The 960,594-nt window shown below is 47.1% G+C and overlaps 1 protein-coding gene across 1 annotated transcript; it reads right to left on the bottom strand.

The window, feature by feature from the left end:
• Positions 1-201,668: 201,668 nt before the first annotated feature.
• On the bottom strand, positions 201,669-860,354 carry SEC24D (SEC24 homolog D, COPII coat complex component). Its single transcript, XM_069630689.1, has 23 exons — positions 860,209-860,354; positions 782,300-782,493; positions 737,261-737,399; positions 685,415-685,557; positions 668,121-668,354; positions 655,961-656,085; positions 607,492-607,603; positions 580,319-580,446; positions 507,145-507,283; positions 468,493-468,608; positions 438,832-438,956; positions 390,858-391,049; positions 388,610-388,703; positions 363,170-363,286; positions 360,976-361,146; positions 332,832-332,928; positions 320,940-321,085; positions 261,346-261,484; positions 235,651-235,769; positions 232,036-232,215; positions 229,099-229,290; positions 217,844-217,933; positions 201,669-205,129 (listed from the first exon to the last, which is right to left on the bottom strand). Exons 2-23 carry the CDS (start codon positions 782,448-782,450, stop codon positions 204,989-204,991), a joined length of 3,090 nt encoding a protein of 1,029 aa, XP_069486790.1. The 5' UTR covers positions 782,451-782,493; positions 860,209-860,354; the 3' UTR covers positions 201,669-204,988.
• Between the last annotated feature and the right edge of the window lie 100,240 nt (positions 860,355-960,594).

The following is a 960,594-nucleotide window of genomic DNA, read 5'->3' as shown; positions in this document are numbered from 1 at the left end:
TCTGTTGAAGACGGAAGCAGTGCAAAGAGTACAGGAGGTGAATGATGAATGTCTGAAGTCTTGGGCCAAGTATTCCAAACTGCTGACATGGGTGGAAGATGAAGCAGGTCCAGTGTCTGTAGTCCCACTGATTAATGCGACAATGTGCTTCCACAGCAAAGAAAAGAACTATGTCAGACATAATAAAGGGTTCAAACCCATAATTGACGTTCCAGGAATGAGGAGAGGGATGGCTGTCCTAATGGATCAGTATTGGGCCTTCGGATCCAGCGCATATATGAAACTGCCCAGGAATTGGGGTGGAGTGTGTTCCTTGGTGTAAATCCATGTTCCAGCATTGGTGATTCCACAAAGCGACCTGAAGATTGAAGTATTTCCAAAGGTGGATGATCAGAAAAAGGTCAATAGAACCCACGGAAGATGAAGCGATCAAATTATTTCTCACAAAAATCACTAACGGCTTGTTAAACATTCCTGGCACGCACAAATTGTTCAGCAGAACTGCAGTGATGTTCACATCTATGTTCATTCCTTGAATCCAAACAGCAGTGAATGCCAAATGGCTACAGATCACCAGGTGGGAGCTGCTTCAAACAATCAATGCCACTATAAAAGGATTTACCACCATAAAAGAAGAGTTGAGGGTCATAAGGTTGCTGACCCTTCAGAATGGATATGTTCTTGACATGATTACAGCAATGGAAGGAGGTGTTTGCACCAAGATCGGGTCATCATCTTGCACATTCATACCATATCATGACGGTGAGAACGGGACCTTGACGCAGGCTATATCTATGTTGACAGATCTACATGAGAAAATGGTGGATGAGACAAAGGTCATCGCAGATGATAGTTGTTTCGCGCTCCTGTTCTCATGGATTATTGGATGGCAAACTTATTCAAGTTCCTTGGAGCAATATTGGTGATAATCATATTTGGATTCTGTATGATCAGAATAATAATTGCACAACGTAAGAAAACAACAAACAAAGCAATTGGAATGAAGATCTTGATTCATGCAAAGGATGAACCAGACGACAAGGTGCTGACCGATGATGCCATCAGAGGCTACATGAAGGCTAGTATTGTGGTACCTAAAGGAACGAAATTCTGGTATCCGAAGGATCATTAGATTTATGTGGGACGTTGGGTCTACGGTACCCCAAATGGACAATGTAGCTACATGACCTGGAGTGTGGATGAACACGTTAAAACAGCAGGCACCCTGAGGGGGTTGGCGAAGATATGGAAACCCAAGAAACAATTCATCAAGAGAAATACAAAGGAGCAGAAAAACTTGAGTAGGTGGTTGAGGACTCGACCAGATGGGGGAATTTAGAGGAGCAGCTGTATACATCTGCAGGAGATCCTGCCCCCTACCTTCCCTGTATTGGAGACATGAGACCATGCCTTGCCTGACACCAGCTATTGTGCCAATACCGCAGCGAGTCTTTGAAAGAAGATACCCATTGAGACAACCCTATCGAATGTACACTTGAAGTGACGACAACCTGTAGGAGGAACTCCCTGAAGGAATATGAGAAAGAGCTACGCAAATGACTGACAACATCATAAGAAAGTGTGCACATCGTCCTGAGATATTGATCAAAGACAATGTATGGATCCTAAAGAAATTAATGACGAAGTCAAGAACTGAGTGAACTCTCAACTGTAAAAGAAGAAGATTACATGTGCACAAAGTGGTGCAGAATACAAAAATTCAATTAATGTACAGATGCTGAAATGCAAGGTAGATCAAGTCTCTAGGCTGCATGCCCTCGTGGGCAATCTGTGATTGCACGTTCCCCTTGTTCTCCTTGAATTTGCGTGGCTCACTTGCCCCTTGGTTGCATCCCACCCAGCATATTCCGCGATCACGTGGCTTTCTCGCTATCCCTGATCGTGTGCACTCACTCTCCTACTAGGCTGCGTCTTCTCCTGGGCATCACTTGACCATGCGGTTCCCTCAATATCCATGATCGAGTACGCCGACTCTCTCCCTTGGCTGTGTGCACTCCCATGCTTCCCTAAGTCAAGTATTTCCCTCGCTCCTGATCACATGTGCTCAATCACCCTCTTGGCTGCATGCTCCTGCGCACCCTGTGATTGTGCAGTTCCCTCGTTTTCCTTGAATTCGCCTGGCTCGCTCTCCCCTTGTTGCGTGCATGCATTTGCATTCCTCGATCAATTGGCTCCCTCGCTATCCCTGATCACGTGCGTTCACTCACCTCCTAGGCTGCGTGTCCTCCAGCACACCCTGTGATTGTGAGGTTCCCTTGTTTTCCTTGAATTCGCTTGCCACGCTCGCCCCTTGTTGTGTGCACGCCCTCCCATTCCTCGAACACGTGGCTCCCACACTATCCCTGATTGCGTGCGCTCACTTGCCTCCTGGGCTGCGTGCACTCCCGCCCATCCCTTGATTGCGCGGTTCCCTCATTATCCTTGATCGCGTGCACTCGCTGGCCACCTAGGCTGCGTTCACTCCTGTGCATCATCAGTTATGTGGTTCTCTCACTTCCCCGCCCATAGGGTTGCTTGCATTCCAGCGCATCCCTTGATCGCGTGCACTCCCTTGCAATCCTACACCAGCCGCACATCCTTGCTTCCCTGCAGACCCTAACCCTTGCCTTCCCCTGCTCTGTCCCTCCCCCAGCTGTTTCTCTTTCCTTTTGTGTATTGCTCTGTGCTCTGTTGTGCTCTTCCTTCCTCTAGGGTTCTTTCATTGACTGCTCTGTTTTTGATGCCCTGTTATCTTGATTGTTGTTTACATCATACTGCCCTGTGTTCTGTTGTGCTTTTTTCTTCTTCTAGGTTTCCTTTTCTGTCAACTGCTCTCCTGATTAACAGTTCACATCGTATTGCTTGCATTCTTGTTGTTCTCACTCTTTCCTTTAGGTCCCCTCATGTAGTAGTTTGTTAATTTGGAGTCTACTTCTTGGGGGTCTCCTCACATTGTACTGCCCGCATCCATGTTCCGCACATCTTTCTTCTACGTTCCCTTGGTCATTTGCTCTGTTAGTTTGGTTTTGTTACTGATTGCTGTGTCCACTCCTCCATCTAGGTCCCACATGAACTTAATTGTCTATTATTTCTTCTGAGTTGTCATTGTTTGTCTGCTTGCTCCCCTCCTCCTTGTGTCCCAACCCTATTGTCCCCCCCACTCTCCACACCCCTCACCCTCTCTCTTGCATCCTCTATGATGCTCTCTGTCTCACCTATCTTCTCTAACTGCTTTACTATTGACTATCCTCTCCTTCTCACTAAGTCTGGGAGGAAGAAGTTCAAAAGGGTTTCCAACCCAGGCCTCCCTATCGATGATACCTACACCAGCGCTTCCTCCAGACAGACCCTCACTGACATCCTTTTTGTCGTTCCCTCTCCAGGCCTATGAACCCTCTATATGGTCTCTGTGTTCTCTCCTTTCTCCTCTTCACCCATTAATAGTGGCACCCAGTGGGTATCCCTCCCATCCCCCTTCCACTCCTCCAAGACCATCATAAATGTTTATCTAAATGGCACCGTCTTGGTCCAAGACCCTCAGGCCAACCTCCTCCTTTTCGATAGACGCTTCCCGTGTCTTATCAACTTCCTTTCTTCTCCCGCTGGCTCTTCTTTTTTTGTATCGCTCCTCTGCTTTCTCCATCCTCCGCCACGTCTTTGGCACCCTCTACTGCTTCTCTGGCCACCCTGTTGCCTCCCTCTTCTGCCACCTCTCTGGCCTCCTCCTCCTTCTCCTTGGCTACCTTGCCCTCCCCTCCTTCCTCCTCTGCCCATCCTCTGGCTCTTTCTACACTTCCTCAGGGCATACCCCAGACCGGTACCCCACCAGAGAAGTCTCACAAAGATGGCAACCTGCTCCCCATTGCAACTCTCAACTGTCGCCCAGCTGTCAAACACTCCTCTGACATCTTCCGTCTCCTCGAAGGACTCGACCTGGATGTTCTCGGTCTGACCGAGAAGTGGTTCATGGCCAGATCTGTCCCGAGTTTTGACACTCTCTGATGGCTACAAGATCTTCTCCGTGCCCAGAACCAACCGTCCCAGTGGGGGTGTAGCCTTGATCCTCCGAGAGTGGATCCCTGCCTCTATCATTTCTGTGCAGTAGTACTCCTCCTTTGAATGTCTGATCTGCAGGCTCTCTCTCTCTCCTGGCCTCTCTCACTGTGGCCACTATGTACCGGCCGCCTGGTCAGGTAACCACCTTCTTCTTCGAGTGGGCGGACCTCGCCTCCACCCTCCTTCCCTCTACCTCTCAACTTCTCCTTCTCGGAGACCTCAACATCCACCAGATAGAAGCAAAGAGGAAGGTCTTGAGATGCTTCCGGAACCAGAGACGGTTCTGCTCAAGTTTCAGAGAGGCAGGGAGGCTGTTCCAGAGGGATGCACCAGCTGAAGAAAGAGATCTGCCCCCAACTCATTGCTTGGAGAAGCAACTGACCCTTAAGGAGGTGGAGGAGCGAAGAGCTCAAATAGGTAGATAGTTCTGAAGAGAGAGTTGGAGGGTATTGTGGTCCCAGGCCTCAGAACGCCATGTGGACAATGCACAGCGTCTTGAACTTGATCCTTGCCACCACTGGGAGCCAGTGGAAAATGTTCAGGGCTGGAGAGATACAATCCCTGGGCTAGAGGCCAAGGAAAGAGTTGGAGCAGAGTGCAGCTATGCAATGGGCAACAGGTGCCAGGTATTGGTTGAACAACCAGGGGGAAAGATTAGGCCCCTGGGGTACACCACAGGTAGAGAGTAAGATAGAGGAGAGGAAGGACCCAAGTAGGACATGGGACGGTTGATCACTGAGAAAGGAGGTCAGCCAGGCCAGGGCCTGATCAGTAATATCCAGGTTATCTCGGAGACAGTTGAGCAAGATGGCATGGTTGACCGTCTCGAAAGCAGAGGAAAGATCGAGGAGAATGAGGGCAGAAGGAAGGTTAGAATTGAGGTTTGAGAGCAGGTCTTTGTGGATGCTCAGGAGAGCAGTTTCAGTGCTTCTGGCCACTCTGAAGCCAGACTGATGGTCATGGAGACAACCAACAGATTCAGTGCGAAGGTTAAACTGGGAGATGGCCAGCTTTTTGAGGAGTTTGCCCAGGAAAGGAGTAATGAAGATCGGGCAATAGTTGGCCGGACAGGAGGGATCAGCAGAAGGTTTCTTAAGAAGGGGATGCACAAGGGAGTTCTTCAGAGGGGAGGGGAAGGTTCCAGTGGTGAAAGAGTGATTGCAGAAATTGGCCAATGCTGGAGCTAGGGTGTCAATGTGGTCCTTGATGGTTTTGGAAGAACAGGGAAGAACCTGTTTTGATAAAGACTTTTATTGATCGGCCATGTCTAGAAACATCATCAGGGGTGAAAAAAGGAAAGTAGGAGTAGGGAGGAGGAGAGGCAGCCGCAGGAGAGCCAGGAGAGGAGGAGGGGGATACAGAGGAGGAGAGGGTGGACAGGATGTCCTGAGTTTTAGTGATGAAATGAGAAGCCAGGGCTGTGCAGAGGGCCTTGGAGGGGACAAAAGAAGTATAGACTGCAGCAGGATTGGCCAGCTCCTTACAGATTTTAAAGAGTTCAGCCGAGTTTTTAGATGCCACAGAGACGCAGGCTTGGATGTGTGCTCTCTTCTTAGCAAGGACAGAGAGTCTGTATTGCCTTTGGAGAAAGCGGCAGGCCAATTTGTTAGAGGGTGTACCTGTTGCCCTCCACTTCCTCTCAGCCACTCTACACTTGCGTTTAAAGGTGACGAGGTCTGAGTCGTCCCAAAAGTTGGACTTGGATTTGGGCTTCAGGCGGATCCTCATGACAGGGGCAAGTACATCAAGCGTGTCAGAGATAGAGCAGTAAAGGTTAGAAAGTATTGTGTCAGGGTGTGAGTCAGCCAAAGATGCAGAAGGAGGAGAGAAAGTGGCGGTGAAAGCCTCAACTAACACACGCTTCATGGGTCGGATGACCGAGAAGGTGGGTGGCAGAGCTGAAGTAGGCTTGACCTGAGGGATAGGGAGAGAGAGAGATGAGAGGAAAGGAGAAGGTGATCACTCCAGGAGAGAGGAGTGGTGAGATGGTTAGAGAGGGGGAGGTTTGAGTAGATCAGAACATTCAAGATGTGCCCTGCAGAATGAGTCGGGCCAGAGGGGTGAATATAGAGAGAGTGAGCATCACACAGGTTGCAAAAGAGTCCATAAGATCATAACGCCCCTTTAGCAAAGTTTTCTCAATGAATTTTAAAGGTTTTTATTAGTTCAACTTAACCATGTTTAAGTTGCACTAATAAAAACCTACGAAATAAAATGAAAAAACTTTTTTAAAGGGACGTTATGGTTACAAATAAAACCGAAAAACCTCGGAAATTCACCAGTTATGGTAAGCTAAGCAGCCATAGCTTGCACCAACACTATGCACTGCTAAGACTAACACCCAGGACATCAAAGATGACATCACATATGTAATTTATAACATCACTGATGACATCACATATCTGGGCCACTTGTTTTTGTTCACTGACATATCTAGGCCAGGTGGTTTTGTTCATTAACAGTCAGAATATTAAAATTCAAAAGGTACTATATATCTAGACGTTCACCTTGTCGTATGTTCTTAAAGTACTTTTCTTAGGGGTTGGTATCAGCAAATGGTGAACATACATGGGGAAATATGCAGGCCTCAAACACACAATTCATTTGAATAAATGAAGATAAACTTTCATGTTATTAACATTTTCTGATGATGCTGTTTCTTTCTTCCTTACTTTAGTTTCCCTGTATGTGCCTCTGATTTGTATGCATTTTGGGTCTTTATATGTATTGTTTGAACTAGCACAATTCTGAATAAGTCTTGCATTGTTAGCTAATTATTACGTGTTTAACCTTACTCAAAACTCTGATAAGGTAGCATTCATTATTGTACTATGCAAAATTACAAGATTAGAAATATTGTACTTCTATGGTGCATGCTGCAGCCGTTGCCTATGTTTATGTATGATTAGGTTCCTGTATTAACAACAATACTCCAATACAATGTTATTTAGATGAGTACATTCTTTATTAGATTAAGTAGCTCATGATAGTTCTCCCGATCACCCCTGACATTTTGTTACCAACATTATGAACACAACCCATTGTAGGGAATTTTCATCAAAATTAATTTAACATGTGATGTCATCAGTGATGTCATCAATGACATTTGTGATGTTATCTTTGATGCACGGTGGGATCGCGAGTTACGGTTGCTTAGCGTACCATAACTGGTGAATTTCTAAGGTTTTTCAGTTTACTTGTAACCATAATCTCCCTTTAACAACATTTTATTCATTGAATTTCATAGGTTTTTATTAGTGCAACTTAACCATAACGTCCCTTTAACACGGTTTTTTAGTGAATTTCATGGGTTTTTACTACTGCATGCTATTTTCCTACAATGTACTAATATCATACGTACCCCAATATAGCAATATTTCTTTCCAATTAACAAAGTTTCACCTTAAAACCCTGCCATTTCCCACCTTCTAGCATCATTTTTAACACTTCTGTACACTTTTGGCAACTTTTTCCACTGTTTTTGCATCCGTCGACGTCCGCAAACCTCTGACGTCATCGCGGACCTTCCGGACAGTGCCACGTGACCATGTGCTCCCGCTATAATATTAAACCTACTGTATTATATTCCAAACCCTGCTGCATTATGAAACCTAGGCCTTTGCCACACTATACAAGACTCTCAAATCTAGGTGTAGCCTCCATCTTCATATATGGCTAACATTCCATTAACCATTAACCTGCATCTCTTCTAGATAGGATTATGAATGTTAACTAGTACAACTGTGATAGAATTGTGAACATTAGCCTGCACCGTATCCATATTGAATTGTGAATGTTAACATTTAGATAAAATTGTGAACATAAGCATGCGCCGGATCCAGATAGAACTGTGAATGTTAGCAATTGCCACACTTAGTTAGAATTATGAACATTAGCCTGTGTCAGCGCTAAATAGGATTGTGAATGTTAACTAGTACCTCATTTGATAGAATTGTGAACATCAGCCTGCGCCAGACCCGGATAGAATTGTGAATGTTAGCAATTGCCACACTTACATAAAATTGTGAACATCAGACTGCTTCACTTCTAGATAGGATTGTGAAAACTAGCCTGCATAACATCCAGACAGGATGGTAATTGTCGGCAAGTGCCAGATTTAGATAGAAGAGCAAATATTATCATAAACATCAACCTTGAAATTGCCCCTACTGCATTGGTTCATAAATCCACGCAAACACTCTCATCCCATATCATTATGCCTACTCTCTACTCTACACCATCACATTATTAGAATGCAGCTATACCCCTCTATCAATTCGTCCTAGCTGTTCACATACAAATATTATCCCATGAACACCTCATCACTCTAATAAAATGCGGCTATACCCCATGACATGTTGGCCTATCTGTACACATAAGCGTCCCACAGGCATAACGCAGCCAGAACCCAGTCCTGGTGTCCACCCGCCAGACTGCACACATTCAACCGACATCAATACCACCACACCTAATGCTAGGATGCAGCTAATATCAGACAAATACAACAGCTGTACACATAACCGGTACACCGAAGCACCCTACAACACCCTACTCTCTCAACTGACCAGGACTACGGTCCCAGAGGGCGTTCAACCTACCAGCGCTTTGAGGTCATACCAATGATATATAGAGCGCTATATAAATGCCAAATAACATAACATAACATAACATAACATAACATTAACTAAAGGTTATTAATTGAATTTCAAAGGTTTTATTATTCCATAGCTTTTTCTGCACCACAGGCCATGGCCTTCGGCCGTGCCCACTGTATATCTTAGGACACTACTAGATCACTAGCCATGGCCTTCGGCATGGCCAGTGATCATGGTCTTCGGTCGTGCCCACTGTCCACTTTAAAATACTACCAGACCAACAGTCATGGCCTTCGGCCACGGCCAGTGGTGCCCACTCTATATTCCACTTGCATCTCATCAGTCAAAGACGTTCTTCTATCACAGACTGATTTTGACCTGTTTTGACAGTGGTATTGTTATGTATAAAACAGTGGCGTCACTCAAGTTGGTGACACCCAATGTAGTAACTCATGGTGTCACCCCCTGATGGTGACACCATGAGTTACCACATCGGGTGTCACACAGTGAAACATCCCCGCCCGGGTCGTGACCCTTGGTCACGGGCCAGGCGAGGTTGTTCACTTCACTCTGGGGAGGCGTACATGGCGCCCGTGGTGTCACCCGCTGTGAGGGGTGTCACCCGGTGCGGTCCGCACCCCCTGCACTCTGCTAGTGATGCCACTGGTATAAAAGATGGCAGTCTTTGAGAATGCAACTTTTTTTAGGCATTTCGCAGTGAGATTACATTATTTGCTAAGGATCATATGCTCTGGTTAAATAGCGTGCTATAAGCCCCTTGTTTTATGGCCGGTCTCTTGGTGACTGTTGTGATACATCGCACAACCCGAACTAACCGCATTTAAGCAGCACGGAAAAGGGAAAAAAATGACTGACTGCAAGAATAAGATATGCCCAGGTACTTTTGCCCCATAGTGAAAATAAAAAGCTGGCACCCATGAAAATATGCACAGTAAGTGAACATATATTTTAAAGTGAAATATACAAATGTAGTTCAATTGACCTTCCGCTTAGAAGACAGTATGCAGGGCAAAATAGCATTGGACCTTTAAAAAGAAATAAGGAACACCAGATATATAACTTGAGAGAAGAAATGTTTCAATAAATATGCTGGCAAAGTATAAAAGGTGGTCACCTTTTAAACTCAGCAATCCCTAGTGAAATATTCCCTGGAAAACAAAATCCCAATTCTGTTTGTGGTCTTGTGAGTACACATCTGCACTGGGAACATGACAACCTGAGTAAAATCCTGGTAGCCAAATACTTGAGGAAGCTTGCCAACCTCAAAATAACCAGAGGATTTGGTCAGCCCTCTGAGAAAAGGTATGCTGTCCACCCACATGTGTCCTATACTTGTGCCCTGAAAAGCAGCCACAATTAGGGGAAAATAACTGCACCAGTGTCCAGGATTGCAACCTCTCTTGCCACATCCTGGGCAAAAATTCATGACTTACTTGCCCTCTCCTCATTTGCCCTCCTCACCACCATGTCTGGCTTTCAACAATACTTTTCTTTATAAAGATAACTTGAAAAGTACACATACCATAGTGTCACTTAAATATATAAATCCCTATATAACTATGTTAGGCAAAAAGTGTACAATTGTGGCATTATTCCCCCCATCTTGACCAGGAGACTACAAATACCAGAATTCAATTCAGCAAAAGTCTAAAGAATTGTCTCTCAGAGCTCTTTAAACCATATTGGGCCATAACTAATGTGTATAATGAAAGAACTTTGTTAAGGCGACGTTATGGTTAAGTTGCATTTAAAAAAAACTTATGAAATTCAATGAAAAAACTTTGTTAAAGGGACGTTATGGTTACAAGTAAACCTAAATCCCCAGAAAATCGCCAGTTATGGTAAGCTAAGCAACTATAATTCGCACCACCACCGTGCACTGCTAAGACTAACATCCAGGACATCAAAGATGACATCGCAAATGTCATTGACTTTACCACAAAGCCAGTCGCAGGTGGACATGGCCACTTTAACCACATGTGTTGTCCCTCGTGGTCATTGCCAGTAGCCAGCTTGTCCGGATCATGACCATATTCCATGACCCGGACAATCTGGCCACTGCCCATGGCCACAGGCTATACCTCAGTCACCAAAAGTATACCACAGATTTTTGTACCTACATTATGACACTTGTCAAAAAATAAAACACAGGCACATTTACAAAACCATGCTTTCAGGTCCTTGCCAATGCTCCTTAGACAAGTTTGCTGGAAATCCACCCATGTTTTATTTTTTTCAAAAGTGTCAAATATATGCACATACAATAGTCATATAACGTAGCCCCCACTTGACAAAATCCGTTCAGACTTTATGAAAACATTTATAACTAGATCTATAATCTTTTTGCAAACCTTTGTGTAGATTTGTCAAATGGCACCACATTTATAAGCCTTTACATTATTTTGGAACCCCCCCTCTAATCTTGCCCGCCCTTGACAAAATCCCACCAAACTTTGCAAAAACATTTATATCTAGATCTATTATCAGTTTGCCAAATTAAGTGTAGATTTGTCAAATCTCACCTCATTTATAAGCTTTTACATTATTTTGGGACCCCCTTCTAATTTTGCCCCCTCTTGACAGAATCCCACCAAACTTTGCAAACTCTTTCGGAATTAGGTTAGGAAAGGAATATCATGCAGTTTCATTAAGTGACTGCCAAAGTTACAAGCCATCCAAGAACTGCTTTTCACCAACCCTGTAATGCAGAGGTGTCCGCGAACTTCACAGGACTGTTCGCGAACATCCGGACCGTTCGCTGACTTTTTCGGTGAAAACCACCAGTTTTTTTTGCTTCTTGCAGCGAAATATCCCATCCCATCCTCATCATCCCTCACCTCCCCAGAGATTATTTGATAAGTTTGGCAAATGCAATGTTGTGTTTTTTAATATGTTTTGCTGCAATGTCCACTGTCCGTGAATCCAAGATGGCGACATTTCCAAAAATCTGACGCACTTCACGGTTTTTACCATCCAATCATTGGGTGCGTCCGATGTCCGCGGACACCATGTTGTCTTCTAAGCCAATCAAAGTCCTGTCCGCGGTCCGAACAGGGAAGTGAGTCTGCGGACCAGACCCAGATATCACTAATTTCTTTGGACCTATTTTTTGGTCATTTTATAAAAGAAACTACTGGAGGGATTTCCAGCAAATTTACAAAAGCACGCTTTCGGGACCGAGTCGCTCCTCCTGCCGCAAATTTGGTGAAAATCTGTTCAGCGGTTTGGGCTGTAGGCATGAGCAAAGTTTTTCTCCATTCAGTCTATGGGAAAAAAAGAAATGTTGGAACCCCCCACTATAACCTTTCCCCCCCTTGGCGAAACTTCAGCAAACTTTGCAAAACATTTCAGAGCTGACCATATACTGCAAAGTTTGGTGAGGATTCGTCCAGGGGGAGCGAGGTTAATAGCAACTTAACCATTATTTATGGTTCAATTGCTCATCTCATAGGAAGAGCACTTTTTGGGTGACATAACTTTCCTCCCTCTGGACAAATCGTCACCAAACTTTGCAAAAAAGTATATGGCTCACTAAGATTTTTTTTTAAATGACCAAAAAGTAGGTCTAGAAAAATGTGTGATATCTATGTCTGCTGCGTGGACACACTTCCCTGTTCACTCCGAGGACAGGAAACCCATTGGCTTAGGGGTTTACGTCGTGTCCGGGGACATACAATGTGTTCTCTGATTGATTGGGGTGAAGCGTGAGTTGTGTTACATTCTCTCGATTCGCCCGCCATGTTGGATCCATGGTGTGGAACTGAGCATACATCCAATTTTGGGGAGTGTTGGTGTGTAGGAGTGGCTGGAGAGGATGGTGGAGTGAGGGATGGTTCAAGTGCTGTATTTGTTTAGGTGGAGAAGGCCATGATGTGACCGTGGTGTCCACAGTTTTCCACGGACATACTAAACACTGGGCACTCTTCTGGCTATTTTACTATACTATGATGTTGGTTTTGGGTAGTTAGTAGAGCATTGGGTGAAGAGGGTATGTATTGAAGAGTTTGTGCATTGGTTGTAATTATGTTTTAGAATGTTAATAGAAGTGGAAAGGTTTTGATGTGGTTGTGTTATGTTGTTGGGTTGTGGTCATTTGGCAGGTGTTTGCTTCCATGGGTGTGTTATGCTGCGGTGGTGGTGGCCAGGGCGCATAGTCTTGGGTGCATGCCCTGGCCACAAACACAGCAGCATAACACACCTATGCTAGCAAACATTTTGACTGTGGTATGTTGGCTGCTTAGGGGATATGTTTTCAAATGTTTGTGTACTGATTGGCAGTAGTGTAATAGGGTTTATTGGGTGGTGAGATGATGTGTGTTAGTTTGTTTGTTGGATTGTGTTCAGAATGTTGGTATTGAAGACTCTAGGCATTTTGGGTTATATTCATTGGTCAGGTGTTTGTTTGCATCGGTGTGTTATGGCGCAGTGCTTGTGAGTCTATTCATTATATCGTTACTGTTACCTTTGTTGAGGCTGTATGTAGAGTTTGGGTCAGGCCATGCAGTCAATATTGTAGGGTTTGGCAACAAGCACTGCAGCATAAGATACCCATGGAAGGAAACATTTTGGATTGTGGTTTATGGTCAGGTGTTTGCTTGAATGGGTGTGTTATGCTATGGTGTTTGTGAGTCCAATCATGATATACTTACTGTTTGACTTTTTGTGGTTCTATGCAGTTTTTTCATGACATGGGTAATTGGGGCAGATATTCTTTTTCAATCTCTGTGGTAAAAGAAAAGATCACATCTTAGTGTGGGTAGTTTATAATGAGTTATTGCATTGCATAGTAGACATTTCTGTATTTTGTCGACCCTCATAGTTAGTACTTTAGAAGTACTATAGTTCAAACCAGTGTACTGTGCAATTTGCTCAGTTCCTGTGTTTCTTCATTAAATCATTGGGTCTGTGGGAAAAAAATCCATGCTGGATTAAAAAAAACCTTTCTAAGTTATGGTACAATATATTTCTTTGGTTGATTTCAATAGGAGGAATTGAATAGGTGCATGGTTTTTGGTTTGGAAGTGGTGGTAGTATTGTTGCAATTAGATACCAGTTGGTGTATTCTAATTGTTTATTTCTTGTTCCATTTTAGTGGTATTCATTTATCTGTTTTCTTGTTGCAGATTTTTGGGGCAGTTAGATACCTGTTGGCGTATTCTAACTGTTTATTTCTTGTTTCATTTTAGTGGTATTCAATTATCTGTTTGCTTGTTGCAGAATGTAGGGACAGTTAGATACCTGTTGGCGTATTGTAACTGTTGATAGTTTTGAAGTTGAAGTTTTGTTGATGTTCATACTGAGATCAGTTATTCAATTTTGGTTTTAAGAATATTAAGTAAGCGTTTAAAAGATTTGCTGGTAATCTCTGTTTTAGAGTAATGGTAGTATCATTACATTCAAACCATCCACAATTCTTTTGTATCTATGCAGTGTAGTGACCTGCATTGGTTGTGGCTCCTGCGTGGTAGATTATACCTATTGTTGTGAAGGATTTCTCACCAAGTGATACTTGCCCATGTATGAAACCAGTCAGCTTGCAGTTGTTTTTGGTACCATCTGCATTGTAACGTAAAAGCATTACTATTACATATTTACTATTAGCATCATCACGGGTTTGGCGCTAACCCTTAAATGCAGCAGTAACGCTATTACTGCCGCATTTAAGGGTCCGCCAAATCACGATGTTGGTGGATTTCCCCCAGCTCTGAGCTGGGGTCAAATCCGCCGCAATTTTGCTGATTTTCGGCATTATTACCGCCGGTGGGAAGACCGCCAGCGGTAATACTGCGTAAATTCCCCATTGGGCCCGATGGGGGATGGGGAATTCCTGAATGAGCCCAATGGGGAATGGGAATTTACCGTTCCGCCAAACCTGTGATCCGGCGCTAATAGCGCCGTGGGGTTTGGCGATAGGGCTAATAGCCAGCACCCAACTCGTGATGTGTCCCTATGTGTCTGTATTTGTAAGGTGGAGCGATTATCTGAATTGAAGGTAGTACGGAATCTGCAATGGTTTGCATTTTGTACAAGTTGCTGAAATGGAATGGATTCACAGTTAGGTATGGATACATACACAAAGCGTTCATTAGGGACTTGTTCTTCTGCCACAGGGCTGCAAAGAGTGCATGTATGTTTCCACATGTATTAAATCTGAACGATTTCATTCATAGGTATGTTTTTGTTTTCCAGTACTTGTAATAAGTACATCAGACATTTTTGTGGATCTTCTTGTGTATTTACAGTGAATCTGACCATTCCAGCACAGTATTCCAATTCCTGCCTTATTCCCGAAACACTGTAAGTGTTGTCACGATTGTTGGTTGCATTTCTGTGATGGACTAACATTTGCAAACACAATTGGTCTGTCCCGTTAAAGTAAATGTTTTCAATAATTGGTGGCAATTGGAATAGAATATTGATTGGCACATTTGCATAGCAATTTACAGCAGTTGTATTTGAAAATTTGAATGGACCTGACAGTTCTGTGTCCAAGTCATTTGTTCGGAGTGCGCATTGTTTCTTTCAAGAGGTAATTGACTTGGTTTGTGAACTAGATCCTTCTTTGGTTGTGGTCCTTGATGAAGTATAAGCTTCGTTTAATTTCTTTGGAGGAATTGCTGTGAGATCCTGCATAATTTGAGTCTGAAGTAGTTTTCTTTTACTAACTTTTGCTTTTTGAGGAACAGGATAGGTTTTTTAGATGGGGGGCGTAGAGTGAACGCAGTCTATTGTAATCAAGAATACAAGGAATATCAGCGTTTACTTTACTTGCATCAAAGTTAATTAGAAATAGTCCATCAAGTGAACGTAAGCGTGATAGTGCTACATAGCTCATGCCTTCTTTAAACACTGTTCTATCAATATCTATCAATACTTTAGGGTAAGACGTTGTGATTTGTGAATGGTGACTGCGAATGCTAGAGTTAGAGAAAATTGTTCTCTGCGTACATACATGTCTTTGAAAAGAAGGAAGCGGGATGTTGAGCGTCCTATCCTTTTAACTTCTGATAGTTTGTCAAAGAGAATATTGACAAACTGAATTTTGTTTTCACATGGGTATGTTTCAAAGCCAACAACTGTACCAAGTGCTCCATTGACTAGTCATTGGTCCACGTCAAGGTGATCTTTAAGCATCATTCTACAGTTTAAAGATAATTTTAATATTTTCTTCAAACCAGCTGTGTTAGAGATAGAGTTTCCTAAGGTATTTTGCCTTGTTGTGGCTTGTTGATACATAGGTAGTGTCATACCATGCACGTCCAGTTTGTCTGTGGAGCAAATTTTAACTATTGGTTGCATTTCTTTTTTCAACATTGTTTCATTGAATTGTGAATAGCTTGCAAGAGTTGGCATCAAGGTCATACAGTTTACATTTTTGTGTGTTAATTTTTCCATGACATCTCTAGAACATGACTTATGGCCATAGAGTACATGGAAGTGCCTGGTTGTTAATATAGATTGTGCTTCTTGAGATAGTACACCAACTCTAATACTTTTAAAATGTTGCCGTATGTGAGGTCTGCAGACTGACGCATGTTTTCAGTTAATTCTTTGTATTGGAAATGTTGCCAAAGGTTGACATTTCATATGCTGCCAAGAGTTTTACGGCATAGTTTGTGCCCTAAGGTTTTAAAAATAGGTTCACCTTTAACTGGTGTTAATTGAAGAACATCTCTGAAAACTATAATGTGTTTTCCTCCAAAGAGTTCTTCATACCCTGTTTTCAGGACCTCTTGTAATCTGAGGTGGAAGGCTAACATTAGATTGGAAACCATGCATACCTCGTCTATTATCAGCATTTTCATTTGTTTGAAAACTCTGAGTAGTTCCATTGCCGCCTCTGGAGAAAGTTTGTATTAGTTTAATTTGGTTTGGTGTTCTACTGGAAGGAGAAGTAATCGGTGTAAAGTGACACTGCCTATGTTGTAGGCAGCTAAACCTGTGGGGGCAGTTACAACAGCTGGCAGTTGTTGTTTGTCAATTGTTGGAGGAACTTGCTGATGATTTTGATTAAGAATGTTTCGCCTGAACCAGCTTGACCACTCACGTATAGCAGTATAGGTTTTTAGTCTTGGCAGGTACAATTTTTTGTTTCATGCTGCACACCATGTTCAATTTATTTTGCTATTTCTAGGAAAATGCTACGCTGCTCATTGTTTATATTATGAGGTATAAGTAACCCGGAAAGAGACTGTGCCAAAACTTTGCAGAAAAATGTTTATTATTCAAAGGAAATGCCCTAAAAACGATGACACGTGTTTTGGTCCTCCAAGGACCTTTTTCAAATCAGGGCTAATAGTTTGTCTATAACACCATATATTCATAAAACGAATGAAAACATAACAAGATAATCACATTATGGACATGTGTATATATCGAAATTAAAATAGCAAAATAAGGTTAATTGTGCATCCAAAAGCAAAGTGTAAATACATGAAACAAATATATGCATGGATACCAAAAATAAAAGGACAGACAAAAATGGGGTGGGGAAAAGGGGGCGGAGAAAGCAGGGGTGATAAGTGGAGAGAGGTAGATGCAAAATAAATATTAATTGCGATATATTTTATATAAACACTATTATATTCATTCATATATGCTCATGTCAAAAGGTGTGTAAAAAGGTTTACCTTGGAATCATGTGAATGCCCCTGTCACACAATGTGAAAAACAAGCTTCCATATATTGAATGGGTTAATCCCTGTAAATTGTAAAATAATATCATATTCAAACTGCTGTCATACATGATAAGAGAATCTTGAAATTGAAAGTTTACACTTAGTACTTGGTTTCAGACTCAATTAAATCATAGTGCACGTTAAAATGTGCCAAATTACACGTATTCCTAAATTACATGGTCTAATAAGTGAAAATCGTGCGTTCGCATGCGCGAAAATACACGTGAAATTGGGTTTCCACGTCTAGCAAGTTGAAGTGCACTTTCGCGTATGTGGAGTACACATATTATTAGAATGAGCGGTTTGGTAAGTGACAAATGCACTTACACGTGCGCGAAATTGCACGTATTGGCGAGTTTACAGAATCTAAATGAGTGAAAGCAACTGGTAAGTATTTACGCACGTACGCGTGCGAGGAATTATATATATTAAAGGGTTTCCAGTCTAGTGAGTGAAAGCGCACCTTCGCTGTGCGCGAAATTGCACGTATTGGCGAGTTTACAGAATCTAAATGAGTGAAAGCAACTGGTAATCATTTACGCACGTACGCGTGCGAGAAATTATATATATTAAAGGGTTTCCAGTCTAGTGAGTGAAAGCACACCTTCGCGTGCGCGAGAAAACACGTATTAATAGTTTACACAGTTTAATGAGTGAAAACGCCTGTTCGCGTGCTCGAGAATTACGCATATTAGCGAGTTGCAGAAACTAAGAAAGTGACAGCGCACGTTCGCGTGTGCAAATTTACACGCATCTTTGAATGTGGCGAGCCTTGAATTGTCAGACGCTCTATTACCTGCTCATCCCAATACAAGCGTCCGATCGCAAAGTTGCTAAAAATATCGAGGGGGCGCCATTAGGCGTCCTCTCTGTGATTATATCTGTTGCTATGGTGATGAAAACCTTGGTCTGTCCTTCCTCCATGTCTAGTCGCGTGCTCACAGGCGGCCATATTGAAAGGGAGTAAGAGATAACTTGACAAGTGTAGTAATTTACGGTAAGTTAAGTAGTTAATCTGATTAAAGGTCTGCACGTAATTATGTTAATGCATTAAGCTTTTTCTGAGGAAAAACGAACGTGTGGTAATCTGTTTAGCGTAAAACTATCAAATAATGTCGTTCTTATTTATAAGGGAAAGGCCCCCAGTGCATCATATGAGTGAGATGGTAAACGTATTAACACAGCATAATTGTTAATCAAGTTTTTACAAAAAGGACACCATTTCATTGTCTGTGTTGAGGACAAACACTGTTGAATTAAATTTACAAATTATTTTTGCCTCTGTTTGTCTGAGTTTCTTTTCTCTGTCACCTCCACGTCTTCCGAGGGACACTTTTTGAAGACCAATAAACCGGATGTCTGCTTTATTATCCATTTGGTGTTTTTCTTGCCAGTGACAAGCAAGAGGTAGTCTAGGGTCCTGACTTCCAATTTTGGCAAGATGCTCACGTACCCATGTCCTGAGTTCCCTGATGGTGCTCCCAATGTAAACCAGATTACATACACATATAATTGCATATACCACATATTTCGTCCTGCAGTTTATGGGTTGTTTGATTTTCAGGGTTGTGTTACTGCCACTCGAGAAACAATCTGTTTTTGCATGTGCATATTTGCACATGGTGCAGGTCCCACATTTCCTAAACCCATTGTTGGATTATAACCATTTGGGTGTTTCCTCCGTAAGATCTGGTAGGTTCGAAGGGCTTAGTTTGTTCTTAAGTACTGTGCTCTCTTAAAAATAATTCTGGGTTTTTCGTCAACAAAGTTAGAAATGTGATCATCCAATTTCAGAAGGTGCCAGTGTTTGGCCAACATTTTTCTAACATATTTATGATTGTTGCCAAATTTTGTAATGAAACCAATGGTTGGTGACTCCAAAGTCTTGTTCTTTTTAGCCAGAGTTTGTTCCTGTGTTACTAGCAAACTTTTATCCAAGGCTTTGGTAACACATTTCTTTGAGTATCCTCTGGCTAGGAATCTTGATTGTAAAAGCTTACATTCTTTCTCAAAATGTTCTCTGGTCTGACAGATTCTTCTTGCTCTCAGAAATTCCCCCGATGGTATGTTGAGAATCGTTGGTCGGTGATGGCAACTGGTGGCATGTAAGGTGGCGTTGACCTCCGTAGGTTTACGAAAAGTGCATGTTCTGATCTGGTTCTGTTCAGTGTATATTGTGAGATCTAGAAAGTCTATACTCTTTGCATCGCAGACACCAGTGAATTGGATACCCATTTCGTTAACATTGATTCTGTTTAGGAAAGTTGTAAAGTCCCATTCTGTGCCTTTCCATAATATCACATCATCAATATACCTTGACCAATGTACAAGTTCCTTTTGATAAACTTTGTCCTGGTAGATAACTGTGTCCTCAAAAAGACCCATAAAGAGGTTCGCTAGGGCTGGGGCATATTTTGTGCCCATAGCAACACCTCTAGTTTTCCTAAAATATACATTGTTGAAGTTGAAGATATTACATTCTAAGGATAGTTCTAACATTTCCTTAATCATTGCAATTTGATGGTACATCGAGGCAGAGTCCTCCCTGAAGGTATGGTCAATAGTTTTCAAAGCCCATGAATGTTGAATCGATGTGTATAGAGCTTTCACATCCATGGTTGCTAAAAGACAGTCTTTCTCCCAGTTCCAAGATTGTAGCTTAATGATAACATCTGTTGTGTCCTTAAAATATGCCTTTAGTTTTGTGGCTCTGGGTCTCAAAATGTTATCCTAATATTGTGAGATGTTCTCAGTTGACCAACCTATCCCGCTAACAATAGGAGGGCCCTCTGGTATCAAGTCATATTCTTTGTGAACTTTAGGTAAGAAATACATTATTGGTATAGTTGGGTCTTTGATTATGAGAAACCTCTTTTCATTGTCTGAGATAAGACCTTTTCGATGCCATTCAAGAATTTTAAGTTCCAATTTCTGTACAATCTCCTTTGTAGGGTTAGCTGCCAGTTTTTCATAACAACCTGGGGTGTTGAGGTGTCTATTGGCCATTTCCAAATAGTTGTCCCGGTCCATAATAACGATGTTTCCTCCTTTATCCGCTTCTTTGATTATTACTGAGCGGTCGGTTTCCAATTGATGTAAAGCTTCTTGTTCTCTACGAGTAAAATTGGGTTTCGTCCTTGATTGCAAATGTCTCTAGTCCATTCTATAGAGATCTTGGGATACTGCCTTATAGAAGGTGTCAATAATGTTGTCAGCTGCTAATTGAGGAACAAATCTAGATGTTGGTTTCAATTCCTTGATTGATAACGTATCAGGTTGCACGTTAAGGTCTCTTTATACATTTGTGTTATCATAGTCCATTGGTTCTGCGATTGATCTAAGTAAATGAATGTCTTCTATCTCTTTAATGCTCAGTTCACTTGGGGTAACTTTTGGTTGATGTATGTACATGCCTGGTGCCTTGGTGGCAAAGAACTTTTTTAGTTTCAATTTCCGTACGAACTTGAAAAGATCAATATGCAAATATGTCTCGTTGTGGTTCGTTGAAGGTGCGAAAGAAAGTCCTTTGTTCAGAAGCCTACTCTCTTCCGATGATATAGGTCTGCATGATAAGTTAAGGATCAGGTTGGGCCCTATTTCACTCTGTTCGCTTCTTTTGAGGTTGCTCTTGTAAGCCTTTTGTTTGTGTTTTCTTGTGATTCTTGACTGATTCTCTAATCATGTATGACAGCAGTTTGAATATGATATTATTTTACAATTTACAGGGATTAACCCATTCAATATATGGAAGCTTGTTTTTCACATTGTGTGACAGGGGCATTCACATGATTCCAAGGTAAACCTTTTTACACACCTTTTGACATGAGCATATATGAATGAATATAATAGTGTTTATATAAATATATATCGCAATTAATATTTATTTTGAACAAAGGACTTTCTTTCGCACCTTCAACGAACCACAACGAGACAGATTTGCATATTGATCTTTTCAAGTTCGTACGGAAATTGAAACTAAAAAAGTTCTTTGCCACCGATGCACTGGGCATGTACATACATCAACCAAAAGTTACCCCAAGTGAACTGAGCATTAAAGAGATAGAAGACATTCATTTACTTAGATCAATCGCAGAACCAATGGACTATGATATCACAAATGTATTAAGAGACCTTAACGTGCAACCTGATACGTTATCAATCAAGGAATTGAAACCAACATCTAGATTTGTTCCTCAATTAGCAGCTAACAACATTATTGACACCTTCTATAAGGCAAGGCAGTATCCCAAGATCTCTATAGAATGGACCAGAGACATTTGCAATCAAGGACGAAACCCAATCTTACTCGTAGAGAACAAGAAGCTTTACATCAATTGGAAACCGACCGCTCAGTAATAATCAAAGAAGCGGATAAAGGAGGAAACATTGTTATTATGGACCGGGACAACTATTTGGAAATGGCCAATAGACACCTCAACACCCCAGGTTGTTATGAAAAACTGCCGGCTAACCCTACAAAGGAGATTGTACAGAAATTGGAACTTAAAATTCTTGAATGGCATCGAAAAGGTCTTATCTCAGACAATGAAAAGAGCTTTCTCATAATCAAAGACCCAACTATACCAATAATGTATTTCTTACCTAAAGTTCACAAAGAATATGACTTGATTTCAGAGGGCTGTCCTATTGTTAGCGGGATAGGTTGGTCAACTGAGAACATCTCACAATATTTGGATAACATTTTGAGACCCAGAGCCACAAAACTAAAGGCATATCTTAAGGGCACAACAGATGTTTCATTAAGCTACAATCTTGGAACTGGGAGAAAGACTGCCTTTTAGCAACCATGGATGTGAAAGCTCTATATACATCGATTCAACATTCATGGGCTTTGAAAACTATTGACCATACCTTCAGGGAGGACTCTGCCTCGATGTACCATCAAATTGCAATGATTAAGGAAATGTTAGAACTATCCTTAGAATGTAATATCTTCAACTTCAACACTGTATATTTTAGGCAAACTAGAGGTGTTGCTATGGGCACAAAATATGCCCCAGCCCTAGGGAACCTTTTTATGGGCCTTTTTGAGGGCACAGTTATCTACCAGGACAAAGCTTATCAGAAGGAACATGTACATTGGTCAAGGTATATTGATGATGTGTTGATATTATGGAAAGGCACAGAATGGGACTTTACAACTTTCCTAAACAGAATCAATGTTAACGAAATGGGTATCCAATTCACTGGTGTCTGCGATGCAAAGAGTATAGACTTTCTAGATCTCACAATAAATACTGAACAGTACCAGATCAGAACAGGCACTTTTCATAAACCTAGGGAGGTCAATACCACCTTACATGCCACCAGTTGCCATCACAGACCAACGATTCTCAACATACAATCGGGGGAATTTCTGAGAGCAAGAAGAAACTGTCAGACCAGAGAACATTTTGAGAAAGAATGTAAGCTTTTACAATCAAGATTCCTAGCCAGAGGATACTCAAAGAAATGCGTTACCAAAGCCTTGGATAAAAGTTTGCTAGCAACACAGGAACAAACTCTGGCTAAAAAGAACAAGACTTTGGAGTCACCAACCATTGGTTTCATTACAAAATTTGGCAAGAATCATAAATATGTTAGAAACATTTTGGCCAAACACTGGCACCTTCTGAAATTGGATGATCACAAATCTAACTTTGTTGACGAAAAACCCAGAATTATTTTTAAGAGAGCACAGACACTTAAGAACAAACTAAGCCCTTCGAACCTACCAGATCTTATGGAGGAAACACCCAACTGGTTAAAATCCACCAATGGATTTAGGAAATGCGGTACCTGCACCATGTGCAAATATGCATATGCAAAAACAGATTGTTTCTCGAGTGGCAGTAACACAACCCTGAAAATCAAACAACCCATAAACTGCAGGACGAAATATGTGGTATACGCAATTATATGTATATGTAATCTGGTTTACATTGGGAGCACCATCAGGGAACTCAGGACCAGGGTACGTGAGCATCTTGCCAAAATTGGAAGTCAGGACCCTAGACTACCTCTTGCTTGTCACTGGCAAGAAAAACACCAAATGGATAATAAAGCAGACATCCGGTTTATTGGTCTTCAAAAAGTGTCCCTCGGAAGATGTGGAGGTGACAGAGAAAAGAAACTCAGACAAACAGAGGCAAACATAATTTGTGAATTTAATTCAACAGTATTTGGCCTCAACACAGACAATGAAATGGTGTCCCTTTTGTAAAAACTTGATTAACAATTATGCTGTGTTTACTGTGACTTAAAATATGTTTACCATCTCACTCATTTGATGCACTGGGGGCCTTTCCCTTATAAATAAGAACGACATTATTTGATAGTTTTACACTAAATAGATTACCTCATGTTCGTTTTTCCTTAGAAAAAGCTTAATGTATTAACATAATTACGTGCAGACCTTTAAACAGATTAACGACTTAACTTACCGTAAATTACTACACTTTTCAAGTTATCTCTAACTCCCTTTCAATATGGCCGCCTGTGAGCACGCGACTAGACATGGAGGAAGGATAGACCAAGGTTTTCATCACCATAGCAACAGATATAATCACAGAGAGGACGCCTAATGGCGCCCCCTTGAGATTTTTAGCAACTTTGCGATCGGACGTTTGTATTGGGATGAGCAGGTAAGAGAGCGTCTGACAATTCAAGGCTCGCCACATTCAAAGATACGTGTAAATTCGCGCACGCGAACGTGCGCTGTCACTTTCTTAGTTTCTGCAACTCTCTAATATGCGTAATTCTCGAGCACGCGAACAGGCGTTTTCACTCAATAAACTGTGTAAACTATTAATACGCGTTTTCTCGCGCACGCGAAGGTGCGCTTTCACTCACTAAACGGGAAACCCTTTAATATATATAATTTCTCGCACGCGTACGTGCGTAAATAATTACCAGTTGCTTTCACTCATTTAGATTCTGTAAACTCGCCAATACGTGCAATTTCGCGCTGAGCGAAGGTGCGCTTTCACTCACTAGACTGGAAACCCTTTAATATATATAATTTCTCGCACGCCTACGTGCGTAAATACTTACCAGTTGCTTTCACTCATTTAGATTCTGTAAACTCGCCAATACGTGCAATTTCGTGCACGTGTAAGTGCATTTGTCACTTACGAAAGCGCTCATTCTAATAATACGTGTACTCCACATACGCGAAAGTGCACTTCAACTTGCTAGAAGTGGAAACCCAAATTCACGTGTATTTTCGCACACGCGAACGCGCAATTTTCACTTATTAGACCATGTAATTTAGGAATATGTGTAATTTGGCACATTTTAACGTGCACTATGATTTAATTGAGTCTGAAACCAAGTACTAAGTGTAAACTTTCATTTTCAAGATTCTCTAATCATGTATGACAGCAGTTTGAACATGATATTATTTTACAATTTACAGGGATTAACCCATTTAATATATGGAAGCTTGTTTTTCACATTGTGTGACAGGGGCATTCACATGATTCCAAGGTAAACCTTTTTACACACCTTTTGACATGAGCATATATGAATGAATATAATAGTGTTTATATAAAATATATCGCAATTAATATTTATTTTGCATCTATCTCTCTCCACTTATCAACCCTGCTTTCTCCGCCCACTTTTCCCCACCCCATTTTTGTCTGTCTTTTTATTTTTGGTATCCATGCATATATTTGTTTCATGTATTTACACTTTGCTTTTGGATGCACAATTAACCTTATTTTGCTATTTTAATTTCGATATATACACATGTCCATAATTTGATTATCTTGTTATGTTTTCATTCGTTTTATGAATATATGGTCTTATAGACAAAATATTAGCCCTGATTTGAAAAAGGTCCTTGGAGGACCGAAACACGTGTCATCGTTTTTAGGGCATTTCCTTTGAATAATAAACATTTTTCTGCAAAGATTTGGCGCAGTCTCTTTCCGGGTTACTTATACCTCATAATATCTTTCAAGGGGTCTTTCACTTGGCTAAACCCTGCACCTGGTGAGACGCGACTCCATGGATTTTATGTACTGATTAAAGCAACTTTGATTTTCTTTCATCACTATCAGATGTCGCCAAGTTAGACCAAACCTATTAAGCCAAGACTTTTTGATGAACTGCTCATTGTTTAGTTGTGATTGTAGTAGAGCAAAGTCTTCTGTAGATTGACCTGGTGTTTTTCTACTTGAGTCATGGCTAATTCTGCCTCATTTGCTATTAGTGGCTGTCCAAGTGGTTCTTGGCGTCCTGTTACACAAGGTTGACTGCTGTCAGGAGTTTCCACATCTAGTTGTGCCTGGAGTTCTTCTTATTGTTGCTGTTCATTCTGGAATATTGTTTTGTACTGTGTAAAGTTTACGTCTGCTATAGTGCTTTCATTTGCTTGGAAAGCGTCTTCATAGGACTCATTGGTATCTAGTAAATCTTCTTCTTTTCTCCATGGTTTAAAAAGTTGCAGCAGGGACATGTAATACAGTTCTTTATGTTGAGGAGTTTTAAATGACAATTCATATGACTAATTAAGCTTAGCTTGGTATGTTTCACTAAGCTGCTTTCACAATTTTCCACTCTGTATTTACCTTTCTTCTCACCTGGTTTAACATTATTTTTGTATGTGAAGTTTTGGGCTATGTGGTGTAGACACATGGTTTGCAAAGTGGTACTCCTGTTTGGGTAGTATGTGTGTAGTAAGTTGTTTTTCAAAATGTTTTGGCTGTTGAGATCATTTTTGGCTATTGTTTCTATGTCTTCATATGGTTTGAGAACTCTTTTTCTAGATTTAGCAGGACCAAGGCTTAGCCATATTATATTTTCAGATTTTCCGTACATGACAGTACCGGTTAAACGGTCTATAGCTTCATAGCAGCAACATTCTCTATGGGAGAGCATTTTTATGCCTAAGCTGTACAAATTCTGTGATAATGTTTTGTCAGATGATATGTCATCCCAGAGGTCTTTGAGCTCTGTTTTTTCTGCTTTGGTTAAGTAGGCTGTGACATATCATGAAACTGCAGTGGAATTGTCTGCAATGTACTGCACATCTATATTCACATTCCATAGTAGGGCAATGATTGCATTGTAATCATTGATATATTTTGATCCTTCTGTTCTTTTTATGTAATATGTGTTCTTAGGTGATTTACCTTTGACACTATGTCTAACTGAAGACATGAATTTGTTTACATGACCTGTTGTTGAAACTGGTCTAGGGAAACCAAAGCGTCATTTGGTGTAGTATTTTCCTTTCTGTTTATATTTGCGACGACAATACTTCCCACATTTAGCATAGCAATGAAGCGATGATGGAAATATTTTGATACATTTACAGGATCTAGAGAGCATAGTATCTATATTTGTTTTGTTTATGTTTGCTGTATGCCTAGGAAATCGTGTAAATCTTCCCATGCATATTCTGCACAACTTAATGTCACAAACCAAGTGGGTGGGCCAAGATTTCTTATCATACAACGTACATCTTCATGACTTCAGAACCAGTATTTTTTGTACCATGCATGTCTGCTAAAAGAATTGTAATGCCTGACTGTAAAACCTCATATTTTTCTTGCACTTTTTGTAGTAATTGCATAGCTCACATATTTTGAAATTTGGTACCTGATTTTAAGGTGTGTGCAACTCTGTATCATAGAGTTGCTAGTTCACTTTGAAGGAGAAGGTGGAATATGTATTACACGTTTTGTCTGAATCTGGGGTCTTCAGAACACATTCGTCTAGAGCGGTATTCTGATTCTGTTATTTGTGTGGGTCTTTCATCGCACCTGGCTCCTTTTCCAGAAGGAAAGAGTAGAGGAAAGGCTTGTGCTTCTATACTTTTTTCCCATATGCTGATTGGAGATCCTTTGGCTTGTCGCATTTGGTAAGTTTCCAGGGCATCATCTATGGTGTCTTTAAAGTGTAATGGGCGAATTGTATAATGGTCTAAAATATTGAATTCTGTAGTAGGATCTAGAAATTGAAATTGACCAGTTCCTGACGAGTCTTGAATAATTTCGGTGGTTTCCCTCAGGTTTTCCTCAATATTTATTTCTTTGTAGTATTCATTGTTGTCTTTTAGATATTGCAGGGCTTCTCTAACTTTATGTAAATTGATGAGTTGTTGCCAAATTATTTTGTCTTTTGTAGGTACTCCATTTAGTAAGATAATCAAAGATTGATCTATTGGATGTTGCACTCGCAGAGTGTTTACATTTTCTTTGAGATCCAATGGCAAATAAACTACTTTGCCACAAATGCCTTTCAGTAATTCAGAGGGAGGTAGTTTTGCTGTTTTTGGTTGATGGCGTATTATTGCTTGAAATGGGTGCACTGTTTGAATTATGATGCTTTCATACAAGTTAAGTTGTTGCAGTGGTTTTGGTAGTGGGAATAATTCCAAGTTATTTGTTATAGCACGTGAAGGTATTTGGTTGTTGTCAAGTTTTGCAGTGCAGTAACTGCAAAGTATTAAGTAGTTAATAATTTCGTATTTGTTTTCTGCTATTAGATAGAGAGCTAATTGGAACCACTTGCAATCTTCATTGTCTTCTATTTTGCACGTTATGTCTACAGTTTTTGTGCTATTCTTGCGGCAACACACACACACACACACACACACACATGGTTTGGTACTTCAGCAGATGTGCTTTTAAACTTTAGTATTTCTTTTTTGTATTTGTGTAGTAGAATGTTACCATCTGTAAAGTTGTTGCTAGTCTGTTGTAAAGCTGTTGGATTTTGTAAGTGACTTTCACTTCCAAAATATTTTCTCTGGATATGCTCTTTGGCTGTACTATGTAGATGATTGTTATTTAAATTGGCTAGTGCTAAAGCAGGACTTTTGGCATAGTGCAGTTATGAACCAGATTTCTTACAGTTGAATGGTGTGTTGATATCATTTTGATATGGTGGAAGGTGCTTTTGCAAATAGGTCCAGAAATGCAGGCTAATGAATGTCGTTGTAGTCCTGTGTATTTTAGCACTGGACAGGAGTCCATAATTTGTAATAGTTTTATTTTCAATATGTCTTTGCCTTTCACATGCTGATTGAGGAACTGGCGTAAAGATGTGAAAGATGTTTTGCTTATGTTACACATTGATGTGCATGGCCATTTGTAGACTGGGCGCATTCCTACAGTGGAATGCAGAGTTGATACTACGTTTTCTTGGGATATTTTTGTAAGCAGCGTTTCTTGTTCCATAATAGTATTATTACGTTTTTTATACCCTCGTCCACTGCTATGTATGGCAATTGTGTTTCTTTGCTTTTGTTTGTATGCTTCTTCATTGTAATATGGTTCTGTGCCGGTGGTGTGACTGCACTCACCTCCGCAGATGTTTGCAAAGCTATCTTTGTTGATATTCCATTTATTGAGAAGTCTTTTTTGTAGTTTAGTAGTTTGTTTTGTTAGTGGTTTCATTCTGTTTCAAACTAAAATAAAGAATTTCCTTTTGAGAAAGATTTCACTGCCTATGAGATCTTCCAAGATTAATTTTCTGGGGTAGGTTTTAAGGGTTGTGCATGATTTCTCTCTTGTTTTGATAAGGTTCTGAAGGACTCTGTGGTGGAATATTTTTTGTAAAATAATTGTTTTGGTATGCTTACTTATGGCTACATCGAGAGTTATAGGTGCAATGTTAGCACTAGTGGTAGCTGCAGTCTTTTTAATAACTTTCTGTTTAGTTTTACATTTCTGGAAGCTGCGTTTGTTTCGCTTAGTGAGTATCAGCTTTTTATTTTTTGAAGTTTTTGTATAAATTCTGCTAGAGGTGAATGCTTATTTTGGACACTTTTATTTTGATTTGCTATACTTCTGCGTTGCTTTCTACGGAGTTGCTTTTTGGTAGGCATTGTTTGGGGTCTGTTGGAGAAAAAAAGAAAGTGTGGGTTGGGACGTTGTGCAATGTGTGTGTGCATTGTGCATGAGTGTCTGAGTATGATGCTAGGCATGTATGTGGTGGTGTGTGATTGTGTAATGGTTTGTTACTTCAGGTTGGGAAGGCTATTCTCGTATTTGTGTGTTACTATACTGGTGTTCAGATGACAATACAAACAGGGTAATTCATAGCTTTTCGCACAAAAGTGGCGCACGCGGCTGGCGCACAGTGTCCCTGTGTGATACACTGCGCCAGCCGTGTGCGATAAAATCCTTTTCATCGCACAGCGTATTCATGGATTTTAGCCTCAAAAACCAGCCGTAGCGCAGAGTGGCGCAGCAACGCTGCAGCAGCGCCAGTTACGCCCCCAAGAACTCCCTCGCGCAAGGAAAAGCCTTCAAAATTCCCAAATCATCGCAAAGGGCTGCACTAACCCTGGACCAGTTCACAGGGCTGCCAAGCAGCAAACGCCAAGCGGGGAACGTGTATTTCAGTGGTTCGCGGGAAGTTTCACACACGATTGTCCTGGGTACGTGTACATCAGGGGTGCGCGGGAAGTAACACACGCGATTCCATCAGGGCACGTGTATTCCAGGGGTGCGCGGGAAGTATCACACGCAAAAACAGCAGGGTACGTGCATTTCAGGGGTGCGCGGGAAGTATCACACGCGATTCCATCAGGGTACCTGTATTTCAGTGGTGCGCGGGAAGTATCACATGCAAAAGCAGCAGTGTACGTGTATTTCAGGGGTGCGCGGGAAGTATCACACGCGATTCCATCAGGGTACGTGTATTTCAGTGGTGCGCGGGAAGTGTCACACGCAAAATCAGCAGGGTACGTGCATTTCGGGGTGCGCGGGAAGTATCACACGCGATTCCATCAGGGTACGTGTATTTCATGGGTGCGCGGGAAGTATCACACGCGATTCCATCAGGGCACGTGTATTTCAGGGGTGTGCGGGGAGCACTACACGTGAATTGCCCGTGTGGGTCCTCCCAGGTGTTCCCTCTACACCCTCCACGGCACCTGCAGGCGGCCCACACCACAGGTGACTACCCTGCACATGTCCCGCAGGCAGCCCATCCACCATGCCCCCCAGCCAACCCACATGTCCCCCTGCACCCCCACCCCCTAGAACATTGGTGCACCCTCCACCAGGCCCCCACTCATGTCCCCCTGCACCCCCAAACCCCAGCATCCAGGGGCACCCTCCAACAGGCCCCCAGTCATGTCCCCCTGCACCCCCAAACCCCAGCATCCAGGGGCACCCTCCAACAGGCCCCCACTCATGTCTCCCAGCACCCCCACTCCCCTGCATCCAGGGGCACCTTCCACCAGGCCCCCACTCATGTCTCCCAGCACCCCCACCCCACAGCACTGTGGGGCACCCTCCACCAGGCCCCCACTCATGTCTCCCTGCACCCCCAACATCCAGGGGCACCCTCCACCAGGCCCCCACTCATGTCTCCCAGCACCCCCACCCCCAGCACTATGGGGCACCCTCCACCAGGCCCCCACTCATGTCTCCCTGCACCCCACCCCCCAGCATCCAGGGGCACCCTCCACCAGGCCCCCACTCATGTCTCCCAGCACCCCCACCCCCCAGCATCCAGGGGCACCCTCCATCAGGCCCCCACTCATGTCTCCCAGCACCTCCACCCCCAGCATCCAGGGGCACCCTCCACCAGGCCCCCACTCATGTCTCCCAGCACCCCCACCCCCCAACATCCAGGGGCACCCTCCACCAGGCCCACACTCCTTCCTACAACCCTCCTCCCCACCCCCCAGCAGTGCAATTCGCCTGTGTACGTGTATATCAGGGTTGCGCGTGTAGTCTGACACGCGATATCAGCAGGGTACGTGTATTACGGGGTTTGCGGGAAGTTCCACACGCGATTTCCCTGGGTACGTGTATTTCGGGGTGCGCGGGAAGTTCCACATGCGATTTCAGCAGGGTACGTGTATTCCAAGGTGCGCAGGAAGTTCCACACGCGATTTCAGCAGGGTACGTGTATTCCAAGGTGCAAGTGAAATTCCACACGCAAATCCAGCAGCCTATGTGGATTCCGAGGATGCCGGCCAGTCCTACACGTGAATCCGCCGTGTGGGTCCTCCCAGCTGTTCAACCAACACCCTCCACGGCCCCTGCAGGCGGCCCACACCACAGGGGACTACCCTGCACATGTCCCGCAGGCAGCCCATCCACCATGCCCATGCCCCCCAGCCAACCCACATGTCACCTTGCACTACTGCCCACCAACGCATGTCTCCCAGCACCCCCACCCCCCAGCACTGTGGGGCAGCTGCCAGCAGGCCCCCACACATGTCCAACTCATGTCCCCCTGCACCCCCACCCAGCACTGTGGGGCACCCTCCACCAGGCCCACACTCATGTCTCCCTGCACCCCCACCCCCCTGCATCCAGGGGCACCCTCCACCAGGCCCCCACTCATGCCCCCTGCACCCCCACCACCCAGCAGTGCAGGGCACCCTCCACCAGGCCCCCACTCATGTCTCCCTGCACCCCCACCCCCCTGCATCCAGGGGCACCCTTCACCAGGCCCCCACTCATGTCCCCCTGCAACCCCACCACCCAGCATTGCAGGGCACCCTCCACCAGGCCCCCTCTCATCTCCCCCTGCACCCCCACCTCCCAGCACTGTGGGGCACCTGCCAGCAGGCCCCCACTCATGTCTCCCTGCACCCCCACCCCCAGCATCCAGGGGAACCCTCCACCAGGCCCCCACTCATGTCTCCTTGCACCCCCACCCCCCTGCATCCAGGGGCACACTCCACCAGGCCCCCACTCATGTCTCCCAGCACCCCCACCCCCCAGAATCCAGGGACACCCTCCACCAGGCCCCCACACATGTCCCCCAGCCACATGTCATCACAATCTAGATCCCTGGCCCTTATGGTCAGCCTCCTAATGCCAAACACCCACCCAAGTATTGCATCCACCCACTTAGAACATAACATGATAGAACCCCAATTGAAAGTTTGGAAATGAACACATGTCCCTCACATACACCCAATGGGTGTCAGTGAATGTCAAAACCCATATCATGATATGCATGAAACCAATGAGATGATACTACACATTGAAGTTGGAAGAAAAAATATGTATTAAAAGCAACATAAATTGAATCAAAAATAAACAAACAAAAATGGGAAAAAAAAACAGCATGTCCGTGAAATAATGCAAAACCACAAATCATAATCCAAAGGAAAGGTGTCCAAAGTCACAGTCCACAAAAGTAAATCCAATGGAAAATTAAAATCGAAAACCTTTGCTCCATGGGTAAATCATTAAAAAAAAATGAAAATCCAACAGTCAACTATATACAAATAAACAATCCAGGGTCCATGATCCCAACAGAAGAAATGAAACCTATCTAATAACACTACCTAATAAAAAAACTATATACAAAAATGTGGCCCATTGTCCAAAAGGTCCAAAAAAAATGCAAAACCAAAGGAAACCTAACACTAACTACAAAACTATTTGCAAGGGCAGCGGGCTAGTCCGACGGCTCACTTCGGGATGGTCCGGGCCAGGGCATCATCGAACTCCTGCTCAATGTCCCCGAGGCGGTCCTGCTCCATGGCCCGAGGGTCCGCAGGGCCGTCGACATGTTCACCTCCAACTCCCTGCGGATTGCCTCGAGGCACTCGGCCCGCCTCAGGGCCCTCCGCATGGAGTTGTCCGCCCTGACCATCGTGAGCCGTGCCTCTTCCGCCCACTGCCGCTCCGCATCTATGGCGTGGCCCAACTGCTGCCACATGGAAGACACTTCCCGTCCTGGGTCCTCCTGCCCTCCGGCCGATGCCTGCCCCTCCGATGTCGAAGGCCCCGAGCCATCATGGCTCCCACCTTGTTGCTGCTGCAGCTGTGCCTCTGCCCATGCACTGCCTCCTGCTGCCTGCACATCCTCCACTGGCTGGGGTGCAGTCGTTGATGTGGCCACCCCTGCTGGACGTCCGACTCCCGACTGTGTCTGGGATGCCTCCTCCACCAGCCTGGCCGCACCGTCACAGGCAGCTCCACAGGACACCCAGGTGACTAATGGGTGGGAAGATGGCACGGAGGACGACTGGCGCATAGGGGGTTCAGTTGAGGAGGGGGTCTGAGCAAGCTCCATCAAACGGAGGAATCCGGCCTGGGTGACCTGTCCCAGTAGGCCGACGCGGTCAACGAACCATTCGAGATGGCATGCAGTCTCCTCATGAAAAGACTGCAGGTCACCTCGCATGGCCCGTTGATGCAACGCCACACCAGTCAGGACAGGCTCAACCCGGACCCGGATAGCCACGTCCGCAAGCAGAGGAAGGCCAGTTGTTGTGAGCTCATCCCCTGCCTGAAAACGGGTCTGGACGTAGGCATCCCTACTGGTGCAAGATGATGCAGTGACAGGATCAGGGACAGGATTGCACACAGGCACCTCCGCGGCGGCCTGTGCTGCCTCCTATCCCTGGTCCTGCACTGCACCACTAGCACCAGTGGAATCCCCACCTCCAGACCCCGTCTCTGTTGCTTGCACGGCCTCCTCCTCCACCAAACCCCCCACCAACCTGGATGACTCCATGCCATCTTCCCCCGTTGGGCCCTGTGGGGTCCCAGCTGCCCCTTCTGCTGCTGAGGAGTCCAACTCTGACCTCCGCCTCTTGGACCACCCCCCAGCAGCTGCGGCCTGGGACACGGCACCGGACTCCTCACTCCCTGACGAGATTGCAACCTGGGAGGGGAGCCGGTGCCTTGTGTCTCCGGCTGGCGGTGCGATCCCCGCCACTGTGCTCCACAGCACCTTCTCCACCCTCTTCATCAGTTGACGCTGCAGACAGGGAGAAATAAAACACAGGCATCAGGGCACTGTACAATGGACACATACACACATGACAGTTGTACATGAGTGGCATTGGCAAACCTCAGACATGGCATCACAATCGCCAACACACATGTCATTTCAACTTGCACACATGAGCCATACCACAGCCATATCACAACTGCCAGCACCATCCATACACATACAACAGCATGAGCAGGCAAAGGTGAGCCAGACATCACATGCAACACAGGGAGTGCACTACACATGCACACATACCACCACACTTGCATGCATGTGTACACCTCTGCCAACTGTTGCACTGTTCAGATGGGCATCCATGTCACATCTGCCAATCAGGCTTCCACATCCCGCTGTCACATGCATCCATGTTGCATCACTGTTGCACCCTTGTCAAATACACACACATGCACATGTACACAGTGCTGATACATGCAGCTGAAAACAACATACATGTGTGACATCACGAACATGCCTACTTACATACACATTCATCCAAACATGTGTGCCCACACAACTGCATTTGGCATGCAAGCCTACACACACAAGCACCATCCATGTCTCACACACGACAGCCCTCGCATGTGTTAGCCTCACGGCCCTGTACACCCCCACCCATACTCAGCCCCATACAAACAGATGTGCAACCTGCACACTACTGGCACATCATCACACGCACAGCTTACAATCATGATGCATGTACACTTACCGCTCGACTCCAGACGGGTCTGCCTCTCAAGAACCTGGACGTGGAGCGCTGGGGATATGCGTTCCAGGACCCTCATCTGATCTTCCGACAAGTGGCCCCGGCGCCACTTAGCATCCGCTGCCTTCAAGAGGCGCCGGGCCTTGTTGAGGGTCCTGGACCTGAAGTCCTCCCAGCGCTTCTTGACATGTTGGAAGTCGCGGACTGCCACCCCCTCCGCGTTGATGGCAGTCACGATGTCCGTCCAGATCCGAGTCTGTCCTTCCTTGTCGGCACGCAAACTTCCGAAGAGGGCATCATACTGCCCCAGGACTTGCTCCACCAGGACACCAACTTCGGTGGCAGTGAAGCTGGTGCCCCTCTGCCTCTCTGGCCAGGGGTTGTCAGTGGTGCCAGATGTAGCAGTGCCCGACATGACAACCCAAGAGGCAGGAGTGGGTGGGCAACTGAGTCCTGGGGCTGGGCTGTGGAGCGATGGAATCCCAGTCGGGATTCTTCGGTTCCAGCAGGGGTGGTCACAGCAACAGCACCCCTGGCTGATGTGCAGGCAGCAAATGGCAGGGCACGTGGGCAGCAGGCAATCAGGCAGCAGCAGATGGCAGGTGGGAGCGTGCTCGGGGCTCTGGGGGGTAGTAATTCGGCCTTCTGGGCAGGAGCGTGGTCTTCGTGTGCTTACGCGTGGCCAGCTTGATACGGAGTGATTTGGCACGTGAAAATCCAGCACGTCTGCGTGTAATTCCAGGAAAGGGCCTTAGCGCATAAGCGCGTAAGCACAAGTACGTGAATTCATTGGCCCAAAGGCCAACAGCACGTATGCGCGTCTGTGACGTGCTGTCGGAATCTAAATAATATTATGCCTCCTATCGCAGTAATTGAATGTGTATTGGCCTACGTCAAGTTGTCTAAAATATCATGCGAATAGACTCCGTGGCAAGGTCTTGACCTTAACGAAAGTAATGTAAATCGCCATCTTGGGTTTAGCCGCCATTTTAGGTTCTCTTGTAATGTGGAAGTCACCCTGAACATCAAAATGGAGGCTGAATGACGCTCTGAGTAAGATTCTGGCCTTTGTGACCTCCGCACACACGAATAATTAATATGCCTGCAGGCCACTTGTCGGGGTCGCGAACTGAGACCTTGTCCTATTGCTGACCTATGTGTAAATGAACAACTATATCAGCGAAACTGATCAAAATGCATAAATTATAGGATTGACCTGGCAAGGAACCCTAGGCCCGATCCCAAGAATGGTTAACCCGCGAGAGGGTTGGCCAAGGGCTGGACAAATCATATAAAAGATCCAAGTATTCCAATGTACAGTCTCTCTACTAAGGCATCGAACCTCGTTGAAGTTCGTTACGTTACTCTGAGAGCCGAATAGCTATCCGTTTGTCAATTGACTTTGGTAACTGTTGTAGCTTTTAAATAAAGCACTTGTATGTCCTTTGTAACCGGTGTTGGTGTGTTTATTTGGGCTTCCCAGCCTCATATCAATTTTATGTTTTCACAGTTGCCGCCCGAATAGGGACCCTCAAGATTGATGCCGGATCATTGAAGGTTGACGCAGACTATCGAACCGGGATGGGACGGTGTGATACTGCGGGCCCGACCGAACGAGACGCGATACCTCGGCAGCGCTGCACGATCCGATCCTTGGACGATAGTCGTGTGGTCTGACACGGCATCTTGACGAGGGTCCATTTTTTTGAGGCGGGCAGATTTGTCGAAACCACCAAACACAAGGTAAAATTCGTTAGGTAAGTTCTTTGGTAAACCGTACGGTCCTCCTTAGGTTTGGTCAGGTGCAGTTGTGACCTGGCTCTTAATTTAACCCTGACAATTTGAATTTGGCGTATTGTATCTGCAGACACAATTATTAACCAGGTAACACCAATTTTTTGTGAAATGCATGGGAAATCGTCTAGCTGCTTTAGTGCTCTGTTCCGCAGCGATCGACAATCTTTGGAATTTAGCCGTCCGGCACCACAGGAGGGGTCGCCAGCATGTACTATGTACTGTAAGTATGGCATTGGTAGTGTAGTATTTAATGATATTTGGCACAGACAGACCAGACATGCCTCCGAATTTCAGTGGCCAATCAATGGCAGTTTTGAGATCCCCCGTATTGAATACCTAGAATCGGTCTTGCTAAAAAAGAAGGCTAGACCTGCAGCCTTTGATGTTTTGCAGAATTGGAAAAAAGAAGCATTGCAGCAGCTTAAAAGTAGGGATAAACATGCACGCTGTCATAAAACAAATGCTGAAAAAGCGTTGTTGTATGATAAGGAGAAACATTCAGAGTCAGTTAAAAATATGGATAGGGCTTTTTCACTCGGAATCCAGAAAATGTATCCCTCTAAAGATTTCCATGTTTCTGAAGAATTTATTAAAAAAATGTTAAACGAAGCAGGCCTGGTGCCTCTGCGCCACCTCCGTATGATCCTCTCCTGGGTGCTCTGCCCATTCCTGCTGTTGTTCCTGCTGTTATTCCTGTACCCCCTGTACAACCTATTGTTCCTATTCCTCTAGCTGTTGTTCCTCCACCTATCGCACCGCCCCTCCCCCCTGCGCCGATAGTTGCACCCTTATTAAATTTACCTGCACCTTCGCTCCCAAGTGGTCCCGTATTGACTGAAGTTGATCAAGGTGCGGGGTCAAAGATTGTCACTCGTAATACTGTTTCTGCAGATAAGAAACGGGAATTGGTTGCATGGGCTAAGCACTGTATGGAGAAAGGTGATCAAGTTAATGTTTTTTCCACATTATCTAATTTGAACAGTTTTCCCGAGAAAAATGTTTTTATCGAAGGTTTGGGGACTCATTTATGTGTGATGTGGGGTAGATTACAAAATTCAGATCTTCCTCAAGGGGTAACAGATCTAAATGCTTTGGCGCTTTCGAGGGACAAAGAGCAAAAAGTACATGGTCATGTTGAAAGATTGTTTGAGTATTTGAAGGACTTTGAAAAGTCACGAGATGAGGATGATGAAGACGATAGTATGTATGTACAGAAACGGTTCCTTCCGTGTCGTAGATCGGCACCTGAGGAAGTACGAATTTGTACCAAAGATGCGATTCGATGGATCTCGGATTCATCGATTCCGCCAGATGAAGTATATGATATGTATAGTCAGTATACAGTAGAAATGCAAAGGAAGGTAATTCAGGTAATGGTACAGTACCTGCAAGAAGAATGTGTAAGGAAGAAGGTTAATTGCCCTATAGAGTTGTTGGGAATTTGTAAAAGGGCTTTTTCGCCCGACACTTCTTCGGCTGCCTTAGCGCTCGACCTGGCTCTGTTGCTTAGTAAGCGGTCGGAGGTACCTATATCTCAGTTGCTTATGAGAGAGGTTCCTCCGACATTCGTCCCAAAGGTTGAGATTCCCGCTAATGCTGGGACTGGTGCACCCGCTGTGGATATCCCTGCGCATTATGTATCACAATTCGTTCCCGTCCCGTTTTCACGACAGGAAGTGAACACTATTAAACAATCAGTTCCCGATATCAGGAAAAACCCAACAGGGTTTTACAAAGAGATATAGTCCGTCTTGCAGTCCTCTGTGTTCACCTTAAGTGATATTGACTTGCTATTCCCTGTACTCCTACCCGTGGATATATGGAAGCAGGTTCGGACAATAGACGATGTGCCAGGGTTGGGAGATACGTGGGCTAATATGATTAGGGTTGATGGGGAAAGACCAGCTGGTGAGAAACCACCTCAGGTAATACTTACTTTACCTGAAAGAATTTTCGCAAAAATAAAAACAATAATTCCAGAGAAAATAATTATTTGGGACAAGCTTACAGCCTGTGTTCAAGGGAAAACTGAAGGCGCCACCAAATTCTTTAATAGATTCGAGCAGGTATTTTCTGACTTCAGTGGGCAGGACTTGGGTACAGAGTCTGGGAAAAGGTTGTTTGTGGACAAATTTGTACGTGGATTGTCGCCCGACATCCAGTCACAGATTATGTCCTCTGAGAGCGCTTGGCAGGCAAAATCTCAATCTGAAGTTTTGCACATGGCTCAGTATTATGAGAACCATGTTAATAATGAGAAGGAGAAAATAGAGAAGAGGAAAGGAGATTTGAAAACCAAAGTATTATTACAACAAATTGTTAGAAACCCCAGAGGAGGCGCGACACAGACCAGAGGTCAGTATGTCCCAAAAGGAAATGCTCCTTTGGGTTCTGTGAATATTAATCAATGTGCTTATTGCCGCCAGGAAGGTCATTGGCGAGCACAGTGCCCCGTCCTTCGACAAAGGTCAAACAGTGCGTTTGGGAGTATGGGTAGACGACCTAGAGGTCGCCCTGGAGCAGGGGGCCCTGATAGAGGTCAGTTTTTACAAGATCCTCAGCAACCTTTTTCACGGGAAAATCAGACCTCGAGTGTGGACTCGAGGAACATATTTGATCACCCTTCTGCTGCCTACCTTTCTGAAGAGCTTCCTTCCGATGATACTCTATTTCATTAGGACTGCCCGAAGCAGGGTTTGGAACCTTCACCTATTCCCGCTAATCAGAGAGGCCCCTATGTTGAATTATTAGTGGGGAATAGGAAACACCAGTTTTTGATAGACACTGGAGCACAGAAGTGCTCCATTGATCATTCCCAGGTTCCAAACATTTCACTGTCGGGGCAAACAAATGTTTCTGTAGGGTTTTCTCGTATACCAATTGTCTGTCCGGTTTCTTTGCCGGTGTCTGTTTCTTTGGGTCCCTTTACGGACCATTGCCCTTTTCTCCTGACTTCGAACTGTGGAGAGAATTTGCTGGGGTTAAATTTGTTAAAGAAATTGAATGCAGTAATTCATTGTTCCTCTGATGGAGTACGGCTGACGGTTTCACCACAGCAACTTCCTAATTCTCAGTTTCTGATTCGACCTTTGCCTCCTGAGTTTAGCATTGTCCCAGAATGTTTATGGGCGGTTGACGACAATGATGTCGGGGTACTACAGATTGAGCCCGTTAAAATAGTTTTGAAACATGGAGTTAAACTACCACGCATTCCGCAGTATAAAATATCAGTTGAGGGCGAGCGGGCTTTGAAATGCATTGTCTCCGATTTTGTGCATCGTGGGGTGATCGAGGAGATTGCAGGAAGTTTATGTAACAGTCCGATTTTGCTTGTATATAAGAAAGGCGACAATGCAATCCCATACCGGTTCATAATTGATCTTCGTGCTATTAACAGAGTTGTCGCCCCACAATTTCCAATTGTGCCTGATGTAACAACGATATTGACAATGATCCCTGCTACGGCTACGCACTTCAGCGTCGTGGATTTAAAAAATGCTTTCTTTAGCATTCCTATACATAAGGAGAGTAGATATTTGTTTGCGTTCACCTTGGGGGGACATTCATTTACATTTACTCGGGCACCTCAAGGGTATACTGAAAGTCCAAGCATTTATAGTAGAGCTTTGAAAGAGCAGCTTGACACCCTTGTATTGCCACCTACTTGTACACTACTTCAGTATGTCGATGATTTGCTTTTGGCTGCAGATTCTGAAAGTGCTTGTAAAGAAGGCACTGTACTGTTGCTTGTTCATCTAGCTAAAAATGGTCATAAAGCTTTGCTCAAAATATTTCAATATTGTTGTCAGGAGGTCGCCTATTTAGGCTACCTCCTGTCAAAGGAGGGGAGAAGATTGACACCTGAAAGAATAAAACACATTTCTGGCATGTCTGTTCCAAATACACAGAAGGAAGTCAGAGCCTTAATAGGTATGGCTTCTTACTGTAGGTTGTGGATCCCGAACTTTTCACTAGTGATAAAACCGATGTTGGCTTTGACGAAGAAGGGCATTTCTCTGCCACTGCCATGGAAATCGGAACATCAACGATCATTTGAGCTTCTTAAAACCGCGTTATGCTCTGCACCGGTTCTGGGTACTCCAAATTATGACAAGGCTTTTGTGTTGTTTGTGCATGAATGTGATGGATGTGCTTTGGCTGTGTTAACACAGGAACACGGAGGGAAGAATAGGCCGTACGGCTACTACTCCTCCACCCTTGATCCTGTTGCATGCGCTTTGCCAAGATGTTTGCGAGCTGTCGCTGCTGCTGCCGCTTCTGTAAAACAGAGTGAGGGAATGGTCCTAGGCCATGATTTGATTTTGATGGTACCTCACTCTGTAGATATCCTATTGAACAAAACCCAAACGCAACACCTCACCTCTGCACGGCTAACAAGGTATGAATTAATTCTGATTGCCCCTCACATTCAAATTAAGAGGTGTTGTGTTCTTAATCCGGCTGAACTCTTACCTTTCCCGCAAAACACTGTTTGTGGTGACGAAGAATTACATGACTGCCTGTATACCACCGAACAAGAAACGAAGGGCAGGATAGATTTTATAGATACTCCTTTGGACAATGCAGAAGGGGAGCTGTTTTGTGATGGCTCCTGCTTCAAACTTTCAGATGGTACATCTACAGCTGCTTACGCAGTTACTACGTTGAGTACAGTTGTTGAAACTAAGAGATTTTCGTATAACTCCGAGCAGGCCGCAGAGATTATAGCGTTGACCCGAGCTTGTGAACTCTCCGAAGGGCGTATAGTAAGTATATATACTGATAGCCAGTACGCCTTTGGGGTGGCTCACAACTTCGGGAGGCTCTGGTCGGAAAGAGGGTTCCTGACCTCACATGGGACCAAGATTCAGCATGGCCCCTTGATAGTGCAATTGCTCTCGGCACTCTTGCTCCCTAGGCAGTTAGCGATCATGAAAAGTGCAGCACATCGTAAGGTCATAGATGATGTGGGAAAAGGGAACGCTTTCGGGGACATGATAGCCAGGCAAACGGCCACAGACCTTAGCACGGACATGTATGCGCTAAGGGAAACAAAAGATGCCTATGTAATGGATGAAGGTATTGGGTCTGTGCGAGATATTCAAACTGATGCCACAATAGAAGAGTCTAAACGGTGGGCCGAAGGAATGGGGAAACTAGATGATGATGGGTGTTGGGTGGATACATCTGAAGGAAAATGGTTGCTCCCTGATTCATATGTACTGGCAATGGTTACGATGGCACATGGTCCTACACATGTGTGTGCTCAGCAGATCACGAAAATGTTAGAATAAGTTTGGGTGAATAACAAAATTTGGGAGACTGCACGACGTTATGTCCAAAGCTGTATGATTTGCTTACAGCACAATGTGGGGAAGGGGACAGTAGCTCCAAGGGGAAGTTTTGGGCCCCCTTCTGTTCCCTTCAAGGTCATTCACTTTGATTTTATTGAGATGGAAAGGTGTAACAATCTAAAATATGTTCTTGTAATTATTTGTGCTTTTAGTAAATGGGTCGAGGCTTTCCCCGTTAAAGATGCTACTGCCATGACCACTGCAAAGACTATGGTAAAAGAATTCTTTCCTCGATTTGGGCTCCCAAGGGTAATTTGGTCAGACATTGGCCCCCATTTTGTTGCAGCAGTAATTTTGCAGATAGGCACAGCGTTACATATTGAGAAACGATTTCACTCAGCCAGACACCCTCAAAGTGCTGGGTTGGTGGAAAGACATAATGGTATATTAAAGAATAAGCTTGCAAAAACATGTGCCGATACCAAACTGAAATGGCCAGATGCCTTACCTATTGTATTATTAGCTATGCGTACCACACCTCAAACTAAGACTGGGCTTTCTCCATTTGAGGTAGTGATGGGGAGACCTGCTAACATTTGGGGTCTCCCAAAGCCTAAAGCCCTGTGAGAGGTGGAAAATGTATTGCTTGTAGACTACTGCAACCAGTTAACTAAAAACCTGTATTTCATTTATCACCAGGTTTACTCAGCTTTACCTGTACGGTTCACGGGCCCAGGACACGATATTCAGCCTGGAAGTTGGGTCCTATTGAAGGCCTACGAAAGGTCTTCCTGTCTCGCTCCTCACTGGAAGGGACCCTACCAGGTGCTGTTGGTCACCCGGACAGCAGTGCGGGTGGCTGGGAAAAAACACTGGATCCATGCGACGCATGTCAAGAAACTTCCTCACCCGACATCACACGTTACAGAAGAAGCAGAACCCCTTGCTGATGCTACAATCTCTGATCCTGGAGTAGCAAACAGCACTGTGAGTGTGTCGGAGAATTTCTCTGAGCCCGTGGAGCTTCGGGAACAATCCAGTTCGTCTCCGCCCTCTTTTGAAAAATCACTTCCGGAAAACACTGTTTCAAGTTCTGTGACTTCTGTCGCCTCCGATACGCCGCTTCCCTCAGGTAGTGACGACACCTTATTTTCGGATCAAACAGTTCTGGGTACCACCAGGTACAACCTTCGACGAAGAAAATAAGAACTACGGCACAGGTCTTTCCGTGCATTTGGAAAGGAGAAGTGATTGAAAGTTTTCTTTTTGTTTAAGAAAGTTCCTTTCGAACAAAAGGAGCAAAGAAAAAAAAGGGATTCTGCTGGCTAGGGTTGGGAAGGACTAAGAAGTAACGCGACCGTAGTGTCGCCAGCAACGAACATTGGGGTCGTCGATTGAGAAACTGCAATGCCTGCCACCTCCACCGCTGCTCCCCGCACTGGACTTGTGAATAGGGGGGTGACCAACTCGGACAATGTGCCTGGGCCCCGAAAACGTATTGCTGTGTTTTGTTAATGATAATTGGTATTTGTGCGATTACTGCTGTAGGACTTTGGTACTTTGAAGAAATGTACCCTCTAAAACCTCTACTGCCAATTGAGATTGTACCTACTGCTTTGACCCCCTCTGTACACCTTCACACTCTGTCCCCTAGAGACTCCCAGCATAGACGAAAATATCAAATTTAACACTTTAATGATAGTAATGAATGCAACGCATGCCATTTTTAATAAGAGTAATTGTTGGATTTGCACTCATTTACCGCAACATGGGAAAAAGGGGCTAGGATGGTATATTCACCCTTTACCTTTAACCACTGCTTGCTATGCCTCTCTTAGAGCACTATTCTTTGGCCGTTGGAATGATAGCATCTCAGGGAACTTTGATGGAACTAATTTGAATGATTTTGAGAAACGTGAATTAACTCCCCTGGGATGCTCGCTTTTTGCAAATAGAAGTAAACCTAATGTCGCTTCTATTAGGCCGTCTGATAAACTATCTCTTCCCTTTCAAACTCTAATTTCCTTTAAAATGGCTCTGATAGGCAATAAGGACGCTGTCCCTCCTTCCTATTCTATAAATCATAGCCCTGATTCAGTCCCCTTTTGTGTACAAAGAAATGGCACTCGGCCAATGGGAGATTTTGAAGGTTGTATGAACATTGTAAATTTGACTGGAGAAAACAGGCCTCTGTATGTAGGGGGGCCTGTTTATTTTGTTTGTGGCAGTTTAGCATTTCCCTGGTTGCCCAAGGATTGGCAGGGAACCTGTTATTTAGGAATCCTGTTACCTGGGGTATTTGTAGCTAGTACATTGGAGGTTTCTAAGGCTCGCCCACGGCGGGACGAGAACGGAGATACCCCTGGGCAAGTATTGGGAGATATAGCAAAATCAGTTGTGCCCTTTTGGGGACAGATAACAAACTCTGAGAACATTAGGGGGTTAGCAATGGTACTGGAGAGAACGATTAACTGGACAACGGACATAGGGCCTCATTACAAACCAGGCGCAAAGCAAAAAAAGGTGGCGGTAAAGGATTACCGCCATCGTTTTCCGCTAGGTCCGATTAAGACCCGTGACCGTTAACTACGATGCCATTAGCGGCATCGTAGTTAACGCTGCCGCTAACTGCACCAAGGACGCGCGCACGCGACCCCCCACACCGTAATTACCGGCATGGCGGAAAGGTACGCGAATGCTGACCCAACCGGACATGCACCTAACGCCATCACCCAGCCCGTTAAGTACCTTACCGCCATGCCGGTAATTACGCCATTGCGAACCAACCGCAAAGGGCCTTGTGCAGTGAATCCAGCTGCCACAGGTGCACAGAATCAGCACAGGTGGAGGCAATACAGACTCAGGAAGTACAAAAGGAGCACACCCAACCCCTTCCCAGACCCAGTCACACTCCACAATGATACCAATAGGACTAGCAATGTTGGGGCTGGAGGACCTGATAGCAATGCAAGTGCTACAACTACAACTACAACAACAACAACAACAACAACAACAACAGGCTGCACAGAGAAGACGCAGGAGGAAAAGGAGGGCAAGGCAGGCCCAGCAAGGCCAACCAGCAAAGCCAGTACCACCACGCAGGCAGCCCACAATCCCACGCATCAGAGCCAGTCCATTCAACCTCACTGCTGAGCACATCCACACCCTGTACCGTTTGGACCAGGACACCATCACCGCCATCGTGGACATGACGCACAACGACATTGTCAGCAAGATAGAAACACCAACTGCCATCCCACCCCTACTGAAGGTAGTGTCTGTACTCCACTTCCTGGCCACAGGCACCTACCAGCACACAGTGGGGCACTTGCATGGTATTTCACAACCATTATTCTCACGTACACTGATCCAAGTGCTCGATGCCCTCCTCAAGCACACCGACGACCACATCTCATTACCACGGTCTGCCCAGGAGATTGCAAACACCAAAGTGGGTTTCCATGCACTAGCCGGCATACCTGGTTGCATTGGTGCCATCGACTGCACCCATGTGGAATTGGTGGTCCCACATGCCATGGAGGTACCGTACCGCAACCGTAAACAATTTCACTGAATCAACGTGCAGATGGTCTGTGACTCCAACAGGATCCTCACACATTGTTGTGCCCGATTCCCCGGATCAACCCATGATTCAATGGTCCTGAGGAACTCCACAATACCACGCTACATGGAGCGACATGCAGGCCCAAGATCCTGGCTACTCAGTGAGTCTCACGTCATGACCTTGGTATGGCAGAAAGGGGGGGGGAATGATGCATACTCCACCTGGCAGAAAGGGGGGGGATGATGCATACTCCACCTGGCAGAAAGGGGGGGATGATGCATACTCCACCTGGCAGAAAGGGGGGGGGGTGGATGATGCATACTCCACCTGGCAGAAAGGGGGGGGGTGATGCATACTCCACCTGGCAGAAAGGGGGGGATGATGCATACTCCACCTGGCAGAAAGGGGGGGTGTTGCATACTCCACCTGGCAGAAGGGGGGGGATGATGCATACTCCACCTGGCAGAAAGGGGGGGGATGATGCATACTCCACCTGGCAGAAGGGGGGGGTGATGCATACTCCACCTGGCAGAAAGGGGTGGGGATGATGCATACTCCACCTGGCAGAAAGGGGGGGGGATGATGCATACTCCACCTGGCTGTGACTAGCAGAGACGATCATACCCTAAAGCAGCACTAACGTAATCTCACACCTGTAGACATTATGCCTGACCGAAGCAGCCCCACCATGTCAAAGAAGGTGTGTTCCAACCATGACACAACCATCTGCAAGTGAATTGTACCAATTTGGACCATTGACTCCAACGAAATGCACCTACATGCACGTCACTATACACCATCTACTGAAAGGCGTGCCCCACATGACAGCGCACAAAGGAGGCACATGACAGACAGAAACACCACAACGCCACAGCACAGACAGCAAGGCCCACTAAATGTCCCTATCAACATCCGGATAGTTCACTGGGGTCATAATGATGCAGACAGCAATGTAGAAATCATGTGAGCATTGACATCACAGGACACGTGCCAGGTCACCTGAACACCTGGGCACTCACAAGTCACTCGACCACCCTGCATACATGGTTTGTTGGCATGCAAAACTGTCCATGAGAGCCATGGACATATACCGTTTGCATAGTGTGAATCCATCAGCGCAACTGAAAGTGGTCAAAAGTAACAGTTCAATGTGCATGTTGGCACGTCATGTTGGGAATTAGATGTAATGACTGACACATACATTGTTTCCTACATACAGGTGATGCTGGCTATCCCCTGAAGAGGTGGCTCCTTACACCAGTCTGGAACCCACAGAACCAGCATGAGGCGGACTTCAACCGTGCCCATGCACGTACCCGTGTGGTGATTGAGCAGGCATTTGGCCTACAGAAGGCACGGTTTTGCTGCCTCAGCAGGTCTGGCGGGGCACTCCTGTACTGCCATGAGAAGGTTGCAAAGATTGTCATGGCATGTGTGATGCTACACAATATGTGTGTCAGACGGAATGTTCCACTGCCCCCTGACGCAGAACTGCAACCACCTGACGATGAGGATGATGAGGGTGGGGATGGGGCAGCACCTCAAGGAGGCAGCGATGCACAGGAGGCCTGTGAAATGCATCAGAATATCATTGACCAATGCTTCTAGCACACACGGCTGGTGTGTGTAACATGGAGACGGCACTTGGGGCACTGTGTGTGTCTGGGACATGCACACTGTGGACTGTACACCAATAAAGCACACATACACAATGAGCAATGTCCACACATTTGATTTGTGCAAATCAAAAAAGTGTATTATCAATGTGCATAGGTCAGAAACACCCTATCCCCCCTCCCACTCCCCCCTGAACTCCCCAACACACCCTACCCCCCCCTGAAATCCCCAACACACCCTATCCCCCCTCCCCCTCCCCCCTGAACTCCCCAACACACCCTATCCCCCCTCCCCCTCCCCCCTGAACTCCCTGCAAAGGTGTGACGGTGACCATGGTGAAGGGCTGGGTAATGTTCCATTGGTGCACTGGACGGCCACTATTGGCAGCCCCCTCTCCCGGCACCTGGGGCCCCCCTGCCTGTGCTCCTCAGGTTCCTGGATGACCTGCGGACTGGGCTGGCTGGGGCAGAACTTGCTGCGGAGGAGGTACTGGCCTGCTTGCCACGCCGTGTGTCCATGATTGTCTGTATGAGTTCACTTATCATGTTCCGCACCGCGGCTAGTTCTGCACAAATGTCCTTGCTTGCTGATTGGATGGCTGCCTTGATGTTCTCAGCACATCTCTCCATGCCTGCACTTGCGCCTCCACAATCAGCAACATGCTGTGTCAGTAGTGAGGACAATTGTTGTTGCCTCGTTGATATTTCGTCCAGCGATTGCTGGAAATCAGGGGCAATGGAGGCTGCAATTGGCGGCCCAATTGCACTACTCCCCTCCTCCCCGACTCCCACTGTGCTGGGAGTGGCTGGCCATGTCTCTCCAAGGGCTAGCCCCTGTGTGTCGTCTCCATGCAGGCTACTTGGGGACAGGTGTGGGGAGTGAAGGTGGGCGTTGGGGGAACCTTCAGTGTCATCCTCCATATTCCCCACGTCGCTGTCGGAGCATGCAGCGACGGCAGCAGTCTCCCCAATGGTACTGCTCCCCGCAGACACATTGCCCTCAGTGGGCAGCAGTTGTTGTGTGTCTCCCGTGGGTGCTATCATGGCACTTTCGTCGGGGGTCATTGCTGCCCTGGGCTGTCTTTCGACAGGGATTTTGGCCTGGTGTGGTTTGGGCATGGGTCCAGCAGAGGTGGTGGGTTGTTGTGCTCTTCCCTCTGTCCTGGGCTTCTTGGCTGGGGTGGTGCCACTCTCGTCCCTGCCGGTGTCCGATTGTGAGCCTGTGGTGGAGCAGAGGAGGGAATGTGTTATTGATGGGTCAGCGAACATTGAGCAGGCATGAAGATTGCCATGGTTTTGAAGGATAGATGGTGGACTTTGTAGGCTGTGACATACAGGTTGTCTCCCTTTTGGGTGGGTTGAGCATGCAGAAATGTTTGTGTCTGCTGTGGAGTGTGCATGCTGCATGTGTGCAGGGTGTGGGTCTCCTGCTGATGTGTTGTGTTTCCCATATGGGGCGACATTGTGATTCCCATGTAAGTGTAATTCAGGGTGTTTTGCATGGCTGAATTGGAGGCACCTACCTGTGTCTCCTGATGTCGGGGCTCCTCTCTCCATTCCGCCAACGCCCTCAATGCACTCTATGCCAATCGTCGATGCACAAATCTCCTCCTATGGCTGCATCTTGATTGGGGAGTCTGCTCCCCCGCCAGTTGCCAGGCCAGGTTTCGATTGGCTGACAGTATGCTCCTTACTCGGAGCTGGAGGTCATCCCACCTTTTGCGGCACTGTTTGGAGGTGTGTGGGGTAGTACCTACGGCACTGACCCATTGTGCCACAAGTTCCCATATTTCCCTTTTGCGGGCTATGGCTGCTCTTGTCATTTCTGGCGAGAAGACGATGTCCGCCTTTTCCTGCAGCTTTTCATCGTTAGTTCTTCCTGACTGAAGCGGTCCTGCCGCTGCCGATCGCAGGCTTTCTTCAGAACTTTGGGCATGTTTAGGTGGGGAAATGGGTGGGTGATGGGTTTTACAAGGTCTATGGGTCAAATGTGGTGTGGTTGGGTAGGATGGCAATGGATTGTGTTTTCAAAGATGGCCGCCGTGCTCTTTCCCGTTCCGTCGCGATGACGCTACTTCCGGTTCTGCTTATTTACGTTGACCGCTAATTGCGGTCACCGCAATGATGGGTGGCGGTAGTGCACCTTGCGCGGCGTACGATGCCGGTAAGGGCCGTTTTGGGGTCATTTACGCCATGGCGTAGTTTACATTACCGGCATGGCGTAATGCTCGTGCACGATGGGTCGTAATATGCCGCACTTTACGGCATCGGACAAAGGCGTTAACGCTAATTACGCCATGCCGGTAATGTTGGATACTTACCGCCTGGGTTGTAATGAGGGCCATACTCTACAATATGACACTAGAATAAAAAGCGATAAGATTGGTAGCACTCCAAAATCAGATGGCATTAGATGTCATTCTGGCAGAACGAGGTGGAGTATGCAAATTGGTGGGGTCTGCTTGCTGTGTTTTCGTACCAGATTCCTCGCCGACAATTTTTAAAGCAATACAGAACTTGCATATTCTTAGTTCTGAAGTGCATATTCCTGTAGGAGATTGGAATATTAGCACCTGGTTTTGGGATTCTTTACGATCTTGGGGCTGGAAGGTGCTTTTTGTCATTCTGGTTATTTTGGGGATCCTGCTATTCCTTTGTTGCTCTTTTCAATGTCTACCGAGTATATGTGTAATGCTAGGGGGATGTTGTGCTCAAGCAGTGAGCACAGTAGGGCACAGAATGTATGCCCCAGATACAGCATCTAAAGAGTTCGTGTTACAAGAGGTTCTGATGAACGATCTAATGGCTATAGATATTACAGACAATGATTCGGGATGTATGGATGACAATGCATGGAGTTATTTGCAAAAGTATTAGAAATGATATTAGCACTTGGCATAGGCCAAAAGGAGGGTCTGTCGGAATCGAAATAATATTATGCCTCCTATCGCAGTAATTGAATGTGTATTGGCCTACGTCAAGTTGTCTAAAATATCATGCGAATAGACTCCGCTGCAAGGTCTTGACCTTAACGAAAGTAATGTAAATCGCCATCTTGGATTTAGCTGCCATTTTAGGTTCTCTTGTAATGTGGAAGTCACCTTGAACATCAAAATGGAGGCTGAATGACGCTCTGAGTAATATTCTGGCCTTTGTGACCTCCGCACACACAAATAATTAATATGCCTGAAGGCCACTTGTCGGGGTCGCGAACTGAGACCTTGTCCTATTGCTGACCTATGTGTAAATGAACAACTATATCAGCAAAACTGATCAAAATGCATAAATTATAGGATTGGCCTGGCAAAGAACCCTAGACCTGATCCCAAGAATGGGTAACCCGCGAGAGGGTTGGCCAAGGGCTGGACAAATCATATAAAAGATCCAAGTATTCCAATGTACGGTCTCTCTACTAATGCATCGAACCCTCGTTGAAGTTTGTTACGTTACTCTGAGAGTCGAATAGCTATCAGTTTGTCAATTGACTTTGGTAACTGTTGCAGCTTTTAAATAAAGCACTTGTATGTCCTTTGTAACCTGTGTTGGTGTGTTTCTTTGGGCTTCCCAGCCTCATATCAATTTTATGTTTTCACAGTGTGTGCATGGGCGTTTCCCTGTACTCGGGTGCATGTTACACGTCCAATGACTGCACATCAGAGTGTCAGCGCGTGTAATTGGAGGATGGGGCCTTAGCGCATACACGCGGAAGTGACGCTGGACGTGTGAGCATGTTTAAAAGGTACGTGTGGAACGCCATTTCCTTGTACGTGCTTTTCGTGGAGAGCGAGTGGGTGAAATCTGTACTTCTTGTCGGTTCACACGCGATTTACTTCACGGCCTTCCAAGTTCGCACTCCCTGTTACCTCTGACAGCTTTTTCTCTTCTTGTCTTTTTCCTGGGCCTGTTTCCTCAAACCATGTTCACTTCTCCTGTTGTCCTGTCTCCTCAGACAGCGTACAATTCTTCTTTTGGCGGGGGTGTTGCCAACGCGCACAAGCACGTATTTTACACGCGATTTTTCCTGGCAGACGGTGAGTTGCGCACGTATTTGACATCTGTGCTTGCCCCGTGTGTTTCCTACCCCTTCAGAGGTCATTCTAGGCTGCGTGTGACACGCATACGTTCATTTTTGTGTTTCTGGGTGCCACAGCGTAGTGCAGGTTTTTTTTTCCACGCACGTGGTCTAGGAGGGGTTGCGTGCACATTATCTACCTTTTTCGGGGTGCCTGTGCGTTGCGTGACCCGTCATCCTCCCCCAGGGGTCACATACAGCCTTGCTAGAGCACTAGAGTACGAATTCCATCTAGTACCCGACCCCTTTGATCCCCAATTGTCCAGGACAATAGTTTACTGCAACTCCCATACGTACAACAACATCAGTGCCATGGTTGGGAGGCGAGCACGTGGTAAGGGTGGCAAAGGTGGGCGAGCCACAAGAGGTGGCCGTGGTGGATACGGTAGGGGACGTGGCCAGGACTTGCAGGGTGCCCCTAGCCCCCCATGTGTGGGTGACCAGTCAGGGACACCCATGCCCCCCCCCGGTTGAGGGTAACGTGGCTGACACCATCCCAGCTCAGCCCTTGTTGGACCAGCTCATTGTGGCACCATACCTGGCACTGGGTGACTCCATGGCTGACTTCCAGGTCAGCAGGTCTAGGCCATGTGTGGTGGTGCACGTTGGTGTCACCAGCCCACGTGGATCAGGGGCAGCTATGTCATCTGCTGCCCCGAGTAGGCAGGGTGGGGAGGCTGCAGGGGCAGCTGCGGCTCAATCCACCCCAGCTCTGAGTGTCCCATCCAGGACAGTGTTGGTCCTAGTCCATCCTGCTGATGTTCCCCCTGACCACATCACACTTCAGCTAATGCCTGCACTAACTCCCATGGTGAGTGTTCATTCCCACACTCCTAGTCCACAGTCCACCGGGGCTCCTGCCCCTAGTGTCCAGAGCGGCATAGGACACTCAGCATCACCACCAACTTCCAAGCGGAAGAGGAAGAATGCTCGTCCAGTACAGGCTGATTCCCCAGACACGGATGGACAGTCCAGCCCACCTAGGAAGCCCTGCTTCAATCGGGTCGAACTTGATGCACTTGTGGAGTATGTGTCCGCACATGACAGCAAAATGGTGATTACTGCAGGATGCAAGACCACACCTGCACAACGTCAGGCACACTGGCAGACCATTGCGGAACTCATAAGTGCCCTTGGATTTGTGAGGCGCACATCTAATGATTGCTACAAGCGCTGGAATGACCTTAAGCGCAGGGCAAAGAAAAAGCTGGCCTCAAGTCATGCCGCAACTCTAGTGACTGGAGGTGGGTCTGCGGCAGAGGACATAGAACTCACTCCACATGAGTATGTTGCTGGGACCTACGTCACGGAGGAACAGATCCAAGGCGTGGGAGACCTGCCAGATTACGAGGCATTGTCCGGTGAGTGCACATGCATGTGTGTGTCATCCATGTGCATGGCGTGTGTGTGAGTGCTTCTGATTGAGTGCCAGGTGAGGGGGTGTGTGTCTGAGTGGTTTGGGTCACCCATGTGCTTCATCCAAAACATTCTGTGCACCAGGATTTGGGTGTTGCAGTATCCCTTCTGGCAACAGTAGACATTCAGCCCAACCTCACGCCAGTTGCCCTTGAATTGTCATCTTGCCACAACATAGTTGCATGTTATTCTGTGTTCATTCAGGCTGATTGTCTGCATTCCACCACTTTCACTAGGCATTTCTCAGTCCTATTGTCACATGTGTGACATGGTTAGGGTACATGCCATCTGTGTGATGGCATGTGTCATGTATGTGTATTGGACATGCCAATCACAGGCCAATGTGTGATGGCACTGCTAGGCAGCATGCAGCAAATTTGTTGGTCTTCCATCTTGCTGTCATCAATGTGTGCCATTTGCCTCCCCTTCATACGCAGTGACAGTGCATGCATGGGAGGGTTATATTCATGTGGGACATGTGTCAATGAAGTACTGTTTCTGTTGCTTCTCAGCCCTAATTTTGTTCCATGTTGCTAATGCCTGTTCCCATTTCTTTTCTTTCATGTCTTTGCAGGGGATGGCGCACTTGATAATGCTGGGGTTGTGGAGATGGTGCAGACCCAGGAGTGGGTCTCAGACCCGACCGGGCACCAGTGAGGGTTGTGGTGTGGTGGTGGGTGAGAACCCACACTTGCTGCAGGCCGTCATCTCAAGGGGTGTCTCTGGGTGCACCTCCCCCGAAATCTATTCAGGTGTCGATTCGGATGATGAGACCTATGTGCCGTCGCATGTAAGTGTCTCTGGGAGGGATTCTGTACTGTCCAGCCCACCTGCACCAGGGGTAGAACCCTCAATGGGGATGTCAGTGTTGGTAGGTCAGCCTTTGGTGGTTACGGATGCAGGGTCACACTCCGCTACATCTGATCCTGTTCCTGGGCCAGCAGATCAGAGGGGGAATGCAGTCCTGCAGCCTCAGGCAGTGCCGGCACAGCAAGGCGCAGTTCGCCTTGCCCCAGACAGGGGTGGTGCCCGCCGATGCGGTGGCCGTACGCCACCAGGCAATACTGCATGGGAGCAATCCATATACGGTATGGCAAACCAACAGGCAGCATCAACTGAGATGATGGCTCAGGCCTTGGATAGGGTGGCCACTTCCATTGTCCCCCAAGAAAGGCTAATTGAACAACTACAGCAGGCAACAGACTCCATTAGCCAGTCACACAGGGAGGATATGTTGGCGTCCAACAGGGACAGGCGGGCGGCACTGGAGACTCTGCGGGAAGCCATTTCCATTGAGTCCCAGAGCCACAGGGAAGCCCTGAGGGTGGAACTCCGTCAGCTCAGGGCAACTCTGGTTGAGCTTGAGGCTTCAGCTAACATGAGGACAGAACAGCAGCTGGAGCGGCTCACACGTACGCTCTCAGCTGAGATGCAGGCAACTAGGGCGGAGGTCCGGGCATCCCGTGAGTTGTTGCATGGGGACCTCCGCACAATTATCCTCCAGAACCAGACCTTCCACACCCGCATGCTTGCTGCCATGGAGGACCAGACTAGGGCTTTGCGTGGGCTGCCTCCCATAGTGCCACCACCTCCTGATGCAGCTGCAGAGGGTGAGGAGAGCGACAGCAGCGATTCTCCCACAATAGGGTAGCCGTGCAGGCCATGAGCCCATGGAGGTGTTTTTTTTCCGCAAGACCCACACAGGTGGGTTTTGGTGTGCACCCTGTCCTCGGACCTCCTGGGTGGCCTCCCCCACCCCCCTGGGCCCATTAATGGCCATTTTTTTTTATTTTATTTTATTTTTTTTTTGGACAGTGTGTTGCCTTGTGTGGCTCCCGTGGGCATATGCTGTATTGTGGCTGGGCACATGCAGGCTTGTCCTGAATTTGGGTGAGATGCTTGGGTTTGTGTGACACACACCCCTCCTGCTTCCCGTTTCCATGGGCTTGCAAAGGGTGTGCTCAAGTGACATTGACTTACACAGTGATGTTGGACTCCCATTTGATGTGTGGGCAGTCTGTAGTCAATACTGTGTATACATTCCTAGTGCATATTGTTGTTGTATTGTACACTGCATGGTGTACTGATATGTGCCTCTGCATCCATCTCATCCTCCTAATTTGCAGGTCCATTTCTCATGTCTTCACAAGGCGGTCTACTTTGGGACTGGATTCCATGTTGTAAGCAGTGCACCTGCACTCTTGCGTGGCGCTAACACTGTATACTTGGAAGTGTTCGAAGTGCTGCCATTATCAGGTAGTGAGGCTACCAATTTTTTAAGTCTATACTGTCATGTTTATGGTAGGTTGGAAGTTGTGTAGGTGATTGGTATTCTTGGTAAGTATTTGGTAATGTGTGTTGTTGGTCCTGCATTACTGTGAGCATTTCATGTGTGGCCAGTTTCCATTAGGGACACTGTAGTTGGTGACACTTGGGGCAGGTTGTGGGGATTCATTTGTTTGCTCTCACATTGCATGACATGCCATGGTGTGTTGTGTGGCCGTGCCGGGGAGGGGTTGGGTGACCTGGCACTGTTCTCATGTTGTATTTTGCAAGTGGGTATTCATTTTTGCTGCATGGAAGTGTGTCTTTTGATGACACTGCATTGGTGGTTTTTGTGTAGGTAGGGATGCACACATTGTGACACTTCCAGATGAACAATCTCAGGCTGCTATGGTTCTGACAGTTGACTGTCCCTTTGTTCATCATAATTGTCAGATTGAGTCATCATTGATTGTCAGATGGTATGTGCCAGGGCTGTGTGCACTCCACAGGGGTGTGCTTTCTATGTGAAGTAATTAGCCACCAGCTGCGTACGGGCTGCCTCACCCAGTGCCCTTTCCCCTCCCATGCGCAGCGGGCGTGCATGTGGTTGGGGATGTGGGGGCACCACCATGTCCACAGCCAGGCCCCGGCGTGTTGCAACATTGTGCAGGACACATGCTGCCACTATGATCCTGCACACTACTGGGGGAGCGTATAACAGCTGCCTGCCAGAATGGTCAAGGGAGCGAAAGCGTGACTTGAGCACTCCGAATGTGCGCTCCACTATGCCCCATCTTGCAATATGGGCTGTGTTGTATCTTACCTCGGGAGGCGTGATGGGGTTCCGAATTGGCGTCATCATGTATGTGCTCAGAGGGTAGGCACTGTCCCCTGGGGAGGTGGTGATGGGGATCATTAGAGGGGTATTGGCATTACTCTGTATCTGTCATGCATGCGTGTGCTGTGGCATTTCTACTCACCAAGCAGCCATGCATCGCCATGCCGCCCCGCTTCCATGTCCCGGTTTAGGGTTGACATCCTGTAAATGAAGCTATCGTTGGTGGACCCTGGATAGTTGTCTTATACTGAGGTGATGATTCCCTTGGCATCACATACTACCTGGACGTTGATGGAATGCCAGTGCTTGCGGTTTCTATAGATGTGCTCAGATGCCCTGGGGGGACGTAGAGCCACATGGGTGCAATCAATGGCACCTAGCACTTTGGGGAATTGTGCCACCCTGTAGAAATCCTGGCTGACAGCCTGCCTTTCTGCAGGTGTTCTGGGCAGGTATATGTGCCTGCGGACTGATGGGCGTGCAGTGATGATGGCCAACACCTGGTGCAGGCACCGTGACTGTGTGGCCTGTGACACCCCCCCCCCCACTATGGCACTTGTCTGCTGAAATGATCCGGTAGCCAAGAAGTGCAGTACATTGAAGACCTTCTCCAGGGGGCTGAGTGCTTGGGAGCACAGGGTGGGTGATGTGAGGTCATCCTCCCACTCACTGACCAGGTCGAGTATTATGTGTGGTGGAAACCTGTACCTCCCATACACCTGGTCATCTGGCATACCAAATAGGCTGGTTCTGGGTGTGAAGATTCTGGCCCTGACTATCCTTCTCCTCCTCCTGCGGTATCCCACGGCCACTGCTGCTAGGAACAGTATATTCATCCTGGCGTCTGAGCTTGTTTGTTGTTTGCGCACTCTTTTATGCTGCGCGGGATGTGCGCCTGCTTCATGCTGGCGTACGTGTTTCAGGATTGGTCCTTTTATTTTTTGGCACGTTGTAGGCGAGCGTGTAAATCTTCCCGCCCACCCCAGGAATACACGTTAAATGATCTCCCAGGTCCGGTCACGAGTAAATAATCCCGCCCACCACTGGAATACACGTACCCCACACTCACAGGCACAGTCGCGTGTGTAACTTCACGCGCACACACCGAAATTCACGTACCCTGCAAATTCACGTGTGAAACTTCCCGTGCACCCCGAAATACACGTACCCTGCTGAAATCGCGTGTGGAACTTCCTGCGAACCCCATAATACACGTACCCTGCTGATATCGCGTGTCAGACTACACGCGCAACCCTGATAAACACGTACACAGGTGAATCGCACTGCTGGGGGGTGGGGGGTTGGTAGGAAGGAGCGGGGGCCTGGTGGAGGGTGCCCCTGGATGAAGGGGGGTGGGGGTGCTGGGAGACATGAGTGGGGGTCTGGTGGAGGGTGCCCCACAGTGCTGGGGTGTGGGGGTGCAGGGAGACATGAGTGGGGGCCTGGTGGAGGGTGCCCCTGACTGGTGGGGGGTGGGGGTGCAGGGAGACATGAGTGGGGGGTGCCCCACAGTGCTGGGGGGTAGCGGTGCAGGGGGACATGAGTGGGGGCCTGGTGGAGGGTGTCCCTGGATGCAGGGGGGTGGGGGTGCTGGGAGACATGAGTGGGGGCCTGGTGGAGGGTGCCCCTGGATGCAGGGGGTGGGGGTGTAGGGAGACATGAGTGGGGGCCTGGTGGAGGGTGCCCCTGGATGCTGGGGGGTGGGGGTGCTGGGAGACATGAGTTGGACATGAGTGGGGGCCTGGTGGAGGGGGCCCCTGACTGGTGGGGGGTGGGGGTGCTGGGAGACATGAGTGGGGGCCTGGTGGAGGGTGCCCCTGACTGGTGGGGGTGGGGGTGCTGGGAGACATGAGTCGGGCCTGGTGGAGGGTGCCATTGGATGCTGGGTGGTGGGGATGCAAGGAGACATGAGTTGGACATGAGTGGGGGCCTGGTGGAGGGTGCCCCTGACTGGTGGGGGTGCAGGGAGACATGAGTGGGGGCCTGGTGGAGGGTGCCCCACAGTGCTGGGGGTGGGGGTGCAGGGGGACATGAGTGGGGGCCTGGGGAGGGTGCCCCTGACTGGTGGGGGGTGGGGGTGCTGGGAGACATGAGTGGGGGCCTGGTGGAAGGTGCCCCTGGATGCATGGGGGTGGGGGTGCAGGGAGACATGAGTGGGGGCCTGGTGGAGGGTGCCCATGGATGCTGGGGGGTGGGGGTGCAAGGAGACATGAGTTGGACATGAGTGGGGGCCTGGTGGAGGGTGCCCCTGACTGGTGGGGGGTGGGGGTGCTGGGAGACATGAGTGGGGGCCTGGTGGAGGTGCCCCTGGATGCTGGGGGTGGGGGTGCAAGGAGACATGAGTGGGGGCCTGGTGGAGGGTGCCCCTGGATGCAGGGGGTGGGGGTGCTGGGAGACATGAGTGGGGGCCTGATGGAGGGTGCCCCACAGTGCTGGGGGGTGGGGGTGCAGGGAGATATGAGTGGGGGCCTGGTGGAGGGTGCCCCTGACTGGTGGGGGTGGGGGTGCAGGGAGACATGACTGGGGGCCTGGTGGAGGGTGCCCCACAGTGCTGGGGGGTAGCGGTGCAGGGGGACATGAGTGGGGGCCTGGTGGAGGGTGTCCCTGGATGCAGGGGGGTGGGGGTGCTGGGAGACATGAGTGGGGGCCTGGTGGAGGGTGCCCCTGGATGCAGGGGGTGGGGGTGTAGGGAGACATGAGTGGGGGCCTGGTGGAGGGTGCCCCTGGATGCTGGGGGGTGGGGGTGCTGGGAGACATGAGTTGGACATGAGTGGGGGCCTGGTGGAGGGGGCCCCTGACTGGTGGGGGGTGGGGGTGCTGGGAGACATGAGTGGGGGCCTGGTGGAGGTGCCCCTGGATTCTGGGGGGTGGGGGTGCAAGGAGACATGAGTGGGGGCCTGGTGGAGGGTGCCCCTGGATGCAGGGGGGTGGGGGTGCTGGGAGACTTGAGTGGGGGCCTGATGGAGGGTGCCCCACAGTGCTGGGGGGTGGGGGTGCAGGGAGATATGAGTGGGGGCCTGGTGGAGGGTGCCCCTGACTGGTGGGGGTGGGGGTGCTGGGAGACATGAGTCAGGCCTGGTGGAGGGTGCCATTGGATGCTGGGTGGTGGGGATGCAAGGAGACATGAGTTGGACATGAGTGGGGGCCTGGTGGAGGGTGCCCCTGACTGGTGGGGGTGCAGGGAGACATGAGTGGGGGCCTGGTGGAGGGTGCCCCTGACTGGTGGGGGTGCAGGGAGACATGAGTGGGGGCCTGGTGGAGGGTGCCCCACAGTGCTGGGGGGTGGGGGTGCAGGGGGACATGAGTGGGGGCCTGGTGGAGGGTGCCCCTGACTGGTGGGGGGTGGGGGTGCTGGGAGACATGAGTGGGGGCCTGGTGGAGGGTGCCCCTGGATGCTGGGGGGTGGGGGTGCAAGGAGACATGAGTTGGACATGAGTGGGGGCCTGGTGGAGGGTGCCCTTGACTGGTGGGGGGTAGGGGTGCTGGGAGACATGAGTGGGGGCGTGGTGGAGGGTGCCCCTGGATGCTGGGGGGTGGGGGTGCAAGGAGACATGAGTTGGACATGAGTGGGGGCCTGGTGGAGGGTGCCCCTGGATGCAGGGCGGTGGGGGTGCTGGGAGACATGAGTGGGGGCCTGGTGGAGGGTGCCCCTGGATGCTGGGGGGTGGGGGTGCAAGGAGACATGAGTTGGACATGAGTGGGGGCCTGGTGGAGGGTGCCCTTGACTGGTGGGGGGTAGGGGTGCTGGGAGACATGAGTGGGGGCGTGGTGGAGGGTGCCCCTGGATGCTGGGGGGTGGGGGTGCAAGGAGACATGAGTTGGACATGAGTGGGGGCCTGGTGGAGGGTGCCCCTGGATGCAGGGCGGTGGGGGTGCTGGGAGACATGAGTGGGGGCCTGGTGGAGGGTGCCCCTGGATGCAGGGGGGTGGGGTGCTGGGAGACATGAGTGGGGGACCGGTGGAGGGTGCCCCACAGTGCTGGGGGGTGGGGGTATAGGGAGACATGAGTGGGGGCCTGGTGGAGGGTGCCCCTGGATGCTGGGGGGTGGGGGTGTAAGGAGACATGAGTTGGACATGAGTGGGGGCCTGGTGGAGGGTTCCCCTGACTGGTGGGGGTGCAGGGAGACCTGAGTGGGGGCCTGGTGGAGGGTGCCCCACAGTGCTGGGGGGTGGGGGTGCAGGGGGACATGAGTGGGGGCCTGGTGGAGGGTGCCCCTGACTGGTGGGGGGTGGGGGTGTTGGGAGACATGAGTGGGGGCCTGGTGGAGGGTGCCCCTGGATGCAGGGGGGGTGGTGCAGGGGGGCATATGTGGGGGCCTGGTGGAGGGTGCCCCTGGATGCTGGGGGTGGGGGTGCAAGGAGACATGAGTTGGACATGAGTGGGGGCCTGGTGGAGGGTGCCCCTGACTGATGGGGGGTGGGGGTGCTGGGAGACATGAATGGGGCCTGGTGGAGGGTGCCATTGGATGGTGGGGGTGCAAGGAGACATGAGTTGGACATGAGTGGGGGCCTGGTGGAGGGTGCCCCTGACTGGTGGGGGGTGGGAGTGCAGGGAGCCATGAGTGGGGGCCTGGTGGAGGGTGCCCCTGGATGCTGGGGGGTGGGGGTGCAAGGAGACATGAGTTGGACATGAGTGGGGGCATGGTGGAGGGTGCCCCTGACTGGTGGGGGGTTGGGGTGCAGGGAGACATGAGTGGGGGCCTGGTGGAGGGTGCCCCACAGTGCTGGGGGGTGGAGGTGCAGGGGGACATGAGAGGGAGCCTGGTGGAGTGTGCCCCTGGATGCAGGGGGTGGGGGTGCTGGGAGACATGAGTGGGGGCCTGGTGGAGGGTGCCCCTGGATGCTGGGGGGTGGGGGTGCAAGGAGACATGAGTTGGACATGAGTGGGGGCCTGGTGGAGGGTGCCCCTGACTGGTGGGGGGTGGGGGTGCTGGGAGACATGAGTGGGGGCCTGGTGGAGGGTGCCCCTGGATGCAGGGGGGTGGGGGTGCAGGGAGACATGAGTGGGGGCCTGGTGGAGGGTGCCCCTGGATTCCGGTGGATGGGGGTGCAAGGAGACATGAGTTGGACATGAGTGGGGGCCTGGTGGAGGGTGCCCCTGACTGGTGGGGGTGGGGGTGCTGGGAGACATGAGTGGGGGCCTGGTGGAGGGTGCCCCTGGATGCTGGGGGTGGGGGTGCAAGGAGACATGAGTTGGACATGAGGGGGGCCTGGTGGAGGGTGCTGGGAGACATGAGTGGGGGCCTGGTGGAGGGTGCCCCACAGTGCTGGGGGGTGGGGGTGCAGGGAGACATGAGTGGGGGCCTGGTGGAGGGTGCCCCTGACTGGTGGGGGGTGGGGGTGCTGGGAGAACTGAGTGGGGGCCTGGTGGAGGCAGCCCCTGGATGCAGGGGGGTGGGGGTGCAGGGAGACATGAGTGGGGGCCTGGTGGAGGGTGCCCCTGGATGCTGGGGGGTGGGGTGCAAGGAGACATGAGTTGGACATGAGTGGGGGCCTGGTGGAGGGTGCCCCTGACTGGTGGGGGGTTGGGGTGCAGGGAGACATGAGTGGGGGCCTGGTGGAGGGTGCCCCACAGTGCTGGGGGGTGGGGGTGCAGGGGGACATGAGTGGGGGCCTGGTGGAGTGTGCCCCTGGATGCAGGGGGTGGGGGTGCTGGGAGACATATGTGGGGGCCTGGTGGAGGGTGCCCCTGACTGGTGGGGGTGGGGGTGCTGGGAGACATGAGTGGGGGCCTGTTGGAGGGTGCCCCTGGATGCAGGGGGTTGGGGGTGGAGGGAGACATGAGTGGGGGGCTGGTGGAGGGTGACCCTGGATGCTGGGGGGTGGGGGTGCAAGGAGACATGAGTTGGACATGAGTGGTGGCCTGGTGGAGGGTGCCCCTGGATGCTGGAGGGTGGGGGTGCTGGGAGACATGAGTGGGGGCCTGGTGGAGGGTGCCCCTGGATGCTGGGGGGTGGGGGTGCAAGGAGACATGAGTTGGACATGAGTGGGGGCCTGGTGGAGGGTGCCCCTGGATGCAGGGCGGTGGGGGTGCTGGGAGACATGAGTGGGGGCCTGGTGGAGGGTGCCCCTGGATGCAGGGGGGTGGGGTGCTGGGAGACATGAGTGGGGGACCGGTGGAGGGTGCCCCACAGTGCTGGGGGGTGGGGGTGCAGGGAGACATGAGTGGGGGCCTGGTGGAGGGTGCCCCTGGATGCTGGGGGGTGGGGGTGTAAGGAGACATGAGTTGGACATGAGTGGGGGCCTGGTGGAGGGTTCCCCTGACTGGTGGGGGTGCAGGGAGACCTGAGTGGGGGCCTGGTGGAGGGTGCCCCACAGTGCTGGGGGGTGGGGGTGCAGGGGGACATGAGTGGGGGCCTGGTGGAGGGTGCCCCTGACTGGTGGAGGGTGGGGGTGTTGGGAGACATGAGTGGGGGCCTGGTGGAGGGTGCCCCTGGATGCAGGGGGGGGTGGTGCAGGGGGGCATATGTGGGGGCCTGGTGGAGGGTGCCCCTGGATGCTGGGGGTGGGGGTGCAAGGAGACATGAGTTGGACATGAGTGGGGGCCTGGTGGAGGGTGCCCCTGACTGATGGGGGGTGGGGGTGCTGGGAGACATGAATGGGGCCTGGTGGAGGGTGCCATTGGATGGTGGGGGTGCAAGGAGACATGAGTTGGACATGAGTGGGGGCCTGGTGGAGGGTGCCCCTGACTGGTGGGGGGTGGGAGTGCAGGGAGCCATGAGTGGGGGCCTGGTGGAGGGTGCCCCTGGATGCTGGGGGGTGGGGGTGCAAGGAGACATGAGTTGGACATGAGTGGGGGCATGGTGGAGGGTGCCCCTGACTGGTGGGGGGTTGGGGTGCAGGGAGACATGAGTGGGGGCCTGGTGGAGGGTGCCCCACAGTGCTGGGGGGTGGAGGTGCAGGGGGACATGAGAGGGAGCCTGGTGGAGTGTGCCCCTGGATGCAGGGGGTGGGGGTGCTGGGAGACATGAGTGGGGGCCTGGTGGAGGGTGCCCCTGGATGCTGGGGGGTGGGGGTGCAAGGAGACATGAGTTGGACATGAGTGGGGGCCTGGTGGAGGGTGCCCCTGACTGGTGGGGGGTGGGGGTGCTGGGAGACATGAGTGGGGGCCTGGTGGAGGGTGCCCCTGGATGCAGGGGGGTGGGGGTGCAGGGAGACATGAGTGGGGGCCTGGTGGAGGGTGCCCCTGGATTCCGGTGGATGGGGGTGCAAGGAGACATGAGTTGGACATGAGTGGGGGCCTGGTGGAGGGTGCCCCTGACTGGTGGGGGTGGGGGTGCTGGGAGACATGAGTGGGGGCCTGGTGGAGGGTGCCCCTGGATGCTGGGGGTGGGGGTGCAAGGAGACATGAGTTGGACATGAGGGGGGCCTGGTGGAGGGTGCTGGGAGACATGAGTGGGGGCCTGGTGGAGGGTGCCCCACAGTGCTGGGGGGTGGGGGTGCAGGGAGACATGAGTGGGGGCCTGGTGGAGGGTGCCCCTGACTGGTGGGGGGTGGGGGTGCTGGGAGAACTGAGTGGGGGCCTGGTGGAGGCAGCCCCTGGATGCAGGGGGGTGGGGGTGCAGGGAGACATGAGTGGGGGCCTGGTGGAGGGTGCCCCTGGATGCTGGGGGGTGGGGTGCAAGGAGACATGAGTTGGACATGAGTGGGGGCCTGGTGGAGGGTGCCCCTGACTGGTGGGGGGTTGGGGTGCAGGGAGACATGAGTGGGGGCCTGGTGGAGGGTGCCCCACAGTGCTGGGGGGTGGGGGTGCAGGGGGACATGAGTGGGGGCCTGGTGGAGTGTGCCCCTGGATGCAGGGGGTGGGGGTGCTGGGAGACATATGTGGGGGCCTGGTGGAGGGTGCCCCTGACTGGTGGGGGTGGGGGTGCTGGGAGACATGAGTGGGGGCCTAGTGGAGGGTGCCCCTGGATGCAGGGGGTTGGGGGTGGAGGGAGACATGAGTGGGGGGCTGGTGGAGGGTGACCCTGGATGCTGGGGGGTGGGGGTGCAAGGAGACATGAGTTGGACATGAGTGGTGGCCTGGTGGAGGGTGCCCCTGGATGCTGGAGGGTGGGGGTGCTGGGAGACATGAGTGGGGGCCTGGTGGAGGGTGCCCCTGGATGCTGGGGGGTGGGGTGCAAGGAGACATGAGTTGGACATGAGTGGGGGCCTGGTGGAGGGTGCCCCTGACTGGTGGGGGGTTGGGGTGCAGGGAGACATGAGTGGGGGCCTGGTGGAGGGTGCCCCACAGTGCTGGGGGGTGGGGGTGCAGGGGGACATGAGTGGGGGCCTGGTGGAGTGTGCCCCTGGATGCAGGGGGTGGGGGTGCTGGGAGACATATGTGGGGGCCTGGTGGAGGGTGCCCCTGACTGGTGGGGGTGGGGGTGCTGGGAGACATGAGTGGGGGCCTGTTGGAGGGTGCCCCTGGATGCAGGGGGTTGGGGGTGGAGGGAGACATGAGTGGGGGGCTGGTGGAGGGTGACCCTGGATGCTGGGGGGTGGGGGTGCAAGGAGACATGAGTTGGACATGAGTGGTGGCCTGGTGGAGGGTGCCCCTGGATGCTGGAGGGTGGGGGTGCTGGGAGACATGAGTGGGGGCCTGGTGGAGGGTGCCCCTGGATGCTGGGGGGTGGGGGTGCAAGGAGACATGAGTTGGACATGAGTGGGGGCCTGGTGGAGGGTGCCCCTGGATGCAGGGCGGTGGGGGTGCTGGGAGACATGAGTGGGGGCCTGGTGGAGGGTGCCCCTGGATGCAGGGGGGTGGGGTGCTGGGAGACATGAGTGGGGGACCGGTGGAGGGTGCCCCACAGTGCTGGGGGGTGGGGGTGCAGGGAGACATGAGTGGGGGCCTGGTGGAGGGTGCCCCTGGATGCTGGGGGGTGGGGGTGTAAGGAGACATGAGTTGGACATGAGTGGGGGCCTGGTGGAGGGTTCCCCTGACTGGTGGGGGTGCAGGGAGACCTGAGTGGGGGCCTGGTGGAGGGTGCCCCACAGTGCTGGGGGGTGGGGGTGCAGGGGGACATGAGTGGGGGCCTGGTGGAGGGTGCCCCTGACTGGTGGAGGGTGGGGGTGTTGGGAGACATGAGTGGGGGCCTGGTGGAGGGTGCCCCTGGATGCAGGGGGGGGTGGTGCAGGGGGGCATATGTGGGGGCCTGGTGGAGGGTGCCCCTGGATGCTGGGGGTGGGGGTGCAAGGAGACATGAGTTGGACATGAGTGGGGGCCTGGTGGAGGGTGCCCCTGACTGATGGGGGGTGGGGGTGCTGGGAGACATGAATGGGGCCTGGTGGAGGGTGCCATTGGATGGTGGGGGTGCAAGGAGACATGAGTTGGACATGAGTGGGGGCCTGGTGGAGGGTGCCCCTGACTGGTGGGGGGTGGGAGTGCAGGGAGCCATGAGTGGGGGCCTGGTGGAGGGTGCCCCTGGATGCTGGGGGGTGGGGGTGCAAGGAGACATGAGTTGGACATGAGTGGGGGCATGGTGGAGGGTGCCCCTGACTGGTGGGGGGTTGGGGTGCAGGGAGACATGAGTGGGGGCCTGGTGGAGGGTGCCCCACAGTGCTGGGGGGTGGAGGTGCAGGGGGACATGAGAGGGAGCCTGGTGGAGTGTGCCCCTGGATGCAGGGGGTGGGGGTGCTGGGAGACATGAGTGGGGGCCTGGTGGAGGGTGCCCCTGGATGCTGGGGGGTGGGGGTGCAAGGAGACATGAGTTGGACATGAGTGGGGGCCTGGTGGAGGGTGCCCCTGACTGGTGGGGGGTGGGGGTGCTGGGAGACATGAGTGGGGGCCTGGTGGAGGGTGCCCCTGGATGCAGGGGGGTGGGGGTGCAGGGAGACATGAGTGGGGGCCTGGTGGAGGGTGCCCCTGGATTCCGGTGGATGGGGGTGCAAGGAGACATGAGTTGGACATGAGTGGGGGCCTGGTGGAGGGTGCCCCTGACTGGTGGGGGTGGGGGTGCTGGGAGACATGAGTGGGGGCCTGGTGGAGGGTGCCCCTGGATGCTGGGGGTGGGGGTGCAAGGAGACATGAGTTGGACATGAGGGGGGCCTGGTGGAGGGTGCTGGGAGACATGAGTGGGGGCCTGGTGGAGGGTGCCCCACAGTGCTGGGGGGTGGGGGTGCAGGGAGACATGAGTGGGGGCCTGGTGGAGGGTGCCCCTGACTGGTGGGGGGTGGGGGTGCTGGGAGAACTGAGTGGGGGCCTGGTGGAGGCAGCCCCTGGATGCAGGGGGGTGGGGGTGCAGGGAGACATGAGTGGGGGCCTGGTGGAGGGTGCCCCTGGATGCTGGGGGGTGGGGTGCAAGGAGACATGAGTTGGACATGAGTGGGGGCCTGGTGGAGGGTGCCCCTGACTGGTGGGGGGTTGGGGTGCAGGGAGACATGAGTGGGGGCCTGGTGGAGGGTGCCCCACAGTGCTGGGGGGTGGGGGTGCAGGGGGACATGAGTGGGGGCCTGGTGGAGTGTGCCCCTGGATGCAGGGGGTGGGGGTGCTGGGAGACATATGTGGGGGCCTGGTGGAGGGTGCCCCTGACTGGTGGGGGTGGGGGTGCTGGGAGACATGAGTGGGGGCCTAGTGGAGGGTGCCCCTGGATGCAGGGGGTTGGGGGTGGAGGGAGACATGAGTGGGGGGCTGGTGGAGGGTGACCCTGGATGCTGGGGGGTGGGGGTGCAAGGAGACATGAGTTGGACATGAGTGGTGGCCTGGTGGAGGGTGCCCCTGGATGCTGGAGGGTGGGGGTGCTGGGAGACATGAGTGGGGGCCTGGTGGAGGGTGCCCCTGGATGCTGGGGAGTGGGGGTGCAAGGAGACATGAGTTGGACATGAGTGGGGGCCTGGTGGAGGGTGCTCCTGACTGGTGGGGGTGGGGGTGCTGGGAGACATGAGTGGGGGCCTGGTGGTGGGTGCCCCTGGATGCAGGGGGTGGGGGTGCAGGGAGACATGAGTGGGGGCTTGGTGGAGGGTGCCCCTGACTGGTGGGGGGTGGGGGTGTTGGGAGACATGAGTGGGGGCCTGGTGGAGGGTGCTCCTGGATGCTGGGGGTGGGGGTGCAAGGAGACATGAGTTGGACATGAGGGGGGGCCTGGTGGAGGGTGCTGGGAGACATGAGTGGGGGCCTGGTGGAGGGTGCCCCACAGTGCTGGGGGGGGTGGGGGTGCAGGGAGACATGAGTGGGGGCCTGGTGGAGGGTGCCCCTGGATGCAGGGGGTGGGGGTGCAGGGAGACATGAGTGGGGGCCTGGTGGAGGGTGCCCCTGGATGCTGGGGGGTGGGGTGCAAGGAGACATGAGTTGGACATGAGTGGGGCCTGGTGGAGGTTGCCCCTGACTGGTGGGGGGTGGGGGTGCTGGGAGACATGAGTGGGGGCCTGGTGGAGGGTGCCCCACAGTGCTGGGGGTCGGGGTGCAGGGAGACATGAGTGGGGGCCTGGTGGAGGGTGCCCCTGACTGGTGGGGGGTGCGGGTGCAGGGAGACATGAGTGGGGGCCTGGTGGAGGGTGCCCCACAGTGCTGGGGGTTGGGGGTTCAGAGGGACATGAGTGGGGGCCTGGTGGAGGGTGCCCCTGGATGCTGAGGGGTGGGGGTGCTGGGAGACGTGGGTGGAGGCCTGGTGGAGGGTGCCCCTGAATGCAGGGGGGTGGGGGTGCCGGGAGACATGAGTGGGGGCCTGGTGGAGGGTGCCCCTGGATGCTGGGGGGTGGGGGTGCAAGGAGACATGAATTGGACATGAGTGGGGGCCTGGTGGAGGGTGCCCCTGACTGGTGGGTGGTGGGGGTGCAGGGTCACATGAGTGGGGGCCTGGTGGAGGGTGCCCGACAGTGCTGGGGGGTGGGGGTGCAGCGGGACATGAGTGGGGGCCTGGTGGAGGGTGCCCCTGGATGCAGGGAGGTGGGGGTGCTGGGAGACATGAGTGGGGGCCTGGTGGAGGGTGCCCCTGGATGCTGGGGGATGGGGGTGCAGGGAGACATGAGTTGGACATGAGTGGGGGCCTGGTGGAGGGTGCCCCTGACTGGTGGGGGTGGGGGTGCTGGGAGACATGGGTGGGGGCCTGGTGGAGGGTGCCCCTGGTTGCTGGGGGGTGGGGGTGCAAGGAGACATGAGTTGGACATGAGGGGGGCCTGGTGGAGGGTGCTGGGAGACATGAGTGGGGGCCTGGTGGAGGGTGCCCCTGGATGCAGGGGGGTGGGGGTGCTGGGAGACTTGAGTGGGGGCCTGATGGAGGGTGCCCCACAGTGCTGGGGGGTGGGGGTGCAGGGAGATATGAGTGGGGGCCTGGTGGAGGGTGCCCCTGACTGGTGGGGGTGGGGGTGCTGGGAGACATGAGTCGGGCCTGGTGGAGGGTGCCATTGGATGCTGGGTGGTGGGGATGCAAGGAGACATGAGTTGGACATGAGTGGGGGCCTGGTGGAGGGTGCCCCTGACTGGTGGGGGTGCAGGGAGACATGAGTGGGGGCTTGGTGGAGGGTGCCCCACAGTGCTGGGGGGTGGGGGTGCAGGGGGACATGAGTGGGGGCCTGGTGGAGGGTGCCCCTGACTGGTGGGGGGTGGGGGTGCTGGGAGACATGAGTGGGGGCCTGGTGGAGGGTGCCCCTGGATGCATGGGGGTGGGGGTGCAGGGAGACATGAGTGGGGGCCTGGTGGAGGGTGCCCCTGGATGCTGGGGGGTGGGGGTGCAAGGAGACATGAGTTGGACATGCGTGGGGGCCTGGTGGAGAGTGCCCTTGACTGGTGGGGGGTAGGGGTGCTGGGAGACATGAGTGGGGGCCTGGTGGAGGGTGCCCCTGGATGCTGGGGGGTGGGGGTGCAAGGAGACATGAGTTGGACATGAGTGGGGGCCTGGTGGAGGGTGCCCATGGATGCAGGGCGGTGGGGGTGCTGGGAGACATGAGTGGGGGCCTGGTGGAGGGTGCCCCTGGATGCAGGGGGGTGGGGTGCTGGGAGACATGAGTGGGGGACCGGTGGAGGGTGCCCCACAGTGCTGGGGGGTGGGGGTGCAGGGAGACATGAGTGGGGGCCTGGTGGAGGGTGCCCCTGGATGCTGGGGGTGGGGGTGCAAGGAGACATGAGTTGGACATGAGTGGGGGCCTGGTGGAGGGTTCCCCTGACTGGTGGGGGGTGGGGGTGCAGGGAGACCTGAGTGGGGGCCTGGTGGAGGGTGCCCCACAGTGCTGGGGGGTGGGGGTGCAGGGGGACATGAGTGGGGGCCTGGTGGAGGGTGCCCCTGGATGCTGGGGGTGGGGGTGCAAGGAGACATGAGTTGGACATGAGTGGGGGCCTGGTGGAGGGTGCCCCTGACTGATGGGGGGTGGGGGTGCTGGGAGACATGAATGGGGCCTGGTGGAGGGTGCCATTGGATGGTGGGGGTGCAAGGAGACATGAGTTGGACATGAGTGGGGGCCTGGTGGAGGGTGCCCCTGCCTGGTGGGGGGTGGGAGTGCAGGGAGCCATGAGTGGGGGCCTGGTGGAGGGTGCCCCTGGATGCTGGGGGGTGGGGGTGCAAGGAGACATGAGTTGGACATGAGTGGGGGCATGGTGGAGGGTGCCCCTGACTGGTGGGGGGTTGGGGTGCAGGGAGACATGAGTGGGGGCCTGGTGGAGGGTGCCCCACAGTGCTGGGGGGTGGAGGTGCAGGGGGACATGAGAGGGAGCCTGGTGGAGTGTGCCCCTGGATGCAGGGGGTGGGGGTGCTGGGAGACATGAGTGGGGGCCTGATGGAGGGTGCCCCTGGATGCTGGGGGGTGGGGGTGCAAGGAGACATGAGTTGGACATGAGTGGGGGCCTGGTGGAGGGTGCCCCTGACTGGTGGGGGGTGGGGGTGCTGGGAGACATGAGTGGGGGCCTGGTGGAGGGTGCCCCTGGATGCAGGGGGGTGGGGGTTCAGGGAGACATGAGTGGGGGCCTGGTGGAGGGTGCCCCTGGATTCCGGTGGATGGGGGTGCAAGGAGACATGAGTTGGACATGAGTGGGGGCCTGGTGGAGGGTGCCCCTGACTGGTGGGGGTGGGGGTGCTGGGAGACATGAGTGGGGGCCTGGTGGAGGGTGCCCCTGGATGCTGGGGGTGGGGGTGCAAGGAGACATGAGTTGGACATGAGGGGGGCCTGGTGGAGGGTGCTGGGAGACATGAGTGGGGGCCTGGTGGAGGGTGCCCCACAGTGCTGGGGGGTGGGGGTGCAGGGAGACATGAGTGGGGGCCTGGTGGAGGGTGCCCCTGACTGGTGGGGGGTGGGGGTGCTGGGAGAACTGAGTGGGGGCCTGGTGGAGGCAGCCCCTGGATGCAGGGGGGTGGGGGTGCAGGGAGACATGAGTGGGGGCCTGGTGGAGGGTGCCCCTGGATGCTGGGGGGTGGGGTGCAAGGAGACATGAGTTGGACATGAGTGGGGGCCTGGTGGAGGGTGCCCCTGACTGGTGGGGGGTTGGGGTGCAGGGAGACATGAGTGGGGGCCTGGTGGAGGGTGCCCCACAGTGCTGGGGGGTGGTGGTGCAGGGGGACATGAGTGGGGGCCTGGTGGAGTGTGCCCCTGGATGCAGGGGGTGGGGGTGCTGGGAGACATAAGTGGGGGCCTGGTGGAGGGTGCCCCTGACTGGTGGGGGTGGGGTGCTGGGAGACATGAGTGGGGGCCTAGTGGAGGGTGCCCCTGGATGCAGGGGGTTGGGGGTGGAGGGAGACATGAGTGGGGGGCTGGTGGAGGGTGACCCTGGATGCTGGGGGGTGGGGGTGCAAGGAGACATGAGTTGGACATGAGTGGGGGCCTGGTGGAGGGTGCCCCTGGATGCTGGAGGGTGGGGGTGCTGGGAGACATGAGTGGGGGCCTGGTGGAGGGTGCCCCTGGATGCTGGGGGGTGGGGGTGCAAGGAGACATGAGTTGGACATGAGTGGGGGCCTGGTGGAGGGTGCTCCTGACTGGTGGGGGTGGGGGTGCTGGGAGACATGAGTGGGGGCCTGGTGGTGGGTGCCCCTGGATGCAGGGGGTGGGGGTGCAGGGAGACATGAGTGGGGGCTTGGTGGAGGGTGCCCCTGACTGGTGGGGGGTGGGGGTGTTGGGAGACATGAGTGGGGGCCTGGTGGAGGGTGCTCCTGGATGCTGGGGGTGGGGGTGCAAGGAGACATGAGTTGGACATGAGGGGGGGCCTGGTGGAGGGTGCTGGGAGACATGAGTGGGGGCCTGGTGGAGGGTGCCCCACAGTGCTGGGGGGGTGGGGGTGCAGGGAGACATGAGTGGGGGCCTGGTGGAGGGTGCCCCTGACTGGTGGGGAGTGGGGTTGCTGGGAGAACTGAGTGGGGGCCTGGTGGAGGGTGCCCCTGGATGCAGGGGGTGGGGGTGCAGGGAGACATGAGTGGGGGCCTGGTGGAGGGTGCCCCTGGATGCTGGGGGGTGGGGTGCAAGGAGACATGAGTTGGACATGAGTGGGGCCTGGTGGAGGTTGCCCCTGACTGGTGGGGGGTGGGGGTGCTGGGAGACATGAGTGGGGGCCTGGTGGAGGGTGCCCCACAGTGCTGGGGGTCGGGGTGCAGGGAGACATGAGTGGGGGCCTGGTGGAGGGTGCCCCTGACTGGTGGGGGGTTTGGGTGCAGGGAGACATGAGTGAGGGCCTTGTGGAGGGTGCCCCTGGATGCTGGGGGTGGGGGTGCAAGGAGACATGAGTTGGACATGAGTGGGGGCCTGGTGTAGGGTGCCCCTGACTGGTGGGGGGTGCGGGTGCAGGGAGACATGAGTGGGGGCCTGGTGGAGGGTGCCCCACAGTGCTGGGGGTTGGGGGTTCAGAGGGACATGAGTGGGGGCCTGGTGGAGGGTGCCCCTGGATGCTGAGGGGTGGGGGTGCTGGGAGACATGGGTGGAGGCCTGGTGGAGGGTGCCCCTGAATGCAGGGGGGTGGGGGTGCCGGGAGACATGAGTGGGGGCCTGGTGGAGGGTGCCCCTGGATGCTGGGGGGTGGGGGTGCACGGAGACATGAATTGGACATGAGTGGGGGCCTGGTGGAGGGTGCCCCTGACTGGTGGGGGGTGGGGGTGCAGGGTCACATGAGTGGGGGCCTGGTGGAGGGTGCCCCACAGTGCTGGGGGGTGGGGGTGCAGCGGGACATGAGTGGGGGCCTGGTGGAGGGTGCCCCTGGATGCAGGGAGGTGGGGGTGCTGGGAGACATGAGTGGGGGCCTGGTGGAGGGTGCCCCTGGATGCTGGGGGATGGGGGTGCAGGGAGACATGAGTTGGACATGAGTGGGGGCCTGGTGGAGGGTGCCCCTGACTGGTGGGGGTGGGGGTGCTGGGAGACATGAGTGGGGGCCTGGTGAAGGGTGCCCCTGGTTGCTGGGGGGTGGGGGTGCAAGGAGACATGAGTTGGACATGAGGGGGGCCTGGTGGAGGGTGCTGGGAGACATGAGTGGGGGCCTGGCGGAGGGTGCCCCAAAGTGCTGGGGTGTGGGGGTGCAGGGAGACATGAGTGGGGGCCTGGTGAAGGGTGCCCCTGACTGGTGGGTGGTGGGGGTGCTGGGAGACATGAGTTGGACATGAGTGGGGGCCTGGTGGAGGGTACCCCTGGATGCAGGGCTGTGGGGGTGCTGGGAGACATGAGTGGGGGCCTGGTGGAGGGTGCCCACAGTGCTGGGGGGTGGGGGTGCAGGGAGACATGAGTGGGGGCCTGGTGGAGGGTGCCCCTGACTGGGGGAGTGGGGGTGCTGGGAGACATGAGTGGGGGCCTGGTGGAGGGTGCCCCTGGATGCTGGGGGGTGGGGGTGCAAGGAGACATGAGTTGGACATGAGTGGGGGCCTGGTGGAGGGTGCCCCTGACTGGTTGGGGTGGGGGTGCAGGGAGACATGAGTGGGGGCCTGGTGGAGGGTGCCCCACAGTGCTGGGGGTCGGGGGTGAAGGGGGACATGAGTGGGGGCCTGGTGGAGGGTGCCCCTGGATGCTGGGGGGTGGGGGTGCTGGGAGACATGAGTGGGGGCCTGGTGGAGGGTGCCCCCGGATGCAGGGGGGTGGGGGTGCCGGGAGACATGAGTGGGGGTCTGGTGGAGGGTGCCCCTGGATGCTGGGGGGTGGGGGTGCAAGGAGACATGAGTTGGACATGAGTGGGGGCCTGGTGGAGGGTGCCCCTGACTGGTGGGGGGTGGGGGTGCTGGGAGACATGAGTGGGGGCCTGGTGGAGGGTGCGCCTGGATGCTGGGGGGTGGGGGTGCAAGGAGACATGAGTTGGACATGAGTGGGGGCCTGGTGGAGGGTGCCCCTGACTGGTGGGGGTGCAGGGAGACATGAGTGGGGGCCTGGTGGAGGGTGCCCCTGAATGCCGGGGGGTGGGGGTGCAAGGAGACATAAGTTGGACATGAGTGGGGGCCTGGTGGAGGGTGCCCCTGACTGGTGGGGGGTGGGGGTGCAGGGAGACATGAGTGGGGGCCTGGTGGAGGGTGCCCCACAGTGCTGGGGGGGTGGGGGTGCAGGGGGACATGAGTGGGGGCCTGGTGGAGGGTTCCCCTGGATGCATGGAGGTGGGGGTGCTGGGAGACATGAGTGGGGGCCTGGTGGAGGGTGCCCCTGACTGGTGGGGGGTGGGGGTGCTGGGAGACATGAGTGGGGGCATGGTGGAGGGTGCCCCTGGATGCTGGGGGGTGGGGGTGCAAGGAGACATGAGTTGGACATGAGTGGGGGCCTAGTGGAGGGTGCCCCTGGATGCTGGAGGGTGGGGGTGCAAGGAGACATGAGTTGGACATAGGTGGGGGCCTGGTGGAGGGTGCCCCTGACTGGTGGGGGGTGGGGGTGCTGGGAGACATGAGTGGGGGCCTGGTGGAGGGTGCCCCTGGATGCAGGGGGGTGGGGCTGCAGGGAGACATGAGTGGGGGCCTGGTGGAGGGTGCCCCTGGATGCTGTGGGGTGGGGGTACAAGGAGACATGAGTTGGAGATGAGTGGGGGCCTGGTGGAGGGTGCCCCTGGATGCAGGGGGGTGGGGGTGCTGGGAGACATGAGTCTCAGGTCACAGCAGCGCGAACCAGACCAGCGCCTCGTGGGAGTCAGGTGAGCGTTACAGTTTGCATGAGCTTTCGGTACTCCATCAAGGGGAGACATGAGTGGGGGCCTGGTGGAGGGTGCCCCACAGTGCTGGGGGGGTGGGGGTGCAGGGAGACTTGAGTGGGGGCATGGTGGAGGGTGCCCCTGGATGCAGGGGGGTGGGGGTGCATGGAGACATAAGTGGGGGCCTGGTGGAGGGTGACCCTGGATGCTGGGGGGTGGGGGTGCCAGGAGACATGAGTTGGACATGAGTGGGGGCCTGGTGGAGGGAGCCCCTGACTGGTGGGGGGTGGGGGTGCTGGGAGACATGAGTGGGGGCCTGGTGGAGGGTGCCCCTGGATGCTGTGGGGTGGGGGTACAAGGAGACATGAGTTGGAGATGAGTGGGGGCCTGGTGGAGGGAACCCCTGGATGCAGGGGGGTGGGGGTGCTGGGAGACATGAGTGGGGGCCTGGTGGAGGGTGCCCCACAGTGCTGGGGGGTGGGGGTGCAGGGAGACTTGAGTGGGGGCCTGGTGGAGGGTGCCCCTGACTGGTGGGGGGTGGGGTGCTGGGAGACATGAGTGGGGGCCTGGTGGAGGGTGCCCCTGGATGCTGGTGGGTGGGGGTGCAAGGTGACATGAGTTGGACATGAGTGGGGGCCTGGTGGAGGGTGCCCCACAGTGCTGTGGGGTGGGGGTGCAGGGGGACATGAGTGGGGGCCTGGTGGAGGGTGCCCCTGACTGGTGGCAGGTGGGGGTGCTGGGAGACATGAGTGGGGGGCTGGTGGATGGTACCCCTGGATGCAGGGTTGTGGGGGTGCAGGGAGACATGAGTGGGGGCCTGGTGAAGGGGGTGCCCCTGGATGCTGGGGGGTGGGGGTGCAAGGAGACATGAGTTGGACATGAGTGGGGGCCTGGTGGAGGGTGCACCTGACTGGTGGGGGGTGGGGTGCTGGGAGACATGAGTGGGGGCCTGGTGGACGGTGCCCCTGGATGCTGGGGGGTGGGGGTGCAAGGAGACATGAGTTGGACATGAGTGGGGGCCTGGTGGAAGGTGCCCCTGACTGGTGGGGGTGCAGGGAGACATGAGTGGGGGCCTGGTGGAGGGTGCCCCTGGATGCTGGGGGGTGGGGATGCAAGGAGACATAAGTTGGACATGAGTGGGGGCCTGGTGGAGGGTGCCCCTGACTGGTGGGGGTGGGGGTGCAGGGAGACATGAGTGGGGGCCTGGTGGAGGGTGCCCCACAGTGCTGGGGGGTGGGGGTACAGGGGGACATGAGTGGGGGCCTGCTGGAGGGTGTCCCTGGATGCAAGGGGTGGGGGTGCTGGGAGACTTGAGTGGGGGCCTGGTGGAGGGTGCCCCTGACTGGTGGGGTGGTGGGGGTGCAGGGAGACATGAGTGGGGGCCTGATGGAGGGTTCCCCTGGATACTGGGGGGTGGGGGTGCTGGGAGACATGCGTTGGTGGGCAGTAGTGCAAGGTGACATGTGCGTTGGCTGGGGGGCATGGCCATGGTGGATGGGCTGCCTGCAAGACATGTGCAGGGGTGCAGGGTAGTCCCCTGTGGTGTGGGCTGACTGCAGGGGCTGTGGAGGGTGTAGAGGGAACAGCTGGGAGGACCCACACGGCCAATTCACATGTGGGACTCCCCGGCACCCCAGAAATACACGTAGGCTGCTGGATTTGCGTGTGGAATTTGCCGCGCACCCGGAGTACACGTACCCTGCTGAAATTGCGTGTGGAATTTCACGCGCACACCGAAACACACGTACCCTGCTAATTCGCGCGTGAAACTTCCCCTGCACACCGAAATACACGTACCCTGCTAATTCGTGTGTGAAACTTCCTGCGCACCCCGAAATACACGGACCCAGGGCAATCGCGTGTGAACTTCCCGCGAACCCCGTAATACATGTACCCTGCAAATTCACGTGTGAAACTTCCCGCGCACCCCGGAATACACGTGCCCAGGCCAATCGCGTGTGGAACTTCCCGCGAACCCCGTAATACACGCACACGCTATTTTTCACACAGCGGGTGTCCGTGTTTGTCGGTACCCCTTTGCACCTCATTTGTCCTAGAGGGCCACTGTATGGACCATTCATCATAGCTGTATATGGGTGCTTTTTGTTAGCGCACATTTTGGCGCACATTTATTTCAGGCGCAGGGACACTACCGCCTGCTTTCTCGTGGCGTACTTGTTTGGCCCTGTGCACGTCTTTCACTGTGCGCTGGTTTGCGCTATTCGATTCCATGAATACGTGTTGTAGGCGAGCGTGTGGGTGTTCCACGCACTTGCCTCCTGTACTTATCCCGTGACGCACATATTTTCACGTGTTGTTCCCCATTCCGAGTGTTACGCCCCGTGTTCCGCCTACTTTTGTGATGTGTACCACGCTATGTGCGATTTCGCAGTGGCCGTGGCGCACGCCGTTGGATGACCTGTGCGCCGGCATGCGCCGCGCACTTTTTCAGCGCACATCCAATGTTTTTCTCACGCACGGACTTCCATGAATCGATGTGCGCTGGTTTCCCTGCGATTTTCGCAGTTGCACTGCGATTTTCGCACTTTTACTGCGAATCACACGTTTTGGCACTTCTGCGCGGGAATTTTCGGCGCACATTAATTCCATGAATCGACCAGAAAGTGTGCACCTGCTGAGGGGCCATCATTAATACTGAACGTAATGCTGCAGGGTTAATACAATTGGTTGTTCTACAATACTATAATTCTACAGAGTTTGGGTAACAGTTGTAACATTATGGCAGTATTACACTTACTTTTTTGGATGCAAAGAGTAGGTTTCTTCTGATTTCTGGTTTGTACTTCAGACGCTGCTGGTTTTCTGGAGAGTGGTCTTCACTGCAATTATGAAAGAAAGAAGTTAGTAAATATATGTGTTAATAGCACTGTTATTAATGTATGCATGTATTTGTTTGTTTTTGCAGTAGTAGTGCTTTCTGATAATTGTGCATAGCATGTAGATGCAGTTTCCTTTGTCTATGTGCATTCTGTATATTTTACTTAGAATCTGTCAGTTGGATTTACCTTAGAAATGATTACAATAGTAAGCACACATGCAGTGTTATTTGATGTTAGGAGATAGGAGAAATACCTGTATGCTTTTCTTGCTACTTATGCAGGGTAAATGGCAGGAACTCTGGTGAAAAGCATGCAATGTATGTATTTACAATGCAGGGTATCTTCTACTTACCCTGGATACGTAGTAATAATGTTGTGCTGGCATTTCTTTCATCTGCTATGATCAAGTGTCCCTTTAATGGTGTGTGTTTTACAAATTTTCATTTACCTATATAACAACACAGAACAGGAAACCATTCATTGCATGCATTGGAATATGTTTGTTGCCATTTACAATCATGCTGTTATTTCTCCCATCTTTTAACATGAAATGACACTTTGTTAGACAGCTGTGTGTGTTGTGTCTGATTACTATTGTAATCATCCCTAAAGGAAGTTCAAATGAAAGATTGTATGCCCAGAATGTATAGAAAGGAAATTGTATGTACATCCTATACACTATAATGCATGAAATGCTATTATGGTTGCAATGTGGATAAATAGATGGCAGTGGTTACACAAATGACAGAGTGAATGAAGAGAATAACAGTTTGCACATTACAATTAGTAATATGGGTAAATAAAAATGTGGAGAGCACACAGCTTTGCAAGTGACACTTGATCATAGCAGATGGGAGAAATGACAGTTAGCTTTTTTTTACAGGTTATACAGGGTAAGTGGCAGTTACCCTGTTTATATGCATGTATAAAAGAGCTGTACATGTACTGTGCAGAAAATATTCATACCTGTAGTTTGTGTTCATGCATGTGGATGTGCATGAATCTGCAAGCAAAAATCTTGGAGAGTTTTATAGTAGTTGTTGCTGTAGGGGCTTTGCAATCACAGCAGAATTATTCTTAGAGTAATCACAGTACATCTATGAACTGTGATGATGGAGTTAGATGTAAAGTTCTTGGCTGTGATTGGTGGATGGTTGTGTGACTGCTTAACAGTAGCCAAAGAGGGAATGGTGCAGAGAGTGGAAAGGGAAGAAGGGCTGCCCCAGTGTTACACGCTCTGTGGACACCGTGGCTGTTCGCGGACAGGGCGTGCCCCATCCGGGGCTTCTGAGCATGAAATGGGAGCGTATTTTGGGGATTAGCCAATCAGGTGTTCAGGTTCTGCTTTGTATTGAGAGAGGCTGTGTGTAGTGAAGATGGCAGAGATGGAGAAAGTCAGGGTGTTGCTGGTTGGAGATATATTTGTGAATGGATTGTAGAAGTATGCTAAATCTAGGAATGTGGCTAACAATTTGGATATAAAAGGAGTGGAGGTGGTGTGTTGCACTGTGCCTGGTTTTAATTTCCAGGGAGTGCTGGAAGTTTGTCAGGATATGGCTAGGTTAAATAGTCCAGATGTAGTTGTCCTGCACTGTGGTGCTGTGCATTTGGGCTATGTCAGTGCCCCTGCTTTGTTGAAAGATCTGCAAAACTTGGTTCAGACAGTCATGAAAGTCCTTCCAAATGCCAAGGTTATTTTTTCTGCTTTGTTACCTAGGGCTGTGTGGGACAATTGTCATGTTGTTTGTCCTCAGCAAAGTGGTGCTAGGTGTTTAGTTAACCAAAGCATGTTGGCTTTTATGATTAGAACTGGGATGTTCTTTTGCAATAATGACAACATTGAATCTGGTAATGTTGTTCACTTTAAAGCAGATGGCATGGTTTTATATTTCATGGGAAATGCCATGTGGTTTGGAATATAAGGATTGCTTTGAAGAAGCTAATGTGAAGATACTTGGAGGAAAATAAGAGAAAAAAAAAAAACGTATAAAATAAAAGTTGTTTCTGAAGCATATTTATTCAGAGCCAACCTCAAGGGGGAAGTGGGGCACACTATTTAAATTTTCATTCCCCACTTTCAGATTTTACGATTTGTCCGCAGACAGTGCATATTAAATACGGGATTTTGAGGCTGAGAGGCATTCAAATGAGACTGTGCAAGGTGAGGGATTGGTCAATAAGGTTTACTAGGTGTGATGTTTAAGGAGAGACTCAGGCAGAAAGTCTGTTTCTGAGAGGAGAGCAGATAGCTGTGTCTGGGACTTTTAGAAGGCAGATTGTCTGGATTTTGGGTGACTCGTGGATAAATTGGTTGGAGGTGCATGCAGTTCGCAGTGGAGTGGCTGCACATCTTGGATTCCCTCATGTGGATGTCCACTGGCATGGAGTACGTGGAATGAAGTGGCTGGATTTGGTTCCTCTTTGTGCTATGCTGGTGACACAGCGTCATCCAGACATTATCATTATTCATTGTGGAGGGAACAGTTTAGGACGTGTCTGGAATCTCCTTTCAATTTGCAATGAAAGAATGACTTGGAAAAGTCATGGACATGTTTCCAAACTGCTGAGTAATTTTTTCTCGTATTGCACAGAGACAAATGTGGCTGCGTTCTTCTTCATTTGGTCCACAAATGTAGAAAGTGAGGCGCAATGTTAAGAAGGTGGTTTGTGCCTTTTTGTGAGAGATGTTGGCATGTCCTCTTTCCACAATGAAAATATTATGTTTCGTAGTGCACACATTTTTCGCAGAGATGGAGTACATCTTACTTATGCTGGCAATCAGATTTTTCTACGAAATATACAAAATGCATTGCGCCCCTCTTTGGAATTATGGCAATCCTTTTTCCAGTCGGTGTTGACCATTTGAAGTTTTTGAAACACAAACAAAAAAACACCAAAAAAAGGCTCTTTTCAGAGACACCAATTCCTCCCAGAGAAGAGTGTTAGGGAGAATTCTCTGTTTAGGCTGAATTTCCTAACGTAGTGAGTCCCCCAGCAGCTTTGCTGGATTTCTGGAGTTTGTTTTTTTCCATCCTGCCAAGAGTGAGACTCTTTTCTCCCACTCTTGGACATGTATGTGTGTAATTCCTTTGAAATGTGAATGTGTTCGATGGGCTATGGGGTCTTTTACTCCATAGGGTCTCATATGTTTTTCTATGTGTGTTACACCGCACCCTACGTGTCTCCCCGGGCATGTAAAGTCACCATTGGCTTTACTAGACCTAAATTTACTAACAGAACTAGTACCAACCATCTTATTGTGGACGTACTACTAGGGGTAATTCGATTACTCCTGGATCTGTTACTCGAGGGGGCACTGTCCCGTCCCCCCTCGTCGAGTTTTGGCTGGTGGCAGTGGAAACTACTTGTTATGTTCGACCCCGAACATAACCCTATGGGATTCGTCCCATTGTTGGAGATTGATACTTTTTCTCATTAATCTCTGATGTACCACCGATCTACTTATCTTAAATAAGTTTATCGAGTGGTATTTTCTGCCAGAACTCGGTTTTAAAATGGCGTCTGTGTTCGTCTCTGTGACTCTTAAACCAAAGGTCGAGCCCTTTTTTCCACTTTTGGCAGGCTCTGTACAGAGACCCTCCAAAGTGGTGCCATTCTGTCTGGGTTACCACCAGGGTGTGGGAGGGGGTTTAGGCACCCTGGACCGAGTTGCCTTGCCAACTCCAGTCGCACTCTGGAGTGATTGGCCCAGGTGGTGAGCCTTCCCGCTCACCACTTAGCATGGGCTTTTGGGACTGGATCTTCAGAAGTCGCCACAGGACCTAAGAATCCGACGAGGGTAACGCTGAGCCGACCTGCAACGACGACACCTCCGGTGGAGCCCTGCTGAGCCGACTCACCACTTCCCGACGACAGAGGAGATCTCCCTGCCGGAGAGTCTCTTCCCCTGACTGGTGGGAACAACCAGTCCCCTTTGCTTTTTATTCGCCTCAGGACGCAGTGGTCGAGTTGCCCGTGCAGAGCACCTCGGCAACCGGATAGCCACTACCCCTGTACCGCGACCAAAAGGTGGTGCCTTGTGACGGAGCACTCCGCGGCTGGTCTCTTCCCTGGTGTTGCACCGGACTTCACTTTCCTTCGACAACGAGATCATCTCTACTCTTGGCCAAGAGCCGACGTGCATCCACCACCAGGAACAACTGCCCCCACCGGAGCTGCCCTCCACAACAAGGTACCGTGTCCGCCTGGCTTCCCTTTCGTTCGGTTTAAGTGAGGTGTCTTAATCCTCTCCGTTCCGCTGGGTCTCCTCCAAGCTTTGCTCATTCTTTGTTCTGAACTGGTTCAATCTGCCGATAACAATTTGCTATAAAGACTTGAATGCATCTCCACTAGAGACTTTTTGGAACATCGTGCCTTGCCTCTCTCCGAGTGGGCCTGGCCTCCGAACTTTATGATCTATTGTGATTCTTGCCTTGCATTTTATCCGCGTAGGATTGAACTGTGTTGATTTCATAACCTGCCTATCTTTTTCTCTCCCTTCCTAACTAATATTCGAGTGTCATCTAGGTTGAGGTATACACCTCTGTCTGAAAATAAGTGGTACCGGTAGAACCTAGAGTTGTCGATATTTTTCTAGGGGGATTGATCATTTTCTACCTCGTAGAGTAATTGTGTTTGATTTGTTTGCCGTGATTTGCTTTAGTGTTTTTCATAGATGTTCTGTTATAAAATAAATACCTTAATATCTTTACACTAAGCCTCGTTGCGTGTTTGCTTGTCTTGCTGTGAAGAATTGCCCTATTTTGTATACTCCACATACAGCTCAACTTTTCTTGAGAGAAGTCTGACTGCTCAGCCACAGCTACCAAGTGAATCTGTGTGGTACAGACTGCTACCAAGTGGGTTCACCGCCAACGCCTGTAGTCCTAAATCTTTTGCAGTGGTCCCAGAGGGAACTGCACAGGTTTCCGCCTAACACTGGTGTACAGCGGTGGGATTTGTATCGAGTATACAGTTTAGAGTGCTTTTCGACACTGTAGGATAACTAACCACAAAACTTTGCACAAAAAGCAACTTTCAAAAAACATGTCTACGATGGAAACTTACAGTCAAGAGTCTTTGTCAAGTGAAAATACTGAGAGTCTGCGAGCTCTCTGTAGGCAAGTGAATCTTTCTGTAAGAGGCAAGAAGTTAGAACTAATAGAGAGATTGCTGGCGAACCAAAGTCTGGGTACTGGTTCAGAGGAACCAATCTCCCCAGCGAATGTAGACGACAGTAATGGTGTTGATCTGAATCGTAATTCTGATGATAGCGATGAAGAGGCTGACGAGGACGGAGAGGCTAACAAAACTGTCTCCCCCGCTCCTCTACCTGCCTTACCAGCTGTGCCTATGGGGCCAATACCAGGTCCCACAGGTAACCCTGCTTATTTTGAACTTGAAAAAATGAAGCTCGAATTAGAATATAAACGGTTCTTGGCTCAATCTGAACGAAACCAAGAGTTCGAGTTCAGACGGATGAATGCCCAGGCTGAGCAGAAGCAAGCTGAGTTAAGACTCAGAGAAATAGAACTTAATCACGAGTTAGAGATGAAAAAGTTGTCTGTGGAAAATGATTCTCTCTCCTCTGGTTCCTCTAGGAGCTCCAGTCCCAAAAGACCCCGGATGCCGAAGGAATTAGTGGGTATGTATGAACCGAGATTTGATGTGTTGGATTGGTTGAAACTGTTTGAATACAATCATGGGCTCCAGGACATCACCGGGAATGCGTTGCTTCCCTGGTTGTTCTCTAGGCTCCCTCCTGTTGCGACTGATGTGGTAATGGAGTTGGGGGAGGCGGATGAGACGGATTACGAAAGTGTGAAACTAGCTTTGATAGCTAGATTCGGGAAGACCCCTTCCCAGTATCTTAAGAGGTTTAGAACCCTCAAAAAGCATGATGGTACCCCTTGGGCTACCTGGGTGAGTGAAGGGTTGAAAAACTTAGAGGGATGGATTAAGGGTTACAAAGTGAACACTTATGAGGGTATGAGAAATCTTTTTATGTTGGAGTCTATTTATGATGCCTGTTCTCCTGAGCTCAGACAGCACTTTGCTGATTTGAAGGAGTTGGATTCCAGGGCACTAGCTAAGGCTGCTGACTTGTGGGTTGCCAACAGGGCTACTCATAAGGATTCTGGGGCAACTCAGAAAAAGGATGAGGGAAAACAGCCTAAAAAAGACTCAAAAGAGAATTTGAATAACTCACATTCCAAAGAGGGCCCCAAACAAAACCAGAAGGGTAAGCCACCGGGAAAACCACAGCAGAATAGTGTGTCTTCTGGTGCCAAACCGGAAGGAGGTCAGAACAAGCCACCATTCCAGAAAGCATTCGGTAAATGCTTTGTTTGTGGCTCGACTGACCATGTGAAAGGAGATCCCAGATGTAAGGGTAAACCTTGAGGGGTCCAGCTTGTCTCCTTAGCCTTCGCTCCAGAGGAGGAAGTCCAAATGGCAAGTGGAAACTTTCTACTGCTAGCTGACGAACCCATTGGAGTCTCAGCCAGCGTTTCTTTAGTATCTCTGGGGTTGTGGGAACAACAGAATTTAGGTGTCTATAATTCTATCCCCGATAATACTAAAGAGTATTATAAGGACAGTGTCCAGGTGAATGGTCAGGAGACTCCTGCCATTAGGGACACTGGGGCCAGCATAACTGTGGTGGATAAATCGTTTTTTCAGGCTGAGGATGTTGCTAAGGCACCCAAATGCCTCACCAAGTTAGCTGGAGGGCCTGTGAAGATGCTTCCCCAATTACCAGTTCTCATCCAGTGTAACGACATGACTGTGAAGATACCTGTCAGCATGCAGAGTGAGGTACCAGGACGCGTACTGTTGGGTAACGATTTGAAAACTCTCGGAGTTGTATCGCATACTCCCAGACCTCCTAGTAAACGGTTACAGGAGCTAACCAGACCCGCACGAGAGAGGACCATGCGCGGTACTCTCCAGGAGATGATGAAGAAAGAAATCACTCCTGCTCCACTGGAATTGTCGGACGCTGTCTCCAAGAAATCAGAAGCGAAGGGGAAACCTAAGACTTCTATCCCGAAACCAGCCGCCAGCATTCCAGTGCAGCCGACACGAACTTCCCCGCGGTTGTCCAACGTCACACCCGTAACTCCACCTCCAGCCGAGGCTGAGAGGGAGGTACAACCCTGCGTGGTAGAATTAGACTCTGAGGAAGAGCTAATGGAAGGCCAGGAACTCATTGGAGATCTGGATCCTGTTGACCATCCTGAGCTGCAGTCTTTACTGGCAGAAGGTGGACCCAGCAGGGCAGACTTCAGTAAGGGACAGAGAGAATGTCCAACTCTGGAAGGTCTTCGCCATCAGGCAGAAGCTCAGGCTGAAGGGCAAGAGCCTGTGAAATACAGGTTGCACTGGGAAGATGGCCTCTTCTACAGTGAACCGACCGAGTCTGCACCTGAGACTACAAACGCCTTGTAGTACCCCAAGAGAACAGACCACAGTTCTTGCAGTTAGCCCACGAGATTCCTTTGGCTGGTCACTTGAGTTTCAAGAATACTAAGGAAAGGCTCTCGCTCTACTTCTATTGGCCAAAGATGGGGGCCGGAGTAGAAAAACACTGCAGGAGCTGCCACACCTGCCAGATCTCTGGTAAGGTTGGATCCAAGAACGTGGCACCGTTAGTGCCTCTCCCGGTTGTGGGAGTCCCATTTGAGAGAGTAGGGATTGACATTGTTGGTCCCCTTGATCCTCCAACCTCCTCAGGCAACAGGTTTATACGTGTTGTAGTAGACCATGCTACTAGGTATCCTGAGGCAATTCCTATGAGGACTGTTACAGCTCCGGCTGTGGCTAAGGCCCTCCTTGGTATTTTTACCAGGGTCGGGTTTCCTAAGGAAGTAATCTCTGACAGGGGGTCAAACTTTATGTCCCACTACATGAAAGCCATGTGGAAAACCTGCGGAGTAACTTACAAGTTCTCAACGGCTTACCACCCACAAACCAATGGGTTGGTAGAACGGTTCAACCGAACCATGAAGAGCATGATAGGTGCTCTAGAGGAACCCCTTAAGCGTAAGTGGGACCTTCTATTGCCATGCCTTCTCTTTGCTTATAGAGAAGTCCCTCAGGAGGGAGTAGGTTAATCTCCCTTCGAACTACTCTATGGTAATCCCGTCAGAGGTCCATTGGCCCTGATTAAGGAGGGGTTGGAGAGTGCTCCTTCCCGCAACCCAGTCAGAGTGACTGACTACGTGATAGGTCTCCGGAGGAGAATGTCGCACATGATGACGGAAGCAAGCGATAACTTGAAAGCTGGACAAGCATTGGTCAAGCACTGGCACGATCAAAAGGCTAACATGGTTGAGTTCGCTCAAGACCAGCTCGTTCCCGTTATGATCCCAACAAGGCAGAGGGCCTTGCAAGATAAGTGGATGGGACCCTACCGAGTAGTGGGTAAACTCAGAGTAACTATCTGGTGGACTTGGGCAATCCCAAGGAGGCTCCGACAGTCTTTCACACTAACCGACTTAAAGCTTATGTCTCGCGACCTGATGTAGGAGCGTTGCTTCTAGCATCATCGGAGGAAGAAGAAGAGAGTGAAGCTCTTCCGGATCTCCTCCGAGGCTTACCTTTAGATGAAAAAATTGAAGGAGTGAATCTCTCCTCCAATCTGACACCCGAGCAACAAGAAGAGTGCAAATCTATGTTGAATCAGTTTGCCTTTCTGTTCTCGCTTTCACCAGGCTTGACCCCTTGGGGCCAGCACGACATACTCACTGGTGACTGTCTGCCGGTCAAAAGCAGAGGATACCGCATGTCAGAAAACGTACAAACCCACATCAAAGGTGAGGTCAGCAAGATGCTTGATCTCGGGGTAATAGAGCCCTCTACTAGTCCATGGTCTAGCCCAGTTGTGTTAGTACCAAAGGCCGGATCTAAAGAACTTAGATTCTGCGTGGATTATCGAGCTCTTAATGCAGTCACCACGACTGATGTCCACCCTTTGCCAAGAACAGATGAGTTGGTGGATAAACTTGGCGCCGCCAAGTTCCTCAGCACATTTGACTTGACGTCAGGCTATTGGCAAATAGCCCTGACCGACCATGCCAAGGAGAAAACTGCATTTTCTACCCCCTTTGGCTTATACCAGTTTAAGGTAATGCCTTTCAGACTGAAGAATGCACCTGCTACGTTTCAACGGATGGTAAACCAGGTTCTGAATGGGATGGAGGACTTCTGCATGGCATACTTGGATGACATCGCAGTGTTCAGCAATTCCTGGGAAGAACATGTAATCCACCTGAGAGATGTTTTGCAGGCTCTTGGACGAGCCAATCTGACCATAAAGGCAAGTAAATGCCAAATTGGACAGAGTAAGGTAGTCTATCTTGGGCATGAGGTAGGCGGTGGAGAAATAAGGCCTTTGCTCAGTAAGATTGAAGCTGTGCAAAATTGGACAACACCGACTACTCAAACCCAGGTGAGAGCCTTCCTAGGCCTCACTGGGTATTACAGGAATTTCATAGAGAACTATGGGACCATAGCTTCTCCACTGAATGTCATCTCCTCACCCAAATTTCCTAAAAAGGTTAAATGGAACGAGGAGTGCAATCAGGCTTTTGAAAACCTGAAACAGGCTCTTTGCCAAGCCCCAGTACTCAGAGCTCCTGATTACCACCAACACTTCAGTGTGCAGACAGACGCTTCCAATGTAGGGATAGGTGCCGTACTCAGTCAACTGGATGAGAAAGGTAGGGAGCACCCCGTTTGCTTCATCAGCCGCAAGCTGAAGGATCCTGAAACAAGGTGGGCAACAATCGAAAAAGAGTGCTTTGCTATCGTGTGGGCTCTGAAGAAGTTTATGCCATACTTGTACGGTTCAACTTTTGTTATTCAGACTGACCACCAACCCTTGAGATGGTTAATGCAAATGAAAGGGGAGAACCCAAAACTATTGAGATGGTCGATCTGCCTGCAAGGGTTTGATTTCACCATTGAGCACAGGTCAGGGTGTCACCACCAAAATGCTGATGGTCTCTCTAGGATGTATGTCATCGACTAGAGGTATGAGATTCATCCAGGAGTGGATTAAATCCTCCTGTCCCTTAGTCTAGGGGGGGCGAGTGTCAGGGAGAATTCTCTGTTTAGGCTGAATTTCCTAACCTAGTGAGTCCCCCAGCAGCTTTGCTGGATTTCTGGAGTTTGTTTTTCTCCATCCTGCCAAGAGTGAGACTCTTTTCTCCCACTGTTGGACATGTATGTGTGTAATTCCTTTGAAATGTCAATGTGTTCGATGGGCTATGGGGTCTTTTACTCCATAGGGTCTCATATGTTTTTCTATGTGTGTTACACCGCACCCTACGTGTCGTAACACGGGGCACCCTAGCGGGTCCCCCACCATAGACTCCATACCCAGGGACTGACTACTGTCTCCCCGGGCATGTAAAGTCACCATTGGCTTTACTAGACCTAAATTTACTAACAGAACTAGTACCAACCATCTTATTGTGGACGTACTAGTAGGGGTAATTCGATTACTCCTGGATCTGTTACTCGAGGGGGCACTGTCCCGTCCCCCCTCGTCGAGTTATGGCTGGTGGCAGTGGAAACTACTTATTATGTTCGACCCCGAACATAACCCTATGGGATTCGTCCCATTGTTGGAGATTGATACTTTTTCTCATTAATCTCTGACGTACCACCGATCTACTTATCTTAAATAAGTTTATCGAGTGGTATTTTCTGCCAGAACTCGGTTTTAAAATGGCGTCTGTGTTCGTCTCTGTGACTCTTAAACCAAAGGTCGAGCCCTTTTTTCCACTTTTGGCGGGCTCTGTACAGAGACCCTCCAAAGTGGTGCCATTCTGTCTGGGTTACCACAGGGGTGTGGGAGGGTGTTTAGGTACCCTGGACCGAGTTGCCTTGCCAACTCCGGTCGCACTCTGGAGTGATTGGCCCAGGTGGTGAGCCTTCCCGCTCACCACTTAGCATGTGTTGATTGACAGCTAGGCTGAATGAATGGGGGTCTTCTGCATAAAAGCAGGGCTTTTGGGACTGGATCTTCAGAAGTCGCCACAGGACCTAAGAATCCGACGAGGGTAATGCTGAGCCGACCTGCAACGACGACACCTCTGGTGGAGCCCTGCTGAGCCGACTCACCACTTCCCGACGACAGAGGAGATCTCCCTGCCGGAAAGTCTCTTCCCCTGACTGGTGGGAACAACCAGTCCCCTTTGCTTTTTATTTGCCTCAGGACGCAGTGGTCGAATTGCCCGTGCAGAGCACCTCGGCAACCGGATAGCCACTACCCCTGTACCGCGACCAAAAGGTGGTTCCTTGTGACGGAGCACTCCGCGGCTGGTCTCTTCCCTGGTGGTGCACCGGACTTCACTTTCCTTCGACGACGAGATCATCTCTACTCTTGGCCAAGACCCGACGTGCATCCACCACCAGGAACAACTGCACCCGCCGGAGCTGCCCTCCACAACAAGGTACCGTGTCCACCTGGCTTCCCTTTCGTTCGGTTCGAGTGAGGTGCCTTAATCCTCTCCGTTCCGCTGGGTCGCCTCCAAGCTTTGCTCATTCTTTGTTCTGAACTGGTTCAATCTGCCGATAACAATTTGCTATAAAGACTTGAATGCATCTCCACTAGAGACTTTTTGGGACATCGTGCCTTGCCTCTCTCCGAGTGGGCCTGGCCTCCGAACTTTATGATCTATTGTGATTCTTGCCTTCCTGCCTTGCATTTTATCCGCGTAGGATTGAACTGTGTTGATTTCATAACCTGCCTATCTTTTTCTCTCCCTTCCTAACTAATATTCGAGTGTCATCTAGGTTGAGGTATACACCTCTGTCTGAAAATAAGTGGTACCGGTAGAACCTAGAGTTGTCGATATTTTGCTAGGGGGATTGATCGTTTTCTACCTCGTAGAGTAATTGTGTTTGATTTGTTTGCCGTGATTTGCTTTAGTGTTTTTCATAGATGTTCTGTTATAAAATAAATACCTTAATATCTTTACACTAAGCCTCGTTGCATGTTTGCTTGTCTTGCTGTGAAGAATTGCCCTATTTTGTATACTCCACATACTGCTCAACTTTTCTTGAGAGAAGTCTGACTGCTCAGCCACAGCTACCAAGTGAATCTGTGTGGTACAGACTGCTACTAAGTGGGTTCACCGCCAACGCCTGTAGTCCTAAATCTTTTGCAGTGGTCCCAGAGGGAACTGCACAGGTTCCCGCCTAACAAAGAGTGGAATGGTTTTGATAGCGCAGTACCCCAAAAATGTACATGTAAAATGCACAGGGCCCTGCAGCATTTCATTGGCACTTCTATTTTTAAATTGTGAAAGGCGGCTCTGAAAAGAGCTTTTTTGGGGGGAGGAGGTTTGTTGTTTTGTATATATTTTTTTTTAAACAAGACACAAAAGGAAAGGAAGGGAAGGGAGGGTAAGGAAGGGGCACCAACCACGGGGATAAGAAAGAGTCGGGTGTAGAGAGGATGATGTAGGGGGGGCTCTTATCAGGTAGTGGGCAGCCCTTCTCATGCTCCCGAACTGCAGCCTCAAAAGCACTTCAAAGGGTCTTCCCCCTGCAGAGTACTGCATTGCAGTACATACACAATACTGTGACCCTCGAAAGGTAAGGGTCTACTGTGTCGCACATGGCCTGCAAGGCAGCTGGAGGGATGCGCTGGCCCACAGGAGTGCCTCTTATGGTGGCAGGAGCAGAATCAGAGGATGCTGCAGAGGAACTCAACCTACTACATTTTTCGTAGGGTACAACCCTACGAACAGCCCCATCATGGAACGACCTTAGGTGTTGCTGCATTGAGGTAGTACCATAACTGTACAAACCTGGTTTTCCACGACTGAGCAACAACTGGCACTCAGTGCAGCACACCTTGTTTGTGTCATGATGCCCGCTCCCGGGGAGCCGGTTCAAGCCCTGCGTCCCCGAAAGCGGACATCCAGTCCCCAAGGAAGGACCCAGCAACCCCATATAGGGGCCCTTTGGACAGTGTCCTGGCGCCTATGGCGCCAGGCTCATAAAAGACATCAGTCCTGGCGCAATAGGCACCAGGATCATTATGGGAGTGCTTGGGTGCACTTACCTGATGCAGACCATGCTGCAGGATCCCGGCCTCCTTGAGGCCTGAAAGGAACTACTTTACCTGTGGGACTAGTTTACCATCCGGGCGTGGTCGGGGAAGGATACATACCTGATTGGAGGAAGGATACATACCTGGAACTTCTTCCAAGGCTATTTAAACCCCACCCGAACAGCCACACGTGCTTCGCGTTGTTCTGCATCTAGCAGCTGGACGCTCACCGTGTCTGCTCCTGCATCCTGACTTCTGCCACGCCTGCCAGCATCCTGGATCACTTGCAAAGGAAGAGAAGAAGAGAACAGAAGAAGGAAAAGTCCTTACCTGCTAAATCCGCATTCCGGAGACATCTCGCCGACAATCCTGAAAAGGAAGACTTTTATTTAAAAGCTCATCGCGTCGATCGCTGCAGCGCCGCATTCCACTCACCTTTACAGGGCGCCTCCATGTTCAGTAGCGATCATCCGGATTCGCAGTCACCCCAGCGCCTAGGGAGAATAAAGACAAGAACAAAAGGTGAGAGAGAGAAGGGAATAAGGAAAGCTAAATCTCCATGTTAAGACTTACCTGTTGATTCATTCCCTCTTCATTTCGGGTCCGCGCCGCATCCTGGCATTTCCGGACCCCGGCCCCTAAGGGGAAAAAGAGACATTAGCGTTAATGAGCGAATGAAAAGACATTACCAAAAAACGCTCATTAAAGACTTACCTGATTTCTACAAGGATTTCACCTCTCATCTCGGGTCGGTGCCTGTTCCCCGGCATTCCGTACCCCGGCCCCTATGGGGAAAAAGACACTAGCATTAGTACATTAATGCTTGAACACAAGGGGAACCTCTTATCAAAAAAACTTACCTGGAAGCCAAGCAAGTTTGGTTCTCACCAATCCGAAAATCCAGTGAAGTAACTGGATACCAACGCGCCCCTGCATCAGAAGCAGGATGGATAGCTCGTCCTTCCAAATCCTAAGGTGAGACGCTACGGGGAATCACAGAAAGGTTTCGAGGAGGGTGAGAGGGGAAAGTGGGAGGCCGATTGCATTACCCCGCAGACAGTTAATCCCCTATTTTCACCTACAGAAGGATACTTCTGTGAGCCAGACAAGCCAGATTTGGGGGCCCGGTCCAGTCCATCTTCTGAACTCTGCGCATCACCTTAGAAGAGGTCACAGCAGCGCGAACCAGACCAGCGCCTCGTGGGAGTCAGGTGAGCGTTACAGTTTGCATGAGCTTTCGGTACTCCATCAAGAGTGGCAAACAACCTCCACACCCAAGATTCACGGTAGCTGCTAGTAGTAGGGACTTCCACAACCTCATCTTCATCATCCTCCTCTGCATCCTCAAGCCTGTTCCCCTCTCCAGGCCCTTGGGAAGATTTTGGTGGTGGAGGGGTTGGGGGTTTCGCTGAAGCTGAGGCAGTAATAGCAGGAGCAGCTTGGGATACCATCAGGAAGGTTATGGAAGTCAGCAACCGAGGATCAGGAACAGCAGGAACCTGCACCAATAGACAGCAATGACAGCGAATGTCAATATATGCGAAAGAGGCAGTGCTCTGTCTTGGAAATCCAAAAGCAGAATAAGGAGGACCTCTGGGGTGTGGCCTTTTATATGGGTGCAGGTGCATGCTTTGCAGAGAGTCGCGCTGTCCGCGAACACTTCGAGCACCAAAAAGGGTTAAAAAAGTTCCAAAAAGTATACAGATTGCTAGGGACATGGTCTGGGACATGTGCAAGGGTGGAGTTTCACTGGAAAATACTTTGCATTGCTCAAAAAAGTACTTTTTGTGTGTCTAGGGGCCCGGACTGTGTTCGTGAACAAGGACCCATGCTTAGCGGGGGTCGGGTCACATGAGGACATCACGGACACTTTCGCAAATGGGATGGGGTAGGTTGTACGCATGGTTCCGGGTGTTCTACGGACAGTGTTCATGTCCCCGAACTAATTAAAATTGCGACACACATGCGGCAGACAGTTACGGACATGCGCAATGTTCGTAGGACCCGTGGGTGTAATACACATGTGTGCGGGTGTTCTACGGACAGTGTTCAGGTCCCCAAACTAATTAAATGTGTGTCACAACTTTGCGGACAAGCGGACAGGCTATGTGTTCTATGGACATATTCACTCTGATTGCGGACAATGCGAACAGGGGGTGTTCTTAGGACACATTATTTTGAATAATAGCAGACATGCAGACAAATTTTGTGTCCATTTTGATTGCGAACAGCGCAGAAAGGTATAGTGTCCTTAGGACACCCCCCATTTTGGTTAATTGCAGACATCCCAGACACCCGTGCTGTCCACGGACACCGTAACAGCCTACCCAGAGGAATATAGTAACAGCATACATAATATTTTATTATTGTATAAAAATATAGAAATTATGAAAGATAGGGGGAAGCAGAAATTGAAACAAATACAGGGGAATTAGGGTTTTCTACATGTTGGATGGTAGGGGAGGAAGGGATTGAAGTCTCATCATAACGTTTTTGGTATGGGGATTTTTTGGGGATGGTTGGCTGGGATATGGAGAAGGGGTACAGGTACATGTTATGTTATGTTATTTGGCATTTATATAGTGCTTTATGTATCATTGGTATGACCTCAAAGTGCTGGTAGGATGAACGCCCTCGGGAACCGTAGTTCAGGTCAGTAGAGAGAGAGAGTGTCATATGGTGCATGGGTGCACCGGATATGTGTGCAGCTGGTGTAGTTGATGCATGATAGCTGCTTCTTAGCCGTAGCTGTGGTGCTGAGGAAATCAGTTCTATGTGTTCAGTCAGGAGGGTGGACATCCAGACTGAGATTTGGCTGCATTAGGTCTGAGGAGATGCCTAAGCTAGCGGTATGTGCTCAGCTAGCTGTGTTTTATTAGGATGATGGGTTTGTGGGGTTATGTTAGTATGAGAACAGGTATACCGAATGTGTCATAGTATAGCTGCATACTAGTTGAGTGGTGGTGTGAAATGGTGGTTATAGTGGTTTCCATCCATCCTTTCCATCCATTCATCCTTCCCACCCACTGCAATCATTCCATTCATCCCATCCATTCTTTCGACTGCATCCATTCTATCTGTTTCATTCACTCCATCTTTTCCATCCATTCCTTCTTTTCCATCCACTCCATCTTTTCCATCCACTCCATCTTTTCCAACCGCTCCCTCCTTTGCATCTGTTCTATCCATTCCATCCATTCCATCCACTCCAAACGTTCCATAGGTTCTATCCGTTCCATTTGATTCATCCTTTCAGTCCTATCTATTGATTCCATCCTTTCCGTCATTTCCTTTCTTATTCCAACTTTTCCATCCAGTCTATAGAATTCCGTCCACTCTATCATTCATCCACTCTATCTTTTCCATCCACTCCATACGCTCAAATCTGTTCCATTCATCTTTTCTATCCACTTTGTCCCTTCTTTCCACTTCATCCATTCCTTCCACTTCATTCATTCCTTCACTTTCATCCGTTCCATCCACTTCATCTGCTCCATCCACTTCATCCGTTCCAACCACATTCATCCATTCTATCCACTTCATTCGTTCCATCGACTGCATCCGCTGTATTCGCTACATCCGCTGCATCCACTACATCTGTTCCATCCAGTCTGTCCACTCCATCCACTCAATCCGTGCCATCGGTCTTGTCTGCTCCGTCCGTTCTATCCATTCTATTGGTTCTATCGACTCTGTCCGTTCCATCTACTCGATCCATCCACTCCATCACTCCATCATTTCCATCCTTTTACATCTGTTCTATTCTCTCATTCGTTCCGTCTACTTCATCCGTTCCATCCGCTTCATAAGTTCCATCTGCTTCATCCATTTCAACTGTTCCATTCCACTTTTCCGTTCCATCCACTTCATCAGTTTCAACTACTTCATCCTTTCCATCCTCTTCATACGTTCCATCTACTTTATCCATTCCATCCAGTTTATCAGTCCCATTTTCTTCATCCGTTCCATTCTCTTTATCTATTCCATCCACTCCATCCATTCTGTCTATTCTGACCTTTCTGTCCACTCTAACCTTTCTCTCTACCATAACAGTTCCTTCCATTCTTACCGTTCCGTCCACTCTATCTGTTCCATCCACTATATCAGTTTCATCCGCTCTATCCGTTCCATCCACTCTATCCGTTCCATCCACTTGATCGTTCCATCCACTCGATCCAATCCAACTACTCCATCTATTCCGTCAACTTCGTCCGCTTCATCAGTTCCGTCCATTCCATCCACTCCACCCGTCTACTCAATCCTTTCCATCCTATTCACCTGTTCTATCCACCTCGTCTGTTCCTTCCAATTTGTCTGTTTTATTTACTTCCATCCACTTCATCTGTTCCGTCCATTCCTTCCACTCCATCCATCTACTCCATCCTTTCCATCCTATTCATCCGTTCTATCCACCTCATCCGTTCCATCCACTTCATCTGTTTTATTTACTTCATCTGTTCCATTTTCTTCATCCGTTCTATTCTCTTCATCAGTTCCATTCTCTTAAACCATTCCATCTACTTCAATTGTTCCATCGACTCTATCTGTTTCATCTACTCTACCCATTCCATCCACATTATCAGTTCGATCGACTCTAATCGCTCTATCACTCTATCTGTTCTATCCCATTCCATCGGTTCCATCCACTCTGTCGGTTCTATCTAGTCTATCTGTTTCATCCACTCTATCTGTTCCATTTTTATATCTGTTCCTTCTACTCTATCCGTTCCATCTACTCTATCTGTTCCATACACCCCAATCATTCTATCATTCTATCAGTTCTGTCCACTTCATCCGTTCCGTCCACTTCATCCGTTCCATCCGCTTCATCCGTTCCGTCCACTTAATCCGTTCCATCCATTTCGTCCGTTCCATCCACTCCATCCACTCATCCATTCCGTTCACTCATCCCTTCCATACACTCGATCCATTCGGTCTATTCTATCTACCTACTCCATCCTTCCCATCCGTTTTGTCCATGTTCCATCTGCTCCATTCGCTCCATCCGTTCCATCCGTTCCATCCGCTTCATCTGCTCCATCCGCTCCATCCGTTCCATCTGCTCCATCTGCTCCATCCGCTTCATCCATTCCATCCACTTCATCCTCTTCATCCGTTCCATCCACTTCATCCGCTTCATCCGTTCCATCCGCTTCATCTGTTCCATCCACTTCATCCGTTCCATCCACTTCATCCGTTCCATCCTCTTCATCTGTTCCATCCGCTTAATCCGTTCCAACCACTTCATCCGTTCCACCCTCTTCATCCGTTCCATCCTCTTCATCCGTTTCATCCATTTCATCCGTTTCATCCGCTTCATCCGTTTCATCCATTTCATCCGCTTCATCCGCTTCATCCGTTCCATCCGCTTCATCCGTTCCATCCTCTTCATCCGTTCCATCCGCTTCATCAGTTCCATCCATTTCATCTACTTCGTCCGCTCCATCCACTTCATCCGTTCCATCCACTTCATTCATTCCATCCAGTCTATCCGTTATAATTACATTATCCATTTTAGTCTTACTATCTGTTCGATCAACTCCCTTTGCTCTTTTGTTTTATTTTGTTCAACAACCTTGGTTTTCTGTTTATGTGGCTATTATCCATTTGTTCTAAGTGTCAATTTCTTTAAGGGAAGAGCCATGTTTTCAGTAATTTGCGGAAAGACATGTAGTGTTCGGAGTGTCGAATGTGGGGTGGAAGCGAGTTCCACAGAGTGGGGGCCAAGGCTGAGAATGATGATCCTCCTAAACTGATTGAGTTGGTATTTGGTATCACTAGGAGGTGGGCAGAGCTTGATCTTAGAGTGCACGCTGGGTGGAAGCGTTTTAGCTTGTCCTGTAGGTAAAGAGGTCCGGTTTTATGCATTGCTCGGTGGGAGATGCATAAGGGTTTGAAAGTCACCCTTTGTCCAACCGGGAGCCAGTGGAGAGTTCTGAGAGCTGGAGAGGTGTGATTTCTTGGGCCAAGTGCTAGAAGCAGTTTGGCTGCAGCGTTTTGTGCTCTTTGTAATTTAATGAGATGGTATGCTTGGACAGCGAGGTAGAGCGAGTTGGCATAGTGCAGTCTTGACATTACAATAGATTGGACAGCGGCGAGTCTGTTGGGAAAGGAGAGGTACGGAAATATGCATCTAAGAATTTTGAGGTGGTAATGGCAGGACTTAGAGACGTTGTTGATTTGTCGAGAGAGGGTTAGGTCAGAGTCAAGAGTGCAACCAAGGTTTTTTACTGTGGTTGAGGTGGTCGGTGGATTGCCCATGGATGATGGCCAGGTTAGAGGGTGTGGGAGAAGCTTGGTGTTGCCGCACACCATGATTTCAGTTTTAGTGGGGTTTAAGAGGAGGTGGTTTCTGGTCATCCAGCAATCGATGTCGAGGAGGCAGGCAGTGAGGTCGGGTTGATAGTTGGGGTTTGAGTTGAGGAGTTTTAGGATTAATTGGGTGTCATTTGCATAGTTATAGCACAGGAAATTGTGTGAGCGGATTATTCCTGGGAGGGTGGACATATAGAGGTTGAACAGGAGGGTTAATAGGCACGCTCCTTGTGGAACTCCGGTATTGATTGGTCAGGCGGCGGAAGCAAAGGAGGAGAGGAGGGTTATTTGGTTCCTATTTATGAGGAAGGATGCTATCCACTTTAGTGCATTTCCACGGATTCCTAGGGAGTACAGGCGATCGAGGAGGATTGAGTGGTTGATTGTGTCAAAGCCGGTGGATAGGTCTAGAAGTATTAGTGCAGCGCATCCCGCTTAGTCTGCAGTGTTCTTAAGGTCATCCCAGATTGAGGTCAGAGTGGTTTTGGTTCCGTGCTGAGGTCTGAAACCTGACCGTGCATGGTCTAGAAGATTGTTGGCTTCGACAAAGGCCTTTAGTTGGGAATATGCGGTTCGATCTATGAGTTTAGCAAGGAACCTGGTGTTTGAGATGGGGCAGTCATTTTTGGGATTGAGAGGGTCGAGTGAAGGTTTTTTTTCGAAGAGGCTTGACATGGGCAGTTTTGAAGGTGTCGGGGAAGATCCCTGAGGAGAGGGAGTCATTTATGATGGTTCTTGCGTACTCTCCAGAGCAGGTAGATGCAAATATTTCTTTGAGAGTTGAGGAAGGGCAAGGGTCTAGGGGGGAGCCGGATGGTTTTCGGGCAGAGAGAAGTTTGAGAAATTGGTCTGTTGATATTGGTGTGAACGGGTCGAAGGTGGGTAGGGATTTGGATGCTGTGGCAGGTGGGGGGATGGGTAAGGAGGGTTGGTTGCGTGGCAGGGACATGAGGGCCAGTTTGTTATTTAGATAATTAGTTCTTTCTTTTGAGAGCGGTGGTGAAGAAGTGGAGAGAGAGTGAGTCGCAGAGGGATTGCGATGGGGTCGATTGGGTGGTGGTACAGGGTGGTTTGGTAAATTCAGAGATGATTTTGTGGCAGGATGGATCTACTCAGGTTGGTTTTATCTTTCCGCCATTTGCATACAAGGGATTTATACAGTTGTTTTGCAGTCTTCTGGGAAAAGTGGGACAGTGATATTTAATTCTTTCCATGATATGGTTTTCAACAAAGATTTTCAAAATAATGAAATTGGTTATTATTTGATCCATTTTTTGCTCTAAACGCTGCAGATGATTTCCCAAAGTGTCTAGTTCAGTATTATTCTTATTTTCTGTATGTTCTGTTAAAAAGAAAAATGTGTTAAGTACACGTAAAATAATGTTCATTAATTGGCTTATTTACAAAAGTGCTGTGTCTACCATTAGTATCAATGTTTTCACTCATTTCGTCCTGAGGAAAATGTTCTTCTAGCCATTCCAAAGTACTAGACATTTCTGTATAAAAAAAAAGAAAATTATTGTTTAATGTATCCTACTACAGAAAGTTTATAAATATAGGAATTAATGTAGTGTACTTACCAGTTTGTTTTTTAGTTTTCCTGTTACTGCTATGTAGGTGTGCTGTTGATAGTTGTTCTGAAGTTTCTGTATAAAGCATCAGTGAGGTAATTCTGTTGCAGGCATTTGTTATTTTTTTAGTATGTCCCATTATGTTTCATATGCTATGTAATTGGACTGATGGTGTCTTACAAATACAGTTTTCATTTCTTATTTATTTGTTAATGTGATTTAAGTATATGCTGCTCTTTGAACATGTTCAGTGTGTTTATTGCATGATACAACAATGTAAGATACCCCCTGAGTTTTTGGATAGTGTTGATGTTGGCCGAGTCCTTCCGCGGACATGCGCACGGTCCGCGGACATCAAAACCACTAGTGTAGGACAGGGGGTTCAATATGTTGTATGGTACATGTATATAAACTAAGGGAATCCTACTAAAAACCTATCACATTCATGATATCTATATCTTTATTCAGTGAAAAAATCTTTGTTAAGAGGATGTTATGGTTGTTATGGTTAAGTTGCGCTACTAAAAACCTATGAACTTCAGTGAAAAAACTTTGTTAAAGGGACGTTATGGTTTTAAGTAAAACAGAAAAAGCCTAGAAATTCACCAGTTATGGTAAGCTAAGCAACTATAACTCGCGCCACCACCGTGCACTGCTAAGACTAACACCCAGGACATCAAAGATGACATCACTGATGAAATCACATGTGAAATTAATTTTGATGAAAAGTCCCTACAAGGGGTTGTGTTTATAATGTTGGTAACAAGATGTCAGGGGTGATCAGAGACCTATCGTGAACTACTTAATTGATTAAAGAATGTACTCATCAACACAACAGTGTATTTGAGTGTTGTTAATACAGGACCTAATCATATATAAACATAGACAATGGCTGCAGCATGCATCATAGAAGTACAATATTTAAAATCTTGTAATTATGGAAAGTACAATAATGAATGCTACCTTATGCGAGTTTTGAGTAATGCTAAACATGTAATAACTAGCTAACAATTCAAGACTTACTACACTTTTGCTAATACAAACAATACATATGAAGAACCACAATGCATACAAATTAAATGCACATACAGCGAAACTAAAGTAAGGAAGAAAGAAACAGCATCATCAGAAAATGTTAATAACATTAAAGTTTATCTGAATGTATACAAATGAAATGTGTGTTTTGAGGCCTGCTTATTTCCCCATGTATGTGCACCATCAACTGAGACTAAACCATATGGGCCGTACTTTAAGAACACATGACAAGGTTAACGTCTAGAGACAAAACCACCCGGCCTAGATATGTCCGTGAACAAAAACAAGTGGCCCAGATATATGATTTCATCAGTGATGTCATCAATGATATTTGTGATGTCATCTTGATGTCCTGGGTGTTAGTCTTAGCAGTGCACAGTAGTGGCGCGAGTTATGGTTGCTTAGCTTACCATAACAGGGTTTTTCCTTTTTACTTAAAACCATAATGCCCCTTTAACAAAGTTTTTTCACTGAATTTCATAGGTTTTTAGTAGCGCAACTTAACCATAACGTCCCTTTAACAAAATTTTTTCACTGAATATATATATATAATAAAGGAGTTTTTGGATGGCTTACAACTTTGGCACCACTCAATGAAACTGCATGGAATTATGCAGAATCCTTTTAGACATGACCCTGAATGGTTATGCAATGTCTGGTGCTGTTTCACCAAGAGGGAGCAAAGTTTGGCTAGAGCGGGCTGTGATGTGCGTCAGAATGTGTGAATGCGCCTGACATCTTGGATCCGAAGACAGCGCGGTAGCTACCAGAGGCGAAATGCCATTTCGGAAAGTGTTTTGCTCTGCTACAGTGCGTTGGGAGGATTATAGAGTAAGAGATGGGTTAAATACTGTACCTGTTTGGGCGATAGGTGTTAATGATGTGTTCGCCATGCGAAATGGTGTTTGGGAAATTATTTTGATCTCCTATAGTGATTGGGGAGGTTCAGAGAGTAAGAGATGGACGAAATATTCTGCTTGTTTGGGGGGGAACTGTTAATGATGTATTCTCAATTGCTGCCTTGTTCAGGATATTTTTACATCCAGAAAATGAGGGGTGTAATAAGGGTAGTATTTCAGTACGTGCTGTGTGCAGGCACCTTGAAAATGATCAAAGGACATGCGTGGTGTTAGTGACCATTGAAATTGAGTACATGTCGTTATTATATTACATTTTCATATGGGTCTCTTATTAATTAGTACGCCACCATGGTTGTGACATGCTGCGGTGGTTGTGGGCAGGTTCTAGAGTTTTGGATGCATGTCCGTAGGCCGTGGGCCAAAGGCCATACTTCCAAAACTGCAGGCCCTGGCCACAACCACTGCAGCATTTCAAAACCATAGATACACCTGTACTATTGATTATGGATTACATGGTTGTGGGGAGTGTGTGCTGTGTTGGGTGCTTGAAGCCAGTGCACACCAACACATTGTAATATCTATGGACATACAGCTAGGCATGCAGACTCTGACAAGATCAAGTGAAGCATACCACTCCTATCAATACACCCCTTCCACTGCACATCACTGATTTGGTTGTGGGCAGGATGTAGAGTTTTGGCTGCATGGCTGCAGGCTGTAGCCCATATACAATACTTCTAAAACCCTAGGCCCTTTCCAGAACCACCACATCATATTATAGCAATGCATACACCCGTAGTATAGGTTAGCATGTTAGTTGGTTTTGGGGATGGTGTACAGTGTTGGATGCATGGTCGAAGGCCATGCACCCAGAAACAACCTTATCAGCAGTGCAGTTATAAGGCAATGTATACGTATACATTCAAATGTTTGTGCGCACATATCCAAATGTCTAGGTCCAGCCCACAAGCACTGCAGCATATTAGACAGGCACGTTAGTGGCTGTGTTGTTATGGTGCAGTTGCTATTTCCATAGGAAGAACACTTTTTGGCAGCCTTATACCTGTGGTACCCTTGGACGGTTCATTACCAAAGTTTGCAACAACAAAACAATCTAAGACACTGACTTTCTTTGGAAAGTTTGGTGATGTTTGGGGAAGGGGGCGAAAGTTATAAGGGGCAGGGGTTCTCAAAACTTCTCTTTTCCCCTTAGATTGAATGGGGGAAAAAGTTTGTGCCCGCAAACATGTGGCTCTTTCCCTGATTGGTTGTAGAACAGTGTGAAATACGTCAGCTTTCTTTTGTGGCTCCCCTATCTTTTATTCATATTTTACTGTACACGCATATCGCCATAAACTCATCCAAAAGAAGACAGTATTGGACTTGTCACACTCATATAATAGTATTTCAGAAGGTGACCTTTGAGGGGGGCATAATGGGATGTGCAAGTACAAACTGAAAAAGTGGACTTTTCTTGTCACCAAAGTGATACGTTTAAGTGGAAGTTTCTGCTCACTGTACCACGATTAATTACGACTTGTGAGTTACAATGTTTTTGAAATTAACTTGCGGTCAGACTGACGTCGTAAGTTTACAAAACTAAGGTCACCATCTGCAGTGTTTGCTGGAAACAGAGCTTCTGGAGGTGTATGGGAGTAGCAATTCTCATAATTGGATTGCAATATGTTGCTTCAAAGAAATAATGTATTTGGTTTCTCAGTGAAGGCCATATGAGTTGCTTTTTCAGTTGACCGCTCAATACGCCCGCGCATCCGAGTGAATGTGTAAGGGGCAATTGTTTTTTGATCTTGACCGAAAGGGAAAGTTAGTAGCAATTCACGAATGAAAGGGTCGAAAAAAATAGCAATTGATAAGGTTATATTTTTAAAAGTTTGCAAGGGACTTGCAATATCAGTATATGAAAATTCTTCCATGCAAATACATTGGCGTGTGACTTGCACAAACAGAATGGAGGCAGTAGAGTGGGCAAAAATAAACTTTTTGCCCACTCTACAGCCACCCGCGCTTAATTGTACCATTCCCGCACATCTAATTGAACTAATATAATTGCTGTATTATCTTTATGCAATGTTACATTTTTCCTGTAACGTTGCAGAGTGACCAGGTTGTACGTTTGTAGTTTATGTGTGCACTCATACTTTTTTAGCATTACTATTTTTTATTTGAAACGGTAACTTTGTCCTCATAGCTTTGGGTATAACTGTGTACGTTTTTTTGGTATTCTTTGAAATGAGGAGACGTAATTTTATCCTCTTCCTGTGTAGTTGGTATTTTTTTTAACTCTTACGGCTAGGGTGGCCAACTGTCCCCGATTTCAGGGGATTGTCCCGCAATTAGGTGCTCCGTCCTGTGGTTTGCAGAGTGGCTGTGGGGGACGCAGGTTGTCTCGAGTTGCATCAGAAGAACCTGCCTCCAGCACAGCCACTCTGCAAACTGAAGGGGTCATGTACACAGCACAGCGCTGCCGCCTGCTGCTTTTTTTGTCCGCCGGCTCTGCAACCCTGGCTCCTTTTGAGTCTACAGTTGGAACTGTAATGCTCTGACACCTGGCTTCATTGAAATGCTAATGCTTTGTTCCTGGGGTCGTGATGGGCATGTTTGCAGTTAAAAAACGTGACCATCCCCTCCCAAGGACACACCATTTGCATTTCAATTAAGCCAGGAATTAACAGCCATTGAAAAAAAATTACATTTACAAAGGGGCGGGCCAAGTGAATGACATGACGTCATGACCGCCTTGTGGGCAAGTGTCCCGTGACAGACTATCAAAGAGTTGGCGACCCTACTTACGGCGCATGCAAAATGTCGTCATTTGTAGCCTGCTACTATAGGTTCACATGGAAATTAGTAACATTTTACTAACATGTCATGTTTGAACATGTACATTTGTGTTGTACTTTGCACATTTTCTGTGTCTTTTTTGAAATTCTTTGGTTGAGGTTGGTTATTGACACGTACTTTCTGTAACTTTTCCCGCCTAGGTATATCATGCCATACTGTGTATGCCATGGTTTTCAAATGCCGAGGGAGGGCTTCTTCGGACGGCAAATACAACTGCTGGTGAGTGGTTGCCTGTCCATAATAATTATGTGGAATGAGACTGTAAGCACGATTTGTCCATACGCTGACCTCGCTATTCAGAGCAACGTCACTTTATTTATGGTGCTGTAGGCTCCAGGTCATGACAACTTCTGGGAAATAACTGTGGAAACAAAGCGACTGCTTCAACGAAGAGTTAAAAAAAATGTTGTATGGCAAAATAAAAACGTGCCCCTCTTCTTCACCATTTCCTATGCCGCCCTTACAAGCATTATCATCGTATTGAAAATGGAATACTCCGATGGACTCTGCCAGTATGTTGTTAAATAAACCTACTTTGCAAACTGTATATTGTTCACATTTTCTTTTACCTTCCACTGTATTATTTCCAAATGTAATTTATTAGGTTGTACGTCGCTGTATGTTTATTTACAAGTGTTGTGGCACATCACGTACTTGTGCTTTGAGCAGCCTACCATGGAAAGGGAAGAGGGCGTATATATAAAATAACTGCCTTCCCTTTGTATGGCATCCATCTTGAAAGAGGATTTTGTTTTGTAATCCAAACTGCCAAAGACGCCCCGGATTACAACAAGTAGGCGTACTTTTCAGTTGGACACGTTACTGCTTTCCTAATTTAGACTATTACTGGCAAAGATAATGTAGCCTATGTACTTTACTGAGAAATATGCAGTACTTGGAGTGTATGCCATTTTTTTCCCTTACACTGTGAAAGGCCATTATTAACGCATTAATTCCTTTGTTTACGGGCGCCTTTCTTTTTTGGCATGGCAGGCAATAAGTCAATTTGCGAACGGCAATGAGCAAAAGGGCAACAAATGCTAATATGGGTCGGTAGATGTACAGTGACAAATTTTATCCGTTTGTTATGTGCAAGGTAGCGCCACTGTTTCTTATGCTTTCATATTACACCACTGCTGCTGTTTCTTAGGGAGGAAGAATGCCTTTAGCTGATGTCTTTTTCAGATAACTACAACTTTTGCTACCGACATATAATGTGTAGTGCATTGCTAATCGCTGCATACCAATACATGTTGGCGTTGTGTACGGCAAATGTTGGAGGTGGACATGATTATAAAATGTATTTCCACACTGCCCACGAGGCATAGATTATACAGTTAAGTGTGTACTGATTCCGGGACATGTCACGGTGTAGTATGCCAGCATACCTTCATGTGACATTTTTCGCAAGGTGTATACTGTATACCAAACGACCCTTGCAAAAGGGATGTTATGATTACGTTGCTCTCCTGAAAATCTGTGACATGCAGTACACAATCCTTTTCTTAACAAAACCTTATTCTTAGATTGTCCTACTAAAGACCCGTACAATTCACACAAAAAAAATGTGTTAAGGGGACGTTATGGTTAAGTTGCGCTACTGAAAACCTGTGAAATTCACTAAACAAACTTTACAAACGTGCCATAATACAAACGTGCCATTATGGTTCCAAGTAAAACCAAAAAGTGCAAAGTCTGAATGGATATTGTCAAGTGGGGGCTACTCTTCCTCAGTGTCCTCTGCTCCACAAGCTATTTTAAGAAAAATGCAGCTTTTATTGTGGTCTTGGAATTATGAATCCATTTTAACTATATATTAACATGTTTGTTATTGATTTAATTTATGCCAACTATTTTTATATGGTTTCGATACATCAGATTTAGCTGATTGTATTACTCCTATTATTTGTTTTGTGTTCCTTTAGAGTTTTCTAATGGAAAAAAGAAAAGCGAGCACACAATCGAATCATATGGCTAGTAAAAAAGAGTGTGAATCAGTGATCTGTGTTGTCCCAGAAACACTCGTTAGATGCTTATCTAACACATGACAGGGAAACTAGATGAAAAAAAATTAAAAGCTGAAAAGTACTGGCAATGCAACAGGTAATCCTATCATAAACTCAGAAATCATTATACCCTCGACATGCTCAGATATGGAACCTTTATCTGCTGATAATTAAAATGTTTAGCTATCTTCTAATAAGGTTCAGGGGAGTCGAATCTGGCATCTTGTCGAACAACTTTACACTATTTGATTAGATCACCTATTGCTGAAGATGACTATCATCCAGAGCCATTCAAGGGGGGATAAGTATATATATATATATATATATATATATATATATATATATATATATATATATATATATATATGTTTATATATATATATATATTCAGTGAAAAAACCTTGTTAAAGTGCTGTTATGGTTACAAGTAAAACCGATACCCCCCCCAAGAAATTCACCAGTTATGGTAAGCTAAGCAAGCATAACTTGCACCACCACCGTGCACTGTGAAGACTAACACTCAGGACATCAAAGATGACATCGCAAATACCATTGATGACATCACTGATGACATCATATATTAAATTAATGTTGATGAAAGGTCCTTATAAGGGGTTGTGTTTATAATGTTGGTAACAAGATGTCAGGGGTGATGGTGTGCAACATCCAGATCCAACAACTTCTGTAAAACATTTATCATGGAAAATTGACAGACATAGAGGAAGGCTTAATAATGTTGAGGTAATCGCCATACTGTAAAATGATGATATACTTTAATACAAGGGACCTGGGTGAATGTTGGGCAACTTCTTGACAGCTTTTGCTCCTTTCAAATGATGGCCTCTAAGAAGGTACAAGAAAGATATATAGGAGGTCTGGCCATTTTTATTAGGATCACATTAGCTATAAACATCACAATCGTCCCTACTGACTCCTTGAATGTGCAATTTGTATTGCTATTGAATTTTATATTTAGTCAATTGTTGGAGTTAAAGTGCAGGAAGGAGGAATTGATGGAGGAATTCATAGACCCTATAGAGGAGTCATCTTGTTGGTTCATTATTGAGTCAACTTAAATTTGTAAATTGGTAATGGACCCACCCAAATTAGTTTGATGATACTGATTACCTGGCACTAAATATTCCCTCCCTGAGATGCTTGACTACAGAATGTATCCGAATAGCTTAAAATTATAAACATAGTATATGGAGATGGGGCATAAGGACGGTAAATGACAGGCATCTCAGTGATAGGCCAGGCACATTTACCTTTGAAGGACATCAGGGTAAAACATTTATAGATTATTTCCTTATCCCAGCTTCAAGGTGGGATTTAATCCAAGATTTTAAAGTGTTGTCTAACCTATGTAGTGATCACTTTGCAATCATTTTGGAAATGGAATGGCCATCTCAATCAACACCGTACCTGACATTAACTCATACCATTAATGTGTTTTTATCGACTTCCAAAAAACAAATTTGTTGGAACAAGCTGTGTACCTCTGTTGTCCAAGAGGATATGATTAGCTCTAGTTACACCTGTGAGAACTTAAAGGGTGTCTCACCTACTAGTCCTCAGGAATTGCTCTCTCAGGTGGCCAGGGCACGGCCATTGCCTTTGAATCCAGGCCCTGGAGGTGTACCAGTGTGGGAAGATCACCTGTGTGAGGGGTCTTCGGGGTGTGAGGCAACCGATGGTGAGAACACAGTATTCCCCCCTTTCCCGTACCCATGCCTGATCCTATTTTATAGGATTCTCCAATGTCCCAACTCCCCCCCCCCCTTGCACTAACACTGGGCCAAGGAAGAGGGCAACTGAGAGTAAAGAGGCTAACCCTTACATATCTCATTGGCCATGCCCTGCTAATCTGGTCAGGAAAAGTCAGGTAATTGACTTTAAATCACATACATCTGATACCCACACAAATAAAAGGCAGAACATAGAGACACACTCTGAGCAAGGTGGAACACGAGAAGGAGCAAATCTTCCCGGGAGAAGGTGAACCTACTGGAGCCGGATGACCGATTGAGGGACTAAAGCAAAGGGTAGAGAAACCCTGAAGTTCTCTGCAGGAGGTTGTTGACTCCAGGCAGCCGGGAAGAAGTCGTGGAGAAAGCCAAATCGCAGACAAGAAGATACCTGCATTGTGTTTCAAGGATGCCAGCGACCCTCCTGGGTGAACGACAGAGTTTGGGAGGCGAGGCCAAGCCTGTGGTATTAACCTTGACTCATGAATTAAAGCCGCAGAGACAAGAAAGGAACATGCACAACTGGTGAGTTAGTGAAAGGCATGAAAGGTCGGTTTGTGTCAAGGAAAGATTGAACCGCAACAGTGTATCTCACAAGTGAAGGTTGCTCACATGCTGATGAGACGCGAATGAAAGCTAACCACTGATGAACTTTTAAGTGGCTGATAACTGTAAAGCCAGTGATACAGAGTGCAGAGTGGTCTGGCGAAAGGAAGTAGCCCACTCAAAAGTGCCAGCAAAATGTAAAATGTTTTGTTATAAAGCACCAAAGTGAATAAACTGTGAAATGCGTAATGGTCAAGATTAACGCCGGCAAAAGAGGAAGTGAAAAGGTGAATGCTTAAGAGAAAGATTTCTTTGAACATTCTGTGCTTACAGTACTGAACTACCAAGACAAAGAGACACTGGGTCAAACAACGAGAGTGTGAACTGAAGAGAAAGTCGAAGTGGTCCTGTAGAGGTCTATAGTAAAAGCCTTGCACATTCGAAAGTCTTCGACATCTGAGAAAGGTCTGAGCCTGATTGAGGGAGACCAGAAGGGTGATAAGTTAGGGGAAGAGAACCCCTGACAAATGGGAATTAAGCTTGGGGAAGGGACCCCCTGTGAGTGCTGTGATGGAGAGGTCGAGTCTGGCTGAGGGAGACCTATGTGAACAGTTAAAGCTTTGAGAGATCCGAACTTGATGGAGGGAGACCTACATGAACTTTTTGTTGAACTGTGAAAGAACTTTTGGAATGATGAAAAAAGTGACTTTAACGTGGAAGGCCAGGTGGGCCTCGATCCACATTTGGAACTGCCTTTGTTTTGAGAACCTTAGTCAGAGTGCATCCTCCTGTTTACTTGGGCAGCCTTACTCCGTGCTGTCCAACACGGGGAGGAGAGCTGACTCAGTCACTTTGATCCTTTACGTTATAACACTGATTTTCCTTTGCATGCATATTCCCCTTTACACACGTTTTGTATTAAGAGATGGGGCAGGCATTAGGTATTGTTAGTATAGGCCATTCTGATTTAACAGAGCCTGACTAGGACTGTGCTTTCTTTGTTTTTTTATGGTAGAGCCTACTCCCATTATAGCTATAGGGCAAAGAAGGAGTTTTTTAAAACCCCAAAAATTGAAAAACAGTTTTGAAACTTGTTTCTCTTCTGTCAGTGTCATACTTGTGATACCATGCCTCCCTTCCATACCCAAATACAAGTCTTATTAGTGACCATAACTGAACCTAAGTCAGCTATAAAGGCCTATTCTGATTTCATTACTTATTTATCGGCTAGCTTTTTTCAGAATGAGGAGTGGGATGAAAAGCCATCCAAAGTATGGCGGTATGATTCAACCTGTAGAGCTGCAAAAACAAACTTATTAGCGTTATTGATATCACCACTGAGTGACACAGCAGAAATAAGAGTATAAAAAGTCAATTGCTGCAGGAAGAAACGCACGGGACGATGAGGCTTGGGAAGAATTGTCAGTGGTAGCTGACTCCACCAATTAAATATCATTCTGGGAGTTGATTAATTATGGGCCCAGATATCTGTCACATTAAAATCAACTAAAATCTAATGTACAAGATTCTGCTTTGACCCACCACTTTTTAACATTGCATAAGGCTAAGAATGGTTGTGCAATGCGGAATAAAGAGCTCCCTCTTGATTTAAATGTGAAAAGACCTGTGCTCCAGGATTCCATCATAGAAGCTGTGACTGCATTACCCAGGCATGGGAAGGGGCCATGAACTTGATTGGATACCAGCGTATTTATTCAGACGTTTGGAAGATTTCTGGGGTCCTTTGTTAACAAAAATCTTTTAACATTTTGTATTGAACATAGTTTTTTCACAAAACTTTAGCACCAAGTCATTAATTATCTATCCCATTTATAAAAAGCGACCAAGGAACTTACTGGGTTCATAGCAACCTATTTCCCTTCTGGACTATGAATTTAAGATTTTTGGCAGGCTAATACTTGCTACACTACAAACATGGATGAACAACAGAAATATATCTTCTAACTTTAAACCTGGGATTAGAGAAGGTTTAGGTACTCATGAGCAGGCCCAATTATATATTTAATTATTTAAAATTACTTTTAGATAAAGAGGCAAAGGATCTATCTAGCTTTTAAGGATTTGAGCACTGCTTTCAACACTGTGAATAGGAAAACCGGTGGCAGTGCCCTAAGGAGGGAGTTGGCACGATGATCTATCAAACATATGAATATCTGTTCATCAAGATTCTAAAGCTTGTGCTTGTTCTGCTAGGGATGGTCACTGTACATCGTGGTTCCCTGTGGAAACTGGGATCAGACAGGGCTGTCTATAAGCCCCGCACCTTCTTATTTCTTTATGCATAAATGAGCTGACAGTCCAGACTTTGGGACTGTATGAATACCGGTCGTGGCCTATGCCAACGACATGGTCTAACTAGCCAGAACTCCCCAAGCACTCTAATTGCTCATTCATACTTACACAGAGTTTATGAATACATTGGATCTAGTTATCAATGTGTCAAAAATTGCTGTGATATTGTGTCAAGCCGGCACTATGATAAAGCAAGATTAATTGTTTACTTTTTTGTTAAGGGTGGGATTATACGGATGACAGACCCTTACAATTACCTTGATTTGACTTACTCATCTTTTTCAAATAGGGATAAACACTGTGACAAGCGATAGAATAAATTGATACAGGCCATTGGCGGGGATTTGCTAAACTAATTAAAACCTAGCCAATTCAAATGATGCTGACAGTTCATACACTCAAAACCAAAGCAATTGCAAAATATGGTGCTGGGATATTGAAAAGTAGCTGCACTACAAGTGCAGAAGAACTAATTTTTCAAGGTGTTTGAGGGCCTCCCTATCTCGTCTCTGAATTATGCAGTGCATACGGAATAAGGCGCTCCATTTTCTGAAGACGAGTTAGTAATGAAACCTGTGTTACTCTGGTTTAGAATATGGCGCAACGTTAATGCGACTCTGATAGGCTCTATTCTGACCCATGCAATGTCTTCAGAGGAAAATTACTAATCAATCCCGCGGCTGCCTCATATCAAATGCTTTTCCCTTCAGGTAAATGCTAGTAATCTTTTCAATGATCCAACCTATATTTGCATTTAACTGTTTATGTTTAAGGAAATGTTGTGAGAGGTAATATCTTCTGATAGGGAAAATAGGGACATTAGTAAACTCTTCAACTTTTCTTGTGTGAGTCTAATAACTAATTCCCTTCAAAACTATTTAACATGGTCTAGATCTACGTATAACTTTCCTTCATGACCAGAGCCCGTTTTAATGTCATGCCTCGGAATAATTATGGTTAAACTAGCTGTTCCTGTCATAACATACGCTGTTCTAGCATACCTTAACTGTCAATATTATTCAGAAATTCATAGGGTATCTTCTGTCACTTTTCTTAAATATCAGAATTACCTGTGACTTATTAATGGACATTGAAAAGGCTAAATGTACGGGAAACTGTCTTCTTTTGAATTTGAAAGGCATATTTGTATCAGATGGAATGAGAGGTATGCATGGTATAAGAACAGTATATTAGTTCACACAGGCCTCTATGATGTGTCTTTGCAGACGCGCAATTGTCAACCTCGTTCAATTGCAGAGTCCAGATGATGGCATGAGATTGCGTTGTAGCATAATTACAGCACCTACTTTCAGTTTTAGCTCATGAGGAGACATTCGTCCAAAAGCATTTCGCTCTTTAGAGACTGAAACATTGAGCCAGTGATTAACTGTTCATTGACACTGAAACCACTGGGCCGTGTGCGAAGAGAAGTGAGGTTGGAAAGAAGTAACTTGCAATTATTCAGAATGTTTGCGATAGTAGAAGGTGACCGTGTAGAACTGTGCTCATTCTGTTTGTTGAAATGATAGCCGTGCTGAAGTGGAAGGGCAGACAGAGGTGCACCTAACACTGATACATTGCACTGTTTGTTCAAATGATAGATGTGCCATTTGGACAGCAGAGGGCAACCTAACACTGATAAATTGCATCAGCTGTTTGTTCAAATGATAGCTGTTGTTGAAGTGGAAGGGCACAAAGAGGTGCACTGTGCCATTGGAACAACAGAGAGCAGCCTAACACTGATAAATTACATCAACTGAGTACTGAAACATACCTAAGCATATTATATATACAGATAGATGGTCTACCTCATTATTTCTTGATTCAAAATGCTTTTTGTATAATGCTGCATTTGAAGATTTATTGCACTTTCAGTTTTTTTTCCCAGCCTATGCTGAGATTCGCAAGCACATTTTAATCCCACTTTTGAGGAATTTGAATTTTGTTCAGTGCAGACCTGCAATCTATTATATTTCACTCGCTGATCTTTTGCATGGAATTTTGTCTGTCCTATTTAAGGGCAGCTTTAAGAATCAGAAATAATTTGCTAAAATAATTGAAGTCTTTTTCCTTGTAGCTTTGATGTGTTTTATTCTTTTAACTCTAATGTACGTTTTAGAGATTTCTATTCCAAAATAAACCTTTATGACTGACTGACTGATTATACAGGTCATGATGCAAAAAAAACTTAGCCGGGCAGAGCCTATACTCTAGGATTGGTCCATAGGGAGCAGGAGGATGTGGTGCAGATGATAGTTGAGAGACAGCAGGAGGGACAGGAAACCATGATTGGGTGGGGGAACAGGGAGGTGGAAAGACTAGTGAGGGATTTTGTGATTATATAAATTACTCATAGGGCTTAGTAGAATTAAGGGGTGGTAACTGAATATGATTATGCCAGAGGAATAACAGGTCTTAAAGGGCTTTCCTGAAGTGGAGATAGTCTTCTAGGTGGCAGATGTTAATTGGAAGAGAGCTCCAGATTGTAGGAACGTGTAACAAGAAGGATGAACCACCACTTGGAGAGAATTTGGTAACATGAATTTTGAGTAGGAGTGTGGAGACAGATCTGAGGGTTTTGGTAGGCCTGCAGTGAGTTATCTTCTGTTGCTTTAATTCGGGCCCATTTCGGTGCAAGAAATGGTGAGTGATGCACATAGATTTGAAAGTAGCTCCTCATGTAATCAGGAGCCAGTGGACTACTTGAAGGGAAACGGAGATGTACACTTTTGGAACAAGGTGTAAGAGCAGACTTGCTGCAGTGTTCTGGATTTGCTGATTTTTTGTCACTTGAGATGAGGGAGCTCCAAGGAAAAGAATGTTGGCATAGTCTAAATGAGAGAGGAGGATTACAATTATTGACGGCACTCTGTGGGGGAAGGTAAGGAAAGGGAAAATACACCATAGAGGGTGGATGTGATGGGAACAACTTTTTACCACTGAGTTGATATGAGGTGTCAGGGACAATTTGAAGTCTATAAGACAACTGGGGCTTTTTACTGTCTTAGAGGGGAGAAGTAGGAGCCCCAGCGAGAGAGGTTAAGTGGTGGGTTGAGGGAAGAGAGCAATCTTCCAACAAAGCATGATTTTTATTTGGCCTCAGTTGAGCTGGAGTTGATTAGATGCCACCCAGTGGTTAGTCTCGGAGAGGCGAGATCATGAGTGAGGGAGAAAGGATTGTGAGGGATTTTGAAAATGTATTGATTGTCAGCATAGTTCCAACAATATAGTGTGACTGTATTACTGCTAGCAGGGAACTGAGGTAGAGGTTAAAGAAGAGACAAGAGTGAGTCTCCTTGAGGCACCTCTTGGCGAACAGGGCAAGTAATGGATGACAAACATGTAAAGAATGTAACTTGTGTTATGTTTGAGAGGAAAGATGGGGGCGTATTCCATTATGGATATCTCCTTTTTTGGTTGTTCTTCCTATTCTTCCCGCAGTTGGTCCAGCAGGTGGTCCAGAAAGGTTGGTCTTTCTCCCAAACAGGAGCTCAAATCAAGCAAAACTCATGGAGGACTGCAGGGTGTTCCTTAAGGTCATCAGAATCAAGGGTATCTGTCTACCCCAATCGCGACTCTCCGGGTCTAGGGTTTTGTGAAACATCTGCTTGATTGTCTGTCTTGTTGTAGCGCTCCACCAAACCATTGGTTTGGGGGTGATATACTGTCCAGATGGACAATATGTAGAGCTTGGCATACTTGTTGGATTATCTTGGAGGTAAGGTTGGTGCCTTGGTTGGTAACTATTTCTTTTGGTATTCTGACTCGTTCCATGAATGGTATCAGTGAATAACAAAACTGTGTAGCGGTTATCCCCTTTAGGTGGAAGTCATCTGGGTAGCTGGTGGCATAATCCATGATCACCAGGAGATATTTGTGACCTCTGCTGGATGAGTCCAGGGGCCCCACAATGTCCATTCCTATGTGGTGGAAGGGTTCTTGGATCAGGGGAATTATTTGAATGGGGGCTTGGGTATGTTGGTTCAGTTATTTAATTGGCAATTTGGGAATCATCTACAAAAAAGGGCTATTTCCCCACACAGTCCAGGCCAGTAGGCCCTTTGTAGAATCTTTTTGATGGCCTTGTCTGTTCCCTGATGGCCTTCCCCTACTTGGTTATGGGCTACTTCCATCACAATTTGTCAGAATTTCGCCATGACCAGAAGTTGGCTCAGGGGTTCTCGATCTGTTCGGACTACCACTCTTTAGAGGAGCCCTTTGTTCTGCCAGTAATGGGTCCAGATGGTCTGGGCCATTGGGACCTTGTGGTTTCTCTCCCCTGATGAAGGATATGGTCTAGTTCTTGGGCCATTCTACAGCTATTTCCCTGTTTGTCTATTCTCCAATTGATGGCCACAGGGCATATGTTTTTGGCATACCAGATGTGCTTCTCTCTTCTCTTTGCCTTGTATGACTTTCTCTCCTTATTCACTGCGGGTTTGATTGCATCTTGTGAAAACGGGTCCTCACTCCACCACCCCTCCTCTATCTCTTAATTGATCTCTTTGAATCCTGGGGCATCAGATCCTAACAATAGGGGTTCAGGGAGTAAAGGTAGGACAACCACTCTTAAGCACATTTCCCTTCCCTTTATCTTTACCTGGATTCCTTTCAGGGGATAAAGTTTTACGTCTCTGTGTATACACCATACATCTACCCCTGGTGCGTCGTGGTCTGTAGGCTACCTGAGTCTAGCATGGCCCGTGTGGGGTGTCTCTCCACTTAAACATCACAAACATACAGGTATTTATTCCCCCCCTATGTACTGCTTGTCCACTGTTCCTTTGTACAGTCCGAAATCCATTGGCACTGCCTTCACCCTTTTTACACAGTTCTGGGATATATGGCACCATTCCCCACACTCGTAACACTGCAGAGCCCTTGGTGTAGGTCCAATGGTGAACCGGTATGGGGTCTTCTAAGTTCTTGCACTCCCCCCTCATTTTACAATCTCCAGTTGGGGTTCAGTGTACCGCGGCCCATCCAGGGTTTCAGAGAGTTCGACAGGGCAGGTCTATTTGTCTGCCCCATTGTTATGGTCATCAAGTGACCCATTCTGGCATTCTGGTATAAGTAGGTTATGTTGATGGCCCCACGAGGTTCAGCCGATGAGGCTGTTTCACCCACCGTTGTATGGGTGGGGGTGTCTCTATGTAGTGTTCCAGGATAATTTGGTCGGTCATCTTGGCTAGGCTGGAGGCGACTGGCTGTAGCCACATATATGCTAGGGTCTTTGATACAATAGAAAAGTTGTTGGTGAGTCTCCTCGTTATTTAGTTTAGTCCCTCAGAACTTGAATCGGTAAGTCTCTTCATCGTGACCCATGCATTCTAGGATGAATTTCTTTATTTTGAGTAAAGGGGGTATCTCCTGAGGGGCTGGCGGCCTGGTAGGTGCTTTGCATCTCCCTGGTCATGATGGGGGTGATATATTGTTCCCATATTTCCTGTGGCCAGCCAGCGTTGCGGGCCATCCCTTCAAAATTTACAAAGAAATGGGCAGGGTCTTCTCTTGAAGACCACAGTGTGTTTCTGTAGGACAGATGAGGGGACCTGAGAGTTTGCCATAGGGTGGACACGTCCACCATCTGTGCTTGCTGTATTTGCAATGTCTGCTGGAAGGCCTGGAGGTCGGCTGGAGCCTGTTGGCCTTGCAGGTGAAGAGCCTGTTGCTGACCCTCGGTTGATGTCTTCAGAAGGCTTTCCATGGTATTCGTCAAGGACATCCCACCATTCCCACCACTTGTGATACTTTGGGCACAATCAGCATGTACTACTTGGCAAGTGTTCAAAAACCTTTTTATTATAGGGGCATGTCTGTCGGCCCAATTAGGGACAGTGCAGGTTTCCTCCCAGGAGCATGTCTGTCCTTCTCATTCCGTTGTTCCTCCCTGCCCCTTCTCTTCTCCCTTGAGGCCTGTTTCGCGGAGCGGAGTGGAGTGAGTAAGAGTGGTGTCTGGGTGTGAAGGGTGTAAGTGGAGGGGTAGGGGAGATGGTATTTACTATGGGGAGGCTGCGTGTGGGATAAGGGAGAAAGGAATGTAGTAGGGTCTGTGGGTGGGGATGAGATGGAGTGCAGGGACAGGAAAAGGTGGTTGTGGGTGAGGTGTTGAAAAGAGTTTGGCAATGGAGGGAGAGGACATTGAGGGTTTTAGAGGTGAGTTGGAGGGGTACAATGCTGCTAGAAAGAATGTCAGGCTCAAAGAAAAAGAAAGGCATGGAAGGCAGTTGACGGGTGATTGAGCAGAGTGAATGGGTATCTAGACAAGAGCGCAAAGGGGGACTGGGAGTATAACCAGTAACAGGAGTATAACCAGTAACAGGAGGGTGAGAGGAAGAGTAGAGATAGTATAAGGGGTTTGAAAGGAGAGAGGGAGATGGGAGTATCTACACACATTCTACATTCCAGTATGCAAGCGAGTTGGAATGCTACACATCTCCTTTCCTCATAATGAATTTTACAATAACCTAAAATGTAATCCTTCAACATCTCCTAACTATGCAATAATTAACTAAGAACACAGAAAGAAAACTAACAACATAGTGTATGCTCACCCTAGGCGGTGGTATACTTGCACACTTCATAACTACATACAAGAGAATTACCACCAACACACCACCTACGATGTATGCACATCAGATAACACCCTCGCTAGTCACCTTAACTCTCAATTTACATACTCGCGCAGATACTTTGGTTTGTAACATTGTCTTTTGGGTCTGTCCTTTAAAGGCTCACTGTCCTTACATTCCTCTTGTGGCCTCTTCTCACTCTCTCTCTGCAACCTCTATCCACACAAGAATGTATGCACACCTTATCCGAGTTCCACACTCTCCCGTCAGACGTCTTGACTGCACCATGCAAACCTTCAATACCTTAATCAGTTCAGACCAGTTCTGTCCTGCCTCTTTTTTCCCCAGAGGAAGTTTAACATGCAGCCACTCACCCTCTTCAATTTTATTCTCTTTAGTCGCCTCTCGCATATCAATTCACACTTGGTTTGATTCCTGCCTTTCTTTTATTCTTCTTCACACCACATCCATATATATCTTACTCCAACCAGCTCTACCAACATAGGGAAGACATATCCTAGTATTGGGATTTCTCCCTCTGAGCATCTCGAAGGGTGACACACCAGTGCTGGTATGAGGCATAAAGCTATGCGCTACGAAAGTCTCTTCCACCGCGCTCTTTTAATCCCAACCATTGGATATTTCTCCACGAATACTGTGCTTGATTACACGATTGAACCTTTCCAGTATACCATTAGTTTCTGGGTGTTATATGGAACTAGTGCGGTGTTCTATACCATTCCTAGTCAGGAATTGTTCCATTTCTTTGGACACTAATTGCACTCCATTGTCTGTTATTATTGAAGACGGATATCCTTCTCTCTGAAAAACGGTTTCTAAGAATGTAATAATGTCCCTGATGCATATATTCTGAACCCACTCTATTTCTACCCATTTGGACAACATATCTACCAAGACAATACAATATTGCAATGCTCCTTGAATTCTCAAGGCACTTACTATATCCAACCCCACCCTTTGCCAGGGTATAGTGCGAATAGTCATTAGAGTAACTGGTTGAGTCCTACTGACACACCCCTTTCCCGAATGCACACATACACTGCACTCTCTAATCATCCTCTCAACATGCACATCAATGCCCAGCCACCAATATTGTTGTCTCACTAACCGCTTTGTCTTGGACATCCTTGGATGCCCTTTATGTGCCACTTCCAAACATGTACTCCTCACACCTTCAGTGGGAACAATCTTGTCTCCTTTAAACACTAGTCTGTTTTTTACATGCAACTCATCGCAAACCATCTTAAATATCTCACATATTTTTTTCTTCGAAGTGTTTCACTACTCATTCCACTTTCCAACCTTTCCTTCATGCTCATCAACGTAACATCAGGCATCATGGCTACAGTCCACTCCTCTTTGTATACTATTCCTTGATTGACACTCAGCACCCGCTCATCATTCTCATCCGCTTCCTCAACTAAATTGGTCATACCCGAGATACAATCAGCAGCCTTATTTCTAACACCAGGCACATATTTTACATCATAAGTGTATTCTTGCAATACTCTGCCCCACTTTCTTATTCTGAGGGATAATTTGTCTAATCCTTTAGTAGTCAGTAGCTCCTTAAATGGCTTATGATCAGAACAAAGCATGAATTTCATCCGCCACACAAATGGTCTGAACTTTTCAATTGTCCATTTTACTGTCAGTAATTGTAATGGTGGAGTAATTGCACTGTGCTACCTTAAGCTATGGTACATTTTCTCCAATTCTCTTCGCTCAGCGATAACACTGCTCCCACCCCATGATTACTGGCATCTGTGGTTACAATGTTCATCTTTGTAACATCAAATTTGCTTAAAGCAGGGGCTCTGGACAATGCTAATTTGATTTCTTGAAATTTTGTTTCAAACTTCGAGTCCTAGTGAAAGTTAACTCTGTTCTTAATATTATGGGTCTTGATAGCAAACCCCACAACAAATTTAAAGTAATACTCTTCCATCCCAAAAAACAAGGCCATTTGTTCCTTGTTTATAGGACTAAGATAACTCACTATACTGTTCACCAAGTACGTTTTAGGTTGTGTCCCTTTTATTTTTTTAAATCACATGTCCTAGGTATTGAATACTTTTCCTTCAGAAACGTACATCTCTCTTTACTCGGAGTCTTCCAGAAGACTTTCATATGTCTAAAAGCCTCCTCAACCTCGTGTCATGCTCAAACACATCCTTCCCACATATCAGCGCATCATCTTGGAAAGATAGAACACCCTTCTCATCATGGAACAGTTGATACATAATGCACTGCCAAACTGTGGCTGCATAAACTGCCCCAAATGGCATTCTAACTCATTGAAATAAGCCCTCAGGTGTTATGAACGTGGTTAGATGTTTTGAAGAGGGATGTAGTCTGATCTGGTGATATGCAGATTTCAAGTCTAAAGTGGAGAAACCATCCCCTTCACTTATAGTTGCTAACATCTTGTCGATGTTTGGTAGGGGATGTCTATTTGGCACTATACATCTTATCAAAGATCTCAGGTACATACATAGGGCTTCATCACGAGTCTGGTGGTAACCCTTAAATGTGGCGGTAGCGCTATTACCGCCGCATTTAAGGGTCCGCCATATCATGGGCTTGGTGGATTTCCCCCCAGCTCTGAGCTGGGGCGAAATCTGCTACAAATTTGCCGATTTTCGGCGCTATTACCGCCGGCGGGAAATCCGCTAGCGGTAATCACGCAAATTTTCACCATTGGGCCCAATGGGGAATGAGGAATTCCCGAATGAGCCCAATGGGGAATGGGCACTAACCGTTCCACCAAACCCATGATCCGGCGCTAATAGCGCCGGAGGGTTTGGCGGTAGGGCTAATAGCGCTGGCGGTAATAGCAACGACATTACCGCCCAACTCGTGATGAGGCCCATAGTCTCAACTTCCCATTTGGCTTACACACTACCAGTAATTGTGACACCCGTTATAATGATTCCACTCATTGTATCACCCCTTGTCTCTCCATATTTTAGTGTGGCCTTCATGTCATCCCTTCATGCACCCTATTACATCTTTAAATACTTCATGCCGTATCTCTACTTCATCATTGCCTTTATTAGTTTGTACATCACATGAGTAGATTGCCTCATCAGTGTTGGGATCCAATTTTATACTTAAATCTCTTTTGATGGGACCAGCCGAAAAGCAGATAGGACCCTTTAGCGCACACATAACCTTTCCCTTTGTATTTGTATGCTTAAACTGCATTGTGGTCCAAAACCATCAATACGTTCTATTGTTTTTCCTCCATAAGCTATTGGACTGGTGTCATTCTCATTCAGTAGTACTTTATCACTAATCTATGAGTAACCTAAATTGTATGATAATCAGTATGCAAATTGTCAATGGATTTTACTGGTTTTATATGGAATTTTATCTTTGTTGATGTGTATGTTTGTAATTTTATGTTGTATATACAAAGTAGCTGGCTAAAAGTATATTACTAATAAATAAATAAATGTATCACAGACTTGATTTTCAAAAGTCTTGTTGGGCATCAATGTATTCTTTGCCCATGAGTCTATCACCATATCAGTCTCTTTACCTTCTATTTTAATTATGGCCATCAGTTTTTCTGCATCAGCATCTTCGTCCTCAATAGCTTTTATTGTGTCATAGAAGTCTTCAACCACACTTGTAGATTCCTCCATCTCCTTACACAGTTCATCAATTACTCTGTCTTGTCCACCGTACTCCTGCAACAATTCGAGAAATGCCCTCTCCTATCAAATTTTTTGCACAAGACCTTCAACCCGGGACACTCGTCACTGTTGCAAAGTGAAAAGAACTGTCACAGAGGAAGGATTTCTACCTCGTTTCCCCTTCCACCTTGCCCTTGTGTTTTTCTTTTTTTTCACTTTTTTTTTGCTTTGGACAGCCAGTACTTCTGAAGTGGTGGCAATATCCAATTAATTGACATCAGACTCAACTCTTTTCTCTATCTCTTTGACACACTTATGTGTGTGTTTGACTTCTTTGCCACCAGAATTACTCTTCTAATGAAGGGCTGCTTTTAGCCCACAATGCCTCTCTCACTTTTCCATCATGACATTCCAACATGAATTGTTCACGTATTCTTTCATCTTTGTTGTTCCCTAACTCACAGGTTGATGCCAGACCTCTGAGAGCCGTCAAGTGTTTTTCTAAAGTTTCCTTTGGTTCCTGTTTTCTTTTATCAAAATGGTATCACTCTAATATAATGCTAACCTTCCTTTAATTTCACAGTGTTTGTCAAGCATTCGGATACATTTCACAATCTCCATCATGTTTGCAGATTCCTCTTCCGTAAGAGTGGGTCCGTTCTCAAATTGGTCTTGCCCATAATTTCACAAATGTATAAGAAGGCGCTTTTTCCTTTCACTCGAATAGTTGGGGGCCATGAACCGCTTGCACATAAGAATGAAATCTTCTGTTCCACCTTTTACATGGAATGAGTGGTTAACCTTGCGTTTCCAGGAAGAAATTGGGCGGGTGTACACCCCGCATTGCTCCTCTCCCACTAAGAGAAACTGTTCCTTAGTTGTGGAGGTACGTACGTGATACTGTATTGCTTCCTTGCACCTTCTTGTATGTGTGTATTTCTTCCAATGTGCTTCCCCCCCCCTTTTTTTTTAATAATCTAGAGATGAGGAAGAACACAGTGGATACTCCTGACGTTATTCACGAAATGACCTAGACGAATAAGATGGTCACGGATGCTCGTGAGTCGTGACATTGTCCAAATGCAATTCAGACGAGGAAGAATCTAGTGGATGCATGCGTCGTTATTCCGACGTACACACTGACATAGCTAAGCAACCAGCGTGGGAAACGACAGCACACGTGATCATAGGTCCTTTTCTCTGGAGTGTGCGTCAATGTACACGGAACGTATGAACGGTGCCCATCCTCCTTGCATGCTACCATAACGGCATTGTTCGAAAACAAAAATCCATGTCTGCTTGGGTTCATCAATATAAAAAGCCCAAAATGATGTGGTTGAAGACGGCACCTTCTTGTCTCTGATGTGGCCACTCTGCCGAGAGGCTTTGCCTCCTCTGACCTTGGAGCAAAAAGGCAGGTCCACTCACACCCAGCGCCGACACGTGTGGGTGATCACAGGTGGCTACTCTGTTTGGCCACTGTGCGTGCTGCTCGTCGCCATTGAAAAAGAGTCCACTTTTGTATTAGCACCAGTCTTATGCCCCACCAGCTCTAAGCTCTTCTTGTCCGTCGTGGTTTACCCCAGCATTCCAACTCTACCCATTGAACATTCCAGTATGCAAGAGAGTTGCAATGCTACCGTGTGCCTTTGTGAACAGAAATCAAATAACAAAGCAGCATTAGCACCAGTGCATAAAAGGGTTAGCCAAGTGCTCTGGACAAGAATTGTAGTGATCCAGGGAAGTCTGTCGATAGCTAGGGGTGCATACCACATGAATGGCGCTTAGTAAGCCAATTGATTTGTAAAAAAAAAAAGTAGGAAATATAACTGAGCCTTATTGTTAGTAGCAGTAATCAGTTGAGAATTAATATATGGAAGACACTGGGTACAAGTAGAAACAATGAAAGGCGAGTAGGAATAAACCTCTGCTATGATCGTTCAAGCCCCCTTGCAGTTTCCTTAATTGACCACTAGATGTCGCTGTGGGCTAACCTATGATGTGCAGTTTCATAAACTGACAGCCCGTGTGAGAGAGAGGAGCAGTCATTGCCCGAATAGAATAAACGGTCCAAAGTAACACAGTCAAACGTCAAAAATTCCTCCCCGTGGAAAATATATAGTTGAGAGTAATGGGACGTATCGGTTGTGTCATGGTAGGTGGGGATGTAGCTCGGTGATTGTTGACCCTTAATTAGACTACCCGTAAATTCTTAAACTGGACTTAAAGTGTCCCATCCAGTTGGAAACTTCTTCTTATATGTGGAGGTATAGTCAGCTTTGCCACGTTGAGTGCAGACACTGACACGATGGCCTCCCACCTGATGAAGGGCAGGCATGTCTCTAGTACGCCTAGTGTGTACAGTAGCCTTGCGGTTGGCATTCCTGAGCAAGAAATGGTGGAACCGCCTTCCCTGTTGTGGTGCTGCCCCTTTAAAGGAAGGGCATGCGGCGGCATGATGTTGCATGCTGCCGCGTGAACTATAAATAAAGGGGGCGTTCCCGGCCGCGTCAGTGCGACCGGGGAGCCCGAACTGTGCAGACGTCTCTTCATGAGTCTGTGGGGTTGGGGGCTCATGGGCATCGACATCAGGGTCACTGAGAGACCCCCAACAGTGGCGACGAGGCCGGTATGTTGCCCAGGCCTGCCGGTGAACCTTGGAACAATGTTTGGTAAGGAGCGGATGACAATTCTTGTTCGTTCCATACCGCAAGCCGGGTAAATGCCATGCGGCAGGCGGCCATTTTGGAACCTTGGCAGGGGAAACTCACAGTGCTTCGGTAGGGCCCGTGTGTGACATCCAAGCCTAATTTTTGGACAATATGATAGCGGGCAGCTACATCTGCCCAGACATGCCCAGATTTTTAATTTTTTTTTATTTTTTATTTTTGTGGAGGCCCTAAAGTCAAAAAGCAGATGGGAACCAAGGTGCGTGGTTGCGGTGAACAAGTCCCTCGTCCCGGTGCTGGTGGACATGGGTGCATCTGTCAATGTGATGGCCCGTGGACACTATGATGCGATGGACACACCACCGAAACTGGTCAGCCCCAGAGCTCACATGTTCACATTCGGAGGGTCGGAGCCGATCCCGTTGGACGGCGCTTTTGTGGCAAAAGTGGAACACGCTGGGTGAAAAATCATGGCGAGGTTGTATGTAACACCAGTGAGCACAAATACACTACTAAGCTGCACCGCGGCAGAGGCCCTGGGCATTGTAAGCTTCTCTTATTCTGTATACATGGAAGAAATACATGACCTATTGGACAAATACTCTGCCCTGTTCCAAGGAATCGGACAAATGGCCAGCGATCCAGTTAGGTTGCACATAGATGAGTCTGTGCAGCCCATTGCTTTGAAACTTTGGAGAGTGCTTTTTTCATCTGAGGGAACTGGTGGACAAAGAGCTGGACAATTTAGTGAACTTGGACATTATTGAAAAGGTCGAGGGTCCCACACCATGGGTGTCACCGATAGTGGTGGCAAGGAAACCGACACAACCCAACTCAGTAAGTATATGCGTCAACATGAGGCTCCCCAACAAGGCCATCAGGAGGGAAAGACACTTGACGGCAACCATTGATGACATCATTGTGGAATTTTCTGTCATGGGTATTAGGCAGGTAGTTGGGGCAAGCTGGGTGGAGGCTTGGCAGGCCTGGCATAGGCACACAAAGAACCCATAACAAATCCCTCCTTTCATTCCTTCCTAGTGTTTGTAGTAACTTCCTGCTTACCACTTCCTGTTGCCAAACAGGAAGTGCATGATAACTCATGGGCTCTCTAGTGTTTGGGTGTGGCTGGCTATATAAGCCACACCCAAGATTCTTCCAGTGATTCGTGTTGCTTACTGTGAGCTGTATCAGAAACACACTTGCCGTGCTCTGGATCAGCCAGCATCTGCTTAACTGCTCTGCATCATCTTTCTTCTGCTTACCTGCTCCAGATCATCCTGTTTCTGCTTATCTGCTCTGCATCATCCTGCTTCTGCTTACCTGCTCAAGATCATCCTGCTTCTGCTTACCTGCTCCGGATCATTCAGCTTCAGCTTACCTGGTTCTTACTCCACGCCGCAGCTATCTCCGGTCAAGGGAGGACTTCTACACTGGCACCTGTAAGAACAGCGTTAACACACGCACAACAGTAAAGCTGCGCATACTCACCAAATCTTCCCACGACGCTGGAATCCAGGTTAGATGCATGAGCGCACAAACCCCTGTAAGAAAGAAGAGACATTATTCATTGCGCTGGCTCCAATAACGTGGACACTTATTTCACTGCGCTCTCTCTCTCTCTATGCGGTGCATACTTACTAAAAGCATCTGTGCAAACTTACCTAACCACCAAGTCTCCAGTAGCGCTGAAGCCGGACTCGAGGTGCTAATACCACATAATTTCTCCTGCAAGGGAAAGGGAGAAACATTACCAGGCACGCTCGAATTGAAGGTGCTGCACAAACCTACCAGCAGCTAGCTTCTACACACAGCGCTACTCACCCACAAAAATATCGGCAAACAAAGACAATACAGACAATTTTGGACACTCAACATTCTCTGTGCAGTGTTCACTTGTGGGAAGGACTTTCTGGCCAGTGAAGAAACTGGCACCTTGAACTCTCGGCCTCGCAGTGAAGGCATAAAACAGCGTTTGGCATCTGAATTCAGCCTGCAATCATTGGCGGCGGTCGTGTGGGTGAGTCGCGCCCCTGCAGGTGCGGGATGGAGTGCACACCCTACTAAAGATCAAGGTATTCCTCCGGGTGAAACGGGAAGAGAAGACTCGGGTCAAGGGAAGCTTGTCCATCGCTCCTGCAGTGACACAGGTGAGTGTGACAGAACACGAAGCCTCCTCAATATTTCTGCCCGAGCGATGGAATCCTCCGAAGTAGACCAGCTTTCCCTATTGTTAGGTGAACTATGGGCCGAGGTGCTTGCAGCCCGCTCAGAGACAAATGCTTAAGGCGCAAACTGGTAGTCAACAGGGACAAAACAGACGACTTGGCAAGACAGATCCTACAGACCCAAGCTAGTCCAGCACCCCTACCAAGTGGAGTTCCACAGGGGCAGCCTAGCGTGGCACCTGTAGCCACACCCGTTCAGGTATTGCTTCCAGACAACATCTCTTTAGCACCCCCGGAACGCTTCTCTGGGGACCCCAAAAAAATTTGGAGCGTTCATGAATCAATGCTGGCTACATTTCATATGCAAACCAGACACCTTTCTGAACGACCAAGCTAAAAGTAGCTTTTGTCCTCTCCGATTTACGAGGGCACGCGGCAGACTGGTCTGTCTCGTTAGTGCTTAGGGACGACCTTTTACTGAGAAATTACCGAGGTTTTCAGCGTGAACTGGAAAAACTATTTGCCCATTGGACTCGAGGTCAGGCCCTGGATGATGAGCTACTCTCTATCTGCGACAGGGTGGTCAGGATCTTATCTCATATGTCTCCACATTCAGTCGCTTAATAGCTGAATCAGGTTGGCAAGAGGAGAAATTAATAACGTTATTTTATCGAGGACTGAGAGGAGAGTTAAAAGATGTCTTGGCACAAGTAGTTAATCCTCCCAAAGATTGCAGTGAATACGTCAACCTAACTATGCAACTAGACCACCGGTTACAGGATCGCAAGGCCGACTGAACCAGATCAGAGCATAGACCTGTGTATGTCCGACCAAAGGAATCGTCCCATCGACAGGCCTCAGAAATACACTCAGAGCCCATGCAATTGGGTGTTCTCAGGGGACCACTCACCAAGGCAGAGAGAGAATGGAGGCGTCAAGAAACACTTTGCTTATATTGCGGCCAATCTGGTCACTTCCTCCAGAACCGCATGATTAAATCCCCTCGGAAGACAATGGGGGTACTAGATAACACAGGGGAAGACACAGGTGCGGTAGCGGAAAACTCCAATGCCCGGCAGATGTGGAGGTTGGTCTGTCGAGCAAGGAACGGAGCACTCAGATCTCACATTTCAGTATTCCTGTGGTTTTGGTAGACCCTTCACAGTACACCCGAATGCATGCCCTCAAGGCTTTCATAGACAATGGGGCTATTGGGAACTACCTGGACATAAACACTGCAAAGACCTTGGGATTAGCATTCCACCGTAAGGACACTGCAGAAAGCGTGACAGCTGTGGATGGACACAACTCCTTTGGGGACCAGTAACACAGTGTACTTCCACCATCACCTTAATCTGACAAGATGGCCACAGAGAAAGTATTAGATTCGACCTTATCTCTGCACCCCAATTCCAGCTGATTGTTGGGATACCGTGGCTAGAGATGCACAACCCAAAGATAGATTGGCAAGCTCGAACCTTACTCTTTTCCATGGAATGCGCCTCTTGTTACGACATCAAAGCGATGAAAGGAAGCCCATTGTTAGCTTCAAAGGAAAAGATAGCAGGTTTAGGCTTGGTGGGCACTTTACCAGAGGAATACCAGGAGTTCCAGGATGTGTTTGCAAAGGAGCAAGCTAATACACTACCACCACACCGAGTTTACGACTGCCAGATCGACCTGCAACCAGGGGCACAAGTACCGTGCAGCCGCATTTGCGCATTAACCGAGGAAGAAAACACTCATCTACGGACCTACTTGGATCAATACCTGGCCAATGGCTTCATTAGACCATCTAAGTCACCAGCCGCCTCCCTACTCTTCTTCGTACCGAAGAAAGAGGGGGACTTAAGAATGTTTATTGATTACCGGGCCCTAAATCAAGTCACCATAAAAAATAAGTACCCATTACCTCTCATACCAGTATTCATAGACCAGGTGAGACAAGCAAAGATTTTCACCAAGCTAGACAATCAAAGATTTTCACCAAGCTAGACTTACGCAGCGCATATCACCTGGTACACATGAAGAAAGGGGACGAGTGGAATACTGCGTTCCGTACCCGCTATGGTTTGTAGGAATACCAGGTCATGCCCTTTGGGCTTTGCAATGCCCCGGCTGTGTTCCAGCATTTTATGAATGATGTGTTACGGGAACTCCTCGATGTCTGCGCAGTCACCTACATCGATGACATTCTGATCTACTCCACCACTCCCCAAGAGCACGTAACCCACGTGCGAACTGTACTCCGCAAACTGCGTGAAAAACAACTGTACGCAAAGCTAGAAAAATGCTCCTTCCATGTCACCGATGTGGTGTTTCTGAGATATGTACTGACACCGCAGGGGATCAAGAGGGACAATAGAAAAGTGGAGGCAATCCTCACTTGGTCCTCACCCACGTCTGTAAAGAGAGTACAGAGTTTCCTAGGGTTTGCAAACTTTTATCGACACTTCATACCAGGCTTCTCACATAGTGTACATCCAATAACATCCTTGCTGCTTAAAAAACCGAATGTTCGAATGGACACCAGTGGCGGAAGAAGCTTTCCGAGCTCTCAAGGAAAAATTCACCTCAGCCCCAATTCTGCAACACCCAGAGCCCGATTTACCGTACATCGTGGAAACAGACGCTTCAAGCATTGCCATGGGGGCCGTATTGTCTCAACAAAATCCTGAAACTGGATGCCTTCACCCCATTGCCTTTTGGTCATGGAAATTTTCCCCAGCAGAATGAAACTATGCAATTTCTGAGAAAGAACTCCTAGCAATCAAAAGCGCACTGTGTGAATGGCGACATTACTTACTAGAAGCAAAACACACCATCACAATACTAACAGATCATCGGAACTTGCCATACTTACGCTCAGCAAAAGCTCAGTCTTCTAGGCAGCTCCGTTGGGCCCTATCCTTAATGGAATATGACTTTGTAATCACCTACCTCCCCAGAGTTAAGAACCGGAAAGCGAATGTGTTAGCACGCATTGGCACAGGAGAGAAAGTCTACAATGCCCCTAACCCGGTGGAGATCACACCCAGCCATAAAATTCTCAGCCTCTGCATCGACCCATCTCCATTAAATAATCTACAGGAAACAATAAAAGAAAATATGTCTGAAGAAGAACTACTGGCTTGGGACATGAAGGGAGATCAGTTCACCATTCAAGACAAACTACCATACTACCAAAAAACGCCTCTACATTCCAACTAAGGATCTGCAACAAGCAATCATATCAGACTACCATGACTCGCTGTTAGAATCCATCCGGGTATAGTCAAAACCATGAAGAAAGTAAGCAAATCTTATTGGTGGCTAACTTGGCGAGAAGATGTTGCCACCTACATAGGCACCTGTGAAGTGTGTGCACAATACAAAACATCCAGGCAAAAACCAGTCGGCCTCCTTCAGCCAATCACCATTCTGCCAGCCCCCTGGCACACAGTATCAATGGACTTCGTCACAGATCTACCTCCTAACTCAGGTTATAATACCATCCTCGTAGTAGTGGACCTCTTCTCCAAAATGGCCCATTTAATAGCTCTAAAAGGTATTCCCTCAGCTCAGACCCTGGCACAGGTTTTTCTAGACCGAATCGTCAAGTTACATGGATTCCCTAGCATAATCATTTCTGACAGAGGCAGCTAATTTGTATCTCACTTTTGGAAAAAATGTTTTGCCCTGGCAAGACTAGAAGTCTGTCTGTCTTCTAGTCACCACCCTGAAATGGACGGCCATACAGAGCGCACGAACCAGACCATGGAACAGTATTTGCGCTGTCTATTACACCAAACAAGCCAAAGCTGGACAGAAATTCTATGGATGGCAGAGTATGCCTACAACTCAACATATTCATCAACCCAAGCAACACCCTTCTTTACTATGTATGGTTGAAACCCCAGAACATCAGTCTACGATCCGCCAGAAAAGATTTAAATGCCCGCAGTAAAGAATCTACATGCCAGCATCATGAAAGCAGCCAGAGAAGCCAGCAGGAACATACAGCAAGCCATAGAAACACAGAAAAGAAATGCTGATCGCCAACAACGAAAATCCCCATATTATCAAGTGGGAGACTCAGTCTGGTAGGCAACTAGACACATTGCTTTGAAGGGTCCAGAGAAATTTCAGCCTAGATACTTCGGTCAGTATACAATAGAAAAAGAAATGAATCCAGCAGCCATGAGACTGGTGTTACCTCAACATATGCGTATACATCCCGTATTTCACATGTCACTATTAAAACCAGCACACCCAGGGACCCGAACTTCCACACCTCCCACACCCATATAAGTGGGTGAAGAAGCACCAGAATATGAAGTAAAGAACATATTAGATTCCAAACAAGTACGAAAGACCCTGTATTATTTGACTGACTAGAAGGGGTACGGACTCCAGGAAAGATCATGGGAAACCAGCACGCACGTGCATGCCCCCCGATTGGCGCAGAAATTCCATCGGGACCATCCTGAGAAACCAAAGCCCTCATACACACCATTGGGGGGCACCTTGAGGGGGAACACTGTCATGGGTATCAGGCAGGTAGTTGGGGCAAGCTGGGTGGAGGCTTGGCAGGCCTGGCATAGGCACACAGAGAACCCATAACAAATCTCTCCTTTCATTCCTTCCTAGTGTTTGTAGTAACTTCCTGGTTATCACTTCCTGTTGCCAAACAGGAAGTGCATGATAACTCATGAGCTCTCTAGTGTTTGGGTGTGGCTGGCTATATAAGCCACACCCAAGATTCTTCCAGTGCTTCGTGTTGCTTACTGAGAGCTGTATCAGCACACACGTGCCGTGCTCTGGATCAGCCAGCATCTGCTTACCTGCTCCGGATCATCCTGTTTCTGCTTACCTGCTCCGGATCATCCATCTTTTGCTTACCTGCTCTGGATCATCCTTTTTCTGCTTACCTGCCCTGGATCATCCTGTTTCTGCTTACCTGCTCCGGATCATCCTGCTTCTGCTTACCTGCTCCAGATCATTCAGCTTCAGCTTACCTGGTTCTTACTCCACGCAGCAGCTATCTCCAGTCAAGAGGGGACTTCTACACCGGCACCTGTAAGAACAAAGAAGAACAGCGTTAACACGCGCACATCAGTAATGCTGCGCATACTCACTGAATCTTCCCGCAACGCTGGAATCCAGGTTAGATGCACGAGTGCACAAACCCCTGTAAGAAAGAAGAGACATTATTCATTGCGCTGGCTCCAATAACGTGGACACTTATTTCACTGCGTTCTCTCTACGCGGTGCATACTTACCAAAAGCCTCCGTGCAAACTTACCTAACCACCAAGTCTCTAGTAGTGCTGAACCCGGACTCGAGGCGCTAATACCACATAATTTCTCCTGTAAGCGAAAGGGAGAGACATTACCAGGTGCGCTCGAATTGAAGGCGCTACGCAAACCTACCAGCAGCTAGCTTCTACACGCAGCACTACTCGCCCACAAAAATACTGGCAAACAAAGACAATACGGACAATTTTGGATACTCAACATTCTCTGCGCGGCGTTCACTTGTGGGAAGGACTTTCTGGCCAGTGAAGAAACTGGCGCCTTGAACTCTCGGCCTCGCTGTGAAGGCATAAAACAGCGTTTGGCATCTGAACTCAGCCTGCAGACATTGGCGCCGGTTGCGTGGGTGGGTCACGCACCTGCGGGTGCGGGATGGCGTGCACACCCTACTAAAGATCAAGGTATTCCTCCGGGTGAAACAGGGGAAGTGAAGACTCAGGGTCAAGGGAGGCTTGCCAATTGATCCTGCAGAGACACAGGTGAGTGTGACAGTTTCTTTTCGAAACTAGACCTCAGGGCCGGATACCACCAGGTCGCCCTGCATCCGGAGTCGAGGTACATAATGACCTTCACCACACACAGAGGCCTGTATAGGTACAAAAGACTCCATTTTGGGGTGTCATCGGCAGCCAAGGGATTTCAAAATATCAACAGAGGTGCCCTGGCTGACCTGGATGGAGTCTTGAATATCAGTGACGACATCCTGGTGTTTGCCAAGACTGAGGTGGACCACTTACACAAGCTGGCCAGGACTTTCGAGAGGCTGCAGTCACTGGGCCTCATGCTCCACAGCTAAAAGTGTGAATTCTTGGGGCCGAACATCAATTTCTTGGATTCATGTTCAAGGAAGGGGGTGTGTCACCAGACCCCAGGAAGGTAAAAGACATTAAAGAGGCCTGACCACCAGAGAATGTTTTGGAGGTGAGTAGTTGTCTTGGAATGGTTACGTACTGTGGTCGGTTCATCAAGAACTTAGCATCCAGGTCGGAGCCCTTGAGAGCCCTCACTAAGAAAGAAACAGTGTGGCAATGGGGCCCTCTCGAGCAGGCAGCATTTGAAGATATCAAAGGCGCCCTCACGGCCGAAGACACCATGCCCTTCTTCGACCCAACACTCCGGTCTGAGATAATTGTGGATGCCAGCCCATTCGGCTTGGGGGCCGTACTGACGCAAATCGGCCTGGATGACAGGGTTCGCCCAGTAGCATATGCCAGCAAGGCGCTGTCTGACACCGAGCAGCGTTACTCCCAGATCGAGCGGGAGGCCCTCGCCGTCCTCTGGGGGTGCAGGCATCTCAGGCTGTACATCCTGGGCTGGCCGGTGACGGTTGTGACTGACCACAAGCCGCTGCTTCCCATCCTGGCAGGATCCTCGTCCAAATCACTGGCGAGAATTGAACGATGGATGCTTGCACTCCTCGAGTACAGGGCCTCCCTAGTGTATAGACCCGGCACCAACAATGCGGTGGACTACCCCTCCCGTCACCTGGGGAATGGCAGTGAAGAGGCACCGGACGCATGTGCAGAGAAGGCGGATGAGCACGTGCAGATGGTGTTGGAAGCGGCCACCCCGAATGCCATGCCCATAGAGGAACTGGAGGCAGCAGCTGCCCGGGATGAATGCTTTAACATCCTGAAGACCGCGATGCAGCAGGGATCATGGAGAACCGTGCTTGAATCCATAGCCAGACGCACCCAAGAATCAAAAGTGGTGCTGGAACAACTGTGGAAGGTGAGGGAGGAACTGTCATTCTCAGCCACAGGCATCCTACTGAGGGGTGACCGGATCATCATGCCCCAAGCTAAGATCCAGGAGGTGATAAGTCTGGCCCACCAGGGACACCAAGGGGCCACGAAGACAAATGCCCAACTACGCCTCAAGGTGTGGTTCCCGGAGTTGGAGCTCGATGAACATGTGGCCGCATGCATCTGGTGCCAGGCGGGTCCCCCATACGAGAGCCTGCCATTAAGACCATGCCCAGAGGGATGCACCCCTGGGAGGTGATGCATGCAGACTTTGGGTCCACCACACAAGGCACCCACTTCCTGGTGGTGGTGGATGAGTACTCCCGATACCCTGAGGTTGAGTTTGTGGACTTGGTGGCTTTTGAACATGTGGTTGTGGCCCTCGAGAAAGTCTTCGCCTCTCATGGTTTTCCTCATACCCTGTGCTCGGACAACGTGGCGCCTTTTCAGGGTGAGCGCTTCGTGGAACTGATGGACGGGTATGGGGTCCAACACCGGAAGATCACCCTGCTCTGGCCAAGAGCCAACAGTGAGGCGGAATGCCTGGTGCGGACTCTGAATAAGACATTCTGGATAGCGCAGGGCCAAGGACGATGTCTGCGAAGAGCGCTGTATCAGTTTCTGAGAGTCTACCGGGCCACTCCCCATGCATCGACGGGGGTGGCACCGGCCGAGGCCCTGTTCAAACGGTGCCCCTGGGGGCTGTTGCCTGAGGTTAGTGAGAAGGAGCCGGGGGTGATCGATGACCAGCAGGTGGAGCTCGATCGCCGACTGCGGATGGTGCAGGAGAATGCGAGGAGAGGGCTCCGCCCACAACACCTAGAACCTGGGGATGAGGTGCTGATACGAAATAGGCACCCCCGCAGGAAGCTGTCCCTCCGGTATGAACCGGAACCGCTGGACGTGGTAGCCGTCAAGGGATCCATGGTGACGGCATCAGAAGGTAAATCGTCAGTCACCAGGAACGTGAGTTTCTTTAAGAGACTAGGTGACACAAGAACTGACTCACCCCAGGAGCAGGACAGTATGGAGGTACCCGACAAGGGTGTAGGCGCTGCCCCCTTCCCTTTGTCTCCAGCAGAGGGACCGCCGCCTGAGGGATCGCCCGTGCTGGAGGCCAACAGGAGGTACCCCCTGAGGACAGGGTGAGGGAAACCTGCTCGCCTCACCGACTACTAGGACAAGTGTGCTGAGTGACCCGTGTGTCGGAGTAGTTGTTATAGGGACGTAGGCCAGCTGTGATTAAAGGGGTGCCGCGGAAGGAGTTTGGTTATTTGCACTGTTTGATGTGTGGTTATTAGTGTTGCAATTGTTGATGCACATTTGTTTGTCCTCAGGAAAAAGGAGGAGTGTGGTGCTGCTCCTTTAAGGGAAGCGCACGCCGCGTCAGTGCGACCAGGGAGCTCGAACTGTGCAGACTTCTCCGGCTGAGTCTGTGGGGTTGGGGGCTCATGGGCATCGCCATCAGGGTCACTGGGAGACCCACTACACCTGTGATCAATAAAGAAATACTGTGTCTATATATCTGTATTTTGCGGATCCCAGGTCAGGACTCCAAAAATGAATGCCCCAGGACAGAGCCCAAGGATGCAAGCCCTGTTGTACCTGATGCACACACTGTATAGTAGGCACATACTGTAGTCTTAAAAGTTGCTGTTTGCAACCTGTGACTCTTGGACTACAACTACAATGATCCCTCACCATTAACCATGCTGGCTCTGGCAGATGGGATCTGTAGTCCAAAACATCTGGCGAGCCAAAACTTGCACATCCCAGATCTAAGTCAAGTGACAAAGCTTGACCTCTGCAGTCAGCGGTGAGTGTCTGAGGCTTGACCTCTGCAGCCATTACTACTACAGAGAGCGATGGGTGTCTGAGACTTGACCTCTGCAGCCATGCCTGCCACAGAGAGCAGTGAGTGTCTGAGGCTTGACCGCTGCAGCCATGGCTGCTACAGAGAGCGATTGGTGTCTGAGGCTTGACCTCTGCAGCCATGGCTGCTACAGAGAGTGGTGGGGGTCTGAGGCTTGACCTCTGCAGCCATGGCTGCTACAGAGAGCGATTGGTGTCTGAGGCTTGACCTCTGCAGCCATTACTGCTACAGAGAGTGATGGGTGTCTGAGACTTGACCTCTGCAGCCATGCCTACTACAGAGAGCAGTGAGTGTCTGATGCTTGGCCTCTGCAGCTATGGCTGCTACAGAGAGCGATCAGTGTCTAAGGCTTGACCTCTGCAGTCAGTGGTGAGTGTCTGAGGCTTGACCTCTGCAGCCATTACTGCTACAGAGAGTGATGGGTGTCTGAGACTTGACCTCTGCAGCCATGCCTACTACAGAGAGCAGTGAGTGTCTGATGCTTGACCTCTGCAGCTATGGCTGCTACAGAGAGCGATCAGTGTCTAAGGCTTGACCTCTACAGTCATGGCTACTACAGAGAGCGGTGAGTGTCTGCAGAGTGATGAGTGTCTGAGGCTTGACCTTTGCACTCATGGCTGCTACAGAGAGCGTTGGGTGTCTGAGGCTTGACCTCTGCAGCCATAGCTGCTACAGAGAATGGCGAGTGTATGAGGCTTGACCTCTGCACTCAATGCTGCTACAGAGAGCGATGGGTGTCTGAGGCTTGACCTCTGCAGCCATGGCTGCTACAGAGAGCGATGGATGTTTGAGGCTTGACCTCTGCAGTCAGCAGTGAGTGTCTGAGGCTTGACCTCTGCAGTCATGGCTGTTATGGAGAGTGGTTGGTGTCTGAGGCTTGACCTCTGCAGCCACGGCTGCTACAGAGAGTGGTGGGAGTGAGTGTCTTAGGCTTGACCTCTGCAGCCATGGCTGCTACAGAGAGCAGTGTGTGTCTGAGGCTTGACCTCTTCAGCCATGGCTGCTACAGAGAACGATGGGTGTCTGAGGCTTGACCTATGAAGTCATGGCTGCTACAGAGAGCAGGGAGTGTCTGAGGCTTGACCTCTGCAGTCATGCCTGCTACAGAGAGCGATGGGTGTCTGAGGCTTGACCTCTGCAGCCATAGCTGCTACAGGGAGTGGTGGGTGTCTGAGGCTTGACCTCTGCACTCATGGCTGCTACAGAGAACGATGGGTGTCTGAGGCTTGACCTCTGTAGCCATAGCTGCTACAGAGAGTGGTGGGTGCCTCAGGCTTGACCTCGTCAGCCATGGCTGCTACAGAAAGCGATGGGTGTCTGAGGCTTGACTTCTGCAGCTATGGCTGCTACAGAGAGCGGTGGGTGTCTGAGGCTTGACCTCTGCAGCCATGGCTGCTACAGAGAGCGATGGGTGTCTGAGGCTTCACCTCTACAGCCATGGCTACTACAGAGAGCGATGGGTGTCTGAGGCTTGACCTCTGCAGCCATGCCTGCTACAGAGAGCGATGGGTGTCTGAGGCTTGACCTCTGCAGCCATAGCTGCTGCAGAAAGTGGTAGGTGTCTGAGGCTTGACCTCTGCAGCCATGGCTGCTACAGAGAGCAGTGTGTGTCTGAGGCTTGACCTCTTCAGCCATGGCTGCTACAGAAAGTGGTGGGTGTCTGAGGCTTGACCTCTGCACTCATGGCTGCTTCAGAGAGCGATGGGTATCTGAGGCTTGACCTCTGCAGCCATAGCTGCTACAGAGAGTGGTGGGTGTCTGAGGCTTGACCTCTGCAGCCATAGCTGCTACAGAGAGCGGTGGGTGTCTGAGGCTTGACCTCTGCAGCCATGCCTGCTACAGAGAGCGGTGAGTGTCTGAGGCTTGACCTCTGCAGTCAGCGGTGAGTGTCTGAGGCTTGACCTCTGCAGCCATTACTGCTACAGAGAGTGATGGGTGTCTGAGACTTGACCTCTGCAGCCATGCCTACTACGGAGAGCAGTGAGTGTCTGATGCTTGACCTCTGCAGCCATGGCTGCTACAGAGAGCGATCGGTGTCTTAGGCTTGACCTCTGCAGTCATGGCTAATACAGAGAGCGATGGGTGTCTGAGGCTTGACCTCTGCAGTCATGGCTGCTACAGAGAGTGGTGGGTGTTTGAGACTTGACCTCTACAGCCATGCCTGCTACAGAGAGCACGGAGTGTCTGAGGCTTGACCTCTGCAGTCATGCCTGCTACAGAGAGCGATGGGTGTCTGAGGCTTGACCTCTGTAGCCATAGCTGCTACAGAAAGTGGTGGGTGTCTGAGGCTTGACCTCTGCACTCATGGCTGCTACAGAGAACGATGGGTGTCTGAGGCCTGACCTCTGTAGCCATAGTTGCTACAGAGAGTGGTGGGTGTCTGAGGCTTGACCTCTGCAGCCATGGCTGCTACAGAGAGCGATGGGTGTCTGAGGCTTGACCTCTACAGCCATGGCTGCTACAGAGAGCGATGGGTGTCTGAGGCTTGACCTCTGCAGCCATAGCTGCTACAGAAAGTGGTGGGTGTCTGAGGCTTGACCTCTGCAGCCATGGCTGCTACAGAGAGTGGTGGGTGTCTGAGGCTTGACCTCTGCAGCCATGCCTGCTACAGAGAGCGATGGGTGTCTGAGGCTTGACCTCTGCAGCCATAGCTGCTGCGGAAAGTGGTGGGTGTCTGAGGCTTGACCTCTGCACTCATGGCTGCTACAGAGAGCGATGGGCATCTGAGGCTTGACCTCTGCAGCCATAGCTGCTACAGAGAGTGGTGGGTGTCTGAGGCTTGACCTCTGCAGCCATGGCTGGTACAGAGAGCGGTGGGTGTCTGAGGCTTGACCTCTGCAGCCATGCCTGCTACAGAGAGCGGTGAGTGTCTGAGACTTGACCTCTGAAGCCATGGCTGCTACGGAGATCGGTGGGTGTCTGAGGCTTGACCTCTACAGTCAGCGGTGAGTGTCTGAGGCTTGACCTCTGCAGCCATTACTGCTACAGAGAGCGATGGGTGTCTGAGGCTTGACCTCTGCAGCCATGCCTACTACGGAGAGCAGTGAGTGTCTGATGCTTGACCTCTGCAGCCATGGCTGCTACAGAGAGCGATCGGTGTCTTAGGCTTGACCTCTGCAGTCATGGCTACTACAGAGAGCGATGGGTGTCTGAGTCTTGACCTCTGCAGTCATGGCTGCTACAGAGAGCAGTGAGTGTCTGCAGAGTGGTGAGTGTCTGAGGCTTGACCTCTGCACTCATGGCTGCTACAGAGAGCGATGGATGTCAGAGGCTTGACCTCTGCAGCCATAGCTGCTACAGAGAGTGGTGAGTGTCTGAGGCTTGACCTCTGCACTCAATGCTGCTACAGAGAGCGATGGGTTTCTGAGGCTTGACCTCTGCAGCCATAGCTGCTACAGAGAGTGGTGGGTGTCTGAGGCTTGACCTCTGCAGCCATGGCTGCTACAGAGAGCAATGGGTGTCTGAGGCTTGACCTCTGCAACCATGCCTGCTACAGAGAGCGGTGAGTGTCTGAGGCTTGACCTCGGCAGCTATGGCTGCTACAGAGAGCAATAGGTGTCTGAGGCTTGACCTCTGCAGTCATGTCTACTACAGAGAGCCATGGGTGTCTGAGGCTTGAACTCTGCAGTCAGCGCTGAGTGTCTGAGGCTTGACCTCTGCAGCCATTACTGCTACAGAGAGCGATGGGTGTCTAAGGCTTGACCTCTGCAGTCAGCAATGAGTGTCTGAGGCTTGACCTATGCAGTCATGGCTGCTACAAAGAGCGGTGAGTGTCTGCAGAGTGGCGAGTGTCTGAGGCTTGACCTCTGCAGCCATTGGCTGCCACAGAGAGCGGTGGGTGTCTGAGGCTTGACCTCTGCAGCTATGGGTGCCATGGAGAGCGGTGGGTGTCTGAGGCTTGACCTCTGCAGTCATGGCTGCTACAGAGAGCAATGGGTGTCTGAGGCTTGACCTCTGCAGCCATTGCTGATACAGAGAGCGATGGATGTCTGAGGCTTGACCTCTGCAGTCAGCTTTGAGTGTCTGAGGCTTGAACCCTGCAGTCATGGCCAGTACAGAGAGCGGTGGGTGTCTGAGGCTTGACCTCTGCAGCCATGGCTGCTACAGAGAGCGATGGGTGTCTGAGGCCTGACCTCTGCAGTCAGCAGTGAGTGTCTGAGGCATGACCTCTGCAGTCATGGCTGCTACAGAGAGCGGTGAGTGTCTGCAGAGTGGTGAGTGTCTGAGGCTTGACCTCTGCAGCCATGGCTGCTACAGAGAGCAATGGGTGTGTGAGGCATGACCGCTGCAGCCATGGCTGCTACAGAGAGCGGTGGGTGTCTAAGGCTTGACCTCTGCAGTCAGCAATGAGTGTCTGAGGCTTGACCTCTGCAGCTATGGGTGCCACGGAGAGCGGTGGGTGTCTGAGGCTTGACCTCTGCAGTCATGTCTGCTACAGAGAGCAATGGGTGTCTGAGGCTTGACCTCTGCAGTCAGCTGTGAGTGTCTGAGGCTTGACCTCTGCAGCCATGGCTGCTACAGAGAGCAATGGGTGTCTGAGGCCTGACCTCTGTAGTCAGCAGTGAGTGTCTGAGGCATGACCTCTGCAGTCATGGCTGCTACAGAGAGCGGTGAGTGTCTGCAGAGTGGTGAGTTTCTGAGGCTTGACCTCTGCAGCCATGGCTGCTACAGAGAGTGATGGGTGTCTGAGGCTTGACCTCTGCAGTCAGCGCTGAGTGTTTGAGGCTTGACCTCTGCAGTCATGACCACTACGGAGAGAAGTGAGTGTCTGAGGCTTGACCTCTGCAGCCATGCCTGCTACAGAGAGCAGTGAGCGTATTAGGCTTGATCTCTGCAGCCAGGGCTGCTACAGACAGCGATTGGTGTCTGAGGCTTGACCTCAGCAGTCATGGCTGCTACAGAGAGTGATGGGTGTCTAAGGCTTGACCTCTGCAGTCATGGCTGCTACAGAGAGGGATGGGTGTCTGAGCCTTGACCTCTGCAGCCATGGCTGCTACAGAGAGCGATGGATGTCTGAGTATTGACCTCTGGAGCTATGGCTACTACAGCAAGTAGAGGGTGTCCGATGCTTGACCTCTGCAGCCATGGCTGCTACAGAGAGCAGTGTGTGTCTGAGGCTTGACCTCTTCAGCCATGGCTGCTACAGAAAGTGGTGGGTGTCTGAGGCTTGACCTCTGCACTCATGGCTGCTACAGAGAGCGATGGGTATCTGAGGCTTGACCTCTGCAGCCATAGCTGCTACAGAGAGTGGTGGGTGTCTGAGGCTTGACCTCTGCAGCCATGGCTGGTACAGAGAGCGGTGGGTGTCTGAGGCTTGACCTCTGCAGCCATGCCTGCTACAGAGAGCGGTGAGTGTCTGAGGCTTGACCTCTGAAGCCATGGCTGCTACGGAGAGCGGTGGGTGTCTGAGGCTTGACCTCTACAGTCAGCAGTGAGTGTCTGAGGCTTGACCTCTGCAGCCATTACTGCTACAGAGAGCGATGGGTGTCTGAGACTTGACCTCTGCAGCCATGCCTACTACGGAGAGCAGTGAGTGTCTGATGCTTGACCTCTGCAGCCATGGCTGCTACAGAGAGCGATCGGTGTCTTAGGCTTGACCTCTGCAGTCATGGCGACTACAGAGAGCGATGGGTGTCTGAGGCTTGACCTCTGCAGTCATGGCTGCTACAGAGAGCAGTGAGTGTCTGCAGAGTGGTGAGTGTCTGAGGCTTGACCTCTGCACTCATGGCTGCTACAGAGAGCGATGGATGTCAGAGGCTTGGCCTCTGCAGCCATAGCTGCTACAGAGAGTGGTGAGTGTCTGAGGCTTGACCTCTGCACTCAATGCTGCTACAGAGAGCGATGGGTTTCTGAGGCTTGACCTCTGCAGCCATAGCTGCTACAGAGAGTGGTGGGTGTCTGAGGCTTGACCTCTGCAGCCATGGCTGCTACAGAGAGCAATGGGTGTCTGAGGCTTGACCTCTGCAACCATGCCTGCTACAGAGAGCGGTGAGTGTCTGAGGCTTGACCTAGGCAGCTATGGCTGCTACAGAGAGCAATAGGTGTCTGAGGCTTGACCTCTGCAGTCATGTCTACTACAGAGAGCCATGGGTGTCTGAGGCTTGAACTCTGCAGTCAGCGCTGAGTGTCTGAGGCTTGACCTCTGCAGCCATTGGCTGCCACAGAGAGCGGTGGGTGTCTGAGGCTTGACCTCTGCAGCTATGGGTGCCATGGAGAGCGGTGGGTGTCTGAGGCTTGACCTCTGCAGTCATGGCTGCTACAGAGAGCAATGGGTGTCTGAGGCTTGACCTCTGCAGCCATTGCTGATACAGAGAGCGATGGATGTCTGAGGCTTGACCTCTGCAGTCAGCTTTGAGTGTCTGAGGCTTGAAGCCTGCAGTCATGGCCAGTACAGAGAGCGGTGATTGTCTGTGGCTTGACCTCTGCAGCCATGGCTGCTACAGAGAGCGGTGTGTGTCTGAGGCTTGACCTCTGCAGCCATGGCTGCTACAGAGAGCGATGGGTGTCTGAGGCCTGACCTCTGCAGTCAGCAGTGAGTGTCTGAGGCATGACCTCTGCAGTCATGGCTGCTACAGAGAGCGGTGAGTGTCTGCAGAGTGGTGAGTGTCTGAGGCTTGACCTCTGCAGCCATGGCTGCTACAGAGAGCAATGGGTGTCTGAGGCATGACCGCTGCAGCCATGGCTGCTACAGAGAGCGGTGGGTGTCTAAGGCTTGACCTCTGCAGTCAGCAATGAGTGTCTGAGGCTTGACCTCTGCAGCTATGGGTGCCACGGAGAGCGGTGGGTGTCTGAGGCTTGACCTCTGCAGTCATGTCTGCTACAGAGAGCAATGGGTGTCTGAGGCTTGACCTCTGCAGTCAGCTGTGAGTGTCTGAGGCTTGACCTCTGCAGCCATGGCTGCTACAGAGAGCGATGGGTGTCTGAGGCCTGACCTCTGCAGTCAGCAGTGAGTGTCTGAGGCATGACCTCTGCAGTCATGCCTGCTACAGAGAGCGATGGGTGTCTGAGGCTTGACCTCTGCAGCCATAGCTGCTACAGGGAGTGGTGGGTGTCTGAGGCTTGACCTCTGCACTCATGGCTGCTACAGAGAACGATGGGTGTCTGAGGCTTGACCTCTGTAGCCATAGCTGCTACAGAGAGTGGTGGGTGCCTCAGGCTTGACCTCTTCAGCCATGGCTGCTACAGAAAGCGATGGGTGTCTGAGGCTTGACTTCTGCAGCCATGGCTGCTACAGAGAGCGGTGGGTGTCTGAGGCTTGACCTCTGCAGCCATGGCTGCTACAGAGAGCGATGGGTGTCTGAGGCTTCACCTCTACAGCCATGGCTACTACAGAGAGCGATGGGTGTCTGAGGCTTGACCTCTGCAGCCATGCCTGCTACAGAGAGCGATGGGTGTCTGAGGCTTGACCTCTGCAGCCATAGCTGCTGCAGAAAGTGGTGGGTGTCTGAGGCTTGACCTCTGCAGCCATGGCTGCTACAGAGAGCAGTGTGTGTCTGAGGCTTGACCTCTTCAGCCATGGCTGCTACAGAAAGTGGTGGGTGTCTGAGGCTTGACCTCTGCACTCATGGCTGCTACAGAGAGCGATGGGTATCTGAGGCTTGACCTCTGCAGCCATAGCTGCTACAGAGAGTGGTGGGTGTCTGAGGCTTGACCTCTGCAGCCATAGCTGCTACAGAGAGCGGTGGGTGTCTGAGGCTTGACCTCTGCAGTCATGGCTAATACAGAGAGCGATGGGTGTCTGAGGCTTGACATCTGCAGTCATGGCTGCTACAGAGAGTGGTGGGTGTTTGAGACTTGACCTCTACAGCCATGCCTGCTACAGAGAGCACGGAGTGTCTGAGGCTTGACCTCTGCAGTCATGCCTGCTACAGAGAGCGATGGGTTTCTGAGGCTTGACCTCTGCAGCCATAGCTGCTACAGAGAGTGGTGGGTGTCTGAGGCTTGACCTCTGCAGCCATGGCTGCTACAGAGAGCAATGGGTGTCTGAGGCTTGACCTCTGCAACCATGCCTGCTACAGAGAGTGGTGGGTGTCTGAGGCTTGACCGCTGCAGCCATGGCTGCTACAGAGAGCGATGGGTGTCTGAGGCTTGACCTCTACAGCCATGGCTGCTACAGAGAGCGATGGGTGTCTGAGGCTTGACCTCTGCAGCCATAGCTGCTACAGAAAGTGGTGGGTGTCTGAGGCTTGACCTCTGCAGCCATGGCTGCTACAGAGAGTGGTGGGTGTCTGAGGCTTGACCTCTGCAGCCATGCCTGCTACAGAGAGCGATGGGTGTCTGAGGCTTGACCTCTGCAGCCATAGCTGCTGCAGAAAGTGGTGGGTGTCTGAGGCTTGACCTCTGCAGCCATGGCTGCTACAGAGAGCAGTGTGTGTCTGAGGCTTGACCTCTTCAGCCATGGCTGCTACAGAAAGTGGTGGGTGTCTGAGGCTTGACCTCTGCACTCATGGCTGCTACAGAGAGCGATGGGTATCTGAGGCTTGACCTCTGCAGCCATAGCTGCTACAGAGAGTGGTGGGTGTCTGAGGCTTGACCTCTGCAGTCAGCGGTGAGTGTCTGAGGCATGACCTCTGCAGCCATTACTGCTACAGAGAGCGATGGGTGTCTGAGACTTGACCTCTGCAGCCATGCCTACTACGGAGAGCAGTGAGTGTCTGATGCTTGACCTCTGCAGCCATGGCTGCTACAGAGAGCGATCGGTGTCTTAGGCTTGACCTCTGCAGTCATGGCTACTACAGAGAGCGATGGGTGTCTGAGGCTTGACCTCTGCAGTCATGGCTGCTACAGAGAGCAGTGAGTGTCTGCAGAGTGGTGAGTGTCTGAGGCTTGACCTCTGCACTCATGGCTGCTACAGAGAGCGATGGATGTCAGAGGCTTGACCTCTGCAGCCATAGCTGCTACAGAGAGTGGTGAGTGTCTGAGGCTTGACCTCTGCACTCAATGCTGCTACAGAGAGCGATGGGTTTCTGAGGCTTGACCTCTGCAGCCATAGCTGCTACAGAGAGTGGTGGGTGTCTGAGGCTTGACCTCTGCAGCCATGGCTGCTACAGAGAGCAATGGGTGTCTGAGGCTTGACCTCTGCAACCATGCCTGCTACAGAGAGCGGTGAGTGTCTGAGGCTTGACCTCGGCAGCTATGGCTGCTACAGAGAGCAATAGGTGTCTGAGGCTTGACCTCTGCAGTCATGTCTACTACAGAGAGCCATGGGTGTCTGAGGCTTGAACTCTGCAGTCAGCGCTGAGTGTCTGAGGCTTGACCTCTGCAGCCATTACTGCTACAGAGAGCGATGGGTGTCTAAGGCTTGACCTCTGCAGTCAGCAATGAGTGTCTGAGGCTTGACCTATGCAGTCATGGCTGCTACAAAGAGCGGTGAGTGTCTGCAGAGTGCTGAGTGTCTGAGGCTTGACCTCTGCAGCCATTGGCTGCCACAGAGAGCGGTGGGTGTCTGAGGCTTGACCTCTGCAGCTATGGGTGCCATGGAGAGCGGTGGGTGTCTGAGGCTTGACCTCTGCAGTCAGCTTTGAGTGTCTGAGGCTTGAACCCTGCAGTCATGGCCAGTACAGAGAGCGGTGATTGTCTGTGGCTTGACCTCTGCAGCCATGGCTGCTACAGAGAGCGGTGGGTGTCTGAGGCTTGACCTCTGCAGCCATGGCTGCTACAGAGAGCGATGGGTGTCTGAGGCCTGACCTCTGCAGTCAGCAGTGAGTGTCTGAGGCATGACCTCTGCAGTCATGGCTGCTACAGAGAGCGGTGAGTGTCTGCAGAGTGGTGAGTGTCTGAGGCTTGACCTCTGCAGCCATGGCTGCTACAGAGAGCAATGGGTGCCTGAGGCATGACCGCTACAGAGAGCGGTGGGTGTCTAAGGCTTGACCTCTGCAGTCAGCAATGAGTGTCTGAGGCTTGACCTCTGCAGCTATGGGTGCCACGGAGAGCGGTGGGTGTCTGAGGCTTGACCTCTGCAGTCATGTCTGCTACAGAGAGCAATGGGTGTCTGAGGCTTGACCTCTGCAGTCAGCTGTGAGTGTCTGAGGCTTGACCTCTGCAGCCATGGCTGCTACAGAGAGCGATGGGTGTCTGAGGCCTGACCTCTGCAGTCAGCAGTGAGTGTCTGAGGCATGACCTCTGCAGTCATGGCTGCTACAGAGAGCGGTGAGTGTCTGCAGAGTGGTGAGTGTCTGAGGCTTGACCTCTGCAGCCATGGCTGCTACAGAGAGTGATGGGTGTCTGAGGCTTGACCTCTGCAGTCAGCGCTGAGTGTTTGAGGCTTGACCTCTGCAGTCATGACCACTACGGAGAGAAGTGAGTGTCTGAGGCTTGACCTCTGCAGCCATGCCTGCTACAGAGAGCAGTGAGCGTATTAGGCTTGATCTCTGCAGCCAGGGCTGCTACAGACAGCGATTGGTGTCTGAGGCTTGACCTCAGCAGTCATGGCTGCTACAGAGAGTGATGGGTGTCTAAGGCTTGACCTCTGCAGTCATGGCTGCTACAGAGAGGGATGGGTGTCTGAGCCTTGACCTCTGCAGCCATGGCTGCTACAGAGAGCGATGGATGTCTGAGGCTTGACCTCTGGAGCTATGGCTGCTACAGCAAGTAGAGGGTGTCTGATGCTTGACCTCTGCAGCCATGGCTGCTACAGAGAGCAGTGTGTGTCTGAGGCTTGACCTCTTCAGCCATGGCTGCTACAGAAAGTGGTGGGTGTCTGAGGCTTGACCTCTGCACTCATGGCTGCTACAGAGAGCGATGGGTATCTGAGGCTTGACCTCTGCAGCCATAGCTGCTACAGAGAGTGGTGGGTGTCTGAGGCTTGACCTCTGCAGCCATGGCTGGTACAGAGAGCGGTGGGTGTCTGAGGCTTGACCTCTGCAGCCATGCCTGCTACAGAGAGCGGTGAGTGTCTGAGGCTTGACCTCTGAAGCCATGGCTGCTACGGAGAGCGGTGGGTGTCTGAGGCTTGACCTCTACAGTCAGCGGTGAGTGTCTGAGGCTTGACCTCTGCAGCCATTACTGCTACAGAGAGCGATGGGTGTCTGAGACTTGACCTCTGCAGCCATGCCTACTACGGAGAGCAGTGAGTGTCTGATGCTTGACCTCTGCAGCCATGGCTGCTACAGAGAGCGATCGGTGTCTTAGGCTTGACCTCTGCAGTCATGGCTACTACAGAGAGCGATGGGTGTCTGAGGCTTGACCTCTGCAGTCATGGCTGCTACAGAGAGCAGTGAGTGTCTGCAGAGTGGTGAGTGTCTGAGGCTTGACCTCTGAAGCCATGGCTGCTACGGAGAGCGGTGGGTGTCTGAGGCTTGACCTCTACAGTCAGCGGTGAGTGTCTGAGGCTTGACCTCTGCAGCCATTACTGCTACAGAGAGCGATGGGTGTCTGAGACTTGACCTCTGCAGCCATGCCTACTACGGAGAGCAGTGAGTGTCTGATGCTTGACCTCTGCAGCCATGGCTGCTACAGAGAGCGATCGGTGTCTTAGGCTTGACCTCTGCAGTCATGGCTACTACAGAGAGCGATGGGTATCTGAGGCTTGACCTCTGCACTCATGGCTGCTACAGAGAGCGATGGATGTCAGAGGCTTGACCTCTGCAGCCATAGCTGCTACAGAGAGTGGTGAGTGTCTGAGGCTTGACCTCTGCACTCAATGCTGCTACAGAGAGCGATGGGTTTCTGAGGCTTGACCTCTGCAGCCATAGCTGCTACAGAGAGTGGTGGGTGTCTGAGGCTTGACCTCTGCAGCCATGGCTGCTACAGAGAGCAATGGGTGTCTGAGGCTTGACCTCTGCAACCATGCCTGCTACAGAGAGCGGTGAGTGTCTGAGGCTTGACCTCGGCAGCTATGGCTGCTACAGAGAGCAATAGGTGTCTGAGGCTTGACCTCTGCAGTCATGTCTACTACAGAGAGCCATGGGTGTCTAAGGCTTGACCTCTGCAGTCAGCAATGAGTGTCTGAGGCTTGACCTCTGCATCCATTACTGCTACAGAGAGCGATGGGTGTCTAAGGCTTGACCTCTGCAGTCAGCAATGAGTGTCTGAGGCTTGACCTATGCAGTCATGGCTGCTACAAAGAGCGGTGAGTGTCTGCAGAGTGGTGAGTGTCTGAGGCTTGACCTCTGCAGCCATTGGCTGCCACAGAGAGCGGTGGGTGTCTGAGGCTTGACCTCTGCAGCTATGGGTGCCATGGAGAGCGGTGGGTGTCTGAGGCTTGACCTCTGCAGTCATGGCTGCTACAGAGAGCAATGGGTGTCTGAGGCTTGACCTCTGCAGCCGTTGCTGATACAGAGAGCGATGGATGTCTGAGGCTTGACCTCTGCAGTCAGCTTTGAGTGTCTGAGGCTTGAACCCTGCAGTCATGGCCAGTACAGAGAGCGGTGATTGTCTGTGGCTTGACCTCTGCAGCCATGGCTGCTACAGAGAGCGGTGGGTGTCTGAGGCTTGACCTCTGCAGCCATGGCTGCTACAGAGAGCGATGGGTGTCTGAGGCCTGACCTCTGCAGTCAGCAGTGAGTGTCTGAGGCATGACCTCTGCAGTCATGGCTGCTACAGAGAGCGGTGAGTGTCTGCAGAGTGGTGAGTGTCTGAGGCTTGACCTCTGCAGCCATGGCTGCTACAGAGAGCAATGGGTGTCTGAGGCATGACCGCTGCAGCCATGGCTGCTACAGAGAGCGGTGGGTGTCTAAGGCTTGACCTCTGCAGTCAGCAATGAGTGTCTGAGGCTTGACCTCTGCAGCTATGGGTGCCACGGAGAGCGGTGGGTGTCTGAGGCTTGACCTCTGCAGTCATGTCTGCTACAGAGAGCAATGGGTGTCTGAGGCTTGACCTCTGCAGTCAGCTGTGAGTGTCTGAGGCTTGACCTCTGCAGCCATGGCTGCTACAGAGAGCGATGGGTGTCTGAGGCCTGACCTCTGCAGTCAGCAGTGAGTGTCTGAGGCATGACCTCTGCAGTCATGGCTGCTACAGAGAGCGGTGAGTGTCTGCAGAGTGATGAGTGTCTGAGGCTTGACCTCTGCAGTCAGCGCTGAGTGTTTGAGGCTTGACCTCTGCAGTCATGACCACTACGGAGAGAAGTGAGTGTCTGAGGCTTGACCTCTGCAGCCATGCCTGCTACAGAGAGCAGTGAGTGTATTAGGCTTGATCTCTGCAGCCAGGGCTGCTACAGACAGCGATTGGTGTCTGAGGCTTCACCTCAGCAGTCATGGCTGCTACAGAGAGTGATGGGTGTCTAAGGCTTGACCTCTGCAGTCATGGCTGCTACAGAGAGGGATGGGTGTCTGAGCCTTGACCTCTGCAGCCATGGCTGCTACGGAGAGCGACGGATGTCTGAGGCTTGACCTCTGCAGTCAACAGTGAGTGGCTGAGGCTTGACCTCTGCAGTCATGGCTGCTACAGAGAGTGGTGAGTATCTGAGACTTGACCTCTGCAACCATGGCTGCAACAGAGAGCGGTGGGTGTCTGAGGCTTGACCTCTGCAGCCAAGGCTGCTACATAGAGCGGTGGGTGTCTGAGGCTTGACCTCTGCAGCCATGGCTGCTACAGAGAGCGATGGGTGTCTGAGGCTTCACCTCTACAGCCATGGCTACTACAGAGAGCGATGGGTGTCTGAGGCTTGACCTCTGCAGCCATGCCTGCTACAGAGAGCGATGGGTGTCTGAGGCTTGACCTCTGCAGCCATAGCTGCTGCAGAAAGTGGTAGGTGTCTGAGGCTTGACCTCTGCAGCCATGGCTGCTACAGAGAGCAGTGTGTGTCTGAGGCTTGACCTCTTCAGCCATGGCTGCTACAGAAAGTGGTGGGTGTCTGAGGCTTGACCTCTGCACTCATGGCTGCTTCAGAGAGCGATGGGTATCTGAGGCTTGACCTCTGCAGCCATAGCTGCTACAGAGAGTGGTGGGTGTCTGAGGCTTGACCTCTGCAGCCATAGCTGCTACAGAGAGCGGTGGGTGTCTGAGGCTTGACCTCTGCAGCCATGCCTGCTACAGAGAGCGGTGAGTGTCTGAGGCTTGACCTCTGCAGTCAGCGGTGAGTGTCTGAGGCTTGACCTCTGCAGCCATTACTGCTACAGAGAGTGATGGGTGTCTGAGACTTGACCTCTGCAGCCATGCCTACTACGGAGAGCAGTGAGTGTCTGATGCTTGACCTCTGCAGCCATGGCTGCTACAGAGAGCGATCGTTGTCTTAGGCTTGACCTCTGCAGTCATGGCTAATACAGAGAGCGATGGGTGTCTGAGGCTTGACCTCTGCAGTCATGGCTGCTACAGAGAGTGGTGGGTGTTTGAGACTTGACCTCTACAGCCATGCCTGCTACAGAGAGCACGGAGTGTCTGAGGCTTGACCTCTGCAGTCATGCCTGCTACAGAGAGCGATGGGTGTCTGAGGCTTGACCTCTGTAGCCATAGCTGCTACAGAAAGTGGTGGGTGTCTGAGGCTTGACCTCTGCACTCATGGCTGCTACAGAGAACGATGGGTGTCTGAGGCCTGACCTCTGTAGCCATAGTTGCTACAGAGAGTGGTGGGTGTCTGAGGCTTGACCTCTGCAGCCATGGCTGCTACAGAGAGCGATGGGTGTCTGAGGCTTGACCTCTACAGCCATGGCTGCTACAGAGAGCGATGGGTGTCTGAGGCTTGACCTCTGCAGCCATAGCTGCTACAGAAAGTGGTGGGTGTCTGAGGCTTGACCTCTGCAGCCATGGCTGCTACAGAGAGTGGTGGGTGTCTGAGGCTTGACCTCTGCAGCCATGCCTGCTACAGAGAGCGATGGGTGTCTGAGGCTTGACCTCTGCAGCCATAGCTGCTGCGGAAAGTGGTGGGTGTCTGAGGCTTGACCTCTGCACTCATGGCTGCTACAGAGAGCGATGGGCATCTGAGGCTTGACCTCTGCAGCCATAGCTGCTACAGAGAGTGGTGGGTGTCTGAGGCTTGACCTCTGCAGCCATGGCTGGTACAGAGAGCGGTGGGTGTCTGAGGCTTGACCTCTGCAGCCATGCCTGCTACAGAGAGCGGTGAGTGTCTGAGACTTGACCTCTGAAGCCATGGCTGCTACGGAGAGCGGTGGGTGTCTGAGGCTTGACCTCTACAGTCAGCGGTGAGTGTCTGAGGCTTGACCTCTGCAGCCATTACTGCTACAGAGAGCGATGGGTGTCTGAGGCTTGACCTCTGCAGCCATGCCTACTACGGAGAGCAGTGAGTGTCTGATGCTTGACCTCTGCAGCCATGGCTGCTACAGAGAGCGATCGGTGTCTTAGGCTTGACCTCTGCAGTCATGGCTACTACAGAGAGCGATGGGTGTCTGAGTCTTGACCTCTGCAGTCATGGCTGCTACAGAGAGCAGTGAGTGTCTGCAGAGTGGTGAGTGTCTGAGGCTTGACCTCTGCACTCATGGCTGCTACAGAGAGCGATGGATGTCAGAGGCTTGACCTCTGCAGCCATAGCTGCTACAGAGAGTGGTGAGTGTCTGAGGCTTGACCTCTGCACTCAATGCTGCTACAGAGAGCGATGGGTTTCTGAGGCTTGACCTCTGCAGCCATAGCTGCTACAGAGAGTGGTGGGTGTCTGAGGCTTGACCTCTGCAGCCATGGCTGCTACAGAGAGCAATGGGTGTCTGAGGCTTGACCTCTGCAACCATGCCTGCTACAGAGAGCGGTGAGTGTCTGAGGCTTGACCTCGGCAGCTATGGCTGCTACAGAGAGCAATAGGTGTCTGAGGCTTGACCTCTGCAGTCATGTCTACTACAGAGAGCCATGGGTGTCTGAGGCTTGAACTCTGCAGTCAGCGCTGAGTGTCTGAGGCTTGACCTCTGCAGCCATTACTGCTACAGAGAGCGATGGGTGTCTAAGGCTTGACCTCTGCAGTCAGCAATGAGTGTCTGAGGCTTGACCTATGCAGTCATGGCTGCTACAAAGACCGGTGAGTGTCTGCAGAGTGGCGAGTGTCTGAGGCTTGACCTCTGCAGCCATTGGCTGCCACAGAGAGCGGTGGGTGTCTGAGGCTTGACCTCTGCAGCTATGGGTGCCATGGAGAGCGGTGGGTGTCTGAGGCTTGACCTCTGCAGTCATGGCTGCTACAGAGAGCAATGGGTGTCTGAGGCTTGACCTCTGCAGCCATTGCTGATACAGAGAGCGATGGATGTCTGAGGCTTGACCTCTGCAGTCAGCTTTGAGTGTCTGAGGCTTGAACCCTGCAGTCATGGCCAGTACAGAGAGCGGTGGGTGTCTGAGGCTTGACCTCTGCAGCCATGGCTGCTACAGAGAGCGATGGGTGTCTGAGGCCTGACCTCTGCAGTCAGCAGTGAGTGTCTGAGGCATGACCTCTGCAGTCATGGCTGCTACAGAGAGCGGTGAGTGTCTGCAGAGTGGTGAGTGTCTGAGGCTTGACCTCTGCAGCCATGGCTGCTACAGAGAGCAATGGGTGTGTGAGGCATGATCGCTGCAGCCATGGCTGCTACAGAGAGCGGTGGGTGTCTAAGGCTTGACCTCTGCAGTCAGCAATGAGTGTCTGAGGCTTGACCTCTGCAGCTATGGGTGCCACGGAGAGCGGTGGGTGTCTGAGGCTTGACCTCTGCAGTCATGTCTGCTACAGAGAGCAATGGGTGTCTGAGGCTTGACCTCTGCAGTCAGCTGTGAGTGTCTGAGGCTTGACCTCTGCAGCCATGGCTGCTACAGAGAGCAATGGGTGTCTGAGGCCTGACCTCTGTAGTCAGCAGTGAGTGTCTGAGGCATGACCTCTGCAGTCATGGCTGCTACAGAGAGCGGTGAGTGTCTGCAGAGTGGTGAGTTTCTGAGGCTTGACCTCTGCAGCCATGGCTGCTACAGAGAGTGATGGGTGTCTGAGGCTTGACCTCTGCAGTCAGCGCTGAGTGTTTGAGGCTTGACCTCTGCAGTCATGACCACTACGGAGAGAAGTGAGTGTCTGAGGCTTGACCTCTGCAGCCATGCCTGCTACAGAGAGCAGTGAGCGTATTAGGCTTGATCTCTGCAGCCAGGGCTGCTACAGACAGCGATTGGTGTCTGAGGCTTGACCTCAGCAGTCATGGCTGCTACAGAGAGTGATGGGTGTCTAAGGCTTGACCTCTGCAGTCATGGCTGCTACAGAGAGGGATGGGTGTCTGAGCCTTGACCTCTGCAGCCATGGCTGCTACAGAGAGCGATGGATGTCTGAGGATTGACCTCTGGAGCTATGGCTACTACAGCAAGTAGAGGGTGTCCGATGCTTGACCTCTGCAGCCATGGCTGCTACAGAGAGCAGTGTGTGTCTGAGGCTTGACCTCTTCAGCCATGGCTGCTACAGAAAGTGGTGGGTGTCTGAGGCTTGACCTCTGCACTCATGGCTGCTACAGAGAGCGATGGGTATCTGAGGCTTGACCTCTGCAGCCATAGCTGCTACAGAGAGTGGTGGGTGTCTGAGGCTTGACCTCTGCAGCCATGGCTGGTACAGAGAGCGGTGGGTGTCTGAGGCTTGACCTCTGCAGCCATGCCTGCTACAGAGAGCGGTGAGTGTCTGAGGCTTGACCTCTGAAGCCATGGCTGCTACGGAGAGCGGTGGGTGTCTGAGGCTTGACCTCTACAGTCAGCGGTGAGTGTCTGAGGCTTGACCTCTGCAGCCATTACTGCTACAGAGAGCGATGGGTGTCTGAGACTTGACCTCTGCAGCCATGCCTACTACGGAGAGCAGTGAGTGTCTGATGCTTGACCTCTGCAGCCATGGCTGCTACAGAGAGCGATCGGTGTCTTAGGCTTGACCTCTGCAGTCATGGCTACTACAGAGAGCGATGGGTGTCTGAGGCTTGACCTCTGCAGTCATGGCTGCTACAGAGAGCAGTGAGTGTCTGCAAAGTGGTGAGTGTCTGAGGCTTGACCTCTGCACTCATGGCTGCTACAGAGAGCGATGGATGTCAGAGGCTTGACCTCTGCAGCCATAGCTGCTACAGAGAGTGGTGAGTGTCTGAGGCTTGACCTCTGCACTCAATGCTGCTACAGAGAGCGATGGGTTTCTGAGGCTTGACCTCTGCAGCCATAGCTGCTACAGAGAGTGGTGGGTGTCTGAGGCTTGACCTCTGCAGCCATGGCTGCTACAGAGAGCAATGGGTGTCTGAGGCTTGACCTCTGCAACCATGCCTGCTACAGAGAGCGGTGAGTGTCTGAGGCTTGACCTAGGCAGCTATGGCTGCTACAGAGAGCAATAGGTGTCTGAGGCTTGACCTCTGCAGTCATGTCTACTACAGAGAGCCATGGGTGTCTGAGGCTTGAACTCTGCAGTCAGCGCTGAGTGTCTGAGGCTTGACCTCTGCAGCCATTGGCTGCCACAGAGAGCGGTGGGTGTCTGAGGCTTGACCTCTGCAGCTATGGGTGCCATGGAGAGCGGTGGGTGTCTGAGGCTTGACCTCTGCAGTCATGGCTGCTACAGAGAGCAATGGGTGTCTGAGGCTTGACCTCTGCAGCCATTGCTGATACAGAGAGCGATGGATGTCTGAGGCTTGACCTCTGCAGTCAGCTTTGAGTGTCTGAGGCTTGAACCCTGCAGTCATGGCCAGTACAGAGAGCGGTGATTGTCTGTGGCTTGACCTCTGCAGCCATGGCTGCTACAGAGAGCGGTGTGTGTCTGAGGCTTGACCTCTGCAGCCATGGCTGCTACAGAGAGCGATGGGTGTCTGAGGCCTGACCTCTGCAGTCAGCAGTGAGTGTCTGAGGCATGACCTCTGCAGTCATGGCTGCTACAGAGAGCGGTGAGTGTCTGCAGAGTGGTGAGTGTCTGAGGCTTGACCTCTGCAGCCATGGCTGCTACAGAGAGCAATGGGTGTCTGAGGCATGACCGCTGCAGCCATGGCTGCTACAGAGAGCGGTGGGTGTCTAAGGCTTGACCTCTGCAGTCAGCAATGAGTGTCTGAGGCTTGACCTCTGCAGCTATGGGTGCCACGGAGAGCGGTGGGTGTCTGAGGCTTGACCTCTGCAGTCATGTCTGCTACAGAGAGCAATGGGTGTCTGAGGCTTGACCTCTGCAGTCAGCTGTGAGTGTCTGAGGCTTGACCTCTGCAGCCATGGCTGCTACAGAGAGCGATGGGTGTCTGAGGCCTGACCTCTGCAGTCAGCAGTGAGTGTCTGAGGCATGACCTCTGCAGTCATGCCTGCTACAGAGAGCGATGGGTGTCTGAGGCTTGACCTCTGCAGCCATAGCTGCTACAGGGAGTGGTGGGTGTCTGAGGCTTGACCTCTGCACTCATGGCTGCTACAGAGAACGATGGGTGTCTGAGGCTTGACCTCTGTAGCCATAGCTGCTACAGAGAGTGGTGGGTGCCTCAGGCTTGACCTCTTCAGCCATGGCTGCTACAGAAAGCGATGGGTGTCTGAGGCTTGACTTCTGCAGCCATGGCTGCTACAGAGAGCGGTGGGTGTCTGAGGCTTGACCTCTGCAGCCATGGCTGCTACAGAGAGCGATGGGTGTCTGAGGCTTCACCTCTACAGCCATGGCTACTACAGAGAGCGATGGGTGTCTGAGGCTTGACCTCTGCAGCCATGCCTGCTACAGAGAGCGATGGGTGTCTGAGGCTTGACCTCTGCAGCCATAGCTGCTGCAGAAAGTGGTGGGTGTCTGAGGCTTGACCTCTGCAGCCATGGCTGCTACAGAGAGCAGTGTGTGTCTGAGGCTTGACCTCTTCAGCCATGGCTGCTACAGAAAGTGGTGGGTGTCTGAGGCTTGACCTCTGCACTCATGGCTGCTACAGAGAGCGATGGGTATCTGAGGCTTGACCTCTGCAGCCATAGCTGCTACAGAGAGTGGTGGGTGTCTGAGGCTTGACCTCTGCAGCCATAGCTGCTACAGAGAGCGGTGGGTGTCTGAGGCTTGACCTCTGCAGTCATGGCTAATACAGAGAGCGATGGGTGTCTGAGGCTTGACATCTGCAGTCATGGCTGCTACAGAGAGTGGTGGGTGTTTGAGACTTGACCTCTACAGCCATGCCTGCTACAGAGAGCACGGAGTGTCTGAGGCTTGACCTCTGCAGTCATGCCTGCTACAGAGAGCGATGGGTTTCTGAGGCTTGACCTCTGCAGCCATAGCTGCTACAGAGAGTGGTGGGTGTCTGAGGCTTGACCTCTGCAGCCATGGCTGCTACAGAGAGCAATGGGTGTCTGAGGCTTGACCTCTGCAACCATGCCTGCTACAGAGAGCGGTGGGTGTCTGAGGCTTGACCGCTGCAGCCATGGCTGCTACAGAGAGCGATGGGTGTCTGAGGCTTGACCTCTACAGCCATGGCTGCTACAGAGAGCGATGGGTGTCTGAGGCTTGACCTCTGCAGCCATAGCTGCTACAGAAAGTGGTGGGTGTCTGAGGCTTGACCTCTGCAGCCATGGCTGCTACAGAGAGTGGTGGGTGTCTGAGGCTTGACCTCTGCAGCCATGCCTGCTACAGAGAGCGATGGGTGTCTGAGGCTTGACCTCTGCAGCCATAGCTGCTGCAGAAAGTGGTGGGTGTCTGAGGCTTGACCTCTGCAGCCATGGCTGCTACAGAGAGCAGTGTGTGTCTGAGGCTTGACCTCTTCAGCCATGGCTGCTACAGAAAGTGGTGGGTGTCTGAGGCTTGACCTCTGCACTCATGGCTGCTACAGAGAGCGATGGGTATCTGAGGCTTGACCTCTGCAGCCATAGCTGCTACAGAGAGTGGTGGGTGTCTGAGGCTTGACCTCTGCAGCCATGGCTGGTACAGAGAGCGGTGGGTGTCTGAGGCTTGACCTCTGCAGCCATGCCTGCTACAGAGAGCGGTGAGTGTCTGAGGCTTGACCTCTGAAGCCATGGCTGCTACGGAGAGCGGTGGGTGTCTGAGGCTTGACCTCTACAGTCAGCGGTGAGTGTCTGAGGCATGACCTCTGCAGCCATTACTGCTACAGAGAGCGATGGGTGTCTGAGACTTGACCTCTGCAGCCATGCCTACTACGGAGAGCAGTGAGTGTCTGATGCTTGACCTCTGCAGCCATGGCTGCTACAGAGAGCGATCGGTGTCTTAGGCTTGACCTCTGCAGTCATGGCTACTACAGAGAGCGATGGGTGTCTGAGGCTTGACCTCTGCAGTCATGGCTGCTACAGAGAGCAGTGAGTGTCTGCAGAGTGGTGAGTGTCTGAGGCTTGACCTCTGCAGCCATGGCTGCTACAGAGAGCAATGGGTGTCTGAGGCTTGACCTCTGCAACCATGCCTGCTACAGAGAGCGGTGAGTGTCTGAGGCTTGACCTCGGCAGCTATGACTGCTACAGAGAGCAATAGGTGTCTGAGGCTTGACCTCTGCAGTCATGTCTACTACAGAGAGCCATGGGTGTCTGAGGCTTGAACTCTGCAGTCAGCGCTGAGTGTCTGAGGCTTGACCTCTGCAGCCATTACTGCTACAGAGAGCGATGGGTGTCTAAGGCTTGACCTCTGCAGTCAGCAATGAGTGTCTGAGGCTTGACCTATGCAGTCATGGCTGCTACAAAGAGCGGTGAGTGTCTGCAGAGTGGTGAGTGTCTGAGGCTTGACCTCTGCAGCCATTGGCTGCCACAGAGAGCGGTGGGTGTCTGAGGCTTGACCTCTGCAGCTATGGGTGCCATGGAGAGCGGTGGGTGTCTGAGGCTTGACCTCTGCAGTCAGCTTTGAGTGTCTGAGGCTTGAACCCTGCAGTCATGGCCAGTACAGAGAGCGGTGATTGTCTGTGGCTTGACCTCTGCAGCCATGGCTGCTACAGAGAGCGGTGGGTGTCTGAGGCTTGACCTCTGCAGCCATGGCTGCTACAGAGAGCGATGGGTGTCTGAGGCCTGACCTCTGCAGTCAGCAGTGAGTGTCTGAGGCATGACCTCTGCAGTCATGGCTGCTACAGAGAGCGGTGAGTGTCTGCAGAGTGGTGAGTGTCTGAGGCTTGACCTCTGCAGCCATGGCTGCTACAGAGAGCAATGGGTGCCTGAGGCATGACCGCTACAGAGAGCGGTGGGTGTCTAAGGCTTGACCTCTGCAGTCAGCAATGAGTGTCTGAGGCTTGACCTCTGCAGCTATGGGTGCCACGGAGAGCGGTGGGTGTCTGAGGCTTGACCTCTGCAGTCATGTCTGCTACAGAGAGCAATGGGTGTCTGAGGCTTGACCTCTGCAGTCAGCTGTGAGTGTCTGAGGCTTGACCTCTGCAGCCATGGCTGCTACAGAGAGCGATGGGTGTCTGAGGCCTGACCTCTGCAGTCAGCAGTGAGTGTCTGAGGCATGACCTCTGCAGTCATGGCTGCTACAGAGAGCGGTGAGTGTCTGCAGAGTGGTGAGTGTCTGAGGCTTGACCTCTGCAGCCATGGCTGCTACAGAGAGTGATGGGTGTCTGAGGCTTGACCTCTGCAGTCAGCGCTGAGTGTTTGAGGCTTGACCTCTGCAGTCATGACCACTACGGAGAGAAGTGAGTGTCTGAGGCTTGACCTCTGCAGCCATGCCTGCTACAGAGAGCAGTGAGCGTATTAGGCTTGATCTCTGCAGCCAGGGCTGCTACAGACAGCGATTGGTGTCTGAGGCTTGACCTCAGCAGTCATGGCTGCTACAGAGAGTGATGGGTGTCTAAGGCTTGACCTCTGCAGTCATGGCTGCTACAGAGAGGGATGGGTGCCTGAGCCTTGACCTCTGCAGCCATGGCTGCTACAGAGAGCGATGGATGTCTGAGGCTTGACCTCTGGAGCTATGGCTGCTACAGCAAGTAGAGGGTGTCTGATGCTTGACCTCTGCAGCCATGGCTGCTACAGAGAGCAGTGTGTGTCTGAGGCTTGACCTCTTCAGCCATGGCTGCTACAGAAAGTGGTGGGTGTCTGAGGCTTGACCTCTGCACTCATGGCTGCTACAGAGAGCGATGGGTATCTGAGGCTTGACCTCTGCAGCCATAGCTGCTACAGAGAGTGGTGGGTGTCTGAGGCTTGACCTCTGCAGCCATGGCTGGTACAGAGAGCGGTGGGTGTCTGAGGCTTGACCTCTGCAGCCATGCCTGCTACAGAGAGCGGTGAGTGTCTGAGGCTTGACCTCTGAAGCCATGGCTGCTACGGAGAGCGGTGGGTGTCTGAGGCTTGACCTCTACAGTCAGCGGTGAGTGTCTGAGGCTTGACCTCTGCAGCCATTACTGCTACAGAGAGCGATGGGTGTCTGAGACTTGACCTCTGCAGCCATGCCTACTACGGAGAGCAGTGAGTGTCTGATGCTTGACCTCTGCAGCCATGGCTGCTACAGAGAGCGATCGGTGTCTTAGGCTTGACCTCTGCAGTCATGGCTACTACAGAGAGCGATGGGTGTCTGAGGCTTGACCTCTGCAGTCATGGCTGCTACAGAGAGCAGTGAGTGTCTGCAGAGTGGTGAGTGTCTGAGGCTTGACCTCTGAAGCCATGGCTGCTACGGAGAGCGGTGGGTGTCTGAGGCTTGACCTCTACAGTCAGCGGTGAGTGTCTGAGGCTTGACCTCTGCAGCCATTACTGCTACAGAGAGCGATGGGTGTCTGAGACTTGACCTCTGCAGCCATGCCTACTACGGAGAGCAGTGAGTGTCTGATCCTTGACCTCTGCAGCCATGGCTGCTACAGAGAGCGATCGGTGTCTTAGGCTTGACCTCTGCAGTCATGGCTACTACAGAGAGCGATGGGTGTCTGAGGCTTGACCTCTGCACTCATGGCTGCTACAGAGAGCGATGGATGTCAGAGGCTTGACCTCTGCAGCCATAGCTGCTACAGAGAGTGGTGAGTGTCTGAGGCTTGACCTCTGCACTCAATGCTGCTACAGAGAGCGATGGGTTTCTGAGGCTTGACCTCTGCAGCCATAGCTGCTACAGAGAGTGGTGGGTGTCTGAGGCTTGACCTCTGCAGCCATGGCTGCTACAGAGAGCAATGGGTGTCTGAGGCTTGACCTCTGCAACCATGCCTGCTACAGAGAGCGGTGAGTGTCTGAGGCTTGACCTCGGCAGCTATGGCTGCTACAGAGAGCAATAGGTGTCTGAGGCTTGACCTCTGCAGTCATGTCTACTACAGAGAGCCATGGGTGTCTAAGGCTTGACCTCTGCAGTCAGCAATGAGTGTCTGAGGCTTGACCTCTGCATCCATTACTGCTACAGAGAGCGATGGGTGTCTAAGGCTTGACCTCTGCAGTCAGCAATGAGTGTCTGAGGCTTGACCTATGCAGTCATGGCTGCTACAAAGAGCGGTGAGTGTCTGCAGAGTGGTGAGTGTCTGAGGCTTGACCTCTGCAGCCATTGGCTGCCACAGAGAGCGGTGGGTGTCTGAGGCTTGACCTCTGCAGCCATGGCTGCTACAGAGAGCGATGGGTGTCTGAGGCCTGACCTCTGCAGTCAGCAGTGAGTGTCTGAGGCATGACCTCTGCAGTCATGGCTGCTACAGAGAGCGGTGAGTGTCTGCAGAGTGGTGAGTGTCTGAGGCTTGACCTCTGCAGCCATGGCTGCTACAGAGAGCAATGGGTGTCTGAGGCATGACCGCTGCAGCCATGGCTGCTACAGAGAGCGGTGGGTGTCTAAGGCTTGACCTCTGCAGTCAGCAATGAGTGTCTGAGGCTTGACCTCTGCAGCTATGGGTGCCACGGAGAGCGGTGGGTGTCTGAGGCTTGACCTCTGCAGTCATGTCTGCTACAGAGAGCAATGGGTGTCTGAGGCTTGACCTCTGCAGTCAGCTGTGAGTGTCTGAGGCTTGACCTCTGCAGCCATGGCTGCTACAGAGAGCGATGGGTGTCTGAGGCCTGACCTCTGCAGTCAGCAGTGAGTGTCTGAGGCATGACCTCTGCAGTCATGGCTGCTACAGAGAGCGGTGAGTGTCTGCAGAGTGATGAGTGTCTGAGGCTTGACCTCTGCAGTCAGCGCTGAGTGTTTGAGGCTTGACCTCTGCAGTCATGACCACTACGGAGAGAAGTGAGTGTCTGAGGCTTGACCTCTGCAGCCATGCCTGCTACAGAGAGCAGTGAGTGTATTAGGCTTGATCTCTGCAGCCAGGGCTGCTACAGACAGCGATTGGTGTCTGAGGCTTCACCTCAGCAGTCATGGCTGCTACAGAGAGTGATGGGTGTCTAAGGCTTGACCTCTGCAGTCATGGCTGCTACAGAGAGGGATGGGTGTCTGAGCCTTGACCTCTGCAGCCATGGCTGCTACAGAGAGCGACGGATGTCTGAGGCTTGACCTCTGCAGTCAACAGTGAGTGGCTGAGGCTTGACCTCTGCAGTCATGGCTGCTACAGAGAGTGGTGAGTATCTGAGACTTGACCTCTGCAACCATGGCTGCAACAGAGAGCGGTGGGTGTCTGAGGCTTGACCTCTGCAGCCAAGGCTGCTACATAGAGCGGTGGGTGTCTGAGGCTTGACCTCTGTAGCCATGCCTGGTACGGAGAGCAGGTAGTGTCTGTGGCTTGACCTCTGCAGCCATGGAGAGCGATGGGTGTCTGAGTCTTGACCTCTGCAGCCATGGCAGCTACAGAGAGTGGTGAGTGTCTGAGGCTTGCTTCTGCAGCCATGTCTGCTACAGAGAGCAGTGAGTGTCTGAGGCTTGACCTCTGCAGCCATGGCTGCTACAGAGGGCGGTGTGTCTGAGGCTTGACCTCTGCATCCATGGCTGCTACAGAGAACGATGGGTGTCTGAGGCTTGACCTATGAAGTCATGGCTGCTACAGAGAGCGGTGGGTGCTGAGGCTTGACCTCTGCAGCCAAGGCTGCTACGGAGAGCAGTGAGTGTCTGAGGCTTGACCTCTGCAGTCATGGCTGCTGCAGAGAGCGATCAGTGTCTGAGGCTTGACCTTTGCAGCCAGGGCTGCTACAGAGAGTGATGGGTGTCTGAGGCTTGACCTCTGCAGTCATGGCTGCTTCAGAGAGCGGTTGGTGTCTGAGGCTTGACCTCTGCAGCCATGGCTGCTACAGAGAGCGGTGGGTGCTGAGGCTTGACCTCTGCAGCCAAGGCTGCTACGGAGAGTGGTGAGTGTCTGAGGCTTGACCTCTGCAGCCATGCCTACTACAGAGAGCAGTGATTGTCTGAGGCTTGACCTCTGCAGCCATGGCTGCTACAGAGAGCGATGGGTGTCTGAGGCTTGTCCTCTGCAGCCATGGCTGCTACAGAGAGCGTGGGGTGTCTCTGGCTTGACCTCTGCAGCCATGGCTGCTACCGAGATGACCTCGCTGCTACAGAGAGCGGTGAGTGTCTGAATGCCTTTGTGCTTGAAGAGATGCCTCTGTCAGACTCTCCTCCCACTCACAGTCTGGATGCGGCCAGAGTGAAGGTCTGACCCTGCAGGTGCCTCCACTCCCGTTGGATGGCAAGGAGTCACCTCGTAGTAAAATGATAAACAATGGCTTGAAAGGCTTTGCACGGCCAGTATCAAAGATGCATTTGGGCCAAACCAGCATCAAGATCTGTGGACAATGCGACTCATTGGCCTGATAAAAAGAGATATGTGTACATTCTCCTGACAGGTACTGTCGATTTATCAGGTTACCGGATTTCAAACAAACTAGAGATTACATTGTGGGGCTCTTTTATGGAGCAGAAACGCTCCCTATATAGTACAATGTCCAGGGTTCCCAACTGGCACCAACAGCACAGAGGTTTACCCACAATAAGACCAGCGTGGGACTGACTGAAGACAATGGTCATCACAGTAAGAGAAGCAAAGGTTCAGGAGACTTAAAAAGTAACAAAAATAGGGACTGTCTACCTTACAGCTGTCACAACCAAGGGGGTCAACAGAGGACTCAAACCCAAGTCAAAATTCATAATAGAGCTTATTTTTCCCACCAATACAATATATCCAGTTAGTGTACATCTGCGTTGGAGGCGCCTCCCAGTCTCCTGGGTACACAAGTCCTTAGTCTTTCCCTTTTACTTCCTGGAAACATTTTCACCTTCTTGGCAGCAAACAGTCCCTTACAGTTTCCGGGCTTCATGGCGCTGCACAATTCTTTCTTGGCTTCCCGTGTGACCTCTCTTAGTGCCCCAGACTTATTTCTCAGGTAGTCTTAGGTCTGTCAGGATGCAAGGAAATCCTGGTGAAACCACCGCCTATGGTGCCTGGGGTCATCTAGATGGAGGTCAAGCATAAGAATCTTGGTTCAGTGTTGGCCACCAGGTTTAACCTGCTTCTCCTCCTTTTCCTTTTAATGATGGTCTTGGATTCACTGGTCATGACCTGGTAACGCTTCACCACTGTCTAATTCCTCCCAAGACAGATGTTTCGGGATTGCTCTCTCTACCCCTTCTGCTCTTGTCATCACATATCTCCAACTCTGCCTCTCTGTTTTCTTTACTTCTCTTTTTCTTCTCTGCCTTCCTTTTCTCATTCCTCCTCACCTCTCTCCACGCTGCATCTGGATTTCTGTGGTCCTTCCCTCCTCTCCACTCTCTGACCTCCTCATCGCTCCTCCACACTTCCCGTTCCTTCTCTTTAACCTTTTCTCTCCTGGCTGTCTCCTCTGATCTCCTCTGCCGTACTTTCTCCACTACATGCTACTCCTCCACTCGTGTGTACTCCTCCCCCTTCTGCTCCCTACTCTCGCTCACTTATGCTCTTATTTCTCTCGCCTTCAACTCCAATCTGTCCTAAACTAGCTCCACTCTTTTCTATCAACTTGCACTACTCTCTCTTTCGTCTCCACTCTTCTCTCTCCAACTTCCTGCCCCTCTTTCTCCTCCACTCTTCTCTATCCTCTTCCACTCCTCTCTCTTCCTACTCCACTCTTCTCTCTCCAACTTCCTGCCCCTCTTTCTCCTCCACTCTTCTCTATCCTCTTCCACTCCTCTCTCTTCCTACTCCACTCTTCTCTCTCCAACTTCCCGCCCCTCTATCCTTCTCCTCCACTCTTCTCTATCCTCTTCCACTCTTATCTCTCCAACGTCATGGCCCTTTGTCTTTCTCCTCCACTCTTCTCTACCCCCTTCCACTCCTCTCTCTTTCTCCTCCTCTCTTCTCTCTCCAACCTCCTGCCCATCTCTCTTTCTCCTCCACTCTTCTCTATCCTCTTCCACTACTCTCTCTTTCTCCTCCACTCTTCTCTGTCCTATTCCACTCCTCTCTCTTTCTCCTCCTCTCGTCTGTCTCAAACCTCCTGGCCCTCTATCGTCCTCCTCCACTCTTCTCTATCCTCTTCCACTCCTATCTTCCTCCTCCACTCTACTCTCTCCAACTTCCTGCCCCTCTCTCTTCTTCCTCCACTCTTCTCTGTCCTCTTCCTGCCCCTCTCTCTTTCTTCTCCACTCTTCTCCATCCCCTTCCACTCCTCTCTCTTTTTCCTCCACTCTTCTATTAATCACCCTTTCCTCCTCGCTGCTCCGCCATGTTCTAACCTAACTGTTGGTACTCCTGACTCCCACACTAGCTTCTGATCTCCGCCCACATGTATGCCTGCATGGGATAGACCTCAGGGCACATGATGGTACACATACTGGCAGCTGTGATTAGGGTGTGCGCGTGTCTTCTGGTTGGGTGCTGGACTTAGGTACTACAGATTCTAAAGATGTCCCAAATTGGCTGGTGGAGCATGCTGTGGATCCACTACCTGCATTACTTCATCTCTGTGACGTCCATCATCTAGCATTCATTCCACCAACGCTGGATGTCACCCCTGCCTGTGAGAGGCAGCATCTACATGGGACCATGCAGCATGATCGGACTGGGAAAACACTGTGTGGACACAACACACAAACCAATGGTCCTCATTGTTATTGCATGATCAGCTGACACTTGCAGTGGCAGCTCAGTGCGCAGGCGTTTCCCAATTCTCCCTCAGGTTCTCATGAGGCAACTTCATTCCAGGTGGTCATGGGATCTCGGTGATGATTGGGGGGTTTACATACAAGGCTGGGGATGAGGAGGGGGACAGGGGTGGGGATTGGGGAGACCAGTGGCCTGCAAAAAGAAGCATGCACCGGTCTGTGTTCAACAAACCTGCCTTCAACCGCTGACCCCACTCTCATTACTGCTACAACACGTATATTCATTCCCTCAACCTTAGCCTCTACTGGTTGAAAATATCATAGCAATCTTGGTGTCACCCCGTTATTTCTTGGGGCGTACATATAGTGTCAACACATCTAAATGCAATATAAAAAAAGATGTAAAACAATGCGTTTCCTCTGCTTGAAACTATGAGCGCTGCGGGCCAGACCTGTGGGAAAACAACAAAAAAATTCACATCACGGTACATTTGATGCGACCATCAAAGTCACTTGACATACGGTAGTGTTGATCGGATGCGTTTAGAGGCGCGCCCTTTGCATATGCCTTGGTACAGACAGTAAAATACTGCATGGCTGTAGCAGCCTCTGATCCCAGACTCACACTGCTCTGGCGTCCCTAATTTAGCCCCCTCCACCACCCCCCCCGGACCCCCAACACTAATGCCATCCCTACAAAGTAAGGGCAATGTTGATCATAATGAGAACAGCTCATGGACGGATCAGCGTCCATCCAATACAATAAGGAATAAAGTGTCCCCCATTGGAAGCTGTTCAAGAAACCCCCCGTGTTCTACACCCCAACGACAGACAGGTGGTCATATGCTGCAGAAAAGGCAGTACGGGTATGGAAAAAGAAAAAGCTTCATCAGAGTTCACTACAAGGGAGAAAGAAAGAAAGAAAGAAAGAAAGAAAGAAAGAAAGAAAGAAAGAAAGAAAGAAAGAAAGAAAGAAAGAAAGAAAGAAAGAAAGAAAGAAAGAAAGAAAGAAAGAAAGAAAGAAAGAAAGAAAGATAGATTATGAAATCTCACACAGTATATATTATGGGAGAATTGCTGTAGCATGAATGCTTTTACAAAACTCATGCAATTTCATCCAACAATTGTGACAGAGTACATTTGTACCATAGTACAGTGTTTATGTTATATCGGATAGAATGTGGATCGTCTACAGTATGATCCAAAGCAGCGAAGTACATATCTTAAAACAAAAGCAAATGTGATCGCACCAGACAATACAGCACTTTCATTGACTGAAGATTTTGTATATGCAAGCGTCTACAACGCGAAACACAATTTAGAAATCGATAATTTAGTGAATCAACAATGTTACTATGCGTTTATTTTACTCATCACCTGTGCCATCAAAGCATGGTGCCATTGTGGTTACATGCTCTTGGGTAACCGCAGCACTGCTTTTATTGAGTGCTGTGTGTAGGAGATTGATAGTTGAAAGGAGTGCCATGTCCCATATCACGCCCTTGCCTTCTTATGCATCCTCTGACCATTACTGCACCATACTGTGAGTGCAGATGTATAGCTTCACGAACACCCCACAACATTAAATGAATGCATTATTTGCTGGGAAAAGGATGCCCTTTGAAGGGACAGGATAGGGGAGGGTGGCAGCTCTGTGCAGTGGATCCAGTGTGACTAGACACTGCTCGTGTGTACCCTCCTCACAAACTAAGGACTGCTCACTGTCAGACCACTCAGCTGTATGCTTAATTATCGTCTTCTGTGGGTTGGCCTTCCCCCGGAGTAGTACTAGGTAGCAGTTTGCTCCCAGAAAGGTTTGAGCATTCAAAGGCATTGCTGGATTTCTTTAATGGTGTACTCGTGCCATAAAGCTCCTCCACCATTGAGCTCATCCATAACCCAATCATTTTAGTTATTGTGTAGACCAGAAAACTAGAGAGTGCCGCAGCTATATTTAGTTCATGCTACGCAAAGCACAAAGAAAGTAAGTGGTCCACAAAAAGGCTCTTTAAAGACCCAGTGTTGGGGTGGGGGGCACACACTCGAAGGTCTGGCGTTGAGCTGGGCACAGGGTTTAGCAAAGCAATCGAGGCACCTAGGAAATCAGGGCTACTCGGGTTTTACAACCTGGGTAGGCGGAAACCATCCATCAGAAAACTGCCCATCCACGCCTTGCAAGAGGCAAGGCACCGGAAGCCACACAATCCCAAAGCAGCACGAGATCTACACAGGATTGCATAACAGCGGGAAGCCCCCTTACAATTAAAGGCTACCATTTCCTGAGACACAATATCATTCTGACCAATCATGCACAACAAAGAGTGAGACCGTATCAATAAAAAATAAAGAAACAGACCGAAAAGGGTTGTACCCAGCAGTTACATTATGAAATAGATTTACAGTAGTACATTTGTACGCTGCACATGCCAGGAATAAAAAAGAAATGTTAAATAAAAAGGTAGAGCGTTGGTCGCAGGGTTGGAAGGCTGCTTTGAAGGCTGCTCCCTTTTTTGCAAATGTCTGATCCTCTATACCACAAGGGCTCTGGTTGGGAAGCGTGTATAATCCTATATAAGCTTAAACACAGCACATCATGCCACAATGTGCCGGGTGCCATTTTAGGGATTGTATTCAGAGCTTACAGTATAGGACTGTACATAAAGCAATCTGTTGGGGGGAGCGTCTGAACCTCACCCATGGGTAGTAGAATTTGGATTCCATTGTTCTTATAATACCTGCCGCGCTACAGGCTGTCATAACAACACAGTAGAGCCTTCGCTATAGATCGGGCCTAGTGAGAATCCTGCTTGCTCCCACCACAGTGATATGTCCCTCCACTGCAATCCTATAATGTTTTTCTCTTTGTACCCTTTGATCCTTTGGCATTTCCTGTATCTCTTCCCTCATGGTATTCACAGATTGTCTTGTGTCTTGTTTGACTATCATTATGACCTGTTTGAAGTCTGTTAATATGTTCGGTTGTGTTCCCTGTATCGTTTCTTCAGCCCCTGAGATCCATGACAGTGACACCCACCTAAGTATGTCTGCTACCAGGTCCACATTAGAATCCTGAAGAAAGAAGCACCCATCTGGCATGTCTTTGGTTGGCACACTTCACGGTTCTTCAATAAAACGTCTAAATTCTTGTGATCCGTTCAAACTAAAATGGCCCGACTGAGCCACCCAAATAATGCTGCCAGTGTTTGAAAGCGGTCATTATGGGCATGAATAGTGCAATTCTGTTGCATATTAATCAATGACCCATATACCGCTGGGATAATATCTCCTAAAAGCTGTAGCAGAGGCATCGGTCGCTACTACAAACATTTGTGCTACATCTGGATGTCAAAGGACCGGGTCTGAGGTACATGCCATCTTAAGGAGGTTGAAAGTTCACTCCTGTTCATGTCCCCATTTGAATGCCACCTTCTTCTTAGTTAAGTTATTAATAGGCAAGATGATTGCCGAACAATTCTATATGACTCTCCTATAAATTGTTACAAATCCTAGAAACCTCAGACTTTCCGTGATTGTGTTGTGTTTGGGCCAATTCACCCTAGCTACAACCCTGGATATGTCCATAGTAATACCGTCTGCAGAGACACATGAAACTCCCCAAAAAACTGCAGTGTTAGTTTCAGAAAAACAATTATCTAATTTTGCAAAGAAAGTGTAATCCTGTCACCTCCACAATACTTCACTGAAATGTTCCTGATGTATTTCAAGAGACGTGAAAATATATCAGGATGTGATACAGCACACTGCAGTAGGTCCTGAAAAATATCACTGATTAGGTGCTGGACAGCTGCTGAGGCTTGCAGAGACCAAACAGCATGACAAAATATTCAGGGCCACTCCTGATCCCGTTTTCCCCTTCCCCCTTCAGCGATTGGCTTAGCACTGACTTTCCGCAGGTACGAAGTGGATGTTAGTTCACTGCCTTTTTTGATAGCTTCCTTTGCAGAGAATACACATCAAATGTCCTTTGTCACACTCAGATTAAACTGATGATCTGTTTCTCTTTTGTAAGCACCTAGGAAATGTAATTGTGCATGCTCGCCACTGATTGTTTAATGTTGCTGCTAAACCTGTCTATTTGTTACAACAGTTACAATATTAATAAATATTTATAATTAACAAAAAAATAGAACATTTCAAATGCACTTTGTCCTCCGGTCCCTCCAAGGTCTGCTAAAAGCCAGCAACCGTGACACAATAACTTCGCCCTGTACAGATAATCAGGCTAATTAGGAGTATGGTGGTGCAGTCAAAATCGGCGGTAATGGAGTGGTAACTCTGTTACTGCTGCATTACCGCACCGCCGTACTACAAGTTAGGTGATGAAGTGGATGATTCACCTCCAGCTGTTTTAGCTGGAGGCAAAATCATCATGGTATCAGCGAAAATCAGCAAAATTAGCGGAATTACCGTCAGCGGAATTACCACTAGCAGTAATTACGTTAAAATCCTCATGGAGTCTAAATGGGGACTGATGCTGCCTAGCACCACTTGTAATCTGGCTGTAAATCGGCCGGATGAAGTGGCAGTAATGGAAATTCCATTTGGTGGTATTCCGATGGATTTACTGCCCGAACACCACCAAACGTGTAATGAGGCTGAAGGTGCCCTGAGTGTAATGGTGACATTCCTGCAAGACGCACACAATGACAATGTATGTCCACAAATACCAGCCCGGTCCCCACTTTGGGGGTGCCTCTGTCATTGCTGCTCTTATTATAATTAAACCATAAAAAAACACATCACCTCCCACTAAGACATCTGTGTTTTTCCTCTGGTTGCACTGCTGTCAGCAACGACTCTGGTCGCTCTAGCAAATGTGTGCGCGACAAAGCAACTCTTTCCCACAGAGAGACAGGGACATAAAGAGAGACAGAGGGGGAAAGAGGGAGAGAGACAGGGAAAACGCATTACATTTGGTATGCAGTGATGTTAACGAATTGACAATAACGAATGACTCTTATAACGAGTTATAAATGATGAAATAATATTTAATTTTCTGTTAAAAGTATATATGGGGTGGGGTATGATATTAAAACAGATGGGGAGGGTGATGGGGTGGAGTAACAAAGCTAGGGCAAAGGGGTGTTTGGGGGGAGCCCCCCAAATTTAAAAACAAAAATTAATTTGATATTTGTTCTTTTTAATTCGTTATAAACGTTTTAATTATTAATTGATTCGTTAAGATCACATGGAACCTAAACATTTGCATATGGTACCGGCGGCACAGCTTGTTTCAATGAAAAACACTCTGCGCTTAGGTGCACGTGCTGTATATTGCTGTGCAGAATACATATGCTGCACATTGCGCTAAATGCATTTTATACTGCACTGGATGTACTGCATTTTCAGATGCGAACATTGTATTGAAATGTAGTTGCCGTACCCTGAGATGCAGCCACAGTACGCTGAGATGCAGCCACAGTACCCTGAGATGCAGCCACAGTACGCTGAGATGCAGCCACAGTACCCTGAGATGCAGCCACAGTACCCTGAGATGCAGCCACAGTACGCTGAGATGCAGCCACAGTACCGTGAGATGCAGCCACAGTACGCTGAGATGCAGCCACAGTACGCTGAGATGCAGCCACAGTACCCTGAGATGCAGCCACAGTACGCTGAGATGTAAATGCTGTATACCGAGACCCTTACCTCATATAGAGAAATACATATGTCGCACACTGAGATCCATTTATTGTGTGCCGAGGGGTACATGCAGTATTTTTGTATGCCTAGATTATATACTGAACTACATATAGTGCTGGTTGCCATACAAACAGCGCATACAAAACTAGGCATATTATACAGTGACATTTGCAGGGTACATTCTGATTTATCATATGGAGTATGCAGAGTTGCATCCATGATCTAAAGAGAACTGGCATATTCCCTAATTTAAATATACTTAGTACCTGTGGAAACAGATACATTTTTGGACATAAAAATCCGGCCCACAGCACAGTGTATACATAACATCATACAGTTCAAAGTGTGTTGTCTGCAAGTAATAGCAATCCAGTGTTTATTGAAATGAGTGTTTCATATTATTTTATAGCCCATAAGGAATAAGTTACTTCTCTGTAACTCCTCTTGTCCAGCCTAGGTATCTTTCATACATTTATGTTGTTTGAATATTTTCAGTGGTCAGGCTGGGAATCCTCAGTAACAATGAAGCAGTTTCATTAGAAAGAACGAACTGCAATTAGTTTAATGTTCTCTCAGTATTGTTTTCGGTCATTTACCTCCTCAGCCAATACGAAGTACCTCCCATAGCTCCTCCCATGGAGGCCATCTTCAGATTGGATAACGCACATGAATGTGCCCAAAACGAGTCACGATGTGCCACTGCAGCGTAGGCAGGACAGTTGCATTTGAATGTATGAAAGACACCAATTCTGGAGAACAGGAGTTACAGGTAAACAACGTATTCCTTCTCCAGCATTGGATATTTCCGCGATTCACATGCTGTTTAAATGTATCATGCAGCAGTATGCACAACCATGAATACAATGCTAAAAAAGGCTCAACTTTGGGGGAAAAACTCCCCTTAGGAGAACCGATGGTGAAGGATAGCTGTCCAACTCTGGACTCCTCCATTGAGTCTCTGTCGATACAGTAGAACCTGGTTGAAGGTGTGAATAGACATTCACGTCACCACCCTGCAGATGTCTCCATATGGAACACCATTGAGGAAGGCAGTAGTAGATGAAATAGCCATCGTAGAATGTGCCTCAGGCCGACTTGGAAGTAGCCTGTTGGCTAGTTGATGGCAAAAATAAATGCAAGCTGAAAGCTATCGGGAGATGGAGGAATTGGACAGCCCATTCCTGATGGCCACAGGCCCAAACGCCACAAACAGCTGTGAAGGCTTTTGGAATGCCTTGGTACATGCAACATAGTACTTCAGCACTCACATGACATCCAGAGAGTGGAGGAAGAGCTCAGTAGGCATGGAAGGAGAGCCGATGAAAACTGGCAGTACTAAAAGCTCATTGAGGTGAAAGGACAAGGGTACCTTAGGCATGAAGGTGGGGTTATTTTGCAACAGGACCTTAGACTTGTGGAAGACCAGATAAGGTAGCTTAACAGAGAGAGCCTGGATTTCACCAGCCCTACAGCATGAGGTGACTGCAACCAAGAAAGCTGTCTTCCATGACAGGAACTTGATGTCCGCCTTATGTAAAGGCTGAAGAGGATAACCAATGGGTTTGGAGAGCACAACGTTGAGTTCCCCAGCTGGTGCTGGAGCATGCACTCGATGAAAAGTACACAATGGGCCACACAGAAATTCCTTGATAATGCAATGAGACCACAACAAAGGCGCAGAGGGAGTATATAAGTGAAGTGGGAAATGGAAGCCAAAGGAACTTTGATATAGGCATGGGCCTGGGTGCTTCATGCCAAGGAGAGTAGATTAGGAAGGATTTGTTGTGGTTTGAGGTGCAAGGTTCCACTCCGTGAGCCACACACCAAGTTGTTGTTTTTTTTTTTACTTCCTGTTGTAACAGGATATGGTGGTGGGTGCCTGGGTCTTTGCCCAGTGTCCCTGCAATGTTGGCACATGTGTACACGGCCAATATCTAGTGAAGCAGGAGCCAGGCCATCAGGTTGAGCAAAGCATGGCCATGATGAAGGACCGTTCCCTTGCTCCTGGATAGGAGGTCATGCATTGTAGATGCGTGATGTGCAGTGCAATTAAAGAGCAAGGAGATCTGAGTACAAAAACTCTCTTGGCTACTCTGGGGCCACTAGAATCAGCTTGCACCACCAGAAGTTTGAAAGCAGACAAGACCCTCAGCCTGAGATGGATCGGGGGAAAGGTGGACAGAAACTTGACAGTCAACGGGAGCGCAAAGGCGTCTCCCAGGCTGCCTGGTTGCAGAAATCTGCTTGCGTTTGCAAGGCCTTTTGAGTTGCCCCTGTCTGGAACTAGGTCAAAGTCTAGCTCCCCCCACATCTGTAAGATGTGTAGTGCCTGACTGTGGAGGAGATCTCACTCAAGGCAGGAACAAGGTTCCCTGCTGATGGAATCAGCTATGGGGTTGTAGATTCCTGGCAGGTGGAACAGAGACAAGGACATTCAGTGAGAAAGAGCCCATTGCCAGAGGGATTGTTCTTGTGCGTAAGGAACAGGAGACCCGGTGCCGCCTTGCTTCCAGATATAAAACATGGTGTTCATGTTGTTGGTGAACACACAGATCACCTTCCCTTGCAGGTGGAGGTGAAAGGATGTCCAAGCTCAGAATGCTGCCCTCAACTCCAGGACATTGATATTCTGACCAGAGACCTCTGGCATGAAGGTCGCTGGAGTGGGCTACCCAGCCCTCCAAAGATGCGTCAGTGATTATTGTGAAATGATGACTGGGTGTTAAGAATGGAGATCCCTGCATGAGGTTGGTGCATACCAACGAAAGGCGTCATGGAAAGGATACATGAGGAACAACTTGGCGTCTCAATGGCAGGTGAATTGTTGCCATTGGGCATCTACAAACCTTGGACAGGCCTCATGAGAAGCATGCAGTGCTGTATTTGGGGAATACAAGAAGACATCATCCCCAGGAGGGATTTCAGCATCCAGACTGAGGTGACTTGCTGATGTGACAGTGAGTGTGTCTTGGATAGAATGGCTTTGGCTTTGTTGGTGGATGGGGTAGCTGTGCAAGTCACTGTGTGCAACTGCTCAACCCCCGGAATAGCATCTGCTTGGAGGGAGTCAAAAAGGACTTATTGCAGTTGAAGGAGAACCCCAATGAGGAGAGGCTGGTCACAGTGGACTTCTTGTGTTTGTGAGCTAGGGGGAGACCGGGAACCCTGACCAACCAGTCATTGAGGTACAGGTAAACATGTAAGTATGTATCTTCTAAGTCCAGGGATGATAAGAAACCCTTTGCTTTACATTGACTGTGTATGTGTTGCAGTGTGAGCATCTGAAAGCTTTGAGACCAAATTAAGTTGTTAAGAAAACGTTTTCTTCACAAGAAAGTAGTGGGAGTAAAAACCCTGACACCATTGGTCAAGCGGAACTTGTTCTATCACTCTTTTATAAGTAGAGCGTGAACTCTGCTTTTGTGGAAGCCAGAGTGGTGGGTATTTTTCCTGTAAACTCCAGATTATGGCCATGTTGTACTAGTGAGATCACCCATTTGTCTGTGGTAATCCATTATCATTGATGGTGAAAGTGGAAAAGGCTTCTTCTCATGGGAGTGCGGAAGTGGAGGGGCGGTTCCGTGTCACGGTCAGGTCTGCTGGGTAGATTGGTTTCTCGCCCGACAGGAGCCGCACCATCATTGGTTGACTCTATAGCAGTGGCCTTCAAACTTTTTAGGCCTGGGCCCCCACCTGAGCAAAATGTGGGCAGCCGGGCCCACCAAAAATGCCAAATGGACAGTAAGTTCAAATGGCTATCAACTACTGAGCGCCATCACCGCACCCTACTCCCAGTATAGTTCCTGGGCTCCCCCACTTGCTTCCATCACAGTCTCTGTACTCCCTCATCCCACTCCTAGCACTGCCCCTGTGCTCTCACCACCCATAACACAGACCCTGGGCCCTCCAAACCCTGCTCCCACCACTTGGTGTTGGACATTTTGGTGTTTGCTGCGTCTGAAACTGAGCATATGGAGAGGCTAGAGAAGACATCAGAGAGGGTCTAGTCGCAGGGACTAACTCTCACAAGGAAAATGTGAGTTTTTCAAGGAGAAAATGTAATTCTTTCGCTTTGTATTTCAGCAAGGGAGAGTATCACCAGACCCCAAGAAAGTTAAGGACATCAAGGAAGCCATACCACCAGAGTCAGTTACGCAGGTGAGAAGTTTCCTTGGTATGGTGACATACTGCGGACGCTTCATTCGGAATCTAGTGACGCTGTCAGAGCCCCTGCAAAACATGACTAAGAAAGAGTGTACATGGCAGTGGGGCCCACTGGAACAGAATGCATTTGAAGATATCAAGTCAGCCCTGTCGACTGAGAGCACCATGGCAATCTTCAACCCAGCCGTTGCATCAGAGATCGTAGTTGATGCAAGCCCTTTTGGACTTGGAGTGGAGCTGACCCAGCAGACCTCAAAGGGGGATGTCCTGCCAGTAGCATTTGGAAGAAGAGCGCTGACAGACACGGAACAGCAGTACTCCCAATTTGAGCGGGAAGCACTGGCTGTGCTCTGGGGGTGCACACACTTCAGGCTATATCTACTGGAGAGGCCGGTGACAGTGATTACCGATCATAAACTGTTGTTGCCAATCCTTGCAGGGTCATCATCGAAGCCCCCAGCACGAATCGAGCGGTGGATGCTAGCTTTACTAGAATATGATGTCCGCTTGGTGTATCAGCCAGGGGTGAACAACGCTGCAGACTATCTGCCCAGAAATCCTGGGAAGTCTGAAGCAGAGTCTTAGAATGGAGAGATGGACATTGAGGAGTTTGTCTGGCTGGTGGTGGAGTCCAGCATTCTGAATTCCATGTCCGTACAGGAGATGGCAGACAACTCCGCTGGAGACGAGTATTTCTGCTTACTACGGGAAGCCCTCAACAAAGGAGACTGGAAGTGGGTCCTGATGGGGCTGGACAAATGCACACAGGAGGCGAAGACCTTGCTAGAGCAGCTGTAGAAGGTGAGGAATGAGCTGTCCTTCACAGAGTCGGGGCTGCTGTTAAGGGGCCAGCAGATAGTCGTATCATTGGCACTGGTTGCCAAGTCATATCACTGGCACATCACGGGCATCAGGGGTCAGCCAAAACCAAGTCCCGACTGAGGATGAAGGTGTGGTTCCCCAATCTGGAACTGCTGGTGGATGAGTTTATGAGGAATTGTGTGTGGTGTCAGGCTGCAGCCCCCGTGCAGAGAACCCCAAACCGAGTTGATTCCAGAGGGGACCAAGCAGTGGGTAGTGGACATGGGGCCTCACTACAATTATGCGGTAAGGCAACAACGGTGCCGGTAGCGCTACAGGCACCGTTGCTACCGTACCGCCATACTACGAGTTCTGCTCACGGGTGCCTTTGCAGCCACCAGGTATGACCTGGTGGCTGAACCGGCACCCGCGAGAAGAACAGGACTGTAGCACCGGTACCGTTATTAACGGTATCAGTGCTACCACCTTCCCCTTTCCCATTGAGCCCTATAGGACTCAAATGGGAATGGGGAAGAATTTTTTCCGGTGCCCAGAAAAGGGCAATTACCGGGTCCAGCAAGGTCATAATGACCCGGTAATTGCCCTTTTCTGGGCACTGGAAAAAAATAAATACCGGCGGCAGCCGTGCCTGTGCTACAGGCACGGCTACCGCCAGCCTCGTAATGAGGCCCATGGACTTTGACTCGATAGGGAGAGATGTGTATTTCCTGGTGGCTATTGATGAATGGAGCAGATATCTGGAGGTGGAGTTCATTGAGTTGAAATCATTACCAGTAGTTCAAAAGATGTTTGCTTCTCATAGTTATTATTATTATTATCTTTATTGTTTTTGTTTTTTTTACAAACCTTTACAAAAACTTTTTTCTTTTTCATAAGAATCCATCATTTACAAGTTACTAAAACACAACTTTCAAATCAATACAAGACCAACCTTAAATCTACTTTTAGGATATAATAGTATACTAAAAACTATACCACATTTAAAACCTTAAGCATCTAATCATTTCATTTTTTCTTTTTATACTTTTAAAACCTTTTTAGATGGCAACATTTGTCATGATATCTAACTATACTCAGCTATTTATGAAATTATTACGATAGTCTAGATTGAACTCAGGTTTCAGGAAACATCGCATACTATTCTCAGAAATTCACTGATGCGTATTTTCAGTATCGTTGAGTTTCCATGCATCATCTCATACCATAGATTTTCCCTGTTAGCATTCGAAGTATCATTTACAAACTTGGAATACTATTCTATTCGTGGTTTCAATAAACTAGGGCATATCAGTAACAGGTGTATTAGCGTTTCTTTCGTTCCTGATATTTTACAGTGTCTACAAGTTTTAAGAGTCACATCTTTATTCGTTCTGATACTCTGTATTTCGTAGGTGTTCAGAACATTGAATCTAAATCTCATTTTGGAATTGCGGAAAGATCTAGAGGGATATTTCATTAAGTATTTTTCCGGAACTGCATACCATTTCCAAAAGGAAATCACTTGATGATATAGTGTAGAGCTTAATAATACCACGTTGTTCTCTAGCCAGTCATAAGCTTTTATTAATTCTTTTACCTTCTGGGGATTTGTCAGTAGGGTCTCGTTTGTAAGGCCTAGATCCCGTAGTTTCGAATCACATATTTCTTTTAGTTCTTTCATGAAGACACCCTCTAGATCATTTCCTAAGCATTGATACATTGTATTATTTTTACCAATGATATATTTACGCAATAATAACAACTTTTTCCTATATACAATACTTTTCAGTGACGTTAGGCCCAATTCATATCTTATTGCTTCTATTGGTAGACATTTTGGTAGATGTCTTAAAACTTTACGCCATATACAAGCTCCAACTGTTTTCAAATGTGGTATCAGATTATTTGAACAAAGTGCAAGACCATAAATCAGTCTTGGAATGGCTTTAGTGCGATAAAAAAGAATACATGCGCTTAATGTGAACTTGCCATAGTGTCCCGGAGGAGGTATGCACATTTATTTTTCCTGATCCTGGTGGCATTAATATTTACAGGAAGAAAGGAAGAAGTATTACAATAGTATACCATAGTGCTTTCATATTGTTTCTCAGCATATGGATTTCATATATTTAAGGGCAAAAGGGTTAGAGAGGTCCATCACAGAACGGGAGTCCTTGTCCCCATGAGGGGAGTCTCTCCCTGTGACATCCCGCTTTACGCCACCCTTAGGGGGAATGTTGAGTAGTGGGCTCACCGCCCTAGCCTCACAGGGAAGGGCTCCCCCCTGGGGAGAAGTGACGTGATCCCACAAATCATTTCAATGGCTACAGGATGTGGCGGATTTTGAATGGATTGGATTTTTAAAGATGGCTGCCACTGAGTTTCCCCTTTGCGAAATGATGCTATTTCTACTCAGCTGTAATTCCGTTTTGTTATTCCACCAATTTTCCGGCTGTAATGTTATTTGGAGGAATTATCATTTAGAGTTTATTTTCGGCAGTAATTCCACCAAACAGATTTACTTTTACTGCTGATGGTTTGTGCACAGTCCCATTAACCTGTAATCTGGTGGTAATTCTGCTGGAGAACAAGGCTGTAACAGCAATTCTGAATTACTGCCGAACTTTGCAGCCAACTTGTGATGAGGCTCATAGTTCTCTCCTTGTCTTCATTAGTTATTTTGGATGCTTTCTACATTCTCTTCTTGTAGCTGGTGTCACATGGCTTGATTGGCCTCAAGTCCTGCCTTCCGGGGACTTGACTTATGTGATCAGCCCAGTTCAAAATGTTTCCCATAATGTCAACTGGGTAGGCTCCTGAAAAACTAAGTGGGCCTCATTACGGTTTTGGCAGTAGCTGTGCCCTTATTAAGGGCACGCCTACTGCCAAAATCGCTACCGGCCCGGCACCCGCGAATGCGCCAGTACTGGCCCATTACGAGATGAATGGGCTGGTAATTGCCCATTTGCGGGTGCCAGTATGGCCGGCCTCCCGATCCCCATTCTGCCCCATAGGGCAGAATGGGGGTCAGGAGCATGGTTGCGCTAGCACTGTTAATAAGGAAGGTACACATTATCGGCTGAAAATTTGCCAGAGTCTGAAGGATAGAACTGAATTAGAACAGCCCCATTGGGGTGGGAAGCCCTTCTTTTTTGGATCTACTGGTGCTGACAAGATCTGATATCCTTTTGTTAGTTGAAGGTGTCGGGGGGAAATTCTGCCGGGGTCGGCCGGGCCGTCCGCGGACCTCCAGGCAGGGAGGCCCCAACTCCTCCCGTGTATATCCCAGATGAGATGAGATAGAGTATGAGACGCACACAAGGAGCAAGGTGACTCTGCTGTTTATTAGACAAAACGGCAGGGATGGGTCAAGGAGCGTACGCGTTCGTCCTGACACACACACAATCGTGGGGCTCGCAGGCCCTTTTTACTGTATTATGACGCGCTACTTGCGTCACTTCAGAAAGTTAACAAAAAACCTATCGCCACTCTTAATTGGGTGTTCGAGTGGTAGGGTTAGTATAGCACACATATAGAGAAAGATATTAGTGGACAAGGTGTAGTCAGGTGGTATATCTGGGTTGTCCCTACAATTAGATACATGAGAATTGTTACATGAAGACTCCTGAGGATTGGCTAAATTTGCTGGCGTCAGTGATAAGAGCCCCATGTTCTGATTGGTGCGCCCGTGAGCTTCCCAGCCTGGGACCACCGTCGTTCCCAGCTCTCGGTGTACCTGTACGTTGCAACAATGTTTCACTATGGGTACATGCAGACAATGTGAGGACTTATTCATAGCTGGACGGGGGACCGCTCCCACTGTTGCAGATGTCCATTGAGCCTTTCAAGTGTATCTGCCAGTGTCTCGTAGCGAGGGATCCAGACGCCTCTGTTCTCCTGGGTTTGGCATCTCGTCAGGTTCGGCTTGGTCACGTGGGGAGGGACCGTGAAAGAGGCAGAATTCTGCACAATTAATATTGTTTTTCTACTGCGCGTCTGGTTTAATTTGTCGGTGTGACTTTAACGTTGGTGCGCGGAGTACGAGGTTGCAACATCGTGCCTTTGATGATTTGCTCTTGGAACGTGGGTTTGCAACATTGCGACCTTGGCTGGTTGCTTCGCCGAGCTCATTCTGCAGGATCAGCAACTGACTCTTGCCTTGTTGATGTCCACGGGAGCTCTTGTTTGAGGCCTACTTGGGCCTGGTGCATAAGTTGTCCGTTTGGTGCACAGGTGCTTTAGGTTATAGGAGCATATAATTTCATGACCAGTATTGTCTTCATTATACTTCTCATGGCGGTAACTGGTTTCAAGAGAAGCGTGAGCAAGCTAGTAGAAGAGTTCATGACGCGTCTTGCGTTTCTGCATTCTGAAAGCCTATGTAAAAATAATAAAGATGCACGTCCGTGAATATGCCTGTCGCCTACGTCATAGCACTGAGTATATTCTTCGTGTAGGTTGGTGTGAGAATGTCCAGTGTGTACATTTGTACAGATGTGCTTCCCGTTGTCTAGGTCGTCATGGCATCTCTAACGACGTGTAGATTTTAGTCTAGTTGATCCGTGCTGCAGGTGTCGGCATGGCCAGTGCGGGCTGCTGGGCAGGCAGATGGACACATCCGTATGTTCCTGTACCAGGGTATCTGGTCGTCTGGTAAATGGACAAACTCGTCTCGTGGCGGGTGTTTGGGTCGTGACCCTCTAGGCCAAGCGCGAGAGGCGAAGGACGGGAGCCTGGTCTTCCATTCTCCCACTTCAGTCCCCCCTCTGGTCGACTTGTCGACCACAAACATATCCTTCTCGTTATCTCCTCTTACTCGCCATATCTTAGTTATTCCTCCGAGATGTCCATAGTGGTTTACATGATCATCAAAGGACCAATACATATATTCACAGGTACCTCCAGGAGTACAGTATACCCATCTTCCTATGTAGCTCCTGGGGTTTCTTGGGTTCTCGATCTTCACTGATGGTGGGTCTAGATGGTTGGTAATTATTTGGGTGCGCAGCTTCTCCCTCTCCTGTATTATTACACCTGTATGCTGGCCGTCATCTGCTGGCATCAAGGGGTGCATTCCCACCATTTCCAGCAACTCGTCAGTAGTGCGTGCCTTCCGTGCCTTCCAAAATCTAATTATGATCAGGGTAGCTCCAGCCAATATAGTACAGCCCACTATTATTTTCAGTCCATCTGACAGCCAGGATGGCATCCATGACCATAATAGTGAAAACCAGCTCTTATCCTTGTTCACACTGTTGCTTTCATCCATCATTTTGGAGTGCATCTGGGCCAATTGCGAAACTGCTTCTGTCAGTGTACCATTGTCAGCATCATTGGCAGGTATTGAACGTGCAGCATGATTGTCCTATCTTTGCACAAACTCCTCCTTCCATTGCTGTGAGAAGGTCCAATACATATCTGTTCTGGAGTGCTACCATCCTTACAGCTCGCAGCTCCTCTTTTATTGCGTTGAACCCATTTACTGTAGAATTGATGGTCATCATTAGTTCCCATCTAGTTATTTGGAGCCATTTTGCGTTTGCGTAAGCCTGTAGTCCCGGGTGTATTATTGAGGAGAAGAACATTGCTGCTCTGCTAAATAGTCTGTGTTCTGGCGGTATTGATGTTAGTGCCGTTTCCGACCTTCCCCACAGGTAATTTCCTGTCAGCGGCTCTCCTTGTCTTTTTCTTCTATTTAGGACAGTGTCATTGCTGTTGGTCCTGTTCCCTTGCTCCTCCTGAAGTGGTGCAGATCTCTTTCTTCTCTTATCCCCTTCATCCATTCTAGGAAATTTCGCCACATTGACGTGCTTCTTAGGTACTACTAGTGATGGTACATTGACGTGTACCATTGTGCACACACCATTCCACAGGGGAGGCAGTGTATGGTATGCCTTTTCTCCACAGGCCCAATAATGGTCCATTATTACTGCTGTTCCCGCTCCCCCCTCAGGTAACTCCGTCACACTTGCACAATTGGTGTTATATCCTACATCCACCTCTCCTTTATGCTGGTAGCATACCTTGGGCGCAGTCAACGGTAGTATCGTTATTGGGTCTTCATCTTCTTCTACCCACGTGAGCATTGGTACATACTTGATCCACGTCGTCCAACATCGGTGATTGTGTGTCTCGATGGTTGAGATAGTTTCTTTTGTTACCATGTTGCTGCCAATCACTCCTATCTCCCAGCTGTTGTCCAGATACACCTTTCCTGTTATCGTCAGTAGCGGCCTCTCCCAGCATCCTTGTTTACCCGGAACTTCAGTGGCGTACCAATCACATGGTAGATACTGCAGTGTTACTTTCTGTGTTTCTCCTTTTGCAGGGCCACTTGTTATATATTTGAATGCTTCAGCATGTAAACTGGTCTTGTGGTAACTCAAGTAGGTCTTGAGGAAGTTGTTTTCATATGGGTATGAGTCTCGTGTTTTCCATGTCATGTGCACTACAGTTCCTTGGAATCTTCCTTTCGTCTGGAACAGTGCCAAGTATATTATGCACTGCGCTATCTTCTCATTTATTTCTGTGGCAACAAATGTTCGTGAAGCACTCATGGCGTATGGTATTAATGAGCAGACGTAGCAGCTATCCTCAGTTGTCTGCTTACCAATGCGGGTCATGTGTTGGTACCATATGTTGTTTGTGACGTGTGCTGAATCTTGTACATAATTATCAATACCTTTATTGTCTGAGTATGTGCTGCGTTTAACTCTATTTTGCTTGGGTGCAATGTTACTACTACCACCTGACGTAACACCTGTTGCAGCAAGGAACGGGGGTATATTAGGTTTGGGTGCAGCAATAAAATTGATAGCACAGCTGTACTGCCAGACAGAGGCAGCCAAAAATCCGGTGATCATCAAAATCCCTATTATTTTTATTACAACTGCTAATCTCACCGGCATTTTGCTCTTACCTTGCTGCAGTCCTGGCAGCGTATTCTTGCGACGTTAAAGTTGCCCGCCTAAAAATTCTCAGAAATGCTCGTTTTTAGATGTTAGTTTTGTTTTATTTAAGCTCTCCCTATCAAATAGTCATTCAGTGCCCAGGCGAAGAGCTGCTCCCACGCTACTCTAAGTGATTGGCCTCTTAGGACCGGCAAGTATGGGCGGAGGTGGGGCATGTAATATTCTATGGCCAGGAGGAAGGCTGTGTAGTAGACACGTACCCTTCTTCTTTTTAGGTATGTTGGCCTTTTTATTTCGTATACAAATTGGTGTGACAATTCTTCTGGGTAATTATCGTCTGGGAGTACCATCTACGCCTGGACAGTGGACTTGTTAATTAGCTCTCTACTTAACAATACAATAATACGCAGTTCCTGTATGTGCGAGAGAAAAAAGAGAACATTCACGTGTTTACATGTGTATTTGTGCGAGAGAACATTCAGTTTAAGTTGCAATTATACAATAATACGCAGTTCCTGTATGTGCGAGAGAAAAAGAGAACATTCACGTGTTTACATGTGTATTTGTGCGGCCAGTGGCTTTCAGTTTAAGTTACAACTGTCCTTGGGAGTCAATGGGCGGGGGGGGTTTTTTGCGCTCAGATGGCGGAAGTATTTTTACTCTTTGAACGTGTGACCATGGGGTGGGCAGTGTAGGGATCACCCCTTTCTTCGTCAGTTGTTGTCTCTGGGGTAGCTGGGTAGTGACACGGTAAGGGAACAATTGGGTCGTTGTCTGTGGTAGAACTTCCTTCCACTGTCGGGGATGTTGTTGCTGTTCTTCCAATGGACCTGTCGTTGGCGCTGGGGCGGGTCTGCAGTTTGTATATCTTTACATCATGTAGGTGGTTCCAGGCACGCTTGTCCTTTAGTTTTACTGCTCTTGGTGATACGTCTTCTACCAGATGTGGGCCGGTGAACCTTTTGTCGTTCCAATTTCTATTGAAATTGCGAAGTAGCACGTGGTCACCTTTGGCAAGTTTGCACAAGTTCTCTTTTTCTAATTCTGTACTGGCGCCTTCTTCTTGATTTCTGGTGGACCCGCCCCGCGTGCGCTCGAGCTGTTGAGACACAAACACAACACTAGTAATCAAAGACGACACATATTGATACATTTCATCACCTAGTACACTCGCTGAACTTTCGTGGTCAGTGAATTCCCTTGACGTTGGCGTTAGGGGAAGGCGCATTTGACGTCCAGTAACCACCTCGTGTGGGGTGAGGTGGTGGTCGGACCCTGGCCTGTTCCTTAGTTCGAATAGGGCTAACGGAAGGCAATACAACCAACTTTTCTTTGTTGTTTGTTGTATCTTTGCAATTGCCTCCTTCAATAAGCCATTTAGGCGTTCACATACACCGTTAGCCTGTGGGTGATATGCACATGCAAATTTGTGCTTTATGCTCAGCAGGGCTGTGATATGTTGGAACATTTCGTTTGCGAAATGTGGGCCATTGTCTGATCTTAACACCTCGCACACTCCCCACCTGGGGAAGACCTCCCTTACTATGAATTTGGCTGCTCTAAATGCATCTGGGTGTGAACAGGGCCCTGCTTCAATCCACCTAGAAAATGGGCATACTACTACAATCATGTACCTATTACCTTGACATATGTTGATCATATCAACATAGTCAATGTGAAGGTGCCGAAAAGGTCCTTCTGGCCGGGGTATGGTACCTCTTATCACTTTTAGGGTATGACCGGCCGTAAACTGTTGGCATGTGAGACAATTGCTGATAAAATTTGACACATGAGAATTTAACTCGGGACAGAACCAATCTTCTCTAATTCGTGCTGCAATTATTTCCTTGCCTGTATGGGCTGGGTGATGTAATTGGCTCAGGGCGGTATTTAAAAGTGCCAACGGTATTACAACTTTCCCAGTACCACTCTGGCGCCATAGTGCGTCGGTTGGTGACATTGTACATCCTCTTTTTACCCATATTTCCTTTTCGGCCATTGGTGCAGCTGCTTGTAATTCCATAATCTGTGTGGCTGGGAGATGGGTGTACCCTTCTCTTATTAACATCTCCCTAGCCATTCCCCTCCCTCTCCCTCTCTGTGAGTCTGTGGGGTTCCATATCTCACCAAAGTATGCAGCATATTTCGCATGTGCGTCTGCTGCTGCATTCCCTTTTGAGACGTGGTCTTCACCATTGGTGTGTGCGGTGCATTTTACTAGGGCTAGCTCTTGGGGGTCGTTTATTACTTCAATTAATTCAGCCAACAAGAGGGCATGTTGCACTGGAATGCCATCAGCTCTTCTAAACCCTCTTCTTCTCCATTTTGATAGCCCTGAGTGGACAGTGGATGTAACATATGCACTGTCGGAATATATTGTTACACGTTTGTTAAAACCTTCCTTTAATGCCAATATTAGTGCAACTAGTTCAGCGGCTTGAGCAGAGTAATGCTGTGGTAACTGTACACACTTCATAGCCACACACATCGGCGCCTCCATCATTTTTACCACTGCTGCCCCAGTCCTCCGTATCCCATCTCCTTGATCAATAGTTGATGACCCATCAATAAACAAAAGCTCACCTCCCTCTAGTGCATTTTCTTCAACTTTTCTAGTGCATGAATATATTTCATTTAGTTGGGTGCAGTCGTGGGCGTAATCTCCCTCCTCAATTATTTCTGCTAGAAATCTTGCAGGGTTAACAGTGCTACATCTAACAATCGCTAGTTCAGCCCTAGACAAAATGATCTCATAACCTGATGCCCTTTGTGTCGTTAGTGTGGACTTGGGTTTATTCAATATTGCAAATAGTGCATGTTCCACAAACAGTGTAGTTGGACACCCCATGGTTATTGCTGATGCCTTTTCTACTGCAAAAGCAGCTGCAGCGAGACCTTGTTCGCAAGGGAAGTGGCCTAACATCACGGGGTCTAAGTGACCGCTGTAAAATGCTACTGGTTTATAGCCCATGCTTGTTTTTTGTGCCAATACTGCTTTCATTACTGCTGAGTCGCAATGTGAAAATATAAAAAAGCGTCGCTCATAGTCTGGGGATGCCAGTACTGGAGCTGTTGATATCGCGTCCTTCAATTCGTCAAATGCCTCCCTCATTGCCATAGTCCACCCCAACTTTTTCTCCCCTTTATTTGCTTCCTTCAAACCCTCAAGCAGGGGTCCTATGTATGAACTGTAATCAAATACCCATGCTCTACAGTAGTTGCACAGCCCCAGAAATTGCTGCAGTTCTCTCACAGTCTGTGGCATGGGAGTGCTTGAGATGGCCTGTGCTCTTTGTGGTGAAATCTTTCTTCCATGTTGGGATATCAGTTGGCCAATGTAAAGTACCTGTTCCTGACAGTATTGTATTTTTTCCATGTCTACCTTATACCCCTTTTCAGCCAATATAGTCAACATTTTTAAGGAGTCCTCTCTGCATTTACTTTCGTTTATACTGCAAATTATTATGTCATCCACATACTGTAACACTGTGCTTTCCACCTCAACGTTACCCAAATCCATCTGTATTACTCTATTGAAAATTGAGGGTGATTCACAATACCCCTGTGGTAACCTGGTATGTTTCCATTTTGTATTTCGGTAAGTGAAACTTGTCAAATCTTGTGAGTCGGGGTGTAATGGTATTGAGAAAAATGCATTTTTAAGGTCTATTACTGTAAATCGTGATGCTTCTGCTGGGATGCCACACAATATTGTGGCCGGGTTTGCTGTTACTGGATATTCTGCTTCTCCTATGTTGTTCAAGGGCCTGAGGTCCTGTATGAAGCGCCAAGACCCCCCTTTAGCCTTGCGCACTGGGTACACAGCCGTGTTACATGGTGATTCTGAGGGGACCAATATGCCATTGTTTATAAGGGCCGTTATAGTTTCATATATGCCCTCATCTGCCTCTTTTGACAATGGGTACTGCTTTACTCTTGGTAGTATGGCACCTTTTTTCAATTTTATCCGTACACCCCCTATGCTTTTTATGCATCCTACGTCATAAGGGCTAATGGTCCATAATGATTTGGGCACCTTTGACATATCCTCCTTAAAGAAAGGGACTGGGGTGCATGCAGGTGCCTCAAGTGCCATCGCAATTTTCTGCGCTATTTGTTTGTGAGCCACTCTTAACCATATTTCTACACTCATCATGAACACCATTTCCCCCTCCTCCTTTTCTTCTGAGAACAGCTCCTCATCTGACACCTGGGTCAACCTACATCCTTCTGCTAGTGCTATCACTGCCCTCCATGCTCTTCCTTCTTTGTCTTGGGCGTGCACAGCAATATACTCAGCTGTTGCAATAATGCTCTCAATGTCTATTACAAACACCTTTCCTTCTTGTTCATTAACAGGTGTTTCTGGTCGGAACAGATAAGCTGCTGGCCTCCTCCATATTTTCCCTTCTATCCCTGGCATCCATGCAAATGCCATGTCTGTTCCATACTGGAATAGCTCGCCATCTACTGGTTCCGCCCTAATCGCTGTCTGCCCGCAGTATGCTTGCATAATCTGTCGTGCTGCTAGCATGTTAATCCCTGGAGTAGAGCAAATTATACCATCCTCTGTAAAGGAGATTGTCATATTTAACCTATTCATTATGTCCCTCCCCAGTATATTTACTGGGGAGGCACTATAATACAAAAGTGGAACTGACAGATCATAATCTCCGATAGATAAGGGAACGTTATCAGTAAAAGGAACCAACCCTTTAGCCCCAGAAAATCCTTGGGTGTTCATGGCTTCGCCTGACATCTTAAATTTACCTTCCCTTATGCAAGACCGGGTTGCCCCGGTGTCAACAAGGAATGATAATTTTTTGTCACCTATCGTTACCTCTATGCGTGGCTCCTCCGCACTATTAGGTGTTACTGACAGGATGGGACACACCAAGGCCGTCTGTGGGCTGTCCTTTTGGGGGTACAATGATTGGCCATTCCCTGTGTAAGGGTTGTGTCCCAAGACCGTCACCCTACCCAATTGCGTTTGTTCAGTTTGGGGTTGTTGTGTTAGCGCTACTTGTTGTTGTGTCAGTGGCTGTTGTTGTGTTATTTGTTGTTGTGGCAGTGAATATGTTTGTGGCTGTTGTTGCGTTATTTGTTGTTGTTGTATGCCCTGCTGTTCTTGTGATGGCCTAGGTTGTGCCTGTTCATTCCATGCTGGTGTTCCTGGCCTGACCCTACACGTACGTGACATGTGTCCTAGTAATCCACAACTCCAACACACGGGTGGTTCCCTGCTCTGCCATGGGAAGCTCCCTGTGTTGTCCTGGTATACCGGTTGCCCTGTGGGGTAGGAATTTCCAAGTCTCCCCACCTGCTGTTGGGTATTATATCCGTATCCTCTCCCTCTCATAAATCCTCCTCTCCCCCTGTTATAACTATAATACCCAGCTCCTTGCATTGGGTACCCTCCTCCCACGTTTGGTGCGTGTAATTGCAGTGGCGGCACTTGCTGTATTATACTTTGTGGAGGTGCTATTTGAGCTGGATCTTGTGCAGCCACTACTTGTGTGGGGCTTTGGGCCATTGGTGTGGGCGTAGATATTAGTGCCCCTTCCATTGTGTATTTAGTAAGTTTTTTCTGTACTAGTTTGGCCTCTTCTGTTTTCCTGTCCTCTTCCTTTTGTTTCATTTTTCCTTGCCATATCCTGCAGTGATGTACTATAGTCAGCTGTATTTCTGGCCATGGTTTTGCTTCCATTCCCACTACTTTCTTTAGTTGTTTCTGAACTCCTTCTGGGAGCCCTTGTACTAGTATATGATAAAATATGGCTGGTGTTTTATCCCATTGTTCTCTAGTTTCCATGCGCCACTTCTCTTGAATATCCTGGATATAATCAACAGGATCCTCATTCTCACGCATCTTACGGGAAGTAATTGCTCCTATGTCTGATGTGTCTGGGTACTGTACTCTCAGTGCCTGCCATAGCGCATGTCTGCAGTTTGCAAATGGCTCCCCATCATGCGATGTGTTCGTTATTGTTACCCCATGGAATCCCGCTCTCTTCCAGATGTCGTCCGCTCTATCCCCTAATATTGATATTAACAGGCCCTTCACATCTCCTACTGCTAGTTTCTGTCCTGCGGTGTGTTTTTCCATTTCATATATCCACTTACCCGCACCTCCACTTAGTGATGGGAGCCTACATTTTATATTTTCTTTATCCGTATGCTTCCAAGGTACATACTGCGGTCTAACCCCTCCTCTCTCCAACAGTGGCATTAAGTTGTGTCTTGTGTCACCCTTTACGCTCCATAATATTGAGTCCTCACACCCCTCCTCTTCCCCCGTTTCCTTTACCACTTCAAATTCTTCCTTACTACCCCTACTCCTACCTCCCTCTCCGTCCTTTCCCCTTTTTTCGTCATTTCCTGTGTTTAATATGGGTATGTTTATTTGTCTGTCTTGCCTGCGGCTAGGGAGGTCTCTAAGCCGACATGCATAGGGAGTCAATTCGTCCATGAAGGGCGCAAGCTTTATTGTGCGCAGCGAGCGTGTGGCGGTTGAGCATGTAGGGTGCGATGGGGGAGGGCGTGATGGAGATGGTGTGGCTTCATGGGTTTGTTTTTCCACTAGTTGTTGCACCCTCTCCTCACTTCGTTCCAGCTCCTCCCTTCTCTTACTGATCCATGGCGAGTCTATGTTTGTTCTAGTGAGGTACAGCTTATCTAAGCTTTCCCTTTCACTCTTTCTTCCTACCCTCTCTACTCCTTCTTCCTCCTCACTGCAAAAATCAGTCATAAATGGTATCCCCCACTCTGCCTTTTTCCCTTTTACTGTTTCTAAGTCTATTAGCTCCATTTCTCCTCTTCCTTTGTTACCAAATGTTCCCCCTGGTGTTGATGTTGTTGCTACTTCTCTACTTCTATATACATCCCCCCATTTTTCACTCTCCCTATTACTCCCTCCTCTTTCCCATTCACTCCTCTCCTCCATCCCCCTACTATTTTCCTCCCTTTTCCTTTTTAGTTCCTCCATCACTTCGTTGCTCATCTGTTCCAATATTCTTTCATCCTCTTTCTTCCTTTCCCATTTCAACCTTTCTCTTTCTATTGCTTTCCCCTCTTCATATTTCTTAGCTGCCTCTGATACTACCCTCCTCCTCCATATTTCCATTTCCCTTTCTTTATCTTCTTCTTCCTTCTTTTTTTCTCTCAACACTACTCTTGACACCCTTTCTGCTGCTGCTTTTACCCTTTCAGCTTCTATCCTTTGCTCCTCATTTCGTTCCCTTAATTTGTCCAATTCGTCTTTACCCTCTTTCCTTTTCCTCACTCTCTCTTTTTCCTCCTTCTCAAGCTGTTTTATTAATTCATTCTGCTCATCCCTTAGCTTTGCCAATTTTTCCTCCAAAATCTCTTCTCTTTGTCGTAATAGCTCCTCCCCTTCATCTCACTCTCCCTTGTACTATCCTCGTCTGTTCTCTTTACTGCCTCCCTCTCTTCTCCCGTTAGTGAACCCCGTAATTTTAATAATATCTGTGCAGCTACCCACTCATGTCCTATCTCTACAATCTGCTCTTCTCCAATCCTCCCCTCCCCCACTGTCATCTTCCTATGAGCCACATATGGTGGAGGGCTGTATGCCGGGTTTGAGTATCCTTCAGCCGCCCTTAACTGTCCTTCTATTTCTCCTAATTCTCTTAAAGGGTACAACCCTTCTCCCTCTGTTTTCACTCCCGGTGTTATTGGTATCTCGTTGCTCGGTTCCTTTTTTATGTTGTCTAATTTATCAATCTTTTCTCCTCACTCTCCTTCATTCCCCGTATTCTTTGTCCTTTCACACCCCTTTTCCCCATCCGTTCCTTCTTTCTTAATCTCCTTTACTTCCGGTGTTTCTCCCATAGAGAACATTCCATTTGGTCCTGGTCGGGACCCCTGGAACATCATCCATAAGTTAAACACCTCCACATGACTCGCCAACTTCTTCCCCTTGTATGTATTGTGCAGATGGTTTAGCAGTGAATGTTGGGCATATGGATCGAAACTACCATTAGGCGGCCATGGTGTTAACATTTTGTTATCCGTCCCCTGGGTCCACTCTATGCTGTACTTAATTAATTTCTCCCTATGGGGTGGCAGTGTGGTGCATATGTGTTGTAGTGGGGTAGTGAGGGTGTTCCCCCACCCTCCCGACCCTGTCCCGTATGACATAGTGGTGCCCCACTTGTTACTCTTCCCTTCACTATCAGTTTGCAATTTACAACCTTATATTGTTTACCTGGCCCCGTAAGTGTGGGGACTTACGACAATCCTTTGACAAATTATGCAATAGTAATAATTAAAAAAAAAAAAAATAATAATAAAACACAAATATATATATATGTATAATTTTATATTGTATATTCATTCCCCTACGGCCCCCTGCGGCCGAGGCGCACGCAGCCCCCTGTGGCTGCGTACCCCTTACGACGATCTTATACAGTCGTCCTGATTCCTCGTTCTCCTCCCCCTTTTACACTTGCCGTGACCGGCGTTCTCCGTGCGCAGCCACGCCCCTCTCCCCTTCTCCTCTTCCGATCCACTCGTTTATCGTTTATTTCCGTATCCGCTCCCTTATCATGTTTCTCTTCCCCACCACTCTCAAACCCAAGGTTCCTTGTGCTCGCGATATCCTATTAAATCCCTACTGGTGACGTCACCGATGTCTTTACGCTACTGGTAAATTCTCATTATTAATTTCAAAATACACTTGCAATCTACCCCCGCTAACCCTAAAGCTGTCTTCCTGTCTCTCCTGGAACAAGGTAATCTCATCAATAATATAATCGGACTGGGCACGCTGCGTCGCCTCGCGTGTGATACGCCCCTCAACAGGAGGGCTTAACCAGCCAATTATCTTCCGTATTGGGCAACTATGCAACTAGCTACCGCCTACAGGGAAACATCATCTACCTATCGAGTTTCTTGCTCGAACAATAGGGAACCTCGTCATCTACCTATCGAGTTTCTTGCTCGAACAATAGGGAACCTCATCTACTCATTGATCAATAAATATCAAATCGTAGGAAACCACACACACCCACCCCTACACGTTAGTCGCGATTTAGGCCAATCAGTGTCTACGAGCGGCCACACGTGATGTTTTCGTGCTCCGCCCCCCTCTTTCGCGTGACGTAGCCGACTGCTCTCGCACTCGTCTCGCCACCATTCATTCCATTAGCAACACTCAGTTGTTAAACCTTCGCCGCGCATCTGTACAATACCTCCCTCCTCCCTTATTTACTTCCTCCCCCTCCCTCACAATTTCGCATTGCTCGTTGTGCGTGTCATGCTCACCAAGTTCTCTCGATGCAGGGCCGCTCGACTGCGTGCACCCCTCCAAGCGGCTCGCCACCTCCCCTCGTATGGACCACGTCTGGACACTCGCCAACCGCGGGCGGGATACTTCTCAACCGGCTCCCGAGGGCCAATATCCGGATTGCGCTGTCCGGTCTTCTCGCAGCTCCGCGATGGTCCTGTAGTCCTCAGAAGGGGGCAACGGCAGAGGGGGCCGCGCCGCCGGGCCTCCTCGCAACGGGAGTGCCTGGAAAAAGTAAAAATAAAAAGTCGATCTTAAACAGATCTCAGCAGTGCCTCCAACTTGTCGGGGGGAAATTCTGCCGGGGTCGGCCGGGCCGTCCGCGGACCTCCAGGCAGGGAGGCCCCAACTCCTCCCGTGTATATCCCAGATGAGATGAGATAGAGTATGAGACGCACACAAGGAGCAAGGTGACTCCGCTGTTTATTAGACAAAACGGCAGGGATGGGTCAAGGAGCGTACGCGTTCGTCCTGACACACACACAATCGTGGGGCTCGCAGGCCCTTTTTACTGTATTATGACGCGCTACTTGCGTCACTTCAGAAAGTTAACAAAAAACCTATCGCCACTCTTAATTGGGTGTTCGAGTGGTAGGGTTAGTATAGCACACATATAGAGAAAGATATTAGTGGACAAGGTGTAGTCAGGTGGTATATCTGGGTTGTCCCTACAATTAGATACATGAGAATTGTTACATGAAGACTCCTGAGGATTGGCTAAATTTGCTGGCGTCAGTGATAAGAGCCCCATGTTCTGATTGGTGCGCCCGTGAGCTTCCCAGCCTGGGACCACCGTCGTTCCCAGCTCTCGGTGTACCTGTAAGTTGCAACAATGTTTCACTATGGGTACATGCAGACAATGTGAGGACTTACTCATAGCTGGACGGGGGACCGCTCCCACTGTTGCAGATGTCCATTGAGCCTTTCAAGTGTATCTGCCAGTGTCTCGTAGCGAGGGATCCAGACGCCTCTGTTCTCCTGGGTTTGGCATCTCGTCAGGTTCGGCTTGGTCACGTGGGGAGGGACCGTGAAAGAGGCAGAATTCTGCACAATTAATATTGTTTTTCTACTGCGCGTCTGGTTTAATTTGTCGGTGTGACTTTAACGTTGGTGCGCGGAGTACGAGGTTGCAACATCGTGCCTTTGATGATTTGCTCTTTGAACGTGGGTTTGCAACATTGCGACCTTGGCTGGTTGCTTCGCCGAGCTCATTCTGCAGGATCAGCAACTGACTCTTGCCTTGTTGATGTCCACGGGAGCTCTTGTTTGAGGCCTACTTGGGCCTGGTGCATAAGTTGTCCGTTTGGTGCACAGGTGCTTTAGGTTATAGGAGCATATAATTTCATGACCAGTATTGTCTTCATTATACTTCTCATGGCGGTAACTGGTTTCAAGAGAAGCGTGAGCAAGCTAGTAGAAGAGTTCATGACGCGTCTTGCGTTTCTGCATTCTGAAAGCCTATGTAAAAATAATAAAGATGCACGTCCGTGAATATGCCTGTCGCCTACGTCATAGCACTGAGTATATTCTTCGTGTAGGTTGGTGTGGGAATGTCCAGTGTGCACATTTGTACAGATGTGCTTCCCGTTGTCTAGGTCGTCATGGCATCTCTAACGACGTGTAGATTTTAGTCTAGTTGATCCGTGCCGCAGGTGTCGGCATGGCCAGTGCGGGCTGCTGGGCAGGCAGATGGACACATCCGTATGTTCCTGTACCAGGGTATCTGGTCGTCTGGTAAATGGACAAACTCGTCTCGTGGCGGGTGTTTGGGTCGTGACCCTCTAGGCCAAGCGCGAGAGGCGAAGGACGGGAGCCTGGTCTTCCATTCTCCCACTTCAAAGGGTTGAGATGTATTTTGCTGCACTAATCATTCCAATCATCTATATTATTCTTGGCATGGGGTAGATGTTAAAGCAAGAGATTGTATTCACCTTTTTGAAGTCTATGCAAAACTGCCAACTTCCATCAGGCATAAGCCAGAGGACCAATGGCTCTGTGAAGGCTCAATGACCTTAAGTTGCAGCATCATGTTTACTGTATCCTTCTACACCTGCTGACAGGGCTAAGGAAGTTGATAGACGCTGAGCTTGTTGGATTGTTTAGACATGGGTCTCTATTCAGTGTAGAAACTGGTGGTCTCAGCAAGGCGGTTCAACCAATATGTCTGCACGCTACTGTAGAAAGTCCTGTAAATCTTGGATCTAGTTTGGAGTCAGGTCTTTCGGGGTCAATCTGGTTAGTGGTGCAGAGATTTCTTCCCTCTCCCATCTATAGGTGCATGGAATTTGATTCTTTAGCTTTCCTCCAGGTCATACGCCAGATTACCTGATTCACTTGAGAGGGGTGTTTATGATGATCCTGCTGCACCTGGTAGAGATCATGGAGTACCTATGTGACTCGGTAGGATCTGTGCCACGTGGCTTTCAATTGGTCCTCGAAGTCAGAAGTAAAAACAGCACAAGATTTCTGATCTTAGCCCTCCCCAATGTGGCTTCTCTGTCAAATAAGTGCTTCTGTGTGCCCCGATTGGTCTGCAGCTGTTGCTGATCTAGGATATGTATCTATAAGAATCTTTTTTGTGTGCTTGGTACAAACACCAGAGTCACTGCTTCTGGGTCTTCTTGGCCGTCTTATCCCTCCATTAGGATATTTAGGCAATCTCAGGATTCTCTCCCATAAATCAGTTTGAACAGTGAGAATCCAATAGCATCTTGGGGTGCTTGCTATGCCACGAAAAGTGCCTGGGGCAGTAGCTCATGCCATTTTCTCACTTCACCTGGGACAAATAACTTGAGAAGTTTCTTTAGGGTCTGATTAAAGTGCTCCACCAGCCCGTCTGTCCAGGGATGAAGTTTGCAGGGTTTCTTTTTGCAACCTGTTTTTTTTCTTTTTTAGCTTATTACATTTGTAAATATAAAACAAGAGCAAAGTCATTAACAGGAGAGGGTCCAGCACCACATATAGGCCACAACACACTGACATTTCTAAAGTATGCTGGGAGCGATCTGGAGTCCTCTTAATCATAGGGTGGCTTTAGTGTTGGTAGCAAAAGTCTTGTCAGGTGAGAGTGATTCTACATTTAAAGGTTAGTAGTAAACAATCAAAGGAAATAGCACTTTGGAGAATTAAGAACACAAAGCATTCCCCCCCTCAACATTGTACACATACATCAAGGTTAGAACCATCCTATCCCCTTCCAACTGGAGGCCAAATCTTGTGGCAGTCAGATCTTTGTTAGAAAGTGTAGTAATCTGGACTACAGATTAGCTGTGAGTGTGAGGTCATCTGTAGTGGAATGTTTGTGTGGAGGTGCTCTGCTGGTGACGGTTAGAGAGGAGAGTGAAGCTGTGAGCTGAGAAGATGGGTGTGGGGGTGAGCCTGGTGTTTCCTGTGTCATCTTCTGTCCCCTACCATCCCTGTGTCTTGTGGAGGAGTTCAGGACATAGACAATAAAGAACCCGAGAACTTACCTTGATGTACTGCTCCGAGGGGCAGCTCTGAGACTTTGGGGTGGCAGACCGAAGTGGAAGGTGATTTGTGCTAAGGTGGGTATGTTGGTTAGGTTGTAGTTGTGTTGGCTAACAATAGTTTGGCTAGGGGTGGCAGCCCTAGGTCCTGGGGGGCAGCTCGGGACAGGCGTAAGTGCTTTGTTTGTTATTTTGAGGCCTCGAAGTGTGGACCGAGGCAGTGGTGAGTTGTTTTTAGGTTCCATGCCGTTGACGTTTTCTACTTGGTCCGAGGATGTCCTGCAAATGTTTTCCTTTTGTGTGGTTTCCATTATTGGTGTTACCAGGGCTTCTGTACATAGGCGGCCGCTGTGTTGCGGAATTTCTGGTAGTGTGTTGTGTTGGGGTGTAAAGGTCTTGTGCTGGGCACATTACCTTGTCATTCTTTTGTTTTCCCATGGAGGGAGTGGTGTAGTAACTGGCTTTGTGTTTCTAAGGGGAGGAGAAGTGTAGTAATCTGGCCTACAGATTAGCTGTGAGTGTGAGGTCATCTGTAGTGGAATGTTTGTGTGGAATGTTTGTGTGGAGGTGTTCTGCTGGTGACGGTTAGAGAGGAGAGTGAAGCTGTGAGCTGAGAAGATGGGTGTGGGGGTGGGCCCGGTGTTTCCGTTGTCACCTTGTGTCCCCTACCATCCCTGTGTCTTGTGGAGGAGTTCAGGACATGGACAATAAAGAACCAGAGAACTTACCTTGATGTACTTGCGGTCCATCATTGTTAAAGGATCCTCACAAACTCGACTATATAAATATTTAGAAAGCCTGAATGACTAAAATGTGTAGATAGATGTGTCCCTAAACTAGCTATCACTTACAATCAAGAGCAAAAACGTGAACTCATAGCTCCATATTATTGCAGTATAGACCTTAGGCGACCCAATAGACCTGGTGGCTCAATCAACCGCACCCTGAAGTCATCCTTCAATGCATGTAAATCACCCATGAGCTTGCATATGATTCTAATAGAAATGAACTACTTACCAGCATCTACAAAGCTGCCAACTAGGAACAGAATGTATTAACAAATTAACTAATCTTCCTGGCTCTCTGTTGCACTTACAAATGCTGACAATGACCCTTATCTTTATCATCAATGGCAGCCTCGGGGACAGCCCTTAGTAGTTCCTCAGCCCTTTGTGTCCCAGGAAATGTATTCATTATCAATCAAAATCACTCCTAGCTTGGCTGGTTGTAGCATTCCTGTATTTACCCTCACACAATGGATTTCTTGAGTGTGTTTTGTTGCCTTCTCTTTTCAGTCACAGGCAAGAGGTCTGGGAAGAGGAGAATCCTATGTTGTTGGTGTTCCAAATCTCCCTCCTTGTTTGCTGCTTTTAGGATTCTCGAGCATCTGATACTTTAATGATAAGTGTTGTTCGATGTGCCCATATGCAATTGACCGGAGGTACGCATAAGATTTTCTACTTGGAAGCAAAGGAGGCCAATTACCCTGAATTGCTTCACCTGCACCACAGTCTATAATAATTCGAGCCTATTTTCCATAGCCCTATTTCCTTAGACTACTGTTTCGATTTATTCCCATCTCCTTCAGCATTGGAAACGGCTGAGGGCATTGATGGTCCAACTCATTGGTTTTCTGCTCTATGGTTGATGTTCTGGATTCCAGCAGAGACACTTTCTCATTTAATTTGTCAAATTGACCCTGTTAGGGAGACATTGAGCCTCATTACAACTGTGCCGGTCCGGAAATAATGGTGCCGGTAAGCCTACCGGCACCGTTGTTTCTGGACTGGCACAGTACAACTCTGCAGGTCGGCTGCCGTCCCGTCCGCCAGGGTCAAACCTGAAGTGCGGGAGGGCACCCGCCCACAGAGTTCTCACGGAAACACCAGCACCTCTGTTAACGGTGCCTGTGCTCCCGTGTCCCCATTACCGACTCCATGTAAATGGGGACTAAGAAAATGACCGGCGCCTGACTTTCCAGCCACCGGACTCAGAATAGCCTGTGGGCACCGGGGAGTCAGGTGCAGGTAATTATTTTCAGGTCTGGCGGCAACCAGTCGGTTTTATTGTCAGGGTTGCCGCCAGACCCATAATGAGCCCCTTGTCATGTTCTGTTCGGCAGATCCATTTCCCGGGAGGCACTTCAACATGGCCGCCGTGTCTGGCGATTATAGCACACGCAGCAGTCTAGATGTTCTTTCCCAGAACACATTGCAGCGCTCTGATGTCACATCCTCCCAAGCAGCTTATCAACAGGATCCTCCAGGAGTCCAGTGCGTTGCTACTCTCTTAGGAGTATACAAACGCTTCGTGAGTCAGTTTGTTAGTTTACCTCTGTGTTTCCTTATTTCTTATTCCTGACTTCGGCTGACACTCTCTCATCTCGTTACTTTTCCCTTTTTCTCTTGACTTCCAGACCGCTACAAAAACACGGGAAAATACTTGTCAGACTTTGGACGACTTTAACCACGCCCCTTTGGAGCGCGGTTCCAGCTCAGTTTCTCTTTGGTTCAGGAATACAGATCCTCGCCCTCCACGAGGTATTCCATACATCTTATATTCTTTCTTCTTTCATTAGCAGTCTAGGGAATCTAGTTATCGTTTTATTTTTCCTCTTCACGTTGTCATTTTAGCACGGATACCTACCGCAACATCCCAGGTCCACTGCCGAACTTCTTTGAGCAGTCTCCAGGAGACTACCTTTGTTTACGAACTGGTAGGCTTTATATTTTATGGTTGTTTCTACTATTGGTCGTGATCATTAGCTATTTCTCTCTCTCTACCCGTCCTCTTTTATTCTGCTATTTTCCTTAGCCCAGCAATTCAGTACTTCTGGGAACTCCAGGCTATCTCGCCCTTCCTCCACATCGATTTCTCCCTTTCTACTAATTGGGGGTAAGAATAAGAACTAAAGTTTCTAAGGGGATCTGACCTCTGATATACAAAGGAAATTATATTCTAATCTACTTTGTATTCCTCATTAGAACTTAATATCAATCGCTAAGGAGCTCCCAAACTCTGAAGGTGAAGTTTCAGCCCGCGTTGGAACATCCCGATGATACAACGCTCTCAAGCAGCTCTCCACAGGGTTTTTTCCCCCGTGAGGGTTTCCCTGGGCACCTCTCGGGGATCAAGCCTTTGAGCAGGACTCCGGAGGGGTTTTTCAGGGGAATTCCTAATATCTTCAGGGAGAGTCAGCGAGATCCATTCCAGGTACCCACCGGGCCATAGGACATTTCTCTTCGTCCATTCTGACCAGGTGGGTGATTTTCTGTTTTCCTTCTCTATTTACCTGGAGCAATTGATATGTATATCTAACATTGTATATTTGCTGACACCCCTATTGACTTTTCAATACATTCCAATGAGCGAGCAGTGGGCTACAGGGGGCGAGGAAGGCTAGTTGTTCATTGTCGGGCCAAATGTTGCTTGTTTTCTGTGCTACGAGGTGTAAAAAAGTCTGGGCCTGTACTTCTATCTGTTTTTCTGGTCTTGCCCGTTTCCATTCTGATGCTTACTTCCCGTTCTTGGTCACCTAGTCTGGTGTGATAAGGGACGGTGAAGCCCAACCTTTGGGGTACAAAGCCAATGGGAGTTTGCCTCTAAGTGTAGGGAGTACAGTGTGTCCTGATCTTTGAATGAGCTAGATCATCAGATCAAAGCTCTTGTGAGACTTTAGTATTTCACTGGTTCATTGTTCCAAAATGCATTGAACAATTCACTGGACTGGACTAGTTCCAAGGGCAATTGTCAGCATGGCATCATGGCCTGCAATTGCAGAACCGCCCTTACCACTAAAGATGTTCAAATCCACAAGCAGACACTTTCACGGGTTTTACATGCTCAACTGAATCATTTGACAAATTTAAGAGAACAATGATTATTCACCTTCATGGTTGTTCATTTATTTTCTTGTGGAATCTAAGCTCTTGCGGGTTATGCATTCTTGCCCCTCAGTATGATGGCCACTCGCAGGTCACGCCCCATCTGTAGTATACCCCACATCAAATATGGCTGCAGAGTCAGTGCCATCGAGACAGAAGTACCATTATACATTTCTTCTCACATCCAATATCATGAGACTTTGCACTACTTGCTGTCCTCAGTTCAATCGACTCAGTCACTCAATGTGGTGTCACCCTCTAACATGAGGCTCTTTCAGCTGCTGGCGTATTAAAGGCTCACTTTTTTCAGGAAGAGCCAAGGGCAAGCACTGTCTGGCACAGCCCATAGTAACTTGGGCCATGTGTTGCTGCCAGAAAGTTTATATCCTCCAATCATGTGATTCGATTGCATGACAAGTGAAGGACCCGTGTCTGACAGTTGTACTAGCTGGAATTGCCTTCTGCCCAACATGTGGATAGGCCCTGATGCAGAGAGAGAATTCTTCAATACAATGGCGTCCACAGTGATAGCTATGATCCCCTCTCCTCGTTCAGATCATGTAGGGGAGTTCACCGCACCAGGCCTCAGATTTCTCAGCAATACACCCCTTTCCAGAGGGTCCAACTAGGGATTAACTCTCCCTCCTCTTCAGATCTCTAAAAGAGTGTGTCAACTTGGTAATGCCAAGCCCAGAGGTCGAAGTGGGCAGGAGCGGTGCTCCTATACTTGTTATTTTTAAGTTTCACTGTTCATATACTTTTATTTGAAAAAGAAACCGTTCTGGAATGGCTTAGTTTTAAAATAAAAGTGTAGAAAGAAGGTGAAGCTTGTACTTCAGTGCACTGCACTGAACATTCTCTCAAATAGCAGGTGTGCTTGTTTGGGGGGGTTTGGATTGTGTGTGGGAAGGGGCGCAGCGAAGGGGTTTGTAGAGAGCTGGGCAGACCAGCAGGGAACATAGTTCCACTACTTCCTTTCGTACACTTCGACCACTGGCCAAGCCACACCACTAGCAAAAAGCTTTAAACATGATAGTCTCCTTTTCTTTTCAGTAATGATTTCCTTAAGATATGCCACCTGTGCGAAAAAAGGTACAAGAAGTTTCAATGTGTTTTATGTCTTGCTGGACCTCAGAGGGGGACTCCGGATAATGGGTGGCATCAGCCATTATGACTAGATTATAGCAATTCCTTCCTTCTGAAGGAGTATGTGGCCTCATGATGTCCCTCTCAATCCTAGAGGAGGAATGTCAAGGACAGAGGTTGCATTGGAGGCTTACCCACATCTTGCATGAGGGTATTTTGGCAAATGGGGCACACTAGGCAGTATGGGTGATTTTCTGATAGATCCCGTGGGCAATATAACCTTTTAGAGGTCCTGTTCCTGCAGATAAATGGAAGTGGGCTTAAGCAATAACAACCTTTGTAAAAGGCGGCGTCATTGATACCTGGTCTGCCAGTTTTCATTTACATTGTTCATAGCTCAATATAACAATGCAGTCACAGGAGGATATCTGAGGGGCAACGTGCTCGTCTTGGAAGCAAGATTGATGCGGAGCAACAAAGGTTTGATCCCCGGGTCCGCGCTTAGAAACCTCTGGGTATTAAGCGCATTTTAAATAACCCATTACAATAACAACAAAGACCTCCTTTGTAGTAGCACCTTGACAGTCATCTTCCCTCATCAGCAGCTGTAACAGGATCAATAGCAGATAGCAAGAAGGGATTGTTTCTCTGTTCAATGTCAAACTCATTTGCTAAAGTGGTCTACCCGGCTGCCCCTAGGTCCAGTCTCTGTACTCCTAAAGGCTCGGATTGGTCATGCTCTAAACTCTGAGGTGGGATTTCTGATCAATCCTGTTGACCCCCTTTCTGTCATCTCCAGTTCCTTGACTTTCTATGGCTGGTGGGATAGTATACTTTGCAAACCAACTGAGCTATAGGGCCTCCACTTGAGCTACGAGGATTTTAAAGCTGTGGTTAAAAAGTAGCATCTTCACTAATCCATGGTAGTCTCCTATCCGGCCCACACATCAACTCCATATTTTCCTGTTAGGTTCTATCTTGGAGCTGTCCTTCAATAGTTCCCTTAAGGCACCATAACTCAGAGGCATGTGGAAATTAGACCTCTGTCCCCAGTGATATGTCGACCACATTCACACTATATAGATTAATCAGCAGGGTGTGGCCTTTGGGTGTACCTGTATCATTCGGGAGATTCTAACCCGGATTCCAGGGACTGGAAGTCTTGGGCATGTTTCCAAAACACAGCTCTGTGGATCATACTTCTGAATCCATTTGAAAGGGTGGTAAGTGGGGTCCACAAAAAGACTTAACACAAACAATTGGAAAAATGGAAAACATATTTTTTAGTAACACAGAAAGTCTTCTCAGAAAACAAACTCCGAATTTGAAATTGCTTTCTCCTTCACAGTCCACTCTCAAGGTCTTTCAATATAGTTCACAAGGTTTGAGGAACTTCGCCTGTGGTCCTTACAGTCTGACAGTATCAGTTCTTGTCCGGAGGCATTTTTTAGTAGTAGAATTGATCCTCAATTCCCAGAGCCAGGCTTAAGGGTTTCCCACACCCTTCTTCAGTTGTCCTTTCAGCTTCCTCTCCTGGGATGGTTCCGGGTTTATGGGTGTGAGACTCTGGAGATCTCAACCATGGGTTCAAAAGAACAGGGACTCCCCCTCTTGCTCTGAATGAATTTCTCCAGCAAGGTACTCAGTGCTCCAAATTCCAACAAATCTCAAAGTCAAGTGCAAATCAAAAGGACAATGTTCTCTCAGTGATCCAAAGCTAATCAAGTGTCCACAAAACATTCCCTCCTCAAGGAGAGCTTCTCTGCCCCTCTTGAGGATTTTGAGGGAAAGATTGTCCAGTCCTTTGAGAAAAAGCTCTAACGTACAGATATATTTATTATTATTTAGTAATATAAGCATATTAGTTATTTGTATTAAGGAGTGACGTCAGGGGAATACTGGAAACAAATCTTTAAAAGACCTGATACTGGCAAATCTAGAGATTGTAACACCACAGTAAATATCATTAGACACCCTGATAAAGGACCTGCTGCTGCAGAGACATTGGGGGTCATTACAAGGTTGGGGGTAACCATGGTGCAATTTGCGGCATGGGTACCCCCTTACCGGGTACTGGGTCCGGGATCCTTAAATGAGGAATTACCGGGCCATTCCAACCTTGGTGGACCCGGTAATTCCTCATTTGAGGGACCTGGACCCAGTACATCCCCATTAGGGCTCAATGGGAATGGGGAGGGAGCTAACAACCGGCCCGTTAATAACGGGCCCGTTGTTAGCTCCCTGGTCTGCTAGCGGGACCCGCTAAGGGCGCCTGGTTTTACCAGGCGCCCTTTGCGGGTCCCACGAGCAGACCACGTAATGTGGCGGTAGGGGTTTAACGGGGCCGGCAACTCTACCGGCCCTGTTAAACCCCTACCGCCAACCCCGTAACTACCCCCATTATACCTGTTGCAGGGTTTGAAGTGAGAGAAACCATGATCTTTGAATGCGTCTTGATAATTGTGCTCTAAAGAAGGTGAAACGCTAGTTCACGGCTATGCCACTCTTTCTCTTCTTGGGGTTTTTGGAGGCAAAAGTACAAGACAGTTTAAAGGGTTTTGCTCATTGGCTTTCTCAAGGTACAAGGTTTCCTAAAAACATGCTTTGCCCAATCAATACTAGGAAAAAGCACTACTGATACAGCAACCGTGATGTGTATCCGTCTACTTCATGTGCACTGGTAACAAAGAAAGAAAGAGAAAGCTTAGAAAGGTGTCCAACTAATGACTTACCATAGTCGCTTGTGGGACTTCGCTGCCCAAGCTATAAAAGTGTATTTGGAGAGAATTAAACCTCAGATACCAGGAGATGAAGGATAAGAAATTGCTTGAATAAGCTCTTGGCAAACCCAGACTAAATCATTATTTAGATTTAAAATATCCAATAGGACAGGAACAATATCTTGATAGGATCTACAACATTAAATGAGGACTCTTTACATTACATTTCGTATAGGCTTCCTTCTTTTAGGTGCAGCCGTAGGTAGGTGGAATCCAAGTGATTCCAGTGATTGTCTCTGTGCTTTTGGTACCTCGATGGACATGATTATCGTCAGGTATATCGCTTACCTGCTGCTGGTCATCCAGCTGAGATAAGGAAGGAATGCGTTGCCTACTGCTGGAGCGGGTATCGTGCAGATAAGGGCAGTCCGCTTTGGATGTCACTCTGCCCATGAAGGGAACACGAGTTGGGTGAAGTCCGGAGAGAATCCCCGAGAGGGAAACAGGGAAAAACTCTGGAGGAAAAAACCCTTAAATCCTGCAATGGCTGCTGTAATTCGAATCCAGGATTTAGACACAATAATTAATGCAGGAGCAAAAACAGCCAAGCAGGTAGACAACCAAGGGAAGAAAGGAGAGTATAAGAAGGAAGGTGAGTGAGGAGGAGGAAGAAAGAAGGAGTGCTGCGCTAAGAACTAACCTTAGCATTGAGACGTGCCGATACATGGACACAAGGAATAGCCCTTCAGTGCAAAGGCGGAAGTGATGTAATGGTGTCGAGTCTGACCTAAGTGTCGTCATCTTGTTTGTGGCAGAATGGACACAGGCGGGTGCAAAAAGGCAGCCATCATGGAGGGGGCGATCACGCTACTGGGAGAAATGGAGAAACCAAGATTTGCCGATATTTGCCATCGGCGCCACAATAAGCAGCGGTAAGTCCAGGGAACCGTGACAATTATTCACACTATGGGCCTAATTCACAGAACGTTTTCCAATGAGGGTGTTGCCATTATAAAACGTTTCTGTGAATTAGGCCCAATGTTTTCATGCCCATTGTATTCCATATTAATGAGTACATTATTGAACCCTCTACATAAGGATGCTGGTAAAAAGCATCTGTAAGAGGCTTTGGAGTGGGCCATCAGCACTGCCAGTAATGATGTAGTGTTTGTGGTAGCCCATTATTTAGGGGGAGTAGGGCTTATAGGTCCCTTAAGGGTGTGGGGAAGTGAGGGTTTCTGACTTCTGAAAAAATGTTTTATAATTGTATTCTTTTAAACAGTTGTATTCTTTTGAAGTTTTGTGTTACTTGTTTGTAAATGCATGATTGCTGATCAAATACATTTTTACTTGACTATGTGGCTTGACTTACGATAGTCAAACTAGTACTGAGAGGGAGCCTGGAAGAAACTATGCCAACCCAGTGACCTCTTCATCACTTCTCATTAGTACTGGCAGCCCTTACCAGTACTGGAGACCTCAGAAGAGCATCTCAATCTTACAGAAGTTCAGAATAAATTGAGTGAATACATTATTTTCTACCAAGGAGATTGTCTTGCAAGTCCCAATATACTAACACAATCCCCCAAATCCCTGGTCGAAGGACCAGATGCAGGGGGCAAACCTTCTGACCGCAACCGCTATCTTTTGCTGACCTTGGTACTGTGAGAGTTTCTGGGCTCCTCCAACCTTGGATGGGTCTGTGCTCTTTTAAAGTGAAGTCTAGCATCTTCAGCACCAAGGTTTCAAAGGTGCAAAGCAAACAAAAAGGTTACCAAGTTACACAAAATCTGCAGGAATGCAGATGCTCTAAAGACCACAACTGAAGCGCAGACAGTCTTAAAAAGAAGAAAGGTCTTCATGAAAAGAAGGTTCTTATGAGATAGGTGAGTGCGGATTGTTCTCTGTTCAGGATCAAAGCACATACTATGGATTCCATGGGCCAATATTTTGGAAATTGTGAAAATACAGTTTCCTACCTTACAACAGGGTAAGGTTACCATGCGTTCCAAAGACAATGATCACAGGCCTATGAGTAAGTGTCCTTATTGTCCACTGAAAACACATTTTACTGATGTACCATAAACACAATGCAATTGAGGATCCATTCTAGGAAAAATAAGTTAGCATTTTAATTGGCTGGTTAACTTGAAATCAGATGAGAAAAACTTTTTCATTTTCGCAGTTATGTCTGATGAACAAATAACATTTAATTGACAATAACCTGAATGGTTAACTATAGTAAGAAACACAAAGATGTTTATGATGACTCTTAATTTATTCTCTTTTTTATTTACATTACACACATATTGCTGGTTTCATTTATGACCATATATGATACATTTCCCTTTGCCTTGTGTCTATCTCTAATTAACATATCCATTTGAATGACATTATGTAAAAGAGCACACAGGAACACAGAAGGAAGGAGTCGGGAGTCATCATATTTAATAGAATGTTTTAAACAGGTAACAAAAAAACCTGTTGATATCAGAAAAACTTGTATCTACTGTGGTTATATTAATTTTAAAATGGACTTTTAGGAGGGAACACAATCCTTTTTTGGCACTTCATTCCTTTTTCGCATCATTGTTTTCATAGCCCACCCAAATCTCTGACGTACAGGAGCCATACAGGCTAATTTAGATGTGAGTGGGAGGCAGCAAATTATCTGCGTAGAGCTTTGGTACATGAAGTCTGCATCCACCCCCCCCCACCCACAGCTCCCCGGCCAGCCGCTCTGCGCAGATAATGTACATGACTCCCCACCGACATTGGTATTAATGTGGGTGGGGAGGCTAAAATCCGCGTGCACCTGCAAAAACCAGGCAGAATTACCTGGGATTCATGTAAATACCATGTGCAAAGAGCAAAGACTTCAGGAAACATTTACAACTGTTTTCATATGGTCTGGGTATTCTGCACAGAAACTCAGCTCGCCCAGTTTCCAGAATTCAATGAAGAATTAACAACCATTTGTGAAAAAAATCATAGTTGCACAGAGAGAACTGCTTACACGTAAGTGTACACGTGAGCAGCCCTCTCAGTGCAATTTACAGGCACAATCGAAATGAGCACCATAGAAGTGTAATGTCAAAATTCAGAAGTTTAAAGTGCAAATGTAATTTTGCCTGTCTTTGTCTCTTTACTGTTCCACTACTTGTTGTAAAAGTGAGACCATTTAACGGAGGGGATATTTTGCACTTATGTGCAACAAGGAAGAGGTTGCCTCTTGGCAATTCACGTTGACAAAGAAAATTACCACTGTGCATGTCTATAATCACCTCAAATCCAAAATCCTTTGGTGCACTGAACAGAGAAGGCGTAGCATGCTGAGTGTCAGTAGCCTCCATCGATGCCCTGGAGGTGCACTCCTCACAGCTGTTAAAATCGGTGTGCATTGTTGAGTCAGATATTGGTATTTTATTAAGGTTTTCATAGCTTGCGTGTTCCGTATTCTATTACCTACTGGTGATGCTAAACGCAACATCATTTCTTTTCGTATTGCTGGCCCGATAGCCGCCAGGGCCAAACTCAGTCCTTCCCAAGTTGATAAATGAGTACCACACACCATGGGTAATAATAAGCAGCGCTCAGATGGCGTTCGTAGCGCTATATAAATGCTAAATTATTATTATGTTGTTTTCTGACTATGTATTTGTTACCCCATTTCCAAAGTAACCATGGTTGGTACAGGTTACAACACATACTTGATTAAACCATCTGCTTTTAAGTTCTCACCACAACGGAAAAGAAATTATTATATGAAAATTATTAATTGAAGCCTAAATCTAACACTCTTACTGGTTCAACTTGAAACTGCAGAATGCTAGGTTGAAAGGTTTAGGACTAGAGCTGTGGAGGCAAGTGTCTAATGAGAAGATCCTGTTTTGGCACTGACAAATCTGACATTGCAAACTTTTCTTCACCATGAAAGATACATTGCCTATTTTTATGTCGCTTAGATCAGATTCTTAGAACATAACTGTACAAAAACAATTACTTACAAAAATCATCAATGCAATTCTAGTGGTAAGGGTGTAGTCTGACAAGTAACACGTACTTCCCCTTGAGTTCACAAGTTGCCTTCTTTTTAAACTCACTAAATAACAAGCTCTGACATTACGTGACATTTCATCAAACCAATACATTTAACCACACGGCGGGAGAAGGACAGAAATGATATTTGGATATAAATAAAAGAATGGCTGTCAGAATTATAATCATGATCTGAGGGTGCAGGCTGTCAAGAAAAAGAGGAACACACAATATCCCCTGTCCGAAGTTAGGGGACACACATATTGCACTCAGAAGTACAGCAGTTGCAACATCTGAAGTGGACATTTGCCAATGCTGTTGTCTGACCGGAAGTCAGAGTTAAAAGGCCTCCGTAAGACACCATTGAACAGACTGTATGGGGCTGGGGACAGTACCTTAAACAAGAAGGTTGTTCTATCCTTACCCAACGGTGGAGACCTCCTGCAGGGGAACAGCAGCTGTCTGGGAATAGTTTCCTGTATCTGCTTTGAAAATGCAAGGCCATAAGCAGCAGATTTTCTACTTGGATCCAGAAACTGCACATCCGATATTAATCACATCATTACAATTCTTATAAAGTGAGTGTGAGAGAGAGAGAGAGAGAGAGAGAGAGAGAGAGAGAGAGAAAACACTGCCAGGTATCTAAGCAATAACTTGGCTGAATGATGTCTGTGATTGCTACTTCATTCTTCACTCTTTCCCTTTGACTCAGCACCACTGCCCCATTACACCTCCTAGAGGCCTTACCTATCCGTTCACTAGAAACCTGCAAAAAAACATCAGCTTCTTATCAAAACGTACACATATTTACTAGAATGCCATGTAAGAGATATCTAATCATTACAAATCTCTCTATTAAACTTAATGTGCAAACCTATTTATAGTGATTTTCATTGAAATTTCATAATGCCTGATATTTAAAATATATTTCAATATATCAACATTGAGCACTCCCAATGCATCAAAAGAGAAACACTTGGCCGTAATTGGTATTAATGACAAGCGTTTTATAAGAAAAAATACTAATGTACATTTTTGTTACTTGTATTTTCCTGGATCAGATTTAAAAATGTAGGTTTTAAGGTGTATTTAAAATAAGGTAGAATATAAAACTATATTCTTTCTCAGATTGATAAAGAGAAAATAGGGACACTTAACTGCTAGCGATAGCATGCACAATCTGATTCAGAAAGAGTTGTCAGCGGAAGAAGAGCTCTGTAAACTTTGTGATTGTATATACACGGAATGTATGTGTATTGCATATAAAATCTGAGAGTGAACAAATACTGCTATACAGCATAACAAAAACAGACGCCTCATCCTAACCTGTAAGATTTGTACCTGAGCGTATTATTTTGCACATAGCAATGAGTTAAATAAATGTTCTTGGAGTAAATGGTAAGGCATAGAAAGTAAGAAACTGCAAAGAGGCACATGATTGTACAGAAAGTCTCTGATGACAACGCCCTGTAGGTGAATGCACCACCATGAGGGTCCCTTTTCGATGTGAGAAAACGCGTAAAATGGCTTCCGGTCCCCATCTAGGTGAGCAGCTGGCGGATCTCTTTATGCACACAGCACAGGAAATCCATGTATGAAGCCCCTCCATACAAGCCTTTGTCCTCCACCAGAAACTGTCGGAATATCATCTCTGGCTTGTCCCTTTGCTTCACGATGAGCAGCTGAAAGAGAGATGTTTGAGGTTACTGTTGCATGCTAGAGATTTAAAGCAAATAGTGTTAGTCATATTTAAAAGGTCACGTAATAAAAAGAGAAAGGGAACAGGACGCTGGAGGACCCATTAGGTTAATACACCTTTTACCCTCTCATTAAATCAATTGTCTCCCATAGAATTGAATGGTATCAGACTCCCAATAAAGCTTCAGCACACGCCCAAAAATTACATCTCCATTGACTTCAAAAGGATTGTTCCAAATACATCTCACTTTGCACTCCTTGGAGAACTGATAAGTTCAAAGATATGACAATACCTACAGAAAAAAGACATTGCAATCTCCTGATAATGCAGTGCATGAGATTATTTTTAACAGGGCATTCTTAACTTTACTGAAGCAATAGAGCCCTCAACAGAAGGCTCTATTGAATTGCAGAGGACCGCCACCCAAATAAGGGAACCCGAGCAGAAGGGTGAAGGTCACCAGGCACAGAATAGAGTCCAATGGTAAGGGCTCTAATGCTATTAGAGATTGGATGGGGGAGAACAAGGGCAGCTTCACCTGGGGCTTCCTGTGACACAGCTCGTCCATGTCTTCTGGACCAGTGACCATTGTGTGCCCATCACAAAGGGAAGCATGGAATGCAGCCTTTACTATTGGGTACAGACACCATTACAAGCATGCTGATTGGCTACAGGACTGAAGGCTGTAAGAAGAACAGAGGTCAAGCCTTGAATGCAGGTGTCTACTGTGGTTAGAGCCTGGATTACACACTGTCAACTAGTGAGGGCAATTGCTGTCATCTATTACATCTATTACACAGTCTGCTCAGACATCACAAGAAGACTCAGCAGCCCCCTCCAGCTAGAAAGATAGGATTGCAATTCAGATCATATATCCCCAAGGATATGCCTGGGATTTGATTTGATATATGATATGATATATGGCATTTATAACGCCCATGTACACAAGTGTTGCTAGGCGCGACAAGACAAGGAGGGGGAGACAAAGGGAGGACAAACCAACGATCTTACTAGGCCATGTCTCATTCAGATTGCACACGTGCGAGGAAGAGGGAGGGGAGAAGTGGCACGGGGGAGGCGGAAGGGAGAAGTGCAGGTAACTGAATAAGTGCAGCCAGCGGGTCAGTCAAAAGTGCTGTGAGAAGGGACTGTAGGGTTGCAGATACAGACCTTTAAATGCTGGGGAGCTCAGAGGCAGTACGAGGGCAACTGTACATGCAGAAGCCTGGGCCCGAGTTCACAGTGTAGCCAGGAGACGAGTGCGTGGAGCAGTCAGGGACATCAGTAGGGGAGAGGAAGAGAGAAAGCGGAAGTGAAAAGGAAGTTCTTGAGTTGCTTCCGGAACCGGAGATGGTTCTGCTCAACTTTGAGAGAGGCAGGGCGGCTGTTGCAGAGGGAGGCCCCAGCCGAGGAGAAAGATCTGCGCCCCCCACTCTCTGCTTGGAGAAGTGTCTGACCCTCAGAGAGTTGGAGGTGGATGAGGTTGGAGGTGGATGAGCGGAGAGCTTGAGAAGGAAGAGGTTTAGGAAGAGAAAGTTGGAGGTAGTGCGGTCCCAGGCACCAGAAATCCTTGTGGATGATGCAAAGGTTCTTGCACTTGATCCTTGCAGCCACAGGGAGACAGTGAAGAGATTTCAGAGCTGGAGAGATACAATCCCTGGGCTTGAGGCCAAGGACAAGTCTTGTAGCCTTGTTCTGGCTAAGTTGTAAAGGTCAGAGAGTAGAGACAGGCAGATTTAGACAGAGGCTGTTGCAGTAGTCCAGCCTAGAGAGGACCAGGACTCTGGAGACAGTGAGCTTCTGGGGGAAAGTGAGAAAAGGAAGAATACCTCTGAGGAGGTGCAGCTGATAGTTTGACTTCTTAGTGACTTCAGAGAAGTGAGGAGAGAAGGAGAGGGTGGAGACGAAGATGACAACAAGGTTCTTAGCCTTACATTAAGGAGCAGGAAGAGGGCCCAGAGTGGGCGGCCAGAGAGAGAGGAAAGGAGGGAGCAGGTGTCCCGATTAGTACGATCTCATCTCACTGGCATTAAGGCAGAGATAATGGGCGGCACATACTTCCCGAATTGCGGCCAGACATTCTGGTATGAGAGAAGGAGCAGAGGTGGCTGAGGGGAGCCTGAAAGAGTCCAGCGGTATATGTTAAACCGTCACATTTACCGTTCTGCCAAATTATGAGTCAGCAGTAAAACCGTCAGTGGAAAAAGAGTCACCAAAAATTACAAAGCTGTGTTACTGTGTTATTACAGGTCTGGACATGGTGGTAATACAGCCAAATTTCGGCGGTAATTCTGCTGAAAACAAGGGGCAGTTACCTCCACCTTTTAGGTGGAGGTAAATGCATACAGGTGCCACAAATGAAGTCACAGATGCACCCAATCCACCCAAGAGGGCTACATATGGTACACGCCTTCCCCAAACACACATTCCAACACCATGCTGCCATTAGACATTGCGACTTGGGATAAGCAGCTGCTTATGCTGGCCTGGAACTACAGAGGCAGGAAAACCAGCCCATGGCACAGAGTGCAGAGATGAGGAGGAGGAGGAGGAGAGGAGGAAGGATGAGGAGACGCCATGTAAGGCGAGCGCCCATACCCAGGATGTACCCCTGGACCATAACAAACATCCAGCTGGTAACCCTGTACGGGCTCAAAAGGGAGAACATAAGTAAACTGCTCAACATAATCCAGGGGGACATTGAGAGCAGGATTAATATCAGGACAGCTGTGTCCCTGCTGCTAAAGCGAGTGTCCGTTCTGAAATTCCTGGGAAGTGGCACCTTTCAGCACTCTGTTGCCATGCTGCACGGCATGTCACAGTCAACATATTCTATCATGCTCGGACAGGTGCTGGAAGCCCTCCTGTGCCATGTGTCACGGTATATCTCTCTGCCCACCATGCTGGCACAGGAGCGTGCCATGAAGGTACGATGTCATTCAGTGGCACACATGCCAAATGTCATTGCAGCCCTGGACTTCCCCCATGAGGTGTTGGTGGCCCCCCAGGCATATGAAGCTGTGTACTGCAACAGGAAGTACTACCACTCACTGAACATCCAGATGAACTGCGATCCAGACCTCTACATCACACACTGCTGTGCCCGCTTCCCTGGTTCCACCCACAATGCCATGGTCCTATGCAATAGTACATTGCCTGGATACATGGAGAGGCGCAGAGGACAACAGACGTGGATAGTGGGTAAGTACAAGTGCCATCACACAATATCAATGTGCTGCACTGCAGGAAAGTATATTGGGGGAAGGGGGTGCATGGGCATAACAGCAACATGCATGCCCTGACAAGGCCATGTGCATGCAGGACCTGCCCTCTCAATGAATAAATGACAGCCTACAACCCAAAAGACTAGTACATGATGGACAATGTTATTCGAATACACATATGCACATTGTCACAGCGGCCTACCACTACACACACACACACACATACCACAATGCAACATGATACATCCCTAACCATTGTATCACAAAGTGTGAGACAGCACCACAGAACAGTAACACTGCCAGTTTTCAGCCAAGTACTAAGGTCCATGACGCCATCATGCAAGAGACGCTGATACCAGAATCCTGCTCAGGTGTAACTAACCAACTATCAGGGCGCATGCATGAGAGCAACATACAGGCCCAAAACAGGCACTGTGGCATCTTGCCATAACAATCAGACCCTGAAAATGACACCTACTGCCAGTGAGATGGGAACATGGGGTAACAACAATGCAAATACTGCTGGATTCCACATGCACATACGGTGATAGCAAGACATGTGGTGCAATGAAGCCCTTAATGCATGCACAGAATGTCCATTAACATGCTGTCGTAAATGGCAACACATACACAATTCACTGTGACTGACATATTTGACCTTTCTCCTTGCAGGTGACTCTGGACACCCCCAGCTCCCGTGGCTCATGACACCTGTGCAGTATCCACAGATGGCCATGGAGGTGGCATACAATGATGCAAAAAGAAGGACCAGGCTCTGTATTGAGTGGACCTTTGGCCTCCTGAAGCCCCTTTTCCGCAGCCTGGACCATACCGGAGGGGCACTTATGTTTAGGCCTGAAAAGATAGGCAAAATTGTGCTGGTATGTGCCATGCTGCACAATATTTGTCTCAGGAGGAATGTCCCTCTATCCCCTGATGTGGACATGCCACCCCCTGAGGAGGCGGATACAATGCCTGTGGATGAAGCAGTTGCACACAGTGGGCGGGATGAGGTCAGAGCAGGACGAATGTTTTGTCAGGAAATTATGGACAATGTTTTCTGATCACATTTCTTTCTACATGCCATGCACCACTGTATATATTGTCACATTAGTGAATGAACACATGTACAAAAAAAGGAATGTCCTGGCATTGCTTCATGTGAACTAAGGTTTAATGTGAAAATAGTCACACCCCTATCTCCCTTCCCCACAACACCATCCCCATCACACCCTACCCCAACCCACAACACCATGCCCAACACACCCTTGCGCCTATCACCAAGTTCTACGTCACTTGATTGGCCTCTTCCCTTACTGGTGTCCCCCAGCACACTTGGGGCCAGAGTGCACCCAGAATGGCACCTTGGCGTGCTCAGCGATGAACCCTTCATTGGGGTCACGGAACTGGATTGTTCTGATCCTGGCCCCTGGATGTGCTGCATTGTGAGCTCCATGTTCTGCTGAATGGCCTTGGTAAAGGCTAAGATGCCTTCAGTCAGCTCATGTACCCTTTGCCCGCAGACATTCAAGGCAGATGTTGTAGTAGCTGGCTGATCCCAGTCACGCTCCATGGCCTGCACAATCTAGTGTGTGGCACCTTGGATGCAGTCCCGGATGACCTGGAGTTGGAGGGCCTGTGTGTCGGCAATTGCCGCCAGGTGCACCTCATTGCCTCAAGCCTCCACATGAGCGCATTGTTCGGTGTGGCCTGGGGAATTGATTGAAAGCTATGGGAAGGCCTGGGGCTGAAACAATGGGAGACATAGGACTGGATGTCCGACTCACACTCAGGTGACTGACCCTGATGCTCAGGATGAAAGTTTGCTGTCCAGGTGATGTGGGGGCTTCGTGGGTCTGTCATGTGGATGGAACCACGGTGGCTCCAGCATGCCTGCCAGCAGCTGGGTCACCTGTCATGACCACTTTTGTCGTCTGTTGGGGAGCAGTTGGAGTTGCCATGTCTGCATCAGGTGTAACAGGTCCAGTGCTGTGCTGGCACTGGCAGGTGTGGTGATGCTGGACCCTGGTGTCTCATGGTGTCCCTTACGCCTGCCCTTCCCCTTGGTTGGCCCTTCAGGGATGGTGGTTGATGACGTTGCTCTGGAGGCCCAGCCATGGGACGTCGATTGGCATTCACTACCCTTCCACCGCCTCACCCTGAGTCAGCTGCAGCCCTGCTGTCAATCATCGTGCATTCCTGTATGTTGCCTTGCTAGTCACACCTGCTAATTGTTTGAGGGACATCCCATACATGAAGGCAGAAGGGTATGGTTGTTCATGGGCCATTGCATGTGACCACAGCAAGGTGGATATGTCACTGCTGTGTCCACCAGATGGGCAGTTGCTCTTTGCCCCTTATGCTGCCAAGGCGGACTGTCTAAACAGTTGGTCTGAGGGTCCACGTTTGGAATTTGCCCTTCACAGCACACATGGGTGCTGCAATTGCAGTTTCATGCTGCTGTGCAAGGTTACATGCACAGTTTAAACACCACTCATGCATGCAGTCACAGCGTTGGCCCGGCAGCACACAGGGAATTATTTTTTTCTGCACCCCCCCCTTGCCTGTTTGTGGGGCTGATGTGGCACCCCGGGCAACTGGCTGGATCACCCATGCCTGAAACTGGCTCTGTATGGACATGCGTCAGGTGGTGTATACATATGGCCATGTGCTGGCATCTAACCCTGTCCATTGGGCCCATCTGAACTAAGAGACACGTTTTTGGTTGGTCATTTGCCCTGTGAATTGGCAGAGGGAGGGGGAACAAACTCAACTCTTCCCTCTTGGCTGCTGACACAAGCCTCCATTCTACCAACTCCCTCAATTCTCTCTGTGTCGAGGATGGTGCTCGCCTTCTCCTCCCACAAGGTCCGGGCAAGGGGCTCTGTCGTGCAACCACCTTCGCCCAGTGCCTCCAGTCTGTGTTGGGAGAGGAGGCTGTGCGCCCTGACCCGGCGGTCATTCCAACTTTTACAGTAGTCCTCCCCATCCCGGGGGACAATGCCTACGGGCGTCACCTTCTGGCTGATGGATGTACAGATTGCGGACTTCCGCTGCTCAGATGTTTTCCTCTGGTGAGTGCCATACAGTTCCTCACAATGGGCAACCACCTCAACAGTGAGCACCTGAAGCTCTCCCTCACTGAATTTTGGCTTACGAAGCCAAAGTTCAGGCACCTTTTCTCCTGGCTTCTCTTGGGACATGTTTTCTGTGACTTGTGGGTCCGGATGGCTACAGGAAGTGGGGGATTCAGGGTGATTGAGTTTTTCTAAATCTCTGCGACCGCGCTTCCCGTTCCGGCGAGGCCGCTATTCACGCTACAGTTAGTCTGCGGGCAGAATTAGCGCTGATTGACCGGTGGTAACGGTAATTCCACCGAATATCGACGTATTTACAATCAGGGTGCCCTGTTTTGGCAGTAATTCCGCTGGGTGGAACTACCATTACCGTGGAAGGTGTGTGCATGCTGCACACCATTGCAGTACTGCTGTATTACCGCAAACTCATAATGAACCCCCCATGTCTTTTATGTCATTGAGGTATGCCAAAGTGTGCAACCATGCCTTATCTAAGGGAGAGCCTTTTTCATTGCAAATGGTGAGAATCAATTCAACCGATTTCCACAGTCAGGCAGGTTGATTTTAATCAAACATAGCAAGCAGGTTTTAAAAGAAGAGTTAATTTCAAGTGAACCATTGTGAATAACCTCTCATTCATCAACCAGAACCTTGCAAATCCAGAACAGTTGCAGAAACCGTGGGTCACGAATTCTACGTCAGTGACCTGCACTAGATTTCTCATGGTTGAATACTGAAATAAGTCCAAAAGTTCTGCAGGAGCGTTTAAGGATCTGGAATGGTTAAGCTTACTTCAGGAAGTAGGAGAATGCTATATTTTATTGCCTGTCATCTGCTTGCTATGTTTCCGTGTATTAGTCGCTCCTCCTTCCCTGAAAACGCTGATGCCCTGTAGATGCAACTATCTAAAATGGACTCTAATGCTACTGTGACAAATCCCATGATGTCATCACTGATTCCGAAGGGGAACCCCCTTCACATGAGGCCAGGGTGGTGAGGCTGCTACCCAATAGTCCCCCTGAGGGACCACAGCTGTGGGCGGATCTCATGGGAGGGGAGACCCCCTTTGGGACCAGTGATGACCACATAGGTAGAATGTGGTACTCCCACCCAAAACATGACCCTAGGGCCCCTTTCAAGAATTGCCCCACCTGTCCTTCCTCCTATCAGTCCTCTTCACACTTACAGTCACATGCCATATATTTTGCTATGACCACTCGAATAGAGAGAACTGGGATGAAGAAGAGGACTAGTGAGTTGTCATCTCAATACTCACCTGGGACTGAGACGAAGAGAGAGTGCAGAAAAATGCAGTCTGCGTTGAAACCACTTTGAGCATTCTAGTGGTTCACAGTCTGTGATTGGCAGGAGAGTGAACCAAGCCTACAGAAATTGAGAATGTCGCCAGAAAGGCGAGTCTGGGACTCGCACCTAAATCCTACATGGAACTATACTAAGGCCTGGCAGGAGAGTAAACCAAGTCCGCAGAAACTGAGAATACAATACCCAATAGTACATGGACTTGTGCTAAAGCTTGGTAGGAGAGTAAACCAAGCCTACAGAAAATGAGAATAACACTGGAGAAGCGAGTCTGGGACTCAAACCCAAATCGTACATGGAACTGCACTAAGGTTTGGCAGTAGAGTGAACCAGGTCTACAGCTTGGAGAGAGCATCCAGGCAACACTTTCAAAGTGCATCAGTGGTAAAAGGGAACCAGCTCTGCACCCAAGGGTCAGGGACCCATACAGCTTGGAGAGAACATCCAGGCAATGCTTGTGCAGTGCACCACTTGGTGCAAAGGAATCCGGTCTGCACCCAAGGGTTAGGGACCTGCTAGGAGAGAGCATCCAGACAAGGCTTCTTAGCACAGTAGCTTGCAAGAGCAGGCCAAGGCTACCAACCAGGGACTGGGATCCCAAAGAAAAGGATTTGTTAGCCTGAGGAAGGCTGAGGAAAGACAGATATTTCTCTGACAGCAAATGCGTGGCTGCAGTTAGATGAAGAGAATCTGACAAGGAGAAGGGAGTCACCCCTCTGAAACAAGAAGACACTTTCGTTTTGTTAGCTTAGTGTGTAAGAGACAGAGTTATTATTTTGACACTGGACAGTGGGACTTTTACTTTGGACGTTCTGAAACTAGTTATTTCCGTTGGGGCAGGGAAACCCCTCTTAGAGTTAGGGCAAGTTAGAGTTTTCTTTTCCTTTTACACCTTTGGATAAAGGTTCATAGCCAATACCATGACCCCTATGTGTCAGAGCCTGACTTCTGCACCCTTACACTACTCTCACATATTGTTTAAAGCTAGTATGGCTGTAGTTGGTGAACCCCAAATCCACATTTCTAGTTCAGATACGTTTTCTATCATATGACTTTTGAGTACACTTTTCCAGACATTTACACCTAGTCATAGAATCCTCAGAAATATATATATATCATGGGGTGATGGTCGTCACCATGTAGTTAAGGTTAATCCAACGAGACATTGGATTTGCAAACTTCTAGGGTTAATAACTGTGTCCAACTTGATGCACCAGCATGGAATTGTCAGAGAAAATCGGTTGGCATAGGCTCTCCAAAACAACAGGAAAGTTTTGGGAAATCCGTCAAAAGATATAGGGCCTCATTACGAGTCAACCAGTATGGAAATAACGGTGGCGGTAAACCCGCTGCCACCGTTGTTTCCATACTGGGTAATCTCGAGTTCTGCAGGCGGGAGGTGTTGTTCCTGCCAGGCAGACGTGGAAACACCGGCACCATCACGAGATGGTGCCGGTGTTTCCACTTCCCCATTCCCATTGAGTCCTATAGGACTCAATGGGAATGGGGATTTACCAAATTCCGCCTCCGGAATTCCCGGGTTACCGGGGTCGTAATGCGCCGGTAATTGCTGGAATCACGGAGTGGGAATGGTAATACGAGTCCGGCGGTAACCTGCCGGAAGTTCAGGCACGGTTGCTGCCAGACTCGTAATGAGGCCCATAGTGTGAAAAAGGTGTGTTTTTGACATTTGGAATTGGGTTTTCCATAGGGAGAATTCTCAAGTTTTAGCAGCCACCCTGTCAAAACCCTGGAAAGGACGAGGGGGTTGCCCAGAGGGGTGCGTTCCATCACGGGGGGCACAGGACGTGGCAACAGGCCATGCCCAATGGCCACACCATGTGGTGTGGGTGTGCTTGGGGAATAACCGAAGAGCATGTCATTGGCCATATTGGGTGCTCCAGATTGTCCGAGGGCATGGAGAAAGGCCATGCCTCAGCCAAATTGGTTAAAGGGCATGGTGGCAGACCATGCACAGTGGCTACATTGGGTGCCTTAGGGTCTGTCAACTATGTGTTTGGACACATTGGGTGACTTGGATGGGCCCTCGTGCAGAGGCGCAGTGTCTACTGCATGTTCACCCAGGCCATATCCAGAGAATAAAATGGTGGCTTGGTGGTGCGTGGGACAATGTAGGCATGTTTAGATATATCATTAAAATAATATTAGGGAAAACATGTGCTTTAAGGAGCGTTATGGTTGGAGCACACACTAAAACTCCCAAATTTCGCTAGTTATGGTTGCTAAAGTAGCCAGAGCCATGCACTATTTTGCACACCTGGTTCTTTCTTTCTAGTTTAGTTTATTACAGCATCACTCTCTCTTGGTTACACATTTCTCCAACCCACAAAATCAGGAGGTTTTATGCCTGTGCCGATAGATTTATTGAAATACTGAGCAATCCGATTTGCAAGTATGTTTTCCCCATTTGCTCTATGCATCCTGATAGTCCCAAGCTCAAAAGTTCCAGCATCTCCACGTTAGGATAAGTAGGGATTTGTGGGCCTTTGCAGGTATTGTATCTTTCTAATCAATGAGCATTGGCCCGTGCCACAGTATAAATACCTGTTTTTCAATTTTGAAATCAGGTGGCCTGAACATGACATCCGACATACCTCCACCGCTGGTTTCCCTGTGAGCCACCTTCCTTTCTCTGTGTATCGCTTTGCAGAGCGTGAGTGTTTACAGGTCAAAAATTCAAGACCCACCCGGCCACCCCTCTTCAGTCCTACATGGAATGGATGGTCCTTCACACGGCTTGGGTTCCAGGTGTGGCCCCCCATTGCCCCACCATGAGGAGACACCAATTAGAGTGGGATATTGTTACATGGTGCAATTATCCAAGGTAGCAAGCTTGGAAATACCCTTTCCAAGATAGCCATTGGGGCAACCTCTCTGACATAAATTGTTACCACTCTGGTGGAGTACTTCAAGGCATACATTAGTTTTCAAAAAGTGATTAGCACAGTTTCCTAATTAAAATGTTCTTGATTAGCAAACACACCCATTTGATTAGCAATGTTGTACTAATATTTCTAATGTTACCAGAAGTTATTTGGATCCAAAACATAAAATGAGCATCAATACAGCATTTTTGAGTACCGCTGAAGTAAGATATTAGTGAGACGAACCAGGCCTTGAACATTTTTAAAAATTCCACTAGACCTGCAGGTTAAGTAATTTACTTCACCTACTCAACATAAAAGAAATACACTCAACCCATAGCAACAGGAGACACAAAAATGTAAATACACTTTCTGTAAAATGGTACATGTCATCACAAACCCCATGTATTTTTGGCACACTGCTGCCACCTAGAAGCCAGCTATGCACAGTGAAACCTATCTGACATTTACTGCAGCAAATGTTACATACAAGTTTCAAGCAAATGGTACTTGCCCATCATACAATCTACCGGACTATGCAAATGGGTTAGTGGACTCTGCCAAATTTAAAGGTTAGCTGCATGAATGGACACAAATACATAGATATGATTAAAAAGGGTCTGAAAACAGTTTGGCCAGCACCCTCCCATGGGTGCTAATATATAATGCAATCATAATCAGAGCAAAGTGAGCTCTGGAGGCTAACTACAGTGTGTCTTATTGCAGTAGATGTGTCGATGTACAGTCTGGACGGGGCTATTGATCATTCTTTTGCGTAACATCTAGATAGCCTTGTGTATGCATTATGCAAGAGGAAAGCAAGTAAGAGACTAAACAGAGTAGATGGTGTAGCAGGCAGAGATCTAGTAAAACTAGGTGGAATACTGTAGTTTGCTCCCATCCCACTTTCTAACTGGTATAAAACCGCTCCTACATTGAGCACCAGTTGCAAAGATAAATTCAACCAGCCGGTCACAGAACTAGATTTGTTATTAAGAGCAGTTGGCCGTGTACATTTTCAAAAGTGTTCACTCTTCAATGTGAGCAATCTTCCCCAACCCCCAAAGAAATCTAGTTGACACTATGAGCAGGGACGTCATTTGGGGGTCACCAGAGGTCGCAACTGCGACCTCTGTGGTCTCCCTTGCGACCTCTGTAAAAAAAAAAAAAAAAAACATTTTTTTTTCATTTTTTGTAATGCAAGATCCTGGAGTGGCTGGCATTCATGTTCAGGCCCTTTAAAAAAAAAAATAAGAAGAGGAGTGCCACAAGTCTAACACGTTCAGCACTGACCATAAATAAGAAAGAATAGGAAACCAAATAATGTGTCTTACTGGAATTCTGTACAATAATTGCTAGACTCATTAAGGGTTTATTTCGGGCACACTTCAGGGGGTGAGTCACTGATTTAGTCTGTTCTTAAACGCCTTAACTCAGCCTTTCATCCTTCTGAGGTCGATAAATGAGTACCGACACAGGTTGGATGATATCGGGTGTATATTTTTTCTATATAAAGCGCTTAAGCGTAAGTGCTATATAATAACACATCATTATCATTTGGTCATGGACGTCTGCTTGCATTCACAGTAATTTGATAATATGGGCCTATACACACTGATCTTAACGCTACATAAGGCATCCATTCTTGCATGAAATGTACATCACATTATAGTGATATCGTAACCATATTTTTCATAGTGTACAATACTATGTGATGTCACTTCATGTTTTGTCAACAGGTGAAAGGTCATGTTTCATCGCTTCCCGGAATATCACTTCAGGGTGGGGTTAAATGACATCACTTCCTGTGATGTCATCAGGGGGGGGGGTCAAGGGTCGTGTGATGTCACTTCCGCTACCCCTGGCATTTTGGTGAAATGACGTCCCTGACTATGAGATTTAGTTACACTAACATAAAAAGGACTTTAAACCATGGAGACAGTGCATTTTTTTTTTTACAGAAGCAATACTATAGTTATGCATTATGCAACAACTTAAATGGGTAGGAATGCAATTGCATGACTGTTTGTAATAAAGTTACATATGCTGGTCTTTGGCAGCTGTTCTTAGTATTTACAAAATATTTTGGACATTCTGAAACAATAGTGAAAGGGAATAAGATTAATTATGGATATAAACTGCAGGCCACTTCCCACTTTTTCATGTGCTCCCGTCTTTTGTTTTTTCCTACCTTCATGGAATACGGCCGCTTTCTCTGGATGTGCTCCACTATTGATCTGAGCTTCTTAGAATAAGGACTGTCCACATCAGGGAGAGAAGCCTGCAACATTTAAAAACAGACACAAATCGAGATATCAGGATAACATTTACTTTAGGGCTTGGCATGGGCAAGTATTAACACAGTGGTTTTGCCAACCTGCTGCTCTACAGGTGTTTTGGACTACAACTCCTATGACCCCTCTTCTTTGACTATGCTGGCTATGGTTTATGGGAGTTGTAATCCGGGTCCATCTGGAGAGCCAAAGATTCCAAAACCCTGCGCTAATATATGGAGAACACTTTAAATGGAAAAATATAACACAATAAATTGCTTTCAGAGTACTTAAAATAAGCACATGATGATGGTGATGAGCGGAATCGGGCAGATGAAGAATGCGCGTCGCAATCCAGGAACTCAAAACTGCTTTGCAGATTATATACTCGCTCTCTGAGATGGTGCATAGAGCTGGAGAATATGTGTACACATGATTTCATTCACATACACTTTTTACTGCTCTTCAATTGACTTTACAAGTAGACATTACTTGGTTCACTTAGATGGAGTGTCTTGAAATCTATCGCATGGGACATCTGAGCATGTCATGACCAGGGACGAACATCAATGAACGCAGAACACAGATGGGTCCCTTTTTGTTCTAACAAGATTGGCCAAGATGGGCCCATTTTTGTCCTATTTCTATTTGGAAAATGGTTTTACAGTATACATGAGGTCAAAGAGCAGACGCACCACATAACCTCCCATTACTCTGTGACTTTCAATTGAGAAAAACGTTATGATACGGGAGGCCATCTCACAGTATTGTGAGACAGACATTTTCATGTGAAAGACAAAAGGGTGTGTGTAGCACGTAAGTATGGAATGCAGCATCTCCAGGTCCCTTAGCCATTGGAGAGACTTCAAGGAAAGCAAAAGCTATTACTCAAGAGTGCTATAAAAATGATAGACTAAAAAAAGGACAAGACTGCTAAAAATCACCCTTCAAGCACATTGTAATAAGCTACATTCCATGCATTTCAATTATTCATGGTATGGCACTGTTGGGTAAAAACAGAATTCAAGTGTCATGTAATGTTGTAAAAGCACAGATATTTGAGTTAAAGAGAATAGTCCTGATACCATTTAGGCCAATGCTTTGTAATGAAGGAAACTAGAAAGTAAATAATTATATAAGTAAACTGGTTTGGCCAAAAAGTGGCGCTCTCCCTCATTTAGTGGCTGGTGCTGGGGAAACGAACTTAGCCAAATTCGTTAAACACTGAAAATCACATGCCCCTGTGCTGTTGTAACACTACAAAAAACCACCCAGTAGGCAAGTACAAAAGCACCCCAGCACACAAGACCTAGCTATTTAAAATATCATCTTTATTATTGCAAAGTACAGCACATCATTAAAACAGAGGTAAAGTCATTCCCCTGTGACAGACATAAGGTGTACAAAAAGCACTCACCCCAGGGGTGGAAAAAGTCACGCGTTCCGCCTGAATGCTCAGGCTTCCTCAGACTATTATTATCCAAATGCATGGTTTACATCATAGCATTTAAAAGGGAAGTGCAATTCCAGAGCGTCCCCACTCGTACCGCATCACGTGAAAAAGCGGTCATGTGACCGCATCTATCATGATGATGGAAAACCTCTCGTACGTAATTACCTCCATATTGGAATGGTCATATGCCTATAGAAACGGTATATCCTATAGGTAAATAGTCCCGTATAACGTATACAGTTCCACTATACAATACTGGTGGTTACCGCGATGCTCGAACAATCTTGGAGATGCTCGAAAATAACACTTTTAAAATGATTCCTTAAAATCAATCATTGTATATCACAGACGCACCAATGTGCCTGCATGTCATAAACTGACTAAGAGCAGCTGAAATGGCCGCTATTAGCCATACGCCCCCTCTAAAGGCAAGCACTTCTAAGCCTAGTGTGACGAGCAGAAAACAGCAGCCATGTTCTAAATGGGCAAATGCCCAATCGCTACCAAACCTCTAAAATGCACGTAATCTATCAGATGGCCAGTGCCATGTTAACTCAGCAGTGTTAATGTATAGATTACAATTGTCTAGACTCTAACATGTAGGGTGTATAAACAGTCACAGTCAGAATCAAAAGTGAACCAATTCATATTAATAGACAAATCCTGTTGGCGTGCAAATAGCAATTCCTATGTCAAAAATGCAATATCAGAAAGTGCAATATCAAAAAGTAGCAGCATAGTTCATCAAGAAATACTTCACTTAATACGGCACAGTATATAAGAAATGTATAAATTGATCCAAAAAGAGGTGCAATGCACAAGGTGCAAATAGCAATTCCTATGTCAAACATACAATAGCAAAAAGTAGCAGCATAATTCAACCGTTAACTCATTTTTGTAAAAATACATACATTTCAGCATCAATGGTTAAACCATTCGGTTTCAAGGTATCAAATTTGCATATGAGTGTGGCTTCCAGTTGCCTCAACCTCAATTCACGGTTGACTAATCTTTTGATAGATGGTATATGGGCCAACCCTGTAAAAGATAGGAATCTAACATCGCCATTATGTACCTCTTGGAAATGGCTAGGGGGAGGATAGGTTAAATCTCAATTTTTAATGGCTCTATAATGCTGGAGAATCCGCATCTTAAGGGGTCCTATCGTCGAGCCTATATAATGAAGGCCACAAGCACATGTAATAGCATATACTACATATTTTGTGATGCAGGAAATTCTATGTTTGTATTTCCAACACTGGCCATTCACACTCCGAAAAGGGACCTTAGACACATGATTACACAGTTTGCAGTGGGCACATTTGTAGAAGCCAACTCTATTCATATTAGTCATCCTCATATTCTCAGCTGGTTTAGTGACCACCATACTGGGGGACAACATAGTTTTGAGGGTCGGGGCCTTACGATAAGTGATATTAGCAACATCAGCCAAAACTACTTTAAAATGAGGATCAGTGAGCAGAACCTTCCAATGTTTATTCATAATCCCTTTGATTTGTTTGGCTTGATGGTTAAACCCTGTGATTAACCTGATTTTCTTGTCATTCACTTTCAATTTTCTGGACAAAAGGGATTCTCTAGTAGGCATTTCTGCTTTCATGTAGCTTTTAGAGATAACATGTTTCCCATACCCACGTCTGATAAATTTCTGGCTAATATTTTTAGCCTCTCTCTCGTAATCACTGTTGTTGCTGCATGCTCTTTTAGCTCTCAGAAATACTCCATAGGGAATGGAGTCTATTAGAGCTCTGGGATGATGACTCTTGGCGTGGAGAGTCTAATTGGAACTTGTTGGTTTCCTATATAATTTAGATGTAAGGGTTTCATTAACTACCTTGAATTGGACATCTAAAAATACCAAACATTGCTTACTAATGACTGCTGTTAGTTCTAGATTGAGCACATTATCATTGAGTATACCAACATATTCCATAAACTCTGATTCAGTTCCATCCCATATAATAAACAGATCATCTATGAACCGATACCAAATTTTCACATGTTGGGTCCATTTTTCCAATTCTTCTGTCTACGCCTGATGTTTCTCCCACCATCCCATATACAGCTTGGCGTATGTAGGGGCCATACATGACCCCATAGCTGTCCCTCGTAGCTGCCTGTATAGTTGGTCCATGGGGTGAGTGCTTTTTGTACACCTTATGTCTGTCACAGGGGAATGACTTTACCTCTGTTTTAATGATGTGCTGTACTTTGCATTAATAAAGATGATATTTTGAATAGCTAGGTCTTGTGTGCTGGGGTGCTTTTGTACTTGCCTACTGGGTGGTTTTTTGTAGTGTTACAACCGCGCAGGGGCACGTGTTTTTTCAATATATATATATATATATATATATATATATATATATATATATATATATATATATATGATACATTACTCACCGTAATCGTATTTCTGATGCTTGTATCTGCTTAGATTCACATGCTGGGCATAGGCCGACATCTAGTGGAAGCTGCGGAGTATTACAGTTTGTTTTTCGAAAGTCGAAAATGGGCGTCGACACAGGCGTGCCAGTAATACTATCCCTAGTGTGACGTCCACTGTACCCAAGATCCCTCACGCGTGTAGGATCCTCAGATTGTATTTTTTCTGACATGAGGAAGCATGAGGAGTAGCGTGAGTACAGATAATCCAAGCAGATAGACAGAAAGGTAAGACTACAAGTAATCATGCGCCTTCTCTCGGAGGGGAGGAAGGGTGGGTCGCATGTGAATCTAAGCAGATACAAGCATCAGAAATACGATTACGGTGAGTAATGTATCCCTTCTGAGGCTTGTGGAATCTGCTTAGATCACATGCTGTGCATAGATTAGCGAGCAGTACCAGAAGAAGGAGGTGGGATGTGAGAAGGGTCATGAGCAAACAGGTGTCTTAGAACCGCTTGTCCCACTTGTGTATCTGTCTTGGAATGAGTGTCAATGCAGTAATGCTGAGTAAAAGTGTGAATAGAGCTCCAAGTAGCTGCTTTGCAAATGGTGTCGAGGGGAACATTTGCAATGAAAGCCAGAGTGGCACCAATGCCTCTAGTAGAGTGGGCCCTTGGCGTAAAAGGCAGAGTCTTTTCAGAAAGAGAGTAACACAGCTGTATACAGTTGATAATCCACTTTGAGATAGCGCCCTTAGAGACGCGATCCCCCTCTCTGCCTGTAGCTACGGAGACAAACAGTTGATCTGTTTTCCTTAGCGGTCTGGTTTTATTTACATAGTATAGGACCGCCCTACGCACATCTAGGGTGTGTAGTTTCACCTCAGCCGAGCTTTGCGGGTTTTGGAAGAAAGCCGGAAGCTCGATGGACTGGTTTACATGGAACTTGGATATGAATTTAGGTGAGAACCTAGGGTGTGTGCGTAAAACCAGTTTGTCCTTGTGGATAGTAAAGAAAGGATCCTGCACTGACAGAGCCTGAATTTCACTGACCCTTCTTATGGAGGTAATGGCTACTAAGAAGGCCGTTTTATAAGTCAGGTGTTTGAGACTACTTTTATGCATGGGTTCGAATGGGGGTCCCATGAGCTTAGCTAGCACCACGTTGAGGTCCCATCCTGGCGGTGGGTTCGAAATAGGAGGGTGAAGTCTCTTTACTCCTTCCATGAAGGCTTTAACCACTGGTACTTTCCACCACGAGACCTTGTTATGGGATGTGGTGTAAGCCGAGAGGGCTGCCAGGTGTACTTTCAGCGAGTTAAAAACCAACCCTGCATCCAGCAGGTGGAGCATGTATGTCACAACGTTGGAAGGAGTGCAATCAACCGGGTTGATTTGTTTATTCTGGCACCAGATAACGAATCTTTTCCACTTATCAAAGTAACAGTGCCTTGTATTTGGTTTCCTGGACTCCTTTAGAATGTCCATACACCTCTGTGGTAATTTGAGATGTCCAAACTCTATGACTTCAGGAGCCATGCTGCTAGGTTCATAGAGTTGGGTTCCTGATGCACTGTTTGACCCTGTTGCTGGGACAGTAGGTTGTACCAGGCTGGGAGTCTGATGGGCTCGCACACCGCCATCCTGCGTAGGTGTGGAAACCATGGTTGTCTCGCCCACATGGGAGCAACTAGGATGAGCGTCATCGATTCCTTGTTCATCTTGTACACCACCTTCCTGATGAGAGGAGTTGGTGGAAAAGCGTACGCAAACATCCCTGACCAGTTCATCCACAGGGCATTCCCTTGGGAGTCCGGCTGGGGGAACCTGGATGCAAATCCTGGGCATTGTTTGTTTTTGCTTGTGGCGAATAGGTCTATAGTGGGGAAACCCCACTGAGAGAAGAGATCTTCTACTACGTCTCTGTGAAGGACCCATTCGTGTTCTTCTGGGAGGGAGTCTCTGCTTAGAGCATCCGCTAGGGAATTGAGCTCCCCTGGAACATGTTGTGATGACAGGAAGATGTTCCGTCTGAGTGCCCATATCCATATTTTCTGGGCAAGCTTGGACAGATTTGGCGAACGAGTACCCCCTTGCTTGTTCAGATAGAACATGGCTGTCGTGCTGTCCGTCCTGATCTGCACCGACAAGTTCAGTAGATGGGGCTCGAACGTCTTTAGCGCTGGGAAAACTGCCAGAAGCTCTAGCAGATTGATGTGGTTCTTGGCTACTGAGTGAGACCAGAGACCCTGAGCTGTGTGGTGGAGATGGTGAGCTCCCCACCCAGTCAGGCATGCATCTGTAGTCACCACGGCTTGTACTTCGGGATCGTAAAAGGGTTTCCCCTTTGCGAGATTCTCTCTTGTCCACCAGTGTAGGCTCTGTACGAGTGTTGGCGAAACGACCACTAGATCGTCCCAATGACCACTTGCCTGAGACCACTGTTTCGCCAACCATTCCTGCATGGGACGCATGCGCAGACGCGCGTGGGGGACCAGGTAAATGCATGACGCCATCATGCCCAGTAACCGCATAGCTTTGCGTACTGTTATCTGTTGACCTGACTGATAATGCGGAATTTGCAGAAGTATATTCCGAATTCTCTCTTCCGAAGGGAAGGTCAATCCTTTCTGAGTATCTAGGATAGCTCCTAGAAACTGTTTTGAGGTGCTTGGCACCAGACTTGACTTTTTCTCGTTGATAGAGAAGCCTAATTCGTGGAGGAGGTCGATAGTCCTCTGAATGTTTGACCTGCAAATTCCTGGGGTTTCCCCCGTTATGAGCCAGTCGTCCAGATAAGGGTACACCGGGATTGCCTCCCTGCGTAGGTGTGCAGCCGCCACCGCCAGTACCTTGGTGAATACCCTTGGTGCTGAAGCTATCCCGAAGGGCAGTACCTTGAATTGGTAGTGGCGACTGTCGACCTTGAAGCGCAAGTACTTTCTGTGCGCTGGGAGCATGGAAATATGAAAATAAGCATCTTTCATATCCAAGGTTGCCATGTAATCCCCCTTTTTTAGGAGGGGGATTACCTCTTGTAGCGTGGTCATACGGAATTTTTGGGGCTTGACATACTTGTTGGCAGGCCGTAAGTCCAATACTGGGCGCATTGTCAAATCTTTCTTTGGCACAAGGAAGTAAGTTGAATAGATACCCTTGTTTACCTGGTGTCCTGGGACGAGTTCTATCGCGTCCTTTTCTAGCAGAATGGCGATCTCCTCGAGAAGGATCCTTTGATGCTCTAGGGAGTGCACTCTTTGTCGTGGAGGATTGTTCCGGGGACGCTGCAGTAGTTCTATACAATATCCTGCGGATACTGTTGACAGCACCCATCTGTCTGAGGTGATCCCTTCCCAAGCCTGGGTGAAGGTGGAAATGCGTCCCCCTACTGGGGTTGCGTGACAAGGGACCCTGAACTGAGCGTCACTGTTTTGGTGGAGGCGTGCCACCTCCCTTGTTGGGGCTGCCTCTGCCTCTTCCACGACCTCTCTTGTTACCCCTGCCGTAACTCTGGGTAGACTGCTGGTTGTTATTCCATTGTGTACCCTGTCCCTGGGCATAGTTGCCTCTTTGTGAATTTTGGCCGCGTGGGCGACGAAAATTACTGTTCCCCCTCTGGTTAGGGGGTTTGTTGGTAAGCTGGCCAAGGGATTTGAGAGTCTCATATTCATCTTTGGCATTTTTAAGTGCGTCTTCGACCGCTTTCCCAAACAATAGGTCGGGTTCCACTGGCTTGTCTATTAAAGAAGCCTGGGTTTCTGTCTTGAATCCCGACTGCCGTAACCACGCATGTCTCTTGATAACAGTACCTTCTGCTATCAATCTCCCTGCGTTGTCAGCGGCGTCGAAAGTTGCTTTTAAAATGCAACCAGACACGGCTCTCCCCTCTGCCGAGATCCGAGCCAGCTGGCCCTTTAACGGTTCTGGAGCAGAGGCAATGAGCGCCGCGACTTCTTCCCATTGATGGCAATTGTAACTAGCCAACAGGGTGGTGGAATTCGCAATCCTTGCTTGGTAGGCGGACGTTGAGGCTACCTTCCTGCCAAACCCGTAAAGTTTTTTGCTCTCCTTGTCGGGAGGAGCTTCTGATGAAGATAAGGGCGTGCCAGCCCTTTTTCTAGTGTTGGTAACCACTAGGGAATCTGGTTTAAGATGTCCCCTTATATACAGAGGGTCAGACTGGGCTGCCCGGAAAATCTTTTCAATTCTGGGGTTGACAGCTCTGGTGAGGTTAGGATTCACCAGGGAAGGATCTATTCTTCGTTGGATGGATTTGAGGATAGGGATGGTCTGAGCGACCGGTCTCCTTTCTCCTACAAACTCCTCCGCGAAGTCCCTTTCCTCCTGTACACCGTGGGTGTCGATGTGGAAATGTTCCGCTGCTCGAGCGAGAACCTCGTTAAGGAGGGGCTGGTTATCGACTGGAGAGTCGGTAACTGGGGCTTCGCTTTGTACTGGGGAATCTACTCTGTAAATTTCCTGCTCATTTTCTCCCTCCTCCAGGTCCTCATCCTCTGCGTAGTAATCTGTCCCGGTTTGTTCTTCCATAATTTCAAACTCCTGGTCCTCTTCAGGGAAAACTTGTCCCTGGTAACTGGGGAGTGGAGTAGAATATGGAGTGGAGTAAGGCTGAACCTCGAAGGGTTCAGGTCTTTCGAACCGGGGCTTTTTACTTAGCGGGATAGGATCGGAGGAGCCTGAGGGTGTGGCCCCTTGAGGGTTATATGAAAGAAAATGTTCTGGGTTCTTATCATAAAAATCAGCCAAGGAAGACATCCTAGACATAACCCTGTCTATGTCTTCACTGGACCATTCCCTGGAACAGGGTATTACTTTAGTAGGTGATGATTTATGGGACTTTTCAAGGGTAGACTTGTGTTTGCTTGTCTGCCTAGGGTGAGAGGATGGCTTTACAGGAGTGGAAGGCTGTGCCTTCCGCTGTTTCCCCCCCTCCCCGTGCGTGGAAAAATGTTTTCCCTGTCCCTTGGAGGCCCCAGAGACTTTCGACGCCTGGCGCCGAGGGTCTGGAGAGGTATCTGTGTGCTTTCGTGGGGCCTCACTGGTGTTAACCGCGGTCTCGGTATCTTGGAGCGCGGCCTGGGGGTGGAAGTCGTCTTCGTCTCCCGACGATCGAACTTCCGTTAATATGTGTAGCGAGGCACTCTTGGCAAGAGTGGATGATTGCCTTGCGTCGTGAGGTGATCTCGATCGAGAGCGCCCAGAGGACACCGAGTCGGACCGTTCTTTTTGTGCCTCTTTCCGGGAAGTCGACGTCGTCGAGGTCCGGTTGGTCTTAGTGTGTTTAGTGTGTGTTAGGTGTGTAGCGCTTGCGTCGCCGGGGGTCTTCCCCATAGCCGCCCTGCCGGACGACCTTCCGAGGTCGGGGACCTGCGCTCGCCGGCTGTCTTTCGACGCCGTAATGCCCTCGCCGTCCGAAAGTACGGCGTCGCTGCCATCGCTGAAGGCGCCCTCCGCTGCCATGGCCTCCTGCCTGGCGTGGTGGGCCCAACGCTTTGTCGAACGGTCCTTAAGTGTCTTAGGTTTAAACCTACTACACGCTCTGCAGTTCGCTTCGGGGTGATCCCTCGGCAAGCAGAGATTGCACGTGGCGTGCCTGTCGACCCAAGGGTATTTGCGATTGCACTTGGGGCAGAATTGAAAAGGGGTACCCTCCATACGCACCTTAAGGCAGCGGGCTGCTAAGTGTAGGAATATATAAAATGTAACTATATATCAAGAGTGAAGAGTATGTACCACCCCCCACTCTCCCTACTTGTAAGGGCCGAGGCCAGCGGCCTACTAGGCCCGGGCCGAGGCCAGCGGCCTTCCGAGGCCCAGATCCGTCGTGCAGCAGTCGACGGTTGATGACTTCTCCAGCCGTCGTCGAGGTTGAGGGTCGACGTTGGGGTGGGGAAGGGAATGAATAAGAATTATAATTATAATAACAGCAAAAGTATGGCTAAGGCCAGGGAACTCCGCAAGATGCTTCCGACCAGTATGGCGGAAAAAAACAATCTGAGGATCCTACACGCGTGAGGGATCTTGGGTACAGTGGACGTCACACTAGGGATAGTATTACTGGCACGCCTGTGTCGACGCCCATTTTCGACTTTCGAAAAACAAACTGTAATACTCCGCAGCTTCCACTAGATGTCGGCCTATGCCCAGCATGTGATCTAAGCAGATTCCACAAGCCTCAGAAATATATATATATATATATATATACAGCCTTTTGGACGTGTGAATTTGCTGAGTTAGCAATAAGTACTAAGGTAGAATACTTTCACATGAGAATCCATAGGGAGTGCATACTCCTTTCCTTGCTGGCTGCAATGCCTGCTTCAAAGCACAATAATATGCTGCATTAATCGTAAACAAACCATCACAGATGCGAACTTATCTGTCCGCTTACAAAGCCTAGGACCTTTATTGTTGAAGTAGAGCTAAGGACAATGAACTAATTGAAATGTAACATTTTCACCGGCACGGACTCAATGATGTCATAGAATGTTCCAGTATATTCGACTGAAAACATATACAAGTTTGTTGAATGTGGGCGGTGGTCCCTTCAGATGTTTCAGAGGAAGCTCTCCCTGTTCGGGATCTGTCTCTCATGGCACTGTCACTATTGAAATAAAGGTACTCTAAGATAACCTAACCCAAATTGGAGGTTCTGTGTGCTTTGACACAACAGAACTGCGTCTCAAACTTTATTTGACAAAGAAAACAGTGTGCCCACTAACATTGTAAGCGTTGAGTGTATATGGCATCGTAGCACTTTAAACATAATGAAAACAAACAGCTTTTCATCTTAGTCCTCTTTTTACAGCTCTTTGGAACAGGGACAGCTGTTATAGTCCTCCTACACTTGTTTAATACTCTTTCTCATTGAGGGACTTGTGAGTATAAAGGCTGTGCACCCTCAGTGGTCAAGCATGGTATAATGAAGGGATTGTAATTCATTCAACAGGTGACCACAGAAAGGCCACTGCAATACTATAGATTTGCTGACAGGATGATTACTGTAGAACGAAAGTCTTCTTCTGGAAATTAGGAAGGTACTTGTTTTTCTTCTTCATCCCTAGCAAGGCAAAAGGCCCGCTTAAACAATGTCCTTCTTCTGTGTCTTCATTATCATATTAGTCATCCCCCCCCACCTCCCCAAGCCTCGAGGGTGACTCAGGGTGTGGAAGAACATTTGTAAAAATAAAAAAGACACAAATCGACTCCTTCACATGGGACCTAATGCATGCGCAATACAAACCTGGGAATAGCTCTCTTCCAGAACTCTATTAACATCATACCAATTACTCACCGCCTCAGGGCTGATGTGTGCAAAGGATGGCACGTTAAAAATCCCTTGGATCACTTCAGGAGGCGAGTTCACACCCAACCACAGGAACATATTCAGACCATTAGCCAATAGGAATACTCCTCCTTCAGAGAGACGCTCTTCCGAGCAGCGGACGGCCGAAGGCATTGCTTCACTTTTCACATCCATATTGTGCTGGATAGAAAATAGCCGGACATGTTTCTGGTCAGTTTGCGCTCTGGTTTACTTGTTTCGTTATAGCTTTTCTTTTACAGTTATATCTTCCTACAACAGTGATATTTGGGACTAAACACAGAACAATTTGCATTTGCTCCTGAGGCTTTTACCATTATATCCTTATGCTAGGTCTGCCTTTATGCAGAGCTGTAAAGAATAGGTCAGGAAATCCTCTTTGTTCTCATGCCTGGGTTGGGAATGCATGCTGCTCTCGCTCGCTCTACTACATTTCACTAGGCATTGCTCCTCTGCTCCCAACCCCTGGCCGGCATGGCTCTAGATTCAGGGTCTCTGTAAAAACACGCCCAATGGCATTCCCGTTTCCCGAGTTACACTGGAGGATAAGGGATAGGTGTATGGTAGGCTGATAGAAGTGTAAGGTGTTGCAGGGGGGAACCACCATGTAAAAAAAAGAAAACGGAAATGCCGCCAATACTATATTTACCACCAGCATTCAATGTCCATGGTCTCCTTGAGTGTTTCCAAGACATTCTGGCTACCTTGGCCCTACAGTTCCTCTTGCTCGCCCTCTTAGGTGATTTCTACATATGGCCTGCTTCTCAAACAGACCCTTTAGCATGAGTGCTCCTCTCCTGCCCAGGATGCATTGGACTGATGTAAGTGGGCAGGTCACTGTGCACTATGAAGGAGACACACCAGATGCTATCTGAACCACTAGCCCTGACAGTCATGGACAGACTAACACCTCCTACAATTTAAGATTATAGACCCAAAGTGTTGGAAACCTATCACCTGCCTTTGATTTCATATCCCTAAGAAGGGCAAGCCATTTACCTCGGGAACTGTAGTTTTAGGCAGTACCCAGACTATGCTGCTCTCACAGACTTCCATTGCTTCATGTTCTCCTTGTGACTCCCCTTTTCACAAATGACTCTCTTACTTTGCGCTGCTGCTAGAGGATAAGCCCCCCAGACTCTCTCGTATCCAGACCAACTCAGCCTCCACCTGAAAGATGAAGCAAGCTATAACTCATAGGGACACACAAACCAAAGGGAGTAATTGCCGCTGCTCTGAGGGCAATGACGCCTAAAAGGCTCTGCTGAGAACAGACTCAAGGGCTGTTACAAGAGGAAAAGAATCGGTATGGGCAGACTCAAATTAAATGTCCTACAAATGAGTGTCTGGTATGATCATGTTTGCTCACTGATTTTCAACAAATGCACCGTCCCAGATTCTGACATTTTAAATACATTCTTCACTAAAAATACACAAAATAAGATGAAGCCACACATTTCTGCTTTTGCTAAGCTCACTGGCTGCTGGTTCTGGCAGTGTTGGTCATGGGCAGCATATCGGTAGTAGTGGCAAGTATTGCCAGCCAATGTTTCACCATGTTGGGAAAAACACTTTTAGGACTGCATGCATCCCTTGCAAACATATGGCCACGTGGTACACAAATGTATGTGAAAATGTGCTGCTTGACCCTATAAATGTGGCAAGGCATTGTAGCTAAAACCTTTGCTAGGTATTTATTCACTAGCTTGAAAATGCCTACCAAAATGCCAGTGTGGAGTAAATACATGGTTGGACAAGGAAGGTTATACAGCAATGAAGGCAATGTTTCTGAGATATGCTTCTAAATTATATTTCGAAAAGTAGTACTGTGGCTCTTTTGAAGAATGCGTCCCTATTTCACTTTGCAAAATGATGTTGAAGCTGCGGAAAACACTCAAAACATTTACACAAAAAATGCATTCAGGGCACAGGATAATGAAACCATGGATGCGTCAAAGAATGCAATGCATGGCCTGGGCAAGATGCTTTTTCAAACAGCCTGGTGGCATTTAATGACTTGAGGATACATTGTCACCCCTACAATAATTCAAGGGCTCTGCAGCAAAGCTGTGCTCAGTGAGCTATCATCCAATTCTCTGGGGAACATGTGGTTGTGACATCCTTTGGTGCACACTGGCTATAATAGGAAAGACAACTTTCTCAATGCTCTGCTCTTCAACATCGTGATACAGTACAACAAAAAAATCTCAAAGCATCTTTTTCCACCCTACACAACTGAGGTGCCTGCACAATCTCAACAAATCCATAGCACCCTTATTAGCTTGAATCGAACTGAAAAGGGGAGCACCCTCTGAGGCCCTCCTGTGCTTGCTGGATGGCACGTCTGCTAGGGTGTGGTGGTAGTGGTGGTGAGCCGTTCTGTGCTTAGCTGTCTTACTTACAGAAGTACTGAGGGTGGGCTGTGCATGGAGGAGTGTGTGTTAAGGTGAACACATAGGGTTTGTGAGTCTTGTGAAGCAGTGAGTAGTCTGTGTGCATACCATAAAAGAGCAGTAGGCACAGGATGAGTGCAGTAGCACAACACAATATTGTTTAGTTGCCGCTGAGCTGACAGCCGTGAGACCACATACAACGTCCAATATGATCAATTCAATTTCTGTGTTTAAGGGAGAGTTTTTACAGATCATGTGTGTAATATGGTATGGCTTTCAAACATAAATGCCTGACTACAATGTTATAGTTCTCTGTACAACATCTAAGGCCCTCCACCACATTAAGCCTATTGTAAGAATGCAAATCTATCACACACACACACACACACACACACACACACACACACGCACGCGCACACGCACACGCACACCACAACACACCGGCAGTTAGCATTCCCATATCAGATAGAACCTAATCAGGGCTATAAATAGGAACTGCTGAATAAATACTTACTATTGGTATGAACTGTGGGTAGAAAAATAGTTGTGTGTCTGCGACATCCATAGACATGACTAACTGCCTCTGGAAGGTTCTTTCATCCGTTGAAATGTCCGAGCTCCCCACCAACACATAGTTTTTCAGTAAACAGTTCATGTACACTGGCAGCACCTTCATGGAGTCAGGCAGGATGAGCTGTATAAAACAGGCCGTTAGAAAGAGGCTACCGCACAGGAATACAATCACAGCTTTTAACATATACAGCAAAGAACCCAAACACAGATGAACAGTGAGGTCATAGTCATAATTTCAGGCTCCAGTCAAATACTAAATCGTCATAGTCATAATTTCAGGCTCCAGTCAAATACTAAATCTTCCGCTGCTGCCATCTGTCACTTTGAGAGATGAAATATGCTATGAAGGAGATTAACTCAGCTACAGTAATCCCAAGCAAAAAAGGAATAGTAAAATATTAAGGAAAGGAAAGAATATTAAGTACCAGGATCAATATTTTATTTGCACTGCTAGCATGCTATTTATGTGTTCATCATTCTTGCCAGCATTGACCGTTAACTGGCTGTCAGTGAATTAGTAGCTGTCAGCGCCCACACATCGTGCATCAGGGGGACCGAACCACAGAGTTAACCGTTAAGAGGTTTCTGCTTCATTGCGTGTCACCAATGGGGGTCCCTGGGCGCACTCATCACTAAGCCAGGCTTGTATCACTCCAAAGCTCCTCGGCCCGTCTTTGTATGAAAACGTGGCTAACCCTTCACTGACTTTACCACAACACCTCTGTGTTGAACAATGAAGTTCTGGGATAAAATATCTGGGAACAAATAAACCACATAATTTTCGGCAACAGACCTTAGAGACTAGACAATCCTGTAGCAAGTAAAGGCCATCCCAGTAGCCGCTGTGGAATTAAGGGGCAAGATAGTAAAACATGGCTTCCTACTACATCGACAGCCATTAAATACCATCCGCGAGCCATGTGCAGGAAGAAAGTTCATAACTGCCCTTCTGGCTTGAGAAGCTTGGTTTTCCAACACATGTAAGGAAACGTGATTACAAACTCGAGAAGACATCTTGGAGAGTCCACACTATGGATTACCGAACTGCTTGCCCTGCACCCGAACCTGGATTCATGCCAATGTAGGCCCCTGCCCCAGACCGGCCTTTAGCCCTGATTACAGGGAGCATGTGTGCCATCTAGACAAAGGACTCTCATGCTTGTAGAAGACTGCTGCAGCAAAGGTTCAAATGATTGGGCATGCTACTGAAGTGCTTTCCCTCTGTAAGAATGGTCACAGAACCTGTTGAGGGGATGCTGATTGGATAGCTGATGTTTTGGAAAACTGTGACCTTTTCGAGGAGGTCTTCGAAGGAAGTCAATCACAATTCTTCTGTTGTACTGTCTCGTTTTCACAGGCCTCCGAGATAATCACCAATCTATATGGATAGATTGCCTCAGACTGAGAACCAGCCTGGCACATGTGGTGGATAATTGTCTTTGATCCATGAACTGAGAACAGATTTCTGCTTTTTCCATGTTGGATAGGTCTATAGCCTTAGACAAATGTGCAGTGGTGCTGCTCCAACTTTTCCGTAACCCATGAGTCTAGGAGGAACTGCCTGTGTGGCTATGGTAGCAATTGATTGAAGCCAAATCATGCCAGAAAGCATAATAGGGTGGTGGGATTCTGCCTAAGAGCGATGTTAAGCAAAACAAAAGAAGTGATGGCTGGAAGGGTTAGAATTAATCTTAAACCACTGCAATTGCTCTGGGCAACCCTGCAGACCATCGTTCTTCATCTTGCCAAGCCAAATACAAAAAGGGGAAAGGCCTTATGCAAATCAGGCTTAGTCCCGCTCCAAAAGGGGCAGTCCTGGTCAAAACCACATGCAAACCCTAAACATGTTTCGGCCTCACTGGGCATCATCAGTGACCCTGGCATACCCGTCCCACTCACAGTGACTAACCCAAAATCAAAGCGGTGATAGCTTGAAAGTTTAGAATTAGGCTTAACCTCAGTCATTTGCCCTGGGCAACCCCCCATCCATAATACACCTCAATATATCCTGGCCTGACGTCATGTCCGGCGCAGGGCATTTAGAGGTGTTGGGTGGGGCCAAAGTGAAGCCACGCTGCACCCCCTGGTGGTGAAAAAGTTTCCGAAGATCAGCTGCGCTGCAGAAAGGAATATCATAAGTGGAATAAGCTCTAGCACAATATCATTTTGTTTGTAAGGTGCAGTCTAGGAACCTTGGTTAAACTGAATAGAACACATACAGTTCTTCAGGAATAAAGACGAGAAAGCAATTAGGCTTCCAATCAGACCACAGGTGTGGGTATCCACGACCACTCTCCTCACCAAAAAGATTCAGAAATAGATTGCAGCGGTAGACTCTCACTTAGTCTTGTTCAGAAAAAGATTGGAAGACTGGGATTGGGATGGGATTGGAGATGGGATGGGATTGGAGATGGTCTGACAGAGTGGTTGCTATCATTCTCAATCACCTATGTCTGCCAGCTCTATGTTATTAAGTTCAGCTGAGCAAAGAACCTGCCAAGCATTTTGAAGTGAAAAAACCCTCCCTCATGCCATCTGCAAACTGTACTGGCATTGTGGTGGCCAGGGGAAAGTGAGTGTAGAGGTTGGAGAAACACAAGCAATGAAGCAATACAGCAAACCTTGAGGTTCTATCTCAGGCTCCATGTGGAGCATTTGCATGTTTTAGCCCTCAATGCTAGAGGGCGTTCTCATGATCCAGTATAATTTCTCATATTTGATAGCTACTAATGTGATCGAGATGGATACCCTCAGCATTGACAGGAGTGGACAGAGAGTGCACACGAGACAGAGAGTGAAGGAGAGCAAAATAGATGAAGTTAATTGTTCAAAGATCCTCCAAGCTTTTAGGCATACACTCAAGCACCCATCCACACCATTTTGACAAAGGATCCTGGAGGTTTTAAGTCTCAAAACTGGTAATCCTGTCACCCATGTGCCCATTAATTAAAAGACAGGAAATGTGGAAACAGAGAGACATACACAAGGACACTAGAAAATAAACACATTTTGGGTCAGGAAATCAGTGGCAGCATTATCAGTGATTGACAACTTACATGACAGAGTCAAATAAACAAATATGATTACAAAGGGAGGGACATTGAGTTTAGTTTAGTTTATTTTCTGATATAGCGCACCTAACCCAAAGGTATCTGGGTGCTTAGATGTGAGGAAATCATTTCCACATCAACAGTTCCCATCAGAGAAGGAAGTATTCAGGAAGTATTCAGCAGGTTAAGAGTGGCAGTCATAGGAAACATTCCACTGGACCAAACAAGAGAGACTCACTTGTGTGAAGAAAGACATTGACTCACAGAGTTGGGTCTTGACCAGCTATAGACTGAGAGCTGACATTTGAGCTTACAAAATAACACTGTTATTTTCTACAGTGCACAAAAGATGATCATGGGAAGGATATGGTAGAACAAGTAATTTCCAACACACAATCATTTTACCGAGCCCTTGTAATGTATTTTCACTCACACCATCAGTGCATAAATGTACATTTTGGATCAATGATGTTTTGCTCTTGCTACTTTGATAATCTGCTACTCACCTGACTTACTGCCGAAGGGCTTGCACAGTGCTTCCTGTAACATGCCAAAATATGCGCAGTCTGATTCACCAGGATGTCTCTCACAGTCTTCAGTGGGTGACTGAGGATAGCCTTGTACGCTATGAATAATGAAAGAGGACAAAGTTGCAAACTCACAAAAAAAAAGAGTACAATTTCCTGTCTCAAACAGAAACTATCACAACCATGGGATGAGATATGTTTATTCTTTACTTTAGAAACAAGCAAACTCAAAGGTTTTACATCAAGCTTATTTCTTTCAAATTGGTTTTTAAGTGCTCTCAGTAAATTCAATGACCTGACAACATTAAGGCACATACAGATAGGTGTCGATTTGATTTAGCTGTGGTACAACGGCGGCTGCACATTCAACTATGGTTGTTCCACCGCTCTGTATGCTGCCGTCTCTATCGTTCACCCACTGACTGTATTTGAAACACAGCAGATGTGTCCACGCCACCTGTGTTTTTTGCTGCTCATCCTTACTTCCTGTGGCGCGGGGGTCAAGAGAGCGAACCTTTAAGGAGACAGCAGTATACCAACCCGCACATTCGCCCGGAGTAACACAAGTATAAAAGGACACTTCCAAAGATATCACAAGTTTCAAATAACTGCTTTTTCTCTCTGCAACTTTTTAAAGGAAAGCTAATTTAAAATAATTATATGAGGTCAGGTAATTTAAGAACATGATATGATGTCAGGGTCCCTGTGAAAAGTACTATCCTGTGGTAAGAAACACAAATAGATGTTACTGTGTTAATCACATATATGCGGCATTACCCCTGAAGCCCTCTTACTCATGCCATGTTATGCAGGTGCTTACAGGTAAGGATGCTTCAACCTTCAAGATGGAAATATATCCTTTTGCTTTATAAAGGCCAGAGTGTGGCATGCCAGGTTTCACCTCATCCTCCATTTGTGTGGGAAGGAAAGCGCTTTGCTTGAGGGTTGTTTTACATTACTTTGAGATAGCTTCCTCTTGGCTGATATAGAATTCCTCTTAGGACGGATGAGAGCTTCTTCAGATCCTCCTTAGAGACATGGCAAGTTGGGCGTTACCTCATCGGGATGAGCGCCTGGAGTTTAACATGATGCCCAGGTTAAAGGACGTTGATTTCAGAGGTGAACTGAAGAAGACTCCAAATGGATTTGGGCAACTATTTTCCTAGCTTACTCATTGGTCCCGGTTCTTCTTCCTGCATTAATTCAGGTAATTTAGACTAAGGGAATGGTGATTTTCTCAGCAGAGTTGGAGGGGTTTACGTCATCAGAGATTAGCATTGCACAAGCTTTTGTTTAATAGCACAATTTCCTATTTCCTTTTATTGATTTTGGTATTTTGGTTTTTGCAAAACTTTCACACAATATTGAAAGACAGATAATTTAATTTCAGTACAATACAATACTAAAAATACAATGTACATCTCAATCAGTTACAAAAGTACATAACATTTCATTTTCATTAAATGACCATTAAAGTGCTGAAATGTCACAAGCAATTACGGGAATCAAATATTTGAGTACAATGGTACGGAATATGTTTCTGTTGTGGTTGATCTTGTAGTTTGCAAATCATTCTGTCTAAGGCTAGGATCAACCAAATTTTGTGAAAAGATAGGAAACAATTCCATAATAATTCGAGCAATAAATACAACAATTCATGAATGCTTTTCTTTTAAATCAATTATATCCACGCAGGCCATTAGCAAATGTTTCAAGAAATCAATCATCTCCATGTCACAAAACCTACATGTTCTCTTGTCTTTGGGAACATTTCATTGCAGGCCCATTACACCTGGGGTGGGAATCAGGTTTAAACGAAACCTAAAATAGATACTTCTGAAAAAATTAAAGGGCAATATCGAAATATATATTGGAAGAGCATCACACCCGGGATGGAGCTTAGCATATTCCTTATGCTGGGAATAAGTTGCTATTGATCTTTTATTAGCACGTCCATCCCAATCAAATGGTCACATGGCTGCATCAACAAGGTTTCTTCATTCACATATATGTCTTCAAGGATGGAATTAATTTGGTTTAAATATTTTACTATCTCTGGCACGATTTATTAAGAAAAGTTACCTTGTTGTCCTTGGATAAAGCATTTTCTGGAGGAGATACTTTTTCTGATAATAATTAATGTTTTCTCCATCTCCTTGCTGTTTCCAAGGAGACTAGCCTAAGCTCCATCTTTATCAGTGCCATTGGTATTGATTTTCGCACAGCCAAGAGGTTCTTCCAAACATATCCTTCTAATGTATGCCTCCCAAAGTGATAAAATTACATAAATCTATACCGTAGATAAGGGATGGAATTATTTTTACTGTTTAAAAATTAGAGATAAATATGAGAATGTGCAAAACGTCTGTGAAATAATTTTCATTTGGCCTCTTAATGGTTTAGCTCCCAGAATATCCCAAAATATTGTTTTTATTTGTTTTTCTTGGTAAGAAGGAATCACAAATAAGTATTTGACGTGTTCTAGCTGTACTCCTATATTCAAAACGTATTTTAAGGATTTGGTCCTATTGGTAGAAATCAGGATTTTTGACTTTATTGCATTAATATGTAGGTTATGCTTAGGAGCATATTTTTGAAATGCTGATAATGTCTGCTGGAGCCCAATTGGAGTAGCAACAAAGAAAGGAGATTATAGGCATACACCAACCAACATAGTCTGATGTGTCCTAGTTTTATCCTATATGAATCTATTTTTTTTAAGATCTCATCTAAATCAGAAAGATATATATTGAATGCATAGCGGAGTAATGTGCCCCATTAGCGCAAACCCTGAGAAGTAGGAATTTGTCTGGACAAATCACCAGTTCAATCAGACATTTATTGCTGAGCTATTGTTTAGCATTTTGAACGTTTTTAGAATCTCTTCACAGATTCCCCGCAATCTCAATTTTTGCCATAGTAGAGGGCTTATTACCGAGTTGAAGGCTGCACCGAGGTCCAGACAGGCTATGTGTACAGGTTGGTTTCATTTGCCCAATGCTTTCTTACGCACAAGAGACAGCATTAAACCGTTTAGCGTTGTCCCTATCCCATTTTGAAATCCCATCTGTTGTTTATTCACCCTTCCTGTTGAAATTGCCCAATCTTGTAGATCCTTTAAATTAAGGGATACAAAGATCTTACTAGCCATATTTAGGAATGTTATGTGTCTGTAATTCACAGAATCCTTCAGTTCTCGCTTCTTATAGATTGGTATGATGTGATTGGTGCGCCATATATCAGGCATGCAACCTCTCCATATGATATTCCCAAGTAGGATACATAATATATCAGCCCACATAATGGCGCTCGCTTTTAGTGATAAATTCGGCAAACTGTCTCGGACTCATGTTCTTGAGTTTTTTGCATGCTTAATTAGGTATTCTGTATATTCCCTCGTGAACTCCCCTTTTAAAGCCTTCAATATTGCACAGTCATAAGATTCACATTGCATACTTTCTTCAGAGTATATTTTAGTGTAAAAGTTATGACAAGTTGCTTCAGATATAGGGTTAATTGGTGTGTTACTTTTTGTGCTTGACGCAAAAATTAACAAGCTTCCAAAACATACTAGCCTTCTTCAACCTGAATGTAGTTAACAGCATCTGACTATCCTTCACTAATGTTAAGGCCTTATGTGACAATCAAATTTTCATAATTTTAAAGCAGTTTATTTTTCTCAAGATTAAGTGAGGTTACATTATAGCCAACTGTCTTGTGGAGATATCTAATTTTTGCCTTTAAAGAAAACGTGTTCCCATTATTACTTTATCATACGTATGTTTGTGTCACAGACCTTTGCCTTTGGTCGCATACCCTTGGCTGTGAGTTCCATGTAAAGGGAGTTCATAATGATCGAAGAATTCAGCATGTTGAAAAGTGTTAATAACGTTTTGTTCATTATACATTTTAGCAAGGTTCCTAGAAAACATATCTGTGTGTTTAGGGGACCACAAAGGCCTATTTCTGGCTACATTTACAGACAAGTCTGCCAGATAAAGAGCATACTGTAATTGTGCACAAGCTAAAGTTAGTGTGAGCATGAGGCATGAATAGTCACTTAGCTCTGAAAATGTTATCTCTGCAAAATTGAAACAGCACTTCTGATGTATAAATACAATACTTGAGTATACGGTGCCACTGCGAAAGGTCTTTGCTCCCAGGATATCCCCAATAATGTTACAGTTGATCTTATACAAATTCCAGACATTCAAAAATGTCGCCGTTAAGCTCCCTTTGTCATAGAAGTTTGCTATGTCTGAATCGAAAATCAGGTCATGGGATTGTTTAACAGGATTGGAGATATCTGTACAGCAGCAACTGAAATCTCCATCGCGTATAATATTATTCCCCTGTATTTCCCTTATGTTCCAGTACCCACCTGGTAAAATATAATTAAATTAGTCGAATACATCATTAACGGCATACCTTTCTGGGTTATAATTTATAGAATTGTACATTTATAACGCGCCAACGAGTCGTTTATAAGCGCAGGATCAGGATTCAAACCTGTTTTGCGCTGCGTTGTTTTGCTTCCAAGACAAACGTGTTGCCCCTGAGCTATCCTTCCTCCCCAACAATAAAGATTAACTAACAGCCCAGAACCTTAAAACACCAATGCTCCTATGTCAAAGTTGTGGCCAGGAAGCAATTTCTTTGTAGTAAGATCCGTTGTCGAAATTCCTCATGAAGATGCAACAGTTGTAACCAAACCTCCATTAGGGCATCCTCTGGGGCCTTGCAAATCTGGTTTATACGATACAGTACAACCATCCATTGCTGCAGGATTCACTAGCCAAGTGTCTTGTAGAAATGTTATGTTGAATTGTGTGATACAAGCAAAAATATAGCTACAGAAGCCAGAGTCATCGGTAACCAAGATTAGACAAAAATAGAATTGTTATCAGAAGTTTTCTGATTGGCTACATCCATTGATCTTTGGCCAGCATTGCCAAAGTGACATTCAATTTAGGATCCGCTCTCTGGTTTACCAAACAAGTTTTGCTATGTCAAACCGGCCACTGGTTCTCTGTAAATTAACGAATCAAAGGCCCTTGGCAAAAAAGCACCGGTTTCCCTCAGCATGAATTAAATATGAGATTGGAATTCTAATGTACAACCAACCACCAGATCTATTCTTTTGGTTGTGGACTCCACTTGTGGTAGATCCGTTGATCCTATTAGTTGTAAGGCTGCAATAGATTTTAAAATGTCCAGCGATTTAGAACGGTTTAAAGGCATTGCATTCCGATTATTAAAAAAATGCACATGTACCCATGTGGCAGTCAATTGTCCATGAGAGCTTGTGCAATCTGAACAGGTGTAATTAAAGATGACAGTATGGGTTGTCTGGGACCAAGCCTAGTATTCTGAGCCACTAGTATGCATGGCCCAGGTGAATTGAGCGGGTCAATACCTAATTCAATCACAGCCTCCTGCTCAGTCTCAAGTGGACAATCATAGTCTTGGCTGGTCACTGTTCACATTCCTTGTGAGATTTTAGTTTTTCATAAAACCATATATGAAGCAATATCCTTTTCTGCTGCTTTCTTTTAGCTTGATTTTGATTTCTTCTTTTTCTTTGGTAATGATACATCCGAAAGCCAGGGTTCCACCTGCAATGAGTGTAAAAATGTCCACAATTATCGTTTTGTGTTTTTAGGTGTACTTTGCAGATTTTTCTTCTTCATTGCCATAGGCACTTTTGTTATTCAGAAAATGTGCTGTCACAGGTGATGATTGTGTTGATACATGCTGCAATTTAGGGAAAACACTTTAGGGAGTTACACTTAACCTAACTTCTTAAACACTCCTAGTGACGAAAGAAAGATTGGGTGGAGTGTTACTTATGAAGTTTGGGCCAACAATTTCACTGCAGGCTGCTAGCCTGCAGAACCATGTCTGTGGGGCCAAATAGCTAATTTTAACGTGGCAACTTTGATTTTTATGGGTATCAGAAAAGCAGAAGGAAGACTAACTTCTTTCTTGATATTATCGTACAGCCTCGCCACCGACTGTAGTACTAAATTGAGTGCTGCCACTGAAGAAGTTCTCAAAGTGAAGCCTGACGGACGTGTTATTGGCGAGTGGTCAAGAGCAGCAAATAACATAAAGGTATCCTTAATTTCTTGTTAGTCCTCTGGTCTATTTTGCTGTCATTCTGTAACTGTACTACTCCTTTGAAAAAGTTAGTTATACTCGTCCCCTGTTGGTCCTAGTAGGAGTTTACTGTGTCATGGCCCAGGAGCAGACTATTACACATCCTAACAATCGAAGGATCCAACGAGGAGTTGCCCTCTTCTAGTGAAGTATGCAAATTATTTAAGAATTGATTTTCTCACTCCCCCACCCCCATGGCTTTGCGGGGACAAGGCATGTCTCTTTGTTTGGGAAGGTATGCAGTGATTTGGTTATGTACTGTGCCCTTGGATGAGTTCCGTACTGTTAGAAGGACCTTGTTAGATTGCGAGCTTGGTTTGTGGCATAATTACTTTAATATCAATGCTCTCACTAATACCAAGAGAAGAGTGTACCGAAATAGCAAGACAGCCTTAGTCTCCCTAATGGCGGGCTTAGTGTTCGTTACTCCATTTAGCGGTTTACGTCTTAAGTTGTATGGTACAGCTCAGCATTCAACATTACCAATGAAATTGTGCTTCCTGTTCTTAGAATAAAATACTGCTGCTGCCCACACTCCCCTGCATACCACTGCATTTACCTGCACTTCTCTGCACAGCTCTCCATGTCGCAACAGGGGCTTATGTGCACTTCAGAGTCCTTCCTCAGAAGTGATTCCTTAATGTGGAGTAACTCACAAGCTCCTGAACACGTTCCATTGCTTCCAACAAACAGGTAAATTGCAGCCAACTGTACTTGACCACATATCTCTCTGTGGTGCTCTGTGCCAAAGCCAGGGTATACATGCTCTTCAGGGTCCCTTCCTCAGAAGTTATTCCTCAGTGTGGCGTATATCAGAAGCTGCCAAACAGAGTCCAATGCTTCCAGAAAACCGGTAAACTTTAATTGACTGAACTTCTACGTGCCTCTGCAGAATTTTGACCCCTTTTATTTGATGGAGCAGTTGGATTATAGATGTGGTCCAAGTGTCCTCCCTCTTCAAGGAGTAGTGCTCCAGCTAGTCCCACCACAAATGGAGTTTTAGAACAGCACCAAGAAGTGGTTACGTCTCCAGTTTGCGCTATACAAATGATGCCTCTCTCGCTCAGAGTCCCTCAGGATCCGGGAAAACAATGGCCCTCATTACGACCCTGGCGGAAATCGAAAAACGATGGCGGAAATGCAATACCGCCATCGAATAGCGCTCGGTGCGATTATGACCCGTCACCGTAAAGTACGATGCCATTAGCGACACCGTAGTGAACGCCAACGCTAACTGCACCAAGTACGCGCACGCGCGCCATGCCAAACCGTAATTACCACCATGGCGCAACGGTACGCGAATTCTGACCCTAGCGGACATATACCTAACGCCATCAAGCATGGCGGAAAGTACCATTCCGCCATGGTGAGAAGTACGGCATCGCGAACCAACCGTAAAAGGCCCTACTGAGTGCCTGTACACCACTCCCTGGCCACATTGCACAACTCCTCGTAGGTGCAATGAAGTCACAATGCAACCAGTGAAATGTACAAGTCACCCATGCATGCCAACGAACAAATGAATCTAGGGGCTCCAAGTGCCTTGTGAGTGGCCATCCATATTTGCCATGGCACCATTGCCGTACTGATGCAGCACAGGCATGTGAAGGTTCAAGTACAGCAACATGAACTGAAATATGAGACAAACAAAAACAGGCCCCCCATCGCTTGACACCAGTGTAAGGCAACATTCAAAGCAGTATCCTGAGGGAGACTGCACCAGCCCTGTACTCCTGCCAGTAAACAAACCAACCATCAGCATAAGCATGTACCACACAAGTTGGCAGAGTGACTGAGCAGCCAGGCCATCTCAAGAGGGGCCAATGGGAGCTGCAGGGCACAGATGGCACGAATACAGAAGCCATTCCAATGGACATGACCTCAGTCTCCCTCCAAGAAACGCACGCAAACACAGGCACCTGTGACCAGCCATATTCTGATAATCACATCATTCCACCAATCCACCTGGCTGACCGGCATCTGTTACACAAAAGCTAATCCCCCGCCCCTGAGCATGACATCATTAAAACAGTCATAATGGCAGCCCCTATCCCTGACCTCACTGGGCTTCGTAGGCAAACGCGCCCAGTACAGTACCACGCAACTATACTCAGAAGCCGGAACCCAATGCAGATCTTCTCACAATACATCGCTCCACAAATAGGAATATGCTACATTACTTGCAAAGAATAACGCTACACGGTCAATATCAGAATCAAAATTTAATGCACAACAAAATCACCAAGCCCATACAGCTATTAGGTCATGAACTCCAAAATATATTTCATTATTGTGGGCTGCATCCGCAATAAATGACCAGCTTCTTCTTGTGTGACGCCCTGTTCCTTCATGGTACACAGGGGCTACATTCACGTTCAAAAAGGCAACATGGAAGCGCCTAGAACCGCAGGGCCGTCCCATTAGGTAGGCACTAGTCCAGCTGAAAGGTCGATATGTTGCTCATAGCCACTAGTACTGCGTAAGGGCATGTGGGCCATTGGCGATCATCCCATAAGATCGTAATGGTGCTCCACTGATTAACACGAAGCAGCAGGTGTCGGGAGTAAAAGCCATCTGCAGGAGTGGCATACAGATGGCAGCGGCAAAAGGGGAGGAGATACCTGTCACCCAAATGAAATGAAAAAGAATAGTATGGGCATCAGAACTTCATTTGAATTACTCACTTTAATGATCACACTAAATCCACAGCCATATGCATGCTAGCCCACTCAAAAGGATTATTTCCACCCAAAAATCACTTGCGAATCATAACTATAAAAATCGAGGTGAAAACACTATTACAAACGAGTGTTTGTGTGCATGCGTCTGTCAAAACAGAATCCATTAGATGGGATTAGTAACGTGCATAGACACAAGTGTTTGAAGGCGCGTCGAGACAGGGAGGGTTCAACAAGGGCAGATAGACGATGGTCCCACTATGGCAGCCCTGCATCACATAGCGCAGGGGAGGTGGATAGATTCCAAAAAGCCCTGTACATGGCAAACTCTCCATTAAATCATCTGTCCATGCATCCATACATCATTCCCTCATCCCGGAATGAAAACGCCTGATTATTTACTCACATAACATGTGAAATTTCCATTGAGTCTGTGCGTAATGCAGTCTGCAAAATCCACTGTGCTCCAGGCCGGAATTGCAGTGTTGTGAAGTAACATGTATTTGGGAACGTCCTGCCTTATCGTCCACTACGCTATTGCGCATCCCATACTATTCATATCAATCATTGCATTCTCGCCATGGCCCCTGTCCCAAGGACATTAAACAATAGAACGTTATATTTGCAGTCAGACCTGTGGGCGTCTCCTCGCCGCTAGCTGAAAACCGAAAGCGCTGTCCTTCGAATTCCTCATTTGCAACATCACGTCGAAAAGGCATCTGTGACCGCTTGAAATCACAAATTCATCCATGTAGTGCGGCAGTGTGTGAAAATGGCAACTGGCTTCACTCACAAATGGGACGCCCCGCCCGTCGGTGAACCTCGGTACAGTGCTCGCCCAAAGGGGATTGCAGCTGGCACAGGTGGAATGAATAACCACAGGTGGAGGCTATACAGCCTGAAAACACATAAATTGCACACCCAACCCCCTCCCACAACCACACCCACTCCAAAATGCTACCGGCAGGACTAGCGATGTTGGCCCTGGGGGACCTGATAGCACTGCAAGTACTCCAACTTCAAGAAGAAGACGAACACCAACTACTACAACAACCGGCCGCACAGAGGAGACGCAGGAGGAGGAGGAGGGCAAGGCAGGGCCAGCAAGGCCCACCAGCACAGCCACTACCACCACGCAGGCAGCCCGCAATCCCACGCCTCCGAGCTCATCCGTTCAACCTCACTGCTGAGCAGATCCACACCCTCTACCGTTTGGACCGGGACACCATAACCGCCATTGTGGACATGACACAGGCTGACCTTGTCAGCATGATAGATAGCCCAACCGCCATCCCACCCCTACTGAAGGTGGTGTCTGTACTCCACTTCCTGGCCACAGGCACCTACCAGCACACAGTCGGACAGTTGCATGGCATTTCACAGCCACTGTTCTCACGGACACTATTGCAAGTGCTCGATGCCCTCCTGAAGCACGCAGACGACTACATCTCTCTACCACGCTCGGAGCAGGAAATTACGAACACAAAAGTGGGATTCCATGCCCTTGGCGGCATACCGGGTTGCATTGGTGCCATCGACTGCACCCATGTGGAATTGGTCGTCCCACATGCCATGGAGGCCCAGTACCGCAACCGAAAACAATTTCATTCTCTTAATGTACAAATGGTGTGTGACTCCCACAGGATCATTACACATTGTTGTGCCCGATTTCCTGGATCAACCCATGATTCTATGGTCTTGAGGAACTCTACAATACCACGCTACATGGAGCGACACGCAGGGAACAGATCCTGGCTACTCGGTGAGTCTCATTTCATGCATGATAATGTGGGGTATGTGATGCGGCAATGACCTGGCAGGAAGGGGGGGGCGTGCGTACGTAGCAATGTCATTCCAAAACATCCTTTATTGTCCACATACAGGTGATGCCGGGTATCCACTGAAGAGATGGCTCCTTACACCACTCCGGAACCCACAGAACCAGCATGAGGAGGACTACAACCATGCCCACTCACGTACCCGTGTAGTCATAGAACAGGCATTCGGCCTACTGAAGACTCGTTTCCGCTGCCTCAGCAGGTCTGGCGGGGCACTCCTGTACCGCCATGAGAAGGTTGCAAAGATGGTCATGGCATGTGTCATGCTACACAACATGTGCGTACGTAGAAATGTGCCCATGCTCCCTGACGCAGAACTGCAAGCACCTGAAGATGGTCATGATGAGGGTGGGGATGTGGCAGCACCTCAAGGAGTCCGCGAGGCACAGGAGGGCCGTGACATTCGTCAGATTCTCATAGATTCATGCTTCTAGCACTCACGCCTGGTGGCTGATACATGGACACGGGACTTGTGGCACTGTGTGTGTCTGGAACATGCACAATATGGACTGTACGCCTATGAAGGCCTCGTACACAAAGATCAATGTCCACACATCTCATTGGATGATTGTGCAATGTTTATGGCATATGTGAAATTATGTTACACACCCCATCGACCCGCCACCCAAGTGAGCCCAAAACACCCCCTCCACCCTCCTACCTCCCCCCCGAACACCAGTGTCCAAAGATGCTCATTGTCAGTGGGCAGACGCTATTGCAAGCCCCCTCTCCGGGTATCAGGGGCACCCCTGCCTGTGGAGCGCAGGTTCCTCCCAGATCTACGTTGGGGGCTGCCCTGGACGGAACTTGCAACGGATGATGTCTCTGCCTGCTCACGTCCATGCATGTCCCTAAGGGTTTGTGAGAGCTCAGTGAGCACACGGCGCACAGCGGCAAGTTCAGCACATACGTCTTTGGACGTCGCATGCAGTTCCCCCCTCAGGCTCTCGGTGCTTCTCTCCATTTGGACTCTCAGGCTCTCGGGGCTTCTCTCCATTTGTGCCCTTAGTGTCTCTGTACTTCTCTCCATTTCTGCCCTAAGTGTCTCAGTTGATGTTTCTATGGCTGCCTTAGTACCCCCACATTCATCAGCATGGTCCTTGAGGAGCGTGGCCAGTTGCTGCTGTTGCACGATCACCTGGTCGAGGGACTGTTGCCTCTGCTGTGCCATGGCCATTTGCGGTGGTGTCACAGAGGGGCTGATCACCTCATGTTGCCTTGCCACAGGGCTTGTGGGGGATGGCCAGTTGTCGTCTTGTGGGTGCCCCTGCGTGGTATCCTCATGGTGTACGGGATGAAACAAACAGGGGGATTGAGACAGGTCATGGATGGATCCTACATCGACATCACCGTTTTCTGTGTCGGAGCATGCTGCCATTAATGCAGTGTCACCTATGGTGCTGCTGCCACCAGAAGCAGTGCCTTCTGTGGCATCCATTGGGGGGACCTGTGGTGGTGCTGTTGTGGGCATGCTGGCTGCTGGGGTGCCTGTTGAAGTCCCCTCCTGTGTGCTGCCACTTGATTTGTGCTGCTGCCGTGTCTTGATCCGTGCAGCTGAGGTGGAGGGTCTTTGGCCGTTGGTCTTGGCCCTCTTTGCAGGTGTGCTGGTAGGGGTGTCCTGGAGCTCGTCGTTTGAATCGGACCCTGTGGTGGAGTAAAGGAGGGCGAGCGTTATTAATGGGTCTGTGGAAATTGGAATGGCAATGTATCACATGCATTGGGGTGGTACCTGAGGGTGATTTGGGTCAGGGCCTTGGAGGTGGTTTCATTTTTGTGTGGAATGAGGATGCAGTTGTTTTGCAGCCTGCAGTTAGGGTGTGCCTGCTGCACGTGTAGAGGGTGTTTTTAGGATTTTTAATTATTTATGTATTTAATGTGACTTTTAAAGTGCGCTATCAGGCCAATGTATGTGGACGTTCTCCTGGCCATGTGTTTCTGTTGCACTATGTGGACACATGGTACTTCACATGATTGGACATTGTGGATTTCGCATTGTTTTATTTGGGCCACCTACCTGATTCTTCGGATGTCTGCACTCCTTTCTCCATCCCTCCGACTCCCTCTATACTCTCCATTCCAATGGTGGAGGCACAGATTTCTTCCCAGGGGGTCAACTTGATGGGTGATTCCGATCCTCCCCCGGTAGCTGTGGCAATGTTACGGTTGGCGGATAGTATGCTCCGTACGCGTATCCGCAAGTCGGCCCATCGCTTTCTGCATTGCTGTGGGTTGCGGGGTGCGGTCCCCACCGCACTTACCCGCTGTGCCACCAGGGCCCATATGGCCTTCTTGTTCGCAAGTGCCGTCCTGGTCATTTGCGTCGAGAAGACGACGGCAGCATTCTCCTGGAGGGTCTCTGTGAGCACGGTGAGTTCCTCACGGGAGAAGTGGACCTGCCGCTTGCGGTCGCACGCTTTTTTCGCTACTTTTCCCATTTTTATTGCTTTCACTAGGGTGGATGACGGGTTGGGATGTGTCTCAGGGTAGTATTTTTAATGGTTGTGTGGGAATTCTGATTTTATAGGTGTACGGCGTGCTGTTTCCCGTTCCGGGCCCATGTTTTTACTTCCGTTTCCGTATATTTACGGTCACCGTACTTTCCGATTGCCGCTCATTACGGTGACCGCTATGATGGGTGGCGGAATTGCACCTAGGGCACCGTACGACGGCGGTGAGGGGCGTTTTGGGGACATTTCCGCCATCGCGGACTTTGCACTTCCGCCATGGCGTAGTGCTCGTGCCCGATGGGTCGGAATTAGCCGCACTTTGCTCCGTCGTGCAATGGCGGAAACGCTATTTACGCTATGGCGGTCAGGTCAGTTACTTTCCGCCAGGGTCGTAATGAGGGCCAATGTATTTTATGTTTTGCAATAAGAGATGGGCTTTGCAGTAGGTATTGTTGGTTTTTCATGAGATTTCCTTCCCGAAAACAAGTTTGCTTTGTTATTCCTCTTTTGTAAGGACTATGATGATGCAGAGCCCGGATCGTGACCTTTGAATTGGTTCTTTTCACTTCATTCTAGTGCCGTTATTTTACTGCATTCTCCATTTATTTTCAGTGATTTCATTTAAGTAAACGTTATTTTCACTGAGGAATATTTTTTGTGTTCATCTGTGTACCAGTTAAATGCTATGCATTCCAAACCAAATGAAAATCATAGGAGTGCAGCTTTAAGGTACTTTTTAAGAATAATGCAGCAGTTGTGTTAAAGACAAGGAAAATGTGAAAGTTCCAAGATAAAACCTTTGACCACACTTCTCGAATGTTTTTAATTTTCACTACAAACTCAATATCAAGAAGATAACCTGAGTAGTGAGTAAAACAAGGACTTAAGAGAAAATTAAGCAAGGGCATTAAGCAAATAGGCAAAAAGAAAATGGCTAAGCCTACCTGCATTTTTGTACAAATAGTTAAGTCACATGTATGATCTTCAATAGAAGTTGTTCAGAACATGACAAAAACTCAGAATGTAATGACAATTGTTCAGCTCTATACATTATTGCATGCACACAAAATGATCTCCCCTACCCGCCTAATGCTGTCGACAGATATTACTGTGTTAATACATTGGTAGTTATATTGGTGAGCGATATCAAGCCGACATCCCAAACCATGATCAGAAGGCACTGGTAACAGAAGTAGAAATACAAAACTTTTACAAAATCCTTGGAAAAATCTACATCAACTTGTAACTACAAAAATCACAGGATCTGGCAATCAGTATCTTTCTGGGAACGATAAAAGTTAACTTACTGGTGAATCTTCTATTTCTATTGATGTCAACTTGAGGGAGGCTGGCGTCCTAGTGGCAGGACAAGTAACTGCTTCAAAGTAATGAAAGCATTGCACTATCCTAATCTGACAATGCACTTGCACAAGAGATATTCAATACACTCCTGTGAAAGTCTCTTTTCTATTTCTAACTTGCTAAATATTTTCAGAGCATTACATAAAAGAGAGCATAAAGGATTCATAAAGACGGGTTTGCTAAATCGAAAATCACGCCAGAAAAGGGCGATTCTGGGAGTTCTGTACTTTCCTCTGAGCAAATATCTCCTGGATTTACAAACTGGCTTGGGATCCTGGAGACGAATTAAGCCAAAGTAAAGGCATGGCTGAACTTGAAAGATTGGAATGTAAGTGGCAACTGAAAAGACTTTGGTTTAGCCAGGAGTACAGGAGTTTGCTGGGGAAACTCCTGTTTCACACAGATGAAATACACCACCAGTGGACGGATCACATTTCTTTTGCAATTTACAGGGTAATTCATGGATTATTTGCGCTGAAAAAAACAGGATTTGTGAGCCATTCTGCCCGCAAATCCCTGTGTAACAAATGGGGATTTGCGGGCAGAATGGCGCACAAATCCCGTTTTTTTCGGCACAAATAATCCATGCATTACCCCCTAAATGTTTGATCATTAAATATTATCTTGAACCTCTTGCTGAGGATAAAGTACCAAAAGGCAGCCTTATGGTCAAAAAGAAATGTCCACAGAGCAGTGGATCGGAGAGGTCTAAAAGGCCTTTTCTCCTCTTTAGTTTCTGTTCTCTCACCACTTTTATCTATGAAAGCATATATGTTAGCTCCACCCAATGTCGTATGAGAATCAGGTTCCTTATATATAATGTGCATACACTTATTTATTGGGTATTGATAAAGCGCCTACACAGCAAATGGTGTTTCAAGGTGCATCAAGACAAAGGGGCGGTGGGGGAAACAGGGATGAAGAAAAACAAAAACGGTCCTACTAGGTCTTGTGTCATTCGGATCGTGCAAGTGCAGTAACAATACGTTCGGGGGGTCGGGAGAGGGGTTGCCAGTCATAGCTGAATGTGTCAGTGCTAAGGTGGGAAGGTAAGTGCAAGTTGGAGTGGAGAGCGTGCAAGTGATGGGGGTAGGAAGGGAGTCAGGGGGAGGAGGGGCGAGGCGGGCCCCTGGGCTATGTCAGTGCTAGGGGAGGTCAGGAGGACAAGTACCAGGGGAATGCAGGGCGTGCAGTGAAAGAATGTCCACATGCTAAGTGAGAGGACAGCGCTGGACTGGGCTCAGTAGGGGTGCAGGCCCCACCAGGCAAGTACAGGGGGAGGGAGCCCGGAAGGGCAAGTGCAGAAATGGGGCGTGGGATTGCAGCAGGGGAGACCAAGGTGATGGGGTAGACTGGGCGAGGAGAGCCTGGTGTCCTGTATGACTCAGAAGGAACCAGGCAGCTAGTCAAAGTGTGGCAGAGGGGGACATTAGCAGGGGAGGGGGAGAGGGAAGGAAGAAGAGAAAAGGAGGGTCTTGAGAAGCTTCCGGAATTTAAGGAGGGAGGCCATTCCAGAGGGAGGTTTCTGTGGGAGAGATCTACCCCCACTTTCTGCTTGAAAAAGCATCTGATCTACAGAGAGTTGGATCTAGAAAACCGAAGGGCTCAAGCAGGGACCTATTTAGGGAAAGATAGCTGGATGTAGTGGCGTCTCAGACCCCAGAAAGCCTTGTGTATGATGCAGAGGGTCTTACACTTGATCCTCGTAGCCACCAGGAGCCAGTGTAGCGATTTCAGGGCTGGAGAAATACGGTCCCTGGGCTTGAGGCCAAGAATAAGTCTTGCAGTCCTGTTCTGGATTAGTTGAAGAGGGTGGTGAGTAGAGGTATGCAGCTTCAGAAATAGGCTGTTGCAGTAGTCCAGCCTAGAGAGAACCAGAGCTCTGGAGACAGTGAGCTTCTGGGGGAAAGTGAGAAAAGCTGAGGAGCTGCAGCTGGTAGTGGGCCTTCGTGGCAAGGTCTGTGATGTGAGGAGAGAAGGAGAGAGTGGAGTCGAAGATGACACTCAGGTTTTTTGCCTCACAGATAGGTGAAGAAAGAGGGCCCAAGGAGGACAGCCAGAGTGAGAGAGGGAAAGCAGGAGCAGGGGTCCCAATGAGAAGGATCTCAGTCTTGATGGCATTAAGGCAGAGATTGTTGGAGGCGCACCAATCCTGAATCGGAATCGCAGATAGACGGTCAGGAATGAGCGAGAGAGTAGAGGAGGCTGAGGGGAGCCTGAAACACTGAAACACATCTGCATACCACTGAAAGTTAGAGGAGAAGGTAGAGATCAGGTGGGCCAAAGGGGCCAAGAAGACATTGAAGAGCCAGGGTGAGAAGGTAAAGCCCTGGGGAACACCACGTGTGGAGAGAGAGGTAGTGGAGAGAAAGGACCCAGGTTGGACCTGGGAGGGTCGGTCAAGAAGGAAGGAGGTAAACCACTACAGGGCCTGATCCGTGATGCACATGTTCTCGTGAAGGCAATTGATCAGCATGGCGTGATTGACCGTGTCAAAAGCAGAGGAAAGGTCAAGGAGGATGTGGACAGAAGGAAGGCTGGAGTCAAGATTAGAGAGCAGATCTTCACAGGTGTTCAGGAGAGCAGTTTCCGTGCCTCTGGCTGCTCTGAAGCGTGGTCGTGGAGGCAACCAACAGATTTGGTGTGGAGAGTAAGCTGGGAGAAAGCCAGATTTTCAAGGGGTTTACCTAGGAAAGGAGTGATAGAGATTGGGCGGTAGTTTGCTGGGCAGGTAGGATCAGCCGAAGGCTTTTTAAGGAGGGGGTACACAAAGGAGTGCTTGAAGAGAGAGGGGAAAGATCCAGTGGTGAACGAGTAAATGCAGAAATCGTCCAAGGCTGGAGCGAGGGTGTCGATGTGGTCCTGGATGGTTCTGGAGGAGCAGGGGAGCACCTGTTTGAACAACACTTTCATAGATCAGACTTGTCTAGAAACGTTGTCAGGTGTTGTCGGAGAGAAAAAGGAGAAAGGAGGAGTAGAGGGAGAGAGGGCCAGAGGGGGGCCGAGAGAGCGGTAAAGGGAGAGGACGAGGAGAGAGAGGACAGGATGTCCTGAGTTTTAGTGGTGAAGTGAGAAGCCAGAGCAGTACAGAGCGGCTGGGAGGGAACAGGAGAGCTGGAGATTGCAGAAGGATTGGCAAGCTCCTTGCAGATCTTAAAGAGTTTTGCCAAGTTGTTAGAGGCCGCAGAGACGCAGGCTTGGATGTGGACTCTCTTCTTCGAAAGGACAGAGAGTCTGTATTACCTTTGGAGCAGTCAGCATGCCAGTTTGTCAGAGGATGCGCCCGAAGTCCTCCACTTCCTCTTAGCCACCCTGCACTTGTGTTTCAGGGAAGCAAGGTTGGAGTCATACCAAGAGTTGCACTTGGATGTCGGCTTCAGATGAATTCTCATGGCAGGGGCAAGGATGTTCAGAGTGTTGGAGATAGCAAGATGCAGGTTAGAGAGGGCTGTGTCAGAGTGTGAGTCAGCCGCAGGAGGAGGAGAGAAAGAAGAGACACAGGCATCCACTGACACACGCTTCATGGGCCCAATGACAAGAAGGTAGGTGGCAGTGCTGGGGTGGGCTTAGCCTGAGGGACAGAGAGTTTCAGATGAGATGACAGCCGGCAGTGGTCAGTCCAATAGAGAGGAGTGGTGAGAGGGTTAGAGAGGGGGATGTCTGAGGAGATGAGTACATCCAAGGTGTGTCCGGCAGAGTGTGTGGGACGAGAGGGCAAAATGGAGAGAGAGAGAGAGTGTTGCAGAGGTTGCGGAAGAGCCCAGAGGAGGGATTAGAAGCATCCAGGTGGTTCATTCAAATGCTTGCCATATTAAAGTGTATGTTATTTACAAATGAGTAACTCATGACAAATGTTTCGAGAATTCCATGGAGTTTGCCGCACACATGTACAAAATCAAATTTAACTGCTTTGTATGTTCTAGAAGTGCGCTGAGCACTATGTGGCAGCGAGGAGCTATTCATATATCACTTTTCCTTCAATGGCAATAAATAAGACACATTTGGGGACATTATAGCTTACCAGTATCGCACCGGTAATTCCGGCGGATACCTGCAAATCTAACTACTGTTTCCACGCGCGTGATATCCTGGCATTAACGGGATATTACAGGAGGAAGGAAAGGGCGGTAAATCCATGGAGGGGATTAAAGGAATTACTGGTGCCAGTCATTCCTGCATTTTTTTGCTGGTGTGGGCCTGATTTACCTCCAGCTCTTATCTCCAGCTCGATGCAGTAAAAGTGCTGGTGATGGATTTACCAGCACTTGTAATGCCATTTTTACTGCACTTTGGAAAAAAAAGTGTAATGACCCCCATTCCCATTTTACCCAACAATGTGGTCCCACATGACAGAAGACTTAACAAGTAACACAACTGTCTCACCAATGAAAACACAAACTAAAAAGAGGCCCAGAGCTCAGACGCTTGCGTAGCACATGTCTTCTTTACTAGTGTCCTGACCCTATTGGAAGAATGTACTCCACCAAATATAGAAAAACCTCAGCAATTCACCCTTATTTGAATTGAATTCCAAAGTCTTTAATATCAATTATTTTCTGGTATGTTTTCATGTCTTGCCTTTGTGGGGCTTTACCGTGCTACCTTTGCTATGCATCTCTTTCCATCCCTCTACGCCCTTTCATGTTGCACAGTCACTTCAAAAGGCAGAGGATCGCTCTCCCTGCTCCTCTGTTTGCCTGGAAAAGGGGGTCTCTCAGTTTTACTACTCTACCTTGCTCCCATCACCACCACCCTTCCCCTTACCTTGGAGGCTGCTCCATAGTTCTTCGTTCTCTGCCCCTTTCTGTGCGTCTCTTCCCCAGGATGGTCCTCTTAGTTTGCTGGTCTCTCAATCAGTCCCTCTCCACTATACCCCTTTCCTCCACCTCTCACACCTCCCCTTCCGCCCCCACCTTAATGCGTAGTTACTTCACGCTAAGCAAGTGCAGCGCTGTAAATACCGCTGTGCAATTGCTTCACGAGAAAGGCATGCCATCCATGGCATATGTTCTCTATGCTAGAATACTGAATTTGCTGGTCTGGCATCCAAAAGTGGGTGATGCAATCGTGGGTGGACATCAGGCCGAGGTCTACTTAGTAAGCATAAATCAGGTTCTTTCGGGAGAGCCTTGCCATTTATCGCCCCAATTACTGCAACCTACTCTTCCTATTACTGCTTAAGGCTGGGAAATCACCAACAAATACAGATAAAGTTGCCCAGTTCTCCACAACCATGCCAACAGAGACTGAATTATCTCTTGTTTATGTGCTGCAGCCTGCTAGGGAACAAGCAGTAAATGTATATCATTGTTCACATCCGTCCCATGTCATTGTGTGCTGTGGCCAAGACCCTGCTACCTCAAGACACATTTTACCTTTTCTTAATGTGTATCAGAAGGTAGAAGTAACTAGAGTCATTGTGCTTGTAAACGTCGACTACTGTAACAGTACCCGGGCCTCACAAAATATCTGATCTATTAACTCCAGCAAATCCAGAATAAGGCGGCAAGACTCACCCTGAAGCTCAAACCCAATGACCATAAAACCCCAGCCTTGAGAATGCTGCACTGGTTACTGACAAAGAGACAAACAGGTTTCAGTATCTTTGGTATCATGCACCAATCACAACTAGGGTGTTAACCCATATAATGTAGCAACTACATCATATTGATAGTGGGAGTTCTGCCCTTTGTTGAGAAATGAAGAAAAACAACCCAAAATCAGAAGACAACTTAAAATGAATTTCTTCATGCAAGCCTTTGTATTGTACTCCCCGGCTTGGACCCTCTAGTGCTTTGGGCTGCTTGACCCCTTTCAAGAGCCAGCAGTAATGGACTGCGTCCCCCATTCGAACCCTAATGAAACACGCCCTTTCACCCCTTGAATTATTGTCTCTAAAACAGTGCAAACTGCTGCACATCTTTACAGCACCGGCCATACTGAGGGCCTCAATCTGCTGCCCTTCTCAATCCTCTGCGGTCTAAACTAACTCCCTTCTGCACTCACCCCTTCCTACACCACACTGACCCGATTTACTGTAAATCCTCCCTACTGTAATGACCTTAACCCCCCTTTGAGTCCCACATAGCATTAATCCTTGAAGATGGTGCCATACACACATCAACAATAAATAAACAGCGCCTTGCACATTTTCTCATCCCATTCTTCTCCCAAATCTTTATGTCAGGATTTCGCGACTGGGTCAGTTGTTCATGAATCAACCTGAATAGCGCAGCGCAACCCTAACATTTGAAATCTAGGTAGCCAGACCCCCCTCCCATCTCCCCACCTCTGGCCTAGGATGCACAGCTTTGGACATTCTGGGGGCACAGCCATGCCATATGAAATATATGTCCGTTTGAAGGTGGGAAAAGGATTATCAGGGACAGGTGTGGCCAAGGCCTGAAAACAATATAAGTAAGATTTGTGCAGAATATTAATTTTGCTGGAGGCCATCCTGCCGAAGGATAAAATGGATAGGTTCTGCTATGAGTTTAGGTCCACCTTAATAGGTCTCAGCAGTTCACATTTCTTTGAAAACACTTGCCCTTACTCACAAATGCCTGGCCAACAAGGCCCTCCCTTACCAATCCAACCGTCTCTCTCTTTACACTTCCACCCGACCACAAAGAATTGCTCAGATACACAGTCTAGCGTTGCCTAGATTTAAACTTCAAAAAGCTTGTGGTGTGAGCTTCCCTGTCTTGGCATCCAAGCTCTGGAATTCTCTCCCTAATACAATTAGATCTGAGGTTTCTTTTAATTCCTTCAAACAGAAATAGAAATCATGGCTCTTTGATCAAATCTGACTTACTCCTTGATCTCAGCTATTGCCTCATAGTTAGTTTGTCTCAGCTATCGCTTCATAGTTAGGTTGTCATCTGCCATAGCGCTCTGGCTAACTTATTATAAATTATGCCTTGCCTAACATATGATGCTTGTATGATAACCTGCTTAGGATCGCTCTGTTGGTGTAACGCTTTGATGCTAGTTCACCCATCACTGTATGGACTTGTAACTGCTTATAGCGTGACACATGATCATGTCTATTGTTTATTTATGTAATTTGCCTGTAAGCTTTAGCGCGCCATGATGCCTCTGGGCCTGGTGTGCGCTACAAATAAATAAAATACAAGACTGTGGAACACAGAAGGAAGAGGTATTCCTCACTTTTGCCGATTATTTTCACCACCAATCTTTTATAACCACCTTTTTATCGATGACTAGTGGTGACCGAAGAATTGTAAATTAGACGATGCTGAGAGTATTTAGAGGGAAATGAAATGCAGAAACCTAACGAAGCACAGACAAGGTGAAGTGCTCCATCTAAGACTTGTTGACGGATGGAACGCATTTGGTATGTTTGTAAGGAGCTGACTAGTTGAGAAGTGACTGTCCCATGAGAAGACGAAGCATCATTAGTGCTGCAGGATTGGGAACCGACTACTGTTATTTAGAGCTACAGACCCAACACTATACATTGATGGTATCAGAAGGTTTTACGGACTGTAAATGAGTGCTCACCCGTTTGTGTAATAGATTAGACATACAAGCCCCTAAAGAAGTTCCTGTGATTCATCATTCAGCCATTCTGGAACGAAACATGTTGGGCAGGCTGACATTGGACTTATTATGATGTGTATGTACGTTTAAATAAAAAGGTATAGAATAATGTGATGATCCTTATTGGTGAATGACCATGAGAAAAGGGTGTCACCAATAGGATATAGGTGTGTTCGTAATATTACATGACTACAAGAAATGACATGAGATGTTTGCACTTAGCACTTTATGAATGAATGTGAGTGAATGAAGTGAAGAACTGAGAGTTTGTATTTTTTAGATTGTTTTTGATATGTTTGTATTGCATTGTATTTAACCAACACAATAAGTGTGTGAATACGAGAGTAGCTTTGTTTACATAATTGTTATTTGCTCTACTGATGAATTCAAGGTTTTGTGAGAAGGTAACCTGAATCTTTGACATTCCTTTGTACGCAGTACCTGCCTTGTACTCTATCATTGTACTTTTGATTTAGCACTAGTAGTCATTGGTGCTCACCGGTTGTTACGTTGTTCATTGGAGATAGATCCTCCACTTTAAAGCAAAAAAATGGCAGAATCACATCACCAAACATACTGCTCGTAGAAATTCCACCGAACACCCCATGGAGTCCTATGGACTCCAAAAGTGAGGATTAACACCGACCTACCACCACTTGTAATTCTGTGGTAAACTCACGGGACCAAGTGGCGGTAACGGTTAACGATTTTGCCCGTGATTTGGCTAAGCAACTACCGAATTACCGCCAAAACTATAAATGAGGGCCCATGTGTCTATAGAGTTCAATTTTAAAGATAGCTGAATTTCTACTTATATACAGCTAAACAGAGTGTGTTTTCTGGTGGTGTTATTACATTTTCTCATGAGAAAGTTATAACACCACAATGTGTCTTTAGAATTCACTGCTCTGACATGGGTAAACAAACACAAGCTGCCTCTATCTAAAGACGGCCTGCAAGAATTCTGGAGCCGGCTGGTGTTTGATTATTGCTGCCAGAGCATCAAACAAACACATACACATAGTACACAATAGATGCCTGCAAGATTTTAAAAAACAGGGCTTTGGAGCACAATAAAATGCGCATTCTACATATCAGAATTACTTGTATCGAGTTGTATGTTTTTTTAGGTGCAGCCACAATTTACGCATACAAATATAGATTGCACCCCTCCTTTAAGATGTATTTTTTTTTAAATGCCATGTATTTTATGAGGTTTAGGTTTTTACCTATTTTTCCATTTTATTGGGTTGTTTAACCCATTAGAATTTAATTGCACAATTTCCAAACAACCTTCGATGTTTTAGACTAGCCTGGAATAAATGCACCAGAATGGGGCAGTGGAAAAATTATTAAAAGAATGTGCAACACATACTCTGATTGACACCAATATGAGGTAAGGACAAAACTGTAAAGTAAACATACATTCACATTCTCAAAATAAGTAATACTGCATTATTCCAAAACTTTAAATTAGGTATTTGTTCAAGTAAAGCAACGATTTGCATTTAGACAACCTAACTTACAAAACTGAAAAAATAATGTATTAATTTGTAACGATATTTAAAGTTCACGAATAATTTGGAAGATACATTTAGGCCTCAAAGGTATCAAAATGTGGACTTGGCACTGGAAATTGGTTAGTGACAATTGACTCTTGCTGAGTGTGAAATTGTGAGTGTGTGTATGTGGAAAACTAAGGGCCAAGTAACTTTTCATGCCTTGCTAGTAACTTGAAATGTTTTCCCCGGCTCTATGTGTAACATAACAACCTACCGAGGCATTGTGTTTGGAGGTTAGGTAATGAGAATGCTAATGGAAGAACTAAACGATCCAGAGAGAGCCCGTCTTCAAAATTGGAACTGGGGTATCAAGAAGACAGCAAAGCTTACTTGTGGTTAGTGACACTGTAAACATCGATAACGGGACCACTCACTAAATGAGTCCTGCTTTACTACTGAGCCAAACAGTAACAATCAATCTTGCAATCATGCAGGTACTGAGATGACCTCTAACGCTCAGTGACAAACACAAGTCTGCTCAAAAGTCATAGAACACTGTGTATGATTCATGCAACACACATTTACTGTATGCGTTCCGCATATAAAATAGTTAGATAACCACATATTCAGTAGTTTCCTGTGCTACGCTTAGCGTGTGGTGCATAACATTGCTCGCACTCAACAGAGCTAAGCAAGTTACCAGATAGATGCATATCTCCACACAAATTCTAAGATGCTAAATGTATCCCATTGAAATAATGTCTACATAAATAGCTTAATATCTATCTATGCTTTAATCATTTGTGACCTATATCACCGATTGTCTCGACTGCACAGGTGGACCAAATTGCTCAAACTCAGTTGCACCACACCTGATAGGGCATTCTGGTTTTTAAAGCACAAATCAACCAGGGATGTTGCAGCAATAATACCTTGAGTAGGCGCTAGTTTTCATGACCACATTGATCTCTTCTGCAGGCAGACATAGGGTAATACAGGAAAGGACCTCTGTGCCCTTGAAACCTAGCAGACAATTAATTACTAACACACACACACACACACACACACACCCACCCCCACCCCCACCTCCCCTCACCCCCCACCTTCCTGGAGGCTCATGCATAATACTTAGTGCATTCACACGGTATCTGATCATTGCATCTAATGCCATTCCATCACATTTTTTCCATCTAAATAATGTGCATCAAATGCATGTTTTGGGGGGGGTAAAGGGTTAATTTGTGTTCAGGAGGATGTTAAAGTCTAAAAAACAGGGGTTTTGGGAGCCCCCCTAAAAAAATAAAAAGAAAAAAAATAAACGCATTTGATGCAATTTGTTTAGATGGAAAACATTTGCTGCAAATGCATTGAGATGCAAGGAATTCGATGCAATGACCATAAACCCATTCAAAAACTCATTTAAATAGGACGTGATTTTGCATTGACAACTGCTAAGAATGTACTGTTCATAACTAGGAATCCTTTAACAAGTCCTCGCCTTTCCTGTACATTGATATAGCACATGAACTCACTATGCATGCTCTGTACAAAACACATACATCAAATAAACAATTCAATCCAGTATGCTAAAGTAATCAATTGAATTTGCTGAAACTTTTGATGTTATATAAAATACTTAGAACATGTAATAGAAGAGCCCACATCCTCCCATAAGTCACTTTAGATCCACATCGTGTCTATTTAGCCCAAGGAGGCAGATTTCCCACAGTCCAATGAATCTCTTAGCCATTTCCCTACTGAGATCTTCCCTCTAAGATGCCTTGAGCCTCATTACACAAAGGTGATGTGTTGCCAAACATTGCCTGCACTGTTAGGCACAGGCTCCCGCCAGCGGGGGGGGGGGGGGGGTGGGGGGAAGCCTGATAGTGTGCCAGTCATTATGCCTCGCTTTTACGTCGTGATTTACCTACTCTGCCACATTTAAAATGTGTCTGAGTGACTCACTTGGTGGATGGTGATTCTTCTTTGAGTGCCCTTATGTCCTTTGTTAAAATGGATCCATCTATGTTAGTGTAATTTCCAACAGGCCTACTTTGGATACAACCTAATGTTAATATAATGGGGCAGCTAAACGCTTCCTATTATTTTTAAGAAAAAAGTGTACCTGATTTAGCAAAGAAGTTCATCAGCGCATCTGTCTCACAGCTCTTGTAAACATCAGCAAGTTGGGAGCTGCAGTTCAGACCAATGTTGTGAATAAGAAGGCGTCTTTTGCCCCCAACTGTTGTGTAAAGCACAGCACACTGAAAGAAGAAAACAAAGATTGAAAATGGTAAATGATTTCATGGAACCTAACTTCATTTAACGTCTAAAATAGCCATCATTAGAACATTTCAGAGGAAAGAATTGATGTCAGCAACTTTGGGGAGTGCGACCAGTATTCCTTTAAGTCACCATAGAAAGAGGATCAGGCTATGGAACACTGGTGCACTGTGAACCGTGTCTTAAAGCCTTACATAGGAAGCAGAGGTGCTAGTCCAGATGTTGCCTGACTCCTACTGCCACACTGTGCTCCAGACCACACTTCCACACTATTGAAATGCATGGTGAATGTGGAGAAGCTGCATGTCTCCGATAATAGAAACAGTGCTGATGTAAAGGTCTAGATTTCAAATGAAACACTTCAATGACTGGTGACAATATCCATACTTCTAAAAACCCGCGTCGACTAGCAGCATATTGGCATGCTTACTGAGAGGCAGAGAAAGGCTATCCGCTAGTGTCTCCGAGATGTTAATTTTAGGTCAAATATAAATGTATCCACCACATATAAACTTACTGGCACTACACGCTACAAATTGTTGTCCCACATATAAACATAAATACTCTTTATACACAGTGTGTCATTTTGTACTCAACCAACAGGTGTTTAGCAGCTTTTTAAAATATGCGCTGAATAAAGGACATTCCTTTTAAACCTTGCTGTGAATAAAAGCACACATCTTAGACAACTGAAAATCTAAAACTAAGGCACCAAAAAACTTACACAAACCACAGGATTGTGGTCCACTGGAATCCAGACTGACATAAGAAAAGTGCTTAGAGTTTAGACATCTCTAAGCGTTGCTCATTAGACATGGCGTTGCATGTTTGCGGAAATATTCTCACAAGACCCCCGGAGATGAAAGACAACTTCCAGAAAATGCAGTTTTTGAATGCACAATGAAGCTATTTTAATGCTGCTTTTGATCCTCATACACGTGTAGATAACGTTGCAGAGATTGTATAGGCTTCTGCTTTCATGAAATAATTGCTTCCTCAGAGGAAACCTTTAAGATTGAAGGTAAAAAGTGGTGTTAAAATGAACATGACTCTTTCTGCAAAGTCAATCCGAACACAATGTTTACTGGAGTTCCTGGGAAATAGGCTTCTCTATTGTTCTCAATTGTGCCCCACATGCTGAGGATTGCAGGAAGATTAGGCAAGACAGCCATTTTCTAGCCTGCCCACTTGGTCCTGTTGGCCACTTGAATGCTGTTTGAGGTGGAATTTTGAAAGTCAATTATTTCTATTCGAGATTTAATGGTGTTGTGTATCTTTAAAGTAGATTTGCTTGCAGACAATGTCACTTTCCTTTGCATTTGTTTACAGCTTCTTATGCAGGTTTGCATTTCTGATTCAGGGAAAAGAATCCTGTGGAGATGAAAATCCACTTGAGAAGAAAACATTTCATGCCCCACGACTAATGGATTAAATAAGTGCAGAAGCAAGGATGCAGGCCCAGTTTGATGATATTGGAAGCACATATGTCAGTGGGTGGTACAAAGGCTTGAGAGGATCAAAGCTGTTGGTTGTAAGTGATTAGATACCTATGTACATTTCAAGATGGTGGTAGAGTGCAGCGAGGTGAAAACTATTGCAGGTTGTTGGAAATCATCAACTTGGGGGATGCTTATTCATAGGGAGCATTGTCTGACCAGTAGCAAACACTGTGATCATTAAAGAGCTTTTTGGGAGGCGGTTCCAATTCCTTAGAATGGGCAGAAGCATGTGAGTTTTAGGTAAGCGCTGAAACGTTTTTTAAAATAGTTTTCTGCTGCGGAAATAAGTGGATGGAAAAAGATCTTCTTCGTGCAAGATTTAACCCACTCTCTATTAATGGCCATGCTCTTCCGCTTTAAAAGGCAAAAGCCACCTGGAAACCATTTATTAAAAAAGGAATGGCTGTTTTAGCTTTCCTTTTTTGAGGGAGCCTCTTTGTCAAGTGCAGCGGTGTGTGCTGAATTTATCTTTGCCAGGAGCTGTCCATAAAAGGGAGGACATCTGCCTGGATAGTGCTCAGATTTCAATGCCAAGATAGCTAAGTGTTGGCAAAGTGTAAAGAGGCATATGTCCTGAGTTCCATGGCATGGTCAATTGGAGCATGCCATTGTCAGACCAGAAGAGAGGCTGTTATTCCTTTTCCCTTTTGTAATTTCTATGCAGGTGAAGAACGATGGTCTGGAGTGTTGCCCAGAGCAATGCCATAGGTTAGGATTAATTTGAAACCTTCCAGCCATCATCTCTTTTATTTTGCTTTAGTGCTTTGATAATTTGGCTATGCTTCACAACATTCAGCAGCAGGCTCAAGTTGTGTACTCATACCTCAGGGTGGGTGTTTCTATTTGACTTGGTTGTACTATACCTGTTCCCTCTTAGGTTTGTTCCTGGACATTTATCATTGCTGCCTTCTCTGACGCCTGATGGCATACCAATCGCCTATTCAGATATCAGTGGGGTTTCCCCAGCTCTTACAGGACCTCTCACCAACCTCATGGTGGCGACTGCTGTGTCCCTTATTCACCTGGCAACACTGCCTCCTGGATTCTCTGCCGTCTTGAACAATCTTTCACCTATGCCCAACAGAACCACGATCAGACAGTATTCTGCTCTCAGCACTCACTGGGTCATCTCCCCTCCAGGCTTCATGAGCTAACACTTCCATGTCGCAAATTCAAGGCTTCCTCACCTTCCCCCCTCTGCTGTGTCTCTACTCTTCTTATCCCTCCCTTCTTTTCATACCATTGTCAGGGAGTCTTGTGATCGGTTTTTGTTCTCATTGGTTTACTGGTCTTTGGCACCTCTGCTTTCTCAAATATCCTCGGATTCCGAAGTCTAGTCACATGGCCTAGGGAAGGGAGGCTATACAACCTTAGGCCACCATCTTGGATTTCATGTTCATTTCTTTCTGGAGCTCTTTAGTTAGAGATCAGTGTTTTATGTTCTCCTGGTGCATCACAGGTACAAAGCTGAGTTTTGGCTTGCACCAGTATAACAGTTGCAACAGTAAGACCCTTTTTATTTGCATTTGTGACAGTAGATGGATTGACACGTGTCACGCAGCTCAGTGCACCCAATTAAGTTTAGTGAGCATAGCGCACATTCAAGCCTTTACCCACCCAACTCTTTCTTCAAGATGGATAGACTACACCAAAGTTATCTATGTCTTCCATCTGACATTGAGCTAGATGCCGTTGGAGGAGGTCATCGGCCCAGAATTTAAAGTCATAGAGATGAGAGTTTAGAGATAGGGAGCATATGTTCTGCTAGTTTAAGGACATAACATTGCAGGGTTTGAACCACATGTTAGGAAAGTTGTATACAACGTTGCATAAGAAAGAGGAGGCTGGATCCGTGACACACTCTGCTAGCATACGTTTAAAGGAATCATATGAACAGGAATAAGGGATTACTTGAATAGAAATCTCTGAGTATGAAAATTAATTTCATAATCCATTACGAAATTGGCCACAAAAAAGACACACAGGGTAAAGTGGAAAGGGCAAATTGGAGTGGGGGGCATCAGTGCTAATGGGCATTGGGTGTGAATGGGAAACTCCCCAAAAGGCAAGGGGAGGTGGCTCTAAAAATGCAAATTAACAAAGCACAATTTTAATAAATAGGGTCTGTACTAATCATATAGAACCACATGAAAGGCACATTAGCTCTTTAAAAGAGAGGAGTTCCCAAAGATGAATGTCACTTCTTCCAATCATCTAGAGGTTTTGTTTCTGAGGAAGATGTTACAGTTGCATGGCAGGGGCAGGAAGGCATTGAAGAAGTCATTGAAGATTCTGTGAGCCAGATATATCAATGGCCAGCAAATGACATTTGTGATGTCATCTTTGATGCCCTGGGTGTTAGTCTTAGCAATGCACGGTGGTGGGGCGCGAGTAATGGTTGCTTAGCTTACCATAACTGGCGAATTTCAGGGGTTTTTTGGTTTTACTTAGAACCATAACGTCCCTTTAACAAGGTTTTTTCATTGAATTTCATAGGTTTTTATTAGTGCAACTTTACCATAACGTCCTTTTCAATAGATGAAGACCACTAGCATCCTAGGTCCTCAAAGTGGGAACCCCGGGTGGTATCAAAAAGATTTTTCTTCCCAAACCGGTACGCCTGCGGCGTCCCAGTGTAGGAAGGAACATCTTTTACAAGATGGCCACCATGGAAAGGGAAGGCAGGGTGAATAAAGAGAACACAACAGGGCATCAGCGGGGGGTGGAGGGGAACAAGAGGTCAACAAGGGGCATCATAGGAGGGGGGGACAAGAGGAAGACACGGGGCATGATCGGGGAGTGGGGGAAAAGGAAAGACACGGGGCATGAGCGGGGGTGGAGGGAACTGGGGAGACACGGGGCATGAGTGGGGGGAACGGGAGGTAGACAAGGGACACGGGGCATGAGCGGGGGTTGGGGAGGGAACAGGGGAGACAAGGGGCATGAGCGGGGGGTGGGGGGAACAGGGTAGACACGGGGCATGAGCGGGTGGTGGGGGGACAGGGGAGAGACGGGCATGAGCGGGGGTGGGGGAACATGGGAGACACGGGGCATGAGCGGGTGGTGGGGGGGACAGGGGAGACATGGGGCATGAGCGGGGGATGGGGGTACAGGGGAGACACGGGGCATGAGAGGGGCTGGGGGGAACAGGGGAGATACAGGGCATGAGCGGGAGGTTTGGGGGAACGGGAGGGAGACACGGGGCATGAACGGGGGGTGGGGGGTAACAGGGGAGACACGGGGCATGAGCGGGGGGTGGGGGGGTACACGAGGGAGACACGGGGCATGAGCGGGGGTGGGGGGTACACGAGGGAGACACGGGGCATGAGCGGGGGGGGGAAAGGAAAGACACGGGGCATGAGCGGGGGTGGGGGAAACAGGGGAGACACGGGGCATGAGTGGGGGGAACGGGAGGTAGACAAGGGACACGGGGCATGAGCGGGGGGTGGGGAGGGAACAGGGGAGACAAGGGGCATGAGCGGGGGGTGGGAGGGAACAGGGGAGACACGGGGCATGAGCGGGTGGTGGGGGGACAGGGGAGGGACGGGGCATGAGCAGGGGTGGGGGGAACAGGGGAGAAACGGGGCATGAGCGGGTGGTGTGGGGGGACAGGGGAGACACAGGGGCATGAGCGGGGGGTGGGGGAGAACAGGGGAGACACGGGGCATGAGCGGGGGGGTGCGGGGAACAGGGGAGACACGGGGCATGAGCAGGGGGTGGGGGGGAACGGGAGGGAGACACGGGGCATGAACAGGGGGTGGGGGAACAGGGGAGACACGGGGCATGAGCGGGGGTGGGGGGGTACACGAGGGAGACACGGGGCATGAGCGGGGGGTGGGGGGAATGGGAGGTAGACACGGGGCATGAGCGGGGGGTGGGGGAGAACGGGAGGGAGACACTGGGCATGAGCGGGGGGTGGGGGGGTACAGGAGGGAGATACGGGGCATGAGCGGGGGGTGGGGGGGTACAGGAGGGAGACACAGGGCATGGGGCATGAGCGGGGGTTGGGGGGGAACAGGAGGGAGACACGGGGCATGAGCAGGGGGTGGGGGGGTACAGGGGAGACACGGGATATGAGCGGGGGTGGGGGTGAACGGGAGGGAGACATGGGGCATGAGCGGGGGGGAACAGAGGAGACACGCGGCATGAGTGGGGATGGGAGACACGGGGCATGAGCAGCGAGGGGAACGTCAGGTAGACACGGGGCATGAGCGGGGGTTGGGAGGGAGACAAGGGGCATGAGCAGGGGGTGGGGGGAACTGGGGAGACACGGGGCATGAGCGGGGGGTGGGGGGGAAAAGGAGGGATCACGGGGCATGAGCGGGGGGTGGGGGGGAAAATGAGGGAGACACGGGGCATGAGCGGGGTTTGGGGGGAACGTCAGGTAGACACAGGGCATGAGCGGGGGTGGGGGGAACAGGGGAGACACGGGGCATGAGCGGGGGGTGGGGGAAAAGGAGGGAGACACGGGGCATGAGTGGGGGGTAGGGATGAACAGGGGAGACACGGGATATGAGCGGGGGGTGGGGGGAACGGGAGGTAGACACGGGACACAGGGCATGAGCGGGGGATGGGGAGGGAACAGGGGAAACACGGGGCATGAGCGGGGGTGGGGGGGAACAGGGGAGACACGGGGCATGAGCGGGTGGTGGGGGGAACAGGGGAGACACGGGGCATGAGCGGGTGGTGGGGGGAACAGGGGAGACACGGGGCATGAGCGGGGGGTGGGGGGAACAGGGGAGACACGGGGCATGAGCAGGGGGTGGGGGGAACGGGAGGGAGACACGGGGCATGAGCAGGGGGGGGGAACAGGGGGGACATGGGGCATGAACGGGGGTTGGGGGAACAGGAGGGGGACACGGGGTATGAGCGGGGAGTGGGGGGTACAGGAGGGAGACACGGGGCATGAGCGGGGGGTGGGGGAATGGGAGGTAGACACGGGGCATGAGTGGGGGGTGGGGGAGAACGCGAGGGAGACACTGGGCATGAGCGGGGGGTGGGGGGTACAGGAGGGAGACACGGGGCATGAGCGGGGGGTGGGAGGAATGGGAGGTAGACACGGGGCATGAGCGGGGGGTGGGGTGTACAGGAGGGAGACACGGGGCATGAGCGGGGGGTGGGGGGAATGGGAGGTAGACACGGGGCATGAGCGGGGGGTGGGGGAGAACGGGAGGGAGACACTGGGCATGAGCGGGGGGTGGGGGGGTACAGGAGGGAGACACGGGGCATGAGCGGGGGGTGGGGGAGTACAGGAGGGAGACACAGGGCATGGGGCATGAGCGGGGGTTGGGGGGGAACAGGAGGGAGACACGGGGCATGAGCAGGGGGTGGGAGGGTACAGGGGAGACACGGGATATGAGCGGGGGTGGGGGTGAATGGGAGGGAGACATGGGGCATGAGCGGGGGGGAACAGGGGAGACACGCGGCATGAGTGGGGGTGGGAGACACGGGGCATGAGCAGCGAGGGGAACGTCAGGTAGACACGGGGCATGAGCGGGGGTTGGGAGGGGGACAAGGGGCATGAGCAGGGGGTGGGGGGAACTGGGGAGACACGGGGCATGAGCGGGGGGTGGGGGGAAAAGGAGGGATCACGGGGCATGAGCGGGGGGTGGGGGGGAAAAGGAGGGAGACACGGGGCATGAGCGGGGTTTGGGGGGAACGTCAGGTAGACACAGGGCATGAGCGGGGGTGGGGGGAACAGGGGAGACACGGGGCATGAGCGGGGGGTGGGGGAAAAGGAGGGAGACACGGGGCATGAGTGGGGGGTAGGGATGAACAGGGGAGACACGGGATATGAGCGGGGGGTGGGGGGAACGGGAGGTAGACACGGGACACAGGGCATGAGCGGGGGATGGGGAGAACGGAAGGCAGACACGGGGCATGAGCGGGGGGTGGGGAGGGAACAGGGGAAACACGGGGCATGAGCGGGGGTGGGGGGGAACAGGGGAGACACGGGGCATGAGCGGGTGGTGGGGGGAACAGGGGAGACACGGGGCATGAGCGGGGGGGTGGGGGAGAACAGGGGAGACATGGGGCATGAGCGGGGGCTGGGGGAACAGGGGAGACACGGGGCATGAGCAGGGGGTGGGGGAACGGGAGGGAGACACGGGGCATGAACGCAGGGTGGGGGAACAGGGGGGACATGGGGCATGAACGGGTGTTGGGGGAACAGGAGGGGGACACGGGGTATGAGCGGGGGGTGGGGGGGTACAGGAGGGAGACACGGGGCATGAGCGGGGGGTGGGGGAATGGGAGGTAGACACGGGGCATGAGTGGGGGGTGGGGGAGAACGCGAGGGAGACACTGGGCATGAGCGGGGGGTGGGGGGTACAGGAGGGAGACACGGGGCATGAGCGGGGGTTGGGGGGTACAGGAGGGAGACACGGGGCATGAGCGCGGGGGGTGGGGGGAACAGGAGGGAGACACGGGGCATGAGCGGGGGGTGGGGGGAACAGGAGGGAGACACGGGGCATGAGCAGGGGGTGGGGGGGAACAGGGGAGACAGGACATGAGCAGGGGGTGGGGGTGAATGGGAGGGAGACATGGGGCATGAGCGGGGGGGAACAGGGGAGACACGCGGCATGAGCGGGCGTGGGGGGAACGGGAGGGAGACACGGGGCATGAGCGGGGATACGGGGAACGAGAGGGAGACACGGGCCATGAGCAGGGAGGGGAACGTCAGGTAGACATGGGGCATGAGCAGGGGGTGGGGGGGACGGGAGGGAGACACGGGGCATGAGCAGGGGGTGGGGGGAAAAGGAGGGAGACACGGGGCATGAGCGGGGGTAGGGGTGAACAGGGGAGACACGGGGTATGAGCAGGGGGTGGGGGGAACGGGAGGTAGACACGGGACAGAGGGCATGAGCGGAGGATGGGGGAACAGGGGAGACACGGGGCATGAGCGGGTGGTGTGGGGGGGAACAGGGGAGACACGGGGCATGAGCGGGGGGGTGGGGGAATAGGGGAGACACGGGGCATGAGCAGGGGGTGGGGGGAAGGGGAGGGAGACACGGGGCATGAATGGGGGGTGGGGGAACAGGGGAGACACGGGGCATGAGCGGGGGTGGGGGGGACAGGAGGGTGACACGGGGCATGAGCGGGGGGGGAATGGGAGGTAGACACGGGGCATGAGCGGGGGGTGGGGGAGAACGCGAGGGAGACACTGGGCATGAGCGGGGGGTGGGGGGGTACAGGAGGGAGACACGGGGCATGAGCGGGGGTGGGCGGGAACAGGAGGGAGACACGGGCCATGAGCAGGGGGTGGGGGGGAACAGGGGAGACACAGGACATGATCGGGGGTGGGGGTGAACGGGAGGGAGACATGGGGCATGAGCGGGGGGGAACAGGGGAGACACGCGGCACGAGCGGGGGTGGGGGGAACGGGAGGGAGACACGGGGCATGAGCGGAGGTTGGGGGGAACAAGAGGGAGACACGGGCCATGAGCAGGGAGGGGAATGTCAGGTAGACACGGGGCATGAGCGGAGGGTGGGGGGAATGGGAGGGAGACACAGGGCATGAGCGGGGGGTGGGGGGAACTGGGGAGACACGGGGCATGAGGGGGGGGTGGGGGGGAAAAGGAGGGAGACACGGGGCAAGAGCAGGGGGTGGGGGTAGAGGAGGGAGACAAGGGGCATGAGCGGGGGGTAGGGGGAAAAGGAGGGAGACATGGCGCAAGAGCAGGGGGTGGGGGGAACAGGGGAGACACGGGGCATGAGCGGGGGGTGGGGGGGAAAAGGAGGGAGACACGGGGCATGAGCGGGGGGTGGGGGGTAAGGAGGGAGACACGGGGGTGGGGGGGAAAAGGAGGGAGACACGGGGCATGAGCAGGGGGTGGGGGAATGTCAGGTAGACAAAGGGGCATGAGCGGGGGGTGGGGGAAAGGAGGGAGATGCAGGGGTTGGGGGGAAAAGGGAGGGAGACACGGGGCATGAGCGGGGGTGGGGGGAACAGGGGAGACACGGGGCATGAGCGGGGGTGGGGGGGAAAAGGAGGGAGACACGGGGCATGAGCAGGGGTAGGGGTGAAGAGGGTAGACACGGGGTATGAGCAGGGGGTGGGGGAACGGGAGGTAGACACGGGACACAGGGCATGAGCGGGGGTGGGGGGAACGGGAGGTAGACACGGGGCATGAGCAGGGGGTGGGGGGAACAGGGGTGACACTGGGCATGAGAGGGTGTGGGGGGAACAGGGGAGACACTGGGCATGAGCGGGGGCGAACAGGGGAGACAGGGGGCATGAGCGGGGGATGGGGGGAACAGGGGAGACATGGGGCATGAGAGGGGGTGGGGGGAACAGGGGAGACAAGGGGGATGAGCAGGGGTTGGGGGAACAGGAGGGAGACACGGGGCATAAACGGGGGGTGGGGGGAACAGGAGGGAGACACAGGGCATGAGCGGGGGGTGGGGGGAACGGGAGGTAGACACAGGGCATGAGCGGGGGTGGGGGAGAACGGGAGGGTGACACGGCATGAGCGGGGGTCGGGGGGTACAGGAGGGAGACACGGGGCATGAGCGGGGGTGAGGGGGAACGTGAGGGAGACACAGGGCATGAGCGGGGGTGAGGGGGGACGCGAGGAAGACACGGGGCATGAGCGGGGGGTGGGGGGGAAAAGGAGGGAGACACGGGGCATGAGCAGGGGGTGGGGGGAAAAGGAGGGAGACACGGGGCATGAGGGGGGTAGGGGGGGAAAAGGAGGGAGACACGGGGCATGAGGGGGGTAGGGGGGGAAAAGAAGGGAGAAACAGAGCATGAGCGGGGGTGGGGGAACAGGGGAGACACGGGGCATGAGCAGGGGGTGGGGGGGAAAAGGAGGGAGACACGGGGCATGAGCGGTGGGAGGGGGGGAAAGGAGGGAGACGCGGGGGTGGGGGGAACAGGGGAGACACGGGGCATGAGCGGTGGTGGGGGAAAAGGAGGGAAGCACGGGGCATGAGCGGGGGTGGGGGGAAAAAGGAGGGAGACAGGGGGCATGAGCAGGGGTGGAGGGAACGTCAGGTAGACACAGGGCATGAGCAGGGGGTGGGGGGAACAGGGGAGATACGGGGCATGAGCGGGGGTGGAGGGGAAAAGGAGGGAGACACGGGGCATGAGCGGGGGGTGGGGGAACAGAGGAGACATGGGGCATGAGCGGGGGGCGGGGGGCATCGGGAGGGAGACACTGGACATGAGCGGGGGTGGGGGGTAACAGGGAAGACACGGGGTATGAGCGGGGGTGGGGGGAAAAAGAGGGAGACACGGGGCATGAGTGGGGGTGGGGGCGAAAGGAGGGAGACACGGGGCATAAGCGGGGGGGAACAGGGGCGACACGGGGCATGAGCAGGGGGTGGGGGAACAGGGGAGACACGGGGCATGAGCAGGGGGTGGGGGGAAAAGGAGGGCGACAGGGCATGAGCGGGGGTGGGGGGAACAGGGGAGACACGGGGCATGAGCGGGAGGTGGGGGAAACAGGGGAGACACGGGGCATGAGCGGGGGGTGGGAGTTAATGGGAGGGAGACACGGGGCATGAGCGCGGGTGGGGGGAACAGGGGAGACACGGGGCATGAGCGGGGTGGAGGGAACAGGGGAGACACGGGGCATGAGCGGGGGGTGGGGGGAACGGGAGGGAGACACTGGGCATGAGTGGGGGTTAGGGGGTAACAGGGGAGAACGGGCATGAGCGGGGTGTGGGGGGAAAAGGAGGGAGACACGGGGCATGAGCGGGGGGTAGGGGGGACAGGGGAGACACAGGGCATAAGCGGGGGGTGGGAGGGAACCGGGGAGACACGGGGCATGAGCGGGGTGGGGGGAACAGGAGGGAGACACAGGGCTTGACTGGGGAGTGGGGGTACAGGAGGGAAACACGGGGCATGAGCACGGGTGGGGGGGAACAGGGGAGACAAGGGGCATGAGCGGGGCGTGGGGGGGAATGGGAGGGAGACACTAGGCATGGGTGGGGGGTAACAGGGGAGACACGGGGCATGAGCGGGGGTGGGGGAAACGGGAGGGCAACACAGGGCATAAGCAGGGGGTGGGGGGCACAGGGGAGTCACGGGGCATGAGCGGGGGGTGGAGGGAAACAGGGGAGACACGGGACATGAGCGGGGGTGAACAGGAGGGAGACATGGGGCATGAGCGGGGGGAACAGGGGAGACACGCGGCATGTGCGAGGGGTGGGGGGAACAGGAGGGAGACACGGGGCATGAGCGGGGAGTGGGGGGGAACAGGGAAGACACGGGACATGAGCGGGCAGTGGGGGGGAAAGGAGGGAGACACGGGGCATGAGCGGGGGTTGGGGGGAACAGGGGAGACACGGGGCAAGAGCGGGGGGTGGGAGGGAACCGGGGAGACACGGGGCATGAGCGGGGAGGGGAATGTCAGGTAGACACGGGGCATGAGCGGGGGGTGGGGGGGAACGGGAGGGAGACACGGGGCATGAGCGGGGGGGTGGGGAGAAAAGGAGGGAGACATGGGGCATGAGCGGGGGTGGGGGGGTACAGGAGGGAGACACGGGGCATGAGCGGGGGTGAGGGGGAATGGGAGGGAGACACTGGGCATGAGCGGGGGTGGGGGTAACAGGGGAGACACGGGGCATGAGCAGGGGGTGGATGAAACAGGGGGGACATGGGGCAGGGGTGGGGGGTAATAGGGGAGACATGGGGTATGATCGGGGGGTGGGGGAAAAGCAGGGAGAGACGGGGCATGAGCAGGGGGTGGGGGGCAAAGGAGGGAGACACAGGGCTTGAGGTGGGGGGAACAGGGGAGACACGGGGCAGGAGCGGGGGGTGAGGGGAACAGGGGAGACACGGGGCATGAGCGGGGGAGAACAGGGGAGACACGGGGCATGAGCGGGGGGAAAAGGAGGGAGACACGGGGCATGAGCGGGGGGTGGGGGGAACAGGGGAGACACGGGGCATGAGTGGGGGTGGGGGGAAAAGGAGGGAGACACGGAGCATGAGTTGGGGGGTGGGGGGAACGTCAGGTAGACACGAGGCATGAGCGGGGAGTGGGGGAACAGCAGAGACACGGGGCATGAGCGGGGGGTGGGGGGAACGGGAGGGAGACACTGGGCATGAGTGGGGGTTGGGGGGTAACAGGGGAGACACAGGGCATGAGCTGGTAGTGGGGGAAAGGGGGGAGACATGGGGCATGAGTGGGGGGTGGGGGGAAAGGAGGGAGACACGGGGCATGAGCGGAGGGTAGGGGGGACAGGGGAGACACAGGGCATAAGCGGGGGGTGGGAGGGAACCGGGGAGACACAGGGCATGAGCGGGGTGTGGGGGAACAGGAGGGAGACACGGGGCTTGACCGGGGAGTGGGGGGTACAGGAGGGAAACACGGGGCATGAGCGGGGGTGGGGGGGAACAGGGGAGACAAGGGGCATGAGCAGGTGGTGGGGGGAACAGGGGAGACACGGGGCATGAGCAGGGGTGGTGGAAACGGGAGGGCAACACGGGGCATGAGCAGGGGGTGGGGGGCACAGGGGAGACACGGGGCATGAGCGGGGGGTGGGGGAAACAGGGGAGACACGGGACATGAGCGGGGGTGAACGGGAGGGAGACATGGGGCATGAGCGGGGGGAACAGGGGAGACACGCGGCATGAGCGGGGGGTGGGGGGAACAGGAGGGAGACACGGGGCATGAGCGGGGAGTGGGGGGGAATGGGAGGAAGACACGGGGCATGAGCGGGGGTGGGGAGGAACAGGGGAGACATGGGGCATGAGCGAGGGTGGGGGGAACGGGAGGGAGACACTGGGCATGAGCGGGGGTGAGGGGTAACAGGGGAGACACGGGGCATGAGCAGGGGGTGGGGGAAACAGGGGGGAAACGGGGCATGAGCGGGGGTGGGGGGTAATAGGGGAGACATGGGGTATGAGCGGGGGGTGGGGAAAAAGCAGGGAGACACAGGGCATGAGCAGGGGGTGGGGGGCAAAGGAGGGAGACACAGGGCTTGAGCAGGGGGTGGGGGAACAGGAGAGACACGGGGCATGAGTGGGGGGTGAGGGGAACAGGGGAGACACTGGGCATGAGCGGGGGAGGGGGGAATGGGAGGGAGACACGGGGCATGAGCGGGGGTGGGGGGAACAGGGGAGACACGGGGCATGAGCGGGGGGAAAAGGAGGGAGACACGGGGCATGAGCGGGGGGTTTGGGGAACAGGGGAGACACGGGGCATGAGTGGGGGTGGGGGGAAAAGGAGGGAGACACGGAGCATGAGTTGGGGGGTGGGGGAACGTCAGGTAGACACGGGGCATGAGCGGGGGGTGGGGGAACAGCAGAGACACGGGGCATGAGCGGGGGGTGGGGGGAACGGGAGGGAGACACTGGGCATGAGTGGGGGTTGGGGGTAACAGGGGAGACACGGGGCATGAGCGGGTAGTGGGGGGTAAAAAGGGGGGAGACATGGGGCATGAGCGGGGGGTGGGGGGAAAGGAGGGAGACACGGGGCATGAGCGGGGGGTAGGGGGGACACAGGGCATAAGCGGGGGGTGGGAGGGAACCGGGGAGACACGGGGCATGAGCGGGGTGGGAAGGAACAGGAGGGAGACACGGGGCTTGACCGGGGAGTGGGGGGTACAGGAGGGAAACACGGGGCATGTGCGGGGGTGGGGGGAACAGGGGTGACAAGGGGCATGAGCAGGTGGTGGGGGAACAGGGGAGACACAGGGCATGAGCAGGGGTGGTGGAAACGGGAGGGCAACACAGGGCATGAGCAAGGGGTGGGGGGCACAGGGGAGACACGGGGCATGAGCGGAGGGTGGGGGAAACAGGGGAGACACGGGACATGAGCTGGGGTGAACGGGAGGGAGACATGGGGCATTAGCGGGGGGAACAGGGGAGACACGCGGCATGAGCGGGGGGTGGGGGGAACAGGAGGGAGACACGGGGCATGAGCGGGGAGTGGGGGGGGACAGGGAAGACACGGGACATGAGCGGGCAGTGGGGGGGAAAAGGAGGGAGACATGGGGCATGAGCGAGGGGTGGGGGGAAAAGGAGGGAGACACGGGGCATGAGCGGGGGGTGGGGGAACAGGGGAGACACGGGGCATGAGCGGGGGGGTGGGAGGAAACCGGGGAGTCACGGGGCATGAGCGGGGAGGGGAATGTCAGGTAGACACGGGGCATGAGCGGGGGGTGGGGGGGAACGGGAGGGAGACACGGGGCATGAGCGGGGGTCAGGGGAACAGGGGAGACACGGGGCATGAGCGGGGAGTGGGGAGAAAAGGAGGGAGACATGGGGCATGAGTGGGGGTACAGGAGGGAGACACGGGGCATGAGCCGGGGTGAGGGGGAATGGGAGGGAGACACGGGGCATGAGCGGGGGGTGGGGAGGAACAGGGGAGACACGGGGCATGACCGAGGGTGGGGGGAACGGGAGGGAGACACTGGGCATGAGTGGGGGGTGGGGGGTTACAGGGGAGACACGGGGCATGAGCAGGGGGTGGGGGGAACAGGGGGGACACGGGGCATGAGCAGGGGTGGGGGGAACAGGAGGGAGACACGTGGCTTGACCGGGGAGTGGGGGGTACAGGAGGGAAACAAGGGGCATGAGCGGGGGTGGGGGGGAACAGGGGAGACAAGGGGCATGAGCAGGTGGTGGGGGGAACAGGGGAGACACAGGGCATGAGCGGGGGTGGGGGAAATGGGAGGGCAACACGGGGCATGAGCAGGGGGTGGGGGGGCACAGGGGAGACACGGGGCATGAGCGGGGGGTGGGGGAAACAGGGGAGACACGGGACATGAGCGGGGGTGAACGGGAGGGAGACATGGGGCATGAGCGGGGGGGAACAGGGGAGACACGCGGCATGAGCGGGGAGTGGGGGGGAACAGGGAAGACACGGGACATGAGCGGGCAGTGGGGGGGAAAAGGAGGGAGACATGGGGCATGAGCAGGGGGTGGGGGGAAAAGGAGGGAGACAGGGGGCATGAGCGGGGGGTGGGGGGAACAGGGGAGACACGGGGCATGAGCGGGGGGGTGGGAGGGAACCGGGGAGTCACGGGGCATGAGCGCGGTGGGGATTTGTCAGGTAGACACGGGGCATGAGCGGGGGGTGGGGGGAACGGGAGGGAGACACGGGGCATGAGCAGGGGTCCGGGGAACAGGGGAGACACGGGGCATGTGCGGGAAGTGGGGAGAAAAGGAGGGAGACATGGGGCATGAGCGGGGGTGGGGGGTACAGGAGGGAGACACGGGGCATGAGCGTGGGTGAGGGGGAATGGGAGGGAGACACGGGGCATGAACGGGGGGTGGGGAGGAACAGGGGAGACACGGGGCATGAGCGAGGGTGGGGGGAACGGGAGGGAGACATTGGGCATGAGCGGGGGGTGGGGAGTAACAGGGGAGACACGGGCATGAGCAGGGGGTGGGGGGAACAGGGGGACACGGGGCATGAGCGGGGGTGGGGGGTAACACGGGAGATACGGGGTATGAGCGGGGGTGGGGGAAAAGCAGGGAGACACGGGGCATGAGCAGGGGGTGGGGGGAAAGGAGGGAGACACAGGGCTTGAGCAGGGGGTCGGGGGGGAACAGGGGAGACACGGGGCATGAGCGGAGGGTGGGGGGAACAGGGGAGACACGGGCATGAGCGGGGGAGGGGGGAACGGGAGGGAGACACGGGGCATGAGCGGGGGTGGGGGGGGAACAGGGGAGACACGGGGCATGAGCGGGGGGAAAAGGAGGGAGACAAGGGGCATGAGCGGGGGGTGGGGGGAACAGGGGAGACACGGGGCATGAGTGGGGGGTGGGGGGAAAAGGAGGGAGACACGGAGCATGAGTTGGGGGGTCGGAGGGAACCGGGGAGACACGGGGCATGAGCGGGGAGGGGAACGTCAGGTAGACACGGGGCATGAGCGGGGGGTAGAGGGGAACGGGAGGGAGACACAGGGCATGAGCGGGGGGTGGGGAGAAAAGGAGGGAGACACGGGGCATGAGCGGGGGTGAGGGGGAATGGGAGGGAGACACGGGGCATGAGCGGGGGGTGGGGGGAACAGGGGAGACACGGGGCATGAGCGGGGGTGGGGGGTAACAGGGGAGACACGGGGTATGAGCGGGGGGTGGGGGAAAAGGAGGGAGACACGGGGCATGAGCAGGGGATGGGGGAAAGGAGGGAGACACAGGGCTTGAGCATGGGGTGGGGGGGAACAGGGGAGACACACGGGGCATGAGCGGGGGGTGGGGGGAACAGGGGAGACACGGGGCATGAGCGGGGGAGGGGGGAACGGGAGGGAAAAATGGGGCATGAGCGGGGGTGGGGGGGAACAGGGGAGACACGGGGCATGAGCGGGGGGAAAAGGAGGGAGACACGGGGCATGAGCGGGGGTGTGGGGGGAACAGGGGAGACACGGGGCATGAGCTGGGGGGTGGGAGGAAAAGGAGGGAGACACGGAGCATGAGATGGGGGGTGGAGGGAACGTCAGGTAGACACGGGGCATGAGCGGGGGTGGGGGGGAACAGGGGAGACACGGGGCATGAGCGGGGGGAAAAGGAGGAAGACACGGGGCATGAGCAGGGGGTGGGGGGAACGGGAGGAGACACTGGGCATGAGGGAGGGTTGGGGGGTAACAGGGGAGACACGGGGCATGAGCGGGGGGTGGGAGGGAACAGGGGAGACATGGGGCATGAGCGGGGGTGGGGGGAACAGGAGGGAGACACGGAGCATGAGATGGGGGTGGAGGGAACGGCAGGTAGACACGGGGCATGAGCGGGGGTGGGGGGGAACAGGGGAGACACGGGGCATGAGCGGGGGGAAAAGGAGGGAGACACGGGGCATGAGCGGGGGGTGGGGGGAACGGGAGGAGACACGGGGCATGAGCGGGGGGTGGGGGGAACGGGAGGGAGACACTGGGCATGGGCGGGGGTGGGGGGTACAGGAGGGAGACACGGGGCATGAGCGGGGGGTGGGAGGGGTCGGGAGGGAGACACTGGGCATGAGCTGGGGGGTGGGGGGGAACGTCAGGTAGACACGGGGCATGAGCGGGGGTGGGGGGGAACAGGGGAGACATGGGGCATGAGCGGGGGGGAAAAGGAGGAAGACACAGGGCATAAGCGGGGGGTGGGGGGAACAGGGGAGACACGGGGCATGAGCGGGGGGTGGGGAGAAAAGGAGGGAGACCCAGGGCATGAGCGGGGGTGAGGGGGAATGGGAGGGAGACACGGGGCAAGAGCAGGGGGAGGGGGAGAACAGGGGAGGCACGGGGCATGAGCGGGGGTGGGGGGTAACAGGGGAGACACGGGGTATGAGCGGGGGGTGGGGGAAAAGGAGGGAGACACGGGGCATGAGCAGGGGATGGGGGAAAGGAGGGAGACACAGGGCTTGAGCAGGGGGTGGGTGGGAACAGGGGAGACACGGGGCATGAGCGGGGGGTGGGGGGAACAGGGGAGACACGGGGCATGAGCGGGGGAGGGGGGAACGGGAGGGAGACACGGGGCATGAGCGGGGGTGGGGGGAACAGGGGAGACACGGGGCATGAGCGGGGGAAAGGAGGGAGACACGGGGCATGAGCGGGGGGTGGGGGGAACAGGGGAGACACGGGGCATGAGCTGGGGGGTGGGAGGAAAAGGAGGGAGACACGGAGCATGAGATGGGGGGTGGAGGGAACGTCAGGTAGACACGGGGCATGAGCGGGGGTGGTGGGGAACAGGGGAGACACGGGGCATGAGCGGGGGGAAAAGGAGGAAGACACGGGGCATGAGCGGGGGGTGGGGGGAACGGGAGGAGACACTGGGCATGAGGGGGGTTTGGGGGGTTACAGGGGAGACATGGGGCATGAGCGGGGGGTGGGAGGGAACAGGGGAGACATGGGGCATGAGCGGGGGTGGGGGGAACAGGAGGGAGACACGGAGCATGAGATGGGGGTGGAGGGAACGGCAGGTAGACACGGGGCATGAGCGGGGGTGGGGCGAACAGGGGAGACACGGGGCATGAGCGGGGGAAAAGGAGGGAGACACGTGCATGAGCGGGGGGTGGGGGGAACGGGAGGAGACACTGGGCATGAGCGGGGGTTGGGGGGTAACAGAGGAGACACGGGGCATGAGCGGGGGGTGGGAGGGAACAGGGGAGACATGGGGCATGAGCGGGGGTGGGGGGAACAGGAGGGAGACACGGGGCTTGACCCGGGGGTGGGGGTACAGGAGGGAAACACAGGGCATGAGCGGGGGTGGGGGAGAACGGGAGGGAGACACTGGGCATGAGCGGGGGTGGGGGGTACAGGAGGGAGACACGAGGCATGAGCGGGGGTGAGGGGGAACGGGAGGGAGACACGAGGCATGAGCGGGGGGTGGGGGGAACAGGGGAGACACAGGGCATGAGCGGGGGGTGGGGGGACGGGAGGGAGACACTGGGCATGAGCTGGGGGTTGGGGGGAACGTCAGGTAGACACGGGGCATGAGCGGGGGTGGGGGGGAACAGGGGAGACACGGGGCATGAGCGGGGGGGAAAAGGAGGAAGACACGGGGCATGAGCGGGGGGTGGGGGGAACTGGGGAGACACAGGGCATGAGCGGGGGTGGGGGGAACGGGAGGGAGACACTGGGCATGAGCGGGGGTTGGGGGTAACAGGGGAGACACGGGGCATGAGCGGGCGGTGGGGGGCAAAGGAGGGAGACACGGGACATGAGCGGGGGTGGGGGGGAACAGGGGAGACATGGGGCATGAGCGGGAGGTGGGAGGGAACAGGGGAGACATGGGGCATGAGCGGGGGTGGGGGGAACAGGAGGGAGACACGGGGCTTGACCGGGGGATGGGGGGTACAGGAGGGAAACAGGGCATGAGCGGGGGTGGGGGGGAACAGGGGAGAGACAGGGCATGAGCGGGGGGTGGGGGGAACGGGAGGGAGACACTGGGCATGAGCGGGGGTGGGGGGGTACAGGAGGGAGACACGGGGCATGAGCGGGAGTGAGGGGGAACGGGAGGGAGACACGGGGCATGAGCAGGGGGTGGGGGGAACAGGGGAGACATGGGGCATGAGCAGGGGGTGGGGGGTAACAGGGGAGACATGGGGCATGAGGAGGGGGTGGGGGGAACAGGGGAGACACGGGGCATGAGCGGGGGGTGGGGGAACAGGGGAGACACGGGGCATGAGCGGGGGAGGGGGGAACGGGAGGGAGACACGGGGCATGAGCGGGGGTGGGGGGAACAGGGGAGACACGGGGCATGAGCGGGGGGAAAGGAGGGAGACACGGGGCATGAGCGGGGGGTGGGGGGAACAGGGGAGACACGGGGCATGAGCTGGGGGTGGGAGGAAAAGGAGGGAGACACGGAGCATGAGATGGGGGGTGGAGGGAACGTCAGGTAGAAACGGGGCATGAGCGGGGGTGGTGGGGAACAGGGGAGACACGGGGCATGAGCGGGGGGTGGGGGGAACGGGAGGAGACACTGGGCATGAGGGGGGTTTGGGGGGTAACAGGAGAGACACAGGGCATGAGCGGGGGGTGGGAGGGAACAGGGGAGACATGGGGCATGAGCGGGGGTGGGGGGAACAGGAGGGAGACACGGAGCATGAGATGGGGGTTGGAGGGAACGTCAGGTAGACACGGGGCATGAGCGGGGGTGGGGGGGAACAGGGGAGACACAGGGCATGAGCGGGGGGAAAAGGAGGGAGGCACGGGGCATGAGCGGGGGGTGGGGGGAACGGTTCTGAGACACTGGGCATGAGCGGGGGTTGGGGGGTAACAGGGGAGACACGGGGCATGAGCGGGGGGTGGGAGGGAACAGGGGAGACATGGGGCATGAGCGGGGGTGGGGGGAACAGGAGGGAGACACGGGGCTTGACCCGGGGGTGGGGGTACAGGAGGGAAACACAGGGCATGAGCGGGGGTGGGGGGGAACGGGAGGGAGACACTGGGCATGAGCGGGGGTGGGGGGTACAGGAGGGAGACACGGGGCATGAGCGGGGGTGGGGGGACGGGAGGGAGACACTGGGCATGAGCTGGGGGGTGGGGGGAACGTCAGGTAGACACGGGGCATGAGCGGGGGTGGGGGGGAACAGGGGAGACACGGGGCATGAGCGGGGGGGAAAAGGAGGAAGACACGGGGCATGAGCGGGGGGTGGGGGGAACTGGGGAGACACAGGGCATGAGCGGGGGTGGGGGGAACGGGAGGGAGACACTGGGCATGAGCGGGGGTTGGGAGGTAACAGGGGAGACACGGGGTATGAGCGGGCGGTGGGGGGCAAAGGAGGGAGACACGGGACATGAGCGGGGGTGGGGGGAACAGGGGAGACATGGGGCATGAGTGGGAGGTGGGAGGGAACAGGGGAGACATGGGGCATGAGCGGGGGTGGGGGGAACAGGAGGGAGACACGGGGCTTGACCGGGGGATGGGGGGTACAGGAGGGAAACACAGGGCATGAGCGAGGGTGGGGGGGAACAGGGGACAGACAGGGCATGAGCGGGGGGTGGGGGGGAACGGGAGGGAGACACTGGGCATGAGCGGGGGTGGGGGGGTACAGGAGGGAGACACGGGGCATGAGCGGGGGTGAGGGGGAACGGGAGGGAGACACGGGGCATGAGCAGGGGGTGGGGGGGAACAGGGGAGACATGGGGCATGAGCAGGGGGTGGGGGGTAACAGGGGAGACATGGGGCATGAGCAGGGGGTGGGGGGGAACAGGGGAGACACGGGGCATGAGCGGGGATGGGGGAACCCGAGGGCGACACGGGGCATGAGCGGGGGGTGGGGGGAACAGGAGGGAAACACAGGGCATGAGCAGGGGGGAACAGGGGAGACACGCGGCATGAGCGGGGGTGTGGGTGAACGGGATGGAGATACAGGACATGAGCGGGGGTGTGGGTGAACGGGAGGGAGACATGGGGTATGAGCGGGGGGGAACAGGGGAGACACGTGGCATGAGCGGGAGTGGAGGGAACGGGAGGGAGACACAGGCCATGAGCAGGGAGGGGAATGTCAGGTAGACACGGGGCATGAGCGGGGGTGGGGGGGAACGGGAGGGAGACACGGAGCATGAGCGGGGCGTGGGGGGAACAGGGGAGATACGGGGCATGAGCGGGGGGTGGGGGGAAAGGAGGGAGACATGGGCATAAGCGGGCGGTGGGGGGTACAGGAGGGAGACATGGGGCATGAGCGGGAGGTGGGGGGAAAAAGAGGGAGACATGGCGCATGAGCGGGGTGAGGGGGAACAGGGGAGACATGGGGCATGAGTGGGGGGTGGGAGAAAAAAGAGGGAGACACGGGGAATGAGCGGGTGTGGGGGGGAAAAGGACGGAGATGCGGGGGTGGGGGGGAAAAGGAGGGAGATACGGGGCATGAGCGGGGTTTGGGGGAACAGGGGAGACACGGGGCATGAGCGGGGGGTGGGGGGGAAAGGAGGGAGACACGAGCATGAGCAGAGAGTTGGGGAACATCAGGTAGACACGGGGCATGAGCGGGGTGGGGGGGAACAGGGGAGACACGGGCATGAGCGGGGGGTGGGGGAAATGGAGGGAGACACGGGGCATGAGCGGGGGATGGGGGGGAAAGGAGGGAGACACGGGGCATGAGCGAGGGGTGGGGGGAAATGGAGGAAGACACGGGGTGGGGGGAAAAGGAGGGAGATACGGGGCATGAGCGGGGGTCAGGGGAACAGGGGAGACACGGGGCATGAGCGGGGGGGATGGGGGGGAAAAGGAGGGAGACACGGGGCATGAGCAGAGAGTTGGGGAACATCAGGTAGACACGGGGCATGAGCGGGGTGGGGGGGAACAGGGGAGACACGGGCATGAGCGGGGGGTGGGGGAAATGGAGGGAGACACGGGGCATGAGCGGGGGGTGGGGGGGAAAGGAGGGAGACACGGGGCATGAGCAGGGGGTGGGGGGAAATGGAGTAAGACACGGGGGTGGGGGGAAAAGGGGGGAGATATGGGGCATGAGCGGGGGTCAGGGGAACAGGGGAGACACAGGGCATGAGCGGGGGGGTGGGGGGGAAAAGGAGGGAGACACGGGGCATGAGCAGAGAGTTGGGGAACATTAGGTAGACACGGGGCATGAGCGGGGTGGGGGGAACAGGGGAGACACGGGGCATGAGCGGGGGGTGGGGGAAATGGAGGGAGACACGGGGCATGAGCGGGGGGTGGGGGGAACAGGGGAGACACGGGGCATGAACAGGGTGTGGGGGGTAACAGGGGAGACACGGGGCATGAGCAGGGGTGGGGGGGAAAAGGAGGGAGACACGGGGCATGAGCGGGGGGGTGGGGGGAAAAGGAGGGAGACAGGGCATGAGCGGGGGGTGGGGGAACAGGGGAGACACGGGGCATGAGCAGGGGGTGGGGGGAACGGGAGGGAGACACGGGGCATGAGCGGGGGGTTGGGGGGAACAGGGGAGACACGGGGCATGAGCGGGGGGTGGGGGGAAGGAGGGAGACACGGGGCATGAGCGGGGGGTGGGGGGAACGTCAGGTAGACACGGGGCATGAGTGCGGGAGTGTGGGGGAGAACAGGGGAGACACGGGGCATGAGTGGGGGTGGGAGGGGAAAGGAGGGAGACACGGGGCTTGAGCGGGGGTGGGGGGAACAGGGGAGACACGGGGCATGAGCGGGTGGTGGGGGAGAACTGGAGGGAGACACTGGGCATGAGCGGGGGTTGGGGGGTAACAGGGGAGACACGGGGCATGAGCGGGCAGTGGGGGGGAAAAGGGGGGAGACACGGGGCATGAGCGGGGGTGAGGGCGAAAGGAGGGAGACACGGGACATGAGCGGTGGGTGGGGGGAACAGGGGAGGCACGGGGCAGGAGCGGGGGTGGGGGGAACAGGGGAGACACGGGGCATGAGCGGGGGGTGTGGGGGAACAGGAGGGAGACATGGGGCATGAGCGGGGGGTGGGAGGTACAGGAGGGAAACACGGGGCATGAGCGGGGGTGGGGGGGAATAGGGGAGACACAGGGCATGAGCAGGCGGTGGGGGGAAAGGAGGGAGACACGGGGCATGAGTGGGGGGAGGGGGGAACAAGGGAGACACGGGGCATGAGCGGGGGTACAGGAGGGAGACACGGGGCATGAGCGGGGGCTGGGGGAATGGGAGGAAGGCACGGGCATGAGCGGGTTGGGGGAACGGGAGGAAGACACGGGGGATGAGCGGGGTGGGGGAATGGGAGGAAGACACGCGGCATGAGCTTACTATGCAGGCGGTAGATCACGCTCCTCGGCTCTCATGCAAACGATAAACAAAGATGGCAGGTGTCTTTCAAAATAAGACGCACTGCACGCTTCACCGCAGCCAATGGAGAGCACGTCACATGTCCGCGGACATCATGCAAGCCGCTTGCCCAATCCCTGTCCTGTCTGCGAAGATTTTTTTTATGTATATTTTTGACATTTTTAAAAAAAACTACTGGACGGATTTACACCAAATAAAAAAAGCACGCTTTCGGGACCAAGCCGCCGCTCCTGCCGCAAGTTGGGTGTAAATCCGTCCAGCGGTTTGGGCTGTAGGCGTGAGCAAAGTTTTTTCCCATTATGTCTATAGGAAAAAAAGAAGTTTTGGGACCCCCCCTATAACTTTGCCCCCCCTGGACCAAACCTCACCAAACTTTGCAACAAAAATTATATATACTTTTTTTGCAAAGTTTGGTGAGGATTCATCCAGGGGGAGCGAAGTTATAAGCCGCCCAAAAAGTGCTCTTCCTATGGAAACAGCAACTTAACCATAACTACATGGCCACTACTGTGGCCGTGTAATATATATATATTCAGTGATTTTAATGGTTGGCTAAATCCTAAATCTGATAAAGTTGCTTACACGCTTGTCTCGCCCCTAAACAACATTGACCTTACTGTAGCTAATAGTGAGACAACTTGACTGGGTAGTGGCTAAAAATCTTGACGTGCATTTGGATAGCACCATCCCTTGGATACGGTCGGATCATTATGCCATTACTTTTCAGATCCAGTTGCATTATCTTCCTCCCAAGGTCAAAAACCCATTAATGATAGTCGTTAGTTGAAATTTAAAGAAAATTCACCTCACGGATCTGCAGATTTCCAGTAACCAAGTAATGCTTTCCTCCAATGACTTTGATTCCCCAGCCAGTTTAGTCATGCTAAATGCTTGACAAAATGGCAGCTTTTAAACCTAAATTAATTAGAGAGAACTTTAAAATTGCTGCTAAAGCACTTAGCACTTTACATTGCTGCTAAAGCACTAAGCACTTTATATTGTCTCAAGACTGTATTATTAAGTTCGATTTGTATTACACCTTGCATATGTATGCGAAAACTTAGACTTACATGACTATATATCTTTGTTTATTCGAGACTACCGTTGGACACTTAGAATGGCTATATTTTGTCTAGTGAACACATCATGTTGTGGGGCTGCTTGGACACGTTGAGGTAATGGCTGTTTCAGACGTTATAACGTGGACAGACCTACAAGGCAGGGCTCGTCATTTTTGGCGGTTGCCCTAGAATGGCATTATTTTTTTACTTTATTTTATCTCAGGTACTAGCCTTCGTTGACAGATATACCATTGGAAAACACACGTTTATTTTGAACGATGTGTATTTATATATATTTATATTTTCTTTTTTTATATATATTTTTCCATTGACACTCGGTATGTACCTGAGGCTTTCTTTTCTTTTTGCCATTTTCCTCCACAGTCCTCGCAGCCAGCACATCTGTGCAATTGTTGCTATATTCTTCATCATATAACATTTGGTTGATGTATTGACACTTACAATGTGTTTTTATTTTACTTAATTCACTGCATGTTGAAGTGCCTTAAATGTTCTAAGATGGCTGCCATGTGTTCATCATTTTGTACCACCTCGTGAATGGGGACATTCTATGCACTTGTATCATAGAGGTTTTTAAAGCATATATAAGAAGTCCTTTTTCCATGAAACACCCTACCTACGTGAACAAGCGGTCAGTGTACCACGAAACGCGTCGTTTTGTAACCAGGCTTTCCCTTTTTGCTGCACCTTTTTATTAATAAAGAAACATTTGTGCTGCCTGAATTTGCTGTCATGACTTTTCCTTGCTGAGACTGGATTTCGTTTCTCAGCTGCTCTTGGGAGTGCAACCCATCGAATTTTGCCCTGTCCTAGGGCATTTTTTTCCTTTTTTGAAAATATTAACACGCCGTGGGATTCACGACGCTGGACTTTGCACCCATACATTATATTTGCAGCGCACAACCCGTTTCCCTCTGGAATCCTGTGAAGGGCTTATTTGTTGCGCTCCGGACTGTCCATTTCGACTTCGTGTGTCGAGGCTGCGGAGTTACAGAGCACCACTACATCCTGCCTGTGTCTGAGACGGGTATCTCGCTGCATCGGAGGACGCGGTAAAGTGCCGGCTGCTCAGATAGGACCACGTGGATGTTTTGTCTCTGCCTGTTTCTACTTGTGCCTAGCGCCCATTGGGCTATCCGCACGGATATATTAGCACGTGTACTGCATTTGCGTTCGTGCTAAAAGAGCTAACACTGTTTAAAGTTGAAGGGGCTTTTTACGCATCCAGGCGGCTCAGTGCATACTAATCATGGCATCACAACAAGAAAGGGAAAACCTGAGAAAAACGCAAGCAGCTTCACTTTTTTTGTGAGAAGCAACCTGCCAATAAACCTACACTACCAGTCCCTACCCTGGATTTACCATCTAATAATGAAATTAGATTGCTTAAAAAACTAGAAAAATGTAGGCGTCGCGAGATCAGCAGGTGGTGGGAGGAACATTCCCTACAGAACTATATTGATGTTGGTCGCATTCCGAGAGGCCTGCGCATCCTTACCACACTGTCTTTTCAAGAACAGGATCCTGCTATGCTACAGGAATGGGGCGAATCCAGTAATACCTGCTCAGTCACATTTTTGAACATTTTGATCAAATATGCCCGTACGGATCGTCACAAGTTATTGGCTAAGATCCAGGACATTGAGGAGGAACTGGAAAAGCTTGATCCAAGTGAGGAGGGTAAGACCCTTCGTATTAGCATTGAAAATGGATACAAAGCATACGAGGAGGACATAAAACTACGTAAACAAAGGAAATTCATCAGGGATAAACAAGACTATGAACAAGGAAGAGTACTGACCTTTGCAAAACGGTTTGATACTTTACGTCAGAAGCTCCCTAAACAAACAGCTAATACCACTGATGATATTCCTACTGATATATCCTCCTCTGATGTTGAAACTACTGAAAGTGAAGGTGAACAGCCCTGTAGAAAGCTTAATTTTTTAGAGGAGATGAGACTGTTGGGTATGGAGGGAAGTTTAAACAGCGGCAAGAAAACCAGAGGCCGAGGAAGAGGAAAAGCCTCTGGTCTAAGAGGCCGAAAAAAACAAGGCGGGGAAGGCGCAGCATCAACATCGAGCGCGGACAAAACAGGGCGACTAACACGCTCTGGAGTAAAGAAATAACCAATATGATAATGGATCAACCGGATATGTCTATTATTAACTTGTCCACCCACCATTTTACCGCTGATGAAACCAATGTATTGCAAATGGGCCTCAACTTTTGCCCTACGACCAGATATGACTATGCTGAAACTCGGATTGACTTCGACAAATACATGCGTAAAGTTAGATTGAAAAAATTCTTTACCATGTATCCACCTAAATCTAAATCAAAATCTAATCTCCAGGGGGGCACGGATGTTTCTATTCACGATGCATTTACTTTAAGAGATTTGGAAGATCTAGAAACCGATGGGGATCGAGACATGGATGTTTGGGACCAAGAATCTGCCTCCATGTATGTTGACACAGCTTGGCCTGGCAAGACACAACTCAAAGCTAAATCACGCTTCAACCCGGCATTTAATCCAGGGGGACATGTTGAGGCCTTTCAGGATTTGGTTGTTCAGGATCTAAAAAAAATCAGGAAGAAACGGGTGCCTCATAAAACTAATCTTACTTCATCACAAAAATGCACTATTGAACGTTTGAGTGCCATGACGGACTGCATTATCAAACCATCAGATAAGGGCATGAATATCGTCCTCATGAATCGTGATGATTATATCAAAGAGGCCCATAGACAACTACTGAACAAGGACTGTTATGCTAAGTTACTAAATGATCCATCTGGAACCATGAGTGATAAATTAGAGCACCTCTTACAGACATGGAAAGAGAAAGACCTGTTGGATGAGGACATTTGTTCTTATCTACATCCGAAGTTCCCAGTTATTCCGACTATTTACTTTCTGCCTAAAGTACACAAGAGCCTTATAAGGCCTCCTGGCAGACCAATAGTCACTCTATGTGGTGCTTTGTTAGAAAACACTTCGAGATTTATTGATGAGGCTTTGATGTCCTTTGTTACCACCTTGCCTTCTTATCTTCGTGACACCAAAGATTTTCTCAGTCGTATAGAAGGTATACCATGGGAATCTACTTTTCTATTAACAACACTTGATGTAGTCTCTCTCTACATGTCAATTAGACATACAGATGGTCTTAAAGCATGTAAACATTTCTTGCATACCAGATCTTTGAATTACCTCCAACATTCTCAAATGATATTGGAAATGATTTCGCTTTGTTTAACCAATAATTGTTTTCTTTTCAACAAGCAGTTCTTCAGGCAATTACAAGGTACTGCTATAGGTTCTACATTTGCCCCCTCCTATGCTAATTTGTTGATGGGCTGGTGGGAGAAATTTGTTGTATGGGATCCTAGAAACTGTTACCACACATCTAAGATTGCCCTATGGCTTAGATACATAGATGATTTGTTTATCATTTGGGAAGGAACTAGTGCAGAATGGTTGGATTTTGTCACAGTACTCAATATCAATGATCTTAATCTGCAATTCACGGAGAGCCACAGCAAGACTGCTATCACATACTTGGATATTCTTGTTACTGTGGCTCAAGGTGAATTGACCACTTGTCTGTTTAGAAAACCTACTAGTTCTAATATACCTCTTCACGCCAAGAGTAATCACGCTACAGCTTTAAAATGGAGTATCCCCTATGGGGAGTTCATTCGCGTACGCAGAAATTGTTCTAAGATCGAAACTTTTGATTGCGAATGTACCCTCATGGCTAACAAATTTAAGCAACGGGGTTACCCCAAAAAAGTGTTGGAGAGAGCCTTCCATAAAGCTAGAGCGAATGATCGCTCTCAACTTTTGTCAGCTGACATCCCTGAACACAGAACCACAGACACCAGTGAGACACGTCTTATCTTGACTTATGGTGAGGGTGCCCACAAGATTCGACAAGTCATGCAACGTCATTGGCATATCCTTAAATCAGATGAGCATTTAAATACTATTTTGGGAGATCGCATTATTATTACTTTTCGCAGATCTACCTCATTTACGGGATACTTTAGTTCCCAGCTTTATGAGGCCTATTGACAATGCATTGACTGATGGTTGGTTAAACACAAAACCACGAGGCTTTCATAAGTGTTCCAAATGCAAAGCCTGCACTTATGCAGTCAACAAGACGTGTTATATACATCCCATCCTGGGTAATAATGTACAAATCGCATCCAGAATCACTTGCGATACAGAATTTGTGGTCTATGTTTTGAATTGCCCTTGCAATATGTGGTATGTGGGCAGCACAAAGGGTAAATTGAAACTGAGAATGCTGCAACACATAAGAGCCATAAGAAATGTTGATCCCAACTATCCAATGGCTCTGCATTTTCAGTCTCAACATGAAGGTAAATTGGAGGGCTTTTCCTTCTTCGGTATTCGGACAGTGCCTAAATCACCCAGACAACTGGAAACTAGGTCCATTCTCGATCTTGAAACAAAAAAACCCAGGGGCCACAATCTTGATGAAGAGTTATATACATTTTTAGGTACCAATTAAGTATACTTCGTGAATTTTCTTGCACTTTTTTGCAATACTAGGTACCTGCAATGTTCAAGAGTGACCCCTTGTGTGTTTAATATTTGAATACTTTTTCATTCCGGTCAACATTCCTATGTATTAATGTACATTAACTCTTCTTTCTTCTTTTTTATTGATGCATCTTACAGGTTCTTTCTCCAAATGATTGTGAAGCATATCTTGCATATGTTTGTTTTTAACAAGATTCTTAGGAGGGTATTTTCTATTGATATTTATCACTTTGATCAATATTTTTGTATAGCTGGGTTTTAGGCTTCTTAATTGCTTTTTTACTCTGTTCCCTAATCTCGTTTTTTTAGTCTCGCATTGTTTCGTTGTCGATTGATTATTTGTAGCTTGGTACGTAGTCTTTTTAAGGTAATAATTTCCCAATTATGTTATCTTCCTTGCTGGGCTCATCGAGCGGAAAGGGTCGAGGATTTTTTTATAGGGAATAGTTTACCATTCATGGTAGGCAATTTTAAGTAAAGTTTTTTGCACTTGCACTTTATTGGGGAAACATTTGTTGTCTACTTTACAGCCGTCCATGGATGCACGTTTTTTTGTTCCAGTGACATTGTTATTTTATCTATTTGTGAGATATATATATTTATTGACTTTCATTCTTTTATCTATTTGACTGTCAAATTGTATTATGTTATTTAGTATATGCACCACACATTTAGGAACATATTTGTGCATCCATGGACCTAGAGCATTGTGCATTTTATCATTGCTGTTGTCTGGACATTTTTCTCCTTTAAACCTTTTCCCTACCTTGCTGCTAAATATTATGCATTTTAACAACTGCTGCTATTGCACTAAGCACTTTAAAATTGCTGCTAAAGCACTTAACACTTTACATTGCTGCTAAAGCACTAAGCACTTTATATTGTCTCAAGACTGCATTATTAAGTTCGATTTGTATTACACCTCGCATACGTATGCGAAAACTTAGACTTACATGACTATATATCTTTGTTTATTCGAGACTAACGTTGGACACTTAGAATGGCTATATTTTGTCTAGTGAACACATCATGTTGTGGGGCTGCTTGGACAGCGTTGAGGTAATGGCTGTTTCAGACGTTATAACGTGGACAGACCTACAAGGCAGGGCTCGTCATTTTTGGCAGTTGCCCTAGAATGGCATTATTTTCTTACTTTATTTTATCTCAGGTACTAGCCTTTGTTGACAGATATACCATTGGAAAACACATGTTTATTTTGAACGATGTGTATTTATATATATTTATATTTTCTTTTTTTATATATATTTTTCCATTGACACTCGTTATGTACCTGAGGCTTTCTTTTCTTTTTGCCATTTTCCTCCACAGTCCTCGCAGCCAGCACATCTGTGCAATTGTTGGTATATTCTTCATCATATAACATTTGGTTGATGTATTGACACTTACAATGTGTTTTTATTTTACTTAATACACTGCATGTTGAAGTGCCTTAAATGTTCTAAAATGGCTGCCATGTGTTCATCATTTTGTACCACCTCGTGAATGGGGACATTCTATGCACTTGTATCATAGAGGTTTTTAAAGCATATATAAGAAGTCCTTTTTCCATGAAACACCCTACCTACGTGAACAAGCGGTCAGTGTACCGCGAAACGCGTCATTTTGTAACCAGACTTTCCCTTTTTGCTGCACCTTTTTATTAATAAAGAAACATTTGTGCTGCCTGGATTTGCTGTCATGCCTTTTCCTTGCTGAGACTGGATTTCGTTTCTCAGCTGCTCTTGGGAGTGCAACCCATCGAATTTTGTTTGCCCTGTCCTAGGGCATTTTTTTCCTTTTTTGAAAAAAAAAAAAAAAAAAAATATATATATATATATATATATATATAATATACACTACTCAGTGATTTTAATGGCTGGCTAAATCCTAAATCTGATAAAGACGCTTACACGCTTGTCTCGCCCCTAAACAACATTGACCTTACTGTAGCTAATAGTGAGACAACTTGACTGGGTAGTGGCTAAAAATCTTGACGTGCATTTGGATAGCACCATCCCTTGGATACGGTCGGATCATTATGCCATTACTTTTCAGATCCAGTGGCATTATCTTCCTCCCAAGGTCAAAAAACCATTAATGACAGTCGTTAGTTGAAATTTACACCTCACGGATCTGCAGATTTCCAGTAACCAAGTAATGCTTTCCTCCAATGACTTTGATTCCCCAGCCAGTTTAGTCATGCTAAATGCTTGACAAAATGGCAGCTTTTAAACCTAAATTAATTAGAGAGAACCCATGTCATCAAAAATGGTTCACGCAAGATCTCCATAAAATGAAAAAAGATAAAAGAAGAGTTGAGGGTAAATGGTTGAAAGATCCCATTGATGTGAATAAGACTAATGGGAAGACCCTGGAAGAAAAAAAAACAATCGATCGAACTACCATGCAACAAATAAAAAGGAATGTCCTTAATAAACAGATAGATGAAGCAAAAAACAATTAAAAAAACTCTTTGAGGTCTTAAAAAATGTGGTGAAGCCCTAAACCGCAAGCGACAACTGTCACATTTACTGATTTAGGTTGTACCAAAGTTCAGCTTGCCTTTGATATCAAGATATTGAAAGCCTTGATTAAATGAAAGATTTTCAATTGAAACACAAGCCATAGTCACCTACCGCTGTGTGCATGGTAGAGTCTTTATAACAAATGAAAAAATAATGACAGTATTTTCGATATTTTCATTATTTTATTTAATTGCACTATCCAACACATTCCCCAATATTCTAGGACTGGAATTAGTATATCAAATTACACAAGTCCTAAAATATGTTGTGATGAGTGTTTTGTGCATTTAAATAAAATAATGAAAATATCAAAAACACTTGTTTTTTTTCATTCGTAGCAAACACATGGAACCATGTGCCCTTGTGAGACAGGGCAGCAACGCTTTGAATTCCATCCTGTATGAACTGCTGACATGAACAAAGTCTTGTCTACAATGCATCCGTCCTCCTGGCCTGAAAATGTGATTCCACCAAAACTGATACTTGAAAACAAGGAGATTGTATGCCTCTTTTCTTGTTGGATTAGTTAATTAATCTTTTCATTACAAATTGGTGCCAGATGACATTAAGGTGGTTACAGTTACCCCTTTACTGGAAAAATAGGCTTGGACCACATGGAAGCCAGCGATTCAAGGCCAATTACTAACTGTACATTTCTATTGAAGAGCTTAGACAAAATTACTACATTACAACTTCAGTCATTCGTGGAATCCGTAGGTATCCTGCACCCCAGGCAGTCAGGGTTTAGACCCCGTCACAGCACAGAGACAGCCTTATTAGATTTTCAAACAAATATGTTGGGGATCATTGATAAGGGCCACACAGGTCTTCTGATCCTTTTAGATATATCTGCAGCCTTCCATTTATTAGATCACAAACGCCTGCTACACACACTAAAAGATGTGGGTTTATGTGGTCAGGATTCTATTGATTGGGTGTACTCCTTCTTGTCACATCGGATGTCCAGAGTGTGCTGTGGAGAGGCAACTTCCTCTCAGGCCCCCATCTCTCCTGGTGTTCCTCAGGAAGCCTGAATGTCTCCCATACTTTTCAACCTTTACATCAGGCCCTTGTGTATCCTACTGGAAGGCATGGGTGTCTACTTTACAAACAATGCCGACAACACCCAATTGGTGTTGGAACTATCAGGTGATTGCTCTCTAGACTTGAATCACTTAGGTTACATTTATGCTTCAATTGAGTCTTGGATGAATACTAACTGGATGTGCCTTAATGGCAACAAAACTGAGTTATTGATCTTTGGCTTACCTCAAACTTAAGCTAAATTGGACTCTAAATATCAATCCTTTCACCTTGATGATTGTTATATCTCGGTTGTAGAAAGGGTTAAAACGCTTGGCACATATTTGAATTCATCCCTTACTGCCGACGTTCATGTAAATCAAGTGTCTAAAAACTGCTCCTACTATCTCCAAATGCTGAGGAAGACCCAACCTTTTCTATCTGAGGAAAAACTGTGGCTCTATTGCTCGGGCTATAATCCTGTCCAGACTTGATTATTGTAACTCACTGCTGATTGGAGCTAATAAGAAATGCCTGTCTAAACTTCAAATTTCCCAGAATGATGCAATAAGAATTTTAAAAAGCAAATTGAAGCGGGACCATATTTCTAAGAGTAAGGAAGAACTTCACTGGCTCCCCATTGCCGCTCGTATATCTTTTAAAGCAGTGGTACTGGTGCAAAATTGTCTCCATGATTCTTCCTTATGTCCCGACTAGATACCTTCGCTCTTCCCAGATGGGGCTAGTGAGATCTTTATGCTTCAATCAGATCAATGGCCTAGGTAAATCTTTTCAAGTGTGGCAGCCAAAATCTGGAACTCTCTTCCTCTTACTTTCAGACTTGAGGAAAATCTTCTCAGTTTTCATGGGAAGTTTGAATAAATCATTTCTGGACCTATTACTCTGTTAGATTACTCATGTCCCATCTGCTTTGTGTATGCTCACTTGTGTTTATGTTGGTGCGCCCTGATGCCTGTGGGCTCTGGCGCCTTATAAATAAATAAATACAAATAAAAATGTTCCCCTAACCAATTCATCTGTCAGATAGGTTTTATTATTTGCCACACAGGTGGACGTCATAGCTAAAGCATATCACAAGATAAAGCCTTTGTGTAACTGAAAAATAACAAGAGAGAGTGGACTACAATCTATTGTTTGCCAGATTTCCCTACTTTATTGAGCTGATAATAAATTAGTATTGTGCCATATTCTTTGAGTCTGGCTGGTTATTTGGGTCCAAGATGATTTGTTATGGTAATTCCATTCTGCGCATAGACACGCTCAAAAAGTGCTACTGCACAGTTTCGCTATATTTTGGGACAAACATCATGGAATCCCTAGACGATGAATACAAAGCAAACTTCCGACCACTGTGTAAAGCGAGTCAATGGACATATCATGATGGTCTAAGCTATCCCTATTGTGGATGGGGAGATTGGCCTCATTAAAGAGGAACATACTTGCAAGATTATTATTTTTTTTTCAAGTGTTGCTGGTTAGAGTTCCACTGGGCATTTTTCTGAATCACAAGAAGAGCAACATTTGAATTTCTGTGGGATGGAAAGGAGGGAACAAGTTACTTACCTGTAACTCCTGTTCTCCAGCATGGGTATCTTTCATAGATTCACATGCTCATCAATATTTACCATTGTCAGGCTGGGAATCCTCAGTATTGTTGAAGCAGTTTAGCTTTAAAGCTTAAAAAAACTGCATGTCACTTATATAGCCTATTGCTGTCACTGTGGGTCACACTGTTACAGCCAATGGCATCAGTATTCCTTAGCTCCACCCCTGGTGGCCATCTTCAGATTGGGAAGCGCATGGAATGTGGCAGTAAGAACTAATAAGAGCCATAGAGGGGTAGGAGGGAGGGTCTCAAGTGAATCCATGAAAGATACCCATGCTGGAGAACAGGCGTTACAGGTAAGTAACTTGATCCTTCTCCAGTATGGGATATTTCATGCATTCACATGCTCATGAATATAATACACAGCAGAACATACACCACAACGAATGGGAGGCAATGGCACTCACCCTTAGAACATTCCCCTCAAGCAAACAGGTTGCAAAGCACTGCTTGACCGACACATGAGTCCTTCGTGGAATCCCTGGAATCAATGTAGCAACGTAGCAGCCTTGCAGATGGCGAGCAAGGGAACACCAGACAGGAACACCATAGTAGAGCCCACGGCCCTGCTGGAATATGCTTTGGGTCTACCTGGCAGAGGCATGTTTGCGAGCCGATGAAAATGGGAAATGCAGACAGATAGCCACTTGGAAATGGAAGCCTTTGACAGGGCTTTCCCTTTATCAACACATCCAACTGTCCCAAAGAGTTGCGACGTCTTGCGAAAATTCTTAATGCACTCTATGTAGAACTTCAATGCACGGGCAATGTCTAGATAATGTAAAGCTCTCTCTGCCAGAGAGGTTGGAGAGCCAAAGAACGCAGGAAGGATCAGAGGTTCGTTGAGATGAAATGTTGACGATACCTTGGGCATAAATGAGGGTTGAGTCTGCACCACCACCCTAGATGGATGGAACTTTAAATACAGTGGCTTGCGGGAAAGAGCTTGTAACTCCCTGACATGTCTGGCAGAAGTAATAGCCACTAGAAAGGCAGTCTTCCATAACAGGAAGTTCAGAGGAGCCCAGTGCAAAGGCTTGAAGGGTGGGCCCATCAACTTGGAAAGGACAACATCCAGCTCTTTACTGGAGGAAAAGCTTGAAACAGGACCTTGAAGAATTCTTTAACTAGTCGATGAGACCAAAGAGAAGGCTTTCCCTGTCGTGCAAGTGTAATGCGAGATAGCAGCCAAGTGATGGATGCGTGTGCTAAGCTTGCCTTTGCTAACCATAGCTGATAAGTCAGAATCTGAGAAGGCTTGATTCAAAGCCTTGCATCACTGTATTCACAGTTGAGGTTAACTATGGTGTTTTTCTCCCCTCGCAGGATTCTCAAACTTAGGTGGCCCGGTACCTAATACGCTCTACTGTTTTTGCTCTGAACTGTGGTAAACTAGGGTGTTTTCTCCCCTCGCAGGATTCTCAAACTTAGGTGGCCCGGTACCTAATACGCTCTACTGTTTTTTCTCTGAACTGTGGTAAACTAGGGTGTTTTTCTCCCCTCGCAGGATTCTCAAACTTAGGTGGCCCGGTACCTAATACGCTCTACTGTTTTTGCTCTGAACTGTGGTTAAACTAGGGTGTTTTTCTCCCCTCGCAGGATTCTCAAACTTAGGTGGCCCGGTACCTAATACGCTCTACTGTTTTTGCTCTGAACTGTGGTAAACTAGGGTGTTTTTCTCCCCTCGCAGGATTCTCAAACTTAGGTGGCCCGGTACCTAATACGCTCTACTGTTTGTTTGCTCTAATTGTGGTAACTTGTGCTTGCCGCTCACTTCCTGTCTGCGTGCTCTCGTTTCATCTGTCTCCCCCCCCCCTCCCTCCTACTCCATGGTGCTCTCTGTCTCGCCTATCTTCTCCAACTGCTTCTCCATTGACTATCCTGCTCTCCTCACTAAATCTGGTAGGAAAAAGTTTAAAAAGGACATCCTGGTCTCCAACCCAGGCCTCCCCATCGCTGACACCTACACTAGTGCCTGCTCTAAGGAAACTCTCACTGACATCCTCTTTTTCGTGCCTTCGCCTGACCTATGGACCCTTCATATGGTCTCTGTGCTCTCTCCTTTCTCCTCCTCTCCCATTAATGGTGGCACCCGTTGGGATGTCCTCTTGGCCCCCTTCCGCTACTCTAAGGCCATCATTAATGTCTACGCTAATGGGACCATCTTGGTCCAAGGCCCTCAGGCCAACCTTCTCCTCTTTGATAGACGCTTCCCACACCTCATCAACTTCCTCTCCTCTCCTGCTGTCCCCCCTCCTCTATCCTTGGCTACCTTGCCTCTACCCTCCCTCCCTGCACCCTCTCGTGCTCCTTCTTCACCTCCTTCTTCAACACCTCCGCAGGGCGTACCTCTGATCTGTACCCCTCACCGGAAGCTCTTCAAGGAGGGCAACCTTCTCCACATTGCCACTCTAAATTCTCGCTCTGCCATCAAACACTCCTCTGATATCTGTCACCTTCTTGAGGAACTGGACCTCGACGTCCTCTGTCTCACTGAGACATGGTTCACAGCCAGCTCTGCCACCAGCTTTGACACACTCCTACCTGACAGTTACAAGATCCTCTCCATGCCCAGGCCTAACTGTGCAGGGGGTGGTGTTGCCCTTATCTTCCCTGAGTGGATTCCTGCCACTGTCACTCCTATGCAGACCTACTCCTCTTTTGAATGTCTTGTCTGCCGACTCTCTCTCTCTCCTAGCCATTCCCTTATCGTGGCTACTATCTATCGGCCACCTGGTCAAATTTCCTCCTTCCACTCTGAGTGGGCTGACCTCTCCTCCTCACTCCTGTCCTCAACCACTCAACTCCTCTTTCTTGGCGACTTCAACATCCACCTTGATGCCTCCAGTCCCTCCACTGCTCTCTTTCGTGACCTCTGCGACTCTCTCTCACTCTCTATTCTCCCGTCTGGGCCTACTCACTCTGCTGGGCACACTCTTGATGCTCTGATCTCTTCTGACCTTCCCCTCTCCGTCCCTCTCTCCACTCCTCTCTCCTGGAGTGATCACTTTCTCCTATCCTCCCACCTCACCCTCCCTACCCCACAGGCAAAGCCACCCTCTTCACTGCCACCCACCTTCTCGGTCATCCGACCCATGAAGCGTGTGTCAGTTGAGGCTTTCGCTGCTACCTTCTCGCCCCCCCGCCCCTTCGGCTGACTCCCACCCTGACACAGCCCTCTCTATGCTCCACTCTGCTATATCTGCTACTCTTGATATCCTTGCCCCCGTCATGAGAATCCGCCTGAAGCCCAAAGCCAAATGTAACTCCTGGTATGACTCCGATCTCGCCACCCTAAAACGCAAGTGCCGGGTTGCAGAGAGGAAATGGCGTGCTTCATGTTCATCCCCTGACAAACTGGCCTGCCGCCTGCTCCAAAGGCAGTATCGGCTCTCCGTTCTCACCAAGAAGAGAGCCCTTATTCAAGCCCGCATCTCTGCGGCATCTAACAACTCTGCCGAACTCTTTAAAATCTGCAAGGAGCTGGCCAACCCTGTTGCAGTCTCTACCTCTCCTGTCCCCTCCCAGGCCCTCTGCACTGCATTGGCCTCTCACTTCATCTCTAAAACTCAGGACATCCTGTCCTCGCTCTCCTCCTTTCACCTCCCTCGCTCCCTTCCCGGCTCTTCCTCTGGCCCTTCTGCAGTCACCCCTCCTCCCTCTTTCTCTGCCTTTCCACTTTTCTCTGTTGACGAGGTTTCCAGACAAGTCCGATCTATGAAAGTCTCGTCTAAACAGGTTCACCCCTGTTCCTCCAAAACTATCAAGGACCACATCGACTCCCTGGCTCCTGCCCTGGCTGACTTTTGCAACCACTCCTTCGCCTCTGGAGTCTTCCCTTCCCCCCTCAAGCACTCCCTTGTGCACCCTCTTCTCAAGAAACCCTCTTCCGACCCCTCCTGCCCGGCTAACTATCGCCCTATCTCCATCACTCCCTTCCTGGGCAAGCTCCTGGAGAAACTGGCCATCTCCCAGCTAAACCTCCATGCTGAATCTGTTGGTAGTCTTCATGACCATCAATCTGGTTTCAGAGCTGCCAGAAGCACGGAAACTGCTCTCCTGAACATCCGTGAAGACCTGCTCTTGAACCTCGATTCCAACACTCCGTGTGTTCTCATTCTGCTCGATCTCTCCTCTGCCTTTGACACTGTCAACCATGCCATCCTGCTCAACCGTCTCCGTGAAAACCTGGGTATCACTGGTCAGGCTCTGGCGTGGCTGACCTCTTTCCTTTCAAATCGACCCTCCCAGGTCCAACTGGGGTCCTTCCTCTCCGACATCTTTTTCTCCACCTGTGGTGTCCCCCAGGGATCAAATCTCTCTCCCTGGCTGTTCAACCAGTATATGGCACTCCTTGCCCACCGCATCGCCGCTCTCTGCCCTAATTTCCAGTGCTATGCGGACAATACCCAGCTCATTTTCAGGCTACCCTCAGCGTCCCCCTCTCCTTCCCTCATCTCTGACTGTCTGTCTGCTATCCAGGAATGGTGTGCCGCAAATGACCTCTGCCTTAATGCCAGTAAGACTGAGATCCTACTCATCGGTACACCCACTCCCTCCTTCCCTGCAGCTCTCTGGCCTGCCTCCCTTGGCCCCCTCCCTGCTCCTACCTGCAATGCAAAAAACCTTGGGGTCATCTTCGACTCCACACTCTCCTTCTCTCCTCATATTTCTGACGTCGCTAAGAAGTCACACTACCAGCTGCACCTCCTCAGAGGTATTCTTCCCTTCCTCTCCTTCCCCCAGAAGCTCACTGTCTCCCGAGCCCTGGTTCTCTCGAAGCTGGATTACTGTAACAGCCTCTACCTTAATCTGCCTGCCTCCACTCTCCGCCCTCTGCAACTCATACAGAACAGAACTGCGAGACTTGTCCTTGGCCTCAAGCCCAGGGACCGTATCTCTCCAGGACTGAAATCTCTACACTGGCTCCCAGTGGCTGCGAGGATAAAGTTCAAAACCCTCTGCATTGTCCACAAGGCCTTCTGGGGCCTTGGTCCTATATACCTTCAACTCTCTCTTCCCAAATATCTTCCTTCCCGAGCCCTTCGCTCATCCGCCTCCAACTCCCTCAGGGTCAGCCGCTTCTCGAAGCAACGAGCTGGGGGTAGATCTCTCTCCGCGGCAGGGGCCTCCCTCTGGAACAGCCTTCCTGCCTCCCTGAAGCTTGAGGAGAACCATCTCCGGTTCCGAAAGCACCTCAAAACCTTCCTCTTTGCCTCTGCTTTCTCTCTCCCTCTCCCCTGCTGAACAGCCAATTATTCCTCACTGATACTGCACTGATTCTGCAACTGGACCACTCTTAACGGCCTCGGTCCTGGGCCCAGCCACTCTCCACTTGCACTGATGCCCTGGAACCCCTCTGCACTGCGGGACTGTCTCTGTATCCCTACAGCCCCCCCCCCCTTTATCAGCACTTGTTCTTGACTTACCTTGCACTTGCCACCAGTTGGCCCTATTTATTTATTACTTTACGCCACTTACCTTTACTGCACTTCCCCCCCTCCCCTTCCCCTTGCACTTTTCCCCCTCCCCCACCCTTGCACTTGCGCGATCTGAATGACACCTGGCCTAGTGGGATCGCTGTCTGTTTCCCCTTGTTTCCTCCCCTCCCTGCCTCGTCGCGCCTTGAAACACCTGTGTATAGGCGCGTTACAAATGCCATATCATATCATATCATATCATATCATATCAAAGAGGGTCAAGCTGTTGCGAATGACACCATATAGTGAAATGCCTCGAAGTGTGGCTATAGCATGATAGAGTAGATGAGCCCTAGCCTTCACCAGAATGGCACAGCAGTCCAAAAGCAGTGGGAAATGTCCAAACTCTAGGGCTGCAGGAGCAAAGCCATCAATTTGATGGACGCTGGTACGTGGTGCAGCACCAATCCTCCTTCTCTTGAGAGCAGGTCTGGAGTAGGAGTCAGGTTGATGCAAGGCGATAGTGACAGATGAAGATGTGGCCACACCAGAGCAATTAGAATCATCCTGCACTGGTTCTGTTTGAGTGCTATGATCACTCGTAGGAGGATCAGGATTGGAAGGAATGCGTAGATGAACAGGCCTTCCCATGCAATGGAGAAGGCCTCCCCCAGACTGCTCACCTGATGGTACCTGTTGGCAAACTGGGAGCACTTCGAGTTGGCCGCTGTGGCAAACAGGTCCATCTGCAGCCAGCCCCATGTTGAGAAAAGACAAAGAACCTAGTCTTGATGGAGTTCCCATTCATGGCAGGATCACAGTTCCCTGCTGAGGGAATCCACAATGGTGCTGTGGACCCCGGCCAGATGAAACGGAATGAGGAACATATTGTACAAGATCGCCCAGTTCAACAGCATTAGCAATTCATTGGAGAGAATGGGAGAGTGAGACCCCCTGCTTCCTGATGTAGAACATGGTGGTTGTGTTGTCAGTGAAGATGCGAACCACCTTGCCTTGTAGCCCCAACACATTTATATGAAACAACTTGTCCTCCAGCTGCCAGAGGCCTCTGGTATGGCGGTTTCCTGTGTGCACTCCCCAACCCTCCAGGGAGGCATTGGTTCTCACCATGGCTTGATGCACCGGTGGGTGAAATGAAGCACCCTGTGTGAGGTATTGTCGATGATCTTACCGTTACAGGAGCTTAACACCTATTTCCACTTGGCCTCCAGGATCTCCTGAAGAGTCCTCCTATGCAAACTGCAGTGAGGTACAAGAGGGATGTAGGAAGACATCATCCCCAGTAACGACTTGATGGAGTGAACCGTTAGCTGGAGAGAGGAGAGCTGCTGGATCTTGTGGAGAATGGCATGGACTCTCTCCTCTGAGAGAGTCGCCAGACATTGCAGTGTGTCCAGTTGTGAGCCCAGGAACAGAGCGTTCTGAAATAGCGATATGCATGACTTTGGAAAGTTGATGGAGAATCCCAGAGAAGTCAGGCATCGGATGGTTTCTTCAGTGTGCTGCAGGGCTAGCGTCTGTGAGGGGCCACGTATTAGCCAGTCGTCTAGGTAGGTGTAGACGTAAATGCCTGCGTGGCTGAGATGAGCAGATACTGGAGCTAGGCATTGTGTGAAAACTATTGGAGCCAATTTTAGGCTGAAGAGTAGGACTTTGAACCGATAATGCTTGCCTTGCACTATGAAACGAAGGAAGCATCTGAACTTGTGGTGTATGGGAATGTGGAAATAGGCATCTTTGAAGTCCAGAGAGGAGAGGAAGTCTCACTGTTCCAGCTGGCCGAGAACATGTTGTAGCGCAACGATATGGAACGTGTGCGATTTTAGGAACTTGTTGACCTACCCGAGGTCGAGAATGGGTCTCCACCCACCGGACTTCTTTCTCACCAGGAAGTATCTGGAGTACACTCTGGAGCCCCTCAGGTGTGATGGTTTATTTAATTATTTATTTTCAAGAATACCACAACATAGAAATAATATGTACACAAAATTACATCATAAAGTAATGACAACAAAGCAAACAAAACTATATACCGCTGAAAAACCCCCTCCCCCCCAGGAGTCACAAAACAATCAATGTACTGGTCTAATATAATAGCAGATATTTACCCCAAATCTTGTTAAATAATGTAGTTTTCTTCTCTCTCTGATATAACACTCTCTCCATATCCGCTAGAGAATGCATTTCTGAAATGGTGTGATGGTAAGGCTTCCATAGCCCCTTTTTATTAACAGCGACCAAACTTCCTGTTCAGAGGAGGGGCAGATGCTGTTCCATTTTGTGTATTGGTGGAATGGAAGGGCATCTGTCCAGAAATTCGAGGGTGCAACCCTGTTGAACAATGTTGAGCACCCACTTGTCGGTGGAGATATTGAGCCACTGTTTGACAAATTGCGATAACCGGCCACCCACTGTGGTGTTGAAGTGGGGACCCAGAACCTGCCGCTGGTCAGGCTTGCTTGGGCGTTTGAGCATGGGAGGAGGATCTGTGCTGTCTTTGAGTACCCCTGTACCATTGTACGCCTGTGATCTCTCTTGGTATGCCTCTTGTGCGGTGGTACAAGATGGTTGGCAATATGATGGCCGATAATCTCTGGTGCTTCTTGAAAATCTTCCCTTCTCAGAATGAAAGGGCTGTCTCCCCTGTTACAGGGTGCCAAAGGAGTGGGCAGTGTCAGTGTCCGTCTTGATCACCTGAAGCGTCTTGTCGACCTTTCTACCAAAGAGGTTGCCAACAAAGGGCATGTTTATGACCTTAGACTACAAGTCAGAGTGGAAATTGGTGGCCTACAATCACCCCTGGGGCCTCAGAATGGCCCCATTTCCCATCTGGTGGAACCCTGTATCCGCAATATCCAAGGTCACACTGATGGTGTAATTAGATGCTCTTTTAACCTCATTTAGCAAGACCAAAGCCTCAGCCCTCTTGTCATCAGGTAGGAAATCCAAGATGGGACCCATCTTAAGCACAATTCTCGGTCGTACTGGGAGAGAATGGCCAAGAAATGTGCAGCCTTTATCGTAGTAGCAGCCGTGGTAATCACCATTTTCTGAAATCCTCCAATTGCTTTCCCTCCTTGTCAGGTGGAACCATAGATGGCGAGGGTCGGTTAGCGGATCTCTTCCTCGCTGTACCCCAGACCACAGAGTCTGTAGATGGCTGAGCGCAAAGACACTTGGGCGCAATGTCTGGAACTTTATATTTCTTTTCCAGACAATCCTTCTTTGGTGACACCGAAAAGGGTTTTCTCATGACCAATAAACCATCATCGCAGATGTCATCTAGCACATTGATAGCCAACACTGATTTTCTGCAGGCTTCCTGCCTCTGGAAGAGGAAATCTTCCCTTTTCTGCTCTTCCGGGACGGGGTTGAATAGTTTCACTGCTCATGTCAACAGTACATGGTAGGAACCTATTTAGTCTGGTGGAGAACTTGTAGAGGGTACTTCAGGAGGTTCCCTATCTGCTGGCACCAGGTCATCATAATCATCAGTAGTATGCGTACTATGGGACGTGTCCATGTCTGGACCGGTATCCATGTCTGTGAGAGCAACCACTGGCCCTAGCAAGCAAGACGCTGGTTGAGGAGACAGAGCTGGAGGGCTCCTACCAGGGGGACCGTAAGGGGCCGGAGGAGGGAAGCAGTGTTGTAGTTCCGTCACCAAGGTTTGCAAAGTGGACTGGATGTCGAACAACAAATTTCTAGGTGTCAATGGTGTTGCCACAGGAACTGTAGGCACAGCAGCGGGTGCAGAAAGTGGACGTGGTGGATTCACCGGTTGATGAGGTGCCGCAGGAGGCAATGATTGCTGTGGTGCTGGTAGAATAGGGTCAGGTTCCTCTTCTATCTCCTCCTGATCCAAAAATAAAGCCTCCAGAGGCTCCTCTTCTGATATGCTACCCTCCTGTAGCATTTGGACAGGTGGTGTCGCAGTGGCAATAGGCACCAGAAAAAACACTGGCTTTGCCTTTGATGTTCGAGACAAAAATGAATGCTGGCAGCTCTAACTGGAAATGTTTTGATCGCTTATCATATGCTACTTGGAGGAATAATATATGCTACATTCACAGAATAGAAAAGGGTTGTGCCATTTTTCTATTTGATGTGCATAAATATAATCAAAAGTGGAGTCCACTTATCGAACATCGTAATGCCTCCTCGTAAGATTCTTTTTATTGCTTCAGTTTCGTTTGATCTTCCCTCTCCTCTTGTGTCTTGTTTTGTCCTGTCTGTTTTGTTCTTTGTTTGTGTTCTGTAGTCCATTTAGGTTTATATTTCTCATATATTCTTTCAATGTTTTCTAATGTTAATATTTTGATGATTACATTTTAGAGAATTTCTACACTTTTTGTAACCTTGATACACTACGTTGATGTCTTTTAATTGTTAACTTACATTTTTCTCTTGGATTATTTGATTGGCAAGTCTTACAATGATTGTTAACTATTGTTTATTATATTCCGTATTTATTAATTAGAAAAACGTAATAAAAATTACTTCACAGAAAAAAAGAGAGTGCTCCACAGTAGCACTCTTAGCAAAAGAGGTGATCACAGGAGCTTGTGTTGTCTTTGAGGGCGCCTTCCTGGGAGACAACGACCACTTTAACACAATTTGCCACACACATTAATTCTTAGCCTATATTGATTCCTCTAAGCTATATATTATCCTGATTGTTGATGGATGCTGCAGGACTTTGGAATTTGGTTGACAACTGGGCTTCCTGGCATTTGTGGGGGGCGCTCTACCCAGCTCTTGAGGGAGGCAGGTGCACAACACCTCTTGCCGTGTAGGGCCCGGGGATCCACCAGTCTGCATCATGCATCTCAACATTTCTTTACCTCTCTTCTTTACTGTTAGCCTTTATGGCTACTGTATCACACTCTGACACACACTCGACATTCCCATCCAATATATATTTAGCTTGCCCCTTTTTATCTTTTCTTTATTCACTGAGCATTTAGGATCCTAGATGAGGACCATTTGATAGTCCCTTCAAAAGACATGTTCCTCGATCTTTATTTGAGGCTTTGCAGTTCCTCTCTTTCTGATGTACATTATTGCAATGATGGCGGCGCACACAATTCCAAGATGGTAGACCCCTGTGGATACAATAAACCGGTGCCTGATGTGGGATGTAAATCACACTTCCAGTCTAAATGATGGTTGCTCATATTTAGCCTGTCCCTTATCTTTTCTTTATTCACTGAGCATTTAGGATCCTAGATGAGGACTTTTTGATATTCCCCTCAAAAGACATGTTCATCGACCCACATTTGAGGCTGTCCATCTCCTCTCTTTCCTATGTACATTATTGAAATAATGGCGGCACACACAATTCCAAGATGGTGGACCTGCATGCATATAATAATCTGTCTGATGCCGGATGTTAACCTCACTTCTAGTACAAATGATTGAAACAGCTGGTGAACGAAGCCCCAGCTAAACTGATCATAGTGAAAGGCCGATTGTCACTGTGCTCGTTATGGAAGGCATTAGTTCATTGCTTCCCTTGTTTAAGAGACACTTTTGTTCTTCACATTTAATTCGATCTGACTCAAAACGTAGTTTCCACCCTGAATGACTCTTTGCTTTTCCTATTTTCTTTATTTACATTGTGAAATTTATGGCTACAGGATTACGGATATACTGCCTATACCGACACCTCCATTTGATCTCGAACTGATCTTCCAGTTAGCAGGTAATTTTGTCTGTATTTCTAGCACTTGTGGTGCGGTGAAGGGCTATATCTTGAACATACATCTTTATTATGGTTTTGCTTATTTTATAGGCTACCGGGCAGGTCTTGAACTACTAGAGGTCCCTCCAACTACATAAAAGGGTGCTCTGTGTACAGAGGAACACGGCTAAGGTTGAGAACCTTTTCACTCTCTTTAACTGATGTATTATTTTTGTTCATTGTTGATCTTGAATTGTCACATTTATATATATGCTAATATTCTATCATTTTCTTTATGAATTATAGATTAATAGAGGGTGCTTCCCTGATGATGGGGCATTGAGGCCCGGAAATGCGTAGGACTTAAAACTTAACTGCCCTCATTGTTTGTTGAATGTTGTTGAACTTAAAAACCATGTTTGCCCTTACTTTTGTTGAATCTTTGTTTAGATTGATCATCTTGCAGCTACAAGCTATTTTTTGTGTATATGTATCATTGTCATCATTGTTCAAGCTTTCATTTCTCTTTTTTTGTGAATGTGAAGTTGTTTTTGGCTACAGGTTAAGACTCTGATTAGTTTTTGTTATATTATTATTAAAAAATGCATATTTTTGAAACATACATTTTTTCTGTTGCTTTATTTAAGGTGTTTTACATTAAGCTTATGGTTTCGTGCCATATGATGTCATAAAAGTAGATGCTTTAACTTACTGGATACATTTGGTACAAACCTTTAAAAGAGTGAGTTTGCATTCTGAGTAGGTTCTGCCCAGACATCTCTTTTTAGGCAACACAACCCTGGACACGATGATATCCGTGGATGAGGTGGTCGACGATTCAATCAAAGACGTTGCAGTTGCAGTGGAATGGGACCTACAACTTGTCAATGATGCCCTCAACTGGGTCTTCGAAGAGTGTCGTTGATGAAGAAGATGGTGTAGATGATTTTTGATTGTGGTTCGTTGACGGGTGACTCGTCAATGGTTTTGTCATAGTCGATGTGGCTGTTGACAGATGCTGTTTTCTGGAGGATGACTAACCCGTCTGGGCTGTAGTGATCATGGGCGCTGGTATCATGGACGAAGCCGTCAACGACATGAACAAAGGGGTCGCTGATGGAGTTTTTTCAGTAGATCTTCCGACTCTGACAGAGGCATGACTTTGCATGGAGGCAGGGTCAGATACCCTGGCACCCTCCTCCAGCCAAGTCACCAACCTTCTATAGTGATCCTTTTGTGTCTGCGTGAAGAAGACTGGCAAATGGAGCAGGCGTCCACATCGTGGTCCAGCTGCAGACAATATACACATTTTTTTCGTGTGCATCGTCCACTAAAATGTTCTCGAAGCAACACTTTGAGCAGGGCCTGAAAAGGCCCTTCTTCCTGGCATGCGCCATGGCCACGTGGAGGAGGCCTCAAAGTCGAGTAGAAGGCCTTCCGCAGCTTGAAGATCTTCCGATGTCCAGATCTTCACCGGCAGCAGATCTTTGATGAAAATGCCAATATTTCGAAGAGCAAAACACTAGGACTCCCAACATATAACGTCTAGTAATAAATGTGAAGATGGCAACCAGGGGTGGAGCGAAGGAGATCTGCTGCCATTGGGTGGGGCAGTATGACCCAAAGTGACAGTATAAGGCTACATGAGTGTCAAGCAGTTTTTAAAGATTTAAAGCTAAACTGCTTTAATATTACAGAGGATTCCCATCCTGACGACTGGGAATATTCATGAGCATGTGAATCCATGAAAGGTCCCATGCTGGAGAACTTAGGATTGCATACACCATGCAGTTCTGGCCCCAGTAACGTCAGGGGATTGGTTATAGGTCCCAGGAAAGTTATTGAATAAAATTGAATCAAATTTCCTCCCGTTCTCTCAGTTTGGGGGGAATTTTGGAGGTACAGAGGAGACAATGTGGCTATTATCATGGCCGCCCCCACCTGAGCAATATCGGGGCTCTTCCTGTATGGGACTTAATTCAGGAGCCTATATAGTTATAATCATGGTCTGAGGCAAGCCTTGACAAAGTGAGGCAGATGCGGGAGTGATTAAGCATTTTAAGCCTTTCTATATTAGAATGATTGCTAAATGTGGGACCCCCTCAACATTTTTATATCTGTAGCTAAAACGGGTATGGACGGGCGGACACTGGGGTAATAACCTTGGGAGGAGGGATCCCACCCTATATGAGAAGCTTCTTATATCTGAAAGAGAAGGTCAAGAGTTTATAACCAATATTCATCAGGTAATGTTGTTGGCTGAAGGTAGAGAACCCATGAGACACTGGGAGAAGCATATGGGGAAATCACAGATCACTAGCATTTGCTATGTAGGAAAACATTTCCAGTTCCAATGTCATCCCAGTATAGAATGCATGGACTGAAGTTGCTCCTCTGATGGCAGTATTCACAGGAGAAGTTATCAAAAATATTTCCCGAGGTTAGCTCCTATATTGGAGGGGTGTGCAGGCAGCAGGGCACCCACTGGCATGCCTCATGTTCTGTAAGCTTGTGGAAACATTCTTATTGAGGATTATAGACTTGGATGATATATCATATCCACTTGATGCCTTTCTAGTGCTTTTCAGGCTGCCCGGTTTGGATGATGAAGGAGTGACCCTCACCTCACTGACTCATAACTTTCTATTCTCCACTAGGGCATATTTGGTAGTAGTATTGAAAAGGGACATGTCCTCATCCAAGAGGAATTAGGTTGGCTAAAGCTGGGGAAATAGGGGATGGAAATCCTGACATATCGGTTATCCGACTCCCTTAGACATGTAGAAGAGCTGTGGCTTCCATTTTTGGAAGAATACTGGAACTAAGCCAAGCTAGTTTAGTAATCAGGACAAACTGGAAGTTTCAGGAGAACATTATTCAAACCTGCAACAAACTGAGTCTTTTGTGCATACCTTTTGGAGGAAAACTTAGAGGAGGTATTTTTTTGTATTATTATGTTGTCGAGATTAACAAGTTTGTTTTATGTTGTTCTCCTCCCTTTGAAAGTTTAGAACTTAATTTTAGATGTAAGAATGACACAGGCTTTGAATTTGATTTAGGTTATGTATTTGTTGAAAAGGGAGAGGGAATTAGGTTTACATTTTATTGTGTGGTTTCTTTTTCTCTCAAATGCTGTAGTGATTGTTCTTTCTTTTAGACATGAAAATGTATGTATTATGGGAAGCGCAGATGGGACACCTGGAACTGCCAATATAGCAATTATTTTTAATTTTCTTCTTCTAATTATAAGTTTGTATTCCTATTGTGAGGAAATGCCATGTGGTAAGAGTCTAAAAGCCTGAAATAATAAAATTATGCAAGTAATTGCATTTCAGGCGAGGTGGCCTGCTAACGAGACCCTGCTTTCGTTGAACTCCATGCCAAAAAGCATAATGTATACCTGTTCCCTCCTGCATCAGTATCCTGATCTGCTGCCGCTGTTCCCAAGTGGCAGAGAGCAGGTTCAGAGGTCACAGGTGCCCTGTTTGACATCTGCTGTGACAGCCAAGTTACTACAGTACAGAGGTTGCATTTAAGTTTACACCTCTGTTCCAAAACCACCATAATTATGATAAAATACCCAACTGGTGGCAGGATAATCTGGAAATATAAGCAATAGCTTTTTTGATATGGTGGTTGCTAGTTCACATAATTATTAAAGGTACAGCTAATTTCTAGCATACCAGTGTCATCCCTGTGAGCTCAGATAGCTATGGGTGGCTATGTGGATTTCAGGCACCTGCCTGTCTGCATTGCAGTGAATGAGACAAAGGGGCAGGAATGATGCCTCTATTGACTCTCTCGGAGGAAAGGTAATACCACCTCCCTTGCCAGGCCTGGGAGACGCCCTGTGAGCCTGGCTCCAAAGAGCAAGGTTCATAACAATCGCCTGCCTCACACTAGGGGGCCGCACGCCAGAAAGCCTTTGGAGCTGCAGGCTGGGAACAGGGTGGAATTAGGATAGTCAGAGAGCACAAGTGGGTTTGCGGAAGGGTTCCTTCATCTTACGTTTCTGTGGGCTTTTCTATCCTTCCTGTCCCCCTTCAACAAGGTACTCTGGCTATGACATCAGAAGGAAATGCACACTTGTCACAAGGACGGGGATTATGTCCCTTAAAGCAGGCTTGCTTTCCTCCAATCCGGTGCAGCATTCTGCCTATAAAAGAGGGAGTCTACCAGTCATTCTTTGAGTGACTTTGGGGCCTTAAAGAACAAAAGAAAGAATTCATTTGGACCTTTTTTGCGAGAGTTGATCTTTCCAATGCCCTCCGCCATTGAGGTGAAGAAGGAGTGCTCTAAGGCTGAGGCAGGCTCTGCCTGGGCATATTGTGGGTGACTTTTCCTGAGGACCGAGGCCTGCCACTCTGCTCACAAATGTCCAGAGGATTGGAGAGCAGGGACTAAAAATACTCACCTTGTCCTTGAGCCCAATGCAGTGGGTGTTGCAGGATCCCTGCTTTTATCGATTCAGACTGATCGGACTGCATTCGAACCATGTTCTAACCAGGACCCACGAGTGCTGCCTATGGCACTCACGTGAACTCCAAACCAGTGCAGCTCATATCATTGAATCGGCTCGATGCTGCATCGCCCCAACAGAAACTCGCCACCTGTCCGGCTCGAGCACCAGTGCACCATTGAGACGACTTTGAACAGCCACCTCGAACCAAGAAGCTACCCAGTAGGACTACGCAACAAAGCTGCACTTGAACTGCTGGATCATTCTGTCACTTGTCGAATCACACCAGCGGTACTCATTGTTTTGAACCACCCTTGATCGTCAAACCGCTCCTAGTGATCCATTCGACCTGCATTGCCCGACACCGACCTCGAACAACACGGAGCAACCACTCAAACATTGCTCAGCTCGCAAGCATAGCAGTCTGAAGCCTGGTTTGACACTGTCGAATAACCTCACATTGGAATTGGGTACTTTCATGTGAACCTGTACCTCTGGTCCACCTTTTGGGGCTCTAGATACTTATTGGGCCTCATTACACGGATGGCGGTAAGGATTTACCGGTACCGGTAAAATACCGGTACCGGTAAATCCTTACCGCCTTAATACGAGGTCCCTTTGCGGGTTGGGGGATTTAACGCCTGCTTTTTGCAGGTGTTAAAAACCAACCCGCAAAGGGACCCAGGGAGCTAATTACGGTACCGCAATTTGCGGTACCGTAATTAGCGCCTTCCCCATTCCCATTATACCCTATGGGGCAAAAATGGGAATGGGGAAGGGCAATGGTGGAAGGGGGAATTACCGCCCCGCCAACCTTGGAATGGGGCGGTAATTCCCCTTTCCGCCAAGGCGGTGCCGGTATTTTACCGGCATGAACCATGGCGCTAATAGCGCCATGGTTCTCCGCCATCCGTGTAATGAGGCCCATTATGTGCGTTTTGCACCTTTTTCCGTCAAGACATCCTTTTGAACAACATTACTGCATTTTGTGAATGTTTTCATGCCTGACAAAATATCCAGAGTGTTTATACATTTTGGTCCTGCATCTATCTTCTGTCTTCTTTTACAGGGGTGGGTTTTTCAGAGTGTTTTTAATAGTTGTATAATTGATTTGTTTAGTTATAGTGTATGTATATATTGTTACAGAACCTTGATTGGGCATTCTTTTATTTTAGAACAGTGCACTATTGCTGTTTGGGTTGCTACTGCACACATTTACATCCCTTCTTAGAGCATAGCCTTTCTTCAGCCCACGTTACCATAAAAGGCAAAAGAGGTATATCTCCCAACTGTGCTTGTTTCACCTTTGTGATTGGGATCACTGTTTATTTGAAAAAATGTGGGGGTTCAAGAGGCAGTTTAGCCACTACTCATCCTTGCACATCTGCAGAGAATTCTAACCAGAACCCATGAGTGCTGCCTTTGGCACTCACGCGAACCTCAAATTACCACTGCTCTTATAATCAAACTGGTTCGACGCTGCATCAACGACTTTAAACTGCAACATCGAACTAAGCATCTAATCACCAGGACTATTCAACGAAGCTGGACTGGAACTGCTGGACCATTGTGTCACACATCGACTTGAACTAGCGGTACTCATCATTTCGAACCATGCTTGATCGTCAAACCGCTCCTGGTGATCCATTCAACCTGCATTGCTGGACACTGACCTTGAACCACACGGAGCAACCACTCAAATCTGACTCAACGCTGACTCGCTGCTGTTAAGACGGATTTCTGAACTCTGTCCTGGTGGCGCAGAAGTTCAGAAGGCCAACCTAATTACTTGGAACAGGGTAACCTCTGGATGAGCCAGACCAATCAAGGTAGCGATCGCGGCGGTCAAGACTAGGTCTCAAGAGGGGTGAGGGTGACTGAAAGCCCGCAATGAGCACACAAAGCAAGATCACTTACAAACTACTCCAAACAGTTGTTATATTAAAAATATATACACATTTATTTCAAGGCCTTTAAAACAATGACCGTAGCGAGAAAATCACAATATAACGATAGTAAACCAACACATACCATATCAACACAATATATATACAAATACAACAAGTCTCAAGCGTTATATGCACGAAATGTGTAGTCCACCTAAAAGGGAGGGAAAACAGGCAGTGCGCAATAATGCTTAGACCCAGTTCGCCTTCAGAGGCACCTAACTAGATGGAAGTCCGAGCCCTGCGAAGAGTGGAGCCTTGTGCTCAAAAGTACCTGCACGCGCTGGTGCCAACGGGCAAAAGGAGAAGCTCTTCGAGGGAAATCAGGCAGTTCAGTTTAGTGCACAAAAGAAGAAGAACAAGTTCCGCGACTCAAGCGTAGCCTCCACAGTGGGCAGAAGCAGAGCGCGAGTACGGAAAAGGGTGCTGTTTGACACAGCGGGGAAAAGCAATGGGCTCCTGCAGGAGGGCGACCAGATCCTAGCTATGCTACTCACCGGTCCCCGATGCAAGCAGACCCAGGCTTCTCCGCGTCAGTTTCAGCAGCTGGCAGGTTCAGAAGAGCAGGGAACGCCTCGTTGTCGTGTTGAGTAAAAAGACGTCCCAATCGAAGAAACCCGCACAGTTTGTTAGCACAGCAGGGCAACGGAGCGGCCGTGTGTATCTGAGCCAAATGTACACTACTCACTTCAGACCTGGGAACGCCAAGTGTACGAAGAGTGTGAGAGTGACAAGGACTCGAAATACTACACAACCTGCCGGCGGTTACAGAGCAAGACTCCCGTGTAAGCTGGTTAGTCAGCTGGATGGCCCAGAGACGCTTCCGAAGGCTTACTGGCAGGAGATGGTGAAGATGCCGAGAATAGCTGTTCCCGCTATTCCAAGGGTCGAAGTACCAGTACAGGCCTTCTGGTTTGATCAAAGGTGAAAAGGGTTTCACAAGGCAACAGCAGTGCAGAGGAGAAGTACTTCAGAGGGTCAGCAGCGATTCCTCGGTCCAGCCTCTTGGTTGCAGGATACTTGGCTCCTGTATTCCTTCGTTCGTGAGAACTCAGGAGATCGACATGGTAGTGGTGTTTCCAGCCCCCTCTTATCCACGGTTCCCTTCGCGCCAAAACGGAGGGGACCCAATGGGAGATCCGCTCGTCAGCACTCACACCATTCGTGGACCAATCACGGACCACGGTGGTCCCAGGCATTCACACCACCCTAGACTCTCTGGCACCCAGGATGTGTATTGGGACCAGACATCCCAGCCCACATCCTGGAGGCACACACAAGACATGTAGAAGCCCGCGAAAGCATCCGTGTTTCGCGGGAAAGTACATGCCCAAATAAGGAAGGCCCCGGGTCGGCTCGACCTGGGGAAGGTGAAGGGAGCAAGACGGTCAGCGGACAGGACAAAGGAGCCTTGTGGTCTGGCCATTTTGGGAGCCAGGCCTCCATTTTGGGTTAAGCGCGAGAAACGCGCTTAGAACGCCAAAAGGAGCTCAAAACACAAGAAACGATCGCTGCCACCATTCCCGTCCCTGAATCTCTTGCACCGATCAGATACAATCCTAAACGAGTATCTAGGGCCTGTAGAAGGCTAGAGACCCAAGAGAGCTGTAACTTAGCTTACAGTGCCCTCTTGTGTCATGTTGCACGAAAGCCGCAACATGATAAAAGAAACTACGGGAAACAGCGTTCCCCGGTACTGACTGTCTTAAGGGCATGTCAGTTTCCCCGTAAGAAAGGAGCGAAAGCCCAGAGGAGTGCGGCCGAAGGCTGCAATTCTCTGGCAAAGTGAAGAACAAGGTGAAAAACAACAGCAAAAAGTTTAGGGGTTGCCACATGGAAGGAAAATTACCTACAATTACGAAATCTTTCCTAACAGCTGCCTGCGACCAACGCGACTGGTAATGTTCAAACATAGCACAAAGCACAACAGTGTGAAGCCTGGTTTCACACTGTCGAATCACCTAACATTGGAATCAGGTACTTTCAAGAGACCCTGTCCCCCGGTCCATCTTTCGGGACCCAAGAGACTTATTATGCGCTTTTTGCACCTTTTCCAATTAAGACATATTCTTTTGAACAACATTGGTGCATTTCATGCATGTTTTCCTCCCTGACAAAACATCCTAAATTCTTATACATTTCTGTTATGCGTCTTCTGCCTTCTTTGACAGGCGTGAGTTTCTTACTAGTTATTTGAATACCTGATTTGTTTAATTAAAGTATATATATTTTTATAGAATCATTATTGGGCATTTGGTGTTCTATTGCTGTTTGGGTTGCTACAGTTTCACATTAACACCCCTTCTGAAAGGATAGTCATCCCTCTGCCCTGGTTACCACAAAAAGGGAACGAGGTGGATCCCTCAGCTGTGCCTGTTTCACCTTTATGATTGGGATCAATATTGGTTTGAAAAGGTGTGTGCGTCGAGGAGGCAGTTTGGGCACCACTCATCCTTGTACACTAGTCATTTGGTCACAGATGTTTAAATATGCCATGTATTGAAAGTATAAAACCTCGAACCCAGTGCTATCTATTTCTTTTATTGCTGAAAGTATACAAAAAATATGTATTCTGCAGGAGGTATTTTTCATCACCAGCAGTAATTACCAATGCGCGCTAGATTGCACAATTGGAGAAGCGCCAGGTTTCTCAGCTAGCAGCCTGCTATTGGCTAGATGGTAATTTACCAATTGTTGCATTCTTTAGGTAAGGGGGTCGCTCCCGGGACATTCTTGAGCTGTGCATTGAATATTCTGCACATTGCTTGTTCTCGTCAAGTCAACACGCTGCCATGTGCCCCCCCTTCCTTTGCTCCGTCTGTGTCTAGATATCATCTAAGCCGATACATCATGTACCCGGGTCTGTGGCACTGGCGGTGTACGAACCATGGGAACTGTAGGGCGGTGGTGAGTGCCCATGCACTGCCCACACCATTTGGTTGGGATGTGGTGATAACGCCGGCACAGAGATGTACAAATTAGGAAAAGTCAATCTCGCGCACATGCATCACAAACACCCGCTCGGGATAGTGCTATTTTGGGAGCATTCTGTAATGAAGGCTGTGAACATTCCTCGCGATTGGAGGGCCATTTCTCAGACAGGGGTGCTTTTGTTTGAGTGCCAGCGGAGGGCGCTTGGCGGAAGATACAATGAATATCCTATTGCTTCCCGCGTCAGCCTTTCTCTGAAGTCTGTGAGGAATCTTTCATTGACATTTTAAAATAGGGAATTATTATAAAATAAATGAGGCAAATGACGGACAAATGTAGATAATTACGTTGGCGTACTATGGCTCATGAAATCAAGCTTCAGTAACTGTGAAAAAGCAGCACGTTTGGTCCAAATGCAGCCATGTGATGAAGCTGGAATGGCATTGCACCTCCTGTGATTTTAGTACAAGCGATAAGAATTGGAAGGGTCGCGGTGCCGGTGGTAGTCTCTTATTTTGCGTGTCTGGCCCGTGTATAATCTTTCTAATGGAACTAGATGCATATAGGCTAATGGTCTAATAGTGCACGTCAAGGAACTGCCTGTCTCCCTTTTCCGGAAAAAATAACAAAAGTTACTTTTTCCGAATAAGACAGCCTAGGCCACCAACATAAAAAAGGACAATTGGCGGGCGGAGCGTGCGTAAGTGCACACGTTGGTGGCATCACACTCAAATTTGATTACTTTCAACTCGTCAATATTTGCAGGCTAAAGTAAAGCAAACCATCGTATAATAGTAATGTATTGCATATATTATATTTAGAACCCACACCCCATTCTGGCATTATGTATCATATGGGCTGAAATCCTGTAGGTAACAGTGCCAAACACCTGGCTCCTTCTGTGAAGGGTAGTGGTGTATTTACCTGAAAATTGTGATGCTTGACCAACCTCCCACCTCTAGCACAGGCAGGAAGGGTTTAAAGGCTGTGATAAAGGCAGCATGCAAATAACCAGGCTCACACTCGTGTACGGTATCAGTGTGTCACCATCACCGCCCCGTTTCCGGCGCGTGTGCTTCCTTTATTCCTCTCCTACTCCCCTTCCTCTCATCACGTGGGGTGGGCTCCCGCTCCCATCACGTGATGCTAGAAGGGCGTAACACCACAGAAACGTTGGGGACCGGGTTTAGTGTTTGATGAGGCATAGCTGCAGCATCGAGAGCCAGGGTGATAGTCTGAGCTGAGATGGAGCGATCATGCCACGTCAAACACCGGAAGATCCTTGGTAATGGAGCTGGCGTTTCAGCTGCAGCTGCAGAACCAGCGCAGCTAGTAAGTGCTCAGCGGACTCCGCTGTATGATGATGCAGTGGGTCCTGCAATCCTCTGCTGTGCAAGAAGCAGAGAGGAGGGCATAGTCCCGTTAAAGTCCGGCTGGAGTTTAAAATGCACATGGAATTGAAACGCACTGGAGCAGCAGCATTTTTGAAGCTGGGATTCATCTTGGGGATCCCGGCAGGCCAATCTCGCCCGGTTGGCGTACTATGGCCCATGAAATCAAGCTTCAGTAACTGTGAAAAAGCAGCACGTTTGCCCGGTGATGCCAGGACCACTAGCGAGAAGCATGGAGGGCACTGCAGAAGACATTGTGAGCATGCGCACAGCCTCTAAATCAAGCGATCATGCTAATCTTTTCAGTTGGAAGGGCCCCCCGAGATTTGGGGGGGGGGGCCTAGCATCTACCTTCATTTTGGCAGTGGGCAGTCTTATTACATGGCACAATATTCCTTTCATTCGGGGCTTTAAATGTGTGCTTTGCAGTGAATAGTACACAGTGCATTTGCTGGAGCCCTTCAGGCTGTCTCCTCCCTCAGGGTATACAGAAGTCTCATCACCTGGTTGCCTTTTTACTCCTGTTTCACTACATCAGCCTCTTGCTGACAAAGAAGAATTAATAGCTTTTCAGTGGACGTTTAGTGTTTCGCTGGGCGTCTCGCAATAATCTGCTGGCTATTCATCCCCTGGCACGTTTTCTTTGTCCCTGTTATAGTGCATGAAGCTCATGGGTGCCTCAGACAGGTTTTCTCCACTCTAGGCAAGGGGGACCCCAAACATCATGTTCAAATGGCCTCTCCACGAGCCGAGGCACATCTTTAGCTGGCCTTTTCTGTCCCCCACTCATGCAAGGAGAAGGGAAAATGGAAGGGGGTGAACAGGTCATGGCCTTGGTGCATTCATGGTGAATTAAAGGCAAAGGGGAGCATAGGAAGAAAGGTTGGCAGCTTGCCGCAGGTCAGTGGTGTCACGTTTCCTGGGTGAACAAAGAATACAGTCGATTGAGTAGCCATGGGATGGCCGAAGTAGGAGGGACATGGCAGGAAGGAAGACATGAGCTGCATGGGTAAGGACACAAAGCGTCTAATAAGGTAGAAGCAGGACATTGGTTTACCTGCATCATGTGAAAGGAATTTGGGAAAAGGGACAGACAGAAAATCATCACAGAACCCATATGAATGTCCTGCCCCGAAATGACTGAGGGTTTGAGGCAGAGAAGGGCATTTCTCCACTGTAGAGGTTGCATGTCACTCTATGGTGTTTAACGGCCCCTAGGAAAGCCAGTCTGTGATTGGGTTGCAAACATGTTAATGTTATCAAAGGGCTAACTGCATAGTGTAAAACAGGACGCAAAAACCTCAAAGACAGAAACTACAGAGAGAATAGGGTGTGTCTAGAGAAGGAACACCTAACATCCCTAATTGAAAGCACTGAATGGCTATAAATAAAACCAAAGAATATGATTCAAGTCGGTATCTACTCTGCAAAGTATTCCGGGGCCTGGTCATGGTTTTAAGTGGGGCAGAGAGCCATGGCAGTCTCCAAAATGTGCTTCTGAGTCGGATCTCTTCTAGGCTCCCCCTGACTAGCCCTCGATGCGCCAACCCCCTCAGGCAGCCCTTTCACTCCACAGAGTCGTAAGGTTAAAGGGCGGCCTGCTGTGGTTGGTGCTTCTGATAATAAAAAGGACAGACTGGAACACCAAAAGTATGATAACATTGCCTCTGCATATCCTTTTATTTCTTAATCAGAGGCGCCAACCCCACAGACAGCTCTTTAACCACCCAGCTACGTGGAGCTAAAGGGCTGCCTGAGAGGGTTGGTGCCTCTCCAGAAGAAACAAGAGTAGAGACTGGGTGCACTGTTATCATTGCTTTTGTTGCACACCCCTCTCCTTTAGTTTCTTAATCACATGCTCGTACCCCAGCAAGCAGCCTGTTAGCGGGTGTCGTAGCCTGTGATTAAGAAACCAAAGGTGAGGGGCGCCACAAAAGGAATGATAGTAGCTAAGCAATCTCGCCCCTCCCATACAAAAGCCACACACCATTAAGTGAGCTCCCACTTAAAGCACTGGGCATAGGTATCTATGACCTGCAAAAACCTGCCACCTACACTGTCCCAGCTCAAAACTTGGTCTTTAGCCTCCCTTTCCTGATCAGCAGGAAGAGGGTCAAAAGAGCCATCCCTGATTTGAGAAGAACAAGCCTTCAACTGTTAAAATAGCATGGCAGGACTCCCTCGGCCTTATAGCATGGTGCTGTGTGCAATTAATTACTCTGCTCCTGCACTTTATCGTGCCCACCCTACAAGCCATTCCCAAAGATTCTACATGGAGGCGTGGGACCCAAAAGCCACTGAATGCATACTGCACTGCACACACATCTCTTAAAAAATAATTAACGTTGTTCCCTGTCAATTTAGAGAAATTAAATGAAGACCATGAGGCATTAAGCACAGGGAAAGTATCTGCCTTGAAATTAGATATTAAACCGTTGCAGGGAACATTCTGAAGTGCTTGAAACACGGATTAGACTAACATTCTATAGGTGACATAGGGTTTCCTACCAAAAAGGTCTATGCATTCAAATGCATTTCCTTGTGATGAAGAATGTGAAGGGTTGAAAGCCACAGTGTGTATGGTATACAGCCCCCAATGAATATCCTGGGAGTTATGGATGGCCTTGTAAACAGCATGCTATTTTGATTTGTTTTATCAATGGGTGTAAATCTAACATGGACATTTGGGTGGAGTAAGACTTCCCTAACACAGAAATCTGTTCGGACCCAGGCTAATGTCATCTGCCATGTCCTTGCATGTGGGGTGGAATTTACATGGATTCCCATGGAGTCTGCCTATTTTTTGTAGGTGCAAAAACCGTGGAGATTCCAGAGGAATCCAGACATCTCCGTCTGCATCAAAAAAGGTGGGTCGGGCGGAGATGCTGTCAGATTTGAACGATGGAGTGGATGGGATTGTGCATTCAGTAATCTCGATAGGTGCCATCGCTCCTAGTCACAAATTCATGGAAATCTCAGAGTGAATAAAAACGAGTGTTAATGGTTTAAAGCCTGTTTTTACACACCATGCGTAAAGGCTGCAGCCTGGAAATTTGCCCCAGTGTTTTACTCTAGTTGACAAATCTTGATTTACATTATTGTCTACATGAATCTAGTGTTTTATAATACCTGGATTAAAGCCCCGCTATCTTCACTAAGTTTGTCGTCGTGCTTGAATTCAACAGTCACGGCCTTGTTGCAGTCCACAGCGGCCATTTCAACATCCGTTGTATTGCTCATGTAAATAGCACCAAAGAAGTCTGTTGCACGGAAACCTAGAATCCAAACCACAGAAAGACATTTCACTTTATAATCTGTTTTTCCATTTTATTGTGCTAAACATTTATTCACGTGATAGTAAGATTGTAATGTTCTACTGCCAAGAGACCGCTACAAACCACATTTCGCAATGTTCTTAACAAAGGTTGTGCCAGTACATGAAAGAGTTTTCAAACATTGAAGTAAGTGGAGAAACAGATGTTTTTCTTTTCAAGAATTTTCTTCTTACACCTTTGCCAACTGGTAAAATTCCCATCCTTCTTCAGCATTGGATCTTTCATGGATTCACATGCTTTGAATATTCCCCGTTGTCAGGCTGGAAATCCTCGGTAACCTCAGAATTACACTATATAATACAACCTTTAAACTCACTTTCGTAACGCATTACCCTTCTGGGTGTATTGTGGCCCCAGTCAATGGGACACCGGGTATTTAGCCCTGCCCAAGAGGCCATCTTCAGATTTTAACTGCACATCATGCCGAGGAGTCCTCTGAACCATTTCTCCTGAGAGAAACTTTCACTTGATAAAGACAGCATTCTACAGAAGTAAGTTCTTCAATCAAGCTGTTATTCCTACACAGATACAAGGGGTGTCAATTCATTATAGAAGAAAAGGCAAAGAAATCCCCTTTAAAGGATGCCAGTCATGTGGTATCAAAAACGTTTATGAGGGGGGTAAGCACAAAGAAAGCATTTATTGTCTGTACCCTAACCACATACAGGACGGTTGTGAAATGTGTTCTACTTTTAGCATGAAAACACTTACAAGATAGACATAGGCGCCTAGTATGTTGGTTAAATGAGGGTAAATACCCCCCTTCTGCAACTGAGTATTCAAAAACTGTGGCAGCTGCCAAGATTAACAAACCCCAAGCCTCTAAAAGGGCCAGGTCTGAGGAGAGACTATCATCTTTCTCTAAGAAGAAAAAGGGGGAAAAATCCAGCCAGCATCGCCATAAAATCCATCCGGCCATTGTTAACGGCATCCTGGACGGGCTCGTCCCCGGAGAAAACACTGTCTGCGGGCCACATAAAACAAAAAGAGGCAAACCCCCATCAAAGACTGTTACTGACGGGCCAGTCGGTTGCAGGAGCCGCGTCAAAGCAGGCAGTACTGTCCACGACAACTTCGTTGACGATGATGGGGAAAACGTTGTGGACAAACAACAACCTTGTCGACGACGATGGGGAAAACCTTAACTTCAATGCAGACAGCATCTCCAAGTGAAGCATATTCTGGAAGACAGGACACAATCCAGCAACATCTAGTACAAAGCAGGCCTGCTGCTACAGAGGATCCCATAGTAATAAAGATCTGTCTAACAGCTTTACAAGAGCCTGTGAAGGAGCACCAGCCTGTTAAGGACCAAAGGCAAGTCAGGGAACAACAACCTTTCAAGGAACAATAGCAAGTCAGGGTAACAACCCTGACAATTATCAGGGAATCACCCTCCATTTCACCAGTCTCATCAGTGCTACTGGAATAAATCCTTGAGCACCAGACAGACTCTGAATTTGAACAGGGTTATTTTCTCAGAATTCTCAGAGGATGATTATTCAGACCACAGACCTCTGTCACCACAAACGAAGCCAATACACTCACCAGCACCATGTTTGCCAACACTGCAGGCCCTGCCACCACTTCCATAGCCACCCGCTATCAATCCACAGTCGTTTCTGACCCTTCAGGTCTTAACCTCACTGCAGTTGCTAGTGGAACAACTAGATAAGAGATTACCATCAATGCAGGAGCAAAGCGGTCAGGATATCTCATACATATCTTCCAGGTCCCTCAGGGAGTCACCGGATGTCCTATCATGGGAAAGAGAAGGTGTCACAAAGAGAAGAAATTGGAATGTAGCAGTGCCCATTCTCCAAGGTACATCTCCTCACAGGGAGCCACCTCTGAGGCCATTTGCTCCACGGTACAGGGCTGCATCAAGGAGCCTGTTGAGAGAACCAAGAAGTTCCCCAGGATTTTCACTGCAGAGACTGGCCTGAAAGGGTACAGATAAACACACAAGTATCAACTTCAGCCCCCAGTACTCACCAGTACCAAGCAGGTGAGAAGCGATACAGGCTGAAACAGCCTTACTCCATTCCAAAAATATAAAGGTGAAGAGAAAACATGCACTGAAGCAGAATCCATAACGTATTACATTTAAATAGGTAATGCATATGTAACTGCCATAATAAAATAGTTAGCTTAAATGACATTAGTGTAGGAACTAAACTACATAAATCACTAAATAGAGCACAGTGCGTTGACGCTAGGATAGGGGGGAGCTAGGTTCGAGCATACAAAAGAGAGGGACTCACTAATAAAGGAAAGATTTAAATGTCTGCAGGGATAGATGCAGCATACATCTACAGGGAAAATCAACGTATGGCAGAAAAATGCATTCGATTCCAGTAAATACAGCATTAAATGTCAGCATTAAGAGTAGACCTGATACAGCCATTACCATCTTTAAACATTGCAAATGAACAGCAAGACTGGATTTACAAATCGAGCTATGCCTCAAATGGATCATGAAGCAAATAAATCTCAGAAACCTGCAGAGCGCACAGCCGCTCATCAGAATGGAATGTCAAGGTTACAGGAAGGAAAAGGGAGTGTTGCACAGGAACGGCAAAGACGGAAAACTGATCGCAGGCTGACAAGTGTTTGACCATTACATTTAATTAGCTGCAGTGCAAGGCAGACAGCCTTTTGATGTCCGGGTGCACACATGAGCAAGTAAAAAATCACCCTGCAATAATGGATGCCTCAAGTGGTTAGCCAGGCGAGCAGAGATAGCTAAAATCTGAATAAATGCAGTGTTTCAAAGGCTGAAACATGGTCTGGTAGCACGTGGTTCAAATAGCCATTATTCACAGGGTGCCAAGAATGAGATAATGCACCTACAAGGGGGTGCCTCACAAAGAAATTTCCATGGACAGCCTTAGATCTGCGCAGACATGGCACTGGGATAAGGAGAGCTGTTGTTTAATTGGAAATAAAAGTGGTACACTGATCTCTCTACTCCCCATTATGAAATCCATATTTTATCACACCATGTCAATGCCCAAGGTTGGTCATACTGCTTGCCAACCAATAGACGTCCATGCTTACCCAGATTAGTGCCAACCAATGAAACTTATAAATGGTGATGTAGCACATGTGTTATCTGAAGTGGGTGGCATCCTGGGTGGAGCTTTTAGATAGGGGCCCTCCAATCACGACTAGTGCACTTATATGAAATATATGTAGCCTAATAGTGTGAACCAATGAATGTTAAGAGATAGGTTTTTGTAACTTGCTCGTCATCATGACATCAGCGGTGAGAAATCAGCACTTCACAAACTGTTGTCATCTATGAACTTGCCTGTTAATCGTGTTTCCCCCCAGCTTTTTGTGTGTCAGGATTAAAGGAATGGTTCGCCCAAAAATTTTTATTGGCCAAAAAGATGGGCAATAATAAAAAAAAAATATTCACACTTTTTTTTAAAGTTCCTTTGTAAAGTTTTGAGCAAATGAAGCTCAAACTTTAGAAAATGAAGCGCATGGGGCATCCATTTTATGAAATGGATGCCCGCCTGTGCTTGTTTTTGCGGCACTAATGAAGGAAAAGCCAGCCAGCTGTAGTAAACAAAAGCTACCACTGGGTGGCTTTTCCTTCATTGGTGCCGGGACTCGGAGGACGGAGACCGGTGACTACAGGCAGAAAAGCTGCAGCTGCATCTCGGTAAGTGCTATTTTTTTTTAAAAAAAAATAAACACTAGCTGCGGTTTTTTTCTAAGTTTTCTGGGCGGGAGGAGCCCGGAAAACTTAGAAATAAAACCGCAGCTTTAAAAACGTTGTATTTATGTTTGCGGTAGCTTTTCAAGATACCGCAAACATAAATACAACGTTATTGTGTTTGAAAATGCTGCAGTTTTTCTTTCTAAGTTTTTCAGGCTCCTCCGAGCCAGAGGAGCCTGAGAAACTTAGAAAGAAAAACCGCAGCGTTTTTGAAACACAACCGCGTTGTGTTTCTGCCTGACGTGGCTATCACTTTGGGTCTCCGGTGCTTCCCCAACATGCAGGAGCACCAGAGGCTTTCGATCTAGCAGGCTGCTGTCCAAATGTTCTGAGGGAAGGATACCCTGCTTTGCCAGTCAGCATACTTTTATTCTATATACAAAATCTTCATATTAATAGATTACATACATCCATGTGAAAATAAAAAGAAATAGAGGGTATATTACAATCGATAAAATTCATATATAAGCTGTATTTCCAAATTAAACACTGGATAAAAAGTTAGTAAGGACATTTTCCCATAAACAATTCATAATCATAAAAATCAATAAAAAGCTATTTTTCTCAAACCAAACAGTAACAGAGATCACAGAGGAGAGCCTTGCTCACAGCCTCTTACATATTTCACAAAAAAAGGTTACACTCCTTTATCGGTTGAATTCAACCGCTTCTTCCTTAGCAACCAGTATCGATGGCTAAATCGAGCCGTTGCAAAAATAACATTGGTGTGCAAACTCTGCCGTAGGAACTTCATGGCTGATCTGGTATCCCTAATTCCTACAACGTTCAAAATTAGCTTCCAATACCTACTACTCAAGTGCTTTGTTTTAACACAAATTAGCATAAAATGCAACATTGATTCTCTTGCCGCCCCACACATAACGCATTGGTCCGATACGGATCCATTCAAAGATTGCGTGAGGGCAGCTACAAGGGGTATGCCCATTCTGACTTGAATATATAGAGATTTTTCATCTGGAGGTGTAATAAAATCTATTTAGGGCTTTCCGCCTAATGAGAAGAGTTCTATATATGCAGGCCCTTGTTTCAGTTTCATAGCACCACTCATCAACCGATCCCTTGATCCCTTGCCTTTTGGATCATTCCAATAGTACTAGATTTCCTACTTCCCTTCGGCTGGTTTGGGGGGGTATCCCAAAGGTCACCTTCCCTAGCACCTTGGAGAGTCTTTTTAACATGGATGAGCCGGTCAATTGATTTTCCTCCATCCATCAACATCAGGTGACATAGTGCATCTCTATATTTTTCTAGCCCTGCTTGGCTCCATAGCCTCAGCCAGAATAGCACAGGGCGAAGTGACCCGATAACCCCCACCCGGGTTATCTCTAATTCTAAGGCTACCATTGCAGAAGGTGCACTCTTTGGTAACAAGAGCAGTTTTTTTCACGAACTTATGCTCACCGGTTGTTAATTGTGAAAGGTTGGTGTACCCCCATATTTCAGCACAATATAAGACTGCGGGACAGCCTGTTTTCCAAATAAGTCTAAGACAGGAGAGATAGCCCCATGACCATATCTTGCGTGAAAGGCTTGGATGGATTCCCCACGTTTTTCTAGTGTGGAGCCCGATCGGCTAACCTGATCAACCCAGCGTCCAGTCTCTTGAAAACGAACACCTAAATAATCAACATGTTTAACTTTTTCTAATTGTGCTCCATCCACCTTCCGCACTATAGGACTGGTTTTTGCAAACCGTGGTTTAAACACCATCACCTTTGATTTTTCTACATACAATTTCAAATTCAGCTCGTTACTTTTCGCCACAAAGATTGCCAATGAATTTTCTAATCCTTTTGCGGTTGTTGACAATGAAACAGCATAATCTGCATAAAAAAATACGGGATGCTTGTCCACGCCCCCTTTTTTGGGCAATCCGCGCAGCCTGCTAGAAACGCGCTAATACTCTTTTGCATTTATAGATTAAAAAGGAGGGGGGCAAGGGCGCAGCCCTGCCTCACCCCCTTCGTGACTGCAAATGGGTCCGTGTTTTCACCTCTCAGGCCATATCGTACAGATGCGGTATTACCGGTGTAAAGGAGGCTAATTATCCAGGTCAAGTGGACTGGGGAGCTATGAGAAATTAATGGATTTGATAGGGTCTCCCTTGATACTGAATCAAACGCTGTTCTTAGGTCAAGGAATATGGCGTATAGTTTAATGCATTTCAAAACTGTGTATTTTCGTATCAGCAGGTAAAGCATGAAGCAATGGTGCAGGGTGCCTCTGTTCTTACGGAACCAGCCTGAAGATAGCTTATGAGGTTGTTACTATCAGCCCAGTTTTGTAGGAATTTTAGAATGATTTTTCCAAACAATTTGCCTGCGCTATCCAGGAGGGATATTGCGTGATAATTTGCCAGAAGGTTCCTCCCCCCTTTTTTGTCAGGGGGATTATCGTGGCCTTACGCTATGAGTCTGGGATTGCGCCTTGCCTTAAAATTGCATTAAACACCTTGCACAAGACAGGTGCCCAGATTTACACTTCATTTTTAAACAAATCTCTCGGGATGAGGTTAGGTCCTGCTGCCTTTCCGCCCTTCTTTGTTTTTATAGCTTCCTCTACATCAGCTAATGTAATAAGCACATAATCGACACTCAGTGGCTAAACGCCGATGCTACCTGTGGACAGAACTACTACGTCCCTCATACCTCTGTACAAGCTTTCAAATGTTGTTGCCACTCTTCCGCGCCTATGCAGCAATTGATTGTTTGATCACCCTTCAGTCCCTGTCGTTACCAATTGTCAAAATAGTACGTTATTTTTACTTTCAAAGGGTTCAAACATGGATCTCCACTTTGCTTGGACAAATTCATTCTTTTTAATATGTACTATTTTCTTATATTCTGCGTGGGCCCATCACAGCTTAGTTTTATGTACTCCCTCTTTAGCACTTACACAAACCATAATTTCTCATTTTGCTTCCTAACACATTAGAAAGTGTAGTTAAGATAAATGGTAACACATTTTCACAAAGGTTTTCGTATGTTTTCAATATTGACTTTTCAGTGGTCTCCGGGTCACAGATGGCTACTAGGTTGTGGATTATGCCTGAGTATAAGTCTGGTTTGTTATCTCGGTCAATCACTTTGACCCATTTAACAGATTTATGCGCATGGCCTTCAAATGTCAGCATTTGGCCTTGTGCTTGGTCTTGATATTCTGTATTCGTACACCCGTTAACACTGAATTGCACTTTTAAGGGGTAATGGTTGCTCCTAGGTCTTATCTTAATCTCAATGTCGTCCACCCTGGCCGAACCAACTCTGGCAACAAGGATATAATGTATAAGGGACGACCCACTGTGACCATGGAAAGTCATTTTAGCAGGCGGATCTTTTGGGAAGCGGCCATTGCAGGCTCTTAGACTTAAGTTACACAATAGACAAGCAGTTTCTAATGCCAGGTGGTGTGTTCTCACTGGAGAGTCTGCGATCAAATCCAGGATATCCCAGGCGTAGTGCCGGTCCTCCCAAAGGCCTTCCAATGTTCCTGGTGGTTCTATGTGAGGGTTAAAGTCTCCTGCGATCATTGTTAGATTATTTGATTTTCCTTCTCTAGAGGCTGAGTTAATGTTCGCTTTGAGACAAGTTAGCGTTGCCATTCCTAATTGGCATGAGGGCCTGTTATATATGTTATACAGGTCTATTTGTTCTCCTTCCCTTGTCAGGATAGACGGGCGTTGTAGATCTTCAGAACCTTAGTCTTTTCTACCACCCTCCTTCTCAGACTAAAATCTACCCAGACTATCAAACCACCAGTGAGCCTTCCCTTTAACCCTTTTTTTCGCAGGGACCTGAAAGGTTTAATACCCTTGAAAGTGAGCAGCTTTGGTGGCCCACATTTCTTGGAGGCCGATAACATTGAAGTCCCTCACAAAAGCACAACAATTCGTATCATCCATGAATCTATTCAGTCCAGCTATGTTCCAGGATAGCATAGAGTATCACACATCCCCCCGCGCCTTGGTGGCCAATCCCATATCCCAGTCAATCTACATCCTATGTGCTGCCATATTGATCATATCGTGGCCCGGTTGCTTCTACTGCCCTTAGTTTTGTGCCTTCAATGGGTACATTATTAGTGCTGTTCACAGGGTTGCCCTCTCCTTTATCATGGATAGAAATTCTGGTGATTTTAGGGATACATTCGTTTTATTTAATGGGAAGCCCCTGCGATCTATACCCAGAAGTCCTTCTACTTGGGCCCATGATCGTAGAAACACCTGGATGTAGTCATATTGGGAGTTGGGGATGTCGCCCCTGTGACAGGATATTATGTTTCCTCTTACTATCGAAAGGCAAGCTTTGGTGTGCCGTATCAATGGGGACATTTATTTATGAGGCTCTCTTGGTCCTCAAACAGTCCTTTATTCAGGCATGGGATATTAGTCATTACTATGGATGGGAGCAGATCCTTAAAATCTTATTCATGACATCCCCTATGGACGGTTATGCACTGCTATGGTATTCGGGCTCATTAGTGGAGGTTCTTTATTTACTTTTGTTGGCAGGTTTTTATATGCTGGGTCTATACTCCATTGGTCCCTTATGTCGGCATGAGGCCGTCCTTGAAATTTTTTATCAGATAGGCCCATAATCCTGGCCCCCCCATAGTAGTGAAGGGTCGCCCGCTTCATGGGTTGGACTCTGCCCATCTCTTGTTTGATAAGATACTTGGAAATCGAGTCTGCTGTACATGTATTTTCCATCTGGAATATTTGTATTGCTAGCTGTATTGCACATACAGCTGGCTTTTTCTCCCTTCGTAGGACCCATGTCTGCCACTTTACTTTTCATTTCCTTAATTTCCCCAACTACCTCCTTCACCCATTTTTCTATTTTGGAAACAAACATTTACTCTATATCTGCTATTATTTCTTTGGCCATCGATTTCATGTTACAGGACTCTGTTGTTCCCAAGGCTCCACTAGGTTTGCTTATGCTTGCTGTTGGGGTTCCTACGGTTTGTGTCCCAGTCTTGCACAGGTTTGTCAGATTACCGAGTGGGGTCGATTTCCCTTTCCCCTTGTGAGCAGTTTTCCTTTTGCCAACTATCCCCTGCTTGTGGGCCATCTCGCCACTCCCTCTGCTGTTAGGCGGAGTGGGTAAATTCCTCAAGGCGTCGAGTCCTGTAGAGGCCTGTAGCGATCGTACAGCGCTATTGCTGGTGCTACTCGAGGGACACTGGGTCCTCCACCTGGCTCTCCCCGGATCTCCCCCTGTATCCCACACAAAGCCTCAACTCGGTCACTTCACAATTGACTGGGATTACTTACGTTTAATTGATGAATCTACTATATTGACATCTCGCTCTCCCAGTGTCATTGTATTGTTAATTGCCCCCCCCCTCTTCTTGGCCCACTGTTTGTACTACTTCAAAAGGCGCTAACCTATCCTCATTTGTGATTCGCCTTACCCCCCCCCTAATTGGGGGCTTAGTTTGCAACAGTGGTTCAGGATCACAAAAGTCTATTAGGTACAGGTCGGCAACTGCACAATTCTGGTACATCATTTTGTGTAATTCTTTAACTCCCTTAGTTCCTTCACGCTTTTCCTTTCTAGTTCTCTCCCCTCCTTTCCTTTGTTGTCGATACACTCTATATCATCTATTTCATGTAATAGACCCTTGATCTCCGAGATCAGGAGGATTACATCTTTAATTGGTTGGAGAATCCTAGAGATTTTGTTTTGAGCTGCACTGGGAGCGTCAGACCCCTCAGCCTACCTTTAAACCATTTTATTTAGAGGCTTTGCAAATAAGCAAAGATATAGCCTGTGCAAAAATGCCTATGAGCAAATAGCAAAGGTATGGATATCCTACTATGTGCAAATAAGCCTGTGCGAATGAGCCTGTGTGCAAATAGCAAAGGTATGGATATCCTACTATATGTCACTACCCTCTGCAAAACCACTGTACAGAATGTGCAAAAATGCTAAACAGTTCAATTCAACTACTACAATACAATATTTTATGGATGCATGCATGTATTCAGGTCACCAGTTAAAGAATGTAAAAATGTATCTGCTGGAAGAAATTGTCGGGATTGCTTTATGAATAATCCCTTCTACAAATGCCTTATACACATTACAAAAATTACTCAAAAACCTAACGCCACCACAGCTCAGTCTTCACCCGCTTCGCCACTGATTTTACCGCTCTCAGGAGCGAAGCACGCCCGAGTGGCTCAATGGGCACCCAGAGTCCCACTCGCTCCCTGAGACTCAAGCAAGGGAATACCCTGCTCTAGGGGGAGTTCACCTCTTTACTCCTCCTGCAGCAGTTCCGAGGGTTGCAGTGAGATATTGGTTTGGGCGTTTCAAATTGCAATAGTCCTAGGTGTCTCTCCCGCTTCGCCGCTGCTTTTACCGCTCTCAGGAGCGAGGAACGCCCGACTGACTGGTGGGGCACCCAGAGTCCAAATCCCCCCTCGCTCCCTGAGATTGGTGGAAAGTACACTACTCCTTATTAGAGTTTAGCCTCACTGCACCTCTCATAGTAATTCCAAGGACGTGATGCAGATTGGTTACAGTTTGTGAACTCAGTTCCTGGTATGACGCGTTTCCTTTATACTTCTTTATGCGGTGCTATTGGCAGTATTTTTGGCAGCTTTTGCAATAATATAGTGCAACTATCGGCATAATTAAAAAAAATGTGTTTAAAGGGTGATAGTCGTGGCATTGCGATATAAGAAGTGGCAGTTCTTGCCCCTTCCTCACCGCGGGCTTCACCGCTCCGGGTCGCAGCACAGCGTTTTCAAGGCGGGGGGCGTGGCTAAAGACAGTGAAAGCAAGGACATCCTCATGCAGCCCTCACCTGCGGCGCCAGCACTACGCCTGCCTCACCGAATGGCAAGGCCAAAATCAAAAAACAGTTCTCTAAAAATGGAAGGGCTACACAGAATCAAAGACATTTGCCGCCAGAGAGGTCCCGAAGCCCCCTTTATTGCTTTCACTCGCAATAAAGGGTATCTCGCCAGGATCCAGGGAAACCTGTACACCAGTTACCACCCTATGCTCTTGATGGTTGGGAAGCACCTGGGCAGAGTGGGGGCAAGGCAACAGCCATGTGCCACTGGCAGTCATCCAGTGCCCATGAAATGTAAAGGGACCGTCAGGATGTGGCAAATGCACACATGTCCGGCCATCAACTCATCTGATTCCAGATGCACGCCTACTCTTAAGCAGTGAAGCACAGCTCGTTTCACTGTTTTAACTCTGCCTTCTAAGCGCTGGATCCCGGCCATACATGTGCCAGCAGGAAGCGGTATCCATGAGACAATGCCCATGACACACGCTAGCCTTCTCTAAGAGTTCTGCGGATTGCTGGACCCGTTTTACCAGTACCCTATAACTCATTATGAGTCCCCAGAGTAAGTTCACATGATGCGCCTTAACAGTTTACACACCTTCCAGAAGAACGAACGTTTCAAACATGACCCCACGGTGCTCTGGATCAAGGGGGCATTCAGGCACTGGTGGCGTGTGCCCTGCAGCATGCGGGATAGTGTATTTGGGGCACCCAGACTTTATGATGGGGTTTCGGGGTGGGGAGTCCTGCGCTACGGCTGGAAACACTACGCGGATTGGAGATGAGTGGGTGACCTCGTGTGGAGTCTGGAGAGGTAAACAAACGGGCAACTTTCCCAGCTGGACTTTCCAAACATGACAGCTACAGTGTGAGAGGCGGCAAGGAACAATTGCTCTCTACCAAAACAAGCTATGCTACTCAAAGGTTTTTTTTAAAAAAGAATAGATGTATATGTTGGACACTTTGTGATAGTTACAATGATACCACCTCATATTTTCACAATTTACAGCAAAATTTACAAAATTGGAACAACATTTAGTGAAATGATTATTCGTGTGGTAAAGCAGTGAAAGACTTTGTGCAAACACAAATCCACCTTTGAGTTCTCAGGACAGAGATCATCGTTACCTGTGCTCGTGCGAACCCTCATGATGGCATCGAAGCCTATTCTCTTTTCTATATCCATCCGGAGGTCGAGAAGAAATTGCTGGCTGTCGGAATGGATCTACAAATTCATAAGAAAATATAGGTTGATTATACCTGGCTACGACCAATAGGTGGCAGCAACATCGCAGAAATAAAACTCTCGGATCCAACCCCCAAATTCTTTTAGGTTTGGGCTATTATATTAGGTGTCAAAAAGACTGAACGATTGCATTAGATCACAGATAGGGAGATATGGCATATGAGCAGGGGAGCAAACAGCATTACAAGAGCGTTTAGGCCCGATTCATGGAATATTTGCCCCGTTGAAAGTGAATTTGCACTGCTGAAATGTGACTTTGCACTGCCGACACAAACCCTGATTCATAGAACTGTGCAAAGTGTATTTGAAAATGTTAACCATTAGCCACTCGATTTATAACCATGAGGCCTGCTCTTCACTGAAGTCGTGTTAAAATATTCATTGGCAAAGCACCAGTGTTGGCTTGTGTATAAATATTAGGCATTCACCAGGCACTGCTATTAGATGACCAGGTATTCACACCATTTTGCAGCTAATACCATCAATAGCCAGTTAATAGTAAAATGGCTGTGGTTGGCAACTTTCCCGTGCATACACAAAAGCCCAAACTGTTAGCATTGCCATTGCTTCTTTCTGTACTGTTAAACACTATTTTGAAAAACAAGTATAGTTTGCACACTCAGAGTAAACAACGAACGAATGTCTGTTTTTCAAAGCTTTATTGGCATATAATAATACAAGCATAATCAATAGCATTATTAAAACCACTCAGATGCCCAAAAAGAATATACATGGTAAATTGTCAAAATTACCAAAGAAACCTGGCAAAAAGAGTACTTAAAAGTCAAATAAAGGAGCTAACCACATCTGACTATTGACTTGTTACAAAACAAAGGACCACAGAATGTCTTTTAGCAAAGGCTGCAATACAAATAAAATATCAATACCGTGGTGCGGTTCCTCTGGGAATTTTATTTTTAAACCGAAAGCTATTCCAGATTTAAACCTTTCTGGTGCACAGCTCATACTGAAGCCACAGAACTATACCCGCTCCGCTAGACGTTCTTAAGGCCTTCTACGAGCTCTATAGGGATGGTGACGGTGATGTGAAGGGTTGAGTTCCCCTTGGGCTCAGACCGGGCTCTTCGGGGAGTTATTCTGCATAATCCAGCCTTGTCTACCCTCTTCAACCTGGGCTGCAGTTACCTAGTCCTGTTAGTGGAGGGCAGCAGGGCAATCAGAGGTACAGAGTGTGGGATGTATTGACCCACTTATGCTCTGCTATGCTGCATCACTGTTATGGTGGTGCCAGAAACAGCAAAATGGCCGCAAAACCCTTGTGCGTGCCAAAACCCCTGGAAATCGCACTTTTCAACGCACAAAAAGATGGTTGCCCAATCTGCCACGCATGTTGTCAGTGGTGACACAGAGCTCTCACTACTAAATTGTGTCACTGGGCTCCACAACATTTGAAAGCGGAGTACAGAAGGAAAAAGCAGTACTTTGCTAAATAAAACTTCAAATATTGCTTTAAATCACCTTTTCTTTGCTGCCGAAACTTCAGACCGCTGGTACATAACCCCTTTAAATATTCAAAATTCTCGCTGGGTGCTACAATTCATTTAGTTTAAGGAATCACTGTGAACTTACAAGGTCCTGAAAGGCTAAGAGCAAAAAGAGATCTCCACAACAAAAGTGGCCTGCCTGTGGCTCTGTCAAAGAATCTCTGTGCAGCAGAGGGCTACCTGTGATGACAGCTGTCAGGAGCCTTCCTGATTAAACTTTAAAATGTTGTAACTGAAAGTCAAATGTTTGCAATATAAGAGGCCTGCTACTGATAGCAACACATATTGTAGTTGTTTCTGATCCCATAGGTTTAAAATCTTGAATGAAAATTCTGTTATTTGATGAACAAGTTTGTTTTGTGCTAAACTAAAGCCAAAATAATTTAACAATTAAATTAAGCCTGGCTGTGGGATGTAATTCTATCCAGAGGGAGGGCATTCCTCTCAGCAGATGCTGGCTGAACTGTGCTAATTACAGGCTAGGCCAGACTATTGTCTCCAGCCCAGGACTAAACAATGGACATCCTCCAACCCAGGATATTGAAGGTGTGAAAGGTCGTAAAACTGCTGCAGCCCAGGAAACTCCTGGCTGACAGAAGAAAATTCCAAAGGAGGGGGCTACCACATGCTTCAAGGAGTGACACATACTGACCGTTTGGTGTTAACAGGATATGTAATGGACATTTTTAGAAGGTGTATAACTTATTATCAGAAGGGGTGCAAAATCTGAAAATGGCAGATTAATTAACCTAATTTTTAGCACTACCTTTGAAAATTTAGTACAACCGTGTAGCTTATTCTGAACAGGAATGGCAATAAATGTGGGTTTATGCGGACTGCATTTCAGCTACAATTGTGAAACTTTATACACACATTCCCATGATAAACATGCATATTTGTGGAAATTTACAGAAATGTTGCAACATGTTCTCATTACAAAATTGACAGAATTCTGCAAAAAGTTGAAACAAAGTCTCAGAGCTGTGGGATTTTGAGGAGCAGATACTCCATAAAATATGCTGTCTGTGTATGTGATTTTTATAGAGGTTGCACATGTGTAAATATGTATTTTGCCAAAATTAGACTTTGTGTTCCAGTGGCTAAGGGTGGATTCTCAGCATCATAACATTATACCATAACAATGACACTCTGTTTCTCTCCTCCTATCAAGGCAGAGAGTAGACTCTGACCCAATCACCTTTCACAGGGGCAAGCTTAGCTAAGCCGGCCCAATACTCCCCTTTCGTGATGTCATTAGGCATGATATATAGGGACAGCTGACAACACATTTGATCTTCTGCAACTTTTCTAGCTCCTGACTGCTGGCGGAGCGCTCTGCTGCTGAAATCTACATCTTTCTTGTTCCAGACTCCAGAAACTTAGCAAAGCAAAGGCCTATGCATAGCTGAACCATTCTCAGCTAGGCCACACATTCTAGAAAGGAATCCCAAAAGCATAGGGGAAGCATCATAATACAGCCGGGCGTGCTGTTAATGCCTGTCTGCTAAAATTAAATATCCTCAGAACCAAGAAGGGCAGAACCCGTGCAGTCCTGTGCCATGCTGTGACCATAGCGCAGTGGTCATCAAAATTATTTTGGCCTAGGTCCCCCCCCCTGAGCAAAGTTTGGGCAGCCCGGGCCCCCCAAAAGTGCCAGATGGACAGTATGTAGAAATCGCTATGAACTTTTGCGTGCCGTCACCGCACCCTACTCCCAGTACAGATCCTGGGCTCTCCCCACCCTACTCCCACCACTATTCTAGTGCTGCCGCCAATCCTGCTCCCACCACAGTCCCATAACACAAGCATACACACATCCATACACATTTAAATAAAAAATAAATCACCATAAACGTACCTTCTGCAGGGGCCTGCGCGTGGTTGCTAAAATGCCCCGCTCCAGGTTGCTCTGCCCGTATGTGCGAGGAGGCGCAAGAGCACCCCCTCACACATACATACATGCAGTGCCCCAGCCAGCATTTCCAATGAGCTATGCAAGGCTGGCGAAGCAAAACACCCCCAGCGTTGCATGACTCAGTGATCATGTGCAGCTGGGGAAATGAACTGTCAAAGGCAAACAGTGTTTCACTTTGACAGTTCAGCCAGCCCAAGAGCACTCCCTCAGCTGGAAAAAGCAGCTGAGGGAGAGCTCAGTGTTTCACTGGGCTGGCTCCTTGGCTTCTCCATAATGGGTGAGGTGGCCAGTGGATGGACGCCCCCTCACTCATTATGGATGAGCCGGCAGGCTTGGACTGGCCTATAGGGCAATAGGGCGATGACCGTACCAAAAATGGAAAATGATAGTGTAGGCCAGTCAAAATGGGCCACTTTTTTGGCCAATGTGGATCAGTTTGAGGAGTTACTTCACTATGCAGCTAGTAGTTTTGACCATTGTTGCTGAATAAATATTCTTTAAATATCATCATTTGTTTACATTTGAAGAAAAAACACTCTTGGGTACTATTCAAACAGTCTGTGACTAAAGGACTGAATATCCATTTGCAACTGCTGGCCACTTTTTCATTGGTGCCCAAGACCGTTTTGGTCCAGTCTGACCATGTGAGCTGCCCATTCCCATTTCCTCCAATCTACAAAAAAAACAAGATTTAATTTTTTTTTTTTACATTTCATGTTGGGCTCTGGCGCCCCCCCAGGGATGCGGCCGTGCACCCCTGGGGGGCGGGGGGTGCCCCACAGTTTGAAGACCTCTGCCACAGAGCCTTGCTGACCCTGTCCAGTCAGATGTGCCCAGCTGTCAGTCCCTGATAGATCCGATTCAATGGTCCCGAATCCTGATGGTCCAAATTCTTAAATCCATTTGTTTTGTGAGTATTAACAGGAAGCTAGAAACTGTTGATTACCGTGCATTATCTTGTCCCCTCCTAACCTCTGAACTATCCTTACTTCCATAATCAGTAACAACGTCTAAATCCGTAGTGAAATCTATTTCTGTCCATCTGTAAAAGCATCCTTTTCCTAGTCATTTTGTCAACTTTGATCTATTAATTTCATTCGAGCGACCACCCTAGCGCTCCGAGGTGGACATCGAGGAACCAGGATTGAGTCGTGAATCACTCCTGACTCTTATGTTGTGCCGTCCTGGTGGTTTAGCTTGGATGCTCTAGTTCATAGTCAATATTTCTCTGATTTTAAAACTGAAGCCTCTGTCCAAACTTGCGCCTATTTTACAAAAACAACCTTTACTAAAACCTCTATAACTCCCTCAGTTTTTGTGATAGAAACGAAAGTTCAACTCCCACTTGTACCTAACACCCACAGCTATCCATAGAACTGCATATCAGTGTGATTCTCCCGTTATAGCGAAAATCGCGCAAGGAAAAGTTTGCCGCAATTTTAAAAATCTGAAAGGTTTACACGTGTAAAATAGATTTAATTTGTTTCCACCTTGGACTTTAAGATTTCAAATGTTTTCTTTGGACTAAATCATTGTTGGTGATTGTGTGAAACTGTTCAAAGCGGCTTCCATAGGAATTTCCCACAATTTAAGTATTTTTGACCATATTTGGTGTTTTTGCCCAGTCAATTCTAATGACAATTTTGAAAGCCAGTCTGACAGCTGAAAAATCAATTCTGTTTTTCTCTTGTGTTTGATGGGGGAAGGGGGCATTGATATTCTGTTTGATTTGTGCCATTCCTGAATACCTCCTCCCATCTCTTTACATTGCCTATTGAGGGTTGAGGGGTGTTGAAGGGGGAACCTCTAACCATAGTGCTATCTGATCTGAACCAACACAAAAGTATTATTTCTGTGCTGCATTTGTTTTGCTCATTACTTAATCCTAATGTATTTAAGGTAATATTCTGTGTTCTGTCACCCCATTGGTGATTGTTGTTTATCTATTAAAACATATTGTGATTACATTTTTAAATACATGAATAAATAATTACCTTTGCAAACCCGCCTGATTCCTGGTTCAGTGTGACCGGGGGGGGTTCCAGGAGAAGGGTGTGATATGAGTGTTATATCGTTCAGAATATTGAACTTATTGACAAAAATAAATAAGGGTTTCAGTTGTGCACTACATGCTGGGCTTTGACTTGGGTGTGTGCCGGATTGAAATCACTCACAAGAGGGATTGTAGATTCTGCGTACCCGCCTATATTTGCAGGTCTACATTGGGAGTTGGGGCCTTTTTCCAGAGTGCTGTTAGCGTGTATTAGTCAATTATTTGGCTGTTTGTGCCGTGCTACATGTAATCCTCTGCAGCGTCACAGTCCTTGTCAGCTTTGTACAAAGCGACCTGACATTGCAAATATGACATAACGTGACGTATCATAACGTGATAGTGTAATAAAACCGCCACTATGCCCCAAAATTGAAGGTGGGCGAATAATGAAAAATGAGCAAAACTCCCCTAAAAACGAAAAAAATTGTCTTGTGTAACAAAATCAAATGTTGTAAAGAAGAATAAATATAAAACAAAAGGATGGAAAGTAGTGGAAATCCAAGAAGATTTGTTTATGTGTTTGTGGGCGGTGGGCATCAGGGACAGGGGAGATGCTCACCAAGGCAGAAAGAAGGGGGACATTAAAAAGAACAGCATCATGTGAACATTTCTGGCAAGATGCATGGGAACAAAACATACAGGGAAATAAATAGAAACAAGTTGTACTTAGTGTAGGCCTCTTCCTTGTTACTATCAAATGCCGCCAAAGAAGGTCAGCAAAGGCAAGCATGGGTATTGGTTTGCAATGTAGCCTTGTGATCTTGCGCAAATAGCATACATTATGAGCTTTTGCCTGTTTAGTGCATTAGCTGGCATTTTAAAAAAATTATCATTCTAACTTCATAATGATCTACCTGGCACACTCTACCACATTCTACATTCTCTGCATTATTTTCGAAGCTGACCATTTGTTCTCAGCACGCCCAGCGTTGTAAGAACCTGACTGTGATGCACACGTATGTTTCAAACATTGGCACCCTGTAGGGGGCAGCCAGCCAATCCATTGATAAACGCCCGCATTACGAGGGAGCTGTAGGCTGGTGCCCCATGCGCAGGTCTCTGCTTTCCTCCTGCTTCAGCCACCATCTCAGCTCTGCCACCCAACACTCTCTGCTCCCGCTTGAACACCCAGCACCAACACCTTTACTCAACTGACATGGCACCCCTCCTGACTTCCATGCCGCTCCTCCTCAGCCATGCCACCATCAAAAGTGAGAAGGGACTTACACTCGGGCGCTTCTACACAGGGTCGGACCGGGCCATGAAATTGTCTCCTGCACCAATGAAAAAGTGGCCCACAGAAGACTGTTTGAATAGTACCCTGGGAGGAGTTTTTGGATAAAATGTGATGCAAATTGTGCAATTTACTGACTATTTTTCAGAAATAATGGTCAAAACTGCTAGCCGCATAGTTAAGTAACTCATCAAACTGACCCACATTGGCAAAAAAAGTGTCTCACTTTGACCAAAAGACTGGCCCACACCAGAATTTTGCTTTTTTGTTCAGGCCAGGCCGAGCCTGCTTCTTTCTTGTTTCCGTGGTGGCCTAATTCCTTTGGTTCATCTTCCCTTTGATTAAAGGATAGGCAATTGAACAAGTCCTTCTCTCAAAGGGTATCCATTTTTTAAGGTCCACGATCGCATTCAGCACCCTGGGCATGATGCTGGGGTGCTACCAGCATTAATGCACGCAGCCTGAAATGGCCATAGGCCCACGTGCAGACCCTGATGCACTAGAGCCTGGTAGTTTGTCCTTTTGGGGCGTTACCCGCTTTGTACTCCCACCTCAGTGCTGCAATAACAACATGGGGGCCTATTGTGCAAATGCAGACTTGGAATTTTGCAAAGATTTAGAAGCAAGTACTATCCTGTTCTATTGTACTTCATTTATTGGCCTTCGAAAATGAACAACTGATAGAACATTTAAAACTAGGACTTTTCTGTGCTGATCGCCGTGAGGTACCCATGTCGCTTGAACATAGGAGAAGGTAAGTTGCCTTGGGTTAGGTGTAGACTGAGAATAAATGATGTCATCACTCTCCCCTCTCACTGTTTCCTACTAGATCTACTCATATTTTGTAGAATAGAAGGGAGTGGCTCACAGGGGTGCTGGCGATTCTATGTATCTGTGATAGGGGTTGCACTTTCCTATTAAGATGGTGGAAAGGTTAGAAGCAGGTGTGATGTACTGGAGCAGAGGTTTTCCCCAGCAAACAACATGGCTGATGGTTTGCATTTCTGGGGGAGGCTCAAGTGCAGCAGGATCTCTTCGAGAAGCTCCTCTGGTGAAAGGCCCCAGTCGGCAAGGAACGTTGAAGGCACAGTCTTTCCAATGGTAGCATTCATTATGTGGATTTTTAAAACAAAATTTCAAGTTAAAAAGCATCTAAGAGACACAATGGAGGTAGTGCTATTTAGTAGCGCAGTATGAGACAGACACAAGCAGTCTGCCCCCAAAACGACCAAGCAGAGGTCCTGGACAGGGCGACGTGTGGACATGAAAGCAGGCCTTTTAGAAAGAAATAGAAATTAAGATGTATAAAACGTGTAGGTAGGTCACTGTTTCACACTTTCTCTCAAGCAAATGTTACTCTGCTTATTTAATGTGCCCCTTTTGTGTTAATCTCACCCACGCCCCATCACCCTCAAACCATCACAGCTTCATCAAGCAACGTTGGTTTAATTAAAGCTGCCCTGATTAACGCAAGATCCCTAGCAGCGCACGCTCTGGACATTGCTGATCTTATCAAAACTCAGGAACTCGACTTCATCGCCATCTCCGAGACCTGGCTGCACGCGGCTTCCGGCCCGGCACTCTCATTGGCCATCCCCACTTATTACTCCATCATCAGATGTGATCGCACCTCGAGAGGTGGAGGAATTGCTTTCATCGCTAGAAACTCATTAGGACTTAGAACCATCCCAAGCACTAAGGTGGAAACTGCAGAGTTACTCTCTGTCAAGCTCGGACTCTCAGCTAACCAAACAGCTACCATCCACCTAATATACAGACCCCCTGGCACACCCACATCTTTTGTGGATGATATCTCTACGTTAGTACTCAACAATGCTAAATCCAACTCCCAAACCATCATTCTTGGCGACCTCAATCTAGGACACCAAGACCCTAATGATCCTGCGGCCCTCGACCTAGCTAATACCTTAACAGATTTAGGTTTCACTCACCACATACAGGAACCCACCCACATTAAAGGGCGGTCCCTTGACTGGCTTAGTGACACCAATTGCAATATTAGAGTAATCTCCAACGCCCCTTGCTTGTGGTCTGACCACCATGTCATCACTTTCAGCATCGAAGCAGCCCCACCACCCAGGCCTTTGGTCGCCCCAGCCACCCTCACTAGAAATAAAAAGAACATTACGACAGAAAAACTACTCTCCCTTATCCTTCCCACACTAAATAACACTCCTGACACTTGCTCAGACCCCACCAACCTAGCCGACATGTATAACCAGTCACTGCTTGCAGCCATCAACTCTATCGCCCCGCTCAAACTGAGGAAACCCAAACAACGAGCATGCCTTAACTCGTGGTTTACTCCCCAGCTTAGAGTGTTACGCAAAGAGAAACGCACAGCAGAGTCAAACTGGAGAAGTCACCACTCCGACGCCCACAAGGACAGTCTTCTGCTAGCCACCCTTAACTATAAAGAAGCTGTACTCCAGGCAAAAAAAGATTCTTATAATAACCGCATTATGTCAGCCGAGTCCAATACTAAGGAACTCTTTAATATCCTTAAGGAAGTCGAGACACCTGCGGCCCCCCCTGACTCTTGCTCCAAAGACAACACTTGGTGCACCAATATTCAGTCAGCACTCCTGGGTAAAATTGCTACCCTCCAATCTAAAATCAGGGACAAACAGAAATCCCTACAGCTTGACCAACCACCGACCACACCTACACTTAATACACATTTAACCTATCCGCATAAACCTTTATCCTTCTCCCCACTCACTACTCTCGAAGTAGAAAACATCATAAACAATTTAAAACCTTCCAATTGCCAAGGCGACCCCTGCCCAGCACCTATTATCAAGGAAGCATCTCATGAGCTAGCCCTGTTCATTACAGCATTCATAAATGCTTCTTTCAAGACGGGTATTGTCCCCGACAACCTAAAGGATGCATGGGTTGTCCCACTCCTCAAAAAACCCTCCCTTGACCCTAATATCCCAACTAACTTCAGACCTATCACTACAGTCCCATTCCTGCTCAAGATCCTGGACCGCACAGCCTACCTGCAGATTTAGGATTACCTCGAACTAAACAATCTCCTGGGCTTAAGACAATCAGGGTTCCGCCCTAAACATGGCACGGAGTCAGCTCTGATCGACTTGAAAACTCAGATGGAGTCACTGAAGGACAATGGGAAGCTAGCTCTTCTCCTCGATCTCTCCACGGCTTTTGATCTGGTCAACCACCAAATACTCTGCCAGCATCTCAAATCCGCAGCCCACTTCTCTGACTCTGCCAATGCCTGGATCCACTCATTCATGAGAAATAGATCCATAAGAGTCTTCTCACTGCTGGCATTAGCGGATCCCTCCCCTATTCACTCTGGCGTTCTTCAAGGCTCCTGTGTATCCCCTACGTTGTATAACGTATTCACCAAGCCCCTCTTCGATGTGCTTGACTATCTGGGTGTCTCCTACACTAACTACGCGGACAACACCCAGATACTCATCCCTATCACAGGAGACTACACAGGACTACACAGCTGACACCAAAGCCCTTAACGATGTTTACTCGGTCATCCAGGCCTGGATGGCACAGCACGAACTTTGCCTTAACGATGATAAGACTGAGCTCTTACTTTTAGGATCAAATCATCGGCTCAACAAACTAGACCAAACCTACAAGTCCTTCATTATTGACGGCAATGACATTAAAGTCTCCAAAGATACTAAGACGCTAGGGGTCTATCTCGACTCTTCGCTTTCTCTGAACAGACAAATAAATGCAGTTAGGTCAGCAAACTTATCACTGCCTGTAGACCCTTTCTAAACTCCACCAACTGTATCACACTCGCCAGAACTCTTGTTATGGCCAAAATCGACTACTGTAGTGCTCTCTACCTAGGGGCCAGTCAGTCTAACCTTAATAAATTGCAAACTGTACAAAATAATGCCTTAAGGCAGCCTTAAACATCCCGAGACGCTCTCATATCTCCTCCGTCAGATCGGACTTACGCTGGCCCCCGGTAAAACAGAGAATTGCCCTGAAAACCCTAGCTTTGACTCACAAATGTCTGAGCAACAACGCCCCACCTTACCTGTCCGCTCGCTTCTCACGCCACACCTCCACTCGACCTACCAGAGCAGCCCAAACTCACAGCCTCATCGTGCCTAGATGCAAACTCCAAAAAGCTGGTGGGGTGAGCTTCCCCGACCTGGCCTCCAAACTCTGGAACACCTTGCCCACACCTATCAGAATTGAACCATCATTCCATTCCTTCAAGAACAATGCTAAAACATGGCTGCTCTCCCACGACTCATGAGACCTTGACAAAGTCCAGACTCCATGTGGGGTACAGGACTGAATATACATTTTCTCTCTGTTCTGTCCCTGTATTATACGCTGTTAATGGTACTCTTCGGTACATGTATATATGCTGTATATTTTTGTAACTCACTGTAACTACTGCTTTCTGTAACATGTTCAAGAGTATGCGTTCGGTTGCCCCTGGGCCTGGATTTTTGCGCTTTATAAATAAAATCAAATCAAATCTTAAAACACTGTGGCTTCATTTTATATGATACACCAGAGGAATGTCTAGGACTCTACCTTTCTAACAGTATTTTGCTATGAGTAGTTTCACATTTAATGTGTAGCCTGCACCACAAACTAGTACATTGGAGTAATTGCTCCATATTGTCTGCAGAGAGGGGTGAGGCCTATCAGAGCTCTGACTTATGTCGCCCCTTCAAGACCTGTGCCCCTACTGAGATAACTCGTGCAGCAGACAGCTGGTCTGCTGACATGGAGCTTCAGTGCCACCAATGTTCCCTACGGCTGTCTGTCTGTCCTGACAAATATAAGGCAGCTTTAGTTGGACTCCATCACAAACAAACCACAGTGGATTGGCTCCTGGGCTATGACTGGCATGGGGAGAAGACACCGTGATTGTGCTGCCCCCTTGCTCATCCTGATCTGCTATGCTGTAAATGCCATGGGGCCAGTCACAAGAGACCACCATCCTTGCTCGTCCCTCCGCCCCGGGTCTTGCTAATGCTGCCAATCTGAGCTATGAAGCGGCAGTGGCACCTGTTGATCCTTCACTCCAACCCAACACACTTAAGGGCCCTGAGGGAGGGGAAGAGCACAGTCATGGCTTTGTCTGTAGGTGCAGATGGTGAGCCATGACGGAAATGTTCTAACCACTGTACACCGACTCGCAGGCATAGGTACTATTCACCGGGCTAGGGCTCCTAATCTAAAACCACATCCTGCATACACCGTCCACACAACAGTAGTGCTGGTTTTATTTGCTAATTTTCAGAGAGTTGCATGGGGAATGTGTTTTCGATTCAGTCTGAATGCGGAATTCTCCTTCTACCTGGTTGGCTGGCTCCAAAAAACAGCACAACCTTTCACTTATGTTAATGTGGCCGAGGAAGGGGTCAGTGTGGGGATGGCGAGGATCAAATGTCATACCATCTTTTGTGCTATCTGGAAAAGAATATGCTCATTGTGAGTGGGAGACAATGCAGATATTTCCAAAAGATGAGTGAGACTGGGTTCTGGTTCCTTGAATTCCTGTCTAGAGATGTCTATTAAAGTCTACTCGGAGGGCCTTATTATGTGTTTTTTCACAGGCCACCGTTTTTTAACGCGCACACCATTACAACCCATGAGTTATTTACCAGGTGCAGAATTCCTGAGGAATATCACAGGCAGTAGATATTGCATGATTCTGAGGTCAAGCCTTACATTGATATTAAATCTGATATATATTACTTTTCCTCAGCTGGGCAAATCCACCACTTTTTAAATACATTTTGTGATTGCAAAAATCTAAATCAACAATTTTCAAATGTGGAGCAAAGTTGAAAACGATGGCACTAATGAAGTACACAAATGTGGATTTGACTTAGCTGGCACTCACTTTGATTGGGCAAGATGACACATGAATGTCAATTTTGAATGTCTTATGTCCACTGCGCTAGAGTCTGCATGACACATTTATTATTTAAATGAAGCAAACCCCTTTGGGTGATCTCGTCATCTGAGCATTATGAACATATTAGCTCTGTAATTCTGTACGCTTTCTGTCCATAATCAAACGAACACCTGCTGCAAACTGTGCAGTTATGTGCTGCAATGTTTCAGTTGTTTTGCTGCAAAATATTAAATTCAGTGATACTATGTCCTGGGAGAGAAGTGGATTTGGTTGAGTGACAGAATATGCTCCATACAGCTCCATGCAGCGACTCTACTGTAACATCACCACACTCATTTGGCGATAGTGGATGTGGGTGCAGGCTTAATGGGCTTGTAATGAATGCTCTGCCACCTGAAGTAATGGACTTAACGAAGCGAGGGCGATGGCAGAGGCATCATTAGTATGCTAGGAAAAGGACCAGGCTGTTACCCGGCCTTACCAAAAAGTATTTAGTTGGGGCAAAGCTGCACGCGGTGAAGCGGCATTACATCAAAGCAATGTGTTCCCAACTCAAGATTGCTGCCATGGAATCTGTGAACATGAGCTCTGCACGGAGCCCCTTTTCACTTTCTATGCAGCCAGTGCCAGAAGGGCAGAGAGAGCAGGAGCTTATGGGGCAGCTTGCATGCTGATTCATCCAATGAACAGAGAATGCTGGCTTGTATCGCTGAAAATAACCGTCTTTCTCTCACTCCTGATTGGCTCAACACTCGGCCCAGGTTGCTAATACGCGACAATGTATCTCTGCTCTTTTCAAATTTAATCACTTGAATTCTTTCGTGTTTGGCGCCGACACCAAGTGAATTTTAGGTTATCTGGTGTGTGTCCTTTGGGCCGAAGAAAATGAAAAGGATAATAATTCAGAGTGCTGGCTGGTGGATTTTTAAAGTGATTTGGCGTTAATGTTGACATCCAAATTAGTGCAAGGGAGCGAAACGAAAACCACTTAGGAGGATTGTTGGAATTCACGCCACATAATTGTTTATTTAAAAAGTTGCTATTGTGCATTTAAAAGCCAAATATCAGGAAAACTGGATGACAACTGGATAAAAAGTCATAGGATTTACAAACGTGTATGTAGATGATCACACTAAATATCCCATTATATCAGGCGCCATATCACCAAGAGTGACAGGATATGACAAGCAGTACATGTTTTTTAGTGATGGTTTGACACAAACATTAATTCTAAGCAAGTAAAGGATGTGTCAATCAGAAAACTGTGAGCTCCACAGAAATGATGGATACACAGTGCACACATATATTTTGTGTCACACCATCACTGTAAAGGCATCTGCTAGAGGTGCTACGATGACACTGGGGAAAAACGCTGGTTTCTAAATTATAAGCTTATAGGAATTATATACATTTAAAATACCGAAGGGTTTGGAACAGTTGTATATAAAACTGCAGTCTTCACTTAATGTTGTGCTGTGTAATTACAATTTGAGTTTTTCATACACGGTAAACTCCTTAAGCATCTTTTTGGAGTAGGGGGCACAATTGCACTGCACCTCAACGTTGAGGTAGACTCCGGAAGGAAGGTGAGCTGTAGTTTAATAAAACCGTAGATTCATCTGTTTTTCACAAAACGAACAGGTTTCAGATGGGGCTTCCCAGTAAAGAATATCCCAAGCAGCAGCGATGCTTTATATAACATTTTTGTGTATTTGTTGAGCTAAGAATAACTACATTCTTTATATATGAATGTGGAAAATTCGTTCAGTGAGGTTGAAAAAACAATCTGATTTGTGCTTAAAGGAAAAATAACAGATTAATGAGAAGCAAAACCCACTGGACTGATTTACACCAAATCTGCTAGAAATGGGTTAGGGAGGTTTTGCCGCGGGAGAATTCATCAAATTCTTTTCAATGAATTTCGCACCAAATCTATGTCGGGGAGTGGGGTTAGGGTAATAACTACTGTGGGGATGCTATGGGGAGGGGCTGCAGCGGGTCTCGCCCGCATATATTTGCCACAAAATCTACCAAGAAAAAGATGTGTTGTAGTCGAATACGCTGGATTTTTTTTCGAGTAAATCACTTAGAACCGCAGAAATGGTAGGGCCTGCTCTCATTTGCAATCTTCACTTGGACCGGTAAAATATGGCCTGCGGTTTGCTTTTTTTTTTTAAAACCTAAAAGTGGCAAAAATCCCATATTGTGATATTTCGAGCTTGCAGACGAATTCACAAACTTAGAGGGATTTTCTATGGATCCTGATTGGCCTACTACGATCAGCAGACTATTCAGTAAGGTCCAATCTAAATCATTATTTCAGAGCCATGAAATGTCCAAATGGATACTATTTTGGCCCATTGAAACTTGCTGTAAAAATCCAGAAACAATGCGTTTACAGCCTTCTAGGGCTCGATTTTGGGTCTCGGGAGGTTAGCTCAGGGGCAAAGTGCTTGCCTTGGAAGCAAGAAGACGAGAAGCAATACAGGTTTGATCCCTGCGCCTGCGCTTAGAAACCTCTGGGTATTAAGCGTGTTATAAATAACCTATCATATCATATAATTTAACCTCTTACATAACCCTCGAAAGGATACAAACGCAGGTTACACTACTAGACTCACGGATAGGACTCCCTCCCCTCCCACAGCCCATGGATCTGAAGCTGGATATGTAGGAGAGTGTAATGCACATTAACCAAAACATTTTAACCATGCAAACCACAGGTGTGTTGACTGGTGTTCGACATGGAAGTGATAAAGATAATAAAGAAGTTACATTTAGTAGTTAAAAGTAGTTAAAAGTCACATTTAGTAGTTGTGCACCACTGGCCTATGCGTATAGGCCAGTGGTGCACAACATGCAGTCCATGAGCCAAATGTGGCCCTTTCGGACATTCATTATGGCCCTCCAATTAATATGAAGTTAACGATGAAGTGTTGCCTGGTCTAAAGTCACTAAGTCTTCATATCAGGTGTGTGAAGCCTCTGTTGTCCAGTTTTTGTTTTTCCATCATGATATGTGCAGTTTTAAAAGAGCTATGTACAATCTCTTACAGTAAATAAATAAATAAAAATGACCCCATAAAAAATGTTTTTAAATCTCAAATTCGTGAGCCGATGCTCCTACCATCTGCACATTCTCATTGATACTTCGGCCCACTGTATGGGACTTGTGTGGTACATTCAGCCATCCAACGAGAATCGTTGTGCACCCCTGGTACAGGCGGAGCTGCATTGTCACCATTACAGTGCCGCATAGCAGTGTGAACTCAAGGGGCTAGCTTAAAGTGCAAATTCATTTGTTTCTACGCAACACTGGGAGACTCATCTTTGACTAATGGGATACCTGGTACAAATACGTGTATGAGCAGAGTGTAAACAAATGAGCAGAATGCATCAGTAGTAGAAAAAAGCCTTTGGATGCACACTGGTATGATGGTGACAGGGCAAAAGAATGCGAGGAAGTGCTTGCCTGCGGCTGGCTGTTTGGGGGTGTGCCAGGCATTCACCTATTCAAGACCAAGCCCAGTCCAGGGTGGGTATATGTCCCGTGACAGTGGTGACAGTGAAGAAACGCCTTGCTGTGTGCATCACGCCGCTCAAATACAAAGGGGCGTAAAGGGGAGGCAGTTGCTTCTCCAATAGCGTATATGGTCCAGGAAAGGGCTATGGTTAAGGTTAAGGCAGTGTACTGGGCACCAAACCCATGCATTGCACCTGCTAACTAGCCATGCAAACAGCACGGGAAGACTGGCAAGTGCCATCGCTGGAAACGCAAAAGGAGAGGCGGCGACCGATCTGCACTTATAGGAAGGAAATTAAAAATGGATGTTTCTGCCTAGTTCTGACTTGATGGAAACTGGCGGCCGCAGATAACGTTACATTTTTGTTTTTTTTTAAATGTGTTTTTATTAACATTTTCTTATTTTCAACACAGGACATTTTCAATACTTGTTACATTCACAGTACTCTTCAGCAATGTTGTCATGGTACAATCATATTATAAAAGAAAGAAGAAATACAGAGCTTTATTCAACTCAGGTCCTGTGTTACGATCCCTCACCCCCCCCCTCAAACACCCCTCACCCCCCTCCCTTCACTCATCACATTCCTTTTGGCTAGGATTCAGAATACCTGTGCAAGTCCTCAATCAGCGTACATACTTAGATCTTGCGCTGATCACCATTAGTACTTTTCCTATTTCCTCATCACAAGTTACAATACCCAAGTGCAATTCAAATCTTGGGATAAACAATGGACAGACAGTGCGGAGCGCCGCTCCTGAATCTATTTGTTGGCTATAGTGATAATTGATACCTTTTAGTCAGTGGACTCCCAATGTGTGGTATAGTATTCTAGGAAGGGGAACCAAATCGCATCAACATTTCTGCGCAATTCGTTTACGGCAGCCGTGAGGCTCTCCATTTCGTATATGGCGCGTGCCTTCATTAGCCATTCCCTTTTTGAGGGGAGAGCGGCTGATTTCCATTTGATGGTAAGGCACACTCTAGCTGCTAGTAAGAGGTTGCGTGGCAAATATGTCAGAGATTCGTGTGTTTCCTCATCATCCGATTCCACTCCGAATAACACTAGTATGGGTGTCGGGTCCCTGTGGACCCCATCTATTGCTCGGATCCACCCCAGCGCCTCCCTCCAATACACCTGGACCTTGTCGCACTTCCACCATTGATGCCAGTAATCACATTGTTCTTCGCATCCCCCCCAACAGTAGGGGGATGTCCCGGGGAACATTTTAGATAGCTTAAGGGGTGTGTAATGCCATCTCATCAGCAATCGTACGTTGTGCATCTTGTATTGCATGGAGACTGATGATGACCACACCGCTCTATATATGCTCTTCCATAATTCTGGTTGGGTGCCTGTGGCTAAGTCTAAATCAGCCTCCCACTTTGCTTCTGATGGCAGGCGTTGTTTGAGACCCCTTGTAATTAGTGATTTGTACATCCTCGATATGAGGCCTCTCGACACCTGGGGGGTACTTAAGATGTGCTCAAACGGTGTAAGGGGTCGCCTTAAGAAGTCACCCCATCTAGCATTGTGTAGGACACTTCTTAATTGGAGAAGAAGCATGGGGGAATGTCTACACCTTGTAGGTCGTTCTGCAATCTCTCTCTGGTGGTAAACACTTCTTTCCATAGTTGTCCCGCCCGGCTAAGACCTGCCTCACACCATGGCTGAAATCGCTGGACATTACACAGCAAATTTTTGATGGGGGGAGCCCAGATGCAACTCAGGGGGGAGGGCCAAGTGGTAACTCCTTTCATGGCTCGAGATGGTCGCCAGAGAGACCACAGCACTTTAAGAGTGGGGTGTTCCTTGATCCTCTGTGTCATAGCCGGCATTGGGACCCATAGCCATTCCCCCAATGTGACTGGTGCGAAGATATCATTTTCTATCGCAACCCACTGTTTTTCGGGGTTCTCCCACAGGTGATCCGGGAGGACCCGGAGTTGTGTTGCCCTGTAGTATTCCCCCAGGTCTGGAAAACCCGTACCTCCTTCTTTGGGTAGGATTAATGTGGAGTATGGTATCCTTGCTCTTTTATCAGCCCATAAAAATCTTAATAATATGCGCTTCACCTCTGCCAGGAAGGGTTCCGGGACCAGAACAGGGAGAGATTGGAATAAGAATAAGAATCGTGGGAGAATATTCATCTTAATGGCTATAAAGCGTGCTGCCCATGACATGGGAAGTTTACCCAACCTTGAGAGGTCATTTTGTATGGTAATCCATAGTGGGGTGTAATTGGCCTTAAAGAGGTCGGACAGGGAGACAGTTATATTCACTCCCAAGTATCGGACAGAGTCTGTGTGGACCTGGAAGTTCCAATTTGCCTTTAAATGCCGTGCCAGATCAGTGTTATTCCTTAGGGGGACAGCTACGGTCTTTTGTATGCTTACACGAAAACCCGACAGGGCCCCATATCGTGATAGTTCTTGCAGGAGGGCAGGGATGGAATCAGATGGTTCGGTGAGATATCATCAGCAAACATTGCTAGCTTATACTCCTTACCCCCCCGTGGGATTCCTCTAATCCTGGGGTTGGACCGAATAGCCTGGGTGAAGGGCTCCACCACAAGGGCGTAGATAAGAAGGGAGAGCGGGCAGCCCTGTCTTGTACCCCTAGTAAGGGTGAAGGGGTGCGATGAGACTCCATTGATCGAAACCTTGGCTTGGGCCGACCGGTATAATGCCTCTGCTCCCTGTATCCACGCAGCTCCCAGCCCAGCCCAGTTCAGCACAGCTCTTAAAAATGGCCACTCTACCCGGTCAAATGCCTTTTCGGCGTCTACTGATAAGAGGAATGGGTCTTCCCCTGCTTCTCGGAGCGTCGCCATTAAGTCAAGGGTCTTCCTTACGTTGTCCGCCCCTTGGCGGCCTCTTACATACCCCACTTGGTCAGAGTGGACTTGTTGGGGGAGGACCTCGGCGAGGCGGGAGGCTAGTATGCTAGAGTAGATTTTAGCATCAACATTTATCAGGGAGATCGGTCGATATGATGCGCATTCTGTGTGGTCCCTACCCTCTTTGGGGATCACAATAATGATAGATTCAGTGAAGGATTTGGGGGCTTGTCCAGATTCTAAAATGGAGGTAAATAATTTAGCAAGAAAGGGGGCGAGTGTGTTGGAGTTTCTTTTTATAAAAGGCTGGCGTGAATCCATCCTGTCCTGGAGCGGAGCCTGCCTTGAGTGCTGAGATCGCTCCCTGCACCTCTATTGCAGTGATAGGGGCATTGAGCATTTCTAGGTGTTCTTCGGTTATGGGAGGGCGTGGCAGAGTGGCTAAGTATTCCTTAGTGTCCGAACAGGTGTCGTTATTCTCAGTGGTGTATAGCAATGAGTAGTATTCAGAGAAGCGTTCCACTATATCTTGGGGATTCATGAGTGAGGTCCCCAATGCATCTTTAACTTTATAGACTGCTATGTCGGCTCTCTGTTTGCGAAGTTTGTTCGCTAGCATCGTGTGAGCCTTGTCACCTTTTTCAAAGAATCTTTGTTTAAGGTATTTAAGCTGAGCGATGGCCCTACCATTCCATATATCCTTCAGCTCTTCCCTCATCATTCTTATTTTCAGGATGGTGTCGTCACTCACGGGTTGCTCCCTTAGGGAGCGTTCCAAGAGAATGATGTCCCTTTTTAGTTCCCTCTCTTTGAGCAACCTGAGCCTTTTTTTGGCCGCCCCCTCTGATATCAAGATTCCCCTTATCGTAGACTTCCCTGCTTCCCAGACCGTGTTCAACAGCATGCCATCTGTGTCGTTGATTTCAAAGTATTCCGAAATGGCTTCAGAGAGGGATTCTCTAAACAGTGGGTCTCTGCACAGCAGGTCATTACATTGCCACCGGCGATCAGGGGCGGGGAGTGGGACCAGGTCTTATTCCAGGGTACATAGGTTGTGGTCTGACCAGGCCACTATCAGGATGGATGTTCCCAGGATGTCGCTTTCATTTTCAGCCCCTAACAACAGGTAGTCATTTCTGGAAAAAGTATGATGTGGAGGGGAAAAGAAGGTAAAAGATTTTTCTCCCGGGTGAGTTACCCGCCAGGTATCTATCAAATGGTGTTCTCTTAGCTGACTCGAGAATCTGTCACCCTGGAGGCCGCTTGGGGGTAGGGTGTTTTGTCGAGCTGAGTGCCAATCGCACTTGTGGCCAATGGCTACATTAAAATCCCCCCCACAAATCAATATACCCTCCCTCCATGTTTCAAGAAAGTCGAGCAGGGGACCAGTAAAGCTTGATTGCCCTTGGTTGGGGGCGTAAGCGGCACACAGTGTGACAGAGCGCGTCCTTAATCTGCCTTTAAGTGCAACAAATCTCCCATGCATATCTCTATGTATGCGGTCTACCTGCATTCCCAGGGACTTGCGTAATAGAATGCCCACACCACCCTTCTTCTGTGGGCCGGATGCCCAGATTGTGTCTCCTATGTCTTTTCCAAAAACCCTTCTCTCTTCGCCCCAAACATACTTTGATTCCTGGATGAAGAGGACATCCAATTTGGACTGTGCGAACTGTCTTGCTAACACCGACCTCTTCTGCGGGGAATTCAGACCTTTGACGTTAAGGGAGCCAAAGACTATGCCATCTGAGCTAGCCATACTCCGAGGTGAGAGTAGCAATCACTGCATCATCCATTGTCCGTCCTCTTTGCCCTGTGATGAAGCTGAGTTTCAATTGCCATGTTGTATAGTATGTGTGAAGAATCCTTATGTGTTGAGGGCTTGATGCCTTGAGTGAGTAAGTGAGTCCCTCCCCCACCCCCTCCCTCTCTCCTCGCGTGATATGTTGATGGGATCATTCCCACTCAAGGAAAAAAGGAACAAAAGGAACAAAAAGATCAAAAACAAAAGAAAAGAAAAAAAAAGAAAGAGAAAACCCAATAAAAACAGTGGAAATGAGACGCCCTTAATCAAGAAGGGCCACTTCGGGTGGACCCCTCTCCGGGCCAGGATTATAGTGCTACTTCGTTGCCCGAAAAAGAGATACAACTAAAAACCCTTGATTGCTAAGAGATGGAACCTTGTGCTATCGGACGTGCATAACTTTCTGGAACTTTTCAAAATGATTTTATGAACACCTCGTTCGGAGAAATTATTACTCTTATGATTTAAACCAATCAAATTCTCAACAGTAAATACTTGGGAGAAATCGCAAAGAGAGACCCTAAGGGGGTATTTAAACGTTTATATTTCCACTTCTGCTGTGACGTCCCTCGTCTCGAAGGTGCATTCCCTGTGTCTTTGCGGTGGCCCGATGGCTCTCTGCGACCCATCTCGTTTGGACCCACCGCTGATTTTTGAAGGTAATGATGGGCCCGCTCAGCTTTATCAATGGAGGTAATTCTGAATTCTTCCCCATTGTATGTGAATGTGAGGGAGAAGGGGTGACCCCACCGATATCGCGTTGCTTTATCTTGTAACCAGCCTGTTAGAGGGCGACAACCCCTCCTCTTTGCTAATGTTAATGCGGATAAGTCTTGATAGAGTCGAATCTGCGAGCCCTGAAATTCTATCGTGTCTTTGACGCTGGCCTTCTGTAGAATGTCCTGTTTTTGGGCATAGTGGTGGCACTTAGCTAGTACCGAGCGAGGGCCTCCTGGCGGACCTCCCGCCCTATGCACCCTGTTAAATTCAAGCACTGGGGGTATTGCATCATCATAGAGGGATGAAATAAGAGCTGCGACCTTACTCTCCAAACTGGAGTGAGTTTCTCCCTTTTCCTCCGCCAGCCCCATTATGCGGATGTTTGAACGCCTTTCACGATTCTCCAAATCGTCGAGCTTAGACTCCACATCCCGTTCCTTCTGCTCTAAATCCACTAGTCTGGCTTCATATTGCATAGAGGATACATCCACTGATTGCTGGTTGTTCTCAACCGCCTCTAGACGATCCTCAACCTTTGCCATCTTTGCCTGCAGGTCAGAGACCGTTTCAGTCAGACTGTTTTTTATCTACCTGATCTCCCCCAGGAGTAGGCGGATGTCCGATTTGGTCGCACTGTCGCCATCGTTACCCGGAATGCCAGAAGAGCTCTGAACTTCCTCTACCTCCATGGGTGTATTTGTACGACTGAACTTTCGCAGTGCTGCTAGAGTGCGTGGGTCCAGCTCTGGGTTAGTTGGGGGACCCAGGCTCGACTTGCTGCTTCGCAAGCTGATGGCCAGAGGGCCAGAGGGCCAGAGCTTCTCACACTCAGTGTCACTCGGTTCACCAGAACACGATTCTTCCCAATGATGCACCTGCCTCAGAGGTTATATTCGTCCACTTTTCCACTTCTCTATATTATGAGTACACTGATGCCGTCACGTACTCCGGGGGGTGGGGATCTCTTGCTAGGCAGTGGGGCCAGTCACGTGATGAGTGGCTCTCTTTCCCAGGAAAGCAGAAGGTTAAGAGTGCAGGCCCTGTGGCTGTAGGGACATCAACCAGCGGTATCAGGAAGGTCCCAGGTTAAGTGCCCCCTTAGTTGGTTAGAGTGTGAGGTTAGAGGGGGAGGTTGGGGATCAGATTACCCCTGCGCTTCTCCACGAAGGGAGAGGATAGTGATTTCAAGTTCGTGGCTTGGTAGACAGGTTGTCTGGTTTGGTATGGCTGAGTCAAAGTAACCGGATGGTGTGTATGGTGCTAGTTACTGCAGGGCGAGTGTCCGGGGGATTGCCCTCAAGACAGCGTTTACCGGAGCTGCAATGCGGACTGAGAAGCACCCCCCACGTGCATTCAGGCGTTAAAGCGGCGCGGGGTAATGCTTGTTGCTGAAGTGCATCCGCTCCTCAGAACTGGGCTATCCAGCTGCAGCCTGTTCGACTCAGTCTTTCGGCACAGGGCACCCCGGGGCCTCTGGTTTCTCCGTGCGGACTCTCGAGGAGGAGGAGGGGGGGATGCAGGCGCAAAGCAGAGCGCTCGCACCCGACTTACTTGGGGGAGCAGGGTTCCCGCTGCACTGCCTCCTCCGATGTCTCGCCCCGCGTCAGCGGCGGTGGAGCTGCTTCTACTGCGACCCGCAGCGGTGGGGGCTCATCTGGGTTACGTTGTGGAATCCGCACACCATGAGGTCTCCGGGTGTGCAGCGGCAACTCAGCGTCGGGCGATGCCTCTGCTACGCTTCTCCTCGGTGTGACTGCCTGCAGCACTACAGTAACAGTGCAGAGGGAGCGGGCGCCATTTTCCTCCACATCTCGATCTCGGGTGGGCGCAGGGGGCCGCCTGGCAGAGTCAAATTATGGCGTTTCTGCCGTGTCGTTTCGGAGGTGGGGCGGTCCTGAGCTGCTAGGACGGTTCCTCTTAGTCATGAGCACTTTTTAGAGCAGGTTTCTTAACTCCTTCGGGCATTCATCTCAGAGTTTTACGGTCCCGGAGAGGGAGACAGGGGTTTAAGCGTCCATCACGTCTGCGCCCCCACGTGGTCTCCCCAACGTTACATTTTTTGAAGTGCTAGCCGTGTTCGAATAGTAAAATGTATATGAAATGCATACAATAATACAGAGAGAGGAGTGATGCCAGGGGAAGATTTTCAAAGAAGGGGAGGAACATGGAAACATGTTTTGTCAGTTTTCTTCGGGCTGGGTTTTCTTGGATGGCAGAAACGAAGAGATGGCGAGGCAGATGGCAGCTTAAACATGGCGTCCAGAGAAAGGATCAGGCCCTCCCTCTATTTCGATTCCAGGGTGCTCTTCATGTGCCCCGAGATACTTTCATAATCTGGATGAAGTGAGCATCCGTCCATATGAATTAAAACATACAATAGTTTCTAATGTAGATTAATTGGGAGCTGTGTGAAAATATCGCATCTGTTTCTGCAAATGCGAAAATGTAGACTTTTTTCTTTTATCCCATTTCACCGTATATACCCCTGCAAGCACCCATTCCAAGCATCCACCTTTATTATTAACTTAACCCATCGCCCCACATATATATTCGGTAAAATGGGGCTTTTAAAATTCGGAATTTACGAAATCGCAGTGATGGTCTGCAATATTTTGTAGTAATATTGTTGTGGACCATTGGTAAAAAACTAAATGGGGTTTTGTAAAATATAAATGAGAAAACAGTTCTTTTCAGAGGGACTAGCATTACGCCATTGAGAATTGATATACAGCGCTTTGATGCCCTTGGGCTGCAGTGTGCTTTACAAATACAAAAAGAAAAAGAAAAAAATATATACTTTGAGTGAATTTCTCAAATTGTTATAAATAAAATGTTCACGTATTTTGAAAGCTGTGCGGTTTTTGACAAGAACTGCATTGGTGATAAAGGACTGATCTTGTGTGTTATGCACCGGATGAACTACACATGTTTGCCATGAGCCACGCATACACGAATATGTGTGAGACAGTTCATGGGATAAATGCTTCTAAAAATACTGGTTTGATTTATGTGTACATGGCATGTAAGACAAAATGATCTTGCGTGCCTTCTGCTATCACATTGTTTCATAGTGAAATTGTGGCGGGCGGTGTGCACTACTCAACATGCATTGTGTTAGGGGTTTTTCCTGAGGTCCACTTGAAGTAAGACTTCATAAAACTCTCCCAATGGTATTCAGGTCCCCAACTCTTAGTGTCAGTCTGACAGATGACAGAGCAGTCAGGCTTATCATAAGAGGAAGATGTGGGCTGTAAGTAAGTACACTGAACCCTGTTAGTAAAGCAGATTGAACAAACACTTGTACTAAAAAATGTATATAAAATATAGATGTATTATATTTACACAAGAAATGTCTTAAAATACTTATTTCATTAAACCAGTATACATAGGAATATTTTTAGATACTTTTCAAAGGCTGCTGCTTAGTTTGTACACTTATGGCAGTTCTACCGTAATCGGTAATACTGCGCACTCGCGCACAAAGATATACAGTAATTTTATTTAGTTAGCAAAACCACATAAGATAATGGCCTTCATTACGGGTCCGGTGGTGACCGTGCCAGTAAAACCGGCAGGTAGCCATCGGACCGGTAAAGATTTACCAGCGCCTGACTTGCCGGAAACATTGGGGAATTACAACCCCGGCGGTCCGGTAAGTCAGGCGCTGGTAAAATATTGATCCCCATTCCCATATCTATGGGAGTGGGGACCACGAAGCACCGGCACCGTTAATAATGGTGCCGGTGTGTCCTTGAAAGTCTGCGGGCGGGTGCCGTTCCCCCCCGGCAAGTCAGATCTGCTGGGCGGGAGGGCACCCGCCCTGCAGACTTGTACTTTGCCGATCTGGAAACAACGGTGCTGGGAAGCTTACCGGCAATGTTGTAATGAGCCCCAATGTCTTTTGGAAGGAAAACAGTTGATTAGTCAAACAGTAGCAGAGCTTAAGTTTCTAGAGGCAGTTTTAGCGGAAGTTGACACTTTTAAAGTCTGATGCCTAACTATATGGAAAAGTCAGTTTGGAGAGGGCTCAAAGTCTCACGAAGCAACAGAAAAGCAAAGGTTCCTGTGGATACTTTCAGTTTCTATTTCAAGATGCTAGAAGAATTAACAAAAAGTTGGAGACCCGGTTACAGGACTTGATAACGGGACACAAGCTGATAGCTTGGGTGTGAGATAAGAGTGGACACCCTGGGCACTTCTACGTGCACTCCAACGCTCTGGAGCGACTTCCCGTTTTAAGGTAAGCAATACATTTTCACCCAACAGCACAATAGGTTAGAAGACATGTTCGTAGCTGGATTCTCCTCGATGTTGCAGCTCTGGATCCGACCTCCGGATTCCTTGGTCTGGTGATGAAAGGCAGGACAATGGGTGGGATCTCTCAGCAGCAGTCTCTAGGGAGGACCTCTGCCATGGATTATTTCAGATTCTCTTGTCAGTCTGTGGTTTTGGCGCCTTTTCAGCAGCACCAACAAAGGACACGATTTGCCCGGTCAATCTTCTTCAATTCCTGGAGTCCTGTACTATGGTGAGGGGACTTGGCTGAGTTGGATTGTGTCTCTGGATGTTCACATGGAGCTCAGGAAAGACTTGGATGGATTCGGCCTTGGCACGACAATGCAATACGATTGGGTCGGAGGTCTCCTGATATTTGCGGTCTGCAGCTCTGGAAAGCCACATCACCTCTGGAGATGGCTCAGATTGTAGTTTGTCTCAGGAACGGTCGGTCCCACCAGTCAAAGGGAAGGAGTCCTCCTGTTCGGAGTTTCTCTGTTGCATAGACAATGGGGTCAGGACAGCAGTGGTCGCTTTACAGTGTTACAAAGTGTCTGCAGGTGTCTCTGGTCGTCTTCTTCGGTTACTTCAGTTTCCAGTGGTCGACTTGCCTTTCACCTCAGGAACCTCACCTTTTATTCAGTTGCAGCACACACTCCCCTGCAACCTCTCTCAGCATTTTACAGAAAGAGGCAGGTGGCTGTCCAATCAGGACAGCCAGAACCCCAGTGGGAGCCGGTTCCATTCAGGCACTCGGGCAGACACACTGGAGCCTAAGCAGGGACACCTAAGGGTTCCCACCAAAGTCAAAACACACACACACACACAGACCTCCCCCTCCCAGAATGGTAGAAGGGCTAACAAAGAACAACCATGATGGAAATGGCAATAAAAGAAAGGAGCCATGAAATTAGTACTTAGGTCACCCTAGTGCACAAATGAGACTGTGAATACAGTTTGTGGTAAACAAAATAACACAAAAGTTGGTAGAACACGTCCAATGCCACCAGCCATAGTTAGAAGGCTATGCGACTAAAAAGTGACAGGAGCAGAGAAAAGGGGGATCCTAGGCATCCCCTTAACACTCCACATAAGGTGGTGTGTGCTAATCTCTCATAGCATAACGCTTTAGGATGGGTGCCAAGTATCCGTCTATCATTAAGAACTGTAGTTACTTGAGAATAAAGAAAGTATCTCAAAGGAGAACCCAAAGGGTTCCCAGCAACACTGCCCATAAGGAGGTGTGTGCTGCAAAAGTAAAACCTTAAAAGGGATATGGAGGAAAGTAGACTCCATAGTAAAGGTAAAACACAGAACAGAGTTCCAAAAGAGAGATCCCATAAGAATCAATGAGTGGAAAAAGGCTCCACTCATTCAGGTTAGAAGGAAAATGGCCCAGAAGTCCAGCAAAAAGTGCTGGGGTTCTCACTAGGAGAGGGGATACCATAACAATGATACATCTCCCTAACACACTGTGACATATAAAAGACTAGTTAATTTGCCGGCTCACATATTGCTTGCAAGATTATGTGTAAAATAAGGGATTGCCGGTTTATAAACAACTTTAACATACGGAACAAACAAGAGGGGGGAAGTGGGTAGTAAATCGAACCCTTCCTTTCCAGCTACATCTCGAAATTCATGGACCGGCTCATGGCTCATGAGCCTGGTATATGCTGGGTCTGTTGTGGGCTGTGGACCTGTAATGGGGCCCTGAGACAGGTCTGTCAAGGGTTTGTGTTGGTCTACAGATCTGGCTCAGCACACACAGGCCCTGAGCCTAGTCTATGTGTAGTCCACAGACCCAGCTTGGGGCAGGCAAACTCAGTGCTGGGTCTAAAATGGGTATGAGGCATGGCTAAAGTCCATGCTCTGAGCTCAATATCCACAAAGGGTGGCTATTAAGCCATCACCTTTCAAAAGAAACAACAATGACATCCCCTTAAAAGCACAGAGCTAGCGCAAAGAGAACACAGGAGGTTGTTTAGTGGGTGGGATTGTCCATAGGGATTAGCATGGCAATGAGTGTGTAAAAACTCCAACCCCTCCCCACACACATTGTGTACCGCTCCTCACATCCCAGCTCCCACCTATCTGTACTCCTATGATGATAGGACTGGCTTATAAAATTAAAAAGGGAGCCATCATATTGTTTTTAATCGGTACAAAACCTCTTTTAAGGCACAACGTATTTGGATATACACATGTTAAAAAACAGTGATTAAATGAGAATTGATAAAGTGTTTTACCTGGAAATTGTTGTATTTATACAGAGTTCCTCCAGTCAACATTGAGACGAGACCCATAGAGGCGACATCCACATACTGGTTTGGAAAAAGGAAGAGATCAACGCAGCATCCACTAGCCACGCATTCCTTGGCCAAACTCTCATAAACATTTGCCTGAGGCTGGAAAAGTGTCTACAGAGGATGAAAAGTAACATAGGTATCAAAATATGAACATACTCCCCTCCTTGGAAATGATTGCACACAGGAAATAGAGCTGTTAACATCCCACAAAACAAATTATAACTTAAACTAGTATTGAAAAAAGGGAAGGCATCAGGGCCGTTCAATTCTCTCTATTTTATTGGGCCCTGGAGGCCCCTAGCAGCTGCCCTGTGCTGGCAGTCTTATGATACAGAAGAAAACTCTTGATGAGTGCATGTTACCGGCTGCCTTTGCAGGTGCCCTCAGGCCGTCACCCCCTCCCCGTCTCGCAGTCTCCAGCAACGTTGTTAGCACCTTTTGCTTTTTTAAATTCAGAATTGCCCAACATAAGCCCGCTGCTGTCAAAGAGCAATTAATAAATAGTTTTTCAGGGTGCATTTAAGAGCTAATTTTGAGCCCTGCGGTAATGGGGCGTGACGGGAATCTACAGCAAAAAAGCCTTACGTAAGGCTTTTACGCTGTAGATTACCATTGTGGTGCATTTTCATGGATTAGTATGACGTAGAGTCGGGGCAGAACATGACTTATTTTTCCGCCACTCCCTTCCTCTCTGCCATACAAATACTCCAGGATTTGCACCGGCATGGATTTTCATGGCGGTGTAAATGCTAGGGATTTCTACTGAGACTACCTGCTTTTGGCACCAGCAAAAAGCAGGTGGACTCCATAGGAATACATTGTAAACGCTGCCTGCCATGAGTACATGGGAGGCAGCGTTTACTCAATTTGCACAGCAGAGTGCAAAATGGAAGGGCAAACCGAGTATGTCGCCTTCTGCCTTCCCCTTTTGCACTCCACCATACAAATGTTAAAAATGCGGCTGCGGGACTCGTGTACATGAAGGTGCACACGTAACCGGTCCCTACGGTCAAATACTGGGGAACTCGAAAATTAGCCCCTTTGCGTTTCATTCCCCTGCTGGCTGCTTGTCCCTTAAATCTCTGCTGCTATTCACCACCTTGCTGCATTCTTTTGTTTTTGAACCCAATGGGCACATCTTCAGCCAATCCTGATTGCAAAGATAATGATAGGCAGGAACTACATGTACATTTCAGCAAAGGCAGTGGAGGGTCATTAATTGAGTCTCTGAAGCAAAAGGTTAACATTAAAGAAACCAAGACATCACATTAAATTTAAGTCATCTAAGAAATATGGCACGGAAACACATACTTGTGAAAGGATTGTGCTATTTCATGTCATCTCAAGCCAGTTCTACAGAAAGACAATACAAGGAGGCTACCCATGATGACGTCAGCAGGGAGTGGTATATTGCCCATACCAAAATCAAATGTCCCATTTCAGCAATAAATGACAGCGTCGAGAGTTGCATTATGTTCCATAAATCAGTTCACTCTGATTTCGTTAACTAATAACCCTGTCAAATAGTAAAACACCCCATTTTAGGATATCATCATTTCTCTGCCTCGTCCCTGCTTATCACCTCTGTAATCCTCCTCATTGGTCATTTTCCATGACCCCTAGGTTCGAGCTTCCCCGTCCCAATCCTAACTTGGCTGCCCCCTTCCTCCAAATCCTTTTTTAACCCTTAAAAAATCATATTGGTTGTGTTTCTTTTTCCCTCCGTTCACTCTCATGTGGTTGATTGTTATGAAATTGTATCCTGCTTGAAATTCAATAAAAAAATAAATATATATATATATAGATATACATATAGATATGTATGCTAGAGAGCCACGCCCTTACTTCCCGGGGGTGACAAGATGGCCGCCCCTCCTTCTGCTTCCAGAGTGAACCCCAAGGAGATGGGGCAATCTGTCAAGCAGGGAGATGCGAGGTGCAGAGGAGGGATGTCAGGGCTGTCACGAGGATGAGCAGGGCTACGTGTAATGATGTTTTCTGGTAAGTAATCCAGGCATTCTTATTTGGAAGAAGCGAGGAGGGGTGATTTTGGGAACAAACATGAAAAGTGAGGTGTCAGGAGACTGATGGGTTACAAGGATGTCCCAAAATGGATGCCACCCCCAAGAAATACCTTTTCTTTATCTGTATTGAGCAGTTTTTTGTCGTCTCTGTTCTTGAGTTTTCCCGGTGCTTCGGCAGTTGGTAGAGATGAGTGGAAGATAAACAGCTTCCCGGCACATTCTGCTGCCTGTTAAAAAAATAATAATAACAGAAATGACCTTTAATCTGGGGGCCCGATAATGAATGCGGCATATTAGGCGAGCGTGCTGCTGTCCACTGAAATGTCAAGAGCCATTCCTATAAAGCAGGCGCGCACAGCCCTTTCACGCAGATGGAGGCGAGCTGGGCAATTATGAAACACACACACACACACATGAAATGCCTTAGCCACTTCATCTATTACAGTCGCATTCACAGAGACGTGCTTTATTTCACGTGTCATAACATCAGAGAGCTGAGCTGCAAAGGGAAGCGACCGCCGCTGCGGCAAGTAAAAGACAAAAACAAATCTTTGTATTAACATACTGTGAAATATGTGACCTCGCGATAAAGCCGTCCTGTAATCACAGGCGCCTTATTATTCTCTGCCATGGCTACTACAATCCTATCGAATTCTAACTATTTCCCCTTTATTGCCTTCACGAGGAGCCAGTTTCACCATCTGAAGAAAAAATCGGGATATGAACTCTGAGAACGATTTGGCAGAAGCGGGTTACGTTTCTCCAGTGGGAGAGTTTGTGATATGGAATGTTTAGATTTGTGTACAGAATAAAACAAAAAAAGGGACACCCTGACTTTTAGGGAGAATTCTCTGTTTAGGCTGAATTTCCTAACCTAGTGAGTCCCCCAGCAACTTTGCTGGATTTCTGGAGTTTGTTTTTTTCTCCTGCCAAGAGTGGGACTCTTTTCTTCCCACTCTTGGACATGCTTTATGGTGTTCCTTTGAATGTTAATGTGTTTCATGGGCTATGGGGTCTTTTACTCCATAGGGTCTCATATGTTTTTTTTATGTGTGTTACACAGCACCCTCCGTGCAGTAACACAGGGGTGTCATAGTGACCCCCCACCATAGACTCCATACCCTGGGACTGACTACTGTCTCCCAGGGCATGTAAAGTCACCATTGGCTTTACTAGTCCCAAATTACTAACAGAACCAGTACAAACCATCATATTGTGGACGCACTGGTAGGGGCAATTCGATTGCCCCTGGGTCTGTTATTCGAGGGGGCACTGTCCCGTCCCCCCTCGTCGAGTTTTGACTGGTGGTAGTGGATACTACTTTTTATATTCAACCGCGAATATATCTCTATGGGATTTTCCCATTGTTCGAGGCTAATACTTTTGAACATAGCCTCTAACATACCGCCGGTTTATTTAATTAATATTAATTCACCGGTTGGTATTTTCTGCCAGAACTCGGTTTTAAAATGGTGTTTGTGTTTGCCTCTGTAACTCCAAACCAAAGGTCGAGCCCGTTGTTCCACTTTTTGGTGGGCTTCTCCACAGAAGCCTCCAAAAGTGGTGCCACTCTGTCTGGGTACCACAGGGGGTGTGGGAGGGGATTTAGGCACCCTCGCACTCGTGTGTGATTGGCCCAAGTGGTGAGCCGGCCGGCTCACCACTTAGCATGTTTGATAGACAGCTAGGCTGAGCGAATGGGGGTGTGCTGCATAAAAGCAGGGCTTTTGGGACTGGAACTTCAGAAGTTGCCACAGGACCTGAAAATCCGACGAGGGAGAAGCTGAGCTGACCTGCTACGACGAAACCACCGGTGGAGCCCTGCTGAACCGACTCACCACTTCCCAAGGACAGAGGAGATCTCCCTGCTGGAGAGTCTTCTTCCCCTGACTGGTGGGCACAACCAGTTTACCTTCTTTTCTCGCATCCCAGGACGTCTTGTGGTCGAATTGCCGTGCCAAGCACCCCGGCAACCGGATAGCCACTCAGCACTGGACCGCGAATAAAAGGACCGCTCCTTTTAATTGAGAACTCCGCGGCTGGTTTCTTCCCTGGCAGTGCAACGGACTCCTGCTTTCCTCCCCGACGAGATCCTCTCTTCCCCCGGACGAAGCACCGACTTGCACCCGCTGCCAGGAACAACTGCCCCCGCTGGAGCGTTCTCACCATTTTAAGGTACTGTGTCCGCCAGGCCTCCCTTTCTAAAGATTGCTACAAGGCAACAATAAACCCTTAACCTTCTGGACTGGGCTGGCCGCCTTGACCATCTAACTGGTCCCTTTCTGTTGATCCAACTCCTGAACTATTGCAAGACTTTTGGGCACTTTTAACCATGTGACCTTGGACACATTTCGACCGGAGCCTCTAAAAGTGGGTCCGGCCTTGTTAACTTTGACTTTACAGTTTTAACCTGCCTTTTTCTCCTACTGTGTTCTTCTGAAAGTGTTGGGATCTGTTTCTATCTTTGCTCTGCCTTTTTCTCCCTTTTAACCGATTGATTAGAGTGCCATCTTCGTTAAATGCTCACCGCTGTCTGAAAGTGAGTGTTGCCTTACTTAAGACTTGTCTAATAATCGTTGAAGGGAGTGTATATCTATTAGTGACCGTGTTTTTGAACTGCTTGATATTAGTGCCAGTGTGTTTAACTAGATGTGTTTCTTTTAAATAAATAATTATATCTCTTTTACACCAAGTTCTGGTCAGTGTTTGCTTGTTCTACTGTGTTCTTTTGACCTATTGTGAATACTCTGTATACTGCCTAACTCTTCTTGAGAGAAGTCTGACTGTTCAGCCACAGCTACCAGGTAAATCTGGGTGGTACAGACTGCTACCAATTGGGTTTACTGCCAACCACCTGTAGTCTTAAATCTTTTGCAGTGGTCCCAGAGGGAACTGCACAGGTTTCTGCCTAACACTGACACTGGTACAGGAGCTGGTGCTTTTGTTTTTATGAGACCATATGGAGATGGGCAGCTTGCTCACAGAGAAGGCATCGTGTGATTACATGCATGCTGCTGTTTTGTCCCATCTCGTTCAAAGTGCCTGATTTTCAGGGAAAATCAAATTACTGTTGCAAATTTTATTTGAGGCATGGCACAGTTCCCTTTACGCGTCATTCTTTTCACTTATTGATCGCAGCAGGAAAACAAACTACAACTTCCAGGAGCCACTGTTACTAATGTGAGGACATCTATCTTTATTCCCGCCAATTAGCGCACAAAGGAGATCATTCACAAACACAGTCCTCTTTCCTTGATGCTCTCATGAACACACAATAAGTATTGTGCCTTTCAAGTAGCCTCCATGCTGTGAATTGTAGTCGGGGCTTAAAGTGGGCCGAGGCTAGCTGGCGCCTAGCCCCAGCAGTCTCCCAAAGCTTTGCTCGAGCCTCCCTCCCCACCAGCAATGCATACCACTTTTTTGTTTTTAATTGCCATAGCCTGGGGGTTCGAACCAGGGTCCAGCTGCTATCAACACAGTGTCACATCCACTGTGATATTTCAGAGCTGCTGGAATCTCTTTTGTTGTATTCAATAGACTGCTTGATGTGACAGGCTTCATGTCTTGGGAGGATAGCTCAGGGGCAAGGTGCTCGCTTTGGAAGCAAGACGACACGGAGCAAAACAGGTTTGATCCTTGGGTCCGTGCTTAGAAGCCTCTGGGGATTAAGTGCATTATGAATAACCAATCATATAATGTTTCAAAAAGTCTAATGAATTAAACAAGATTCCAACACCTACGAAATAGCACAGTACCATTTTGTAGGTGCTGGATATCTTTTGTTTAAGATTGCTTGACGCATGAAGCCCGTAATGGGATTTATGTGTCAAACAGTCCATTGAATTAAACAAAAGCAATTTAGTACCCATGAAATAGCACAGTACAATGCGATACTTGCTTATCAGCAGGAGGGCTCAGGTTTCAATTCCAGCACGGGACAATAAAAAAAGGGGAGAAAATATTTTTTTTTGTAACCGTCCCATGCCGAGGATTCAAACCCAAGCCCTGCCAATGACAAGCCAGTGTCACATCACACTGTGCTATTTGGGAGATGAAGGATTATGTTTCTATCATTGAATACACTGCCTGACATATAAAGCCTGTGTCAAGCAGGCTATTCAATTAAACAGGGCTCAGGTTTGAATCTTCAGCACTGGATAATACAAATAAAAATGACAATGAGGAAAGCCATTTTTTTATTAATTGTCCCGTGTTGGGGACACTTCAGGCCACGCCCATTATTTAGGCGACACCCATCATTTAGACCACACACCCTGGTTACAGCCGCCCCTTGATTTCACACCCCACTCAAAGCACTGATTGTAGTGAAGAGAGGGTCCCTGGAATGCCCCTCTTGACCCCCATAAGCATGACAGCCCAAAGAGCCAGAAATGCAAGATGCCAGTCACTGTTTGGACAGCCTCCAAGAGGGTCAGTGACATCCACATAAGCGAACAGATATTCTCTCAGACAACCATTCAAACCTTATACAGCTCACATCTTCCTAGATACAGGTGAATCATTCGCCATGGACCTGATCGACTAATGGCAAATATATAACTGTGTTGACATCGTTAGACATCGTTAGAGACACCACGACATAGTAACGCTAGCCATGAAGCAAACTCGCATCCATGCACGAAGCTACACGGACACACACATGCACACACGAAGAACATGTTTACACAGTTCTGTAAATAGAGGACAGATACATATACATACTGTCAAAAGCCTTATTATTTTCTCTCATTAGCCAAACGTGGAAATGCAAGGAAACAAGAGATGCAGAGCAAGCTTGCAGCCGCTTATTGCAACTAACTATATGGAACTACAGGTTCGTATAAGGGACTTGGAAGAGCCAAAATGCTACAAACCTATAAGAAAAATAGCACCAGATAGACATATAGGAATTATAGAATAACTATAGTAGAATTACATGAAGCCACAGTCCTCAGAACGAGAGGTGAAGAAAAGCAGAATTAGGCTGCATGAATCACCAGGCCAAGGCTCGCAGCCAAGCTCAGAGAGGAGCAGAACATTCCTAAGCCTCAGAGACAAGGAGCCACCTGCGTATGGAAAAGGGCGGAAAACAATATGCACAGCCCCAGTGTTAGGGATCCAAGACTATCACATTGAATCTTTCTTATTCTCACACTCCAATGGAGTGGTTATGACTGCAGTAGTGACACAAAAAACAAGCATAGGGCACAAACCTCTAGCCTATTACAGAGGGAAATTAGATCCGGTAAGCCGTCACATTCGCAGTAGACAAATCAGCGAGTATTACCATGGGATGAAGCACCACTCTTTATCTGGAGCATGCTCTCTTTGCAATACTGGAAAGACCGAAAAGTATATTGGAAAAAACAGAGAGCTTCAGGGTACGAGGTGTTACTGTCAAACTGAGGTAGTGAGATGCAGACTTGTCAACCTGGCGACTTTCATTGCCAACCCCATAAAGGAGGATGACTATGTGCACAACTGCACAGCCAATATAGAAGAATTCAGTGACACTAGAAAAGTACAGGAGAACGCACTTGAGGGAGGAGACTGGGGGAGACATGCTGTATATTGACGGGTCATCAACAATTGACCAAACTACTGGTGAAAGACATACTGGGACAGCAGTAGTGAGATTGAGAGAGGGCGGGATGAGAGAGGTGGTGACAAATGCACATCTACCGTCACATTTATCAGCACAAGCAGCAGAATTAGTAGCTTTAGTAGCACTACAGTACCCACTGCGCCTGACAGTGGCAAAGAGCCAAGCACACACGGGGGGAAAGGGGGTTGAGAACCCCATCTCTAGAGGTAATGAGGAAGCAGACACAAAAGCAAAACACGCTGCCTCTTTTGGGGACATTTTAGAAATGGGTGCTTCGTCCCCAGCGCACAATTATGCACGAACAATGATACTAAAGGAAGGATATAAAACGTTACCAGTGACACAGATCATGGAATTGCAGGGAGCTGCACCCAGGGGAGAAATAGAGTTATGGATTAAGAGGGGATGTAAAGTGTCTCCGACAGACGCCCTATGGCAGCAAAATAACACAGGAAAAGTGGTAATGCCATTTTCATTATTGCACACTGCACTGGCACAATTACACCATCCTACCCATACAGGGAAGGAGGTGCTTGCTGCTCATATTGGAGAGGACTGGTTCTGTCCCTATTTGGCAGAACACTTGTGTCAAGGATAGCACTCTGTCAAGAGTGGCACCGGGCACCCAGGTAGGTTTTGGGTGGCTGTGCTGATGGAAGGTGACAGATAAGCACACACAGCAGGAAGCTCAACAAGAAAGAATAGGTAACAGTAGCTGCGAACAAAAAAGGGGCACGGAATACAAAGGTACAAACAAACTGGATTCCCTCTTGGGGTGTATGCAGAAATGGGAAAGAGTTTTCCACAGACCTTTGGAAACTCCAGCCTTCTGCACAGATTGCTATTACAGAAGCCCACTCTGTATGCTCATGGCTGGGAACAACAGCTGTGGGTGTCTGTACAGAAACAGTATAACTGAAATGGATAACCTAAGGGGAGGACAAAAGACTCAAAGAAGAGAAGGACAAGGATCAAGAACCGGGGTTGCAAACGAGGAAGAGAGCAAGGGAGCAGTAACCAGGAAACAGGGGGGCTGCAAACAAGGAAGCAGGGCTGGAGTAACGGATGGCACAAGGTGAAGGCAAACTGTTGAGGACTGCAGAGGACTGTAGTAGGCTGCAAGGCAGGTAGTCCAGAGGAGCAGGACAGAGAGCTGTAGTAGGCTGCGGACAGAGAGCCCAGAGGAGCAGGGCAGCAAGGAGCGAGCCCAGAGGAGCAGGGCAGCGAGGCAGGGAGCCCAGAGGAGCAGGGCAGAGAGCTGCAGTAGGCTGCAGACAGAGCCCAGAGGAGCAAGGCAGCAAGGAGCGAGCTCAGAGGAGCAGGGCAGCGAGGCAGGGAGCCCAGAGGAGCAGGACAGAGAGCTGTAGTAGGCTGCAGGCAGAGAGCCCAGAGGAGCAGGGCAACAAGGCGCGAGCCCAGAGGAGCAGGGCAGCGAGGCAGGGAGCCGAGAGGACCAGGACTTTAGGCAGAGGAGTGTAGCAGGCTGCAAGGCAGGGAGCCCAGAGGAGCAGGGCAGCGAGGCAGGAAGCCAAGATGAGCCGGCAAAGGGCACTGGATCAAAAGCAGGATAATACGGCAACAGGAACAGCATACAATTTGTGGCTCAAGGCAAAAAGGTGCTGGGAGAACTCTTAATGCAAGAGACTGAGCTCCTGCAGGCAGCTGCTTAAATACAGCCCTGCCCTGTACTTAGGCAGCCTAATTGGCAGCACCTGGAGCAGCACAAATATGCCTCCTCCCTCTCTGGTCCTGAGAAGGTGGAAGCAGCACTGATCGCTAGGGCTTCTGGGGATTGTGGTTCCAACACTGATGAATGGGAATAGCCAGGAATTGATAACTGTAGCAAGGTGCATTATGGTACATGTAGTTAGCTGAATTAAATAAGAAAGTACCAAAGTCGTTCAAATGGAAATTAAGGACCAAAGTGTGAATAGGGGTTGTTCAAAGAGTATTATGAAGATAAATGAGTTCCAAATAGTCCATGATAGTTGCCAATGTGTGCGCCAGTGGCACAGGCATGACAGTATGCCCCCTCTCCATGTCCCCTGAAGACTGACCAACAAGAAGAGCAAGTCCAAGCCCTGTCACACGTGAGAGAGTCTTATACTAAAAAGGCACATCATGAAGATCCAAAAACTGTTTAAGGCTGCAAGGTGAGAGTTTTTAAAGGAGGAAACTTTACCATTGTTCAGAACCTTTGGGAGTGAATCCAGAAAAGACAAAGTCTTAGGGGCACAAAACACAACAGTGCGTTCATGAACCGAGGAACTGTGAGGATCTGCTGCAGGCTCCATGGCATATATTGCTTTGAAAGTAGTGGTCTTCCTTAGGGCTGGCAATGGTACAGTGCTGAAAGGTGGAACAAGAGATACAGCTGAATTGGTTGCTCTAGGAAGGTCTTCCAAATCTTCAGATGTATTGGTAGTCGGCGTGATCTTTATATTTGAAGACAAATCAGGCAAGACAGGACTTTCATTGCAAAGTGTAAACAGGGGTGTCTCTTTGTTCACAAATGGATCTTCAACGGTATTCAGACACCTGGACTGTTTCTTGAAAGGAACGGTATCCTCTAAGCACTTGGTTGTCTCATTATATATGATAGAAACTATCACCACTACAGGATAGTTTGAGGGATGTAGATCAGGAAGAGAAGGTGCTGTGGGATCAGGTTGTGTAGCAGAAGTTGAGGATTCAGCCGCAGCGAGCATAGCTGCGGAGGAAGCAGAATTCGGGGCATCAAGAGCATCAGAAGTAGCTTTAACTTCAGGAAACACAGCGGCAGGTTCTTCAGAAGCAGCAAAGGCAACATCAAGATTTGCAGCAGGGACTTCAGGAGTCACAAATGTTTCAGGGACACCATGAGTTCCAGGGAGTTCAGAGGTCACAGCAGCTGGGAGATCAAGAATAGCAGTAGGAAGTTCAGGTCCTGTAGCAGCTGGGAGTATAGGTGCCACAGGAGCACCAGCGGGCAGGGACGCAACTGTGGCTGATGGAGTACAGTCTGGTAGTTTAGGTGCTGCAGAGGCACCAGCAGGAACAACCGGAGCTGTAGCCTTAATAGGAGAACTTTTAACTGACTTTGCAACAGGTACTGTCCTTGCAGGCAGAGAGGAAGGGGGTGCTTCTACTGCAGTAAGAGTGATTGAAGATGCTGCATCAGTAGCAGATTCAGGAGTACTAGCAGGAGGAGCATCAGAGATTGGGCTTGCAGATTCTGTAACAAGTAGCATGGCTGATGTAGGATCGGGAAAGGGTAGGCTTTCTGATGGCTGGCCTTCAAAGTCTTGTGTGCTCAAGTTGATAGATGGGTCTGGTAAATTGTGTCCCTTTGCTAGATTCTTACAATGCAAATAGACAAATTCATCATAGAGGTCTTTGGTTTGTCTTTTAAGGCGCAAGAGCTGTTCTTGTAACTGGAATGTTCTATTTGCCAGTTCTACAACTTCAGAATCTGGTGTAGCAGAAAAGCCAGGTGTTGCAATGTGAAGACTGACCTTGGTGTTATCGTGGTTAGTAGTTACTGGGGGAGTATTAAGACAACCGATGGTCAGTATTGGTCTTTTGTACCCAGGACCAGCTGCACTAACCTCAGGATACTGAATGCTTGTCCTGTTAAATGAGTGTTATCAGCAGTCTGGCGAGGTTGTGTAGCTTGCCAGGCTGAGCTTGAGCATATCACTTTGGCAACAGCGTACTCTGGTTGAGAGCCTGCCACAATGAGTGCAATATCTTTGGCTGTAGCACTGTTAAGACATTGGTCCTGAGACAGGGCAGTCTGGAATAAAGGAATACAAGGTTTGTGCACAGGCTGAATGTCGAATGCAGTGTCAGAAAAAATGCCAGTAAGCGCATGAGTGTTTTCCACTGTTTGGGCTAACACAATCTGCAAGAATTCATTATCTTGCTGTAGTTCTTCTACAGATAGGGACTGCGGATCATAGTTACAAATGTCATAGTACTTTAACCTAGAAGGTTCAGAGAGCCAGTGAGTGTAGTACTGTGCTTGCAAACCTTTGTTTACTAGGGCTAGTCTGTCTTTTAAACTAGGGTTTTTGTTTGCTGTCCTTAGGAAAACTTTAGATTTCTGCAGAGGTTTCCTGAAACGAAAGGAAAGCATCTTTGGTCTGTGTGTGCCTTTCCTGCCTACGGAACAAGAATTTATTTGCTCTTGCATTCTGTCAAGGATGGCACTCTGTCAAGAGTGGCACCGGGCACCCAGGTAGGTTTTGGGTGGCTGTGCTGATGGAAGGTGACAGATAAGCACACACAGCAGGAAGCTCAACAAGAAAGAATAGGTAACAGTAGCTGCGAACAAAAAAGGGGCAGGGAATACAAAGGTACAAACAAACTGGATTCCCTCTTGGGGTGTATGCAGAAATGGGAAAGAGTTTTCCACAGACCTTTGGAAACTCCAGCCTTCTGCACAGATTGCTATTACAGGAGCCCACTCTGTATGCTCATGGCTGGGAACAACAGCTGTGGGTGTCTGTACAGAAACAGTATAACTGAAATGGATAACCTAAGGGGAGGACAGAAGACTCAAGGAAGAGAAGGACAGGGATCAAGAACAGGGGTTGCAAACAAGAAAGAGAGCAATGGAGCAGTAACCAGGGGGGCTGCAAACAAGGAAGCAGGGCTGGAGTAACGGATGGCACAAGGTGCAGGAAACTGTTGAGGACTGCAGAGGACTGTAGGACAGAGAGCCTAGAGGAGCAGGGCATCAAGGAGCGAGCCCAGAGGAGCAGGGCAGCGAGCCCAGAGGAGCAGGACAGAGAGCTGTAGTAGGCTGCAGACAGAGAGCCCAGAGGAGCAGGGCAGCAAGGAGCGAGCCCAGAGGAGCAGGGCAGCGAGGCACGGAGCCTAGAGGACCAGGGCTGCAGGCAGAGAAGTGTAGCAGGCTGCAAGGCAGGGAGCCCAGAGGAGCAGGGCAGCGAGGCAGGGAGCCCAGCGGACCAGGGCTGCAGACAGAGAAGTGTACCAGGCTGCAAGGCAGGGGGCCCAGAGGAGCAGGGCAGCGAGGCAGGAGGCCCAGATGAGCCGGCAAAGGGCACTGGATCAAAAGCAGGATAATACGGCAACAGGAACAGCATACAATTCGTGGCTCAAGGCAAAAAGGTGCTGGGAGAACTCTTTATGCAAGAGACTGAGCTCCTGCAGGCAGCTGCTTAAATACAGTGCTGCCCTGTACTTAGGCAGGCTAATTGGCAGCACCTGGAGCAGCACACCAGAAGGTAATCTGCCTCCTCCCTCTCTGGTCCTGAGAAGGTGGAAGCAGCACTGATTGCTAGGGCTTCTGGGGATTGTGGTTCCAGTACTGATGAATGGGAATATCCAGGAATTGATAACTGTAGCAAGGTGCATTATGGTACATGTAGTTAGCTGAATTAAATAAGAAAGTACCAAAGTCGTGCAAATGGAAATTAAGGACCAAAGTGTGAATAGGGGTTAGTCAAAGAGTATTATGAAGATAAATGAGTTCCAAATAGTCCATGATGATTGCCAATGTGTGCGCCAGTGGCACAGGCATGACAACGTGGCTGAATTCATGACTAATTGTGTTTATAAACAATTTACTGCAGGTCATACATTAAGGGTAGTGAGAGGGGCCATACCTTACCCAATGGGTCCATTCCAATACCTGCATGTCGACTATGTTGACATGCTCCAAGTATGCCAAGGCAACCACTACATGATATTGTTTGTGTGCCCGTTTTCCTGATGGATAAAGCCGGCACTTGTTCCCATCCTGAGCCCTTAGAGCAGCAAAATTCCTGGTTCGAGACACATTTGCACAATGAGATGTTCCAACACATCACAACCTGCCTACCACCCCCAAGCAAACGGACTGTGTGAGTGTCTCAACGGGTTGCTCAAATACGGCATCGCCAAGATTAAAAAGACCCTCAATAAGAGCTGGCTGTACTGTCTCCATTAGCATTATTTGAGTTTGCCCAATAAACCAGGGTTCAACCACCATTTAACCCCACATGAAGTGGTGACAGGACGGAGCATGCAACTTCCCCTTGCTCCTCCCAATAGGGCACTGGAAGATGCAGAAAGAATGTCTGATGTATTGGGTCCGGAAATGTAAGAATACAGCGCAACCTTGATGGCTAGTGCCTCTTATTTCTCGTCAAGTGCAGGGACAATGGGAGAGGCCTGAAGCAAGAGAAGAAAACAACAACACAGGACCTTTTAAAGCAGCGACAGTTGTATCCTGGTGACCAAGTTCTGCTAAGAAACACACGAAAGTGGGACAAGCCACATTTTACAGGACCGTACCCAGTCGTGCTGGTCAATGAGCGAGCAGTGAAATTGGAAGGGAAGAATACTTGGAATCACCTGGGGGACATCAAACCCTACAAAGCGATGAACTCTCCTAGCACCAACAACGAAGGGGCCAACGATTCACAAGCAGAAGAAGAAAACAATACCCTGGAAGCATCACAACCCAGCAGAGGCCAACCTATGATTATTCGCTCCAGAGCAAGAGAGATAGGGAAAGGACTTCCTACACATCCAGAGTAGGAGCACACTGTGTTTATTATTTATCTTTCCGCACACTGACAGCATGACAGCATTCATCGTGAAAGTGTGACTGTTATTATTGCATTGTTAGTATTGTATTGTTTCATGCTGGAAACTTTCCAAGGCCGATTGGAAACCCATCTGTACTTTCAGTACTCTTTGACGCTAGACAAAGGGTTGTGTTGGAAACATTATTTTTCCTTGCAATAACCCAACACCCAGTTTGCGGTGCGCGAATTAATAAAATATTAACACAATAATGCTTGTTTTGCGCATTTCTGGGAGACAACTGGTATCTCCAAACTACACAAGGGTCCAGGAGGTGTAAGTGATTGAGGGCATTATTAAAAGAATGCTTATTGTGTACTGTTTCTTATTCTCATGTAGTATTTTTGCCCCATCATACCGCTGTGACCTCTACTAACACAACCCCAACTCCAGCAGGTGGAACAACCATGTCAGGTGGAAAGGTAAGTACAGTAAAGAGAGGTAGACGAGTACTGATCCAGGCATGGGGGGCGGATCTCTATCTCACTGATACTGCTCGAGTATCTAATAACATGTGGAACCAGCACATGACTAAGGTAGGTAAACAAACCACAGGGGAGAGCTGCTATGTATGCTCGCTGATCCCCTATGCCATGAGTGCCTCCAGAATGTTTGTAGCAACTGAAATACCAGCAGCAATAGCACAATGCCTTATGTACCTGTCCATGTTTACAACCCGAAGGAGATTCCAAGGGAGAACAGCAACATTGAGATGGATGTCCAAAGCAGCATTCCCCTATGAAGATAGTTATATAAAGACACTTGACATGGTGGACGAGTACTGGAAAAAAGAGCAGGCTATACAATACATAACTGACAGCACTTAGAAAGGAGAGACAAAAACAATAACACTGAAAAAAAATGGCCATGTCCTAAGAAGAGGCCCAAGGAAATAGGAGGAGCACCAGGATGTTTGGAACGACCAACGATGCCTGTGTATGGCCAAGTGTACACAGCCGAAGGATGGAAGGAGGGAGTTATAGGCAGCAAAGCACACAGACTCCTACAAGCTCCAGTAAACACAGTACAAGCGGAAAATGATAAATGCCTGAAAGAATGGGATGCAAGTACAAAGTTACTGACCTGGGTGGACAATGAAGCTGGACCAATACCTTTAATACAATTTAAGAGAGCAGCATTGTGTTTCCAGAATTATGGTGCAGTAAAGGTTGGAGAAAACAAAGTGTACAAGTACACAGAAAAGCATCCAGCAATGAAGGTTGGAACAGCAGTATTAATGGATCATTATTGGGCGTGCGGATCTAAGGCGTATGCTGTATTCCACAGGAGAGAAAGTTGGTATCAAGCCGCTTATGTCTTCCTTGCTATGTTCTGTAAGATTCTGGAATGACAATGTAAAATACTTGCTCCTGGCGAAGGGTGGGATCCCGAAACGCATAGAGCTATAATCTTGACCCCTGATAATATTAGATTGATTACAATTATTTTGCATTTCGGAAACATTTTGTCTCTCACAACTTATAATTTTTTTTTTTTTAACTTTGTTTTTATTGACATCATACATATAAGGTAGGGTGCGTGGGCAATCCCTGCCAGCAATACATTGAACAAGCATAGATGGCAGTTTACATTTTTTTTTTTATTTAATCCAACTCCTCCCCACCCCCCCCACCCAACTTTTTTTAACATACCAGGTCCAGAGGTTTCGCGGGTTATAGAAGCTGCAGAGAGAGCATTCGGAAATCAATATGTTATTAGACATTCAATTTGACATAATGGGGTCAGATTAGTTCACAGCGAGTAAGGGGCCCAAGCTGGGTCCCTGGGGTTGGTGGAGAGACGTGTGAAATGGGGGCGTTGAAGGATGTACTTTACAGACGCATAGAGATGCAATCGTCATTAAGAAGCACTGCAGTCCATTCCTGTATAAAATCCGACATGGTGTCATTTGTTATCGCAGAGAGTTTTTCATAGGTGAAGATTGACCTAAGTTTACAAAGCCATTCTTCCTTGGATGGAGCTAGGACATTTTTCCAATTTTGAGCTAGTGCTAGCCTCCCTGCCCTCAACATGGCCCCAATGACCCTTGGGAATGCGGACTGTTCCGTCTCCGGCATAGGAGTACCAGGAGGAATTCCAGTGGCTGTAAGGTCGGGGAGTACCCTTCTATGCCCTTGATTCCAGCTGAGCAGTTCCGACCAGTGCACCTGGATGACCGGGCATCCCCACCACATGTGAAACCAAGTGCCCCGTTGTTGACATGTCCTAGGGCAAAAGGGTGACACCTCTTTAAACATTTTGGACAGGGTGGCTGGAGGGCGATGCCATGAGTGGAGTATCTTAAAGCTATGTTCCATGGCAGCGGTGTACAGTGAACCCGTGAATATAGCTTTAAAGATTGCCGACCATGTGTGGTCGTCCAGCGTCATGCCAAGCCTTTCTTCCCATATTCGTTTGAAGGGCTGCCTACCCTCCAGATTAGCTGTCATCAATGTGCCATAAAACTTAGATAGGGAGCCTTTCCGGGAGGTGCTTTTAGCTAGGACAGTTTCAAAAGGCGTGAGGGGGCGTTTGAGGTCGGCGGCCCACCGAGGGTGGGTCAGGATCCCTTTCAGGCGCAAATATTCAAAGACTGAGGGCGGGTTGTCGCCCAATGCCTCGGTCAGCTGATCATATTCTATGAAACCCTCCTCCCGAGAGAGTTGAGAAACCCTCTCCAGGCCCGAGTCCGACCATGCCTGTGTGTCTCTAAAGCCCTTGGTGTCTAGATCGATGGGGGAACCCCACAGCGATGTTAAAGGAGACGGCCAGGATGACAGCAGCTTGTTGTCCTTGTTCGGTTTCCAGACTGCCCAGAGGGCCGCTAAGGTTGGGTGCGTTCTGAGGTGGGGGGGAGGGTATTAGGGGGGGGCCATAGCAGGTCCCTGACTTTTTTCGGTTGGGTGTGGACATCCTCAATGAAAGTCCAGTATGTCCCCAGGTCGTCCCTCATGTGCTCCAACATCACCCGGAGTTGAGCTGCTTTGTAGTAAAGTCTAAAGTCCGGGAGGCCAAATCCACCATGAGACTTGGGGAGAGTTAAGGTAGAAACTTTGACCCTTCATCTTTTGCCGGCCCAGATGAACTGAAGGACTCGGGACTGTAGTGTCTCAAAGAAGGCCTTCGGGATCACCACGGGGAGGGCCGCAAAGAGGTAGAGCAAGCGGGGCAGGATATTCATTTTAACCGTGACCATACGCCCAAACCAGGAAAGTGTGAGAGGTGCCCATCGTTTGAGATCACTACTAATCTTGGCCAAGATCCCCGGGAAGTTACATTGATAGAGTTGTGACAGATGCCTGGGAATGGTGGTGCCCAAGTACCTGGTGGAAGTCTGCTCTATTCTTACTCCCAGGATTTCGGAGTTACCCCCGATGTCATGGTCCCCGGGACCCATGGGCATAATGCTAGACTTGGACGTGTTCACCTTGAGCCCCAAAAAGGTGCCATAGTAGTCTATAAGTCCAAATAATCGGGGTAGAGAGTCCTGAAGGTTAGTCAGGTATCCCAGGATGTCGTCTGCGAACAGGGAGAGTTTAAAGTCACAATTGTCACATCTAATCCCTGTGATTTCCTGGTCAGCTCTGATCGCTATAGCCAGGGGCTCCATTGCCAAGGCGTAGAGAAGGGGAGACAAGGGGCAGCCCTGACAGGTGCCTCTAGACAGGGCCAGCGGGTCTGAGGTGCCACCATTGACCAAGACTCTTGCCGATTGGCCGTTGTAAAGAGCTGAAACCCAACCACAGAAGTTGTCTCCCAGACCCATTTTCCGGAGGACTCTACCCATATAAGACCACTTGCCGCAGTCGAAGGCCTTTTCCGAATCTAGTGAGAGGAGATAGCCTTCCACCCCCTGCCTTGAAGCCTCATGCATGAGATCCAGGGTCTTCCGTATGTTATCAGATCCCTGACGACCCGGGATAAAGCCCACTTGATCTCTAGGGAACTAGGGAAGGGAGGAGTCTCGCCAGTCTGTTTGCTAAAAGTTTGGCCAGTATCTTTACGTCGGCGTTGAGGAGGGATATAGGGCGGTATGATTGGCACTGAGAGGGGTCCTTCCCTTCTTTGGGGAGCACTACTATCAAGGCGGACATCATCGTGGGTGGGAGGGAGCCCAGTTCCAGTGCCGAATTGAACATTCTGGCCATGAACGGGGCCAACGTAGACCAGTAGGTCTTGTAAACTTAACAGTGAACCCATCATCCTCCGGGGCTGTACCACTCTTCAAAGAGGATATGGTGTCTATTATTTCTTGTGGGGTTATGGGAAGTTCTAGTGTTTCTGTCTTGTCGGGAGAGAGGCCCGGGATCGGAAGGGAGTCCAGGAAGCCATCTATTTGAGTCCTGTCCCCTGCATACTCCGAGCGATACAGCCGTTCATAATATTGTCTGAATTGCTCAGCTATCTTGCTGTCTCTCACTGTCGAGTCCCCTTCCGGGGTGCCAATGGAGTTCACCCTCCTACCATTTCTGAGCTCGCGGAGCCTCCAAGCTAGTATCTTATCCGCTTTTTCCCCCTTTTCCATGTATTTCTGTTTCAAGAAGGACAGCTTCCTTTCCGTTTGTCCCACCTAGAGGTCCGCCAGCCCAGAACGCAATCTTTGTAGCTCTTCCCATTGTCCGGGGAACATCTGCGTTTTCAGTTTCCCCCCCGGTTGGATAGCATCTATCTTTTCCCTCAATAGCTTCTCCCCATGGCCCCTCTCCCTCTTTTTTCTCGAACCTATCTCTAGAAGGACGCCCCTAATGGTTGCCTTGAATGCCTCCCAGACACCCATGACACCAACCTCCCCATTGTCATTGGTAGAGAAGTAATCTTTTATGGCTTCTAAAAGGGTTTGGCGTACTTCCTTATCGTGCAGGTGGAGGTCGTTGCACCGCCACAGGGATCCGGATGCGGGGGCTGGGGGAATGCCCAATTTTACTCCAACCAGATCGTGATCAGACCAAGGGACAATCTCCACCCCGAGTCCGTAACATCACCCCGGAGCGTGGCGTCAACCAGAATGTAATCGATACGGGAGAATGTGTCATGAGACTTTGAGTAGAAGGTGATGTCGGGGTCTTGGCCTTGCTTAATGGGGTGCGTATCACTCAGGCCCAATTCTCCATTGACTTCTTGGAAAACTTCTGCCAACTTTTTGTGGTAACGCGAGTTTGGACATGGGGACTTCCTATCCCTCTAGGGGCAAAGAACCATGTTAAAGTCCCCACCTACCAATAGGGTGCCCTCGGAGAAAGCCATAATTTTCTCTTTCATCCCTTCCCAAAAGATATCCTGTGCCTCGTTTGGAGGATAAATACAAACCAAGGTGAACAGCCGGCCCCTCACCTCCCCCTTGACCATAATATATCGTCCTTCCAGGTCCGACTTCTGAACTTTGGCCACGAAGTGGGCCCCGGGAGAAACCAGGAGGGCCACTCCGCGTTTTTTAGCCCGGAAGGACGCCACATACACCTGATCAATGTTCTTGGCCCTTAGCTTAGGTTCCTTGCCCCGCACCCAGTGAGTTTCTTGTACAAACAGAAATGAAGGCGGAGCCTTGAAAATTCTCTCACTACCAGCAACCTCTTTGTAGGTGAGTTAAGCCCACGTACGTTTAACGACCCCTCTGTCAAGAATTGAAGCGAATCATCCATCAAAACGATGATAAAAGCTCATGGCTCCCTCTGAGGAGCGCAAAATGACAATGCTCCCGCAGAACTTCCGCACCCTGCTGGTGCCCAGAAACACTTCTATAAATGCAAAGTAGACCTGAAAACCTGGTGTGACCCAACAAAATCCCCAATAAACGAGCCCCAATTTATCCCTCCCCCCCCCCTGAACGCCTGGTTGATTAGCGGCTTCATCCTGTCGCCAGTCCAGGCCACCATTGTCTCCTCCCTCCAGGTTCCCAAACTCTTCAAAAACAACAACTCGAGCGCCCCCACCCCCTTGTCCTTATCTGTCCATAAACAGATGCGTCGCCTCCCCACTCACAGAATCGGGTACACGCTTGATCGTCGGGCTCCCGGGGGCTCTTCAAGTGTTGGCCAGCTCCGGGGATGCCGGCGCCACTCTTCTGAATTTCCTGTGGCCTCGGACCTTATGCCTTTCCTGTGGAGCCCTCGTCCGCCCGGGGCCAGCTGGGGCTCTCTCGCGTTCTTGCTCGCGCACTTCCATATTTGGGTCATCCAGGAGTTCCCCCGACACCCTGCGAATATCATCCTCCGTGACCAGGGCGTACTTGTAGCCGTCTAGCTCAAAGGTTAGTGAGAAAGGGTATCCCCACCTATATCGGACCCCTTTGGTCTGAAGCATTTTCGTCAGCGGGGAGCAGAGCCGTCGTCTCGCCAGGGTGAAGGCAGAGAGATCCCGATACACCGAGATCTGGGCCCCCTCCCAGTCCACCGGGCCTTTCTTGCGGGCCAGTTCAAGAATTTTGCTTTTCTCCACAAAGTAGTGGAATCGTACTAGAATGGACCTGGGGCCTCTGTTGGCTGCACCTGCTCTATGGGCTCTATCAATAGATGGTTCGTTCGTGTTAGCCCCTTCAAAGAGTGATCGTACCACCGCGTTAACAGCTTTTATAATGTCTGCTTGAGTTTCGCCCTCATGCTTCGGGAAGCCTAAAAAGCGCAGGTTACAGCGACGTTCCCTGTTCTCCAGATCGTCAAGTTTTAGGGAACATTTCTCTTCCCTCCTCTCGAGCTCCGCCAGGCGCATGTCAAATTGCGTCTCAAAGATGTCGTTCGAAGCAGTATTGTTTTCTAGCGCTTGAACCCTGTCGTCTATATTGTCCACTTTTTTGTCCAAAGTGTCCAGACGTAGCGTTATATCCACCCTGAAGCCTCTGATCTCCTCGAGGAGGGCGGCCATACCCTTGGTGACCGTGCTAGTGTCTGCTAGTTCCTGATGTGTCGAGGCTGCCATCCCGGGGCGAGTCGGGGAGCTAGGGTCCAAACGTCGGAATTTCTGCAGTGAATCTTTCCAGTTCATAGGCCTCCCCCGGCTCCTCACCTCCCCACGGGGTCCACCCCTAGGAGCCCCAAGTCCAATGGGCACCGCCGCCGGGCCACAATACGCCTCTGAGGAGGTCCTGCCTGCTCGTCGTCCAGGCCCCGCGCCCACTGTTGGGGATGGGGTTGTTTGGGCCTATTCTCCGGTTCTGGGTCAATGGCCGGCCCTCTTTGCCCCCAATATAATGCAGCGCTTTAGGGCAGCCTCTCACCTCGTGGGGGCTCCGATGCCCCCTCGGCACGTCACACGATCCACCGTCAGGTCAAGGGAGGGCCCGAAGCGAGGGGGGATGGGTGGGCTGCTCGCTCTTCCATGTCGCCGGCGGGGGGTTCCGCTCTTGCCGGACTCCGATGAGGGGGTCGGGGAGGTCAAGGGGGCAAATCAGCTCTCCAATGGGCCCTCCTCGGCCAAGTCCACTGAGCGCTGGGGCCCTGGGCCGCAGCGCAGGCCTCCGCGCGATGCGCTGCTCCGGTGTGCGGCCCCAGTGGCGGAAAGTCGTCCAAAGTGCCGCGTTGCCCTGCCTGGGCTCTGTGGGGCACGGGAGACCGCTGCAGTTAAGTTTGAGGGGGGGGCTGCTCTCCCCACGCTGTCCGATGAAGTTGCAGGCCTCACCTTATCCGCGGCTCTCCGTTGTTTTCGTGCGGAGCCACGGCGCCGGGGGAGGCGGGGCACTCCCTCCCTTCAATCTTCGCGGGCTCACTGCGCAGCGAAGGCGCCACGTCGGGAGACCGGAGTTGGGGTATTCAGGTGCCCCACGATGTTAGAAGGCTGCGGTGGGGGTCGGCATTTCACTCCAGGGGGTTCTGGGAGGGCTCAAGTCCCAAAAATGGCACCCTTCGGAGGAGACGAGATGCGTCAGTGCATCTCTGCGCCCCCTGGTGGTTCCCCCACAACTTATTTTTAAAGAAATATGTACATTATATATGATTAACTGTTGATTCAGTAGAGGGGTGTGCAGGGGACACAAGGGTTCTTAAGTAAGGGACTCTTTTTTTCCTTATTGATTAAGTTGACCTTGTGCCAGGGTTGTGCCACTCCCTCCCCCGCATCCCGAGCCGAAGTAACAAAGATTAGTTTTCTGTATACAAGAACATTTTCTACACAAGTGTGCATTTTCAGTTAATATTTTATCTCTTACCATACACAATTAGGCTACATGCGGGATATGGCTGACTAAAGCAAAAGGGCTAAAAGCAAGGTGAGGCTACCTGCACAATTAGGCTAAATGCAGGATATGGCTCACTAACTCAAATAGGCTAAAAGCAAATTGAGGCTAGCTACACAGTTAGGCTAAATGCGGGACATGGCTGACTAACGCAAATTGACTTAACACAGGGTAAGGCTAACATACAAAATTAGGCTTACTGCAAAATATGGCTGACTAACACAAGAGGGTTAAAAGCAAGGTAAGTCTAACATACACAATTAGGCTAAATGCTAAATATGGCTGACTAACACGAGAGGGCTAAAAGTAAGGCAAGGCTACCTTACACAAATGGGCTAAATGCAGAATGAGGCTATCTTACACAAATGGGCTAAATGCAGAATGAGGGTAACTTACACAAATGGGCTAAATGCAAGCAGCTATTTGATATAAGGTAATAAGAGTGGAGGGTTTTACTGGAGTACAGTAATGGCTGTATTCACCACCCACACCACACCTACCTTATCCATCACTGCTGGTTTACGTCCCAGGTGAACATGGGCAAACACAGAGTGGAGCTGCCCTTTGCCTCTGGCCCTTCGCCAATGGCTGCCTGGACAAGGCTGCCCAGAAATCCTTCATTAAGAAGGAGGGAATCCTCAATCATGGGCCTGGGAGGAGGGTGGTGGGCAGGCTGGGCACACGGGTGGGGAACTGGTCCTGCTCGGACGCTGGTGCAGGTAAGGCTGGTGAGTGAACAGAAAAGACCAAAAACCAGTGGTAGATTTCTTGATGGAGTGCGGTACGGGTGTGCTGGGCAGAGGGTTAATACAGTGCTTGATGGCTTTGAGGAGACTTCTGCTTTAATTGTTGACCTTGGCTATGGTGTTTTGGTAGTAGTTCACCTTGGCAGTGGTGATTAGTCGACTGCATGTAGCACAGAGTTCCTTGAGCAGGGTGAAGTTGGATGCACTGCAGGATTCTCGCCACCGCTCAGCGTGTCAGTGTTATAGCATTGATGTGCTATGTATATGTGTATAAAGAAAGGTAAGAACATATTTTAAACAGTGAATGTGGGAATTTTTAGTACAGGTAAAGCTAAAAAGAATGTGGCTGACTTACGTAAATGGGCTAAAAGCAAGGACAGGCTAACACAAACTGCAAAATATGGCTGACTAACATGAGAGGGCTCAAAGCAAGGTAAGGCTACCTTCCACAAATAGGCGAAATGGAGAATGAGGCTAATTTACACAAATGGGCTAAATGCAGAATGAGGCTAACTTACACAAATGGGCATGTAGCTATTTGATAAGAGGTAATAAATTGGAGGGGTTTTACTGGAGTACAGTAATGGCTGTATTCACCACCCACATATGGATGGAGGTAGATTTCTCGGAGTGCGGTATGGGTGGGTCAGGCAGAGGGTTGATGCAGTGCTTGATGGCTTTGAAGAAGCCTCTGCTTCAATTGTTGACCATGGCTATTGTGTTTTGGGAGTAGTTGGTTTGGCAGTGGTGATCAGTCATCTGTGTGTAGTACAGAGTTCCTTGAGCAGGGTGAAGTCGGATGTAATGCAGGATTTTCACCATGGCTCTGTGTGGTAGTGTTATAGCATTGATGTGCTATGTGTATGTGCATAAAGAAAGGTAATAACACTTTTTAAACAGTAAATGTGGGAATTTTGAGTACAGGTAAAGCTAAAAAAAAGTTAAGATATTCAAAATATTGACAAATTGATTTCCTCGGCAGTGAGGTAAAGATCGACTGCACCGCATTTCTAAAAGTTCGAAATTTGGGAGGATTTAGAGAGGGTCCACACATGTAAATTTGTGAGTACTTATTGCACCAGAAATCATTGGAACAATGAGCAATAAAGCAAAATGCATAAAGCAGCAGCGTCAATGTTTCAAGGCACGATCTAATTTCCACATGGGTTTTCCCAGTGACATGCACATTCTTCCCCATGGCATTAATAACTATATCCTTACATGCCAAAGTACTTGGCACAACAATAGCCATGTGTCTTGTCACATAGCGATTCTTGCTGGATTCCACTATAAAAGCAGGTGTTATTACTGTCCAATTTTATGGGACACAATTGATGGGAACTTGCAAGATTAGGGCTGAGCCTGAGCAGCCAAGGGTTTCAAACTTGCAAAGTGCAAGCTGGCCCATGTCTGAGGCACGTGCTTAACTCGTGAGCTATCCTCCCAGATAAACGGTATCCGCATAGGGACTGCATTTTACTAAATATTCTTGTTTTGGGCTGTCTTGGATAAGGATATGTATGACAGGATATCCACCATGTGCCGGTGACAGTCCAGATTGTAGCTGTGGCTTTTTCACAGGGGCACACTCGGATACACTAGCAAACCGACTTCACCATGACCCTAGAAAGCAGAGCGCAGAATGCATGTTCTTGATTTACATTTCAAGAAATATTAAATGTGGGGGCTAGAATGGATATCTAGGCAAAGATTAACTAGCAGCATATATCGTGGGCGCCAATACAGCCTGCAAGGATGCTAAACGTTTAAGTTGTTTATGTTGTTTAAGATCTTACGTTTTCACGTATGCTTTTCTTTAATTGCTAAATTATTACTTATGGTTGGGCTCTAAGTGTTCGCCTCTTAGGTAACTACCTTTAGGAGGACAAAGGACTGCTGGTCATGCAGGCAGCACAGGGTACATCCATCTATGGAACAGTGCTTAGAAAATGCTGCTCTCCCCTATGCTTCATTCAGGAATGGTTTTAGTTTTAGCTCAGGACGGATCCTTAGCACCACTGGTGTGTGTCAAAGTTAACTGCATAGCATGTCGGAGGGGATACATATCCGCTGATTAATTCCATGCCGTTGCCCTCTCCACACTCATGCCAGGCAGGCATTGATGACCCACTTGATCATAGGTCGTTGGAAACACTTGAAATTGATTATTTTATGATGCCAAAATCTGAATGCACTTTGAGGCCAGCATGACTATGGCTGCTGTCGAAATGCCTGCATTTTCCTATAACAAACAGGGCAAACTGCCCACACTAAAGATGGCCTCTGACGGCCCTGGGCTTCCGGGGCAGGAAGTGGACTAATAGCTTATAGTACTTTATGGACTAGGATAGCGGGTATTGCTACAAGTGAAGGGCTATGCAGCGGTGCCATCTACAGATAGGTAAATTCATGCTAATCGTGGTTGGGGACTTGGTACAACGGGAGCTGCAGTGCTGTTTCCAGATAGTGCCCTGGAAGGATGTAAGAGCCCTTACCCCAGCTAATCTAGTTTACGGATGCACCGCTGCACGCCCCATCTGAAGTGGCACACTCACACACCGCACTAAGGTGTTTTCACAGCTCAGCTCTGCTGGGACACTCGAGCCTCGCCTCGGCAATGCCTGTGCTTGAGGGGGTGTCCCTGGGTGAACTGAGTTCTGCCCTGCCTCCCGCCCATTCCTCTCTCTAATGTATCACCACTTCATGCATTCGCTGTCATGCTCTGTACACTTGAGCCCATCCCTCCTGAGATTTAGTGCTCGAGCCACCTTCTCCACGCTCAGCCCCACGGGCACTGGCGGCCCCACTGCCTGATGGGTCTGCTGTGTGTGGCCAGCATGCCAGAGGCACTTTACCCCATTTCAGGCACTTCTGTTCTCACATAGTGCCCCCTTCAGATGGAGGTCAAATCAGGCAATGGAAATATATTAAAGGGGACGCTTTGGAGCGCAGCTTTTTCTGGAACGTAAGATTCGACTGTGATTTAAATGTTAAAAAGGATCTATGTGATTATTGCGACGGCCGAAAATGCTGATTTTTTTTAACCCTTTACACCACATATATATGCGGGGGAGACCCCCGCAATCCCCCCATATTAATAGTATACTCTAACCCCCCCCCCACATATATATGTGGTGTAAGGTGGGGGGTTGGCATTTTCGCCCGTCGCAATTCCCAGGTCGACATTTTTGCACGTTTCCGTTCAAAACTGTTTTTGTATCTGATTATTCACGCATTTCACACTGACTGGTTTTGCTTACATATAATATTATGCAGATCAGGCAGAGCTTGATCCACATAATATTATAAGCAATATTAAGCATAAGTGCAAGGCCATTGAAAACAAGCCATAAATACTTTCGCAATTTGTGAACATTTAATTCTCCAGAAGCTATTATACCATTTGAAGATACCTCGAGATTGACAATGATACAGCATTTTCTTATAAGTGTAGATAATATACTGCCACTATAGAATAGCATGAAGATTGTGTACAGATGGCACACAATACTAACATCACTCATATGAAATATTTTTGTTTATGTTGAACATTATGATTTTCTGAGCCCTGAAGAAGAGAAGCATTTCTCGAAACCCGTGTCGGCTCATTGTACCTTAGGCTCAATAGATTCTAGTTTGCAATATTATTAAATATTGGTATTGTGCATATATCTTTTGTGTTTGAATTTTTCTCATTTTCACCCAACTATTAATATAGAAGGTTGAGCGCATCAGAAACTTTAACCCACAGTGACTATTTCTTTCAATATGGAACGCTCGGGAAGCGTCCCGTACCCCACTCAAGTTTCATGCAACATGAGTAAAGACTGCATATTGGTTTTCATGTGCATAGATCTGGATAGGTTATCCCTAACCTGCTGTTTTTCACTGTAGACAATATTTGTAGTGTGGTAAATGGGCAGCAGAGAACCTAATTTTCTTATGCAATAGGCAAAACAGTTGCTTATTTCCAAAACTTTCTGATTTAACATGGTCGGAGAGGTCCAGAGAGAATAGAAAAGGGAGCATGAAAGAGAGAAACTAAAACACGGAGCGGGTCAGCGATGAGCGAGAAAGGAAAGTGGGAAAGAGAAATGAGAGAAAGCTAAGACAGACAGAGTGAGAGAGAGTGGAAGGCGAGATACGGACTGTGATGGGAAAGAGGGAGAGGGAGTGGCATGAAATGGGAGGTGACCAGAGACAGCCTGGGTGGGTGTGATGGACAGAGAGTAGGAAGAGAGCCAGACAGCCAGAGAGAAGGGGAGATAGAGAGAGCTGTCTCTGTGTGCACAGGCTGTGCTCCTGGTAAATTCGTTCACATTAATGATGTTTAGCATCTGTACAGGGTAGGAGCAGGGAGTGCTTTGCCTCCTGGAAGATAACTACCGCTTTTCAGTTCTTTGTTTCAGATATTTTCAAGGAACCCATGAAGCCCCGCAGGCTGCAGTTCCATTCTCACCTTCAGGGCTTCCATGCCAGCCTGGATCACAGGGCCGAAGACGCTCTCGCTCTCGTTACTGTCTGCGAACATCTCAGGAATCTGGTCCAGCAAGCTGCGGAAAGGGATCCTTGTTGGAATGGTTTCAAAATACATGACACAGCACACACACACCCGAATTCCGTGAACTGAGAGAGCATGGTCAAATAACACAAAGCAATTGCACAGAAGAAATACAATAAAATGAACTATCCAGCCTGTCTGTTAAGTGGAAGTGGTGCTCATCACCAGCAGGTTCCTCAGAATATCTGGCAGTTGTCAGGGGGTGTTTCAAAACTTGGCAAGGTTTATTGAAAATTGTTAGGCTGGAAGGGAAGGAGTGCCCCACAGCCTCAATCAGTTTTCTGTAAAACTCGCCAGCTTTGATGAAACACTATAAATGCTCTGTTTAGCCCTGGTTGCACATACAGCCGGTTAATAATGTGGGGTTAATCCCCCGTTCCAAGGGTTGGAATGGGGGTAATGGCCTGGAAGCCCAAGTTAACGGCCCGAGCAAAGCGAGTGTCATTAACGAGGGCTCCAGGCTCTTACCCCCCCCATTCTAGCACTTGGAACGGGGGCTTAAGGCCATAAGCACCCCGGACTACCAAAGCAGTAACCGAGGGTGCTAAAATAAACGTGTGCGTCATGTTCAATGACTGAAAATACTGTCTTAAGATGGCCGCCATGGGAAGGGAAGGCAGGGCTACGTATCGAGCCCCTCTTCCCTTTCCATGTTGCTTTGCGGAAGCCAAGGGGAAGGTGGTGGCGGCACTTGCAGCTGCCGAAATAAGTTAAGTGCGGGGGGGGGGAGGTTGCGTGGGGGGGGTGGAGAAATGAAAAAAAAGGGGACAGAGGGTGGGGGGAAGATGGCAGCAGAGGGGAGCCGGCTCTCAGGTGGCATGCAACGCAGGTTTTCATCGCCGATTCAAGCCTGCGTTGCTAGCCATCTGATTGGCTGGCTCCCCCTGAAAGGGTTCTAATGTTTATACACACTTTAGTTACAATGCCAACAATACTCGTTTCTTTGTCCCCCCTCTCTTTCTCACCCCTGTATCTCGAGTACCCTTTTCTCTCCCCATCTGTGTCTCCATCTTTCGTCTTATTTTAGACGCCACATTACCACAGACCAGCCACTGTACAATAACCAATCGTACACGAATGACATTAATAGACTATTACTCCCAATGAAAAGAACAGTATAAAAAGATCCCAGACTTGCAAATCTCTTTTAAATGTTGTAAATGGATAATGACAGTATAATACTACAGGGCAGCATCGCTCAAATGCATTTCCATTCAGTAGACACGCAGGACACTGCTCACTCACTGGCTGGCAAAGCGCTGCTAGGGATTATCATTAAATTGAGTGAATATTACACTCAATATTACAGCGTCTAGACGGGGAACTTGGGGGCATGCACTGCTGTGTAAACTCATGATATTTGTATTCTCTTTTCTAAACACCTGTATTTTCTTTAAAAATATGTAGCCTTGTCAGAGGGCCTTCTTGAGTCTGGTGCATGTTTCTTTAGCAGCCTATAAAAGTTCACCAGCCACCATGTGCTAGTTCTTGGGGTGCAGACACCCAAAAAGCAGGAAACTGTGCTGGGCTCCGTTAAACCACGATTGTCTTATTCCCACACACTTATGACTTTATCCGTTTTCAGCCATTTCTCCACTCTCGGCCACATGACGGATACTTTGACCACCAGCTAAGAACATGCACACACTCCCTGCCAGGGAGACTTCTGCCATTCCACTTGACTGTGCCTTCTCCTCAGAACATACAGCATTTACCCACAGCCTCCATTCCCGAATCCCTTAGGGTAGTCTTACATTTAGCACGGGGTCAAAGGTTCTACTTAAGTCCCAGCTAATCCCATCTGATCACCAGCAGTGGTCTACATCTCTAGTGTGCCAACCAAAAGAACTGGATCCAGTTTCTGCTTTCAATGTCCAGGTTATCTGGCCTTGCATACATTTCAAAGTAGAATGTTAGAATAGTATATCTAAGTTTGGACCCTTCATTGGTGGAGGCAGTAAAAAGAGGCAAATATACCAACCTAGCACACCTATCGTCATTAATCACTAACAGCAAGACTACAACTCGGAAAAGTGCATGACTTGCACAGCTTCTCACCCCATTGCCAATGGTCCAGTATTCCCACCTGCGGCCCCTGTGTTTCCACTCATACATGTTTTGACCGCCCCCCTCACTCCCCACTTACTTGTTGATCACAGATCGGGATTCCTGAAAATTCACGAGGAATCCGTCCATTAGAGGAACAAAGACCTCCCCAACATCCGACACCACCATCATCTGGGGCTGCGCCAAATTACTCTTCACGTTGTAGAAATGGAGGATTTTGTTATAGGTGACAAATCCAACTCGAATCGGCGAGGTTTCCCCCGACTCGTCCCTGCAAGGCAAAAACAAAAGGCGATTTCAGAAGAGCGTCCCTAGCCTGATGAAAAGGCCACAGACCCATCGGATACAACATAGGAGAACGCGCGCGCCCAGAGCCCGGAGCTTGGAGTCCATGTACACACTACGGCTGCTCTATGATTTCACTCATGTTACCTTCACACGTGCTCCTTCAGGTGCATATTTTGTTAAAAAAAGAAAGTTGAAACTAAAGCAGCTTAGCAGACCCTGGATGGCCTGGAATTGCTCCTTTTTGAATTTAAGCCTCTGGAAGCTAGCATGTAAGGCGTAAGCAGAGCTTAATTTGTGCAGGCGTTTTCTAGGGTTGAGCCGAGGACATATTTTTGAGCACCAGCACTTATTTGTGGGGCTGGACCATCTTCACCATGGTATTATGGCCTGCACGATTGCTCCTAAGGCATCCCTGTCGTTAATAAAAAAGGAAAAACCTAGATGAGCCTGGCTGACACTCTCGTGAGTGGTGCTGGCCCAGCCCATCCACATTTCACTTTGAGCTGCGGGTAGTGGTGACAATGGCTGCAGGCAGGCCGCTGCCAGGCATCCATGCTGCCTTGTATGACTGTTCTGCTGTCAGTGATAGACACAGTCCGGCATGTGCACGCACACAGCACCATGTTGTGGGTGCCCACAACTAGGCTGCATGGCCAGCACTGTGCTTGTGTGCCATGCAGGTCAGATGTGGCTGCACACCCACACGTGCTAACAGAGGTAATATGTGTAACTCCTGGTATGACTCGGATCTCGTCACCCTTAAACGCAAGTGCAGGGTGGCAGAGAGGAAATGGCGTGCTTCATGTTCATCCTCTGACAAACTGGCCTGCCGCCTGCTCCAAAGGCAATACCGGCTCTCCGTTCTCACTAAGAAGAGAGCCCTTATCCAAGCTCACATCTCTGCGGCATCTAACAATTCGGCCGAACTTTTTAAAATCTGCAAGGAGCTGGCCAACCCTGCTACAGTCTCCACCTCTCCTGTCCCCTCCCAGGCCCTCTGCACGGCACTGGCCTCTCACTTCATTTCAAAAACTCAGGACATCCTGTCCTCACTCTCCTCCTATCACCTCCCCTCCTCTTTTCCCTGCTCTCCCTCTGGCCCTTCTGCAGCCACCCCTCCTCCCTCCTTCTCTGCCTTTCCCCTTTTTTCTGCTGACGAGGTTTCGAGACAAGGCCGATCTATGAAAGTCTCGTCAAAACAGGTCCACCCCTGTTCCTCCAAAACTATCAAGGGCCACATCGACTCCCTGGCGCCTGCCCTGGTTGACTTCTGCAATCACTCCTTCACCTCTGGAGTCTTCCCATCCCCCCTCAAGCACTCCCTTGTGCACCCCCTTCTTAACTCTTCCGACCCCTCCTGCCCAGCTAACTATCGCCCTATCTCTATCACTCCCTTCCTGGGAAAGCTCCTGGAAAAACTGGCCATCTCCCAGCTTAATCTCCATGCTGAATCTGTTGGTAGTCTTCATGACCATCAGTCTGGCTTCAGAGCTGCCAGAAGCACGGAAACTGCTCTCCTGAACATCCGCGAGGACCTGCTCTCAAACCTTGACTCTAACACCCCTTGTGTTCTCATTTTGCTCGACCTCTCTTCTGCCTTTGACACTGTCAACCACACCATCCTGCTCAACGGTCTCCGTGATAACCTGGGTATCACTGGTCAGGCTTTGCCGTGGCTGACCTCCTTCCTCTCCAATCGTCCCTCCCAGGTCCAACAGGGTTCCTTCCTCTCGGACATCTTTTTCTCTACCTGTGGTGTCCCCCAGGGATCTAACCTCTCCCCCTGGCTGTTCAACCAGTACCTGGCACTTCTTGCTCACCGCATCGCCGCTCTCTGTCCCAACTTTCAGTGCTATGCGGATGATACCCAACACATTTTCAGTCTACCCTCGGCCTCCTCTTCCCCTTCCCTCATCTCTGACTGTCTTTCTGCTATCCAGGAATGGTGTGCCGCCAACGACCTCTGCCTTAATGCCAGTAAGACTGAGATTCTACTTATCGGCACACCCACTCCCTCCTTCCCTGCAGCTCTCTGGCCGGCCTCCCTTGGCCCTCTTCCTGCTCCTACCTGCAAGGCAAAAAACCTCGGGGTCATCTTCGACTCCACACTCTCTTTCTCTCCTCACATATCTGACGTCTCTAAGAAGTCACACTACCAGCTACACCTCCTCAGAGGTATCCTTCCTTTCCTCTCCTTCCCCCAGAAGCTCACTGTCTCCAGAGCCCTGGTTCTCTCGAAGCTTGACTACTGTAACAGCCTCTATCTAAATCTTCCTGCCTCTACTCTCCGCCCTTTGCAACTCATCCGGAACAGGACTGCGAGACTTGTCCTTGGCCTCAAGCCCAGGGCCCATATCGCTCCAGGACTGAAATCGCTACACTGGCTCCCAGTGGCTGCGAGGATTAAGTTCAAAACCCTCTGCATTGTCCACAAGGCCTTCTGGGGCCTTGGGCCAAAATACCTTCAACTCTCTCTTCCTAAATATCTTCCTTCTCGAGCTCTTCGCTCATCCACCTCCAACTACCTCAGGGTCAGCCGCTTCTCCAAGCAACGAGCTGGGGGTAGATCTCTCTCTGCAGCAGGGGCCTCCCTCTGGAACAGCCTTCCTGCCTCCCTGAAACTTGAGGAGAACCATCTCCGGTTCCGGAAGCACCTCAAAACCTTCCTCTTTGCCCCTGCTTTCTCTCCCTCTCTCCCCTGCTAAAATCACTGAACCTGCACTGAATCTGCAACTGGGCCACTCACCGATCTCGGTCCTTGGCCCAGCCACTCTTCCCTGCACTGCCTACCTGCACTACAGGACTGTCTCTGTATCCTACAGCCCCTTCTCCCGGCACTTACCTTGCACTTGCCACCAGCTGGCCCTATTTATCTTGTATTCTACTAACCATGTACTGCACTTCCCCACTCCCCTTCCCCTTGCACTTTTCTCAGTCCCCCTACCCTTGCACGATCTGAATGACACCTGGCCTAGTAGGATCGTTGTCTGTTTTCCCCTTTTTTCCCCCCATGCCTCATAGCGCCTTGAAACACTTGTGTATAGGCGCGTTACAAATGCCATATCATATCATAAGGGTCCACCGTCTGCACGACCAAGTTGCTTATGCTCAAGATTATGACAAAGATTGGCATGTGCCAATCTGTCAGAAGTGCATTTGCCCAGTGAGAACAGGTGAGCTTTGGTACACAAGACATGCAGCACTGCATTAGCAGTGCAACTAAGGGAGCCTGAGCGGTCGTAGAAGCAGGTGACAAAAAAGGGGTGGGGGACAGGATGGACGAACTTACTGGACCTAGTACATTCAGGTAATGTATGGGTACAGACGAAGTTAAGGAAGGTGGGATTGGGTGGGGGTGGGGGGAAGAGAACAAACATGTCCAGTCCAGCAGGGCCCTTGGTTAAGTGCAGAGAGAGGTTGCCCCTTTCATGGAGTGTGAACTGAAAGTGCAGTAATGCTGAACATAGTGCAGCGGCCCGGAGGACTGGCAAAAGACTGGCGGCGGAGCCTGGGACCTGTAAGACTCAGGAGGTGAACCAGGCAACCAGACAGCAAAAACTGAACAGAGTTAGAGAAAAGAAGGAGGAAGGAGGGTGGAGAGAAAAGACGAAGGTCTTGAGGAGTTTCCAGAACTTATGCTGCTCCAGCTCAAGGCAGAAAAAGGCAGAGAGGCTATTCCAGAGGGAGGCGCTTGCAGAGGATAAGGATCTACCCACAAATCTCTGTTTGTGGAAGCAGCTCACCCGCAGAGAGTTAGAGGAGGACGAGCAGAGGACTCTAGATGGAGAGTATTTAGGAAGAGAGCGTTGTAGATAGTGTGGGCTCTGGCCCGGGAAAGCCTTGTGGATTATGCAGGCGGTCTTGAACTTGATCCTTGCAGCCACTGGGAGCCAGTGGAGGGATTTCAGCGCCAGAGAGATGCGGTCCCAGGGCTTGAGACCAAGGATAAGTCTTGCGGTTCTGTTCTGGATGAGTTGCAGAGGACAGAGAGTAGAAGTAGGAAGATTGAGAAAGAGGATGTTGAAGTAGTCCATCCTAGAGAGAACTAGGGCTCTCGAGGTGGGGAGCCTCTGGGGGAAAGTGAGAAAAAGGTAGAATATCTCTCAGGAGGTGCAGTTGGTAGTGGGACTTTTTGGAGATGTCTGAGATGTGAGAAGAGAAGGAGAGAGTGGAGTTGAAGATGACCCCTAGATTTGTTGCTTCAGTGGTAGGTGAGGGCGCAGGGCCAACGGAGGCCGGCCAGTGTGAAAGTGGGGAAGCTGGAGCAGGGGTTCCAATGAGGATGATCTCTGTCTTACTGCCATTCAGGCAGAGATCGTTAGCTGCACACCAAGAATGAATTGCGGATAGACAGTCGGGATGGGCGAGGAGGAGGAGGCCAAGGGTAGCCTGAAAGAGAGCTGCGTGTCATCCGTATAACATTAAAAGTTAGAGATAAAGGTAGAGATCCTGTGGGCCAAGGGGCCCATGTAACTATTGAAGAACCAGGGGGATAGGTTAGATCCCTGGGGGACACCACAAGTAGAGAGTGATAGAGGAGAGAAAGGACCCAAATTCCATCTGGGAAGGCCGGTCAGAGAGAAAGGAGGCGAGCCACGCCAGGACCTGATCTGTGATGCCCAGGGTATCATGGAGACAGTAGATCAGGATGTTGTGGTTTACCGTATCGAAAGCAGAAGAGAGGTGAAGAACAATGAGGCCAGGGGGACAGTTACAGTCAAGATTTGAGAGCAGGTCTCCACAGGTGTTCAGAAGAGCTGTTTCCATGCCTCTGGATGCACTAAAGCCAGACTGATGGTCATGGAGACAACCAACAGATTCAGTGTGGAGGGTCAGTTGAGTGATAGCCAGCTTCTCCAGGAGTTTTCCCAGGAAAGGGGTGATAGAGATTGGGCGATAGTAGCCCGGAAAAGAAAGGCTGGCAGATGTGTTTTTTAGCAGAGGGTGCACAAGAGAGAGCTTGAGAGGAGAGGGAAAAACTTCAGTGGCGAAAGAGAGGTTGCAGGGGTCTGCCAAGGCTTCAGCGAGAGTGTCAATATTGTCCTCGATGGTTTTGGAGGGGCAGTGGCCTTCCTGTTTGGAAGAGGCTTAAATAGACCAGACTTGTCTAGAGACCTCATCAGGTGTGACGGGGGAGAGGGAGTATAGAAGAGGGGGAGGGATGCGGCAGCTGAGGGGGGGGGGCATAAGATGTTGGTCCTGTGTTTTGGGGGTGAATTGTGCGGTCAGGGATGAGCAAAGGGCCTGGGTGGGTGCAGTGGAGGATGCGGCTGCAGTAAGGTTGGACAGTTCCTTGCAGACTTTGAAAAGTTTGGCTGCGTTGTTAGATGCTGTGGAGATGCAGGATTGAATGTCGACTGCTTTCCTGGAGCGGATGCAGAGTCTATATTGCCTTTGAAGAAGGCGGCAGGTCAGTTTGTCAGAGGGTGCACCTGAAGATCCCCATTTCCGTTCCGCTGCTCTGCACTTGCGTTTAAGGGCAGCCAGATCAGAGTCGTACCAAGAGTTGTATTTTTTGGCAGGCTTCAGACAGATCCTCATGACATGGGCAAGAATGTCAAGAGTGTTGGAGATGTAACATTGAAAGTTAGAGAGGGCTGCATCAGGGTGGGAGTCAGCATCAGGAGTAGAAGGAGGAGAGTAGGTGGAGGCAAAGGCAGCCACTGACACTGTTTTCATGGGTCGGGTGACCTTGAAGGCAGGTTGTGGTGTAGGGTGTGCCATTGCTAAAGGAGAAGAGTAAGTGAGAAGAGAGAATAGAATGATCAGACCATGAGAGCGAGGTAGTGAGAGGAATAGAGAGTGGGATGTCTGTGGAGATGAGAGCATCCAAGGTGTGGCCAGCATTGTGCGTTGGACCAGAGGGTAGAATGGCAAGCGAAAGGGAGTCACAGAGGTTGCGGAAAGGTTCTCAAGAGTGCAGCGAGTCAAGATAGATGTTAAGATCCCCCAACAGGAGGAATTGCGAAGAGGGGGAGTTAAGGTCAGCCCATTCCGAGAGGAAGAGGGTGGACCGCCCAGGCGGCCAATAGAAGGTGGCCAGAGTAAGAAAGGTGACAGGCGAGAGAGAGAGCCTGCACACCAGGCATTCAAAGGAGGAGTAGACCTGAGTGGGAATAATGGAAACAGGGATCCACTCAGGAAAGATCAAGGCTTCTCCACCTCCTGGCCTGTTGGGCCTGGGCACAGAGAGGATCTATTAGCCTTTGGGGAGAAGTGTGTCAAAACTCATGACAGAGCTGTCCTTAAACCATGTCTCAGTAAGAGCAAGAACATCAAGGTCCAGGAGTTCAAGGAGGTGGCAGATGTCAGAGGAGTGCTTGACAGCAGAGCAATAGTTTAGCGTGGCAACATGGAGCAGGTTGCCACTTTTGAAGGATTTACGGGGGGGGGATCAGAGACAGAGGTCCCTCCTGGAATTGGCAAGAGTGCCTGAGAGATAGAGGTAGGAGGTGGCAAGGATGAGAGGGGAGTCAGTGAGGAGGGTGCAGGCAAGGGAGCCGGGATGGTGGTAGATGGCAAGGGAGCAAGTCTGGGGGTCAGGGGTTGGGCACAGATGGTAAGTAAGCTCCAGATGCGGCGGCAGTGGGTAGCCAGGCCAGCAGGGTGGAAGAGGCTGACAAGGTTGTCAGTATAGTGAGAGTAGGCAGAGGAGCCTGTACAGTGGAAAGTGACAAGGGGGGAGTTGTGAATGAGGTGGTGAGGTTGGTGGGAGGTAAGTTAGCCAAGGTGGGCATAGTTGGCAAGGGAGCCTGAGCGGTTGTACAAGCACGTGGCAAGGGAGCCAGTGAGGAAGAAAGAGGAAAGTTGATAATGCAAGGAAGGAGCCTATCAAAAAGAGGTTGGGTTGAGGCCCTTGTACCAGGATGTTACCATTTCGATAGACATTTATGATGGCCCTGGAGGTAGAAAGGAGGCAAGAAAGGCCACCCAGTGGGTGCCACCATATATGCGTGAAGAATAGGGAGGAGAGAGCAGAGCAGCCATAGGAACGACACAGAGGATGTTGGTGAGAGTTTCTCTGGCGGAAGCACTGACGTAGGTGTCAGCGATAGGAAGGCCTGGGTTGGAGGTCAGTATGTCCTTCTTGAGTTTCCTCCTGCCAGTCTTAGTGAGAGGTGAAGGATAGGAGATGGAGAAGCAGTTAGAGAAGATGGGAGAGATAGAAAGCTCCATAGCGAGGAGCAACGAGTGTGGTACACTTAAACTAGGCAGAGCAGTTGAGGTATGTGGGAGGAGGTAGGCAAGGAGGGAGCAAGCCCCCAGGGAGACACAAACAGGATAGGGACGAAACAATGGGGAATGAAGAGGGTGAGGGAACAGATAACAGACCAGAAACAAAGGGCAGAGGGGATAACCAGTCAGCACATTCCCATGAAAAGTAGGATGTGCACACACCTAGATTCGATTTCTTTGTAAAAAAGATCAACATGATCCACCAACACATACACACAAATGCCACAACTGACAGCACACTACACATCCCATTTCGCAAAAACCACAACTACCTCGACAACTACTCTGGAAGACCTCACTGCCACCTAGAATCCCTGAAGGCCACATCGTATGCAGACAAAATCCTCCCTGCCTCTGTATTCAAGACCCTTCCGAATGAAGCACTCCTCCTTTACCTGACAATCATTAACAGCTCGCTAACTTAAGGGAACTTCCCCTCGACTTCAAGACCCGACAAATCCTTCTGCTTCCTAAGATAACAACACTACACCCTAACGACCTCAGCAACTACCGCCCCATCACCCATCTTCTCTTCCTAGGTAAGATCCTTGAGAAAGCAGTAGCCACACAATTCCTCCAAGACATTGAAGCCAATAACCTCTTTCAGTATTACCACTCTGGCTTCAGAACAAGATGCAGCACAGAAATGACTACCATCAAGGTGTTGAGGGGGTCTCTACCCCAACCCCCCGCAGCATACACCAAAGATGACGGATGCCACCCACTGAAGCAGCCCAACAGACAATAACCGGGTGACATCACCAAAGTAACCATGAAGAGGCGAAATGGCTGAATACACTCAGAGACATTAACCAGATGCAAAGACAACACACCTGAACGGCTTGCTGACACCTAAAGCAATTGCCATGGACAGCCATGAAGGTAAAATGGAAGCCACAGCTGCATTGAAATTAATTGGGAAGGCTTAAAACAAAGGGCTGATGCCTGGCACACCGAGTGTCCTGAGAAATGCAAAACAGATCTGGCAGCATGTCCACCCCTGCCAAGGACACTGGGAGAGAATGTTCGAGTTATCAGAAAAGATACAGCTCCTGCAAGGACAAAAGGCTGAAATCCCTCATAAATGGCAGCAGAGAAAAACATTTTTATGGTGCCTGAACACGTGACCTGGAGCTGGGGAACAAGGCCCATTCAGACAGATAATTTTGTTCCCATCAAACTGAAGACAGAAGATGGCGAAAAATGTCCTTGCTCTGCGGTTGAGAAGTTAGAAGTGGCAACATTGATGGGAGACAGGCAGTGCTCTGAGATCATCTTCCCCACCCATCATTTTTTGCTCACATGCAGGTAAATTTCCTAAACTGACAAGGCTTGCAATGACCTCCTGGTGGTGGTGCCAGGTGGCACTACCAGATCTGGCCAGACCAATCAGATTTGTCCCCTCTACACTGCAATTAAGCCTATATTGTTCACTCAATCCAAATCTCGCTTAGATCCCAGGAATGTAACTTTTGGTTGTGATGTCAGACCTGTTTAAAACCTCACTGCCTGCCTGTAATGAGCTGAGAGTGTATTTGGAGGTGTAGAATCCATGTGCGCACCCCTGCTTGGATTAATAACGCAGTCATTTTCAAATTTCAGGACAACTCCTTTTTTTGGGCATGAGGAGATTTCCCTCAAGCCAAACTCTGTTTTTTTAATTAGACTTCTTAGGTGATTGACGATGCCCTTAAAATTCTCGATGATGGCCATCCTTTCCTAGTTCTCCTTGGCCTCTTAGCAGCATTAGAGACAGCAGACCACCAGACCCTCATGGACAATCTACATCACTGCATGGGGATCAGCGAGATTGTCCTCAGATGGTTCAAATCCTACCTAGCGATTTGCCAACAGTTTGCACAAATGGATTCCTCCAGGTCACCAACTCTATCCTTCACATGTGCAGTCCCATCCTGTCCCGGTGAGCTTCAATCTTTACATGGAACCGCTCAGAACCCTCCTCGATCCACACAACATCCACATTCACCAATATGCAGATGACACACAGATTTACCTCCAGATATCCTCCAATTAAGACATCCACATGCGCAAGGCCTGTCTCACAGTGATCCCATCATGGATTTCCAGTGCTTACCTGAAGCTCAACCCCTTCAAGACTGAAGTCTTACTGCTGACCAACAACTCTGAATACCCTGACATCCAGACCTGGCTCTCTGCTATAAACTCAAGGGATAAACACCCCAGCTGGCCACCTGTCCCAGGTCGCTTGGGTTCAACATCGACAGACACCTCAGGTTCAAACTGCACACAGTGAGGAAGGCATAAATGGCCTGGTACCAACATTATCTCCTGTGGAAAATAAAACCCTTCATCCCAGAAAACAAATTCAGAGCCAATGTCCAAGTCTTGTTCCTCTCCCAACTGGATGGTGGCAATGATCTTTTGGAAGGCCTTGCAGCGACTACCCTGGCCTACCCTGGCTCATTAAAGGACTCTGCAAATGCAACCCCATCACCCAACACCCATCGAACTGCACTGGCTCCCTCTCCAAGCCTGTATCATCTTCAAATCCTGCTGCATCATCTACAAGGCTGTCATCCTGAAGTCCCCAGGCTACCTCACTGAGAAACTCAGCATCTCCAGAGACCTGCTACCCACCAAAAGTAAGGAAATGTGAAGACTTGAATAACAACGGTGCAGGAAGGAAAAAGCCAGAAGACAGGCCTTCTCTCTCTACGCTCCAAGATTCTGGAGCCCCCTCCTCGTCAAGGCCAGACTTGCCCCATCACTTCTACAGTTCAGTAAATAGCTCAAGACCTGCCTCTTCAAGGAAAGACTCCTCCTCCTTAACACCTAGGTCCACACACCCTGCACTCCCCCACCTTAACTGAGACTAGGTGATGTGCTCTCCACTGTCTCCTCCAGATTGCCTGTAGAACACTTGCTGCCAATTGCCCACCCTCGCCCTACCCTGTTAGCTCCCTACTTCTTTTTTCTATGCTTCCCGCACTGTGTTCTTTCCCCTATGATTGTAAAGCGCTCTGTTGCTTCCCGAAGCTAGGTCTGCGCTCAATGTTTACCCTAATAATGATAATAATAATAATTAAGACGCATGGGGCTTTTTTGGAGGGTAAAAATTGGTCCAGTGCACATGACAGTGATACTTTCTTTTGAGTGTAAATCCAAACCCTCCTCAGAAAGATCCAGTCTTCATCGACTGGAAAGAGTGGTATTTGCAGCACCGAATATGGTGGCATTGTGGGCGGCGGCAGTAGTGGATGCACCGACTCCGAGTGTGACCCCACACGCCTGAGGCAGGTTTTTTTTTTTTTTTTTTACAAGTCAAGCACTGGGCATAAGGTTTTCCTATAGTACTGAGCAGAACAACCTCAAGTGGCCATGGACAACATTCATTTTTTTACTTTTAAACATGGTTTGGGGCACCCCTTAATGCAATATTCCTCAACAGCACCATTTTTGGTGTCATAATCTCACGAGTTAAAAATAAAACCTTTGCAAAGAGCTGAAAAGGAAGTGTCCTTTGCTATCGTCCAAAGAAGGGGTCACACACCTGTTGGATGATGATAATATGTTTCTGTGTGAGCTTCAATCATATTCATGTTGGTCACTTAAATGGAAATAGATCCAGGAAAATGGAAATGTTACCAAAGTTATAATTTTTACTACTTTCCTTCTTAATATTTATTGCGTGCACACACCCAGCTTCGGGAAAAAACAGAGCCCTGCACACCATCAGGCCTTAGAGGCCCGCATTAGCCGGGCAAAGACAGAGCTCCATGTAAGATTTTGAAATCAGAATATTTTACTCGCTATTTGGGAGTTAAATGATCTGTTTAGGGAGAAAAAAAAGTAATTCCAGTGCATTCTTTCGGTGATTAAAAATATTTTTGAACTGTAAAAGATACCTTTTGTAATCTCCACTTCATTGCACCTAGTAATTTATGCAAATGAAACATCATTTTGTTCTGCCTTAAAGTGCCTCTTGAGATCAGGCAGTGATAGTAGCGGTCCTTTGTGTGCCACTGCTCTGCTGGGAGACAGGGAGCAGGGCTCCTGTGTGTCAGCTGTTTCCTATTTTACATTGGGAGTATGTCCAAGTGCGCGCTTGTTTATTGAAGTAAAAGGGACTAATATACCGCTTGTGTTTGTGGCTGGTTACAAGGGAGAACAGTCCTTACAGCAGAGGGTTTATTACACGCACACAGTTCAGGGAGTAAAAGGAAAAGTCAACGCCAACAGTAAGCGTGCAACATGTAACAGCGCTGAAAGTGGGGTTGAGGATGGGGTGCAATGAGTGATCGTCAGAAATGATAATGGGCTGGCTGGTTTTGGGCTGTGTATACTATAGGGTGTAAAGTAGGTGCTCTCGGAAAAGCAGGGCCCTTTTACTAATTTCAGGAGTTTTGGAGTGAGTCTAATGTTGACGGGTCTGAGGTTCCACAATAGGGGGACATAGACCAGGAAAACCGGTTTGTTCTTAATTGTATTTCTACTGCTCCAGTCTGGCCAGGTCCTGTCATCTGGGGATGTGCTGACTGTCAGATACTAGTGACATTGGGCCTCATCACGAGTTTGGCGGTAACCCTTAAATGCGGCGGTAGTGCTATTACCGCCGCAATAAGGGTCCGCCAAATCACGGGTTTGGCAGATTTCCCCCCAGCTCTGAGCTGAGGGGAAATCCGCCGAAATTCTGCACTCTTACCGCCGGCGGGAAATTTAAAAATTTACATATGAGGCAAGTAAAACTGCAGCGACGTTTCTTGATCTAAAGATCACTAAGACAGGCCATATTTTTGAGACCACGGTTTTTCAAAAACCCACTGACAGAAATTCCCTCTTGGATTACAACAGTTTCCATCAGAGGTCTCTGAAGGAGAACTTACCCTTCGGACAGTTCCTCCGATTTAGGAGAAACTGCACCACGAGAGTTGAATATGACATACAAGCAACAAGGCTTTCCAACAACCTTCTAGAGAGAAATTACCCGCACAAAATGATCAAACAAGCAAAGAAGAGGGCAAGAAATATACCGAGAGAAATAACTCTCAACCAACACGGAAGAAGAAAGAGAGATGACAACACCATTACAGCAGTATTTAGTCACTCGCCCATAATCAATCGCTTGAAAAAAGAAATTCGGAAGGCCTGGCATATACTCAACATTGAAGAAAAACCACTGCCGGAACCTCTCTTTGCAATAAGGAGGAAGAACCTCAGAGATACACTCGTGCACACTTACAAAGAAACATCCACCACCGCTGGTACCAATACTCTCTGGAACACACCTAGACCCCAGGGCCATACACCATGTGGAGCATGGACAGTATGTAAATACACACGACGCACTACAGCCATAGATATAGGCTGGAAGTACCCTTGGGAACAGAGGAGTTTAACTAATTGTAATACTACCAATGTAGTATACCTTATACAATGCCCCTGCAACAAGAAATACAACGGCATGACAACGAGGGCCATCAAGATACGTATAGGGGAACACCGTTCTAACATCAGGACACAAAAAAGAACGGCCCCTGTGGTAGTACACTACATTGACAAACATCATACTGAAGATGACCTCACATGGACCATAATAGAGAAAGTAAAAGTACCAAAAAGAGGGGGTAACATCACAGCCCCCCTTTTAAAAAGAGAACAACAGTGGATATATAGGACCCGTAGCCACCTGGTAGGCCTCAATGAGGAGATTTGCTGGCAAACTTTGGCAGTTCTTTAATGTGTAACTTTGTAACTTTATAATTCGTCAATGTATATATGAGTAAACAACGCTACCATACCACCTGTGATTTGTCCTTTCTCCTGCACATATATGGTCCCACTCTCTGGCCACGGAACCTCTCTGGCCCCGAGATGAAAACCGAACTACAATTCCCAAGCACCCTCTTGGCCGGCTCTGAATCGCATTGATGTACAGACGCAGCCAGAATGTTGGCAGTTGGTATTCATGCATCCTGCACTATAGAGGCATGGATTCGTCGGAATTATAAGTCGTCGATTCACTCGAACGAGCCATGGCGGTTTGTTTTTTGTTTTTAAGACGCGATCGCACAATCATGTGATATGGCGTTCACGTACTACATCACCCACAGTCCTTTGGGCTTTGTTCTCCGGCACACTGTTGCACAAGCGCAGACATGGCCAGAGGCCTTACACAGTCCAGGAGCCCGAAGTAGAGTAACAGCAGCCGGTAATTTAAACGCAATACCAATCACGTGACACGGCACCTATGATCACGTGCCTGTTACGTACACAATATAACAAACCTCGGGAACAATATGGCGCGGTTCCGGAACAGATGATCGCAGGCAGATTTATTCAGCCCATAGATGTAAGCACTAACATCCATGCCCGGTCCGGAGATATGGTATATGGCTTATGTTATAGACCTACCCACAGAGGAGTTTCGCTCAGAGTGGAGCTATACATCACTGCCCACAGAGATACCCAGTTCTACACGGATCTAGAAACGGAACACAGATTGCTCTCCCCCTTGGGAGAGACATCTTATGAAATGCCATAGACAAGCAAAATGAGAATACCACACAGTTAGATATGGTCAGTTTATATAAAAAATCCTGTTTAAGGAGAAAAACCCAATATGTACTAACAAGCTTGATGTGGACATGAAGATAACACATACTCTTGGGTATACAAATGTCCCGTTTTTGAATTACAGGGTCTTAAAGCAAGGAGAGAAAACAAGACGCAATTAAGACCTTTAGACGCAGTGAGAACCACCATACTCTTGAGCATACAGAGCTTTTCTCTATCTCCAGGACTCTTCCACAGAGGTAAGGAGAGTCTTTTTATCACTCCGAGACAGAATCACTAGTGAAATATGTGTTTCTAACAGGCTTTTAATGATAGTACTTGAGACTGACAGCAGCCCCCATTGTCTCTCTTGTCTTTGTCCATATAGGATCAGGAATCGCCTCTTGCTATCAAATTGTGGACCCTAGAAGACAACCTCTAATTCTTCACAGTGTTGAAGATATTGTTGAGAACTTAAGAATACAAGAATTTACAAAAAGTATTCGTCCTGAAGAAAGCAGCTAATTGGGAATCCCACAGAAACCGGTTGACTGTTTAATTGGTCTGGTTGATAACCCAGACTCCAATACCCTTGTAAAGAAAATAGAGGGCTTGTGTACAAAAGAAATGGAAAGCGTTATCCACACGTATCCTTTCTCACAATTGTTGGATGGAAGAATTTCCCTTTTTCTTTTGAAAAAAAATCGTTTCTATTGACTACTGGACATAGAAATAGTTATTTTGTTTTTAATGATAAGACACACACCATGGAGGCGACAGATTAAAATATAACATATCGACCTCTACTTCTGTGTGCACCTACTAGACACCAGGAAAGTGTTTTAGAGAGAACAGGGACAGGATCTCGACACCATTTGTAGTCGGCCCAGCAGCTCCAACTAGGGCCCACACCCATTTGGTACGAGATCACTCACAGCTAGGGTCGTTTAAGTGTTTGGCTAGAGACTCAGCCATAGGAATATCTTTATAATTACTTAGCCTTCTGTTTTCCAAGTGTTACAATAATTGGGCATTAACGGAGGGATTTGCCTTTTAACTCTCTTTTGTGGTTACTCTAGTATGATAGCAACCTTGTTTGTCCCCTCCCTTACTTGTTTCTCCCCCTCCAACCACGAGCACTATCTGATATGTCGTCAGGCCTACTGCGTTTGTGGCTTGTTTTGTTCCTCCCTTCCCTTTCTGTACTCCCCTCCCTCACCTTTTGTTAATCTCCGGCTCTACCAGAAATGTTGGCAGGTCTAGTACGGTAGTCGCCTGTCTGTGGAATTGAATTGAATTGATATTTTATTTATATCGCGTTCATACACAAGTGTTTCAGGGGAGAACAAAATAACAATCTTACTAGGCCCAGTGACATCGCTAATGTGCAAGTGCATGTGCATGGGGGAGGGGAGGGGAAAAGTGCAAGGAGGGGGGGGAGATGGCAACTGCGGAGCAAAAGGAGAACAGAATAATTTATAATAAATCAAATAAATAATAAAAAACAACAAAAGTGGTGGTGCTGCCAGAAAGTGGCAAGTGCTGAGTTTAAGACAGTAGACGGGGTAGGTCAGATAAGTGCAGGAAGAGAAAAAAGGGGGGGGGGCTGTATGGGCACAGATACAGACCCCAATGCAAGGGGTGGCCCAAAGGCAGTGCGGGAGGGTGGCAGGGTGAGCAGGAACCTGGGCACGAAGGACAGAGGGTGGCCAGGTGCATGGTGCCATGAGAGAACAGATCAGCAGAGGAGAGGGGGGACGAAGGCAGAAGCAAAGAGGAAGGTCTTGAGGTGCTTTCGGAACCGGAGATGGTTCTCCTCAAGTTTAGAGTGGCAGGGAGGCTGTTCCAGAGGAAGGCCCCAGCCGAAGACAGAGATCTACCCCCAGCTCGTTTCTTTGAAAAACAACTGACCCTGAGGGAGTTAGAGGTTGAGGAGTGAAGAGCTCGAGAGGGGGGTATTTGCGGAGGGATAGCTGAAGGTATTTTGGACGCAGGCCCCAGAAAGCCTTGTGGACAATGCAAATGGTTTTGAATTTAATCCTTGCATCCACTGGGAGCCAATGTAGAGATTTCAGAGCTGGAGAGATAGGATCCCAGGGCTTGAGGCCAAGGACAAGTCTGGCAGTCCTGTTCTGGATTAGTTGCAGAGGGCGGATAGTAGAGGCAGGTAGGTTAAGAAAGAGGCTGTTACAATAGTCCAACCTAGAGAGAACCAGAGCTTGTGAGACAGTGAGCTTTGGGGGGGGGAAGGAGAGAAAGGGCAGAGTACCTCTGAGGAGGTGGAGTAGGAAGTTAGACTTTTTAGAGACATCAGAGATGTGGGCGGAGAAGGAAAGTGTGGAATCAAAGATGACCCCGAGGTTCTTAGCCTCGCAGGTGGGGGTAGGAGGAGGGCTAAGGGAGGCCGGCCAGAGAGTGAGGGGAAAGGATGGTGAAGGTGTGCCGATGAAGAGGATCTTAGTCTTGCTGGCATTCAGACAAAGATCATTGGCAGAACACCAGTCTTGAATGGCAGTAAGGCAATCAGAGATGAGAGAGGGGGGGGGGAGGTGGGCGAGGGCAGCCTGAGAATGTTCCCATTTCCTTCCCACTCTCCCCCTCCCTTCCTTGTCCATGTCTTAGCTCTTGCACTATATGAAATGTCACAATGCCAAGTATGATAGTTAATTTCACATCCATATTGTTCATGGCCTGCAAGAATGTCATTGTATTTTCCCTTGTTCCCTCCCTTGCCTTGAAGCGCTTTGAAACACATTGTGTATAGGCGCTATATAAATAAACCATCATATATCATATCATGCTTCAGTCCATGTTCAAGTGATGGCACTCAGGTCCTCTCAAATATCCATTCGCACTACTGCAGAGTTCTATGCGGCATGACATACTTAAATGCTATTATTTTTGATGCAATTCTGAAAACTAGAGTCCTTTCTATTCTAACCACTAGGGCTATACCTGGTGCAAACCCGGATGCAGGGGCAAAGAGTACTGTTCTGTTTTTACAATTTGCATGTTGTAGTGGGAGCACTTATAATGTCATAATGCTACTTGTAGTTTTTATCAAGCTTTGACTGGCATCAGTGATTGTAAGGAATTATTTAAATTAAAGGAGAGTTGGTACTACTGTGATTAGTTGAAAGTGGCACCTATCGCCTTGACCGAAGTCACATGACTCTGTCAATCCATTTTGGAAGCCATAACTGTATGGTCTTGAGGTGCCATTTTTGACCTATCTGTACATTTTAAACAAGAAGATCCTACTCCCTTCTCTGGGGCTCTTTCATAAACACCTTCAACGAAATCGTGCCCTCTGGAAAATGGCAAACTCTGATGGGGAAAATCTAAAAAAAGCATAGCCGTTGGTGTTGCTCTTGCAGGGACTCCAAAGTATTAATTAGCAGAGTGAAAGGTAATCTAGACATAATATTCCTGCCAGATGAGCAGGAAACCAAGTAGGTGAATTTACCTGTATTTACCTGGATTTGATTACCTGCTTCAAAACCAATGAACAGCTGTGTAATATTCAGAGGCAAATAAGCACCTTCACATGTGCCTGTGGATCCCTGAGGCCGACAAGAGCATGGCCCGATCTTATCTCTTTTTATCTTAGAGAAGTTTCATAACGCTAGAACATGCCACCCACTAGCACAAATGAATATTGTAATTGTTAGTACTTCTTCAGGGCATTTAAATACATGCTGTTTTATTGGCCTCACACAAGCCTCTATAAGGTCGAAACTGAGTGGTGTGACTAGATAACTTCAGTCAGTTATGTTCTTGTTTTCTTGGAGTTAACTTAATTCTCTGTTATAGGTGCAATGTTGCCACTTTATGTCGTGATCGATTCCTATGTCATAAACAGATAACACAGTTATAGTTATGAACTGTCTCAGTATGTTATAATGCCTCTATTCTTAATATATAAGGTAATTAAATTAGCTTACCACCATGTCTTGGATGTGTGTGGATAGCAATAGAATCGCTGCACGAAGATGTCATTCACCTCCAGGATAACTTGCGGTGTTCAATCAGTGAATGGAAGAATTTGTCTCCACTATTGAAGACCTGGGGAACAGTCACAGAAGGGAGAACTATAGAATGCATGGCCTGGAAGAGAACACTGAGGGGACAGGCCCGAGGGCATGGTTCCTCTGCTTCTTTAAAGATAAATTTCCTGAGATCGAAGAGGAGCATATCATCCTTGATCGTGTACACAGAGTGGGTCCATTGCGGAAGAGGCCCCGTGAACAGCCCAGAGACATTCTCATGAAATTTAATGACTTCAAGGAGAAACTTCTTAAGGCCTCTAAATCGAAGGGAGAAATTACCCATGGCAACCAGACGCTTCTCATATTTCAGGACCTCGCTGCCCTGACACTATAGAAAGACTAGCGTTTCACCTAGTTATGGGAAAGCCGCGTCAGGAACAGATTCCATATCGATGGACATTCCCATTTGGCCTGCTCTTTTCTTGGGAGGGGAAGCAATGGAGATGTACTGCTCCGGAAAAGAGGCTAACAAGGATCTAGGACCGAGCAAAGAGGACGATAGCGATAGAGGATGGAAAAGAGTCCACGGTAGGGGGATAAAAGAGGTAAATGGGGAAGTGCAGGGTCCTTCGGGATGAGCCTGGCATAAGGCAAGGTGGCGGGTTACCAATTAGACGTGACAAAATGGCCCTCATTACGACCCTGGCGGATTTTTTCCGCCATCGACGGACTTTCCGGCCATGGCGTAAAGTCCGTTTACGCCATGGCGGATGGTGGACTTACCGCCCCATTCCGAGGTCGGCGGGGCGGTAAGTCCCCATTGACCCATTTACCCTTCCCCATTCCCATTTCGGCCCCATTGGGTATAATGGGAGTGGGGAAGGAGTTAATTACGCAAAAAGCGGGCGAAAAATGACCATGGCGCTATGGGAACTCGTAGTTGGCGGTAAGGGGTCGGCGCAGCTAACGCTGGCGCAAACCCCTTACCGCCAGGGTCGTAATGAGGGCCAATGTATCTTGCGGATTAGTAGGGTTCCGGGAGGAGGGTGAGTGGCCAAGGAAACACGTCCAGGGTGTGGGAAAGCAGGCCTCTAGTGAGGGATTTCACTACCTCGTATGGACATAGCCGTTTTTACATACCCATTGTGAAGATTTCTTCTTGATAGGTTTGTTGGTGTTGGTTGCACTATGTTTTGGTTGAGGGAAGCATTTTTTGGCATCATTTTCCGAGGTGCTGATGATGGAGGAGGCTCTAGCTTTGCACCCCCGCAAGGGGTGGGGGCAGACACTATGCATTTCTCATCATTCTTTGGAGGTATGGAATTGCAAAATATGACTTATAATGTGAGGGGCCTTAACTCCTTCTGGAAGCGTAATATCTTGCTCAGTAGGATGAAGCTCCAGCAGACAGATATTGCGCTCTTTCAAGAGACGCATCTGAGAAGGGTGGTGAATGAGCACTATAGCATTTCGCAACAATTCTAATCCATGCACCGCCTGAAAAAAAGGGGAGAGGGTATTCTGATAGGGCGAAAAATCCCCTTCCAGGTAGGACTGGTGGAGCCTGATAAGGAAGGACGTTTCCTCTTTGTCTCAGGTTGGATGGGGGGAGGGGCACAGGTGACCCTAACATCAATATATTGCCCGAACACTGGGCAAAATGACTTCCACTATGTAGTACTGGGGGAGCTTCTAGCGTTTGCGCCAGGCTACATAATACTGGGAGGAGATTTTAATTTGCCCCTGGACTCCCAACTGGGATGAATCTAAAGGGGATTACTGGGGCATAGTGAGGCTCTCTGGAGACCTCATCAAGCAGATTGCAGAATAAAACCTGTGGAATACATGGCAATATGCCCATCCCACGGTGAGGCACTATATTTCTTTCACAAATACCCACCCCATATATTCTAGAATAGACCATTCCTGGGTAGGAGAGGACTTAATCTCTATGGTGAATAAGGTCGATATTGGTACTATCGACTTTTTGGCTCAAGCTCCAGTACTGGGGGGCATTACTGTTCACCCCAGAGAACATGGGTATAGCTGTTGGAAACTCAATCAATCCCTGCTGAGAGACATGAGGAGATTTCTGAGGCAATAAAGTACTTCTTCCAGTCCAACCCGGTTTGACAGGTCACGGATGTAGTGCGGTGGGACGCCCTTATGGCATAGGGCTTTATGATTTTAAAAGCAGCAACACATAAAATCCGAAGAGAGCAGAGCATACCAGTTTACTCACCCAGGAAGTCATGAGTAGGGAGGCCGAGTACAGGGCTACAGGTTCACGTAAGTCCTCAGTGCCGTACAGGCGGCACAGAGGCAAATCAATATGTTGGAGACATCCAGGGGAGAGTTCAACATTATTCACTCAAAGCAAAGGTTTTTCGAGGAGTGTAATAAGGCAGGAAACATCCTGGTCTGGAAACTTAAACAAAGAATTCGCTCAGGGCGAATAATGGGAGTTAAGATATGCAATGGTGATATGACACAGGGTGACATGGGAATTTTAGTGGAGTTTGACAAGATCTATAGGACCCTGTACACGTCCAACCAACCTGATCTCAACCAGATAAGGGAGTTCCAAGATGGATGCCACATGCCTCAGCTCACAGTGGAGTAACAAGAATATCTTAATCGGGAAGTCACAAAGGAGGAAATCCTAAAACCAATCTTTTCGTTGAAGGCGGGGAAGGGCAAGGGCCTTGACGGCTTCACGGCTTCTTTCTTTAGGCAGTTCTCTGGTGCTTTGCCGACTCCTTTTCATAACCTGTTTAATACAATGTTTTTGTAAGGCATTTTGGCATGTACCATGGAGGATGCCAAAATATCATTAATCGCAAAACCGGGTAAGGACCCCACTCTCTGTGCCCCATATAGGCCTATAGCAGTCCTGAACACGGAAAATATACGCTAATATTGTAGCTTCTAGCCTCGACAAAGTCCTTCCAACTCTGGTAGTCAGTGACCAGGTGGGCTTTGTGCAGGGGCATCAGGGTCTGATAATGTCCGGAAGATCATAAATCTCATCGATATAGTGCACAGAACATGCACTGTTGGGGTTCTCTGCTGTTGGAGTTGGAACAAGTTACTTACCTGTAACTGTTGTTCTCCAGCATGGGTCTGGCATGGATTCACATGCTCATGAATATTCCGTCGTCAGGCTGGGAATCCTCAGTAAAGAAAAATCAGTATCAGATTCGTTTCTGATCTGTCTTTCGTAGTAGTAACCAATCACTGATCTCTGCGTCATACTTACCACAGCCAATGACTGTCATCTCCCTAAACCCCGCCTCTGGCAGCCATCTTCAGATTTGGTAGCACGTGAAGTGGCAGTATGACCAAGTGAAGAGCCGCAGAGGGGTAGGCGGGAGGGTTCGCATGTGAATCCATGCCAGACCCATGCTGGAGAACAACAGTTACAGGTAAGTAACTTGTTCCTTCTCCAGCATGGGGTCTGGCATGGATTCACATGCTCATGAATAAAAGAATACATAGCAGTACACACATGCACAACCACGGGAGGTGGCAAAGGCTCAACATTAAGCATTACATCCAAAACTCAACATTAAGCAATTCTTACCTCCTCACCAGGCTCACCTTAGGCGAACAGGTTGCGCAGCACTGCTTGGCCGACCCTGGACTCCTCCCTGGAATCCCGATCGACGCAGTAGAATTTCGTGAAGGTGTGCGTCGACCTCCACGAAGCAGCCCTGCAGATGTCCAGCAAGGGCAAACCAGATAGGAACGCCGTGGTAGCTGTGATCGCTCTGGTGGAATGGGCTCTCCGACGGCCAGGCAGCGGTCGGTTTGCCAACCGATGACAGTACATGATACAGCCGGAGAGCCATCTGGAAATGGAAGCCTTCGAGAGAGCCTTCCCCTGATTGACAGGTCCAAAGTTCACAAAAAGTTGTGACGTCTTCTGAAAACTCTTCGTGCGGTCCACGTAGAACTTCAGCGCTCTAGCCACATCCAGCGAGTGCAAAGTCCTTTCAGCCGGCGACGAAGGCGACGGGAAGAAAACAGGCAACACCAAGGGTGCGTTGAGGTGGAAGTCCGACGGCACCTTGGGCATGAAGGAGGGGTGCGTCCTGAGCACTACCCTCGTGTCGTGAAAAGTGAAGTACGGGGGCTTGCAGGAAAGGGCCTGGATCTCTCCCACCCATCGTGCGGAGGTGATGGCCACAAGAAACGCTGTTTTCCACGACAAGAACTTCAACGGAGCTGAGTGCAGAGGCTCGAACGGAGGTCCCATGAGCTTGGTCAGCACCACGTTGAGCTCCCAGGCCGGGGCCGGGGCCTTCACCGGCGGGAACGATCTGAACAGTCCCTTCATGAATTCTTTCACCAGACGATGAGACCACAAAGACGTCCGTCCCGTGGTTCTGGTGTATCGGGAGATCGCAGCAAGATGAATCTTGATGGAAGCGTGCGCCAGTCCAGCCTTGGCCAGCGTCAGCAGGTACGGCAGTACTTGAGGAGCCGTAATCCGTAGAGGGTTAATCTTCTGTGCGTGGCACCAGACAGAGAACTTCTTCCATTTGTGTCCATAGCATTTAAGTGTTGAGGACGCCCTGGCCTTTGCAAGAACCTCTCTGCAGTCAGCCGGTATGCCGTAACCTCCAAACTCCAACGCTGCAGGAGCCAGGCCTGCAAGTTCAGCGACTTCGGGTCGTGATGGAGGATGGCGCCTCCTTCCCTGGAGAGAAGATCCGCGTCCACTGGCAGCTTGATTGACGGGGACGCTGACAAGTCCAGAAGGTCCGGGAACCATATCTGCCTCGGCCACGCAGGTGCGACGAGGATCATCCTGCACCGTGACCTCTTGAGCTGGTTGATGAGCCGGATCAGCAGCGGCAATGGAGGGAACGCATATAGGAACAGGCCCTCCGAGGGGAACGAGAAAGCATCGCCCATGCTCCTCGGCTGGGTAAACCTGCTGGCGAACCTCCGGCACTTGGAGTTCGTCGCCGTCGCGAACAGATCGATCTGGGTTGTGCCCCACCGTCGGAAGAGGCGGTCCACTAGATCCTGTCGTAGTTCCCACTCGTGGCACGAGCGCAGCTCTCTGCTGAGCGAGTCAGCGATGGTGTTTTTTATCCCTGCCAGATGAAACGGCACCAGAAACATCCCTTGGGCGACGGCCCAATGCCACAGATCCTGAGCCTCCTTGGACAGGGCTGGGGATCTGGTACTGCCCTGCTTCCTGATGTAGAACATGGTGGTGGTGTTGTCGGTGAAGATCCTCACCACCTTGCCCTTGAGGGACGGAAGAAAGGACCTGAGGGCCCAAAACACTGCACGGAGTTCCAGTATTTTGTAATGGAGGGTCTTCTCCGTCGGCAGCCAAAGGCCCCTCGCGTGCAGATTTTCGGTGTGCGCTCCCCACCCTTCCAGGGAGGCATCCGTGGTCACTGTCTTCTGGTGGCCCGGGGTCTGGAAGGCCATGCCCGCCATCAGATGCGCGGGGGTGCCCCACCACCGGATCGCTCGTTGGAAGCTCTCGTCGAGTGTGATCCTGTCCTCGAAGCTGCCCATCGTCTGGATCCAGCAAGCGTCCAGGAACTCCTGTAACGGGCGCATCCGAAGCCTGCACAGGCGGATGAGCTAAATGCAAGAAGACATCATTCCGAGGAGGGACTTGATGGACCTCACCCTGGCCGCGTCCGCAACCAGCATCCGCTGCACCTTGCCCAAGATGGCCCTCGTCCTTTCCTCCGACGGAGAGGCCAGAAGCGCCACTGTGTCGAGCTTCGCTCCCAGAAACAGTGCGTCTTGAGCGGGCACCAGGTGGGACTTGGCGTATTTTATGGAGAATCCCAGGTCCGTGAGTAGTTGGACGGTCCTCGCCGTGTGCTCCGCGGCGAGCTCCTTTGTCTTTGCTCGGATGAGCCAGTTGTCCAGGTAGGGGTAGACGTGGATCCCCTCCAGGCGCAGCCGCGCCACCACCGGTGCGAGGCACTTGGTGAACACCCTGGGTGCCGACCTCAATCTAAAGGGAAGGGCTCTGAACTGGTAGCGACGCCCTTGGACCACGAATCTGAGAAACTTTCGCTGTCCCTTTAGGATGGGGATATGGAAGTAGGCATCCTCCAAATCCAACGATGACAGGAAATCGCCCTCCTCCAGTTGACCCAGGACGTGCTGGAGGGTGACCATCCGGAACTTCTGTGCCTTGATGAATTTGTTCAGTCGTCGTAGGTCCAGGATTGGACGCCATCCTCCCGTCTTCTTCTTCACGAGAAGTATCTTGAGTAAACTCCGGAGCCCCGAAGCCTCTTTGGAACGAGCTTGATGGCGCCTTTCTTGAGCATCGCCTTTACCTCCAAGAGAAGTTGAGGGACGTGATGTTCCTTCCTGGCCACGTGGGGACGCGCGGGCACTTCTTTAGAAACTCGAGCGCGTGACCCTGGGCCAGGGCGTCCAGCACCCAACGTTCGGTGGAGATGGACTCCCACACGCTGACGAAGCTCGCCAGCCGGCCTCCCACCGGGGTGCTTCGGTCGGGGCCCGACCCCACGGCCGGTTCAGTCCTGCTTCGACGAGGCTTTGCCGCCTTGTCCTCCTTGGCGACGACGGCGGGGTCCGCCCGACTTGCCTCATCCCCTGTAGGCTTCCTGTGACGACGAACGGGCCGCTTGACGATAGGTGGAAAATCCGCCGCCGGAACCTTTGGAGGCACCCTGCTTGCCTCCGCCGCTCCGAAAGGGCGGCCGTCGTTGCTGGAGAACACCAAGAGCCCGGGCCGTCTCTGTGTCCGTCTTGATGGCTTGTAGGGAATCGTCCACTGTTTTCCCAAACAGGTTGCTCCCGTCGAAGGGCATGTCCAAGACTCTGGTCTGCACGTCCTGACGGAAGTCAGTTGCCTTGAGCCATCCACGCCGTCTAAGGCACACGCCGTTGCCCAACTGGCGAAATCCAGTGTCAGCGATGTCCGTCGCTATCGTAATGGCGTGGTCCGATGCCACTTCTCCTTCCTGCAAGACCTCTAGGGCCTCTGCCCTCTTGTCGTCTGGTAAGAAGTCCAGCAGGGGGGCGATCTTGTACCACAACTCCCTGTCGTAGTGGGCTACGATAGCCAAGGCGTTAGCAGCCTTAATCGTCGTCGCTGCCGATGAGATGACTCTGCGTCCCATCGTGTCCAATTTCTTTCCCTCGCCGTCCGGCGGGAAGGTTGACATAGAGGCCGAGGCCCCCCCACTTTCTTCCTGGCCGCCGCAGAGACGACCGAGTCCGGGGTCGGCTGTGCCCGAAGGCACAAGGGGGCCGCGTCCGGGACCCGGTACTTCTTCTCGTACCGATCCCTTCTCGCAGGCGTTGTGGATGGGTTCTTGAGGAGGGCGAGACCCTCATCCCAGATATCGTCCAGTAGAGGTACAGCGAGGACCGTCTTCCTCTTGGTCTCGCGCTGTTCATAAAGGAAACCTTCCTTCTTCTTCTCTTCCGGGCAGAGCTGGAAAAGCTCGGATGCCCTGGCGATCATGGCATGAAACGATCCAATCTCGTCGGGCGGGGAAGCCCGGGGAGGAGGTGACGACGGGAGATCCTCGTCGTAAACCTCGTTGTCTGTGCCCGTCGCGGCCGTGTCAGTCCCTGTATCATCCCCACGGGTCATGGACGGGGAGGAGGGCTGAGCAGGGTGCGATGGTTGAAAAGGAGGTGGAGGATGAATCCTTCTTCTCTTAGGAGGAGGGCTCCAGAAGGGCCTGGCTCCGGGTCCCCCGTCGGGAGAGGTTCCTCCGTTGGTGGTAACGGCAATCTCGTCCTTATCTCCGAGCATAAGGACTGTATAGCCAACAAAATGGCCGCCGAGTTGTCTTGCGGCACTGGTTGAGGGGAGTCCGACGGGCGGTCAGGAGCCCCGTCGGCACCCTCGACGTTCTCGTCGTCTCCTATGTCGGGGTCCCTCCCTACGGGCTGGTCTTCTTCCACGCCAACGCCGTGGCTTAAGACTTCGATCAGCTCCTCCTTAGAGGTTGAGGCCGAATCCACGACGTCCTCCTGCCCCCCCTTTTTCTTCTCCGTCGGAGGTTTCACGGGGCTCCTGTCGATGGGCATGAAAGAGGACTCCTTCCGCGGTGGCAGGGAGACTCTGGGCCCCGAGGTCGCCACCGCTGGTGTAGCCTCCACAGGCTGAGCCAGGGCCGCCGCGACTGTCTCGATAGAGGCCTTGGCCGGGTGGATTAAGGCTTTCACCACCTTAGGTGCGCTCACCGCCTTCTCCTTGGGGGGAGGGTCACCGCCTCGCTCCCCCTCCGATGGGGCCTTCGAGCTCGACCGGGGTCTCTCCAGGAGCTTCGCCGGGTGCTCGGCCTTCCTCTTACCCGAGCCAGAGTGTTGGTTCGTGGTTGATGGCGCTGGCGAGGATGCGCCCTGCCTGGCGCTCGTAGAGCCCGACCGTTCGGCGCTCCCGGTGCCAGCGGACTCGTGGTGCTTGGCCTTCTGTTGGACCCCCGTCGCCGGGGCGCCCTCAAAGGTCTTAGAAGACCGCTCGGACTTCTTCTTCTTCTTCTCGCCTGACAGGCTCTTCCCTTCCAGCCAGTTGGCGAGACGCAGATGGCGGTCCTTCATGGTCCGCTCCGACATATTGCCGCAAAACGCACAGTTCTTCTCCACGTGCGTCTTGTCCTCATGCAGGCAGTAGAGACAAAGGGAGTGTTCGTCCTCCTTAAAGACATTCTGAAGCTGGCATCCAGGGCAGACCCTGAACAGCTTTCCGGGCGTCGAGCTTCCCTTCTCCTGGACCATGATCGAGATGGGCCTGAGAAACTTCTGGAGTCCTCCAAAAGTGTGGCTCGACGAAATCTTCACCCTTGAGGGGCGTAGAAGATTCCGACACGGGTCCCCGTTGATCGGACAAAGAAACGGTGGAGCTTGAGGCTCTTTTGACCGAAAAAGAGAACATTTTCCTAAGAAAAAGCGCGAAAAAAGCACTAAAGCTCGAGAGCAATAGCACGAGGATCCCAACACTTGAACGTGCGGTAAAAATCTGAAGATGGCTGCCAGAGGCGGGGCTTAGGGAGATGGCAGTCATTGGCTGTGGTCAGTAGGACGCAGAGATCAGTGATTGGTTACTACTACGAAAGACAGATCAGAAACGAAACTGATACTGATTTTTCTTTACCGAGGATTCCCAGCCTGACGATGGGGAATATTCATGAGCATGTGAATCCATGCCAGACCCCATGCTGGAGAAGGATGCCGATCGGGTTCAATGGCCTTTTCGCAAGGAAGTCCTTCTCAGGTTTAATAAGGGGGAAGGGTTTGTTAGGGCTGTTTTCTCCTTATATTCATGTACAGTTGCTAGGTTGGTCATTAATGGGGTCTTAGTGGAAGGATTCACACTCTATAGTTGTACCAGGCAGGGTTGCCCCATCTCACTGCTATTGTTTGCTCACACAGTGAGAATTAGGGCCGAAGAAGGGACAAAAGGCATTCCATACCGAGGAAATGCCCATGGAATTGCGCAGTTTGCAGACAATGTGATCTTGACCCCGACAGAAGCGGAAACCTCGATCCCTCGACTGTTGGGAATTTTGTAATCTTTTTGCAGGGTCCCAGGGTGTAAGGTAAACCTAGACAAGAGTGAGTCACTTAACATCAACAGTAGTGCAGAGACTCTAGACTATCTACTGAGGACAGCTCCCTTCAATTGGGCCAGGGGGAAGCTAAGGGGGGTCATTACAAGTTGGACAGTAACCTGGAGGTAAGTCTGCTGGGATACCACCCAATGCAATTAGCGTTACCACAACTTGGTCTGGTGCTATTAGCGCCTGATCACAAGTTGCGGTGGCAGGGTAAATCCCCATTTCTTTGGAGTCCATGGGACTTAATGGGGCATTTTCAGCGCAGTTGCCACAGCGGTAATTGTGCTGCGGTAATTGCACCACAAATGGGCAGAAAGTAGGGACATTCACCTCCAGCTTGAAGCTGGAGGTAAACCATCCGAGATTCCCCCAAACTCGGGATTGGGCGGAGCAGCAATGTGGTGGATATAGCATTACCGGCACATTTTTACTGCTCCGCAATTAGCGTTACAGCAACTTGGTCCGGTGCTATTAGCGCCTGATCACAAGTTGTGGTGGCAGGGTAAATCCCCATTTTTTCTGAGTCCATGGAACTCAATGGGTCATTTTCGGCGTAATTACCACAGTGGTAATTGCGCTGTGGTAATTACGCCAAAAACAGGCAGGAAGTCTGCGCATTCACCTCCAGCTGGAAGCTGGAGGTGAATGCTCCAAGGTTCCCCAAACTCGGGATTGGGCGGAGCGGCAATCTGGTGGTAATAGCGTTACTGCCACATTTTTACCGCTCCGCCCAACCCCTGATGAGGCTCAAAGTATCTAGGTGTCCATATAACTCCACAATGCTAAGTCTTGTACATGGGCATTTACCCAGAGTTATTTGAAGCCATCAGAACAGACCTGCGATCCTGGAGGTTGCTGGAAATCTCGTTGTTCGGTAGGGTTGCCACAGTGAAGATGAATATTCGACCTCGTTTTCTATCATTCTTGCAGGCTCTCCCTGTGTCTATCTCCGCTAATACATTAAAAAAAGGTTCAACAGTACATCCTAGAGTATGTGTGGAAAAGTGAGAAAGCTAGGATTGCCAGGGCTGCCCTATTCATACCTAGAGAGGGGTGTGGTATGGTGTTGCCGAACTTATGGCGGTACTACCAGGCGGCGCAATTGAGAATTACACATGACTGGGTTAATCAATTAACGGCCAACGGTTGGTGTCACATTGAGGAGGATGTCTCGGGCAAACCGCTTCGGTATATCCCATGGACAACAATTTTGGAAAATGTACGATGGTTCTGTTAAGGGAATTTTACATTACAAAAGGTCATAACACGTTTAACCTATGGAATCGAACTATTTACTAATGAACTACATACATATTTGACCATTATTGAAGGAAAAATCTGGAGAGCTGTGTTATGGTTTCTACCTAAATGCATACCTCTAGCTTTAATAAGATACGAACTGGGTCTGCACTCACTTTGTTCTTATGCAGTCTGGAAGAGACTATGCCTTTGGAAAAAATGTAAAACTAGTAAGGACGAAACATTGTATAAATGTGCTTATTGTGAACCATTGAATCCTTTCATGAATGCACTAAAAGTTGAAAGTGAGACCTGTCTGAAAGAGCTAGGTTTATCTATGATCTCACTATGCAACAAGCCGGGCAAAGTGAAATTCAGTATAATGGGCTTTGATTGGCAAACAAAGAAAACCACAATTCTAGATTCAAAATTGTACAAATCTGCCTGTTCTACCTGGAAATGGCAAGCTGATATGGAAGGTTATCTGATTAAATACCCGAGCAAGAGGTTGCGTAGTGACTTCATGCGCTTTCGCTTTAATGTCTTGTCTACTAAACAAGTACAATGCATTAGAAATCGTACAATTGAAGGTGATCCATGGTGCAGGTACTGCAAGACTGTTGATGTTGTTGAAACTCTCCAGCACATTTTATTGGTTTGCCCCTGTTTAAAGACTCAGGGGATAAAGTACTTCTCAAAATTTGTAGTTTCTATACATGAAGTGCAAAGAGACTTCATATGGTACAGAATGCTGCACGATAATTGCATAAGTTTAAAAATATCAGTGACAACTTTTTTGAGAAATGTTTGTGACTTGAGTTAACCTGGGTAAAAGATTTTATTTGTTTTGATTTACGCAGATCTGGATCTGAAGAAAATGTTCGCATCCGTGTTTTTCTTTTATTCTGAAAATATAATGTAAGTTTACTACGACACGAAAAATTTTGATACAAAAAGGATTAACTTGTATTCAAAGTTTGGTACTTTTATGCATTCTTTTTAAACTTTTTTCTGTACAATCAATGTTTGATAAATCTTGTGATATTGTATATTGTATTTTGTGATATTGTAAAGGTTTGTAAATAAACCAAAGCAATAAATTAAAAAAATAATAATAATATCCCATGGTTGCTTATACGAGATAGGCCATGAAGTGTGTATGAATTGTCAACTACGTGGGTAACCTTGAAGGTTTGGGATTCGATGGTCACAAGTTTGGGTCTCTCTTCTTTCCCCTCCCCAATCACTCCTATTCACTATAATCCCAGCTTTAGGCCATTTTATGAGGGGGCCATCGTTTGTTAACTGGAGAGGGGGCGGTTGCAAATTTCTTGCACACTGGTTTAGCAATGGCCAAATCCAGTCCTTTGACTGCTGTAAGGGTACTTTTAGGGTTGGGGAGAAAGCAGGTATCAGTACTGACAAGTTAGGCAATGGCCAATGCAACATCTATACAGGGAGGTGGCCACCACAGCACTGTTGGAGTTGGAGAAAATGATTCTGTCGCGAAGCGTCTTCACAAGGCTCATATCTCGCTTATTTATCTGCCTAGGCAATAAGGGGGTTGATGCTATGCCGCAGTATGTACAAGCCTGGTACCACTATCTGGGGGTTGAACTCCCACTGAAGTCTTGGGGAGAAGCCCGGAGAGGACTAAACTGATCTACTAGGAGTGTCCAATATGCTGAAAGACGTTTTAAATTCTTAGCTAGGGGATACATAAATCCCGACAGATTAAGTGACATAAGCAGAGGGAAGGAGGATGGTCTATGTTGGAAATGATGTGGGGGGACTGGAACGTATATACATATCTGGTGGCGATGCCCAAAGCTTACACGATACAGGACAGGGAAACTAAACGCACTTAATAATAAAGCTTGGGCATCGTTACCATTGGATTGAATTGTCTGCCTCTTAGGCATCTTTGGAAGTGATAAGGGTGTTAAACACTGTACATACATACCTCTACTGAGAACTATGCTCCTGGAAGCAAAAGTCACAATAAATGTCTTCTGGTAGACACTGAGAATGCCTTCAGTGGAGGACTGGTGGGTGCTGGTGGCAGCCGAGAAGGTTGTCTACTTCTCGGAGGATGAAGTAGAGGCATTCTTTGCGAGGTGGGGAAGTTTTCTGTCTTACACACAAATACATAATAGGGATTTTACCTGTCCCACTAAGCTGAAGATAATGGGTCTACTGGAATGCCCCTAGTAATATGCATAGCCTTCATATGGTTATTGTTTGAGATGGAGTAATGTATACCATGGTTCTACGAAATGGACTCCGAAACGCCAATGCTTCCATGGTATTCTTCTGTTTTTTTAAAAAATGTGTAATGTGCTGTGACCTTACACTTTTAAGTGAGAGTACTGTACCAGATTAGCCGTGGACTAAGTACTGTTTGTTTTGTGTTATAATGAAATGCCAATAAAAAGATTTCAATAAAAAATAAATGGATATCAGCTGTGCACCTATTGAAAAGCAAGCCCCGTGCCATAAAGAGATGGGCAAGTGGTCGAAGGCACCGCTCCATTTAAAAAAAAGACATTGTTAAAGGGAATGTCAGTGGAAAAACGTATGCCATTTATTCCATTTCGACCCAAAGAGCCCCACACAGCAGAAATCTATGCGGGAGCCTCCCTTGCACCAGTGTGAAGGTGGTTCTACACACAACTCGATGCATAAACTCAAAGTAAACAATAGAATGAGTCACTTATTTCATCTATTGCCTAGAAAATGAGCTGGTGTCCTGATTTGCCACTGCTTTCATAAGTGAATCAATTTGCAACTACTAAAAGAAAGGCACAGGGCCCGCTACATCAAGGTTACCTTCGGCCACATATATTTAGTATCGCCACAACCCCCACCATCATATTTGCCCAAAGACCAGCTGGACAACCGAACCAAATACCCCCTTGAGAGCATATCAACAGCCCTACCCGATATCTCCTTCGTAATACAATATTTTGTAACCCAGACATTGTTGTTGAACTGACCTTTGCAGCAGGATACAACTGGACACATTGCATGGGCCGTGGGCCTGCCCACAATAGGCAGATTAAGGACTTAAAATAGCAAATGAAACTGATCACTACAGTCTTAGTATATATACTTATTGGATAACATTTAAAACTGATTGGCAAAATAATAGTATGGTATTTGTAAATGCCAAATAAACATCTCAAGGACACCGGCAAATAAGGTGTGAATCAACTCACTAAAGTAGCAGGTTTCGTGCACTTCATACCTAAGCACCTGTCTTAGTGGTCAGGATGAACAAAATATATATGATGGATAGACTGCCACTGGTTACCACTTACACTATTCCGAAATCTCCTTCCATTAGTTCAAATGAAGAATGTCCCGCCTGGCAGATTACCACTGAATATCCAATTAAGTGAAATCATTTACATATGGGACAAATACGTGTCCCGGGTTGCTGATGCTACTATTGCTCAGAGAACTGCCAGGCAATTCGGTACTAGAGGCTCGATGTTGGCAGAACCAGGCTGATAATTGATATTTTTCCTCGGCTAGCGCGCTGAGAACTAAAACGTGATTGCTTACCCTCCTGAGTGGGCGCCATACCACGGAGCTGGTTATTTGGCATTGCATCTTCTCAGTAGAGGGGGAGGGGGGCTCAATTTATTTTGCAAATTTCGGAATCAAATATCTCCTCAGGTTAAGAAGAATGACCAATTAGAGCTTGGGTGGTGGGGGGAGGGAAGAATGCCCTGCAGCTTACAAGAAAGGCTAACATCGCCTGACAGTGTGCCTCTTCAATAAAACCAGCGGTATGACATTTTTAGAAATAGCTCCTGAAACAAGGTGCAAAAGCTTGTATGGCGTGTGTAGTGCATAATTAGGGAATGTAACAGGTATCTAGGAGAAGTGTATGATAACTTATTTTTCGGTAAACTAGTAATGTAGACCTAATCCATGTGTTGGGCAATAATGTAGACAAAATGTAAAATATCTATGGATAAAAAAATAGAAAGTGATCAGGTAGGAGCATTCACCCTGAAGTTGTTCACTGTTTCATTGCTACATTGTCTCCCAGAGCAAATGCCTGAAAAAGTTTCTAAAAGGTCTTCTTTTAAAAATGTTACAGGCACAGATATCATACTAAGTACTAACTTGTATTCATCTGGTGTTGAAGGAAACCCCACCCGATTTACACCAAATTACAGTGCAATTCACTACTGCCGGATCTGCGTGAAATGACCGAATGCTAAAGTCCGACTAACAAAAGTCTGACCTTTTTATTTATTTTTCATTTTTCCGCAAATATAAATGTGGGGGGAGACACCCCACAGCTCCCACACCTTACCCCAATACATTTTTATTAACTTTACCCCCCCACATATATATCTGTGGAAAAATGGGGGTCGGACTTTTGGGGGTCGGACTTTTTGCCCTTGGTCATTTTGTCCTATTCCACTGCTGCCATCTTGAGTAACGGTGTAAATCACTGCTGCTGTCTTGAACTGCTTCAAACTGTGAAGACTTTGGGCCGGATTTACAAAAACGTTTTCAATGGGACTTTCCCATACGTAAAACATTTTTGTAAATCAGTCTCATTTTATAAATCATAGGAGACTAACTTGATGTTTGCCTCAATTCATGCCTTATCAGTCCTAATTTTATCATCGGCAATAGCAAATCACAAACGGAAACAGCAGTGTGAGCATGTCATATGGGAATAGTTAACACAGCAAATATATATATTTATGGCAGATAGGTAATCATTAGTTGTAGTTTGCATCTCCGCTTAAGCCAGAATCTTAACAGTCTGGTTTGTCTGAAAACCCTTTTCTATGCAACTTCATTTGCCTCCTCTTAAGTAATATGTAATGTAAGTAGTCCTATATAGCAGCCATCTGCCACTGTTGGTGGCATCACTGGACTTGGCTGTGTAAGAGAAGAGTGGGCTGGGGTTCATTAGCGGGATAGTGGGAAAGGCAGATGCAAAACATGTGGTGTCGATGGGTGCAGGTAAAAAGTACCCGGTCCCTTTGTGCTAATCTGCTTTCTATGTGTTTGGCTGAAGAAACCTGGGAATATGTTATCCATAGGGGGCGCTTCTGGGTCTGGTATAACATTAGAATTCCTTTCCTGTTTGAAACATAAGCACGAAAAGGTTTTTTATGTAAGAACAAGAAGTAATGCTTGACATCACTGTACCTAGTTACATTATATTCACAAGGATGGAGGAGTATCTCAAGAATCCTAAAAAATATCATGTGCAAATCAGTCCCATTAAAATGAGAAACGTGTTCAGACAAAAAAAACCCAGAAAACTGTGAAATGCAGTAATTAATGTACATATGCAGAGCTGCCAACTGGCGCAGGGCAATCAGGGGCACCTTTGCTCTGTGCTAACTTTTTAGCCAGAAGCACTCTACATGTTAGGACATGCTGGAACTTAAAAAAAGAGTTGTGTCCTGTGCCCACCACCTACCGCTAACTCTATGAAACGTGACCCCCACATCTTCCAGCACAGCCATCTCTCCAAAATCCCCTGTCGTCCAGTCACACAAGCAGCCTATCGCCAAGGCTTTTGGATATGGAGCCTATTGCTTCCTTTGAACCCTGACATCCACAACCGCTCAGAACCCGGCTATCTAGTTAAACGGAAAGTTGTGCACCTGCAGCGTCCACAACCGTTCACCTTTACCCCTTACTTCCCCAACGTGTAGATGCGCCCATCATGGAGAGGGTCAAGAAACAGGGGGGACCTATCTGCAAGCAACGCGTGGAAAGAGGGAGAGAAATGAAAGACGGAGACCTCTCTGTCCTAGAGCCTTTCTCATTTTGCTAACTAATCTCTAGCTCACTGTTAAACCATGTTTATTTTCACTGTGAACCCATGGGTTCTTTTCCAAACTTAGCCTTTCTTTTACTGCTCCATTTCACTCTCCTATTCCCCCTTGTCTGAATCCTCCTCCTCTAAGGTGCCTTGAAGCATACACAAAGCAGCAATTAAGGACCGGATTCATAGAAAAAGTACAAAGTCTCTGCAAAGTACTCTGCACGTAAAACAACATTATGCCTACCTGCACGCAAAAGTATGTTTTGCACATTCCACATATTCATGGAATTATAACTGCAAAGTAAGCCTATGCGCAGAGAAAATAGAGAAGGGCGCGGAATGCCCACGACACGCCCACACGCAAACCAAAACCAGCGACATTTACCAACCTTTGCGGCTACCGTATATGCACCATCCAGCACCCCAGCAATACTGCAAGCTGTCCCCCCGCAACCAAAGCAGCACCCCGGCGAACCTGCATACGAACCCCTGTAACCCAAAACTGCACCCTGATAATCCGCGTTCCATTTCGCATAACTCAAGACAGCGGCCGCTAAACCTGCTTTCGAACCCCCCTTAATTCAAGTCAGTCAAGTCATTCAAGTCAGCATATTGCTAATCTGTGTATGATAATCCCTAAATCCAAACGGTACCTCAACTATGTGCCGTCACCCCTAAATTGCTATGTATAGGTTACCTTTGCACATTGGATCCTATGCGCATAGTGCTTTGTGTTTCCTATCATGTGGCGGTGAGTTCACAAGGTTTGCATGTAACTTCAACCCAAAGTGAAGTTGCGTGTTGAAGTCCATGACTGCGGTTGGGCTTGCGCTTGACTGGGCGTGCTATTTCTTTGCGTGCCTCGTCCCACAACACGCCCAAGTACTTCCTCATTTTGCCAGCAGAATGGGGAATATGCATGTTCTGCCCCTGAATTATTTTGTTGCGTAGGCCCCCTTGTGACTGTCTTTTTTTTAATATAATGGTTTCTGTGACGGACCCGCACAGATTCCACGAAAAACACACAAAGTCTGATCCATGAATAGGGGAAAAGGAGTTTTGCACGTTGAAAAGTGCAGAAAAAAATGCCATCAGGCCCAAAGGCTCCACCACAACGCTGCTTGCGTGCATATAAAGGAAAAAACAGATCTACAAGACTGAGCATACAAACCTCTGTTGGCATAAAATCCAGGAGTGGATAACGGTGCTCCTGACGACATGAGAGATGTTGATAACTGAGAATATGCTGGGAAAATCACAAAGCACGAACTGCGGTCCATGTGAGCAGGCTCTGTGATCTTCTGCCAGCCTTTAGCTGCAGTGGGCACTTGCAGATGATGCTATCTGTGAATGCAGGACTTGAGTGCGGATAGCCTGCTGATGAGTCAGAAAAACAGCGTTTAACTTCTGACCACTTCAGAGAAGCAGACACGCTGTTCCCATCGGAGGCTCATTTGACAGGGTCTATCAGTGCGGTGTAATTACTGCAAACTGGAATACGAAAAAAATGAAACCCTGGCACTATTACACTACACTCGAATGACCTTCTGAAATAATCCCCAAATGCTTGGAAAGAAAGCTGAAGGCTGGAGTGAATAGCCAAATAACATTCTTGCTGAGAGGACCCTGGGTGGAGACTCTTCCGCCACAAAAGACTGATAGTCCCCCACACCCACCGCCTGCACTGTACTATAATTTTCTCGATAAAGCACTCCGTTTATTTATATATTTAACCAAGTGTTTCTTAAAAGCATGTCACAAAATAGGTCTTTGCTAGGCGTTGAGATTTCTTCTCAATTTCGCTTCAGGTGTTGTTTATATAAGCGCCAACAATGGAATGAATCTGGCACAGACCTGGCTCTCCTTTCCTAGTGGCCAGTTCTGCCAGATCATTTGGAGCATGACCCCCTGTATTTGCACGATACCAGTCCAGCGTAGGCTTGGGGAAATGAGCTGGGCGACGGAGTATGTGGGCAGAGTTTGTCAATGCAAAGATTTTTCTCTGCCTTCAGCAGTTGGAGGGACAGGAGGGATTGAGAGATTGCTTAGACTACAGCACAGACACATGTGCATTTGATGACTTACCGAAGTTGAAGCTTCTGCGAAGAGGTTGAGAATGGCTTTGTAATTTGTCAACTACGCTAACCAAGCACACCTCCCAACATGAGCATGAATGAAATGAGCTCCCTGCATGTAATTCATAGTGTCCATACATTGTATGGAGAGGTTGTGGCCTCGGCTCATGCATGTGATTTACAGTTACCATTACTGGCATGGATAGGTTCTGGCCACAGCTTCATGCATGTGGTTTACAGTGACAATTACTGACATCGATAGGTTGTGGTTGCAGTTTCGTGCTTGTGTTTTACAGTGACCATTACTAGCAGAGATATGCTGTGGTTGCTGCCTCAGTTACAGTGATCATTACTGGCATAGTTAGATTGTTGGCTCTGACTCGTGCAGGTGATTTATGGTGAAAAATACTGGCATAGATTGATTGGGGCCACAGCCTCATGAAAATGATGTAAAACGCTGCCGTGTACTGTTAGTGGCATGGCATTTACTGGATATTTTCATGTTACCCTAGAGAATAAATGGTACATTGTATTGGGGTTTATCTAATCTTTCTCAGAAATGGTGCTTTTAAAATGACAAAAATGACATAAAAGGGACTGAACAATATTACTCCATCATTAAGTTATAGAACCACATATTCAATATAAAAAAAATCTATTTAATGATATTGAATATGTGGTTCTAGAACTTAATGATGGAGTAATATTGTTCAGTACCTTTTATGTGATTTCATTTTTAGCTTTCCTTTCCCTAGAAGTATATTGAGTATTCATAAGATAGGAAGGGTTAATTCCCCTAGGTGGGGCAGCCATAATTTCTGTTCTTTGCTTTTAAAATAAACCATTTGAACACATTATTTTAAACATTTTGTTGGGGGGGACCTCTCTCCACACCCCGCTCAAACCACTCTTAAGTTTTTTGGGGCCCCTTCGCTAGGCTCAGTCACTTGCACTAATTTGGCAAACTATATTAAGCCCCTCCACTGAAGACTGGCCCTGAATCAGGAATTTTTCGGTTGTTACTTTAGAAAACCAGTCCTAAACTATATGGCTTTTGATCCTATTTTGTCTAAAAAAATGTGCTTCAAAATTCAACACTTCAACACATGTATTTAAAACATTTCACAGAGGAAGAACCCCCTCGAGCAACCCTTAATTATGTTGTGCTCCATCGCTTCTCTCACGCTAATATGGGGAAGTATTTCACTAATTCCAATGGAAGCGTTCACCAATTTTGAGGGCTGACCCATGAATCATTCAGAATTCTGGTGCCTCCTGAGGAGCCTTCTGTTCCCCTGTGCACGAAAAGCTGCCTCCACCACTGCAAGGAGGAGATAAGAGACAGGCAGAGAGTGGTGGTAAGGAGGAGAGAGGCAAGAGTAGGAGGGTGGAGAAAGAGATTTGTGGAGGTAGAGAAATGAAAACACTTGGAGGAAGGAGACCAGGAAAGGATGGAATGGTAACAGAGAAAGCACAGTGTGCAGGAGGATGGATGAAAATGAGAGGCAGAAAGTGGAAAAGAAAAGAGTACCTGAGTGAATGGAGTAGGTGAAAGGAAAGGGAGGGGTGGCAGAAGGGAAAGAATTCACAGAAAGGAAGGAGAGAAAAAATGTACGCTCCGGATCCTCAACATAATGTACTAATGGGGATGATGTTGGAGTCCAGATTGGTTCAGAGGTTGTGGAGCAAGTTACGGTCGTGGTGGCAAAACAAAACCAACCACAGGGGTTGAGGGGGATAAACTCCAGACCAGCACTAATACTTGACAGCGGAGCTGGAAGCATTGTAGCAGAGTGAAACGCAGTAGTGTCATGGTTGTCATCCATCCAGCATAAAGCGTGTGATGCCTGACCCCGATTAGTAAATCTTGGGGCACAAGGTTGTTGCCAGATAGTAGTGCATCCAGCAGGACAAAAGTGACATGGTGATCCACATGTCGTTTGCCAAGAAAGACCACCAACAACAGGCAATAATTAAGTATTTTGGAGAAGGTTTAATCACAAGAGAATCCAAGTGACTGCCTGATCTACACAGAGCGATAATACCCAGACCCAGAGCTAGGGAAGGACTCGGGACCTGAGCGTGTAGCTGCTCAGTCCTCACAATTAGTGCATATCCTTTACTTTAATACTGCTTTTGTTTAAACAACCCTGAAGAGGGAGACCTGAGTGTGGCCATCGTGACCCCCATCCGACTTACACCTCGAAGGCAGAGAAATGCGCATCATTCGTAGGCCCTTCCTCGCCATTGTTGATGTATCTCAGATGTGAGAAAAGCTATTGGCTCAGGCGGCCATTCAAACGGTACCCGACTGACAATATGGAGGAGATACCATTGTCATCGATTGAACAAGTTGACTGAATATAACCTTGAAGAAGCAGATGATGTCGCTACTGACATTATGACATAGATGCATAAGACATGAAGCATATAGGCATCCATGCATGAAGCTACACAAATACAATAGTTTATTGCAGATAGACACAAAACAAATGCTTATGGCTCATATAGATAGAGGACTGATGCATACACAAATATATCCTTTGCTAAGCGGAACCAGGAAGACGCCAAGAATACGTACAACTGGCTTGCTCATGCTTAATTGCGACAAATATACTAATATGGGCGGCCATAAGAACAAAGATGGAAGCCATAGATGCATTGAAGTGAATGGGAAAAGGCTGATAGACTGATCCAGTTAAAGCAGACAGACAAGAGCTTCCAGCGCAGATACGGTGCACAGCATCACCAAAGACGAGCAGAGACGGAAAGTTTCCAGTTAGCCAGGGCGATGAGGCACCTGCGAGTGATACAGCATACAATCCTCATAATTACAAGCAGAAGAGCTCCATTTCGTGGTCCCTGAACATGTGACCTGAAAGCATGGGACAGAGCCTATTAATTTGAGGTGGCCGTGGAAAGCTGTTCCCATCGAACCAGAGGTGGGAAAGGTACAATTACTATTTTTTTTTTAAATGTATTTTATTCGTATTTAAATATAGGTAACATTTAACAAAAAATAAGGTATTAAACAAACAAACAAAACAGTCTTCATTAGATGTTGTGATATCTTCAGTGTCTATACAGGGGCAGAGGTAGGTGAATTTGTGAGCTTGGGTGCCGAGGTTGGGCCAAGTCGGGCGTCTTTGGAAGTTTAGGTAAACCTCTTCCTGGCATTATGTTGTTTCTAGGGTTCCCTTCAGGGGGGTTTGTGGTCTGCAGTAAAGGGCACATCTCTTAGGAGGGCCTTCCATGATTCGAGGGTGTTGTTTGCTTCGTCTGTTCCATAGTTGGCCCCTTCCTGCCATGCTCTGGTCTCTGCCTCGGACCACCTTTCTAGTTCCTTAATCCAGCGTTCATACCTCGGGCCCCCTGGGGACTTCCAGGCCATAGCTATGGTTCTTTTCGCAAGGATGCAAGATAGGTCCATCAGTTTGACTAAATGTCTGTATTTGCTTATTTTGGGGTGAGCTCCTAATAAGCAGACTTTCGGGTCCCACTCATATCTGGTTATGCCAGCAGTTGTGCAAGTCTGCCTAACTCTGGACCAGAGTTTCTTTGCCTTATTGCAGGTCCAAAACATGTGGATCATGTCGGCTGTGTCGTTGCCACACCAGGGGCAATTCGGTGAGGTTTTCTTGTTGAATTTAGCCACCCGCTGTGGGGTCATGTACGTCCTGTAGAGGGTATTCAATTGTATCTGCCTGAATCTGGTGTTGCGGGACACCTCTTTTGGGTAAAATAAAATTCTTTCCCATTCTTTGTCGGTTAGTATGATGCCCAGGTCCACTTCCCATCTTCTCCTTGAGTGCTATGCCTTTGGGGTTAGGTTTGTCCATCAGTCGGCTGTAGAGCCGGGTCACCGGTTTCCATCCATCTGCTAGCTCGTACATCTCCTGTAGTAACGGATCTGGGGTGGGTTCCTAGGGCCAGCTGTCCCATTTGATTCTGGCGATCTGTTTGAGTCGATGATACCATAGAAATTGGCTGCTGGAGAGTCCCTCAACCTCCTGCATCGATTCAAAGTCTCTGAATTTGTCCTCTTGGAACATGTCCCCCCATACATAGATCCCGGCACTCTCCCAACTTCTTGCTACCTTCAGGTCCGTCGTGGTTTTGCATGCATCCGCTAGAATGGGAGAGTTGAGTGAATATGGATGGCTCAATTGTAGGATGGAGCGAGTTCTGATCCAGATCTGTCTGCCTAATTTCGCAATCATGGGGAAATTCTGTGTCTACTTGAGTGGGTTCCAGAGTACTTCCTTGGGTAAGAGATTGGAGGGTATTTGCCTTAGTAGCGCAGATTCGTTGTTCTGTTCGTCTTGAAGCCACCTTGTCACGTGGCTGAGCTGTGCAGCTAAGTAGTACATCTGAAAGTCGGGGAGTTGTATTCCGCCTTCTTTGTGTCGCAGCGTGAGAATTGAGAGGGGTAGTTTGTGTCTGGACGGGCCCCATAGGAAGTCCCGGATTAATATTTTTAGTGTCTTGAAGAAGGTGGGGTGAATATAGTAACAAATGTTCGTGAAGAAGTATAAGAAGGGGGGAGAATTATCATTTTTGTAATGGCCGCCCGACCCATCATTGCATGTGGCAGTTTTGACCAGAATTTCATAGAGTTGCGGAGTCCTTTCAGCGCCATTTCAGTGTTGTGGCCGTGTGTGAGCTCTGGGGTGTGATGGATGTTTATTCCAAGGTATCGGAATGCTTCGGGTTGCCATTTTATCCCCACTACTGGTAAATCAATTTTTGCCAGGCCTCTGAGTCGTGGCAGCGGGAATGCACAGGATTTCAATCTGCTAAACTTGATTCCTTAGTAAAGTGCGTAGTTGTCGAGGACGTCTAGTATGACTTGTGCGTTTATTTGTGGGTCTTTCACATACAAGAGTACATCGTCGGCGTATAGGGATATTATGGATTGTTGGTTGCCCAGTTTGATGCCTGCGTCGAAGAACTGTTGTCTAAAATAGATGGCAATTGGTTCCAAGCCTAAGATGTATAGCATCGGTGGTAGCGGGCATCCTTGCCTAGTGCCTTTCTGACTCTCCCAGGGCTTCGAGATCATCCCTCCAGTTTTCACTCTTGCCATTGGTGAGTTGTAGAGCACCTTGATCCATCTCACAAAACCCTCTCCAAATCCAAACTCCCTCCGCACCTCGACCAGCCATTCCCAGAATATGGAGTCGAAGGCCTTGACGGCTTCGAGTGAGTACCGCAAGATCCTCGTCTCTCGTGGTGGTTTCCGCCATAGTGTGTTGAAGTCTTCTTAGGTTGGCCGTGGTGTTGCGTCCCGGGACGAAGCCATTTTGGTCGTCGTGAATCAGGGTTCCCACCACCTTTGCAAGTCTGTTGGCTAGGATAGGGGTTAGGGTCTTACTGTCGTAGTTTAGCATTGCTAATGGGCGGTATGAATCGCAGTCCGTGGGTGGTTTGTTGGGCTTAAGCATGGGGATTATGATTGTTTCTTTCATAGTGTTAGGGAGTATCCCTACTTCGTATGCCTCCGTGTAGACCTCATGCAGTATCGGAGTGATGATATCTTCGTAAACTTTGTAAAATTCGGGCGGAAGGCCGTCACTGCCAGGAGTCTTACAGGTGGCCAGCGACCTGATAGCTTCCTTAACATCTTCTGTAGTGATCTCCATTTCCAAAGCTTCTCTCTGTTCCTCGGATAGTCTCGGTAACCCAATCTCTTCCAGGGTGTTCTTGATTTCTTCTCTGGATATTTGCCTGTTGTGGGAGTGTAGTTTACAGTAGAACTCTGCAAAGGCGTTGTTACTATCCTGTTGGGTCCTGCATGTTGTCCCGTTCTCGGTTATGATCTCTGTAGGAGTGTGTCTTGGTTGTTCGCGTTTGCATAACCAGGCTAGTAGCCTGCCCGGTTCATCGGCTTCTTTTTGGGTCTTGGCGGTGTTTGTTGTGAAGTCAAATTTGGCTAGCCTGTCCCAGGTTGTGCGACATTCTTCGCAAATTTCTTGTAAGGTCTCTTCCATTTCCGGGGTGGCGACAGTGCATGCCTCGAGGCGTGTTATTTCAGCTTCTCGTTCTTCTAGCGCTGCCGTCAGGTGTTTCCGGACGCCTCCAGCCCCCGATATCACCTCTCCTCTTATCACTACCTTCATCGCTTCCCAGAGCGTGCTCCAGGTTGATACAGATCCTTTATTATTGTCTATGTAGTCCTCAAGTTTGTTACCGGGGGCTTCCCTGAATTCTTGATCCGTAAGGGCTGCGATGGGCATTTTCCATGTCGGGATCAGTGGTCTGGATCCCCTTTATTTCCATTCCATAATTAATGGTGAATGATCAGAGATCGATCTGCCTAGGTATGCTGTTGCGTCTACCATTGAGGTTTGCTCTCTGTTGATAAACAGATAATCGATCCTTGTGTGGATCTTGTGAGGGGCCGAGTAATATGAGTAGCTTCTTTCAGTGGGGTGTTGTTCCCTCCAAATGTCAACCAAGTTGAGGTGATCCAGCGCATCGTTGAGTGCTTGAGTGGCGGCGTTTCTCGGTTGTTGGGGGGGTGTGGATCTATCCATGTTTGCGTTTGTGTAGCAGTTGAAGTCACCAGCCCATATGAAGGTCCCTTCCCTGTGATGCGCCATTTTGGCACAGAGCGTTTTGAGGTGTGAGGGAATTCTGTGTTGTGGAAAGTAGGAGTTCACTATACAGACCGCCGTATGTTCAATGGTTCCCCATATTATTAGATACCTGCCTTCAGGGTCTGCCTCCGAGCCCAGTAGGCAGAATGGCACGTTCGGGTTCACCCACGTGAAAACTCCTCGAGCATAGCTAGAGTAGGGTGCTCCTTTCGTGCTGCCTCCCCATCGCTCCACTAACTTGGACGAAGACTCCTTCGACAGGTGGGTCTCTTGGAGTAGGGCAATGGATACCTTCTTTATGCGGAGATAGGATTGGATCCGATTCCTTCTCAAGTATGATCCCATACCACGTACATTCCACATTATCACTTTCAATTGTGTCGCCATTGGGATGGAGTGTTGGATTCTGTGCGTCTGCCCTTTTTTGTGTTTCTCAGCGGTTGTTGATTATCCTCAGTGGTTCCCAGATCTTGGTTCTTGGTTCTGGTTTTGCTTATGATCTGTGGTGGTTTTGCCCTCTGCCTTGTTGGTTGCGCTAGTGTGAAGACTGTGTAACTAGAGTAACATTTAACAAAACTGGAACTGGTGCGCCCAGCGACTGCGTTTTTCTCGCAGTGCTCAGGCGCTCTTGCGCCGTCAGGTCCCATCCGGGTATCAGGCTCGAACGGGGTCGGGCAGGCAAATGGCCTGTCCTGGTCTGTTTGTGGGGGCTAGGTCCTGTGCCTGGTGTGAGGCCAAGCAAGGGCCGCATCTATTTGGTAAATAGTGGTGTAGGTTACCTCCTTGGTTGTAAGTTGCTCATGGTTGTTGCAGGGTTGTGGTGCGGTATGCGCTTATGTGTCAAGTGCGTGGATTTCCTCATTTACCCTTGGGATAGGTGTCCCCGTCTTCTGCGAGGTTGTTGTCTTCCATCCACATATTGGCGGCTGCTGGGGACTCTAGGAAGATCGCACGGCCCTTGTAGATGACCTTTAGTCTCGATGGATAGAGTAATATATATTTTAGGTTCAGTTGCCGGAGTCTGGCCTTGATAGGCACGAATGAGTTTCTCTCCCTTTGCACCTCTGGAGTATAGTCTGGGTAGACAGAAATGTTGGCGTTGCCACGTTCTATGGGGCCCTCTTCACTGGAGTGCCTCAAGATGGTTTCTCGGTCTTGGAAATTAAGTATTTTGGCGATTATCGGGCGAGGGTGGGGTCCTGGGGGGGTTTCTTCTGGAGGGACCTGTGTGCCCTTTCAACTGCAAAGCCTTGTGTAAGTTTTCCTGCGCCTATTACAATTACTATACAGGTTCAAAGCTGAATGTTCGGTCTCAGATCTTAGGCGATCAGACATGGCAGCTTGCTGGGGACAGGCAGCACCTTCGGGATTGTTCCCAACCTTGTAGAGTTTCACTTGTCCTGGTAGCTGTCCAAGGTCCCAAGGCTGAGAAGACCTGCTCTGCCCAATCCCGAACTGCCTTTCACGTTAAGCACACTACATTGCGTGAGCCAGTTACCCTTAGGGTAACCTGCAACTTTGTATTCCTGACACTTAGAGGTGGTCCTAGTAGGAGCTACCAGATATGGCGATCCAAAAAACAGTCTTACCCCTATAGATTACATATATAGTTATCTGTGATTAACCAATCCCATTCTCTGATAAGTGTTCTGGGATGAAACTTGTTTTTGTGACGTCCCTAGCAGTTAAAATGGTGTGATACACGTTTGAAGAATGAGAACTATGTGAACGGCATGCTGTTCTAGTGTGATCCTTGTCATTTTGATTTATATTAAACACAGTAATCTTTGCCCTATGGTTGAGTCTTAGGTTCTTGCAGTGGAGATTTTTATGGGGCCCACACACTCTCTTGCTGGTAATTGGGGTAGCTGCTAAGAGTGCCCTTGTCGCTCCTTTACAAACCCTCTGCTTATCTCTCTCCCAGAGAGATCCCCATAGGCCTCATTAATCACCATTCCTGTTATAAATACCACAAGAGGAAGAAAGTCAAATAAAGATCTGTGTTTTCAAGATTAGGGTTCTGGAAAGAGATCCTCACAGATCAAGTTTCTACCTTAATGGCGGAGCGTCTGGAAGAAATTAAAGCACTGTTTCATATTAAGACCCTCTGAACCTCCATTTAAAGCACTCAGACAATGATTTGGTGAAGTTTTTAATCAAACCCTAAAGAACCCCTTATTTTTCAAATAGGGTTAACTATTTCTCTTTTACACTGTTATTTATTTTAATATCTAGCCTTAACCGTCTTACATATTCATATGTTGTACTATTTATTTATTGTCCTCTGATTAACAATGTGTTGAACAGCACTCTGTAAGCCTTTATGAGAAGCCCTATTTTAAAATACCCATGAATAAAAATAATACAATTCTGTGGAATGTGGTAGACATGGACAGCAAGAATTGGAACAATCTAATAGCATAGGCCTTGTTTGCTGGCCAGAAGACCAGGCAAGCCCTGATAGGGTTTTCTCGGTTTGTGCTCATGAAAGGATGGGAAATCCAGGAACATTCAACCCTGAGCTCCGTGTAGTTTGTTCAGCAAACTCATAAATAAATGGTCCGGGTCTGTGAATTGGTGAACCGGTACATAACACTGGTTTAGGACATACAAAAACGTTTTTTTTTCCTACAGCCAGGACCATCTCAGATGATCCAAAGTTAGCTCAAGGTTCTTACTTCTGAGAATAAATTGCTTGCTTGATTGCACTGCCCGTACCTCATAACAGACGTGATTATTGATCTCCTTTATCACATTCAACAGCCAGACCGCAGGAAACAATCCCTGAGCTAGCACGTGAATTGGTTAAGGAATGGAAGGATCAAGGAATGGAAAGATCAATATACGACTACTCTCTATGTGTATACTCTCCTCAGCTGTATCATGCGCAACATCACCCCATCACCCTAAAGCACTCTTCCCTGTATTCAGTCCTTGGGCCCTACCATTAGGATAACATACGCCCAAATGACTACGTCAACCCCATGGAAGAATACTGACACACAGGAACCAGGCACTAACTACTGCCTCCATCAACACCATAGGTTTCACATCTAGCTTTCCCTCTAACCACTGTCTTTCTTTTAGAGAGCCACACACAGCGAGGTAAACAAGAAAGGCAGCAGGTGCTATGAAAGACCACAGTATTGTTATTATTACTATTTTTGTAAGATGGCGGCTGTATATGAAAGCAGCTAAGGTCTTCTGTGACTGTGGAAGTAGAGTCCACACAGCCAGCAAGTTTTCATAGTGATATGATAGGTTATTTATAACGCGCTTAATACCCAGAGGTTGCTGAGCGCAGCCCCGGGGATCGAACCTCTGTAGCTCCATGTCGCCTTGCTTCCAAGGCGAGCACGTTGCCGCTGAGCTATCCTCCCGAGACAAAGTGGGGGCACATATCGGAATATGAACTCAAGAAAGCTTACGTGTCATTTGTACTTTTGGCTTGGACTTCATTACTCTACAACCCAAAAGACAGCAAAAATCTCCCCGAGAAATGTCAGCTATTTATTTCAAACAGCAAACGCGTTTCTACTCCGAGGATTCTAAAATATTTAGAATGGATAGATTCCCCATGGAAGTCCTGTGCCTTTTAGCTTCATGACTTGGTGTCTCTTGTACCAAACTGTGGCCCCCAAAGTCTGTGCTGATGCTGCCGTCGGTAAAGGGCTGCCCACAAACACTGAATCTTCCAACGCTCAAAATCCACACATTAACTCACTGCATCAAGGCGATGCTTCATGGCGTTCCAAATCCCTACGAAGGCCTTTTGAATAATGTAAGGGTCTGATACAAGTTACCATCATGCTGTGTATGTACGTTTTAAATGTGAATCATTGGCAGGACGATTAATGAGATAACATTTTACATGGTATGTATTACAGTGTTTGGAACACACCTGTTTTCAATAGTTTTACAGTCTGGCCGAATAAAGGCCATGGAAGGGACACTTTACCTATTAGAAACTTTTCATATTTAAAAACTAGACCGCTTAATTATTCAATATGCAATCCGTTCGCATAAGCTTTACCCGATCCTAGCATTCATTCTTGAGCCTGCATCAACTGGAATATGTATTACCATGCTACCCAACGACATGCATTTTAGGAATATACATGTTTAATGTACTTTAAAAACATTTTGATTCACTGAACTGTTTTTGGCCATCGCAAACGGTCCCTGACAAATCCCTTGCACTCATATCCTTTACAATTATTAAATATTATATTCCAACAAAAGGCACGAATTACCATCATTTCAAACACTGCAACAGCCTCTAATAAAATGTTAAGGACATTTAGGAAAAATCTATATACCTCTGGAGTTCCTCTACAATAAGCTTACCCTGGAGAATGTTTGTAGCTTGTCAAGTAGCTCAGTGAACTGAGCGCTTGCTGTGGAGGTGAAGTGTCAATCATAAAGGTCAGAGTGCTAGCGGAGAGAACTTAGTCTTTAATCCTTCCAAGGTCAACCCCTATTCCACATGTAAATCCAGGCTCTGCAGATCCCGTCCTTTATCCGTCAATGTATTGAATAACAATACATTGAACAACAGTGACGCCTAGTATGTACAGCTGAACGAAACAGTAGCACCAAAACAACCTATACAAATATTAAGCGCGCTCGTGTGTGTGTACGTACGCGCGTGTGCGTGTGTCTGTCTGGTGGCGCCACAATGCTTTGATTACCTTGGAAGTCTGTCCAGCAGAGTTTTCAGCTCTTCGCATATCAGCCGGACAAGGCCACTCTTGATGTTACTGTAGGACACGTCTATCATGAAGATGAAGGCTGGCGGATTTGGAAGTGTGTTTTTCTGCAGAAAAATGTAAAAAATATTAGATGAACAAGTGACAGCGGGAGTAAACCTTAACAAAATAGAAACACAAACGTGTGTTTCGAACAAGCTTTCTAGCATGGAAACTGTTCCTCTGCATCTAGTGCAGCACTGCTTACATACAATTAATACACCAGGGATCAAAACCATGTCAAAAGCGCCTGCCAGCATCATGTGCCAACATCACCCACTAACGCCTTAACCTGCGCGTCAGTGGAGAGAGAGGGATCAGCATTGCTTGCAGTCATAATCAACTGGGCAGTGATCGACGCCACAGCAATCAAGTATGTCCCCGAACTTATCAAAACTGGCAAGGGACAAGCAGGGCCTAGCGTGTGCACTATGGTACCATCGGCAGACTACGGCAACATGCAGAATCTGGTGGGCATTCAAAAAATACACGAGGAGAAAACATCCTTCCCTGCTACTTCTTAATTTAAAATCCAAAATAAATTAATTAAACAATTCACAGCCCACACATTACACTTGCCATACTGTACAAACACTGTGACACTTTCCCTTTGATCATCAAGAAAAATACACTTTGGAGTGTGGAGGACAACAGAGAATAGAATGTAGAATATTGTGCGATGTGTCATAGGGTGCACAGGAGGTAAAATCAAGTGTCTTATCTATAAGACACTTGCGTGCCCCGCACAACAATATAATGAGAAACAGTCAACACTTTGTGAAATTGTTTAAGATACGTAGTTTCAAAGTCATCCAATGGAAATTAATTAAACAGAAGCACTTCTGACATAGGAAATTACCTCTAATACAAAATGAATGAAAGAAAATACAACGTTCAATTAGGACCACAATAATGAAGCTCAAAGCATTTCAGCATTAGCCCTTCATCAGGAGCAGAAAAACCTCACATGTTATATAATATTTAGACACATAGCGAATGTTAGGATAAAAAAATAATCATATTTTATGAAATTGAAACAGAAGGGAAGCATTAATTTAATTCACCCAATGATGATACCCAAAAGTAAGGTATCTTTAAAAGAAAACGTCCACACGAAATTTCAACCAAGACTCTTCCCAATGATCTTGCAAGAAGACGTAAAGGAATAGCATAGCGGAGTCATTTTACATTGACATAAAAGTAATAACAGATTATAGGGACTACCTGATTAAGGCTGAAAGGGTGAATCAGAAGAAACAGACCTCTTCTCAAAACAAAAGAAGGGGCACATTTCCATGCCTTCGTTGCAACACTTTAATCAGAGGCGATAACAGAGGACACCCGATTCAGGACGTAAGATTACACTTCATTGTTTTGCAACATGGGATACACGCTCAGTGATTTATGGACTCTGCTATCCGTGCAGTATCTTTTACGACGAGCAGACTTCCAGAAGTGTCCAGGATAGGTGGAACGAGCACAAGAGCCATATTAGGATTAATAACCCCAAGTCACCAGTAGCCAGAAAATTCATGCAATACAGACCTATAGTGACACAAATGAGAGGTACCATTTTAGAGGTGGTACATAAATCCCATAGGGGTCTAGACTTGTCCAAGAGCCTCTCACAGCGTGAACTCTATTGGATTCACACACTAGATGCACTTCATCCACATGGTCTGAATGAAGAGGTCTACTTAGGTGCATATAAGTACTAGTAATATCAATGGATACCTCTTATCTGGTAGCCACGTATTGAACCACCCCATAATATGTATAATACAGAAAATAGCAGAGTAACAGCAGTGGGTTGGCATGTGCAACATTGTATGGCATGCAGCTATATAACCACTCATGATTGGTTGGCATACTCTCTCAACTTTGGACATTCGGTGCGTTAGCAGCACATAAGCAAAACGAAACCCAGGCGGAGTGAACGTCAGACCACTGCCCACATTGGTCAATTAGCCTACCATCTCTCATCAGTTAGACCACGAGCCAAGGCTTCTCCTTTGTAGTTGACCTTGGTGACTGTTTTCTTGACGGAGGCTTTTAAAGGAGTCAGGGTATCTTCATCTGAGGCTTAAGGAATAGACCTTTTTTTCGAGTCTTGCCTGTGTCAGTGGACCACAAATCTGTCCATATCGACCTGTTATTTACTGCTTTATGATTTAATTATACTCAGTGCTATTATTCCTCTTGGCCTCTGGAGACTTGGTTGCTCTATTTTACATGTGATTTCTTCACGCTTAATTGTTCAATACTTGGCACTTGCAGATGTTTTCGCTTCTGCTTAATCTAAAAGAAATGTGGCCTTCATTCATAGCTTATCCTGGTTAACTCCCTTTGTGCTTTCCAACTAAGTTTTGCTTGTAATCCTTAGTCTCAGAAAACAGATATTCTTTGTCTCTTGCATGAAGTTGTTTTCTGCAGCGTTTCTGTTATGTGGCAGAGGTTTGTATCTGAGGTAGTTTTGACACGATCCGACGTCCATCGTCTCATCATGGCCGCTTTACTCATGTTGTAGTTTCTACTGTAGTAAGCTTCTATGTAACTCATCTACCTTGATGAGTTTCTGTATATATATATATATTCACTACTCAGATAGTTACTTATCTGTGTGATATTTATGGTTTCTTGGTTTCTGCATACATGTTTCTCTTGTTACTTCCGTTACATTATCATTCCTTAAGTATTCGCATATCGTTTCAGTACATCTTAGTATTTTCTCTTCATGATGTCACTTTACTCTCGTCTGACTTTATTTACAGCTCTTCTATGTCCAATGGTGTGTGCCGCATTCGATACGGTTTTCTGAGTGCATACCGTCTCTCATATCTTCGGTGCAGTATTGGGATTATACCTAGTGCCATGCACACAGTCTTCCTGCTTTGCTTCCAGTATGACAGAGGGTTGAGGCCGGGCACTAGAGATGACATCATCTGCTCCTCTACTAAGTGTTCACTGTTTCTAAGTATATTGGTGTGCGGGGGACGAGAGTGTGTTAAAGATTAAGACACTTTCTCTTCTAACTTTCTTATATTGGACCAATTCAAGTTATCATTGAATGTTACAGATATTCAGTATATAAAACAAATATATTACTTTAATAAGATGGCACCAGATGTAGTCTAACCCATGTTTTCTGGAGATACATTATATAAAAACCCAATGTAGACTCAGAGCACATATTGAACAATGTACAGAGGCATTTGCCAGTGTATACATCCACTCCACCCCTTTGTGATAAGATTAACACTGTCAGATTAGGAAGATGAGTGGAATTCTGACATGGTCTATCTGATACACTGGGGTTTGCTCTTTGTAGTGCCAGGTGCTCCCAGAACAACAATCCATCCCTGACCATTTACAACCACTCAAAGAAAGAACTACTACCCTATGCTTCAGCCGTCTGCAAGTTGGGACAAGAGCTACATTTCCCCAGTGTTTTCAGAATATCCACACAAAATACATTTTAATACAGTGTCATGGGGCGGCCCACAATGCATTAACCAAAGAACATGGGAGATCCGACTCATTCTGGTCGGCCTCCCTGTGATCCTTAAATGTACGCAGAAGTGCAACCCTCATCACCAATAATCCAATGTGTTTTAAAAAAAATTTAAAGAGAAAGGATTGGATTCGAACTATTTCGGAGATGAGATCTAAAAAGCTGTCACAGTCCCTCTCAATGCACGACAAGCTGCTTGGATACTTACCTGGCGTTTTCCAAGTGCCAGATGTCGAACTGACTTCCTGAGATTTCTGCTTAACATACTACCCATGAGGGAGATCCTTTTTTCCAGGCATAAGGATTTATACAGCAACAATTTGTGCCAATGTTGCAACCATCCATGTGCAGAGATAGTGAGAGACGTCTGATGGACTGCATAGGCACTCACGCTGAGAGGGTGAAAAAGTTCACGAGATTTGTGGACAAGGATTGGTGGCTGGACACACAATCATTCTGGAACCGACTGTGTTCAGGTCACGAAAGCCTCTTAACTTGTAAGTAGTAGCATTTCTTGGCAAATTGGCACTTCTGAAGTGATGGGATTGACTGAAGTGTACTCTCATCTGTTTTTCTTTCTGCTTTCTCTTCCACTTTTCTTTATTATATATGTATTTTAACGTCTACTTTTTTAAAACAAACAATGTTGATTGTGTAAAGTCAATTTTTTAAAAACTATAATACAATAAATACACACAAAAAAATAGCACTCACCTTGTTGGCACCTCTGAAAGGATACCGGCCTAACAGGGTTCGTCTAGAAGACCACAATTTAAGAGAAGCATCTAAACGACATTCCACTACTCTGAGATTTTTCCGATATATACTAATAATTTCACACATTCCTGAAGGTACACTGCCCTTAAGGTGGAAAGTAAGTAAGCACAGTGAAGCGTGGTGCTTTCGCCGCTCTTACAGAGGGCAGTGTCTATGGGCCTGATTCACAGAAGTGTTTTATAATGGCACAGTCCCTTTGGAAAACGCTCCGTGAATCCGGCCCTTTGTATGGCCAGAATCTCCTTTGCAAGTGATTGAATTGGTATTGTATTGAATATTGTCAGCTGTGCTTTCAGAGAGGTTTAAAATAACTAAACATTCAGCCTTAGAAGAGCCGATCTGCTTGTATGTGTGTAAAGAACATTCTAAAGTCAAATGTATAAAGCTGCTGCCTAGCAACTGTGCTGGAGAATCAAAAAACACTAAGAAAAGTGGGACTATGGTGTTATAGCAGTGATATGCGCAGCACAGATAGTTCTGCCATTACTGTCTGTGCATTATGCAACGGTTTGCTTCACGGGAAGAGCGATTATCGTCCATGCCACGGTGGCACATGCTCAATACTGACATGTTTATACATGGCTGTAGTATAACACTTGATTTGTCCGCCAAGCTGTTCCACAGAGGGAAGATGGCGCCCACGAACATAGGTCCTGCACAATGTGCGCCCTGAGTGCACATCTACACGTTGCAAAAATGAATGCCCAGATGTGAACTCAGGCTGTTGTGAATTAGCCCCGCTATTATATAATGTAAACACAGCATGTCAACTAAGCACATTCATTATTCCTTCAACAGGCTCATCCTGAATAATGCCTAAAAAGCATGCAAGATTAAATCACAAGGGCAGCTGTGATTGCTAATCCATAGATGTGTTTGCAATTAAAGGAATTTAGGAGGCGGTCGGCCTCAGAGCTGGGTGCCTCCAACTCATGCAGGAATGAGCTGCCATTAAGCAACCCGATGGGCACCAATCAACAGCAGGCGATCTAACCCGTGCACGTACATTCACAAAGCACACACAGTTAATTTCGGACACCTTTGAGTCCTAACCGCTCATTACCCTACCCTACCCAGCACTTGGTCTCCCCTGACCCCCCCTTTCTTTCATCCTGCACTTACCCTCTCAGGACCCTCCCCTGCACTAGCCTGCTTGAGCCTGTTCCTATGAAGCCTGTCCAGCCCCTTACCTCACACTTAGCTCGTGGACCCCCCTTTCCCTGCACTCGCTGCTTTCCCCCGGCTCTGTCCATCTGGCCTCCTTGGTCCACCAGGCCTCCCTCTGGCACTCACCCTCTCACGGGCCCTTCCTCCCTGACTTGCACTTCGCCCCCTCTGCACTTTTCGTTACTGCACTTGCACAATCTAAATTTCACAAGGCCTAGTAAGATCGTTATTCTTTTTCCTCCTTGTTCCCCCACCCCCTTGTCTTGTTGCGCCTCAAAGCACTTGTGTATAGGCACATTATAAATAACCAATAAATAAATAAAATAAATTGTACCACCGCCACAATGCAGACCAAACTGGCTGCTAGATGGAGTCCTACTTGCTCCTTACATTTATTATTTCTCCTCTTAATCTGAACTCCTAATGCAGCGCCTTACACATTGTTGGCAACAACAAATACCTACCACATTTGTTGTTGCATTTTGACATTGACAACTTGACAACTGCAAATCACGAGCTGTAGGTTGGACCAGAGTTTTGTCATCTGAAAGGTGCAATCTGGCCATGACCTTGCGGATGCCTGTGCAGGTGGGGGGCATCAGGAGTGATACATTAAGAATGGAGAAAAGGGGCCCCTCAAGATTTAGTAGGGCTATTTAAGTTGAAGAGAGCAACATTCCTGGCTACCTATCCTCACAATCTTTTTTTTTTCTTTGGAGTACAATTTCAGAAAAAAAGGTTCCCCTGTTTCCAGGAGTAAAAATAGGAGGATCTTTTCCACCAATATTAAAACAGAATTGAAAGCGTTTCTTATACTGATCCCCGACCTTTGAACAGCTGTTCACATAGGGCCAGGGGATGAATGCTGGAGGGGGCACTCTGTGGGCATCCATCTACCCGTTCACAGGGTGGAAAGGATTCCCGGCCTTAGGAAGCGTCCATGTAAGCCAGTCTATTTGGAGGTTGAGGATGAAGAGAAACGTTCAGGTTATGGAGGTGGGACGGTGGTGTGTGAAGGAAGATACCAGGTCTGTGCTAGTCATAAACATATGGAGGCACTTTAAGTGGCAACAGATTGGTCAAGCTGGCAATACAACTGTTGTTCTTTGGCAAAGGCGATACCGCATATACACCACAAGATAACACTATTCAGAATGCGCCAGCAAACTCAACTGGTTATTGTAAATCATTGGGGACTAATGTTAGAAACCAAAAGTAATAATTAAAATGTTAAGAACTCTACTCAAAGGTGCCACAAAAACTGAACAAGTTAAAAATTGAACACAAATGAGTAAAAATACAAAGATACCACATGAACATCAATTGAGGAAAGCAAAGAAGAAGTTGGTTTTGCAGGCTGCCAGAGCAGGGCAGCACTATTGTGGTTCATTATGTTAGGAGAAGGGCAACCCATACCACACGTACTGCATGCACTTGAGGGAGCCCATATCGGCCGAAAATTGTGCGAACATCGCCAGGGCTATTATGGGTTCCAGGCTGGGCCACCGTAATGCTCTGGCAATGTTATTCAATGACGCCAGGCCCTGGAGTATTCGGCTGCTCACATATTTATTTATTTGCATGTTTAAAGCGTCCACACAGCCCGCGGGCATCAAGGCGCTGTTACAGGAATTGTTTGTTTTATAGTTGAATATTTTTTTTTTTGTCTTTTGGTTTCTAAGCGCGGACCCGGGGTTCGAACCTGTGTTGCTTCGTGTCGTCATGCTTCCAAGGCGAACACGTTGCTGCTGAGCTATCCTCCCAGGACATAGTTACCGCTACCTCTAGATGGGTACATGTCAACCCTATACTGAGGAATCATCGCTGACTCCATATCAAAGGCAGGATTCCATGGAAGTGGGTGGGACAAAGACTAATATGCAAATGGATATTTCTCCTCTACGAAAAGTACAGTGAGCTAGATCGTGGTTCCAGACCCTCCCTAATGGGCACCTTCCCAAAGAACAAGTTATTTGGAGGGTTCCTTCTCGGTAGAGGGGCTCCCAGATCTCTTTCCATTGAAAATGCTCACTACTGCACACAAGGCCTTATATAGCAACGCACCACTTTATCTTAAAAGCAGTTTGAATAATTGTTAATGCACGTGGCCAGGGAGAGCCGTGAATAGAATTAAGGTCCATATACCCTGTTTCAACCTAATGAGAGCTTCAGGTAGATCCACGGGCAGAGCTTCACGGCCATCCCTTACATCATTCAAAAAGTCCTGCTAACCAAAGAATGCACACCAACAAGCTTTCTTCACCCTCTCATAGGCCAGATAAACACAGTGGGGGGGGGCAGGGGGCAGTTTCCCTATGCAAACTTTGGCGCACTATACATATATAAATAAATAGATAAAAGATATGCAGGCTTTTCTTGGCCACTTGGCTGAGAGGCAGCACATTGTGGCACTTGCTGGGGAAGGTGTTGAGGCTTCACTGAAATCAGAAAATGTGTCTGATGCTCAACATTATTTCAAAATCCAGGGGAAGCAAACATCCACATTCTCCGCGGCTCCCCTATAAATATAATTCAATGGCTACAGCAGAGCAAAGATGGGGTTTGCACAGTCGCTTAAAGTACACTTAATGCCATGTTTTTGTTTTATGCTTCTGCCTGTCATGAAGCATTTTGCTGGTTGGTAGTCCAACTTCAAAATATTTTATTAGGTGTTCCAAGCTGTATCGCGTATTGTATTTGATCTTTGCCGATTATAAAAAAATATAATCAGTCATTTGCATTTGACAACAGGGCAAATGCACAACCTATAATAGTCGGCTATGCTTTTTTTAGTACAAAATCCCAAGTTGTTAGAGAACTCAGATGGCACTTATTTAGGAGTTTTTGTATTGGTTTGACCTTGTGAAAATAATTGTCTCCCACAACTCAGGGAAGACTGCTGCTTATTCAGACAACGTATTAAACAATAGTGCATAAAAACCATGAAACCTGAAAGGGCTGGGTGGATAGCTCAGGGGCTACGCGTTTGTTTTGGAAGCAAGACAACACAGAGCAACACAGAGACAAATCCCAGTGCTGCATTTCGAAACTCCTCCCTGACATTAAGCTCGTAATAAAAGATGAAACCTGTAGGGAAACAGTCGCCACACATATTCACTGTGATATATACTGCTTACCTGTAACTAATTCGCCACAGTTAGTATCTTTCATAGACTCGCAAGCTTCGAATACTCCGCATCATTAGCAAACTCGGAATCTTGGGTCATCATTTAGCCGCAGTTGACATTTTTAGAAAATACATTGCATGGTACAGTCTATGCACCACTTTTTGAGCCTTTTACTCCTCAGCAAATGAGGCGGTGTGACAATTTCAGTCTGCGAGCTTCGTCCAAAATTCACACGGGTTTTCTGCATCCCAGGAGAGCCAGCCTACCAGGGCCAGCTAGCCAGAGCCCTGAGCTGCCTGGAAGTGGTGCAGGGTGGGAGCTGCAGAAACCCCCTCCATGTTTATTAAAGCCGTGCCCTGATTTAAGTGACGTGGCTTCTCATTCACAGGAAAGGTTTACCTGTGCGGTATAGCCAATACGCCATCAAAAGCTCCTACAAGCTGAAGCAGGAAAGTAATGGGCACTGCAATAAAGCCATGCCTTGCAGCCTGGACAATGGAGGTGTCATGGGAAAGCCATGGCCCAGCCAGTGTTGGAGTGTCTAGAGTGAAAAGCAAAACTAACACTGCCCAACTGTGTGATGGAAGGCAACAACCAGCAGGGTGGTGTATTTTGAGTGGGTCCCCACTGGATAAAGGAACACCAGCACTCAGTGCATAAAGCACCTGGCGGGAAGAAATAAGCAATGCGTTACACACACAGGGGTCACACCCGCGAGCCAGTAAACCTACGCAAGATCCATTCAAGGAAATGAAGGCGCAAGCAAGAAGACCCTGCAAAAGTGACTAAGACTTGGGAAGCCAAATCCATCACTTGCAGTCAGTGCACGAGAAACAAGTGAACGGGCAGGACTTCCCCTGACTCACACATGACAGCCCAGCCCTTTATATCTTTTGAAAGCAGCAGACACTTAATCATAATATTTATTGTGATATAGTTTACATTATAAACTTTACACAAACTTTTATAAAACTATGAAAATACAAATACATATTATAATTAGAAACAAGAGAATACCATATAAAACCATAAACATATAATTACATATCCCACTTTCTGGTAACAATACAATAACACATTTCTTAATCAACTTCTTATAACGTTATACCCTAACTAACTTCCACTCTCAGCCAGATGTTATACAAAGCTGTCAACAGACTCATACTATTGGAATTAACACAGTGGAGCCAGAAAGGTTCCTCCTTAATATGCTCGTGATCATGGACATATCTATCCAGGAGGAAATTGATTGTACTAGCAGCAGACACTTAGCAGGAGTGGAAACACAAATGATCAGGTTGCTTAACTAATATCAAATCTGCAATCAGGCTAACATCACAGCGGGCCAACAATACAGCACCAAATACCCTTTAGAGAAGCCTATGTGATGACACGGGAGTGAGGAGAAAGAGGTGGGAATTGCTGCAGTGGCAGACCAGTTTGAAGGAGTAACAGATGCCAGGAGAATCCAAGAACACTTAAGAAGAAGCAGAAGGGGCCTTGATCCTTAAACCAGCCACTGGACAGGAGAGGCTGCAAAGAAATCTGGAAAGGGTTTGAAGATGCTGGAGCAAAAGGATAGAACTTGGGAAGGTCCCAGGAGCTTGACCCCTTTGAGAATCCGAACCAGGACTACAAGGGTTGCCAAGGTGAAGAGGTTTTGACTCCCTTGTTAGAAGTGGGAAGGGCACTTTATCCCTTAAGGGTGAGAATGCCACTATTTCCCATAGTACTGCAAAGGACTATGTGCCTTAAAGAGAACTCGGGCACTAAAGCCCATGCTCAGGAAGGAGTGGGAAAGGCACTAGCCTCCTGGAGTGGATTACAAATAGCAAGTATGCACTACATCCCGTGAAGAGGACCTCTGGCAAAGAAGTGACTGGGTGCTGTATTCCAGTGGCTGTGACCTAAGGCAAAGAAGTGACTGGGTGCTGTATTCCATTGGCTGTGACCTAAGGCAAAGAAGTGACTGGGTGCTGTATTCCCGTGGCTGTGACCCAAGGCAAAGAAGTGACTGGGTGCTGTATTCCCGTGGCTGTGACCCAAGGCAAAGAAGTGACTGGGTGCTGTATTCTGGTAACTGTGACCCAAGGCAAAGAAGTGACTGGGTGCTGTATTCCGGTAACTGTGACCCAAGGCAAAGAAGTGACTGGGTGCTGTATTCCGGTAACTGTGACCCAAGGCAAAGAAGTGACTGGGTGCTGTATTCCGGTAACTGTGACCCAAGGCAAAGAAGTGACTGGGTGCTGTATTCCCATGGCTGTGACCCAAGGCACAGAAGTGACTGGGTGCTGTATTCCGGTGGCTGTGACTCAAGGCAAAGAAGTGGTTGAGAGCTATATTCCTGCAAATGTGAGTTTGAGCCCCGAAGAGGCTGAGTAACATACCCCTGACACTGTGCTGTGCTTAGTGGAGATGGAAAGATATATTCCTGTGACAAATATTGACCCAGAACAGCCCCAAAGAGGGAATGCCCATTCCATTGTAGATACACCTGACATCCCTATAGGCTTTTAGCCACTCCCATATACCTGCAACTATGTTGTGTTTAGAGATCCTGGGGGAACAGTATCCCCACAACACGAACAACCCTGACACCTTATTATTTGTTCACCCCTGACACTGTTAATTTAGGCTAGTCTGAAGGCAGGAATCCCTGTTCTGTTCCAGATGAAACCCCTAGTCCATATGGGTGTTTAGCTCAACCATTCCCTACTTGTAAATAAACTTATGTTTGAACCTTTATTTTGTAATCATATATTTAGTCGGTCTGTCGCAGTGGGGGAGGTCCTAAGGTTTGCCACCGGAAGACATCTTCACATTTTCTAAGAAGAACGTGCCTGTGTTTATCACTAAGCTTCAATAGTGGAGAAGATTCAACGGTGGGAGAGCGTAGATCTCATGCGAATCTAGGAAGGATACCAATGCTGGAGAACTAGAGTTGCACGTAAGTAACTGGTTTATTCTATACCTCTGGATCTTTCACAAATTGACATACATTGAATACATTCTAAAGCAGTATGTGTACAGGTATGTACAGCATATGTATAAGAAGGGCATATAGGATGCTGAAGCGCTCTTTATTTGAAAATGTTGTGTAGCACTGATTGTCCAGCTCTCAGATATCTTTGTATTTGAAAGGCCTGGTGAAGGCATCTAGTGCTGCCAGTCAAATGTCTTGTAGTGGGATTCCCAACATCATTGAAGATATAGAAGATAATGCTCTTGCTGAACAAGGTTGAACAGTCTCTCCCAGAGGCCTATGGCTTCCTGTTACAAAAGGTGATGGCTGTTGTGACCCACTTCACCAGATCTCTTTTGAAAATGGAGGTACCACGGTTTGCTGCTTTAAAGGCCACAAACAACTGTGGGGCCTTTCTAAAGTTTTTGGTTATGTCGATGCAATATTTCAGGGTGCAGTTGACATCGAATGTGTGAAACCCCCTTTCATTTCATTTAATGACTTGTTCAAAGAAATAGGAAGCATCACTGCTTAAATCAAGGGTAAGCCAAGGGCACCTTCAGTAAAAACCTGGGATTTGTTTTCAAGACCATCTTACATTTTAAAAGAATTAGGTATGGCTCATCGAAAACAATTCTGGATCTTGCCAATGTACTTTGTAGATGTGAAAGACAAGGATACTTCCCAAGAGACACATTTACATATTTTGCCTATACATGGGATCAAAAGGCTGATCCATTAGCTTCCAAAAGACAATATTCAGTTCCCAAGAACGAGGACTCATGTATTGGTTGGAAAGTGTGGAAGGGGCTGCTCTAAAATTCTTTCTGGGAAAAGGATGTATGGCTGAGTGTGCTAGTGTATCTGGATATGGGCAATATGTTGACTTAGATGCGTGGCTGAGGCCCCACATGCCCAGAAGCGAAATGTAGAGACGACTCCGGTGCAGGAGAATCAAGAATGGCTACAGGTCATATTTCTTGCACCACATACAGAATTTGTCCCATTTCAATATTTGCTCTTTTTAATGGAAGAAGCCCTAGACACGTTGAGAAAATCAGTCCAGAGGGATATCTTTATGTCCAAACGCTGTGAACCTGGAAGCCACGACTTCCGGCTCTATGTAGTGGAGTCATGGTGATAAATATTCCTGTTGGCTCATGTGCAGAAAATCGAGCCAGGGCTAATTTTTGGATCGGTGCAGAAGGTCCAGCAGATCAATAGCCTGGCCAATGCCATTGCAATCAGGATTCAGCTGTTGGCACAAGTTCATCATAACACTCAAGGCCAGGAATGATGGTAGAAAGGCATAGGCAAACATCTTTTACCAGCCAATCAAAAATGGCTCATCCAGTGAGCCCTGTTCCTCAAACCTGCTCTTGCAGGATCAGCATTTACAGCTCTGTGCCATGGCAAAGGGCATCTTCAAGTGGGTTCCACACTACGTGACAATGCAATCAAGTTTCATCTGGTTCAACTTCCAATCATGGCATCTGGTGACAGTCCTGAATAAGGAGTCCGCAGTGACATTCTGAATGCTTGGGAGATTCTCCAAGGAGAGAAACATGTGGTGGAGCAGAGGGTATTCCCACAGCAGTGGTCCACCTTATAAAGAGCTGTGATTGGGTACTTCCCGATGTAGAACATTGTAGTGATGTTGTCTGTGAGAACCGTGACCACTTTTCCCTAGGCCAAGGAGAGGGCAGAGTATAATACTCAGCTCATTGCTCACAGCTCCAGTATGTTGATGCGTACCTGGAACTCTGCTGCATCCCAATAGCCCTTTTTCTTGATTGCTGTTGAGTCATTTGCCCAAGCTGTCAATTGAGGCATCTGTAATGACTGCTATGTTAAATTGTGGATCTTGAAGTGGGGCTCTTCGCTTGTGATTCGCTTGATCCTTCCGTTAGACTACAAACTTCTTGAAACAGTCCTCTAGGTGGATCTTGCCTTCCTGTTTCCCTGTTGTTTGTTTCCAACATGAACTGTGATGCTCACGGAGGGGTGGCATTCTCTACTTACCCTTGGGAATTTACCCAATTGATGAGAAGGGGGTTCACAGAAACATACTGGAGGTCAGGACCGTCACAGTTTAGGGTAGGGGGGGTCATGGAACGAGCCAGTAACCGGATTAAGTTTGCCCTTTCTTGAGAGACATGGACAAGTGCAGTTTTGGCATTGATGTATGTTCCCACAAACAGTCATTCCTGCAATGGCCTCAGTTACGATTTGGCCGAGTTAATTTAAACAAACCAATGACGTCAATACTGACATTGCTTTTTGCGGGATGCTTGGGTCTGTTGTCTGGAAGAGTCCCTTGCCTCATTTCCTGTGCTTTTGGTGAATGGGTGTGTTGAAGTATGCATCCTCCAAGTTACGGATGCCAGGTAATCTGCCTCTTGCCACAGTGGAATGATGCCCTGCAGTGTGACCACCTTGAAAGGCTGTGACTTAAAAACATTCTAGTTCAAGTACCTTAGGTCCAGGGTGGGCCTGTAAATTCTGTTTTTCTTTTTGACAAGGAAGTATCAAAAGTACACTTCCAGATTCACTCCACTGAATATACTGTTTCAAAGCCCCGTTGGTGAGAAGAAGCACCCGCTTTTGCAACCGCTGACAGATGATGTTGGGGTTCTGGTTGAGGCTGTGTGACTTGGAGCTTCTTCATGAACTGTAAAGTATGTCCTTGGTGTATAGCAATAGTATTCATATTTCTGTAATGTGTGCCCACTGGTCATGCATGTCCTTTGGATTGGGTTACAGGACGTCACAAAGTAGATGGCATGCCGCCCTTTCTCTTCCTGTTACAGTTTTGTTGGTATCCTTGATCGTTATATGCCCACAAACATTTCTCTGTGGTGGATTTTTCCTTGGCTTTGCGAAACGGTGGAGAAGCCCTTTCTTACAGTATATGAAAGTCAACAAGTGTAGGGTTTTGAGAATCAGAGTGATATGATGGGTTTGGCCAATTTGACCGTAAATATTTAACCGTATGGCCTAGTTGACCGAATTTAGGATGTATGAAATGATCATGCAGCCAAAAATTCAGTCAACTAGGCCATACGGTTCCATTATAGCGAACAAGGGGAACAGGGGTTGTTGGGCTGTCTCCCGCTTCCCTTGCTCACTATAATGGGAACGGGAAGTATGCGGGTGTCCCCCGCTTCCGGTGACATTGGAAGCAGGGGACTTAAAAAAATAAAAACAGAGAAAGGGTCCCTGCAGCGTCAGTTCTGACCTGCATTGCGTGGAAGGAGCTGACGCCGCAGGGTCAGAATGAAGGCAGCCACTGAAAGGTAAGTGGGGGCAGGGTGGGGATGTATTGGGGAGGTATTAGGGCGACATTGATTAGTTGATTTTGGCCACGGCAAAATTGGGTTGGCGGCAAAATTGACTGCGGTCAATTCCGCAACAAACAATTATGCCGCAATCAAATCATACCAATCCAAATGATCATATTAATTTGCACCAATAGGCAGTCGGGCAGTACTGTGGAAAGTTGAATTTAGAGGTCGGAGTATACCTTTTGAGATGCCAATAAGCAGAGCATTACCTCCACCAATATGGAATAACACCAGTGGTTGGACAACTCAACAATAAAGATGAGAACAAACATATGATCTAGGTTGGCGCAATAAAGTAATATGCTAATGTGCAGTGTAAACCTTTTTTCCTCTAATGAACTTGCATTGACAATTTACTATCAAGCCAAAAACCTAGCGAGTGGGCAGAAGAACAAAAAACATCTTTACCTAAGATGGAGAGCCAACTATAAATCTCATTTGGATTCCAGGGTGAACACAAAAGATGATCAGACTTTGCCATATCAAATTTCAAATTTGCCACTGACATCCAAGAATCAATAGTGCTCAGACATCACGTCAGGTGGGAAACATTGTTGCTAGTTGTTCATTGTAGGTATAAGTGAGTATCATTGGTGTAATGATGAATATAAATGCCATGTTCTAGACCTCGAAGCGGCTTGTTTACAGATTAAAAAGAATATTTGAATGGCTGGATCCATGGGGCACCTGTCAACGCAGAGGCAGATGAATGAATGGAATGGGCTCATCAGGATACTCTGTGAGCGACCAGATAGGTAGGATTGAAGCAGGCGCGCATCTCCATCAGCAGTTGCCCCAAGGATGTTCACCACCTGAAGGGTGGCTGTCTTTGTGCTATAGCAAGCGTGAAATCCAGATCGATATAAGCAGAGAACTTGCTGATTCTCTATATGAGCCTGACGTTACGGTAAAATGGCTCGCTCAAGTATCTTCCTGGGAAATGGAAGGCTGACAATAGGTTTACAATTACTTAAGATATGCAGTCTATTTAAGTACAGGTGAAATTAAACCTTACTTTAATTGGGCCAGGAAAGATACCTTGTGCCAAAGAAGACTTAAGAATCTTCAGAAGACTGCCATAGCCGAAGGAGCAGGAGCTCCTGTCCCACTGCAGGAGCAGTACCCAGGCTCGGATGGGCCCCCAGCACCACGGTAAGCCCCTGGGCTTCACTCCAACCCCCTTAAGCCTGATGGGCTAAATTCCGAAAAATCGGAATTACTGCATTATTTTTTGCCACTATTTGCGCAGTAAATCCATATCCACGTGCAACGCTGCACTGTGAAATTTGCCCCCATCTTTACCACAAACTGCATTAAATGCAGTAATTTACCCACGAGGTCCGACCCTCAAAGATGGCCGCTCAACTACAGTAGTGGGCTTGTATCTACTGCTGCCCTGCAGGGCCCCATAGGATTGGCTGGAGCCTCCTATTTACCTTCACCCCATTCGCCGGCACGCCCTCTAAGGCAGGACATCGAAGGCTCTCTGCTTCCTGTCCTGAGCCCAGCACAGAAGACTGCCATAGCCGAAGGAGCAGGAGCTCCTGTCCCACTGCAGGAGCAGTACCCAGGCTCGGATGGGCCCCCAGCACCACGGTAAGCCCCTGGGCTTCACTCCAACCCCCTTAAGCCTGATGGGCTAAATTCCGAAAAATCGGAATTACTGCATTATTTTTTGCCACTATTTGCGCAGTAAATCCATATCCACGTGCAACGCTGCACTGTGAAATTTGCCCCCATCTTTACCACAAACTGCATTAAATGCAGTAATTTACCCACGAGGTCCGACCCTCAAAGATGGCCGCTCAACTACAGTAGTGGGCTTGTATCTACTGCTGCCCTGCAGGGCCCCATAGGATTGGCTGGAGCCTCCTATTTACCTTCACCCCATTCGCCGGCAGGCGAGAAGCCGGCACGCCCTCTAAGGCAGGACATCGAAGGCTCTCTGCTTCCTGTCCTGAGCCCAGCACAGAAGACTGCCATAGCCGAAGGAGCAGGAGCTCCTGTCCCACTGCAGGAGCAGTACCCAGGTTCGGATGGGCCCCCAGCACCACGGTAAGCCCCTGGGCTTCACTCCAACCCCCTTAAGCCTGATGGGCTAAATTCCGAAAAATCGGAATTACTGCATTATTTTTTGCCACTATTTGCGCAGTAAATCCATATCCACGTGCAACGCTGCACTGTGAAATTTGCCCCCATCTTTACCACAAGCTGCATTAAATGCAGTAATTTACCCACGAGGTCCGACCCTCAAAGATGGCCGCTCAACTACAGTAGTGGGCTTGTATCTACTGCTGCCCTGCAGGGCCCCATAGGATTGGCTGGAGCCTCCTATTTACCTTCACCCCATTCGCCGGCAGGCGAGAAGCCGGCACGCCCTCTAAGGCAGGACATCGAAGGCTCTCTGCTTCCTGTCCTGAGCCTGTCACGAGCCGGACAGAGCCCAGGGCAATACTCCATGCTAGTCTCACACCCATCAGGAACCACATCCCCTCCCTCCACTGACCAGTTTGTGACCTGGTAAGACTTCCAGGCTCTGTGCTATTGGACTCTAAATACAGCGCTTGCATCACCCCCAGCTCATTGTAACCTGTAATGTTTATTAAAGTGCACATTGTATTCCAGTATTGCATACCTGCATAGTGTATCGTATATCCAGCCTGCCTGGGCATTGGTTACTGCGTTGCCTTGGAGACTGCCATACTGTAAATTCATACTCCTTACACCACGGACCCCCTGCTACACTAATCTCACCACTGTATAGCTAGCTTACAGTCCAGACGCGAATGTCATCTTTGTCTATATATGCTATTAGTGCATATTAATGCATATTTAATTGTCAGCTCTGCCTTGCGCCCATATTGAACTGTGCTCACCTCACATCTAGACTGTACGAAGTGCCTCCTGCTTTTTCCCACTAAATGACACTTGGGTGCCTGCATATGAGACCCAAGGTATTGCACCTAGTTTACACTGTTACACTGTGATTTTTGAATTTAGGTAAACCCCTACTGTTGAAACGACACCTATTTGCTTGCACACTGCAACTTTAGCCCTGAATAGGATTGTCAAATATAGGTGCCCTGCTGTAGCACGTATGCACTTTAGTCCTGAATAGGATTGTCAAATCTAGATGCCACGCTGTAGCATGTATGCATTTTAGTCCTGAATAGGATTGTCAAATCTAGATGCCACGCTGTAGCATGTATGCATTTTAGTCCTGAATAGGATTGTCAAATCTAGATGCCACGCTGTAGCATGTATGCATTTTAGTCCTGAATAGGATTGTCAAATCTAGATGCCACGCTGTAGCATGTAGGCATTTTAGTCCTGAATAGGATTGTCAAATCTAGATGCCACGCTGTAGCATGTATGCATTTTAGCCCTGAATAGGATTGTCAAATCTAGATGCCACGCTGTAGCATGTATGCACTTTAGTCCTGAATAGGCTTGTCAAATATAGGTGCCCTGCTGTAGCAAGTATGCACTTTAGTCCTGAATAGGATTGTCAAATATAGGTGCCCTGCTGTAGCATGTATGCATTTTAGTCCTGAATAGGATTGTCAAATATAGGTGCCCCGCTGTAGCACGTATGCATTCTAGTCCTGAATAGGATTTGTCAAATATAGGTGCCCTGCTGTAGCATGTATGCATTCTAGTCTTGAAAAAGATTGTCAAATCTAGGTGCCACCCTGCTATTGTCGCCCAACATGCGTACATTGTGATGCCCTAGCCATTATACAACCGTTGTGCTGCCATTACCCAGCCATTGTGTAGCCACCGTGTTGCCCACACCTAGCCAGTGTGCTGCCTATACCTAGCCATTGTGTAGCCACCGTGTTGCCCACACCTAGCCAGTGTGCTGCCTATACCTAGCCATTGTGTTACCACTGCCCATACCTAGCCACTGTGTTGACAGCCATTGTATGCTCTATAGAATGACCCCCATCTTCATCCTCCTGGTCACCCTTTGCTCCACAATGACAACAGCAAACCACCCACTGCAGTCTATGCCTACTGCAACATCAAACTCTGATGACGAGCCCCGACCGACCAGCACCCCAGACACTAACCCACAAACTATAGAGATAAAGATTCCTAAGACCCACCACCCCATAACAAATATCCCATGCGATACCTTAAGTAGAAATGCAAAGCTACGATCAAGACTACCCAAAATCTATGAACCCCCAGCCAGACTAGCCACCAAACCTAGCAATACAAGAGACCACCAACGCAATGCCCCCAAACTAGATACCTCCTCCACCAAAAGAGATTCCCACGCTAACAGTCCCATTAACAACCACCGCAAATCAAGCAACAGACCCACCAAAAAGAAAAGCCATGTCACCCCTGCGACACCCAAACCAAACATACCGCTGAAGGGTGCCCTCATTAATGCTAGATCATTAATAGCACATGCCACCGAAATTGCCGATCTCATCCAAATAGGCGATTATGACCTTCTAGCCATAACGGAAACCTGGCTTCACCAAGCAGCAGGACCCGCTTTGATGCTCGCCCTGCCCCCTAACTACAACATTCTCAGAGAGGACAGAACCAACTCTCGAGGAGGCGGCCTAGCCATCATCGCTAAAAACAACCTCGCCATAACAATAGAAATGCCCTCAATCACCAAATCCTGTGAATCCTTAACTGCCAAACTCTCAACATCACCCTCTCAATCTATCAACATACACCTCATCTATAGGCCTCCAGGTCCCATTGGAACCTTTGAGGAGGACATCTCTATGATCCTCTCAAACAATCTAAAAAACTCATCGCAAGCCATCCTCCTGGGAGACATGAATTTAGGTTTCAACGACCACAAAGACTTGCAAGCGACTAACATCGCCAATGTCATCACAGAACTGGGATTTACCCAAAGAATCTCACAACCCACCCACGAAAAAGGTCGAACACTCGACTGGGTAGCCAATCACAATTGTAATGTAACAATTACCGATGTCTGCCCACAAATCTGGACAGATCATGCTCTAATAACCTTCCTCATAAATGAAAACACCACCCAACCCAAGGAAATTGCATTGGCCCCCCCCCTACCAACCAGAAATAAAAAAAACATAACTGCAGACAAACTGCTACCACTTATCCTCCCAACTCTAAATTCCTTATCCGAATCACTAAACCCAACAGCCCTAGTGAACGAATTCAACTCAACCATGGCCACAGCCTTGGACACTATCGCCCCGCTGAAAATGAGAAAAAGCAAGCCCAGAGCACACTTAAATACTTGGTTCACCCCTCACCTCAAATCCCTAAGAATTGAAAAACGCAAATGCGAATCCGCCTGGCGACTAACTCCATCAGAGACTAACAAAATAGCTCTCATCAGTGCCTCTAAGATCTACAAAAATGAAATAAGGAAGGCCAAAAAAGAAAACTTTAACAACAGAATATTACAGGCTAAATCTGGAACCAAAGAGCTATTTCTTATACTAAAGGAACTGGAAAACCCTATCCCTGCTCCAGACAACTGCGACAAAAATAAAACGTGGTGTTCTAACATCCAAAAGGCTCTAAACAACAAAATTGCCACACTCCAAACCAAAATTGAGAAAAAGAAACGAAATATACCCACTTCAACCAATGAAAGTGGCAAACCACCCACCTCAGCCAAGCCAGAACACAAATTCAACTTCACTAAAGTAACAATCCTGGAGATTGAAAAAATAATACTCTCACTCAAACCAACCAACTGTCGAGGCGACATATGCCCAGCCCAACTGATAAAAGACGCAGCCAGAGACCTATCCCCATTTATCTCCAAACTCATTAATGCTTCCTTTGCATCAGGCACTATACCAGACAATCTTAAGCAATCATGGGTCCTCCCCCTCCTTAAAAAGCAAACCCTGGACCCCGCCATCCCGACTAACTACAGGCCAATCACTACGGTACCATTTCTGCTAAAAATCCTAGACAGAGTGGCCTACCTACAGATCCAAAAATATTTAGAGATGCACCAACTATTAGGTACCAGACAGTCAGGCTTCAGGCCTCAACATGGTACCGAAACTGCGCTTATCGATCTCAAAACCCAAGTCGATGAGCTGAGAGATCTTGGAAAAACTGCCCTACTCCTCCTACTGGACCTCTCAGCGGCATTTGACTTGGTGGATCATGATGTTCTCTGCACCCACTTGGAAACCGCGGCCCACTTCTCCACACATGCCATTGCATGGATCAGGTCGTTCCTAAGCGGCAGAACCATGAGGGTTTTCTCCACCTCCGCAGCGGCTGACCCAGTACCTATCACATGTGGCGTCCCCCAGGGATCCTGTGTCTCTCCGACTATGTATAACATCTTCACGAAGCCCCTGTTCGATGATCTAGACCTTCTGGGTGTCACCTACACAAACTATGCAGATGACACTCAGATTCTCATCCCACTTTCGGGGGATTATGAGCAGGATTTGGCCTTGGTGAACAGAATATACCTCATCATCCAGGCATGGATGGCCCGACATGGTCTATGCCTGAATGATGACAAAACGGAACTCATCATACTGGGGAACACACAAAATATCAAAAGACTGAACAATGACTACTCATCATTTGTCATAGATGGCAACACCATTAAAGTAGCGAAAGAAGTAAAAACACTAGGTTTTTACCTCGACTCTTGCCTCTCTCTAACAAAGCAGGTGAATGCGATGGCCTCTAGCACCGCTTACACCTGTAAGCTGATTAGAGCAGCTAAACCATATCTATCCACCGCCAGCTGCCTCACCCTATCAAGAGCCCTGGTATTATCCAAATTGGACTATTGCAATGCTCTATACATAGGGTCCAATAAACACACACTGCAAAAAATCCAAACCCTGCAGAACAACGCCCTTCGAGCCGCCCTAGGAATCCCAAGAAGAGAGCATATCTCAGACGTCAGAAGACAATCTAACTGGCTATCCACAGCTGACAAAATTAAACTCAAAACAGCATCATTGACTTTCAAAAGTATTAATGACCTAGCCCCCAAATACCTAACAGAAAGATTCAAAAGAAGAACTTCTAACAGACCTACCAGAGAAGCATACACCAACCAACTAGCTGTGCCCCCATTTAAGTTGAGCACAGCCGGAGGCACCAGCTTCCCTGTCAAAGCGGCCCAGCTATGGAACTCCCTCCCATCATCCCTAAGGTCTGACCAATCTTACCCACACTTCAGACTTAACTGCACTAAATGGCTCAAAGAAAACGACCTATAACTGACTAGACTAGGACTTCTCACATCTGACCCACCTTTTAATCTGCAGCTGAACCTACCTTGCTCCTCGACATTCAATGTATACTGAGTACACACCCCTGTGTACATTCACCTGTGTACGTAACCATGTATATTGTCATCATTTACTTTCAATGCACCCTGTAACCTTCCTGAAATGTGTAACTGTAACATGTAAGCTTAAAGTATTCTTGAACACGCGCCCGGATACCCCCCGGTCTGGCGCGCGCTATAAATAAATAAACAAACAAACAAACAAACAAACATAAAAGAGCTTCTGAACGCAGATACTTCGGAAAGTTAGCGAGCCCACGATGGAGACAAAACCAGTCATAAATACTTGAGATAAATCACCACAGCAAAATCCCTCTGCTCCTGCTACCCACAATAACTACTTCAGAATTGGAAGCCATCCTCAAGGGTGGGTCCCTCCATCCAATCCCTGCACTAGCTGAGGAGACACCTGAGTTATCTTACCCCAGAGAGAGGCTGGAAGGCAGAGCCAGGGTATTGTATTTATTGAAGAACAGGGTTTCAATATAAACAGAAACAATGTACCAAGTAGGGAATGACAGAGAACAGAGGCAGTTCTAGGAAATGGTGCTTTTACATATGAGCATTGTTTGACTGAGTGACGTATACCAGGTGGTGAAAGGGTAAGAGTGGGAACATATACCAGGGGCTGGAGGACATAACAACGGTTCCTAGTGATAGTTTTGAATGCCATAGTTTCGAATGGCAAAGTTTTGAATAAAAATGTGTCGAAAAAAGGCATTTTAAAAAAAAAGAATTTAATGGGGGTACCCCCCCAAACCCTGTTTTTTTACCCCCTAACTCCCATTTTAGTAAAAAAAAAGTTACCTACAAAAACAAATGCATTTTTTCGATGCATTTTTTTTGTCATTCGAAACTATATTTTCGAAACAATGCCTGGATACCCATAACAACATTATTTAGCTTATTAGGCCTGTAAGCCATCCCTGGGGGTGAAGCCTGGCGGCCAATGCCCCTCCCATCTAACACACCTGAGTGAGCATTCACAAAGGAGAGAGAGAGGCTGGAAGGCAGAACCAAAGGCCTTTAAAAGGCAGGGCCTGTGCTAGAAGGCTGGCAGAGTTAGGAGGAAAAGCTCATTTGGAGCTGTATGGAGAGGTAAACAGAAGGAGTTGGAGAAGTAGATAGTGATACGTTGGAGCTGAAAGCAGGTGGCCAGAGTGAAGACCCAAGGACATGGGATTAGCAGGAGGCAGGAGGTCAGAACAGAAACCTAGGAGGCTGGAGTAAGAAGGTGCTAGACGCCTGGAGGAGAGATCCAAGGAACTGGAGAGGAATAGTGCAGGAAGACTGGGAGGAAGTAGATGCACAGGACTGTGAGGAAGTAGACCTGCAGGTTGGGGAAACAAGACTCAAGAGGTTGGGGGTGAAGAAGGCCCAGAAGGTGGGAAGGTGAAGGATCCGTACAGTTGGCGGCAAGAGAGTGGGCCTAACATGGGTTAGAAAAGGACAAAGAGATTTGAGTCGAAAAAGGCCAAGAGAATTGGAAAGCGAGAGTCACAATGACTGGTTAGAGAACCCCACAGGCGACAGGCTGAACAGCGAGTCAACGGGCTTGGAGCCGAGAACACAAGGAGGCTAGAGGAGTGAGGAGCCCAGAAGGCTCAGCAAGGAGAGATTGGGTAGGAGGAAGACGAGAGGTGCAGAATGAAGGAGAGGGAGATTAAGAGAAGGGAGACCGAGTTTATCAAGATATTACTGAAGGAGGCTGGGGAGATAAGGAGGTGTGTGTCATGATGTGGCGAAGTTGGAAGTAGAGGAGTTTGGAGAGAAGTGGCAACAAAGAGGAGAACATTGGGGGGAGACAAGAAATGATGATTAGGCAGGTGGAGGAATGAACATTTGGCTTATTGGGAGAAGGAGAGAAAGCTGGGCATTAGAAAGTCAGAGACCCAAACCTGAGGGAGAGAAGCTATGAGAGCCATGAAGAGACCCAGATACAATATAGGGCAGCCTCCTATATTCCTGTGACCCCTGGCATGGGTCAGATCAGCTCCAAGCCACCCCACCTAATGAGCAAACACCAGGTTCCGATGCAGTTTTAAAACCAGGGAGGAAGAGGCCTCCCTACCATCCTCATGCTAAACAAGACCAAAACCACAAACATTACAAACAGGTAAAACTGAGACTTTGTTGAGACCAACAGGAGAGAGACCCCAAGATGCCACGAGGGGAGCCATTATTATTTTGGAATTCATTTTATGCTTGCTTCAATTGAACTGCATATTCCATGCTTATGTTGTCATCAAATTAGGCTGCGGGAAGGGACCAGTCGGGCTTTAGAAGAACAGAGAGAACCTTTATTTGGACACTTTTTTAAAGGCCACCAGGGCACTGACCACATCTTTGGAAAGAACCATCCTGCCAATTTTAGTTTACTCCAGTTCCCCAGTTGGTTATTTTGGCCCAGTTTGTCCACAGTCCCTTATAAACATTTTGTTATGCACCTCCTTTTTTTTGGCCTTTTGTGTGTCGGTCAACCCCATAACAGGCCCCACATTGTACTTGTATGTGAAATGTGTACCAATTACTCTTTTTTTACTGCAAAATCGGCTGCCTCACTGACACATTTCTCCATTATTTTGGGTCCACTTTATCTCCATTACACACCTTTTGAGATGCTGTTTATAATTTCACCAGTAAGTAACTCCTTGTCATTAATTATGGTAGCTCCACTTGCAGATTCATGGTGCTGGTCCTGGTTACAAACTTGCTGCAAAGAGAAGGACTGTGGTTTAGGCGTCATTTCAAACACCTAGGTGTTCAGACACTTGTTTCTCTCTGTAACATGGATGGCTGTGGAGTTGAGCACCTACCAGATGTACACATGATAGATTAGGGACCAGGGTTCAAAACCTGGCGTGAGCCTCAATAACAGGGCCAATAACGTGGGGAGGGGAGCTGGTTCAACCACATTATCAATTGAACACTGATTTGTTCCCTTTTGCATACATGTCTCCTTTTTACACCTTTTTGTCCAAGAGATAAGGCAGGCATTTGGTTTTGTTAGCATAGACCAATTTGATTTGACACTAGTACTGCATTATTTATTATTTGATGTCCGAGACTACTCCCATCTTAGTTATAGGGCAAAGTAGGAGTTTCTACAGCCCAAAAATGTTCAATAAGGTTTGTAGAAATTGTACACATTGTGTCAGTGTCATGCTTGTGATAGCATGCCTTCAATACATATGGTGTCAGGAGTGGGAATCTGACTCCATTGATAAAAGTTGAGAACCCATGCTAGTAATTGTCATCCCACCAGAAGAGGAGAATAGGATTAATGAAGTCCTTGATTCTGAATATCCACCATTAAGGAGACTTTATTCTCCGAACTTCAAATCCCAGTTAGCAAACAGGATTTGTTTTTCAAAACCCAGGTGACACCCTACCGATAGCACATTATCAAATAAAACAGTGGGACCGAATAGTCTTAAAAATAAGACCCTCCCATATATTCATTTGACCTAGCGCCTTAAAACCACCTTTCCCTGAACCTTTTTTTTTCGGGACCAAACCCGCCTTTATCAAAATCCAGCTTAGAGTGGTCAGACGACTTTGAAACCCTCTATGAATAGGTTGAGACCCTTTTCTTCTCTGAGTCCTAAAACCCAACGATATTGAAACAGCCATGGCTAAACTGGCCACCCATCAGATGCAGGCCCAAGCCCGGCTTCAAGAAAATCTAACGAAATTGGTTGAATTACAAACCAGAGCCCTATTCCTTCAAGGGATATTGCAACCCTACCATGAAGGAGAAGACCTAGGGTATTTTTTTCTCAATTTTGAGCGATTAGCTGAACAGCTGGGATGGCGTTCTGAGACTGGGAGGAGACTGAAACACCCATTGTGTCATTGTCATACTTGTTATACCATGCCTTCCCTACACCATCCAGAATGGATTACCTACACAAACACTGCTGCATTGTTTCATTGAATCTTTTTTTACCAGTACAACCATACTCACATAAGGCTACCATATGTTATCAACAGAATGGGCATTTTAAATCTTGACACCAGTATTTATAATTTTCACAACTCCCCATTAAACACGTGCCCCAGCAAAGCTATGTATTGCTTGCAATATTAATTATACTTATACTTATTTAAACTTATTGAAACATGCTCCAGTAACTTATTGAAACAAGCTGCAGAAACTAAAGTATAAACATGGAGCATTGCAGTATTATAAAAAATCCCCCATCATCACATGTAAGCTCTGGAGCACTTGTTAAATGAAAATACACAAAATTGCAGCAATTTAAACTCTAAACCCCTTCCAAATGGGTACGAAGTCCTTTCATCGCAGTATTTTTTACCGCTAATTTTTTGCCGGAAAAACTTAGCGAATTTTTAGGGCGGGGGGGGGGGGCTTAGAAAAATATATAAATTGGGTGAGGGCGTTCGGGAATATATAAAAAATTAAAGGGGGTGGGGAGATCCCCCAAAAAATAAAAAATGGGATGTGTTTTTGCATAAAAAAATCTGCGGTTAAAAACCCTGCAAAAAAAATCCCACGATTAAATGACATGCAAATGCTCTCATGCGCTGATAATATAGAGTTCACACCAAACTGTGAACAGAAAGGCAGTTTACCAGGGTCCTCAAACTCAGACCTCTCCTCCTCTTCGTAAATGTCAGCCAGAGGGAGGTAAAACCCAGGTCTGGTGACAGAAGAGGGCCTGGAGGCCACAACCGGCCAGACAGACTTCGACGTAGCCTTCCTGGGAGGCTACATGATGTCCATGAACTCCAAAGACACACTCTGAGAAAAAATCCCCGACGGCGCTGTGTGCTGGTATGATGGCAAAGCATAGACGTCCGAGTCGGACGGACACAGCGCCGACTGAGTCGACGCCGGCATTGAGCCCTCCATAGGTAGCCGCGGTCTCGCTGGGGACGAGGACCGAGACCTAGAGACACGTCTCTTGTGGCCTTTCGATTCCTTGTCCATACAGGACCTCAACGGCTCCCGATTTGTGTCGCGTCACGAACCCAAGCCCGAAGGTGTGCGAGCCACGGAACGAGACCGATCCTGGCCGGCTTCGTCAGAAAAATTGAAAATCGCCATCATGGATTTCTTAAATGCTGCCCATTCCTCCGGAGTCGAGGACTTCGTAGGGCATGTAACCTTCCTCGAGGCACCATTCTCAGAGGAGGACAGGGAAGGCGACCAGTGACGGTGCTTCCTCGAGTGCCGGGACGAGGAAGACAAGTCGCGGGAACCACTCTGGGACCGAGATCCCCGCGATACCTTCCGATGCAAAGAGTCGCCCCTCGAGTCGTCGGTGGAAACCCCCTTGGATTTAGAAGCACAGGACTTAACAGGCTTCGAGCCCCTACCTACCTGGAGCTTCCCCTTCCGCTCCCACAAGGCCTTGGCAGTCAGCGACTGGCATTTCGAGCAGTTGTCGGTGTCATGCGACTCGCCCAGGCACCACAAATACGGTGGGGGACGGTGAGCGACATCTTCCACTTGCAGTCCCGGCAGGTCTTAAAGCCAGACCGCGGAGTCAGAGGGGTCAAAGAGAAAGACATCTTCTACGAAGAAAACACGCAAGGCGCACCGAATCTCACGAAGTTAACACGTTCGCAGAAGAAATGGAACTGAGGCTGCGGGCGCCGTGCGTACTATTTATAACCTCCTGTGACGTCGCCCTCGACGGCCGGCCGTCGAGGGACATGGACTCAACGCCATCGACGCAGGACGCCCTCTGCCGAAAAAGTTTCCGAAGTGCACAGCTGTGGACATTACATGTCAAAGATGTGGAATGCTTTGGAGGACACAATCCATTCGAAATAGACTTTTGACAATTGGTCTTCGATAAGACTGATTATGTAAAAGGTTTAAACTTTCCAATGTCTTTGAATCTTGCTCAAATATAGGTAAAGAACTAGTTATGTAGGGCAATTTACTGTGCAAAGAAAACAATTCAGAGACACTAAAAATCCCAAAAAATAATCTTCATTAGGGGAATGGCTATGTGGCTTATCTCCCCTACCAGCCAAGAAAAGGTTTCTATTTTATCCTAGGGGGTGTGAAGAAGACTATGACCCTATGTGGTCAATGTGTACGGCCTACAATGCTGAATTTCGCCGATTTCAGTTAGCTGTTGCTATTTCCCTAAAGATTATCTGTTTTGTTCCGTCACCCCTTTGATGCTTTCCCTATGTTTGTACTGTACCGGTAATTTACTTACTGTTTCGAAAGGTGTAATGAAGTTGCCCTGTTGCTAATTTACATGATTGTTATACTATTTTACCTATTAGACATGAATGGTAACATCTGGTTTTGCCTTGTCAATTGCGTCACTGTCATGTTTTGAAATTGATCAAATCGGAATAAAAACACAGTTTAGAGACACAAAGGGAATACGTTAAGGTACAAAACACATTTTCCTTCTGCTGCAGGACTCTGCATTTCGAATTCCAACACCTCTTCCTTCCTTACAGATTACAATCAGGACACATGTGTTAAGAGTATAAACACTGATATCTTGTCTGGACCAGAACAGCAGTGTCATTTAGATGTACTATGTGATAACATTGATTACAAAAACTAGACTATATAAATAAATGGCAACTTCAAACGAGAGTACAATAATGTCTGCTGCCTACATTTAATATTGTGAATGTCCAGAAAGTTGTAACCTATGTTGGCCACTTTATGATTAAACAAAATAACTCGAACCGCTGCATACGATGTGTGGTCTGTGTCGCAAACAATCCTTAAACCAACTCCCAAATAATTCAGACCACATCTTTCTTTTTCCAGGGAATGGACCCTGTGCACATCCAAGGTTACTAAAGCTGCCCTTCCCACCACATCCATGATGAGTGGGCACCCCCTGTATTGCTGGAACAGTGCCTCACAACACATTAGACCCAACAATGTAGAGTCAACATGGTAGCAAATATTTTTGAATTCAACATATAATTTGAAAGACATTTCAATACATAAAGGCTATGCCTACTAGTGCGCTGAAGAGGCTAAGTGACAGCAAGGGACCTACATGCTTAAAACATACCCTAATAAGGGGAGGGGTTTCCTTGTTTATACATTAAACATGTGCTTGATACATTCTCATTTCTATTGCTTTACATTTAATAGTCTCAAGCTCCCACGATAAAGTATTACCTGTGCTACAGCCTATAGCAAGAGTCTGCAACCTGCGGCTCTCCAGATGTTATTGACTAAGAGTCCCATGATTCCTTACCATTGACCATGCAGGGTAGAGTTGATGGGAGTTCTAGTCCAAAACAGCAGGAGAGCCAAATGTTAATATACTTCTGTCCTAGGGTACAAATTACTTTACAGTAGTCACAGATATTCCCTCTTACCTTAGATTTCCCACAATCACATAATATTGTGACTACATAAACATACATTGTTGAGGGTGATCCTAAATACTTACTCTGCAATAATCCAAAGTGGCACTGAACTCATAAGATCCCAGCGACAGCTCTGGCCTTTCATAGTAATCAACTCTTCGCCCAATATGGTCCAGATGTTGAAAATAAAATGGAGGGACTATTGGAGGTAAAACAGAAGGCAATATTCAACATTGTTTTTCTTTTGTAACACAAACAAATTAACTAAACATGTTTCATGATAAAGTGGGAGATTGTTAACTGCATTTTGATGCAAAGCATTTATTTATAGGTTTTACCTTAATTCCTACACCACCTGTATGATAAGTACTATTTTGGAAAGAAAGCTTACGTACGTACGCTTGGAGCAACATTTAGCATCATGGCTTAGTTTGCCACACGTGTTCTGGGCACTGATTTGCTAAGAAGATGGTTTTCAGATTGTGGGCCCGATTCATTGATGTTTTTGCACGGTTCAAAGTGAATTTGCACTGCTGATACAAACCCTGATACATGGAACCGTGCAAAGAGTATTTTCTGCAGTGCAAAGTCAGTGCATAGTCATTTTTGCAGTACAAAATGACTTCGCACGGGCTTTACACTGCAAAAATACACTTTGCACAGTTCCATGAATCAGGGTTTGTGTCGGCAGTGCAAAGTCACTTTTAAGGAGTGCAAAGCCACTTTGCACCCTGCAAAAAATTCCATGAATCGGGCCCTGGGTCTCATACAGTGAGATACCCAGGGATAGTTTGTAATATTCCTTTCAGTGAGCTTACTCCTCGAAGCTCATCAATGCCCGTAGACCCTTCCTATCACCCGACAGCTGTATTACGCTGGTCAGAGCCCTTATACTGTCTACATTAGACTACTGCAATGCCCTCTATAGGGGCGCTAATAGCCGCAACATCGAAAAATGACAGGTGAGCCAAAATAATGCATTAAGAGCAGCCCTGAACATCCCTAAAAAACACACATATCACTATGATAAAACAGAACGTCCACTAGTTACCGGTCCAAGAGCGAATACTATTCAAAACCCTATGACGTACATAGATGTCTGTCCAACTCAGCTCCCAAGTACCTATCTAAGAAATGTGCCCCCTACCAATCTAACAGACCCACGCGTTCATCCTACTCCCACTTACTCTCTATTCCCAGATTCAAATTATAGAAAGCTGGGGGCAGGAGCTTCCCAGTGCTAGCTGCCAAACATTGGAACATTCTGCCATCATCATCAAGATTGTAATCCTCATTTTGGTCATTCCGCAAAAGTTTGAAAACTTGGCTCTTCACACAAAGGGGGTCATTACGAGCTAGGAGGTAACCATGCCGTAATTTGCGACATGGTTACCTCCTTACCAGGTACCTCAAATGGGGACTTACCGGGCCATTCCCACCATGGAGGACCCGGTAATTCCTCATTCAAGGAACCCGGACCCGGTACAACCCCATTCCCATTCGAGCCCCCATAGGGCTCAATGGGAATGCAGAGGGAGCTAACAACGGGCCCATTAACAACGGGCCCGCTGTTAGCTCCCTGGTTTGCTAGCGGGACCCACTAAGGGCACCTGGCTTTACCAGGCGCCCTTTGCGGGTCCCGCAAACAGACTCATAATAGGGCAGCAAGGGGTTAACGGCGCCAGCACCATTACCGGCGCCGTTAACCCCTTACCGCCCAGCTCGTAATGACCCCCAAGGTCTGCTAAAGTAATTCCCTATCATAGCAACTTCAACTGTATGCATGACTCTGATTCTAAAACTGTAACCTAATATGCAGGTCATTGGGCTGTGTTCGTGCTGGTAGAGAGATTCCCAGACCCCCCTTTGTTTGCATACATTAACTTTGGGTTTCACCCTAAGTTAACAGGGCAATCCAGACGTGAACCCCTTGCTCACTGTTCTTAGAGAGGCAACAGTTTCACCTCACTGATGATGCCCAACAAGGCTGAAACACGTGTATGGGGTTACTGATGGTACTCTTGTTCAGAGGAGAATTGCCTAGCATTTCGGCGCTGGACTGCCCCTGGGCAGGACAAAGGCTGATATGCGGGGACATTTCTTCTCTGTGAAAAGGACAGTGAGCTAAAGACTTGGTAGAGTCTCTCCCAGGGGTTATTAACCCAAGAACAGGTCATTGGGCTGTGTTCGTGCTGGTAGAGAGATTCCCAGACCCCCCTTTGTTTGCTAATATGCATGATGTATTGTCCGTTTCCATGAATATATGTACTTTTCTATACTGTTAAGAACCAGCGCCAAGATGCCTCAGGGTTTGGTGCGCTTTACAAGTGTCAAAATAAATAAATAGCACAGGCTTGGAATTGCTTGAGCGCCAACACGGTTGGCTTTTGAGTAAACTAATAATGAATTGAAATAGTGTTTTGTTATTGTGGGTTCAATGTCATTTCATCGCGCGATGTTTTAGGTTTTTTACTGCAAATTGTTTAACGAAAAAACCCATCACACTTTTTTTTAAATTATTTTGAGGGGGGTTCCCCCACAAACTCCACATTCCCTTTAATTTTTTTCTATTCCCAAACACCCACATCCCATATATATATATAATTTTCTAACCCTCAAAAAAATTTGATGGATTTTTTTCATTAAAAAATTCACAGTAAAAAACCCTGCGTAAAAACGTCCCGCGATGAAAGGATGTTGTATCGTTATTGTGACCTCTTCAGTGAAATGTGTGCTTCAGTATGGGATGCCTTTTTTCATTTCTTACCTTTGTCACAGTTTGTATCAAAATGTTGGGTTTTGATGGCTGTTTTTTTAGCAATGCTATCTCCTGCAGAGTGCCATGTCTCATCTGAATACCATCTGTCTTCGTGACTTGCACCTTTTCATATAGTACACAGTTGCTTTCATGTGTGAATTGCTGGGGTGGGTGAGGTGAGCAAGGGAACGGCAACTTCAGCACTTACATTCTTTTTAAAGGCATCCCCCCAACATCAGGCCACCTTTTTAAGTGTTGGAATAAAAGGGGAAATAGTTGTGGCAGTGAACTGCGTGGCATATGACGTGATTCGAATATATGTTTAGGTAAACATAGTGGATTGATTCATATTTTTTATGTACTTTAAACAACATGTTATTTCGTTTTTCCCTTTCAACGAAAAATATGCTCTGCAAAATGCACACCAGACTTGTAAGCTTGGCATGGTGCTCTCATGTACATGTACCATTCAGAAACAATATGCACACATAGTTGAAACTGTGTGTCAGAGATAGATGTCATTTAAATTGGGAATTAGGTGCAAGTGTAAAGGCTATTTTCTGCAGGATTCAGGGACTGTGATTTCTCCTCACATAAAACAAGCTTCGGGACCTCCCCTTTGCTGTCCTTAAGACAGGCCTCCGGTGTCATCATCAATCACAACCATTTCTTAAAAATACAAGCCTAAATACAAGAAATAATATGCTCTTAGATGGGAATTGCAGTGAAAGACTAGATAAGGCAGGTCTGCTCTGCAATACTGGTGACCTGCAGCTCACAAGTCTCATAAAAAGTGCATTAGCTTAGTCATTAGCCCTTGGAGGGGCAGGCTAATCTAAACACAGACCCTTCTCTTTACGTCCCATGCCTGAACAGGAGAGTGAAACTTAAAAAAGGTGGGGGTCTAGGAAAATGAGTAATGAAGCTGCACATTGTTTTTAGATGGGAGAAATGCATTTTATTGTGTAAAATTGACAATATACATCACAGAACAGTCACTCCATGCTTTTATGAAAGGTGACCGTTAACCTCTTCTAACCATGCTAAAAAGATTTTTGTGTGATAAACATAACTGAAGCTCTTCATGAAAATGTGATGTGCACAAAGGAAGAGAAGAACAAGTTACTTCTTACCTTGTAACGTTCTTTCGACGGGATGTTCCTCCGACTTATTCCTTCTCTTTGATAATACGTTTCCAGCTTGCTGGCCTCGGAAATTTTTTCTGTAGAGGGCGCTGCTCGTCGACGTCCGCCGAGTCGATGTCCCTCGACAGCCACCGCATCGGCGCCGACGTCACCATGCCCATAAATAGCCACGCGCTGCGTATGTTGCTCAGTTCCGTTTTGTAGCATAAGAAAAGTCATGCCTGAATTGGTTATTGACCTGGAAGGAGCGTAAGCTACAACCACAAGGGAAGTATTACTGCGGGGATAGATGGGAGGGGCGATAAGGAACACGTCGGAGGAACATCCCGTCGAAAGAACGTTACAAGGTAAGAAGTAACTTGTTCTTCGAAGGGATCGTGTCCTCCGACATATTCCTTTTCTTTGATAGACTCCCATAGCAGTGGCATGTAATTGGAGGTGGGAGTAAGAATGTTATGTATCCCTTTAGGGATGGACTGAATGTAATACGACCTTGCCAAATCTGGTCTCTTGACTAGTGGAGGAATCCAGGTTGTAAAATTGTGAATGTATGTGCGGACGACCATGTGGCAGCCGCACATATGTCTCTGACCAGTACCCTTCTTTGGAGAGCCAAAGAGGCTGCGATACCCCTGGTTGAATGAGCCCTAAGATTTTGGGGTGGCTCTTTCCCTACCAGTTTGTAACATTCCAGAATGGCCAAAATAATCCACCTGGAAATGGTTTGATTTGTTATGGGTAGTCCCAACTTGTGACCTGAGTATCCTACAAACAGTTGGTCTACTTGCCTGATCCTAGCCATTCTGCTGATGTAAAAGTTGAGAGCTCGCCTTGGGTCCAGCCTATGAAGCCTTTCTTCCTCTTTCCCTGGATGGTGAGGAGGGTAGAACGAAGGTAAGGTAATTTTATGAGTAATATGAAATTCAGAAACCACCTTTGGGAGGAAATTAGGCTTCACCTGTAGGACAACTTTGTCCTTGTGGAAAATTGTATGTGGGGGTTTACAGCAGAGAGCTTGTAGCTCGTTCACCCTCCTAACAGATGTTAGTGCTACCAATAGGACAGTTTTAAGCGTGAGAAATCTCAGCGAACAAGAGTGAAGTGGTTTGAATGGAGTGCCCATTAGGAAGTTTAAGACTAAATTTAAGTCCCATAAGGGAACCTGGAATGGTTTTGGAGGATAAACATTAGTTAATCCCTTGAGAAATTGTATCACTAGAGGTAGTTTGAAATACGATGGTTCCTCCACAGTGCGCTTGAAGATAGAAAGCGCTGCGAGATAGCCTTTTACAGTGCCAACTTGAAGGCCTGAGTTTGCCAAGTAGAGTAGAAACGATAACACCGTTGGTGTACCACATGAAAAAGGGTCGATATTCTCTTCCCTATATCAGCTGCAAAATTTGTTCCAACGGCAGCGGTATAAAGACTTTGTTGCTGGCCTTCTGGCCGAAAGCAACACCTCCATGACGTCATCAGGGAGATCCCAATCCTTGTACCTCACCCTTTCATAAGCCAAGCGTGAAGGTTGAGGGTTCTGGTGTCTGGATGGAGAACCTGACCTCCCTTCTGCGAGAGAAGATTCTCTTTGAGTGGAAGACGGATTGGAGGGCAGATGGACATATCTAGAAGACCCGGGTACCACGTTCTCCTGGCCCAATCCGGGGCAATTAGGATCATGGTTTTCCGGAATCTTCTCAACCTCCTGATCATTTGAGGAATAACAGGGACTGGTGGGAACGCGTAAAGGAGTGGAAACTCCCAGTCCACTACGAACGCGTCTCCTAGAGCTCCTCTCGGGGGAAATGCCCTTGAACAGAACAGATCGCACTTCCTGTTGGTGCTTGTGGCGAACAGATCCACCTGAGGGGTTCCCCAAAGGGCAAAGATCTCTTGAAGGACTTCCTGAGCTAGCTCCCACTCGTGGGAGACTGTGCTCTGCCTGCTCAGAGCGTCCGCTGTCAAGTTCTTCTCTCCGGCTAGGTGGACTGCCGATAGAGAGATTCCTTCCCGAATTGCCCAAAACCAAAGCTGCATTGCCTCTCTGCACAGTGGCAGTGATCCTACGCCTCCTCTTTTGTTGAGGTAGTGCATGGCCACCGTGTTGTCCGTCATTATCAGGACATTTCTCCCCTGTACTGATGGCAGGAAAGCTTTCAGCGCTAGTCTGATCACTCTCAGCTCCAATAGGTTGATGTGTAGTCTGGACTCCGATGGAGACCAACGACCGCTGATGGGCAAGTCGTTGGCATGGGCTCCCCAGCCCGTGAGTGAGGCGACTATGACTACTGTTATCTCCGGCCATGGTTGCCAAAACAGTTCTCCTTTCAAGATGTTCTCTGGATAGGCCCACCATTGAAGGTCGCGGGCTACTTTGTCCGGAATCCGTAGGAGATCTGTCATTCTCCCTGAGAATTGCGACCACTGAGTTCTCAGTGCCCACTGAAGGGATCTCATTCTCAGGCGAGCCTCTGGCACAAGGAAGATGCAGGATGCCATGAGGCCTAGCAACCTCAAAAAGACGAAGGCTGGGAGACGTTGGGCATTTTGAAACTTGTTGACCATCTGCAGAATATCTTGAGCCCTCACCTCTGGTGGCGAGGCTTTTCCCAGGGAAGTGTCCAGGACCGCTCCGATGAATTGGAGTCTCTGTGATGGTATCATCTGTGACTTCTTTAAATTGAGGGAGAAGCCCAGTTTGTGAAGGAAGTGGCAGACATAATCTAGCTGGATCTGAGCTTGTTCCGAAGATACAGCCCTGATCAGCCAATCGGGATAGACGTGGATCCCTTCCCTCCTTAGACTCGCAGCCACTACCGACATTAGCTTGGTGAAGACCCTCGGGGCGGAGGTCAGCCCAAATGGCAGAATTCGAAATTGATAATGAGAGTCGCCAATTGCGAACCTCAGGTATTTCCTGTGTTTGAGATGGATAGGCACATGGAAATAAGCATCCTGAAGGTCCAGGGATACCAGCCAGTCCTGGAGCTGGAGGGCCTGAAGGATCTGAGAGAGAGTTACCATCTTGAACTTGTCCTTCCTGAGGAACTTGTTCAATTCTCGTAATTCCAGGATGGGTCTCAGTCCTCCGTCCTTCTTTGGTATGAGAAAGTAGGGGGAGTACCAGCCCTTGTTCCTGTCCGCTACAGGTACCGGTTCTATGGCACCTTTCTCTAGCAGGTCTATAATTTCCTGCAAGAGGAGCGGATCTGGAACTTTTAGAGAGCTGTGCCCGGGTGGATGACTCTGAGGGATGTGTAGAAAGGGCAGGCAGTAACCCTGGGCAACTGTCTCCAATGCCCAAGCATCTGACGTTATAGCCTGCCATTCCGTCAGATGGTGAGTTAACCTGCCCCCTACAGGTGTCTTGTGCGGAAAGACCTCAGAGTGGTTTGGGGGCGGCTGATGCAGATGCCGAGGGTAAAGAGGCACCTGCTGCTGCCGCGGCCTTAGTACCTTTGACCCGTCCACCTCGGGTGGATCTCCTTTGGCCTCTTTGAGCCGGCTGTCCTCTGCCTTTCCCGAATGCGGAATAATAGCGAAAGGACTTTCCTCTTCCAGAAGTTCCTGAGGAGCGAAAAGGAGTTTGGCGGATTGCAGCTCCTAACGATTTTGCTGCTGCTTTAGATGTTTGCAACTTTTCCAGACTGTCATCAGCCTTCTTTCCGAATAATGAAGAGCCGTCAAAGGGCATATTCAAAAGTCTGGCCTGTACATCTGGAGCAAAGCCAGACTTTCACAACCACACATGCCTGCGGATTGTTGTACTTGCAGCCATGGCCCTGCTGATACTGTCAGCGGAATCGATGCCAGTTTGAAGTGACTCGCACATGGCATCCTTGCCATCTTTAATAATGTTAAGGAAGGCTTCCTTTTCCTCTCCTTCGGGTATGCAGTCAGCCGCTGATGAAGCACACTCCCACAGTGTGTGACTGAACCTGGCGAGCGTACAGGTGGCGTTGATGGACTTCAACGCCATACTGCAAGCAGAGAAGACTTTCTTCGCCATAGAATCGTACCTCTTGTCATCTCTATCCTGTGGGACAGTAGGGCAAGCGGTCCTACTGCTAGATGAAGTTGCCGCTTGGACCACCAGGCTCTCTGGAGTCGGGTGTTTTGATAAGTATTCAGGGTCAGCAGCCGCTACCCTATACTTGGCTGACAATCTTTTATTGACCGCAGGGATAACTTCAGGAGTTTCCCAATTAGATGTAATTTTCCTTTGTAAAGCTGCATGGAAGGGGACCACAGGATCCTCCTGTGGACCTTTGTCTAATATGTCTGTCAGGTCATCCTGTTGAAAAACAGGCGAAGGCGCAGACCAACCCATAAATTCAATAATTCTTGCCATAAGGGTTCTATAGGGTGTTTCGGCATGTTCCCCTGGGTCTGGCTTAACAAATTCCACTTCTGGGGAAGTGTCCAGCCCACTTGCCTCATGTAGTGACTCCTGTAGGTCCTTCAACCTTCTTTCCTCAGAGGTGAAATCCTCTGAAACAGGCAGTGTGGTCCTCTGCAACCCAAAGGTTTCCTGGTCAGAATCTTCCCCCTCTTCATAAATTGAAGATAGTCCAGGGTACTCTGACCTCTGAAATGGTGTAAAACCCATCTCTAAGGCAGAAGGAGCCAAACTCATCATTATTGGGTGAGAAACCGTCGATGTCGTCGACGCCGATGTGACAGGCTTCGAAGGCGCCGAGAACGGTGTCGAGAAATCTGGAAGAGGTCTCGAAGAACTCGAGAGGATCGGGAAACCTACTCAAGGATGTCGACGACGGTCTCGGCGTCGTGCCGGAGGCCCTTGGAATCACTGTTGGCATAGCCTTGGTCTTTTCTTTCATCGGCGTCGATGTCGGCGTCGATGATGGCATCGAGTCAATCGACCGATGCGTTGAAGAACCCTTCTACAATGGCGTCGATGGCGCCGATCCATGCGTCGAAGGAATCTTCGACGACGGCGTCGAAGACGGTGCCTTCTTACCTGATGGCCCGTGGCGCTCTCGGGTGGAATGTTTCGCCGGGTGCTGCGACTCGCGGCGTTTTGATTTTTTGAGTTTTTCACCCAGGGTATCACCCTCAGCTGTCTTCGAGGGGGTCGGGCCGCTTTCTCGAAGACGCTTAACATTTTCCTTCTGAATTCCTCCCACTCAGCCTGAGAGCTGTGTTTTGTGGGACAGGAGACCCTTTCTGGGGAAACAGAAGACGATGAGGAAGGGGATCTTCGATGTCTCTTCTTTGAGTGTCTTGATCTCGATGAATGGTGGGAGCTACTTCGAGATCTAGAATGGGAATGTTTTCGACGGCGAGGAGATGAATGCCTCGACTCAGCCGAAGAAACCTTCGAGGAGGTTTTGACTGACTTACCTCTCTCGAGCTTCCCCATGCGCTCCTTCAAGGCTTTCACCGTCATGGATATGCAGTCCTCACACTTCGAACAATGGTGCTCTGCTCCCAAGCACCACAAGCAGATCCTGTGTGGATCTGTTATCGACATTTTTTTTACCGCAGTCTCGACATTTCTTGAAGCCGGATCGCGGCGTCGTCGGTTCCGATGAAGATGCCATCGAGAACGAGTTGGTATTTATTCGAGTAGATATAGAGGGTTATCCTGACTGAACTGAGCAACGACGTTCCGAGGCCCCACGAAGCGCGGAAAAACGGAACTGAGCAACGGACGCAGCGCGTGGCTATTTATGGGCATGGTGACGTCGGCGCCGATACGGTGGCCGTCGAGGGACATCGACTCGGCGGACGTCGACGCGCAGCGCCCTCTACAGAAAAAATTTCCAAGGCCAGCAAGCTGGAAACGTATTATCAAAGATAAGGAATACGTCGGAGGACACAATCCCTTCGAAACTGTATATCTGCACAAGAATGACATGCAGATCTCAAACTATTCTCATTTGCACCTTAAAATGTAGTGCTCAAAAATGTATTTGTACACCTCAAACTGTGGAGATTATTATTAGGATTTGCAGAGTGTGACCTATGGTCCGAAGGCATCTAGGCGCTAGGCAGCAGAGAGCAGTTTTACTGAAACAGAGCCTCAAGACTAAAAGACAGAAGGAGAGCTCAAAATATGAGTCTCAAGTACTTTCCTAAAAGGAAAGTATTCAGTCTCAACTCTCAGGTGTAGCAGAAGAGCATTCCACAGACTGGCGGCCAGTACCGAAAACGAGCGGCCACCTAGCCGCTTACAGCAAAACTTGGGATTCTTCAGAAGAGCCTATGATTCAGAGCGAAGACATCTTGCTGGACAATACCTAGCCAGTTTCTTCCTCAGGTACCTACGACCAGCATTGTAGAGAGCACAGTGTGCTATACAGAAAATCTTAAACTCGATCCGTGCTCCCACCGGAAGCCAGTGCAGCCGGTGAAGAAGAGCAGCTGAAGGAGTCAATCGATGAACTTTAAGCACTAAACACGTTGCTGTTTTCTGGAGTACCTGCAGTCGCTGAATCTGATACTTCGGTTGTCCCAGATAGAAACCATTACAGTAATCTAACGACCCCATTATCGAGAATGACACCAATGTGGTACGCTTTTCCGGAGGGCAAGGGAAGAATTTTTCTCAAAGCTTTCAGTTTCCCGAAGCCATCCAGCATATGTCAGAAATCTGGGCTTCTCGTGAGCCATTGGGGACAATGTTCACACCCAGGCTCTTAACTGAAGCGCAAGGAGAAGGGCAAAGGCCAAGGGATTCAGGCCAGTATTGTGAATTCCAGAGATTATTCCTTCCCTGTGGTCCAACCACTAATACCTATGTTTTATTCCTGTTTAGTTAGAGCCAATTGGCCGCCATCCAGGAACCCACTTTCTGCAGGCAGTCATGCAACTGACTCAGGGATGCAGTTTGAGGAGAGTCCAGCCTAAAAATCAGCTGTGTATCATCCGCGTAAGAATAGAAGAGTACACCACACTCTGTAATGAGGTCGGCCAGCATGCAAAGATACAAGTTAAATAGAAGAGGAGATAAGGCTGACCCCTGCGGGACTCCACAATACAGTTCTACAAGAGAAGAAAAACACGCTTGAAAAGAGACCGTCTGCGATCGGCCCTCTAAGAAGGACGTACACCAGGCCAGGAGAGATCCAGTAACACCAACATGTTCCCAATGTATCAAAGGCTGCAGAGAGATCCAGGAGAATAAGAGCTCCGGTCTCTCCGCGGTTCTGAAGCCGCGCAAGATCATCCAGCAGAGATCATTACGGACTCCGTCCAAGGGCACTTGCCATGTAGTGAGATTTCTATAGCCCTGAAGCAGACCGAGCCCACCTGTCGAAGTGAGATGATGAAGTTCTCTCCTCCCCTCGTTATCCCAAAGCACTCCCATATTCCCTTGTCCTATCAGCACACAGGTGGGAGTGGGGTAGTGACACTCCACCAATCCCTTTCACGAGAATTATGACAAGTTAGTGATGTCATCTGCCCTATAACTAAGCCAGCCTGCCTCAAAGCTGGACTTTTCCCACTAATTCCAAGTGGCAGTGTACCCTCACACTCCCTGATGCCCAGTCCAGAACTCTCCTGTAAGTAGAAATACCCCAAGTCATAGATTGTGTATGCCCTATATTTTCAGCATTGTTTTAGTATAGTCCCATTGAAAAATCCCCCATTTGCCTGTGTATCCTTAGCATATTGATCCAAGTAAACCAATCGCATTCCCGGGATCTGTATTGGTGGCATTCGAAACCAACAATATTTTCCCAGTGAGTTGTGAGCCGGTATAGTCAAAAAGATTTGCCAAAAGAATTAATTTAAAAAAAACCTCATTCCATGTGTGTTCCCATTGTAAGGTGCAAAACATAATTGTCCCTGTGTTCCCATTGTAAGGTGCAAAACAAAATTGCTTCCATGTGTGTTCCCATTGTAAGGTGAAAAACGAAATTGTTCCTATGTTCCCATTGTAAGGTGCAAAACGAAATTGTCCTGGTGTTCCCATTGTGAGCTAAAAACGAATTATCATTTTCATTTTCTTTCTCACATTGCAATTGTGCTAAACATCCCAAAATCGATTTTCCCATTCTGTTCTGACCATAATCTTAAAGCCCCGCGTGTTATTCTCAGGTGCAGCAAAACAAATTTTCCCCTTTTCTTTCTTACTGTCATAGTGTTCCTGTGACTCAGACCCCAAAATCCGATTTTTCCATTGTGTTCCCACTCCCTGCCACTGCCTTCCATACAAAAGAGTCCAGCCTAGTGGATTTTTGGAGTGTGAGGGTTGCTGGGACCAAAGTATAACCCTGTTTGCAGTCATTTTCATTGTGCAGTTTGAACTTTGCTTGTAGTGGGGGATGAAGTAAACGGTAGCTATTGTAACTGCATATTCTAGTGTCATCTCTTTGTTGGTACTTTACCAAAAAGAATATTTTGTCTTTGTGTTGCCACAACATTGGTGGCTGATGTAATCGGTTTGTTCTAATTTGACTTTAATAAATACATTTATAAATGTATTATTAATACACACCGGCCTGGTTCCTAGTCCATTATGGCACCAGGTATCTGTTGGGGTTGTGTGCGAGACGGGTTGGAGGCTTTATAAAAAAGGACCTGAATGATAGAAATAAAAGCGTTTTTATTGTGTGCCACATTCATTGTAGGGGAAGGAGATCCCTGACTTGCGTGCGACGGTATAATAAACCGCGACATACCAGTCTGTTTATTTGAATTCAGTAGTTCTGTAACAAATAACAATTAAAAAACAATGCCAATTCAAACAAGGCATTGGCAGAGGTAGTATTCAAACCCAGTTTGCATAGCTGCTCCTCATTTGGAGGGCCATGTCATCTATCTACTCGCCAAACCAACAGTTGAGTGAAGCCCACTAGGCACAGGTGAACTTTAACACAACCCCACATGTCAATGTGCACCTAGCTTGGGCAAAACCAAGCACAAAGGTTTTGAAATGTCCTTCTTGCGCCACACCATGGAGAGAGTGGAGAGGTGCAGTTACTTTCTCATTTTATGTATGTCAGCAACAATAATAAAGAAATCAATAAAAGAATACGCCACTTGAAGAGACAACATATCTTTCATTGGGGCAACTGAGCATTTCATGTTAGCCGATATTACAACTTTCCTGGCAGGTACTGTACTCCTCTCCAGACTTGTAATTTAGCGTTAGGTGACTTCCCACATACAGGGCACAGGTGGCTTGACAGAACTGTGGATGAGTTCAGACATCCTCAGAATACATATGAACGTGACAAGCGTTTCAAGCTTCCTATTGTGGCTCATTCGCTGCTGACGTCTACATATAATACATACCACTACGAGCGTAGAATCAAAAGCTGTGTGACTACAACGGCCTTCTTCCTATGCTTTACTTCTGTGTCGTCTCAGAAACAAAAGAAATTAAAGATGCTTGGCATCGGCCTTGGAGGGTTCATGTTTCAGAGTTGCAAAGATTACTGTATTAGGCAAGAACAATGGCCTCCTGATCCAGGGGAAGAAATCCAAGTAGATTTAAGTGTCTACGAGGACTAGTTCTGGCACACACACTGGGATCCATCCAAAAGCACAAGAGTGTTTACTTTATGAGTCACGTACAGCACACTTGAACAAATATGGCATGGTATCTCCTGTGAAAAGAGCCGCTGTCACTGGAAGATTAATGGAAGGGCGAGCCATTAGAGGAGCTGTCGCAGACTCATTTCGGTTACAGCTGCAGCAGGGTGCACCGAGAACGAGTGCCCTCCTGGAAACATTTAAACATCTGTAGGAAATGCTGCGGACTTTGGCAACTATTTTGCACTGGCATTTGTAACTATGTTTTAAAAAACACATGCCGGGGTAGGAAGAGGTAAAAAATGCTGCAGGATCATGTGACTTGCAACTTTTTCAGAGCATCAGGATCGTGAAGGTGTGTCCCTCATGTGCATTCCTTGGCCATTGCCATGCCTACAGACACATCAATGTTTCATATGCAAAGTGTATATTAATGGGTGTACACTCCGCTGTGGACAATTAAGTTGGAAATTAGCATGGGCACAAATTACAAGCACACCTGGTACAATCTGCACAGACGCATGATGCACGCGCACCCAATAAAAAAATGCTGAAATCCACTGTTTGTAAATAGGGCGCATTTTGCATCAGCAGCAACTTTGGAATTTTCGGCAAAAACGCTTTGTGACTTGGCCTTACATTGGCTTACACACCATATACATTTGAGCATAACCGCAATGCGCCCGCGCACAGACAGACACACACACACACACACAAGGCATGAACTATTTGTGAAATGAGCTTGATTAATATGGGTCGCTTTTTGCCTCGATTTACGAAACATTTCCATAAATAAGTGACACACACCTAAGCTTGGACAAATAAGTAACAAACCTATCATAAACTGTGCGTGATTCCTAAATGTAACTTGAATAATAATGTAAGATTCTAAAGGAATCTTACATGAGTAGCTAAGGACATGGAGAAAGACATCTGCACCCATAAAGTAGTACCGTTTTGGTACTTGCAAAGGTTTGGAAAATCACTTTAATACGGAAACATCAAAAATGAATGCTGTAGCATTTTGTTCGACTATTGTGGTGTTTTGTGGTGTATTTTTATCTTCCTTTTTTACCTATATTGCGTCATTGTATGTGCTGATTTATGAATAGATGTTTTCTATCCGTAATAAACATTGAATTGAAAAAGCACAGCTAAGTTGACATGTTGTAAGGTGTGGAATAAAGTGCATCATAGTCAAAATGCCATATGTCACACAATATGTTACGTTGTTTCTCTTTTATACTTCACACATCACCACTGTAGTGGTCTTAAAGTGCTGAGCCCTGTCCGTGAAGAAGTGAACTGTGACCCCGTCTAGGGTGGAAGCCAGAATGCGGTTTATGAGATGAAAAGAAACGGGGCCAAGAAGAGCGGGGAAGAGTAGGACAAGTCAGAGAGATAAAAACGTACACCTTGACTCAAAACATGCAGGGAAATAAAAACATACGTGTGAGTGAAAGAATTGTTTATAGGGTGGAATCTAGAGCGCAGCATATGAAGTAATGGAAACAATACCCGGGAGTGCAAATAACTGGCTAATATGGCACCTTTTTCTAAAATTGAAAAGGGTGTGAAGCAGTTTGTTGTGTCTATGCAGTATTATTTAGGGAAGGCACAATCATTAAAATGTGGTCCTTACGAGCCCGGTCGTGAAAGCGCCCACAGAAACCACATGCTATTCAAAGCTAGAAAATACTTCAAAGCTAGAAAAGACAGTCTGAAAGTCATGGTAGACGACACTGGAGTGGAGTCAAGCAAAGGGCAGTTCCTCAAGGCCCGTCTGGTGGCTAGTTTGGAGAGGAAGACCGTGCCACATCATGGAACCCAGAGCACAGATGCCTCCTCTACAAAACAACAGTGTGTTTATCAGGGCTGACCTAGGATCTCTGCACTCTAAAATAGCCCGGCACTCAAGAAGTGAATGCACATTGTCATTAAAACAAGTTTATTTCACAACGACTGCTGGGGAGAGGCTAGACAACTCCTTGGAGATTTAACTAATCTGAGTCTCCCTGAACCACAAAACAGATACAGTATATATACATTTCCAGAACAGTTAACACACTCCCACATTTCCCTCATGTTCCCTTACAAATAGTTTAGCCCTATACAAGGAAATCTAGTCCCCAGAATCTCATTGGCTGCCTTCACTGTGGCACTGTCCCCTTAGACAAAATGTAAAGATGTTGCAAATACAAGTCCAATCCTCTTCCTGTGTTCCTTCCTGCAGGACATACAACCCTAACAAACCCTAACATGGGCATAAAATACAGTTTTAGTACTGATTCCACTTGGTCACAAACCTGCAACACTTAATCTGACACTCGTGGTTTATGCATGGGTACTTCACTTTACGAGGCTATAGAGAGGCTATAGAGAGCTTGATCGGGCACTAATTCTTCATTTCTCCAAACACGCTGACGCCGTGGATATTTATTCTTGGTGTCCTCTCGTGCCCTTTCATTATGCGACCACCATTTCAATCTGTCTGGCCCCTGGTCCCATCATACTCTTTTTCTTGCTAATCTATTTGACCCTTTCATGACCCTTTCATAGTCCTGGGGGCTTCCTTCTACAGTTTTAGCCACTAACACCAGATTAACCCTGCCGGGAGGCAGATGCTTCTTTGGCCTCTAGAACAACAATTTGCAAGCTCAAAAACCCTGGGCCCATCGCTCTTCATTCTATTTCTCTAAATATTCACCCCCATGTTGTTGTGGTGGTCCCTCTGCCAATCGATAGCTTCCCCCTTTATCCAGTCAGTCTTCCGAACAAGCTAGAATACTGTTTCACAAACTCAGGCCTCAGCCTACACAGCCCAACTCTGTGGCATCCAATCTCCCTGTGTATTTCCCATGTGTGCATGTTTATATTTATGTACGTGTGTTCAAAACTACTGAATCCCCCCATAATGGGTTTTCTATTCAAGAGCCTTTTCCCACTTAGTATGAAGCTCTGTGCTTTAAAACTCATCGAGCGAATTTGCACAATGTGCTCCCATATTATGTTGCTACGTGTATGCAAATCTAAATGTATCATCCTAGACACAAAGTAACACTAAAAGTAACTTTTAACAAACCTCAATTAACTATTCTAGATACATGCAAAAATGCAACATTGTAACAATATTGCAACCATTCTTGTCCAATCATAATAATAATATGATGCATGCAATGTGAACCTCTCTTTTCTATTGGGATATAATCCATCTACCCCAACAGGTATATGAGCTGCAGGGGTGTTATTTGTACTCCTGTAAGATCTCCTGAGCATAGTGCTGAGGATGTGGAGCAGCAGATGACTTGGTCATGCAAATACATTGGCATCTGTCTGTGAAGGTAGGTGAGGCAACCCAGTTTAACAAGATTGTTCCAATCATTGCATGACTGATGCAAAACCTTCATTAAACCTGTGATCACAATTGACAACTTCCTATGTCATCCTAAAGGTAGCAAACTGCTGCATTCTGAGCAAACATCTTGTCGGTGTTGCCGGCCAATACCTAGGCCAGTGTAAAGGCCACAATGTCCTTATATTGTGCCAAGCCAAATGTAAAGAAAAGTTGGAAAATTAGTATGAACCAAAAATGGATGTGGGCTGCCCATAGACTTTGTCCATATTTAAAAGTAATATTTTGTGATGTTAGAGAAATACATATAAATCAAACATCAGCAAGCCTAAGGTTAGTTATAAAGGCTTTAAAAAAAAAAAACCTTCACCCGAAATATGAAAATGGAATTAGGTACTTCAGCTAAGTCACCACATAGCAGCCATCATTGGAAGTTCACCTCCAGTTCTAAGGTACATCAGCAAATGCATTGAAGGTATGCAAAGTAGCTAAAATGCCAACCCATGCTCCAGGAAAATGTCGTTGTCTATAAGCAATTATCTTCCCAATCATTTAAAAAACAGGTCTTCTATGCCTGCTTTCTAATCTGCTCTTAAACTGTACCTCCTCACCCTGGAAGTGGCCCTGCTGTAACACAACACATCAACCACTTGGGGGTTATTGTGCTGGCTATTCTGTACATCTGCATGTTACTGTATGAAATGTATATTAGTTAGTCTATGTTGACTCCAGTGAATGTTACGAATTGCATATTCCCCCTCCACCACCTAGATCATTATAGGCTCACCTATCACATTGATATTTGTTAAACACAGATCAAAGCGGGTGCTCCACTCTCTTTTATTGTACTTATGTGCAGTGGTTCTGATAGAAGTGCTTTCCTTATTCAATAGACACAGTAAATAAAATCACAAATACATTCATGACACCACACATGGCATTGTATTAAAGGTGCTAATTCAGCGCCAGACAGCGGGACACACCTAGCAACTGCGAGAGTAAAGAAGGATGGTGGGGGGCAGGCTATATGGGAAATGACCCAGGTATTTTAAGCCACAGACGCCCCGTACAAAGGGATTTACTGGGAACGGTAGGGGATAACAAGGCATTGGGTGTACACACAGTCCAAGAAACTGCCCTATGATTAGCTAAAGAAGGGGAAGGATAAAAATAGCACCATCATAAACACACGTAATAGGAAATCCCTGAGGCGGGCTGGACCTAGGAAACCACAATCTGAAACGCGTGACCAGTACGACAGGGATCTGCAAAAGTGGGGTGGGGCTTAAACTACTCCTCACGAGAAATACAACATAACTAGAACAAGGCGATGTAATTACAGGGCGGTCAGCCTAACGAGCCGCTCAGTACGGCAGAGGGGAAAAATGGCTCTGTACCAGTGTGCCGGTCACATGACCGCCAATGCCCATCGGCAGGTGCCTGTGGGAGTGGAACACTGGACAGAGTGGCGTTCCTGGGGCAACCAATCAGACGGTAAGTTCTTGAGCTCTGCTGAGGTGGCCAGCTTCCAAAGTATCTACCACAGAGTTCGTGAAGGTCATCATTCAACAGGTATTGTGTGAATGTGCCCTTTCCCACCAGCTGCAGGGTATCTCGTGTTCCGTTCTCAATGGTGCAAACCAATGGCAGTGCATTAAAGATCCGGCGGTCAGCACAAGCGTTACTTCAGTAATAACAATTTGTTCTAGGGTGTGGTGTGGTGTGAATAAATGTGGTACCACTTGCGGAGACATTGTAATGGGAAACTGTTAACCTGCTTGTTTCCATTAGGCAATACTAATCAAATTAAACTTCGAGGAGGTGATGTCCACAAATCAATGAAATTCCTGGGAAACATAGAAAAAGGGAATTATCCATCTTGCAAGTGTTTCTATTGATTTCTGACTATTGTATATCTTGGTATAAAACTACTGTTCGTATTCCATTCAGATGTCAGCCTTTCTATCAGAGGCTGTACACTGTTCTGTTTGATTTGTGTTCACCCAGCTGAAGAGAGGGTCCCTGGAATGGCCCTCATGACCCCTATGCGAATGTCGACACGCAGGATCAAGAATGAAAGGTGTAACTCAATGTTTGGCCAGTCACCGACTGCACCAATGTATAAAAGATATGACAAGAGATATTCTCTCAGACAGCCACTCAAACCATATCCAGTTGATGGGTTCGAGGAGACAGAGGTGTCATCAATGGACTGACAATAAAGTCAGGTATCGATGATGTCATTAGTGACATCACAGCATAGCTGCGCTAACCATGAAGCAAATATGCATCCAGGCATGAAGTTACACAGACATGCACTAGACTGACATGAAAAACATGCTTATAACTCCTGTATGTAGAGGATGGATACATTTACATAATGCTAAGGACCCTGTTTCTTTCTTTCCTTCTTTCCTTCTTTCTTTCTTTCTTTCTTTCTTGCAAAAACGCAAGTTGCAGAATATACATGGACCAAGCTTGCATATGCTTTATTGCAACTAACTACAAGAAGCCATGAAAACACATAGGGAACCTATAGAGTGACTGAAGTGAATCAGGTAGGAAAAGCCAGGCCTCAAGTACATGGAAGAGGAGAGATGATCCCTGCAGCACGAGGCACAGAGCTGGTGTTCACAGCCAAGGACAAGGGTGAGTGGAAATTTCCTGGTTCCTGAGGCAGCAAGCCACCTGCAAGAATTCAGAATAAAACCCTCATAATTGCAGACAGAAGGGCTTCACTTTGCGGTCCGCTCACACATGATCCAGCAGGACAGAACAATGCCCATTTATTCGTGGTGGGAAGAGAAGCTGTTCCTAGAGAGACGGAGTGGAATGATACAAGTGTTGTCCACCAAAACTGCAACCTGCAGGCACTCTACCAGGCTAGGTGTTAATACCAGTAGCAACAATTGGGACACACAGCACTCCATGCCCCTTCCCATCAACTTGAAAAGGTACACCGAGCACTGTAACCAGAAAGGGTCCCAGGCCTGAAAGGACCCACCTTAGTCAATCCAGAAGCTCGATTTGTGAGGTGGTGTAAAATGTTGCATGGGCCAATGGTCTTCCTGCGACACTGCAACAGTATACTTTGCCACAGTTAGAGGAAGTCTCAGGTGGAGCGACCTGATATACAAAGCCAGTAGAATCACTAAGCTATATAGATCCTATATGTAGTTAGTCTAAGATGACCAATGAGGACACCCCATAGGTTTTTGGGGTGGACCTGATTTTTGTGACGTCACTCGTGAACAAAAACGTGTGACAGGTTCAGGAGCTGAGATTGCTGCAGATTTGTTTTCCTGTATGACCCCTCTCTGTATTGGATAATAAAAGACAGTATACTTGCTGAGTCTTCCGTTTTTTCATTGGGGAGTCTTTGATGGGCCCAAGATTCTCTGCTTACGTGGGACATTGTTATTGCGAATCTCCAATTCCCCTGGTTCACAACACAGCTGTAATAAACAGCATTGCTTCTTGCCCGGTACTTTCTCAACTTTTTGAGTACGTGGTTTTTATTATGCTCTAATTGGTGGACCCCCGACTACATTACTGGAGGCACCAGCTAGATCTCTTTGTCCTGCGTATCACTGAGGAGGCTCTGCAGATGCAGAGTTCACAAAGGTCTGCCAGGTCCCGAGCTCAGTGGACGGGTGAGCCTGCGGTGGAGGATCAGTGCAGAAGGGACTCGATAGTATTCAGGACATGAGTATAACGGTGCAAGAAGACACTGCATAATAGTGCATGCCTACGGCGGGGGAGGGATAGATTCTTTTTACGATGTATAGGACGCATCCTCAGAGAAGGGAGGACGATCAGCTGTAGTCATGTAGATATTAGAGCATACCACCAGATAGGGAGTGGGCGCTGGTGTAAGCATGCCTGCGGTAGAGCAGGAGAGGTGCATAGTGTGTGGCAAACTCCGTTAGACAGGAGTGGCGCATAGTGCATGTGATTGTATAGTTGCGTCATTGGGGGTATTAGTTGTGTTGTTTTTTTGTAGATAGGGACACGTGTGTGGTAGTTAGAGTCACTCAATGGTTAGGGCTTGTGGGGGACAAGTCAGCACCAAGAGGTATCTTGTGTAAAATAGCAGACTTTTTTGGCATTTTAAAAGCAGGAGTGTGCCGGTGATGCATGGTCACATACTGGACACTCTTGCACTAACATAGGAAACGGTGAGCCTGCAGACAGGACTGTCAAGTACTAACATTGAGTGAGTGGTCGGGCCTGTGGAGAGGGCAATTGCGAATGAGTGGAGTGCCTGGTGGGGCCTGTGGAGGGGGCCAAAGTGAACGTTGAGAGGTGTGCTTGGGAATAATAAAAAGGGGAAGAGTTGGGAAAACAAGAGGATGGGGGACACAGAGTAGTAGAATACAAATAAAGGATATAATGGCTTAGGTGGACAGCCCCTTAGACCACATGTCCCGCAAAAGGCCCCAGTATCATGAAAAACTATTCCAATATAAATTTCAGTGGGCCGGGGAGCCTGCAATGCAGTGTTTCTATGCATGTCCAGGGGAAGAGACATTTGACAGCAAGATAACAGAGAATATGTACCCGTACCTATTAACGAAATCTAACAACTGTAAGCTAAAAAGCAGGCAACACATATTGGGTCTCTGGATATTATATGAGACCAAAGGGGAAAAATGAAGAAGGAAGAAGAGACAGTGGGAGGGGGCGGACCAAGCTCAATGCCCCCACCCAATGGGTTATATCCCACCTTGCAACCAGACGCAGGGTATGGAACAAGTTACTTACCTGTAACTGTTGTTCTCCAGCATGGGTCTGGCATGGATTCACATGCTCATGAATATTCCCCGTCGTCAGGCTGGGAATCCTCGGTAAAGAAAAAACCAGTATCAGTTTCGTTTCTGATCTGTCTTTCGTAGTAATAACCAATCACTGGTCTCTGCGTCATACTGACCACAGCCAATGACTGCCCTCTACCTAAGCACCGCCTCTGGCAGCCATCTTCAGATTTGGAAGCACGTGAAGTGGCAGTATGACCAAGTGAAGAGCCGCAGAGGGGTAGGCGGGAGGGTTCGCATGTGAATCCATGCCAGACCCATGCTGGAGAACAACAGTTACAGGTAAGTAACTTGTTCCTTCTCCAGCATGGGGTCTGGCATGGATTCACATGCTCATGAATAAAGAATACATAGCAGTACACACATGCACAACCACGGGAGGTGGCAAAGGCTCAACATTAAGCATAGCATCAAACTCAACATTAAGCATCTTACCTCCTCACCAGGCTCACCTCAGGCGAACAGGTTGCGCAGCACTGCTTGGCCGACCCTGGACTCCTCCCTGGAATCCCGATCGACGCAGTAGAACTTCGTGAAGGTGTGCGTCGACCTCCACGTAGCAGCCCTGCATATGTCCAGCAGGGGCACACCAGAAAGGAACGGCGTGGTAGCTGCGATCGCTCTGGTGGAATGGGCTCTCGGACGGCCGGCCAGAGGTCGGTTTGCCAACCGATGACAGTACATGATACAGCCGGAGAGCCATCTGGAAATGGAAGCCTTCGAGAGAGCCTTCCCCTGATTGACAGGTCCAAAGTTCACAAAGAGTTGTGACGTCTTCCGAAAACACTTCGTGCGGTCCACGTAGAACTTCAGCGCTCTAGCTACATCCAGCGAGTGCAAAGTCCTCTCAGCCGGCGACGAAGGCGACGGGAAGAATACAGGCAACACCAAGGGTTCGTTGAGATGGAAGTCCGACGGTACCTTGGGCATGAAGGAGGGGTGCGTCCTGAGCACTACCCTCGTGTCGTGGAAAGTCAAGTACGGAGCCTTGCAGGAAAGGGCCTGGATCTCTCCCACTCGTCGTGCGGAGGTGATGGCCACAAGAAAAGCAGTTTTCCACGATAGAAACTTCAACGGAGCCGAGTGCAGAGGCTCGAACGGAGATCCCATGAGCTTGGTCAGCACCACGTTGAGCTCCCACGCCGGGGCCGGAGCCTTCACCGGCGGGAACGATCTGAACAGTCCCTTCATGAACTCTTTCACCAGGCGATGAGACCACAAGGATGTCCGCCCCGTGGTTCTGGTGTATCGGGAGATCGCAGCAAGATGAATCTTGATGGACGCGTGTGCCAGGCCAGCTTTGGCCAGCGTCAGCAGGTACGGCAGTACTTGGGGAGCCGTAATCCGTAGAGGGTTAATCTTCTGTGCGTGGCACCAGACAGAGAACCTCTTCCATTTGTGTCCGTAGCATTTAAGAGTCGAGGACGCCCTGGCCTTTGCAAGAACCTCTCTGCAGTCGGCCGGTATGTCGTATCCTCCAAACTCTAGCGCTGCAGGAGCCAGGCCTGCAAGTTCAGCGACTTCGGGTCGTGGTGGAGGATGGCGCCTCCTTCCCCGGAGAGTAGATCCGCGTCCGCCGGCAGCTTGATCGGCGGGGACGCTGACAAGTCCAGAAGGTCCGGGAACCATATCTGCCTCGGCCACGAGGGTGCGACGAGGATCATCCTGCACCGTGACCTCTTGAGCAGGTTGACTAGCCGGATTAGCAGAGGCAAGGGAGGGAACGCGTAGAGGAACAGGCCCTCCCAGGGGAACGAGAAAGCATCGCCCATGCTCCTCGTCTGAGGAAACCTGCTGGCGAACCTCCGGCACTTGGTGTTCGTCGCCGTCGCGAACAGGTCGATCTGGGGTGTGCCCCACCGTCGGAAGAGGCGATCCACCAGATCCTGCCGTAGTTCCCACTCGTGGCACGAGCGCAGCTCCCTGCTGAGTGAGTCGGCGATGGTGTTTTTTATCCCTGCCAGATGAAACGGCACCAGAAAAATCCTTTGGGCGACGGCCCAATGCCACAGGTCCTGCGCCTCCTTGGACAGCGCTGGGGACCTGGTTCCGCCCTGTTTCCTGATGTAAAACATGGTGGTGGTGTTGTCGGTGAAGATCCTCACCACCTTGCCCTTGAGGGACGGAAGGAAAGACCTGAGGGCCCAAAACACTGCACGGAGCTCCAGGACGTTGATATGCAGGGACTTCTCCGTCGGGAGCCAGAGTCCCTTTGCGTGCAGATTTTCGGTGTGCGCTCCCCACCCTTCCAGGGAGGCATCCGTTGTCACAGCCTCCTGGTGGGCTGGGGTCTGGAAGTCCATGCCCGCCGTCAGATGCGCGCGGGTGCCCCACCACCGTATCGCTCGTCGGAAGTTCTCGTCGAGCTTGATCCTTTCCTCGAAGCTGCCCGTCGTCTGGATCCAGCGCGCATCCAGGAATTCTTGCAACGGGCGCATCCGGAGCCTGCACATGGGAATGAGGTAGATGCAGGAAGACATCATCCCGAGGAGGGACTTGATGGACCTCACTTTGGCCGCGTCGGCCACCAACATCCGTTGCACCTTGCCCAAGATGGTCCTGGTCCTCTCCTCCGACGGGGAGGCCAGAAGGGACACTGTGTCGAGCCTCGCTCCCAGAAACAGTGCGACTTGCGCGGGCACCAGGTGGGATTTGGCGTAGTTCACGAAGAATCCCAGATCCGTGAGGAGTTGGACGGTCCTTGCCGTGTGAACCACGGCGAGCTCCCTCGTCTTGGCGCGGATGAACTTGTTCAGACGTCGGAGGTCTAGGATGGGGCGCCATCCTCCCGTCTTCTTCTTCACGAGGAAGTATCTCGAGTAAACTCCGGAGCCCCGAAGCCTCTTTGGGACGATTTCGATGGCGCCCTTCCTGAGCATCGCCTTTACCTCCAGGAGAAGTTGAGGGACGTGAAGTTCTTTCCTGGCCACGGGGGGGACGCGCGGGCACCTTCTTTGAAACTCGAGCGCGTGGCCCCGGGCCAGGGCGTCCAGCACCCAACGGTCGGTGGAGATGGACTCCCACACGCTGACGAAGCCCGCCAGCCGGCCTCCCACCGGGGTGCTCCGGTGGGGGCCCGACCCCACAGCCGGTTCAATCCTGCTTGGACGCGGCCTTGCCGCCTTGACCTCCTGGGCGACGACGGCGGGGTCCGCTAGACTTGCCTCGTCCTCTGTAGGCCTCTTGCGACGACGAGCGGGCCGCTTGACGGTAGGAAGCGAAACCGCCGCCGGAACCTCTGGAGGCGCCCTTGCCTCCGCTGCTCCGAAATGGCGTCCGACGTTGCTGCAGAACTCCGAGGGCCCGGGCCGTCTCAGTATCCGCCTTGATGGCCTGAAGGGAATCGTCCACTGTCTTCCCAAACAGGTTGTTCCCGTCGAAGGGCATGTCCAGGACTCTGGTCTGGACGTCCTGCCGGAAGTCCGTAGCTTTGAGCCATCCACGACGTCGAAGGCAAACGCCGTTGCCCAGCTGGCGGAACCCAGTGTCGGCGATGTCCGTCGCCACGGTGATGGCGTGGTCCGAGGCCACCTCACCTTCCTGCAGGATCTCCAGGGCCTCCGCCCTCTTGTCGTCCGGCAGAAAATCCAGCAGGGGAGCTATCTTGTACCAGAGCTCCCTGTCGTAGCGAGCCACGATAGCCAAGGCGTTGGCCGCTTTAATCGTCGTCGCTGCCGACGAGATGACTCTACGTCCCATAGCATCCAATTTCTTTCCCTCGCCGTCCGGCGGGGAAGTCGATGTGGAGGCCGCACCCCCACCCGCTTTCTTCCTGGCTGCCGCGGAGACGACGGAATCCGGGGTAGGCTGCGCCCGGAGGCACAGGGGGGCCGTGTCCGGGACCCGGTACTTTTTCTCGTACCGGTCTCTTCTAGCTGGCGTCGTGGAAGGGTTCTTGAGGAGGGAAAGGCCCTCATCCCAAATGTCGTCCAACAGAGGCACTGCGAGGACCGTCTTCCTCTTGGCCTCGCGCCGCTGATAAAGGAAGCCTTCCTTTTTCTTCTCCTCAGGGCAGAGTTGGAAAAGCTCGGAAGCCCTGGAGATCATGGAGTGGAAAGATCCGATCTCGTCGGGCGGAGAAGCCCTGGCGGGAGGCGACGACGGAATATCCTCGTCGTATGCCTCGTCGTCCGTACCCGTAGCTGCCGTGTCAGTCCCCGTATCATCCCCTCGGGTGGACGGGGAGGAGGGCTGGACGGGGCGCGACGGTTGAAAAGGAGGTGGTGGATGGATCCTTCTTTTCTTGGTAGGGGGAACACCAGAAGGTCCCGGTTCTGGATCCCCCGACGGGAGAGGTTCCTCCGTCGGTAACGGTAGTCTCGTCCTTATCTCGGAGCATAAGGACTGTATGGCCAACAAAATGGCCGCCGAGTTGTCTTGCGGCGCTGGCAGAGGGGAATCCGACGGGCGAGCAGGGGCCCCGTCGGTATCCTCGACGATGTCGTCGTCGTCGTCACCTGCGTCGGGGTCCATTCCGACGGGCTGGCCTTCTTCCACGCCTAGGCCGTGGCTTAAGACCTCGATCAGCTCCTCTTCTGAGGTTGAGGCCGAATCTACGACGACGCCCTGCCCCCCCTTCTTCTTCCCCACGGAGGGTTTCACGGGGGTCCTATCGATGGGCACAAAAGAAGACTCCCTCCGAGGAGGCAGGGAGATTCTGGGCCCCGAGGTCGCCACCACTGGCGCAGCCTCCACAGGCTGAGCCAGGGCCGCCGCGACCGTTTCGATAGAGGGCTTGGTCGGATGGATCAAGGCCTTCACCACCTTAGGTGCGCTCACCGCCTTATCCTTGAGGGAGGGGGCACTGCCACGCTCCTCCTCTGCCTTAGAGCTCGACCGGGGCCTCTCCAGGAGTTTCGCCGGGTGCTCGGCCTTCCTCTTACCCGACCCAGAGCGTTGGCTCGTGGTTGATGGTGCCGGGGAGGGTGCGCCCTGCCTGGCGCCCGTAGAGCCCGACCGTTCGGCGCTCCCGGTGCCAGCGGACTCGCGGTGCTTAGCCTTATGTTGGGCCCCCGTCGCCGGGGCGCCCTCAAAGGTCTTAGAAGACCGCTCGGATTTCTTCTTCTTCTCGCCAGACGGGCTCTTACCCTCCAGCCAGTTGGCGAGACGTTGATGGCGGTCCTTCATGGTCCGTTCCGACATGTTGCCGCAAAACGCACAGTCCTTCTCCACGTGCGTCTTGTCCTCATGAAGGCAGTAAAGGTAGAAAGAGTGTTCGTCCTCCTTAAAGACGTTCTGCAGCTGGCATCCAGGGCAGACCCTGAACAGCTTTCCGGGCGTCGAGCTTCCCTTCTCCTGGGCCATCTCCGAGACCGGGCCTGAGAAGCTTCTGGAGTCCTCCGAAGTGTAGCTCGACGAAATCTTCACCCTTGAGGGGCGCAGACGAATCCGACACGGGTCCCCGTTGATCGGATGTAGGATCGGTGGAGCTTGAGGCTCTTTTGACCGAAAGAATCGAGTTTTTGTGAAAAAACGCGAAAAAATAGCACTAACGCTCGAGAGCCCTCTCCAGGAGTGCACGAGGATCCCAACACATGAACGTGCGGTAAAAATCTGAAGATGGCTGCCAGAGGCGGTGCTTAGGTAGAGGGCAGTCATTGGCTGTGGTCAGTATGACGCAGAGACCAGTGATTGGTTATTACTACGAAAGACAGATCAGAAACGAAACTGATACTGGTTTTTTCTTTACCGAGGATTCCCAGCCTGACGACGGGGAATATTCATGAGCATGTGAATCCATGCCAGACCCCATGCTGGAGAAACTAACCCTCGGCGGGAAACCCCAAAGGGCGATCATGGGAAAATATTAGGGAGGAAGAGAAAGAAGCACAAAGAGAAGAAGTGCACATGCAGGGCGAAAGAAAATATTTAGCAGATATCAAAAGAATACACGCCAACAGGTGGATGCGTTATTTAGTGAAGCAGAACGGGTGATAGGAGATGAGGTGGAAGAGCAGGGGCATAAGGGAGAAGGGCTGACGAGAAGAATAAAATGTAAATTAGATGGGGAGGATGAAAAGAAACAAAGAAAACCGATGAAGGGGATGAGGAAGACGCAGCCTCAGATGAAGGGTTATTAGGAGACGGTGACAGTGACGAATGGACACCCGACAAACTTAGGAGAAGAGGTCACGCTGGCCATAGGGGATATGAAAAGTTTGTTTGCTGCAATTATAGAACAGATAGATGAAATTTAGAACTATGTTGGCTATAAAGGAGTGAAATTGAGCACAATGCTCATGACGGAGCGCCATTTAACAATTGTCGAGTACATGTCTGTGAGGTTCTAAGAAGCATGTTTCCAGACGGTACAAGGTCCTTTCATTGACACCCATTTTTACGACGCATGTTTTACCGTGGTATTTTTGGGGGTGTCGGGAATACAAAAAAATAGGTCAATGATGGGCGGCTTGTGGGGGCAACCCCCAAAAATAAAAATAAACATTTTTTCGGCAAAAAAGTCTGCGGAAAAACACCTGTTGTAAAAACAGGTGTCGATGAAATGACATGGAACCATCCAGACAGCTATTAGCTGGGGACAGTGATGGCATATAAAATGAAAGGTGATGATGACCCCGCTGAATATATAAAGTGATAGGAAGGATTTATGGACCCAAGAGACACAAAGGTCCTGGGACGAATGCATACCATTGTTCTATCACATACTAGTAAAAGGACCGCCAACAGAAGTATAGGCTTCCTTGGATATGATACTGGGTATAGAAGCTAAGGGCTGGTCAAGCAACATATAGTAAATTACTGTAAGAGGAAGCAGAAGAGCGAGAGGCAGGCACCCGAGAATTCAGCGAAGGCAGAAAACAAATGAGTACAAAAGAAACTGGGCAAATGCACTATGGAAGGAGCACTGTTAGAGCCAGACGCTGCCGCCGTTGTGCCAGCACCACAGGGAGGGTTTCCTGTAGGACAAACACCACAACAAGGAGGGTACATGCAGACTCATTACAGACCACAATGGGGCACACCACCACAGGGGAATTACATGCATGGGTAATACTTTCCGATCAGAAGAGGGGTTTCACAAAGAGGAAGAGGGAGATATCGAGGAACTGGACATAGGGTTTTCAGACCATGCTACATATGTCAGAACAGGGGACACGTGGCACGCACCTGTTCATTTATGCAACAGGCACAGGCAATCCAAGTAGCGCAATAACAGGGGATCCAGTTGAACAGATTCAGTGTCCTCCAGGGCAGGTACAACCAGCGCAGGTGCCAGCACAGCACGGAGGACTGCAGGCCCAAGGAAGGACAACCGACAGCGGGATAACGGTCCCAGCGATGGTTGAGCTACCCGCAGTAGCAGGCGGAACCACAGTGGCGCTAGGGCAAAACGTGGTGCCTCATTACACAGGAGTCAGTGTGGTAGGAGGGAACCCTTTCCCCTTCCCGCCAAATAACAGAGCAATAGGGGGACCGGGGAAGGTCTGAGCGTGTCAGGGCCTAGCAGTAACTGACGACCCTGAAGAGGAACCCGAGGAGGCAGTGAAAATAGGACCAAGAGAGTTCTCGTTTCTCATAGATACAGGAGCAACCAAATCCTGCGTCAGGGAGGGGGATACTCGTTATCTAACAAAGAGATGGATATGCAGGGCTATTCTGGGATGGTGGTCGCGGTTCCAGTAACAAAAGATTTACCATTAACCATAGGGACACATCACCTCGTAGCTCCCTTACATAACTCCAAAGACACACCCATCAATATATTGGGGAGAGACCTGCTCAGCAAACTAAATGCAACTATATCATTCACAGAGAAAGGGATAGTGTGCTCTACGCCCAGCAATTACTAGGCCGGGTAGCAGCTCTTCTCTTGACAGCTCATGCACAAAGCACCTTGCGAGCACAGCCACTATACCAGAGCATGTTCCTGTATGAGGTCGAAGTTCTGCTAGGATGGGTCCCAGGAATACAGATGAAGGTGCTCCGGCTGGTTTAGGAGTTTCTATTCAGACCACAGCGACAGAAGGATGACTTAAAGGGGAAAACAATGGTGTTACAGCTGGAAGAAGCAGTAATACGCAAAACCATGGTGATTCTGTGTGGAACAGACGATGACAACATGGAGTGGTGAACAGTGCTATGCATTGACCCCAATTTGACCATTACAGGAGTATCGGATGAACAGTGAAATGAGGATAGCACAGGGACAACGCGTTGGCCTTGGAAGAAAAACCATGCAGAGCAAGAGAGGTTCGAATCCCGGATCCGCGCTTAGAAACCGAACTCAGGTATAGTATTAGACGCATTATAAATAAACAATTAAATAGGCAAAAATAAATAAGTACAGTTGTTTGCCGATGAGGAGGAGGAAGGGAAGATGGTGTTCCAGACACAGATACCTTGCCTACTTCATATATTGGAAAAAATGGTGCCCATTTTGACACAATTGGTGAAGAAGGAAAATAAACACACAGAGGGCGACCTTAAAAGGGTACTGGATGAATTGTGGACCAAGGGCCCACACGATGTGGGGGTACTGAAAGGGAATGGGGCAGTAAAAATAAAACTGAAACAAGCGGCCCTGCTGCCCCAGGGCAAAACAATACCCATTGCCAGAGAAGCAGATGAAGGGATATATTCCACTCTGCACGCATTATGGCAGCAAGGGATAATTCAGACATCTACATCAACCTGTAACAAGGCGATCTATCCGATAAAGAAATCAAAGGGCGGGTAATGGTGTTTCATCCAGGAATTGCACCCCACAAATAAAGTGGTGACAGCAGAATTACCTGTGGTTCCAAACCCCGCCCCACTATTGTGCAATATCCCAGCGAAGGCAAAATGCTTCATGGTCATTGACTTGAAAAATGCCTTCTTCTCTATACATTTGAACCCAGACTCAAGTTATCTGTCCTCCTTCACATATCGCGGAACTAGAACACAATCGTTTGCCCTATGGGTACTGTGAATTGCCCAGCATTTTCAATAGGATAATACAAATGGATCTATGCAATGTGCAAACATCAAGCACTGTGATTCAGTATGTTTAAGATCTGCTTATATGCAGTGAGACAGAAGAAGAGTGTAGAACAGACTCAGTACACATTTTGTCACTACTTGCAGAGAAAGGGTATAAGGTGAATAAGGCAAAATTACAGTATTGCCTAGAAGATGTTGTAGTAGCTGGGGCAAACAACATTAATTGAAGGGTGTAGAATAACACCCGAAAGGACGCAGGCTATTCATTCCACTACCTGCCCACGAGCAGTGAAAGAGATGTAGATGTTTCTAGATCTATGCAATTACTGCAGAGCATGGGTATTTGATTATGCCACATTCACGAAAACCCTACTGCAGAGCCTTAAGGAAGCACACAAAGAAAAGAGGGACATAACATGGACATCTGAAATGAATGAAAGTTTCACAGAACTAAAAGACACACTGGCACATGCACCAGGTGACAGCAGATGAGGGAGGACCCAGTTATGCAAAGACACTTCCCTTGCGAGCAATCACTTGCGGCTGCAGCGTTTGCAACTGAGAAGGCATCAACGAATACCATGGGGTGTAGTATTGTAGATGGACACTCGTTATTCGCCATTCTTGAGAAATCAAAAAGTACACTAACTACCCAAAGAGCATTGGGATATGAGGTCATATTAATCAACCCAGCCATAGAGGTGGTAAGGTGCCGGAGTGTAAACACAGCAATCTACGTAGCAGAATCAATAGAGGATGATTACATACATGATTGTGCAGCACACATGGACAGGATGGAAGGAAATGTAGAGGTATAAGAGGAAGATATAGCAGGAGCAGACATGGTCTATATTGACTGGTCATCAAGTATTGATCCAGAGGCACGAAGGAGACATACTGGTGCAGCAGAAGTGCGCTGCATAAACAGGGAATATGTAATAGCATCTCAGCAGCAACTACCTGTGCATTATTCAGCACATGCAGCAGAATTAGTGGCGATGATAAGAGCACTAGAAACTGCCTATGTCACGTCGACTATCCATTAAGGACTGGCTTGTTAGAAAATGAGGGGATTCAAAAGAAGTGACGTATCCCCCGTACAACATGTAGTACTTCTAAAAGAATTAATTGAGGCCCTAAAGTTCCAGTAGTGGTGGCGATAATAAAATGCGCCGCACACACAGGGAAAACAAGACGGGATATCAATGGGGAACGAAATGGCCGATAGAGCAGCAAAAGCAGCAGCATATTTACCTGAGGTAAGGAGGGTTCAGAGATACCCCGGAGAAAGGGAAAAGGTGCCACTCATCACAGAAGAAAGGAAGAAGAGTGGGTGGATGAAAGGGATGAAAACATTAACACAATCCCCATAGTACATATAATTGAATTGCATGGAGAGGCGCCAAAATAACTGTGGATAAAAAGAGGATGTACACTGTAACCAACAGACCTGATTTGGAAGCAGAATAGCACAGGGAAGCCTGTAATGCGCAGAAAATTATTAAACGTAGCTTTAGAACAGCTACATTTCCCCACCCTTGCATCCGAGGAAGGCATAGCTTCAGAACTAAGTGAAGGATGCGACATTGCAAACATGCATGAGTGAGTAAATGAGTTCATGGGAAATTATATGGTTTGCAAACAATTTCTGTCTGGCCATACTTGAAAATCTTTACGGGGAACAATAACACAGCTGGAAGGGCCCTTCCGCCACTTGCATATCAATAATGCTGACATGCAAGAAAGATGTGCATCCTACAGGTACCTAATCGTAGTGGTCTGTCCATTTTCATGCTGGCTTGAGGTGGGGCCCTGTGCAAAGAATTATGCAAAATCTGCAGCGAAGTTACTAGTGAGGGAAGTATTCCCAAGATGGGGTGTAGGTGAGGAGATAAGGTCAGATAATGACCAACATTTCACAAACGATCTCTTTGAGGAGATAACACATCTCTTAGGGATCAAACACAAACTTTACACAGTTTACCGGCAATAGGCAAATGGGATTGTAGTGAGAATGAATGGATTACTAAAAGGCTAAGCTAACAACTTACTCTGCATGAAATTGTAATGGGAAGGAGAATGTCATGAACCGCCGAATTCGTCCATTCTGGACTTCATGGTCCATGATGCACCGCAGTGTGAACTCCGCGGTTCTACCAACATGGCCGACGGTTCCGAAACGCTGCACACCAGCCTTTCCACGCTACGTTCGGCTTCCTAGAAAAGGGCCACGCCTTGCGGCGCAGCGCTTCTCAACGCTACTGCTTGGTGTAGTTAGACGTGCGTGTCCGAAGTTCGCTTTGCGCTTCTTTTTGATTCCTTGTTTCCTTCCTTTCTGGTACTCCTTCGTTCCCGTTCCCTTTCCCTTTCCCTTTCTTTTCGTGGTTCTATTCCTGGAATTATCTCATGCTCGGTCGGAGTCGGCGCTTCGGCTCCTTCCGAGCCGGCTCATCTTCTTCCTGGTTCCTCGTCCTGCATACTGAACGCTTCCTAGTGGAAAACAACAGACCTCACGCTGGACTACGAAGACCCGCATCCACGCCTATACAAGTCCCGGACAGTAAGAAAGAAGGAAGCCACTTCCAAGAAGGTCACAAGTAAGGAGAAACAGGTGACAATGGGAGAGACTTGTGACAGAGAATGCATGCGGCAGTACCTCCTTCACATTCAATTTCAGATGCTAACCTTAGCTCAGAAATCCTTAGCAATGAAATGAAAGACTGCTTAATTGAGATGACCAATGTGCTTCGCTACATCTCCCGCCAGGTCCTGCAATCTACAAGTGAGCGAACAAACATTGAAAAGTGTGCACAAGCCCGCCAAACATTTCTACAAACACAGCCTTTTTATCCAGGGGACAAAGTACTTATTCGAAACACAGTGAGATAGTGGAAGGAGCCTAGGTTTTGTGGTCTTTTTTAAGTGGTTTTTTTCAACACCCACGGCAGTGAAAATAAAAGAACGACATGCATGGATTCACCACTCAAACGTTCGTTGCGATATCAGCAGCACATGGGGAAAAGGAGGAATGAGTTGATGCGGAGCATTAGCCAAATTACATTAACATGTTGTACTATAATAAGGTGTTACAGAAGACCTACAAAAGAAATGGAGGACGGACAAGGAAAAAGATGAGGGGGTGGGATTGTTCTGCATCTTTGTTTTCTGTCTCCTCCTTCTTTTCTGGCATTTAGCACATACGGATAACTTGGCCCATCAGCTGGTGGTGATAGGGGGACACACACTTAGCAAAGCATAACTAGCGCAATAGAATTCTACAACATTGTCGGGGAAGGAGTGCACCAATGGTACATGTTATGTGTGCTCACTCATCTGAAACCTCACAGGAACGCCAAAGCAATTCTTGTCACAAAAGGTGACAGCAGATGAGGGAGCATGTCTGTGCATATGGGCTTGTGCACGACTAGGGGTATGTTGCATGGGCATACAGTGGAAGTAAAGTGGGTTGATGGGGGGGGGGAGTGTACAAGGACAACTTTATACAGCTGGAAATATGGCCCAGGGGGAGAAGGGTAAGCATCTGGTTCTGGAATATGTAACAGAGGGGCCACAGAAATGAAAACAGGTGCCCACAGTCCATAAAAGAATATACTGTAAGAACTCAACGGGGTACAATGTGCCATGGTGCCACACCAGACCCTTGTTGCAAATCCAGGGTTCAGTGCTGCACAGTGGAAAGTGGGAAATGGGAATGGCACAGTTCCGCGCATAAGGACTGGTGGGCTTCGAAGAAAGGGTGGTTAAGAAAATAAATACAGGATGTCAGAAACTTTGGAACAGTTATTTACATGCATTAACATGGATAAACGAAAACTCACATCCAGAAAACTTAAAGTATTCTTTGTGTCTCAGAGCAAATGGAACAATAATGCTGGGGATGAATACCAGTTGTAGGAGGAAGATTGACATTGCAGCATTGCAAAAGGGGACTGCAGCTGTGATGGACACCTAGTCGGCGTGTGGAACGAGAGCATATGCCCAGCTATCACCAGACATGAAGAGGGTTTCAGCACTGGTAACTCCATAATCTTACCTTAGTTGTGTCCCGTGCAGACTTGGTACCACTCAATGAGGAGTTGTTTGTGTATAAACAGAAAGTGCCAGCAGAAATACAAACAAACAAACACAAAGTAACAAGAAAGAAAAGGTCCAGCAGCTACTACCATCTTGGCGTAATCCAGCAAGCACGTACAGAACATTCCACCACATCGGAAATTTTTCAGCTCAGCATCTGTCTTTTTTACATCTCTCCTGCTTCCTGGGGTACAGGCGGCAGCCAATGCAAAGTGGTTGCAATTCATTACAAACTGCTTCAACTGGCAAATGCAAATAAAAAGGGACTCTGTGGGCCCTATGTTTAATATAGCCATTGAGGTAGCGAAACAGGCTTTTTTCACTTGAAAATTTCTTAATCAGCCCCATAAACTTTTCCCGATAGTCAAATCTTTGTCCTCTACTGCTAATCTCACTCCTATAGTTGCCCCTATTCAACTACGCTGTGCTTCATTGACCACATTTTTCATTACAAAAATGGAAACTATTTGCTCTAAGATTAGAATGGAAGATCAAGGTAATAACTCTGTGGAGGCTGATTAGGTTGCACTGGCCCCATCTGTTAAATGGTCAGCTTTTCCCATATTTACCACTGAAATTGTGAGTAAAGCTGCTATGCCGCTTAAATCAACTGCTCGTGCTGAGCCGGTACCATTGGATGTTCGTAAACGCATCATGCCAGGTATGACCACCTGGGTAGCCCAAGTCATTAACCTTTCTTGTCAATCTGGTTTGATTCCAATTGAACTTAAGATAGCTATTGCTATCCCGCTCTTCAAGAAGCTGTCTTTTCTAACTATCAACTTATTTCTTTTCTACCCTTCTTTATGAATCTGCTGGAAGCTTTGGTGTCCCCTCTTCTTTTTTCTTTTCTGGAATCCTCTCAGTTTCTTGACCCCTTTCAGTCAGGGTTTCCAACCAGGGCATGGTACGGAGAGTGTCCTGGTATCTGTGGTGGATGACATGGATAGGCTGGTTGATGGCGGAATTGTGGGTGCCCTGATTTTATTAGATCCGTCAGTGGCTTTTGACACTGTTGACCCCTCTATTCTACTGCCCCGCCTGGCATTGGCAGGCCTCTATGGGACCATCCTGGTCTGGTTTGCTTCTTTCCTGACTGATATGGGCAAATCCCTTTGTCTTCCTCCTTTTCTTTCTCCTTCTCATTCATTGACCAGGGCTCTGCGCTGTCCCTGTTGCTTTTTAACATGTACATCCAGCCTCTTGTCTGTCTTGTCTGCACCTTCGGCCTCCGGTGCTATTCGTATGCCGATGACACCCAGATCCTGGTTCGACTTGATCTTGCCGGGACTGAGGTGTCCTCGTGTTTATGTCGGTGCCTGGCGGCTGTGGATGGGTGGATGAACAGCAACTGGCTGAAGTTAAACAGGGACAAAACAGAGATTCTGGTGGTGGGCTCCCCCTGTAATCCCATTCTTTGGACTCCTTCTTTCTGGCCTTCTGCACTTGGTGAATTTCCTATTCCAGTGAAGGCGGTAAAAATAATAGGGGTAATTCTATCTCCTACTTTTTGTATTACCGCCCAAGTTGACCCAATCTGAACGGTGGTCACTTCCATTTGAGGGTTTTTTTACATAAGACTACCTTTTTTGCCTAATAATTCACTAGTCCTTAGCAGATTGAACTACTGCAACACCCTGTATGCATCATCTACAGGTGTTGCAGAAATTAGCTGTGCGGGTGGCCACCAACTCACCCTATGAGTTTCATATCTCTCTGGTGCTGCGATCTCTTCACTGGTTCCCGGTGCAGAAACAAGTGGAATTTAAGGCCCTATGCCTGGCTCACTGGGCATACTATCAACAATGGGCAGACTATATGTGTGGCCCTTCGTTCTAGAGATGCGTACTTAGTTGTAGTTCTGAGGTTTCACCTCGCAAGAATAGGAGGCTGTGCTTTTTCGATCTCAGCTGCCAAGTTGTGGAACGGGCTGCCACATGCAGGGATGGGTGTGCCATAAGATAGGGAGCATGTGCTGTACCGCAATTCCTGCTAAAGATGATGCAAATGGCACAATAACAGTAGAGGAAATAAGAACAATACGCAGGAGAATGGAAAGGAAATGCAAGACATTTCATCAGCAACATGGCTGGATTCATTATTCACCTGGGCACTCAACTTGCTTGTAGCAGCATTTAAGATAACAGTCCCTGTGCTTGTTGCGATCCTCATCACTGCATGCATTGGTCGTCTGATTATTCATTGGTGTAAATGCAACCGGCATAAGAACGGTTATATAATGGCATTACAGACAATTCACGTTGAGGCGGTATTAGATGAGGAACACCACAGTATGAATGAAAGAGAGAATGAATTAAAATGAATTTTCACAGCACCCCCACCAGACTTGGAAACATATGAAGCATTATGGTAAGGGTGTTCACCTGATGGGACAAACATACTGATTTTTGGGGAAAATTTGGATGGATACAAGGAGAAAGGGGACATGACCAGGGTAACAAAGGTGTGGGTGCGCAAGGAATAAAGAGAAGGGATGAGAGGAATAGTAATGTCGATTGAAAGATCAAACAAAGGGGGAAATGTACTAAAAGTGCTAATTCAGCGCCAGACAGGGTGACGCATCTATCAACTGCAAGAGTAAAGACGGACGGTGGGGGACAGGCTATATGGGAAATGAACCAGGTATTCTAAGCCACAGACGCCCCATACAAACGGCTTTACCAAACACGGTAGGGGGTAATAATGCATTGGTTGTACACACAGTCCAAGACACTGCCTTATGATTAGCTAAAGAATGGGAAGGGTAAACATAGTTCCATCATAAACATGCATACTGGGAAATCCCTCGGGCGGGCTGGACCTTGGAAACCATGATCTGAAACACGTAACCAGTACTACAGGGATCTGCAAAAGGGGGTTGGGGCTTAAGCTACTCCTTACGAGAAATACAACATAACTAGAACAAGTTGATGTAATTACAGGGCAGTCAGCCAAACTAGCGGCCCAGTACGACAGCAGGGAAAAATGGCTCTGTACCAGTGTGCCGGTCACATGACCGCCGATGCCCATCGGCAGGCAGCAGTGGGAGAGAAACACTGGACAGAGTGGCATTCCTGGGAGAACTAAACAGACGGTAAATTCTTGAGCTCTGGGGAGGTGGCCAGCTTCCAAAGTATCTACCACAGAGTTTGCGAAGGTCATCATTCAACAGGTATCGTGTGAATGTCCCCTTTGCCACCAGCTGCAGGGTGTCTTGTGTTGCGTTCTCAATGGTGCTGACCAATGGCAGTGTATTAACGTTCTGGCGATCAACACAAATGTTACTTCAGCAATAACAAGTTGTTCTGGGGTGGGGTGTGAATAAATCTGGTACCACATGGGGAGGCATTGTAATGGGAAACTGTTAAACTGTTTGCTTCGATTATGCATCACTAATCAGTGTTAACTCTGAGGAGGCGATGTCCACGAACCAATGAAATCCCTGGGAAACATAGAAAAAGTGAATTCTCCAACGTGCAAGTGTTTCTATTGATCTCCAACCATTATATTTCTTGGTATAAAACTACTGTTGGTATCCCGTTCAGATGTCAGCCTTTCAATCACAGCCTATCAACTGTTCTACTTGATTTGTGCTCACTCAGCTGTAATAAGCAGCGTTGTTTCTTGCCGGTGTTGGCTCTACTCTTTGAGTACATGGTTTTTATTATGCTCTAATTGGTGGACCCCTAACTACAACATAATCGGTTGCATTACTGATGACATTCTCAATTACATGATGGAGTATATCACTAATCGCAAGACTCATGAAATCACTGGCAAGGTATCTACTGATATCAGTAAGTACACAGTGTGGGATGAGACTTTTCCTCACGCAGGTGGACATTTAACCCTACTCCGCCATCCAAGATTCAGCCCTGTCCCCATTCTTCCTTGCCTATGTGTTCAAACCACAACACACCCATGTTTTTTGTTCCACATGCCCTTCAGCTTGGGGATCTTAGTTTAACACATTGCCAGAATGTGCTTCCTGGAAAGTGGATGGATTGGAAGCTGGAACGTTTGGTTGAAAGTCAGATGTGGTGGGATTCATATGCAGGCAGGAAATGGTGACACAAACTAACAGTGGGCTTCGCACTAACAGTAACTATGAGGATGTTGCTTACCTTCATTGACACAGTTGCAAAACCCGCACTGATACCTCCGTCCACCTTCAATAAACTGCATGAAAGGACACATGTATGCTTTGCACCGGTTGCATCTGAGCGGCCCAGTCTCACCGTGATCCACAAGAAATAGAGGCGTCTAAATAGAAAATGCAAGAATTAATCTTCCGGATGCAGTAAGGAACTCTGCAAAGCAGTTGAGACAGTTTGATGAGAGAGGAAGGGTTTTTAAGTAGCAACATTGCATTTCTTCAGCAGTCTATCTGTGTGTTCCTTGCCCATGTTAGAATTATTACAAATTTCAACATGATGGGACACATTGCATGCAAAAACCCCTGGTGTTATGTCGGGCTGGTCAAGGAAGGTGCCCTTCATTATGAGGAATTCATATTGCGCACATCATATTGATGACGGGGTATGGCAGCAAATTGGGGTAATGTTGGAAATCCATATGAATCGAATGGAGTTAATTATATGTTACTTTTAGTGTTACAATAATTTAGAATGTATACATATTAGATCTTCACGCACGTAGAAAGTTACAACATTAAAACTGCAAATGCAACACAAACACAAATCCACACAATGGGGTGCTTTGCTCCATGGTTAGCTGTTACATATGCATTCTAACTAGCAGGGATATTCTTGACAGAAAAGAGAATGAGTTACCTAGTAAGAAGGTCAGCGTACGAACAGGGCAAGGTTTATAGTCCCTGCAGATGTGCAGATGTTATCTCACCCTTAGTATTAAAATCTTTAGAGGAGGGTTAGTCATTTGTTTGATAGTAATAAACATGAAGCTCGAGGCTAGAGTCCGACGGTTAAGTGTTTTTCCAAGTCATAAGAGGCTGTACGTGGCCACATAAACTAGAAGGTTTTGTTGAGGTGCCAGGAGTCTGTGGAATGGAGATCACAGTCTGTAGTTCAAGGAAAATCCTGTTTATGTAGACCTTCCTCTATTTGCTAGAATCGGTCAGCAGGACCATGTGCAATCATATTAAAAGTTAAAGGCCTTAGGCCAGTTATTGCTAGCAATGAATTATGTTTTCAATACCAATGTTTAACCATGTACTGACGTCATTACCTACTACAACGAATCCCAGTAAGAGGTGAGTTTTGAATATGATCTGAAGATGCTAATGAAGATAAGCCTGGCCAATGAAAATGGAAGAATTGGGAAAAGATGGGTTTTCTTTGAAGAGGTTTTGTTCAATCATATTTGGGGGTGGATGGTAATAAAGTATCTGGGAGTGTTTTAAATTGTTGCAAAAGGTATATAAGCTGTCAACTGATGTTGTATTGTTGAGACTTGGGTTAGTTTGGTCCTGCAACACCATCTAACCTCTCCCCAGAGCTTTTGTACAATAAACTTGCTTTATGTTCAACTGTGTACTCGCTTCTTTAGTGGTGGGCCTGTTTTGGGTTAAGGTTATTAAAGGCCCATGCCCACAGTTAAATAAATGCTTCACTGAGATTACGTCTCGGTCTACTGGTAAATTCAGCAGTGTTGATATTTCTTGCTCTAGGTGGAGGAAAAGGAGTTCCACCGGTGGAAAATGTGGCTAGGGTAATAAACACCGGCTGTAAACATTGAAATGGCTGAAGATATATTTTGATGCATTTCCAGCAGCTAATGGCATGCATTCACTGGTAGAAATCTGAACTGTTAATGATACAAATAAAAAATACAAAAGCATAATAAATGTGAAACTGTGTGGGGAAACTATAGCTCCTGTGGACCAGCTCTCTCCTACTGCATTAGTTACTTGAGTGTTTACTGACCACACATAAAACACGCTGTGAAATGTATAGGTTGACCCAATTCACAGCTAATCATTCATTAGCCAGTGTTTTGTAGTCTTTTCAGGTGATATGCCTTTTTTCAACATGTATTAGTGATGATATTTCAATTACCAACAGTGCTTATTTTACCCCAGTGGTAACCCAGGGGAGTATACTCAGGAGGTAAGCACACTGCTCTTCTCGTGGTACATCCTGACATATAAACAGTGCTCCTGGAAAGGGACTTTTCTCTTCAAACTGTAAACCAGCATGTGTAGTCATTCACATGTTCTGAGTAATAGTTTTCAGATAACATATATACAAAAAAATAACATCATATTGAACCGGAAAACATTTGTGCTCTCGCCTAAGTGTTGCACTGCTGTCAGGATCCCGTCATTTCTAATTGCATTATCCACAACCACAGTAAATTGTTTGGTGTTCTGATTTCGTGTGGTCACATACATACCACACAGGGTAAGAGTACTAGAAGAGCTGGATTACAGCAGCTCAGCCTGACAATGTAAGCGAACGACTAAACTCTGTGGTTGATTTGAAAACCCAACACCAGGCCAAGTATGTTGCAGCACATACGACACAGAGCATGATACAAAATCGTGTTTCTTATGAAAGTGTAGTGCTGCATTAAATAATATAAGAAGGGACACTGCACAAGACAGATATTGCACTGAGCAGCGGCATACAAACAGGTTACCCCAAGCATTCAGGAAAATAGAAACAGAGGGCAAAACCATTGTTTTACCTGCCAGTCACTGAATTCACGTTGAGGAATAAGGGGTGCTGTTTCATTTAATTTTAACGACAAAGCAACTACCAGCGAAATCACACCAGTTATGGTGTTCAGGGGAGGGTCATTTCTCTACATTGAATCATGTGTACATCTCTATGGACTTTGCATTATCTCTAACAGTGTGGAGAACAATCTGCCAACCTTTGCAACTGTGGCTGGATGGAAGGCAATGAAGAATCACACTTTTGAAAAGAACGCAGTCTCGCAAAACCCATGTGACCGACATTTTAAAATTACACAATTGTATTTAACAGGTCAGTTTAGTAAATGTATCTAAAAGGATGACAAGAAATGTCACTGTGCTGGTATAAAAAATGAAATGGATACAGGGTGCAAGGATGTGTTAACATAAGTGAAAGAGATGTGTGAACAGTGAATCATATTAAATCATCTTTACATATATGTCAAATTTAGGGAGGTGTGCTACTGCCAGTTTGTGGTCAGCAAATCTATATTAAAACACAGAAGTCTTCAAACTAAGTGTATGCAAACATGGTCACCACTTCAAGAGGAAACTGGTTACACCCAAGTCCTCAATAACTACCTGGATAAACTCCACTATGGGTTGTATAACAAATGTGGAAACTGCATTCCTGATATTAGTATGCACACTATTTTCTGTCACAGTACTGTGATAAGTCATCATTAAGCGCAGCTTTTTTCATATTCCAGGAATGTTATCACCAATTATTTTCTGAATAGTTAAAAACAATTCTTGAACCTACTTGTGTGCTGTATGCTTAGCAGCTTCTCCTCTTTGTAATGGCAGATTGGGAGATCACACTCGACATAGGGAGTTCCTTCCCCCCCTTGAGAGAGCCCACAATGTACCCTTAATTCAGGATCCAAATGTGCGCCTGCCTCTGACTCAAATATATTCCAGTGGATCCCTACCCATGCGCCAACAATGAGTCATGAACCAGGCCTGTGTACAGAAAGAAAGTATATTTATTTAAAGTATAAGTACGATAAATCTTGCTCTACACTGGGACACCCAATTAAACTTCTTTTTACATAAATGGATAACATGGGTTGTTTTGGAGAACACAAATCACAATCCTTTAACCCCTCAACCTGTGTCTTCAAAAACACTTTGCCTGGGATTTACTTTTTCATAACATGTATCCCATCAGAACCTGGCAACATGACATGATATGATAAGTCATTTATAACGCGCCTGTATACAAGTGTTTCTAGGCGTGACAAAACAAGGTGCAGGCTTTACTGTATGCAGATTACAATTTGAATAATAATCATCACTGGTCGATGAGCAAAATCAATTGACATATGCAGTGTTGTGCATTTTTAAATTTCCTGAGTTCCTAAAAAGGCTAGCAGTTTAGTTCAACTTGATCACATGTAAAAATGAATTTCGACTGGCGCTGCGCTCTCAGCAATGCTGCACAGTTCTTACTTTAATACAATTTTAGTGTACAGGGTGCTTTTCTAATCAGCGGCTTTATACAATTTAACCTTGAGAAAACACTTGTTCTGCCCCAAACCCAAAACCAGACAGTCACTTACAGCACCCCTGAATTGAACTGCAAGGGTTAAAAATGGGGACAGTTATTAATTTTTCAGATCCCACTTCACTTAAAGGCTCGTGTTTGGGAATGTGGACAGTTATGAATTTCATTTTGGGGCCAAGGGTACCACTTTGTTAAATACAAGGTTTAAAGAGTGATGACAATTGGGAATTTTGTTTTTATGGCAAGAACACCTTTCTGTTTTAAAGGCCAGGGTTGGGAATGGGTGAAAATATAATAAATGTAAATGCAAGGATAACTCTACCTTTTGTTTAAAAACAGGTTTTGAAAATAGTGACAATTATCACATTAATTTTGTGGTAAGGACACCCAATTACTTTAGGCGGCTATAACATTATTCCCGCTAAGATGAAAGATTTGAATTCTTCCAAGCTCCTTCCGTGTCAATCTATTTGGGAGTTAATTAAGTTAATGTACAGTCAAATATGCTAAGGGTGCACACAATTCCCCCCCTGCCCCCACTAATGGAAGGGAACCCTCTAATGGAAGGGAATAGGTTAATAAAATAGATCCCCATGCTGAAATTGTGTTTGGCCAATCTACTTCCCTTTGGAAATCTCTGGGCTTGGCACTTATGGAACCTGAGCAGGGCTTCGCTTTTGGGGAAAAACAGGATTCTGGCCAGCACTTCAGTCAATGGGATCCCACAGCAATCATCCCATTATGGCTCCAGAAAGGTATCACAGCCTCTGTTTTCTGGCCTCCCCAGCAATGGGAATCTCCCGCCCTCTTCCAATATTTCCACCCATACGATTTTTCAGCAGATCTCCTTTGGGGATTTGTTCAGGCTCCTGTCCCTCTTCCCTAGTGCAGGACCTTTTTACTCTCTAAGCCCCTCCCATGGAAAATTAATGTTAAGAGGTGCTAACTTATGTTCTCGCAACCAGGATTGGACATTTACATTTCTCTCCACCACCCAAGTCCAGCCCCTCCGTGCAATAGCTCCAGGGAGTTCCCTGATGGGAGTGAGGCAAAGAGGTACCCCCTACTATCAATTACACACTTTTATATGTCAGTTGTTGCACTGAAAAAGTCACAACATCGCATCAACCCAGTTTTATCAAATAAACATAATAACATATATATATTTCAATACAGTTAATTATGGTACATTTTTAGAGGTTACTCCTGTGTTCACACGGTATGGCATGGGCAGTTTACAAAAAAGCTAGAATATATAAATATACAATTCTCGACACAACTATCTAATTACATAAGCCACCAGTTCTCCAAATGCCAGCTTCTGTATCCTTTTGGGGAAGCTAGAAACAGAATTCAGGTGACAACATGATTTCCAAAAATCACATGTGGATCAAATTTACATCAAAGTTACCAGCTCGTTACTAGCCTTCAAATGTCATATGAACAGACTCACTGTGACTTATCGTTGCTGAGAAAATAACAATTATGATAGTCCATTTAAACTAATTGAAACGTTCAAACATGTTATGCAAACCCAAACCCCCATTTCTCCACGTAAGTTTAATTTCTCTGAAGACATGGGGTCCAGATCCTATGCAGCCTCATTGTTAGTTCAGACTGCAATACAATGATCAATCTTTCCCTTTTAAGACTGCAGGCTGAAAATATTGTATCTCTCGATCCAGATGGTCTCTTGACATTAATGACACATCAAAGGCAGGCCATCCCCCATTGAAACCAAGACTAAGTCCACAACATTTCTTCAATTTGGGGTATATTTCAGGGTTCAGCTTCCCTTGATTTCAGCCCCTCAATAAATTCCTGTTATGCTCTGGCTAGGCCATATGCCTTTCAACGAAATGAGCTTTCAGAGAGAACAGGGCCTCACAGAGGGCCTCACAGATCTGGCAATGGGGGAAGTTAATTTTGAATTTTGAATCTCCATGTGGAAGTTAGCCCTGCTGACCAGAATACTGTACTGTGCATGTCACAATATCTTGCTTGAGGCCTGAAGCCTTCCTTATAATCTGTTAATTTTGGCAGCTGACCACTTTTCTCCACATGTTCATTTACAGTTGCAAACTACACACATTTAAGGACATTTCAGTTTCAGTCCCTTAATTTGCACATATCAATTTGTATTAATGTTGCAAGCTTTAAGTGAAGGGCTGCTGCAGTTCATTTTGGTCGCTCGTAATGTGCATTTCCATTTAACACAATATGAGCTTCTGTGTTGGAAGATGAGTCCCTTTAAGTGAAAAATATTACTTGGCTTTAGCTTTCACATGCAAAGCCCATTTTCCCTTAATTAACGGGGTACAAAGCATTTCGATATGTGTCAGTTTCAATGAAAACTGCTGCTTTAATCTCTCAGGTATAACTGTGATGTGCCTTTTCAATTTGAAATCTGATTGTACTTTCTAGCCTACTTTTACCTGCAGAAAGACTCACACTTTTCTTAATACAATGTTCCTTGTGTCATCTTTGCAAGACCCATATATTAATTTACCAGGCCTTACACAGTGTTAAGGGTTTAGGCCTGTCATTTTTTTAGTGTGCTTTGCCATTAGATCAAGGTAGTTTGCAGTGAGGCCTAACCTGGCCTTCCACTTATATCAGTTGAGGCTGTCATTTAACCCGACAAACATAGTGGCACTCTATAAGATAGGCGCAAGCACATTAGTGAGTTTTAAAAATAGCAGTCGGTATGGCCGTGTTAAGGATGATACCCAGCGCTTTAAGTGGGTCGGGCCGAGCCCCGGCAGTCTACAGAAAGGGCTCCCGAGCCAGGGCCCTGCCATGGGCCACCCCCGACTAGCCCCAGCCATGCCGACATCTCAGGCAGCCTGTATAGCTGAAGAGCTGCACGGCTACACAGACTGCCTGCAGGTGTCAGCACTTCGGATTAGAAAAAAGAAAAGGCAGCACCTTTTTTTCTAAACCGAAGTACTGACACCTGCAGGAAGCCTGTGTAAGCATGGCTTCAGCTACACAGGCTGCCTGATGACTCAGGCTCTCCTATTGTTTCTGTGTAAAGAGTCAACAGAGAGAATGAAAACCTTTTAACCGCACGGTTAAAGGGCTTTCATGCTGCCTGACTCTTTACTCAGAAACAATAGGAGAGCCGGGCCCTCCACCCCTCCTCCTGTTTCTGAGTACATAATCATCACGCAGCAGACAGACCTTTCCCTCAAGGAGCCTTTGGTTTTCTAACACGGCGGCTCCTTGATTGAAAAGGCTGCCTGCTGTATCTGAGAGCTGGGGCACACTTTAGTCACACCTTTGGTGCGCCCAGCCCCTCCTTTTGTTTAAAAAAAGGGACGGCCTGGGTGCACCAAAGGTAATAATGCCAGTGCGCCCTAGCTCCCCTGCTTTCACGAGCCACCCCTTAGGCGAGGGGGGGCTCTTGTTTGGGGCGATGCCCGGCCACGCATCCTAACGAGAGCCCCCCTCAATTTAGAATCTCACTTAAAGTACTGATGATACCCCCTTATCTTACTGTGCGGGGAGAGTGCACATGAATTAACAGTGAAAACAACACGAACCCGGCTTTCACGAGGAATGGACATGAACGGAGAACACAGGAAAGTAAGATAGGCGTGCTGTGTTATGTTAAGCGCTTTGTAACAGCAGGCGACCATCTTAAGTAGGACTCGGAGGCACTGATTAGATAGGCCTCTCTGTCAACTACCTGTCAGCAGATGCACCTGACGGAAAGGAACGATCATCACCAGCACACAAAGCAGGGCTGAGGTCCCTTTGCGCTTTGGTGCACTGTTATACTGCCCCGGGGGCCCCCAAAGCCTAGGAGAAAATCTTAATAGGCGGTAGGCCCTTATAAATAGATACTGCATCGTGACTTGCATGTGTGTGCCAAGACTCTGCAGACTCTTAGTAAAGACGGTGTGTGGACCTGCCCTAAGTTAGCTTTTCAGCCTCACACTGTTCAGAGCCTTAAATCGAACACACGTTGGCAGCTTTTTTCAGCTTGTGCGGTACGTATGTTGCTAAGCCACGCGCTTGTTTGTTTCATTTATTGGCTAGTCTCAAGGAGTCTCACGAGGACTGGAGACTTGCCATAGTGTCCATCCGTGCTTTAAAGAGTGGTAGCAATAAGCAAGGTCTGGCTTTATCTATACACGACTGGAAAACATCCTGCTTATTCCGTATGGAAAAACCGCTGAGTGCCGAAAATCACTCAACCAACACCAATGTATGAACATGGTTAAGAATTTAAAAAAGCGCAATCGAGTTCCCGAGAGCAGAAAAAAAAGTACTTTGTGTATAGATGTCTGATTTCATAACCACTCTATAAAAATGCATTATAAAACTCGACGTCTCCTTGTTTGGACTTTACCCTCAGCCTTTACTTTAATGGCATTTTACAGAAGATGCCTATTGAGGCAATTGCTATTTTGATGCTCTTGAGTCAGTGAGCTACATTACTGCTCCTTACATGAATCCCTAGGAACAAACCTGCCCCGGTGCACTGCATCCAGAGCACGCACCTAAAGATCACACCCTGCACAAGCCCGCGCCAACCAAGCGCGCACTCCAAGTAAAAGGCTCTTGCCCACTCAGCTGGTTTACCCCGAGCAGAGAGTTTCTGAGGATGGAGCCAAATTGCGCTAAACCAAGTGGCAGCTAGGAAATTAGCACATTGATTGGAAAATAAGAGAAACAAATTAATAATTGGTATGGTGAACAATATGGGGTACAGAAAATAAAATAAAGATCAAACAAAGGCCACTGGACTAGCCGCTGACTACTTGAGAATAGCGCAGGACACCTAGATCAATGCATGTATTTGACAACAAATAGAAGAGATTCTAGGAACCCATTTCCAGAAATAGGGGCCTCGCCGCAGTGAAAGTCTCTTCATCCGACCATGATAATATCTTTCAATAAGCTTTAATTTAATTTATTTATTTTTTATAAAGCGCCACATGCCCATGGGCCTCAGATCGCACACAGAACATAACAGACACACAACAGATAGCAAGGTTCAGGAGAGTCAGGTCATGGGGCGGGGCTTAGTCTGTAGAGTTAAGATGAGAGTACTATATAGATGAGTGCAACAGAGAGGAAGACACTTAAGGAGAGCGTTTCCCTGGGATAGTGCACTGTTGGGACACTGATCTGGCAGTCCCTAACCAATCAATGTACCCGCCCATGATTTGCACCTCAAGCAAAAAAAAGACAAAGGGATGTGAGAAAGTCAACCCAGCAATAACAACCCAAAAATGTGCGACCATGCATCTGTACAAAAATAGAAAGAGTCATCAAACATATTGCGACAATAAACACACAGGAGATTACATTTCCCGTGTCAGAACATCACAGTGCTGTCAGGCTGCTGTGGTAAGGAAAGAATCGTGAGAAAGCAACGAACTGGTGAGACCGAGAAACCACGTTAGAAATTAAATATATACTGACACGTGAGGCCCAATAACCAGTTGGACAGGGGAGAGAGGAACAGCTTTGTCGGTAGCTAGGTTAGTCTAGGAGATATTTAATTGTAGAAGGGGGCTAGGAGATATTTGTGGGGTCTAAATATTTGCTGGAGTCTCTTCTCCATAATTTGCAGCTTAATACACACTAGCAAAACATATTACATTTTTATTATTCTTTTATAATGCGCTTAATACCGGAGATTGGTTTCTAAGCGCGGGATCGGGATTCAAACCTGTGCTGGTCTGCGTTGTCTTGCTTCCGAGACAAAAGCTTTCCCCCAGAGATATCCCCCCTCACCTATCAAGATGTATAAAACAAACAAGTGGATTCACAGGGAAATACACCAAAATGTCGACCCCCCTTACACCATATATGTGTGGGAGGGGGGTATGGGATATAATACAAGTATCGAGGGGCTGCAGGGGGTCTCCTCCTGCATTTGTATGTGGTGTAAAGAGGGTTGGAAAAAAAAGAAAAAAGTCGGCATTTTCGCCCGTCGGGGGTCACAGTAATCACATAGATCCGATTCACAGAACAAGGGCCTAGAAACCAGGTCAGTCGTGCACTTCCTTGCCATGAGAATGGAGAACAAACAACCCCATAGGATTGATGTGTCAAAGGGCATTTATGTTAAAGCAGACTGTTAGGAAAGATGTGATGTGATGAATGCACAGAATATGTTATGTTGAATTATACCATGCACCACTACCATTTGCATGGTCTCCAGGCGCTCACATGGCTCTGCAAGGAAATGGGTGAGGGCAGGCTAGTGAGGGAAGAGGGATAGCTAGGGTTAAAGTCTGGAGTATTATTAGGGTCCTTGACTCCCAGATAGGTGCCACCATGTTTTTGTCATCTAAATATCTGTTGGAGGATCAGGTCAGGATTGGAAGATTGCAGTGTATGTTAGGATGTAATGAACTACCAGTTTCAGTAGATATCTCTTGCTTCTGCACATGCCTGCCTTCTGCTCTAGTATCTTGAATTGAATGCTAGACTCCACCAATGCTAGTGGGTGACAGGCAGGTTTCATGGGGTCTCGTTTCTAACATTTTATGGGCAATCTTGCTACTTAATTATAAATTCTAAGCAGTTTTTCAATGCCTTCCTTAGGAAGACCAGTGTAGACTATATTGCAAAAGTACAAGCGCAGCAAAACCCGGGCTCTGCTCTGCTCCATCCGGTAGTTGGATTGATGTGATATGATATGGCATTTATAATGAGCCTATACACAAGTGTTTCAAGCCACGATGCGGCAAGGGAGAGGGAACAGAGGGAAGACAGAGACAGTGATACTACTAGGCCAAGTGTCATTCAGATCACGAAGAAGTAGACAGATTTTATGGCACATGGAAAGCTGGACTTGAAAGCATCGACAACAGAATTCATCTGGACACAGAGTGAAGGTCTGTGCTAAAGGTGAAGGCCATATTTCTGAAATTCTGTGGCAGTGGGAGCTTCCACTGTACCATGGAGGAAACCTGGGGAGCTGCAAATGGAACCCTGCTTGATGATAACCCTATTCTAAGGCTGTTCTACACACCTCTGTCCCCCTCCTTCATCCTCCCCTGGATTCTGAGATGTTCCACTGTGTTACAAGCTGCCGATGGGCCAAAGACTATCAGAGCAACCTGCTGGCCTTCATCCGGATTGATGGCTACTTCCTATATGCGGTCTCTGATGTCTATATAGTGTATTTTCTGTCGATTGTTAATCGTGGGGGAGATTTTGTCCCCCATACTCTGTCAGCTCCTTAGAAACCTCCATAAACATGTGAACAGGAAGATGAGTAAAATAGGTCTTCGACTCTAGTATCGTCATTGTGACCATGCTGTCTCTTAAGTTAAGAACACTATAGAGGAGAGGTACCATGCAAAGATGGCTGTCGATAGTGAGGCATAGAAAATACAGAGACTGACTGTATGCAGTGATCTAATGATAAAGGCGCTCTTTCTGATGGATTACTTTTTGCCATGCGCTCCAAATCACAATGCCGGAGTCACCGTAATGAGATTCTGAATGACTAAACTCTATTTAGACAAGGTTGCATTGCAATCGGAGGGGAAGCCGCACCACAACTGTCAATTCTTTTGTGCCACTGCTTCTACCAAGATACTTTTTCAATTGTCTCTGTATTGCCCGCTGCATGGTATTTGCATTTTAATTATTACACACCTCCACCAAAATCAAAAGGCTCTATACAGTGTCACCCAACATTGATGCAACTTATGAAGGATTATTTGTGCCTTAAGATCAGATGCAGATCCTTTTACTTAGCTTTGATAAGACGCTGAATTATCTCACTCCAGAAGGTGTTAAGAGTGAGGAAGACTGTGGAAGGGTGCGGCTGACTGACATGAACAGACAAAGTCACCTGATCATTTATTTGTTTATTAGGATTTAATAAGGCACGGACTTTGAGCACAGTCGCTTTGAAGTGAACTTTAGCACAAAGCGGCCAATATTACTTTGTCTTGTGTTCCTTTGGAAGGATATCATTTTATGACATGTCTATGTTATCATGCACCTTATGTGTTCATATGCCTTCATGGTTAGATTTATACCGGGTCGACAATTTTCTTTCCATGGTTGTATTGGGTATAGTAGGTTGGAGGACAGCTTATACTTTGCCAAGATTAGTAGGCCTGCCCTGACAAGAGCGGCATGATGAGGGAATGTTTCACACGACTGGAGACGCTCCCTTTTATAATTAATGGGTCCACCAGCCTTGTGATTTCAGATATGACTAAAGAGATTAATGTCTTTCTGCAGACATCCAAGCACGGTTCAATCACTGCAGATCATTTCTAAAGCACAAATATATGTTTTTCAAAAGAACAATGTCTCAGACTACTCTTGGCTCCACTCTGTCCATTTGGGCGGTCCTGGGTCATTCCACTTTCGCAGGCTGTGCACCCAGCCCAAAATCCGTGTTTTCTAGGGTAAATAACCTCATTGCAGTTATTTTTGGCTGGTGTACAGAACTTCGACCAAGTGGCACACGTGTTGACGTGGCTAGCATGTGTTCTTGCATGCTGAGCATTGCTTCCTCGCTCACTTGTGAGCCCCACCAATGTGTTCACATGCAGAGATATAAGGCTACGGAAGGCATCCTCTGGCTATTGTCTCACTGTTGTCTCCAACAATCATGCACACGTCCTGCAGCTTATGGTCTTTATTGGTAATGTGAAAGACCTGCCTATTTGCTTCATGTCCCTCGTCTGTCAGTGAGCGCTTCAGTACAGTACATATCATCAGCTGCATTCAACTGAACTATGTCTCTTTTTCATATTATCAGGATTTCCCAGAGCTCACAAACTGGGTAATGTAAGCCCCTCATTTTACTCGCCACTTTCAAAAACATACTAATAGAAATTACTATTTTAAATTCTCACCAGCATTCAGAACCAAAAACTCTGCTACGTGCGGTGCCCTGAACTTCAAGGATTAGTTATGTAACTACATTCTTTCGTCAAGCCTGCTAACAATTTTGTTAAATTGCACATCAGAATAATATTCTCCAGTTGTATAGAAAAATTATATTTTCTGCCAAAAAGTAATAAGTTCCACCGGATTTTGGAAACCTTTTTTGTCTCCTCACTTTCTGTACAGGCTTTGAATTCTGAACCACAGACAAAACTCAGGGTGCGCAAAGCAGAGATGTGTTTTGCAGCGTGCTTTCAATACAACTTCAGACTTTCCACTAGCATATATCCACATGCACATTTGGGACAACATGGCTGCCACTATGAATGTGGGGTGCACATTTGTCTGGTTAATTTATGTTTATGTGCTTTATTAGCAGAGTGCACCACATTATCCTTGTGTCAGTGGCAATGTAGCGAGACCTTCCTGTACCACAACCATTCCGTTTACAAAATGTAATCATTCCATGCTTCTGCCCCTAAATTTAGTAGGTCAGTGAGAAAGATACTGTTAAGATGGGCACAATTTGCCACAACGGCATAAACACAATACTCAATAATGGAGTACTCAAAGTGCACAGTAAAACCCAGCTTTATCAAAAAACACAGAATAACGGCCAAGACAGCAAACAAGTAGCTCTCGTATTACAATGGGTGTGAGTGGGTTTTATATCAAAAACACGTCATCAATGACATTATATTACAATATCGATTACAAAACCTATGAGGGGTTTTAATTGGTTAATATCCCAAGCTACATATAGATTACATAAGTGTTAGTTTCCCCATTGGGTTAGATGGCTCCTCCTGAGCACAGCCCACCATAGATACTGGTTTCACTACATCACTACATAAATAAATAAAAAATAAACCCCTAATTGGCTGGCATCATTCATCATGGGCGGTGTGGCAAGAGGGATTTCAATTTGTTGGCATCTTACTGACCAACCATGGACACTTTGACAAGACGTTCAGATATAATGGAGACATATGGTGGGAGTGGAGAAGTCTGTGGTCTGCAATAATTTCAATTAAAAGTAATCCTCATCATTCCCGGGCCATGTGCCCTATCTGTTCCTTTGTATTTGCTCATGTGCAACGTCGTGTGTCTGCGTGCGCTCTAGGGAGTTCAGCAGGTGCCTTATCTGTGTTTGGGCCATAATGAGTAGCTGGTGTTTTTCCATGTCTTGATCACGTGTTAGGGGACCATGTTGGAGAGTGAATGTCTTCTTATTTGGTGGGTTTTTAGCTAATTCGAACATGCATGTTGTATTCCTTGTGGCCTCTTAGGACATCCTTCACCTATTCTCAATGGAGTCTTTTGGCATACTATTCTTGTGCACCTAGACATCAATGGCTGTCTGTGCACCTATTAATTCAAATAACTTGGAAGGTTCCCACTTCATCTTCTTTGAACTGTTATCTTGTCTCTGAGTTCTACACGCCCACTACTCTCTTCCTTGGGGATCTATATTAGTCTCTATTCATTTTATATTCACTTTGTACATCTGCCATATGTTGGGTTCCCTGCCCATGTATTCTGCATCTACCCCTGCCTATATTTCCATCTGTCCTGTCGGTGTAGTGAGTCCCTCTCTTGGTACCCTGGAATCCTCCTCCCTTCCATGTGATACACAGCACACAGCACACTGCTTGTGCTCTGCTATCTAACGATATTCCTTACTTGTGTCACCCAACCTAACTAATGTCTTTATGGCAGAAGTGTATACACAGATTGTTCAAAGTATTGATTCTTGGAACCTGCCTTAGCTTGTCTAGTCTTTTATCCCTGTATTCATGGGGCGATATGGCTGCCTCAACTGATATCGTTTCCCACTTGTGCTATACTGGTGAGGTAGAGGGGGGAGTACTTGGTACTTGCATATTCATCTGAGTTGGGGCAGTTAGTAAAACCTGCATATTCATTTGCCCCATTACAATGCATAGGGAGGTTTTAAGGAAAACTGAGAAAATCCATCATAATGTGAACACTACAGAGAACATGTGTCACAGGAAAGTGACTGCCCGTTCTTGTAAATGCGAACTTGTTTTGTTTACCGAATTGTTTGAATCGAATTGAACAAAAAAAAATGCATTTTAATATGGCTGTACCGAACAGTTTGCCAAGTATTCGGTGGAGCCAAATATGAATACAAATAGTTAATTTATTTAATAAACTATATGTACCCAACCTATCATATGCTGATCTATCTCTTCTCTCCCTCTCTTTCTCTTTCTGTCGGCATTCTTTTTCTCTCTGCTTCTGCCTCCCTCTCTCTTTGTCTTATTATGTCTCTGTCTCTCTACGCAAATGTCTTGTTGAAAGATGCGTGTTGGCTAAAACCACCCTGCCTTTACTGATGCAGATATCTTGAAGGGGAAGGCTGTGCTGTGTTTCTTATGGTTAAAAGTAGAATGAGAACAGCAGCAACAGAGGCCTCCATCAAGGCGGGTCCTGGCCTGGTATTTGGAGACATACATTGTCATGGTGCGCGTCCTGCAGGAACAATGTTATCACAATGAAAATGTATTGTTCATAAGGGGGATGTGAGTGTGCTTCTCCTTCGTTAAAAATCTCTAAGAATCATTGAGCATCCATGTTTATTTTGACAGCCATTAGGGTTTGTTGATTACAACTTAGAGATCCACAGATCATTTCTTCTATTGAATCAGATACTATGGAAGCAGGCAGAATGTTTCCCTGAAGATGGACAATCGTCCAAAATGCAGTGGACCAGTTGCAGCATGTTCTGCCTGTATTTTGATTAAACAATTCCAATAATGCGCAATATATAAAATGATTTTACATATTGTAATGATCTGGGTCTATTTTTTGGGGGGGATTTCTCATAAAAACCTTTTGAAAATACATATATGATTTATTCATAAAAGGTCTTTGTAAATTCCAGACAGGTTGGCAGGGCAACATATTTGTATTAGTTGGCCTCCAGTGAAAAGGAGGCTTATTTGGTCACTAGGGGTGTTGTGGTATTAGTTTTATGATGGTACAATAACCTTCTTGCCAAATGACGGTATATCATGGTTATCGCGGTACAGCAGGTGGAGTTAACTACTCGTAACAAATGTTTTCTAAAAGGTCATAAATTGTCAGATTTATCATCACAAACAAAACCAGGCACCCAGGGCCAGAACTGGGCTTTTCAACATACTTGCCACTGAAATGCCACCCCTTGCTTCCACCAAACACACACGTGTGGAGAGTAGGAGGGGGGGGGGGGAGTCCTGCTGCGATTGGTAAAGCAAACTGAATAGCTTCTCTTAAGTGGTCATTTAGGCTTTTAGCTCCCCTACTGGCTACTGGTGAAGATGAACATGTTGGCATCTTGATAACCTGCATGCCACAGATCAATGGAGTCTGATGGTAGTATACGCTTGTGCGCATACACACACACACATACACACGCACTCTCTCTTTACGTTACAGCCTTTAGTTTAATTGCGGGCCAAAAGGTGTTCAGTAATCACAGACATGTTACCTTTTGGTATGGCAGCAGGGAATACCCACAGAGATGAGTACATTTCGCAGTGTTATTATATGTAAATTCAATGATAGAACCAGGGAAATCCCCCATTGTCATAGGTTTAGAAAACAATATCCATTGTAAATATATAAACCCCAAAGCCGCCAACCCAAAGTAAACCCCTTTTGCTTCTTGGCACTGTATTTATTCTTCCTATTGCTGATATATTGATTTTGTGTCAGGCACGTGTGGTTTATGGAATGGCATTAAAAACTGCTCCAAATGAAACTACTTGGCAGACGGCACATCCAACAGTGCAAGACCAAGACTGCACAGCACTTGCTTACTGCAGCCTTTCCAAATCAGATTGAAAAGCACACTTAACGGTATGAACGGTATACCGGTATAAACAATGTGACGGTTATTATTGTTCAATTAAGTGGTTCACGGTATCTTTAACGGTATACCGTAATACCGTTACATCCCTATTGGTCACAGGACCATACAACGGAGAGAACATGTGTAACCTACAGTAATTAACTGTGGTTCCCATTCACTATATGTAATTCTTCATGTTTCCCCATAAATCCCACTGATCTCTCACTCATCCTCACCACTCCTTCTCTCCAAAACACAAACACATGCACTCAAATCTGATACATAACCAAGACTGTTTTCAATGTTTAATTCCCTGCATGTTTGCAATTTGCACTCTATCTTTGTTTCTAGTTGTTCCAATGGATTCAAATGAGCATTGAAAGTATTAGGCTGTAGCCAAACAGCTTCATTTCAGCCACCATTTTGCCGAATATAACTGGAAGCAGAAGCTTGATGCACCAGTATAATTTAGGTGTTTGCTGACTGGAAGACATCAAGGAAGGCGGTTTCAGACAGAACACAGACTGAAAGAACTAAATGCATGAGAGAGCGAGGGACTACAGCAAACAGGAGGCATGCCAAGTACCTCAAGTAATAACTCCACAGATGTACAGAGACAATTGATCTTGTTGGACCAAAGACAGACATAGTATAGGCCAGGGGTCTGCACCCTTTGGCTCTCCAGATGCTTTGAAGCACTACACCTATGATCCCCTTACATTGACTATTCTGACCATGGCTGATTGAAGTTGTAGTCGAAATCATCTGGAGAGCTGATGGTTGCAGCCCCTTGTATAGGCTGAGACTATGTTCGAGCACACTTGAAACATAGTGTTTGACAATGTATTTTGAAAAAGATAGTCCAATCTGATGTGTAGAAGTGGATACCTGAGCTGGAGAGACATGAGGCTCTTGGGAATGGTGATTATTTTACAGAAACCAATGAAGGACAAGGCAAAGCTGCCTCATCCGAAGCCTTACATTATCAAGCGAGACTGTGAATAGCAGAGTGCTCTGGTGAGTGACTAAGTCGGCTCTGAATTGGTGCATTGCAGAGATACTTAATACTCCACTGAATAGGAAACACTAATCCTGTTATTCAAATTGTTCGTTGACCAAGAGATACGATAATTGTAGGTGAGGCGGTGGCGACTTTGGGGCCTAAAGTTAACTGTTTATCATATCATTCTAATTTGTGTTCCTCTAAACAATATATTTTGCTCAATGCCATTCAAGGGGATGAGTAAGAGTCTGTCTCTGCCTCTGTATAAACATGTCCCACCTTTGAACTCACAATAGCGAGAGTCCTGCTACTTACATATTCTAAGAAACTTGAGGTAAAGAAAACACGCTTATCAGTGGTCTGTCACGATAAAGGCATTCAGTGGTGAACAAGATGGGTGCTGCCAAAGCTAAGACCATCACATGCTTCTGGAATGTACCCAAAAAGTAACACTGGCAAGATATTGAATGGGCATATGTGATTTCCTATCTCAAACTATAGGATTCCTGTTGAAGCTAAGATAATGCATTTTGGAGTTAAGGGGCAGATCATTCTGAGAATTACTACACACATCACAGCCACCAGCCTGACCCCACAAACTACTGCACTCATTTAAAAAATAAAATCACATTTTTAATCATGTACACGTTCGTGGTGGATCAACTACAAATACAGAATCTGGGCGAGTTAACATTTGTGAGTCATGGATAAAGGGATATTTTTCTGTGTAGAGATACAAGTTGATGAAACCGTTGTCTCTAAAGGCAATCAGCAAAGCAAATAGCACATGGCTTCATTTTCAATGCATGTCATAGCAATAGACCCCCCCTAGGTAGCACACAACTAAATGTAATGGGCCTCACTACGAATTTGGCGGCGAGGTAAAAAAGTGGCCATAATTCCATTACCACCAAGGAATTACCATGATTTTTACTGCACTTCTGAATTCCGGGTTTGGAGGTTAAGTGGAGGATTTACATCCAGGAAAAAGCTGGAGGTGAATCCTCCACTTTAACTACAGACATCGGTAGCATTACCGCAGCAGAATTATCACTGGCAGTAATTATGCAAAAATCCCCATGGAGTCATATGGCCTCCAAAAATGGGATTTAAACCTTCGTACCACCACTCGTAATCTCGTGGTAAGCCCCAGGACAGAGTGGTGGTGATGGTAAATGAGTTTGGCTATAATTCAGTGGATTTATGGCCAAATTACCACCAAACGCATAATGAGGCTCAATTGCGCCCAATCAACAGCCCACTTTTGCCAAAAAGATTGCACACTATCCACAAGGGGCATCTAAATGTGCAAATTACAGATGCACAAATTAGAGTGCGGACACTGAGTGAAATCAGCTACACAGTGATTTGGAGCAGAGAGCCTGTGTTTTTGAAGGATGGTTATTTGGACAACCCCTCTTTAAAAGCTGGTTCACTGACTGTAGCGTGGCGCATGGTGTGCGGACACTGAATGCAGTCTGCTGCGAGAGCTGCGAGCGTTCATTGAGGGAATCCTCCTGAACTCAGGGACGTTGGTGAGTTACTGCTATTAGTTCAGCTTGGCTTGGTGACTGTAATTTTTACGAAGCATGAAACCTGCTTATGCACTTTGCAGTTAATCTGCTAGCGACGCTGGGATACCTTCGGTCACTCTTGCCAAAAACTATAAGTCATTTTGATTGTAACATCGTAGCGCCGATTCAGCACTAGGAAGTGCTTCAACACTGAAAACGGGTGGCTGAAATGATAATGAAAACATTTGTAAAAGAGGTTAGCGTCTCTATTGCCTCTGGCCGGTGCTCAAGATTAAGCTGCGATAACAAAAATTACAGTGTTTTTCCGGAATAAGAGTACCATCCCTCCACGTTGTTTGCCTTTGGTGGGCCATCTGCCACCTCAATGCGAGATAGCAAGGAGTCTATGCAACGAATTGTCCCATATTGAAGTTTCACACATACAACATACAGCAAGAGGAAGTCATACATTCGGTAAATATGGGAAGTGGAGCAAGAGAGAGACAGAATTCTATTAATACACAACAGCTTGTAAATTTGCTGAATCGTGTACTTGAATAGAAAAGCAGCTCTTATGATTCTGAGGATTCTCGCTGTTCCTTATTTTCACCTGCAGCTCAGGAAAATCCTGCAAAGTTGCTGACAGGAGCCACTATTACAGTTCTTGACTTTGTGTTAAAATCTCTTGTCAAGTTATATACAAACCTAAATGAGAACATTATTGATCAAAGGAACTTGCTAATCCAAACAATGTAGAGGGTGCCAAAGCCGTATCACCTCCTGAGAATTGTCTCCTAGCAGAGCAAGGGTGGATAAGGCATGCCAACCCTCTTTCTTGAGAACATTAGGGAGGCTTCCGTTGAAGCCATTCCAGAGAACAAGGGGATTCATGATGCCCTGCAATCCCCAGATCAAAAGCCTGTGGAAGAAGACATTATTGAAGCTAAAAAAGATCCTAAGGAAACCTATTTAATTCTTTCTAATTGAAAGAAAAAATGTGCTTCAAAAGACTTACGAGAGGGCCCTAAAAAGAAAACCAAAAATAAAAAGGCAAGGAGTCTTAAAAACAACAGAAGCTCTCGTAAGATCATCAGTCATTTCGTTCTACCGGATCCTGCAACTGCTCCTGTGGCCGATGCTTCTAAGCAGCAAAAGAAAAAGTATAATAAAACTAATCGAAAGAAAAATAATGCACCTCGGGGAGAATCAACTAATGACCCTGAATGGCAACATGATCAGCACTTGGACAATAATGCTACTGACCTTGAGTATAATGAAGGTAAGGAAAATGTTAATTAATCAATTGACTGACTACTGCAGAATGTATCAATATACTAGGTGGAAACTAATTTTGTAGAATGTCTGCAATTCTCCTAAAGGCACTGTCACCTGGATCCTTTAATAAAAACAGGGACAAATTGCTTCGGAATCCATCTACATAGGTAGAGAAGCAGTGGGATCCTGGTATTACAGGAAAGAATTAACATTTCATGACTATGGAACAGCGTTGGCTCGCTTTAATCGGAAAAACAATGAAACAACCGCTTGGCAGTTTTTCAAAAAATTCTTCAGTGCCTTCAGAAAATTCTTGTTTAGTACTAGAGAAACCTCCAATTGTTAAAGAACAAATAACTTTTTTTTTTTACTGCGACATAGTCAAATAGAACTTAAATAAAATGTGACTTTTCACAAAACATCATAAAAATTACACAAAGCGACATATACCAGAGAAAACAAACATATACCAGAGTCAGCTAAACAAACTTTTCATAATTCAGACATTCCTTATTATTAGACATTTTCCTTTTAAAAGAATCAGTACAAAACCACAGAGACCAAGAGAACCGAAATGGAATAAAAAATACACGAAAACCAGTAAAACAAAATGACTCCACCAAGAAATTAAATTATTAATAAAACAGGATTCTTACATATCATATAAAAAAATGAGTGTCTATTTTTTCAGGAGTGTTAATAAATTCCACTCTCTCAGAAGTTTTCCTACTTCAACCATTAAGAAGACTTCATTGCCCGAGGCCAATCTATGCCCAAAGCAATCAGTGATCAACCACCATTTCTGAGGAGCCAATCTTGCCAGCCTTAGGATCCTCAACTCTAAGGTCCCGGGGCAATCAATCAGCAAAATGCCTCAGAGACTTGAACTAATTACGTTTAACAGAGCAAATGCATTGTCCTTATTGCGATCAGTGCCCCGGTTGTGTGATATTGAATAAGCTGATATAGAATTGGTTGGGTTTTGGGATGACTCCATGTTACATAAGATAATAGTACATATATTGTCAAGAGTCGTGTCTAATATGCTTTTACCTTCTGCTGAACAGCTTTTACCTCAAGGTTATGATTTATTCTTATACAAAGATGAGGCAATGAAAGGAGACATTAACCCTATGGAAGGGGTATTGGTGGAGTGCCCAAGTAAACCTGTATTGGATGCAGCTTTAAGAATAACCTGGTAGGGGAACAATTTCAAATCCCGAGTAGTTACTTGTTATGAAGTCAGTACCAGTAAATCTATGTAGAGATGATAACTGGCAGTGGTTGGAAAAGGCTTTCAATACAAAAGTTGTTACTAACCATTAACTATCTTCGTTGCCAACCGAGAATAGTATTCGAATCCTGGTTTGAAACACAAGGGGTCACTCCCATCTGTTCTGGGAATGTTGACTTCACACTGGCTGACATTTTCTTATTGCAGGAAACTTGGATGCTCCAAAAAACCATATTAAATGGGTTCTCGCCTTTTCTCAATCAGGTTTGCCATAATAATAGAGGTTGCCCATCTGCAGGATTATTGATGGGGGTTTGTAACGGGATGGGCATCACCACTGCTTAACTCGAAGCCCCTAATGCCTTTATTCAACCTATTAAATTAGAATGGGCTAAGAATATTTATATATTTTTTTTTTTACCGACCCTTGCTATTTACACTTACTGGAATCCTCTGCTATTAGTCTGCCAGAAAAGATATGTGCAATTGAAAACATTATAGAAAATAATAATTACTTATATGAGGGTTTGGAGTTGATAGTGAGTGGTGATTTTAATAGTTACTGTTTGGAGAACATAAACTTGGCTGAACTTATATCTGGGCACACCGAGTCTTCTCTTGTACAGGGGAGGGTTTGGAATGATTCTTTGAGTGATTGGGGTCTGATAGCCATTAATTGTAATTTAGCAGGCGATGTGCCAGGCAAACCTACTTGGAGTAATGGTATTATTTCGTTTATTATTGATTATATATTTGTCTGTGACTCTGTTTTCCACAATTGTGAATCACTGTCAGTGCAAGAATCGGTTGTTAGTGATCATGCTTGCCTGTGGTTAGTGTGGAAGGTTTGAACATGGGAATACTACAAAGAGTATTTTAAATTAGATGTTTGCTGTAATAGCGCAAGAAATCATATAACTTGGAATGCAAATTCTATGATAAAGTTTAACAACCATCTTGCTACAGACATACGGGATAACAACATGAATAGGATCTTGGAAAGTCGCTCATATAAGGACTTTATATTGCACACCGTTCTCCAACAACCAAAATCTAAACGTTCTAGATACCAGACTATGAGGTGGTGTTTCAGAGAGAGTGTTAAGAAGGGAACTCCACCTGCTCAGTCGATGTTTGGATACGCTTAGTAAAAGCGCTAAACACAGAGCAAGGTATAATTATAATAACTGGTTGAGACAGCACAAACATATCTTAGCCCAGCGTGATGCAGAGACCATGTTACTCTCCATGAGAGACCGTACCGTGAGTCAATTTTGGCGGATTATTAATAAGAACTTAAACCCTTGCAAATAAATCCAATTCCTGAGACTTACTGCATTGTTTTCTATTCCAAGATCTATGGCAGAGAAGTGGTACCCTCTTCCAAAGAAGTTATCCTTAGAAATATCGAATGGAACCAACCATTTACTGAAGACCCGCTCTTTAACCTGATTACTAAGAGCAAAAATTCAAGAATTCTTGGGGTTGGAGGGCCTTTCTAATAGAACTTTGAAGGGAAACCCGAGCATTTGGCCGCTGATTTTGATAATAACTTTCAGAAGGATCCTATCCTGAAAACAAATCCCAATGTCATGGAAATCTTCGATCATTGAGACAATCCATAAAAAAGGAGATAAAACTAATCCCGCTAATTACAGACCGATTGGTCTGTTAGATGTCCCTGTGAAGATCTTTTGCTCCTTCGTAGAATCACATATCAGGAGCTGGGCTTCTGAAGCAGGAATTTTGGATCCCTTCCAAACAGGCATGGTAGAAGGAATTGATACTTCTTAATAGGCTATTGATTAATCTGCTGAAATCTAAAATTATTTTAAAAGATGTTGCTTTGCCATATATATGTTTTATTGATTTGAGTATGGATTTCGATAGCATAAATCGTGCTCTCCTGTAGCTAAAACTCTCTAGTTGGGGTTGTCTGGCCTATTTGATAGCTATTATTCGCAAACTAAAGGAAGGAACCTCCATTAGGGTTAGGTTGAGTATCAAGGGTTTTCTATCAACACTGATTACTACATCTCGAGGGCCAAAACAAGAATGCATCCTTAATCATATTTTGTTCAATTGATATTGGAAAATTGCTAGAGCAGGTTCATGCATTCCCCCCCATGTTAGGTTTGCTTACAGTAAACTGACTGGTGTACGTGGACACCTCGTTCTGTTAGACTGAACGGCCATTGGGATTCAGCAGCAGATAACAGCAGTCAACCAATATGCCTTTGATAATGGCTTAAGAGTGAATATAAGAAATACTAAGGTGATGGTAATGAAGCCCCGCAAGAACAACCGTGTTCGACTTTGTAAATGGTCATTAAAGAAATAAATATTGAAAGTAGTCCCAGAATTTACGTATTTGGGATTTCTTTTGATAGACACCATGGATTTACATTGCCAGATATTTTTTCTGAAGAATAAGATCAATGTTCTGACTACAGAGGCCAAATTAATAAATCGGTGCTTCGGACGGGGTTCTCCCTAATCCGTGCACTATACTTTTATAAATCTAAAGACGTCCCAATATTAACATATGGCTCTGAGATACCTATAAATTGGGAGAGGATGGATTGGGAGTTTCTAGAGGGCATGTATAGGAAACAGGTTTTATGTCTTCCTATCAGAAAACACCTATCTCTTTGATTCGATTTGAGCTTGGTCTTCACTCGGTAAGAGCAATGATCATATGGAAGTACCTATCGTGCGTGAGGAAAATTATTACTACCAAGGAGCAATCATTGTATTCTCACATTCAGCAACTCCTAAAAGGCAGAATTATTTTAATTTTAAATAGTTGGGAGAATGCGTGTAGGGAGATATGGACAAAATTAGAGACGCATATAGAGCTTTTATCTGCAAACCCTGTATAGGTGAAAAAAAGATTGTGGCAATGGGATTGGCTACCGACAATTGAAATCTATACATCTTATACTTTCTATCACTATAAAGATTTGGATGCGAAGGCCCTGCATAATCTTCCCGACTATTTGATCAAATTCCCTGATGCATGATGGAGAATGTACTTCTTAAAAGTAGGGCTGAATTCCCTAAGTACAAATGAAATTCTGGCAGCTAGAGCAAAAAATCCCCAGAGAGAATCGAACCTGTCGCTTCTGTAATTCTCATGATATAGAACCTCTGCGGCACATAGTACTTGAATGTGGTCATTTTAAAGTATCCAGAGAGAAGTATTTTGGAAATTGCATAAATTAGTTTAGATTAAGTACTGTTGAGGCCCTGTGGCATATGATATTAAATGGCCCTCAAGTGCTTTTAAAAATAAATGTTATAAGATTTTTAAAAGATTGAATGTGTGAATAGAGAATTGATTCTTATTTCTTTCTCTTTTAATCTCAATATGAATTGGAATTTGATACGATTGTGAAATTTTGTAATTTATTGTAATACATTTTATTGTTTTGTAATCTGTGTTTTATTATGTATGTTTGTGAAAAGTTCAACATTGAACTATAACACACTAAAAAAAAAGATGAACAAATTCAGATGACACCCCTCACCCCCACCCACTGTTCGTTATTATGCAAAGCAGGGGGTAGAATGGGGCATTTCTATGTTTTTTTAACTTGCATTATTTTTTGGAGAGTCGGCCGCAGTGTTTTGATGATTATGTTCACAGAGCTCTTTTATTGCAAATATCGATGTTTTGTGGACGGCTCACCATAAAGACTTAGAAGGGTAAATAAAAACGTCAGCGCATCATCACCCGAAGTGCAGGTCTCAAATCGAGGGACCACACCGGTGGATGTTGACTGCTCACTTTTTCAGGGGGTGATTGCCGCCCCCTGTGTGTTTTCAATGAATTCATTTTTTTAATCGAAACGTGCTACTTCCACTTGATCGTGTTGAGGATTCAAAACTGGGGCGTGGGGCCTTGAGGCGAGACCACAAGATCTCTGAACAAATTAACATGAATCACTCATATCGACTTTCTGCAATACAGGACACACTTTTTTGGTGCGGGAAGGACTGGGCCCAATCGAGATGAGTGTGCTCCCCCACCGTGGAAAGGATGGACACAGACAGGTTACAACGTAACTGGGTCCCCGTGCTGACTGATGTGTACAGCACAGGCGGCCCCTTTTATTAACTCCCATCATGTGACGCCTATGTCACACTTCTAAAAGGGGCACACACCACACTCCTCCTTTTTCATCATTAACAAAACAAAGCCCGCAATACTCACACAGGGCAATAACATGGTAAACGCATAACAACTGCACCAACATTGCAATACATCTGGAAAAGGTCTGGCGGCCGTGCCGTCTGTCGTTTAAGGAGTGCTGGTCACTAAGTCCTTCAGATATTCCAGGGGTCTGTGTTGAACCCACCTTGCGTAGCACCTATTCGCCTCGCCTAAGTCGTAATCTGGAGACATTCCTCCTCCTTGGTCAGCTGGGCCGTTTGCTTCATCACTAGGCACAGATACCTCTGCATCTGACTCTTCACTCTCAAACCCCTGCCATCATAGCGATGGAGCAGTCCACCTTTCCCCGTTCCCGTGATATTCCGAATGCCCCACCCTGCGGAAGAAACTGGCAGTCCTTGTCACCGTTGCCATTCGTCAGAGGCTGTGACCATAGTACCTTTCTTGTCCACCATCTCCATCAGATTGGGTTCAATGGGCAGATCCAGCTTCCCTCTCGGGTGTCTGGTCCATACCAGAATCTAGTTGCCGACTTCCAAACAGTGATCCTGCACTCCTCTCCTGACACTCTCTTGCTAGTTGGATTTCCTCCTTTGTTCGACCAATCGCTCCTCATAGATAACACCCGGGATGCGGCTTGAATGTCCTGCTATTAGTCCTCTCGGGCATCGTTGGAATAGGGCTTTGGCTGGGAAAACCCCGGTCGAGCAGTGGGGCATGGTGCGGTATTCAGCCTAAAACTGGTATAGCTCGCATTTCTCACACTCCCCTTGTAAATGTGCAATGCGGAACACTTTGTTGAGGGTTCTCATCTTTCTCTCTGCGTCTCCATTCGCACAAGGCCAGGCTGGCATTATCTTCTAATGAAGAATCTGCAACCCCATGAGATATTCAGAGAATCCTCTGGCCTGGAATGGTGGGCCATTGTCCGTACATACCTCTTCCGGAAGCCCATGAGTGGCGAAGATCATTTCCAGGACTGAGATAAAGTCCTCCAGCGGGGTACATTCCATAAACTCCACCTCTGGGTTTCTCAACCATTGATCTATCAGCACGATAAAATGGTTCTCACGGCAGGTGTACCCGAAGTCCATGTATACTGTGCCCCAGGGGATGCAGTTTCGTCCCATGGACTCTATGGGTGGATATCTTTGATGGGGTAGTGCTGGTTGACACCACACACAACTGCATATGAACTCCTCTATGTTATCTTCGAGGCTGGGGAACCATACTTTCGTCCGGAGTTGGGCCTTTGTTTTTGCCATGTCTTGGTGTCCTTTGTGGGCTAGCTCCAGCATCCGAGGTAATAGACTGGAGGGGATAACCAGCCTTGATCGTCTTAGTACCGCTCCGTTCTCTTGGAATGTCAGTTCCAGGGTTCTCCTTGTCTCTTGCGTATGTTCCTTCAGTTTGTCAAGTACTCGGTTCCACCGGTCGCTGGTTCCGGCTGCTCGCATTAGGCAAAGGCAATGGTCCTCGTCTGACGCCTTCTGAATCTCCGTGATGGACATGGAAGTTGCAGCTGCAGCCGACGATACTTTGAGTAGGAACTCTTCCACCTTGCTTTCCGCATCCACCTCCACCTCATTTCTTGATGCTCGGGGGTGTCGGGAAAGGTAGTCTCCGGCATTGCATTGCCTGGGCGATAAGTCAGTTTGATGTAATATTCTTGCAGGTCAAGCAGACACTTTTCAATTCTCGCCCGTGGTTTTGAGGACGACCCCACCATTATGGGAATCAACGGCTTTTGGTCGGTGACCACAGTGGCAGATTTACAATACACGTAAAGGTGAAAGTGCCTGCAGCCCCAAAGCACCGCTAGCGATTCACGATTGATTTGTGAGTATTGCTGCTCTGTGCTTGAATGCGCCTTGCTGGCAAAGGCAACAGGGCGAGCACGCCATTCCCTGTCTGTCTGCGACAGTACCGCTCCTAGACCAAAAGGACTGGCATCGACTATGATTTCTGCGGGCCTGTTGGGGTCGGAAATTGCCATTGTGTCTTTCGCTGTCAAGGCACTCCTTATCTCATCGAAAGCATTCTGCTCTAACATAGTCCACTTACAGAAACCCCTTTTCTTAGTGAGAGGGGTTCCGAGAGTGTGACCAAATTCTGGATGAATCTCCCACAGTAAGTGGCAATACCCAAAAAGCTGCGCACCTCCGAGGCATTTGATGGTGGCCCCGCTGTTTGAATGTCTCTCAGTTTTTCAGGGTCTGGGGAGATACTGTCTTTTTAGAAGACAAATACAAAACACACGATCTTTTTCTGCAGGAATGCACACTTGTCCTTATGCAATGTAAGCCTGAGTTGTTGAGCTCGCCGTAGCACTTTACCCAGTCATTCAGGATGTTCTTGTTCGGTGCTGGAGTACATCATAATGTCATCACTTATGTTAATGGCCCCCTTTAGGCCAGCCAAGGTACTTCGGATTGTATTATGAAATACCTCTGCAGCGGGGGATATGCCGAAGTTAAGTCGCTTGTATCGGTAGAGCCCCTTGTGGGTGGTGAAAGTCGTGATGTAACAGGACGCTGGGGCCAGTGTCAGCTGGTGGTACCCTGATCCCAGGTCCAACTTTGAAAAAAACGTAGTCCCTGGAAGGTCCGCTAGGAGGTTGTCAAGTGTTGGCGTGATGTGCCTCTCCCTCTTTATGGCCCTGTTTGGAAGCTGCATATCAACACAGATGCGTATGGCGTCGGGTTGTTTCGGCTTGCTGGAAACTACAATCTTCGATGATATCCAGGTTGACCAGGTCGTCCAGTTCTTTCTCAACTTTTTCCCGAAGATGGGACGGCACTCGCCTGTGCTTGAGCGATATGGGCTGAATTGTAGGATCCATATGCAGGCGAACTGGGTCTCCTGTGAACTTGCCAATGCCAGAGAACACCCTGGTAAACTTGATGAGTAGGGTTTGGATGTCATGTACATAGACCCCAGAAGCAAAGTTGACAATGTGCAGAGTCTCGGCACGTCCTAGTAGCGTGACCTTGCTCATCCTGGTAATGAAGAATCTTGCTTTGATTGTGGTCTCCTTATGGCACACTGGTGCGTGAAAACACCTTCCAGTGGTAGAGGCACTTCTGCGCCAAAAGTGTAAATCCGTACTTGAGTCTCCTTCAAGGGGGGGCGCGTTGGATAGGTTACGGTAGTGGTCGTTCGCCATAACACTAACGGATGCTCCTGTGTCCACAGAGCAGGTGTAACGCTCACCTGATTCCCGCAGAGGCGCCGATCTTGACTGGGTGAATGCCGTATCTTCAAAGGTGATGTGTAACACACGGTTGGCTCTTTGGGCTGGACCTCTGTACACTGTATGTCTGACTCGAAGAGTAAGATGTCTGCAGATAGAAAATATGGGATTAATGAACTGGGGTTATTGGGTGCCTCTCTCCTCTTCCCTTTCTCTTCTCCTGTAGAACCCCAAAGGTTAACGCCCTCACCTTAGGTAAGTGAACGCCGAGCTCTCCATCTGCCTCGGGGCAGGGTGCCGTAACCAGTTTCTTCACTGGATAAGGGTGCAGGCCTCTTGACCTCAGAGGACTGCTGTCCGTCGTTAACTGCACGAACGGTAAGTTCTGGGCACTTCAAATGTCTTAAAAGTCTTTTGTAATGATATCTCTTGTTTTGCAGGGTTCCGGCGATGGCGGATGGCGGGCTGATGAGAGTTGAGGATCGAACCCGCGTGAGGAATAGAAGCGCCTGGAAGCACGTAAGTAAGCGCTTGTAGCCTGCTTCACGATGCGCACTAACTGTCCCTTTTATCTTGCAGGTACAAGTTCGGAGCTTTAGAGAAGCTGAAGGGTACTGGAATACCCACTGGATACGGCGTGGGAAGGAGTAATGGCACGTGAGTAATAAAGTTGCCCAATGTCTTTAAACGCACCTTCTTTTGTCTTTCAGATGCGGGATGCAGCGCCGAAGGCCTCCGGAGCGTGCGAAGAGCTGGTAAGCTTTTGTCTTTCAGATGCCGGAATGCAGTGCGAAGACCTCCGGAGCATGCGAAGAGTAGGTAAGCCTTTGTCTTTCAGATGCTGGAATGCAGCGCGAGGCTTTGGTGACAGCCGATGGACCAGGTAAGAGATGCGCTGCCACTGAAGACCGTAGTGCTAACCTGTTCTTTCTTTGTCTTTACAGGTGCTGCTGAAGACTGGATTCCAGGATGGTAAGCCTTTGTTCCCTTAGGCCCAGGATCAGAAGCAGAAGACACGATGAGCGTTCTGCTGCAGAGAATGCAGAATAACACAAAGCAAGATTCATCCATCGGGTGTGGTTTAAATAGCCTCCTGTAGTGCTTAGGTGTCTCCTTCCACAGCCACGCCTAGGTAAGAAAAGAGTTCCTGCTTTCCAGAAGAGTTCCAGTGTTCTGAACCTAGGGAGTGGCTCCTGCCCCACCCAACAGGAAAAGTAGTCCCAAACAGAAGAGGATCAGGGGTTCAACTGGCAGGTAAGTAAGCAGCATGGTCTGCTGCAGGTAAGTCCACCCAAGCATTATGAGCCCGGCGCTTCCAGCGCTGGGACTGGGCATCTTTATGAGCCTGGTGCCACTGGCGCCAGGACAGGGTCCAAAAGGTCCCAATTGGGACTGGCTGGCACTCGGAACCGGGGTTATGGGTCTGCTTCCAAGGGAGTCGGGCAGGTCCTGATCTTTTGGAAGCAGAGATCATGACAGCACCCCCCCTCAAGGCCCCTCCCAAACCGGGCTTCTCCGGGGGTTTGGGCTTGTTAGGAAATGTTCGATGAAATCTTTTGATTAGACGAGGCGCGTGGACATATTCTGCAGGTTCCCGGGATCTTTCTTGGGGACCGTAGCCTTTCCAGTCAATCAGGTAAAATAGTTTAGATTTGGAGATCTTGGAATCCAGGATGCTTTTGACTTCAAACTCGAGTTCTCCATCAACTAGAATAGGTTTTGGAGATGTAGTTAGTCGGGTTTGAGGTTGCACGGGTTTTAATAGAGAGACGTGGAAGACCGGATGTATCTTCATGTGAGGGGGCAAGTCCAACTTGACCGCTACTGGATTTACTATGGTAGTGATGGAATAGGGACCAAGGTATCTTGGGTTGAATGTGCGTGGTCCTTTTAGAGGTAGATATTTGGTGGATAACCAGACTTGATCTCCTACTTGATATTGGGGGGCTTCCTTCCGATGTTGGTCTGCTCCTTTCTTGTATTGTTCTTTAGCCCTTTGAAGGTGAGAAACGGCTTCCTTAAAGGCTTGGGTGATTGTAGAATGCAGGTGGTCTACTGCTGGTGTTCCAAGATCTTGGAGTGGATCCAACTCCGAGGTTCGAGGGTGACTACCATATAAAAGAAAAAACGGGGTCTTCCCAGTTCCCGAGTGGACAGAGTTATTGTAGGCATATTCGGCTATCCAAAGGATATCTTTCCAAGTTTTTTCAGTTTGTTGTAGCATGCAGCGCAAATACTGTTCCAGAGTTTGATTGGTCCTCTCGGTTTGTCCGTCGGTTTGAGGGTGGTGGCTGGTCGAAAGTCTCACATCAATTTGAGCCGACCGACAGCAACTTCGCCAAAAATGAGAAATAAATTGACTACCTCGATCCGAAATTAGAACTGAAGGAAAACCGTGCAGTCGGACGATGTTTTCGAGAAATTCTCGGGCCAGAGTTGCTGCTGTTGGTAAGCCTTTGAGTGGAATGAAATGCGCCATCTTGGAGAATAGGTCCACGATTACTAGGATCGTATTGTATCCGGAGCATGGAGGTAGATCGGTGATGAAGTCCATAGAAAGTGTATGCCAAGGGCGAGGCGGGATGTCAATAGGGCGTAAGAGGCCGGCTGGTTTTTCCTTTTGACTCTTGTTTTGGGCGCATACTCCACAGGACATTATAAAGTCTCTGATATCTTTTTTCCAAGACAGCCACCAGAAGTAGCGCTTGATCTTTTCCGAGGTCTTGGTCATACCGGGATGTCCTTCCATTAAAGAATCGTGATAACAAGAGATTACCTTTTTCTGTAAATCTGTGCTGGGCAGGTATAACCGTTCTTGGAAATATAATAGGTTGTCCTTCACCGTAAAGTCCTTTCCCTGCAGATGCCAATTCTGTATGTCTGCTGGAGTTACCAGTAGCCTGGCTTTATCCTTAACTTCCTCTATGGATTGTGTGGCGATTACACCTAGAATTCTTTGTTCGGGAATGATAGGTACAGGTTTAGGATTGATCAAATGTTCTTCCACTCCCATCCGAGAAAGGGCATCAGCTTTACCGTTTTTTGTACCAGGTCGATAAGTAATTATGAAGTCAAACTCGGCAAAGAATAGTGCCCAACGGAGTTGCCTAGAGGATTGAGCTTTTGCGGTTTTCAAATATTGCAGGTTTCGGTGATCTGTAATCACAGTAACGGTGTGTCGGGCCCCCAGAAGATAATGCCGCCAAGCCTTAAAGGCGGACTTGATAGCTAGAAGTTCCTTATCAGTAATAGTGCAATTGATTTCAGGAGGCGAGAATTTGCGGGACCAAAATGCCACGGGATGCAACTGATTGGTTACTGGGTCCTTTTGTGATAGAACTGCCCCCATGGCAAGGCTCGAAGCATCAGTTTCAACGATGTAGGGGAGTTCTGGGCGAGGATGTTTTAAGATCGGTGCAGAGATAAATCTAGTCTTCAAATTCTGGAAAGCTTGTTCCGCCTCGGTAGACCATTCAAAACGTTTGTTTTTCTTTAACAAGGCGGTGATGGGCTGGACTATTCGAGAGAATTCGGGGATAAACCTGCGGTAAAAGTTAGCGAAGCCTAACATGCTTTGAACACCTTTTACGGAGGATGGCGATGGCCATTTGAGAATTGCATCGACCTTCTTTGAATCCATACGCACTCCGCTAGGTGATAATATGAATCCCAAGAATTCAACTTCAGTCACGTTGAAAACACATTTTTCCAACTTAGCGAAAAGTTTGTGTTGACGCAATCTCTCGAGGACCATTTTCACGTGTTTCCGATGTTCAGTTTCCGATGAAGAATAAACGAGGATGTCGTCAATGTAAACAACAACACACACATCTATGAGCTCTCTGAGGACATCGTTCATAAAATATTGAAAGGCGGCCGGGGCATTGCAAAGTCCGAAGGGCATGACCTGATATTCAAATAGCCCATACTTGGTGCGGAAGGCCGTCTTCCATTCATCGCCCTCTTTTACTCGTACCAAGTGGTAGGCTCCTCTAAGATCCAGCTTTGTATATATGCATGCTTTTCTGACTTGGTCCAGGAGTTCAGGGATCAAAGGTAACGGATATCTATTCTTAACGGTGATCTGGTTCAGGGCGCGATAATCTATACAAGTTCTAAGGTCCCCTTCTTTTTTTGGAACGAAGAACAAAGCTGAGGAAGCATGGGACTTGGAAGGACGAATAAACCCATTCGCTAGGTATTGATCCAGGTATTGTCGGAGGTGAAGATTCTCAGGCTCGGTGAGGGCATAAATTCTACTACAAGGAGGAGTAGATCCAGGTATCAGGTCTATCTGGCAGTCATAAGACCTATGAGGAGGTAGAGAGTTAGCCTGATCCTTCCGGAAAACATCTTGGAATTCTAGGTATTCAGGAGGTAACTGGGGAGCCTCCGAGGAAATTGCTGCCAGTGCAACACCAGGTCGAGGGTGACAAGTAGAGACACATTCTGGAAACTGAACCGTTCTTGCTCGCCAATCGATCTGAGGATTGTGCTTCTCTAACCAAGGAATTCCTAGAATAATCTGGAACTGAGGGGCCTTGATCACATCGAACACGATCTTCTCATGGTGTCCATCTTGACTTACTAGCGTCACTTCTTGGGTGGTATGCGTTACGGGTCCGGAGGCTATCTCCGTACCATCCACCGTAGTAATGACGTCCTTTACAGCCTTTGGACAAAGAGTCAGATTCATCCTCAAAACCATTTCATGATCCACATAATTGCCGATGGCACCGCTGTCGACGTAAGCTTCAATCGCATGTAATCGATCCGGATGTTCAGGGCTAATGAGGACCATAGGTATCACGAAATGCGAGGTCACTGAACTGGTTTTAACGCTCGGCAAGAGGACCTCTATTCTTGTCGGGCGAGGTTGTTTCCCTGCTCAGAGTTTGTGACCCTGGTAACTGCAGCTCCTACTGCCTTCTTGGCTGGTTTCACCAGACAGTCTCGAAGAAAGTGCCCCGAGTTTCCGCAATAGAGGCATAATTGCAGCTGTTTTCTCCTTTCCCGCTCCTTTTGTGTTAGTGGTCCTTTCAGGCCCCCTATTTGCATGGGTTCCCCGGAGTCTACTCCTTTGGTAGGAGTTGGTGGTTTGGAAAATACTCGAGCATCAAACTTGGAACGATCGGCCTTCCTGTTCTGCAGTCTGTGGTCAATTTGAACGACTAAGTCAATATAGTCCGAACAGTCTTGCGGGGGATTCACTACTTGGGCTAACACATCTTTGAGCTCTCCACGTAGACCTCTATAAAACAGCGTAATCCTTTTGTCCTCAGGCCATCGAGTTTCCACTATCAGTCTGTTGAAAGACGCAATATAAGCCAAAAGGTCTTCATTACCCTGTCGCAATGAAAGGAGCTCATTGTCCAAGGCCTGCCCCTGTGAATGTCTTGCAAACAGTTTTTCCATACTGAGCTGAAAAGCTTGAAAATCATGGAGAACCGGATCATCTTGATTAACTAGAGGGATCGACCAGTCTGCCGCATTGCCACTAAGGTACGAAAGCACGAAAGCTACCTTAGCTTGATCAGTTGGAAAGGCTGCTGGCCGGCATAAGAAGTGCAACCGGCACTGATTAATAAATACTGCAAACCTCTTTGGGTCACCAGAAAATCGTTCGGGCGGAGCCAGAGGTGCATTCCCAGGTAGGTTGATCTGCACTGGGTTCGTAGAGGATGTTGAAGGAAGATTTGCCCCTGATGCGGGTAACGGAGTTTGTCCGGCTTGTGACTGTAGCAATTGTCTAGCGAGATCGTCTGTTCGCTCCTTGGAAATAATCAGTTCCCTTCTTAGAGCATTCGTTTCCTGACGGGCTGCATGCACTTCTGCTCTTAGTTCCCCAAGTAACTGGGCTAGCTGGTCGGTATCCGAGGTTTCCATAGCGCCTGGGTGGGAGTTTTGCGGTAGGCTTTGTGTTCTGTAACGCTCACCTGATTCCCGCAGAGGCGCCGGTCTTGACTGGGTGAATGCCGTATCTTCAAAGGTGATGTGTAACACACGGTTGGCTCTTTGGGCTGGACCTCTGTACACTGTATGTCTGACTCGAAGAGTAAGATGTCTGCAGATAGAAAATATGGGATTAATGAACTGGGGTTATTGGGTGCCTCTCTCCTCTTCCCTTTCTCTTCTCCTGTAGAACCCCAAAGGTTAACGCCCTCACCTTAGGTAAGTGAACGCCGAGCTCTCCATCTGCCTCGGGGCAGGGTGCCGTAACCAGTTTCTTCACTGGATAAGGGTGCAGGCCTCTTGACCTCAGAGGACTGCTGTCTGTCGTTAACTGCACGAACAGTAAGTTCTGGGCACTTCAAATGTCTTAAAAGTCTTTTGTAATGATATCTCTTGTTTTGCAGGGTTCCGGCGATGGCGGATGGCGGGCTGATGAGAGTTGAGGATCGAACCCGCGTGAGGAATAGAAGCGCCTGGAAGCACGTAAGTAAGCGCTTGTAGCCTGCTTCACGATGCGCACTAACTGTCCCTTTTATCTTGCAGGTACAAGTTCGGAGCTTTAGAGAAGCTGAAGGGTACTGGAATACCCACTGGATACGGCGTGGGAAGGAGTAATGGCACGTGAGTAATAAAGTTGCCCAATGTCTTTAAACGCACCTTCTTTTGTCTTTCAGATGCGGGATGCAGCGCCGAAGGCCTCCGGAGCGTGCGAAGAGCTGGTAAGCTTTTGTCTTTCAGATGCCGGAATGCAGTGCGAAGACCTCCGGAGCATGCGAAGAGTAGGTAAGCCTTTGTCTTTCAGATGCCGGAATGCAGCGCGAGGCTTTGGTGACAGCCGATGGACCAGGTAAGAGATGCGCTGCCACTGAAGACCGTAGTGCTAACCTGTTCTTTCTTTGTCTTTACAGGTGCTGCTGAAGACTGGATTCCAGGATGGTAAGCCTTTGTTCCCTTAGGCCCAGGATCAGAAGCAGAAGACACGATGAGCGTTCTGCTGCAGAGAATGCAGAATAACACAAAGCAAGATTCATCCATCGGGTGTGGTTTAAATAGCCTCCTGTAGTGCTTAGGTGTCTCCTTCCACAGCCACGCCTAGGTAAGAAAAGAGTTCCTGCTTTCCAGAAGAGTTCCAGTGTTCTGAACCTAGGGAGTGGCTCCTGCCCCACCCAACAGGAAAAGTAGTCCCAAACAGAAGAGGATCAGGGGTTCAACTGGCAGGTAAGTAAGCAGCATGGTCTGCTGCAGGTAAGTCCACCCAAGCATTATGAGCCCGGCGCTTCCAGCGCTGGGACTGGGCATCTTTATGAGCCTGGTGCCACTGGCGCCAGGACAGGGTCCAAAAGGTCCCAATTGGGACTGGCTGGCACTCGGAACCGGGGTTATGGGTCTGCTTCCAAGGGAGTCGGGCAGGTCCTGATCTTTTGGAAGCAGAGATCATGACAGCAGGGATTTGAGACCCACATACATCAATGGTGCACTTCGGCTGTCAACGTCTGAGGCTTTCATCACCGACACACTAGATATGAAAAACACTTCTTCCTCGTCGGTTTCTTCCTCCGTCGGTTGAGCTTCATTGGTCGGTTATTGATCCGCCATGGCCACTTTCCGCGCCTGTCTCAGGGGAAATTGTCTGGATGATCCCACCAACACTCGCGCATGAGTGGACGGCACTGGCGCCCGGAAGACTCTCGCAAAGTGGTTCGCCATCCCGCATTTCAAGCAAGTGTGGCCTTTGTCTGGACAGTCGGCAGAGTGAGGCAGATCGTAGACACAGTTGGGACATGGCGTGACTACTGTCCCATGTGGCTCCTTCTTGCTTCATTGCTGACATCTCTTTGCTCTGCGGAATTGTTTGCTCATGGCACCGACTTCCATCGGCTGCTTCCCAATGGCACAGGAATCCTCCACTTTCCCGAATTTCATTGCAGCACACATTTTGTCTGATCTCATGTCCGAGCTCCAGGATACGAGGTAGCGTGATGCCGGGCTCTCTCAGGATTTGTTGCTGCAGCTTGACTGACGAGCATCTATTAATCAACTGCTGTCGCATTTCGTGTTCCTCATCCAGCCACACACGTGATCGCCATCCGTCACAGCCGGCAATGGTATGTGTCCAGGAATTTGCCTTCCTTCTGTACAGCGTGTCTCATTAATGACCTCTCATAGTCAAGGTTTGCCATCGGAGCAAAGTACTCCTGGAGTGTAGTCTTGGCTACGGCAAACGTCAGGTCCGCAGGACAGAGTGTCTCAAACACGTTCCATTTGGCCGACCACCTGGGACCCAGGGCTAAGGGAGTCCCAGAAATGTCACTGAGAGCAGGTGGTCGGTGGACTCCCTGATGTGTCCACAGCAACAGGGCAGCAAGGATAGGTACATGGGAGCGCACGTGCGTACGCTTTCCTTCCTCTGCTTCTTTAAGTAATTTTGATAGATTTTTTTTCCTTTAAAGGAAGGGCTCGCTGCCCAAACCAACGTGCGATGTGGCAGCGGGCAGTCCTTTGATCCCTCGTCGGCACTACGACACCGACGAGGAGAAGGAAAAAGAAAAAAAAAGTCAGTCACAATCACGGCTTGTGGTGCCCAATGCGTGCAGGGCTCCTGAAACGCTCCACCGGTGCCACGGGTGAGGGCGCTCAGCATGGCGACTCTGAAGTGGGTCCTTAGGCGCTGTGTACCAACGGGGCAGACCTCCTCATCGCCAATGTGGTGGGGGAAGGACTGGACTCAGTCTTCATCGGGGCGCTTCCCCACCGGTGAAAAGGATGGACACAGAGACAGGTTACAAGGTAACTGGGTCCCTGCGCTGACTGACGTGTACAGTACAGGCAGCCCCTTTCATTAACTTCCATCATGTGACACCTACGTCACACTTCTAAAAGGGGCACACACCGCAGCTTTTTTTACACATTTATAGATATAAAAGGTGCACACCTTTTCTATTTAGCAAGACATTTTTAGGAAATCATGTTATTTTGGGAAATGCTTATTTGTCCTGTGGGCTTTCTTGAGTTGGGAAAGACATCTTAAAATGAAATATGTGCAAATATCTTTCAAATTACGTTGACTGCCTGTGAAGCCACTCCCGACTGCATATGCCAGAGTCCCCCACTTTTTTTTATAGGACTCGAGCCCTGCTGCCTAAGTCTGACACTCCAAGCAAAGCAACTCACCTTTATCATCATAACATGTTTTGTTTCATAATTTGGTGATTCTTCACAGAGAGATGTCTCAGAAAAAGGAACCAGGTTTCTGTGGTAGTTTAGCAATTGTTAGAGGTACACGTGACGTCTAGAGTTCTCACTGAAACAAATCCAGGCAACATCCCTGCAATTATATTGTTGCCACCTGAAAAGAAATGAAAACCCTTCAAGAGCTCTTGTCAGTCTTAGACAGGTCCTGTGTTTGTTTCAGTTGTGGGCTTGTTGCCAAGGGGATATGGACTTTCCAGATCAGAGAGCTGCCAAGCCTTGTCTACTGATTGCTAAAGGGACCTTCCAGGCTAACGCTAGCCTGAAAGAATACCTCAGTGGACCCTTGAGAGAGGCAACTTCTAGGAATTAGGCAAGACAGAATAAGGTCTGGAAAATATGTTTCTCTAATGGTCACAGTAATCTTAATCAAGCGCTGGCCAAACAGGGGTGCAGAAGCCTCAGTCCTTTTGCATAGCGCCATTGTTACTAATATCTTCCACATGGAGAAGGCTCTGCCAGAGTGAACTGAATAATAGGGAATTGCCTGACCTCTTCCACAGCCATGGAGTGGGCTAGCCTAAAAAAGATGTCCTGTGCTTATGCTCCACACCGATTGTGAATCTCGACAGTTTGTGGTTACATCCGGAAATAATAATATTACACTGTTTATAGAACTTGTTGTCTATACAATTATTACCCAAACGAAGTTTGTACTGGTTTTTCGATCTCAGAAGGGTGAAAGGCAGTGTTGGCCTTGCTCGGATTCAAACCTGCGACGTGCAGATCACACAGTGATCTACGCAGACAGTGCTCCAACCACTGAGCTATCTTACTGGCTTCCCTGAACTACCATACCGATATGAAGTCCCTGAAAAGGCACACTACCGAGGGTCAAAGCATGTTTGGAGAGAAATTCTCATATCCTGCATGCTGAGCATGCCTGCGTAAAGCAGAGAGAAAAAAATGGCTTATGCTATGCAGTTCACTGATGCGCAGGTTCCCGGCACCGTGTGCATGGCTCTCCACCCCACTCTGCTGAAATGACCATTTGTGAGGCTGAATATTTCCTCACAAATGTTCATTCTAGTGAATTGTGCAGGGTAACAAAAGCAGTCCCAGGTATCTGTTGTATGCGGATATGCATGCAGTGTGCCAGTACACATGGAGCACTGTGCAAATACTGCATGCAAACGCTACTCACCCTGGGATGTTGGCATTTTAAAAGAAAACCATTTGTTTCCACATTTTTCCCTGCATCCACCAACCCGAGAATGAGACTGCAAGCTGTAAAACAATGAATGGCCAGTGACAGGACCCTGTGGTGTATACTATTAGTATGCGACTGTAACTGCTATTTTTCACAACTAGGCACACCTGGACTGCTGTTCGAATAAGAGAATCTATGACATCCTCCATGGCTCCAAATCTTTTTGCCAAACTTAGCTGAAACCTTAGTCAACCATTTTTTGCTCCTGTGACCCATTATTATACCATAGGCCAGCTCCCTTCTCTATAGGTGGTACACTTATAGTCTACATAAGTGAAACACAAGCACTGTAAAAAGCAAAACATGTCAGAATGTACACTAAAACTAATACTATGAAGGCGCAAAATAACGCTGCATTGCGTTCCGAACAATTGGTTGGGGGTTGGGGGGAGTAACGAAGGATACTAAGTGGCTGTTCTTCTTTTATTGATACCATGTTGCCATTGCCACTGTAGCTTCTTTATTTAGTATAGGAAATACATGTTATTAAAGATAACAAAAAAGACAACATTACATAAAAAATAAAAGAAAAAATAGATGTCATCTAAAAATAATTAAGTTTTATAACGTCAACAAAAAGCAAATACAGCAAAGAATCTAACCATAATTAGATTAATAATAATAGCGGCCTTAAATGCACAACGTTTCTCTGTGTATCTGAAATGGAGGTGAACTTTCAGAGAGGGCTAGGAGGTGGTTCTGGGACACGCGTGGGTTGGTAAATGAAGTGGCCTGTTTTACTCTTAACCAAAACACACCATCAAGTCAGAGCAGCAAGGTGCCATATTTTTTTCAATAACTACTATTATAATTTCATTTTGGTAGTAGCTTGTCTGGTTTATTCTTGATTCAAGCTTTCAAAAAAACCTGACCTGCAAATAAGTTCTTAAAGTCGTCTTTTTATGAGTAAGTGAAGAATAAGTAATGCATAACTTGTTTGTGTTCAGTTTTTTCAAATTCCAGTCAACTGTAAATTGAGATGAGACTCCAACTTTCCAATCCACGCATTCAACATTGATCTACCAAAAACCTGTAGTGAGTACTCCGTTGTCCAAAGCATACACTCCACTCATAAAGTATGGGTTTTCCATTAAAAGGATGTTGGTGCACTGTACTCACTGTATGTCATCTAAATGTTTAATATGTACTGTAGATTTCTGGAGAGGCCACATATAGGTGCCCCAAATAAAATTATGGTTGCATTAGATTAATGGGCAAGTTAATACAGAATCCTGCATCAAACAATGAAAGGGCGTCAATTCCCGGGAGGATAGCTCAGCAGCAACATGCTCACCTTGGAAGCAAGACGACACAAAGCAACACAGGTTCGATCCCCAGGACCGCGCTTAGAAGCCGCTGGGTGTTTAAGCACATTATAATTACGCAACTAAGACAAACAACTATGCAACTAAAACAAACAATTCCTGTAACAGGGCCTCGATGCCCGCGGGCTGTGAGAGCGCTTTAAAAATGCAAATAAATGAAATTCAAAGCCAGTTCCGATGTTGGTATGGAGAAAGCACACGTGGGCACTGATGGATACGGTTTCTGTTGATTCTTCATAAGCAGTGGGCACAAAGCATGAGCTTATTTCTCGGCAGATGTCTTTGATGAAGCACCTGTATTTTATTAGCTGTGGTTGATGTCAGCGAAGTCAACTCATTCGGAGCAGTGGTGATCTTCACTACTGCCAGTGTTTGCCTTTTTTTGGGAGGGATTACATGATGCTGAAATCATCAATTTAGAAGAAACCAAGGATAACTTGGTTGGATGCAGCCATACAGATAAGAGGTGTAGCACACACCTTTACTCCCTAAAAACAAGTAATTAATGCTAACAAAAAAACAGGAAACAATGGACACATAGAATGCTGCTTCCTGTTTTCATGCACACATCCCCACAGATCTGTTCGGATCAGAGGTACCTGCAGAACAAGGATACACGAAGGAGCTCTACTATTATCACTGCCTAATCTGAAGAGGAACTTTAAGGTCAAAATGTATCTTTTAGTTTGCATGAATCACAAAAGAAGTACATATTACAAAAATAGATCTTTTTAAGGGTTAAAAAATGACAAACTTTTTTTAACCAGAAATAGCCCTTCTGGAACGTGTACTGTTTGCAGTCTCGTGCTAAGCACAGTCTCTTATCTAGTGTTTGGATCGGAGTATTACAAGTTAATTACTTCCAAAGGCAAAAATAGGTATCAATGGGACATTTCTGTCGTACTATCTATCCCTCAAGTACATGCAGCTAGAGCCGTACCAGCCACCTTTACTCTGGAAAACAGGCAAATACTCCCAACAAAATATAGGAAAAAACAGATACATAGAAGACTGCTGCTGATTCCACCCACACAGCTCCATGGTTATGATGAAAGTGGCACTAGCAGAGCAGTGCCACAGGAAGGAGCTCTAACATTATTACTGCCTCATCTGAAGAGGAACTGTAACCTTAAAAATACAAAGCATTTTATAATTGCATGAAGTAACGAGTGCAAATAAGTGTGACTTACAAAAAGGCATGTGTTTGAGGGTTAAAATATGTTGTTTTTTCTCAGCTAAAAATCCCCTCATCGAGTGGGGTAATTACTGTGTTGCTCCCTAAAAAATATTTTACTCCCGACTTCTAAAAATAGGGAGTCAAGTTCTACCAGTTCAAAGTCTTGTCTGGATCCTTAACAATGTGTACAGGTACCCACAATGCTACTAAAGTCAATGCCCTGAGACTGATTGTTTTCTGTGAGATATTAACCTTCTTTCATGGGGAGTATTGCAAGCCTAATACCTACATAATTGCTTACTTAAAACACAAAAACAAAAGATGTGATGGCTGGAAGGTTTAGAATTAATCTTAACATCTTGCATCGCTCTGTGCAACCCTCCAGACCATCGTTCTTCAGCCAATCAAACCATTACAGAAAGAGAAAAGGTACTGCATGCAAATCAGGCTTGCTGCCAATCCGAAAGTGGCAGCCTAGCCCTAACTGCTTGGTCACATCCATTCTGCACAAGACCACAATCAACCCCAGACATGTTTCGGCCTCATTGGGCATGGTCAGAAAGGCGTAGCTTGGGTATCTAGGGCAAAAAGGGTCGAGACCCAAGTGTTTCCATAATCACCCCACTTGGGGCACTGTGGCAAAACAAAAGAGGTGATGGTTGGAAGGTTTAGAATGAATCGTAACCACTAGCATCACCTCGGGCAACCAAAATACATCTGCAGATATTATAACTAAACGTACAGCGATGGACATCAAATATATAGTTTTCTTTCTTGTGTGCTGAGCAGTATTGACGCTGGGTGGGTTTAAGTGATTCTAAGCCAATTGAAGCTCCAGAAAGGCTATTACTGGTTAAGTAATATTTGTCTGCTGAGACTGGGCAATATCTTGGGATTCACATGCTACCCACAGCAAGCACATTGTCGATGTGGAGGTGGGTGTGTAGATGGTATAGTTGAAAATAAATGTTGCAGCACTGCTTGACACACTTGTGAATCTGCTCTGGTTTGTGTAATTAGGAAGTAGTGTTTTTTGAAGGAGTGATTGAACTCCTCATTGTTGCCTTTCATATTGAGTCCAGGAGAACGTTATCTAGGAATGTGACTAAAGAAACTGTTCCCCGTGTGGAATGGGCCCTTGGGGTAATGAACAAAGTATTTTGTGCAAAACTGTAGCATTCTTGAATGCAGCATACAATACACTGTGCAATGTTTGATTTGCTTAGGTGGTAGGCACTTTTCTTATCCAGGGGCAAATGATACAAACAACATTCTTGGTGTGTGCAGTTTCTTGGTGTTATCCTTGTAGAACATGGCGGATTCTCTTATGTCTAACTTATTAAAAAGCTTTGCATGTAATTTATGAAAAAAGGCAGGTAACTGTTTGATTTGTTTGGTTTAATTGAAACATTAAAAACATTGTTGAGAATATGCTAAGGTGGGGAAGAAATAAAATGTTCTCTTTGTGTATAGCTACAAAGGGCTTATCTACTGACAAAACCTGAAGTTCGTGGAGCCTTCGTATGGAGATGCTTGGTACTAAAAAGTGGCCTATGTAGATTCGTGGGTAGGTCCAAACGGTGGTCCTATCAACCTATGTGTTACACCAGGCTTAAATCCCAACCAGTTGTCGGGTTAGCAACTGCTGGGTATATACATTTAACTCCTTCAGTGAAGGTTGTCACCAAAGGAATCTTCCACCATTAAACTTTATGTTGTGACATAGTGCAAGTGGCTAGCACCACTAAATTAACTTTTAGAGAATTGTACACTAGGCCTGAGTCTAACAGGTAAAGCCGGTAGCTAACCATGTCAAATGATGGGCACTGAATAGGGTTAATTGTGTTACTTACACCCGATGACAAACCTCTGTGACTTATTTTAGTAGCATGTGTGTGTGTGCTTGAGTTAGGTTTGCGTGCTTCTTTATGGGTTTCAGTGCATTATAGTCATAGCTGCAAATGAACAAACTATGACTTCAGGAGATTGGATGCCACATTTAGGGACTGTGGATTTGGGTTTCTGAACGGCTGTTTTTGCTGTGTTTTTAGATTCTGGGCTTAATGCAGTTTGATTGATGGTTCCACTGCAAGGTGAAGCAGATGCAGGTATCAAACTTGTCATCCAGAGTGCATTACCTGGCAAAGCGGTTTCTGAGTACCTGGATGAGAAACTGTGTCATTTTACATTCATATTTGTGGCAACAAGTCTATGTTGGGAGCACTGCAGCTCCTGAAAATGTGTTTGAGTTAATCTGTGTTCAGTTTCCACTTCTGTTCATGGAGAACATGTCAGCTGAGACTGTATGCAAGGCAATTGTTCAATCCTGGCATGTCCTGTGCTTGTACATATATTTTTGTGGATATGCATTGGTGCAAGAGCAGATGTGCTGTTTGAAATAGTGTCTGGGCAGGACAGCCTTTGTTTGTTCATGTAGAACTTTGCTGTGGTGCTGTCTTTTTGTCTTTTTTTATTAGAACACTTTTCCCTTGAATTTGTGTTAGGAAGCTGTGTATTGCTATGCAAACTGCCTTGATCCAAGACATTCATATGTAACTGTGCCTTGTTAGCAGTTCACTCGCTCTGTTCCTTGAAGGACTTGAGGTGGGCTGCACATCTGTCACAGAAGCATTAGTTTTGATGGCCCCTTGTGCAGTGGGATTTTGAAATGGGCGTCCCTTTAAACTATTTAGTGTATTCCACCACTGTAGAGACTTACTGGCTTTTTGTGTTACCAACACTAGATACTCCCAATCCCCTGTTGCTTTTGACCTTTGTGTGGTGAGGCATTCTTAAAAAGGTCTCCTTTATAGTCTGGCAAATGTAAAAGGACAGATACAAGCCACCATCAACTGTACTGGCTTCATAAACGTGTGCACTGTGTCAGCATGTGTGGGCTGATAAAGGGTTAGTTATCACCAGGAAATCATGCACCCTTCACTGTGATGGGAAGGCTAGAGCCTGCACTGTGTCCATATCTGCTCTTAGGAAATGTTTGGATTTTGTGGGTTTTAGGCTTTACTTTGTGTGGGGAATCCTGCAGATCCCTTACCAAAACCCTGCCTAAAAAGTCTCCCAGTTGTCCAGGAGAGGGCAGCTGCTTCCTGATCCCAATCCTGGGGGTGGTGTACTGCAGGAGGATCACCTGTGTGGAGACAGGACCCAGGGTAGTGAGGGGACTCTGTAGGATGAGACACAGTATTTTTCCTCTGAGAGGGATACTCCTACCACCATGTCAGAGGAGGTTAGGGTTTATTGTCATTTTAACATCTCTCAACCTCCTAGTAAAACTAAAATGGTAAATGCTAAAGTTGGAATCCTGCAACATATTACATAAAAAAACATCTTGTGTATCCCTAAAAATAAACATCTTCCTCAATACTAAAGGTACACCACAAGTAATGGTGGCAATGGGCCTTTTCTATACCATCTGTCTCTAATAAGATTGAAACCCACAATCCCTCTTCTAAAAATACTAAGGGAATTAAAACTACCCTTAAAAGTATAAAAGAAGTGGAAACCCCAAATTTCACTAAAGTGAATTTGTCCCAGAACACCACAGGAACTGAGACAAAGAAGGGGGCTGAGGAGGCATGTAGAAGTAAAGGACAGGCAAGTAGGCTTAACAGCCTTTGCCAGGGTCAGGCAATTAACATTAAGGGCCTGCACCTGAAATCAATTGCCCCACCTGAGAGGCATACAAGGGTGTAGCAGTAAGGAGCTGGAGGAATGGGCTGGAGCAGGAGCTGGAGGGCTGGCAGTAGAATCAGAAGGAGAAGAGCACGGGGCTGGCAGTTAAAGAGGAAGTGTGATAAATTAAGGGACGCCGGGACGAGAGAAGAGTGGGTTTCACCTGCAGGTTCTGAGTTGGCCCTGTGTTCACAAACCCTGCTGTGCCGTGGCTGCACTGGGAGAGACGTGCCAGATTGAAGGTCTTCACAGGTGCGCCTTGTGGGTGGCTGTAATTGCAGAGCCATGATTGGGCTGCAACTCAATGCCTGTGTGCAGAAGCAAGCTGAGGGACAGAGGAGTGAAGGAGACTCCTGTGGTCGAGGCCGAGCCGGAGACACCCGTACTGCAGAGCAGTGTGGGTCCCAAGAGTGCCTAAAGTAGTAGTAGAAGGAAGAAAAGTTGGCATGTGGAAGCAGCCCACAACCGCAGTGTTCTTGGAGCCGGTGAGAGAATCTCTGTATTCAGATTCACTGAAAAACCCTTGCCGGTAACTGTTACTGGTTCAATTTTAACTCGCATAAGAGTGGTAGCGAGTAGAAGTTGTTCATTGTGGTGAAAAGTCCTAATAACAAAGCAAATTTATCACACGCACATCTAATGCAAGTTGGAGTGCTTGCGTAAACAAAAAGCTTTCTATTTCCCACTGTTGAACTGTAAACTTTACCGAAGTGGCCGCGTGTCTCCAACTAAAAGGGGAACGTTTTGCTAACTCACTTGAAAAGTTAACGCTGACTTTCACAAACTGTTACAAGGAATATTATATCAAAGAAGGTCACGTGCGGACAATTGTGATTCCCGAAGTATCACTCCTTCTTAATTAAAGGGAACGCAAGTCCTTACAGTTCGTTAAAGATAAAAACCTCCATCAAAGAGTGGTCGCCTGTACCTAAATCTGTTTCTGGTGTGAAGTTTGAACATTGTAATATCCAGAACAAGTATTCTATAAATGTAGAAGTTGCTGCATTAAAGAGTACAAACATTACCCAAGCCAGAAGGTGAATCCTTTCTATAGTGAAACCACCCTATTGAAATCAAACCACCTGTATTTTGAAGTTGGTAAAGTTCTTAAAAGTCCAGTGTCCTCTGATACAAGTGTGACAAGGTTATCCAAAGCTGGAAGAGAGGCAATACAGCTTTGGAGTAGCTACTGGAACCAAGAAGGTGTGAATAAAGATGGAGAAGGCAGCTGGGTGCTTGTAAGAAGATCAACCCCTTTTCCCTGCATCTGTGCCTTATTAAGCACCTTTGGCCCTCGGCCCCCTGCAGCTGATACCGCAGGTTCCCTAGTGCTCCTTTTAACCTTTAGCCCGACGACATCGGACGCACGCTGCCTAAAATAACCGGTCTATATTGTTGTTGCCATGCTGCCTAGCAACAGCAGCATACTTTATTCAGGCACATCCGCCGGCAGGCGGAAGCCGGTGCATGCAAGAGAAGCGCCATAGAGAAAAGTGTCTGTTTTGCTCCTGTCCTGCCACTACAGCAAGACCCTCGGAGCGGGCAGGAGCCCCCTCCCCAGATGTCCCCCACCGCGCATTGGGAACACAGCATCCAGCATCCAGATCAGTAACACGAGGAGCCAAAGAGGTGAGCACGATGCTCGTGCTAAAACCCCTTTTCCCTGCATCCGTGCCTTATTAAGCACCTTTGGCCCTCGGCCCCCTGCAGCTGATACCGCAGGCTTCCTTGTGCTCCTTGTAACCTTTAGGCCGACGAAATCGGACGCACGCTGCCTAAAATGGCCGCTCTATATTGTTGTTGCCATGCTGCCTAGCAACAGCAGCATACTTTATTCCGGCACATCCGCCGGCAGCCGGAAGCCGGAAGCCGGTGCCTGCAAGAGAAGCGCCGTAGAGAAAAGCGTCGGTTTTGCTCCTGTTTGCGCACTGTGGCGCTTGTGGGGCCAGATCCCTTTCCTTGCCGCATCGGAAGGTTAGATCACTGCGACTACCTATATGATTGAGCTCACTACCGTCTTATCTGCACCCTCGAACTTCCTGTACAATTAGCCCAAGTGTAACTTATACATGGTCTTGTATTGTATCAGATTCGCATTGATGCGTGTATTCACATCGGACCCTGACCAAATTGAAAGGTCTGTTGTTGTTGTTTGTTTGGCCATTTGTATAGCGCTGCGAACCCTCAGGTATCTGAGCGCTGCTTATTTCCTACGGTGTGTGGTGTTCATCCATCGACTGTATAGTATGATTGCTGTACTTTATATCTATGTTGCATCTAATATTTGCCTTGCCATTTGATAATCACATTTAGCACCTAGCTACTGTGCCATTCGATATTTTTGCATTTTTGCTGTACCCAGCTGCCCTGCCACTTGATTGCTGTACTTAACTTCTATGCTGCATTTAGCATTTGCCTTGCCGTTTGATAATCGCATTTAGCACCTAGCTACTGTGCCACTCGAAATTTTTGCATATTTGCTGTACCCAGCTGCCCTGCCACTTGATTGCTGTATTTAACTTCTACGCTGCATTTAGCATTTGCCTTGCCGTTTGATAATTGCATTTAGCACCTAGCTACTGTGCCATTTGATAATTTTGCATATTTGCTGTACTCAGCTGCCCTGCCACTTGACTGTTGTATTCTACATCTATGTTGCACCTAGTATTTGCCCTGCCATTTGATTGTCGCATTTAGCACCCAGCTACCTTGCCACCTGATAGCTGCATTTAGTATCTAGCTGCACTGCCTTCTGATTGCTCGCAGTATTTAGCATCCATGCTGCACCCAGCTCATATTCGCCCTCCCACTTGATTTGATAGATCGCACCTCACCTCACCCTACAAAATGTACCTACCAGGCATCTACTGAGCATTGCTGAGAGTAATTCTCCACCTCATCCACTCATCCAGCTACACAAGCTTTACCACTAGCTCTGCCCCCATAGGCACCATTCCCCCCTCCGTTATGCCTTATGTCTACCCTCCACCGCCTACACACACACCCATGCTGCCCCACCTCTCCACGCCATGCAGTCCATCCGCTAGAAATGCCAGATTATGAGCCAGATTACCTAAACTATATGAGCCTCGCACCAGGGACTCTACCCAATCTAAATTGACTAACCGGTCCCCACCTATGCACACAGGCTCTCCTACCAACCGTCCCATGGACAGACCCAAGCATAGCCTAACTAATATCACAACCAAGCATAAGGTCCACAATACAGCCACCATAACTAACCCCCCGCCCATAAGAGGCGCCTTAATTAATGCGCGATCTGTAGTAGCCCATGCCACAGACATAGCAGATCTCATTGTAACAGATAAACTAGACTTTCTAGCCATCACCGTGTCCTCGCTCCATGCAGCCGCTGGCCCAGCTCTCCCGCTAGCTATCCCTGACGACTATACTATCCTACGAGCAGACAGAACAGAATCCAGAGGCGGAAGACTCGTCATAATCGCAAAAACACACCTCAACATTACACTTGACACCACAAACAACCTCCCATCATGCCCATCATGCAAATCACTCACAGCTAAGTTGCCCACTGCCAATTCCCAAACAATCACCTATTCTTCTATAGACCTCCTGGACCATTAGGCTCTTTCGAGGAAGACTTCAATACCATTAAAACCAATAACCTAAAAAATACCTCCCAGAGTCTCATTTTAGGAGACTTTAACCTAGGCCTCAAAGACCCTAAAGACCCCCAGGCCACCCTGATTAACAATACCGTGTCAGAATTAGGCTTTACCCAAAGAGTGTCCAACCCTACCCAAAACAAAGGGAGAACCCTTGATTGGGTAGCGGACCATAACTGTGAGGCCCACATCACCGCCAACTCACCTCAACTATGGTCCGGCCACCATCTCCTTAACTTCACCCTCGAAGCTTCAAGCCCCATCACCAATAACTTACTCACCACAGCTATCCCTACGAGAAACAAAAAAGACATCACAATGGAAAAACTCATCCCCCTCATTCTCCCGACTTTGCACCAACTCTCAGCTACCGCTAATCCACACCATCTCGTAGAAGGCTACAACAAAATCATGCACTCAGCCTTAGATTCTATTACACCACTAAAACTGAGAAAAAGCAAAATGAAAAAACACTTGAACACTTCTTTCTCTACACACTTAAAAGCCCTTAGATTAGAGAAACGCAAAAAGGAACAAGCCTGGAGACAAGCTCCCACAGACAATAACAAGTTGATCCTCAATAAAATAGCCTCCACATGCAAAAAAGAAATCATACTCGCTAAACAAGAATCTCATAACCTGAGAATATCTGAAGCCAAATCCAGTACTAAGGAATTGTTTACCATCATCAAAGAGCTGGAAACACCTGTCCCAATCATAGACACATGTGTGAAAGACAAACAATGGTGCACTAGTGTCCAAAATGCCCTCTCCAACAAAGTTGCAGGCCTACAAATCAAAATCAACAACAAGAAAGCATCCCTAACTCTCCCCCCCACACCCTACACCCCAGTGCCCTATACCTAACCCACTCACACGCTTCAGCTTCTCCAAAGTCTCCACGTTAGAAGTAGAAAAAATCATCCTCAGCCTCAAACCGTCAAATTGCCAGGGCGACCCTTGCCCCTCACAAATCATTAAAGATGCGGCAAGAGACCTCTCACCATTCATCACTAAACTCATTAACGCCTCCTTCTCTTCTGGCATCATCCCCAACAATCTCAATGAGTCCTGGGTTCTCCCTCTACTCAAAAAACCTTCCCTAGACCACTCTATACCCACTAACTACGGACCCATCACCACTGTCCCCTTCCTGCTAAAAATCTTAGATAAGACAGCTTATCTTCAAATACAAAAATACCTCGAACTAAACCATCTCCTGGGAATCCGGCAATCAGGCTTTAGACCCCAACATGGGACAGAAACTGCTCTCATTGATCTTAAGGCTCAAATCGACATCTTGAGAGATAATGGGAATACTGCCCTACTGCTCCTACTAGACCTCTCTGCAGCATTTGATTTAGTAGATCATAAAATTCTATGTAACCACCTGGACTCGGCTGCCCATTTTGCTCAAGAAGCCATCGGTTGGATTGAGTCGTTCCTGAGTAACAGATCCATGCGCGTCTTCTCTTCAGCATCTGCTGACCCCATCCCTATCACCTGCGTTGTCCCTCAGGGATCATGCGTCTCCCCCACACTGTACAACGTGTTCACGAAGCCCTTGTTTGATGATCATGATGGTCTGGGTATCACCTACACCAATTACGCCGATGATACCCAGATCCTCATCCCGTTGACGTGAGATTACAACAAGGATTTGGCCTTGGTGAACAGGGTGTACCTCATCATCCAGGCATGGATGGCCTCCCACAGTCTATGCCTGAATGATGACAAGACCGAACTCATCCTCGGATCCACCCCAAACTTAAACATACTGGATCATAACTACACCAGCTTCATCATAGATGGCAACTCTATGAAGGTAGCCAAGGAAGTGAAAACCTTAGGAATCTTCCTAGACTCTTCCCTCTCCTTCCACAAACAAGTTAGTTCCATGGCCTCCTCTACAGCTTACACATGTAAACTAATAAGAGCCACTAAACCCTTCCTATCCACCCAGAGCCGCATTACCCTAGCCAGAGCCCTTGTACTATCAAAACTGGACTACTGTAACGCTCTTTACGTAGGAGCCAACAAATATGTTACAAAGAAAATCCAGATCTTGCAAAACAATGCTCTCAGAGCAGCGCTTAGCATCCCTAAGAGAGAACACATTTCCAACGTCAGGAGAGCCCATAACTGGCTCACTACCACTGACAAAATCCTGCTCAAAGTAGCTTCCTTAACACACAAATGCCTCAACAACACAGCCCCCGCTACTTAGCCGACAGAATAAAAAGATACACCCCTAACAGGCCCACCAGAACTGCTAATGCCAACCTGCTCACAGTTCCCAGGTTCAAACGAATCAAAACGGGCGGTAACAGTTTCCAGGTGAAAGCAGCCCAACACTGGAACTCCCTGCCATCCTCCTTAAGGACACCCCAAACCTACTCCCACTTTAGACACAAGGTCGAGGTGGTCGTTTTGTCTTTGAACTGTAACAATACCATCCTGGAAGGAGGATATCCAGGATTACCATTGGTGCTGTTTTCTTTGCTGGAATTGGAAGGGGAACTTTTCAACAGAAAGGTGAAGAACTGTAACCAGTTGATTTTTGTTTGGGTGAACCTTTGTTTCTTTTGGAACTCTCAAGAACTGATTCAAGACTTTACTTTTCTTAAGGAACACTTGGGAGAGAGTGACTTTGGACAATTCTGGGAAAGGGATCTACCCAGGACAGGTGCAGGTTATCCAAGCCACTGGTTGTTTGATAATCACTTATTTATGTTGTTTATGATTTACTTTGAATGTTTTTTTGTTTAGTGTGAGAGCCAGTTTTGTGTATGCTAGGAGAATTTCCCTTAGAACTCAGACTAGGTAGGGACTCCCTGGTAGAGGAGAAACAGTAAGGTTTATGTCTGCGCCTTTTGTTATTAATAAAATGGCTAACAGTGAGAAAAGCACAAGCAGTTGTCTGCCTCGCATTACTGACCCCTCACATTATAAAATACTGTTATTGTTGTTTTACGCTTGCTGCACTGATTGGCGCTGTTCCCCAATATGAGCCATTTGTCCAGATATGGTTTAACTTAAGCTCTTTGCCTGTGCAAGTGAGATGTGACCACAGGTGGCACCTTTGTGAATACATGTGGTTCTGATGTTATCCCCAATGGAATCACTGTGAATTGGTAGTGTGAGGCATCTACCTTGAACCCGAGGTATCCTTTGGAATTCTGGAAACATAGAAACGTGAAGGTATTCATCTTTTATGTTCAGTGTACCAATGCTGTTTCCTTGGTTCAGAAGTGCAATCACTTCCTGTAGTGTGGTAATTCTGAATCTTAGCAGCTTTGCAAACTTGTTTGCTGGTCTTAATTTGAGCATGTGCCACAGTGCCTTGTTCTTCTTAAGGACTAGAAAATATGTTGAGCAGATTCACTTGCCGAAGTAATTCCTCTAGAGCCTTCTTTTGTAGGAACACTGTAACCTGTTTGTAGTAGATGAGGTGCTCTGGTTTTCTGTGGGATTAGCACCGGCGGCATAAGAAACTCTGCACAGTACTCCTACTTTATTTCATGTGGTGTCCACTGGTCGGTGGTTATTGCCTCAAATGCATAGGCAAATTGTTGTTGTGTTTCTCCCATTGTGGCATTGGAGGGCACTCTGTGAATGGAGTCCTTGTTTAGAGTTTGTTCTGTCTCTTGCAGGGGCATCACATCCACGTCCTCTTGCTCGCCAGCCACCAATACTGGCCTTGACTAAACTTGGTATGTGAGAACCCTATTGCTCTTGAGGCCTGCTGCTCTCAGTTGCTGATATACCATGGTAAGGCTTTTGGTAGGAAGGGGGATGTTTAGATCGATAAAGTCGTGTGGTGCTAGCAGAACTTCACCAAAAGGTGCAGCCAGATAACAGACCTAGTGATTCAATGGTTTCCTTTTCTTTCTTTGTTTTCTCGAAAGCTTCATCTACTTACGTCCCAAAACGGTATTCGCAATCGAGCTGCCTATTAATGAACATTGCCTGCTTCTCTGGTCGAAAATCTGTTAGGCACAGCCGTGTGGGACTGTAGGACCCCTGCATTTTCTGCCTTGTGTCCTGCAGTCTCATCTGCATCAATGCCTTTCGTGGCTGCATTAGCAGCCAAATGGCCCTCCTTACTGATGGCTTGTGGCTGTGTTCTATGAAATAGGATGTGATTCACTGCTTGTAATGGGAACAGTGTGACATTATTTTAGACAGATGTGGTATTTGAAAAAACGTGTTATACAACATTGGACAGATGATCATATTCTATTCACAAACGTCATATGTGCCATAATCCTGTTACAATGATTATATATTTGTATTGAATTGTACGTGTTTACTAATTTAATCAACAATATGCACGGTAAATACATTTTTCGCATGTGATGTACAATAATGTTTTGTCCCATTATATGAATAAGTTTGTTGGAAAATAAATGCAGATTTTATGCTTTAATTCAATTATAATTACTAGCAGTGAATCACATTATATTTCACACATTAAACCATTGAACCATGGTTAACTGTATATGGGGCCTACCCTTCTGCATGATCAGACCTGCTGATAGTGATGCCAATATTATAGGCTGCAGTAACAGACATGTGTTTACCTATAGTGTAGATACATTTGCTCTCTTGAGCGTCAGCATTTGATTTTCCTATGCCACTGCTATGTTCAAAGCTTGCGAATGTCTTCTCTGCTGGTCTGTGTTACCAATGGTCTTTGTCCCAGCATATTTTAAGATAGATTTAAAAGTAGACATAAAAGTTGATTCTTTCCTCGCTCGTTTTCGGAACAGCTTGTTTCCCGACTAGTTTGGTGTCTTTTGGTGAATGTGTTAGTGTTTATTTGGGTGCTTTCTCTTTGGTGAGCGCATCTCTAACATGGTACCTCAGCATTCAGTCCCATGTTTGGATGCACTGGTTATTGTATGTGTACCAATGCTGTGTGTGTGCCCTTCTTTGATGTGGTACACTCCCCCCCTTCTTATGGGCCTTTCTATGAGAGGCCCCTGTGCTTGTTTGGCTTTGCACTGACTCCCTGGCATGTTTTAGACAGTGACTAGGGTGTTGCTACCTCCCTTTTCCCCCAGCCCTATGCACACCATATGGTGGCTCTTGGGCTGCCAATGCAGGGAGCTTTTGGGAAATGGGGGGCAACTGACTCGAAACGCACAGCATTCCTTTCTCGTGTAGAGGGTCAGTGGACTCTGTCTCTGTTAGGCAAAGTTTGTATGCAGTACCCTCAGGGAACACTACACACAACTATGACTTCAGGTGTAAGCAAACCAACCTTTGGTATAAGTCTGTACTACACAGTTTTGGTAGCGGAGCTGAGCAGCCGGGCTTATCTCAAGAGGGGAATTGTGAGCAGTAATGATGTTACACAGAGGTCTACAATCACAGGTGTTCAAATAGACTCTTACACTCAAGGTTTCTTTGATAAATACCTATTAATTTATGTATCTGTCAGTTATAAAACATTCATTAGAAGGAGGCAATTATATAATGACACACAAATATATTGCAATACTATTTCAGAATACTTTTCAAGAGGAGTAAAAGGCAAAGATTATTAGAACATGAAAGGTTACAATTATTCTTAGACAGGGCAAATACTTTGAGTTCACCAGAAGAGTCAATTCAATTCAATAGGCTAGGCCAAAGTCAATGGGCTAAAGTCTTGGATAGGATAAAGCGGTTTGGGTAAGTAAACGGTAAAGTCTCTGCACAAGTTCTTGGAACTCGTTTGTAAAAAGGAGAATCATATGTTGGGTCACAAGATGATTAGGCCTGCGAGTTGCAACGTTTCAAGCACTTTCACCGCGAGAGGCAAGTACTCTCAGTCTTGTTTCACAGTACCTTACAATGAGGAAAAAGAGGCAACTGATGACTTCTGTTCCTGACAGTTCTTGCAGATCTCGCTGTTTCTGTGCCTCAGTCGTGGGGACAAGAGGGAGGACGTCGGGGGACTCCTGCACTGCACTTGAACTGGTCAAAAAGCTTGCAACTGGCAAACTTCAATACCGGTGGCTGTAAGTAACGCACAGAAGCTGGTGTTCCTCTCCCTGGTCCTACGGTTTCCTGCAGCAAATCTGGGGAAATTCAACCAGCTCCGAGATGGGTATCCAGGTGGCTTACTTTGGAGTTGATTGGTCCCACCAACTCAAAGGGAGAAGTTGTCCTTTGCAGGGCTTCTCTGTCGATGCGAACTTGGCGATTTGGGCCTGCAGCAGGGCTTCACTGGGCAAACCAACAGTCCAGGAGTTGCAGCAGACGTCCTCTTCAAGCTCTTCTTCGGTTCCTTCGTCCAGTGTTCGACTCTGCCTACCAAGCCAAGAGACTCACCTTTTATTTAGTTCTCTCCCATTCATTCCAGCCTAGCTGTCACTCACCCAGCAGGGTGGCTGTCCTTGCCGGACAGTCAGCATGCCAATCACCACAGGGTGCATTTGGGTCTCCTAGGAGACTAAGCACAGGAGGTTTCGGGCACCTGCCTCACTTCCTGCCCACCCCAGGCACTCGGGCGCCAGAGGCGGGTTTCACTCCTGATGCCTGCCAAAGGCGAATGAACAGAGAGACCAAACCTGCTTTAGCGCGCAGAGAAAAACTCTAGAAGGACCTTTCCACAAAGAGATGGCGAAAAAAGAAGACCGGGACCTGTTTAAACAAGGAGGCTCAGACGCCATCTTGAAAAACATGGCTCACGCGATTTAACGTTACCGGAGCTACAAATAGATCGTGGTCGGGAAGAATCATGGTAGTTTGTTGTAAAACCACTGCCACCAGCCATTCTGAGAGGAAAGGGTAGCATTTGACTGCTACATGAGTATCTAGATACAGGGGATACTAAGTAACCCCTCCAGCACTCTATTGTAAGATAGGGTGTGCTGGGTCTAGGAATTTAAAAGACTAGTAAAGTCAATTTCACTTTACTAACTCTGGGAAACAGTAGTTTATCCCAGAGAAGGTAGTTAAACCATGGGAAAGCCTCAAAGGCTTCCCTGTGTCACTGCACTGAGGAGGGTGCTGTGTGACACAATTGAAAACGATGATGCCTATGTACTTGGTTAGACTCCATAACCAAAGAAAACACAGAAACCAATAAGAAATAAAAGTACAAAGTCCCAAAGTTCAGCAAAAGGTGGGGTCTCTAAGGTAGAGAGAAACTAGCACATTCTTGAGAATTCTCTATAACAGTCTCTTCGGAGTCCGATGGTTCCCGTTCGCCAGGCGATTTGAGTTGCTACCCTGCGTTGCTTAACAGTCTTTGGTTTGAACATTTTACAGGCTTCATACGCTTCCTCTGTGTTGCCAGTTTCTAGACGATTGCACGTCTTATGGCTGTCATGCCACAGAAACCTAGTATTGCATTTACAGCAGAACCAGAGTTTTCTCCATTGGGGATATCGGAGTCATGGATTTGAGGCCACAATGTTAAAAACACAACCATATTTTTTTTGACCTGAACCTGGTGCTGTATTTTGGAGGTCAGATCGATGTCGTTTTCAGGGGCGGATCACCGTCGCTTTCAGCACTGGATGACTGTCAGCGTTGAAGCCTTGGCTCTCCTCTGGCATTTAGCAGTTTGGTGATCAATTCTTCCACACCTCGCCACAACGACCAGACCGATTGCAGAACAAAACAAGCATTGGCAATGCCAATAGTTTGGGATTTTGTGTAGGCATGGGAAACAGTGGTATTAACTGGCCATTGATTGTAGCAGGTGCAACATGGTGCGAGTACCAGGGCATCTAATAGCAGTGCCTGGCAAATCCCTAATAATTACACACAAGTCAAAACTGTTGCTTTGCCAATGCTTGTCTTCAACAGAACTTCAGTGAAGGACACGCAGAGTGCTTATAAATGGAGTGGCTGAAAGCAGACCTGGCAAGACAATAGCTGGTTTACAACTCCAATTAAGTCATTAACTCTTAGAAGACGGCTATGAAACAAGACTGGCAGGCACTCCAAGTGCAAAGTTTGATGGTAAGGCTTGATGAAAGCGAGCGCAAAGAGTTCCTATGAGGAGGTGTTTTTGGCGGGAAGGGGGAGGATCTGGGTAGAAATGGCCATAGGGATTATTACAGCCATGTTCAGTCAATGGGTGGGAAAATAACCAAACAACACCTACAAGCTGTGCGTCCCTCCTGATATGCAATTTCTCCCTATCTGTACACTAATGCAATAGTTTCGGCTTGTAGGTGTCGCAAGCGCCACCTAATAGCCTGAACTAATCAGTTTGATGGTCTTAACTTAAAGGAGCACTGTGGGTACCTGCACAGGGAGTATAGGAGTAGTATGTTGCCACCTATCTTTTACTTAGGAAGTAAAAAACATGACATTGGAATCTTGACAGGTTCACAATCCCCAGACATATTTTGCTTGGCTAAGAAGTACTCCCATTGGGAATGGACATACATGTTTTACTCCCCAAAAATAATCCTACTCCTAACTACATGAAATAGAGAGTTAATGACTCCTCCTTTAGAGCCATGGTTGGATGGCACCCTCTTGTGTGCCAGCCCCCATTACCTGAAGGCCAAGTGATATCCAGGTCAATAACAAACGGTATATTACCAAAAACCCGACAGCACTGTTCTAACTCACTGGACATTCCGGTCACTTAAAAAACTAAACTCCTGATGCAGCCATTGAAGTCATCAACAGGGTTTATGTCTGGAATATGATCAATTAGGGATTATGAAATTGGAGAAAACTCCACTTTGTGTTAGATTTGTTTCAACATGTGTAGAGCACACCCCAAAGGGGCTGTTCTCTTATGGAGCAAATAAAGCAGTTTTCTTTGCCTCTTTGTTTTAAGGCATTCCAACAAGTTGAGGACATCATAGGCCAGATTACAGAAACTTTGCACCGGTGCAAGTGCAATGTTGCACAGTATTAGCACTAGGGAAGACTGCCTTAGTTTTAAAAACACTGGGACATATTAGAAAATCATGCACCATGACAAGTGCAGTTTGGCGTGGTATAAGCACCAGCACAAACATTGCCCTAGTGTGAAAAAGATACATTCTTAATGCCTTTTTGCACAATGGCAACATTTGCCCTAGTGCTAATACCACTACGTATTAGCACTAGGGCACATTTTGCCCTGATGCAAAAATGCTGCGAAAATAAATGTATCTTTTTTTGCAATAGAGCAATTTTTGCTGTGGTGCTTATACCATGCCAAACGGCACTTGTCATGGTGCAATGGTTTTCTAGTATGTGCTAAACTTTGCCCTAGTGCTAACACCGTGCAACTTTGAACTTGAACCAGTGCAACATTTCTGTAATCTGGCCACAGGAAGCCACAGATATGTGTAATTTTACAAGATGGGCCTTTAAACTGAAACGTTTTAAACAAATGGCAAGAAAGTGGCAACTGTGGTAGTATTTCAGTTTGCTGTAGAGATTCCTGGCTGTCTCCAAAACAAACTTGAGGAGCTCTGTGTTTCTGGCTTCTGTTGTCAAAGTCAGGAATATTTTTAGAGTTCGTTGCTAAAGCAGTCCATTCTGATAATACATCCTGTCAAAGGCAACGTCTTCTGGTTATGTTTAAGAACTCCATAGATCACTGAGATCAGTTTCTTATGCGCCAACGCTCAGTGAAAACATTACTCTCACACTGCGACATCACAGCCAGACACTGACCAATTTTTGATAATGTTGCGCAATTCACCTTAAAGATTTACCAATTTTGAATCCGCAACTCATTAATGACGTTTTTTGGCTCTAACACATTTATTTTCCATGTGCCAAGTCCCGGACAATGCTAAATAAGATATACGATAGGCAGCAAGTGAAGACCCCACACATATGGCAAGTTTAAATATGATCCCCGGCAGGATCGGAAGGCACATTCTTAAGTTCATACCACCGTTTATTTTGTATAAAATTGCGCAATAAAATATTTTTTATGAACAGCGAGAGTAAGATTATATAGGGTAAAAGTATGGTTCTCGCTGCTCCTTACAGAATATAAATGTATCAAAATAAGAAGACCATTGTGATATCTGGATAACTTCTTCAAACCTGTACTCCACCAGTTCTGTTCATTGATTCAGATCAATAATGTAATAATTCATTTAAAGTGGATCTTGACTGAGCATACTGTTCTGAAAGAAGCAACAAATACACAGGAGCCTGTTTGTGTGGTGTCCGAATAAACACACACAATAAGATGACAAATGTATAATGTTGTGGCATGGACATGAGCTTAAAATCCGTGATAGGATGATACAGGCATTTGCAGAGTCCGATATCAATGTTAAGTTACCAGGTCGTGGTAGAGTTCAACATCTCCTTAGTGATCAGCACTGACCTGTGACTTGTCCAATGATATTTTTATTGGCTTCTAGTTTGCATCACTTTCTTGGCATTAATAAGGGATTGGTGGGGGCATATGGGCAGTATAAAGGTTATCTCTATATAAATAGTTTTAACCTTTGATACACTTCGCAAAGATAGAACACGCCACAATTCACGGTCCCAGTGCAATTAACAATAGAACACCCTACCCCAGGAAATGCAGCAGAAGCTATCTGATGATTTATGTTTCCCAACCAACGTCATGCTTTAGATACCTTTCTACACTACAGGGTCTTATCTAATCAGCACAGTCTGGAATACTGGTGGGTTCAGTGTACCAAAACCTTAGTATGTAGTTTGATGCACACAATACTTGTCCTCTTCTTAGGAGCACCTTAGTCCTGCATTAATTAGCAAGGAATTTGAAGACAGACGGGAGGAGGTGAGAGGTGGAGGAGGCGGAAGATGAAAGGTGAAAGGAAGAGATAAGATGGAGGAGTAGGATGATCAAAGTGAGGAGCTGGAGTGGACAGGGACAAGAAAGAAGAGGGGAGGAGAGAACATAAGATACATGAGTAGAACAGAGAAGAGAATTAGAAACAGAATTGGTGAGAGGAGTAGGATTATGGCAACTAGAGGGGGAATGGGGAAATGGGATTAAAAAGTCAAAGAAGAGGAAGGAAACCGGGACGAATGGGGGGAGACAGGAAGTCAGGAAAGGAGCACGAGGGAAACAGAGAAAGAAGAGAGGAAGGATGAAGGGTATAAGTGGATGGGTGAAATATGTGGAAGGAACAGTGCAAGGGGAGGAGGATGGAAGGGAAAGGATGAAGAGAGGAGTATGCAAGGAAGAGTAGAAGGTGAACTGGGAAAGATAGCGTAAGGGGATGGGGAGGGATGAAAGAAAGGTGAACGGTAAAGACGCTGGAGTTGGCAGGAGGTGGCAGAGGAAGAAGATAACAAATCGAGGAAAAATAGGGATAGGTGCTGAAGAGAGGAGGTTCAAGCAGAGGAGGATGATGATGGTAGAGGAGGGGTAGAGTGAGTAGGATATGTTGTAATAGAGAGAAAGAGAGGTGTGTGGGGAAGGGGGTCATAGACAGATACAGAGGTGGTGAAAGAAGGCAAAGGTAAGATAATCTGGGGGGAGAGGATGAGTCAGAGCAAGATGGAAAGTGGCTGAAGAAATGGATATGGTTAGAGCAGAAAGAGGCAACATAGGTTATTCGGAATGAAGAAAGGAAAGATATGAGAAAGATCAGCTAGCGTGGAAAAGGGAGTCATGAGTTGCATAAATGTATGCACTAACAGATGATGAAGAAAAGCATTAGGGTAGGATAATGGGGATAAGTGTGGGTTAGGAGTAAAGGGGAAAGGGGAGGTAGAGGTAAGAGGGGGTGAGGAGACAATAGAAAGCAGAGGAGGAGGATGCACAGGCAAATAGACGAGGAAAGGGGTGAGGTGCTGAGTGGAGGAAGAAGATGAGAAGTTGAAAGAAGGATTCATGTGAAAAAGGAGAGATGATGATGGTATCTCAGTAGAGGATGAGGGAGATGAAGAAGGAGAGAGGAGCTGGATGATGTGGTAGTAAGAGAAAGAGGGGGGAAATGAAGGAGATTGTGATGAAAAGTAATAGGAAGATGAGGGCGATACAAGAGGTGAGTGCTAAGAGCATGAGAGAGAAAGGGGTAGTGGAGGAAGGAAAATAGGAGTGTGATGGAGAGGGAGGTAGGATGATTCAGAGGTTTGGCGAAGAGAAGGAGGATAGGGCATTAATTAGATGGGAATGAGGCTAAATTATGAATACCTTGAAGAAAATGGAAATGATATGAGGGTGGGAGGACAGGAGGGAAGGACTATCGTGGAGGGGAGTTGTTTAGGGGAGCATGAGGGACAGTTGGTTAGCATCTTTGGCTGAGAGATGTAACTGGCCAGCATTTGGTCCTATGGCTTTGAGAGGCCAATGGACAATGCCTCAGTGCTGTGGGAAACTGTTAGACACTGTTGCCCCCGCCCCCACCTCCTCACAGCCCTCAGGTATTTCTACCAATCTTTACACCGACATACCAACACACCCATCCACTGCACACACTTCCCAGTCCACCAATCAGACACTGAGATTGTTGGAATGGGATGTCTTTGAGGTGTTTGGAGTCACTTCTGGGCCCTTTCTGCACTTTAGAGTGTGGTGCTGCAAAGCAGATTCTCATTAGGTGAGTGGCATGCTCTCTACTGTTGCCACCCATATGTATTACAAGGAGGAGCATTAGTGGAAGGCGAAAGGTCTCACCGATATTATAAGAAGGCCCTCACAGAGATGATGGGTGCAACAGTTTACAATTAGGTGTACCCCGACATCATCATTTTCAACTATAACCTCCACAGAGAAGTCCAGAAATACCCAATTTCCCAATTGTTGATTTAGCATTGAAATACAACATTGTTTTTTTCAGTATCAAGTAAAGCCCTTAAAACATTTACAATGGTTACCTCTGGGTAGTCCCAAAGCTAATAGCTCCCAATCCTTATACTTTCACAGCTTTTTGCCACTTTCACAAATTTTGCCATAACAGTTTTGAAGGCAATTTTGTAAGAATGTAAACTGTACCACAAAACACCTCCTAACACCTAAGGTTCACTGGAAAATTACCACAAACCTTAGTAAACTATCAACCCAACAAAAGTGTTAGAATTATTCTTGTCTGTAGGACAACCACCCATCAAAGCAGCTTCGACCAAACTATTCTTAGGTTGTATCAGTCCTCTAAATTTGATAATCTTTAAATTTCAGTTGACAATTGTAATGGTAATGAAATTTCTATGGAAATTCGACCTGTGGGTTTCTCAGCACATGAGCCAAAAACCAAGAAGAAAGTGGGTCAGTGGAAAGAGAAAGCTCTTGATTTTCTTTATAAAGGCAAGGAAGGAAGTAGCTCTGGCAGCATATTCTACTGCTTATGGGCTGAAACGTAGAGACATACCATAGGCCATGATATTGAAAATGAGGTATAACAACAGTGTTTTGTGCTTGCTGTGAACAAGAGGTTTTATACCATTGAAAATTGTTTTCAAACATCTCGGGGCATGACCATTAAGAGACTTGTGCATCACAGTAAACAGCTTATAGGCAACCCTGGCACCCACAGGAAGCCAGTGCAATTTTAATAGAAGAGGAGATATGCTATTATGCCTGCCAGGCTGTGTAACTATTCTGGCAGCCATATTCTGTAAAGCCTGGAGGTGGTCGTAGAAGTGCATATTGATTCATTCCTGCATAGAGAGACTTGGAATAATGGTGCAACGGATTAATGCACAGAGAACTTCAGATAACAATGTTCTGTGTTGTCTTAAAATCATAAGATAATACTGCACAGACATTGTGAGGTTATAAACTTTAGAATCCATGGACGGAACCGAATCAAAAATCATGCCTAGCGTTTTCACTTTTTGATGCAGAGCGATTTTGAGTACTGACAAAATGAAATTAAGAAATGCCTCTAAGCTCTAGGTAGTGCCTGAGTGGCTGGAACCACCAAGATTTTAGTCTTTTCCTGGTTCAGACCCCGTCGGATCTCTGTCATCCAAATCTACCTGAAATAAGATCTTGAGAGTAGTGATATCTTGGTCTCAAATTCACCTTCCAAACAAACGGGAGCTCATTTTGCTCTATTTCGTAATTTGGCAGCAGGAGACGTTCCATGTAGACATACACGAACACTCCGCTGCCACATTTTGGTCATTTTCGTGGCGAAGCGCAAATGTGCAGGGCAAAAGGTGGCGCACACATGTGTACGCCACCTTTTGCCCTGCACATTTGCACTCCGTCCTGCAAATGAGTAAAACGCTGGCTGTCATACGAGCCTGGTCAGAAGTGTTTACACTGGATCCCTAAGGAGTCTGCCTGCTTTATGCGGGTGCATAAAGCATGTGGGCTCCATAAGGATCTTCTGCATTTGCGTCGGCATGCAAATGCATGATGGTGTAAATGCTGGGGCATTTGTATGGCAAAGAGGAAAGGAAGATGCGTTTCTCCCCTCCTCTCCGACAAATGTATGAAAATGTGGCGTGACTTTAACGAAAGGCGTAAAAGCTTTACACAAGGCTATTACACCTTTCATTCATTTTACTCCGCTAATTACAATGAGCTCTTGGGTGAGCTGTGTGTGGTCAGTATAGTTCTTAAAAAACACCCTGGACAGGTTTTGGCTTTTGCAGTATGACCTGGTTACCACATATATACAGCATGCAAGAAGTCTTTCAACAATGTATCTTCACTTTTCTTTAAATCACTAATCACTATGGACTTGTGATTACTCTCACTACAACCAACAATTTGTTTTTCATTCTTGACTTAATGTGCATTTCTTACTTTGTCATTATTACACGTTCACACATTCCTCTGCAGGTTTTACTGTGATATATAAGCGTGTTCGAAGTTCGGACCCTTTACCAACCATATTCCTTGTTTCACCTTAACACAGGTAACCTTTTGCCAGAAATCTTAGACTAATCCCACACGTATGACACACCCCTCCCTGCAATATGAACTTTGCGGCTTTCCATAGTCCTCACGTTACCTTTCTCCCCTTAATATCGGCGTGTTTCTTGCATGATTAATCTACACCAGGGCTTAGAAGTAGCAGAAAGGCGACAAATGTGTCTTTTAAAAAAAAAACCTAGATAAATAAGTAAGCTAATTTCTCATGAATGCCCCTGAAAAAGCATTAAAGACAAATGTTTTGCCAACGCTCTAAGAGTCTAATGATTGCCTGTTACCGTAGCCCTTTCCATCACTGTATAAAACTTGCGAAAGTAAAATGGTTAACATTATTTTGACTGCATTTTTGTAACCTCAAAATGCTGTGGGAGTCCCCCATTTTTTCCAGTGTACCACACATGCTTCTGCTCGTCACATGACTTGCCTCTGTAAATAGTGAACATTATTGTGATGTCGCTTTGCTACCTGACTCTTGCTAGGACAAAGCACAACTGACCACTTGCATTCAATTGCCCTGTCTAAATTAGCATCCATATCTGAACTTGTTGGCATAGACGTATTGATAACGGCCGACTATGCCCAGGCCTGGGGCAGCAGATTGCCAGAGGAGCTGCATTTTATGTCAGTTTATTTTCAAATTACTGGTTGTCATTTTTTAAAACGTAAAGTCAATTTAGTTCATCCAAGTCTGTCTGATTCACAACATTGCAAATACGTTTGAGCTGTTAGCAGTCATTCCACTCTGACAGCTAAAGTGTTTGATGGCCAAACTTGTATATATTTATTTTTATTTTTATTTAAAATGTTTGCACATTTTTGTGCAAAAATTCTTACATCCTTCATTTGAGTAAGTTCCTGAAAAAAGTTCCAAAAAAAAGGGAGAGAGGAAGAAAAAAAAATGGATGAAAACGAACTGTTTCTAAGGTTTCGTAAGGTCAATGTTCTGCAGAAATTGGGTCACTGCGATGGTCTCAGGCGTTCTCTCTCCCTCGATCTCATGTCCTGGCCCAGCCACTCTTCCTTGCACTGCCTACATGCACTACGGGACTGTCTCTGTATCCTACAGCCCCTTCTCCCGGCACTTACCTTTGCACTTGCCACCAGCTGGCCCTATTATTTATCTTGTATTCTATTAACCATGTACCGCACTTTCCTTGCACTTGCCACCAGCTGGCCCTATTATTTATCTCGTATTCTATTAACCATGTACCGCACTTTCCTTGCACTTGCCACCAGCTGGCCCTATTATTTATCTTGTATTCTACTAACCATGTACTGCACTTCCCCTCTTCCCTTCCCCTGCACTTTTCCCAGTCCCCCTACCCTTGCACTTGCGCGATCTGAATGACACCTGGCCTACTAGGATCATTGTCTGTCTCCCTTTGTTCCCCCCCCCGCCTCGTCGCGCCTTGAAACACTTGTGTATAGGCGCATTACAAATGCCATATCATATCATATCATTATGCGGTTCCACCAGGTCTCCTCGTCGTAATAAGCTAAGTCCTTAAACAGATGTATCATATGGGTCGTTCTCTCTTTCTCCAGACCTTTACAATTTAACAGGAGATGCCTGATGGTTTCCTTTTGGTCCGTCATCTCACAGAAACGATATCATTTAGAGGTCGAAATCCCTATGATTGCTCTAATTTCATTTGTTGCGATGATATTCAAACGAGCTCTCATGAGAGTTTGTCGGGACTGACGGTTTGGAAGTTTCCTCAAATATGGTCTTGTATCGTTCACTTCTCTGCTTACTAGTAAAAGGTGCGTTACTGATTTATACGCTGAGGCTGAGTCTGGGTTCTAATCCAATCCCACGTTTCTAATTTTGTGATCACTTTAGTTGGGTTATTTATAAGGTCAAGTTCCGTTGATCCTATATCAGTGAGGGTATAGGTAGCTTTCTGTGCCCATGGTTTCAAGAGGCTTGAATTCAAGTCATACAGTTCATCATGGATGATATTGAAGATTTTTGGACGTTTAGGGATAATCACCTTTCTAAAGAGCATTAGTTGGTTTCTGTCTAAAATGGCACTTAAATTCTTCCACCGTCTGGATTTTCTTTCCCTCCAAAAGCCAAGTAAAGTTAGCGTTTGATTTTACTGCTTTTTGAAATATCATTATCTGTGTTCTAGACATATTGATTTCTAGATTGTTACTTCTATATATGCACTCAAGTTGTCAAGCTGCCTCTGGAGGCCAATTGGTATTTGATCTAAGATGATTAGATCGTCTGCATATAGAAGACGCAAAATCCTAATCCCACCCAGTTTAGGCGGGAAAGATCTTACCTGCGACTCTGAGTCTTTGAAATCCCATAGATAGGCACTAAACAGGGTAGGCACCAAAGGGCAACCCTGCTTAACACCTCTAGATGTTCGAATGGGTTTGGAGATCGTTCCCGGTTGATCCAGTATAACAGATATTGATGTTTCTGTATGAAGGGCTTGAATTTGTTCCAAGATGTTATCTGGACATTCATTTTTTATTTTTAGCTTTTTCCAGAGAAGCTCCCGGTTGACCTGGTCGAACGCCTGGACCAGGTCAACGAAGGCCACGTAAATCGGGGGACCTCCTTCTTTGGTTTTCCTTTTTAAGGTGTTAATTAGAAGGATGTTCGCCAGGGTTCCGACATTTTTAACGAAACCCGCCTGAAAAGGGTCAGTGACCTTTGTATCGACGGCCCAGATTTGAAAAAGGTCCAATAGCGTAGATCCATAAAGCTTACCAATGACATCAAGCAATGCTATTGGTCTGTAATTCTTGGGGTTATCTCTTGGACCGGCCTTATAGATTGGCACTATAGTTGCTTTTTTCTAGGATAAGGGTATTGTTTTTGTTCCTGTATCAAAGACAGCCCTAGTAAACACAGCCCATTTCTCCGGAGCTTGTTTCAAGTGTACGTTTGTTAAATCGTCCGGCCCCGGTGCTCTAGAGTTTTTCAGTTTTGGGATTTTCATTGCAATAGATGCCACATCAATGGGTAAAGTCCACTCCACTTCAGATTTAATATGAGGATGTTGATTCCCTAAATTTGGATTTTTGAAGAGTTCTGTGAAGTGGGTCATCCAATTCTGTTCACCGACGTAATTATGCAATCTATTTGCTGTGCCGTTTGTTGATGATTTTATTGTTTTCCAGAAGTCCCTCGAATGGCACCCATTTAACAGCCGTAGAAATGTTTCGACGTCTGCTTGGTACATTTTTTTGGTGCTCTTAGCCAGTTTTTATAGGCCTTCTTCGCTAAAGCTGCTGTCTGTATGTCCTTTATGAACTTAGTTTTCTTTGACAGAATGAGTGCTTTCCTCAGTTTCTTCCTCTCTTCGACCAGAACCTTGTCATATCTGTGGCTAAAGCCAGTCAGATTCGATTTTGAGTTCTTAGCTGTGTATCGGTACAAGTTTAGATGTTGTGCAAAATCCGGAGCAGTTTGTATCTTATTTGTGACGCCCTTGGTATATTTTTCAATCAGGTCTCCCACGTCTCCTGCATTGACTTTAAGTTTTATTCTTCCACCGGATTCTTCAATAGAAGACAGCATCCAACTTATTTTCTCCTGAAGTGATGTCCACGTGAATTCTAGCATGTTATGGTCACTATTTTTGGTGGGTAGAGTTCGAAATTTGGAGATATGGGAGAGAAATTCTCGTGTGACAAAAATATGATCTAATGTTGCTGTCGAGGCGCCTTTTTCCCCAGGTTGGCACGGTATCCTCATTACTTCCTCTCAGGAAGTAGAAATTAAACATGTCATATAACTTCATTATTTTTGCCCATTTGGTTCCTCTTTTAATAGCCAAAATGTTGGGGCGGCACGTTGTGTTTCCTCGTATTACATCTGGGTATGATAAGTTTAAATCACCACATATTATCAGGTGAGACAGGTCGTATTCAGAGGAGATTTTCTGAAGAATGAGGTTTGCTTTATGAAGAAACTGTTCATCGCTTTGGGCCATGGGTTCCAATAGGAGTTAATTATTATTATCTCCTCGACACTGGAACGAGTCGAATGGTGATGGCTCCCTTCCCACTTCAATTGGAGGACCTGAAAGAATAGAGATGATTCAATCACCTTTATGATTCGTAGTTCATTATATGACCTTAAGGCCTGAAGACGGGCGGCCAAAAAGTCCCTTTGCCGCAGGTGACAAATAAGTTTCAAATCCGTCCATATATACGGTTGGTTCCTTAGCCAGGTCTCTTGGAGACATAATATGTCATAGTCCTCCAAGTGAACATCAGAGGGTCTCAATAAATGTTCAAAACCTCTTGTGTTCCAGGAACCGAATTTCAGGAGAGTCCCCTTTGTATGATCAGCCTCAATTTAATCTTCTGTAGGGAGCCCTTCCTGGGGTGGCTAACTTCGATTTCCTGCCTCTAGGGCTCTAGAAATCCAGGTTCATTGCTTCCCTTCCTTCGTTATATATGCTTGAGAGTTGCAAAAGCTTTAATGTTAGGGTGACTTCTGTTTACATAAAAAATAAAATGCGTACCAAACCCAGCATGCTTTAGGTATTTAATGATTCAGTCATACAACTCACACAGACATATATGACAGATATAAAGCTCTTTGGTCATTCTCATCTTCCCAAAATGTTCTTTAATATGCAAAACTGCCAAAACCTCATTGGTTTTATTGGTGCCACTTCACATTATCTCTGGAGTTCTTTAAAATCAATACACACATAGACTGTGTTAAGCAATTAATTTTATATACAAATACATGACATGCATTTTTAAACCGTTGCAAAAATGAGGCTTTTCCCTTCAGAAAAGTAAAGGTTAAAAATGATGCATCATTTTACAATATTAAAAGCATGCTTATGCTTAAGTCAAGCACAGAGTTCCCACCGGTGGCACTAAAATGATGTTCAAAAGCAATCACCAATTTCCCTCGCCAGCCCCACATTTCAGAGGTCTGTGGCCGCCCAAAAGGTGCAAGCATGAAATAGATCCTAGAGAAGTTAAAAAGGCGCAGAGTAAATCTGAATGCACAATTGCATTAAGAGACCTGTATAAGGATACCCAAAGCATTTGAAGGGTGAGAACAAAAACAGTGTGGCAAAGGTACACACTGTTTCACAGCTGTAAAGCTGTCCCGTAAAGAAATCCATTCAGCCATCTTTACAGAAGCTGCTCAGTGCTAAGCCGGCAAATGGCACTCCTGCTGGGTTTGTCATGTGTATTTGATGACATTCTGCTGCACGCTCAGTACCACCAGGAGAAACAACTGCAAAGTATGTCACACAATGCATAACTATGCACAATGCTTATAAATAATCTTTACATTAATTATATTTTAAATACAAGGTAGGACTTTTACTGTGACACAGTACTTCAAATGACAGCAGGACATCTATATCTATACTCACATATCTCAAAATGTTTATGTTACAGTCCAACCAACCGTACAGAGCTACATATTTTAATTTACCTTAAATGCAAGCTGGCAAGACCCATAGCCTAAACCACACCCACAAAAGTAACATTGTGCTGGAATGCCCAATCCATTGCTCAATTTTACTCTTGGAGTGTTGGGTGTTTTTAACAATTGCACAAACAGCAATGATGTAAACAGTATGTACCACTTCATTTGTTATAAAAGGTGCCTGTATTGTGCAGCTATGAGGAATGCTGTTGCTGCTCATACATGAATGTTCAGGGTCGCCCTTACCCTTTACTCCAACGTGAAAAAGCACAGCCAAAGATTCCAAGAACCTACTCCAACAGTCTTAACTCTACTGATGTGTTAATGTCCAAGAAGAATTTACAAATTTCACTTGTGATTTTGCCATATTTTAATGGTGTTCCAACCCAAGGGATTGGAGTTACACCAGCTGCAGCAGGTAACATGCCTTATCTCCATTTTACCCTCTGCTAACACCAGAGCTGTAACCACGAGAAAGGGGTTGAGTTATTTGTAGTCAACATTTTTATAAGATGTTCCTGTGCAACTTGCATCTATTTCATATGTGAACCTTACCATTTGACAAGACCAGATGTAGGCATTTAGTTATGTTGCATTAATATTACAGGGCAGTCTTGGTGCTTCTCATAGAGTGACAGCCGGCAATTTGTGAGAGAAACCAGACATTAACATTGAAACCAAAATTCCTCATTCCAACCTTCTCTCACTTGTGTTCATTTTGCAGGCAGCTTTTGTTCTTATCACTTCCTCTAAAAGATTATTTTCGAACCTAACCGAAAATAGACAATTAGTGGTAACAATTACCTCTAGTGCACCCAACTGTATATCACACTGCCTTCTCCAAATCTTGGACAGCAGAGATCTGAAAACACCCCTTCAACTAACATAACATAGGAGATGACAAGACAGGCTTGAATTAATAGAGAGAAAGCAATACCTTTTTGATCCCTGCAACCTTAAAAATGTCCTTATAATGTTATGGAGCCAAAATGGGGGACAGGATGGGGGTCAAGGGGCATGGTTTGAACAACGCGGACAGAGTTTGTTGAAGGGGTGGAATCTGGTGAAGGTGTAGAGTCTGGCAGAGGTGGAGTAAAGTTGGGGGGGCATGCACTTATTTGGGCCTAGGGCAGCAGAAAGCCTAAATACGTCACTGTCTGCTGCTTAAGTTTGCTCTGTGAATCTGCATTTGCAACTTTGCCATTACCCTTTTTTCAATGTAAACATAGCAGGGACTCATTGACAAACCGCACTCATGTGACAAGATCATGTGGGCGCGTCACAATACGAACTCTGACTCAGTAGGTATATCACGTTTGTGTGCATTAGGCAAAATCATGACACATGCAGTCTCTTGTGCCATATAGCCTTCAAAAGTGGCATGCTTGCAGTTCCACTGTTGCACTATAAAAGCATACAAGCATGCTCTAATTGCACTATAAAAGCATACAAGCATTTTCTGATACAGAAATTCATGTGAACACAGACCAATCGCCACCACCAGAGAAGCCACATCCTCACTGGATTCACCACACTTAAGCTCTCTCCAGTTATCATGGTCGAATGTGTCATCAACAGACTCCTGATGTTCTGTTCATTCCTCACACTTTACTAGATTAGGTGTGGGAACTCCAACCATCAATTTCCACATCCCTTAGGAACAAACTCACACAACATGGCTCTGTGCCACATTTTCTAAATCTGTGGGATCCTACTCCCTCCACACTATAAGAGGTGTGCCAATGGAGGTTTTACAGTAAATAATTAACAACAAGTTGACACAAACAGCAGCAGACCCAGTGGGATGAACTTCTAAGTTCCAGTCCTATAGTAAATGCACAAAGGCCACCCCGGTTCTACTTTCCCCAACATTCAAATGTGAGCCTCACTTTTAAATATATTTACAATTCACTGCTCCATACATATCGACAATCTACAAAATCTACAAAACAATGTAAGAGTACAGCATAACAAAAATAGCCCTACGCAGTATTTCTATCTATGATGTGCACTGTATCCATCACTGTGGGCGTCAGTGGTGGCTATTGTATAATTTAAGTAGTCACTGGCTCTGGCCCCACCTAACCCCCAGAGCAGCCACTGGCCAGGCACAATGGCTACTCTGCCCCCATTGTGCAGCCATGGGCCCCCGGGCTTGGCCCTGCTGCATCCCAAGGACACACTAATGTGGCAAAGTGAGTCAGACCTGAAATGTCCACCAACCAGAATGGCTCTGGCAGATAGACAATCTGGTTGTTCCCTTACTAAGTTCACAGACCCACCTTTGGGTCCTCGGGAAGAGAGTCCACAGACTATAACCAGTTTATCAGGTAGCTGAATAGTTATATCTAGGTCCATAGACCATACCAGGTGGACCAATATATAGCTAATCTTTTTTTTTACCTACTTATTAATTTGTAAAGGAAACCACTGTACAAACTACAAAAGGACAGACCAGATGCAAGGTCCTTGCAGAGGTTTGACATTATGCGCCCAGAGGTTTGGGTTGTAAGTGTGACCAAACATTCAACTTGGGAGAATGAATGGGAAAATGTACATTTAAGGACTCCTTCTATAACTTTGCCACCCCACCAGCGGATGAAAAATATACTACGAAATGCACAAAAAAATGTGTAGCGCACACACACACACATGCACACACGCACACACACACACGTCAAAATCCTTCCACCCATGATCTACACACCGCATATATGTAGATCATTCACAAAATATTATGCAGACAACAAAACAGCTTGCTGAATATCATTAAATAAATATGCACATACTTTAAACCTTGCCATGCCAAACAAGTATACCAACATAACAACAATAGTGCTGGAGAAATAGCTCACCCTAAGAAATAACGTGTCAAAAAGCAACATCAGCACATTTCTATATCTTTACAGCATACACCAAACAGTACATTCTGCAATTACAATTTAAAAAACAGCCATCATTTACACATTCAATTACCATCTTACACGAAGAACTATCTTACAAAAACACATAATCTTATTGCTAACTTCATACTTTATTTCACACCAAATAATAACTAACACTCACATGATAAGTGCAAATACGCACACGCACAACAATTTACAAACAAAACACTTTTGACATATTAACAACAATCCAAAACAAAAAGGTGACTGAAGGGTCCAGTAGGGTTGTTTTTTTCAGCATGCTTGCTTTTAATAAGTCAAATCTTAAAGTCGGTATTCCCACCGTTTGCTGACTTAAACTTTTTATACGTAGTAACCGTCACTCTAAAAGAAATACCTTTCCCACTGATATTTATGTCAATGGACAGATATGGATTGAAAATAAGTTGTCCATGTGTCTTATACTGTTACCGCACAATAGAACACAAACACTTTAACAGTTGCACAGTACTCTTTGTTATTTTGCTTATAGGCTAAAGTATTGACTTGCTCTGCATGTTGCGAAATCAATTAAGAGTAGCATGCAATGCATTCGTAGACATCATTGCTTGGTGGGCCGTTGTCCTTCTTACCTCATTTGGTGGAACCGTGGCAAACGGCTTGATGATGGCAGCCAATGGGATCTGGGATTGCTTTGCCATATCGGCTGTACTTGGGAAGCAGTATGCTGTGCATCGAATGTACCGAGGGCTTGCATTACCTGGAAAGGTGATATAACTTTATTAAAACTAATAGAGACAATAAGCTCTTCAAATCATTCATTTAAAAAATAGCTCAGCTGACAGCTTCAATTGATAATACTAATATGTCAAAGTTTGTACAGTTTTCTGGCATCATCCGGTGGTCATATGACTATTAAATTTCGATAGCACAACCAGCAAGATCCGATATTTGTGCCAATTGCGTATAAGGAACAACTCACTTACCTGTAACACTTGTTCTCCAGCATCTGGCTTGCATGGATTCACATGGCGATGAATAATCTCCTTCGTTAGGCTGGGAATCCTTGGTAAATTTAAGGTAGTTTAGCTTTAAGCTAAAAACTGTTTGTCTCCTCTATAGCATATCATTGTCACTTTGGGTCATACTGCCCCAGCCAATGACACTCTTCCTCCCAAGCTCCACCCCTGGTGGTCATCTTCAGATTTAGTAGCACAGGTAAAGTAGGAGTATGAACCAGAAAGGGCCAAAGAGGAGAAGGAGGTTGGGTTTGCATGTGAATGCATGCAATACCCATGCTGGAGAACAAGAGTTAGAGGTAAGTAACTTGTTCCTTCTCCAGCATTGGGTCTTGCATGGATTCACATGCTCATGAATATAATTACATAGCAGTACATATACACAACCACAGGAGGTGGCAAGGCTGACAGAAGCAATACACTTACCCCTGGAACAGACTCACCTCAAACTAACAGGTTGCGCAGCACTGCTTGGCCGACCTGGACACCTCCCTGGAATTCCTGTTGACGCACTAGAATCTTGTGAATGAGTGGGTAGACCTCCAAGTACCAGCCCTGCAGATGTCGGGCAGGAGGACACGAGAGAGAAACGCAGTCGTTGCTGCAATGGCTCTGGTGGAATGGGCTCTCAGCTGGCCCGGAAGCGGTCTGTTGGCCAGACGATGGCAATGCATGCTACAGTCGGAGAGCCACCTGGAGATGGAAGCCTTAGACAGGGGCCTCCTATGTCCCACAGGTCCAAAATTGATAGTTGAGATGTCTTTCGAGAGTCCTTTGTTTGTGCAACATACAAACTTCAGTGCACTCGCAACATCCAATAAATGCAACACGCATTCAGCAGGCGAAGAAGGATTCACAAAGAAAACTGGTAAAATCAAAGGCTTTTTTAGATAAAAGTCTGATGGTGCCTTTAGCATAAAGGAGGTATGAGTCAGCAGAAACACCTTAGCTGAGTGGAAGGACAAATATGGAGGTTTACAGGAGAGAGCCTGCATTTCCCTGACTAGCCTGGCAGAGGTGACTGCCACCAGGAAGGCGATCTTCTGGGACAGAAACTTCAAAGTAGCTTGATGACTTGGTTCAAAACGGAGGCCCCATCAGTCTGGACAGTACGAAGTTCAGCTTCCACACCGGGGTAGGCGCCTTCATCGGAGGGAATGTTCTGAAGAGGCCCTTGACGAACTCCTTAACGATCCTGTGCGACTGCAAGGCAATCTTGCTGGAGTCCGTGTGTACCGGAATATGGCGGTTAGGTGTACCCTGATAGATGCGTGGACAAGGCCAGCCTTGGCCAGCGAGAGCAAGTACGGGAAAGCTGCAGTGCTGTTACGTGCAGCTGAGAAATCTTCCGCTGTCAGCAACACACTGTAAATCGCTTCTACTTGTGACTGGCCTTTTTGCATTCCAAAGGCAGCGAGTAGTGTCCAAATTCTAGGGTTGCAGGAGCCAGGCCATGAGGCTCAGAGACACTGGGTCATAGTGCAGTATTGACCCTCCTTCTCTGGTGAGGAGGTACAGATGTGGAGGCAGTTTAGTGGCTGGAGCCACCAACAGATGGAAAAGGTCTAAATACCAGATCTGCCTGGGCCACGCCAGTGCAATGAGGATTATCTTGCAGTGGCAACGTCTGAGTGTGTTGATCACATATAGCAACAGTGGAATCAGTGGGAAAGAGTCCAGGAAGAGGCCCTCACAAGGGAACGAGAACGCGTCCCCCAGTCTCCTTGGCTGAGGGTACCTGCTGGCAAACCTCTGACACTTGGCATTGATAGATGTAGCAAAAAAGGCCGATTTCAGGGTGACCCCACTCGTTGAACAGATGAGACACTTGCCTTGCTGAAGCTCCTAATTGTGGCAGGACCGCTACTCCCTGCTGAGAGTTTTCTGCAATGGTGTTTTTGACACCTTCCCGGTGAAATGGGTTGAGGAACATGCGTTGAGCAATGGTTCAGCGTCACAGATTCAGTGCCTCCAGGGAAAGCGCTGGGGAGCGCGTCCCGCCCGGGTTCCTGATGTAGAACATGGTAATGGTGTTGTCCGTGAAGACTCGCACCACCTTCCCCTGGAGCTGAGGATGAAAAGCTTGAGGGCCCACAAGACTGCCGTAATTCCAGGACATTGATGTGTAACTCCTTCTCTTCCAGAATATCCTGTGTAGGACCACTAACCTCCGAGGGAGGCGTTGGTCCTGACTGTCACCTGATGAGCAGGGATCTGAAAGGGAGCCCCCAGCGAGAGATGCAGGCAAACTGATCACCATTGCAGTGCCTGATTGAGGGAAATCTTGTCAGTTCATGTGATGGTTACTTGCTGCCATCTGCCATCCAAAAACTCCTGAAAGGGTCTCATCTGCAGTCTGCAAAAGAGGACCAGATGAATGCAGGAGGACATCATCCCCAGCAGGGACATGATGGACCGGACTGCAGTAACGGACGCTGTCGACAGCTGCTGAACCTTTCCCAGGATGGTCTTCACCCTCTCTTCTGAGGGAGTCACCAGACACAAGACTGTTTTGAGGCAGGCACCCATGAGTAGTGCGTTCCGAGATGGTACTACGCGGGACTTCCGATCGTTTATCGAGAATCCCATTGAAGTCAGGGTCTGGATGGTTTCCGCAGTGTGCCGAATTGCCAGCGTGTCAGAGCGGGATCGGATGAGCCAATCGTCCAGGTAAGGGTAGGCGTGGATTCCCTTGCGGTGCAGGTGCATTGTCACTAAGGCCAAGCACTTGGTGAACACCGTTGGGCTGATTTGAGGCTGAAGGACAGGGCCTTGAACTGGTAAAAGCGCGCTTGAACTACGAAACACAGGAACTTCCGGTGTTTCCATTGTATGGGAATGTGGAAGTATGCATCCTCCGGGTCGAGTGTCGCCAGCTAATCCCCTTCCTCCAGTTAATTGAGCACATGCTGTAACATGACCATCCTGAACTTCTGGGATTTGAGGAACTTGTTGAATCGTCGCATGTCTAGAATGGGTCTCCACCCTCTAGACTTCTTTCTTACCAGAAAGTATCTTGAGCACACTTGGGAGCCCCGGAGGCGCTGAGAGACTGGTTCTATTGCCCCTTTGCTTAGCATGGCTTGAACCTCCTTTAGCAGCTGTGCCACGTGCAGTTCTTGTCACGGAACAGGAGAAATGTGAGGGCATCGGTCCTAGAATTTGTGCCCCTGCTGAAGGACATTGAACACCCATTTGTCTGTGAATCTTTTGCCACTGGTTGACAAATTGCAATAACCGGTCTCCCACTGGGGTGCTGCAGTGGTGGCACCGGTCCTGGGCTGGTTCAGGCTTGCTTTGGAGTCTGTGGCCTTGCTGGGGGTGGCAATAAAGCTAGCTGTCATGCCATAGGCCTGGGAGCGTACCATATAAGCCTCCTGGGTGGTAGAGTCAGAGGGCTGAAGATAAGGGGGCTAGAACCCTTTGATGACCTGGAGAAACTCCCCTTAGAGGATCAAAAGTATGGCCTCCTCTGCTGAAGGGTGCCCAAAGAACGCACTGTCTCAATGTTCGACTTTATGGCCTTCAGAGTCTCATCGACCGCCTTCCCAAACTGGTTGTCGCCATCGAACAGCATGTCGATAACCTTGGTCTGCACATCTGTGCAGAAGTTGGTGGCCTTGAGCCAATCCTTGTGGTGGAGGGCCACACCATTGCCCATCTGGCGAAGGCCAGAGTCCGCAAGGGTGATCATGATCACGTGGTCGGAAGCCACCTCCTCTTCCGGCAACTGGGCTAAGGATTTGGCCTTCTTATCATCAGGGAGGAAGTCGAGGATGGGCCCCAACTTGTACCACAACGATCTGTCGTAACTTGACAGGATGGCGAAGGCGTTGGCAGACTTGATTGTTGATGCTGCGTTGTGATAATGTGTTTTTCTGCTGCATCCAGACATTTACCGCCTTGGTCCATAGGAAACATAGACAAAGAAGAAGAGTTGGAAGACCTCTTGCTAGAGGCGGCCATGACCACTGAGTCTGGAGAGGGCTGTGACCAGAGGCATCTAGGGGCCGGGTCTGGAACCCGGTACTATTTCTCCAACTGGTCACGCTTATCAGGAGTGTTATTAGGGGCCTTCATGACCACTAAGCCATCCTCTGATATGTCATCCAACAGGGGAAGGAGATGATGGTCTTCTTGGAGGACTCGCGTCGTTCGAAAAGGAAACCTTACATTTCTTCCGGTACCAGGTTGAATAGCTTGGAAGCTTAGATATCATAGAGTGGAATGGACCAATTTTATCTGGCGGAGAGGCCCTGGCCGGTGCATTGACATCTGGGGGTTCCCCATCCGCGGGAATGTAGTCATTAAACTCATTCATGTGTGTACCGGTTGTGGCAGTGTCTGTTTGAGCTGTTTCCTCTACCACAGGGAGCAGCGCCATCGGCATTGGTCAAGGGGTAAAAGGGGCCTTATGAGGTGGTGGCTGGGCCCGAGAAGGCCTCAGAAGGCTCCTTGCCGGAACAGGGGTGGGAGCAGTAGGCAAACGCTGTTGGATTTCAGCCACCAGTGTGCGTAAGGTGGTCAAGATGTCCAAGGACCTGTCCCTCAGAGCAGGCGCAGAGACTGGGCCTTAGCCCCATGGAGGGCAAATGGCTGCGAGGCCGGCAGGCCGGTGACCCCGGATGAGGCATAGGCAGAAAGGGGTTGGGTTCTCCTTAGCCCGCTTCCTGATCTGAGTAAAACCCCCCTGGCAGGTTTCTTCAGAACTGGTGTATGTATTTATTTATTTATTACATTTTAGAAATGCCCAGACCCGGAGGTAGCACAGCATTGGTAAAATAAAGTTGCAAGGAGTACATAGGAAAGAAGATACAGAGAGTAGAAAACAGAAAAAGCAGCCTGGAATACAGGCCGGAGGCAGCAAGTTATTTGTATTTGTCAAATAACCAAGTCTTGACAAGTTTTTTAAAAGTAGAGTATGATTACTCGTTTCTGATAGATGGTGGGAGGGAGTTCCAGACTGCAGGTGCTGTAACACGAAAACTCACTCCACCTGCTTTTTTGGTTTTATAGCGGGGAGCATGCACGGAAATGCTGCAGCTGGATCTTAGAGCACGTCTGTGAGCAGATTTGGGGATCCAACTATTGAGGTGGTTGAGGGAAAGGGTTTTAAACTCGACCCGTGCTTTCATAGGGAGTCAATGTACAACACATCTAGTATGGAGTCAGAATTGTGATCACCACAGAGAAGGATAAGGATATGCATATCATCAGCAAAATGAGTGTAGATGATATCTCTGGCATCAAGGAGATCAAAAAGGGGTTTAGTATAGGTGTTATGAAGGGTAGGAGAGAGGCAAGAGCCATGAGGGACACTGAGCGGGGCAGGGATAGCATCTGCTGCTTAGTCTCCTATGAAAACTTGTGTAGTGTGGCTGCTAAGAAATGAGTTGATCCAACACTTCCTCAGAGAAATGGAAGTGTTATAGGAGGTGTTGGCTTAGGATGTTGTGATTGACCAGGTCATAGGCCGCTGAGAGATCTAACAAGAACAGGATTAGTAGTTTTCCAGCGTCATGAATGGCATCCATTTGGTAGCTGGAGACCTCCTCAGGGATCCCAGATTCCTTATGGAAAGAGCCGACGACTGGAGCCTGAGGAGCAGGAAAAGGCACCGTTGTTGACGGGACAGTCGTCAGAACTGCTGACGGAGGTCTTGGCGGCAAGAAAACCCTGGGCGTGGTAATCGTTGCAGTGGTAAAGGTGATGATCGTGGGCGAGCACTTTGGTGCTGCAGCAGTCGAAGGTAGGACAGGCTTCGTAGATGTGGCGGTCATCGACGGAATGACGGTCTTGGTGGATCAAGCCATCGACGAGGCTCATGTCGACGACGGAGTCGGCGATGGGTCATACGAAGACCTGTGTTTGGCCACTGATGCCAGCGACCTTCTCACAGACAGAGGCAGCCCGCCTGCTGGTAGGCTAACCGTTGACAGAGCTGATTATGGCGAATGGCCTACCTCCGAAGTGGGCCCAGAGCTGTGGTGACCACTGACGAGGAAGGCGATGGAGCGTGTGATTTTACCTTCTTTTGGATCTTTGCCAAGGAACGATCCTCAAAGGACCTCGACCTCTTTGTACCAAATGGAGCATGTTCTTTGGACCTGCTGGCCCTGGAAGAGGCATGTGTCAGAGGCCTTCCCTTCTTCGATCCATGCCAGCAACCTCCGATGGGGGTCCTTTTCTGTCTTCGAGGAAAAGGATTGGCGAATTGGACATCCGTCCACATCGTGATCGGGATGAAGACAATAAATGCAGCCGATGTGCCGATCCTTGATGAAGATATTCTTCAGGCCACCGTTTTCACAGGACCTGAAAAGACTTTTCTTCGTGGCATCCATTATGGTGTTGGGTTAAAGGCCCAAGCCTGGGCTTGTGGCGCCACAAGCTGGAGATCCAACGATGGACTGAGGATCTCCTCTGTCAACGCGTCTCTGCCGCCGGTAGTCACAACGTGATCGTAGACGATGAAGAGATGAAGAATCTTTGCAAAATGAGGTAAAAAAGAGCTAAAAGCTAACAGATTTCAAGGCGAGAAGCATGAGGACTCCCAAAACGAGAAAACGTGTGGTAATAATCTGAAGATGGCCACCAGGGATAACCAGGGATAGAGCTTAGGTGGAAGAATGTCCTTGGCTGGGACAGTATGACCCAAAGTGACACTGATAGGCTGTAGAGGAGGTAAGCAGTTTTTAGCTTAAAGCTAAACTGCTTTATATTTATAGAGGATTCCTAGCCTGATGACAGAGAATATTCATGAGCATGCGAATCCATGCAAGATCCCATGCTGAAGAAACACAATTCATTGACAGGGTTTTGTTAATTATGAAACATGCAGAATCTTTATGCCATGACAAATGAGTGGAGCTTATTTTATATGTGAAACCTTTTGGATCACCATCAAAACAGCAACGTAAGGTATGGATTTTAAAGAGAGAAACACATTGACTAACATGACGAGTATGGCAGCATTATGCACTACCAAACTCATTTGCCATTACTGCAGCTCAGTTTGTTGGCAAATCTTCCAAGTATTAGTGCAGGGCTGGAGGAGTTAGTCTCCATTTTGGAGTCCAATAGGACTCCATTAGGTTTGAAGTATTTACTGTAAATCCGCAATTATTTCCTTCAGGAAAACCTCTAGCCAAATGCTAGTCCTCTCCAACCTCAGAGTATGCCAGGACTGTAAAAGTGGCAATAATTTCGCTATTGCAACTTTTTTCCTGCAACTTCACACTGGAAAGAGAGCCATCTATCTAGTGATATGAAACAATGGTGGCAGAATGATCTCAACCAAAATCCTTCGGGTTGAACAAAGGGAATTTCATTCTCAACAGCGAACAGATTAACTGACTTCCATAACGCCTACGAATGGTCACTAATCACTCTCCTTATTGCAATGCTTTCTGCCTCATTTTGATGGCCATGCATAATTGGAAGAAACTGTTGGTCTCTTTCCTCTGATTCTAATCCATCTCCAGTCAAGACGGAGATGAAACAGGAATTCAATGCATGCAAGAAGAGAAAGTAACGGGAACCCCGGATCAGTTGAAGCTGTTTTATCTGGAAGAGTGACAATATCAGCCAATCGCATGAGGAACACACACACACAAACATTAATCAACCTGTTTCAAACAACAACAATGTACCTGTAACAACTTGCTCCTGTTCCAAACCTTGATCTTTCCCAAACCCCTTGTTAGGACAATACTAGTGCTACCCTCTCCCCTTCCCAATTGAGAGAGTCTAAAGCTCTCCCTGAACAAACCCAAAGCACTAGTACACAAAACGAAAGCTTTCCCTTTAAGGGAAACAGTCTCTCTGTCCCGACAATGGTAGCATGTGTTTGGTTATTTCATGAAGGTAATGGGACCCGCTATGAACTCTGTGGGTCTTCAGATAAAATGTTACCAGTTTGTTACTACACAAACACTGAGAGTTTTGAGAAGGAGGCATAGTTTCAGAAGCTTTGTTACCCATAAAAGGATTCTCACACCAGGGATATATTGTTTCTATTTTCCTGCTTACTCAGTGAAACAACTGTTTTGCACACTTTCCCAGAGTCTTTCCAGCCTCTAAAACACAAGCCGGGGAAAACGGAAACGCACAGCACCACACATGCAGCACCTGGGAGCATCAGGGGATACAGATTAAAAACAAAGATGGCGGAAAAGCAAATTATAGGTTTGACCAAGCAACCCCTATCCAATTACAAGACCTGCACTAGAATATCCATGCAGGGGGAGGAGAGAACACAGTATAAAAGCACATAGCCCCACTTGCTCATGGAGGTTGCAGAAGCATGAGGCCCGTGGTTGGAGAGGGCTGAACACTGGAGAGCAATAGAAGAAGCAGAAACGGAAATCACGGAGGAGTGCCGTGGTGGCAGCAGTGGAGAGCAGGAGCCGGTGGGGAGTTTTATGGGAGTAACAGAGACACTGATTTCACAGTAGGCGATAACATCAGGACATGGAAGTGGAAGTCATGAGACGGTGGTTGGAACGAAGGTGAAGGTGGAGGGGGTGAGACCCAAGGAGAAGGAGGACCCAGAAGGGCCTTATAGAGTGTCCTCCCAACACGACCATATACGAATTTCAGCAATTTACTACGCAGTGGCGTCAGGGGAAAAGGCGAGAATAATGCTACCCGGCTCTTACCCCAGCTGCAAGAAAGAGAGGGATCAACAACATAGCCAGAAAATCATAAACAATACACCCTCATAGCCCTTTTCCATTGTCTTTCTGCAAACATGTAAAACCTGTTTGGAGTTGTCAACACACAGATACACCTAGGAGTCATACCAAGTAGGAAGGAACTTCACTTTCAGTCCAAGGATCAGGTCAGAGAATAAGCGTCATAGTTCACCATTTGAAAAGATACAATTCAGAAACAATCCAAGTTGCAGGCTGTGGTCAGAGTCCAAAACATTTCAGAATTCCAAGACACAACAGAAATCAATCTGTGAGGCAGCCAAGGGACCGAATCCAAACGTAATTCACTGGTCCCAAAAAGCAATTAACACAAAACTAGAACTCTAGAGGTAAGGAGTCGTGTGAGACTGCCAATAAAAGCTGGGGCAAGGTGAGAAACAGGTCAAAATCTGGAGCCAAGTGTGAAATAATTCAGGAATAGTGAGAAGTGACAGCTTGCACAATGCTTAAATCTGATTGAGAAGTGCTGTGCAACATAGAAACCTTTAATGCTGCGTTACCTCCTGCCGGATTGAGCACCCTGCACCATTGGTGAAGAGTGCGCTGAAAGTTATGATGCGTTTGGACCCTGAGGCAGCAAGGAAATGTAGTGACAGTTTGAAAGGCCCACACTTTCAAAGTAGTGACAGGCCATTCATTCATGAATGCCAATATCCTCCCACCCGCCTGGCACCCGTTTCTAAATTGTTGTCATGGTGGGCACAGCAGATCCTTAGGACTTTTCCGAGCCCTCAACCTTTACCTGGTTGGGTGAAACACACCTGGGTGCTTTTCACGCTGCAACATGGATATTCCCACGATGGGTGAAGAACGAGAACTGACTAAACAAGTAACCCCACCAAAACACAAAGTGGTTGAGTAAAAAGAAAGTGTTGCAAATGTTGCACCACTAGCCGCAGTGACTTTGCCACTTACTTGGATGCTTTCAAAGATTCCTCTGTTCTCGCCCCAAGCTGCACACCATCAAAGCGCAGATCAACCTCCTCCTTGAGTACCTCTGGACCACTCATACTGTCCCCATGGCCTGGGAGACACAGTCCACCATATCCAGACTAATCTGGAGAGCCCGGCATGCTGCCTCTTTGCCATGTGGCAAGACATCATCAAAACCATCTCTTACCTCCCCCTCCGGAAGGTCATCCGCTGCCTCTGAAACCACCTTCTAAAAGACATTGGTGTATTTGGCTAAGGTCCAAGAAATATCTGTGGGTTGCAGAGCACACTGCCTGCCCCAAAAATCACGTTGCCAAAGGCATCACGTTTCTTGCTCTCTCAGTCTGGGGGAAGTGAAGGGAAAGTAGATTTAATTTCTTCCACAGCGGCCTGCGTGACCAAGATTTGGTGGTGGCATGTTGGATGAAGCGGGTCCGATGGGCTGGTCTATATATTTTGCTAGTTATTTGTTCACTAAAACCCAGTAAAATCTGGTTAGCAATCCCTGCGAGCCTGATTCTATGGTACCTGCGATGCCCCAAGGCCAAAGGAAACTGAATCTTTTTCATCATCTGTAATGATGTAGGAGGCGAATTTATTTATTTATTTGTATAGCGCACTTACAGCCCAAGGGCATCGAGGCGCTGTTACATGAATTTTGTAGGAGATTTTGATTAAGTGGATACAGGTGACCGACACGGTCTTTTAGGTACAGGTGCAATAAAGGTAGGTGACTTCATACAAGACAGTTAGGTAATTTCATACATGAAAAGTGAGCCAGCAATCAATATTATAGCAGAGATAATCAGAGCATATAAAAGCTAGATAGGCAGTTAGACAAAGAGCTTGGTTTTGATGGTTTTGCGGAATGCTTGGTGGGACTCGATCATTCTTAGGTGGGAAGGAAGAGCGTTCCAGTGTGAGGCGGCCATCGTGGGGAAGCTTCAGCCCCCAGCGCAGACTTTCAGTGTCTTGGGAATGATGATCATGTTAGAATACCCCTTTCTGAGAGGTCTTGTGGATGTGTGTTTAACGATTCTTTGGGCAAGGTAGGGTGGGACCAGGTCATGAAGGCATTTATGGGTCAGTGAGAGTGTCTTGAAGACGATTCTCTCTTTGACTGGGAGCCAGTGAGCCTGCCTCCTCACCTCAGAGATGTGGTCTTTCCCCGATGTGCCTGTGGCAGCCCTAAGGGTGTTGTTTTCCACCAGTTGGAGCTTGGCCAGGTTTTTATAGGAGGTCCCTACGAGGAGGGCATTGCAGTAATTAAGCCTTGATCCAATTATTGCCCTAGTGATGGTAAGGCAATTCTGGCGGGATAAGAAGGGTCTGGCCGCGTTAAGAACTTTTGGAGTAGTAATGGCGTTAACCTGTCTGTCCATGGTCAGATCCGAATCTAGGTAGACTCCAAGCGTCTTGACATTGTTGGACACCTTGATGGGAAAGTTGTCAATAGTGAAGGACAAGTACTGCTGGTCCAGATTATCCAAGGCAGTGGGTGAGCCTATTCTGAGGATTTCCGTTTTCTCACTATTAAGGCACAGCCAATTATCCGCCATCCAGGACTGGATCGTGGAGCATATGGTGGTGAGGGTGATCATGTACTCTTTGTAATTGCCGGTGAGTGGGATAAGCACCTGTGTGTCAACCGCATAGTTAGTATACGAGATGCACAAGGAGTCGAGGATACTGAACAGAGGCCTCGTCAAGAGGTTGTATAGAGTAGGCGCAATGCAGGAGCCTTGAGGGACTCCGCATTTGATGTGGCTGGAGGTGGCACAGGCTGAGTCAGAGAAGACTTTCATAGCCCTCTCTTGGAGAAAGGATGTGATCCGGGCACAACCTTTGGGGGAAAAGTTGGCTGCAGTTGCGAGGTGGCAGCAGAGAGTGCTGTGCTCCACCAAATCAAAGGCCACCGGCAAATCAAGGAGCAATAGGAGCGCAGGTTTGCCCGAGTCTGTAAGATTGTCCATTTGATTCTTTAGGTCAAGCAGGGCCATTTCAGTACCATGTCGTGGGCGGAAACCAGACTGCCGCAAGCCAAGGAGACGGTTATCTTCCAGAAATTTCTGGACTTGCAGGTAGGCTTTGTCCAAGATGTTTAGGAGGAAAGGGACGGTGGTGATGGGCCTATAGTTCCCTGGAACCGTTGGGTCGAGGGAAGGTTTTTTAAGGAGCGGGCGAACCCAAGCTTCCTTGAGATCCTTAGGGACGTGGCCAGACTTGAAGGAGGTGTTAATAAAGGCAGTTATGAAAGGGGCGAGGAGGTTTGCTGAGTCTTTAATCAGTTGGGCCGGGCAGGCATCACCCTTACAATTAGAAGGTTTGATGGATTTTAGCAAAGCAATGACTTCAAGTTCCGTCATTTCTTTGAAGTCAAAAGGGGTGGAGGAGTTGGACTTGGTGACCGCAGGAGAATAGCCATGCATGTTGGCTATGAGAAGGCTAAGGGCTTTTTGATGGTCCCGGATTTTGGTTTGGAGAGTATTCAGTTTGTCTAGCATAGCCGACTGAATGCTATTACACCAGATTTCGTCCTTAAGGAGAGTGGGCAGGGGGGTTGGACGGCTTTTCCAGCTCTCTAAAGATGGTGAAGATTTCTTCGGACCCTGATTTAGCATAATTAATCCTTGAGTTAAATGATGCAGCTTTGGCTTGGATGATGTTAGCTTTGTAAGTTTTAGAAATGGCTTTGAAGGCACTCCTGGTAGCATCCGAAGGGTTGGCTTTCTAGGCAGAGAGTGCTAACCTTTTTTTGGTGCGTTCATCAAGCAGTTCCTTAGAGAACCGGGCATTGGAATGTTTGACTTTTTTAGCTTTCTTAAGGGAGAGAGGGGCTATAGCATCAACAGCTTGGGTGATGATGTCTTTGAAGGTCTGGCTAGAATTTCAGGGTTTTCAGAGAAGGGGGCCTGCAATGTGGGCACCGTTAGAAAAGGTGCAATGGTTTCTGCAGTGAGCTGATGTGAGCTTCTTGCGAGGGCCGCTGGACAGGGCGTAGTTGGTTTAGAGGAGCCTCTTTTGGATAGGAGGTTGAATTGAATATAGTGGTGGTGAGACCATGGGATAGGCGTGTTGGCAGTTATTTGGACGGTGCAGTTATGCTGACTAATCCAATCCGAGGTGCGTCCTTTAATGTGGGTTGGTTCACAGATGGTTTGGGAGAAACCCAGGGTGGTAAGGGCTTTGTTCAGGGTATTGGCATGGGAGTCCTTAGGGTAGTTAAGGCCTAAATTCAGATCGCCCAGAAGCAAAACTTTTTGATGTTGTCAGACAGGGAGAGGATGAGGTTTTCCTGGAAGTCGGCGATGGGACCTGGGGGACGATATACGATGTGCATGGTAGTGGTGCAATTGTCGGAGATGTTAATTTTGAGTCGGAGGTAGTCAAGTTGTGACTATGTTGACCTTCAGCCTCCCTAATAGCAAGGGTTTCCCTGGCGATGAGGGCAACGCCCCCACCTCTCTGGTGAGTTCGGTCTTTTCTAAATATTGTGTACCTTGTAGGGATGGCAAGTGAAAGAGCAGGACCAGAACCTTCATTGAGCCATGTTTCTGCGATTATTAAAAGGTCGAGGTTATCTTTGATAATGAGGTCACTAATGTCAAGGGCATGAGCTGGTAATGAACGTGCATTAATGAGTGCATAATTTAGGGTGTTGGTGGGAGAAGGAGTGGGGGTAGGCAGTGGCATGGGCTGAACTTGGGGTGCATGCATGGCTGGGCTGGAATTAGTAGCATGTGCGGGTAGTAGCAGGGGCACAGGCATAGGTACTTCATAGTGCACAGGCATGGTAAGGCTAGTAACAGAGGAGAATGGTGGCATGGTTTTGGTTATAGACTTTTATTTCTTAGGTAGAAAACCTCACTGTCCCTATTTCTATGAGGGGTTTTGCTGCCTCAAACTAACACTAGAGGAACTGTCAAAATGTCTGTCAGATCAAAGTTCCACCATCCTATTCTAACCCTCACACTATAACTAAAGAATAAACTAACAAACAGTTCTTCCTTCAGGAGAACGATTCCCTTCTCCTGGTTCTTCAACAGTGTCCTACAGTTGTTCTTCCTCACTAGAAAATACCAGGGGGAATGACTCCCTTCCCCTGGAACACAGGTTTCACCCAGTGTTTTATCCAATGCCCAGGAGAATGACTACCTCTCATGGGATGCACTTTGGTACTCTCCAATAGGACCAGAGGGAATAACTCCCTTTCCCTGGTGTTACTTTATCCAATTCAACACAAGATCAAGGGGAATGGCTCCCTTGCCCTGGCTCATGGGTTTCACACAGCCTTTTATCAAATGTCCAAGGGATTGACTCCCTTCTACTGGTTTGCACTTCTGTAGTTTCCAATAGGACCAAGCAGAATAACTCCCTTCCCCATGTGTGACTTTATATAATGCAATACAAGGCCGGGAGAAGGACTCCCTTCCCATGGCTTCACTTTAGGGTCCCAGGCCCTTCTCTGGTGATCAGTGGTCTCCTCACTGACAAGGAGGAGTGTTCCCTCTTAAGTTTGCTTCGCTGAACTTCGCAGGTTCCCACACACTTATAAGCTTCGTAATGGTTTCACTGTGCTGAGCCCACCTCAGATGCATGCAGTAGTTTTGATGGGGTCCCAGACCCTCCTTATCCCCTCTCTGGGCCTGAGCTCAGAGTTCTCTGAAGGTTGTACAGGGTCCCAGACCCACCTTCGCCCCTCCCTAGGTGTTACGACCCTCACAGTGTGCTTTGGCAACTGTCCTTGACTCCACTTGTCCCTGCCGGCCGCCCTTCTTTAGTTTTTAAACTCTGCCAATGTCCATTCCTTTGTGAAAGGCTAGAAGGCTGTTCCCAGCTACATTTATCCATCTTCATGCCTCTGCACATCCTCCTCGTGTTAGTACTTGAGTGAAAAGTATTCTTCATGTTCTTTATCATCTTCTTCTTCCCAGCATTTTCAAAAGTGTCTATCTTGGAGGTATTGCTATAGCATATAGTTTTATGCTCAATAGGAGGTTGTGGGGTGTTCTGAGAAGTGTGGTAACTGTGTGACTGGACACTGGGGTTGTGACTATAGGGCCAGTACCCTTGGTGGTCAACCTTATCCCCAAGGATGGTAGTTCCTCCCCATGAGGTCCTCCCACATTATACCACCCCTGGGGGGACTATTGGGTAGCAGCCACACCTACCTAGCCTCATGAGAAAGGGGCTACCCCTGGGGAGAAGTGGCAACACCTAGTGATTCATCACACATCCTATATATATATCTGGAATGAGCGTTTGAAAAAAAGGAACTGAGGTTCCAGGCCATGGTGCACCATACATGTAAGCTGGATGCCGTTACTTCTAGAGCAAAGGAGGTGTCCATTAAAGAGGGTTGACGTTGAAGTACACCTCGCCCCTTGCTAGTGAACATTTTTCAGTACCACCTGTTGCTGTCTATGAAGTATCTAAGATGAGAAATCTGTGGGAAGACACTACCTATTAGAAAGGCTTAATTCACAAGGGTGGATTTGGGTTTCCTGACAAAAGAGGTTACCATCATTCCTTCACCTGGCAATAATGCCACTTTTGATTTGCGCATTACAAGGGACAGTGTTCGGGGAAGGTTGACGTAGAAAAGCGATGTATGTTCATGTAAGTGTGATTTTTGCACAACCTTCTGGTGAGGGCTGTGTAACCCTCTAATCTAATGGTAGAAGAGTTGGGTGCCACCCCCAAAAGGAAAGACCAAACTTTCTTAAGGCAATCCTAGCAGAGCAATCAGGCTTAACTTCTGGAGGGACGAGGGCTAGCCGGGAGGTAAAATTATTCACAATAGTCACCACAAAAGAACAAGCCCGACAGGAATACTGAAGATTATACACTTGTATTACAAGGTCACACATGATATAATATATAGGCTAAGGAAAATAAGTACTCAGGTAAAACATAACACACAGTAGTGTATAGTATAAATATATATAAAAAAGTGCATAGCCAGTTATTGTCTAAATCACTCTTTACCATTAATGCAAGCTACATACCTGATGGCAAAATCTCCTCGCCCACTCGCATAGTCGAGGAGATTTCGTGAGGGACATTTGTATGGTACTTAACTTTGCTGGTGAGTGCAGGGATGTTTGAAAGTTTTATTTGACATTTACTACAAACAAACTTTCACTGTGCGTGGCTGGCCTCTGGGTGGCAGAATTGCATCTGATATGAATTGTGCTTATAGTGACATTTAAAAGAAAGCACTGGTAACACGTTCGAAGGGGCAAATGCATTTTGCTTTGGTTGCGTAGGTAAATATAGGAATTTGTCCTGCAGAGCTAGTTTGAGTTTTAAGAATTTACGAGGCCTGTATAAACATAGGGCTCATTTGCACATTGCTTTCTCCACATTCTTGGGAGAGCACTCAGTTTTACGCATGCATTACATTTTCATGCAAGGGTTAAACCAAAGGATTCCAATGGAATACACTTTGGATTAGCACCTGCTAAAGACAAGGCAGATTCAACTGGAATCTATTATAAAATGCCCCCGACAAAGCCTACTTTGCAGGCAGCATTTTATCTCTCATAAAGCAGAGAGTAAAGACATTTCGCCTTCATTTACTCTTCACAATTACACTCTGCTTTCTGAGTGCAGAAAAATGCGTAAGTGCGAATGTTGATGTTCCTCTGCATGAAATTAGGATTTTTTACAAAATGACCCACTCCAGACTTTCATATCAGAGTAAAGAGTAGACCCCTAGGCAATACACCCCAGCATCATGATTAGGATCTAAGGAGCCACACAGAGCTTGGTCAGATATTTCCTGCTACACTCTAAATAAAAGCCCAGCTCATAGTAATACTTGAACCTAAGAAGTAAGGAAACACAATGTCCAACACACCCAGGAGGACTAACAAAGGCCATGATCTTAGGAGGGCAAGAGTGACAGCACACATCAATAAACTTTAAATCCTGAGGCAGAGGGTGCAGTACATTGATGTATATATCCCTTATTAAGCAGGGCTAGTCTCTAAAACATCCAGAAATCAGAGAAGTATTCAGCCCCCAGTGTAAAGCAGTGGAGAACCGTGGTTAGTGGGACCTGTAGAAGAACCAGGTGACCACAGAACATCAGCACCCTGGGGGTGAGTGTCTTCAATAATCCGGCCACTCAAAGTCCAAAGTTAGGTACTTATGGTGTTTGCTTCCAGAAAGTTGGTCCCAGAAGATATAACAACCCAGTAGCTTTGAATCCTCTTTTGCAGGGTGGGATGAAGGATCCTGTCACCCAGGTACTACAACCCTGATCCAGCGACAACCCCAATGCCCCGAAATAAGAACAAACATCCTTCGCAGATGTGGGATTCACTATCCGGAATCGAAATCCGTGACAGAGATGGATCCAGGAGAGTGGAGGAAACTGCACATGGCAGACTCCAGCCACACAGCAGGCACATGTGGATGGTGCATAAGTAAAATGGCCCCTGCAGCAGGGTAACAGCGTTAGTGACCCATGAAGGGCTAGAGAAGCAAATCTGCTGGGGCGTTGGTGTCCCAACAATCATCCAGGCAGTATCAGCTTCCAGCACCAAGACTTGAGACCCTGGTAGTAAAAGTCAGGAAACAGCAGTTAAACAGACCGGAAAATAGGCCCAGAATGGAAGGCCTGCTGAAGCAGATGAGGAAGGACAAGCAGCAGGATGAGGAAGACCCAGGAAGTAAGCCTAGCACACGGCCATGCAAACCAGAGCACATGCAATGAGTTGGGGTCCCATAAAATGACACAACAGAACATGCAAAAACTGAATTCTGCGCTAACAGCTCCCAGACTGCCAGAACACATAGCGCTGCTGAAACATGAATGCACAAAACAAAAAAGTGGCATTTTCAGAGCAAGTATGCTTGTCAATATGAAATGTATGCAACCCGTAAAATGTGACATGAAGGCACTGAACCGTGTATCATTATGGGTGCAATGCAGTATAAAGAACCACCAACCACTACTATTCCGGTGTATCTAGCTTGAAAGGGGGTGCCTTTGTAATTCTGCCCCAACCACCAGAGAAGCATTACATTTGACCCTATATACATAGAATTCCCTAAGGATGTCCGTTTAGCAGCTTCTCCTCTCAACTCCATCAAATCTAAAATGCTAGCTAAATTGGTACCTCAGACCATAATGGAGTGATGGTTGTCACAGCCACTTTACCTAAACATCCAAATTCCGAGGCTGGCCAATATGGCTCAGGCTTCAAATACTTTAATGTAAGGATGAGTGTTGCAAAAAATGAAATAACCACCAATCCAGTGAGCATTAATTACTTACTGAAGTAAGCATACAACCATTTTATCACAGGATGTCTATAAAATACAAAAATGTCTGTGCTCTCGTCCTTATGTACCCAAAGTGCTTTTCGATTTTCTGCAAAGCAGTCGGGCGCCCTCTTTACTGCTGTATGTCCCCTTTCCCTTCAGCAATTTTAGGACCACAATATGGGTTACGTGTCTGTCCATCTTGGAATGATAACCTTTAGGAAACCAAATTAAATGGATATTCTAGGCTTTCATAATGTACTTTGCTCAGTCGATCAAGTGAAAAGTACCTCAGATACAGCTAGTTCTATATTAAACGAAGGACTGGCAGGCTGGATCTGAACCATACAGCATCAAGAGAAGACATGAACACTGACGTGAACATAGACTATGCGTTTCATAACTAGTTCTTACAGCACGACATGTTGACAAAGAGTGGATATACAGTGCCAGAATCCCATGAGCATTGCCATCATCTTTTGAAGTTTCTCCTTTGACTCTGGCATAGCCATGGATACTAGCGAATGGAGAGTAGTGAGCTTCAAAGTCAGTGTTCCTTACATCACGTGTAACCTTAAACATGGTATCATGAATCAAACATCATCATGCTTTCAAGAGTGGTCTTGTCCCTAAGAGGCAATGCCTCCTGTGAGTAAGACAGACTGATAGGCTCGATGTCAGGAAGGCCACTCTGGTCTCTCGAGCCTGCTTCCTATCCAAGGTGTTACATGCTCTTAACTTCTTCCAGAGCATCGAAAATCTGGACTAAATAAAAATCCTCCATGCTTTGATGGTTTCTGAGCTTTAGTGAGAGGGTCCCTCTATCACTATGTCCAACTTAATGCCTTGAGGCACCTTCGTCAACTTTAGCAAGAAGAACTCTAGAAAGTGCTGCATGCCATCACCCTTCATTCCTTTCAGAACAACAAATGTTTCTATGTTCTAGCTCTTGGGTTTATCATGCCAGCATTCCACCTCAGATTTAAGTTTCTTGATTTCCTTCCACTAAGTCACCAAAGTGAACAACTTTCTACTTCCTGCAAAAGTTAGTCATTGTCGGTCATGTGTATTATTTGATTGAGTTCACTAGGAAACTGTTAAGGCACTGACTTAAATCTTTAAGCAAAGTACACAGTCATTGAAGCTTTCTCGGGACATCTCACATCGTTGGCTTGACAGAGTACCTATAGACAATGGAACAAAATGCTATCCTATGTGATGCTGGAGAGCAGTCTACCTGCCAGTGGGAAGTGTTGGGGTGAAGACAAACAGTTATTTTTTTTAAAAACATTTCTATTGATTTCCTGTGATACAGTAGTACAAGATAAAAATTCATTGGAATACAAATTCATTAAAACGATACATCTAGGGATTCAATTCTGAATACATCTGTCAATCAAGAAGACAACCAAATAGAACAAATCATTGTATTACATACCGAGAACCCTCGCACTTAACACACTTTTGCCTTATAATTGAAAGTGCAAAATAGACCCTGTGCACCTTATTTATACCAGCCTGCTCACAAATATTTATCCGCTCACAGAGGTTATCCAACTAACAACTATTGATCAGTGTACAGATAGAAGTTGGGGGGTCGGAGAGAGGAGGAAAGCAAAGCGGGGCAGACAACACCTCCATTTCCCTGTGCGTTCTTACTATACTCGTCTAGCCATAGCCTCACTCTACTGTGCACCCAGCTCCCCCATCTACCCTCCCCATCCCCCAGCACCAAGTGTCCCTGTCCCAACAATCTTCCTTTCATGGGAATAAATTATCCAATGAAGCATCAACAATGCAAAGCTTTGTGCCATAATAGCAATAACCCTGGCCCGTACCTGACATATCAATAGCCATCACCAATGATCAGTCCAATAAACCAAACAGATAACACATTACTTGCAGGACCAGACGAGACAGGATAGGATGCACACTGATACAGGGTAAGGGGGACCGAAAAGGATACAGGGGATTAGGAGGGAGGTGTTGTGGAGCACATACACACTAAGCAGTGGCCCCGTGGTCTCTCTGAGCGTCTGTAGGTAGAGAGATCTCTTTAGGGGGATAGAGGGAGCAGGGATAGAGCCATGCGTCCATACCATCCCACCACTTGTCACCTGGTATTTAGACTCTGCTCTAGATGTTGCCTGGGGGACAGACTCATTTAGTCACTTGGGGATTTTCTGATCAACAATGTTTCCATACGGTGAGTGTATGCAATCAGGTTCCACCAATGCATTTCAGACAACGTGGACAGTTTCTTCCAATTCGACGTTATGCATTTGAAAGGCAATGAGGGCATCCAATAACTTCCCTTCGGTTTGCCAACAGCAAAACGATAGAGGCAGACTTCCCATGAGTACGGCCGCTGTGGAAAATGGTACCCCAATGTTGCAAAAGCGGGGGATCCACAGCCAGACATCTGCCCAAAAACCCCTTGAGAATTTGGACCAGAACAGCATGTGCGGCAGTGGGCCCCTCTCATCTTGGCACGACCAGCAAAGAGATCTGTCCCCACGCTTCCCCACTTTGACCATGCGCTGGTGTGAAAAGAGCTTTATTATAAATCATGTAAAGCGCCAGGGTCATGGAGGCCGTAAGTGAGGTGTGCCACGGGTTCTCTGGAATTGAAACTCCAATTGAGCATCCCATGCATGTGGAGTATTCCTATTGGGGTTTGTCTCCCTCCCCTAATAAGAGCTACATATATACCCGACGCTTTACTCGGTGGATTCTTCAAAGCCCTCCAACTCCCTACGTATCCCACATCTGCCTCCGCTATACATCTAGCAAGGCGAGTATAATGTAAGAATTTGCCGGCCTGCAGACCAAAAGCCTCCTGGAGCAGATAAGGGACAAATGCCAGAGGGCGACCATACCTGCTGTAAGTATAATATACCACTCCTCTTCCAATCAGCGCAGCTGACAAATGTATACATTAGCCCCATCTTCGAATTGTGCCAGAGTGGCCACTCACCAAGAGGGATTGGCTCACCATCCAAATGCGCACCCCACACTTGCAATGCATCACATGAGAAACGTATTGGGCCAACCCCTTGTAGGGACGATTTGGCCGTATTCGTGGAATGTCACAAATCCTAAAGGGATAAGCAAGGATGTGTCTTGGTGAAGCCAAGCCGGCGCTGCTCCCAATCCAAATCTGCATACTACCCCACACCCTGGTTAATTCCAAATGCCATCAGATATTTCCTAAAATGTGGAACTTTCACTTCCCCTTGGGAGGGTGTAAATGAAGTCTGTTAGAGGCTATCCTATCCCTTTTCCCCTTCCATGAGAACTTAAACAATGCCCTGTATATATCTTCAAAGAAGGAAGAAGGCCAGTGGAGGGGTAACATCACAAGACTGTACACCCTCACCGGAGAGATAGACATCATGATTGTCTCAAGGCATCCCCACAAGGTGAGCAGTTTTGGGGACCATTTGCATAGTAAGCCCTTAGTTTTAATCCTTTCACAGTTTAGCCTTTGGGAGTCCGCAAGATGGTTAGAGAATACAATACCCAGATATTTTATGGTATCCTTCTTCCACTAAAGACTAAAACCTTCGATATACGAACTGAAACATAACTTGTTTAGGGGCATCAACTCCATTTTGTCTAGGTTAAGTTTAAAACCGGATACCCTGGAATAAGTTTCTCTCTTGCAAGAAAGGGGGGTGAGATGATTCGGGATCCTCTAGATAACCCAGGATAACATCAGTGTACACTAATACTTTAACTTTACAGCTCGGGGAACCCACCCCCTTGATAGCATTATTCTCACGGATGCGCTGTAGCAGATGTTCCAAGGCTAGGACAAAGACCAGTGGGGAAAGGGAGCACCCTGTCTGTGTGCCTAAACAAGGGGAAGTAATGAGAGAAAGCCCCATTCACATAGACTGTGGTCTTAGGATGTTTATAAAGCATCATGACCATTGAAATTACCCTGGGCCCGAAACCATGCCATTGTAACACCCTCTTTAAGAACTCCCTGCCCCACCCTATCAAAAGCTTTCTCAGTGTCTAAGGTGGCCGCAACCAATGGCCTAGCTGCCTTTTCACCCAATTGCATTTTATTGTAGAGAAGGCAGGTGTTTGATTCTGCAAGCCTGCCCTTAACAAAACCCATATGATCCTTGTGGATTAAACTGGGAATGATGGGGTCCAACCTCATGGCCAGTCCTTTTGCATAAATATTTGCCTCCTTGCTAATCAACGATATAGGCCTATAATTCTTCACCTCCTGACTATCTTTCCCGGGTATGGGGATAACACGAATCATGTCCTCGCCAAACATCCCAATAGGAGTGCCATCTCCCCCATAAAATGCAAAAAGGGACTGCAACCTGGGTGCTTGAACTTCTCTGAACGCACAATAGAAATAAAATGGCAGGCCATCAGGGCCCGGCACTCTACCCTCCTTCAACTTAAATATGGCTTTGGTAATTTCAGCTAAGGATATACCCCTTTCCAGCGCCTCATAAATCTATGGCGCAATTTGTTCTCTCCCGGGTCGGGGGTTTTCATCATTTAAAGCACCCACTGGGTTGAATTCTGGGCCACACAGAGATTCGTAGAAATTGGCAAAAGTTCTGGCAATCTCTTTATTGCTACACGCCAGGCTACCCTCCACTGTCACAGCTGCCACTTTATTATTTTGGCTATGAGCCGTGTGATATTTGCTAGCAAGGATCCAGGTTTGTTTGCGCCCCCCAAAAATGTGAAATTGTACCTCAGAAATAGACCAGAGGCCTGTCAGAACTACCTTTATTAAAGTGGCACTTTACTTTTATCAATTGTCACAGCACATGATCTGAGGGATCTTTCGCATATTGAAGATCCAACTTCTTGATCTCCTCAAACTTCTCTCACATGGCCAGGGACGCCTCCATGCTTTTCCCCGCCACGTAACCTAGTCTGCTTCCCCTTAGCAAGGCCTTGTATGCGTCCCATACTTCATGAGGGCTTATGCCTCCTACATCGTTGATCAGGAAAAAATCCCTTGTGAATTGGCAGACCATGCCTCTAAACCCAGGAGAACACAATAGATCAGTGTTAAGACACGACTTCCCACTCTTCGTCAAGATACTCTCCCAATCTAGGGTCATGGTTACCGGAAACATGGTCCGATATCACTATGGGTGACGTCTTCTCTGACCACTGTCTTCTCCAAACCTCTACTTAGGAAGGAGTAATCTATCCTCGAGTACGATTTTTGCATAGGTGAGTGAAACGTGTACTACAGCGCTGTGAGATTGCACATATCCACTAGATTGTTGTCCTGTATGCACTGTCAGAATGCCTTGAGCATATTTGAGGGCTTAAAACTGCATTGCGACTTCCTGTCCAAAATTGGGTCATACAGCAGATTACAGTCGCCTCCTATTATTAAATCTGGTACATTTAGGGATTGGCCCAAGGCGTTCACATTAAGCCAAAATTGCAGATCTATCTGATTAAAGGCATGGTCTAGTAAAAAATGTTATTTAAAAAATAGATAGGCAACATAAAAAAAAAATACTAGCATTCTCTTTTTTAAAACTTCCTATGTAAAATTATGAGCTATTCAAGCTCAAAATTCGCAAAAGCAAGCACATGGGCGCATCCATTTTGTGAAATGGATGCCCTCCTGTGCTGGCTTTTGCTTTTGCGGCACTAATGAAGGAAAAGCCAGCCAGCTGTAGTAAACAAAAGCTACCGCTGGGTGGCTTTCCCTTCATTAGTGCTGTACGCGGAGGACGGGGACCGGAGACCAGAGCAGGAAAGCTGCAGCTGAATCTCGGTAAGTGCTATTTATTTAAAAAAAATAAAATAAGCACTAGCTGCGGTTTTTTTTCTAAGTTTTCCGGGCTGGAGGAGGCCGGAAAACTTAGAAATAAAACCGCTGCTTTAAAAACGTTGTATTTATGTTTGCGGTCGCTTTTGAAGCGACCGCAAACATAAATACAACGTTATTGTTTTGGAAAAGGCTGCGGTTTCTCTTTCCAAGTTTCTCAGGCTCCTCCGGCTCGGAGTCCAGCCTAGAGAGATCCAGGGCTCTGGAGACGGTAAGCTTCTGGGGGAAGGAGAGGAAAGGAAGAATACCTCTGAGGAGGTGCAGCTGGTAGTGTGACTTTTTAGAGACGTCAGAGATGTGAGGAGAGAAGGAGAGTGTGGAGTCAAAGATGACCCCGAGGTTTTTAGCCTTGCAGGTGGGAGCAGGAAGAGAGCCAAGAGATGCCGGCCAGAGAGCTGCAGGGAAGGAGGGAGTGGGTGTGCCGATGAGTAGAATCTCAGTCTTACTGGCATTAAGGCAGAGGTCATTGGCGGCACACCACTCTTGGATAGCAAACAGACAGTCAGAGGCAGCCAGATTTAGATAGAGGCTGTTACAGCTTCTGGCGGAAGGAGAGGAAAGGAAGAATACCTCCGAGGAGGTGCAGCTGGCAGTGCCTCCACCCAACCTCACCACCCTCCGCTGCGTGGGGCAAAACGCAAACACATATCAAACACAACCCCATAATACTGAGGGCAAGTACGCCCCAGCAACAGAGGTGCCCAGGGGCGTGGGGCGAATGCACTGCAAGAGCTGCAGCGTCCCTGTGCCACTACAACAGAACAAAAAGATCATAACCAGAAGAGGCGCTAATGTCCCGCAGTCAGGAGCCTCCCCGCCGTAGAGGCCAAATCAACTCAAAGAGACCTCTCTTAACTGGATGAGGGCTCCTGCTCTGTCTCCATAGCGGTATTCAGAGGTGACCTGGATTTAACACAAGCTTCCTGATCACGCATCTGCGAGGTTGCAGATCCTAGTCCTCCAGGGTCAGGCCTTCTCATGGGACCCTTGTGGTGTCTGTAATGAGCCTAGCCTCCACCTCACGGTAAGGACCTTTAGTACTCTCCACAGCAGATGGACAGGCCCCACCTTGCTCGGAGGATGCAGGTGGTGCAATGTCCATGGGCCACACAGACGTCTCCTCCAAATCTCTCCACAGAGGCCGTGGATCCTCAAAGAACTTAGATGCACCTGCCTCCGTAGACAGCACCATTTCCGCTGGGTCCAAAAGACCATACCTCAACTCTCTTTGACGTAATTCAGGGCGGATTACGAGGAACTGTTTCCTTGTGGTTACCGTGCGCTTCGAGAAATCTTGAACGGTGTACACTTGATGACCCTCATAAACCAACTTGCCTGGTGTTTTTCTCAATGCCTCCACTATCTGAATCACCTGCGTGTGATGAACTAGGCACGCTATTAATGGTCTTGGTCTCTTACCACGAATATTCACTGACGTGACCACCCTATGGGCTCTTTGAATATCTAAGCGAGGTGTAAAAGTGAGACGAAGAAATTTGGGTAGCCACATCTCCAGCTGCTAGGGTCAGCACCTTCAGCCTTTTTCTGATATTGTTCCGCTGGTTCCTATCTTCCAGCTGCAAGCCCACTAACTCCTCGCACACTCTAACCTGGATGTGTTCTAAACCTTCCAACCTGTCCTCCACTGCAGATATTCTTTCTTCAGCATGCTCCATGTGTCCCACAAATGCCCCATGTCTCTTCCAATCGATTTCATTTAATCCTGGACGTCCTTGTTCTTTTGTCAGTTGAGGCGACTGTTTTCTGTATGGATGCCAGCTCCGCCATAATTATACTCAATTCTCCCTACAACGGCTCCATTGACAGTTTATGGGACCCTCTGACTTGGGGGGTATTAGGCTGCAATTTATTGCTGGTGTCAAACTTCAAGGACCTCTTGGAGGCCATACCGTCAGTTGTTTACTCAAAACCTTGGTGGGCATCACAACACTAGATTTAGCCTCCTTCCTCTGACATTTGTGCCCCACTGCTGGAAATACCGCTAAGCTCCTCCACTGATTCACAGGATACTTCAAATCAAGTACACGAGTTTTGAATCATTCATGCTCCATAGATGACAAGCAACTCCAAGATGGCTGTTTGCATTACTTGTGTGCACTCCAGCATAAACAGAGAGAAGGGACTTGGCAAACCTGTCCTCTGTCTGCCAACCGTCTCCTGAGGGGATCTCCATGAGCGCTATGGGGCCAGGCACTCACTGCCACAGAGAAATAACAGTGTGCCAGCTCCCACAACTCCCTCTTCATGTGCCGCCACGGCGGAAGTCAGCGGAGTTGTACGCCATTGTCCAGAGACTGCCCCTGCAACAACGAAGCATCCGCCCGCCTTACGGTGGAACGCTGTGGCCCTCTGGAGCAGCATCCCAGGTGACCCCTTGCCCAGCCCGAACCATAGTACTTTCAGGCCAGCGCGATCACCGTCGACTCAGAGCACCCGCAGCAATGATCCGGTGAGTCGGCATGCGGAACAGCTGCACTTTTGAAATTTAAAGTGGACACGGGACATGTAGCAATTTGTTTACGCAGCCGTCTTGTGGCCAGTCAGCCACACACCCACACCCCCACAGACTAAAAGTTCTGACTTATACTGAATCAGGCAAAGATGTAGCCTCATAAGTGGCAGGAATCTGTTGAGAGACACAACTGCTGTTTTATGTGAACACAATGTTTACATATATACACAAGAGGACACAAACTTGCTAGTTGGATGCTCTCCTACCACAATATGGCTTTTATTGAATCTTTTATATCTGTACTTTTCCAGAGACCAATCATAATTGAAAGTATGCTGTACACCAAAATAATTCTGACTAAAGCATTAATTCCATACTACTTTGTGCCATATTTATCATTGAAATCGACAATAATACCCTCAAAACCAAAAATACAATTTACTTTTTGAACCTGCTGTTGTTTGCCCCTGATGTAGGCAATAAAAAAAACAAATTATGTTCATTTTGATTAACAAACAGGGTGTACAGGAAACATTTATTCCAAGCGGCTAGTTACCTTGATCTTGGATTACACAATCTGTGGTTACTAGAGGAGGAACCTGGCCCCTCAGGTGTGTTGTGTAGACTTGCCCTCCTCTGCATGTTTTATCATTTTCGATAACTTGAATCTAAAACAAGAGCAATGAAAGACAATTAAACACTTTTGTCAAATTACCTTATAGTAAATGTCCCCATGACAATATTGTCTGTTTTTAATCTTTTCTTTTAAAGACCCTTCCTTTACACTCAGCCCAAACTCTCTTCTACCTGCAACACAGAGGGGGGTATTTTACAATCCACAGAAAACAAAAAGGGTAATTAAAACCAGGCATAAAAGTGATGTTGATTTCCGCCTTCCTTCAGCTCTGCCTGCCTTTTATTTATTTATTTATTTATTGAGCATTTGTTAGGCGCCAATACAACAGAACTGTGTTTCCAGGTGCAACAAGACAAATGGGGAGGGAACAGGGCACTAAATAACAATGGTAAAACAATAAATATACATCATTGGTCCTACTAGGCCTTGTGACATTCGGATGTGCAAGTGTGCAGTGGAAAGTGCAGAAGTTAGGGATGAGAGGGGGGAGCAAGGTCTGGATAAGTGCAGGTGGGAGTCCGGGAAGGAAGTGCAAATGGAGCACGGTAGGAGGCTACTGGCTAAGTTCTATGGCGGAGGAATCCCAGGCAGGATGCACTACCGCAAGGCAGGTGGCCCACAGGGGCAGTGTTGAGGGGAGTGGTGGGGGCTGCTGGTATTGACTGGGTAAGGGCCTGGAAACCTGTGGGATTCATAAAGGTCCAGGCCACCAGTCTCAGCGGCAGTGGGCCGATTAGCAGGGAAGGGAAAGAGAGAAAGAAGTAGAGAAAAGCAAGGTTTTGAGAAGTTTCCAGAATTTAAGGAGGTCCTGCTCAAGTCTGAGAGAGGCAGGGAGGCTGTTCCAGAGAGAGGCACCAGCCGAAGAGAGAGATCTGCCCCCCAGTCTCTGCTTAGAGAAGTGGTTAACAAGCAGAGAGTTGGATTTAGAGGAGAAGAGAGTTCTAGCAGGGAGGGATTTAGGGAGGGAAAGTTGGTGATAGCGTGGTCCCAGGCACCAGAAAGTCTTGTGAGTGATGCAGAGGATCTTGAATTTGATCTTCGCAGTCCCCGGGAGCCAGTGTAGAGATTTTAGGGCTGGAGAGATACCGTCCCTGGGCTTTAGGCCAAGGATAGATCTTGCAGCTCTGTTCTGGATCAGCTGAAGGGCGCAAAGGGGAAAAGGGGGAGATTGAGGAAGAGACTGTTGCAGTTGTCCAGCCTGCAGAGGACCAGAGCTCTGGAGACATTGAGCTTCTGGAGAAAGGTGAGCAAAGGGAGAATGCCTCTGAGGAGGTGCAGCTGGAAGTGGGCCTTCTTGGCAAGGGATGAAGGAGAGAGCAGAGTCAAAGATGACCCCAAGATTTTTGGCCTCACAGTATGATGAGAGTAGGAAGGAAACAGGGTGCAGGTGTCCCAATGAGAAGGATCTCAGTCTTACTGGCATTAAGGCAGAGATCGTTAGTCGCACACCATGCCTGGATGGCGGTCAGACAATTGGGGATGAGAGAAGAGAAAGAGGAGGTAGTTGAGGGAAGTTTGAAGGAGAGTTGAGTGTCATCAGCGTAACACTAGAAATGAGGAGAGAAGGATGAGTTGAGATGAGCAAGAGGGGCGAGATAGATATTAAAGAGCCGTGGCGAAAGGATACAGTACTGGGGGACACTGCAGGTCGAGAGTGAGGTGGAGGAGGGGAAAGGGCCCCGTTGCAACTGGGAAGGCGGTTAGTGAGGAAAGAGGTCAGCCAATCCAGTGCCTGACCTGGGATGCCGAAGCTATCACACAGCTGTTTCATGAGGATACAATGGTTTACCATGTCAAAGGCAGAGGATAGATCGAGGAGAATGAGAACAACAGGAGAGTTAGAGTCTAGATTTGCAAGCATGTCTTTACAGGTGTTCAGGAAAGCAGTTTCCATGCCTCTGGAGGCTCGGAATCCAGGTTGATGGTTATGGAGGCAACCAACAAGTTCAGTATGAAGGCTCAATTGGGGGAGGACCAACTTCTCCAAGAGTTTACCCAAGAAGCGGGTGGTGGAGAAGGAGCGATAGTTAGCCGGGCAGGAAGGGTCAGCAGACGGCTATCTTAGGAGAGCGTGCACAAGGGAGTGCTCGAGGGACAGGGGGAAAGAGCCAGTGGCGAAGGAGTGGTTACAGAAGTCGGCAAGAGCTGGGGCGAGAGAGATGTTGTCCTTAATGGTTCTAGACGAGCAGGGGAGCATCTGTTTGCATGAGACCTTCATAGAGCGGACCACTTTGGAGATCTCATCAGGTGCTACGGGTACGAAGGAGGAGAGTGCAGGGGTGAAAGGAGGGGGAGCCAAGGGAGGCAGGGGAGCAGGAGTGGAGATGGGGGTGGTGGAGAGTGAGGACAGGATGTCCCGAGTTTTAGAAATGGGAAGCCAAAGCGGTACAGAGTGCCTGGGAAGGAAGGAGAGAGGTGGAGACTGCAGTTGGATTGGCGAGTTACTTGCAGATTTTGAAAAGTTCACTCGTGTTATTATTGGCTCCAGAGAAGCGGGAGCTGACATGGGCCCTCTTCTTGAAGCGGATAGAAGAGCAATATTGCCTTTGGAGCAGGCGGCAGGCCCGTTTGTCGGAGGATGAACTAGATGTAACCACAAGTCTTTGATATGGTTATACGCTCAATATCTCAACATTCCTCTTTTCCGTACGTATATTTAATATTTCTTCTGGTTTGTGCACTGATGGGTTTGAAATGGTGGCACTTTTATTTCATGTTATTGGTGATACATATTTACTTATTTATATGTGGGATAAATGCTCTGGTAATGTGGTATTCATTGACTGCTATGTTTTGCACCTGTGTGCATACTTGACAACTTTGACTATGGACTTGATATTGCTTGTTTTAATTATTTTTTTTTGGTATTACTGTGACTTTAACTTGTGTAACTTATGACTATATACAGGCCCTGATGAAGGATTTAGTCCGAAATGCATTGGCCTATCCCAGAAAGCATTTGCATTAAGAGGAGATATTAATTGACAACAATTGCTTTTTTGTTCGAATAAATCGTATATATATAACACAAGCATTCTGCATCAGATTGTGTGTACCAGTGAGATTGATTTTCTGACTCACTTGAAATAAGCCACTTCTAAGTGGATATAGGAGTGCAGCCCGCACCGCTGGCCTCACGGCCAAGGTCTTTGAACATTGTCATTTTCAGTGCTACTCCACAGAGGCACTATTTACAGCGGGTTTGCACCCTGAACTTCAAGAATTTTTACTGAAATATTAAAGAAGATATCACGAAAGATTGGTCGTGCGTACTCACTTCAATCACCCAATATTGCATTCCTCATCCGTGGAATCCTTTTGAGTTACAGCACACCATAGTGAACATGTCATATGAAGACATTGAACACCTAACAGATAAAAGAGCGAAAACATTAGGCTTTACAGCCGATGAAGCAGATGCTATTCTGGGACTAATCAAGGACACCACACATACCAAGACAACTAATGACACAACAAGCAAAATTAAACAACTTGAATACTCAATACGAAAACTAATCAATAGAAAGCTAAATGCGATTACATTAGGCAGATACTACAAAGTACAACGGATCCCGAGAGGACTAAGAATTCCTTTACGCCCCACGTTATGTAAAGAGAGTAAGGAATTTGTGGATAAATGGGAACAGATACTCAATAAGTGTTCCCTCGACTTAATTTTGCTCACCATCAAAGAATTATCAGGTAATATCGAACTACTTGAAAGTGAGATTGAGAAATTGTCACAAGAGATCACCGAAGTAACTAATAGTGAATCTTTCGCAGAAATTCTGGCGGACATTAACACCAAATTGAAAAGTTATGAGCAAGATTTAGAAGCCAGGAAAGTGAGAAAATTCCGAAGAGATACGTACGATTATTTGAATAATGAAGTATATACTTGGGCAGATAAATACATGCAGCAAAATATAAGAACACAGTCACAATAGCAGCTCAGAATCAGACACCACTGAACAGAGACCACAACAAAGCACTGAGAACGAGACAGCAAGTGGGTCAGGAAGAGATAGAAGACCATCACAACCCACAAACCAAACCCCTGGGGGTTTTTTAGACCAAAGAGGAAGAGGACAAGGCGAGGGAAGAGGAAAAAGATACCAAGGAGTGCAGACCAGGCAACAAATGAGTCGAAACTAGTGGTCAATCTGTCCGGATGGATCTTATCCAATCAAGAAGTTCGAACATTAGAGAAAGGCTTGAAATTTGTATGATATGATATGATATGATATGGTATTTGTAACGCGCCTATACACAAGTGTTTCAAGGCGCGACGAGGCAGGGAGGGGGGAAACAAGGGGAAGACAGACAAACGATCCTACTAGGCCAGGTGTCATTCAGATCGCGCAAGTGCAGAGGTAAGGGGAAAAGGAGAAAGTGCAGGGGGAGGAGGTGGGGGGGAAAGTGCAGTACAAGGTAAGTAGCGTAATAAAATAATAAATAATAATAAAAGGGCCAGCTGGTGGCAAGTGCGAGGTAAGTGCAGAGCAAGTGCTGGGAAGGGGGCTGTAGGGATGCAGTGACAGTCCCACAGTGCAGGGGGAGCCAGGGAGGCAGTGCAAGTGGAGAGTGGCTGGGCCCTGGACCGAGGTCACAGAGTGGCCCAGATGCAGGTTTAGTGCAAACTTCAGTGGGGAGTTTAGCAGGTTTAGCAGGGGAGAGGGAGAGAGAAGGCAGAAGCGAAGAGGAAGGTTTTGAGGTGCTTCCGGAACCGGAGATGGTTCTCCTCAAGTTTCAGGGAGGCAGGAAGGCTGTTCCAGAGGGAGGCCCCTGCTGCGGAGAGAGATCTACCCCCAGCTCGTTGCTTCGAGAAGCGGCTGACCATGAGGGAGTTGGAGACGGATGAGCGAAGGGCTCGTGAAGGCAGATATTTAGGAAGAGAGAGTTGAAGGTATTGTGGCCCCAGGCCCCAGAAGGCCTTGTGGACAATGCAGAGGGTTTTGAACTTAATCCTCGCAGCCACTGGGAGCCAGTGAAGAGATTTCAGTCCTGGAGAGATACGGTCCCTGGGCTTGAGGCCAAGGACAAGTCTCGCAGTTCTGTTCTGGATAAGTTGCAGAGGGCGGAGAGTGGAGGCAGGCAGATTAAGATAGAGGCTGTTACAGTAGTCCAGCCTTGAGAGAACCAGGGCTCGGGAGACAGTGAGCTTCTGGGGGAAGGAGAGGAAGGGAAGAATACCTCTGAGGAGGTGCAGCTGGTAGTGTGACTTCTTAGAGACGTCAGAAATATGAGGAGAGAAGGAGAGTGTGGAGTCGAAGATGACCCCGAGGTTTTTAGCTTTGCAGGTAGGGGCAGGAAGAGGGCCAAGGGAGGCCGGCCAGAGAGCTGCAGGAAAGGAGGGAGTGGGTGTGCCGATGAGTAGAATCTCAGTCTTACTGGCGTTAAGGCAGAGGTCATTGGCGGCACACCATTCCTGGATAGCAGACAGACAGTCGGAGATGAGGGAAGGAGAGGAGGAGGCCGAGGGTAGCCTGAAAATGAGCTGGGTATCGTCCGCATAGCACTGAAAGTGGGGGCAGAGAGCGGCGATGCGGTGGGCAAGGAGTGCCAGATACTGATTGAAAAGCCAGGGAGAGAGGTTGGATCCCTGGGGGACACCACAGGTGGAGAAAAAGATGTCAGAGAGGAAGGAGCCCATTTGGACCTGGGAGGGTCGACCGGAAAGGAAAGAGGTCAGCCATGCCAGAGCCTGACCAGTGATACCCAGGTTATCACGGAGACGGTTGAGCAGGATGGCATGGTTGACAGTGTCAAAGGCAGAGGAGAGATCGAGCAGAATGAGAACACAGGGAGTGTTGGAATCGAGGTTCAGGAGCAGGTCCTCACGGATGTTCAGGAGAGCAGTTTCCGTGCTTCTGGCCGCTCTGAAGCCGGATTGATGGTCATGAAGATTACCAACATATTCAGCATGGAGGTTAAGCTGGGAGATGGCCAGTTTCTCCAGGAGCTTGCCCAGGAAGGGAGTAATGGAGATTGGGCGATAGTTGGCCGGGCAGGAGGGGTCGGAAGAGGGTTTCTTGAGGAGGGGGTGCACAAGGGAGTGCTTGAGGGGGGATGGGAAGACTCCAGAGGCGAATGAGTGGTTGCAAAAGTCAGCTAGGGCAGGAGCCAGGGAGTCGATGTGGTCCTTGATGGTTTTGGAGGAACAGGGGTGAACCTGTTTAGACGAGGTTTTCATAGATCGGACTTGTCTGGAAACCTCATCAGCAGAAAAAGGTGGAAAAGCAGAGAAGGAGGGCGGAGGGGCGGCTGCAAGAGAGCAAGAGGAAGAGCAGGGAAGAGAGGGAGTACCTACTCATAGCACCACAAAATTTCAGACAAAAGTGGAATTGTATAAACTTATACGTAAATTGAAATTAAAATCCTTTTTTTCCGAAACGGCTAATGCACCGATTCCTGAACTAGAAAGTGAGTACTTAGAGTTCAAACCTAAGAGTACATTTTGTGCGCCGGTCCATATACCGGCCATAGATATTTTTGAAAAAATGGTGTTGAAAGACCTATCCCAGATCCAATTCAAAAATCCCAACAGATACAACTTGAGTCGAGGAGAGTTATCCCAAATCAAAAGTTTGTTTACCGACGACTCCATTACAATTAGGCCAGCGGACAAGGGTGGCGCTATAGTAATACAAAACACTGGAGACTACCATAATGAATGCCTCAGACAACTAGCGGATGTAAATACATATGAAGTATTGTTACACGATCCTACTTTGGAAATAAGAAATGGACTCAAATTACTCCTAGATGAGGCTTTGGAGAACCAATGGATCACAGAAAAAACTAAATCATATTTATTCACAGCTCACCCCAAAATGCTGCATCTATACACCTTGCCAAAGATACATAAAGGAATGGAAAAACCCCCGGGAAGACCAATCGTGGCAGCAACAGAGAGTATCTTACAGCCCCTTGGCACGTATATAGACTATTTCTTGCAACCCATCATACAAAATACTCCTACTTATGTTAAAGACACCACTCATTTCTTACAGATACTTAACCAGATAAAATTGGAAGAAAAGGATATCCTTTTTACGATCGATGTGGTCAGTTTGTATACCAGTATACCTCATGATCAAGGCCAAGAAGCAGTCCAGAATCTTCTACTTCAAACAGGAGATATCGGAGCAAACAAGGAGTTCCTGATGATCTTACTACACATTCTTGTTTTCAGTATGATCACAAATACTATAGACAGATATCCGGAACAGCTATGGGGGCAACCATGGCGCCAGCTTATGCCAACAGTTTCATGTATGCATTTGAAAGCCAGAATATTCTTGAAAACGAAAGATGGAAACCGTACTTGAAAACTTGGATTCGATATATCGATGACATTTTTGGAATATGGTCAGGCAAAAGAGAAGATTTGGATAGTTTCTTAGGATACCTTAACAGCATAGATACACGTTTACAATTCACACTTGAAATTGGTGATCCTAACATACACTATCTAGACGTACAAACAGTGATCAACGGGAACAGGATCGACACCACGCTTTACACAAAAAAGACTGATCGCAACAATCTCCTTCACCGTATGAGTTTCCACCCTCCGAACATGTTACGCAATTTACCTTTTGACCAAATGCTAAGAATAAAAAGGATTGTTAGCAATCCAGAAGATTACGAGAGACAATTGGAACATCTTAAAGAAAGATTAAAAGAAAGAGGTTACCCTGAAGTAGATCTGCAAGCAGCAACTGTTAAGACAGGAACAATGACTAGAGAAGAAAAGACTAAACCGGAACTTGTCTTTGTTACGACATATGCTATACAAAGTAACAAAATAAAGGACATAATTCGGAACAGGTGGAATGTCTTGACGAGTGACTCCCGAATTAAGGATCTGTTCCCACAACCACCCATTTTTGCCTACAAAAGAAGCAACAATTTACGGAATATGCTGGTGAACACAAGAGGCAAAGACTCTAACAGAAAACCAGATAAGCACCCCGGTACTTATCCCTGTATGAGTTGCAGCAATTGTAACAATGTGATGAAGGGAAATACAATAATGCACCCTAAAACTGGCGCAAAAATTAAGTTGAGGTACCATGCAACTTGTTTGTCAGAGAATGTTGTCTATGCCATTAGATGCCCTTGTGGCATCTATTATGTAGGAGAAACAGCACGTAAAATAAGGATAAGAATAAATGAACATAAATCATGCATCCGCAATAATAACATGACTTCGGCTGTGGCTAGACATTTTAAAGCAAATGGACATTCTCTTACACAATTGAGATATGCAGTACTGGAGGTGTTATCCACGAAAAGACATAACAAAGATATGAAGAAATGGAGGGCACAACAAGAAGCCTTTTGGATAGACAAATTGGATGCTCTTGCTCCTGATGGAATTAACGAGGAGTTGGATTTGAGTTGCTTTCTATGAGAATGTTTTCTTTTTGAGATGTTATAACTATGTGTTAGAATTCATTGAAGGTCCATGCTAGCACACAGGATGACAGACTCTCCACATTAATGTATTATCCAACTAGGATCGGGGTTTTTGAGAGATGAGACTCAATTTTGTAGTATGAATGGATTTGGTCTCTAAAGTTGGTCCAGAGTTACCACTGCTATTTTTGTTGACATTCACAGTGGTTTACTATGTGATTTTATTGATTGACATTCTATTATTCTGGATGATTCCAATGTTTTCCTAAACATGCTACACTAAGTAAAAGGGTTGTGCTGTGGGGTGAAATTTGGCACTCGGTAACGTAATATGAATTACTGCAGATAACAAGAAGGGAGTTTTTTTTCTGAGTTTTAGCTACTGAGCGGCTCTCATAGTTATCCTACCCACTTTCTTTGAATATAGAGGTGCACTCGCCGCCATTCATGAGGGTCCCAGACAGCAGTTTACTATACTTTATTCTTTATTTTTCATTCCTTATTTTACCACTCTTTTCTCTATTACACTACACGTACGTGACAAGCGAGTAGTCATTCTTCTTTTTCTTTTCCTTTTCTCTTTTTTCGCTCGTACACGTGTCCACGTAAGATATACTTTTGAAGTATATTAGCTCACAGTAACATGTGTGTCTTCGCTATTTACTTTTGTTTATAATACACTTTCTCTGATACATTCTTTAATAATTAGGCACTAGCACTGCCACACTTGAGGATTTCAGACAGCAGTGATTCCAGATACCGTTGTTTAGCAATGTCTTTTCCATCGTACCACACGGACGTGACACGTTGATACACCAGTTTCCTTTTCCTTATCCCGTTTTACCTCCGCTCCTTCCCGTGCCCACGATAGACAGACACAACATAAGCATTAGGTTTTGTACACTGAAGACTCTTTATTATATCAGTCTGGTTAAGTATAGTTCTTCTTCTATGTAATAGGATTTTTCTTAATTTTTATTTTTTCATCTATATTCCAGAATTAGGACGCACAGGCTTAGGTGTCAATCCTAAATTAGAGGATTTATGTATTGTTGTGATGTACACTCGAATTTCCACTAAGATTCATTTGAGATAGGCAGCGAATACACCACTCCAATATGGCCGCCATTTTTGGTTGGCCTAGCAAAGGCATTAGCACCATGGGGGTTCCATGGTAATCTTCAAACAACAGTAGACATTCAGTGAAACGCGAGTTTCTGCGTCTTCACCGTGTATTGAGACGAGTGTATACACAGCATCAGGTAAGCTCGTGTCTCCAGCAGTATGGATGATAAGAAGAGTAGACCCTATATGAGTAATACCTAATGGATACATATATTTATAGATTGTTGTTTTGAAAATCGTTCGTGCCAGAGGAAATACTGCGATCTCTGCTAGTGAACGCACAGCCATTTTTGAAGGCTTCATTTATTTACAGGGAGACCAGGTTAGTGTAAATATCAGTTCCCTAGCATTATGCCTAAGCGATGTGACCGTGGGTAATGACTAAATGACATTTCTGTCTTCTCTCCTTTGGTATGGTTATACGCTCAATATCTCAACATTCCTCTTTTCCGTACGTATATTTAATATTTCTTCTGGTTTGTGCACTGATGGGTTTGAAATGGTGGCACTTTTATTTCATGTTATTGGTGATACATATTTACTTATTTATATGTGGGATAAACGCTCTGGTAATGTGGTATTCATTGACTGCTATGTTTTGCACCTGTGTGCATACTTGACAACTTTGACTATGGACTTGATATTGCTTGTTTTAATTATTTTTTTGGTATTACTGTGACTTTAACTTGTGTAACTTATGACTATATACAGGCCCTGATTAAGGATTTAGTCCGAAATGCATTGGCCTATCCCAGAAAGCATTTGCATTAAGAGGAGATATTAATTGACAACAATTGCTTTTTTGTTCGAATAAATCGTATATATATAACACAAGCATTCTGCATCAGATTGTGTGTACCAGTGAGATTGATTTTCTGACTCACTTGAAATAAGCCACTTCTAAGTGGATATAGGAGTGCAGCCCGCACCGCTGGCCTCACGGCCAAGGTCTTTGAACATTGTAACCACAAGTCTGCCACTTCCGTTAAGTGACTCTGCACTTATGTTTCAGGGAGGCTAGATCAGAGTCGTACCATCGGTTGCACTTGGAGGCAGGCTTCAGGCGGATCCTCACAACAGGGGCAAGGATGTCAAGGGTGTTAGAGATGGTGAGGTGAAAGTAAGCGAGGACAGAGTCAGAGGGACAGTCAGGGAGAATTCTCCCTGAGAATAAGGCTGATTTCCCAAACCTAGTGAGTCCCCCAGCAGCTTTGCTGGATTTTTGGGGTTTGTTTTTTTCTCCTAAGAGTGAGACTCTTTTCCTCCCACTCTTAGGCATGATTTGAGATATGTCTTTGACTTTTTGTGTGCTTATGGGCTATGGGGTCTTTTTACTCCATAGGGTATCATCTGTTTTAGTGTATGTGTTACACAGCACCCTCAGTGCAGTAACACAGGGGTGTCATAGTGACCCCCAAACATAGAGTCCATACCCTGGGACTGACTACTGTCTCCCAGGGCATGTAAAGTCACCATTGACTTTACTAGTCCAAAATTGTGAACAGAACCAGTACAAACCATTATATTGTGGAAGTACTGAAAGGGGTTAAATAGATTGCCCCTGGGTATGTTTCCAAGGGGGCACTGTCCAGTCCCCCCTTGTCGAGTTTCTGGCTGGTGGCAGTGGTTACCATGCAAAATATTCCACCGGAATATTTCCTATCGGATTTTCCCATTGATTTTAAACGCATCACTTTTTGGTGCAATGTTAAAGATACCGCTGGTTTATTTATTTAATATAAAATCACCGGTTGGGTCTTTTCGCCAGAACTCTTTTCTAAAATGGTGTTCGTGTCCGTCTCTGTAACTCCAACCAAGGTCGGGCCCTTTGTTCCACTTTTTGGCGGGCTTCTCGACAGAAGCCCTCCAACTGGTGCCTCTCTGTCTGGGTTCCACAGGATGTGTGGGTGGGGGAATTGGCACCCTGGACTGCGTTGTCTTAGCAACCCAAGTCGCACTCTGTTCTGATTGGCCCAGTGGTGAGCCGCCCGGCTCACCACTTAGCATGTATGAGTGACAGCTAGGCTGTTGAATGGGGGGTTTTCTGCATAAAAGCAGGGCTTTTGGGACTGGAACTTCAGAAGTCGCCACAGGACCTAAGAAATCCGAAGAGGGGAGAAGCTGAGCCATCTGCAACGACGACACCACCGGTGGAGCCCTGCTGCAACAACCTCACCACTTTCCCGATGACAAGAGAAGATCTTCTGCTGAAAGAGTCTTCTTCCTTTGAGCTGGTGGGATCAACCAGTTCGCCATTTCGCCTTCCAGAACGTTTCTTGGTCGAATATCCCGTGCCAAGCACCCCGGCGGCCGGATAGCCAAGCTTCACCACTGTGACCGCGAATAACAGGAACGCACCTTTTCCACCGAACAAACTCTGCGGCTGGTCTCTTCCCTGGGCAGTGCAACAACTCCAAGTTTCCTCCTCGACGAGATCTTCTCTTCCCCTGGTTGAAACCACGAACTGCACCCGCTTCCTCAACTTTAAAGGTACTGTGTTCCACCTGGCCTCCCTTTCTACGGTTTGCTAAAGGTGACCCTTAAATCCTTGGCTTTCTAACTGGGTTGGCCCCCAGACCTTCTAACTTTACCTTCTGAATAAACCCAACCTCTTTTGTACATTTTTACAAACACTTGAATGCATTTCTCAACTGTGTGATCTTGGGCACATTTCACCTTGCTCCATTTAAAGTGAGCCTGGCCTATGAATTTTGGCTCTACAGTATACTCTGCCTTCACTAACTTGTTTTGGTCTTAGAAAAGTGTTGGGAACTATTTTATTTCCATGACCTGCCTTTTTCTCTCCCTTTAACCTAATTATTGGAGTGCCATCTAAGTTACGCGCGTGCATCTGTTTTTACAAATAGTGGTGTTTTGACTGCGACTTGTCTAATAATTCTTAAGGGAGGTGTGTATACTTTTCTGATTGTGTTTGAACTTGCTTTGATTTATTGTGCTAGTGTATTTCCTTAAGTGGGTGTTAAATAAATAATTATATACTTTTGATACCAAGCTCTGGTCAGTGTTTGCTTGCTCCACTGTGTTTTGGCCCTATTGTGTATCCTCTGTATACTGCCCTACTCTTCTTGAGAGAAGTCTGACTGCTCAGCCACAGCTACCAGATAAATCTGGGTGGTACAGACTGCTACCAATTGGGTTTACTGCTTACTCCTGTAATCTTAATCTTCTTGCAGTGGTCCCCAAGGGAACTACACAGGATTCTGCCTAACAGTCAGAAGCAGGGGTCGGAGGGGGGGGAAAGTGGAGGCAAAGGCAGTGACTGACAGTCGCTTCATCGGCCGAATGACGGTGAAGGAGGCTGGCAATGCAGGTGGCGGCTTGGACAGAGGGGCCCAGGGGCTTAAGTTGGAGGAGAGGAGAGAGTGGTCAGACCAGAAGAGGGGGGTGGTGACTGGTTAGAGATAGGGATGTCGCCAGAGATGAAGGCATCCAAAGTGTGTCCGTCTGAGTGGGCCGGCCCAGAAAGAAGAATGGTAAGAGAGAGGGTGTCACAGAGGTCACGGAACTGTGAGGTGGCTGGTTCAGAGGAGCCAAGGTGGATATTAAAGTCACCTAGGAGGAGGAGTTGGGAAGTGGAGGCCAGGAGGGAGGAGGAGAGGTCGGCCCATTCAGAGAGGAAGAGAGGGATAGGCCCACAGGGCCTGTAGATGGTAGCAAGCGAGTGAGAGAGTAGGTGAGACCCCAAGCCTACAGACGAGGCATTCAAAAGAGGTGTAGGATTGAGTAGGTAGGATAGAAGCAGGGACCAACGCAGGAAAATCAGGGCCACTCCACCCCCAGGCCGGTTGAGCTTGGGTTTGTAGAGGGGTTTGTAGCCATCAGGAAGGAGAGTGTCAAGAGCAGTGACAGAGCTGGCATTGATCCACGTCTCGGTAAGGGCGAGGACGTTGAGGTCAACGTCTACAAGAAGGAGACAGATGTCAGAGGAGTGTTTGACAGCAGAACGAGTATTCGAAGTAGCTGAAGCGGATTACCACCTTTGAAAGTTTTCTGAGGGGGGGGGGATACAGAGATTTGGTACACCCGTCGGTGGTAGTGGAGAGGTAAGCGAGGAGGAAGGGGGAGTAGCAGGAGAAGGGAGGAAGTTAATGATAGAGGGCAGGCACATGTCAAGGAGGAGAAGGGTAGGTTGAGAGCCTTGGGCCATGATAGTGCCACTGTGATAGACATTAATGATTCACCAAGAGGATGAGAAGTATACCAAGAGTACTTCCCATCTAGTGCCACCATTAATGAGTGAAGTGGAGAAAGGGGAGGGAGTGGAGACCAAGTGGGGAGTCCATAGGTCTGGGGGAGGGGACTGAAAAGAGGATGCCAGAATGAGTCTGCCTGGATGTAGCATTGACGTAAGTGTCAGCAATAGACAGGCCTGGTTTAGTGGCCAGGAAAGCTCTTTTAAGCTTTTATCGTCAAGGTTTCGTGAGAGGGATAGAATAGGTGATAGAGTATCAGTTTGAGTAGATAGGGGAGATAGAGAGTGCCATGTGGGTGGTGGGGAAGCGTGGGGGGAGAAGATTGACAGGGGAGCTGCACAGAGCACAAATAAATATATGAGGTTCACAGGTGGGGAGGTAACTGCAAATTAGGTGAGGGCGGTGCAAGGAGGCAACAAGATGGTTAGGGCAAGATCATTTGAAGCAAGGGCACTGCAGAGGGTACAGTTTGGCTAAGCAAGCCCGTTGTGAGATGCCCAAATTCGAATTTCTGGGATGAAAAGAAAAGCAACCCACATTTGAATACACAGGCAGAATTAGAAATGCCTAGGTTCAATTTGCAGAGAAAAGACTATGCAGGCACACCTGCTTGACTTTACAGTGAAGCATTTATACATTTTGCAGTTTACAGGATTTAAGAGAATACAAGACCATGGAGGGAACTAAGGGATGACTTGGAAACGAAAGCAGGCATAGCATGACAGCAGGAGATGCAAGGCTACAGTGAAAATAATAAATAGGACACGTGGGAGGAGGGGAGAGTCAGATAAAGAATTGCAGAGCAGAAGTTGTAGGGGGGTTTATGAGCAGATTTACAGTTTAGTAAGGCTGCACTTGACAAACAGAGAATCTGCTGTTACCAGCACTGTCTGAGGCCTGGGTGCCAGTGTCACAGGAGCCATAGTGTCATGGTAGCATGGCAGCGCAGAGTACAGAGTCAGGGAGTCCAGAGGGCTAGCGTGGTCCTATGACCACACGGGCCAGACAGGGCGTAAAGGGCCTTATGAGTGGGCCTTGCGGAGGGGCCGGCTAAGCCTGCCGGCTCACTGTATTGGCTTGAAATGAAGAGCATCAGCCAATGGGAGGTTGTGGCAGGCACCAGACTCGAAAGAAGACTGCAAGAGGAATTCATCGTAAAGGCGGTGGACATGTAGAATGTTGCAGGACATGCACACGTACACTGAGGCCGAACTAGGCCATAGCCATGGATTCACACAATGTACACTTTTTCAGCACACAGGCAGCATCAAATAAAACAAAAACTCAAGTGGCCTACGTGGATGTAAGTAGGGCCGTTTTTTCCTGTTTTTTTTTTTAAATGTGCAGGAATTATGCATGAAGGTACCCAGAGTGCCATGGATGTGGGAGGATGTGTAACCTCAGTTCTACAGTTTAAGCGAAGGGTTTTCCACCAGCATGTGATTTTCCTGCTGTTGTAAAACCAGTGAATTCCTGTGAAATCTGCCAGCCTTTAGCTCCATGTTAAATGCCTCTTGTCAAATTAATTAATTCATCTTTTGTAACGCGCTTAATATCGGGAACCAGTCTCAAAGCGTGGGACCAGGAGTCATACCTGTGCTGCTCTGCATTGTCTTGCTTCCAAGACAAACGCATTGCCCCTGAGCTATCCTCCGAGACCCACAAGTACATAGTAAGGGACTACAAAGTGCAAAAATGCATGTAAACACGATTTCGTCAGGTTAACACGCATTTTCTGCACTTCGAAGGAAAACCCGAAATTTGAATGGAAGGGAATTCAATTCACGTAAGTGCAATTGTTGGCAGCCCCCTGAGTGCAATGAAGGTGCTTTTTTTTAATTGACCCTCTCAGTACTTTGTGTTAAGCATTTCTATCGCTCAATTAGTTCTCAAGGCATCTGTTAGTTTTGCTACTCAGCCTATCAGTTTACTCAGATCACGGGTTGAGTCTGACTATAATGGCCTGCCTCCTCAATGCCTCTCACTTCCTACCCACCATTTCCTCTCAGCCACTTGGCCCCAACTCCCCCGTTCATCAAACTAAACCAACATCACAGAAACTTAATCTTGGGACACTCTGCAAAACTCCTTCATCTCCGAGTACCTTAGAAAGTGAAATCGGGGCAGTCTTGTGTTTTCATGGCAGCCATATTTTCTCAGGCATCCCTTCCCTTTCAGAAAAAGTTAGGCACATACGACACATTACATGAAAGGAACACTTTGCACCCGCGAAAAGTCACTTTGCACGCTTCAAAAAATTCCATGAATCGGGTCCATAATGTCTTCGCACCCCAGAAGTGATGCTGGGTGCTAATATAATTAATGGCCGGTGCCGGGGTGGGTGTTGTGTACGTGGTACACGAAGCGCGCATGCGCGGCCCAGCGGGCCGGCGCATGCGCGCCAGTTAATAAAGGCGGTGCCCGGGGCAGTTCGCGCGGAGCGCCGGAACAGGCAGACGTCTCCGGTGTGTGTTCTTGCGCGCCGCATACGCGCGCTGGTGCCCCGACCCAGGGGGGCCCATACACCACCACAGGGCCTCCCCCAGGGTACAACACTGGCGACGAGGAGGTACGGTCTGCTTCCGTGCCCCGACTACCTCGGAGAGACGGAAGTCTGCCGTATTACGGACCCGCGGAGCGCCGGTGGCCATCTTCTTTTCACTCGCTCCCCCTTCACACGTGGCGGCAGTGGTTGCGGCCCGAAAGGGTGCTCGTGCGCCACTCGCCAGCGGTGTTGGAGAACACTAAAAAAAAAAATTGGAAAGCCCACAGTCCTGCAGGCGCAGGGCTGTGGCAATTAAGAAGAAAGAAGTGGGTTTTTACACCCCAACCCTACCACGAGACCAGGACAAGCCGCCCTTCTCTCAAGACAGACAACTGTGAGTACGTGGCGCAGAGATGGGGGAAGAAGCTGATGATGAGGGTGCCGCCGCCCCAATCCCCCGCAGAGCTCGTAACTCCCTAGCCCCCATGCCGGAATTCGATACTACTGGCCCCCCTTCCAAGCTGGGCCCGAAGTGGCTATTGTGGGTCAAAAGACTAGATATGTTCTTCAGGGCATCTGGGGTGGACGATGACGACACCAAAATCGCGACCATGGTCTACTCGGCAGGCGCAGAAGTCCACAAGATCTACGACTCCCTCGTCATCCCTGTGGTCACGTATGACGCAGTCAAGCAGGCACTCAAAGACCATTTTCTCCCCATGGCTAACGTGGATTTTGATAGGTTTGTCATGGGCGCTGAAAGACAATTGAACGACGAGCCCCTAGACAAATTTTGCGCCCGCATGAGACACCTGGCGACCTCCTGCAGATGGGTCAATGAGGAAGAAATGGTCCGCAACCAATTACTGCAGGGGTGCAGCTCCGGAAAACTTCGGAGGCAGGTATTGAGAGAGCCTGGCCTGACCCTCCAGCAAATTTTGGACCTGGGTAGAGCACATGAGCTGGAAGAAGCCAGAGGTGCGAAAATGGACGCTGCCACGCGACCAAGGAATGACGAGGATGCATTTGCAGTGGGACGGTCAGCAGCGGGACGGTCAAGATGGGCGCCAAGAAGGCCCGATACCACGCCCACACCAGGCAACGCCCCATCGTGCTCATACTGTGGGTATGACCTCCCCCACAGTGGAGACTGCCCGGCAAAGTCGAGAACATGCGCCCGGTGTGGCACACCGGGGCATTATGCCAGGATGTGCCGAGCTGCTTCCCCCGTTGCAGCAGGAAGGGGACCGGAAAGAGTTGGACGAGGAGGCGCTCGCAGAGTGAGAGGCGTCTCTTCGATCGATCAGGGCCTGCAGGACCTGGATATCGCGGAAGAAGAAGAGGAGGAGGAAGAGGTTTTCTTCATCTCCGGCATCGCAAAAGGTCCTGGCACGAGGCCCAACCCACATGCACTGTCAACATCGATGACGTTCCCACCCCCATTCTCATCGACACTGGGGCTTCGGTCTGCGTGCTAGCCACCAAACATTATGAGGCCCTGCCAGGCCCACCGGAACTGTCAGCGTCCACGGCACGAATATATGCATTCGGGGGGGAAACGCCCTTACCCATCCAAGGCGTGTTCGTTGCCCCAGTCTCTCATGGACAAAACACCATCAAAGCAAGGTTCTTCGTCACCAACGTCAGCCCACATTCCTTGTTGAGCTGTGCGGCGTCAGAAGCGCTCGACATTGTCCATTTCAGGTTTGGGGTATACCACGCCGATCTGAAAAGCATGCTACACAGGTTTGAGACTCTCTTTAAGGGCATTGGCAAACTGAACGCAGAGCCCATTCGCCTGCACATCGACAAGTCCGTGAGGCCGACAGCCCTCAAACACCGCCGGATTCCTTTTCACTTAAGGGCCCAAGTGGAGGAGGAGCTGCAGCAGTTAGTCGACAGGGACATCATTGAAAGAGTGGAAGGCCCCACCCCTTGGGTTTCGCCCATCGTAGTAGCCCCAAAGCCGAAACAGCCGGGGGCAGTACGCATCTGCGTGGACATGAGGCTCCCAAATGCCGCCATCAAAAGGGAGCGTCGGGGGGCGTGGCCAGCGAGCAGCCGATGTAGACGTGTGCCCGCTGAGCTCCTGGTGCCGCCAAATATCCTGTTAAATCCTGGGGGAATCTGACTCGCAGCACCCCTGCAAAACTACGAAAAGTTGGCGGAAAGACAGCAGAACGCATCGCTGCTACTCCAAAACAAAAACGGAGACCGAAAGCGGAGATAACTGCGGCGGAAGGTGAGAGAGTGTGACGGCCGCCGAACACGATCCAAGATGGCCGACGGCGACTTGGAATAACTCGCCATTCACATCCAGAACGAAGAACAGCGGCCTACGGGAGGTACAAACACCTAACGGGAAGGCCGCGACCCCGCCTCGAGACGTGAGGACACTGGCACTGTGCGGGCGGCCCCGGCGCACTGCCCCCTGACGACTCCATACACAAGATCGCCGGCGTCGTCCCCGTCCCCAGGCGTGCCGTCCAGCCGCGGGCGCTCCGCTCCACTCCGCGTTGAGCGCCTGCCACTCCAGAGCAACAGGAATCCGGCAACGGCGGGAGGGACGGCGAAGCCAGATACGCAAAACGGTGAGAAGAAAGGTGGGCGGGAGGCGGTGGTTGCGACCGGTCCCTTCCCGCTCCCGGCCTTCCCGCCCGCCCGCTCCCAGTAAATCCCCCCCGATCATTGCGGTGCACGAAATCACCGCTGCAGCCTTAAGTCCCTCGCTGGGAGTGCGGCAAAACACAGAGGTAATCCCACATGGCAAGTCTTGGGAAACCATCCAGATACACAGAATCAAGCTGAAGGGGACTAGCATTACTCTGCATACAGGGAGGCGCGGGAAACCCGGAGTGTGGGTGGACGGGAGGTAGGGGTCGGAGAGGGGGAGCCGCCCCACCCGCCCACCCCCTCTCAACAACCCAACACTCTGAATGCAAATAGCCCCTTTCCTCGACCAACAGCCCAAGTGTTCAATCCGTGTCTCATGTACAACACTTTTAGGATCAGGAAACCCCTGAAAGTGGAAGAGGGTATGGGTAAAGATAAGGGCAGAAGAGGCACGACACAAAGCAAAATGGAGCAATACGCAGTGCCCACACTGGCCTTGGAGCCGACACAGGCAGCTCCTGAAGATGAGGAACCCGAACCCTCTCTCAAAGACATTATGAATGCCATAGCCAATTCCAGAACGGCTATGGAGATTAAAATGGATGGCATCAGCACAGAAGTGTCCCTCCTACGCCATGATTTGCAGAAACTCACGTCTCGCACGGGAGAGGCGGAAACCCGCATATCCAACACGGAAGATGGCCTCCGTAACATGAGTCAACAGATGACCAGAGTAATGCAACGTGTTAAAACTCTGGAGGAACGAGTGGAGGAGGGGGAGGGACGCTCTAGGCGAAATAATATACGAATCCTGGGACTACCTGAGAAAAGTGAAGGCCCCTCCATGGAACTATTCCTGAAACAACTGCTCATGGATCTATATGCCCCAAAGAAATTCTCAAAACTCTTCTCTATTGAACGTGCACATCGAGTCCCAACAGGCAGACCAACGCCTGGGGCCCCACCCCGCACAGTGATCGCCAAAATCCTAAATTACAGGGACCGAGACACGGTACTGCAGATGGCTAGATCCAAAGGTTCCATGACCTATAACGGCGCCAAAATCGCCTTCTTCCCGGACTTCACCAGGGAAGTACAAAGAGCACGCCAATCCTTTGACCAGCTCAAGAAAAAGCTACAAACCCAGAACGTCAAATATGGCCTCCTGTTCCCGGCACAGTTGAAAATTTACCATAATGGCACAACAGTGCACTTTAATGATCCAAAAGATGCATGGAACTGGGCAGAAAACAACCTGGAGGGAGATTGGGGCCCTACAAATAGAAGGGAACGTGAACGAAATAGACCGCGCCCAGACAGACCCCCGAATGCACAGCTACTGCAAGATCAGGATGAACTACCGCCAAGAGGAGCCGACTGAGGCGGGCACGCACAGATTGACACCAACAAACCGCCAACATCTGCAAGGGACTTCAAGTTGAGATGCCCGTTGGCAACGCACCGTCAGACCTCCCCCGCAGAATAAAGAAATGGCGGCCCAAGTGGGGCCCCCCCCCTGACAGAGGTGAAAGAACTAGTGTCAAGTAACAGCGAGAGACACACAAACTAGTTATACCAAATGTACTGATTAACTTTTCAGTCCGAGCAGACCCCAGTCAAGCTCGGCCTAATGTTCGGGCGACAGATACTTCTAGTTGGGGTGGAGTATAGGGAGGGGGCAAGGGAGTTTGTTTTCATGACAGAGTTTGTTTGTCTAGTTTACTGTTTTAGAATCAATGCGCGCAATGGGCTGGAACCTGGCTCCCGTGGGGTGGACAGGGGTTACAATCCGAGGACACACACAGCATTACCCGGTATGCCCAACTCCCGACCACCATGACAGAACACGCCATTGTAAGCAAGACCAGGTCCATTAAGATAATGACCTGGAACGTGAACGGGCTGGGCACCAGTATCAAGAGGCGCCTTGTACTACAATATCTGAACAGTCATGCGCCCGATGTGGTTTTCCTAACCGAAACGCACCTGGCGGGTACGAACTGTAACCTCTTTAAGCGAACCAATTACCGCATTGCGTTACACTCGGGTTTCTCCATGGGAGCCAGGGGAGTACTGATCCTGGTACACAAGCGACTACCATTGAATCTCCTATCTGTCACACAGGACACGGGAGGTAGATTTGTTTACATAACCGCGACTCTTTGGGAGCGGTCCATATCCATGCTAGCTGTATACGCACCACCAACCTTACTCACCGCACTAATTAACGATATAAAGCCTATGTTAGCGGCGGATTCCTCGAACTTGGTAGTAGTGGGGGGAGATTTTAACGAAGTCATGAACCTGGAACTCGACCGTACGCACATCCGTTCTAGAAACCCAGCTGCGCATACTAAATTAGCCACATTCGTCGACGCAATGGGCCTGAAAGATGTGTGGAGACACTTACACCCTGCACAAGAGAATACTCGTTTCTCTCCGGTGCACACGCCTCACTATCCAGACTTGATTACTTTTTTGTCCCGACTTCCGAATTACATCTAGCAACCGATGCACACCTCCTACCCAGAGGCATATCGGACCATTCACCGCTCGTACTAGAGCTTAATACCCACAGGCCGGTCCCCCCACCCGCATGGAGGTTAAATAATTATTATCTAGGCTTCCCCGACTTGGTGGAGCATATTAAAAATGCGACAGAATCATACTTTGAATTGAACAGAACCTCCGTGGATAGCCCTGTAACACTGTGGGAGGCATACAAGCCAGTACTGAGGGGGGGAACTCATATCCCAGATCGCAGCCCACAAGAGAAAACAGGTAGCAGCGATCCGGGCGGCCGAAGTGCGCGTGCAGGAGGCAGAGGTGGCTCATCTATCCCAGGACCTCCCAGAATCTCATCGCGAGTTACAATTAGCACAAAAACAATTCCAAAACGTAGCCCTGGACAATGCCAGACAGGCACACGCAGCGATGCGTGCCAGAGTATACGAAACCGGGGATAAGGCAGGCAAAATATTGGCATGGCTGGAGAAGCGAGACGAGGGGCTCCGACATGTTAGAGCAATTAGATCACAGGGGAATACACTAACAACAGCGGACCGCGACATAGCGGAAGGGTTCGCAGCCTATTATAAGGAGCTTTATGGAGCACCAACCTCCCCCATTGACACCACGGCCATCTCTGGAATCACCCTTCCCTCCTTGACGCCCGAACAAAGAGCCCTGCTAGAAACCGATATAACAGAGGATGAACTGTCTGCAGCCATAGCGAACCTCCAACCCGGGAAAACCCCGGGACCCAACGGCTTTCCCGTTGAGGTGTGGAAGAAAATGGGCACAAGCTTAATCACACCACACTTACTGAAAATGTATGAAACCTCCCGCAGCAGAGGGTCCCTCCCACAGGACCTGAGACAGGCCACTATAGTGGTCATACCTAAGGCGGATAAACCCCCAGACTGCTGCAGCTCGTATAGACCGATTTCCCTCATCAATACTGAAACCAAAATCCTAGCGAAAACATTAGCCAATAGACTCCAGCAAGTCATACCCTCCTTGATCCACCCGGATCAGTGTGGTTTTATGCCGCAAAGATCCACGCGGATGAATATACACCGATTATTCACTGCAATGGAAAATGCGACCACTATCCGAGGCCCTCTGGCCCTGCTGGCAGTAGACTTCGAGAAGGCCTTTGATTCTATTAGATGGGATGCGATCTGGGAAATAATGCATAGAATGGGATTTGGGCCCCAGTTCATGAGTTGGGTTAAATTACTGTATAATTCTCCATTAGCTGTCACGAAAGTGAATGGTCAAGTATCAGACCCCTTTGAAATTGGCACAGGGACCAGACAAGGATGCCCTTTGTCGGCCATGATATTTGCAATAGCAATTGAACCGCTCGCAATACTGTTAAGAACTAACGAAACATGGAAGGGATTCCGATGGTCTGAAGCCTGGGAGGACAAAGTGTCCCTATATGCAGACGACCTGTTGGTATACTTACAGGACCCGGTCAGATCCTGCCCCATAGTGACTGATCTACTCCAGAAATACGGCTCTTTTAGTGGCCTGAGAGTAAACTGGGCCAAATCTACCCTGTTCCCGCTTAGACAAGAGGAAGAATCAATCCCGCCCCAATGTCCCTACCAGGTAGAAAGGGAACAATTCAAATACTTAGGTATATTAATAACGAATAATCTGACTGATTATGTTCCCAGAAATTTGTACCCAGTCATGACAAGATTTGCAGAGGACACCCGTCACTGGTCATCCCTTCCTCTGACATTACTGGGTAGAGCTGCGCTCTTTAAAATGATGACCTTGCCTCGACTCCTGTACATATTACAGAACGCCCCCCTATACATTCCTCCAAACATATTCAAGAAAATAGATCAGACACTTCGTAGACTACTATGGAATGATGGCCACCCACGTATAGCTCTCGCCACACTCCAAAGATCCATATGGGAGGGTGGAATAGGACTACCCCGAATGCAAACGTATTATTGGGCCAGTCAATTGATGAAAGTGAATGACCAACTACACGGCGACACCGGCGCACCACATAACAGATCTCTAGAACCCGACACTCCCGGGAAACCCATTATGCTATATCTCTACAAGAAAAGAGACCGCGCGGCCACCCCCAACATGCGAGCACAGATAACACAAATCTGGATAGATGCACACAAATTTGTGGGATGGGGCGACAAACTATCACAGGCGCAACCTCTGTGGAATAATAGGAACCTCCCCAGTGCACACACGCTCCCCAGATGGCCGAACTGGTCTCGGCATGGATCACTCACACTGGGAGACCTTGTGAAAGATAACACCATGGTTGCTTTTGCGGAGTTGGCGCTCCGATTTGGACTTCCCCAAACTGAACACTACCACTATGCCCAACTACAACACGCACTACAGAACATCCTCCCCGAAGTGATCTCTCTACCAGACTTCACCCCCATTGAAAGAAACTTATTCCCGGAACAAATCACTCATAAAGTGACATCGGTTCTGTACAGTGCCATAAATTCCTTTGGCACACCAGATCTGCTGTCACTGCGGACCAAATGGGAGTCGGATGTGGGGGCCATACTACCGGAGGAATGGGTCATAGCATTGATGTTCCCTAGGGAGATAGCAATATCATCGAGGCTTAGATTGATCCAGTTAAAGATACTACACAGAGTATACTATCCTAGGGTAGCCCTATATAAATGGGGAAAGATCAATGACCCGAGCTGCCTGCGATGCAAAACAGAAGAGGGCACCTTCTTCCACATCCTGTGGGAATGCACGCACATCCAACCACTTTGGGAGGATTGTTGTGTGGAACTCTCCAGAGTTATGGGGAAAACGATTCCCAGAAACCCTAAGCTATTACTGTTGGGGATCGATGATGAAATTGACTTATCTAGATATGAAAAATTGCTTTTGTTCACCACTACTGCACTTTTGAAAAGGAACATTGCTCAGAAATGGGGCTCGGACCAAATACCGAGCTACGAACAATGGAGGACCGATGTGAATATTTGCATCGCAATGGAATACAGAGTATACGCAGCCAGAGGATGCCCGGCTAAAGCCCCGAAAGTGTGGCAGAGATGGGAAGAAGCCCAATGAGGGCTAACACAGGCAAATTGGCCATTGGGACACATCGAAAGGCACCCCCCCCCTGACGCCCATGGTGCCCGCAGGATAATGCAGCTAGGCGCTGCCCCGTGTTCGGACAAAATTGACCCATTTGTTCTTTGTTCTTTCTTGAAACATTATGTGTACACCAATCGGAGACAGACAGTGACCTATACCAGCAATGCGCATGTATTGATTGTTTGTTTGTTTACTTGTCTTTTTTTTTTTTTTTTTTCTTTCTTTTTTTCTTTTTAAAAAACACCAATAAAATATGTTATCAAAAAAAAAAAAAAAAAGGGAGCGTCACCTCACACCCACTCTAGATGACATCGTCGGAGAACTTCAAGGCGCCAAAGTCTTCTCCAAACTGGACCTCAGGTCTGGGTACCACCAGTTGGAACTGCACCCCGAGTCGAGGTACATTACGACGTTCACTACTCACGAGGGGTTATACCAGTACAAGAGACTTAACTTTGGAATCTCGTCCGCGGCTGAGGTCTTCCAGAATGCCATCAGAGGAGCCTTGTCCGGTCTGAAGGGTGTCATTAACATGTCCGACGACATCTTGGTCTTCGCCAGGTCGGAAAGTGAACACCTTAAACGGCTAGAGTGCACGTTTGAGAGACTACAGGCGGTAGGCCTAACCCTGCACCAAGAAAAGTGCGAATTCCTCAAAGACCGGCTGGAATTCTTCGGGTTCACCTTCCATGCAGGAGGCATATCCCCGGACCCTGGAAAAGTGAAGGACATAAGAGATGCGCCTCCACCCACATCACCGGCGGAGGTTCGGAGCTTCTTGGGGATGGTCAACTACTGCGGCCGCTTCATCAAATACCTGGCCTCTCTGTCAGAACCACTGAGGGCACTTACGAGAAATGACGTGGCTTGGCAGTGGACTGAGATTGAACATCGATCCTTCAATGCCATCAAGGAAGCCCTGTCAGAGCAGGAGACAATGGCCTACTTCAACCCCAGCCGGGAATCAGAGATTGTGGTCGATGCCAGCCCGGTGGGACTGGGGGCAGTCCTCATGCAGGCAGACGAACTAGGGGCCATGAGACCCATAGCATATGCCAGCAAAGCCCTCACCGACACGGAAAGGCGGTATTCCCACATAGAAAGGGAGGCCCTTGCCATCTTGTGGGGGTGCAAACACTTTAGAATCTACATCCTCGGCAAACCCGTCGTCGTGGTTACGGATCATAAACCCCTGATTCCTATCCTGTCTGGAACGTCTTCCAAGCCGCCTCCCCGCATCGAGAGATGGATGCTGTCCCTCATCGAATACGGCGTCAAGCTAGTATACCGCCCAGGCACTCATAACCCCGCCGACTACCTTTCTCGCCACCCAGGCACGGGGAACGCCCAGAGTCCCGTAGAGATGACAGACGCTGGGGACGCTGTGCATCTCGTCATTGAATCAGCCCTGCCAGTAGCCTTGTCGAGAGAGGACATTGCGGACGACTCGAACTCTGACGAGGCGTTCCTAAGAGTGAAAAGGGCGGTGGCCACAGGGGAGTGGCGGGACGTCCTCCTAAACAATGCCAGAAGGAACCCAGAGGTACAAAGGGACCTACAACTGCTGTGGAAAGTTCGACACGAGCTCTCGGTGTCCACGGACGGCCTGTTGCTGCGAGGGGACCAGATCGTGATCCCCAGGTCGCTGGTCATGAGAGTCCTCCAGTTGGCCCACACAGGGCACCAAGGCATGGCGAGGATGAAGGCGCGCCTCAGGCTGAAGGTCTGGTTCCCCGATCTGGAACACAGGGTGGCCGAATTCGTGAGGACCTGCATCCCCTGCCAGGCCACGAGTCCTGCGGAAAGGGGTCCACCCATTCAGGCCATGGAACGGAGCGACGTGCCATGGGGAACGGTGCACGCAGATTTCGGCTCGACCGGAAGAGGTCTATATTTCTTGGTAGTCACAGACCAGTGGTCGAGGTACCCGGAAGTGGAACTCGTGGAATCCACCGCCAGCGATCACACCATCCTGGCCTTGGACAAAATCTTCGCCACCCATGGTTTCCCACTGGAGATCTGCTCAGACAATGGAGCGCCGTTCCAAGGGCAGCGGTTTGCCAGATACTGCGCGGAACGAGGCATCAAGCACCGGAAGGTGACCCCGCTGTGGCCAAGGGCCAATGGAGAGGTTGAGCGTTTCATGTGGACGCTTAACAAAATCTTTCGTATTTCTGTCAATGGAGGGGAGGACCTGCGACACAACTTAATCGACTTTCTCCGTGAGTACCGGTCCACCCCACATCGGTCCACCGGAATCGCACCCGCCGAGGCGCTGTTCAGGCGAATACCCAGAGGGCTGATACCTGAAGCGGGAGACCGACGCCCAGGAATGATCGATAGCGCACAGGTGACAGCGGACAGAGCCGCGAGAAACGAGAGCGAGACAACAAGGCGGAGGCTGCCGGGGAAAGAGATAGCAGTAGGAGACACCGTCCTTGTCCGGAACAGGAAACCGGAAGGAAAACTCTCGATGACGTACGAAACCCAACCAATGGGAGTAACTCATGTCAAAGGCTCCATGGTCACAGCTGCGAACGCGCGAGCGACGGTGACCAGAAACGTGTCCTTCTTCAAGCGCATAGGACCCGTGGCAGCGGGGGAAGAAACCGATCCTGACCAAGGACAAGCGGCAGAGGCGCCGCAGGAAGGTGGCGAACCGCCCGAAGATCCTGGGGGGCCAGAGAACCTCGAGAGAGGCTCGCCCAGGTACCCGCGCAGGGAAGGGCGCCGCCCCCCGCAAAGGTTCCAAGATTTCATCATGGACTCGGCAGCCTGAGTAACTAAGTCTGTTAAGTATAGTTGTTTTGAGCCACGTTGGCTCCCCATGTTTAATGTGTTTGTTGTTTGAGGGGGAAAAGGAGGGATGTTGTGTACGTGGTACACGAAGCGCGCATGCGCGGCCCAGCGGGCCGGCGCATGCGCGCCAGTTAATAAAGGCGGTGCCCGGGGCAGTTCGCGCCGGAGCACCGGAACAGGCAGACGTCTCCGGTGTGTGTTCTTGCGCGCCGCATACACGCGCTGGTGCCCCGACCCAGGGGGGCCCATACACCACCACAGGGCCTCCCCCAGGGTACAACAGTGGGGAGGAACGTATCTTGGTGGTAAGCCCATGGTTAAATTGGCGCGAACCTTAGGCTAGATGGACATTACTAACCAGTTGTCACGCACTCAGCAACACACCGGGACACTTCTGACCCACACTCAGCACACCCGGGTACCTCTTCTTTCCAACGTCTTACCCAGCAGCAGCATGGTAGTCAAGTGACACATCGCTGCGGTCTCCCCTCATCAAGAGGAGCTCTGTTCCTTCATTTGCGGCGTTCGTGGCCTCTCTGGTCACGTTGGCATTGGCGGTTGCCATGGAGTTTGAGGAAAACACACACAGCGGGTCGGGCTGCTCACGGGACCCGGGCCCATTCACGTTATCAAGCGGCAGCAACGACGTGATCCCGCTCACATGATCAAGCTGTTACAACAACAGGATAAAAGAACACTGGTACTGCTTCACAGTGCTTCTCAGCTGTTTTCTTACCCAGCTAGTGGCGCACTTCGATTTCAAGTATTGCTTCCTGGTATTCCGACCTCGTTTTGTCTTCCGGACCTTTTCTCGCCTTACCCCTTGGCTACGACGATTTTGGCTGCCTGATCACACAGACTTCTGCAACTCGGTAACAACTGCTCGGACTGCCTCCTTCCTAACGTTTGGTCACAGTGCGCTTCTGTTTTGATATTTCAGACTTTTCGACCTCGGACTCTGCACCCGGATTGTTTTTGGCTTCTCCTTTCATGTGCTACGTTTGGCTCTGACCAAGTTATCATAGGGGCTCTTCTCAGTCAAGTTCCAGACTGGCAATCAATCAAGTACTAGTTGGGACCTCACAGCTACTAGTCCCTTCTCGCCTTCAACCTTGTGCTAACTTGTAGCTGCTGGATAGGTCTTACCTACCGCCATGGGGGGTGGGGTGAACAAGCAGGGATCCTGTTTCACCTCCTCCCTTACACCATCTCCCCAGCTGATCCATTGGTAGGTGCCCTGTTTATGTACACATCTTACTGGTTGCTGGTTTCTTTTGTACTATCCTGGGTTTAACACTTTGCTTGCCTGTTTCCATTGCAGCTACCTGGGGTTCCAGTGCCCTTTTTCCAGCCACCAGTGGCCCCAATAACTGGTCAGCGAGTGGTTTTCTTCCTCTCTGACCGGTGCTTGGGGACAGAGGTATACATAGTCTACGCGGAGCTGTATTCTTGACACCAGTTAAGTCTCTCTGCGCAGACATTAACACTAAAGTATTTTCTTTGTTGTAGGCTGGTCGACTCTGGAACTGTCATTCTCTCATTTCTGCTTTTTTCCGATTGTTTGAGATCATCTTTTTTTAAATATGTATTTATGAATATTTAATTCCATTCAAAATCTTCATGTGCATACAATCAAACAATATTAAGCGATAAGGGTGGCATTTGGAAACCATACTGAATAACGAAAGGAGCTTCACATCCACCCCCTTGCCCCTCACCATTTGGCATTCAATGGAAAAGAAACACATATGGCCCTCTATAAACACAACTGCCTGGACTGGGACTTGAACGATGCCCAAAGTATGCTATCTACCTATCCAGTCGCTTATAGAATAGTTCTTCATAGTCTAAAAGCAATATCCAATCACTTATGGCCAGGTTTTTCCTGCTCTTAAGTATTTGCTTATTTGAAATTATGGCTCTATAAATACAGTCTTGCATGCCCTCAAGTCATGAGAGCATCACCATCAAACCAGCGAAAAAGCACAGAGCTAGGACTTGTGATGATGCTCCGTGATTGCGACCTTGAATCGAGTTTGAAGTTTGAAGTTTAGTTTATTTATAAAGCACAGCCAGGCCCAAGGGCAACCGGGCGCATATTCTTAGATGTGGGTTGGGTGGAAATGGGTGCTGCCACCTGCTCGGTGATGCTGGGGGCTGGGAAGAATTGCAGGGGATCCTGGGGCTTAATCCACCATACCCCAGACTTTTGGTAGGGATCAAACAGGCTCGGTTGCGATCAGACAATAAATCCCTACATCTATTACAATTCAAAAAATCCTATGCAACAGGTTGCCTTTCACTCTGAACTCACTCATAACAGGATTCCAATGAGACATAGCAAAATGATTGTGTGTCTCACATTTAGATGGGCCTTGCATGTACCCAGTCTCTGCAAGACATTAAGGGGCCGATTCATGGAACAAACGTGCGCCGAAAATCTTCGCGCAAGCAGGCGCAAGCAGGCGCAAGCGGAAAAAAACAGGCGCACGCGCACGCGTGCGATTCATGGAAGTCCCTGCGCGTGTTTACCACGGGATGTGCGTCAAACCCGTGCATGGCGCACACGTCACTGCAACATCCCAAAAGACGTGCGCGATGCGCACAGTGAAAGCGCACAACCTCAGCGCATACACCAGAAAGTGGGCGGAACACGGGGCGTAACGCGCGGAATGGGGCACAACTTGCGAAAACAAGGGCGTAACTGGGGATGTACTGCAGGGAAGCAGACGGAACGCCCACATGCACCCGAACCACACGTATTCATGGAATCGAATAGGGCAAAGCCACGCACAGCGAAAGAGACGCACAAGCCGATACACGTCCGCCACACAAAGGCAGGCGGTAGCGTCCCTGCGCATTACAAAAGTGGCAACATACAGCAATTGTGCGAGCGGGGCACGTGTATTTCGGGGTGAGAAGTTACACACGCGATCGGGCCTGGGGGAGCGGGCTACGTGTATTTCAGGGGTTCGCGTGAAGTTCCTCACGCGATCGGGCCTGGGGGAGCAGGGTACGTGTATTTCAGGGGTTCGCGTGAACTTTCTCACGCGATCGGACCTGGGGGAGCGGGCTACGTGTATTTCAGGGGTTCGCGTGAAGTTCCTCACGCGATCGGGCCTGGGGGAGCGGGGTACGTGTATTTCAGGGGTTCGCGTGAAGTTCCTCACGCGATCGGGCCTGGGGGAGCTGGGTACGTGTATTTCAGGGGTTCGCGTGAAGTTCCTCACGCGATCGGGCCTGGGGGAGCTGGGTACGTGTATTTCAGGGGTTCGCGTGAACTTTCTCACGCGATCGGGCCTGGGGGAGCGGGCTACGTGTATTTCAGGGGTTCGCGTGAAGTTCCTCACGCGATCGGGCCTGGGGGAGCTGGGTACGTGTATTTCAGGGGTTCGCGTGAACTTTCTCACGCGATCGAGCCTGGGGGAGCGGGCTACGTGTATTTCAGGGGTTCGCGTGAAGTTCCTCACGCGATCGGGCCTGGGGGAGCTGGGTACGTGTATTTCAGGGGTTCGCGTGAAGTTTCTCACGCGATCGGGCCTGGGGGAGCGGGGTACGTGTATTTCAGGGGTTCGCGTGAAGTTCCTCACGCGATCGGGCCTGGGGGAGCGGGGTACCACTCACCGTCTGCCTTGCGTGTAGTAGAACGCGTAGCCAACACCCGCTGTGAAGTAATAGCGTGTGAACCCCAACGGATGGAAAACACACGCACCGCACGAAAAGCACGTAAAGAACATAAAGGCACGCGGGATCTCCAAGCCCTGCCAGGGCAACGCCCGTGCGCAAAACGTCACAGACGCGCTTACGCTGTAAGGGCCTTTGGTCCAATGAAATCGCATACGCGTGCTGACGCGCTTACGCGCTAAGGGCCTTTCCTCGAATTACACGCTGACGTGCAGATTTTTCACGTGCCAAATCACTCCGTATCAAGCTGGCCACGGGAAAACACACGGAAGACCACGCTCCTGCCCAGAAGGCCGAATCACTGCCCCCCAGTGCCCCGAGCAGCCTCCCACGTGCCATCTGCTGCTGCCTGCCTGCCTGCCTGCCTGCTGCCACCGTGCCCTGCCATTTGGTGCCTGCACATCAGCCATCTGCAGGGGTCCAGTTGCTGTGTCCACCCCTGCTGGTACAGAAGACTCCCGACTCGAATAACATCGCTCCACAGCCCAGCCCCAGGACCCAGTTGCCCACCCACTCCTGCCCCTGGGGTTGCCATGTCGGGCACATCCACATCTGACCCCAGTGGCAACCCCCGGCCAGAGGGGCAGAGGGGCACCAGCTTCACTGCCACCGAAGTTGGTGTCCTGGTGGAGCAAGTCCTGGGGCAGTATGATGCCCTCTTCGGATCGTCCCGCGCCAACAGGGAAGGACGGGATAGGATCTGGGCCGACTGTGTGGTTGCCATCAACGCGGAGGGGGTGGCAACCCGCACCATCCAGAAGGTCAAGAAGCGCTGGGAGGACTTGAGGTCCAGGACCCTCATGAAGGCCCGGCGCCTCGTGGAGGGGGGCCGGGGCCGCATGAGTTCCATCCAGTTGAGGGTCCTGGAACGCGCACACCCAGCGCTCCACGCCCAGGTCCTTGAGAGGGAGACCCGTCTGGAGTTGAGCGGTAAGTGGCCAAGCATTGCTGTGTGAGACAGGGCATGTTGCAGTGTGCTGGTTGTCTGATACTTGCCTGCATGTGTGACATAGGCCATGTACGCATGTATGTGTGCAGGGACATCATGGGAATGCATGTGCGACCTGTAATGTGTGAACCGCACGGTTGTTGCATGTGTTTGAATGCGACATGGGGAGCCCTGTGCAGATTGCACACATGAGAGCATGGCAGTCTCTGTTCCTGGACATGGGTGGGGGCGAGGGATGGGTGCTGATGCCAGATACATATGTGGTATCCATGTCTGTGTGCCTGACCTGCGTGTCTGTGTCTTGTAAGTGCCATGGATGCATGACACATGTCTGTGACAATGTACAGATTCACTGATGCAGCCTAGTCATCCTTGTATGCACTGTGATTGGGGTGTACGGGGGCAGATGGATGTGACTGAGGTGAAGTGTGTGCATGTGATAGGCATGACCCATGATGCATGTGAGTCCCATTACATTGTATGATTCGACAGTCCATTGGACATGCATTGAAATGTCCATGGCACGCACCATGACTGTCACTGTGTGTGCTTTGCCTGGACTGACACATGTGTTGTGGTGTGACATGATGGAAGTGTACTTTGACAGTGGCACTCATCTGCTATTGCTTCCTGTCTAGGGGACCATTGTACAGTACCCTGATGCTTGTGTTCTAGGTCTCCCTCTACGCAGCGGCTAGTGAAGGAGAGGGCGGAGACGGCGCTGTGGAGCAAGGCGGCGGGGATGCCCCCACGGCTGCAGCGGAAGGGGTGGGTGAGCCCCCACAGGGGCCTGCTACGGCGGTAGACGGCGAGGAGCCATCCAGGTTGGTGGTTTCCACAGAGGAGGAGGAGGCCGCCACTGAGGCGCACATGGGGCCTGGTGGGGGCATCCCTGCTGGTGCAAGTGGTGCAGTCCAGGGGCAGGGGCAGGAGGCAGCACAGGTCACCGTGGAGGGGCCTGTGCATGTCGCTGTCCCTGAACCTGTGGGTGCACCACCTTGCACCAGCAGGGATGCCCCGTCCCAGGCCCGTCCGCAGGTAGAGGGGATGTCCATGTCATCTGACTCCCCTCCACCTGCGGACGAGGGGACCCCTGGCCGTGTGGAGAAGGTCCTGATTGGGGTCGCGATGCGCACGGCTGTGATTCGTGATGCCGTGCGTGCTTCCCAGGAGCACGCACGTCATCACGAAGAGCACCGTGCCGACGTGGCCCAATTGGGATCGGCCATGTTCGGGGGTTTCCTGCATGTGTCGGCCAATCTGGCGGCCCTCTCCTCCTCTGTGGAGACTATACACCAGTCGTTCTCCTTGCCGTCTTCCGGCCCAGATGCCACCAGGGCCCCCTGTGGACCTGCCCTGACCAATGCAGCCAGCTCGGTGGGGATCCCATCCCTGCCACAGTCGGGAGTCAGAGGTCCAGCAGGGGTGGACAACACAGCAACTGGACCCCAGCAGATGGAGGATGTGACGGCATCATCGGGCAGGGCACGTGCACGACGGCGTCGGTGGTTTCCATCATCCTGGATGCCGTCGTGCTGGCAGAGGCAGTGGCGTCGGAGGCAGCAGCAGGCTCGACGTGGGAGGCATCATGGCTCGGGGCCATCAAGATCAGAGGGGCAGGCATCGGCCGGAGGGCAGGAGAACCCTGGGATGGTAGTGTCTTCCGTGTGGGAGAAGTTGGTCCAGCGGATAGGTGCAGAGCGGCAGCGGGCGGAAGAGGGGCGGCTCACCATGGTCAGGGCGGAGTTCTCCATGCGTCGGGCGTTGAGGCGGGCTGAGTGCCTCGAGGAAGCTCGCAGGGAGTTTGAGGTGAACATGGGGTTATCCCTGCGAGACCTCGGGGCCAGGACAGAGTCCCGCCTCCAGGACATCGACATGGAGTTCGATGATGCCCTGGCCGGCAACATCACAGAGTGAGCCGCAGGACTTGCCCGCTGCCATTGTATATAGTTATATAGTTAGTGGTAGGTTTCCTTTGAATTATTTTTTTTTTATTTGGTTGCGATTGGACAATGCGCCACTTTTTTGTATATAGTTCAGTTTTTAGTTAGTTGACATAGTTAGGTTTCATTTGGTTGGGCTCATGGTCCCGGGATTGTATTGTAAATAGTTCTTCTATGGATTTTTTGATTTTTTGGATTTTTTTCATGGACATTCATCTTCTTTTTGTTGTTTTGCTTTGTGGTTTTTCTAATTTCATTTCCATTCTAGTTGATTTTCAATACATTTTTATTTTCATCCTTCAATGGGCCTCATTAGGACCCAGGCGGTAAGGGGGTTACGGCAGCGTAAACAGCGCCGACCCTTACCGCCTGAGTACGAGGTCCCTTAGCGCCATGGAGCTTTTAACACCTGCTTTTAGCAGGTGTTAAAATCCATGGCGCTAAGGGACCATGGAGTTAATTACGCCACCGTAATTTACGGTGGCGTAATTAACGCCTTCCCCACTCCCATTATGCCCTATGGGGCAAAAATGGGGAAGGGTAAATGGGGATTGGGGACTTACCGCCCCGCCAAGGTCGGAATGGGGCGGTAAGTCCGCCAACCACCATGGCGGAATTGCAACCTTAGCGGCATGGACCATGGTGCTAATAGCACCATGGTCCTCCGCCAAGGTCGTAATGAGGGCCAATGTGTCGTATCATCTCATTACTTTCATGCATGTCATGTTGGGTGTTTTAACATTCACTTGCAGCCATTGTGTGTGACAGACATGTGTTCATTTGCATTATTTACATTGGGTGTGTAACATGTAATTGCCTTTGATATGTGGGTGGATGTGATAGTTGGTTGGGCCTTTTGGCAGGGGAGGATGGCCATTACGGACATGATTGGGGATTGTTGGGACCCAGGTGCAGGGGGGCATGGATGGGACATGGGCGAGGGCCTGGTGGAGGGTGCCCCGCAATGCTGGGGGGTGGGGGTGGTGGGGGACATGAGTTGGACATGGGTGGGGGCCTGCTGGCAGGTGCCCCACAGTGCTGGGGGGTGGGGGTGGTGGGGGACATGAGTTGGACATGGGTGGGGGCCTGCTGGCAGGTGCCCCACAGTGCTGGGGGGTGGGGGTGGTGGGGGACATAAGTTGGACATGGGTGGGGGCCTGCTGGCAGGTGCCCCACAGTGCTGGGGGGTGGGGGTGGTGGGGGACATGAGTTGGACATGGGTGGGGGCCTGCTGGCAGGTGCCCCACAGTGCTGGGGGGTGGGGGTGGTGGGGGACATGAGTTGGACATGGGTGGGGGCCTGCTGGCAGGTGCCCCACAGTGCTGGGGGGTGGGGGTGGTGGGGGACATGAGTTGGACATGGGTGGGGGCCTGCTGGCAGGTGCCCCACAGTGCTGGGGGGTGGGGGTGGTGGGGGACATGAGTTGGTGTTCATTAGTTCAAGGAGACATGTGCCTTTGCTGGGGGGCATGCCCATGTTGGGTGGGCTGCCTGCGGGACATGACCAGGGATGCAGGGTAGTCCCCTGTGGTGTGGGCTGCCTGCAGGGGCCGTGGAGGGTGTACAGGGAACACCTGGGAGGACCCACACTGTCAAATCACATGTAGGACTCCCCGGCACCCCTGAAATGCACGCGCCCAGGCTATTCGCGTGTGGAACTTCCCGCGCACCCCTGAAATACACGTACCCTGCTGAAATCGCGTGTAAAACTTCCCGCTCACCCATGAAATACACGCGCCCAGGCTATTCGCGTGTGGAACTTCCCGCGCACCCCTGAAATACACGCGCCCAGGCTATTCGCGTGTGGAACTTCCCGCGCACCCCTGAAATACACGTACCCTGCTGCAATCGCGTGTAAAACTTCCCGCGCACCCCTGAAATACACGCGCCCAGGCTATTCGTGTGTAAAACTTCCCGCGCACCCCTGAAATACACGCGCCCGGGCTATTCGCGTGTGGAACTTCCCGCGCACCCCTGAAATACACGCGCCCAGGCTATTCGCGTGTGGAACTTCCCGCGCACCCCTGAAATACACGCGCCCAGGCTATTCGCGTGTAAAACTTCCCGCGCACCCCTGAAATACACGCGCCCAGGCTATTCGCGTGTGGAACTTCCCGCGCACCCCTGAAATACACGTACCCTGCTGCAATCGCGTGTAAAACTTCCCGCGCACCCCTGAAATACACGCGCCCAGGCTATTCGCGTGTAAAACTTCCCGCGCACCCCTGAAATACACGCACCCAGGCTATTCGCGTGTAAAACTTCCCGCGCACCCCTGAAATACACGCGCCCAGGCTATTCGCGTGCGGTACTTCCCGCGCACCCCTAAAATACACGTAGCCCGCTCCCCCAGGCCCGATCGCGTGAGAAACTTCACGCAAACCCCTGAAATACACGTAGCCCGCTCCCCCAGGCCCGATCGCGTGAGAAACTTCACGTGAACCCCTGAAATACACGTAGCCCGCTTGCCGTGCTGGTACAGGGTTAGCGCAGCCCTTTGCGCTGGATTGGGGATTTTGATGGCTTTTCCCTGCGCGGAAGGCGTTCTTGGGGGCGTAACTGGCGCTGCTGCAAGGTCGCTGCGCCACTGTGCGCCACGGCTGGTTTTGGTGGCTGGAATCCATGAATACGCTGTGCGCGGAAATGGGTTTTGGCGCACACGGCTGGCTCAGGGATTCGCACGCGCACACTGTGCGCCAGCCGCGTGCGCCACTTGTGCGCTGAATTCTATGAATTACCCCCTAAGTTATATATCATGATTAAACTCCTCACCTCATTTGAATCCCAATTATTCACAGCGATTAAAATACTTATCCCATTCCAGGGTCGGACTGGGAAAAGAAATAGGCTCTGTCATCCCAGAAAAAGTGGCCCTCATTCGAGAATTACAGAAAACGCTACTTATGATGGGTTAATGGTGGTTGTTTTGTTTAAACTCTTGAGAAAATGAGTGATAACATACAAACATTCAATTATTATCCCAACCGAAGTTGGTACTCATGTATAGACCTCGGAAGGATGAAAGGCATAGTTGGCCTTGCCAGGATTCAAACCTGAGATCTGCAAATCACAGCAGCGAGCCCTCAACCTGCTGAGCTATCTTACCATAGTAATATAGGAAAAAGTAGTTCCTTAATTATTTCCTTCCATCCTTCTGTGAACCTTCTGTTTTTCCTTGCATTCGTGATCCTTCTCTTTTCGTCCTTCCATCCCTCCTTTCTTCTTTCCTTCCTCTTGGTTTTCTTTTTTCCTTAATACCTCACCCTCTTCCCTTTTTTCCTGCTTCCACTTCCATCCTCTCCACTTTCTTTCCGTGGGTGCCTTCCTCCTCTCCTTTCTCTCCCATTGCTTCCTTCCTGTCTCTCTTCCATCTTTCCTCTAAACTTTCGTTCCCCATCCGTCTACCCTCACTCTTTTTCCCCTTTCCTACCGTTCCTCATTCCTTTCCTTCCTCGCTCTGACGCTTTTGTTTCTTAACGGTATTGCAAAACTCGTTTGTGCTAACTGCTGAGACTTAAAAGTACCCACTCACTAGTCTCAACATCCTCTTCCATCCTCACTCTGCACTGCTTCTGCCAGACAGTGGTGCCAGGCCAGCCCGGCCACCACAAAGAAGAAAAGTCCTAGTCCTTCTAAGCATTGGTGAGTGATAGCGAGGAGATACCAACAGGTGTTGTACATGAAAACTGGGCCGATTTGAAACAGAATGTTATTTGAAGGCAAACATGGAAGATCGGTGCTGGGATTTTAAAATTTAATTAATTTCAAGTAAAGTATTCACCATGAAAATGGAATGCAGTAGTACTTTCAAATTACATCTCCTTAACGTTCCATTGATTATTATTCAAACCCTAATTTCTGCAAGTGCTTTTAGTTCTTTTTGATTCAGTTCTGAAGTCACCCTTACAGAATGCCAAAATTCCCTGCTGTTAGCCTCACACACTTAATTTCTGTCTCAACCACACTTAATTTCTATCATTAGTGGCATACTGCCTTACACAGGGCTGCTGCTGCAATAAAAGTGAGGGGCTGCCAAGAGACGAACGGAAGGAAGGCAGGCCGCAGGTACTGCGTGCTGCTGCAAAATGTGACAAGACGTCACTGAGAGGAATCTTGCCAAGGAACAAAAAGAAAAAAGAAGCTAAGTAAACAAGAAAAAGTAAAGATTTCAAAAACACAAGAACTCAGCCTCAGCACATTATCTTTAATGGTGGCGGGGTCCAGTCAATGACTCATTTTCAGGCTGTGAAATAGGCGAGACTGGCTGCTAACAAAAATTCACACATATATTGTTGGGTTTGAAGTGAATCTTTAATTTGGTTTAGGTACATTGTAATTCCATTGCTTTACAGACAAAACCTATTACAAAGATTACAATTGGGATATTCCTATTTGAAGGAGTTAATATATTTTTAAACATCTCAAACATTCGAACCGGCACGCCGGAGAGGGTATGCATGCTATTAGCATCCCGGGTTGCTAAGCCGGTAACCCGTGGTGCTGAGAGCATTGTATTTTGATTCAATGAACAGAACACCATTAGTCGAAGAGAAGACTGGGTTGAGGAGCCTGGGCCAAGACAGTGCCATTGTGATAGACTTTAATGATGCACTTAAAGGATGAGAAGTATGCCAAGAGTATTTCCCCATCTAGTGCCAGCATTAATAGGTGAAGAGGAAAAAGGGGAGAGGGTAAAGATTAGATGGGAGGTCCATAGGTCAGGAGAGGAGACAGAGAAGATGATATCAGTTATAGTCTGTCTGGAAGTAGCACTAATGTAGGTGTCAGAAATAGGTAGGCCAGGATTAGAGGCCAAGAGATCTTATGTGAGTTTTTTTCTTCCAGACTTCGTGAGAGAGGAGGGATAGGTGATAGAGTAACAGTTAGAATCGATGGGGTAGATGGAGAGTGCCATAGAGGTGGAGGAAAAGTGGGACTGCACAATGCATTGGCAAACTCACCAGGTGGCCTAGCAGCCGAGGGAGGCAAGAAGGATACAGCACAGATGAGAAAATACACCTAAATTCAAATTCACCAGAAGCACACAATGCTGTACAAAATGGAAGATGCACAGATGAGAAAACCACTCTGCCTTTTCAATATTAAAGGTCATGGGACCCCATCCCTTGCACCTTACATAATCAAGATATGTAGCCTTTCACAATTGTTCTGAAGCAAATTGCTTGTGTAAGTACATCCATTTTAGGATTGGTGAGTGCTGCAAAACCAGGTCCAGTTCCTTGGCCAGAGAGCAGAGGGTGTGCATGTCTGGGACACGGGGGGGGGGTGCGTGCTTCCAGTTGCCTCTGGTACAACACTGCAAAGCCACATTCTCCTTGCTTACAGGATGTAAACTATAGTGACTGAGACCCTGGGTGCTTGGGTGACAGCTACTATAGACACTGTGCCCATGTCCTGCTGCCTCAGTGACCACCACATTCAGGCCTTTTAGTATCTGTAGCTACGTACTACCCCTACCCAAACAATGCTTTGCTTCATGAGCGGAGTCACATATACTGCAATTTCACAATCTTAAACACACATCCCAGGCACATAATGAGTTTTTAAGAGGTAATTATGAGTTTATTTTAAAGATAGCAGCCAAGTTAGTCTGCGCTTCTTCGAGTTTCTTAGCTGCATACAGACATTTTTCTTGCCACTGAGCCTATTGGACCGGGAGCTACACATTTCCCCCGGGTGCAGACTCAGGATGCTCCTGTGACCGTATTTAGAATAATAAATCTTATGCTGCTGTGTTATGTATGCAACACCACATGATATTCCAGGACAAATAATGCACCACTATAATTGCTGATCCCCTTGTGGCAAATATTGTATTTTGGTGTACCAGGGGTAGAAGTGTATCTGGTCCTGTATGTAGATTTTACGGAGAATATGTGGTACTTTGAATTGAGATAGAAAGTTGTATGTCAGGGTGCAAAGTAACAAGAAAGAACTACTAGACATTTGCAACATGTCACGAATGAATGTGTGTGTGCAGTGGACACAATTGTGCTAAAAAAACATCCACTATATTACGATTCTATGTCGTTCCTCTAATGGTAAGACCGTTGGTAGGCGTTGTCAAAGATGTATTTAATATAATTAGATTCCCCTACTCATACTGCTTGAGGATGCTGATATGTTTGGTATCCGCAGAAAAATGTTAAGGAAAATAACGTGGCAGAAAATGCGGTAACGGGATATATTATGGTAGGGGGATTGTTGGGGGGGGCTGCAAGGGGTGTCCTTCCGCATTTCAAGTCGAAAATGTGAATAAAAACAATTCAGCATCAGTATTTTCTATTCGATCTTTTCATGGACAACCCTATGCTGTTATGTTATGCAAAAATTATTCACACCTTAGTTAAAAATAAAAATGATGCCTGTATGAAGCACAGTGTAATTAACTGGCCAGGACAAGAACACTGGAAAGTTTTTTTTTATGGTAAACCAAAATGGATAGGAGGCAAGGCACTGTGTGTCATGCTCAGTAGCCCAGGACACAAATTGAACAAAGATGTGGGCTTTGCAGTGATCAGAATGCAAGGGTCAGTTTCTGTTTTGTCTCCTACACTGTTCAGTATCGCTTGCTTCAAACTTTCATTTAGTTCACCCAATAGTTATGTCTAGTGTCCCTATCTGGCCAGGCTAAGATTCAAGGACCGCAAGTAGACATAAATACCGATATCTCACTGGAATATTCACAAACCAAAAATAGCACTGATGAAATAAAGCGGGTCACCAAATGAGTGTGTGGAAAAGCATACAGTGGGGGACTTTGGAGGGTTAGGGTTAATTGAGAAGTTCAAATTGCTTCTTTTTACCGCTCCAAATGATGTGGCAACATACTACATGGTAAGGGAATAATTGCAGGGAATAAATAAAACAATAAATAATAAAAATCAAAAGACACTGAACTCCTTCACCAGTGTCCGTTTTTATTTTCCCACCCCAAAAAGGAAAATTGGATTAGATAAGACACCCCCAAAAAGAAGGGGGACATATTGAAACAAAAACTAATAAATATATGGGAACAAAATAAAGGAAATTCAATGCTGCCCATAGTACGGTATTGTTTATTTTGTCCCATTGACAGTACACACATGCCTAGGTAGCGATCAGACAAGAAAAGAAAATGTATCTCATAAAAACAAGAAAGAATAACATCTATGGGCTTTTCTGTCTAATTACAATTCCTGGCAACAAGAAGGCATGTCATCAATACAGAGGAAAGCAGTCCAAACCCAGACTCCAGTTGCACACATGTACACACTGCGCATAATACCATGAACATGCCCGTTCATCTGTGTAAATACAGTCTCATTTCTCTTTTCCTATTTGAGATCACTGCAAATACTGACCATCAACAGAGACATGAGCATTCTTGGTCGGATGAACAGTAATGTCAACAATAGGCATTTGTGCCTGGGGTTACTGCCTCCACCCATAGGCATGAGTGTGCAAACATCACAGGATGCAGCAAACTACACAAGCGCAGCACACCTACAACCCCCAGGAAGATGAATTTACAGAGCGTGAGTGATTGAGAGAGTAGGCAAACCAGTGATTGAGTGAATAGTACCCTTTATATACTGTAGCACATATTACAACAGTAACAGCTCTAGTATGCAACAACGGTACATTATGTATTAACGGTTGGTAATCAGTCACTATCAGGTTGTTCAGTTCCTGCACCTACTGCACCAACCTGTTTTTCCATAGTACTATGTACCAAGGAAAGCCCTCCGATAAACAAAAGTCAAATCAAATCATATGTGCATTTGAATTAATGATCACCTTTCTGATATGTCTTGTTAATTACATGTGCGTTCAACCATTGCTGCCACAGACCCTGATCGTAAAGGAAAAAGCCAGGACTAAAATATGTAATTGCTAATTCTTTATTTAGGGGATCATATAGAAGTGTGGGCTGACTGAAATGTGAAAATGAGGGAACGCCTCACAAGAAATAATAAACAAACAAAAATCAGGATGCTCTGTTGCAAAGAAATGTCTCCCTCTCGCCATGTATGAGCAATCAGCTCTCCCTGCCTTTGCACCAAAGACATTAGTCTCTACAATCTAGAGGAAGTTGCCTCACTTTCTCTCCTCTTGCGGGTTTATAGGGTTCCTAAACTCTCTCCTTTTGTCTAATTTAGGCACAGGCTTTCTGGGGTCCCCTACCCCTTGTCAGCTGTTCTTGTCAGCATACTGACAGTTGGTCGAAGACAGCAGGGAGAGCTAGAGAGGCATCCTAGGGGAAGGCTGAGCACCCCCAAGAGTTCTTCCTGTTCCACTCTCATGTTAAGAAAGGAAGAAGGCAATGAATATGGCAAGGGAAATGTGCACAGAATCACACAGTGAACAACTTTGAATCTAACAACGTGCATACAATACCCAAGACTCGTGTATACTAAAACCCAGGAGTGCCAATAGAGTGAAACAATAATACCAATATATGAAAAGGGATGTGGGGTAAGCACTTAGAACCTCCTTATGACCGAAAGGAAAGTCAGCAAACTCCTTACCCACTATGCTATTACAGATACTGACAGCGCTAAGCCCACATAGAGGGCAAGCAAGGACAGGATCTGTGAGCTGACACTCTGGATGATACTGAATAAGGAACTTAGAAACAGTACTCACGAGGACCGGGAAGACCACTTGAATGTCATTAAACCCACGAACTCAGTTGATCAAACAGGGACCCTGAAGGCTATAACAGCAATGGGTGGAGGAAACTAAATACATAAGACCCTAGTCAAGGTGCAAGTAGGAATAGTGATTAAAGAATAGTGAGGAAAACAAAGGGCATTCACACTGGGACTAGTTACAACAGCACCCCACACCTAATAATCAATGGGAAATAAATGCAGAAGTGCAATGGAAAACATGGAATGGATCCCAATAGAAAGTAAAGATAAGGAGCAGGGAAAATGATATCACAAAAGGAAACCTTTCCCACCCATCCAAGGAGAAAAGGCAGGAAGCTAAATCTATAAAGGGAAAGACTAATGCATCAAGTTTTTCAGTAACAAAGGACAGCTTCAAAGAAACCGAGAACACAGGCAAATTGGGCAGCATCAAAGGGTAAAGCACAGAGAAAGGCTGCCTGCAGACAGAGGAAGACAGAAAGGGAAATCCAGAAAGCAGAAATCAATTAAGCACAAAAATTCGAAATCCAGGGCACAGTAACAAGAAACAGGAACTAGGAACCAGGCACAAAAACTAGGAACCAAGAACAAGGGACCAGTCACAACAGGAACACTGCAACAATGACCAGCGCTGGACTGAAGTAAACTGAGGCTTTTAAAGCTCCTTAACGAGCACAGCCCTCAGGTGTGCCGCCTGCTGCACCTGCAGCCACAGGTGTTGCCTATCCTCCACCCAACCTTGTCCTGCACGGGAGGAGGTGAGGCAGTGAGCCAGGCATTCTGGGAAGCATAGTCATTAGATTAACGTAGCATGCTGGCTGCCAAAAACCTGGAATGGATCCGGAAGGGAAGTAACTTGGAAAATAAGGTTTTAGCGCTCCCAATTCATCACAGCACTGTAGCATAAGGTTCGGAGGAAATATCCAGTAGGGAAAAAACCCCAAAACATGCCCCCAAGTGACGGGAACGGGAGCGAAGGGAGCAAGCCGTGACATCTCAGTCCTTCCCCAAGCATCTGGTGCTGCTTTGGGCCACCTGTGCCACAGGCGACCCTTCCTATTTCCATTAAATAGGCTGTGGGTTTCTTGGTCTTTCTTGCCTTCTTGCCACCTGCTTCATACTACACACTTCCTCTGGTGATAATGTCTAATTCTTACTCCCGGATCCTGATGTCCAAATCCTTCTCATGATCCAGGGGTCTACTGCTTTGCCCTGTACCTTCTCTCCAACCATCTGTTTCCTATGTCTCAGTCAGTTCATATTCCCGCCATCTCATAGAGACATCCTTCTGAATTCACCTCCTTCTCTGGTCTGATCTTATGGCACAACGTCCTTCCGACAACTGATCCTGCCGACTCACGACTTCAGATGTTACAAATTGCTTTACTACCAACATCTGCTTCTGTACACTTCTGTCTTTTGAGATGGCCACGTCATTTACTATCATCCCTAACATCTGAGTACTCTTCCTTCCTGAGGCTGCCACCTCTGCCTTGTTTTCCTTCAGTACCACCTCCTCCTTCTGTCCACTCTCCACTGCAGATGTCAATACTTCCCCCTTACTCTCCTGTTCTGTTGCCACAGCCCCCGGTCTCCTTCATCACTACCCCTCCCTTCTCTTTTGTCACTTGTCTAGATGTTACCAGCTCTTCCTCAACTTTCTACACTACCACAATGTCTTGCTGTGTACTCTCCCCTCCATTTATTACCACCTCCTCCTTAACTTTCTACACAACCTCCTGCTGGGTACTCTCACCCCAGTACTGCTGTCCAAAACTTCAACTTCTCCAGTCTCCTGTGTCTCTCTAGCTTCTGCTGCTTCCACTTCTCGCCTGTCTCTAGCCTTCTGGGCAGCCTGACGTATGGAGAAAGCTCCTCTCCCGCTCGGTAGGACTCTGGTTGAGGGCCTGCACCTGTGGTTCTAGGCTAATACCACTAGCACAATCCAACCGTCCACTGCATACCTTAACACAGGCTTCAAATTCAACAAAGTATCCATCCGTGAGGTACAAAAAATCATAGTGTCACTGAAACCATCCAACTGCAAAGGCGACAGTTGCCCAGCTCAGATCATAAAAGATGCAGCCAGAGATCTATCCCCTTTTACCACCAAACTAATAAACTCCTTATTCGCCAACAACTCAGTCCCTAGCAACCTAGAACAATCATGGGTTCTCTCATTACTCAAGAAACAAACATTAGATCCTTCCATACCCACCAACTATAAACCAATAACTACTGTTCCTTTCCTACTGAAAATTTTAGATAGAGTAGCATATTTGCAAATTCAAGACTATCTAGAGACAAACCAACTACTAGGAACCCGGCAATTTGGCTTTAGACCTCAACATGGCACAGAAAATGTCCTTGTTGACCTCAAAAGCCAGATCGACGAACTAAAAGACAAAGGTAAATTCACCATCCTACTCCTCTTAGATTTATCAGCCGCCTTTATTCTGGTTGACCATAATATCCTATGCAACCACCTGTCATCGGCCACACATTTCTCTAACCCTGCCATCATGTGGATTCAATCCTTCCTCGCGAACAGAACTATGTGTGTGTTTTCACCTACAGCTGCGGCCGACCCGATCCCCATTACATGCGGAGTTCCACAAGGTTCCTGCATATCGCCCACTTTGTACAATATCTTTACAAAGCCCCTATTCGACAAACTGTACCGTCTAGGTGTCACCTACACAAACTATGAAGATGACACCCAAATACTCCTAACACTATCCGGCACCTACGACACAGATGTCGACCGGATCAACAAAGTCTACACCATCATTCAGGTATGGATGGCCACACATGGCCTCCGTCTGAATGATGACAAGAATGAGTTGCTCCTAGTCGGCTCAACCAACAACCTTCTGAAACTCAGTCCCTGCTATAGAAGTATCCTTATCGATGGCAACAACATACCTATTGCCAAAAATGTAAAAACTCTGGGTTTCTATCTAGATGCCAATTCCAATCTAATCAAGCAGGTAAACATGACTGCATAAACCACTGCCTACACCGGTAAGCTGATTAAGGCATGCCGACCCCTGCTGTCCACCAACAGCTGCCTGACACTGGCCAGAGCACTCATACAATCCAAATTGGAATACTGCAATGGACTTTACCTAGTTGCTAACAAATCTATGATAGAAAAAACTGCAGATTCAGCAAAATAATGTGCTTAGAGCTGTACTAAACATACCGAGAAGAGAGCACATCACGGCGACCAGAAAACTTTGTAAATGGCGTCCATACAAGAAAGAATTGACCTAAAAAGCATCTGCCTCACCCAAAAAGCCTTGAACCACCGAGCCCCACCATACCTCACAGACAAATTCACAATGATATTGTCATCCAGAATCACAAGATCTTCCAACACTTCTTGCCTGGTGGTGCCCAGGTACAACCTAAAAAAAAGCTGGCTGTACCAGTTTCCCAGTACTAGCCGCCCAATTATGGAACACACTTCCACAGGATATTAAATCTATTCAAACATTCGACAAATTTAGAAGCCACGTCATCACATGGCTACTTAACAAAAACTAACATCTTTCAACCAGACTTTCTTAACTTCTCTATGCTCCACTCGCTCCTTCTCGTACCTCTACCTTATGCATGTAATTTTATCCTTTCGCCCCTCTATGTATTACCCACCACTTTTTGCTTCCAACTACCATGCCTATAATGTACAACTTGTATGTATGATCTGTATTCTCCTTGTATAACTGTATCATGTAACCATTATCTCCACCTCAAGCACCCAGATATCCCTGGGTCAGGCGTGCTATATAAATAAAATAAACAAACAAACAAATAAGGTGTTGTGTTATTGGTTCAGCTCCCTGGTACCACACGTGTTACAAGACAGGGTATGGGGGGAAAACTAAAACGGTATCAACCATGGCGATCATCTTGTATTACATAGGTATGTACGGGTGGGCTGGGAGTGCAGTCTCTTGGAGGAATACGCCTGCATGTGTGTGTCCAGTTTGGTAGGGTTAGAGGTATTTTTTAGTGTTATTTTCATGTTCTCTTTAATGTTTGTGTTTATATTGCATATTCACATACTTTACAAGCAGGTCCGAAAAACCTTGTGGGACAGGTGAAAAGTAGGACACCAGTTTTCTGGGGCTGCAGAGCCATGCCAAGCATCCCCTTGGAGGTTCTAGGAGTGTGGGAGGGGTTTTAAGGACTTTGGCTTGAGGAAGGGCCTGGAAGGGGACTGCCTGTCTTGGAGTGGATCCGATCGCCTGAGGATGGCTGACCCTCCCCATTCTGCTGCCGGCCCATCAAATACTGGCTTGGGGAGGTACCTGGCTCCTGACTCACTCTCCCTTCAACTACAGAGATAGACAGAGGACCTTGTCACAGAGCCTGATAACCAACCATAAATTCATGTGTTGAACACTTCCTCAACGCTGAGGGGAAGGTTTGTGGTGGTACATTGGTAAAAAAGAGCAAAGACATGTGGAGAGTGTCCAAAGAACAGGTAAATGACATGATATGTGCGCCATCTTTTAAGTCCTTTTAAGTTTGGACTATTACTTACTTACATAACAAGTCCAGAAACCGTTAAACATGAAAGATAAAAGCAAATATATTGTCCTTATCAATCGGTGAACCATGTATTAAGGGACAAAATGAAAACAAAACATTCAAGTTGTCTGATGTTAAGGTAGAATCAAGAAAAGTATATAGCTGGGTGGTCTCAGGTGTGAAAATAGCATCATCTCAAAGATCTATCCAGAGAGAAATGATGTCATGTATCCATTCTCCAATGTGTGGATACCTGGCATACTTGGAGTAAGAACCGAGAAAATCAAGAAAAAAAAGCAGCTGAGCGGCATTTACGTGGTGCATTGACTTGAGGGCTGTAGCCAGGCTCTCTTGTGGCCCTACATGACTTGAAGACCTAATGGCTGAAAAGTTAGTGAGAAGAAAACTGCTGGATGTACTGTGAGGCCACTAAGAGAAGATGTGCTTTCAACCGACCCGAGGGCATGATTGATGGGGTGTTCCCATGGACCTGAACCTGTGAGAGTGATGAAGGAAATATTGTCCAGGGAGCTATTAAGATTGGTTGAATACTTACAGAGAGAGAGGCAGATATATTGCACACGCTGGCGTCCCTGCAAGTCTTTGTATACAGAGTAAAAGAGAGGCTAGCAGTAATAGGAGTAAAAGGAGGGCACACGTTAAGGACACTTTTGAAAGAGAGCTAGGGGAAAGGTGTGGGTATTCAAATGTCTGGGTTCCTAAAATACATGGAAAACCCCATACTATTTGTGACTCTCAGGTGCTGGTAACATTTACCATAAGCAAGATTGTTGGGAGTCTTCTCACGCCATGGCAAAGAGATCCATGACTGTGCATTACGAGATGTGGGAAAAGGTTCAAAAGGCAACCCTGGGATGCAGAGAAGGACTGAGCAAGAGACAAACACAGTAGGCAGTCCTTTGGAAACAGAGAGCAAAAATAAGCGAGCACCATGCGTTTACACACATCTCCTGGCCAATACATCTGCTAGCGGGTCCAAGAGATATTCTGACATTTCTAGACGTGATATCTTTAATTTGGGTGATCTTTCCAATAGCCCCATTCTACCTGCTTTCCCTTCTAGCTCTCTGTCTTGATCTAGGCAGAGTTCTACAGAACCGGTCCTGACCAAGGGATTTATAGTAGGATATGATGCCGATACTGTCAAGAGGTCACATGTATGGGCTGTCTATGTGGATCAATGCACCTACCTACTCCATAACTAAATGAAAAGGTTGAAACAAAAAAGGCTTCATTTAAAAAATGCAAAAAATCAGAATTATGAATAGTTGCAATGTAAATTTGCTCCACTGTGTGAATATGATCATTACTTACAGGACTTGGAATAGAGTCAGGATCAAGTTTCTTTTGCGGTGGACCAGAAAGCTGCGATTGATTTCCTTGAAAGGAGTCTGGGTAGGAAAGACGAGGTCCTGCCATCTGAGAGCCATAATTTGTTGCTGCAAAATAGAATAGAAAATACAGAGTGGAATCATTTCTATGAGGAAAATCAAGCAGTAACAACTTGACATTGATGCAGCAATATATGACTTTCTGCCTGTGAGTCTGCCCATTATCATACGATAACTGCCCCCCAAAGTAATAACCGTTGCCACTCTTTGTATTACCCACGTGCATGATGTGAGGTCCTGTGATGGTACTGATTTGGATGGGAGTTGCAAGTGTCTTTGTGTGTGTCTGTACCTCTCTCAGTATCTGTGTAAGATAAATATATCTTCCACATGAAGTATGTGTGGCTACTCAAAATACGATGGAGCACCAACTGAGGGGTCTAAATAGTTCAGGTAGACCTAATTTTAATTATTTTGTTTTGAAAGGGTTTTCAAAGGGTTTCACTACTATCATAAAAACAATCAACCTTTATAGTTGTTGATCCAGCACACATGTTGTATTTTGCAGTGAACTAATGTCCTTTTGACTAAAAAGAAGGAAGCTTTTATTATGGTTCAATGAAAGAATTTTGTTGTGGGCAGCAGGGAGTCACTCTGGCTTTAAGGCAGAAGGATGTTTTTAGGCGCAGTGAAAATTTGTTCGACTATGGAGATGCTCAAGTATCCTGTGAGGGGGTGCGTTAGCAATATAAAGTTATACTAGCCAATCTAACCCAAGATCACGTAGAAAAACGCCACCTGCTGGACCAAGCTCAAATCGGTTTCAGACCAGCGAGAGGAACGGAAACAGCACTACTATCCATCTGGGACGACCTCAAAACTAACGCAGACTCTAACACTACTTCAGCCCTTATTCTGCTCAACCTCTCCGCAGCCTTCGACACAGCTAACCACGACACCCTGACCAAAAGACTAGAAAACATAGGCATAACAGACACAGCACTATGCTGGACCAAATCATTCCTAGCAGACAGGACAGAAACCGTTTGGATCAAACCTTTCAAATCCACTCCACGAGTTAACGATTGTGGAGTACCACAAGGATCATCACTATCTCCACTATATTTCAACATCTACCAGACTCCGGTCATCAGAATCTTCAAAAAATACAACATCACATATTACAACTACGCAGATGACACTCAGATCATCTACAAAATCAAAGACACTGATGCCGACCATTCAACCCTTACCGACTGTCTAAAAGAAGTCTTCGACTGGATGGATGCCAACAACCTGAAAATCAACCCAGGAAAGACAGAAATCATGATCGTATCCAAAGACCAAGAGAACGAAACCACCATCCCGTGGCCTAGGGAAATGGGAAACGCACCAACACCATCGAAGGTAGTAAAAAATCTGGGAGTCCTAATGGACAACAACCTAACCCTGGAGCCACAAATAAATGCAACAGTGAAGAAATGCTTTTTCCTCCTCCGAACGGCAAGAAGAATTCTACCTTTCCTCTCCTTCGCGCACAAAACACTCACTATCGCCGCCCTAATCATGTCTAAAGTAGACTATGCAAACAGTCTCTACCTCGGAATACCTGAATACCTCCTGAAGAAACTACAACGGATCCAAAATGCAGCAGCAAGACTACTCCTCAAACTATCCAGAAGAGATCGCATCACTCCAGCCCTAAAAACCCTACACTGGCTCCCAATCAAACATCGCATCACCTTCAAAACAATGTGCATAACGCAAAGGGCAATCAGCGGACAAGGAGCAGAATTCCTACAAAAGAAAATAACAGTCTACAAACCAACGAGACCCCTCCGATCGAGCAACGAAATCCGCCTGCAACTCAAACCATACCTCAAGAAAAAACTTGGAGGCACCTCGTTCTACCACTTAGCCGCAAAAACTTAGAACAGCATCCCAAAGGAAATAAGAAACACTGAAGATCACCTAAAATTCAGGAAATCACTAAAAACCTGGCTCTACAACACCACAGACTAAACCTGGAAAACTAAACTGGTAAAAAGGACAACTAAACCGAAAAGACACGGACACCCCTGACCGGGGAGAGCAAAGCCCACGGTAGCTGGACGGGTGATATCAGATAGGAACACAGGCGGCACTCACGGAGACTGAGTCAACTAACACAGACAACCCCACCAACACCTTCGCCTACCCTTAATTTAATTACCGCCAGGTACCACATTGGTGTGGAATTACCAAGACACTGGCAATCTCCCCCACTACCTGAGAGGTTGTCATTGGCAAGCCCACTAGAGTCTAAATGGAGGATAAGGGGAACTATCAGAGAGCATATTAGAGGCCGGGGCTAGAGGAGTATGGAACCTGCATGCCAGTCATACCCAGATCAGGACAGAGCCGCAACAGAGGAGACTACGCAAGCCCAGCGCTCCAATTCAGGATAGAGACGCAAACTAACCAACCCTACTAACAATTTCCCTTTTCTGCATACACCTCTCAAACTCCAAACCAAACACAACCAAAACCTACAGCACAACAAACCACACAAACTTCACTACATGGCAACAACAAAACAAAAACACACATAGCCTTGCACAACAGTACACGACGACTACCGGCCGCAAACACCCCAGGCCCAGCCAACGGACCCACCGGGGCTGAGGCCGCCAACAGCACATCACTGCTCTCTTGCACTTTTCCTGCTTCCTCCCACTAACCCATCCTCCCCTCCTCTTTCAGAGCCGCCAGAGCGCCAAGGGACCACTACGCTGGTGATAGTGCGCGGTACAAATGTCCTTTAACATTAACATACGCTGTTCTAGCATATCTTAAGGGTCAATATCGGTCAGTAATTCATAGGGTCACGTCTGTCCCACTTCTTAAATATGGTAATTACCACTGATCGCTTCAGGAAGGGGGCATAGGTCCCTGTGACATATTAATGCTCCTTGAAAAGGCTAAACGTAAAAGTAACTGTCTTCTTTTTAATTTGAAAGGCATATTTGTATCGGATGGAACGAGGGGTATGCACGGTATAAGAACAGTATCTATGTTGCATTGATTACACAGGCCTTTATGATGTGTCTTTGTAGATGCGTAATTGTCAACCTTGTTCCATTGCAGAGTCCCCGTGATGGCATTAGATTACGCAGTAGCAGAATTACAGCACCAACTTTAAGTTTTAGCTTGTGAGGAGACATTCGTCCTACAACGTTTCACTCTTTAGAGACTGAAAGGTTGAGCTGGTAATTAACTGTTCATTGACACGGGAACCACCATGCCCTGGGTGAAGAGAAGTGGGGGTGGAAAGAAGTAACTTGAAATTATTCTGACTGTTTTCGATAGTGAAGGTGAATGTGACCATGTAGAACCATGCTCCTTCTGTTTCTTAGAATGATAGCTGTTGTTGAAGCGGAAGGGCACACAGAGGTGCACTTTGCCATTTGGACAGCAGAGGGAAACATAAAAATGATAAATTGCATCAGCTGAGTATGGAAACATACCTAAGCATTTTATATACATACATAGATAGATTAGAGAGCCTTGTGAAACAAAGGTGTGAGGAGCTATGCCATTTTCCAGTTTCCTTTTGTGTTGTTGATTCCCAAAAGAAAGAAATAGTAATTTGACGATGGCTGCAGAATCATGTTCTACTAAGGGTGACTGATTGACTTAATAGGAGAGTCTGATTTCAGAGTTTTGCCTGATCCGACACCCACTGTTTGTCTTTTTCAAAAAATGCCAACAACAATTCTGTGCCCAACCACGTGATAGAAGGATGAAGCATAAACATGGGTCAAAAACAGATGATACAAGATTAGATACATTCATACATTTGTGGTCCTTTATGGAATGCCGAATACATTCTCCACATACAAAATAAGACACCTACTTATTCACTTCCCTGACCATTTAATGAGTTTAGGATTTTAAACTATCAAATATCAAAGAAATGTGTATGCTTTGTATTATGTTAAGGATGGTTCTAGTTTGTTGGCTTTAAGTAAGTACAAGTGGGCTCATAATAGGAAGTCACTCTTGTAAGTTTTGCTAAGGTACTGTTTGAACTGTCTCTTCTTTATAATACCGGACCCAACAAACTATAAAACACAGTTCATCACCAAAGACTGGCGAGAGAGCAGGATTCAATAGTACAAATGCACAAATACCCACAAAGACAACATCGACTCGAAGTGCAACCTACTCAAACTACTTGACAAAGAAATAGAAACAACGAAGGTCCACTCCACAACCCACACACCAAAAGCATACCACAGAATCAAAAGAAAAAAGAACCAATCTCATATCAACCTATGGACAGAAATGTCAAAGGACAAATAAACCTCCGAAAACAAAAGGATTCACTGTATTCTGTTCAACATCAGATCAATGTCAAACAGCACAGAGATTGACGACAACCTCAGCGAAGGTGAAACTGACACCTTATTCCTAACAGAAACCTGGCTTCAAGGTAGTTGCACATGGATCCCTCCCAAACAATTTTGAGGCACGCCAATAGGGAAGGAAAAAGAGGTTGGGGCATTGCAGTCACATACAAAGACCACCTAAAAATCACAAAAGCGATGTCACCAAACATGCCAAACTGTGTATAGCTCTTCTTTGACCTAGGCTCATACCCACCAAAGAAATCTTTCATTCCTCCTCATGTACAGACCACCCACAAACACATTGGGCTTCATTACGAGTTTGGAGGTGGCCATGCCGTCATTACCGGCATGGCTACCTACAAACTCGGGTCCGGGTCCCGCAAAAGGGGACTTACCGGGCCATTCCGACCTTGGTGGGCCTGGTAATTCCCTTTCGCCGGACCCGGTATGTCCCCATTCCCATTTGAGCCCCAGAGGGCTCAAATGGGAATGAGGAGGATGCTAACAACGGGCCTGTTAAAAAGGGGCCGTTGTTAGCATTCTGGTCTGCTAGCGGGTCGCTCTGCACATCTGGTCTGACCAGGCGTACAGAGCGAGACCCGCTGGAGAACTCGTAATGTGGCAGACCGGTATAAACAGTGCTGGTCCCTTACCGGCACCGTTCATTCCGTGGCTGCCACAGTCGTAATGAGGCCCATTGTCTTTCACAAAAGCATTTGTAGACACTGTTACCAATACAGTTATAAAAATCACATCCACATGATCATATTAGGAAATTTCAATATCTGGTTTGAAAAAGAAAATAGCAATTTTGCCAAATCATTGACCTCACAACTAGCAATGATGCATCTAAATCAATTATTGAAAGGAGCAACCTACTCAGCAGGGCACACCCTTGATGCAATTTTCGGAAACAGGAACATAGTGACAACAGCGCTCCCTTTGCACATTCTCTGGAGGGACCACATAATGATACCCTGTGTGACCCACACTCCTACCCGAACAAAGCGACACCACCAAAATATAACTCCAATTCAGAAAAGAAACGGGAAATCCATCAACACCATGGATCTCAAAACCAAAACGGAATCTACAAAACCAGCAGAGAAGCTCCTGTGCACACTCCAAACAGAAGAAAGAACCGAGACACTCCAAAAATGGATCACAGAAGCACTAGATGCTGTCGCCCTGAAGAAACCTTTCACCCCCTCACAAAAGAAAATGGCTGCCAGATGAACCCCACCCCAGAGCCATGAACAAATAGAAAACTGGAAAAGGCATGGAGGAAAGATTACCATCAGCAGGACATAATTGCATCCCAGAAACAGACATAACTCTATAGCAGCTTGCAACAACACACCGGTCCCCTTACAGAAACTAGACAATGACCTTGTAATGCACTTCAAAAGCAAAGTCACAAACATCCAACAATTCATCAACACTGCCCAAGGACAGAAGCAACAACTTTGAAGTGGCCTGACCCAAGAATCAACCCCACGACTTAAAGACTACACACCAATCTCGATGGAAGACTTCATTTACCTTGTGAAGGAAAGCAACAAAGCTTGATCGCCAGCAGGCTCCTATCCACCAGACATCTGCAAGACCACCCTCACCTGGGGAATATTTCTGAATCCTGGTGAACCACTACCTGGCATAGGCACCATACCAAAGAGCTTTAAAGCCACACACAGTAAACCACTTCTCAAAGATCCCTTGGGAAACATAAACAGTCCAACAAACTGCTGGCCTCCTCACACATCCCTTACCCGGCAAAACTGCTAGAAATCTATGTATATGGACAAATCCTTGCACATGTGGAAACCAACCACATACTAGACCAGGCACAAGTTGACTTTAGACCTATGAGAGGAATGGAATTAGCACTACTCTCCATCTGGGACGACCTAAAAAATAACTCAAACTCCAACAAAGCTTCAGCTTTAATACCACTTGATTTTTCAGCAGCCTTTGATACAGTCAACCACCCATTTATGAAGAAAATGCAAGAAATAGGGATTAGCAACAATGCACTATGATGGATAAAGTCCATCCTGACAGAAAGAACAGAATCCACCTGGCTACCTGCCTTCAGCACAGCAGCTCGCACACCAACCTGCTGGGTTCCACAAGGCTTGCCACTCTTGCCATTAGTCTTCAAGATGTATATGGCCCCACTCATCATAGAACTCATCAAAAGACAATGACTCACTTGCACAACTACGCACATGACACAGAACATCATTAACAAAATCAATACCACCTGAGATAGATCAAACCCTTGCCAACTGCCTCACACAAATAAACAGGTGGATTAGCAGCAATATCCTTAAACTCACCCAGATAAAACAGAAATCATGATCATGCCCCTCTAGTCAACAGCACACATTTTGTGGCCCTCCAAAATGGGAAACAGACTGGAAACTTCAAAAATATTGAACATTCTGGGAATCTTAATGGACAAGGATCTAGCACTGGAAGTCCTTAAACTTGCTTAGAGAGAACACATCACACAAGCACAAATACCCCTACATTGTCCAAAGAAAGGATTTACTGCAAAACACAATGCATAACCCACAGAGCAATCAATGGCCAAGAAAGAATCTTCATCCATGGACCGAAATGAAACTTGAGAGCCAGCAATAAGATATGGCCCAAAACCAAGCAATATTCGAAAATAAAATATGGTGGATCAGTCTTCTCATAACTCTCAACCCAAGGAAATACGCACAACAGAAGAATATCTAACCTTCAGGAAATTGCTAAAAAGCTGCCTCTTCAATTTACAAACCTAAAAGCCAAGACATGGCCTAAGGGAAACTCACAACCTCTATCCTCTATACAAAGGAAGCACATCAAGAATAATGGTGAAGGCATGTTTGACCTCCCAGATAACGTGAACAAAACGAGAAAGAAAACAGAACAGCGCACAAGACATCTCAGTATAAAACAAACAAGTTCGGTCTAAGGGTCCCCCTCCTACCACTAACCCTACTAAAAACGTTCCATAAAATGCCATCAAATCTGACACCAAAATGCAAACAACCTCCAAGAACTCCCTCAACCCTAACACACTCAAATTCCATAACAACCCTGCAGCATCACAATGCAACCTTTACAGACCCACATGCAACAACACCCACGAACCCACACTACCTACAAGCAAACCCAATACACAGTGACTGGTTTTTCCGAACTAAAACTACCAACAGAACCGCTTATGAACTCTTGCGCTATCCCTCTCCCCCGACTAACAAAGCTTGCCCTCCTCCTCTTTCTTTTCTGATCCGCCAGAGCACCTAGAGACCATGAAAATGACAGCGGAACACAGTACAAATCACATTAGCACAACTTAACATATTGATGTTGCAGGTCACTAACTGGCAACACAGCATATTTCCGTTCTGTATCTGCATTATGCAAGAAATTTTCTCTCGAAGAATCATTTTGAAGCAGTCATTTGACACAAGTATCACTAATTTATCTTTATTCTCTTAAGAATACTGACTGAAAGAGTTATCTATTCACACACTTGCACATGAAACATTTTATCAAAGGGCACGTTCCAAAATAATAAGAGTGGTAAAGGCAGCAGGAGTGCGAAATCGGAGAACCTTAGACTGTCCTTCAGTTTACAGTGAGAATTGGAGAAAAGCACAGGCTATCCTGACGACTGTTCTTCTTCAAGCATTTCCTCAACTGGCCTTTTAATCCTGTGCACAGTATCAGCAATCATAAGAGATATTGTAGAGTTGCCAATGTGACAGAAATTTGCACACAAGGATCTGTTAATTGCTTTATGAAGAGCTCAGCCTAAGGGACACATTTTACATTTGTGCACTTTGTCAGCATTTACTGTAAAAAGCAGATATTTATATAAACAATAATATAATTGGATAAGTGACATTTCCATGATTTTCCATGATTGCTGTAAGGAGAGCCAGATACATAGAACGAATGACCCACTACGTTGAGACAAACAAGGAGCAAAATGGAGCCACTTCTTGAATGGACTTGGATCCGGGAGTTGTACCATCTATTCCAAGGAATGATTACCCATTTTTTCTTTGACGATATTGCCATTAAACTGAGCACATTAATGGTTTATTTCCTGATGCTTTAATTAAACTTCTAATTAAACACTTTTCAGATACATATTTATCTTCCGGTGTCATAAAGAAAAGGAACTTGGTATCCCTTTGTACAGAGGTGTGTTTCTTTTGTGGTGGCTCCACTACAGTATCACAGTCTACTAGTCCACAGTAGGCAAGGGTGCACAGTATGCATCTGAACACTGAGGCGCTAATTTTCTTTGAGCCCATAATTTGATGACAAGCAGCCATTGCATTAACACTTCAACGTAAACAGCTCCCCGTTGCCAGATTTTCAGCATTTGCATGGTGGGGTGCAAAAGGGGAAGGCAAAAGGCAGCATACAAGCGTGTATGCCGCCTTTTGCCCTTCCCCTTTGCACTCTGCTGTGCAAATAGAGGAACCGTCACCTACCATGTCCGCATGGCAAACAGTGTTTACCATGGATCCCTATGAAGACCGCCTGCTCTTTCCTGGTGAAAAAAGCTGGCATACTCCATAAGGATCTCCAGAATTTGCACGGACATAAAAATGCATGCTGGCGCATCCTGTCCTCACTCTCCTCTTCACCCCTCCCTTCTCCCTCACCCACTCTCAGGCCTCCCTTGGCCCCCCTCTACCCTTCCCTCCTACTCTCCTCTTTCTTTCCCATACCATCGGATGAGATCCCTAGACAAGTCCTCTCGATGAAAGTCTCCTCCAAACAGGTGCTCCCCTGCTCCTCCAGAACTATCCAAGACCACATTGCATCCCTTTCTCCAGCCTTGGATAATTTTTGCAATCAGTCCTTTGCCACTGGCTCCTTCCCGCTACCCCTCAAGCACTCCTTTGTTCAGCCTCTCTTCAAAAAGCCTCCTTCCGACCTCTCCTGCCCGGCTAACTACCGCCCTATCTCCATTACTCCCTTCCTGGGCAAATTCTTGGAGAAGCTGGTCATCTCCCAGCTGATCCACCACTCTGATTCTGTTGCTTGTCTCCAGAACCACCATTCTGGCTTCAGAGAAGCCAGAGTCACAGAAACTGCACTCCTGAACACCCGTGAAGACTTGCTCTCAAATCTCGATGCCAACTCTCCTTCCGTTCTCATCCTTCTTGACCTCTCCTCTGCCTTTGATACGGTCAATCATGTCACCCTTATAAATCGGATCTGTGATAGTTTTGGCATCACGGACCTAGCACTCGACTGGTTGACCTAATTCCTATCTGAGCGACCTTCTCAGGTTTCACTGTGCCCTTTTTTCTCCCCCAGCACACTCTCCACCTGTGGCGTCGCAAGGGCTCTATCCTCTCACCGTGGCTCTTCAACATCTACCTTGCCCCTCTAGCCCATTTGATCTCCACCTTCTCTCCTCCCTTCCATTGTTATGCAGATGACACACAGCTTTCCTTCAAGCTTCCCTCCACTTCCTCCTCTTCTTCCACACTCATTAAGACTGTCTGACTGCTATTCAGGCATGGTGTGATGCTAACAATCTCTGCCTTAATGCCAGTAAGATTGAGATCCTGCTCATTGGGACCCCTGCACCCTTCTCCCCTCCCACACTCTGGCCACTATCCATGGGCTCCCCCCTCACCCTCTTGTGAGGCAGAAAACCTTGGTGTCAACTTCGACTTCTTTTTCTCCTCACATCGCGGACCTTGCCAAGAAGGCCCACTTTCAGCTGGACATCCTCAGAGGTCTTCTCCCTTTCCTCACCTTCCCCCAGAAATTCATTGTCTCCAGAGCTCTGGTCCTTTCTAGGCTGGACAACTGCAACAGCCTCTTCCTCAATCTGCCTAAATCTTCCCTACGCTCCCTTCAACAAATCCAGAACAGGAATGTAAGACTTATTCTTGGCCTCAAGCCCAGAGACTGCATCTCTCCAGCGCTAAAATCTCTCCACAGGCTCCCGGTTGTTGCAAGGATCAAGTTCAAGACCCTCTGCATCATCCACAAGACTTTCTGGGGCCTGGGGCCCTGCTACCTCCAACTCTCTCTCCCTAAATACCTCCCTGCTAGAGCCCTTCGGTCTTCTTGCTCCAACTCTCTGCAGATCAGACGTTTTTCCAAGCAGAGTGCGGGGTAGATCTCTCTCTTCCGCAGGAGCCTGCCTCTGGAATGGCCTCCCTGCCCCTCTCAGGCTTAAGCCAGATCTCCTTAAGTTCCAGAAGCTTCTCAAGACCCTGCTTTTCTCTTCTGCCTTCCCTGCCCCTCTCCCCTGTTAATGTCCCCCTCTGCCACTTTTGACTGGCAGCTTGGTTCTTTCTGAGTCATACAAGGCACCAGGCCATCCTTGCCCAGTCTACCCCAGCACTTTGTTCTACCCCGAGCTCCCCACCCATACCTGCACTTGCCCTCCTGAGTCCCCCTCCCCTGTACTAGCCTTGTGGGGCTTATATCCCCACTGAGCCCAATTCAGCCCCGTCCTTGCACTTAGCATGTCGACCCTCATTCCCTGCTTTCCCGACACTTGTCTGTCTGTCATCCCGAAGCACTCACCAAGCCCAAGGGCCCTCTTCCCTCCCTTCCCTCCCACCCAGTACTTGCATGCTCTCCCCTCTTCCATTCCCACCTTAGCATGACCGCTTTCCGCTGTGACCGGCATAACCCCCCCCCACCTCTCACTCCCCTGTTTTTCTGGTTATTGCACTTGCATGAACCGAATAACACAAGGCCTAGTAAGACAGTTTTTTTTGGTTATTCCTCTTCCCTGCCCCCCCCCACTACCACCTTTTGTTTTGTGGTGCCTTGAAACACCATTTGCTGTGTAGACACATTATACATACCCAATGAATAAATGAAATAGATGCTGGGGGATTCTCTGCTATAAAAATGAATGAAAATGAGTCGTGAAAAAGCCTTACACAAGGTTTTTACACCATCTATTTACATTACATGCTCACGAAAATGAGCTCCAAAGAGTAAAACTAGTTTCTCTGATTTGGCCATTATATTTTTAGGCAGCAGACAACCCGCACAGAAGGGTTGGATTATTCTGCATCACAACCCATTTTGGAAATTAACATTTAATCATTACTGCATTAATTTTTCTTCCTGTACAAATAGCAAGTGAAACATTCAGATGGCTGGGCATGACTATTACGCTTCCCTTGAATTACAATGAAAAAGAAAAACTATACTTCTTAAGGCCAAAGGGTCATCTAACTCTTACATTCCACTGGAGGGCATCATGTCCATTTGCACTCAGCGGCCCCCTCGATGCAATTTTGCTAATATCCAAAACTGAGTAGAAATGCAAAGAGTAAATTACAAGCGGAATTACCTTTTCGCTTCACTTTTCCAATCCGTTTTGGAAGAAGTGTCAATCCCGCCTGCAAATTAATATTTGGAGGTGGCATTTACTATGTATTCCTATTGAATCTGCATGCTTTTAACAGGTGTTAAAGTCAGTCTGATTCCACAGGAATCCATAGGCTTTCCACAAGCATGTGAATCATGGTGCTATTTCAAGGCAGAGCGGGAATGCACAATGAACAGGCATATCCGGTTCTGTGCGCCGCCCCCACTCTTGTCTCTCCTTCCGTGGGCTTTTCTCTTGAGCCTTGCATGCATCCCACCCTTTTCACACCCCTTCCCTCCTGCACCTCTTCAGAGTTTTTGCATTTTTAATCTGCTTGAATGCTGTTTTTTCTCGAAAAAATGTGAAAGACCTTTCCATACCTTGCTGATGAGGGTATCCGTGGCCTGGAGGCTGACCCTGATGTCCATCTTGCATGCTCATTGGTGGTAAGGAAGGCGGTGCACAGAAGCCGTTTACACTGTTGGACTGTGGGGAAGGCATCTGATTCCCATGCGGTGAGGATGGGTTTGGCATTTGCTGTGGTGGTAGTCCATGGTAAGAACTTGGAAGAGGGGGACCAGGAGGCATCTGTGGATTGTGTGTGACACCAGGACCTGTAAAACAACTCTTGCAGTTATTTACGGACACAGGAACACATTACAATTCCATAAACATTGAAGGTTATTTTAATCCACAACCTTTATTTGTTTTCCACACAGGCACTTGGTCACATTTTCAGTTTGTTATGCTGTGCTCTGGGAACCCTCTCTCTGTGGTGGTCGTGGACCGGTTGGTGGGGGGTGAGGGGCTGAGGGGCGTGGCCTCAGGCCAGGTCATGCAACACAGTATCTCTACATGGATCCCTTGCCTTATGATTTGCATAAATGCAAAGAGCATTTGTTCCGCCCCATGTCCTACACTGACGCTCTGCAGTATTTATAAAGCACTCTTGCCACTTTTGTAATAGATAACGAAAAGTTATTTGCAGAATCACTTCAGTACTCCTCTCTGAAACTTTCAGCCATTGAGCAATGCTACCGCCTGGTGATTAGTCTCAAAACGGCTTGTTACAAACAATGCATAGCGGATGCAATGCAAAGACATCCCTGCCAGCTAAGCCAGGGCATGTCCTTCTCAAGAGCATGCTCTGTGATCACATTCTTTCCTATCGTTTAAACGTGCAGAGATCTAGAAAATTAGCTAAAGCTGTCCTTGAAGTGCTGCATGGGTGATGACAGTAGGGGAACGCCTACAGACAAGCAGTACTGTGCAGAACATTTTTGGTTATCATTAGGCCCTCTCCAATGCACAACCACTAGAAGCAGACATAGAAACAAAGTTGATTTGGACGGGTGAAAACAACATAAGCTCACAGGTTCAAACTAACGGGATTTAGAGAAGTGGATTGTAAAAATAGAAGCACCTAGTGTGATATACAAAGAATACATGTGTACTAGCCGTATGAGGGCAGTATCATGTTTGGTACTGGCCTCTTGAAATACAAGGTTCTAGCGGGCTCTAAATGGTATGTGGAAAATATTAAATATGCTTGTGAAGCTTTGTAAGAATCCTTGACTGGGTTGTTCCCACTTTAGAAATCAAACACCTGAATAACTGGAGTCTTTTGTTCTCTTTAGGTAAAAACTGAGAGCTAAGATAAATATGTTAAATGGGTTCAAAATTAATCTGTGATCAGTTTTGATAAAAACATAAAATTACAGGAACAGTTGCATGGATTAAGAATCTTCAATCTCTTGAGGTCTTCCGGGGGTCCCTCCCGCTCCTCAGGAATAAAGGGGAATGCAGCTGTGGCAAGGGCCAGAAGTTAAAAAATCAGAATTGTCAAACACAACTGTGAATGACAGCATTTGAGAGCTATGTTGACTGCTCCTGAAAGCCTGCATATCTAGGTGGCATGAGTGGGGAAAGGCAGAGGGGATGGAGACGGGGAGCATCTCCCAGAAAGGTATCTACTTGAAAGCTCACACAATTCCCTGTCCAATATTATCATTTCCCCCACCTCCTCTCATTGCACATAGGGGAGAGGAAATGGGAATGGGCCAAGTAAGTGATCTATGGATTGACCTCCTGTTTGTGATGGACACAATGAGGTCTACTCAGCCCATATGGCTGCACATCCTTCCCCTTTGTGATGTGAACTTAGAGAAGGAGGACGGTGTGCTCCAGAGCCCTTTTCCTCAATTGCTGCATCAACTGGACCAATTATTGGGCTCCACCCAGCTTTCTCAACTAGAATATGTTTGTATCATTATTCGTAAACATCAGAGGTGCTTCCCCAGGTGGACAAACCACAAAGAAAGATGCCCAGGCCAGAAAATAGACATAATTTGGATGAAATTGTTAATGCAACAGCTTGTTCACCCCTTTCTAAAGCTCACACAGTCAACTTGACACAAGTTCTCTTTTCAGCTCAACATTAGGATTCACAGTGATGGGTTTTTGGGGGTCCTGAATATGGAAAGGAATACTGAAGGTAGGGTGGGAATTCAGTTTCACCAAGGAAGAGCACAAGAAAGTCGAGAATTAAGTTATTACACCCGAGCTGGAGGAATATCCCGGGTGGTAATGGCTCAGTAGCAAAATTAAAGACCAAAGTCATGCAAATGCTCTTTAAACATGTTAAAAGTGCCACTATCTTGCATAATAAAGCCAGACAGTGTGGGTGTTATCACTTCTCCTCCAACCTCCCAACATTCTCTGTCTCTAGAAAGTATTGAGTCTCTTCCAACTTCTTCATAACTCTCTCTCTCTTTCTGGTTCACCTGTTCCCTTCTCCAACAACTCTTCTCTTTTTGATGATGCCTCTCGCTTCCGCCAAACTTCTCTCAACTCGCTTCCCTTCACTTGTGGTCTACCTCCTCCACCAACCAAAACATCTTCTTCCCTCTGAAGACACTTTTTCTTTCGCCAAACTCTGAGACTCTCCCTCCAAACCCCAGCTCCCTCATCTGGCTCTCCCCTTTGTACTCCCCTCTCTCACCACTTTCCACCAAACTCCTTATTCCAGCTCCTACATGAACTCTCCACACTGCCAGACTGAATTGGCTGCTACTTACAGCAGAGTTCCTCCTCCCCTTTGGTGGTGCTTGAGGATATTGGGAACACCAGTGTATTGAGGGTTGTACTCTCTTTTGATTGCAACATGTGCTGTTGGTCTGGAAGGTGGCTACACTAAGGTTAAAAGTGACCCTATGGCAATCTCATAATTTAGTGAGTGCATTGACATATTTGGGGTCCCCCCCCGTTGGATCACTGCTGCTCATGCCTGTGTCAGTCTCGGCTCCCGGTGCTGTCAGTGCGTGTGTGCTTGAAGTCAGCGAACCCTTTGATAAGTCAAGGAAGCTGCCTATTTCCTTACATCCCAATCACTGGGAACTGCTGTTGTGTGTTTCTCCTAACACCAGTGATGTTCAGAGAATGGGATATATTGAGTTTCTCACTCATGGCATGCTTGCAAACCACTTCTTCTTTATTCATGCAAAACTCTGTACTCGCAGCGGTTCCTCAAACTGCAATGTTTTTCCCAGCCCTCATGCCAGGAAGGAGAATGTACTTCTTTCTTCTTTGGATGGTCCCTGGCATGAGTAGGATAGTGGTGTTTGAACGCCCAAGTGTTTACTCTCTTGGTGGTCTTGTGCATCAATAGGAGAGGTAGAGGGGTGAGAATCCCTTTGTGCTTCAATGTCAAGAATGGAGGCTCCCATTATGCTTCTCTGTCTTTATTTTAAAATCATAGAGAAAGCTCAGCAGCAAGATTCATGCACCAGAGTTAGTAATATTACATAAATAACGTGAAAAGAGGTGCAGAAATCCCATGAAACAAAACCATTTAACATATTAAACAACTCTAGTCCATGAAACAAAGTCACTGGGAAGAAAACTCAGTTTCCCAGAAAGGCTTAGCCAAGTCCATAACTGGTCACACAACATGTGACTGAAGTATCCAATAAGGTGTAGGTAGTCCCTCCAAATAGGAGCTAGCACTGAACCACTTTCTCTTTCTTTGCTGCTCACAGCAACAGATAAGCGGGAATTTTCTTACACGTTATCATATTGCCTATTGTAATTTGTATACAGAGCTAGTGCTTTAAAAATGTTAATTTCTTGTCTACAGTCACTCGACTGTACTGTTGTGGCTTAGTTACTTCAGTAACAGCTTTTTCTGTTTGGTGCCACAATAGCGAACGCAGCTTATTTTTTCCTTTCCCTCCGACACCAGCTGATCTCCTCAGCGGGTGTCAGAGGACTCAGATTGTAATACATAGGCTCGCCTTTTTCACACGAAGCCTCCGGTGACTGTTTTTATGCTTCGGCGTGATTATCTGGCTCCCCTTTTGTCTCGCGCTCCTCCTCCCACACCTTCCTACCTTCGTGTGTAGCAGGAGGCCGGGCAAATCATTCCGCATTGAGCCGGCCCTCTCTGGCATTCACAACACACCAGCAGAGGAATCCTGTACATGTATCGGTCCTTTCCTCTATTCTCCGGCGCTCGCTGACACATTTCCTTTGAATTCAAAGGATTTAACGTGCAGCGAGCGCCGGAGACACGGATTACAGATCATTTACCTAATTTCTTATCAGGAATTAAGATTTTATTTTTATTTTTTAAAGTGGGAAAGAAGGAGAAGGCTACATTATTTTACCCACTGATAATCATTAAAAAGAAAAGAAAAAAAAAGATAAATGGCAGGTCAATACTCTCCCCAGGCTGATCAGGAATTGTCAAGGAGGAGGAGGAGGAGGAGGTATATGATGAAGATGGCGTGGCTATGGCAGACAGCTTTAAGAGAGTGCTGGGCTCCTCAGTGGAGCCTACTATCAAGAAAGCTATGTCAGACATGCTGATGCCTATCCAACAGTGCTTGAATAACATGGAAGCCCATATGAAGGCAGCACCCCCACAAGGGAGAAAGAGAACTCAGAAGAGAAAAAACACTTTTGGAGGGGGAAGTACACCGGCTCGCAAGAGTAAAGATGACTCTTTGAGCCCCCCGAGCCAGCCAGAACCAGCCACGACCACCATCACAGATGTCTTCTCCAGGCTCAAGAAAGCCTTTTTGACCAGGAAGGAGCTCCCTTCCGATCATTTACCCTCTCACGTGGAGGAGGATAATGAGGGTGCTACACCCTCTCACCCGGAGAATATAATCAGGGCACGGATGACGAATATGAGAATAAAAGTAAGGATCACAATGATGATCAGACTCCCCAATCCTCAGAAGAGGATGAACAAGACGCAGGGTCAAGACCCAGCACATCTGGGAATGCGGCAGCCCCCATTCCCATAACAGCCAACCGGCAGACATTCTGCTCTTGAGGGAATGTTTGTTCCGGAGGATCTGATTCACCCCAGGTCATCTGACTAGTCGCCGTCATACAGGGCTATGGAATAAATTAAAGCAAGGCTCCATCCCCCCCTGGTCAGGGCCAAGCTTAAAGCTGAATGTCCTCGCCCAGAGATTCCAGGAAAGATAGCCCTGACACCCAAGCTGGATGCTAAGATGATTACATTCCTGGGGAAAAACAGCAAGGACCCCAAGAAGGGCATAGACAGAACATGGAGGTCCTGCCAGGACAAGGTACTAAATTTCACAGGGCCCCTAGCAAAAATAATGTACTTGGCTGAGAAGGCTATAAACACAGGGAAACCAATCGACCCATCCATCCTATCAGGATTGTCCCAAAGAGCACTCTGCTTGCTCGGCAACGCCAACTGCGCCATTTCAACAAAGCACAGGAAGGGTTTTCTCGTGAAGATTGATCCTAAACTTAGAGAACTCGACAACAGCGAATCTGGCATGGCCGCACAGAGACTGCTGTACGGTGACCCTTTTGTGAAGGAAATGTCCATATTTGAAGGCACATTTACCACCTTAGATAAGGCACAAGCATCGAATAAAAGGGTTTTCGCTACTAACGTTTACCTCGTACTACCGGATGCTACTCGTCCGGTAGTACGAGGTAGGAACCCCTACCTCGTACTACCGGACGAGGTAGGGGTCGCTCTTCTGGCCATTACTCCTTCGACAGAAGACCCCAGCAATCAAGGGACCAGCATTCCTTCTGGCAAGACCAAACAGATACCTTTTTCCCTTCCAGAGGAGGAGGCAGGGGCAGCGGCTGGCGAAGAGTGGCAAGATACCTAACTCAACAAGCTTCAGGTCAGTGTAAGCATGACAGCGCCAGCGCCGCAAACACCCATAGGAGGGAGGAAAGCTCTCTTTGTGCAAGCTTGGGACTCCTTATCATAAGATACCTGGATCAGAGACATCTCAAGGAGGGTTCGACTAGAATTCTTTGCCCAACTCTTTCAAGTGCATCGTCCAGAACAGACAATAATGTCACTTGCAGACGCCTAAAACACGCTATACACCCTTACTCAACTCAGGGCGGATTCTTCAGCCCGATATTTCTGGTCCGCAGGAAGCAAAAGGTTTGACCGGTAATAAACCTCAGAGCCTTGAACGACTTCATTGTTTACTGCCATTTCAAAAAGGAGGGAATTCAGATGTTCAGAGACATCCTAAAACCGGGCGAATGGCTCATTCGCCTGGACCTGAAAGACGCATATCTAGTGTGCCCATCCATCAAGCTCATGCGAGTTACCTAAAGTTCACATGGAGGAGTCAGGATTGGGGGTGCACAAGCTTGCCCTTCGGGCTATCCTCAGCACCCCGGGCATTTACCATACTCCTAAGGCCGGTCGTACCACAGCTCAGGGAGAAAGGCGTCAGGCTTATCATATACCTGGACGACATAATTCTCATGGCTCAGTCTGAGGACCTGGCAAAGCAGCAAGCCCGGCTCGCCATAGACCTATTTCACAACCTAGGCTTCCTCATCAACTGGGAGAAGTCAATTCTCTCACCCTCCAGGAGCCTGGAATTTCTGGGTTTCATAGTAGACACTTAGAACTTGCAGCTTCACCTGCCGGCTCTCAAAATACATTCCACACGTCGAGAGATCTGCAGGCTTCTACAGAGGAACGCCATCTCACTCGGGGAGTTAGCAAGAGTAATAGATCTCCTGTCATCATCCATTCAAGCAATATTTCCCGGCCCGCTTCACTTCCGCGAATTACAGAAACTAAAAGGTCAGCATCTGAGGCACAACCTCTCTTTCTCACAGTGTCTCGCCCTCTCGCCCCAAGCAAGAACGGAGCTCATCGGGTGGCTCACACATATCGAGGACTGAAGCATCAGAGCGATCTTCGGTTCAATTCCCGACATAGTGATAGAGCCAGCTGTTCAGGTTGGGGAGCAAGATGCGGCCCGTGGCCATGGGGGGGACTTGGTCTCCCCAGGAGCTAGAGATGCACATAAACTGCCTGGAACTTCTAGCATGTTCATTCGCAGTGCAATCTTTCGCCAGAGGCAGAGTGAGTTGTTGTATCTTACTCAAGATAGACAACGTCTCTGCTGTGAGATACATCCATCATCTGGGTGGCACCAGATTGAAGCCTCTAGCAGAGCTAGCCAAGGATTTTTGGGATTTCTGCCTGGAACACCAGATATCCATTACAGAGGAATATCTCCCATGGCTAAGAAATGAGGTAGCGGACTGGTACTCTCGCCACTCCGACTGGAGACTCGCCAGAGAGACCGTCACTCGTCTCCAGCAAATATGGGGCCCCTTTTCCAGGGACCTGTTTGCTTCTCGCCTCAACACCCAACTTCCAGAATTTTACAGCTGGAGGCCGGACCCAGCGGCCTTGGCGACAGACTCCTTTCTACAACAATGGACCAGGGGAATCGCTTACGCCTTTCCCCTGTTCACCATGATAGCGAGGACCCTGGCGAAGGACCGTCAGGAACAAACAGAGCTATTTCTCATAGCCCCGGTTTGGACCTCTCAGACTTGGTATCCAGTTCTTCTGGAACTTTCATCAGATTTTCCAATCCTACTATCCCAATCTCTGAATCTGCTGTTGGGTCCGACAGGTCAATGCCAACCCCTTCTCCTGAGCGGGTCGTTGACCTTAGCAGCCTGGAGGGTTCCGGACATTTCAAACAAGGCAGTCAGCCTTCTTGAGGAGAGATGGGCCCTTGTAACCTCTAAGGGGTACTCTAACTCCTGCAGCGCCTGGACACACTGGTGCCTGGAACGGGAACTCCATCCAGTTTCAGCACCAGTAGAGGAGATTTTAAACTTCCTAGCTCCTTTGGTAGAGCTTGGTCTAGCTTATAGGACAGTGAACGCCTACCATTCCGCAATCTCAGCCGGGCCCGATCTGGTCGAGGGCTGCCCAGTAGGGGAACACCACCTTGTATGCAGGCTACTTAAATGTATTCGCCTAATGGAACCACCTCCTGCCGGCTCCAACAAACTTTGGGACGTAAACAGAATACTTAACCTTTTTATCTCCTGGCCGTAATGAGGAACTATCTCGTACAGCCCTTTCCGGCAAACTCACTACTTTACTATGCTTAGTCTCCTGCAGAAGAGTCTCGGACGTCAGAGCTCTCGATTTAGCAGGCAGGACGTTCTCTGCAGACAGAATAGTCTTTCACATATTCAGAAGAACCAGGTGCAACTCAAGAGTGATATCCTATCCAGCCTTTACTGAGCAACCTAAATTATGTCTAGTAACGTGCCTAAAGGTCTACGAAGAGGTGACTGCGCCTCTCAGGACCAATACCACCGGGTAGCTATTGATAGCACTCCGCAAACCACATAAAGCAGTTTCTGCCCCTACGCTAGCTCACTGGGTACGCTGGACTCTCGCTCAAGCAAGAATTGATACCAATCACTTTGGCGCACACTCAGTAAGAGGTGCCATGGCTTCCAAAGCTTTCCAAGTAGGAGTCCGGTTAGAGGACATTATGAGAATGGCCGACTGGGCAGGCAAGTCAGTTTTCAAACAATTCTACCTAAAACCGGTAGAACAACCCGCAAGTGTAGTGGTAAGTAAGCTTTAAACTAGCATAATGGGAGCCTCCGGTCTTGATATAGAATAAAGATTGGACCATATGATGCAAATTGCATTTGGAACGCGGGGAAAAGCATCTACGGACAATATTGTGTTGACCCCCGCCTCCTAGTTACCCAGAATTCTACATAAACAAGGGTGCATGCGCTTTTTGCGAGCACAGTTTTAGAAGTAGCTTTTTAAGTAGCAATGTTTGCTGCCTGGCTGCCTGAACGGTATGCTGCAAATTGCATTTGGAACGTGAAGTAAAGCATCTATGGTACGGACTGCTGAGGATTGAAAGGAGACTAAAGACTTGATGACATTCTGCCTATGGATATACTAGGAATTTACATAGGCTAATCTAATATTTATGCATTTGTTTCTGTTCTAGAACAATATTGTGTGGAGCCCCGCCTCCTAGTTACCCAGAATTCTACATAAACAAGGGTGCGAGATACATTACGAGTGCAGCGGCGGGAGTATCCGAAACTGTACTCATTTGCATTGTACTTGTGTGTATTTGATTGGAACTTCTTTGGATGGCTGTCTCAGGCAACAGCTACATAAATACACTCTTCTCTGTGCCCTGGTTTATCCAGAGTGCTAGTGTATCTAATACATGGAATTGAGATCTGCCAATAGTCTCAAACCGCTTAACATGTCAGAAGGCAGCCCTTTTCTGTTGAGACATGATGTAGGTATACACCCCTCTGTTTACCCAGCCCGCGCTAGCCGAGCATGCAAACGGAAAATTATCACTCAGCCAGATTTACTATCTGATGGAAAACTAGCAAAGATGACAACTTTCTTTAGCAAAATAGAAAGCACTACATGTGTGGCCCCGATTCAAATAACTGATATTGAAGAAGTAAACAGCTTACTTGAAATAGCTGAAGAAATGAGCCAAACTCTTCCGTGTATTGGCGACAAGCTGTTCTCCCAGGTACTGCAGAGACGCAATGTAAACTCATTACACACTCAAAAATATGCTCTTTTTGGTAGAAAAGAACCTTCTGAAGGTTATGGAAGTAATGAGAAAAGTTTTTCTAACCAAATTAATGCTGAACCGGTTTTGTTAACTGAGGTAGGCTCTTGTCCATCTAAACCCTCTGTAACTATCTTCGACCTTGCGAATACTAGTACAACAAAGTATGTATGGTAGTGTCTGCAGAAGATATATCTGATGTGCAGCTACCACAAGATATTTTAGATACACAATCATTCAACACACGGCTGCCTTTGTCTGTTGAAATAGCTGAGAAAAACAATACCAATGACAGATATGAGGGTGAACCCTCTACAGGGTAGATAATCCATAAAGAGATGCTAATTGCTCAAAACACGGTTTCACCTGTGATGAATAAGACTAATCTGGAGCAGAGTGTACCTCATGTTAGTGTTTCTGATGCCTCTAATGATTTAAGCTTTGTTAGCATGAATTCTGGGGAATTGTTTGAAGCTTTAGAAAATCTGTTAACTACCCTTGTTGATAAGTGTGACAACATTCAGCGGAAACTTGATGTCTACTCGCTGCTGCTGTACAAATGTATCAACAGGGGTAGGAAAACTCTCAGAGATAACAGCACCAACACAGATTTGTTGGAATTTAAGAATGCAACACCTGAAAATTGCGGGAAAAAGAAGCACTCCGTGTCTGTTATACCCCCTATAGAAATAAATGATGAATAAAATATAGCTGAGCGTAGTACCAATTCCAACAATGTTAATAACATATTTGAAACTCAAAATAGATTGAGTAAACAATATAATAAGAAAAGATCACTCTCTACAAAGAAGAAAGGTACTCTCATCTGTGATTTATGGTAGTAGGCCACTGTGACCTACTTACAATGGATGCATTAGAAGTGAAAATATGACCTCTAATATCGATAGAGATAATATGAATCAGCATTTGGCTGACCTTAAGAAGACCCAAAATTAGCCCACTCCACTCTCTCTCTTGAGCCAAATTGTGATGGTGAACACAAGGTGGCGATACATGCTAATCCTGAGAAATATATTCCTAAAAGAATAAAAAATACACTGCACATGCCAGATATTAGATCTTTCATGGCAAGTTCCACACAAAAGTAAATGTCTAAATCAACTGAAGGATGGTTAGACACACCTAAAATAATGAGTAAGAGAAAAAAGAAAGCTAAATAAGACCAAGTGATTGCTGATACTGTTCTATTAGATATGCATAATATATTTGAGAGCGGAAATAAAAATGAATGTGATGGTAATGCTGGTTCTGAGCCTGTGAAGTTGATTGATGACACTATGAAACCTGAATCTAAATCGGTCAGGTTTGAAGAAATTTTTGAACCACAGAAAAGGAGTTCAGATGTTGCGTACATGGAAGATTCTTCTAATTATGTACGCACTCTACAAATTCAGGCTATAGACTCTTTAAAAAAAAAAACTGGCTGTACTAAATAGACAGCATGTACTTGACCTATGTGCCTCTATTGTGCCCCTACGTATGATATCATCAAAAGATTTTAAATTAGTTGACCAATTAGTGACACCCATGAAGGTGACCACTAATATTTGGTGTGCTGAAACTATAATGCATTAGTACATTCTTTGAAAAATTGGGTAAGGAAGCATCCATGTGTAAACCAAAACATTTGAATAGCTCTTTGCCTACTACTGATGATAGAAATAAAAAGACAAAAGCAAATGTTAACTCTGAGAAAAACAAGTTTGTGCCATTAAAAGAGCCTGTTAGTATAGACATCAATTAGTGCCAAAGTATGAAAGAACAAGATCAAGGTAGAGCAACACCAGAAGGTTACTGGCAATGGCTAGCCATGGCATTTAAAATACACTTTGAAAACCGCCCGCAATGACACCGATGTGGTGATGTCGTGGAACACGCAGGGAAATTCACACTATATTAGTAACAATGGATTGCTGGCAAATATTCATTTGTTTTGTATAGTTGCACTACAGGAAACGTGGCTTTACAAGTACAATATGTGTGGTACATTGGAAATATTGGGAGCAAAACTTAGCATTGATAAGCAGCAAAGACTATGTAGACTTTGTGGGACAGTAGCTATGGAATCTGCAAAACACATTATTTGTCATTGTGAAAGTCTTGACTCTTTGAGAAGAAAATATTTTCTGGCATATGATAATTCAATTAACAATGTATCCCTGGTATATGGAAATGACACGAATTTGATTTTTCACATGATAACATTTTATGAGCTCATTTTATCTATTTGTATTAATTGTCAACTGGTACACTGTTTTAGTAGTAATTGATTTTTATGAAGGTTCTTAAAGTTGTTAAGTTTGTTTAATTGGAATGTTTTAGTGCTGTTTTTCTATATGTAAAGCCTTTGTTGGCTATGTACATATTAATCAATAAATAAGTAAATAAATAAAGGTTTCCCAGAATAACGTTTAAGAAAGTCTTGATTCTATTAAAGACACAGAGGTGAGCATTACCCCACCCGATTTAAGAAATGAAACAGCAAAATAACGAGTGGGTGCACAGTTATTCAATCTGTTATTTGAAAAGCTTACGATTATTGCTTTATCGTGTACAATGAAATGTTATATAGTAACTCGACTAATGCCTTCCCTCCCATACAAATCTAATAGGGTTATATACACATAAGGTAACTCTCTGATGTTTTTCTCTCATTTCCAATAGGGACTTCGGACAAGCCCTCTTGACCGGAGCGAGGTTCAACAGGATGTGCTCAGCTACATAACTCCGTCAACATCTGTTTTCCTTTGCCATGGTTTGCAGTGTCGAAAGAGGAAGTGGTTCAGTGCTAGCTCCAATTTGGAGGGACTACCTACACCTTATTGGATAATTCAGTCACATGTTCTGTCACCAGTTATGGACTTGGCTAAGCCTTCTGGGAAACTGAGTTTTCTTCCCAGTGACTTTGTTTCATGGACTACAGTTGTTTAATATATTAAATGGTGTTGTGTCATGGGATTTCTGTACCTCTTTTCATGTTATTTATGTAATATTACTAACTCTGGTGCACAAATCCTGCTGCTGAGCTTTCTCTATGATTTTAAAATAAAGAAAGAGAAGCTTAATGCTCGCCTCTGTGTCTTTAATAGAATCAAGACTTAAAAGTTATTCTGGAAAATCTTTATTCTGCTTATTAACATGATGGTGGCGAAAGGGGTGAATGCCCCTGCAACTATCCTCTTTGGATTCATCCATAGCACTCGGAGTGGTGTGGGTGTGAAAGCTTTTGTCACTATCTCCGAGGTGGCCATAGGCAGCTGCAGGGATGGTTAGCTTGCAAAATTCCCATGTGTTTGTAGGATTAGGAAGGATGCATGTGCTTCTTTGATTTCCCCTTCCTTAGTGAAAGGACCCAGTTGGTGTGGTCTTGGCATCCCCTGTATACTTCCTCAGGTCCAGCATCCACTAGGTTGGTTAGGTAGCATACCCATTTGACCACCCCAATGTAAGTCTCCAAGGTTAGGCAGGATACTTTGTCACAGACCGTCATTGAGGGCACCCAGAATGGAGGGTATCCTTGGGTGTGCTCCAACCTTTCTTGTATATTAGTGTTGCAACTGTGTTGCACTCAGACCATGTTCCTAGGTGTTTCTGGGTGAAGAGATTGCCAATATATTTATAGGATGGCAAATAATGTGAGGTGCTATCTTTGGGACAATATTACCTTCTCGATATCATTAGAGCACGTCAGTGGTAGTAACAGCAATACAAAGTTAAGTTATACATTCTGAGGCATTTGTACAATGCCTATTTGCCATTGGAATGAACTTTTAGTGTTGTGGGATGCTTTGGTCTGAGTTGCTGCAAAGTTCTGGGTTCCAGAAGACCATAGCCTGTTAATTGCCCAGCAAATAAAAGCACATACATGCATTTCAGGTATGTACTAATGGCATTAAGTAAAACATTATGGAATTATTGATTAATATTACGTCACCATTAAATAATAGTGTGTGGACATATATAAGGGAAACAGAGGTAGCATTTAGACACTCTTCTATGGAAATAATAATTCACGTGTTTACCTCCATGAGTACTGTCTCCTAACTGGCACCCAACACAATAGTAATGCCATGGATTAGGATGTGAACTGTTACAGAGAGGTGTGTGATCGGCCACGTTACACTAGAAGCAGAGCCATACTACTCTCCCTAAAGACAGAAAACAGCAGAACAGATACATGGGGGAGCTCTACTAGACGGACCATCAAGTATTCACCATGCGTTGTTGTTTGAGTAAGAACAGGGTTAGTGCAAAGCTAAGTAAAGGCAAGGATTTTTAATTTTAGGAAAGGCAACTCGACAACGAAGGAAAGCAACACCAGTAGGTGCTAATGAGTGCAGAATAGCTGGCTGGAGTGGAGGGTCCCATACATGTTGCACTGTGTCATTAAACAACATCTGAGAGTTTTGGATTCATACAAGCGCCTGATTGAGATTTGGATTGAATCATGGGCCTCATTACCAGCTTGCCGGTAAACCACTGGCACTACCGGCGGCTTACCGGCAACCTCGGCTTACCATTTCTGCCACCCGATATCCTGGTATTACCGGAATATTACGGGCGGTGGCGGAACAGTAATTTCCCATTCCAATGCCATGGGAAGAAAACCACTGAAGCACTGAAGCAACGGCACTGTTGTTAACGGTGCCAGTGCTTCAGTGATTTATCTGACGGTAGGGGCCTGAACTACCGGCAGATCAGGCCTGCCGGTTGTTCACAGTCCCCACCGGCAAACGCAGAGTGAGCCGGTCCAGGAAATGGTATCGGTAAGGTTGTTACCGGCACCATATTTCCATTCTGGCTCACTTGTAATGATCAATTTTCAGACTTGCTAAACTTCAAGATTGTTCATATGCATGCCCTGACTTTTGCTGTGAACATAAAAGAAGGACTGCGTACCTTCTGCTATGTCTACGGCATATAGATACCTTTTGGTAGCTATATTCTATAGGCATAACAGAAGATAATGTGTAACCCCATAGCATGCATGGTGGGGTAGATGGTTAAAATACAGAGCAATGCCCTGCAGTGGCCTGCTTTAGTGGCACGAATTCAAATGTCTGTTTTAAAATGCCACAATGCCTAGTTGGAACCTTGCTTCCCTGGCAGTTTTTTCAAAAGATTTGTTTTAAAAGTGAAAAATTAGGAGAAGGGCCAAAACACACCATATGTTCTTGGAGGGTTGGGTACTAAATTGGTCCGCAAATTTTGAGGAGACACATCCGAAATGTATTAGTCTGACATGAGACATTACTGGACCCATTTCACATTTTGTAATATTCTGTAGCAATGACGGCAATGTCCCCACAGACATTGCCGTCATTGCCAAGCTTCTTATCTCTCATTTTCTAGCTGTGATGTAGAGGAGAGTGGGGGGGAATGAGGGGAGGGGCAGGAAAGGCTTGAAGAAAGATTGTAAGGTACTGGGATATTTTATCCACCCTGATCATTTTTGCCATCCTTTACCAGCCCTAACGGGGAGGAAAAATTAATAATGGGAAGGGCTAAGTGGAATAAACACAAGACGTTATCTCACATCATAATCCTACCGTTTGTGGATAGGGATGTAGGGTAAAGAGGAAAGGGGGGATAGTAGAGCTCTGCTAGATCCTCCATATTTCCTCTCTCCTCACACTCCCCACTGTAAGTGTCAGGAGACTGTGGGGAGTCAAACCGAAGCTGGAAATTGATTGAAAGAGGGAGGAGAGAAAGGAAAGAGGGAGTGAAGGAGGGGGTTGAGAGAGGAACAGGCGGAGCAAGGCGTATGGAAGGAGGCAGTAAGGAACAGGGAAAGAGAGTGAAAAAAGATAGAAAGTATGAAATGACATGAGAAAGAGAGCCCCCAGAGGCTCAAATACCACAAAGTCAAAGAGAGAGACCTGAGTGAACAAGAAAGATTGAGAACTGAGTGATAAAAAGACATGGGAAGGGCAGAGAGGGAGAGAGAGAGAAAGAGAGAGGGAGAGAGAGAGAGAGAGAAAGAGAGAGAGAGAGAGAGAGAGAGAGAAAGAGAGAGAGAGAGAGAGAGAGAGAGAGAGAGATTCTTTAGAAATACCCAGATAATTAATAAAGCAGATAGCAGACATCTGTGAGCAACCTCTGGAGCAAGGCTACGACTAGGAAAAGGATATGAGAGAACAAAGGGGAGACTATGGTTGCAGTGGGAAGTAGAGCATGTATTGTAGTCAGAGTCACAAGGAAAGGATCATGTTCATTGAGAGGATAATGGAGAACGGTGGTCAGCAGGTAAAGAAAAGAGAATAGAGGTTGAAGAAAAATAGATTCAGGAACAGAAGTACACGCAATGACAAACAGTGAGCCTAACGGAAAGTAGTATACGGATTAAGGACACTGCAGGGAAGAGGGCTCAGGACCCTTAGTACAGGCAGAATCAGCATTACAAAAGGGAGATATGGAAAAATTAGGAACAGAGCAGGAATCAGCGAAAGGTTTTGCGCACAAAGATGACACAGTCCACCCAACACAAACCACAAAAAATGAAAATTGAAGGGCAATAAATCCAAGCCCACACAGGCATTGGCATATTTTCTATGTGTGTGCATGTATACATAGGATATATATAATGCAAACTTACTTAGAAACTATGCCGTAGTACAAAAATGGTGGAAAATACAAAAAAGGTTAGCGGGAGCAGATGGTGGCAAACGCAATGGGTCAACATACAACAAGGCGTTCCTTGATGGGCAGGATCTTTAATTCCTTGATTCTGGGTGTGTAGCAAGACAGGTTCTTTCTTCTATTGGGTAAGGTACATATAAATTAGCTGCCCTTTGGCCATAGCCACATGAACAGACACATGCCCACCCCCACCCCCGAAATGATGTAAATGCACGCTTACATACAAGGATATCTGTGTATTTGCGTGAAAGCGTAGGCACATTTGCATGAGTTTATGTTTCCATATGATCTTGGGGTTATTGCCTGCCACCACCAAAGGAGGCAGAGCCCAATCAAAGAGACCTTGTTCTTGTCTTGAATACATTTCTGTTTGTGTGTACACTTAGAACATTAAGGTAAATAAATATCCTCCTCTGTGACATTTTTCCTGCACAGCTGAGGTAGAGGAGCAATGCACGAATTTAGGTAACTTGATTTCATGCAAATACATCAAAAAGAAAACGTCTGAAAGATCACCTGACCAGCCAGAGAAGAGTGAAGTCTGCTACCAAAAGGTTGCATCGAGTCCTAAGAATCCAAAAATGGCTTGGGTGTTGTTCATTTCAGGTCTAGTATTAATATCTCTGGTGACCGTTAGTGAATGATTCTTTCATAATTTACTGATATATGTGAATACTTCCTTGGCATGGCTTTTGACTACGCCGAATATAAACACCAACCCAAGCTAGTTAGTGACATCTTGAGGACTTTCGAAGGAAGACTAGTGTCTCTCTAGCATTACTAGAATTATCTTTAACCCAAAAACACAAACGCTTGAGAAATGTTGGCAAAGAAAACATTTTCAAATGTATGCACAGTTTGACCCATTAAATAGCCTTTGTTGGCCTGGATACACTAATGTGGGGGGGGCGGTATTACATACGAAGAATGCAATGGTGAAATGTTAAAATAACTCTGGCACTTGGGTGGACACACATAGTCTTAACAGAATAGTGCATTTTGAGGCCCTCTTGTAAAATATGTTGTTACATAGAGCATATTAATATATAAGCTAACAAATAAGCAACAAAATAAAACATTAAATATGTTTACTATACCATAGCCGCTTATCTGCATGTTGCCAAGCTGATTGGCCACTTGCTGGGCTGTGGGAGGCGGGGCAGCATTTGCATATGACAGCGGAGGATTATATGGTGCATAGGAGGGTGATGCATTATTGAGATGATTCGGGGGTGCAAACCTAGGGAAAGAATAATTCTTAATTAGGGTTTAATCAACATGGTCAAAAAGGATTTTACAAAACATTTAAATTCAATACACAAGGTTATGGCGAGAGAATATTGCCAAAAGAGGCTTTTTAAATGTAAATATAAGATAGGCAGTTGAACTTTACCTCACTTTGACTCTACAGTACTGATTCACAAAATAACTTGGGCCAAAAAAGCACAACGTGAACTGGCCAATCCAAATTTAAACAAAGTGTACAGGTGTAGTATAGCATTTTTACAAAAACCTAAAATCTGACCCAGGCTTGTCAATTCACTGTGATAGAGGAGGACATGCTCCTAACCACTTAGTTTACCATATTACTGGATAGAGACAACCATGGCTTGATGGAGGTCTGGCAGGGGTTCCTGCCTGGAACATATTTTATGTTGTTCTCCTAAGCTGGAAATATCATCATGTAGCTATCACTATCAGCAGTATCCAGTCCATACAGGAGACATTCCCCCATTGCCTCCTTCCCGTCTTTGACTATATTCAGGAAGCCTTCCCTTTCCTCGCCTTCTGGAATATGATCAGCCGCCGCCGAAATACAGTCCCACAGGGTATGGGTAAACCTGGCCAGGGTATAGGTGACATTTGTCGATTTAAGGGCCATACTGCCGGACGTGAAAACTTTACGTGCCCAGGCATCAACTTTTTTATCCTCTCTATCTGGAGGGATAGTGGGATATGCAGTTTGCTTTGATGTGGATGCTGCCTGAATGACTAGACTTTCTTGAGTCGGATGCTTGTTTAAGTATTCGGGATCCGTACCAGCTGGTCTGTATTTCTTGGGAAAATTACTATCTGCAGCAGCAATGCTCTCAGGCTTTTCCCAGTTTTTCTCCACCGTCCTCTGAAGAACCCTGTGAAAGGGGAGAACTGGATCTTTTTGAGGACCTCTGACAATTATATCCGTCATGTCATCCTGTTCAAAAACGGGTGAAGTGTTACCCCAACCCATATACTCAATTACTCTGGTCATAAGACTCCTGTACCCAGCGTCTGCATGCTCTGCAGTATCAGGTCTGGCAAACTCTAATTCTGGGGAGGTGCCAATCCCACTGGCAGAATGTAGAGTGTCACTCAGGTCTCTCATTTTAGATTCTTGATCAATGAGTTCCTCAGGAACTTGCTTTGTGCCATATGAAACTCCAAAAGGAGTAACTTCGTCTTCCTCTGAGCTAGATTCCTCATAAATTGAGGACATGGACTTAAAAAAATCTGATCTGGGCAACTGAGTGAATCTTCTTTCTTCCTCTACCATACGCGTTGAAGGAATAGAGAAATCCTTCGAAGTTGTCAAAGGAATCTTCGATGACTTCGAAGAGGACTTCGACATGGGCGTCGAGGTTGTTTTTGGTTTCGATGCCGAAACGGTCGACGCCGATGGCGTCGATGAAATCGTCAAAGCCTTCGACGACTTATGTTTTTTATATGGCACTGGAGACTCTCGAAGAGTCGTCGACGACTTGGCGTTGACTCGAGTTTTTCGAGTATCCTCGACACTACCCATTTTTACCATGGTAGTCTTGGACTTCCCTTTGTCATCCAATGGAGCGACTTTAGGGGTATGGCTTTTCCGAGGTTCATTCGAGGGGGTCGGGGCCGCATTCTCGAATACCTCCATCATCTTTTTACGAAATTCTTCCCATTTTCTAGGAGAATCTGATTTTGTCAGACATCGAATTTCTTCGGTCGACTCTGAAGATGAGGGAGATCTACGTCTCCTCTTCATTTTTATGGACGAGGTAGAAGAGTGTCTCAATCTACTCCTGGATCAAGATCTCTTGGAGTGCCTATGGCGAACCGATTCCTTCGAATCAGTCGCTTTGTGATGTTTTTTGGACTTAGCCTTCTTAGAGGCTTCCCTCCCCACCAACAGTTTACCTCTCCTCTCACGAAGAGCTTTCTCGGTCATGGATTGGCAGGAACCACAGTCGTCGGTCCGGTGACTGGAACCGAGACACCAGAGACAAACCTGGTGAGGATCCGTGATCGACATTTTTGATCCACAATCTACGCACTTCTTGAACCCAGTCTTGGGTGTCGAAGGAGTCGAAGATGACGACATTTTCTTCACAGAAAATCTCAAGCGCGCCGTTCTCGATAGCGAAGCGATCAGCAAAACGGAACTGAAGCAACGGGCGCGGCTCGAGCTATTTATACCATCGATGACGTCGACAGAGTCCGTTGAGGGACAATCGACGCCACAACCTCGAGCACAGCGCCCTCTGCTGAGAGAAAAATGTTTTCCGAAGCAGCAAAGCTGGAGATAACGAATTATCATAAGATGAGGAATATGTGGGAGGACACAATCCATTCGAAAGTGTCTTCTTATCTCAGGCTTTGGGTCCACGAGATTTCCAGCCTCAGCTGTTTTGGAAATTACATTGTGGCACACATCTGGAGGATGGTTTAGCTCATTTTAGACACCTTTGATTTAAACAAATGTTCCCCATCTTGACAAGTGTATTAAAATAGCCTTGACCATATCACACGGAGTCACAGCATCTGTAAGATGCACCCTGTTTGCCTAAAACATGTAGTTAGGGATTGTCAAGGAAAAGGAGAAATAGGTCCTTACACAATCTCTTGAAGAACACTGCAGTCCATTCAGACTCCCAATAGTCGCACCTAGAAACACTTGTGTGCAGGCGCATTATAAATGACATATCATATGATATCAATAGTACATATTCTGTTTAAAGCTTGTCCTGCTTCGGGAAGATCTGAGCACTTGGCAAAGTTGTTAATTGTGTCAGTAGTTGTTGTAAATTTGGGATAGACACAGTGCCAGACACATAGCATATGATTTCAAACAAGCCATTGCCCATGCAGAGCAAAGGAAACTGTAAGCTAAGGACTAGAATCTGAGAACCAGAGGTTTGAGTGTGGGAGCCAGCATGACTTGAATGAACGGTTTAAGAAAACGTTGTTGTAATAATCTCCATTAAACTCGTATCTCTGCAGAGGAGTAAGATGTAGTCATGCTGTAATGGATCTCTATACTGGGGAGCAATGCTGGCCGTCGACCTGACAAAACTGAGGAAATGTAAGCTAAGGTCACCCTTACGCTGTTCCAGATGACGGTGATCTGTCCAGACATTTGAGTCATGAGAGGTTCCATGAAACCCTACACTCTGCTTCAGGAGAAGAACAGGAACGTTTTTACAGGATTTCGATATTAAGTCAGATACCTCAGCCTCTACAGGAGACAAACCATGTGGTAGGTCTGAATAGCACAGCAGGAACAGCAATCTGGGGCAGAGGAATCAGGAACAAGGAAGGGAAGTAACAGGAGATTCTCTGGAGCTCAGTTCGCTATAGGATTCCAGAACAGTTCTAAAGTACCGGATTCTGTTCTGCTATGTTAATATACTGCTTCAACAGTAAGATGCCACAGCACATATCCCAGCAAACAGTATAACTTTCATCAGTGAAAACAAGGAACTATCGCCAGCTCTGTGTGCAGTGTACTGCAGGAAGCTAGAGGTAAAACTATTGATGTGCCATCTATTCATATTCCACCAATTGAACATTTTGGGATCACATGCGATTGTATTACGAAAACATGATGTGACATGGCACAGGAACAAATGCCTTTGTTTATTATGGATGTCCAAAAATGTGGCAAGTAATAACACTGTCTTTTTCGAACCAAAAAGGAAATTGGTACCCCGGAAGGGGAAGCTTTACAGTGAATCAATTTAGTCTGATTCACTTAAGTGGTATAAAACCCATGGTTACATGTCTTTATATCGAAATATTGTATATTGAATGCACATATCTGGAATATTTTATATTAAAACCTTTTATAGTGAATTTATTTTGGGGGGGTCCCCCTCAAACCCACTTTTCCAACCCCCAAACCCCCCACCCCGACCGTTTCCCCAAAACATTTAACCCTTTACTGCACCGCTAAATGCATTCACTATAAAGGGTTACAATATAAACAATTCAGTCTATGGGCATTCAATATAAAAAATTCGATATAAACACTGTATACCAAAACCCACTATCACAGGAGGCTCTTATAATGTCTAAACTTCTCGAGTTTTAAGTTAGCCACATATATTGGGTGTAGACACTTATACATTCTTTCAAAACTATTTATTAGCACTTGTACATCGTTTACAAATGATTTCATCAAGAGCATTCCAATAATTTCAATCCCATTCACAATAAATTGCTAAATGCACAAGGAAAACAGTATCACCCCCAAAATATCGTGCAGGAGAATCTTGCGGCCGAAAATGGTAAATGTCGAAATGTGCATCTCAACGCATTTATATGTGGAAGGTGGCTTAGGGTAATAAATATTGTACGGGGAGTATGAGGCGATTACGGGGGTCTCCGCCCGCATATAGGTGTGTTGAAATGTGCAGCAAAAAATATTAAAATCAGTATTTTCGACCGCAGGATTTTTTTGACAAAAAATATCATGTAGATCCAGACAAACTATAGAAACAGTAAGAAGCATTAGAATGCCATACCCCTATCAACGCGACTGCTCCCCGGAGCAGCTGAATTACTCAACAGTGTTTTGCAGTTTTAATTCATGAACGTGCCTTAAATACATTCAACACTAACACACCGATGATCTATTTAACAACCCACGGATCCATGCAAATAATGAATATGCCCTGAAATTTCAACACAGCACAGAAGCTTTCAAAAATGAACATGACATTCTGGAAGAATCATCAACGAATTCAACATATGTTTGTGAGGGATATTGCATCCTGATGAAGATCCATATGATTTGTTTTTTTAAAAGGTGATGAAACATGTATGCTGATGCATATGGGTTTATTGATAATGCAGGAATTGTCTATGGCTAAGACTACGGTATGACAGCACATTTATTATAACAATATGACTTTTATTTGATATACTTTCAGAAGAGAATGGGCCTCATCATGAGGTCGGCAGTAACTCGCCGGTGCCACCGGGGGGTTGCTGCCGACCATTTTCGGCACCTGACTTCCCGGTGCCACTGGGACATTACAAGACCCAGCAGGAAGTCAGGCATCAGATTTGGTAAGTCCCCATTCACGTGGAGTCCCATAGGACTCCATGCAGACTGGGAGACGGAAGCACTGGCACCGTTGCTAACGGTGCCAGTGCTTCCATGGCAACTCTGCCTACCGGGCCGTTGCGCCCAGCAGGATCAAGCCTCCCAGGCACATTGGCCCCTGCAGGCAGACTTGTAGTGTGGCGGCCCGGAAACAAGGACCACCAGACTTGTAATGAAGCCCAATTTATCAATTAAGGGTTCACCATATCAACTATCCACACCATCAATTGAGTAGTACATAATATCAGAATTCATTTAAAAAATATAGAAAATCATAAGAATAACCTAAATCATTTCAACAATATGGCCACCGCAAACATGGACCTGCCGTGATTACGTCATAAACATTACAACGTGTCTACAAAGGTGCGAGCAGAAAAGTTATGACATCACATGAATATAAATATCTGCTGCCATTTTGGCCATGCAACCCAATAACACACAGACACAGAGCAGGATGGAACCTACTAGTTCCTAGAAGTAACTAAATTGTATATTTAATGAACTAAGTTAATATTAGAATATAAACAGGCATTTAAGTCTAAGGAATGTTATTTTATAATGAACTATCTCATTATTAGTATAAAGACCATTTAAGTCCTAGGAGGTGTATTTCTCTAACACATATAAGAAGCACAGGGATGCATTTGTCAAATTGACTAGCCATTTATTTTCCATTTTAAATAGATTTAGCATAGCTGAAATTACATTCACAACTTCCTTATTTTCAAAAGTATATAAACACAAGTCTCTTAACCCATATGTTAGTTCTGTTAGATTTTAGACATTCTCTACAATGTACGGTTTTATTCGGACTCATAGGTTGTATACTTATAGTAACAATATGGACATAGTAGGAGAAGGGCACTGAGACTATGGGGATCACTAAAAACACTAACCATCTAATACAGAAACTGGACTAACTAAGGTAGGTGGAATCTTTGTAGTTATACACATTGCAATAACCAAACTTGTGTTGAATACCTATATAGTTACACTCTGAATGATCATTTCCACTATAATGATATACTGATTTGCATGTTTCTAATAAGTGTCTACTCCAAACGATTTAATTGCTCACAATTTATCTACACAGTATTTTTCTTTTTTCTACTCTCCCCCATTTCGATGTTTCTGTGTTCTTCTTTTTTCTGCTTTTGTTTTTATTTTTTTCATTTCATGTGTTTATTTTATTTCAGATTTGTAAAAACAATCCATAGAACAACAGCATCAAAGAACGACAGCAGTCGAATCCCGAGTACAGATATAAAATCACAGAGCACTGATCATAAAATAATGATTTTTCATCAAGACATTTGGCTAGGCACCTTGTCCACACAGTATCTTAGAATATGTCTGTTGATACATTGATAAACATGCATATATACAAAAGCAGAAAAACACGTTTTGGCCTATCTGGAATGTATATTGCTCGAATGGAAGCATAAGCGTAGTTAGAAAGAGAGGAATCTGTATATGTTATTATGGAGTAATAATGATGTAAAATCATAATTGTGAAGTTTGAAATCAATATTCAAATTCAATGAACGGATGTCTCTCATCCATCTTGCATAGTCTCTACTAGTCGCACAATTTTCAATAGAAGTATAAAGATTTGCCCGATTCGCACATGGATGTAGTAGCATTATGATTTTAATGAATTAACAGAGGATTTTGTTGTCTGATGTTTGTGTGTTATTCTATTCCTACTGTGTCTATGGTTTTTCTTGTGCATGTAGGAAGTAATGGTTTAGGTACAGCACTTCACTCTTTGACACATATCTTCCTTTCGCCATGAATTTGATTTAAATGATTGGAATACTCTTGATGGAAAAAGTTGTATACATATAAACAAATGGCAATACATTGTTTTGAAAGACTTTCTGAAAGTCTACACCCAATACATTTGGTCCATTTAAGTGGTGTCCGTGTCACTACTGTGAAACTCGAACATCAAGGGACACTCTTTCGGGATTAACTGGGATTCAGAATTCATCACTATAATCTTCCCTGGACAATACCCATTCATGCTTCTGACTTTGCATTCCCTTTGCAATATTTGGAAATAATGCACCTTTTGGTAGTTCTCGAAACCTGACTATTCCAATGTCGTCTGAGAACTACAAACCATAGGAGCCTTATAGGTCAGTGTTGCTTTCACTTTTCCAGGTGCAGAGTGGGAGGAGGCAGCTTGCCATCAGGTGTGCTGCTCCAAGTGCTGCTAACAAGTCTGCTTCAGCAAAGGTTGTGTCAGTATTTAAGGAGCTGCCGGTAGGAGCACAGGGTTCATGCATTGAGTTTACAACCTGCCTCTTGCTCTGAATTGTGGCTTCCCGTGGTGTCATGTTGCTACTGTTTCCAGACCATGTTCCTGTTCCAATCCTCTCCTATCTGCCTGCAGTCCTTTGCTCTCTCTCTGCACCACTGTTCGCTGTGCCGTGCAATCCTGCCTGCAGCGCCTGTCCTCCCCTGACTCCAGCACCCTGTTCTCTGCCTGCCTGTAGTCTGATTCATCTTTCAGCAGTTTCTTTGATTCAAGTGTAGAGTTCCCTTATGAGTCTGCAGTTTATTCTTTGTTTTTCCAGTCTAGAGTTTCACTTCCTAGTTACTAGTCTGCAGTACAGCCCTTGTTATTCTAAACTAGAATTCCTATCCAGAGTTTTTTTTTCTGATCGATAGTTCAGTACGCTGTTGCTTGATTCCAATCCAGTGTTTCCATTCTGCAGTTCTAGTGCACAGTACTTCCTGCTTGTTCCCTTGATATTTATGTGAAGGATTCTATTACTGTTCTTGTCCTCACTTATGTTTATGTAATTCCTTCGTCCAGAGTTTGGCTGCTGAGTATTTGAGCAGGCAATCTCCATCCCTTTCCCTTTCCCTTTTCGCGTCTTAGTATTTGTAACGCTCACCTGATTACCACGGAGGCGCAGGTCTGGCTTTGAGTGCTGATGCTTCTTCAATGGTGAAGTGCAGGACTCTGAAGATGGACAGGAAGGGCCCTCTACTCTGGCTTCTCCGGCTCGCAGGAATATTCCCCTGTGCGTGAAAAGGGAGTATTACCTACTGACTGAGTTATGCTCAAGCCTCCCACTCTCTTCCAACCCTCCACGATACCCTTCCACGATTCCCCGTGAAGTCTCACCTTAGGGTCTGAAAGGACGAGCTCTCCATCCTGCTTCTGACGCAGGGGCGCGTTGAACCCAGTTACTTCACTGGATTGAGGTTGGATGGGAGTTCAGGTAAGCTTGATTATACTGGTAAGGCGCAGTAAAAGTTCTGTTGCAAGTTCAAAAGTTCAAGCTTTAAATAATAATGTTCATTGTCTTTTTTCAGGTGATGAATGAAGATTCCTTTGGAGACTTCTTGCAACAAAGCGCTGATGTTGATGTCTTTTCCCCATAGGGGCCGGGGTTGGGAATGCCGGAGATATGGCGCCGACCCGAAGTGAAACGTGCAGTTCCAGTAAAGATCTGGTAAGTCCTAGATGAGCGCTCAGGTAATGTTTCTGCATTCGCTCATCTAATGTCTTTGTCTTTTTTCTCCATAGGGGCCGGGGTCCTGCTTGGAAGCAGCAAGACCCGAAATGAAATGGGAATGACCCAACAGGTAAGTCTTAGAAGGAAACTGAGCTTTTCCTATTCCCTTCCTTCTCTCACCTCTTATTCTTGTCTTTTTCTCTAGGCTCTGGGAAGTGGCTGTGTATCCGGATGATCACTGCTGAAGATGGAGGAACCCAGGAAAGGTGAGTGAAATGCAGCGCTGCAGCGATCGTAACGAAATGCTTTTAAAAATGATGTCTTCCCTTTCAGGATCGTCGGTGATGTCTCTGTGGTGCAGATTAGCTGGTAGGTCTCTTGTCTCCCTTTGCAGGTGACCCAGGATGCTGACAGGCGTGGCTGAAGTCCAGATGTAGGAGCTGACACGGTGAGCGTCCAGCTGCGAGGAGCAGAACAACGCGAAGCGTGAGTTGCTGATCGGGTGTGGTTTAAAAAGCTTTGGAAGAAGTTCCGAGTGTGTATCCTTCCTCCGATCAGGTATGTATCCTTCCCCGACCACACCTGGGTGGAAAGTAGTCCCACAGGTAAAGTAGTTCCTATTCAGGCCTCAAGAGGGCCTGGATGTGGCAGCATGGTCTGCATCAGGTAAGTGCACATTAAAACACTTGAACACATGTCTAGCTTTAAGAGCCTGGCGCCTAAGGCGCCAGGACAGAGGTCCAACATGAGCCTGGCGCCTAAGGCGCCAGGACTGCGTCCAAAGGGCCCCAGCTTGGGCCCGCTGGCACTCCCCTGGGGGAAATGATGCCTGCCTCTGGGGTTGCTGGGTCGGACCTGGCTCCTTGGAGGTAGGCATCATGACAGTATTGTCCATGATGACACATCTGTTAACAGTGTGCTGGTTTCTGTTTCAGGAGGCACTCAGTGTTCCGTTCTTGCTGGACCCGTACATGCTGAGTCTTGTGGGTTGTGTTTCCATGCTCGAGCCTTACAGTCCAGACACAGAAGTATACTCCTGCTGCTCCTTTTCATGGGCATTCAGTGTGCGTCCCTTTAGTAAAAACCTGCTCAGAAGGCTAGGGTTTCCCCTTACCTTGTGGGACACCCATTTCCCATTTTATGCACACCCCAAGGTGGAACCTAACATGTTTTTCTTAGTTGTATCCTCTGCCCTTTTCTGTGCAGTGTCTTTTTTGCCTGTCTATAGTTGTTTATTTTTTCTTGTCCTCAAGACTCCTTTCACTCCCGCCTCTGGTCTGCCCCAAGCCTCTTACCCTTCCAACATTTAGCCGCACTGAAACAGTTCCCGACACATAATTCTCTATAGTCCATCAGGAATCTCCCATATAGAAAAGTAGGAATGAAGGTAAGTTATAGGATAAGATACCATGTATAAAGTGAAGTCACCTTAACTTCTCAAGCTGAGAGTCAGGAAAAGAAACAGAGTTCAGTGCCAGTTTCATTATTGGATAGGCAAGAAGAACAAGTTACTTCTTACCTTGTAACGTTCTTTCGACGGGATGTTCCTCCGACGTATTCCTCATCTTAGATATCTCCTTCCAGCCCTGCTGGCCTCGGAAAATTTTTCTCTAGTGGGCGCTGCGCGTCGACGTCCTCCGAGTCGATGTCCCTCGACAGCCGCCGTATCGACGTCGACGTCATCCTGCCTATAAAGGCCGCGCGCAGCGTCCGTTGCTCAGTTCCGTTTTGTAGCCCACAATAATACTTTCTGGACTAGACTAATCACCCTGAAGGAGCGTAAGCTGCAACAACACGGGAAGTAGAACTGTGGGGATGGATGGGAGGGTCGATGAGCAATACGTCGGAGGAACATCCCGTCGAAAGAACGTTACAAGGTAAGAAGTAACTTGTTCTTCGAAGGGATTGTGTCCTCCGACGTATTCCTAATCTTAGATAGGCTCCCATAGCAGTATTCTATTATTGGAGGAGGGAGTACTGACTTCACGCTGTCTTCTATTGATGAATAGAATGCAGTACAGCCCTTCCAAACCTAGTCTCTTGACTGGAGGAGGAAACCAAATTGTAAAAACGTGTAAAGGTATGGACAGACGACCATGTAGCGGCCGCACAGATGTCTTTAACCGGCACGCCTCTTTTGAGGGCCGATGAAGCTGCAATACCTCTGGTCGAATGAGCCCTAAGGTTTTGAGGGGGCTCTTTCCCTGCCAGTTTATAACATTCCAGAATGGGTAGAATGATCCATCTGGAAATGGTCTGCTTAGTTATTGGTAACCCCAGCTTGTGACCTGCGTAACCTACAAACAGCTGGTCTGCCTGTCTTATCCTGGCTAGTCTACTGATGTAAAAACTTAAAGCCCTTCTAGGGTCTAGCCTGTGTAACCTCTCTTCCTCTTTCCCCGGGTGAGGAGGAGGATAGAAAGATGGTAGGGTAATCTTCTGAGTGATATGGAATTCAGAAACCACCTTTGGGAGGAAATTAGGCTTCACTTGCAGGACAACTTTGTCTTTGTGAAATATTGTGTGAGGGGGTTTACAAGAAAGAGCTTGTAATTCGCTCACCCTTCTAGCAGATGTAAGTGCTATTAATAAAACAGTTTTAAGGGTAAGGAATCTTAACGAACAAAGATGGAGTGGTTCGAAAGGTGTGCCCATCAGGAAAGTTAGTACTAAGTTTAAATCCCATAGGGGAACTTGGAATGGTCTTGGTGGATAAACATTGGTTAACCCCTTTAGAAACTGTATTACCAAGGGTAATTTGAAATAGGATGGTTCTTCGGCAGTGCGCTTAAAGATGGATAGCGCTGCGAGATAGCCTTTAATGGTGCCAACTTGAAGGCCTGAATTCGCCAAATATAGAAGGAAGGACAAAAACATTGGTGTACCACATGAAAAAGGGTTGATATTCTGTTCTCTACACCAGCTGCAAAATCTGTTCCAACGGCAGCGGTATAAAGACTTTGTTGCTGGCCTCCTTGCCGAAAGCAACACCTCCATAACATCATCAGGGAGGTCCCAATCCTTGTACCTCAACCTTTCAGAAGCCAAGCGTGAAGGTTGAGGGTTTTGATGTCTGGATGGAGAACCTGACCTCCCTTCTGTGAGAGTAGGTTCTCTCTGAGTGGAAGTCGAATTGGAGGGCAGATGGACAAGTCTAGAAGGTCCGGGTACCACGTTCTCCTGGCCCAATCCGGGGCAATTAGGATCATGGTTCTCCGGAATCTTCTCAACCTCCTGATCATTTGAGGAATGACAGGGACCGGTGGAAACGCGTACAGAAGCAGAAACTCCCAGTCCACTATGAACGCGTCTCCCAGAGCTCCTCTCGGGGGAAATTCCCTTGAGCAGAACAGATCGCATTTCTTGTTGACGCTGGTGGCGAACAGATCCACCTGAGGGGTTCCCCAAAGGGCGAAGATCTCTTGAAGGACTTCCTGAGCTAGTTCCCACTCGTGGGAGACTGTGCTCTGCCTACTCAGATCGTCCGCTGTCAAGTTCTTCTCTCCGGCTAGGTGAACTGCCGATAGAGAGATTCCTTCTTGGATTGCCCAAAACCAGAGCTGCATCGCCTCTCTGCACAGCGGTAGTGATCCTACGCCTCCTCTATTGTTGAGGTAATACATGGCCACTGTGTTGTCCGTCATTATCAGGACATTTTTCCCTTGTACAGCTGGCAGGAACGCCTTCAGCGCAAGTCTGATGGCTCTCAGCTCTAACAGGTTGATATGTAGTCTGGACTCCGATGGAGACCAACGACCGCTGATGGTCAAGTCGTTGGCGTGGGCTCCCCACCCCGTGAGTGAGGCATCCGTGACTACTGTTATCTCCGGCCAGGGTTGCCAAAAATGTTCTCCTTTCAGAATGTTCTCCTGACAGGCCCACCACTGAAGGTCTCGAGCCACCCTGTCGGGAACCTGAAGAAGATCTGTCATTCTCCCTGAGAATTGTGACCACTGAGTCCTCAGTGCCCACTGGAGGGATCTCATTCTCAGGCGAGCCTCTGGCACTAGGAAAATGCAGGATGCCATGAGGCCTAGCAACCTCAAAAAGTCGAAGGCTGGGAGACGTTGGGCATTTTGAAACTTGGTAACCATCTGTAGAATATCTTGAGCCCTCACCTCTGGTGGCGAGGCTTTTCCCAGGGAAGTGTCCAGGATCGCTCCTATGAACTGGAGTCTCTGCGATGGTATCATTTGTGACTTCTTTAAATTGAGGGAGAAGCCCAGTCTGTGAAGGAAGTGGCACACGTGATTTAGTTGGATCTGAGCTTGTTCCGAAGAGACAGCCCTGATCAACCAATCGTGCAGGTAGGGGTAGACATGAATCCCTTCCCTCCTTAAACTTGCGGCCACTACCGACATTAACTTCGTGAAGACCCTCAGGGCGGAGGTCAGCCCAAATGGCAGCACTCGAAATTGATAGTGAGAGTTGCCAATAGCGAACCTCAGGTATTTCCTGTGTTTGAGATGGATAGGCACATGGAAATAAGTGTCCTGAAGGTCCAGAGATACCAACCAGTCCTGGAACTGAAGGGCCTGGAGGATCTGAGAAAGAGTGACCATCTTGAATTTGTCCTTTCTGAGGAATTTGTTCAATTCTCGCAAGTCCAAGATGGGTCTCAGTCCTCTGTCTTTCTTTGGAATGAGAAAGTAAAGGAAGTACCATCCCTTGTTCCTCTCCGCTACAGGTACCGGTTCTATGGCACCCTTCTCTAGCAGGTCCAAAATTTCCTGCAAGAGGAGCGGATCTGGAGCTTTCTGAGAGCTGATCCCCGGTGGATGACTCTGAGGTATGCGTAGGAGAGGCAGGCAGTAACCTTGGGCAACTGTTTCCAATGCCCAAGCATCTGACGTGATAGCCTGCCATTCCGCCAGATGTTGAGTCAATCTGCCTCCTACAGATGTCCTGTGAGGGAAGTCCTCAGAGTGGTTTTGGGGCGGCTGATGCAGATGCCGATGGTAAAGAGGCACCTGCTGTTGCTGCGGCCTTTGAATATCTACCCCGTCCACCTCGGGTAGTTCTTCTTTGTCCCCTTTGAGCCGGTCGTCCTCTACCTCTTCCGAATGCGGAGTAGAAGCGAAAGGACTTGCCTCTCGCAGAGGTTCCTGTGGGACGAAAAGGTGTCTGAAGGATTGCAGCGCCTAGGGATTTTGCTGCTGCTTTTGAAGTTTGCAGTTTTTCTAAACTGTCATCCGCCTTTTTCCCAAACAAAGAAGAGCCATCGAATGGCATGTTCAAGAGCCTGACTTGCACATCTGGGGCAAAACCAGACTTTCTCAACCAAGCAAATCTCCTGGTTGAAGTACTTGCTGCCATTGCTCTGCTGATATTGTCAGCCGAATCAATGCCCGTCTGGAGGGATTCGCACATAGCGTCTTTACCGTCCTGTATGATATTCAGGAACGCCTCCCTTTCTTCTCCCTCCGGGATGCATTCAGCCACTGTAGAAGCACACTCCCAAAGTGTATGGCTGATTCTAGCAAGGGTGCAAGTAGCATTCACAGATTTTAACGCCATGCTACATGCCGAAAAAACTTTCTTTGCCATAGCATCATATTTTTTACCGTCCCTGTCTTGTGGGACGGTAGGATAAGCCGTCTTGACATCGGTAGAAGATGCTGCCTGTACCACCAGACTTTCTGGGGATAGGTGTTTTGACAAAAACTCTGGGTCTGTAGAGGATACCCTGTATTTTGTAGAAAGTCTTTTATTTACTGCCGGGACGACATCTGGGGTTTCCCAGTTTGTCATAATCTTCCTCTGAAGAGCTTTATGGAAAGGCACCACAGGATCCTCCTGTGGGCCTTTATCAAGAATATCCGTGAGGTCATCTTTTTGGAAAGATTGTGAAGGTGCAGACCACCCCATAAACTCTGTGATCCTGGCCATTAAGGCTCGATAGGGGTTTTCAGCATGCTCCCCCGGGTCTGGCCTAGCAAACTCCACCTCAGGGGAAGTGTCTAACCCACTTGCCTCATGTAAGGAATCATGAAGATCCTTTAACCTGCGTTCTTCAGAGGAAAATTCCTCTCTAATTGGGGTTACAGGTCCCTGCAACTCAAATGTGTCTTCCTGTTCAGACAATTCACCCTCTTCCAAAATTGAGGACATAGTTCTCAATTGTTCTGAACTCATAAAGGGAGTAAATCCCATTTCCAAGGCAGAGGGTGCCGAACTTGTCATTATCGGCCTCGAAAACGTCGATGTCGTCGACGCCGAAGGCTTCGAGCGTGGCGTCGAAAACAAAGGCGGAGGCCTCGATGACCTCGGCAGAATTGGGATTCTACTCGACAATCTCGAAGCCATCGTCATCGAGGACCTGGGGATAGTCACTGGGTGTGTCGTGACTGTGACTTTTCTTGGCGTCGACGCCGGTGTCGAAGCTGGCGTCGAGTCGACAGACCCGTGTGTCGAAGGTCCCTTCGACAACGGCGTCGAAGACACCAACCTCGGCGTCGACGGAACCCTCGTCGACGGCGTCGACGGAACCTTCGAGGAAGGTTTGGAGGTCATAGTCCTACTCGAGGGTTCGAGACGCGCTCGAGAGGTTTCCTTCGCCGGGTACTGCGACTCGCGGCGTTTTTGACCTTCGGTTCTTTCGACCAGAGCATTGCTCTCGGCAGTCTTCGAGGGGGTCGAGGCTGCTTTCTCGAAGACGCTCATCATATTTTTGCGGAATTCCTCCCATTCAGCCCGGGAACTATGTTTCGTGGGGCAAGGGATTCTTTTTGGCGAAACAGAGGAAGAGGAAGACGGAGAAGGGGATCTTCGACGTCTCCTCTTCGAGTGCTTCGATCTCGAGGAGTGATGGCACCCACTCCGAGAGCTGGAGCGCGAATGGTGACGAGGAAACGAGTGTCTCGACTTCGTCGACGAAGAAGAAGCTTTAAAAGTCTTACCTTTCTCCAGCTTCCCCCTGCGCTCCTTCAGGGCCTTAGCTGTCATGGACATACAGTCCTCGCACTCCGAACATTGGTGTTCAGCTCCCAAACACCACAGACAAACTCTGTGAGGGTCAGTCAGCGACATCTTTTTTCCACAATCTCGGCATTTTTTGAAGCCGGATCGAGGAAGCCATCGAGTACGGATCGAATAACTCGAGGTAAATAGTATTAATCTGACAAGAACTGAGCAACGGTATTCCGAGGCACTGAGTAAGCGCGGAAAAACGGAACTGAGCAACGGACGCTGCGCGCGGCCTTTATAGGCAGGATGACGTCGACGTCGATACGGCGGCTGTCGAGGGACATCGACTCGGAGGACGTCAACGCGCAGCGCCCTCTAGAGAAAAGTTTTCCGAGGCCAGCAGAGCTGGAAGGAGATATCTAAGATGAGGAATACGTCGGAGGACACAATCCCTTCGAAATAATAAGATATAATTTGTATTAGGTGGTAGAAATGGTAAATGGAAATATGGGAACGGGTATGGGCAAAGGTGAGCGGTGCCCCCAAACTGATATTAGAATCTAAAACCAATGACATGATGACGCAAAGTCCAATCGCGGAGGCATGAGGATGTAAAACTGAAAATTCAATCCTCAATACCTCTGTCTTCAGAAACACCTAGGAGCTTCAGCCCCTCCACCCAGGAGAAAACCACTACTGTAGGCCTGGCCCTCCTGGATCCACAGCCAGAACATGTGCCATGTGAAGCTGGCTTACCTTTTTGTTGTAATCCCCAACCAACTTTACACAGCACTAGTTTTGCACTCTATATGTCCAAACAGAAAGTCCCGGAATATTCAGGAGATATATATGGAACATATGATCTGAGAGCTGTCCATTGAACAAGCCAAACTAAAGTGTACAAGTGACATAACGAGAGTGCTAGAGCAGAATGAGGATCTAATACACATCCGGAAACAAGGGGGCATGTGTGAATAACTGGATAGCACATAAGAACAACACCCAGCCAAGAAGAATGTTCTGTTCAGATAGGAGTTGCTTTTAAGGTACAGTATTTTTCCTAAAAATCCAGGAAGACATTTTGTATGTATTATTTTTATTTGTATTACATTTAATAAAGAGCAAATAGGCACAAAGGCAGTGCACTGCTGCACAACAATAGGAAAACAAGATTCAGAAACTGAGATGGAGCAACTCTAACCCACAATAATAAATCGGGTAAGAACCGCAGCAAGGTCTTTGCAAGTGGAAATTAAAAGGTTTTGACTTTAAGATGGAAAGGTAGAAAATTCCAAACACGCAGTATGGCCACTGAGAAAGCTTGATTTACCATAAATGCTTTCTTCGCACAACGTGCTGGCATGTGCAACACCACCTTTGAAGGAAGCTGCATTTTATGCACCAAATAGAGTGGATGACAGAGGACCACAGTCTAATAGGGAATGCCGTCCATTTTAAACTTAACCCTTGCCTCCAAAGGCAACCAATGTACTCTTTTCAAATGCCATGAAAACAATAAATATTTTCTTGCCCCTGCAAATAATCATGCATCAGCAGCGCAGCCCTAGAGATATGGGTTTATCAACCACGTTTACTCCCTAAAAATAGGCAAATACCCCCCAAAATAAATTGAGAGTAATAATACTCCCAACAAAAATAGGAAAAAGACACATAATAGCCTATCATTGCTTTCACTCACGCACCTCCATATATTTGGACCAGTAGTGTATGTAAAGCCAAAGGAAAAAGCTCTACAATCTGATCTAAAGAGGTAAACATTTAGATTTTAATGTGCACGAATAAATTAGTGCAAAGAGATATTTATCAAACATTATTTCTGTTGTACAGTTAAAAAATATCTGTACTCACTTATTAAATACTCCCAGTAGGAATAAGATTCACCCCTGTACTCCCTAGAACCTCATTTTACTCCCAACTTTAAAAAATAGGGAGTAAAATACTCCCACTTCAAAATCTTATCTGGGGCACTGTGCACCAGTAAGACTGATCATAAGGTACAACGTACTACCTGGGTACACCCTTAAAAAGGGCATTGACACCATCAATATGAGAGAGGACCAGTATCTGCACAACTAATTAAAAACGATTACATCAAATAAATGGACTAATCTTCCAAAGGAGGCAGATTTGACAATAGTCGGTTTTGGCATTCTTGCAATATGGTCTCTTATCGATAGCTAACCATCCAACCAAAACCCAAGAGATTTGGCTGTAGAAGCAAGAAAGTGGCCAAAGTCATCTTTGGCAAGGACTGATATCAAAGCTTGGATGTTGGTCTCTTTTCTGTGGGGACAAGACTTCTTTAACATTATATTGCAAGCTAGCTAGCAGTCAGACATGATTTGATGACTGTCATGCAAATTCCCAAATGAGGCGCATCCTTTGCAGGCGCTACTCAGAGATAGTGCAGAGTATAATTAGCATATTGCTGTATGGTGATGCTAAATATGTGGATCAAAACTCCCAATAGCTCCGTATGTATGCTGAAAAGCATGGGCAACAGGGTGGATATCTGGGACACCCCACGTAGCACAAGCCCTGCTTCTAGGGTTCTGGAAACTCCCATTTGGACAGGCTGATGTCATCCAGAAAGAAATGAATGTACCCACAACAGGACCATTGCAACCAACCCCATATGTGTGTGGCTAGAATGGGAATAAGAATCCTTTGGTACACCGTGGGAATCTGAGAAAGACACTGTATGATCATATTGCCACCACACACGCAAGAAGTACACAAGGGGGGTTGTTTTACATAGGGCAGATATATTTATTTATTTATGCATTTATAACGCGCAAAAAACCCGGAGGCAGCTCGGCACGGTTACAGGGTACCAAGTACATTTAGCCTTTAGGCCTAGGGTTGGATGGGCATACAAAACATATAAAGTACATGATTGCGCTTTGACCACAGTAAATCATATATTAGTTGGGTAGACAGTTGGGCAGTGGATGGGTTAGGAAGGAAGCAACCGTGCAGAGGAGTGTTGGGAGGGTGCGGGGGCCATAGGCAGTGGTCGAGTGGTGTGGAGTGGGTATGCACTCAGGTGAGGGGGGAGGGGAGGAAGATGACTGAAAGTGTGAAAACAAGGCCACTGTTCAAGCACTGGTCCTATCTCACCTGCATGGGGGCAATGCACTCCTTTAAGGCCTCCCTTAGTCCACCCGAGAAGTGTCCTACACGCAGCCGCACACCTCATCAAGGGTCTATGCAGATACAACCAAATCACCCCAGCCCTCGTGTACCTTCACTGGCTCCGACTGCACGCACAAATCACCTTCAAGTCTTGATGCATCATCTATAAGACAGTCCCCCTCAAATCACTCAGCTATCTTGTGAAGAAACTGAGCATCTCTGGCGTACATTGCAGAAATCTGCCACTGCAAAAAGAGAAGTACCAGAAAGCAATCCTTCTTTGCCTATGCCCCAAAACTATGGCAACTCCTCCCGGTCAGCATCAGACTCGCCCCAACGCTCCTACAATTCAGAAAAGAACTCAAGACCCACCACCGCAAGGAATCTCTCCGTCGCAACACCTAGGCCATCACAACTCCATTCGCACCACCTGAATCGCTAGACGCCGCCCACACCACCCTCCCCACCACCCGTTACGGAGGTACCCCTCCTCTGTGCCCCGCTGTATCCCACCCCCACTGTTTATCTGTTCTGTTGGATACCTTTGTAAAGTGCTGTGTTATGTATCTGTATTGTTGTATACCTCTGTAAAATCCTCAGTTGTGTCTCAAAGATAGGTCAGCGCGCTCAATAAATACAATAATAATAATAATAATAATAATAATAATAATAATAATAATAAAGGCGTAATGCTTTTCCGCCTTCATTTTGCGCCCATTTTCAATTACTATGAAGGAGGGGAAGTAGCACGAAGCAGAGGTAACATCTCCACTGTGCTTTCCTCCTCAATCTTCAAAGTATAATTAATTTCATGTCTGCATGAGATTGTCATGCTGGCGCAAAATTAATGGATTGTTATGGAAACTGCTTCCATTAAGCACCTGCTCAAAGCAGGTGGATTCCTTAGCAATCATTGGTAAATGCTGTCTGCAAAGCCTAATTTGCATGGGGCATTGACAAAACAGAGTCCATAATTAACGAGTAAAGCTATTTTTACTCTCTCATTTAACATTCCATTTTGTAAATGTTTAAAACTGCATGCAGGGGACCCAACAGCGGGTATGTGCTAACATTATTGGTCTCCCGAGGGAACCTTACACTTTTTTTAAAATAAAATGACCCGAGCAAAACAAGGGCCACAGGTAAATGCACAAAGCCAAGCACCAGGAAGGCTGCCATAAAAGGTGAGTCTGTGGATGAACATGGAGTGAAGGGTGGCGACACTGCAAGTAGCAGAAGTTGGTTGATGGAAACCACATGCAGGAGCGTAATTGCAGGTCCTAAGACCACAACCCAACTGAGCAGGTGCCCCACTGGCCCACAAAGGACAGGTGGTGACTGTCAGGGCATGGTGCCTATCCAAAAAGCAGGATAAGGGAACTGAGACCTCAAAATGTAGATTCAACAGACATCTAATAAATGTTTGCGAATATCTTGCCTGAAGGATCAAGTACTATATAATCCTGTACTGCTGCATGGGTATTGCACCTTCCCTGTATAAGGAGACCTATTAGCAGCGACTGGAGAAATGTTTCCTTTAGGTGCAGGATTTTGACAGTAGGAAAAATTAATTCAATGTGTTGAATCCATTGGGGATTTCTGGAAATGACTAGATATAGGGCCTAAACTGGAGATGTATCCAACTTGCCATTATGACAAGCCAACATTTCTGACCTCAGTTTGATACCCAGCATCAGTTTCCCCTTCAGTAACGGGGTTCTCTCATGGCTGAGAATGAAGTCCGCTGCCTGGAGCACAAGTCTGTATCTGTTAATGTAATTTTTCAGCCAATGTTCTGTTGCCACACAGAGTTAAAAGCAAAGCTTAATGCTTTCATGTCTTGGTTTACCGCTCTGGCCCATTTTCACTCTCTTTGTAGGTGGAGAAGGGGTACGGAACAGAAGAAGCCTTTCCTCTATGCTTTCCTATTCCATCTTCAAAGGACAATTCATTTAACACCTGTGTGAGATTTTAATGCAGATGCAAAATAAATGGATCCCAATGGAATGTACCTCAATTTACATAGGAATGTATTGTAAATGCTATCTGCAAAGTGTAATTTGCAGCCTGTAGTTACATTTTAATTTTACTTAAGGAGAGTAACACAGAGAAGCAAAGGCGATTTTGGCTAGTTTTACTCTCCACTTTTAAATTCTGGTTTGTACATTTTTACAATTGCATGCAAGAGACATAACAGCATGTAAGAGCTAACGTTGGCGTCCCCTACATGCAATTTACCCTTGCTATAAACTGTCCCCCTATGAGGTGCCAGCCAGAGCCCCTTTTAACATGACATACACGGGGAACTAGTTGGATCTGTGCGACTTGGCGGGTTTAGCTTGCATGTACATCAACGAAGCACAAGCTGAGATGCCACTGGTCTGCTCTTCTTCAAGGCAGTTCAGCAAGCAACTTCTGCAATGAATTGGCCACATGCAATGTTCTTTTTGGCATAAAGGGTGCGGGGAAAGAGACTGGGAATAATGCCATGGCCAGTGCACACATCCATGGTGAGGTAATGGTTTTCAGATTCATTGAGGACTCACAACTGCATGTACAGCAGTTGATTGTGTCCACCCCATGTGTTAGGTAGTCCTTTTCACCTTTGAAGCCAAAAGGGGCTTCTGTAAGCCCCAAATCTGCTCTGCTGTGAGGCCATAACTTGACCTTTTGGTATCTAATGCATTTTCTGCACAATTGTGACCCTTTACCAACCCACTGGAAGGAATTAATTGGTCAAATGGAGGATGTTGCCTTTACGTGTATGTGCAAATGGCATTTTGTCTTTGCCAGGGCTACATGTCTTTATAACGACAAGAAAAATAGTGACAAACTTTTTCAGTGACTCTAACATAACGAAAACATTTCGAATTTGTTTTTCTTTTTTTATTTTGGTTGTGCCCCCCCTAAACCACCTGTTTTCCCTGCTTTACTAAGCCCCCCGCCCTTTTTAAACCCTTAACCCACCCCCACATATACTATTATTACAAATTTCACATTTTTGTTGTTATTTATGTTTCACTGAAAAAGTGTGTCACTATTTTAATTTCGTTATGAACAATGTATACCCTTTGGCCAGAGGTGTGGGAATCAGCCTGTTGCCCTATTCATGAGACATGCTCACCTCCTGACAAGCACAAGCTACCTTGTGAGTTGCAGACTTCAAAGCTTGCAAGAGTAACATGACTTCCGCTTAACACAGAGTTGAACGCCTGTAGTTCTGCAGAGGGAGGAGTATACAGGAACATAATGACGGCAAAGCCTTAGGACTTGAAACATTGCCTGATCAACAGAGACCTGCCAAGAGGTTACAAAAACCATTCTTCTCTAGGGAGAACTGCCCTTTTTATATGTTGGGTGATTTCATGGAATGTGTCTTGCAGAAGATATTGAAACCTGAAGGTCAGAAGGAACAGGGGTTGCTTCAGAAAGTGTCCAAGAATACTAAGTGACAGGTGGAAAAAGAACAACAGGCAGTTGTCAATCATAAAAACTTAAAGAAGGGGAAACTCGGGCTGCTGTTACTCAGGCACACCTCATCAGTACAGTTACAAGTGACAATATGCGAAGGACCAGGCCACCGTGGAACACGAGAACATCACCCAGCACTACTGTGTGCCTGGAATGAAATCGTAGTCATTTGAGCATTAGAGAAGTCAGATTATAGAAAGAGTGCGGATGTATTTTTGTTGTGAGAAAAATATTAGGGCTTAGGAGAAGAATAACACTGTGAATATAATTAAGGGGCAACACACATTAATATAATCCAGAAGAAGTTATATGCCAAGCATGGCTCACTAAATGCAGATGTTATCACACCATAATTATTTCGACACTAGGCCCCAGTCAAAAGTAAGATAAGTATTGCACCAAGTGGTGACACAATCTCTCGTGATGTCACTTTCTCGGAAAACAGTGCAATTTGACATAGGGTGCTTAAATAAATCCCATTTATCAAGTATATTCTTTTTGACTATGACAAATGCACTAGTTAAGAGTTTGCCCACTATTAGAACGACCAGAGATATAATAGAAATATTTTCGTTTTAAACTGAAGTCTACTATACCTAAGACATTGCATATTCTTAAATGGGCAAATCCTTCAATGTTGGGGCAAAGCCATCACAGGTTTTTGCTTCCGGGGGCAAAAGCTGGCATATTGCGGCAAAGTCATCATGGGTGTGTGCTTACAGGGGCAGATTCTGGTAATATATGGGGCAAAGCCATCATAGGTGTGCCATTACCAGAGCAAGTGTTCACAATATTTGGGAAATCAAAGAGGGGCACTAGTGTATTCTTTTTTGTATGCTGTATATCGACAAACCATTCCAACTAACGGATGTATACAAATTGCTCTAATCACAATTGATCGCGGGAGAATTGCTTGCAGGAAAACTGATTTAATTTATTAGGTCAATTAGGACATATATGCGGGGAGAAACCCCCCCCCCCCCAACCCTCCACCCAATCCTAAACCCCTGCAACCCTCTACCCAATCCCCTTATATGATTTATTATCTCAAACTCACCCCACACATATATAAAAGAACTAAGATACAGGTAAAGATCAATTGTGCAGAAGGTCAATTAGGACCACTATTATTAGGTCCATTTGAAAAGGTCAATTTGGGTAATACCCAACTAACAGCCTGGCATCTGTTTGTTTTTCTGAACACGTACTGCATGTATGTTTTTTCCTGTGCGGTTACCTGTTACTATCGGCCATAATTTTTTCATGCTGACATACCCTTTAAATAAAAGACTTCTGCACCCAACCACTAGACAGTAAAAATGAATAATTAGAACTTAAAAAACACATTAATAAATAAAATTGTTTGGCAACTACTTCATTTACTTTAGTTTGTAGCATCCTTGTGATAGCTCAATGAGATATTCTCTCACACACAATTGGGGTCATTACGAGTTTGCTGTTATCCCGGCAGTAATACCACTGGAGACCAGCAAAAGGTAATACCGTTACTGGCACTCGTCTGCCGGTATTACCAGCAGATTACAAGTGACGGTTTAAATGGGGCATCCCCATTGCATGGAGTCCAATCAGACTCCACAGGGGGATTTTGCCAGTATTACCGGCAACGGTATTACTGTGCCGGTAATACCAGCAGTTTTTTGCCGGTAGGGGTTGGATTTACCTCCAGCTACTAGCTGGAGGTTAATCCTGTACCCCTATCGGCAAACTTGTAGTTTGCTGGTCTGGTAAAAGTGCTGATAAACGTTATTACCAGAACTTTATTACCAGACCAGCAAATTGTAATGACCTCAATGTCTATGTTCAGGATGCCGGGCAGGTTGCATCTCGGATGGACCCTGCAACTTTTTTCAGTACTTGTCCAAATTTTAACACAAGAGCTGCCATTTCTGCACACTCAATGCTAATACTGTGATTAGAACAGGGTTGGAATGTGACGAAAGGACTACTCTGCCGCAGGAGAACAAGGATGAGTAGTGGCTAAACGGCCTACTCAGCCGTTATACTTTCACAAACCCCAATGATCTCAATCCTAAAGGTGAAACAGACACAGCCACAGGCCCTTTTGTGGTAACATGGGCCAAGCGAAGGTTATACTCTTAGTAGGGATGTGAATGTGAGACAGTACCAACCCAAACAGCAATAGTACACAAGTTAAAAAATAAAAGAATATCCATTCAAGGTTTATACAAATATATATACTTTATTAAACAAATCAATCGTAAACTATTAATAACACTATATACACATGTGTGTAAAAGAAGACAGGAAATGCAGAACATGAATGCATAAGCACTCTGGAAACTTTAGCAGAGAAACGTTCACTCAAAGTATATGCTCTAAAAGAAAAAGGTGCAGAAAGGGCTTTAAACAGTCAATAAGGCCTTGAAAATGGACCAAGGGGACAATGGTTCTCAACAGCACCTTATTCCAGGTCTTAGGCGGTTCAACAAGGAAAAACGAGTCTTTAAGATGAGTTGCTTGTGGTTTGAACTGGGTTCTAAGGTAGTGGGTCAAGTTGACCCTAGGCAGCGAGTCAGGTTTGAGCGGTGCCCTGTGCAGTTCGAAGGTGGCATCAATCGATGCAGGTCAATGGATCATCGGGGCGGTTCATGCATGCTTTGAACAGATGAGTACTGCTGGTTTGGGACGATGTGTGATGTGATGCACCAGCAGTTCAAGTTAATGTTCGATGCAAAGTCCTGGTGGTGCGATACATGGTTTGTGGACGCTGGGGTTGTAGGTCGTTTGCACAGTGTGCTGGTGCTCAAGTTGGGCAGGTGATGGGGTCTGCTGGGGCAATGCAGTGTCGAACCCATCAGAAGGATGCATTCAGCGGTTCAAAGTAATAAGGGGTGTCCAGTCGAAGGATCGAAAAAACAAAAGGATCGAATACAATAGTTTCGAGGCAAAAGGACCGAAAGAAAAAAGGTTGAATGCCTTTTTTTAAATGTATTTTTTTATTATTTGGTTTCTGTATAGGAAAAAAAAGTTGTTTTTACACCAACAACAAAAAAAATCAACCTTTTTTTTCTCCTGCCCTTTTGACTCGAAACTATTGCATTTCGATCCTTTGTATTCGATCCTTTCACCCCCCATAACCGTAATAAGGCGAGTGCCAAAGGCAGCACCGCAGATTCTGGTGGTTCAAAAGTGTCGAACATGGTTCGAATTCAGTGCAAAGTGGTTTGAGCAATGAAAACAGGAGGCCTGGCTGCATTGGCTTCTCTGGATGCTGTGAGAACTATTGCAAGGGGCTTTAGGAAAAGGTGACTAGTTTGCAGTTTCTCGTCCCCCAGCCTAGGAAGTTTTGCTAGCAGAGATGTATGCTTTGGTCCTCAGCAAAGTCACCCCCAATATGCCCTGGGGATGGGAAGGGAGCAGAGCTTTCCTCTGCATTGGAGCACCTGTCTTCACCTCTGGCAGTGGGCTTGGGCAAGGGTTCCTCTCCGAACAGGGTCCAGATGAATTCTTCCCGATGTCCTTGAAGTTCTAAAAGTAAACCAAAGAAGGAGTGTGAGGCACCCACTTTTATGAATAAAGGGTCACCAGATACTGGATGAAAGCAAGCTTGCAATCCAGTCCCTGTCCATTCCCTGTCCTTAAGGAAAATGACCCAGGCTTGGATTATGTCATACCCAGCGTTCTTTGTTCTGCATGAAGTGGAGGGAGCAGGAAGGAGAGAGAAGCCTGCAAAAGCAATATGAGGGACCCTTTCTCAATCCCCCCTGTGCTACATCACTGTACTAAATCCACCCCTTGTCAAGCGGCCAGCTTCAAAGGCTCTCTTTTGGACACTGTCTAGTGCAAGGAAGCCCTCAGATATGGAAGTGCCTCTTTGAAGCCAAGCTCACAGGAGACCTCCTGGTGGAAATACTGAGCATGGCAGGCATGGAGTTACCCATCATCCCAGAGAGTCGGCAGCGGTAGGACACTTGCCTTTTATCTCATTCACTGGAATTCAGACAGCCAGGCTGCCTGGAATCCACATAGCCTCTCACAGCTATTAAAACTAGTATGATTTCAATTTGATGTGCCTTTAATAATTATGTGAACTATCAACCACAAACCAAAACTTAGGCATGGTAAAGATACAAGTACCAGAATATTAACTGATGCAAGCCTTTAAACCTCATCTGAGTTTCTCCACTGCATTGCATTCTTTTAACTTTAAATACACACAGACTTATTGTTATTCCTGATGTGCAGAAGAACATTTGAAATGGTACACAACAATACATTATTTTTTGCGACAAATGATCACACCTGAAAATAAGCTTGCCACATGCCTGTGATATTGGGTTGGCTGTTTTCTGTCTAAGACACCTATCAAACAAATGGCCTACATAAAATGAAAGAGCAGGCAATGGCCTAAACAATTTCACCAGAATACGAGAGGGCACATATTTTCACAAAAGATGGCAAAGTATATAAAGTGCGGAAAGATTATTTTTACAGGATCACTGTATCGTATGGTGGAAAAGCCAGAATATGAGCCATAACACTTTGGTTGCAGGGTCTTGAATTTTGATACCTGTCGCATAACACTCTATGCTCTTCATTGGGGATTGCAATCCAATTTTTTACAACCCTATTCATGAGGAACAGAGCTGTAGAAGTGCTCCACGCTCATGCAATGTTCATTTTTATAGCTGGTGTGATCTAGAGCAGGCATGTTGCTCTGTGACACAGTGGGCCTCATTACGACTCAGGCGGTAAGGGGTTAACGGCAGCGTTAACAGCGCCGCCCCTTACCGCCTGATTACGAGGTCCCCTAGCGCCATGGTGCTTTTAACACCTGCTTTTAGCAGGTGTTAAAATCCATGGCGCTAAGGGACCATGGAGTTAATTACGCCACCGTAATTTACGGTGGCGTAATTAACGCCTTCCCCACTCCCATTATGCCCTATGGGGCAAAAATGGGAATGGGGAAGGGTAAATGGGGATTGGGGACTTACCGCCCCGCCTAGGTCGGAATGGGGCGGTAAGTCCGCCAACCACCATGGCGTAAACGTAGTTTACGCCATGGTGGTAAAGTCACGGCCCAGGCGGTAACTTACCGCCTGGGTCGTAATGAGGCCCAGTATGTGCTACAGTACCCCAAGTCTATGTACATGCAAGTTTATCAACCTCAGACATCGGAAAAACAGCCGTCCTTGCCAGAATGTGGTACTGTGATCTGGTAAAGAACAAAGATCTCTGTAACAAGTGCTTAACACACGTAGCTATCTTCTGAACCGTAGTGGCACTCAGTAATCAATATATGCATTTCAGCTTTGTTTTTGCAAACCCTCTGGCCGTCCCCTCCCTTGGCCCTCTTCCTGCTCCCACCTGTGAGGCTATGAACCTCAGGGTCATCTTCGACTCCACACTCTCCTTTTCTCCTCACATCTCGGACGTCTCTAAGAAGTCAAACTACCAACTGCACCTCCTCAGAGGTATTCTTCCTTTCTCTCCTTCCCCCAGAAGCACACTGTGTCTCTAGACCTCTGGTTCTCTCTAAGTTGGACTACTGCAACAGCCTATTTCTAAATCTGCCTGCTTCCACTCTCTGCTCTCTGCAACTCATCCAGAACAGGACTGCGAGACTTGTCCTTGGCCTCAAGACCAGGGATTGTATCTCTCCAGCACTGAAATCTATGCATTAGCTCCCAGTGGCTGCAAGGATTAAGTTCAAGACCCTCTGCATTGTCCACAAGGCCTTCTGAGGCCTGGGTCCTCAATACCTCCAACTCTCTCTTCCTAAATACCTTCCTACTCAAGCTCTTCGCTCCTCCACCTCCAACTCCCTCAGGGTCAGTCGCTTCTCCAAGTAAAGAGTTAGTGGTAGATCTCTTTCTTCGGCTGGGGCTTCCCTCTAGAACAGCCTCCCTGTCTCTCTGAAACTTGAGGAGAACCATCTCCGGTTCCGGAAGCACCTTAAGACCTTCCTCTTTGCTTCTGCTTTCTCTCTTCGTCTCCCTTGCTGATTTCCTGTCTGATACTGCACTGGTCACCTGGCTACCCTCTGATTTCGGGCCCAGGTCCCTGCCTGCCCATTTGCAAACCTGCACTGCATCCCGGCAACCATTACACTTGGGTCTGTATCTGTAACCCTACAGTCCCCCTACCTGCACTTTTGGACACCTGCTGTCTGCACTTACCCTTGCACCTGCCACCTGCTGGCCACACTTCATTATTGTTTTGATCCCATGTACATCACTGCCCCCCTACGCTTTCCCCTGGCACTCCCCCTGCACTTACGCAATCTCAATGTTACCTGGCCTAGTAAGATCGTTGTCTCTGTCCTCCCTCTGTTCCCCCTTCCTTGCCTCGTCGCACCTTGAAACACTTGTGAATAGGCACATTACAAATGCCATATCATGTGTTCAATATATTTTCCACAAAAACGTGAAAATGCTACAGGAGTTGTACAACAGTAAATGCACAAACTGCATGCACTACAGAATGGCACAGGGAACATTACACGATTAATTGATCTGAATGGAATGCTGACATATTTTTCATGATTATTCAAAAAATGTGCAAATACTTCTTCTTTGCACCAGACAGCCATGTGCGTCTCCGCCCAGGAGTGCCCCCATTTGCCCTCCCATAAGGTCGTCTCTGACACTAATGAGGGCTATTCTGGATTACCTGAAATGGCAATCTGTCCAAGGTGGTGTCGGGGCACTGGTGCCATTAAATCTGTCAGCAACTTTCAATACAGTGAGCTGTGTCGTCCTGTTTACTAGACTTCTGCTGGTGTCCGGTCAAAGGATCGAATCAAAAGGATCGAATGACCTTTTGTTCGAATCCAAAAGGACCGAAAAAAAGGGTCACATTTTTTATTTATTTATTTATTTATATCTTTTTTAAGTTTAGTGTACATAAAAAGTTATTTATAAAAAGAAAACAGGGGTTGGGGGAACACCCCATAAAAATAAAAAAGAATTCAACCCTTTTTTTCGGTCCTTTTGGTGTCGAAAAAAAGGCATTCGAGCCTTTTTTTTTTTAACCTTTGACCTACAACCCTTCTGCCTACAAGTGGAAGGAAGGAACTGGATGAAATCCTTCCTTTCAGGGCATCATCAGGCAGTCTCACTACCCCACTTTTAATCTACCATTTGGCAATCAGTTGGGGCAGTGCCTTAGAGCTTAGCCTTGTCTCAACACCCGTTTATCATTTGCCTAACTCCACTAATCAAGGAATTAGGTACTATTTTGTCACGACCTACAGTTAGCCAGATGACACTCAATGGAACCTTAAACTTAACCGAGCTACTGCGAAAATAAGGAAGACTTCACACGATGCCTCATGGGAGTGCCTGCCTGGAGGCAGGGTTACAGTTTTCACAAATAACCACACATCATCCATTGAGCTGCGAGTGATGGGCACGCCTGCTGCCACAGAGACACTGGATTGCAGGCCTTCCGAGGGTTCTGTCCCCTATCCTTCTTTATGGTAGAAAACCTTGGTATTCTGATTGATGAAACTCTGTCATGATACTTCAAGTGTCCAGACTACTGACAAAGGCCTTTTTTATCCAGAAAACAGTAAAAGTTTCCATAGTAGACCTTCCTGGAAGAAGTACAAGCAACCTAAATTCTAATCATATCCCATCTGACCTAAACTAATAGTGTATTTATAAGGATGCCTAAATATCACATAACATGTCGGCAGAGGGCACAGAATGCGTTTGGCCTTCTCCTTTTAATATGGAAACGTTCACACCACATTTCTCCTTACACTAGCTCCGATTTGACTGCACTGGCTGACAGTCGAGCATAGAATTAACTTTATGGACCTGTGAGTGCCCCGAAGAGGTTTTTTGGCAACGGTGCCAATATCCTTCAAAATAAAATCAGAAAATACTCTGTGACTGGAGTTGGACCTACTGCTTTCAATCCCTAAAATCAAAAAAGTTCAAGCATAAACCTAGCCTCCTCCAGCACTATATTTACAAGGAGGGCTTTAATACTTCTGAGTCTTTGCACCATTGCTGCCTTGCCCAATCAAAGAAGACCCGGGATGACTTCTTCTTCTAGAATAGCTCTATCACTTGGACCGGACCCTCCCCAAAAGTAACAATAGTGCTAACTCTAGCTAGTCCTGAATTACATAATGTACAGACTACCACTGGATTGGTTTATGAGTTGAATGACAGGGCCAAGAGGACACCTCAGTAGTGAATCTACTTGTCCACTCGCATAGTAGAGATTTTATAAAAGTTGAGCACCATTTGCATGACACTCGACCTCACTTGCGAGTATGGGGACTTTGTTTGCTGTAAATATCAAATAAAGTGTTCAGTGTGCGTGACTGCACTTCATGACAGCATTGCACCAAATATGAAGTGTGTTTATGGTGAAATGCACCATTTTACTGAAAGCACTGGTACATGTTTTCTCACCTGTCACCATGAGGCTAGTGCATTTCTCTTAGGTCGAGTATGCAAACTAAGGAACTTGACTTGCAGGTGTTATAGGATTTTGAAGAATTTGCAAGGCCTCGTTAGTGTGCTTTCAAATTTGAATAACATAACATTTTGGAAAGTAATGTCATTATTTGAACAAATGACTACATCAACCATATCATATTTAAAAGTAGCATAAGAGTCATATGTTGTCAGCACATGTACTTATGAGACTGTACTTGGTAGTACTTGGCATGTGGGGTTTATCTAGCATATGGCCAATAAACCAGGTAAATTGGGCTAAACTTGGTTTAAGATGGTGAATGGAGTATGGGGCTACACGTGGCATATAATTGCAGGACCTGATCACAGAAGGCTTTACCTAGACAGTTGATGCTGTACTGGAATGTTATGGCAATCCCCATGGCCCACGAAGGCTGTGTTCTTGAGCTATGGTGGCTGCATATCAAGGCAGAGCCCTGACTGCCACTCAAATAGACTTTAGTCATTTTAGTTATGCTATTCGTCTTTCACTTGCTGTATGAGCTTCTGTGATATCACTTCTTTTGATATCATCAGGCCCAAAGGTTGTGTGAAGTGCTTTCCTCTTACGTCCTTCAAGGAAAAGGTCATTCGATGCCATTTGCAGGGATGTCAGCAAGGGGCATGATGCAGAATCTGCTACTAGTGCAGGAACTGAACTGAACTGAAGATTTTCTTTAACAGGAGATGAAGGGGTTTCTGGGTATAAGGCACCCAAAAAGCAAGAGCTACCATTAGGGAACGAGGAGCTAGTAAATACCATGCTGCCTCTCTAACTTCCACACGAGATGCAAATGGTAACTTTGTGTGCATTACAGTGGGTGGACCCATTATACTTGTAATGCCTACTAGACGTGCTTGATTGCCCATGTATGCCCATGTATGCACATTCCTAGACACATCGTATTCATGTTAAATAGGTCTCTCTGTATGACACCAGTTGGCGCAGGGAGTCATCAGCACTTCGTAGTAGTAGTCGTGTGTAAAGCTAACCGGGCCCTTCTAAATAGCCCCAAGCAATGTCCACCCCTGCACTGGTGAACCTTGAATTACATGGCTCCCCATGTCTGACCTCTGTGACCTGAGATAAGAGAAGAGGGGCTGTGAACTCAGATTGTTCACAGTGTGGAGTTATCAGCTGATAAGATTGTTTTCTGATGTACACACAAGGAAAAGTGCACTTTTGCATAATAGGCTGGTGCTTCGGCTCCATTATGGGCAGGTACAATGTGTGCAATACATGCGAATGCCCTTTGGATTCATTTCTGATTCACTTTATTTATTGCCGTTTGCATAGCCCTCCCGGCAAGCTTCTTTTAAAAAATGTATGACGTCAGGAGTTTTTTTCTTTGGTGCAAAGCTCCCCCGGTTAGGAGCTTGCTTGTCAGTTATAGACTTTGTAATGTGTGCCAAAAACACACACTTGTAAGTGGTTCTGGCCTTGCCCTGCGTTTGACACTGTTTTTCCATGGATGAAAACATACGATTCTTTCTTAGCATCGGAGTTCCAGATTTTTTTTTAATAAATGACCGGCTTTATTTGAAAGCTACACTGTAATCAGCTGAAACCGCCATCTCACTAGCATCTCCCCACAAGTGCAGGCCCTATTGATTTCCAATTCATGGCCGATACAGCCTTCCTGACATCGCCTGTCTGCCATTTCACCACTAGAAGTCTCCTTGTCATTTCGCAGGGGCTGATGGTGTGCCTGCAACTACCTACGCTTGCCACAGCACACACAGGCACGCCGTTTTCAGGCACACAAACATTCAAGCGTGCATCATTCCTGTTGCACTGATGGCCTTGGGGGTAGGATGCACAACTAAGCAACTCTTAATCAACTTGGGCCAGGAAATGACAGTTCCATCTCATCTCCCCCCAATTATCTTTGACATTATTACCATGTTTGTCTGCATCACAGGCAAACCGTATTTTTTCATCCAAGTATTTCTTCATAGCAGTATAAGCATGGGGCAGCATTGCAGGGAACGCGCACACAGAAGGTATTAGAAAGTCTGAACCCTAACTTGACCAGTTTGTCAGTAGCTGAAGAAAACTGGCTATGGTCTGAATAAGCACCTGATCTAAAGAGTGTGCTAAGAAACATGGCGCCTATACGTGTTCTGCTTCCAGGTGCCAGGAAATATAATTTCACAGTATTGTGCTTGCCAGCACAGTCCCGCTATAGATTTATTTATTTTGGTCAATGCCTGGATAGTTATAGTTTGACTTATCATTCAGCATACAATATATCCACTTATATGTTCCCAGTGTCAGTGTAATACCGAATGTTGGGCACAGTTCCCTAAATTTGAAGTGAATGGTAACCCCGGCCCTGGGTGGCTTCCCTTCTTGGTAAAGCCTCCTGCCCCAACCCTTGACGCGTGACGGCAGCAGCATCATTAACTTTGCTGCTCCCCTGGATTGCCTTTCTACTGCTCATTCACAGGAGAATCACTGCCCAGAGCTGCTGTGTGTAGTAGTTGCTCGCGCTTCCGCGAGCCCTTGTCAAAGGTTCTAAAGTGTGGAATGTTGATGTGTTCACGTTCGGGGTGGCGGTTGGTTTTGGAAGGAAGGAGCTGGGAAGAGATGATGTACGGCGTTCGGGTTTGAAGAATAAATATACATATTTAACCTAAGGTGGAGATTCACGTTATTACACTGGCGACGAGGATCTTCAAACCTGACCCACGCGCCTTGCCAGCTGTATACATCATCAGGTGCCTCAGCTGCGCTCCCGGACGTGGTCGAGCGCGGCCCCCGGCGTGATAAGTGTCAGCTGGGCCAGCGCTACCTTGCTTTCAGCGGCCGGCCGAGCCGCGCTCCCGGAGGAGGTCGAGCGCGGCGCACGGCCAGGAGTGCAGCCGTGCTTACGGCTGAGCGGCCGCTGTCACTACGTAGAAGATCCTGCCGAGCCGCGCTCCCGGAGGAGGTTGAGCGCGGCTTGAGGGAGGGTGCGGCTGACGCCGTGCAGTGGATAAAGGGACTGAAGAGCAGTACAGGTGAGAGGTGGACCCTGGGAGGGGGCACAACCTGGCGCTCTTCATAGCTGGGAAGGCGCTGATTGTACACGGATGTCCTGCTGTTCGGCTCCGCCCACTACATGAGGAAGAGAGCGGAAGGATTCCTGTTCATAGGTGGGTGTGTCTGCATTGCTTGAACTGCAAGGAGAGGAAGTTAACTCCTTGTGTGCGGACATTAAAGGAACTGCACTTTCTGTTTACCACAATTTTTCAAGAGGAGGGAAGTGACTAGAGCCTGCCTGTGTAACAGTATTGTGCAACCCATTCCACTTATTTTCTGCAAAAAGGGTTTGGTGTGGAGTATTTCATCTTACTAGTCTGCCGCGTGGGACAAGGTGTACGTTATAGCACCTTATTATTCACGGAAGTGCGCAGAGATTTTCACTTGTTTCATAGCATTGACCTCTGTCAGTGACTATGTCGGTTCCAGTGACCATGCAGCACAGCAATGCTCGTCCTCCCCCAGCCTTCCTCCCCAATCCGGGGGAGCCCCCCATTGCATGGGAACTTTGGGTGGACACTTTCAAGGTATACCTCAGAGCGTCAGGTGGTTCCAGAATGTCTGATGATGACAAGGAAGCGACCCTACTCAATTGCCTTGGTACGGAGGGTTTGAGGGTGTTCAGGCACCTTCCGGGCCAGGATGTTTTGGCTTTGTCTTCAGGAGAAGGAGATGGAGAAGGGGGGCAGGCAGTGATTTTGGCATTTGAGACTGCTCTTAAAAAGCTTGAGACACGTTTTGGCAAAAGAGCTAACATTGTGCTTGAGAGGTATCATTTCTTTTCAAGGGCACAAGGTCCTGGCGAGAACATTGATTCGTATGTGACGGCACTGCGCACCCTCATTTCTACGTGTAAGTTCACGGGCATGGCAGAAGAATACATTCGTGACCAGATCATGATGAGGACTAGTGACTCAAAAGTTAGGGAGAGGTTATGGACAGAGAAGGATCCTCCGTTGGAGAAAGTAATAGAAATAGCTCGTGCCCTGGAGGAGTCAAGGAAGAGCGTCAAGGAAGTGACGGAAAAGGCGGACATTGTACACATGGTTCAGCCACGCAAGAATGAAGAAAATCGAGCCAGGGACAAGGATCAAAGAGTGACGCCAAATAGCAGAGATTTCTGCAAGAAATGTGGTTGGAGGGGTCATGTTGCTGGTGCTAGGGAGTGTCCTGCTTCTGCTGTCGTGTGCAGAAAATGCAAGGGAAGGGGACATTTTGCCCGCATGTGTAAGGCTATTCCACAGAAGGAAGTTGTGCGGATGGTGGCCCCTGAAGAAGACGATAGTAATGTAACGGTTGTAGGATATGTTAGTCCCTCTGTTATGGCGGATGTGCTTCCAAAAGAAGGTGTGCTGTTGAGTGTGGGACCGTCGGAAAAAAGTGCGTGGGCTACCCTTAATGTGAATGGAGTTCCCCTCAGTGTGTTGGTTGACACGGGTTCTCCTTATACTATGATTTCCCCTGAGATGTACAAATCCAAGTTCCATAAGGAGGTGTCTAGTCTGAATCCGTCTGATATTAATCCTTGTGCGTATGGCCGTGTTCCGATTAAAGTATTGGGATATGAGTGGGTTGATATTGAATTTCATGGCCGGAAAACCAGAGGAAAAATGTATGTAGCTTGTAAGGGTGATCCGGTTATTGGCTGGGATGAGGAGGCTGCCCTGGAGATGGAGATTCGCCCTGGCAAAGCTGTCCCTGTTTTGTGTGTGAGCAAGGGAAGAGAAGGTGGTTTGAGTGAAGGGAGTGCGTTGACAGCCGATACTCTCCAAAAGAAATTTCCGTCAGTTTTCTCCTCCGTCCTGGGCAAGTTGCGAGGTTTCTCACACAAGATCGTGCTCAAGAGGAGTGCTGTTCCCGTTGTGCACAGAGTTAGGTGTGTACCCATCATGGCACGTGAAGGTCTCCAGACAGAACTTAAAAAGCTGATGGAAGCTGGTGTAATAGAGGAGGTAGAATCTTCAGAGTGGTTAGCCCCGGTTGTATTGGCACGTAAATCCGATGGTGGTATGAGGATGTGTGTTGATCTAAGAGATTTAAATTCAAGCATCTGGATAGACAGGCATCCCTTACCGAATATACATGAAATGCTTTCACTTGTGGGAGGGGCATCTTGTTTCTCCACCTTAGATTTGTCCTCTGCCTATCACCAGGTGGATCTACACATCGAATCACGACCTCTTACTTCGTTCATTACGCCATTTGGAGCTTTCCGTTTCCGGCGTATGCCATTTGGTTTGGCATCCGCCTCCGCTGTTTTCCAGCGGGTGATGCAAAAGTTGTTTTGTGGAGTGGATGGTGTGGAGTATTTCCAGGACGATATCTTGGTGTGGGGTAGGTCACGTGAGGAACACAATGGGAGGATTCTACGAGTTTTGGGCATTTTGGAGAAGAGTGGTCTGACGGTCAAATTGAGTAAGTGTAAGATAGGGGTGGAGAGTGTGACTTATCTAGGACACTCGCTGGATGCCAAGGGGATACATCCCAAGGCTGAATTGGTGAAGGCGTTATGTGAAGTATCTCCACCCACCAGTAAAGACCAATTACGGTCGTTTTTGGGATTGGCTGAATATTATAGTAGGTTCATTCCCACGTACTCCGACAAGACAGTGGCCATGAGAGCGTTGCTCAAAAAGGGTGTACGTTTTGAGTGGTCAGAGTCGTGCCAACTTGAATTTGAAGGCTTGAAGGCTCAAGTGGACCAGGCTCCATCGTTAGCTTCCTTTTCTCCATCTAGGAAGACAGTTTTGACAGTGGATGCTAGTGAGTATGGTGTAGGGGCGGTTCTTGAACAGTGTTTTGATGGATCGTAAAGCCCCATTGCTTTTGCGTCTAGGGTTCTTAGTGAGACAGAACGTAGATATGCTGTCATAGAGAGGGAGGCCTTGGCAGCTATCTGGGCATCCAAACATTTTAGAACATTCTTGTGGGCAGTAGAACACCCTATACGCACCGATCATAAACCCCTAGTGCATATTTTGACATCTAAGGGTTTGTTCCAGGCATCCTCTAGAATGATGCGCTGGATGGCAGACATGAGTGAGTATAATTTTAAGGTGGAGTATTTACCTGGCACTAAAAATATGGTTGCAGATGGTCTCTCTCGTTTTCCCCGCCATGATGTAAGTGTGGAAAACTCAAAACAGGCTGTGACGAGTGATGAATATGTGTTGGTGGCCAAGGTGTTTCCGGCCGTCAATGAGCAGGAATAGGGTAGAGAGTGTGCAATGGACCCTGTGTTGAACAACATCAAGGCTGCTCTCGCTACCGGTGCTGGCATGGATGAAGTGGACAAGTTGTTCGGACAAGTATGGTCTGAGCTGTCTGAGGGTCCGTGGGGCATTGCCAGGGGTACCAGGTTAATACCACCTGAATCTCTTAAGGCCAAGTTGGTGGAGTTGGCTCATGAAGGGCACATCGGTAGATCTATGACGAAAAGAAGGCTAAGAGAAGGGTATTGGTGGCCCAAGATGGATGAGGAGGTTGAGAAAGTAGTTAAGGATTGTGTGGCTTGTTCAGTCAGTGATAAAAGTAGGACAACGTCGCCCCAACCCGTACAGCCTGTGGAAGTGCCGCAAGACGTGTGGTCAAAGGTGGCCGTAGACATTATGGGTCCCATGGACACTTAGGTTTCAGATATTTTGTAGTGTTAGTTGACTATACATCTAGGTGGGTGGAGGCCACGGCTTTGTCCTCGGTCACCACTGAAAAGGTGATTGACTTCTTGTCAGCAGTGTTTGACAGGGAGGGGGTTCCTGCTGGAGTAGTCACCGATAATGGTCCCCAATTTGTATCAGTCGCCATGCAAGAGTTCTTCTCCAAACTAGGAATTCGTCACCATAGGGTGGCTTTGTACAATCCAGAGGCCAATGGATTAGTTGAGCGGATGAACAGGTTCGTGAAAGGGGCGGTTCAGTTGGCCCTCGCAAATGGTCTGCCGTGGTGCAGTGTTGTGACTGAGGCTCTAAAAGCTTATAGGGTTACCCCTTCATCATTTACTAGGGTGTCTCCGTTTGAATTAATGAGAGGTAGAAAACCAGGATCTAAACTCAGGGTGGCCGCTCTTGGGGGTGGTGTACAAAGTTGCATCAACATGCAGGAAGTTCTTGACAAGGTGCGTGTTAAACAATCCCGTTTTTGGGAATCTCAGCTTAAAAAAAGAAACCCCTGCGTGTACAAGTTGGTGATCTTGTAGTGGTGAAAAATCCAAGATTTGTAGCAAAGGGTTTGTCCAAATTTATGAAGCCATGTGTTGTGACCAAAGTAGGTCATGGATATGTTAAACTGCAAGATGGTACCAGATGGAGTTTGAGGAGGGTGGTCCTTGTTAAGGGAAAGCTGGCGGATACTAAGGACCAGTGTTGTGAGGGAGGTGGTGATACAGTTGGAATTGGTCCAGAATGTGCGTCTGAGAGTGTGGTTCCCCTACAGAGTGATAGGGCTGTGGCAGTTCATGGGCAGGCTACTCGGGTGGGGCATGGAAGTATGGAAGTGTCTGCCTCGGGAAGTGATGATATTGCGCCATTAGAGGGAGCACATTGTGCAAAGGGGGAGGATGAATATTCTGAGTGTGATTCTGATAAATGTGCTTTTGGTTTGACTGGTGTGGAAACAAGGGTTGCAGAGGAGTCTTCAGTGTTTGTATCAGATAATGCGGGTTTGGTTCCAGACGGAAGGGGACTGTGTGAGGATTCTGCCTTAGCGGAAGCCTCCAACAAGGTGAATAATCGCCCGACCAGAATAAAGAAGATTCCAGCGAAGTACAAGGATTTTGTTTTAGAATTTGCAGATGATTAATTCCTGGACTGTAAATAATTAGCAATATTCCATGTATATATATATATGTCTCTTACTGCATATTACTGATTCTTCCTTACTTTCCAATTTCCTTATTTATGTTCATATTTAATGAATCTTCATTTTGTGAGGTTTACAGGGGGAGATGTGTAGTAGTTGCTCGCGCTTCCGCGAGCCCTTGTCAAAGGTTCTAAAGTGTGGAATGTTGATGTGTTCACGTTCGGGGTGGCGGTTGGTTTTGGAAGGAAGGAGCTGGGAAGAGATGATGTACGGCATTCGGGTTTGAAGAATAAATATACATATTTAACCTAAGGTGGAGATTCACGTTATTACACTGTGCTCGTGCTATCCTGAGTACACTCTGCAAGTACACTACACTACCTTCCCTGGTGAGTCAACACCATCCAGGCGACACTCTTCCATAGCATGGAGGCACTTCAAACAATAAAAAGGTAAGGCGTTTCCATGATGGATCTTCTGCTGATGTGACAATGGTCCTTGTAGCGAATGAAACTGAAAGAGAGATTCCAAGCTCCACCAATATTACCGCTTCAGACGACCAGGCCACACAAACCGCTCAGCTTTTTTTTCGAAATACCTACATTGGGAGAAAAGGGGCCTGTCGTGAAAAAGAAAAAAAACACAAACGGAGACGGAGAAAGTCTACATAAGGATTAATAAAACACCAATGCCTTTGAAAACAAGCATGGCACAGCCAACAGTTTTGGCTTTTGTGTGAGCATAGAATAGGCATTTGCCTTGTAGTGCCCTTGTGGTATTAGAGGGACATATTATAGCAACAGCTGAAAAATAGTGTACGTACCAGGGCGTATGAGGTAAGTGCCTGACAAATGCTTATGTAATACCTGTACACAAGCAAAAACTGTTGACTTTGTATCAATCAACCACACTCAGGGAGGCATACAGGGGCGGTAAGGTGATTGCTATTTGCACCCCATGAACCACCCCCAGTGGCCATCTTGTTTGTTTTTTTTTTTTACAGGAGATGGCCTATGCGCGTATTACATGAGTCCCCTCTCCAGTAAAAAAAAGAAAACAAGATAGCCACTGCCATAGGAAAAGGGACCTAGTCTGGCGTTGCGCGGGTGGGAGGAGTGCCGGGACCAGAGCACAAAGCTATGGGGAGGGAGTCGGGAAAGGATGTGGGATGTCGTTGGGGGTTGGGACGAGGGTGGGGAAGTGGGGAGGCAATAGGGAGAGACTCCCTGCTGCCTCTCCACAATCAAGATGGCGCCACCCGGCAAAGGGCCTCGGGTGGCTGGAAAAAGTGCGAGGTGCACAGTGCGTTCTTGCCCACTTTTTCTAGCTACCTGATTGGCTGAGCACCCTTCCCCGGGTGTAAATGTTGCGGGTTTTAAAGAGGACTTGAGCACAAGGAACAGATATGAGGACACACATATTGCTTATAAATCAAGTGGATAAAGACTCCCTTGCTTAAGCCATGTTTATTGCACCATGAGCTAATTTACAGAGGCAATGAAAATACCTAGCGAAAGACTGCTTAGAAATAACACTGCGAGGCCTCATAAAGAAGAATGTTTAACGTGTGTGCATGATCGTGCTAGCCCAAAAAGATCCCAGGAGGGTGTGTTTTGGGCAGAGAGGGCACTTAGTGGGTGGGAATAGCCACGGGTATTAGAATGGCCATTGGCGGGTAATGGGTGGGTAAATAACCAGAAAACTCCCACAGGCTGTCAGCGCCTCCTCACATCACACATCTCTGTCCTACTTGTACTGCAAAGCAAACGTTTTTTCTCTTGTAGATGGCACTGACACCACTGGGGCCACGTTACTGCGCTTTGTGGAGTGCCACCTTCCCATTATAAACAAGTTCATTTTCTATTGGCAATGAAAGAGTTTGATGTGAGGATACAGTACTGTGTGTTGTGGTCTTCTCATTTGTGAGGGTGCCATTCACTTTCTATTAGCAATGGAAATGTTTGTTGGGACCTGATGCAGATTCTTGAATGAAAGCATTTATTTTCGCTTCACACATTAATATACAGTTGCAGATGTGCATTTATGAATTACAAGCTCTGGAGAAACAGATGATCATGCTATTTTTTTATTGGCCACGTTTGGGACACAGCTAGATACCAAAAGATAAACAGATTGTTTTGACGTTTTCATTTCATGAAACTCAGCAGGAGATTTATTACAAAGCCCTGATGAAGACCTTGTGAAGGTCGAAACACGTGTCGGCATTGAGTGTTTTGACAACCATTAAAACAACAATTTGGACATTGTTGTTATCTGTTCATGAATAGGGATTTCGAACTTTGTGGGTTTCATGACTAAAGCTACAGAGTTTGGGTTCTGGTATTTTATAATTGGGAGTTTATGGAGTATGTGGAATAGAGTTTCACTGGTGTAATTTTCATTTATGACCTATAGTGTAGGTATTTGACTTGAACCATGCTAGCACACGCCTACCTTTGAGAGTTCTGACAAAAGACACAATACAGTATGAAGTTTAAAGCTAAAATGTCCCAGCTTGTGGTCTAGGGAATCAGAAAGTGGTAACCTTATTGGGACAGGCAGCACATTGAGGCCGTTCTCATCAACTTCAATTGTTGCTCATGTGCTGGTAACCGTCCAGATGCCAAGACTGAGAAAACCACCACTGACCTATCATTACCCTCCATCCACATTGCCCTCAACAGTGTGGCATCCACCACTCACAATGTGCCCTGATGACATGTTTCCCCATGTAACTATTTGTAGGTGGTCTCCGGCGGAGCTACCAGATATGGCCTAACCAATTAGAGCACTAACCCCATATAGAATGTATAACTGAATCATTCACCCAATTGTGCTAAACTCTTTTCTTTTGGCTCGTTACTATAAACAGTCGTCTTTTCTTTTTCTTCTTGATCTATCCGCTGCTTTCAACACTGTGGATCAGTCTGTACTCTTGGCATCACTTTATTCATTTGGTCTCAAAGGTCCTGTCCTTTCCTGCTTCAACTCCTATCTGTCCAACCAAACCTTCTCTGTCTCCTGGGCGCACAAGACTTCTCTGTCTTTCTGGCCCAATCACAGGGTGCCTCAAGGGTCAGTTCTAGGCCCCTTTCGCTTTTCCTTATATCCATCACATCTTGCTGCTATTATCTCCTCCTTTGGTCTATCACACCATTTCTATGCAGATGACACTCAACTATTCCTATCCTTTTCCTCCTTTTTCCACAGGTATTCATCACACTCTCTCAGACTGTCTTGTCGCTATTAAATCCTGGATGTCCTCTCATTTTCTCACTTTTAAAGCAGGGAAGACTGAGGTTTTGTTCTCCCTGCAAACACTCCTCCTCCTCATCTTCTACCTCCCTTTATATCCTTTCCACCTTCCAAGCTCCCAATCTCAACCATAGGTCGTAATCTAGGTCTTCACTTTGACTAAAATCCTTCCTTTTCTCATCATATCTCCCTCACTTCTCGTTCCTGTCACTTTCATCTCCACAACATCCGCAAAGTTCACCCGTTTCTCACTTTTCAAGCATCCAAACGTTTAATCTCCTCCCTGATCTTTTCTCAACTCTTCTACTGTTCTACCACTCTGTTTGGCCTTCTCACATCTCGTCTTGCCCCTTTAAGATCAGTCTTCAACTCTTCTATCTGTCTATTGTGTCTTCTTCCCTATCGCTATTTGCGCCATGACTGCCTCCAATAACGGTACCGGCACCGGTCTCGTTCAATGGGGACTTACCAGTGTAGTCCGACCTTTGCGGGACTGGTAAATCCCCATTGAAAAAACCATTCCCCATTCCCATTTGAGCCCTCATAGGTCCCTCATAGGGCTCAATGGGAATGGGGAAGTAGCTAATAACGGTACCGCAATTTGCGGTACCGTTATTGGCTCTGATTTCCCTCAACGGGTCCCGTCCATAATGCCTGGTCAGACCAGGCGTTAAAGGAGGGATCCGCTTAGGGAACTCGTAGTAGGGCGGTAAGGGATTACCGGCACCGGTCTCCTTACCAGTGCCCAGTATCCCTTACCACCCTACTTGTAATGAGGCCCATAGTCCTTAAAACCTGCTGTCACACTTGTACCAAACAGAGTCTTTTGGAAATCATGCAATGTCCATTGCTGTCCCTGTTTTATATGGATTTGGTTAATAAAACAGTACTTTGTCACTTTTCTGGACTCTTCGGTTTCTTGGGGATGGGATTCCCCCTGGCCCGGCCTCTTGCATATCAACAGGGGCTTTCTGCCCCTTCTTTACAGGCCATTCTCTAGCCATCTTTCTGTAAACGATGCCCAATCTACATGTAGTAGCTTGCATCCTCCCCACCCTGGGGATACCAAAGTGAGACAGCACTCTGGTCCTTAAGACATTTTGCTAGCAAAATAAGAAGAACCATGCCTGAGAATTAAAGAATGATCAATATTCATTTCTTAAACTTTAGATTATGATAGATCTTGTAGCACTTTTTTAGAATTTAAATCTATGGAGGAGTTATAAGTATAACAATGATCGAGGCCTAACAGATCAACAGATGTACATACATGCCTAGTCCAGGGCAAGGAGCTGGCAATATGCATGCTACAGACATACAGTGCACAATCTCTATATCTGAGCAGCTATGGCGTACCCCAGATCTTAAGCCAATAAAACTAAATAATTCAGCCCCATCACTTCCCTCGCAGCCTAACTCAAAGCGCAAAAAGGGATTTGGGGCAGGCTTGGAGAGAATCAATAGCTGTTCAAAGAAGAGCTTATCTTACCTCACAAGATATTGGAAGTTATAGAAACCTCACAGGTCTGCCCCATATAAAGCTGACCACAAGCTCTTAATTCTGTGTCACTATCTTGTTACCATAGGTCTTGTTAAACCTGAAAATGCCTCCGCAGATTTTCACCAAAGCAAGTTAAATCTTACTCAGTTGGTTGTTTCACTTACCCCCCTGGGCAAAGTGGACACCAAGAAAGCTATCAAGTTCTTCATTTGAATGACACTTTACAGCACCGGTAAATGTTTATGTTTTCCATTGCTGTTTAGAATGGCAACATGTATAAACGAGGCGGGGCGATGCATATTTATTTGAAATGTGTGATGTGGGTTCACGCCACAAATGTAAGAAAACTCTTGATGTTTGAAATCGATGCTTCTTTTGGTTTCCTTTGTATAGTATATGAGAAGTGCTCTGAAACATGTAGATATCATGATTGCATCCCATGATAATAGAAAGATTTAAGCGCAACAATGTGGCTTCGAGTTTTAACTAAATGTTTCGTATGGATTAAAGTTGCCATGTGAGGGGAAACCACGTGAATGCACATATAAGCTTGGTAGTTCACATTTGAAAAGAAAGCCACTGAAGGCGAAGTTCGAACTCGGCTCCCAGGCTGCTCTTTTTTCAGTGGCGAGCACCAATAGCCTTCCAATGTTGTAGCCATAGAGCCCTTCCAAGGGTACATAAGGTTATGCACAGCATGATAGGTCATCTTGGTGACCGTGGATAATGCAACATATTGTCTATGACTAAAAAGGTGTGCATGGGCAGTGCAGTTGGCATGCTGGGCAGTGCTTTTAGTTTCTCTCGAGGTCTGTTTTATGGTTTAAAAACATGTGGCAAAGGTTTCTCGCCTAGATAAAGGTCTCGTATCGCACCTAAGAGTGCACTGCGTTTTGCCCGATATTACAAATGTTCAAGACACATTCTGCATAGGGGAAATCGCATATGGAATTCTTGGCAGATGGAGGAATTCTGTAGTTTGTTCATCTGAATTATGAGTGAGAAAAGCATACGGGGAAAGTGATCCTGTCCTGAATTCAGAATGTTGTCAACATTTTAGTAAATCATGTTTTCAATGCTTCTAATATTTTCAACGATTTAGCCAATGACCAACAAGCTGATTTATGAAAATCCCTTCAACATCAACTCCACCAATTTGGAATAGCACAGACAATACAGCCTGTTTTACATAACACGGAATGATGCTAGACATAGTTTCGTGAATTTTGGACATGGGCAAATGGAAAATCTCACTTCCTGGGCACCCATATCACTATTTTATGGTAATAGAATATGAATATGTCCTATAAAACAGGATATGATTCAAAACGATGAAATAACCGTTCAGAGGTGCCAATAAAGATCCTGAGCACTAAATGGGTATCCCCACCGCTCAGCCTAGCCACCCTGCCCTCAAACTATTCCAGACAAAATGATGGGGCGCCAAGGAGGTGAACATTTGTGTGTGGTACGTTACGTACAAAGCACCACTACGTAATACATTGGTATGAATAGAGGTCTTGTCTATTGTTGCTAGTAGACTATTTCTAGCTGAAACAATCAAACCTCTGTACTTAACAATGCGCTGGGGTGGTGGCGGCAGCGGACACTGCCAGCAGCTCTGAATCCCTGATAATAAATTAGCAACACATACAGTTAGTTAGCTTACATGTCCCTTTCATCAGATCCCGAAACAGTAGTTATTGAACTAACCACTGATTGGTGGAATAGTAGCACCAGTGTATTTACAGATGGAAAAACAAACCAATAATAATCTGTCTGTTTTAGTTTCAGAAAATGCCCTTTGGTAAAGAGGCAAACACAGGGGTGAGATGGGGAGGGGAACTGCATCTTATTATGACCCTGAAGCCTCCACATTGTGAAACTCATTCAGATTTGCCATCTGCCACAATAGTTTGCAGCTGCCTTTTTAGGGTGGAGAAGAGACTGACAGAAAGCTAAAACAGTCAAATATTGAATATCTACATGAAGCATAGACTGTTACTGTAGTAATGCTTGAGTTCCAGCAGAAGAGCATCAGAAAGCTTGAGTGGGTAGTGAAAAAGCTGCAGCCTCTGAGCGAGTACAGGCGGACTCATTATGTGTCAAATCGTGGGGTACGGCTCAGTCATCAGAAGGTTTCTTGGGTGTGCATTGACTGATCTGGTGGTGATGCAGCCATTCTTGAAATTAACACAGGCCTCAATTGGGTGTGAGGATCTCTTAAAGTCAAGGATATGCCTCCATATGCTTTTTCGATCTATTGAATTGCATGGACGTTGATGAAGAGTATTTTACAATAGTGTACCTCACTACGTGTACTCCCTTCCAAAAAGCGATTTTCCGGCTCTCCCAAATCACCAAATGTGATTCGGATGGGATTGGTTCACGAGTCCTAGAAAACTTTTCATGCAGCCTGAATCGCCTTTAGGAGCAATACAACTTCAGGGGAAGTTCATGAGGTATGGAACAGGGTTGGAGGTGATTTGGGGAAATGGATACTGCAGAAAACCTTAAAGAATAACTTCAGTGGAGAGAATGCTGCAGGAAGGGAGAGATGCAGAGGAGGAGAGGAGGGGTAGACTAGATCCGGGAGTGGAAAAAGTGTGCGATGTCCATATCATCCACCTAAGGCAGCCTACTAAGATATGCCAAAAGCAAAAGGTAAATATAACTGACGCAAACATCTGCATGTAAGCTGCAAAGTCAAGGTTAAAATCTTGATATTACCAACTAAGCCATTCAATCATCTTGAAGTTCATAAAATATGTACATTTGAATTGGATCCTTGTACGTTTTCATGGCAGACTTATGCCTCTGTGATGGTCTGGGACACAGGTCATCACATGTCAGGAATTCCTGGGTCTGACTTTCACCTTCTAAGATTGGTAAAGTTAGTACAATTGAGTTGTTTAATATTACAATATAGAGTCATGGATGCTATGCATCTCTGTAAGGTCTATAGGGCTAGGGTAGAGTTGGGATGGGTCATAATACTGCTGTTATCTCATTGCAGTTGCAGGCTTCATGCTGCTGCCACTTCCATTGGCTTGGGGAAGCACGGGGCAAACCATAGAGATGCAGCGGGCAGAGGGCAGGGAGGAAACAGAGTTTGTGCATAAAAAAGGAAGACAAAAAAACAGGGGCACACGGTTCTTCACCATGCCATGCAGCAAAAGGGGAATCCAGCCTTTGTCCCCACAAAAAAGAAAGAAAAAAGACATGCAATGAGGCCACCCTGATAGGCAGGCCATGATGGAAGGACTAAGTAGCGAGGACAACTACAACTGGGGGGCTGGGGGAACGTGGAGCTGAGAACACATGCAAAAAGAAGAAAGAAGGTGGGCCCTAGTGCCGGAGAGGAGCCGAAAGGAGGAGGATGAGTGAGGGACGCTGTAGGAATTTTGAGCTGCTAAGCCTTTTGCAGCAACTGAGATGCCTGCACAAAGAAGACTCTGAACCCTACAGTCTGTCACATGCCAAGTATGTATGATACCGTGTTTCTTCCTTCTGACTGTGCTTACATGAATACCACTGTGGTTGGCAATAGTGCAATAATGAGTGATCATGGTTACTATTTACCTCTAGGAGGGAGTGGGCCAGGCACTGAAGGAGTCTGTTACATGCCAGCATGCAAGAGGCAGCCATTCATCTGAAAGAAGTCTCTTACATGAGTACTAAACAGATAATATTGCAATGATAAGATATGATAAGTCATTTATAACGCGCCGCCACACAATGTTGTCAGTTCATGGCAGTTCTGTAACTGGAAAACCAGTTAATCGCATACCCCAGCATGCATCAGAAAGCATTTTTGGATGATTATTTTTTGCCTGGTGAAAACAAACCAAATAGCTCCAAAATGTTACTTGTACAAGATGAAATTTTGCTTTTCTTTGGATATTGCTGATAAGAAGATCATTTTCAATTTACCTTTAATAGAAACTCTTTTCTGCCTTAATCGTTGATGAACTTAGCTCGAGCCAGTACACTAATTCTTCTGAAATCAGTCAAACAAATTCAACAAGCCCAACAACAATTTTTTTGGCTCGATCGGACAAAGAAAAGTTAAATCATTATTTTATGGTTTTAAGCTGTAAGTTAGCAAGGAGAACCCATAATCAAAAAAAAAGGAACGCTCCTTACGAGACATGTGTAAAGGAGCAAAACGATTCTGTGTCCTCAACATAAAACGCTATAACGTATTGATGAAATCATTAAAATATAGAAGACGGGAATCAACTGGTTCTGATACTTGGGTTGGCTTAGCTAGCGTGCAATGGCAACACTACATCCAACACAACTCCAGCAATTTACAGAGTTGCCAAACAATCTACTCTTTGACCAGCCCTGCTCAACATCTACCTGAAACCCCTATCTGGCATCTTGGCCTATAAAGGATGAGTTATCACAGCTTTGAAGAAGACACCTAACTTATGTAATTGTCTGGTGTTCCCATAACTGGCACAGTGACGAGGTCCTCTTCCTGGCTCTCTTGAACGTCATTAACCTAAGCGGCACAAAAATAGAACAGCTAAAAAAACCAAATTAAAACATGCCACTTTATCTAACAGCCCCATCACCACCATTCACAGAAGACACATTCCAATTGTCAATTAAGAGAAAGCCCACAGAGTAGAACAGGTCCAGCGGTACCAATGAACACACATAAATAACGCCATAAAATCGTACCGCTGTCAGGCCAAGTAATGGGAAAAACACTACGCAGTTGCTGAACAAAACAAACCTCTGCAGCTTCAAAATATACCTACCGTATGCTCTAACACTCCCTGAAAGTGCACCCATGCTTAGTTCTTCAAAACCTTCACAGGCAGGCAATCATTCTGAAACATAGCCCTAGTCACATGGAACACACTCAAGCCGCCCAACCTTCTAGGCTTCTGACAGGTTCAGTGAGTGAATTATTCAGCGATGGATTAGGAGTCGTGGGGAACAAACAGCCCCACCATGTCTCCAAGATTCATGTGAGCTATTGCTGACAGTATGTTTCTTCCCGCCGGTGGTATAATTCTACCACCACCAACATTTCTTTAAACCCATGAGGTGTCTGAAGACATATCTGAAGCAACCATTTACGATGTCTCACACAAGAGACCTGGAGACAGAATTGTGCCAAAATGAAGTACTGTTTTATTGTGCAGCAAAAAGGAATATGGGATGCAGAATGGTTCAAATCCAACTGGGTGCTTCTCCTTAACACAAGGTGAGGGAGGGTGAGAGAACTAAAACAGGACAGGGAATATTCATATTTCCATAAAACAATCACACAAAAATGCTTGGGTCTCGGTTCAAGAGGCCATAGTTATGCACTGGTTTCTTGAGCCATCCGAGGTCTGGCTTTTGAGACCCTTCCAAGCACTTCCTATCATTGGGCAACAGCTGGCCCTCCGTGGCTGTGGTCATCCTGTTGTTCCGGACAGCCTAAATGTTCCCCATCTGTGTTGTGCCAATTTTCAGGCCATCATTATTATAGCCGCCACAAAGGCCAATCTCTCGGTGGGTTTGGTTACTGGCATGGACTTTTTACACTTTTAGTCCTTTCTGGTTTTATCTCGTAAGAGCATCTCACAGGCTTAGTTTCTTCTTCTTAGTCTTTCACTGCCACCTTCAACTTCTAGGCAAGCTATTGTTCTCAGGTGCTCAGGGAGCCTTTGGCTTAGCAGCTGCTGGCCTCGGCCTGAAAGGCAAGTCTTCTTTTGTATCCTTGATGGGCTTGCCATTTCCACCAGATTTGTAATATGACTCCCGGGTAGCCTATCTTGGATCTATTCTATTCTCTTTATCAATGGTGTGCAGGCTAAGGCCCTCTCAGAGACCACAACAATCGGAGTACCATGCTCTAGGCTGTCTGAAACCTAGTTCCTGGGTCCCCCTCGAATTCTGGCCTCACTGACTCTGTATTCTGCTCCCGGGTTCCCCCTCTAGCACATGGACATTCCGGCTTCACCAACGTTGGGTTTATTCTCTATTGCCCTTTTCCCTCCACCTCCTGATCGTACTCTTTCCTTCCATCGTCCAGCTCTGCTCCTTATTTCAGCTTTCCATCCTTTTCCTTTCCTGCTTTTTCTTCCCTTTCTCCTTCCAGTATTTCTTTCGTAGTGCGCACCCTCCACTCCCTGCTCTCTCCTAATTCCACCAACCTCTGCCCTCCTTCACTCTCCCCAATTTCTCTTATTTCCTGTCATCCCCCTTTGTTCCCCTTTCCTCCTAATGTTTCTCTCCTAACAATGTTTTTTTCCATGTTCTGTTCTCCTCCCTCTCCTACTCAGCTTATCTGCTGTGCTCTTTGACTGTCCCATAAATCCCAAACATATTCTCAAACACATTCCCTTTTTATAGTATGGGCTTGAGGCTAATGGGCTTGAGGATGGGTTATCCTGGGGCACCTGTGAAATGAAAGGTCTGTGGCTCTGCGGGCCGAGGGCAGAATTGTCGCCATCTTGGGATCAGACAGCTCTGTCATGTAGGCCACCTCATTCTGTCATGGCCCCCTCCTCTTCCGGTGGTGTTTCTCTATACTACCCTGTCTCACATTTGCAGTCCCAGCTTCCTCAACTGTGTCAATGTGCTCATGGTAAACAGCAGTTTGCTCCACGTGCCGCAAGTACATGCAGAGGACATCTGAGATTCATTGTTTCATTATCACAGGCCGCAATCACAGTCTGTATATTCTCATACCCAGAGTCCTTTGTAAAATATTGTACTTCTTCCTTCCTAGAGGGTTAATTGTTGGCTTCTACATAAATGCTAAGTATGGGGGTGATAAGATTTGTACCACCACCAGGTCTGACATCACTTAGTGGATGGTCTCCCCCAGTCCTCAGGGTCCTTCTCGCCCCTTCTTCCAACATCGAACATGGGACTTTGTCCGAGTAGCATGTAGAGTGTTAAATAAATACCAAATAAAATACAAATTAAATAAATATTTGCATCATTAATAGTTATTATTTATAATTTATTTTGTTTATTATAACAAAGATTGAGGGGATATTTAATATTATGATAAAAATACAGGGCCAAATTCTTGAATCATTTTTGGAGCAAGTGAGGAGCTGGCACATTTCGTCACTTGCGCCAAAAAAAGGAAAAGCCCAGTTCGCACAGGGCATCTGAATAGAGGTGCTCATCCAGATGCCTTTATTTCCCTTATGCAGATTTCCCTAAATAAGGGGGCATTTCAGGAAAAAGAGCACCCTGATTTGACAAATTGGATGCACTTTTAAATGCTCTGTATCGTGGGTGCGCCTCTTGAAACATGCGCATGAGGAAGCGCAAATCGCGACTGGCTCAATTCTGACCCTGTCATGATTTTTCTTTGAGGTGTGGCAGCGCGGGTTAAACCCTAGCTGTGACACTAGCATTTGCATCCCCAAAATGGAAATGGAAATGCTTCTCTCTTTTTTTGCCATTTCACCAAGACGGGCCTTCCGCACAGTGATGTATGGAAAGGGGCTCCTGAAATGCACAGGTCACCATTGAAAATAAGTAGACATGAGCATTTCTAAAAATAGTGCAAATAAAACAAGCGCATTGTCTTTGTTTTCAATTAGATCTCAAACTACACAGTGATCACATGTATTTATTTATGTACCACTTGCCAACAGTTTTCTTCTGGGCACACAAAAAAAAGGGATGGCATGAAGGGGAGGAGAGAACAAGATTGGAAGGTGGTAAAGGTGAGTTGAGAGTTCATTTGCAGAAGGACCAAAGTCACTTTTCCGAATCCTTTTGTGTAATGGTTACAATTATAGAGATTGTCAGAGAGGGTGAGAGGGTAGTTGGGCCCAGTAAGAAAGGAAATAATTATATATGAATGGCTGGAGAAATAGAACTGTTTTAAACATCTTTCTACATTTTAGGGGGTCCTCTTGTTCTTTCATTTCAATCTGCAGGAATTGCAAATAGTAGGTAGGCGGGTGAAAAACAGCCATGCTGCAGTATTTCCTTTCAATAAGTTGTCTTCCGCCTTTTATCTTGAACGCCTTTCTCCGGCTTCCTTTGAAGACATGACTTCAATTAGGAGCACTCCCAAAATGGTTGAAGACAAACAAGAGTATGAGAAGTATTTAATGAGTCTCTCAAATAAAATTGCTTTCTACGAGACTTGCAGCACCATCTAAGTTGCCATTGCCCTCTGGAAATGGCCAAAGTTAGGATGATCTCTGAAGCATGTGGAGTCTTTCACCAGACTCAGTCCAAGACTGCGTAATTTCTCCCATGGAATAAATAGAAAAAACCTGATCACCTACATTCTGAACCAGTTCTCAAACTTTGGTGTATAAGAAACTCTTGTGTGGTACTTGTCAGTTCCAAGATTCTTGGGTGGACTAGAGGACATACGTAGCTACTCTGGGAAGCATAGAGTGTTTCACAAACGCACAATTACATGAATTGCCTTGACATTGGAGCAATCAGAAAATGCTAAACGATTAATCCACAAGAATTTGAATGGAGCTATGACCACTTAGTGAAACAAGTTGTTTTATGACGGAAGTGAATTGGAACATAACTTCTGCTCAAATTAACAGCTCACCTTTGTTGTTGATTTCCTGGAATACTGGGCCCATTCTGAAGACCATTATGGATAAATTGGTTGTTGACAGCAGTGGGAGGTGGCGATCCAATGGGAGTAGGAGGTGGTGATCCAATAGCCCCCGCGGATTTTTGAATAGCTAAAACAAAAGGGACAGTCATAAAGTGTACTTCAGTGTGCTCAGAGGACATTGTTGGCATAAGACAATAAACAATATAGGAGAACATGTAGAAGTGTTAAGAGCGTTTTATAAAGCAGACTACTAAATTCTAAATGATGCATGACGATAAGCCATATGAAACTTACATAAAATGCGTGCAACGTACACAAACATATTACACAATGGCTATCTGCCACATTTGCATTTCTTTCCGATATGTGCTCTGCAATTACCTACAAATTCAGCAGGGACAGTACGCAGAATAACATAAAATTCTTGATTTAACATGATAATATATACATTCTTGATAACACATTTAAAAAAAATCTGCTAGACTTATGGGAAAGCAAATACCACTGGTTGCCACAGAACAACGTCATGCAAGAATTAAAAGAAAACTTTTATGAAGACACGCTGCAAGGGTATGCAAGATCATCATGATCAAGAGACATGTATTTAGTAATTAATTACACTAATCCATACAAAAGACTATGTGCATAATCATCTATAGTAACAAATCAGTGATTGTTACTATTAAAAGTAAGCATTGAGGCATCAGGGTTTAATTAACAACCAAGGTAAACAGGTATCCAGTCATTTTATTGTGAACAAAACAGAGTGGTACATAACAGAGGGGACAATAACACCGAAAAACATCGAAAAGATTAAATAAATATATAAAGGGTAGTGAGGTAAAGGGTTTAAATGGGTCGGGAAGAGGTTGGGGTGGCTTTAAAAGGGTGGAAAACGGGGGTTTGCGGGGACAACCCAAATAAAACAAATACAAAATATCTGTGTTTTCAATGTTTTGTCCAATGTTATGTACCTCTCTGTTTTTGTGGTCGGTAAGATCGCATATAAGCAGGTAAACCTTCAAAGTTGCAAGCTGCTCGCCAGGCTTCTTGTCCCCTGCCCCCTCAGTCCTCCACATACACAGAGAACACCATTTCTTATGGACAGGAGTCAATTGTCACTCGCCAATGGCTAGTGGCAAGTGCTCATTTTGTGGCCGTTAACAAGATACACATAGTCACAAAGTTTAATTTGCCAAATAAGTAGCAAGTAGCTTACCTACATTTAATATGCGCCTTTATGGGGCAGGTGTAAAAAGTAAACACAATACATTACATCAACTGGGGCTAGTATTAAAACTTTAAAAAACTGCAAATAAAAAACTATACCCTTGTTTTTGATCCAAACAAATGAGCTGGAATATCAAAATGGAGCTCCGCTGATCAGATGGTTCTGCATAATACCTTTTTCAAGCTGTACATGCTAACATAAAAAAAGAAAGGTGACTTACCAGATCCCTACCAAGGAGATAAACATGAAAAATAAATATATGACCTAATATAAAGTCAATTATTTACACCTGCGTCTGTCTAGAGGAATCGCAAACTGCTAAAAATCACACTTAAACATGACTACTTCTAAAAGAAAAATGGCTAAACACCTTCAACTAACAGAATCAAATATGTTTCATCACAGGGCGGTTTTCAGTTTGTTTCAGCACTACCTCAAATACCATGTGCTACTTTTGGACTGGTTAAAAACCTGCTGTTGGTACCCTCAAGGCTTCTTTCTCCAAAAGTGATGCACATCAAAGGATAAACTAAACAGGCAGGCTTTCCTACATCAATGAGCCAACTTGGTAATGTTAACTAATTTAAGTGATGTTTTCATACTACTGCTCCAGGTGCCACCGAGGATGCCATGCTAATTAGTGGATAGGCTATGGACATTTCTCTAATCAAGACGTGGTGCGGTATTGTTTTAAAAAATTAAAAAATATTATTGTGATACAGTGAGAGACAATTTAACCTTTTACATACCATACACATTCATACATAAACACATCAAAACAAGTAAAACCCACACAAATTAAAATGCAAACATTCAAAGACAGAAGTATATTTATTAAATCAAATATTATTACCCAAGCACTCAATTATAACCGTTCTAAAAGTCCTATGTTACTCAACATTTTAAGACCTTCCACAGGAAATGCTCGTGCCCAGAAGACACACGTTCCCAAAATTCTTCTGAATTCAGCCATTCACTGTGACTTACAAACCGACCTAAATGTAAATGACACTGAGCCTGCAATGCGGGACATGAGATTAAAATGTGCTTCAAAGTTTGCTTCATTTCTTTCTCTCTACAGTACTTATACTGACCATCAAAACTCTGCCCTCTTAACCGAACTTCCACAACTTCGCTAGTGGGCAGCAGGTTCAATCGAAATCTTAAGAATTGGCCATGACAATAGGCATTTGGAAATTTCTGTAATTAGTAAGGCAAGACTCTGAAAGGCTTACCCAGTCCGGATAATGAAGTATGTAAGCGATAGCTTCTCATCCTTTCAATTGTAATTATCCAGTCCTCTCTCATAATGGATAGCTTAACACTGCCCGGATTTGTGAACACATCATTCAGAGAGCTAATACAGCTGTCTAAAATGGTTACCAGCACTATTCAATTTAATAAGATCTGTGTTTTCCCCCTACCGTCAATGTTCTCATATCCACATACAAGGACTTGTAAAGGGGAAACATTATCAATCTATAAACCAAAACCAAGCTCCAGTCTAGCCAAACTTTCAATGAAATTAGGGCTAGCCCAACACGAAGGGAAGCTATTGTAAGAGAGATAGATTAAAAATGTTCTTCCATAATCTCCCCTCCAAGCGAATTTAAGAGGGACAAATGAATGTGGCTCTCGTTGCACCTATCCGACCCTCATCTCAACGGCAGAGAAACATGTACATTGCTCCTGGCCCCATCTTCGATGTACTGCAGATGTGAGAAACGCTATTCACTAAAACAGCCATTTGCACCCTATCCTGATGACGTCACTGAGGAGATAAGTTTGCAGTCAGTCAGTGGAGCAGGTGGACTGACTTTGACCTTGCAAAAGCTGATGCCGTCACGACGGAGACTATGACATTGATGCGTTAGACATGAAGCACATACGCATTCCTGCATGAAGCTATGCAGACACTTAGATTAAATTGCTTGCAGACACAAAGAACATGCTTATGACTCACTTAGAGGACAGACACACCTTTGCAATGCAGTAACCGCAAGTTGCACAAAAATACATATAAATTGCTTGCTGAGGCTAAACGCAACTAACATTGGTGGCCAAGTAAATCAAGATGGAAGCCACAGCCGCATGGAAATGAATGGAAGGCATTGAAAGGGCTTCAGAATACAGGGAGAGACCTGGTGTGCTGATTTCGCAGAGACGTGCAGACCAAGCTGTCAGTGCAGCGACAGTGCATATTCTTGTCAAGGACACCAAGGACAGAAAGTTTCAAATTAGTAGAAGAGATAGGACACCTGCATTGTAAAAGCTGACAATCCTCATAAATGCAGGCTGGAAAATCAGGTTTGTGGTCCCTACACAGGTAACATGAACCTGAAATACAAAGCCTATTAATTTGAGCCAGACGGGGACCGTTGTTCCCATCCAATCAAAGGCAGATGGCACAAAGTAATACCAGGTCCAAAGCCTAAGGTTCTGCCTCAAGGCGAGATGGCAATTTGTTGGGTACATGCAGCACCATTGGGGGAGGTTCTCGCAACGTTGATTAGTTACACATGGCCTGGTAACTTTCCAAAATGCCAAGGCTGAGAAAACCCTTTCTAACCAATCCTTACTCACCTTCCATGTTAACTCACACTTTGTTGCACGGCCCAATGGCAGCTCACTAACCTGACATACCTGTAGTTGCAACATTTAGGAGGTGGTCACAGGAGGAGCCACCAGATAGGGTTTAAGGGTACTCACCCCATATATTTTCCATATGTAGCCTAACTCACTAACCAATCCCATTCCTCCTTAGGGTTTTTGCAATGCATCATTATTTTGTGACGTCACCATGCCTTAAAACGCGAGGACGAGCCTATAACCGACAAGAAAGTAATGGAAAATGCTGCGTTGTACAAAACTTGACCCCTGTTACGGAAGCTTTCAATAAACAGTACAATTTGTCACATTATTGGACTCTTCCGTTTTTGAGTGCAGTGGATTTCCTCTGCCCAGTTCCTCTTGCTTGTAATTAGGGAGATTAACAATACCTCGACTTACAACAGAACCCAGTTAAGACGCAAATCCTGTATTTCAATCTCCATCCCATGCAATAAAGCTGGAATAATGTTCGCTTTATAAAAGTGAATTAAAGGTTATATGGAGAATCTTCAAAATTTGCTTGACAATCTTTTCATTTGATAGACAAACTTTTCCCTCTAAATTAGCCTCTACAAAAGCAATATTCTGTTGTGATGTCATTTTAAAGCCCAAATATAAAACTTCTTTTGTAGGGATGATCTGAACAGAGTTAAGAAGCCACTTAAAACCAGCATTGCTTCTTGCTTTTTTTGAGAAGCAGATTGAGTGCATTTGTGGGGGTTAATCAACAGATCGCTTTCCAAAGAATATGAACTGAGTGCATTGAAAAGGCGCTGGAGGCCTATGAGTATGATCAACTAAACCTAAGTCGTCTACATAGGCCATGCAGGAACCTAGCTCCAATGTGGTAACACAGTAAAAAAAAAAAAGAGTGAAAACTTTTCATTGTCTCTGATCTCAACGAATCACATGACCAGACCAGAGGGATGTCATTTGAGGGGTTCCTAGGGGTCGCAACTGCAACCCCTGAGGGGCCACAGTTGCAACCTCTGGGGGGGGCCATAGTTGCAACCCCTGGGGACTCCCTTGCACACCCAACCTTTTTTTTGCACAAAAGAAACGGGTGCTCCTGGTGTAGCGGCCCCTCCAACTGCGTGGCAGGCCATGCCACACCAGGTCTGGTGGGTCCCCGGCCCAGTCCTCACCCATTGGGGTGAAGGCTGGGCCGGGAAGGTACTCGATAGGGGTTGGAGCTGACTGTGACATGTGGCCCATGTCACATGCCACGTTCAGCTCCAACCCCTTCTCCCTCGACTTCCTTGCAGCTCACATACAGGAACCAGGAAGCTCTCGCAGCTTCCTGGTTCCTGTTTGTGAGCAGCACAGCATACTTGCCAACCCTACAGATTTAGGCAGTAGGCTACTGCTTTTTAAGCAGTCCTACCGACTACAGATTTGGACGACAGATCCTACTGATTTTTATAGTGGCAGGTAATTTATGTAACTCTAAGGCAGGCTCCAGGACAAAGTATGCAACACATTAATAAGTATGTCTATACAGTGGACTGGTAGGTGATTATTTTGATTGCACTCACACCAATCCACTGACCCGACAGCTGCGTGACTCTGTCCTGCACTCTTGCCAAGACAACCCTTAGGTGAACCACCAGTGAATTCAAGTGGCAGAGTGTAACACCATCACACAGCATCTGCCTATCACACTAAGGAGGGTATCAGTCGCCATGTCATTCAGTGTTCAACTTCCAATAAATATGTACGGCCTAGGCTGCCACTACAGAGCAGTGGCAAACGTTGCCCACCAGCTCTGTGTGATTACCTTCTGTGAAGTTTGGTAATTGAATTTGGTGTTAAGTTACCATTCAGAATTATACTTTTTTTTAAATGTGAACATCTTTCCATCTTGTGCTGTTTGTTGGGTTGTGTACTTCAGAATGCTTCAATTGTGCCAAGAATGTATGCTTTGCCTTTTCCTGTGATGTCATTGTTTTGGGAATTATTATTTTGGAAACCAGAAAAATCCTACATCTTTTTGGCCACAGAATGTTGGCACGTATGGCACAGAGGAGCCGACAGGGCCTGGAAGGATGGACCGAAGCTGCAAGAAAAAGGTAAGAAGGCTTTTTTTGTTTAATATGATGTGTGTTTTGCATGTGTGAAGTGTGTGTCAGTTGTATGTATGTGAATGGTGGGTGAATGAGAAGTGATGTGATGTGAGTGTTTTAATGTTCTGGGTTGTGTGCCTGTGTAGACAATGTAATGAGTGGATGTAAGAGAAGGTGTAAGTGACTGGTGTGTGGGTGAATGAGAAGTGATGTGTGTTTGAGTGTTTTGGGTTGGTGAGTGTGTGCCTGTGTAGAGAATGCAAGGATGGATGTAATAGAAGGTGTGAGTGACTGGTAGGTGAGTGAGAAGTGATGTGATGTGTGTTTTGGAATGTTCTGGGTGGGCGGTTGGAGGGTACCTGTGTAGAGAATGCAATAAGTGGATGTAAGAGAAGGTGTGAGTGACTGGTGGGTGAGTGAGAAGTGATGTGATGTGTGTTTTTGGATGTTCTGGGTGAATGTGTGCCTGTGTAGAAAATGCAATTGGTGGAGGTAAGAAAAGGTGTATGATTGGGTGACTGGAGGGTGAACGAGTATGAATGTATGGTGTATTTTTTAATGTTCTGGGCAGGGTATGGTGTGTGCCTGTGTGGTGAAACCACTGTGAGTGCGAGAGGAGATATATGGGTGAGTGACCGCTGAGTGAAAGGGAATGCATGTGTGTGTAAGGCCCTAGGAGAATGGGGATCACTGGAGCATGTTTGCCACATCCCTTATTGACTTTACATGTTTTACTGGTATTTTTGGGCAAAGGCAAGTTAATGTGTGCCATTCCCTGGCTAGACTGGCATTTTGGTGCAGTCAGGCTAGACATTGCTTACTGTGGCATGACATTTATTACTCAGCATCTTTAAAAAAGCAAGCATGCTATGTAGTCTTAACTTGCTCGACTGATGATTTGTTGTAGAGGCCTGTATATTCTTCACTGTAGCATGACTTTTTATTAACAGAGCATCTATGATGAATCAAGCAAGATAAGTGTTCTTATGGGTCTAGTCTGGCTTACATTGGAACCAGTTTGGACAGGTTTTCCTATTGTGACATGCCATTTTTAATGGCCAAACCAATGGGAGTATGTACTTACGAAGGAGTACTGGCATATATTGGCAGAGCCAGTTTTGTGCCCAGTGCCAGTAATGATACTATAGAAAAATGTCTTAAAGTGAACATAAGAATGGTCTTATATGGGAATACTAGCATATGTTGGTGGAGCCAGCATGGAAATGTATTGGCACAGCCAGCATACACATGTTTTTTATACTGGCATATATTGCAGGATCCGGCATGAAAATATATTGGGAAATGCCCTGTGCACGTTTGGTGACTTGCATCTATTGTACTTTTTTTTCATGATTTACCCTTCACCCTACAAACCCGATTGTTGGCCTTTTACCCACATTGTTGGCCTTTTACCCAATTTTCCCCGAACGCGTGCTGTGTAATGCACCATGTTAACCCATTATTCAAAACATGTACTCTGGGGAGCGAGAGGAACCCCACACCCATTTTCGTCAGTTCAGGCTCCCTCTCTATGCTCAGTCGCAATCACATACTTGTAGCAAATAATTACACCCTCCAAAAAACAACTCACCAGCCACCACTGGTGGCTGGTATATTCGTGGACCAGGCACCGCCCCCTTCTCTCTATGTTACGTTAAAGATTTAAGCTTTGATTGAAAAACATTTACTTCTTTCACCTGCTGTAGTGCATTCCCCTGCAGCGGCATAATCATCATGGACATTGCGTACACGTGGTGGTGCGGCCTGGGGTGTGGCGTGCCCTGTGCTTTGTTAAGGATCTTGGGAGGGCCCCCACAGCATGGCTCACAGGGGAGCTGCCAAATTGTGTGCTACGCAATTGGGCACCACTTGGTCTGACAAAGGGGTAGTGTGCAGTGTGCGCCTTGATGCCTGCTAGTGAGTCCCTGGGTGAGAAGCAACTCGTGGGTGTTTCCAATTTTAAATAACTGTGTGGTGCTATGAATTTATGTGTGCAGCATTGATATTACTATTAAATGGTGTTTTTTTTGTTTTTTTCTCTGGCACCCAGAATTACACTTAGATCATAAAAACTATGGGGGATTTTGGGTATATGGAAATAACCTTTCCCAGGTATTATACTCCAGCAATGATAACATTATCAGGTATCAGGTGCACTCCCCTCTGTGCATGTAGACCAGTCTAATAGGTTTCTTCTATTGTAGTGGTAGCTGAATCATGTATACATTTAGGGGGCGTGGCTAGCGCGCATGGAGTGAGGAGGCAACTCTCTTGAGCTCCCGTCCGTGATCCTGAAATTGATCCTACTGCAGTGAATCAATATAAATCTTTCTGTGGCTGAATACAGTTTTTGGTGGATAAACCCCTTCCCCACCATCCGGAGCGCTTCTTGAACAAAAATAGGACTCAAGAAGCCGCTGCGACAACTGTTTTAGAAGGCTTCCCTGCGTCTTGCAAAATGGCACCGATGGTTTCCTGAGAACACTTGGGGAGAAACGGAACCCTGTGACCGGCTGATTTTCGTCCTGCATAGAGACGTGCGGCAGACCGGACTCGTCTCCGCATCTGCCCTCGCACCGGAGAACTGCCCGGGCGTGTACCAACACCTGCAAGCCCAGAGAATGCCTGATCCGCGCAGAGCTGCCCCTGGCCCTACGATCGGCTTCCCATTCCTCCCGGACTGCAGGGCGGCTTGGGAGCACATCTGCACTCATCCAATAGTGGAAGGTCTTGCTGCGCCGAGGGAGGCGACACCCGTGAGGCATTGATTACTGGTGGATGGACAGGGGAGAGGGAGCCCCTGACTCCCCGAGACTGCAGAGTCCTCTGTGCCGTGGACGGCACTCGGGCACCGAGCTGTTGGCCTGTGTGGGAGGAGTGTCAGTGTGATTTCGGCTACATCCGCAGCGCTGGAGGCGAGCTAGGCCGTGGTGCACCCTGCCTTTGGAGACCAGGCCAGGCTCAAGGTACGTGGCATCCCTGAGTCAATACCCAAGGCATAGCATAGATCGCACTTACGCTGGCTCCCCTGTGGCGGGGGGATGGTAGGGCCCCGGTCCCGCACCATAGTGATCCGGACCCCCTCTTGATTATGCAACACCCGGGACACTACGCGTGATCTGCTACTGTTAAGGCTAATTAAGCCTTTGCTCCACCGCGCTCGGGAGGGAGCCCACAACGTTGCATCCCCAAAAAGGATTGGGTGGCGTGGCCTGGCCCACTCACCACAGGTCGCACACACCCACTGGAATACCCGGGCATCACTGTACAGCCCATTGTGATACTGTCGCCCGGGGCTGCACCTCCTCATGCCCCGGCTTCACACCTAGCCCCAGGGACACTGCTGGCAACCGCTTTCAACTTCAGGCAGCCCAACCACCACCTCTACAGTGCCACGGATTCACGATGCTGCCGCTGAACATATTCAGCGCTTGGTGTGAACACCCTCAGGAGCACTCCTCTCTACCAGGAGCCAATTCGACCAGGTGCACACCAGAAACAACAGGGCACCCCACCCGGAGGAAGGTAGTCCTTTCAGCTACCGCGGTCACTCGGGGATGCCTCATCCACTGAGGGGCCACGGCTATAGAATATCCACCTGACCCACCAGCACTCACAGCCGCCAATTACCACCTTGGCAGTGCCAGGCATTTGGTTCACACTTTAACCGAATCAACGGAGTGGCGCGCAGGTTCAGCGGGTGTCTCGTTGGCTGATCACGCACCTATGTGGGACAGACAGCCTAGCTGCATAGCCTCAAACTTATTGAGCCATTGAGAAGACCCAGAGGAGGAAGCCCACTCTTGCTACCATGGTGATAAAGGGAAAGCAGTTTTCCTGGAAACGCCCGACGCAGCCAACATGTGGCTGGAGCACAACAACTTAGCCAGAGACGATGAACCCATTACCTGAACGATGAGAGACCAGGGTGGTGGGAACAGGGGAATGTACTGGAATGCATGTTATTTTAAGATGTTGCAACATGGTGTCCCATTCCTCATTATCACTGCAATGCTAATTTCATTTCTGGTTCGGACGGAATGCCCACTGAGCCACGAGTACTGTGTACTACCACCCTCCCTACAGAATATTCAGTGCAGGCCAGTTGCCAGCACTTTCCCCGCGCCAAATGACCGGGACAGGTACAGATGGCCGGGGGGCGCCTGAGCGCCACCGATTTACGGTGGCAGCTGTGAGCAGTTGTTTATTGTTGCTGTTTGTTTTTCCGCTTATAACAGCGGATGTTTGGATATTTATAGAGTCTCCAGGTCTAGTCGAGTGTGATGCAGGGGATTTGGGGTTGGGGGATCGGTTCTTGCTGTCCATATTGCCGACGGTTGCTGCTGCATTGTCCCTCTGCAGAACAGTAAGGATGGTATGAAGCAGACCTTGCAATTGGTCTTAATATCATTATGGCAGCACGACTCACAGTATTAACCTGGAATGTCTGGGGTTTGGGCACCTAACTTCGTAGGAACAGGATCAAATTTTACCTAAGAAGGAAGAAGGTGGGGATAGCACTACTGCAAGAGACTCACCTGACAAAAGAGACCATGGTTAAGTTGCAGGAGCACTGGGGAGGACAAGGGTTTGGAGCGGCCTACTCCAAATTTGCACGCGGGGTGTTCACATGGTTCAGCCCCCTGATTCCTTTCAAGTTACATAAGCAGGAATCAGACCCGGAAGTTCGATATGTGATATTAAGCGGCGATATTGAGCAGGTGGAGGTGTGCTTAGTGAATTCTTATTTTCCTAACTGTAATGTCCTGGCCCATTTGGAGCTGCTATACACCAAAATAACTAATTATAGAGACAGCTTTTTCATCTGGGGGGACTTCAATTGTGTTGGCGATCTGGATTTGGATAGATCTGCTCCTCCCTTAAATCGTGCAGCAGCGGCCTCCACCGCGCTGAATTTAGCTTTAAAGAGACTAAACTTGGCGGATGTTCGGCGTGAGTTGAATCTGGAGAGCGAGGTTACTGCTACTTCTAATCCCCACATAACCTGTACACCAGGATAGATCATATATTTACTGGTAGGGAATGTCACTCCCACGTGGAATTGGCACAATATCTGGGACGATCCATATTGGACCACTCACCTCTATTGATTCAGTGGAGAGTGACCGGGCCCAGACCTACCATTCCACTGTGGAGGATGCCAACTGAGGCCCTGAAGGACCCGGCATTTAGGAGCGACCTCCAGGATTCCTTGGAGAAATATGTTGCGGAAAACGAGGGCAGTGTGGATCAGATGGGTACGGTATGGGTGGCCCTCAAAGTTGTAATACAGGGGGAAATCATTGCAAAAAGCTGGGGGTATCAGGAGACTATTGCGAAGGGAACTGGAACAGTGGGAGGACGAAATTACAAGGATTGAATCTGCCTCCCTTGCCACGCAGCAAAGTGAGGAGTCACTCCATCATTTACAGGGTCAATGCAGCGAGGCATGGGGCAGACTGGCCAAATTCGACTACAAGGTTAGAACCGCAAGGACACACACAGAAGCAGATAGACCCGGCCGCCTACTGGCCTGGCTCTGCAAAAGGGAGCATCCCAAACACCTCACGACCACATTGAAAGGAGCAAATGGCACCTTACTCCAGACACAACTAGACATTAACAAAGCTTTTAAATCATTTTACGCCCATCTATATTCGCATGACACCCCAGTGCCACAGGAGGAAATCCTAGACACACTTGAGGAAATTGGTCTACCTAAATTAACGCCCGCACAAAGTGAAGCCCTGGATGCCGAAATCACAGCAGAGGACATCACAGAGGCCATAAAATCCCTAGCCACCTCTAAGACCCCAGGCACCGAGGGGCTGCCCCCAGAGTTTTACAAAACTTATAAAGCATCCCTCACACCACTACTGCTTAAAGTATTCCGGGAAGCATATGATCTAGGGGTCCTACCTGAAAGCATGAGGGAAACCCTCATTATTCCGATGCTTAATCCTGGAAAACCAACTGACGAGTGTGACTCCTATCGCCCACTCGCTATGCTTAGTTACAATGTGAAAATATTGACCACGATATTGGCCTGCAGGCTATCCAGACTGATAGGCGGCTTGGTTCACACTGATCAGAATGGTTTTGTACCTGGCCGTAACACCACGGCGAACCTCCGAAGGCTTCAACACATTATAGCTCAGACCGATCAACATGGCGGCTCCTACGCGCTACTCTCACTTTATGCTATCAAAGCATTCAATTCCATCTACTGGGAATGGCTACTGGCGACTCTCAGGGAATTCAGGTTTGGGGCTGGCTTTATTAAATGGGTGAACATTCTTTACACTAATACCAAAGCAAGAGTGAAGTCTGGCAGGCTTGTGTCCTCGATATGGGATATAAGCTGGGGTACCAGGCAGGGCTGCCCGTTGTTTCCTATGGTTTACATATTGGGCCTAGAGCCGATCGCTGTTTTTTTTAGGAAGCAATTTTTCAACACTGGCATCCGGTTGGGCGGAGTGGATCATATAATTTCCCCCACAAAATCACAAGATCATATAATTTCACTGTACGCAGATGACGTTCTCTTATACGTCAGGGACCCCTATTTGAATGTGCCTCACATGCTCGAGGTTTTGGACAATTTTTCGGCTGTTTCAGGTAAACGGTTTAGCAGACAAAAATCCTGTCTTTTCCAGCTCGCAGGTTTGAGGGGTATGAATGTTGAAGACTTTCCAGAGGTGGGAATCCTGTGGCAGCTAACCTCATTTAGGTATCTTGGCATCACTGTGCTACACACCCCAGAACTGATGAACGAACATAACACCGGAACCACACTTAAAGCCTTACGCAAATCGATTGGCTTCTGGTCCAAGCTTCCCTTATCTGTGATGGGTAGGGCATGGATTATTAAAATGATAATCCTTCCCAGATTCCTTTACCACTTTCAAAATGTGTATTACTTCATTAATCCCCCATGTTTTCACCTACTTTAGACAATTTTCAAGGGTTTTTTGTGGGGGACAAGTAGGCACAGGTTAGCATTGTCTACGCTAACACTACACCACAAGCGGGAGGTATTCAACTCCCAGACCTGGAGAGGTATTACCTGGCTGCACAACTAGGCTTTGTGGCCCGATGGTTGTCTGACGATGTCACAGCAGACACCGCATTATTGCAGCATTTGATTGCCCCCCTGCGTCTGAAGGAGCTTATTTGGGCACCTCAAATTCGCCTGAGTATTTGGTAGACCTAGGACGGCAAATATGGCTCAGAACCAGTGCACTGCTGCACTTAAAACACTCATACTCTCCAGAAGTCCCGATGATCTCGGACGTATGCAAATCTAGCACGGATCTAACACACATCAGACTCTAGGAAAGAAAAGGGGTTTACACATGGGGCGATTTATATGAAGAAGGTAACTTTAGGGACTTTGCATCGCTTCAATCTACTGATGACATACCTGGAGGGCAATTCTTGTGGTACCAGCGAGTCAGGTGAACAGCTCGGATAAAGTGGGGCGAGTGGCCTGAAGAACCCGAGGCGCATTCCCTTCTAACATTACTGTACAACCTGGGAGACGGCTGGAGACTGGTATCCCAGATATATGCCCAACTCATAGACAGGCCCAATCCCCGTAGCACTGATCTGAAATCTAGATGGGAATCTGGGGTAGGAGATCACGGACAGAGAATGGGACAGAGCTTTAGCGTTCCCCAGATAAGTATCCAGAAATGCAAGGTTTCGGCTGGTAAAATCAACGTATTATATAGTACATACATGACCCCTTATAGAATAGCTGAATTTAGCAAACAAGCCCCCCCCAGATGCACGTGGTGTAGCACAGAAAAGGCGGATCTATTGCACATGTTTTGGGGATGCCCCAAGTTGCGCTACCTTTGGGCCAGAGTGGAGCACACTTGCAGGGCAGCCGGAATAACGAGGTATGACTGGTCCCCTAAGGAATGCCTGTTGGGTATGAACCCCCGTCTGGCCAAAGTGAAGCATATAACGAAACTTATGGATATGGCTTGTGTGTTAACTAGAAGGACCATTGCAATGGCTTGGAAACGGGTGAACGGGCCACAGTACCTAATATGGCATAGGGAGATGAAGCGTTGAGTAGAAGCAGTGACCCAGGCTTGGGAGGACGGTGTCTTCAGATCCCCGGACGGCACCAATGTGGTGTTTGATGCATGGAAAACCCTGACATAGGACCTTTTCCATCCCTCTGATGATAAACCACCCTGAGCAACCACTTTTGCTGATAACCAAAGCTTCAATCCCAGAACAGCCCTCCGGAGAGCGGCAGCTCAATGACCACTGACACTTCACCATTTTCCTCCCCCTCATCCCCTGGCCCCCCACCCACACCTATCATGCACTCATTACACATTTCAAGCTACATTGTATATCACACAACGGAGACCTTCATCGTTTGTTCGTAATGTTTTTGTTGTACTGTTATGTTAGAATGCTACTGCTGGCGAGTTATGCTGATGAAAATGCTGAGAATGTAATGTTAAGAAATGCCAATAAACAATTTTAAAATATTATCATATATACATTTATAACCAGGGAATTTTGTTGATACTAAATCCTGGTCAATGATTTAATTTTCAGGCCTTGCCTGTGCAGCATTTTTCATGGTTAAACAGCAGCGCACACCTCTCGAGGTCAGTGATTTTTTGGCTTGTTTAACACAGCAACTCCACAGATAACACGTACCTCTGTTTCCATTGATCAATAGATGTTGCATACACTAGCTGTAGCCGGCTCTACAGATTTTGGTTACCCTGTTAGAAATACTGCATTATGTATGTTTTACATATAGACCCAACGTCGAATCTCGGAAAATGGCATTCCCCAAATTTGTAATCATGGACAAATCATGCCTCCCTCTGTGCCTCGGTTCTTATATCTGGCTGAAATGAGAGCGCCTGGAAACATGGGTGCTAGATGCATCCAAAAAATCTGAAGGTCGTTTGCCATGACTTCCTGTGATGTCACTTGAGGGTGGGGTCAAATTACATCACTTCCTGTGCTGTCATCGGGAGGTCAAGGGTCATTTGATGTCACTTCTGCTACCCCTGGCATTTTGGTGAAATGACGTCCCTGCCAGACTCTGTCTAATTGATTTGATATATTTTATATTCGCTTCTCTGCCTTTTGAGACGAGTTTTCTGTTATAAATCATTGGGAACAGGTGGGGCACAATGACCCTTTCTGTGGTAATCTTGGAAACTGAATGGAATAGAATGAATGATTTAATGGAATACAAATGAATTTAATTTGCTGAAATTGCTGGGAATTGAATGAATTTGCAATTCAATGGAAAACAGCACATAAAAATCTTTCGAGAATAAATCAAGGCTAAGAAAACACAAAACTGTGCAAGCGTGTATTGTTTCGAAACACACCATTTTTTGTAAAAAATCTGAGCTATAATTTCAATAAACTGCGGTTTCAGGCGCGGACAAAATCAAGGTCTAGGCTTTCTTTTTTCTCCAATTGATTTGATAAATCTGCGTGCCAGCTACTTCAAGTCGATATATTTCCAATGTTCCTCAGATAAACAATATGCATACATAGCAACTACTCTGCAGCGTACATTACTTTAATGTTGATCAACTGTCGTGAGTTTACCTGAACATGATTTATTGAAAACCCTCCTACAGCACCCATTCTATAGATAAGTACTTTCTCTGTATCTAGCGTGGATCAGGAAGGAATTGTATTAAACAAAATACAACCCACAGCCCTCCTCTCCAGTGCATGGATCTAATAGAAAAAAACACTAGTTGGTGTTTAACCCTGTAAGGGAGAGCAGCCTGGCCGTGCAGACCAAGCAGAAATGCCAATTGGAAAACCAACAGGCAAAAAGCACAAAAGGCAGTGTTGGTAAATGTCCAAAGGCCACAAAGTATACAGACGCGAGCTTACAATTCAGCTTTCAGTCTTAGAACTGCACAACATGCCTTATGCCCAGACGTGTACTTTCCGCAAAGAATGCCAGCCATAATCAGGACTCAAGGAGTTCTAATGGAAAGCTATGCTTGCAGTACTGTACGGGTCGCTTCCTCTCTAGCACTGCACAAGGACGCTCTGTCAAAGACACTCAAGTCACTGAATCCACGCGTATGTGAGGCAGACTGCAACCTAGCATTTGTTTATTCAGGGAATGGGAATTCTACCACTGGTGCCAAGTGATAAATACTGCGGGAGGTGAACTTTCCCAAAACAAGAGGGATTGAATGATGCTAAACCAGATTTAGTATCGGTTTACTGCCAAGTTATAGTTGATGGTAAACTTACCGCCGGCTGTAAAGCAATACCACCAGCATTCCCAAGACAGAAAAACATGATGTCAAAACATGTGGCAATCAATACTGATAATAAAATAAATTGTGAGCTGATCTTAATTGCCTTACCAATTAGCATCTGCCACACTGTGTCATATGTAGTCATATTAAAATACACATTGTGATGGGGAAGTTTTTTTTTTTTACATCAATTGCATTAACCCAGCGCTAGGAATGACTATCTGTTCTGGCCAGTGATAGCTCACCAACAATAAAAATCACTGGGGAAAATACTGAAAATATGTGTTCTGCATGTGTGATTTTTGCTACCGACAGTAATTACCACTGGCGGTGAACTATAGTGCCAATTTTAGAGACTCCTATATGCCTCAGTATAGATGTTGCTACAAACTTGCTGACATGAAACCTTTTTAGGACTGCCTACAATAGGATATTTAAAAATGTAGCCGCCATACGTGGGTTAGGACAGAAGAAATTGATGCCTATAAATAAAAAAGTGCTAAAAGCAGGCGCACAATCACTACCAAATATCACTAGCCATTAGGTAGTGATATTTGACTCTTGGCGAGTAAGAAATGGTGTGCTGTGTGATGTAGCGAATTTAGGTGGAGAGTGCCTTTTTTTGGCTGAGTAGTAGCTTGTAACTTGAAATGTTGCTGCTTGCTGTTAGGCTGTTTTGGGGAGGATAAAAGGATTACTCTCAAAACAAAAAGTATCAAGCTCAACCATCTTTATAACAAGGCTGCTAGTGACTAGTGCTTGACGTTTAAATGCAAGTAGTTCCCTGGTTCCAGAAACTCATATTTCAATTCTGCTCTTGAAAGCTGTCTTATGTTTTTCTTTCCTATATTTTGGAACTTACTATAACCCTCCAACAAATTGGATGCTAACTTTCAGTAAGATTTTTGAGCAAAGGTTGGGGTATGCCATGTGCGTCTTTTTGCCAGTCCCTTTTTGCCAGGCCCTTGTGCTGCCCCAACCACTGAACTCACAGAAAGCACGAAAGATTAGCTAGAGCAGAGGCATTAAGAAGAGGACACAGTTTTCGTCTTATATTTAATAGTTCCTCGTTTTGACAAAGTGAAAGGATAAAAGAGAACATTATCAACATCAGCAAAAAATATGAGACAAGCAGACAGAGTAAAAAGAGAGTACATCTGGATTTTATAGGAAGTGCTCTTCGTTATCAAATTTTTTTGTGAGATGGTGGAATCTTTTGCACAAGCTGAAATAACACAAGTGCCTTAATGACAAAAACATTAAGGATTAATTGGTAAATCCAAGACAAAACGGACTTCTCCCTGATGAGTCCTCAGCAAAGCCCTCATCAGGCAAATGAATACCAATTGTTCCCGTAAGAGCTAGGTCTCTCAGGGTGAGGGTGACCCAAACTATTTAACTGTGCAAGTCCCCCTTGCACAGATGGCTGTGTGGACTACAATGGCTGGTGATTACCTTTTTGCGATTCTAGTTGAGGTACAGCCTCTGGTACTTCAGGGAACCCCTATGAGTGAACCGGTGAGATTTAGATGTTGCTATATATTCTGGTCATGGCTACTGGCTGCCTCGGGGAGCAAAGGCTATAATGGCCAGAACGGGATCAGACTTATTTGTGAATGTTACCCCTGCACCCGTGTTACCCCGTGGATGCTGACTCTATGTCCAGCACTCCCTGCCTTACCCGCTGGGTGTGTGCTTTAGAAATCCCAACATACATAAATATAGGTTGCCTGGATTCAGGCTTGAGTATAAGCACACAAAATGTAAATGTGGTAGCGTGACCTTATTTGGTAGCCAGCAAAACATTTTAATAAATGTAATCATGTGATAGGGATCTGAATGAACACCTCCCACCCCAGAATCTTATTTAACCCAAAGGACTGCATATGTATTGCTTTGCAACTAGTTCCACAGCACAGAAGAAGATGGTAACCCGAAGAGCTATTGCAGTGAGGATTTGCTAGTCCCTGGCACTCTTCCATTGACTGTTCGCAAGGCAATTTCCTGCCTGGTACCTGCAGACACTGGACTTCTAACGACCATAAGGAATCATAGACCCAGCAATCTCTTAGCCTAACCTGACTGGCACATCCAAGTTACAGGTTTTCAAGGATCCCTTGCCACAAGGAAATTCTTTCTGCTGCCCACTGATTTTCCCTGATCAAACATGAAGAAGTGGTAGGAACAGAACACCAGGACCACTGGCAACCAACACAGTGTGCAGCCTAAGGTTGCTTACCAATACATAGAACTAAGCTGCAGTCGAGTGGCAAGCCTCAAACAATGTGCCTTGCAGAAGTATTGTTGGACTTGGCGTACGCACTTAGCCTGTAAACAAACAGGCAGGAGCCCGTGCACTGAGCAGCCTGCCAAGGAACAAAGTCTGTAACCCGCATTTATAAAGATTATTCCAGCTTAGAACTAGTGAAGGCATAAGGATATGACTGATCAGCTGGGGCTGTGTGTTTTTGTACTTTGTGCTCCCCTCCGATTGGGTGGTAGTCTTAGTGAGGGTTTGCACCTGTTTCTTGGAACTCAGTGAAGGCCGGATCAAGAGCCCACACCCGAGTGCACCTGGGGCTGATTTGGGCTCAAGGGGCCAGGCGGAGCCTACAACTGGCCTGTCTGCCATCGCAGAAGCTAGATTTCACCCTCTGACTCAACTGAGCCGAGGTCTCCCATTCTTCCAAGTGGGTGAATTAAATGCCTACAACAGACCAGGTAAGCTGCTTACACTCTTCATGTCCTTCAGTATACAATGTATACAGTATAATTGCAACATTGGAAAACTGGTGTGAAAATATTCCTCCAGGGAACGCTTTTGTAACTGTTTCTTTCTTTGCATTTACCGCATTTGGGAAGGCACGACGTACAGCGCTGTATCCATAGAATTTTCTGAGTTTACCACTAGCCATCCAAACTCTGGAATTACTTCTCAGATGCAGCTTGTGAGGTTGCGAATGTAACTAAACACAGGCTACTGATGTTGAGTGAATAGAAGTGATATCACTTAAAGGGATTTGTGTCTTTCCTATGCTGGAGCTTTGTGAGTGCTCAAAGAGTGCATCGGGCTCTCTCAGTTTAAGAAGGTGCACGGTACTATTGCTCTCCACGGTCTCGCAATGAATTTCTTGAGGGGTAAGGCTTTTAAAACTAGAATGCTTTTATTAACTGGTGGAGTGGGGAGAATCCACGCCCCCTGGAATTGGCTGTAATGAGGCACTGTGGATGTTCCCTGCCTTGTGACAGGGACCAAGGTATGGAGACCAGGGTATCCACGCAATAGTGTCCTTTCGACCAACACCCACTCACTTAGGGTGTGCCCAGTCCCAGAATCAGGAACAGCACTTCATCACATCTCTACTCTACCATGTGGTTACTCTCTATTTTGACTTTTAGGGAATGGTGAACCTTGATGCTGGCTTTGCCCTTATCTGACAGGAATTAACAGGACACTGCATTACCTCAGGTGGTTTAACCAACCCATCAATGAGATCTTTCTGCAGGCCAGATGACTCCTCCACTTGGTGCATCATAACCCACATGTGGAACTGTGGCAAGTCTGTAGTCAGATTACTTCTTCAAGTGACCAAGGAAGCACTGCCATCTCTGCTTCAGTGTTCTTATCCTATATCATATATTTTTTTTAAATAAAACTTTATTTCGGCAAAAGCATACACACATACAAATTGACGTGATACATAATTAACTACCTTATGGAATGACATAAAACATTTTGTCTTGGTAGCATGGTTATTTAGCAAGAGGATGCAAGACAGAATTCCTTTGACAATACCTACACAATTATATAAGAATGCCAATAATGTACACCAGGAACTTACCTAAGAATCTGTACATACGTTTCCATTAGCTAAACCTGTAGCTTGAAGTGGGAGATAGTCCCACCCCATCTTAGTAGCTAATATTAAAAGGGGTACTACCACTAAATCATGGAGCCTTTTGTTAAACTAACAATGCTTCTAGCTCTATCATTGCCTCATCATTGTAAGCATTACTATATTTATTCCCATGATTCTTAAGACTAAAGGTGCTATGTGCAAGAAATAAAATACCTCAAACCTCTTTAGTTGGCTGCTAGTGTATATTGAGGGAATACACTAATGGCCTGACGTAATCAATAACGACTGGGAACACTATTTATGAACATGTAAACTAGCTATCTACTTGTAGGAACCCAAATACTTGATCAAAGGAACAATTGCCCCCAACAGGGTGGCCCGCAGCTCCCAACAGCCCTTGAGGCTATTACAGCCTCAGGCAATATTTCAGTCGCCTCTGCCATTCTGCTGTTACAAACTTTGCAACATTCATAGTGTTGCCCAGTCGCTAGATGCTATACAAAAACATATAACTGCTTAAACATTCCTTATTCTCTTGTCCTTAAACATTGGAGTCTACAAGCGCCTCCTGGTTTTTATAAAAAGGGCAGAGCGATAAGAAATGTATTAGTGATTTGTCCTGTGGAAAAAAATGGGGGCATTTTGTAAAACCACCTCTCCTCACTGTGAATGCTGGAATAGACAAGCTTCCCAGCTTTGTTTTGAGGAGTAGGGCCCTGTCCTTAGCTCCAAATCTATCCAGATAAGATTCGAAACCTAGTGCACATTTCAACACCAGATAATATTTTATTAAATCAGAGCTCACCACGTCATCAAAGATTTTCTTCATTGCCCAATCCTTGTATGCCTCTCCGAGTAGGACTTTGTCTCGCAAACCGTAGGAACAGAGATTACACCATAGTTCGGGTAGATGTAGATTGGTAAGCATAGATCTATAATGTTTAAACCAGAGTAAAGTTCACACACCATGGGCCTCATTACGAATAGCGCGGTAAAAACGGGGTAATTACCGGCATGGCGGAACGAGCGGGCCCGTGCTTGTATGACGCCACTAATAGCGGGTGATTACGAGTGCACGAGCACGCACGAACCCCCATGCCGGTAATGGCCATACTGGCATGCCGCAAAAGGCCCTCCAACCCCCCGATAGCACCATCACAGGTCCCGCTGATACCGCCAGCGCCTAGGAGGAACCCCTAAATACTGACCCGGTAATACCTACATGCTAATACCGGGCTCGTAATACCGGACCCGGAAATAACGTCGTGTCGGAACGGGAAATGGCCCGGCGGCCATCTTTAAAAACACAATCCATTGCAATCCTCCCAAACCACCAATTGATTCCAGTAGAGCTCTGTGCCAATATTTTGAGAATGTCCAAGGCTACCCAGAAGACCACCCCCCGGCTGCGGGAACAGCGTTTCTCTGACGCTGAATTGAATATGTTAGCGGACACACTTGCTGCAGATGCAGACCTCATGAAATCCCATGACATGAAGCGTGAGGTGCAGCAGAAGAAGAAGGACATCTGGCAGGAGGTAGCCCGCAAGGTGTCGGCCGTAGGAACCACCCCACGTAGTGTCAAGGGCTGCAAGAAGAGGTGGGATGACCTCTGCTTGAGAGTCTGCAACATCATGGCAAGCAACAGGAGGCAGGCCATGGCCACAGGCGGGGGGCCCCACTCTCCTGCCAAAATGATGCCCTGGGAGGAGACTGCAAGCAGCTTCATAGATCCAGAGTCCATCGAGGGATTCGGGGAGATGGAGACGGGTGCGGCATCATCCCCAGAAGGAGGTGAGTGACCCTGCAGAACCCTGTAGGGGAAACCATGACGTAGCACAAGTGATGTGGAAGAGAGTCTAGGCAAGGCAATGCATGTCACAACACCGACATTAACATATCCAAGTCCAAATGGCGGGCCAAACCCTGCCAGACAGAAATGCATGCTGAGTGCCAATCCCATAACCAACACACAGCCAACACACCTTGACCGTGCCCATGCAACACATCACACAAACCCCAAATCAACGGCATGCCACCTGCCATGCAGTGAATGCCAAAATGCCCCCTCAGAATACCCTGTGTGACACACCTGTAAGACACGAATGCATGATTAAATGAATAATGAACAGCACCATTGTATGCTTCTGGCATGTAACACCATCACGGATGCCCTGCATCTCTTCTACCCCCCAGGCACCGATGTGGAGATGCCAGGCAAGACAACACCACGAGGGCATCCACGTCCCACCCAAAGAAAAGGGCTACTGCCACCACCACCTCCGTGGCAGCCAAGCAGGCCACACCCACAGCCAGTGTGCCTGACCGAGCCGAGACAAAGCCAACAACACCTGCTGCCAGTGTGCCTGACACACTTGAGACCCAGCAGCCCACACCCACACCAGTTGTAGGGGAGTCCATACAAGCACCGGCCACCACTGAGGATGACATGGATGGCAATGTGGACCAGGAGGGAGTCACAGAAGTGACATGTCCACCCAGCCCAAGCCCCGTGTCCACCCCCCACCCCATATCGAGCCCTCACCCACCTACAGCAGTGCTGATCCCTGCCTCCATGACTCAGACCTGAGCCCCTTCGAGGAGGACAGCACCCAAAATGCAGGCCCCGTGAGTGCACCACCCACCACTCCAGCTCCCACCAACACCCTCTAGTCACGTCTGTCGAGGGTGGAGGCCCGACAGGAGGCCATGTTGAAGCTCCTGTGCAGTACATTGCCGATGGGGAGGACACCAGGCGGGGAATCGCCACTGCCATTGCGGGGAGCACAGCGGCCATTGCAGCAAACACAGCAGATGTGAATGCATCGGCTGTGCTGATGAGGGACTGTCTGGGGCAGTAACACAAGTACTTACTTCAATCCTGTTCCACATGCAGCGGCCACGCCTTGGAGCAGGCGTGAAACCTGCCACCGACTCATCATCAGCCACCACACCTGCTTCCTCAGTCCCCACCAGCCCTGTGCGACAGACCGAAGGAGTGCACGGCACACCAAAATGCCGCCCCCGGACAGCAAAAAGTCCCGCAAGTAGTGTCGGCAGACAATGGGAGTGGGACACATGGTTGGGGGTGAAGGGGATCATTTTGTGGAGTATATTGGGGGGTTTTGGAGTTTGTTGGGTGGGTTTGGGAGTTCACTGGGGGTTTTTGAGTTTGTTGGGTGGGTTTGCAAGTTCACTGGAGTTTGGGGGGGAGTGGTCACATTTTTGCTGTTTGAACTAATACACCCGTTGTGAGAAAAAACATTAAATGGCTGGACATTGTTAATTTCGTGTGTATCCATTTAATGTGTGATGGTGTTCAGTAGCCAACTCCCAACAATCCCTGTGTGCATGTCCACATGGACCCAGTGTGTCACTGACACAAGTCTATCATGGTCCCTGTGGTTCAGAAGTATTTGTGAAACAGTGCTTGGCGTACTGCATGGCCATCCCGTGCATCACATACTGGCAGGGGGGCTACTTCACCTCTGTCTCCAACCTCATCATCCTCACACGGTGCATGCATGTCAATGTCAGGTGACAGTGGTACATTTCTCCGGACGCACATGTTGTGCAGCATGACACAGGCCATGGTGATCTTTGCCACCTTCTCAGGCCTATAAAGGAGTGGCCCCCCAGACCTGCTTAGGCAGCGGAAACACGCCTTCAACAGGCCAAAGATCTGCTCAATCACAACACGGGTACGGGTGTGGACACGATTGTACTCCTCTTCCTGGCTGTTCTGCAGGTTCCGCACAGGGGTAAGAAGCCACGGCCTCAAGGGATATCCTCCATCACCTGCAAGCGAATACAAATAGGTGTGTGTCAGTCTGAGCTGCCACCTTCAGGAAGCACAGTCATGGCCGCAGCTATTTGGTGTGAACATGCACATGTCCCTGTACATATGCAAGAATGTTAACTAGATGCATAATATACTGCTATGAGGTGTGGTAGTCTGGATGGCGTTCAATAGATGATGAAGGGTGAAATAATGCATGCTGAGGTGGATGTACTGTGGTTGTACGACAATGTTTAGCCTCCCATTTATGCTGTGTATTATACACTGTGCATGGTCACACTAGCCACATTGCCACAGTTGCAGTCCTGTTCAGTCATGCATAGCTTGACATACCCATGGTGGCCTGCTTGTGCCTCTTACTTGTTGTCATCGATATGCATAATTGGTAAAATGTTTGCCAGTGATGTGTCATTTTGGGTTTCGGAGATTCAGGTCAGGAGTGTATAGCTCTGCATGCATTCTCCAATCACCGTCAATTGCCACCCAGGTGGAGTATGCATCCCTCCACCCCTTTCCCACCCAGGTGGAGTATGCATCCCCCCATTTCCCACCCAGGTGGAGTATGCATCCCCCCCTTTCCCACCCAGGTGGAGTATGCATCCCTACACATCAGTAGCCCATTGCACTGCCATGGCCCACTCAGGCAACTCACCAAGCAGCCAGGCACGTGGTCCAGTATGTCGCTCCATGTGACGGGGTAGCATGGAGTTACGTAGCGCCATGGCATCATGTGTTGATCCGGGAAATCGGGCGCAGCAATGTGTGATGATCTTGCCGGAGTCACATACCATTTGCACATTTATGCAATAGTATTGCTTGCAATTGCTGTACACCGCCTGTATGGCATTGGGGGACTAACAATTCCACATGGATGCAGTCCAAGGCACCAACACATTCGGGCATGTCTGCCAGTGCATGGAAGCCTACTTTGGTGTCGGCTATCTCCTGGGCAGTCTGTGGTAGCGATATGTGGGTGCTTGCGTGCTTCAGGAGGGCATACAGCACTTGGTTCAGCATTCGTGAAAATAGTGGTTGTGAAATGCAATGCAGCTGCCCCACTGTGTGTTGATAGGTGCCTGTGGCCAGGAATTGGAGCACAGACACCACCTTTAGTAGCGGGGGGATGGCAGTGCGTATTTCTATGAGGCTGGTAATGTCGTTGTGTATCATGTCCACTATGGTGGTGATTGTAGTCCCGGTCCAACCGGTACAGGGTGTGGATCTGCTCAGGGGTTAGGTTGAATGGCCTGGGTCTAATGCGAGGGATTAGTGGCTGCCTATGAGGCACTGCTGACTGCGCTGGTGGTAATTGCTGGCCCTGTCTCGCCCGCCTTCTCCTCCTGGGTCTCCTCTGTGCTGCCTGTTGTTGCTGCTGTAGTTGTTGTTGGAGTTGCTGTTGTTGCTGTAGTTGTAGCAGTATAGGCATGTCCTCCAGCGCCATGATTGCAACAGCTAGTGGTAGCATTTTGGTGTAGGAAGGGGTGTGGTGTGTGGGTGTACTCATTTTATACTGGCCCAGCCTCCATTGACTCCACCTGTGGCAGTTGGCTTGATTGCTGATTGCTGTTTGCGGATGGTCCACGATGCCTGTATGGCCGGCATCTTGCAGCCCCTGAATACCGCCTTCGGGATGCCGGTATTTGCATGTCCACGTGGGTTGTGATGTCCTCCTATTACTGGCATGCCGATATTTGCTCCCCGAAGCGGCGCATGTACAAGCCCATGCCGGTATGAGGGGGCATGGTACGGGCGGTGCCGGTATTGGCGGGTCGGAATGCCCTGGACCCGTTAACGATGCCGCTATTACCATTCTGCCTTCATTTTTCCATTACCTCCATTCTCGTAATGAGGCCCCATGTGTTTCTAAAACATCTGCAAGGGATTCGTAAAATGGCTTTAAATTCTCAGAATTCCATAACCTAATCCAACACATAAGTGGTCTTAGTCTTAGCGTATACTCAATTCCTCCAAGTCCAAGCTCCATCTTGGTTGGTATTGACGGGACACTATTTAGAAGTCTCAGTAGTCTCTTTAAGATCTTGTTTTCTTGTTAACACCATTTTGCTATTATTGTGCCCCCAGAATTCTGAACCATAGGTGGTGGCAGCTACTACTTGTGCATGAGAGACATCTACCGCACCAGAGTTTTCTGCTCTTACAAATGGTGGGAGGGCATTCCAGTGAGATGTCGCTATGAGCGGGAAACTGACACCTCATCCTCTGATGCGTTTGAACTTCGGCTGTGCGATGCAGTATAGGTGGGTAGACCTTACCGGCCTAATATGGTTAGTTCCGATGATTTTATGGGCCAGATATTTGGGTACTGTGTTCAGGAGGCATTTGTGAGTGATGGAAAGGATTTTTAAACGAAAACTTTCCTGGATTGGCAGCCAGAGTGCCTACTTTCTAGCAGCTGAGATATTATCTTGTTTGGAGAGGAGTGCAGAGCGAAGTGCATTGTTTTGGATTACCTGCATTTTACAGGTATTTTTCTTAGATGTGCCTGCAAAGAGGGCATTGCAATAGTCAAGTTTTGCTCCAGTTATAGAATGTGGTATGGTAAGGCAACTGGACCGTGTAAAGGAATTGTCTGGCTGCGTTAAGTAGTTTGGCCGTGCATGCTGCTGAAGAGGCGATTGCATTGACTTGTTTTGTAAAGGAGAGAGTGGCATCTGAGTGGACTCCCAGGGTTTTCACTGATGCTGCGGCCGGTATTTTAATACCGTCGATCATGAACGAAGAGTATTGGGGGGAAGAGTTTATTTAGCATAGCTGGTGCTGCCACCACTAGGATCTCGGTCTTATTGTCGTTTAAACAGAGATGGTTCTCCACCATCCAGTTTTGGATGGTTGAGTAGATTTTGTTTATGGTCTAGAGTCATCTTCATAGGATGTTGACAGGGGGAGGAGGATTTGAGTGTCATTAGCATAGTTGGTGTAGGAGGACAAAGAGGGGTTTGGTAAAAATATTATAGAGGGTGGGGGAGACACAGGATCCTTGCGGAACGCCACAAAGGATTGGTACCAGGAGGGCATTAGCCGAGTCAGAGAAGACTCTCAGGGATCTCCCTTCAAGGAAAGAGGCAACCCAGGACATAGCTTTTTGGGAGAAGTTAGCAGCATTGAGTTGGTGACACAAGGTTATTGTCTACCAGGTCAAAGGCGGCAGATGAGTCAAGGAGAAGGAGGAGAGCTGTCTTTCCTGTGTCTCTAAAACTGTCAATCTGATTTTTTTCTAAGTATAAAAATGCTGACTCAGTCCCATGCCAAGGTCGGAAACTAGATTGGCACTTTCCCAGGATGTGGCTGGATTCAAGGAAAGGTTGAATTTGGTTGTAGGCTGCCCTGTCTAAAATGTTTAGTAGGAATGGAACAGTGGTAATCAGACAGTAGTTGTTGGGGCTGAAGGGTCTAAGCTAGGTTTTTTCATAAGGGGTATGACACATGATTCTTTTATACTAGTAGGTACTTGGAAGAGAAGGATGCATTAATAAAACTCGCGATGAATGGGCCTAGGATGTCTGCGCAGTCCTTGATAATAGATGCTGGGAAGATATCCCCTTTGCATTTGGACGGATTAAGTTTTCTAATGATATTTGCAGTCTCTTCTACCAAGATTTCTCTGAATTGAAAGGTAGAGGTAGGCGGGCTGGTGAGAGGGTAAGCGATCGTGGGTGTATGTACTGGTGCCTTTCCTTAAGTGAGATCTTGTTTTAGCAATATTTTCTCATGTAGGGAATGTAATTTAGTCCTCATGGCAGTTTGAATGCTAGTACACCACAACTCATCTTTTAGGATAGTAGATGGTGGGGCAGCTGGCGTTTCTAATTCTCTGAGAATGCGGGAAATTTCCTGTGAGTTGGAGATGGCCTTCGCGATTCTAGCATTATAGGCTGTCGCTTTGGCTGCAATAATGGCTAACTTGTATTCTCTAGCAATATTGTTCAGAGCAGTTTTGGGAGTATTAGCACTATGCCTCATACACAAGTACTGGGATGAGGTATAGGTACATGAAGGTAATCACTGACTTAGCTACATGTAATCTGCATTACTCCTAGTCCTATTCTTCCTCGTCCCAGTTCTTACCTATGAGGCAAGGAGCATCATATGTAAGCTTTGGGACAAGGAAGAGGGACCTCGAGGTAATTCTGAGCCAATGAGCTGATGTTGGAGGTTGAGGTAGGGGATGGGAGGGAGGGGATGTGTGGAGGGGGTGGGATTGTGCAATAAATCATAATGGTCGTCCATGTCCATGCTAAGCACACATGATATGTGGTATTAGTCGCAAGAGAGGCATTTTGGTGCAGCCAATCTAGTAATTCCTCAGTTTGGTATGACTTTTTTTAACTGGGCATTTCTGATAAAGCAATCCTGCTAAGTGTAATCACCTGGCTAGAATGGCATTTGGGTTCTGCCATTCTAGCCGATTCTTACTGCAGCACTGCATATTTTTCTGGGCATCTGTGATAAAATCATATGATAGAAGTCATATATAACGAGCATGTAGACAAGTGTTTTTTAGGCACGACAAGACAAGGGAAGGAAAACAGAGGGCGGACAAGACAAATGATCTTACTAAGCCTTGTGTCATTCAGATCGTACAAGTGCGAGAAGTGCAAGGGGAAAGGGAGCGGGGAAGTGCAAGGGAAAGGGGAGGGGAAAACAGGGCAGCAATGCTCTGATTAAGTGCAGTCAGGGCAGCACGGCTCTGGGTAGTGCAAGGATCACAAGGGACTGTAGGGTTACAGTTACAGCCCCTAACTGCGTGGTAGGCCCGGAGGCAGTGCAAGGGTGACTGATCAAGAAAGAGCCTGGACTCAGTGAGACGGAGGGTAGCCAAGCAACCAGTTGGTACAGCAGACAGGTAGGTGAGGTAGGTCAGCAGGAGAGGGAGAGAGAAATCAGAGAAGAGGAGCGTCTTCAGCTGCTTCTGGAACTTCAGGTGGTCTGGCTCAAGTTTGGGAGGGGCAGGGGGGACATTACAGAGGGAGGCATCTGCAGAGGGATGTACCCCACCATCCCCCACTCTCTGCCTAGAGAAGCATCTAACCCTTAGGGCTTGAGAAGGAAGGTATTTTAGAAGACAGCGTTGGATGTAGTGTGGATCCCAGCCTCAGAAAGCCTTGTGGACAATGCAAAGGGTCTTGAACTTTATCCTTGCAGCCACCGGGAGCCAGTGGAGAGATCTCATGGCTGGAGAGATACGGTCTCTGGACTTGAGGCCATGGATATCCTGGCCCTGGAATCCCGGTCGACGCAGTAGAACCTCGTGAAGGTGTGCGTCGACCTCCACATAGCAGCCCTGCAGATGTCCAGCAGGGGCACACCAGACAGGAACGCCGTAGTAGCAGCGATCGCTCTGGTTGAATGGGCTCTCGGACGGCCGGGCAATGGTCGGTTTGCCAACCGGCGATAGTGCATGATGCAGCCGGAGAGCCATCTGGAAATGGAAGCCTTGGAGAGGGCCTTCACCTGGAACACAGTGGCAAAGTTCACAAACAGCTGTGACGTCTTCTGAAAACTCTTTGTGCGGTCCACGTAGAACTTCAGCACTCTAGCTACATCCAGCGAGTGCAAAGTCCTCTCAGCCGGCAACAAAGGTGACGGGAAGAAAAGAGGTAACACCAAGGGCTTGTTGAGATGGAAGCCTGACGGCACCTTGGGCATGAATGAGGGGTGCGTCCTCAGCACTATCCTTGTCTCGTGAAATGTCAGATATGGAGGCTTACAGGAGAGGGCCTGGATCTCTCCCACTCTTCGTGCGAAGGTGATGGCCACAAGAAACGCTGTCTTCCACGATAGGATCTTCAGCGGCACTGACTGCAACGGCTCGAATGGAGGGCGCATGCGCCTGGTCAGCACCACATTGAGCTCCCACGCCGGGGCCGCAGCCTTCACCGGCGGGAACGAGCGGAACAGTCCTTTCATGAACTCCTTCACCAGGCGGTGCGACCACAGCGACGACGGCCCCGGAGTTCTGGTGTAGCGGGAGATAGCTGCCAGATGAATCTTGATGGATGTGTGTGCCAGCTGCGCCTTGGCCAGCCACAGCAAGTACGGCAGCACTTCAGGAGCCGTAATCCGTAGAGGGTTGATCTTCTGTGCCCGGCACATGACAGAGAACCTCTTCCATTTATGTCCATTGCACATAAGAGTCGAGGACACCCTGGGCTTGTTAAGTACCTCCTTGCAGTCCGCCGGGATGTCCTAGCATCCGAACTCTAGTGCTATAGGAGCCAGGCCTGCAGGTTCAGCGATCCTGGGTCGTGATGCAGGATTGCGCCTCCTGCCCTGGCGAGAAGATCTGCATCCGTCGGTAGCTTTACTGGGGGGGACGCTGACATGTCCAGAAGGTCCGGGAACCATATCTGCATCGGCCACACTGTTGCGATGAGGATCATCCTGCACCGGGACCGTCTGAGTTGACTGGTGAGTCGCAGAAGCAACGGCAACGGTGGGAACGCATAGAGGAACAGGCCGTCACAGCGGAAGGAGAATGCATCGCCCATGCTCCCCAGCTAGGGAAACCTGCTGGCGAACCGACATTTGGTGTTCGACGCTGTCACTAACAGATCTCACTGGGGATTGCCCCATCGGCGGAATAGGAGATCCACTTGATCCTGCCAAAGCTCCCACTCGTGGCACGAGCGCAGCTCCCTGCTGAGTGAGTCGGCGACAGTGTTCTTTACTCCTACCAGGTGGAAGGGCATCAGGAACATCCCCTGGGCAACGGCCCAGTGCCACAGGTACTGTGCTTCCTTGAATAGAGCTGGGGATCTGGTGCCCCCCTGCTTTCGAATGTAGAACATCATGGTGGTGTAGTTGGTGAAGACCCGTACCACCTTGCCCTTGAGGGATGGGAGGAAGGACCGGAGGGTCCAGAACACTGCCCCGAGCTCCAGGACGTTGACGTGTAGAGACCTCTCGTCCGGGAGCCAAAGGCCTCTTGCGTGGAGATCTCTGGTGTGCGCGCCCCATCCCTCCAGGGAGGCATCTGTCGTCACAGTTTCCTGATGTGCTGGGATCTTGACATCCATGCCTGGCGCGAGATGCATCCGCAACCTGCACAGCCGTACGAGGTAGATGCATGATAACATCATGCCGAGCAGGGACTTGATGGACTTCACCCTGGCAACCTTCGTGGTCTACTGCCATTTTACCTTGCCCAGGATGGCCTTCATCCTCTCCTCCGATGGTGAAGCCAGCCGTGTCACTGCGTTGAGTTTGGCTCCCAGGAGCAGGGCATCCTGCGATTGCACCAAGCAGGACTTCTCAAAGTTTATCGAGAAACCCAAATCCGTGAGCAGGTGGACGGTCCTCGCTGTGTGGTCGACAGTGAGTTCTCTTGACTTCGCTCGGATGAGCCAATCGTCCAGATGGGGTAGACGTGGACCCCCTGCAGGCGAAGCCGCGCCGCCACCTGTGCCAGGCACTTGGTGAAGACTCTCAGCGCTGATTTCAAGCCGAAGGGCAGTGCCTTGAACTGATAGTGCCGCCCTTGTACCACGAAGCGCAGAAACTTTCAATGTCCTTTGTGTATGGGGATGTCGAAGTAGGCATCCTCCAAGTCCAGCGACGACAGGAATTCACCTTCCTCCAGTTGTCCCAGTACATGCTGAAGGGTGACCATCCGGAACTTCTGGGATTTTATGAATTTTTGAAGACGGTGGAGGTCTAGAATGGGCCGCCAGCCGCCGGTCTTCTTTTGGACGAGGAAGTACCGTGAATCTACTCCAAAGCCCCGGAGCCTCTTTGGGGCGAGTTCTATTGCGCCCTTCTTCAGCATTGCTCGTACCTCCAGAAGCAGCTGTGGAATGTGGTTTTCCTTCCTGGCCACTGGTGGCAAATGGGGACACTTCCTTTGGAATTCCAGAGTGTGCCCGTGGGCCAGGGCATCCATCACCCAACGGTCAGTGGACATGGACTTCCGCACGCCGACTAAGTTCGCCAGCCGGCCTCCCACCGAGGTGCTTGGGTGGGGGCCGACGTCCCGGCCGGTTCAATCTTGCTTCGTCGAGGCCTTGTCCCCTTGGGCCCCTTGGTGACAACGATGGTGTCCACCAGCCTTGTTGCGGCCTCTGTAGGGTTCCTGCGACAAAGAGCTGGCTGCCTGGTGGTAAGACGAGGAGCTGCCGCTGAATCCCTTGGAGGCACCTTGAGACTTGCCTCTGGAGGTCCAAAAAGACGGCCATCACTGATGGAGAGTACCCAAGGCACGGGCCGTCTCGGTGTCCACCTTGATGGCCTGCTGCGACTCATCCACTGCCTTGCCGAACAGGTTGTTCCCATCGAAGGGCATGTGCAGCACCCTGGTCTGAACGTCCTGACGGAAGTCGGTGGCCCTGAGCCAACCGCGCCGGCGGAGGCAAACGCTGTTGCCCATCTGGTGAAAACTGGTGTCGGCGATGTCCGTGGCCACCGTGATGGCGTGGTCTGACGCCACCTCGCCTTCCTGCAGGATTTCAAGGGCTTCCACCCTCTTGTCTTCTGGGAGGAAGTCCAGGAGGGGAGCGATCTTGAACCACAACTCCCTGTCGTAGCGGGCCACGATAACGAGGGCGTTGGCCGCCTTGATGGTCGTCGCTGCCGTCGAGATGACCTGCCGTCCCATGGTGCCAGCTTCTTTCCCTTGCCGCCTGGCAGCGAAGTGGAAGTTGATGCTGTCGCCCCTGCCGATTTCTTCTTGCCCGCCGCAGAGACTACCGAATCCGGGGACGGCTCGTCGATTTGCCATTCTTTGTCGGCTCCACCCACGCTCCCTACGTCCGCCTCGTTGGGATCCTTCCCGTGGGCCCTGACCTCCTCCAACCTCTTGTCCAGGGTTGCCTTGACGCCAGACAGCTCATCCTCGGAGGAGGTATCTGAGTCCATCAGGACTACCTCGCCCCCCCTCTTTCTCCGCCCGGGGTTTCACAGGGGTCTTTTCAATAGGTTGTAAAGATGATTCCCTCTGGGATGGCAGGGAAACTCTAGGCCTGTAGGCCGTCTTCACTGGGGTTGACGCCACAACTCCTTCAATCAAGGCCATAGCCAGGTGAATCTGGGCCTTCACAACCTTGGGTGCGTCTGAGGCCTTCAGCTTGGGGGGAGAGTCACCGCCTCGCTCCCCCGTCGGGATTGACCGGGGCTTCTCCCGAAGCTTACCTGGGTTCTCCGACTTCCATTTCACCGAGCCAGAGCGTTGCCTCGTGGTTCACGGCGTCAGTGACATTGCACCCGGCCTGGCAGCGAGGAGCCCGAACCAACGGCACTCCCGGTGCCCGCGGACTTGCAGTGCTTTGCCTTCTGTTGGGCCCCCATCACCAGAGCGCCCTCAAAGGTCTTAGAAGACTGCTCAGACTCCTTCTTCTCACCTGCCGCTGGGCTCTTTGCCTCCAGCCAGTTAGAGAGTCTTGTATAACGGTTCTTCACAGTCCGGGCGGACATGTTCTTGCAGAACGCACAGTCCTCCACGTGCGACTTGTCGGAGTGCAGCCAGTAGAGGCACCAGGAGTGTTCATCTTCCTTGAAGAAGTTCTGCAGTCCACATCCTGGGCAGATCCTTAACAGCTTGGATCATACGGGTGTCGAGTCTCCTTTGTCCTGGGCCATGTCCACGTGGGGTAGGCCTCAAAGATCTTCCGGAATCCTCCAAGAATTGGAATTCGATGTAAAATTGCCCTTGAGGGGTGTAGAAATCTCCGAAACGGGTCCCCATTAATCGGAAGAAGAATCTGTGGAGCTTGAGGTCCGAATTGACCGAAAAATCAGAGTAAAACTCTGAAAAAACGCAACACGCAATAAAAGCTTGAGAGCTATAGCACGAGGACTCCCAACACTTGAACGTGCGGTAAAAATCTGAAAATGGCTGCCAGAGGAGGGGCTTAGGTAGAGGATAGTCATTGGCTGGGGCAGTATGACCCAGAGACCAGTGATTGGTTATTAGTAGAAAGACAGTTCAGAAATGAAACTGAAACTGATTTTTTCTTTTACCGAGGATTCCCAACCTGACGACAGGCAATATTCTTCAGCATGTGAATCCATGGCAGACCCCATGCTGGAGAATTAAACATTGCCCTAGTGTTCACAGAAAAACATAATTGGTTTTAATTCGAGCGCTTCTATTTGCAAGAAATAATGCCTTTTTTTGGCAGACTAAATTGTGCGTTTTCTCTGCAAATAATGAAATTATTTAATTGTGCTCGCATTATAAAGTGGCTCTTTATGACAAATTACAATATTCATGTTTAAAGATCTCGGTTTACATGTGAAACACCCTTTGAACAACACATGGGTCACACTGATTAGTCATCTGCATGTAGATTTCTTTAGCGTGGTCAGTATAGTCCACCAGGATTAGGTTCTATTTGCTCCCACAGAAGTACGTCAGTTTAAGAAAGGAATCTTGATATGCATTGTTTGGGTACGTATAGACTGCATTCAATAATGTACTCAGAAGGAAGCTCTGGACAACCCTGCTAGTACATAGTATATACAAACACTTGCTGATCGTATTAATTGATTTATACAGCAAACAATGCTCAGGTGTGGACATGGGGGGCAAAGAGGGGTACTAAATCTTTCCCATTAAAAAAATGGGTCTGTCATGGCTGTGTTATTACCTCCACTCTTTCATAAATGATGTGGGAGGACATATTTTGGCACTAACAGGCGATGCACTGAATCTGGGTGGAGAGAAAACTCACATATTACTCTTTGCAGATGACACAACTCTGAATAGAAGAACCCCTAGTGGCCTTAGAAAGCAGTAAATCAAAATCAATTTGTCATACCGCCGAGTTCCTGGCGTCTATGGAGCCGCTGGCGACGTGGAAGTTAGCTCCGTTCGCTTCGGCCACGCCCCCTGTTTCCTAGTTTCTCTTCCTCCGATTCTCATTGGTTGGGCGCTCCGCGGCCCGGTGTTTTAACCGGCCACTTCCGGGTCACGGATGCGTCGCAACGCTTCCGGTTTCGTCCGCTAGCTCTGAGTTGCTTGCTGCCTGTAGCTACCTTCCGAGTTTCCCGTTTGTCTGCTGGTCGGGTCCTCGTACCCTGTCCGGCCCCTTCTGTACTTCCTTCCTCCTTCCGCTAGTCCTATCTGCCTTTCTCTCACTCCTTTGGTTTTGCTTTCATTCGCCCGCCTCTTTTGCCCTTCTTCCAACTTGCTTACCCTCCCTCCTTCCCATCTTCACTTACCGCTTTTTCTCCTCTTGTCTGTTCAGCTTATTCCGCTCTTCTGTTTCCTTCTTCCTCTCGCTCTGCTCTGTTCCTTCCGTGTTCCAGTACCCTGCCTTGTCCTGTGGTCTTCCCTCGCCTACCTTCAGTATTGCTTGCTGTAACCTTCCGTGTACCAGACTCCGGCCTGTTCCCCTGGACTGCCTTTGCTTGCTGTATTTGTTACTTCCACTTCTAGCCTTGTGTACCAGATCCTCGGACCGCTTACTGGACTGCCTGTGTTCTGGAATATTCACTCCACGTGTTGCCTCCAGACACTTTCCACCAGCTCTTACCTTTCAAGTATTCCTGGTTCCACGCCTCCAAGACACCCAACGATAATACAGGGTTTTTTGTGCCTAAGGGCTTTTTCCCCTCTTGGTCGATCCCGGGGCAGGGGCCCCCTGGTCTCCCCTCTTGGGGGGGGCACAGTGGCTTCCTTCCGGGGTCGTCCCTATCTACATAAAAAAAAGGTGCCAGCTCGAAGAAAGGAAAAGAAGGGTTCTTGGAAGGAAGAAGAAGGTGAGGAGTCGGGGGAGGGGGAGATTTCAGAATCTACACTTTCGGACGAAGATATCACCGACCCCGGTGACAGTTTGCGACACCAAAAAGAGATGGCCACCCCACAGCAGGTACAAGAACTCGTAGCCGCTGTACAAAGTCTAAGTCTGGAGATGTAGAACCTCAAGACAGCTAACGCCACCCTTCAACAGCGTCTGACAGACAGGGAAAGACCTTTAACCGATTTACCTCCACTTCCCCTAGTATCGGGGAAGTTCGATGGATCCCCAAAGAAGGTTAAGGAGTTCCTGGAAGCATGCAATCTTCATTTTTCCTTTCGCCCTCAGACCTTTGCCTCAGACCATGCCAAGGTGGGGTTTATGATCACCCACATGACTGGGAATGCCCTGGCTTGGGCTACCCCTCTAGTAAACCAGCCAGACCCGGTTTTACAGGACTACAATGCCTTTAAGGCCCTGATTCAACAAACCTTTCTGCGAACAGAGTGTACATACTTGGCCTCGGAGAACCTCCTTGACATCCGTCAGGGGAATTCTGATCTACTGACATACATCACCACTTTCAAACAGGTGGCAGCTGAGGCAGGTTGGCAGGAACAGGCTCAGTATGCCATATTTCGGCGAGGTTTAAGGGAGGAATTGAAGGACGAACTAGCCCGGATAAAAAGACCGGTGTCTTTTGCCGAACTCCTGACAGCTACCCTCCGAATTGACTTCAGAATGACGGAAAGACGTCAAGAGAAGAAGAAGACCAGGTTAAGTGTACCCCCTCTCGTGAAGACTCACTCACCCGCATCTGTACCCTTCCAACGGACAGCTAAAGAAGAACCCATGCAGATTGGGACCACCAGAGCCCCGCTCACACCAGAAGAAAGGAAACGGCGCAGGGAGGGTTCCTTGTGTATGTACTGCGGATCTTCATTACATTTATTAAGAGATTGTCCGGAAGTACCGCCCAGAAGGTCGGGAAATGCTCGCCCTCGGTAAACATTGGGACGCATTACCGAGGGGCTGCCCTTAGTCCCTATGCGCCTCTTTCTGTATCCTCTACTGAAACATCTGAGGACTCCCGGTTGATGGTGCTCACAGTTTCTCTCAGAGTAGGCCCCAAGGAAGTAACCTCTTTAGCCCTACTCGACTGTGGAGCAGCAGGGAACTTCATGGATACCCACTGGGCAGAACGACATGGAGTCAAGAGGATAGCCAAACGAGAAGATCAAAAGGTGGAAGGGGTTGATGGCGAACCTTTGAGCTCAGGTTTGATCACTCACACCACTGAAGCACTTACTTTGTCCATCCAACAACACACCGAAAGAATCACATTCGATATCATCAGGGCTGCTCACTTCCCTCTTATCCTGGGTATCTGTTGGCTACGCAGACACAACCCCAGTATTGACTGGTCTAGAAACTTACTTAGTTTTCAGTCCTCACTATGCAAATCGGAATGCTTGCCAGAACCAAGATTCGAGACCGTCAAGACCACAAATAGCTGCGAAGTCAGAACGGTACACTGTCTCCCACACTACCTGAAGGAGTTCAATGAAGTGGCAACTGAAAAGATACCCGTCGAGCTCCCTCCACACCGGCCTGAAGACTGTTGCATTGATCTCACCGCAGGTGCATTGGTACCCTTCGGTAGGAAGTTTCCACTGTCATTAGAAGAAAAACAATACTTCTGAACGTACCTGGACAGCAACATGGAAAACAGGCTCATAAGGCCTTCAAAGTCCCCTGCAGGGGCATCCCTGTTCTTCATCTCAAAAAAGGATTCAAAGGAGTTAAGGCCGTGTATAGATTATCGCGGTCTAAACAAGGTTACCATAAAAGACCGGTATCCTATGCCATTGATAACCGATATCCTACAAGCTGTACAGGGTGCTACCATCTTTACCAAACTCGACCTGAGGAATGCTTATCACCTACTCCGGGTGCAGAAAGGAGACGAATGGAAGACAGTATTCCGGACTCCTTTCGGACTTTTTGAATACCAGGTAATGCCGTTCGGGTTGGTAAACGCCCCGTCGGTATTCCAACGGTTTATGGACAGACTATTCTTCGATCTCCTGTGCCAAACCACATTGGTTTATTTAGATGACATTCTGATATACTCTCGCACTCCTGAAGACCATGTGGAACATGTCAGGGAAGTATTCAGAAGGCTTCAGAGAAATCAGTTGTCTGTTAAACTCGCCAAATGTGTGTTTTCAGCCTCCTCCATTCCTTATTTAGGATACATTCTGTCAGACCACGGTACCTCCATGGATCCTAACAAAGTGTCTTCCATCATTGAATGGCCCTCACCCACCTCAGTCAAAGAGATACAGAAATTCCTGGGGTTAGCAAACTTCTACCGGAGATTCATCCCTAATTTCTCTCAAAAGATACTACCCATCACCTAGCTCTTAAAGAAGTCTGCAACTCCATTAAAATGTTCAGCGGAGGCGGAAGAAAGCTTTGGTAATCTTAAGGAAGCCTTCTGTTCGGCACCCATTTTACAACAACCAAACCAACATCTACCCTTCGTTCTAGAGACGGACGCTTCTTCAGCCGCAATAGGGGCGGTGCTTCTTCAAGAGATCCAGGGTACAGAACATCCGGTGGATTATTTCTCGAAGACCCTAAACTCCAGTCAAAGGAACTACTCGGTCATTGAGCGAGAGCTTCTAGCCATGAAGGCGGCCTGTGTAGAATGGCGCCATCTGCTTCAAGGAGGAAGGTTCCCGTTCACCATAAGGACCGATCATAAGAACTTGCAGGTTCTCAAACAGTTCGAGTGCTACAATACTCGAGAGGCCCGATGGGCTCACTTCTTCGCACAATTCGAATTCCACATAACCTACATCCCTGGCAAGACGAATGTTGTAGCCGACTCTCTTTCCCGCCGGAGTGATTACCTGCCAGAGACAGAGACGCATCTTGAACGGATGTTTCCCCAGTCCAGAACTATTGGAATTATTTCTAAATTCCTTCAGCAGGTACAGGAGGATTCTGGAGGTCGTTTTGAAGTTGAAAGACATTCTAAAGATCTGGCCTATGAAATCAGGAATGGCCTTTACCTTGTAGGAGGAAAACTCTATCTACCCACTCCGGCTTTTCGTAAAACCGCACTTGTCTGGTGTCATGATTCCAAACTAGGAGGACACAGGGGAGTGGCTGGCACTCACGACTATCTTCAAAGACATTTCTACTGGCCTACAATGAGAAAGGATGTAGAGCGGTACGTTCAGTCATGTATCGTCTGTCTGAGGAGTAAGTCATCCCGCAAACGACCAATTGGTCTACTGGAACCAAGTCCTGTACCCAAGGGTCCCTGAAGCACGATTTCTACTGATTTTATGGTAGATGTGCCCCCGTCTCAAGGATGCACCTGTGTCATGGTAGTAGTGGATTCATTTACCAAATTGGCTCACTTCTCCCCATTGCCTGGCGTCCCTACTGCAGCCAAGATGGCGGAAGGTTTTCTCCAAGACATATTCCGGTTACACGGTCTACCTAACAAGATAATTTCAGACCGGGGTAGTCAGTACACCTCCCGGTTCTGGAAGGCCCTGTGTGTCAGTCTAGGTATCGACAGAGCTCTCACCTCTGGATTCCATCCACAATCCAATGGGCAAACTGAACGCTTGAACGGAACCCTGGAACAGTACTTAAGGTGTTTTATCAACTCTCAACAAGACAACTGGTGCACGCTACTCCCTCTAGCTGAATTCTCTTACAATAACTCCACACATGCTGCTCTGGGGTTCAGTCCTTTTTTTGGTACTTATGGTTTTCACCCTCGCTCCATTCTTCCTGTCTCGGGCCTCTCTACTAACGTACCCTCAGTAGATTCTTCCCTCTCCCTCCTTAGAGAGACACACAAGAAGGTAGAGGAAGGCCTTAAGTCAGCCCAAGCCCGATATTGCATTCAAGCCAACAAACATCGTAGACCTGTACCAGGATGGGATGTGGGTACCAAAGTCATGCTCTCCACTAGATATTTACCTCGTTGGGTACATCCCTCCAAGTTATCTCCCAAGTATCTAGGACCGTATGAGATCATACAGAAAATCAATCCTGTGGCTTTTCGCTTAAAACTACCCAACAACCTCAAAAGGGTCCACCCTGTTTTCCATGCTTCCCAACTCAAGTAATTTCATGCTGACACATGGGCTCGACAGGTTAGACAGGCCCCGATTCCTCAGGGTTCCACTCGGGCTGAATATGAGGTCGCCCAACTCTGTGACTCCAGGTATCATAAGGGCAGGCTGGAATATTTGGTTAAGTGGAAGGGCTACCCTTCCTCGGAAAACTCTTGGGAACCCATCACACACATTAATGCTCCTGTCCTACTTTGCAAGTACCACTTCTTTCATCCAGGGAAACCAGGGGGAGGAGCTTATATGAGGGGGCATACTGTCATACCGCCGAGTTCCTGGCGTCTATGGAGCCGCTGGCGACACGGAACTTAGCTCCGTTCGCTTCGGCCACGCCCTCTGTTTCCTGGTTTCTCTTCCTCTGATTCTCATTGGTTGGGCGCTCCGCGGCCCGGTGTTTTAACCGGCCACTTCCGGGTCACGGATGCGTCGCAACGCTTCCGGTTTCGTCCGCTAGCTCTGAGTTGCTTGCTGCCTGTAGCTACCTTCCGAGTTTCCAGTTTGTCTGCTGGTCGGGTCCTCGTACCCTAACCGGCCACTTCTTACTTCCTTCCTCCTTCCGCTAGTCCTATCTGCCTTTCTCTCACTCCTTTGGTTTTGCTTTCATTCGCCCGCCTCTCTTGCCCTCCTTCCAACTTGCTTACCCTCCCTCCTTCCCATCTTCACTTACCGCTTTTTCTCCTCTTGTCTGTTCAGCTTATTACGCTCTTCTGTTTCCTTCTTCCTCTCGCTCTGCTCCGTTCCTTCCGTGTTCCAGTACCCTGCCTCGTCCTGTGGTCTTCCCTCGACTACCTTCAGTATTGCTTGCTGTAACTTTCCGTGTACCAGACTCCGGCCTCCACGTGTTGCCTCCAGACACTTTCCACCAGCTCTTACCTTTCAAGTATTCCTGGTTCCACGCCTCCAAGACACCCAACGATAATACAGGGGTTTTTGGTGCCTAAGGGCTTTTTCCCCTCTTGGTCGATCCCGGGGGAGGGGCCCCCTGGTCTCCCCTCTTGGGGGGACACGGTGGCTTCATTCCGGGGTCGTCCCTATCTACATAAAAAAAAGGTGCCAGCTCGAAGAAAGGAAAAGAAGGGTTCTTGAAAGGAAGAAGAAGGTGAGGAGTCGGGGGAGGGGGAGATTTCAGAATCTACACTTTCGGGCGAAGATATCACCGACCCCGGTGACACGATTACCTGATGGTACAAAAAGTTATAAGCTGTGTGGTTTTAGGAACCAAAGATGATCTAACACTAATGTATCTATTAATGGTGGGCTTAGAGAGGAAGCTGATTGCTTTGGTTCTCTAAGACTTGGCTAAGCCAAAATGGTTCCTGGACCAAACCTGCAAAAAAAAGGTCATTTCAATGGACTTTGTTCATGTCACCCCACTGCTCAATGCAGTGGAGTGACATTAAAACGTTTTCTTCTTGAAGCCCAGGTCTCTTTACTCTGGCTTGCTGGCCTTTGCTACCAGGTCAGAGGAGGGAACACCGCCCAGCCAACCACCCACCCCAGGGCTGCAAAAATGTGGGGTGTCCATCAATGGAGAAGTATGCAGATGCACCATGTCCTCCTGAAAAGGGGTGTATGTTTAAGAAAGCAACCTGCTAATGGGATTAGCAACAGGAGTTGGCTGATGTGGTCCTGAATCCCTATAAATACAATCTAATGAACTCCATTACTGTGGCCCTGGCCAGTTGGCATTTTGAGTGACTGCCCCTCTTCTGGAAAGACATGTGAAGCTGGTAAGAAACCCTTGTAGCAAATATAACACTAGAGAAGTTGCTTCAACGCCTTGAGGGGATCTCTATTTCGATTTAAACACACTTCCACCAATTTGCCAGCAATGGACATTACAATGTCCTTGGGTGGACACTTGGTTGGCCATTGTGATGCACAAACAACAATGGGACCATAACAAAATGTTTTTAGCACCTAGCGTGCATGTGTGTGGACACCTGATGTGCCCATTCTAGTCCATACACGCCAGCGGAAGCTCGAACTGAAATGGAATGGGAAATGCCGTCAATAATATCTAACCTCGGGATCTAAGAAATCACTGTAGAACTAGGATTATTATGATGGTTTACAGACCATGTCCGCCCCCCCCCTTTCAGCCCCTGCCCTCTATGTAAGGCCAGAGGAGTGCACTTGAGATGGGACTGAAGTGGGCCCCAAGCCCTGCAGTCACCTTTTATGTTATGTTATGTTATATACATTTGTAAAGCGCACGGTCGCCCAGAGGCATCATGGCGCTGGTAAGGAAGCTGCGAGCTCAAGGAACACAAAAAGGGCAGAACGTTAGAACAGGGTGGTCTTCAGAGCTTTCCTGAAAGCCAGATGGTTAGCTGAGGATTTAAGTGATAATGGCAGAGTGTTCCAAAGCTTGGCTGCGGTAATAGAAAAGGCTCTACCCCATTTCTTTCCCGATTGAACCTGGGAACCTTAAGTAGATTGGTTGTAGAGGAGCGAAGGTTACGATCCGGGATATATCGGGAAAATTTAGCTTGGAGGAATTCCGCTCCTAAGCCATGAATTGCCCGGTGGACGATACATAGTGACTTAAACTTAACTCGCTGTACCACCGGGAGCCAGTGGAGACGGTGAAGTACCGGTGAGATGTGGGCGCCATAGGGGGAACCAGTAGCCAGTCTGGCTGCCAGATTTTGCATACGTTGGAGGCGTTGTAGCAGACCCGTCAGCTGGGATAAGTACAAGGAGTTACAATAGTCCAGCCGTGAGAGAACCAGTGCCGCCACCACCAGGGGAAGCATGGTTTCTGGGATCATAGGTAGCACCTTCTTTAGTACCCTAATCTGGAGATGTGCGGACTGACAGACAGCCGAGACCTGGTTTGACATCGAAAGGGAGGCAGAGAGGATAACCCCCAAATTCTTTACCTTGTTCACAGGACAGGGTAGTGGACCTAACGATGTGGGCCAAAAAGCGGTAGTCCATAATGATGGGTTGGGAGGGCAACCAACGAGCATTACTTCAGTTTTGTCACCATTAAGTTTGAGCCAATTTTGGTCCATCCAAATACCGACTGACTTAAGGCAATCATGAAGACGGGCTGAGACCTTTTAGGCAGGGACACAACAGCAACCCTTATAGGGATGGCTCTAACCATACACAATGTGGGCAGAAAAAGGCCTGCTTAACGGCTGACTGATTATGAGCCTCCCACTTCAAACAGTACTTTTAAACATTTCAGCTACATTGCTTTCCTGCGTCTCACTTGCCGAGACCTCCTACCATCCAATAACCTCTTCCTCACCCCAAAAACGGCAGACTTTTAAGAGGCATCAAGCCATAGGCAGAGGGCCAGCCTCCCCTCTGGGACACACAGAGCAGCACCCCCTGATTAACGTACCATTGCTCCACTGAGGAACCCGCTTCCGGCCTGAATCGACTCCTCATTCATCTCTCCCTGAATAGTAAAGAGCAGGCCACGGAGGCCACCTTCCTCCTCAAACATGCATGGTGCATCTCAGGGCCCAGAAATGCCACCCTCTCAGCATCCTCAGCACCAATGTGATATGGCTCAGTAGGACATACTCTTGCCACACTCCTGGGCAACAAGCATTCCGTTGGGCGCTGTGTTCCACGGTTTGGGTGGGCTGCTCCCTCCCAAGGGTTTCTGTTCTTTCTGCAGCATCTGTGTGGAGAGGGGGCTGAGCTCGGCTAGGGAGCATAACTAAAGTCTCACACTCGATCATTTCAGAAAGTGCGACTGGACACACAGATAAAACATTCCACGTTCTGTGCTGGTTCCAGACAATCTCAGACAGCAAGTATCACATTTTGCCATCCTGTGGGGGCAAAGCACCTCGAGAGGCCTATGATCAGCTAATTATCTATTGGTAGATGTAGGTCTTTACTTCGCCAGCACTTACTTTGTCACATTGACTTTGCCAGACATTTATGTTTTAATTGCAGGAGGAGACCCCCTGAGACCCACATCTTTTCTATCCCGTATTCTTCCCCCTGCTGCGTTTGATCCCAAACCTAACCTTACGCTATCCCTAACCACATCCATTATCTTCACAATGTGAAGATGCAGTCAAAGTAAAAGCATGACAAAGTAATTGTCTGGCGAATTTAATGTTCGACAAAGGAAGTGTATGTGGCGAAGTAAATTAACAAGGGGGGTCCTGGGAGTCTCTCTGCCAGACATTAGTCCTGGTTGCGAGAGCCTTACCCAGAGTCTTTAGCTCACTATCCCTTTCACGGAGGATAAATACGCCTGCATATCAGTCTTTGTCCTGCCCTGGGGCAGGCCAGCACCTAAATGCTAGGCAATTCTCCTCTGAACAAGAGTACCAACAGCAACCCCAGACACGTGTTTCGGTCTGGTTGCACCTCATCAGTAGGGTACAGCTGTGTCTCTCTAACTGTTCTGTGGTGAAGTAAAGGCAAGATACTTATGTTGGTATGCTATATCATTTATCAAAATTCAGGGACGGGGAAGCTTTCACCTATTAACCGTCATCTGCCACAGAAATTAATAATAGCATTCCGGATAGTAAAAAGCTGAATAATTACCTTTAAAAATCCAGATAACATAGCAATCCGAATGGGCGCGCTGGTAAAAAGAGCGGAAATCAAGGATGTCTTGCTATCCAGAATGTGCGCACTGTTTGCTGCTCTCTGCCATCCAGAACACTGACATTCTGTTATTCGGCACATTTTGTTGTCTGGCCCGACTGTGTCCCCAAAGGTGCTAGATAACAATGCATTTATTGTGTCTCACCTGATTATCTGAACACCAAAAGGGAAGCATTTCACTGTATGTCAGTCCCTGGGCCTCATCTGCTATCACAATGTAAAATATTTTGTATAACTGCAGAATCCTATTTGTATTTCTCACTGCATCTAACATATGCGCGGATGGTTTAAGGTCATAACAGAGACCAAATATATCTCGAGCACAATGCTCCCCACAGAAAATTTGTTTGCAGCAATGTTTACACATTTCATATTTGTATCCACATCATTGATATGTGAACCGCTTTGAGAGCTCTGCTTCAAGCACTCCCCAATTATATTAGGGCTAGGTTCATTTACCATTCTAACTCCACGTTTAGCATTCTTAGAAGAATGATGGTGGGCATGGCTATGTCTCTTTATGTTGGTATTGTGTTATGCAACTATTAGGCGTCACGTCAACATCGCTGCTGCACACACATGTTTGTGATTCTTGAGATCTGTGTTGCACATATTTTAGGATCAGAATTATGGCTGGGCCATTACTCTGTATGTCTCTCTTGCTGAGCGCAGAAATGAATACCATTAGAAATGGAACATTGGTTAAAATATACTATCACATTCCTTCCTTACCTGATGGAGGGGCCGGAAATTGCTGGTGTGTGCTGCCATAATGCCCGTAAACAGGAGAGGAGGCAGACGTCCCAAAGCCTGTGGCATAGCCTCCCATTCCAGGCTGTGATTGGGAATATGGCGGCGTGGCAACATAACCTTGCTGGCTCATTTTGAAAGCCTTTTCACTCCAAATAATAGCCCCTTGGAAATAACTGAAAAAGAAAAATATAAGTTGAGTCTGTGTAGTGTCTTGGCTCATATGAAGTGGCCATGCACTATAAGAATGATGGGCTCCTTTGCAGAACCATGCATGCATTTAAGGTATATATATATATATATATATATATATATATATACTCTGGATAGTGCTGCTGAACCATTTTGATGTCAGAAATGGCAGGAAAATATCAGTTCACCTAAAAAGTCCAAATATATTGACATTTAGCATCACACTATGGCCAAAGACAATGCTACAGAGAATAGAGAAAAGAGAAGGGGTGTTGGCAAGCAGAATATATGGTTGGCATGGCAACTGGAAATGATTGTGGCATTTAATAAGAAAGCAATGAGGGCGTGTATAACAATATGGCTACCAATCAGTAGTTCTGTAAAATGCATCTCATGCTTTCAGTGATCCAAAGGTTGCCTAATCCCTCCTTCCAAGCATCTGCAATCAGGCAGCCATCCCCACACATACATCCCATAGGCTATGGAGCGTGCACCACTCGCTGGTCTGCACCCCAGGGCTAACCTCAGTCAATGACCGCAGAATCTGAGAGCTTGGTTCCTTTTTATATCTTGCTATTATTGAGCAGCACTAGAGAAGCACATCAGAGCAGAAAGGAAACAAGCTACAATGCAGTGACTACTACAGCAGTAACCCTGGCACTGGAATCTAAGCAAGTCAGTGGTTGGCAGGGGATGCCACCACTTGCAGCGATGGTGGGAGAGAGCAGAGTGTGCCTTTCAGCATTCAACAGCGCCCTTTCCATCTCAACTCAGTGTGCGGCTGACCCTGCTAGTGATCACTGCCTCCCAGCTTTGCGTGCTGCTCTTCAAGTACTGTGTTGCGTGCCAGAGGGTGCAGTATATGGCCGTCCCCGGAATGTGGGTTGTGTGCCTCTTACAGTGAGGCGTACAATAAGGGGGCACTTAGAAATAGGCTTACCTCATCCCTGCTTTTAAGCACTATTTATTTGAGTGAAGTGGACACGTACATAGAGCTCAATTTACCCTATGTGTCTGGAGTAGACATTTCAGGGCGTTATCAATGTTTACTATTATAGTACTGGTATTAATATAGGATTACAGATGCACGAATGCCCAGTAAAAAAAATCTAATTGAGGATGGAGCACGAATATATGTTGGCTTCCTTCTGTAGAGTGAGGTTTACATTTTGCTCTAAATCATCAGAGGATTGAACCCCATGCTACCCACCTGTTTCCTACTTGGTGTCTATTCCTCTTGGCTCTTAGCATGTTATCTTGAGTTATTAGTTACCCCACTGCATGCATGCCTACCTATACACTCTACCACATGCCTGCCTATACACCTAGCCAAACACCCACTGTATCACAGGTCAGCCTAACCAGACCTACCATACCCTGCACCTGCCCATATAACCACCCTAACCTACACCTAAATATTCACCTACCATAGCCAAGACTGACCGTCTGCCTACCTATACCTATACCCCACTCCTGGCATGTGATATGAAGCTGAGAAGAATCAACAGACATCCTAGACATTATGAAAGTGTGAAAAAGGTCTTTGCTATGATAAACAGAACTATGGTTGAGTGTAAGTAAATGGTAAACACAACGCAACAATATAAGATGGCTTCTCGTGTAGGGACCGTGAGCCGAAGTCCTTGCCTACCATGCTAGGGGAACCCACCTCTTTGAGATACAACAAAATAATCACTCACAAACATAGCATCTTAGGTGTCTGCACACTTCTCTCTTGTGTCTTCAAGCTTCTGTGTCAGTATGTCTTTCACTCTTCCTCATCCCCAAGACTGCTAGGGTCATGCCTCATCCAACTGCGTGGCCGAACGTCAGACACTCAGAGGTCCAACATGGGATCGCTCCTGCCCTGTGGCTGCTGGGAATGGCCAACTGGCCCAGTTTGGTAGGGATTTGGATGTTCTTCTCCTCCGCCAGGTCAGTAAGGTTCTTACCGGTGTGACAGTCTGATGCCCTAACTTAGGACACTCAGTGGGGTAGTACCACCCAAGGTTATTGGATGCAGGAATTGCAGAAGAAGGTATATATAGAGGAGATCACCAGACGACCCCCTCTGAATCCCCACACTCAGGAAAGGGGCAGTCACAGGAAATCCCAGATCCCTATTTTGTGCCCACTGATATCCATGTAGCTATAAAGCCCTATGACGCAATCATAGGAGCACACGCACACATCCCATCACTACAGTGAAGACACCCATGACCACTTTGGGGAAAAGGAGGTGTCAGAGACCCTTAAAGGTACTCCTTTTCCCCCTTAGAGACCCATTTCAGCTCCCTAGCAGGAACCGAACACCAAGCAGAGAGAAAAAAGCCTTCCTCTTTAAGGAAATAAATGTGCAACATTTCAAAGTCATCACCGAGCAAGGGAACTTTTTTTTTAAGCATCAATGTAAAAGGAAACATTTCCTATTATGAGTCACAAGCACGCAGATCTAGAAAGCCCAGCGGGTAAAAAGTTGCATTTCAAAAATCCAAGATAGAGTCACCTTAATGTAAGCTCAGGCTCACCCCCTTTCAGCCCACATGACCCTAAGCACATTAGCCAATCACAAACCAGCAGAGACTGCACTGCCCATGTGCAACCAACTAAGCACTACCCATATAGAGGGGAGACCAGCCCATAAAAAGCAGCTTACTTATTCTGCCATCGTGGTGTGTTCAGCACGGGGCTGAGGAAGGAGTTTGGCGGATTGGCGTGTGAGTAGTTTAGCAAGCAGAGAGGAGGCTGCAGAAGGGTTGTCATCTGGAGAGACAAACACTGATAGATAGGGTTATCAGCAGGAACAAGTGGGAATTGTTTGGAGGTGGGTCGTTTCCAAGAGAGGAGGAGAGCAAAGGAGGTGTTGGCTGGAGGATAGACACCAAGGAAGGCCAAGAGAATGGTGGGATGGGGAGGGGGGGTACAGGCCAGGCCCTACCACTAATAGAAGAGGGAGAGAACTGGGGGAGACAGACCTAAATCCCAATAAAGGCTACCAAGAGGCCATAGAACCAGTGCTCCAGCAGAAGGGGTGACCCAGAACAGAAAGGAGAAATAGATTAGTATGATGGGAGAGATTTGGCAGCAAGTTAGCTGTTAAGAGGAATAGGATGGAGGAAAATATTATACTGGTTGGAAGCAGGAAGTTATTACCATCTGGCAATGCGTATTGTTAGAAGGTTTGAAGGTAGAATTATTTGGAGGAATAGGATACATATCATCTGGCAGAGAGAAAGAGTGGCTGTCATCTGGTGGGGGAGGGCATCTTCATTTAGCCTGAGTGGTGGGCGCAGGACAGGTGACACCCTTTAGTTAATCAGAACAGAAATGGCCCCTTTTAGTTCCTCATTTACTGGCTCTCTGGGAGGAGGCATGTGAAAAATATATACTCCCCCCCCCCTCCCTTCGAGAGGCTACGATAACAGTCCTTCTCAAACCCGGTAAACCCCCTACCCAATGCGGTTCGTACCGCCCCCTCTCGTTAATTAACTGTGACGTCAAAATATACGCTAAACTACTGGCCAACCGTCTTGCTTCTTTCATGCCCTCCATCATTCATCCCGACCAGGCAGGCTTCGTCCCAGGTAGATCCACATCCCTAAACCTTAGAAGACTCTTCAATGTAATCAGTAGGATCCATCCAAAGACACAGGTGGTAGAAGCCACCTTAGACACGCAGAAGGCGTTCGACTCAGTATCTTGGGAAGTCCTTGAAAAATGTAAGTTTGGCCCCAACTTCCGAACCTGGGTCAAGCTCCCCTACACCGGCCCAGTTGCCAGGGTCCGCACTGAGGACAGATGTTCAACCCCCCTTCCCGATAGCCAGAGGGACGCGACAGGGATGCCCCTTTTTTCCGCTAATATTTCTAATAGCTATGGAACCCCTTGCGGACATGATGCACCAGTTACACTCCCACAGAGGCTTGCGCTCTGCGGGCCAGGCCGACATTGTCTCACTATACGCCGATGATGCTCTTCTCTACATTCGCTCCCCAGAAACCAACCTTGTGCCAATTCTTAGAGATGTGGCCTGATTTGGACACATATCTGGGCTGAAAATTAACTGCTCTAAGTCGGTCCTATTCCCGCTCACAGACACCATGCAACCACCCTCTGATCTAGGGGGATTCACTTGGTCTCAGTCCAGCATCACTTACCTGGGGGTGGCGGTCTCCTGGCACACAGAGAAGTTTCGCGCTGACAACTACCAGAATTACCTCACTAACCTGACCACCAAAACTGCTAGCTGGGCTAGACTCCCCATTTCCCTAGCTGGTAGAATCGGAATACTTAAAATGGTAGTACTACCTCAACTCCTCTAACGTTCACCAACCTTCCTGTATGGCCAGGCGACGACTTCTTCAAGACGCTTCACGGCATAACTAACACCTTTCTCTGGCATTCCGGTACAGCCCGCCTCAAACTAACTACACTTACCACCCCCAGGGAGCTAGGCGGGTTTGGCGCCCCCAATTTCCTTAGGTACTGGGTGGTAGCCCAATCCCAATTTGCCTCCCATTGGTTCAACAGCACAGATCCCCCTCCTCATGTCGGACTTGAGAGACTTAGGGTCAGCGAGCGAACGCTTGGTTCCCTCATCCTCAAACCAGTCCCACCTGACATCGACTCAGCAGACCCCGTGGTTAGCACACCCTTGGCACTCACCAAAATATGGGCAATGGTGGCTACGCCTCACCCATTTGACGGTGACCTCCCGCTTTGGAATTTCATACATTTCTCTAGCCATTGTGTCTCACTGGACTGAGGCAGGGCTCTTGACACTTTGTGATGCCTATGAACAGGGCAATTTCCTTGAGTGGTCTGACCTCCCACTGTCCCTCAGGCGCAAGCCATCAGCATGGCTACAATACTCCTTGCTCCGAAAGAATCTTAAAGCCAGATACCCCGGTTTCCCCACATTGCCACCTGACGATCCCATTATTGCTGAACTCTGCTCCTCCGATTCCTTCAGAGGGAAGGTATCAAGACTTTATAATCTATTACAGACTAGGGCTGCCCCCTCGTTTACCAAACTAAGACTTAGATGGCAGGAGGATCTCGGAGTCGAGATTTCCTATGAGCGCTGGTCCCGAATATGCGCTCATACCCAGGAGGTGTCCTACAATTCTAGGTTTAAATTACTACAGTTTAAGGTGCTGCACAGATTTCACCACATGCCAACTAAACTACATCACATGTTCCACGAATTCTCACTTAACTGCCCCAGATGTGGCGCCGACCAAGCCTCTTACATTCATATGATCTGGCACTGCTCACACCTGACGCAATACTGGACTGAAATATGCTCCACAATATCCGCATTCTAGATCATACAATAGACCCTTCTCCTATGCGCTGCCTTTTCCACGATTTCCCCAGGTTGAAGCGTGATTCCAGGAAATTGGCAGGTCTTTGCATGGTGCTGGCGGTGCGCTGCATACTACTGTGCTGGCTTCGTCCCAGAGCGCCCACGTACACGCAGTGGCTCAGACCAGTCACCTGCACGATACCGAGGAAGCCTGGGGTACCAAGGGGCAGTTCCGCAACTATATGTCTGCCTTGACTCCCAACTCAGATTCGGAATCTTCCCTCTCTTCCCGGTCCCCTCCACGACTCCCCTGTATGCTTTGTTTTACTGTTGGCCCAGGTTTCTATACATCATAGTGTACCCGACCCCTGTGATTAGTGAGATAACCTCGCACTGTACTGTAACACTTCCCTCGTTGTAAACTGCAAATTGTTGACATGTTGTGCCCATCTCTGCTTTGTTTTTGTTTTTTCAGTGGATTGTCAAGCCGAATTAATAAAGGTTTAAAAAAAAATAACACAAATGGCCCAATCCAGATGTTTGAGGTGGGAGTAGAAATGAGATGTACCACCTCACCAGGAGCCAGGAAAGTTACTGCAGGTATTGTGAGTAGGGGACTCCCAGGGTACCACAACTGAGAATAGAGAGGTGCGATGAGGAACTGGAGACCACATTCCTGTCAGTCTTCAAATGTCCTAAGAGATTGGGCAGCTGAATTCAGAAATGGTCTGTCTCACATTGTGGTTTTTGCTGTAGAAAAACCTCCAACTTAGCCAGACCTGGTTCTCCCTGAGTTGGACAGGACTTAAGAATTCAGGAACTCTAAAGCCTTCAAACAAAAAACAAATAGCAGGGTACTCCATTGAACTGTAAATTGGGGCCAGGATGTGCCCAAAGGAAAGGACGTTTTAAGAGACATTTATTTTATTTGTACTCAAGACCATTGGGATTTGTTTTTTCTATTATTGAAAAGAATCAACTGTTTGAGAACTGCATCTCTGTATTAACCTCTTTGTGCCACACTGGGATTCAGCTAGACTGGTCTCTGCCTCTCTCCGTTGCTCTTTACTTCCCTGTCTCTCTCTGTCACTCTTGCTCTCTCTCACACAATGATCTTGTTCTTAGAAGTCACTTCTGGTCTACTCCCTATTGCGTCTGCTCTCAGCTATTCCCTGCTCTGCCCTCTCCAGCTAAGGTCTTATCGACTCCACTTATCCTTCCTCTTGATGGTCTACCTTACCATCTCAGCCTTCCTCCTTCACTCTTCATTCCTCCTTCACTCTTCTAATACTGTTGCCTCCTTGCTGCTCCACTACTTACTGCCTCGCCTCTTCTGATGCCAACCCTCAACTCCAACAACCAGCACTGGAGACCAGCAGCTTTTTTTCTGGTTTAGTCACACCCCCAGTATCCTCGTCTGCTCAACCACAGTGATGCTCTACAGGCTGATCTAACTGATTATGCGCCTTAAAAGATTTAAACTTTTCAGCTGATTTCAACTTTTTTTTGTCAGTGTTGCATTGTAACATGGACTGAGAACATATATAGACCATCCAGAATCTTGTTTGAACACCTGGCATTGTCAGTCCCGCAAATTCTTTCTGTGGCTCTCTGTAAGGCGGTCCCTAGTGTGCACAATATTCATCCCGCATGGGAGGCACCCGCAGGCAAAGCATCCTTATTATGGGGGATTTCAAATTTTGAGTGGACAGACATGATATGAACGCTGCATCAGACCTAGTTGAGAACATGCATGCCCAGAATGGCAAACAAGATATTAGAGACCTCCATTCCCACTCAATCCCTGCCAATCACTTATTTGTGTTTACACTCAACACTTTGGTTGGATCATTCACTGAGCACACTTCTTTCAAAGGTAGAACGCTAACCCCTACCTCAGAGTAGGACACAGAAATCCCATCCTAGATAGACAGGTTAACAAAGTGCTAAGGCAGAGGTTTATTTGCTGTAAAAAGTAAACCACATCACTGCTCACAACATTACCCTGGATAAGCTTGCAACCATCAAAATAAAATACCTGAAACTTAGGAGGAAATCAACCAACTAATGCTACAATTCAGAGCTCACCCAAATGAAAACAATAAGTTGGAAAATGAAGGGATATGGCCGGGCCATTAATCTGACAGTCTAACTATGACAAGCTGCAAAGTTAACAACATAGAAGGGAAAAGTATAAAGTTATCGGGATAGTGGAAGGAGCTTTTGAATCAAGTACCTCAGCAAAGAATCCAAACGGGCCAAGGAAATGTTCAGTATCTTGCAAGTCCTAACCAACCCAAGAGCCCTAAGAAATTCCATTTGCAAAAGTATACAACCCAAAAGAGGACCTTTAAGAATGTTTTGCTTTAAAATACATCCCTGAATTATGCCCTGCCCCCACACAGTGATAGAGATGGCATTTATTTATTTGAGGTTTTGTAATGTGGCAACTTGCAGTTAAACCCCTTCAAAGTGCGGGAGAGGATAAATGATTCTGCATCAGGTAACAGTGCTAGCACACATTTTTGGATGCAGAGTTTAGAAATTCACCTCATAAGCGCTGCACTTTAGATCAAAACCTTCAAACTACTGAGTGTTCCTGCCTTGCATTATATATTAACATTCATCATGCGCTAAACAGCACAAAGCTAATATAATAAAACATCTTTCTTAAAGGGATTTGCTTCTGGCCCAATAAAGAATACAATCATGCTCTACATTTAAAGAACCCCAAGGATAACCCCAAGGTGCAGGTTAACTAAGGTCCAATTCATGATCTACTCAATCCCTTAAAATCCAGAAATAAATACAGGGATAGGTTGACCGCCTGATACGACCACAGAAAGAAACTCACCCACCCTAGTTGAAAGTCAATGTGCAGCTTTGATCCTACTGGACTTTTCAGCAGTCCATATCAACGTAGATGAAGAAATATGTCAGAAAAAACTATAAGAATGGCTGTAGGTTTTTGGGTGGCATTAGAGTGGATCAGCCCTGCATAATCTGCCACCAAACAAAATATATCACACAGACCATGAATCAATGTGAAATATTTCCCACTTTGAGAGAAAGAATATGGCAACTGAGCAAGTGTGTATAACAATTTTTCAGGCAGCTTAAGTGGGTTTCTTCACTAAGATTACATTTCGACCCAAATTCTGCATTTCATGGCCTTTTAGCTCATGTGCTGGCCAGCAATACCCACACCACTGTCCATTACAGAGTAAGAATGGCATCAGACAGGAGTAACTAAAAGAGCCTTCAGACAGGAATTGGAATAAGGTTTAATAAGCAGAATGACCATTTTTGACCAGCAGGCAGGAGATCTGCCATTATGACCACCGTTAAAGAATTTGACAAACTGACATTTGGAGGTTACACTAATAATGACCATCAGACAGAGTTAACTATCATGATGAGCAAGAAGGGATTTTGTTACAATGATGAATTGACAGAAGATTAACAGTATTCATCTAATGATCTCTTAGCAACAAGACCATCAGATAGCACTAGGCATCAAGAGCTAATGCAGTATTGTCAATAATTACAATTTGGATAGCGCAGACATGGTCATGCCCATGTAGGCAACCCATCTCTACCCACTGCTTGGTAGAGATGTCTCCATGACCACCACTCTGGCTTCAGAGCTGCCAGAAGCACGGAAACTGCTCTCCTAAACATCCGTGAAGATCTGCTCACCAACCTTGACTCTAAAATTCCCTCTGTCCTCATCCTCCTCGATCTCTCTTCTGCCTTCGACACGGTCAACCATACCATCCTGCTCAACCGTCTCCGTGAAAACCTGGGTATCACTGATCAGGCTCTGGCCTGGCTGACCTCTTTCCTCTCAGATCGACCTTCCCAGGTCCAACTTGGGTCCTTCTTTTCATCTATCTTCCTCTCTACCTGTGGTGTTCCCCAGGGGTCTAACCTCTCGCCCTGGCTTTTCAACCAATACCTGGCAACTCTCGCCCACTGCATTGCCATTTTCTGCTCAAATTTCCAGTGCTACGCTGACAACACTCAACTCATTTTCAGGCTGCCCTCTGCCACCTCCACTCCCTCTCTCCTCTCCGATTGCCTAACTGCCATTCAAGATTGGTGTGCCGCCAATGATCTTTGTCTGAATGCCAGCAAGACGGAGATCCTCCTCATCGGCACACCTTCACCATCCTTTCCTCTCACTCTCTGGCCAGCCTCCCTTGGCCCTCCTCCTACCCCCACCTACGAGGCTAAGAACCTCGGGGTCATCTTTGACTCCACCCTTTCCTTCTCCGCCCACATCTCGGAGGTCTCTAAAAAGTCAAATTTCCGACTGCACCTCCTCAGAGGTACTCTGCCTTTCCTCTCCTTCCCCCAGAAGCTCATGGTATCTCAAGCTCTGGTTCTCTCTAGCTTGGACTATTGTAACAGCCTCTATCTAAATCTACCTGCCTCTACTCTCCGCCCTCTGCAACTAATCCAGAACAGGACTGCTAGACTTGTCCTTGGCCTCAAGCCCTGGGATCGTATCTCTCCAGCTCTGAAATCTCGCCACTGGCTCCCAGTGGATGCAAGGATTAAATTCAAAACCCTCTGCATTGTCCACAAGGCTTTCTGGGGCCTGCGTCCAAAATACCTTCAGCTATCCCTCCGCAAATACCTCCCCTCTCGAGCTCTTCGCTCCTCTACCTCCAACTCACTCAGGGTCAGTCGTTTTTCTAAGAAACGAGCTGTGGGTAGATCTCTGTCTTCGGCTGGGGCCTCCCTCTGGAACAGCCTCCCTGCAACTCTAAAACTTGAGGAGAACCATCTCCAGTTCCGGAAGCACCTCAAGACCTTCCTCTTTTCTTCTGCCTTCGCTCCCCCTCTCCCCTGCTGATTTGTTCTCTCTTGGCACCATGCACTTGGACACCCTCTGTCTTTTGGGCCCAGGTTACCCGCTCATCCTGCCACCCTCCCGCACTGCCTCCGGGCCACCCCTTGCACTGGGGTCTGTATCTGTACCCATACAGCCCCCCCTTTTTCTTCCTGCACTTATCAGACCTACCCTGTCTGCTGCCTTAAACCTAGCACTTGCAAATTGCTGGCTGCATTACTACTGTTTGTTTCCTTTATTATTTATTTATTGTTATTTATCTGTTTCTCCTCTGCTTCGCACTTTCCACCTCCCCCCCCTCTCCCATGCACTTGCGCGTTCTCAATGTCACTGGGCCTAGTAAGATCGCTGTTTTGTTCTCCCCTGCTCCCCTCCCTTGCCTTGTCGCGCTCTGAAACACTTGTGTACGCGATAGAAATAAAATATCAATCAATCAATCAATCACTATCCCCACAGATAAAGCCCCACGCTACTTGACTTGAAAAACCAAATGGACGATGCTAGAGACATGGGTAAACCAGCACTTCTCCTACTTCTTGACCTATCCGCGGCATTCGACCTCGTGGATCATGGCGTCCTATGACACCACCTTTCCTCCACTGCCAAATTCTCCCCAGAGGCCACAGCATGGATCACCTCCTTCTTACAAGACAGAACCATGCAAGTATTCTCTGACCTAGCCGCCGCATCACCAACTATTATACTTTGTGGTGTACCCCAAGGTTCCTGTCTCTCCCCCACCCTGTACAACATCTTCACACGACCCCTCTTCCTCATCCTCGAGGCTATGGGCATCTCATACACCAACTACGCCGACGACACGCAGATCCTCCTCACTCTCACAGGTAACTATGACACCGACTCCCTGACCCTCAACAACCTCTACAACACCATCCAAGCCTGGATGGCAGACAACGGACTATGCCTCAACTCTGACAAGACGGAACTCCTCCTGGTAGGTTCCCCCGACACGCTAAAAAATCTAGATGCCCAATTCAGCCACTTCACCATTGACTCCATTAAAATCCCGGTCTCCGATTCTGTCAAAACTCTGGGAGTCTACCTAGACTCCAGCCTATCCATGGATAGACAAGTCAACGCAATAGCATCCGCAGCTGCATATCATGCCAAACTTATCAACGCAATCAGGCCCTTTCTCTCCAAAGAGAACTGCACCAACATAGCCAGAGCCATCACCGGCTCCAGGCTAGACTACTGCAACGTACTCTTTCTAGGAACCTCCAACAAAAACTTAGAGAGACTACAAGTAATACAGAACAATGCTCTCCGGGCAGCCCAAGGCATTGCTAAAAGAGAACACATCTCTGAAGCCAGAAAACTAGCCCACTGGCTCCCAATAAAGGAAAGGATCGTATTCAAAGCCCTAACCCAGACCCACAAGTGCATTCACTTCACTGCTCCAGCATACCTCTCTCAAAGGATCCACCCTGTCTCCACTACCAGGCCAACCAGATCACCGTACACCAACATGCTCTCTGTGCCACTAGTAAAAAGAGTAAAAGCGGTGAATCCAGCTTCCCCTATCTCGCGCCCACTCACTGGAATGCCCTACCTCCCAATATCCGTGGTGAGGACTCCCTCACCACCTTCCGCGAAACACTGAAAACTACCCTCTTCACATAAGGACCAACACATCAGCACGAATATTTATCATTTATGTTGCAATATACGACCAAATGCAATATTTGTAACAACCGTATGATTTCTTGTACTATTCATAATGTGTCAACAATCGCTATCATGTGTACCATGTAACTAAGTTATTGCAAGTAACAACGCCTCAATGCCCCTGGGCTGCTTGGGCGCTATATAAATATAAATAAATAAAAAAATAAATAAATAAGAGTAACCGCCCATCCATCAACAGCCCCACATGCACATATCCACAAACCATCCACCCAAACACCTCCCAGACACATACCCACACCCCACCAAAAACAATAAACCCAGACATAGATCCATACTCCATAGTCCTTGCATCCTGACAGATACATCCCCACTCTACATCAACAGCCCCCAGACACAGCATCTCACTATCTTACCAACACACACCACATACACATTCCCATTCCCATGTACCACACACTACCTCACAGCTAGTTCCCCACTCTCACTCCAGCAAATCCACATAAAGGAGCCACCAATGTCTAGTCCCAAGGGCACTTCTCCACCTATCATAGAAATGCTTCCCCTGTTCAGGCGAATCCTCACCCTCCATCCAGCCTCCAATCTGTACAGTGTGAGAAACCTGAGGGTGTTCTCACTTATAGACCACAGGGATGGATCCTTTGTTCAGGTGGCCAGGGGAGGGCCATCACGCTTGGATCCCGACCCTGGGGGCGGGGGACAAGCAAGGGAGGATCACCTGGGCAGTGTGTCCTTTGGGAATGCGGGAGGAATACCATCGGGAGAGACATGGTAACCCCCCCCCCCTTTCCGACATTTCCTCCACCTTCATAGGCTGTTTTGAGTCCTGTCGCGTTGACCCCTCCCCATTTCCAACAGGCAACAAGATAAGGGGGAGTCATAGGGGAACCGGAAAAAGGAAACACTACAACTCCCATAATCCCATTCCCCTCCTTAACTACCCAAAGACTGAGGCGAAGAAGATCATGTTGGGAGTCATGAGGATTACCCATAGGAATAGACATGCAATGGATTCCTATGGGCAGTCTCCATATTGTCCTGTTAATAAGGTCAAGCAAAGTCAGGCACTTGACCTTAATCACATACATCTGATACCCATCAGTTCCCCACACATGGATAAAAGATGGAACATAGAGACACACCCTGAGCAAGGTGAGACATGAGAAGGAGCAGATCTTCTGGGGAAAAGGCAAATCCACTGGAGCAGGACGACCGATCAAGGGACCAGAGTGAAGGGTAGGGAAACTCTGAAGTTCCCTGCAGGAGGTGGTTGCCTCAGGGAAACCGTGAAGGAGACGCAGAGAAAGCCAAATCGCAGACAAGAAGAAGTCAGTATTGTGTTTCAAAGACACCAGCGACCCTCCCGAGTGAACTACTGAGTTGGAGAGGCGAGGCTAAGCCTGTGGTATCAACCTTGACTTCTGAATGAAAGCCACAGAGACAAAGGAATGCACACAACCAGTGGGTTAGCGAAAGACATAAAAGGCTGGTTTGTGTCAACGAAATCTGTGGGGCCATGGATCCTCCAGGGCCTGGCCTTGGAGTTTTAGGCTCTGTTTTTTTGAGTGCGGACCCGGCCCGCTCCCCTGTTAGTCCCCGAGATGTCCTTCCTCTCCCTGCCCCCCCTCCTCCCGCCTCCCAGCCCGCCCCCGGCCCAATTGGGTGTTAATCCAGAGTTGCTCAGTGTAATCACCGGCATCTCCCTGCATGCCCTTTCCATCTGGGGCCTCTGCAGGTGAGCGTGTGGGGCCATGGACCCTCCTGGGCATGGCCTTGGAGTTTTAGGCTCCGTTTTTTTTTTAGTGCGGACCAGGCCCGCTCCCCTGTTAGTCCCCGAGATGTCCTTCCTCTCCCTGCCCCCCCTCCTCCCGCCTCCCAGCCCACCCCCGGCCCAATTGGGTGTTAATCCAGAGTTGCTCAGTGTAATCACCGGCATCTCCCTGCATGCCCTTTCCATCTGGGGCCTCTGCAGGTGAGCGTGTGGGGCCATGGACCCTCCTGGGCATGGCCTTGGAGTTTTAGGCTCCGTTTTTTTTTTAGTGCGGACCAGGCCCGCTCCCCTGGTAGTCCCCGAGATGTCCTTCCTCTCCCTGCCCCCCCTCCTCCCGCCTCCCAGCCCACCCCCGGCCCAATTGGGTGTTAATCCAGAGTTGCTCAGTGTAATCACCGGCATCTCCCTGCATGCCCTTTCCATCTTGGGCCTCTGCAGGTGAGCGTGTGGGGCCATGGACCCTCCTGGGCATGGCCTTGGAGTTTTAGGCTCCGTTTATTTTTTAGTGCGGACCAGGCCCGCTCCCCTGGTAGTCCCCGAGATGTCCTTCCTCTGCCCTCCCTCGCTCCTCCCGCCTCCTAGCCCGCCCCCGGTGCCCGATTGGGTGTTGAATCCAGAGTTGCCCGCCCAGGCCCCTGCTTGCAGCCTTGCGCCCGATCCTTTCCCCTTCCTCTTCCCCTCCCTCTGCCCGCCTCTCGGCCCTCCCTCCACCTGTGATTGGCCGGATCTCCAGTCTTAAATGAACCTCCCAAGGCAGCCCTCTGCCTGGCAGCCCCTCTGGCTAAGGGCCTGAGGCAAAGGGCGGCTCCTACACTATTGGCTCCCAGATGTGTCTGCAGGTGTCAGCAGGGGAAGCCAATGAAGCCAGAAGTCAGCAACAAAAACTGTAAGCGTGGCACGGGTGGGGTGTAGAGCAATTACTCTACTCCAAAAAGCCCCTGCCACTCTCCCTTACCTTTCAATTTTGTGGCTTGCCATAGCCTCACACCATGCACACTTAGAGAGATTTATGACCACCAGCCTAAATCTACTCAAGTCTGACTGGACTGTAAATGTTGCCTGCATTACATACTAACCTAACTACTTGCCAATGTTAGCATATACCACACTTAGATGGAATTCTCAATTTAGCTTGCGTCACATCTAGACAGGATTATGAATGTTAGCATGTACCACACGTAGATGGAATTTGTGACTTTTGTCTGCCTCGCATCTAGACAGGATTATGAATGTTAGCATGTACCACACTTAGATGGAATTCTCAATTTAGCTTGCGTCACATCTAGACAGGATTATGAATGTTAGCATGTACCACACGTAGATGGAATTTGTGACTTTTGTCTGCCTCGCATCGAGACAGGATTATGAATGTTAGCATGTACCACACTTAGATGGAATTCTCAATTTAGCTTGCGTCACATCTAGACAGGATTATGAATGTTAGCATGTACCACACGTAGATGGAATTTGTGACTTTTGTCTGCCTCGCATCTAGACAGGATTATGAATGCTAGCATGTACCACACTTAGATGGAATTCTCAATTTAGCTTACGTCACATCTAGACAGGATTATGAATGTTAGCATGTACCACACATAGATGTTTTTTTTTTACTCTAGTATGCTTCGCATCTAGACAGGATTGTGAATTTTAGCATGTACCACACCTAGATGGAATTCTTGACTTTAGTCTGCTTCGCATCTAGACAGGATTGTTAATGTTAGCATGTACCACACTTAGATGGAATTCTCAATTTTTACCTGCGTCACATCTAGACAGGATTATGATTTTTAGCATGTACCACACTTAGATGGAATTCTTGAATTTAGTCTGTGCCGCATCTAGACAGGATTATGAATGCTAGCATGTGCCACACTTAGATGGATTTCTCGATATGAATGTTAGCATGTACCACATTTAGATGGAACTCATGACTTTAGCCTGCGTCGCATCTACATAGAAATGTGAATGTTAAGCATGCACCACACTTAGATGAAACAGTGAACGATGACAAGTGCAACACCTGAATGGAATCATGATCACTAGCCTTCCTCACATCTAGACAGAATTTTCAAATTAGCACGCGCCACACCCTCAGAAGGAATAGTGAATGATAGCAAGCGTCACACTTAGACACAATTGCAAGGACAGAAAGGCCAACTAACCAATCCACTAACAATCTCATCTCTCTGCATACACCGCTTAAACTCTAACCAAACACAACCACAACCCTAATACGCAGCAATCCGGACAAACTTCACTACACTGCAACAGCAAAACAAACCGCACATAGACTTGCACAACAGCACACGATGACTACGGACCTTAAAACACCCCAAGCACAGCCAACGGACCCACCGGGCTGAGGCTGCCAACAGCAAATCACTGCTCTCTTGCACTTTTCCAGCTTCTCCCCACTAACTCACTCCCCCTCCCTCTTTCAGAGCCTTCAGAGCGGCCAGGGGATCACTCCAGTGGTGATAGTGCGCGGTACAAATATCCTTTAACATTAACATTAACATTGAATCCGCAACAGTGTATCTCACAATTGAAGGTTGCGCCCATGCTGATGAGATGCGAAAGAAAGCAAACCAGTAATTAAATTTTAAGTTACTGATAACTGTGAAGCCAGTGACACAGAGTAGCGTACTGGTACGGCGAAAGGAAATAGCCCACTCAAAATGTTTGATGTCTTGTTATAAAGCGGGGAAGTGAACAAACTTTGAAATGTGCAATGAATGGTCAAGATTAACCCTGACGAAAGGGGAAGTTAAAAGGTGATTGCTTTAAGAGTAATAATTGTGGTATGGAACTTCCAATACCAAGAGACATTGGGGCAAATAGCATTAAGGGAGAGCTGAAGTGAAAGTCGAAGTGGTCCTGCATAGGTCTATGATAAAAGCCTTGCACCTTGGAAAGTCTTCGACATCAGTGAACGGTCCAAGCCCGACTGAGGGAGACATGAAACATTAAATACGTTTCGGGAAGGGAATCCCTAAAAGAATGTGAATGAAGCTTGGGGAAGGGAACCCCTGCAAGTGCTGTGATTATGAGATCCGATCACGGCTGAGGGAGATCTACGTTGAATCAGGTACTTTTGGGTTGAAAGGTCTAAGTCCGACTGAGGGAGACCTAAGTGAACTATTGATGACTTGAGAGGTCTGAGCCTGACAGACGGAGACCTACGTGAACCTTTGTTGAACTGTGAAAGAACCTTTGGGATGCTGGAATAAGTGACTTTAACGTGCAAGGCCAAGCAGGCCTCGACCCTTTTTTTTTTAAAACCTAAGCCAGAGTGTGTCAGCCTGTTTACTGGGGACTGCCTTACTCAGTGCTGTCCAACATTAAGAGGAGAGCAGACTCTACCACCTTGATCCTTTATTTTATAACACCGACTTTCCTTTGTATACACATTCCCCTTCACACACTTTTTGTATAAGGGATAGGGCAGGCATTAGGTTTTGTTTGTATGCACCATTTTGTTTTGACAGAGACTGACTAGGACTGTGTTTTCTTTATTATTTGATAGTAGAGACTACTCCCATCACAGCTATAGGGAAACGTAGGAGTTTTTCCAAACCCCAAGAATCTAATAAAGGTTTTAAAACTTGCATCTAGTGTCTTGTCATCTGTACTGTTGATACCATGTGTTCCATACAACAGGAACAGCAACAACTTCTACAGCCATTGTCTTGATTCACTGCCACACCACCTATAGGCACGGAGGTTTATTAGAGGGGATTAGAGCAAGAAAGGAAGGAGAGAACTGGGATAGAAGAAGCTGAGAATTGAAGTGAATAAAGTGCCAATTTGGAATCAGATGATCTGAGCTCCAATCCCAGATTCCCCACATGAGCACACCCGTGTGATCTTGGGTAAATCACTTTATCTCCCAGTATTTCTGTTTGCCAAATGTGGGAGTGCTTTGAAATAAGCTGAACACCAGTACAGTGTAACACGCTTTATCACACCCAACAACAAAAAATGGGCAAGAGAGGAGGAATTTTGTTTTAGTGACAAACGTGCAGGTTACGAAACCAGGAGGTATTCTTTATCCAATGTCCACTTTTGACCCGGATTGGGTAATTTTGGATGGATGACTCTAGGCTCCTATAAATCTGTTTCTTTTTCTGCAAAACATTGGGATGTTTAGAAATAAATTCCACACCAACATAACATGCTCCATTAAATCAAAAACCTTAGAGAGCAAAGGAATGGAACGGATGCCACTTAGCAGCGTGCAGGCCTACCTAAGAAGCAGAAGGTCCAGGTTCTAATCCAGGCTTCTCTGATTGGCCAAACTGCTAGAACCCTGGGAAAATCACAGAGAACCAGTTTGAGGCACAATATTATCCCAAAAACACTCTGGGGGTGCGGGAGGGGGATGGGGGTAAGCCCTAATGGCTAAACCATACACTTTGGAACCAAAATGTCTGGATTATGATGCAGTGAAACCCCTTCAAGGTGCGGATAGGATACAGGATACAGGATTCTACATGGATTATGATGGTGAGCATTACTGAGATGCAACAGTTGGAATATTACTGCTTGTAAACATTGAAAACTACTTTTCAACCCTTCCTCCCCGTTTTAACAATCAGATTACTTACTTTTTAAAATCCTTTGGCTTTTGGTAGTTAATAGCTGGATTTGAGTGCCCAGGATAAATAACTTTTTATTAACTTGCTGTTGCACTACAAGTTAGATCAATACTGTTTAATCAGTTGTGGATTGTTCATGCCCCTTCCTGTGATTTCATTGGGGTAGTCCAGGGTTGTATGATGTTCGTTCCACAATACTTATGATTTTGGTGAAATAGCATTACAGATTATTATCTCAGTACCGCCTAGACGTCCGCAATTCAGTGGCCTTCGGTAAATGCTCCAGATAAGATTTTGAAGTGGAAGTATTTTACTCCCTCTTTATAAAGTTGGGAGTAAAATTAATTTTTAGGGCGTAAAAACATACGTTCAATTGACAATGGGAGTATTTTACAAGCGAGTAAAAAGGATTTAATTGTAAAACAAATGTTTTTGTAATTAACATTTCTTTTTGCCTAGTTAGTCATGAACATTAAAGATACATTATACATAGTTAGATAAGGCGGGAATAATTGTAGTATCTTCCTGTGGCATGAAACGTACTACTGGTCCAAACCTATCCATGTAGCTGTGTGGGTCAAAGCAGGGAACAGGCTCCTATGTGCCTGTTTTCTATCTTTTGTTGCGAGTATGTTTACTCCCTATTTTTTATTTTTTGCATTTGCCTATTTTTAAGGTGTACAGGTAGCTGATACAACCCTTATCCGTAGGGCTTCCTTATGTATATATATTTCTCTATCTACTTCAGCTTTCTTATCTGGTAAATCTTACAAATAAAGTTGACACCTGCATCGAGTGCAATATGAAATAGAGAAGAAACACGAGGAAATTGAGAAGTAGTGAAGTGCCAAGTTGCAATCTTTGGAACCAGAAGATCTTGATCCAAATCTGTCCTTCCCCTCTTGACCACGTGGTTTGAACTTGACAAATCACTCTCTTTGAGCTTTGGATCCCTTATCCGCCAAATGCTTTTGATTTTCCACATAAAAATCAAATGATGATAGTATACATCATTTTTATTTTTATTGTTTTATTGGTTAAACCAATTGTAAACCTTTAACCAAACAGAACATGTATTATTCCTTTCCACATAGTGAAAAAAAAAGAAAAAGTCTTTCTCAAGTTCATTCAGACGCCGGCTTCTTCCTCCAATTCAAGGGCCAGGTTATGATCTTTCTCTCCTTTCCTTTTTCTGTGTATATCCGTTCCACTAACCTAAGGACGTCCAATGTCTGGCCAATTTTATCAACCGTCATTAAGCGTTCCCACCACTCCTCCTCTATACTATAATTCGATCGTGTGGGTGCATTTTTCAAATATTGACTGCTCAGTCTTTGAAGTTTCGGACAGGAGAGCGCCAAATGCCTGGTTGATACCATTCTTTCCCAATTTTTACAGAATCTGCAAGAGGCCTCTTGTTCACTTATCTGTTTCCTTAGAAATTGGCACTTCCTTCGATGGTAATAAATTGAGTCGACATTGCATCAAGAGATCACGGTAGTGGGGAGATGGAAATCTTTTAATGTACGGAGGTAGATGATTCAGGGATTTTCTTTCCCATACAAGATTAAGACAGTATCTATTCTCTGCCTTTAGTGTATCTGTTTCTAACCAGTCCCTTTCTGTTAGACGTCTCTTGGCATTTTCAGGATTTGTTTTGAGCATTTCTAATTTGATGTTATTGTGCTGTAGTTGGTCGAGACATTTTTGCTTCCATGCTCCAAGAAATGTATCACCCTTAATATTCAGGGGAGTTACCAGAATCTCAAATGGGATTGGTGGATTGTCCAGAAGGCATTTTCGAAAAAGGGAGATTGTTTTCCAGAGGACTATCGATGCCATAGATTGTAGCCTCAATTCATGTCTGATTGTTGACATTTTCAGACAGTTTGGGAGGCTTAGCATTTTCCGCCAAAAGTAGCCCTCTAGCTTTTCCCATGATTCCCATGGTAGATTTAAGAGGGTCTCGGCTTAGTGTGTCAGGATAGGTGTTACCTTTTGTTTCCAGAAAGTTATAATTGGAATCATGGAATAGACTCCCAATCTCCGATGCAAGGCTCTCCCCTGGTTTGTTAATTTTACTAGTCTTTCCATGATGAAGTTCAGTTGTGCTGTTTTTATTTATCTTGACCCCCAAATAGATTGTGTTGTCGACTACTTTTAATGCCTGATTTTCAATTGACCATGTAAAAGGGATCTTTTTCCTTGTGCCTATAGCTCGTTGCATTACAAGAATCATGGATTTTCCTATATTGATTTTCATTTTGTTTTCATAGAGATATGTTTTCAATTCCACAATTCTTCTCTGGAGCCCTATTGCCATCTGATCAATAAAAACGACACGATCCGCATACAGGACCCAAGATAGCTCTACTCGTTCCAAAATCGGTGGGAATGCTCTTATATTTTCTTGTGATGTTTGCATGTCCGCCATGTATAGAACAAATAGGAAGGGGGCTAGAGCACAGCCCTGTTTGATAACCTTGGTCGTCGAGATCTTCTCTGTTATATATTACCCCCCTTCGATACAATTATTTGAATTGTTGTATTGGTGTACAACTCTTGGATTGCTTCCAAAAGATCTTCCGGGCAATGCCATTTTTTAAAGTTTTGTCCACAGACGCTCTCTGTTAACTGCGTCAAAATCTTGCTCGAGGTATATAAAGCCTAGATATACATTCCCTTTTGATTCCAAAACCCGGGATTTTAATAGGTTTAGTAGGAACAGATTCAGGGAGGTGCCCACCCCCATCATAAAGGCCGTCTGTCGTTTGTCCAATATCCCAGTCTTCAGCGCCCAATTTTGTAGGTCTCTTAGCAGGATTGATGAACAAATCTTGCCAATAGAATCCAGAAGAGATATTGGTCTGTAGTTCCTGGGGTTGGTACGATCCCCCTTTTTGAAAATTGGAACTATTAGTGCTTCCTTCCAGGATGAGGGTATTGTTCTCGCTCGAAGGATCTGTTGAAAAAGGATCAGTATGAAATCTGGCCACATTTCCCTATTTTCTTTTAGCATCTTGTTCGATATACCGTCTGGGCCGGCTGCTCTAAAGGAGCTTAGTTGATTGAGTCTTAATGATATATCTTCCCTATCTATATCAATGGCCCAGGACTTTGAATTGGGCTTCTTTTTAGGCGGTGTTAAGGTCATCTCATCTTTGAAAAGTGTTGTATAATGATTCACCCATTTTCCCTTCGATACTTAAAGAGTGGTTAATGCTGGTTGTATGTCATCTCCCTTATTTATAATTTCCCACAGGGATCGGGCATTAGCTGTTGTAACAGCTGCTAACATCTGTTCCGCATCGCTCTGTGCTCTACAGATATTGGGTGATTTTAGCCAGTTCTTGTAGCTCTGTTTTCTCAGCCTAAGCAATTCTATTTTGTCCGGCAAATGACTTTGATGGATTTTTCGTAATTTAGCTTGATGTTCTCTTTTCTTCTTAACCATCTCACTGTTATATGCATGTTTCCTTGTAATTGTAGTAGATTTATTTATGTCTCTCCTCACCTCGAATTCTTTCAACAACCATCTATACTCTAAAACATTGCCATTACTATTTTTTTTTATGTTGTTGTCCAGATTGGCCAAGTGAGGGATATTGGAGGCTATAAGTCGTAACCGATTCCTGCCCCGTATAAGTTCAGTTGGGTGCCTCATGGTATTGATCTGCTCCTTCGAGTACCATAATAATTCTACTTCCAACAGTGCGTGGTCACTAGTGGTTTGTTTCTTTACAGACAATGATTTTATCCATCTAGTTGTATTTCCAGCCACAAAGCAATAGTCTAGGCAGGCACTCTTGTTGCTACAGAACCAAGTATTTGCACCTGGAATGTCGCCTAACGTCTGCCCATTTAACATCGTCATGTCCCGAATATTCATTTCCATAATCCATCTCTTTTCCGATGTTACTAGGTGTATTTTTTGTTTCAACCTTCCCTTTGAGTCCAAGAGCTTTAGATTCAGGTCTCTGCATATTACGATCAGTTGACTTTGATCTTTATACATTGATCTGTCGATCAATCCCATAATCACTGTTACATACTGCTCTATTTCACAGTCATGGGAGCTCCAGTATGTATTTATTAAGAGCATTCTTGCTTCCTTTTTTCCTCCGTTTTTGACCAGTTTGACCATTTGGACATAAGGAATCGGAGTTTGATGTTCTTGAATCTGTAGGTCCGAGTCCTCTTTAATTAATGTCAAAAAGCCGGCTCGCGGTCGTCCCAATGGGCCTTTTAGGGCTGGATTCATGTATACTTGATAGCCTTCACATAGGGGACTAGATCTTACCCAGGATTCCTGTATGCATATAATTTCATATTCTTCCAACAATTCACTTTCACCTTAGTACAAATGGCCAAAACCCCTAGTGTTCCATGAGGCTAGCAGGTATCCTAGCTTGGGCTGCGCCAGTGGAACCTATTGTTTCTATTTTTCCATTGTGAGCTTTGATGTCCCGGAACTCTTCTCCCCTTGTGCTTGTTTAGCAACCCCTAATTTAGATTGCATCCCTTGATTTCTTGAGTTATCCACAGTACACCTCATTTTTGTCAGTGAATTGTCCGTTATTTTCTGACTGTCCATCCTCTGGTCGATTTTGGGGAGTCTCTCGATCTGTTTTTCTTTCCTTTGAGTAATATTCTCTGGTTTGGCATTTGGGGATTTCCTTTGCCTATGTTTACTCAAATTTGTCTATGCAAGCTTTTTGTTTTGATTATGCAGATCTTGTCCAAATTGAGCATACTCCTTGATTCTGTCTCTGGTCCAGTGGTCCCGTTATCATCCACTATGCTCAACCTCATGCCTACATCCCTTAGATTGTTCTTTGTTCGCAACACCATATCTCTTTCTGTGATCTAAGGTGCATCATAATCAGATCCATCCTCCTTTTGTCCATAAATTTGATGATTACAATGTCATCTGGCCGTAGTTTCTCTGTTTCTAGCAGCTGATTTAGCAAGGTCAGTGTATTTTTCCTGTTCAAAACGATTTTCTTATGATCTTTGGTGGTCCTTTCTAGTTTATGTTGAGATCTTTTCCTTTAAGGAATCTCTACCCATTCTTCTAGTAGCAGATTTTATTTGCATTTTCCTATTATTTCTGACCGGCGAATATATTGTTTTTTCCATTTGCCGTTTATCAGGTCTTTTTACTTCCCGATCCTTGTTCTTTGTATATCTTTGATGATCAGTTTCAATCCGCTTAGACGGATGGATTTTTGGGCGTGATGTCATTTGGTCTTCCAGATACCGGAGCAGTTTTGTCATCCTTCCGACCTTACTTGAAGGTCTACGTGCTTCGCTATGCACCCTCAGTTCTTTTCTCCTTTTTTTTTTTCTTTCTTTTCTGCTGTACACTTATCTTTTTGATTTCTTTCTTTTTTTTCTTCAAATTTGAATATTTATCAATGACTTGCCAACCTGTCCTGCTGATATTCGCCCATGTTTCGTCCTCATCATTATCTTTGACTATTTCGATAAGATCACTCAGACAATCAGAGGTATCCAAATCAACTAGTGACCTTGAGTCCAGTTCCTCTTTTCTTTGAGAGGCTTGTTCTTGCAAAGGTTCTTGATGCTGGTTTTGGCTTAATGTCATTTCTCTCCTTGGTTTCTTAGAGGGAGGTCTCGTATCTACTCGTGACAGGGTTCTTATGTTTCTTAAGAACGCTCAAGATCAATTTGCTTTTCGTTTAGTTGCTTGTTTTTTCTTTTTCATGCTTACAGTATGTGAGGGCGAAAAGGGTAGGATGTTTTCCTTGCCCATTGTCATAGGTTGGGGCAGTAGGTTTATATCTAGAAATATGGAATAAGTTGATAGTGACTTCTTATTGCCTGACATTTTGGCGGGAGCTATTTTCTTTTGCTTTGGGCATGATTGCTCCTTTCCCAAGAGCATTGGCCCTCCTTTGCGTTTCCTTATTTCCTTTGTTTCTGGCCTCAATTCTGGTTTCCCTCTTGTGGCATTAGCTACTAAGCTGTTAATTTGTGCGTTTTTAGGGATTTCACTTACTGTTGCCATCAGCTCGTAAGACTTCCGAATCCATTTATGATCTTCTAAGATTGCTTCCATTAATAGATGTTTGTCATTTAAGTCTTGGTGAGCCAGATCACATAATCGACTTTGCCACTGGCACAAGGTATCTGACTCCTGCTCGAGCCTGGCAGTTCATTAATTTGTTCCTTCATATTCAGATTCAATGCATAGGTCGAATTAACTGAGTCATTTAGCGTCTTGTATAGTTTCAAGAATGGGGTCAACGTTGTATTAAGTGCTGCCATTACCACATTTTGGATGTTTATGAAGTCTTCCAGCCTTCCTTTGATACATAGTTCACTAATTTTCCTTAAACTTGAGTCATCAACCATCAAGGTTTGGACGGTTTGTTCAAGTCTAGGAGTAGTCACACCTGATGGGCCAGTAGCCATTGGCCATTTGTTTTGTTTGATTCTTTCCTCCTGGAAAGAACCCATCGGCGTGACAGGATTCTGTTGATCTTCTCCGTCCAATGCAGCAATTTTCTCCATGATAAAAGAGAGACTCCTCTTTTTCTCACTCACGATTTCACCTGTTAAATTTGAGATATCTTGAATCAACTTGCTGGCCAGAGTTGAGTTCCTCTGGGTGGTTGATTCCGGGCTACTTAGGCCCATATTTGTAGCCGTGTGGGTTCTATTTGCCCGATTTCGGGCTGGTTCAACTTCTAAATCCAATTGCTCTACTCCCCCCATTTTCTCCTTCTCTTATTGCGTCAACTCGGTATGTTGATTCATAGATATCTTGAAACGAGCTTTGGTCAAGTCTGTAGTTGGGGGAGTTTTGAATTGCTGTATCGAGTCCTCCCACACATCTTCCTGCCAATCAAGATCGTTATGGGGCTGGGGGCTGTCTCCCTGCCTTCCATAGGAGTGATCTTAGCAGGGGGAGTCCCTTTGGTCGATTGCTCATTTAGTTGATGCTGTGTCCTTCCTATTTGTTCACTATCCAGGGCTGCCAGGTCTACTTGGATCTGCGGTAACCCGGATTCTGATTCCACAGCTTGTCCTCGAGAGTCCCCCTCCTGTTCATTTTCTTTATTCTGAGTTTCCATCTGTTTCTTTTCCATTAATTGTTGTGAGGGGATAGATGGATCATTAGTGGAACTTCCATCAATAGCAGGAGTGGGGCTAATCCTTGCTACCTGATTCTCTTCTGTTATTGGTGTTGTCGTTCCTTTTATCATGTCAATCTGAACAGACAACTGACCCAATATACTTGCAGGTAAAGGGTGGGCTTCCACTGGCATATCCACTCGTAGGTCAGCGGTGTCCTTTTTTCTTGGGGTCTGATCTTTCTTGTTTGATGTCGTTTTCTGATGGTGATCGTGCTCAGTATCATTCTTTGTGATCTGATGACTAATATTGGCCTCCAGTTTTTCCTCCTCTGGTTTATTTGATGACTGGTCTACCTCTAGGGTTCCAGTCTGCTTCTTGTCCTCTCTGGCAGCAGTAATTACCGGAACTTCTGTTTCCGGCACCCGCAGCTGCTCCTCATCCCAACTGAGACTTAGGTACCTCGGCCCCGGGGGGTCACACTCGTAAACGGCAGGCGAGTTTGTGTTAGGGGCGGGGCTACTTTATGTTTTTGTCGGGCTGGCGATGGCATCAAAGATTGAACAGCTGGACAGGAGGTGAGGCGTTGTCTTCCCTTTTGGCGCGTCTTTCTTCTAGAGTCCGCCTGCGGGTCTGTACATTAATGGTCAACTTTGACCTCTTCATATTTTAAATGTGTTTGGTAGAGATAGCCTACTTTTCTCATCTACCACTTTCTAAAAGCAGGGGCGGACACATGCATAGTAAAACCAGTCATTAAAAGTCATTCAAAGTAGTGCTAGAAAAGAAGCCCGTTTGTTTCATTGATTCCACTCATGTAAAGAGTGAGATTTTCCCCTATGCAGTGTCTCTCTGCTAACTGTAACCATGTAACCTAAGGGTTGATAATCATAAAATATATCACACAATGTGCAATTTCTCACAAACTCACAAACATATTATGCACCCTTTGAATGGATCAAGTTGTTACTCTTTCCTCTTCAATCATGGTCAACAAGTCAGACAATGCCAAGTGGAATCAGCTACAGGGGCAGTGGTATGTGCAGTTTCTCCTGGATCATGACTCTCATTCCCACTGTTCACTGGTTGCCCACTAATATAAGTAACCGAGTAGGAGCAGTTACTCTCTTAAATGTATGTGGATAATAGGTCCATATCTATCATGAAACAAGACCAGGGAGCCCGCAAACAACCATGAAAGCATAAACCCAGTCCCCTGTGATAAGTGTACTACCTTTCTATTTTATCTGATAAAATAAGGGAAATGCTGCAACCAAAAAAAACAGCCAGTCAGAGAGAGGCTGGCGTTTGCCCCTTGTTTGTGCCTGAACTGCTGGATTGACATATTTAGATTTAGAGAAGAGGCATGAACAGCACAAGCACACAGCTCTACTGTTGTGTTACCTGATCGGGGATCGGGAGAGGGCATATCAGACTAAATCAACACGTTTCAATTTGTGCTAATTACTGAGCACATGGAAAATATGTGTTATAATTAAAATACCTACAGGATTTTGAGGTGGGGGAATGTTATGCCCTATTTCTGGAAGTTGGAAGTGAAAATATTTTTCAGGGAGTAAAAAATCTTTGGAACAAAACCTCACCAACTTCGCTTCCACACGCACTCCTTCATCCAATGTCAACATCATTCTCAACCTGCTCAGCTGCACTCTAATGAACGTTGCCACCATCCATGCACTGTGAAACTATGAATCAACAAAGCGAAGCCATTTGAACCAAGTATATACAGGAACTCATCGACAGTAAATGGTCCCTCTGCAAACAAGAAAACATCTGGGGATCAACTCGACTACAAGAAGATCTCACCACATTGAAAAGCCTAAATTCAGCCTGCGGGACCCTCATCATGGTAGCTAACACACTTGACTACACAGCATCCATAGCAGAAGCCTCCTCAGAGCAAAGTCCTCATCAAGGCCGCCATACATTGCATCAGTACTGTACCAGCCCCTAAAGTCCCCAAATCCAAAGAAAGGTGCAATGAAATCAACTTGTTCTCACAGGCAAAAGAAACAAAAACCCACCACCACATTGATGACACCCATGGTGAACCAGAAGAAAGACTAAGACTACAATGGGTCATGTCAATTAAGTTTTATCTAGATGAAAAGGAAAAACGCCTACCTTGCCCTACAGCTACGGGGGAGTTTCCCTGCTTAGCAAAACAAAAGCTAAGCGTGCTCGTTAAGTCCAAAGTAAAACGTCTTCAGGCCAAATCCTAAACAACTAACTGGCCCTACGACTAACACCTAACTAAAAAGAAAAAGGCAAGGCTTGCACACTAGCCTCGGTAGGGCTTCTGCCTAGCACAAGCTCTGTTAGACTTGGTTTCAGTCTTCCAAGTTCCTTTTGCACTGCAGCATATTCTTCCCAGTTTTGGTACAAAGTTATGACTTTCGGTCTCTCCTTTTAATAAAGAAAACTGTCTCTTGGTGAAAACATTTCCATCCCTCAAGGATTACTTGGAAATAAACACGTTTACCTTTGAAGGGTTGGTACTCTCTCAACGTCCTGTAGTCCAGATAAGTTGTTTTTCTTTCAACCAAGTTATTTCACATAGGGCGGCTTTCCACCCTGGTTTGTCAGACTTGTATTTCTTCCATGGCTTTCTAAGCTCTAATTCAAAGTGTTCATGTCCCTTTCTTTTCACCTTACATAGGGTATTCATGCACTGGTTTCTAAGGCTGTGGTAGCCTTGATAGCTTTCACAGATGTTATTCACAAAGTTCATATCCCTCTCAATCTCCCTTTCATAGGATTTTTGTATATTCAGGTTTCTCAGCCTCCCGTAACCTGCATGGTTTTCACAGTCATTATTCACAATGTACATTTTTCTCTCAATCCCCCTTGCTTAGGGTATTTGTATGTTCAGGTTTCTCGGGCTACCGTAACCTGCATAGCTTTGATAGCCATCACTTACAATGTTCATCCCTTATAGCGTTATCCCATATGCTCATCGGCTTTACCCGCTGCTACTTGGCTCTGTAGCTACGGTCCAACATGTGTGGAGCTCGGGGACTCGGCTCTCTCATACGTTCTGGTCTCAGTGTCCGGTCTCGGCCTCCCAGCACAATACTGCTTGCTAGTGGTCACACCAGGAGATGAGACGTGGGGACTCCCATCTGGCCTCCGTCTCTGACCTCGGTTCCTTGGTTGCAGACAACGCCAACCTTCAACCGTTTGGCTCACTGCTTGCTAGCCCTTTTTGCAGCCACTGGCTGAACAGTGTCCTTCTTCGCTGATCATGACATTCAGGCTGTGTTCAGAATTGCCTGTAGCCAATGCATGTAAAGAATGATCTTTGTAAAATATAGTCGTTGCAGGAGATATTAAAGTCTTTTTCACGACCATAGATGCAGACAAAGTGGTCTGCACTGGGAGTTCTGTTCTGGAATGGGAGTCCTTGTCTCTGAGTGAGGTCCCACTTGCCCGGACCTGTAGGGAGGGACTTACTTAGTGGGCTCACCTCCCTGGCCTCACAGGGGGTGTCTCCCCTACTGGGAGAAGGGGCAAATTGTCCAGATTCGTCACACACCCTACCCACCATAGAGACCCCTGCCATACCACCATGCCATGTCCCAAGATGGTCAGAATTCAAAACCCTAACAATAGAAGAACTAACAAACATCCTTGCATCACTCAAGGCCACCTTCTACAAGGGTGACACAATCCTAACTTTCATCCTGAAAAACATCACAGGAAAGGCTCTCACTACTCTCCTCCACACTATCAACACTTCACTCATACAAGGCATCTTCCCAAATGCATTAAAAACTTGCCAGATTGTACTCCTACTAAACAAGCCACACTCGACCTGGATGACTTAGCAAAGTACTGTCCCATCACCCATCTACCCTTCATTGGGAAGATCATCGAGAAGACTGTCATGTCCCAACTGCATGAAATGATCACTCAACACAACCTTCATCAAGAATAAAAGTCTGGCTTCCGACCATGATGCAGCACGGAGAGCGCCACCATCCAGGTCATCGACAAGGGGCTCCTCACAATGGATAAAGATGACATATGCCTCCTGGGCCTGTTCAACCTCTAAACCACATTGCACACAGCCGATCACAAAGCACTACACAACACCCTATCCTTTCACATGGGATTCAATGTCACAGTCCTTCAATAGCTTGACTCCTACTTCACCTACAGACATCAGCTTTTCCAAATAATGGCCAGTAACTGCAGAGCCCCAGAGGACTCTTTCCTCTCCCGTCATCTTCAACCTCTACATGGAGCCACTGAGGGCAGTCTTGGCTAAATTAAACATCAAAATTCACCAGTATGGAGCAAATAGATTTAGCACCAATCAGTTTTATCTAAAAACAAATTCACCAGGGGAAAACTGAAGCAGACTGTTTAGGATACCTTATTTGTTGCGTAACACGAAAAGAGATGTAGTAAACATTGTTTGTTTTATGATAGGCAGCAAACATAGTGCAGAAAATAGTATTACTCACTTTAGTGGCATAACACAAAATGTGGTGGCCACCCTGTGAGCCATGCTGTTGGCCCTCCTCCAAGCTTCTCAACAAAGCACTGGTCGCATTACACTCCTGGCCTTCCTGGACCAGTATGCATACGCAATGCTGATGAGCAAGTTGCTACAGGGCATGCACGCACTGCGCTAGGTGAAAGATGTTTTAATGAAATCTTAAATCTTTTACCCAACGTAGTATTAAGGGGGTGATTCCTGGCCCCTGGTACCCAAATGTACCAGCCACCAGTGGCAGCTGGTGAATTTTATAATTGGAGGGCGTAAATATTTGCCACAAGTATGTGAGAGCAACTGAACCAAAAAATGGTTCGGGGGAGAGTTCTTCCCCCAAAATTCTTTTTAATAATGGATTACAATGGTGCATTATACAGCACACATTCTGTAAAAAAAATGGGTAAAAAACTAGCCAGTGTGCAACCGGTTTTGTAAGGAAACTCATGAAAATATCCAATAGATACAAGTCACCAACAGTGCACAGCAGCATTTCGCAAAGCATTTTCATGCCTTTCCCTCACAAGATATGTCATTACAAAAAACATGTTCGAGCTGGCTCTGCCCATACATTTCTATGCTGGCTGCACCAATATATCCTAGTATTCCCATATAATAAACTACTCATGTTTGCTTTATGCATAATGCAAATAATGACACTATAAAAAAACATGCCCAAGCTGGCTCTACCAATATATGCTAGTACCCCAACATAAGAACATACTCATGTTGGCTATTCTATTAAAAATGCCATGTTAGGAGACCACCACGGGGAGGCAGGTGAAATGGCCGCCCGAGAGCTCGGCTCCGGCGGTACCCCCAGAGATCCGCAGAAAACAACTGCTTGCCCAGCCCATAACCAGATGTAAATAAACGGGAGAAGGGCAGAAGCCAGCGGCTATAATCGAGCCGACTTTCAAACAGAATTGGTGCCAGCAAGGTGGAATTCGGGGCCTGAGCAGGAGAGGTTCCGATACGCACTCTGCTTAATACGAAGTTGAGGCCTCCTCCCAAGCCACGAGAGAGCAACGCAGCAGTCATGTCGGCGCCAGTGTGGACCATCCAACACATGGAGGAAGACTTCCCCAGGCACCGGGGAGTGGCGAGGAGGGCCGTCGGCGGAGTGGGCTCCCTCAGTGGTGCGGCCCGCGGGGGCGCCGAAGTGAGACCCAGCTTGAGGGGCGGTCCAGCGCTGTAGGACAATTGCAGCACCAGCGTGGCGCGGCCGTCATTCCCCTCTGCGGACCTGTCCGCCTGATAGGATCAAAAGAGACAGGCGTGGAAACCCCAAAGTGACTACAGCGGCGGCGTCGGAAACAGGTGAGGAGCGGAGGGTGGCCCCTGCAGTGGGGGCGGTCGTCCCATCTGTGCCTCATCTGCAACTCCCTTCCCGCGGCGGCAGCGAGGGACTGCATCCCGCCCACCCTGCTCCTCTGCTCGCATAGCCTGGGCAGCCTGGCACAGGGACGCCGAGGCGGACAACTGTCGCCTAAAAAGCAATCAGCAGGGCACAAGCACAATGAAACGAAAGTGCACCCAAAGAGATCTCCTCCATCCTGAACCCCCATATGCAAAAGAAGGGACACAACACACAAGCCAACAGAGGAGGCAAGGCAGCCACTGACACCCCCTTGACACGTGTGCACAGCTAGTAAGAGGGGCAATTAGGCAGCCCCATCCAGACACAGCAGGGAACCCGGAACCTCAGGCTAAAAAGGGACCGCAACAAGGAGGCCAAACGACTAGAAGTGGCACGAAAGGAGGCTTGCAGGGGCAGGGCAAGGTCAGCCCCTCTGCTATTCGGGTGCTGAGAGGCTGGATTCCGTCGCGTCTTGCTCCCTGGTGTGGAGGGGGCGGGGTGGCGAGTCCATCGTGCTCCACGGCGGTTGCTGACTGGTGACCTGTCTCCGCTGCAAGTAAAGGAGAGCCTAGACCCCACAGAGCGGACAATCTAACCACCCACCCCAGAGCCCAACAGGCGCCCTCCAAAGCTGTTCACAACCAGCAACTTTGAACACAAGAAAAGTCGGCAGAGGACACACATAGACTACACAGGCACTGGGGCACAGCAGTTAAGAGGAACCCCAAGGGAGCTAAGGCGACGCGGCCAATACCCACACAGTCAAAGTGCTCCAGAAAAGACGCAAGAAGGGTCTCACACATGCAAAGCGAAGTCAAACCCTCGACGATCCAAAAACTGCAAGGATTTAGGCGAGACCACAACAGCATGGCTGCCACGTAATCGCAGGACTCTCCTCAGGTACCAGGAGAAGACCATGAAATGCCCACTAAAGCAGAGATCCGCCTGCTGCTCGAAGAAATTAGGTCATTTAGGAACAGAAAGACCACAACAGCAACAGTGCTTCAGGAGAAAGTCCACAAGATTGAAGATAAAATCGAAGCACTGGAAAACTACCAGCAGTCAGCGGACATCATCGAACTGAGAACGGAGGGCAGACTCCAGGACCTCGAGCAGAGAAACCAAGATCTGTAAATAAAAATAGACGATCTAGAAAATAGAGAGAGGAGGGCGAATATACGGATCCAAGGCCTTAAAGAAACCCCTGGAGAGACACCTGTGGGCCTAGAAAGAAAAGTCAGGGCACTGGTGGTTTTCCTCCTCTCTGCCCCCTGATGGCAGAGCTAGCGTTTGAGAGGGTGCATCGGGCTGGAGGTCCACGGGGAGGCCCGCGGTCGGTTCTAGCGAAGTGTCATCATTACAGGCACAAAGAGGAAATCATCCGACGGGCCAGAGAAAAAGGAACCATAGACTTTGAAGATTCGAAAGTCCAAATTTACCAGGACTCATCTGCAGAAACGTTAGCTCGTAGAAGGGCGTGTCGCCCACTGACTACCTGGCTGAGAGAACAAAGCACTAGATATAGATGGAGCTTTCGTTTCATGCTGACATTCACATTTGCTGAAGAGGAATACAGAGTTATCTCGGGAGAGGAGGCCGCCAACGTCCTGACAGAACTGCAAAATAAAGATGGACAAAGGGATGGGGTGGAAGTGCCATAATCGTCGGAGCCGGCCAGGAAACTGACATGGCCTGGGCTGCACAGAGGCTGCGCCAAGGGAAGGAGGAAGTTCCCAAGACTGAACACGCCATGAATAAGAACGATGGAACCGCAATAACTCAATAAACTGTGGGGCCTCGGAAGGGGGCACTGAGCTTGATTTTTCAACGGCCACGACTCACGGATGTACACGCAGCAAGCAGTAGACAACGAAAGGCCCGGCCCTCAAACGTCAAGATGCAGGTCGCTTGTCTCCCGCCCCACCTTGGAACCCTGCAGTGCCTACATGAGCCGGGCTGGGCAAACAGATAAGCAGGCAACCGCTATGTTTTTATCTAATGTTCGCAATGCTACAAGTAAAAAGGGGTTAAACAGTACCAGGGGCATCACCCGTTGTGTGGCCCTATGTTGACATTCAGGGCGTCTCCTATGTTGGGAGAAGACCTTTCTCTTTTTTTCTTTAATGTTTGTCTTTTCCCACCTGCTCACAGGGAGAGGGAGGGTTCAGGGGGGTCTGTTAGAGTAACAAAGGGTTCAGCAAGGAAACTATAAACACAGCAGCGTAACGATAATGAAAAAGGCCTTACACAAATGAGTTTAGAGAGTGGTCAAGTAAAGTGGGTACAGATCAGGTCCCCATTGGCGCGCCAAAGAGGGGAAGACAGAGGATATAGATGGCAAAGTTGACTTGCTGGGGCTGGGGAACTTGGCAACACACTTATTTCTGATGGCGGAGGATAGAGTTCAAGTGAGCACCTTGAATGTTAAAGGCCTCAACTCACCACAAAAAAGGACAATGCTGGTCAGACTGTTCCACCAAGCTACGTTAGACATTCTCTTTATGCAGGAAACTAAGTATAAGCATAAAGAAGAGTTTTCCCTGAAGGGGAGAAATTTAGGGGGTGGGGGTTTGGGCCTCGGGCTGGACAAGAAGGGGGGGTGGGAATCATTTACCGCACCTCTGTTGAGTTCTAGATAATGCAGACACGCAAAGACCCTGGGGGAAGATTCCTTATAATTCAGGGGCTTATCAGATCCAAAGCGGTAACCCTATGTTCAGTCTACGCTCCAAACACCCAACAACTATCCTTCATTAAAGACCTTTTTGAACAGCTAGACAGAGAACGAACAGGCTCGTTACTCATTAATATGCGGGGGGGGGGACTTCCACTCCACCATGAACCCACTCCAGGACTGGCGGTCCTACAGAGCAGGAGCGGTTCCACCAATACATAGGGAGGCCTTCCAGAACCTGATCAGGGATCACTTACTGGTAGCAGCATGAGGTCCCTCCATCCATCTAGCAGAGAGTATACGTTCTATTCTGCCCCCACCAAACCTATTCCCACATTGACTACCTCTTCTTAGAGGGAGATCTCGAATGCCAAATGAGAAAAGCCACAATAGAAATAGTGGGGTGGTCAGATCACAACATGGTCACTGTGGATCTGGACCTGGGCCCAGGTAGGCTGATAGACAAGCGCTGGATTTGCAATGACACGCTCCTCAAGATTCACTGGACGAAGAGGTCTGTGATTTCTTTGAGAGAAATGAAACTGGTGGCATCCCCTGCACTACGGTCTGGGAAGCAGCGAAGGCAATGATAAGAGGCTTGCTGATAGCTAATAGCGCTGGGAGCCTCAGTCAAAAGGCTAAAACTCCTAAGGGAATCCCAACTCAAAAAGGAAATAAAAGAGAAGGAAGCGACTCTAAAGGGGGAAAGAGGTGTGAAGCAAAGATATTTTGAAAAGGGCGACAAGGCACACACCTTACTTGCGGCCAGACTGCAAAAACAAAGAGCAGACAGAGCCGTCCTTAAAACAAACTCCCCCCTCGGGCAGCACCCTGGTAGAGCGGTAGAAATCACTGCTCGTTTTGCACAATACTATGAGCAGCTCTACACCATGGACCGTGACCCCACGCTGCAAGCTCAGGCGGAGTTCATGGCAAGAGTCTCCTTCCCCCAGATATCTCCCTCTGACAGGGACGAAATGAATGCCCCAATAACGCCGGAAGAGGTGAACCAAGCCATTTCCCGTTTGAGGGTTCGTTGCCGGGCTCAGACGGCTACAATCCAGCCTTTTACAAGAGGCTGAAGGGCAGCCTCACCCCATTCCTAGTTCGCTTGTTTAATGACATTATAACCATGGGGGAAGCCCCACCATCATTCATGGGAGCCAGGATTATAGTTATACCTAAAGAAGTAAAGGATAGATTGGAATGCGCCTCATACAGACCAATTTCATTACTGAATGTGGATGCAAAAATATATGCAAGTATTCTGGCAAACAGGCTGAGGAGTGTTCTCCCCTGTCTGGTCCATAACGATCAAGTGGGATATGTGAAGGAGAGGCAGGGCGCAGACAATGTTCGGAAGACCCTAGACCTGATAGCATCTATAGATGACCGCGATATCGACCCCATATTGATCTCGGTCGATGCCGAAAAGGCCTTTGATCGGATGGAGTGGCGCTTCATGACGCGTCTTCTAGAAAGCTGGGTTGAGCTCAGAGTGGATAAGAGGTGCATTAACTCTTTACAACAGCACCTGAGCAAGAGTCATGGTCAATGGGGTCTAGGGGTGTCACAGTATTAGTTTTATGACGGTACGATAACCTTCTTGCAAAATGACGGTATATCATGGTTATCGCGGTATAGCAGGTGGAGTTAACCAATCTTAACAAATATTTTCTAAAAGGTCATAAATTGTCAGATTTATCATCACAAACAAAACCTGGCACCCAGAGTCAGAATTGGGCTTTTCAACATACTTTTCACTGAAATGCCACCCCTTGCTTCCACCAAACACAAACATGTGTGGAGAGGAGGAGGGGGAGAGCCCTGCTGCGACTGGCAAAGCAAACTGAATAGCTTTTCTTAAGTGGTCATTTAGGCTTTTAGCTCCCCCACTGGCTACTGGTGAAGATTAACATGTTGCCATATTTATAACATGCATGCCCCAGATCAATGGAGGCTGATGGTAGTATAAGCTTGTGCGCATACTCGCACACGCATGCTCTCTTTACGTTACAGCCTTTAGTTTACTTGTGGGCCAAAAGGTGTTCAGTAATCAAGGACATGTCACCCTTTGGTATGGCAGCAGGGAATACCCACAGAGATGATTGAATTTCGCAGTGTGACTTATCATATGTTAATTCAATGATAGAACCAGGGACATCCCCCATTGTCATACCTTTAGCAAACATACATTATAAATATATAAACCCCAAAGTCGCCAACCCAAAGTAAACCCTTTTCCTTCTTGGCACTGTATTTATTCTTCCTATTGCTAACATATTGAATTTGTGTCAGGCACGTGTAGTTTATGGAATGGCATTAAAAACTGCTCCAACTGAAACTACTTGGCAGATGGCACATCCAACAGGGCAAGACCAAGACTGCACAGCACTTGCTTAATGCAGCTTTCCAAATCAGATTGAAAAGCACACTTAACGGTATACACGGTATACCAGTATAAACAATGTGACGGTTATTATTGTTCAGTTGAGTGGTTCGCGGTATCTTTAACGGTATACCGTTATACCGTTACATCCCTAATGGGGTCGCATCGCCTCAGTTCACCCTTACGAGGGGAACCAGGCAAGGCTACCTTCTTTCGCCGCTGATTTATGTACTAGTTATGGAGCCCTTAGCCCAGAGTATAAGAAGTGATGATAGGATACAGGGCCTCGTGAAATATGGCAAGCATTATAAACTGGCCTTGTTCGCAGATGACATGTTGGTCTACGTCGCCCACCCCACATGGTCGATCGCGGCCCTGTTGGAGCGTATAGAGAGCTACGGAGCCCACTCGGAATTTCGAATATATCGCACCAAATCGATGGCACTCCCCCTGAGGGCAGACGCCATACCGGCAGCAGCAAATCCAGCAAATTGGAGCCTTAAAGTAGCGCGAGATGGCCTGCGCTACCTAGGGGTAACGATAACCTGTCAACTGCAGGAACTATTTCACTCCAACTACAAGCCACTCTGGTCGGCAATACAACAAGACCTGCTAAACTGGGAAAAGCTCAAACTCTCATGGGCAGGTATGTTAACAGCCATTAAGATGAATGTACTGCCACAACTCCTTTTCTTATTTCAATCCCTCCCTGTGGTTCTCCCAGAGGCCTTCCTTTCCATGGCTAAAAGCGCATTGTTGGCATTCCTTTGGGATCGGAAAAAACCAAGGATTGCATCCAACACAGTAATCCTCCTGAAAGAGAAGGGGGGGGCCTAGCATACGCTGATCTTCTGGTATATTGTAGACGCAACTGCGCATACTGGTGGACCATATCAGAGAGCCATCAACCGATCAATGGGTCCACCTGGAGAATGGCCTCTTCACCCCGCTAACCCTAAGGGAGAGGCTTTGGGCCCCCGCTAGGCCGATCCCACAAAAACCTAGAGATCACCCGGTCCTGAAAGTGTCATGGTCCATTTGGTTTCCGAAAAATCCTAACATAGATGGAGTCACGACTTGGCCCTCCCCCCTCAGTTGCATCTGGGTTCCCCCCATTAAAGACCTCATAGTTGACTCGAATCGCTTCCAAGCACAACATGAACAAGGGTTGGTGAGGGCGGGCCAGATGTGGAGGGATGTTTTTTTTTTTACCAAGGAGGAGCTAGAGTTAGCACAGAACGGTCTGACTATACCTACAACTCAAATGGGTCCTCATGGATAAGAGATGGAAAGGACAGCTGCAACACCAGCTCACCCCCTTGAAAGCGTATTAAACACTCAACAGAGCTCAAAAGGCCTCATATCAAAAATGTATCAAGCCCTATTGGACAGAGGGCATTTACCTCTGCCACGTACAAAAGCAAACTGGGACACTGCGCTGGGGTGGGAAGACAATCATGAGGGATGGAAGGCGGTTTACAGGGCAGTGTGGAAGTCACCTGTTGCAACACAATATAAAATGCATAACTGTAGGGTCCTGACAAAGTGGCACTTGACCCCCCAACGTCTGGCTAAAATATATGCGGGCATCTCCCGGTATTGCTGGAGAGGCTTTGCAGTAGTGTGTACTTATTGGCATCAGTGGTGGGAATGCCCCTGCATCCAATTGTTTTGGAAAGAGACTCTTGGGTGGATTTACCAGATTGAGGGCATACGTAGAGAGCTCACCCCTTAAACAGTTTTATTTGGAGTGGAAAAAGTCGAAGAACAGTACCAAGTTCTCTCTCTCACATGCCCAGGAACCTCGTACTAGCAGCCTGTGTCTGCGTCACCTTGAAATGGAAGGCAAACACCCTCCCAACCAAAGCAGACTGGCTGCGAAAGGCCAAAGAAATCTATGACATGGAGAATCTAACGGCTCTCCTCATGGAATCCCACTCACCCATAGATGCTCAATGGTTACCCTTTCTCAAATTTCTGAGAGACGCATCATCTCAAGTCAAGTGGCACAGCGAGTAGAGCGCTCGCTTTGACATCCGTGCATAGCCTGCTAATGCAGGTTCGAATCCCGGCAGGGCCAAACTCAGCCTTTCATCCTTCCGAGGTCGATAAATGAGCACCACACACCATGGGTAATAATAAGCAGCTCTCAGATACCTGAGGGTTCGTAGCGCTATATAAATGGCAAATTATTATTATTATCTTCTCCAAGCGCGAGCACCCAATGGTATACAACCCCGTCAGTACCTGTTAATATGGACTCTGCCTCACCCTTTAATGTCATCTAGCTGATCCCTCTCAGATATTGGATCAGCTCTGCAGCAGACCCGCGAATGGTTGATGGCCCTTAGCACTGTTTCTGATACAAATAAACTGATTGGACCCAGGGGGGAGAGTGGAGGGAACAAGGGAGGGGGAGGGCAAGGGTTTGGTTGTTGAAGAAACCGTTAAAATCTATCTTGGTTGATCACACTCAGTGATGTTGGTTTAGAGTATTATGGGAGTATTATGGTACTGTATATCTTTATTCCTAATCTTGATCACAATAAAAACATATTGATAAAAAAATGCCATGTCACAATAAGAAAACATATCCAAACTGGCTCTAATGTAGGCCAGTCTAGACCCATAAGAACACTTATCATGCTTGGTTCAAGTTATGTTATGTTATTGTGATTTTTACTGCACACTGCTGCCATTTTCATGATCTCCAGGCGCACTGGCGGATCTAAAAAGGAAGAGGGTTGGGATGGGTTAGTTATTGGGATTGAGATGGAAAAGCGCAAGAGAGCATTGATGTGCTGTTGATAGCTTCCGTTCAGAAAAAAACTGTCACTGTGTGGTGCTTTGTTTTTAGTTGGTCGACGTTGTGTAGTGCTTGGTGTGTGGTTGTATGTGGATGGTTTCTGTGCATTTTGTTTAGTGTCCTTTTGGGTGTTGTGGAGTGTCAGTAGAGTGTCTGTAGTTTCTGTTTTTTTTGTTATCATAGATGTTCAGTATAAAATGTGATGCCACAGTAAGAAATACATAGGCTGGCTGCTCCAAAATACCAGTCTAGCCACATAACACTCAACATGCTTCCTTTATCATAGATGCCCCGTAAGACATGTCATGCCATAGTGAGAAATGACTAGACTGGCTGCAACAAAATGCGAGTCTAGCAACGTGATAACACTTATCATGCTTGCCTTTTATACATGCCCAGTAAACAATGTGATGCCACAGTAAGAAATGGCTAGACTGGGTGCACAAAAATGCCAGTCTAGCCACATAGACATATCATGCTTGCTTTATCATGGATGGCCATCAATGCAGTTTTAATGCACAGCCCCAGCTGCCCCCAACCTCCACCCTCTATCCCCTCTGCCGCCACCCACCAAAATCAGCTTCTCGGCCAAGCACAAATGCACACACATTCACACATCATTCACTCCCTCATTTACTCAAACCATATACTCATTCACACACGCACCACCCACCCATAAATCATACACTCACTCATTCACATTACACACATAATACACACCCTTTTATGCACACACACATTTTTGTTTCTTACCCTTTTCCAGTCACCTGGCTTCAGAGGGACTCCTCTCCAGCAGGGGTCCGGCTTTGTGCTCCAACGCACAGACAGGAAATAGGAAGCTCTCAAGCGGGAGAGCTTCCTGGTTCTTGACATGTGTGTTGGAGCCAGCGCACCTCCACCTCGGGCAGCAAAAGAAATGTCATTTGCAGCCCGAGATGGAGGGAGGCGCGCCCGCTAAAGGATCCCCTCCTCCTTTCCCCATAAGGTCATCTCTCCCTTTTATAGTAAAACTTTTCCCCTTGACAGTAAGGTTTCTCCCCAAGAGTTTTACCCCCTACTTCCCTGGCTGACACCATCTTCTCAATGTACCCTGTCACGTCCACCTTATCCGATGACATTGCTGGCCAAATCTGCATCTTTAACCTGAAGCACTGGTCATATTTTAACCAAGCATCCCCGTCATAGGTCAAGTACACAGTATGGATATATTGCTCATAAGCGAACAGGGACCCCGCATCCTGAGGAAACTTCTCTATCATCCTGGATGCCAACATTCTGAAAGCAGGTAACCAATTGTCAATGCTCTATTCTTTCTTAACCCTCTCTATGTCCTTCTTCTCCCTTTCTTTCTCTGAAATCCGGCATATGTCAAGCCCCAATGATTCAATATCGAGCAAAGTAAACATTTCGATGTACTCCTGCTGCCAAATCCTCTTTTTGTACGCCATAGGGATGTGCCATGCCAAGGCATTCCCAGCAGCCCAAGAACTGCTTGCCTCCACGAACTCAGGGCCTCCTGCTGGCTGGAAAGTATGTTGGTGCCAGCCCGACATGCTCCTTATATTCCTTTGTGGCCCTTTTTTCGCGGGCTCTGGACTCTTGATGGGGGCTTCCTGCCCTTTGTGTCTTTTCGTAGGCTTGGAGCCCGATTCCCAGGCTTTTGGCCCCATACCACTCCGCCATACCCACGGGGGAGGGAGGAGGACGGCTGCCTGGTTACCTGGGCGCCTCCTCCAGGCTTCGCCCCGTTGTCACCTCCATAACTGCGGTTTGCTTTGGAGGAAATACAGTGCAAATCAATTTAAATACTTTAAGGACATGGCAAGGTGAGCACTTACACCCCTGTAAAAAAAAAGCATATATGGCACGTTTCTGCCTCGCAAGCATTCTTAAGAACAAAGTGAACCTGAACATCCCCGCTATTCTTAACAGAACAGAAGGCGGTATTGCTTCTTCTAGTTGCAAGTAAAAAACATTGCAACGTATTAGCAGTGCGTGCCCCTTTAAACTCGCATACACGAGACAATCTGGCAGATCAGCCTTCCCAAAGTACATGTGTACAGTGTTCCACACACCTCTGCCTTACTTGCCTGCTGAACTGATCATACTCCCCAGTATCGACAAGCACTGCCAAAAAAAGAAAACTACTCCCACCTAACCTAAACAAATCACGGGGTTCTACGGTACTGTGTAATGCAAAGTGGCTCTTATAATGCACTAAGATGTCTCCTGGGCCTTCAGCACCTACTGCACCAAAAAAGCATAATGCAGTACAAGAACATGATCACAATGCCGGGTGCACCACCTCCAGAAAATAATGACCCCTGTGTGACTCCTCCACCTAGAGGCACAACCCCGGTTCCTCGTGCCACCCTGCTCCAGCGCCACCAAAAAAAGAAAAGCGTTTGTTGCAACCCCTCTAAGAATATGTTAGTACAAATGCTGCAAACGACCACCCTGCTTAAGCTTAATTGTAGTTCCATAATGAGGCACACACAAAAAGAATTGTGCTACTTCTCTAAAAATAGACATTACAATTGCCAGTGCACAACTGATGTCTGCCAAAATAGTAGCCTCGGCAATGCTCCTATCCTTCAATACCTTATTTCAGTCCATAGAGATCCCAACCCCATTTTGTCCACAAAACAAAGGCTCCAATGTGTATCTGATCCTGCAAGGCCCGGACATTGCAGGATCAGATGCAAGAGAGGAGAGGCACTCTTCCTGTGAGTAAAAGTGTGGGCAAAAAAGGAATAAAACTACCGACGATAACTCTGGACAATAGAGACACATTCAGGAAGGCAAAAACGAGCAGCTGAGGTGCCACACGGGGCTACGACTTATAAGTGGCAACAGAAACAAGGGTGCCCCCATACACGCAGTAAATGTGAACTTCTAATCCGGACAGCAGCCAGTGGAGTCAGTGCCATAATCTCTGGGATTTGAACTGGGCATCATTGACGAGCAGGGCCGTAATAAGACCATTTGATCAAACCTTAGGGTGCACCAGATCCCTAATTCCCTACTGGGCGGTTGAGGGGAACTGTGACAGATAGCCGGGACAGACATAACGCTGATAACCATATCTGTTGTGGTCTAACCTCGTGTGACGGCACGTAGACACTGATGCCCAAGATCCACTGATCGCCCAAGATCCGGTAGGCACAGAAGATTAGGAGCAAGTTAGTGCAACCTGCCAAGACTTTGAGAGCAGCGCCACTGTGTGTATTTGCACCGGACAGCCGCACTGAGAGTCATACTGAAGCTACATATCACCAGCTCCCCTCGGGGGAGAAACAACTGTCCATTTGTTATATTTGGTTGCACTGGACAGCCCTAATGAGATACCCCCACTTGGCTCGGAAGGCAGTTGTAGGCGGGAAGAGGCGCTACTGTACATACCACTAAACAAACATAGAGGTGCCTTGACTGATAGACCATTAGTTGAGCTCGGACATGCTGCATGGCAGTAGATCAGATCCGACGGATGCGCACCTAAATGAGGAAGACAGAGATACTATACTTCCTATTCATCCCAAGCAAGGGGATTACTCATTATGGTGCACCGATCATTACCCTTTCAAGCCAAAGAGGTGCAGGCAGATCCCGAGAGAAGATACATAATAGTCAAAGGGGAACTATTGGGCCAAAAAGTAACATTGCAACGCGTATGGGCCAAACATAGATGATCCAAACTTCTATAGCCACATATCCAAAATATTGGTGGGAGAGGCGGACGTCCCCATCATATGAGTGGGGACTTTAACACGGTCCTGGATGTGACCAGAGAGAGGTCAAATGCTATGCAGCGCAAACCAACTGCTCAGACAATCAGATACATCATGGATCAGCTATGGCTGATAGACGTATGGCGCAATGGACATCCTTGAATGGCTGAGTTTACTACTCGATGGTCCACGACGCGATGTCCCGGATTGATCTGTGGTTGTTCTCAGAAGAATGGACATCAAAGCTGCTGGGCAGCAAGATACTGCCACGCACCCTTTCTGACCACTCAGCAGTAGTGATGATTCTATCATTGAACGAAACACAGAGACCCCGTCCCATTTGGAGGATGTCATAGACAGCGCGCTAGTATCATCCTTGCAAGAGAAAATAGAAGGGTTCTTTCAGGTAAATGAGGGAACAGTGCCACGATATGCCACGATCTGGGAAACGTTTAAAGTATGGCTGCGAGGCACGCTGATCTGCGTCACCACAGGGATACTGAAAGATACTAGACAGAAATTGGGGGAAGTTGAAAGGCAATTACGTAAGCTGGAGAATCAATACAGCACAACTACAGATAAAGCTCTTTTGGGGGTCATTAAAGGAAACTTGTTAAAGTTTCGCGAATTAGTAGACAAGGAGGTGCGCTATATAGCTAAACCAATCCACACTCACAGATATGGAGAGGGAGACTGACCTGGGCGAATGCTAGCAGGTGTGGTGAGGGGTGAGAGAGGAGAACTGATCATAACAGAGATAGAGGGGGCTGCAGGTCAGTTCCTGACAACAGCCGAAGCAATAAATGAAGAGTTCCATAAGTACTACACAGCGCTATATGCAAATGCAGACATCAGCACAAATGAGGAAATAGCCAATTAAAATTTTGCAGGACACACTTTATTGCAGTTGTACATACCTGGAGGGGATGTAGAAACCAGGCTTCCAGTGGGGGAGTTATTTGTGAAGTTTGCCCACCAACAAGCCAAAAGGGTCTGCCTTGGGCCGAAATGAAATCTTCACGTGACCCATGGAACAAAGTTTTTCTTTTCTCTTGTTGCCGGTATTTAGCATGTCAAGCATAATATACATTACATCTTGCTTACATGCACCATGTCTTTTCCTTGACATCTTTATGTTGGTAGGGGAACAGTTTTCTCTTGTCTTGCTTTAAACGGAAAACACACATTCAAAGCCATTTTGGTGTCATTGTTTAAAAATCCTATTTTTCATATGAAAGGGACCTTTGAAGTTCCTCTTGCCTTTGAGAATTAAAATGCAGCTTTTTCACATGGCCCTTCAGTTCTGACGGTTTAGGGGCTTTTGATTACACCCCACACCCCATCAAATTCCACTAATGCCAACAGCTATGAATGCAATGCCCAGAGTTCCACCAGTCATGGTTTGATCCCTGTGTTCACAGCATTATTATTGGCTACATTGCCTCTCCCGATGTCTGCCAAAAACGTTACCTGCTTTCACGTCCCTTTTTCTTATTCCCACTCCTCTTCTCTCCTCAGACTAAGGTCACCCACCGCTCCCGTTGACGCGATTGATAAAGACGAATCATGGTGCAGTAACATTCAGAGCGCCATGAGAAACAAAACCCTATTACTCAAGGAAAAGATCATACTCAAGCTAGTCAAAACTTCAGCCACTACACTGCACCCCCTGTCATGATACACAATGCCCTCCTTCCAATTCAGAGACATCTGAGAATCAAAAACGGAGAAAATCAGCAACCTCAAACTGCAAGGCTGACATATGCCCAACTTCAATTATCAAGGACTCTACTGAATCTCTTACACCCTTCATCACCACTTTCATTAACTCCTCATTCGCAGCTAACCAAGTACCTGCCTGCCTTAAGGAATCCTGGGTCCGCCCGCTCCTTAAAAACGCTCCTTAAAAAAAACCACGCTCGACCCTGGCCTACCCAACAACTACCGCTCCATAACCACTGTCCCATTCCTGCTCAAGATCCTAGATAGAGCAGCCTACAATCGGATCCAAGCCTACCTCGAAACCAACCACATCTTAGGTATTCGCCAATCAGGCTTCTGCCCAGGTCACAGTACAGATTCTGCCGTACTTGACCTACAAATCCAGCTAGACTCACTCAGAGATGAGGGAAAACCTGCCCTGCTCCTCTTCCTCAAACTCTCTACCGCATTTTATCTGGTTGACCACTCTACCCTTTGCCAACATTTCATCACCTCAGCCAACTTCTCATCAAATGCCACTGCCTGCATGGCCTCCTTCCTCAATGGAAGAACCATGAGAGTCTTCTCCGACACAGTCAATGCACAACCCATATCCATTCCTTGTGGCGTCCCACAAGGCTCCTGCATCTCCCCTACAACATTTTTACTAAACAACTTTTCCACATTCTTGATGGCATCAGCATAACATACCCCAATTATGCCAATGACACCCAAATCCTGATTCCACGGTCAGGCTCTTACGAAAGATGACTACCGCACACTCAACCACATCTTCTCCACCAACCAAACCTGGATGGCGACAAACTACCTTTGTCTCAATGACAAAAAAACAGAGATCCTCCTCACAGACTCACCCGCCCGACTACAAAAGCTCGGCGCACAATACTCTTCTTTTACCATAGACAGAATTCTCATCCCTGTCTCAGACTCGAAAACATTGGGCGTCCACCTTGACTCTACCCTCTCACTCATCAAAAAAGTAAGTGCTGTAGCTACTTCGGCAGCCTATACGGCCAAGCTCCTCACCGCTGCCAGATAATTCCTCACGCCAGAGAACTCAAAAGCCATTATTGGCACACAATTGGACTACTGTAATGTTTTGTATGCCAGTAGCTATGAACAAAACTTATATTGCAGATAATTCAAAATAACGCCCTCTGAGCGACCTTGAACATCCCTAGAAGAGATCACATTTTAGCCGCTAGGAAAAATGCCCACTGGCTCCCAATCAAGGAAAGGATCATCTTCAAGACTTTATCGATAATACACAAATGTTTGAGTAACACCGTCCCACCCTATCTAGTCCACAAAATACAGAGAACTCATCCAGACCAGTCAGATCTAAGTACCAGCATAGACTCACCTGCCCTAAAATCATGAGAGCCAAGGGCGGTGGAGGTAGCTTTTCCTCGATAGCAGCACACCACTGGAACTCCCTACCCACTTCCCTGAGAGCAGAAACCTTCTACTGGGCTTTCCGCAAGGCCCTAGAAACTTGGCGCTTTGCCTAATACCAAGCTCTCACTTAAAACCATTCACAACAGGCCCGCCCTATATTAATGCATATTAATGTTTACATCTTACTTTGCATCCCACCTGGTCGTGGTTTTCTCCTATCGATTGACAATCTCTAATTTACCCATGCATATAGGTACACTGCATTTAGCATTGTCATGTAACTTGTTGCCTCTGCAATCTCATTCATTCCTATATCGATATGTACTTTTCATCAGCTAATTCTCTTTGTCTCATGCAACTAAATGCACATTACACCTATGCCAATATGTACATTTCACCAGCTAAACTTGTTTTCATGTAACTGGCTGCAACAGCGCCCTGGTGCCTCAGGGTTTGGGCACTTTCCAAATATAAAAATTAATAAATAAAAATCAATAAGTTCTCATCATCCCTGGTAGGGAAACAATGCACCTACGTATGTGACAGGCCAGTTGCTCAGAGACCACTGTGGTAATGATTTGGTGCAGTATAAAAGCTTCAGAATATAACATAACATATGACATGACACTGGATCAGGGTTGAAAGCCTCAGATGGAAATGTTAGAGGGAGGAAAGGCCAAAGATTATTTTTCCGAAATAACATGCAGTCTTTTCTCCCCTGAACAATTTTGACTTGACGTCCGCCCCACCCACGCCCCCACCACACCCCCAACCCTCTACTTACCTTGCTGCGACTCGCTGTGTCCCTGCAATGCCTGTTCCCTTTCCCTTCAGTGATCGGGGACCGGCGCTGCAGGGTCCTTTTCTTTTTTTTTTCGGGACTGGCTGTGAGGGACACCAAATCGGGGATTTGGTCGAACTTTTTCGACCGATTGGTATTTTCAAACGGCTGAAATTTGGCCAAATCTCCCATTTGGACTTTTAATCTCTGTCTTTTTGGCCGATTCCCACGGCACTAGCATCACTCGCCAATGCCCCATTGCTACCAGCCAAGAAAGTTCACCATTGTCTGTGCCTATTATATATCCCCAATTACCATCTACAATGAAATCAAATTCCACCAGCTGATGGGGTATAGACTGCAGTGTACAATATTATATGGTATTTTGGAGGCAGAACCTCTTGTCGGAGGCGATTGAGTAGACAAATGAAAAAGGGTCCTGAAGTGCTGCATGCAGAGCCACAGGAAGAATTACTGGCTGGGGTAGCTTTTGTTTACTACAGCTGGCTGGCTTTTCCTTAATTAGTGCCGCAAAAGCAAAAGCCAGCACAGGAGGGCATCCATTTCACAAAATGGATGCGCCCATGTGCTTGCTTTTGCGAATTTTGAGCTTGAATAGCTCAAAATTTTACATAGGAAGTTTTAAAAAAGAGAATGCTAGTATTTTTTTTTTATGTTGCCTATCTATTTTTTAAATAACATTTTTTACTAGACCATGCCTTTAAGTTCAAATGTCACATTTCGGGACTGCATGTTCCAGGGAAAACATTGTTATTGATTCTTGGAGTTTAAAATATGTACACCTTTTAATATTATATTTATAAGTGTTCTTTTATAAACACGCTTAATACCGGAGACCAGTTTCTGAGCGGAAGCGTGTTGCTTTGTGTTGTCTTACTTCCAAGACACACCCTAGCCCCTGAACTATCCTCTCGGCCCTTCATTTTCAAACACTATTAGAAGAAAATATCCTTTGGTGCTTTTTGGCGTGTGTTGATTTTATAAAAGGCAAAAGGTCACTCGTCCTGTGCAATTTTGCATATTTTACCTTGATATTCTAATGTATGGCGACATCCCATTGTGTATGTTAATGAGTCTCACCACATTTATTTTTAGGACTTGACCCATGAAATGGACAGTAGGTTGGTTCTGTTAGGAGAGTGAGTTCCAGAGCCAGGAAGCTATCACACAGAGATGTTATTCACCTGGTTGGCATGTTTGTACTGAGACTTGTCAGCGGTACTGGTGAGTACACTGGATAGTATCAAGGATGGGCAATTCTTGCCATGGGTGGGAGGCGATATAACTGCTCAATTATATCCAGGGTTGTTAGTGTGAAAGGTATATTGTGCAATATGGAAGTTGGTTCAAAAAAATGTATTACGTGCTTTTGGTAGAAAAAAAAACATTTACACCAAATACATTTCATAAATACACAACGTTTTCCAATCTATATGAAAGCACATACATTTCCTTTAAAACAAATTCAACCTCATAAGGCTAATTTTACTTGTACTTGGAGTGCAAGGAAGAGTCAATAAAGACAGTGGGCCTCATTACGAGCATGGCGGTAGGCTCGCTACCGGCACCGGCTCCTGCGATTGGTCAATAACCGGCCCATTCCGAGATGAAGGGGCCATTAATTGCCTATTCGCGGGTGGGGGTAATGCCGGGCTCCCAATCCCCATTCTGCCCATAGGGCCCAATGGGGGTGGGGAGCGTGGTTGCACCGGCACCGTTCAGAACGGTGCCGATGCAATCATGAGTTCTGCTCGTAGGTGCCGCACAGCCCGCCAGGTAAAACCTGGCAGGCTGTCAGGAACCCACGACCAGAACTCGTAATGCTGCGGTCCGGTATGAACGGTGCTGGTGCCTTACTGGCACCATTCATACCGTGGCCACCACTATTGGAATGAGGCCCAATGCCTCATTATGAGTCTGGTGATACCCACCAAACGGAAATACTGTTACTGCCACTTGGTCTAGCGGCATTACCGCTGGATGGCAGTATGGCAGTTTTAGTCCCGATTTATGGAGTCCGTAGGACTGCATTGGGATTCCAGCTATTCTGCCAAAATGCCTTTTTTGGCGCTAAGGTGGCGGAATTACCTCCAGCATTTTGCTGGGAGGTTTTCCTCCACTTTACCTCCAAACCCAAAGTTCACCGGTGTGGTAATGCAGCGGTAATGCAGTGGTCACTTTTTACCACTGCATTACCACAGTTTTTGTCCTCACAGCTGAACTCATAATGAGGGTATGGTTATGTGAGGAAGCCACTGGATGAGTGAATGTGGAAGCTAAACGCTTCGTGTGATGCATTAAAAACACTCCCAGCACGCCACTTCCAACAAAGGTAAACAAAGTCTTCTTGAGTGACACAAGCTCCCACTCCGAGCTGATCCTAACCTCACTCTCCCACCCATTCTATACTGCCCATATTCCCATGTATAGTCCCTAACCCCCCACACGCCCCATCATATACTCCTTATTTATTCGACCTTACTTTGCTATGTGCGGCACTTGGCTTTAGGACTCCCGTTAACAGTATATATCTTACGTACATACTCGAAGCAAACAGTACCTTCAAATAAATACTAACACAACATCCCTGGACTCACTTTTTATGTAGCCTAGCCAAGCTCAAGGCTTAACCCTGCCAGGTATGCTGCGCAATGCAATAAGCAGCAAGCATAACTGAATGCAGTCAGGCAGTAAACGATAGAAGGCCAGAAAAAGTAGTAGTAAAAGTGAATTAAATAGTTATCCCTAAATGTTTTGGGGCAGCAGTAAGAGGGACAATCGGGTTACAAATACTAGTAATTATGCAATATAAATGATACAAATGAAATATAAATAATTTTAAGTGTCTTTTATTATATATGGCAGTTAAAGTGCTCACACTTTTTTTTAATGAAGGTTTTCTTCTGTTGTCCTTATGATTCCTTAGCAAGGGCAAAATCAAGAGACACAGCGTTCCTCTCTTGGCCCTCCTCCTACCCCCACCTGCAAGGCTAAGAACCTTGGGGTCATCTTTGACTCCACACATTCCTTCTCCTCCCACATCTCTGAGGTCACTAAAAAGTCAAACTTCCTACTGCACCTTCTCAGAGTTACTCTGCCTTTCCTCTCCTTCCGCCAGAAGCTCACTGTCTCCCAAGCTCTGGTTCTTTCCAGGTTGCACTATTGTAACAGCCTCTTCCTAAATCTACCTGCCTCTACTCTCCGGCCTCTGTAACTAATCCAGAACCGAGACTTGTCCTTGGCCTCAAGCCCTGGGATCGTATCTCTTCAGCTCTGAAATCTCTCCATTGGCTCCCAGTGGATGCAAGGATTACATTCAAAACCCTCTGCGTTGTCCACAAGGCTTTCTGGGGCCTGGGTCCAAAATACCTTCAGCTATCCCTCCGTAAATACCTCCCTTCTCGAGCTCTTTGTTCCTCTACATCCAACTCCCTCAGGGTCAGTCATTTTCCAAAGAAACGAGCTGGGGGTAGATCTCTGTCTTCGGCTGTGGCCTACCTCTGGAATAGCCTCCATGCCACTCTAAAACATGTGGAGAACCATCTCCGGTTCCGGAAGCACCTCAAGACCTTCCTCTTTGCTTCAGCCTTCGCTCCCCCTCTCCCCTGCTGATCAGCTCTCTCTTGGCACTGTGCACTTGGCCAACCTCTGTCCCCTGGGCCCAGGTACCTGCTCACCCTGCCACTCTCCTGCACTGCCACCTGGCCACCCCTTGAAATGGGGACTATATCTGTACCCATACAGCCCCCTTCCCCCTTATTCTTCCTTTTCTGCACTTATTTAGACTTACCACTTGCTGGCTGCACTACCACTGTTAATTGCCTCTATTATCTATTTATTTGTATTTATTATTATTTATCTTTTCTCCTCTGCTCCGCAATCTCCTCTCTCCCCCGTCCATGCACTTCGCCCCTTTCCCTTATCCCCTGCACTTGCACGTTCTCAATGTCACTGGGCCTAGTAAGATCGTTGATGTGTTCCCCCCTGTTCCCCTCGCTTGCCTTGTCGCGCTCTGAAACACTTGTGTATGAGCGCAATACAAATAAAATATCATATCATATCACAAGGAGACCTGATCAAGATGGGGCAATGGTAGGGCCAAGTGAAAAAATAATGTAAGTCTTTCTAAAGACCTCAGTTTACTCGCGTAGGAGCAGGCTGTAGGCAGTGTTTGGTCAAGTTCAGGTTCCACGGCCTGGGAATGGCTCAGGAGGCTTTTGCAGTGAAGACACTTTAAAGAAATAAAAAAGTTTCAAGCTGTAGAGGGTGCTGCTGAAGCTAAAGCAGGCAGGGCGGTACTTGTGTCAGACTAGTGGGATTTCTCAGTCGGTCTCTGTGGATGCAGGACTTGCGAGTCACACTTGTTGCGAGTGTCCTCTGCTCACAGATAAGTATGAAGCAGCCTTTAGGTTTTCCAATTCACTTCACAGCATTTCTCAGTGAAGAATACTAAAGAACAAATACGTCGTGGTTCGATCAAAGCGAAGCGCCGAATGGGATTGAAGTCAGCTTGGAGACTTTAATAAGATCACCAGGAGCAGGCCTCATGATAAACAGGTTCTATGTGATATTTTCGATTTTGTATAGGTCGCCTAACTAAAAGACAGATTTTTTCCGGCCGATTTTACGCGATCTCTAAAAAAGCAAAAAATCAAATGTCCAGGCCTCCCATCAATCCCATCCCCCCCACCCTCCATATCTGGCGGGATTAACCCAAAACCCCTCCCTCAGCTCCCACCACCAGGCTCCCCACCCAAGACTCCCTCTATCCCCAATCCAACACAAACACCTAAAACACACACAAACACGCACACAGAAACGTATCACCTCTCCCTCGACGCCACTTCCAGGTTCTGCAGTGCCCGTCACCCCTGTACGCACTCGTGTGCGGCAGAGGCGTAACAGTTTGTTTCAGAAAGACCACTCTGTTCGGTCACAGAGCGGTCTTTCTAAATCAAACTTTTTTGTAGTCGTTTTTTGTAAACAACTACTTCACTGAGGACTGATAAACATTCCGGCATGAGGCATAGGGGGAGGAGTGGCAGCAAGGTGTGTATGGGTCTTGGTGGCTGCTCTGGACATAAGTGTCAGCAAGGCCATTCGTGACATCAGGTCTGTGTGGTGGGGCGCACTATCCACCATGCCATCATTGGTCAGGGGGGACTTTGGTGTCTGGAGTCTCATGCGTGCCTTCAGTGTTAGAAACGCATTCTAAGATGGTTGTACCATTCTATTCCATTGTTCGGTTCAGGTAACGCCAGATTCAATTGCCCGATTGCAAATATCAATCAGGTACTTTCATTCTGTGACACAGAACCGTGCTAACAGGTAATGCAGCTGATGCCAGATTCCTCACGGCATAGTCTATGATCCTTTAGTCTCTGAAGTCTGGTCAGGACCAAGAAATAGGTGCATGTGGGGTTAAGAGTCTTGTATTTCCCTTCCCCCTCTTCTAACCGAGTCTAGTGCCTAGAGCACGTCACATAACGTGGTTGCATTACAGAGCCAGAAGCGTGTCTTCCAAGAAGGGGTAGCCATATCTGCTAAACCAAGAAGAAAAGAGGGGCTATGGTTTGCTCTGATCCCTGCAGACAGTATGCAAGTCAATCTGTCACAAAGCTGCAAATTGCAAATTCCCATACACACTAGTTGTCCTATACCCAACACGTTTGATGAAAAACATGCAGCCCCACCTACGTTTACAGCACAGCACTGGGAGGAAGGTATTCAAGGTTTATTGAAGCTCTTCTGATGGTCCCCTTGGAAAACTCTAAAGGTTAAAATTCAAAATTATTCCTTCCTTCCTTCCCCCTAGGGGACATGGCGATGCAACTGGTAAACACTACTCTTTCGGACTTGCAGCCACTTGATTGTCTTCAGGCAAGTCAGATGCCCAATGTCCGCACTGATCATGGGGACAGCCAGGAGATGGGCAGCACATCACAGAAACATTATTCATCCCTTTTGCAACTTGGGCAAAATAAACTAGCTTGTCATCTGTAAGAGTGGTTAATCTAAACATACATCTCTTTAACCTAATCGATGGGATTTCAAACCCTGAAACTGCTCAAAGGAGAAGTTCTATGAATTGACCCTTCAGGCTTACCTTTACTTAGTTGTAGTTAAAACAAACCCCACGAGGATTGCTTTATTTCATTGCCAAATATCAGGTCGCATTCCCTGCCCACATAATGTGACCAAATGTAAAGGCTGCACAAGTTGGCCCTTTTACGGCAGAGCAACGGATCAGAGGAAGTCAGTGTGTCAAAGGATGAACCACAGCCCATTCTGGGGAGGCTCTGTGTTTTGTTGAGGTAGGAGAGGATAGTTTATACATGAATGGAATGTCACTCTCCCCACACAGACGGTTCACTGCACTCAGCTCTGACTAAGATAAAGGGTGCCCATTTTGTAGAATTTCAAAGACTAGTGCAGCCCTGCAACTGTGCAATTTCAACCAGCTTAATACAAAAATAAAGGTACTAACAACCTTGGTATTTGTTTAGATGATACAGTGGAATAATAGCACAACTGAATGCCTACATTTTATTTTAAAAAATTACCTTTGTACCACCTTTAATAGAGGTGTCAGTTGCCATCAGCATAACTGTTTTTTAGACATTACTATGCAGAAAGACTGCTGTTATGTTGCATTCATACAGCACACTATACGTTTTTTTCATGGACACTTAATGTATGGAAGTGTGAGATATATATTTTCAATTTTATATAAATACAAATACAATCACATATATACAAATTCAATGAAAAAACTTTGGTAAAGGAAGGTTATGGTTACAAGAAAAACCGAAAACCCCCAGAAATCATTTGTGATGTCATCTTTGATGTCCTGGGTGTTAGTCTTAGCAGTGCACGGTGGTGGTGCGAGTTATGGTTGCTTAGTTTACCATAACTGGCGAATTTCTGGGGGTTTTCAGTTTTACTTGTAACCATAACGTCCCTTTAACAAAGGTGAATTTCTTTTTTCATTGAATTTCATAGGTTTTTATTAGTGCAGTTCCGGGACTTTTTTTTTTTATTGTCCCTACGGTTCGGCCATGTGTTTTTAAGCATAACTCGGTAGATCGTAGAAAACTTTCCTATGGACCTTACCCGACTTTTCGTCCATTAACGCACTCGAAATCAGCCGCCATTTTATGATAATCCTATCACTTGCCGCATCGCCCTGGCTCACCTGCTTTTGCGGCACTAAATCAAATCCCCCGCCCCTGAGCCTGACATCAGCAGACGCGTACCGCCCATTTCCCAACGCCAAAGCACGTTTCGTGTCAACAATCGCTGCGCCTCAGCTAATGAAGTGTCGCCATGGAAACGGCAGGACGCCTCTTTCCTCAATAAGTATAAACACACCGTTTCACAACACACAGCAGCAGATTTTCGATTCCATTACTCTCGCTGTGTTACTTTGAGTATTCTGTGACTCGTTTCTGTGCTCTGGTCAGCTACCTTCGTTGATTGTAACCCGTGTGAACAGATACCAGTACCACCGCTATAAATTATTTTACTTTCTTTACCACACAATGGCTACAATAATGCCGTATATGTACGAGCCCGAGTACACCGAGGAAGAACTACTGGAAAGGCAAGCACGCGAAAACGATGGGGATTCGGACGGCAGTTGGGAGGACCAGTCAACGGATGAAGAGCCTGGACCATGTCGCATGGACGGCGTCTCCACCTGGTGCACGTGCAATCGGTGCGAGCTAATGCCAACTGAGGAGGAGAACTGCTGCTGCCGTGAAAATTCCGGGTGCTTGGCCTACATTTCGGAAGGCGAGCCAAGTCCGCAATGCATCACCGAGCTGCCAGAGTTCAGGGAAGCCTGCCTCTCACGGACAGTGTTGAGGATGATGATGGTGCTTATGCACGAACTTTGCGGCACTGTTCGTCCGCGTAATCCGAGTAACGAGTAAGTATACTCTGGTTGTGATGTCAGTGATGCCACTACTATTTCATGGTCGTCTCCCACATATAAAACTACATCTACATATCATTCGAATGCATGTAAATTGGTTCCATGTTGTGCATTTTCTAGATAGAATTTTTTTCAAAGCAGAATGACATTTTTGTACCTGAATCGACAGTGATAAGAAAGTTGTCATTTTAATACAGTTTGCATCTTTCATTTTCACAGGTGGTACAGGCTGGTGGCCTATCGTTGCTTCACTTGGTGGCTTCACGGGAGGCTCGGACACCGCGTTCGGAGAGTAATACCTGCCTGTGCGGTACTTGCCATTAGACAACATTTCCCCAGCGACAGTGGACAATACCGCGGCTTTTCCCGGGATGTGCTGCAACCGCAACTTTACAATGTGTAATGTTTATTATTTATGTTCAATTGAAATTAAGATCTAAAATAAAACCCAACATATATTTTAACAATGGTTGTTTTGATTTGCCAAGCATCTCCCCTCACGCTGGACGGCCCCCTGCAATCCACATAAGTGTGTCTCCATTCACGAGTCTTCCTGTGTCTTGTCTGCACGACCACCGCCCCAATCCACCCCCCGCCCTATCAAAGGCAGTTCGCACCGGGGTACTTGCACTGGCAAGTGGAGCTGTCAGGGAGCGATAAAGGCCAAGAGGTGCCAAAGACCATGTACACTTCAAAGTGGTCTATAGAGCATGGGTTGTTGTTCCCATGTCTACCGCCAGACCCCGTGTCTCCTGCCAAGCATCTCCCCTCACGCTGGACGGCCCCCTGCAATCCACATAAGTGTGTCTCCATTCACGAGTCTTCCTGTGTCTTGTCTGCACGACCACCGCCCCAATCCACCCCCCGCCCTATCAAAGGCAGTTCGCACCGGGGTACTTGCACTGGCAAGTGGAGCTGTCAGGGAGCGATAAAGGCCAAGAGGTGCCAAAGACCATGTACACTTCAAAGTGGTCTATAGAGCATGGGTTGTTGTTCCCATGTCTACCGCCAGACCCCGTGTCTCCTGCCAAGCATCTCCCCTCACGCTGGACGGCCCCCTGCAATCCACATAAGTGTGTCTCCATTCACGAGTCTTCCTGTGTCTTGTCTGCACGACCACCGCCCCAATCCACCCCCCGCCCTATCAAAGGCAGTTCGCACCGGGGTACTTGCACTGGCAAGTGGAGCTGTCAGGGAGCGATAAAGGCCAAGAGGTGCCAAAGACCATGTACACTTCAACGTGGTCTATAGAGCACGGGTTGTTGTTCCCATGTCTACCGCCAGACCCCGTGTCTCCTGCCAAGCATCTCCCCTCACGCTGGACGGCCCCCTGCAATCCACATAAGTGTGTCTCCATTCACGAGTCTTCCTGTGTCTTGTCTGCACGACCACCGCCCCAATCCACCCCCCGCCCTATCAAAGGCAGTTCGCACCGGGGTACTTGCACTGGCAAGTGGAGCTGTCAGGGAGCGATAAAGGCCAAGAGGTGCCAAAGACCATGTACACTTCAAAGTGGTCTATAGAGCATGGGTTGTTGCTCCCATGTCTACCGCCAGACCCCGTGTCTCCTGCCAAGCATCCCCCCTCACGCTGGACGGCCCCCTGCAAACCGCATAATGCCACGACATATACACGTCATTCATTCACAAACACACCCCTGTTTCGAATTCTTTATAACCCACTTCATATTTATAATGAGAACTTCTTTGCACTTTGCTAGTCAACCCGTGAAGGTGCTGGTTATCTGCTCTTCGTCTCTGTGAACTTCCGTGACCACTTCGAGGAAACTCGTCAGTTTGCAACCTGTGAACTGCTCCCTGTTCTACGACAAGAAACTACTCTGATCCCTGCATCTAACTGTTTGCTCGTCAAGGTAAGGCCATGTACCATACTCATTTTGCGTCCAATTTCTTTTCGTTCAAGACAGTACATGCAAGGAACTAGTCACATGTTCTGAGTTTAGTCAAATTATTTTTCTATTTTTTTAAAGTTATTCAAATACTTATCCGCATGTGAATAACGTGTATAGTTCCAAGAACCAAAACATACCTTGCATTGAACCTTTTATGTATTTAATTTTTTAACACATTGGTATTCATAGAGAATTGTTGATCTTTACTTTTCAGAACTTTCCACAATGCCTGCCTGTTCCATTGGCGGTTGTCCTTCGAAGACCCATAATAAATCTGAAGGTACTATAATGCATGTTTTCCCTAAGACAATAGATCAGATAAGAGAATGGGTCCGATATTGCGGATATCCACCCTCTGAGCTTGAAAGTAGAGTCCTAGAAGTCTTTGCGGACAAGAGGGGTGATCGATACCGCATCTGCAGCAGGCACTTTACCTCTGACATGTACTCCACATCATTGCTAATAAAGAAGAACACACCGCGAGCGAGGCGAAAATTGCTCTCAACCGCTTTTCCCACTCTATTCGTCCACATCCCTCCACTGGTGAGTCAAGTTTACGTATTTATCTCTCGGCCTTGCGGTAGTGTGTAGCATTAGCTAACAATAATTTCCCCATTTATGTATCCACTCAATATGAAGGCGGAAGATTCTCCATCCGTGTCGTTATTGCAGTCATCAGCCACTTCAAGCGCCTATCGGGTAATCTTACTTGGCTATTCTGCCACTGACTTGTTTTAGGCATGTAAATCAATAGTTTTAATTTATCGTGTAATTATTTTACCTAATGGTACACCCTTGTACTCGTCCTCTAGTCTTTGTTTTCAGTTATAATTATTGTTATCCAAAATAATTCAAGTACTGTCTTTCAGGGAGATGCTGAGGAGTCCAACGTATTGACGACTACCGTTGATGTCACTCAGATGCTCGAGGTACGTTTCAGGACAGTTCCATCGATGGAGATAATCAGATCTTGCATTCTTGTAGCGTGATTGTTACACACAATGTTTCTTTCGTTTTTAGCCATTGATATGTCCTTCTGTCGTCGCCCTCCTATGTGTCTTCTTTTTTCAATATTGTGTTCATTACTAATGAAAGTCCTATGTTTCAGGGAGTCGATGGAGCATTAGTCCAAGAAGAAGGGGGAGCGTGCAGTTACGGGTCGGCGCAACAGCTTGCAGAAGTGTGCACCGCAGTTACATCGTCCCTTGATGTTCTTATGCATTTCGAGGTATGGATACTGACAGTTCGATGAAGCGAAATCATATGACGTGATTACATCCGCTATACTTCCTTCTTTATTAACGCAAGTACTATGTTTCAGGGAGATGACGGAGCTTCTTCTACAAGAACATCACCCCTAGTAGTTGATGCAGATTTCTGGGTGGTGACACTTCCAACGATCGAGCAAATCGAATCATATTTAGATATCCATTATTTATTTTAGACAACTGATCATTTGTGCAGGTCTATTTAGATGAGCCGTTCACGCCTGCACAAACTTTCTGTTCTTTTTATCAAAATAGAAAACCATACTAATGCAATTACTGTGTTTCAGGGAGTCACTGAAGCATCATCTTCAATAATATCATCAATGGAAGTCTATGAGGAGCCCGAGGTATGGATCTTGACAGTTCCATCTAACTAGATCAACAATGCGTGAATAATTGTCGTTTGAATGTTCTACACAGCGTTCATTCGTGTTTTGCTATTGAGATGTACGTGGGTATTGGTCCCCAAGTACATTTTGTGTTTTCGATATTATTATACATACTAATGAAAGTTCTATGTTTCAGGGAGTCCATGGAGCGTCAGTGCGTGATGGATGTGCTTATCAGGAAAACATAGTCGTTGCAGCGCAAGAGGAAGTGGAGACATGCACACACGAGTCGGAGCAACAGCGTCCTGATGTTGAAGTTCGAGGCAAGAAAGTTTCAAAGAAAAGAAAGCAAAAGAAGGTTAGTGTCCTGGTCACTATATTATGTTGTTTTTCACTGTTAATAGTTCAATACTGTAAGTTGTGTTTAAACTGAACACCCCTTTTCCAATCTGTCCTCTAGTTGCGAGTGGGTGTACGAACTAGATCTACACAGACAGTGAAGCGAACGAGAGATGTTGCTTGTCAAACCTTTTGGCAGGGACTTGAGACTGGAGAAGCATCGTGCCAATGGGAAGAATATGAAGTGATTGACAACGGAGCTATACCACCACCAGCCATTGATAGTGAATGTCCTCCTGGTAGTTCGGATGCAGTCGGAGATCAATTCCAGAATCCACACCCGCAAAAACTAAGACGGCGAGAAAGTTGAAGAAATTGTTTTATTCACCCATCGCCGGAGAAGGAACAGATGTTGCAATGGAAGAGAATGAAGTAGACGACAATGAAACACCATCAATATCACTGAACATAGCGGAAGACGATATCAGAGATTCTACCTTTCATGTGAGTGACATGTCCTCAACGTTACAGGCCGAACCAGCTGGGATGCAGAGTGACAGTATAAGGAAAGGGGCCAAATTCATTGTATTCGATAGTTGTTTGATTGATATTATTATTCGGATTAAATGTGGGCATTTGGTAGGTGGGGAAGTATGTGGGGAGCCATTGATTAATGTGACTCGTGCAATTCGAGGCACTAACCTTAAAATACATGCCACCTGTACAAAATATCATCCTTTCACATGGTCTGCACAACCTATGCTGGGACAACTGCCAGCAGGCAATCTACTTTGTGCAGCGGCTGCACTTTTTAGTGGTTCAAGTTTTAAAAAATTAGAGTCTTTCTTTCAGTTTGTGGGAATCCATTTCATTGCGAAAACTCAGTTCTACAAATACCAAACCGATTATCTATTTCCAGCCATTAGCGAAGCTTGGAGAATGGAAAAAATGTCTATTGATAGTACATTCGCGGGCAAACGGTTCAGGCTAGCCGGTGATGGACAGTGCGACAGCCCAGGATTTTCAGCCAAGTACTGCACCTACCACTTTCAGGACATGGAAAGTAAGAAAATTGTGAGTTCGGTGGTCGTGCAGGTGTCACAAAGTACATCCTCAGTGGCCATGGAGAAAGTTGGCTTTGTAGCATCATTGCAAGAACTACAATCGCGGGGAATGGTGATCGACCTGATAGCCACGGACAGACACGTTTCAATTGCCAAGACAATGAGAGAACAGTACAAAAATATAAATCACCAATTTGACGTTTGGCATCTTGCAAAATCAATCAATAAAAAATTGTCGGCTGCAGGTAAAAAAAAAAGAATTGCAAGGTATTTCACAGTGGTCCAAGTCAATCAGCAACCATCTTTGGTGGAGCTCAAAAACATGTGGAGGGTCGTTGGAAATTCTACTGGAAAAATGGCGGTCAGTAATGCCACACTGTACAAACGTTCACCGATGGAACACGAACCAACATTTCCACAATTGTGAACATGGCCATTTGTCCACAGAGGAGGCACGGAAGAAGAAGTGGTTGATTCCTTCATCACCCACTCACAAAGCCATTGAAAAGATTGTATTTGATAAAACTATAACAAAAGCTTTGAGGGGACTCACGGAATTCTGCCACACAGGAGATTTGGAGGTGTTCCACAATATGTGCCTCAAGTACAGGCCAAAACGATTGCATTTTGGCATGGAGGGCATGATAAATCGGACTCTTTTAGCGGTCTTGGCACATAACCATAATGTTGGCCGTCAACAAAGTAGGACGACCGGAACTTTAGGGACGCTTCGCTACAATAAGGCCTTCACTAAAAGAAGTAAACAATGGGTGATCAAACCAGTGTTTGAGGATATGCAATATGAGTTTATTGAGAAACTTATTGTTGACGTCCTAGATAGGCACATAAATGGAGTTGTGAACGAACCTGTGCAGGGGACAACTGCATTGCCACCCAACATTGCATCTGTTCCATGTCCACCTAAAGAAGAACTCATTGAGAAATACACATCACGGTTTAAATGATTGTAATTTGATTGTCTGTTCTCTCAAGTCTCCTCATGTCGCAGGCCCATTGAATATGTGTATCTAGCCAACCTTGTTCATTTGCGCATTAAATTAAACCAAACAGTAATATAAATCATTTTTCAATAAATATAGAATCTCTCCGTATTTATGGTTCTGTGTGGCTGCAAAGCACGCAGACAAAATGCAAAGATGGAGTGTAAATTTCAAGTCCTGTGAGAATGCCTTACACTGAATGTAGCTAACTTGGAATGTGTGCTCGTTCAAAGTGAAGGTCAGCTGCTTTGATTTTTTCTCGGGTGCCAGAATGGCCCACGACTCAGAATAAGGTTCTATTGTATTTTGACCTTGACAGGCCTGGACCACGTAAGAAACGATAATGAATATAATTTCAGAAACGAAAGCCATTTCATGTTCGTTCATTAGAAGAAATAACGTCGGCATAGAAGGAGTGGTATTTCGGGGCTGCCCTACGCACAGACGCAATGGAAAATGCAAATATAATGTAAGTAACTCTTTAGATGAGTTTATACCGCAATTTAATTACTATACAGTAGCTTTAAAGACGGGTTAAGTTGTACTTGTTCGTTCTATGTGGCATGTTGTTTTGTACCGCGCACTATCTTGGGGAGAACCGTCTACTTTTACGGAAGCACCTCAAAACCTTTGCTTCTGCTTTCTCTCTCCCTCTCCCCTGCTACAACTGGTCCACTGTCTGCGATCTCGGTCCTGGGCCCTTCCACTCTCCACCTGCACTCCCTGTCAACCCCTGCACTGGGGGACTGTCTCAGTATCCTACAGCCCCCCCTTGACGTTTAAAACCCAGTTGCACTGTCCTAGCTATGAAATAATTTCCCGACCGAATATATAAAATGAATAATTTTAATAAAGATCTGATGGTGAGACTAATTTCATTGTTTATGTTTTTCAAACAGGTACATCATGCATTACTGCATGTGTCACGAGTACCAGACACCGGCGGACGGTTTTTTTAACCGCCAGTTGCTTCTCCGCGTGAACAACGTTACCACCCTGACCATTTTATGGGACGATCGCCAAGTACAAGTATGCCCTTATGCGGTACTAACGGCTAGATGCAACATACAGACCGTTGTGGTGGCCTAGTGCCTCGTTGTTGGAACAGCCATGCGATTATCAGTGCGACCGAAGAGCTTATTATATCGTAAACCAACACCCTGTTTACTGCACACGAACATCGCTTGCCTCAAGACGAACTATTTTGGATCGAGAGCAAATAAAAATGAAAATCGCTGAATATTCTCTAAACATTTGATGTCCAATAAATGTACTTTGCCAAATGTACAATCTTGCAGTTTGCTTTTAAACCACAGTTTGATATTCCGAATTGTGGCGCTGTATTGTGAGATGATCTAAGACCCTGTGTACAGCAAAGGAACATCGCGTGCCTCGAAACGAACTATTTTGGATCGAGAGCAAATAAAAAAGAAAATCGCTGAATATTCTCTAAACATTTGATGTCAAATAAATGTACTTTACCAAATTTACAATCTTGCGGTTTGATTTAAAAGTAGTTTCATATTGCGAATTGTGGCGCGCTGTGTTGCGAGCTGATCTGTGTTGGTTTCCGGGTTCTGTGTGGAGTCGCGTAGAAGACGCCTGGGCGCGTTTGCCTACGCAGCACAGTCACGTCACGGATAGAGGCGGGGAATATGAATGTTTTGATAAAGTCTGTTTCAGGGGCGGGGGATTTGATTTAGTGCCGCAAAAGCAGGTGAGCCAGGGCGATGCGGCAAGTGATAGGATTATCATAAAATGGCGGCTGATTTCGAGTGCGTTAATGGACGAAAAGTCGGGTAAGGTCCATAGGAAAGTTTTCTACGATCTACCGAGTTATGCTTAAAAACACATGGCCGAACCGTAGGGACAATAAAAAAAAAGTCCCGGAACTCTCCTTTAACCATAGCGTCCCTTTAACAACGTTTTTTTAGTGAATTTCATGGGTTTTTACCAGTGCATGCTATTTTCCTACAACTTACTAATATCATACTTACCCAATATAGCAATATTTGTGTCCAATTTACAAAGTGTCACCTTAAAACTCTGCCATTTTCCAACTTCTAGCATCATTTGTAACTCTTCTATACACTTTTTGCAATTATTTCAACTGATTTCGCATCCGTAGACGTCTACGAACATCTGACTTCATTGCGGACCTTCCGGACAGTGCCACATGAGCATACGCTGGCGCGCGGCATGATGATTTTTCCGAGAACCCGTGTGCACTTAGCAATAAGATCTGTGCTTTGCGGACAGTTCAGAACTGCATTTTCTACTGATCTAGGAACTTTCAACTTCAGAATTTCCCTTGCACAGCTCCTACACCTATTCCTACTCATTATCCATTAACAATCTAGTACACAGTACATACTTGGAAGGTTTTCAAAACTTATATTTATCTTAAAAAGTTGCCCTCTAAGTCAATCAGAGTCCTGTCCACGGACCGAATAGGGAAGTGTGTCTGCCGTGCGGACATAGATATCACTAATTTTTTTAACTTACATTTTGGTTGTTTTAAAAAAAACTACTGGACGGATTTACACCAAATTAACAAAAGCACGCTTTCTGGACCAAGCCGCCGCTCCTGCCGCAAACTTGGTGAAAATCCGTCCAGCGGTTTGGGCTGTAGGCGTGAGCAAAGTTTTTCTCCATTCAGTCTAGGGAAAAAAATGAGATTTTAGGACCCCCCTATAACTTTGCCCCACCTTCACAAAACTTTGCAAATAAATTCAGAGCGGGCCATATACTTTTTTGCATAGTTTGGTGAGGATTCATCCAGGGATAGCAAAGTATAAGCCACCCAAAAAGTGCTCTTCCTATGGGTTTAGCAACGTAACCATAACTACTGGGCTGCTACTGCATGCCCAGTAATATTAAAGAATTATCAAAATGCATTCCTCCCACAGTAGCTTTCTATCCTTCGAGTACCTCCTGAATTTCCAACCACATTTTCGCTGAACCCATTATAAGCGATATAGCATTACATTTCAAAATGTAAGACCATTTACAAACAGTGACACCACTATTTTCCACATATTTCATCATGTACCGCTTTCTAAGATGGTCTAAGCTGAGACCGAGGGAGCATCGAAGAGCCCAGTCCCCGGTCGCGAACTTAGACAGAATGGGCCGCGCAGCAGCTCAGCCGGCACCACTCTCCGTCCCGCAACCCCGGCAGGACAGGTGGACAGACCAAGCAAGAGGCTGCGTGAAAGCAGGCCCGTTGGACGTGAGCTGCATCAAGGAGGGTCCGTGGGCCCTCCCCCCGGGGGTGCGCCAGAGTTCAGCATCCCGCTCCGGGACCCTGCCGCACTCTGGTCCGCGCCCACTCGGGCCCGAACGTAACATATATATTTGAGCCGTAGGCCAGGGGCGCCCACCCGCCCCGGCCGGGAACCAGCCCAGTGGCAGAGCGGATAACTCTGCGTGGACCCACGGGGGGGCTCCACCATACGCGCCACCCCCCCCCCCCGACGGGACACGCGTGGCCCAGGTGTGGGGTGGCCACGCCCCGTGCCCTGTCTTGGTCTCGGAGCGGAGTGGACGGCACACGGAGCTCCCTCAGACACGGAGCCCCCTGCCGCAATCCACAACCCCACGCCCGGCAACTTCCCGAACTGGGCCCTCAAAAAGAGCCCACAGAACTTTGCGTGCTCCCACGTGGCCCCAAATCCCAAGAGGCCCACCAAATCAAAATAAACAAGTAGAAGAAGTGAAAGTCAGCGGACCAGTAAGTGCCCCAGACCCACGCTAATCACAGTGGGACGGAACATTATCCAGTGACACCTGAACACCAAGCACCGACAATAAAGACATTGCCCCCCTCGGGCCCCAGCATAAAGCATCAGTAGCTATTCGACACCCCTGCAGCTACTGAGGGCTCCAGAACGCTCCAAGCCGAAGAAACTCCCTCCCTGCCCATTAGGTTGGGCACCTTGCCACGGGAGCACTTCATAGCAACGCCAGTCTTCGTTCACTCAGGCAAAATACCACAACTGGCAGCCTCGAACCCAACACACATGACCAGTGGGCCACTCATATAACCCCTGCGAAGTATACCAACGACGCCCACGATGAACAAGGCAAAGGGTTCACTGTCGCATCGAAGGCTGTTCGGAGGGTTGGTATCCCAAACTTGGGGCGTGCGCCCTCCTCCGAACAAACGACACTGTCGGATTTTCTGTGGTACGGATAAGCCATCAGCTGGTCCCCGACTGGGTCGGCACAGGCGCAAGAGGCTAGCAGCGACAAAGGGAACCAGAGCAACCAAGTACTTCCCCCGTGATTCAAATTGAACCGCGGGCCCCTAATGAAGAGACTGACCACACGCAAACCTTCCAGTGGCCACGCACAAGACATCCTGAACACTGGGGGGGCGCCCTTGGAATTGCATCAGACCCATTAATAGACGCCTAGTTAAACGGAGGGTAGGGCCCCTGGACTCAGGGCGAGTGCCTCCTCCCTCCCCGCAGATGCTACAAGCACACCATAAGACAGAGAGACGCCACCTTCACCCCGGCAGAGCGCGCCGGACACACAACGCCTCAGCACAACACCAAAGCCTGCCCCCGCATGTGGAAAAAGTGACAGCCCACGACACAAATCCCTCCCAACACATCAAGACATCTCCCTGACGTGTCAACAAAGAACGTTAAGTTCCCCCAGGCCCCGCTGCCGAAATTGTACACATCACACTATTCTGCACTGGGACCCACGCACCACTACCACAGGAGGCCCGCACCACGTCTTTGCCGGAAACGGGCAGTCCCCATAACCATCCTGATCATGGTCAGACCAAACAACACTAGGCACCGCCTAGCGAAGCCTGATATAGGTCCCCCATCTACGAGGTGCCCATTGCAACGGCCCGGAATTACTCTAAAAGCATCCCACAACAAGATAGTACAGCGGGTAAGGCCCCCACAATAGGGGTGTGTGCCTCCTCTGATACAACAATTGCTGTATGAACATTAAAAGCAAGTTAGCCAGATACGCATACGCTCCACTCCTCCCGAGCTCCGACCACGAAACTATAATGTCTACCGAAGCTTCAGAGACGGCAGCGGCAGCTACCAAGGGCGATATTCCTGCTCTCCTGAGCGAAATCAAAAACATGGGGGCCAGTCTCGGCGGCAAAATTGACAGGATGACACAGAGAATGGATAACATCGAAGAGAGACTGGAAGGCGTTGAGAACAATCAAGCCTCGATAGATACCCTTGAAACACAAATGGATCTCAGGATACGCAACATAGAGAAGAGGGAAGAAGAAATTCACCTCAAAATGGACGATTAAGAAAATAGAGAAAGAAGGAACAACCTACGGTTTTTCGGAATACCGGAGCACGATGGAGAAACAGAAGAGGACCTCAAAAAAACAATACACGATATCATTAAAGTGATAGTCCAGTAAAAAAATGTATTTAAAAAATAGATAGGCAACATTAAAAAAAAAACTAGCACTTTTTTTTAAACTTCCTATGTAAAATTTTGAGCTATTCAAGCTCAAAATTCGCAAAAGCAAGCACATGGGCGCATCCATTTTGTGAAATGGATGCCCTCCTGTGCTGGCTTTTGCGGCACTAATGAAGGAAAAGCCAGCCAGCTGTAGTAAACAAAAGCTACCGCTGGGTGGCTTTTCCTTCATTGGTGCTGTACGCGGAGGACGGGGACCGGAGACCAGAGCAGGAAAGCTGCAGCTGAATCTCGGTAAGTGCTATTTATTTATTTTTTTTAAATAAGCACTAGCTGCGTTTTTTTTTCTAAGTTTTCCGGGCTGGAGGAGCCCGGAAAACTTAGAAATAAAACCGCAGCTTTAAAAACGTTGTATTTATGTTTGCGGTCGCTTTTGAAGCGACCGCAAACATAAATACAACGTTCTGTTTGAAAACGCTGCGGTTTTTCTTTCCAGATTTAGGCAGAAACACTGCAGCATTTAGCATTTCCCATTTGGGGCTCTCGGGCCCCCCAGGGGAGCACCGGAGACCCAAAGTGAAAGCCCGAATGCGAAGTGATCCTAGGAGGAGACCTTAATACGTGTATGGATCCAGAATGGGACAGACAAGCAGGCAACCCACTCGCCGCCAGCCCACCCGAATCCGGACGCTCAGAGGTTGCAGACATGATGGATGCCTACAAACTTAAAGACGCATGACGACATATAAACCCGAGACAAACAGGTTTCCCGTTCTACTCTGCACCCCACGCTACGTTCACCAGAATTCACTTCATAACTCATCAAGGCGATGTCCGAATCCAATATATCTCCTGTAACATGGTCGGACACGATATGGTAACGGGCACCATCAGTTGGTTGGCGCTCCCCCAGAGAAGCTCTAAGTGGTGCTGCAACGAGACACTCTTGAAGGACCCGGTATTCCGAGACCAACTTAGGCAAGACATTGACCAGTATTTCGAACAAAACAACACAGGTGAAATTCCTGCGAACACAGTATGGGAAGCAGGTAAAGCCACATGGAGAGGGATACTCATCAAAGAAGGAGCAGCAAAGAAAAGAGAAAGCCTACTTATAGAAAACAGGTTCCGAAAGGAAATAACCCAGTTGGACCACATTGACCAATCAGCTGGCCCTGATAGAGCCCAAAAAATTGAGGAAGCCAACGACAAGAGAGAGGAACTGCAGTGATTAGAAACTGATCACATTGTGAGCAAACTTCAATATCTAAAGCAAAAAAACTATGAAAAAGGGGATAAGGCAGACGCCCTACTTGCCGCAAGGCTCTGAGGGCAATGCAGAGAACGATGGGTGCCCACAATACAAAGTGAGGAAGTGCCCCACAGAAACCGTCCTCCCAATATACCAGAAGCCTTTGCCAGCTTCTATGAGAAACTATACACCTCAGATGCCGCCTCACACCCGGAGGCGATTACAGAGTACATGAACAAAATATCCCTCCCGAGCCTACCCTCGGACATAGCACAAGCCATCGACGCCCCCATCACAGAAGAGGAAATAGAAGAGGTGATTAAAAGACTCCCAACAGGGAAAGCCCCTGGAAATGATGGCTACACTGCAGGGTTCTACAAAACCTTCATGGACGTCCTCCTCCCATTCATGGTCGAGCTCTTCAATACCATCCTCCAATCGGGCTCTGCCCCCGAATCCTTCTCAGAGGCACTCATAACAGTCATACCCAAGAAAGGCAAGGACCCCAAACTGTGTGCATCCTACCACCCAATTTCCCTCCTAAACATGGATGCCAAAATCTACACGAGAGTCCTCACCGCGCGGCTCGAGTCACACATGCCCGCCATAATCCACAACGACCAAATGGGATTCATCCTAGGCAGACAGGGAGCAGACTCCACCCGGAAGACCCTTCACCTCATACACAAGGCCAAGAATGGCACTTCCTGGAAGCCACATAACAGAAAATAGGCCTGGGCCCTACTCTCCGACGAGGAATCAAGGCAGTCTACACAGAGCCACGAGCATCCGTGATAGAGAACTCCCAATGCTCCCGCTGGTTCCCCCTTAGCAGAGGGACAAGACAGGGTTGTCCTCTCTCGGCAATACTTTTTGCGCTGTCGCTGGAACCGCTGGCACAAACACTTTGAATTAACAATGGCATAGAGGGGATGCGAGTGAATGGCAGAGAATATAAGCTAGCTTTGTATGCAGATGACATCCTGCTCCATGTGCAGAATCCGCTCTCTTCGATTCCCCAAGCGATCCACCTTATAGAAGAATATGGTGCACTGTCAGGCTTCAAAATGAACAGAACCAAATCCATCCTTTTCCCACTCCACGAACCCACCCCGGACCAACAAATGAACCTCGAGCGCTTGGGACTAATTATCGGAGGCCCAACACTAAGATACCTAGAGGTCAACCTAACGAGAGATATCGCACACCTATATGAGGCAAACTTTCCACAACTTCTCGACGCCCTCAAAGCGGACCTCGCTAAATGGAAACACCTCACGATTTCCTGGATGGGTCGTCTGAATGCTATCAAGATGGTAAGTCTTCCACGCTTACTATACCCCTTCCAGGTCCCCTGAGTGACAGTCCCAGAACAATTCTTCAAACAAGTGAAAAGGGCAATAACCGAATTCTTATGGGAGGGAAAGAAGCCAAGAATACTGTATGAAACCCTGATACTACCCAAAGAGCAAGGAGGGGGTAGGCCTTCTGGACATCGAACGATACTACCAAGCGGCGCACCTAAGAATCCTTATCCCACACCTACGAGACAGAAAGGATCTGCAATAGGTCCAACTGGACAACGACAACCTAACTCCAGCAACTCTAGCAGAATGGCTATGGGTCCCCAGACTAAAGCTCACCAGAAGATTATGCAACTACCCAATATTGGGGACAATATGGAACATATGGAAGGAAGGGAAAGGAATGACTGGCGTCACCACATGGACTTCCCCCCTGAGCCATCTCTGGTCCCCCGGAATCAGAGAAGAAATCCCTAAACACGCCAGATATCAAGTTTGGTTTGATGCCGGACTTGAAAGGGTTGGCCAGCTGTGGGGAAACGACAAATTCATAACAATAACCGAGCTAGAAGAAGCCCTCCAACTGCACCCGATCCCAATCTTCTTGTACCTACGTTTGAAAGGCGTCTTATCCAAAAGGGGATGGAAAGCCAAGACACGGAGAGAGCTTACGACCTTTGAAAAAATCCTGGACACGACCACCGTAAACAAAGGCCTGATAGCGCGCATGTACAACGCCTTGATTTGCAAAGAGCAAGCTCTGAGCCCGCGACTCAAAGAAAGATGGGAAAAGGACTTTGGCAGAGAATTCGACCAGCAGGCATGGGACAGAATTTGTGAAACACCCTCCCGAATATCCTTCGCAGCTCAATATAAGCTGCATGCAATAAAGCTACTCCACAGATGGCAGTATGACCCATACAGGCTTTCAAAAATGTACCAGACTGCCAGCCCGAGATGCTAGTGACAATGCGGTATGGATGCCGACTATTGGCACATGTGGTGGGGTTGTCCCAATGTTTGTATATACTGGCATGAAGGCCTAGGATGGATCAAACAGATAGATGGTATTGAACGAGAGTTATCCCCTCTACTGACTCTTTTTGGCTTGGAGCAGGAGGATGAGGAAATGATCAGGATAAAGGGACTTGCATCCCCACTGCCATTGGCTGTGAGAGCTGGCCTGGTCATTAAATGGAAATCCCCACACCTTCCAAGTAAAAAGGATTGGATAATGATTGCAATAAACATTTACACAATGGAAAGAATCACTGCAGCCCTCCATGACAGGGCCGCACGACATGAGGAAGTCTGGTGTGACTTTGCCAGCCAGTATATCACAGGCACAGATGAGAACAACCCACCGCGCCAAGGACCCTAGAAAGCACCACGCCCCAACATGAATCAACACCACCCAACTAATTGCACGCCAACCATGCCTGTCGCAAACCCAGTCACAAACTCTGAACCCAAACCGCTCAACCGCTTGTCCCGTCAACCGCTAAACAAGAGCAGATCTTACGCCAATGAACTGGAAGAATTAAGAACATTGCTGTGGGGAGGGAGTAAGAAGGGAGGGAGTCTAAAAAACAACATTCAATAGGGGGGGAAAGTTACTCAATATTATATTATTACTTAGGTTTCACGATTATGTAACATTGATGCAACAATGCGATCATAATACGCACATATATGTATCACCCTTATGTTAAAAACGAATAAAACTTAAATTTAAAAAAATAAAAAATAAGAAAGGGTAGGAAGAAGTTGAAACTTGTACTTTAGTGCAGTGCACTGAATGTTCCCTAAAACAGCAGGCGCATTTGTTTGGGTGTTTGTATTGCGTATGGGAGGGGGCGTGGCGATGGGGGTTTGTGGGGAGCGGGACAGAACACCAGGAAACATAGTTCCACTACTTTTCGTACACTTCGACCACTGCACCAGAGTGCAAGGTGCTTGATCGATTGGGGACCTCAAACGCCGCCACTGGGCCAAAACAAAGAAACTGCCATTCTTCCACCTGACACAGGCCTTAAAGCGGGCATACTGAAACGAGGCACGGCCAGGATAGTGCATCAAGGATCCTTTGATTCTTTCTCCCTGCTGTCCATACGGCAGCCGGCCTGATTGAAGGGTGCTATGTTTAGGGGAAGTATCTGTTAAGTCCTGTTAATTTCTAATAGAGCTTAGGGCCACTCTGCCCAAATTCTCCATTCAAATCCTGCAGCCAAAACGCAACTCTGCAATCCTGCAGATGATGACCTCAACAAGACACACCTTAAACTCCCCCGCCAACTGGATTCTACCTGACCTTTGCTCCCTCAGTGTAAACAGATTTTCGCTACTCTGTTCATTTCATGAGCATGCTTTACTAACAGTGATTGTTTGAGGTTACTCACATCTATCAAGCAACAGAGTCACCACCCCCAAATTATTTTGAAAGCCTCATTAAATCCAGAAGTAATATATAGCAAACCTGTGGTAAACATCTAAAGGGGAAATGAATTCCTAGGTGTTATTCCCTATGATAGGCCGCTCTACCCCTCATTAGTGCCAAACTCTATCATCGACCACTTTAAAGAGTCGATGCTCATCGGACCTCCAAGCAAGGCCTCTAACCCTTTTAGCTAATATGACAAACCGAAACATGGACTATCCTTCTCGCATCCCTTTGACAAACTGCAGATAATTAGCAAATCAATACACATGGTTCTTTAAGAAGAAAAAACATTAAAAAAGAAAACCTTAAGGTAAATCAAGACACTCATTTTGCTGAGTTGTACTACACTATTAAAAATAAGGTACGGTGTACAGCTATATTACTGCACACACAACATATCGACTTCTAGGGATGTATGTTCAAATCGTTTTTTCTACTATATAAGCCTTGACACCTCCATCAGTGAAGGTACCGAGTGGGATGCTAACCTTTCAACATTTACCCGTCGCAAAATTACCACCAATCCCCATAACTCAGTAACCAGCCAAACACTGTATTTAAAGTTTGTATTTATTTGCAGAAAATGGATGCCAATTTCGATCAGAAATGACTTGCAATAACACATTAACATATGACAGAGACATACCCGAAAGGGTGCCTGTGCATTAGCATAAAGAGGAAAACAAGGGATAATCCCATCTCTGAGAGTGTGAACAAAGTCCAGGGTAAAAACACACACAAAAATGCTGACTTGCAAAGGTAACATTAACGTGGGGGGAGGGCCAAGCGCTGCTCCCCAAAGAAGAGTTTGGTACAAATATACATCACATCATTAGGTGGCACACAAGGGAGTGGTGGGGTCAGGTGGGCAAAATACACAGGCGGGGAACTCCTACTTAGGCCAGTAGGTGAAGTTTAAGAGAGTGTGCTTTGAAGATGCTGGATAATTTACTACCAAAACTCCATGCATTCCCGAATAACCAAGGAGATATTAGGTTCATCTAGTAAGTGCATGTGGTGACCCCTCGAGGTCAGACACTACCCTTGCTCACTTCCATAACACAAAATATGTCTGAACTCCACAACCCGATAAGCAAAAATAGCCCCTGGCTCCTAGCTCAAATTACCCACATACAAGAACAACCTACTAGCGTTAATTTGATTTTGATTTTGAAAATTTCTTGAGTGCACCAAATAGACTTAACTGCATTTGGGCGCAGATGTAACTATACATCATTGACAAGAATTTGTATGAGTTGCATGTGATCTGTGACACACCTCTCTTATCTAAATAAGAATGTTTTTAGCCTTCCTCTAAACAGCTCGCTAGTCTGGGATGTCCGAATCTCCATCGGAAGCTGATTCCAAAGTTTAGGGCCAAACACCCCAAACCTTTTGTCACCCCTGGAGACTCGTTTGGCCTGGAGTACACACATCAGCATTTCCCCTTCTGACTGTAGATCTTTTTTGGGGTGGTAACAACGCACACTAGTGCTACGGTACTCCGGTGCCAATCCATGCCAATCCATTCACACATCGGTACATCAGGCAGGCAACCTTAACCTTGATTCTATCTTCCACTTTCAGCCAGTGTAAGGATCTACGTAGGGCGGAGACATGCTCCCTCTTCCCTAAGTGACCAACCAGCCTGACCGCTGCATTATGGGCCTTCTGTAATCTGTTCATCTGGCCTATCGGGGTGCCTGCCGGCAGGCTGTTGCAATAGTCCAAGTGTGAGTTGGTCATTGCCCCTATCACTAATGCCTGGTCTTCCTTAGGAATGTATGGGAGCACGTCGCTCAACGTTCGAGAGAGTAATGTACTGCCTTCACTTTGGCACCCACCTGGGCTTCACTGCCCAGGTTTTCCTGCCAGAGGCACCCGAGATTTTGAACTTTTCTTGAATATTGCAGTTCCTCATCAGGGATCCGGGGTGCCGGATTTTGTCTTTCTCCCGTCATTTTTCCCTCTGGCCTGAATAATATCAGCTCAGTTTTCGTTGCGTTCAACTGCAGATGGTTTTCTGCCATCCATTGTTTGATTTCTTACATGCATTGGTTAACCTTCTCGAATGCCTCTTCTAGATTATCCACCTCGACATAGACCTGGGTGTCGTCCGCATAGGAGTGAAACCGCACCCCATACTTCCTCAATACGTCGAGCACCGGACGAATGTAGAGGTTGAATAACAATGGGGAAAGTGCTGAGCATTGAGGGACTCCACACTTTAGCCATAATATCTCAGAGAGAAAGCCCTCCAGGGTGTCCTCTTGGGTGCTATCTTTGACACGAGTGACTCCAAACTCGGCAGTCTTCATTCCAAGCTTCTCAGGTGCCTCCGAGGGCATACAACCTACCCCATCAACTGAGACAAACAATCCATCCCCTAACCCCCTGAGACCTAAATGCCTCTCAACCACCTGATTCGGCACCCTTAATTGCATACAGGATGGTCATAATCTGTATATTTATATAGCGCTTCATGCAGGATTTCTCCATCTGAGTGCTGTAATAACAGGTTGTATTACCCACTTTATGATACAGCAATTGGCCGATTATTGCAAAATACAGGCAGGCCCCATGTCAGAAGCAAGCACTTACTCGTGAGCTGCCCACCCATGAATTTACAAATCATGAGGCCTGCATTTGCATGTCACGGCAACACTGCACAACGGCTCATTAATGTGGGCATTAAATATGTCAACATGATCACAGCGTGCATATATTGTCAGCAAAATGTATGCATTGTTACCAGATGCAGAAGAATGACACACACTGACTGGTTCTGCATTATAAATGAGTACATGTGCTGTGATGCATGCATTTGTCCCGCATAAACAGCATGTGTGGGAAATAAAAGTGCCTCTATTCTATATGGCAATAAGTGTCACATCCCAAGCGCATGCGCATATAATGCACAAGTAAATAGCGAATGTCAGGAAAACATGCAGAGAAACAGGAGGTGGCCTTTGAAGTCATTTCTGAACATTTCAAATGAGGGTCCTCATGGCAGACATAGCCAAGGAGGAACAAGGACGGTCAAGAGGAGGATGAACAAAATGTTTTTCAGAGTCAGAGGTGGAAGTCTGAATAGCCTTTGTGGAGTGGAAGAGCATATGGTTCAGCTCCTCCACCTCTGAGGCAACACAACTATTGAGTCTTAAATACTGTGAAACAGAGCATCAATGCTCTGGGTGTCCAGCTAAAGGCATCATGAAAATGTGGGCTGATATGAAAGGGCGCACTAAAGAAAAAGAGGTCATGCTGGTGGCACTGCCACTTCTGGGTATAAAACATGATTCCCCAGACACCATCATCACTGCAATTGGAGGAGTGGTCACAATAGAGACTGCTAAGGGTAACTAAGCATCAGTCCTCTTACTAGAACTCAAGCATGCACGCGAGGCATAGTGCCCTGAAAAATAACAATGCCAATGGGTGAGGGTGGATGAAAAGACACAGGATGCAGGTGACCCTGGGGCACTAACGGTGTGAGCGCAGCTTTTGGAATGAGGAGCATGCAATGCATTTCCCTATATATGACAATAACAATGCCAGCATTGCTAATTGCACGTATGGTGTTGTCACATATTTATGCATGTAGAAACGTGTGATGAACCCCCATCACGTTTGATGAGGATCCATGTGCTGATATGCCCACCCCTCAAGGGGGATAGTAAGGAGGTTAAAGTTGTTGGATGAAGACTTGACTAGACTAGTGACACCATCACCACCCAGGCACCATCGACCAGAAACTAATAAAGAGGCTAAATGGTTATGATGCCCTAAGGAAGTTGACAAATATTCCTCACCCAGTGGAGTGTGGTTTTGTGACCAAATGACAGTGTAGGCCACAAGCACTACAAGATTGAGCATGGATGACATTCTGGACATACTTGATTACTTTGCTGTCGCCATTTACTCATGTTTCGGATATGGGGCAAGTGCTGTGTGGGGATTGTTTTGGGGCAAAACAGACAGTTTGAAATTGAGGTGAGCTGGGAGCTATTTAGCTCCTGCTTGTAGCCTAGAAGAGCCTGGTCAGCTTGACACCAACAGCTACCAGGAACTACATTTGACTCTGTAGGCCAATGAATGCAGAACAAACACACCTATGTCAATGTAACTCTCTGCATATGGGACAATAGATAAATACACATTAGGACACATCTATATGACATTTAAAACATAAGGGGTCATCAATTATGGACGAAATTATAGGTTTGCATCTTATGCGGAAGTTTGATTTGTGGAACGCTATGTACTAGCTCCTTATTCGCAAGTGGTAGCTCGTGGTCACTGGTTAATGTTGGATACCCAGGAGCTGCTTTTAGCTCCGGCCTATCCAATGCTAATTTTGCGCCATGCAGTTGATCACTTTTTGTGCAAATACATATTTTTCTTTCCTTCTGCATCCAGGCGGGTGGTTATATATATTTCCATGCCCCCTCCTTGCTTGCATGCCTCGTACTTACGGTTTTGCATGATTTCGCCCCTCTATGTGTGCTTTTGCCAGACATATTATGCAATGTAGCTGTTTACTTTCTTCACATGTTGCATCTTGGAATTGCGCACATATGTAAAAACTGTGCATCTTTTCCTCGAGTAAATGAGGGCTACACAAACACGCATTTTATGGTGCATGCCTCACATGAGCAAGAAACCCAGCCCCTAATGTCCAAGACTGCAAATATCTGCCCTATATGACCTGATTTATACCAGTATTTAAAATGTAAATGTAAAAAGCCCAATTCGCCATGGTCACTAGAGAGCAATAGTCACAGCCGGTAACTTTTTGCTATTTGGAGTAACAGAAATACATTTAATTTTGAAAGTATAAGCAGTTTTGGTGCAACACACTTTCTATGTGCCCATAAATTACCATAAATGAAAAGATGTTTTTTGTCCTCATATCCTTATAGGACATCTTCAGATCTGATCTCTGTGTGGCTCTGATCCGAACACAAACCCAGCAGTGCAGGCGGAAGCAAAAGGGCACATACCTGCCTATAGGTACGAAAAGCAGGACTAAAGAGGTGTGGACTGCAACTTGCGGAATCCCAGACGTTTTTGGACAATAACTCCCATGATCCCTCACCGTTGAATATGCTGTGTAGAGTTGATGGGACTTGTAGTGCAAAACATCTGGATAACCAAAGGATGTACACCCTTCCACCGATCCTTACACCACATATTCAAGGAGAGCAAATGCATGGATTCAAGTGGCAGTTGAGAACTGGTGATCCCATTTTCTCTGTTTCCCTGAAGCTGCCAGCTGGGTACATCAGTTTCCAGATCTGTCTCGTTTCCTTAAGGAAAGAGATTTAATACAAGAACTGCAATTTATCTGAAGAAGTCTCCCAGCAAATAAAAGTTTACAGCCTCTTGTTTTGGCAAACTCCACTTAAACACGCCCACTTCCTCTACTGTACTTATTCACCAGGGTATTTACATTTTTCTGATGTATGGCCAATCCCTTAAAGTGCTTGTAGGAACACAGTGAAAGTGTGCAGTATCAGTACAGGTATCTAGGTTTTCAGCCCTGTGTGCATTTTTCCTGCGGTTTAGTGGGAGACGTGGCAGCCTGAGCTTTGCACACTGTGGGCTGCGGGCAGGCGGTGCTGTCTCTGCCGTCAGCTGTGCGCGCGGAGATCACCTATGAGAAGCAGTGTGGGACGGGGCTGAGTACTGACTCAGGCACTTCCCTGGCACCAAATCAAGGAATACGGCCTGCCGGTGACAGACGATGCGCTACACAGACCGAGCAACACGTGGACTAAGCGAATAAACAACAGAGTTGCCACGTCAAACATGTCGCAGGGACAGGCAGCGCACACAGCGGGCAAAAAAACACGAACTACGCACACACAGGCACTTTACGGAGATGGGCACTACTAAAACGCAACGGCACGGCGGTCACATGAGGAAACACACTGCATTAATTAAAACACACATCGAGGACACAAATACACTGCTGTGACATTTAGCAAAAAACAAAGACAAAAACAACAAAGAAAACCACACACAATACACTACATACACATATTTGAGACTGAAACTTACACCAAGCAACCACATGAAACAAACGGACAGACGTGAACAAAACAGGCACCCACACTAAACAGAAGCCCAAATAGAAACACCATATAGTGATGGGAAATGTAACGATAACAAGCTAACTAAGCACGGGAAACTCCATAGATACACACACAACAGACACCAACTTCACTGTGACCGTGAAAACAAACACTCTCGCCAGAGACAAAATGAGTGGGGGCAAGCTGTGATGGCAAACACACTAGGTATAACAAAGCACAACACAACGTTAACACCCAATATAATCTGATACAAACGCATAAAGAGGCGAAACGAATTTACCCAGACAAATCATATATGCAGACACCTGGAATCTAGGAGTTACTACTACACTCCTACATGCTCCTGCTTCACTAACAACAATATTACAATGAGATGACAGATATATCATTAACATCATAAATACAAACAACTACGAGTACACGGGAAAAACACATTGACACTCGAGTTGAAGTCCACAGTCCCAGACTGATGCGACGCAGGTATGCAGGCAGCTTCCTGGGGGGCAACAGGCTCATTGGGCAGAGGACTGGCACCAGTTTACATACGTCAGTGCCACTCTCACCGGTGAATGGGAAGCCTGCCCAGGACACTGGCTACCCGCGCGGGCCTTGTACTGGAGTCGTGTTGCTCACCTGTGTGCCCTGCCTCTCCCGCGCCCGTCGCCTCCTCCCGAGGTCCCGGCTCAGCACCGGCTGCTAGACAGCGGCCGTAATGTGAAGTGCCACGTCAAGGCACAGCTCGAGCGCGAGCTCGCGGGAGGAGACGCACGCGCGCGCGGAAGAGAACGACCCAACGCACGAGCAGGCAGATCTGACTCCACTATATTGTCACCAGGCGTCCGCTGGCAAAAGAAGTGCAACTTCCTACAAACACAACTCCGAGACTGATCCTGTTCATGAAGTGATATGGATGGGCTGGAAAAACTAGCAAAAATTGCTGTAGATAGATAAGTGCTAAGGTTTTCTACAGTTTTCCTGAAGTACACAATGCACAGGACATGAGAGTGAACGAGTACATGTTTGCTAGTTCATATATACAAAAAGAAAAAACGCATACAGGATAAGCCTTCTGTAATAAATATACAAAGCACAATACAGCATATATGAATTCCATTTAAAATGCACCATCCACGTTACAAAGTTGGAAAGAGGATCTTTTAGAATAAGAAAAAACAAATGGACGTTTCCAATCTCGTCAAAAGTTAAACGTGGCTTAAATTGTTTGAAGAGGAGCAAAGAAGAAATGTATTACCCAGTCATTGTGATTTGAAATGGGCACTATCCCATCTTTACCTACCTTTAATGAGCAGAATATTGATCACATTTCTTTTGGCATAGATTTAAGGAATAGAACTTCTAGTATGGAGCACTGCATAGCAGCGACAGTCCACGCTTCGCCCCTACGACCCTGTGGGGACATCACGTGATCGCGGGAGCGTGTTCTCGCGAGATCTCGATACACGGGATCTCGCGAGCCCACGCTCCGCGGGAAAACGTTCCCGCTTCACAGTTGGCGCCCTGCCAGCTAGAGCGGTCGCACAGGAGCGCTGCTCCTGATTACACAAAAAGGAGAATCAACTCCAGAACCATCTCTACAGCTCATAGGGCATAACACCACAGCCAATGGAGGCTTCATGGGGGCCCTATGAGTTTACGGCGTGCCACCGGTGAGCACAACCCTTCCACAGTGAAGTAACTGGGGAAGCACAGGACCTGGTCAGTTTAACAGTGAGTAAGCGCCCTGCGCCACCAGTCCACCTTAAGACATTCTCCCTTGTTCTCAGTCAATAAAGACTGTCAGAAACCCTACTGCGTCCTGTCATCCATTCAGGCCACAACATAACTGGCGACGAGGATACCTGAAGTCCCACGGACCCACCATGCAAGGCGCCACGCCACCCCCTGCGTTTCTCCCCCTGCCAGGGACACCGGCGATTCCGTGGATGCAATGGGAACCCCTTTTTTCCACCTTCTTGGAAGCGGTGGGCGGCACGCGATATGCCCCCATCAGGAAGAGGGCGATGCTGTTGAATGCGCTAGGGGTTGAAGGTCAGCGTATCTTTGCAGGCCTTAAAGAAATACCGGCGGCCGACGAAGACGCCGATGACGACGACGTGTACAAAGAAGCCACGCGTCGCATCATGAAGAGGTTCACTAATAAGGAGAATATTGTACTGCATAGGTTGAGATTCTACACTCGCAAACAGGAAGGGAGCGAAACCGTGGATGACTACATCACCAGGATGAGGGAACTCGCTTCTCTGTGCGCCTTCGGAGAAAATGCAGAACAGGTCATCTGCGACATGCTCGTCGTCCACACCAACTCAAGGAAAGTGCAGGACAAATTCATCCAGGAGAAGGAGGTCACCCTCGATAAAGCCATCCAGATTGCCAGGGCGGAGGAAGAAACCTCCAGCAGACGCAAGGAGGCGGGAAGTCACCTGCCTGTGCCCGAAATGGCGGCGCTACAATGGAGAGGTCGCAGAGACAAGCAATCCCGCGACGGCCCCAAGGACAAAAGTCCCAGGAAAAAGGAGGCACTGAAATGCTACAGATGCGCCAGTCTCAAGCACATGGCGAACGACCGCGACTGTCCCGCCAGGAATAAAGAATGCTCCAAGTGCGGACGCATTGGCCACGTGGCTCCAGCATGCATGTGGCGGGAGAAAACCGTGTCCCGTGTCGACGGTGACTGCACCTCCACCGATGAGGATGAACTGCTGGACAGACCCATGGTTGTCATGGTCAATGCCCCCCATGCCAGGAGAGAAAAGCCCCACTGCACCATTAAAGTGGACGGAATGGAAACGCGCGTCATGGCTGATTCGGGATCCGACCTCACCATTCTGCCCATCGACACGTACAAGGAGATGATGGGACAAGAAAGAGTGGAGATTAGATCCACCAGGCAAAAACCCACCGTGTTTGGAGGGGCAACGGTTGACCTGTTGGGCTACATCAAGGCCCGCATCGATTTCAAGGGGAGGTCTACCACCACCAAGGTGTATTTTTCCCCCAAAGGTCCAGCCGTGCTGGGGTGGGATGACCAACACAAACTCAGCATGAAACTAGATCCCAGCACTCCGGAACAGGTGCTCATGATCTCGTCAGGAGCAGCGCAAAACTATAAGGAGATCTTTCCAAACCTGTTCTGCGAGAGACCGGGAAAAGTGAGAAACTTCGTACACAAAATTCGACTAAAACCCTACGCCACCCCAGTCAAGCACAAAGTAAGGGCGGTACCTGCCACCGCAAGACCAGCTTTGGACGCTCACCTGAGGAAGATGGTCGAGGAAGGAACCATTGAAACCGTGGAATCCTCGCAATGGCTGAGTCCGGTGGTACTAGTTAAGAAGAAGTCCAGCAACGACCTCAGGATCTGCATCGACCTGAGAAGCCTGAACTTGGAGGTAATCACGGATAGCTTCCAGCTCCCCAGCATCAACGAGATCATCCTCATGATGAAAGAGGCGGCCATTTTCTCGAAGCTGGACATGCGTGATGCCTATCACCAGATTCCCCTACACAAGTCCTCCCGCCCCCTGACGGCGTTCATCACTCCTTTCGGCACCTTCCAATACACCCGCATGCCTTTCGGGTTATCGTCCGCAGCATCCGCATTCCAGAGGATGATGAACTCCCTATTGAAAGGCCTCACCAATGTCTCATTCTTCCAAGACGACATTCTGGTATACGCCAAGGACAGCGAGACCCATGACAAGGCGCTCAAGTCAGTCCTAAGCAGACTTCAGGAGGAAGGCATTCACCTACGCCATGAAAAGTGTGTCTTCGGGGTGAACAAAGTAGAGTATCTTGGGTACTGCATCTCGAGTGATGGGGTGAGCCCCAAAAGGAACCTCATGGAGGCCATTACTGAGGCGCCGGCGCCGATGTCTAAAGAGGAACTGCGCTCATTCTTAGGCCTAGCTGAGTACTATGCCAAATTCGTCCCCAGGTTCTCTGAGACCACGTCTCCCATGAGGGAGCTTCTGAAGAAGGGGGCAGCGTACTCTTGGGGCCCAGAACAAGATGAGGCTTTCGGCGAAATCAAGAATAGGATTCTACACGCGCCGTGCCTTAAACCATACAACCCTGAATGGGACACCTACATCACCACTGACGCCAGCGCATACGGCGTAGGGGCCACCTTGACCCAGAAAAAGGGCGACACAGAGAACATTGTGGCGTTTGCATCCAAGGCATTATCCTCATCCGAGAAGAATTACTCTACGGTAGAGAAAGAGATGTTGGCATGCGCTTGGGCCGTCGACTACTTCAGATCATACGTATGGGGGACAAGATTCAAGTTGATCACCGATCACAAGCCGCTAATCCACATGCTGAGCCCGGGCGGCACCAGGACGGCCACCCCCAGACTGGCCAGGATCGCCGCGAAGCTCCAAGAGTATACCTACGAGATACAACACATTGCGGGCTGGAAAAACGCACAAGCGGACTGCATGTCCAGGCTCCTCAACCAAAGCGCCCCCGGCACCACATTCCTGGAAGACGAATGTGTCGTTGCGTCCATCGGCGACCTGAGGAACGTCGAGTACATGGAAATGAGCGAGCGCCACTGGCAAGAAGAGTTCGAGCAGGACTTCGCTCTAAGGCACGTAAGCACCTGGGTTCGAAATGGATGGCCCAACGAGAGAGCGATCCCTGAAGGCCTTCGTCCCTACTGGAAGGTGAATGAGGAAATTACCGCCATGAACGGTCTCATTCTCAGAGGTGATCAAATCATCCCACCCAGCGGAATCCGTAAAGTCATACTGTGCAGAGCACACTCGGGCCACTTAGGGTGCAACATGACCAGAAGAAGGATACGCGACGCATACTGGTGGCCAGGTATGGACCAGGACGTTCGGCAGATGGTCGATAGGTGCCACGAATGCTCCAACAGCGACAAGCGCCTAGCCGTGAGGCAAGCCCCCATGCTGCCCACCGAAGTCCCCAAAGGGGTGTGGCGAAAACTGGGGCTGGATTTCATAGGGCCGCTGGACAACATGCCCCCTGAGCACAGATACGGGATAGTCTTGGTCGACTACTTTTCCAAATGGGTGGAAGCTGACTTCACCCCGGACATCACTACGGGAACAGTCATTGAAACTCTCACCGCCATATTTCAGAGGGAGGGCCTGCCCGAAGAACTCGTCACGGACAACGGAGTCCAACTAGTATCCAGGGAAATGGAAAAATTTCTCAAGCTTAACAACATCAAACAGCGGAAAGCAAGTCTATACCACCCACAGGCAAATGGCCTAGTCGAGCGGGCCAACCGCTTCATCAAAGGGGCGCTGCAACTGGCCCACGCCTCGGGCCTAGACCCATACAAGACGGTCAAAGAAGCCGTAGCGGCTCACCGTCTCACCCCCAACGCCGTCACAAGTGTTTCTCCGTTCCATCTGCTGAGGGGGAGAAGGGCGGCATCCTCACTGGTACCACCATGGCTTCAGCAAGTGAGGGCCGACGAAGACGTCGACATGGCTGACGTAACGTGCCGTATGCAGCGCAACAAAGAAGCAATGAAAGCACAGGGGGACTTGCGCCGAGCCGCTCGACACACACAAGTCAACAAAGGGGATCTGGTGAAGATACGACTTCCCCACAAGGACACCTTCACAGGTTCCAGATACAGCAGTCCCGTAGAAGTCATGGAGAGAGGGACAAACCACATCCGCACCAGCGATGGCAGGAGATGGAATCTAGAGAGGGTAGCCATGTACCGCAGGAAAGATGATACTGTACACTCCCCTGGAGACACTGGAGGAGATCAGGTCTGCCAAGAGCCATACGAGAACCATCATCTCCCGAGTGGAGACATCATAGAGCCGCAACATCGCAACGACTTCGCAAGCTCCCTTTTCCCAACCACACCCAGGGGATCACAGCAAGGAGCTGGTCAAAGAGATCCCGATTCACCAGCACCCTCCCAAGGACACTTCATCGATCCCGCTACATACCCGGATCCTGGCAGGCCCCAGAGAGAGAGAAGGAAGCCCGGGAAATATGCGGACTTCATCATGGAGTGACCTCCCATTCCTTTTTCCAGCAGAGGAGGTGTGTGGGGACATCATGTGATCGCGGGAGCGTGTTCTCGCGAGATCTCGATACACGGGATCTCGCGAGCCCACGCTCCGCGGGAAAACGTTCCCGCTTCACAGTTGGCGCCCTGCCAGCTAGAGCGGTCGCACAGGAGCGCTGCTCCTGATTACACAAAAAGGAGAATCAACTCCAGAACCATCTCTACAGCTCATAGGGCATAACACCACAGCCAATGGAGGCTTCATGGGGGCCCTATGAGTTTACGGCGTGCCACCGGTGAGCACAACCCTTCCACAGTGAAGTAACTGGGGAAGCACAGGACCTGGTCAGTTTAACAGTGAGTAAGCGCCCTGCGCCACCAGTCCACCTTAAGACATTCTCCCTTGTTCTCAGTCAATAAAGACTGTCAGAAACCCTACTGCGTCCTGTCATCCATTCAGGCCACAACAGACCCCATCTCCAGACATACTCCTCACAAGTCACAACCTCCCTCTCAGCTCACGCCACAGGAGCTCCCAACTCGCCTCCCCTTTTGTGCATTGTCTTGCAATCAATAACCAGGACATACATTTTGTGGGTAGGAAAAGGCTGCAGCTGCTTTATTAGGCAGTAGATAACTTACGGGTGTTCCGTTTCTACCACACATGCTCAGGGTTTTACGCCGAGCTGGGGTCCACACTGAATCCCAACCAAGCCCCCATCGTACGCCACACTTAAGCATGTAAATGCGCAGAACAACAATGGATATGTGCAGGCAGAGCAAAGGAGGCACGAGAGAGAGCAGTGCCCCACTCCCTGGGTTCCAGTAAATGTACAGAGCTTCCCGCTCATCAAACCTTGCCTCCAGCCATATGCTACTTTCTAGTGCTTGCCACTCACTGGGGCCCTAATGCTAATTACCCAGTGGAAACAAATTCCCATTGGGACCACAAGATTAGATACATGCAAGAACCTTCCCATCTGCATAGCCTTCTCAAAAGTGCTGCTTCCTGCTGAGTTCCCCCTTCTGCGTGTCTCGCCTACACTGCCGCGCTGAAACCCTGCTTATTTGAAATATTGCCACGTGCATGACATGTCACTTCAGCCGACATCTATTTATTTTCTATGAGAACAACCCATCCCATTGGTCCGTCCAACGGCAAATTTCAGAAGTGCCCAGAGGCCACAGATGGCTTGGATTTCACGCCAGACTGTCAATCTGCATTACTCCACAACCTCTTGGGTACCGAAAGTTTGAGACTTTGTGCACACATCACTCCCACAAACAAGCCCAATAGCTCCACCTTTAAGAACATCTTTTTGGAGGAACAGGCCCGCTCAGTTAGTAGGTTTAGAAAAGTTCCAGACATTGTTCAGGAACGTCTCGATTTTTATACCAGGATCTAGACACCTTCAGAATCGATTGATGATTTTGTTGCAGCATTGAAAGAATTGGCTGTGACAAATTGGCTTCTGCCTGCAGGAGTAAAAGGATGAGTAGAGGCTAAAAAGCCCACTCCAATCCCTTGATAGCACACATTTGATTTTATTATTTAATTTTGGTATAGTACACATACACTAATAGTAGTACAAGGGGGTACCATTCCTTTCCATTTCCGGTCTCAGCTCCATGCCTTTTGATATCAATTTGATATAACGTTAATATAAAGTTTAAATCAAAATCATACAATTGTCGAACGTTGAAATTGTCACTGGAATCTATTGGGTTTAAACAACTGGTCTTAGCCACAAGACACAACAGTGGTCACATACTAGATTGGATAGTAGTAAAAAACCAAGAAACAACAATTACTTCAATCACAGAATGTGCTTGGTCCGATCACTGTTTTTTAAATTTTGCTGGCTCTCTTCCATCTCCACAGGTGTCACTACTAGTCAGGAATAAGCCACTTACGACCTGGTGTACAAAAATGTGACAAGTGAAGCATTTAAGGAGCAAGTAACATTGCTCTTGCCATCAATACAGGGCTATACTCCTCTGTTTAGATAGGCCACCAATCAAGCATTTGATACGCTGGCCCCTCCTAAAACAGCCAAGGTCAATAAATCCACAGTCCAGAACAAATGGTTTTCTGGGGAAATAGTCGAAGCTAGAAGAATGAAGCATAAAGCGGAGCAACTCTGGAGAAAGGCTCCCACAGCTGAATCTATCTTAAGCTATAAACAAGCCGTAAAAACCTTTAAACGAGCAATATTTTATGAGAGAATTCAACAAGCTAAATGTCAGTCAAAAGACATACTCTCGATTCTACAGTCTAGAGTTAGAAAAATGCCCCAGCTAGCTATCAGGAACGAGAGAACAATGCCTGGTGTCAAGCGATACATGATGGGTTGATTCAAAAAGAGGCCAGATAAATTTACTTCCTGACATTGAAATTATGCCTAAGCCCGTAGCCCACCGGAGCAAACCATATCGAAACATTTACTTTCGAAAAGGTATCAGAATTGGGGGTCCTAGAGCTTATACATAACCTAAAACCCTCCTCATGTAAAGGGGACATTTTCCCAGCCAAGATTTTTAAGGATTTTGCGGACACATTAGCTCTTTGGGTCGCCCAGTTAATGAACCAATCATTTCATGATGCATATGTTCCAGGAAATATAAAAAAAAAGCCTGGATTACCCCACTCATCAAAAAGGACAATCTCGATCCTTCAGTCTCAGGAAAATGTAGGCCAATCACAAATGTGCCGTTCCTATTAAAAATAATTGATAGGATCGCCTATTTAAAATATCAGAAATTTGTTGAAAATAATAACATACTTGCTGCGGAGCAATCCGGCTTTCGTGCAAAGCACGGCACAGAGACAGACCTTTTGGATCTTCAGGCAAATATCGCCACCATCATTGAAAAAGGGAGTACAGCCTTAGTTTTACTGCTGGATCTCTCCTCTGCGTTCGATCTGATAGATCATGATCTTCTAGCAGAGAGGCTAATAACAGTGCTCCCCTTCCTCAGCCAAACGGTCCAAGTCCTTTCTGGGACCCAGAATGGCAGCATTGGCAAAGGGAGATTTTACTTCACTAAAAACATTACTAACTTGTGGTGTCCCTCAGGGGTCTTGTTTGCCCCCCCTTGCTTTTCAATATTTTCTCCAAGCTATTATGTGACATGCTGCAAACACTTGGTGTCGGGTTCCCAAACTACTGACACCCAACTAGTCTTTGAGCTGTCAGGGATATATGAAAAAGACGCCCAAAGAGTCGGGGAGGTGTATCGCGCTATTTAAAAATGGATGGCTTCAAACTCATTAGCATTAAACGAAGAAAAAACAGAGTTATTAATAGTTGGAACCCCGCAAAAGCTAAACAATCTAGATGATCAATACCGAAGTTTTAAAATGAACAATAACAGCATCTTGGTATCAGCCCATGTTAAAATGCTAGGAGTCTTTATGGACTCACATCTCTCTTTTAAGAGGCATACATCATACCTAAAATCAAGGTGTGCGTTCTATTCTAACCTTCTGTGGCAAATTCGCCCATATTTGACTGAGCAAAATCTTGCTTTGATTGCTGGGGCCATAATAAACTCTAAATTAGACCACTGCAATAGTCTACTAATAGGTACTTCAAAGAGTAATATTACGAAAATGCAAACAGTACCGAATGAAGCAGTTAGGGCTGTATTTGGGTTAAGCCAACGCTCCAAGATCTCATCAGTAAGGAGGAAGTTACACTGGTTCCCAGTAGAACAGAGGATAACATTTAAAGGCGCTGTTATGGTCTTTAAATATCTAGCAGGTATTGCACCAAATTACCTTGCTGGTAAGATTAAAAAAAGCACCCATCAGAAGAAATCTTCATTCCAATAGTAATCATGATCTGCACCAACCCCGACAAATCCTTAAAAGAGGTGGAACTAATTTTAATTTCTGGGCACCTAAGTTCTGGAACTCTCTTCCACCCGCTCTCAAGAACTGCGTGTCTCTTATCATGTTTAAGAAACAACTTAAGACCTGGCTGTTCGATAAAGGTACAGTTTAACTAATTTACTAACTTTAACTGCTCCTAGAATACCTGAACTTTGCAGTACTATTGTTTCCTTTTGTGTACTATGTGTCTGTCCTTGTGAGCGCTCTGAGGCCTGTGGGTGAATAGCGCTATACAAAAATAAATATAGATAGATAGAAGTCCTCCACATTTTTTATATCAATTTTATTGAACCCCACACATTTTTACAAAAACTTTATGTGAACGTTATATTATTTTTTATATAAAGTTATTATAAATCTGATCAGAACCCCAATAGTTGTAATATACATTTTTTATAGTTTAAGAATCCCAAGAATGTTTGATATAAAATGATCGAATTATAAACAGGGCTATGACGGAGTTGGGGGAGGGGCTTATAATGCTGCTATATACCTTTTGTGGTAGGCATGGGAAACATGTGCGCTCTTCCAACTTCCTAGGGGCTATCAGGCATGGTATCCAAGAAACGAAGATTATGAGCTGCTAAACTTACGATGAAGGGAAAACACCCCTCCAGAACTCCTTTTGGGGTTCTGACAATAGTTATACACCTGATTGTCTTATGGTGTATGATGGGATGAAAGATGCTCAGGACTTGATGGTGGATTGTGAGGCCGGTGAGCTCTGCGAGAACATGGCTACACTCGCTGTCGGTAGCGAACCGCCGCTCTCTGTCACACTTATGGGGCAGTCAGTTGGAGATTTCATTCGAAACATTAAGGAGCATGAGTCTATAACCATTGCTAATCCTGAAAGGGGTACCTGCGATGACAACAATGTGGTTCGCGAGCAGCCACTGGCCATGGTACCTGGAAGACCATCCGTGGGTGAGGTGAACTCTGAAGACAATGGGCCTCATTACAAGTGTGGCGGTCCGGAAATAAGGGTGCTGGTCACACCGTACTGGCACCCTTTCTGGACTGCCACACTACAACTCTGCATGCAGGGGGCGTTGCACCTGACAGGTCTGACCCGCAGAGTTTTCACAGAAGCACCGGCATCGCTAGCAATGGTGCCGGTGCTTCTGTCTCCCTGCTCCCATGGAGTCCTATGAGACTCAATGGGAATGGGGAACAACATTTTCCAGCGCCTGACATTCTGGGCTTCCGGGACTTGTCCCGGTGGCACTGGGATATCAGGCACTGGAAAAGTCTTACAAGTCCGGCGGCAACCCACCGGTCACATCGGCGGATTACTGCCAGACTCGTCATGAGGCCCAGTGTCTTTGCAGCCAAATAGTCATCATCACTTACCTGGAAGTTGTTGCAGACAGTTTGTAGGTGACTGGCTTGGGTGCCGAGGCTGAACAGGTAAACAGGTGAGGGAGGTGCCCTATGGAGGTGCTCTTTTCCTTTGGTGCTTCGCCAGCTGCCCATGCAAGACTGCCCTAGGAAGTCTCTGATGTAGCGTAGTTCTGGTCGCGTGCGCGAGGCATGGATCAATCCGGGGCTGGATGGTCGGGCAGGAGGAGAGGGGAGGGTGGCCTGGAAAGGTGCTGGGTGCACCGTAGGAAATGCTGTAGGAACTAAGCTGCAACCACAGAGGCCACAAAATAAATATATTAAAGCACCTTATTCACAGGAGAGTCTGCTCTCTGGGCTCAGGTGGAAATGAGTAGAATGTGCTCTAAGCAGGGTGAAGAGGTCTCCGAGCCTCTCGATGGATCCGGTCACGTGCACGAGGCATCGACCAATCCAGGGCTGAATAGATGGCCACTGGGTGAGGTGGGGTGGGCATGGAAAGGTGCTGTGTGCACCATAGGAAATGGGGTCAAAACTAGGCTGCAAGCATGGAGGCTATAAAATAAATATATTAAAGCACCTTACCCATGATAGGGTCCGCTCTACGGGCTCAGGTGGAAATGAGCATAGGCTGCTCAAGGCAGGGTGAAGATGTCTCCAAGCCTCTCGATGGTTCTGATCATGCGTGCGAGGCATGGATCAATCCCGGGCTGGACGGGCAAACAGGTTGACAGGGGAGCGATTAGGCCTGGAAAGGTGCTGGGTGCACCATAGAAAATAGGGTAAGATTTAGGCTACAAGCACGAAGGCCACAAAATAAAGATATTAAAGCACCTTACTCAAGGGAGGGTCCGCTCTCTGGGCTCAGGTGGAAATGAGCATAGGGTGCTCAAGGCAGGGAAGAGGTCTCTAAGCCTCTCAATGGTTCCGGTTCCATGTGTGAGGCATGGGCCAGTCTGGGGCTGGACGGGCCGACAGCGTTTCATGGGGGGGCTTTGGCCTGGAAAGGTGCTGGGAGCACCAGAGGGAATGGCGTAAGAACTAGGCTGCAAGCACGAAGGACACACAATAAATATATTAAAGCACCTCACTCACGGGAGGTTTCGCTATCTGGGCTAAGGTGGAAATGAGCGGAGGGTGCTCAAGGCAGGGGGAAGAGGTCTCTGAGCCTCTTGATGGTTCCGGTGACACGCGCGAGGCATGGACCAATCCGAGGCTGGATGTGCAGACAGGGGCAGAGGGGAGGGCGGGCCTTGAAAGGTGCTGTGTGCACCATCAGAAATTGGGTAAGAACTAGGCTGCAAGCACGAGGCCACAGAATAAATATATTAAAGCACCTTACTCACTGGAGGGTCTGCTCTCTGGGATGTTGTGGAAATGAGTGGAGGGTGCTCAAGGCAGGAGGAAGAGGTCTCTGAGCTTCTCATGGTTCCGGTTGCATGCCCGAGGCATGGACCAATCCGGGACTGGATGAGTGGGCTGCTGGAGAATGGGCCTATAAGGTGCTGAGTGCACCGTAGGAAATGGGGTAAGAACTAGGCTGCAAGCACGGAGGCCACAAAATAAATATATTAAAATAACTTACTCACGGGAGGGTTGCTCTCTGGTCTCAGGTGGATAGGCTTTTGTGAATGATGTTTTTTGGCAGTGTGGTTAATTGGTATGCAGTAGAAAGTGTACAATGATAATGGTTCTGATTTGTATTTGGGGACTCATTTTTAACCACATGAGGGTTTTCAGGCTTTCTGATATGTGGTTGTGGGGTTTTAATCGCATTATGGGCCTAGCAGCTTTGTTTATGTAGATTTTGGAGAATGTTGATATTCTGTTGGGTGCTGCCATGTAGATGTAACACAGTTATCCAGTTTAGAGAGTAGCAGGGCTCTGGTGATGTCATCCTTCTGTTTCATTTTTCGGTATGGGGGTATTTTTTAGGGATGCGGATGAGTGAATTGGCTTTTTTTTTAGATTGATTGGATTGGAGGGGTTAGTTTAAGCTGTGAGCTGAATAGGGTTTTTGCTTCTTGTGCTTTGGAGGGGTACTAGGTTTGTTTGTCAGGTGAATGGTAAATTGTGTATGGGGGTTTTGTTGAAAAGTAGAATTTCAGTTTTGCGGATTTCAGGATTGGGACAAAGGTTGTTGTGAGCCATCCTTTTTTGTATGGTAAGTAGACGCCTTGTAATATTGTGATTCATGTTGGTTCTGAGGTAAAGGTGAAAGTTAATTGAGCATCATCAGCGTAGCCTTAAAAGATGGTAGTGAATGTTTCAATCATGCCAGCAAGCTGTTTGATGCATACATTGAACAGCCAGAGGGATACGATAGAAACCTATGGCACTCTTATTTGTAGAGGATGGGAAATTGTTTGAAATTCATTAATTTGTGGAGATGCAGTTGCTGAGGAAGGATTGAATCCATTTGAGGGATAGGTCTTGGAGTCATAATGTTTTTGTAGGTGGCTGATGAGGATGCAGTGGTTAACAGTGTCAAATGCTGTGGAGAGAGATAGAAGTATGAAGGAGTGTTTTTGTCTAGGGAGAGTAGGACGTTTTACCTGAGGTGGAGAAGAGACATTTTAGTACTGTGCACAATTAAGCTAAAGATCTACAGTAGATTTCAGGAACAAGCTGAAACTCACTTAGTTTGATTGTTCCTTCACATCCACTCATACAGTACCAGAGAGCGCCTTGAGACCATCAGTTCACAGAGCTGCGTTGTACAAGCCACATAGTAAACATGTTATTTATGGATCACTCCTGTGAATACATCAACATTCCAGATAGGGGAAAGACTCTACAAATGCAGTGAATGTGAGAAAAGCTTCACTCAGAACTCACATCTAAACCAGCATCAGATGATTCACACTGGGAAGAAGCCCTATTAATGCATGGTGTGTACGAAAAGATGAATTCAATCTTCTGCTCTGACTACCCTTTTCAGGATCCATCCATCTGGCTGTGGATATTTCTTTGTTCCACTTGCGGCTCTAGTTCCGCCGCATGAAGTACGAGAAGCATGTCTCCTTGGACGTAGCAGCATCAACCAGTCCTCACGGCCTACGAGCTATCATCGTGCCAAGGTGCATGAAGGCAACTGGAGTTCAGCAGCGGGCCTGCAGATCTTTGTTTGTTCCACTTATGGCTCTAGGGACATTGCAGAAAGCACAGGAAGCATGTTGCTTGGGACACAGAAGCATCAAGGTATCCTCACGCCCTACGTGCAAGTGTCGCTCCAAGGTGACTGCAGTTTGGCCAGGGCGGCTCAAGCTGGTATGGTACCCAGTGCCACAAGTATTTCTCTGTGGTAATGGACTTAGGTTTCTTGACTGGATCATTTTACATACTTACAAACAATTTGCCATTTGCAGGCTTCACCCCATAACTTTCAATTAATTCCAGGACACATGTAATCATTTAGACCTCTTCATGGGCGATTCAAACGTTAGGGCCTCATCACGAGTTGGGCGGTAACGCCGGCGCTGTTAGCGTTGGCGCTAATAGCCCTACCGCCAAACCCCAGGCGCTATTAGCGCCGGATCACGGGTTTGGCAGAAGGGTTATTGCCCATTCCACATTGGGCTCATTCGGGAATTCCTCATTCCCCATTGGGCCCAATGGCGAATATTCACGCAATTACCGCTGGCGGATTTCCCGTCGGCAGTAACCGCGCCGTAAATCGGCAATTTTGCCGCAGATTTCCCCCCAGCTCAGAGCTGAGGGAAAATCCGCCAAAGCCATGATCTGGCGGACCCTTAAATGCGGCGGTAATAGCGCTACCGCCACATTTAAGGGTTACCGCCAGACTCGTGATGTAAATCCAATCTAATTAACATTGAACTGCAGCCCAAGAGAGGGCGCCAAGTTATTGAACAATGTTATCAGTTCAAATGCTTGCTGATTAATGCACGTTCAGCGGTAACGCATGCATCTACTATCTATGACTCCATTCTGTCGCATAAAGCTGATTTTATGTTTATCACTGACACTTGGTACAAAGCACACTCAGCTCATATTTTTGATGTTTTGGTACCGAATGGGTATTCGATTATGATTAAGGACAGGCTGGAGAGATCTGGTGGATGGGTGGCTAGTATTTATTGTAATCATCTGAATTGTTTACAAGTGTCTATTGACTCTCTTGTGTCCTTTGAATGTATTGCTCTTAAAACATTTTTCATGCTTCATTAACTTTACAAATTTACGTGATCTATCATTCCCCAGGGAATGATGAGCTGTTTACATCTGAATGGATGGGCTTCATCACCAATGGTAACCACTCTCTCCCCAGCGTTTTTTTGTGGGAGACTTTAATGTTCATTGGGTAACACATCATGCAAATATTTTAATTGAATTGTATCTTTCTTGTTGCTAACCGACTTTCACCGCAATTGTTGTTTCCCTACACATTTTAAGTAAGGGTAATATTCTTTATTGGGTTATTTATCCCCAGGTTTTCAAGTTGGAAATTGATTGTGTTAAAGTGGATTGGTCAAACCATCGAATGCTAGTTTTCCCTTTAACTGTATTAATAGTTTCCTCCCAAGGTCAAGAGACGAATAATGTTGCTCTAAAACGTGAGTTTAAGTTAATTAATCAGACATCCCTTGCATTGATACCGGGAAAGGTTAGTATTTTAAATGATGATCATAGCTGAGTAGATGATGTGCTTAGGAAATGTAATGATGATATGAAAGAAAGTGTAGATGCCATTGCTCCATTATACACGAAAACATTAAGACCAAAACTATCATCTCTGTGGTTATCTGAGTTTTTAGATTCTGAGATGCAATTAGTCCACCGTTATGAATATAAGTGGCATTCCTCCTCATCTGCGGATAACCTAAGCTCTTTAAAACACATGCACAGCGATTGTGCAATTATGATTATAGAGGCTAAGCAACTGCAGTACAATTCGGCTCTTTACGGAGCAGGAAATCAATCTAAAGCCTTATTTTCTCTGCTGAAAGTTGCAAGGAACCCTCTTGTCTCTAAATAACTTAGCACCACAAAAACAAAATGCCAAGAATTTGCTACATTTTTTGCAAATAAAATACCAGCTATTCGGAAAGAAATACCCCGATCTTTGAAATCTATGCAGTGAGATTTTAAAACCAGCAGTTGCTGCGATTCTTTTGTCCTCCCTGATGAGGACAAACTTAAAGCAGCAATGGCAAGAGCTAAAGCTACTTTTTTCATGATTATCCTTATCCGGCCGTCAAGGTAAAAGAATTTCTTTTTATTTTTTTCCCATTGTATAGGCACTTAGTCCATCTCTTGATTGGTTCTGGATGTCCCCTGGACTCTTTGAAAGTTGGTCAGCAATGAAAAAAAGCTAATTTGGGTGTGGGGGATTTGTCTAGTTATAGACCTCCCTCGTCTTTACCCATTTTGGGTAAATTTATTGAGAGAATAGTTTCTGACTATTTGAACAAATGCATAGGAGATCAAAATCTATCGGCAACCTTTCAATCTGGCTTTCGTACAGGTTGTAGAACAGAAACAGCAACTTTTCATATTTTGGATGATGCGTATAGGATTCTGGATGATGGCGGTTCTTGCTTATTAATCTTGCTAGATTTATGTGCAGCATTCTATATCATTGACCGCAACATTCAGTGAGACACATTTTTTTTTCGTTTTTTAATTTAGTTTTTTTATTATGTGCATTTAAGACACAATTGGTCTTTTCATACGCACAGCATGAAATATCAGTAGACCACACATTTAAAATAGCACAGAAGTAAAAATAAAAACCAATAAAATACAGCTATAAAGACTTCTCACTTCAGGCTGCATTTCATGCTTAAACTAAAAACCTTTCACTTTAAAATACAATTCATGCACTTAACATTTCTAATATTACGGTTGATTGTTTGATTAATCATTCACCTTGGGTTACCAAAAGAGGTTACTTAAAAATGTTGTACTCTTTGTTAATTTTAAGCCACGTGTGGAAGGCCGTGGCAGAAATGACATGAGATTCGCCAGAAAAAAGCATGCTCCAGAACTGATCAGATTCAAAATTAACAAACTTGGCGTAGCCCCTTAAGTATAAAGCATTCAAAACCCTGCAATTGGTCAGAACATGGCGTGCCGTTTCCACGTGTGCAAGACAGAGCCGACAGAGTCGAGCATCCCTAATGATACCCTTTCAGGCCCCTGTATAGGCTAGTACCGGCAGTAGGTCAAAACATAAGTAAAGTATAAATCTTGTAAGTGCCGGATATCGGTGTGACACATGAGCATATCAGAGGCGAATCAGAAACCAAGTGTTGGAGTGGTTTTGTTCATTCCTGTAAACCAGAAAGCAGGCGGCTTTGATGGGCGACAATCGTTGTGATACATTTCCTACCCCATATGTGGTTCCTGAAGGATTGGTTCTCCCACACTGCTTTTTGATCTTTATATGGAGCCTCTTGGTAATTTATTTGCAAAATTTGATCTTGAAATGCACCAATACGCAGATGATACCCAACTGGATTTAAGAATTTCATCTGAAAAACATATGTCTCATCTTCAGGATTGCGTGGTAGAAATTGAGCTCCGGATGTGCGAATTTTTAAAACAATTAAACCAGACGAAGTACACATGTCTTTTAGTATCTCATTCTTTTACCCAACCTTTCTTTTTAAACTGGTTTTAAAATGCAAACATTCTGGGGGCACCAACAGAATTTTCTAATTTGGACAAATCTCTGGGTTTAACATTGGTGCCACACATCAATGCCCTGGTGAAATCTGAAATTACTATTTATTTTCACTAAGGGCAGTGAAATCTTTAATTAATCCATGCCATTTTACCACTTTAGCTCCATCCTTAATCAAGAATTCTAACAGGCATCCCTTTTTCTTCATTGGCTGCTTTAAAAGCAGACTTACATTGTCAAAGTCTTGTACACAATAATGGGGGTGAGAGTGTCGACACTCTCCCCTGAACCACAGAAGCCGAATGAAGTTCGACCCTCCACCCGTGGTTGGCACAGGTACCTGATATATACCAACAGGATACAACTTGGCAGCCAATGGGGGGAAGAGGGTTAGGGAGAGGTTGTGGACGGGAAGGGGAAATTAGGAACACCGGAGAGAGGGTTAGGGAAATGCCTAATGTGGATAGGACCGGGGAAGTAACAGGAAAAAACCTACACTGTCTAATTTCTTGACATAGTAATATTTATCATGGTTCTACTTCCAGCACAACAATAATCCCCTTAGTACAGACATGGATACACTGGATCATTTCTAGTACCCCTTGATTCAGGCACTCATAAACAAACCATGGACGGAATTACATAAAAGCAAGCAGGATGAAACATACATAAGGGGGATGTTCCCCAACATGAAAAAGCATTGCACATGGCCCACTGGGCAAGCTTTTGCACACTTACAAAACATGTAACATGAGCAAGTTTTTATCATGGCACAGGCACAGAACATGTAACATAAACCAGGTTTAACCATGTCACAGGCACAGCCTTTAGACTGTTTTATTAATTGCCTCACTCTGCGTTCCACAGTTACTTCAGTGTGACAATGAGCCTCATCAGAGCGCCTCATGTGCAGACGCCTCCACACTCTAGGCAGCTGGTTAATAAAAGTACTTTCTGCTTTCTTAGGCAATCTGCGCAAAACTTAATTCAGCGTGCGCCGACATTAGCGTTACAACAAGTAAGTCTAGAATTGCAGTCTAAGCGTCCAAATAACAGAGAAGGAAACAATTATCTTTCATCCGGGAAGCTCACAAGCATTCCCAGACGTAATCTTTCATCGCCCGTAGCTGCAGCTCGAATTTTCCCTCGTCCGCTGCACCAAAGAAAACGTGTCCACTCCAACTGGACCGTGCCCTGATCTCCGTGTACATGGATCCTGGAACTAACGTCCTCCTAACGCTCCGGCATGGCTTCGTCCCGTGCACAAAATAAGCCACACCTGCCGTGCGCCGTTGGCCCTTGATAAGCTGTACTATTTGCTAACAGCTGGCCACACGCACGCATGGCAAGAACTACAAAAAGTTCCCAGGGTTGCTGGGTAATGAAGTTCATTGGCTCACATACCGTTTCCTGAGCCCCTGCCTTTTCTTCCACCTCCTCCAACCCCAATTCCTAACATACATGCGGCAGCATGCTTGGTTGTCAGAGCGTGGACATTTGAGCACATTACTCCCATTTTAAAATCTCTTCACTGGCTTGCGCTAGGAGCCAGGATTATTTTGAAGCTCCTATGTATTACCTATAAGGCGATTCATTGGCAGACTCCGGCTTACTTACTTATCCAACAAACTCAAATTCTCAGGGGGTTCAAAAGGCCTCTGGAGCCGGGCAGCACTTTGTAAATTTAAGCTATCCTTTCCTTTGAAAAGGCTCTTTTCAGGGGCAGCTGTTTCTGCATGGAACTCTTTGCCTGTTGAACTTCGTTTGAATTCTGATTATCTGAGTTTTAGGAAATTATTGAAAGCATGGTTATTTAAATCAGTCTTTTCAGTGTTTCTGACGGTTATATCAATTCTTTTAAAAAACATTTTCTAAAAACCTTTATTTAGTGAACACGCTTGACAATACTACATAAATTCAGACTGACAGCTTCATGCAATACATTGTTACACCACACTGGACACTTTTTGAGGTGGAGCGGGTTGGATATCAAATATTACACATGCATTACATGGGGAGGACCCTTTTAACTGCCCGGGGATTCTGTATCAGGCTCCTCTCATTGCGCGCAACGTAATAGGGATCGAAACAGGGCCCAAATGTCCACCGGTTTACTCTTCACCGAGTGAAGCAGAGTCCATTGCTCTTCCTGGTCGGATGCCCACGTCACGGCCCTCATCCACTGTGCAACCATAGGGCTAACGGGTTTAAGCCACTTCAACAATATGCAGCAGACCGCTAACAGCATACAGAGGCTGGCGAGTCTGTGAAAACCTAGACGTAAATTGGCAAATATGTGGAATAAGCATTGATTGCATTGGGGTCGCTACAATTTCGTAAACAAACATTTCTGACATCGTGTCACATACCCCTTTCCAAAAGTCCTGCCGTTCTGAAGAGTCCCATATCATATGAAGGTACCCTGCTTCTCCATACTGGCACCTTTTGCCTGAGAAATCAAATGCAACCTGGCAGGGGTATAGTGATATCTATGTAGCACCTTGAATTGGATTAAACGGAATCTGAACTTGAGGGATACTTTGTGTGATTGCATGCCCATGGCCTTCTAAGTGTCTTCTGAGATGTTGGTATTCAGATCCCTTGCCCAGTCGCCATTATCTTATTTAAGGGACTATAACTATGATTCTGCCGTAGCTCGTACAGCTCGAATACGCGACCACAGGTACTGCTCAATTTTATTATGGACTCCAACATGGGTTCATCCGTAGGTATTACTGGAAACCCATCCCATGTCTCTCTGAAAGCCCTTTGCAGTTCCCCATATTGCAGCCACTGTGCTTTCTGTCTCCGCTATAGGCCTGGCATTTCCAGGTGAGCTATAAGGTTACCCATCACATTCACATCTCTCAAGATCACAATCCTCTCCTGGATCCACTGTCGCATTACCGTTTTATTTAACCTGGGCAAGGACGGGACACAATTCCACAGCGGTAGATCTCCATGAAATGTACGGAGGACCCTAGCAATCTCCATATCCTGTTCGATGCAAACGCAGTCGCGCTAGCAGGGTCGCACATGGACGGATCTCTGAACTGCGGGGGCAACACAGCCGATCGGATGTCCCGAGATCTGACTGCATAGTGTTCAATTTTAACATGTGGTTGGGTACTGTTTTCTGTTAACCAATAGGAAGCGTACAGCGCCTGTGCTGCCAGCCAGTATTTCTCGAAGTCTGCAGCCACCAGACCTCAATGCAAGTAGTGGCTGGACAGCGTATCTCACTTAAAGCGGACCGCTCCATAATGCCACATAAAGGTGCCTATCAGGGTTCCCAGCTCTTTGAAGAACTTGCCACCCTGCCACAGCAGCACATTAAAAAAAAGAATACAGTACAACCATTTTGAGAAGCGCCACCGTGCCCATCAAAGTGATAGGTAACCTCGCCCACCCCTGTAACCTGTTCGCGGGTGCTGCAATATATACATCATAATTACGTGCCAACAATACGCAAGGGCTCCTTGCGACCACTACCCCAAGGTATTTTAGCAGTGTTGCTGCATTGATCGAGAAGCACAATATAAATCAAATATGGCATTAATCTGGTGGCTATAACCCTGGAGAATAGTTTCACATCCGTGTTGATCAGGGGTCTATATGACCCGCACTGCTCAGCTGGTTTATTGGCCTTTAACAATACCATTATCACAGCCTCTCTCAACGTGGATGGAAGTTTCCCAGTGCTGCATGCCTCCTCCCACATCTCTAATAGTTGCTGTTTGAATTGCTTATAGTATTCTATTGTAAAGCCATCCGGCACTGACCCCTGGCGCCTTCCCATTGGGGAGCATGTCTGTCTGGATGGCACTCCTATCTGGAGATATTTGATGGATTGTGTTTTTCAAAATGGTCACTGTGTAACTTCCTTTTATAGCGATGACGAATTTCCGCACGCAGAATTAACGCCGGAGGAATTTCCGTGAACTGCCATGGTGGCAACGATAATTCCACAAAATATAGACAGATTTACGTCGCACCACAGGGTTTTTGGCAGTAACTCCGCATTGAGGATTTAAAGTTACCGCCATTGCTGTGTGCATGCACCTGCCAGGTTGTAATTCGGTGGAGATTCCGCTCCAATGCATGGCAGCAATGGTAAATCTGCATTGGCGGATTTACTGCCGATTTCCGCAGAACTTGTAATGAGGCCCAAAGTCTCCTTTTTTCCCATACCCGAGAAAGCCATGACATTTCTGGACGAATGGACAAATGGATGACCCGAGTGAGTGACCCCCCGCTGAGGAGACCAGATAGATTTAAAGATAGGCACCTGCTGCGATCCTGGTGTCACACTGAATGGTAAAGATAAATTGCGGGAAGAATGCCGAATAGTCTGAATTCCAACAATTGGTTTGGTTCGTCAGTTAAAAGTTTAATAGTTGACTTTGTGACAATCTTAGAGTTATGCCCCGATATATATTCCGCAGATCCTGTGGTTTGCCCACTGACATAATGGGGGACCTGCACGCCCATAGTGCATGGGGCCCCACCACCACATGTCCTGGGTGAGGGGGGTCCTTTGTACTAAAAACAATGTGTTTTTCTTTAGTCACTCTGTCTTCATGAGAAATTATTTCTGTTACAGCATAACAGAAATCATATCTTTATGAAGGCAGAGTGAGTAAAAAAAGAAACTATTTAGAGGGTGCCCCCCACCACATGACATGGAAGCCTCTAGGCTGGAGGCCTCCATGTTATTGGATGGGGGAGCACTATGACTTAAAAAAAAAAGTTTCTTTTTGAAGTCACTCTGCCTTCATAAAGAAATTATTTCCATTATGGTTCGGTCCTTAAGAGAAACAATTTCTTTATGAAGTCGGAGTGACTTCAAAAAGAAATGGTTTCTTTTTGAAGTAATAGGGCTCCTCTAAACCCCATGACGCATGTGTGTGTGAGTTTATGGTGTAAGGGTGCACAATTAAATGTATGGGTAGCTGGGTGTGCGTGTCGAGTGTGTGGTGAAAGGGTGCACACTTAAATGTATAGGTGGCTGCCTGTGTGAGTGGATGGTGAAATGGTGCACCCTCAAATGTATAGGTGGCTGCCTGTGTGTGTGTGCTGGTATGGTGAAAGGGTGCACACTTAAATGTATGGGTGGCTGCCTGGGTGTGCCTGTATGGTGAAAGGATGCACACTTAAATGTATTGGTGGCTGTCTGGGTGTGCCTGCCTGGTGAAAGAGTACAAACTTAATTGTACGGGTCGCTGGGTGTTCATGTGTGTGTATGGTGAATGGTGTGTGTGCTTGTGTTCAGGGGTGCAACAAAACCTACATTTCGGGGGGGTGCTAACCCTTCAAATGTTGGGAGACGTGTTAACTTCACAGGCGGTGGAGGAGGGGCAAACCTATTTGTGTGGGGCATCTAACTTCTTTATGGATTCTAATGAGACTATTCTAATGCAGCTTCAATGTTGCAAGCAGTTAACTCTCTCCTATAAGTCTGAAAGAACCCACTTATGGATTGCAGTGAGAATAAGCGGTTTCCTGTCCCCTCTCTACCTTTCCAGTCTCTTCCCAGGCATGCAAGTACTAAACCCACATCAAGATTTCAATTGCCTAAAGAATTATGCATTTGAATGCAGGTACTAACAGTGAAATGCTTTATGTTAGTAATTGCTGGGCCATTGTTAACAGCAAAACCCAGGTGCCGTTTAACATCTATTTTCTGTTCTGTTCGTAGGTCAGCCAGGTCGAGTCAACATAGTCCAACATTTCAAGTGGGGCCTGGGGGGAAGGGCTGAAGCCCAGTCAGCTCAATGGTGTTGTGCCACTACTTGTGTTTAATTCCTTTGCTACTTATTGGTAATCTTCATTGCTCATAGCCCTATTCATTCTCATCGCAGTACTTGTGTATGAGGTACTTTGACCCATACACAAGTACTGGGATGAGGTAGAGGGACATGAAGGTAATGCCTGGCTTAGTTAGCTGTAATCTTCATTACTCCTAGTCCCACTCTTCCTCATCCGAGTACTTACCTATTAGCCAAAGAGCCTCATATGCAAGCACTGGGACAGGAAAAGGGATGTGGAGGTAATTCTGGGCAGAGAAGCAGATTCTGAGGGTTGGTGCAGGGGGTGGGAGGGAGAGAGGATTTGTGGGGTTGGGGTGGGAAAGGGATTGTGCGATAAATCATAATGGTCATCCATGTCCTGGCTAAGCAGGCATGATATGTGGTATCAATGGCTGGAGAGGCATTTTGGTGCAGCCACTCTTGTCATTTATTAGTTTGGCTTGACTTTTTTGATAAAGCAGTCCTGCTAAGTGTAATTACCTGGTTAGACTGGCATTTGGGTACAGTCGGTTTAGCCGTTTCTTACTGCAGCATTGTATATTTCTTTGGGCATCTGTGATAAAATAACCATGATAAGTGTTATTGGTTCGACTGGCATTTTGGTGCAACCAGTCTAGTTATGTCTAAATGTGGCCTGGCATGCTTTACTGTAATATGTTATTGCGTGTCTAGACTGGTCTACATTGTGCAGCCAGTTGGACATGTTTTCATTGTGGCATGGCATTTTTAATAGCAGAGCATTATGTTAATTAAAGCATTAATGTTCCTGTGCACTGTTGGTGACTTGCATGTATTTGATTTTTGGATTGGTGTTACCCTACAAAACAATTGCAAATGCTCTGGCCTTTTTGGCAATTTTACTCAGAAAGTGTGCAGTATAATGTATTAAAACACATATTTATATCTTTCTCCTAGTGCAGTGTGCGGCGGACCCCTGCAGCAGCACGTTCGTGCGTATTGCACAAGCATGGTAATCTAGGCTGGCCGAGAGTGTGGCGCAACCTGTGATTTGTTGCTGAGCCGGGGGCCCTCAGCCTGGCTCGCAGGGGGGGGCCCCAAATTTTGTGACATGCCACTGGGTATGCTGTGCTGAAGTCCGGGCTGTTGCCTAATACAGCCCCCCCCATGCGAAGTTGCACGTTTTGTTGGGAGGAACAACAAGGGAGATACATTCCCTTGATTGGAAGGGGCATGGCGAGAGGGGTGAGGGGGGGGAGTTAAAATACTAAATGTGCTTGACAAGTTTGTTTAATTCAAAATAGCACTCATGAATCAGGTTGTACACACATTGACAGACACAGAGCTACCCCTGAAGGGACTATGACAAAACTCGTTAACTGGTGCAAAGGGGTTGGATGACATTAACTGCCTAAATTAGAATGTACATGGTTTGGGGAACCCTGTTAAAAAGCGAAAACTATAACTATGTGTTGAAAGACATAAAGTTCAAATATTACTTTTGCAAGAAATGCATGCAATGGGTGTTGGGTGTGAAAGGTTCGCCAAGAGCTGGAGCGCACAACACAGGTTTCACACAATGTATTCCACGCAGAGCAGAATATAATCCATTAATCCCTGCAATACATGCATAAAAAAGCACATGTAGACCCACTAGGGAGGTATGTGCTTATACATGGGAAATTATTTGGCAAAGAAATGTTGCTAATGTATGTATACGGCCCGAATGTAGATGGCCCCGAGCTTTATACTGAATTAGTGAACCTCATTACACAATACCCCCTGTCATTTGGGGTTGAGATTTCAATACTGTATTGGACGTATAACTAGACAGGTCCGGATGTAGGCCTAGGCAGCTCACCATGGCAACCAGGGCTGTGAGGAATGGTATGGATGAGCTGATAAGGGGAGACATCTGGAGGCTGCTCAACCCCTGCCTGTGTAGTTACTCCTTCTACTCGTTGGTACAGGACTCACATTCCTGAATATATATGTGGCTGCTGGCGGACTCCTGGGTAGGGACCATGGGCAGGGTGGAGATTTTACCAAGTACATACTCCGACCACTCCCCGGTTATATTAACAATGGCATTGATGGCCTGTGATGAATGTGGAAATTTAAGCGATTGGCGCTAATGGAATCGGTCCTCAGGACAGACCTGGAGAACCATGTTAAAAGCTTTCAGGGCTTATATCCGGGGGATCGCCATGGCCATAGAATTATGTATTTTAAAGGTGATACGTCGAGATATATAAGCCAGTGAGGCTGCCCTGAATCAATTGGAGAAAACATACGCAGCCTCGCAGCAACCCGTGACATTAGGGGACATTAAGATAGAGTGGGATGACTTTCAAATGCATGCAAAAGGGAGCTGAAATTTTATGAGACCCCAAGGTCAGCGTGGAGGTACAGGGAAGGAGACCGTTCAGGTAGGCTTCTGGCCAGAATGGTGTGACAAGCGGGCGACAATCAAAACATCCCATACATACGGGGAGAGAACAGGGAAGGGCAAATCCAGGGTGCCTGATGTGAAGCAACGGAAGCCAAAATTTAGCGAGCAGGAGCTCATAGAGTTGGCAGAGCAAGTGGTTGCCAACTCAGATGAGCTATATTTTCCATCTTACAGGAAGACCAGCCAGCAGCACAAAAAACACATATGGGCAGAAATCCGGGACAAGGTGGTGGCTGTAGGCCATGTCCAACGTGACGTAGAGGACATGACGAAGAGGGGGAATGACGTCCAGGGTCAGGTCTCTCATTGCCAATCACCGCTGGGAGACTGCTGCCACTGGAGGTGGCACAGTAGAAGCCCTGCTACTGACACCGTGGGAGGCGATGGTCAGTGGCATCCTGCACATGGTTGGGATCGGGGGTTGGCACGGCAGAGCTAGGAGCCGAATGTGGTGAGTACCACAGTGACACATGCAACGATGACTGCATAACCCTGCAGGCAGAAAGCAATCACCACCCATTGAGGCACCAGGCCCCATTGACAGCAACCATTGACCACCGGACCCCCTCACATGACATCCATGCACTGCCAACATAGCCAACATGCAACGATGCAACTTGTCCCTGCCCATGGATGCACAACAGTTGATAGTTGCGTAGCAGCCAAATGCACCTCGGCCACCATGGGCCACATATAGACACATTGAGGAGTACATATCTGATAATATGCCCACCTGACCCACACACAACCAAATGCACTCCACCCACCTTACTGCACCACCAGATAGCTGCCACCAAGAGTCCATACAAACCACTGCACAGGACAGCCCATGGGCCAACTAATCCCTTTGATGCACCTCCAAATCTAGCAAGCCAATCCACACCTGACCATCCATATGTAATGTATGTCATGTGCACAGTGGGCGACAGATGAGGCACAACACACAGTGATGACAATGTACAAGTGACAGTGAATGTTGTTTTCCAAAGCACATCAGCAACAATGTGGTAACGCACATGTCAATTTGTCCCAACAGGAACCCAAGACACCCAGGGAGTTTCCCTGGAGGCTGGACCATCCGGGACACCAGCAGCAACCCCTGGCAGCAAGCAGCCAGGCCAAGGCAGTTCAGGGAGTGGTAGTGTGCCACCCAAGAAGAGGCACCAGGCCACCGACAGACACCCCTGCCATCCCGACGGACATGCCCACAGGGCAAACATGGGACCCCAGGTGTGCGATCTGTGCCACCAAGAAGAGGCCAGGGCAGTGCCACAGCAGGCCCGACTGCGGACGCACAGGTGGGTCAGGGTGAGGATGAACGCCAGCTATCAGAGCAGACCCCAAGAGGCACAGATGTAGATCAGTATGAGAGTGCCCCCCCTGCATCCAGCCACCTACATTCCCCTGCCTGAAATGTTTCCCCAGAGTCCTCCTCCATGCACAGCCTCTCACCACTGCACACACCACCATCCCAGCGTGATGTCCGCCATGCCCTGCACTATGCAAAGGACTCCCCATACGATCAGGACAGATATGCTGAGCATCATAGCCAGCATGAGGACCATGTGGAAATGCTTACAGCACCGCCAGTGCCTGCCCCCACACTCCAGGCCATATGGCATCATCTGGACCGGATGGAAAAGAGGCAGGCTGAAATGCGCAACATAGCTCAGGAACACTTGGGGCATGCCGAGTCCATGTGTGACTGCATCCAGAGGTTTTCAAGGCGGTTGGTGCTTTTAATCGATCTTCTATGCAGGAGCACAGTCACCTGTAATGCAAGCCTGTGTCTCACCAGCCAGAGGGTCCGTGAGCTGAATGAACAAATGTCCTCATCACATGAGACAATGGCCAAAGCCATACATCTGAGCCTAGAACATCTGCGGGGCAGCATACAAGGGAGCTCACAGTCTGCTACCCGTACTCAGGGGTCAATGCAGAACACCCCGCCAAGACACTCACAACGGCATGCCGCAAATGTTGACAGGCCAACAGAAAAGGGGGTAATAGCAAGCGTTAATACGAGTGGTAGTTGTTGTTGGGGGTGGGGGTTGGTGGTTGTTTTTGGGGGTGGGGGTGGTGGTTGTTGTAGTAGGGGTTGAGGGTGGGAGTTGGGGGTGTTATTTGTAGTAGGGGATGTTGTCTTATTGCCAATATTAAACACACTTCAATCTTCTTCATGTTGGTAGTATCAATTTAATGCAATTTAGACATATGCATTCATTGCATGTATAAGTGTCATGTCTCTGGTGTCAAAAACGATTTTCTTTCAACTCATGGCGGATCATCTTCCTTCACTTGCTCCACCATGTATGGCCTGGGGCGGGGGCAGTCCACTCCTCCAGCCTCTTCCTCATCAGAGCTAGCAGGGTTATTGTCCTCATCTGCGAGCATCACCTTATTCCTGCATATGCACATGCACAGACTACTACGATATTCCCTACGTTTTCGGGGCCGTACATCAGTGCACCACCTGTGTAATGTAGGCACCTGAACCAGTATTTCAGAAGGTCAAATGTCCTCTCAATGCAAGATCATGTTCTCCTATGTGCATCATTATAGGCAGGCCCGTTTCTTGGCCCGGGCAAAGCAGGCGGCTACCCTGGGCGCAATTGCCCCAGGGGGCACAATTGCCCCAGTTCCTGGAGCCCCTCCAGGCTAGAGGGGATGAAATTCCCCAGTTTGTGGGGCGGCAGGATTGCCGTGGGGAGAGCTCCGCAGGTGCTGGCGCTGCCTCTTCTGACTGTAATGTCACGTAGTACACAAGTAACTGACATTACAGAAGCCAGAGGCTCCCTCTAAGCACTTTTTCACCACTTGGGGTGGGGTGGGGGCATAAGCACAACAAAGAAAACAATTCAGTTCCCCCTGCAGCTAAGACCAATCCCTCCCATCACAATCCCAGCAGGAACTGCTAATGATGGGCCATTAGTCACTGAATAGTTTTGTGCCGACATTGTGATGGGAGGGGAGGTGCAGTGGGGTGTGGGGAGTGGCCGTGCATTGTAGGCAGCGTTGCCTCGATGCAGGTGTGCAAGTTAAAACTTCACACTCTCTGACTCACATTCATACAAGCGCCACTATTGCAGCATAAAAAGCGCTTAAAAATGTTTAACTGTATGCCCTTGTTTGTCTTTCTTTATGTATTTATTTTCTTCATCGAAGATTGGGGTATAACTGAAGGGTCTTGGCCTTGCAGGGACGCACCGTGAGCCCAGACACCGTACAAACAGAGACCCGTTTGGGCCCACAGTGCGTCCCTGAAAGCCCAGGAAATGTCCAAAATAATAGTTTAAAGTGGCGCTATTTCTTTCATGCTGCTTTTTTTCCAACTATATATCAATTCCACTTTAAACCACTTCCATGGCACTGGTGATGAGTATCTTCATTATGCTAATAATCATTTTGACCAGTGTGAACTGGATGGTCCCCAGCTGGCCCACTTGACTGGGGATCTCCAAACAGCACTTTAAAATGAGTAGCAGTAACCTTGAGATAGATGGCGATGCAGATTCGTACTCATGCATCAAATAACTATGACAACTCAATAGTTTGGCAAAGGGAGTCAGTTTAATGACAAGTACAAAAAACGGGGAGTACAATGAACATCAGCAACCGCTCGATCTTCCTTCTCGCTTCAACTCCAACTTAATTTCAGAAAAAACACAGTATTTACAGCAAAAGCACGTCATCACTGATGTGCAATCTTAAAAACCTAACATGCAACTTGATTGGTTATAGGAAGGTAACTTTAAGATAGGTACTATAACTGTATGTAGTAACAGGGAGCGGGGATTGGACAATCAATGTCAGGTGGGGCAACTAAGCCCTTCCTTCAAAATGGCCACTATGAATGTCACTAAAAGTACGACATCCCATTGGTTCTACTCTCTATAGGACCCTAGATTACACGGTCCACTATGATTGGTTTGGCATCAACCCCACTCATACTTTTCCAGTCACGTCTAGCAGCATGCAGAACAACCAGCCAGGTGCAGGGAGTTCGTCTGCACTCCAGCTTCCCTCCAATTATGTTACAATCAATCATCACCTCAGTGGTCATGTGTCAATTACTGCTTTGTAGTTTGGCCTCGAGTCTGCTTCTTGGTCAGAGATTTTTTAAGGAGTATTGGTATGGCAGGGATCCATGCGTAGGTGTGAAAGTCTCATCCCTTCCTGCCTGCCTTGTTACGTGATTTGGACACTGTGAAATCGTCCTCTTCTTCATGTATTTTCGTGCATTTGATTTAATTCTGCCAGTCTTCTATCTGTGGCTTAGCTTGACCCTTCTGAACAGGATACTCCGTTCTTTTCTCCTTAATTGTATGCACTGTTGGCCTTTTCCAGCACGATACGACCTTGGCGTCTTGTCATGGTGACCTTCAGTTGGGTTTCTCTCCATCTTAATTCTTGATTTGTTTGCTGCGACACTCTGCTCTTGAGACCTTTAGTAACCCTTGTTCAATTCTGCTCATGTGTGTAGTGGATTTCATATATAAAGTGCATTTGAGGTATATATATATACCAAATATATATATATATATATATATATATATATATATATATATATATATATATATATATATATATATATATATATATATATGTATTTGGTGGTGCTTGCCGCAATCTATTTACTACTAAGAATTAGCAAGCTTAACGATTTCTTTGCTTCTTCCGGTTTCTTGCATCTGTACACATTTAAACTAACTGAATATCTACATTGTGCATATGGCATATGTTTCTTCACCTAGGGTTCAAGATGTCACTTATCCATAGTATCTCCTTTTGACTTCGTCTTCTATCAGCATTCTCTGGTCTCATATCATCTATGTGTGTGTCCGTCCAATGTCTCATGATGTCACCATTCGGCTTCCTTTATTATCTTCTTGGCTTCTTCAGGTATTCCATTCTGACAACCATCATTTTTTCTTGCCTGTAGATATGGTTTTCTCAATGGGTACCTTACTGTCCAGGTTTTCTTAGGTGCCGGTACTTCAATAGATGCTGTTACTCTGATAGGCACTGGGCAGAGCCTTGTTATTCATACGTCACATATTTTGGCGTGAAAGTACCTGGTACTATGAAGGGGGTGGCTGGAGTGTGGATGGCTCTTGGCACTTCCTCTTCAAGTGTTGCTGAGTAAATATTCTTTAAGCGACGACCCAGTGTATTTATTTATGTATGCAATGTTTGTCGGGTACATGGACACGGATAGTTTATTTACTTATTCATGCAATGTTTGTCGGATACCTGTATCTGACAAAAATTGCATAAATAAATATACAGGTACCCGACAAACATTGCATGAATAAATAAATTAACCGGGTCCATGTATCCTTATAACAGGTCAAGAGTCAGACTTTACTGTATCAAAGCATACACTTGATTCCCATTCAAAGAATATTAAAGTGATTGTTTATTGGGTTAAGGTGTTCCCTTGGCATTTCCCTGTTGGCTTAGGTTGCCTCCAAACCCCCTTCAGCATCTTGTGTTCTTTTTTGGTTGTATATACTGCATTCTATGCCATATTTATGGTCTCTTGGTGTGCCCAGTCCTCATTATCTGCAGCCTAAGTGGGACTGGGGCATAAAATTGTCTTGAGCACCAATGAAAAAGTGTCCCACCGTTGCAAATGGCTATTCATTCCTTGTGTGACGGACTGTTTGACTTTGGGTAGGAGTTCCTTAACGGTGTAGTTTGGGAGTGGCACGCGGGGTGCGGTGGGAGTGGCGCGTGGGGTGGGTGGATGTGGGGGGCACATTTCTAGTGTTTCACCCTGGGCACCAAATGGATTAGAAACTGCCCTGATTATAGGCCATCTACTGGGTGTGACTGGGTTTTGCTCGGGGATCATTAGCTATGGCAACTGCGGGTATCCAGTGTCACCTGCAAGACAGGAATGGACTGTGTGAGACATGGAGGTGTGTTGATCGTGGCACAAGTGCATGGTCATGACATGCATACTTCTATCTGCATGTCTTGGTAGATGGGAACAGGGCACCTTGTGTACATAGGGTTTGTTGGCGCATGGTCAACATGGCTACCTTGCAGTAATATGCATTGAGGGAATCGCACATCATGTGTAGGTTGTCAATTTTGTAAAATTAACAGTGGACTGGTCAGCTATGGTCTGGCACTATGCCATGTGGGTTACATGGGTATGCCTACATGGGTTGTACATTGAGTTGATTGCATGGTGCTGCCTAGCATGGCTGGATGCAATGATTTATCACATGTGTCAAGTCGGTGTCCTGGTGTGGGTCAGTCAGGGTCCCTGGCCTCTTACTCACCGGACGGGGAGTACGCCAAACCGGTGACCTGGAAGGTGCAGGACTGGGCTATTGATTGAAGAGCTAGGTCGGGGCCTCCAACCTGGCCTCCTCTCTGTGAGGGCACAAGATCTTTTCAACGATATGACCCTTTGCTGGGTAGAACCAGGCAGAGAGACTGATCGCTTAAAAGAGCGGGGAGAACGCACCGCCACGAACCCAGCTGTAAAGAAAGAATAAGAGGTAAGCAATTGAATTGAGAGTATAAAAAGGTTCCTTTACCTCTATACTTCTTTTCTAGTAGTACCTGAGCTACGCCCTCCCCTTGATTCAAGGTAAACTGGAAACCACCACTAGTGAACTGTTGAGTCTGTAACATCCAAGGAGAATTTGACAACGGAAGGGCAAAATAACAACCAGGTAGGTTAGTTAGGGAAGCTAGACCCGGGCGGAACGAGGGGCGCACTAGTGTCGGGTTGGTGCACTATCAGCAAGGCGTCCCTGTGCACTATTGAAGAAGGCCAAAGTGAAAGTCTAATTGCAGCAAGAGGATGTTAACAGTAAATGAGTTACTTAACAATGAGTGGTGGAGTAGATGCAAATGAGTCTTGGCAGCAAATGGTGGAGATGCAGATGGTTTATTTTGGCGGCAAGGTTAAATGAACACAGTAGGTTTGCTTGGCAGCAAGTGGTGAAAACAGGATACGATGGATGTTTCCATAAAAAGAAAGATCTTACCAGTGAAGTGGTCTCAAGCAGCGTCTCGACCTGGCTACCGGCGTACAGTGGATGGAAAAAGTCCAGTGTCAATATGCAGCACCAAAGCACTGGGGAACCTGCACACCGACAGCCAGCAGGAGCAATGGCAAACAGGGTTTTCCGGAAAGACACACGATTCAATGAAAAGACGGGTGTCAAAAACAGGAGACAAGTTCAATCCATGGGACGATAGCAGGGTCTGGTACACAAGCGGGTAGAAATATCCAAACAGCAGGCAAGGCAGTCCGTGGATGGAAAAAAGGGTCTGATACACGAGCGAGAGTAAGGTGACTGTAGGGGACAGGCAATAGGAATCCAATGAAGTAAACAAGGTTCGGTACACAATAGCGAGAGGTAATGGAGAATAGAAGATGAAACTTCTTAATTACGGGTTGCAACTTTAATCAGAAGCAGCGTTTAGTCCGGTTCCGAGGTTTAAATCGAGAAGGAGGAGGCGGAATCGGATGAAATCGAGGCTCACGTGTCATCGCCTCTGAGCTGACAGAGAGAGGCGGAATCATGGGAATTGTAGTCCAAAATTGCCACGGAGTGAACTGAAGCCACTATTCTCCAGGGCAGCTGCCAGTGGGTATAGAATGGGTTTGCGGAACGACGCATACCCCTACGGAGGGCAACAACCCTCTTGCAGCCCTGCCGAGGCGTAACAGCATCCACCCCCAAAGGCAGCACCAACCCCCTGCGGGCATGGGAGCGGCGAAGTAGGGCTAGGGCATGAATATTAGACAAAGGTTCCCAAGACCTATCCTCAGGGCCAAACCCCTTCCAGTCAACAAGGTAGAAAGGACGACCCCTACGACGTCGGAAGTCCAGAATATCCGCTACCTCAAACTCATCATTGCCGTCCACCCTAACCGGGGTTGGGAGGACCGACAACCGCATGTCGGATGGGCAAGGCTTCAGCATACTGACATGAAACACTGGGTGCTGTTTCCAAGAAGGGGGCAAGGAAAGATGCACAGCAACCGGATTTAACACCTTCGTGATAGGAAAGGGACCCACAAATTTGGGTAAAAGCATTCGCTTACCAGGTATTCTTAGGTTGCGTGAGGACAACCAAACTCTCATACCCACACGGTAGCTGCGTGCAGGTGTCCGATGCATGTCAGCATACTTTTTTGCTTTTGCCTGAGCACGCAGGAGGTGTTGACGAACGGCCCCATGAACAGACTTGAGGTCCCGAACACACGCATGAGCAGCTGGATTGTCAATAGGAAGACCAGGATCTAGGGGCAAAAACCGTGGATGGTGTCCGTACAATTCAAAAAAGGGTGACATTCCAGAAGCGGCATGCAGAGCGTTATTATAAGCAAATTCAGCGGGCAGTAGCAACGGCAAATTGAGGGACTGGAAATGAAGAGCGAGGCAACGCAGCAACTGCTCGAGAGTAGCGTTGACCCGTTCAGTCTGCCCATCTGTCTGAGGATGGAATGCAGAGCTGAACCTGTCGCCAATGCAAAGAGATGCCGTCAGAGCCCTCCAAAAACATGATGTAAATTGTGCCCCGCGATCTGAAACCACAATAGAAGGCAGACCAAAGAAACGGAACACGTTTTTGAGGAACATTTATGCCAATGTCGGGGCGGAAGGCAAACCCGAACATGGAATGAAAAGCGCCATCTCCGTAAAATAGTCTATTACCACCCAAATGGTATCATAACCGCCTACTGGAGGCAGGTCCACAATGAAATCCATAGAGACCATATACCATGGCTTGTTAGGGACCGGGAGTGGCTGCAACAAACCCACAGGTTTAGACCGGGATACCTTACATTAAGCGCACACAGAACAGGAGGCCAAATAGTCAATCACGTCTTTAGACATAGCCCGTCACCAGGCCCAACGACGGAGCAGGTCTAGTGTCTTCTTTTGGCCTGGATGAGCAGCCATCAAGGAGTCATGGGACAAAGCAAGCGCACGGAGACGAGCCTCTCCAGGGGGTACATACAGGCGGCCCTGAATATAGGGCATTCCTTGTACCACATCAAGACTTAGAGCTACACATTCCTCCTTGTGTGTAGTCACCCAGTCAGAGATCAAAGAACGGAGTAAAGGTCGCGGAGTACATCCGCACACTACCCAAGAAGGCAATAGGAGGGGGCAATCAGGTTTGATCTGCTCCAGGTGGGAGGGCAGGCGAGACAAGGCGTCTGCACAAACGTTGAGGCGGGCCGGCCGATACGTAATGGTGAAATTGAACTGGGAAAAGAAAAGATGCCAGCGGGCCTGCCTGGCAGTGAGACACTTCATCGACTTGAACGCCAATAGACTTCGATGGTCAGAGACGACCGTAACCGGATGACGGGCACCCAATAGATGGTGACGCCATTCAGAGAAAGCGTCCTTGACTGCCAATAGCTCTCATACAGTGATAGGATAGTTGCGCTCGTACGGGGTCAGTTTTCTAGAAAAGAACGCAACCGAGTGAATCTCACCCGAGTCCTGACAACGTTTTGACAGTATAGCCCCGATGGCTGTCCCTGAAGCATCTGCTTCCACCAAAAAAGGCAGGAGTGGATTGGGGTGTTGCAAAACTGGTGCAGAGGAGAAAGCCGCCTTTAAGGCCTCGAAGGCAGTTTGTGCTTCCAGGGACCATTGGTATGGTTGTTTTGAGCTGGTTAAGGGTGTTAAAGGAGCCAATATGGCAGAAAGCGAAAAGATAAAGCTCCTGTAGAAGTTCGAGAACCCCAGAAATGACTGTAGGGCTTTGGTTGTGGTAGGAACAGGCCATTCCAAAACAGCTTTTACCTTGGAATGGCTCATCTGGATGCCATGATTGGTACGGTCATATCCTAAGAATTCAACCGCAGAGGAGTTGAAAATACACTTCTCAGCTTTGACGAAGAGGTGGTTCTCTCTCAGCCTTTGCAAAACGAACAGCACATGTTCGGTGTGCTCTCTTTTGGATGAAGAATAAATCAGAATGTCGTCCAGGTAGACCACAACAAACTGGTCCAGACAATCGTGAAAGACGTCATTCATAAATGCCTGAAATGTGGCTGGGGCGTTACACAAGCCGAAGGGCATCACAAGGTATTCAAATAAACCATACCGGGTCTTGAAGGCAGTTTTCCACTCGTCCCCCTCTCTCATGCGGTCGAGATTATAGGCACCGCGAAGGTCAAGTTTGGTGAAGATTATGGAAGAACCTAGCTGATCCAAGAGTTCAGAGGGAGAGAATACTGGTTCTTGACTGTGATGGCGTTCAATGCCCTGTAATCAATGCAAGGGAGAAGGTCACCTTCTTTTTTAGGGACAGAAAACAGGGGAGATACTGCTGGCGATCTCGACGGTCTGATGAACCCTGTAACCAATGCCTTGTCAATGTACTCTTTTAGTACCTTGTCTTCTGGCAGTGTGAGTGAATATACCCTGCCAGCAGGTATTTTAGCCCCTGGTACCAGGTCGATAGGACAATCGTACGGCCTGTGTGGGGGTAATTGGTCTGCGCCTCCTTTATCGAAGACGTCCCGGAAGGAAGCGTATTCTACAGGAAGATGAGGATCGGTGGCATTGGTAATGGCACCTATCAAGGCCATTGGGTCACCAGGGCTTGACAGGAGGTACCTGTAACGCTACTGTTCTGAAAACACCTCTCGTTACACATAGGGGAAGGGAATTGTACTACCTTCTTTGCCCAGTCGATGTCGGGGTTGTGGTGCTGTAACCACAGAATACCCAAAATCACACGAAACTGGGGGGCCTTGATCAGGTCAAATTAGAGCGTTTCAGTATGTCCGTCATCCGTCTGCATACGGATGACAGACGTACTTTGAGTAACCAGACCAGATACCAGGGTAGAGCCATCTACAGCATGTACCGCTTCAGGTTGTGTTTTAGGGACCACAGGAACGTTATTACTGTCGGCATAGTAATAATCCATGTAGTTCCCAGTAGCACCGGAATCATTGATAGCCTGAGAAGAGAAGGAACAGTCAGTCGTAGTGGCAAATACTACCGGCAGACTAACAGGTATGGTAACTGCAACGTTCGAGTCCAAAGATAGTACCCCCGGCGTAGGGACTGCTACTATCGCCGGGTTCTGGCGTTTCCCGCCTTCTTAATGGGTTTCTTTGGACAATCCTTAAGTTGGTGCTCAGCCGAACCACAGTACATACATAAATTGTGGGATCTTCGGTGCTCACGTTGTGCAGGAGTCAACGGACCACGCACTGCCCCTATCTGCATAGGCTCCGGAGAAGCAGAGGAGGGAGGGTTGATGGAATGAAGGGAAGGGGGCACTGGAGCCACATTTTTTCTTTCTCCTTTTCTTTCAGATCGTCTAGCGTCTATTTGTAGCACCAAATCTAGTAGCTCACCAAACGTGGTAGGAATCACTGATACAGTAGCCAGGACGTCTTTTAACTCCTCAGACAATCCCTTGTAAAATACAGCGGATTTCTTCTCTTCTGGCCAATCCGTCTCGGCTGCCAGTTGATTGAACCTAGTGAGGTATGTAAACAAGGAAGACGTACCCTGGAGTGGATTCAAGAATTCCAGGTCCGTAGCCTGTGACTTATATCGGGTATCGAACACCCTATTCATGGCTGTGATAAGAGTGTCACAGTCATATAAAACATAGCTATTGGACTCAAGCAGAGGATTAGCCCAGGCTGCCGCTGTCCCTCAAAGGTGTGAAAGGACAAAAGCCGCCGTCGTGGTGGAATTGGGAAAAGCCGAGGGACGACAAAGAAAATGCAATTTGCATTGGTTGATAAATGTCCGGTATTGCTTTGGGTCTCCAGGGAAACGTTCTCGAGGGGCCAACAGGAATTGTGTGGCCATCAGAACAGGACCAGAGGTGAACCCAGAGGTGGAGGCCGTATGGGCTCCAGAGCCTGAGGCAGTAGCACCGGACGTGTCAATTCCTAGCGTCTGGGTGCAGGAAAGGGCCTCAGGTTATCAATCCTATGCTGTAAGGCATCATGCCCTGCAGTCATGTCTGTCCGTAGTTCGGATAACAAATGAACCAGAGTGGTCAATGGATCTGCTTCTTTCATGGCTTCTGATTTTGTTACTCACCGGACGGGGAGTACGCCAAACTGGTGACCTGGAAGGAGTAGGACTGGGCTATTGATTGAAGAGCTAGGTCGGGGCCTCCAACCTAGCCTCCCCTCTGAGAGGGCACAAGATCTTTTCAACGACTTGACCCTTTGCTGGGTAGAACCAGGCAGAGAGACTGATCACTTAAAAGAGCGGGGAGAACGCACCGCCACAAACCTAGCTGTAAAGAAAGAACAAGAGGTAAGCAATTGAATTGAGAGTACAAAAAGGTCCCTTTACCCCTATACTTCTTTTCTAGTAGTACCTGAGCTATGCCCTCCCCTTGATTCAAGGTAAACTGGAAACCACCGCTAGTGAACTGTTGAGTCTGTAACATCCAAGGAGAATTTGACAACGGAAGGGCAAAATAACAACCAGGTAGGTTAGTTGGGGAAGCAAGGCGTCCCTGTGCACTATTGAAGAAGGCCAAAGTGAAAGTCTAATTGCAGCAAGAGGATGTTAACAGTAAATGAGTTACTTAGCAATGAGTGGTGGAGTAGATGCAAATGAGTCTTGACAGCGAATGGTGGAGATGCAGATGGTTTATTTCGGCGGCAAGGTTAAATGAACACAGTAGGTTTGCTTGGCAGCAAGTGGTGAAAACAGGATACGATGGATGTTTCCATAAAAAGAAAGATCTTACCGGTGCAGTGGTCTCAAGACACACGATTCAATGAAAAGACGGGTGTCAAAAACAGGAGACAAGCTCAATCCATGGGACGATAGCAGGGTCTGGTACACAAGCGGGTAGAAATATCCAAACAGCAGGCAAGGCAGTCCGTGGATGGAAAAAAGGGTCTGATACATGAGCGGTGAGGTGACTGTAGGGGGCAGGCAATCGGAAAGTAAACAAGGTTCAGTACACGATAGCAAGAGGTAATGGAGAATAGAAGACGAAACCTCTTAATGACGGGTTGCAACTTTAATCAGAAGCAGCGTTTAGTCCAGTTCCGAGGTTTAAATCAAGAAGGAGGAGGCAGAATCGGACGAAACCGAGGCTCACGTGTCATCGCCTCTGAGCTGGCAGAGAGAGGTGGAATCATGGGAATTGTAGTCCAAAATTGCAGCGGAGTGAACTGAAGCCACTATTCTCCAGGGCAGCTGCCAGTGGGTATAGAATGGGTTTGCGCAATGACGCATACCCCTATGGAGGGCAACAACCCTCTTGCAGGCTGCCGAGGCGTAACAGGCCTATTATGGGTGTCATTGTAGTTGCATTACGGTACTTGTGGTTCATTCACTTCAAATGCTACTGATGTGCCTCATCTGCAGGTGAGTGCTTTTGCCAGTCAGGTCTGAGTGCTACTTACACGCAATCCAGGCGTGCTGTCCTCAGTGCCTCTCAGTGTACACAGGCAGCGTGCTGTTGTGCAGAATAAGTGCATCATGTGTCACACCAGGATATCGGGCACAACAATGACTGATGGTGAGATCGGCATCACAAGTCATCGGCACGTTCATGGAGAGATATTGTTTCCGGTTGCAATATGCCTGTTCAGTTGCCTGTGGTGGTATCAATGCCACATGGGTGCAGTCCAATGCCGCTATTGTGTTGGGCAAATGTGCAATGCTGTAGAACCTTGCCTTTGCTGCATGCACCTGTGCCTGGGTGATGGGCATGGAGATGTGCTGGGGTGCGTGCATCATTAGGGCATCCAGGACTTGGCCCAGCACCTTGGAAAATGTGGGCTGAGACATGCCATGCAGTGCCCCTACTGATTGCTGGAAGGCACCTGTGCCGCAGAAATGTAGGACGGACACAACCTTCAGCAGAGGGGATGGCTGTTCTGATGGTAATGGCACTCTGTAGTTTTGACTGTGTCAGGGTTAGCAGGTCTGCGATGGTTGGATGGTCCAGTCTGTATGAGGTGACAAGTTGCCTGTCGCTTAGTGTCCATGGGGATAGTTGGACACAAGGCATTGGTGCCCTCAGCTGCAGGCATCTCCTATCCCTTGGTTGCGTCTGTCTCATTCCCTGCTGTGATCTGGCATGCTGCTGTAGCTCAATTTAAAGTAGCGGGTTGTGGAGCCCATAATCTACGTCTGCTTGTGACTGCATGTTGCTTGGAATTGTGTTGTGGGTAGGTGTGGGCCTTTCATACTCCACTCCACCTGAGTGGATCTGGTGCACCTGGGCCTTGTTTTGTGACACATGTTTGCATTTACCTCCACCTTTTTGGTGGTGGTATTTGTGATGTGTTTTTTTCGCAGAATTACCTTGATTTTTTGGTGGTAATTCTGCAGTTTTTCGACTTGTAAAATGACAGGAGTGGTTTTTGTTTTGTGGAAGTAATTCTGCACAGGAAATTACCTCTGACTTGTACTCTGCTCATTTTTTGGCGTAGTGATAAAGTTGGCAGAAATGCTGTTACAGCCAACTTTACCACTTACCGCCCAACTCGTAATGAGACCTTTTGTTCTTGAGATCGATCCGCAACTTTGCTGGATATAGCATTGCGTACTTCAGGCCTTGGTTGTGGAGCTTCCTTTTTATGGCTATAAAAGTATTTCTTTCCTGTTGCACCGCCACCGAAAAATCTGGGTAAATATTGATTTTGTTGACCCTCAACATTAATTCAGCCTTAGCTCTTGCCACACGTAGCATAGCATCTCTGTCTCTATTTAAGAAGTTGAACTATTATGGTGCGAGGTGGAGCACCTGGTTTAGGTTTGGCATCCAGGGTCCGATAGGCCTCTTAGATTGCGAACTGTGGGTATAGCTCAGGTTCCTCCAACAGGGTCCGAAGGGTCTCCTCCACAAAATCTTTCATAGACCCATTCAAATGGTCCTTAGGAACACCTATAATTTGTAGATTGTTGCTCTGTGACCGAAATTCTAGGTCATTGTTCTTTTTGCTAATGGCCAGGACCTGCTTGGTGAGTGAGGTAACATCTGCTCTCAATCCCACAAGTTCATCCTTAGCAGTGCCCATCTTGGTTTCGGTTTCAGTAATGCGGAGGTCTGATTTCTCCATCTGGGCCTTAAAAGAGCTGTTGTCGTCCAGTTTGGTGTGGATGGCTGTAAATCCTTCTCGCACAAACTCCATCATGCGTTGTTGTTCACTGGGTTCCACCAGGTCCGGTTCACTCCCATATGGGCTCCCCGCTGTCTCGGAGGGTTTTGGGTGGCCTTGGCAAACATATTCAGTGAACTCTGTTTTTTCCCTGTGCCTTTCCTTATGTCGCGGCGTGGCCGGTGATCACCGCCACCAGCCCACGTCGCAGTATCACACATGTGCGAGGGAGGGCTCTTTACAATTCCTTCTCACTGGGTCCCTTACAGGGTAGTCCGCTGCCCTGTAACATGTGTTGTTCAACTGGTCTTTGTGCCAGCTTTGCGGTCTCCCTTTGGCCCTCTGAAGTGTTCCTCCTTCTATCTGCCCATATCACCAGACTGTCATCCAGTGTTTGTGTCGCAGTTTCACACGTGTGTTAGGTTGGGCACACAGGGCGGAATTTCCAATGCCTTTCCATTAGGTCCCTTACAGGGCAGTGCTCCCCTAAAATATGTTGTTAAACTGTTTTTAGTGCCAGCTACGCGATCACCGGGTTGTCCTCTGGATTGCTCCTTCTTTGATGTGCCAATTTCCAGTTTCCAGTGGCATCAAATCTGTTGGCCCCCTGTTTGTTAATTTGCAGTGTTTTTATCATTCCACCAGCTTTATGGAGCATGGGTGCATGGTGGACAGCCACAGCTCGAGGGCTGTTTCTGTGCAGGGGCGTGTTACATGGCAACCGCTCGTTGACTCTTGGTCTCACAGCGGGGGCACAGTACAGACAGACTCTCCAGCGCCCCGCCGGCACCGGCAGCTGTCCTTCAGACGGCAAGTCCGCTGCTCCTCTGCAAGCAGCTGCAGCAGAAACTACTGCCCCTCCAGCACCGACCTGGCTGCGTCACTTTATTATGCCAGCAAGGACCGGGGCCATCCACCCACTCGCTCTCACGCCTCACTGCCAGATGACTTAGCTCCGCTCCACTCCTTGATTTCGCCGGGCAGGCTTACTTCGGGGCTGGCTCTCCGCCAGGCCTGCAGCACCACTGTGACACCACAGTTTGATGGCCGCACCGCAGGGAAGTTCTTCTGGTCCGTTCCGCTCGGTTTTCCGACTTCAGTTTAATACAGACCTGGTAGTCTTCATCCACTAGAATGAGTTTTGCCTGTGCCGATGTCCACAGGCTGCGGAGCTCCCAAAACAGGCAGCCATTTTCAGCCTTGCACAACAGCACCCCCCCCCCTTATTCTTTTAAAATGAATGAACATCTTTTAATGTATTTTAATGTTTGACATGTCTTTTTGATTTTAAATGTTATATATGGTGAATCAGGGGTGTTGCTAGGTCTGGAAAAGATCCGGGGCTACACTAATGTCGGGATTGTTGGTTGTAAACCCTGATATTCTATCTGGGGCTACAACCAAAAGACCTGGGGATATAGCCCCCTAAGCCACCCACTAGCAATGCCTCTGAGGTGAATTGTAAAGTGCTCTAATGCATTTGTGCCTTTTTCACACTGTAGAACATGTTTAAGTGAATACATAAATAAAATAGCAATTCACTCAGCCAGGTCAGAGCGACTTTTTTGCACCCAGCTCCTCCTTACCTTAATCGTTACAATGGCAACATTAGGCACATTTCATCACTCAGGGCTTGGGTTCCACTGGCCTGAGAAAACGACCCCATTGCAGGGAAACTACCACATTATTAAACTTCCTATATTACCTGGTAACTATCATCCATATACATAAGAATAATAAACTCGTAGACCTTCGGTCCTTTATGACGAGGCAGCAATACTTAGAGGTGGATGGGTATACAGAAGTTACTGAAACATCAATAATCAAACTACTCAGGAAGTTGGCAAAACCTTGTTCTGTTTTAATATCAATTATCTAAAACAGAGTTACGATGGACATCATCCGACGTCGCACAGCACAATCTCAACACATATTAAAAAAGAAATAACTTTTATAGCAAAAAATCGTCATCTCTGACGGCAAACTACGTGGCAAATTGGAATATTCCACACGCTAGCAGCACGCAGGCTACCATCCCAGGTGCATGGACGGTTGGCATGGTCTTGCCTCTTCACCAATTAGCCCAACATCTATCATGACTCCTGCAGTTTGCCAGTCAATTAAAGCTTTGAACTTGCTCTTGCAGAAGCTCACGGTGCCTGAGAATACAAGGGGGTATGGCACGGTCTTCTGGTTTCGGTGTAGCTTGACCCAAGCTATTTTGATCATCAACCATGTGACTGGAGACCACTCTTTTGAGCCTTTTGCTGCATTTAATATTATTAAATGATGAACTCTTGACGCCTTCAGTGTTTTTTCATACTGCTTCAAACAGAGGTTTGTTCCTTTCTCACGTTCGATGTAGCCTTTTTGACAGGCGCCCAACTCACTGTGGCCTCGACTTCTTTGTGCTGGGCCAGCCAGGCTTTTGTTGAATTTCTCCTTCGCCATCAGTTTATTTCCAAGTGCGCCACACTGAAATCCTTTCCAATCATGGGGTTTTCAAGCCTTGATAAAGTGCATCGTGGAATATCCAGGTTCTGTAAATTCCTATATGTATACATTGGTGCATCGCCGCAATCGAATTCACTACATAGCCAGCCTTTATGATTACTTTGCCCTACTTGCGTTACTGCATCTGTACAGGTGTAAAATGATTTTGCATTTTCTTCAGTGCTTCTTTGCATGAGCATCTTCATTTTGATCCTGAAATATTGCTTACCTTCGATACTTCATCTTCAGTTTCTATAGAATGTCTATGTTCCTTCTTCATTGACATCTTTTCTGGACAACGTCAGTTCTACTTTGCATGACGTTACCAGTCTCCTTTCCTGTTCAAATGCACACTTTCTTTGGAACCCCAGCAAGAAAAGCACAATTTCTTCATGCATGCATGTAGGGTTTTCTCAATGGATACCTTGTCTCGAAGATTCTCTGTGGTACAGGCATCCTCAATGGAACTGCTCGTGTAGCCATTTCTGGTTCCCAGCATATACGCAACACGGGGCGTAGCTTTGGATGGGGGTACTTGGCTTCTCCTCTACCCTCCCCCCTCTGGGGGATTCATCGACCACTCTGTCATCAACCTTCACATCCAGACATCCTCGTCTGAAGAAATGCTTCTTTGGGACCCATATCTTTACTACTCCTTTCAGACATCCAGCTGATTTCACATGTTCATCAACGCTCCAGGTCATAAAACTGCATTGTCCACTAGGCTGCAGTAAATCCATCTTCCCACATACTTCTTGTGGTGTCTTGGATACAGGAACTTTGTTCCCTCGGGTGCATGAATGCTGGCCTTCATATAGTCACTGATTTCTTCATCTGTTAGCTCCTTGGGCTCAACTTCTGATTCAACATCGATCACAATCTTCATTCCCACAGCTTTCTTTGCAGTCTTTTTGCATTGTTTTTTGGAGTTTTTTTGCATTTTTAAAGTGCTCACATTGCCCGGGGGCATCGAGGCGCTGTTACAGGTGAATGTCTTAGTTGCATATTTATAACACGCTTAATACCCAGAGAGAGGTTTCTAAGCACAGACCCAGGGATCGAACCTGTGTTGCTTCGTGTTGTCTTGCTTCCAAGCCAAGCACATTGACGCTGAGCTATCCTCCCGGAAATATGTGTGATTATTATCCTGATCACACATAATCCAAGCATGATCATCACCAACAGGGCTCCAAGGAACTTGAAAATGTTTTCCATCCATGTAGAGCCCATGAGAAGATCGATCCAAACCAACTATCATCAGCAACGTCTTCCACTTCGTCTACCATCTTGACATGTAGGTTTGTCAGCATCGGTATGGCCTCCGACTAAGTGCCATTCTCGTCATCATGAGAAGGTATGAATGTGCAACATGATTCTCCGATTTTGGCACAAACACTTCCATCCATAGCTGTGATCATATCAAGGACATATATGTTCTGCAGAGTAATAAGTCATATGGCTCTCAGCTTTTCCTTGATAGCATTGAATCCCTTTATAGTAGTGTTGATCGTCTGCAGAAGCTCCCATCTGGTTATCTGTAACCATTTGGTATTTGCCATTATCTGAATTCCAGGCATAAAGATAACAGAAAAAACTGCTGAAGTCTGGCTGAACTGTCTATGTTCATATGGAATAGCATCAAAGGCCTCTATCGATTTTAGTTGAGAAATAGTTTTCTCTCATCATTCCATTCAAAAGTTCGGTAGACCTCTTCTTCCTCAGGCCAGCATCTGCTTTTAGCAACTCACCAATGTTTAAGTCACCCTTTGTAATCACCAATGCTGGAACATGAACAATCACTAAAGAACATAGTCCTCCCCAAACTCTGGGCAGCTTCATATAAGCTCTGGATCCGTAAGCCCAGTAGTGATCCATTATCGCTGCAGTCCGAATGTTCATTCCTGGCACATCAAAGATTTGACCACACTTTTGAACCTTTCTTGCGCCGTTGTTTCTGAAACATAACTTTGCACTGTCCAAAGGCAGTATCTGCAAGGGATATCCTTTGTCTTTGACCAATATCAGTAATTTAGCAAGTTCCGGCCATTAAGGTGTGCATCCTTTTTCCACTCGGTCAATAACTGGTTGATGATGGCCAATCACTACCCAGGCTCTACATATGGCTAAACCTTCCTCCCAACCATCTGGAGAAAGCACTGTTCCCAAGATTTGCATCTGGCCTCATTCTTTGCATCTTTGGATCTCTTCCCTAGTCTTCCCTTGGCATTCGAGTCTTCTATTTACTTCCCATCTGATTCCAGCTCCATTCACTCCAAGTTGGTCATATCTTATCACATGATTTCTGGTGAATGTTCTTGCTCTTGTCTTCAAATCTTGGACATAATCATCTTCATCTGGGCTTGACCATTCTGTTGCCCATACCAATGATGCTGTTCTGCCCATGAACTGACCTCTTACCAGGCAGAGTGCTATATGAGATAGGCAACAAGATGTTTGAACATCTATTTCAATAGCTCTGAATAGCTTAGACTTTCCCATAGCATATGGCAGGAGTGCACATACATAGCATTCCTCCTCAGAGGCTCTTTTACCCACCTCTTTCATACGCTGATACCACATATTATTCCCCAAATGTGCTGTACTGTCTAGATAATTATTTAATTCATAGTCATCCTCCCTTGCACTCCTCTTGGTTCTCTTTCTTGCATACTGATTAGGCAGCCAAAGATCATGTAAAACATCCAAAGGGGATCTCCCACCAAAGGGAAGCCCAGAACTACTTGTCACAGATGTAGGTGCTTTCTCATGCACAACTGGAGTAGGAACAATCACATAGGGTCTAGGCTGTCTAACAATGTCTAGCTCGGCATTGGTTACTGGAATAGGCAGAATCGACAGGACTTTCCCCTTCTTTGGTCCACCAACATACACAGCATGTACTAGCAAAATCAGGAAAACAGCGATAAACATTGAGCAATCGTATATTATAAACAGTACATTATGCTCCACCATTGATTTCTCTCCACTCTTCGCTGTCCTTGATCATTAGTTGGAATAGCTAGGTGGTTTATCGACCACATGATTGCCTGCAACTACATTTTAAGGAAAGAAAAACTCTTTTATTCAGGCAATCTCAGGAAAAACTCAGGTAGCTGTTGAATTTATTCCACAATCTCCACAAGTATCGGACTGATTGTAGGACGATTGATAGTATTTCGTATGAACACATGAGTTTTATTTTTGCACCAAACAAGAGGAGGATGAACTTCCAGCAAATAGTAAAAGATCATGGCAAGTAAATTATGAACATCGTCGTCAGACATAATCATTCATGGGCTCAAAGATATGTTCAGGTAAGGTTTATAGACAAAATGTCGAAAAAAAAAATCGAATAGCAAAAAATTAGAAAATAAAATGTCGAATTCCAAAATGTCGAAATTACATACATATAATAGAAAAAGTAATTAATTTGAAAATAAAATGTCGAAAAAAAATCGAAAAACCAATGTTAAAATAACAATGTAAAATGTCACAAATAGTAATGTTTTTTATGGGGGGGGTCCACCCAAACCCCCCATCCCAAACCCCTACCCCAATCCCCCCTCCTCCCATACCCACCCCCACCCACCATGGATATACCTTTAATTATTTAAAAAAAAATGTTTAATTTAATATTTATTGCACTACCTTTTAATCAAATGTTTATAGTAGATAAAAAAAATGTCATATTTTTAAAAAAAAGTTTCTATAGATATAACTAACTATATACCAATTCTACTCTTTAATACCATATTGATATATTATAACACTTTCCTTATAGTAACATTAATTCGAAAAAAAATCGAAAAGAATTCGATATTTTTGTTTTTCGACATTATTATTTTCGAATAAATATTTTCGACATTTTGACTTTCGAAAATATTGCATTCGAAAATATGACTGGACACCTTCAGGTAATTGTCTAATCTGGTCTAGAATCGCTGCCAGAAGACATCTAATCATTGGGCCATTCTTAGGATCTTGGACGAAAGTACGCACATCAACATAATGGCCAACAAGAACAGAGTAAAGCTCTGAGTACAAAAATGAAGACAGCAAGAAGTAGTCTATGTATGTCAACATCAGTGAGCACCATGTGGCCCACAAAGAGAAACTTAGTGATGAATGAATCAGGGAACTGCTCCCTCTTCCAATCGTCAAATAGAAAGTCCAAATCTGGCATCCTTAGCTTTACTTTCACTCTCCAAAGTTCAATGTCAATACACTTCTGTGGCTTAAGAACAGTCACTTTCTCACTCTTTGCTGTAGCAGTTACAAAGAGTTTTTCCAAGGAAGCCATAGTCCAATGTCACTGAATTCCTGTGGCTCAAGAACAATTGCTGCGTCGCACTCCTACTTAAGTATCTATAAGAGTGCCCATGAAGGAGCCAAAATACTCTTTGTCTATATAATGGATAGTCTCTGCGTCCTTCTTCCTCGTCATTGATCTAGTCTTCACTGTCACACTCACCTGTGTCGCTGCAGGAGCGATGGACGAGCCTCCCTTGACCCAGAGTCTTCACTTCCCCTGTTTCATCCGGAGGAATACCTGTCAAATACAAGGTATACACTCAGACCTTAATTCACCCGATTCCCCTGGGCCCTTCCTTCTCTTTACTGTGTGCTGTGATGTCCCCCTATTGGCTTACCTTGATCTTTAGTAGGGTGTGCACTCCATCATGCATTTGCAGGGGCGCGATTCACTCATGTGATTGGTGCCAATGTCTGTAGGCTGAGTTCAGATGCCAAACGCTGTTTTATGCCTTCACAGCAAGGCCGAGAGTTCAAGGCGCCAGTTTCTTCACTGGCTAGAAAGTCCTTCCCACAAGAGAACGTTGCGCGGAGAATGTTGAGTGTCCAAAATTGTCCGTATTGTCTTTGTTTGCCTGTATTTTTGTGGGTGAGTAGCGCTGTGTGTAGAAGCTAGCTGCTGGTAGGTTTGCGCAGCACCTTCAATTCGAGCACGCCTGGTAATGTCTCTCCCTTTCCCTTGCAGGAGAAATTCTGTGGTATTAGCACCTCGAGTCCGGGTTCAGCGCTACTGGAGACTTGGTGGTTAGGTAAGTTTGCACGGAGGCTTTTGGTAAGTATGCACAGCGTAGAGAGAGAGCGCAGTGAATAAGTATCCGTGTTATTGGAGCGAGCGCAATGAATAATGCCTCTTCTTTCTTACATGGGTTTGTACGTTCGTGCAACTAACCTAGATTACATCATCGCAGGAAGATTCGGTGAATATGCGCAGCGTTACTGATGTGCGCGTGTTAACGCTGTTCTTCTTTGTTCTTACAGGTGCCTGTGCAGAAGTTCCCTCTTGACTGGAGATAGCTGCGGCATGGAGTAAGATCCAGGGTAGCTGAAGCTGAATGATCCAGAGCGGGTAAGCAGAAGTAGGATGATCCGGAGCAGGTAAGCAGAAGCAGGATGATCCGGAGCAGGTAAGCAGAAGCAGGATGATCCGTAGCAGGTAAGCAGAAACAGGATGATCCGGAGCAGGTAAGCAGATGCTGGCTGATCCAGAGCACAAGTGTGTTGCTGATACAGCTCACAGTAAGCAACACGAAGCACTGGAAGAATCTTAGGTGTGGCTTATATAGCCAGCCAAACCCAAACACTAGAGAGCTCATGAGTTATCAAGCACTTCCTGTTTGGCAACAGGAAGTGGTAACCAGGAAGTTACTACAAACACTAGGAAGGAATGAAAGGAGGGATTTGTTATGGGTTCTTTGTGTGCTTATGCCAGGCCTGCCAAGCCTCCACCCAGCTTGCCCCAACTACCTGCCTGATACCCATGACATTTGCGTGCTGAACTTCTTCTCCTTGACTGGCTTCCGAATGGGTTGTGGGTTTGTCGGTCTCTCCAACATAGACTTTCACATCACTTTGGTAAATCCAAGCTTGTCTCCCTTGGACTCTAACGGCTGATGGAATGACATCCTCCACAATGAATACTACAAACACTAGGAAGGAATGAAAGGAGGGATTTGTTATGGGTTTTTATGTGCCTATGCCAGGCCTGCCAAGCCTTCACCCCAACCAGCTGCCTGATACCCATGACAGTATTCCCCCTCAAGACCCCTCCCAATGGTGTGTATGAGGGCTTTGGTTTCTCAGGATGGTCCTAATGGAATTTCTGCACCAATCGGGGGGCATGCACGTGCATGCGGGTTCCCTTGATCTTTCCTGGGGTCCGTACCCCTTCCAGTCAGTCAAATAATACTGTCACGCCTGTGCCACTGGCGCACACACTGGCAACCATCATGGACGATATGGTACTCGTTTATCTTCATAATACTCTTTAAACAACCCCTATTCACATTTTGGTCCTTAATTTCCATTTGTACGACATTGGTACTTTCCTATTTAATTCAGCTAACTACATGTACCATAATGCACCTTGCTACAGCTATCAATTCCTGGCCATTCCCATTCGTCAGTATTGGAACCACAATCCCCAGAAGCCCTAGTAATCAGTGCTGCTTCCACCATCTCAGGACCAGAGATGGAGGAGGCAGATTATCTTCAGGTGTGCTGCTCCAGTTGCTGCCAATTAGCCTGCCTCAGTACAGGGCAGGGCTGTATTTAAGCAGCTGCCTGCAGAAGCTCAGTCTCTTGCATCAAGAGTCCTCCCAGCCCCTTTTTTGCCTTGTGACTCTAAATTGTATGCTGTTCCTGTTGCTGCATTTTCCTGCTTTGATCCAGTGCTCTTTCGGGGCTGCCTGCCTTGCAGCCTGCTACACTCTGCTGCCTACAGCCCTAGCCTTCTGGACTCCCTGCCTCACAGCCCCGCTCCTCTGGGCTCCCTGCCTTGCAGCCTGCCCTCCGCTGCCTACAGCCCTGGTCCTCTGGGCTCCCTTCCTTGCAGCCTGTTACACTCCGCTGCCTTCAGCTCTAGCCTTATGGGCTCCCTGCCTCACAGCCCTGGTCCTCTGGGCTCCCTGCCTTGCAGCCTGCAACCCTCTGCTGCCTACAGCCCTGGTCCTCTGGGCTCCCTGCCTTGCAGTCTGTTACACTCCGCTGCCTTCAGCTCTATCCTTCTGGGCTCCCTGCCTCACAGCCCTGGTCCTCTGTGGTCCCTGCCTTGCAGCCTGTTACACTCCGCTGCCTACAGCCATAGCCTTCCAGGCTCCCTGCCTCGCTGCCCTGCTCCTCTGGGCTCCCTTCCTTGCAGTCTGCAATCCTCCGCTGCCTACAGTCCGGGTCCTCTGGGCTCCCTGCCTTGCAGCCTGCTACTCTCTTCTGCTTTCAGCCCTGACCCTCTTGTCTCCCTGCCTCGACGCCCTGTTCCTTTGGGTTCGCTCCTTGCTGCCCTACTCCTCTGGGCTCTCTGTCTGTCGCCTACTACAGTCCTCTGCAATCCACTACAGTTTTTCTGCATCTTGTGCCATCCGTTACTGCAGCCCTGCTTCCTTGTTTGCAGCCCCCCTATTTCCCGGCTGCTGCTCCCTTGCTCTCTTCCTTGTTTGCAACCCCTTGTTCTTGATCCCTGCCCTTCTCTTTCTTGAGTCCTCTGTCCTCCCCTTTAGTTTACCCGTTTCTATTGTACTGTGTTTTCCTTCATTCCCTTCTGCTAGATTTCTCTTAGATTTCCTGTTCCCTGATTATTTCTGTTCTTGTCTCTCTTGTGTCTTATGTTGATCATTTTTACAGAGCTTGACTGTTGGTTTCCGGGAGGCAACCTCTGCCCCTTTCCTTGACGCGTTTTCAGTGTTACAGACACCCACAGCTGTTGTTCCCAGCCATGAGCAGACAGAGTGGGCCCCTGTAATAGTAATCTGTGCAGAAGGCTGGAGTTTCCAAAGGTCCATGGAACACTCTTTTCCATTTCTGCATACACCCCAAGAGGGAATCCAGTTTGTTTGTATCTTTGTATTTCCTGCCCTTTTCTGTTCACAACTACAGTTGCCTACTTTTCTTTCTTGTTGAGTTTCCTGCTGTGTGTGTAATCATCTGTCACCTTACATCAGCACAGCCACCCAAACTCTACCTGGGGGCCCTGTGCCACTCTTGACAGAGTGCCATCCTTGACAGAATGTAAGAGCCAAAAAATTCTTGTTCCGTAGGCAGGAAAGGCTCACACAGACCAAAGATGCTTTACTTTCGGGTTAAGAAACCCCTGCAAAAATCTAAAGTTTTCCTAAGGACAGCAAACAAAAACCCTTGTTTAAAAGACAGACTCGCCTTGGTAAAACAAAGTTTTGCAAGCACAGTACCATACTCACTGGCTCTCTGACCCTTCTATGTATAACTACTATGACATTTGCAACTATGATCTGCAGTCCCTATCTGTTGAAGAACTACAGCAAGATAATGAATTCTTGCAGATTTTGTTAGCCCAAACAGTGGAAAACATTCCTGCGCCTTCTGGCATTTCTTCTGACACTGCATTCGACATTCAGCCTGTATACAAATCTTGTATTCCTTTATCCCAGGCTACCCTGTCTCAAGACCAATGTCTGAACACTGCTCCAGTCAATGATATTGCACTCATTGTGACAGACCATCAACCATAGTACGTTGTTGCCAAAGTGAAATGCTCAAGATAAGCTTGGCAAGCTACACAACCTCCCCAGACTGCTGATAACACTCATTTAACAGGACAAGACATTCAGTATCCTGAGGTTAAAGCCGCTAGTCCTGGGTACAAAAGACCAGTACTGATCATCGGTTGTCTTAATGCCTCCCCGGTAACTACTAACCACGATAACTCTAAGGTCGTCTTCATATTGCTACACCTGAATTTTCTGCTACACCAGATTCTGATGCTGTAGAACTGGCTAATGGAACATACCAGTTACAAGAACAACTCTTACGCCTTAAAAGACAAACCGAAGAAAGACCTCTATGATGAATTTGTCTATTTGCATGGTAAGAATCTAGCAAAGGGACAGAATTTACCAGACCATCTGGCACTATGCCCAACACCCGACATTCTGTCTTTAGAGATTGGCATGATAAGGCCTGGAATGGTAATACAGAAAAGGATACAGACTTATACAGAGCAGATGGAAGACCTGAACTTGGCATATGCATACCTTCTAAAGTTTGACATAGCTCATTCACTTACTAGCCACAGTGACTCAGGCTGTTGTTCAGATAGTGAAGAATTAACTCCTTCGGTGGGCCAAATCACTCACACTGCCTTTACACCACAAATCAAGTGTAATCATCTGACTGGAGATCCTGCTGAGTCAAAGGATTGTCCCGTTCTTACCCTTGATGGCGGTCCTTTACTAACACTTACAGTCTCTAAAGAGGTGACCAAGTCAGAGATGTACTCTGCTTCTATGAACTTTTGTGCACCAGACCTTGAGTCAGATCCTGAACTATACCCAGTACCTGTCTGGAATTCAGCTTTGCCAACAGTCAATACCCCAGACCCATCTATCAAATAGAGAACACAAGACTTTGAAGGCCAGCCATCGGAAAGCCTACCCTTTCCTGATCCTCCATCAGCCATGCTATCTGTTACAGAATCTGCAAGCCCAATCTCTGCTGCTCCTCCTGCTAGTACTCCTGAATCTGCTACTGATGCAGCATCGCCAATCACTCTTACTGCAGTAGAAGCACCCCTTTCCTCTCTGCCTGCAAGGGCAGTACCTGTTGCAATGCCAGTTAACAGCTCTCCCATTAAGGCTACAGCTTTCGTTGTTCCTGCTGGTGCCTCTGCAGCACCTAAACTACCAGACTCTACTCCATCAGTCTCAGTTGCGTCCCTGCCCGCTGGTACTCCTGTGGCACCTATACTCCCAGCTGCTACAGCACCTGAACTTCCACTGCTTGTCAAGAATGGCACTCTATAAGAGTGGCACAGGACACCCAGGAAGGGTTTGGGTGGTTGTGCCAAAGTAAAGTGGACAGAATAGTACACACACAGCGGAAAGAAAGGAGAACGAAGAGTAGGCAAGTGTAGTAAGGAAAAAGGTACAGAATGGATTCCCTCTTGGGTTTATGCAGATATAGGAAAAGAGTATTCCACAAACCTTAGGAAAACTCTAACCTTCTGCACAGTTTGCTATAACAAACTGTTTGTTTGTTATAGCTGTTTGCTGCTGAGCTGTTTGCTCATGGCTTGGAACAACAGCTATGGGTGTCTGTAACATAGAAACTAGACAAGGGAAGGGGCAGAGGTTGCCTGACGGAAACCAACAGACAAGCTCTGTACAAGGGGTCTACAAACAGTACAAGAGAAGACACTAACAGATAAATCAGGCGAAAAGGAAGTCGAATAGCAAACTAGCAGAAGGAAAATGAAGGGAAAGCCATATAACAGGATTGGATAGGAAGAAAGTACTGAGGGTAGAAAACAAAGAAAAAAGCAAGGGAGTAGTAGTCAGGAAACAGAGGAACTGTAATAACTGAATGTAAATGATGAATGTAAACTGATGTGGATAGCAGAGAAGGGTAGGGTACAAGGAAGAAACTCAGAAAAGCAGGGAAAACAATGGGCAAGCCCAAAAGGAGCAGGGCTGTAAGGAAGTAAGCCCCGAGGGATAGGGCTTAGGGCAGCGGAGTGAAACAGGCTGCACGGCAAGGAGCCCAAAAGGGCCGGGCAGCAAGGAGTGAGCCCAAATGGAGCAGGGCTGTAAGGAAGGAAGTCCAGAGGGAATGGCGGAAGGTAGCAGCGGAGAGTGATCGGCTGCAAGGCTGGAGCTTGGAAGGCAATGGCGGAAGGTAGCAGCGGAGCGTGATCGGCTGCTTGGCTGGAAGGCTATGGCGGAAGGTAGCAGCGGAGCGCGATCGGCTGCAAGGCTGGATCCTGGAAGGCAATGGCGGAAGGTAGCAGCAGACCGTGATCGGCTGCAAGGCTGGATCCTGGAAGGCAATGGCGGAAGGTAGCAGCGGAGAGTGATCGGCTGCTTGGCTGGAAGGCTATGGCGGAAGGTAGCAGCGGACCGTGATCGGCTGCAAGGCTGGATCCTGGAAGGCAATGGCGGAAGGTAGCAGCGGAGCGTGATCGGCTGCAAGGCTGAATCCTGGAAGGCAATGGCGGAAGGTAGCAGTGGAGCATGATCGGCTGCAAGGCTGAATCCTGAAAGGCAATGGCGGAAGGTAGCAGTGGAGCGTGATCGGCTGCTATGCAGAGGAATCGCATACAAGGATACGAAGCTCGAAGCAAAAAGGAGCAGAAAGGACTCTTAATGCAAGAGACTGAGCCCCTGCAGGCAGCAGCTTTTATACTGCCCAGCCCAGCACAGAGGCAGGCTAATTGGTAGCACCTGGCTAAGCACACCTGCAGACAATCGGCCCCCTTCCTCTCTGTTCCTGAGCTGGTGGAAGCAGAGCAAATCCCTAAGGCTTCTGGGGATTGTAGTTTCGAAGATGACGAATAGGAAGGGCCAGGAATAGATGGTTGTAGTCAAGTGCATTGTGGTAAGTGTAGTTTCGCAAATGGGAAATAAAGTCCAAGATGTGAATATCAGTTTGCCACAGATAAATGAATACCAATTTGTCCATTTTGATCGCCAATGTAGGCGCCCCTGGCGCAGGCATGACACTGCTATTCATGATCTCCCGGCTGCTGTGTCTTCTGAACTCCCTGAAACTCAGGGTGTCCCTGCAACATTTGTGACTCCTGAAGTCCCTGCTGCAAGTCTTAATGTTGCCATTGCTGCTTCTGTATATTTGGAAGACCCTCCTAGAGCAACCTATTCAGCTGCATCTCTGGTTCCACTTTTCAGCACTGTACCGTTGCCAGCCCTAAGGAAAACCACTACTTTCAAAGACATATATGCCATGGAGCCTGCAGCAGATCTTCAGTCTCTCAGTTCATGAACACACTGTTGTCTTTGGTGCCCCTAAGACTTTGTCTTTTCTGGATTCATTCTCAAGGGTTCTGAACATTGATAAAGATTCCTCCTGTAAAAGCTCTCACCTTGCAGCCTTACACAGCTTTTGGATCTTCATGATGTGCCTTATTAGTATGAGACTCTCTCATGGTGTGACAGGCCTTGGACGTGCTCTTCTTGTTGGTCAGTCTTCAGGGGGCCTGGAGAGGGGCCTGGAAAGGGGCATACTGTCATGCCTGTGCCACTGGTGCACACACTGGCAACCATCATGGACGATATGGTACTCGTTTATCTTCATAATACTCTTTAAACAACCCCTATTCACATTTTGGTCCTTAATTTCCATTTATACGACATTGGGACTGTCCTATTTAATTCAGCTAACTACATGTACCATAATGCACCTTGCTACAGCTATCAATTCCTGGCTATTCCCATTCGTCAGTATTGGGACCACAATCCCCAGAAGCCTTAGCGATCAGTGCTGATTCCACCATCTCAGGACCAGAGAGGGAGGAGGCAGATTATCTTCAGGTGTGCTTCTCCAGGTGCTGCCAATTAGCCTGCCTCAGTACAGGGCAGGGCTGTATTTAAGCAGCTGCCTGCAGGAGCTCAGTCTCTTGCTTCAAGAGTCCTCCCAGCCCCTTTTTGCCTTGTGACTCTAAATTGTCTGCTGTTCCTGTTGCTGCATTTTCCTGCTTTGATCCAGTGCTCTTTCGGGGCTGCCTGCCTTACAGCCTGCTACACTCTGCTGCCTACAGCCCTAGCCTTCTGGGCTCCCTGCCTCACAGCCCCACTCCTCTGGGCTCCCTGCCTTGCAGCCTGCAACCCTCCTCTGCCTACAGCCCTGGTCCTCTGGGCTCCCTGCCTTGCAGCCTGTTACACTCTGCTGCCTTCAGCTCTAGCCTTCTGGGCTCCCTGCCTCGCTGCCCTGCTCCTCTGGGCTCACTGCTTTGCAGCCTGCAATCCTTCGGTGCCTGCAGCCCAGGTCCTCTCAGCTCGCTGCCTTGCAGCCTGCTACTCTCTTCTGCTTTAGCACTGACCCTCTGGTCTCCCTGCCTCAACGCCCTGTTCCTTTGGGTTCACTTCTTGCTGCCCTACTCCTCTGGGCTCTCTGTCTGCCGCCTACTACAGCTCTCAGTCCTGCTCCTCTGGACTCTCTGCCTTGCAGCCTAGTACAGTCCTCTGCAATCCACTACAGTTTTTCAGCACCTTGTGCCATCCGTTACTGCAGTCCTGCTTCCTTGTTTGCAGCCCCCCTATTTCCTGGCTGCTGCTCCCTTGCTCTCTTCCTTGTTTGCAACCCCTTGTTCTTGATCCCTGTCCTTTTCTTCCTTGAGTCCTCTGTCCTCCCCTTTAGTTTACCCATTTCTATTGTACTGTGTTTTCCTTCGTTCCCTTCTGCTAGATTTCTCTTAGACTTCCTTTTCCCTGGTTATTTCTGTTCTTGTCTCTCTTGTGCCTTATGTTGACCTTTGTGCAGAGCTTGACTGTTGGTTTCCGGCAGGCAACCTCTGCCCCTTCCCTTGTTGCGTTTTCAGTGTTACAGACACCCACAGCTGTTGTTCCCAGCCATGAGCAGACAGAGTGGGCCCCTGTAATAGTAATCTGTGCAGAAGTCTGGAGTTTCCAAAGGTCCATGGAACACTCTTTTCCATTTCTGCATACACCCCAAGAGGGAATTCCGTTTGTTTGTATTTCCTGCCCTTTTCTGTTCACAACTACAGTTGCCTACTTTTCTTTCTTGTTGAGTTTCCTGCTGTGTGTGTATTTATCTGTCACCTTACATCAGCACAGCCACCCAAACTCTACCTGGGGGCCCTGTGCCACTCTTGACAGAGTGCCATCCTTGATAAATACAGGGTCTTTCGTACTTGTTTGGAATCTAATATGTTCTTTACTTCATATTCTGGTGCTTCTTCACCCACTTGTATTGGTGTGGGAGGTGTGGAAGTTCGGGTTCCTGGGTGTGCTGGTTTTAATAGTGACACGTGAAATACGGGATGTATACGCATATGGTGAGGTAACGCCAGTCTCATGGCTGCTGGATTAATTACTTTTTCTATTGTATACGGGCCGATGTATCTAGGCTGAAATTTCTTGGGACCCTTTAAAGGAATGTGTCTAGTTGCCAGCCAGACCGAGTCTCCTGCTTGACAATCTGGGGCTTTTCGTCCCTGGCGATCAGCGTTTCCTTTCTGTGTTTCTTTGGTTGCTGTAGGTTCCTGCTGGCTCTCTGGCTGCTTTCATGATGCTGGCATGTAGATTCTTTACTGCTGGCATTTCTATCATTTCTGGAGGATCGTAGACTGACGTTCTGGGGTTTCGACCATACACAGTAAAGAAGGGTGTTGCTTGGGTTGATGAATGTGTTGAGTTGTTGTAGGCATACTCTGCCATCCATAGAATTTCTGTCCAGCTTTGGCTTGTTTGGTGTAATAGACAGTGCAAATACTGTTCCATGGTCTGGTTCTTGTGCTCAGTTTGGCCAGCCGTTTGAGGGTGGTGACTAGAAGACAGACGGACTTCTACTCTTGCCAGGGCCCACATTTTTTTCCAAAAACGAGATACAAATTGGCTGCCTCTGTCAGAAACGATATGGTAGGGAATCCATGTAACTTGACGATTTGGTCTAGAAAAACCTGTGCCAGGGTCTGAGCTGAGGGAATCCCCTTTAGAGCTATGAAATGGGCCATTTTGGAAAAGAGGTCCACTAATACTACGATGGTATTATAACCTGAGTTAGGAGGTAGATCAGTGACGAAGTCCATTGATACTGTGTGCCAGGGCGCTGGCGGAATGGTGATTGGCTGAAGGAGGCCGGCTGGTTTTTGCTTGGATGTTTTGTATTGCGCACACACCTCACAGGTGCCTATGTAGTTGGCAATATCTTCTCGCCAAGTTGGCCACCAATAAGCTTTGCTTACTTTCTTCATGTTTTTGGCTATACCCGGATGGGCTTCTAACAGTGAGTCGTGGTAGTCTGATATCATTGCTTGTTGCAGATCCTTAGTTGGAACATAGAGGCGTTTTTGGTAGTATGGTAGTTTGTCTTGAATGGTGAATTGATCTCCCTTCGTGTCCCAAGCCAGTAGGTCTTCTTCAGACATATTTTCCTTTATTGTTTCCTGCAGAGTATTTAACGGAGGTGGGCCGATGCAGAGGCCAAGAATTTTATGGCTGGGTATGATCTCCACCGGGTTAGGGGCATTGTAGACTTCCTCTCCTGTGCCAATGAGGGATAATGCATCCGCTTTCCTGTTCTTAACTCTGGGGCGGTAGGTGATTACAAAGTCGTATTCCATTAAGGATATTGCCCAACGGAGCTGCATAGAAGACTGAGCTTTTGCTGAGCGTAAGTATTGCAAGTTCCGATGATCTGTTATTATTGTGATGGTGTGTTTTGCTCCTAGTAAGTAATTTTGCCATTCACACAGTGCGCTTTTGATTGCTAGGAGTTCTTTCTCAGAAATTGCATAGTTTAATTCTGCTGGGGAAAATTTCCTTGACCAAAAGGCAATGGGGTGAAGGCATCCGGTTTCAGGATTTTGTTGAGACAATACGGCCCCCATGGCAATGCTTGAAGCATCCGTTTCCACGATGTACGGTAAATCGGGCTGTGGGTGTTGCAGAATTGGGGCTGAAATGAAGTTTCTCTTGAGAGCTCGGAAAGCTTCTTCCGCCAAAGGTGTCCATTCGAACTTTCGGTGTTTGCGCAGCAAACACGTTATTGGATGTACAATATGTGAGAATCCTGATATGAAACATCGATAAAAGTTTGCAAACCCTAGGAAACTCTGTACTCCCTTTACAGACGTGGGTGAGGACCAAGTGAGGATTGCCTCCACTTTTCTATTTTCCATCTTGATCCCCTGAGGTGTCAGTACATATCCCAGAAACTCCACCTTGGTGATGTGGAAGGAGCATTTTTCTAGCTTTGTGTACAGTTGGTATTCACACCGTTTGTAGAGTACAGCTCGCACATGGGTTACGTGCTCTTTGGGAGTGGTGGAGTAGATCAGAATGTCATTGATGTAGATGACTGCGCAGACATCGAGGTGTTCCCGTAACACATAATTCATAAAATGCTAGCACGCAGCCGGGGGGCATTGCAAAGCCCAAAGGGCATGACCTGGTATTCGTACAAGCCATAGCGGGTACAGAACGCAGTCTACCACTCGTCCCCTTTCTTCATGCGTACTAGGTGATATGTGCCGCGTAAGTCTAGCTTGGTGAAAATCTTCGCTTGTCTCATCTGGTCTATGAGTACTGGTATCAGAGGTAACGGGTACTCATTTTTTATGGTGACTTGATTTAGGGCCCGGTAATCATTACACATTCTTAAATCCCCCTCTTTCTTCGATACGAAGAAGAGTGGGGAGGCGGCTGGTGACTTAGATGGTCTAATGAAACCATTGGCCAGGTATTGATCCAAGTAGGTCCGTAGATGAGTGTTTTCTTCCTCGGTTAATGCATAAATGCGGCTGCACGGTACTTGTGCCCCTGGTTTCAGGTCGATCTGGCAGTTGCAAACTCGATGTGGCGGTAGTGTATTAGATTGCTCCTTCGCGAACACATCCTGGAACTCCTGGTATTCCTCTGGTAAAGTGCCCACAAAGCCTAAACCTGCTATCTTTTCCTGTGAAGCTAACAACTTTGATCCCTTTGATGTCGTAACAAGAGGCGCATTCCGTGGAAAAGAGTAATGTTTGAGCTCGCCAATCTACCTTTGGGTTGTGCGTCTCTATCCACGGTATCCCAAGAATCTGCTGGATTTGGGGTGCAGCGATAAGGTTGAATCTAATACTTTCTCTGTGGCCATCTTGGCAGATTAAGGTGATGGTGGAAGTACACTGTGTTACTGGTCCCGAAAGGAGTTGTGTGCCATCCACAGCTGTCACGCTTTCTGCAGTGTCCTCACAGTGGAATGCTAATCCCAAGGTCTTTGTGGTGTTTATGTCCAGGTAGTTCCCAAAAGCCCCACTGTCTATGAAAGCCTTGAGGGCATGCATTCGGGTGGGCTGTGAAGGGTTTACCAAAACCACAGGAATACTGAAATGTGAGATCTGAGTGCTCCGTTCCTTGCTCGACAGACCGACCTCTAAATCTGCCGGGCGTTGGAGTTTTTGGCTACCGCACCTGTGTCTTCCCCTATGTTATCTAGTACCCCCATTGTCTTCCGTGGGGGTTTAATCGTGCAGTTCCGGAGGAAGGGACCAGATTGGCCGTAATATAAGCAAAGTTTTTCCTGATGCCTCCGTTCTCTCTCCGCCTTGGTGAGTGGTCCCTTGAGAACACCCAATTGCATGGGCTCTGAGTGTATTTCTGAGGCCTGTCGATGGGATGCTTCCTTTGGTCGGACATACACTGGTCTATGCTCTGATCTGGTTCGGTCGGCCTTGCGATCCTGTAACCGGTGGTCTAGTTGCATAGTTAGTTCGATGTATTCACTGCAATCTTCGGGAGGATTAACTACTTGCGTCAAGACATCTTTTAATTCTCCTCTCAGTCCTCGATAAAATAATGTTATTCATTTCTCCTCTGGCCAACCTGATTCGGCTATTAAGCAATTGAATGTGGCGACATATGAGATTAGATCCTGACCATCCTGTCGCAGAGAGAGTATCTCATCATCCACGGCCTGACCTCGAGTCTGCCGCATGCCCTCCTAAATAGGAGAGGGGTGCTAAAGGGATGTTGCCTGGAAGCAATGCCTGAACGGGTGTGGCTACAGGTGCCACGGTAGGCTGCCCCTGTGGAACTCCACCTGGTAGGGGTGCTAGACCAGCTTGGGTCTGTAGGAGCTGTCTTGCCAAATCGTCTGTTTTGTCCCTGTTGACTACCATTTCTCGCCTTAAGGCATTTGTCTTTGAGCGGGCTGCATGCACCTCAGCCCGTAGTTCACCTAACAATATGGAAAGCTGGTCTACCTCTGAGGTTTCCATCACTCGGGCAGAGGTATTGAGGATGGCTTCGTGTTCTGTCACACTCACCTGTGTCTCTGCAGGAGCGATGGACAAGCCTCCCTTGACCCTGAGTCTTCATTTCCCCTGTTTCACCTGGAGGAATACCTGTCAAATACAAAGTTTACACTCCGACCTGAATTCACCAGATTCCCCTGGGCCCTTCCCTTCTCTTAACTGTGTGCTGTGATGTCCCCCTATGGGTTTACCTTGATCTTTAGTAGGTTGTGCACTCCATCTTGCATTTGCAGGGGCGCGATTCACTCATGTGATTGGTGCCAATGTCTGTAGGCTGAGTTCAGATGCCAAACGCTGTTTTATGCCTTCACAGCGAGGCCGAGAGTTCAAGGTGCCAGTTTCTTTACTGGCTAGAAAGTCCGTACCACAAGTGAAGGTTGCGCAGAGAATGTTGAATGTCCAAAATTGTCCGTATTGTCTTTGTTTGCTGGTATTTTTGTGGGTGAGAAGGGCTGCGTGTAGAAGCTAGCTGCTGGTAGGTTTGCCCAGTGCCTTCAATTCGAGCACGCCTGGTAATGTCTCTCCCTTTCCCTTGCAGGAGAAATTATGTGGTATTAGCACCTCGAGTTCGGGTTCAGTGCTACTGGAGACATGGTGGTTAGGTAAGTTTGCATGGAGACTTTTGGTAAGTATGCACCGCATAGAGAGAGAGAGGGCGCAGTGAAATAAGTGTCCACGTTATTGGAGTGAGCACAATGAATAATGTCTCTTCTTTCTTACAGGGGTTTGTGCGCTCATGCATCTAACCTGGATTCCAGTGTTGCGGGAAGATTCGGTGAATATGCGCAGCGTTACTTATGTGTACGTGTTAACGCTGTTCTTCTTTGTTCTTACAGGTGCCGGAGTAGAAGTTCCCTCTTGACTGGAGATGGCGGCGGAGTGGAGTAAGAATCAGGTAAGCTGAATGATCTAGAGCGGGTAATCAGAAGCAGGATTATCCGGGGCAGGTAAGCAGAAGCTGGATGATCCAGAGCAGGTAAGCAGAAACAGGATGATCCGGAGCAGGTAAGCAGATGCTGGCTGATCCAGAGCACGGCAAGTTTGTTGCTGATACAGCGCACAGTAAGCAACACGAAGCACTGGAAGAATCTTGGGTGTGGCTTATATAGCCAGCCAAACCCAAACACTAGAGAGCTCATGAGTTATCATGCACTTCCTGTTTGGCAACAGGAAGTGGTAACCAGCAAGTTACTACAAACACTAGGAAGGAATGAAAGGAGGGATTTGTTATGGGTTCTTTGTGTGCTTATGCCAGACCTGCCAAGCCTCCACCCAGGTTGCCCCAACTACCTGTCTGATACCCATGACATTTACGTGCTGAACTTCTTCTCCTTGACTTGCTTCCGAATGGGTTTTGGGTTTGTCGGTCTCTCCAACATAGACTTTCACATCACTTTGGTAAATCCAAGCTTGTCTCCCTTGGACTCTAACGGCTGATGGAATGACATCCTCCACAATGAAAGGGCCGCTAAATCTAGGCTCCTTGTGAAATTGCTAATTAAGACTTGATCTCCAGAAAAATCTTAGGTGAAGTTAAATTCTGGTTGCTGTATGGTCTTCATCTGTGTTCTGAGACCGAGACCCTGTTCGCTTGATTTGATCTGAAATGACAGAGATACTAGCTGTCATACATGTTAAGTACTCACATAGCTCAGCTCCTAACAATCCTGCAGTTGCCTGAGCATCACTCCTAGTCCTCGATGGAGGAGTTAGAGGTGTTCTCATTCGCCTACCTGTAAATAATTTGTGGGGTCTGAATAAGTGGTCTGAGCCAGGCTGATTTCTTAATGCATATAATGCAAGGGGCAGGCAAAGCAGCCACCCCTTCTTCAGAGTCAATTTCAACTTTGCTATTCTCTCTTTGAGCAGACCATTTAGTCTCTCACATATTCCGTTCACTTGTGGGTGATAAGCAGAAGAAAACTTGTGCTTAATGCTCAATAATAAGCTTATTTGTTCAAAAACCTCATTCACAAAATAGGGGCCATTATCTGATCTCAGCACCTCACATACTCCCCATCTAGGAAATACTTCTAGGACTAAACACTTTGCAGCTCAAGTGGTGTCTGGGTGTGTGCATGGACCAGCCTCAATCCACCTTGAGAAGTGGTACACTACCACTATCATATACCTATAACCATTACACACCTGCAGCATATCAATAGAATCAATATGTAAATGCTAAAAAGGACCATCAGGTAGAGGAATAACTCCTGTAACTGTTCACAGCATGTGCCCAGCAGTAACCTTTTGACATATGGTGCAATTTACTACATAAAAAGCAACGTGTTCTCAGTCCTCCCCAATGGTTGCTGCAAGGCTTTCCCTAGAGACATGCGCAGGGTAGTGTAGCTGCTCTAACGCTACCCTCAATAAGGCTACAGGTATTGCCAGTTTACCAGTGCTGTGTTTCTCTTCCTGTCGGGCTCCACCATGAATTTCCATTAACTGGGTTTTTGCCAAATGGTTAAAACCGTCTTTCATTATAACAGCGATGATTTCTCCCGTGTTTACATAGGGAGTGTAAAAACTTGAAAAGTCTGAAGAAGTTGCAACTCTTTTGGCTATTTTGTCTGCGGTTTGGTATCCGCGTGAAATAAAGTCAGGTCTCTTAGTATGGGCTGCACATTTAACGATCGCTATGGCTGCTGGGAGCTGTAGTGCTTTTGTAAGTCTATCCAATAATGAAGTGTGTTGCACTGGAGTGCCATCTGCTCAGAGGTAGCCCCTCCTTTTCCAACTTGCTAATCCTGCGTGCACAGTTGATGTCACATAGGCGGAGTCACTGTACACTGTCACTTCCTCCCCTTTGTATTTCTCAAGTTTGATAATAAGCGCTACCAATTCTGCAGCCTATGCTGAAAAATGAGACGGCAGCCTTATGCTTGCCACATTTACAAATTCTCCATTCTCACTATATCTCACTACAGCTGAGCCAGTCAGTCTTTCCCCATTGCTTTGATACATTTTTGAAGAACCATCAATAAAGAGGGTCTCTCCTCCGGGTAACGTGTTTTCTTTTACACACGGTACGTCCTCATACGCGTTTTCATAATTTGCGCAATCATGCACATGTTCACCCTCGGCCACAGGTTCGGCTACAAACGTGGCAGGGTTCACTATTCTGCACCTGACTATTTTGATGGCAGGATTCGATATAACCCCCTCATAAGCAGCGGCTCTTTGAGATGTCAGCGTACCCTTAGGTTTCACCAAAAGAGCAAATAATGCATGCTCAGCAAACAATACCATAGAACACCCCATTCCTATGCTTGCAGATTTCTCAATGGTGAACGCAGCAGCGATTGTTCACAAGAGAAATAACCGCTCATTACTGGTCCAAAATCCCACAGTAATATGCTAAGGGCTTGTATCCCAATGTAGTTCTCTGTGTGAGTACTTCTGTCATAACTGTTCCATTTGTGTGCAAAAACAAAAAGAGCTCCTCAGAATAATTGGGAATTCCCAAAACTGGAGCTGTACAAATTGCTTTTTTCAACTCATCAAACCCTTCCTCCATCTCCTCAGTCCATTCAGTCTTTTCTTATTACCCTGTGCCTTTTTTAGGGCTTGCAACAAATACCCATGCCCTTACATAATTACACAGTCCCAGAAACTGTTGCATTTGCTTAATCGTGTGAATTTTGACATTTTCATAATTGCCTCAGCTCTTTCAGGTATAACCTTCTTTCCTTCATGTGAAATTAACGGTCCTATATACAACACCTCCTCCTGGCAGTACTGAAATTTCTCTTTATCCACTTTATATCCTTTGTCTGCTAGGATAATCATTAACTGAATCAAGTATTTTCTGCACTCTTTCTCTGTCCTGCTGCAAACTAAAATATAATCTACGTATTGCAACACAACACTCGTCAAATCAATATTGCTCAGGTCCATCTGCAGGACCCTATTAAAGATCGATGGTGACTCACAGTACCCCTGAGGTAAACATGTGCTTTTTAGCTTCGTCTGACGGTACGTGAATGATGTAAGATCTTGGGAGTCTTTATGCAGCGCGATTGAGAAAAACACATTTTTCAAGTCAATCACCGTGAAGTATCGTGCCTCTGGGGGAATACTGCACAGAATTGTTGCAGGATTCAGGACTAGAGGAAACTCTGCCTCTACAATCTGGTTAATCGTTCTCATATCCTGAATTAAACACCATGACCCCCCACCCTTTGATTTTTTGATAGGGTACACTGCAGTATTGCATGGTGACTATGACACCACTAACATGCCTTGATCCATTATAGCTGATATAGGGCCTCATTACACGGTAGGCGGTAACCATGGTGCTATTAGCGCCATGGTTGCCGCCGGTATTTTACTGTGTCCGCCTTGGTGGATGGCAGAATTACCGCCCTACTCCAAGGTGAGCGGGGGCGGTAATTCCCCATTCACCAAGGCACTTCCCCATTCCCATTTTTGCCCCCATAGGGCATAATGGGAATGGGGAAGGAGCTAATTACGGTACCGCAAATTGCGGTACTGTAATTAGCACCGAGGTCCCTTTGTGGCACCCTACTTTAACGGCTGGTAAAACCAGCCGTTAAGGTCGGGTCCCACAAAGGGAACTCGTAGTAAGGCGGTAAGGGTTTACCAGTACCGGTGCCCTTACCGGTACCGGTAAACCCTTACCGCCTAACGTGTAATGAGGCCCATAGTCTTTAAAATCCCCTCATCTAACTCTCGAGACATGAGATACTGCCTTGCTCGAGGTAAAATTGCTCCTGGCTTCAACTTAATCTTGACTTCTCCAACCCCCTTCAAGAGCCTTACCTCATAGGGGCCCATAGTCCATAATGAAATATCTTCTCCATGTCTATATAAAAAAATGCAGGTTGCTGCTGCACTATCACCATTCTCTGTGGGGCTTCTCGTTTGTCTGTCCTGATCCAATAAGTGATGCTAATTTCAAACACCACTTCATCATCTGATGGGTCGGCTCTGAACATATCCTCGTCAGTAACATCAGTCAATTTATATCCTTCCCCAATGGCAATCACCGTTCTCCATGGACTGCCCTTATCCCAACCTTCGAGCATGGCCAATTTCCCTCGCACGATGGCTGCCTGTAACTCTAAGGGAAAAACCCGCCCCCCCTTCATCCGTGGGTATCTGTGGCCCGAACAAAAATTCAGCAAGTATTCTCATAATCGTTCCCACTAAACCAGGTATCCATGTTAACAAAATGCATACCCCATAGTGAAAAACCTCAGGCTCTATCAGCTTCCCTCACAAAGCTATTTGCCCTGTGAATGCCATGATACATTTCCTTACATTTAAATAGTGTATTCCTGGAGTTGAACACACTATACCTTCATCTGTGAATGAAATCGTCATGTTTAACACTTTGTAATTATTTCTCTACCAAGTATATTAACTGGAGCCTGTCTCAAATACAATAATGGGACAGACATATCACACTCTCCTAGAGAGACTGGCAATTTCTCTGCAGATGAGGATATTATTCTGTAGATACAATTCTAACTCTTCTAACTTCTGTATACCATGTGTTGTGTTTTTAAATATGATTTCTTCTCACTGACTGATGAAGTCTTTAATGTGACATTGTTTCCTGCAGTCATCAACACCAGAGGTTTCACACCTGCCTCTCTGCTATAACACTAAAACCCCCACACTTTTTATGCAGAATCGCGAGCCCCGATTCTGCCTTAAAATGGGAAACCTGGATTCTACAAAACTACTTTACATTTCCACCATCTCCACTCTTCCTCGTCCCAATCCACACTTTTGAAGGTTGTCCGCTTGCCAGTCAGATTATTTATGATAAAGTCCTCCTTTTCTTTTTATCCATATGAGGCTCTACTTATCTCTCAGTCCACACTCATCAGGGGATAAAGAAGAGCAACTCCCCGAACGCCTTGTGGGTTATGTATGAGATTGCAGTCAGTTGTCTGCAGGAACGTGCCTGTAGGGTTCACTCCTCCCGCAGAAATTCTTGAAAGCAATGACCCCTGTGCCCCCTCCTAGGTTAGTGGTGTGACCGAGCCGGAAGAAGTGATAGGAGAAGGAGATGAATCAATCAACCCCAATCAGGACCTCGGGTCGGGATTCCCTGGACCTCCACTGCCTTGACACATTTGTGGACTCTACTAAGCATTATCCAAACTCTGCAGAAGTCTCAAGGAACATCATTGCTGTTACCAAGCATATGCATTTTGCATTTGTCTTGGGATTGGAACATAAAAGGCTCGGCTAGGGACACCCAGCCATTTTATGTTTCCTCTGCTTAAAGATTTTTTTGCGATCTGCGCCAGTGTTTGGTTATGTGACTATCGAAAAACTTAGAGAAGCAGTTGGCCAAGCTTGAAAGTTTAAAAGTGTTGTTTTGTCCTCCTCCTCTAAGACTCTTCCAGTGCTCCATCTAGGAAGAGGGTCAAGAAGGGGAACATCCTTTAGGAACACCCAGCTTAGAGCACTCATAGAAGGGACACTCCGGGAAGAAAGGAGAGTTGAAAAAGTCAGAATCAGGGGTAGAGCCTTGGGCTGCACTCTCAGGCTTTGCTTATTTTAGTCCCACTTTTCCTCAATAGTGTTCTCAAAGGATACTTTCTCCCTTACCTTTTCAGACTCTGTAAGTAAGAGGAGGCCAAAGGAAAATATTTAGATGAGGAGTGCATGGGAAACGGCCTCAGTCATGTCTCAGACTGTATGGAATTCAACATAACCAACTGTGACCCCGCCACCAAGTCTACAGTTCTCTGATGGTCAAAAAAGGATTTCCACTTATCCCAGATTTGAAAGATCCGAGATGGAGAGAGTAGGAGGAGCCTGACAAAATGTCTGTCCTGTGTTTCATGTCCAATCTGTTTCCCCATCAGGGAAGGGCAGTCTATAGCTGTTCCTTTAGGAATAAAGTCTATCCTATGAAGCCTCATGTGCCATCCATTGATATCCACCGAAGAAGTGGCCATTCATGATCTGGGTGACATGAATGGATGAGGAACTAAGAAAGACCTTTGCAGATGCCCCCCCTCACTCTTTGCACCTCCATCTATGCCTCATAAATGCAGACTCTTGGCTACTTGTGTGCGCTGTTTACCAGAATGGAACATTGGCAAGACTGCTCATCTCACGAAGAGGGAACACAGTGGCAGAATTTTTGGTAGATCTGGACTTTGACAAGGTTAGGACGGAGCTCTGACCCTGGTTGCCTTGATGCTCGACAGTTGCCACATTCATGATTGGGATTGGCAGACAGGGGACTCTCGGCAGGCTGTAGTGCTCCATCTCCCCTTTTAGGGGGTTATATTTTTTGTAGACCAACTCGTGGTGAAGGTGCACCATCTACATGAGCAGGATAAGCACTTGGGCGCCATCCAGCATAAGCACAACTATCCTTCTGACAGGCCAAGATCTTCTCATTCAAGCCCCCAGCAAAGCCAAGCAGCGGGGTCCAGGGACACACACACCCCAAGAGACACCCTAGGATTCCTTACCAGAGGAGCAGGTCTTCTACTGAGCCAAAGGTGATAGTGTCCTGACTGGGGCGCCACCCCCTCGGGAAGACCCTGTGGAGGGGCATCTTCAGCAGTTTCAGCATCAATGAAGCCGCTCTGCCTCAGATCACAATTTATTTTTTAGGGGTAGCAAGAGAGACCACAGGGGTAGCAAGGAAGACCTCAGGGGTGGCAACTGCAACCCCTGGCGACCTCCAAATAACATCCCTGGACCCTCCACAGCCAATTTCCCTCAAGGCTCCCATTCCAGCTGTCACGATGGCGGATGCCAATTCTCTGGGCTCGAAGCCATCTTGAGAAGGTTTTATGATTAAGAGGGGCTGGCCCCTATTGGAATGCCTAAGTTCCTCCAATGGAGGGGAGTGGAAGGAATCCGGGGAGCTCTGCAGTTCTTCTCACATCAGCACCAGAGCAGTGAGGGTTTGGGCGGACAACACCACAGCAGTGTCATACTTCAATCAACAGGAGGGACGTTACCAAAGGCTGACTCTGATTGGCTCCTCCATAAGCCATTGGGCAAAGAGGAACTTGTTGGTTGTGGATATTTGCCACATCAGGGGAGTGGAAAGTATCTGCTAGACTCTCTCACTAGGGTGCTCCCTTCATCCCAGGACCCGTCGCTCTCCCCATTAGCTTTCCAGATGATCACAAAAACTTCCTGACACCCTGGCTGAACTTCTACTAAACTGATCTGTTTTGCTCCTGCATGACCCTGAATCTGAGAGCTTGGAGATCAGTGGCACTGTAGGCCAAGTGGAAGGACATGTTGCTGAATGCATTTCCTCCCATTCCCTCCTGCTCACGTTTTGTGCCAGATCAGCGACTCCTGAGCCTGTGTTCTTTTGGTAACTTTTTATTGGATCAGTTAGTGCTGCTTCCCACTCCTCCTCTATCAGGCAACTGCCCCTCCTCCTCTTCTGTCCAAATCTCTGTTCCCACTCTATTTCTGGGGGTCTCTAATCCAACCATCAAATGGTTCTGAGCAACATGGTCACTGGGTGGTTAGGTCTCCAATCTCTGCCAGGGTCAGGACCTCTGGTCATCTTAGAACTGAGTGCTCCAGTAAGCCTTCCATCCTAAAGGCTTACTCCCACCACTGGCATGCCTTTGTACCTTGGTGTGGCAGACACAGTCTCTGATTGCTCAGTTCCTCCTAGATGGTTCCAAAAAGAGGATGTCTCACTTGTCCTTTTGGGCCCAACGGGCAGCCATCAGGGCCTTCAAAGAACCTTGGGTGTAAGTTAATGTCAGGGATGAAACCATTGCTAGACTCATGCAGAGCTTCAAGTCTTCCCACCACAGGGTGAGGTTTCTCACCACCTACCCCCTAAGGGATCTCCAGCTGGTCTTTAGAACTCTTAAGTCCCCTCACTTTGAACCGCTGGCCAGAGTACATTTGAAGTTTCTCACCTTGAAGTCTTTGGGCCTCATCAGGAGTTGGATGGTAGCCCTTAAATGTGCTTTTTACACTATTATCACTGCATTTAAGGGCTGGCCCAATCATGAGTTGGGCTTAAAGTTGGAGTTTTACCTCCAGCTTTTTGCTGGAAGTAATAATCACCACTTTCTGCCTGTTTTCGGTGCTATTAGCGCAGTGCTAATTGCGCCAGCGCTAATAGCACTGAAAAACCCCATTGGAACCAATGGACTCAATGAGGAATGGGGCTTAACCGCCTTTCCACTACTCAGGATCTGGTGCAAATTGCTCAGTTCCTCCTAGATGGTTCCAAAAAGAGGATGTCTCACTTGTCCTTTTGGGCCCAATGGGCAGCCATCAGGGCCTTCAAAGAACCTTGGGTGTAAGTTAATGTCAGGGATGAAACCATTGCTAGACTCATGCAGAGCTTCAAGTCTTCCCACCACAGGGTGAGGTTTCTCACCACCTACCCCCTAAGGGATCTCCAGCTGGTCTTTAGAACTCTTAAGTCCCCTCACTTTGAACCGCTGGCCAGAGTACATTTGAAGTTTCTCACCTTGAAGTCTTTGGGCCTCATCAGGAGTTGGATGGTAGCTCTTAAATGTGCTGGTTACACTATTATCACTGCATTTAAGGGCTGGCCCAATCATGAGTTGGGCGTAAAGTTGGAGTTTTACCTCCAGCTTTTTGCTGGAAGTAATAATCGCCACTTTCTGCCTGTTTTCGGTGATATTAGCGCAGTGCAAATTGCGCCAGCGCTAATAGCACCGAAAAACCCCATTGGAACCAATGGACTCAATGAGGAATGGGGCTTAACCGCCTTTCCACTACTCAGGATCTGGTGCAAATTGTGCCAGACCGAGTAGCAGTAACGCTATTTTTGTTGGTGGTTTCCCGGCGCTATTAATGCCGAGATACCGCCAACCTCCTGATGAGGCCCCATGGTGTGGCAATCCACTCGAGGGATGACCACCTCCTTGGCTCAGGTAGAGGGGGCTTCTTTGGGAGAGAGCTGCAAGGCTGCTATTTGGGCTTTTGGTAAAACGTTCACACATCATTACAGCTTTCATATTCCTGGACAGGAGGGACTAGATTTTACATTTGCAGTCCTCCAGGCAGAGTTTCTTTGTTTTGCTGTTTGGTAATAAAATCACTGAGTGAGCAGCAATAAGGAGACCCCTTCTTCTTGGAACATTGGTTAAATTGAGGGTCTTTGGAATACTTGAAAAGTATGGACTGAGACAAGGAAGAATGAACGTGGGGTAATGCTTATTATATCTGCCTCATGTCCCGCATGCGCAGTGATGTGAGTCGCAATAAAGGACCCTCCCTGCCAGAAGCAACTGGTGTGTTGTGCTTTTCTTGCCTCCCGCGCGGCGCACCTGGAGGCCCACATGCATGCCCTAGCCCGATCCCTAGCCCTAGCCCGATCCCGATACCCGCCGGAAGCCCCGGCCAGAGACTTTACAATGCTCAAATTATTTATACGTCATCTATATTACATCTACTCTACCTTTCCTTTTCACATTCTAGACACCCCTCAGAGAAGGTTAAAGAGAGACATTGGCCTTTCCAAGTATGGACTGTGTGAGGAAGAGTAGGACAAGGAGTAAATCAGAGAATTACATTACATGAAGGTGCAATCTGGGTCGCCGTCTGCTGGTGGTGCCCCAAAACCAACACAATCGGAAACTGAGATTGCAGGAGTAAAACTGTTTCCAACGAGAAAGATAGCGAGCATTTCCCAACTCCAGTTTTGCAGAAGTAAATAAACCTTTACTGGAGGAAGAAGAGAGTAGAAACAATTACACAGCAGAGCCTGAAGGGAGGTGGGTGGGGGCTGGGAATGTAGCCGCAAAGGGAAAAACGATGCCTAGTTGGTGCAATGGGGATAAAGGGCACCAGGACGTGAGCGTGCGGATGAAAATAGTCCCCAATAGCCCAGGAAATTGCAGAAATGATAGCCATCTGGTAACAGATCTGCTCAGGAGGGAAGGCTGAAACCAAACCAAAGTAATAGAATAACAGGGAGCCCAGGACGAATACCAGGGCCGCAGTTTACTTGGAGTCAATGCTCTTAATTGAGCTTTAGAGGCTACAGACCAGGCGGCGGCCATTTGCAAGAATTGCTCTAGGATTACACAATGATTAAATCGTTACTGAACCACAGTGAGCTTTACGTGCCCAAAATCCGCAATTCAGTTACAAGATCAAACGCGTTTGTTGTCAGCACTGAGCTTGGAAGCCACAGATGCAGGGCGCTGTGCTCAGGTCACACAATACCCTTGATTCTGGAAGGTCACAGGGAGTTGAAAAAGGGGCATCTTTATTGCTGCGCAGGATTGGTCTTGCAGTGTTTGCAAATTCTTAGGGGTTTCACAACACATAGAAGGCGCATACATTTCAAGGGGAAATGGGTGTAATCTGTAAACACCTGGAACATGCTGTTAGGGGCATGACCTCTGACTCCCAAAGTGTCATGTATTTCCTCTGCATGTAACACCCTCATTGGTCCTCGTGGAAGCTGTAAAAAACACGCATTGGCAAATCCAACAGTTTGTGCTTTTCTTTTTGGGATAGGCATTTAACAGGCACTGCCATAACAGTGCTTTCAGGCCATAAAATGGCAACAACTGGAAAAAGGTGCGAGTACTAGAGCATATGTTAGGAGTGACTGGCAAATGCCTGGTACCTATACACAAGCCAAGATTGCTGGCTTTGTCAGTGCTCTGTTTTTAACACAGTACAAGGAACAGATATAAATGAAGTGGCTTAAGGCACACTTTATTAAGACATTTTAATTATATCATTAGCCCATTTGCAGCTGCGGTTAGGCCATAGCCTCTCAGCAGATTACTTAGGAATAACAATGGCAGGCCAAAGTTTGATGTTACAACTTCTTAGAGGTAACTCAAAGAGATCCCAGGTGGAGGTGTGGAGGGAAGGCGGTGGGTGGGAATGGGCATAGGGATTAACATGCTGATGGGTAGTCAACAGGTATGTAAATAACCAAACAACACTCACAAGCTGGGTGTGCCTCCTCTCAAGTCATCTCCCTCCTAGCTGTAATCTATGGTAATAGTTTCAAGTCATAGGTGTCGCTTAAGTGCCTCCTGAGAGCTAAAACTAAGAAAGAGCTAACAATAATCACCCAAAAACCTTGAAATAACTGTTCTGTACATTGCAACATCATCCCAAGTATTCTAATCATATACAGTAATACCCAATTACATCCACGTCCCTCTTCCTCTCCCCAGTACCTACCTTTGAAGTGATCCACTTCCTCTATTGGAACCATGTATACAAATTCAATTTTACCCCCCCCAACCCTCCTGAGAGCACATAATAACTCTGTATCCCTAGTTATTTTTTTTCGTGTACGTTTGGAAGGACCATGACTTTGCAGGCTTTTTCCTGTTTGACCTTCCCAGTGCGGGGTCTTGGGAGAAACGTTTCTTCGATTTCCCCCTCCTGGGCAGGTCCCTGCTGGACTTTAGCTTGCTGGAGATGAAGCAGCCTTTCCGCTGATCTTGCTGAGCAAGGTTGGTTGAGTGGCCTGATAGAGTCAAGATCAGGGAGTGTGATGAGCGTCCAGGCAAGGCAAGGAGCAAAAAGGGTTACTGAGAGACCCTCAGACCCTTGCAAAAAGTCGAGGAGCCCTTTTCCATGTGCTTGCGACCAGCATGCATAGTCCCCAATTGCTAAAGTGTGCTCCATTAACCTTGGCTGAAGCAGCCGAGGGAGTGGAGCAGGGCTTTGATGCCATGCCTGCTGGTGATATTTCTCAGGGGGAGGACAGGTCTGCTGGCAGCAACGCAAGCTTCCCTCTGGGTCTGATTGAAAGTGGGCAGGCGTCTGGCATCAAGGTGCAGGGAATTTAGAAAGTTATGTAATACATGTTCCCTGAGTTGCCTCAAATCCGGTGGCCATCTTGGCTCTGGATCGCCTGGGCCCTCTGAGCATGCGCAGAGTGGGAGGATACAAAACAGTAATCCCTGCAGTCTCTCAGCATCACTTTCGGCACTGTGAAGTCAGGATGGGTGCTTCAGGAAAAGGGGACTCCAAGAAGTAGCATATTCAAATTCATATTGTCAGTCCTTCCTCCTCTGAATCTTCTTCCCCGATCCAGGAAAAGGAGGAAGAAGGTGCAAAAAGGCAAGAACTCTAATCTCTTCTCAGTTGAACAAGATAGTTAAGCAGACTCTGATCCGGAATCCGGGTTAGTGAACAGCCTGGGCTTCCAGGCGCTGTAACCCGTCCTTTATTTTTGTAGAGAGTGCCTTTCCCAGGGAGAAGCCACAGTGAAACCTCTAACCCGGCTTCTCTGTGAACTCCCCTCCGGAGAGAGACGAATGGCTGAAAAAGCTGTACCAGGCACAAAAAAAACCCTGTGAGCGAGATGAGGCAGTGATGATCTTTGGCTGCAGCAAGGCGAAGATTAGCGAAGGAAGGTGGTCTCCTTATGACTGCAAGGTGAGCGGGATGGCTAAATATTGAGGATATGGCAACTAGTAAAATAGCTGATAACAGAGAACACCAGCAAAGAGGATGACTCTGTGGTCCAGAAAGCGGGGTGAGATTCCGCTAGACCGAAAGAACCAAAGGCGGGGAGGAGATGAGCACACTGGAGTAACTACAGTTCAGAGGGAGGGAGTGAAAGGTGAGGTAGAAAGAATAACAATGCGAGGCCGAGTGAGAGAGGGTGGAGACAGGTAAGGGAAAACCGGCGGATACGCCAAGGAAAGAGCGAGGGAGCAAGTGCAGACGGTGAACCCACGAGGGGGGTTACCGGGAGAAAAGAACGAGAGGGGCAACAATCCCAAAGAGAGAAACTAGCGTGAACACAACAAAAGCCGCAGAAGGGTTTCATAGCTCTCAACTCACCCGCTTTTGGCGGGTGTCACCCGCCAAAGCATCTACACACCCGCCCACCCGCCAGCTCATCTGTTTCACCCGCCTTAGCAAAGGTGGGAGCTACGATTCATATTTTTGCCGGGACCCGATTTCGAGATCCCAAAATCGGGTCCCGGCGCGACTCTTCCTGCGCGAATGGAGGCGTGAAAAGCAAGTGTCATGCTTTTCACGCCCCCATTTCCTCCCCCTTCCCCTCCCTGGCGCTCTCCTCCAATGAGAGGATTGTGCCTGGGAGCATTCCTCCCCACCCCCCTCCCGTAAAAGGTCAGCGACATAGAAGTAGGACTGCCGTTTCATGTTTTTACGGCAGTCCTACTTTTATGTTTATGGCCTTTCTGGGTTTTCACCCGCCTTGGTATCAAAAAAGGTTGAGAGGTATGGGTTTCTGCAAAGTTGCAACGCAACGGAGGGAGCGGAAAGCAGGGCTTAAGAGCGTGCAACGCGGATACCAAAAACCAAAACACTAGAACGCTGCTCGCATTCCAGTGTAATTATTACTTCGATCTTTGAGGCGATACCGATTCCACAGTCACCACGGGGCCAGACGCATGACAAGGTGCTACTGTAAGTAACAGAATATGGGTTTCCTCTCATTGTATTTCCCTGTAATGGAAGAAAATCCCCAACATTACCAGTGTAACATTCTGTGAAATGAAGATTTCCAGTGATAGCTGCATCAAAATAGGATTCTACAACAATGGGAAGAGCCATTTCAATGCCCTGTTGTTATCAATGATTTATCTCCTCGGGGAAGAGAAGTATATGGGCCTCATTACACGGTAGGCGGTGGACCAAGGTGCTATTAGCACCTTGGTCCATGCCGGTAAAATACTGGCACCGCCTTGGAGGAAAGGGGAATTACCGCCCTATTCCAAGGTTGGCGGGGCGGTAATTCCCCCTTCCCCCATTACCCTTCCCCATTCCCATTTATGCCCCATAGGGCATAATGGGAATGGGGAAGGTGCTAATTACGGTACCGCAAATTACGGTACCGTAATTAGCACCCTGGTCCCTTTGCGGGTTGGTTTTTAACGCCTGCTAAAAAGCAGGTGTTAAAGTACCAACCCGCAAAGGGACCTCGTAGTAAGGCGGTAAGGGTTAACGGTCACCGGTACCATTACCGGTGACCATTAACCCTTACCGCCTTCCGTGTAATGAGGCCCTATGTCTCAGAACATGCAGGCAGACACAATTCTGCTCTTGCTGACTGGAAGGCCCTCCATAGCTTTGAAGCCCCTTATTCCCCATCCAAAAGGTAAAGGTAGATGGGGCACTTTAGAATGTGCATGTGGTGGCCCACCTATCCATTAGATCCAGCACTTATGGCTTCTGCATGTCTAAGGAAGTCTGTGTATTCCGAGAACTCCACTAGGCTATTAGGGATGGTTCTGAGTGCACACCTATCCTGGGGGCCATGAAAAAGCCAGTGTAGCTGCTATCCAATCTCACCTTTGAAGGAGTGAGGGCAGCAGCCATGACCATGAGGGCAACAGTATCTGAAAGGAGACATGTTCATATTTGAGACTGGCATGCGGAAGCATCTCAGAAGTCCAGAGATGGGAAAATGCTGCATGAAGGGTCCAGGTTGCTTGGGGATCACTTTGGGAACAAAGTCCACAAGGCCTTCTGCAGCGATAATCACGCAGACAGATTGCATCAATAGAAGAATCAGCCCTTTAAGTTAAGATCCCAGGGCCTGACTCCCCTAAGGATGTGGCAGCTAAATGGAAGGCGTTTGGAGAGGCTAAATGAATTACTCAGGACCCTCATAAAGCATGTGGCTGGCTCAAGGACTGCCACCCTGTGAATATGGATTGATTTGGGAACTTGTTTGGTGTTGACCTGCACCTTTGTTTCGCTGACCTCCCCCCTGTGCTCCTTTGCGGGACATGACTGCTGTACTCAGCGATAGCCTCTTGTTCTTTAACTAGCTCAGTGTTTTAATGCAGTGTGTTGTTCTGTTTTGACACATGTTTCTGTTGAAACAAAATGGCGGGGGTTTAGTCATTTTTAACAGCCTCAACGTATGCTGTCCCTCCCACCCCTACTCCTATGGCTTTTTGACGCATCTCACCATGCTCTTACTTGCTCCGTACACATTTAGATCGCAGCCCTCTGTGCAGCAACACTCATGAGCCAAATCGAATTATCTGATGGCCTTCGCTGGGTGCCCCATCCTGGGTTGCTCCTTGCTCCTTGCTTTTGTCCCGCTTTTAAGTGTCCTGGGCTCAGGGCCAAGGTCCCTGCAGTTTCAAGATGCAGACTACGGCCGTAATGTCACCCTCTAGCCAATCGCTGCAAGGAGGAAGTGGAAGCACGCACGCACGTCTGACATGCACATCTTACTTCCTTGTGGTGCTGTATTTCCTCATTCATCCTTCAGATGATTCCTCCTTGCTTCGGGGCTGTCATGAAGGGGATGGTATTTTTTGAGTTCGGAGGGTTGCTCTGAGAGCCAGCCGGGTCTTCAGATTAGTCCATTTTACCCGCTGGTGCCTCGCCTCTATCCGTTTGGTGTGAGGTGTTAGGTCTGCTGACTGGGAAGATTCACTGCACAATCACGGTGAATAAACTGGGGAACAGCAACTTGCAAATAAATTGCACTGTTTCCTTTCCTTCAATAATTCAAATTATACAAACTTTCAATTATTCTGTTTCTGTAAATCATAACTGTGTATTTATTCAACATCATACACTAAATAAGTTAGTTGAATCTACCCTCATAGACACAAATTATTTCTTTCCAAAGAATAAAAATACACTTATATGTACATATCACTTTCAATAGTAATGCACACTTAAAGAAAATTCATCAATGAGTCCCAATATTTGAGTTGACACAAATTGTTCGATGTTAATGTAACAGCGGTCCCCTCTTCTTAACTACGCGTTTTGGGGTTTTAAGCCCTTCTTCAGGTTTTAAATATTGGGTGACTGTTCTTTATTTATCTCCTGCAATTAATTGTAGAAAAAACTTAATAAGTATTTCCGAAATTGATATACATATGTTCATATGCTAAGTCACTTTTAGGTGCTGTATAATACTAACCTTCGTGCTGGACTTAGAGTGTGGCCCGAATATTTATATTCAGATGAATTCAGTGGTCACTGAAAGATATATATATATCAGTGTCAAATGAGTATAATGCCAGGTGTGGCTCAGAGGGAGCAGGCGCCATATCATAGCACTGGGTCCCCCTGTCACCACACAAAATAAAGTCTATCTTATTCCTTGTTAAAGGAAACAAACATAATGCTTACCTATGACCATTAGCAGTAATAAAACTGTCTAAGTCAGTAGTGGATCACATGTAGGTTCCCGACTTCCTGGTGAGTTATGAAGATGCTGTCCTGCAAAAATATGTAGGACGTTTATTTACGGGATGGCACAGCTATTTATTTACTAAAATATGTGTAATTTAAGGTGGAACTGCCTACCTGTCTGCAGGTCAGCGCTCCTCATTCATTATATCCAGATATGGCCGGTTGTTTTTAAGATTGCTTGATCCACTCGCTGGTAAGCGTATTTGCTGTGGAGTCTCTGTTGGCAGTGAATAATCAGAGTATCAGGTTTTCCGCCACTCTTAATGCATTGGAACTACACTGTAAGTGTGTAGCCCGTAATATAAATTTACCTCAGTGTTCTTTTTCGATCGCGGCGGGACTTAGTGGACACTCGTTCGTCTGCTCTTCTCTGTCATCTCGGGTATGAGTGGTACATTACCGCGAGACTACTATAGTCGAGTTAGCCTTCTATTGTGTTTATGGCGTCTCGAGCATGGGCCCCATCTTTGAATAGCTCTAAAAGCTATTGAATGCGTTTGATGATACATGCTGTCATGTTTCCTGCTGGTAACTCGAAATTAGATACTCCATCTAAGTGTATATTCTATATAGCTGTCAACATAAGGAAAACCTTGGATCACATAATGCATATTGTATATCAATTCAACAAATAATGCGTTATACAATAAATTGATTCTCTGGTAACGTACAGGGGATCGCCATACTTAGCTAGGCGATTATATCCGTAACATGAAGAGTATTACTCTTACATGATGAATATAGATCAAATACACACAAAACATAAATGCAAGACAGAAAAATAAAACACATAAATAATGCCATCTCAAAATGTTCACTTGTTAGATACATAACACCCAAGTGTCATAAACCTGAACTGACTCATGGTTTCCACATTGTTTCACAAATTCAAATCTTATAGAAAACAATTCAGATCCCAATCGATATTCATTCCACGAGGATACATCGTGTCCAGTTTTTCGATCCAAAAGATCTCCCTCTGTTGTAACTCTGTCTGACCCTATGGCTCCCTGCTGGGTGGTGCATTGGATGCTGCCCTTTTTCTGTAGATCTGTAAAGTGGCTGAGAGTGTACTTTGAACCGGTTTGATATGAAGTCTTGTTAAAACAAACACACCATGAAGCAATGCATTCCTGTGCGCTTTGCTTGCCTAACCAAGGTTAAACTTGCACAGAAGTGAATTTTCCCCTTCCCCTTGGCATGTACCAAATGGTGTCCATGGTGTGCAGGATTATACGATCTGGACCACCTTTGTGGTGGCATCCCCCAGGGTACGCTCAACATATTGCTTGGTCATGGAGTTGCTGGGATTGGCATTAATCACACGTCGCTTCTGTAGAGGAGCAGGTGGACACGTCATCCCTAGCTCCAGCCCACTAACCTCCATCTTATTGGAACAGTAGAAGAGCACTAGGTGGGACACCAGGTATCATCCGACTACCGCATCAAAAGTATGAGAGATATGAACTCATACAACCATATCAAATGTGCTCCCACACTGAAAGAGTAGAAGAATGTCTGCATACACCACTGGACATCAAAGAGCTATACGTGAAATCGGACAAGGGTAGAGTGACGTCATGAAAGAAAGATAAAAAGACACAATGAAATGATATGCACATTCTTGAAGGATAAAGATGTAACTGAAGGGATAAGAGAAACATGGCATCAAATATGAAGAAATCATATGCACCAAAGAAATAAGTGAGAAGAGATGAAGTAAATGTATATACTCCAAAGCGCAAGGTATCTGAGACATACAAAAGCTTGCTGTAGAAGAAAACAATGTGGCTAAGGTAGCCATTAGAAAAAGATGGACGTCTGACTCATGTTGAAATCAATCAAGCTACCTCAGAGACAGACCAGGGTTGCAGAACGAGAAGATTCTGGAAAAACTGTTTTGTGTGAGGAACACTGAGGAGTCTATTGGCCTGGGATCAAGGATGTCACTTCAAGGGGTAATTTCAAGGCACAAAGGGAGTCAAGAGGATAGGTCATGTACATAAGACATATTTCTCTTAGATTAAGCAAATAAGAAAAGATCTGCAAGAGCCAAATATTGGACAATTAAAGATGCGAAAATCATATGCAAGGTGGAGTGAGCAAGTCTCTAGAGGCGAAGAGGAGTAATGACACCCCGCTTCATTAAATCAAATAGCAGTAAATAAAAGGACAAAATGGACAAAATTGTGGTATCCTCACACGTGACTCAGAAGTTGAAACCAAGGGCTATTCATTAGGCTCCAGGTGAAGATAACGGTGGAGCTACCCTCCCTTAAAAGTCCCAGGACAGAGAACATGCTGCAAGATCAACTATAAAGAAGAATCCTTGGTTTGGTGCCTGACCGATGAGAGATGATGGACTAATTGGGCAAGATGGTAGTAGTCTGACGTTGCTCTCTGCACCTGAGTTTTGTTTTGCTTACGTGCTGCTAACGAGCCGAAAGTTCAAAGTTGAGAGAGAATGCCAACCAATCAGATGGTCTATGTAGCAACATGCTATACAGTGTTGCAAAGGCCAATATGCTGCTGCTATTCTGCGATAATTAGTATTATACGTATCTACAGGTGATTCAAGGCATGCCTATTAGATAAAGGACACCCAGTGATATTACTAATACTTATGTGATATATAAGTACATATGTCCCCTTAACCAGAGGCGTTGCTAGGGGGACTGAGGGGGCTACAGCCCCTGATCTTTTGGTTGTAGCCCCGGATAGAATCTCAGGAGTTACAACCAAAAGGCTAGCTAGCCCCCAGTCAAGACAGTTTTGACATCAGCGTAGCCCCGGGTCTTTTCCAGGCCCAGCAACACCCCTGCCCTTAACCAATCCCTCCCTTCAATAGGTTTTACAGTTTGCCACGTAGGATGACATCAGAGATGATGTACATTGTGTATAAAGCCTTTGTACAATCAAAAATGAAGTGTAAGTGTGTAGACTGCAGTTTGCTGTTCGCCAGATTGCCCTACTTTATTAGAGCTGACAATAAAGTAGTACTTTGCCATATTCTTTGAGTCTGTCCGGTTATTTGGGTCTGAGATCATTATTGGTAATTCCATCTAGCACATGAGACGCTTGAAGGTGCTGGAGCAGTTATTGTTCTTCGCTGCTTTTTATGCAGCTCACAGCGCTTTGTGTTACATGGGGTGGGAGATGCATTGGGTTACTTGGGTACAACTGAGAAGTGTGGGGTGACTGTTGCATGTGTCTACGGCTTTGGGTTTTTTGCTTTCCCTCATCTGATGCATTCCGGCTTTATATATTCATGTTATCGTTATGATGCCTTCCTCATAGAATGCTTCTGACAGATTGAGTGTATTGCCTTTTCCCTTTTTCTTCCTGTGCAGCATGTTATACCTGTCGGGTGGTGGGTAGGCTGTATATATGCTTACTATGTTTTATATAATTTCCTTAGCTCGTATACTGTTGTGTTATCTTTTGGTGGTTCATCCACTTGTGACTCTTAACAGGTTTTTTCCTGTTGGCCCTCACCTTATTCTGGCTGGGATTTTATTTTTATTTTAGTTTTTTGTACTTTTTCCATCACATCTGTTCATGATACCACCTTTCAAAATCATGACAATAAGACACCTTAAATTGAGATTATGGAATGTGAATGGTATGAATAATCCTGCAAAACGTCCACACATTTTGTCCTACTTGAAAACTATGATATTGCCATGCTTCTAGAAGCCCATCTTACTGATGTTGAGGCCGACAAACACAAGCAGAGCAGGTTGGGACAAACATATTTTCTACATTTACATAACGTATGATGGCGTTGTCTATTTTGCGTAGAAAGAATTTGCCTCTGAGAGTTCTTTCCAGTACTCCAAATGCAAAGGGAATGGTTATTTCTGTTAAAATCAAAGTCCAGGACACTGCCATTTTACTGTCTTGTGTATATGCTGCCACCTCTGATGATCCTCTATTCTTCCATGAACTAGCACAGCATATTCAAAATTGCAACGTGGATTCCATCATCCTGGGTGGTGACTTTAATATAGTTATGGACCCAATACTTGATCGCTCCAATGGATCTAGGCCTAGTGTGGCATCCAGGAGTAAGCGATCACTTGATAACTTGATAGAGGATCTTCACCTGTCTGACATTTGGATATCTTTGTTGGATTGCTTATTTATGAAGTGTTTATGTGACTCATGATTGTTGTTACTATGTTATTGATCTGTTATATATAAAATAAACATTTAAAAGTAAACGATTCCAGAGCCCATACAGAAAACATTATGGATTGTTCTGCCCTTAAAGGACCAGGCTGCATCAGTAGCAAGAGTGCACCAGGCCTCCAGGAAAGCTTCTTCCTGTTTAATCAGCATAGGCTCCGACAACGGTGGTCACCCAGTTAGGGTAAGGTATTCAGGTTTATTGGAAGAATTAAAGGAGAATACCCAAGATCAGTGGGATGTGCGGACTGTGAGACTGGGGTACAGGATAGAATTCCTGCCACCATGCCTCTCCATCTAGGACAATTGTTATATCTTTGCCAAAGAGCCTGGACATGAGAATCACCCTCCTGGATGGGATCAAGGAAGTACAGATGGGAGCAATCACGAGAGTGAATTGAGATCAGGTTTTAACTCCACCATCTTCCTTGTGATGAAAGCTTCAGGGAAATTCAGGCTAGTCCTCAAAGTCCCTCAACTTTGCGGAAGTAAACAAGACTTTCGAGGTGGAGTCCCTATAGACATTAAGTCTCTTAATATCAGGAGGGAACTTCCTGGCATTCTTGGATGTTTTATTCCATGTGCCCATAAGGATCAGAGATTTATCAGGTTCACCAGGAACAACTCCCACTTTCAGTTTCAGGCCCTTCCTTTTGGGCCGAAATCAGTACAGAGGGTTTTCACCAAGTTCTAAGCACCAGTGGGGGGGTTAGGGTGGGCTCCATCTGGAAGGTATGAAACATTTGCCAGCCTAGATGACTGTTTAATCAAGGCTTCCTCTCAGCCTGGCATCGAGGTGTCTTGATTTGTCAGCTGAATGAATCTGTGAAGATTGCCATTAATCATCATCATATCCTTCTTGCCCAGGATTGGTCCTTCATTTTGTCCCATTTCATAAAATAACTGGACAACACGTTTCTCCGACTGGACAGGACATAGAGACTCAACTCATGAGGCTCCTGTTCCGCTCCCTTCATTTAGACTTGCTTTGGCCAGGCACCTCTGCTGACTACATGGCCACATGTCTGTCTGCGTCCAGGTCATCCCATGTATGAGACTCCACCTACATTCCTTGGCGGAGCACATACACAAGTACTGGATTCCTACACCCCAGCATTAAAAATCTTTAATTCCAGTGAACATGCACTTGTTGAGAGTGATGCAGTGGTGGTTGCAAGAGGAGAACATAGCCAGAGATCTTCCTGTGAGTGGGCTTTCATCCATCACCCTTACGACAGATGCCAGCGGGATCGGATGGGGTGTAACCTTTGGCTGGGCTTGCCATCAGGAGAAGTGGGAGCTGGAGGGGAAGGGTTACTCTTCCCTTTTGAAGCAGCTAGCAGCAGTCTTCAGAGCCCTGCAATGGTCCCATAGCCAGATCCAAAGGAGGACAATAATTGTCAGGGCATACAATATCACAAATATGTTGTGCATCAACAGGCATGGAAGTTCAAGCTCCTGGTTTCTCACAGCACTGACATTTCAGCTGTGCTGTTGGGCAGAGAACTAGCACAGCATATTCAAAATTGCAACGTGGATTCCAGAGTCCTGGGTGGTGACTTTAATCTAGTTATGGACCCAATACTTGATCGCTCCAATGGATCTAGGCCTAGTGTGGCCTGCAGGAGTAAACGATCACTTGGTAACTTGATAGAGGATCTTCATCTGTCTGACATATGGCGTCTGGAGCCCCCAATGGATGAAGACTTCGACTCGGCTTGCCACAGCGTTTACTCACAAATAGACTACTTCCTAACCTCTGCACATGTGATGCCAACTTTGCAGGACGTTGGCATCATTGCAGTTACTGATCACGCGCCTGTCTCGATCCACCTCTCACTGTGGCACACATTGATCAGGAGCTTCATGTGTAGGATGATTCCATTTCATTATGTTTTATTTCGACCAATAGTCATTAATACCATGCATCATTCCAAAACAAAAACATGAATAATTACAATCCATCAATGTATTAAAACAACATACAAATAAAATAAATTCAAGATAATACTTACATGTTAATAAAATGAATTTAATCCCACTTTTAAGATCTTAAAACATCAAATCAGTCAATTATTTTCAACATTAGATAAGAGGCAAAACTAACAAAAACCCATTAATTACAGTGAAAGAGGAGAGCATTACTCGTAGGGTCTATTCCTATTATACATTTTAAATGGAGAGGATCAGAAAAAACGATCTTCGCAGCCACACTAGTCAGTACAATACATAATATTAAAGGTACCTTTTCATAAGGAGGGTTAATCATAGTGTCGACCCAAGGCCCTTTTTCTTTGCAGATATGAAATGTGGAATAATAGATCAACAATACATTCAATTATTGACTCAAAATCTTTTCTTTTGGAGTAGCAGGAAGTCCATATCAGCCCAATTGAGCTATTAAGTCTCCTCCTGGCTACATATCAAATTATATCATTTCAAATATAGCTTTATTTTGAGTTTATGGTTGTTTAATTCACAATTTTCCTTTATGCTGTAATTGTTTTTGTACACAGTTGTATTGAGTGTATGTTTCAATTGTATTTGTAGTCTGATTGAGTGTGTTGAATGGTTTGAATCAATTGAATTCTTGGATGAATAATTGCATTGTGGTATTGTCTGTATCCCTTATGACATTTTATGAAATATAATTGAAAAAAAATATATTTTTTTGAGTCAATAATTGAATTTATTATTGATCTATTGTTCCAGATCTCAGTTTTTCGGAAATTACAATTATTGTTCCCAGAGTCTGGAAGACAATGTCTCCTGCCTTTCTGTTTACCTTTTTCTTACGAACAAAGACAATAGAAATGGACATGGATTGTCTGAGAAACAGCATTGCTTCCCTTACACATCGGAACCCTGCCATACACAAAATCGGTCTCAAATATATTTTTCTCAGATTTATTATGCGAGGACAAATCAAAACAAAATGGACCAAGTTTTCACTAAAATCCCAGCACATATGGCAGTCCCCCTTCTCTGGGAAGTTCCATAATTTTGTAAACGATGTGACAGGGAGTGCTCCAATGCATATTCATGGAGGATGAATGTATCCCTCCTGCTGAACGAGAATATGAGAGAAGAGATAGTGAGGGAAATTAAGGAATTTATTGCAACAAATAGAACTGATGATGTTACAATCTCTGTACTATGGCAATCGTTAAAATGCTATATGAGGAGTGTGCTGATATCCAAAACTGGCAGCTATACAAGGGAAAAAGAAGAATTAAGACTTGTAAGCGAGACCAAAGCCCTTGAACAGTGCTATGTGAATACCCAAGATCCTGAAGCCCATCTCAGAAAGAAGAATCATTAACTAAATGAAATAATCTCTGATAGAGTGGAATATGCATTGTTCAGAAGTAAGATTAATTATTTTGAACCAGAAGAGAAGTTGGGGAGACTACTTGCGCACAGGCAGAAGGTGGCGGAGAGCAAGTGGATCATCACGGCAGTGAGGGACAACTCTGATAATCTGTTGCTGAATTCCAAAGACATCATTAATGTGTTCTGGGGATTCTATGAACAGTTGTATTGTTCCGAAATCACATGTGAAAATGACTCTATTGCTTTGTTTCTGGATCGGATAAAGATCCCATGGTTATCAGACAAGCTTGCTACTCCGCTGGAAGCTCTGATCATGGTGGGAGACATCTGATCTGCAATTTCTGCTCTGAACGGGAACAAAATGCCAGGTACAGATGGGCTTCCTGCAGAATTCTATCAACTAATACCTGATTTAGCAATTGGGCTGCTTCGAGATGTCTACATTGACTTGTTTAACAATGGAGTCTTACCTGTTACCATGAGGCATGCCCTAATCACGGTTATACTGAAGAAGAACACATAGCTGACTCATTGGGCAAGCTACAGACCGGTTAGCCTGATTAATACAGACTGTAAACTACTGGCGAAAACATGGCAAAATGATTGAGAAGGTTATAACCTCTCAGGTTCATGAAAATCAGGTTGGCTTCATCCCAGGAAGATCTGTGCCGGATAATATAGGAGACTGCTTATTACCAATGAACTGGGAAGTAAGCATGAGGACCCGGTGGTGGCAATCTCCCTTGACACTGAGAAAGCCTTTGTTAGGATATAGTGGTCATATCTCTTTGAAACCCTGAAGGCGATGGGGTTTGGATTGTCCTTCACACATTGGATCAAGTTGCTCTATACAGGCCCTACTGCCAATGATCTCACCAATGACCTAGTCTCTTATACCTTTCAACTGAAGCGAGTAACCAGGCAAGGATGTCCGACATCCCCATTGCTGTTCATTATCGCCACGGAGCCACTGGCTATTCTCGTGCGAGTAAACGAAGATATTCATGGACATGGATATGGGGGAGCTCTGACAACATCTGGCTGTATGCCGATAATCTCTAAGTGGTTTTTCGTGAGATGGAGTGCAGCATCGCCTCTTTATTGGTTGAAATTGGAGCCATTTTCTTAAATCTTCAAATATAAGATCATCTGGAGCAAGTCTGAAATCCTGCCCATCTCTGAATCCTTTGTGAGACGTATGCTTGATCATTTGAACTTTACATGGTGCCCTTCTAAGATGAGATATCTAGGAATATGGATTGGCTCAGAAGTGGTGCAGTTACCCAAGCTCAATTTTCCGTGTTTGCTGGCAAAGCTCAGAACTGACTTGGCTCGTTGGATATCTTGAAACTTTCATTATGGGGCAAAGTCAACTGCATCAAAATGAATGTGCGCCCAGGGTTAACTATGTCCTTTCAATGTTTCCGCTCAAGATGCCGAAAAACATCTTCAAGGAGATTGACGCTCTTATGCAAACATTCTTGTGAGATGGCAAATCAGTCAGGCTTGTGTTGTGGAAACTGCAACTCCTGCTTAAGTTGGGTGGCTTTAATTTGTCAGTCTTTTTTTGCTATCAACTGGCCTTCACTGCAAGGCATTCATGTCATGCGGTAAAGATTGATGCAGCTGAGTGGGGTGAAATTGAATCGAGCCATGATTCACAGCTGCAGCCCAAGACATCCCTGTCCACAACCCCCTGGAACCAATGGGACAGTAGCCCTCTTACTAACTTCCTGCATGAGTGATGATGCAATATTTCATGGCAACTGAGCAGTGACCAGCTGGTGTTCCCTGAGGCGTTCATTTGGCTGAATCCCACATTGATAATAAAGCAGAAGACTCTTTTGTGGCCATCTTGGTACCTGGGAGGGATACATTATATCAAGGATTTATTTGTGGAAGATAAGTGGATACCTTTTGCCCAGTTGTGCAGGGATTATGATTTACAAGATTGCTGAGAGGGGCAATTGCTGTGAGGCTCAGTTGTGCACCATCAGTGCCTCTCAAGAGGGCAGCCTGGTCACCATTGGACTTGTGTGGGCACACTGTCCATCCAACTGCATTGCAGTATACCATCCTTATGTATGCACACAAGGGTGATACTGAACTTGCACTTACTTGGGCCAGGGAGCTGGGCAAGGTGGTCGACCCTGGCTGTTGGAAGAGATGCTGCAGCAATGTTCGCCTGTCCAGTTTGGGCTGGGGTCTGAGAGCCTCCCAAACTATACTACTCTTCAGGACATATTGGACTCCGGAACGGATGTTGAAGAGACATCTTTTAGAGAATGACCAATGTTGGAAATGCAGAAATGCAAATGGGACGCTGAGCCACCTTCTCTGGTTCTGCAGCAAGTCCAAAGACTTCTGGGTAGGAGTGTCGGAGATACTGGCCTTGGTGCTTGGGCATGTCATAGCTATGAAGGCATCCCTGTTGATCCTTGGTGACGTACATATGGTGGAGAATCTATTGTACGCAAATAAGACCTGGCTGCTATAAAGCTGCACGTTGGCAAAGAGAATGGTTCTGCATGCATGGAAATCAGCTAATCATTCTGCACTGATGACTGGGTGGAAGAGCTTCTGATTCTATCTACCTACAAGAGGGACATCTATAAGCTCAGAGATGATCTGGACAAATTCAATTAGATCTGGGCCCGTTCCTGGATATGTGAGTCTGATAGGTTTGTAGGATATGGACTCTATAATTCTCAACTATGCATGACACTCTTGCCTAACCCTTGTTGTAGTGGTGGCTTTGAGGGGGGGGTTATTTGCCTTGTGTTTTCTTTTTGCCTGAGGGTTTATTTATTTATGTATGTATTTCACCCGTTGTAATCCCGAGTGGTCATTGTTGTTTAGCTAACATTTGGATATCTTTGTTGGATTGCTTATTTATGCAGTGTTTATGTGACTCATGATTATTGTTACTATGTTATTGATGTGTTATATATAAATTAACATTTTTAAAGTAAACGATTCCAGAGCCCATACAGAAAACAGTATGGTTTGTTCTACCCTTAAAGGACCAGGTTGCATCAGTAGCAAGACTGCACCAGGCCTCCAGGAAAGCTTCTTCCTGTTTAATCAGCATAGGCTCTGACAACTCTGGTCATCCAGTTAGGGTAAGGTATTCAGGTTTATTGGAAGAATTAAAGGAGAATACCCAAGATCAGTGGGATGTGCGGACTGTGAGACTGGGGTACAGGATAGAATTCCTGCCACCATGCCTCTCCATCTAGGACAATTGTTATATCTTTGCCAAAGAGCCTGGACATGAGAATCACCCTCCTGGATGGGATCAAGGAAGTACAGATGGGAGCAATCACGAGAGTGAATTGAGATCAGGTTTTAACTCCACCATCTTCCTTGTGATGAAAGCTTCAGGGAAATTCAGGCTAGTCCTCAAAGTCCCTCAACTTTGCGGAAGTAAACAAGACTTTCGAGGTGGAGTCCCTATAGACATTAAGTCTCTTAATATCAGGAGGGAACTTCCTGGCATTCTTGGATGTTTTATTCCATGTGCCCATAAGGATCAGAGATTTATCAGGTTCACCAGGAACAACTCCCACTTTCAGTTTCAGGCCCTTCCTTTTTGGGCCGAAATCAGCACAGAGGGTTTTCACCAAGTTCTAAGCACCAGTTGGGGGGTTAGGGTGGGATCCATCTGGAAGGTATGAAACATTTGCCAGCCTAGATGACTGTTTAATCAAGGCTTCCTCTCAGCCTAGCATCAAGGTGTCTTGATTTGTCAGCTGAAGGAATCTGTGAGGATTGCCATTAATCATCATCAGATCCTTATTGCCCAGGATTGGTCCTTCATTTTGTCCCATTTCAGAAAATAACTGGACAACACATTTCTCCCACTGCACAGGACATAGAGACTCAACTCATTGGGCGTCTGCTCCTCTCCCTTCATTTAGACTTGCTTTGGCCAGGAACCTCCGCTGACTACATGGCCACATGTCTGTCTGCGTCCAGGTCATCCCATGTGCAAGACTCCACCTACATTCCTTGGTGAAGCACATACACAAGTACTGGATTCCTACACGCCAGCATTAAAAATCTTTAATTCCAGTGAACATGCACTTGTTGAGAGTGATGCAGTGGTGGTTGCAAGAGGAGAACATAGCAAGAGATCTTCCTGTGAGTGGGCTTTCATCCATCACCCTTACTACAGATGCCAGCGGGATCGGATGGGGTGTTACCTTTGGCCGGGCTTGCCATCAGGAGAAGTGGGAGTTGGAGGGGAAGGGTTACTCTTCCCATTTGAAGCAGATAGCAGTAGTCTTCAGAGCCCTGCAATGGTCCCATAGCCAGATCCAAAGGAGGACAATAATTGTCAGGGCATACAATATCACAAATATGTCGTGTATCAACAGGCATGGACGTTCAAGCTCCTGGTTTCTCACAGCACTGACATTTCAGCTGTGCAGTTGGGCAGAGGATATTCCAGTCTCCCTTCGAGCAATTGACATAAGTGGAGTGGAGGGGATGACTCAGCTGCAGATCTGCTCTGCAGGAAGTTTCCGCCTTCCCCGAAATGCACTGTGTCCCCGTAGGTATTTCAGGAGATTTGTTCCAGTTTTGGCACTCCATCCCTGGACCTTTTGCCTCCCAAGAGAATGCTGTACCTCTGTTCTGTTGTTCCTGGTTCACATACATGGGAGCATGGGTTTGTGGATGTTATGTCCCTAACATGGCCTACACTCCATTAGTATGTCTTTTCCCCATTTCCCTTCATTCCCAGGGTGGTCCTAAAATCAAGGATTTCAGGGCAGAGATGATCTTGGTAGTCCTGTACTGGCCTAGGAGATCCTGGTTTCCTCTTCTCCAGGAAATTGCAGTGGCCCGGGTTTGACTGCTCCCACCCAGATCCTGTGTAGTCTTAAGTCATGGAGAGGATCTTGAGTCCAGCATATGGAAGTGTGGGGTCTGGAAATTGTGAGGCTGAACATGCGTTGCAGGGGCATCTCAAATCAGGTAACGGTATCTCATAAGAACTTTCCCCCTTTGGCACCAACAAATCCTACTGCAGGCACTGGAGGAATTTAGGGGACTGTGGGACTAGAAACAATGCATCCCCGCCCACTGTCAGATGTTCCAGGAAGCCTGTCTGGAAGCGTCCCGCTATCCCTCCTCACCTGGAAGCATCCTGCTACCCCGCTCAAGAAGCAGAACTCAAGTACAGAAGGAGAAAGAAGAAAGGAAGAGAATAAGAAGAAATAAGAGGAAACCGCCCACATGCACAAGAAGAAGAAGAAAGTAAAAGGAAAGAACCCAAAGCTAGAGCAAGCTCAAAAGATAGAGATGAAGAGACAATCTTAAGAGAAAGCATCAGGTACAGAATACTTACCGGAGCTCTGTTTCTCCCACTTCCAAGTGTTTGTCCACACGCTGGCTTTCTCAGTTCAACACGCACCTGTAAAAAAAGAAACAAAAGGACCACTCAAAGTTAGTCGCACTAGGTAAAATGATCACAAATAATATTAAATTTGGAAACCAATAAACGTACCAGACACTGGGTTTCTGCTCTAAGGGGACTCTGCTCGTAGAGAATTGAAAGGGAATGAAGGACATAGTTAGTGAGCATACGCACATTGCCAGCAAGCACATATATTATCTGGGAGCATACAGATACCAAAGGAGAGATATAGAACCTATCTAGATGTAGAAATTATGGACTGCAATTCAACCACTGAAATGCTTCCAAGCAAAGGAGTGATTATAACTCCAAATCACCCCGAGGGACCTAACAGTCGTTGCTTGACTATACAGTTACTGTGTGTTGTGGAACGGATCTTCTGGCCATCTGCAAGAATAGTCATCCCTTGTGGTGTTTGGGAAGTTCTGAGCAGAAGAGATCTAAGTCTTTCCTTATCTCATCCTCACAGTGCACGTAGCAGAGGAGACACATCACTGGGGAAATGTATTCTCTTTAATAAACAAATATTCTCTAATGGGTTGGCAGTGCTATCACTTATAGTCCAGTGGTTGGCCATCAGGGCCTTCGGGGACCATGGGAGGAATTACTGGATCGGGAAGTTGTGGTCAACCACTTATTGAAGATCTTCCTGTTGTCAAAGCCCATACCCCCACCCAGTGTTCCTCCTTGGATCTCCCTTTAGTTCTCAGTGCTTTACAATCTTCCCCTTTTGAGCCAATGGATCTTATTGATTGAAGGTGTTTAACACTTAAGACAGTGTGTGTGGTGGCATTTATCTCATGCAGAAAGTTGGGGGAGATAAGGGCTCTGATAGATTCCCCTTACTTTCTGACTACTCTTCCTCAGGCCCTCATTCTAAATGTTGATCTTTCCTTTCTTCCATAAAGCCTCTTCAAACATCAACAATCTTAGGACATCGATCGAACAGGTTTTTACCTACAGTCATCCTCTCCCGAGGAAGACCAGTGGCACCACCAGGACGTTCAGAGTGCATTTTTAATGCCTACTTGAAAAATAATTCATATTTCAGGAATTTGGCATATCTTTTTGCAACATTTGGGGCATCTGGATCAGGAAGAAAGGCCCCCACTGTCTCAATAAGTAAATTAATTTATTCTTCTATCTCTATTGCCTGCAAAGTCTCAAGTGTGTCATTCGTAGCCAGGATCCTGGGCCAATCTACCAGGGCCATGGAAGCCTCCTTGGCAGAGACGCTAAGTGTTCGGCTCTTGTATATTTGTAGGGCAGTCACATAGGCAGGCCCTAATACAGTTATAAGACATTATAGACAATAAATTGAGGGTCCTCCCTCCTTTATGCATGGCACCAACATTTTGAGCATGGGTACCCGCTGAAGAAATGGGGTGTGTTTCATCTAGTACAGAATAAATGTGAAGAGTGTTTTCCACATTCCGCTAGGGCTGTGTGGTCTTTTCCATTGTCCTCTTTCATCTTGATACGTGGGTATTCCTCAAAAGTATGTACTGGATTGAGGAAGAGAGATTTGCAGGTAATGGCCTGATTACATAATGGCAATCTTCGTTACACCGAGTCCTACTCTTCCTCCTCACTGTGCTTACAACGTACTCTCTCCTTCCATGGGATGAACTAGTGATTTTGAACTAGGGATAGTAGGTAACATAGACGTTATATGCCGCAGGGAGGGGTAGAGTGGAAGGACAATTGAATTTTGTAAAAGGTTCCTGCATGGCCGGTGGAGCATATCAAAAGAAATTACTGTCACAGGGAATAGTAGGACCAGGAGTAATGAAGATCCCTGCTAAGTTCTTGGGAGAACAATTGCCACTTGCAGATTTAGGGCCTGATTCACAGAGTGTTTTCCTATGGGATTCTGCCATTATAAAACGCTTCTGTGAATCAGGCCCTTAGTATATGCTCAAAAACATGACAAATCTAAGCATAACAGATTGGAAAGGAATATGAGGATATATCACATATATGTTTCACCACAAAATCCCGGAATAAGCCCTACAAAATCCTGGATTAAGCCAAAGAAGGCTAACAACCATAACACACACAAATATATATTTGTTAGCGACAACTAAAATGACCTTTAATTTGTATTTAAATGTATTTTGGCCATTCCTCTGGGGACTCTCTCCTTTTAGTCAACTCATCCCTATTGGGTCAGCCAGAGCTTGTGGGCCACTTAGCTCTCTTGAATTAGTCACCCGCCTTGGGCCACTCAGAGCTCATTGGCTTCTCAGTTCTATTGGTCCAGTCAGCACTTTGGGCTCACTGCAGTGTGACTTATAACAGCTGCTATTACCCAAAGCAAATGATGCATTGGGTCTCACCAATATATGTCTGCCCACCACCACCCCTCTTTCCATGATGCTGGTACCCAAAGCATATTATACGGTATGTTTCAAAGATATATCTCTGCACTGCCCATGTTCTGCCAAATGTCTCTCTCTTTGTGCCGTCAAATGGCCCAGGCTACCTCCTTGCCCCCAACATGGAAATGCTTGCAAACATACAAATACATACCATTTTACTGCTTGGTCCATTGGCTCTGGCCAACCTCAATTCTAGCTCCAGGAAACAAAGTCTTCTTAAGGTCCCTTAGGAGGTTTGGAGGACTAGATTTGGAGCACCCGCGTAGAGCCAGTCTTTCGGAGCACTCTCCTGTCAGTTTTACTGATGTGGGATGCTCTGCATGACCTAGTCACTCTTTGCATGGGACTCCAATGTCTTAAACTCTAACTGGCTCTGTACCACCGATGCACATGTCGGCTAGGATTGTTTTGTGCATCGCAGTTGATAAATTACTGCAGAGCAACAGATTAAGGCAATGCATATCAGAAAGTGATACCATGGATAATGAAAGAGGTATCAGTGTTTAGGTGTCCCTGATCACCAGAATATGCAAAGAATACCGGACAGACATAAAAAACGATCTATGGCTGCAGCCCAAGGTTCTCCTGCAGTCGTGAATAAGCAGAAGGTCTCTCATTTAGCTCATGGAAGTCTTGGGAGCTTGGGTGTTGCTAGGTATGGAAAAGATCCAGGACTACGCTAATATCGGCACTGTCAGGACTCAGGGCTAGCTAGCCATTTGGTTGTAGCTCCTGAGCTTCTATCCGGGGTAACAACCACAAGACCCAGGGATATAACCCCTTCAGTACCCCCAGAAACACCTGTACTATGGGAGGAAGGTGCATAAAATCTGATCAATGTGGCAGAATGGACTTAATGTCAACCTCCTTGTCCTGTTTACTTAAAACGTCCCTTTCCCTTCCTCCTCCTCCTCCTCCTCCTCCTTCTCCTCACCTGTGTAGTCAGTGTCTTCTTCTACTGGGCTGAGGGATCGGCGTGCTCTTTAGTCCTTTTCCTTTTTTGTTTGCTGCTTGGGTCTCACACGGTAGGAAGTCACAGTGAAGGCTATTAGAAAGCACTCCCTTGTGACCCCTTTCCCAGGAGGGACCAAATTAAAGGGGAAAAAGCCAAACGTGGCAGAAAAACCCCTGGGCTGGTAAGGTCACAGCAGGACGCTTTCTGGAACTTGGGCTTGTGATGGATTCGACCCAGAGTGCAGGAAAAGTGATCCGGAGTCGGAGGAAAAATTAGAGGAATGTTGCTTGTGCACAATAATAGGGAATAGAGCAAACAGGAAAAATCAGGAGAAACGCCAGGAACTAGCGTGGAGAAAAAGGGGAGGAGTCGAGAGCACAAGCGCAGGGGAACAGAAGGAAAAGGGCACCAAACGGACCGAAGTTCAAACGGCAGAGGAAGAAAGGGAGGAAGGTATGAGGAAGAGAGTGGAGAGATAAGCAAAGTGCGGAGGCTAAGCAAAAAAGTACAGCATAGTGCAACAGCGGCAGCACGGGCACAGCTGACTGTAACGGTTGCAACGCATGGAGTGTAAGACGGTGCCTTGTTGAAATAGGGCTACGTACATCCACGCGGAGAAACACTAGACCGCTGGATGTACGTAAGGTCCCGAATGTAGCAGAAGTCAAGAAGAATTTAAGCATACGCGGGGCCACAGGCGCCAGCTATGAAGACGGCGCATGACAGTATTCCCCCTACCCAGGCGCAAGCCCCCCGGCTTGCCTGGTTGTGCTCTATGAAACTTTCTAAGAAGGACAGGGGCATGTATATGTGAAATCGGTTCCCAGGAATCCTCAGCATGGGAAAACCCTTTCCAATGAACGAGATATTCCAACCGACCCTTGTGGTATCGGGAATCTCTCAATTGCAAAACCTCATATTCAGGCTTGCTGCAAGGATGGGTTGGAAGAGAAAAGGGTCAAGAATTTCGGGACTGATCCGCACTCCTTAAAAGAGAGGCATGAAAAACAGGATGCACTCGCTTTAGAGCAGAAGGTAGTTTTAGGCGGAACACAAAAGGATTAATCTTGGCAGTGATAGGATAGGGCCCAATGAAGCACAGTGAGAGTTTGGACGGATGAGACCACCGTGGCAGATATTTAGTAGAAAGCCATACTTTCGAGCCCACTTTCCAATCAGGGCCATCCTGACAATGCCTATCAGCCTGCCTCTTGCAAGTTCTGAGGCTTTCCATTAAATTGACTTTAGCCTTTTCATGGGTGTCTTTAAAGCGAGACAACACCTCTTCCACCATCGGAATGGAAGACGGCATGGGAGAAAGAGGAACGATGGACCGGGGATGGTACCCATATGAGCAGTAGAAAAGGGACATCCCACTTACAGGGGAAGTGAAGGAAAAGGGCACCGAACGGACCAAAGTTCGAACGGCGGAAGAAAAAAGGGAGGAAGGTATGAGGAAGAGAGTGGAGAGGTAAGCAAAGGGCAGAGGCTAAGCAAAAAAGTACAGCGTAGCGCAACAGCGGCAGCATGGGAACAGCTGACCATAACGGTAGCAACGCAAGGAGTGGAAGAGGGGGAGTGGTTGAAATAGGGCTACTTACATCCACGCGGAGAAACACTAGACCACTGGATGTACGTAAGGTCCCGAACGTAACGGAAGTCAGGAAGAATGTAAGCATACGCGGGGCCACAGGCACCAGTTATGAAGACGGCGCATGACACTTAACTTATATAAAGATTTGGCTGAATGTAGCACCCAGACAGACCAGGTCAAATACCCTTGGAAAGCTATTCCTCTAGTCACTGTCAAGTCCATTACAAGACTAATCCTTCTCAATACCTGCAGTAAAATATTGCAAACTAGCCTCTCTGGCATAACGTATGCTGAATGCTGATCCCATGACTTGTCTGTTTCTACTTTCAACTGTGCTGCCATCTATTGGTCAAAATGTGACTTGCAACCAGTTTCAAATATATCTTTAGCTTTTTATCTATAGAGGGATTATGTCAGTCAGAATCTGTATCAAATAGTAGCCATAAAAAGTGTTTGTTGATATCGTATGAAAATATGCACATAAAAAGAAACTCTGAAGAATGTCAAATGTCCCTACGTTTCTTCTATCCTGAAAGTATTACAGAGTCCACACATTATCAGTCTCTGAGCAAGCAAGTTGTGTTAAATATTGTTTAAATGTTGAATGCTATTTTTAATACAGAAAATAGCACATTGCATGCATATCGTGAGAGTCATGTATGCAACACTTTAAAATGATAGGTTTCACTAGAGCACCAATTTTAAGCCAAATGATTTAATTGAACTGTAGCTAGAAGGGATAAAGGGTGTGAATACGAATACACAGCTTGCAGGTGGTGTTTGGTTATTACCCACCTATTCACTGCCCATGGCCATGACAATCCATATGGCTATTCTGACCCACTATCTGCCTGTCCTCACTCAAAACACATCCTCCTGTGAGCTATTAAACCCAGCTCTATCAAACAGAAACATCAAACTTGCATCTATATAGGTCCTGTTTTCTGAGAAAGAATGGTTTAACTGAAGCTGGAAATGTATTATTGTGGTAGTAAAAAATGGCTTAACCTACTATACTTTCAACCATTCGATGTATAAGCTGTGCTTGCTTTGACATGTGTTCCTTGCACTGAAGTCCTGTTAAAAACAAGCATTGGCCACTGCCTATGCAATGTGTGAGAAACCAGATGGTGTCTTACCCGCTAGTCCCCTGGGGATCTCTCTCTCAGGTGGCCAGGGCACGGCCATCGCCTTTGGATCCAGACCCTGGGGTGGACCAGTGCGGGAGGATCACCTGCGTGAGGGGTCTTCGGGGACTGGGGGTAAGGCAGCCGATGGTGAGACATGGTATTCCCCCCTATTTTGTACATCCAACTGCTCCTATTTTTAGGATCCCAAGAGGGTGACTGAGAGTAACAAGACTAACTCTTATACATCGTGCTGGGCATGTCCCGATAATCAGGTCAGGCAAAGTAAGGCACTTGACGTCAAGTGCATACACCATATTCCAATTAGCTCTCCTCACATGGATAAAAGGCGGACCCAAGAGACACACTCTGAGACGGTGCAACATGAGTACGAGCAGAACTTTAGTGGAGTAGGCAAACCTACAGGATGCAAAGTGATGGACCAAGGGACGAGAGCAGTGGGTCGAAAACCCCAAGAGTTCCCTACAGGAGGCTGTTGCCTCCAAAAGGCAGCGAAAGACACGTGGAGAAGACCAGATCCCAAAATTGAAGACTGCATTGTGTTTTCAAGGACGCCAGTAACCCTGCCGAGTGAATGGCAGAGATGGGGAGGTGAGGGCAAGCCTGCATACTAACCTTGACTTGTGAATTGGAAATCAAAAAAGCAAGAAAGACCCTGCAAAAAACCGGTGAGTTGGCAAGCGACCTGGGAGACCGGTGTGTGCTAGGAAAGATTGAGGTTTGCAACAACATATCGCAAGAGAAGGCTGCACGCGTGTGGATGAGATGCGAGGAAAGACAGACCTGTGAATGAACTTTAAGATAAAGACAACTGTGGAATCAGCGATACTGAGTAATGGAGTGGTCTGGCGAAAAGGAGTAGCCCACTTTGTGAAAGGTACATTGTTTGAGGTGATAAAAGTGTATGAACTGTAAAAGAGAAAAGGGAATGAAGTTGACCCCGAGAGAAGGGGAGAGGAAAAGTTGAGCATTGAATTCTGAGTCGAAGTGGTCCTGCAGGGGTCAGTAAAGGAAGCCTACACATTCGAAAGTTTTCGACATCCGAAAAGCAGTCTGAGCCCAACTGAGGGAGACCCAAAGTGTAAAAAGTTTGAGGAAGTGAGTCCCGGCAAGTGTTGTTGAAGTGTGAAAGGTCAGAGCCCAGCAGAGGGGGATCAGCATTGAACTATGCCAGGTCTGAACCCAGCAGAGGGGGACCAACGTTGAACTGTGCAAGGTCTGAGCCCGGTAGAGAGGGACCAACGTTGAACTTTTGTTTCTTCTTGAAGAGGTCTGAGCCCGACACAGGGTGATCGGTGTGAACTTTTTGTTTTGTTATTTGGGGAAGACTGGAACACGAGCCTTTTACGTGGAAGGCCAGGCGGGGCTCGATCCATGTTCGAAACTGTTTCAGTGTTGAAGCCCGAGCCAGAGTGTGTCATCCTGCCTATAGAGACTGCATTATTAAAACGTGGGGAGGAGAGCTGATTCAGCTACATTTTTTCTTTGTTGAACACTGATTTTCCTTTTATGTACATACCTCCTTTACACACGTTTTTGTACAAGAGATAGGGCAGGCATTAGGTTTTATTAGCATAGGTCATTTTGATTTGACAGACAACACTAAGACTGTTTTCTTTGTTATTTCATGGTTGAGACGACTCTCATCCCAGTTATAGGGCAAAGTAGGAGTTTTTCCCAACCCACAAAGATAATAAAGATTTTACAAATTGTATCCTTTGTGCCGGACCACATGGGTCACCATTATTCTGGCCTGCCCATGCGCATTCTCCTTCAGCTACCCTACAATAGAGCTCATTGCTCTGATCTGCCTCCCAACACATACAGTGGCAGGGTGACACGGAAGGTCACAATCACTCCCTTCCACTTCAATGCGCTCAAGACATGGTAATGGCATTCCACTTTAGAACCGATGGACTCCAAATTATGCTTTAGTTCCCCATGGAACAGAGCTCGGACAAACCACATAAGAGGAGGCGGAGCGGCCGACTCACCATTATTGCAGAACTCCCTGTCACATATACCTGAAAGGTTACTAAGAAAGTAAGAATGCATGCCCTTTGTGTGTTGCACTCTGGAACACAAAGTTAGTATGAGAAAGACAGCAAGTGTCTAAAATTGATACGTTTTCTGCACAGTGGGTTACGTACGGTGAGACTACCAAGAGAAGGGTCTCGAAAAGAAAACCCAAGGTACTAATCTGCACAAACTGGTAGGAGATCAGTAGTATTTTCAAGGAAATTAACAACAATATTTTGCATAATTCTGTTATCTTCATACAATCGTACAAGTTCTTTTAAAAGAAAGAAAATTTGGTTCTTGACTTTGAAAAAAGTAAGGATTTAAGGGCATGTGTGTAAAGAAGACCTGTGCTATGCCTAGTCTGGTTTAAGGGGAATAGCATGTGTTGCTACCTAGTGTAGAGCTATATTATGTTACCTTATTATTCTTTAGTACTGAGAAAAATCACCAGGAGGATAGCTCAGCGGCAGCGTGCTCGACTTGGAAACAAGACGACACGGAGCAACACAGGTTCGATCCCTGGGTCCGCGCTTAGAAACCTCTGGGTATTAAGCGCGTTATAAATAACCTATCATATCATATCACTGTAGTAGTTTGAGGGCATTAAATCCTTGTCTGAGGTGTATTATGCCCCCTGGTAAGGCACAATTCCGTGTGTGGAGTGCCTTTTCCCTACTTTGAGGACCCGCTCCACTTTTCGCTGGACTCCTTAGTTATTGTAATCAATTTTCTCTCCCAACCCTGAGAGCGTGTCTCTATTTTTGTGCACTGTGCTGTAAGAGTCATTATGACTCCCCAGGCAGGGGTACCCCAAAGGTACTGAATAAAGAACTGGGGGAACCCCCTCCAGTATTAGTTTAACACTTGTAGAAATAACTGCTTCAAATGATCAAAGACGCAGGTCCTTCATCAGGGCAACGTCTGAAAATGATAACACGAAAGTGTGTAATATGGAACAGCCCCCTCAATATACACTATATCGTGCTTATGTATGTGGAAGAATGCATAATGGAAGAATACATAGGTAAAACATAAACATACCCGAAAAAATAAACATGCCCGACATCAGGTGGAGCCAGAAACCAGAGAGAATTCCTAATTTATTGAAAAACAATAAAGAAACACTCATTTTCTAATTTTTGTAATTCTCTTTAGTTATACATTTTGCATAAAACACGGCTCAGTGAGAAAAACAGAATATAATAATCAATGTAAGAGACAGCACGTTACCATTCACCACAGAAATACCCTGAGCAAGATTTAAATACATCTCAGCAATATATTAAAACGACAAACGACCACCCATAATTATCCCTATGGAAAAACGAAACTTGAAAA

The sequence above is a fragment of the Ambystoma mexicanum genome, chromosome 6q, assembly GCF_040938575.1.
Source record: "Ambystoma mexicanum isolate Mex_15411 chromosome 6q, UKY_AmexF1_1, whole genome shotgun sequence".
Classification (NCBI taxonomy): domain Eukaryota; kingdom Metazoa; phylum Chordata; class Amphibia; order Caudata; family Ambystomatidae; genus Ambystoma; species Ambystoma mexicanum.
This window is presented reverse-complemented; position numbering and strand designations above follow the sequence as displayed.

Coding starts and splice junctions, on each gene's coding strand:
- SEC24D (XM_069630689.1), bottom strand. CDS start 782,450: ATGAGCCAGCAAGGTTATGTTGCCACGCCGCCATATTCCCAATCACAG. Junction 235,770..261,345: donor GAACTTCTTTGCTAAATCAG/GTACACTTTTTT, acceptor CATTATTCATAG/CGTACAAGGCTATCCTCAGT. Junction 229,291..232,035: donor ACCCACAGTTCATACCAATA/GTAAGTATTTAT, acceptor TTTTCTATCCAG/CACAATATGGATGTGAAAAG.